This window comes from Triturus cristatus, chromosome 10, assembly GCF_964204655.1.
Source record: "Triturus cristatus chromosome 10, aTriCri1.1, whole genome shotgun sequence".
Classification (NCBI taxonomy): Eukaryota; Metazoa; Chordata; class Amphibia; order Caudata; family Salamandridae; genus Triturus; species Triturus cristatus.
The window spans coordinates 960607392-961589534 of record NC_140593.1 but is presented as its reverse complement, the minus strand read 5'-3'; the positions used below and the strand labels follow the sequence as shown (position 1 = coordinate 961589534).

Sequence of the window (982143 nt, the reverse complement as noted above, 5' to 3'; positions counted from 1 at the left end):
AAGTGGCCTTAATCTAAAACAGGAAATATAAATTGACTCTCTGCAAAAATGAACAGGATCACATAAGGTAACCAAACAGCAGAACAGCAAAAAAAAAACTTACTTGAAGAGAGAAGTACAAATTGTAAAAATGACACAAACAGCCAATTCTTGACACAAGCTATTATAAAGAAAGTAAGAAAAAGTAGATTGAACCTGTGGAATTAAACATCAAGCCCATGAAAACCAAGATCCTGGAACATTTTCAAAATCTATTATCAGGCAGTCTGATTCCTGGGACATTTTATATACCACCAAGGTACCCAAACCCGAAAACCTTGATTGTTGCATTGGCTCTGAAGATGATACTGCAACGTGGTAGGGCGGCAGGAGGCTGGGGAAGACATTAATAAATAAAAAATATATATAAAACAAATTAGATAAATTACAATTTACCTGACGTTGCGTCCTCTCCGTGTCTTGCTCCTCTCTTAATCCTCGAGTGCTGCTCAGACTGCTAGATGCCAATCCCAGAGCTTCTCTGATGATAGGAATACTATTGATCCGAGTGGCCTGGTTTGCTGCAAAGTCAGTGCCTGGGAGCCTGTAGCTTTTCTTCACCCGGCAGAACAACACAGATGGGTGGAGAAATGCTAGGTGCACATGTCAGTTTGGCTGACCTAAAACGGTCGGCCAAACTGTCATGCGCAGTGAGTAAGTCCCACAACTCCTCCTCATAAAGCTCAGGATGGCCCGGCCATGCCCCGCTCTCTGACTCGGCTACCCAGCAGAGACAATGATGAAAAGAAAATGTTGATAAAATTATTTTATTATAGTTTTTTTTTCAGTGTTGCCTCTGCTTGGTAGCAGCAGTGGGGCAACACTCCTCCACTATAGTGGCCTCCCCTGCTCAAACACCACTGAAGATTAGAAAGCAATTCTCAGACATACATTTGGCATAATGAGATTCACTAGAAAAATGTATGAGTTCCACGAAAGAGTTCAGACCTTGGAAAAGTGGTATTGAGTATAGGTGTAATGGCACCACTAAGAAGAATCACACATCCAGTCTCTATATCTCCAATTATTATAACGGTGCTGTAAGGTGTGGAGAACCACAAACTCCACAGAAGAAAGCATCAGCTAACATGAACACAAACTCAACTCGTTCCCCAGCACACGTAAATTAAAGCTTAAGTTTTCACATTCATTCTATTACACATTGCTTATTGTATTATGTTTTACGAAACGTGAAAACTTAAGCTTTAATTTACGTGTGCTGGGGAACAAGTTGAGTTCCACGAAAGAGTGTAGTAGGGGCTAGAGTAGATGGGTCCAAGTAGAAGGGAAGAGAATTCCTCCTGTTAGATACTAAGGCGGACGACCAACTAACCAGGGAGAAGGACAGCAGTCCCACCATAACTGTCCATCTGTGTTTCAGAAGTCGAGAAAATGTTGTTGACGTTGGAACTAACAGACTAGGTCCCTCTATACCTATTTGTGGACTGAGCTGTGAATTATTATATTTTGTATTCTGCGAATTTCTCATGGTGTTGGAATGATTTTAAATAATCAAATAATAAAGGCAATCTACTTAATATTATTATGTGTAATTACTCCTGTGTCATGCAGCTGAGCGCAGTCGTTTGTATATACGTACATACAGTCACATTTCTTATTGATGCTTGTGGTCACTGGAGACACAGCATTTGCTGTTCTGTTTTCTAATGCTTTTCTAATGTTTGGTTATTATGTAATCTGTCTCTAATGAATTCCACCAAAGGAGGCTAGCTCATTCTTCAACATTAATCAGTTTCTGAAAAATAGTTGCTGTTTAAATAATTATGGTAGGTTTCTGGTGTGCTCACCATTAATTGCTAGTAGCAAATGATTTGCTAATGAAGTACTGGCTTGCCTGTAAGTGATTCATGGGTGAACCATTGTTCTAGATGACTACGCAAGCCACTGAAAGCGTAATCAGTTAAATAGTGAGAAGCTGAATGGCCATTGTCGCCAGTAAAGAATATCAGATGATACACAGACAGCTTATATCTCATGTGGAAGGCCATCTCCAGTTTATCAATCTTCATCGCCCAAAGTAATTGATATTCCTCCCTCCTCCTAAGATCTAATAGATTGATTTTTGACTTTACCTTGATTGAATGCATCAACATTCACAGAAGAAGGAAACATCTTAACTGGAAACTTTTATTTTGCACTATAGTCTGTAGTTAGCCATAAATTCTCATTAAAATTCACTACAGACAGTACTGGAGAAATGTCTGGATTATTACATTGGCAAGGTGTTTTTATTGCACATCGCAAATGCCTGTGCTCTGCGGTGTTCAAGCCAAAGGGTAGACTACATGACATCTAGTTCCTGGATATTCGGTTTATCTGGTTGTCAAATAAACTATGAGGCGAATGTTTCTCATTGTTATCCAAAACACTTAACATTCAAACAAGCAAGGATTCAGGTAAAGACAGACACAGGGCTAACCCTTAACAGTTCTTGACCCCTCAAGCATACAAACTTTACATTTGAGACAGCTCAAATACACCAAATACTTATGTCAGTTCAGACCTTATGTTAGTGTGTACACTATTAGGATGATAAACACGCTACTCTATGACAGGCTGTTGCAGCTGGCACCACCATCGCCCTGCACCCTCCTTGGCAGGTCTTGACTATGCTAAATATGATGTCAAAATGAATTTCGAATAATTCTTGAGCATCTGTACTGTAAATTTTACTGTGAAATTGGGATGTTCTATTATCAGTCTTTCAGGTCATGGCCTGGCTAATTGTAGCCTCTGATCTACCCTTTGTTGGATGATGTTGATTTCCTGCTTACTTTCATGACTATTGGCCTAATTTAGAGTTTTGCGAATGGGCATTCTATGACCTCTTTACTTACAAGGGAGTACTTTTTTAAGGAAATGGGGTGTGGGATCTGTAGGAGGTAGGATCCTTCTAGCATGGTTATCCCCATTTTCTGCCTGGTGTTACTGTGTTTTTGACTAGTCTGACTGGGATCCTGCTAATCAGGACCCCAGTCACTGTGCTTTCTCCCTAAATTTGAAAGTGGTAAGTAGTTTGGTACCTTCCCAATTGGCTACTGGTGTACCCAGTATATAGTTCTAAGGTACCCAGGGCATGGGCACACCAGGGGTCTCCCAGGAGGTGCAGCATGCATTATGCCACCCTTGACAGACCACTCACACTGTGACTACAAGCCTGCCAATTGCAGCCTGTGTGAGTTCGTGCTGGCACCACATATGATATACGTTTTCTTATATCTGAGCTCAATGCACTTAAATCCTACAAGCCACTCCTAAGGCAGGCCTTTCAATCCTGAAGACAGGGTACTAGGTTATAAGCGTGAGGGTGCCTTGAATGAGCAGGACAATATGATCCCATGCAACGGGGGGGATCCTCCAGGAAGCCCTCAGTACTCCCGGTAACAGCCTTCCAGGGTCTGCCAGCAGGCTAGTGCTGCTGCCGACCACAGACATGATTCTGCCCTTCTGCTGCTGAGCTGAGTTCAAGCAGGGGAAGGTAGAACTATAGGCTTCCTGTCACAGGGAGGTGTGGCCACCTCCCAGACAGGACTTAGTGTATTGGGCTGGGGGCGCTTGCCAGTGCCATCAGACTGCAGTGAAGGGCACATTTGGTGCCCTCCTTGCATACTCCAGTGTGAGCTAGTTCAGGGAGCACTTGGCTCATGCTTTGGAATGAAACTGGGCAAAGGACATGGGAGTATCCTCCCCTCTGTCCTGCTCCTCCTCTAGGAGGGACCCTTGAATCGTTCCAACCCTTTCCCTAGGGTCCTTAAGGGCTTACCTGCGGCTGGCTCTTCAGATTCATCATAGGACAAGATCCAAACCCAAAACCGCTTCACCTTTGACCTACTGGGCACTTTGGACTTTGCTGGACTTCGCTTGGAAGCAAGACTGCACCAAGGAAGTCTCCAGCTGCTCCTGGTCTCGCTGTTCTACACATCTTTTTTATTGTCTGTACCTGTGCTTCATCCAGGTTCCTCTCCAGGCCTGTGTGCATCAAAGACAGTCATGGGAATCTCCCTTGAAGTGAAGGAGTCAATCCCCTGCATCTGCAGGCACTGCAATAAAGTTAGCCGGTCTGCTGCTCCTGACATTCCACAGAGTTCAAAAGGCTCAGCAGCACAGGTGGTGGTTCTGCAACTCCTTCGAGGCCTGACCTGTCCTCTCAGCAAGTTTGAGGCCAATATTCCTTGTTGGAACTGCTGGAATAGAACCCCTGTGCACACTTTTGACTTGCCGTTGCCAAGGCTTGTTGGTTCTGGACTCCGGAGATCTTCAAGCTACAAGAAGCTCCAGCTCCAGTCTTCAGCATCTCTTCCTGACAAGATCTTTGTCCTCTCCACATCCTCTGCACCGTGGGCCTGCATCGTTGATGAGCTGCTCAAGGTCCTCTTGCGACTCCTGTGCCTTTGGGTGGGTGGGTCCTCTTGAGAGTCTTCTTTGGCTTCAGTGGGCTCCCCTGCTTTCTCAGGGCCTGCTTTGAGTCTCCTGCAATTGGTGAGTCCCTTGGACCTTGTTGGTCCCAACATTGCTCCTTTTTCATTTACCACATCAGTTGCTACTGCCAAGGCTTGTTGGTGCTCCCGCCGGATACCGACCCCTTGGTTCCTCGACTTCCAACATGGGGCAACACGGGACAGCTTGTGAAAGGCTCCACAGTGTTTCCTGGTCCTCACAGCTGCAGAAACAAGGTCACCTGCATCTTCCATCATCGGTGGTCGGTCATTGCTCTTCCATTGTGGTCTACGGCGGTTTTCGAAGTCACTTTGCACCTATTCACCCGGCATCCCTGGTGTAGGTTTCCTGGTTCCTGGGGTATCCACAGGTGGGGTGACTCTCCAACTTCTGTCCTCCACTGAGTTTCTTCAGGGTCCACTAGGAAGGGTCCTTCTTCTTGAAAACTGCAAAAGCGACTTTCCTATTCACTTGCATTGAGTACGCATCTGTGTTTCCACTCTGCACACACCTCCGTGGGGTTCCTGAGTACTTATTTCAGGTGGTTCCTTGTGTCCCCAGCTCATATGAGTCTCCTGGTCCAAGTCCAGACTTCGGTCGCAGTTCGCATTCCACTTCTATAGTATATGGTTTGGTCTCCCCCTGGAGACCACTGTGTATTTGTGTTTAATCACCTGTTTACATTTGAAATATTGTGTGTATTGTGGTGATATCTCCGGGTAGGAGATATACTAATGTGTTAGTGAGTGTGTATAATAAATATACTTATTTTTATAATTACACTGTATGTTTTCTTTTTACGTTTAACCTGCACTCGTTGATTAGTTCTGATAAAACAAATTACTCAACACTCCTTCTGGACTAAGCCTGAAGGCTGCTCTCCACAGCTACCACTTAGAGAGCTTTCTATGGTTGACTAAGACCACTAAAATCACCATAAGGGTCGTCTGGATCAGTGCAAGGCGCATCACTTAAATAAGTGTGCTCCATATACTAAGCCAGCCTTCTACAGGATCTATATGAGGCAATCTTTAAACAGGACTTGGCGGTGCCCAAATCTGTATTTATTCAGGGGTCTGTCTTTCAAGGTTAAGAACTAGGGAAGATGGTTTGTTTGAGTTACTATCACTTCTTGGCCCTTAAGTATGATTAACTAGTTTCTGCCAGGTACTCCAATCCAGTTTCTTTCATCATGTCTGTGTGTGTCATGGTATGAATGATTAAATAAATAACTAGCCACCCTTTCCTAAAAGGGTATTAATAGGGACATACTGATCCTGACGTTTTAAGAATACCTCATATAGATCCCACATCCGTTTTCCTTAAAAAAGTGCTCCCATGTAAGTAAAGAGGTCAAAGCATGACCCAACCCTCTGGATTGGGAAAAACTTAACGATAAAGAATGTTACTGGATAACATTCAGCAAGTGAGAATTCTTTCAAGAAAAAGGTCTTTCCCCTATATCCAGTGGACCCGCCCTAGATGACGCGAGGTTGACTCTCTCTTGATTGTAACACTGTATATGAGGATGAAAAGTCACAACCTTCATATTATCTTATGCTTCTTGAAGACCAGAACAAAAGCCCTTCAGATTTTTTTAAATTGCGTTTTGTGGGGCGAAATTAAAGATTCTCTGGCAACAATTTGCAGAACAGCTTCACCATACACATTAGTGCATCTATGTTTGAAATCAATGATCATTTTCAGTGTCATTAAACGGGAGGGAAGGGAGGACAAGAGGAAGAAGGGGAGGGAGTATGATAAGGAAGGGAGGGAGGGAGCAGCGGAGGCTTATCACCCCATTCTGCATTCTCCCTCCTCCTCCACGAAATACTTCTTTGGAGGCTTCTTTTGAGCCAGTGTCATTGGATATCAGATGCAGCCTAATAATGGTTGTTGACTTCATTTTCCACTGGTGTCCTTGGGTCCGTTCTAATATGCCTCTTCAAAACTGAGCCAAATAAAACCATTGCAGGTTGGTATTCACGGCAAGAAGTCACTGGCTTCTCAGAGAGGCAGCTTGGAGGGCAAAAGTTCAGAAGTCAATAGTTAACCAGCTGATACAACAACGTAATGTCCAGCCCAATGCTTGCCTTTTGGTAAAAGTAAGTATTTTCATCACACAACAGAACTAAATACTGTTATGATAAGTGAATACAGGTTTGATTTTTCACAAGGTGCTACACCTTCCCACGCCAGTATCCTCTACCCACTGAGTAATCCTAGGAGCTACATTACCCAGTAAGTGGTGGCAGCACTGGTGCAACAAAAGATGAGGGGGTCCCCCTGCAAGGTACGTGGAGGGGCCTCCTCCGCATTCATTCAGGAGCTCTTCGGCCAGAGTGCTGTGCTGAGGGTCCCCCGTGGAGCTTGGGTCCCCCAGCCCTGCGGGGCTTCGGGGGCCTGTGTTACACCACTGGGTGGCACAGGCTTGAAGTAGGAACAGATACAAATTATATCACAATTACCCCCATGGTGCTTGGAAGTGCATCTCACTCAATTGTTCTTACCCTTGGTTTAGTTTGGGCAAAAAGTTTCAAGTCCTCGTGCTCAACGTCCTTGAAGACATCAAAGTCCTGTTGCTCTGGTTCAGCGTAGAGCATTGAGATGCCTCTGGACCAGTTTTCACTGATGATGTGGCCAGTTGAACAGCTTCCAGTCTCCGTGGTAGCCTCTCTCTTGTGCTAACATCACTGGGTGAATGCAGCATTGCAGGTTCTAGCGCCACTGCAGCAGTAGCACCTGATCAAGTTCACAGTTGTGACATGCAGTTATGCTGAAACAGGTTGATCAAGCTCACAGCGGTGATAGCTTCCAAGGCTGATCAGGCTCACACAGGCAATGTGCTGTTGTGGGGTCCTATGCTGAGCAGGCTCACAAAGTGGCAATGCGTTTTGTATTTTTTGGCATCAACGTTGGCAGCACCGTTTCTGAAAGCAGACATATGGCCACATTTGATTCGATGCAGTCTTTGGGCAGTTCTAAGGTAGGAACTATTCAGAGATACTGTAGGACCTATTACGATATAGGTTGCTACTGCTCTCTGATACTGTTTGGTTACTCTGGGTGCTCCACACCCTGGGAACATGATGGGCTTCTTCTCTTTGACAGTCTCTATGTCTTCAGGGCTAGGCACACTCCGCATCTCTCTCAGCAAGAAGGCAGGTTTCTAAGCACTAGGCAAACCCTCAGCTCTTCCAGCCGAAAGTACAGACTTCTGATGATGTCCACTCACCTCTAGGGAACTGGCTGTCAGGAAAACATCTGCCCTGGTTACACAACCTGCTTTCAGTGAATTACTCTGTCGCGCACTCCCTTCCTTGGTCCAGAATTAATTTGGGACTGGAACAAAGTTGAGTGATTTGGACCCCACTTTTTTATGCATCTTCCAGACAGGGGATGTGCATGCACTTTCTCAAACTTCCGAACTGGCCACTTTCTCAAACTTCAGATCTGGTTTTGGGTGGTTCTCTTTACAAAAAGCTTTCTCAGGTCTATCTCCAGAGACAGCCATTGTGTAAAGTGATGCTTCTCATAGCAGGTAGTACTGTCTCCAAGCAGCAGCATCACACCATTCAGCACATAGCCCTGCAGTAAATTACATTTAATTCCTATGAATATGTGTGGAAAATCTGATTTCTCTGTTCTTCACTGATTTACTTTAAGTGTAAAAATAGTGCCAGACACAGCAGGGGTTTCAGGAGGTTAAGTAATATAGCTTAGGTGTTTGGTTCAGTCTTCACAAATTAAACAATTTCTGACATGTAGTACCAATTTTGTTATATACGCCATCATATGTACTTGCAACCTTTGGTACATAGGGAGCACTACATGTCCAGCTAAAAAGAGGGTCCTAGAACATCTCAGAGCTATCATTAACAACGACCCCAAATACCCTGTTGCCCGACACTTTCATGAACGTCACTGTTCTAATGTCGCTGACATGAGTTACCTGATTATAGAACAGATCCCTAAAAATCCGAGGGGAGGTGATAGAGTTTTGGTTCTGAGACAAAAAGAATCTAAGTATATCATAGATTTTCAGACCAAACTCCCGGGAGGCCTTAATATTGATGAAGAACTGTCAATTCACCTTAAAACCTGATTTTGATACAATGCTGCCTTGTAGCTTGCTGCATTATACAGTTTTGATGTTTTGTACTATTAGTTAAGTTGTTGCCGTTTTCAGACTGCATGAACCTCTCTTTGTCATTTGTACTTTGATTTTGGATGAAACATTTCACGGTTTTAATTCCATTTTTATGTTTTATATTACTTTGCAGGAGAGAAGGAAGGGGCCCCTTCACATATCTGCATCTGCACGGGCATCCTACCCTTTTTCTCCGTTCTTCTCCGTTTTGTTCAGCACTTCCTCACAAGTCTTCACTTTTGTAATTCAGATCAGCAGCTAATGAAGGATAGACCAGCCTCAGGTGTATTTGTTATTAATTTTCTCTTCATTCTTTGAATATGTTTTTTGGTGCATACCTAACTACACAGAATGGTCTGACTAGAAGCAATATATTGAGCACTAGCTCTACTTCTGTATCTGAGAAATGTATACCAATCTCCGGTACAATGAACGTATGAATTTGATGAAGATGATGTTATTTACATTTATGTTACCACTGGGACATCAATATACATTTGACGTCCCTTGTTTCCCTCAGTAATACGCACCTGTTGAACACCGTAAGGAAGAGCATTGGCTCTGTAATCTTGTATTCAGGAGACATCTCCGTGGGTACACAATGAAGGGAACATTTAATATGCGATGTGGGTTGTAATAGATAAACTACATATCATTTAAGATGTAGCTGGCACTTAGATAATTACCATCTTCTGGATGTGAGATATAATGAACCACACTCACGCCAATAGTCGGAGCACTGCCTCGATGTAATTCATGATTTTGATGCCTTGCGCTATCATTCAGGGATGCACCATTCTATCTGTAACAGTAGGAGCACTGGCTCTGATCTCATGGGTGCTTCCTGGAGTTGTTTTCTTGTACATAAGACATACTCCCCTGGTTATACAACTAAAGTTACATCTCTCTAGCTACACGTGGCTTACACATAGACTCCTCCCATACACAAATACACACTTCTAACTTACCCTCTATTCGGTGGCACTAAGTGTACAACACTATCCTCTTTAGTGTGATGATCATGGCACTTATTATGGGTAGCTTAGATCATTCGGCATTATTAGTATAATTTCGCTAGAGACTTACCGATCCAACATGGCCACCCCTAATCGATCTTCACACATGGCGGACATGCTAATTTTTATTTTATCATTTAAATCAAGTTTCTTTCTGATTTGAATTATAAACTGTATTGTGCCGGAGCGGTATGTTAATGTGTATCAGTGCCAACAACATGACGACCTTATTGTTTTACTTAACGTTTGCATAGGCTAAGATGGCCGCCACTGTTTGATTTACACTGCATGGAGCTACTCAGAATCCTTTGTTGATTTCATTTGTTGTAAAAAATGGCTGAATGTATTTCTATGACTGCCTTTGTTGAATTACAATCACACGTGATCAAGGCTCTTCGCCGAAACGCGTTGTGTGAAATAAACACTCGACTACCCACTCTTTTTGGTATCCGTCTTCTATCTACTGAGAGCGTACGCTATACTTGCTTTGGCTCGACTTTGGATATTGATTGCCCGGCGCGCTCCGCCGGGATGTACGCCAACCTTCATGGGTCCCTCGCAATCCGGAAGGAGCATCTTTGTGGATTTATATATATATATATAATTCACTGAAAAAACCATAGGTTTCAGGGGTGTTATAGTTAGCTGGACTTTTCACTTGTACAAAACCATTGAAATTCCCCCGTTATAGTTAGTTCAGCTAACTATAACTCACGCGCCCGCAATGCACTGCTGATGACGTCACATATTACATCACTCATGACATGGTCAGTGACATCACTCATGACATCACTGATGACATCTCAAATGACATCACTGATGACATCACTGATGACATCATCCAGTGAATAAGTGTTTTTCTGAAAATTAAATATGTTTTATATATGTATATCTCAAGGTCGATGGAAGAATAAATGGGTATATAAGTGTCTAAATGGATGATTTGTTTTTGAAAAATTGATTGTGTAACTGACTGATTAAGTGTATCATAGTGAATACATGGCTTAGTGAGTAATGTTTAAATGTGTAAATATCTGTATCAGTCTCTCACTCTGTGTATAAGTGGCTGCATGGGTTGGTGAGTAGCTACATGGGTGTCTATATAGGTTATTAGTTGTTTTTTTGAGTATCAGTCTGAGTGTCTGCATGGTTCGGTGGGGGGTATTACGTAGTGCATAGGTGCATGAATGAGTGACTCACTGTTTGAATGTGTTGAAGACAGCATGTATGCAGGACTGTATGGGTGGATGAGTGTGTGTACGGGTGTGTTAGTGAGTGAATGACTGTCTCAATAGTGTCTTTATGAGTAACTACATGTGTTTTAAACTAGTATATGTGACTATTGGTGTATATAAGTGAGTATATGTGAGAGTGAGAGATTGGAAGAGTTCCTGTATGAATAAGTATGTGTTTCTATAAATGATTTGTCAAGAATTCCTGTCATGCGAGGGGAGGAAAACGGTAACCAGCGAAAACGGACTACATCTCCCAGGATGCTTAGCGGTTGAGAGGTTATGTAAACAGGAGAGCTGTTACATAACTCAAGAAAAACACGCCCTTATGTAAACAGGAGAGCTGTTACATAACTCAAGGAAAACACGCCCTTATGTAAACAGGAGAGCTGTTACATAACTCAAGGAAAACACGCCCTTATGTAAACAGGAGAGCTGTTACATAACTCAAGGAAAACACGCCCTTATGTAAACAGGAGAGCTGTTACATAACTCAAGGAAAACACGCCCTATAAAGGGAGGAACCGGGAGGTACAACGCTGTCGGATATTGTGTTTACACCGACGTACCTGCTTAGTGAAGAGCAGTGTTCCGGAGTGGTGCTCCAGTAAGGCAAGAACGGAGGTAGGTCGAGTCGTTACTCCCTGGGCCGTGTCTTGCCCCATCGTCACCTGTGAAGGACCCGGAAGCTCTACCGGATAACCATTGAGCTTCGCTTTTTGACTCGGCTGAGTCAAAGCGCAGTGGCGCTTTTGCTGGTTGGAGTCGTAACTCCCAGCCCGACCAGAGATACAGGGACTGCCAGCTGTAACGCACACCAGGAGGTGTTTGCCGCGTTACAGACTCGGAAGGCCACGGGATCGATCGAGCGGCTGCTCTCGGTTCAGTCTTCTTTGCTTGTGATTGGGGTATCGGTGACGCATCACCAGGAGGTGACTCCGCGTCCCGGTGCAGTCTGAGGAAGAGGTTGAGCGGCTGCTCCCTTCAGGTAGAGACCCCGGCTGGGTGTTTCCCTGACTCCTCGATTCTCCCCAACACTCTTCGTGCCCCTCACAGCCTACCGATTGGCATTGTCGGCCATTTCATTTCTGCCCTCTGTTGGCATACGCCGGGATCGGCGTATATGCAGAGGACGGTTAGGACCATCCGTGCTGTGGGCTGGTAACGTACTTAGCCTGGAGGATTCCAGTGACTATAACTTTTGTTTGTTCTTTGTATTTTATTTGCCTTCATTAAAAGAACTAACCCTTCACAAGTGGTTGCGTCCTCATTGTCGTGTCTGTTAAACGATCCTGAGACGTTCAGGGCGTTACATGATTGTTTAAAAGACTAAGTATGTGTAAGTTTCCGTAGAAGTAAGTGTGGTGGTGTGTGTATAACTGTATATGCAAGTAAATGTATGTTTGATTCTTTATTAGCATGAGTGACTATGTGTGTGAGTAACTCTATGGATGAGTGGCATTCTGTAACAGGATGTATAGGTGTATGAGTACATATGATGAGTGAGTACATGTATGAGTGACTGTATAGGACTGTTGGTGAATGAGTGGATGTGTATGTGGATCTTAGAATTACTGAAGAGGTTGTTGTAACTGGTATTGGTATGTCCATTGTTTTGAAAATGTTAGTCTCTATTTTTGAATGTGTGTATCAAAGGTTATATTAGGGTGAGAGGAGGTCTGCCACTCTATCACAAGGATGATGTCATCAGTGATGTCATCACTGATGTCATTTGAGATGTCATCAGTGATGTCATGAGTGATGTCACTGACCATGTCATGAGTGATGTAATATGTGACGTCATCAGCAGTGCATTGCGGGCGCGCGAGTTATAGTTAGCTGAACTAACTATAACGGGGGAATTTCAATGGTTTTGTACAAGTGAAAAGTCCAGCTAACTATAACACCCCTGAAACCTTTGGTTTTTTCAGTGAATTTCTGAGGTTTTTTAAATGCTAATTCCTAACTATAACGTGCCTGAAACCTATGGTTTTTTCTGTGAATTTCAAAGGTTTTTTAAATGCTAATTTCTAACTATGCCTAGAGAGATAGGACATGTGAAGAAAGAAGAAAAAATGCACAGAAAGAAAAAAAAGAAGTGCAGAAAGAAGCAACAGAAGTCCTCAAAGACGAAGAAAAGTGCAGGAAGAAGGACAACATGCAGAAAGAACAAAAAGAATAGCAGAAAGAAGCCTTGTTGCAAAATCATCCTCTATCCTCAACTTTTTCAGACGGATACTGGTGGTAACTGAGTCTGACTAACCAGTCCTAGAGCCAGTGCTATGTTAAAAGACACTTAGAATACAGTGAAAACACCTACATACACTAGGGTACATTATGCGTTGGGGTCCCCCTGTGATTAGCATGACCTCCTCTGTAAGCCCATAGTATATAATAGGGCAGGGGGATTAAAACTACCTCTTAAAACAGGCCACAGGGCGTTTTTGCACACGTTAACTCAGGCCCCGTCCCCTCCCTTCACCACTGTGTAAACACGCCCTGTGTCCGTTTTTAGTTGGGAGATTAAGTTCATTTGAATCCTGAGGGTCCCTAGGGTCCAACTAGCCCACTAGGTACCTCCAGTAAGTGCCACAGAGCTGCGTTGCAGAGAGGTGTAAAAAGTGGCACGGCCTGGACCACCTCTCTGCAATGCAGCTCAGTGGCGCTTACTGGAAGCACTTGGTGGGCTAGTTAGCCCCCAGGGGCCCTCAGTATTGAAGGGAAATTATATCCCCAATTTAAAACGTGCCATAGTGCGTGTTTGCACACGTCACCTCAGGCCCCGTCCCCTCCCTTCACCACTGTGTAAACGCGCCCTGTGGCTGTTCTAAGTTGAGAGATTAAGTCCCCTTGAATCCTAAGGGTCCCTAGGGTCAAACTAGACCACTAGGTACCTCCAGTAAGCGCCACAGAGCTGCGTTGCAGAGAGGTGTAAAAAGGGGGTGGCCTCAGAACACCTGTCTGCAGCGCAGCACCCTGGCGCATACTGGAGATGCCTGTTGGGCTAGTTGGCCCTCAGGGACCCTCAGTATTGAAGAGGAATTAATTCCCCAACTTACAACTCACCAGGGGGCGCGTTTGCAGAGTGCTGCAAGGAGGGGGCGTGGCCTCCGGCACAATGCCAGTCTTTTATTTATTTTAATTTTTTAAGAAGGGGGCTGTGTGGTTCCCCTTCTTATTCTAATTTATTGGCCCTGATGACCCCATCCCCCAGGGCCTGTCTCCTAATTATATTTTTTTGACCCCAATCCCCAGGGCCGGCCACTGTTTTTTATTATTTTTAAAAAATATATATTTATAGACACACCTAGGACATGCTTGACAAACCGTACGTACCTATCTCCATGACGATTTGTGTGATATTCATTAAAAGGCGACTATGCATACAATGAATCCACGTGGAATGTATTTACACCACTAGTGAAGCTCTGACATGTCTGATGCCCTACCGTGCCTAATCCCGGTAGACACCCTTGTCGTTTATTTATACAAACATGGGTAGCTATTGACGGGCACATTTAATACACATGCATACCAAGCCATTCAAAGGGGATTCGACAAAAATTTGACCAAAACTATGCAAGAAACCCCCCTCACGGTTAATAAAACACACATCCACCGCCGGATGTGTAATACTTTTTATTTTACTCTCTGGAAAGGGGACGAACATCACTTGAGAGTCACAGCGCGCTTCTGGCAGAGCCCAATGCTGTGTTACACCCACCATTGCCTGCTGAGTGCCACACACCTCTGTGTTGTATTCCACCAGCTAGTGCATATGCTATGACACTCTCTAGCCCATGTGCACTGTAACACCACCCCGTGAATATGTCATGCCACACTTGTCTTCGCACGGGTTATATTGCCCCATCTAACGTGCCTTCCTCGATGCCTATGTTATAACACACAGTGCTATGCCATACATATTACAATCTGGGATCCATATCTTTGTCACAGTGCATATGCAATGTTACACTCCCCAGCACATATTTTATATTACAACTTTAGAGACTAGTTAGGTTACACAACACTGCCCTGTGCATATTACACTCCAAGGCGCATATCGCATAGCACGCGCTAGTGCCTGTGCTATCTCGCGCTCTCCAATGAATCTGTCATTGCGCACAATGTATTGCATATTATATTTCACGCCCGGTTCATCTTATTTCACACTTTTTGGTGCATAGTTTATACCATACACTATATCTAGTTTTCATTTTCAATCGTGCTCTCAGGACTATGTTCTTTATAACACTGTGTTCACCTACCCTTTTCACGGGCATTACATTTTGCGATAGGGGGTGGAGGGTCAGGGGGTGTTTCTGTAAAGTGAGCCCGGAGTCACAGTCACAAACGTCCTCTTCTTCCTGAATAAAAGTGAGATTATGCTGCATACTTGTTCATATTTTAAGTAGTTCGCACAGACACACGTTTTAAAAACAATAAAGTTCCTAATACCCGCCTTCTCTGAACAGTTAGCTTGCTGCCCCATCCCCCTCCTCCCTATCCTCTCGGTGTAAATCCATGGACTAGCCTCCTCCCTCCTGCCATGCATGGTCTGATGTGCTGCCACTGCCCTCAATTTAGTATGATGTACCAGTCCCCTCCTCCTGCCCTCCATTGCCCAATTCTATGCACCATCATTGACCTCCTGCTTAAACTCTGTGCTTAGCTTGCTGCCCCTATTCTCCTTCCCCCTGCCCTCCGATGTCTTTGTGCATGCCCCTGCTCCATCCTTTTTGCCCACCATGTTCCATGGAACTGCCACTCCTATCTACTCTGAGTGTTCTGTTGAGCTGCCACTCCCCTCCCACCTGCCTAGCATTGTCAGATGACTGTAACCTGTCCCTGCCACCTCCACCCTGCCTGTCCACATGCCATGCCCCTATCCTCTTCCTCCTGTCCTACATGGTCCATTGTACTGCCACACCCTTCTGCCCTCCCAGGTCTGTTGTGCTGCAACTGCTCCTCCTGCCTGCCCCGTGCGGTCTGTTGTGAGGCCCCTTCCCCTGAACTTTCTTGTCTGTGCACAGGTCCTGACCCTCCCTTCTATCCTCCATCGTCCTTTGTGCATGCCCCTGCACCCTCCTTCTTGCCCATCATAGCCATTGTGCTGCCACTAACCCTCCCACTTGCCATGCATGGTCTTCTGTGCTGCCATGGCCCCTCCCACCTTCCCTGTGTGTTCAGTTAGCTGCCCCTGACCCCCTCCCACCTTCCCTCCATGGTCTGTGTGTATTCCATCACAGTCTCACTGTTGCTCTTCATGGTGTGTCTTGCTTCTAGTGCCCATCCTACCTGACCTCCATGGCTATCTTGCTGCTCCTGCCCTGCCCCCTTGCCCCCAGCCCTCTGTTTACATGTGCAGACCCCTACTCCCTCCCTCCTGGCTTGTCTGTTCCATTGTAATGCCCCGATCCGTCCCTCCTGCCCTTTATGGTCTGTTATGCTGCAGCTTTCTCTCCTGTCTGTCCATTATGGTCAGCTAGCTACCATTGCCTCTTGCCCCTCTGTTCTCTGTTGTCCATGTGCATGGTCCTGTCCCCTCCCTCTTGCTTTCTATGGATTGTTGTTCTGCACTCCCGTCCCGCATGCCCTGTGTGGTGTATTGTGCTGCTGCAAACCCTGATGCCTGCCCTGCAGGGTCAGTTTGGTGCATCTCTCCATGTCCCTCCTGTCCTCTGTTATCCAAGTCCATGTCCCTACCCCATTTCCTTTCATGATCCAATGTACCATACTTGCGAACATTTTGAACTTGGTAAGAGGGAGATTTTGGAAAAAAACTGAGGTATTGATTTTCCCCTTTGAGTTACATTGAAAAAGAGGAGATTGTAGACAGGAGACAGATCAAATAAAGCCCATTTTAGCTTAAAAACATTGGACGTTTCCTGGCTGAATCGGGTCTGTTGGCATGTATGGTTGTACTACCATTGCCTCTTCCTTCTGCCCACAGTGGTCTATTACATTGCCACAGCCTCTCTTGCAAGTCCTGTATTGTTGGTTTGTTGCCCCTGCCCCCCTTTCCACTGCCCTCCATAGTCTGTTGTGCTGCCACGGCCCTTCCTGCCTGCTCAGTGTGGTTAAATTGTTGCCTTTGCACCCTCCTACCTGCCTTCAATTTTCAGAGTCCGTGCCCCTGGCCTCTGCCTCTCAACAGTATCCTAATGAACAACTAGATTGCTAACATTCTATATTTATTACAAAAGTGTGGAACACCTGACGTCATTTTGATGTAATCAAAACTGTAATACCTAGAGCATTTCCTTTAGAAATTACATATATGAGAGCGTCTTATTGGCATCAAAATTATGGTTAGTGCTCTAAAAGACTAAAATAAGGACATATTTTCTGAGTTTTCAAATAGCGACAAAGCACTTTTAAATTATTTGTTATCTTTATGTTTTTTTATCCAGTTGACCACTTGATTAAATGTTGCACTTAGGGGAGAGGATGTGGTGTTACTTCCAGAACTGCAGACTTTGCAACTGGGGAACCAGGTTGGAGTTTCTGCTTCAGCTCGACATTCTGTGATTCTGGTCAAATCACTTAGTCTCCCCATGTCTGCAACCAAAATGAATTTGTTCTTGTGTGATGTAACCAATGCTCATGTAAAGCACTCCAATACCTGACAAGTCTGCACTATATAACACTGCAAAAACACAAAATAATAAGTGTTTTGCACACTTCTGTCATTGGGCTATATTTGGGCTACATCTGGGTGATTTTGGGCTACATTTGGGCTCTTTTGTCTCCGGTGGCCATCTTGGGAGATTTATTTGTTATGAAGTTTCCTAATTTCTCCATGTACTGCAGTCTCCTGAGTAGGAAATGCTTTCAGTTTTTTACTTTGATTCCATCATGAAGGTATTCAGATATGTCACACATTTGCCATAAATTCTGAATGTTAGCACTCTAGTTGCTCATTAGATCACTGTAGTAAAACTACTGTTCACCATGGAAGTCTGCTCCTGGTATTAAAAGTGCATGTTTCAGTCTGCATGTCAGAATTTTTTAATGAAATAGAAGAGGATTTGAGAAGTCACTCAAAATGTGCCCTCATTTTCTTTCTTCAGCATTAATCATAATTTCTATGGCAAAATGAACCCCCTCATTGTGTTCCTTTTTAAATTAAATGTTTTATATGTTACCAGTTTATTCCAATCAAGATGGCTTCAGGTGTGCCATACTTTTGTCATAATGAAGACAGTAAGCGCTCTAGTAGTTTTTAAGAACACTCTGGGACATTCTGTCATTGGGCTATACTTGGGCTACATCTTGGTGATATTTGGGCTACATTTGGGCTCTTTTGTCTCTGGTGGCCATCTTGGGAGACTTATTTGTTATGAAGTTTCCTAAGTTCCTCATTTACTGCAGTCTCCTCAGTAGGAAATACTTTCAGTTTTTTACTTTTGATTCCATCAAGAAGGCATTCAGATGTGTCACACATTTGCCATAAATTCAGAATGTTAGCACTCTTTTTGCTCATTAGATCACTGTAGTAAAGCTACTGCTCACTAGGGAAAACTGCTGCTGGTATTGAAAGTGCATGTTTCAGTCTGCATGTCAGAATTTTTTAATGAAATAGAAGAGGATTTGAGAAGTCACTCAAAATGTGCCCTAATTTTTCTTTCTGCAGCACTAATCATACTTTTTATGGAAAAATGAACCCCCTCATTTTGTTCCTTTTTAAATTAAATGTTTTAAAAGTTACCACTTTAATCCAAGCAAGATGGCTTCAGGTGTGCCATACGTTTATCATAAGTAGGACTGTTAGCGCTCTAGTTGTTCTTTGGAACACTCTGGGAAGCTGCAGTAGAACACAAAGGAATCAACTGACAGTATCTGCCCTTGTTGGATGTACATGTTTTACTGAGAATGTCAGACTTCATTCTCACATGACTGAGAAAGATAATGTGAATTTACAGAAAATAAGCTCTCAGTTTAGCTTATAGATCACCTTCCAAACCTCTGTGGGAAAAGCATGAGAAAATATTTTTCTCTCAATCATGATATCCCAGCAGAAGGCTTTTTCACATGGTGAAATCACCTTAGAACATACCACAATTCCTAAAATGAGTATGGTACCATCAACAAATGATTTATAATGTAACTAAAGTCTTAAAACCTTCTATTAACTGCAATGCTTTTTAATGAGGTGCTATCATGTATATTGGTCGCAAGATGGCTGCCAACACTTCTTGGATGAAGTGCTGACAGCCAATCAGATCTCAGGATGAGATGTGTCGTTAGGCTCCGCCCACATATATATATGATTTTACTTTTGATTTTCTCAGGAACTACTGAACAGATTGACACCATATATGCAAAAGGCACATCCCTGAGCTGAGGACTACCTCTCTGCCAAATTTCAAGTAATTCTGTTCAGCCGTTCGGGCTGTACCTTGGACTAAAGGTCCCTATGGAAAATTGCATGGGAAAAACGCGTTTTGGGTCCCCCCTTTTTTCTCAGCCCCCGCTTGACGAATCCCCCCGAGACTTTCAGGGTAGGAGCGGAGCGGAGCGCCCCACCTATTTTGAAATTTTCGCGAGGATTAGTCAACCGGCGCCAAAGTTATTCCAAATAGAATGTTGCGGATTTCCTATGGAAACACGGTCCTAACTATAACTATCTACTGGAGACCGCCAGTAGATAATATATATATATATATATATAACGAGATTCCGCCTGGAACACTCCTGCACGCCAACTGTCCTGGAGGAGAGCGGGAACAAACGGAACCCGACCCTGATATATATATATATATATATTGATATTAGCTATGCATTAGCAAAAACGAATATGTATCAATGCAAATAGTTTACATTGTGTGATTATTGCATTTGAATGCCTATTAGTATGTTTTCCATGTCTATCGTAATTCCAATTAGCACTTGCACTTTAAAAACAGGTTTTGTCAATGCGCGTAGTCAGGTGATCAAGGCCGTTTGGACGGCCGAAACGCGTCTGGACATCATCAATGGGAAGTAAATAAACTGTTGGTATTACAAGAGGTCTGTGCCCGTGATTCCCTAAAGGGAAAGAATTGCGAGTTGCTTTAATATATATATAAACTCTGACTCTGAACGAACTACAGGAACCATAATGCTTAAAAGAAAGTCTATCATGACGCCCACCAGGGGGCAAACATTTTAAATGCAGCAAATTTGTTTTTTGTCGTTTTCTCAGGCTCGTGATGCTCCTGGCTTCCCCTTTGAAAAAGGTCGGAGAGACCGAAATGCATCAGGGACTAAACAATGGCAGCTCTTTCAAAAATGCAATTAAACCTGCTGGTTTCATCGAGATGTGTGCGGCTCATTTCCTTCTCGCTGAGAGGGGTTTTCTTCATATATAACTATATATATATATATATATATATATATATATAATCTACTGGCGGTCGCCAGTAGATAGTCATAGTTAGGACCGTGTTTCCATAGGAAATCCGCAACATTCTATTTGGAATAACTTTGGCGCCGGTTGACGAATCCTCGCGAAATTTTCAAAATAAGTGGGGCGCTCCGCTCCGATCCTGAAAGTCTCGGGGGGATTCGTCAAGCGGGGGCTGAGAAAAAAGGGGGATCCTGTGTTATTTAGTGCCCTAGTTACCTTTTCTGTGGGTAGTGGTGCTTGTCACTTCGCTGCCCCGCCGGTGCACACGACTGGGCTCCCCACCTCGTGTGCCATCTGCAGGGCCTCTGCCCTCAGATCACTGGTTTCGGTTTCTGGAGTGGCAACATAAACAGTTGCTCCCAAAGGACTAGCCTGAACACATAGGTGAATATCCCTTGCGCCAGCATTCCGCGGAAATTCTTTCCTAGCTCTCCCACATCGACGACGATGTCATAATAGCACGGCTCCGATCGCGACACCGTATGACGTCATAGGAGCCATAAGAGGACCTCGTGGGCATGCTGACATCAGTTCCACCCATTTTTTCCGTGCCACTGAGGTAAACAGGTGGACCGACACATTTTCACATGTATACATAGTATACTAAATAAATAAATATATATATATATACATATATTATCTACTGGCGGTTGCCAGTAGATAGTTATAGTTAGGACCATGTTTCCATAGGAAATCCGCAACATTCTATTTGGAATAACTTTGGCGCCGGTTGACGAATCCTCGCAAAATTTTCAAAATAGGTGGGGCGCTCCGCTCCGCTCCTACCCTGAAAGTCCCGGGGTGATTCGTCAAGCGGGGGCCGAGAAAAAAGGGGGTCCCAAAACGCGTTTTCCCCATGCATTTTTCCATAGGACCTTTAGTCGAAGGTACAGCCCGAACGGCTGAACAGAATTACTTTAAATTTGGCAGAGAGGTAGTCCTCAGGTCAGGGAAGGGCCTTTTGCAGGTCTGGTGTCAATCTGTTCAGTAGTTCCTGAGAAAATCAAAAGTAAAATCATATATATATGTGGGCGGAGCCTAACCACACATCTCATCCTGAGATCTGATTGGCTGTCAGCACTTCATCCAAGAAGTGTTGGCAGCCATCTTGGGACCAATATACATGATAGCACCTCATTAAAAAGCATTGCAGTTAATAGAAGGTTTTAAGACTTTAGTTACATTATAAATCATTTGTTGATGGTACCATACTCATTTTAGGAATTGTGGTATGTTTTAAGGTGATTTCACCATGTGAAAAAGCCTTCTGCTGGGATATCATGATTGAGAGAAAAATATTTTCTCATGCTTTTCCCACAGAGGTTTGGAAGGTGATCTATAAGCTAAACTGAGAGCTTATTTTCTGTAAATTCACATTATCTTTCTCAGTCATGTGAGAATGAAGTCTGACATTCTCAGTAAAACATGTACATCCAACAAGGGCAGAGACTGTCAGTTGATTCCTTTGTGTTCTACTGCAGCTTCCCAGAGTGTTCCAAAGAACAACTAGAACACTAACAGTCCTACTTATGATAAACGTATGGCACACCTGAAGCCATCTTGCTTGGATTAAAGTGGTAACTCTTAAAACATTTAATTTAAAAAGGAACACAATGAGGGGGTTCATTTTTCCATAAAAAGTATGATTAGTGCTGCAGAAAGAAAAATTAGGGCACATTTTGAGTGACTTCTCAAATCCTCTTCTATTTCATTAAAAAATTCTGACATTCAGACTGAAACATGCACTTTCAATACCAGCAGCAGTTTTTCCTGGTGAGCAGTAGCTTTACTACAGTGATCTAATGAGCAAAAAGAGTGCTAAAATTCTGAATTTATGGCAAATGTGTGACACATCTGAATGCCTTCTTGATGGAATCAAAGTAAAAAACTGAAAGTATTTCCTACTGAGGAGACTGCAGTAAATGAGGAAATTAGGAAACTTCATAACAAATAAGTCTCCCAAGATGGCCACCAGAGACAAAAGAGCCCAAAATGTAGCCCAAATATCACCCAGATGTAGCCCAAGTATAGCCCAATGACAGAATGTCCCAGAGTGTTCTTAAAAACAACTAGAGCGCTTACTGTCTTCATTATGACAAAAGTATGGCACACCTGAAGCCATCTTGATTGGAATAAATTGGTAACACTTAAAACATTTAATTTAAAAAGGACGCTTTTGGCCATTTCTCGTCGTTCATTTTACCATAGAAATTATGATTAATGCTGAAGAAAGAAAATGAGGGCACATTTTGAGTGACTTCTCAAATCCTCTTTGTTGGGTGTTCTAGTCGGGTGTTCTAGCCGGGTTCTCTGCACGGAACCTGGAATGTAGGTTCCGTGCAGGGAACGTGAAACAGACTGGGATGGCAGTTGCTGCCGGGAGATCTGTACTGCTGGATCGGAATAAAGAAGCTCCGTGTCATCTACCTTGTCGTCTTCTTTTCATTGGCGACGGGCTGGTCCAGCGTCCAGTCTCCCTTCCTGTGGTCCAGTGCCTCTGCTGTCTTTCCTGCCTGGATCGGTTTTGATGCGGCAGATGTGAAGTGGTTGAGTTTCGTCGAGCTCCGGTGTCGGTGACACAGAACTCTTCCAGTTGCTGTTCCCGCCTGTGATCTTCTTAGGTGAGACGCTTTTGGCCATTTCTCGTCGTTTCCTGTTCTTCTGGGTTGTGGCTTCGGCGCGTATACCGACGCGCGGCGTCAGCGCGAGCGTCACTGCGTGTCCTCCTCCTGTTCTGTTGTTATCGTCTCCTTGGCAACTGTAGCGCGTTCTAAGCATGCGCTTCATTCAAAGGCTGCATATGGATTTTACCGCTTAGGCGTTTCAAGCGCTACTGTTATCATTCATTTCTGCTTTTATTACAAGAAGACAGCCATTTTAGTTGGATTTGGGGTTATTTCAAGCTGACATTTGCTAGACTGTGGTTATCTTAAGTGGCAGCAACTCACCCACGCAAGATTGACTATGGATAACATTGCTGCTCCACCTCCATTCTTACAGTCACCTGGTCCTCCTCCTATGCTATGGCAGCAATGGAAGGCTACATTTGAGGCTTATCTGGAGGCAATCGATGGTGATACTTTCACTTCTAAAAAAAAGAAGGCTTTACTTATGTACAATGTAGGTGCTGAAGCCAGGTCGATTTTGCAAACTCTACCTCTGGAGTCGGTGTGGACGTGCACCAGCGGAGGTGAAGATGGCGATTCACTAGTTGTTGATGACTATGCTTCGTTAGTAAAAACTCTCGACAAAAGGTTTAATCCTAAGCGCAACGTAGTTCTGGAACGGCACAAATTTTTGCAGCGTGCACAGATGCCTGGTGAATCTATTGATGACTTTGTTGCTGTTCTCAGAATTTTGGCCGTCAAGTGTAATTATAGAGAATTTCGTGATGAAATAATTCGCGATCAACTTATTGAACGCACATGCGACAAGAAAGTTCAACAGAAACTCTTATCCTCTGATGATCCTGATCTAGAGACTGCTCTTATCTTGGCAAAGAGTGTTGAACATTCTCAACTCTGCATGAAGGAGTTAAATACACCTGTATCAACATCCGAAATCACATCTTCATCGGAAGTCAAGCTGGTTACCACAAAAGTTCCCGGCAAATCGGTCAGGGGCACTAACATTAATGCTTCCCGGTCACCATCTGTGCCAAATTCCCCAAAAACGAGAGCTGAACAACATCCTTCATGTTATCGTTGCGGCAGCGCTTCTCATCTGGGAAATTTCAAGTTTTGTTTTGCCATAAACCAGACTTGCCTCAAATGTGGGAAGAAGGGACACTTGGCACGTATGTGCAAAGCAACTCTACCCCACAGGGTACCCCCACGTACTGTAAGGGCCATAGAAGAGGACTGCGTGTATGAAGATGATGAATGTTATGAACTACTAATGCTATCTTCGTCTTCTTTACAAGAAGAGGGGGTCGTGGAAATAGCTTCCATTGGAGAGGGTCAAAGAAGGAAAAGTCCCGTGTGTATTATAAATGTGAATGGAAAGGGCATGAAGTTTCTCGCCGATTCCGGTTCCCCTTTTACTCTCATTAATGTCAAGGATTTTAAAGGTTTGGGCGACATTCCGTTAGCTCACTCCAGCATAAGGATTTTTGCTTATGGTGGCAAAAGAGTGGAGGTATTAGGTATATTTAAGGGGAACTTAGAATTCAAGGGTGATTGTATTTTTGGTACTGTATTCATCGTGGAAGAGGGTGCGAATTTGCTTGGATGGCATGAACAAGGTGAACTAGGTATCATCCTTGATCCAAATCATGCTGATATGGCTTTATCCAAACGGGAAGCTAAACAATACTATGCTAGCCTTTCGGATGTTGCTCCGGTGCATACTATCACGACTGATGTGTGTGTCGAGAATGATTGGGTCAAGAATTACCCTGAGGTTTTTAATGGAAAGTTAGGCAAACTTAAAGGATTTCAACACCGCATTGTTCTCAAAGAAGGTGCTAGGGCTGTAGCGCACAAAGTACGGAAGGTACCGCTTAGTATGCGCAGCGAGTTGAGACACGAGTTGGAAAGGTTATGTGCATTGGGGGTGATTGAAGCTATTGAGGGGTCTGAGTGGTTGTCACCTATTGTTTTAGCGCGCAAAGCCGATAAGTCTCTTAGGATGTGTGTGGACTTGCGTGATCTGAATGCTTGTATCTGGGTGGACCGCCAACCTCTACTGAACATTAATGAGATGTTGTCAACGTTAGAGGGTGCCAAGTATTTTTCTTCTCTTGACATATCTTCTGCGTACCACCAAATTGAACTGTGCAAGGACTCCAGACATCTTACGTCATTTGTGACTCCTGATGGAGCTTTCCGTTATTTACGTATGCCGTTTGGGTTGGCATCAGCTTCCGCAGTGTTCCAACGTCTCATGGGAAACCTGTTCAAGAACACTGCGGGAGTGGAGTTTTTTCAGGACGACATTCTTATTCACGGAAAGACCATACAGGAGCACAATGCAAGGGTCAAGCACGTATTAGAAATCGTCAAGTCTAGTGGTTTGATGTTAAGAAGAGACAAATGCAGATTTCTTCAAGAGGGGGTAGATTACCTTGGTCACCATATTTCTGCTGATGGTGTTGAACCTAAAATGAAGTTACTTGATGCTATTAAGGATGCACCTGAACCTATGAACAAGGATCAATTAAGCTCTTTTCTGGGGCTAGTGGAGTATTACGCAAAATTTGTAGCCAACTTTTCAGATAGAACTGTATGTCTGCGTGGTCTTCTCAAGAAAAATGTGAAGTATGTGTGGTCTGACCAATGTGCGTCTGATTTCAAGTTACTCAAAGAAGCTATTATACATGCACAGCAACTTTTCAACATCAATGATCAATGCATTGTCGCCACCGATGCCAGTAATGTTGGTCTCGGTGCTGTTTTAATGCAGAAGAGATCGAACAATAGGGAAGAAATTATTGCTTTTGCTTCTAGAACACTTCGTGGTGCCGAAGGAACCTATTCTACCATCGAAAAGGAAGCTTTAGCACTATGGTGGGGTGTACAGTATTTGCAGAATTTCCTGTGGGGAAATGGTTTTGTTCTCAGGACTGACCACAAGCCTTTGGTGGACCTGTTTACCACCAAAGGTGGAGGTGGAGGTAGAGCTACGCCTCGTATTGCTAAATGGCAGTACAGACTGAATGAATTCAATTATCGTTTGGAATATGTTGCTGGTGTGAAGAATTGCGTTGCTGACTGTTTGTCAAGGTTGCCTCTTTCTGAAAATATTATTGAACCTGCAAAAGATCATTTGGAAATGGTGTGTGCGGTCGGCACTGTAGCTGATACAGGAGCTGCTTTGTCTGAAGTTGATTGGAAACTGGCCATTTCTGAGGATGTTGAGCTCTGCAGGGTGATTGATTTTGTAACCCTGGGTTAGCCCAACAGTACTACTATTCCTTCGGAATTAATTCCTTATTCGAGAATTAGTGACGAGTTGTCCCTGGTTGATGGGATTTTGCGCAGGGGTGGGTTGCTGGTAGTTCCCCTGTCATTACGAAAGAAGGTTTTAGACCTAGCCCATGAAGGTCATTTGGGTATTCGGGCAATGAAGCGGAGGGTGAGGGAAGAGTTTTGGTGGCCGGGTGTTGATAGGTCCATTGAACATTGCGTTAGAGATTGTGGTGCGTGTGTATTGAGTGACAAAACTCAGGTAACTTGCCCATCCTCGGTCAGTCCCATTCCTGTTAAAGAATCACCTTGGTTTAAATTGGCTTTTGGTGTGGCTGGTCCATTTAGTGGTTTAGGGAGTTCTCCCAAGTATGTGCTAGTTCTAATTGATTACATGTCCAAGTGGCCAGAAGTTAGGTTTGTGGATGGAATCAACTCTGGTATCATTATCAAATTTCTGATGGAGGTTTTTCTTCGTGAGGGATTTCCAGAGGAATTAGTAACGGATAACGGTACTCAGTTAGTGTCTGCTGAAATGCAAGGTTTTCTGGGGAAGCATGGCATCAAACATACACTTACCTCCCTTTATCATCCACGTAGCAATGGGTTGGTTGAGCGTTTCAATCGTGTTATCAAGGAACAGTTACAGTTGGCTTCCATAAATGGTCTTGATTGGAAGGTTGTGATTTCGGACATGCTGTGGGCAATGAGAACTACTCCACACTGTAGTACTGGAATGTCTCCATTTTCCTTGTTAAGGGGAAGAGTTGCGGGTTCCAAATTCAACAAAGATTGGATGCTAAGGAAGGTGGTAGATTCACAAAGATTAGGGATGGTGGCGGATGTTAGAGCTGCTATTCAAGCCAGGTATGGATCTAATTGTTCCAAGCAGTCTTCTGTGTGTCAAGGAGACTGTGTAAGAATCAAGAAACCGGTGCTTGTTCGTAAAGGTTTTTCCCGGTTTTCTGCTCCTGTTAAGGTCAGTAAAGTGAGAGATCATGTGGTTGTTCTGGAGAATGGTAAGGTTTGGAATAAGTCTGCTGTTTCAGTTGTGCCTAAGCCAAAAGTGGAGTTTGTGAAAAATAAGTTTGGTGTCAACACTTATGGTATGATTCCAGCTCCTAGCACTGATATTCCTAGGGATCGTGCATCAGGAAGCAATCTTGCTCCTCAACAAGGTCCCTCGAAGACTAAATTTCTCCCTGCCAGAGCTAGGTCATCCCCCGTCAAATTACAGGACTATGTTAGATTCTGATTTCCTGTATTCTGTGATTAATGCAGTTTCTTGTGGGTTGTAATTGTTTTCAAGTAATGAGGGGTGTGGTTTTCTTTTGTGAAGGGAGGGGGGTGTGTTGGGTGTTCTAGTCGGGTGTTCTAGCCGGGTTCTCTGCACAGAACCTGGAATGTAGGTTCCGTGCAGGGAACGTGGAACAGACTGGGATGGCAGTTGCTGCCGGGAGATCTGTACTGCTGGATCGGAATAAAGAAGCTCCGTGTCATCTACCTTGTCGTCTTCTTTTCACTCTTCTATTTCATTAAAAAATTCTGACATGCAGACTGAAACATGCACTTTTAATACCAGGAGCAGACTTCCATTGTGAACAGTAGTTTTACTACAGTGATCTAATAAGCAACTAGAGTGCTAACATTCAGAATTTATGGCAAATGTGTGACATATCTGAATACTTTCATGATGGAATCAAAGTAAAAAACTGAAAGCATTTCCTACTGAGGAGACTGCAGTACATGAGGAAATTAGGAAACTTCATAACAAATAAATCTCCCAAGATGGCCACCGGAGACAAAAGAGCCCAAATGTAGCCCAAAATCACCCAGATGTAGCCCAAATATAGCCCAATGACAGAAGTGTGCAAAACACTTATTATTTTGTGTTTTTTAGTGTTATATAGTGCAGACTTGTCAGGTATTGGAGTGCTTTACATGAGCATTGGTTACATCACACAAGAACAAATTCATTTTGGTTGTAGACATGGGGAGACTAAGTGATTTGACCAGAATCACAGAATGTCAAGCTGAAGCAGAAACTCCAACCTGGTTCCCCAGTTGCAAAGTCTGCAGTTCTGGAAGTAACACCACATCCTCTCCTCTAAGTGCAACATTTAATCAAGTGGTCAACTGGATAAAAAAACATAAAGGTAACAAATAATTTAAAAGTGCTTTGTCGCTATTTGAAAACTCAGAAAATATGTCCTTATTTTAGTCTTTTAGAGCACTAACCATAATTTTGATGCCAATAAGACCCTCTCATATATGTAATTTCTAAAGGAAATGCTCTAGGTATTGCAGTTTTGATTACATCAAGATGACGTCAGGCGCTCCACACTTTTGTAATAAATATAGAATGTTAGCAATCTAGTTGTTCATTAGGATACTGTTGAGAGGCAGAGGCCAGGGGCACGGACTCTGAAAATTGAAGGCAGGTAGGAGGGTGCAAAGGCAACAATTTAACCACACTGAGCAGGCAGGAAGGGCCGTGGCAGCACAACAGACTATGGAGGGCAGTGGAAAGGGGGGCAGGGGCAACAAACCATCAATACAGGACTTGCAAGAGAGGCTGTGGCAATGTAATAGACCATTGTGGGCAGAAGGAAGAGGCAATGGTAGTACAACCATACATGCCAACAGACCCGATTCAGCCAGGAAATGTCCAATGTTTTTAAGCTCAAATGGGCTTTATTTGATCTGTCTCCTGTCTACAATCTCCTCTTTTTCAATGTAACTCAAAGGGGAAAATCAATACCCCAGTTTTTTTTCAAAATCTCCCTCTTACCAAGTTCAAAATGTTCGCAAGTATGGTACATTGGATCATGGAAGGAAATGGGGTAGGGACATGGACTTGGATAACAGAGGACAGGAGGGACATGGAGAGGTGCACCAAACTGACCCTGCAGGGCAGGCATCAGGGTTTGCAGCAGCACAATACACCACACAGGGCATGCGGGACGGGAGTGCAGCACAACAATCCATAGGAAGCAAGAGGGAGGGGACAGGACCATGCACATGGACAACAGAGAACAGAGGGGCAAGAGGCAATGGTAGCTAGCTGACCATAATGGACAGACAGGAGAGAAAGCTGCAGCATAACAGACCATAAAGGGCAGGAGGGACGGATCAGGGGCATTACAATGGAACAGACAAGCCAGGAGGGAGGGAGTAGGGGTCTGCACATGTAAACAGAGGGCTGGGGGCAAGGGGGCAAGGCAGGAGGAGCAAGATAGCCATGGAGGTCAGGCAGGATGGGCACTAGAAGCAAGACACACCATGAAGAGCAACAGTGAGACTGTGATGGCATACACACAGACCATGGAGGGAAGGTGGGAGGGGTTCAGGGGCAACTAACTGACCACACAGGGAAGGTGGGAGGGGCCATGGCAGCACAGAAGACCATGCATGGCAAGTGGGAGGGTTAGTGGCAGCACAATGGCTATGATGGGCAAGAAGGAGGGTGCAGGGGCATGCACAAAGGACGATGGAGGATAGAAGGGAGGGTCAGGACCTGTGCACAGACAAGAAAGTTCAGGGGAAGGGGCCTCACAACAGACCGCACGGGGCAGGCAGGAGGAGCAGTTGCAGCACAACAGACCAGGGAGGGCAGAAGGGTGTGGCAGTACAATGGACCATGTAGGACAGGAGGAAGAGGATAGGGGCATGGCATGTGGACAGGCAGGGTGGAGGTGGCAGGGACAGGTTACAGTCATCTGACAATGCTAGGCAGGTGGGAGGGGAGTGGCAGCTCAACAGAACACTCAGAGTAGATAGGAGTGGCAGTTCCATGGAACATGGTGGGCAAAAAGGATGGAGCAGGGGCATGCACAAAGACATCGGAGGGCAGGGGGAAGGAGAATAGGGGCAGCAAGCTAAGCACAGAGTTTAAGCAGGAGGTCAATGATGGGGCATAGAATTGGGCAATGGAGGGCAGGAGGAGTGGACTGGTACATCATACTAAATTGAGGGCAGTGGCAGCACATCAGACCATGCATGGCAGGAGGGAGGAGGCTAGTCTATGGATTCACACAACAGAGGATAGGGAGGAGGGGGATGGGGCAGCAAGCTAACTGTTCAGAGAAGGTGGGTATTAGGAACTTTATTGTTTTTAAAACGTGTGTCTGTGCGAACTACTTAAAATATGAACAAGTATGCAGCATAATCTCACTTTTATTCAGGAAGAAGAGGACGTTTGTGACTGTGACTCCGGGCTCACTTGGCAGAAACACCCCCTGACCCTCCACCCCCTATCGCAAAATGTAATGCCCGTGAAAAGGGTAGGTGAACACAGTGTTATATAGAACATAGTCCTGAGAGCACGATTGAAAATGAAAACTAGATATAGTGTATGGTGTAAACTATGCACCAAAAAGTGTGATATAAGATGAACCGGGCGTGAAATATAATATGCAATACATTGTGCGCAATGACAGATTCATTGGAGAGCGCGAGATAGCACAGGCACTAGCGCGTGCTATGCGATATGCGCCTTGGAGTGTAATATGCACAGGGCAGTGTTGTGTAACCTAACTAGTCTCTAAAATTGTAATATAAAATATGTGCTGGGGAGTGTAACGTTGCATATGCACTGTGACAAAGATATGGATCCCAGATTGTAATATGTATGGCATAGCACTGTGCGTTATAACATAGGCATCGAGGAAGGCACGTTAGATGGGGCAATCTAACCCGTGCGAAGACAAGTGTGGCATGACATATTCACGGGGTGGTGTTACAGTGCACATGGGCTAGAGAGTGTCATAGCATATGCACTAGCTAGTGGAATACAACATAGAGGTGTGTGGCACTCAGCAGGCAATGGTGGGTGTAACACAGCATTGGGCTCTGCCAGGAGCGCGCTGTGACTCTCAAGTGATGTTCGTCCCCTTTCCAGAGAGTAAAATAAAAAGTATTACACATCCGGCAGTGGATGTGTGTTTTATTAACCGTGAGGGGGGTTTCTTGCATAGTTTTGGTCGAATTTTTGTCGAATCCCCTTTGAATGGCTTGGTGTGCATGTGTATTAAATGTGCCCGTCAATAGCTACCCATGTTTGTATAAATAAACGACAAGGGTGTCTACCGGGATTAGGCACGGTAGGGCATCAGACATGTCAGAGCTTCACTAGTGGTGTAAATACATTCCACGTGGATTCATTGTATGCATAGTCGCCTTTTAATGAATATCACGCAAATCGTCATGGTGATAGGTACGTACGGTTTGTCCAGCATGTCCTAGGTGTGTCTATAAATATATATTTTTTTAAAATAATAAAAAATAGTGGCCGGCCCTGGGGATTGGGGTCAAAAAAATATAATTAGGAGACAGGCCCTGGGGGATGGGGTCATCAGGGCCAATAAATTAGAATAAGAAGGGGAACCACACAGCCCCTCTTCTTAAAAAATTAAAATAAATAAAAGACTGGCATCGTGCCGGAGGCCACGCCCCCTCCTTGCAGCACTCTGCAAACGCGCCCCCTGGCGAGTTGTGGAATTAATTTCTCTTCAATACTGAGGGTCCCTGAGGGCCAACTAGCCCAACAGGCATCTCCAGTATGCGCCAGGGAGTTGCGCTGCAGACAGTTGTTCTGAGGCCAAGCCCCTTTTTACACCTCTCTGCAACACAGCTCTGTGGCGCTTACTGGAGGTACCTAGTGGTCTGGTTTGACCCTAGGGACCCTTAGGATTCAAGGGGACTTAATCTCTCAACTCAGAACAGCCATAGGGCGCGTTTAAACAGTAGTGAAGGGAGGGGACGGGGCCTGAGGTGACATGTGCAAACACGCACTATGGCACGTTTTAAATTGGGGATATAATTTTCCTTCAATACTGAGGGCCCCTGGGGGCTAACTAGCCCACCAAGTGCTTCCAGTAAGCGCCACTGAGCTGCATTGCAGAGAGGTGGTCCAGGCCGTGCCACTTTTTACACCTCTCTGCAACGCAGTTCTGTGGCACTTACTGGACCTAGTGGGCTAGTTGGACCCTAGGGACCCTCAGGATTCAAATGAACTTAATCTCCCAACTAAAAACGGACACAGGGCGTGTTTACACAGTGGTGAAGGGAGGGGACGGGGCCTGAGTTAACGTGTGCAAAAACGCCCTGTGGCCTGTTTTAAGAGGTAGTTTTAATCCCCCTGCCCTATTATATACTAGGGGCTTACAGAGGAGGTCATGCTAATCACAGGGGGACCCCAACGCATAATGTTCCCAAGTGTATGTAGGTGTTTTCACTGTATTCTAAGTGTCTTTTAACATAGCACTGGCTCTAGGACTGGTTAGTCAGACTCAGTTACCACCAGTATCCGTCTGAAAAAGTTGAGGGTACAGGATGATTTTGCAACAAGGCTTCTTTCTGCTCTTCTTTTTGTTCTTTCTGCACGTTATCCTTCTTCCTGCACTTTTCTTCGTCTTTGAGGACTTCTGTTGCTTCTTTCTGCACTTCTTTTTTTTCTTTCTGTGCATTTTTTCTTCTTTCTTCACATGTCCTATCTCTGTAGGCATAGTTAGAAATTAGCATTTAAAAAACCTTTGAAATTCACAGAAAAAACCATAGGTTTCAGGCACGTTATAGTTAGGAATTAGCATTTAAAAAACCTCAGAAATTCACTGAAAAAACCATAGGTTTCAGGGGTGTTATAGTTAGCTGGACTTTTCACTTGTACAAAACCATTGAAATTCCCCCGTTATAGTTAGTTCAGCTAACTATAACTCGCGCGCCCGCAATGCACTGCTGATGACGTCACATATTACATCACTCATGACATGGTCAGTAACATCACTCATGACATCACTGATGACATCTCAAATGACATCACTGATGACATCATCCAGAACACTTTTTTGGACCATGGACGGCTGGACAGAGAACTGTCTAAATTAGGCAACCCCAAGATAAGGCAATACGTCTTGCTACAGACTGTATCTAGGCAGATGCGTAACCCCCTGCACTACATTATACCTTCGTCATGTATAATGTAAGCAGGGTGGGCGTTCCCCCGCAAGAAAGGGTCGTAGGAGTGGCGCAGTGAAATCTATAAGATCTCACTGCTCTACTTCTAGGACGCCAATGCGTCAAAACGTTATGGCAGGCGTAAGAGTGATGCAGGCCCTTTCACTTGCGGCTTGCCCCATGTGAAAGGACACATTGCTGGAGTTGCGTCTGTTTTCAGGCACACCCCAGCAATGCGCCACTTTTGCGCTGACAGATACATCAATAATACTGACGTATCTGTCATTCCTTGCAACATGATGTGTCATACACTAAATATGAAGCATCATTGGTTTCGCAAGGAGGGCGCATTGAGAAGTGTTGCAACACTTCTTATAAATGAGGCCCATAGGTTTTTGCCCTGTGAAGTATTTGCACAATATATAAAGAAACGTGGTATGGAGGAAAAGATATAACAATATTTTTGAACAAGGACACTTTTAATTATCCTTTCACATGTGATTAAATTCACTTCTCATTTTCTTTGTATTTGTGCTGAGCATATACAAAAACATATATTTACAAAACAAAACCTCTGTACAATAATTAAAAGTGTCCTTGTTCAAAAATATTGTTATATCTTTTCCTCCATACCACGTTTCTTTATATATTATTTTCTCTTTACCCAGGTAATGGTAGGGTAATTGTTGGGTATACCCCTAGCTATCAGAATCTTGTATTTACACTTGGTTAAGTGTGAGGGTTGTTTTACAAATATAATTAGTACATTTTTTGTAAAAATAGATCTATTGAATGAGCAGTGTATGTTTTGTTTTGTATACATGATGTTTTTGTTTTTTGTGCCAGTGAATGTACAACAGTAGGGTAGAAATTTTACATCTTGGGCATGGCACTTCCACATATGATCAGTTATTCGGAAGACGAGATCAATAAATTGATTGAGAGTCCTTCACTATTAGGAGGGGGGATAGGTGACTCCATTAATATAACTACAGACAAAGGGGAGAAGTTAGTACAACTCAGAAAGAAAAACACAAGGACACAACTCCATGCACAAGTCCTCTTAGAGTATCTGAAATCGAATACTTTTCCAGTGGGTTTACAGGTGAAGAACATCCCCATCATATTTGCTAACGATAAAGTATATTTGTTGGATTTCAGTGGAGTAGGAACTAAGGTGCACATGCATCAACAAAAGCAAAAGCGATTCCTTAATAGCGAGAAATAAGGAATCGGTATTAAGGAATCGCTTCTGTGAATGCATCAACAGATTCGGTAAAAAATAGCGATTCCTTAAAAATCGCTATATTTTACCGAATATCCAATAGCGGGGAATGCAAACACCCAAGAGCTAATTGCGAAATCGGTATTACCGAATTAGCTAATAGCGATTTCGGTATTAGCGAAATCGCTATTAGCGATTACGGAAAAGACCGGGTCGCTCCGGGAACGTGTTTATGACATCACCAACCAGGAAATACTGCAGCCCCACCCTCATTGCCTCGCCAGAGGAGCAAACAGGAGCTGGGACTGGAGACTGGCTGAGCACATCGAAGCCACACTAACTGATCTACCCTCCAAAACAACCAGGATGGATAAGGAAGCACCATCCAGCGCAGAGGCTGCACGCAAGCGGAAACGCAAGTTTTCCAACCGGGAGCTGGAGCACCTGATAGAGGGAGTGAGCAGCAAGAACGATCGCCTGTTTGGTAAGCTGTCCCTAAAGGTGCCAGAGGCTGAGAAGCGGCGCATATGGCTGCGCATCCGGGAGAGGGTAAATGCAGTTGGAGTGACGCCCCGCAGCATTGCCGACCTCAAAAAAAGATGGTATGACCTGAGGAAGCGGGCAAAGGAGAGGATTGCGGAGAGGCTCCGGGAGGCATCCAGAATGGGAGGCGGACCTTCTACAGTGCAAGCCAACACTGCCCTGGAGGAGCTGGTGGAAGGGACGATCGAGCCTGAGGCCGTCGTGGGAGTAACCCAGATGGATACCTCCGGCGCAGCCACAAGTGCCCAAGGTAAGATGCATGCCTGTGCCCATACCCAGCATAGCGTAAATCCATTCCCATGCCCTCAGCAGGATCAGAGTGTGCATGCAGCTTTGGCCCACACAACTTTACTCTTAACACTAGTGCATCATGGGAGTTGTAGTCTAGTCAGCCCGGTGTGCATGTACAGGATAAAATATAATTACAAATCACCACATCAGTTGAACCTGGATATAGACTCTTTATTTAGTGGATCACAGAGGGACATGTATGTTTACAATACTACGTAGGTGTAACTATCCCACTAACCATGCACTGTTTCACACACAGATGCATCTCCTGGGGATTCGGACGACAGCGGCCGGCTGATTATTTCCGAGACTCCTGCCGATTCCGACATGGATACAGAGCAGGATACGCACTCACCACCTCCACCTGCAACAACACCACCACCACCATCACCACCACCAGCACCACCAGCACCAGCAGCAGCACCAGCTACACCTGCTCCTGCTACAACTTCTGCTAAAGCGCCGAGACGCAGGTCCCAAGTTCCGCCCATGCAGGTGATGGAAACACCCGCTACACCATCGGGTCAAAGTCTGCGCAGCATCATACCGCCTGCTGCACCACCTGCACGTGCCAGACTCCCACAGCGCCGCAGGTCTCGGCGCAGTTCACTCTCCTTAGGCGACGTTGCTATCACCCCAAATGTTGGAATAGAGGAAAGGATGCTGCGTGTCCAGCGCCTGCAGGGAAGACACATGGCGACAATCAGCTCCAACATAGCGCGCCTTGCAAAGGAAATGCGTGCCATGACTGCGGCGGAGAGGGACATGACCACTGTGGTGGCAGAGGGCAATGGGTACCTGAGGGAGGACATCCATGAGCTCACCCGTGCCATGAGGGAAGGCCATGACAGCGAGAGGAGGAGGCACCGTCAGAACTTGGTGAGGTCCGCGGCCTCTACAAAGGCCATCACAAGGATGAGCAATAGCACGCAGTGTTGGCACGCCGCTCGGTGTCACTGCAGGTGGACCTTGGACACTATTGCGGGGATGTTGCCAAGGCTCTAGGGCAGGTCACCGCTGCAGTAGAACACCTGCAGAGCGGCACATTCGGTGCTGGCGCTTTTGGAGGGGAAGACGGCAGTGAGGCTGCCTCGAGTGTGAGCAGTGTGTCTGTGGCAGAGGCCAGCACCAGGCGCCGCAGTTTGCGGTGCTCCACGGGGACAGGCCGTCGTGAGGTGTCGGAGACACCTGAGAGGAGGATTGACGTACGTGGCAAGCGCCACTAGACTGAATGACAGTCATACTTGACCGTGGTGGGGCAACCATGGTCCTCCCCTTCCTGACGCTGCACAGGCGTGACTAAAACGGACATTTGTTGTTACATTTTTCCTGGGGAGCATTCATTTCATAGCTTGTTTGGTCGCACATACCTCAGTGCTCCTGTGCATTAAACAGATGCACCACCAAGTATTTATTTTGCGATTCTTTATTTGCTCACAATTTGGGTTGATGCATTGGGAATCGGTTTTTGACACTCGCTAACGGGTGATTTTAGCGATTCGGTATTTTACCGACTGGATTTTTGCTTGATGCATGTGCCAGTAAGTGTTCTAGGGGTTGGCTAGTCCTATCCATTCATACAGCATTAAGAATAAGTGAAGAAGAGTTCAAAGAAATTCGAAGGTTAGAAGAAGAAATTAGCGGTGATAGCACAATCCAGCATTCAAAAGCATTGTTAGATTCAATAGAAAAAACACTTATTGATTTTAAAAATCAAACAGTTAGTGCTAAAAGCTCAAAAGTTACTAGAGATATTAAGGGGTTTGACAATTTGACAGTCTACCCTTATCTAAAGGAAGACTTTTACAAAAACAATAACCCTAGCACATTGAATCTTCAATATAGAACACGGTCACGCTCAAAATTCATCACCTTCTCGCACTCTTCTTCTGATTCAGACCAAGGGGCAGATCCCTACTATCCTCCATACCCTCAATACTATCAATACCCACGTGCTCCCCCACCTTTTTTAGGCAGAGGCAGGGGAAGAGGATTCAGAGGCAACTGGCAAGGCCCTCCAGTATGGCAATCGCTTGTTCCTCAACAGACCCAAGAACAAAATTACTTTCGCACCAGGCAGCGAGCATATCGGAGATAGACCTACAGAAACCTACTTTGTCCTTGATACCATATGAGGAAATACCAATTTATAATTTGTCAAAACACCAGTTAACTTCAACTGAAACACAAGTGCTAAATAAAGGGTTGTCCTTTGTCCCACATGCAATACAGAACCCAATAGACACCAAAAAAGAGGTTCTACAATTCTTACGGAAGATCAGACTGAGAGTCTTTTTTTCAAAATACAACAAAATATCTGACAATAATATTAGTGGACTAAAAACAAAATCAATCTTTTGCCCAGAAAGTGCAGCAATGCCAGATGAAGTTCTGCTGTTTGAAAGCCAAATACTGAGGGAACTAGACAATTTACATTCAAAAAGGATATTTTATAAACCCAACTTTTCGAGAGATGAACAAAAGGCACTCCAAAACTTAGCTAGTAACCCACTGGTGCTAGTGAAACCCGCCGATAAAGGCGGAGGCATTGTGCTATGGGATGCAGATAAATACGATGAGGAAATTACTAGGCAACTTAGTAATCAGTTACACTATCGACCCCTTGATTGTAATCCCACAGCCCGTTTGAAAGCTGAAATATTACATTTGACTAATAGAGCTCTTGAAAGTGGTTTTCTTTGTAAGAAAGAATTTGAATTTTTGAATATCACCGTACAGAAAGTTCCAACTCTGTATGTCTTGCCCAAGATTCATAAAGATGCCACCAGACCACCAGGGAGGCCGATTATTTCAGCCTGTGGGTCCATTCTTGAACCCTTGGCCAAATATGTCGATTGCTTCTTGAAACCTTTTATTCCTGACACGAAAGCATACGTACGAGACACCATGGACTTCACCTCTAAGGTTGAGGGATCGATGTTTGATGGTAACCAAAACCTATTGGTAACCTTCGACATCGAACGCCTCTACACAAATATTCCCCAGGATGAGGCATTATTGATTATGATGTTAGTATTGAAAAAGAGACCCAGACCACACCAGGTCCCAACTGTTTTTTTTTATCTCTTTGGCCAAACTATGCTTAAAAAATAATTTTTTCAATTTTAAAGATGCCTTGTTTCTCCAAGTAAAAGGTGTAGACATGGGATGTAGCTTCGCCCCGGAGATAGCCAATTTAGTCATGGACCAATTTGAGACTCTATTTATCTTCATTGAGACTGGCCCATTCTTTGCACATATTGCGAGATGGGTCAGATTCATTGATGATATATTTTTGATATGGAATGGAAACAAAGAAGATCTAGATGCTTTTCATAACTGGCTCAATTCACGCATACAAGACCTGAAATTTACAAAAAACGTGAGTAACATCCAAATTAATTTCCTTGATGTTTGGGTCAAAAATAATGAAGGGTCACTTGAAGTTAGTTTATTCACGAAACCCACCGAAAGAAACACACTTTTAGCATACAGCTCAGGGCATCCACGACATCTTAAGGATAATTTGCCATATGGGCAATTCCTGAGAATACGTCATAACTGTTCTAGCAAAAGTGATTACTTTGACAACGCGGCCATTCTGCATACTAAGCTATGTAATAGAGGGTATCCAAAGAAACTAGTAAGGAATGCTCTGAAACGAGCATGGTTTACACCTCGTGAAACCCTTTTAACACCAAGAAGCAAGGAAAAGAATGACCTGCTTACATGTGTGTTAACATACAATCCCAAAGTTAGACAGATAATCCAAAGAAATTGGCGATTGGTTGAACATTTGGGGATGGCTAAACCTTTGTTTGCTTTTCGAAAAGGAAAAAATCTGAGAGAATACTTGGTTAAGACATCTAGACCAGTAGTGCCAAAGAATGATGTAAGAAATATGATGGGATTGTCACCAGTGCAGGGACATTTTAGATGTCATAATTGTGTGGTTTGCTTCCAAACAAGGGACTCCAAGTTTACAACTATTGATGACAAAAAACATGTCCAACTGGGTTTTTCGAATTGTAGCTCGAAAAATGTGATCTATTCAATTGAATGTCCTTGTGGGAAAACATACATTGGCCAAACAACTCAAGCCGTAAAACTTCGTATTCAACAACACAAATCACGGATTCGCTGCAAAACCCTGGGTGCCCCATTGGTGCAGCATTTTGTGGAAATTGGCCACAATGAGGACGAATTCATTTGGACAGTTTTGGCAGTAATGCGCCCTCTAAATAAAGCGATTTTGCAAAATACCTTGAATCGTCAGGAAGCACGCTTTATTGAGAAATATCGTACAGCAATCGATGGCCTAAATGACAAGGATGAAATGTGGGCATTGATCCAGTAGTAGCTCTATATGAGAATAAAGAACTTAAGCTCCTGGATAGTGAATGCACCATATTGTGTCATGAGATTACCCTACATGTACAGACACTGTGGATAGATGTGCACATTAGTATGTGGTTTTAGATTGTGAGCCTTTCTGTATACAGGTTCCTTTTTGTTTTTTTTTGTGCACTTTGTATAATCTTGGTGTTCTCCCTCTGGTTTACACTATCTTTATTATCTTTAATACCTAATATATTTCTTAACAATTTATGCATTCTTTAAGGGTATATTTAATTTTCCAGTTCATTACATTTTTTAATACAACCATCATGTTGATGTACCCAATTAATTTAGAGAGGAGCTAGTAAAATAGTTGGTCAAATTGTGGTATATTCACTGCCTTTATAAACGAATTATTACAATATGGCCGATTCATTCCTTCTCATTTTCTGGGGGCCTTTAGTCCTTCGTTACTTTCTGTACCCGGAAATATGCTGCAGATAGTGCTCTCCTGAACAAACTCGCGTAGCGAGAGTTAGCGCCGATAGATGCGGAAGAGCTATCAAGGAGAGGGTAGAGAAGCAAGGTAAGAGAATGAGATGAGAAGACGCAATTGAGTAATATATACTTGGACTCCGTAGTGCCTTTTGACATATATTGTGTCTCCGTTTGTTGTTTGTTTTTCCGAACCAGCGTGTAATCACGACGGAAGAAATCTTGACTTTAGAACACGAACAGGCGGCCCAGCTGACTTTTCAATAAAGGTACGAAGAATGTAGCCTTAGGTAGTATTTTTATGTGATCATTTATGTAGTTGTGATCAGTCGGTATTTAAAATCATCATTTTTGCTATAGAGATGGAATAGGGGGTGGATCCCCTGCGTCCCACTGCTGGCTATTGTACAGTACTTACGCTTGGTATGCTGAGTAGAGGGACCAGCCTAAGGTTAGTCGAGAAGTATGTGACCACATTGGGCAAGTTTCTCTGTTATGTCCATGACAGGACCCTCTTAGAATAACTGGCACCTTCAAATTGATTGGAAGTGTATATACGTGATATATTGGACAGTGGTGGAGATCTGAAGCACTATTTTTATATCTTTTTTATGGTGTATATATATATATATATATATATTCTTTGGTATGAAACTTATTATTGACTTATAATCACTTCACTCTATTCGGTGTATCTGAATATCCTCATTTGTGGTGGGCTTTGTGGTTTGTTTTTCACGTTTGGGGACAAGGACCTGCATATATATTGGAGAGTATATAGGTGTTTATGTAATTTATATGTTAGTTTAGTGTTTCTCTTTTTTTAATTTAGATTGCTGCTGTTTTCCTTGTCCTGAAGAGGCCAAAAGGAATTGATTGGCTGAAACGCGACCACGTCGATATTTTGGTTTTACAGAGGGACCCACCCAAAATAATTTGATTGTGTTGGGATTCAACAACCTTGCATTGCCTTAGAATTTGTGGGGACATTTATACTTCTCATGCAATGTATATGCTCTCTGGGGTTGTCCACACTATTGAAGGGTGGACCCACAATTGAAAATTAATGTTTAGGACAGTAGCGTAGTTTTGTTATATGTACAGAGGTTTTGTTTTGTAAATATATGTTTTTGTATATGCTCAGCACAAATACAAAGAAAAAGAGAAGTGAATTTAATCACATGTGAAAGGATAATTAAAAGTGTCCTTGTTCAAAAATATTGTTATGTCTTTTCCTTCATACCACGTTTCTTTATATATTGTGTTCTCTTTACCCAGGTAATGGTAGGGTAATTGTTGGGTATACCCCTAGCTATCAGAATCCTGTGATGTATTTGATCATCATTCTGCTTGGAGGTTTTTAATTTCCACATTTAAGAAATTCAATTTTAATCAATAGTTGCCCGATCCTTCTGTTATACTTGCTGTGGGCTCATTTTTAAAAGCGACCGTGCCTGCTCGTAATTCAGTGATGTTAAAATCTTTCTCCATGTATTATTGTATCTGTGACCTTTATGATTATATTTCTCTAGTCGAATAAAGTTTTAGGTGATTGAATGAGCTCAGATCATTATCCCAAGTATATGTACCAGCTAGGACAATCTTATGGAAGGATTCATAGATTATTCTGGGATATTTTAGGACAGGTAGGAATAGTTTGCAGGAAGTATATTTGTAATAGACTCTTCTTAGACCCATTAGATATTGCCCAGATTTTGGTGCATGGAAGAATGTTGAACTTGATTGACAACATTCTGACTTACATACATTACAGCAATGCTATTCAAATTCACACCAATATTTACAGCCAGGAGAAGGCACACTAACTAGAGCAAAATGTTGGCTTTGCACTGGTCAGTAAATGCAACATAGCACTGGCACCAGTACAGTGCATATATAATCCGGAAATGCTGGTACAAAATTGCACCGGTGTAAATCATGCACGTGCCTTTTCAATCTTCAACCACACCAAGAACCTATTTACTACATTTATGTATTTTTTCTGTGACCCTGAATTTCGATGATTGTCGGGGGCTCATTTAGAGTTTGTTCGGAAGGGAGTACTGGCACAAATTGGCAAAGCTCCCAACCCACCTAACATAATTTTCTTTTCTTCATTTTCATCAAAGTATATTTGCTTCCATTAGTGGTCACCATAGCATCTCCAGATGATTTGGAGGATTTTGCTGTAATTTGACATTACAACAAACCAATACATAGCCTCCTGAATACCACTATATTGCCATGTATTCTGTAGGCCTGTCTCTGATCAAAGCCAAGGTTGCCCAAGAGTGCATTTACATATGTCCAGATTTTAAGAGGTATCACTGACTACCCATGGGCTATTTGGGTTTGTTCTAAAACGAAGCAAGGTGCAATTTCAGGGAAAAATAACATATTGTACTTCCTTACTATTGCCTCCAGTTGAGCTAGAGCAGTGGGATTTTGTGAAAGAGGGTGGTGCCTGAGTGGGCATCCCTAAAGCTTTGTATTACTCCTACCAAAAGGCCTGATTGGGTACCTACCCTTCCCTCCTCCTGTCCCTCTTCCTGTCGGCTTACTTACCTTCATAAGCTGAGGCAATCAACTATTGTTATAAATCACTTTGAAGGCAATTTGTTTTTAACCGCATGAACAGGAAATGTGGTGCTATGATATGGGTAGACATACAGAGAACATCAATTTCCTAAAGCTTTTCTGATCTTAGAATAGGTGACCATCTGGTGAGACCAGTCGTTGAACAGGAAGATAGTTTTTGTTTACGCAGTTAGTCACTTGGTCCTGTAAAAGCGTTTTTAGTCATAAGAAAATAATCTTTAATTTAGCTGTGTTTAAGTTAGCCTGTCTGCGCCTCAGACAACATGCACTGACATTCATTCACATTTGCAGAAATAAATTGTACTCTTATTTTATGTGAACAAGCATACTCCCCCTGCATGTATTTCTGTGTGCACTTTTTCATTTTAGGAAATCTGCAAAATTGAAGCCTCCTTTGTGGTGTTGTTTACTGTGCAAAAATAACATTGTATTAATTTGTGTGATCCTCGAGAAAGCCATGCTCAGGATGTACCTCTCTTAGTAACACTCAAGGTACTTTGTTCGAGTCTTTTCCAGGGACTATTCATTAGCTGAAATATATATTGTATTTTTGGCCAGCTTCTTACACTTCTGGATACATCCTTCTCCGTATCAGCCCCACACTGCGGTTGAGGCTGACATAGCGAAGCCCTGGCCGCTGACTACCGCACTGTTCACCCCGGCGATCCGCCCGCGTAACGAAGTAGACACAGTTGAGACGCTTCGCTGGGCCTGGTCCGGCCTGCGTCATCTGTCCGGTGCTCCGCTGCAGTCGGCTGGCACCATGCAGCTTGTGCACCACCCCTCCTTCCCACCGCTACAACCAACGGGCATGGCTAGACATGCCTCTCGTCTAGGGCTGCGTACTCTGGCAGATCTGTACCCGGGTGACACCTTCTACTATCCACCTGAGGTGGCGGGGCAGCCTGACACACTACTTTTCTACCAGCTGTGTGTGATCTGCAGGGAGCTACACCCAACCTTCCCCCAACCCCCGCTGTCGATGCCCTCTCTTGACTTTATTTACACATATTCGTCCCCCCGCAAGCTGGTGACCAAACTCTACGCCCTAACACTAGCATCCACCCCCATCTCTTCTGACCGTGTGCGTCTGGCCTGGTGCGAGGATCTGGGTATGGACATTGCCCAGGCGGACTGGCTCTATTGCTCCAACCAGACAAAGAAACTATCGCCCAATTACCGGCTCCGCCTAATACACTTCAAGTACCTACATAGGCTGTACCGCACCCCGGCCCAGCTTCATAAGCTGGGGCTCGCCCCTTCTGATTACTGCCTGCGCTGCGCTGCCCCTGCCGCGGACTTCATTCACCTGGCCTGGTTGTGCCCCAAGGTTTCGGAGTTCTGGCTGGTGGTGTGCGCCGCCATCTCCGAGATCACCTCCACCATAGTGCGACCTGACCCGCCTCTATGCCTCCTGGGCTTTGTTAAATTCTGCCCGGACCTGTCCCGACGGCTGACCACCATGTTACTGGTCCTCACTAGGCGTAGGGTAGCCATGTGTTGGGGCCGCCGGCCGGCACCCCAATTCTCCCAGTGGCTGGGCGATGCGGCGCGCTGCCAGACCTTGTTGTCCGAATTCTGGGATTTAATGCCTGCGCGCTCCCGCCCGGTAGATATATGGGGCCCTCTGGTAACTTACCTTAGTACTCGCACCTCTCCTGGCCCCGTCGCCTCTCCCGTGCTCCTCGCCGGCTCTTAGTCCGCGGCGGCCGCCGATGCTTAACGGGGACTGCCCCATCCCACCCCGGAGCCATCTCCCCGGGCGGTGTATGCTTCGATCTCTCCAGTGGCTCTCCCCCCGCCCTCTCTTGAGGAATGGACTACTACCCCTCCGTCAGTTGGGCCGCTCTTGTTCAGACTTGTGTCTGTCTGTACTCATGAGACTGTGATGACATGTGTATCATGCCTTGCTGTACCAGATGCACTTCTTTGATGCTTTCATATGTGCTGCTGATTATATCAATAAAGGTTTTTTTGAAACTCCCAAAAAAAAGAAATATATATATATATATATATATTGTATTTTTGTGTTATTTACATTTCAAAATATGTCCTTCATTTACTATGCACACCTCTTTATTAGTATTCAGCAAAGTAGGTGTTTACTACATGTATCTAATTTGATGTATCTTGCGTAGTTAAATCACAATTTGTTTAGGTGAATATATCTTTGCTAACCCAGCCCTCTTAGTTCATGTCTCACCATAATGAGGTCCTGATTCACAAAGGTAACTTGCAGTTTTGAGTAATTTACAGTTTTGAGTAAGTTTACTACTTTTTGGCTATTTACAAAATCTGAGGGTAAATTTGCTCCAAAACTGTAACTTACATGTCTCTACCACATTGGCTGGGACTGTGGTCTACACATTTTCTAGTACTTTACACTTTTAATTGACAGTTTTGGAGTAAATTTATACTTGAATTTGTGAATAGCAAAAAAGTACTAAACGAACTCAAAAGTGTAAATTACTCAAAAGGGTATAACACACCCCCCCCTTCCCACCTCCCCCAGACCCGGAGGCATTTGAATTTACACTTTTGGAGAGATTTACACTCGGATTTTGTTGGATAGCCAAACAACAGAAATCGTACTCAAAACTGTAAATTACTCAAAAGTGTGAGTAACTAAGTAAGCTACATTTGTGAATTAGGCCCCAAATGAGTGGCTTTCTTTGCTTAAAATAATGTTTTTGGGAGTTGTCCGAGTCTTTTTGGCGCAGTCTTTGGAAGCAGATTCTATATCGCCCCTCGTGCTTAACTATACTATGGTTCTGGCTATGACTTGCTTTGTAGAATTACCTTGTTTTAATTCTGTTGCATTATCTGCTTTTGGTTTATTTTAATTGCTGAATCCCTATATTTTAACTATCAACCTTTTGCCTTCGGTAATGTTCCTAATTCTGAATAAACCCTTATGGCTTTGACTTGAATTCTTGTCTTGTGGGAATTTCATTTATTGTCATTGGACTTGATCTTATGAAGACTCTGTCACTGATCCTCCATCTCGACCTTCTTTTAATTTGAACATCAACAGTCACTTGTACAGGTCCTGAACATGCACATGTGCAACTGCCACGATTATCCAGGGCCTTGATGTTACACTGCCTGTTAAAAACTGTTTTTTCTGCACACTTTTTCAGGTAACACAACTCTGATGTCAGGCATCTTGCTCTTCCCTTTGGTAAGGGGATTTAAGGTGGAAGCCCCAGAAGAGAAAAAAATTGCATTATTCCTGCAGTCCTCTGGAATTGTGGTCACCCTAAATGACACACCTCTCAACATGTGTACCAGACAGCTCAGTGCTACATATGAAGTAGATACGAAAGACTACAGTGAAAAGTTCAACACTTTACAATTGAAAACCCATAAGTGAATGTCAAGGTTACAACCTTACCTTTAAGATTATGGCATCAATATACTTTATATTTGTAGCAAGGTGGCAATATTATGTGGTATTGCTGGGAGGCTTTACCATGTAATATTAACATGATACCCAAAAGTGGCCCTCCGATTCACACTAATAATCCTTTTCTCAGTCCTGGTAGAGTTACAAAGAGCAAACACGCTTACTTAGAGGAACATGTGTATAGCATTTTACAGCACCAACATTTACGATAAGTCATTGACACAACTCAAAAGATATCCAGCACCAATTTATAACAATAGAGCTTATTTTTTTGGAATTTTCAACACCAGAATGAGGTGTGTACAGTTCTTATAACCAGAGTTATAGAATTTACAGTGATAATAAAATCAATACTTTGCAGAGTTGTCAACCTTTATTAATGCAGTCAAAGTGAAAAACACAAGGTGACACTCAGTCACTTGCAGGGTGAGTTTCATGGAACCCACTTGTAGTTAAGGTCTTGCAGGCCCACAGACCCAGCTACGACAGTCAGAACAGTTTTACCTTGCCCAGGGAATCTGGGTACAGAGGCGATTTGGCTGTCCTTGGTGCTGAACGGGAGCTGCGGGTGCTGAAAAAGCAGTACTTAGTAAAACGATACTTGCAGGTTGAGTTCACTGAAGCCCCTTCGGGGTGAAGCTTGGAGGGGCCATGGACCGGAAATCACCAGATAGAACAGCTCTATCTAGCTTGGGTGTCTTGAATGCAGAGGTGTACCTGGCTATCCATGGTGCTGAACGGGACTGCAGTAGCTGACTTTACCAGGCATGCCAATGCAGACAGGTTTGGGATGCAAGTACTCAAGAACTACGCCACAGAAGCAGAAGGTTGACAGAGCAAGGGATTTCCTCTTCTTGGAGCGTGGAGTAAAGTAGTCACTAGTCAGGCAAGTGCAGCGATGAAGCAAATCTTCTTCAACAAGTCTTGGGAATGCTTTAGAGTTCTGAGACTTGCTGAGGTTCAGGACTACACTTCCCAGAAGGCACCTGGCTGGTTACTTTGGGGCTGGTCCTCGATGGAACCCAGTGGACAGTCCTTCTTTGGATCTTGGAAGTGCAGTTTGTGCCTGCCAACTAAAGGGGGCTAGTACATGTAGTCCTAGGGAGTCCTGGTGAAGTCTGTGGGTCACAGAAGGGTTCACCTTCCTTTTGGAACCGGTCTCTGGTCGAGGACGAGTCGTGGTCCAGTGGGTGCAGAGAGCTGCCACGGTTGCAGTACTTCACTCCTCTTCTTTGTGGAGTCTTAGCCATGTGCTGACATGGGTCTCTTCTTTGTCCTTCGCTTCTTCTGAGCAGATCTGGCGTCCTGGTGTCAGGGATGCCCCTTCAATCCTGGATTTAGGGGATGTTTAGGGGGGTGAGGGCTAGTAGCCAATGAGCTACTAGTCCTGCCGCTAATCCACCCCTGAGGGGACCACATCCAGGGGGTGTATGTCCCCAAACTATTCAGAACCCACTATTCTTAGGACTTTTCAAGAAGGCCCAAGTCATGCTCGGCTGTACCGACCCACCAGCCTGTCCTAGAGGTGTGGCTAGCTTTTGAGAGTTGTATGCCACCTGAATACCTAATTACCCATCTGCATGCAAACATGAGTGCCTGGGGCAGTGGGAGGGTCTTTGTCTCCACTGGGAGACAAGTCTCTTGCATATAAGCTGCGGTGAAGCCTTTGAGGCTCACCATCCTGACGGTTCTTTCACTAGCCATCCTGGGAGGGCGGAGGTGTGACCACCTCCCTGCCCAGACCTTTTGTCTCACATCCTCTGGGAGTAATAGCACTCACCAGCAGAAGGACAGATCTTCTGCTTTGGTGGCAACGGCTCAGAAAGCCCACCCAGGTACAAGTGAAATCTGTATCTCGGTGAGCAACCTCTAAGAATGCCACCTGGGTGCACGCCAGCTCACCTTCCACATGAGAATCGTGTATGGGTGAAAAAGCACAATGTTTGATACTAAACACAACTAAAGTTGTTGGTACCGCCATGGAGCTGGCTATCTCAATTTGGTGCAGTACCCACTCCACATTAACCTATGGACCGCTAGTCACTTACAGTAACGTTGAATGGCAAATTTCCTGTAGAGGTAGATATGTCTGTACATATATGCCTTCACCATTAAGATAATGCACCCTGCCTCTTGGGCTTCAGGAAGCCTACCTTAGGGGTGACTTACATATCTTAAGACAGTGAGGTGACTCTGTCACACATGATGTGTGCAGAGTCGCACACAAGCAGAGAAGCTGCTCTTGCAAGCTAGGGTAGCAACCCTGCAGACTTTACTTTCACTCGGGTCACACAGGGTGGCAAAAATAGTGCTGCAACCCTGGTATCAACTTTAACACCCTTGCCCTGGGTATCACTGGTACCATATATTAGGGACTTGTGAGGGGGGTTAAAGTATCTTGCCAATTTGGTGTACCAATTCACATCAGCTTTTTAGGAAAAGAGCACTGGGGCCTGGTTAGCAGGTCTCAGTGCATTTCCAGTTCTAAAACCACAGCATCCACAGCAAAAAGTTGGGGGAGGTGACCATCTAAAAAGAGCACTTTCCTACATGACCCCCCCAGACAAAAGGTGATGATCACTAAACTCCCTCTTGGTAGTTCTCTTTGTTTACGCGGAAAAACCTGGAAAGGCTAGCTGCATTGGCATGGTCATTCCCTGGTCTGGGTTCCACTACAAAGTCCATCCCCTGTAGGAAAATGGACAACCTCAACAATGTGGGGTTCTCTCCTCTCATCTGCATTAACCACCTGAAATGCCTGTGGTCTGTTTGAACTTTGAATTGAGTCTGAAATAGGTGTGGTCTCAGCTCCTTCAGGGACCAAACCACACCAAAGACTTCCCTCTCAATGACACGCCAATGCTTCTCTCTAGGGGGAGTCGCCTGCTAATCTAGGCCACTGACTGATCCTTACCTTCATTGTTGGATTGTGACAACACTGCCCCAATCCCATGTTCAGAATAATCTGTTTGAACAATGAACTGTTTCCCATAGTCTGGCGCTTTTAAGACAGGTGCTGAGCGCATGGCTGTTCCTTCAGAGTATTAAAGGCATTTTGACAATCTGTGGCTGCTTCTTCGAGGTAAGTTCAGTAAGAGGGGCCACAATGGTACCATACCCCTTCACAAACCTCCTATAATATCCAGTTAGGCCTGTAATGTCCTGACCTTGGTCTGGGTCTTGGGAGGCTACCAATCCAGAATAGTCTGGATCTTGGGTTGGAGAGGTCTGACTTGGCATCCAACCAACAAGGTGGCCCAAGTATACAACAATTTGGCACCTACTGGCCTTAAATGGGAGGCCTGCCTGCTGCAGGGCCTGCAAAATATCTCTCAGGTGGACCATGCGATCCTCCCAGGTGGAGCTAAAGACAGTAATATTGTCCAGATATGCTGCACTAAAGGCATCCCCCCATGAAAAATAACTCAATTCACAAACCTTTGAAAAGCAGCAGGTGCATTCTATAATCCAAAAGCCATCACTTTAAATTGAAAGTGTCTCTCTGAGGTGGAGAATGCAGATCTCTCCTTGGCTCCCTGGGTCACACCAATATGCCAGTACCCCGAAGTCAAATCTAAGGTACTGAGAAACTTGGCTGCCCTTAGCTTATCAATATGCTCATCTGCTCTTGGCATGGGGTGAGCGTCAGTCTTGGTTACCTCATTCAATCCACTGTAATCCGCACAAAATCTCATATCAGGTTTCCCACCTTTTGAATGAGGTTTAAGGACCGGTGGCACTAGGCTGACCCAGGGACTGTCAGACAGTTCTATCACCCCTAGCTCTAATATCTTGCTCACTTCTGTTTTGATGCATGCTTTGCCTTAGTCAGAAAGTCGATAAATCTTATTCTTGACACAGAGGCTGTCCCCAATGTCTACATCATGGGTACACCAGTTTGTCTGCCCAGAGGTCAAAGTAAAGAGCTCAGCAAACTGGCTGAGGACTTGCCTGCAGTCAGTCTGCTGCTGTACAGTGAAAGTGTCAGGCTGGACTACACCCTCCACTGTACCATCTTGTGGGTTGGTTCATAACAGGAAAAGGAGGGGTTCATTTTCCTCCTCCTGTCCTGCATCAGGGACCATCAACATGGTCATGTCAGCCCTGTCTTGGTGTGCATTTAGGCGATTTACATGGAGTGCTCGGTGAGGACTCCTGGGGCTGCCTAAGTCTACCAGGTAGATAACTTCCCCCTTTTCCAAAATGGGGTAGGGCACAGTCCACTTATCTCAGAGTGCCCTGGAAGCCAATGGCTCCAACACCCACACCAAGTGACTTGCTTGGTACTCAACCATGGCTGAGTGCTAGCCATACCAGTATTTGACAATTTCCCGGCAGGCATGCAAATTTTCATTCGCTTTTTTTATGTATTCTGCCATGCATGAACGTAGGCCTAACACATAGTCCATGATGTCTTGTTTGGGTTGTTTGAGAGGCTTCTCCCATCCTTCCCTCACTAAACTTAGCAGACCTCTTACAGGGTGGCCAAACAAAAGTTCAAAAGAGATAAAGCCAACCCTCTTCTGAGGCAGTTCTCTGTATGCAAACAATTGGCATGGCAATAGAACATCCCATCTCCTTCTGAGCTTCTCTCTGAGTCCCATGATCATGCCCTTAATGGGCTTGTTGAATCTCTCCACTGAGCCATTAGTCTGGGGGTGATAGGGAGTGGTGAATCTGTAACTCACTCCTCATTCATCCCACATAGCTTTTAGGTATGCAGACATGAAGTGTGTCCCTCTACCGCTGACCACCTCCTTAGGAAACCCAACCCAGGTGAAGATTTCAAGGATGGCCTTTGGCCACTGCAGGAGAAGTTAAAGTCCAGAGGGGATTTGCCTCTGAATACCTAGTGGCATGGTCCACTACCACTAGAATAAATCTGTTTCCATGTGCAGTAGGAGGGTCGAGGGGACCAACCATGTCGATCCATACCCACTCAAAGGGAGTCCCAACAACTGGCAGCTGATTTAAGGGATGCTTTGGTTGTGAACCTGTTTTTACACTGACTTGACAAGTTGCACAGGAGCGACAGAACTCTTTTACTTTTTCAGACATCTGGGGCCAATACAAATGGACAACCAACCTGTCCCAGGTTTCGGTTTGTCCCTGTTGTCCAGCAAGGGGGTTGTCATGGGGTAAAGCCTCAGTATACAGGAGCCCATCCTCCCAATAGACCCTGTGAGTGCCACTGGCATCTACCTCTTCTAGCCTGGCAGCCTGCTGCCATAGGACCTCAAGAGTAGGGCATCTCTGTTGCTCTAGGCATAGGTCGTCTCTGGAGGGTCCCCTTGCATCAAGAAGGTCTGCCAGGTCAGACCCAAGCTGCTCAACTGTAGTTCCCTCTTCAGGCTTCAGGGCATCTCCCTTTGGAGACTTCTCCCCCTGATCCTGTTACATCTTAGAAGTTGTGCCACCAGTCTTCCTGCCCTTCCTCTTGTTTCTGAAGTTTTGAGCCATAGTTGCAGGCTCCATTTCTTTTTGACTCCCCTAACGTTCAGCCTGTGCCCTAGTTGTCACACACACCCAAACAGGGAGACCCAGCATTTCTGCAAGAACCCTCCTCTCGACTTCTGCCAATGCAGATGTTTAAAGGTCACTGCCTAACAGACCGTGTACTTGTATGGCAGGAGACACATCCCCCGGCCTGTAACTCCTCCCCACTCTAGATTTATAAAAGCCATTGAGTGAAGTCTAGTTTCATTGTCAGCATTGGTAATCTGGTGACTAACACCGAGGATCATTTGATCTTGGGGCACCAGTCTGGCTGCCACCATGGTGACACTGGCCCCTGTATCCCTCAGACCATCTACTTCAGTCAAATGGATTTTTTGGCCTTTGTCTATACCTTTCTAAGCTTGGGGGTATGCCTGTCAAGGCTTCAATGTCCACCCCTCCCAGGGAAACTGAAGTAGTCTCAATGTAGCCTCTGGCCTCTCCAGAGTACACTTCCACTCCCATCCCAACACTAACTACTCCCCTGGATTGTCCACCAGTTGGGGACATATTGTATCACCCTTCTAGTGTCCTGGCTGATTACAGTCAAAGCATGTCTCAGCCTACTTGGGATCCCAATTTTTACCTTGCCTCCCCTTTCCTTTGGACTGGGAAGAGTCTCGGGCGCACCCGCCTGAAAAGTCTTTTGGAGGCCTTTAGAGAACACTTGCTTTTTACCCTGGTCAATGCCCTGTTGGGAAGCCTGTGCACCTTCTTGAGGTCACCCCCACCTTGGGTCTTTTTCTGGGATACCCTTGATCTGACCCATTTGTCTGCCTTCCTCCCCAGTTCTCTGGGAGAGCACAGTTCAGAATCTACGCAGCCTTCTAGTGCCTTGATTGAGGAGTCTACCCAAGTTTGGTTTTGGCCTTTTGAGGTCTCTCTAAACTTGACTCTGTACTCCTCTGAGGTGAGTCTAACCCCTTCTATGAGGATCTCTTTCATATGCTGGTAGGACTCAGCCACATCCTCATTAAGGTTCAGGAGAGAGAGCCCCAGTGCTACTCTCTTCATTTTGCAAGCTCTCTCAAAAGCTGCAAACCATTTATCAGTATCGTCTCCATCACTTTACTGGGGGACAATCCTTTGTTGATGTTAGGGTCAAAAGACTCCTCTTTTTCCATATTTGAATTGCTGCCACCATTTTTGGGAACTAGGCCCAACTTAACCCTTCTTACCTCAAGGGCTAGTTTGATGAGTCTTTCACTAGCAATCCTGGAAGGGTGAAGAAGTGGCCTCCTTCCTGCCCAGGCCTTTTGTATCGCATCCTCTGGGAGTGATAGCACTCACCAGCAAGTCAGACTGCTTTCTTGATGGCAAATGGCTCAGAAAGCCAACCAAGGCACAAGGGAACTCAGTATCTCGGTGAGCAACCTCTTAGGATGCCACCTGGGGGCATGCAAGCAGACCCTCAACACAAGAATCATGTAAAGGGTGAAAAAGCATGGTGTTTGATGCCAAACACAACTCAATTAGTTGGTAACACCATGTAGCTGGCTATCTCGGTTTGGTCCAGTAGCCAGTCCACGTTAACCTATGGACCTCCGGTCACTTACAGTAACCTTGAATGGCAAGGTTACAGTAGAGGTATATATGTCTATATGTCTGTACGTATATGCCTTCACCATTAAGATAATGCACCCTGCCTCCTGAGCTTTAGGAGGCCTACCTTAGCGGTGACTTACATACCTTAAGGCAGTGTGTTGACTCTGTTAAACATGGTGAGTGCAGAATCGCACTTGAGCAGAGAAGCTGCTCGTGCAGGCTGCTGTAGCAGCCCTCCAGACTTTACTTTTACTCGGGTCATGCCAGAGTGGCACAAATAGTGCTGCAGCCCTGGTGAGCCCTTTAGCACCCTTGCCGTACTAGGGACTTATAAGGGGGGGGGGGGGTTAAAGTATCATGTCAATTGTATGTACCAATTCACATTACCTTTTAAGGGAAAGAGCACTGGCACTGGGCCCTGATTTGCAGGTCTCAGTGCGCTTCTGGATCTGAAACCACAGCATTCAGAGAAAAATGTGTGTGGGGTGAGGGTCCCCGCCCAAAAAGGGCACTTTCCTACAATGCTTATGAGTCAAGGGGCTGTATCCCTTGAGAATTTGGCTGGAAAGACCTTTTCCCTGATGTTTGGATCTTACACATCCATTATTGGGTAATCATGGGTGGATTTTCATTAATTTCTATCATTTAATCCAGCTAGAGAAATCTGATAAATGTACTCATCTAGAAGAAAATAAATAAGATTCTATTGATTACGAAATATATATTTAGTTTTGGCCATGAGGACTGTCCTACACAATGTACAGGCTGAGTGCTGGCATCAACCTGGCAGGAGGGAGTGGTACAGGTGGGTGATGGTGGCCATGTAGACAAGAGGTCAAGTGCCCCTTGCCTGCACTTTATTGACCTAAGATGGCCGCTGCTGGGATGTCGACATGCTGACGTCAACGAATGTTTAAAAAGCTCAAGTCTCCGAATTGCTGCAGACTTGAGGTCTCAACAAGTCTGTTGTTGCGAATCTATCTGATCACTCTAATTTCAGAGGCACAATAATGTTTAAAAACCTACTATTTCCTACAGTGATAAACTTAATTGTAGCATGAACATCCTCCCACTGCTTTTGCCACAACTATAATGGTGGCACTCTGTAACAATTCTGGAGTTGTCTGGGACCCAGTTACACTATGTTTTTTCAATTTTGTTGTGTGCTTTGAATCCTAGGCTTTTGGGTGAATCTGCTATAGGCACTCTAGTTCTGGTGGCAGACCCACCTTGATGAAAGTCTGAGTCACTAATGCTCCATTCTCACACCTCAGTTACAGCATTATGATAGTGCATGTTTATCAGTGACCTACAATCCATTTCCATAATGTAACCCAGTAAATTGAGGATGTATGTCATTACATCACATAGTAATACCACGCATGCCATTACAAAGCGGGTATTACTACGTGATGTCAATGACATTGCATGCCATTACATCACAAACTATTACCACGAATATGCCTTTACCACGCATGCCATTACAACGCAAAGGCATGCGTGGTAAAGCTATATTTGTAGTTAGTTGGCAAGGTAAGTGACGACCCTACCCCTACACAACCCTCCCCCGCCCGTCAGTCCTCTCCCTACAATTACATTACACTACCCTTCACGACCCCCTGACACTACCCTAAAACACAACACAACACACGCACACTACAGCAATACCCTAATCCCTAACGCACTTCACTACTCAAACTCTACTACACTAGCCAAAACCACTACACTACACAAACTCTACAACATTACCCTAAACCCTAAAACACTACTACACTACCCAAAACTCTAAAACACTACACTACCCTAAACCCTAAAACACTACACTACACAAACACTACCCTAAACTGTAAAACACTACACAAACACTACTACTCTACCTTAAACCCTAAAAAACTACACTATCCTTTACCCCTAAAATACTACACTACTCAAACACTACTACACTACCCTAAACCCTAAAACACTACACTACGCAAACAATACTACTCTACCCTAAACCCTAAAAAAACTACACTAGCCTAAACCCTAAAACACTACACTACACAAACACTACTACACTACCCTAAACCCTAAAACACTAAATCACTACACTACACAAACTCTACAACACTACCCTAAATCACTACAACACTACCCTAAACCCTAATACACTACATTACACTACAAAAAACACACTCAAATGTAAAAAGAAACCACACAGAACACTACTTTTACACTACCCTAAAGTAACCCCAAAAATTGACCCCCACCCCAAGTGCAAACCCCCTTACCTCTCTCCTCTCAAGCATCGCCGTCGGATCCTGCTTCCTCCTTCCTGCTTGCTTCACGTTGTTGTGAGGAAACAGCCTGAGTTTCCTCACAACGACTTGGATAGCCACCGCGGCCACATTACATTGCATGCGTTGTAAAAGCGCATGCGATGTAATGGTATGCGTGGTTTTACCATGCGTTGTAACATCGCATGCGTTGTAACGCAAGCGATGTAATAGCAACGCGTGGTGAAACCCGCGTTGTAATGGCTGTTCCCCGTAAATTGAAATTGATCATTGTACCCCTCTACTAAAGATATCACTTTACAATGTATTATTTCCAAAATATCTTTCCAATTGTGGCAGGTTTAAAGCCCATTCGGTACCCCTCTGTTCCTTTCTGTCTTAGTTTTGTGTGTGTGCGTGTGTGTGTGTGCATGCGTGGTAATTTCTGACTGAACATGACCATGCAAATGTGGCAATTTTTGTCTTTTTATGCATCCCTTCACTATAATCTTCCTTTAGGTTTCCATTGCCTCTGTAACGTTCAACATTATATGAGACGAATGATGCTTGTGCTTCGTTTTGTCTTTCGTACAAAGATCTCATACCCGTGTCATCGGAACACAGACGGGCATAATAACAAGCCCCTATCATCTCCACAACGTCACTTTTCAGGATGTTGTATTTGCGATAGGGGCTTAACCTTATTCACAAGGCAGCATGTGAATAAGGCCTCTTTTCACGCTATACTTAGCGTGAAAGGGTGGGCAATTGGTGTTGCGGTGGGTGTTCCGCCGCAACACCCATTGATTTTGACGCTGCTCCATATTTACAAGAGCAGCGTAAATATGGGGCAGCACCAAAATCAAGACCAGGGAAAATCTGGTGTTAAACAGGCGCAACGAGGAGAAATGAAACATTTCTCCTCGTTTTTGCTGTTTCTATGTGTGCAGCAAACATAGAAACAGCAAAAGGCCATTGATTGTTTATGTACAGGAACGTAACCCATCCTGCACATAAACAATCAATTTAAAAAATGACGGGGCATATTACCAAGCCCCTACCGCCACCAAAACGTTGCTTTTTGTGACGTGGTGGCAATATGGTCAGCTCCCTATTACCAAGGCAGCGGTAAACCACTTAACGTGGCTAAAAGCCACATTAAGTGGCTTAACGCTGCCTTGGTAATAGGGCCCCTTTCATGCTAAAATTAGCGTGAAAGGGGCGTGCAGTGGGTGTTGCGGTGGGCGTTTCACCACAACACCCATTCACTTCGACGCTGCCACCTATTATCAAGAGAGGCGATAATAAGTGGCAGCGCCAAACTTAGGACCAGGAAAACCCTGGTCTTAAGGTGGTGAAATGAGGAGAAATGCTTTATTTCTCCTCGTTTTTGCTTTTTCCATGTGTGCTGCCTTGTGCAGCACACATGGAAAAAGCAAAATGCCAAGGTTTGTTTGTACATAAGCAAACCTTTTTTTAAACTGCCATTTTGCATGAAGCAGCACACATGTAAGCTACAAAATGGCATTTTAGGTTTCTTTATGTACAGGAAGGGGCACCTTCCTGTAAATAAATTAACCTCCCTGCTCGCAGACACCCTTGCACTCTGGTGCAAGGGTGCCTGCATTGGCGTTAAGTCGTGAGACTTAGCGCCATCGCAGGGGGAAACGCCAGGCTGCATCATGTCCTTGTTAATATGATGCAGCCTGGCACTTCCGAAGTGGCGATGAGAGGCGTTAAGCCAAGGAGGCTAACGCCTCTCACCACCACTTCCTAGATAATATGCCCCGACGTTTTGTAACTTCTATGTGTGCTGCATTAAGTTACAAAATGCCATTTAAAGATTGTTTATGTGCGGGAAGGGTACCTGCACATAAACAATCTTGCCTTCAATGCAGACACCCTTGCATTACGGTGCAAGGGCGCCTGAACTGGCGCTAGGCTGCTAAATTTAGCACCAGCGTAGGGGGAAACGCAAGGCTGAACCATATTGTTCTAAATATGGTGCAGCCCTGCGTTTCAGAACTGCGCAGTAAATATACCCCATGAGACATTTACACATGTGCCTTCTATTAGCTAAGGAATGTATGTGTCTGAGCAGTTAAAAGGCCCGTGGGACTAATGCAGGGCAGCTCTGCTGATTCTCTGTCACACCGTCATATAGTAAGTCATCTATTACTATCAGTTGTACCTACAAGTTTTTTTTTCCTGCCATGAAGCCTTTGGTGTCTGGGCACTTACAAGTTAGCAAATAAAATGACATTTATTAATAACTCATAAGACACACCATTAACCTATTAGTCAAGGCTCCTTTCTTGGGAGTAATTTCTTCATGAAGACAGTCTTGATGTCGCTCCAATAAATCCCAGGAGCAGTCGTCAGGGTTGTTGTAGAATGTATAATAATAATAAAGATATTGAACTATGCAGACATGATGTATGTGGGCCTCCTTGTTTGCAAGGTTTATCACCATGAGACTAGTGCACTGACTTCCTGACACTACCAGGATCACTTTTAGGTGCGCATGCATCAACATTCTGAAAAGAGATTCCTTAATAGCGAAAAATAAAGAATCGCTAATAAGGAATCGCATTTCGGAATGCATGAACAGATTCGGTAATTCTTAGTGTTTCCTTAAAAATCGCTAATATTTACCGAAAACTCAATAGCGATTCCTTAAAATAAAGATTAGCAATTACCGAATTCGGTATTACCGAATTCGGTATTAGCGAGTTCGGAATATGCGATTTCGCTAAAAACGGGTCGCACAAGAAGCGGGCTGATTACATCACAACCAGGAAGTCAACCAGCCTCTCCCTCATTCACTGCCCTGAGGAGCTCACAGGAGGAGGCAGAGCATACAGGCTGAGGCAAGAGACTTCACCCACTGAAACCATCCACCCTACCTTCATCCAGGATGGACAAGGATGCACCTGCCACTTCAGACACGCCCAGGAAGAGGAAGAGAAAGTTCTCTGACAGGGAACTTGAGCACTTGATCGAGGGGGTGAGCAGCAAGCATGACAAGCTGTTTGGGAAGCTGTCACTCAAGGTGCCCGAAGCTGAGAAGAGGAAGATTTGGCTTCGCATCAGGGAGAGGGTGAATGCTGTAGGAGTGACGCACCGCAGCATCGACGACCTAAAGAAGAGGTGGTATGACCTCAGGAAGAGGGCAAAGGAACGAATTGCCGAAAGAGTCAAGGAGGCAGCTGGCACAGGAGGGGGGCCATCCACAGTACCTGCCAACACTGCCCTGGAGGAGCTCGTTCAGGGGACCATTGTGCCAGAGGCAGTCGTCGGAGTAACCCAGATGGACACCTCCGGCGCAGCTACCACAGAACAAGGTAAGATGCATGCCTGCGCCCATACGCTGCGTATCGTATACCCATCCCCATCCCCCCAGGTCAATCACAGTGTGCAGGGAGAAGTGCATAACACATATGCCCTCACATTAGTATTGCATCATGGGAGTCGTAGTCATGTCAGCCAAGTGTGCATGTATAGTCACCAATGCACAATAAATGAGATCAGCAGTACAGAACCAACAGAGTGTCAAATCATGTAATTCATTGTAGGAAATAAATGCAGAATGACAAACAGATTATTATTATTTTTTTTTGCAAAAACATTTTTATTGCATATTTTCAATTACAAACACCTTGCAGTAATTACTCTCGCGCGGATGAACATATCCGATTGCTAGAAATCAATGCGGTATACAATCCTATTCGCTGTCATCCAGATAATCTGTACCCATCAGCGCTCTTATATGCATAAACACCCTCCCCCCCATGTCAGTGTGCCATAATACAAGGTATAAAGATGATTCTCTCTTTTAAACTGCCGTGTCATTGGTTGCGGGCTACTCCCCCCACCAATAGCCAGGCTCAGTTCCGTAATTAAATGTAGTGTATTCACTCCATCGCTTGTGTTCTACCCGGTATATCTCTATTACTGCATTTCCGCTGGCTGCCCCGTTATAGCATCGTCCTCCACTTCTTCTGGTACCCACCCTTGGAGCTCAATCACCAGTGCCTCCCATGCACGTGCCATGTCCAGCGACTTTTCATCATTCCCCCGCAGCGCTAACTGTAGCCTGAACGTGCCCTCACTACCTGCCCATTTGGTGAAAGTCGCTCTCCATCTCGCAAAGCTGGGACCGACTCTCGATTTCCAGTGCAGGGTGATTTCTCTTTTGGACAAAACTAGCCCCAAATCGCAAAACTTGCTCGTAATTTTTGTGCGCGGGGTGTGGGGAAACCACAATAGCAAACAAACTCCCATTTCCACCTCCAGGTCCCGCCCTGTCACCTGGTTTAAGCAAGCATTAACCTCGTCCCAGTAGCGACTTAGTGACCCACAGGACCAGAACATGTGTTTGAAGTCTGCCCCTTCCTTCCCGCACCGAGGGCATCGTGGTGTAGGGCCCCCGAAGTACTGAAATAATTTAGCTGGCGTCAAATATGCCCTATGCAAAGTGAAGTACTGCACTAATTGAAACCGGGCATTACGCGTGCTCTTCCAGGCCCGTCTCTGTAGCGTGGGCCACGTCAGTGCAGGGATAGGCTTCCCAATGTCTATTTCCCATTTGTCCTTTAGGGCGTTCAAAGGGGCTAGGTGTTCTGTCGTCAGTCTCCGGTAGAGGCACGTAATGGCCTTAATTGTGCCCGCTGCCCTAACCACATGTTGACACCCTGCGGCCGTCTGGGGTTCCGATAGCCCCGCATTTCAGTGCCTCTGGAGACCTGCCACCAGGGCTGCGTGGAGTAAATAGTCTCCCCTCGGGATCCCAAAGGAGTCCCGCAGCTCCTGGAAGGGCTGAAGCACGCCATTGAGGTATAGGTCCCCCACCATCTGTACCCCGAGGTCTTCCCAATTAGCCAATCCCGACCAATCCCCTCCATGTGGGAGGGCCGTGCACATGCCTAATGGGATCTCTGGGGCGTAAGGGTGAACAATGCCGGCCTTCCGTAGGCTTCGATTCCAGCACATCCGGAGCGTGCGCTCCTCCAGTGTTAACTGTGACAGATCGAGTCGTTGTTGTAAGACAATAAAGGAAAGCACATGGCGCGGGATTAGTCTGCCCTGTGGGCCTTCAGGGCCTCTAAACTCCCGAGCCACCGCCAGCGTGAGCCACTGTAACTGGGCAGCCAGATAGTACCACTCAAAGTCGGGTACCGCCAGCCCACCCTCAGCTCTGGGTCGTCGTAGAGTGGCCAGCGCCACCCGCCTCCTGCCAGTTCCCCAGATAAAACCCGTAGCCATGGCCGTGAGCCTGCGGAATAGCGACGCCGGTACCCAAATAGGGAGCGTACGGAAAAATATAAGAGGCGTGGGAGCGCCACCATCTTCAGTAAGGCCACCCTCCCTGCCACCGAGAGCGTAAGGGTGCTCCAGAATCCAATACTGCCAACCAGGCCCCTGATTGCCCTACCCACGTTCCCTTCCAACAGGCCTTGCTGGGTGTGGTAAATATGTACTCCCAGATATGGCAGACAACTGTCCTCGTAGCGTATTGTTCCCAGGTAGGGGGGAGTCGGCCCATGCTGTGTTATGGGGAATACACAAGTCTTGCCCCAGTTAACTTTAGTCCCGACACTTGACCAAAGTCCTTCAGGAGAGCTTTGGCGCCCCGAAGGGCCCCATCCGCGTCGGCCAAGAATAGCAATAAATCCTCCGCATAAAGGGAGATATAATGAATTTCCCCTCTAAGTATTAGTCCGGCATAGGCGCGTCCCATCCTTGCATGAGATGCCAGGGGCTCGACAGCCAAGGCAAATAGCAAGGGGGATTACGAGCAGCCCTGTCTTGTTCCCCGTCGCACTGGATAGGGAGCTGATATTGTGGTCCCCGTCCGCACCCTAGCCACGGAGTTGGTGAAGAGCAATCTGGTCCTGCGCACGAACCCATCCCCCAGGCCGAACTCCTGCAGGACCCTAAACAAATAAGGCCACTCCACGCTATCGAAGGCTTTTTCCTTATCCACAGACAGTGTCAAGGCAGCAGGGTATTCAGTGCAGTCCACCTCAATAACCCGCAGCAGGCGCCGGATACACGTCGACGTGTTACGTCGAGGGATGAATCCAGCCTGGTCGGGGTGTATCAGAGCGGTCATATGATCCAGCAGCCGCGTGGCTAAAATTTTGCTCAAGATCTTATAGTCCACTGTGAGCATGGAGAGTGGGCGGTAGGCCGTCCTGGCCCCCGGATCCCCCCCTTTTTTCAGGAGAGGTATAACCAGCGCCTCGCTTGTGGAAGTGGGTAGTTGTCCTTCCTCCCAGGCCGCCCTGTAGACGGATTGTAAATGCGGGGCAAGTAATTCCACATAGGCCGCGTAGAATTCCACGGGAAGCCCGTCCGTCCCCGGGGTTTTCCTGCGAGCCATATGTTTGATCGCCGTTCTGATCTCACCTAGCGATATGTCGCCTCCCAGGTCCTCCTCGTGGGTCGGATCCAGTCTCGGTAGGCGGGCCGTTGCCAGGAACTCCTCCAATTCCCCAGGAGCATCCCGCATGGTGTTAGTGTACAGGGCGGTATAATACGTCAGGAAATGGTCATTGATCTCCTTCTGGGAGTACACCACTGTTCCCTCTCCGGTGGTCAGAGAGAGTATGGGGGAGCCGCGCACTGTGGGGTTCGCCAGCCAAGCCAGAAGCGATCCCACCTTATCCCTTTCCGCGTGTGCTCTGGCGAGGTACGCCTTGTAGTCAAAACAGCGAAGCCGTTCCACCTGCACTGCCATGCGCTTGCGCGCCGCTATCACCTCATCGTGGGATTCCTCCCTCGCGTGATGGGCCCTTTCCGTTGTGCGCAGCGCACTGTCCGCCTTTTCTATGTCTCCCAGTATTGTTTTCCGGACCCCGGACGTAGAGGAAATACATATCCCTCTGATGACTGCCTTGAACGAGTCCCATTCCCACGCCCTCCACGACGCTGTCCCCGTGTTCTCTGCAAAGTAGTTCGTTATGCCGTCACGAACCTCCGCTTGGAAGACAGGGTCCTCCAGCATCCGCGGGTTTAAGCGCCAGGTGGGTATCGCTTGACGCTGCCGACTCCATTGTGCTGTGACCAAACAGGGGTTGTGGTCCGATATGGTTTTCGCCAGATATTCACTATGGCGAATCAGAGCCTGCACGTCGGGAGAGCACAATATGCTATCCAGGCGTACATGCGTCTCGTGCGGGGTGGAATAAACAGAGTAGTCCCTATCCATCGGGTGATGCTCCCGCCATGTGTCAACCAGCCCCCACGTAGCCTGCCAGTCCCGTCTGCTTTTAGCCGCCCGATGTGTTACCGACTGGGCGAGAGGCGGGTGAGATCTGTCCAGGTGGACATCAGTAATTGAATTGAAGTCACCCCCCATGATGGTCGGTCCCGCTAGATACTCCGCTAAGGCCCCAGAGATGCGCCTGAAGAAGGCCGCTTGCTCTACATTTGGGGCGTAAAGGCTACATAATGTTACCTCCCTCCCATCCAGCCGGCCCCGAACTGCCACAAACCTCCCCTCCGGATCCACCTGCGTGGTGAGGGGCTGAAAGGGAAGACCCGCTCGAACCCAGATAAGAGTACCCCTTGCGAATTTGGAATAGGTGGTGTAAAACAATTGACCCCGCCAGCGCCTATGTAGGGCCTGCCCTTCTGTCCGATCTAAATGAGTCTCTTGTAGAAATGCCACCTGCACTCCTCTACATACCAGGTAGGCGTGAACTTTGCAACGTTTCGTCATGGAGGTAAGCCCCCTCACATTCCAGGTGATGTATTTCAACTCAGGAGGGGATGCCATCACACCGTTTAACACATACTATCCAACCGTGTGTAGTCCCAGGCACACTGACATTGCTCCAACACCCCTCAACTCCCAAACAACCCCCAATCCCGCCCGCCCCCAGAACAGGTGCCCAACCGTAGTTACCCATCCAAATACAATACAATTAGCTAACTTCTCTGGTAGCCACCAGAGTCTCACAGCTAGCGTGAGGAGGAGGAGGTGGGCCGGGGCCGAACGGGTACGGTAAGAGTTCTCAATGGCCATCTGTTCTGCTCGATTTTCCCGGCCTTCTTGTGAGGAACAATAATGTAATGTGACTTCAGTCTCTTATCATTCAAGTCTAAGGGTTAGAGTAGTGAATGGAGCCTATTTACTAGGCACTTCGACATGATTCTGTGCTCTTCCCCATAGATCAGGGCTTGCACACATAGCCTAGGGGATAGATTCGTTAGTATTAGGGATAACCTGTCCTTTAGTGAGGGTATTTCACGGAGCTGTGCTGAATTCAGGCCTGGTAGGCCTCAAACGGGAGAGACTCCATCTTTCTTTCTGCTCCGGCAGCTTGGGATGCTTCTAGGTCAAACGTAATGTTTTAGTTATGAGGTGTTATTCGCTTGGAGAGAACCGGTTCAGGCCGGCCCTTATCGAAGGATTGTATTTTTCTTCATGCCGAAGACACTACATCAGGCCGGCCGGCTGGGAACGTGTCCTTGGTACGGGGAGGTACAAGAATTTGGTGGGCGGCAGGTTACAGGCCGGAATTTTCCATGAGGAAACGCACCTCTATATTAGTGAAAGTCTGAGGCAGTTACATGTTCAGTCCGTAGCCGGCATCTAGCCGTTAGCAGTAAAGCTACTACTTATTCCAGGGAAGACAGACGCCATCTTGAAGGCGGAGAAGAACCGAGAGACAGATGCTTTCCTAGCAGAATAGCCAGAGAGGAGAGAGTAGCCGATAAGGAAGAGGTCCCAGTGACTCGGAGAAGGGTGATTCCAGGCGAGCCGAGGCACAGACGAGAAGGGAACCTAGATGACCACTGAGCGCAGGCTACATACTACTAAGGTGATGTCGACCCTTTCTTATTAGAGTGTACAACTTAATCTTTCACTTTTCTTTGCAGGTTATGTGTTATATCGTAATGTTATGTGATTGTGTATGTAATGAGTAATAAAGTATCCAGTTTGTAGTGAACCAACATGTGCTGCGTGTTCTTGTATGAGAGGGTAGCCTATTCTTCTAGTCAGCTGCGGCTACATGAACAGATGTTAACCCTGATCAGGTAAGTGGTAACTGAATAAGGGAAAGAGGAGCCCCTCGAACCTGAGAACAGGCTATGCTCGAACTGGCAATCCTTGTGTGATCTGATGAATAGTGAGATTGATTCCCTTTTTGTATGTTATGGTGATCATAGGATGAACTGTCGTATGAGACTGCCGTCTAGGTAGAGAGGTCTGGATTCGTATAGGATCGCGAGGCCGCCACTTGTGATACTGTCGTATGGGCAGAGAGGTCTGGATTCGTAGGGGATCGCAAGGCCGCCGATTGTGCTGAGACTGCCGTCTGGGTAGAGAGGTCTGGGTTCGTATGGGACCGCGAGGCCGCCACTTGTGATACTGTCGTATGGGCAGAGAGGTCTGGGTTCGTATGGGACCGCGAGGCCGCCACTTGTGATACTGTCGTATGGGCAGAGAGGTCTGGGTTCGTATGGGACCGCGAGGCCGCCACTTGTGATACTGTCGTATGGGCAGAGAGGTCTGGATCCGTATGGGATCGCGAGGCCGCCGATTGTGCTGAGACTGCCGTCTGGGTAGAGAGGTCTGGGTTCGTATGGGACCGCGAGGCCGCCACTTGTGATACTGTCGTATGGGCAGAGAGGTCTGGATCCGTATGGGATCGCAAGGCCGCCGATTGTGCTGAGACTGCCGTCTGGGTAGAGAGGTCTGGGTTCGTATGGGACCGCGAGGCCGCCACTTGTGATACTGTCGTATGGGCAGAGAGGTCTGGATCCGTATGGGATCGCGAGGCCGCCGATTGTGAGGTCTTGGTATGCATAGTAGGAATCCCCTGTCCTTAGGTGGTAGATATATGTGGTTGCAGGATTGTAAATAGGTTCTAGGGAGGGGGTAACGTTCTGGCTGGGTTAGTGAGGCTCTGATGAGCGGGTTCTATCTGACCCGAAAACCCAAGCAGAACACCATCCTTGCCCAGTCTCTACAGTATCTCCCCGGACACTCCTTGCCCCCGGTGCGCTCGACCCAGCCCCACCCCCGCATTCGTGGAAAGCCGTGCAAGCCCTCATCAACCCGCCACATCCCCGTCCCCAGAGCAGAGTCAACAGTTCAGGACGGTGCCCCTCCAGCTCCCGTTTACCCTCCTTACTGTCACCGGCAAACCAGGAATAGCTCAGGAGTCCATTATGCCGTCCGCCATCCTCGGCGTGACGTGAGGCAGCACCGCAGCGTCTTCCTCAGCTTCATCACTGTGCAGAGTGTCAGACCCCTTTTGGGAGCCCGAGTCCTCGGCAGGGATGGATGCAGTGGCCCCTGAGATGATTGAGACCACCTGCAATGCCTCTCTCCGCTCCAGTTCCGTCTGTGATGCCAGGGGGGACCTCATTCCAGTCGTCCGATTCTTGTTACGTCGGCTTCGACGGGGCCTCGGCGAGGACATCTGCGATTCCCCCCGGTTCGCGGGCCTGCGCTCCTGATTTGGACGTTTCCAGCCAACCCCACGCGGCCTCGGGGTCGTTAAAAAAGAATGTTTTGCCGCTCAGCATGATCCGCAGACGAGCAGGGAACAACAACGAATATTGGATGCCTTCTTCCCTGAGAGCCTTTTTTATCGCCAGGAACGAGGACCTGTGTCGTTGGACTTCAAAGGAATAATCGGGGTAGATGGAGACTGACACATTTTCCACTCGGTAGGGGCCTTGTGTTCTGGCTTTCTGGAGAATGAAGTCCCGATCTTTAAAGTGCAGAAGGCGTGCAACCACTGGGCGTGGGGGTCTGCCAGGATCTGGAGGACAAGTCGGAACTCTATGCGCTCGTTCCAGTGTGTAGAACTGCGTTAGTCCCTCAGGTGCGACCACGTCTCGTAGCCAAGTCTCCATGTAAGCAAGCATGTCGCTCACCTCAATTTTCTCGGGCAGCCCTACCACGCGTATGTTATTGTGGCGGTTGCGTCCCTCCGCGTCCTCAGCTCTCTTCTCCAGTGTTGTGCAATTTTTTTTCTTCTTTTTCTGCAACTTTACCTCCTGGTTCTGATTCTCCTTAATTTGCTCATGCTAAATAGCGATTTTGGAGATTTTCGGTATTTGCGAGTTTTGATGCATTCTTTTGCGATTCTTTATTTGCGATTCGCTAATGCCAGGCGCTATTTGTATTTTCGTTATTGCCGATTCTTTATTTTGCGATTCTTTATTTCCACTGGTTTTTTTTAGCGATTCTTCATTTTAACGGGGATTATTTTAGCGATTCTTTATTTTTTCGCTATTGGTGTTGATGCATTGGGATTCGTTGTTTGCCACTCGCTAACGGGAGATTTTAGAGATTCAGTATTTTTGCGAGGTGATTTTTCCTTGATGCATGTGCCAGTCAGGATCTTATGCCTGACTTACTGGTGCTATATCCCAAAACTTTGCATTTGGTGCACAAAAACAGGACAAGGGCATTGCACCATTCTTCCAGCTTGTGTAATAGGAAAAAAGTTAGCAGACTTTTGCATAATGGCAAAAATTGAGGAAACGGATTGAGAAGATAAATCCTAATCCATGCATAAATCTTTTGAAACAGCAAACCAATTTTGCATTTATATTTATTAATTAAAAAAAAAAATCCTTGTCATGAAAAGCAGTGGTTAATTTGCAAAACAAATTAGTGCTGGGGCTCTCATCAGGAGGCAGCTTGCCCAGCCCATTTCTACTGTAAGCGCCACCTAAAACAGAACCAATTACAAACCATGAAAGCAGGTAAAGGATGTGGCGTAATGGCCAGAGCTGCCAACTTCGTCACTTGGGAACCAGGTTCGAGTCTCGGAGTTGGCTCAACATTCTCGGCAAATCACTTAGTCTCCCGGTGCCTACCATAAGTTAATGTGTCCTTAACTGGCGCTTATGAAAAAGGCCAGTATGAATGATTAATAAGTGTAGGTGTTGAGCAAGAGGAACCACAGTCTCAAATTAAGCACTGATGTAAAGGTAGATAAAATGATATAAAAACGGATTGTGACATGCTTAACCCGATGAAAATACCACCTGTTTCATACACTAATACACAAGCAGTAAAAATTTTGCAAAGGGACGTGTCCAGTTTTTTGCACAAGTGCAAAGTTTCTGTAATATTAACCCTGACAACGCACACGATGCCATTCACAATGTCAGATTCCTTCACACATTTGCCTGTTGAGGAGCTGATATCACACGGTGGCAGGTAAGAGGAGCTAGGAACCTCTGCACAGAGTGGGCTTGCAGTTTGTCTTCTGAGGTGCCGAACAGCCAATATCCATTAAAGGGTGTGAAAACACCCCAGGACATCGGCTCCCATCTCTACACCCATTTATTTTGGCTTTGGGTATTTGGGGGAGGAAGGGAGGCAGAATTGCCTCATAGGTAGTTATCTTCATGAGGCTCTGCCCCTCCAAAGATTCCTAAGGCCTTACAAATTAATCTTTCCTTTGCCAGAAGAGGAGAATTTGTCTCTATGTCCCAATCAGGGCTCTGAGACCTAGTGCCAACCTACTTTAGTTTAATATCCCACTCAGTCTACTTTCAGAACCAGTTGTGAAACACCCTCACAATTAACATATCCTCTCCCCTCTCTTCAAGAGCGACTCCTCTGCTAAGGCAGAGGAGCGTCTCCCCTCTGCTCTCAGAGCAGAGCAGCAAAAATAAAATTATAACATTGTTATTATCATTTTATTTTTTCTAGCTGCAGGGCTGGGTTAGGGTGGTTGAGGTCGATGGCAAAGGGGGAGGAGTGGGTTGCACTCCTTAAGTGCCTATGACTGTTTGGCCCTCTTGCGCCGACCAATCAGTCACGCACACCGAGCATGTTCCCCACCAGGCTGCATTACTCAGCCTGGTGAGGAACATGCAAAGCCTCCCTATCCCTGTCTGCGCACCGAACCACGGCACTCAGACCAATCACAACGCTGCATTGCAGTTTTTTGATTGGCTCAGGGAAGCCCAGAAGCCGGGTGCTTCCTGCTGCCGGGACAGCAGGAATAAGAAAGCTGAACATGAAGGAGGAGTGGCGGCAACGGCGAAAAATAAGTGACATTTTTAAAAATTATTTTTTATTTTCTCCATCCCCTCCCCAGCCACCTCCCCCGCCGCCCCCGCCCTCCACTGATGTTCCTTGCCACATGCTACTGCCTCTCTGATCTTTAGCACTGTGGCATAGCAAGGATGCCAACAACAGGGCCAGACTGGGGAACCAATACTGAGCCCGATAAAACCATCACCATTCCCTTCCTCTCCTCGCTCTTTCTCTTTCCACCCACCCATCTATCTCTCTCTCTGTTTCCTCTGTGTCTCTGTTCGCTTGCCCTCTCTCCCTCAAATTCTTCTCCCTCTCTCTGGAAGCTCCCTGTGCCTGATACAAGTGACCTCGTCGAGCTGAGCAAAGAGACAGAAGCACCAGCAGCTGTCCTGAGCTTTGGAAACCAGCCTCCAAGGGCTCTTCCCTTCACCGGGGAAATGGCCGGTGGAATTAAAGACCAATCCGGCCTGGCCAACGAGCCTAATACATGCAGATAAAAAGGACCTTGGACATTAAATTTACATAGTATACTTATAATTTTAAATGATTATACGTTAAACATGTACTAGAGACCACCAGATCGATGTATTTCTATTTATATAATATTTTTCAAACAATTGACACAAATAAATATATCTTTATTTTCAATAAATATACAGTCTTAATCATACTAGACAATATGCGTGGAGTAATTGCACGTAAGCAACGAACAATACAAATAGGCACTTACTATTAGGATTATCTGATGTGTTGAACTCTACCTCTCTTTAAACACATTACACATATACCCTAAAGACACCAACAGCCAGAGTCCGCAAGCACAAGTATTGAAGCAGCTGGTTTTGAAGATGGTGTCTATGCATCTCACAAACACGGATAGCATTGGTGCATGTTACTTTTCCTCTCCTTGCTACAGATCGAATTCCTGGAAAAGGGGCACATCTGAGACGTTTATCAAGAAATCCAATTTAAGAAGAGCTGATAAGGATGGTATGCTAAGGACCATGTGAGATATGTGCGCAGGTGCCTTAAACGGCTTAAGACCAAGCCTGGCTTCATTGAAAGCACTAACTAGTGATAACCTTGGTCAAAAGATATCTTTAAGTCTGGCTTTAGCCAAGGCCTAATTATTTTAGGGGGAGTAGATATACAATATACTTTTTGTGAGCCCTCTTCATTCATTGGTCTTTTTTGTCATTCACATTTTTCTTCTTCACATTACAGCATACAGCATAGGGCAGTGGGTCAACCCACTTCAGCCACTGGCTATCTTCACTGTGAGCGATATCATTCTGCCCTCTCACAAGGAGCTGATCCACAAACAAATGAGTTCGCGTTAGTGCCATCAACTACTTTGGCAATGTGTGATGTTTGAGACCCAAAAATGTCTGTTTTTAGCCAATTTTTGGTGGGGTTGACTAGTGGCCTGGTAACTTCTCCAACAATTGCCCTTTGCAAAAGCCATTACCCACCCCCCCCCCCCAGAAAAAAACAACCAACCATTGAAAATGACAAAAGTCTGGCGACCAACACAGACTTATTGGCTTTGCCAATTCTTGTTTTATTTGTTGCTGAGCAGGGACAGCTAGGAGGAAAGAACTGTAAGTGGGCTGTGGGCTAACATTAGTCATGGGCAACCAGAATGTTGAGGGTTCTGTGGCCTTGAAATTATCTGTGGGGCCTGGGAAAAAAATAATGCACATGCTACAATATGCAAATGAAGGTGGTTTAGCACAGCTTAATTGGCAACGATAGTACAGAGCCTTACAATAAGCCATGACTGGCTCGCAGCAAGAACTGACCCTCTCTTACTAGGGATATTGTATTCAAAACTCCCTTTCACCATTATAGAAACAACTAGAGCAATGGTATGTTGTTGCCATTATGGTACATGATGAAATATTGTAGGAGTACTAGTATGTACCCTTGTAGATTACTTTATTATGCATCACTTTTGAAATAAATCTAGCTGTAATGCTTTCTCTTCCATAGAGGAGCCCGTACACATTGAATGTGCCAGTTCAGTCATTGCCCCCGCCTCTTGCTGAGCAGTGAAATACATCTTATTTAACACTGTTCTTTGGCACATAGAGTACATTTACATGTAGGCGTATGGGATATATGCACCTGTGATCACTGTGAAATGACCCCCTACTCCCACTGCTGATCGAGTGGAATGGTAATGGGATGAATTTACCCCCACATACAGAATGCGAATGTGTGTGTGTGCGCACAGGCATGTGGACGATGGTCAGTGTGCATGTGTGTGTGTGTTTATGAGTGTCCGATAAATGTGTGTGTGCTCGTTTTCTCTTTCATACATATATGACTCAATATACATTTACTTTTTTTGGACACACGTATTTGATATTTTTTTACACATTCCCTTGTAGCTGAGATGTTCCTCGTTGGCACCGGTTCCATCTAAACAGTGTCCAGGTTGATGCCATGTTCATGTGAGAAGCTGGCTGCGCTGTTCGCGCACTAATAGCTTCAACCAATAAAGAACTTAACAGATGCAAATCATGCATATGTGCTCATAAAGATCACCCACACACACACACACGCACGAACAGTAACAACAATTTAGTTGCTTATAATTAGCTAGTGCAACGACAAACCTAATTTTCAAAATATATTCATCACATTGTATTTTTAATTATTTTTTTATCTAGTTTATGTGGTCCGAATACTAGATCCGTGCACCTCCACCGGGCTACATAAAGCTACACTATAAATACAAAAGCTGTTATTTAATTAAGTGTTAAGAGTTAAATCACAGTCAAGGGGGTTAATTAATCTGTTGGTTACAACACAGAAACAGGACTCTGGTTTCCACAGACGTGGCATTAAACACTTTCAAACGGATGGAGCAGCCAATGAAGATTGCTAGAATGTTCTGCTGACCACCTCAAAGCAGCCACAAAACATTCTCCACGAATCTGGCACAAACATGTAATACATGGTTTGAATTAAGTTCACCGAGGCACATAGGCATTAGAAATGATGCCTTTTCGTTAAATGTACCAAAGCTGCAAACATGTCTTCCAGTCACTTCATGGTGGGACTTGGCTTGTTGGTGGTCGTTGGGCCACTTTCACGTCACCTCGAGGGACGCTGGAGAGACGCGGTCACACTCTGCTCGCGACCGCAGACTGTGCCACTGCTCCACCGCGGTGCGGTGCGAGTTCAGCATGCGGCGCCAGTGGCTTGATTCTGGAGACCCAGAAGAGTACTGACCAATCACAATTCTTCCAATAAAGTCATTGCTGCTTTTCATGTTGTGACCGTATGCTGGAAGAAAACACAAAATAACCCTGTGTTAAACATGAGACTTTATGAGACTTGCAAATGCATATACTTTTTATTTTTCATAATTTTTATTATGATTTTTTTGCTGTTAGAGATGCTATACTGAATTAATTTGTATAACAATACAGAGTAAATTGATATACATCTGCACAAGCATTATGTAAGCATGATATATAAAACAGTGACGTATTTTATCAAAAAAGGATTAATAACTAAGAATAAATAGCAAGAGGAAACATAATGCCTGGAGTCGAAAGAACAATACTAATATAAAACTGTAGCATTTTCTAAAAACGAATTAAAGAATGGAGATGAAAGAAGAAAAAGAGGGAAAAGAAAGAAAAGAAGAAGAAAGATAGAAGGAAAAAAGAAGAATATTAAGAACAAGGATAAAATTACATAGTTAACAATCATCTGTTATTACCAGAATAACCTAACGAGATAGTGGCTACTCATGGGGGTCCAAAGCGGTGCACACAGGTCTAGCAGGGGCAACAGATCTGTAGAGGTATGACATTAGGGGAAACCAGAACAGATCTCTTTTAATCATTAAGGGCAATGTAGTAGCATGGGCTCTGTCTAACCTGTGATGATGACATAGAAATTCCACCAGGCAATAAAAGTGATTTTTGAAGTGTCATTCAAATTGGATGTGATAATTTGTAAAGCCAGGGCTATAGTCAGATCAATACATTTCCCAATTGTCTTATGAGAATGCCATAGACGGGACGCACAACCCAAATACAGATGAACGGTGTTAAACGTGTTATCTGTAGACAATATCTTATTCAGCTTATCCCATATGAACAGCCAAAAACTTCAAACTCTGGGACAATCAAAAACATATGCAATAATTTGCAGTTTTCTTGGGCACAAGACCGACATTTGGTGTCGTTGATTAGATTTAACTGATGTAAGTGAGTGGGAGTGTAATGTAGTCTATAATAGAAATTAAATAGAGTTTGGGTAGGTTCGGCAGAGCGGAAAGTAGTGTGTATCTTAGTCCAAATTGTTTCCCAAGTGTATTGAGAAAATTCTTGGTTAAAGTCCAGTTCCCAAAGTAATTAAATTTTTGATTTAAGTCTATTCTTAGTCGTAAGATCTAAAAGCTTGTATATATAGGAAGCCTTTACCTTTGAGGAAAAATCAATGTGAGAAAAGGGAGGCAATGGAAGTTTTGATGAAGAGGAGGATTTAGAATGAAGCTGAAGAATGGTGGGCCTAATGGTGTTACATTGAACCACATAAAAGGATGAAATATCATATTTAAGTTGGATGTCCCTAAATTCTAACACAGAATCATTTGAAATTATATGGCCAAATAATATTCCTTTATCTAACCATTCCTTCCAATAGAAGGCCCGATTATTTAATTTAATGTGCTTATTGTACCATATCGGAGTTTGCGAAAACCTCTCTAGTAGAGAATTAGACTTAAGGAGTAATTGTGTGACAACTGAGAGAGAGTGTATAAGTAGGGGTGAAAGGAGAGTCCTAGGAGCTTGGGATATGTAGGCCCTCTCCGTAAGTGAAAAAGGGGCAAATGCAAGCTTGTTTCAGTTGATCTCAGACTGTAAATTCGTCCAGAGAAGGAACTGAAAAAGAGGTCCAAATTTGCTTGAGAGAAAAAGCGAAGTGGTATCAGCTGATCACAGGAAAATATACCCCTCCGTTATTCCTAGCCTGTTGAAGCCTTAATAAATATATTCTCGATTTACATCTGTTCCATGAAAAGATAAAAGTAGACGATTAACTGACTTGAAAAATGTAAGTGGGAGTTTGACAGGAAGCATGGACAAATAAAAATTAATTATGGGTAATATCATCATTTTAATTGTAGCTAATCTCCCCCACCAAGGTATGAAAAGAGGAGACCACGCAAGCAACATATGGGACATTTTTAACTTGCTCAAAATTTATTTGAATGGTTTCTTTAATGGTGTTAGAGTATAGAATACATAAACATTTGATGGGTTTAGAAGTACAGGTAAAACTGGTAATCTTAAACATATCAGGGAGAAAATACTGTATATCCAGATACCAGGGAATATTCATTTAATAATCGGAAAAAATCAGGAAGCGTATGTAGTAGGTTAGACACATATAGTAACACATCATCTGCGTATATGGTGAATTTAACGTCCAATTGCTTATATTTGAATCCAGAGAAAGCCAATGAGCTACAAATTTTCTCTAGGAAAGGTTCAGAAGAAAGAATAAAAAGGAGAGGGGATAGAGGGCAGCCTTGTCTGGTGCCTCCGAAAAGCGGGAAAAATGAGGATTGTGTGCCATTAACATAAACCATAATTTGTATTATATATATTTAAATACTGTATTGCAGCATGAAGTCATTTAAAAATATTGAAGTAAAAAGAGATGTCACCGTTTTCGATTGTATTAGTACATTGAAACAATTAAGAAAACAAACATATATTTTATATACAATTTGTAATTAAGCTTAAAAAATTGCCCACATAACACATTAAAATACACATAAATAATTTGAGAGCCCAAGACATTAACTGAGCACAACTTATTTTCATGTATACATTCTTGGAGTGACTGCCTTTAAATCAAGTCCAGAACATAAATGAAGAAGTTGCAGCACTTTGCTCACTAATTTTTTTGCGGCTGGTTTTTATTAAGCCTGGGCAAATTTAAATGTAATTTGTGCTGGAATAATACACATAATTTCTGGCATTTTCCATTGTGATTATTTTGCAGAATGACTGAGAATATGCCATTACGCCTCGCAGTATGACTGAGGAAAAATCTTATTGTGGGAACGACGTCAACATATGGAATGCGCTCGACTGTTGCTTGAATCACGTGGAATTTTGTGCTTTTTCTTTTCTTTTCTTTTTTAAAGTCTAATGCATTCCTGTGTTCAAAATGGACGAAAGGATGAATTTTGTCTAAAAGATAGCGCGAAATGGTGGATCTGCATTTTGTGTAATAACACGTTACTTTTTGGAACTTTAGCATAATTCTTGATTGCAGGGTGCCAGCACAAAAGCAGTTTGTGATACTCCGATAGAGTTCATTAGAAAAAAATGCACTGCTTGTGTTCATTCAATTTATACAGCCTTTTTATTGTACATGACAGACACCAGCAAGAGGTGAAGCTCAGCTAAGCCAGGCCCAATACTATTTGAATTATGGATGCAATCAATGCAGAAGGCATACTAGAGCCTTTCATAACAAACACAAAATGATATGCAAGACCGGGAAACAAACAGTGACATAAAGTGAGTTACACAGTGCTGGGAAGCAAACCATAGATGTGAAAACATTTACAATTAAAGTAGATTCACCTCTGGCCATGTCACAGAAAGGGCCCAGTTGGGGCAACAGCCATGTACAGCTGTTTCCTGCGACTCTGGGGGTCTTCAGTATTACAGAAATGGCCTCAGGTGCTGGTGCAGCCCCTTCTGTAATACCGATAGTGCTGGTGCACATGTGCAGAAATATCAGTATTAGGTTGCACTGTCCTTGTGTGCACCTAGTTAAAAGTGAGCCGCGGTAAGGGGCATTACCCCACACGCAGCAATTCAAAATTTTGCAGCAAACATTGCACACCCACAATTTTTCCCAGGTATTTTTTAGCAGGTCAAACCAGCTGAAATTTTGAGAGGGAAAAATAATAACTGGATATGTGGATTTTCATGTGGTATGCCCCAAAATCTGCCTGGTATGCCTCACGTTGCAGAGGTGGACTCAGAATAGGGAGTAATTATCACAGCATTAAATTCACCTCCTCGGGCTATCAGATTGTAACAGATGTGATAATTATCCCGGGGTCTGGCACTCGTAATGATGTCCAAGTGTACATCAAAGATAAGTATATATATTTTTGGGCACTGAATATCATGAAAAATTATTTTCTAACATGGAAGTGTAAATGAATGTGTGCTCGAGGTCTAAATTGCCATGGAAATTGATGTAGCAACAGTGCTATGAACCCTAATGCCAGCAAAGCAAATGACTCCACCCCCAAGCAGGGCCCAAATTACACATAGGGTGTGCCTTTCCTGTTCGAACCATGGCGCACTTTTAAATAGGTGTGCCGTGCGCAAACAAGGGAAGGTGCATGCTATTACAGAGCATGCACTGCCCTCAGGGCAGCCCTGATCTTGTGCTGCCCTGGGGGAAGCCCATTCAAGGGAAATACGGAGCAGCTGCTTCAAAGCCGCTCCATGTTTCACTGTGCAGATGGAAGCCCGCCTTCATTTTGAGGAGGGATTAGGGATCCCATTCCAGGTGGGTGCCATGAGTGCCTGCACACACCAGCAAACGGATGTCTGGGGGGGTCCCAGAGACCCTCTTTGCCCCCTCTAGAATGCTGTCATCAGGGATCACATGAACAGTGCGGCACCGTTATGTGGCACACTTTCAGTGCCACTTCTGACAGCTTCTTTGTCCCCGTGCCCATAATGCGGCACAGAGGTGAAGTGATTCCCTCATTTGCATGGGCCACTTCCCTCTTGAGTTAGCACTGGCGCTACATGTGCACCAGCTCTATCAGTATTAAAGAAGAGGCCACACCAGCATCATGCAAGCCTGTAGAACTTTCTGTAATACGGCCTCTGGTGCCTAGGCCCTGGTGCTTCTGCACTTGCAGCACTACAAATAGCCAAACCCCTCCTGTGGGGTATAAAATGGCCTGGAATGACTTACCCCTTTCAAATTATTACTTGGGCATGTTATGGACTGTTCAGACTGCAAAATCAAATCATGAAAGCAGCCAAATGTACTTATTTTCCGAATTTGATGGAAAAATTTAGTGAGTGATGGTTTGGTTTTACAAAGTGCTAGTTGAAACTCCCACAAATCCTGAACTATTTACAGTCATTTCCATTACATGGAAACATGTAAATCTGCTAATATAAGGTTAGGAGTAAGCTTCTGTTTTTTGGGAATTACAGGAAGGAGTTTCTATGCCTGGAACATAATTTTCAGGAGCACAATAAAAGAAAGACAGTTACATTTGCAAATACCCTCGTCAGCTATGCTTTCTCCTTGAGCTAATTCTCAGGAGGAGGCATTTGGTAGGAGGGATAGACATCAAATGTATGATTTTCGAAGATTACTATGTACACACAAGGGGATATTGGTGAATCCACAATGTATGGAAATTTACAAACATTTTATGTATTTATATATGGATTGCACACATATTTTTGTGGCTCTGGGATCCTGTGATGTCTGTGTAAAAGCCTATCTCTAATTTCCCTATTACATATGAGTTGTAACACACTTACACACCTGTAATTGAAAAAATGATGTAGCTGCTCAACTCTAATAACTTATTAAAGCTGAGTTCAAACATCACAATGCCTGCTGCCAGAGCCCGCAACCAAGGAGGAAAAGCTGACCACAGAGCATAATTAAAGCTGCAGCTTAAAAACAAGAAACCTTGGGCGATATGTACAAGGACTGGCAATAACTACCGCTAATGCTAGTTAGCGGCAGTTTTCTAAATCGCTGTGTACCACTGAATACTATCACATTGTTAACGACGTATGTACAGGACATCGCTACATGGCGTTTGCTTCAGGGATCAGCAGTGAAAACTGCCACTAACATTAGCGGGAATGCCATAGAAATTCCAGCGTTAGCAGGTGAAAACCAACGAAAGGCCCATTAGCGGCAAAAAAATGCACGTTAGTCAACCCAGCGTGAGTTTTTTTTGCCTCTATTGGAAAAATTAGCCTATCAGCCGACCTCTAATAGACAATAGGCTAAAAAAACAATGAAATGCAGAATGGAGCAGCCAGGGCCAAGTGCAGCAAACATCAACAACCCCCTCAAGCTACCCAACATCCAGGATGACCAGGATGACAGCCTGGATGCCTCGCTGGACCTGTGTCTGGAGTCTGGATGCCTCGCTGGACCTGCGTCTGGAGCCTGGATGCCTCGCTGGACCTGCGTCTGGAGCCTGGATGTCTCGCTGGACCTGTGTCTGGAGCCTGGATGCCTCGCCGGACCTGCGTCTGGTGCATGGAGTGGGATGCGGAGGAGCTGTAGAGTCGATGAGCCGTGGCAGTAGACATTGACGCACGGCGATCGCCCGTACCTGGTGGTGAAGTCTGGCAGGTCGCATGGAGACACGTTGCTGACCTGTATGAGAAGACCGCCTTGAGCCCCTTGCAGCTGTGAATGGTAGAGGCACTCCTGTGCACCAACGTAAGGGGGTCTGCATTGCATACTTTGATCCACTACTACACCGGGGTGCACGGAGGGGATTACCAATGGTGGGCGGCGCCTCTCTGCATCACAGGCCGGATGATGTTGCGCTGGCCAGAAGCTGTGGAGGGTGAGGCCCTTGAGCTGCACCGAAATTGTGTGGCGGGAGCGCTGCAACTTCATGCCTAAAGGGGCCCTGATGCATCAACGGCATCGGGCGGTTCACCAGCGGACTTGTCGGAGACTGCTGTACCCAGGCATGTAAAATCCCACATGGCTAAGGCTCCTGCTGGCTGATTCACAGATTAGGAGAGAGTGCAGTGGATTGCGCCACGGTGTCAATGGTCAGGTAAGGAGAAGGTGGGACGCGTAGTGGAGGAGGCCCGGGGGTCGAGCCGCACAGGCCTAAAACCTGTAGATGACACACCGCCAGTGGCGGCTCATCCACTATGACGGAAGAGCGGTGCCCCACTGATTTCAAGCAGTGCAAGAAGAGGAAAAATCATCACAAGATGATAACTTCCTGATGTAATCGTGCTATGTTTCCTTTGCGGGCGGGAGGGTGGGTAGGGCTGCTCCACTCGCGGAGCAGGGCAGAGGCAGAGTGGCATGCCCACTCAAGTGAGCAATGACTGTTTGGTCGGCCCACTCAGGTCGCCCAAAGCAGTCATGCGCACTGCCCTTTTAGCAATGCTGGCTGCATTACAGCCTGCATGAAGAACATGCCACCCGTCCAGACCCTGGATGAACACCGTGTGCCGGCGCCAATGACCAATCCCAACGCCCCATTGCAGTGTTGTGATTGGCTTTGGGGAGGGAGCCTGGCTGCCTACTTACTGTTCCTGGAAGCAGACTCAGGAGAGCAGGGGCAACGAAGACACGGGACCCAGCCTCGAGGAAAGATTTCTCTCATTTAAATATTTACAACACCCTCTCACACATACACCCCCGCGTCCACGCCCCACCCAGTGTCCTTTCCGGTCTCCAGTCCCCCCCCGCAGCACTTCTCAATGGCGGTCGCTGTGCAGCCATGCACAGCGGGCGTACCACTGGTGTGCCAAAGGTATATATGAAGTTAGGACGCATACCATTACATCGCATTCAATTACAATGCATACTATTACGAGGCATGCTGCAACAGTGGGGAAGGTGTTGGATAGTGGAGATGTAAATATTACTATTCCCACTGCAGTGAGTGCAACCCTAAAACTAACCCTTGCACCCCAAAGCAAACCCTGAACCCTAAAACTCATATTTGAGCCCCCATAACACACCCTAAGGATCATATTTGACTCAAATGCACACCCCAATTTTCAGAATTGACCCTAAAACATAACCCAAATTTCGAATTTTATCTCCAACACCCGAAACTCATACCCGTCCTAAAGCTTAAAAACATCTCATTACTGAGCTCACAATGCATTGTAATGGAATACGATGTAAAGGCACCTGCATTTTTGTAGTTGCATTGTAAAGGCATTAAAATGTAATTCCTGCGTTGTAATGGACGTCACCCATGCCAAAGGCAAGCCCGTCTGCGTCTGTCTGCCCCGTAACGTGCTCAGCACCAAGCACTCTTCCTCTCGGACACTCCACTGCTACAATGCCAGCACCATCCTCACCATCAGGCCTGGATGCCACATCGCCTGCCAAGACCAACCTCTGCTCTGGACCGGACATCTCCTTCGCCATCACTGACTGCTACTAAATCACCCGCGACACCCCCGACCATCCAGGAGGAGGCATTGCCATCACCTACAGAAGCACACTCTGACTGACCACGCACTTTAATGATCCAACGGTGACCATGGAACACCTCAACATCCAGATCTGGACCAACCTCAACGCCATCCTCTGTGGCACCCTCATCTGCAGGCCCCCCTGGCCATGAACCCCCATTCTCCAATACCATTGTAGACCTCATTGCACCCCAGGGTCTCCCATCCACCAACGACATCCTACTCAGTGAACTCAAGTTCCACCTGGGCAACCCCAGTGACCAGAACACCACCCCCTCCTGGGGAAGCTCATCAGATTCAAGCAGCTAGTCACTGCAGCCTGCCACATAGCAGGCGACACGGTCGAGCGCGTCTCCTCCGCCAGCGGGAACTTCAACTACAGCCACACCACCGGACTATCCTGCACTGACCATCATTGTATATATCAAGTCTTCACCATGCCCACCTTACACCACTGCCATCATCGCCCCCCCTCGCAGCTGGATCAAGGCCACCGAAGAACGTCTTGTCAACTCCCTCAGCACCACTACTCCGCCAATGCTTCCAAACGATGACACTGCAGCGCGCAACTGTCTCCAATGGATTTCCAACTGCGCCACACCCTGTCACCCCTCAAGAATGGACCAGGTAAAACTAGCACCATGTTGCGCCGTATTTGCAAAGTGACGCTTGTAGGCATTTGTGTGACTTGGTGAAGCCCTGTGCCACATCATACCTGCATCAGGTATAATGTACGCAGGATGTGCGTTCCCACACGACAAGACCTCATAGGAGTAGCACAGTGAAATACCTCAGATTTCACTGTGACAATTGAAGGACGGCGCTGCGTCAGTACCTTACGCCTGCCATCAGGCAGGCGTAAGGGTGACGCAGTGCCACAGGGATAGGCTGGCCCCATGCATTGCTGGAGTTGCATCATGCTTGTGACACAACTGCAGCAATGTGTGACTTTGGCGCAGACAGATACGTCAGGATTCCAGACGTATCTGTCATTACTTGCGTAATGGAGCTCTGTCCAGTGAATACAGTGCATCCGTGGTGTTGCAAGAAAGGCGTAGTGAAAAGTTTTGCAATGCTGTCTTGTCGCAGCGCTGCAACACTTTTCATGACTGAGGCCCTCTTATTGATGGTGCGCATTCCTGCCCTGTAGTTTTGTCGCAGGGCAGCGCAGCAACATTGCTTGCAGCGCTGTCCAGCACCAAAACCTGCTGAAATGAGGCCCCAGGTGTTATCTCCATATTTAAGACCAGCTATATTCTGGTCTTAAAAAACTGCCTCTAACTTAAGTTAGAGGCAGCTTTTTGGGTCCTCCTACCTTCAAGGATTCCCCTGTACATATCGCAAAGTGGGGTTAGCGGCCATTTTTTGGCTTGGGAACGACCCCCTAGCATGTCATTATCGCTAACAGAAGTGGTGATCTTTTCTATGGATGTTTTCACCGGAAAACTGCTGCTAACAGAGTTTAGCGACAGCTTGTACATATGGCGATGTAAATATGGCCACAAAACCATCAGAAAAGTGCTGCTAAGGCGGCGTTAACTCCTTGTGCATATGCCCCCTAGCATTTCCTTCTTCTGATCTGTTTTTCCAGACAAACAGTAATAAGCAGAAAGGAGGTATTTATGGCAACATGTTTTCTACGTTTTAGGTAATTGTATGAAAGATAAAATCTCAATGCACGTTTCTAGGCATTCTGAGCTACAATGCATTTTTAACTCTGACTTGTTCTAAACTACTTCTAATATATATTTTGCAACAAATATCTAACTTCCTTTTGTTGTGTTTAATTGTGAACTAGAGATTCTAATTTTATTCTTCTTGTTTACAAACATTATGGTGCCGATTACGATCCGGTAAAAACCGGGTACGAACCGTCGGTCGGAGAGTTTTCTCCGTCCGACTCGTACCCGGTCGGAAAACTTTACAAACATGGAATTACGATTCGCACGGAAACACCATTTCCGTACGAATCGTAAAAAACACCGACCGACGAAAATATACGTACGAATGTGAAATGAAATGAAATGAAATGAAAAATTCTATTTATATAGCGCATAGACTACCCGGAGGCCTCGCAGCGCTTTAATTGATCACTGTGGCGGGCCGCAGGGTGAGACTAGCACGTTTTTGCAAACAGGTGGGTTTTCAAAGCTTTCCTAAAAGCCAGCCGGTTATTATTTTCTCTGAGGGCTACGTGTACGTGTTGTACCCCCCGTGTATGTACACCTGTGTACGTTCGAGTCGTACCCCCACCCGTGTATGTACACCTGTGTACGTGTCGTACCCCCGTGTATGTACACGGGGGGTACGACACGTACACGGGCGTACATACACGGGGGGGGTACGACACGTACACGGGTGTACATACACGGGGGGTACGACACGTACACGGGTGTACATACACGGGTGGGGGTACGACTCGAACGTACACGGGTGTACATACACGGGGGGTACGACACGTACACGGCTGTACATACACGGGGGGTACGACAGACACATACACGGGTGTACATACACGGGGGTATGACACATACACGGGTGTACATACACGGGGGGTACGACACGTACACGGGTGTACATACACGGGGGTACGACACGTACACGGGTGTACATACACGGGGGTTCGACACGTACGTACGGGGGCTGGGGGGGGTCGGCGCGTACATACGGGGGCTGGGGGGGGGTCGGCACGTATGCGGGCACATGTCTCCATGGTTGCTATGGGAGTTCGGTGCGGACGGTGTTTTTTCCATACGGTTTTAACATCGGACGCACGGGATGGATCGTAATTCCGCGGTCAGACTTCACTTTTCACATTTGTACGGTAAATCGTCCGAGGACGTGTCGGACACAATTTCCGACCCGGGGACGTGTGGGGAATAATTCCCAATGCGATTCGTATGGACTTTTTCCCATGCGAATCGTAGTTGGCAGTTTGTACGGCACTTGTACGATTCGTACGGTAAAAAACCGGATACGAGTCGTACGGGGAATTTTTTTGCCGGATCGTAATCGGCACCTATATCTCTTTTATATGAGCACCACACTAGGGATATAAGTAGTTTGTGGGAAGGGTGTTGGTGTGACCAAAGGAATAAGGTACAGCCTACCACACATTATAAGAATATTGCAAGTCACCTTTGAGTTCCATGACATTAAAAAGGACCTCTACCTTCATCCTCAATCCTCTATATGGTCACAGAACTCCTCAGTGAGTTGAAATATCATTATAATGAACAGCAGGGTGTACTCTATCCCGTATATACAGCATACATGAATCCCAATATAACAAGAGAACATTTCCAGGATTTAATGATTAATAGTTTTCTAAGTTTCCAGTTGTCATACATGACAACTGAGCACAGTAACAACTTTTTTGCTCAGGAGTTACATATATTTTCATTACTAAGCTACAGTTGGGAAGCTGAGGCATGTGGAAGTGACATTTCTTGCTCAGTATGGATAACAGGTTTGGAAATTTGAAACAAGGACTCTTGCGTTGCAAGATGGTCATTCACAAATTTATTTTGAGGGATATTTGCCGTATATCCAGTTTGGCTAGTACTCACACGGCTTATTTACAAACATTTTTCTGTGAGTGTGTTTGATTTACTTTTGAGTACCAGGAGTAAGGCAGGAGTAGTGCAAGAGTAAGTCACAGCAATCGTTCTTGATAGGGCCCCTATACTAAATGTGAACATGATTTAAATGAATATGCCCTTAATGCACTCCAGTGCAGGCAATGCAAGAGTGGCTGCTTTTCTGAGTTGAAGTCCTTCATACAATACATATCATCACCAATACCACCTTGCCCGATGATCCTCTGTCGATTCTCCTAGGCGATCCCAGCGCAGATAGGGCACTGCCTAACTAAACCCCTCAAGGGCGCCTACTCTCCCAACTATAGCTTGCAGCCAGCTTGTGCATGGCACAACTGTGGAAACAGCCACAAGCTCCTACGTTGAATTTATGGTGGGGTAAGGTATGGAACCTATACACTATGGAGAAGCTCACAGCTATACTTAGGGATTGGGTGGATAAATGTAATGGTACTTGGCGTGTCCCTTCACCATGCATGTACGTCGGCAAAGCAGAACAGGGGGTCACACCTCACTATGGGCCCGATTCACAGAAGTAATCTGAGACAAAATCCTAAACTTACTACTTTTGGTATTAACAGAAGGCATTTAGTAGTAGTAAAGTTAGGATTTTGTCTTAAGTCTGTCTTAAGTCTGCCTTAAGTCTGTCTTAAGTTTGTCTTAAGTCTGCCTTAAATCTGTCTTAAGTCTGTCTTAAGTCTGTCTTAAGTCAAATTTAAGACAAAATCCTAACTTTACTACTACTAAATGCATTCTGTGAATACCAAAAGTAGTAAGTTTAGGATTTTGACTCAGATTGGTTCTGTGAATTGGCCCCTATGTCTAAAACACTGAGGGCCTCTGACATTTGGGTACAATCCCCTTTAGAACAAGAGAGTGGCCCACCATGATCCCACCTGCATTTGAATATGTCTTTATTATGGGATTTGTGTTCCTACCTGAGTTTATTGTAATCTGAGGGGTGGTAGTGGCAAGATAGCTGCTGTGCCCATCTGAGAGAGGGTGGTTTTCCTCAACGACGTTCTCATGTGAGATTTTGAGATGTGCCATGTACTGAAACCTCCCAAACCAATGTCTCATCCAATACTCGTACTTATGCTGAAATGTGCCATGTTTTTCTACAAAATGCTAAATAAAGTTGTCAAGAAATAAAAAGGTACCATTACTTTTACATAATCTACATGTATCTTTACAGGAATCAAAGTAGTCCTATAGGACACAACTTTTACAGCAAAAGTGTGATCTTCTGAAGTTCAGCACGTGCTAAGAAACAGGGCATTTTACAGGGAAGTAAAAGGGCTCTCTTTAAATAACTACATAATATTAAACTACTAAGTGCAAAATTTACATAGGAGCTTTGCTGCCCTCATCAGGCGTACGGGTTAAGTGACAACCACAAAACTAGTATTATTAGTATGGAATGAAGCACAACAAAGCTATGTTTTAGTACAGGATGGGATGTGTGCAACCCGGCGCTCTGCCAGAATTTACTTTATATTTCCTATTTGCTCTCCTTGTGCAGTGCAATTATTGAAAGCGGTAGGTCTGCGACCACCTAAAGACCCTCACATTTTGAGATTTCTGCTTCAGACATTAGAAGAAATGTGGATCTCTTCTCCTAAGATCGAAATATTTTTCGCAGAATCAGTAACTTCGAGGGAACAGTCAGGTGTACGCATTTCCCAGAAGTCACACTTTCCCACTTGCGTTAGTGCAGGCAAAGGGGAGGCAAAAATTGAACTATATAGATAGTACACAGAAGGCATGTAAACACCTTTACATTTTTGTAGTACCAAGCTAAATGATATTTTGCCACATGGGGAGTCCCTGCTCTCTCGCAAAAAGCCACTTTTTGAGGCTGTTTATGTGAGCTGGCCTCTTGTTATGTTCATTTGCAATCAAGCCCTTTGGCCAACCCTTAAAGGGTCATATTGTAGCCTCAGTCCTCCAAAAGATTTAGACATCTGCACATAGTTGAAGCTTTGTGAAGCTCACTGATGTTTTGCAGGAAGTTTTCCTACTCTACAAGCACTCAGAATTTCATCACAACAAGCAATAAGTGTGAGCGCCCACAACATGTTTTTTTCCAGATGGAAAGAGTAAGCGATCACCCCCCAATTTGATGAGGGTGTAAGGGACAATATCCTTCCAGATAAAAATGGAATAAAATACAATGCTATTCGATTTTAAGCCTAATGCTAAACGGGCACATTTTGCATTATGGGAAATCAGCTTCATGCTGTGTCAAGCTGCACATCTGTAAATTCACAGGTAGCACAAAATTTCAAGGACTAATTGACATACTAATAAAGAAAATATTTTTGATTGCTAGAAAATCGTAAATAAAATACAAGAATAAACATAGCTGATAACGTAGATATAGGATTTCAATTGTCAATCAGATTCTACAAGAAAGTGCACTATTTTCCTGGCAAATGTATCAACACTATAAATCAACCAGAAAATGTATGGGGAGTGTTTCCACAGGGTCACCCCTAACCTTTTGCCTTCCTTCTTCCATTTTTCTGAATTCGTTTTTTTTGGCCTTAGGACTCTGGGCACTTTACCCCTGCTCACCAGTGCTAAAGTGCATGTGATCTCTGTTTAAAACAAGGTAACATTAGCTTATCCACAATTGACATATTCAATATATCTATAAACCCCTAGTAACGTGCACTGCATGTGGCCAGGGCCTGTAAATGAAATGCTACTAGTGGGCCTGCAGCACTTATTGTGCTGCCCACTTAAATTTCCCTTAAAACATGTCTTAGACCCGCCACTGCAGAGCCTGCGAGTGCAGTTTAGACTGCCACGTCGACTTGACATTTAAACTCCCTTGCCAAGCCTTAAACTCCCCTTTATTACACATAAGCCGTCACCCCTAAGGTAGGTTCAAGGTAGCTAATAGGGCAGGGTGCCATGTATTTAAAAGGCAGAAAATGTACTTTTAAGTTTTACATGTCGTGGTAGTGAACAACTCCCAAATTTGTTTTTCACTACTGTGAGGCCTACCCCTTTCATAGGTTAACATTGGGAATTCCTTGCTACACCTAATAACTGTAATTCCCAATTGGAAGGAGTTCGGGCTGTCATAGTACCTATAGAATTGAAATGGTAAATTCTCTTTCATGGTGAAGTCGAATTTATCACTACAATTTTAAAAATTTGCATTTTTCTGCTCTCAGCCCTGTGTGCCTGCTGCCTGTCTTAAATATGCATCTGGATGGGTGACAGCTGGGCCTTATTTGTTCCCTCTAGACAGCCACAGAGAAAGGGAGCTTAGGTGTGACTGATGTGCCATCCACATCCACATCCTGATGGGCCATCCTGGGCATGATGAGAGGGAGGAGTTCGGCACAGGCACCTGAATAGGCAGTGTTCTGTCTCAACATAAAGGACTGCTTAACCCCATGTAGTGTCTGGAGCCTGGGCAGGATGGAAGGATCTATGTTCACTTCAAAGCCCCTCTTTGAAGCCTCCCCCACTTCAAAGGCACCACTGGATATAAAAACTGGACTTCTGACCCTACCACTTCAGTACACCTCTGGACCTGTGGATACTCTGCCAGGAAGAAGGACTGCTGTGCTGCTGAAGGGTTGCCACTCTGCTGGACTGCTGCTCTGGAAGAATTGCTTTTCTGCTGTGCTGACATGCATGCTGCCTGCTTCCTGCTGCCCTCATTGCCTGGGTGTGGAGGACTGGACCTACACCACTTCAATCCAGAGTGACTCCAAGGGCTTGTCTGGCTGCCTCCTGTTCTGAGTCTCAGGGACATCAAAGACTCATCATTCACCTGCTACAATGTTTGCGCTGCCAAGTGGCGCCAATCCAGTCCTGGACCCTTGGAAGTGGGTCTAAAGTGCGTTAGCTACTAAAACCTATGCATCGCCGTTGTTGTGCCACTCAGAACCAGCACATCTTCCTTGATGCTGATGCATCGCTGCTGCTGCCAGGGTCAAGGTCATTGCATCGCTGGCTGCGTGGCCCATCTCAGAGGGGTTCGATGAAGAAGCATCTCCAACTTGCACAGCTCAGAACCGACGCATCGCTTACATCCTAAGTATCAACGCCAATGCATAACCTCCGACTGCTCCTCAAATCTCGTCAACACAACCCCAAACCAAGGTTTACTGTTTTCAGCAGAGCAAATCTATTCCACGCATCCAAACCGTGCTCCATCATGGTCGACCTGAGCATTTGAATTTTAACCCAGTCTAGCATGACCAGATAGCCCCGGTTGACGCTTTATGGCTTTATCCACTATATTTCAATATATTATTTAAAAATTCATTACTCTGGTTCTACTTATTGGATGTTTGCCATTTTGGTCTTGTTTTATTCATTAAATTACGCTCTATGTTTCGAACCAGGTGTGGTATATTTTTGTGCATTGTTTTCAAAGTTTTGCTGTTTGAAGTGTTGCACAAATACTTAACACATTGCCTCTTAAATTAAGCCGGATTGCTCAGTGCCAAGCTACCAGGGGGTAAGCACAGGTTAATTGAAGGTGTGTGTCTAACTTACCCTGGCTAGGATTGTGGTTTCTGCTTGGAGAGGATGCATACCTCTGCCAACCATAAGACCAATTTCTTACATTGTTGATCAGTGGTGAGGATAGGACATGTGTTTGTGCAGCCCCATGCAATACTTGTTGTGGAATATTGATCACTGAAAAGTGAACACCCGGCCTCGCGGTATGTGCTCTTGGCTGCACTGAGTTGTGTGGGGGGTATTTACCCTCTGTGTCCTCTCCCTGTGAGTTGATGGTAGGAGTCCACCTGGCAACCACTCTGTCCAGTACATTCTCGAGGTGGAGATGTTTCTTCGTGCCCTGAAGAAATTGGCGCAAACCTTTAGGGCAATGAAACATGTCAGCCTTTCAGGTTAAAATGGTCTAAACATGCCATCTTTTTTAACTGAGTGTGGACACTAGTCAAAAATTTAAAAATATGTGGGATAGATGTTCACAACTCCATTCTAATCTATAGGGAGTTCAGTACACTCTTTTTTCATATCACGGGGCTTAGATGGTAGATAGATGTCACCATCATTTATACATCTTACTCTTTCACTTCTTAATTTTCTACATTAGTTTAGGAGTTAGGTCACACTTCTTTTCTGTCAAGAAAGTGCAGATGATGACAGAATGAGCAAACTGGTGAGTACCAATTAGTTGCTCCATGGATGGTGCTTACGTGAGGCACTTTCTGACCCACCTCACATTTTTTTATTATACTTTGCCAGCCCATTTGGAAACTATTGACTGATGGGCTTGTAACCTCACTGGGTGGTTGATGAGTTTTTAATAATGATTAACACATACAGGTGGGCATGACTAGATAAGTAAGCATAGCCTCACCTAGGAGTAAGACAGGATACTCATTTTTCAGAGACGGTTTAAAGTTGTCATATGTTTTTATAGGTAAGCAGTCTTAATTTCGAGTTTTTAATTTCGACGTACTATGATATCGAGTTTGAAATATTGCAGGGACACAATATCGAGGTCAAGAATATCGACGACCAGAATATCGAACTGAAGGTAAGAAATATCGTTTTTGTTAATATCGAAGTCAGTAATAGCGATAGCAAAAATATTGAGGTTACTAATATCGATATTTATATTAGTGTAATGTATTTTATTATGTATTTTATATGTTTGTTTTTATATTTTTTGTTAATTATTGTACTAGATTTAGAATATATGTATACACTTTTTAGAAGTTACTATTTTTTTTTAAGTAAATTATGCGTTTTAGTACCGTAGCGGGTTGTGGGTTTATAGAGGAATAGGGTGGGAAGTAATTTAATTATATTAAATTAATTTAAATTTTTTAGGAATTAGTAATAATTTTTAAGTAAATTTTGCGTTTTAGTTTTGTAGAGGGTTGTGGGTTTATAGGGGAATAGGGTGGGAAGTAATTTAATTGTAATTAAGTAATTATATATTTTTATTTATTGGTATTGATAATTAATTTTATTGTAACTAATTATTAATTGGTAATTAAGTTTTATTAATTGGTAATTAATTTTTATTAATTGATTAATTGGTAATTATATTAAGTGTATTCATTTATTATTGAAGTGTGTTGTGAGTTTATAGGGCAATAGGGTGGGAAGTAATTTAATTGTAATTAAGTAATTATTTATTTTATTGTTGAGTATTAATAATAAATGCATTTTTAATTCATTATTATTTGGTAATAACGTTTTAATAATAAATATGTTTATGTTTTGGAAATTAATTTGTTTGTTAATTAATAATTGGTAATTAATTGTCATTAGTTCATATGTATTGATATTTATCAATAATTAATAATTAATTAATTGCTAAATATTTTTTAATAATTATTGTTTTTGGTTTTGGAAATAATTATTTTTTATTTTATTATTTGGTAATTAATTGTTAATAATTATTATTTAATTGTATTTATCATCAATTTAATTGTTAAATAATTATTAAATGGTAATTATTTTTAAGTACTTATTTATTGGTATTGTTAATTAATTTGTGGTATTTAATAATTAAATTATTATTTATTTAAAAAATATATTGTAATTATTAGTAAGTTATTTTTACCCCTACGCTATCCAACACTTTCCCTACTGTTACACTCTCTTTAGTTGGAACAGTAATCTTAACCTCTACGCTATCCAACACTTTTCCTACTTCTGCACTCTCTGAAGTTGGAATAGTAATTTTAACCTCTACGCTATCCAACACTTTCCCTACTGTTGCACTCTCTGGAGTTGAAATAGTAATTTTTACTCCTACGTTATCCAACACTTTCCCTACTGTTGCACTCTCTGGAGTTATAATAGTAATTTTAATCTCTATGCTATCCAACGCTTTCCCTACTGTTGCACTCTCTGGAGTTGGAATAGTAATTTTTACCCCTTCGCTATCCAACACTTTCCCTACTGTTGCACTCTCTGGAGTTGTAATAGCAATTTTAACCCCTACGCTATCCAACACTTTCCCTACTGTTGCACTCTCTCGAGTTGGAATAGTAATTTTAACCCCTACGCTATCCAATACTTTCCGTACTGTTGCACTCTCTGGAGTTGGAATAGTAATTTTAACCTCTACGCTATCCAACACTTTCCCTACTGTTACACTCTCTGGAGTTAGAGTAGTAATTTTTACCCCTACACTATCCAACACTTTCCCTACTGTTGCACTCTCTGGAGCTGGAATAGTAATTTTTTCCCCTACGCTATCCAACACTTTCCCTACTGTTGCACTCTCTGGAATTGGAATAGAAATTTTTACCCCTACGCTATCCAACACTTTCCCTATTTTTGCACTCTCTGGAGTGGGAATTGTAATTTTACCCCTACGCTATCCAATATTTACTGTTTTAGTTAATGTAGTGTATAATTTATTTAGCAATTTTTTTTTAAATGTGTTATATATATTTTTTATATTTTTATTTATATTATTGTTGTATGTGTATGTATGTATTTATAATTTATAAAATGCTTTTTAACAATTTAGAAGTTATTACAATAATTAATTGTAAATATTATTAAGTAAGTATATATATTATATTTTATTACCTACTGGCGGTCGCCAGTATAGTAGTTATAGTTAGGACCTATTATCCATAGGAAATTCGCAACATTCTATTTGGTATAACTTTGACGCCGGTTGACGAATGTTCACAACATTTTCAAAACTGGTGGGGCGCTCCAGTCCACTCCTATCCTGAAAGTCTCGGGGTGATTTGTCAAGCGGGGGCCGACAAAAAAGGGGGGTCCCAAAACGTGTTTTCCCCATGCAATTTTCCATAGGAACCTTTAATCGCAGCTACAGCCCGAACTGCTGAACGGAATTACACCAAATTTGGCAAAAAGGTAGCCCTTAGTTCAGAGTCGTGCCTTTTGATTAAATGGTGTAAATCCGTTCAGTAGTTCCTGAGAAAATCAAAAGTAAAATCACATATATATCTGGGCGGAGCCTAACCACACATCTCATCGTGAGATCTGATTGGCTGTCAGCACATCATCCAAGAAGTGTTGGCAGCCATCTTGGGACCAATATACATGATAGCACCTCATTAAAAAGCATTGCAGTTAATAGAAGGTTTTAAGACTTTAGTTACATTATAAACCATTTGTTGATGGTACCATACTCATTTTAGGAATTGTGGTGTGTTCTAAGGTGATTTTACCATGTGAAAAAGCCTTCTGCTGGGATATCATGAATCATGTTTGAGAGAAAACTATTTTCTCATGCTTTTCCCACAGAGGTTTGGAAGGTGAACTATCAGCTAAACTGAGAGCATATTTTCTGTAAATTCACATTATCTTTCTCAGTCACGTGAGAATGAAGTCTGACATTCTCAGTAAAACATGTACATACAACAAGGGCAGAGACTGTCAGTCGATTCCTTTGTGTTCTACTGCAGATTCCCAGAGTGTTCTAAAGAACAACTAGAGCGCTAACAGTCCTACTTATGACAAACGTATTGCACACCTAAAGCCATCTTGATTGGAATAAAGTGGTAACTCTTAAAACATTTAATTAAAAAAGGTAAAAAATGAGGGGGTTCATCTTGCCATAGAAAGTATGATTAGTGCTGCAGAAAGCAAAATTAGGGCACATTTTGAGTGACTTCTCAAATCCTCTTCTATTTCATTAAAAAATTCTGACATGCAGACTGAAACATGCACTTTCAATACCAGCAGCAAACTTCCCTGGTGAGCAGTAGCATTACTCCAGTGATCTAATGAGCAACTAGGCAACTAGAATGCTAACATTCTGAATTTATGGCAAATGTGTGACACATATGAATGCCTTGTTGATGGAACCAAAGTAAAAAACTGAAAGTATTTCCTACTGAGGAGACTGCAGTAAATGAGGAAATTAGGAAACTTCATAACAAATAAATCTCCCAAGATGGCCACCAGAGACAAAAGAGCCCACATGCAGCACAAATATCACCCAGATGTAGCCCACATGTAGCCCAGTGACAGAAGTGTGCAAGACACTTTTTATTTTTTGTGTTTTTGCAGTTTTATATAGTGAAGACTTGTCAGGTATTGGAGTGCTTTACATGAGCATTGGTTACATCACACAAGAACAAATTCAGTTTGGTTGTAGACATGGGGAGATTAAGTGATTTGACCAGAATCACAGAATGTCGAGCTGAAGCAGAAACTCCAACCTGGTTCCCCAGTTGCAAAGTCTGCAGCTCTGGAAGTAACACCACATCCTCTCCCCTAAGTGCAACATTTATTCAAGTGGTCAACTGGATAAAAAAACATAAAGATAACAAATAATTTAAAAGTGCTTTGTCGCTATTTGAAAACTCAGAAAATATGTCCTCATTTTAGTTTTTTAGAGCACTAACCATAATTTTGATGCAAATAAGACCCTCTCATATATGTAATTTCTAAAGGAAATGCTCTAGGTATTACAGTTTTGATTACATCAAGATGACGTCCGGCGTTCCACACTTTTGTAATAAATATAGAATGTTAGCAATCTAGTTGTTCATTAGGATACTGTTGAGAGGCAAAGGCCAGGGACACGGACTCTGAAAATTGAAGGCAGGTAGGAGGGTGCAGAGGCAACAATTTGACCACACTGGGCAGGCAGGAAGGGCAGTGGCAGCACAGCAGACTATGGAGGGCAGTGGAAGGGGGGCAGGGGCAACAAACCAACAATACAGAACTGGCAAGAGAGGCTGTGGCAATATAATAGACCACTATGGGCAGAAGGAAGAGGCAGTGGTAGTACAACCATACATGCCAACAGACCCGATGATTCAGCCAGGAAACATCCAATGTTTTAAGCTCAAATGGGCTTTATGTGATCTGTCTCCTGTCTACAATCTCCTCTTTTTCAATGTAACTCAAAGGGGAAAATCAATACACAAGTTTTTTTTTTTCAAAATCTCTCTCTTACCAAGTTTAAAATGTTTGCAAGTATGGTACATTGGATCATGGAAGGCAGGAGGAATTGGGGTAGGGACATAGATTCGGATAACAGAGGACAGGAGGGACATGGAGAGGTGCACCAAACTGACCCTACAGGGCAGGCATCAGGGTTTGCAGCAGCACAATTCACCACACAGGGCATGCGGGACAGGAGTGCAGCACAACAATCCATAGAAAGCAATTGGGAGAGGACAGGACCATGCACATGGACAACAGAGAACAGAGGGGAAAGAGGCAATGGTAGCTAGCTGACCATAATGGACAGACAGGATAGAAAGCTACAGCATAACAGACCATAAAGGGCAGGAGGGACGGATCAGGGGCATTACAATGGAACAGACAAGCAAGGAGGGAGGGAATAGAGGTCTGCACATGGAAACAGAGGGCTGGGGGCAAGGGGGCAGGGCAGGAGCAGCAAGATGATCATGGAGGTCAGGCAGGATGGGCACTAGAAGCAAGACACATCATGGAGAGCAACAGTGAGACTATGATGGCATACACACAGACCATGGAGGGAAGGTGGGAGGGGGTCAGGGGCAGCTAGCTGACCACACAGGGAAAGTGGGAGGGGCTGTGGCAGCACAGAAGACCATGCATGGCAAGCAGGAGGGTTAGTGGCAGCACAATGGCTATGATGGGCAAGAAGGAGGGTGCAGGGGCATGCACAAAGGACAATGGAGGATAAAAGGGAGGGTCAGGACCTGGGCACAGACAAGAGAGTTCAGGGGAAGGGGCCTTACAACAGACCACGCGGGGCAGGCAGGAGGAGCAGTTGCAGCACAACAGACCAGGGAGGGCAGAAGGATGTGGCAGTAAAATGGACCATGGAGGACAGGAGGAAGGGGATAGGGGCATGGAATGTGGACAGGCAGGGTGGAGGTAGCAGGGACAGGTTACAATCATCTGACAATGCTAGGCAGGAGGGAGGGGAGTGGCAGCTCAACAGAACACTCAGAGTAGATAGGAGTGGCAGGTCCATGGAACATGGTGGGCAAAAAGGATGGAGCAGGGGCATGCACATAGACATCGGAGGGCAGGGAGAAGGAGAATAGGGGCAGCAAGCTAAGCACAGAGGCTAAGCAGGAGGTCAATGATGGGGCATAGAATTGGGCAATGGAGGACAGGAGGAGTGGACTGGTACATCATGCTAAATGGAGGGCAGTGGCAGCACATCAGACCATGCATGGCAGGAGGGAGGAGGCTAGTCCATGGATTCAGACAACAGAGGATAGGGAGGAGGTGGATGGGGCAGCAAGCTAACTGTTCAGAGAAGGCGGGTATTAGGAACTTTATTGTTTTTAAAATGTGTGTCTGTGCGAACTACTTAAAATATGAACAAGTATGCAGCATAATCTCACTTTTATTCAGAAAGAAGAAGACGTTTGTGACTGTGACTCCGGGCTCACTTGGCAGACACACCCCCTGACCCTCCAGCCCCCATCGCAAAATGTAATGCCCGTGAAAAGGGTAGGTGAACGCAGTGTTATATAGACTATAGTCCTGAGAGCACGATAGAAAATGAAAACTAGATATAGTGTATGGTATAAGCTATGCACCAAAAAGTGTGATATAAGATGAACCGGGCGTGAAATATAATATGCAATACATTGTGCGCAATGACAGATTCATTGGAGAGCGCGAGATAGCAAAGGCACTAGCGCGTGCTATGCGATATGCACCTTGGAGTGTAATATGCACATGGCAGTGTTGTGTAACCTAACTAGTCTCTAAAGTTGTAATATAAAATATGTGCTGGGGAGTGTAACGTTGCATTTGCACTGTGACAAAGATATGGATCCCAGATTGTAATATGTATGGCATAGCGCTGTGCGTTTTAACATAAGCATCGAGGAAGGCACGTTAGATGGGGCAATATAACCCGTGCGAAGGCAAGTGTGGCATGACATATTCACGGGGTGGTGTTACAGTGCACATGGGCTAGAGAGTGTCATAGCATACGCACTAGCTGGTGGAATACAACACAGAGGTGTGTGGCACTCGGCGGGCACTGGTGGGTGTAACACAGCATTGGGTTCAGCCAGGAGCGCACTGTGGCTCTCAAGTGAGGTTCGTCTCCTTTCCAGAGAGTAAAATAAAAAGTGTTACACATCCGGCGGTGGATGTGTGTTTTATTAACCGTGAGGGGGGTTTCTTGCATAGTTTCGGTCGAATTTTTGTCGAATCCCCTTTGAATGGCTTGGTGTGCGTGTGTATTAAATGTGTCCGTCAATAGCTACCCATGTTTGTATAAATAAACGACAAGGGTGTCTACTTGGAGAGTACCCACCGGTGGGGGCGCTGGTATTAGGCACGGTAGGGCGTCAGACATGTCAGAGCTTCACTAGCGGTGTAAATACATTCCACATGGATTCATTGTATGCATAGTCGCCTTTTAATGAATATCACGCAAATCGTCATGGTGATAGGTACGTACGGTTTGTCCAGCATGTCCTAGGTGTTTATAATATATTTTAAAAAAATAATAAAAAACAAAGGCCGGCCCCGGGGGTTGGGGTCCCCGGGGCCATAAGTGGCCTGAGGAGGGGAGCAACGCAGCCCCCCGCCTAAAGAATTTGAAAAAAAAAAGACCATGCCCCAGGGGTTGGGGTCCCCGGGGCCGATCAGGGCCTCGTGAGGGGAGCCACAAGGCCCCCTTCCACATTTTGTTTTTCTAAAACAAAAATTAGGGGGCAGGCCCTGGGGTTGGGGTCCCCAGGGCCAATAAATTAGAAAAAGAAGGGGGGCCACACTGCTGGGGAAATAAGTTACCTTCAATCCTGAGGGACCCTGGGGGCCAACTAGCCCACCAGGTGCTTCCAGTAAGCGCCACTGCGCTGCGTTGCAGAGAGGTGGTGCAGGCCGTGCCCCTTTTTACACCTCTCTGCAATGGCGCTTACTGGGCGTACATAGTGGGCTATTTTGCCCCTAGGGACCCTCAGGATTCAAGGGGACTTAATCTCCCAACTTAAAACGGCCACAGGGCGTGTTTACACAGTGGTGAAGGGAGGGGACGGGGCATGAGGTGACGTGTGCAAACACGCCCTGTGGTGCTTTTTAAGACGTAGTTTTAATCCCCCTGCCCTATTATATACTAGGGGCTTACAGAGGAGGTCATGCTAGTCACAGGGGGACCCCAACGCATAGTGCTCCCTAGTGTATGTAGGTGTTTTCACTGTATTCTAAGTGTCTTTTAACATAGCACTGGCTCTAGGACTGGTTAGTCAGACTCAGTTACCACCAGTATCCGTCTGAAAAAGTTGAGGGCACAGGATGATTTTGCAACAAGGCTTCCTTCTGCTCTTTTGTTTGTTCTTTCTGCATGTTATCCTTCTTCCTGCACTTTTCTTCATCTTTGAGGACTTCTGTTGCTTCTTTCTGCATTTCTTTTTTTTCTTTCTGTGCGTTTTTTCTTCTTTCTTCACATGTTCTATCTCTGTGCACATAGTTAGAAATTAGCATTTAAAAAACCTTTGAAATTCACTGAAAAAACCATAGGTTTCAGGCACATTATAGTTAGGAATAAGCATTTAAAAAACCTTAGAAATTCACTGAAAAAACCATAGGTTTCACAGCTGATGACGTCACATATTACATCACTCATGACATGGTCAGTGACATCACTCATGACATCACTGATGACATCTCAAATGACATCACTGATGACATCATCCTTGTGATAGAGTGGCAGACCTCCTCTCACCCTAATATAACCTTTGATACACGCATTCAAAAATAGAAAGTACAATTTTCAAAACAATGGACATTCCAATACCAGTTACAACAACCTATTCACCAACAGTCCTATACAGTCATTCATTCATGTACTCACTCATCATATGTACTCATACACCTAAACATCCTGTTACACAACGCCACTCATCCATAGAGTTACTCACATACATAGTCACTCATGCTAATAAAGAATCAAACATCCATGTACTTGCATATACAGTTATACACACACCACCACACTTACTTCTACAGAAACTTACACATACTTAGTCTTTTAAACAATCACTTATAGAAACACATACTTATTCATACAGGAACTCTTCCAATCTCTCACTCTCACATATACTCACTTATATACACCAATAGTCACATATACTAGTTTAAAACATATGTAGTTACTCATAAAGACACTATTGAGACAGTCATTCACTCACTAACACACCCATACACACACTCATCCACTAATATAGTCCTGCACACATGCTGTCTTCAACACATACAAACAGTGAGTCACTCATTCATGCATCTATGCACTACGTAATACCCCCCACCGAACCATACAGACGCTCAGACACTCATACTGATACTCAAAAAACCAACTAGTAACCTATTTATATACTCATGTAGCTACTCAGCAACCCATGCAGCCACTTATACACAAAGTGAGAGACTGATACAGATATTTACATATTTAAACATTACTCACTAAGCCATGTATTCACTAAGATACACTTAATCAGTCAGTTATACAATCAATTTTTTTAAAAAAACTCATCCATTTATACACTTATATACCCATTTATTCTTCCATCGAACTTGAGATATGAATATATATAACATATTTAATTTTCAGAAAAACACACATTCACTGGATGATGTCATCAGTGATGTCATTGGAGATGTCACTGACAATGTCATGAGTGATGTAATATGTGACGTCATCAGCAGTGCATTGCTGGCGCGCGAGTTATAGTTAGCTGAGCTAACTATAATGGGGGAATTTCAATGGTTTTTTACGAGTGAAAAGTCCAGCTAACTCTAAAGCCCCTGCAACCTATGGTTTTTTCAGTGAATATGGATGTTTAATTTCTTTTTACATTACTTATAATTACTTATAATTTTAAACATATTTTAACTATGTTTATTTTAAATATATGTATCATTTACTTTATTTTACATTAATTTTTAACATTAAAAAAAAACAATATTTTTAACAACGATATTTTTGACAATGATATATATTTTTTTCGATATTTTTGTACTTACCATAATGTAGATAGGACTTCAATATTCTTGACATCGATATTTCGGCTCCGATATTTTTGACGTCGATATTTTTGACATCGATATTCTGTCCGTGATTCGTTTTTATAATTTTGTTGTTTTGTGCAATATTGTGACACATCTAAAAAACATTTAAAACTGTTCAATTGTTTCTTAGTTTTTAATTGGCTTCCTCCACCCCCACTTTTTCTAAATTTAGGTGCCTTAAAACTCCTTTTTGCTAACATGAATCTGGATGCCTACAATCTTGACACCCTCATCAGGTCTGCGCTGCTGAAACTCTGCAAGCAGAAGGGGCAGAAAGCAGACAAAAAGGCTACAGAGTTGGATCTCCAGATGCGCTTGAGGGCTTTTGAGGTCATGCAGAGATGGCAGGCCACCTCAGAGGATGATGAGGTGGACAACAATGAGTAGGAGGAAGCACTGTCTAAGGGGGAGAAGAGGGAGGACCCAGGCCAGGGTCTGGGGGTGCAAGGAGAGTCCAAATATTCCCCAGAAGATGACATGGATGCCCCTGATGCTCAGGATGGATATAGTAGTGTGTCTGCCAAAGGCCAGTCCCCACAGGAGCTGGAGGACAGGGAATAGGAGTGGAAACTTAGGGGCGTGGCTAGGCGCCCGAGGAGATGGCGGCGTTGGTGTGAGGGCTCCATTCACACCGGAGACTACGGGCGGTTCGCACGCATGCTGCAAGTCGCGAAGGGGAGCCTGATGCGTCGGAAGGGCTCTGGACTATTTTGAGGCCCTTTTCATTATTAAAATGCACTTGCATTGCATTTTACCAGCTTTTTCCTCCTGTTCGCGGCTCGGCAACGGCCGCGGCCGCCATTTTGTTTTTTTCCGCGAGTGACTCCTTCAGCAGCCCGTTCGTGGTGCACTTGGTGAAGCATGCCTTCAGTATCCTCAGCAAACCACTTGGAGTGAATCAGCAGTGATGGGTGACTATTTCAACTAATTTCTTCTTGTTACAATGGTTTTTTTGGACTTAATTTACTTTCCTCATATCTGGCGGCCATTTTGTGTTCTCTGCCTACGTCCCCTGGCTTTTTTGACAGAACTGCTTGTCTGGATTGGCACTTCGTCATAACGAATCTCCCTGTTGCTCTTCTTCATACCTTGTTGGTGGTCGTCACCTACATTTTGAAATCACATCTATGGCCGAAAGCTCCGGCAAAACCCAAAAACGCAACTACATCAAAAACTCTAAGCTTTTTACGGAGTTGGCTAATTTGGAAGCCTCTCAGCTTCCACCTAGTAACGAGATGTCGCTGAATATAGATCCCTCCACACAGTCTTCAGCTAAGACAACACCTAAGCGATTAAAAAAAGACCCACCTTCGCCTCCCAAGTCCTCTGCGGCCATTTCAATGGAACTAATTCTTGAGGAGATACGGGCCTTGCGCCCCTTTATGGAGGAGACCAACGCTAAGTTGCAGGTTCTCACGGACAACTGGACCCGGATGGATGAGCGAGTGTCAATGGTAGAGCGTAACGTCTCTTCTCTTCAGGATTCAGCCACCAAGGTCACAGTCCTGCATACGCAAATTTCTTCCCTTCAGAAGCAGGTGGAAGAATTAGAAAACCGTAGCAGGCGCAACAACCTTCGCCTTTATGGCCTTGCAGAGGGCTTTGAGGGAAATGACCCCATCACTTTTTTAAAATCTTTTCTTCCAAAGATTCTGCATTTACCTGGCGATAACCCTCTCAATATTCAGCGAGCGCACAGGTTGGGACGAGCTCCCTCCTCTCTTTCTCCATCAGTGAAGCCCAGAGGTGTTATAATGTATTTTTTGGAATACACTGACCTACTGAAAGTTCTATCTGCGGCTAGAGCCTCTCCTCGCATCACCTGGTCGGGCTCCAATTTGTTTTTCGCGCAGGATTACGCCAGAGCAATTGCAACTCGCCGTAAGGCCTTCTTAGATATGCGACCTGACTTTCGTTCCATTGGTGCCAGATATGGTCTTTTTCATCCTTGCTTATTTAAAGTTACCCACAATAATAAGACTACGACCTATGAACAGCCTGAACGACTCCGAAGTTACCTAAATTCCTGCGGCCAGGCTGATATGGAACTTTCTGGTCCTTCATCTTCCTTTCCACCATGGCTTTTCCCTGAATCCTTATATTGATGCTCCAGTTTCTTTTTGCTCGTTGTTTTAGTTTCTTTAATCCTGTTGATTCACTTTGTCTATTCTCTTGTTGAGGGCTTGTTCTTCATAGTAGTATCTCCTATTTGTTCCTTATCTCCCGCCCTTATTATCTGTTGACATTTAATCTTGCTCCCCTTTTTCTCCCACAGATTTATGTTATGCGTTCCGTCCCGTGTCTCTGGTTGGACGTTCCCTTGACCCCGAGTGTCCTGCCTTCTCCAGTTGGCCCTACCTCCCTCTCCCCGCATCCACGTGTACCCTTGTCTGTTCCTGTACCTGAATATGCATTTATTCAATCATCCCCTGTGAGTATTCCTCAGTATTATTATATCGCGTTTGTTCCTGTTTTAGTCTTTTTTACTTTGATTTCCTTTCTCATATTTTCAAATGTATTGGTGTCAGCACTCTCCATGCGATCTTTTTCCTTACTCTCCACTCTTTCCTTTTTTATCTTCATTGTTTACTGGCTACCTCGGTCTAGTTTCATTCGTTTTCATTACATTCTTCGATTTTTCTTTCCTCTCCCTTATTCACACTTGCTTACCGATTTTTCTGGATTTCATTTTCTGTTTTCTTGGATCTTAGCACCATCTTGCCTTTTCTCTATCTTCCTGATTTTTATGTATCTTCTATTCATCTCCCTTCTTTCATCTATTTCCTCCTTTTTCCACTTTTATTTTCTATCTCTTTTCCACTTTCCTCACATGTTTGTCTCTCACCTATATGCTCTACCCTTTCTCTGTCCCTGTTTCTTTTTTCCTTCCTCCCTCTTTCCTCTTTCCTTGTTCCTATTTTTACTCACATGTTTAAATCTTATTCTCTTATCTTTGATTGCCGTCTTTAGCGTTTGTAAGAGTTACATCTCTTGTTCTTTTAGTTACGTTTTTCTCTCAACCTCCCTCCCATTCTTGCCTTTATGGGCTAATTTTGGTACTGTTGCCACTTTTTCTTTCTTCCTTACCTTTGCTCGTACTGTCGATTACCTATCTTGGTTCCTTTACTTCAGCATGTCCTTAATGATTTTTCTTCTTTCTTTGTGTCTCCTCTCCTTTTCATGGGTTTTTCTTTCATTGCTTTGCGTTTTCAGCTTTTTTGGAAATAAGCTACTGTTATGTCATTGAATATATTGTCATGGAATGTGAAGGGTATCAACTCTCCTATTAAGCGTCAACGGATTTTAACACATCTAGCCAAATTGAATGTTGATATTGCATTCTTTCAAGAAACGCATTTAACTGATGTAGAATCTGTTAAGCTTAAACGTGGATGGGTGGGTGAATTATTCTATTCACAAGGTGATGGCAAACGAAATGGTGTGGCAATCCTATGTCGCAAGTCTCTCCCCTTTCAGATCCTCACCCACGACTCGGATACTTCTGGTCGATGGGTTTACGCCAAGTTGTCACTTAGAGGTGTTCCAATTTCTTTGCTCAATGTCTATGGCCCCACCACAGGTGAACCTTCTTTTTGGGCTGATTTTTCCCCACTTTTAACAAAATTTGTGGATCACAATTTTATTCTGGCGGGGGATTGTAATCAACCTCTTGACCCCTTTGTCGACAGGGTGTCTTTGGCCCCCCACACTCCCAATTGACCACACAAGTTGTTTACTCATGCTATTTCGCAACACAAGCTAGTAGACTCCTGGCGCCTTTGTAATCCAAAGCTACGGGAGTACACCTTTTACTCTCCCTGTCACCATTCCCAATCACAACTTGACTACATCTTTGTCTCACATAACCTCGCTCAATCACTTCTACACTCGGAGATAGGCCCAATACTACTCTCCGATCATGCCCCTGTGCTTACAAGTCTTGACATACTCCCTAAAACTGCTGCCCCTAGAAGATGGCGGTTTAATAATTCCCTCCTTGCCGATCCCAAATTTACGACCACTTTTACCTCTTTCTTTGATGAATATTTTTTGATTAATACAGACGATGCCCTCCCTGACCACATTATCTGGGATGCTTTTAAAGCAGCTGCGCGTGACTTTATTATTCGCTACGTTGCAGACAAGCGCAAGACTGCGCGTAGGGTCACTAAGCAGCTCCTTTCTGACATCAAGAAATTGGAACACGCCTACTTTACATCTCACTCAGCTGACAGCTTGAAAGCTCTTGTTGCTGCAAAAATGAAATTCAATGAGAAGTCCACGGAGGACGCTTCCCTGTATTTGTTGAAGTCTACTGCTAAATTCTATGGGGGAAGGAATAAAGCAGGGAAGCTTCTAGCTAATTACTTGAAGATCAAACATAATAAGTTAAATATTGAATCTGTATATGACTCTGCTGATACCTTGAAACACACGGATGTTGATATTCTTGCTGAATTCTCACGCTTCTATAAGACCATATACACATCTGAAACTCAGCCCTCTCCCAGCTCCCTTGCTAATTTTTTCTCAACCATCTACACGCCACCTAACTTCCCCACTGATCTTTCCTCTTTAGAGTCTGACGTCACACAAAAGGAATTATTCACTGCACTGCAACATCTCAAACCCAATAAGGCTCCCGGCCCTGACGGTTTTACCATTGAATTTTACCTCCATTTTTCTAAGTTATTGATTCCACGGCTTCACTCCCTTCTTCATACTTTTATTAATCGTGGCGCCTCCTCGGGGACGTTTTCAGACGCCCACATTTGTCTAATACCTAAGCCTGGGAAAGATGTAAAATACTGCAAAAATTACAGGCCCATATCCTTAGTCAATATTGACTATAAACTCTTCGCTAAAGCGCTAGCGATCCGATTGGATCACCTTCTTCCCGATCTTCTAGGCGGTGAACAATCTGGGTTTGTCAAGGGCCGACATATTACGGACAATACCAGACTTTTATTTAACATCCTGTCAAAGTCCTCCCGTTGTCAACACTCACTTGCAGCGATTGCCCTTGACGCCGAAAAGGCGTTTGATCGGGTCGAGTGGCGTTATCTCTTTCATACCCTTACCTGGTTTGGCTTTGGCCCTAGATTTATTTCCTTAGTTTCCCTGTTATACTCTCATCCCAGAGCTGCTGTTTTTGCGAATGGTCAAATCTCCTCTTATTTTGATTTAGGTCGAGGCGTTCGCCAGGGCTGCCCTTTGTCCCCTTTTCTTTTTAACCTTGCATTAGAGCCGTTTCTGTCCAAATTGCGACAAAATCCTGCTATTTGTGGCTTTCAGATTGCAGATTCACACATTAAACTTGCTGCTTATGCGGACGATATTTTACTCTTTCTCTCCAATCCTGCAGAATCCGTTCCTGCCTTTCTGAACGAAGTCCGAAACTACTCCTCTATTTCTGGATATAAACTTAACCATGACAAATGTGAGATCCTTCCTCTGACCAAATTTACTTTCAAACAAGATTTTAGTGAATCTCAGTTTACTTGGTGTCCTTCCCATATCAAATACTTGGGTTTATATATCACCCCCTCTGTTTCGGACACTGTTTCTTTGTGTATGTCCAAATGCGCACAAAAAATAGCTGATCTCACTGTAAGGTGGCATCCCTTATACCTATCCTGGTGGGGTCGTCTTGACACTATTAAAATGATGATTTCCCCTATTATTCTTTATACGCTTTCTAATATTCCTGTCCCCATCCCAATGAAATTCTTTAAAAAGGTCAACTCAACGTTATCTTCATTTTTATGGAACTCTAAAAAACCCAGAATGTCTCTTGCTAGGCTTATCCGTCCCGCCTCTGAAGGTGGTGTCAATTTCCCTGATTTCCCTGCTTATCAGAAGGCCTTTTTGTTACGTCAGGCCTCCCTCTGGTTGCAAGATCCCATGTCTCCTTGTCCCTTATGGGTTAAGGTTGAGCGCGCTCTTCTTTCTCCGTTTTCTTTTGCGGAATATCTTGCTTTTTCCCGCAAACCTTCACTGCTCCCTTCTTCTATCCATAAATACACCCTTAAGCTTTTATTGTCTGCTACCCCCGGCCCCCCTAAAACGGTCGCTGATTTCCTTTCTTCCACCATATGGCATAATAAATATCTTCTAATTGGTCGTAAGCCCTTTTATTGGAAATCTTGGAGATGCCGAGGATTGGTCTGGGTCTCGCAGCTTTTCTCTGGTTCCACCTTTTTCTCTTTTCCTGATCTCCGTTCTTCCTTTGATTTGCCTTTTTCCTTTCTTTCTAAGTATCTTGTACTCAGGGCTGCGGTATTGGAGGTTTATGAGCGACTCTCGGTTTCTCCCCTCACTCCTGCTCCGCTTGACCCCATCTCTCAACTTCACTCTATCTTGCGTGCTACTCCCAAAGCATCCCTCATTTATAAACATCTTCATACGCATGAGCCACTCAGACCTAAGTCCAAGGTTGAATCCCAGTGGGAAACCGATCTCGGAATAAACTGGCCGATATCTCTATGGGACAAAATATGGACAAAAATCCGTAAAACCTCTAGAGCAGCCTCCTTGACACAATCCCTATTTTTTATTTACAACAGACTACTTCACACGCCTTCTACACTACACAATCGATTTCCCAATACCTCAGACAATTGTTGGTCATGTGGTTCACCCAGTGCTACATTACCTCATATGCTATTTCATTGTAAGCATGTTCATGATTTTTGGCTACAGGTATGGGCTCAAGTTAATGTTATCTTTCACACTTGTATCCCCTTCTCTCTTACTCAACTTTTCTTGGGCAGTCTATCCCCTAGTTGGGACAACGTAGATATGTATGTTCGTATTGTTGATTTACTACTTGCCATTGCCTTTCAGCAGATCACTGTTAATTGGAAAAATACATCCAAAATTTCTTTCAAAGCATGGTGGTATAATGTTTGCCATAAACATAGACTTGATAATGCTTTTATTTCTTCTGTTCACTCAGCAACCAAACGTGCAGACTTATGGCATCTTATTACGTTATATTTAGATAACTGTGTTTCTCGTTCCTCTCGACCATCCCCTGATCAACAAGAGGTTCCTAAACCCCCATGATACCCTTCTAAAGTCCACAATTTTTCATTATACCATTTTGTTTTTACTTTTTTGTTCCTTTTCTGTACCTAATTATCTAGATAGGATCGATGCAATTTTTTTACTTCTTTTAATACGCCCATGATTGCTATTTTACTATTTTATTGTAAACTCTCTCTTACCAATTCTACTTTGTTGTAAACTTTCTTTGATACGTAGTATTATGTAGTCCCCCTCCTTACCCTTCCACCCCCTTCCCTTTCCCTCTCTCCCTCCTACCCGATATTTTGTATTGCATACTCATTTTCCTCTGCCTAATAAAGTTCTTTTAAACTTAAAAGGAGTGGAAACTTAAACTGCAATTAGCCAAACTGAGGATGGATGAGAAAAAGTTGGCACTTGAGCTAAAGTTTAACCCCTTGTGTACACTAGAAGGCCAGGAGCCGTCCTACGTCACGGTGGGCATGTGCACCGGATGGCTCCCATCCATCCTGGCACACATCCACAGGGGAAGCGCCAGTGCTCCCCCTGGGCCGCCCTTGCTGACGCCCCCACCATGGATGGCAGCAGAAGTGTTTCTGCTGCCCCCCGCTCCACAGCATCTAATGATGTCAGTGCACACCATACGCTGGCGTTAATAATGATTGCTGGACGTGCTGAAGGCCATTTGCTTCCAGCGTGTCGAGGAGAAAGGTGAGTTTGTCTTCGGGAGGGGTGTTTGTTTTTGAACAAAGAGGCATAGGGGGAAAGGAAATGGTTTTCCTTTCCTCCGATGTCTCTTTAGAGCATTCCTGCTGCACGATCACACATAGGGCCGCAATCGTGCAGCAGAAATGTCCACTAGAGCCAGAGGGTTTTTTTTGGTTAATCAATTTCAGGAATGTCGAGGAGCGGCCCTTTGGGGTAGGATCGTTCCTCTTTGGGGAGCAAGTATTTTGGCTGTTTTTGCCCCCTCTGGGGGGTAGGTTGGCTTATAATTTTGTTTGCTTGCCTACCCTACTAGGCCACCAGGGATTTCTTTATTTTTTATATTTTTAGGGGGTGACAATTTTGGACATTTCTGCCCCCCTTGGGGGCAGATCAGCCTTATGGTTTTAGGCCCACCTTCCCCCAAGGAGGGCAGAAGCCACTAGCCATCAGGGATGTTTAGTTGATAACGCTATTGTTGTTGTTGGGGAGAGGCCCCTTGGGCAAGGGTCGCTCCCCTTTAAGTGGTGATTATTTTGGCTGTTTCTGCCCCACTTGGGGGCAGATCGGCCGTATGGTTTTAGGCCTACCTGCCCCTAAGGGGGCAGAAGCAACTGGACACCAGGGATGTTTAGTTGCATATGGTAATGTTGTTGTTGGGGAGCAGCACCTTGGGCAAGGCTTGCTACCTTTTAGGGGGTGATTATTTTGGCTGTTTCTGCCCCTCTTGGGGGCCAATCGGCCTTATGCTTTTAGGCCCATATGCTCCCAAGGGGGGCAGAAGTCACTGGACACCAGTGATTTTATTTTTGGGCAATATTTTTTTGTGGGTAGCGGTCCCTTGGGCAAGGGTCGCTCCCCTCTAGGGGGTATTATTTTGGCGGTTTTTGCACCTCTTGGGGACAGATCGGCCTTATGCGTTTAGGCCCACCTGCCCCCAAGGGGGGGGGGTAGCAGCTACTAGACACCAGGGATGTTCGTTTTACTAAGTTGTTGTTTTGGGGTTGCTACCCTTTTGGGAGTGAATGTTTTGGCCATATTTCTAGGGCCATCTGTCGCCCAGCTTGGCTGGTGAATTGTGTGTGGACTGGTGCATTATTTGCATATGTGATTGTTTTTTTTTGTTTAAAAAATATTTTTATTGGGTTTTTACAGTACAGGTTACCATTTAAAACTTCAGCAATGATGCATTTCAACAAACATTTGTAAGCATTTGAATATCATACACAGTTACTAGGTTCACAATGTCAGCATATATCTAACCCATGAGGTAGTTTATCTGACAGTGGGTCAGGTGTCATCTCCTGGTTGGTCTCGACCTATGATGGTATGGTCTGCTGTGTCTGATTAGGTGAGTAACTCAGGGGCGGAAGTTGGTATGTCGCCCTCTCCTCTATCCTTGTATGTTGTCCCCATTAGGATACCTGAGCATGTTCTCTGACGGATTAGGTAGGTATCGGAACTACCGAGGGGGAGAATTTGCATATGTGATTGTAATGTATAATTTCTCCTTTTTATTCCATTGCAAAGCTTTTGATTTCGTTGAAGTGATTCCTGTTGTGTGTTTTGGCAGTGGTTGATCTGCAGATTGCGTAGTTCATGAACTTGACGTCGGCGTTTGATGGTGTGAATAGGGCAAAACTGTGGCAGTCCATGAAGGATATTGAAGTTGATGCTTCTGTCGTCCATTTTTTGGCTGACCTTCACCGGGCAACCAAGGCTAACGTTAGATTTTCAAAAGGGCTCTGGGTGTCCCGGAACTTTGACATCAAAAGATGTGTACGCCAGGGGTGTATTTTGGCACCTTTTTTGTTTAACCTTTACATTAATGATCTAGATAAAGTTCTTTTATCAACCGGGGTATATTATCCCCGCGCAGGCCTTTGAGGCCTCCCTGTTTTACTCTATGCGGACTACGCAGTCTTTAGTGGAGTGGTGTGGCTCACTAGTTAGAGGCAGCAGACCCGGAAGCAGAGGACGGCCCGGGACCAGGGTTCAATTCCCGACGCGGCAGGGTCGTGGACCAGCGACAGCGGACTCGATCATTCTCACATCGGTGCCCACTCTAACCAGGGATTACACTTGGCAACTCTGGGCATTAGCTTGCCTCATCTCCACAACGGCCCCCCACATTCGCCGGGGATGCCTGGTTTCACCTTGGAGATACCCAGGAGGGACCATCTCACAGGGATAGCCAGGATGGGTTCCCCAGCGGTCTACAGCGCCACGACGCCTCAGGGCAGCAGTGCGCTTTACAAGACACATACATTCACATTCATTATTTCCAGGACTACTAGGGGGCGCCAATCTCTGCTCATCGCTTTCTCTGATTTTATGTGGGAACGTGATCTAACCATTAACAACTCAAAATCTTTTGTTATGGAAGTGGGGATACACCCGAAAAAGAGCTTTCAATTCAGGGTAGGTACAGTTAAGGTACCCCGAACCGATGTTTTCTCTTATCTCGGGGTTATCCTGGATGACCAGCTTAAATGGGGTCCGCTTAAACAAAGGAAGAAGGGGGACTTGGCGCGGGTGTACACAGCTATTTTCAACTTCGCCTCTAAATTGGGCAATAGACCTATATCTGCCCTGTTGAAGATCTACCAAGCAAGAAGTGTAGCCACTGCCACCTATGGGAGTGAATTATGGGGGTACATTGCTACAGATGATTTTATGGTAGCCGAGAATTCCTTTTTAAAGCGCATGTTAGGTGTACCCCAGGGCACGCCCAACGTGGTGGTACATGAGGAATTGGGGGTACCTTATCTAAGCGATTCTTTGGCACTCAGACCCTTGATTTTTTGGCTAAAAACCTGGTTAAACGAAGGCCTAACACTTTGCCATTTGATTTTAAAGGATTGTATGTCCCTTGATCATGTGATTAATATACCTTGGTTTAGATATATTAAGAGCAGCTTTGAAAAATTGGGACGAGCGAAAATATTTACTAACCCTGATTTAATAACCAATAAGGATGTGAGGATAATAAGGGAGTCCTTTATCAGTTTAAGAAAATTGGAAAGGGAAGAGCTGGAGCTGCGGAAACCAAGCATCCATACATTTTTAATGCTAAAGACGACATCATTAGCCGAGCCGTATCTCCTGGGGCTTTTATCTGTTTATGAATGTTTTTTATTGACAAGGTTTCGCTTGGACCTCTTTCACCTCCTGCTTGCCTTCCCCAGGGGGTGAAGTAGAGGCCAGTGGGATATTGTTCGTCCTTGCTGTGTCCGTGCAGAGTAGGTGGTGATGAGTCTAGCTGTTTCTGTCAAGTGAGTGGTATTGTTTTGGAGTATATAGGCCTTTGTGATAAATCCACATTTTGTTTATTACTCATGTTACACAGAGTTTGTTGTTGTTGACCTGTTAGTCAAGTTACATTTATTAGTAAGGATTATGGCTAGCCGCAGGATTACTGCTCAGCAAGTATGCTTTTTGAATCTTCCTCTGACCATGATTATGAAACTGACAGTGCATCTGAGGCAGAGAAGGAAGTGCAAGATTCTGGCAGTGAATTTTCTGTTCACGACGAATCATCTGATGATGACCTACTCTCAGTGCAGATGAAGCTACTTTCAGTGCGGATGAAGTGCCTTTTTTAGCGGAGGACACTGATGTGTCGATGGTGCTGCAAGATCCATCTGAATTGCAGCCTGGGGATGCAATGCTTTCCATTGGAAGTGCTGGACTCTGGGTTGATCCAAACATGGCGCAGCTGGTGTTGCCTGCCTTAGTGGTGTTGCAGGGTGTAGAGAGAATTGTGAAAGATGTTTGCCTATACATTTATTTCAGTGTTTTATGGATGATGTATTTGTGGCTGAGATTGTTGAGCAGACTACTCTGTATGCTGAACAGTATTTGAGGGACAGCAGTGCCAGACGTAGGCCCCTTTCTAGAGCTACCTGCTGGACTCCCACAAATCTGGATCAGATGAAGATATTTTTGGGTTTAACTTTTTTTATGGGCTTTATAAGAAAGCTTTCCCTGTCTTCATATTGGTTTACCAGTCCCTTGAGGGAAACGGCCATATTTCCTGCAAATATGAGTCATGATCATTATTTACTTTTGCTTTGATTGCTGCATTTTGTTGATAATGTTTCCCTGATTGTGACCTTATTTTAAGATTGGGCCTGTCCTTGATCACTTAGTAGATCAATCTTCAGAGATCTATGCTCCAGGGAAAGCAATAGCTGTTGATTAATCTTTTGTCCTGTTCAAGGGCCGTTTGGTTTTTCGGCAGTAAATTCCTAGCCAGAGGGCACCTTATGGAATTAAGATGTATATGTTGTCTGAGAGTAAGACATAATATGTCTATAATTTCGGGGTGTACACTAGTAGGGATTCCAGGACTGACACCCCTGGCTGTCCGTCCACGTTTGAACTTAGTGAGAAAATTGTGTGTGAACTTCGTAGAGGACTTTTTAACAAAGGTCACCCCCGGCAGGGAAGGGCTAAAAATGTATTGTGGGGACATCAAAATATCTATCACAAAACAACCTGGTTTTGCAAGAGGGCACATGCATTTTTGGTCCCGTCCTCGGGGGCCATTTAGGAAAACTTAGCTATTCCAGAAATTTCTGCAAACTAGACACCCGGGGGAGTCCAGGGAGGTACGGTGTGAATCCTCAACGTTTTCCTACCCATAATCCCCTGCAAACCTAAAATTCAGCTAAAAACATATTTTCCTTACATTTCCTTATGTTTCCCTAGGTTCCGGCTGAGCTAGGGTCCGAAAGCCACAGCTGGGTACAGTGCGAAAAAAGCGTCAGTTTTCACTGGAAAAATGTTATGTGTCCACGTTGCTTTTTGGGCCATTTCCTGTCACAGGAACAAGGCTTACCCACACAAATAAGGTACCATTTGTATCAGGAGACTTGGGGGAATGCTGGGTGGGTGGTAGTGTGTGGCTCCCCACAGATTCCAGAACTTTTGATCACAGAAATCTGAGTAAAATGTGTTTTTTGACAAAGTTTGAGGGTTTGCACGGGATTCTGGGAAACAGAACCTAGTGAGAGCCACACAAGTCACCCAATCCTGGATTCCCCTGGGTGTATCTTTTTAAAAAATGTACAGGTTTGCTAGGTTTCCTTAGGTGCCGGCAGAGCAAGGGTCCAAAATCTATAGCTAGGTGCAAAAAAGGGGTCAGTTTTCCCCATAAAAATATGATGTGTCCATGTTGTGTTTTGGGCATTTCCTGTCGCGGCCACAGGCCTACCAGCACAAGTGAGGTACCATTTTTATCGGGAGACTTGGAGGAACACAGAATAGTAGAACAAGTGTTCTTACCAAATGACTTTCTATGTTTTTCTGCTTTCCAAATGTAAGACAATGTATAAAAAAGAAGTCATTTTGAAAAATGTCCTCTAATTGATATGTTAGTACTGCAGTGCTTAATTTGTGCCGGAGTTATCCGGTGCTCACACCAGCACTTAATTGTCAACACCGACACTTATGACAGTCTGCCAGATTGTGCTGTTTGTTTTTGCGATTAGCACAACAACAGTTGTTTATTAATTCAATATACATTAAAAAGGACTGATACCTGCCGCCCAAGCAATTCTTATAGCATTGGGGGCCTGGAATAGTCTGCATTGTCACACTTGCAGCTGCGTGATGGCAGTAGTTGTGCTGGTACTGTCACTGGCAGAGCTGGCAGGGGTAATGGGTGGTGCAAGCTGCAGTGTCCTCCTGACGAGGGCACCGGCACTTATTTTTTATACAAATAAAGTACTGCCAAGACTCAAGTAGCTGTATGTGCCTTTCGGGGTATTTCTCTTAAAACTCTGACAAAACATGAACCTGGCTGACGTACATTGTGTGCTAAAGCCATAAATCAGCCTTGTGTGTATGACTCAGAAAGCCTTTCCTTTCTTATTTCATCTGAACTTACGAGAGGAATGTGTGTGGTGACTGTTCTGCAGCTTCCTTCCCCCACTCTACGCAGCTTCAGATACCTTGAGATACGGCAAATCCAAAGCTGTTCTCAAGCATGGTTTCCTTTCTTCCAGTCTCTCCCTTCTTATTTTTAACATTTTGACGTCGTTTGCACTTTAGCACCACTTCTACAGAATGTTTTGGAACTATACATGGGAGGGGCAGGCTAGCCATGTCAATGTCAACAACCACTTCTGTCTTCCTCAGTGCGAGAAAAATGAATATTGCCTGTAACTTTGCCTTACTTTACAGACACTTCGGTGAAAGAATGGTGTGGTGATCCACCTTATGCAAAGGAATGGGTTAACACAGTAGAACCGTGCTGCGTTACACTCCTCGTGCAAGAGTCCCACACTGCTGCTCGTGTGATGGGTTTGGTTTGGAGAGGGAACACCTTGGACCGCTACCAGCATCCAGCCTGCACCAGTGTGGCCGGATTAAAAAAAAAAAAAAAAACCTGTAGATCTTTCTACATCCTTTAAGGCCCTCCTGAAATCTTCTCCTCTCCTGAACCAGTTCAAAGTATCTTGAAGCTTCTTTGGCTCCTCAAGGCTTCTGTCGTTTTCGATTGCTGAGTCTTGCGAACCTAGTAGGCAGTGGACCTAATCCTTCCTGTCGGTCTTCCATAACTTATGACCCTCTTCACTTGTGTGCACCCAGTGCTTAATTTGAGCCAGTGGTTTCCGGTGCTCAGCACCAGCACTTAATCATCAACATCGGTTCTTTTCATCAGTACCATTTGAGGACACATACATTTACGGGTAGATTAAGTGATTTGCCCAGAATCACAGAATGTTAAGGAGACGCCGAGACTTGAACGTGGTTCCCCAGCTCCGAAGTCAGCAGCTCTGGCAATTGCACCACATCTCCTCACTTCATGTTTAGTAGTTGGTTTTGTTTTAGGCGGCGCTAACCTGAGAAAAGTGCTTGGTGAAAGCTGCTTCCTGACGAGAGCACCAGCACCTATTTTTTTACAAATTAACCACTGTAGTACGGGTACCCACACTTTCGGAGATGTGCAAATAACCACTGCTTCTAAACTCTATATTTTGTTCCCTTTTCGGGAAATACATAGATGTCCTTGATACCTATTTTTCACTGTTTATATTTTACCAGATGAATTGGTTATATACCCGGTACATAATGAAAAACCATTTTTTTCAACTCAATTTCAATATTTATTTTATTTCAGCAAATGACCCCTTGCTGAATTCAGAATGTTGTCTACTTTTCGGAAATGTATACATTTTGGGGATCCATTATTACTTTCACACCTATTTCTACCACTAACTTGAAGGAGGTTGAAAGCACAAAAATTGGAAAATAGGCAATGTCCCAGTAAAATGTCAAAACTGTGTAGAAAATGTTGGTTTTCTGACAAAAGTCTGTCTGTTCCTGAAAGCTGGGAAGATGTTGATTTTAGCACCACAAACCCTTTCCTGGGGAAAAAAAACAGATGCTTTCTTCTGCTGTACTTTTTTTCATTTTTCCCCCAAAAACTAAAATGCAGCTTTATTTTGGATAATTATTCGGTCCCCTCCAGGGGAATCCACAAACCCTGGCTACCTTTAAAATCCTCTGGATGTTGGAGGAAAAACAAATTTGACGTAGATAACTTATGTGGACAAAATGCTACAGGGGTCTAAGCGCAAACTACCACAAGTAGCCACAAAAAGGCTGAGCACGGAGAGGGGAAGCCTAGCAGCAAAGGGGCATGAGTGTGGTATCTTTTTGTGTGGTGTTTTCACTGTTTTGCTGTTAGAAGTGTTGCACAAATACTTTATACATTGCCTCTAAGTTAAGCCCGACTGCTCTGTGACAAGCTAGCAGGGGGTGAGCACAGGTTAATTTAGGGTTATTATCTGGCTTACCCTGACTAGAATTGTGGTCCCTGTTTGGACAGGGTGCATACCGCTGCCAACCAAAAGCCCAATTTCTAACAGGGAGGTATGTATCCCCGCACCATTTGTTCTTAGTCTCTGCTCCTAGAGACCTACACGTTTGCCATTCCCTAGGTGCCATTTAAATAACATTTGTTTTAGATTTCATTCGGTCATTTTGTATTTGTTCAAAACTATGGGTAATATTAGATTGTTAGGCAGGGGTGTTACGCAGACCCCTGTGGCGCATTGGGGCCCTATCCTCTAGGGGCCCCCAATAATTAATAAGCCTATAAAGTCTATGCATATGTGTGCGAGAAAGGATTCTCAGAGCCCCTCATTACGTTTAGCGGGGGACTATTTTATGTTATGTCACTGCTGCTAGGTAAAGCACACATTAAGCAACCAAAGGGTCTGAGGGCACTTGCTAAGTGTTAAGTGTCATTCCTGTTCCTCGCACCCTCCTGGAGTACCCTGGTGGGTGGGTGATCTCCTATGATGACTCGCTCGGAGTCCTTACAGTGCTAGAATCAGTGTGTAAGATATTGTGCAGAGGTATTCGTCATAGGAGGGTCGACTCAGCTTTTTCATTAAAATAAGATGATACAATGAGCACCAGTGAATCACTTTATGGATATTTTGCATACTTGCCATTTCAAATTTTTGGTTCCAATATGTTTCCTATGTGGTAGGAAAACAGACCTACACAGAGTTCTAGGGGTGTAATGGTTCTCTGCAACCTTTGAAGCAGTGTGTGGCCTTGTTGCATCTTGGGACCTTTTGTACATTGTACGATTGACAAATGTTGCTGGAACATTTGTTTCTGGCTTACTGGTGAGACACTATATTGAAAATATGCAAATGTGTCTTCCTGTATGATCTCCAGGTGAGATTATTGTAACAGGCTGTTACACAGTTAGTATTGTCACTGGGTAAGTTTGATAATGCTCCTAGGGACAGTAATGGCCTGCACTGGCTAGCCATAGAGCAGTAAGTCCCTTTAAAGGTCCCCTGCCTAATGCACACACCATTCTAAGGGATAAGACCCCAGTCTATCTGACCATTTCTTCCTGCCTAATGCACACACCATTCTAAGGGATAAGACCCCAGTCTATCTGACCATTTCTTCCTGCCTAATGCACACACCATTCTAAGGGATAAGAACCCAGTCTATCTGACCATTTCTTATGTTACGTCCCGTAAGGCTTCTCTGTTCTGGAAGGAAACTCCGCCTTTAATACTGCGCTGGCGTGCCTTGAGGCTTCTTGGATCAAAAATCTGAAATGAGGTCCTAGGAGGCATCGAAAGCCATGATATCTCCAGAAAGGCTTTAAAAAACGTATTGGTTTGCTAGTCTTGGTTAGGTCCTATAATTGTCTTTTTTTTATTTTCGAAGTCAGCAATCCTCATTGCTTCTTCCCTGGGACTTTAGCCCCAAGAAGTCAGTTTACTCTAATTGTGCTCAGCAAATACAGAAAACCTCCATCAATCAGTCATTATTGGTCTAGTACTAACTGGCGGCCTAGCCTTATCCGGGCTTTGCATGTCAAGAGGATGCTGGCAATGCCAGCCTTTTCATGGCTCCAAGTGCCAGGAGGGCAGAGCTGGCTCTTGTAGCCTGTTCATGGAGATCCCTGTCTCTGTATGGGATTCACCTCACAAGTAAGGACTGGGACAAAGACTAACAAAGATCCCCCTTAAGTGATCAGGACATTTTCGACTCAGCGACCATCCATTTTCAATGGACAAGCTTTAAAAAAAAATCCTTTCTTTACATTTGAAGCTTGTCGAGGTAGTTATAAATCAGTGCAATATTAAATACACAAATATTTACTCAATTAGAACAGCAATGCACTCAAGCTAGTCATAAATGATGCCCCTGTGATGTGTAAACGAAATATGAACATATTTCTTATGTTGAGTCACAGCAATTAATTTCATGCACCTGACATCTAGATAAATATGTTAATTAGCAGAGTCCCAGATTTAGATACTGCAAGAACTGTTGAGTCAAACGATGCAAGCAATGTATGCACTTTTTAAACCGAAGTATCCTCTCATTACATATATACTTGATAACCACCCTGGGGTTCGGAGTATAGCACGTGAAGGGGATATAATTAGTAAAAACGCACGCATTTACGAAATTAATTGATATGAAATGCAAGCGGGGTAGGAAGGAAAACGAGCTGCACACCTCTCGTAACATTTACGTATGTGTGTGTGAAAGTTGGCTGCTCAGATTAAGGAGTTCCCAACTTTAATTTTAAAAAGTGCACACGAATTGCAAGAAATGTGTGCTAAAAAAAGCAAGCGAATCTCAGTGATAAAAATACAAATATGGAGAGCATACAAAAAAGAAAGGGATATAACTCTAATTAAAATAATACAGAATATATGATGCGACGGTTCAGAATAAAAACGTGTAACCTAAAGAAAACCATGACTATAGAACATTTTACTAAGACCATCGGCGTCTCGTCAGAGGTAGTAAGAGCCATATAAATGATATTCATTACCATACCACAACAGCAATGCAACTAGGGTGTTGTCAGGCAAGACACAGACAAGAAATCACAAAAGGAAATTCAGCTAACATGGTTGCCGGCGTTCACCATCTCAAATGTGTGCAATTGTAAGTGCGAATTGTATTTATTTAGCGCTTACTACGCCTGATGAGGCATTGAAGCACTTTGGGGTGAGTAGCACGTTACTCCAGAACCAAAGGTTAGAGGTAAATAGGCAGTAGATTAGTAATATGCTGATAATATAGTAGGATTCACTGTGTTAAATGGACAGGCAGGCATCAATGTAAGAAGTTCTGAAGGAGAGCTAGTTCCGGGATCTTAAGGCTACTATTAAATTCTCCTTTTGGGCAGGCCGGCCCCCTCACATGGCGTGGAATAAATGTTTACATTCAACATTTGACAAGGGTATGGGCATGGCTGGCATCCGTCTTTATTATTGGGCCTCTCAATTTTTCAACAGCTGGATGAATTGGGGCTGAAGAGACCCTGGTAATAAACTGGAGCTTTCCCTGCTGGGTCTGGACAATGTGCAGCATCTGCTCTTTGGGGGGCCCCTCCGCTTCATCCTACCTAAACCCTCCAGGATGGTAATCTCCACATGGCACATGGTGTTGAAAGGGTTGGGTTGGGAGAAGGCAATGACTTAATAGAGGAACCCCTTAACCCCCCACAAATATAATCTGCTTGAGGCCAAACCACTTCAGGACCTACTCGGTAAAGGTCGGATTTCACAACAAGTCGCTGATCATTAATTCCCCCAATAGAGTCTTCCTTCACGGACAAAAACGGGAAACCTGGGTAGGCCGTCTAGATGAGGCAGATTGGAGGGATGTGCAAATACCAAGCCCCAACGATTGCCATCAGCTTACAGCTCATCCAACTCCATGATCTGCTCGCTAGATACCTTACACTGATTCAGCTTTGGAAGGAGGGTGGAGACCGACCTCGCAGTGTAACCGATGTGCAGCCCCAGACGCCGACTTTTACCATATGGCGTGGTCTTGTCCCCAGGTGGCACGGTACTGGTCATCTGTCACCAATGTATTGACTGAAGTACTGGAGACGCTGGTAGAACTTTCTCCTAAACTGGCACTGCTGGGAATCCTGGAAGACTTTGGCGGACCTCAGGGAGAAGGTATGTTGGTGGGCAACATATCAAGCTGCTGGAGTGCCGCTCATCCCCCAAAGATCGCAGATTGCCACTTGGCGGTGGATTGGTGCTCCAAACTGGAAGAGCCCATTTACCGAATCCGGGGCTGATCACCTAACCATGCCAAGACATAGGGTAAATTGTGGGCCTACTCTGCATTCAGCAGTGCTTCCTCGGTGGGATGAAGGGCAATTTCTGGGCTGTTTTTCTGGATATGGAGTCTGGTGTGTGAATTGGGATGAGGTACACTCTTTTGTTCATTTGTCATTATAAAATGCTAGCATTTGTTTATGACAAAAAATTGCCTTACACAGCGAGTGTTTTTCGCAGGAGATCTTGAATGCTGTTGCATTTGTCCTAATATAGGATATATTCACAGTTGTTGCTATTCTGCATACTTGTGTATTGTCACTTTGGAGCTGCCCGTGTGAGGCACGTAGTCCCTGCGAACACCGACATATAAATACACATACAAGATTGATTTCATTATGTTTCTAATTGTTCTTCAGATATTGAAAGTTGCGTCGCGCTTTATAATGATGGTTCTGCCATGATGCCAGGCAGCTGGGCTGCTCAGGGGGCCACAGCTAGGGTCAGGCAGGTTTACAGTTCCAGTTAATAGCTCATCAAAAAGTGTGTGTCGGAGAATAAAATACCAGCTTGGCCAACCGAGAGCACATCAACATTTGTGTGCAAGAAAATGCACGACTGCCAGCTAATCGAAATGTAATTACATTGATAGAAAAAAAACATGAAGCCCGTGCTGGTTGACGCCTCTCTGTAGCATCAGCATGCGCCATCTTAACTGCTGTTACGCTGTGGCAGGATACATATGACCGAGACCATAAGGCTGGCAGGGGCACGTGGCAATGGCAGTGGGCACGTTTTTAGGAAGCACAGGGATGAGAGGGGATAAAGGGCTGACAGGGGCATATGGCAACGGGGGGGGGGGGGCATGTTTGTAAGAAGCCAAGGGAAGACAGGGAGAGACAAAAATGTCAGGAGGTATATGGTAGAGAGAGGAGTAGGGAATGCAGGGCCTAGAGACTGGGGTAGCGTAGCCGAGATTAAAGTGGCCACGTGGCAGGAAGCACAAGCGTTCGGAGGGGTCAGGTGGCAACATAGAAGTATTTTACAGTGCTTAAATTGAGCCGGTGGTTTCTGGTGATCAACACCATCACTTAATTGGTTTCCGGTGCTCAGCACCGGCACTTAATTGTCATCACCGCACTTAGGACGGTGGCGCTGCTCATCTAGTTTAGAGGATGAGCAGAACAACGGTTTTTTATGGATAAAATATACATTAAAAATGACTAATACCTTCCTCCCCAGCCATTCCTTTAGCTTTGGGGACTGAGAATAAGCTGAACTGTCGCACTTGCAGGGGAGAGAGATGGTGAGTAGTTGTTTTGGTAGCGATGACAGGGGCGATGGGTGGTGCATGCTGCAGTGGCCTTTTGTTCAGGGCCCTGTCACTTATTATTTTACAAATTTGGCACTGATATATATACATAGCTAGGCAGCGGCTACAGCCATGGCAAGAGGATTGACAGGGGGTATGGAGCAGGCAAATAGATGGATCATGGTTCCATGGAAGGAAGCAAGGAGATGCAGGAGGGTCAGGAGTCACATGCCACAGGGCCCAGTTACACAATAGCCACAAGAGTGCCCATTGTGGGCATATACTTCAGTGGCTCAGGGATGCCAAGGTGTATCTGGAAAGGGCATATTGCATGTGATGCATGCATAGCAGGGTGTTATAGGGTGCATGGTAGGGTGTACAGATATTCTGAGATCTCACAAGAGTACAAAGGAGTGGGCACTGGGATGGCACAGGAATAGCAGGTGGTACTTAGTGCATGGTGGGTGGCAGGAAGTAAAATGATTCAAAAAGGGCACAGGCATGCACAGATTAAAACGGATAGCAGGATGCACATGGCTGGGGAAAAGATGATGACCGGGGCATATATTGATATGGCGCGGCTGGTGAGGTGCATAAGTTACTTGAAATGTGGCACAGGTTTGCTGAGAGTAGGGTAGTGTATGTGGTAGGGAGGAACATTGATGCATAGGACTCTCTGATGCAGTATTATACTACACAATGCCGGACAAAAACATGGGAACCCATGAATCCCACCCAGGAGTATGGAGTAAACAATAAACAATGCTTTACTTTCTCAGGTGAAATGCCATATTTGCTTGAGAGTTAGGGCCAGATTTAGCAAACTGTCAGGCAACGCAACGCAACGCAACGCAGCAAGACAACTTGCTGTGCTGTGCTGTATGATAGGGAGAGAGCAGGAATGCACAATATCTACTACGAAATGACCTATTCCTGCTCTCTCCCTGTGGTGGTGCACTGAGTGCTGCCTAGTGCCAACAACGGCAACCTCATGGCATAGTGCAATGGTGCCAGCGTTACAGGCAGGATTGTTTTTGTCACTAAATTAAACTGACCTCAACCACCTGGTTGGTAAGGCACAGAGCAAACAGGTCTAGTTTAGGGCACTGTGTAAAGTATTTAGGCAGTACCAAAACAGTTATAAAGTCAAAATCAAAAACAATAGAAATCTCAAACTGAATTAGAAAAATGGAGTACAATTTTCCACCAAAATGATACCAAAATTACAAAAATCTAATAACGGAACCTAGAGATATTAAATTATAAAATTTGAAGTAGAAATTTCTCCAAAAAGCACAAAAGCGCCGGGGATAGTCAATGATGATGGTATACCCGAACCTAGGTGCAATTTGAGGCTGGCCATGATGGACTGCGTATTGGATACACCAACCAGGATAGTCCTGGTCAAAGATATTACCTGCTGACGTGAGGCCTAATTACGAGTTTGGCAGTGCGAGAGTGGGATTGCCTCGCTCTCACACCACCAAACCTGTAGTTGAATCGCCCACCAGACTAGGAGTTTTCTCCTGGTCTGGCGGGCGGTTCTTTGGCGTTCCCACGGCAGTGCCTATGAAATAGGCTCCGCAATGGGAATGTCAAAATCAGTACCTGCATGGCATGGACTGCTGCAGGTCTCTGATCCATGGCAGCTGCAGCGATCCCAGGGCAGCTTGACTGCCCTAGTTGTAACAGGATGGTCGGAGGACCGCCACTCCCTGCGAGTCTGCCGGTCCATGGACCGCAAAACTTGTAATTAGCCCCTTAGTCTTTTAAGTCTCAAACCACCATTGGAGCACACTTCCAAAGCCCCCCTTCACCTAAGGGGAGGCACCTAGAGACTCACAGGGTGTTATGCAGAGGCCAACAGCAGGGCTCAGTACAGGTCCAGTTGCAACTTCCTGGTCAGCTGTGTATTTCCAGGAAAAGGCCTCTTGCAGTTTATTCTCTCCCTGTAGCTACATAGGAGGTCAGCCTACTGATTCTTGGAGGTCCAGTCCTCTTGTAATTTTCTGTAGGTCAAGAAAGTTTTCAGGAGTTGGTGCCTGGAGGTTCCAGATTTATGCCGGGCACTAGTTAGTGAGTGGGAGTGACTCAGTACATTCACATTAGCCTATTATTCACTCCTATGAGGCATGCCACATCTTTTTTACACATATTCAATGCTAATCACTAGCTGGGAGAAACTGGAGGGCCAATGTAAATTGGACTCCAGGAGCGTGAGGCAGGGAAAAGTTAACTTTATAAATATTATTGTTATTTAATATTTATTACAAATCTGACTTCACCATTGAATTGGGGTTTAATCACTATTAAAACTAGTTGCCTCATTATTTTTCTAGCTGGTCCAATTCCTGAGATACAGTATTAGTACTTAATATAGCTTCCAAATGTTTCCCTATGGGCCAGCCAGCCTTCAGACAGTAAAAATATCTCTTTGGTACTAGCCGCTGTAAGGACAAGAACATTACATTTCCACATGTCCTACTTTTAAATACCATGCACCCTGCCCTCTGGTCTAAAAGACCTATATAGGGGTGGCTTATTAATATTAAAAAGGAAGATTTTAACCTGTCAAAAGGGTTTATTTGGAACAGGTGAATTGAGTTTTCATACTGCTAGAATCAGGCTATACGGGCAAGCCAAAAGCCATGTTTGTACTGCCACTGTAGTAGATGGCACAATAGGTGCTGCATTCCAAAAGTGGCATTTCAACTTCCAGGTCCTGAGTGCACTTTCTACACTGTATATGAGGAACTTGTAGGCAAGTTAAAGGTTGCCAATGTAATCATGTTTAAAGGGGGAGCACAGGCACTTGACTCTTTACTACTTGTTAGCAGGGGTAAAGTGCACAGACTTCTAAAGCCAGAAAAATATAGGGCCCAGCAAAAGGTGGAAAATCTGGGGTAACCGCCCAGAAAAGCCAGATTACCTACTGGTGAGATCAAACCAGGTTTCATTGGCGCACTACAGAGGTAGTTTTACAGCTATTACTAATTGCAGTTGAAAACATCTTGCTTGCTCCAAAGCTTTGGCTGCGTCAGCAAATGACAAATAACAATAGCTCAAAAAACACAGCTGGTTTAATCCATTAGGTGTCATTATCTTTTCTGGCAGTACCACACTCTCCCCTCCAATATTATTTATGTCATCCAGAAATAAAGACTTTGAAACCCCCCAAGCCAGCGTCTTATCTCATAGGAATTTCCTATGAATCAGATTGAATGTCGTTGCCAGATCAATCGAAGCAACCTGCAAGGGCATGTTTTTTTGTGCATGAAGTATATTTACACAATCAGTTTCAGAGATAGGCAACCATCTATTGTTGAGTGTTTCTTTTTGCTGCTCAGCAGACATTTTCAAAGTATGTTAGATTTCTACACTCAGTCTTTCAAGGTGTTTTACAGATATCTTGCGAAATTTTGACCCAAATATATACCTTAGTGCAGTCATCCTGTAAGTTCCTATGTGTATCCTATTGACTTTTTTATAAATGGGAATTTGTGTGCTACCGCCTCAAGTGTCTGGAAATGTGGTTAATTTCTTGTCTGCACTGGTAAGAGGTAGGCCTGGGCTAAAATTCCGTTCCGCTCGCGGAAATTGCGATAATTTGACATTTTCGCGTTCCGCGGAGAGCACGAAAATATCAGAATTTCCGCAATCCGCATTTTACCGGAAATGTTTTGCTTGCTCGCGCTGTAAAATAATACATTCTCGTGTGCGCGCGATCACCTTACCTGAATCCCCGCGTTCGCCGACAAGTTTTCCCGATCCGGTAGCGTTCTCCACGAGATGTTGGATTGTTGGTAGCCATTTGCGCTGTCTTGCGACAGTTCACGCCCTCTGTAACGTCATTCATTGCGCGATCATGTCTTTCTTCTCGCGATCATGCACCGCGAGACAAGTGAAAACAAGATGGCCGCGCCCGTGAGCAACCGCATGGGTAAGTTGGCGAGCCGCGACCACGCAGAAAATACCGCGAACGGGCGGGAAAAAATCTTCCGCATCTTCGTGATATTTCTGCGTGTTTGCGGAGATTTTTAACATTTTCGCGATAATTTGCAAAAGTGAATTTCGTAAATTCCGCCCACCCCTAGTAAGAGGTCAAACCTCCAGGTGGGACCTCACAACATTTGCTGAAACTGTGTCAGAACCATGCACTCAGGATAGCTTGGTAGTTCTAAAATTAGTGCTTCCAGTTGTTTTTTAGACCGGGAGCATAGTCACCACTGGCACTCTCCTCTTATGTTAGACTTTGCTCCCAGGTGACCATAGAGTCTTAGAACATACTCCTTTAGTATGTATCCTCTGAACAATTTCCAATAAGTTTGTACATGTTAAGTAGTTGATCGTTTTCTTTTCAAACACTGATAAGACTATTTTCATTTTTCTTGTACCTAGCTCATTCCCAATCAAGTCAAAGAAATAATTTACCTTTCCTTTGTGAATGCCACTATCAGATCTCTTCAGATCCATACATTTCCTTCATTTTACTGTCATGTGCTTTTTTGATATAACCATTCAGACTCCTTTATTATCGAGTCTCTCATCCCCTTTTTGCAATTTAAAGGCATCTCAAATCTGTTTGTTTAACAATGTCATGGACTTCTGCTTTTCAATCCTTCCTCACTTGTCCTGATGCTTTTAGACCCAGGTCCTAAATGAGAGGGATTTTTAAAAAATCTACAATAGAGGCATTACTGAGCTCCATGATATCACCATGATCTGCAATCTTCAGCTCCCAAGTCATGGCAACAAATGGTCTTGTGCAAAGGTTTTGTACTTTTGCAGATCAAATATTCACTTCGTAATCATGATTTTTGACAAAGCTCCTCCTTAATTCAAGTCTCAAAATTTCCCCCACTATTATAACACTACTATAACAGTCACTAGAGAAAAACTGCTGGCCAGCGATCCTCAGATACCCAATTGAGGAAGCGGAATAAACAATGGCCTTTCTCATTTTGAATGAGAAGGTAACAAGGAAAATGTAAATAAGCCAGTAGATAGTATGGCTGATGGCAAGATACCAAGGCTTGATGGATTATAAGTGGAATCGTATACATTTATTCGAGGTACTATTTATAAATTGTCACACAAAGTCTTCCAAATAAGTATTTCACTGATGACATGAAGGAAATAGCTATCATTGTGATTCTTATGAACAGTGTCAATGTTCTATGAAGCGAAAAGGATACTTCTTCAATGATGGGAGGTCTCAATACAGAGAACAGATTTGTTATAGTGGAACTCCATTTCAAGCCTCAGAGATTGCAAGGCCTAAGCACACAAGTATACTCAATCCACACCTTGCAGGGATTCACAAAGGCATTATGGGTGAGCATAAATGCATTTACTACTGCATATGTCCCTCATTAGCACGGAGAACCCGGGAGCAGTACATCCCACTCAAGGGGTGTAAAGTGGACATTAAAAAGTGTGAGTTTTAGAAGGCCCCCAAATGTGTATTTCTGGCCAGTCCTAGACTTCGATCTGACCTTTTTTCACCCTGGAATTAGTTGTTTTCCAGGATGGGAATGGAAACAGATCTCCCCAAGATTTTCTGAGTGTGTAAGGGAAGAGCTTTTTCCATGGGGAACAATATTTTCCCTACAGAGAAAAAATGCGCGTTTGAAAAGGGGGCACAATTTCTCCTGTGTGGAATTCCACACTACGAAGTATTCCTCATTGCAGGAATGAAAGTCTACGGAATTGGACATAACATTCCCACAGCTACACCTGGAAATTTGCACCTGGTGCAGCTTTCAATGTGTACTACTGGGAATGTTGGTGAATTCCAAAAAACATAAGAGTACATTCAGCCAGAAAATGTAATCCTGGCAAGTGCTTTCACATTTTTATTGGTGTATCGAGCACTGTAGGGTTTTTGGGGTGGATTCATATCAGTTCTTAGGGCATTGTATGGGGTGAATTGTGAACAGTTTTTTGTCTGACAACTTCCCAATTTAAAGAGGCACAAAACAGAATGTCTTCTCCTCCACTCAGTGGTATAGCATGGGGGAGGGGCGGAGATGGCGGTCCACCCGGGCGGCATGAGTTTTGGGGATGGCAGCCTCCCCTGCTCTTATCTGCCATCTCGGGGCGTTAATCGCCTGCTCCCCTGCCCCCCCTGCTCTTCGATGTGGATAGGGAGCGACAAACGCAGGGACCGCCATGGTCGGCCAATGGTCTCGCTATGCCACTGCCTCCACTCTTGGTCATTAGCTACTTTGCTGAAAGGCAAACCTACTCTTCTTGCCATCCGATACTGAACGAGATGAGAGGACATCTGGAGATGAATGGTGTCGAAATCAGGCACTTGGCAAAAATTTATTTTATTGAAATAAATATCTTTCCTATACATTACATGGACTATAGACTAACTGTACCAGTAAGGGCAAATATCTTTTATCAAACAGAAGTATTGTTTAAGTGTTTCTGTGAGAAGGGATAAACCCTGAAATGTAAAGCATTTAGAACAGTAGTCATGAAAGGTTTTAATCTTCCAGAGATGCGCTTGTGTATCATTCCGGTTCTGTCCTTTTAGAAAAGTTATTTTCCTATGGAATTGATAATAGGCACAGTGGCCCCTTTGATGAAAAATACTGTTAGAACATTCTAGAGGTTAGATGGTTTTATTTTTGGAAAAGTAGGTAGGGTTCTTACTGGATTAACTAAAATTCTGCAGCTCATCAGACTGTATGGAGATTAAGCTCTCATCATTTTATCAAACGTCATTGGCTATTGATTCAGAAAAGAAATATCTCTAAAATCCTCTTCATAGGCTATATTTTATGCATGGGTCCTTTTTTAGGTCTCGGCTGTCGAAAGCAGCGTGCATGCACTGCTCTTGGCATCCGAGAGCTGCTTGAAATCAATTCAGATTCCGAAGCTCTCGGAGGCAGAGTTGAAGCCCCGCCCATCTTTCTCATTGGCTGGCTTCATCCTGCATGCAAAATGCAGGCTAAGGATTGAAAAGGAGGCTTTTTAGTCCCTCCTTCTTGCCGCCTTGTCTCCTTTTAGCCCTGCCCACCGGGATTGGATCTCTCACTCGTGGCCTCACACACGCTCCTTCATTAGCTAGGATGCACTATGTTTTTCACACAACGCTGAAAGCTTGTTTCAGCAGCAGTCATAGCGCACATCTGGACCCTGGCACTTTTTTTTCTAAGCAGCCGTCATACCCTGTGCATTGCATGCCTCTTCGCACCTCGGGCCGCAGCGCACTGTTCTCAGCAGAAGTCATAGTTCCACATTGGCTCTGTGCTTTTTTCTCAGCAGCGGTCATCATAGGCCCACATTGGCTCTGAGCACCTCAGGCTGGAGCTCTATGCTAGGTCAGTAGCTATGAGGCATAGTCTCACTGGCATTGAGTCCGTGGAGTCAGTCAGCAGCAGCAACCACAAATGCTAACAACCTCTTAAGACGGAATGGCGCTCCCAGCCAGAACCATAGCCCTCACATTGCCTCTGAGCACCTTGGCCCGGGACAATGACACTCTTTTCCCAGCGGGGATTGGAGGTTGTTTGGAGTCTGTAACAACCATAGCCTGACACGGACTTTCAGGGTTTTTCTGCCGTTGGAGAGGAACCAGCCCTAAGGAATTTGCGGCTTGCCTCTCTGCCAGTGCTCTTTTGTGCAAACCACAACTCCCCCTCTAGCGGGTCCATTGTCCTTTCCACTGTCAGCGTTCTCTGTTATTGATATTCATACCCAGCGTGCCATGGGGAGGGGCCAGGCGGGGCATGCAAAGTTCCAAGCGAGGTCCTCCTGCCCTTGTTGCCAGGGTGACAGCGCCGAAGCCTCAGTCAGCTGCAAGCGGTTCTCCCAGCCGAGAGGGGGAAGGGTTAATCTAAAGCGGCTGTAATTTAGTTTACAAGGAGGCCAAATCGGAAACAGGATGGACCGCAGGCTTGATCCAGAGAGGCCTTTGAACTCCCTTGTTCTTAGTGCCAATATCGGCACAATCCCCAGCCCTCCCACAGCAAAACATGTAATAACTCAGACACAACACAATTTTGGTGGAGAAACTTGCTGCAGGTTTATTAACATAACAATATGTCAACATGGTGGGTTAACTTACGGGCGATCCCAGGGCAGGCGGCCCCTCGCTGCCTGCCCACCTGATGAGCCATAAAACCCGGTGGCCGCGACCAACCGGTGTTTGTCCATTTGGGGAGGGGTTAGCCCCTCCCTCCGGCGGACCGCCAGTCCGCCCCTTACTCACACCCCTCCCAGCTACGGGGGGGGCGGAGCGTTGCAGGCGACCCCCGGTTGCTCAGGTGCACAACCGCTAGGACTAACGGGATGCCGTCACTCCTCCAGGATCCCCTGCGAGAACCTCCCTGGGGATAATTGGCTTTAGCACCCTTACTGTGCTCCTGTAGAGGGTACCCATCTGTACCTTACAGCCTTTGGATCGCCCTGTAACTCCGTCTGCAACACAAAATAACAAGTTTTTAGTTGAAACACCCCCCCGCCCGTACGCCGGGAAAGCGGTGGGGAGGGTAAACAGCGTCTGGGCAGACCAGCAGGAGGGGCACCGCTGGTCATCAAAAGAGGTCGCTCGGATGGCGGGAAAGGTATAAATACATTCCCCCCCCCCCTCCTGCCGGAAGTGACGCTGCACCGAGGGGACCCCCTGGGTCCCCTGACCACTACAACGCTGGCGACAGTGCCATCCTGTGGCACTAAGGCTGGCCGTCCTCTTAGGAGGGCCCCCTGCGTGGGCCCGGGGCAGCCTGACATACTAGTGCTCAGACTGGATCTGCATCTGTGATGGGAGGAACGACCAGCTGTCAAGACAAGAATGAAACCACCTGGAAACTAAATCTGTAATGAGACAGCTAGGATGTGGAAAACACAGCCAGGCTTATAATTAACCAAGGTGCGGTTTTCAAACTTTGTTTCACTGTTCTCTCCTTCACGTTCAGGATTCTCTGCCTTACCAAATTTTAATATGCATGCATGCATGCATGCTTTCTGAGAAGTGGCTCCGCACCCTTATTTAGGAGTCGTCACATGCTGAAAGACTGACTCACGCTGATCTAACCGTGGCTCAGAAATACAATGTGAGCTTATGATGAATAGGAACATGTTGAGAGGTTCCGATACGGTCATTTCAACTTAATTCAGTTGACGAGGATGTGGCCTTTCGGCTAGAGCAGCCGACCTCGATGCTGGGGAACCGTGTTCGAGTCTCGGAAGGGACACTTAACATCCTGTGATTTTGGGCAAATCACTTACTCTCCCCGTGCCTAACAAAAATGATTGTGTGAACTGCTGCTCATGTAAAGCGCCCTGAAACCTTTGGGTCAAGTTTGCGCTATATAAAACTCTGGGGAAAAAAAACAAGGCTAAAGTCAGATGATTAATATCGTGGGGTTGATTCCGGGATCTATTTTTTAAAACAAGATCTTGTATGATTTACCTTGTGAATTCTAGATGTAAATCATTTTTTGTTTTTTTTCCATTATCATAACCCATTTCCTCTTCCATACACCTGAGCTTTCCCTGTTCTAATACTTTGCCATAAATCGTATCCCATAATAAGCTCCTGTTTAACATTATATATTTTGTCAGCCATTATTATCCTCAGTTTTTTTGTATCCATGTATTTTATTTCTGAAATTAGCATGTTACTGGCGAGAGGTCCACTCAAAGACCACGTCATTGGGTGTAATGCAACGTGATTCAATTTTTACCACACAATTATCTTCTTGGTCAACAATGGTGACACCATAGCATTGTGTTATTCTTGGTGCAGATCCCAACGCACACCACGTCACTCCACAGCTGCCACCCAAGATAACTTTAATTCTCACCAAAGTATCCCAGTATATAAATGGCTGTGGAGTCTGGACTCCGGATGTCCAGTGGTGTGGAGAATCTTAATGCCAGAGCACATAACATCCACTTTTGGGTTCTTATGGGACCGTGATGCACTACACCAAACCATATGGCCAAAGACATTTTTGGAAGCAATGGAGGTATACCTTCCAAACAATTACGGCACTATGTACTCTGACTCCTTGCAGTCATATATGGTGGTACTGCTTAGTATCAGATGACTGATTGACCACATAGCGAATATACATGGGAAACAGCCTTTACAACATTGCTTTTTACCACGCAATGCCTTTACCACTAATTCATTACCACACACACACACACACACACACACACACACGCACACACGTACACACATACACACACACATATATATCTATATATACAGACACACAGGTAGGTGAACATTTCAATGAAAACAATGTTTTAAACTAAAAATAAAACTGAAATTCACAATTTTTCTCCGGTAACTATAACTACGGATGATACACTACTTATTCTGCTATTAGGACTACAGTTGGCAAAGAGGCAAATAGCCATTCAACGGCTTGGGACACAGGGGCCAAAGACAAAAAATGGAGGGACCAAAGAGAACAAGCATGAAAAATGCAATAGGTCTCGCCTTTTATTAAGTTAAAGCCATTTGCTTTGCTATACAATACCATTTGCAAAGCAAATGGCTTTAACTTAGTCAAAGGCGAGACCTATTGCATTTTCAATGCTTGTTCTTCAAAGTTGTGTCTTCTGACGACAGTCGACTAATGTTCTTCAGTCATATCCAGCGAAACCTTTTTGCGGTTCGTAGACTCTCTCCAGTTTATAGAGGCTCGGATCCTTCTTAAATTTTGTTTCTGAAAATGAGAAACCTTCCTTTCACCCATAGACGCCTCCGGTACCTGCTCATCTTTTTAATACATCTATAGAATTTACTGGTTAACCCCAACAACATCAAGTCCGGTTGTCTGCTTAGATTAGCTTCGGGAAACGGCTCAGGGTAGCTGATAAGCTTTATAAATCCCATTTAAAAAAGCACTAGCAGGGCCCATGGCATTGCCCCTCAATATGTGAAAATAACAAGTATCTTTATGTGAAGGATCGGGAAGATGTGAGGATTTTTTTGGGTTGAGCAGATTATGGGAAATTTCATTTGCTGCTTAGGGATAAAGCTGTGTGTGTGTCTGGTAGGTCCTAACATAGTTCTACAAATTTGCAATTATTGAGGTAGGAGGAACTTGCTTAATGGGTCGACTCAACTTACATTCATTTTTAACCCTACTCATCGGAGACTAATAAGGTCGTTTTTACAGTAAGCCCTTTCCCCTCTGGTGAAACATTAAATAAAATCAGTAATTTAAAAAACACAATTACTTTCCAAATGAACTAGTACATAGATTTTATAATGTGGGCGGTAGAACAGAGTATTCTAGTATAATAACTATATTTGAAATTCTTGTTATAAGAAATTAGATTAAGGGAAATAAAAATATCAGAACTAGGGGGGAAGGGTAAGTGACTGTAGCAGAGGTTATGTCTTGTCAACTCTTCCCTCACCTTCCATTGCGAGTGCATGACAGAAAAGTTTTGTATTACCTTTAGATATGGGGACAAGCTGAGGTCCATTAAAGATGAATGTCTCTAGGTCAATGACACCACAGCCCAGGGAAGAGGGGGTGACAGATCTTGATACTGATGTGGAGAATAGGACAGGCTGACCTACCAGCAAAATTGAGATGTGAGCTTCAGTGCTTAATTTGAGCCGGTGGTTTCCAGTGCTCATCACTGACACTTGATTGGTTTCCGGTGCTCTGCACCTGCACTTAATTGTCAACACAGCACTTAGGACAGTGCCACATGGTGGCGCTGCTCACCTAATTTGGAGATGAGCATAACATCAGGTGTTTATGAATAAAATTTAAAAAACATTCAAATGTACTAATACCGGCCTCTCCAGCCATTCCTTTAGCTTTGGGTACCTGGAATAATCTGTACTGTCGCACTTGCGGCCGAGAGAGATGGTTATTAAGTGTTTTGGCTGCGATGACAGGAGCGATGGATGCGGCAAGCTGCAGTGGCCTCCTGGTCAGGGCCCTGGTACTTATTATTTTACAAATTAAGCAGTGGTGAGCTCACAGGTTAAAGGGCACTCACTACAACAAGCCAGGCTCTCTTAAAGCTATTGAACACATAAGGCAATGTCAGGGGATCCCCAAGGTTGGCTCAGAGATGCATTTTTCAGCACCCAGCATTTTCCAAGTGCTAGTGGGCTTGTGCTCACATCATGCTGGGTGGAGTCCATCAGGTACCAGGAAAGGGCAAGGGTTGGTTTTCCCTCAAGGGGGTGAACAAAGGCACAAATGCAAATATTGAAACGGGGACTGAGTGTGTTTGCCAGTCTGATTCACCACTCAGTTCATCTGCATGTCTAAATGGCAGTTTCTAGGGCACCTACCCTCTGGTCTCTGATAGGGGGTAGACAGAACTTCTTAACACTCTGGGTCAATGTCTCTGAGCTCCTTGGGCTAGCGGGGAGCATCTAAGCATGGAAGTTCAGGAGCAGCCACAGGGCGCACCAGCAGTACTCCAGCAAAGCATCAGGCTTAGTCTTAGCCCTGAGGAAGCAAGCAACATGCAACCACACAATGAGAAAGCACAACATTAATGTGCAGGCAGGGTTGTGTTGACACAGACCTTTCTAGAGCTGAAATGGAGCTCTGGCCTGTATTCTTTCCTTTCCCTGACAGTATGGTAGCAGTCTTGGCTCATTCTCTAGGCCTGTCTTTGACCAACCAGGTTGGGGCAAAGATTCCTCTCTTCAGAGGGGCTTCTGAGAAGAGCAGACATGGCGCCCTCTTAGATCCACTGTGAGAGCTGATTCCTGACACCATGCACGTACAATCACCAGAGGCCTGCTCTAGTAGGAAAGTTTGTGCACTCACATCCAAAGGACTTAGAGGCAAAATACGTAGGGGAGGAAAAACGGGTAGAAAAATGGCTTTCCTTCTAATTTCTGTGTGGGTAGCAGCCATCATCCATCTTCTACTCAAGTTTACAATCATCTGAAGCTAACCCTAACTACTGGGACACTAAAGGGGATCATAACAAATCTTCTTTCCACACTTGATCCAATGCATTTAATCATTAACACACAAACCATACACGTAGTGTTCAAGAACATTCACATTAATTCAAACAAAAACACAAAGGATCCTGTCTGTCAAAGAAAACTGAACTTGATTTTTAACGAGAGACCAATAGGCATAGCCCCTAGATTATTTTACTGCCCCATAAAAACTATGAAAGGAGTCAATCAGCCTGGACCTGGACAAAGGGATTAAATCGGCTATTGCCATCAAAGTAAAGGTTGAGGATACCAATTGAAAGCCTGTTCATTTTTAGGGTACACAAAGGGTTTCTCTAAGGGGAACCTGATCAGTAGTTTGGGGGATACCTAGAATATAGGACTCATTGGACTGTGCAAAAAAGGGGAATATATATGGAAACTCAAAAACAAAGAAGAAAAATAGTGGGAATGAAACATTTGAACAGGTGGTTTTGAAACATTTGCCATTAGGCATGTGCAGTAGGAAATATTTTCCCTTCTTACTCTGGAGGTCTGGAGCTGAGCACTGCTGACTCAATGGGATAGAGTTACACATCTCAGACCCTCAGAGTGACAGCAAATATTTCAAGTGGGTCACTGCCCCAACTCACATGGGTGAGGCACTCTTGATCTCACTATTCCTTGTAATAATGCCTTTTACTGATATTATCATTTTAAGCACAAGAACTGGAGTTTTAGAAACAATGTTTGCCCTTGGAGTGTGTGGTTGCTGCTTATCTAGTAATGTGATTGTGTTACATACAGTCTCTTTGTGCTGTGCAGTTAAATTAAAGTTTGATTGGGCACGCAAATTAAATCAAACTGAACAAATTCATTGCCAATGCACAGATGGGACCTTTAGCTAGCAAAATATTAAACTGAACATCAGAGTATAACATATGGCCACACTGAATTAGTCAAGCATTCCTCCCCCTCATTCTGCTCTAAATAACCTCCCACAGCCAACAATAAATGCAGAATCTGCCAGTGTTAAAACTATAAAGGGAGACTCTAGGCCCGGAAGAAGAAACTGTTCAAATCATTTTTATTTTATTTATTTATTTATTTTTATTTATTTATAGTTTGTACCGCGCTAGAATCGACTCTATACAGAGTATCTCTGCGCACAGAAAGCGAAGAGAGAGAGAGAAAGAAGGAGGCCAGCAGCAACAGTTTAGCTTATAGTTCAGTTAAGTATGGACATAGGGTACAAAAAGTAAATCTAAAATAAAAATGTTTTAAGTTTTTTTCTCAAATTAAGATGTTCTGGACATTGCCTAAGCTCGAGAGGAAGTTTATTCCAAGAGATTGGTCCGACAACCGACAAAGCTTTGCCACCTTGTCTGGCCTTCTTTGTGGTTGGTACTCTCAGTAAAAGTTGGCTGCTTGACCTGAGAGATCGTGTGGGATTATATGGGATAAATTTATCCTTCCAATAGGAGGGCCCACATCCATGTAGACTCTTGTGGATCAGGCAGCAAATCTTAAAATTGATCCTCTTACGGACTGAGAGCCAATGTAATTTATCCAGGAGGGGTTTCAATGGCGTTCTTGGAGGGGCATTCAACACTAGCCTCGCTGCAGTATTTTGTATCACCTGGAGTATTGCTTCAACTATTTACATCTTACAGGATAGGAAAATACATTGGTACCAAGACTGGCAACGAGATAAACCATCCACATAATTAAATAATAAGGACTGTGAAGAAGAATTTCATCCACAAACTTTATGAGGGTTGTGATGTTTTTTTCATAAGCTCACAAGCTTTAAAAATTGCACGAGCATTGCACTTTTTAAAATAATTTAGGCTATCACCCTATAATGCTCAAAAACCTTCAGTCCGATTTGGAGTTCCGCATGGTTTGTCTCTATCTCTGCAGATTTGAACACCTATCTGAGGTCCCTAGCAAGAGCCCTAGAAGAAGAATCTGAACCTACATGTATGCCAATTACACATGGGTAGTGCTATGTTTCCACGGACATGCGACCACAAACCCAGCTTTCCAGCAATCTATGAACCTAATTTGGAATTGAATGGGTAGTAACTAGGCCTGGGCTAAATTTCCGTTCCGCTCGCGGAAATTGCGATAATTTGACATTTTAGCGTTCCGCGGAGAGCGCGAAAATGTCAAAATTTCCGCATTCCGCAGCTTAGCGATAATTTGTTTCTTGCTCGCGCTGTAAAATAATACATTCTCGCGCGCGCGCGATCGCCTTACCTGAATCCCCGCGTCCTTACCTGAATCCCCGCGTTCACCGACAAGTTTTCCCGATCCAGTCGCGTTCTCCACGAGATGTTGGATTGTTGGCAGCCATTTGCGCTGTCTCGCGACAGTTCGCGCCCGCAGTAATGTCATTGGTCGCGCGATCACGTCTTTCTTCTCGCGATCATCCACCGCGAGAAGAGTGAAAACAAGATGGCCGCGCCCGCGAGCAACTGCATGGGTAAGTTGGCGAGCCGCGACCACGCAGAAAATACCGTGAACGGGCGGGAAAAAAACTTCCGCATCTTCGCGATATTTCCGCGTGTTTGCGGAGATTTTTAACATTTTCGCGATAATTTGCGAAAGTCACTTTCGCAAATTCCGCCCACCCCTAGTAGTAACTGGCTTAAACTGAACATGGAGAAAACGGAAATGTTGATTGTAAATAATAAACATGGCCTTTAGCAAAATTCTTAGTGGCCATTAAGGGCCATATGTATCAAAAAAGAATTTTGCGATTCTCAAATTGCGATTTTTAGCAAATCGCAATTAGAGAATCGCAAAATGCAATGTATGTAGGATTTGCTAAAAATTTTGCGAATCCTACATATTCCTTATTTGCGAATCGCAAATTGAGATTCGCAAATAAAGAATACCTTACCATTCATTCCTATGGGCTTGGAGGCCCATAGGAATGAATGGGAAGACATTCTCAATTTGCGATTACAAATTGAGGATGTAATTTCAAGGTTGCAAGTGTGCCAAAAGGACACCCTGTTGCACCCCTGAAATATACATGTGTGTACATTTTGCACACATACATGCCCTAAGGCAGGGGTCTTCAAACTGTGGGGCGCGACCCCCAGGGGGGCCGTGGAGTGATGCAAAGGGGGTCGCGCCTTCCCAGTCACACTTCTGCCCAGGCCCAAGGGCTTCAGCCCCCCCCCTGTCTTCCCCCGTCATGTGTCTCAGTCCAGGCTGCTGCAGTGAAACTCGAGCTGCTGGGGGCTCAGCTGGGCAGTGTCTGGAGTCTTATCTCCGCACGCCCGTGTTTTTCACAGGTCTTTAAAGACCATTTGCATTTTTACATGCCTTTACAAACTGGTTTCAGAGACTTAGGTTTTTTTCCTGGCTCCAGTACCCCCTGGGTCCCCACTTACATTTGTATGTTACATTTACTGCTGTTGTGTGAGAATGCATTTCATGGAAAGGAATATAAAGTAGGCTTGCCAAAAGAAAAATGCCTGCCCTGTTTTGTTTAAAGAGTCTGCAAAGATCTCCTCTTGGCACTAAATAGACTAAGAAATAAAAAAGTATGTATGCATTCGTTATATGACTTTTCCGTCTTTGTTCTCTTTAATTATCAGTCATGGATCATTGAGGCAGCCCTAGAGCACAATTAAAAGTGCTTTCTATTTATATTTGCTGTTCAAAGTATGCAAAGACAAGGGCTGAAAATACAGCTTTAGGTGACTGCTTTTTTTTGTACCGAATGGGTCATCAAAATAATCTGCTGGCAACCCTAACCATAGGACTGGAAGTTTGTTGCAGGATCAGCACATTATTTATTTCCTTCACCCTCGATCCCCGATTAATGCCGCAATAGTTTAACTTAGATCCTAAACTCTACGCCGCCGTCAATAACATGCTGAGTTACTTCATGGGTCTAGGAATGCACCCTGCATTCAGACAACTCATTCCTCATTCTCGCCCTTCACTTTCATGCTCACCCTGCATGCACAGCGATCACAATGCACTCACACTGATCACCATGCACTCGCACCATTCACCCGCTCACCTTGCCCTCACAGTGATAACTCACTTGTGCTGCTCACCCAATACCTCACCCTGCAGTCACACGAGTACACTACTCATCCTGCACTCATGTGACACTTCACTCACCTGTCCTCCTCACTACTCAATATGCAACTCACTCAAACAAGCTCATCACTAACCATGCATTCATTCATCCCACTCTGCACTTACATCCGCTCCTAAATTCATACGCCACCTCACTCACCCTGCAGTCACTCCTCTTGGCCTACTCTCACACTGTTGCATCGCTCCCCGTGCACCAACATGGGCACTCTTGTCACTCACACAGTGCAGAGGGTTAATGTGCCTGCTACAAAGAATATGTACCATGCAGATCACAGAAATGAGTGTGAGTAAACTATGAGTAGTGCTATAAAAAATGAAATGTTTGTCAGAAAGGTGCTATAGAGAGATGCAGTGCATTGTTGGTGAGTGGCAGTGAAGGAATTCATGGAGAAGGAGGAAACGGGGGTGGGGCATCAAAAAAGACTTTTGCACAGGGTGCGACCAGTGTTAGGACCAGCTGTGATTGGGAGTGTTAGCCCCCCCTTCTGAAGTTCTGGTCTAGTGGCTCCCCTGCTTCTGCCTATTATTATTTACATTTGTAATGCACTACTGTTACCAAAAGATGTCCTGGGGCTAATAACCATCTACTGCCTGAAGGCAAATCAGAAACACACAGAAGGAGAACCAGCCAAATAGGGTAACCTACAGAGCATAGAGAAAGGTTTTTATATCTTCCTAAAGGATAATAGATTCTTGGTGGAGCGAAGCAAAGGAGGGTGCACGTTCCATAACTGCGCGGCCTGCATCAAAACAGCGAGACAGATAACTCATGCCTTCTTGGATTAGGGAACAATAAGCAGAGTGGCACATGCCTAGAGGAGCATACGGGTCCGACCTGTATGCTTGGTAAGGAGAGATGAGAGGATGAGAGAGGACAGCAAGGGAGTGAGAGAATTTGATTGAAGAGGTCAGGGATGAGGAGAAATGTGAATTGCCGAAGAGAAGTGTGGACACGCAAGAAGTGAGTGTGATCCAAAGGTGAAGGCTTCTGTTAGAACAAAGGGGAGATGTGAAAGAGGAATGGGGGACTGGAGAGGTCTAAGATACAAATAGACAAATTTGAATGGAGAGACGAGGTGAATGAGAAGTGCTGAGGGGCACGGGAGGTGACAGGGCCAGAGAGGCCATGAGATAAATGTGAGAGACTGTTAGAGATGAGGGCAGTGAAAAGACAGAATGGCAAGAGGTGATTAAAGGTGAAGTGAGAGGTTGAATGTGGAGAATTCAGAAGTTGTAAAAAGGGGTGAAAGAAAATGGCCTGTAAAGTGAGAGAGGGATCCGGGGTTGGGAGAGAAGAGAGGGATGGAAGGGAGGGGGTGAGAGGAAAGCTGCATGGGTAAACTGTTTAACTCTGCACAAAACCGCCAGGGTTTTAAGGGATCCCTGCTTCTCCCGGTCAGGGCCAGGTGAGCTTCTAATGTGGCAGCACGTATTGCTGCAGAGTGGAAGGCCCTTCACAAAGGTTGACTTGAAACCTTTCTGATGATGATTGCTGTATTTTGGCTATAAATGGGTACTGATTGGGTGAAGTCTTTCCTCGGTGTTACTGTGTGTAAAAAATGTCAAATAATGAAGCAATGCTATCCCAAAATACGCTGCATCATCGCCTCATTTACATTTTCATCCCACACAATTTAGTCAACAGGTTTAGAAATTTTTGTCAGGAGGGGGTCCTTATGCCTCAAAATGTTGACAGGGGGGTCTCGGCATCCAAAAGTTTGAAGAGCTCTGCCCTAAGGGCATGTATGTGCGACATATGGCACTTTAAAAAAAAATTTAAAAAGTGCTTTTTCAAAGAAAATCGCAAATTACCACCAACTTTAAGTTGGTGGTAATTTGGAATACCTTAAGACCAAATAGCAAATTTCTGGTGCTTCCAGAATTGCATTTTAAGGAATAGCAATTTGCAATTCCTTAATTGCATTCGCAAAATCAAGAATCGCAAATTTAGCAATTCTCTATTTTGCTGCGATGGCCTATGGGATGATACATCCCAAAAGGCTTTTTCCAATTCGCAAAAGGGCCGATTCTGAGAATCTGCCCACTTGCAAATGGGAAAAAGACTTGATACATATGGCCCTAAGACACTTATGCTCTTTTACATAGTTTTGTAAAACAAATCCTTGGAAGTAACATAGATTTTGACCTGGCCAATCAATCCTTAAATGCTTTTTCTCTCTAAACTTTCCATTTCAGGATATATAGAAACTCCTCCTATTCTTACCTGATGATAGAAAAACAGTAGCTTTTTGTGCACTCGTCGGTTCACAATTAGACTCTGCTATTTCCTTGACCATGGGCTCCTTCACCACCTAAAATTTCAATTATCCAAAATGCTGCTGCCTGCTTGATTCTGAGGCTCACTAGATTCCCTTGTGCCTACCTCTACTTCCTCGCCTTCATTGGCTGTCTATAAATAAGGCATTCAATTTTAGATACTCTGCATTGCTTATACAGCCCTCCATGGTCAATCCCTGTCCTTCATCAGGAACAATTTTAAGAGAGAGTTTTAACCCCAGATGGACATTACAATCACCAACAGCTAACTTACTAGTCATCCCAAAATTCAATAAAACCGGATGAGTGGTTGTAGGTTCTCGCTATGCTCGTGGAATTCCCTACCAGAATATGACCGCTATGACACCAAATGTGAAAATATGAAGTCCAGTCATTGAGGCTGTTTCCCAATGTATATTTGTATTGTAGTAAACGATGACAGCATGCACTAGGTCTGAAGGGCCCAGGAAATCAGCTTCAACTGCCTCCAAGGTTCTCGCCCTATATATCATCACATTCTACAATACACATTTCATGACACTACTTATGATATAAGTTCAGCAGAAAACTAAACACCACATATATCCCTCCTATCATCCCTAAAAAAATAGACTATGGAACAGAAATAAACACTTGCATTTGCCTATAAACATCATGACATGCAAATACCACACAATAATAATCATAACATTTTCTTGGTATCTTTCTACTTCTTGTACTTCTCCATAACACCTGTTCATCCTGGCCTCCCAATTGTTTATCCTTGTGCACTCCACTCTTGACCTTTTCTATTTTTGCTAAACGAGCCATGTGCCACCATTACCCATTACTAGTTTTCACCGCCTGATCTCTTATTTCAATGATACATGTTGGTTCCCTAAACTTTTACTTTTCTTTTTGCAACAATAATGGATCTTTGACATGAACATCACCCATGGTAAAACTGGAACCACGTCTCTTTCTTTGCAACTGCATTTTTTTCACACTTCTGAAGACTGACTTTATCACTAGTACTCTTTTCTTGTATGATTCACTTCATACATCACTCTTACCACCTAATACTGTGGATTTCCAAAATGGATTCAATGTCAAAACCCCTTTCCTGCCTCCCATTAGCTCAAATTGGATAATTCAATGTACTGAGTGTGGGGTTGTCATGTAACCCTAACCCTGCATGTTAGAAATGGGGTTCTCTAGTTGGCAGAGGTAGGCACCTTTGTCCAAATAGGGACCCTTCTTCCTAGTCAGGATAAGGGAGTTACACTCCTAAAAAAAAACCTGCTCACCCCCTTGGTAGCTTGGCACGAGCAGTCAGGCTCATCTCAGAGGCAGTGTGTAAAGCATTTGCACATAACCAACAGTAATAGAGTGTAAGCACTACCAAAGGACACCAGACCAGTTTAGAAAAATATCCAATATTTTTTATACTTCAGACAAGACCAAAAAGGATAAATATCCACCATACAGTACTTAAAAATGCATACTTTGCAAGAATACTTGAAAAACACAGTTCGCGTCGGTAGCTCCGTCCAGGCCTACCGCGATGCTGAAAACAAGAGTTTAGCAATTCCAGCTGACCGCGTCAATACGGGCCAGCAAAAGCGTGAACAGACTTGGTAACAGTACCTTTTTGTTGAGGCTTACACGGGGGTGGGAGCCGGTCGTGGCATCCATCGCGGTTGCGTTTCAAAATGGAAGCAGTGCATGCGCGGTGTCCTCTCGATGCGGTGCAGGCAGCGGCTCGGAGATGATCGTCCAGATGGAACGATAGAGCCGGTTGGCGGGAGCTGACATTGGTCGGCCCAGATGGCTGTGTGTGGCGAGGTGGTGCGTCTTGAAACTTTACCAACCACGATGCAGTAATGGGAGTCGAGTCAGCAGTAGCGACAGCATTGGTGAGACCAGGATGGCGAAGTGAAGTGAAGTGAGGCAGTGGGGCTGTGGGGCCCACAGGTCACGGTGCAAGCAGTGGCTCGATGGGGGTGGCTGCCGTTGTCGTCACCGGTGAGACCAGGGTTGCAGTGCGAGATGCGGACGGTGGGGTCTGCGGTGGCGTCAGGACACAGATCCAGTGACGGAGTTGGTGACGGAGTCGGTTGCGGTTCCCTTCTCTGTGGCAACTTAAACAGCGGTTCCAGAAGCGGTACCCAGAGGTTGGTGAAGTCTTTGCAGTCCCTGAGACTTCTGAACAGCAGGCCAGCTCGATTTCAAGCCCTTGGAGATACTCAGCACAAGTAAATAAAGTTCAGTCCAGTCCTTTCACTTCCCAAGGCAGAAGCAGCAACTTCAGGTCATCCCAACAAAGAAACAACACAGCAAAGGGGTAGTACTCCTCCTGGCAGCTCTTCCAGCTCTTCTTCTTGGCAGGTTCCTTGATTCCAGCGAGTTCTAAAATTCATGGCTTTGGGCTCCACTTTTTATAGCCCCAAATCCTTTGTCCTCTCCGGCAGATAGTGTCTATGAACCACAGAAAGGACCGTCCCTAGTTATGTCTAAGAGATGCCCAATTTAGTGGGGGCAAATCACAAAAATTGACGGACTGGCATCACACACCACCAGGTGTCATGCTTCATCATCTGCCAGTCCTCGCCCTCTAAAAACCACGTTTGATAGAGGGCGGGCATACACCTGAAGACAGGGATGCACTTCTAAACTAAGTGGGGGCCCAAACAAAAAAAAAGGAGTGAGTGAATTTAAAAACCATCATAGTATACCTGAACAATTTTTATTCTATGGGGTTACTATGTGGGATTAAAATATATAAGTGCGGTGAGTGGGGACCTTATCATCCCGTCGCCGCTGTGAATCAGTGATTGTTAATAGGGGGTCAACATGTTTCTGCCTGTATTGTCCACTTGGGTACGTGGCATTCGTCAGGACCTTAAATATTGGGCTCCAATCTTACCACTGGGGGCGTAGGCCTATAGCCAGCTGCCACCTGTTTAGAGAAACCCTATTGGGAAAACCTATTTGCCCCATGGGAGGGGTAGGGGGGAAATCCTTGTGGCCACATTAGTTCAAGGCGTACTCCCCGCTAGAAAACCTAGTGCTGCATGCGTCCAGCCTCCTCCCCGGTGACCTAGTGTCTATGCCCAATCAGAACCAGTTCTGCCCTCTCTGGAGTGGCTTCCTGGCAGGAGGGGGAGACGGCATTGTCAGAGGCAGACCAGGGACATTCAGGTGAAAGGAAATCTCCTCCCCCTACTCTAAATGCAGCCCAGGTCTATACAGCCCTTTCCTGGCCCACCTAGACTCTCTGGAGCCACTGCTGTTCCCCAGCCCCAGTCAATCCACAAACCCAGTGAAGGCCTGCTGGATGGCTGAGCAAGAAAATACCTACAATCTAAAAGTGGTATTTTTCCAACACAGAGGGTCCAGATGATGGCGGCCAAAATGGCTTTAGCAAGACCAAGATATTCATCCGCATTACAAGCGCTGGCAGAGCTACATTGGCTCTCAGTGTCAGAAAGGATAACGTTTAAATCCCTCTGCCTTGTGTTCAAAGCTCTGCATGGTGTTGGACCCAAACCCATGCAGTACAAATTTGCATGGTATGTCCCCACCCGGAGTACTGTTTGATGTTATTCGAGATGATGCATTATCACTGTAATGAAGATAGTCAGTGACTGTTAAATATATTTCAAAACAAGGAAATGCAGAACAGAATAATTTTTGATAACGAAAAAGAAATGCATTGAATCTGTATCTTCAAGAAAAGTCAAAAAAAGGAATAAATCGATGAAATAATATAAAATAAAAAAGTAAAAATTACCATTTTTTGTGTAATGTATCACTGTTTTTAGGCCTTCTTTTCCCTGATCACAATTAATTTGTACTATAAGAAATAAAGGTCATGAGGGAATTTTCAATATAGGATCGTTCCCACCCGGAGTTTACGCTCATCTTCGGCCAATTTGGTTAAGGTGCTCAAATTCCGAAAGATAACATCAGGTGGGAGAGCTTTCAACATTGCGGCAGCAAAGCTTTGGAATACACTCCCCACCAATATCAGACAGTCAGAGGATTTGATGCCATTTAGGAAAAGAGTCAAAACCTGTCTCTTTCCCAAAGAATGAATCTTCTCATAATTGGCTCGCTTCGATCAGTCTGCTCATGGCCGTCTGTCCATCCACGGGTGACTTAAGCACATGTTCAACAGCGCCAGGATACCCTTTGGACGACAGTGCGCTTTACAAGTGCTTAATACATTACAATACAATTCAATACCAAAACTACCTTCACTAAAAGATGCATCTTTAGATTCTGAGTTCAAGCATACTAAACTTTATTTTTCTACCTAGTTCCCAGGGCCAGTTATGTTTATAAGTTGTTATCAACAAACTCCCCATTCTGTCCTATGGGAACAGGTAGCCTTGCAATAGTGAAAAAAACTGGCAGTAATTCACTATCAGGACATGCCACTCACACCAGGGAATGTCCTACCTTTCACATACAAAGCACCCTGCCCAAAGGGGTACCTTGGGCCTACCTTTGGGGTGACTGACATGTAAGAAAAGTGAAGGTTTGGGCCTGGCAAGTGGGTGCACTTGCCAAGTCGACATGGCAGTACCAGACTGCAGACAGGCTCTGCAATGGCAGGCCAGAGTTACATTTACGGGCTGTTTGTGTGGGTGGCACAATCCAGTGCTGCAGCCCACTAACGGCATTTGATTTACAGGCCCTGGCACACTCAGTGCACTTTACTAGGGACTGACACATAAATCAAATAGGCCAATCATGGAAACACCAATCCATAATAGTTTTCACCACAGGAGCACTTGCACTTTACCACTGATCAGCAGTGAGAAAAGTGCGCAGAGACACTAAGGGGAATTTCAACGTACCTGCTTTTCCTGTTTTGACGCCACTGCCTTGCCCTGCCACCAGCGATCCTCACGGTCCAGCGAGTGGGAGATCCATCATCCGGGGCTACCAGGACTACAATACTCAGCAGCCCGAGCAGCGCCTGCACTGCCAGCGTCAAAGCAACGCGCCAGGAGGCGCATTCAATCGCACCCGGCCTCCCGTAGTGCGGGAGTTTCAACGTACCTGCTTTTCCTGTTTTGCCACCACTGCCTTGCCCTGCCACCAGCGGTCATGTTGGTCCCGCAAGTGGGAGATCCATCACCCGGGGCTGCCAGGACTACAATACCCAGCAGCCCGAGCGGCGCCTGCACTACCAGCGTCAAAGCAATGCGCCAGGAGGCGCATAAAAACGCGGCCGGCCTCCAGTAGCGTGGGACGCACACGGGCGTGCCCAGGCAAAGCCCGGGGCCAAGGGCGGGCCCGTACACGCCCATCGGAGCCCGTCGGAGGTTGGGATGGGCTCCCCCTCTAACAACAGGCCCCCCACAATCCTTCATCGATCTCCAGGTACTGTCTTCTGACTACACTTTCTGCCTCCACATTTTGCGTGCAGTGTGACTGGTATTTATTGTTGTGGCGGAGCGATTACATTGACGTTTAAAAAAAAAAAAGAGCAATCCCACAGCGATTAAGAGCAAGGGGGGCAAGGGGACTTTGGATTCCTTTATAATGAGGGCAGAATCATTGCTCTGCCATGAAATAGAACTAACAGAGAGGCGGCTGTCTCTAGACCCTTCATTTCTCCCGAGGCGATCTGCATTAGGAACACATAACCTGGCTGGCATTTCTCAAAATCAAATCCTAACTCACTCTTGCTCATCACCACTCAATCTGGATATCCTGGCCCTCGCATATGATGACTTGTTAGCACCACATATGGACACCTCTAATGGGCCCGGTATAGCCTCTAGGACCCGGACTTCTCACCTCCCTACAGAGGGCACAAGGGTTAAGACGAAGGTATCTACGAAGCGCAAGAAGGGTCCGGGTCCACTAAAACAAAAACACCAAAAGGAGCCTCAGTGCAATCTATTCACTATTCTTAATGGGTAATTTAGATAGAAAATCTGCTTTTACATTTTTTCCTCCTGAGTTATAACTGACAGAGAAATTGAACTCCAACAACTTTGTTGATAATCTCGCTAATCTAACCATAGCTTTCTTTTTCTTGGTCCCAGATAAAATATCAACCAAAGGTTTATGGTAAACTTCCTTCATCACAAGTAGGATCTGAATTTTTCTACACCCCACACACAAATTAGAATTTCCTCCTCTATCACTGAATAACTAATTTACACTTCATTCTCATTGATGCAGATCCAACTGTAATCTGTTTCTCTCCAACCATTTTTGATAGAACTGTGCCTATCTCATATGAACTGGAATCAACTGTGACATATGTATCAGGACCCCCAACATATGCTTGGAGTGCTGGAGCGCTATTAGTGATTAACTGAACATTTTCTTGACAGGTTGAAGTCCGAATAAAATCTGCACCTTTCTTTAAGAGACTGCTGAAGCATTCTGTAAGTCCAGCAAAATGTCTAATAAACTGTGTGTACAACTCGCACAAACCAATGAACAAATATAGTTGTTCTTTCTGTTGGATAGGGAGCATTAATGATACCTTCAACAATGCTGGGTTTGGGTTTCACCCAATACTTTGAAAGAATATGTGTTAAATACAACATTTAGTTCACGCCATATCCAAATATCCAATTATCCTTTTTAAGTGTTACCCCACTCTTCTGCATGGTCACTAAACCCTCATCTGATACCTTATTGTTTCTCTCTTCTGTGCCTCTTTGCACAAGAATGTTGTCTAAGAAGACAACTACATTGGGAATATACTCCAGCATTCTGATCATTACTGATACTGGAATACTGAGGCCAGTTCAAATGGCACGCAGCAAAACTGGAATGTACTGTGAGGTGTGGCAAAAGCTGTTAAGTGATGAGAATGTACATCCACAACTACTTGATGGTACGCAGCTTGAAGTACCAATTTCAAGAACCCTTTTGACTAGCCTACTGTCGTAATCAGATCATCAATGCATGGAAGAGGGTAGTTCTCCACACAGATAGCATTGGTGAGGGATCGTAAATCCACACACAAGTGTAAATCACCTGTTTTCTTTTTTGCAAAAACAATTGGAAGCAAACATAGTATGCAATCCACTCTTTCAATAATACATTCCTCCTGCATTATTTTTAACATATGTGTCAATTTACTTCCAATACTATGCAGTACATTGCAAAGTCTCTGCTTCACAGGAGTTCACCTCCTCTTTGACTTAAATAGTGTGCACAAAATCTTTGATTTGACCAACCTTGTTTTCAAAAACACTTCCAAATTTGTTTTTCCATTGTAATCGATCTGATACAGAATTCAAGATAGACACAGGACAAGGACACTTATGACCAGGTTTGATTATCATGCTAAACTCTGCCTGATGCCGAAATCCCAACACATGTATACCCTTACATGCCCCATAGACATTCCCATGTATGGTTTTGTTCTTGAATGAATGTCACTCAAATGCAGTAACCACTACGTCTGGACGTAAGAACATCTTGGGCACCCAAAATTGTTTATACTTGTCAATTGATATAATCGTTATTTTTGCACCTGAATCAATAAGCACAGGTATCAATTTTCACTGACACCAAAGGATCACAGTACCTCATCTCATGTTGTACACCGTTAATGTCCACATTGTCCACTGACAATACCAACTCTTCTATGTTTTTCTCAACCTTTTGCGGTTCATCATTCCTCATAGCCCTGAACACATCTAACTGGAATGCATCTGCTACCCCTTTATACTTTTCCAAAATTTCCCGCATTTTTGCATCTCCTGCATTCCTGTGCAATTGCTGGACAATTTTTAAAACTAAATACATGTGTGGTTGCTCCACATCTAAAACATGTGCATTTTAACCGACCACACCCAAAATTAACATATTTTACACTTTTGTTATGATTATCCACACCACTTTTACCACCTCTTCCATAACTTGCATTGTCTATTGAAGCCTGGGACACTTTATTCTGTGAACTACTATTCATGACAAATATGTGTGAATTTTCAGCTTCTAATTCCTCCAATTGCAAGCATTCTATATACCAATAGTCTCATTCAATGATGGATTCTTGCATGCTAAAAAATTTTTATGAATTTTCTTTGAATTGCATCTGGATACTATGTGATCCTGAATCAACTGCGATGTAAACCCCTCAAACTAACTGTACCTTGCAAACATTTTTAAAGCAGTTACATATGATTCAATTGATTCTTTGGGACCTTGGACTCTTGGAAAAGAAATTGTGTCCGTGAACTACAGGGTTTACTTTTTCATCAAAAGACACACTCAGTTGTTTAACTGCAAGTTGAAATTCATCCATTTCATCACTGTCCATTCCAGTGTATTATGGAAAATGGTCGCAGACAGTTTGACCATCAATTACCAGATGGCAATAAAGTAAACTTCGTTTCCTATCAGCTTTAAATTTTAAACCGTCTATTGCACCTAAGTATGAATTGAACGATCCATACAATAACCGTCATTTTACTGGGTTTCTATAAGAAAGGGCTAGGTGGAGTAACAGTTTGCATTGTACCCAATATAGTAATAAAATCCAATGAATAATAAAATACCCCTGTGAAAAAATATGATCAAGACTGTTAGAAATTTGTTAGAAAATAACAATAAAAAAATAAAACAAATAAAATGACCCAAAAAACAAATCACTGTTGACACCTAATACTAGTAACACTATACACATTAATGTAGCATGCTAATCGATGTTGACGCAAGTGATATACTGATCTTAAACCAGTCTCCTTCAGAAAACTGTGCCAATCACTATTGACTTGTGTAACCACAAAGTTAAGTGAACTTTTGCCAAAGCTCGAATGGTGAGTGTATCATGAAGATAGCTCTTAACTGGCAATCATATCTCTGAACAAATGCTTAAAAGCCACCCGATGCCTCCACTGTACACGCAAGATAGTCACGACACATCCCCTTGGTTACGTGCCAATGCTAGGTTCTCTGCTGAATACTGGCCAAGCTGCCCATATGCAGTGATACAGCAGAAAGAAATACACACGCGCTGACTGAAGGATCCAGATACGAGCGCAAACATCAAGCCATTCCAGTCACATACAGGTAAGCTGCTAATTGTTAGATACAGGCTGGTCGCACCCGGAGTGTATCCAAAGATAGTGTTGAATGCAGCTTCACACACTGTATGGAAGTGGACACTAAATCCGAAGTGCATGTCGAGTCCCGTGAACACTGGAGAACCAGGCTGCGTAGCAGTAGAGAACAATCGCAGTAGAATGTCACCACGCGCAGAGGCTCCTCGAGCACGATCACAGCAGAAAGGCTCCTCGCACTGAAACAATGCCACTCCACAAATCCAAGTGATGCACTTTCTAACAGGCATGGGTACAGACATTTTTATAGTAGTAAATGAGGACAGCATACAGTAGGTCAGAAGGGCCGATTAAATCAGCTCCAACTGATTTGAAGGTTCTCTCCCTCTGCATCATCACATTCTATAATACACATTCCATGACTCTACTTATAACATAAGCTCAGTGGAATACTAAACACCACACCACCCACTGTGCTTTCAGTTGCTGTCTGAAAACTTGTCTCTTTTGCAAAGTTTTTGCTCCTTCCTTAAACCTTACTGCTTTCTGCTGCCACTGGTTTAGCCCCAAGAAACCTATGAGGATTGTGTGCTTAACGTATTCCTGTCAAGATAACTAATTGGGGCACTTGGGACACTCCATTTCAAATAACCTTTTCACATATTTTCCAGAAGCAGCACTTATTTTATGCCAGTGATTGATAGTGGGCCCACTGGAAACCCCATGTTGTCACGTGGGCAGAAGTTCCAGTCAATAAACCACCCTCTGCCAATATCAATAGGTGAATAAGGCTGGGTATCTAATGGTCTCATGACCAGGTGCCGTGCTTCTTCTTGTGTTGATCCTACTGAAATATTGCAGCATCCTGGACTGCCTATAACTGAATATGAATGGGTGACATTTTCAAGATCGTTGCCCGGGTTCTCCTCAACGTCTTTTGCTAGGGCAGTCATGAGTGTGACTATCCTTTGGTCCATATGTAAACATACTACTACTAAAATTCTCACATTTATACAATGGTATCCTGCATTTTTGGGCTCTGTGTTTATTTGTGCAGACACATAGGTTTCATATGAAGAGATTGCAATGCTCATTAAGGATGCTCCTTAGGTGGTGGAAGAGGCTAACTAGATTAAAACAGTTTTGTACTGTATTTTAGCATTTCCACAGTGCTTTCCTATCACTGGTTTAGGGCCCAAAGTGCTTTGTAAAATAATCTGGTGAGTACCTGTTAAATCGGTAGTGCATAAATAGAACAAGGGTGTCAGTAGTAATCAGAACTATTAGTGTTGAAATTTGGTGTCATGTGTGAGGCATAGCAAGTGAGCTCCAGACTTGGCGCATCAGCATGGAGCTGCAATGCACGGTTGTAGTCGTATGTAAAGAAGCGTGAGAATAGGATTGGAAGCATATGCACAACAACCAATATTAGCAGGATGATTCAGTTGAATCCAATACTTGGAAAGTAATAATAACAATAATTATAATATTAATAATAATAGTGTGCAAGAGGAGGAACTCAAAGTGGTCTTTCATATAGCACAACAACAATGGCTCTCAGGTGTCATTTTCAAGTAATTAAAAACAATCAATGGACAATAAATATTCCATTCATAGAGCAAAAGCTTCTTCCGCAGAAAGAGTCACAGCGTCACATAATGTATGACTTCGGACACTTAATGATGTAATAATATGCAAATCAGATCATGTTCAGTGCTCGGGTGGTCAGAAGATGAATGAGAGACTGATGTTCAAAGTGTGTATACAAAATTGAAAACATTTGATCAATAATGATTGAATGTAAATGTCACATGGCTATATAGTTCCACAATTAATGATGATCGATCCTAGTGTTCATAGTTTCAACAACGTTTCGCCCCTTCTAAATAAATCTATGAGACTCCTCCATGCTAACTAGTTATGTGTCGCCCAGCACATCAATTTATTTAGAAGGGTGAACATTTGCATATAAGTAATAGTGATCCACAGTTTTTTATTGTAAATATTTATCACTTACCATGGATCACCAGAGCACTGAGCACACATTGATTTTCATTATTAAACATACTTACATCATTGAATTTTCAAAGTCATCTACTGTATGACTCTGACTATTCTTCCGAAAGTGGATTTTGTTTCATGAATGGATTCTCCATTAAAACATTGATTCTTTATGATTCATTGAAAATGGCACCTATCCCAACCAGTAGCTGGAAAAGTTAGATGTTAGCAAAGTGTTAAAGTAGTCTTAAGTAAACTCACTTTCATATGCCTTAAAGCCAGTGCATCACTCTGGATCAATTTGACAAAATAAATGTGCACATGTGTATGCTTGTGTGATATATGAATTCCATAGGTCTGCAGTTATATCACTCCAAACATCAATTACAATGGAAGTGAGGCTGGTTTCATGCTGTTGTTATGTATGTGTCACTGCAGTCCTACAATCAGTTCGTAGTATTCTCTGTAATATTAATTATTGTTCCTGTGGAATCTGGTGTTGCTATCCTGTTGATATATTTCTGATTAATAAACAGTTGTTTCATTCAGACATCAATTTAAAATGCAAGCCCATTAAGCGAAGGAAAAACGTGTGGGAGTTTTAATTAAAACCAGACCATCTGCTCGGGTTTAGGAAAAAGTTGCCGCCATTTCGCCTACTATGTTTACCAGGCTGGCCTGAACTCCTACTCCACATGCACTGTCAATGCGCCAAAAGAAAAAGGCGGCATCTGGAGGCGGGATGTGCATCAGTGGAGGAAACTAATCCTATTCCACAGATTACTGCAAGAGAAAGTGCAAATTTGGAAACTATGAAACCACAGCTTGAACTCAAACCCAAGACAAGGATTATTTTTTACAAGAACTAGTTAACCTTGGGTCATCAATGGGACAGCAAAGCCTGCCAAACAGTGGGGCCAGATTTGGTGCAAACAGAACTGCACATAAGTAATAGTGAATAATGCGGTAGTTTTTCACCTGGGTATTCTGAGCGACATCAAATAGACAGATAGAGTGCAGCTCGAATTGTGTGCTATGTCATTAAGTAGTCAAGTGTGAGAATCACCACCATTATTCACTGTAGCCAACATATAATGCTATGTTAGAGATGTCCTCCCTCCCCCAAAATCATCTGCCCTTGTTTCAACAGCTTTGCAGGGGAACAGAAGTCACGAGAGCCCTAAGGCATCACCTGCCTGAGCCCGTTAGCCCATTTTACAGCAGGTGTCCATGCCACCCGGCTCCAGCAGCCTCTCGCCATCACTCCCCTGCCCTCCTCCATCCAAAATTATAAAGGAATACTTGCCAACTTGCCATTCTCTCACACTTCCCCCAGCATTAGTTTACTCTCCCCTCGCAAACATTAAAAAACATGTACATGGTATCTGGCCACTGGCCCTCACCACTCTCTACAATCATCCTCCCCTGCCCCCTAAATGTTTTGAAAACCTGGGGGCAGATTTACAAGAAAGTGACGCATCTGTAAAGATACGTCACTTTCCCTGCGCCACCCTGAGAAACCCTTGCGCCACTATGGATGCGCCGTATTCAAACAAGGATTGCCAGATGCGTCAGAAATTCTGACGCATCTGTTGACGCAAAAGTCACGCATTTCCTGGAGTCGTGTTGCAAGCACGTGACAACTCCAGCAATGCAGAGGAGGCCTATCCTCATTGTACTGCATCACTCATTACGCCTGCTTCAAGCAGGCGTAAGAATTTGACGCAGTGGCGTCCTATAAGTGGCGCAGTGAAATCTTGTAGATTTCACTGCGTCACTTCTACAAGGCTTTTTTGCGTTGGAACGCCCACCCTGCATACATTATACCTGACGCAGGTATAATGTGACGCAGGGCTTTACAACGTGACGGATCTCCCTAGATGCGTCACGTTGTAAATGGGCCGCATTTTTACTCTGCTCCTGCGTCACAAAAAGTGACGCAACGGCGGTGCAAAAATGACGCTTGTAAATCTGCCCACCTGTATCCTGACACCCACCACCACTCTCTCTTCAATCTCTCCTCTATCCCCCACCCAAATATTTAAATGAAACAACTGGTCTTCGACCGTCCTCTCCCCCTCCTTCTACAACTCCCCCCCGCCCCTCCCCTAAAGCTGTGCTCTCTGATCTCCATGAGAGCCGTGTCAGTGCGGCCTTGAATTCACTGCATGATCACAATAGTGTTTTTCCACTGCTGTGGTGTAGTAACAGTGAATATCCGGATTTACAATTCAGTATTTATTCTGCTAGCTGCCATGAAATATGTAAATAACATTAAAAGTACATCAGCAAAACGTTTTGCATGAACAAGAGTGCTTAAATGTATTGGAGGGGTTGTGTGTTTTGACTCCTTTTGTATTTTTGCAATATTTTGACTCCTTTGTCATAAAACCAATTAATTTTGATTTTTTTAAATTCTAGTTTTCAGTATCTTTCAAAAGATATGCTTCTGAGCTCGACTGACAGCTGGTGAAAAGGTCTTTTGATTTCCCGCATTCATGAGAATCTGTGTGGAAATAAGCTTTCAAAATGTTTCATGAAAGGCGTTTCGTATATCTTGATTTTTGTACAATATGCTCAAAGACTTTCTTTTGTCTACTCGGTGTTAACAGTTGAGATTGCTTGCTATTGTTCCACAATCAAAAGCGTGCTTGTTTTCAGTTTTGTATTCAATTATTTCCATTCAGCTTCTTTTGATACTTTAAAATCTAAATCTGTCACGTTTTTGTTTATGCTGTTAATTTTAACTATGTATTGAATATTTACTATTGTAATGAAATAGTTCAATTAAAGATAATATAATATTACACCTTGTCTTTCCCAGTCCTTTATGTGAACTCCCTTGTTTGCAGTGGACATATTTATAGCTGGTCTCTCACAACTTTGCATTTGGTCTTTCATCTTTACATTTTGTTTGCCAAAATGTTAAATGAAGCCATTTAAACTACACTACGAGTAAAGTAAGAAATCAATCTGTCACTTTGGGGGACATGAGGTTCTTCATGTCTGATGTCTTTTATACTTGTGCCTGCCAAACCCCATGGTTGCTGGGCGGTGAGGTGGTATTTGAAGAGCAAGGTATGATGTTCCTTTCAGAAGTATAGGTGGACGGGTAGCAGGAGTATTACTTGGGATGGTAGTCTAAGTCCTTGGAGCCTGGTGTCTGTTTTTCTCTTTCCTGCATTTACTGGTCTTCAGTCTGGCAAGACTACTGTTGTGGACTTTACATTTCATTCTATGGGGCTCATTTATGAGGCCCCTGAGCCGCCGTAACGTCACTTTTTGTGACCTTCCGTGTCCGTGTCCTCTTTAACGCAGTTTTCTGCGTGAAAGGGCCATTCAATGGGTGTTGCTCGGGGCGTTCCCAGCAACATCTATGGCATTTTGACACTGCCCCAGATTTACCAGAAATCGTAAATCTGAGGCAGCACCAAAAACTTAAGCCTCCCCACGGGAGATGTAAGGGAGCTACAACTAGGAGAAATATCTTTATTTCTACTTGATTTTCCTTTCCTTTTCCATAGAAAAAGAAAAAGGCATCTTGTGATTGTTTTTGTGGAGGAAGGTTACCCTACCTCCACAAAAACAATAATCCCCTCAACGCAGGCACCCTAGCACCATGCTGCAAAGGTGCCTTCGCTGGAGCACGGCAGTACATATTGTGCCTGCGCAATCGTAAAAGACAGGAATACACCATATTGCATAGATCCTGCGCATTCCTGCTCTTTTCTTTTACCGTAGGGCAGCGCAGCAGGGAGCCTGTGGCACTGCTCTACGGTAAATGCCCTATATGTTTTGTTCTTTCATGCCTGGTATTGTGGCTTGGCGTTGTTGTCTGTAGATGATGCCGGCCCTAAACATGATGTGGACAGGTATCACTGGATCTTTCTGAGCACTGGACTGATTGCCTTCATCAATGTGAGACAGGACCAATGCCTGGACAGATGCTCTGACATTATCTTTTGGTGGAGACTGGCTTCAAATTGCAAAGATTGGACAGTTGACACAGGAAAGTTGGGGTTGTGGTAGGTGCCCTCTGAAGAAATTAATTGGTGGTATTTGATAATGGTATGAACATTTGTCCAGATTTCATCTTAAAAATGAATGAGGGGATGGAGTCATCTTTTTAAGATGTTGTTTTCAATGAGTGGAGTAGGACTATCAGCTGTGGAAAGTGCTAGAATATTGACTATTTTGGTATTTGGGCTATCAGTATTGATGTGGCAATATTTGTGTCAGGTGTGGTTTCATTCAGATGAAAGATTTTGCATACCTAATATTTTAAAAAGCTGTTGATAGTAGTCCATGTCTCAGCCAAGTGGCTGCAGATGTGGGCTTCATGCAGTGCTTGATGTCTTTTTTTATCGATAGCCTTGAATATGGTCTCCTCATAGGAGGTTGCCTTTGCTTCTGTGATGAGCTGACTATGGGAGGCCCATCCTTGCTTCTAAAGGAGAGATTTGTTGTCTGTGAGTTCCTGATTATACCATGGTGCAGATGGCTTGCCTTTTGTGGAGCACGTTTTTAGAGGGGTATGGGTGTTTATTGGCATCTGGAGGGTGCTGCTGTCAAGATCCAGTAGGAGAACTGCAGTGTCATTGCTGGGATCTCATAAGGCTACATGGGCTACCTAGTCCTGTTGAAGGTGTCTAGAGGGAATAGCCTGAAAGATCTGTTGAGCGTATTCATTGAACTGAGTAATCTTAGGACGGTAGGAGCTGTGTAGCCCAGATTGACTCTGATGGAGGTGTGACTATTCTAGTCAAGGTTTCTCAGGAGAGTGGAGCGTGATGTTGGTCATGAATGTATGGATGAGGTGTGGAATATTTTGTTTTCTGTGGATCAGATGATTGATGAGTTATGTTATATCAGTCATTGCAAGCAGGTCTTGGAAGGTATCCTTCGTTGTTTTTGTCATGATATTTCTGAGTAAATTGAATTCATCTATCTAGATGTTGTACACAGAGATGGAAAAGGTAGCTGTTATGAGGTTAGCAATTTTGGGACTTTATATTGGGCTGCTGCTCAGTGACTTGTAGATGAAATGGAACATGATGGTTTGAAAGGTACTTAGTGTTGGTTCTTTATGAGCAGATAAGGGCCATGACGTTCAATAGATGGCCTTGATGTCTCTTCCTGGTTGGATTATTCTCTCACACAGGAGGATACTGTAGCCTTGCAGGAGAATTATATTAATAATGTGAGTCACCGTCAAAGTGAGCCAGGATTGTGTAAGAAAGCTGTGCAAGGCAAGAGGCCCAGGGATGGTAATGTATAGATGCAAAGACAAAGAAAGGGAGACAGACTGGGAAACTATGGATCTTAGACCATGGACATACGAAGAAGCAAGCCTCAACCATACAATGTTCTTTAAAAAGCCTCAGAACCAAGAGGACATAAGGTTGGCAAATGCTGCTCTTCAACAATACTTCCTATCATTGATGAGATGACCCATCATCTTCTACACACAATGGAGCCTGCTGTCTTGCCCAAAATAACCCCAAACTCAGCCTCTGCTTCAACCAGTGCGATTTCTTAGAATACACCCTTTCAGTTTGTAACACTGGGAGAAGGCCACGTGCTTTTTGCTCCCACAGTGCAGAAATTGGGGCCCTCAATTTAGCTAGGTTTGCTGCATGTGTAGGATGCCGAATACCAAGACTGCCTTGTTTTGATTCTACCTCATGCCCTTTTCTTTTATCATCCTACATTTCCTTTCTCTTTTTCTTACTCTTGCAGATTCTTTTTCGTTCCACCTTTACCCCTTTGTCACACTTTCCTATATTTCTCTTCATCCCTCTTTATTTCTTTTCTGCCTTTCTCACTTTTGCTCTGGGTCAAAGCTTGATGATGTTAAATGAATCTGGTTCCCAGGAATGGGTGCCAGTGCCAACCGACTACAACAACCTACACAAATTAGGCGCTGGTTTCAAGGCTCTGGAAGGATCTCTTGGAAGCTGCCAGGCTAGGTCTTGCGTGTTTGACTATTGGAAGGGTGTCCATCACCACACTTGCTCCACACGCACTCCCTCAATTGTGTCTGTTCTCCCCACTAGCCTATGCCTACTTTGTCTACCTGTTCTGCTGGCTGTTCCTTCTAGGTCTCTTGTGCCCAAATACAGTCTGTGAAGTGCTGACTGACAGGGGGGCCTTGTCTTGGTATGTGTTGTGTCTGTGTACTGATAATACTCACAACGGGTAACCAAATGGTAAAATCACTGGTTACCCGTTGTGAGTATTATATAGTGGAGTGGTACCATTGATGGTTATAATACCTCCATAAGAGTCCTTGTTGTGACATAATCTGTGAACTGATAACAATGTCCCAATATGTTAAGAACTGCCTTTAAACCCCATTCAATTACTATTAATTATATTCTGCCTAGAAATACAGCATAGCAGAAGACACACAAATGATGGACGGAATGTGGAACAAATCAAACATTCGCCCCAGTAAAGAGGTCTGGGTTAAATCCATGGGGCATATTTACAATGGAAGTGACGGAGCATGGCGTTAGCCTTCTTGGCTCGACGCCACGTTCAGCCACTTCTGAAACAAAGGGCTGCACCATATTTACAACAAAATGGTGCGGCCCTGCGTTTCCCCTTGAGTTGGTGCTAAATTTAGCTGCCTAGCACCAACGTAGGTTCTCTTGCACCATAGTGCAAGGGTGTCTGCATTGCAGGGGAAAGTGTCCCTTCCTGCACATAAACAATCTTTAAATGACATTTTGTAACTTCTATGTGTGCTGCTTAATGCAGCACACATAGAAATTGCAAAACGTCTTCTTTTTTAATGATTGTTTATGTGCAGGAAGGGACACCTTCCTGCACATAAACAATCAATGGCGTTTTGCTGTTTCTATGTGTGCTGCACAACACAGCACACATGAGAACAGTATGAAATAGGAGAAATTAAACATTTCTCCTCGTTTCGCCAAAATAAGACCAGGTTTTCCCCAGACTTAATTTTGGGGCAGCCCCATATTTACGCCATCCTTGTAAATATGGGGCAGTGTCAAAATCAATAGATGTCGCTGTGAAACGCCCACCGCAACAACCATTGCCCTCCCCTTTCAAATATATTGTGAAAGGATGCCTTATTTACAAGGCTAGGACAAAATAGGGCAACCAAATTTTCCCCAAGGACCTGGGTGAAATATTAAGCATACATAGAATATTCCTTGAGGAATTATTTTTTTTATCCACATTATTACAGTATTCAATATCGATCCACAATGTGAATCCGAAAGATTAATCATAAGAAATAGAAACAACACTCATGGGTATATTGAGAATAAAGTTATTCTTTTACTTCCTATTCTGTATAAATTATATTATGCACGTTTTTCAACAATATATTCAGGCAATATTCACATTCCAAACATAACACTGGCACCTCCAGATTCCATTATCTGTTTCAGTTTCTTTTAACACGGAATAAGTGGAAGTGCAGTCATTCCTTTTAACTCAAATAGCATTAGCATCATATGAAATCTCAGCAATACAAGCTTTAACATTCTGGGGATATCACACAGACAAACCAAATTGATAATGTTTGAGGTTATAAAGGATGTGGTGTCGACGTTTTGGTCATCGATGGCCAATTAGGTCTGTGAGACCATCTTCAGGACTCAGTGTTGTTAAATAAATCACTCCTGCGAATACTGACAAAAATAAACCAATCAATTTAGCCCATGACACTGCATATCACCTGTTTACAATAAAACAACAACCAGTGTCAAATCCAGTGCCACAGTGGCTAACTCCAAAAGAATATAATATAAAACATGCCACCACAGTGCTCTAGAAACACATATTACCTACTATCAAGTGATACCACCTCAAGTGTAAGCAACTCTAGTGCACATAACCTTACACCCATTCACTACCAATTTAATAAGCATACCTTGCTTCCTTTAAAGAAACCAACAACTACAGTCTGAAAAATTCTGAGGAAAGAAAATCGCAGTATAAGCTTCTAATTCTCGATTTTATCCAAGGTTAAAAACAGTACAAAACACACATAAGGGTACCTCATCTTACCCAATAACTACATAGCTAGGATTATCTCATCTGTAACAACAACAAAAGAGGGAGAGACAACACATTAATCTCCGTCTTATTTCAATCACAACCCGAATCTAGGACAACAAAGCAAAACAAGGACCAATCAATAGGGATACTTACTCGTATACCGAAAAACGCGGGCCGACAAAATGACTAGTCCAAATGGGGGATACAGCTAACACATACCAGCTACAAATTCTTGGTAGTGTAACTGACGCGGGACCATACCAATTAAATTAGGTCGTACGCGAAGTTAGGTCATGTAAGCATCCACGAACATGGTGGCGGCCATCTTGGAATAATCACTATAATATGACGATCTATGGGATATGTCTACCAACTCAATCACAAGTGTCCAAAAATGTTTTTAAAGATACCCCGTATTATAAAAAGTTATACCAGAGGGACTGCTCACAAGAATGGCAGACACTAAGTATAACGGACCAAAAGTATTAGATGATACGTCTCATCTAGTGTCGTGTGTAACTTCCATATTTAAAACAAAGTTTGAATAACAATAAAAGACCGTGGTTATACCCATGTTTCATTGAGTATAATTCAACAAAGAGAGCTATATCCGGCCTCCTACAAAAAGGAGGAGAGGAGTTGGCCTAACGGCTAGGGCGGTCAACCTCGAATCTGGGGACCCGGGTTCGAGTCTCGGCAATGACGCTGAACATCCTGTGATTCTGGGCAAATCACTTAATCTCCCCGTGTCTAAGAAAAATGAATGTGTCCTCATGTAACGCAACTGGTGCTATGTAGAGCGCTCTGATACTCAATACTTTGTTTGCACTATATAAAACTCTGTAAAAAAAAAAATATATATATTTTTTAAAATCTATCCGTAAATTTGGCAGCCATTTTATAGTGGGTGCTAACGTCAAATGGGAGTAACCTGCATTTGCCAGGAGTAAAGTGTATCACCCCAGTGGATAATTATCCTGAGACCATACAACTACTCTCCAATGTTATAGTGGAAAATCTATATATATGAAACAAACCCAAAGTGCACAGGTTATCCTATAAAAATCGCCTCTTGGCTGTGGGAAGATGACAAATGGAAACAAAGTCCATGTCCGCATACGGAAAACTAAAGATTGGCTAGAGTCTGCCATTCCACCAATTAGTTCGGACCTTTTTCTAAGGTTTGTGCTAACCAAATCCACCTGTTTTCTCTCATTGTAAGCAGGCGATCTATGTCGTGTCTACGTTTCCAACATTTAACCAATTCAAGGACTAACCATTTCATTTCTTGGGAGGCATGTGTCTTCTTTACATAATGATCAACCAGAGGTGCATTTGCCACTTTGCACCGTATACGTGACTGATATTGTAAAATACGTTTTTCACTTCCTGAGTGGTTTTTCCTATGTTGTTTAAGGAACAAGGACATTCAATACAATAAATCACATTTAGTGGCTTAGCGCTGCATTGTAAATAAGGCGAGGCCCCTATCGGCACCATAACGTATAAAAAAGAGACTTTGTGGTGGCGATAGGGGCTTGTACATTTTCCCTCATGTTCCTTTGCTCACCATGCCACCCCAGTTTAGACCCAGCCATATACAAATCAGTCTTGACCCTTGAAATGCAGCATGGTCACACATTTCACCAAAAGTATCTGAAGGAACAAAACACCCCCAGCCGTAAATTGCATTTATGAACTTTTCATTTTTCAGCAATTTTAAATGTTATGTGGTTGGGCCACGTTGGAGACCCTGATGCAGTTGTTCCTTATGGCTTTCCCCTTGTACCCCCAAACATCATTCCCTAGCTACGGGCCTGCTTCAATCCATATTTTCCTTTTCTCCTTACCCTAAAAATCATTACCCTTTTCATAGAACATAATCAAAACATTTAACATGTGACAGAGAAAATTACTAATTTGCTTTAAAAAAAAATCTCTTTTAGTGAGTTCTATGCACATTTATTTCTTAGTCATAGAAGCTAGGGAAATGAACAACGTGCTTCATTTTTTTTTTTTTTTTTGTAGTTGAACAGTACATTCTGCATAAAGACCGATCAATCAATATGTTGCTGGCATTATCGTCCAACATAACACATAGAAGTTGTTTCCAAGGGCCATTTAAATGAAAATAAAACGAGATTTCTCACTAGTTGTTAATCACATAGGGTGCACAGGTTTTCCAGTGTGTTAACTTGAGAAACTGCGCCCAGAAGACGTCCAAGGGAATTAGGATATTAAAACGTTTGGCTGACATTTTCATTGTGTTTCTCGAGCTGTTAGTTTCAGTCAGGAGTAACAACAGGGTAATTGCGATCAAGCAGAAAACACAATTTATGTTTCTAGACAATACTCATTTGAGAATCTGAAAATGTTATGTTCACTTTCCTATGGGGTTTGGAAAGAACACCAGCCCATTTCCTAGGTATTAGCTCTGATGCAACAAGCCTTTTCCATTTCCAGGAATCGTTTCCATAAAATTGGAGTCAAAGTTGTCTTTGTCTTGCATAAACGCGAGAATGGGGCATGGTTACTAAACATAACTGCAGCAAAATAAACTTGAACAATTGACAAGGCCATTTGCACTCATATATCAGACATACCCGCATTCATTGCATTTATAATTTCAAGGAATGCACTGAAGGCGACCTTGGGGTTGAAAACCCTTTTACTACTATGGAATATCAGCACACAATCAAACGATAATATGAGAAGAATACATCCCTTGCAAATGGTGGAGAGTGGGCTGGCAAGGCATGGTCAGCCTTGATAGTTTGTGAAGACTCACAAACACGTGGGTTTGTGGCCGTTTACAAACGGATCTCTGAACGTTTACAACCTAGAAATGGGCAAAAATGTACTCCTGTCAAGGGCAGGAGCAAACCTCTTTCCGGGGTGGGACATGGAACAGAACACAACCAAACTTCAGAGGGGTGTAAGAGAAGAAGTTTATCCATGAGAATAAAATAAAGAATAAAATGTGCTTCTGCATAACGGTGCTCAGCTGGCGTAATTCTCACCATGTACTGTTATTGGTTGACAGGTAGAAAGGCCAACACAGGTATGCCGCTTCGAATTAGCTGAAAGTTTCTTTGTATATTGAAATCCATTTGCCTATGTGAAACCAACTTTTGTGAATTCTATATGTTGTTAAACACTTGTAAACAATGTTTCTGCGTGGAAGTCAAATCTATATGTCTAAATACGTTTGTGAATCGATCCCCAACAAGGTTAGGCTGGCTTATAGGGCAATCTGGCAATGCCCGAAGGGCTGGTGTGACAGGTCAGTATGTGGGCCGTTTTTAGGTCTCGGCTAGCGATGGCTGCGCTTGCGCAGTCTCGCTCGCGAGACATAATGACTTGGGTGAAGAGGGGCTTGAACCCGCCCCTCTTCTTCCCTGTTCTCCATTGGCTGGCCTAGTAAATGCTGGCCAGCCATTGGAGAAGAGGTCCCGTCACTCTAATCCTGCCCCGTCCTTTTCGGATCGGGGGGCGTGTTTTTTGCGAGAAGTCTCAGGGAGGAGACAACAGCAAAACACGCCCCCCAATCCGAAAAGGACACTCCCTTTCTCCGAGGCATTTTCTGCTGTGCCTCGGAGAAAGGCGGTGGTGTCCCGGCGTTGCTTCCTCACCTGATCTCCTTGTTTTAATTATCGTATGTGTTTTTAAACGACCATGGACTTTGTTTGCTCGGTACAAATGGCGGTGGGCTGTGTTAACCTGTTGGGTAGCAGAGACATGGAAGATTTGGTTGGTGTAGTTGGTAAGGTTCGAGTCTCGGCGTTGTTTTCTGTACAGGGTTGCCTGCCCCTTCCATTTTATTTTATGTACTTGCATTATTTTATCCTTTAAAGCAAATAATGCGCTCGTTTTGTGCCTTTCTTTTGAAGCATTTTTATTGAGAACAATTGCTTTCCAGTTGTTATTGTTCCATTCAGATCACGTTTGTGTGTGCAAGAGAAGCTCAGCGAACAAGTCCCTACATGTCAGAAAAGAATCAAATGAAACGAGGGGTGCAGAAACCGCGACTTCAAACACTGTGCTGATGAGCGGCGCATTCACATCTGACGGCTATTTGATAGCCGCCTTCCTATACTCTATACGCATTGAAACACGATCTTGTGACTGGAGGTCGGGTGTAATATATTCTTCCCACGGCCCTTTAGCACACAAAGGGGTGCTGTAGCGCGAGCTACAAGGTGTGAGTGCGCGTCCCTTTGTGAAACGCCCCTTGTCATTCATCCACCACCCTGTGGTGATCTGATCTGCGGCGCCCCGCTGACTGACGATTGCTGAAACGCATAAGATGTGACTGCGTGAAATGGTGTCTGCCGGTAACACCCTCATTCTTGTGCTACAGACAGTTTACACATTGTTTCGACTCTGTGAATGATTTCAAACCGAGGCTTGGCACGCAAGAGAGGCGTCACTGAACATACAGGAGCCATAGAGTTCCCTGCGGTGGTTTTCTGCTCCTTGTGAATCCATGGCGGGAATCCCACCAGATTCATGGCAACCACCCACCGTGGTGTTAGAAACCAGGTGAGATTAGCACCACCCTGCTGTTTAACGCCATGAAATACCCATGAGTAGAGTGACCACCCTTTCTCCTGAACGCAACCATGTCATAGGGAGAGGATGTGGTCCGTCGGCTGCGCTGCCGCCTCCTGGTGCAGGAAACCAGGGTTCGAGCCTCGAGGTCGCGTCCACATCCTGTGATTCTGGGCAAATCACTTAATCTCCCCGTGCCTGAATGTGTAATGTAAATACGGTGCTATGTAAAGCGCTCCAAAACCTTCGGGTCGAGTTCGCGCTATATAAAGATGCAAAAAAAAAATGTCGTGTTTTAGTGGTATCTGACTAGATAGTATAGATTTCAAAAGGAAAGCCAGGACTGCTTTAGACACTCATTTGCTAACCATACCCACGTGGGATGTTTAGGACAGAAACAGCAGCAGTCGCGTTTGAGTTGTATTGTTCACATTTGGTTGGCTTTATTGTAAATATAATTTGGTGCTTCCGATTAGATATCTTTACTTCCTTTTCGTGTACTTGTTCCTTCCAGAGCAGTTTCTTTACCATCCTTTTAATTGGAGAACTTTAATTCCACTAGTTATTTTCAGGCGATTTATGATTATGTCACATTTTTCTCAAAGCGGCAATTTATTATTTGCATGGTTAAGAGTAGAGTTGCAAAATAGTATTTGTATGAACCAGTATTTTTTGGGGGCACAAAATCGAATATCCGGTCTTAGTAACTTATCGCACCATACACCTATAAATAACGGGTGTAATACATATCTTGTACAGAAGATATATACATTGGTATAGAGTCACTGTGTGTGTAGCATATTAATTGTATCAGTATGAGACTATATGAAAGAATAAACGTGTGGGTGATTTACAGTCACGCTTCGAGCACTACTTTAGAAATGTTCTCATTTTTACTTTTTAAATTAATAGATCACAAAAATTGCAGAAGAAACTGCACTGAGCAAGGCTATTTCTAAAGCTTCTCAAATGTTAGGTTTATCTTTGGCACAGCAGCACCAACATCTGCAGGTTTCACACTGCTGATTTGGTGCATGCTGCGTTATTCCACCCCACCCCTCCCCACCCCGACTCCTTTTTCCTTAGTTGTGTATTGAAATTGAGGCTCGAGAGAACTCCATCATTTCCACGTTCCTCCCCCTCCTCCATCACACCGGGCTTCTTCGTCAAGGTTCATTGTCTTGCTGTGTTGTTTTTTTGCAACATACACCCCTGTATTTTTTTCCTCTTGTCAGCCTACTCCCCTTTTATAATCCCAGTCACTTTCTCCTGGCCGTCATTCTGCTAGTCTGGATTCCTCCTCTCCTTCTTAATTTACTATCCCTCCTTCTGGAATCGCTCTCACTTTCCCTTCCTGCCACTTCATTTACCTGCCACACTCCTGCAGTGCTGCGTCCAAACCCAATGTGCACTCACACGGAGCGAGGTCCTGTCAGGAAGTTGTCCGTATCATCTTGGAATACTGATTCTACCACTAGTGATTTAATATACATACCTGGATTATGTAACCACATAGTCTGCGAGTAACAAAATATAAATTAAAATTAAAAAAAGGATTTCTGCCCTCAGCTTGTCCACCCAGTTTTAACTCTTCAGATCTTGAGTGGTGAGGTCCTTTTTCAGGGATTGTCTATCCATCATTTGGCTTCAGAATTTGTTTGTTGATCGAGTTGAAACGTTGCAGATGTTAAGTACAGCCTACATTTTGAAGAGGCTTCCACAACTATTGTCGCTGTTCAATGTCTATTTGATTTGTTTATGATAAAGGCTCTCTCTTTCACTACCTCAATCTTTCTCTATCTCACTACCTCACAACATCACTCACTGTTTCTATCTTACTACATCAGAAAATACCTCTCACTCACTAACTCACTCTTTCACTAACTCACTCTCTATCTACCTCACTCTCTCTCACTACATAACTCTCTATACATCACTACTCCCCTCTATCTATATCACTACCTCACTATCTCACTACTTCTCTCTCTAAAAAGATCACTACCTCACTCTCCCACTACCTCACTCTCTATATCACAACTTCACTCTCTCTCTAACTCACTACATCACTCACTCTCTATCTCTCTACCTCACTCTTTCTATCTCACTAACTCACTTTCACTGTGGTGGCTCTGTCTGTGTGTGGGTAACTGTGTGTGTGTGTAGGTGGCTCTGTGGGTGGCTCTATTTGTGTGTGGGTTGCTCTATGTGAGTGGCTCTGTGTGGGTGGCTCTGTGTGTGTGGGTGGCTTTGTGTGTGTGGCTCTGTGTGTGGGTGCAAATGCAATAGGTCTCGCATTTGAGAGTGATTAAGCTATTGACATTGTAAATAACAATGCCGTTTCTTTAAATGTTTTAAAAACAAAAACATAAAAATAATGTCATGAGCAATGCCAATAGCTCGAACTTTAACAATGCCGAGACCATTGCATTGTAAATGCTTGTTTTGGCTGTTTGTGGGCGTGTTCGATAGTCTAGTGGACATTTTTTGCTATTGATGTACCTGATATTAACACAACGATAGTCTGCAGCAAGCTCAAATGCATGCAGTATCCCATACTTTGCAAAACACTTATACAGCATGTCTTTACAAATGCAAAACTGCTCTGATTTGCAGGGGTAGTCCACTTTTTAGGTCTCGCCTAGGCAGCGCATGCGTTGTCTCTCGAGGCGTGCTGTATCTACTGTAAGGGCATTCCACACACCCATCCATTCATTTTTCATTCCGTCATGTGCCTTTCAAAATTTCTTTGTTTTCATTGGTGAAAAGTTTACATTTGTCCGTCCTTTTGCTGTTTTGGTCACACCCTGGAGACTAGACCTGTTACATAGATCACTTCATTATCAGCCATATGTGATAGTTTTGGCACATTACTTTTTCATTTGCCTTGGTTTGTTTGGCTTTCCGAACGCGCTCAGCCGAGGACGGCAAATCATGTCCTTATCTTGTTTTCAACTGACTTTGGTTTCACAAATGATTTTTCATTCGGAGGCCATGTTGTTTTTTATCCTATAACAATTTTGGTTTCATTAGCTCAAATGTCCAAACCTTAAATAATATACTTACTTAATGGAAGTGTAGTTTAAGAAGATGTACAGCAGTAGGATCAACCTATTTAAATTGTGCTTTTAACAGTGTAATTATTTGGATACAATTAAAGAGGTAAACGTTGTTATTGCTCCATTTTATTAAAATGTAATCAGCTCTAAATTGTGCCCTTCAAACTTTTGATGCTTTCTTTTAGGTTTCAATCATTGGTGAAATAAAACCAATATCAAGAGGTTGCCTTGTCGTACTCTCCAAATGCGGCAGTAATGTGAGGTTACTTATAACTATATCCTGCAAGTAGACAATGCGATACCACCTCACCACCACCGCAGCACTATCTCACCAACAGCCCAGCACCATTTCACCACCAGTCAGCACCACTCAGGAAATCTTCAGCAGCACCACCACAACACCACCTGAGCACCACCAGAACACCAGCACTGCACCACTTCAGCATCACTCAGCCCCGGCGCAGCAACACCTCAGCCCCAGCGCAGCACCACCTCAGCACCAATGTAGCACTAGTGCAGCACCACCTCAGCACCAGCGCAACACCTCTGCAGCAGTGCACTACCACTTCACTACCAGTGCAGCTCTACCTCAGCATCAGTGCAGCACCACCACAGCATCACTCAGTGCCAACACAGCTTCACTCAGAAGCACCTCAGCACTAGTGCAGCATCTCCTCAGCATCACTCAACACCACCACAGCACCACCTCAGCATCAGCAAAGCACCACCTCTGCATCAGTGCACCACCACCAGTACAGCACCAACTCAGCACCAACACAGCCCCACCACAGCATCAGCACAGCACCACCTGAGCACCAGCACAGCATCATCTGAGCACCACCAAATCATCTCTCAGCACCACCTCAGCATCACTCAACACCACCTTAGCACCAGCTCAGTATCACTCAGCACCACCGCAGCACCAGTGCAGCACCACCTCAGCACCAGCACAGCATCAGAACAGCACCAGCTCAACATCAGTGCAGCACCACCTCAGCATCAGCACAGCACCACCTCTTCATCAGTGTACCACCAGCAGTGCAGCATCAAATCAGCATCAGCAAAGCACCACCTCTGCACCAGTGCAGCATTACCTCAGGACCAGTGCAGCACCACCTCAACATCAGCACAGCACACTATCAACATTAGCATAGCACCACCACAACATCACTTAACATCATCACGGCATCACTCAGCACCTCTTCAGCACAGCACCTCCTCAGTATCACTCACCACCACCTCAGCACCAGTCGAGCATCCCCTCACACCACCAAAGTATCACTCAGCAACACCTCAGCATCACTGAGCACCACCTCATTATCACTCAGCACCACCTGAGCACCACCTCCACACAAGCACACAACCATCTCAGCACCACCTCAGTATCACTCAGCACCAGCAAAGCATCAGAACAACAGCACCTACGGATCTGCATAGTATCACCTCAGCAGCAGATCAGCACCACTGGAGCATGACCACAGTACCACTTCAGCATCAGCACAGCACCATCTCAGCATCAGCACAGCACCACCTCCTCATCAGTGCACCACCACCAGTACAGCACCAAGTCAGCCACTCCTCAGCATCAGTGCAACACCACCTCAGCATCACTCAGTGCCAACACAGCATCACTCAGAAGCACCTCAGCATCAGCGCAGCGCCACCTCAGCATCAGCACCGCACCACCTCAGCACCAGTGCAGCAGCAACTCAGTACCACTTCAGCATTAGCGCAGCACTATTTCAGCACCAGTGCAGTATCCCCTCAGCACCAGCGCAGCACCAACTAACCATCACGCAGCACCACCTGAGCACCAGCACAGCATCATCTGAGCACCACCAAAGCATCACTCAGCACCACCTCAGCATCATTTAGCACCACCTCAGTATCACTCAGCACCACCTCAGTATCACTCAGCACCACTGCAGCACCACCTCAGTATCAGCACATCACCACCTCTTTATCAGTGTACCACCAACAGTGCAGCATCAAATCAGCATCAGCAAAGCACCACCCTAGCACCAGTACAGCATCACCTCAGGACCAGTGCAGCACCAGCTCAACATTAGCACAGCACCCTCTCAGTATCAGCATAGCACCACCAGAGCATCACTCAGCACCACCACAGCATCACTCAGCACCCCCTCAGCATCAGCACAGCACCTCCTCAGTATCACTCACCACCACCTCAGAACCAGTGGAGCATCACCTCACACCACCAAAGCATCAGTCAGCACCACCTCAGCATCACTGAGCACCACTTATTATCACTCAGCACCACCTGAGCACCACCGCCACACAAACACGCAACCACCTCAGCACCACCTCAGTATAACCCAGCACCACCTCAGCACCAGTGCAGCACCACCTTAGCACCATCTCAGCATCTGCACAGCACCACTTGAGCATCACCACAGCACCACTTCAGCATCAGCACAGCACCACCTCCTCATCAGTGCACCACCATCAGTGCAGCACCAAGTCAGTACCAGAGCAAAACCACCTCAGCAGCAAAACGGCACCACCTCAACATCAGCACAGCATTATCTCAGCGCAGCACCATCTCTGCATTAGTGCACCACCACCAGCACAGCCCCACTTCAGTACCGGAACAGCCCCACCTCAGCACCAGCGCAACCCCACCTCAGCATCAATTCAGCACCAAAGCAGCACCACATCAGCATCAGCGCAGCACCACATAAGTGTCAGTGCATCACCTCAGCACAGCACAAACTCAGTCCCACGTGAGCACCAGTACAGAACCACTACCGCAGCATCACTCAGCACCACAACAGCATCACTCAGCACCACCACAGCATTACTCAACACCACCTCAGCATCCCTCAGCACCACCTCAGCATCAGCACAGCAGCACCATCTGAGCACCACCACAGCACCACCTTAGCATCAGCACAGCACCACCTCAGCATCTGCATAGCACCACCTTGTCATCATTGCACCACCACCAGTGCAACACCAACTCAGCATAAGTGCAGCACCACCTCAGCACCAGCACAGCATCACCTCAGCACCACCTCAACATCAGCACAGCACCGTCTCAGCATCAGCACAGCACCTTCTCCGCACCAATGCACAGCCACCACTGGCACACCACCTCAGCACTTGTGCAGAGCTCTTCCTCAACATCAGCTCAGCACCAACGCAGCATAAGTGCAGCACCTCCTCAGCACCAGCACAGCACCATCTCAGCATCAGGACATCACCATCTCCTCACCAATGCACAGTCACCAGTGGCACACCACCTCAGCACCTATGCAGAGCTCTTCCTCAACATCAGCTCAGCACCAACGCTGCACCACTTCAGCATCAATGCAGCACCACCTCAGCATAAGCACAGCATCAGCACAGCAGCAACTCACCATCACTCAGCATCACCTGAGCAGCAGTTCAGCACCACCTGTGAACCAATGCAGTACCACCTGAGCAGCAGCTCAGCACCACCTCAGCACCAGTACAGCATCTATTCAGCATCCCTCAACATCACCACAGCACCTCCTCAGCATCAACACAGCACCACATTTGCATCAGCGCAGCACCACAGCACAGCACCAACTCAGCACCAGAGCAGCCTCACCACTTCCTCAGCGTAGCACTATCTCGGCTCCAAGCCAACACCCCTTCTGCATTAGCACAGCACCACCTCAGCACCAGTGCAGTATCACCTCAACACTAGCGCAGCACCAACTCAGCATCACTAAGCACCACCTGAGCACCAGCACAGCACCACCTGAGCATCACCTCAGCACCACTCAGCACCACCTCAGAATCACTCAGCACCACCTCAGTATCACTCAGCACCACCTCCACACAAGCACACCACCTCCAAAGCACCATCTCAGTATCACTCAGCAACACTGCAATACCAGCACAGCACCACCTCAGCACCAGTGGAGCACAACCTCAGCACCAGCACATCATAAGCACAGCCACTCATCAGCATAAGCACAGGACCACCCCAACATCACCGCAGCACCACCTCAGCATCAGCACAGCACCACCTGAGACAACCACAGCACCACCTGAGCATCAGCACCATCTCAGCATCAGCACAGCACCACCTCCTCATCAGTGCACCACCACCAGTGCAGCACCAACTCAGCATCAGTGCAGCAGCACCTCAGCAACAGTGACACAGTATCTTAGCACCAGTGCAGCACCATCTCAACATCGGCAAAGCACCATCTCAGTATCAGCACAGCACCACTTTCACATCAGTGCACCATCACCAGAAAGGCCCCACATCAGCACCAGTGCAGCCCTACCTCAGGATCACCTCAGCACAGCACCAACTCAGCTTCACTCAGCACCATCTGAGCACCAGTTCAGCACCACCTGAGCACCAGCCCAGTACCACCATCTCAGTATGACTCAGCACCACCTCAACATCACTCAGCACCACCTCACCATCACTAAGCACCACCTCAGCATCACTCCTCACCATCTCAGTATCACTCAGCATCACCTGAGCACCACCAAAGCATCACCTAAGCATCAGCACAGCACCATCTCTGCCTTAGCACAGCACCGCCTCCACATCAGTGCAGCACCACCAGTGCAGCACCAACTCAGCATCTGTGCAGCACCACCTCAGCAACAGTCCAGCACCACCTCAGCACCAGCGCAGCACCACCTCAACATCAGCACAGCACCAACTCAACATCAGCACAGCACCATCTCAGCATCAGCATAGCCCACCTCAACAGCAATTCAGTGTCAACACAGCACCACTTCAGCATCAGCACAGCATCACCTCAGCACAGCAACAACTCAGCATCACTCAGCACCACAGCATCACTTAGCACCACCTCAGCATCACTCAGCACTGCCTCAGTATCACTCAGCATCACATCCACACCAGCACACCACCACGTCAACAAAACCTCAGCATCACTCAGCACCACCTGAGTATCATTCATCATCACCTGAACATCACCTCCATACCAGTACACCACCACCTCAGCATCACTTCAGTCTGCCTTCAGAATCTGGCATCTGTTGATTCTCCCCTAGTGTCTGTCCGCTGCTCGTGTTGTAATTAATGTACTATTTCCCAACCTCCACTCTCCCGCTGTTTATGCCCCCCATAACAAATAAAAAGCTATGACAAACAAGCATTAGAACATGTAGAAAAAAGTTGCCAGCATTGCAAGGACAAAAAAACTAGAAGACATTTTTTATGTTAATTTGTTTTTTACTAGGGACGTTCAGTTGTACATAATGTCTTCTTGGTTATATATAAGGTAAAAACAAAGTTTATAACACTTTTTTATTATAACGTTTCAACATGCTGCACAGCAGCCATAATGCTCTACAACATAGCTTTTAGATATGTCAAAGCCATTAGCTCTGGCAAAATATTTATACAGTCCCAAAGGTGTGACCTATTTGCTATGCCATAGCTTGTTTAGCTATCGGATTCTCTAGTGGAGGTCACTTCTATTTTGGTGGTGCCTGGGATGATTTTCTGTCCCAGCTCAAACCTGGGGTGTTGGATATATATATATATATATATGAATGCAAATCGCCGCTTGCAGCTGCCTCGCTCGGACAAAAAGTGACGAAGAGCGGGCCCAGAAGATAGTGCCAATCAAAAGTGCTTTATTCATTCGCCCAGCCAGACCGCCATTACGCGTTGCGACCCCCACTCGGGTCTTGATCACATGACGCGTTGCTATCGGAAAAGGCGGCATTTAAGGTATTAAACAGGAAATGGCATCATCAAGTTACGACATTGAAGATAAAAAGTGAAGAGTTACTATTAATGGTCACAAAAGAGTACTGTACATATCCTCATGTGTTATAATTTACACATCATAAATATATAAAAATATATAAATATATAAATACATACATGAATATAAATATAAATAAATATAAATACCTATACCAATTAAAAGGTGATATTGTCCTTTAAAACACATAAGTGATAAAAGTTGGCTACAGCGACATACATGAATCTATACATATGGGATTTCTAAATAGAATTTCCTTGATTCAGCACATTCATTTAACTAGAAAGTACTAGTTCAACTGTTGCAACAATACTCAAAATGATGCAATAATCGCTATTTCATTGATACTCTTAATACTACTCATGTTTTAGCCAACATTAGTGCCCAAGTGGGCCTCTTTCAGCCAATGTCCATCATAAACAGTGTCCTTAAATTATACCTTAAAAAAATTGCGGCTTCAAAAATTATATGCAAAACAGTGCAAACTTGTATTAAAATTAGGGAAAACCTATCCCATTATTTAACTATAAAGAGGGTATACCAGATATCATATAAATTGATCATTTCTAAAATCTTCGATGGTATGTGGGATTTTTGTTTTTTTCTATCCTATATTTATTTCTCCCCCATGACCAATGTATATGTAAAACTGCTGTATTTCATATTTCAGTCATAATGTGAGCCCACATTACGATTCACCGAGTGGCAGAGTATGGGAGACTATAAACAGGTATAAAAGTCTTCGCTAGCATTTAATCCAGCCGAATGTTTAGTATCAAGCTCTAAGATGTATCGTGTCTCCAAGAGGTGCAATTTCACCTCACGATTACCACCACGTTTCATTGGTAAAACCGTATCTATCACAAAATACTGAAGAAGATTCGGGTTACTGTCATGTTTCTGCTCGAAATGCCTGGCGACTGGATAAGCCTGATCTCTGCCAGTAATAGCTCTAATGTGCTGGAGTATCCTCTTGTGGGCCGGTAACTTGGTACTACCAACATACCTAAGCCCACACGGACACTCCAGCACATAAACAGCAAACCCAGTCTTACATGTCAGTCTTTTGTTAATCAGGACTGGTTTGGATTTAAAAGGACTGAGGAAATGGGTCTTACTGCATCCAAATTTGCACGCCTTACAGCTAGAACACTTCTTAAATCCTTTAATTTGAGCCATCCAAGTTGTTGGAATCGCCACCTCGGGGCTACTACTAACCAAACTAGTGCTCATGGAAAATGATTTTCTAAATGTTAGTGCCAGTTTCTTAGCAACTTAGTCGCCAATAACGGGATCCCCCTGCACTAGGTTCCAGTTTCGATTGAAAATCTTCCTGAGCTCCTGATGTTGCCTGCTATAAGTTAGAATAATCCTAGATTGAATATTGGAAGCAGTGTTACTTGATAAACACTGCTTAGCTTTAGGAACCAACATTTCACTCCTGGATACAATCCTTGTTTTCTTAATAGCACTGTCTATCACATTCAATGAGTAGCCCCTTGCCAAAAAACAAAGTTTGCTAGCTTCCTATGCAATTTCACAATCCACATCTGAGCTACAAATTCGCCTGATACGCAGCATCTCACCATATGGGATGCCGCGTATCAGGTGATGCGGATGATGGCTTGATGCGTGGAGAATTGTGTTGCCCGCAGTGAGTTTTCTATATAGCTTTGTTGCCAATGAATTGTTGTCCAAATAAACCTCTACATCTAAAAAACATACTGATCTTTCATTAATAGTTGATGTAAAGTGCAAGTTCAAACTATTAACATTGAGCATATCCACAAATTCCTGCGCACTTTGCTCTGTGCCCCTCCAAATAAAAACAGATCCTCAATGTATCTTAGATAGACAATAGCATTTTCATCCATCATTTCCTTAAATTCTCCCATCAGGACCTGCTCCTCCCACAGTCCCATGTGCAAACATGAGTAACTAGGGGAGAAGCAGGCCCCCATCGCAACACCCCTGATTTGATGGTAAATTTGATTATTAAAAAGGAAGAAATTATGTTCAAGACATGCAGATACCATTGAAATCAACATTCTGTTATGAGACGCACAGTTCATTGGTCGCAAATTCAAAAAGTGCTCCACTGCCTTTAAACCGTCACAATGTCTTATTGAGGTGTAGAGCGATGCTACATTAAGAGTCATTAATAGCATATCTGAATTCCACACTACATGCTCAATTTTTCGTAAAAAGTCCGATGTGTCTTGTACAAAGGATGTCAATCCTATAACCCAATCCTGAAGAAAAAAGTCAATATATTTGGAAGTGTTTTCCATTGCGCTATTTAAGGCAGAAATGATGGGTCTGCCGGGTGGTTTTACAATACTTTTGTGCACCTTGGGTATTAGATAAAAAGTGGGGATAACTGGATGTTCCTTCTTTTGGAACCGGTATTCTTCATCTGTTAGCAGCCCCCCACTTTTCCAAGCACGTAATTTAGGATAATGTTCGTCCCATGCTGCTTTCACAATGTGGATATTACTTTTTCTGTAGCAGGCAGTGTCAGCTAGTTGTAGTCCAGCTTCTTCCATATATAGTTGACGTGGCCATAGGACCACGTTACCACCTTTGTCCGCCTGTCTTATAATAATATTGGTATCAGATTCTAATTTTCTCATGAGTTGCTGATAACTAAGATTTTGTTTGTTTACTCCGTGGCGGGCTTTACTGGTGGCAATGTACAACTTTTTCAAATCTTGAGTGACAAGCTCATGATAAATATCCAAATTGTCACCCAGCATGATTGGCTGGAAGATTGATTTAGGTTTAAAGGGCATTGCATATGCTCCTCTGACCCTTGACTGTATTGGGTCTCTGTCCAGTATTTCTCCTTCTTGTTCATTTTGCAAAGCCCAAGCATCTTCAAATAAACCCACAACCCCGGCTGTCAATAGGGAAGGGCTGCCTAAGGTATCATCGACTGGTAAAGCATTTTTCTTTTTAGGTTGCAACAAATGGAGTTTGTTCAATTTAAGCTTCCTTACGAACCTAAAAGTGTCCATTTTCACATCCGTGTAATTAAAGTTGCATGGTGGGCAATACGACAGACCTAATCCCAGGACCGTTGTTTCTGCCGTTGTTAAATGCATATTCGTTAGATTAATTACTACGTTGGAGTTTGCACTTGTGTCTGATTCCTGTTCTGGAATCGGTTCCATCTTCCCCTTGTTGCTTTTTTGCCCACAATTTTAGTTTCTTTTATGGCATTTACATCTATGGTTCCGCTTGAAGTTGAGTCTTTGCTTTTGGCTCTAGGGGGCCCACGGGGCCTCAACGTGTCTCGTCTGTCTTGGCACAGGCAATCGACCTCCTGTGCTAGGGATAATTGGGTAAACCCCAATTGTTGTGCCCTGGTAACATCGCCCTCTGGGTCACTCTCAGAAGCCAAACTCAACTCAGAGGCTGAAGTTGACATTGCAGTTGCCTCACTCGATTTTCTCTGTGGCAGTCTATTTGCTCGTGCTTTTACTGCATAATATCTGCCGGCATATGTAAATACTTGACCATTTTGATAATCGGCCCGATCCCTTTCACACTTAAAAGCCTTCCATCTCTTGATCACTTCCTCATCCTTACTCAAGCGTGCCAACATATTGTCTCTTAGTTTTTTTGTCTGATCGGTTCTTTCCATTTTGTCTATTTCCACTTCCAATAATTCTATCTGTACTTGTAATTTAGCGCGATCACTTTCCGCGTATTTAATCAGTATAGTCATGAGTTTGGTAGACGATTCAAGATTGGATTCTGCCTACTCTGCAAGCATTGCCGGGTCAGGATTCTCATAGCTCGGTGCCAAGGTAATCCGTAATCCCCTCGGCACCCTTCCGACCTCCAAGTAGTGGGATAATGACCTGTGCTCCCACCACTTGGACTGTTCGGAGAGCATTAATTTTTCCAATCTTTTAAACATCTCCCTGGTGTTTGGGCTTCCTGATATATCAATAAAGTTCTCAACAGCCATCGACTCCCCAGCCGGGGAGTCGTGAAACATGGAACTGGCTGCCTCTTCTCGATGACGCAACGTGTCGGCGGACATAATGGCTGTAGTTGTGACTTGATTTCAAAACCTGATTGGAATTACGGTGGTCAGCTGTTTGAAACAATGTCCAAACCGAACACCGCGCACACCCCCGGCTGGAAATTCTGCCAGTTCCTACCTTAACAGATTGCCTGGCGCTTCCTCCGGTCAGCCGACACGGGATGCACTGACTTCTGTAATGAAGGTAGGTCAATTTGCAGCTACCAGGGGCTCCTGCAGCTTCCTCCTCGCTGGAGTATCCAAATCAGTTCCGGTCAACCGGCCCCGGCTGCTTCCTGTTGCTATGCCCTTCAGGGGAGGGGTTCTGCTCGTACCGCTGAAGCCTCTCGGTACTCAAATGAATACAAATCGCCGCTTGCAGCTGCCTCGCTCGGACAATAAGTGATGAAGAGAGGACCCAGAAGATAGTGCCAATCAAAAGTGCTTTAATCATTTGCCCAGCCAGACCGCCATTACGCGTTTCGACCCCCACTCGGGTCTTGATCACATGACGTGTTGCTATCGGAATATATAGGCTAGTTGGTCACGAGGGGCCCTCAGGATTGAAGGGAAATTGATTCCCCAACTTAAAACGCGCCACAAGGCGTGTTTGCACACATGTCACTTCAGGCCCGCTACCTTCCTTCACCACTGTGCAAACGCGCCCCGTGGCGCGTTTTAAGTTGAGGGATTAAGTACCCTTGAATCCTGAGGGCCCCTGGGGTCCAACTAGCCCACCAGGTACCTCGAGTAAGTGCCACAGAGCTGCATTGCAGAGAGGTGTAAAAAGAGGCATGGCCTGGACCACCTCTCTGCAACGCAGGCCTCTGGCACTTACTGGAGGTACCTGGTGGGCTAGTTGGCCCCAAGGGGCACTCAGGATTGGAGGGGAATTAATTCCCCAACTTAAAACGCGCCACAGGGCGTGTTTGCACACATGTCACTTCAGGCACCGCCCCCTTCCTTCACCACTGTGCAAACGCGCCCCGTGGCGTGTTTAAAGTTGAGGGATTAAGTCCCCTGGAATCCTGAGGGCCCCTGGGGTCAACTAGCCCATCAGGTACCTCCAGTAAGTGCGACAGAGCTGCATTGCAGAGAGGTGTAAAAAGGGGCGTGGCCTGGACCACCTCTCTGCAACGCAGCCCTGTGGTGCTTGTGGGCTAGTTGGCCCCCAGGGATCCTCAGGATTGAAGAGGAATTAATTCCCCAACTTAAAACGCGCTACAGGGTGTGTTTGCACACATGTCACCTCATTCCCCTCCCCCTCCCTTCACCACTGTGCAAACGCGTCCCGTGGCGCTTTTTAAGTTGGGGGATTAAGTCCCCTTCAATCCTAAGGGTCCCTGGGGTTCAACTAGCCCACCAGGTACCTCCAGTTAGTGCCACAGAGCTGCATTGCAGTGAGGTGGTCTGAGGTCACGCCCCTTTTTACACCTCTCTGCAACGCAGCCCTGTGGCGCTTACTGGCGATACCTGGTGGGCTAGTTGGCCCCCAGGGACCCTCAGGATTGAAGGGGAATTAATTCCCCACCATAAAACGCGCCACAGGGCCTGTTTGAACTCATGTCACATCAGGCCCCGAACCCCTCCCTTCACCACTGTGCAAATGCACCCCGTGGCACGTTTTAAGTTGGGGGATTAAGTCCCCTTCAATCCTGAGGGTCCCTGGGGTCCAACTAGCTCACCAGGTACCTCCAGTAAGTGCCACAGAGCTGCGTTGCGGAGAGGTGTAAAAAAGGGCATGGCCTCAGACCACTTCTCTGCAACGCAGCCCTGTGGCGCTAACTGGAGGTACTTGGTGGGCTAGTTGACCCCCAGGGACCCTCAGGATTGTAGGGGAATTAATTCCCCAACTTAAAACGCCCCACAGGGCGCGTTTGCATAGTGTTACTGAGAAGGGGCGGGGCCTCCGGCGCGATGCCGGCTTTTAAAAAAATGTTCTTTTAAGAAGGGGAGCTGTGTGGCCCCTCTTCCTTTTCTATTTTATGGGCCCTGGGGACACCATCCCCCAGGGCCTGCCCCCTATTTTTTTTTTTTTTTTTTTAAATGGAAGGGGGCTGCGTGGCCCCCCTAACAAGGCCATATTCGGCCCCGGGGACCCCATCCCCTGGGGCATGGCCAGTGTTTTATTTATTTTTTATTTGGAGGGGACTGTGTGGCCCCCCTCCTCAGGACCTTTATGGCCCCGGGGACCCCATCCCCGGGGCCGGCCTTTCGTGATAATTTTTTTTTTTTTAATGTATTTAAGTGGGGGGGATTTGCGTGGCCCCCCTCCCGGGCAACTTCTGGCCCTGGGGACCCCATCCCCCAGGACCTGGCCACTTCGTTGGGGACCGTGGGGGGAGCCCCAATGCCCCTACGGTCCCAGCCGGCTCCCTGCATCCTGCGGGAGCCGGCATTGCTTTTCCACACGGGGAGCTGTTGACATGCAGCTCCTTGTGTAGATAAGCAATGTGGTTTGAATTTTGGAAGAGAGAGCAGGTTTACTGCTCTCTCTTCCAACATCCAAACCAGAGTTTGCTATGACAGGGCAGGATCTGCATGGCTCCCGCCCTGCCATAGCAAAGTGTCCCAGGGGTGGGCACCCCGGGACACTGCAGGAGCCGGCGCATCAAGGGCTCCTGCGGCCCCCTCCTAACATCTGCACAGCCCAAGGGAGGTGGTGGTCCCCGGGGCATGTGGGGGGCTCAAGCCTCCCCCACACAGGTATATATTTTTTTTAAAAGAAGCCCCGGGGTGTGGCAGTCCCCGGTGCTGCGCGGGGGGGGGGTAGTGTGCCCCCCTGCACATAATTAATGAAAGCCCCGGGGGTGGCGGTCCCCGGGGCTTGGGGGTCCTTGAAGGCCCCCCATACATTAAAAAAAGAACCCCGGGGGACCGCCACCCCGCAAATATTTGATCAAAATATCAAAGCCCCATGGAGTGGCAGTCCCCGGGGCCGCGGGGGTCCCCCCGGGCCCCCGCAATTCTATTTGAGCATGCCCCCGGGACTTGGCCCACCCGGGGGCTAAATATTAACGAAGTGCAGGAGCCCCTGCTTCATTTTTTTTAACAAAAAATGCTTTTTTGGGCCCTGGGGGTCATTGTGGGACCCCTGAGCAGGCCTAGGGGGTCAGGGTGTTTCTACTCTGCCCCCTTTTCTTGTTTTGCGCGTTTGTTGTACTATTTTCTTGTACCTTGGTTCTACCGAGGCACAAGATGGCTGCCAACAGTTCCTGGTTTGGAGTGTTGACAGCCAATTAGAATGCAGTTCGTGATCTGCAGGGTACGTGGATCCACCGCGGCCATAGATATCGAAACTTTTATTTTTTGATTTTCTCAGCAACTACTGAACGGATTTACACCATTTAAATAAAAGGGCGCTTTCTGAACCAAGCACTACCTTTTTGCCAAATTTAATGTAATTCCACTCAGCAGTTCGAGCTGTAGCCGTGTCTGAAGTTTCCTATGGGAAATAACATGGAGAAAACACATTTTGGGACCCCCCTTTTTTCTCGGCCCCCTCTTGCCGAATCACCCTGAAACTTTAAAGACAGGAGCTGACCGGAGCGCCCCACTAGTTTTGAAACTTTCGCGATGATTCGTCAACCGGTGCCAAAGTTATTGGGAAAAGAAAAAATGATTTTTGAATAGAAACAAGGTCCTAACTATAACTACGTACTGGCGACCGTCAGTAGGTAATATATATATATTACCAAAAGGCAGGCTGCTCCTTCCAGGATCCCCGCCCGTAGTCAGGTGGCGCGTAAAGCCGGTAGAGCCAAATCCGGCAAATTAACTAACCAAACGATTCCTCTGATGACACGCTCTCAGAGATATGGAGAAATTTGTGGCATTTTAATACTCACAACGGTGTATTAAAACGCTACAAATTTCTCCATATCTCTGAGAGCGCGGCATCATTGGAATCGTTTGGTATATATATATATATATATTATCTACTGGCGGTCGCCAGTAGATAGTTATAGTTAGGACCGAGTTCCCATAGGAAATCTGAAAATTCTATTTTGAATAACTTTGGCGGCGGTTGACTTATCTTCGTGAAATTTTCAAAACTAATGGGGCGCTCCGCTCAGCTCCTACCCTAAAAGTCTCGGGGTGATTCATCAAGCGGGGGCTGAGAAAAAAGGGGGTCCCAAAACGCGTTTTCCCCATGCATTTTCCCATAGGACCTTTAGTCGAAGGTACAGCCCGAACGGCTGAACAGAATTACTTGAAATTTGGCAAAGAGGTAGTTCTCAGGTCAGGCATGTGCCTTTTGCATATATGGTGTCGATCTGTTCAGTAGTTCCTGAGAAAATCTAAAGTAAAATCACATATATATCTGGGCGGAGCCTAACCACACATCTCATCGTGAGATCTGATTGGCTGTCAGCACTTCATGCAAGAAGTGTTGGCAGCCATCTTGGGACCAATATACATGATAGCACCTCATTAAAAAGCATTGCAGTTAATAGAAGATTTTAAGACTTTAGTTACATTATAAATCATTTGTTGATGGTACCATACTCATTTTAGGAATTGTGGTGTGTTCTAAGGTGATTTTACCATGTGAAAAAGCCTTCTGCTGTGATTTCATGAATCATGTTTGAGAGAAAACTATTTTCTCATGCTTTTCCCACAGAGGTTTGGAAGGTGATCTATAAGCTAAACTGAGAGCATATTTTCTGTAAATTTACATTATCTTTCTCAGTCATGTGAGAATGAAGTCTGACATTCTCAGTAAAACATGTACATCCAACAAGGGCAGAGACTGTCAGTTTATTCCTTTGTGTTCTACTGCAGCTTCCCAGAGTGTTCTAAAGAACAACTAGAGCGCTAACAGTCCTACTTATGACAAATGTATGGCACACCTGAAGCCATCTTGGTTGGATTAAAGTGGTAACTCTTAATACATTTAATTTAAAAGGGAACAAAATGAGGGGGTTCATATTGCCATAGAAAGTATGATTAGTGCTGCAGAAAGAAAAATTAGGGCACATTTTGAGTGACTTCTCAAATCCTCTTCTATTTCATTAAAAAATTCTGACATGCAGACTGAAAAATGCACTTTCAATACTAGCAGCAGACTTCCCTGGTGAGCAGTAGCTTTATTACAGTGATCTAATAAGCAACTAGAGTGCTAACATTCTGAATTTATGGCAAATGTGTGACACATCTGAATGCCTTCTTGATGGAATCAAAGTAAAAAACTGAAAGTATTTCCTACTGAGGAGACTGTAGTAAATGAGGAAATTAGGAAACTTTCATAACAAATAAGTCTCCCAAAATGGCCATCAGAGACAAAAGAGCCCAAATGTAGCCCAAATATCACCCAGATGTAGCCCAAGTATAGCCCAATGACATAATGTCCCAGAGTGTTCTAACGAACAACTAGAGCGCTAACAGTCTTACTTATGACAAAAGTATGGCACACCTGAAGCCATCTTGATTGGAATAAAGTGGTAACACTTAAAACATTTAATTTACAAAGGAACAAAATGAGGGGGTTCATTTTGCCATAGAAATTATGATTAGTGCTGCAGAATGAAAAATTAGGGCCCATTTTGACTTTTCAAATCCTCTTCTATTTCATAAAAAAATTCTGATATGCAGACTGAAACATGCACTTTGAATACCAGCAGCAGACTTTCCTGATGAGCAGTAGCTTTACTACAGTGATCTAATGAGCAACTAGAGTGCCAACATTCAGAATTTATGGCAAATGTGTGACACATCTGAATGTCTTCTTGATGGAACCAAAATAAAAAACTGAAAGTATTCCCACTGAGGAGACTGCAGTAAATGAGGAAATTAGGAAACTTCATAACACATAAATCTCCCAAGATGGCCACCAGAGACAAAAGAGCCCAAATGTAGCCCAAACATCACCCAGATGTAGCCCAAGTATAGCCCAATGACAGAATGTCCCAGAGTTTTCTTAAGAACAACTAGAGCGCTTACTGTCTTATGACAAAAGTATGGCACACCTGAAGCCATCTTGATTGGAATAAACTGGTAACACTTAAATCATTTAATTTAAAAAGGAACACAATGAGGGGGTTCATTTTGCCATAGAAATTATGATTAGTGCTGAAGAAAGAAAAATTAGGGCACATTTTATGTGACTTCTCAAATTCTCTTCTATTTCATTAACAAATTCTGATATGCAGACTGAAATATGCACTTTTAATACCAGCAGCAGACTTCCGTGGTGAGCAGTAGCTTTACTACAGTGATCTAATGAGCAACTAGTGTGCTAACATTCAGAATTTATGGCAAATGTGTGACATATCTGAATACCTTCTTGATGTAATCAAAGTAAAAAACTGAAAGCATTTCCTACTGAGGAGACGGCAGTAAATGAGGAAATTAGGAAACTTCATAACAAATAAATCTCCCAAGATGGCCACCAGAGACAAAAGAGCCCAAATGCAGCACAAATATCACCCAGATGTAGCCCACATTTAGCCCAATGACAGAAGTGTGCAAAACACCTATTTTTTGTGTATTTGCAGTTTTATATAGTGCAGACTTGTCAGGTATTGGAGTGCTTTACACGAGCATTGGTTACATCACACAAGATCAAATTCATTTTGGTTTTAGACATGGGGAGATTAAGTGATTTGACCAGAATCACAGAATGTTGAGCTGAAGCAGAAACTCCAACCTGGTTCCTCAGTTGCAAAGTCTGCAGCTCTGGAAGTAACACCACATCCTCTCCCCCTGGATAAAAAAACATAAAGATTACAAATAATTTAAAAGTTCTTTGTCGCTATTTGAAAACTCAGAAAATGTGTCCTCATTTTAGTTTTTTAGAGCACTAACCATAATTTTGATGCAAATAAGACCCTCTCATATATGTAATTTCTAAAGGAAATACTCTAGGTATTACAGTTTTGATAACATCAAGATGACGTCAGGTGTTCCACACTTTTGTAATAAATATAGAATGTTAGCAATCTAGTTGTTGATGGGGATACTGTTGAGAGGCAGAGGCCAGGGGCACGGACTCTGAAAATTGAAGGCAGGTAGTAGAGTGCAGAGGCAACAATTTGACCACACTGGGCAGGCAGTAAGGGCAGTGGCAGCACAACAGACTATGGAGGGCAGTGGAAAGGGCGGCAGGGGCAACAAACCAACAATACAGGACTGGCAAGAGAGGCTGTGGCAATATAATAGACCATTGTGGGCAGAAGGAAGAGGCAGTGGTAGTACAACCATACATGCCAACAGACCCGTTTCAGCCAGGAAACGTCCAATGTTTTTAAGCTCAAATGGGCTTTATTTGATCCGTCTCCTGTCTACAATCTCCTCTTTTTCAATGTAACTCAAAAGGGAAAATCAATACCACTGTTTTTTTCAAAATCTCCCTCTTACCAAGTTGAAAATGTTCGCAAGTATGGTACATTGGATCACGGTAGGCAGGAGGAATTGGGGTAGGGACATGGACTTGGATAACAGAGGACAGGAGGGACATGGAGAGGTGCACCAAACTGACCCTACAGGGCAGGCATCAGGGTTTGCAGCAGCACAATACACCACACAGCGCATGCGGGACGGGAGTGCAGCACAACAATCCATAGAAAGCAATAGGGAGGGGACAGGACCATGCACATGGACAACAGAGAACAGAGGGGAAAGAGGCAATGGTAGCTAGCTGACCATAATGTACAGACAGGAGAGAAAGCTGCAGCATAACAGACCATAAAGGGCAGGAGGGACGGATCAGGGGCATTACAATGGAACAGACAAGCCAGGAGGGAGGGAATAGGGGTCTGCACATGGAAACAGAGGGCTGGGGGCAAGGGGGCAGGGCAGGAGCAGCAAAATGACCATGGAGGTCAGGCAGGATGGGCACTAGAAACAAGACACACCATGGAGAGCAACAATGAGATTATGATGGCATACACACAGACCATGGAGGGAAGGTGGGAGGGGGTCAGGGGCAGCTAGCTGACCACACAGGGAAGGTGGGAGGTGCCAACGCAGCACAGAAGACCATGCATGGCAAGCTGGAGGGTTAGTGGCAGCACAATGGCTATGATGGGCAAGAAGGAGGGTACAGGGGCATGCACAAAGGACCATGGAGGATAGAAGGGAGGGTCAGGACCTGGGCACAGACAAGAGAGTTCAGGGGAAGGGGCCTCACAACAGACCGCGCGGGGCAGGCAGGAGGAGCAGTTGCAACACAACAGACCAGGGAGGGCAGAAGGGTGTGGCAGTATAATGGACCATGGAGGACAGGATGAAGGGGATAGGGGCATGGCATGTGGACAGGCAGGGTGGAGGTGGCAGGGACAGGTTACAATCATCTGACAATGCTAGGCAGGTGGGAGGGGAGTGGCAGCTCAACAGAACACTCAGAGTAGATAGGAGTGGCAGGTCCATGGAACATGGTGGGCAAAAAGGATGGAGCAGGGGGAAGGAGAATAGGGGCAGCAAGCTAAGCACAGAGGCTAAGCAGGAGGTCAATGATGGGCCATAGAATTGGGCAATGGAGGACAGGAGGAGTGGACTGGTACATCATGCTAAATGGAGGGCAGTGGCAGCACATCAGACCATGCATGGTAGGAGGGAGGAGGCTAGTCCATGGATTCAGACAACAGAGGATAGGGAGGAGGTGGATGGGGCAGCAAGCTAACTGTTCAGAGAAGGTGGATATTAGGAACTTTATTGTATTTAAAATGTGTGAACTACTTAAAATATGAACAAGTATGCAGCATAATCTCACTTTTATTCAGGAAGAAGAGGATGTTTGTGACTGTGACTCCGGGCTCACTTGGCAGAAACACCCCCTGACCCTCCACCCCCCATCGCAAAATGTAATGACCGTGAAAAGGGTAGGTGGACGCAGTGTTATATAGAACATAGCCCTGAAAGCACGATTGAAAATGAAAACTAGATATAGTATATGGTATAAACTATGCACCAAAAAGTGTGATATAAGATGAACCGGGGCGTGAAATATAATATGCAATACATTGTGACTCTAAAGTGAGGTTCGTCTCCTTTCCAGAGAGTAAAATAAAAAGTATTACACATCCGGCGGTGGATGTCTGTTTTATTAACCGTGGGGGGGTTTCTTGCATAGTTTGGTCGAATTTTTGTCGAATCCCCTTTGAATGGTTTGGTGTGCGTGTATATGAAATGTGGCCGTCAATAGCTACCCATGTTTGTATAAATAAATGACAAGGGTGTCTACTTGGACAGCACCCACCGGCGGGGGCGCCGGGATTAGGCACAATAGGGCATCAGACACGTCAGAGCTTCACTAGCAGTGTAAATACATTCCATGTGGATTCATTCTATGCATAGTCGCCTTTTAATGAATATCACGCAAATCGTCATGGTGATAGGTACATACGGTTTGTCCAGCATGTCCTAGGTGTTTCTATAAATATATATTTTTTAAAAATAATAAAAAACAAAGGCCGGCCCCGGGGCATGGTGTCCCCGGGGCCATAAGTGGCCTGAGGAGGGGGGCAACGCAGCCCCCTCCTAAAGAATGTTTTAAAAAAAGGCCATGACCCGGGGGTTGGGGTCCCCGGCGCCGATTAAGGCCTTGGGAGGGCCAAATAAATTTTTTTCAACAAAAAAAATTAGGGTGCAGTGCAGGCCCTGGGGGATGGGGTCCCCAGGGACAGTAAATTAGAAAAAGAAGGGGGGCCACACAGCCCTCCGTCTTAAAAAAATAAAATAAATAAAAGACCGGCGTCGCGCCGGAGGCCACGCCCCCTCCTTGCAGCACTCGGCAAACGCGCCCCCTGGCCAGTTGTAAGTTGGGGAATTAATTCCTCTTCAATACTGAGAGTCCCTGAGGGCCAACTAGCCCAACAGGTATCTCCAGTATGCGCCAGGGAGCTGCGTTGCAGACAGGTGTTCTGAGGCCACGCCCCATTTTACACCTCTATGCAACGCAGCTCTGTGGCGCTTACTGGAGGTACCTAGTGGGCTAGTTTTAACATAGGGACCCTTAGGATTCAAGGGGACTTAATCTCTCAACTTAGAACGGCCAAAGGGCGCGTTTACACAGTGGTGAAGTGAGGGGACGGGGCCTGAGGTGACATGGGCAAACACGCCGTGTGGCGCGTTTTAAGTTGGGGAAATAATTCCCTTTCAATCCTGAGGGACCCTGGGGGCCAACTAGCCCACCAGGTGCTTCCAGTAAGTGCCACTGCTCTGCGTTGCAGAGAGGTGGTGCAGTCCGTGCCCCTTTTTACACCTCTCTGCAATGGCGCTTACTGGACGTACCTAGTGGGCTATTTTGCCCCTAGGGATCCTCAGGATTCAAGGGGACTTAATCTCCCAACTTAAAAAACGGCCACAGGGCGTGTTTACACAGTGGGGAAGGGAGGGGACGGGGCCTGAGGTGACGTGTGCAAACACGCCCTATGGCGCGTTTTAAGTTGGGGAAATAATTCCCCTTCAATCCTGAGGGCCCCTGGGGGCTAACTAGCCCACCAGGTGCTTCCAGTAAGCGCCCCTGAGCTGCGTTGCAGAGAGGTGGTCCAGGCCGTGCCACTTTTTACACCTCTCTGCAACGCAGCTCTGTGGCGCTAACTGGAGATATCTAGTGGGCTAGTTGGACCCTAGGGACCCTCAGGATTCAAATGAACTTAATCTCCCAACTAAAAACGGCCACAGGGCGTGTTTACACAGTGGTGAAGGGAGGGGACGGGGCCTGAGTTAACGTGTGCAAACAAGCCCTGTGGCGCGTTTTAAGTTGGGGAAATAATTCCCCTTCAATCCTGAGGGACCCTGGGGGCCAACTAGCCCACCAGATGCTTCCAGTAAGCGCCACTGCGCTGCGTTACAGAGAGGTGGTCTAGGCGGTGCCCGTTTTTACATCACTCTGCAACGCAGCTCTGTGGCACTTACTGGAGGTACCTAGTGGTCTAGTTGGACCCTAGGGACCCTCAGGATTCAAGGGGACTTAATCTCCGAACGTAAAACGGCCACAGGGCGTGTTTACACACGTGTAAACATCCATTTACTTGCATATACAGTTATACACCCACCACCAAACTTACTTCTACAGAAACGTACACATACTTAGTCTTTTAAACAGTCACTTATAGAAACACATACTTATTCATACAGGAACTCTTTCAATCTCTCACTCTCACATATACTCACTTATATACACCAATAGTCACAAATACTAGTTTAAAACATATGTAGTTACTATTAAAGACACTATTGAGACAGACATTCACTCACTAACACACCCATGTACACACTCATCCACCCATACAGTCCTGCACACATGCTGTCTTCAACACATACAAACAGTGAGTCACTCATTCATGCACGTATGCACTACGTAATACCCCCCACCGAACCACACAAACACTCAGACACTCATACTGATACTCAAAAAAACAACTAATAACCTATATAGACACTCATGTAGCTAATCACCAACCCATGCAGCCACTTACACACAAAGTGAGAGACTGATACAGATATTTACATATTTAAACATTACTACTAAGCCATGTATTCACTAAGATACACTTAATCAGTCAGTTATACAATCAATTTTTCAAAAACAAATCATCCATTTAGACACTTGTATACCCATTTATTCTTCCATCGACCTTGAGATATACATATACAAAACATATGTAATTTTCAGAAAAACACACATACACTGGATGATGTCATCAGTGATGTCATTTGAGATGTCATCAGTGATGTCATGAGTGATGTCACTGACCATGTCATGAGTGATGTAATATGTGACGTCATCAGCAGTGGATTGCGGGCGAGCGAGTTATAGTTAGCTGAACTCCACTATCTCCAGTAAGCGCCACAGAGCTGCGTTGCAGAGAGGTGTAAAAAGTGGCACGGCCTGGACCACCTCTCTGCAACGCAGCTCAGGGGCGCTTACTGGAAGCACCTGGTGGGCTAGTTAGCCCCCAGGGGCCCTCAGGATTGAAGGGGAATTATTTCCCCAACTTAAAACACGCCATAGGGCGTGTTTGCACACGTCACCTCAGGCCCCGTCCCCTCCCTTCCCCACTGTGTAAACACGCCCTGTGGCCGTTTTTTAAGTTGGGAGATTAAGTCCCCTTGAATCCTGAGGATCCCTAGGGGCAAAATAGCCCACTAGGTACGTCCAGTAAGCGCCATTGCAGAGAGGTGTAAAAAGGGGCACGGACTGCACCACCTCTCTGCAACGCAGAGCAGTGGCGCTTACTGGAAGCACCTGGTGGGCTAGTTGGCCCCCAGGGTCCCTCAGGATTGAAAGGGAATTATTTCCCCAACTTAAAACGCGCCACAGGGCGTGTTTGCCCACGTCACCTCAGGCCCCGTCCCCTCACTTCACCACTGTGTAAACGCGCCCTTTGGCCGTTCTAAGTTGAGAGATTAAGTCCCCTTGAATCCTAAGGGTCCCTAGGGTCAAACTAGCCCACTAGGTACCTCCAGTAAGTGCCACAGAGCTGCGTTGCATAGAGGTGTAAAAAGGGGCGTGGCCTCAGAACACCTGTCTGCAACGCAGCTCCCTGGCGCATACTGGAGATACCTTTTGGGCTAGTTGGCCCTCAGGAACCCTCAGTATTGAAGAGGAATTAATTATCCAACTTACAACTGGCCAGGGGGCGCGTTTGCAGAGTGCTGCAAGGAGGGGGCGTGGCCTCCGGCGCGACGCCGGTCTTTTATTTATTTTATTTTTTTAAGACGGAGGGCTGTGTGGCCCCCCTTCTTTTTCTAATTTACTGGCCCTGGGGATCCCATCCCCCAGGGCCTGCACTGCACCCTCATTTTTTTTTTTGTTGAAAAAAATGAATTTGGCCCTCCCAAGGTCTTAATCGGTGCCGGGGACCCCAACCCTCGGGTCATGGCCTTTTTAAAAAAAATTCTTTAGGAGGGGGCTGCTTTGCCCCCCTCCTCAGGCCACTTATGGCCCCGGGGACACCATTCCCCGGGGCCGGCCTTTGTTTTTTATTATTTTAAAAAAATATATATTTATAGAAACACCTAGGACATGCTGGACAAACCGTATGTACCTATCACCATGACGATTTGCGTGATATTCATTAAAAGGCGACTATGCATAGAATGAATCCACATGGAATGTATTTACACTGCTAGTGAAGCTCTGACGTGTCTGACGCCCTATCGTGCCTAATCCCGGCGCCCCCGCCGGTGGGTACTCTCCAAGTAGACACCCTTGTCGTTTATTTATACAAACATGGGTGGCTATTGATGGGCACATTTCATATACATGCACACCAAGCCATTCAAAGGGGATTCGACAAAAATATGCAAGAAACCCCCCTCACGGTTAATAAAACACACATCCACCGCCGGATGTGTAATACTTTTTATTTAACTCTCTGGAAAGGAGACGAACCTCACTTTAGAGTCACAATGTATTGCATATTATATTTCACGCCCCGGTTCATATTATATCACACTTTTTGGTGCATAGTTTATACCATATACTATATCTAGTTTTCATTTTCAATCGTGCTCTCAGGGCTACGTTCTATATAACACTGCGTCCACCTACCCTTTTCACGGGCATTATATTTTGCGATGGGGTTGGAGGGTCAGGGGGTGTTTCTGCCAAGTGAGCCCGGAGTCACAGTCACAAACGTCCTCTTCTTCCTGAATAAAAGTGAGATTATGCTGCATACTTGTTCATATTTTAAGTAGTTCGCACATTTTAAATACAATAAAGATCCTAATATCCACCTTCTCTGAACAGTTAGCTTGCTGCCCCATCCACCTCCTCCCTATCCTCTGTTGTCTGAATCCATGGACTAGCCTCCTCCCTCCTACCATGCATGGTCTGATGTGCTGCCACTGCCCTCCATTTAGCATGATGTACCAGTCCACTCCTCCTGCCCTCCATTGCCCAATTCTATGGCCCATCATTGACCTCCTGCTTAGCCTCTGTGCTTAGCTTGCTGCCCCTATTCTCCTTCCCCCTGCTCCATCCTTTTTGCCCACCATGTTCCATGGACCTGCCACTCCTATCTACTCTGAGTGTTCTGTTGAGCTGCCACTCCCCTCCCACCTGCCTAGCATTGTCAGATGACTGTAACCTTTCCCTGCCACCTCCACCCTGCCTGTCCACATGCCATGCCCCTATCCGCTTCATCCTGTCCTCCATGGTCCATTTTACTGCCACACCCTTCTGCCCTCCCTGGTCTGTTGTGTTGCAACTGCTCCTCCTGCTTGCCCCGCACGGTCTGTTGTGAGGCCCCTTCCCCTGAACTCTCTTGTCTGTGCCCAGGTCCTGACCCTCCCTTCTATCCTCCATGGTCCTTTGTGCATGCCCCTGCACCCTCCTTCTTGCCCATCATAGCCATTGTGCTGCCACTAACCCTCCAGCTTGCCATGCATGGTCTTCTGTGCTGCCATGGCCTCTTCCTCCTTCCCTGTGTGGTCAGCTAGCTGCCCCTGACCCCCTCCCACCTTCCCTCCATGGTCTGTGTGTATGCCATCATAATCTCATTGTTGCTCTCCATGGTGTGTCTTGTTTCTAGTGCCCATCCTGCCTGACCTCCATGGTCATCTTGCTGCTCCTGCCCTGCCCCCTTGCTCCCAGCCCTCTGTTTCCATGTGCAGACCCCTATTCCCTCCCTCCTGGCTTGTCTGTTCCATTGTAATGCCCCTGATCCGTCCCTCCTGCCCTTTATGGTCTGTTATGCTGCAGCTTTCTCTCCTGTCTGTCCATTATGGTCAGCTAGCTACCATTGCCTCTTTCCCCTCTGTTCTCTGTTGTCCATGTGCATGGTCCTGTCCCCTCCCTATTGCTTTCTATGGATTGTTGTGCTGCACTCCCGTCCCGCATGCGCTGTGTGGTGTATTGTGCTGCTGCAAACCCTGATGCCTGCCCTGTAGGGTCAGTTTGGTGCACCTCTCCATGTCCCTCCTTTCCTCTGTTATCCGAGTCCATGTCCCTACCCCAATTCCTCCTGCCTACCGTGATCCAATGTACCATACTTGCGAACATTTTGAACTTGGTAAGAGGGGGATTTTGAAAAAAACAGTGGTATTGATTTTCCCCTTTGAGTTACATTGAAAAAGAGGAGATTGTAGACAGGAGACGGATCAAATAAAGCCCATTTGAGCTTAAAAACATTGGACGTTTCCTGGCTGAAACGGGTCTGTTGGCATGTATGGTTGTACTACCACTGCCTTTTCCTTCTGCCCACAATGGTCTATTATATTGCCACAGCCTCTCTTGCCAGTCCTGTATTGTTGGTTTGTTGCCCCTGCCCCCCTTTCCACTGCCCTCCATAGTCTGTTGTGCTGCCACTGCCCTTACTGCCTGCCCAGTGTGGACAAATTGTTGCCTCTGCACTCTCCTACCTGCCTTCAATTTTCAGAGTCCGTGCCCCTGGCCTCTGCCTCTCAACAGTATCCCAATGAACAACTAGATTGCTAACATTCTATATTTATTACAAAAGTGTGGAACGCCTGACGTCATCTTGATGTAATCAAAACTGTAATACCTAGAGTATTTCCTTTAGAAATTACATATATGAGAGGGTCTTATTTGCATCATAATTATGGTTAGTGCTCTAAAAAACTAAAATGAGGACACATTTTCTGAGTTTTCAAATAGCAACAAATTATTTGTAATCCTTATGTTTTTTTATCCAGTTGACCACTTGATTAAATGTTGCACCTAGGGGAGACGATGGGGTGTTACTTCCAGAGCTGCAGACTTTGCAACTGAGGAACCAGGTTGGAGTTTCTGCTTCTGCTCAACATTCTGTGATTCTGGTCAAATCACTTAATCTCCCCATGTCTACAACCAAAATGAATTTGATCTTGTGTGATGTAATCAATGCTCGTGTAAAGCACTCCAATACCTGACAAGTCTGCACTATATAAAACTGCAAATACACAAAAAATAGGTGTTTTGCACACTTCTGTCATTGGGCTAAATGTGGGCTACATCTGGGTGATATTTGTGCTGCATTTGGGCTCTTTTGTCTCTGGTGGCCATCTTGGGAGATTTATTTGTTATGAAGTTTCCTAATTTCCTCATTTACTGCCGTCTCCTCAGTAGGAAATGCTTTCAGTTTTTTACTTTGATTACATCAAGAAGGTATTCAGATATGTCACACATTTGCCATAAATTCTGAATGTTAGCACACTAGTTGCTCATTAGATCACTGTAGTAAAGCTACTGCTCACCACGGAAGTCTGCTGCTGGTATTAAAAGTGCATATTTCAGTCTGCATATCAGAATTTGTTAATGAAATAGAAGAGAATTTGAGAAGTCACATAAAATGTGCCCTAATTTTTCTTTCTTCAGCACTAATCATAATTTCTATGGCAAAATGAACCCCCTCATTGTGTTCCTTTTTAAATTAAATGATTTAAGTGTTACCAGTTTATTCCAATCAAGATGGCTTCAGGTGTGCCATACTTTTGTCATAAGACAGTAAGCGCTCTAGTTGTTCTTAAGAAAACTCTGGGACATTCTGTCATTGGGCTATACTTGGGCTACATCTGGGTGATGTTTGGGCTACATTTGGGCTCTTTTGTCTCTGGTGGCCATCTTGGGAGATTTATGTGTTATGAAGTTTCCTAATTTCCTCATTTACTGCAGTCTCCTCAGTGGGAATACTTTCAGTTTTTTATTTTGGTTCCATCAAGAAGACATTCAGATGTGTCACACATTTGCCATAAATTCTGAATGTTGGCACTCTAGTTGCTCATTAGATCACTGTAGTAAAGCTACTGCTCATCAGGAAAGTCTGCTGCTGGTATTCAAAGTGCATGTTTCAGTCTGCATATCAGAATTTTTTTATGAAATAGAAGAGGATTTGAAAAGTCAAAATGGGCCCTAATTTTTCTTTTTGCAGCACTAATCATAATTTCTATGGCAAAATGAACCCCCTCATTTTGTTCCTTTGTAAATTAAATGTTTTAAGTGTTACCACTTTATTCCAATCAATATGGCTTCAGGTGTGACATAATTATGTCATAAGTAAGACTGTTAGCGCTCTAGTTGTTCGTTAGAACACTCTGGGACATTATGTCATTGGGCTATACTTGGGCTACATCTGGGAGATATTTGGGCTACATTTGGGCTCTTTTGTCTCTGGTGGCCATTTTGGGAGACTTATTTGTTGTGAAGTTTCCTAATTTCCTCATTTACTACAGTCTCCTCAGTAGGAAATACTTTCAGTTTTTTACTTTGATTCCATCAAGAAGGCATTCAGATGTGTCACACATTTGCCATAAATTCTGAATGTTGGCACTCTAGTTGCTCATTAGATCACTGTAGTAAAGCTACTGCTCACCAGGGAAGTCTGCTGCTTGTATTGAAAGTGCATGTTTCAGTCTGCATGTCAGAATTCTTTAATGAAATAGAAGAGGATTTGAGAAGTCACTCAAAATGTGCCCTAATTTTTCTTTCTGCAGCACTAATCATACTTTCAATGGCAAAATGAACCCCCTCATTTTGTTCCTTTTTAAATTAAATGTATTAAGAGTTACCACTTTATTCCAACCAAGATGGCTTCAGGTGTGCCATACGTTTGTCATAAGTAGGACTGTTAGCGCTCTAGTTGTTCTTTAGAACACTCTGGGAAGCTGCAGTAGAACACAAAGGAATCAACTGACAGTCTCTGCCCTTGTTGGATGTACATGTTTTACTGAGAATGTCAGACTTCATTCTCACATGACTGAGAAAGATAATCACCCTTATGCATCAAGCCAAAATCCAGTCGGTAAAATACCGATTCGGTAATAGCTCCCGGTATTGTGTTAAAAATACCCAATCCCAATGCATCAACCCAAAACCCGAGCAAATAACGAATCGCTAAAAAATAACCTCGAACATACCGAATCGCTAATACCCAAAATGCTAATTTACCGAATCGCTAAATACCGAATTCGCAATTACCGAAATCACTATTAGCTCCCTGAAATTGCCAATAGCAAATAACGAATCGCACCCCAATGCAACAAAACTCGCTAATACCGAAAATCCCAAAAATCGCTATTTTGCCAGAGCTAAATAAGGGGAATCAAAACCTGGAGGTAAAGTCACAAAAAAAATTAAAAAAAAAATTAAAAAAAATTCCTACATGTGCAAATGATTGAGGCAATCACTAAACCCTTAAATTTGGCCCAGGAGACCCTGTTGGCTCCCACAAAATGGCTGCCCTCTACGTGCTTGCAAGGAGGATGCGGATCAATGCAGCAGGACAGCGCAGGAGAAGGGTCCAGGAGCGAGTGTTCAGACTGCGCATAACCCTGCTCGGCCAGAATGAGGACGAGGTGTACCAGAAATATCGCCTCAATCGCGCTATGATCATGCGCCTGATTGCAGACCTGGAACCATTACTGCAGCACCAGACCCACCGGACAAATGCAATCCCTGCGCACGTTCAGGTACTATGCAGCCTGCACCTACTGGCCTCAGGGAGTTTCCAGGGGGTAATTGCGGTTGCCGGAGGTGTTTCGCAAAGCGCACTGTCACGCTTCTTCCAAAAATTCCTAGATGCCATGCTGACAATGCTCCACAGACACATCAGCTTCCCCACAACCCCACAGCAGTTGGACCGCACCAAACAGGCATTCTACCAGGTGGCACAATTTCCACATGTGATTGGATGCATCGACTGCACGCATATCCCCATATGCCCACCGTCAGCAAATGAGTACCTCTTCAGGAACCGCAAGTCATACCACTCGATCAACGTGCAGGTTGTGTGCGATGCCAACAACATCATAACGGACCTAGTGGCACAATTCCCAGGGAGCACACACGACTCATACATCTTCCGCAACAGTGGAATGCACAGGCGACTACTCAATGGCGAATTTGGAGAGGGACTCCTGTTAGGTAAGTAGAACTACGCTTCCCCACACCAACACCACACATGTATGTACATCACCAATGCTAAGTCTATGCTTCTACCTTCTAGGTGACAGTGCTTACGCCCTGCGGGAATACATACTAACCCCATACCTAAATCCAGCAACACCGCAGGAACATCGCTACAACGCTGCACACATCAGCACGAGGAATGTGATAGAGCGGACTTTTGGGATTCTCAAGAGCCGCTTCCGTATCCTCCACAAGACTGGCGGCGCAATGCTATACCAACCAGACACATGCTGTCGAATAATTGCTGTATGTGCAATGCTGCACAACATTGCCACCAGAAGGGGGATACCCATGGAGGTGGACAGGGATGACGACCCCCAGGCTGACCAACCACCCGCCCAACGACGACCGGCACACATCCCAAACACAGCAGAGGGCCATAGGAGGCGGACAGACATAACGCAAAATCATTTTTGACCCTGGGTAAAATGAGACATTACAAGTTGGTGTTGGGTGCAACTGTTTAATGCACAGTAGCACTGAGGATTGTGCAACAGAACTAGCATTGTGAATCATGCTCCGATTGCATAAATGTAATTAAAAGGTTCCTTAAAGTCAGGCCTGTGCAAACAGAATAATTGGATGGCCATGGTTGCTCCACCATGGACCTGCAGCATGTCCAAATTTCTAGTGCCACTTGCCACGTACACCAAGCCTCCGCTCAGGTGCATCCAAACCCTCACCACGGCCTGTCCCCGTGGAGGCACGCGAACTTCGGCGCCTGGTGCTGGCCTCTGCCAGTGACACGCTGCTGACACTGGAGGCAGCCTCACTGGTGTCATCCCCTCCCAATGCTGCAGCACTGCATGTGCTGCTCTGAAGTTGTTCCACAGCAGTGGTGATGTGTCCCAGTGACTTGGCAACATCACCGCAGAAGTGCCCAAGGTCCACCTGCAGGGAGACTGTGCGGCGTGCCAACACAGCGGTGCAGTTGCTGTGCCGTTGTATGGCCTTGGTAGCGGCGGCAGAACGCAACATTAGCTGCCGGTTACTCCTCCTCTGGGACTCATGGCCCTCCCTGATGGCACGGGTGAGCTCACGTACCTCCTCCCTGAGCTGAGCATTGCCATCAGCAACCGCAGTGGTCTGGTCCCTGACCGCCGTGCCCATGTCCCTGACCGCGGAGCCCATGTCGGTGACTGCTGCAGTCATGGCGCGCATCTCCCTCGCTAGGCGCACGATGTTGCAGCTGATGCTAGCCACATGTCTTCCCTGCAGGTTCTGTGTGCGCAGCATCCTCTCCTCAATTGCAGAGGTTGTTGGGACATCCTGGTCAGCTGAGGAGACGGAACTGCGACGGGCCCTGTGACGCCGTGCGTGTCTTGAGCCTCCATGTGGTGCAGCAGGTGGTGTGGATGTGCGCTGCATGGGTGCCAATTGCGGGGTAGGGGGTTGCCATCTCCTGCAAGGGCGCAACTTGGTGCCTGTGCCTCTGCGGTATTGTGGCTGCACTGGCTGCAGGCTGGCTTGCTGGTGCCGTTGCTTGTGGCGCAGGTGGTGGTGCCTTGGCTTGTGGCGCAGGTGCCTTGGCTTGTGGCACTGGTGCTGGTGCCGATGATTGTGGCGCTGGTGGAGGTGGTGCTGGTGGGGTGGCAGGTGTTGGCGGTGCGTGCGCATCCTGCACAGTCTCCTGGTCTGACTCCACGGGTGTCTCAGATATGATCAGCTGGTCGCTGTCGTCAGAGTCCCCAGGTGATGCATCTGTGTGTGAAACAGTGCATGATTAGTGGGATGATTACACCTACATAGTGTTGTACCCATCAATGTCCCTCTGTGGTCCAACAAATGAACAGTCTACAGCCATGTCCAAAATATGTGTTGTGTGAGGATTTACGCCTGTGCCTGCACTCTGGGCTGACTAGACTACAACTCCCAAGATGCAGTAGTGTCATGTGTGGAACTGTCTGTGCCAGAGCTGCAGACACAGTGAGATTGGGCTGGGGGCATGGGTATGGATTTACGCTATGCTGGGTGTGGCACAGGCATGCATCTTACCTTGGGCACTTGTGGCTGCGCCGGACGTGTCCATCTGGATCACCCCCACGACGGCTTCCCGCTCTATCGTCCCTTCCACAAGGTCATCCAGGGCTGTGTTGGATGGTGCAGTGCTTGTTCCGCCTCCAGTCCTTCTTGCCTCCCGGAGCCTCTCAGCAATCCTCTCTTTTGCGCGCTTCCGGAGGTCATACCACCGTTTTTTGAGATCGTCAATGCTGCGGCTAGTGACGCCAACCGCATTGATCCTCTCACGGATGCGCTGCCAGATGCGCCGCTTCTCGGTCTCAGGCACCTTGAGGGACAGCTTGCCAAAGAGGCGGTCGTGTTTGCTGGACACTCCCTCGATGAGGTACTCCAGCTCCCTGTCTGAAAACTTCTTCTTGCGCTTGCGTGCAGATTCAGCGCTGGATGGCACTTCCTGCGACATGATGGATGTGTGCTGTGACTGGCAGGATCTGTGTGGCCTCACTCTGCACAGCCTGTCCTTCTTTCCAGCTCCTGTCTGCTCCTCTGTCGAGGCTATGTGGGTGGGGCAGCAGTATTTCCTGGTTGGTGATGTCATCAGCCTGTTCCCGGTGCGACGCGGCAATTTGCGATTTCGCTATTACCGATTCGGTAATTGCTAATTCGGTATTACCGAACTCGCTATTAGCCAAATCGGTATTACCGAACTCGCAATTTGCTAGTGAGGCCGTTTGCGTGCCCCGCTATTAAGGAATCGGTAAATTTAGCGATTTTTAAGGAATCGCTAAATTTTACCGAATCTGTTGATGCATGCCAATTACCGATTCCTTAATGGTGATTCCTTATTTTTCGCTATTAAGGAATCGGTATTAGTTTGGTTGATGCATATGCCCCAATGTGAATTTACAGAAAATATGCTCTCAGTTTAGCTCATAGATCACCTTCCAAACCTCTGTGGGAAAAGCATGAGAAAATAGTTTTCTCTCAAACATGAGTCATGATATCACAGCAGAAGGCTTTTTCACATGGTAAAATCACCTTAGAACACACCACAATTCCTAAAATGAGTATGGTACCATCAACAAATTATTTATAATGTAACTAAAGTCTTAAAATGTTCTATTAACTGCAATGCTTTTTAATGAGGTGCTATCATGTATATTGGTCCCAAGATGGCTGCCAACACTTCTTGGATGAAGTGCTGACAGCCAATCAGATCTCACGATGAGATGTGTGGTGAGGCTCCGCCCAGATATATATGTGATTTCACTTTAGATTTTCTCAGGAACTACTGAACAGATTGACACCATATATGCAAAAGGCACATGCCTGACCTGAGGACTACCTCTTTGCCAAATTTCAAGTAATTCTGTGCAGCCGTTCGGGCTGTACCTTCGACTAAAGGTCCTATGGGAAAATGCATGGGGAAAACGCGTTTTGGGACCCCCCTTTTTTCTCAGCCCCCGCTTGACGAATCACCCCGAGACTTTCAGGGTAGGAGCTGAGCGGAGCGTCCCATTAGTTTTGAAAATTTCACGAAGATAAGTCAACCGGCGCCAAAGATATTCAAAATAGAATTTTCAGATTTCCTATGGGAACTCGGTCCTAACTATAACTATCTACTGGCGACCGCCAGTAGATAATAGAGAGAGAAAGAGAGAAAGAGAGAGCTAGATAGATAGATAGATAGATAGATAGATAGATAGATAGATAGATAGATAGATAGATAGATAGATAGATAGATAGATAGATAGATAGATAGATAGATAGATAGATAGATAGATAGATATTGTCTTTAAATTATTTGTTGTTTTTTGTAGCCTTGAAAATAGTCCCACAAAATAAATGTCAACTGCTCATGTGTAATTCAGAACATGTTAATCAAACATCCAGCTATTACTATTGTGGAAATACTAATAACATTTGATAAGTTCAAAACAGTGATAATTTGTTAGTACTTTAAAATAATCAGCACATTAAAGTACAGAACTATAAAAATAACATAGAAATGGCTAATTTCAAGTGCCTAGCCATAACTGTTGGACTCCAAGGATAGCACAGGAGCTGTCCACAGGGAGGAACATCTATAAAGTTGAAGTCTGTAGAGGTATTAAGAGGTACTGTGTGTGAGATAGGGAACAAATTCAAAGGGAACCAGTGGGGGCTTAATACTGAGCAGCTCCATCAAGCTTTGACTATTTATTGGGATGTTTTGGGAACAAAGTGAAAGTTGAATTCATGTCAAATATAAGTTAATCATAGTTGTCCAAGTTTCTACCGGACACAGCTAAATATTTTTGGTCGACCAGTTCATTAGTATTTCCTGTAAATTCGTCAATGGAACGATGGGTCAATGAAGGTTACTGGGACTGATATCTTAGAATCTTCTACCTGTCATAGTCTGAAAATTCCTGTTCCCCTGTCCAGCTGGGACACTGGACCCGCCTACTAATAGAGTTAGGTGCACCAGAAATGATTATATCTTTTGAACCTCTGGCCACAGGCAGAAAATTACAATGGGATTATTCTGTAGAAGAATATGTCCTGTTGGGGTTAAGAAACTCATGAAGCTTGGTAATCTTGCAACTCTGGGCCAGATGTGCGACCCATTTTTGCATGCGCAAACAGGTTTGCAACCTGTTTGCGCATGCCGAAATGCCAATGGGCCATGTACAAACCCTATTTAGCAAGTCACAATTTATTTGCAACTCTCTAAATGGGATTTGCGACTCGCTAATAGGAAGGGGCGTTCTAAGGGCATCCCTTCCTAATAGTGACTCGTTATCCTGTGTAAGAATGTTTTGCAACCGCAATTACAGTCGCAAAACACTCGCAATTTACCGCTGTCTTCAAGAGGGTGGTAAAGCACTAGCAAAAGGGAAGGGGTCCCCAGGGGTCCCATTTCCCTGGGTCCGCCCGCCATCCTGGGTCCGCCCGCCATCATAATAGACCCCTATGTATCTAAACTGCAAAGCTATTGAAACAAAAAATATCTTGTAATATATTACCAAAAACATGAAGTATATTGATTTTATTATATATAGCATTATATTTAATTTAATTTAGATATATAAAATAAAAAATAATAAATATATATATTTATACTTAAAAAATAAAACAGTATTTGAACAATTATAAAACTAAATTACATTAAAAGTATTTATAACAATAAAACATTACTAAACATATATATATATATGACTTGTGAGCAAGAGCTCTTGTGGCCCGAAACGCGTCAGGTTCGAGGTCCTGAAATAAATATCTTTTGACCTCACTACGCTGGGTTCGCGTCTCTGTTCGCCATTGCTTGGAGGTGCAGAGAATCAGGATTTGTTTATATATGAATATATATATATATACACACACACAAGCATATAGCAAACAACGATAAAGCAAAAGAATATCCCTTAAAATTCAAACCATAAAATAAACATTTACAAAGTATTTATTGTTATTACTAACTCAAAAAAGTGTTTAAAAAATACTCCTAACTAAGCAAAATTGTTGTGTTGGACTTCGAACAGGTCAGATTCACTCTTTCCACTCCAATCTGAGCAACAGTATAGGGAGTATTGAATTTGAAGGGGTCATATTTACTATTTCCACTCTGAATTAAGTAAATGTAGGGAAAGTCTTTGACTTCAGAGGGGTGCAATTTATTCTTCCCATTCCAATCTGAGCAACAGTAAGGAAAGTGTTGGACTTCGGGGCGATAGGTCAAGTTTACTATTCTTAGTAAGAGTAAGGAAAGTGTTGGGCTTTAAGGGGGCAGAATGGCTTTTCCCACTCCAATCTGAGAAACAGTAGAAACAGTGTTGGACTTTGGAGCGGGGAGATATACTATTTCCACTCCAAACTAAGGAACTGTAGGAAAAGGGGTGAATTTTGGAGGGGTCAGATTTACTATTCCCACTCTAATCTAAGCAACAAAAGGGCAAGTTTAGATTTTCAAGAGGTCAGATTTACGATTTCCAATCCTAATTTTTAATAAAAACATTTATGTATGGACCAAAAAAATTGAATTTTAAAATATGTGTGAAAGAATAAACAGATCAGCTAAATATAAAAAAACTAAATTAAATCCAATAAATACAAATTTTATATCCCAAAGATTTCTTTTTTAATGTAAAATATTTTACCCTAAAACACTTCCCAACCTGCTACCATTAAATGATCACAAAAAACATTCCATTCAATTGAAATAAAAAACAAATATTATAAAAATTATAAAGTATTAATTTACATTAAAAATTAAATAAAACAATTAAAATCAAAACAGTTAATAAATATAAAATTAACACAATGCATAAATGCATCAATCAATCAATTAAAACGTTTTTAAAAATGAACAAATAATTAATTAACAATTAATCAATTAATTATTTTACATAATTAACCATCAATTAAATAAATTAAATGTAAAATAATATATAATAAAAATAATAATTTACATATTAAAAACTGCTCACCCTAATTGTCTACAAGCCCAACACTCTGCTGCTAAATTAATAATTTCTAATTACATAAACAATTACAAATCATATAAGAAAATTACAAAATATAGTTAAAAAAATTAAACACAAATAATATTACAATATTAATAGCGTATACACGTAATATTAGATACCTGAAAACTGTTCTCTTTCTTTCGATATTAAGTCCCACAATATTCTTGACATTACAATATTCTGTCCATGATATTTGTGACTCACTATATTTTTGATTCAATATTTTAGAACAGTACCGATGTTCATTACAAGAGTGCACTGTGGACAGTGGACTGAGATTGTCTCAAATAAACATAGCACTGAATCATATTGGTATTGGTATTGGTATTGGTATTTATAGAGCGCGACTGTCGCTCCGGAAGGAGCATCCTGGCGCTAACTGGAAAGTATGCTTGAGGTTGGGGGAAGGCGGGATTAGATGGCGTCCAGTACGTACTCGTCAGAAAGGCTGAAGATCCAGGTTTTTAGTTGTTTCCTAAAATGGATTTCCTTGGTTAGGGACCTCAGGTGCTGGGGCATGGAATTCCAGACTCTAGAAGATAAGTGGGTGAGGGTTTTACCCCCTTTGGTTTTTAGGTTGAAGTTGGATGGTTTTAGTAGATTGTTATTGGAGGATCTCAGGGTCCTCTGGGGATTGTAATGGGGGTAGCGCCTAATTAGATATTTGGGGCCGATGTGGTTGAATGCCCGGAATGCAATGATTAGGATTTTGAAGAGAATCCTTTTGTGCAAGGGTAGCCAGTGGAGGGTTCTCAGAGCGGTGGAAGCTGAAGACCTCCTGGGGAGTTTAAGCACCATTCTGGCAGCAGAATGCTGGACGCTCTGCAGTTTTTTGAGTGTGACTTTTTTCACACCTGCCATTAGGCCGTTGCAGTAATCCAAGCGCGATAGGATTAGCGCCACGGCTACCGCTTTTCTAGCATCCGTTGGTAGGAAATCGAATTTTTTTTTGAGGGATTTAATGATTCCGAAGCAGCTTCCTGCCACCTTCCTTACGTGATGATCGAAGGATAGGTCAGTATCGAAGGTGACTCCAAGGTTTCTTGCTGTTGTGACGGTCTGGGGAGGGGCTGTGGAGTCCTCTGGCCACCAGAGATGAGGACAGAAGTTGACATTTTGCCCCATAGGGAGGATTTCTGTCTTACTAGTGTTGCACTTGAGGTGATTTGTTTCCATCCACAGAAAGACGTTTTTCAGGCAGTTTTTTAGATTTTGTTCGGCTGATGTAGAATTCTCCTCTAGCGGGACTATAAGTTGGGTATCGTCGGCATATGATGTAACAGTTATGCCGAATGATTCGATCAAGGAGATGAGGGGAATAAGGTAGACATTAAAGAGCAGGGGGCTTAAGATGGAGCCTTGTGGGAGTCCTGATCGAATCTTTTTCTCTGCAGAACTGAAAGGTCCTAGTGTGATGGATTGGGATCTTTCTGTTAGGAAAGATGTTATCCAGTTCAATGCCAGGTCAGAGATACCAATGTCCCTGAGTCTGTCCAGTAGTATGGGATGGGAGATGGTGTCGAACGCTGCTGTGAGGTCCAACAGGATCAATACTGCGTTCTTTCTTTGGTCCTGTAATATTTTTATTGAGTCAGTCAATTCGATCAAGGCAGTTTCCGTCGAGTGCTGGGGGCGGAAGCCTGATTGTTGAGGGTGGAGGATATTATTCATTTCGAGATGGTTTTTGAGTTCCCTGTAGACTAATTGTTCTGTGATTTTCTGTGAGATTGGACGGAGATTGGTCAGGTCGGAAGGGGATTTGTTCAATTTTTTCATTAAGGGCTTAACAATGGCTTGTTTCCATGCCCTGGGGACGATGCCAGTGCTGAGGGAGGTATTTACTATTTTGTTTATGATGGGATTGACAGTGTCAATCAGTTGGTGAAGGATTCTAGGAGGGCAGGAGTCAGAGGGAGCTCCTGACTTGCATGCTAGAATGACTTCCTTGGTTTGGGCTAGAGTGACCTGTGGGAACGTTTTTAGGTTTGCAGTTAGTTTACCTGCTTGTTCCAGAGGGATGGGGGACTGTGGGCTATGGTAAGGGGGGAAGTCTTTCTGAATGAGATTGATTTTCTCTTCAAAGAAGTCTGCTATTTGGTCGCAGAGGTCTTGAGAGGGAGGTATTTTGGGCTGTAGGGCTTTTGGATGGGTGAAAGGGTTTTTTGTTTTTGCTTGGCCTCATTAATGGCTTTGATGTAGAACTCTTTTTTTGCGCTTTTTATAATGGAGTGGTAACTTTTCCTTAGTTGGACATAGGAGTTTCTGTCCGAACTGTCGTATGTTTTTCTCCATTTGCGTTCGCCTTTTTTACAGAGCATATGAGCCTCGGCTACTTCTGGGGTGAACCAAGGGGCGTTGGTTTTGCCATTACTATCAGATTTCCTAGTCCGTTTGGGTGGAGCACGTTCTCTAATTTCGCGTAGTATCCAATTGTGGAAGGATTGGGAGTCTTGTTGGACGTTACCAGTCAGGCTGGGGTTTTGAGTCTCAAAGGTAGGCTGGAGTTTAAAGGTGTCTTCTACCTTTTTCCAGTTGACATGGTTCTCTGGGGGTGAACAGGGTTTTTTTGAGTTTTTAGGCTGCGGGGTTCTAATGAGAAATGGGATCAGGTTATGATCTGTCCAGATTTGTGGAATCGGAGTATGGGTTTCTAGAGGGGGAAAATTGGTACAAACCCCATCTAGAGTGTGTCCAGCTAGGTGAGTGGGTTGCTTAACCCTTTGCTGCAGGTTGAAGATTTCTAGAGTTTGGTGGAAGTTAAGTGTCTGAGCGTCCTCTGTAGAGTCGAGGTGTAGATTGAAGTCGCCCAGAAGGGTGACATGTGGGTATCTGGTTAGGAGCTGACCAAGGGTATCACTGAGAGTATCTAGGAATTTGGTAGCGGTGCCTGGGGGACGGTAGACTAGTCCTCCTGAAAAGGAGGCGGACTCATTGAGTTTGATGGAGAATCCGAGGGATTCGGCTCCTTTTAATGAGTCCAGGTTGAAGGTATGGCATTTGAAGGAGTTGCGCAGCAGCAGGGCTACTCCTCCACCTCTCCCCTTCAGTCTGTCTTGCCTGAAAATGGAGTAGCCTTGTGGAAGAGCAGTAGCTAGGTCAGGATTACTGTTGTCTGTGAGCCAGGTCTCCGTTATGAGAAGACAGTCAAGGTTTAATTCCTGAATGAGGTCTTTGATATCTTGGTTGTGGCAGCCCATGGAGCGTGCATTAATCAACCCTCCTTTAAAGAGTGGATTGTTGTCCCTAGGGTTTGTTCGAGGGGCTGTGGTATTAACGGGGGAGGAGGTCCATCTGCATAGCCTGCAGCTGAAAGGCCCCTTGATGGTATTAATGTCAATTTTGCATGCGCACATTTTGCCGCTGCGTAGGTTTAATAGACAGTTGGACTGGTAACTCAAAATAGGGAGGCCAGGTACAGAGTTTCCTGCGCCTGTCGCGGTCTTGGCGCGGACGGGCGCAGACGGGCTTGCCTTAGGCACGCCTTCGGCGCGCAAACGGCGCTCCCGCTGCGCTCGTCCGCTGCGCTTGCGTGGAAGGCACATTTGTAGTGGGAGTGGGCGTGGCCTGTCGGGGGGCGTGGCCTCGCGTCAAATGCCGTGAGGGAACGCTATCACTAAACAGCGCTAATATCCGCTGATAGTGTTGTACCTGCTTGGCGCTTTCCACAGAAATGAGCTCAGGTACAGGTTAAGGTTTTAAAAATGCATCAATCACAAAGTATACAGTTTTTTAAAAAACGGCGAGTGCTTCCTCCGGCTTCCGCCTCAGAGGTAGATTCCAGTAGGTGCGCTTGTAGTCAGCGCTGGCTTTTTATAGGCGGGAGTGGGAGTGGGCGTGGCCTGTCGGGGGGCGTGGCCTCGCGTCAAATGCGGTGGCGGCCATGAGGGAACGCTATCACTAAACAGCGCTAATATCCGCTGATAGTGTTGTACCTGCTTGGCGCTTTCCACAGAAATGAGCTCAGGTACAGGTTAAGGTTTTAAAAATGCATCAATCACAAAGTATACAGTTTTTTAAAAAACGGCGAGTGCTTCCTCCGGCTTCCGCCTCAGAGGTAGATTCCAGTAGGTGCGCTTGTAGTCAGCGCTGGCTTTTTATAGGCGGGAGTGGGCGTGGCCTGTCGGGGGGCGTGGCCTCGCGTCAAATGCGGTGGCGGCCGTGAGGGAACGCTATCACTAAACAGCGCTAATATCCGCTGATAGTGTTGTACCTGCTTGGCGCTTTCCACAGAAATGAGCTCAGGTACAGGTTAAGGTTTTAAAAATGCATAAATCACAAAGTATACAGTTTTTTAAAAAACGGCGAGTGCTTCCTCCGGCTTCCGCCTCAGAGGTAGATTCCAGTATGCCAAAATTCTCATCAGGCCATTGCAGTCCAATAATGATGCAAATGTTGGTGCACTGTAGTTATCTTCATTACTAACTCGGAGTCTTTAATCAGGCTTGCAAGGCTGCTACAGTGAGTCTAAACAATTTTAATGTTCAAGTACTCCTGAGCAATGTAGTTTACTTGCCAGGCACTCTCATATTGTGTGTTCTCCACAGATGCGAAGTCTTTTGCCAGGCAGCACTGACATTTAATGACCACTACCTGCCTTTCCTAGCTCGGAATGGATTTGGCAGAGCAAGTTTAGAGTATTACACCCTGTGACTGCTGAATCTTGACCAGGTAAGCCTCGAATCCAGACAGTTTCCCTGGTGGTATCTTTGGATAGTATGCAAATTGGGTGTAAATGGTAATCAATTTTCACACTATTTTTTCTCAGTATGCAATCAGTGCCCTGCGGTGCCTTCAAACTCGGGGAATAACACCCAAATCCCCAAAAAGCTCAATCAAAGATTGATTAGACTACTCAAACTTGTTGACGCACACGCATATTATTATAAATCACAATATAACAGTATATCAGAATAGAGCAATAATCAGTTGGGCTTCTGTTCTTTCTTTTATTTTCAATGAATTTTCCACTCCCAACGCGTTTCGTCACTATAGGGATTGGCCCAAATGACTTCCTCATGATATAATAATGTGTGTAATTATAATATGTACTCCAATTATGGTATTTGTATTACTTCCAGCCCTGAGGAAGTCGTTTGGGCCAATCCCTATAGCGACGAAACGCGTTGGGAGTGGAAGATTCATTGAAAATAAAAGAAAGAACAGAAGCCCAACTGATTATTGCTCTATTCTGATATACTGTTATATTGTGAATTATAATAATATGCATGTGCGTCAACAAGTGTGAAAGGTATCTTTGGATACTTGTTAATAATGCTGTGATCTGCTTCACAACCACATGTAGGACTAACAAGTAGATAACAGGAAATGGCAAAGCACGAATGACCATTTTATTTGTATTTTTGAATTTTTTTAATCGAAATCTGTGTATTGAAGTTTTTGCAAACAGTACACGACATAGTCTCCAAGCAGAAGTGAGTACACCATCAGTATAATATTGCATTGCCTAACAACCAGTCCACATACAGCAGTATACAACTTCCTAAGTGCACTGGAGGGCAATATTGTAGTAGAATAGCCTATGCAGGGAAGACCTCCAATGCAGCGATGTGTTCAGACACCGTTGATGAGGGGGGTTATGAGCAAAGGCTAGTCAGGCATATGGCACGAAGAGCTCTTGTCGTGGGAACAGTAGGTGTGCCGCCTAGTCAAAGAGCTGTATCATTTTTTGTTTTAGAGGAGTAAAGCAAGTATAACGAGGAAAAGTGAAGTAGTTATGAGGGGGTTGCCAAATACGGGTGAATTTAGAATCAGTGTGTGCCAATTTGTGTGATAACTCTTCTATTGCCATGATATGCCACAGGCGTGTAAAGCATAAGGCTATTAAAGGTGCCTCTGTCTTTTTCCGTGTGGCATTATCAGCTGTTTTGCCGCCCCAATCATGTGGCTAATGAGTTTCAGATTGGTATGTGCCATTGCCTCTAGCGCAAGTGGTCAAATGCCTAGAATAACAGTGATGTATGAGGTGCGGAGTGGAAATTCCCCCACGCCCTTGATATGCCCCAGAATCTCATTCAAGTAGGAGGTGATAAGAGAGCAAGACCACCAGATGTGGCAGAAATTCCCAGGCCCCATTGCACAGTGCCAAAAAAGGGTGGAAGAGGTTGGGAATATTGTGTGGATGGGGTATACCTCTATGCATCATGGGAATGTATTGCCAAACAGTCTCCCTCTGTTTTTCTGAAATGCCCTTGTGGGGCTTGCTTTCCAGTACGTTTGATATGGGTGCATGAGGGAGGATGCGAAGTGCTGGAGCACTTGATACATTTTAGAGTGAAAGTCCCTGGAGCCATCACAGGCTGAAATTAGCTTCTCGAACAGGGTATAGGAGTAAGTGGCTCCCTGGGAGCTTGGGGGCAAAGCAACCAGTGACTCATTTCATAGTACTGCAGCTATGCTGATTTGAGGAGCTTGAAGTGTGATGTATATTTTTTGAAGGGTTTAATGGTGCCACCAATGAAGAGGTCACATAGGGTCTTGCACTCCCCAGCCTCCCAGCTAGGATACACATGAGGACTGAAGGCCGGAGTGAAATCCAGGTTGTGAGCAAGTGGAGTATTAGGGGAGGGGAAGGTAGTGAGACCTTTCTTTGCTGCCACTTTGTCCAATATTTCCTAGACTGTCCTGGTGGGGGTGGCCATGTTAGCACTTCTTGGTTGAGCATGCTTGGGAAGCCAAGCCAGATGCCACAAAGTGGGCAACATGCCACCGCATGGGACATATCGAACCAAGGCCTGTTGCTCCCATGATTAACTGTTACACCTTGAGCCTCCTGTGCACTTGGGTATACACTAAAATACCCAAGATGCACTTCTGTGATTTAAAACAAGGCAGGAATTAGGGAAGCCTTCTATGTGTAATTTCCTTATTCCGATGGTGCCACAGCTGTGGTGAATCATCCACATAAAAGAGGATGCCATGAACAGGACATTGCTTGCCTTACGTCCCCGTTTCAGGTTTGGACCACACCCCGGTCTCTGGTTTCCGTCACCGTATGTTTCCGTTGTTGGTGTTTCCTGGTGCAATCTCCAAATGTTTGGTTCCCGCCGGAGAGAGATTCACTCGGCAGTGCAACCAGTTTGTTCTCACCACCTTTTTGGAAATTCTACAGGCATTTGCTGAGGGTGTAGGAAAGGCTTTCTACACGCTGGCGCTCGCTCTCGCAGATTGCAATCACGCGCCCTCCTGCTGGTGATCTACTCCGTCCTGCAGCAGCCTTTCCCCTTGACCTTTTCACCTTACTTTTCGCTGTGTAAAAAGGAGCCTGTTTCTGATGAGAGTTCGGATGAAGGATGAAGGAAGGTATACATAACAATTGATTGTACGCGACCTGCATTTGAAGGTCAGTGCACTGATGAAAAAACCTTGACAGTGTTTATAGTTTATTAAAGAAGAGACATTTTTTACTTTGCTACTTTGTAGCTTCCTCGGCACGTGTTTTTTGGGAGTGCTTTTAACTTCTGAATTGAAGAGGACAGAAATGGTTTGAGTATATGATTTTACACAAAGAACGCCCACTTAGAATCAGAAAAGTTTGAACTTGATAGTTTATGCTAGATTCAGCCTTTCTTAATGTTTGTTTCTTGATTTCTTTTGTGACTGCAGACTTTGGCTGTTGATCCTGATGAATTGTAGATGTGCATGCTGTATTGCTGCTGCCTTCTGTCTAGAGTGGTCCCGTTTTCTTGTCTCTTCTCTCCTGAGAGAAAGTTGGCTATTCTTTAGGTTGTCACTTACACTCAGTTTGGCGCTGTCTTTTGGGAGATTGGAGTCCCCTCTTTTCTCCTGTGGAATCAAGATCTCCTGCAGGTAGGAGTTGGGTGTTGACAGAAAGCCAAGCCCACAAATGTATTCCACCTGTGCGGAGATGGATAAAGGAGCTGCATTTGATCCAGTAATGGAGAGCTCCCCTTCTTTAGAAACGCAGAATACCACGATGAATGAATTAGCCTCTGCGGTGGTAAATCTACAATCAGAACTCCGAAACCTTAGATGCGAAAATCAGAGGTTACAAATGGAATTAGATCAAGTCAAAATACAGAAACACACTGAGTCCGGTCCCACTAGTTTACACTTAAAGAACAAAAAGAGTTACATACAACCTGCACATATCACCGTCCTTCCTTCTACCAGTACACCGGGAGGGACAGCAACACAACCAGTTAGCCTTTAGTTTAATGGGGATAGCATTAAATACAGTGTGTTTATGAACCAGTGTCATCACCAGTTTCTTTGTAGAGCCGCTTCTTTTCCAGATGACGCTGCTAAAGTAGCATTCGTGAATTCATATTTAGTGGGAAATGCAGCGTTATGGGCTATACCATTGGTAGAGAATGATGATCCCATCTTGTACGATCTTAACCAGTTCAAGGAGAAAATGAGGAGTCTGTTTGCTGGACACACATATATGCAAGCCAGTGATAATAAACTCTTGAACTTAAAGCAAGGATCTAAAGATCTACTTACTTACATTACAACATTCAACCGATTAGTGGCTGAAACACTGTGGCCTGAATCTAAAAGAACATCAATATTTTACAGGGGATTAAAAGATGAGTTAAAGGACATCTTGTCTCAAATAGTAGATCCCCCTGAAGATTGTCCTTCTTTTATTGACTTAGTGGTGAAACTAGATTACCGAGAAAAGGAGAAAAAACCCGGAATTTGATTTTCAACGTTTTAGTATATTGCGTGGAGACAAAAAGGATATAAAAAAATAACAGATACTAGTGAACCTATGCAGATTGGAAGCATTAAAGCATTAAAGGGCATCTTTCTGTAGAGGAAAGAGACAAGAGAAGAAAACTTAATCTCTGTCTCTATTGTGGTAAAGGTGGACATTATGCTAAGGAATGCCCAGTGAAACCCAGACCGATCCTAAAGACATCAGTGATAAAAACTAGTCATTCCACACAGTCAGAAAACTAGCAAACTTGAAGGATCAAGAGATCGGTCTTTCAAGTTCTAAAGTATATGAGAGCTCTCAGTATCTAGTCACCACTTTAGAACAAGTACCCAAATATTTTACTGTATCAGTAACCTTGATAATGCTGTCTCAGAGCAGAAAGACATTGTCTATTCTGTTGGATCCCGGAGCAAATGGTAATTTCTTGGATATCACTCTTGCCAAATCTCTAGGAGTACACTTTATTCCTAAATCTCAATCGGAAACAGTAAGAGCAGTAGATGAATTACCCTCTGGGTTGATTACCTACCAAACTTTGGAGATAGTGGTGTTGTGTGATAAGGGGCATTCAGAAGTAATTAGATTCAACTTAATTGATACACCCAGTATTTGTGCCATCTTGGGAGTACCATGGTCACAACTGCACAATCCCTTTATTGATTGGACATCTCTCAAAGTCGTCTTAAAATCTCTTTACTGTATGTTGCACTGCTATCAAGAAGCCACAGAATGGAAAACTCAATTGCTTGTGCAGTTACTATCCTAAAATATACCTCCACATTACTAACCGTGTATTCTGCGTATATGAACGTTTTTGATGAAACCAAAGCAGTAGCATTGCCACCGCACAGATCTTATGATTGTAGAATAGATTTGATTCCTGGTGCAGAATTGACAGTTAGTCGTATCTATGCTCTGACAGAGCCTGACACTGTGTAACTTAAAGAATACATTCAAGACATGTTACAGAAAGGCATTATAAGACACTCCACCTCCCCTATCTCATTTCCTCTGTTTTTTATATCTAAACGTGAAGGTGGATTGAGAGCTTGCCTGGATTATAAAGCTTTCAACAAGGTCACTATTAAAAACAAGTACCCTCTTCCTCTTATTTCTGTTCTGTTAGACTAAGTATGAGGTGCCAAGGTGTTTACCAAGCTCGATCTCCGGGGTGCATATCACCTGATTCGAATAAGAGAGGGAGATGAATGGAAAACCGCATTTCGCACCAAGTTTGGCCTCTATGGGTATTGTGTGATGCCATTTGGTTTATGTAATGCGCCAGCATTATTTCAGTTTTTTGTCAATGAGATATTGAGAGACTACCTCGACCTTTTTGTAATCGTGTACATCAATGATATATTGATATACTCTCAGTCAGAAGAAGAACATGTTGATCATGTTACAAAGATCCTACAACGCCTCAAGGAGAACCAGCATTTTGCAAAGCTGGATAAATGTACTTTCCATGCAACACAAGTAGATTTCCTGGGGTTTGTCATTTCTCCAGACGGAATTCATATGGATCCCACTAAAATCACGGCCATTATAAGTTGGTCAAGTCCTAGTACAGTACGTGAAGTCCAATCTTTTCTTGGTTTTGCAAACTTTTACAGAAGGTTTATTGATCATTTTTCAGACATCATCACCCCTATTACCAAACTGCTAAGGAAAGGTACTGCGTTCGTGTGGACTGAGGAAGTCAAAACTGCTTTTAAAACACTAAACACTAAAGGATCGGTTTACCTCTGCTCCCATCATAAGACATGCCGACAATAAACTAGCCTATTATTTGGAGGCGGATGCATCACAATATGCTGTAGGGGGGTGTTATCTCAACGAGACAACAAGACAGATTGTTTACACCCTGTGGCTTACTTTTCTAAAACACTTCTTCCAGCAGAGCAGAACTACACTATAGGTGAGAGAGAACTGTTAGCTATTAAACTTGTAGTTCAAGAATGGAGGCATTCATTATCTGTTGGGGTCCCCACATGTTATCACAATTTACTCAGATCATAGGAATCGACAGTTCTTTAAGTCCGCCAGAGCGCTCACGCCCAAAAAAATGAGATTTTTTTTTTCTTTAGTGAGTATTACTTTCTCATTATGTATCGACCCGGGGAAAGACATGGCAAAGCTGACGCTCTGTCTCGTTTGGGAAAGGAAAACAAGAACCACATGAAACCTCTTGTTCCTATAATACCCAGACAAAAAGTGATTGCTTCAGGGGAGATAAAGATAGCTAACTCTAAAGTTTTCTTCAATAAATTAACTCAAGCTTGTGCAACACTGGATTGTGTGGACTAGTTGGAAGAGGATGGGAATACAATAGATAAGGGTCTATTCTATCATGAAAAGCGTCTCTTTGTTCCTACCGATGAGCTTCGCCTTATTGTCATGCAATGGTGCTATAATCTTCCTATCGCAGCTCATCCTTGGGGATATAAGACAGGACAGACTTGCCAAAGGTGGTTTTGGTGGAAAGGAATGATGAACGATATTAGTGGGAAAACTACCTTTACAACACGGTCAAAACACCGCAATACACTTACAACGCTGTGTTTACAACGCAAGTCGTTACAATGACCTGCGCTGGATGGCGTTCTAGACTAAGGAATAGTGTGATCAGCTATTCCAACACCTTCCCTACTGTTACGTAGGCTGGAGTTGGAATAGTAAATCACACTATTCCTAAATCCAGCGCTCTCCAGCGCAAGTCGTTGTAACGACTTGCGTTGTAAAAGCAGCGATGTAATGTACTGCGATCTAAATGATCACGTTGTATCATCATACATCCATATTAGTGAGTATGTTAAAGCTTGTCCTACATGTGCCAGGCAGAAAGCCTCACAGTGTGCTCCTGCAGGATTATTGCATCCATTGCCCCTCCCCCATATTCCATGGCATTCCATCAGTATGGATTTTATAACATATATGCCGGTCACACAAGGATTCACTCCGATTCTGGTAGTAGTGGATCTACTAATGAAAATGGCCAATTTCTTACCAGTTAAGAAGCTTTCTACAGCTAAAGAGTTAACCAGTACATTTATTGAGCAAATTGTGAGAATTCATGTAATACCTTCGGTCATTATTACTGATAGGTGCACGCAGTTCGTCTCACGGTTTTGGAAAAGGAAATGTAAGGCACTACACATAGAACACAGACTTTCCACATCTTATCACCCTCAAACTGAGGGTCAAACAGAGCAAACCAATCAAACTCTTGAACAATATTTATGATGCCTGTTAAGCACCACTACTAGTAACTGGGTTAAAGCTCTTCCTTTGACCGAATTTGCTTATAATAACACCACCCATTCCTCAACCAAGATATCACCTTTTTTTTGTATGGTTGTCACCCCAAGTTTTTACCCCTACATGCATCTTTAGAAATAGATAATATACCTGCAGTGAAGGAACATCATGCCACTCTGTTGAAAATATGGAACAATGCCAAACTTGAGTTACAACATGCTAAAGATAACATGAAATTACAAGCTGATAAACATCGGCGTCCAGCTCCAGATTATATAATTGGAGACAAAGTATGGTTAACCACAAAAATCTTAGCATGCCAGGGTCCAGAAAGCTACAACCTAGGTATATTGGGCCATACAAGACAATCTCAATCATCAACTCTGTTACCATGAGATTAGACTTACCTCCAGAAATACAAATCCACCCCATGTTTCATACATCATTATTAAAAGTCTATGATCTCTTATCTGCTCCTGAATCCCCTCCCCAACCAGTGAGCACTGAAGGAGAGCTGGAGTATGAAATTAGATGTATCCTGGATTCCCGGAGGTATCGAGAAAAACTGCAATACCTCGTAGATTGGGTGGGATATGCTCCTGACGATAGGTCATGGGAGCCAGCAGAAAAAGTTCATGCCCCTCTCCTGGTGCGTAGATTCCCTGCACTTAACCCCACTAAACCCCATCCCATAAATAGGCTATTGGGAAGGAGAACTGTTACACCTCGAGCCTCCTGTGCACTTGGGTATACACTACAATACCGAAGATGCAATTCTGTGATTTAAAACAAGGCAAGAATTATGGAGCCTTCTTTGTGTAATTTTGTTACTCCGACAGAGCAGCAGCTGGGGTGAATCATCAACATAAAAGAGGACGCCGCGAACAGGACTTACTTCCCTGTTTCAGGTTTGGATCACACCGCATTCTCTGGATTCCGTCACCCTCTGTTTCGGTTGCCGGTGTTTCCTGGTGCAATCTCCGTATTTTTGGTTCCTGCACGGGAGAGATTCATTCGGCGCTGGAGCCAGTTTGTTCTCACCATTTTTGGGGAAATTCTACTGGCATTTCCTGAGCTTGTAGTAAAGGCTTTCTACACACTGGCACTCGCTCTCTCAGATTGCAATCACGCGCCCTCCTGCTCGTGATCTACTCTGCCCTGCACAGTCTTTCCCATTGATCCTTTCCCTTATTTTTCACTCCATTGAAAGGAGCCTGTTCCTGACCTAGAGTTCGGATGAAGGAAAAAGGAAAGTGTACAAAGCAATTGATTCAACACGACCTGCATTTAAAGGTCAGTGCACTGATGAAGAAACCTTGACAGTGTTTATAGTTTATTAAAGAAGAGACATTTTTTACTTTGCTACTTTGTAGCTTCCTCTGCACGTCTTTTTTTAGGAGTGCTTTTAACTTCTGAATTGAAGGGGACAGAAATGTTGTGAGTATATGATTTTACACAAAGAACGGAGTTTATGCTAGATTCAGCCATTCTTAATGTCTGTTTCTTCATTTCTTTTGTGACTGGAGACTTTGGCAGTTGATTCTGATGAATTCTAGATGTGCATGCTGTATTACTGCTGCCTTCTGCCTAGAGGGATCCCATTTTCCTGTCTCTTCTCTCCTGAGAGAAAGTTGGCTATTCTTGAGGTTGTACTTACACTCAGTTTGGTGCTGTCTTTTGGGAGATTGGAGACCCCTCATCACTCCCGTGGAATCAAGATCTCCTGCAGGTAGGAGCTGGGTGTTATATCAACAAAGGTGGGGACAGAGGGGTAATTTTAATGAGGTCCAATGTACATACCCCATCAAGGATGTGTGCAAGAAAAGGTACAGAATTCCTCTAAAGAAAACAAGAAAAAGAAGGATGTATTGTCATGTGTCAAAGGTATCAGATGGGCCTGGCTGTAAGAAAAGCAGGTCGAAAGAAGGGGAGAGTCCCTTGTTGGAGCTAGGGCTCTCACACACCCAGCAAGCTAGGTGTTATGCTTCATCATTTGAGCCTGCCCCTCGTCAGGTCAGCGCTGCAATACCTGACAGGCACCCAATATTGGGGCTCTTTGGCGGGGATCTTTTGTTCCTGCCGATGGGTGCAGTGGGGGTAAGGGGCCCTAGCGTGTGTAGATGTGAGTAATAGGTGAAGTGAATCTAAAATAGGTTCTGTTTCTCCCCAAAGACACTTTTATTATAGTGGTAAACAGCCTAAATATAATTGGTTGAGGTGGGTATTAAAACTAGAAATAATGAAACTAGTTGTGTATGCCATACTCTCAAAAAGATTTACATGTTTCGTGCCATAGTAGCCATAACGGTCAGGGCACTTCCTCAGGATCAGTGGTGAAACTATCTACAATACGTGGGTATGTGGAGAATCTACATACCTAACAGGCTTGGCAAGATAACCTGTAACGAGAAACATGAGGTGACAATGAACAATACATGCAAGTGCACTCACAAAATAGTACAGATCTTGTCTATTAAAAAGGGGAGAATTATTGCTAGTAAGACAAAAAAACTATGAGAACGGGGAGGATAAAAAGGTAAACATAGACACCAAGGGATCAGTGAGTATGTTAATACTAAAGGTATCTCATAGTGATAAAATAAGAGAGATGCGGTTTGTGAACAAGAACAAGAACAGATGGAACTCACCTAAACTGCTAACAAGAAGGTCTTGCAACAGTGCCGGCGGATGAAAACGGACTCCAATTGGGGTCCTGTAAGCGTACACCGGTAGTATGGAGAGACATGTTAGGGGGAGTATGATGTAAGTAGCGCGATATAAAACGATGTGTTGCTGCCAAAAGGACCACTCAGGGGAGAGAAAAGGAAAAGTCACAGCCGTGGTTGAACCACCAACATGAGGTACAATATGCAGCCATGATTACCACGTTCACAGCAGTGAGCGGTCAGCGGCAAAGCGCAGCGGAGGAATCGAGGTATATTAACCAGACTCTCTCCGTGGCGCCGGGTGCATGAGCCGTCTCATCTGGGATACGAAGATGATCATAGAAGGTAGAGCCATGTCTGTGCAAACCAAGAAGTCCGATCGGTTCCCCAATTGTAATCTCACCTTGGAAGGGTTCCAGATAAGAGAGCGTATGGCAGAGGAATTAACGCGGTACTCACCAACGTGTTAAAACGCTAATGCTCGTGAACCTCGTTGAACAGAGATGGGTCCTCAGACTATCTACACATTTGACGGGCTTAAATGATGACATTCCGTGGGGTGCACTCACTTGATTGGATCTTTTGACACTAGTCTAAGCGACTTTTCACATCATTGTCCACCTTGGTCGATTCACCTTCCAAGCACCAGCTTTGGCTCTTCTAATATGACTTTCCTAAAGAATGCACCATTCACGTCTAATCATGGCGGTGGTTTACTCCCACGAATGGTGGTAAACCAACCACAATCCACTGGTATGGATTACGTATTCATGGCACCACCAAGGGATTTAACACAGTTCCCCTGGCTGATCATCAGGTGTCCTCTACATTTCAATCACCATTGTTGATAACAGACACCTATAGGAATTAGTTTTCACTTTCCGTGATATATACCCGTTATGACACCTTTTTCTAATTTGCGAGCCACGTGTCTTATTTTATTTTATTTACCTTCTGGTATACTGTACCATCTTGTTTAGATACGGTGTGGGTCTGATTATTTTAATTATATGCTTTACAACACACACCACTATAATAAAAGTGTCTTTGTGGACAAACAGAACCTATTTTAGATTCACTTCACCTATTACTCACATCTACACACGCTAGGGCCCTTTACCCCCACTGCACCCATCGGCAGGAACAAAAGATCCCAGCCAAAGAGCCCCAATATTGGGTGCCCGTCAGGTATTGCAGCGCCGACCTGACGATGGGGAAAGGCTCAAATTATGAAGCATGACACCTAGCTTGCTGGGTGTGTGAGAGCCCTAGTTCCAACAAGGGATTCTCCCCTTCTTTCGACCTGCTTTTCTTACGGCCAGGCCCATCTGATACCTTTGACACATGACAATACATCCTTCTTTTTCTTGTTTTCTTTAGAGGAACTCTGTACCTTTTCTTGCACACATCCTTGATGGGGTATGTACATTGGACATCATTAAACTTACCCCTCTGTTCCCACCTTTGTTGATATACTTGCACGGGTTTCTACCCATGGCACGTTGATCATTAGGTTACCAGCTGATTACAATTCTAATCAAGACTGGCCCTTCTCTTTGTTCCCCATAGTCCTCAGTCCATATAACTCATCCATCATGGATAATCACCAGGGCTTGAGTTTTAGTGACAATGCGGTAATGGACATTTTAGATAGAACACCAGCCTTGCTAGGGGCCGATGGTAGCACAGTGTCAGGCTCACAGTCAGATGACTGGATTGCCTTGACTAATTTGAAAAGGGATTGGCTGAAAATAACACTACATGGCGCACTCATGACTGAATACTTGCGGGCAAACATAGCACCTTCAGGTCTGATTGTGAACAATTTCCCCAGATTATTCTTGGATGAGGCCACCTTTAAGAAAGAATGGTCCCTAGTGGCATGGAAATGCACTAGGGGCTGGCTGGTCTTAATCATCAATACCGCAAGAACACTGGCTGATGCCATCCTCGTGAGGATCCAGATTGCTGAAGGGGCCCTGAAAACCACTATCCAGATCACAGCTTACAAAACTAGACTTGCAGAAATCAATACTGAGATCGCTGATAACAAAGATTACCTAATGAAACAGAAAATAACCAAGTTACAGAAGGATATACAAAAATTCGACAAAGAGAAAATATATCCGTACCTCAAAGCTGACTACACCTCAGCTAAAACAAGCTACTCCTCTGATGACAACTCAGATAGGAGAGACTCAAGTGACAGTAACTCCAGTACTAACAGTTGGGGTAGTAATAACTCTAGGAGGAATCAACGCACCAGCAGATTTTACAATGGACCAGCATTTCAGGGCTCTCCTATTTTCCAAGGTCCACCACCACAACCCCCCTTCTGGCAATTTCCCCAATACCAACAGTGCCCCCCTCAGTTCTTCCACGGCAACAACCCCCCTTTTTTAGGCAGAGGTTGGGGCAGAGGAAGAAGGCGCAATAGAAGAGGCTCACAGAAACAAGTCCAATGGCAAGACCCACCGACCAGCGGTATGGACACCAGGAGCAAAACGAGGGACAAGAGGTTAGTGGTTAATCTCTCACACCGCATCCTGACTATCCCTGAGAAATCACTACTGCAAAAGGGCCTGGGCTTTGTTCCCACCCCCAGAGTAGATAGATTTAGAGACCATTGTGAGGTCCATAATTTGTTTCGCAAGATACAATTAAAATCCTAGTTTCAGGATCTACCACCTACCGAAGATGATGACTCAGGATTGAGGAATCCCTCAACATTTACTCCACATAATAACATGGTCCCAGTAGAGGTTTTAGCGTTTGAAAAGGCAGTCCTCAAAGAGCTCACCCTACCTCACAGAGAGACACCTTTTCATAACCTTTCTAAACAAGAAACCCTAACACTGAAGAACCTCTCAGAAGACACTTCCATTACCATTAAGCAGGCAGATAAGGGTGGGGCTATAGTGATCCAGTCTACCACTGATTACGAAAAAGAATGTAAACGCCAACTCTCTAACGAGAGACTACACCCCTATAGCATCCGACCCCACCTCTCGCCTTACCACCACCATTGCCACTCTGGTACATGAGGCAGAATCTAACTGCTGGATAACCCACAAAGAAGCAGATTTCCTAATGACCAAAGAACCGAGGATCCCGTTCTTTTACACTTTACCTAAGATACACAAGGGGATCACCCCGGTGCCAGGTTGCCCCATTGTCTCTGGAATTGGCTCTCTCCTTGAGCCTCTCTCTAAGTTTTGCAAACATTTCCTGCAACCCCTGGTACGAGACATTCCTTCTTTTGTAAAAGACACAACTGACGTCCTTAAGATTATTGATAACTTCACAGACGCCAGGTGATATAAACTTCCTTGTCACCCTTGACGTGGAGGCCCTCTACACTAATATTCCCCAGAGGGCTACGTTGGCTGTTATAGAGTCTGCCCTTCAGGCATTAGATTGGTCGTCACCTACACCCATAACATTCATAGTTGACTGTGCAACCCTGGCTTTGACTGAAAATTTCTTTGAATTTAATCAACAACTTTACCACCAAAGCCAGGGCACTTCGATGGGGAGTACCTTCGCTCCTAGTGTAGTGTGTCTCTATATGGCAGCCTTTGAAAAGAATGTGATTTTCAACACTTCTAATCCTTTCCGTGACAACCTTACGTTATGGAAACGATTCATTGACGATATCCTGATCTTCTGACATGGGACACACACTAACTGTGTTGACTTCATTAAATGGATAAATGAGCAGAATGAAAACCTCAGGTTCTCGCATACCATATCAGAACTTTCCATACCATTTCTAGACTTGAATATCACATTACTTGATGACACTCTGAGCACAACTCTGTATAAAAAACCCACCGATCGCAATAGCCTATTGCGTTACGACAGCCACCACCACAAAATGTTGAGGGACAACCTACCCTTTGGCCAATTTCTACGCATTAGACGTAATTGCACGAGGGTATCTGATTACAGAACAGAGGCCAAAGTTCTAGCATCTAACTTGAAGGCCAGGGGTTACCCCGACAAACATGTTTGAGACTCCATGAAAAGAGCTAGGAATAACCCACGAGAGTCACTACTTGAGACAAAAACCAAACCAAGCTCTGACATACTCACCTGTGTCACCTCCTTCACACCAGACTCTGCTAGAATTAAGAAAATCATTTTGAGACACTGGAATATTTTAGATACTGGCAGTCTAAATATACCGAAACCTAGGTTTGCTTATAAAAGAACACAAAACCTTAAGGACCTCCTGGTCCATACAAGACCAAGACAGAACACAACTAACAACCTATGCACTTTGTGGGGTCTCCCCATAGTTACTGGACACTTTGCTTGTGGTTCATGTGTGGCGTGTACATTGACCACCACTACTAAGGATATTACCTTCAAGAATAATTTCAACTGGGTCTTGACTAAACACACGAACTGTAACACTAGAAAATGTATCTACATGATTACATGCCCCTGTGGCTTACAGTATGTAGGAATGACCATGCACACTGTTAGGACCAGGATAACTGAACACAGAAGCAACATACTCTGCCAGAGAGTTACTACTAAACTCTACACGCATTTCAAGGACACATGACATCCCACAGACTCTCTGCGCTGGATAGTTCTTGAAGGCACATACACAGATCTCTAAACACGCACTGTTCAGGCTTGAACAGAAATGGGTTCTCAGACTATCTACATTTGACGGGCTTAAATGATGACATTCCGTGGGATGCACTCACTTGATTGGAACTTTTGACCCTAGTCTAAGCGACTTTTCGTAGCATTGTCCACCTTGGTCGATTCACTTTCCAAGCACCAACTTCCACGAATGGGGGTAAACCAACCACAATCCACTGGTATGGATTACTTATTCATGGCACCACCAAGGGATTTAACACCGTTCCCCTGGCTGATCACCAGGTGTCCTCTACATTTCAATCACCATTGTTGATAACAGACACCTATAGGAATTAGTTTTTACTTTCCGTGATATATACCTGTTATGACACCTTTTGCTAATTTGCGAGCCACGTGTCTTATTTTATTTTATCTACCTTCTGGCATACTGTACCGTCTTGTTTAGAAACGGTGTGGGTCTGATTATTTTAATTATATACTTTACAACACACACCGATACTATCGCACTGGGACCTGATTACACCCTAGGCTTAGGTCACCTCCCCACTCTAAGATGGCTGCCTTCTTTCCCATCTACTCACACTACCTTTTTGACGACCTCCGCACCACCGTACCGGTCACATGACCTTGCTCGCATCATCTCCTCCCAGCACTTTAGGCACCAGCCGCCGCAAACCTCCCACCATCCCGGTTCCGGCGGCAGGGGTAGGTTCACGAGCATTAGCGTTTCAACACGTTGGTGAGTACCGCGTTAATTCCTCTTCCATACGCGCTCCTATCTGGAACCCTTCCAAGGTGAGATTACAATTGGGAAGCCGATCGGACTTCCTGGTTTGCACAGATATGGCGCTACCTTCTATGATCATCTTCGTATCCCAGATGGGACGGCTCATGCACCCGGCACTGCGGAGAGAGTCTGGTTACTTTACCTCGACTCCTCCGCTGCGCTTTGCCACTGACCGCCCACTGCTGTGAACGTGGTTATCATGGCTGCATATTGTACCTCATGTTGGTGGTTCAACCATGGCTGTGACTTTTCCTTTTCTCTCCCCTGAGTGATCCATTTGGCAGCAACACATCGTTTTATATCGTGCTACTTACATCATACTCCCCCTAACATGTCTCTCCATACTACAGGTGTACGCTTGTAGGACCCCAATTGGAGTCCGTTTTCATCCGCCTGCACTGTTGCAAGACATTCTTGTTAGCAGTTTAGGTGAGTTCCATCTGTTCTCGTTCTTGTTCACAAACCGCATCTCTCTTATTTTATCACTATGAGATACCTTTAGTATTAACATACTCACTGATCCCTTGGTGTCTATGTTTACCTTTTTATCCTCCCCGTTCTCATAGTTTTTTTGTCTTACTGGCAATAATTCTCCCCTTTTTAATAAGACAAGATCTGTACTATTTTTTGAGTGCACTTGCATATATTGTTCATAGTCACCTCACGTTTCTCGTTATAGGTTATCTTGCCAAGCCTGTTAGGTATGTAGAGTCTCCACATACCCACGTATTGTAGATAGTTTCACCACTGATCCTGAGGAAGTGCCCTGACCGTTATGACTACTATGGCACGAAACATGTAGATCTCATTGAGAGTAGGGCATACACAACTAGTTTCATTATTTCTAGTTTTCTTACCCACCTCAACCATTTTAATTTAGGCTGTTTACCACTATCATAAAAGTGTCTTTGTGGACAAACAGAACCTATTTTAGATTCACTTCACCTATTACTCACATCTACACACGCTAGGGCCCCTTACCCCCACTGCACCCATCGGCAGGAACAAAAGATCCCCGCCAAAGAGCCCCAATATTGGGTCCCCTTCAGGTATTGCAGCGCCGACCTGACGAGGGGCAGGCTCAAATGATGAAGCATGACACCTAGCTTGCTGGGTGTGTGAGAGCCCTAGTTCTAACAAGGGACTCTCTCCTTCTTTCGACCTGCTTTTCTTACAGCCAGGCCCATCTGATACCTTTGACACATGACAATACATCCTTCTTTTTCTTGTTTTCTTTAGAGGAACTCTATACCTTTTCTTGCACACAGGAGTTGGGTGTTGACATTAACCCACTCAGAAATATAGCGCTAAGTTAATCTTGTGGAGAACTGCTCTCAGGAACATCCGACACACTGTTTCAAAGGTCATCTCTGGATCAAGCGAACCGGTATGTTGTGACGATGGGATTTCTCCACCAGATGTGCAACCCAGCATGTGTTACCTGCCCCTTGCCTATTACATATAAAAAGGATCGATGAGGCTGGGTGAGGTATTGCTCCAGCCTATTGACAAGAAAATACTTGTAAAAAGCTTGGCATAGGTATTGAGAAGGGCTATGGGGGGTATGAGGCGCACAGTGTGGGATCCTTGGTTAAGGGATTAGGGTAATTTCTGCTGCGGCCATAGTCGGTAAAAGACCTGTGTATTGGGTGGAAGAGTTGAACAGGGTCAATAGCCGATCTTCTAGGGTCGGGAGGAAAACTCTATAGAAGGTGACGGGAAGCCCATCTGGGCCCAGTGTTTTCCCGGAGCACCTGCTGAAGCTCCTCAAGTATGATCGGAGCATCAGGCAGTTTGATATGGCAAGATTCAAAGGGCTCCTAGTCACACTGCTGGTATTTATCAGTTCCTGAGGGATATCATACTCTGTATGAAAGGTCTGGTTGTAGTCATGGAATGCCTGTTGCTTAACCTGTTCAGTGGTTGCCCAGGTAGTCTCCTCCACCAAGATTTTAGAAACATGGGTCTTGGCTTGTTGATGGCATAATTTCTGGGCTAGGATTTAACCAACCCTCATAGTACTTCTGTTTTAAAACCAGAAGAGAAAGCTCAGCTTTGTTATTTCTGTGTGCTCTCAACTGCACTCGCAGGACCGCCATTTGCCATTTGTTTGGTCTAATCTTTCTAGGGTCTTAATCTCCGCCACCAGGTTCGCTTTTACCAGCCTGTCCTCCCTCTCTCTAGCTATGGCAATGGATGTATGACGTTACAACGCATACATTTACATCGCGGTACACTACATCGCGGTTTTACCAATGCAAGTCGTTACAACGACTTGCGCTAGATGGCGCTCTAGGACAAGGAATAGGACTTAGGAGTAGTATAATTTACTATTCCAACTCCAGTCTACGTACAGTAGGGAAGGTGTTGGATAGTAAATTATACTATTCCTTGTCCTAGAGCGCCATCTAGCGCAAGTCGTTGTAACGACTTGCGTTGTAAAAACCGCGATGTAATGGCATCGCGATGTAATCCCCGCGTTGTAAACGATGTTCCCCATGGCAATAGTCGATATCACCTATGTGACGGCAACCGTAAACCCATCTCAGAACACATATCTGGGCGAGCGATATGATCAAAGTAGTGTACAATTCCTTGCTGTATCTCTGCTACATCTACTCTACCAGGTCATGAAGGAGGTGTGGGAGCTGGAGTCACAGGGAAACACCAGCTCTACATGTGCATGTTCTGAAGTGAAGATGTCTGAAAAGGTGATGGTATCAACATTCAGGAGCAGGGAATGGGAAAGAAAGATATAATCGATGAAGTAAGAGGCATGGACATGAGAACAGAACGGAAAATCTTGTACCCTGGGGTTTCTATATCTCCAAGTATCTACCAGGCCCAGGTCCACTATTTCACTTTTGAGGTAGGCTGACATTGCCCCTTGGGTCCTGGTAGGAGGCCGGACTTCCATCAAGGTCTAGAGCCCATAACAAGTTAAAGTCACCTCCCACAATAATTTCATCCATCGAATCCACCAGGACTAGAATGCCCCTAATGTAAAAGTACTGGGCTTGGTTGGGGGCATATATGTTAAGGAGGGTGAGAGGACTTGTGCACCTTAAGAAGATTCATTTTCAAAAAGCGCCTTCTCTATCCCTGACAGCTTTTAAGATGGTAGAGCAGAATCCCACCTGACAGAAGATAGCCATCCCAAGGGTTTTAGTAGAGGCGTCGGCCCAGTGACAAATGGGATATTTTGGATGGGACATGTGGTGGATATCTTCCCTCAGGAGGAGGACAACATTGGGGTCTTGCTGCAGAATGAGGATATGGCAATTTTCTGAGGTGCTGCATAGTCATATACAGAGATTATTAGCCAGTCGTTGACGAGTTGGGTAGAGAGTCTTTCCACATGCTTTAGAGATGAGTGATGATGTTGTGTTTTGGCACAAGCCCTCCCTGACATATCTCTGGGCAGGGACAGGTCTCTGTCAGGGCCTTCCACAGGAATGTCCAGTAGCCTTTTTGCTTCTGTAAGGGAGCGCAAGGAGCGTTGCTTCCCCTTCCAGTGAAACATGAGTGCAAAGGGATGGCCCCATTGATAGCGAATGTCTAACTCCCTCAGCTTGTCCGTAATATGTTTGAAGTCACGGCGCTTGTAGCATGACCGGGGAAAGATCTTGAAAGAGTTGGATAGTGTGGCCCCTGAAGATCAAATCAGCTTTACCCCTGGAGGCACGCAGAATGGATTCTTTTTCAATTAAGATGTGAACCCTCGTCAGGATGTTAGGGCCGGTGCCAGATTGCCCAGGTACTGGCGACTCTCAGTGCTCTCTGTTCAGGGTTAGAGGTGCTGCGTTTGTGTCGCCCTGGATGGTGTGCAGGAGCTTAGCGGTGAAGGCTATGATGTCATCTCCTTCTGCCCCCTTAGACACCCCCTGGATGTAATTTGTTATTCCTGTGGCTTCTATTTTCCAGGACTTCCTGCTTGGCCTGCAGCTCAACCTGTTGCTCCTCAAGCGTTGACAGTCTTCTCCATAGCATCTCTTGATTTTCCACTGGGAGTCTACTGTGCACTCCAAATTATCTACCCGCACCACTATATCAGGGATGCCACTGCGCATGCCCTGAAGGCAGGTCTTGAAGTGAGCCTTAAGGGATCCTACGTCAGAAGGCATCTCTTTGAAGAAGTGGTCCATGTAGTCCTGCGAAATGGTCAACGGGGAAAACCCTCAGGCACCTGCTGATGGTGGGCTCTACTTCACCTCGACATCTGCCATTAAGGCCTTGTTCCAAAGGGAGGTCAATGAGCTCTCTTTACTGGGCTTGGGATTTAGCATAGCAGCAGGGTAGGCGCACAAGAGTGTATGGACTTGTACACCTGGCTGGTCGAGAGGATCTTATCTGCTGTCTCAGAGGGGTCCCTTTGTGACTGCTAGAGCAGTTATTGGAGCCACCTCTCTTCTCAACATTCAAGCATTGCACCTGAGCCTTGTGGAAGGATGAGGGAGACAGATCTCAAGGTACAGAGATTGACAGCCCGAGGACAACAACTAATGTCATGGTACACCAGAGTGTTCCGTAATCACTTTGTCTGGCCCAAGCATCAGCGGTGCGTGCAGTCATTCAGGGGGTATCCAAGCATTCGGAGCCACAGGCAGTAAGCTCACTGTATGTCCTTAAGCCCATGCCAAGTGTGGGCATCTCTCTCTGCTGCTAACCTCCCCTGCTTCAGGGGCTGGGTGACCACCGTCCGTGACCATCCAGTGTGGCCCCAGGTCTATGTGGCATAGGTCTCATGCAGGTAGGCCAGTTCTTGCAAGTAGGATAGGGGTGATGGAGTGAGCTCACCCCCAAACCGCAGTTACATATTTTGTTAGAATTCAGTACTACACATAGCGAGGGCGTGAATTATACTTACTTTAGGGCACATGTTATAGTTACCTGAGATAACTATAACCGGTGAATTTCAGTGGTTTTGTTTGTTTAAGACAGTGGGCCTTATTTAGATGTTAGTCGGTAAGCCCTCGACTGCTGGTCAGAGATGTCAGAGAATTTCCGACTGACATCGTAGGTTTGAAATCCGACTGCCGTATTTCAATGACGGCGGTCGGAGTCCAAACCAGCTAGGGAATCCCGCTCGGTTCTGACGGGCTCAAGGAGCCAGTCAGCCAGTTGGAAGGACCTCATAATCCCCAACGGACGGCGTTTACACAGTCTGGATTATGATGGCACTTTCCTACAGCAGTTCCATGTCAGCCTTTCGAACATGCAACTGCAGTCGGAAAGTGTCTTTGGGGCATCCATCCCTCCGCGGCCTCGGGTTGGGGCCTCAATGAGAGCTTGTGCTGTCGGCGGTTTGCGCCCACCGCACAAGTTGCCACAGAGAAATGGGAGTTTGAGACCACACCATGTGCAATTGTATCCTAATGAGGTGTGCGGAACCACTGACCTATGGTAGGTTGGTTTTCAAACAGAAACGGTGTAGGTCGGTGGCAACTCCGACCGACATCGAAATGAGGCATAGTATATTTTAACTGACATTTTAAACTAACTATAACGTCCCTTTTACTTTAGTTTTTTGGGGTGTATTTCTGAGTTTGTTTTTAATATAGAGGTAGATATTATGACTATACCCAACTATAACGTCACTTTAACTTTTGGTTTTTTTAGTGAATTTTTAGAGTTTTTGTTAATGTAAAGTAATATTTGAGTGCTATACCCAACTATAACTTAACTTTAACCTTTGTTTTTTTCAGTGAATTTCTAGGGTTCTTATTAATGCAAAGTAATATTTTATTACCATATGTAATGTCAACCCCCCAACGTCAGCCAAGCCCTTACCGTGCATGGACCATCGGAAAGGACAAGCTGATTTCCCCACTCCGTACAATTTAAAAAAAAATAAAAACTGAATCACAAGCATCCAGTATTCTTTCTGCCCCCCCTCCAGTGGAGGGTGTAAATCCCCAGAAATGTTCCCCCTGGGGGGCAAAGAGGCTGTTTGGGACTTGGGTGGTATGCAGCCTGGTGGCAGGTGGGCGGGTGATCACCATATTCTACTTTTAATGATAAACATTGACTGCCTGTGAGTTTCTTCTCTATAAAGTGTTAGGGCCATGTACAAACCCTATTTAGCGAGGTGCAATTTATTTGTGACTCCCTAAATAGGTATTGCGACTCGCAATTAGGAAGGAGCAGTCCAAGGGCATCCCTTCCTAATTGCGACTCACAACCCTATGGGAGCATGTTTTGCAACAACAATTGCGGTCGTAAAGCACTCACAATTTACCGCCCTCTTCAAGAGGGTGGTAATGCAGTCGCAAATGGTAAGGGGCCCCCGAAGGGAACCCTTTCCCTTTGCATATGCATGGGAACATATTTTTCAGGGGCAGGCAGTGGTCCCAGGGACCACTACCTGCCCTTAAAAAATGCAACGAAAACGTTTCATTTTTCTTTTTTTAAATGCATCCCGTTTTCCTTTAAGGAAAATGGGCTACATTAAAAAAAACTGCTTTATTTAAAAGCAGTCCCAGACATGGAGGTCTGCTGAAACCAGCAGGTCACTATACCTGGGAGGGCCAACCATTCCTAATGGGGTCGCAAAATGCAAGTGCCTGATTAATGTGCATGAGGCATACAATTTTCTACCCCATTGGGAATCGCAATCAGTGTTGCAGACACTGTTGTACGTACCAATTTTCGCTATTGCGAAGCAGTTTGCAACTCGCAAATTCCTTGGTCTTACATCTGGCCCAAAGTCTTTCCTACTCCACATTCCCAAATGTCCATCATCGGGGAACGTTTTTACCTCCCATGCTACGCCCTCTTCTCATTAGTAGAAGCTTAAGATCTGGAAACAGTAACCAAAAACTGACCGGTACACTTTTGCATAGCACCTGTCACTGTGTTGAGTGCTGAATTTTATCAACTTTTAACCCATTTTAGTTAGAATCTATCTTTTTGTTGAAAACTGCAAATTATACAGTAAATGGCGAAGTAGATGAAAAGTGCTGCAAACCACAATTATGCAGAAACGCTATGGCTTAATAATCACATAATTCCGGTGGCCCCGAGTCTAGATGCAGATTTTCTTGTTCTATTCTCCCACTCCTCCCACTCTCAATAAATAGAAAAACTACCCACCAGATTCGCACTGTTGCACACTGGTTACTATCTAGGCTTCAGTCCTTCCCAGGTCAAAACTATCGGTGCAAGCATAATATAAAAAACAAGTTGTTGTGATTATTATTAGCAGTAGTAGCAGCAGCGGCAGTAGAAGTAACTGCCGTGATAGTAGTAGCGGCAGTATTAGTAGTAGTAGCAGCAGCAGTAGTAGTAGTAGCAGTGTTAGCAGATGTAGCAGCAGAGGCAGCAGTAGTACTAGTAGTAGTAGCAGTGGCTGTATTAGCAGCAGCAGTGGTAGTAGTAGCAGTGGTAGTGGTATTCGTAGTAGTAGCAGCAGCAGCAAAGGCAGAAGTAGTAGTAGTAGAAGCAGCAGTAGTAGTAACAGTGTTAGAAGTGATAGTAGTAGTAGGAGCAGCAGTGGCAGTATGTAGTAGGTAAGTCACCAAACGGAGTGCAGTTGATCAATTTGAGCTTTATTGTGATCAGGTGCTGCACAGCAGCCGGCTCTGGAATCCATCAGGCAGCAACTGGCTCAAGCACGACCACAACATCATGGCATGAAAATTCCAATACACATAACATGAAGAACAGACCACTACCTTATCCCCCTCCTCATAAACGAAACAAAGGAAAGAAAAGAGTAATCGAGAAGAGGTACAAAAAGAGAAGAAAAAGAGAAGAAGAGCAGAAGAACAAAAAAACAAAAACAAAAGTATATGGAGTATAAGAGAAAATAGAGAGTAGAAACAAAAGAGATTAACGGTATCTGCTAGTAACAAAACGTTGTCTACTGCTTCTACGTAAACAGACCAGCTGAGGAACATTGGAGGACAAATCTTCAGCTACATCAGACTATCTGCAAAGTAGACCTTCGCTGTTACACTTCCGAGACAGTTAAACAATTCTGGATACATTCTACCACTGTTTGTTGTTCACCCTGACAGCATTACCACAAACTTTACCCACAACCAAAGGATCAGAGAACTTTAAATCCCCTTTCTTGCTGTGTACAGGGATCTTCACACGTACTACATCACCAAAAACCAATGATTGGAGAACAGATCTTTTCTTGGCATCAAAATATGATTTTTGGCGGGATTGCGCTTGAGAAACATTATCCCTTACGAGACCATCCAAATCAATCACAGAGTCCATTTTCACCCACTTGGACATCCACCCAGGACACACTTTGTAACATGGTTTTCTTCCTCGTAAAAGTTCATAGGGAGACACCTTGGTAGACGAGTGGGGTGTGGTACGGTAGAACCATAACATGGACCGAACAGCATTCTGAACATTGCAATTCCCAGCCAGAGCCCACTGCACACAGGTTTTTGAGAACCCTATTCATGCGTTCCACAAGACTGTTCGTTTTCAGGTGATATAATGAACTTCTGGAATGAGATATCCCCCCTTCCCGCAAAAAAATTTCAAATTCTTGGTTGACAAATTGCACACCATTGTCATATACAATTGTGGAGGGAAAGCCCTCACGCGGAAAAACAAATTTTAGAAAATCAATACAAATTTTCGAGTTATGTTTACCAATGAAACGTACCTCCGGCCATTTACAATAATAGTCAATGGCAACAATTGCAAACCTTGAGGAGACTGGGAGCACATTGAAGGGACCAACAAGATCAATGCCAATCTTCTCCCAAGGCCTTGCAGGTAGCTTATAGGTTATAGGTTGAAGAGGGAGCGTTCTTACATTAAAACTTTTTTCCGCATTGGAACATACCACACAGTCACCAATGAACACGTCAACATCCTTGTCCATTTGAGGCCACTAAAAATACTCTTGTAACCTTCTTTTGGTGAGTGTTTTGCCTAAATGCCTTTTATGAGCACCCTTGACCAATCTTGCTCTCAACACTTCTGGAGGAACCCATCGGTCACCACGCACCAACAAACCATCCTCCACAGAAAGCTCCATGGAGACCTTCACAAATGTTTGCAAAGTGTAAGGCGTATATTTTTCTCTCTTGGCCATTCCTGACACAGTTAACAACCTGACAGAGCAAGACATATTTAGACAGTTCCTCCCTCCATTCCCCTTCAATCACAGGACACATGTCATTCAAAACCAAACTGGCGACAAAACATCGTCTTCTTCATCATCATCAACATCACCCACTTCTTCAGTGGAAATTCTTGAAAAGTAATTGGCCCTTCCATTTTTGTTACCAGGAATATAAGAAACTTCAAAATCATACTGAATCAACTTGGTAGAGAAGCAAGCAATCCTTAGGGTATGTTCTTTGAATTTATCCCCAGAGAGAATAGAGACAAGGGGACTGTGATCCGTACGTAATTGGAAATGTTTGCCCCAAATGTAAGGATTGAACTTCCTGATTGCCCACCAGCATGCTAAAAGTTCCCTTTCAGTAACAGCAACACCCTGGATGCATAACCCAACATGTGTTCCGACCCGTTAATGCACTGAGTGAGAATAGCACCAAGACTGAGACCATTAGCGTCTACGGTGATAGTGCAATTGCATTAGGATCAAAGGGTTTAAGAATCTTGGGACTGACTAATTGTGATTTGATCCATTCAAATACTTCTTGACAACGGTCATCCCAAACAAAAGTTACACTCTTTTTCAACATGTTTGTTGAAGGTTGTAGCCTTGCAGCATAGTCAGGCACAAACCGTGAGTAGAATTCACAGAGCCCAACAAACGATTTCAGGCCAACCTTATCCTTAGGAGAAGGACTGTCGACAATGTCTTTAACTAGACCAGGTCTGGATTCTACACCATGCTCCGAAAGCACATGGCCTAAGTATTCTACCTTCTGTACCTTAAAAACACACTTTTCCTTCTTTAAAACAACGCCCCTTTCTTGCAAGACGTACAGGACACAATAGAGAAAATCATCATGGGATTCACTCAAATCACCATAAATCAAGACATCATCTTGGAAGATGACAACACCTTATATTCCCTTGAGCATAGAGGACATAATCATCTGAAACACTGCTGCCAGAGAGACCAATCCAAATGACATACAGCAGAATTGAAAAGAACCAATAGCCGATACAAATGCATAAGATGCATAGAAGCAGGATCCAAAACCACCTGGTGGTAAGCTGAAGCTAAATCCAGCTTGCTGAACCACTGATCATAGACAACATGTCAGAGATGTTAGAGAGGGGATGAGAATCTTTCCAAATGTTCTTATTGAGGCTACGCATGTCAACCCAAACGTGAAGTTCACCATTCTTCTTCTTTGCAACAACCAGAGGAGAAAGCCAAAGAGAAGATTCAATTTGCTCAATAATCCCTTTCTGACACAAATCATGAAGTTCCTGTTCTAATTGATTCCTTACACTAAAAGAAACGTTCCTAAGCCTGTGCTTAATAGGTATGGCATTGTCTTTAACCTTAATGAGATGTGTGAAGCCTTTTATCCGACCTACACCCACACCAAAAACAGAGGGATAATGTTTAAACAAGTTTAAATTAAAGTCATCGGAACAAACAATAGATACCTGATCTTTGGTCCCAGGTCTGAGCACCTTTTTAAACAGCCCTTAGTGAAACCATCCAAGAATGGACAAGCCTTTAATCGCCACATACACTTTCCCATGGATTTTCCTACACCTGAATACAAGAATGTCTTCAAAATATCCAGCTAGCTCAATCCTCCTTCCTTCGTATAAGACTGGGGACCTATCAGGAGGTTCTAAAGGTCTTGAGCCCCAAACCTCACAAAACAATTCCTGGGTGATCATTGTTATCCTTGCACCCGAGTCGACTAACAAAGACACCTTTTTTCTTCCAATGTCAATGTCAACATAAGGATACACACATTCAGAGATGTCACCCCCCGGTAACTTTCGCCTCACCAACAACCAAAACTATGTCTCTCAGTTCATCCTGAATGTTATTGTAAGAGTCATCAGTACACTCCACCACGTACACATTCGTAACAGAAGAGGGAGAAGAAACTTGTTTTCCTCCTTCAGTAGAAGAACTCCCACTCTTACCACTTTGGCAAACTTTCGCGAAATGGACTAATTTTCCACACACTCTCCAAACAACATTTATAGTGGGACACCCTCTGCCCGACTTGAAGTGAGAAAGATTCCCACAACGGAAACAAACATTTGTTTGTTTGAAAAATCTGTTATCAGGACCTGTCGCTACATTGTTCTTTAGATCCTTTGATCTAACAGCCGTCACTGAATCATTTGTTGAGACCTTTTCTTCTAATTCTTTTACAGAAACTTTAGACAGTGCAATACTTTTTGCAGTACGAATGGTTTCCTCAAGTGTAGGATTTCCCATGTACAGCAATTTTTGCTGAATATTCTTATCCAAACATTTACAAATGTATTGGTCTCTAATTAACTGTACCGTAAAGGCCTCAAATTGACAGTCTGCGCTGTTTCCGCAGAGCAGGGATGAAGGCATCAACATCCTCACCATGTCTTTGTTCACGTTTGAAGAACTTGTGTCTGATCACTACTAAGATAGGTTGAACGTCAAAACGTAACTCCAACTTCTTGACAGCTTCAACATATTCATCTATGTCTTCTTCATCTTATGCACGTACCAAAGCAGGCAAATGCTTGAAAACAGACCTCCCTTCGAAACCTAAAGAGTGAAGAAGGAGACATTTTTTTCTTTCTGCCATGTAACGTGACGCACCAATGGCACCTAAATAAGTGACAAATGCGTCATACCAATTCTTCCATGAAATAGGTGGATTACTTGGAAGTTCGAGAAAAGGTGGAGGTGGAGACACAGACTGCATTATCTGTACAACAAAATGTACAAGAAAACAAGAGATATTTCTTCTCCTAGCATTCTTCTAAGTGTAACAGTGTGGCATGAAAAATACATGAAGAGGCAGAGGGTGTACCAAACCATAAGACAAACTAAAGAACAAACATTAAGTAATTTGAAAATAGTGCAATAAGGAATGAAACTACTGTTTTTAAAACTTCACTTCATCAGACTGGGAATAGGTTAAGACAAAAACCATAATACAAAAAATAATGCTCGTACAAGCGAAACATGTCAAGTTGACACACCTGGTGTGTGCGTCACCGTAGAGGACGATGCGTGCTTCAATAAATCGTTGACACGCTTGGTGAGCGTGTCACCATAACGCAGAATGCGTGTTTTCAATAGCTCTTTGACACGCTTGGTGTGAGTGTCACCGTGGCGCAGAATGCTTGTTTTCAATGGTTTAATGCAAAAACATAATACTCTTGCATGCTTTGTATAACTGATTGGCACACATGTGCGTGTTAAAGACTTAAAAGATGCATGCTTTAATAAAATTTGTTTTACAACAAACAAATGATGGACGGAATGCTGACAATGCATACATTCTCCCCCAGTCAAGAGATCTGGGTTAAATCCATCGTTCTTTTGCCCACTACACCACCCCAGTTTAGACATGGCCATATGCAAATCAGTCTTGACCCTGTGCCTCATGGGAACAGTCCAGCCCGAACTGCCAAGCCATGTCTTCCCTGGACCGGAATCAAGCATCCTAGGACCGGTTTCTGGCTATCAGCCGTCATCAGCCAGGATAGCTTTTAATAAAATTTGTTGACACACCTGGTGTGTGTGTCACCGTGGCAATGGATGCGTGTTTAAATACTTATGGAATGCATATCCATGAAATGGCTCGTAGAAAAGTCAGGACTGCGTATCACCGTCAAAGGCAATATACGCTTGAATGTAATTGCCCTTTGAAGAGTGCGTGTTTTAATCCTTTTCGAAATGCCAAACTTTGAAATTCTCATTGACACGCCAGGTGTGCGTGTCACCGTGAAAGCAAAATGTAATAAACTAGATATCCTTCACCCAGAACACCCCTTGTGTCCTTTCAGGTTTTTAAAAAAATAGAATCCTCACAATTTTGTATCTCAGCTTGAGATTTAAGCGTGCAGACAATTTGCCAAACCCAAAATGGCCGTGGCGTTACGTGAGACACGTGCGTATGGCGTACAAGATATATGCTTGATTAAAGTATTTCCAATGTGTCACCTACGCTGCGTGGCTTTGCGCGTAGTGAAGCTAGACCGCTGATCATCCTGTAATGGTTTCCACCCTGACGTCACGCCAACGTCGTGTAAACTCTGACTAATCCGCTGCCGCAACTTTGTTAAGGAAAAAAACAATACTTTACATTACGCTCTCAACGTTCAGTAGATTCTCGCTGCTGATGAAGAAAGTAACCTTGCAATGTTACCTACGTCCACCGGAGGAGAGCGCACCATAATGAAATGTTACCTGCAGATCGTCGCCATCAACAATGTAGTAGATAAGTCACCAAACAGAGTGCAGTTGATCAAGTTGAGCTTTATTGTGATCAGGTGCTGCGCAGCAGCTGGCCCAGGAAACCATCAGGCAGCAACTGGCTCAAACATTTCAAAACTCAAGCTTCTATATTCTAAGTGGAATACTCACAACCAGAACATCATGGCGTAAACATTCCAATACACATAACATGAAGAAAAGACCACTAAACAGTTGTAGTAGTAACAGTGATAGTTGTAGCAGCAGAGGTAGTAGTAGTAGCAGCAGTAACAGTAGTAGTAGAAGTAGAAGCAGAGGAAGTAGTGGTAGTAGCAGGAGCAGCTACAGTATTAGCAGCAGTGGCAGTAGCAGGAGTGGAAGCAATGGCAGTAGTAGCAGTAGTAGCAGCAGCAGCAGCAGTGGTAGTGGTAGCAGTAGTGGTTGTAGTAGTCATAGTAGTAGTAGCAGCCGAGGCAGTAGTATTAGCAGTGGTGGTTGTGGTAGTAGCAGTAGCAGCAGCAAAGACAGCAGTGGTAGTAGCAGCAGCAGAGGCAGTAGTAGCAGCAGTGGTAGAAGTAGTAGTGGCAGTAGTAGCAGTGATAGTAGTAGGAGCAGCAGTATTAGTAGTAGAAGTGGCAGTAGAAGTAGCAGAAGAGGCTGCAGTAGTAGTAGCAGCAGCAGTGGCAGTATTAACAGCAGTGGCAGTACTAGTAGCAGAAGCAGTGGTATTAGTAGTAGCAGTAGAAGCAGCAGCAGTGGTATTAGTAGCAGCAGTGGCAGTAGTAGTAGCAGAAGCAGTGGTAGTAGCAGTAGTAGCAGCAGTGGTGGAATTAGTAGCAGTGTTGGTAGTAGTAGTAGCAGCAGAGGAAGGAGTAGTAGCAGTGGTGATAGTAGTAGCAGCAGCAAAGGCAGTAGTAGTAGTAGCAGAGCAGAGGCAGTAGTAGTAGCAGTGGTAGAAGTACTAGTAGTAGTATGTCAAAGAAATTAAAACATCTTGAAGCGGCAGATAGGGTTTTCAGCAGGTCTTCCTCACAAATATTTTGACTACCCATACTGCTAATAATGCCATGCAATTTTAGGGCAGATTTGAAAAAGAGCTTTCCATCTCTGTTTGCGTGCAGGGTTCCATAAAGGGTATCTGTAAACTCATGGAACTGAGGAGCCGACTTGGGGTGCTAACCATTATAGTTTCTTGCTCTGCTTGTTAATACGATATCTAATCAACATTAATTGACGTAGTTCACAGGATAGGAAATTATCTCTATGGCAGCACTGCCTTACGTTTTAATCCAAATTATTTAAATGCCTTGCTTGCAGTTTAGCACCGGGAGGACCCCTGCATTGGTGAAACTTAGCCTTGACCTACACATATTCAAGGTAGTCATCCAAGCAAATACAAGCTGGGGTTACTTGTATTGGTTCCACTTTGTTTCATAACTCATACCTCACCAACGGCTTTGACAAATAAATACAAGTAAATAGTGTCTTTATATTTAGACATCAAATAAACAGAACATGTATAGAAATATACTTCTAGTTACCCCATGAGCATACATTCCAACACCCAACCCTATGTAAAGGTGTGGTGAAATGCTTCTGTAACCCTGCACCTGTAACACAGGTATTGGTTGGTGAGGTATCGGTGAGTGCATCTTTCAAACATTTCTGAAGGGTCACACGATTAATTTTCATTGCTAAATATTATGTTGCATTGAGAATTCTAACCTGCTGCCACATGCTCAAATGGAGAAAATTGTGCATGTCCACAGTGACTCTCTGTTATGTTTATAGTAGGGCTGTATGGAATGTAAATGCTACTGGAGAAATTCAGAGTTTACTACTTCATCAGTGGCAAACTTTGCAACTACAAATCATGGTAAAGCTTTTTTTGAGAGAAAATTATATTACAATATTCGGCGCAAAAAAAACTTTTAGGAGCTTATCACGAGTGCGGTGGTCCTGGGACTGCCGTACTCACTGTGGTGGTCCAACCACCGCCACCCCTGTTGCTCTGACCGCTGTATTCCGAGGGTGGGGGTCGGATCGCCACAGGACTGCCGCCTCTGCCGAGATCCAGGATCCTGCAGAGGTGGCAGTGTGGAAAAGGGCAGGAATATGCTGGCAGTGCCGATACCAGCACCCCAAGCATATTCCGAGTTATATTCCCACTGCCCATTTCATGGTGGTGACTCCGACATGAGAAGGGTGGTGGACATGCATATAAGGGGGCCCTAACAAAGCCCCTGGGTGAATTTGCCTATGGGGTGCATGCGGGGGGCACATGTTGTGCCCCCCTATTTTTGCACCTTTATTTCTGCACTGTGTGGCATGCACGACATGGTGCATGCCACACCATGCAGGAACATGCTGTAGGTGCAGTCAGGTCGGCGGTCTGCTTGTTAGGCTCTCCTATGAGCTTAACAGACCGCCGCCATGACCCCGCCGCCGCACTGCCCGCCTGTCCGCCCTCCCTGGATTCAACTCGAAATTCTCCGGGCGGGTGCACCACAGACTTGGCGGTCTTCCTGGGAGCGCAGCAGTAGTAGTCCTACAGGAGGACCGCCAAACTCGTAATGAGACCCTAAGTGTGTTTTTTGACCCACATCTTTTAACTCCTAACAATGTGTGAAGAAGCTCGAAACTCAGTTGGTAAACTTTAGACACCTAGGGCCTGATGTGGGCGTTGGCAGATGGAGTACAGTGCTTCAAGGTTGAGGGGATATTATCTCCATCACCCCAATGGACTACTGTCCATCAAATATAGGCATCACCCCTGTCCCATGAGTCATCTCTGTATGTTGAAAGGAACCGCCATCACTACGGTTTTCTTCAAGATAAAACAAGTTTGATGGATGGTTACCTTCGGATTGATGACCATACTTTAAACATTTTTTTTTTACAAAAACAAACTCTGAAGTGGGAGTTTGTTTTACAAAGACTAAAAATGAATGACTCAACACCCTGGGAGGTTTCTCCCAAGGACTGGGGTCATTATTTTGTTTCTGTCCCTCACCCCAGATTTTTCCTGGTGCTGAGGATCAGAAAAAAACAAAATTAAATCGTTCACCCTAAGGGTGGGTAGTGTAATGCTCTTCCTCCGATGGCCCCAACTCTTTTGGGACATTGGAGGAAGCTTTCCTTCGACAGAATCAATATGGGCTCCATCAACAGAAAGCCTGTAGTCAGCCTGTCTCTGAATGAGGTGGGTGGACTGAGAATTTGGCTGATAGAGTACCCTGTCCATCAAACTTTAAATAGGGACCTACATTTTCAAATGTCCTAGTGCTCAAAATCAGATCTTAACTTCAACTGTATTTCAATTAAAAATGTTTTCTCTACATCTAGGGGTCGATTCCGATCCTGTATTTTTTTTTCCCGTACCACTCGTATCCGTATTTTTTTCCGTACGAATCGTACAAGTCACGTCCGACCCGTGAAGTACGATCCGTACGGGAAAAAGTACATACGGATAGGCCCGATCCGTACGAATCGTAGTGGGAAAATTAGTACGAGATGGACCCGGACACTTCTCCGTACAAATCGTAAAAAGGAAGTCCGACCGTACTAGTACGATCCGGACCGGCGTTACAATTTACGATTCGTACGGAAAACGTCCCGTACACGGGTAATGACTTTGCTCGCTATGAAGCAAAGTTAGTACGCACCGTACCCCCAGCGCGAATGTATGGTGCGTACCCCCACCATGTAGGTATGCACCGTACCCCCAGCGCGTAGGTACGCACCGTACCACCAGTGCGAATGTACGGTGCGGACCCTCAGCACGTAGGTATGCACCGTACCCCCCGGGCGAATGTACCGTGCGTACCCCCCATCGGTACGCACCGTACCCCCAGCGCATAGGTACGCACCGTACCCCCCCATAGGTATGCACCGTACCCCCAGCGTGTAGGTACGCACCGTACCCCCCGTAGGTACGCACCGTACCCCCAGTATGAATGTACAGTGCGTTCCCCCAGCGTGTATGTACGGTGCGTACCCCCAGCGCGTATGTACGCACCGTACCCCCATTGCGAATGTACGGTGCGTACCCCCAACATCACGTATGTACGGTGGATGTTGTGGGTACACGATGTTGCGGGTACACACCGTACATACGCGATGGCAGTCTACGCATCCACACCGTACAGAAGCAATGGGGTGTACGCACCGTACATAGCAATGTCCGTGTACGTGCCGTACATACACAACGCATGGGGGTATGTGGCTGTATGACTCGTACCCCTGTACCGTACTGAACCACGGACACTGTAAAACAGCACAAGGAGGGCCTATTCGACTCGCACAATACCACAAAACACATCTACACTGCACAGAAAATGAAAAGACTGACCTGGACACATCCAAACAGGCAAACAGAGGGGCAACCTCACAACCACCCCTTATAACACACCTACCAAAAATTCTAACTGAGCCCCACCCACAAATGGGCCAATAAAAAGGGACCACACACACAAACCATGAGCCTTTGCAACAGACTCACCACTGCTACAGAGCACACACAAACCACTGCACCCATCCACCTAAACATATATGCCTACACACACACCCCTTCACACATACCCCGTCTCCACATTCACACACACACCATCACATTCAGACCCACACACCCACAACCATCCATACCCTCACCCTACAACATGCCCACCGACAAGAATCCAAAGTTCCCAAGGGAGGAGCTGGACATCCTTGTCAATTATGTCATAAGAGTCGAGCCACAGCTGTTTGGAACATTGGTCAGACAGACCAGCATAGCTGAAAAATCACGCCTGTGGCAGAGGATCGTAGAGAGGGTGAATGCTGTCGCACCCATCAGAAGAACCAGGAATGAATGCCAAGCCAGGTGGTACGATCTGCGGAGGGCGGTCAAGAGAAAAATTAATGAAGAGCACGCACAGACCAACATCACTGGAGGTGGCGCGCCCCGCAGACCAGTACATTACCATCCCTGGGAGGAGAAGATGATGCCATGCTTCCGCCGGTGGGAGTACATGGACTCCAAGGACCTCCAGAGCCTGGTGAGTACACAAACCACTTACGTAACATGGAGGTAATGGCATCCACACCCCAACTACACCTAATGCACGCACCTACCCCCAAGCCCTCACTCGCCAGAACCACAGTCACAAACAACGCGAATGCCAATAACATGTGTATGCCCCATTGAGAAAGCAAGGCCATGCCATGTCCCATGCTACACGAAGCACCAACTCAAGAATGGATGTCCCGTATGCTGGGAGGGTGGGTGCACCAAAACGCATGTTTGAATTCCAAATCAGACACAATTGCCCTCATCCCATATGGCCCAGCTACATACCCATGCACCATGTGCAATGCACAGGGATTGGGAAAGTACTGACAAGATAGCTCACACTTGGCCCTGGTGTAGGCAGCACAAGGCCCTCCTGTGACCAGTGCAAACACAAACACCAACACAACAAGGTCAGATATCTAGGATAGGAACTCACACTCACTGTCATGGCAGCATGCTCCATGGGGGGACAGCTGCATCACCTGGGAGCCCCAAGGCCAAATCACACTACACCCACCAGCAGGCCCTGGCACACACACCCCTTACACAAGCACACACCACCAGGACAGGCAATGGATTTACCCACTGCCACAATGAACATGTAACACAACAACACCAATACATAGCCGAAGAAGCATCCAAGCCACAAATGGACATGTCAAAGACTCATGCGAACATATCAATCTGTCCCCCGCAACATACCCATACACAAGTGAACATTGAGGAGAATGCTAGGCACATACAACTACCTGGAGGAACTGTGCCAACTTGAATGTGTATGAAACATGCATGTTGCATTAAACAGCTTTAACATTGTCTCTCTCTCACACATAGGGCAACGTGATGAACATCCCCCCAACAATGGGGGGGAAGAATCACAGTCACAGGCTCGGGAGGAACCGGATCCCACCAGCAGCGACGCCTTTCAACACTCCGCGGATGACCCCGACCAACCTGGACCCTCTGGTGTCCAAGCCCCTGCAGCACCTGGTTCAGGAACATCTGTGCCAACCACCACCCCCATTCCTGCCACATCACAGCAGACACCCAGGAGCCCTGCCCGCAGTGAACAGAGCCAGTCTGACCAGGAGGGACAAGGTGCGGCGGGCACCCAGGAGGAGGCAGACAACACCGACACTGCCATCCCTCAGGGGTCCCGTCGACCCGATGTGCCCACAACGGCAGGCCCGGCTTGTGTGGGCAGGGGTGGCGGGAGTGGAGGCAGGCGGAGGCGAGAACCTGACCAGCCAGCTGAAGGGACCGGTATGTCACACATCCGCAACATCATGGAGGTATACCGGCGTGACACCAGGGAGATCAGCCAGGTAGTGGGGACCCTCACAGAGATCAAAAACCAGCAGGCCGAGCAACACGCCAGTCAACAACAACACCAAGGACGGATGGAGGCAAGACTGGCTGAGCTCCTGGCGGTGCAAAGGGACATAAGCCATTCACTCTGTCGGATCGCCGACAACATGGGCAACCCTCCCTGTCACACCAGGCGCAGACCAGCACCAGCCACAGGGAGGGAGGAGGAAGAGGATTCGTCCGACGGAGCCTCCCAAACATCAAGGTCTGCATCTGAGGGTCCCCGGAGGAAGGTTGGTCGTCCACGGAAAAGACCGTGAGAGGCAGCGGGCCATCCACATCTCCCAGGTCACCTGGCCAGGCACCTGGCCTTCATGTGCGACAGCATCACCCCAATGACTGACATCATCTGCCACATGGACTTGCTGGTCACAGTCTGACCAATGATGCCAAACACTGTGGGCTGGACTCTGATGACTTCAAATGCCAAGGATCCCATCTCCCCCTGTGAACTTTGGATTCTATGGTCCCTGCATTTCCCCATTTTCTGTGCACAAATCACGCCCCAGAGCTCGAAATTAAAAATTTGATAATTGAAATTTCATGTTGCAGTCATTTAGCATGAGTCCACAACCTACGTGTGGGGATATGTTAAAGTATGCCTGAGTGTGGAACTAACTCCAGCCATCCATACACTTGGATCTGAGTCCGGTCGAGGACACACATGGCTCACAATGTATCACAAAATGCAGACATGGAGGCTAACACTCACCCGTGATGGCCTCAAGCTGCTGAGGGGGGCTTGCTAAATATCTCTGCCAGACTACTTTGGTAGAGTTACATGAAGGTGTAGAGGTCATGGGTCATGTTGATGTGCCCGTGGAGGGAGTACCAGGTCTGTTTTGCGAGGTGGGAGAACTATCTCTTGCATGCAGAGATTATGTGATGAATGGTGGCCAGGGCAAGGTGGGCTGCATGGAGTAGGGCCAACGGGGTTTTGGATGACACACGTCCAAGGCCGGTTTGGGTCTGGGGTTGTGGACTGCCTCCTGAGTGTGGTTGAGGAGTCTGAAGGGGATCCTGCAGCACACAGTGAGCCATTGTACCTCTCTCAGGTGGACGGTGATGTGGCTGGGGCGGGGATGTTGCAGATGAGGTGTGCGGATGCACCCTGGATGTGGATAAGTTTTCCTGCATGTTTGCTGTTGTCCTCTGTAGAGGCCGGTGCTGTATTTGAGCCGGCTGGTGTCCTGGACCAGGGGGACGGTCTGTCTTGCCTTGGAGTGGATCTATCTGGGGGCCATCAGCAGCATGTGGAGGGTGTTGCAGCATGAGGTACAGATGTTGGTGAGTTGCATGTTAATTGTGAGCGATGGGTCCATGATGAACACCAGCTTGCCTGCGTGGCCACTGGGTGCTGGTGCGGTGCACAGACCAGTGGGACGCAAGGAGTTGATCCAGCCGTAAGGGGACAATCCTCAGATGATGACCTGCCTCAGATGGCTGATGTTCATCCATTCATCAACGGATCTCATGCCTTCTTGAAGTTTGGATCTGGCAATGGCTGGCTCTTTGGTGAGTTTGAGGAGCAGCTGGGTGTCAATGGCATACCAGATGATGATGAGGTTGTGTGTGAATGTGATGGTGGAGAGGGGGGTCATGGAGACATTGAAGATCGTCACACTGAGAGAAGAGCCCTGTGGCATGGGCCAGATGACCCCAGTGTACTACATGTTGCAGGATGGAGGCAGACTCCCTGGGCCTTGCTGGTGAGCTACTTCCTGAGTGAATCCTGGGCCCTCCTCTGGATACCACTGTTGGAGATGTGTGAGCTGACAGTGTGGTAGCACATGGTGTAGAATGGCGTTGATAGGACAAGGGTGGTGGCCTCACCATTGGTGAGCAGGGCAAAGTAGTTGTTGGTGTTGGCAATGATAACGGTTGCAGTGGTGTGATTACTGTGTAAAACAGTCTGGTGCCAGTTGGCTGGAGCTGGTTGCATGTAGGAAATTGGTCAGTTGCTAGTTGAGTGTCTTCCTGGTGACATTTGCTGGGTAGGGAAGTAGGCTGATGTACCAGGAGATCCTGCGGTACTGCCGTCCGTTGTTTAAGAAGGGCCTGGGGCTCTGCATGCCTCCTGCAGCCATGAATGTGGCTAACTCAAGGCAGACATTCATGACGCGCAGGACGTAGGCTTCAAGGATGGTGAATTATGTGGTTGAGATGTTGTGTGGGAAGGGGCCAGATGGAGAGCCAGAGTGGATGGTGCACCTGATCCCGGTTGTGTACTTGCTGCTGACGGGAGTCCATGACCTGAGGGGGGTTTGTCCAGCGGAAAATAGTGCTGTCTGTCTCTGTGTGCCAAGGCTGTTGTCCATGGCCATGAGCTTGCAGTGGTACAAAGTAGCAAGGGATGGGATCTGCCTTGCAAGGGTGGGGTGTCTTGGATGGAGATCTGCTGTCAGTTCACTCACAATGCTAATGAGCTCCTTGATGTAGTGTGTTTGGGTGTCTCGGCACTATCTGAAGGATCTCCACTAGGCCTTGCTTATGATATGGTGATGGCTGTGTGTGGTGTTTTCCCGGGCTGTAAGGAAAATGATGTCTCTTTGTGTTGCAAGGTTTGCACAAGAGTCCGGCTAGGTCTGTAGGAGTCCAGTAGGTCTGCCTTATCCCAGGTGCCTTAACTGTTGTTGTGCTTCACAGGAAAGTCCGTCAATGTGGCAAGATTGATGGATCAGTTGCTGATCCAGTGTGTGAGTTTGCAGGGTGTGGCGGTGGTGTTGTTTTGAGTGTCCCACACAGCTTGTCTGTGGCGACTTACATCAGGCATCTTTGAGGGATCGGTAGCGGGGTGAGTGGCACTGTGTTGCTTGTTGGAGACGTGGATTCAAATGTTGATGGACCAATGATGGATGGTGGTGTGTGTCCCCTCCAGCAAGAAGTTACTGACCCCCAGCCACATGTAGCCTATGGAGGTGAGGGCCTGCGTGCAGATGTACGTTTTGATGGCTTAGCAGAATTGTGGATGTAGGCCTGCAGATCTGTAGATGAGTGTTACTCCGAGGGTTGCTAGGGAGTTGCTGCGAACCCGGACTTGTGACTCTGAGGGTGTACTTGTCAGTAATTACCAATTCAGACCCCGGGAGTGGTGTTGGCGTCCCTGAGGGTGATCTTAGATCCGTCTGAGATGGCAATGAAGACGTCATGTGCTGAGGATGCTTTTGTCCAGGTTACTGTCATGAAGGTGATGTGTGGGGCTGTAGAGTTGAGGAGGTAACAGAGTCCAATGGCATGCTGGTGGATGGAGCGGGTGTGGAGTAGGAGGCACATAACCTGGTTGGAATGATAGGGTCTGGTAGGCTGGGCAGCGCTGTGTAGGCAGTTGGAGTAGCACACTCAGCATGCGAAGGTGTCGTGTGTGTGCTTAGGGGTTGCCTGATGGCAGGAGGATGATTGTCACAAGGACATTGCTTGGAGAGTGGCTGCAGCATGAGCCTGTTGTGTGATGTGGGTCATGCAAAGACTAGAGGGTCGTGCACTGTGCATGTTGCAGGTGCAGACGGTCCGGCCTTTGGCACGGCGCTGGGGCTACAGTGGCACAGAAAAGCTGCTGGCTGCATTACAAACGGGTGGAGGGGGAAGGGCTGAGCATATCTGAGGCGTGGGGGTTGCAGAATCAGGGCACTCGGAGTGGCGGGGCCACAGGTGAGGCAGCAGCAGGCGGAAGGGGTTATAAATCATGCAAAAATCAACACACAAAGACTAGGAGGTCTGCAAGGCACAGTGCAACAGGTGTATGTCAAGGAAGGAGTGTCAGCTCACTCATGGGTCACTCCCAGAAATTGTATGATCAATCACCTTAAATGACAGCCACTGTGTCAGGCAACAAAATGCGGAGATGCGCAAAGGAGACACACCATCAGCAGGCATTCACGTCCCATTGTGGGCAGCAACCTGCACAAATACATACACAACCAGGCACGTCTTGCACAATAGAGATCATTAGCCATGAAGCACTGCATGCATGTTGCCAAAGTACACATACACTCATATGCTCAATCTTTGTCAATTCTGCCATAGATGACGCATGCAAACTGGTAAGAGATCTGCAGTGACCGAGATGAGGCACTTTGGATTGTGCTGAACACCTTTATTCCACATACACACACAAAGGGATATGCCTCCATATTAACAGACTCACAGGTCAGTTGACAGAACATGTGGGACATATGCTGGACCCCCCCTTCACAACACGGATGATGTCAATCCCAATGAACTGGCACACAAGGTAAGGGGATGAGCAAAACACATCCTGCTGCACACTGAGAGGCTGCAATTCCCCATAGAGCATGTTGTTGTGATGTTCCCCACTATGTCCACCCGTATCCTCTGCAATGTTTCAGAGCCAAGGTACACACACATTGAAGCCTTCATCAGACACCATATTCCACTACAGATGACTGTCAAGAAGGCTGACTATCACGTCATGGGAGTGATGTTACATGTCATATGCTCCATGGTGAGAAGACATGTATGCATCATACCACAACATGCACAGAAGCAGTCACCACACATTCACAACCTGTATCACCACAAAAAAGCCTTGCTGCAATACTTACCCAGACTGATATTTCCACATGTCCGTGCATGGAACGCTGATTCAGCACACGTTGCAATCCACACGAGGAATAGCAGGAGGACAACGATGACACGACCAGACAACATGTGCCAAATACCTGGGAATGACAGACACACGAGAAGTCACCAAAAAAAGATTCTTAACGCACAGATGGAAGTGTACAAAACAGCAACAATGTTGGACACATGTAAATTGCCAATCAAGTCTCTCTGCAAAACTGTGTTGCATGACATCATCACTCGAGTGACACATCAGAACACACATCCAAGTCACTGTGCATTCAGTCAGCTGGACACACACATTGCAACACATGCCACTCAAAGCTACAAGCTTACACACTCATAGCCAGTGACTCACCATTATGAGAAGAAGTTGCATATGAGCTGACTCCGGATATCATCCCCCTCATCCTTATCATCACTAGCCTCGTGACCAAGCCCTTGATCCTCCACGGGTGGATGCTCCTGCTCATCTGGATCCAGGATGAGTGGCACTGCCTTCTCAACTGCCATGTTGTGCAGCATGCAGCACACAATGAAGATTTTGCAGACCTTCTCCGGGGCATAAGGGAGGGACCCGCCTGTCTTGTCCAGGCACCGGAATCGGCTCTTCAGGAGTCCAAACATCCTCTCAATCACTCGCCTGGTCTGGCCGTGTGCATCGTTGTACCAGTGATCTGCAGCTGTTCTTGGGTTGCGGAGAGGTGTCAGCAGCCATGTCATGTTGGGATAGCCAGAGTCCCCTACATGGAAACATCATGTAAATAAGTTGGTCACGAGATGCCGTAAGAGACAAAGATACCGCAACACATAGGACAAAAAGACTATACCCACCAACACCAACAAGGCATGCTCGTTTGTTGTGCAGCCGCAGCATCATTTGTGGCCCCCTGCTACGCCTCATGATGTAGGCATCGTGTGCTGATCCTGGAAAACGTGCACAGATATGTGAAATCAGCATGTTAGCAAGACACACCACAAGGGCATTTATCGAGTGGTAATGTTTGCGGTTGCGATAGGCTTGTTCCTGTGCCTGTGGTGGTACAAAAGCCACATGTGTACCATCAATGGACCCAATTACATGGGGCATCCCACCCAGGGCATAGAAATCGCCCTTGACATCCCTCAACCCCTCTGGAGTCTGAAATTTGATGAATTCATCAAGGTGCTCCAACATGGCTGCTTAAACATCACGCAGGACACGGCTGAACATAGTCTGGGACATCACACCCACATTAGCTATGGTCAATTGAAACGTACCTGTTGCATAAAAATGTAATGCTGCCATCACCTTCATCTTGGGGGTCAGCGCAGTAGGATACCTGTGTTGCGGTTGGAGGTGTGGTGCCAGCCTGTTTGTCAGGTCCTCAATCAACTGTTGAGTGAATCTGTAACGGCAGATACAGGCATGTTCCATAATGGCACCCACGTTTGGCATTAGTCTTGGGACAGGTGGTGCCCTGCAAAACATAGTTTTGAGGAATGAAGATTGAAAGTCAGCAAACATCAATGTCAATTAACATAGCACATGCCACACTGCTAATACACATCAGGTAACTATGGAGTTGGGTATGTGGAATACATCCAGGACACAGATGGCAGCTTGCTGGCACTCCTACAAAATGCATGATACACCTGTTGATTGTCAAATCAACATGACATGCCCTGAAAAGATTTGGGGGCCAGTCTGAGTGAAGAGCCACAGATATCACCGGAGTGACACACAACCACATAGCTGCATTTGAAGGATTTCATCTTATCCAGACAGCTGACTGCAAGGCACACGCACAGGTCACATGGAATGTCAAAAGTACATGTCAAACACAGTGCGATGAAGGGGTACACGTGACAACACAAAGACACAGCCATTGAGACAACAAACACATGTATGACTGAAAATATATGATGTCCCATGCACACAGACCCTACAGCCTTGGGAATCCACATGTGGCATGGTGTGCGTAGATGTGTTACATGCCCATCTCCACACAGACCTCTGTTGGATGCACCAACAGCAGATGCCGTTGACTGGACACTGACATGAAGCTCATGTGAATACATGACACACAGCCGACATAGTCCCAAAGGGGCACGCTGATCGTGACAGGTCAGTTCATAAAGTGTCCCTGTCCCTGGCATCAGGAGACAGGTGCGGGTGTTGATAACTGTGCCACCCACTGCTGCTATGCATGACACAGTTGGACTACAGACACACATGTGGCACGTGTCAAGGTGATGTGTGCCACATCGTGCCCCATCACACATGACATGTGTCCACAGGTCAGAACCCATCAATTGTGCAACGAGATGGAAGGACCTGTGCAAGATCACTGGCTAACACACCTAGGGCCTGCACCTGAAAGTATGCAATGACAAGTACTTGATGGACATCCATGTGCGACTCGTAGCCCTCCATTCCTGGAATGTGTACGGCTGTATCACCATTGTAAGCGTGTGAAATGCGTACCCGTATGTGTAGGCACTGGTAGTACATGTACGAGTACAACTGGTGTGTACACGTACGTGTAGGCACTGTTAGCACACGTACGTGTACAACTGGTGCGTACACGTACGTGTACAGGTACAGGTACGCCATGGTAGTACATGTACGTGTACAACTGGTGCATACACGTACGTGTACACATACGTGTAGGCACTGTTAGTACACGTATGTGTACAACTGGTGCGTACACGTACATGTACAGGTACGTGCATGCCATGGTAGTACACGTATGTGTACAACTGGTGCATACACGTACGTGTACACATACGTGTAGGCACTGGTAGTACACATACGTGTACAACTGGTGCGTACACGTACGTGTACACGTACGTGTAGGCACTGTTAGTACATGTATGTGTACAACTGGTGCGTACACGTACGTGTACTACCAGTGCCTACACGTACAAGTACAACTGGTGCCTACACGTATATGTACACGTACGTGTAGGCACTGGTAGTACACGTACATGTACAACTGGTGCGTACACGTACGTGTACACGTACGTGTAGGCACTGGTAGTACACGTATGTGTAGGCACTGGTAGTACACGTACATGTAGGCACTGTTAGTACATGTACGTGTACAACTGGTACGTACACGTACGTGCACTACCAGTGCCTACACGTACGTGTACTACCAGTGCCTACACGTACGAGTACAACTGGTACGTACATGTACGTGTACACGTACGTGTAGGCACTGGTAGTACACATACGTGTACGCACCAGTTGTACACGTACATGTACTAACAGTGCCCACACATACCTGTACATGTACGTGTACGCACCAGTTGTACACGTACGTGTACTACCAGTGCCTACACGTATGTGTACTACCAGTGCCTACACGTACGTGTACACGTACGTGTACGCACCAGTTGTACACGTACGTGTACTACCAGTGCGTACACGTACATGTACACGTACATGTACGCACCAGTTGTACTCGTACGTGTAGGCAATGGTAGTACACGTACGTGTACTACCAGTGCCTACACGTACGTGTCAAACGCACAGTGCAACTGGTGCCATAGGGGTACCTGTGAAATGCACCGTACCTGTGTGTGGCTTTCAAATTTACATAGGGGACACATAAGGGACAGGTATTAGGCCCTAAATGCATGCAGGTTGCCATGGATACCGAGTTTTCTCTTCAAATTTTTCCAGCAGGTGTCCTGGAAAAGTCAGTTGGCCACAAAATACAATGTTGCAAAGTGGTTGTTGACTTGACATGATGCTCTAAATTTGAACGATGCAAATGCTGTCACTGGTGTATGTTTAAAGGGATTGGAGTAAACGTAAGATGCGAATGATTCAGACCAATCACTATGTACTCCTCAAAATGAATGCCCCTCAGCAAGACAGATATAAGGCAGCCAGAAGCCATGAGAGGGCACTTGCCTGCACAACTTTCCTGTCGACAACTTTGCTGCTGTCTCTGCTTCCCTGGACCATGTCTCGTGCTGTGGAGAGGGCCCAGCCATTCACCCTGGAGGAGAATCAGGCCCTGCTGGACGTCCTCCTCCCACAGTACACCAGCCTGTATGGGAGACCAGGGGAGCAGGTGAGTTCTGAGTCCACTGCCTTTGCCTATGCACCTGTTGTGTGACAGTCAATATCGTGTCCAGGTGGCACTGACATGCAATGTTGTTCAGAGTGTGTCCCGGGGGGGGCATGCTTATGTCACACATGCAGTGCATCATGTAGTTCCTGTGTGCACTCCTCACTTGCATGGTGCTTACAGTGACTTTCACTGCATAGTTCATGAGACATTCAGCCTGGCTAATCCTTGGGGGCTTTTATTCATGTTGTCCTGAGGTGATTCAGTGGTCCCCCCGGTGTGACAGTTAACTGTACCCACAGATGTGTATGAGTTGGGTGGACCTGTGGTGAGAGTGTCCAAATGACGTGTACGACCTCATGGACATTGACGTGTGTGAATGTTACTTGTCATGTGGGTGAGTTTCTATGTGAAGTGTTGCACCACAGCTGCATGTTGAAGGCTACTGTTCTAACCATCTGATGTGACAAGTGAGCCGTGCTTTGTGTCTGACTTGCAGAGCTGGCACGACACCTGTGATTCCCCCCTGGCAAATGGCACATGTGCAGAGTGAGGGTTGTATCCACTGTAGTCAATGACAGGCCAGTGATCAGTGGCTGGGTGTGTCTGTCTAGTCTGCTGAGGGTGCGTCAGTGGAGTGGGACATGTGACTGCATGGCACGTGCTGCTCATCAGCCTGCTGTTGCATGTGCTGCACAGTGTGTGGCATGTTCATTGAGTGTTTTGCACCCCTCATGCCACCTGTAGACTTTCAATGCCATGTACTGCATTGGCACTTGCACACAGTCCACTTGCATGTTGTGAATGAGGCTATTCCTGTCAGCATCCTATGCCCTGTTCAACATTTCAAAGATGTTCTGATGTGTGTTTCTGGGACATGGAGCAGGTGTATTGATGTTGTGTCACTTTGTCATCCTGACAGGTAACTGCCTACGAGAAGGGGGTCATCTGGACCAATGTCGTCAGAGCCGTGAGGACTGCGGGGGCGTGATCGGCAGCTGGCCCAGGTCTGCAAGAGGTGGCAGGACAGCCGGTGCTGGACCCGGCGGATTGCCTGAGTCCAGCTCAAGCTCTCTCCACCTCGCCACCACGGCGGGCCCGACACCTGACCCACCACATGAAATGTGTCCTGGGTCTTACCTGACCTCGATAGGCAGTTAGAGGAGGGACTGCAGCAAGGAGGGGGTAGGTACATGGCTTTTTGTTGTGTTACGTGCCGCCAGCTTTAGGAAGTGCTATTTTGCATGAATACACTCCCAGAGTTCATATGTGCAGTGCATTTTCTCTTTCAAAATGTCACGTGGGGATCTTTTTCATCCCTTCCTCTCCTTTACATGTGTCCCCTGGTGTGTGTGTAATCACATTTGCACATGGTCATCTATGGTGCCAGTACATCTAAGTGCACATTGCTTTCTGCATCATGTGGGAGGGTGGTCTGTGACTTGTGTCGGTACCTTGCCTGTGCCATGACCTGTTCACTATGTAGGGGGTCCATAGTTGTTATCACTGATGCTGATTATCAACTTTGGGATGTGAGCTTTCAACTGGACACCCTTGCAGCATGCATGTGCAATGTTCTGGCCTCAGACATGATGTGCATGAGTGTGATATATGCATAGTTCCATGACGGTTGTACATGGTAGAGTCAGCTCAGTCCAGGACCATGGAGCAGTGTGCCCACTACAGTCCCCTGAGACACCCTGGCCTCCTAATCATGTGTGTCATCCAACACTGTGCACAATCTCTGTGTGTGCTGCATAGGTCTACCTCTGTGGCATTGTTCCCTGCCCTACTTCTATTTGGTTAATGTGTGCTACATGTGTCCACTGGACAGGGATACAACATTTTGCTTGTGCATAATCACACTGGCCAGTGCCTGTGTGGCTATTCACAACAATATGTTGATGGTTGTTTGTCACAAATATGTGTTGTCAGCCCCACAAGGTGATGTGGTGTCAATGAAGCAATTTTGCAAGCACATTTGTTGTAACCCTGAATAAGAGGTGTCACTTCTTGATCTGTATACATCACATAGACTCAGGTATTGGGGGAGGGGGGTGCGGGAGAGGCATACATGTGCAACTCTGATTTTTCAGTGGCAGGTCTGACTTGTGTGTGATAATTGCCTGGACTAAAATACACTGGGCAGTGCCCCTGTGATGCTGGCCAGTGCTCAATTTACGTGCTTTGCAGCCTGTGTCATTTTTTTTACCAACAAGAATCCTGCTCATACATTTTTGGCACGTGTGTGGTTCAGATGCAACGCAGTTTGGACTGTGTGTGCTGACATCTGTGTGTACATTCAGGCTTGCCATGAGGGTGTCCCCACAGTACAGCTGGCCTTTTTTACAACCCAATTGCAGTCCCATTAGCTTATGCATTGTCCTGGGTGTGGACATGGGTGCCACTCCAGATGACAGGCAGTAGGTCATATGGGTAGCCAACTGTGTAATCAGGTGACGGATGGCCTGGTGACAACTGACATGATTCAAGTTGTTACTCTTCATGATTTGTACCTTGGCACTCACAGCACTTGTCAACAGTTGTTCATGTTTCACATGTGGAAATTAGTTGATTTGTGTTAAGAACACTAATGTGCCTGCATGCAATATGTTGCACAAGGCAGTGCACACAAAAGTACATTGACACTGTCATGGAATGAGCTGGCACATTTTCAGTGAAGCCACTGTTATAAATAAATGTTGTCACAGATTCTCCATATACATGTACCCACGGTGGTCTTGATTTTGTGAGACTCATTAGTTGTTGGTGATACAAACTAACAAGTGTCAAGACGTCCAGACCTCCGTGGGCCCATGTATATGTACTTTCTGCAACACAATCTATTTCTAACAGTGGCTCCTCCGAAAAGGTGCCAGCTTCTTCAATGACAGTGTCAATGTACTTTTGTGTGCACTGCCTTGTGCAACATCTTGCATGCAGGCACAACAGTGTTCTTTTTGCAAAATGGCCAATTGGCACATCCCAAACATGTAGATTGGTTGAAGTTGTGTGAGTCCCAAGGTACCAACATTTGTTCGTTTTGTGTTCCAAGGGACTTACAGGTCTCTGTGTGGTGACACCTTGAGTATTGAGGTGTGTTAGTTAACCTTGAGTGCACCACTCCTGTTTCTTTCAGGGTAAACAAGAGTTGTCATGACTTAATTGTATTGCTGTGCTCACCGGTTCACAGACACTAGCTTCTCAGTGTATTGCTCATTCAAGTTGTGGCCTTTTGTGTATTCAGTTTCCTGGTGTCAAAGTGGTATGGTGGGTCTACCAACTGGGCAGTACAGGGCTTACATATGTGCGGAGTAATCCAGCTGTTGCTCATGATGCATTGCCTGATATGCACTGTGACCTATTGTTCTTGTGCTCATGTGTCAGATGTATACAGTTGACTGATGCTTTCTGGGTTCTTCTCCTTGCCCACAGCATCATCATCCACACGTGAGGGAGACACCGGCATGGACCTTGAGGAGGGACCCAGTGACAGTGCCACCAGTGCTGTGGAGTCAGCAGGAGACAGTGGCACGGAGGGCGAGGGGAGTCAGTCGGAGGACTTGTCCGGAGGCGAGAGCATGTACGACACCGACGGGTCCCAGGCTGACATCCTTGAGGAGGCGGAGGATGCAACAACATCTGGCAGCATCCCACCATCTGTACCCGCCTCCTCCATTGCCATCTCCGCCCTCCCAGTTGCTCCCGTCCCTTCTGTCCGTGCACGATCCCACCGTGTCTCCTTCAGACCAGGCACCGCAGCCCCTGCCCCTGTCACCCCTGCTGCCCTCAGTGAAGAGTCTGTGGACACACTGCACCAGTTGCAGGTTGGTCTGGCATCGATGCTGCATGTCCTCCATGAACACACTAGACTGCTCACACAGTTGGTGTCATTCGTGGAGGGCATGTCATCAACGATGAATGAGCAACGCAGGTTTCTGCGGCCCATGGACTCTTCACTGACGGAAGCAGTGTCTCTCCTGCGGCGCTCCGTCCCCCCCCTACCCCGGACCCATCCACACTGCCCTCTCCCATGCCTGTCCAAAGCACACACAGACAGTCACTGGCACACACCACAACAGACACATCCAGCACACCCGCAACTAAGGCACAGCGCACACCTCCTGGCATGCACACTCAGGGGGATGTAGTCACACCCACAGGGTCTGGGGGCAAACGGCAGCCACGCAGCCACAGTCAGATCCCGCAGTCCTCACGACCCACTTCCTCCAAATCCACTCCCCTTAGCTCCCCTGCCAAGACGTCACCCAAAGTGACCAACAGGGCTAGTCAGTCCCTCAGCCCCACTGTGACACCACCCCGCAAGCGGGTGAGGAAGTCTCCGGCCAGGGGAGTTGAGTCCCCCCCCCCATTTCCACCACCTCCCCCGAGAGTGCTGCACCCCATCCCTCGGACACCCCCCCTCCATTGGCCCTGGTGTTCGTTCCGGTGCAGGGGTTCCTCTGGACGCCCTGGCTGCAGTGTGCAGCGAGCTGCTCACCACCACCTTTGGCGCCGCACCACCCCCTGTGGTGGATACGTACAGCCCTGCAGCCACCACACCTACCCAACCCACTCCTGTCCCTGCGGTGCCTGGTACTCCCACTGATGATGCCCCCCCCCCGGTCGACAACCTTTGAGGTGACTTTGTGCAGGCAAGGTAGGGGTGGACACACTCGTATACGTCCACCCTTGGACTCGAACTATGGACTGGCCATTGGCCTTTGTAAATAGTGTTTTATAACAAGTTCTTTTTTTGTGTGCTGAATAAAGCCTTTTCTTTTAGTTTCCACACTATTGCATTTCAGGTACTTGATGTTGGTGATGAGGCCCATGAAGTTGGTGTTCTGGTAATGTGTTAGGGTTCTGAGAAATGTTTTAGTATGATGGTCATGAGGTGGAGCTGTGTGCCATCTCAATGTCTGTGAAAATATTAATTGGTAGTGTGTGTTCCTTTGGATTGTGAGACATTGTCCCAGGAAGTGTTCCTTCCTCTGTGGCACCTGACATGCTCCCTGCAAACAGTTGCACAATGACCTATGTCAACATATCCTTTGTTGGTGACGGATCCCTTCAACAATGGCCATGCATGCTCACCGATGTCTCCTGCTGACTCGTCTGTGCCATCCTTGCCAGTCACTGTACTTGTGTTTTGTGTATGTAGGAATGGCATCAGGGACCAATTGCCCCTTTTCAGCACTATACATGTGTGTAATCACGGCCTAACACACAAATGGCACGTGTAATGCAGGGTATTTGGGCACCTGACTCACAATTGTGGGCATTGTATCTAGTCGCAGTGAACCCTATTCCGTACATGAGAGACATCATCTGGGTGGCTGGACCAGCACCTGGACATTCCTATCACTCCTGTGATGTGCGTGACAGTGTGTGTTCCCCTTGGCTAACTTATTTTAGTATGCATTTCCATGACTATACAGTCTGTTGGCATTAAATCCGGGTGTGTATTGTGGGGCATCCGCCATGGGTGGGTATACATGTGTTGTATGTCCTCACACCCACATGTGGTGTGTCATGCAGTGTGTGAATGACATCCATCCTCCTGGGAGTGGGGCACTGCTGGGAGTGATAGGCACCCACCCCTCATATGTCTGGGCACTGCTGGGAGTCCTCTGCACCCACCCCTCATGTGTCTGGGCACTGCTGGGAGTCCTCTGCACCCATCCCTCATATGTCTGGGCACTGCTGGTAGTCCTCTGCACCCACCCCTCATATGTCTGGGCACTGCTGGTAGTCCTCTGCACCCACCCCTCATATGTCTGGGCATTGCTGGGAGTGATATGCACCCACCTCTCATATGTCTGGGCACTGCTGGGAGTCCTCTGCACCCACCCCTCATATGTCTGGGCACTGCTGGGAGTCCTCTGCACCCACCCCTCATATGTCTGGGCACTGCTGGGAGTGATATGCACCCACTCCTAATATGTCTGGGCTCTGCTGGTAGCCCTCTGCATCCACCCCTCATGTGTCTGGGCACTGCTGGGAGTCCTCTGCACCCACCCCTCATATGTCTGGGCACTGCTGGTAGTCCTCTGCACCCACCGCTCATATGTCTGGGCACTGCTGGTAGTCCTCTGCACCCACCCCTCATATGTCTGGGCACTGCAGGTAGTGATATGCACCCACCCGTCATATTTCTGGGCACTGCTGGTAGTCCTCTGCACCCACCCCTCATATGTCTGGGCACTGCTGGGAGTGATATGCACCCACCCCTCATATGTCTGGGCACTGCTGGGAGTCCTCTGCACCCACCCCTCATATGTCTGGGCACTGCTGGTAGTGATATGCACCCACCCCTCATATGTCTGGGCACTGCTGGGAGTCCTCTGCACCCACCCCTCATATGTCTGGGCACTGCTGGGAGGCCTCTGCACCCACCCTTCATGTGTCTGGGCACTGCTGGGAGTCCTCTGCACCCACTCCTCATATGTCTGGGCACTGCTGGGAGTCCTCTGCACCCACCCCTCATATGTCTGGGCACTGCTGGGGGTGATATGCACCCACCCCTCATAAGTCTGGGCACTGCTGGGAGTCCTCTGCACCCACCCCTCATATGTCTGGGCACTGCTGGGAGTCCTCTGCACCCACCCCTCATATGTCTGGGCACTGCTGGTAGGCCTCTGCACCCACCCCTCATTTGTCTGGGCACTGCTGGGAGGCCTCTGCACCCTCCCCTCATGTGTCTGGGCACTGCTGGGAGTCCTCTGCACCCACCCCTCATATGTCTGGGCACTGCTGGGAGTCCTCTGCACCCACCCCTCATATGTCTGGGCACTGCTGGGAGGCCTCTGCACCCACCCACGCACCCCCTTGGAGCTGGACACTGCTGGCCAGGACCTACACACACAACAATTTGTAGGTAACATGCTGGGCCAGTCCTCTATGCCCACATTCCTGGCGTGTGTACACTTCGTATCCAAATTTTCCTGCTGCCGTAACGGGGTACGTGTGGTACGGACCGTACCCATGCATGTATGTGTGTGTATGGTCCATACCTGATTAATCATGGGGCCGTAGGGGTACGCACCGTACACACGCATTCATGCGCGGATACGGTCCGTACCTGAGTACTCATGGGGCCATAGGGGTACGCACCGTACCCACGCATTCATGCGTGGGTACGGTCCGCACCTGAGGACTCATGGGGCCATAGGGGTACGCACCGTACCCACGTATTCATGCGTGGGTACGTCCGTACCACTGTTGGCATGGTGCCGTAGGGGTACATATGGTATGCACCGTACCCACGGATTCATGCGTGGGTACGGTCCGTACCTGAGTACTCATGGGGCCGTAGAGGTGCGCACCGTACCCACGTATTCATGCTTGGGTACGGTCCCTACCACTGTTGGCATGGTGCCATAGGGGTACGTATGGTACGCACCGTACCCACGTATTCATGCATGGGTACGGTCCGTACCACTGTTGTCATGGTGTCGTAGGGGTACGTGTGGTACGCACCGTACCCACGCATGTTGTTCTCACCTTCTGCAGCATGTGCGTCGGGTGCGGTGCACCAGGTCCTAGGCCAAGAGGACCGGGATGACACGTACAATGGGGTTCAAGGCTGTACGTCACGTACCAGGGCTCCGTGGCGTTGGCGTTCTCGTCGGACTCAGCTTTTCCGGCTGTGTTTGGCTCCCGTAAACAAAAAGCCGTACGGAGTGAAGTCGGTACGAATCGTACTTGCTGGGCCGGAAAACGCTGGTGAAATACGTCGCGTACAAGCATTTCCGGATCGGAATCGTGGGTATTTTTTGGCTGTACGGTCTTTTGTACGATTCGTACAGAAAAAGGCTTTCTGTACGAATAGTACTTGCTAGGTTGTGAAATGAGTTTACCTGGTGCGAGTCGTACGGAGAAAACGCTCCGTACGACTATTCGTAGGGCCTTTTTACAGGATTGGAATCGACCCCTGTTATGGCTGTCTTTTTGCCAGCTCTCTGGAGAAGGAGAATGATGGAGAGTGACTCCAGCCTATCACCCCCATAGCATAGGGATTAGGCCGATAAACAGGGACCTTGTCTTACAGATATAAGGGCATTTTCGTGCCATTTCTCTTAGAGTAAGGCTTATGAATTTAAGTGAGGGGTTAGATATATAAGTATTAGTCATGATTTACTCATTTGCTAACATGCCGATCTGTTTCTCATGGAGCTATGCATATTATGGGCTCCGTAGGCCTTAAGCGAGACAGACTCCATTTTGCTTTCTGCCTGGTAGCTCGAGAAGGCTTTCTAGGTTAAAAGTGATGTTTTAGTTTTAAGCTGTTGTTCGCTTGGAGAGAACCGGTTCAGGCTGACCCTTATCGAAGGAATGTATTTTTCTCCACTCCGAAGACACAACTTCAGGCTGGCCAGCTGGGAAAGTGTCCTTGGTACGGGGAGGTACAAGAATTTGGTGGGCGGCAGGTTACTGGCCGTGAATTTCCATGAAGGAACGGGCTTTTGATATTAGCAAAGGTGTTAGTCTTTCAGTCAGTCAGTCCGTAGGCGGCATCTAGCCGTTAGCATCTCTGCCATTATTCATTTTCATGGTGGACAAGTCGCCATCTTTGAAGTCGGAGAAAGATTTAAGACCGAAACTCTCTGAAGATAGACTGAACGAGAAGTGGCGCGGAGCGCACTAACCCAGAGAGAGAGAGAGACGGTAGCTAATTAACAGCAAGGTTCCGAGGTCCTGAGGGAGAGCAGACGAGTTTGAGCCTATCAGTGCAGACGTGTACTTGTGACGGCTGAGGGTGACTGCAAGGCGAGCCAGGACCCAGAGACGAGACAGGAGCCTAGATGACTGCCGAGTCCCGATTTCCCATTAACCAGGTGAAGTCCGACCGATTCTTATAGTGCGTGCACCCTAATCTTTCTCTTTTATTTCTTGTGCAAATGTAATGCTGCATAGTAATGTGATTTATGTTTATGGTTAATAAATGCCCTAATTCATATAGAATTATCGTGTACCTGGTTCTTGTGTCCAATCTTGGTAAATGATGCTCCTAGTTGAGCACTGTTTAGACGAACGGATGAGAAATCCCGATCAGACGAATAGTTATCAAATAAAGAGGGAGTGAGTGGACCTTTGATGTCGTAAGCACGGAGTACACTATATAATCTGAATCCATATCCAAAGTTATTATTTTAGTTTTATCCTAAGTAGATTGCTAAGATATCATCCTAATAATGTTTCATAGGAATGTGGTCGTCGTTGATATGCGGCGTTAATGAGAGTGCTGGGGAGGATTACCAGCGTGTAGGGCTGCCGGATTGCAGCCCGTGTGTAAATGAGAGCGGCGGGAGGGATACCGCCGTGTAAGTTTCGCAGGATCGCGAACGATTTGGAAAAGGGAGCATTGGGTTCTGCAGGCCCGTGTGTAGACACGCCGGATTGCGTGTCAGATCTGCCCTAGGGTAGAACGGTCTGGGTCAGGGCGACCGCGAGGCCAACTGATGTGAATAAGATATTGTAGAAAATCCATATATGTATATTGTCATTCCCCATTCTTAGGTGCGACCTGTATATTCATCTTTATATCTACCCATTGTAAATACGATCTAAGAAGGGAAGGTGAGTACGTTTTGGCTGGGTCACAGGGGCCCCTGGGGGCTGATCCCATCTAAACAGAAAATCCAGCCATTACATCTGGCGTCACGAACTGTTTACGAAGCCTGTGTGCATTGTTTTGTTTTGATCTCGTTGGTTTGCGCTCGGCTTGTACGTATAAAATTTTGTTTATAATTGTGTATATAATTTTTTGCGTGTTAATATGTTTCCGAAAAAATCTCCGTCGGTTTTCAAATTACCGATTCAGATTCCCGGCTGGGAGTCTACGCCTTATGAGGCTTTAGCCCGTGAGTGGGCTGATTCTACTGGTTTGAGTGAAAATTGGTCTTCATGCTTGGAGCAGGCGGAGCCTGCCGATGTGATTTCATGCCTACAGAAAGCGCCAATAGTGAAAGGCGATGAGCTTCCTATTTTAGGACGCAGAGGATGGATTATTCTTAATGCATACAGAATTTTGCATGAGAAGTTTGTTCAACTACAGAAACAATTTAAAGATACGGAAGGACGGTGTGTTGAGTTGCAAAATGCGCATACTCTTTTACGTTGTCAAAATAAACTGCTTGCCGACAAACTTGAAACATATCAGACCATTGCCGAAAGAGCTGCGGTCCGTATTGCACGATATAAATACAAACATCGTCGTGGGCGCGTGTCGTCCCGCAAAGTGCGTATGCTTGTAGCTAAAGCTGGAATGGATTGGAACCCCGATGAGTGGGACGGTAATATCTGGGATTCTCATACTTCTGACTCCTCGGCAGAGGAGGGTGACAAGCGCGAGTCTTCTCGCTCCGGACGTGATTGTAAATCTGCTTCATGCATTGATTTGACTCCCGATTCTGACCGTGCTCGTTCTTCCCGTGCGGATGACGTAGCTTGCCCTGATTGTTCTGTTAAATCTAAGATGCGGGCTTCCTCGGAAGCTCTTCCCGCAGTTTCTGCTCATCCGATCTTTCGACGGAAATTACAACAAGCCCCTGGTAATCCGGGTGGTATCCCTCTTGACTGTATTGAAGATTTTACTCAGCAGGAGATTAGTGACGTCCTGCAACGATTTAAACAACGGCCTGGTGAGGCCTTGCTTACCTGGATGGTGCGTCTTTATGAGCTTGGCGCTTCCGGTATTCTGCTCGATGCTGTTGATTGCTTACGATTTTGCTCTTTGAGTTCTGATTCTACTATTCAGGACCATTTTCGGAATTTTAATGGTAATGTCCAAACTTCTTTGCTCCAGCTTGCGTCTGATGGCTGTAATCATAAATATCCAACAGAGTCTGATTGGCCCTCTGACGACAAGCCGTGGTACACTCTGCGCGATGCGTCGCAACGTTTAAAGGAAGAAGTCATGAAAACTTGTATCTTCCTTAGTACTGCTGACAGGTTATTGGATGGTTTGTTAACATCTTCCGTGCGTAACCGCATTATACGTACTTCTCCTGTTGCTTACAAGCAGGTCATGATGACATTGTTGATTAATCAAACTGGCAATCCTTTGTCTGCTGTGCTTGAGTCTGTTCGTCAGCTTGGTGAGCTGGGTGAATGGTTTAAACCTGAAAGACAATCCCGACCTGAGGGTCGTACTGGAGGGGACTATAAGTTCTCTAGACGTGACATGTTTCTTGCTCTCATTGCTGATGGTGTCAAAAGGGAAGAGATCGATGGTGAACCTAATAATATCCTATGGGATATGTTTCGTAAGCGTGGTTTGGATCGGAAGGAAGGTGCCCGTCGTGTGCGAAAGAATGATTATGATCGTGGTTCGGATGACAGTGGTGATGAGAGACGACGTGTGGATTCTGATCGCCGTGATGACCGGCGCCAAGAACGTGGTGGTTCCCCCCGTCGTAGTGATGGGAGGGGGAGAGAGGATGATCGTGGAAGGGGAAGGGATGATCGTGGTTCTAGCAGACATAGAGATGCAAGGCGTTATTCCCCTGATATACGAAGGAGGGAGGATCGTAATAGACTCTCTGACCGTAATTTACAACTTTTTGAACATGATACTAATCCGTTTCGTACTGGAGACGGATATGAACAACAAATCCTGATACCGAAGAAAACTGAAAACATCTACCCTGATCTGTCTTGGTTGACGGAACGCAGGAAAAATGACTAGGAAATAGGTCAAGCTCCGGTACGCAGGTGGGCCCACAGAGATTACAGACCATATGTAGATATTGAGATTTTTTGGAAACATCGTAATATCCAAAGGGCCCGAGCGTTAGTTGATACTGGGGCGGAGGCCACTTTAATTCATGGTAAGTCAAGGAAATTTCATGGACAGTCTTTCACAATTACCGGCCTGGGTGGCAAAGAAACACCCGCAGTTCAAACTGCACTTGAGATTACAATTGGTAGGATTCCTCGTAGAGAATACTCTGTGTTGGTTGTGCCACTTTTGGAATATATTATTGGAATTGACATTTTGAAAGGTATGACTTTGCATTTGGATGATGGTTACTATCAGTTTGGTACTAGACAGTACATTTCGACCAGACCCGTACGGGTTGGCCGTTTACGCATGCCACCTATTAAGATCCCTTTAGCGACGAAAGTGATTTCTCAAAAACAATATCGCATCCCAGGTGGTCATGAAGAAATTACAGCTACGATTCAGGATTTGGTTGACGCAGGAGTCATTACTCCGGTCACATCTGCTTGGAATAATCCTGTTTGGCCCGTGCGCAAAAGTGACAACTCTTGGCGCATGACTGTTGATTATCGAGAATTGAACAAACATACTCCTAAATTGACTGTGGCAGTGCCTGACATTGTTACATTGATTGAGAGAATTCAAAAGCATCCAGGTACATGGTATGCTTCTATCGATATTGCTAATGCATTCTTTTCGATTCCAATTGCCCCCGAATGCCAGGAACAATTCAGTTTTACATGGAATGGACGTCAAATGACGTTCCGGAGTCTTCCTCAAGGCTATGTACATAGTCCTACGATCTGTCACCGGCTGGTGGCGGAACATTTGTCTGAAGTGCCCACGAATACACAAGTTCAAATTTGTCATTATATTGACGACATTTTGATTCAAGGTGATACGCAAGACCAGGTACAGTCTCATTTGGATCAGATTATTGACTGTTTGCGAGCAAAGGGTTGGGAAATAAATCCTGTCAAATTACAAACTCCATCTCAAGCTGTAAAATTTTTAGGAATCAATTGGCATGAGGGTCACAGAGAGGTGATCCCACAAGTTAAACGTAAAATCCTTGATTTTGCTGTTCCCAGAAATAGGAAAGAGGCGCAGTCCTTCATTGGGTTGTTTGGATTCTGGCGCCAACATATTCCCCATTTGAGTCAAATCTTGGCTCCACTGTACCGAGTCACTCGTAAAAAGAATGCGTTTGAGTGGGGTGAACCTCAACAGACTGCTTTTAATTTGGCTAAAGAAGTTATTCAGTATGCTTTGGATTTGTGGCCTGTGAGTGACGGTGATGTTGATTTGAATGTGTCCGTGGAAGGTCTGTATGCCAATTGGAGTTTATGGCAAAAGCAGGGCAGACAAAAAGTGCCATTAGGTTTTTGGACCAAAAAATTGCCAGAGGCTGGTGAGCGTTACTCACCTTTTGAAAAACAGTTGCTTGCTTGTTACTGGGCTCTGGTGGATACCGAGCAATTGACTTTAGGCCATGCTGTGATTTTGAGGCCTGAAATTCCCATCATGCAATGGGTTTTGAGTTCACCGAAGTCCCATCGAATTGGACATGCTCAGGAGGCTAGTGTGATTAAATGGAAATGGTACATTCAGGACAGGGCACGTGTGGGTCCGAAAGGTGTGGCGGTTTTACATGAGCGAGTGGCGCAGGCGCCCTCCAATGAGGCTGAAAGTGAGTGTTCGGTTCCCGTAGTGCAGGAGTCTCCCGTGAAGTGGGGTAAATCATTTGATGATCTGTCCGTGGAGGATAGAAAACATGTGTGGTTTACGGATGGTTCTGCGAAATTCATTGGTGACAAGAGACATTGGAAAGCAGTGTCCTACAATCCGATTACACAGAAATTATTGAGCACAACTGGAGACGGTAAGAGTAGTCAATATGCTGAACTCTATGCGGTTTACCAAGTTTTGAAACAGGAGTTACCAGGTACATGTCATATTTTCACTGATTCTTGGTCCACTGCAAATGGACTAGCGGTGTGGTTGCCTACATGGCACTCGCACAATTGGGAATTGCACTCCAAGGAATTATGGGGTAAAGAATTGTGGCAAGAAATTTGGGAACTGCTTCCGCACAGTACTGTAACAATCTTTCACGTGGATGCTCATACTCCAATCGATTCCCTTGACAAATTTTTCCATAACATTGCAGATGGACAGTCTAAAATTTCTGAGGCAGTGGTTGACATGCAAGATTCTGATTTGGCGGGATTGGCGAAATGGGCCCATCAGAAGGCAGGACATTTTGGAGAGAAAGCCACTAACAGGTGGGCTGTTGATAGAGGAATTCATATTCCCTTTTCTTTAATTAAAGATGCCATTCTACATTGTCCCATTTGCCAACACTCTAGAAAGAAGGAGGTGCCTCAAATTGTTCGAGGTCACTTATATCGAGGTAAATTGCCCGCCCAAATTTGGCAGATTGATTATATTGGTCCGCTCCCCATGAGCAGAAATTGTCAATACATTTGTACAGTAGTTGATACTTATAGTGGCCTTTTGGTCGCTTTTCCTTGCAAGAATGCTACCCAAGTGGTTACGATTAAAACCCTGGAGCTGATTATTCTATATTATGGTGTCCCATTCCAAATTCAATCAGACAATGCATCCCACTTTCGTGGAAGATTGGTGCAGGAATTCTGTATGGAAAACAATATCGACTGGGTATTTCACATTCCATATTATCCACAAGCTTCAGGACTGATTGAGAGAATGAATGGCTTGTTGAAAGAACAGTTGCGCAAGTTGACTGATGACCGTTACAGCCAGTGGAGAGATGTCCTACTTCAAGCTTTATTAATTCTGAATAACCGTCCTTTGTTGCATGCTGAATCTCCTTTGATGCGTTTGTTTCCTCCACGTGTTGATGCGAAACCTAATTCTGTTGCTACCACTGTCACATATTGGGAAATTACCCCCGGTGCTTTGGCTCCATGTAGAGCAACCTCAGGTTCCGCAGGCCTCGACCTGCATGCTTTAAATGATGTACACTTCCCAGGAAAAGATCGAATAATTGTTGAAACTGGCATAGGTGTCTCTATACCTGCCGGTAGTTTTGGATTAATTGCCCCTAGATCTGGCCTGGCCCTGAAAGGTGTTCAAGTCCTTGGTGGTGTGATCGACAGTGATTATCAGGGAGAGATTAAGGTTCTCTTGCTTAATAGCAGTGAGATGGATTTGTTTATCAAAAAGTCTGACCGTGTTGCTCAACTATTGATTATGCCTGTCTTCAGTGGTGAGATCAAAAAAGGCTCTGCCCCAACGTTGCTAACTGTGCGTGGACAAAAAGGCTTCGGATCGTCTGATCTTCCTGGAGCTAAAATATGGGTGCAATCGCCTAAAAATCCTCCTGAACAGGCTGATATTATTGCGACCGGTCATGACAACACCGTTCTGGTGATGAAGCCAGGGAAAGATGGCTGGGAAGCTGTCCCAGCTGACAAATGTTATTTACGAGAATGATTAAGGCCTGTGTTTGTATTCTTTTAGATCATTCTTTGGACTGCTGCTGCAGGATGTGTCGTCGTTGGACTCCTTTTGGCTTGCTACGCCGGGAGAGGAGAGCATCTACCGACGCCGAGTGATGGGATAACAAGAGCCACGCGATCCGCGTGGCAGAAGTCCTCCAATTTTTGGATCACACTCGCGAAGCGAGTGACGAACTCTCCGCATTTTTGCCTTACCCCCATGAAATCGGTTACTGACATCTTATCGACCTGTTTGGTTGCTGTCCCTGCATCTACTGAAACCCTTCATCATGTATTTAATGTGTCCTATGCCCGACCTAATGTCATTTTGGGCGACTTCTTGGCCCATGAATTTTGTCCCTCATGTACTCTTCTTCCAGACCAGGATGTCCTTATTAATTCCAGAATTACTACTTTTAATATTACCCCTGGTGACCTTTGCTTTATGATGACCTGCAATCCTAAGGCCATCTCTGAATGTCTGCGGTTGAAACTCCAAGCCGCTACTACTTTTTCATTTCATCAACGTTTGCTTTGTACAAAAAGACTTCCTAATTCATGTTTTTCAGTGAAGAACAATATGACTTGCAACAGTTTAGTTGTAGCCACTAGCCATTATCGTTCAATGTTGTTACCAGCTGGATGGCTCTTTTCATGCGGGAATTCATCTTGGCCCTATATTCCTGCGAATATTTCTGGTGGCCCGTGTGCCATCACTAGATTAAGTTTGCTAATGTTTTCTTCACATCCTCCTTCACATTCCCGTATTGTTCGTGACTCAATGTCCTTACATGACGACTGTGATTCCTCTGTTCATCTTTTTTCCAGATCAGAATATCTTGGTTTGTCTTTTTCTATTATTGGTGTTCCTGCATTAGCCGTTTATAATGCTAAAACAATAGGCAAGATGGCCTGCTGGATGGTCAAGTCGATCAACCAAACTTCTACTGTTTTGTCAGATTTATTGTTAGATTCCCAAGGTGAACGTAGAGCTATTTTGCAAAATCGTGCGGCCATCGATTATTTGCTGTTAAAATACGGGCATGAATGCTCTGAATTTGAAGGTCTATGCTGTTTTAATTTGTCTGACCATTCTAAAGATATCCAGTCCCATATTAATAAACTCCACGACTTGACTGCAGAAATTAGAGAACACATAGATCAGGGTTTCTTTGACTGGCTTTTTAACTGGCTCCCTGACATGCATTTTTTACGACAAATTTTGGGAGGGGTTATTATTATTGTCTGCATCCTTATAGCGATTTGCTGCTTTATTCAGTGTGTCCCTTCCCTGCTACAATTTTTTAAACTTACGAAGAGTCGTAGATCAGTTAGTTTTGTTTCATATTATTCATCTACTGACGTTAGCTCCATTTAGTTATTGGTTAATAGACTGGAGTCAAGGGGTGTAATGTTATGGCTGTCTTTTTGCCAGCTCTCTGGAGAAGGAGAATGATGGAGAGTGACTCCAGCCTATCACCCCCATAGCATAGGGATTAGGCCGATAAACAGGGACCTTGTCTTACAGATATAAGGGCATTTTCGTGCCATTTCTCTTAGAGTAAGGCTTATGAATTTAAGTGAGGGGTTAGATATATAAGTATTAGTCATGATTTACTCATTTGCTAACATGCCGATCTGTTTCTCATGGAGCTATGCATATTATGGGCTCCGTAGGCCTTAAGCGAGACAGACTCCATTTTGCTTTCTGCCTGGTAGCTCGAGAAGGCTTTCTAGGTTAAAAGTGATGTTTTAGTTTTAAGCTGTTGTTCGCTTGGAGAGAACCGGTTCAGGCTGACCCTTATCGAAGGAATGTATTTTTCTCCACTCCGAAGACACAACTTCAGGCTGGCCAGCTGGGAAAGTGTCCTTGGTACGGGGAGGTACAAGAATTTGGTGGGCGGCAGGTTACTGGCCGTGAATTTCCATGAAGGAACGGGCTTTTGATATTAGCAAAGGTGTTAGTCTTTCAGTCAGTCAGTCCGTAGGCGGCATCTAGCCGTTAGCATCTCTGCCATTATTCATTTTCATGGTGGACAAGTCGCCATCTTTGAAGTCGGAGAAAGATTTAAGACCGAAACTCTCTGAAGATAGACTGAACGAGAAGTGGCGCGGAGCGCACTAACCCAGAGAGAGAGAGAGACGGTAGCTAATTAACAGCAAGGTTCCGAGGTCCTGAGGGAGAGCAGACGAGTTTGAGCCTATCAGTGCAGACGTGTACTTGTGACGGCTGAGGGTGACTGCAAGGCGAGCCAGGACCCAGAGACGAGACAGGAGCCTAGATGACTGCCGAGTCCCGATTTCCCATTAACCAGGTGAAGTCCGACCGATTCTTATAGTGCGTGCACCCTAATCTTTCTCTTTTATTTCTTGTGCAAATGTAATGCTGCATAGTAATGTGATTTATGTTTATGGTTAATAAATGCCCTAATTCATATAGAATTATCGTGTACCTGGTTCTTGTGTCCAATCTTGGTAAATGATGCTCCTAGTTGAGCACTGTTTAGACGAACGGATGAGAAATCCCGATCAGACGAATAGTTATCAAATAAAGAGGGAGTGAGTGGACCTTTGATGTCGTAAGCACGGAGTACACTATATAATCTGAATCCATATCCAAAGTTATTATTTTAGTTTTATCCTAAGTAGATTGCTAAGATATCATCCTAATAATGTTTCATAGGAATGTGGTCGTCGTTGATATGCGGCGTTAATGAGAGTGCTGGGGAGGATTACCAGCGTGTAGGGCTGCCGGATTGCAGCCCGTGTGTAAATGAGAGCGGCGGGAGGGATACCGCCGTGTAAGTTTCGCAGGATCGCGAACGATTTGGAAAAGGGAGCATTGGGTTCTGCAGGCCCGTGTGTAGACACGCCGGATTGCGTGTCAGATCTGCCCTAGGGTAGAACGGTCTGGGTCAGGGCGACCGCGAGGCCAACTGATGTGAATAAGATATTGTAGAAAATCCATATATGTATATTGTCATTCCCCATTCTTAGGTGCGACCTGTATATTCATCTTTATATCTACCCATTGTAAATACGATCTAAGAAGGGAAGGTGAGTACGTTTTGGCTGGGTCACAGGGGCCCCTGGGGGCTGATCCCATCTAAACAGAAAATCCAGCCATTACAACCCCCTAGTGTGAATTTGGTAAAAAAAGAAAAAGCTAGCACTCTAATACGATCATATCAAAGGTGGCATCCTAAAGTGAGGTGACATTATGAGAAGGAGACAGCTCTGTTCAAGAATGTGCAATCACTTACTTCAGATGTTGCTTTAATTGAGCTAGCATTTGTGTGAGTGATATAATTCATGCTAAGAATCTCCAATGCATTGGTTTCTATTTAGCTTCTAATGACATTTTGTTTGTGAATATTCCTACTGAAGATTATATGAGCTTTTGCATTAACTAAATAATTAATGCTCACACACTTTCAAGAATATGATTCCTATTATTATTGACAAAAATAGTCTGAGTAGCATCAACATTTCTTGGAGACAATGGCACTGTCAAGCTGTGGGCATTTAAAGTAATGCTAGAAGATGAACCCTCAGCTACATTCTGCAGTGCCTGCCTACCAGAAGAACACCTTACCTGGGATTACACTGAACATGCTTTAATGTAAACCAGGAATGCATAGAAATACTCTGTATTGCTTGAAGTCTATTCAGAAAACATAAAAGATCAAAAATTGTATTGTACTTGTATGATTCAAAGCCTGATGAAGTGAGGGAGTGTGGATGAAATAGTTGTCTATGTGAGGATGAACGACCATACCACTAACTTGGAGATCCCCTGGCCAATTGAGCTAAAACTTCCATAACCAAATTAGGCGCTGAAGCCATTATGCACAGCATTACCAGCATGTGATTGCAATTGTAACTTCTAGACAATCTACACTCTCAGATGGTCACTGTTGATCAGAATATGCATGGAAGCAAATGGCAGAGTCAGTGAGGTCTCCTGGTAGTACAGTCAGGATAATTGTCTAAAGGGGCTACATCTTGATCGAGCAATTGGCAAGGAATGTATGCACTCTTTTGAGGTCTTAAACTTGATGTAACTCTCCACTGGCTTTGAATCAGAAAAAGAATGGTGGAATAATACATTTGACCCACTCCAACAGAGGAACTGACACAGTCTCTCCATTATTGGGCAACCAGCAAACCCCTTTAAAGAAATATGGCATACTTGCAGCAGCATGGTTTGATGGATGCTGGGTGAGGGGGGAAAGTGATAATTCTACCACATAGCCAGTCAGCATTACATGCACAACTCAGTGACACATGACCTTTAGCGTACTAGAAAATTCCATGTCAAAAAGCAAAATAATGGGCAAGATCTGTCTTGTCCATCTCAAAACATCATTGTTACTCAAATGCCTGTAAAATGCAAACAATGAGATAGATAAAATGGAGCTGAAGATAAATTAAAGTAGACTCTAGTTGCAAATCAGACATCTCATTTAACTCAATCAAGACAATCATTCAGAAAGAATTTGTGGGATTTTACCATCCTCTTCTTTTCTCAGACAGTACACAGCTACATAAATGCACTTGACTAGATTTGCTATCATTTGGAGGTCACCTCAACACATTGCATATCTCAAGATCACTGGCACTTGGCGACACCCCTTTTTGATAAACATGGTCTAAGCCATTTTCATTGTAAAAGCGAGGCACAGACACACAGAATGTGAGTTAGTGTTCCATGCTAATAACCACAAAGAGGGAGCATGTGGACCAATATTAATGAGCTAAATTCCATTAAAGGAATACTCAAAAAGCAAGAGTAAATAATGTGGTTTCCCTTCCACTTTCAAGTGCTAAGTGTTCAGAGAAATAGCAGGCTGGAGTGTGCACCGACAGGGCAAGAAATCAAAGCACATTATATGTGATATTAATAGAACAATAAAGAAGGCAGCATGAGGACATTGATTGAGTACCAGTTTGTGAGGTTTCAGTTTGATTTCAATTCATTATGAAAGACCCCATCTAACATTTGCAATTTTTTCCATGTAGTGATACATCATTCATGGTAGGCTTGTGGTTCTCCACTGCTTTCCACAAACAAAAAGTAGATTTATGGCTGGTACTCTACTTAATGGGTATTTTATTTGTATTAAATGAGTCAGGCTCTCACTTTCAAAGTCTTTTTACAGAGACAGAAATACATAATTAGGAGAAGGTTATTTGTGGTGTAAAATGTAATGCCTATGTAAATAGAACTGATCCTGCCCTCCCCTTTCTTGGTTCAGGTGTTATAGCGAAGGTCACTGCCATGACAATAAGGCTCAGTCATATATTTGGGAGATTTGAAGCACAACACAACAATAGTTCATGTTTTAAGTGGGAGGATCATTAGTGTGACATTAACACAGCTGGCAGCTGGTCACTAGGTCCCACTGTTTGAGCAGCCCTGTTAATTGTGAAATGTGTGGTAACTCCTGTTAGCGCATATATCGCAGTGAGGCATTTGGTTGCGGCACTACCTAAGTTTTCCACTGATGAATTTCAGCAGCTTAAAATACATAAACTTTATCGGGTGAAAAATGTCAGAACATTATTGGGACATGCAGAGGACACACACACATACATACACACCCACACACAAGTAAATCAGCATATTCATTTAACACGTATATCTATGACCACCATCCACAATAAATTGGGAAGAAGATCTGGTATTCGGACAAAATATAGACTAAAAAATATCGAGATCCAGAAATATTGAGTTTTTAATATCGTGATCCACAAATATCGTGATGCAGGCATATCGTTAACAAGAATATTGATTTGTAAGGTAAGTAATATCAATGTCAAAAATATCTATGTTGTTTCCCAAAATAGCTTTTTGTTAATATCTTTGTTGACATCGTTTTTCAGTTACCTTTATGTATTTTGGTATATGTTGTAATTGTATGTGGTATAAATTGTTTGTATAATTATTTTTAATGTTTTTTAATGCAGTTTAAAATGTTTAGTTGTTTTTACATAAAATGTAATTCTTTATTGTAATTGTTATTGACATAGTGGGTGTGGGGTTAATAGGGGTACAGTGTGGTACTTACATTAATTATAATTAATTAATTGTAATTTTTATGAATTATAAAATTGATAATTTTGTATGCAAATTATTTATTTTTTATTTTTTAGTTATGTTTTCGATGCGGGTTGTGGGATATATAAGGATACAGGGTGGGAAGTAAATTAGTTATAATTCATTAATCATTCATTTTTTATAAGTTATTATTTAATTGATAATCAATTATCTAAATTGTGTAACTAATTTTTTTCAAATGTATGTTTTAGGTGCAGGTTGTGGGTTTGTAGGGGAACAAGTGGGAAGTAAATTAATTATAATTGATTAATAATACATTTTTAATTATTAATAAATATTTAATTGATAATTATTTTTAGGTTACTTTTTAGGTGCGCGTTGTGGGGTTCGTGGGGGTACATGGTGGGAAGTAAATTAATTATAATTAATTATTAACTAATTTTAAGTTATTCATAATTTAATCGAAAATTAACTATGTAAATTATGTAATTAAGATATTTTTAAGTTACATTTTAGGTGCGCGTTGTGGGGTTTTTAGGGGTACATGGTGGGAAGTAAATTAATTATAATTCATTTTAAATAATTTATTATTTAATCGAAAATTAATTATGTAAATTATGTAATTAAGAGTTTTTTTAATTATATTTCAGGTGTAGTTTTTGGGGGTGAAAGGTGGAACACTACATAATTATAAGTAATTTTGTATTAGTTATTTATTATTAATTGTTTAATTGGGAAATAATTATGTATATTGTGTAATTATTATAATTTTTAATATATATTTGTGAATTGTGTTTTTAGAGTTACAGGGTGTCAAGTTAATAAGGATTTAATTTATTGGTTATTAGTTATCACTTTATTATTAATTATGTTAATTGTAAAATTATCATATTTGTTAAGTTATATTTTATGTATCTGTTGTTTAGTTTGTAGAGGAATAGGATGGAAAGTTTTTTAAGTAATCGTAAAATAAAGAATATGTAGTCATTTATTAAAAAATATTTTTTTATTATATAATATGCTAATTGTGTTATACTTTGTTAATGTCCATTACATTTTAATTGTTGTCTGTTATGTTTGTGGGAATATAGTGTGGCATTCTAATTATATTAGTAATATGTGTTTTAATTGAAAATAATTATAAAAAATTGTAATGTTTATGTTATTTTTTATTTTTTGTTAAAATGTTTATTTTTATTTTTTATTTAATATTTTTGGGTATTTAATAGAGTTGTTCAAATATGCAATTTCTTTGAAGTGGAGTACTCTCTCTCTGTACTGTAGCAGTGTTGCACAGAATGGAGTGGGAATAGTACATTAAACCCCTCCTGAGTCCAATGCCTTCCCTACGATTGCACCTACTGGAGTGGGAATAGTACATTTAACCCCTCCTGAGTCCAATGCTTTCCCTACTGTTGCACACACTGGAGTGGGAATAGAACATTTTACCCCTCCTGAGTCTAACACTTTTCCTACTGTTGTAAAGACTCAAGTGTGATTAGTAAATGTTAACCCTCTGGTATCTATTGCTTTCCCTACTGTTGCACACACTTAGGTGCCGATTCCGATCTGGGTCGGAAAGCACTCGGACCTAGTCGGATCCGGAGTGTTTTCCGACCGAGCCGGACCCCTACAGTCCGACCGAGCGAGTACTATGCACACGTATGCTGTCGGACTCGGTTCGGTCGGACTCCCATATAAGTCAATGGGAGCCAGTTGTATGACGCGTACATGCGCTCCCATTGACTGAATGGGTACGTCTCGAATAAGTGCGCCCCCTACAGTGGGTACGTGTCTGTGCCATCCGCGCCGTACATGCCTGTGTGGGGGAGACCCATGAGTCTCCCCCTGTGTGCGAGTCGTATGGCTGCGGGTGTCGGGGGGTCCGACGCGGACCCCCGAAGTTTGACTCCGGGAGCTTTTGCGAGCCGGACACTCCGGCTCGCACAGGCTGTCCGACACGTGCATCGTACGGGCTCGGTCGTAAATCGCATCCATTGCACGCCACGGTTAGCTTACGACCGAGACGTACGGAGCGGTTCGGACCCGGAAACGAGTCGGTCGGTGAATTTCATGTAGCTCGCATCGTACTGGCTCGCTCGTACAGCTGTACGAGTCGGGCGGACAACACGCGCGCGGCTCGTAGTTTTTCCGGCCGGATCGTGTTCGGTGCCCTTCCGACCCGCATCGGAATCGGCCCCTTGAGTGGGAATAGTAAATTTTACCCCTTCGGTGTCCAACACTTTCCCTACTGTTGCACATACTGTAGTGAGAATAGAATAATTATTATTATGAGAGTTTAATTTTTTTTTGTATAATTTCAATATTTATTATGTGCTTTTGTACGTAATTTTATATTTTGATATATATAAATGTATGAATTTTGTAACATATATTTTTATACATTTATTATTTATTTTTACGTGTATGTAAAAAAAATTATATATATTCAACACAATCCTTTTTAGGGGATAAATGAAGACGCACTTACAGAAGGTAATTTCCCAAGCCTTTTATTTTCAAAATTGCTCCAGGTTGAAATGCCAACGAGAACGAAACGTGTCGGTTGGCATTTCAACCTGGAGGAATTTTGAAAATTAAACGCTTGGGAAATTACCTTCTGTAGGTGCGACTTCATTTCTCCCCTACAAAGGACTGTGTCGAATAAATTCATGGTGTGGCTCTGCCTAGAAGTACGCACCGGTTTCTGATGCGCCGTGGGTCTCAGCATGTGTGAGCCAAAGAGAAGGAGATATATATATATATATATATATATATTCACAGAAAAAAACATCGGTTTCAGGGGTGTGATAGTTAGCTGGACATTTCACTCGTACAAAACCATAGAAATTCCTCTGTTATAGTTAGTTCTGCTAACTATAACTCGTGCGCCCGCAATGCACTGCTGATGATGTCACTTATTACATCATTCATGACATGGTCATTGACATCACTGATGACATCTCAAATGATGTCACTGATGACATCACTGATGACATCATCCAATGAATGTGGTTTTTTGGTAGTAGTATTTCCCTTTCAGGAAAATGGAACCGCACAATCATTAGTTATTACTTGACAATCTTTTCAGTGTGACAGTAATATGTCTATGTATTTGTATTTGTATCTTTATCGGGGTGCTATTCTGTTCTTTCTAGCACCTACTACCAAAAGGTGCCAAACGCCACAGCCCAAGGGTTAGGTAAGCAAAATTATAACAATTGAAAGAAATATGCAGCACACCCTGTGTATCATACACAGAATAATGAGCACGTAATAGAACATGGACGCTGACGATTGTATTCCCGAATTAAACTTATCAAGGTCGATTAAATTGTGGGTCGGAGCTTAACTTGATTCTTCAAATATATTTTCAAGATTTGTGAGGAATATTCTGGCGATAATGTGAGCAAATTTTCACAATAGCCCTAGGGGATGCATTGTTTGGTCAGAAAACAGTTTGCTTTTTGGTAGCCTTCACAAAGTCTAAGGGGAGACGAAACACGTGTTGGCAGTTCTGTTTTGGATGTATCATCAAAGAAAAAGAAAAAGAAATACATTTGTGAAGACAAGCCAGTGATGTGGAGTCTGCTTTTTCGAATAGCATTGAAGAATCTGAGAATGTATTATTCTTCTCTAACAAATGTGTGATTATTGGCTTGGTATCAAATAAGCCATTGGACTGCTCTGTACTTCAATTGGAACTCTTCTGATAAATTTAAGGGTGTGCTGCATATTTCTTTCAATTGTTATAATCCAGTGAATGTGGTTCAGTTTGAAATTTAAATATGTATTATATATATACCGATCTGTTTTGAAGATTGAGTGGATATATAACTGTCTGGATGGAGGATTTAGTAGCTGTCTGACTGTCTGTTTAAGTGAGTAATTAAAAGTGTCTCACGTAATACATGGATTAGTAACTAAACTATGTGAATGTGTGCATCACTGTCTCTGTTGTTGTATAACATGCTGCATCAGTTGGTCACTAACTACATGAGTGTGTATATTAGTTATTGATTAGTTGGGTGAGTATTTGTATGGGACACTGAGTTTGTGTGTGGTTGGATGGGGTGTGTGTAACTCTATGCATAGATGTGTGAATGGTTGATTGACTAGGTGTATAGGTTTAAGAGTGCATGTGGAAACAGTTGTTTGGGTGACTGAGTGTATTTATTTGTGTGTTGGTGAGCGAATATATGTTTTAGTTGTACATCTTCAACAAAGTAAAAAAATAAAAGGCATTGTATGTGAGAGTTGGTGTATATAAATAAGTATATATAAGAGTCATTGATTGTGAGAGTAACTATATGAATGAGTGTATAATTGTAATGGTGATTTTTTAACATATTAACTATGAGTTACTATGTTTTTGAATAAATGAGGTGTTGTGTGTATAATTGTGTAAGTGAGTAAATGTAAGTGTGATTAATTTTATTTCATGAGTGAGTAGGATGACTGCATAACTGACTAAGATGACTGCTGATGTGTCAATGTCTATATATGTGTATAAGGGCATTTGATAGTGTTCTATTAATTAGTGACTGCATGTATAAGTGATTCTGTTGTTGAATGGGTAGTTGTGTGTGTAGCCTTAGGAATCAGTGAGTGGGTACGTAGTAACTGGTATTGGTGTGTCAATGGTTTCAAATATGGTACTCTGTATTTTACAGTGAGTGATGAAAGGTTATACTAGTGTATGATGAGGTGTTTCCGATTGTCACGTGGATGATGTCATCAGTGATGTCATCAGTGATGTCATTTGAGATGTCATCAGTAATGTCATCAGTGATGTCACTGACCATGTCATGAGTGATGTAATATGTGACGTCATCAGCAGTGCATTCGCTTAATCCAAAAAGCTGGCGGCCATATTGGCCTAGTCACGATGTGAAAATTCAGGAATTGATACAATAAAGAAAAGAAAACGAGTGTTAATATGCACACAATGTCATTTCAGCATATCTTGCCCCGTGACCGCAATAACTGTATGTTCGTCAACATGACTTATTCATAATAAACATACTTAGAATTGCAAACATCATCATAAACAATGGACTACACATTACTTTAAAGTGAAAGGCTATCGGCCATATTAATCTGGGCACGTTGCGTATTATAATGGTTCTTACACGAAAGTTGAGGCAAAAAAAGGGGTGTTAATATACACACACTATCCCTAAATAAAGTTCTAGCGATTATAGTTCCATTCCATTCACAGCTCATTAGAGATGTCATGAGTGATGTCATGAGTGATGTAACTGACCATGTCATGAATGATGTAATGTCTGAGGTCATTAGCAGTACATTGCGGGTTATTGTTAGCTCAGGTAACTATAACTGCTGAATTTCACTGGTTGGGTATGAGTGAAATCTGAGTCTAAGTATACCGTCCCTGTAATCTTTGTTTTTTCAGCAATTTTTTTTGTTAACGTTAAGTAAGATGCATATCACAATGGATAGTCGGGGGTTGGAAGCAGGGCCTGGCATTGTGCTGCCCCCACCCAAACTTGCTGCTCCTGCCTTCCCTCCTCCTAGCCAACCATTGTCCAAGTCCATGTCCCTGCTCTCTTATCACAGCCCTGTGTGGCCGCTGTTCTGCCACTGGCCTTCCCGCCTTCTCTGAACAGTTAGCTTGCTGCCCCATCCACCTCCTCCCTATCCTCTGTTTTCTGAATCCATGGACTAGCCTCCTCCCTCCTGCCATGCATGGTCTGATGTGCTGCCACTGACCTCCATTTAGCATGATGTACCAGTCCACTCCTCCTGCCCTCCATTGCCCAATTCTATGCCCCATCATTGACCTCCTGCTTAGCCTCTGTGCTTAGCTTGCTGCCCCTATTCTCCTTCCCCCTGCCCTCCGATGTCTTTGTGCATGTCCCTGCTCCATCCTTTTTGCCCACCATGTTCCATGGACCTGCCACTCCTATCTGCTCTGAGTGTTCTGTTGAGCTGCCACTCCCCTCCCACCTGCCTAGCATTGTCAGATGACGGTAACCTGTCCCTGCCACCTCCACCCTACCTGTCCCCTCCCTCCTGTCCTCCATGGTCCATTTTACTGCCACACCCTTCTGCCCTCCCTGGTCTGTTGTGCTGCAACTGCTCCTCCTCGCGTGGTCTGTGGTGAGGCCCCTTCACCTAAACTCTCTTGTCTGTGCCCAGGTCCTGACCCTCCCTTCTATCCTCCATGGTCCTTTGAGCATGCCCCTGCACCCTCCTTCTTGCCCATCATAGCCATTGTGTTGCCACTAACCCTCCCACTTGCCATGCATGGTCTTCTGTGCTGCCACGGCTCCTCCCACCTTCCCTGTGTGGTCAGCTAGCTGCCCCTGACCCCCTCCCACCTTCCCTCCATGGTCTGTGTGTATGCCATCATAGTCTCACGGTTGCTCTCCACGGTGTGTCTTGCTTCTCCTGCCCTGCCCCCTTGCCACAAGCCCTCTGTTTCCATGTGCAGACCCCTATTCCCTCCCTCCTGGCTTGTCTGTTCCATTGTAATACCCCTGATCCGTCCCTCCTGCCCTTTATGGTCTGTTATGCTGCAGCTTTCTCTCCTGTCTGTCCATTATGGTCAGCTAGCTATCATTGCCTCTTTCCCCTCTGTTCTCTGTTGTCCATGTGCATGGTCCTGTCCCCTCCCTATTGCTTGCTATAGATGGTTGTGCTGCACTCCCATCCCGCATGCCCTGTGTGGTGTATTGTGCTGCTGCAAACCCTGATGCCTGTCCTATAGGATCAGTTTGGTGCACCTCTCCATGTCCCTCCTGTCCTCTGTTATTTGAGTCCATGTCCCTACCCCAATCCCTCCTGCCTTCCATGATCCAATGTACCATACTTGCGAACATTTTGAACTTGGTAAGAGGGAGATTTTGAAAAGAAACTGGGGTACTGATTTTCCCCTTTGAGTTACATTGAAAAAGAGGAGATTGCAGGCAGGAGACAGATCAAATAAAGCCCATTTGAGCTTAAAAACATTGGACGTTTCCTGGCTGAATCAGGTCTGTTGGCATGTATGGTTGTACTACCACTGCCTCTTCCTTCTGCCCACAATGGTCTATTATATTGCCACAGCCCTTTTTGCCAGTCCTGTATTGTTGGTTTGTTGCCCCTGCCCCCCTTTCCACTGCCCTCCATAGTCTGTTGTGCTGCCACTGCCCTTACTGCCTGCCCAGTGTGGTCAAATTGTTGCCTCTGCACTCTCCTACCTGCCTTCAATTTTCAGAGTCCGTGCCCCTGGCCTCTGCCTCTCAACAGTATCTCAATGAACAACTAGATTGCTAACATTCTATATTTATTACAAAAGTGTGGAACGCCTGACGTCATCTTGATGTAATCAAAACTGTTATACCTAGAGGATTTCCTTTAGAAATTACATATATGAGAGGGTCTTATTTTGCATCAAAATTATGGTTAATGCTCTAAAAAACTAAAATGAGGACATATTTTCTAAGTTTTCAAATAGCGACAAAGCACTTTTAAATTATTTGTTATCTTTATGTTTTTTTATCCAGTTGACCACTTGATTAAATGTTGCACTTAGGGGAGATGATGTGGTGTTACTTCCAGAGCTGCAGACTTTGCAACTGGGGAACCAGGTTGGAGTTTCTGCTTCAGCTCGACATTATGTGATTCTGGTCAAATCATTTAATTTCCCCATGTCTAAAACCAAAATGAATTTGTTCTTGTGTGATGTAACCAATGCTCATGTAAAGCACTCCAATACCTGACAAGTCTGCACTATATAAAACTGCAAAAACACAAAAAATAAAAAGTGTTTTGCACACTTCTGTCATTGGGCTACATGTGGGCTACATCTGGGTGATATTTGTGCTGCATTTGGGTCCTTTTGTCTCTGGTGGCCATCTTGGGAGATTTATTTGTTATGAAGTTTCCTAGTTTCCTCATTTACTGCAGTCTCCTCAGTAGGAAATGCATTCAGTTTTTTACTTTGATTCCATCAAGAAGGTATTCAGATATGTCACACATGTGCCATAAATTCTGAATGTTAGCACTCTAATTGCTCATTAGATCACTGTAGTAAAGCTACTGCTCACCACAGAAGTCTGCTGCTGGTATTAAAAGTGCATGTTTCAGTCTGCATGTCAGAATCTTTTAATGAAATAGAAGAGGATTTGCGAAGTCACTCAAAATGTACCCTAATTTTTCTTTCTTCAGCACTAATCATAATTTCTATGGCAAAATGAACCCCTCATTGTGTTCCTTTTTAAATTAAATGTTTTAAGTGTTACCAGTTTATTCCAATCAAGATGGCTTCAGGTGTGCTATACTTTTGTCATAAGTAAGACAGTAAGCGCTCTAGTTGTTCTTAAGAACACTCTGGGACATTCTGTCATTGGGCTCTACTTGGGCTACATCTGGGTAATATTTGTGCTACATTTGGGCTCTTTTGTCTCTGGTGGCCATCTTGGGAGACTTATTTGTTATGAAGTTCCTAATTTCCTCATTTACTGCAGTCTCCTCGGTAGGAAATACTTTCAGTTTTTTACTTTGGTTCCATCAAGAAGGCATTCAGATGTGTCACACATTTGCCATAAATTCTGAATGTTAGCACTCTAGTTGCTCATTAGATCACTGTAGTAAAGCTACTGCTCACCAGGGAAGTCTGCTGCTGGTATTCAAAGTGCCTGTTTTAGTCTGCATGTCAGAATTTTTTAAGGAAATTGAAGAGGATTTGAGAAGTCAAAATGTGCCCTAATTTTTCTTTCTGCAGCACTAATCATACTTTCTATGGCAAAATGAACCCCCTCATTTTGTTCCTTTGCAAATTAAATGTTTTTAGTGTTACCACTTTATTCCAATCAAGATGGCTTCAGGTGTGCCATACTTTTGTCATAAGTAAGACAGTAAGCGCTCTAGTTGTTCTTAAGAACACTCTGGGACATTCTGTCATTGGGCTATACTTGGGCTACGTCTGGGTGATATTTGTGCTACATTTGGGCTCTTTGTCTCTGGTGGCCAACTTGGGAGACCTATTTGTTATGAAGTTTCCTAATTTCCTCATTTACTACAGTCTCCTCAGTAGGAAATACTTTCAGTTTTTTACTTTGATTCCATCAAGAAGGCATTCAGATGTGTCACACATTTGCCCTAAATTCAGAATGTTAGCACTCTAGTTGCTCATTAGATCACTGTAGTAAAGCTACTGCTCACCAGGGAAGTCTGCTGCTGGTATTGAAAGTGCATGTTTCAGTCTGCATGTCAGAATTTTTTAATGAAATAGAAGAGGATTTGAGAAGTCACTCAAAATATGCCCTAATTTTTCTTTCTGCAGCACTAATCATACTTTCTATGGCAAAATGAACCCCCTCATTTAGTTCCTTATTAAATTAAATGTTTTAAGAGTTACCACTTTATTCCAATCAAGATGGCTTCAGGTGTGCAATACGTTTGTCATAAGTAGGACTGTTAGCACTCTAGTTGTTTCTTAGAACACTCTGGGAAGCTGCAGTAGAACACAAATGAATCAACTGACAGTCTCTGCCCTTCCTGGATGTACATGTTTTACTGAGAATGTCAGACTTCATTCTCACATGACTGAGAAAGATAATGTGAATTTACAGAAAATATGCTCTCAGTTTAGCTTATAGATCACCTTCCAAACCTCTGTGGGAAAAGCAGGAGAAAATAGATTTCTCTCAAACATGATTCGTGATATCCCAGCAGAAGGCTTTTTCACATGGTAAAATCACCTTAGAACACACCACAATTCCTAAAATGAGTATGGTACCATCAACAAAAGATTTATAATGTAACTAATGTCTTAAAACCTTCTATTAACTGCAATGCTTTTTAATGAGGTGCTATCATGTATATTGGTCCCAAGATGGCTGCCAACACTTCTTGGATGAAGTGCTGACAGCCAATCAGATCTCATGATGAGATGTGTGGTTAGGCTCCGCCCAGATATATATGTGATTTTACTTTTGATTTTCTCAGGAAGTACTGAACGGATTTACACCATTTAACCAAAAGGCACGTCTCTGAACCAAGGGCTACCTTTTTTCCAAATTTGGTGTAATTCTGTTCAGCAGTTCGGGCTGTAGCTGCAATTAAAGGTTCTTATGGAAAATTGCATAGGGAAAACACGTTTGGGACCCCCCTTTTTTCTCGGCCCCCTCTTGACGAATCACACTTTCGCGAAGATTCGTCAACCGGCGCCAAAGTTATTCCAAATAGAATGTTGCGGATTTCCTATGGATAATAGGTCCTAACTATCACTACCTACTGGCAACCGCCAGTAGGTTATATATATATATATATATATATATATATATATATATACTCACTGATCTCACGCCCCCGCAATGCACTACTGATGATGTCACATATTACATCACTCATGACATGGTCACTGATGATATCACTGATGTCATCTCAAATGACATCACAGATGACATCATCCAGTGACTGTGTGTTTCTGTAAAGTTTAGGTATGTTTAATATATATAGGGAAAGGCGTATTGAAGAATGAGTGGATGTATAAGTGTCTGAATGGATGATTTAGTAGGTGCATGACGGACTCTATAAGTGAGTGATTAAACATATCTTACTGAATGCATGGGTTAGTGACTAAACTGTGTGAATGTCTGTATCCGTTTGTTGGTGTGTAAGCGGCTGCATGGGTTTGTGAATAGCTACATGAGTGTCTATATGAGTTATTGATTGGTTGTCTGAGTATCTGTATGGGTGCCTGAGTGTTTGTGTGGGTGGGGTGTGTGTGACTCTGTGCATAGATGTGTGAGTAGGTGATTCACTGGGTGCATGGTTTCAAGAGTGTATCTGTGATGGACTGTATGGGTGTGTGTGTGTGTATGGGTGTGTTAATGAGCAAATGTACATCTCAGTGGTACATGTGTGAGCAACTACATATGTGAAAGGCAGTATATATGTGTGTTATAGTATATAAATGGCTATAAGTGAGAGTGTGTGATTGTGAGAGTGGCTGTATGGATGAGTGTGTGCTTGTATCAGTGATTGTATAAGAGCGTAAGAATGTGCTAATATTTGTATGAGTAAGTGAGCTGGTGTGTGTATAACTGTATAGGTGAGTAAATGGCAGTGTGATTAATTATTTGCATGACTGACTAGGTGTGTGAGTACCTCTATGGATGAGTGGCGGCGTGTGAGTGTCTATATAGGTGTATGAGTGCATATGATAGTCCTGTACTGAGTGATCATAGGTATGAGTGACTCTACGGGTGAGTGAGTGGATGTGTGTGTAAACCTAAGAATCAGTGAGTGGGTATGTAGTTATTGGTGTTGGAGTGTCTATGGTTTTGAGAATGGCAGTCTGTAATTTAGAGTGGGTGTATCAAAAGTTATATTAGGGTGTGAGAAGATGCATGGGATTATCACATGGATGATGTCATCAGTGATGTCATCAGTGATGTCATTTGAGGTGTCATCAGTGATGTCATCAGTGATGTCACTGACCATGCCATGAGTGATGTAATATGTGACATCATCAGCAGTGCATTGCGGGGGCGCGAGTTATAGTTAGCTGAACTAACTATAACGGAGGAATTTCACTGGTTTTGTACGAGTGAAATGTCTAACTAACTATAACGCCCCTGAAACCTATGGTTTTTTCAGTTAATTTGTAAGGTTTTTTAAATGCTTATTTCTAACTATAATGTGCCTGAAACCTATGTTTTTTTTCAGTGAATTTCAAAGGTTTTTTAAATGCTAGTTTCTAACTATGCCTACAGAGGTAGGACATGTGAAGAAAGAAGAAAAAATGCACAGAAAGAAGCCAAAGAAATGCAGAAAGAAGCAACAGAAGTCCACAAAGACGAAGAAAAGTGCAGGAAGAAGCAAGATATGTGCAGAAAGAACCAACAGAGGAGCAGAAAGAGGCCTTGTTGTGAATCATCCTGTGCCCACAACTTTGTCAGACGGGTACTGGTGGTAACTGACTCTGACTAACCAGGCCTAGAGCCAGTGCTATGCTAAAAAACACTTAGAATACAGTGAAAACACCTACATACACTAGGGAACACTATGGGGCCGATTCCGATCCGGGTCGGAAGGACACCGAACGCGATCCGACCGGAAAAACTACGAGCCGTACACATGTTTTCCGCCTGACTCGTACAGCTGTACGAGCGAGCAAGTACGATGCGAGCTACGTGAAATTCACTGACTGAGTAGTTTCCGGGTTCGAACCGCTCCATACGTCTCGGCCGTAAGCTAACCGTGGCGTGCAATGGATGCGATTTACGACCGAGCCAGTAGGATGCACGCGTCGGACAGCCAGTGCGAGCCAGAGTGTCCGGCTCGCAAAGCATCCAGGAAGTTGCCTTTGGGGGTCCGCGTCGGACCCCCTGTCACCCACAGCCCTACGACTCGGACACAGGAGGGGACCCAAGGGTCTCCCCAACACAGGCATGTGCGGTGCGGATGGCATCGACGCGTACCCACTGTAGGGGCGCCCTTGTGCGAGACGTACCCATTCAGTCAATGGGAGCCCATGTACGCGTCGTACGACCGGCTCCCATTGACTTCTATGGGAGTCCGACCGAACCGAGTCCGGCAACATACGGCCGCATCGTACTCGCTCAGTCAGACTGCAGGACTCCGGCTCAGTCGGAAAACACTCCGGATCTGGCTCGGTCGGAGAGCTTTCCGACCCGGATCGGAATCAGCCCCTATGCGTTGGGGGACCCTGTCATTAGCATGACCTCCACTGTAAGGCCCTAGTACATAATAGGGCAGGGGGATTAAAACTACCTCTAAGTCAGAGGTGCAGAAATATGCTACTTTAACTAGCAGTCGCGTTTGCAGAGTGGTGGAGAAAGGGTGCTGGGCGTCGTACCAACTCTCAGGAATTTCGCTGCGTACGACTTACAGGAGGTACCAGAAGGGATTCTTGGCCCCCAAACTCCCTCAGGACTAAATTGGACTTTATCCCCATCCCGTAGTCTGCCACGAGGCACGTTTGCAGAGTGGTAGAGAAAGGGGGCCATGGCCTCCTAAGACGTCTTAGCAATCCCACTGTGTGGGGCTTACTGGAGGTAAGAAAAGGGGTATTTTGCCCCCAAGGACATCCTTGTGGGCCAACTTCCCAAACTATTACCTCTAGTCAGTCCCACACAGCAGCATTGGCAAGTACTCGTACCAGGCCATGCCCACTTTGCCCACCACTCTACAAACACGCTCCCTGCCACGCTCTTGGATGGGGATTGAAGTCCCCTTCACTGCTGTGGGTCCTTTAGGGGACAACTAGCCTACCTTTTACCTCCAGTAAGCCCCACACAGTGGGATTGGTGAAAGGTAGACAAAGGCCATGCCCCCTTTTTCCACCACTCTGCAAACACGCCCCCTGGTGCGTTGTAATTTGGGGGATAAAGTCCCCTTGAATCCTGAGGGTCCCTGGGCTCCAACTAGCCCACCAGGTACCTCCAGTAAGTGCCACAGAGCTGCGATGCAGAGAGGTGTAAAAAGGTGCGTGGCCTGGACCACCTCTCTGCAACGAAGGCCAGTGGCGCTTACTGGAGGTTTTTGGTGGGCTAGTTGTCCCCCAGGGGCCCTCAGGATTGAAGGGGAATTAATTCCCCAACTTAAAACGCACCACAGGGTGTGTTTGCACACATGTCACCTCAGACCCCGCCCCTTCCCTTTACCACTGTGCAAACGCGCCCTGTGGCGCGTTTTAAGTTGGGGGATTAAGTCCCCTTGAATCCTGAGGGTACCTGGGGTCCAACTAGCCCACCAGGTACCTCCAGTAAGCGCCACAGAGCTGCAATGTAGAGAGGTGTAAAAAGGGGCGTGGCCTGGACCACCTCTCTGCAACGCAGCACGGTGGCGCATACTGAAGGTTCCTGGTGGGCTAGTTGGCCCCCAGGGACCCTCAGGATTGAAGAAGAATTAATTCCCCAACTTAAACTGCCCTGTCATTGCAAACAGCAGTGTCCCAGGGGTGGGCACCCTGGGACACTGCAGGAGCTGGCCCTGGGGGGTGGCGGTCCCCAGGGCCATCAATGGCTCCAGGAGGGGGGCCGTATGGCCCCCCTTCCAATGTGTGCACAGCCCCGGGCTGCACATACTTAGTGCCCCGGGGAGGTGGGGGCCCCTGGAGCGTGTGGGGGGCTTGCGCCCCCCAAACAGGTTATTTTTTTTAAAAAAGCAAGCTCTGGGGGTGGCGGTCCCCGGGGCTGCGGGGGGCATGTGCCCCCACAAATATTTAAGAAATGCACCAGGGGGTGGCGGTCCCTGGTGTTTGGGGGGCCTTGGAGGCCCCCCACACATTAAAAAAACAAGCCCCGGGGTGGCGGTCCCTGGGGCTGCGGGGGGGGGCTGTGTGCCCCATACAAATATTTAAGGAAAGCCCCAGGGCCTCCGCAATTACAATATGGCATACCCCCAGGACTTGATACACCTGGGGGCTAAATAATAACGAAGCGCTGGAGCCCCGCATTGTTTTTTTTATTTTCACGGCAGGATCAGCGGCTCCTCCACGACTTTTACCATTTAAAAAAAAAAATGCTTTTTTGGGCCCTGGGGGTCCTTGTGGGACCCCCTAAGCAGGCCTACGGGGTCAGGGTGTTTCTACCCTGCCTCCTTTTCTTGTTTTTCACGTTTGTTTTTAGGTCTCGCGAGCCAAAGGCTCGAAGAGACATTTTATAACTGGGCTTTTCAAAGTGCTGCCGTGGCCTAAAGCTACAGTGCACGTGAACGTGCACGCGCGCAGCGCCATGTGTCTTTCCTCCGTAGCGATCGTAATCACAATCACTTTCACTTTCGCGGGCTCCTCTGTTGCTGGTTTGTTGTTGTTAAACTAAGCTGTTTACACCAAAGGCATCACCCCCGTTCTGTGCTACTTTAGCAGTCAAGCGCTTTTAAAACCTCTAGGATTTTTCTTTTGCCATTTTATGCAACTGCTTTTTATTATTGCTAGGATTTCACGCAAAGCCATGTTGTGCTAGGTTAGTAGATCTGCCTCTGCATGTAAACGCTGTTCCCGCCCTGATATGCCCCCACTGCATTACATTAAGAGGGGGCTTCCTGCTATGCAATACAGAGCCAGACATTTTGCTTCAAATTATCAGCGCAAAACCTCTCTTTTGTTTGACAATTGGTGTTTGTTCTGCTTTGTGTCGCGCTAGAGTACTCCTAAAAGAATAGTCAATCTGAGCCTACCATTATGGGGTTTAAAAGTTTGGAGCCAACGTCGGTTTGCCAAATTGAGGAGTTTTGCCCACAATACACGTGTTGCTCTGCAGTGATGAGACAGCACGTCACGTCAGCTGCACGGCTCGAGCCAACAACAGGCAGTCTCTCCTCACGACTGCAACAGCCAAGTTGCGATAGGAGGGGCGCTGCTTACGAGCCCTGAGACAGCCGTGCGCGTGCACATAGCCTGTCCGGGCGCATGCCATCTCCTGTCCTGTCAGAACCCCTCGTTCTCAGATGAGATTGCTGCACAGAAATCCATAGAAAACCAAGTTTCTCAAGCCCAGCAAATACCAATCCCCGAGCCTCCATACTCTCTCTCAAAATTTAACTTGACTTTGCGGCTTACTTGTAGTTTGCAAATGCATATAGGAATTACTAGGACGGCCCTAACAAATCTTTATCTAGAATGCACTTTTTGAAACTCTTACCATGAGGCAGCTGGCACTGTGATCGGTTAAATGACTGTGTACAGAAATTCTGGGAACAGACCTATTGTTTAGCTTCCATTTCTGTGTCACTTCAAAATTGGTAGTATTTCTGCTTTCACTTTTTCTCTAACAAGACGGATGGCAACAAGAAATAATGCCTCTTAGGGTCCAACTACAAATCTCCACAAGCCTGAAGAGACAAAGTGTGAGTGTATGCCACATGCTTGGCGATGATGTGGTGGAGTACACAATGACCACCTTCCCTGAGAGTAATGAGTGGTGAAGGCAATGGCCATTCCTGAAGTTTCACCTAACTATGAATACTGTACTTTTAGAGAATATGCAGTGTGGCACCCTAGATGCATTTTTTAGGCTTGTTTTGATGCAGATTGGAGTCTTAGGACTCAACTACCAGAAACCGTCAGAGTGACTTTATAATCCCGCCGGGATTCCAGCACCCCCCTCTCCTAATACAACGAAGAACGAATGTGTATTTTACGTTCCTTCGCTATGCCGTACTTTATAATCATTTTTCAAAGGGAGCGATTCGTGTCCGTTGGTAGCGCCTATTACCGCAGCGCTACAAAACCGAATACAGGAGCTGCTGGTTTACACAGAAAACAAGATATTGATATTTCACCCATGTGTTTTCTTCGTGTGAGTTGTATAAAGTAGGTCCCTGTGGCATTAAATGGGTCTTGCACAGCTTGTCTGGTCTGCCACCGTGTGCGATCTCTTAGTCTTCCTAGTTGGGCTTGTTCGATTCACTGGCCCTATACCTTCATCCCACCCCTCCCAGTCTATACTTTAAACATGAGCATATTTCCACTTCAGTGCACAACATATAATTCCACATCATGCCACATACTATGCCACATAATTTCACTCCCTACAACATAATTCCACTCTGTGTCACATAATGCCTCTTACCTTTCGCGCCACATAATTCAGCTCAACATATTTCCACTCAACTCAACACAATTCCTTGCCATGTGACACAATTGCACATCACATAAATCCATGCCACATAATTCTACTATATGCCACACACTTTCACTCCACACCACATAATTCCACACCACGTCACATAATTCCACTCCACATCACTTAATCCCACTCCACACAATTGCACTCCATGTCACACAGTGGCACTCCTCACAATTCCATGTCTCAAAATTTCACTCCATGGCACACAATTGCACGCCATACAATTTCACACCACACAATTCCATGCCACACAATTCCATGCCAAATAATTCTGCGCCACTTAAATCCAATCCATGGCATGTAATGCCATGCCACACAATTCAACTCAACATAATTCGGCTCCATGCCACATAATTCCACGGCATGTAATTCCACTCAACACCACACAATTCATTACCATGTCACATAATTCCACTCCATGCTATATGATTTCCACTCCAGTCAGTGACACTCCATGTCACCCAATTGCACTCCACATCACACAATTGCATTTCACGCCACACAATTCCACGTTGCACAATTCCACTCCAGTCAACACAATTACACTCCGTGCAACACAATTCTGCACCACACAATTCAACTCCATGCCACCTAATTGCACTCCACCCTCATATTTCCAATCCAAGCCACATAATTCCACTCCATGTCGCATAATTCCAATCCTCTCAATGCCGCACAATACCATGCAAAACAATTCCATGCAACACAATTCTTCTCCACATAATTTCACGCCACCTAATTCTACTCTACACCACATAATTCCACTAGTCAACACCCCACAATTCCATGCCACACAATTCAAGTCCATGCCACATAAATTCACTCCATGCAACATCACATGACTCCACATCATGCTACATAACTCCACTCCATGAGACATAATTCCACTCCATACCACATAATTCCACATTGTACCACACTGTACCACCTAAATTTAATCTCCCCAAACCAACATAATTTCACACCACACAATTCCACACCACACAATTCCATGCCAGACCATTCCATGTCACATCTCATAATTCTACTCCACGGAGCATAATTCCACTCCTTGCCACCTAATTCTTTGCCACACCACTTGAATTCAAACCATGTCACATAATTCCACTTCACGCCACTGAATTCCTCTCCACACAATTGCACACCACGTCACATAATTGTAGTTCACGCCACACAGTAACATGTCTATCTCAGTGAATGCAAAATAATTCCACTCCACATAATTCCATGCCACATAAAGTGCTCTCCACTTCTCATAAATCCACACCACATAATTCCATTCCATGGCACACAATTCCATGACACATAATTCCATACCACACCCCATAATTCCACACCACATCACATAATTCCACTCCATCCCCATACTTCCTCTCCGCAGAATTGCACTCCATGTCACACAATTGCATACCACGCCACACAATTCCATGTCTCACAATTTCCCTCAACACCCCACAATCCTAGGCCACACCACACAAATCCACACCAATTAATTCCATGCCATACCACATAATTCCACTCCATGGCACGTAATTCCATGCCACATAATTCCACTCCACTATTAATGAATCCACTCAATAACATAATTCCACTAAGCGGCACATAATTCTACTCCACCACATAATTTCATTCCATGCCACATATTTCCACTCCATGCCATGACACATACTTCCATTCCTCTCAACACAATTCCATGCCACACAATTCCATGCCACACAATTCCACTCCACACAATTCCACACCACACCATATAATCCTACTCCACGCCATGCCAACTAATTCCACACCACATCCCTTAATTCCACACCATGCCACATATTTTAACTCCAGGTAACATAATTCATTTCCATACAATTGCAGTCTATGCCACACCACGCCAATCAATTCCACATCTCACAATTCAGCTCCATGCCACACAGTTCCAAGCCACTCAACATACTTTCATGCCACATAATTTCACCCCACACATCATAATTTCACTCTGCATATTTCCACTCTACTTGACACCACGTAATTCTACTCCCCTCTACATTTGCAGAACAAGCATTTGCAATGCAATAGGTCTCGCATTTACGCAAGTTTGAGCTATTCACATTACAAATAACAATGCCTTTTATTTTTGTTTTCTTTTTTAAAATTAAAATAAAAGGCAGTGTCATTTACAATGCCAATAGCTTAAACTCGAGTAAATGCGAGACCTATTGCATTGCAAATGCTTGTTCTGTTTTCTTGTGACTCAGTTCTACCGAGTCACAAGATGGCTGCCAACACTTCCAGGTTTGGAGTGTTGACAGCCAATAAGAATAAAGCTCGTGGTCGGGAGGGTGCGCGTATCCACCGCGCCTCTAGATATCGAAACTTTTTTTTTTTCTCAGCAACTACTGAACGAATTTACACCATTTAAAACAAGCATTGGCATAGCCAATAGGTCTCGCCTTTGGCACCTTATAAGTGCATAACTAAATACTTATAAGGTCCCAAAAGCGAGACCTATTGGTTATGCCAAGCGGCCGTGCGGCCGCGAAAGTGATCGCGATCACGCTCAAACATCAAAGCGGCCGCTAAAGTGAAAGAAATCGCGGTAAAGCGCGGCGCGCGCGCCCGCGCACATGCACTGTAGCTCTAGGCTGGCCTGGTAGCACTTTTTGGAGCCCTCTCACTAAGTCTCGCCAGACCAAGGGTTACCTTTTTGCCGCCAGTAGATAATGTAGATAAGGTTTTCCTCTGTAAGTCGAGTGCGCTTTCAAATGCTTTGGGCACCTTTGGTTTAAAATTACTCACACGGCAGCCCTGCCGTGGAAAGCTGCACCATCCCTCGAACTTTGGGAGGCTGGAATCGGAACTGTGCCAGATTCATCAGCACTTCAGGGGAGATTAATTCGAACTGGCGTCATCCTCAAAGCCCACTGAATAGCAGTAAAGGATTATATGCAAGCACATAACAGCGGAGCCCACTCGGGGTTTTCAAGTTAAAAATGACTCTGATTTTGAACTACAAGTCCCAGCACTACAATGCTATACCAACGCACTGCGCAAAGCCCACTGGGGGTATTTAAATGAGTTTGCTGGTAAAAGAAATATCGGAGCCATCTGCTGCATTTGCTGAATCACCCATGACTAAGAGGCAGGAAGCCTCGAAACGCGTCGGGACAAACGAACTTGAAAGCAGATGCCTGTTCTTCAATTAAATAAAACCGGAAGGTTTTCCTCTGTAAGTCGAGTGCGCTTTCAAATGCTTTGGGCACCTTTGGTTTAAAATTACTCACACGGCAGCCCTGCCGTGGAAAGCTGCACCATCCCTCGAACTTTGGGAGGCTGGAATCGGAACTGTGCCAGATTCATCAGCACTTCAGGGGAGATTAATTCGAACTGGCGTCATCCTCAAAGCCCACTGAATGGCAGTAAAGGATTATATGCAAGCACATAACAGCGGAGCCCACTCGGGGTTTTCAAGTTAAAAATGACTCTGATTTTGAACTACAAGTCCCAGCACTACAATGCTATACCAACGCACTGCGCAAAGCCCACTGGGGGTATTTAAATGAGTTTGCTGGTAAAAGAAATATCGGAGCCATCTGCTGCATTTGCTGAATCACCCATGACTAAGAGGCAGGAAGCCTCGAAACGCGTCGGGACAAACGAACTTGAAAGCAGATGCCTGTTCTTCAATTAAATAAAACCGGAAGGTTTTCCTCTGTAAGTCGAGTGCGCTTTCAAATGCTTTGGGCACCTTTGGTTTATATATATATATATATATATATATATATATATATATATATATATATATATATATATTAACACCCTGATCGTCTTTCCACAAACAGGCACCAACACCGTGAAGAATTATGGCACAGACGGCGATTTATTTCAAATTCAGGTCAGACGCGTTTCGGCATTTAGGGATACTCTAACCAAGAGCCATTTTCTATGTAAAGTCCCCAAACCATTTGGTGAGGCACCACATGGCTTTTACCCTTGTGGTAAATGAAAAACTCCAAAAAGGTCCTCACATATGAGGCCATTGGAACCCACAAGCCCAGATACATTAGGAAATTCTTGACCTGCAGTACCCCTTACACAGTTTACTGCCTCGTGTGCCCATGCGGGTTAAGATAGATTGGCAGCACTATCCATTAAACGAAAATCCGCATCCTGGAACACACCAGAGCAATAAAAAATCGAGATGTGACATATCCCGTAGCTAGACATTTTCAAACATACCATAACAGCAATAGCGACTTATTAACGTTTTTTGCAATAGATCAAGTGCCGGCTAACATAAGAGGAGGGGATAGAATCACAAGATTGAGGAGGCTAGAGTCGAGATATATTATAGATCTGGGTACCAAGACCCCTGGCGGGCTCAACACTAATGAGGAACTGACTGGACATCTAGGGTAAGGGGCTCCTTACTCTCCATTGACCGAGCTACAATAAACATAAACTGCACTGTTCTAATGAATTGTTTTAATGAATGGAGGTAATATGAATATACTGTACAACATATTTTTAGCATTTGATTATCTAGTGTTTCTTTCCTTTAATTCCTTCTTTCATCATGTTTATGATTTTGATCTCTAATGTGCACACTGTTGACTTGGAGGACTTGGCCCATACAGGGCGGAATTAATTTGGATTAGTTTCCCAGAATATATGTAATCATAAATGAGAACATGAATGTTTAAACCCGCTAGAATGTCTGTTGATATACACCAGCCGAGGGGGTAGTATAGACACTCTTTAATATGGCATGGGATAATAACTGATGTAAATTGGTCCTTTTATTATGTTGCCATAGTTAAACTGGGTAAAACTGAAATTTATAGACATTGAATGACAGCCCATCTTGGGGGTGATAACAATATTGACAGTCTATAATTATATTTATTTAAACCAAGTCGCTGTTAACATCAAGCACCTGTGGTATATAAATGCTACATTATGTATAAACCATTACAATATGGCGCTAGTGTTTACGGGGACATGTTAGTCCCTCGTTACTGTTGTTGCACGTGGGATGTGGCAATGTGACATAAATATGGCGGCTTCCTGGGTGCCTGTAAACCATTGAGAAAGGCATACCCGAAACGCGTCTGGTTTTTAGCGCTGTGAGTCGTAAATAAATCCTTGACTCTACCCCGCGAGTGCTGTGTCTTTTCTAAAGAAGGGGAGACGTGAAGCGTTGATATTTGGCGGGAGCACCCCCCGCCTCACAGCACCCGTTCGAGAGTGCGAGACACTGGTGCAGGCGAAGCGAAAATATATATATATATATATATATATATATATATATATATATATATATATATATATATATTTATATATATATATATATATATATTATCTACCGGCGGTCGCCAGTAGATAGTTATAGTTAGGACCTATTTTCCATAGGAAATCCGCAACATTCTATTAGGAATATCTTTGGCGCCGATTGACGAATCTTTGCGAAATTCTCCAAACTTTTGGCCAGCTCCGCTCCGCTCCTACCCTGAAAGTTTTGCGGTGATCCGTGAAGCGGGGGCCGAGAAAAAAGGGGGGTCCCAAAACGCGTTTTCCCCATGCAATTTCCCATAGGATCTGTTGTCGTAGCTACAGCCCGAACCGCTGAACGGAATGACACCAAATTTGGCAAAGAGGTAGTCCTCAGTTCGGACTCGTGCCTTTTGCATATTTGGTGTGAATCTGTTCAGTAGTTCCTGAGAAAATTAGGGTAAAAAAGTTAGTGATATCTATGGCCGCGGAGGATACGTGGACCGTACCCGCACCGTAAGCGCACCCTCCCCGAACGGAGCGCACACCCTCCCGATCGTGCGCTGAATGCTAATTGGCTGTCGAGCGTCTCTCTACATTCGAAACCAGGAACTGTTGGCGGCCATTTTCTGCCTCGGTAGAAGCGAGGCTGAAGATGGAAGGGGAATAAGTGTGTAAAAGATATAAAGGGGGCAGAGTGGAAATACTCTGGCCATCTAGATCTGCTTAGGGGGTCCCAGAAGGACCCCCTGTGGTCCCCCTTTTTTTTTATTAAAGCGGCGAAATGCGCGCACGGTGCGCACATCCTATCGCGTTGGATGCACGGATTCTCTCGCGGTGGGTGCGCGGATCCACGGCAACGTTTTTTTAAAAACGACAAGAAATCATTGGTTGTATAACAACTTTCTACACTGAAAGGTAGGGTGTATATTTTTGTTTTTTAAAGGTACGATTGTTATTGGTTAACAAAAACAGATTGTAAGGAACATTATATATGATAAGCTGATATGTTGAAAAGTCAAGCACACTTCCTGTCTTGTGTAGGAACATTATGTGCTGAACTTGTGACCTGTGAGCTCAGTGCAGTGTTCCATGACCTGTTTCTATGGTAACAGGCAGAAGCCAGATTGGGGGAAGGGTTGAAATGTATTTTAGTTGGAAAGGGTTGAAATGTTTAACCAATAGAAATATATGTTTCCTTTTGAGTTTATGTGCGAAGGATTGTGATTTGATGTTTACATGTATATGTGTGGAAAATGAAAGGGAAACTTTTCCATTCTTTGCTTTTGCTGAGAGGTGCACAGTGCAGAGATTCTGTAAAAGAAAATATGGGGAGTGATTGATATACTCCTTAATCTACAAAATAACTTGAAAGATGAGTTATTTAATTGTGAGGGGATGTATGTAGACTATTTTGATTTTAATCAGACTAATGTATTTTTCCTGCTAAAGTGTAGGGAGTACTTTTTTTCTCTACAATGTGTGTGCATGTAGAAACCATTCTGTGATAGGCATTTGTGTTTTTCATGTGTTTGTAGACAGATAACTGTGCAGTTTTTATATTTTGGTAGAATTAGAAACCAGTCATTGTTTATGAATTTGTGAAATGAGTTATGTTATGTTTCTATACTAAAATGTAGTACTACTTCTAGATGTGTTTTGATATAGTGCAAGGGATAGTGTTGTTTGTCTAGAATCACACAGTGAGTCTGTGTGCATTTGGGAACCACTGTGAGAGAAGCATTTGGTAATATCGTGTATTTGCTGACAGATAACTGTTTTAAAACCAGTCAGGTTGTCAAGTTTTAGTAGCATTAGAAGACAGTTATGGCTTATGCTTTCATTAAATGAGTGAGGCATTGAAAGTATATTGCAGTCGTGAAATATGTAGATTGTGTGCAGTTCCCTTACCACTTGCACTGTAGTGAATGAGTTTTGGTAAGCTCATAGGGATAGCGGTGCTTGTCTAGAATCACACTGTGAGTTAGTGTGTATTTGGGATCAGTGTGAGAGAATCATTTGGTAACATCATGTATTTGCTGACAGATAACTGTTTTAAAATCTGTCATGTTGTGAAGTTTTAGTAGTATTAGAATCCAGTCTTTGCTTATATGTTGATTAAATGAGTCATGCTTTGACACTGATGTGCTGTACTTAAATATGTAGATTGTGTGCAGTACCATTAACTCTTCCAGACTAGTGAATGAGTTTTGGTAAACTCCTAGGATAGTGTTGCTTGTCTAAAATCACACTGTGAGTCTGTGTGCATTTGGGTAAGGATTGTGAGAGAAGCATTTGGTAACATCGTGTATTTGCTGACAGATAACTGTTTTAAAACCTGTCATGTTGTCAAGTTTTAGTAGCATTAGAAGACAGTTATGTTTTATGCTTTCATGATATGAGTCAGGCATTGACAGTAAATTGCAGTCGTAAAATATGTAGATTGTGTGCAGTTCCCTTATCACTTACAGTGTAGTGGATGAGTTTTGGTAAACTCCTAGGGATACTGGTGCTTGTCTAGAATCACACTGTGAGTCTTTGTGCATTTGGGAACCACTGTGAAAGAAGCGTTTGGTAACATTGTGTATTTGCTGACAGAAAACTGTTTTAAAACTTGTCATGTTGTCAAGTTTTAGTAGCATTAGAAGCCAGTCATTGCTTATGCGTTGATTAAATGAGTCAGGCATTGACACTAAAGTGCAGTCGTGAAATATGTAGATCGTGTGCAGTTCCCTTACCACTTCCACTGTAGTGAATGAGTTTTGGTAAGCTGCTAGGGATAGTGTTGTTTGTCTAGAATCACACTGTGAGTCTGTGTGTATTTGGGAACCACTGTGAGAGAAATGTTTGGTAACATCATGTATTTGCTGACAGATAAGTGTTGTAAAACATGTCATGTTGTCAAGTTTTAGTAGCATTAGAAGCCAGTCTTTGCTTATGTGTTGATTAAATGAGTCAGGCATTGACACTAAAGTGCAGTCGTGAAATATGTAGATTGTGTGCAGTTCCCTTATCACTTCCAGTGTAGTGAATGAGTTTTGGTAAACTCCTAGGAATACTGGTGCTTGTCTAGAATCACACTGTGTGCATTTGGGAACCACTGTGAGAGAAGCGTTTGGTAACATCGTGTATTTGCTGAGAGAAAACTGTTTTAAAACCTGTCATGTTGTCAAGTTTTAGTAGCATTAGAAGCCAGTCTTTGCTTATGTGTTGATTAAATGAGTCAGGCATTTACACTAAAGAGCAGTCGTGAAATATGTAGATTGTGTGCAGTAACCTTATCACTTCCAATGTAGGGAAGGAGTTTAGGTAAACTCCTAGGGATACTGGTGCTTGTCTAGAATCACACTGTGAGTCTTTGTGCATTTGGGAACCACTGTGAAAGAAGCGTTTGGTAACATTGTGTATTTGCTGACAGAAAACTGTTTTAAAACTTGTCATGTTGTCAAGTTTTAGTAGCATTAGAAGCCAGTCATTGCTTATGCGTTGATTAAATGAGTCAGGCATTGACAGTAAATTGCAGTCGTAAAATATGTAGATTGTGTGCAGTTCCCTTATCACTTACAGTGTAGTGAATGAGTTTTGGTAAACTCCTAGGGATACTGGTGCTTGTCTAGAATCACACTGTGAGTCTTTGTGCATTTGGGAACCATTGTGAAAGAAGCGTTTGGTAACATTGTGTATTTACTGACAGAAAACTGTTTTAAAACTTGTCATGTTGTCAAGTTTTAATAGCATTAGAAGCCAGTCTATGCTTATGTGTTGATTAAATGAGTCAGGCATTGACACTAAAGAGCAGTCGTGAAATATGTAGATTGTGTGCAGTAACCTTATCACTTCCAATGTAGTGAATGAGTTTTGGTAAACTCCTAGGGATACTGGTGCTTGTCTAGAATCACACTGTGAGTCTTTGTGCATTTGGGAACCACTGTGAAATAAGCGTTTGGTAACATTGTGTATTTGCTGACAGAAAACTGTTTTAAAACTTGTCATTTTGTCAAGTTTTAGTAGCATTAGAAGCCAGTCATTGCTTATGCGTTGATTAAATGAGTCAGGCATTGACACTAAAGTGCAGTCGTGAAATATGTAGATCGTGTGCAGTTCCCTTACCACTTCCACTGTAGTGAATGAGTTTTGGTAAGCTGCTAGGGATAGTGTTGTTTGTCTAGAATCACACTGTGAGTCTGTGTGTATTTGGGAACCACTGTGAGAGAAGCATTTGGTAACATCATGTATTTGCTGACAGATAACTGTTTTAAAACCTGTCATGTTGTGAAGTTTTAGTAGGATTAGAATCCAGTCTTTGCTTATGCGTTGTTTAAATGAGTCATGCTTTGACACTGATGTGGTGTACTTAAATATGTAGATTGTGTGCAGTACCATAAACTCTTCCAGAGTAGTGAATGAGTTTTGGTAAACTCCTAGGATAGTGTTGCTTGTCTAAAATCACACTGTGAGTCTGTGTGCATTTGGGTAAGGATTGTGAGAGAAGCATTTGGTAACATCGTGTATTTGCTGACATATACCTGTTTTAAAACCGGTCATGTTGTGAAGTTTTAGTAGCATTAGAAGCCAGTCTTTGCTTATGCTTTGATTAAATGAGTCAGGCTTTGACACAAAAGTGCAGTCCAGAAATATGAAGATTGTGTGCAGTTCGCTTACCACTTCCACAGTAGTGAATGATTTTTGGTAAACTCCTAGGTATAGTGGTTGTTGTCTAGAATTACACTGTGAGTCTGTGTGCATTTGAGAACCACTGTGAGAGAAGCATTTGGTAACATCGTGTATTTGCTGACAGATAACTAATTTAAAACCTCTCATGTTGTCAAGTTTTAGTAGCATTAGAAGCTAGTCTTTGCTTATGCATTGATAAAATGAGTCAGGGTTTGACACTAAGGTGCAGTACCATGTACTATTCTGTTCACTGTGGCAGAACTGAAAATGTAAAAGTTTTACCTAAGCACTGTCCTAGAAGTAGTCTGATTATTTAGTCAGTTTCTTAGTACCAAATAGATTGCTTCAAATAAAAGTGTTCTGACATACTATACACTTGTCTTTTACACCTTCAATTCCCTAGTCAGTATCCATACATTTCCAGGAAACATCCTCTCACTTCCTTTGCAGTCCTCTAGAGACCCATTCAACAGCATGTACTAATCCATTGACTGTGTCAAAACTCAAACACTTATAAATTCACCTAGACACTCTCTTTCCAGTACTCTAATGATTCAGTCACTGCCTAAGTATGCATGCACTGAGCCAGGTCTTAGCACATGGACTACGTCAAACCCATATCCACTATGCATGCAGTCCTCTAACCACCTACACACTTGTCTTTCACACCTTCAATTCCCCAGTCAGTATCCGTTCACTTCCAGCAGACACCCTGTCACTGCTGTTGCACTCCTCTAGTGACCCACTCAGCATCATGTACTAATCCATTCACAGCGCCAAACCCTAATAAATTCACTCTCCTTGCAGTACTCTAATCATTCAGTCAGTACCCAAGTACTCATCTAGTGACCCAGGCCTTAGTATATGGACTGCTTCAAACCCTTATCCTCTATGTATGCAGTCCTCTAACCACCTACACAATTGTCTTTCACACCTTCAATTCCCTAGTCAGTATCCATACACTTCCAGGAAATACCCTGTCACTCTCTTTGCAGTCCTCTAGTGACCCATGCAGCACCATGTACTAATCCATTCACTGTGCTAAAACTCAAACACTTATAAATTCACCAAGATACTATCTTTGCAGTACTCTAATCATTCAGTCAGTGCCTAAGTATTCATACACTGAGCCAGGCCTTAGCACATGGACTGCTTCAAACCCCTATGCACTATGCATGCAGTCTTCTAACCACCTAGACACTTGTCTTTCACACTTTCAATTTCCTAGTCAGTATCCATACAGTCCAGCACTTGTCACTGCCTTTGCACTCCTCTAGTGACCCATTCAGTACCAAGTACTAATCTATTCCCTGTGCGAAAAGCCTAGCACTTATAAATTCACCTAGGCACTCTCCTTGCCATACGATAATCATTCAGTCAGTACCCAAGTAGTCATGCAGTGAGCCAGGCCTTAGCACATGGACTGCTTTAAATGCCTATGCAGTATGGATGCAGTCCTCTAATCACCTACACAGTTGTGTTTCACACCTTCTATTCCCTAGTTAGTATTCATACTCTTCTAGCAAACACCCTGTGAGTCACCCAGTGTGTCTCCTTATAGTACTGTAATCATTTAGTCAGTTAGCATGTAGTCTTTTAGTGAGGTAGGCTTTAGGGCATGAACTGTTTCAAAGTAGTATGCACTATGCATGTAGTGTTTTAATGATCGTCACACTTGTGGTTCAGGGCTATAGTTTCATAGTCAGTTTTTATATAAAATGTGTTTGTACAGTAATGGAATAGTATAAATTTGAAAGGTATTAATATACATTTATTTGTGATTCTTTTTTACAGATACAGAACAGGAGTGTTTCTCATCTGTTTGCACTCTTCTCATGCAAGATTGTTTGGATGAAGGGTCCTTAGGTGTTTCATCATACTTGCTGTGCCGCACAAGTATTTTTTGTTAGGATCTCCTCGTAACAGAACTCTTTGGCAAATCTTGCGAGTGACGAAGGTGGCATTGGTCTTTGTTTGCTCCTTGGAAAAAGTAAAAATTTCCTCACCACTGAAGAAAAACGTTGTTGGTGTGGTGCCTTCTGCAAAACATTTTCTTCAGATTCGGTAAATATTTTAAAGCAGCAAAATTTACAGTTTTTGTAAGTTAAACTTATAAAATTTTGTTAGCTGTATGCATTTTATATATCTGTGATTTGTTTCTTGTGGTATTTTGTTGAGAATACCATGTTGTTTTTTTTTTTTAACAATCTTTCTTATTTTCCAGGTCTGTCGTCAACATCCATTGTCCCCCACAGTAGTGTTCTGCCTTGTTGTTTTTTATTATTGTTGTTACATTTTGTTTATTAGTTTATTGTTCAAATATATGTTAATAAAAAAATAAAGTTTGAAAATAGTTTTTCGTTTATATATTTATTATTATAAAAAATAAAGATTGAAAAAAAAATTAATAACGTTTTTGGTTGTTCTCTTAACTGCTGTGTGACTCTTTCTTGTTCTTATTACTGTTATTTGATGGAGTCCACCATGGTGTTACATTTTGGGGCACTTATCGCTGGAATACTGGGGATATCTGCAGTTTGCACCAACTTCTGAATAGTGTGTTAGATTTATCTCAACTTTACTTCCGTTAAAGTGCTGATAATGAAATGGAGAGTAGCCGTTCCCGTGCAAAAAGACACGAGGTGCACCTTTCCGATTTATTCTAAATACTAAAATCCTGTATTGAATTGCACTGAGGTATTGGCTGCACTTACAGTTTACACACAAAATCTATTAAGAAATCTCATTGTATTTATATTGATTGGGAATAGTGCGTCAGGTGCTGGATCTTGATGAGATACACTGCTCAGTTTGTATATTGTTCTGCACATCACAACTTTCACACCAATTGCAATGCGAAATAAATTCAGCTGATAAGACATGTTAGAACCAGGGATTTTACACCTGCTTTCTGCTGGTGTTAAGCAGGACAACTACCTGCACCATGAAAGGGAACACAGCCAAGAGCCACACCAGAACACCCACAGGTACCATAGAGTCAATGAGCATGATACAGGGATACCCATGAGGGCCAGAAGACTCATCTCAACAACTCCAGGACTGCCAATGCCCCCCAAACCCACATCTTAGTAAGTGTGTCCCTATGGTCATTGTCTTAGCATGATAGGCACGAGCCCTGCAACATCACAGTGTGCTGTCACCTCAGCGTTGGCAGTGAGCCTGGATGTGTAGCTACGCACGCATCCTCCTGCATGCACAACTGGCGTGTGCTGGTCTGGGGTTCACAGGTCAGTGCAGGGGTGTGCCTATCCGGCAAGAGGAACGGGGTGTCTCGGACATGTCCGTGTACAGTAAGTGCGGTAAGTGGGTCTCTGTGTTCTGGTGTGGCCTGCTACAAGAGCCGCAGCAGTTGATGTTGTAAACTGGCATGCACCACTTCCAAACGGCACTGTGATGTTGTAGTTGAAATGTAGCAGGACATGTGCAAATAGGCATTACAATGGTGTGCCGTACGAGTGCACGAGAAACAACAGCGCACCGTACAAAAGTGTGGGGGCTCGTGGGAGGGAGGTGCAGCCGTTTGGCAACATAACACACAGTGAACTCGACCATGTGCCACATGCTGGGCATCTCATCCATGATGACCACGGTCGCAGACATCCCACAACACCAACGACTGGCCTTTGTACACATCCTGTATGAATGCAGCTTGGTTTTCACTTCTATGCTCGTTCAGTGGTGTGATGTTGGCGGGTTGTGTGACTTGTGCTGCTTGTTGGTGTGTTTCATTTTGGCCATTGTTAGTCTATATGTGTGTTGTACTTAATTGTGCATGTGTGCCATTCTGCCCATCTCCCCCCCTCCCCCCACTCCCTGCTTCTTCCTCTTCCTAGTGCTGTTGTGTCTATAATTTTGTTGCTGCACACATAAATACATGTAAAGAATAAATTAGAATAGTTCCTTGATTCTTTTAGGTTTCAAAACTTCTCTATTGGTTTCTTTTTAATTTTCCATATGAACCGTTTTTTAAATATTCAACAACACATAGAAGTCAGAAGTGCAACGTATTCTATCAACACACTTTCTAGAACATTCTACAACACGTGCAGGTTAAAAGTTCATCAATTTTTTATAACTTAACGATATTTTTTTGTAACATTTTCTTGAATATTTAGCGACACGTGCAGGTTAAAAGTTGACGATTGTTTTAAGTTCGAACAGTGCCTTCCAAATGCAAGTAGCAAGTGTGGTTGATCTGAGCAAATTTTATCCTTTGATATGTACTCCACGTTGAAACTGCTTTTTCTTAACCAATCACAAAGATGCTTTTCCACAAAACTAATGTGCACCCTACTTTTAAAAAAGAATGCTTTTCATGATATCTTCAGAGATAAGTTATAGATAGGAATTAGCATTTAAAAAACCTTTGAAATTCACTGAAAAAACCAAAGGTTTCAGGGGCGTTATAGTTAGGAATTGGCATTTAAAAAACCTTAGAAATTCACTGAAAAAACCAAAGGTTTCAGGGGCGTTATAGTTAGGAATTGGCATTTAAAAAACCTTAGAAATTCACTGAATTCACTGAAAGCCCCTGTGTTGGGGCTGCTTTCCCCTGCTTTGCCCAGCCTTTCTATCTTTTTGTCAGTCTCTAGCCCAGTCCGCCGTTTTTTCCACCGTTTTCCCGCTGTGCCCCCGCCACCTCCCCGCTCCCCGCCGCTGATCCCCCGCCGCCCCGCTCCCGCCTCCCAGCTGCCCCTCCCTCGCTCCGCCCCCCCACTCTCCTCTTATGGCAGAGTGGCGAACGCGCAGCGTGCCCGCGCAGCGGGCGCGCCGACTGAGCGCCGAAGGTGCGCCAAAGGTAAGCCCGTCTGCGCCCGTCCGCGCCTGGACCGCGCCCAGTGCCAAGACCTCTGGCCCCCACAGACCCCAGCCCACCCGCCGGACGTACGACACCGCCACCCTCAACGCACTCAACACCGGCCAAATCCCGGGATGCTACCGAGCCACCCCGAGACGAACCCATGGACCCTTCAGCTGTCACGCCTGCAAGTTCTCCTGCATCCGGACCTGCCCCGCACCAGCACCCGCCAAGCCAACCACCAGCAGCAACCACCTCAAGTGCATCCTACTCAACACCCGCTCCGTCCACAGACACACCAACGAACTCTGGAACCTCCTCGACACCACAGCTCCTGACGTCGTCTTCCTCACGGAAACCTGGATGAGCGACTCCTCAGCGCCCGACATCGCCATCGCCAACCCAGACGGTTACAAGATCACCCGAAGAGACCGAGGCAACCAGACCGGAGGAGGCATCGCCATCATCTACAGGGACACCATCCGCTTCACGACCAACACCGACGACACCCTGACAACCGCCGAACACCTGCACTTCCAGATCCACACGGACCCCAAGACCACCCTCAGAGGCACCCTCATCTACCGACCCCCGGGACCACACACACAATTCAGCGAAGACATCGCCGACTTCATCAGCCCGCACGCCCTCCCCTCCGCGGACTACATCCTCCTGGGGGACATCAACTTCCACCTGGAGAACAACAACGACCGCAACACCACCACCCTGCTTGACAACCTCGCCAACCTCGGACTCAAGCAGCTGGTGACCACCCCCACCCACCTCACCGGACACACGCTCGACGCTGTCTTCTCATCCAGCAAGGACATCGTCTTCAGCCACGCCACCGGACTCCACTGGACGGACCACAGTTGCATCCACTTCACCTTCAGAAGATCCACGATCCACCACCACCAGCAACAGGTTGCTCGTAGAAACTGGAACAAGATCACAGCAGACCAGCTCGCCGCTTCCCTGAGCCAGCACCCTCCCGCCAGCTCAGTGAACCCCAGCCAGGCCACCGACAACCTCACGAAGTGGATCAGCAACTGCGCAGATGACCTCGCCCCACTGAGGACCCCGCCTAGCAGACCCGGCAGCAAGAAGGCTCCATGGTTCACCGACGAACTCAAGAGCTCCAAGAAGAACTGCCGAGCCCTCGAGAAAGCCTGGAGAAGGGAGCCAACACCGGACAACATGACCAACCTCAAGCTCGCCACCCGGAAGCACCATCAACTGATCCACGCCACCAAGAAAACAGCATTCAAGGACCGGCTGGACAACAACGCACACAACTGCAAGGAACTTTTCAACATCGTGAAAGAGCTCTCCAACCCCAACGCCGGAAACAACGACATCACCCCGTCGCAAGACCTCTGCAACTCCCTCGCCTCCTACTTCCACAACAAGATCGCGGACATACACAACAGCTTCAACCCACAAACAACGCTCCCAACGACCGCACCAATGCCCCCCACCACCACCCTCAGCGCCTGGACCCAGATCAACACAGAAGACACCATCTGCACGATGAACTCTATCCACTCCGGATCTCCGACCGACCCCTGCCCCCACCACGTCTTCAACAAGGCCAACGCTGTCATCGCACCCCACCTGCGGGACATCATCAACACCTCCTTCGACACCGCCACCTTCCCTGAGAGCTGGAAACACGCCGAACTCAGCGCTCTACTAAAGAAACCAACAGCTGACCCCACCGAACTCAAGAATTACCGCCCCATCTCGCTCCTCCCGTTCCCAGCCAAAGTCATCGAGAAGACCGTCAACAAGCAGCTGGCCGCCTTCCTCGAGACGAATGGATCCCTCGACCCCTCACAGTCGGGCTTCCGAGCCAACCATAGCACCGAGACCGCCCTCATCGCTGCCACCGATGACATCCGAGCCCTGCTGGACAACGGTGAGACAGCGGCCCTCATCCTCCTAGACCTCTCCGCGGCGTTCGACACTGTTTGCCACCGCACCCTAGTGCAGCGCCTCAGCAACATCGGAATCCAGGAGAAGGCACTGGAATGGATCATCTCCTTCCTCGCTGGAAGGACACAGACAGTCCGCCTACCACCGTTCAGATCTGCAGCCACGGAAGTCATCTGCGGCGTTCCCCAGGGCTCCTCGCTCAGCCCCACCCTCTTCAACGTCTACATGAGCCCCCTTGCGGCCATCGCACGCCAACGCAACCTCAACATCATCTCCTACGCCGACGACACCCAGCTGATCCTCTCCCTGACCAACGACCCAGCCGCCGCCAGAACCAACCTCCATGAAGGGATGAAAGACGTAGCCGAGTGGATGACGACCAGCCGCCTGAAACTGAACTCAGACAAGACGGAAGTCCTCATCCTGGGCTCCTCGCCCTCCGCCTGGGACGACTCATGGTGGCCCCCCACCCTGGGCACCGCACCCAATCCGACAGACCACGCACGCAACCTGGGCGTCATCCTGGACTCCTCCCTCTCCATGACCAGACAAGTCAACGCCGTCTCCGCGTCCTGTTTTAACATCCTGCGCATGCTACGGAAGATCTTCCGGTGGATCCCCACCGAGACTAAGAAGACGGTCACCCAGGCCCTCGTCACCAGCCGACTGGACTACGGCAACGCCCTCTACGCCGGAACCACCGCCAAGCTCCAGAAGAGACTCCAGCGGATCCAGAACGCCTCAGCCAGACTCATCCTCGACATCCCCCGACGCAACCACATCTCCGGACATCTGAGAGACCTGCACTGGCTCCCCGTCAACAAGAGAATCACCTTCCGTCTCCTCACCCATGCACACAAAGCCCTACACGACCAAGGCCCGAGCTACCTCAACAACCGCCTCAACTTCTACGCTCCCAAACGCCACCTTCGATCGACCAACCACGCCTTCGCCGCCGTCCCCCGCATCCGAAGAGCGACAACAGGAGGAAGGTCCTTCTCCTACCTGGCCGCCAAGACCTGGAACACCCTCCCGACCGACCTTCGCCTGACCCAAGACCACCTCTCCTTCAGGAAGAAACTCAAGACCTGGCTGTTCGAGCAGTAGCGGCACCTCACCCCCCCCAAGCGCCTTGAGACCCTCCGGGTTAGTAGCGCGCTCTATAAATGCCTTGATTGATTGATTGATTGACTGAAAAAACCATAGGTTTTAGGGGCGTTATAGTTAGCTGGACATTTCCCTCGTACAAAACCCTAGAAATTCCCCTGTTATAGTTAGTTCACCTAACTATAACTCGCGCCCCCGCAATGCACTGCTGATGGCGTCACATATTACATCACTCATGACATGGTCAGTGACATCACTGATGACATCACTGATGACATCTCAAATGACATCACTGATGACATCACTGATGACGTCATCTATGTGATAAATTAGTACACCTTCTCACACCCTAATATAACTTTTGATACACCAACTCAAAATTTCAGATGGCCATTTTGAAGACCATAGATACTCCAATACCAATAACTACATACCCACTCATTGACTCTTAGGTCTACATGCACCTCCACTCACTCACCTGTACAGTCACTCATACTTACAGTCACTCCGTACAAGACTATCATATGCATTTATACAGATATATAGACACTCACACACTGCCAATCATCCATTGAGGTACTGACACACCTAGTCAGTTGTGCAAATAATTAAACACAGTCCAATTGACTCACCTATACAGTTAAACACACTCAAGTTCACTTACTCATAAAAATCCTAAAAAATGTTGACACTCTTATTCAATTACTAGTACAAGCACATACACATCCATACAGCCAGTCCCGCAATCACACACTCACATATAGATAGTTATTTACTCCTATACACATATACACTGTGTTTCACATATGTAGTTACTGTCACATGTACGACTGAGATATACATTCAATCACTAACACACCCTTACATACACTCACCCAACCATACAGTCCATCACAGTTGCACTCTTAAAACCATGCACCCATAGAATCACCAACTCACACATCTATGCACAGAGTCACACACACCCCACCCACGCATACACTCAGGCACCCATACAGATACTCAGACAACCAATCAATAACCCATAGAGACACTCATATTGCTATTCACAAAACCATGCAGCCGTTTATACACCAACAGATAGACAGATACAGACATTCACACAGTTTAGTCACTAGTCTGCAGTAAGATACATTTAATGACTCACTTATAGAGTCAGTTACGCACCTAGAAAATCATCCATTCACATACTTGTACACCCACTCATTCTCCAACCGGCCTTTCCCTATATATATTAAACATATTAAAACTGTTCAGAAACACATACTCAATGGATGACATCATCAGTGATGTCATCAGTGATGTCATCAGTGATGTCATCAGTGATGTCACTGACCATGTCATGAGTGATGTAATATGTGACGTCATCAGCAGTGCATTGCGGGGGCGCGAGTTATAGTTAGCTGAACTAACTATAACAGGGGAATTTCTAGGGTTTTGTATGAGGGAAATGTCCAGCTAACTATAACGCCCCTGAAACCTATGGTTTTTTCAGTGAATTTCTAAGGTTTTTTAAATGCCAATTCCCAACTATAACACCCTTGAAACCTTTGGTTTTTTCAGTGAATTTCAAAGGTTTTTTAAATGCCAATTCCTAACTATAACGTTCATGAAACCTATGGTTTTCTCAGTGAATATATATATACATATATATATATATATCCTTCATTACAGGCGAACTGTCAAAATTCTTTTCATTAGGGGAACCGGCAGTTGCGTTGCTGAGTTTATTGACGGCCTAACATGTTTCAGAGCTCCCAGCTCCTTTCTCAAAGGCCGTCCTCAGCCTCGCGCAGACAAACAATATGCACTCGTTTTTTTCTCATTTAAATACCTTTAATAGGTTGCAGATGAGACATTTTACTAAGGATTCTGGTATCCGTAGCGCACATTGAATTAATTTCAACCCTCCAGTGGGTGTTGCACGACTGAGGAAATTGTCAAAAGTATTTCAACCCTCCAGTGGACCCCAGTTACTCAATTGCACGTTTTAAATTAAAACACTGTGATGCCGCATGCAGGTAAAAGTCTAGTCTTCACCTTGCGCCCCATTCTCCTTCTTGGGCGGTGCTGTCCCCCACGACCTGGGGGCAATTAATGATATCAGCATGCAGTGGAGAGTGAGGTGCTCGGTGTTGCCGGTTTCATTTAAGCCTGTGAACAAGGACTAAGGGAGTCTGAAACGCAAAAGGCAAGGAACTGTCACGATGAAGCAAGCAGGTTTCCCTGAAATAAAAACTCTGATAAGACCTTCTGTCTGTGAGTGCATCTTCGTCCTTGGACAAACTTTTGGTGAATATTTAACGGCTGTCACGCCGTGAGGATTGCACCGCCACTGTAATGTGGGACCGGAGGCTTGAACTGGTTCGAGTCTCGCATCGGCACAGCAGAACCTTTAAATTTTAATCTGCCTACATCAGTGTGAGGCCCACTGGAGGGCTTATAAATAATAATAACAATTTTTTTATATTTCACGGCGCACATCCACTGGAGGGTTAAATTATTTACAAAGGCACCACAAGGTCCAGCATGCCTTGAGAACTTTCGCTCACTAGAGCGGCCCACCTGGGGGCAATTAATTATATCAGCATGCAGTGGAGAGTGAGGTGCTCGGTGTTGTTGGTTTCATTTAAGCCTGTGAACAAGGACTAAGGGAGTCTGAAACGTGTAAGGCAAGGAACTTTCACGATGAAGCAAGCAGGTTTCCCTGAAATAAAAACTCTGATGAGACCTTCTGTCTGTGAGTGCATCTTCATCCTTGGACAAACTTTTGGTGAACACATATATATATATATATATATATATATATATATCTCAAACAATTGTAATAATCATGTTTAAATTTGGTTTATATTACTGTCTCTACGAATAATTCACACTGTTGAAAATCTAGATTTTGGGTAATCATGAATTTTATTTTAACTAAATAATCTTTGCTTACAATGAGAATCAACACATTGAATCTATGAGTCTGTCTTCCCTTTCTGGGCTGAAACTACACAAAAAATAGTTGTTTTCTATGTCAGTTGTTTACCGTTGTCATGACGATTGTCTGTGACACACAGTACTTAATGGGAGTCATTGGTATTACCTGGGATATTGACAAAGGCGGCTTGCCGTCGAAACGCGTCTTGGTCTTTGTACGAAATAAAAATTCCTTCTGCTTATTTCTCACGGAGTCTACGCCTGTTTTTGAACCTGGATAACAGGATTGGTTGCATGTTTAAGACGTTCCGGAGTCTTCTGGTAGACCCTCCTCGATTAGGAGCACCGCGTAACCGGGACCTTTGTGGTTACTTCAGCGCTGAAAACGCGGCGCCCCCCGCAGCAGAGAATTAATCCACTTTGGCCGTTGCATTGCGTTGACTTTCTTTGCGGACACACAAGATAGCCGGAGGGCGGTCTGTTTGTCAGGTAAGAATCTCTTCGCATGCATGGTCTTAACAGTGGTATTATAGTGGCTGATGGGAGAGGTAGTCCCGAGATAACCATTCGGGCAGTGAGAAGCAGGAAGGGAGATTTTCAATTCGTAACATGGCCGAGGAGTGGGTACGAGAAAGAGAAGAGGCAGCATTGGACATATTCAATGACGAAATAACGGATTCACAGCCAACTACCAGCATTGAGGCTACTAATAAAAATAAAGATCTAAAACAGACTATGTACGATTTGGAGAAGCTACGCAAGTTGGAGATATCGAAGTGGTGGGAGTGCAAATCGTTACAGAGGTACTTGGATGTGGGTCGCATACCGAGAGGACTACGGGTTCTCGTTGCACCAACTTATGAGAATCCGGACCCGAATATGCTGAAGGAGTGGGCAGAGAACAGCGCCATTTCATCACGGCGTATGTTAGAGATCCTAATAAAGTATGCAATCAGTGATCGTGCAAAAATTCTGATAAGAATCGATGAGTTACAGAAAGAATTAGACAAATTCCCCGAGAAAGACGAACTCAGCAAAGCACAAATTGAAATGCAAAAAAGACTGACAAAACATGAGCAATCAATTAAGGAACGTAAAGCAACGAAATTTCAGAGAGATAAACGTGATTATCTCAATGGCAGGATATATACATTTTCAAAGAAATTCGATAACATTCGACGACAACAATTATCCACAGCCAACATCTCTCAAACTAAGACAACAGAGCCAAGTGGTTCAGAACTCAGCTCGGAGGTGGAATCCGACATAGAAGATGCTGCCTCCGGTATTGCGCCATCCGTAATTCAAGAACTGGATTTTTTACGGATAGAACGTTCCATGTATCTGAGACCCCGCCCACCTCGCTACGAACAAAAAAACAAAACACAAAATCAAAGACGAGAAGGCGGAAAGACCGGAGATGGGGAGGGAGAAGAAAAAAACTCATCCAAAACTACGAACAGACGAACAAAGAGGAAGTAAGATCGAATACTACTATTGACAACACAGTCATAAATCTCACCAATATGACTTTAAGTGAAAAAGAACAAGAAATATTGACACTAGGTTTGTCATGGTGTGCTCCTACCAACTTTGACTACGTGCAAACCCGCATTGATCTCTTTCAATTTACAAGGAAACTGAAATTGCAAAAATACTTCAGCTCAAGTAACAAAACAGAAATTCCAGCACCAAATCCAACGGACATAAACGCACCTATGGGCAGCCTGAAAGTGGCCGATATGGAACTGCTACAAGATATGGTAGCATTGGAATCTGGTGCATATATAACATCCAAACAAACAGCAGACAGTGTGGGATTGGATATTTACGAAAGGAAAACTACTCCGTACAAACCAAAATCTGTCTTCCTTCCTATTATGCCAAGAGACAACATAGATATTTTTGCGGAAAATATGATCAAAGATCTTAAAAGTCTATCCACCACATCCAGCACAAGGTTTATCCAGACCAACCACAATCAGAGACTTGAATATGAGAAACTGATAAACAAAATCAAAACACGCCAAGATATCGTGGTGAGATGGTCTGATAAAGGTGGAAATGTCGTCCTTTGGCCACTAAATCAATATAATTTGGAAGCACATCAACAACTCCAAAACCCAGAATGTTACTGTCGGGTAAGCCCCACATCCCTAACAAGTACAAAAGAAAAATATCATGCCGACCTATACCAATGGAGATGTTCCAATCTGATCTCTAAACAGGAATTTGAGTTTCTCAAAACAGACTATCCTATTGTTCCACAGTTGTATCTAATTCCCAAGATACACAAGAGTGCCACGAATCCACCTGGTAGGCCTATTATATCCGCCATAGGAGGTCTTTTTGAGAACACTTCTAAATTTATTGACTCTTTTTTACAACCTTATGTTCAGACCCTCCCGTCTTTTATTAAAGACACGGGAGACTTTCTGACAAAAATTTATGACTTGCACTGTGATGAAAATTCTTTATTGATGACACTTGATGTTAATACTCTGTACACGAGTATAAAACACAGAGATGGACTCAATGCATTGAAATATTACTTAGGTAAAAGACCCATAGAATTGTTCAATCACACACTTATGTTGTTAAAGATGTCAGAATGGTGTCTCGAGAACAATGTGTTCATATTTGACAAACTATTTTACAAACAGCTGTGCGGGACTGCCATGGGTACCTGCTTCGCCCCCAGCTATGCTAATTTGCATATGGGCTGGTGGGAGGAGCAGGTGCTCATGGTTGACCATGAACAAACAATGACTGAAAATGTGGTGTTATACGTCCGTTATATAGATGATTTGTTTTTTCTTTGGCAAGGGACGGAAGAATCTGCTCTTAACTTTGCCAAAGCACTTAATGAGAACTCTCTCAATTTATCTTTTACATGCAACATCAACAAGTCTACTATACAATTTTTGGACTTAGAGGTATTTGTGGAAAATTCTAGAGTGGAGACCAGAACGTACAGGAAACCTACTTCAGGGAATTCCATTCTCCACTATAGCAGCTTCCACCCCACCTCTCTGAAACAAAGCATCCCATACGCAGAATGTCTTCGTATGAAGAGAAATTGCAGTACAGAGAGCAGTCTTGTTGAAGCAACTAACACTCTGTTTGACAGACTAGAACAAAGAGGTTACAGTGCAGACACTATGAACAAAGCCAACTCTAAAGTCCAGAAAGTCACCAGAAAAGAACTTCTTTTTCCCAACCCAGAAAAATTAAAGAAAAAGAGCAAAACATCTATATCTGGGACACCAAGATTTATAACTGGATATAACACCTACCATGACATTCTGAGAAAAACTCTGTACAAACATTGGCAAATTGTGCGCAATGACCCTGTTCTAGGTCCAAATATGCCAACGACACCGTCATTAACATTTAGACGTGCAAAATCCATGAGACAGAATCTAGTTAACAATGCACCCAGTATCAACAAAGGTTCTGAGTGGCTCAAAACCAACAATGGCTTTAGAAAATGTACCAAATGCAAGGCCTGCCGCCATGGTATGAACGTAAAAGAAATCAGTTCTCCACTCAGACACTCCCCCTTCATTATAAGGGGAAGTTATACGTGTAAAAGCGATTTTGCAGTGTACATGTTACAATGTACATGCAACAAACGTTATATAGGGTCTACTATTCACCCTGTGCATGTACGTATACTGCAGCACTTGCGGGCGATTAACAACGATGACCCCAATTACCCGGTGGCCAGACACATTAATCAATGCCACAATGGAAAATCATCTGACCTTTCCTATTGTGTTCTTGATACTGTTCCTAGGAACCCAAGAGGAGGTAATAGACAGCAAACACTGCGTAGACTGGAATCCAAGTACATTATTCTGTTTAACACCAAAATACCTATTGGATTGAATACGGATGAGGCTTTATCCGTACATTTGTGAATTTATTTCTGCCTGTCTCTTACCGCACCCTTACTCCGTTTTGCATCCCAGGTTTACCCTATTGTATTTTTTAGTTTGTTTTTTGTGTGTCTATACAATAAGTATTCTTAGCCCATGATGACAGGCGCTGTGTTTTCTCTGAACCCATATGAATTCATTAGAGACCACTCTTCTCTCCCCTTAGTTAGAACAGTTTCAAAATTTGGTAGCCAACTGGCCACTTTCTGTTCAGGGAGGTACAGGAAGGCCCACTTGGGCTTTATATCTCAAACAATTGTAATAATCATGTTTAAATTTGGTTTATATTACTGTCTCTACGAATAATTCACACTGTTGAAAATCTAGATTTTGGGTAATCATGAATTTTATTTTAACTAAATAATCTTTGCTTACAATGAGAATCAACACATTGAATCTATGAGTCTGTCTTCCCTTTCTGGGCTGAAACTACACAAAAAATTGTTGTTTTCTATGTCAGTTGTTTACCGTTGTCATGACGATTGTCTGTGACACACAGTACTTAATGGGAGTCATTGGTATTACCTGGGATATTGACAAAGGCGGCTTGCCGTCGAAACGCGTCTTGGTCTTTGTACGAAATAAAAATTCCTTCTGCTTATTTCTCACGGAGTCTACGCCTGTTTTTGAACCTGGATAACAGGATTGGTTGCATATATATATATATATATATATATATATATATATGTATATATATATATATATATGTGTATATATATATATTCACTGAAAAAACCATAGGTTTCACACATGTTATAGTTAGCTGGACATTTTACTGATAAAAAACCAATGAAATTCCCCCGTTATAGTTACTGTAGGCAACTATAACTCACGCGACCGTAATCCTCTGCTGATGCTAATACTGTATTTAGACACTTATTTGCCCATGTCTTCTTCCATTAAATTTTAGCTATACATATATTACAAATTTTTTTTTTTCATAAAGACACATATGTCATCAGCAGAGGATTACGGTCGCGTGAGTTATAGTTGCCTACAGTAACTATAACGGGGGAATTTCATTGGTTTTTTATCAGTAAAATGTCCAGCTAACTATAACATGTGTGAAACCTATGGTTTTTTCAGTGAATTAGCAAGGTTTTTTAAATGCTAATTCCTAACTATAACGTGTGTGAAACCTATGGTTTTTTCAGTGAATTTGTACGGTTTTTTAAATGCTAAGTTACTTTACGCCATTTGTGGCGTGCGCGCCCACTTAACGCAGTTCGTTCCGTGCGCACACGGTGCGCTTCGCGCACCGTGCGCGCACAGTAAGCACGCGGTGCGCTTCGCGCACCGCGCGCCCACTTTACACAGTTAGTGCCGTGCACGCACGGTGGGCACGCGGTGCGCTACGCGCACCGCGTGCCCACGTTACGCTAGATGGGCCATGTACGCACGATGCGCTTCGCGCACCGTGCGCACATGGAGGACATATGATGCACTTCGTTTTGAAAGGTAATATTTTAATTTTTCGTAATTTTTATAAGCCATGCACAAATGGTGCCCTTCGCGCACCATTTGCGCACGGGGTGGAGAGAGTGTGGATAATTTTTTTTTTTATTATTATTTTTTAAAATATTATAGTTTATCTCATGTGTAATAAACCATGCACAATTGGTGGCCTTCGGCCACCAATTGCACACGGGGTGGGGAGAGTGTGGATAATTTTTTTTTTTTTTATAATTTTTTACCGTACGCGTACGGTGAGCGTAATCGGCGAAATTAGCGAAAAAATAAAAATTCGGTTTTTGGCCTTGGGGGATCTTTGGGGACTACCTCAACATGGCTATGTGTGTGGGAGCTGTCTAAACAGCCCCTTTACATGTTTTTGGGCTTTATATTTTAAACATCACTCTCAGTGCGAGAGAGAAAATGGCGGCCGCCGCTTCCTGGTTTCGGCCGATTCGAATGTTTACTAAGATCTAAGAGCCAATCAGAATCGCCCTCGCGCACGCCACCGTACGCGTACGGTGAGCGTACCGTAAGCGCACCGTAAGCTGGCTCAGATATATATATTGATTTAAAGGCTATTTTCTCAGAATCTACTGAACAGATTTACACCAAACCTACAAAAGGCACTTCCTTGACCTGAGGACTACCTCTCTGCCAAATTTCTAGTAATTCTGTTCAGCCGTTGCATGGGAAAAACGCGTTTTGGGACCCCCCTTTTATCTCAGCCCCCGCTTGACGAATCCCCCCGAGACTTTCAGGGTAGGAGCGGAGCGTAGCGCCCCACCTATTTTGAAAAATTCGCGAGGATTCGTCGACCGGCGCCAATGTTATTCAAAATAGAATGTTGCGGATTTCCTATGGAAACGTGGTCCTAACTATAACTACCTACTGGCGACCGCCAGTAGGTAATATATATATATATATATATATATATATATATATTCATTTACAAGCTGCTCAGCAAATAGGGGCGCACTCAGGAGGCAAAAATCAATCCCAGGACACACCAAGCATTCTGCCACCAGTATACACCTGACGCGTTTCGTAAATAATCCTTCTTCATAGGCGTGAATATATATATAGAGACTTGAAGATGAAGGATCACAAGAAAACAACAGCCAGCCAGGGCAAAAATCTGGATCACAAAGGATACAATGAGTCACAAAGAAATACAATATCCAAGAAAGAAGTGACTCAAACATATAGATTAACCCAAGAACAAACATATATTTCCACTACAACGTTTCAGCTTCCGTCTTCCTCAGGTAGTACAAGATGGTTTGCTCTGTGGCTGCACAGATGACGCAGCTAAATTTTCAAAAAGCATCATGAGTGAAGATTCCATTTGGAATGTCGAATCAATGCAGTCCTGAGAGCTCTTGAGATATGCAGTAATCAGGTTGTGTTGTCAGCCAATCATTTTAACCTTGTGGATCATTCACTATCAGATTTGAAGATTTTCCCTGTGGAACATGTTTCAAAGGAAGAACTACTGGACTCCAGGGAAAGCTTCTGGATGTACCATTTAAAATCACTGCATCCAGATGGACTGAACATTACTGACAACACAACCTGATTACTGAATATCTCAAGAGCTCTCAGGACTGCATTGATTCCACATTCCAAATGGAATCTTCACTCATGATGCTTTTTGAAAATTCAGCTGTGTCAGTTAGACTTTGGGAAAACCAATCCATCCCCTTAATAGAACAATGTTGTATGAATATGGAGTGGTGTAAGCAGGATAAGGAAAAAGTGTGTATGGGAATGCAGATGCCCTCAGAATTCTTCTTAAAATCTGAGGACCCTGGGTGGAACTTAGAAACTACTTAAAACGGTAATGCAGAGGCAAGACTAGAAGATTATAAATGGGGAGGTCGTACATCAAACTTCCATCAAAAGGAAAACAAGAGGGTGAAGATAAGAAAAAGGAGGTGAAGATGGGGAAAAGGAATAATATGTTTTTTATACTTTGTCTAACATGCTACTTGCATACATGTAACATATTATTTCAATCATGCTTTCAAAGTCTAGTTCTTTACTCTGATATCATACTACTGGTCATATTTGAACTTTTCATTGACATCAGTTGGACTGAAGGCATAATTTGAAGATTCACATTAGTAAATTATGATTTATAAATAATAAAATGGTGTAAATTACCATTGACGTTTACTATCTTACAGCAACTTCTCATCAAACATATCCACTTTTCCAGCTGTGACTCTTCGGTCCAATCCATTGCATTGTGGCCTAAACTCAAACTAATAGGAATCCATGAGGTCTTTGGTGACAGCTGAAATTTGTGTTTTACAATCAGTTTTCCCCAAAAAAAGGAACTTTAGCGTTTGATTTGGAATTTCAGACTTCTCCGAGTTAGGTTTTCTTAGAACAGAGATGTTTCAGCTGGGGGTGGTCTACATCGATTTCTGGGGGGCGCAGGCCATGAGGAGCATCATGCCGAAAACAACAGTTTTTATTGTGAAAAAAAAACAAGTGGCAATGAGCTACTCTGTAATAGGTCACCAGTAACTTCTTGTGTCACTCATGTACGGGCAGATATTAGGTGTTGAAAGGGTGGGAGGGGGGCTCCATATTACTCTCAAATAGCCTCCCCATTTCTGATTAAAGATCACACTGTGGATACTTTTACACTTTAGGGCAACAAGGCTGCACATATCATATTGGTAATCATGCATTAATTGCATTTTATTTGGGATAACTAATCCTAACTGCGATGTTAGGATTGTTAAATATGTTTAGAGCAGCCAATTGAGAAAGAAATAGGCTTGTCAATCGGGTAGGAGAAATTTATTGTTTTACATGGGGGAAGTGAGCTTTAAAAAGTTTGAAGGCCCCTGTCTTAGAAGAGGTGGTTTTGCTATGTTTTAGAAGTGTGACAAAGGATCCTTAATTCAGAGACCTCTGACACTTCTGAGTAGGAGGTGAGCAGCTGGAAATGTGCAGACCTTGCTAGTCCTCCTTGGCATTTCACCGTAGGCAAAGGGGGCAGGTTTTATTGAATAGAGTAAGAAAATGAAGGCTGGGTGTATTCTACGAATGCTGATAAATGGGGAATTTTGTGCTCAGTTTCTTTAAACACATTCCATCTTGCTCAGGAGAAGATGTATCACTTCTGCTTAATTTTACTCAACACATCTCACAGTATGTTTACCACACATTAATGTTGTCTTGTAAACTGTCAATATTTTCTGTGCATTTGTCTCGCATTCTATACTCTGAGACGTTACATTTAAAATGACTCTGTTAAAAAAAGGTTTGAAATTAAGCACCTCAGAGACTCCCACTGTGCTATCACCATCACTCTCAATATCAATATATAAAGCGTTCTTGCAAGCACCACAGACAGACCTCTTCCACATCGCACCTCTCCCACAAACTGGCAGTTCACAAGCAGAATATAAGGCCAGATGTATGACCTGCCAAATAGCGAGTTGCAAATTGCGTCCCTTTTGCGACTCGCAATTTGCAACTCGCTATTTGGCATGTACCACAGTGTCTTGGACACTGTTTGCGATTCCCAATGGGGTCGCAAAATGCGAGGCTCATGAATACCAATGAGCCACTCGCATTTCGCGACCTCATTGGGAATGGCTGGCCCGCCCAGGGATGGTGGCCTGCTGGGCTCAGCAGACCTCCATGTCTGGAAAAGCTTTAAAATAAAGCAGCTTTTGTTTTTTAAATGCAGCCCATTTTCCTTAAAGGAAAACGGGATGCATTTAAAAAAAAAAAAATGAAACGTTTTCGTATCCTTTTTTTAAGGGCAGGCAGTGGTCCCTGGGACCACTGCCTGCCCTTAAAATATAATTTTGCATGCATTTGCAAAGAGGAAGGGATCCCCTGGGGACCCCATCCCATTTGTGAATGCATTACCACCTACTTGAACTAGGTGGTATTTTGTGAGTGTTTTGCAATTGCATTTGCAAAACATTCCTGCATGGCTATGGAGTCGCTATTTGGAAGGGAACGCCCCTTCCAAAACAATATTTGGCGAGTCGCAATTTATTTGCGGCTCGCAAAATACTGTTTGTGCATGGGCCCATGGTTTGTAGCATGAGCAAACGGGTCTAAGACCCCTTTGCGCACGCTAAAAACCGTCGTACATTAGGCCCATAGTTCCCAAATCCTCTGTTCCATGGGCCCTTCAACTGCTGCTAGCGGAGCAAAAATACAGCAAACATCAGAGTTCTGGGCCTCGGTGCACTGCACCTACTGCACCAAAGGTAGCTATGCCCCTGTTAGGGGCTAAAGAGTTCAAGGAACAACAAGTTGAAAAGAATAACACAAGCATCCTTCTGGCTCACTACCCTTTCTAAGAGGCTCATAGTAGGAAAGGAAATGTTACCGTCACCTACAGACTTGAGGAACTCACAGGCTACCCCTTAGCTGAGTGAGTGAGTTTCTAGCAACACTCTGATTAGAGGGTCTGCCAATTGCATCCATTACTAACTTGTATTTATTTTTTAATGGCATTTATCACCACCTATTAGAGGTGTGCAAAATCTTGGCACTTTTGTGAAATTTCACAAAAATTCTGAGAAAAAAGGTGCTAAATTATCCGACTGACTCGAAAAAATGGTTTGTCAGAATCTCACATGAACGTTTCATGCCAGGGAATACCTTGCTTAAAAAAGGCACACGAGATACACCCAAGAGACTGGTTCGAGCAGAAAATGTCTCTCAGCAAGCAAATTGGGGGCATATTATCAAGGGCCATTTTGCCGCTTTTTTGGCTTTAAAAGCCAAAAAAGCGGCGAAAATGACATTGCCCTATCTTCAAGGGGATGCTAACATGCATTAGCGCATGTTAGCACCCGTTTTCCCGATGCCTCACTTTGCATCTCTAATGAGATGCAAAGTGGGCGTCATGTGCACATCGCGATGTTTACAAGGAGGCCCACACATTTTTGCAGACGTTAGTTTTTGGCAAAAACCGCGGTTTTCGCCAAAAACTAACGTCTGCAAAAAAGCTGACTTAGATATACTTACCATTGGGGGTGGATTATGCTGCTACGACCACAGGGTCGTATCAGCAAGGTTATCGCCGTTTTCCATGGAACATCGCTGAAAAACCAGCGATGTTCCATGGAAAACACCGCTATCGCTGGAAAATTATCGCCATTGCACTATGCGTTGTTGATACAGCGATAGTATGGCGATAATTGCCAGCAATAGCCGATGATAAATAATTTCTCGCTAAGAGCGGCCAGCGATAATTATCACTGCCGCTTGATGATATGCCCCTTCCTTCTTATATAAATCTCTCCCGAGCAAAAGGTTACTAGCAATTGAATAATGACAAATTGATGGACACAAAATGTACGATTTTTGCAAATTTTGCGAGTATAATTAAATGGATCTTGAAGCTCCAATTTGTTAAATATGTTTTCGGGAAAGTTGGACTGTGGTTAACTCTCATAAATAATCTCTAGCCATAACAAGTCATAGCGAGAGAGCAGTGCTCCATGTATATGAAATGGCGATGCACACTTGTACTGTTGTTCCTGCATCTGATACTGCAGCACATTCAGGGTTTTATTTACAAGCCCCTTGCGCTGCTTGTACGTCCCTTTTCCGGTGTTTAAAGTGACCCACCGGTGGTGCAGGAGGCTTGTAAATGAGCCGCTCAGTCTCTGAGCCACGCGTGTGATTAGCAGGCAGCAGTCGAGGCCCTTGAAACTGAAGTTGTTCCCTCTTGTAATTTCTGTGTCAGCAGCATGCCTCATCCCGCACTGGTTTAGCAGGCAGCCAGACATCCCCCGAGCAGGAGGGGAACAGCGAGCACTTTCTTTCGGTCTGATTGCATTAGCATACCATGGCACTGATGAAAGCTACCTACTCTGTTGGTTTGTGGTGGTGCATTTTTGACGATTCTGTAGAGATGGAAAGGACGTGCATGAAATAGGTGGTAATTTCGTTGTTTTACGTTCACTGTAGGTTTTGAAATTAGTGTCAACTGTAGAAGCAATATTAAAAACAAGGGGGCAGATTTATGAGGCCCGTTGCGCCATCGGAACGTCACTTTTTGTGACGTCCCGTGGTGCAGAAGCCTGCGTGATATTTATCAGGCAGCACTGAGCCACTTTTTTTGGCTTAATGCTGCCTCATAAATATCAGTCCCTTTAACGCAGTGTCCTGCGTTAAAGGGGCGTGCAATGGGTGTTGCTGGGGGCGTTCCCAGCAACATCCATGGCCTTTTGACACTGCCCCAGATTTACGAGAAATCGTAAATCTGAGGCAGCGCCAAAAGCTTCGGCCTCCCCAGGGGAGGCGTAAGGGAGGCGCAACGGGGAGAAATATCTTTATTTCTCCTCGTTTTTCCTTTTTCTATGTGTGCTGCATTCTGCAGCACCCATACAAGGAGGAAAAACCTCTTGTGATTATTTTTGTACAGAAAGGTTTCCCTTCCTGTACAAAAATATTCATCTCCACAACGCAGGCACCCTTGCACCATGGTGCAGAGGTGCCTGCGTTGGCGCAGGCAGCCCATTGTGCGCCGGCGCAGGGGAATAGGACAGGAATGCGCCGCATTTTATAGATACGGCGCATCCCTGCCCTTTTCTTTTGCCGTTGGGAAGCGCAGCAGGAAGGCCTGCTGCGCTTCCCTACGGCAAAACCTCATAAATCTGCCCCAGGGATTTTAAAAAGCAATCACTGGGCAAATTAAGAAGGAAGCACCACGCCTCCTACACCATTAACCACCATGGAGCACTAGGACGGCTCTTTGCCTCCATGTCTGAGCAGGAAGAGCAAGGAAACGGTCTGTACAAAGCGGGCTGAGCCACGCGTGCCATTTTCCCGCAGGCCGAACCACACTTGCCTTAACCACCGTTATGCATAATTAAGGCAATACACGGTCTAGATGCAAGGATAGGCGGGGAGAGGAACAGCAAGCGTGGTGACAGAAGCCTCGATGCAGACAGGAAAGAGGGGCTGGGGCCGGGTTTGGGTGGGATTCGTTTTTAAGGAGGGGTGGTTTTAGAGCTCAGGGGAGTGGGGCAGGGTAGTTTTTAGGACTTCATGTTGGTGTGGGCTAAAGTTACCAGAGTCTAGTGCTCAGGGCCCATTTTAGGGGCATATTATCAACGGCCAGCGATAAATATCGCTGGCCGTGCTTAGCAATACATTTCTTATCGCAGGCTTTCTCTGGAATTTATCGCCCTGGTAGCGCGTTATTAACAACACGTTGCTCCAGGGCGATAAAAATTCCAGAGATAGCGAGGTTATCGCCGTTTTGCAGGGAACATCGCAGGTTTTTCAGCGATGTTCCCTGCAAAATGGGGATAACCTTGCTGATACGACCCTGTGGTCGTATCAGCATAATCCACCCCCTATGTCAAACATAGGTAAGTCAGGATTTTAGCAGACGTTAGATTTTGGCAAAAACGCCTGTTTTCGCCAAAATCTAACGTCTGCGAAGATCCTGTGGGCTGCCTTGTAAATATCACGATGTGAACATAAGCGATATTTGCAAGGTAGTCCATCCGGGGTATGCCCAGTGATGCCCACTTTGCATCTCATTAGAGATGCAAAGGGAGGCGCTGGGGAAAAGGGTGCCAACATGCGATTATGCATGTTTGCACCCTCTTGTAAATAGGGCGATAGTTTTATCTCCACTTTTTTGGCTTTTTAAGCCAAAAAAGCGGAGATAAAGCCCTTGTAAATATGCCCCTTAGTTTCATTCATATTGGAGTTGGTGAGGTTCTGCTGTGATTTGGTGTGTTTTTGATTTGTTTTGGCTGAGTTTTGCTTGCTTTTCAATGGGCGGGTGTGAGGGGTATTTGTGTCAAAAGTCGTACACCTTCCCATGATTCGATCGGGTTGCGTTTTGGTGCGGTACCTGGGGATAGGTCAGAATAGTGTCCCTCCAAGTTTCGAGAGCATCGATGCAGTGGAAGGGGTGGACATAGCATTGTTTTTGAAGGTGCGGTTTGCAATGTTATCAAATGGGCCCGTTTTGGAGGTTGTCGAGAAATGCTTTTGGGGTGTTCCTGTTGCTCCGGGTAAAAACGACTTCTGTCACTGATGGCTAGGGATGTCTACTGTGCCTGTGTTTTTTTTAGGAACAATTCAATCCACAGGGGGTGGTTTTGGACCTAGTTTCTAAATGGCAAAACGCCTCATTGGGGCCTATGGAAAGCTGTTTAGCACGTTTTCGGGGTGCAATTAGAGGGTGTTCCAGGTGGTCCTGAGTGGATTGGCTTCGATGGACAAGTAGCTGGGATAGTCTAGTTTTGATTTTACCACACATATTCCTTTAGCAATAATACTTTTACAACGAATATTGCTGTAAAGGCATGCGTGGTAAACAAATGCATGGTTAAGATGCATTCTTGGTTGGGACCACATTTTACAAGCATGCATGGTTCAGCCACGTGTGCCTCTGTCATACAACCAGAAAGCAATGATGTCCCAGGAGAGTGACACCTAAGACACAGGTATCCAACTTCATATCAGGCACAAATTTCAATAAGAGGAGGAGGCCGAGGCTCTCTGTCTTCTATTATTATTTTCTTAAGTTTGAAATGTTTCTTAGCATATAAACGCATAATACGGAGCACGTTAATGAATACATGCAAAGCAGATCTTCAAAGTATTAAAAGCAAATTATTATTAATTAAGACTTATTAAAAGAAAATATTTTGTAATTAATATAAATTAAAAGCTAAGTATAATAGGCAAGTATGAATGAACCACTTTAGGTTAGAAACTGCTAACATACAGATGGATATTTAACGTGATCCTTAGTTATATAGTTCTAGAAATTCAGCCCATATCAGTCTGAACACTTCCAATTGACCTCGTTGGATAAATGATGTTTTCTCCATTTGTTTGAGTTTCATCATTTCAATCAGACGTTGTATGAATTTGCAAGATCTTGGTGTCTACTGATTCTTGTTCTTTATTATTGTGAAAGAGTATCTATTCCCTGGACTGAGAAAGCAATGTCACTGTGAGGATAATATTAGACAATATTGGTTCTGATGTTGATTTCTCCACACCAACCAGAGATCTTAGAACAGTTTATGAACATGTGAAGATAATACTCGAGGTGCTCCATGCACATCCAGCAATCCACAGATTTCTAAAAGTCCTATTTTTCTGATCTCCTGTGGAGTCCAGTAAATTATTTGAATATTTTTCTTTTGAACTAGCACTCTGTGCATGTTAAAACTCACTTTTGTTATGTATCACAAATATCTCAGCTAGTCCTTTTCTGGTATCTAATTGATGTGAGCTTTGGCTTAGACTTCCCTTAGTGCGCTCGGCAGGCGCCCAGATGCAATATGAACTAACAACCTCTAAGATCATTTTGATGATGGAAAAGCTGGCAGTGCTCCCAAAATGTCAACGCCACTTCTCAAAATGTCTCTAGAGGACACACTATGCATGAATGCTCCAACTCAAATTACATTTTCCATGAATTTGCTAAATTCTAATGCTGTTTGGAGATGGTGGTGGCCATTTTGAAGTCATTGAATAGAAAATTCTCCAAAGTTTGGAGCATCATCGCAAGGAAATCGAGCAGTCAGTATCTCAATATCAGACCTTAGATTAATGACTCACCATGTCATGTCAGGGAGTTTCAAGAATTTCCAAGGATGCTGGATGTCCAACATAGACAAATCAAGCTGAAGTGGCCAGAGGCATAAAGAGTGAGTTTGAGCACTTCATGTACCCCTTAATCAAACCTTTCTGTGATGCACACCACCAAACCACACATAAAATGCCCAATATTCTGTTACGTTCAAGAGCAGAACACAAGGCGCCATGTAAGGATCACCCATGAAACTGTAACCACCTTGAGAAATGTGTCACATTCAAAAAGTTTAAGGGGAAAGGTCAACTGCAAAATGAAAATGCAGAAGAGGAAAGCAGTCCTTGTCAAACTGTGAAAGCAAATATTAAATAAAGTACCAGTCCAGGACCATTAGAGAACCAAGCAACCGATAATGTAAAAGAATACTCGGAAGTAGCTGTGGGATCACAGTGGGCATCCTCTGTAGATGTACCTATATCTATAACCTTGTGCTTGTCCATATGTGAAATTAAATGGCAATGCTGTTTAGAGCAGCCAGGGCTGCCTGCCACCTATCTTGGATCATATGTACCCACTGACAAATCTTGTGTTTGTTAGAAATATTGAGGTCAACTGATTGTCACCTGTAAAGCTAAATTACTTTCATTGGCATGCCTGTACCTCCTGATGCTGATAACAGCGAGTGGGAAAATAAAAGGAGACACCCTCTAGAGCACATGGTGAACTTGCATAACCAAATACCAGGTTGAATAGAAAGAAATGATGACAAGACCAGCAGATGTATAAGACTATATGCTACTATGAAGATAGCAATGTACTATCACTTGACTGGGTAATATTGGGCTGTATACATTAATTTCTGCAAGGATTTGGCAGAAAAACCACCAGAGATGAATTGTAGTACACTTTTAGCAAGAACCAAAGGAAGCTGGGGTCAGGAATGTTTTGTAGATTACATATAAATTCTTGCAATGGCCTCTCTGTCCACTTCCAGCAAAGACCAAAGTTATTTTTACAAACATACCAGTTTCAGGAAACAGCTGCACAAATTCATGCAACCATAGGGAAAGTATACATGCACTTTTGAAACATAAATTTAAATTATGATCAATATTAAACATGGATTATGTTACCATTGTGAGGTTGGGAAATAGCTAAAGTCAATCAGACAATAAACAATAGAAAAAGCAGCTAGACTACGTAACACGTGCAAATTTGGCCCTAACATGTTTTCATGAAAAACACGTAATTTGCCAGTGTTATTTATGCACCACCAAACAATCCTACACAAAATGAGATCACGAACAATGGAAACGGCCTCAGTACCATATAGTGAATTCTATGTAATTGGCTGTTCATGTCAAGTTCTGAATGATTCTAAGGTGCTCTGTTGCTATAAGCATGTGATATTATGTAGGTGGCAGGCCTCAGCAGTTGGAAGACACTGCCACAGTGCTTGGATCCTGGTTCTCCCATGCTCCAGTGGCATAACGAACCTTGAGGCCCCCTGCAGAGTACATGGGGGGGGCCCACACTCCGGACCCAGTCAGGAGCTCTCATGCCAGGGGCCCACTGCCCGTGTACAGTGTTGGAGAGGGCACCCCGAAGCTCAGGTCCCATGGACCTCCGGCCCCCTCGCACTACGGTGGCAGCGGGGGCTACTGTTACACCACTACAATGCTCTTTGCACTGATGTTAGAGAAGACCCCCTCTCCGATCACGTTTGGTTCCCAATCTACTGCATGCTGTCTTTTGAGAGTGGGAAGAGAGGTGTCATCTAGAAAGTGGAGCTTGGAGGTTGCAAGAGACTGTAGTATTGTGTAATGCAGGTAGGAGAGCCGGTGAAACTGCTCATGTAATCACCCGCTAGAGAGATTTCCCAATCTATGACTTACCTGCGTTGTGAAGTGTGGTGGAATATATCATATGCATAGATCTGAAGCCTCACGATGAGTGAGACTCACACATTTTAACATCTGGTCGAGCGCACACTCATAGCAGCCTAAGTGTCACACCTTGTGAGGACTAAAACCTGAATCATAAATAAGGCTCTGTTCACTGCTCTGTGGCCTGCAAGGCAGCTGCTGGAAGCTGTAGAGTCTTCAGAAAGCACCTCCACCACAGAGGGAACACTCCTGCAGATGAAGTCACTTGCCAGGTAGAGTTTCTTTGGAAACATAAGAGTGCTGCACAACTTCTGTAAGCCAGTAGTCTCCTTAACTGAGGGTTTGGGTTTATTATATGCATTTTAATTTTTTTTCGATATCTGTTATCATTTTACTGATATCACTTCCTGCTTAGTCATTGAAGTCATAGGTTGTGTGAAATCACTTCCTGTAATGCCGTCAGATATCGCAACCAGTTCTCACTGATTTTCAAAACTTGAGAGCTCGGCAGGTGACTGCAGCTCTGTTATGGCTTCGTAGACCCTAACCACTTTTAATCAATTAGGCTGGATTTTTAAGTTGAAGAGTTTCATCACTTGTTATATCATCGCACGTAAGTGGGTGGTGATAACTGACATCATCGAGGGTCAACACACCACAACCCCTGACCTCCATACTTGAACTACCGCCACTCTTTCCATACACCTCAAAGATCCCTCCGCTCAGCCCACCTCTCCCTTGCGACGGTGCCTCGCATCACGAAGACTAGAACAGGAGGTTGTTCCTTCTCCTTCCTCACGGCCAAGGCATTGAACACCCTCCCTCTCCGTCTCAGACAGATGCCAACACTCTCCAAGTTCATGAAGGACCTCAAGAATTGTCTCTTTAACGGATCTCTGTGAATATCCAGGACCTGCGGCCCCCACCCCCTCCCAACAGCGCCTTGAGACTCTCTCGGGTGAGTAGCTGTGCTCAACAAACCCATGATTGATTGATTGATTGAAGATGAAAGCACAGCATAGAATTCTATATTTTTAGAACCTTAGTAAAACTCTAATGGAAACTTAACTCAATACAGTAAAATATATTCGGAATGAAGAGTTCAATAAATAAAAGACTATGCCTCTCAACTGCGAACATAAGCTAAAAATGTTTTTTTGCATGTTTCCACGTAAAAGATCCCACAGAATGTTCTTGTCGTTTTTCTGATTGGGCACTTTTGTGGCGCATTGTCAGCTTTGGAAAAAACAACGCAAAATTCTTGGCTCACCAGTTTTGTCCAGCACACATCTCTTGGAGATTCTTTATTGCTTGGATTTTGTTTGCAGCCAGTTAAAGGTCATCTTTGTGTGCCTTATCGCATTTCTCTGTGCCGTGGTGATTATTAGAAATAATATTTACTTGTGTGTGTTTTCACCCCACTAGAAGTGAAATAAGAACCGTATTTTTCTCTGGTTCTGCCACTGTGCCTCTTTTACTGGGTTCAGCCTCATAGTGACAGGGGGAATGGCATGCTCGTCTAGTATTGAAACATTTAAATTCTGAGAAATACAGGGCTGCGGAAAAAAATAAGCTATAAAGTCGAACGAGTTTAGTAGGAAAAAATAAAAACTCGCTGCGGAAGAGAAAAAAATGGGAAAAAGAGACAGACGTAAGTGCGCGTGAGGGTGCGGGCGCGTGTGTTAGTCTGTTGTCAGAAATTAACTTTGTAGGGGTCACTAACCGCACTGCAGAGACCTTCCCCTCAGTGCCATTGACACGTCTCCAAGTGAACTGACAGTTTCATTTCAAAGCTTTAATGAGTAAACATGTATTTATTTGCTCTACATTCACAAATTTCATGGTGATCCAAGATCAGGAACAATAAAGTAACCTTTAATGGACGCCAATGGAAGGGAACCCACTGTGAAAAGTAAATAAAAGGGCCAGTGAGTGAATGGGTATGTGTGTGCAACTCTTTGGTTATTTCATGTATCTTACCAATACATTATCCTAGACATACATCAGGTTTATGGACCGTCTCTCTGAATTCTCATTTCCAAGCCTTTCCCAGTCTTTGCCCCACCTTCAAAACCTCTTTGCCTTCTGCCCATCTTCGCTAGATCACTCCACCCACTCTGCTCCACCCCTCCTTCCATCCTCATCTTTCCATCAAGCTTAACATTTGCCCTTTATTCTCTTTATAAACTTTTCAGACACAGGAGGCTCTAGAAATGAGCGAATGGTTGAGCGTAGGCAGACCTGCACGCTCTGAATGCAGCTCTAAAGTATACAGCCCATGTGGAAAATGCCTGAGTGACAGAATGGCTGGTCCAGAGCTGGTACCAGCTGGTGTTAGTGGGTGCTACAACAAGGTCGCACACACTGACGAGCAGAATATTTGTGGGAGAGGATGTGGCCTAATGGCTAGAGCGGTCGACCTCAGAGCTGGGGAACTGGGTTCGAGTCTCAGCAGGGACATTCAACATCCTGTGATTCTGGGCAAAACACTCAACTCCCAGTGACTAACAAAACAAATGTGTCTATCTGTAACGCAACTGGTGGTCATGTATAGCGCTCTGATACCTCCGGGTGGAGTTTGCGCTATTAAAACAAAACAAAAAAAAGAGCTGCACAGTGTCATCCATTGTATGTTGGTATTCCAGCCTATCAACTCAGGCGTCTCCAACTGGTTCAGAATCAGGCAGCTAGGCTGATTTTCTCACAGCCTAAATGGCATCATGTTAGTCCCCTCATGAAAAGCCTACATTGGCTCCCAGTGAGTATGCGCGGCCTCTTTAGGATGGGTTGTACCATTTTCAAAGCTCTACAAGGCACTGGTCCGATTTTTATCTCAGTGCGTCTGTATCGCTATACCCCCTCCCGTAATCTTAGATCCTCCCATCTGAATTTGTTGAAAGTCCCCACAGCCAAGCGAAAGAAGCATGGTGGACTAAGATTCTCTGTTCTCGCTCCTCAATTCTGGAACTCCCTTCCGGTTGAGCTTAGGTCTTTGACTTCCTTGGCCCAATTCAGAAAACAGCTTAAGACTTGGTTGTTCACGCAGGCCTACACCGATTGAAGCTACCCTTCTGTTCTCTGCTATGACCTCTCCCTGAGCGCCAAGAAACCGTTGGTGTATGTGCGCTTAACAAATATTTTTAACATAACATAACATAACATCCAGTATTGGGATTTCCCTGCCAATAGGGCACACCTATTGGCTTGGGCGGCTAAATCTGATTTTCCAATGTCCACTGCTTGCCTCAAACACCAAAAGAAGTCTCAAATGCTACTTCGTAGAGTAAGAGGCGGTTTATAAGAGCCTCATAGGGTTTCCCTTCATCCAGCTCCATACATGTATCTACATGGAAGAAACATGACTGGAATTGGCCTGATTCTGTTAATCAAGTTAACATTAAAAATGCAGAACTTCATAAGTGACAAGCAATGAAATCTACAAAGGTAAAAAGATATGAAGAACTTTCAAGATGTTGGTAAGTCACTACATCAAGGTTGACAATATTACCATAAAGATATTGCGCCAACCACATCACCTATCACTACATTACTATTCCTAAGAGCACATCTACTTACATAAACGTACCAGGTGATGCCATGGTTAGGTTGATGTAACAACGGTTGCAATATTTTTGCCACACAATATAACACTTGAGATATAATGGCTGAGAACCTTGCAAGATGTAGCAGAAATAACTATAAAATAGCATTATTTGCCATAGTGGTGTTGGAAAAAGTTTTCAGAGTGAGGTTGCTGCCATCAAAGTTACATTGCTGAAGTCAAAGGCATTTTGAAACAGCCAAGTGTCACACAAAGAATATAAGTAGGGCCCATCCAGCAGGCGAGTGTAGGGGTGTGGATGTAGCCTGTGGTGCATTTTGAACACACTGTTGAAAATATATTAGTAAAGCATAGTATGTAAGCACACTGTCATTTACAGACAGCCCACTTCCAATTGAATTGGTGACAAAATTCATCATGACATGCAGTTTTGCTGATAAAACTATATAGCTCACAAATAAATGTGTGGAAATCAACTTTCAGTAAATATTCATAATTTGCACATCATCAAGTAAAGTGTCTTGATTTGTTCTGATCACATTCCAATCTTTGTTTCCATCACACTTCACAATTACAAGAAAATATGTTCAATTTTGGGCTTTCCTAACAGCTGATATATTTAAAAATATCCGTACAGTTCATTTACAGGTATTTAAATGTTTTGCATGCTAGAAAATACTGACATCCTATTGTCTTTCCTTTCACACTTCCTGTACCCCAGCAAGATTGTCAGATAGCTCACTTCAGAAAACCCTTTAACTTTGAATCCTCTCACTTTGCAGTGAGAGAAACAAAAGTAAACACCAATCTCCATTTTAAAAGAATAAGCAGCAATTTGTCAGAAGACATAGTCTGGCATTTGACCACTGTCATTGAACTCACAGCTAATGTGCCAAGATAAAAACAACATTTAAAGGAATCTTTATTCCTCGTTCACCTTCAGAACTCCGGCACAGTTATTTTGGGGATGCTGCAGCATCTCCACACCCCTACTTGCGGGGCCTGTGATCTGCCAGCGGATAAAATAATGCCCCATGTAAAATACAGTTCGACTCTTTACAAATATTTATACTATTCTGAGAATGTTGCGCCCATCGCCTTGGTAGATTTCTAGGCTACCACCGGAAATTAAGGGTGACTGAAACATATGGAAGTAACTTATTTTGGCAAATAATTAGTTCTTTGGACTTTGGAAACAGAGAGAATATTGTAAGCAGATGTCTCTAAAGCTGCGCATTTTTTCAGGTTGAGGTTGTATGACATCCTTTTTGAACTAACCTAAAGATCTCACTGGGAGTTTTGAGATTATGAGCCTTTTTTTCGCAAACATTTATTTACGAGGTCATAATTTCTCAAAGTCACTCCGACCTGTTCTTCGGGGGCTTCTCATTGAGCACTTTAGGTGTCACCTTTAAAATTAATTCTTCCTTGACAGACAGAAAATGCATTTTTTATTAATTTATTTGACACTTCTAATGCTATGCGTGTTCTTTTCCAAGATTTAAGCTTAATTATTGACACAATAAGGTCGTAGTACTCACGTTTGGAAGCCTTGCAGTGCAGCTTTGTTGTCCTAGATCCACTGATCCATTTTCATGACATTTCTTATGGTTTGTCACTTTCACCTTCAGTGAAGTCTCCCTTGTTTATGAGGACCTTTTTGAATGAGACGTTTGACTTTTGCTATATATAGGTTGAGTGAGGATTTCTCTGTGCACTCTTCTAGGCACAAAAGATACTGGGAATTGAGTCTCCAAATATTGAGTAAATGTTCACCGCAAAGTTTACAACCTTACATGGGGTTATATTTATTTATTTCTGGAATTCCTATAGGTTTGCCATGTTACACCTGGAAACCTGTGACGGTTCCATGCACATTACTTGAAAACCTTCGTGAACTGTTTTCTCATGACCAAATATACAAATATCTACTGCTTTTATATTAATGGGGAAAATATTTTCTGCACCAAGAAAACCCTCCCCTAGACCCACAGGGGCATATTTACAAGTCCCTAGCATCGTCGGTGCTTTACCTTTTGTGACGCACCGGCGGCGCATTTTGCTGGCCCATATTTACAAGGACCCTGCGCGGCTTTTCATGTCCTCGTAAATATGGCCCCTTTTCACGCATCACTTTACGTGAAAGGGGCACTCCATGGGAGTTGCTTCCAACATAACACCCATGGACCCTGACACAGTCCCAGATTTATGAGAAATTGTAAACCTGGGAATGCATCAGAATGGTACACCTCCCCAGGGGAGGCGTAGGGAGGAGCACTGAGGAGAAATGTTTTCATATCTCCTAGTTTTTTCCTCTTTCTATGCGTTCTGCATTTTTGCAGCACACATAAAAAATAGGAAAACACCTCTTGCAATTGTTTTTGTGCAGGAAGGCGCCCCTTCCTGCACAAAAACAATCTCCCTTCAAAGCAGGCACACTGCACTAGGGTGCCAGGGTGCCTGCATTGGCGATTGGCAGCTAATTTTGCACCAGTGGCGGGAGAAGCACAGGGATCCGTCATATTGTTGTAGATATGACGCATTCCTGTGCTTTGAAAGTGACTCAGTGTGGTGCAGCAAAAGGGGTTGCGGCATTGCACCGAGTCACTTTCTTGTAAATAAGGCCCATAGATTCTTGGATTCTTGGAGAGGGAGTTATTCCTGGCCTTATCAGGAGTACATTTCTAACATTTTCCATGGTGGGAATGGCCAGAAAGGAGGTTTGAATACCTGCAAAGATGTACATTTTTGCATGTGCCCAAATTTACAGGGCATGCCAATCCAAAAATGCCCACTATTCTCTGCTCCTAGGAGTAGATTTTGTAACGCAACAGTCTTGGTCATTTTCGAGTGCAAAACGTTTGTGATTTCCAAACGTGTTTTTCTATTTTTGGTATATAAGCCACAGGTACACATGAAAAAAGGTTGTGAGTAGGGCCCACTGTCTGAAGCAAGCTGCGTTTGACATTTTCTCTTTGGTCGGTTTTGTTTCCTAGGAAGGCAAAGGAAAGGCATATTACAGAAAGTCACTTTCACTTGAGGTCCTGATCTGAAGAGTTGCTGGTGACAAAGGTTGTCTATCGAGACAGACTCATAATTCCCAACCATTGTGAAATCCAAGATGCAAGGTTTGGGCAGAAACATGGTTCATCAGAACCTGAAGGCATGAAAGACTAAATGAGAAAAGGGTGAATCAGTAATATATACCTGCTTGGAGCCCCCAAATACCTACTCCTCCTACTCCTGTAATGCAGTCGTAGGTCACTGTATCTCTGTCGAAACATGTTATGTTATGTTATGTTAATAGCATTTATTACGCGCACAGCTGCCCCAGCTAAGGGGCGTCCTGGCACGCGACAAGGTACAACACAACCAACACAAGACCACGAGTAAAAGAAACAGATTTAAAACAAGAAAGTTTTTAAGGATTTCCGGAATAACAAAAGATCGTTAATTGTACGGAGCTGAAGCGGGAGCGAATTCCATAACGCTGCAGCCTTCGTCCGAAAAGAGCGCCCACAAGCTCGGCAGAGCCTGAACCTCGGGACTACTGCAAGCACTTGCTCCGAAGATCTTAATGAACGGGTTGGTACATAGCCGGAAATGAGATTCGAAAGAATCTGGGGAGCAGATCCTTTCAAAATTTTAAAAGCCAAACATAAAACTTTAAAATGAATTCGCGACTTAATCGGCAGCCAATGCAATGCTCGAAGAGTGCTGGAGGCCGAGCAAGACCTAGGCAAGCCGACAATTGCTCTGGCAGCGGCATTTTGAACGCGTTGAAGCCGAACAATTTCTGCCTGATTGCTCCCTAACAGGAGCGAACTGGCATAGTCCAGGCGAGATAAAACTGTTGCCTGAACTACCATCTGTCTGGTAGAGGGATCGAAAAACTTAAGGACAGGCCTTAAGCCCCGAAGGACTCCAAAGCAGCACGCCGCGGTTTTCTTGGTGTGCCCCACAAAGCTGAGAGTAGAATCCAGCCACACTCCCAGATTTCTCAACTCCATAACCGGAGTTGGAGCCACACCAAGTTCCGGCGGCCACCATCTGTCACCCCAGAGATCCCTACCCTTTCCGACGATCATTACATCGGTCTTCTTTGCGTTAAGCTGGAGACAGTTGGCAGTCATCCAGCTTGCCACCTCCCTTAGCCCATTCTGGAACTTGGGGGCATCCACATCGACATCCCCACTGATGGTAACCGCCAGCTGAGTGTCGTCAGCATATGAGACCATGTACATGCCCCATTGCTTGATTGCTTGACGACATCAGCCAGCGGTCTCACATAGAGATTGAATAAAATGGGACTCAGTGAGGAACCTTGCGGTACTCCCAAGCCCAGAGGATGGAATTTGGACTGATAGGGAGGTATGGCAATGCAGAAGGACCGGTCAACGAGAAAGGAACGGAACCACTGAAGGGCTAGCCCCGTAACGCCAATCTCTTCCAGGCGGTGCAGAAGGATACGGTGCGAGACCGTATCGAAGGCGGCGCTCAGATCTAATAATACTAGCGCCGCCGTCTGTCCCTGATATAGCACCGACCGGAGATGTTCAACCATGGCGAGAAGGGCAGTCTCCGTGCTATGCCCAGCTCGGAACCCGTGCTGGGTCTCGTCCAGAATGTTAGCTTGAGTGAGATGGTCAGTAAGTGCCTGATTGACATGGGCTTCCATCAGTTTGGCCGGCCATGGGAGCAAGGAAATGGGCCGATAGTTCTCCGGTCTTAAAGCGTCCAAGTTTGGCTTCTTCAAAATAGGAGAGACCACAGCACGCTTCCATTTGGATGGAACCGTGCCCGTAGCCAATGAAGTATTAATCAAGGAACAAACTGTGGAACGACCCACAAAAGACTGGTTCCTAAACAGGGCAGGACATACCGGATCCGAAGGCGAACCAGATTTGACCTTCTGAGCCAGAATATCAAAAGCCTTGGATGAGAGTTGCGGAAAAGATGCCAGCATGGGACAGGCAGGAGCAATCACCGCGGTCTTCTGAGAGGGCCCAGTACCAGGAAAGGCACGGTAGATGTTCTGCACTTTTTCCAGAAAAAAAGAAGCTAGGGCTTCACAGTGCGAGGTAGAGGCCATAACTGGAGAAGAGGAGCGCTTAGACAGCAGATCCTTAAGAGCTTTAAAGATAGTCTTGGATGGATTAGGGCTATTACGAAATTCCAGAGAGTAGAACACCGCGCGAGCCCTACAAATGGCACGGTGGTAGACTTTAATAGAGGCCAAGTACAGCGCTTTCTTCGCCGTATCGTAGGATCTCCGCCATTCTCTCTCGGCGCGCCTGCAATTCCCTTTCAGTGCACGTAGCGCACTGTCATACCAGGGGTTAGACTTTCTAGGACTGATCTTACTAGTCCGTATGGGAATCAAAAAGTCCAGCGCCCTGGTAATCCAATTACCAGGGATAATCCATCAATTTAAAGATTTATTGTGACCATATTATCAAATAATAAACATTGTCAAGGTAAGTGTATATTTACTATTATTTGCTCCATTGTGACAACATGTTGGCAGTCTATATGATGATACATTTGTGGGATGATATTTCGACTGCGGTATTGTGATACAGAACCCATGTGGAAACTAATATTTCCTCATAACAGAATTGGACCAGGTGGTTTAATTTTAGGATGGTAATCAATCAATCAATCAACAGCATTTGCAAAGTGCGACACTTACACCCTTAGGGGTATCTGGGCGCTGTGTCTCCTTTGAAGAGCCAGGCCTTGAGTTACTTATTGAAGTCTGCCAGCAAGGGGGCTGTGTGGAGCTGGAGGGAAAGGTCGTTCCAGGTCTTGGTGGCGATGTAGGTGAAAGAGCGGATGCTGCTGTGATGGATGTGGGGCATGTAAATGAGGGTGAGTTAGGAGGAGGCAGGTTTCTAGAGGTTTGGTGGAAGTTAAGTCGATGGTTGATGTAGGTAGGTCCTAGACCGTGGAAGGTTTTGTAGGTGTGTGTGAGGATCTTGAACTGGCATCGCTTCTGGATGGGGAGCCATTAATCAAAATCATTAGGGGTTTCTCATTAAGAACGTCTATGCCCTAAGCCAATGTTAATTCTTTCACATTTCCAATACTTTCCAATGAATTGTATTGTACAATATAATTTTGGGAGAGCAGAAAAGTATTCAGTTGGCAGGTGTCAGCTCACAAGGAGATCCATGCTTAATGTATTAGAAAGATTGGTAATAACTCCTTCTGGTTGGGTCAGGTAGCCCTGTCTATCAAGCAAAAAATTACAACCCCCTGAGAAAAAGCATAATTCAGACCATGATATCTAAGCCAAGTATTGTCTCACAGCCCAGTTTAGGATCATCAGAAACCTTATTGAGAAAGTGGCAGAAAAAGAACAACAAGATCAATTAGACCTATACGGCCTACTACACCATATGCAATCAAGGTACAGAAACTGACAGACTAGATATCAAAGGTTACCTATTGATGCAACTGATATACGAATGTGGCACTGCTGGTTAGATTGGATCTCTCAGCAGCATTCAATACTGTGGACCATGGTGTACTTGTCGCCTGCTTTGAGTCCATAGCTAGAGTCGATATCAAATACCATAGCTGGTAAAGTTCTTTCCATGCTGATATACCTACAGTGTCTAGGCTTGGCCCCTGGCTCTCACAACCACTGAAAATCTACTTCACAGTTCCACATGGTAACCCATGGCCCGTTGTGGTAAATTTATATCAAAGTCTTAAATGAGAAAAGGGATTGCGTTTTCAATCTGAGCTGATGCTAGTCAGATTGTGGGTAAAATAGATGGTTTACCCGATCCAGTCAGACTACATACTGATGAGCGAGTCACTGCAGGATGCATGGTAATGGCCTCAAGTTAAATGGAGCCCACACATCTTTTAACCAACTTGACAAAGGCAACACTACAGGTGTTATTCAGAGTTGTTCGATCAGGACATCATCCCAGCACAAAGATGTTAAAAAAACATTTATTTTTATTTATATTTATGATTTGCCAAGTACGTGTATGCTGAAGCTTTAGGGACTAGGGGCCTCATGTAGGTAGCCAAATACCGGTCGGTAACGGCCGATTTTCGGTAAATATGCCGTTACCGACCGGTATTCAGACAAGTGAGATGTAGGAGTCCAAAAACGACTTTTCGGTAAATATGAGGCGGTAAATACCGAATCATATTTACCGAATTCTAAAATACCGAATCAGAGTTACCGAATACATACTTAACGAATCGGTAAATATGAAGTGGTAAATATGAAGTGGTAAAAATGACAATGACATGTAGGAGCACTCGGTAATTAAGAAATCCAAGAAAATCGGTAAATAAGAGTCGGTAATTAACACGGATTGAAAGCAGGTGGTAACCATCAACAGTGCATATTAGCAATCCCAAAATGCAACAGCGTGGACAACATGGCCGCTATGTATGTCATTGCAAGGCGCCTACGTCTACAGGCAGCAGGACTGAGGGTTTGGCGACGGGAGGAACGCATCTACAGACAGCGCATCACACTATTCCACCTGACTGATGCAGAGATACATGAGAGGTACAGGCTACACCCCGAAACCATCATGGACTTAATCAGGGACCTTCACCCACTCCTGGACCAGCCAATAAGAAGGGCGCACGCCATACCCCCACATGTGCAGGTGCTCTGCAGCCTACATCTGCTGGCATCCGGCAGTTATCAGGTGGTGATAGCTGCGGTGGGTGGTGTATCCCAGAGTTGCCTGTCACGTTTCTTCAGGAAGTTCCTGGATGCCATGATGCAGAGAATGCACCACTACATCAGCTTCCCCAACACACAGGCTGCACTGCAGAAAACAAAAACAGACTTTTATCACATGGCACAGTTCCCCCATGTCATCGGCTGTATTGATGGTACACACATCCCAATCTGTCCACCAGCTGACACAGAGCACATCTACAGGAACAGGAAGTCCACCCACTCCATCAATGTGCAGGTGATCTGTGATGCAGGGAACATCATCACAGATATTGTTGCAAAGTTTCCTGGGAGCACCCACGACTCGTACATCTTCCAGAATAGTGGGATCTACACACGACTGAGTGCCGGAGAATTTGGAGAGGGATACCTGCTAGGTGAGTAACAGTGACGCCCCTTGCAACCTGCAAATCATAGTGTAAAGAGGCATGTGACTGATGCTTCCCTTCAACTCATATAGGCGACAGTGCATATGCATGCCGGTCATTCATCCTCACTCCCTACCTACACCCAGCAACCCAGAGTGAGAGACGATACAACGTGGCACACAAAACAACACGCAATGTGGTGGAGCGCACGTTTGGACTACTGAAGAGCAGGTTCCGCTGCCTCCACAAGAGCGGAGGCGCACGCCAGTACACACCCATCACCTGCTGCAAGATTATTGCCACTTGTGCAATGCTGCACAACCTTGCCACGAAAAAAGGTACAGATGTGGAACTAACATATTTTGAGGACAACGAGGATGAGTCAGGCCAGCCACAGGGCAACGCAGCTAGAGTGCCAACTGCAATCGATGGGAGAGAGAGACGGGCAGAGATCACATGCAACTATTTCTGAGTAAGTAAGGGGACACAGCCAGTTGTGATTAGTCATGACGTGGTTTTAATGTGGCACCACGCCATGAACACATGAACAAGCCAATCTGGCAATATAACATCTATACAAGGAGTATGTCCAGGGTTACGTCACCCATTGGGAAGTGGCTAAGCAGGGCCACATCAATGTTTGCGCATACGCGCTGCAGTGGTGGATGGCATGGCCTGTGCATCCTCACTAGAGCCAACCCCAAGCTGCCTGCTGCTCCTGCGTGCTTCTGGGATGGGGGGTGTGATGCTGCTCCTGCTGCTGGTGTCGATGCTCTCCGCAGCATCCCCTGCAGCAGTTGTCGACGCCTGACTAGTCAATAGCACCCCTAGTGCACTTGTCACCTGCACCATCCCCCGAGACAGGTCGCTGCAGCAGTGTGTTAGGCCCTCCTGCATCGTCACAGAGCGCCGGCACAGTAGAGAAGTCGCAGTTGCCAGACGGTTGAGTGCCCTGTTGGTAGTGTCCCTTCTCTGCCGTTCCCGGCGCCGTGCCTCGATGTCAGCATCCAATTTGCTGCACAACTGCTGGACTGACTGGGACATGTCCCGAATGCCCGCAGCCATGCCGCTGATGTTAGTGTCCATGTTGAGTAATGTAGTTTTCATCACCCGCATGTGCCTCTGGACTGTCATGACTGCCTTTGTTTGCAGGCGCTGTTGCTTCAACATTTGGCCCTCGAGACCCAAGAAGACACCATGGCCGTCAATGGGTGCTGGTGGACTCTGGACACGCGACCTGCGGCGCCCTCTTGCTCCCGTCTGTGCTGCCTGTGAGGTGTGGGGCACAGTGGCATGGCTCCCTTCCTGGGGCCTGGAGAGTTCTTCAGGGCCCATGCTGTCGTCTGACGAGGTGTCTAAGGCTCGTAGCCTGGCTGCTGGACGCCTCCTCATTCCCACACCTGCAAGCAGAGATGTGGCCGGTGATTCGAACATGAGTGGCGATGCTGGGTCTGGGTGAGGTGATGCTGGCTCTGGGTGAGGTGATGCTGGCTCTGGGTGAGGTGATGCTGGCTCTGGCTGCGGCGAGGCTGCCTGTGTTGGTGGTGCGGCTGCCAGTGGGCCTGCTCCCTGGTCTGAACTTGTGCTGGCTAGAGGTGATATTTGTGGCCGGTGTGCCGTCTCTCCTGCAGCATGCCCTGTCCTGCATGATGTCACATCTGTGGACAGAAATACAACATTGGCTCAGTGTCCCCGAAGGGCTGCATTGAAAGCGTCACAATACATAATTTCACATTCCAAAATGTCCTCTGTCTCCTTGTGCCTCGAGTGCGTGACATGCCTTGTTGCCCTGTAACATTTACGTCATGGTTGGTGTTTCCCTGACTACATCTCCCGGAATGCATTGCCTGTCTGCACTGACACGTGTGGACTGCAGTGTGATTCTCGTTTCACATTGGGGGATGTGGGATAGGGATAGGGGGTGCTACATTGCTGTGCTTTCGTCTTACCTTGTTGTGTGGCGGCTCTGGCAGAGCTGTCGGCGTCCCCAAGACCCACGACGCTCTCTTGCTCGATTGTGGCCCCCACCAGCTCCTCCAGTTCGGTGAGGGCAGGTGCCCTGTTGGTTCCACCTCCAGTCTGGCTGGCCTCCTTCTGGATGTCGCCCATCTTCCTCTTGGTTACAATCCTCAGGTCATACCAGCGCTTCTTTAGGACCTCTATGTCCCTGTGGGTCACTCCCACGGCATTCACATGGGCCTGGATGGCCAGCCATATGTTGCGCTTTTCAGCCTCAGGCACTTGCAGGGATTGCCTTCCAAACAGCTTCTGGTGCTGCTTCACCACCTCCTCCACCAGCACCTGGAGTTCCTTGGGGCTAAATTTCAGCTTCCTCCTCCTTTCCCCTCCGTCTCTCTGTGTTCTCTGGCTGGACATGATGTTCGTTTTCCCGCTCGCACAGGCACCGGCTCCCTGCCTCTCCTCTGCACTCCAAGCCTCTCCAGGGTCGGCTAATTATGTACACCTGCCTGGGTGTGGCCACTTCCTGGTTGGGTGGGCTGTGGTTGCACGGGATTAGCTGTTTCGTCAAGTCATGTGATTTTACTTAACGGTTCCGTACATACCGATTCGGTATTTTCCGATTCGGTAAATACCACCTCGGTATTTTCCGATTCGGTAAATACCACCTCTGTATTTTCCGATTCGGTAAATACCACCTCGGTATTTACCGATTCGGTGAATTCCGATTCGTGATTACCGAATGTTACCGAATCGGTAACTGTTACCGAATTTTTACCTACATATAACTTACCGATTCTAATTTACCGATTCGGTACGGCTCGGTATTTAAGAACCGGTAAAATTTATTTACCTACATGAGGCCCTAAAAGAGCAGAAAAAAAGATACTGAAATTACATATTAAAAATATATTAGTAAATATAGTTTATTGTATTAATCAATTGATTACGAAAAATATGACTTATGGCATATATCATTTAAAAAATAAATGTAACAAATATTTAAAGGATTCAGCAATTAAAACTTACGAGTCAAATTTACAATCATAACATTCAGGACAAACACTTCAGAGTATAAACTTCTGCATGTTCCCAACTTATGCAATGATTTACATATATTGTTCGACCATCTACCACTGTATTACCATCGTATTTTAGTTCAGTCTATTACTTTTTAATGATAAACTGCTTATGTGCCTAATGTGCAAATTAAATTGCTCCAGTGTACAGCAATTAGATTCAATACATACTCCTCCTACTAATAAATGCAATTTGCATTCCATCTTCTACAGTGATTTACATGTATTGTTCGACCGTTTGCCAATATATTATGATCTTCTCTAGCTCAGTCTATTACTTCACTTATGTACTAAAGTGCTAATGTGCCATATGTGCAAAACTTATACAATTCATTGCATTGTGCAACTGGTTTTCTTTGCCTCTAACGGCAGATCCTATACTCTGTTGAATAAAATCTGTGTTGTTCAACCATCTGACGCTGTATAATATTCTTCTTTAGCACAGTCAATTACTTCACTAGAGTACTAAGCGGCAAATGTGCCAGCTGTCCAAAGCGCATACAATTCATTTTATTTGTGCAGGGGGATTTTTTGTCTTTAATAGAAGGTCCAATACTCTGTTGAATAAAATCTGTGTAACTTCCCGTTGTATACAGATATTTACGCAGATGGGGCCATATGTAGGTAGCCCAATACCGGTCGGTAACGGCCGATTTTCGGTAAATATACCGTTACCGACCGGTATTTAGGCTTTTGCTATGTAGGGGGATCATTTCTGTATTCGGTAATTTACCGAATCGGTAAAATTACCGAATCGGTAATTTTACCGATTCGGTAAATACCGAATACAGAAATGAGATGTAGGGGGAGTGTGTGGTGGGTGTGGGGATTCGTTATTTACCACCAACTAAAAGTTGGTGGTAAAAGACGAATAGGTGTAAAAATGCATTTTTGTGCACTGTGAAGTGTGCAATGTGGCAGACATACATGCCCCTAGGGCATGTATGTGCGCCACATGTGCACACATGGACGAATCAGGGGTGCAACAGGGTGTCAATGTGACACCCTGCCACCCATGATGATGCCTCCCCCCATTACCGAATCGGTATTTACCGATTCGGTAATGGTAACTGGCTTCCCATTGATTCCTATGGGCCTCCTGGCCCATAGGAATCAATGGGAAACAAGTTACCATTACCGAATCGGTAAATACCGATTCTAAAATACCGACACTTACCGAATCGGTATTTTTTTACCTACATTACATTTACCGATTCATAAATACCGAATCGGTAAAATTCGGTATTTAAGAAGCGGTAAATGTAATTTACCTACATAAGGCCCATGATGCTTTATAAGCCTAATCTAATAATGTTTTCATCATTATTATTGCACTGCCTTCTCTCAGCCTAAAACAGTATCTAACAGCATCTGTAGTTGACCTTATTTTAGCATTTGTAAACATGGATCATAAATATATCTTCCATATAGACAACATTTTGGGGCAGATACACATATTGTGTGTAAGGGATTCAAATGTAGTTTCACAGAGCTGACAAATTGGATAGCCTTTGAGAGCTTGGTTCCATTTCCCTTCAAACTCTCAGATCGGAATATACAATAGTCTAAATATTAGTTATTTTTATATGGCCAGGTAAAATTAGACCTAAATATTATTGACTCTGTGTAGTATAAGTGTCAATTACTAAGTCCATATGGTTGTATTTTACAGATTGTGACTGATCCAAGACCCACTGCTTGATCATGAACGTATTGCGAATTAAGTTTTTCCAAAAGGAGCAGTTCATTTGCCTCAGCTCCTGTAGGTCAGGCAATTCATAGGATCCTAGTCCCATCAATATAGTAAAAAGTTCTAGATCTATATATATTATATTAAAAATATAAGCTTTCAGTGCTTTGCAAACGGAAAGCAGTACTGAAAGTGAAAGAATGGGGAGCTTATTTCATTTTCTGGCAGATGCTATGGAGAAGGCTCTGTCTCCGAAGGTTTTATTGCACAATTTCAGCTTCTCAGTACAAAAGGGCCCCTGGTTCTTTAGCATCTAGCTGCCAAATACAAGGAAAATTTAAGATCGAAGAATTGCGGAGTGAGCCACGGAGAACGCAGGGCAAAAAAACCATGACCGCGATGAGGATTTTCTTCCAAATGGGTAGCCAGATTAAATGCCAGAGGATCAGAGAAATATGGTAATATGGTTATGTTATGGGCAGTGGCATTTTAGACTAGCTGAAGTCGTGGCAAAGATTTTCCTGGCAGTCCCAAGTAGCAGATTGTAAAGTACTTACCATGGCTTGAATGAAAACCACATGATAGGTATTGTCAATATAAGGAATTATTTGTGTTACCAGTCCCAGTTGCTACAAACAGGTTCTGGCCACAGTAGACACCTGCTGCTCCAAAGACAAATTGGTGTCATGATGAAAGCCGATATTGGGAACCACTTTAACAAATATAGGACAAGAGCCCATGCTGCCAGTCTAGGTGAAGGACTGCAGCTTCAGGACATCATTTCTGGGGATCAAGAGGTTGAGTTTCTGCAGGATTCAGCTTCAAGTAATTTGTGGACATCCATCAACGTACCACTGTAAGGGTATTCCCTAATTTAGAGCAATATGAATAGGAGACAAGTGCAATTGGCATAAATTTAGAATTGCATGTCATGCTTGTATGACATAGATAAAAGTGGGACCATATAGATGTTAAAGAGAAGAGGTGATAGTATGAAACCATGAGGAAATACACCAGATTTTGACTTTGCTTTGCTTTATAAAAAAGCAAGAATATATTTTGTGACTGTGCAGAATAGAATTATTCAAACCACGAACTGTCAGCAAACCATAGACGATGTTCCTTAAACTTTGCATTAGGGTATGATCAGAGAGATCTAAAATGACTGCAGTGTCTGTATCTCCTCTAAATTATCAAGACAAGTTGGCAGCACTGTAGGGAATCAGCCTTTTCTGCACCCTGAATTTTTAACTTTTTTCTAAATCCTATATTTGCTGAACTTAGAACTCTGTACACTATTACCTCTACTAAACAGGCAAAAGTGCATGTGCTCCCCTTTTAAACATGGCTAAATTGACTTAAACCTGATTGTCTCATTTAACTTTATGGCCATAAAAATACATTCATGGCCTGGAAAGTGAAATACCACTTGAGGACTGCAGCACCTATTATGACATTCACTACAGTGGCAGTGAAAACCTCCATTAAGGCCTATCTTGTGTAGCTTGATGGCAACAGCATGAACTGAACGCTGCTGCACAGACCTATCAAAATCACAATTTTTATGGGTAGAAGAACCTGATTTTATATATGAAATAAGTTACTCTTAAATACACCTTGCTGGTTACAAGGTAGGGTGCATAATATTTGGGAGTGGAACATGGTTGACATTTAAAATGGCATACCCACTGAGAGATTAGGCCGAAAATTACATGCCACTGGTCAGGCAATAACTGGCACATAGAAAATAGTTAAAGTATAGATTACACACTTTATAACGTTTGACCTGTACCAGCTACAGATATGAAAAATCCAATCTAATAATAAAGTTAGAATTTTATTAAATGCATTCAAAACATAAATGCATTCAAAACACAACTTAAGTTACCCCTTACCTGCCTGAGCTTTCAGAGGCTAATTAAAATTAGCCTCTGCCAACTCCCAACCTGTTTTTGCCCTGAATAAGATGTGAACGAGTTGTGAAAGTCTTCATATTAGGTCAATTTGATTGACAGGTCGAACTATTTGGGCTGGTATAGCTCCTCTGAGCTCACCATAATATTCATTCAGGTTTGTGGGACACCCTAGTAGCCCTAGAGAAGGGAGAAAGGATGAGGTATCCCCCCATGAAAGAAGCCCTTGTCATGAAGTATGGTCTGACCCTTGAAAAGTACACAAAAAAGTTTAGGACAGTCAGAAACTAGCCCAACAGACCTGGGTGGATTGGTAGATTCCTTTTACAAGGCACTGGATGGTTGGGTTAGGGGCAGTAAAGTAAAGGATTATCAGGGACTGTACAGATTGATTGGAAAGGAACACTTGTTCAGTCTTTGTTTTGCAGATCTGTGCCAACACCTGATTGACATAAAGCTCTCTGATTCCAGGGATCTTGCTAAGGAGGTGGACCGTTCGTCAGCACCAGGGTCCATAAGAAGGTATCGGGGAGGGGATCACCACAAGGGTGGGCAGTGGCCCCATCAGAAGAAGGAAGAGGGGACAAACATAAAAACAAGGACTTCTCTAAAGGTCCCCAAACTGATTCCAAGATTCAGAACTCCCATCCCCCAACTGAGAAATGGCACCCACCAAGTGCTATGAGTGCCAACAGGAAGGGCACTTCAATTGTGATGTTGAGTGTCCTAAGCATGCGCAGCCCCCCACCAGTGGGCAGTCACTGGGGTTGACTAGTTTAGCGCTTGGGGAGGAGATAGTCCCAGTTAATGGGGCTAGGGGAGTGTTGAGGTTAGCCTAGTGTCCCTGGGTGATGGAGAGATGGTGGAGAGAACTCACATACCTATTGATACTAGGAAATACAGGCAGTGGGTTACCATCAATGGGCAAAGAGGGGAGGCCCTGAGAGACACTGCAGCCAGCATGACAACCCTCAGATGTCATCTGATGACCTCAGAGAAGGTAGTTTCTACTGCATTCCACAAAGTTGTTGCAGCGGACAACCAGTGGCTCTGGTTCCCTTTGAGTGGAGTCTCAGGTTCCTTGAAGGTAGATGTGAGTCGATTCATGCCTGTGGATTGTATATTTAGCAATGACCTGGAGCACTCCATCTGGGAGGAAGCGGAGCTCAAGTCCCACTTGGTTTCCTGAGTGGGTGCGCCTGACCACATGGTCTAAGTCTGCCCTAGAAGGAAGTCAGGAGGACCTGGAGCCGGAAGGATGGCCCAGGTGCCTGCCAAAAAGAGGAAGGGCAAGGGTCACAGGAGACCCACTTCTGAAACTCCGGAAAGAGGCTGAACTTGAGGGGGACACCCCGGAGCCTACAGGAAAGGATGTTGCCACCCAGGGAACCTACCTGGGCTGGCCAACTGGCAGAAGAACGAGAGTCTCACCAGGGAGAATTTCTGCAAGGAGCAAGGATAATGCCCTACTCTTGTGGGCCTATTGCAGCAAACTTAGGCCAAGGCAGCTGGTGACACCTCTGCTGATCACCTGATTTACTTGGAGAATGGTCTCCTGTGTAATGAGCCTAAAGTTCCTGAGCCTGGTGCAACCCATATGTTGGTCCCCCCCCCCCCCCCCCTCCCAGTGCTACAGGGCTTTCCTACTCTAGCCAGCTCATGATGTACACTGTCATGTCGTTTATGGCAGAACAAAACCTTTGACAGGCTTGTACTAGACTCAAATAAGGAGCGCCTACGATACAATCTGCAGGTCTTGTCCTACCCGCCAGGCCAATGGTAAGTCAGGAGGGAAGCGTAAGGCTCCCCTGCAGCCTTTTTCTGTTGTTTGCACCCCCTTAGAAAGGACGGGCATCAACATCATTGGGTCTCTGGACCCCAGGACAACCCTGGAAAACAGGTTCATCCCAGGGCTTAATTTGTAAAATATGAAGTGCAGGTGCTCAAATATTTGTTGGAGGCCACACCTAGTTTTCTCTGGCTCCACCCATTTCCTCATCTGGCTCCACCCACTTACTATATTAGCTCCACCAACATCCTCAACAGGCTCTGCTAAAATTTAGAAGCAATACCCGATCTGAATTTCAGCAAGTGAGCCTTCCTCATAGTAAGGTTTTGATAGGAGGTTCCCATTCCCTGTGAACATTTTTGAAAAAGATTAAATCAAAAGTGCATTTAAAGCACAACTTTGGAATAAATTAGCTAAAATCACTCATGCCCTCCTTCAGCTTTCAGCTTCAAAGCACCTGAGACAGACACAAACCAACACACAGGCAACACACAGACAACAACACACACAGCCACCTGTACACACCGCTGTGTGTGGGAGCCTGAAACCTGCCCATCTTAGTACACGTGCTCCACCTCTTTGCACCCCGCACCCCTTTCCCTCATACAGTCAATCCCTTTGGCTTCAGAAGCATATAACACAGGTATAGCAACAAGAGCAAAGCTTCCCTAACGCAAAGAACAAAGAGGAAGCAGTGACAGCAGTGCAAGATTCCCAAGTGTGAATCACAAGCAGTGGCCACCCATGTGATGCCATCACCTTATGTGCATTACATGTGCTTGCAAACTTTTATAAGTGAAATGAATAATGCACATTCTTACAAGTTTGTACGTAAATACCTTCTGCTGGACTAAACAACACTGCAGTCTTCTCTTTACAGACTATAAACGCACACTTATGCATGTTTTTTAGTGTTCAAGGGACAGTTCAAGGAAACTGGAGCTAAAACTCTTCCAAGGCAGTGCAAGCAGGAACCTCCGTACATCAGTCTATAGGCCCCAGGCATGCATAGGTAAATGCAGAGAACAAATTATTCGGCTGTGGCACTGGCAGGGCATACATGGCTTTGTGTTGCCCTATTTAAGATGAATTTCTGAAGTTGAAGACCTGATTTGTTTTACTAATCCCAAAGCAAGTATTTTTAGAATACATATTTCATGCAGAACAAGAACATTTTACGTTGACGGTTATGCAGTGGGTTGAAGAAGGCTATTGATAATATTTCATACAGTATGGGTCTTATTAAAAACATTTTAAAGAGGAGTCAGTAATCTTCAGGTCATCAGTAGTATCACCCACTTTTGAACTAACCTGTAGGGGAGGTCACTGTTTCACAGCTCACGGGACTAGATGGTGGAAAGAGTCCAAGCGTCTGTTCGCTTCCTTACAGACCATGCCACTACCACCCTCTGTACCCCTGATTGTAGTTCCAGAGGGAATACTCAAAAACAGCACGTTTTTACATTGTCTCCGGTTCACAAATCCCTGGCTGTTTAGGATATGTCCAGCTGCATTAAATGATCCCAAGATTAGGTGTGGTCGAATGCAAGTTGATGTGAGCTAAAATGGCAGAGCTGCCTGGTTCAGCACCAAACTTGACAATAAAACAATCCCCTTTTACAGTTCCATATTGTGATCCACTCCGTATCCTTCCTCCCCTAGAATGAAGCAAATTCTACTGCATCTCCATTTTTTAATTAAACACAGTTTTTCGAAAGAAAAACAAAACTTCCCATCAGAAACCCCAAAACAAGTTTACAGTTTTTGGCTAGTATTGTTTGAAATGCAAATTATTACAAAAAGAAACATAAATTTTTTTATACACCGGACATTTTAATTAAAAGCATTTTGGGTCGGGCAGGTGGGAGTGGTGCAAGTCATGGCAGGAAGTCCGGGACATCGTGGGCTGTGGGAATGCAGAAAGGACATAAGGGGGTCTGAATGACAGTGTTATTAAGTACAGAATCTTGCAATTGTCAAACACCAGTCCTTTCCCAAGAACAAATAAGGACATACTGCAAAACAGGTGTTTACCCCTTTTGCATCCATGTGATTTAAGTGAGGTCAGGGGCATGTTAAGTCACCCATTCTACCCTGGCACTTTGGTGAATCGACCTTCATGGAAGCGGGGACAGGTGGTTTGGCGGGGGTTGGAGGTATCAGAGCACCAAAGGTGGATTGCAGTTTAAGGTTCTCTTCCCTATCGTCAATTCCCTCTCCCATCTTCACTTCCCCACCCCATCTTCACTTCCCTGCCCAATCTTCACTTCCCTGCCCCATCTTCACTTCCCTGCCCCATCTTCACTTCCCTTCCCTCCCCTCTCTTTCCATCCCTCCCCAGTCACCTTCCCTCCCTTTCCATCCCATCTCCCCTTAGCTCTTTCTCTCTCCCCTTGTCTCCCACTCACTTTCTATTTGCTTCTCTGATGTTCATGGTTTGTTCCCTGTTCAGCGTGCGTCATTGCAGTGTCATTTATATTTTATATATAAAGCATGCTACACACAGGGACAGGTGCATTGTTCTGTTCCGGTGGATCCTTGTTCAGAAGAGAAATAAACTCTTTACTGGGACTCACTCGGGAGATGAGAAAAACACTCAGCACCGACTCCGAGTCCAGTAGTGAGGTAAATATACCAATATCATCAAGGCAATATGTGACGTGCAACAGATGCATGCGGTCCTGATAATTAAGTGCCGGTACTAAGCACCGGAAAGCACCAGCACAAAATAAGCACTGGTTCATCCTGGTCTTGGTGGACTAGAGGGCCCTCTGAGAACAGTGACTACACCTTCAGTCGCCAGGGCACTGATGGGGATCTTTAGCGGTGTGGGGTTCCCCAAGGAGATGGTGTCAGACCGGCATACCAACTTCATGTCAGGGTACATGAAGGCCATGTGGCAGGAGTGAGGTGTAACCTACAAGTTCTCCATTTCATACCACCCTCAAACTAATGGGCTTGTTGAGATTAAACTGGACCCTTAAAGGCATGGAAAAGGGCCTGTGAGATCCAATAAGGTGGAAGTGGGACATCCTCCTGCCAGAGGACAGTCAAGGAAGGTACCAGGCATTCTTTTTGGCATGGCTGGAGGACAGCCAAGGAAGATACCACAGAAGGGGGTTGGATTCAGCCCCTTTAATCTTCTGTATGGGCACCCTGTGAAAGGACCTCTCAGTCTGGTGAAGGAGGGATGGGAGCAAGCTCCCAGGAAAGCCCCACAGGATGTGGTCAACTGCATGCTAGCACTCTGTAACCATATGATGCACTTCTGGAAGCAAGCACAGGAAAATCTAGTCGTTATCCAGGAGGACATGAAAGAGCAGTCTGATCAGAATGCCACTCTGGTCGAATTTCAGCATGGCCAAAAAGTGTGGTTTATGGAGCCTGTAGCATCCCAGGCACTACATGACACATGGTTTGGGCTCTATGAGGTGAAGAAGTGCAAGAGGGATGTCAACTACCAGGTGGGCCTCAGGGCCCCCATGAACCCCTTAAGGATCCTGCATATCACTCGACTCAAGCCCCACTTTGAGAGGTCTATTTGGTATATTTACCTCACTACTGGACTCGGAGTCGGCGCTGAGTGGGGTGGAAGAAGAGCGTGAACCTCTCCCCAACCCCTTTCTTTCAAGGAGTGGGATAGGTCAGTGGAGGGTGTCAGCATATTCCCTACACTGACCCAAGGCCAACAGAGAGACTGTCACCAGTTGTTGGGGCAGTTTGCCTCTTTATTCTCCCTTACTCCTGGACTAACTACATGGTGTACTCATGATATTGACACTGGGGACAATACACCGGTGAAGAGTAAAATGTACAGGTTATCTGATAAGGTGAGAGCCAGAATTAAGGAGGAGGTCTCTAAGATGCTGTAGTTAGAGGTAATTGAGACCTCAAACAGCTCTTGGTCCAGCCCATTATTTTAGGTCTGCAAGCTTGCACTTCCACATGTCACTGCAGAACGTAGGTTCTGTAGAGATTAGTGTGGGCTCAATGCAGTCTCAGAGACTGACACACACCCCATTCCCAGAGCTGATTAGCTCATAGATCAGTTGGGAGCTGACAAGTTCTCCAGCACGTTTGATTTAATGTATGGGTACTGGACGATTGCCCTGACCGAAGGGACCAAAGAGAGGTCTGTATTTTCTACCCCAGAAGGGCTTGGGTTGAAGAACGCCCCTGCCATCTTCCAGAGATCATACTTGATTGGTGCTCACTTCAGGATTCAGACAACCCACAGGTCCCTAAGAAAGATAATGCAGATGAGTGGTGAGAATGCCAACCTGTTGAGGTGGTCCATCTCCCTACAGAGAATGGAATTTACGGTGGAACACCTTCCTTGAACAGACCATACCAATGCTGAAGGCCTCTCCAGATTCTTCCACCTTACTGAAAAAAAATCCCAAGGGGTTGAGTAGTTCTCCCCACTTTCAGATGGGGAGGACACATGTTAGACCTTGCATCCTTGAAGTTATTTCCCCCTAACCTTTCCCCTTCCAACATCCTGTTTTGCTGATTTCATTTTTGCTCGCCTTCTGACACTTCGCACTTTACCACTGCTAACCGGTGATAAAGTTCCTGTGCTCTCTGCTCAAAGCTTAACATAATCTATTTAATTTACTTATAGTTCCTAGTAAAGTGCACTACATATGACGGGGGCCTGTACATTAAATGCTACTAGTGGGCCTGCAGCACTGATTGTGCCACCCGATTAAATAGCCCTTTAAACATGTCTGAGGCCTGCCATTGCAGAGCCTGTTTGCACATTTAACCTGCCATGTCGAACTGGCAAAATAATACTTTTTCCATGCCGAAGTCTTCCTTTTTAATACATATAAGACACCCCTAAAGTAGGCCCTGGACAGCCCCAAGGGCAGGGTGCAGTGTATTTAAAAAGTTGAACATATTGTTTTAAGATTTACATGTCCTGGTAGTGAAAAACTGGTTAAATTGTTTTACTACTGCAATAACTATCTCTTCCATAGGATAGCATTGGAGGTGCTTTATCACATTTTGTAAGTGTAATTTCCAATGGGAAGAGATAACTGGTTCATTTGTGCCTTTGGAATCCTACTTTAAATCCTAAATTATGTTGAAGTTGGATTTTAAATTACAATTCTGAAAATGCCCCTTTCAGAAAGTTGCTGTTTTGTTGCCTTAGCCATTTGGTGCCTGCAGCCTGACTCTGGTCACATGACGGGGTGTATTTGATAGTTGGGTTTTGTGTATTCCTCATAGGCAGCCACACACAATGGGAGCTTAGGTGTGACTGGATGGGCCATCACTGAATGTGAATGGGCCATCACTGGCAGGATGGAAGGGAAGAGCTGGGCCCAGCCTCACATACGCATAAATTGGCTGTGCCATGTCTCCACACAAAGGGTTGCATCACCCCTGTAGTTAGTCTGGCATTTGTTTACTTCAAAGGAATGCCTCTAGAAGCTTCTCCCCACTTTAAAATAACTAACAAATGTGTATAAAGGAAGGATCTCAAACACCACTTCAGTATGTCTCTGGACCTGTGGATACTCTGCCAGGAAGAAAGAGTGCTGTGCTGCTGAAAAGGACTGCCACTCAATGGGACTGCTGCTCAGAAGGAAAATCTGCCCTACTGTGCTGACCTGCTGTGCTAACCTCTTGCCTGGCTGAGAAGAACTGGACCTGCATCTCTTGAATTCAGAACCCACAGTGACTCCAAGAGTTTGTTGGCTGGTCTTCTGATCTGAATCCTCAGGGACATAACAGGTTTCCAACAACCTTGCATCTGCACCTGTACTCTGCCATCTGTGAGTCTACCCTGTCATCCCAGTCCTGGACCCTTGGAAGTAGGCTTAAATTGCTTTGCCAGCCTCTGCGGATCAAGGAAAACCGGTGCATCTCCTCTGCTGCACGGCGCAATCCCGAGCAGAACCAACGCATATCTGTTGCTGCATTGATTGGACTTGTTGCAAAGACTTGCATCAGCGCTGTGACACACATTGCCTTTGGAACCACGGCAGTGTGGCGCATCCTCGGCGCAGGCCCTCGCATCTCTTGTCAATGGTATCCTCAAAGACGGACTCTGCATCACAGCCTTGCAGCTCCTCAGAACCGAAGGATTATGCTTATTGCACGACATGCCCACAAGTCTGGACTTCACATCGTAAGCTCCGTTGGTGGGATCCTCAGCATCGATGCAACAGGGCCTCACACCGCAGCCTCACTGAATCTCGGAACTGACGCATCACCTCAGCTGTGCAGCGCATCTTCGACAAGGACCCACACAATGCTCTGCAAACCAGGTTTTAAGGTACTCTGGCAGCTGACCTAACTGCGTCCATGTACCCAACCTGCACTCCATCCCGGTTGGCCTGAACGTAGGACTTTGTCCTGGTTTAGCGTAACCGTATATCCACAGTTGGTGATTTATGCCTTTTAGAACTATTTTCTCTAAAAACTTTAAAATTCAAGATCTCTGGTTCTACTAATTGAATTTTTGTTGTTCTGGTCTTGTTTTATTTAATAAATTAAACACAATTTTTCTAAATTGGTGTGGGATCCCTTTTGTGTTGTGTTTCCACTGTTTTACTGTTTAATGTGTAACACACATACTTTACACATTGTCTTCAAGTTAATCCTGACTGTTGTGTGCCAGGCTACCAGGAGGGTGAGCACAAGTGTGCTTGTGCCTTGCCCTGACTAGGATTGTGGTTGTTGTTTGACCAGGACTCAAGCCTCAGAAAACAACAACCCAATTTCTACTGTGGTTAAAATTCAACTGATTGTGACTTTTGAGATATTGGCCTTATACTAGATTGGTGTACAAATAACTTTGTATTGTACTGTATTGTAATGTAATTGCATTTATATAGCGCTTACTACCCCTGATGAGGCGTCAGAGTGCTTTTCGGTGAGAAGCACGCTACTCTGGAACCCATAAAGGATTAGTGTTGAATTAGTATAGTGAAAAATTAAGTAATTTGAGTGGTGGATAGGCTATTTGGATAGAGAAGGAGAGTGGAAGGATAGATAAGGGAAAAAGGTTTGCATTTATATGACTGACTGACTGACTGAAGGTAGTTATAGATCGCACTACTGCCGAGGCGTCTTTGCGCTGGGTAATGTGATTAAGCATAATGGTCGGCATGTTTAGGGTTGAGAGAAGAGCCATGTTTTAATTTCCTTCCTGGAGACAGATCTATTTGGTAAAGGTCTCAGCTGTGTAGGCAGTGAATTCCATAGTTTGGATGCCAAGAAGGAGAAGCGTTTTCCTCCACATCTTACTCTCTTTATCTTTGGGAGTTGTACCAAGCCAAGGGTGGCTGACCTTAAAGACCGTGATGGTACGTATCGGGAAAACAGGGATTGCACATCCTTGGCCCCACCACCAAACAAGGCTTTATGCACCAGGCATAGTGTCTTAAAGTCCACATGTCGTAGGACTGGGAGCCAGTGAAGTTGTTTTATGCTGTTGGATGTAGAGTGATGTTTGGGTAATTTGAGCAAGACTCTAGCTGGCGCGTTCTGGATTCACTGAAGTTTGGCAAATTGAGCGGCAGCTGCTCCCAAATATAGAGCGTTACAATAGTCAATCCTGGACCGAATCGAGGCTATTACCACTCTTTTCCTTAAGGAAAAAGGAATCCTCAGGCCTTTTAACATAAAAAACACAAGCTGATGCAACTTGGTTAATCTGAGGGGCCCAGGTGAGGTCTTTATCAAACATAAAACCGACGTTCCTGGCTTTGTTGACCGGAGCGGGACAGGTACCGGCTGCAGTTGGCCACTATAGATGGTTCCAGATGGAGATTTTCTGACCATACTCTATCACCTCCGTTTTATCTGTGTTCAGCTTTAAAAAGTTAGAGTTCATCCAGGTCATCAGGGCAGAAGTGCATTTGCAAAATTCGGCTGCCGTGGCATCCACTGACTGTGTTACAGACACTATAGGCTGCGTGTCATCAGCATATGACACCAGCGTGAAGCCGTAACTTTTTATTAGTCTGGCCAGAGGGGCCACATAAATATTAAAAAGTGTGGGGGATAGGGCCGAGCCTTGAGGGACTCCGCGGGGAGTGTAAACTCCTCAGAGTCAATATCCATCCCAAAAAATCACTTGTTCCCTAGAGGATAAAAAGGAGGAGAGGAGGGCAAGAGCTATACCACTGATACCTACATCCTGTAGCCTTTGTATTAATACCGCGTGGTTCACGGTATCAAAGGCTGCTGTTAAATCAAGCAGGACCAGTACAGCCATTCCTCCATCATCCATCACCTTACGTATTTCCTCTGCTGCCATCATCAAGGCTGTCTCCGTAGAGTGTATTGCTCTGAAGCCATGTTGTGTGGTGTCAAGAATGTTATTAGTCTCTAGATAGGATGTTAATTCTGAGTTCATAGCCTTCTCAAGAACTTTGGCAGGCAGAGGTAGGCAGGAGATGGGACGGTAGTTTTTCTCGTCTAGGGGATCCAGTTTTTTTTTTAAAAAGAGGACGAATACAGGCTTTTTTCAAGGTCATTGGAGAAACTCCTGAAATCAAAGATTGATTTGATATAGGGGATAGCGAGATACTTATCTCCTCTGGAGCCAGATGTGGTATATTTAGCGGGCAGGGGTCTAGGGGAGATCCTGATTCGATTTTTAACAACAGGTCCCCCACTTTCTCCTATATAGCACTTGTTACCCCTGATGGGGTGTTGAAGTGCTTTTTTGTCGAGCAGCATGCTACTCCGGAACCCATAAAGGTACATATCTACGGCCAACACATGCTACGAATAAATTGTGCCCTGATGACAAGGAGCGGGTGGTACCTTAATTGTGCTTTCAAAAAGGACTGTGTTGGGCAGTGGGGATGCCAGCAGTAAACGTATGTGAACGGTTATACATGTGTGCATGTACTTACCTCCCACAAAACACAATTCCCAGGACACAAGCGGCAAGCAGGAACACAGTCACCCATATGGCTGCATACACAGTTTGTATAGGGGCCCCTGTGAATCTGTCCTCTCTAACTTAAGCAATTGCCATTCTTCCAAGTGCATCAATTACATATTTGTGGACAGATGTTATTTGCAGTGCTTCGAAACTGCAGTAACAAGGGCTGTACCGAATCTTGGCAGGATTGTTGTTAAATAAGAGCGGGAAGTCAGTGGCGTAACGAAACTTGAGGGGGCCCCCCTGCAAAGTACATGGATGGGGGCCCCCCCCATTTTCCGCACCACTCAAGATCTCTCAGGCCAGTGACCCGCCATACTGCAGGGGCTGCGGGGGCTATTGCTACTCCACTGGTACCAATACGGCCGTTATAAGTAAACCTGGATGGTGGAGTTAAAAGTTGGGCTTAGTCTGCCTGCAGTCAATTATAGGCGGAGTTCTATCCACTACAGGGTTCCTGCCATCAGTACGCTGGGGAAGTTTGCCCTATTTTAGGTGGGTTTCCTAATGCAGACTTCTGTCAGGATATTCAACATCGGGCCCTTTCTTCCTTCGGTTTTGCCAAAAGTACATCCACTGCTCCTTCTCTTTCACACCTCCTTCTGCCCTCTGGCTTTCTATCTCTTCCTTTACATTATTTCTGAGCATCCTATCTTTTCTTCATTCTCACCCCAGCCTGTTTCTTTCTATTCTCTGTCACTTTAATCTCCAACTTTTTCTCTTCCAACCCGTCAAAATCATTCCACTATGCTTTTCCTATCTCCTGGGCAGTATTTCTCTCTCTTTCTTTGCTCTTTTTATGCTATCTGCTTTGTATTCCCTTCGTCCATTTTCTCACCCTCTCCATTCCCTACCTCTCTTTTCCTCTTTTATACCCCAGCTGACCTTGTCCCTATAGCACCTCATGATTTCTTTCCTTCATACTTTCTCGCTGGGTTCCTTGACTAGCGCTTCCAGTGCATTCTTATCTATGCTATGCTCTTCATCCATCCTGTACAGACCATATTGCCCTTCTTCCTCATAGTCTCCCACAACCCCTAGTCTCAAAGTTTGTATTTGTTTACTCCAGAGTCTTCACTGGTGTCTCTAGAGAGGCCAGATGGTGCCTGTTCCCCAGTGCTATTTGTCCTGGCTCCCGTAGTGCCCACCACCACAGCTGTTCAATGTATTGGGTGACGACACAGAAAAAACAGACACTGCACCTTGACAGACACATTAAATTGTCCAACTACTTTTTGTAGCAAATCGGTGCTGTTTGATTACATTGTTTGACTCAATCTCTCTCTCTCTCTCTCTCCGTCTCTCTCTCTCTGTCTGTGTGTCTCTGTCTCTGTGTCTGTCTCTGTGTCTCTGTCTCTGTGTTTCTGTCTCTGTGTCTCTGTCTCTGTGTCTCTGTCTCTGTGTCTCTGTCTCTGTGTCTCCGTCTCTATCTCTATCTACATACACACACACACACACACACATACAAAAAGGCCACTGATGGAGGAGAGGATTTTGCTGGAGTGCAGGACACATTCTTACCTCTGACCCAACGCAAGCACTTTTTGTTTTGGGCCATGTATAACAGCCTTGTTCAAACCCCTTCTCTCATACAGCATTCTCGTTGTATTTGGTACAGTGACATTGCAATGTTGTTGTGGACTCTTATGCAAACAAGAAAAAGATCCCCCACCAGGTCAAAACCTCATAGCCAGAGACATCCACATTGACACAACTCCCAAAATCCCCCAGGCATATTCCAACATAGGAAAAGGTAAAAAAGAGTATATTGCATCTATTAGGTCAGCACATTGGCTTAAATGGGATGTACACTTTTCTTATGATCAGAGTACGTTTATTAACATTTCCCATCAGCTGTGACATTAGTAAACCTGGTCTTGGAATCTCTCCCTGCTGCCTTTTAATTTTGCTAATTCATTAGTGTTCACACTCTGATAATAAATTGTAAAGACCAGGCAGGGCTAAGGCTTTTAACACATGCAACTGTCTGTTACCATTCTTGGACAGATAGATGTATTTAAACAGCCCATAGTTGTATTTCCTGGATGCTAACAGCTCGTTCTTGCTGCTTTTTCAACCTCCTCGCCACTACCTCACAAAGCCATTTACTGATAAGACAAAATCACCCCAAAAAATAAGCTGTGTTCCAACCCCACATCGCCTTCCCAATAACTCACTTTAAAATACTCCGCAGAGGGTTGTTCCATTTAATTGATGACAACAGCCCTTGTAACAGACTTCCTGTAGAGCATCACAACCCATCCAACCTGCTACTGTTCAGAGAACAACTCAAGGATCTCCTGCCAACACCCAATCTACCAACTCAAAATTCACAAGTTTCTCCAACTCCTGCCTTGTCGATCATCAGCCCAAAACTAAGACCTACCTCTTTCTTCGACCTACTGTCCTGCAGAAACAATCCAAGGTGTTGTCCCAAATTTCTCTAAATCTATAAAGACAAAGACAACCAGTCACAAACATAACCTTTCACACTGTGCAGCTTTCTCTTCCAGGGTGTCTGAGACACTGACAGACAGACACACGTTCACTGTAGAGTGCGTCCCAGCACTTCTCTTGTCAATTGACAGAGACCATGCATTTGATCGAGTGCACTGGCCTTTTTCTGTGGAAAATACTGAATAAGGTGGGACTGAGTACACGATTCAAAACATCGGAATTGTGCAACTATTCTAGCCCCACAGCTCGGAAGCTGAGCTGGACTTTCACTTTATCCTAAAGAAATTGACTGACATACTCAACAAAGTGCACACCTCATTCTGTGCCTCAGGAAAATAAGCAATGCTTAAGGTGACACACTATTGGTACTACGATCCAGCCAGAAGGTGAAATGGAACCTCAACAGTCCTAATGGCTGTTAACAAATCTTTGGCCACCCAGACACACTGACTCATCTCTTCTGGTTCTGTCCCAAGCTCAGGCACTACTGGCAGACCGTCTGAAAGATATCAATGAAATGTTTGCAACAGATATACCCTGTCTTTCTAGCTATATCCTAGTGAGCCTCACCAATGCCCCAACACACCCTCTACACTCTAACAAAGGGAAGGCAATAATAATGGATTTTGGCTTTGTGTGGGGCTAAACATGTCATCAAAACCAAATGGGGCACCGATACATTGTCGTCTCACTTTGACTTGCTTCATAAACTGTGCTACCTCACAGGGATGGGAAAGCTTCCTGCTTCCCTGCAGAACAAGTTGCTACACTTTGACAAAATGAGGGGCCCATGCATCCAATCTGCGGCAAAGGACTTTTGGGAACTTACTAGTCCTCTTTACTTATGAGTACGCCAGCTTACAGGACAGGGGGGCGCACCTGATCAGCAAGACAAAGACTGTCCGCAGTGGGTATGACGCACTAAAAGACCCAGCCTGCTGACACTGAATACGTTGCGAAAGAGCTAATTCTGGCGAGAGCGGCTATGCTCCCTGGCTGTCAACCCCTGTTATTTTATCGCTTCCCTCTCGCCTTTCCCAGTCCCCCTGGTATCCTCACTTCCTCACCTTCTATCTCCTTCTTCTGTTCTCCCACTGTTCTACCTTGTCGGCCTTTGGATTTAGGTAAGAGTATTTGTTCCTGGATAAATTAATAAAAAGATCTGAACCATAAAAGATCAATGAGTCGGCAAAATATTTACATTTTAACATTATTAATATAATATTCCATCAACACAAGTAAAATTCAAAGTGGTGTACTAACTCACAGCTGCTGTCACCTCCGTCTTTCAGAACTACGTGCCTGCTGTTTTTGAGAACTACACCGCAAGCTTTGAGATGAGGTAGAAGCGCAGAGAGCTGAACATGTGGGACACCTCAGGTAAGAGAGCGTTGGCATCCTGTCATAGCGGCAGCCCGACAGTGTCATGGATACCGTGTGCTTCAGCCAAGGCAACAATAACTTCCGGTGTCTGCGTGTACCCAGAGGGACCCAAAGGGGTGCCTGTCTGAACCAGTACTCCATTTATTATTCCATTATGATTGCCTGGGAGACACCCCCTTTTTAAAAAAACTATTTTGTTTCCTTCCGTACTTCTCCAACTGTACATCACTAGGATAGAAGGGGTTAAACCGAGTCTCTGAAGTCAACATATCAATGCATTGAATATAACAGGAAGCTCCTGGTTTTACACGGAGTTGAAAGAAGCCCTCAAGCTGCCTATGTGTACATGCATGTGACTGGGACCCAGGAGGATGAACACGGACACTGGAATGTAGAAAAACATCTGTCGTCATCCCTAGTTTACACAGGTTCGTCTGTGGCCCTGGGAGTTGTACCAAAAAGCAATGAATGCAAAAGACATATGTACACGTGCACATGGGGCTCTGAGACTTGAACACATAGAACTGTTATATAGGTCAAATTTACCCCAAGACTACACATGCTGTTGTTAGCCTGCATGTTTAACACCCAGCCGGTAAGGGGAGAGGGGCAACCATCCCTCGTGTGTACACATGCTTGTGGATATACAGAGGCCAGCAGGAAGAGGACGTTGGGGCCTATCTCAGCCTGCTTCGCACTCTCCTCCTCACATTTACCTGCATTAACAGGGCCTGTTTTTAGAGTATGACATATGGGTGGTGTATCTCCTGTGCCCTGAAGAGATAGTAGTAAGCTATGGTCATAGCAGCTATAAAGTGACCCCATTACAAAAGACCCCTTCAGGCATCACTTTGGGTGTTGGTACCTGTGTCAAGCTTTACTGTTCCATCTTGGCATCTCCAACAACTCATGTTTGGCACCCAGCATCCACTGTGTACTCTGGGGGGGCAGAGGTCGTGCCCCTCTCACCCCCTCCTCCCTAGGCCCTGCTATGCTAGGTGTTCAGCCGTCAGCATGTCACTGACTTTCAGCCTGCCCTGATTTCTCTAACAGCACTAAGCATGCGGGATGAAAATTCTGACTCTGAAACTTTAACCTGGTTTCCTCGACCCAAAGTAGCAGCATATCTCTGCTTTTTAGGTCAAGCTTAGAGTCAGAGCGCTTGCCACTCGCTCTCAGCTGTGCCAGTCAGAAATGCTGGCCCCCTTTTGGTGGACTGCTTTCCAAAGTCCCACCCCTGGGTGCTTGGTTGATGGCCAGGCGATTTCACCAAGAGAAAAATGTTGTTGGCCATGACAGTACTTTCATGCTTCCTCCTGTTACAGCGTGTAATAGTCCCTCCTCTTATCTGCATTGCCTCTTACTAAAGCCCCGCCTCCCCTGCTCCTCCCGCTGCTCCTGCGATGGAATTCCGTCACCCTAGTTTTGAAAAGGTTAATACTTTGCACCATGTTTATGGCAGATTATTCACAGATAAATACCCAAGCTATCTCTTTAAAAACAAAAAGTGCTAGATATCATGAGGACAGTTAAAGTTTTTGTATGTAGCTTGACACAATCCCACTCCAAATAATTCCAAGACACTTCATACCACATAATTACTATCCACATAATTCCACAGCACACATGCAACATAATTCCAATACACAAATTCACTCCACACCACACAATTCCAAGCCACACAATTACACAACCAACTAATTCAATCCAACCCACATGATTCCACAAAATATCACATGCATACACTCTGTAACAAATAAGTAAAAACATTGCCATTTACAATGCCAATAGCTCCAACACAAACAAATGCGAGGACTATTGTATTTCCAATGCTTGCTTACTTTCCAATGCGTCCCAGCAGAGTCCTATTTCTGGAGCTGCAAACCTTCTCCTTGCCAGAGATGTTTTAAGGCATGGGCAAAGTGGGCTCTGGCCCAGGGCCCCAGCCTTTCAAGGGGCCCCCTCATAGAGCTAGCTCTTTTCTGCAGAGTCTTGTCCTGGCGACCTTGAGTAATGCTTGGATCGTACATTCAAAGCTGTTCTAAACAGGAGCCCCCAAAATAAGTTTGGCCCAGGGCCCCCAAAATCCTTAAAATGTCCCTGCTCTTGGCCAGTGGCGTAACGAAACTTGAGGGGGTCCCCCTGCAAAGTACATGGAGGGGGCTCCCCATTCTCTGTGCCAGTCAAGAGCTCTCAGGCCAGCGACCCGCCATACTCCATGGGCTCACCCAAGCCATAAACAAGCATTTTCAATGCAATAGTTCTCGCATTTACTCGAGTTTCAGCTATTGACATTGCAAATAACAATTCCTTTTGTTTTTGTTTACGTTTTTAAAACATAAATAAAAGGCATTGTCATTTACAATGCCAAATACTCCAGATTGATGCTGCCATCCAGAGCACAATACTTCAGACAAAGCTTGTGGGACTAGACACAATACTCAAGAATGAAATTGCCAGAATTGGACACAATACTCTGGATACGGTGCACAGTGCTGGGCACAATACTTCAGACAAGGCCTCTATGACTTGTCCAGGTCACTGGTCTTGTACGATTGTGCCTCCCTGCTGTTTTTCACGTAATTATGAATTTGCCATATTTGCCACATCATCCTTCATCTGCTGTATAATTTGCAGATTTTTAGAAAACAATGTTAGGTATCTAGCTCAACCAGATGGAAAGTTACCATAAACAAAGCAATGTGTGCTGCTGGGCATTGGAAGGCCCTTCAGGGAGGTTAACAGTCACTTTTCAGTAGCTTATTGCTGTATTTAAATGTTAAGGTTGTACTAATAAGGCGAAACATTTGCTAAAACAGTATTAACACGGGTAAAAACCACAAAATCAATCAATCAGTCAATCAAGCATTTGTATAGCGCGCTACTCACCCGGAGGGTCTCAAGGCGCTTGGGGGAGGGGGGTCCGCTACTGCTCGAACAGCCAGGTCTTGAGTTGCTTCCTGAAGGAGAGGTGGTCTTGGGTCAGGCGGAGGTGGATGGGGAGGGAGTTCCATGTCTTGGCAGCCAGGTAGGAGAAGGATCTTCCTCCTGTTGTGGCTCTTCGGATGCAGGGGACGGCGGCGAGGGCGTGGCTGGTTGATCGAAGCTGGCGGGTGGGCGTGTAGAAGGTCGAGCGGTCATTGAGGTATCTTGGGCCTTGGTTGTGGAGAGCTTTGTGTGCGTGGGTGAGGAGTCGGAACGTGATTCTCTTGCTGACGGGGAGCCAGTGCAGGTTTCACAGGTGTACGGAGATGTGGCTGTGTCGGGGAATGTCCAGGATGAGGCGTGCTGAGGCGTTCTGGATGCGCTGGAGTCGTTTCTGGAGTTTGGCTGTAGTTCCGGCGTAGAGGGAGTTGCCGTAGTCTAGTCGGCTGGTGACGAGGGCCTGGGTGACCGTCTTCCTGGTTTCGGTGGGGATCCACCGGAAGATCTTACGTAGCATGCGTAGGATGTTGAAGCATGATGCGGAGACGGCGTTGACTTGTCTGGTCATGGAGAGAGAGGAGTCCAGGACGAAGCCCAGGTTGCGTGCGTGGTCTGTTGGTTTGGGTGCGCTGCCAAGGGCAGGGGGCCACCAGGAGTCATCCCAGGCGGAGGGTGATGATCCCAGGAAGAGAACTTCCGTCTTATCTGAGTTCAGTTTCAGGCGGCTGTTCGTCATCCACTCGGCTACGTCTTTCATCCCTTCGTGTAGGTTGGTTCTGGCGGTGGCGGGGTCGTTGGTGAGGGAGAGGATCAGCTGGGTGTCGTCGGCGTAGGAGATGATGTTGAGGTTGTGTTGGCGTGCGATGGCTGCGAGGGGGCTCATGTAGACGTTGAAGAGGGTGGGGCTGAGTGATGATCCTTGTGGTACGCCGCAAATGACTTCGGTGGCCTCGGATCTGAACGGGGGTAGGCGGACGCTGTGTTCTTCCGGCGAGGAAGGAGATGATCCATTCCAGTGCCTTCTCCTGGATACCGATGTTATTGAGGCGCTGCACTAGGGTGCGGTGGCAGACCGTGTCGAATACCGCGGAGAGGTCCAGGAGGATGAGGGCCGTTGTTTCCCCGTTGTCGAGCAAAGCTCGGATGTCGTCGGTGGCTGCGATGAGGGCGGTCTCGGTGCTGTGGTTGGCCCGGAAGCCGGACTGCGAGTGGTCGAGGGATCCGTTCGTCTCGAGGAAGGCGGCCAGTTGTCTGTTGATGGTTTTCTCGATGACTTTGGCCGGAAAAGGAAGGAGCGAGATGGGGCGGTAGTTTTTGAGGTCGGTGGGGTCCGTAGATGGTTTCTTCAGTAGGGCGCTGAGTTCGGCGTGCTTCCAGCTCTCTGGGAAGGTGGCGGTGTCGAAGGAGGCGTTGATGATGTCCCGCAGGTGGGGTGCGATGGCGGAGTCGGCCTTGTTGAAGACGTGGTGAGGGCAGGGGTCGGTTGTAGATCCTGAGTGGATGGAGTTCATCGTGTGGATGGTGTCTTCGGTGTTGACTGGGGTCCAGGCGCAGAGGGTGGTGGTGGGGGGCGTTGTTCCGGTCGTAGGGTGCGTTGGCTGTGTGCTGAAACTGTTGTGTATGTCTGCGATCTTGCTGTGGAAGAACGAGGCGAGCGAGTTGCAGAGGTCTTGCGAGGGCGTGATGTCGTTGTTTCCGGTGCTGGGGTTCGAGAGCTCTTTGACGATGTTGAAGAGTTCCTTGCTGTTGCGGGCGTTGTTGTCCAGTCGTTCCTTGAATGCGGATTTCTTGGTGGCGTTGATCAGCTGGTGATGTCTTCGAGTGGCGAGCTTGAGGGTGGTCATGTTGTCTGTAGTTGGGTCTCTGCGCCAGGCTTTCTCGAGGGCCCGGCAGTTCTTCTTGGAGGTCTTGAGTTCGTCGGTAAACCAAGATGCTTTCTTGGTGCCGGGTCTGGCGGGGGGGGTCTTCAGTGGAGCGAGGTCGTCTGCACAGTTGCTGATCCATTTCGTGAGGTTGTTGGCGGCTTGGTTGGGGTTCGCTGATCTGGTGGGGGGGTTCTGGCTCAGGGATGTGGTGAGCTGGTCGACAGTGATCTTGTTCCAGCTTCTGAGGGGGACCAGTTGCGGGTGGTGGTGAGTCGTGGTCCTTCTGAAGCTGAAGTGGATGCAGCTGTGGTCTGCCCAGTGGAGTCCGGTGGCGTGGCTGAAGGTGATGTCCTTGCTGGAGGAGAAGACGGGGTCGAGCGTGTGGCCGGCGTGGTGGGTGGGGGTGGTCACCAGTTGCTTGAGTCCGAGGTTGGCGAGGTTGTCCAGCAGGGTGGTGGTGTTGCGGTCGTTGTTGTTCTCCAGGTGGAAGTTGAGGTCCCCTAGTAGGATGTAGTCAGCGGAGGGGAGGGCGTGCGGACTGATAAAGTCGGCGATGTCTTCGCTGAATTATGTGCGAGGTCCCGGGGGTCTGTAGATGAGGGTGCCTCTGAGGGTGGTCTTGGGGTCGGTGTGGATCTGGAAGTGCAGGTGTTCGGCGGCTGTGAGGGTGTCTTCGGAGTTGGTCGTGATGCGGATGGTGTTCTTGTGGACGATGGCGATGCCTCCTCCATTCTGGTTGGCGCGGTCCCTCCGGGTGATCTTGTATCCGTCCGGGGTGGCGATGGCGATGTCGGGTGCTGAGGAGGCGTTCATCCAGGTTTCCGTGAGGAAGGCGACGTCTGGGCATTTGGCGTCGAGCAGGTTCCAGAGTTCCACTGCGTGCCTGTGGACGGAGCAGGTGTTGAGCAGGATGCACTTCAGGTGCTTCAGGTGGTTGCTGTTGGTGCTTGGCTTGGCGGGTGCGGTACGGGTCCGGATGCAGGAGAACTTGCAGGATTGGCAGGTGAAGGGTCCGTGGGTGCGTCTTGGGGTGACTCTGCAGCAGCCGGGGCTCCGGCCGGTGTTGACTGCGATGAGAGTGGCGGCGTTGTAGGTCTTGCGGGTGGGCTGGCATCTGCGGGGGCCAGGGGGTCTGGCGCTGGGCACGGGCCAGGCGCGGACGGGCGCAGACGGGCTTGCCTTAGGCGCACCTTCGGCGCACCAGCGGCGCGCCCGCTGCGCGCGTCCGCTGCGCGGCCTCCATATGAGTGGGAGAGGGAGGGAGGAGCAGCTGGGAGGTGGGAGCGGGGCGGCCAATAGGGTGCGAGGGGAACAATCAAGGCAGTAAAATACACAGGTACAGTGGGGGAGAGAATCACTCACTCGTGGGTACAGAAGAGAAGGAGGGCACAGTCACTCTAGCGCAGGCAGACACAATGCAGCAGCGGTCAGTGGTCACACAGGGGGCTGCGTGGCGGTGAGGGGAGTGACCTGCCTGGTAAACAGGGTCAGGTAACAAAGTAATACGCTGACAAAATGTGGTGCATTACACCCTATAATTTACCTTTTCTTGCTGCATAGTTAAGTCAATGCTTGCCAGGGTCTTACTGGCATATTAGGCAATCCGGCCACAGGTCAGTGCATGTGTGTGTTTTGGGCAGTTTCTGGACCTGGTTGATACTCTGGTGGAACGACTTTTACTGCTGATTTCCCTGATATTACCACAAACACTGCATGCAGCAGGCACACCTGCATTCATTCTCCTAAACCATGCAAAACACCTGTACCATGTGTACTTACAATTTCAAACTGCCCGAGGTGCAGAACGAGGGCCACTGTTTTAGTTTTAAATGGGGGCTTTTCGGTTGTGGTGCCCCAGCGTGTTTTCAGTCCCATCCTGACCTTGGACTTGTCGCATAATTTCGTCCTCCCCTGCCGCATAATTCCAGTGTCCCTAGTCTAGACACGGTACTCCGGCTCAATGCTGCTAAAACTGAACGCAGCCCTAGGGGTGTACACAATGCTCTACCAGGAGGCGAAGTTGAAAGGTAAGGCCGCCGGAATATATGAGACATTGCTTCAGCTGGGCCCTCTTTCCTGCAAAGGAGGAGGGGGCTCTTGTTATTGGCACATTATACCCCAAATGATGGCTCCCAGTAACTGCACAGTTACTGCAGCTGATTTATCAACCAGTGCAGGGAGATATTTGCCAGTCTTCCTGGAGGTGACATCATGATGTTTACCAACTTTAAGGCATCATGTAAGGCAGATGAGTGGGCAACACAGATTCAAAGTATGGCAGGGCTGACACGGCCTTTTATCAACCAACTTCAAGGTATTGTGTAAGGCAACTGAGTGGACAATACAGATGCAAAGTATGGTAGGGCTGACTCGGCAGTTAATCTACTAACGTGAAGGCATCACGTACAGCAGGTGCGAAGGCAATACAGATCATGGCATGGTTGACTCAGCATTTTATCTTCCAACTTTAAGGTATTGCGTAAGGCAGGTGAGTGGGCAATGCAGATCCAAATTATGGCAGGGCTGATTCGGCCTTTCATCTACCAATATTAAGGTATGGCGTAAGGCAGATGAGTGGGTAATAAGGATCCATATTATGGCAGGGCAGACTCGGCCTTTCATCTACCAACTTTAAGGTAGCGTAAAGCAGGTGAGTGGGCAATACAGATACAAAGTAAGGCAGGGCTGACTAGGCCTTTCATCTACTAACTTGAACTTGAAGGCAGGTGAATGGGCAATACAGATCATTGCAGGGCTGAATTGGCATTTTATCTACAAACTTGAAGGCAGGTGAATGGGCAATCAGATCATGGCAGGGCTGACTCAGCATTTCATCTACCAACTTTAAGGCATCATGTAAGGCAGGTGAGTGGGAAATACAGATCTAAGGTATGCCAGGGCTGATAAGTCATTTCATCTCCCAACTTCAAAGTATTGTGTAAGGCAGCTGAGAGGACAATACAGATGCAAAGTATGGTAGGGCTGACTTAGCCTTTCATCTACTAACGTGAAGGCATCAAGTAGCACAGGTGAGAAGGCATTACAGTTAATGGCAGGGTTGACTCAGCCTTTTATCTTCCAACTTTAATGTATCGCGTATGGCAAGTGAGTGGGCAATGCACATCCAAAGTATAACAGGGCTGACTTGGACTTTCATCTACCAACTTTGAGGCATCACGTAACGCAGGTGAGAAGGTAATACAGATCATGGCAGGGCTGACTTAGCTTTTCAACTACCAACTTTAAGGCTTCACGTAACGTAGGTGAGTGGACAATACAGATTCAAATTATGTCAGGGCTGACTCGGCCGTTTATCTACAAACTTTAAGGCATCAAATAAGGCAGCTGAGTGGACAATACAGATGCAAAGTATGGTAGTGCTGACTCGGCCTTTTTTCTACCAACGTGAAGGCATGATCATCACGTAGCACAGGTGAGTAAGCAATACAGATCATGGCAGGGTTGACTCAGCCTTTTATCTTCCAACTTTAAGGTATTGCTTAAGGCAGGTGTACTAGTAATCATCTTTGATTTCACAAAAAACTCAGTTTTTCTGGCCTGCAGTCCTCCCTTCATTAGCAAACTGTGATTAAAAGTCCAGCTCAGGACACCTTCAGGCAATCATTGAGCTTTAAAAATTAAACAAATTGGAGTCATTATATGCAGGTCCACTGGAATTATACGGCAGAGGAAGACCAAATTGTGTGGCAGGGTTCACCAAAGTATGCAGCAAGGAAAAACTAATTATGCTGCGTAATGCAGCATCTTTTATGATAGTATTCATTATTTAACACTTTAACACTATCCCGGAAAATGTTTAATCTCATTAGTACCAGTTTAATATTCAATTCTAGCAAAAAGAAACTGAAAGGTAATCAATCAACTTTTGCAAAGGGTCTACCAGGGATTGTGGGAAGCAAGTGCCTAAAATTTGACATGCTTTCTGCAGTGAAGTCCTCCTGTGATGTAGTTAGAAAGACCCTTCTTGTGCAGATTTCCTCTCAAACAAATAGACAAAACTTGGGCTGCACATTAGCACCAGGGCCCCCACCCCCATCCTTTTTCCGGGCCTGGCTCTGACTCTGACTGAAGAGAAACAATGTAAGTTGATACTTTGTTTCTCTTCAGTCCTAGGTCAGCGTGAGGTGCGCAGAGCAGGCTGTAGACTGCTGCAGCTGCTTTAGAGAGGAGACACACAGCTCTCTAACGAAGGGCTGAGGGGGCCCCCTTCATCTACTTAAGACTGGGGGCCCCCCGCACCGCGGGGGCTGCGGGGGTGTTTGTTACGCCCCTGCGGGAAGTGATCTTTCCTAGGCTGTTTTACATAGAACTGCAAACCAGGCATACCAAAGCACACCATTTTTTCCCTGTGTATGGATGTATCGCTCTGAGATAACAGGTAATATTACAGAAAAGCAAACACATACATGACAAGGTAACCAGCGGAAGCTCCTGTGCACGCCTTATCGCTATGAAAGGACTGCGAAGCCCAGGTGATGGTGTGCATGTAAAGCAGAGCATGATTACAGCCTTCTCGCCGAGGAAATGTCAGCTCCTGAAGGGCGACATTTAAATTGCCGAGCGGCGGCACTCGTCCCCTGAAATGTTTGCCTATAAACACGCTAATAAGATGAATGTGAGTTTTCATACTGGCTGGAGGCATCGGCTTCACTGTGGTGGAATAAAAGGATTCCCAGCAGCTTGTGCAGGTAGGGTCATTTTAAGAATGTTTGGGGCCCAGGGTAGACAGATTTTGAGACCCCCTTTTAGAACAACATGGAATTTTATCGCCTAGTTTCTGATTTCTATATATGTATATTGGGCCCTTAAAAGAAGGAGACAGAGTCAGAAGCAGAGGTATAGAGGTTCAGGTAGAAAATTCGTCATAGGTAAGATAGAGAGAGATAAAGTTTACTTTACCAAGGGGACCCACGGAAGGTGCGGGCCCTGGGCATTGGCCACTCTGCCCATGAGTGTAAGCTGCTTGCCATATTATTATGGATTCGTTTCATAAGGAGAGAAAACAGAGGCTGAAACGTAATTGACAAAGCCACTTTGGCCCTCATAACAGATTGGATGGATTTAGGCACGGGTATAACACCCCGTTTCCTCACATCTAAAGTCGGTAATTAGGAGATTTTTCCCTTGGAATGGGGAATAACCATGCAGGCCCCGAATAACCAGGTCCTTATCCACATGTTTTCCCCGATTCTTGAGACAAATATACTATTTATTACCACCTGCTCTGACTTTCTTGATTGTTTTAGATGACTGTTAGTTGCTAAACGGTGGAGGGCTTACCTGGGAGTGCAGGAGAGGGGAAGCTGAGTCAGACCTGGTCAACGGGACAGAAGTAAGAGAGGAGGAAAGACTGGTGCTAGATATGGAACAAAGCCTGCTCCAGGGAACCCCTCACAGATACCCCAAATCCACAAGGTGATAACAAAACCACTTCAATTCTTTCCCGAAAGTGAGCACCAGATAACATTTCAAACAGGCTACGAGAATTACGTCATAGTATGTAGTACCTCAATGCAATACTTTCACATATTTTTTTAAATTTTTCTAGCCAATCATTTGTGCTAGCCATGGAATTAAACAAATCTATACATACACTTAGGGTTATATTCACAAGAACGTGTGATAACTACCGCAAGAGTAGCGTAACGCAATTTTCAACATCTCAGCCTATTGCGGTAAAATAACCCTGTGACAACGTGGAATTCACAACAAAGCGGCAGCAAGCGATAGTCTGCCGAAACCGCGGACAATGTCCGCAATACAACCACCACAATGGTGATAAAACCACAAACCACTACACCAAAAAACACGTGATGGGCCAAAGCGCAATAAAGAAATCAGCAATAAGCAGCGCCAGGCCTTCAACACACACCTGGCAGGCTGAAAAAATCACTATAAAAGTAGAAAAAACACCCACACACAAACTGACCTACACCCAAGCACAATGGAGGCAGCCGAATCAGGCGCAGAGGATGAGCGCAACCCCACAAACACCCCGGACGACCAGCCTGGGATCTCGGGGACAGGGAAGGGCAAGGATAAGAAGACAAGGAAGACGAAGTTCAGTCCGCAGGCGAACAGGATCATAGTCACAGAGGTGATGAAACACCATCAACAACTCTTCGTCACCTCCAACGTGTCACTGGGCACCAAAACTGGAATATGGCGGGACATCGTCGACAAGGTGAATGCTGTCGGGGAGCACAAGCGTACAATGGACGAGGTCAAGAGGCGATGGAATGACATCAAGCAGAAGACCAAGGAGAAACTCTTCGCCAACCAGAAGGCAGCAACGCAGACCAGAGGTGGGGGCTCAGCACCACAGCTGGAGCTGGATGACATGGAGGAGCTGGTGTCGACAGTCATCAGTGTGGAGACTGTGGCTGGACTCGGGGGAGTGGACTCTGCTCGACAGGACACAACACAACCGCAACAGGGTGAGTGACCACCAGGTACTGGGGGGACGGGTGGAGATGGGCACAATGGCACCCATGCACAATCAAGCAGGGCACAGTACACACCCACAATGACCCTGGCTCCTCGCCCAGACCCACAGACTGTCACAATGTACAATGCCATGCTGTCTGAATGTCAACCTGTTCCATGCGGCTACATACATGGGGACAGATTGTAATACATCATCTCCCCTTCACATCGCAGGGTCATCATCAACACCTCCTGCAGAGCAGTCCCAGCCACTCTTCACTGATGACGAGGAGGACAACACCAGCATCGACACACAAACCATCCAAGACAACTCAAGGCTGCCAAACTGGACGCCATCCTTGGGTGTCTATGTCCACCCCATGGTCTCCAACGAGCCCTGACTGACATCCCTGGAGTCATGACGTGGAGAGAAGAACAGCGGTCCATGCAGAGTGGCTCCAGGTATCCCAGCCATGAGCTGGCACACATGCAAAAGCTCATGGAGGACATGGTGCGGATGGAGGTGGAAAGGATAGCGGCCACTGCTGCACATCATCGAAATGTAGTTGTGATCTATCATGCCCTGTAGACCTCCATCATGGCATTGCCACCACAAGGCGTGATGCTGATAAATGCTGCTGCTCTCACACCATCCACATCCCTGCCCCCTGGTGCGTCAGTGCCTCCCAGTGTGGCAGGCGTATCCACTCAGGCACCTGATGTGTCAGTGCCACACAGCGCTGCCGACAATCCCCCTCCGGCCCCTGATGTGTCAGTGACACAAAGTGCCGCAGCTGGTACTGCAACACCCACAGGTGGGGCAGTGTGGCCTGGGTGCGCATGGGCGGCACTCTCTCTCTCTCTCTCTCTCCCTCTCTTATTCTTCTCTCTCTCTCTCTCTCTCCCTCTCTCTCTCTCTCCCTCTCTTCTTCTCTCTCTCTCTCTCTCCCTCCCTCTCTTCCTTTCTCTCTCCTTCTCCTCTCTCTGTCCTTTGATGTGCTCAGGACACACCTTCTCATCATGTTCTTTGTCTTGCAGGCTGGGAACTACGGATTGTCCCGAGGGGAGCCCCCATGTGTCTTCATTTAATTTCAGTGTTAATTTAAAAAAAGTTTCATTTGTGCTTCGAAAGTGAATGTGTGCTGCTCATTTCTGTGTCGACACATGCATGTCACCAGTTGTGATTGTGCTACACCAGGTGGATTATTTTGTACATGTTTAGGTGCAGCAGATGTGGCATGTCTTTGGTCGGGGGGTGCCAGGGAGGGGTGGTCCTGGGGGTGGTGGCAGTGGGTGTTGTGGCCCTCTTGGGTGTCAGAGCCTCATGACCAGTGGCTCCATGGCCTCTGTTGCCCGTCCGATGTGCTCCTGGGCTGTGCTCCCTTTTGTGGTGCAGGCTGCCGTCTGACTTTACACCAGGTCAGAGCAGGTGTAGATTTTCTGGTACTAACGCGCCTTATCGCCTGTTATGTGTTTTTATCGCAGATCTGGCTGGTCGTTGAGAATGTTGAGGTGTGATGTTGTCGCTGCTTTTGGCACGGGAACACCCACTCTGCATCTCATTAGTGATAGTTGCGGGGGGCCTCTGTGGCGATGTTTTTTGCCGCTGCTATCCTGGGTAAACTGGTGCTGTGGGCTGTTAGCAACAGCTTGTGAATGGGGAGGTAAATTTATCACGACTTTGGCTGCGATAAAGTGCCATTAATTCGGCGATAGCTACTCGTGAATATGCCCCTTCGTTTTTTATTGGCAGCCTGGACCAGAAAGGGCTCTCACTGAGATTGCCAGTGGCATAATCTCTAAGGTCAGACGGCAGAGTAAGAAGGCAGACCAGATGGGCACTTGGAATTTCTGTCGAGTACATGGATTTATAACTGCAAGATCACCTTGTATGAATTTGTCCCACTTGTAAATCCAGTTAGCAAGAATAAATAGGTTTATGAATCAAACCCAGTGGATGAAAATTTATCTTAAAAGAATTTTCTGAGAATCCAGCTCGTATCTAGTGCTTCTGGACCTTAATTGTAAATCTCAGGTTTAGTCCCATCAGATTCAAAGCTTGTTTATTGATCTTTTTCATGTGAAAGGTGATATGCCCTTTTCTTGTTGTAAATGATCATCTTTCCTTTTTCCCCATTACCAAACTGCCCAGTAAATGACAACGGCATATGATTTTTGTGAATCATCCATACGGGCATTTATACACCCACTAATTCACCAAAACACCTTGGTATATATATTTAACACTCATAAACTTTTTTTAAAAAACACTCAGTCACTAGATGATGTCGTCAGTGATGTCATTGCTGATGTCATTTGAGATGTAATCAGTTATGTCATCAGTGATGTCACTGACCTTGTCAATAGTGATGTAATATGTGAGGTCATAAGCAGTGCATTGCGGGGGAGTGAGTTATAGTTACAGGACTTGGGCACTTAGTCGCCTATCCTGAATTAAAAAAAGGAAAAAAAGTATAAGTTGGCAGGGTAAGGATACCTTGACCCCAAATGGCGGCCGGGCCGGATTTATTAGGATTTTGCCCCAGGGAGCCCACCCCTGTGACTGTATTCATAAAGAAGAGGAGTGCTGCTTGGCCCCACTGCATCGCCTCCAAAGGCCCTGGGGAGCCCACCCCCGGAGGCAAAATTAGTTTATATGGGCAAGTGGCTGTACAGCCCCCTCCCTGAGTCACCAAAGGCCATGGGGAGTCCACCTCTGGGGCCAAAAGTTTACAGAAGTGGGAGGGGGACCACATGGCCCCCTTTCCCAAGCCTCTAAAGGCCTTAAAGAGCCCTCCCTCGGGCCTGCGATTACTTAAAATAGGAAGGGGGCCAAGCACCCGCTCTTCCTCTCCCCTCCCGATTAAAGGCCCTGTGGTAGGCTCATGTGCTATGTGCCAGGGAGCCCACCCACGAGACACAGTGGCTTCCCTGTCCCCACAGGCAAGGAAACCTGTGTTTGCTCTTGCTCAGTGGGAGCATTTATGAATCTTCCTATAAGCAGAAGCAAACACAAGTCTGCTCCCCGCAGGCAGGAGCTTCATAAATGCTCCTGCCCACTGGAAGCGAACTTATCCTCTGTTTCCCTGCCCGCACTAAAGCGGGCAGGGAAACAAATCAAAACATTGCTCCTGCCTGAAGGAAGCAGCATTAGTAGCTGCTCCACGTAGGAGGGAGTAATGGCAACTTTGCTGCATGCAGGGAGATGGCTGGGACTGGGGTGGCCTTAGGTCCCCCCTCACCATTTTAAGCAATCTCGCCGAGGGGGGCTCCCCTGGGAATTCAGAGGGTTGGGGAGGGGGGCCGCCCAGCCCATTTTTCCATCTAACCTAATGGATGAGGGCCCGCAGGGTGGGGTCGCCGGGGCAGATTACAGCTCGGGGGACGGGGACGTTCAGCCCCCTCCCCTTTATTTAAATGAGTTACCCATGAGGATGGAATCCCCAGCGCCTAACACACCACAGGCAAGGAGGCTGCATGCCCCCTCCCCTTTAATTTTAGTAATGGTCCTGGGGTATGGTGTCCCCTGGGCCAAACAAATCTTGGGGAAGGGGCCACGCAGCCCCTCCTCGTTCATAAAAAAAGACCCTGGGGAATGAGATCCCCAGAGCCTCATAAAGCTCAGGGAGGGGGCCATGTGCCCCCCACCCTTTTAATAAAAAGAAAGGCCCTGGGGATGGGGTCCCCAGCCCTAATACGGCTCAGGGAGGGGGATCACAGGGCCCCCTCCACTTTCATAAAAAAAGATCCTTGGAGATGGGGTCCCCTGGGCCTAATAAGGCTTGGGGAGGGAAGCCACTTGGACCCCTTCCCCTTAAAAGAAAAAGGCCAGTGGGATGGGGTCCCCAGGGCCTAATACAGCCTAAGGAGCTTAATTAGGCTCAGGGAGGGGGGCCAAGTGACCACACTCCTCTTTAAAAAACCATAAGGCCCTTTGGCACAACCCCTGCTGAGCACGTCCAAAGGCAGTGTATGGCAGGGAGTTGGATGCACTTATGGTAATAAAATATTACTTTATATTTTTTTTTAAACGAAAAATTCACTGAAAAATCAAAGGTTAGAGCAACGTTAGGTAGGTGAATTTGTCAATAACATTTTAAACTAAAACAACCACAGAAATTAATCAGTTATAGTTAGCACATCTAACTTTAACTTGCTCCCCTGCCATGCATTGCTCATGACCTCTCATATTACATCACTCATTAAATGTTGTTCTATAACATCATTTAAGACATCACTGATGACATTTCAAATGGCATCATTGATGACATCATTGATGACATAATTCAAGCTTCTTTTGTTCACTTTGCACTATAAACGGGTATAGCATTAGAGCTCAGAAATTAAGTACTAAATAGCTCAGAGGCATATGAGGCATCAATAATACCATAACAGAAGAAACTTCCTTAGTTGTAAAAAGTATGGGTTATGTGCCACAATAGCCCTAAACTATACACTTCACGGGTAGCGTAGTTCACATTAACAGAAAACCATAGATATATCGGAAACCCTCATTGCATACAGTGTTCAATCTGTATACAACTGTTCAGAGAAACCCAAGTTCCTTAAAATACTGAACATCTGTTCCAAAATGAATGCCCTACTATGGATAGTTTTTATCTGTATCAAACCCCTGATACTCACTGAACTTACATTGAGAAATGACATTGCTATGAGTAGAGAAGTGGGTACTGTAAACAGTATTCACACTATGTAGAGAGTTTACACTGTACTACACAGTTTGCAGACAGTGAAACTTTCATGAGAAATACACTACAGAGTATTAAAAAGTATCTACTAATAACAGTGTACACTCTATTCAACCCTTGGCAAAGAAGACTCTATTCACTTAAAATCAACAATGTCTGAAGGTGCTAAAAATTATACTACCTGCAGCCTTTTTAACTTGGTGAAACCTTTACAGCTAGCCCATCTTCTGAAGCGAAACAAGCTCATGAACATAGTTTAATACCTGGTGCACACAATCTTCCATGTTATGTAGAAATTGTCATGCTGAGATGATCCTGTCTAATAACTCATGGCTGCTTACAATACTTAGTATGTTGTATGTAGAATTTTTGCCCTGTTGCAAACTTTTTCTGCAGAGCCTAAAATCTTGTGTGGAATATAATGGACACATGTTGACAACTGTCACCTGCACACAGGGTTACTCTTCAATACAAACATTTATAATGTGTTCAATACCGCTTTACACCGATGATGCATTAGGAGCACACGCGTTTTGTGAACACTTACTCCCATTAGCTGGACCCAAGCTGGACTAAAATATGTAGAAAAATAATATGGTAGTAACCCTCTACTATGTAAACTATAAAACAAACTAGCACACTCATTAGATGACGTCATGAGTGATGTCATCAGTGATGTAAAATGATGTCATCAATGATGTCATAAATAATGTCATAGAACATGTCATGAGTGATAGCATAAGATGGTATAAGTGAGGCCAGAAGCAGTGCATGGTGGGGGCGCAAGTTATCGTTAGTTCTGCTAACAATAACTGGTGAAATTCTGTGGTATTTTTAGTTCATACCGTTAATGATGTCATAGACAAATTCATCTAATTATAACTTTGCTTTAACCTTAGATTTTTTCAGGGAATTTATATAAATATATATATAAATATAATTACCTTGGTGCCATTTGTTGAATCTTCACAAAACCTTCCCAAAAAGTTCTTTTTTTGTTAGTTTCATCATGGAAAGTTTCAGGGTAAACTGTCATGCAGGGGCCAAGAAAAAAGGGAGTTTCTAAAACGGAAAATTCCCATGCAATTTCCATATGGATTTTTGAACAGCGCTCCAGCCAAAACAGCTTAAAACAATTACACCAAACTTGGTGTAAATCCATTCAGTAGGTTTTTCTGATATTAATCTTAAAAAATATTTGTATACCATGGAAGTGGCGGGACCTGGCGAACAAGTCCTCTGATTGGCTGGCCACAACATGAAAGAAAATGTTGCGACAGCCACTATAGGTCTCTAGCTATTAAGGGGCATATTTACAAGCCCTATCGCCACAGGAACGTCACTGCTAGTGACGTTCCTGTGGCGATATGTGCTTCGCCTTGTTTACAAGGCAGCGTTAAGCCACTTAACGTGGCTTAATGATGCCTTGTAAATAAGGCTCACTTTCACACTACAATTAGTGTGAAAGGGGAGGGCAATGGGTGTTGCGGTGGGCGTTCCACTGCAACACACTTTGATTTTGATACTGCCCCCTATTTACAAGGGCAGCGTAAATAGGAGGCAGCGCCAAAATTAGGACCAGGAAAAACCTGATCTTAAACAGGCAAAACGAGGAATAATGCTTTATTTCTCCTCGTTTTTGCTGCTTTCATGTGTGTGGCATTGAGCAGCACACATAGAAACAGCAAAACACCATTGATTGTTTATGTGCAGGAAGGTGTCCCTTCCTGCACATAAACAATCTTTAAAAAAAAAGACATTTTGTAACTATTATGTGTGCTGCATTAATCAGCACACATAGAAGTGACAAAACACCATTTAAAGATTCTTTATGTGCAGGAAGGTGTCCCTTCCAGCACATAAACAATCTTCACCTCAACGCAAACACCCTTGCACTATGGTGCAAGGGTGTCTGCATTGGCACTAGGCAGCTAAATTTAGCACCAGTGCAGTAGAAATGCAGGGCTGCACCATATTGTTGTGAATATGGTGCAGCCCAGCGTTTCTAAAGTGACGGAGCATATCGTTAGCCATCTTGACTTATTGAAAAGCTTTACCACGTTGTTGTAAATATGCCCCTTAGTCTCCTATCCTCAAAATATATAAACAAAGATAGAAGGGGGGATGGTAGGGATACTCTGCCCCCATAGCCCTCTTATAGGGGTCCCAGAGGACCCTCCGGGCCAAAAGTATTATTTTGCTTTTCTGCAAAAAAGTGGATAATAAATGAGATGCAGGAGTTGCTCATTTACTATTCACTCCTCCTTGAAGGAGCACTCTATAATGCCCTGCGAGTGCTTGTGTGTGACTGCAGGGAGTGCAGCAGGCCACCAGCAAATTTTTTTAAAAAGCAGTATGCCTCTTAAATCTATGACCCCAAAAGAAATTACTATATTTTTTTAAAAACACTCCTAGCTAGCTTTTCAGCTGGAGTGGAAGATCCTCTTGTGGTTGTTCTATTGATTGAATTTTGTGGGCTGAAAAATGTTAAAAGAAAGACTCAGAGACATTTTCTTTCTATTGCCATATCTCTAAATCTTTCTTTTAACATTTTCAGCCCCTAAAATGCAATCATAAAGACTATGTTAAAAGAAAGACTCAGACATGTTGACTTTATTTTCTAATTAAAACTTTATTGAATGTTTTTATGAAAATCACCGTATTAAACATTGCATTGTGCGAACTACTGAAATATGCATTTGATAAAAAATACTAGCGATTTTGGATAGATCTGCTTTATATATATTAATGTGATCATCCCTTGATAAAGACAATATGCCCACTTTATATATTTTGATGTTGTGACTGACAAAGTCAGTAAGTCTGTCTGAGTGCAGCCACGACATGCAAGACCAACCGCACGCTGCGCATGGTATAAGGATGTTTGCCGCAGCAGGTAGGGTGCTTGTAGGGGGTTGGGCATAGGTGCTAGGCCTTGCGACAAGCCTGACGCTGAGAACAGACAAAGGCCACTCACAGCGGGTAGAAGGGTGCTCACAGGGGTTTGGGTGCAGGCCCATGGTCCTGGGGTTGCTTGATTGTGAGGGGTTGCCTGCAGGGCCTGGACGAAGGTGTGGGTTTGGCGTTATGTGTGGTAATAGAGTATTACTTTATATTTTAAAAAAACTAAAAATTCACTAAAAAAACAAAGATTAAAGTGACGCTAAAGTTAGAAATTGTTATTATATTTTGCTTTACAGATAAAAAAACCTTAGAAATTCACTGAAAAACAACAAAGGTTAACGTAAATTTCAATGATAATGTAACATTTTAAACTAAAATATACACTGAAATTTACCAGTTATAGTTATTGCAAGTAACTTTAACTCATGCCCTAAAATAGCTATAACTCGCGCCCTCGCCATGCACTGCTAATTACCTTACATATCACCTCACTCATAACATGATTTATGACATTAGTGATTACATAACTGTAACATCTGAAACTACATCTGTGATGACAGAACCATCTAGCCCTTGTGGGACCAGAGTAAAAAAGAAACATAAAACTGTTGTCACAATCCCAGGGGACTCCCATGGGTCTCAGTGTGTCACAGTAAAAAAACTTTTTTTATCAGCACTGAAGCAAAGCAGAAATGCTGTGTTAACCATCTATTTAAGGGTACTCCAGACCACCATCATTGTTACTTAGTTTCCTTGTCACATGACACCATATAGAAACATGTAGTGCCTTTCTAAGTCCTAGGCTCCCATGCTGTATACTTGCGTTCAAGAACATCTACACCTTTAATGGATCTGTGATCGTCCTCTATAGATCAGTTGATTTTTCAACATCCTAATACAGGCATATTTTCAATTTGTGTTTTTTTGGGTTGCTGAATCTGTGCACCCGGCGTGGTTGAAACTTCCTCTTCAAGAGTGTCTGTGACGTTTTTAAGCATTATGCTTTTAATCATGTCTACGAAATGTCACACTCTCAATTTTTGAAAATTTCATACCCAATTAGATTCTATTTAAAAATGCAAGACCTGGTCAATTACCCTGAGCAAGTGATTTAGTGACATTTTATCATTGTGTCTTTTAAAAATAATGTTCATGAAGTGTCACATTGCCTATTTTTCACAGTGGGTCAATTCCTATTGTTAAAATGCTATACACAGTCTATTTCTGCTATACACATCACAGTAAAACAACCCCTACCCTGGTGTGTTCAGTGGTACACTCTTTCCAGGATGGGGTACGCATGAGCATGTACGTACACGCTGACGTCACACCATCGGCGCTGCAGAGCTTCCGCCCTGAGACATGACCAAGGCGACTGCTTAAATACTCCCCATGGAAAACATCCAGTATCCTAGGGGTCCTGCCGACGGGCTCAAACTACGTACCACACGGGCGGCAGGCTTTGAAGTAGTAAGTTTGCAACACCATTTGGGCAATTTAAGGTAACTGTTTAAAACCTTGTTGAATAATAATTGACGGGACGCTCCTTCTCCCCCGTTCTTAGCATGTGACTACAAGCCACCGCCCACCGCCAGAATCCAGGGTGTAAGACTTTCGTACATCTAACGTAAGCTTTGGTTCTCCCTTAACTTTGGTAATAGTTACTGGTCATACCTGAAACCACCGACCAGACGACCGTACGCACTTCTATTTAGTCAGTTTCACTGCTAATTACGAAATTTCGACACCGCTGGAGCTGGCATGCCTAAAATGTAAGCGCCACCCAGCAAATACTATTCGGACTTTCTTTTGGACAGCCTGCCTGGAAACCAACCAAGTCACTACTTGATAATACCAGTTTAGTGCTTATCTAGTCACACACATGAGCACTATAACCAGACTAGTGCTTATTCAGTCACACGCATGAGCACTATAATCTGCAGGTGAACGCATGATTCAGTGGTGTCACAGCTAAAGGGCTCTTGCGAGAGCATTAACAGTGACACTCACATTTCGACCTATTACAAGACTATATACGTATGAATTGTCATGTCTCTTGTTTGTCTGCCTATTTGTCTCTTTTTCTCTTACAGAGTCGTTCACTTGTTCAGAAGTCCTGAAGGTGTCAGTTGTGAACCGTGAGTAACTCGGTTCTTTTTTAGGCCACTGGTTAGGATGCACCTTAGCGAGTGCAGACCGCCGTGGCCCCTGGTCCTGAAGAAAGCCTCGCAATAAGCATTTGGAGGCTGAAACATATAGACCTCACTTTCGTTTAGGATGTGACTAACCAATTTATTCAGTCTCAACATCCACTGCACATTACACATTTTAATCTTGCCTTACTATTCCACCATTAACAAGCATTTGCAATGCAATAGGTCTCGCATTTACACAAGCTTGAGCTATTGAAATTGCAAATAACAATGCCTTTTATATTTGTTTTCGTTTTAAAAACATAAATAAAAGGCATTGTCATTTACAATGCCAATAGCTTTAACTCGTGTAACTGCGAGACCTATTGCATTGCAAATGCCTGTTTTTTTCTTTGAGTGGTACATTTCCTCGTTCCTCTTTCGTCCACCTCCCCAGCTTATAAATGACCTGTGCACGCATGCGTAACATCGCACCTGATGATGGTAAACAATATCGACACAAAACAATGGCCAAGCTAGTGGGTCTGCATTCACATCCAAAATGCGAGACCTATTGGCCATGCCACTGCTAGTTCTTATGTGGCACGCACTATCAACCAGAAAAACAGGATCTTCCTCACACCTCAAACATCAAGTCATAGAAAACTAATAATTATGTTAAACTGAGAAACCCCATAAAATGATATATAACATTTTAGGAAAAATACAACTATAGCGACTATTTAAAATAAACAAGAGGGATTTGTTACAGTAAAGAAACGCCGCCTGTTACAACAACTCCTCGTCTTCTATTTACAACCATGCCCTTGTGACGGAGCACATAAGGATTGAGTGCGCCCGCTGTAAGGCGTGCCTTGCTTTGCGTGTGGTGCATGCGTGGTATGGGTGTTTGGGTACGCAGTTGACAGCTGGGGCAGGTTCAGAGACCAGACTATAGCAGACCTAACGCTCGGGTGCAGGCCGGAGCAGTGGAGAGGGCTTGGGAGCAGTACCGGGGCAAGTCAGATCGCCATATTGGATCGAAGGAGGTAGCACCTGGGAAGCCTTCACAGCAGTGAGAAAAAGCAGACACACTACCGCCGCCATGTACGGGCACTTGGACCCGCAGCGCTCCCCGTCCGGGATGTTAACAGCATCGTCCAGATCTGCAGCACCAATGTACAGAGGATCAGTGGCAACAGTGAGTTTGATGGCACAAAAGTACTTGAACAGAGGGCTTCTAGATTTTATTCTGAGGTCACCCACCCTTCAAAGAACAAGACGGAGCCCCGCGTGTTGCTGCAGTGACCGGCTGAAGACACGAGACCAGCCGAGGAGCAGCGCAGAGTCCCCACAAGAGCCGGTAAGTGGAGCATGCTGTACGTGTGGGGCGCACGTGCGCATAAAAAATAAAAGTGAAACTGCATGGGGCTTGCGAGGACGGAAGGGGGACAGGAGATGTGCACATCGAGTGTCTGTACGTGCGTGTTTACGGGCACGTTCACAATTGCAGTCCGTCCTGCGCGTGCCCATGTCCTGTCTCCCTTCCAAAGCAAGTCAGTAATAATAGATCTCGCTAGCGACAGCGCTTTCGCGCTGCTTTGCTAGGCGAGACCTAAAAATCTTTTTGGACTAGTAAAGGCAATTTTATCTTTCTGCACCATCACTTGCAACCATCACAAACGTATTTTAGGGCCTTATGCATTTATGATCCAGTTTCAGCTCTTTCATGCCCTCTTAGGCAAGGTCTCTGACAGTGCACAGGCACACTAGTCCATATTCTAAATATGTTTACATCAAATATTTAGTGAAATTGAGGTGTGTTTTCAATTTCAATATTGTAGCAGAGCAGCAGCTCACTAATATTACTGCAAATAATTTCTGTGACATAAGAATATGTGAAGCCCTGCTTTAATCTGAAAGAATGAAACATAAACGCAACATTTCTCTGCAAAATGTCTGCTGCAAATCCCATTTTCCTTTCATTTATTTTGAATATGGGTGATGTGTGAGAGTCTATTACAATCTGTTTAAGAATTATTCAAAATCATCAGGGCAAGGCTCTGAAGAACAGAGATCTATCAGGGGCCCTCTGAAAGATTGGGGCCTTGGGCCAGCGCACACTTTGCCTTAAAACGTCTCTGTTTCCATGACATCATTTATGACATCACTGATTACATCTCAAATGATAGGTCGGGCCCAGCAATCAACTCCTTGCAGGAAACCAAGCCCATGCTGCGTACGGCCTTTGGCAGGTATGCTGCGTGCGATTGGCTGCAGGGCCTGGGCCGCCATCAGGCCCTGAAAATGACCGTCTGTGGGCAGCAAACTCCAGCCATACACTGCCTTCTGCTGTGAGGGTGGGGTTGGCCTCGGGGCCTAGCCTGCGGTCAATGCAAGACCCCTGTTCCCAAGCCACTATTGGCCCCAGAACCCCATCCCCCAGGGCCAAATGCATTTATATTATGGGGATGGGCAAACTGCCCCCATCCCAAGTCCAAGAGGGCGCCGGGTACCCCATCCCCTGGGGCCATATGCAAATTATAGGGGAGCATGCACGTGGCCCCCTCCCGACCCTTAAGAGGCCCCAGGGACCCCATGCCCCGTGGCACACCACTAATAATAGGGGAGGGGGAGTGTGACCCTCCTTCCCAAGCATTATAAGGTGCAAGGGACAACATCCCACAGGCCAAATTGCATAAAAAAGCGGAATGGGGTTTGGCTCCCCTGAGCCTTCTTGGGCCTCATGGACCCATCCTCTGGAGTCAATTACCATAATTAAGTAGAGGAGGCCACATATCCCGCTTCAGAGCCTATTGTGGACTTGAGGACTAAACCCGCTGGCGTCAAATGTCAGAAAATCCTCTGGGGCTGAAATCTATTATTAAGGGGAGGTGGGCCACGTGGCCCACTGCCCAAGTCTTAGGAGGCTTAGGGCCCCATCCTCTGAGGCCAAATGAAATAAAAATGGGTCCGGTGCCACACAGCCCCCTCCTCGAAACTTAATAAGGCCTGGGGTATTCCATCCCAGGGGCCAAATTCCATATTTAAGGGGAGAGGTCTTGCACCCCCCAAACCTTCTGGGGCGCCGGTGACCCCAACCCAGTGGCCATCCGGGTCACCAACAAAACCGCAAGTTGGGGGGTGTGAGGGGAGCCCCAGGGCCCCTGTGGCCTCTGCTGGCTCCCCGCACATTGCAGGAGCCGTCATTGCTCCCACCCAGATGGAGCAGTTGTTTTTTGCATGCTCTCTCTGAGTGGGAGCAAAGTCTACTCTCACCTGGTCAAAGCATTTCTAATTCTCACACCGGAAGGGAGCAGACTTGCCTTCCCTACCTGTGGTGCTGTAGACATGGAAGGCATGTTTGGTCCCATCTGGTGGGAGATATAAAACTGCTCACGCCATGTGGGAGCAAACATGTTTCCCTGCCTGCATCAGAGCAAGCAGGGAAAGTACTCTGTCCAGGGAGTGGCGTCCCCAGGACAGAATACTTTCCCTGTCCCCATGGATTGAGTCCCCAGGTCCTTTTAAGGCTCCTTTTAATTATTTTTTTAAAGAAATGTGCCCTGGAGGCAGATGGCAATGCAGCCACCATTCCCTCTCATATGCAAGTTGACCCAGAGGGATGGGGTTCCCCGGACAAATAAAGGCTCGGGGAAGGGGGCTTGGTAATCCCCTTCCATTTTTTCAAGAGTTGGCCCCAGGGTATCGTGTACCCAGGGCAAAAATCGACTCAGGGAGGAGGCTAACGCCCCCTCCGTAAATATTTGTGAAAAACGGAGGGCTGCCAATGAGGTTTTTTTGTTTTTGCAGCAATCCTGCAGGAGTCCTGCAGGATCGCAGCAAAAATGTCGTACTTCGTTTTTTTTTTCATTTTGGGCCCAGGGTATTCCTACCCTGCCCCCTTATATCTATTTTACTTTTAAACCTCAGCATAGGGGACTAAGGCCCTGAGTCCTGTAATGGCTTCCTGCAACATTGTTCTTCCTGTTGCTGGCAGCCAGGCAGAGCACTCGCTCCCACTGAAGTCTGATTCCTGTGGAAGCAAATTGACCCAAGGGGAAAAACGCTCCCTGGGCCAGTCATAATGCTCTATTTTTTTAAATTGAGTTTTAGAGACTCTCGCTAGAGTCCCTCGACCACAACCACCAAATCTACAAATATTTTTCCACCTTAAGCTCTTAAACTACTGTACATAGTTACATCAAATCACAAAAAGCACACTTTCTGGCCCAAGATCTAGCTTCCTGACAAATCAGGTGTAATTCTGTTCAGCAGTTTTGGCGGTAGCGCTGTCTAAAAAAGTCTATGGAAAATGCATGGGGAATATGCATGGTGGGACCCCAACCTTTTGCTTGGCCCCACGTGACAGATCACCCCAAAACCTTACATGAAGGAACTGAGGCGGATGAACTTTGTTTTGGAAAGTGTTGTGAAAGCACATCTGGTAGCGACTGTTCAAAATGGAACACTTGTTTGGGGTCCAGGGCCACACATTGCAATTTTTGCGCTCTGTCCCAACACGATTCACTTTGGTTTCACCAGATGTAGACCTGTGCACAAATAGCGCAGCGTGGGCGATTAACATACAGGCAAATCGCACATCTGCAATTAGCATGTGGGCAAATACTGCCCGACATTGGAGGTTGCGCTTCAAAAAAGAATTAGCATGAAGGTTGTAATCGGGGCCTAAAGGATTAAAACATGCAGCAAGATTCCTCCTGGTCTTCTGCAGAAGCACAAATAACACAACAACTTTAGGACTCATGGATACGAGAAGCAACCCTGAGGAGTGAAATAAATCCTCATATTATTTTGCATATCAAATATTATTAACAATAGACACGTGCATACACACAAATGCCCACACATGCGTACACACATACACATACACATACACACGCGCACACACACAAACACACTCCTATACACATTGTTGATGATCCCATTCAAAAGACAAAGGAGGATAACAGAGTATGTGCATATTTCCAGAACTCTAATTGGTGATCTGGAGCTTTACCAAACTAGCTGACTGTTATAAAAAAAAAACCTGAATAGAGCTTTAGAGATAAGCAGCATTCATATATATATTGATTCCATAAAACTTGGAAAGAGATGACTAAATAAAATTAACCCCCAAATTAAAAGAAAAGAAAATATTTTCCTGTGCTATGCTCTGTCCCTGCTGATGAATATTTGAGTGTGGAGACTATTACCATAGACGTCCCACTGGGTTTTAGATCTAATAAGGGCGACCGTGCTGGAGAGTCAGAGATTTAATATTCCAACCTTATAAATTTTTAGCATCTTGTGTGAATATGTGCTCGCCCTCTTTTCCCACATAGAATACTTTTTATTCACAATATCATATGTCGGTTGCCTGTGCCTGGGTTTGCTTTTAGTAACGAATTTTAACATGTATATATTCAGTTTGCAGTGACTGCTGTTTTCATTTTCCATATTGCAAAACATATACATGCATGCAGCATCTTATCCGAGGATGTGGCTATCGATGACATGGGTAATAATGTCACAGGATTTCAAATCAATAATCATTATCGTTAAAAAAAAAAATGGTAGAAAACACGTGCAAATATCAATTTACATATAAGGTCGTTGTCTTTACCTGTAAATACCAGGCTGGCACTTGGCAGTTCTTCTTGAGGAACTTTAAAACTAAAAGATTCATTGTAGAATGGGTCGATGGTGCCCCTCATGCAAGATGTCTTTTTCGTTTTCACTAATTTTAATCCGTGGACCAGCTGGATCTTCACAAATGGATCTAACAGAAACACAATCAGGATTCAATATATAAACCCTAAGCTAGATTTTTTTTGTAAAGCAAAAACAAAAATATAGAGAGGCATCATGATTGTTAAATTCATACATAAATCAATGAAAAGAAATGTTTTCCTTCTAGGAAACAAAAGACACAATACAGAAATGTATAAAACTGGAGTTATAAACGTACTAAACCAACCACTAATTCGGAAATTGAACATAAGGAGTAAAAAAGGTTAGGTTACATATAGTAATATTTTGTTTACTAGGGAAATAAATTCACAAAATACAGATGCCAACCTAGAAATAAGCTTCAAGTCAACGGCAGATGTGGTCATATAGGAAAATACTCACTTAGACCTGTGGGTGAGACTCACGCACTCACTGTTTATACTAATTAATCTTTTAAACCAAATTTTTGGTGCAGGTTGGTGAATCCTCCACAGTATGAAGTAATTTGTCTCATAGAATCCATCCGGATTATAGGTTAACAAACATTTTTGTCCTTAACATAAATGTGTCCAATGCATTTCGAGCCACGCCCTTCATCAGGGGTTACTCCTACAAAAATAGAAGAAACTATTCTATGAGACGAATATGAACATTATTCTCGAAAGGAAGATGAAATAAAATAAAATTTCACTTGATTACCTGAATACATATGGCGAATTAATTTTCCTGGAGTGCATTTTGGGGACGCTCCCTACTAGTTAGGGATATCGCTACTACTTTATTTTCATATATTGAAAAATAATAAGAATCTCCAAAACGGCCCTCTCCCCCGGCATACTGTATGCCATAAGAATCATGAGTCATCACCAGCTTCTTTTAGAATGTAGATAATCTCGTCAGATAACTGGATTGGGAAGGAACGAAGGTACGGCAGACTAATGATGGAAATGGCAGGTTGGGTTATCCAATGATAAAGGTTACGCAAAAAGCTTAACTTAGCAGTAAAGCAAGAAAATGAGTTCTTCATAACAATATTGCCTGTTTTAGAAAGTATTGGAAGCCTCAGTACTGAGTTCAATTCGTCCATTTTGCTATATGATGGTGGATAATTAAGCCTGTGAAATACAATGTGCCACTCTGAAATTCACAACCAGCAAAGAATGTAATACGTAATTGTTGTACAAGAACTGTAGGTCGTTTGTAAATCTACAATATCCATGCTTTAGTGCAATAGAACATCTTAGTGTTAGATTTTATGGGTTTCCTAGGGCATTTAAGTATTCCTGACTTGTTGAAAACAGTTAGGTAGTGTTCCTAAAACCTTTAAGGGAAAAACACGGACCAGCTGGAGTTAGGTAGCTTGTGGGCATGGAGCACAAACTAGTACATCATTTAAAGGCCTCTGAGTTGTGCCACCTCCTGCCCCTTGCTGCAGATTGCACCATTCAGCTTCAGCCCTATGGAACGGCATGCAGTCAAAACATTGGATGTCCCCCATACACGTGTCCATAAACACATACATATAGACACTCACCCAAACATTGACAGTGTGGGGCCTGCAATGCCTCGACTCCCAATCGAGGAAAGCTGCATAGAATTTGGACAATGTATAGGCTCCAAGTTAAATGTCACACTGTGTTTGAACACAGGGCTGAGAAAGAATGCCAGTGGTAGCTAGAGTGAATGTCTGTGGTAGCTAGAGTAAATGTCAGTGATAGCTAGAGTGAAGTGTCTTGAATGCGAGACTGAAGCAAAATTAGAAGAGTGCGCACTGAGTGTGTGAGCAGTCCAGGGGCTGTGGAGCGCACAGCTGAAAAGAGATCAGAAAGAGGCAAGACGTTTATTTGATTCAGGGGATGAGTGAGGGACTGCATTTGTGTCTCATGATATGTGCAGGTATCATTGGCAAGCCAATAAACACTCAATAATTGTATGCTCAACCCTTGAGTCATTGACCTGACAAGCTTTTGGAGATGCACCTGTGTGCCTGTGAGAGGTACTGAGACCTTAAAGGATTGTGGCAGCTTGCTCAGCAACCCCAGATACATTTTGTTTTTTATCTCTACTGATGAAGGATAATATCCAGAAATACATGTCTAGAGATTGACAGCACTAACCTGCACCAACTTTGGTGAAACACTTCAGCAAAAACTCAAGTAAGCATTTAAAATGAACTGCATTTACCATAATGCTAAGGGGTGAACTGTGCTGGTGGGTGAAGCAGTGTGCTCCCATACGCCTTCTGCAATCCTTGGGTTTTATTTGTTATGATTTGGGAGGCTGATTGATAATGTTCCTCTCTAACTCTTTATGGTATAGATAGATTTTTGGCATGCCTACATGTGTCTATGTTTATGTGTGATGTGTGAGTGTCTGTTTTCCAGGTATGGGGTCTTTCTGAGTCAGCAAACCACTGGCATCTGGAAACATGCTTGTCAACTTGTTAATTTTCCTATATTTGCAGTTCATCTCTGATATAGTTGTGGCCAATCGTGATAGGATAGTGTCCATGGCACAATGTGATCCATCTACACATATTTTGGGCATCAGTGGCCTAATCATTCTCAGGTGGTCATCCTTGACATACTGTTAGCATTCTTGACCAAACAGTGGCAAACGTTGTTAAAGTGGTTACCCTGGTGTACTGATAATAGCCAACCAACATATTGTAAGCATGCTTGCCATTATAGCATTCAGTCCAGGTATATTAGTGGCCCTGAAATAATGGTGCACATTATTGGCATCCTGTGGGCATTCTTGCCTTTTTTTGTGGCCACGGCTATGATAGAAGTGGCCATCTCTGTCATAATAATAGCCACTGTAGACATCATTGACTTAACTGAGGCCACCCCTGGACAATGAGGACCATTCTAGACATAGCATGAGTGTACATGACATTATGATGTTCAGGTTTTGCACAATGGTCACTATCATTACCAATTTGTGGACAACTCTGTCATTATGGGGTCCAACGCTAGCATAGTATGGCCCAGGCATAACGGTAAGCTTTTTAAAGAAAAGACACACATTTGTTCAGTTAAATTGAATGTGCTTAACAAAATTAAAAGCTTGGATTTGATATAGACAAGTATATTTTCAGAAACTGACAAGAATAATTTTTGAAAAAAAAATAAATGTATTTTCCAAAATGTATTTGAGTCTAATATTTGAATTATAATTCAAACTCATTTGTGAAAACTTATTGCTGGTGTTATTTCTTTTGAGCCAGGCAGCTCTTGCTCTCAGGACTATTTAATTGCTCACATGAAGGAATTTCATATTCATAATACTTTTTATGAAATTATTGTTAGTGATACCATCTGATGGGTTGCTATTTTCATTGTTATCAATGTCATGGTTACTATTGTAATATAGTTTGATGCTGTCCATTATAATGTTTATTAGCGGCTGAGGGTGATTTAGCAGATGTAGCTCTTTTCATACCACATGTTGGAGACCACTGGTTCGATGTATCTAATTAACTTGATGCGAGAAAAGCAGGTGGGGATTACCAAGTAAAATATTTAAGCTAAAGAAGAGGCATGTCTCCAATTCCCCTGTTATTTGCAGGCTGGTTGCACACAATATCCTTGACAGGCCCCTGATTCTAGCAACATTAAGGTCCTATCCCCCTTTCCTCAAACTGAAGGTACTATCTAGAGGTTTCTTTAAGATTTAAGGGATTTGAGGGCACTATGTGTTTTAGCCAGAAAATTTGGGAAGGGGACATATGGGAATAAGAAATCAAAGGGAGCCCGGAGCCCTATGGCAGACAGGCATTTTACCAGTGTACATAAAATACAATTTGTCTTCTTTTTAAGCTGACCCTGCAAACACTATTGCTCACCTCCTTATTAAAGAGTAAGGTCTCGAAAATCTCCTTCCTTTGTGTTTCCACTGTACCAGGCTGCTGTTGCTGAAAAAAGTATATACACACTGCATTGGGATTAGTTGACTCCTTTAGCACGCTCCTCATGCTAGAGGATAAAAAGGTTGGAGGAAGCCACAAAGGGTCCAAAAGCCTGGAGCTCAAGGTTCCATCAATGCTGCCCAGCCCTACTCTTAAGCTGAGGGGCAGATTGCAACCACCTGGCATGGAAGGACCTAAACAGAGCCCCTTGTTGGTGTTATTAGCATTCACATTGCCCCTTAATCTTCAAGTGCCATCAAGAGTTGTATAGACTACACTTCAAAGACACTGGGCCTCCACCTCAGGTCAGTTCCAGACCAGCATTGAGGGAGGGGGAAATGAATCCTAAGGAGAAGAATAATTCTGAAATAGGAGGAACTGCAGCATGGTGAATTCAAGAAAACAGCTGATTATTGTTATGTACAATACATGCTATTTGAAATTTGCAGACTGCCCAACAAAGATATCAGAGAATTCATCTGTTACTCATTTAAACGAAAAACAATTTACATGGATTGACTATTTTTTGAGTAATACTCTGTTGAAGTTTCCTGTACTTAATCATAGCATATGCTGGACCATAGTGCATCAATAATTTTTATAAAAAAGTAAAGTTTAAAGATCAAGTGTTAGTCCAAGCTTTAATAGCTGTCACTTTTGACTAAGGGCCTGATTTATAGTTTGGCGGTAAGGATACTTCGTCGCAACGATGATATAGTACCTTACCGCCAAGATAATGGTCTGCCAATCCGATTTAAATACAAACGGACCATTTGTTTAACCATGGAGTGTGCTACTCAGCCATCGCTGTGGTTACACCCCTCCGATAGTGATTGACCTCCGTATCTTCCCACCTAATTTAGATGGGCAGACAAACAGTAAAACCCTGGAGGTCAGGGGAAGCATAAACTGTCTAATGCATCCCTCACCATGTGAAAGTAACTCCCATGGGGATGGGGGCTTTTTAAAAAAAAATTGTAAAGTAAAATCTCACTTAAGGATTTACTTTTTGAAAATAAAACACAATACGTTTGACGGAAGGCTCCGTCATGTTGACAGAGCTGTGCTTCAAACTTAAAAAAGCATTGACAGGAACCGCTGTCAGTTCCTGTCAGTGCTTTAGAAATTACCATTGGCTTGGTAGTCATTTCTAAATTTGGTTGGTGGGAACTCAGTCAGGGTGATAGAGTATCTTACATCATCACCCTGACAGAGAAAATTCAGTCTGTCAAAAATTAAATCACCCCCTAAGTTTTTGTTTCTAAGAATGTGGATTCCAAACCAATAAGAAATTATGTGGTGTTTTCAGAATTCTTAATATAAATAGTTTTGGAGTGAATGTATTAATATGTCACTCCTTTCAAGCTGAAACGAATAAAACCTTTGGGAAATTAGTCAAGTCATTTTGCCCTGGCAAACAATGACAGAGCAAAAGAGAAATCAGAAAAATTCAATAGGAAACACAAAAGCTCACTATGCAGGACACATTGTGACCAGATGAAATACAAAGTATATTTATGTAATGTTGTTATGTAGAGAATATAGGTCTAATAATGAAGAGGGAAAAGAAATGCTTGGACAAAAAATTATTTTTCAAAAATATTGAAAAGACATTAGACACACTTATTGAAGATCATCAATTAAAAGGAGTAATGTAAGAAATGAAGAATGAGAATGCTGGATAGCTGGATGACGCCCTGGGTAAAATATGCAAAGGCTATTAATCCTGTTTTACCCTTTATGTTATTATACTGCTAAACTAGGCGGGTAACACTGTTAACATTCCGAATTCATTGGTCCAGCCGGGTCTGGTGGGTCAGTGGACTAATGCATCCACTGCAGGGGCCTGTGGTCAATCTCATGGTCACAGGTTAAAATCCTGGCGGGTCCATTCAGCCTTTCATCCATCTGAGGTCGATAAAATGAGTACCATTGAGTAAGGTAACAATAAACATCTGTTATTAAGCACCAAGATGCCCCGTCAGGGGTGAACATGCGCTTTACAAATACACATGTTATGTTATTATAGCAATCCCTAAATCAGGAAATGTGCTGATCTATGTAGCGATTACAGGTATACTTTATGATGATTGTAGGTTTATTTCTTTGATGACTAAAGAGTCAAAGATGTATAATGGTGTACACCAGCCTGCTGGGTAACATGCTCAACACGAATATATGTATGCACCATCACCAGAAATACTTTTTCAAGGGGAGACAGCTATGCCACGTTATGTACTTACTAGCTGGTACAACAGAAAAAGGCCAGGAAGCAAGACAACCACTTCTAATCATTTAAACCGATGACGAGAAGACCTTTGACAAAACTTACAGGAATTTATTTTGGGTTTGCTACAAAGATAGAACTAGGTGAACTGTTTATATGGAAGTAAAAGCAATAGACTAGAATATGGAGATCTGCTTCAAGCCATTGGGGTCTAAGTGTCCCTGTTGAAATAACAAGAACAACAACAACAGAGGGATGCCCCAAGCCATTCATTATCCATGCTTGTATATGGTGTCAAGTTTCAAAATAAAAACAAATAAATATGTTTTGGAATTCTCACTGTGATTTCCTGAGTTACTAGAGCTAGCAGTCAAAATGCTGTTTGTCTTTCAAAACGTTTTCTGCCTTCAAAATAATCTGAATGATCACTATCACCAGCTATTTAAGACAAAGAGTCTGTGACAAATAGCATGGAAGGTTGTTTTGTAATATTGGTCAACCCAAGAACTTTTGCAGGCTGTGTTACATTCTTCAAATGCTGTTTGGGCTCCATTGGTAACAAATGCTTCCGTCAATCCACATAAAGAACCCGAGAATAGTAATTGACAATCAACTCCCCATGACCCACCAAGTCTACATCTCCTACTTTCACAAACTCAAGATGCTCAAGATCAGCAAATGGCTCTCCGCCAATCCTTACAGAATTGTAACCCAGGCCCTCATCGCCAGCAAGCTGGACTATGGCAACTCACTCTATGCTGGATTTAATGCTCAATTGACCAGGAGACTCCAGACGATATAAAACTCACTAGCTAGGCAAGGTGCAAACTTACTAAAATGTAAGTTACATGTCTCCACCCCCTGAGTTTTGCAATTGGCTTACTCTTGTGTGAGTTGGTGACGTCCCTGCCTAAACCCCTCCCTAAATATCAGTTACCCTCCCTATTTCCATCCCCTTTTGTAGTAAGTCTGCCCCTTCTTTAAATCACTTCCTTGTACCACCCCCACATTTACTACTAAAACCTATACAATTAATGTTTGTTTATATTACATTTTATTAAACAACCTTGAATGTAAAGACAGCATGCACTCCCAAAACAGCTGATAGTTATCTTAGTAACAGAGAGTGAGACTCACGAAAACCCCAAGTAAAACCAATCACATATGTGTTGTTTATGTTTCAGTTCCAGGAATGTCAGAGTACCATCAGTATCCCAGACTGCCTGAGATATAGAGATATTCTGAAGGTTTATCACTTTACTGTAACAATTCCTTAACAACTTTACAGAGAAATAAGATATTAAGGATGACAATCCTGTCTTTAGATATCTACAACCATCCAAATACATTTTCATAACCAGCAGAGTAGTTCGTCAGAGTGGTGATAACCAGTGTCTCTGTTTTCTCTCTTATCTCATACTCCTTTCCCCGGGCGACTGCTAACCATATTATTTATACTGTGGATGGTTGGCTATGGACGCAGAGAAGTCCAGAAGAGTCTATCACTCCTGCTGATTCAAAATTCTGGATGGTACATTCTCAGAGAAGGTGAGGGTTAGGCGGGGGTAGAGTTAACATACATCTACCATGTGGAGAAACTCAAGCCTGGAGAGTACTCTAAGTTTGCACTTCCTGGGGCTCTGTTGGACCTTGCCCTCACAGCAAATGGCATTGGCCTTCTCACTCCCCCTAGGGTACAGTGGAGGGTGGACATGCTGAAGAAGGGTTCCCTTGGACTTCTGTGGATGACAACTGTCTGAAGGTGCCTTGGAAGAGGAACCCCAGACTGCTGCAACACACATAGTTGCTCTGCAAGTGACCAGGTGGCATGAGACATGAGGAGTGCAGGCAGGTAGTGTCATCTCGCTAAAGAGCTGTGGAGTGTTGCTGCTGATAGATGCTGGGCCAAGGGGCTACTAGGAGATGGGGCAACTGACAGGTCTCCTGTACTTTTCCTCAGTGGTGGAATAGCAGTCTTACAAAACCTCCAAAAGAATTAATCAAATATTTAGAGGAAAGGGTGCTCTGCAAAAACACTCTTGGTTTCTGGGGCAGGCAACCAGGAGCGAAACACATGAAACCCTATCTTAATAGGCATAACAGAGTCAGAAAGTTCTGTCTATGTTCAACCTGCTCATGTGTGGTCTGCACACTGCTCTCTTAAGCCACTGAATGCACAATAATCCTTAATCGATGGAGAGCATGCGCCCGAGAGGATAAGTCCTGTACCAGCGCTCTGTTGAATGCCACTGGATCCTTAGTGAGACCTTGTTAACACACAGGAAGGGCCAGTGCACCAGGAAGACCCCCAGTGAGACCAGCCAGTGTGAGTGCAGAGACACCCTACCCAGTAGAATTTCTGAACAGGGAAAATTGCTGAAACCAACTCCCTGTCATGGTCCTGCGTGTGGAGTGCCCCTGAGGCCCCAAGCTGCTCCATATGGTGGGTAAACCACTTCCTGCTTCATTTTCATACTAGGTCCATGTGTGGGAGCGGAAGCTGAGTTGGGGGCAGAAAAGAAGACCCGCCTTTCCTGCTCGTACAGCAGCAAGTATGGTGAGCGGGTGGAAAGTCGGTTGACCATGTGGGTTGGGCCCCTGCATGGTTTCTGCACAGTAGTGCACAGGTGCACTATGGGGCAGAGGTACCCACCGGCTAAAAATCAGTCTGACCAGCAAGCACTTTAAAAATAAAAACCTGACAACAAAAGTAAGGAAAAATAAAGATTTCTAGGGGTGCGGCACAGCTGCGTCAAAGGCAAGGGAAACTATAGTCTGGATGCAGACAGCATCCCATAAGACTTTCCAGGCCTCATAAACATTTGTATATAGCCCAATTGGTGTCCCATAAAAAGCCGGGCACCACAACAGTCTCAGGCTGGCTCCAGAGAGCTGCCAGTAAAGCAGCACACCCATACAAGGGCCCCTTGTTGCCCTTTTATTTAGTCGCCATAAGTCTCCTGGGTGAGGGGGGATTAATGGCCTGGGGGACATTTGTGATAACTCCAAGCACCTCTAAAAGTGGGGTTTTAATAAGGAAGCTTTAGTGTGCAAGGATATGTATCGCTAGGCAACTGTGGTAATATTAAAATTAGGCTCTTGTCTTGGAACGTTCAACATTTTGATGCTTTTTGACATGTACCAATGGAAGTGTAAATTGTAGCATATTTCGAATGCCAATGAAAGTCAAATTTAGGGCCTAGTTCAAAGGTTATACTCCATCACAAATGTAACAGGTATCATTGGGCCCGTCCTTAACATGTTGATATTAAGCTTACACGTAGTGGGATCCCCAGGAGTTCTTTATGAAGGAGTGAATATGTTTGCCTTTGGAGGCATGCCAACATTTGCAAAACTAAAAAGAGGGAAATACTCAGGGATATATTTTCCGATTTACATGTATTGAATTGGGGGACAAATTCAGCTAACTTAAAGTGATTTTTGGGTTTAAAAATCAGGAATCTCGAGGCTGAGTTAGGTCTGTTGCCATGTATGCCTTCATTCAATTAACATTTCTGTGAGGACCAGGGATCATGCAATACAATGTTTACAAGAAGTGGTTCAAGGAGACTTTCTCAATCCCTCACCATCATATCATTAAAAACCTATATACTCAGGGAGCATGTGTATATGCCTCTCTAATTGGTCCTAATAGGTCTGGTGTATTCCTCAGGATGGAGTGGTCCATTGAAACCCTAACTTTAACCCTGTCTAGAATCACCTGTCCTAAAAGACAAAACTACCAGGACTAGTCCCCATTTCATAGGAAGAAAGATAACTTTGGACCGATTTCAGCTTTGTTGTGCCTCTTCAGCCATATACAGCTTGAGATATATGGAACAGCAAACTACTGAACACATATATATGTTTACTAGGATAACTTCAAAAATGAATTATGGAAATGTTTGAATTAATCTCAGGCAGTAAGAGTTACCCAAGGTCAAATTCTAGTCTCTTTTTTTTTGCTCACTGTGCCACTTCAGACAGGGACCATATGCAAATCATTACGTGCCCCAACCCAAAAAGGGACGGTTGAGGGCAACCTGCTGGTCATGCGTAGTCTGTACAGAAGCATCAACAACTAGAGACATGTTTCAGCCTTGTTCAGTCTTGCCTGTGAGATGTAGCTTAATTTATATAGTGAATTGAGCTAAGGATCCACACGCATAGACCAACCATATGCACCACAGAGACTAAATATGTGCCCAAGGGAACCTAGCTACACCAAACTGATGAGGCCCAACAAAGGCAAAAGGTCCAGCGCTCCAAGGATTCTTGTACAGCGGCGATGTGGCATAGTGGCTTATTCTACACTGTTGTTTTTTAAGGGCAATATCAACGGTTGATTTGCATACATTGTTTTCCAATCTTTGTAGTCACAGACCTCTTGAAAAGCAATAGAATGATGTGCGCCAAGAGTAATTACTAGTGGTTCAGATTAGTTCAAGTGTGAGTTTGTGCTCTGAGACATATGTGTTTATGTTAAGCATGTTTGAAATAACAATAAAATATTTCTACATTGGTGATTTATTTTAAAAAATAAATTAAGAATTTGTTTAAATAGTAAAGTATATAATTATTACACAAATATTCAGCATTTTTTTATTATTTTAGATGAAACAAACGTGTTAAAAAATCAATTCAATATTTTACAATTTAGCACATTTTTCAAATGTAGTTTTTAAAAAAAACTATGAAGCATTTCTATTGCATTTTACTTATTTCTAGAAAGTACAAATATATTATTTTCTTTTATGTTTGGCTAGAAATATCTTTTCATGTATATTTAGTATATTTTAAAAATTATTACAATGATTAATATGGTTACATAGTGTACATTAAAATCCTCTTATTGTTATATTATCAATATTTTGTACACTGTACTTTTTTAGTAGATATTTTCGGTATTTCTCATGTTAATTTTAAATTGGTATATAATTGTAGACGTTATTAGAGTAGTCACTATTTTGAATATCTTACATATAGGTATAAAAAAGTCGATTTATTGGCAGTGCAAAGTTTGACATAAATATATTGGACGGTAGATATTTTTGTTGTATATATTTAGGACTTCAGCATATCCATGAGCATCACAGGAAGCATGCATTGGTCCACGGAATCTTTTTATTCATAATCCATTATCCTTTGCATCATGCCAATTTATTTATTCTGTCCCAGTCCCTTTGTTACAGTATTGAAAGATGCCTGGTTAAATGTCTGACTGATGAGGAAGGAATCGGAGGACAATGAATGTATAGAATACCAGACTCCTTAGAGTGATCCTGAGGATGAATGTAGAGCATGCCATGACGTCCTCTCTCAGTCCACTTTGAATGATAAAAAGGTTCTGCCTAAAGGGATATCTTGGTTTACTGATGTCTTGGTCATCTAACTCCCAGCCACAACTATTTCACGATCCAGGAAACAGTCACCTAGATTCTATACCATTTACCCAAAGCACAACAACAATGAAAATTAAAAAGAGACTTGTATAGCTAGCTTCATCCATCGCGTAAAAGGATATATGATAATAAACAGAACTATACATCACGAATCACTGTGGTTGCAATCACAATTGTTGTTTTCTTCAAACTACTGACTGCATATATGATAGGATTCTGTCTATGCCATCTATGTTTTAACATAACATGCTTCTACTCAGTAGAGGAGTGAAATAAATGAGAAAAAACTTTTTTTAAGATGCACCATCCTGTGAGTCATAAACTTGCTGAGTTTAAGATCTTTTCTTTGTAGTCTTTCCAGAAGTTAGTGGATATATAAAAAGAATTCAGGCACATTTTCGATTCTGTCCACCAAGAAGCACTCAGCTCTCTCTGGCCACTCCCTTTAGTTGCCACTCTAAAGTGTTTCCGAGTGCTGACGTAGTTCCACCTATGCTCAAACATGCAAGACTTGCACCTATTCCATAAAAGTATGTTTAGACACATGAAATCAGGCTAAATACTTCTAGCAAGCCTCTTACTGCTATAAAGCATGCCTTTGCTAGTATTGATTGGGATCCAGGATCCCCAATAGGAATCAACGGTCCTCTTTGAATCAAGTCAGATACAGTGCATGGATTTTACACCAATTCGACCTCTTAGCAGCTCCATGAATCCCTTGATTTTACTGTGTTGGTCAGCCTTGATGAAGCAGGGCTGTCTAGCTTGATCTATGCTAGGTGTAAATGTTTTTTGACTTATTGCTTTCAACCTCTCATATTGTCTCCATTTACTTCAAACCTCATCTTCTGACCTCTGGAGTCTCCATGATCATTCCTCTTGTCTTAGTTCCCTCAATATGCATATTTTACCATTACCAAGTATATTAACTTATAGAGGGTGGCCTTCTACAACGATGCCTCTGACACATAGGCCATGCTGAGTTTGCATGCATGCCACACATAACCATGCACTGATTTCACAAAATGGATGCTTGAGAATAATCATTCGAAAATAGAAAATAAAATGGAACCCATTAATCACAGAGCGGGAACCTTTGGACAACCGATTTATGCTACTCTACTTTGGGATCACACCCGACTAGATTTTTATCCAAGTAGGAACGTGGATGTTTCACTAACTACACCATTATAACATTACAAAGGATGAGCATATGTGATATGTCAATTTAAGAATTATCTGTCATTCCTTCACAATGTGGTTCTTTTGTATTTGCCTACCTTGTAAACTGACTAGTCTATGAATTTTAAGCTTTCCTGAAGTATTAAATTGTGAAACACCGACAAGTACATTTTCAAGCAGCCGATATCCTACTCAACCAGCAGAGCCTTACCCATTTGTCTCAAGGAGCATTGCTGGATCCCAGTGGCCAAGGTGTTCTGTGCTGTTTATCTAACCTATTGCTTACTTGGGGGATATTTGCAACAAAATGCCAGAGTGTTATGCCCAAATTGGTAACGCTGCACTCTGACATTTTTAAAATGCAGGGATGCGTCGTATTTACACAAATACAGTGCACCCCTGTGTTTTCCCTAGCACTGGCGCTAATAAAGGTACCTAGCACCAGTGCAGGCACCCTTGCACCACATTGTGCCATGTTGCAAGGGACATCTTCTTGCACATAAACAAACAAGAAAGGCGATTTGTTCTTTTCCTATGTGTGCTGCAGAATGCAGCACAAATCGAAAGAGCAAAAAACGTGGAGACATTAATAATTTCTCCTTATATCACCAGTCTAAGACCTGGTATTCCCTTGTCTTAGTTTTTGGTGCTGCCCCAGCCTTGTAAATATCAAAAAGCAATGGGTGTTGTGGCGGAACGCCCACTACAACGCCCATTGCATGCCCCTTTTACACTAAGTGAAGCGTGAAAAGAGGCCTTATTTGCAGGGTGGCGTTAAGCTACGTTAAGTGGCTTAATGCCGCTTTGTAAATAAGGAAAAGAGAACATCGCCGCCAGAACATCGCTAAAAGCGATGTTCTGGTGGCGGTACTCCTTTGTAAATATGCCCCTAGATCTCACTTTTTTAGCACCACAACATAAAAAGCATATTGCTTGTCACTCGTCTGAACTTTGCACAGCAGTACCTGGTCAATGTTTGAAAACGCAAGATAGAACAGTAATGTGGATACATGGAACATTCAATCTCTGTTTGTTAGATGTACAGCTGACTGTTTCTGCTTCAGAAAAAATCTGAAGATGTTGTAGTTTTCAGAACTAGAACACTGACTCACCACTTTTGCACATTGTGCATACAAATAAGTATGATATACCATAACTACCCTTCCTCTTTAGGACCCTGTTGGGATGAAAATCATGAGATCAGGAGACTCCAAATGCCAGACGAGCAACGTTTTAGTCATGAAAATACAGGAACCCACGTCCTGCATTTCCTGTCTCCAAGGAATCCCAGCTGCAACAGACTTTACTGCAGCTGGGTGCCATGGAGAAAGAATGCTGGACATCAGCCATTACAAATATCAATATATACAAATATAAATACAGTGCAGACAGTGAATGCACAAGAGCCGCCATAACTGAAATGTAAACACAAATGAAGGACTACATAAAGTAAGCACAAATGAAGGACTACATAAAGTAAGCACAAATAAAGGACTAAGGGGCAGATTTATGTTCCCCGGCGCATCCCTGCAAATCAGCATGGATGCGCCAGGGAAGATGCGTCACGCAAGTTTACCCTTGTGCCACAATAGATGCGCCGCATTTACAATGCAGCGCATCGTGGCGCAAGGATAAACAGATGCGTGACGCATCTGATGGCGGAAGGGTGGCGCATTGCTGGAGTTGCGTCGCAAGCACGACGCAGCTCCAGCAAGACTCGGGGGTGCCCTATCTGTACAATGCTGCGTCAATCCTTACGCCTGCTTCAAGCAGGCGCAGGGATTTGACGCAGCTCAGCTTTGATTTCACTCGCCCCCCCCCCCTGTGAAGGTACGCCCACATGTGGCGCAAGCCTTACAACGTGACGCATCTCCCTAGATGCGTCACATTGTAAATCTGCAGCAGCATGCCGCTGGCTTTGCGCCGCCGCTGCGTCACAAAAGTGACGCAACGGCGGCGCAAAAGTGACGCACAGGGCTTATAAATCTGCCCCAAAGTGTATCATTACAGACCCACAATATCGTGGCACAGTCAGGGCAGGACTGGCCGTAGGGGGCAGTTCAAAAAGAAAGTCATCCTCAGGTTTTTCTGCCTCACATGGGTTCAGGAATTTGCAAAACTTTAAAGAACTATGCAAGAAAGCTTTGATAATCCAAGGTTTCAAGGTATACTCCTGGAAATCTTTTGTGAATTCCTTTATTCACCGGTGCAGGTGCAATGATGCACACATTTTCATTATGGGAAAAACCCTTTTAGCAGCTACACCCACACCAGTTTTGAGGGTGTTCCCTTCCCTTTGGATAAGGAGTTACTCTTGCAACTGGCAGTTGTCAATCTCAAACTCCAAACACTAATAGGATGGAAGAATGTTAGACCTGTTGGCTTCAGGGTGGTCTTCCCCCAAACATTTTGCCTTCACCCTCTTATTTTTCCAAATTCGTTTTTGCTGGCTTTAGGACTCTGTGTTATGCTACAAGAAGAGGGGGGGACCGGGAGCGTAATTGGAGATAGGTCCAGTACCCGTGCTCCCTCAGAATCACGTATATGTATTAAGAGGGTAACTGTTCCTAAAGAAGGTCGTGTGTGCTCTCGAAGTGTAGACAGATCGGGTAGGGTGTGGGGAATTTCTCCTTTTGAATATAGTGCCCTCACACACCCTTTCGAGTGTCTTGCTTCATCATGGGGCGTTGCTCCTCGTGGGGGTGGCGCTGCAGTCCCACACGGGCCCCGCAAGAGGGCTCTTTGTCGGAGATCTTTTGTTTGGAGACGCCGCAGTTGTGCATGGGGGTATGTGGGCCTATCTAAAGGGTGGTGAGTGGTGCATTTAAAAATTACTGGATAAAGTATAAGACCTTTATTCGCAACTCTACCTAGTAAAAAGTTTAAAATAGTGATCCTGGAGCTCCTCTTGGAAAAGAAATAAAAGAGGGCAGATGTGAGGATTACTGCTGCTCTCAGGACGGTGCGTGTGAATCCTAATAATAAATGGTCAACATGTTTCGCGCTTCAAGGTGGGTCCTTAAGGGATCCCAATGCGCTTCGTCAGGACCGAACTGTAAGTGGGTGAAACAATTATAAATGAAGGGGAACAGGTTTCAAAAAAGGTGCTGTGTTGTAAACCTGTGATAACTAATAATAGGTAAATGCAGCGTCCACGCGCTGGTAGGTACTCCTTCTTGTTTGGATAACCTTTACCCAACCTGGTAGGGTAGAAATACACAAAGAGAGACACACACATGGATAGGGTAATGGACCTATCTCCAATTACGCTCCCGGTCCCCCCCTCTTCTTGTAGCATAATTTAACGTACGGCAGTTAGCCGTGGGACCTAGTTATCTTTATCTCCTCTTTTCTATTCTTAGTAACACTTTTGACCTCTTCTTAGTTATACCATCTAGGGAGCCTGTATATATATAAAAAATCCCACATCCATATCAATATGGATACCGTTGGTCTCAGTTTTGATGACGCCACGGTAGCAGAAATACTGCGGGCACCCTCATTACTAGGAGAAGATGGTAGCGCAGCAACAGGCAGTAAAGCAGACGACTGGAAATCGCTATTATCATTAAGGAAACTACAAATTAAGACAGCTCTACATGGGCTGATGATGACAGAATACCTTTTTACTAGGTAGAGTTGCGAATAAAGGTCTTATACTTTATCCAGTAATTTTTAAATGCACCACTCACCACCCTTTAGATAGGCCCACATACCCCCATGCACAACTGCGGCGTCTCCAAACAAAAGATCTCCGACAAAGAGCCCTCTTGCGGGGCCCGTGGGGGACTGCAGCGCCACCCCCACGAGGAGCAACGCCCCATGATGAAGCAAGACACTCGAAAGGGTGTGTGAGGGCACTATATTCAAAAGGAGAAATTCCCCACACCCTACCCGATCTGTCTACACTTCGAGAGCACACACGACCTTCTTTAGGAACAGTTACCCTCTTAATACATATTTAGGACTCTGTGCACTTTACCACTTCTAACAAGTGCTAATGTGCTTGTGCTGATTTCCTTAAACATGTTAAAAACGCCTGTAATACTAGTGAGCCTGCAGCACTTATTGTGCCAGCCACTTAAGTAGGTTTTTTGAAATATGCCCCAGGCCTGCCATTGCAACCTGCATTTGACATGGCAAAATAACCCCCTTGCCATGCCTTAAATTCCTCTTCTATTACATGTAAGTCATCGCTAAGGTAGGCCCCAGGCAGTCCATGGGGCAAGGAGAACTGTAATTAAAATGTAATTAAAATGTTGGACATGTACATCTAAGGCCTACCTCTCCCATGGGGTAACATTGGGTTGCATTATTACATTTAAGTGCTAACCTTTGACTGGCAACAAAGTGGAAATTCATGTTTGGTGAAAAATTGTAATTTAAAATCCTCTTTAATTGTAAAGTGGATTTTAAGTCACAATTTTGAAAATGCCACTTATAGAAAGTTGTCCTTTTCCTGCCATAACTATTTGGTGCCGACAGCCATTTCCAGGGTCACATGAATGGGTCTAGTTTGTAGTTGAACTTTGTACATTCCTCCCAGACAGCCATACAACAGAGGGAATAAGTGGGCCTGGATGGGCCCTAACTGGCAGGATGGGTGGCGGACCAGGCACAACCCCACTTACTAGTCAATAGGCATGCCCTGCCTTCACACTAAGAACTTCACACTAATCCATTGCGCCTGTAGCCAGTCTGGAGCCAGGGCATGGAAGCAGGAAATTCCAAGCACTTCAAGAGGAATCTCTAGAAAATTCTGCTGCTGCAAAGAATGCAACAGGTAGAAAAATAGGACCCTCAGACCCACTCTTCAGCACATATCTGGACCTATGGATGACTCAGAATAAGGACTACTGTCCTGCTCTGCTGCAATAAGGACTGCAACTCATCTGTCCTGCTACTCCGCTGCCCTGCTGTCTGAGTGAGAAGGACTGGACCTGAATCTTGAACCCATAACAACTAGAGTGACTCTAAAGGCCAGTTGACTGGTTTCCTGATCAGAGCCTCAGGGATAAAAAAGGCTCCAACCATCTTGACCCCTGAACCTGGCCTCTGCCTGCTGTGAGACCTAACCCAAGTGGTGCCACCCCAGTCATGGACCCTTGGAAGTGGGCCTGAATGTGCTCTGACAGCCCAGCTGTAGTCCTAGCAGAACTGACACAATGCAACACATCACCTTGCAGCATTTCATTGCAGATCGTAGCTCCTCAGGACTGCCGCTGAGTGACGCATCCTTACTGGACCTTGAAACACAGCCCAAAGCCCTCTGAACTGCTGCTGCAAGTCAATTTGCTGATACATCCTTGACGCAGCACCTCACATTGCATCCCACAGCACGTTGGAACCACTGATGTGTGACACAACCTCAATGTGGGACCTTGCAACCAGGACTTAAGGTACTTTGCTCAGGGCAACTAACTTGGCCCCTGTATGCGGCCTGCGCTCCTTTGCAGGCGGGCTGAACTTGTGACTTTACCCCATTCAGGTGCGAGCAGATGAGCACAGTTGACACGTTGTGCTTTTAGTCACTATTTTTCTATAAAGCTTTCAAATTACATATCTCGGGTTCTTCTGATTATATTTTTGTCATTTTTGTGTCAAATAATTTATTAACTTTTACTCAATTTTTCTAAATTGGTGTGGTATTTTTCTTGTTTTGTGTTTTCACGTTGTTACTGTTAGTATGCTGCATAATACTTTACACATCACCTCTAAGTTAAGCTTGACTGCTTTTGTGCCAGAGAGTGCTGAATGCAGGCAAGAGGGCCACAAAATGAACCTCCAGATAGCTCCGTGCCTATGAGGAGGTCATAAGAATGCAGTCCACACAAGAGGAGCAGGGGGAAGGCAAAACTGAGGTGGATAAATTGGAATGGCTGAAGATGAGGGCCCAGCAATGCACCCCACCCCCAGAGAGAAGCCCCACAAGAGTGCACAAAGCCCTGTGTCTGACCAGGGTCTGTCCCCAGAGGACCTAGAGGACAGGAAAGCAGAGGGGAGCTCAAACTGCAGCTGGCCAAGATGAAACTGGAAGCAGAAGAGAGGAGAGCTATAGCAGAGGGAGACTTGGCCACAGGAAAAGCTGCAGCAGAGGAGAGAATGGTTGAACAAGAAAGAGCACTACCGGAGAAAAAGGCTGAGTGGGCTTCGGCTGAAATGAACCTACTGCTGAAGCATGAGTAGAACATGACGGAGGTGGAGCTCAAACCCAGACAAACCTCAAAATCTGGCAGCAATAGTGGCAGCATACCTCCAGTGTCATCTGGAGAGGTGAAAGACCGCAAGACCTTATGCCCCGTTATCTGTCAGGGGTGTTGATAAAGACAAATGGTTTTCTGCTTATGAGGTAGCCCTGAGGATGCACAGCGTCCCAGAAGAAAAGTGCAGGGCTAGCTTTGGAAACGCATGCCCACAGTGGAGAGGGACACTCTTCTTACACTGGAGGAGGGTGCACAAATGAAGTACATCCCTATGAAAGCCATTCTTGTCTCTCAATTTAGGTTGACCCCTGAGAAGGGGTTCAGGGATAGCCACAAACTGCCAAGCCATTCTAGGGTGTATTTCTTTGACTATTGCATCAAGGCACTGAGTGGCTGGGTGAGGGGAAGCAAAGTTGATGATTATTTTGGGGTCTACAACCCGCATTTTTTTAAATTAAAGATTCGGGGAGGTGGTGCCCCCCGGGCTGTGAGGGGGCTATGCAGGCCCTGCATTAATTTACAATAAAGCCCCGGGTGAGCAGTGGTCCCCTGAGCTTGGGGGAGGCCATCAGGGCAATGAAGCATGGAAGCCCGCGCTTTGTTTTAAAAAAACTTTCAGCCAGATCTGCGGATCCCGCTGAAAATGTTTTTTGTAAATGATTTTTTAGGCCCTGCGGGAACCCTTCGGGACATCACCCCCACCCAAAAGGCCTAGGGGGTCAGGGTGTTTCTACCCTGCCACCCTTTTTTTGAAAAAAAACATTTTTTGTGGGACTCGGTTCAACCGAGTCCCAAGATGGCTACCAACCAATTTCAATAGGGTCTCAGAAGGATTTTGGGCTGCTAGACATCTATAGCTTTTAAACTTAAGTATGTCTGAAACTACTGAACAGATTTACACCAAATCCCAAAAAGCACACTTTCTGTCCAAACATCTAGCTTTCTGTCAAATTTGGTATAATTCCGTTCAGCGGTTCGTGCTTTAGTCGTGTTCAAAAACTGAAAAATTCCCTTAGACATAACATGGGGAAAACAACATGCTGGCTTCATAGAATTTCTCCCTCCCTTTTTTCTCAGCCCATGCTTGACAGATCACCCTGAAACTTTCAACACAGCAGCTGAACCACGAAGGGCCCTTTTTTGAAACTTTCGTGAAGATTCGTCCAGCGACGCAAAAGTTATTGGCAAAACAAAAAACGCTTTTGTAAACTTTGGTCTTAACTAAAACTACCTACTGGCAACCGCCATATGTATATATTATCTACTGGTGGTCGCCAGCAGATAGTTATAATTAGGACCTAGTTTCCATAGGGAAAACGTTTTTTCTTTTCCCAATAACTTTGGCGCCGGTTGACAAATCTTCGCAAAATTTTCAAAACTTGTGGTCCGCTACGGTCACCTCCTATCCTGAAGGTTTCGGGGTGATTCGCCAAGTGGGTGCTGAGAAAAAAGGGGGTCCCAAAATGTGTTTCCTCAATGTTATTTCCCATAGGAAACTTTAGACACGACTGCAGCCCGAACTGCTGAACGGAATTACACCAAATTTGGCAAAAAGGTAGCCCTAGGTTCAGAAAGAGAATTTCTTTTAAATGGTGTAAATCCGTTGAGTAGTTCCTGAGAAATTCAAACAATAGAGGTCAAAAATTCAATTTCTCATAGGAAACTTTAGACACGGTAAGAGCTGAAACTACAGAACGGAATTACACCAAATTTTGCAAAAAGGTAGTTTTTGGTTCATAAAGTGACCTTTTTTTTAAATGGTGTAAATCCGTTCAGTAGTTTTTGAGATATTAAAGGAAAAAAATCATTATATATCTGGGCGGGACCTACTATACAAGCACGAGCTTGGCTCTAATTGGCTGCCAACACTTCAATCCAGGAAGTGTTGGCAGCCATCTTGGTGCAATGCTTTTTAGGTCTGGCCTAGCGATGCAGCGCATGCGGTGCTCACTACACAAACACCACTGCACTGCCCTAAACCCTAAAACACTACCCCAGCTCACTCCCTACACTGCACGAACACCAATGCACTGCCCTAAACCCTAAAACACTACCCCAGCACGACCCCTACACTGCCCGAACACCACTGCACAGACCTAAACCCTTAAGCACTACCCCCAGCACGACCCCCTACACTGCCCGATCACCACTGCACTGCCTAAACCCTGAAACACCACCCTCAGCACGACCCCCTACACTGCCCGAACACCACTGAACTGCCCTAAACCCTTAAACACCACCCCCAGCATGACCCCCTACACTGCCCGAACACCACTGCACTGCCCAAAACTGTGATACACCAACCCCAGCACGACCCCCTACACTGCCCGAACACCACTGCACTGCCCTAAACCCTGAAACAGCACCCCAAGAAAGACCCCCTACACTGCCCGAACACCACTGCCCTAAACCCTGAAACACCACCCCCAGCAAGACCCCCTACACTGCCCGAACACCACTGCACTGCCCTAAACCCTGAAACACCGCCCCCAGCCAGACCCCTTACACTGCCCAAACACCACTGCCCTAAACCCTGAAACACCACCCCCAGCAAGACCCCCTACACTGCCTGAACACCACTGCACTGTTCTAAACCCTGAAACACCACCCCCTGAATGACCCCCTACACTGCCTGAACACCACTGCACTGCCCTAAACCCTGAAACACCACCTCCAGCATGACCCCCTACACTGCCCAAACACCACTCCACTGCCCTAAACCCTAAACACCACCCCCAGCACGACCCCCTACTCTGCCCGAACACCACTGCACTGCCCTAAACCCTTAAACACCACCCCCAGCATGACCCCCTACACTGCCCGAACACTACTGCACTGCCCAAAACTGTGAAACACCAACCCCAGCACGACACCCTACACTGCCCGAACACCACTGCACTGCCCTAAACCCTGAAACACCACCCCAAGGGAATACCTAAAGATGAAAAAGTTGGACAGTTTATCACCATTAATGAAACAGGATTTCAAAGAACAAGGAGGGTTCCCTACCACCATGACGTAATAGTTAGCAATGTTAGTTTTTAAGCCACGATCACGCATGAAGTCATTGAATCTGCTTAAAAACATTTGCAAGCCAGCACCAGATCTAGCCATCAGTACACAGTCATCGGAATAGAGCAAGGCTGGCAAATTTCTAGACCTCACCCTTGGGACGTCAGCCTGCCCGTGCCTGAGATGGTTCTCCAAGTCATTGATGTAGAAGCAAAAATAGGAACGGGGATAACACACACCCTTGGCATACTGCACAACTAATTTTAATGTAGGAGGAGATTTCACCATAGGCTCCTTATGTAACTCTGCCACTTACATCTAAATGCATCTAAAAAATGGACCGGGGGGCATCTAACCCCATATCTAACATTTTCGTCCACAATTTCCCTCTGTCCACCCAATCGAAGGCAGATGTTAGGCCCATGAAACCTAGATAGAGTGCTCCGTTCTTAGCAAGCGTATACTTGCTTTTAAGCAAGTGGAGATTTAGGCACTGCTCAACAGTGCCCAAGCCTCTTCTGAAACCGTATTGGATATCAGAAAACATTCCTCTCTCGGCTACCCAGGATTCCAAGCAGTCTAATATGACACTTCCATTAACTTACAGGTACAGTCAATCAGCGAAACTGGGCGATAGCATTTGGGATCTGCCATATCCCCTTTCTTACAAATGGGTACTATTATCATATTAGTCCATGATTTGAGTGGGCCCAGAAGTGCTACACCCTTCAGAATAATGGTTAACACTGGTGTCCAGAGATCGCAGTTGGCCAGAAGGAGATCTGCCGGGACACCATCTGGTCCCAACGCTTTATTTGCAGTGGTTTGATTTAGAGATGTTATGGCTTCCTCATAGGTGGGTGTAGACAAGTACCCCACACTAACATCTGGTAACATAAGCTTTAAAGAGCCTCCCTCACTTCTATATACTGTGGAAAAATGCTCATCCCATCTCTCAGGGGAAATAACAGCATCAATGGCACTATTATGTCTCTCCTGAAAGAAGGGGCATTAACAGTCTTCCAAAATAGACTTGCATCCTTATTGATGCTGTATTCATAGAGTTTTTCCCATGCCTCTTGTCTACAAGTCAACTTACGACTCACGACAGCTTGTTTGTAAGAGTGTCGACAGAATCTTACCCTTACATTGTCCCTCGGCTTTTGCTTCAGGGCCATTCTAAGATTGCTGTGAGCCTGTTTGCAGTCGTTGTCAAACCATTCAGAAAAGTTTGTGATGTGAATCTTTATTGATCGAGTGATATCAGCATAGGCCGCACACATACACATTGGATTCATAGGGCTATTCAAACACTCCTCAATTTGAGCCCTATTATTCAAAATTAACTGTTCCAAAATGACATCCGGTTTTACAGTAGACCAGTGATACTCAAAGAACGTCTGCGGCCTTCTTGGCCTCTAAATGCCGCCCCCTTTGTGAACAGCAACAGACACACAATTGATGGACAGAATGCAGAACAAATCAAAACATTCACCCCCAGTCAAGAGATCTGGGTTAAATCCATCATTCTTTTGCTCACCATGCCACCCCAGTTTAGACCTGGCCATATGCAAATCAGTCCTGACCCTGTGCCTCATGGGAACAGTCCAGCCCGAACTGCCAAGCCAGGTCCTCTCTGGACCGGAAACAAGAATCCTAGGACCAGTTTCAGGGTTTCACCCCTCTTCAGCCAGGATAGGTTGATTCCAGTGTCACAGTGAGCCCAGGACCCACGTCTGGGCATACCTGGCGCACTTAGGGCGAGAAAGCAAAAGACACACAATTGATGGACGGAATGCAGAACAAATCAAAACATTCCCCCCCAGTCACGAGATCAAGGTCCTAGGATGCTTGTTTCCAGTCCAGGAAGGACTTGGCTTGGCAATTCGGGCTGCACTGTTCCCATGAGGCACAGGGTCAAGACTGATTTGCATATGGCTGGGTTCAAACTGGAAATTATTATTATTTATTATTTATTTATTATTATTTTGAGAATTTGTAAAGCGCAAACTGACACCTTGCAGGCTTCCTGGCGCTGGAAATTACTCTGTTAACGGTAAACCGGAAGAACAGTCAGACGGGCAGTTTATTTGGGGAAGAGCCATGTCTTAATGCGTCTCCTGAAGGGAAGAAGCTGTGATGTTTGACGTATGTCAGTGGGCAGGCTGTTCCACAGCTTGGCCGCAGCTACACTGAATGATCTGCCCCCTGTTCTAGTTCTGTTGAATCTGGGTACCTTTACCAGACAAGCAGAAGATGAACGTAGGTCTCTGGCAGGAGTGTACCACCGGAACAGGGCTTGCAGAGGTTTAGGTCCAAGTCCGTGCAGAGCCTTAAAGACAATGCAGAGGGACTTGAATGCCACTCTTTGTTTTAGGGGTAGCCAGTGTAGCTCAGCCAGAGCTGCTGTGGCTGAGGCCCTTCTCGTCCAGCCAAGGGCCAGCTTGGCGGCGGCAGATTGAATTCGCTGTAGTCGGTTCAGTGTTGTGACTGGAGACTCCAGGAGCAGGGCGTTGCAATAGTCAAGGCGACTGAGTATCGTGCACCTGACTATCGACGCCCTGGCTTGTGCCGGGAGAAGAGGCAAGATTTTCCGCAGTGATCGAAGCAGGGCAGTGCAGATCCCCACGGTTTTTGTCGCATGGGTCTCCATACTTAATGTGTTGTTCAGCATGGCTCCCAGGTTGCGCACCGAAGGAACTGGCAGAGGTTTGTCTCTGAACTCCGGGGGCCAGAATTCGTTCGGAAACTGACGGGGTATCTTAGTGCCTGAACAGAACAGGACCTCCGTTTTCGCGGAGTTGAACTGGAGGGAATTACTATGTAGCCATCCAGCCGTCTCTCTTAAACAGTCGTGGAAGGTTGAAAAAGGAATGGCATCTTCACCTTCCCATGAGAGAATAAGCTGTGTATCATCCGCGTAATTTATTGTTTTGACCCCAAAGGATTGGATCAATTTAATTAGCGGGATGAGATACACATTAAAGAGGATGGGACTGATGGAGGAGCCCTGAGGGACTCCCTGGGGTACTGTTGCAAAGGCGGATTGAAAAGGGGGAAGAGAGACAGCCTGTCTTCTGTCCCGAAGATAGGAATGAAACCAAAGCAATGCAGTGCCTTCCACTCCCACTTCCCTAAGTCTCTGCAGCAGCCTAGCATGGTTGACCGTGTCGAATGCGGCAGACAGGTCCAGCAGTATCAATGCCACTGGCTGGCCCCTGTCTGCACGCATTCGAAGATCCTCCATGGCAGTTAAAACTGCTGTTTCTGTGCCGTGGGCAGGACGGAACCCGAACTGGTGATCGTCAAGAAGGTTATTTTGTTCCAGGTGGGTGGACAGGCATGAACTGACCCAACGCTCGGCGACCTTCACTGGGAACGGCAGCAGAGAGATGGGTCGGTAATTGGAAAGACAGTCTGGGCTCAGGGAGGGTTTCTTTAAAAGAGGAGTGATTAGTGCCTGTTTCCAAGGGGTTGGAACAAAGCCACTCTGCAAGGACTGATTGCATATTAGGCGCATGGTGTCAAAAAGTTCCATACCAAAATTTTTCCATATTTTTGGAGGTAGGGGGTCAAGTGGGGAACCCGAGGTGATACCAAGCGCAAGTCTTTCAAACTCGACGGCCGGGATCGGAGGGAATTCCCCCAGTCTAGCCAGAAGGACAGAGCCAGGGAGCGACAAGTTCCGCGGGCTGGTGTCTGGTCTCAGCAAGTTAGAAGTTTCTGAGGAGGGTGGTGTTTTCAGGTTGTGAATAATGGTGTTTATTTTATTGATAAAAAACACTGCAAGATTGTCGCAGAGGGCTTGGGTGGGAGGCTGTGTAGAGGTAACACAGTCCGGGTTGGTCAGATTTTTGAGTATTTGAAAAATACTCTTTGAACTGTTCGTGGCATTAGTTATGATGGAGCAATAATGTTTGGATTTGTTTAGGGCGATGGCAGTTTTATACTCCCGGAGGTGTGTTTTCCAGAGGGTTTTATGAGTGTCAGAGTAACCCTGCCTCCATTTTCTCTCAGCATGTCTGCATGCTAGTTTGAGAGCTCTTAGGGAGTCATCAAACCATGGGGCCGGTGCTCGTCTCTGGGGTTTACCCTTTTTCAGAGGGACGAGGCGTTCCGAGGTGCTGGAAATCCTTGAGCAAAGGGATAGATAGTTGGCCTCCACTGATTGCGTAATGGAGAAACTGTCTTCTACTTCAAACACTGGGCCATTCAGTCTGAGTTTGTCCAGGGCCTTCCAGTCTCTGTACGGAGGTATATGACCGTGGAATGCCGGTCTGCCAGACCTGCTACCCACTATATGAAATTTGATCAGAGCATGGTCAGTCCAGCACATTGGTAGAATGTCGCTCAGAAGAGCTAGCTGGGGGGAGGAAAAGATTAAGTCTAGCTGGTGCCCTGCTGCGTGTGTGGGTTTGTTCACTAGCTGGGAGAGTTTCATTCCTTCACAAGAGACTAGGAGATTGTTGAGGGCGGAGTCGAGACTGCCGTTGGGCCAAAGGTTAAAGTCGCCCAAGACAATCAGGTTGTTGTGAGTGGTAGCCATATTGGTGAGGGTGGTGAGAAGCGACTGCTGCTGAGTAGCGTTAAACGCTCCCGGCGGACGGTAGCAAATCACCGCCGTGAAGGTAGTACCAAGATGACAGTCGATGGAAAGGCCGAGTATTTCGGTCCCGACCACTGGGTCCATGGCAATAGTTTTTACTGACCATGATGCTCTATAGATTGCACCAACACCACCGCCCCGCCCCTTAGGACGTGGGAGATGCAAGATTTTGAAGTCTTGTGGGCAGGCCCAGTCCAGTTCTATGTTGCAGTCGGAGTGGGTCCATGTTTCCGTTAGGAATAAGACATCAAGATGGTGATTATCTATGAGCTGGGCGATTTCGTGAGCGTGTTTGGGCAGGGACCTCACGTTCAGCAAGCCACCTGAGAATAAGCCTTTGCGCGCGAAATCGTGCAGAGGATAGGCGGTGTCTTGGAATGACAGATGTCCTTCATGAGCGAAGTCTCTAAGGAGGAATAGAGCCTCGCGCGTCAAGTGTGGTGTGCTGCTGGTGGACGGGGGGATCGAGGCCGCAGGTGGCGCATCAGGCGCTGCCGAGGCGCGGACGAGCGCAGACGAGCTTGCCTTAAGCGCGCCTTCGGCGCGCAAACGGCGCTCCCGCTGCGCTCGTCCGCTGCGCTTGTGTGGCCGACACATTTATAGCGATGTTGTGGGCGTGGCCTCGCAGGGGGCGTGGCTCGCCTTCGAACCGCGATGGCGGGGAGTTTGTGATTCCTGTATCAGCGCTGATTGCCGCTGTCTCAGGAGTGCCTCAGAGGGTCTGCTAGGCGCGTGAGGGCAGCGCTTTTAGTGCAGGTGAGGATTAAAAGGCCAGAACACAGAATACAAGTGAGTTTTTTTTTTTAAAATGAGCAAAAAGTACCGTCCTCCGGCTTTCCGCCTCAGAGGAGTTTCCAATGTTGTTAGTCGCGCTGCGAACAGCGTTTATATGGGATCCTTGGTGGGCGTGGCCTCGCAGGGGGCGTGGCTCGCCTTCGAACCGCGATGGCGGGGAGTTTGTGATTCCTGTATCAGCGCTGATTGCCGCTGTCTCAGGAGTGCCTCAGAGGGTCTGCTAGGCGCGTGAGGGCAGCGCTTTTAGTGCAGGTGAGGATTAAAAGGCCAGAACACAGAATACAAGTGAGTTTTTTTTTAAAATGAGCAAAAAGTACCGTCCTCCGGCTTTCCGCCTCAGAGGAGTTTCCAATGTTGTTAGTCGCGCTGCGAACAGCGTTTATATGGGATCCTTGGTGGGCGTGGCCTCGCAGGGGGCGTGGCTCGCCTTCGAACCGCGATGGCGGGGAGTTTGTGATTCCTGTATCAGCGCTGATTGCCGCTGTCTCAGGAGTGCCTCAGAGGGTCTGCTAGGCGCGTGAGGGCAGCGCTTTTAGTGCAGGTGAGGATTAAAAGGCCAGAACACAGAATACAAGTGAGTTTTTTTTTAAAATGAGCAAAAAGTACCGTCCTCCGGCTTTCCGCCTCAGAGGAGTTTCCAATGTTGTTAGTCGCGCTGCGAACAGCGTTTATATGGGATCCTTGGTGGGCGTGGCCTCGCAGGGGGCGTGGCTCGCCTTCGAACCGCGATGGCGGGGAGTTTGTGATTCCTGTATCAGCGCTGATTGCCGCTGTCTCAGGAGTGCCTCAGAGGGTCTGCTAGGCGCGTGAGGGCAGCGCTTTTAGTGCAGGTGAGGATTAAAAGGCCAGAACACAGAATACAAGTGAGTTTTTTTTAAAATGAGCAAAAAGTACCGTCCTCCGGCTTTCCGCCTCAGAGGAGTTTCCAATGTTGTTAGTCGCGCTGCGAACAGCGTTTATATGGGATCCTTGGTGGGCGTGGCCTCGCAGGGGGCGTGGCTCGCCTTCGAACCGCGATGGCGGGGAGTTTGTGATTCCTGTATCAGCGCTGATTGCCGCTGTCTCAGGAGTGCCTCAGAGGGTCTGCTAGGCGCGTGAGGGCAGCGCTTTTAGTGCAGGTGAGGATTAAAAGGCCAGAACACAGAATACAAGTGAGTTTTTTTTTAAAATGAGCAAAAAGTACCGTCCTCCGGCTTTTCGCCTCAGAGGAGTTTCCAATGTTGTTAGTCGCGCTGCGAACAGCGTTTATATGGGATCCTTGGTGGGCGTGGCCTCGCAGGGGGCGTGGCTCGCCTTCGAACCGCGATGGCGGGGAGTTTGTGATTCCTGTATCAGCGCTGATTGCCGCTGTCTCAGGAGTGCCTCAGAGGGTCTGCTAGGCGCGTGAGGGCAGCGCTTTTAGTGCAGGTGAGGATTAAAAGGCCAGAACACAGAATACAAGTGAGTTTTTTTTTTTAAAATGAGCAAAAAGTACCGTCCTCCGGCTTTCCGCCTCAGAGGAGTTTCCAATGTTGTTAGTCGCGCTGCGAACAGCGTTTATATGGGATCCTTGGTGGGCGTGGCCTCGCAGGGGGCGTGGCTCGCCTTCGAACCGCGATGGCGGGGAGTTTGTGATTCCTGTATCAGCGCTGATTGCCGCTGTCTCAGGAGTGCCTCAGAGGGTCTGCTAGGCGCGTGAGGGCGGCGCTTTTAGTGCAGGTGAGGATTAAAAGGCCAGAACACAGACTACAAGTGAGTTTTTTTTTAAAATGAGCAAAAAGTACCGTCCTCCGGCTTTCCGCCTCAGAGGAGTTTCCAATGTTGTTAGTCGCGCTGCGAACAGCGTTTATATGGGATCCTTGGTGGGCGTGGCCTCGCAGGGGGCGTGGCTCGCCTTCGAACCGCGATGGCGGGGAGTTTGTGATTCCTGTATCAGCGCTGATTGCCGCTGTCTCAGGAGTGCCTCAGAGGGTCTGCTAGGCGCGTGAGGGCAGCGCTTTTAGTGCAGGTGAGGATTAAAAGGCCAGAACACAGAATACAAGTGAGTTTTTTTTTAAAATGAGCAAAAAGTACCGTCCTCCGGCTTTCCGCCTCAGAGGAGTTTCCAATGTTGTTAGTCGCGCTGCGAACAGCGTTTATATGGGATCCTTGGTGGGCGTGGCCTCGCAGGGGGCGTGGCTCGCCTTCGAACCGCGATGGCGGGGAGTTTGTGATTCCTGTATCAGCGCTGATTGCCGCTGTCTCAGGAGTGCCTCAGAGGGTCTGCTAGGCGCGTGAGGGCAGCGCTTTTAGTGCAGGTGAGGATTAAAAGGCCAGAACACAGAATACAAGTGAGGTTTTTTTTAAAATGAGCAAAAAGTACCGTCCTCCGGCTTTCCGCCTCAGAGGAGTTTCCAATGTTGTTAGTCGCGCTGCGAACAGCGTTTATATGGGATCCTTGGTGGGCGTGGCCTCGCAGGGGGCGTGGCTCGCCTTCGAACCGCGATGGCGGGGAGTTTGTGATTCCTGTATCAGCGCTGATTGCCGCTGTCTCAGGAGTGCCTCAGAGGGTCTGCTAGGCGCGTGAGGGCAGCGCTTTTAGTGCAGGTGAGGATTAAAAGGCCAGAACACAGAATACAAGTGAGTTTTTTTTTTTTTTTTAAAATGAGCAAAAAGTACCGTCCTCCGGCTTTCCGCCTCAGAGGAGTTTCCAATGTTGTTAGTCGCGCTGCGAACAGCGTTTATATGGGATCCTTGGTGGGCGTGGCCTCGCAGGGGGCGTGGCTCGCCTTCGAACCGCGATGGCGGGGAGTTTGTGATTCCTGTATCAGCGCTGATTGCCGCTGTCTCAGGAGTGCCTCAGAGGGTCTGCTAGGCGCGTGAGGGCAGCGCTTTTAGTGCAGGTGAGGATTAAAAGGCCAGAACACAGAATACAAGTGAGTTTTTTTTAAAATGAGCAAAAAGTACCGTCCTCCGGCTTTCCGCCTCAGAGGAGTTTCCAATGTTGTTAGTCGCGCTGCGAACAGCGTTTATATGGGATCCTTGGTGGGCGTGGCCTCGCAGGGGGCGTGGCTCGCCTTCGAACCGCGATGGCGGGGAGTTTGTGATTCCTGTATCAGCGCTGATTGCCGCTGTCTCAGGAGTGCCTCAGAGGGTCTGCTAGGCGCGTGAGGGCAGCGCTTTTAGTGCAGGTGAGGATTAAAAGGCCAGAACACAGAATACAAGTGAGTTTTTTTTTTAAAATGAGCAAAAAGTACCGTCCTCCGGCTTTCCGCCTCAGAGGAGTTTCCAATGTTGTTAGTCGCGCTGCGAACAGCGTTTATATGGGATCCTTGGTGGGCGTGGCCTCGCAGGGGGCGTGGCTCGCCTTCGAACCGCGATGGCGGGGAGTTTGTGATTCCTGTATCAGCGCTGATTGCCGCTGTCTCAGGAGTGCCTCAGAGGGTCTGCTAGGCGCGTGAGGGCAGCGCTTTTAGTGCAGGTGAGGATTAAAAGGCCAGAACACAGAATACAAGTGAGTTTTTTTTTAAAATGAGCAAAAAGTACCGTCCTCCGGCTTTCCGCCTCAGAGGAGTTTCCAATGTTGTTAGTCGCGCTGCGAACAGCGTTTATATGGGATCCTTGGTGGGCGTGGCCTCGCAGGGGGCGTGGCTCGCCTTCGAACCGCGATGGCGGGGAGTTTGTGATTCCTGTATCAGCGCTGATTGCCGCTGTCTCAGGAGTGCCTCAGAGGGTCTGCTAGGCGCGTGAGGGCAGCGCTTTTAGTGCAGGTGAGGATTAAAAGGCCAGAACACAGAATACAAGTGAGTTTTTTTTTAAAATGAGCAAAAAGTACCGTCCTCCGGCTTTCCGCCTCAGAGGAGTTTCCAATGTTGTTAGTCGCGCTGCGAACAGCGTTTATATGAGATCCTTGGTGGGCGTGGCCTCGCAGGGGGCGTGGCTCGCCTTCGAACCGCGATGGCGGGGAGTTTGTGATTCCTGTATCAGCGCTGATTGCCGCTGTCTCAGGAGTGCCTCAGAGGGTCTGCTAGGCGCGTGAGGGCAGCGCTTTTAGTGCAGGTGAGGATTAAAAGGCCAGAACACAGAATACAAGTGAGTTTTTTTTTTTAAAATGAGCAAAAAGTACCGTCCTCCGGCTTTCCGCCTCAGAGGAGTTTCCAATGCATGGTGAGCAAAAAAACGATGGATTTAGGCCCAGATCTCTGTACTGGGGTGAATGTATGACATTGTTCTGCAGTCTGTCCATCGACTGTTGTTTCCCCCCTTTGTGAACAGCAGCACCAGCTGCTGGTTAGTTGCTGAGCACTAATATTAAGAAAAAAATGTTAAATAAATGGGCCAGCATTTATTAACCTGCAAATAAATGCTTGACCATTTATTTAGCTTATTTTAACACCTCCTTACGCAATCCCTGACCCACCCAGACCACCTACCGCCACCCTGCTGGCATCAGTGCGGCCTTCTGACACACCACAGACCATACTTTGTAGCCCCATGGCAAATGTATGTGAGTACCCATGCAGTAGACCATTTACTTAATATGCCCTTATTATTATGGTATTTTATAGGATGTCATTTTGGTTCCTTGTTCTGACTTTCAACAAAGAGTGATAACAGAAAGTGGTCACTAAAACATTCTTCAAGGATAGAAAAACTCAACAACTGTGGTTTATAGTAGTCAGAAAGAGCAATAAAATCAATAAGGCTGCCTTGTCCTCTGCCCATATAAGACATTTCATCTGCTGTTGTCTGCATAGTAAAGTCAGCTGCCAGAAAAAGAGACAATTTTGACAATATAGAGTTAAAAACATCGCCACAAGGATTATGCTCAAAATGGCACCTTTCTTCCTTGCCCCCAGCTCGAGGCTGCAAGCAGACACCCTGGATAAGGGGCACAGTTTACAATTGAAATCCCCTCCCCAGAGTAAGATGTAGTGGTCTTCTTGATGTCCCTTAAATGATCACCTAGGGCGTGTTTCAACTTCTGGGCTATTTCAGTGTTTGTATATACAAAATTATTGTGGTTAAAATTAACAATGACCAAAGTTACATTTTTCCCAAAAACAACATTGATAATTTGAAAACGTTGACAACCTAGCTCTATCTTACAGACCTTATTTCCTAGAGTAGTTGCTAGTAATGTCAATAAGCCCCCTTTGTGATGACCCCCCCCCCCCCAAAGCCTGAGCAGCTGGAGAGTGAATAGAAACAAATCTGTGTATATGTACAGCATCCCTCGCCCAGGTTTCTTGGAGACAGATAACATTATAGCCCTTTACTAACTTTAGCCAGTCCTCAGTCTGCAATGTATTTGATAGACCAGCTACATTCCAGAGCAGGCAGCCTAAAGTAGTGACCTCATTTCTAGAAGGTGCACCTTGTCTACTTATACTTTCACTATTGCCAGAATTCTCAACAGAATCCAAAACTGTATTTATAATCATTGGATTTGCCATGCTCACTAGCTCCAGACCAGGCTGTTTTCTGCAACCACCTCGCCAATGATCCCTAATGAATGAGAGGTGTCGGAGCTTACATACTCGTTATTACCATGGTTGTCAAAGTGACCCCTGCCTACAGATTTTCCAATATTACTGACCCATAAGGTTGTGTATTTCCTACAGCTGCATTTGCATTCACCAGAAAAGTTTGCTCACTAGTATTATTATCTAACATCCCTATTCTGAAGATCATTGGCTGGAAGGCCTTTCCTCCTTGTGCATGCTGTCAATCAACTTGCTCTAAGGGAGAGAATTGATTAAAAGTGGGCACGGTAAAAGGTCGGGTGAGACAGTAATCAAAAGACTGAAGTTTTCGAGCTTTTGGCATAATCAGCTTATAAAAATAGCCCAACAGGACTGCCACAATATTCCCTCTTGACAGATTAAACCAAGAGAGATTTTCCGGAAGGAAGCTAACCAAATGCATCTATTTAAAATGAATAACCACACAATCTCTGCTATCATCGTCCTTTGCTTGAAAACCCACCCAGGAAACATTATTTATGTTCCTTGATAGGTCTGTACAGATTAACCAATTTGTTGATCTCGAGAGCCAGTGGATAACTTTGTTTTTTAATTGCATGATACCTTCATCCTTCTCTGACCTTAAGGGAGGCACATTCTTCAGCACTATGACTAGCGGGGTAGCTTCTGGCGGAAGGTGAAGAACTCTGTTCGTGCTAGTGCTCATTAACAGAGGCCTGACATTGGGATGAGCATCTTTCTCTGATGTATCGTGCCTAGTGTCAGAGAGAACTTGCCCCTGCCTAGGACCTAGGCTCTGGGATTTGTTTAGACCCCAAAATATAGGGGCAGCCGGGGGGCCGGGATATTGTCTTGGTGGCCAGGCACTCGGCAATGTTGTGACTGTTCCTGGCTTCGGACCATAGGGGCAGAACAATTTACTAATTGGTACAGAAGCCAGGTTTGCCAACCTTACATCAGTACTTCCAGTACTCATTATGCTAGTTGTGCCGGTCGTACTCAAAGCAATCAGAGTTTTTAGTGAAGTGTCAATGCTTTTGACAATATCCATAAATGGATTCAGGCATGTTTTCAAGGTGTCTTCTAATGTGCTTGTAAACTGGGCATGTGTTAAAACTTCACCTACGACTTGCTTTACTGGTTCCTTCTGAAGAGTCTTTCCCTTATTGCCATTACCAGAGATAAGCTTTCTATGAGCAATAGGTGGATTTTGACTGCATCTTTTGGCCTTTTTTGGTGTTGTGGAACATAGGGTGTCTGGGAGGGAACCCACTGCTTTATTAGCGACAATCTCTTGAACACCCTGGTATACACAGGGATTTGCAACTACCATTGGAGACTTGTTAACCTCTGCACGGGCGTAGGGGTCCTAGTATTAACTTGTGGGGTGGTTAGTAAGGCCTTCTTTGTTGCCCCCAGCCTCTCTTCCACACATTCAATCTCATTATTAATTGCCCCCACAGCTAGCTGTGTTGAGGAAGCTGGTAATTGTGGCAGTCAATGGCCGCTCCTTGTCGTCAGGCATGGCACATTTCCTCTTGTCCATTGTTCTTACCTTGTGATTCCAAGGATATTAAGATGTTGGGAAGATGAGTTGAACAGCAGACGATGATAGGAAGGAGTGGGGGCCTCCAAGCGTGACCAACAGCATCAGTAACCTTCAACCACAGGGGTTACTAGAGCAGGTAACTAGCCCCCCTGATCCTTGCAGCTCCTCTCTCGCTCCTATGTATATCTTGCTCTTGCTGCACAATCCATATACTTTCCCAGAGGGCCTTTCAGATGTGGCTATATATCAACAATCCCCTCTACTAGGGAGCAAAGGATCTAGAGACCAAGACGGGGGCCAGCCTGGCCTCGTCCTCCTCTGCCCGGGTTCAAGAATTCTGGGACACCGAGTCCCTCACGGCCAAGACAAAGCACATCCAACAGTTGAGCAAGTGTCCCGTGCCTTGGGAGGTTACCAGTGCTTATCAGTGTGTGGCACGGGTGAATCTCCTCCTCCTCCTTTGCCCAGGTTCACAAATTCTGAGACACTGAGTCCCTCGCGGCCAAGACAAAGCACCTGCAACAGTTGAGCAAGCGTCCAGCGTCATAGGAGGTTACCAGCGCTTATCATAGGTCACAATGTTGCAAGTAACTTCTTAATTTATCCGATACTTTGTCCCGGGGAACTACTCGGATTGTAATCCTAGATCATTCTCATTGAGTTTTTTTTTAATCCTATAAATTTCCTGGTATCTGCATTTCAAATAATAAAAAATCATGGATGTACCTGACCCATAGAATTATTTTTTCCAATTCTTGTTCTCTTGTCCCCATGCATGTTCTTTCTCCCACCGCCCCATTACTAGATTCGCATAGTTTGGGGAAAATGAGATGGCCATGCAGCCAACATTGTTGGTTGCAAATTATAATTGATATTGTCAATCAAATAAGGTTTGAACTATGCTTTTTAAAATCAAACTACATCACTCTCAATGTCTACTAATTGGCAGGGAAGGGAGCAGTATAAATTGTCTCAGAAGAAAGACTCACCTACCATGAGAAAGACCCCGAGTGGTTTAAATGCGTTGGTGGAGTGTTTGTAAGCTGCAATAAACCTTTAAAATCAAGTTCACCAAGTGTGACGTCTCCTTGCCTATAATTGATGTTTGAAGGATGAGCGATCTAGCCCTAACGCAAGCACCAGCTGTTGACGGCGGCGAGCAATTCAAGACCGAATTTTTGGAAATATATATATTGCAAACACAAAAGAAAGCGTCATACACCATAATCTGTATCCCATGGCACTTTAATGAACAGTAATGAACAGTAACAGAGTATGCGGCAGCTCGTATCCTGGCGCATTTCGGCTTCAGTTTGCCTTGTTCACAGGTGAGCAGTTATTTGAATCCAAGAGATCACATTTGGTAAATAGCCGTTCAAAATCTGACATGTTTCTTTTCATTAGCGCATTGGAAAATGTGCAACAGAATCCTTCAGACTGCAGTCCAAAACACTGCAGTCTAGTTGTAAATCATCCCCTCCAGTGATGTCATCAGTGATGTCATTTCAGATGTCATCAGTGATGTTACTGACCATGTCATGAGTGATGTAACATGTGACGACATCAGCAGTGCATTGCGGGGGCGCGAGTTATAGTTAGCTGAACTAACTATAACAGGGGAATTTCTAGGGTTTTGTACGAGGGAAATGTCCAGCTAACTATAACGCCGCTGAAACCTATGGTTTTTTCAGTGAATTTCTAAGGTTTTTAAAATGCCAATTCCTAACTATAACGCCCCTGAAACCTATAGTTTTTTCAGTGAATTTCAAAGGTTTTTTAAATGCTAATTCCTAACTATATCAGGCCTGAAACCTATGGTTTTTTCAATGAATTTCAAGGTTTTCTAAATGACAATTTTGAATGTATTAATTGTTATACTGATTTTTTTGATACTGATTTACTACATTTTTTAAACTATTTATTTTTAGATATATTTTTTTTAATTACATTATAATTACATTATACATTACAATACAAAATATACTTTCTCAGAATGAATTACTTTAGTTTAAATACTTGGCAAATAGGCAACAGACTTTTAAGTACAGGAGTTACAGTTGTTGCAATGGGCAACACGATTTCAAACACAAAGCAACATTGAGCTCAATGTGAATTTCTAGTTAAATGTAATTAGTTACTCTATGGATTACTTTTCTAACCACAAGACTGGATCCTAGATTCAGTCCTTGGACATCTCCTGTAAACATTTGAGTAAAAGCGCTTTGGTTACAGCAGTGATTTTTAAGGAATATTATTGTATTTTGACACTTCGAAACTTTTTCCGATAGAATCACCAATGTTATCCTATGGCAGAAAATTCACTTAGCAGGTAAGTAGTGTACTCTGGACTTTTTCTTACTCAGTGGTGGATCCTGGATCCAGCACTGGCCAACCTCCTGTAAACAGTTAAAAGAATGTGTTTAAGTCATATAGACGATTATTTTGGAATATTTTTAGTTTATGAAAATAGACACTTAGAAAATTTTCTGGTGAAAAACACACAATGGATTCCTATGGAAGGAAATGCAAGTTACTGGTAAGTACGCTTACGAATTACTTTTCAGGGTCAGTGCTGAGCTAAATGATGCAGCCCTGGGTTCTCTCCTGATAACAGGTGAGTAAATCGGAATTCGTATTACAGCTGATTTTAGAGGAATATTTGTACATTTTAAAAATGGACACTTAGAAAATTTTCTGGTGAAAACCACACAATGGATTCCTATGGAAGGAAATACAAGTTACTGGTAAGTACGCTTAGAATTACTTTTCAGGGTCAGTGCTGAGCAAAATGATGCAGCCCTGGGTTCTCTCCTGATAACAGGTGAGTAAATCGGAATTCGTAGTTCGGCTGATTTTAGGGGAATATTTGTACAATGGTGAAGGAAGGGGGAGGGGCCTGAGGTGACGTGTGCAAACACGCCGTGTGGCGCATTTTAAGTTGGGGAATTAATTCCTCTTCAACCCTGAGGTCCCCTGGGGGCCAACTAGCCCACCAGGTACCTCCAGTATGCGCCAGGGAGCTGCATTGCAGAGAGGTATTCAGAGGCCACGCCCCTTTTTACAACACTCTGCAACACAGCTCCGTGGTGCTTACTGGAGGTACCTGGTGGGCTATTTGGTCCCCAGGGAACCTCAGGATTGAAGAGGAATTAATTACCCAACTTAAAAAGCGCCACAGTGCGTGTTTGCACAGATCTCACCTCAGGCCCCGCCCCCTACCTTCACCACTGTGCAAAAGCACCCCGTGGGGTGTTTTAAATTGGGGGATTAAGTCCCCTTGAATCCTGAGGTGCCCTGGCGGCCAACTAGCCCACCAGGTACCTCCAGTATGCGCCAGGGAGCTGCATTGCAGAGAGGTGTTCAGAGGCCACACCCCTTTTTACAACACTCTGCAACGCTGCTCCGTGGCGCTTAGTGGAGGTACCTGGTGGGCTATTTGTCCCCTAGGGGACCTCTGGATTGAAGAGGAATGAATTCCCCAACTTAAAACGCGCCACGGGGCGTGTTTGCACAGTATCACCTCAGGCCCCGCCCCCTACCTTCACCACTGTGCAAACGCGCCCCGTGGCGCGTTTTAAGTTGGGAGATTAAGTCCCCTTGAATCCTGAGGTCCCCTGGCGGCCAACTAGCTCACCAGGTACCTCCAGTCAGCGCCAGGGAGCTGCGTTGCAGAGAGGTGTAAAAAGGGGCGTGGCCTTATTACACCTCTCTGCAACACAGCCCCCTGGCGCATACTGGAGGTTCCTGGTGGGCTAGTTGACCCCCAGGGACCCCCAGTATTGAAGGGGAATTCGCTCCCCCTCTGCAAACGCGCCAGGGGGCGCGTTTGCAGAGTGGTGTAAGGAGGGGGCGTGGCCTCCGGACCAATCCTTTTTTTTTCCCCCTCTGTTTTTTAAAAGGGGGGCTGTGTAGCCCCCCTTCTTTTTCTTTTTTTTATGGCCCCGGGGACCCCAGGGCCTGCCCCCAATTTTTTTTTTTTTTAAACGGGAAGGGGTCCGCGTGGCCCCCCTCCCCAGGCCATAATTTACCCCGGGGACCCCATCCCCCGGGGCATGGCCCTTTTTCAACAAGTTTTTTTTATGGAGGGGGGCTGCATAGCCCCCCTCCCGGGCCACTTATGGCCCCGGGGACCCCATCCCCTGGGGCCTGGCCTCCGTTGGGGGCCGTGGGGGGGTCCCCAATCCCCCCACGGCCCCGCCGGCTCCCCGCGTCCTGCGGGGGCCGGCATTGCTTTTCCACATGGGGAGCAGCTAACATGCTGCTCCCCGTGTGGAAAAGCAATCCTGCTCTCTCTTCCAAATACCAAAGCAGTTTGCTTTGGCAGGATGGGAGCCGCGAGGCTCCCACCCTGCCACAGCAAACAGCAGTGTCCCGGGGGTGGGCACCCCGGGACACTGCAGGAGCCGGCTCTGGGGGGTGGCGGTCCCCAGGGCCATCATTGGCTCCAGGGGTGGGACGTGCAGCCCCCCCCACTTAAGTTAAAGCCCCGGGGGTGGTGGTCCCCGGTGCTTGGGGATCCGTAACGGACCCCCTATTTTACATATTCAGTGCCTGTGTGGGGGGGCTCGAGCCCCCCCACACAGGGTTGTTTTTTTTTTTAATAAAAGCCCCGGGGGGTGGCGGTCCTCAGGGCTGCGGGGGGCCATGAGCCCCCTGCATACATGAACATAAGCCCCGGGGGTGGCGGTCCGCGGGGCTGGGGGGCCCCTCTGGGCCCCCCATTATAAAAGCATATTGCCCCCGGGACTTGGCCCCCCCGGGGGCTAAATCTAAACGAAGCGCGGTAGTCCGCGCTTCGTTTTTTTTTTCGTTAGCAGGATGCGCGGACCCTACCCGCATCCCGCGATTTTTAAAAAAAAAAAAACATTTTTTTGGGCCTTGGGGGTCCTTGTGGGACCCCCTGAGCAGGCCTAGGGGGTCAGGGTGTTTCTACCCTGCCCCCTTGTCGCGTTTTGCGTCTTTGTTTTTGTGGTTTCTTGTGCCTCGGTTCTACCGAGGCACAAGATGGCTGCCAACACTTCCTGATTCAGAGTGTTGGCAGCCAATTAGCATTCAGCTCCTGCTCGGGAGGGTTCGGGGAGGATGCGGGGAGGAACCGCGGATCCTCCGCGGCCATAGATATATATGTACTTTTAACTCTAATTTTCTCAGGAACTACTGAACGGATTTACACCATTTAAGCAAAAGGCACGAGTCTGAACTGAGGACTACCTCTTTGCCAAATTTGGTGTCATTCCGTTCAGCAGTTCGGGCTGTAGCTGCGACAACAGATCCTATGGGAAATTGCATGGGGAAAACGCGTTTTGGGACCCCCCTTTTTTCTCGGCCCCCGCTTGACGGATCACCGCAAAACTTTCAGGGTAGGAGCGGAGCGGAGCTGGCCAAAAGTTTGGAAAATTTCGCGAAGATTCGTCAACCGGCGCCAACGTTAATCCCAATAGAATGTTGCGGATTTCCTATGGAAAATAGGTCCTAACTATAACTATCTACTGGCGACCGCCAGTAGATAATATAGGCATATTATTGGTTTTATATATACATATATATATATATATATATATATATATATTCACTGAAAAAATACATAGGTTTCAGAGACGTTATAGTTAGAAACTGGCATTTAACAAACCTTGGAAATTCACAGAAAAAACCATAGGTTTCAGGGGTGTTATAGTTAGCTGGCCATTTCACTCGTACAAAACCATAGAAATTCCTCTGTTATAGTTAGTTCTGCTAACTATAACTCGCGCGCCCGCAATGCACTACTGATGATGTCACATATTGCATCATTCATGACATGGTCAGTGACATCACTGATGACATCACTGATGACATCTCAAATGATGACATCACTGATGACATCATCCAGTCAATGTGGTTTGATTGAAATTTAAATATGTATTATATATATACCAATCTGTATTGAAGATTGAGTGGATATATAACTGTCTGGATGGAGGATTTACTAGCTGTCTGACTGTCTGTTTAAGTGAGTAATTAAAAGTGTCTCACGTAATACATGGATTAGTAACTAAACTATGTGAATGTGTGCTTCACTGTCTCTGTTGTTGTATAACATGCTGCATCAGTTGGTCACTAACTACATGAGTGTGTATATTAGTTATTGATTAGTTGGGTGAGTATTTGTATGGGACACTGAGTTTGTGTGTGGTTGGATGGGGTGTGTGTAACTCTATGCATAGATGTGTGAGTGGTTGATTGACTAGGTGTATAGGTTTAAGAGTGCATGTGGAAACAGTTGTTTGGGTGACTGAGTGTATTTATTTGTGTGTTGGTGAGCGAATATATGTTTTAGTTGTACATCTTCAACAAAGTTAAAAAATAAAAGGCATTGTATGTGAGAGTTGGTGTATATAAATAAGTATGTGTAAGAGTCAGTGATTGTGAGAGTAACTATATGAATGAGTGTATAATTGTAATTTTGATTTTTTAACATATTAACTATGAGTTACTATGTGTTTGAATAAATGAGGTGTTGATGGATAATTGTGTAAGTGAGTAAATGTAAGTGTGATAAAAAAACATTCATGAGTGAGTAGGATGACTGCATAACCGACTAAGATGACTGCTGATGTGTCAATGTCTATATATGTGTATAAGTGCATTTGATAGTGTTCTATTAATTAGTGACTGCATGTATAAATGATTCTGTTGTTGAATGGGGAGTTGTGTGTGTAGACTTAGGAATCAGTGAGTGGGTATGTAGTAACTGGTATTGGTGTGTCAATGGTTTCAAATATGGTACTCTGTATTTTACAGTGAGTGATGACAGGTTATACTAGTGTAAGATGAGGTGTATCAGATTGTCATGTGGATGATGTCATCAGTGATGTCATTTGAGATGTCATCAGTGATGTCATCAGTGATGTCACTGACCATGTCATGAATGATGCAATATGTGACATCATCAGCAGTGCATTGCGGGCGCGTGAGTTATAGTTAGCAGAACTAACTATAACGGAGGAATTTCTATGGTTTTGTATGAGTAAAATGGCCAGCTAACTATAACACCCCTGAAACCTATGGTTTTTTCTGTGAATTTCTATGGTTTTTTAAATGCTAATTTCTAACTATAACGTCTCTGAAACCTATGTTTTTTTCAGTGAATTTCAAAGGTTTTTTAAATGCTAATTTCTAACTATAACTTCTCTGAAACCTATGTTTTTTAAAGTGAATTTCTAAGGTTTTTTAAATGCTAATTTTTGAGTGTGATAGTAGTTATACCTATTTTGTGTACTGATTTTCTACAGTTTTTTAACTATTTATAAATATGTTATTCATTAAATAACATTATATATTTTTCTGAAAATTGCAAAAAAACATTTAAAAAAACATTCAGACTGAAATATTGATTCATTTTTTATTTTAATATATTTATATTATTTTATTTTTTCGGAGTCGCGCACTCAAAGCGTACACATCATGGAGGGTGCGCGGATTCTAGCCGCCATTTTAGGAAAGTTGTGAAGGATCCGCGTACGGTGTGCGACGGCTGCGTGTTTTTCAGTTACATCATATACATTTAATATTACGTGATGTGCGCGATTGGTATGCGACCAGTCCGCGACTCCTGCACGCACGCATTCGCGACACATGCGCATTACGGTATGAGATGCTTGCGTGGTGGCAGGTCCCGCTTGACGTCACATACGAGCTGGGTGCGCGACTTCTGCAAAAAAAAATTATGTTCCAAAATGATATGTATGTGTCTTTAATATATATATTAGGGCAAGAGATTATCTAAGATATTCATAAAAATAATGCTAATTTCTGGTTCGATTTGGCACCCTTGCAACCTTGAAATTGCATTCACAATTTACGATTCTCTAATTGGTAATCGCAGATTGAGAATGTCTTCCCATTCATTCCTATGGGCCTTCTAACCCATAGGAATGAATGGGAAGGTATTCCTTATTTGCGAATCTCAATTTGCGATTCGCAAATAAGGAATATGTAGGATTCGCTAAATTTTTTGCGAATCCTACATACATTGCATTTTGCGATGCTCTATTTGCAATTCGCAAAAAAATCGCAATTTGAGAATCGCAAAACTCTTTTTTGATACATATGGCCCCATGTGAACAAGTGCTTTATTCAATCAAATCATGCCACGATGACCCAACTCATTTCGGTCCTCCTGGACCTTCTTCATGGGATGAATATCAACCCCTTCTTGCTGTTGTTATCTAGGCAAGCTTTGGCACTTCCTCTTCCTTCGTGTAATGATGCGATTTGTAGTCTTAATCTTTTCTATGGTATTGTTGGCTTTCATTTTATTTCTGCCACATGTTTTTTCTTGATGGTATACACCTTTTGGAGGTGTGCGTTTGTGTGTGTATGTATTTTACCTACTGGCGGTCATTGCATACAGTGTTCAATCGGTATACAACTGTTGAGAGAAAGCCAAGATCCTAAAAATACTGAACATCTGTTTCAAAAGGAATGCCCTACTATGGACAGCAAAAATTCACGGGTGGAACCACGGATCTTCAACAAAATATTTAAAAAGATGCACAGACTCCCACCTATTTTTTTTAAAAGCCCCTGGGGGGGTCAAATCCCGGGGGCATGGAGATAATGAAGGAGGGGGCTCATGGGGCCCTCACCAAGGCTTATCCAAAGCAATAAACAATAGTAATACGGGGGATAAGTTCGGCACCCGCCGCAGGCCAGAGGATGGCTACCCCCCCCCGAGGCAATGCACACTAGAAATGAAGGGGGCGCTTAGCTAGCCGCTGCCATGGGCACCACCAACTCGATGGAGCACAAACACAATAATTAAGGGTGACCGTTGTGGACCCCTGACCCCAGGGACCTCATGAAAGAAAGGAAGGTGCTGCACAGCCCCCTCATGGACCCATAGATGGCCCTGCTGACCGCCACCCCCTAGGCCTGGCTCCAGCAATGTTCTGGGGTGACCACCCAGGTGACATTGCAGTTTGCTATGGCTTGAGGCTCCCCTACGGTCCCCAACCTTTACAAAGTGGGTGCCCTGAGTGGGACACCCTATAGACCGGGCCCCGGGGGCTGTGTAGCCCCCTCACTAGGGGATGGGGAACCCGGGGCCGAAAATGGCCCGTGAGGGGGGTCGCTTGGCCCCCATCCCTTTAAATTATATATTTTTTAAAGAATAGGCTGGGTCCCATGGGATAAATATGAAGTCCACTTTACTCCTGAGGGACCTTGGGGGCTGAGATGCCCTCCTGGTCTCCCTATAAGTCCTACACAGCGGGATTCTTAAGAGCTGGTCGGAGTCCCCACCCCCTTTCTCCACACTCTGCAAACATGACTACAAGTTAAAAAAAAAATTGAAATTCACTAAAAAAACAAGGGTTACAGGGAAGCTATAGTTAGGAAATGGAATTAATAAAACATAAAAATCCACTGAAATAAATAAAGGATACAGAGACATTATAGTTAGGCTCAGGGTCCATTGTACAAAACCAGTGAAATTCAGCAGTAATACTTAGCTGAGCTAACTATAGCTTGCGGGCCCCGCAATACACTGCTTATGACCTCACATATTAAATCACTCATGATACGGTCAGTGACATCACTCATGACATCTCAAATGACATCACTCATGACATCACTAATGACATCATCCAGTTACTGTGAGTGTTTTTAAAAGCTTATGGGTGTTAAATATATATACACCAAGGTGTATTGGTGAATTAGGGGGTGTATGAGTGCCTGACTGGATGACTCAGTGGGTGCATGACTAACTGTATAAGTGAGTGATTAGGTGTCTCAGTGACTGTATGGATGAGTGACTGGCTGTGCGAATGTCTGTATCTATCTGTCAGTTGGTGTCTAAGTGGCTGTATGGGTGTGTGAGTGGGTACGTGAGATTCGGAATTGGTGAGTGATTGGTTGTCTGAGTACCTCTATGGATTTCTGCGTGTCTCTGTGGGTGGGTGAGGGTGTGCATGACTGCCTGAATGGATGAGCGACTGGGTGAGTCAGTGACTGTATGGGTTAGGGAGTGCATGTGTGAGGGGCTGCATGGTTGAGTGAGTGTGTGTATGGCTGTTTCAGTGAATGAGCAAATGCGTCAATGGTATATGGGTGAGTAACTGAGTATGTGAAAGGCAGTATAGGTGAGCAATGGCGTATGTGAGTGACTGTATGGGTGAGTGAGTGATTTTGAGAGTAGCTGTATGGGTGAGTGTGTGCTTGTATCAGTGACTGTATAGGTGAGTGAGTACGTGTTAGTATCTGTACAGGTAAGTGATTAAGTGTGTGTATAACTCTACGGGTGAGTAAGTCATGGTGTGATTCACTGTATGGGTGAGTGAGTAGGTGTGTGAGTAGCTCTATGGGTAACTGACTGTGTGTGAGTGGCTCTAAGAGTGGATATGTCAGTTGCTGTATTAATGAGTTAGAGAGTACATTAGTGGCTGTATGGGTGAGTGACTGGATGTGTGTGTTGATCTATGAATCAGTGAGTGGCTGGGTAAGTACTGGTATGGGTATGTGAATGGGTTTGAGAATGGCAGTGTGGAAGTTGGAGTAGGTATATGAAAGGTTATATGGGAGTGTGAGTGGATGATGTCAACAGTGATGTCACCAGTGATGTCACTTGAGATGTCATCAGTGATGTCACTGACTGTGTCACGAGTGATATAATATGTGAGGTCATAAGCAGTGCATTACGGGGCATGAGTTATAGTTAGCTCACTAACTATAATGGCTGAATTTCTCTGGTTTTGTACGAGTGTCACCTGAGCCTAACTATAACGTCTCTGTAACCTTTGATTTTTCAGTGAAACTATATACACATATATGTTAAACATGAAGTTATGAACTGCTACCAGTGTCTTTCACCCCCTAGTTTTGACAATAATATGGCTTTCATTTACTATCAGTGACTCATGTAGGGATACTCAGAGAGCCACTCCACCTGAGTGTGTGTTATATGCCTATCCTCATCAGTATCTCTCTCTCCCTCTCTTACTCTCCGTCTTACTCCCTTCTACCACTCTCTCTCATGATTCCTCTCACTGTGATGCTCATTCAAAATGGATTGGATCCATTTGTTAGGTCTCACATCCAGACAGCTTTGTTTGTTGCCAAAAAGCCTGTTGTATACAATATAAAATTAGATTAGGCGTAGGACTTGGCCTTTGCTCGTGATTTATTGGCTTTCTTGTCTATCTCAAATATAAAAAATACTGAGCATCTGTTCCAAAAGGAATGCCTTACTATGGACAGCTTTTATCTGTATCAAACCCCTGACTGTCACCGAACCTACATTGAGAAATGAAGTTGATATGAGTAGAGAAGTGGGTGCTGTAAACTACTCCTAAACTGTTTTCTTTCCTCCCTGTTCTTGTGATCGTCCTGCCGTAGAGCATTTACATTTTAATGGTTTTTGTCGTGAAGATTGTATCCTTACACTGCTGAGGTCATTACCTTGCATTATATTGACCCTATGGCTCCTATTACTTCCCTCACACTTTTTATTTATAAATGAGACCACCCACTAAGTACATGAATGCCTCCTCCATGCTGTGTCTGCCTTTTGCTAGTACAAAGGCGGGTGTCCATCTCTTAGTGGCCTATTACCATCTCAGATGGAAAGCCTCCCACATCGGCTTCACTTCCAAATGCCTAATTACAGTTTAGGCGGTCAAAAGTAAAACCGGCCGATCATTCCGGCTGGCTTCCGATGGGCTCCCAGTCTGAACTGGCTCGTAATCCATCTAGATGGAGTTGTACGCCGTCCGGATTACTATGATCTATTTCTGGCAGGCTTTCCATGCCTGGCTTCTCGACATGGAAAGCCTGTTGGAAAGTCTGTTTGGGGGCTCCTAGCAGGGCCCACTTCCAGCAGCGGCCTACGGTTGGCGGCCAAGGGGGAACCTATGGTGCCTCCCTGTTGCTACCTGCACCATGTGGAGGCACCTTGAGGTGCCTGCCACGCGGTGGTCGGACAAACACAACCTCCCATTTCCCTATGAGAGCTTGTGCCTCAGCCGGTTTACAACCATAGCACATGCTCCCATAGGGAAATGAAAGTATGCGACAGCACCATATGCAGTTGCATTGTAATTAAGCAGTCGGGACTGCTGACCGGAGGTCGGTCAGTCGGTCCTGTTTCCGCAATAGAGTCAACATCGTAATAAGCCCCATAATGGGTTTTTTAGTACTCCATGTGAATGGGTGTGCACGGACGGTGGCCATGTTGAAGTACAGTTTTTCATAAAGCTTAAGAAAAACATTAATTAATGGTTGCCATGTGTGCGTACTCGCAGCGCCTACCTGGGAATGAAAGCACTGGAAACGTAATTAGGACTTCACTCCATGTCACAAAAAAGACCTACTGACTTTCTCATTATTTGTCTGATAAATTTCTTTAGTGGTAAAATACAAGTGTTTTGTTACTAATGGTCATCCATCCAAAACTCTAAGAACACTTATCGCTGTATTTTGTTTTCTCAGTGAGGTTTTATAATATGGCGTCTCATGTGTTTTTCTTGTATTTTCTTAACCGGAAATATTGAGTAATGTTATTATTACTCTTATTTAGTTTAGCTGCATTTTTTATTTGTTTTTGCGTTTAATTGATTCTTTTCAAATCCTATAATAGTTTGTTTAAAAAAAACACTACAATGGGGTAAGCATGCACTTCTTGCGAGTTTGCCATCGCACGACCCTCAGTACACATATTTCAGTGCTGCTGTATGATTACATTGTGAAGAAAGTAAACTGTCAGAACATTACCTAAGTGGTATAGGGGCAGATTTACAAGCCCCTTGCGCCACTTTTGCGTCACTTATCCAATGTTAAAACTGACGCAAAAGTGGCGCAAGGATCTTGTATATCTGCCCCATAATACAGTCAGTGTAAACAGCAGTTGCACATGCTGAGTGTTAATCACATGTGCCACCAGGTGAAAAGCAACAAGGTCTCGAACAATAGACTACACACACATAATCTGAAGAATAAAGTTAAGCATAAGTTGCAATTCCTATGCAATAATTAGCAATAACATTTTTCAGCAAAACATTTATGTTTGCTTACTTTTCATACAAAAATATTATATAAAGATAGAATATTACCTTACCTGAACCTTGGCTCATGTCAGTTTGAAGAAGCTGCTTTGCTCTAATAATATCGACATTCAATCTACCTGCACTCGGCAGATAATTAAGGGATAGCAATAACTCTCCCAATTCCACTTCATTCTGTGTGAAAAGCAGATGTGAAATTTAAGTGCACTGTTTAATTTTTATTAAATATTTTTTTATTACTGCATGATTGAGAAAATTACAATACAATACTGTACTACAGTACTTCAATTTCGTGCTTGTCATTGAGAAAAAAAAAAACGACAAATACTGTGACACATTCAGTTAATTCTGTAATACGAATCTAATGAAGAAGAGCTAGCAGAGTGCACTGTTTAAAAGGGCATTTTCTTCAGTTCTGGTTTGGCAAATTGATACTAGTAGGTAAGTTAATTAAAAAAAAAATACTGGTGCAATTCTGCAGTTCTGGGCAGCGATTTCCACGCAATAGTGGGAGTATTTGTCTCCATCTCCTTTCTTCGAATGTGTGACATGTACGACTCGAATTACGACTGTAAACGCAGATTCCAGGTATACACCTGTAAGAAAAATTCTACCAGGCAGTGGCATTATGTATATTAGGAATGGAAGGGCATTTGGAAACAATCACCAGGTCAAACCCAAACACACCTGACACAGTGGCAGCCAGCACCGATCGGGGGTGGAGGGCCAGGGTTGGGGGTAATTTAAAAATAAAAAATAAATAACTTACCTTATCGCTGCAGCTTCTCACCTATGACTCCCCTGAACAGGAACCAAGAAACCACCAGGCTCCCCTGAGCAATTACAACGCTGCAATGCAGAGTTGTAATTGGTAAGCACCCAGGCTCCCCTGACCAATCACAACGCTGCAATGAAGCGTTGTGATTGGTCTGAACATCATGGTTCGGCACTCAGGCGAGGACTGGGAGCCTGGACATGTTCTCTATGCAGGTGTAATGCAGACTGTATGGAGAACATGCATAGTGCACATAACTGTTTGGCCGGCTAAAGAGGGCCGGCCAAATAGTCATTGCTGACTTAAAGGTGGCAAACCCCTCCCCCCCCCGCCCTGCTCTAAGAGCAGAGCTGCCACGCCTGCCTGCAAAGCAGCTTTGAATCATAAAATAATAATAACTTTGAGTTATTATCATTTTATGTTTCCTTTATTTACACTGCTTAAAAGCAGTGGGGGACGCTCCCTCTCTAGGAACGTATTGTCTCCGCAATGCACCCTGGCCTGCTATATGGCCTTCCTGTTCAGGGAATTGCAGTATTAGGGCAAGTAGGAACAACACACCTGTATCTTTAAGCTAACTTATGACTCATTACTCATGTCACACTACTGTCAAGCAGCAGCCCCTCACAGATAGGCACACACCCACCACGTTCCACTCACATACAGCTTCCCTGAAAATACTAGGCTTTATGAGTTAGAATTTGCTTTCTTCATTCTATTCTATGTCTGGTGCATTATTTGCAACACCTGGACAGCAGCCCCTCTGTGGTGGGGTGAAAAAACAAGCGAGCATCTGAATGCATACCAACTACACACCCATCCAGTTGAGGCCTCACTGCCATCAAAGCCACACACTCTTAAGAAACATATTTCATTGATTGTCCTATCTCAACACTGCCCATTTATAATTTATTGTATCTATATGTTGAGACAAAGCAATCATCACATACTTATATTGTAATTGAATAGGGCTCATATATGTTTACCTATAGCATGTCATCTTTCACTTTGTAGACCCTCTGTTGTTAGCCATTCTGTCACTTGCCACCATCTCCTCTATTGCTGCATTAACTGTGTTAATATGTGGACTGACCTAGGACACCAGTTGGGTGGCAGAATCTAGTAAGTCTACCTCCGTAAACAAGGAGAATGAATAATAACATGTATGAGTTTTCAGTATATCCTGCTTTAAATAGCTTATAGTTGTCCAAAAACAACATTTACCCTTAACTGGATGTATATTCCATAAATCGAATATAATGGCTCTGAATCCTAACCTGTCTTCTATTTAAAAGGATGTCAAGCCCTCACTCATCTTGGGGGCATGGGTCATCATATGGCTTGCTCCTGCCACCTAGTCAAAATGCACTGACTAAGGTGAGTTCCAAAAAGGCATGGAGCACTTCTGAGTTTTGATATACTGTCAAGTAATTTTAGTGACTAACATGTATACACTTATACAATGGTAAGGAACACCACTGTGGACACATCATTGAGATGCCTTGCGATTTTGTGATACCTAAGGGACCAAGGGCCATATGTAGGTAAGACGTGTTTTGCCATTCTCAAATTGCGATTTTTAGGGAATCGCAATTAGAGAATCGCAAAACGCAATGTAGGTAGGATTAGCAAAATATTTTGCGATTCCCACCTATTCCTTATTTGCGAATCGCAAATTGAGATTCGCAAATAAGGAATACCTTGCCATTCATTCCTATGGGCTAGAAGGCCCATAGGAAGGAATAGGAAGACATTCTCAATTTGCAATTCTCAATTAGATAATCGCAAATTGAGAATGCAATTTCAAGGTTTCAAGGGTGTCAATAGGACACCCTTTTGCACCCCTGAAATAAACATGTGTGCACATGTGGTGCACATGCATGCGCTAGGGCATGTATGTGCACCAGATGGCACTTTGAAAAATGCAAAAAAAAAATTCAAAGAAATCGCAAATTACCACCAACCTGAAGTTGGTGGTAATTTGCGATTCCTTAAGCCAAAATCGCACAACTTGGGTGCTTCCTACATTGCATTTAAGGAATCGCAATTTGGGATTCCTTAAATGCATTTGCGATTCCTTATTTTGCGTGTGGGTTTTTGTGTGCTACATAGCACACTGACCAAATTGCGATCGCAAGCGCTGAAATTCTGCGAATTTCAGCATTTGTGATCGCAATTTGGCTTCCTACATATGGCCCCAAGGAGATTAAAATTACTTCAAGGTGGCATGGTGCACTTTTGAGTTTTGATGTGTTGTCAAATAATCTTAGTGTCTAGCATGTGTTTTTTTTCTAAACATAATTTTATTGACATTTATAAAAAAAACAAGCAAAACATTCCGATGACTAATACTATTTCACTTCCCCCCACTTCCGCCTTGTTAAACCCCAGTTTCCACCAGTCTCCACCACAGCATTTATACCAACACATATTAGTTCGCAAAGTACATTTCAGATCTACCAATACATGTACCATAATCCTGGCTACACTTCTACTTGTTTTCTTCCCCTGATTTATCAGTCATATCCAGATTTTTAAAGGAATCTAATAAGTGATCCCATGCTCACACCCTTTCAATTGATCCTCTTCCTTTCCTTACTTATCTACATAACACTGTGCTCTCATAACCCACCCACCGAATCAGCTCCTCTTTCCATTTCACCACCCTGTGGGGCCTACACTCCTTCCAATTCATGATTATCAGGTACCAGGTACCAGGGCCAAGTCAATAAATCCTGTTGTGTTTTTGCACTCAGCAAGTTTTGGTAATCCCCCCAGAAGACAGACCACAGGAGCACCTTCAATAGATCTATGCATCACCTCATTAATACATGATCTACCTTCCTCCAGTATGCCACCAAAAAATGAACATGACCACACCATGTGTAATATTTCTACTCCTTGTTCCCCACACCTAGGGCACTCTACAGCTGTCTGATAAATCTGAGCTATTTTCACCGGAGTTAGATATGCCCTGTGTAAGTAGAAAAAATTTAAATCTCACATTTCTAGACACTGTGTTTGAGCTTGCAAGAATCCTAGTTCAATCGGCCTTGGGAAATGGGTGTGCAAAGTCCTCTTCCCATGGTGTCTAGCATGTGTATACTCATACAATGGTAAGGAACACTACTGTGGACACATTCTTGTGACGAAATGTGATTTTGTGAGACCTACAGGACCAAGGAGATTAAAATTGCCTCAAGGTGGAGATGTGGCCACATCACCTTCTTGACATGTGTAGCAAAGTTTCTATATGTAGATTGTGCCAGAGGGTTTGGTGCAGTTTGCAGGGTCAGCTTGCTCATTTTCTAACAAAAATATTTAAATGTCTTACTAATATAGGTGTACGTGTGGGGCTCTGTATACCACATGAAATTAGAGATTCTCTGGCAGGTTTGTCTACCTCCTAACACTCCCACCTACTAAGCATAACTTGGTAGGGAAGAGGTGAGAGATATCTGTACGTTCTCCTTATCCTTGAAAGGGTCATATTTTCTATGAGGGACTTATGAAAACAAATAGATCTGACCTCAATAATTTGAGGAGGGTAACGCAACATAGTGCCCAACATGGGATTTGCCCCTGAGGACCTAAAACACTAAAAGTAAGCCATGCAGGCAAACTTATCCAGAGACATCCAGAGGTATTTTCGATCTTCCTCAAAACTGGGAAAGGTGCCCCCTTGTCCAACTGAGGTTTATTGAGTATCAAACATTTACACAAAGGATCTCCTAAGTTGCTACTACAGTTTCTAATTCTCTGTGAACAGCAATGGGAGAAACAGGTAAAACAGGGCATGTTCCAGAAAATGTGTGCCGTGCTGTTCCTTTCCATCTAATAGCAAAGTGATTCAAACTAATGGGGGCGAAATCCTGTTGATGTAAGAGCTGACCCAATATATACACTTACGTATTCTACTGATGTTTTGAAATCGAAGCTGCATATGCAGCAAGGCTATTCACAAAGTGTTGTGTAATAGATCCTTAGTGCTCTGTAAAACAGGATGCAACCAGGGTAATACACCAGAACTCTGGAGATATCAACTGCTGAAGAGACAGTGGCCATTGTGAGAAAGGTATCAAAGCCAGTTGTATGGACAGTTAATGTTACACACTGTAAATAAAGGGAAATATTATGATAGAAGTATTGAAAATCACCATAAAGCTATGTAGTGAAATTGTGTAAACAGAACTGGTAACGTAGTACTCTCATTTGTGGATTTACTCAGTTCACCATAAAAATCTACAGAGAAATGTGATGCTGTAATAATGTGTTCAGTGTCTCACATAATGTGATAATAATTCAACAAGTAAAAGAAAAACATATGGCCATGCAAGACTATGAAACCCATTTAAGAGGGCACTGGACAGGCAGGGGCTATTGGACCACAACCATGGTGGTAGGGGTCATTTGCTACTGGTGTCCAGGGGTCCATCATACTATAACACTGGACCAAGTACGTTCTTTATGGACTTCACTCTCAGGGTAGTGAAGATGAACAATTATAGGGTTTCTCTAGGAGGTAGAGTGGGAAGCAATAACTCAGAACTAAACAACCAGTCAACAGAGGCAATACAAAATTGTCCAGTCTAGTTTTCTTCTTGTAAAAACAGAAATACTGTAATGACGTGAGAAAATTGAATGCTCAAACAGTAATGGGGGCTCAGGTACAAGGTTCTGCATACTGCTATGGGCTGTAATTAATGCCAATAGTGCCTACACCCATGTGGGGATGCTAATCAGGGATGTGATCTTGGTCTTACTACAGCTCTATCCAAATATGGCTGCTGCTTCCACCTGTCTCTGCAGGATATTTACTTAGAGGGAATCTCTGCAAAAACTAGGTTTAGGTGCAAAGTCCATTATTATGGCTGCTCAATCAATGGCAAATGTGGGAAATGCGTATGTCTGCTTAGTTTGGTATCTTCTTGCTAAAAGTTCAGAAGACACACTGGCTGGGTTTGACAACACAGTTTTAGAGCAAGAAACAGTCTCTCAATCTTTCAGATGTAGTCCATAGTACCTGCTCCGGTGAAGCACTGCTCGGCGTTGTAAAAGTTGCCTTGTGCTCTTCGCGTCACACTGCAGAATCTACAAACAGCGGGAGTGGAGTTGCAGAGAAGGTTTTGCCTCTACAGTCATGTGGGAGTTATAGCATGGCAGGTCAGGTCCAGCGGTCTTCCCTCTTTGGCAATCGGGAAAGTCCTGAGCTTCAGCACTGATGACGTCTGAACACACAGTTCATCGGTTTGCAGCAGGCAGAATCCTTAGTCAGAGAAGCTGGTTGGTAGGCCGGGATCAGCAATTGTCCCTGCTTGGCATTTGCAGCATCTGGCCCATCAGTGAAAGCATCACCTGCGATGAAGGCTGGACACATCACTTGGTGTTGGCAGCAAGTAGACACCTCCGGCTATGGTGGAGGTGCCGGACGACATACTAATGATGAACGTTGATGTTACTGCATGTAGTTTGCCCAATGAACAATACAGGGAAGCCGGGGGACCATGTCTTAGCTCCAGTTAGAGAAGGTTGATTGAGTCAGCATGGGAGGCTCAGTTCTTCTGATATGGCTTCATCAGTGGCTGCCAGCCACTGTCATTCAGTTTGAACCCTCAGCTGTTTGGATTCCTCCATATTTGCAGCAATCTCTGCCTTCTGTGACTTAATTATTGCTTGTAAGTCACATCAGGATTTCTGGTGCATCAGGGCAGTTTGAAATACCGGAAAATCATGGTTACTTGGGCTGGTCGGAATTACAGACAGCTTATATGACAAGGGGCGGTCCTGAGTCCCACCTATCTGTACTCCATCCTGAGCATCTTCGTTTTGGATAACAATCCCTTGTTAGTTAGTACGACTGCTCTGTTCCTGCTGCTGAGATTGCGGTATCCTGAACTTGACCATTGGATTGAGAGTAATGTTTTCACATCCCCATCAGGACATTAAGATTAGCATGTGGGCACAGCAGCTCAATTGGCATCCAAGCCTTGGAGGTATGACAGACACAGGTGTCCGTGACAATTATTTACTTGTTTGGGCTCTCTATTTTACTACATGTGGGAGTTTATAAGACACTTCCAACCTTTCCTGCTTTCTTTGTCTAGTCTCCTCCTTCTTCTGGATCTAATTTTCAAATGTCCTGGATGTGATGATCAGAGGGAGATAAGGAAGAATATGATGGAGAAAGGCTCTCTTAAAGTTCTCTCATGATTGCTTCAAGTTGCTAGGGAGAAGCCTAACAAGTTCTTCTCTACAGTCGACCAGCGCTGCTTTCAAAGATGCTGCAAGCTATGCAACAGACAAGAACATTGTAAACACCCTACAAATGAAGAGCAACCAGTCCAAGCAGAGATCAAGAAGCGGACAGCATTTTAATGATTGAGATTGTTGTAATAAAACCATCTGCACCACACCTGATGCCACTCTCAATACAAATAGTTACAGAGACTTCTACTGTTATATTCCATATGCCGTTTAGTTTCTGCATATTTCAAAAACCACGACAATGGTGTTCCTGCACCTTCAGTGGGGACATGATTCCGGTCCAATGTTGTAGAGTAAACCTGCACCCATATTTTGTAGCACCATCAAAATACCAGTTTGATCCTGAGACCTATGGGCCATATGTAGGAAGCCAAATTGCGATCGCAAATGCTGAAATTCGCAGAATTTCAGCATTTGCGATTGCAATTTGGGCAATGTGCTATGTAGCAAACAACAACCCACACGCAAAATTAGGAATCGCAAAATTTGCGATTCCTTATTTTGCAAATGCATTTAAGGAATCCCAAATTGTGATTCCTTAAATGCAATGTAGGAAGCACCCAAGTTGTGCGATTTTGGCCTAAGGAATCGCAAATTACCACCAACTTCAGGTTGGTGGTAATTTGCGATTTCTTAGAAAAATGCACTTTTTTGCATTTTTCAAAGTGCCATGGGGCGCACATACATGCCCTTAGCGCATGTATGTGCACCACATGTGCACACATGTTTATTTCAGGTGTGCAAAAGGGTGTCCTATTGACACCCTTGCAACCTTGCAAATTGCATTCTCAATTTGCGATTCTCTAATTGAGAATCGCAAATTGAGAATGTCTTCCCATTCATTCCTATGGGCATTCTAGCCCGTAGGAATGAATGGCAAGGTATTCCTTATTTGCAAATCTCAATTTGCGTTTTGCAAATAAGGAATATGTGGGATTCGCAAAATATTTTGCTATTCCTACCTACATTGCGTTTTGAGATTCTCTAATTGTGATTCCCTAAAAATCGCAATATGAGAATCGCAAAACACGTTTTACCTACATATGGCCCTATGTTTTTAAATAGATTCGCACAAACCTGGCCTGTCTGTTCTCCCTGGAAAAAAATTATCTTTTCAGCAGTATTACTGAGCAAATATATTGAACAAAGTTTTATAATTTGAGTTCAAATGATTCCCTTACAAGGTGTGAGTTTGATGGAGAAGTGGCAGATACAAGGAATGGACAGTCTCTCTCCTGCATGTTACTATCCAAAACATTTAATCAGGGGCAGCTCCTCCGTTATAGCGGAGGAGCGTCGCCCCACTGAAATGCCCCCAGAGACATGAATAAAATGGTAATGAAGTTGATTCATTACCATTTTATTTTCAGTCACCCAGTCCCAAACGGAGTGTCAGGAGCAGGGAGAAGGGTGGGCTGCCTTTGCACTTGTTTAAAGTGTGCATCATTTTTTGGGCCGGGCACCTTGCAACAGCCAGCCAGACATGTGCACTTTAAACCTCTCAACCCAGCTGTCTTTAGACGTAAGTGCAGGCCTCCAGTGCTCTGTTGAGTGCTAAAACAGGCCTCTCCCTCCAATCAGGGCGCGGCTCTCATGCTGGTTAACACACGAGAGCAGACCAGGATTGGCTTGGGAGCCTGCCTCGAGGAGAGAGGACGATTCAGGCTGTTGCGCTCATTGCAGGAGGGTAAGTGTGTTTTATTTAATTTCATGTATTTTGTTTCTGTGCCACCCATTCACCACCCTCGGGACATGCCAGCCGCCACTGGATTTCATTATTCTGAATGATACCAGTTATCAGCCAACTTCCTTCGGTTTTGCTGACGTCAATGAGTTAATAGTTCCTATAGTTTCCAGACATAACTGCTCACACTTTCCAAATTGGAAGTGGAAAAGATCATTAAATAGTTAAGAAATGACTCTATGGTACTTTTCAGAAATGTAACACAAATCTAAAGGAACACACAATTGGAACTTAGGCGTAAATGACGTCACCCCAGATTTGCACATGGGATGCAGGACCACTAGCGAATAAAATGGATCCTGGGTTTGGCAACACATACAGCATTGGGAAGTTATGTCAAACACGGTCTTCCTGCGTTACTTGTAATCCAGATGGACCCAGTAACTCCGGTTACCAGACCCGTCAAAGATTACGAGTAACCTGGAATGTTAGCCAGGATGGTGTTTATCAGGGTTTTTCTTGCATCCTAGTAAATTCCTTACCAATGTGGCTTTTGCGGGTGGATTTCCACGTCAGTATAATGTGCCCCTCACTGGATAGTTTGCACAATGTGTACAACCCTTGGAATGTCTGATGATCAAATGCTCCATTGTATCGCTGTCACACTGACTTCTTCACACTGATGCGTTTTGATGTCAGGTCTGTGTGACTCAGCCTTTGTTGCAAGCCTCCTTTGTGGGCTTTGCCTAGTTTAAAACCCCTCACTGGGCTGGAGAAATAATGCTGTTTTCCTTTTAGGATTTTCTACAAAGTTGAGGTAAAGTCATTGTACATCACAAAAAATATAAAATAAATGGTTATTCTATTTTTTTGAGGCAGTGAAAATAAAAAGTGTTAACCAGAATAATCAACTGAGCGCAAAGCAATGCTATATGAATACAGAAACCAGGACAAGGTAATAATATCTCAACTGAAAGATTGTTAGCAATTTAATGACAAAACACACGTAGTGTGAACATCATAAGTGCTTGACATCAACACGTATTATGCAAGGCACATGGGAGCAGGGCATACACCTGCATAACGCTGGCACCCAGATTAACTACAGGTCAGTGCAGGGCACGCACTCCCAAGTGAATGACAGCTCATGCGAGTGCGCTGCCATAAGGCTTGGCTACGCCTTGTGTAAAACCAACAGTCATGCATGAAGCTTTGGTGGTTTGGGCAGGAATTGCATAACGACCCATAGTCATCAGCCCCATAGTCATCAGCCCTAACCTCTGACAACTACAGTGACACGAAGCAGTGCCCAAGCGATTTGCCTTTACAAATTGCCGGAATGAAAGCAGGTGCCAAGATTTCTCACAATTTCTAAACATCAAAAGACACCTAAAACAACAGCTGCTTCCCCGGAAAGTCACAAAGGAAGTCATAATGCTCTGACAAAGACTGTGACTGCTGCAAGTCAATGCACAAGGAAGACGTCTACAAAGTGAAGGTGGCCTGTCTGGTTACATCTAGAGATTGAGAGGCAGGCTGTTCAGAAGGGCTTTGCAGATCCACACTGCAGACTGTCTTCTATTCATACAAGATAGCTATGAAAGTTGTCAGCATTGTTGTATAGCGGCGCAATACATTCATTTCCGGTGGACTCATTGCCTGAACTGGTGCCGAGGGTGTATTGCAATCCCCCCGGCAACGTGTATGTTAATTGGTTTGGCCCGCGTAGCGCGTAAATAAATATCTGTGCGCGTACGGCGTCAGAGTCGCACCGCGCTACCACAGACTACACGCTTGCTCTGGTATCCTGTCTTTATTGCGGCCTACACCACGTGGCCCCCACAAGTCCCCCAGCGCTGCCCTGCTTATACATAGCGCTACAAAGGAGGGACTGCCCACGGTGCAACGGCCCGACATAACAAGCATGCTCCCTGCAGCAGCCAAGGGCTCCATGTTCATTTGGATGCCCAGAAGGGCAGCATGAATGGCTGCTAGCCCATCCTCAGTGTCAGTGGCTGTATGACTTGCCACTCATTATCATATTATCAAACTATAGACTCATGTCTACCTTGTTAGGAGACAGCACAATAGCCTTGACTTTAGGGATTGTGGACCAGATGTATGACCATTTGGAATTGCGACTCGCAAATTGCGAAAGATATCGAGTCGCAATTTGCGAGTCACAATTCCACATGTACAACAGTGTCAAAGGGATTCCCAATGGGGTCACAAAATGTGAGGCTCATCAATATTCATGAGGCACTCGCATTTTGAAACCCCATTAAGAATGGCTGGCGCTCCCAGGGATGGTGGCCTGCTGGGCTCAGCAGACCACCATGTCTGGAAATGCTTTTGAAGAAAGCAGCTTTTTTTTTGTAAATGCAGCCCGTTTTCCTTAAAGGAAAACGGGTTACATTTAAAAAAAAAAAAAATGAAACGTTTTCCCATTTACGACTGCATTACCACCTACTTGAAGTAGGTGGTAAATTGCGACTGTTTTGCGACCTCAATTGCTGTCGCAAAACAGTCATACATAGGGCTCAGAGTCGCAATTAGAAAGGGATGCCCTTGAAACGCCCCTTACTAATTGCGAGGCACAAACGCTATTTAGCGAGTCGCAAATGAATTGAGACTCACCAAATAGCATTTGTACATGGCCCTGTAGGGTTTTTGCATGCGCAAACGGGTCGCAGACTCGTTTGCCCATGCAAAAATGGGTCGTACATCTGGCCCTCGATCTTAGGCCGTCACATGTGTGGCAATACTCTGGGTCATGATTTGATCATCATTACTGTGAGTCATTTCCTCTGCTGGTGTTTCAGTAACAATAACATGGTGGCATCATCATCAGTGCATGGTATGCCTGGGTTCTGTCTTGGCAACATCAGGGGGCTGTGTCACACCTTTAGTCGTAGTAGTTGCATCTAGGCGGAAGGGGAGCATTTGAAACTGTGAACTGATGATACATCATCTAATTATCAATTGTTTACCGCAAAAAGTTTTTCCCGCAGGGAATTACAACGCGGTTGTTACAACAACCGTGTTGTAACCATGCATACCATTACTCCACAAGTCGGAACAACGACAACCGCACAGACTGGAGTTGGAATAGTAAATTATACTATTCTAACATCCAGCGTCCCCCTCCGCAAGTCATTGTTACGACTTGCGGGGTAATGGTATGCATGGTTACAACGCGGTCCTTGTAACAACCGCGTTGTAATTCCCTGTGGGAAAAAATAATGCTTTAAAAAGAGGTATATTTTCCAATTACTGTTTAGCAGAAAACCACTGTAGAAGTCTTCTGTTCTGAATGACATCTAAAGGAGAGGCATTGAAATGGTCAATATTCCGAAGGTCAGTGGCCAATAACCTTTTAGATTCTTGTCCTTATATTCCATGTACGTGACATGACACATATAGCAGCTTTGTATCTATGGTGGCACTATGCATGGCTCAGTCATGCTGATTATTTTGAGGATTCTTCTTGCTATGGCCCATTCTACAAACATGTGGCAATGGCATGTATTGCACTTGTTTGGCACATTGCTATAACTGTATGTGACATTTCACAGGTATGGGCTCTATATTAATGTGAAATAGCATCTCTTCTACACACCACCTTTCAATGTGATAGGTGTCTCCAGTAAAGGAAATTTGTAGGGAACCCATTCTAAAAGTAGGAGGAGATGTAATAGGCTATGGACTGAAGATCACAGTTACAAATGTGACCCTAAAGGTGCTTAATCACAATGATTGTATTTTTCCTTACATACCTTGGGATGCATCTTCCTCAATGTTCTCTAGGTCTTGGCCTTGAACTCCTCACAAAAGGTCCATCGGACATCTTCCAGAGCTGCCCTCAAGGGGATAGACAATTCTGTGCTGGGACATTTCCAAACTGTACTAAGCTGTACCACGCTAGGATGTCATTCCTTAAGTGGTTATAGGTTCTTTGAAGGACAAGCATTTTCCACAGTTATAGGATCCTCTGGCCCTTTTCTCCCTCACCACCACTCACAGGAGTATACTGATGATAAAAAGGCCATACTGTTATCGGTTGTCAGTGTGCCCAAGTTTGTTGACATGAGGTAACATCTCCTTTTTAAAGGTACTTTTCTACCTTCACTTTCTAGTGCATACAGTCCATGGCCACCATACCAAGCAATCCTTTTGGGGTGGGACCTGGGAACCTGGACAATTGACACGGTCCTTTAAGCGCTGCAGCTAGAGGGGCCTGTTGCAATTACTTATGCTTTGGGTGGAGGGTGGCCCACTGTGTTTACCCTCTTGACTTCTTTTGGTAGAAACTTGAAACTCACTCACCAACTCTGGGGTAATCAGAACAGCCAGTTCCACTATTGCAGTGCAGTGCTCATGGGTGTCTGGACCTCTACCTACTGAGTGCGCCAGTTTTTTCTTTTGGTCAAACTTTCCGCTGGTGCGCCATCTTATATCATGTGGTCACTTCTTGAGCTCAGCCACAGTCTTTCAAGTGGGTGTCACAGAATATATTTTCCCCAGGATATTGTTCCAGAGGCCATCTTCTTTGAAAGGTGAAAAATTGGATAACACAAATAGTTTGAGCTGATGTTTCCTGATCTCACTGATGAGGATTTTAACCTTGTTATCTGTACATTTCATCTTCCTCTTCCATAGCTGTGCAGGGGGTCCTGACTCGCAGGGTTATTGCCTTGTCGTGGCTGGAATAGCAGGCATTTGGGGGTGCAGGCCAGTTAGCCACCTCTCCAGCTGCTTTACTGCCGTTTTGCGATATGTTTGTTACATTGCACCCTCACACAGTGCTATCTATTGTTAGTGTGATGCAAGTGGTGTGCAGTGCAGTGCAATTTTTGTAGGCGTTCGTCGTCAAAGCCATTGTTGTCTTGCAACGCAAGGAAAATTGAGAGCGGCACTTAAAAAGTGACCGCGTGCAAAGCAGCACTTTTTCATACAGAGTTGCGTTAAATGTAGAAAACCTTGGCCAGAGAGTCCGCACATGAAGAGCCGGCACACATGCACAAACCAGGGTCATGCACTCAGGTGTAAAATACGCCCCTTTGGTTGCATGTAAGGTAAATGGTAAACATCTGTAGACCCTGACATGGTAGAGAGAGACACAAGTAGCAGGATGAATGCTATACGCCCCCCCCCCACACACTCCTCCCCTCCCCCCAAGTGACTCAAAGATAGTACCAGGAGGAGTAGTCTATATTTTATTTATAAAACCACCTTTTTCACGCCAAACTTCATAGACCTCTAAAGACGCTAACGGAATCAGGATGTAAAAATATATATTTTGTCCTAAATAGGTAATGTGATGAGGGTAAATGGGTACCGGTTACGTTTCTTTTTAAAGCTAGTGAGAGTTGGATATTAAAAACCCTCCTCGACTTAAAGGCCATCGTTGTTTTTAATGTTTGAAGTTATTGGACGGGTGGGGGTATATTTTAAATCATATGTTAAGACCAAAGCTACAAGGACATCTGACCACAGCTTCCCTTCCTTTCCTGACATAATGCTGAGCAGTATTCCTTGGTGAGAGGCATATGATGTGACAGATGGTCTCTGCTAAGCGCCTGCAACAAGGTAAACAAGTGGCTTATGTTTGCTGGGTTTCTACATGTTCTTTTCGAAGTATAGGTCGAAGGGGCTTAGCGACTGACGAAAATAAAAAAAAACAATTCTGCTTAGTGAGTACAGAACAGCTAATGACATTGCTCTTTCTGTAGAAACTGGGCTTTCAGTGAAAGAGAGAGAGGTAGGGGGAGCGTTTGTAAATAGCGGGCAAAGGACATGTTATGTGACCATGGACGGACTAAAAAAACACACCAGCCATGGACGATTCTTCGATGGGGAATAGGGGCCACCCTGCAAGTGTATAGACTCTGATGGTGCTCAGAAAGGGCAGCTCGAGACTGCAGATCCAGGCCCCCTATTTAAAGCAAGCATTGACAAATGGACAATGTCTTCTGCTCTGGCGTTTTCTTAGTCAGTGCTTGCACTTTGTTATGGGAGCTGATGTACACATTTTCACACCATTTTTAAAACAGCTGCAATTCCCAGAATCCTGATCACCCAGGCAGGAAGCACCAATGTCGAAGACTTAGGACCTATGTCTACAAATAGGGTAGTCCGCAAGTAAATTCCTCTTTTCTTGCTACTGGAAGTAGAGTTGTATGTGTGGACTGTGATTTGTTAGCTTAAAATGTTCTGTTTGGTTAGAAGAGAGTGTATATTTATTTCTAGGGCTGCCACGCGTGTTGTGTTAGTTACACTGTTGCCATTTCACGGTAGTAGTTTGTTTACACTCTCATCCAGAGTGCACTTGTTTTGTAGTATTTGGGACCTGTGGGGAGATAGGTGAGAAGGCCTCAAAGTCCCAGCGAAGGACTGAGGGGCATATCAGCAAGGCCCTGCGATAATTATCGCTCAGCGCTTTTAGCGCACGGATAATTATCGCAGGCTAACGCTGGATTCTATCGTGGAGATAGCGTACTATCAGCAACGCTTATCTCCCAAGCGATAGGAGTCCATGCTTTAGCTGGAAAACAGTGTGATTATCGCTGGAAATCCAGCGATAATCGCACTGCGACCAGCGATACCTTGCTGATAGGGCAGGGTGGTTTTAGCCATGTAATCCACCTCCCATTGGATTACATGGCTAAATCAGATTACAAGCAGCTGTAAGGAAAGTAGCGATAACTGTGGTTAGCGCTACTTTTCTTATCGCTCTGCTTGTTTGTGTGCAGCTTGATAATTGGAGAAATGTCGCTTAGGGACATTTCTCCAGTTATTTTTGCACAGAACGCCCACTTTGCATCTCATTAGAGATACAAAACTGGGCGTTGTTGTAAGGGGCGCTAAATCAGCAAAACACGCGATAGCGTGTTTTTGCTGATAAGGTGATGAAATTATCGCTGCTTTTTGGCTGAAAACGTCCGCAAATGCGGCGATAATGTTTTCATCTCATCTTCATATGCCCTTGAATTTCTCTGAATGTTTGTATTACCCTTACGGTCTGGAGCACAACAGGCACTTTGTAGCTTCTGGGACACAGTGGTGAGAGAGCCGCTGTCCTCAGTTCTTTGGGTGTTAGTTGACGCTTCCATTCAGAGTGCACTAGTTGTTTTGTAGTAGTGGAGAGGCGTGGTGGGAAAGGCGTGTTCCCAGCAGAAGACTTTTTATATTGTAAACTAAGAAAAGGCCATATAAGTATGTGGCCTAGAGGTACTGTGTGGGGTTTCCACAGTAGATGTAGGGGTTTGAGGCTAGGCCTGTGTTACTCTCTTATTTTGCAAAACATTTATAGTTTCAAAATATATGTTTTGTCAAGTAACTAGGTGTGAAAATTATTTTTAAATAATGAATGACATATTTAGTTTACTACAATGGCTTGATTAGGCCTGTGGGAAAGCACCATTGGCATAAAGTCTTTCACTCCAAAACAAATGAAAGACATATAAATACCTGTCTGTATATTTGTTTAAAATGTCGTGTGAGGGTTCTATCCCCTAATTGTGCCTCCAGTCATGAAAATTTAGCACAATAAATACCAAGTGGAAGGACAAATATGTTTTTAGGGCTCGCCAACGTAGCGCGCATGCGCTGCTTAGGAAAAAGACCTTTGAGCAATCGAGACGGTTTTGAGGCCAAAAACGTGCACGCGTTGCATTGCTTTCAATGGCAACACATGCATGTTTGGCGATTCCCTTGCGGGAGCGAGCAGCGGCGCCATATGTTAGCAATTATCGGGCCTTGCTGCTCGCTCCCGCAAGGGAATCCTGCAAAGGCCCCCTCCTCTCTCCCCTCCCCCTGCTGCCGCGCGAGGCGCGCGCGCTTGTTCCCTCTGACCCTAGCGCATGTTTTCTCAGACTAAGACGTTCACACAACTGAAACCTTCCCAAGCAGCACCAGGCCCCCTGGGTGGGCTATTTTGTTCGCTTTCGTAACTTAATCCGCCCGCAGAGCTCTTCCGAGCTTGGCACTACTCAGAAATTTGTTTTATATAACCTGGTCAAGGCGTCCCGTAGGGTCCCAAGAGCTGCTACCGCCTCTTTATTTATTTATTTATTTTCTTGCCAAGCGCGGCAGGTTTTTGTAAGACGAGGTGTTAGCGCGGGCCGGGCCGCTCTCCTTCTGGCTGCGGGTGCTGAGGAGGGCTTGTCACGGGCCTAGGAGGAATGAAAGAAGCGTGTGCTCCTGGGCAGGCCATCGCCGCACAGGTGCTCCTCTGACCTGGCTTTTACCTAGCTCTTGGACGGGGCCCAGCGCCGCGGGCCCCGTTGAATCATGGAAACGCTAAGAGAATCTGTTCTTCATTTCACCCTCCAGATGTCGACCTACAAGCGGTCCACGCTGGACGAAGAGGACCTGGTGAACTCCATCGGCAAGGGCGAGATTTACCCCAATGGAATCCAGGTAGGATCCCCTTAATACCACTGTACTGTTCTGTGCTGTGCATGCAGCTGTTTACCCATAATGCAATTCAAGCTTGACCTCCTCGTTACCATTGTACTGTGTTATATTATTTGTATAGCGCTTACTACACCTGCGTGGGGCGCTGAAGCGCTCAGCCACACCGCTGTACTCTGCAACATGTGGATGTGTGCTTAGGTTGCTGTGGTTGCTTTCAGTATATGTAGGAAGTGCTTTGTTGTGCATGGTGACCACCGAGGTGCGAATATCGTGTTAGGAGATGCAGCGCTTATTGGTGTGATAGGTTGTGCTATGTGAGGAACTCTGATTAGCTCTGCGGGTCTGTGTATTATTTATAATTTTTCTTGTTGTGTCCTCTCGCTGATTTCCTTTGCTGGTTGTAGCAGGAGGTCATCTGCTATGGGATTTTCAAGATCTGGAGGGGGGTTTAAATCGGTGTCCCATAAGAGTGAGGGGATCGGAAATCTTCCCGGATTGGTTGTGGCATGGCAGTCCCATATAATTATCAATATGAGGCTTCAATGAAAGATTTCCCAAGATGCATTGCATTATATTATTCCTTTTTAGACCTCGCCCATTAGAAAGCACATGTGCTGTCTTCTGCAAAACATTTAATGGGCTTACGAAGAACATACTGGGGCTTGGCTTTCCTGTCACTCTTTTGCCTGCTGCTAATTCGTATTCCAGCTTGTCAGTCTAGCATTTGGAGCCCCTTGGAGTATAACCGTAGGCCTGGGCGTAGTTCGCGAAGTAGCACTTCGCGAAGCTACGCAAAGTGAAGTTCGCACTACGCGAGCTACGCGTAGCACTTCGCGAACTGCGTAGTACCTTGTTCGCACTGTGCCAGATGTCGTTTTCAATGATTGCACAGTGCGGACAAGCAACCGGCACTGTGCAATCATTGAAAATGGCATCTTGCACAGTGCGAGCTGTAGTTTTCTGCTGCTCGAGTAGATTTTTACTCGAGCTTCAGCTTTCTCAACGCGAACTAGTAGTTTCTCATCGCGAGCGGTCGCGAGCATACGTGACCACTCGCAATGAGAAACCTGACCTCCTCGCGTTGGGAATCTCGCCAGGAGGTTTATTTTCCATGCTCGCGATCGCCAACTTGAAGTTGCTGATCGCGAACAAGGAAAAAGTCTCGCCGGGATGTCATTTTGCTTGCTCGCGGTCGCCAACTTGACGTTGAGGACCGCGAGCAAGCAAAAAATGACCGCAGCACTACGCAACACTACACTACGCGTGTTCGCACTGTGCTACGTGCAGTTCGCGTAGTGCGAAGTAGCGCGAACTTCGCAAACTACGCGAGCGTAGCGTAGTGCTTCGCCCAGGCTTACTCTTTACCCTCTCGTTTACTTTTTTCTTTTGTGTTAAGCACTCCATTAGATTGCATATGTTTTCCGGCTGTCTCCCTCGTGTACTTCCATCCCCCCTGCACTCTGTGTTGCTCTTTCTCACCTGGCGTTTCTCCCCGACCCCTTCCTGTTGCACTCTCATACTGTTGCTGTCTCGCCCATGTGCTTCTCTACCAACTGCTTCACATTGTTCTTTTGCCTGTTTTCCCAATAGCTCCAGTTACTTCTCTCTGCTTTCTCCTTGCCCATGCACCCCATTTTGCTTACTCCCCCCCACCCTCTGTGTTGCTTCAAATTCCCATGTTGCTTCCCCGCTTTAAAAATAAATGCTTGCACTTTTTTTAGTTACTGATCCAACTATAATTGTAACTACAAAGAAAACAAGCATTGGCATAGCCAATAGGTCTCGCCTTTGGGACCTTATAAGTATTTAGTTATGCAGCCAATATCCCTGGTGCAACAACATCAACTGTTGCATGGCTAAACACTTATACGGTCCCAAAGGTGAGACCTATTGGCTATGCCAATGCTTGTTTAAATAAGAAATTGAGGTTTCTGGTTGGCATAGTATACACCCTGTCCAACCAGGAGCCACACTCCTAGTCAGGGTAAGTCAGATACATAACCTAAATTAACCTGTGCTTACCCTCTGGCAGCTTGACACAGAGCTGTCAGGCTTAACTGAAGAGGAAATTTTGTACAGTATTTGTGCACACTTTAATTACTTCCTGGTCAGAGTAACTGCTCTCCCCTCATGCAGCTCTGCTGTTAAGGAACTACCTTAGCGCCTTCTGGTATCCCAGGTAGGTGTTCGAGGTCCTCCTCCACCAGCAGGCTCCTGCTTGAGCCTCATCCCTTGTGGTCTAGTGGAAAAGCCCGCTCTTCTGCTAGTCCGATCTCTGGGTGTCAGACTTTTCTGTTGTGCCTTACTCTTTTGCCTTTCTCTTCTGCCTTTTTCTCTTCTGTCTTTTTAATTCTTTGCCCTTTTCTCTGTTTTTGCCTCTTTTCCCGGTTTTCTTCCCGCCGCTGCTGTCCCTGCGGCCAGCATGTTACTGCTACCGCCTCCCAGCTGCTCACCCTCCCCTGACCCCTACGTGATGGCAGCCACTGCGTGGCTGCACTGTGGACGCGTGCAGCAGGTGCACCACTGGCGTGCTGAAGGTGCACCAACGGCAAGCCCGTTTGTGCCCGTCTGTGACCCGACCAGCACCGCTACGACCCCAGCACTCTCCACGCACTCAACCCTGGATGCAACAACAATGGCCAGTTCTCGACGCCGAGCAACACCGACGGCCCGATCTCCTACCAACACTGCTGCCGCACCTTTACCCACCTCTTGACCCAAGCAGCCACCCCAACACACTGGACACCACCGTACACAAATCCCTTAGCTGCACCCTCCTCAATGTATGCTCCAAGCAAGGATACGCCATAGAAATTTGGGACCTTCTCAACTCTCACTCGCATGACGTTGCATTCCTCACAGAGACTGGGACCAACACCAGCTCTGCCCCAGACATCACAACCGCCATACCAGACGGATACAAGATCTTGAAGAAAGACCACCCTAACCACCCAGGAGGAGGCCATGCCATCGTCCACAAAAGCTCCCTTTGACTTACAACCGCCAACTCGGACAACGCCTCACCCCTCATGGAACACATCCAATTCCAGATCCAGCCCAACCCCAGATGGTGCTCCGTGGAACTCTTGCCTACAGACCGCTCGGACCCTGCTCTTCTTTCACCAATGGCATTGCAGACTACATCGCTCCCCCGCCCTCACCTACACAGACTACATACTGCTCAGAGACCTGAACTTCCACCTAGATAACCTCAACAATCCCAACACCACCATCCTCTTGGAGAACCTCTCCAACATTGGACTGAAGCAACTCATCTCCACCCCCACACACATGGCAGCACACACTCTTGACCCCATCTTCGCCGGAGGAAACAACATTTGCTTCAACCACACCACAGAACCGCACTGGACAGGCCACCACTGCATCCATTTCTCCTTCTCGCAACCCAACCCACCGCACACAAGCGCATGTCCCGCCTCCCATGCAGAAACTGGAATAAAGTCTCAGAAGAACACCTCACTTCCTCCCTCCGCTGCACTCCTCCCCCTACTACGAAAGATGCCCACACAGCAGCAAGCAACCTCCACCATTGGATCGCTAACTGTGCCAACACTCTCGTCCCCCTCCAGAATTCTACCAGACTACACAACACAAAAGCCACCTAGTTCACCACGGACCTCTGGGAATCCAAGCGTTCTTGCCAACGACCAGAGAAAACGTGGAGAAAAAGCAAAACCCCAGAAGCACGCTCCGCCTACAAGGCCGCCACCATGGCACACCACCAACCCATCAAATCAACAAAGAGAAACCTCATCCAAGACAAAATCCTCTCCAACTCCCACAACTCCAAGGAACTCTGCGCTGTTATATTTCATATCTGTACCCTAATATAGGTCCAGGGAACTTCGTACACTTTCCCTACATCATCTCCCCGTTATTTCATATGAACAAGTCTTATAAGGACATAACTCCAAATAAGGACAGAATGCCTTATAGGGACATCCCGCCTTAGAAGGACTGCAGCCTTTTATGGACTTAACCTTTCACCTAGTTCCATGCCGAGTGTGGGTTTTTCCCAATCGATATTGCTAAGACGTCATCCTTAGCACATATGAATTATTGATGAGTACACTCTCCAGGAGGTATACTTCACCTCTCCCATCGACGCACAAGGTTTAATCCCCAACATCATCCTCATACTGAACAATGGGTAACACACGAACATAGACTGTATAAATACAGCACCTCTTGCTACCAGAGAGCAGGAGGGAACCGAGACTTCAAGACCGACACACTGAACAGAGACGCTGCAGCTCCGGCATGCCATCGCTCCAGCTGACGGTGGTCTGAATTGTCCAGCTCAAGTCCAGGATGAAGTCCCACACTCTCACTATTCAGGTATGGGGGTTTGACTCAATCTTAGCAGGATTCTTGGCTCTTAGGCTCTGTAGCACCTACTCACATGCTAGGTACACTTAGGTACATCTAGTCAGGCATCTTAGGAGTACGCAGCTTATTTTATAAATGCATTTCATATTCATGTATATGTTCGGGACTATTGCAAAATGGTAGAACAATACTATTCCTTTTATTCACTGTACTGCTGGTTCTATATCTCTGCTACTGTGTTACAATTGTAACAGCGCACTTATTTTACATGAGAAGAACTACGGTACAATAAATTCTTTTTGTAAAAACGCTCAACTGTTTCTTCTCTGTATCTCAAGCAAGCATGAGTGACTGGGTGAAAAGTAGTATAATGTTTCCACGAGTCTGAGGTTATTGTGTTCTGAGGTTGCAAAAACTAATATCTCTGATAAACGGAGATTCTAGTTGCACTACGAGCTAGCTAATGTGAAAACAGGCTAACATATTTGGCGGGGGTGTACAGAGTCAGTCTGCCACCGGACCCACTGTTTATGTTATCCGCAAATGCGTAGGTCCTGCATGAAGGATACTATTGGAACTACACTACATGGCGCCCAACATGGTATATTGATGGTGCACTTACTCAACAGTAGAATCTGAGGAGCCCAGTCATGCTTATTCTCAGAGACCCTACTTAAAAAACCCAGAGATGTCTGGAGTAAGTGGGCAAAACCTCCGCCACAGCTAAGTAGGCGAGATATCCTATGTATTGGTTGTTGGTTAATCAAGCTTGAAAGGACAAATTTCCCAAAATTGTGCATAAAACCTTTGCATAAAAACCTTTACATAAACTTCCTTAAAAACAGTCATTTCGTGTTCTAAACACAATGGTTGAACAAGGAGGAGATTTAGACAATTTAGCCCGCGAACTTAATCTGTCTGGTGAGGAAGATGCAAATGCAATACAAATTGCAGCCAAAGTAAGACATACTTTGACAGTTAAACTACTCAAGCATGGGTTACTACCCAGAGGAGGTGTAGTAATATTCGTGATAGAGGCACACGAAGATTTCAAAATAGAGGTATTCTTCTCATGGGTTACATTCCCAGAAGCGGATGCTGTAACAAAAACTTTTCATTATTACACACATGAGGACGTTCCAGCGGCCTACACTCCTCATGAGGAGACTGAGATTCCGCTTACTTTCCAGGAACATATTTTCTGGTTTAATGGCGCCCTACCCCACATAAAAACAAGAGTAAGGCTTGGTCATTTATCGATTCCAGGAGCAACATGGCCGATATTACCGACCTATGCACCACATCCAGACATTGACACAATGCCACAGGATGAACTACTTGTTCAACACAAAGAGTTGATAAAACTCTACAGAAACATGACACACTTCGTCTTGAGGACACTCGCGGTCCAACCTACAGTAATTACACCTACTGCAACTCCTACACAGAGTACAGGTATTGAAATTACTCCACAAACATTACACGCGGTGATGGACAAAGTGCTCACAAAACGTTAACAAATTCCTTTCCGGGTAGCTTAGAAAATAACCCAGTTATAAATAGTATTTCCAAATACCACACCATATGAAAAACACAGGATGTTAATAATCTGTTTGCCCATGGGGATTACACCACAGTTAGAGGATTGCACCTCTTGGGGTAGTCTTTGCTGCCATATATACCAGAACACATGGTATTCCTTCATTAGCTGTAGTACCAGATTTATTAAGACAAATACAAAACAACTATGGAGCAGAACCTGCCCTGAAGTTAGGGATGAAGTTGTTAAACAACTATGACCAGGTATCAGCCATAATACTAGCCAACATTAAAGGGGAAGCAGCATCAGTGGCAATCCGCCAACGTCTAAGGGAGTTCTCTCCGTTAGAACAGGAGAATGAACTACCCAAAATAATTGACACTGCATATGCAGAATTAGGCAGGGATAGTTTTGGGGAAAAACTTTGAAACCTCAACTACAGGGCAGTCCTGAAAAGGTCACTTTTAAACAGACACCTACTTCTTCTAAAAAGAAGTGGGATAAAAAAGAAAACTCTAAAGACAAGAGACCTCAGTCTCGAGGTAGGTCTCCTCAGCAGGAGCACTCTGAAAAGAGGTACAACCTTAGGAATAGAGACAATATTAGCGAAACCTGACAGGTATCAGGATACTGATACACGTTCCTCTCGTTCTATTCAGGGCTCGAAGACGGTCAGAACACAGAGAGGAGTGCACACAGTCCAGAGACAAGCAGCGCGCTCAAGACTTTACTTCTAAAAAAGAAGATAGGCAAAATCCAAAACCTCAATTTAAGAAAAAGAAAGTTGCTGGTCTGAAAATCAGACATGCGCAGAATTCTGAGGACACAACTTCTGAACGAGGAATGGGCTCTGACGATGTTAGACAGTGCAGCAGAAGTAGCAATAGCTCGCCTGAACCTCAAAGAATTTCTGGTGACAGAGGAGTTGAATGATTACATCACAGTGGAAACACCAGACACCAGGGTGAGCGTCCCACATAAGTTAAATGAAATAACACTCTGGCTGAAGGGGGACAAGCCCAGGAAAGTAAAAGCTCTTTTTTGGAAGAACTTATCATCTGGTTATGACATCCTGTTAGCAGAACAAGATTGGCCATCTGCATTCGTAATTGAGTGCCCTAGGTGAGAAAGTATAATTTTTCCTGCGTTTTCCAACTATGTTCCCGTTCACCGAAAACATACATATGCACAGGAGTGGACAGTAGTCCAAGCTCCAGCATTGTACAAAAATCATGCAGGGTGGGATGAGAACTCAACCTACCACGTGATCCCGTTAAAAGTTTCACCTAATGCTCAGAGGCAATACCCAATAAAGCAAGAAGCTAAAAAACAAGTCAGGGAAATCTTAGATCAACTTGAATACCAAGGGGTCATTGAAAAATGTACCTCACCAATGAACAATCCTTTGTTTCCCGTTTCTAAACCAGACAATTCATATCGTGTAGTATTAGGTTATAGACATTAAGCTCATGCACAAAGACATTTTCTGTCCGAAATGCACACAGTGCCGCATTAATGAATAACATTGTGCACAAAAAATGCAAAACCACACTTGATATCTCAAATGGATTTTTCTGATTTCTGAAAGCAGGTATCTAACAGCCTTCAGTGCGTTAGGGTCCCAACGACAATTTTGTTGGTTGGCACAAGGGTATAAAAACAGCCCAGGTGTATTATCAGCAAGAGTAACGGAGTAACTTCAAAATTTTTATGAAGAAGCGTTGTCCTATGTATATGATATTTATCTGACTGACGAAGACTTAGAGAGGCACTTGACCAGGGTAAGCACCATTATTATGGTATTTTCCGCAGAAGGCTACAAGTTCAACTTTAAAAAGTCGAAAATAGCCCACCTCAAAGTCCTATTTTGGGGATATGAGTTGTCAAGTGAAGGCAAAAATCTAGCAGCTAACTTTTTAGAAAAGTGTGCACTGCTCCAGCCTCCAAAATCATTGATAAATTTACAATCAATACTAGGATTCCTAAATTTCGGCATAACATAAATTTTAGATTACGCACAGAGGGTAAAACTTTCTATGAATTAATCAAACCTGACTTTTCAGCAAAAGATTGGACAGAAGAACATACTAATATTTTTCGTTTACTCCAGGAAGACATGATTGCTTCCAAACACTTACAGACACGTGTAAACATACGCCACTTAGTGATCCGAATAATAGAGGGTCAATGCGGGTATACTTATTTGACCTTTAATGAGGGAGAAACTGTACTTATCGCTTGCAAATCACACCTGTACACAAATGCAGAAATGCGTTTCACTTCAACAGAAAAAATCCTGACAGCCGTTCAGACTGCTTTGGCAAGAGAAAGAGCACTCGCTCAGGGGAAACGCATCATTGTCGTGACTCCAGTACCAGCTTTAGAAGCTGTTACAAAGGCCAGAATCCCAAATGCGAAAGCGTTACATCCTAGGTGGATACAATGGGCTAATTCTCTTACTGTAATACAGATTTGATCACAGGTTAAAAACTCAGGCATTCCTGCAATATGAAAAAGAATATCCTCTACCTAATAAAATCTTGTCTCTTGACCAGTATGAATTATATACACTGACGGATCTGCGCAACCGGCCATAGGAAGTAAGCAACAATATTTTTCAATGAGTACTTACAACACTAGGAACAAAACAGGTTTAAGGACGCAAAAGGTGGCACAATTAAGCACAAAATTCTATGGGAACAGGTAGCGGAATTAAAATCCGAGCTACCGAGAACTCAAGTGATCCATACATTGAGTCATCAACGTGATGGCGTTCACGCTGAAGGGAAATCATTGGCTGATGAAGCCGCAAAGGGGGCTGTACGCACAGCTTCCGTATTTGCGCTGATTCGTTCGAAAACGAGAATAGAAGGAGATATAATGGTAGCTGTCAGCGCATCACGCAAAGGCAGCACAGCAGTACCTAAAAAATATCCACTCAAATACTCCTACAAATTAGATGCACAAAACATTCCGTATGCTCAGATTCCTGGAGTGGGGGAGAGAGTAATACCAAATATGGATCGCAGGCAAGGTTTAATACTAGCTGCACACAAGGGTTAGGGCTCTGCAAACACAGGCGTTACGGTGACTATTTCTTTACTGAAACAGCGTTGCTGGTGGCCAGGGTTATCCAAGCAAACTAAAGACTATGTCTTGAAATGCGACATCTGCCAGCAAAAGAAAGGCTCCACTGTTACACCCCCGGCACAGACGCCATTACTAAAGTCAGACAAACCTCTCGCAAGTGTGCACTTGGACCACTGCTGCCCCTTACAAACGGATTGAGCTTACAGGTATATCATGGTGGCAGTGGATTCATGCTCGAGATTCCTATGGGTTTGGCCTCAGCGTTCTGCTGACGCTCGTACTGTTATAAAAGATTTGCGAGTCTTTATCGGTACGTACGCAGTTAGCACGTTACACTCTGACCGCAGCCCTGCGTTTAGCTCACGGGCTTACAAAGAGGCCATGGAAAGAATGGGCGTAGCATTGCGGTTCTCATCTCTGTATCATCCTGAGGGAAATTCTGTTGTGGAGAGAAAAAAACGAGACTTAAAGCAATCTTTAACAGCTAGGGTATTAGGCAAGGGCGGTAGTTGGGTCACACACCTGTATGGGGTACAGCGGGCATTAAAATAACCAGCCAAGAAGCTCTCTAGGGGGTGTCACTCCATATGAAGTCCTCTTTGGGACACAAATGTGGGTACCTGATATTGATTGTGAAGGCGCAGTGGTGGGTGAAAAACCATTTGATATCCATGATCGTTTGGCTGTTTTACAGGATCTAAAAGAGTCCAGGACAAAACAAAGCAATGTCCATCTGAAGCAGACCGCCACTGAAGAAGTCAAGGTAGTCACGGCAAGACCTGTCTGGATCCCAATAGTCGGGCATCTGGTCAGAGAGAAAATTGCGGACAAAAAGAAATTTGGACCCTCTTATAGAAAACCTGTACCTGTCCTTGCAGTACACGGAACAAGAACTGTGCTGCTCCCGCCTCTTGCCGGAAAAAAGGAGAAAAGATTTGTCTCAATCAACTTAATCAAACCACACTATGTGGCTTATACTAAACAGTAGGCCTAGTGGGCTCCGATGTAGCAGACGTCCTCCTCTAGCTATAATCCAAGAAGTTCAAATAGAAAGACTCATCACCTGTAAGGAATGAAGGACTAAGCAACGATGCTATGGAACTTGTTCCACTTGAACCAAACATTCAAAATCAAAATGAAAATCAGAATTATTCACAAGTTACAATTAGACCTAATACAGATGTCTACATCAACATGCCTCATCGAGAGGAAAAGGACATTTCAAATAATCCCGATGCAATTCCAACAATTGATCGAACTGCTTCTGGCTACTTCATTAACTTTGATACGTTTTCTCTGGATTCAAGCAAGCCGGAAACGACGCCAGCCAAAACACCATTCAAGCAAGAATTAAAGAACTTTCTTCTCTTTCTTCAAAAGACATACCTGGTATCACCTTGGATTGAACTCTGGGTAATTTCTGGGATAATGTTTTTTCTTTTATAGCTAGGTTTAGTATTGACTTTTAGTAGGCCTATTAATGGACATGATCTTCAACAAGATTCCACAGCCCGAAAGGTCAACATCCTCCTGAAGCCACACACATCATCATATCGCGAACGAAGAGACTTGTCATCAGTGAACATTACAGCTGTTCCTATACCAGATGGTATAGTATGGGACAAGGTTGACTTCAACATATTCGGACCAACCGAACTTTTAAAAATTAATCATGTATTTAAAATCTCATTAAGTGATTTAATTCCCTTCAGTACATTTTCTGATGATTGGGACACTGAAAGAGTTAATAACATGTTATCTGAAAACTACTGCATTTTCTAATAATGAAATGTTAGAAGGTACATCAGATTATGACAAATTGTACTGTTACCAACATTTTGGTCATCATTTCCTGCACAAATCCATTTCACCTAGGAATGTATTTGAATACAATCAGTGGGAGCATTGCCCAACACCACCAAAAAGTAGTTCACAAACGTTTGCACAGAAATTTGCATACTTTTCAGGGTTTAACATCACAGATCCAGCCTCATTCTATTATAAGGTTGCACCAACCTCAGCACTGAAAATCATGTTAACAAACACTAAACAGAATTACTCTGCTTCATTTTTGGCCCAATTGTCTGAACAGGTTTTCGACCTATGGCAAGACGAAATTGACACAAAATCGATTTGGGGTTCAAAGGACTGGCAAGTCATGGGTACAGAGGCACTATTTAGACCATGCCTCATTCCACAGCAGATGATCATTTTAAATGATACTGTACAACAAACATCCTGTCGTGTGATAGCCAAGACAAAGGACATGAACTCTCCAAAGTTTCCTACACCAACACATGGGTGGCAGAATTCATCTACAAAGGAAGAGGTAACAGTTGATGACATACTAAAGTACAATAGATCAGACCCAAATTGGAAGGAGTGGGTGGTTTGGCCTTTAGACACAAACACATGTCATAAACAGTTCCTGAACATCACCAGGGGACTCAGCATGCATAGACCAGACCTACGCTATGTACAGAGAGAACATCCAGGGGTAGTGACATCCTATAGTGCTGTGAAGTTGTGCCTAGATTGGCTAGAAACCTCAACACTTGCAGAAGTGAAACAACACTTATCTTTACTCTCACAAGACATGGATCTTAGAGACTTTTTGCTAGGACCTAGGAAACATCAAAAACGTTTCATATATGCAGGCATTTATGCTGCCTATAATGAAATCTGGAAGATTTCCCAACAAGACGCCGCAGAGACAATACGGGAAATAGACCGTATAAACTTAGAAAAAGCTTTTCACAATTTTGACCTCCAGAGTATATTCATTGGGCAACATTGCATCTTCTGCTATTGACATAATGGAACAAGATCTAACCGTACTACAACACGGCCAATCACAGTTACGTTCTATTATGTTATTGAGCTGGACGCTGCAATCTTTGCGTGCAGGAATTGTGCCTTGGCGTTTTATAAGCAGTACGTCTCTGTCAGAATACAATCTAACTGATACACAGGTAGAAATGGCACAAAGGGGAGCTAAATATACAATGCTGCAAATTGAAAAACTGGACAGACTACCATTTACAGTAGCTGAATTACCATCAACTGAGTGGCTAATCCATGGCCAAATCACTCTCCCGGTCACTACATTTCAGTTTCACTATTGCCTTGAGCAAAGGCAGGCAGGCAGATATGAAAAATTGGGTAAAGAATACATTAAGAAATTCTGAGATTTACCATATAGATTTCGATGCCTGAGTGGGGATCGAGAAGTGTGTCTTAGTGGTACCAACTGCAAGAACGCTTAAAGCGGTTCTCTCATATGCCAAGATATCGTTTTGCAAGGAGCCTGTAATGGTTCAGTTTCAAATCTGTGTTGCTACATGAAAGGAACACAAGCTGCCGTAATATTGCCAGTGTTCGAGTTACTTTCGAATGGGAGTTACTTGATGCTGAACGATCAAGGTTGTTGTGCCATGCTTCCAGGCATTGCGTATCTGGTCACCGTGAACACCAGGGTTACTTGCTTTATGCAAGTATTGTTTCCTCCGACAAATACAGTCAGGGAGGCGCTAGTATGGCCTTCACTGAATGCTTCGTACAGTTTGATGCTTTGAGCAGAATGAAAGCCATGCTTTTACAGAAAACTGTGCCACTGACCTCCGAGCGAGAAACCTTTGAACTTCAAGTTGCAAGGACCTCGACCGAGATACAGGCACTAATTTGAACAAATTGCCCCCTACATTTCGTAGAAAGTGTGGGAAGTATCTTTAATATGTCTGATACGACTGGCATTATACACCTATTTAACACCATAGGGTCGGGGGTCTACCTCTGATACTGCTCGCTGTAGCTGGAATCCTGATTATTGTCTACCTGCTGCGCAATGGACGGACCATCTGCCAGCGAGATTGTGAAGGCTCTCCTGGAACGACATTACCGTGAGTGCATGGTACAGCATCTTGGTGCACCTTGCCTACGAGAACTAAGTGCTTCTTGGTTCTTATCCTTCAGACCAGTCTTCGAGGACTGCATCGTACCTGTCTTCCGATGCCTGTTCTGCGGAGGCGAATGAGAGTTGGACATCTGTCTGACACCTGTGACGGAGACGCCAGCGGACTTAGACTCCAGACTGGAACCTTTGTGGTCCCATGCACGACTCTGTCCCCAGCGTATTCCTATATTGACACATTCCTTCCTTGAGGAGCCGCAGGTGCCTTTCACGACTGAATTAAATTTCAGCTCCAGCATTGACACTGAGGTTTCGAATCCGGTACCGGAAGCCTACACACCAGCTACTGGCAACAAGGAGTTACATCTATGCACACTTGACGTGCTATGCGAGGTATTGCAATGTTTGTCCCCTGCTGTAGCAGGCAGTAATAATATTATGTCTCCCAGCCAGGACTTCTAATCTGAATCTGGCTCACCGTGTGCTAGGAACGAAAATTGAACCTTTTTACTTCCATTTCCTTTTTCTTCAAAGACTCTTTTTCAAATTGACACTTTCTATCTCAAAGCATGGCCTTCTAAGTACGCTTGCAGTAGTTCAACTTGTGTGATCGAACTCGTCTAGAACTGTGATTTGAGGAACTTTACAACAATGTCAAACATTACCAAAGAACATTTTTTCCACGTTTTTAAACAGTTTTGACCACTTTTAGAAACTTTTTAAATGATTACTTGATCATTTTATGCACTGACACTGTTTTAAATGTGTATTTCAGAAATGTGTATTATTATTGTTAAGTATAAGGTGGAGTGGGTGTTATATTTCATATCGGTACCCTAATATAAGTCCAGGGAACATCGTACATTTTCCCTATATCATCTCCCCTTTATTTCATATGAACGAGCCTTATAAGAACATAAATTTCAAATAGTGACAGAAAGCCTTATAGGGACATCACGCCTTAGAAGGACTGCAGCCTTTTATGGACTAAACCCTTCACCTAATTCCATGCCGAGGGTGGGTTTTTCCCAATCGATATTGCTAAGACGTCATCCTTAGCACATATGAATAATTGATGAGTACACTCTCCGGGAGGTATACTTCACATCTCCCATCGATGCACAAGGTTTAATCCCCAACGTCATCCTCATACTGAACAATGGATAACACACGTACATAGACTGTATAAATACAGCGCCTCTTGCTACCAGAGAGCAGAAGGGAACCGAGACTTCAAGACCGACACACTGACCAGAGACGCTGCAGCTACGGCATGCCAAAGCTCCAGCTGACAGTGGTCTGACGATCCCTCGCGGGGTGTCCAGCTCAAGTCCAGGACGTAGTCCCACATTCTCACTATTCAGTTATGGGGGTTCGACTCAATCCTAGTAGGATTCTTGGCTCTTAGGCTCTTTAGCACCTACTCACATGCTAGGTACACTTAGGTACATCTAGTCAGGCATCTTAGGAGTACGCACTTAATTTTATAAATGCATTTCATATTCATGTATATGTTCGTGACCATTGCAAAATGGTAGAACAGTACTATTCCTTTTATTCACTGTACTGCTGGTTCTATATCTCTGCTACTGTGTTACAATTGTAACAGCGCACTTATTTTACATGAGAAGAACTACGGTACAGTAAATTATTTTTGTAAAAACGCTCAACTGTTTCTTCTCTGTATCTCTCTGAGAACAAAACAAGCAAGCACGAGTGACTGGGTGAAAAGTAGTATATTGTTTCCATGAGTCTGAGGTTATTGTGTTCTGAGGTTGCAAAAATTAATCTTTCTGATAACAGGAGATTCTAGTAGCACTACAAACTAGCTAATGCGAAAACAGGCTAACATATTCGTCGGGGGTGTACGGAGTCAGTCTGCCACCAGACCCACAGTTTATGTTATCCGCAAATGCGTAGGTCCTGCATGAAGGGTACTATTGGAACTACACTAGAGCGCCATCATACAAGAATTCACCAGACCCAACAGCAAAGCTACCGACGTCCCTCCCTCCCAAGACCTCTGCAACAAATGCAGCTCCTTCTTCCACCGCAAGATAAAGACGCTATACGACAACTTCAACCACCAAGACCACGGCACTGCCCCAACACCAACCCCCCAGCGAAGCCAACCAGCAGACCCCTCTCAGCACAGAAGACACCGCAAAGACTATGAAAAGCATCCACTCCGGAGCACCTACTGACCCCTGCCCACTGCACATCTTTCACGGGGCCACCACCACCATCACACCCGAACTACACCGAACTATAAACTGCTCCCTCGAGACCACCACATTCCCCGATGACTGGAAACGTGCCTAAGTCAAACCCCTCCCAAAGAAGCCCTCCGCAGACCTGACAGATCTCCAGAACTTCAGGCCCATCTCACTACTCCCTTTCACCGCCAAAGTCACCGAGAAAGTCGTCAACACCCACCTAGCTCAGCTCACTTCATAGAAATCTGCAACATCCTAGACATCTCTCAATCCGTATTTCGCAGCAACCACAGCACCGAGACTGCCCTCATAGCTGTCACCGATGACATCCACTCCCTACTTGACCAAGGCCACACAGCAGCCCTCATCCTCTTGGACCTTTCAGCAGCCTTCAACACCGTCTCCCACTGCACACTAGCCATCAGACTCCACGAGGCCAGCATCCATGGAACAGTCTTAGATTGGATTAGATCTTTCCTCTCAGGCAGAAAAAAAAGAATAAGACTCTCGCCCTTTGTCTCCGAACCTACTGAGATCAGATGCGAAGTACCCAAGGATCCTCCCTCAGCCCCACGCTCTTCTACATGGCCCCCTCGCAACCATCGTCAGGAAACACAGACTGAACTTAGTCTCATATGCCGAAGACACCCAGCTCATCCTCTCCCTCACCAAGGAACCCAACATCACCAGGCGCAGTTTCCAAGAAGGGATGAAAGATGTCGCAACCTGGATGAGAAGCAGCTGCCTAAAGCTCAACTTGGAGAAAACAGAAGTCCTCATTCTTGGCTTCACCCCCTCTGCATGGGACAACACCCGGTAGCCCCCCGCCCTCGGAAACCCATCCACCCCAATGGACCACGGTCACAACATCGCCATCCTCGGGAAACATCTTCCAAGTAGGTTATTCCTTTCCTGTCCCACTGGGCGAACTCTTGAAGACTTGACATCTGCAGGAGCCAAGTACCCTGCAACAGCGACATCATGCCAGTTAGGCGATGATTCCAGTGGATATAACGCAGGGCCGCTCTTCAGCAAAGTATCATCACTCAGGTACACAAGGGAATAGCAGGGGATATCGCACTGCCATAGAGCAAACCAAGAAGACCATTGAGGCCTATGAGATGCAATTCAATACATATGCGGGATCATCCAACCCCCCTGTAAATCACTCATTAATCGGGGCCAGGTGTGCAGCAAGGTATACCCATAAATATCGGTCATTCTAAGGCCCCCATTGTATGGGGATTTTCTCACAGAGGCAAAGGGTACTCGGTGCCACCCACCTGCCCAAAAGAAGGCCGTCATCTTCTAAGTAAATGATCGAAACCACGCCTGAGGGATCGGATGGGGTAAATTCGCCAGAACATAGAGATAGCAAGAGAGGCAAATCATTTTGAATAAGGCAATGTGCCCCATTGTGTTGAGTGGCAGGTGGCTCCACTTCCGCAAATCCCTATCCAAGGCTGATGCAAGGGGTCAAACATTGAGGGACCATCCAGGTCCTGCAGACATGAGATGTGAATTCCAAGATACCTGAAGGAGATCAATGCACCGGTACCGAAAGGCACCAGGCTTGCCCAGCAGCACGCCCACAACGGCACCAAAAGTAATTTGCACATATTGACCCACAAACAGTAGGCCTCCTCATACAGATGGAGGATCTCAAGGCATCTGGGGCCCGAAGACTAAGTGCCACTGAAAAGAGCAGAACATCGTCAACATAGAGGGTGGTGTGGTCTTTAACGCCTCCCTCCCACTGCCAGCCCCGAATCCGGGCTTCTCATCTAACCAGGCATGGCAGAGGATGTATTGTGAGGGCAAACAGTGAGGGGGACAGAGGTCATCCCTGATGGGTGCCTCTGCGGATCGGGGAAGACCGGGAAAGTATTCCATTTACACAGACCTGGGTGGGAGGGACATTGTATAGGATATCAACAAGTCTTCGGAAGGATGACTCAAAGACAGCCCATTGCAGCATGGTCTCCAGTAACGGCACCAAAACTGTATTGAATGACTTCTGAACATCAATAAGAAGGAGGGCTAAGGAGCCTCCCAAGTGACTTGATTGAGAGAGGGCCAGCTGCACCCTCTGAATGCAATGTCGGGTGCTCCTGCCAGGCATGAAGCCATACTGGTCAGGATGGATTAAATAAGGCAGCGTCTGACCCAAAATTTTTGCTAGGACTTTTTCAAAGATATTGATGTCCACATTGATAAGGGAAACCGGTCGGTAAGAAGAGCAGCAATCCATAGGTTGGTCAGTCTTCGGTATAACTACAATAGTGGTATTATCCAGGTCGGGAGGAAAATAGCTGCCCTTCGACGCTTCAGTGTAGAGGTCGAACAGGTGAGGTATCAGGTAAGTGCAATAGCGCTTAAAGAACTCATTGAGGAACCCTTCAGGGCCGGAGGTCTTGCCTGATTGGAGGTCAGATAGAGTCAAGACTATCTCTTCTGTTGTAAAAGGCTGATCAAGTTCCTGAGCCAAAAAATTGAGAATAGAAGGAAATGGGGATTCAACCTCACATGGAGGGGCATGGAGCACCGTATAGAGATTTTGGAAGTAAGCTGCGAAAACCTGTGTAATCACAGGCAACTCCTCACATATGGCTCCAAAGGAGCCCAGAATTGCTGGTACTACCCTGCTGGACACATCCCGGGTTGCCAGCCAATAGAGTAGTTTGCTGAACTTATCCCCATATTCATAAACCCTCTGGGTCAATGCTCTCCAGCACTGCTTTACCTTTTCAAGAGAGACCTTTTGCAACTTGGATCTTGCCAGCACAAGTTGCACTCGGCGTCTTCCGGGGCCGACTATAAGCCTGTACCTCCACAGCAATGACCTGAGCCTGCGGCTCTGCCACCTGCACCAGCCAGCACAACTCCTTTCTCCACATATACCCCTTAAGCAGACCTCTCAAGGCAGGCTTGCTCGCCACCCACAAGGTACCAGCAGAGGGCACTGAGCCATGGTTGATTTTAACAAAGGTCTGAAGTTTCTCCTCCACAAAGTCGCAACAGTCCTGATCCATCAGGTGCCATTAACGCGCCTCAGCGGACGAAGGGAGCCTGGTTGGGTTCACCAATCTAGGAGGAGAGGTGCATGATCAGATATACCTCATGGCAGAATCTGGACAGACTGCAGCAACAGTAAATCACAAGCTGGGAGCCAGAGCAAACTCAATTCTGGACTCTATTTTGTGAGCTGCTGATTTGTGCATGTAGGACCACTGGGAGGGGTTCCACAAATGACATGCATCACAGAGACCTATGGAAGCCGCCCAGGAAGCCAACTGAGAGGAGGTCACCACCTGTTTTGGGTGGTGGACTTAGGAAATATCCTATGAGGGGTCAGGAATCTCATTAAAATCCCCACCTATTAGAGTCGTCCCCAGGGGAAGAGCCACCTCTAAAGACTGGCGCAACTGTAGGGTTGATTGTGAGAGCTGCTGGGGGACATTGGATGAAACAAAATTATACTGTTTGGCCTCCAGGTGACCCTCAATCCCAACATATCTCCCCGAAGGGTCAATGTGAGACGTGGACACCGCCAAATGAAACAACCTGTGCAAAAGAATTGTGACTCCTCGTGTTCCCCTGGAGAAGCCGGCTTGATAGATGAGATAGTATCCAAACCGGACATGGAAATGGTAGTTGGAACCCATGAAGTTTGTCTCTTGGAGCAGGACAACATCCGATCTATACTGCTTGATACAGCGCAGTACCGCTGATCTCTTGATAGAGTTCAAAAGACCACTTACATTCCAGGAGACTACTCTAGGAATCTGGGAAGAGGTCTAAGAAATTGTGATTTTGTCCAGAGTCCCATTGGGGTGGGGATTGGTTGATGAGCAACACCATGGAGTCTAACACGTAGCTGGAGACAGCTGTGGTGGATGACGTTTACAGTGGGTGCCTAGAAAAATCCCATAACAACATTCCAAATCAAAACAACAATCCCTCACCCCATACTTCTAACCCCAAAGTATCTGTTGCCCAAGAAAGAAACATAGTACAACTAAGCAAACGTAAAACCTGATCGAGGGTCCCAGTCGCCTATAAGGAGGATATTTATACCTGACAGCAAAATCTGAAAAGTGGAAAAATAAACTTAGTAGTAGGTAGAACTTTAGAGAGACAACCCCGTGTCCTTCCACACCCCCTCAAAAAAAATTCCTCAGGAGTTACAACATCTTCCCCAAGAGGCACGCCTGCAGGGGTGTACAGTACATCATGAACGGTATAGTGTGAGGTCCTAAAAAGAGCTGGGGAGTCAGAAAGGTCTGCCTCCAGGTCCACGGCACCCAGGCCAGTCTCCACAGGCAATGGGCTCAGTGACACCTGTTGTTTACGCTTGCTTGGTCGGCCCCTCTGGGAATGGGCACGTCATCTCTAGGGCTCTTGAGCGGGGAGGGGCAGGGGGCATTCAGCCATCTCTGACTCCGCCAGGCCTCTGAATTCTGGCAGCCGAAGTGGCCGCTGCTCTGTCGCTTACTCCCAGGCCTGTTCAGGGGGTGTCAAAAAGTAAGGTGACTAACTAAACAGCACCTTGAAGTGGGCCAGGAAAAGAAGCATGTACTGGACCTTGAGCACACAAAATTTCTGCTTGACTTCCTCAAAAGAGCGGCAGCGTTGCTGAACCGCTCGTTTATAGCCCGGGAAGATCAGGATTTTGGCGTTGAGGTATCACAGGTCCTGCTGACTTTGTGCCTCATGGAGAATAACTTTGCAATCCCAATGGTTGAGGATATGAGCTATCACAGGGCAGGGACGGCCCCGGGCAGAGGCTTCTTAGCATGGGCACAATGCACTCGCTCCACAACAGCTTGCCCATCGGGACCCAGATCGAGAACCATTCTTCCAGAAAGCCGTTCATCCTGGGGGTCTCCACCCCTTCCAGAAAACCAATAAGGCAAAATTTGTTTCTACCGTATCGTTTTTCAGCCTCCTCCACCCTCTCTTCCAGGACGGCCATTGTGAAAATCAGCTTGGAGATTTGGGGTTCGAGGGTTGCAACCTCATCTTCCACAGTCGAAACTCAGCTTCTGCCACCCTCTCCGCCACTCAGCTAGGTCCTGACACAGGAAGGAGACATCAATCCAGACACCGTCCACTTTAGATTTCACTGCCTCTCTAAACTTCTGAATGGCTTTAAGGATGGTTGTCAGGTCAGTGTGGGGTCGGTAAGGCATGGCAGGAGGGAGCGTCCCCGCAGCCCCTCAAGTATGCGGTACAGAATGGGTGTACTGGCACATCTAGGATTGTGCTGGTTTCAGCCCAGAGGGCTTATCCCAGTCCATCTATAGTCACAAAGTGACATTCGTTGAGGAGGACAGAGTCGCAGTCTAGCCAGCCCACTTGCCTCTGGGCAGAATGAGCAGCCATCCACAATGGGTCAACATTCCTTCAATGAAGGCACCACCACAATTCAAGAACCCAAATAGGACCAGGTGAAGCTTGAGACGAGAAACCGTCAAGTGAGCCACACATCTACTGGCGCGCATGCCCCAGGGCAGCATGAGCAAATGGAGGTGGTAGGATCGGTCCTAGCCCAAAAGGGGGGAACCCTCTCCCGCTCAGGAGGGTGAACCAGGGTAAAAGGGTGCCCAGGCATGGGGCAGGGGCTCCTCCACCACCCAGTTGGCTCCTCCGTTCATGTAGAGTGGATGCAGCAGCCATCAGAGAACAAGAGCCCAAGGGACCGCAATGTACAATCTGCACGACACCTCCTCTTAGGCCAACTGGTTGGTGCCAGAAAAGGGAGCCCCTCCAAGGGCTCGGACAGTAGCTCAGCAAGGCAGTGCTGATCAGCCAACAGCACAGTCAAAGCACTTCCCAATGCACCACAACAGTCAGCATGAGGCACTCCCAGCACGACAGTCAACTAAATAAGGCTCTGCATGACTGTCACTCCCTCATTTGAACATCTGGAGTAGGGTCCGCAGCTGCACAATGCACCATACTGCAGCCAATGGGGCATCGTGCTGTTCTCCCTCCCACAGGATACAGAGTCGCCAGGGCCCACAAAACAGACACACCTGCAGGTGTTGTCTCCTAGCAGCCACAGGCAGGGGCTAGTGTCTTGATGGTGCCGGTCCATGGCAGCGCGACCATAAGGTGCCAGAGCGCCTCCAGCATGCCCAGGCTGTGCGCTGCCCTGATCACACGAACCACCTATGCAAATGCAGCCTCCCTGTCCGCCAAGTCCGAAGGTGCAGATTCATGCACAAAGGAGCCCTGGGTAGCCCACAGGCAGTCTCACAGTGGCTCCGCCCTGGCAGAATTTCAGGTCCAGCTGTGGTGGAAACAACACCTGGGGCTGCTGACTACAGCTCCGCACTGCTCACAGCCCCGACATCAGGAAAGTGACCGCCATCACCAATCACGCGGCCTCCCCCGGCAGCTCCAATTGCACTCACCATGTGTTGAAGGGCACGTCCGCCAGTATCGTTGGGCACAGCAGGCCCGAGAGTCCACAGTACAGGGACCCCATTCCCATTCAGGGGGAGTATCCCCGAGCCACCTGAAAGCATCAGATCAGGCACAAAGTGGCCACCATCTTGTCAATGGCCCATCTCCCATTCTGACTCTGCCACGAGGCCCCCGCAGCCCCGCTTTTGCCATCGCTTCAAGGAGGACAGAGAGGCATCCAAGATAGGCCCAGGGTCTCCAACAGGGTGGGGGGACCATAGTAGGTACTGTGAGGAAGGATGGGGGTAAATGGCAGCCAGGCGACGGGAGCTTAGTGAAAGCTCGACCTCCATCTTGGCCTCCTTGGTCACGTCCCGAGGGTGATCTTTTTCAGAAAAACCTCTGCAAACTTCTCAACACGTGTGTCAAAACCAATCAAGAAAGCAGTTTCATCCTTTTTAAAAAATCACATGGCGGCTCAGTAGCAGCTTTGACAACAAGCTCCACAACAAAGCCATTAGGGGGCAAAGAATTGCTAACAATTAAACATATAGGCCCACATGCATCAAAGCAAAAACCGGTCGCAAACGGGCAGATTCTCAGAATCTGCCCCTTTGCGACCGGTATTTTTGCATTTGGGATGCATCATCCCAAATGCAAAAATTGCAATTTAAGTAATCTCTAAATTGCGATTACTTAAATTGAGATTGCATTTAAGGAATCTCAAATTGAGATTCCTTAAATGCAATGCTTTAAAGTAAAAATATTAGCGATTTCACTAATAGGGGGAGAAAATTACCATGAAGTTGAACTTCATGGTAATTTGCAAAAACTTGGAAAAATGCACTAAAGTGCATTTTTCAAAGTTCCATTTTACACACACACATGCCCTTGGGGCATGTGTGTGTGCAAGATGTACTCATATGCAGATTTCAGGGGTGCAACAGGGTGTCCTTTTGACACCCTGGCACTCTTGAAATTGCATGAGCAATTTGTGATTCACTAATTGAGAATCGCAAATTGAGAAAGTCTTCCCATTCATTCCTATGGGCCTCTAGGCCCATAGGAATAAATGGTGAGGTATTCCTTAATTGAGACTCGCAGTTTGCGAGTCGCAATTAAGGAATGTTTAGAAATCGCTATTTTGTAAGTGATTTCTACATGCATAGCCTTTTGCTATTCCTTATTAGCGAATCCTTATTTTTCGCAAATAAGGAATCGCAAATGGCATTGTTGATGCATGTGCCAGATAGTGGTATTTGACAATATGCAGGAGCATGAGGAAATTGTTGACGATTCATTTCTGATGATCAAGAGCATGATCCCAACATGGCTAAAAAAGGTAAAGGCTGATAAGTCACATACAGTGATTCTGGATGTGGAAGGCAATCCAATGTTTGTCCCTGGACTGCTACAACGCCCAAATTCAGCAGAGTGGCTTCCTCCACAATTATATGAAAGTAAGAATTAGGAATCCACGTGATTGTTCCATCATAGCTAGAATGGGACCGGAGTTCACGCATGCCAACCTTTACAGATAAGTCAATCTTAACCCCAACACTTAATGCTAAGATTGTGACCTTCCTGAGTAGAGGGGACACCGACCTCAGAGGGATAGTTGACAGGACTTTGATATATTGCCAAGACAAACTATTAGATACATTGGGGCAGTTGAGTAAAATTTTCTTTAGCTGAGCAGGCAAAGAATATGGGTGAATCTCTTGATCCAAAGGTGGTATCTAGGTGGGTGTTGAGGATGGTATGCTTTTAAGGCAATGTACAATGAGAGGAGGAAGGGACTCCGTTTTGGAATCACCCTAAGGTGGGAGAACTGGATGGGTTAGAAGTTGGTTTGAACACTCAGGATGTTCTCCTTCACTACGAGATCATCATAGAAATTGATCCCTATGTACAAGCAGGGCTGGCAAATACCAAAGTCGCTTCGCAGGTCAGCCACATTTCTTAAGAACCTACTTCAGCCACCAGTACAGATACGCTCATTGACATTTTCCCCACAAAGTAGAAAGGTGGACCTTTGGGATTCTATGAAGGTCAAGCAAAGGGAGGAGGAACTCAAGGTAAGAGCTCTCTTCTTTTACCTCTATGAAAGTAGGGGGCAGATTAGCACTTTTTGTTCGTGAATGGGAGTCGATCACAAAGACCCTTTGGTTCTTCAGATGGTTCTGGCATTTCAAATAGAGGTTTATGCTACACGATCGAACTCAAACTTCCAGTTCCAATGCAATTTTCACAGGAGGGTGGCAAACTGATATCCATAGAAGTACAGGAATTGCTGTCAAAGAGTACAATGTATCCCAGTTGTCGATATCCCAGAGGATTCTTCTGTAATATTTTTCTGCTTCAAAAGAAAAACGAAAATTTCAGGCCAGTAATAAACTTGAAGACATCAATCAATTTGTGCTACATTTTACTTTCAAAATGGAGGCGGCCATCAGTCTTTGCAATATCATACTTCCTGGGGACAGGATGATTTGTTTAGATTTAAGGGATGCCTATCTGACAATACGAGTATGTCAAGCACATGGGAAATTTCTTCAGTTTAGATGGCAAGGCAAAACATTCAGGTTTGGATTGCTTCTCTTCGGTCTTTCCTGTGCTTCATGGTATTTTACCAAACTGTAAAAGCCAGTGGTGGCGGCTCTCTAGGTCTCAAGGATTGATATCTTGCATTTATCTCCCTGCATCCACGTAGTCCATGATTTTCTGTGCCATCTGTCTGGAGTATGTGGCTGGAGTGCACGGCTGACCACACTCACGGTGTAAACAGAGGTCTGTGCCTTTGGTTTTTTGAGGTGGCGCACAAGGCTGGGTCTAAAACCCGGGCACAACTGCGCTGCTGGAGTTGGGATCCCCCAGTGGTTATCACTCCCGGGGGGAGCCTGTCTGCAGATATCCGCCGGGCACATTGGCCCTTTGCAGACAGCCTGGAGGCCCAAGTGTGAGAGGTGGTTTGCGGCCCACACGTGGTGGAGTGGACGGCTGGGGGCCGCACATGTAGCAGGAAGCAGACGGGTGATCTGGAGGAGGTTGGGGTTACTGTACCCTGATGCACTGGAGGCCCCCTCATTGGATTGACTGCCTCAGCATCATGAAGGCCAATGCCTGTAGAATACCACTAGGAACAGGAGATGCTATTACCAAGGCCTTCACAGTAGTGGGTCTGATTAGGATGCGCAGAGGAGATGGCAGAGTGGACTACTGCTGACTTTGAGGGGCACTTGGGTCCTCTCCCCCATTCCCTCCTTCACTGACAATGGACGACACCGCAGCTGGCACACAGGTCCTGCGCTGCACGGACTCTCTGGGTGCCTGGAAACCTGGACACTGGCTGTTTGTCCTTTGCATTCACCACTGCAGCCACGGTGCTTCAGCCCACGCATATCATTTAGGGGCCCCCTGGTTGCATCATTTATTATGGTGGAGCCTCACTTGACCTCTGCGCCAGTGCACCCTAGTCACTCCTGAGTTATTCCCCTGGGGCCAACACATACTAGGCTTCCATTATGAGATAATACGCACTGCTGCCTGGTGGGCGAAAGAGGGTTTGCACAGCCGGATGGCCCACCAGAGACTTCTCACGCTGGATGGGAAGAGCCCACCGCTGTATCCTTTGATCTGGGTGCCCGTCCGTTGTTCCAAGCTCAATGGACCTTACAGAGGACCCAAAGACGGACCTGGATGAACACCTGGCCTGCACCGGCTCACACTATCCCTACGGTCATTGTTCGTACCTAATAAGGATGGTGAAGCCAAAGACCAACAAGCCACTGCTGCCTGGAGGCACAGACCCGAAGGCGGACACCGGACCAGTGGACAGGACCCTTAGCAGCTTGCAGCACCTGGAGGAGATGCTCCTTGCCCATTCTGCCTGATTTGACAAGGTGCTGCAACGCGTCCTGGACACTAAAACCTTCTTGGAGACCTGAATAGACTCTGTCACAGTGGAGGTCAATTTACTGCGGGCTGATCATCGCAAACTAGCAGAGCGAGTGGGTAAAGCAGAGTCCACACTGACAATGATGTGGCCTTCCATGAAGGATGTGCAGGAACGCCTGAAGAAGGTGGAAGCTGAGGTTCTAACCCTGCATTGCAGGGCAGTAGATGCAGAGTGCAGGTTGAGATGCAATAATATCTGCTTGATGGAATTCCCTGAATGATCGGAGGGCCCTAGTGTGGAGCTGCTTTTGGAGGAATGGTTGACGAGCAAAGTCCTGGATGGTAAGGTGCCTGCCTTCTTCTCGGTCGAAAGAGTACACCGCACACCAGGGATAACCCCCTCGCCTGGGGGCCCCCCCACACCCTATCATAGCACAGCTCCTTAATTACCGTGATCGCAATTACCGTGATCGTGACTTGCTTCTACAATGCTTTCGCGCCAAAAGCCCAATATCCCACGAGAAAGCTCAAATTACTGTGTATCCCGAAATCCCCATGGAGGTGAAGTGACAATGAGGGTTGTATTCCCAAACATGTCCAAGAACTGAACCGGAAGTATGCCCTTTTATTCCCTGCTAAGCTACGTGTCATTGATGGCGACAAAACACATATCTTTCATTCACCGGAGGACGTCTGGACATAGTTCCATGCTAAGGATATGCTACCTTCTCCTTCCTTGGAACACCATGAGGGTGAATGGTTGCTTCCCGAACTGAGAAGGTGAGGGCGCTGCACCCCGAGGAGTGAGGAGAGAGTCTGGGCTGTAGTGGAGGCCTTCCTCCACAGTACAAACTCATTTACATGTCTACAAAGTGGTGGCCCAACGGAGTCAGGGTCGGACTCAGGCGGATCACTCCCTCCCATCATCAGCGACAGTCAGGGCCCGAAGTTCACTCCCAGGTCAGCTGTGAATGTGCACTCGGATTGCCACTGCTCTGGTGTCGAATGAAACAGGTATCCCACCTTTCGGGCGGGAAGCCGGCAGGTAAGAGGTGGTGGGTATGTTATTGCAAGGCACATATGAATACTGAGCCCACTCTGTGGTCTACCCGAAGAATGCCACCACCTTGCCAAGGCCAAAGACGGCCCTTGACTTTGTTTCTGGCAACATGTTACCCCACGGTTTCCAAGTTGACTCTGGCATTTAAACGTTTACTCTTTATTTGTGCTATTCTTTTTTCTTAATGCATGGCTGTTGACGCTTAGTTTGGAGATATTTTTATGGAAGGGCCTTCTAACGGCAACTGGCCCAGGGGGGAACTATTTATTATTGTTACTATGGTTACTCGTGATGCTGTACCAATGTGTTACACAGTCCTTGCTATGATCTCATGCACCATTGATATATGCAGTGTTTACCCGACCCATATATGCCACCAGGGATGGAGCTGTAGGGCCATGGGGTCTCAAGTTCTCATACAGTGCAAGATATGATGAGTGAAGTATCGGACACCTGTGTCCCCCAGTACCGCATAATCACCCAGAATGTATGTGGTATGGCCACAACATCCAAGCAATATCAAATGTATGTCTGCCTTAAAAGAAATTAGATACACATAGCCATACTGCAAGAAACACACCTCAACACTACCGAATTACATAAGCTCCGTGCCAAGTCGAGGGGGTCGGTGCATGGCTCTTCGGGGTCTTCCTTAAACATGTGAGGTCTTAATTTGGGTGCCCCGGGGGTGCCCTACACTGTAGTCGTTCAGGGTGAACATGGGGGTCTGATTTGTGATTTTGGAAGAGCATATAGATGGGGAACCACTCACGCTTGCTGCAATTCACAGACTCAACACACAACAGGGCAAATATTTAGACACCCTCACACCGGCGCTCCTTGGAGACCCTTCCTTCCTGGGACTTTGGGGTGGGGATATTAATTGTGTCCCAGACAGGATGCCAGATAACTCCACTCCTCTGATTAGAGCAGCAGCCACAAGATGGACTGCACAACACTTTACTGAATGGCTGTCATGAATGCACCTCTTGGATGAATGGCGCCAACCGCACCCTTTAGACTGTGAGTACTGCTATATTTGCAGGTCCACGATGAGCACACCAGAATTGGATTGTTTCTCTGTGCGACCTGACTTGATGTGTGGTAAACTGGGGTGGAGTATCCGGCACGAACCATATCAGACCACTGCTCCTTATGACTGACCCTGCAATGGAGACGGCAAAGCCCATTAATACCCACCTAGTAGCTCTAGGCGGAGGCCTTGTCTGACCCCCCCTTTCCACATGAACCTTGCCCAATGCCTTGATCTGTATTTTCCTCTCAATGAGGGTAGCACCACATCTCGAGTGGTCGAGTGGGATGCCCATAAGGTAGTGGTGTGAGGTCACTGCTTGGTGGTCTCCTAGAGGTTACGTAAGAGACTACAGGAGGACCTCTCGGATTAGAGCGCAACCTCTGCTCGCTGGAGAATTGGGTGGCCAATCATGCAGCCACAACTGAGCAACGTCACAAACTTTGGGAGCAGTGCAGTGAAGCCGAGGGCACGCTTAGCAAACACGACTACAGATGATGTTTTGCCTTGCAGCACGCAAAGGGTGACCACTCGGGGCGTTTGCTAGGCTGGCTAGTGCGGGAGGATCAGCAGTGCTTCTCCATAGGAGCTATACACACGCCTGATGGCAGGCTGCACACCACACAGTTAGCAAATATGAGGCCTTCTGCGATTACTATGGGAACCCTACCACATCATCTCTGTCCCATGCCCACGATTTCCTTTGCCCCCTTCGGATGGCACGGTTGAACACCTTACAGAAGGCTGAATTGGATGAGCCATTGCAGTTGGAGGAGATCCACGTGGCCGTGGCCCAGATTGCATGTGGGAAAACCCCTGGCACTGATGGTCTGCTGATCGAGCACCATGCCACTTTTGTCACACACACCTCACAGCGCCTTTTGGATGTATTCGTGGAGGCTAGAGAGTGCGGATGCCTCCCAGACTCCCTACGTGATGCCCTGATCGTAATCTTACCTAAATATGGCAGAGACCCACTGAATGTGTGCTACAATCATCCCCTTTCACTGCTCAGTCTGGACTGTAAGATCCTAGGTAGGGTGTAGGCTAACTGCCTCATGCCTCTCACCTCTCAGGCAACTGCTGGTCCATACCGACCAATCCAGTTGTATACTGGGCCGCTGCACTTTCATTAAGATCCGCAGGTTGCTATGCCTCTTGCATGGCACACCGCCCGAGGTAACATTTGTTCCAGGCACTTCCCCCAAAATGCCTCTAGTGCAAGCTACGAAGTGCTGACTTTTTTCACATGGTCTGGGCATGCCAATCATTGCATCCCTCCTGGGAAAAGATAACTGCAATGGTGGACGAAATGTCAATGCACATCCTTAAACCCAAACCCGAGTCATGCCGCCTGTGCTTGCACGGTGCAAAGACAGAATATCGAGTAGAAAACATTGAGTTGCACAAATATCGAATTGTTAACATCGTGGGTCAGAAATATCGACAGCAAGAATATCGTGGCCAAAATATTGACTTAAGCTAAGTAATATCGATTTTAAAAATATCAAACTGTTTAATATCGTTTGCAAAAAGTATAGTTGTTAAAAATATTGTTTTTTATTATTGTTATGTAGTTTAGTATATATTTTATATGTATGTGATGTATGTTTTTTGGTATAAGATGTGTTTGTATTTTTAATATATGTGTTACATTTTTAGTAATTAGTAATTTCTTTTATTAGAATTTTGCGCTATTAGTTCCATAGCTGGTTGTGGGTTTATAGGGGAATAGGGTGGGAAGTAATTTAATCAAAATAAATATATTGATTAATTTGTATTTATTAATCTTTGTTTAGTTGAGATTTTATAGTGTTAAATGTGTAAAGTAATTTATTATTAATTAATTAATAATTGGTTGTTAATTATTTTCAATTAATTATTGGTAATTAATTATGGTAATTGTGTAATGAATTTTAGGTGTGTGTTGTGGTGTTTATAGGTGTAAAGGGTGGGAAGTAATACATTTTTAACTTATGAATTAATAATAGGTTGTTAATTCATTTTAGTTAATTGTTTGTTTATTAATTTTGGTAGTTTTGTAATTAATTTTAGGTGTGTGTTGTGGTGTTTATAGATGTAAAGGGAAGGAAGTAATATATTGTTAATTTATGAATTAATAATTGGTTGTTAATTAATTTTAATTAATTATTTTACTTAATGTTGGTAATTGTGTAAATGATTTTAGGAGTGTGTTGTGGTTTTTATAGGTGTACAGGGTGAGAAAAGTGGGAAGTAATGAATTAATAATTGGTTGCTAATTAATTTTAATACATTAATTATGGTAATTGTGTAATTCATTTTAGGTGTGGGTTGTGGTGTTTATATGAGTAAAGAGTAGGAAGTAATTTGTGTTTAATTAAATATATATTGTTGTTAATTAATGTTAATTATTTGATATTTATTTTGGGTAATTGTTTATTTTTTGTGTGTTGTTTTTACTTTTAAAGGGGTAAAGTGTGAGTATTAAATACATTGTAATTATTAGTTGTTAATAGTAATAGTTTTTAATTTTAAAAACAGTTTTAATTGTGTTTTATTATTTTATAGTTTAATTTAGGTGTGTTCTGTGCTATTATAGTGTTAAAGTGTGTGTAGTCAATTAATGTTTATTAGTTTATTTTACTAATAATATTTTTAATTCATTATTAATTATGTTAATTATGTCAATACATTTAATGAAAAATGTTGAAGTGTTTTGTTACTGGTGTGGTGTTATAGGGTAGGAAATACAATAAATACATTTATGTTTTAATAATTGTTTTTGTTTGTAAATATTTTCTAGTTTAAAGAATAATTCTTTTGTAAATGTATTTATTCTTTTATTTTATATACTATTTGTAGTTTTTTGAAAAATGTAATTAGTATTTTAATATGAGTTCTTTTTATATGGTTATTAATTCTTATTTTTGTGTTTGAGTGTGAATAGTAATGTATTTTTTCTCAGCTATCCAACCTTTTCCCTACTGTTGCATTCACTGGAGTGGGAATAGTAATTTTTACCCCTCTGCTATCAAACACTGTCCCTACTGTTGCACTCATGGGAGTGGGAAAAGTAGTTTTTACCTCTCTGCTATCCAACACTTTCCCTACTTTTGCTCTTACTGGAGTGGGAATAGTAATTTTTACACCTCCGCTATCCAACACTTTTCCTAGTGTTGCACTCACTGGAGTGGGAATACATTTTTTTACCCCTCCGTTATCCAACACTTACCCTACTGTTGCATTCAGTGGAGTGGGAATAATAATATTTACCCCTTCGCTATCCAACATTTTCCCTACTGTTGCACTCTTTGGAGTGGGAATAGTAATTAATTTTTGCCCCTCCGCTATCCAACACTTTCCCCACTGTTGCTCTCACTGGAGTGGGACTAGTACATTTTACCACTTTGTCAGCCATCACTTTCCTTACTGTTGCACTCACTGGAGTTGGAATAGTAATTTTTACCCCTCCGCTATGCAGCACTTTCCCTACTGTTGCACTCACTGGAGTGGGAATAGTAATTTTTACCTCTCCGCTATCCAACACTTTCCCTACTTTTGCACTCATTGGAGTGGGAATAGTAATGTTTTCCCCTCTGTTATCCAACACTTTCCCTACTGTTGCTCTCACTAGAGTGGGAATAGTAATTTTACCCCTCCGCTATCCTATACTTCCCCTACTGTAGCACTGTTTGGAGTAGGAATAGTAATTTTTACCCCTCAACTATACAACACTTTCCCTACTATTGCACTCACTGGAGGTGGAATAGTAAATGTAATTATTTTGCTATCCAACAGTTTTCCTACTGTTGCACTTATTGTATTGGGCAATTTAAGTTTAAATATTTTTTCATAGTTTAATGTTTTAATTTATTCTAGAATTTTTTTATATTTTAAATTATTTATACATATGTATTTTATTTTTATATAATTTAAAAATGTAAAATACTTGTAAGATCGTTTATTAATTATTTTAAAGTAAATATATATGTATAAATTATTATGTTTGTCTGTTTATTTTTTTAATTATGTTTAATTATAAAAGTTTGTAAAAATATATTACATTAAATTTACTTTGGTAAAATTAATATTAATATTTAATATATATTATTTTATTTTATAAATATATATATATTTAAATCGATATTTTTTACATCGATATTTTTGATTCAATATTTTTGTACTTACCCACTATTTTTGTTGTCTATATTTTTTACTTGATATTTTTTACATCGATATTTTTTACATCTGTGTTGTGTCAGTGAACTGGCTTGCGCCCCAAAATAAAGGGAGATAAACACAAACACTGTTTCATAGAGCTGGCTTTTGTATTATTTCAATGCAGTATTGCCAAGGCATGGAAATCGCCTGCCCCTCTGAATACACAAATGTGGTTACGTAGCTTGTGGACCTGGACCAGGGCCGAAACACACATGCTTAGGCTGCTGCACCTGAGAGGCTACTCCCGAACAGGAGGCGAATGCTGGGAAACGTTCCTACTCATGGTAGAAGCTAAAACGTACGAGAGACCCCCATGAATGGTAGTCGTGTCTTCCACATTGCTCAGGACTGGCTTGACGGACACCACTGTGGTCGCTCTGCAGTAGCTGATAATACACTTGTTGCTCCATGCCTGCATATTATTTTCCTACCACGGCCCTGCCTACTTGTCTCGAAGCACAGCCTCCCAATTAATGGTTATGTCTGGACACAAAACCTGCATATTCACAATACACATATTCCTGCCTCCACCTCCTGCGTTGCACATGTGGGACGGGGCACTTCCACCCCCTCACTATTATGGTTCTTTCCTTAGTTATGACATTATCATATAGCGACAGGGACAAACTGGGAGTGACAGGGTAGCCGCAGGAAAACCCACACACCATGGATGGCTGATTGCACACTGGAGAGCTCTCGTAATGTTTGAGTATTTATACCTTATTGTTCTTATGACATGCTGCCTCTTCATAATGATGTAATCCTTGCAGGGGTCATTGTTAATGATGCGTTAACATTTTGCACTGTGGCTGAGATGTGCCAACTTGTCGATTCCTTAGTGCTGATGTTATTAGCACTGAAATTCTGTGACACAAGTACCACTAATGCACAATGTACTGCAACAGAAAAAGCTGGCAATAAAAATATATTTGAAGAAAAAAAACTTCACCACAGGCCACAACTTTATGACAGCGTCTGTAGAACTTCCACCAGAGCAGTTGGTTCTGTTTCTAATGCTCACTTCTTTTGCACCTCGGCACGTACTTTGCAGTTTAGGTGCATAGCTCCAGGTTAGCCAGTCGCATTTCCCCCTCTTGAGGCGAAAAGCCGGGAGGTCCTTCTTTGCACTCCTGCCCTGTTTAATTAATTTTCACTGTTTGATTTGCTTGTTTTACGAAGCTTTTACTCTGCTTGTTTTAAAATTGCGTTTTTATCAGCATTTGTGCTTTGTGTCTGAAACTTCCCCCAGAGACTGTAATTTGCCTTGTCACCTGCCAAGGTGCTTCCCCGACCAGTCGCTGCCCGGGCCGCTCTCAGCTGAGCATCGACGCTAAGAGCTCGGCCCCGGGGAGGCGAACCTGGTTTTGGCGGCCATATTGGGGGTATTCCAGCGCGCGGACGCGCTCTAGTCGTCTATATAATGGGTCCCTGACCCGGAGATCGCGTTAGCCAGTCGCATTTCCCCCTCTTGAGGCGAAAAGCCGGGAGGTCCTTCTTTGCACTCCTGCCCTGTTTAATTAATTTTCACTGTTTGATTTGCTTGTTTTACGAAGCTTTTACTCTGCTTGTTTTAAAATTGCGTTTTTATCAGCATTTGTGCTTTGTGTCTGAAACTTCCCCCAGAGACTGTAATTTGCCTTGTCACCTGCCAAGGTGCTTCCCCGACCAGTCGCTGCCCGGGCCGCTCTCAGCTGAGCATCGACGCTAAGAGCTCGGCCCCGGGGAGGCGAACCTGGTTTTGGCGGCCATATTGGGGGTATTCCAGCGCGCGGACGCGCTCTAGTCGTCTATATAAGGGGATGACCTCTCCCCCGCGCAGCGTACGCGCATGGCGGACGGGCCGGACTCAGGCCGGAGTCATGCCAGAGTCCTGCCCGTCTGCGCCCGTCAGCGCTAAGGAGGCGCAAGGGGCCAGGGATGCTGTCCGGTGTCTTAGCTCTCCGCCTATTAACCGGCTGTACTCAATCAGCACCCTTAAATCTCTCAGACCCCCCCTGTTAAAATGTCATCATAAACTTTCACCTGGGCAACTGCGCCGTAGTCTGACTTTAGATGTCTGAAGGAGTCTGGGACAGAACTCCCAGCACCTGTTACTAACTCCGTCAGGAAATTCGGGACACAGGAGCCCCCACCTCCCTTGAAAGAATTAGGCTTTCTCATCAATGCCCGTTCTCTGGTCAAAAATAATTTAGCCTTCAGAGACTTTGTATCTCAAAGGAAACCCTCCTGGGTTTTTGTAACTGAAACGTGGGGTTCGGACTCAGCAGGCCCTGATTTAGTTAACGCTCTCCCTGACGGCTATGCCATGGTAAGACAGGATAGAGAGGGCCGTAAAGGGGGGGGAATAGGTATTATTTATAAGAACGCCTTTACCTGTCGCATGGAGTCTCTTCCTTCTCCCTATAATTCCTTTCAGGCCATGTTCTTTTCCCTTAGGTCCTCTCCCATAGAAAATTTCTCTGGTATTCTTATTTACAGACCCCCAGGTTCCAGATCCTCGTTTGGCTCCGACCTTCTGGAAGCTATAGAGCCTTTTCTAAATAGGCCCTCCCTTGCTATTCTTGGGGATTTCAATTTCCACTTGGAAAATAGTAATTCTAGTGATACGCTATTCCTCGTGGATCTGCTAGCCTCCCTCAATCTTTTTCAAAAGGTATTATCTCCTACCCATACTGCCGGCCATACGCTAGATGGAGTCTTTACGAATGACCCTAGATTGGAGTTGGGTCCTTCCTTTCCCCTCTCTTGGTCCGATCATAACGCAGTTTCTATGGGATTCACTCCTTGTGCCTCTCTCGCCCCTAGAAAAGATATAAACTGTTGGGTGCAGAAGAGGAGCTTCCGGGGGTTGACTGATCAATCCCTGGGTCCGCTCATTGCCAATTTCAAGTCTCTTCCCTTTCAGGATATCGACTCTTCGGCACGGGAGCTTGCGAGCACTATCGCAAAGGCAGTGGACACTCTTGCCCCCCTCAAATCTCTATATAGCGCCAGGAAACGCCTCTCAGCGCCCTGGTACTCCGACTCTCTCAGAGTTCAGAGGCAGGCATGTAGGAGGCAAGAAAGGCTCTGGAGAGCACAGCCCGATGCGGAAGGTCGGACTAAGCATAGAAATCTCCTTAAGAGCTATAAAGCGGCGGTGCTGGTTGAAAAGCAATCTTATTTCTCTAACCTCACTTCCTCTCTTACTTCCCCTGGAGACCTGTTTAAAATTGTAGACACCTTATCCCTTGTCCATCACCCAGACCCCATAGTCCCTTCACAAGAACTCTGTGATCAGATTTCTTCCTTTTTCCACACCAAAATTTTAGACATTTACACAGCCCTCCAGACGGACAATTTGACTCGGGCCTTCTCTCCTGATTCGGGGAATACTACTCTCCCTATCGAAACCTACCCCAGTTTCCCCCTTCTCACGGCCAAGGACCTTGATAAACTCTTGGATTCTCTTAGGTCAGGCTCTCCTCTTGACCCCTGTCCGCTCAAAGTCTTAAAAAACTGTTGGGCAACTCTAATCCCTCCCTGTTGGCAGTTATGAACAGGGCTATATCCAGTGGTGCTTTTCCAGCCTCCTGGAAAACAGCTATTGTAAAGCCCCTCTTAAAAAAGGCCACTTTGGACTCTGGGACTTTAAAGAACTTCCGTCCCATCTCCCTTCTCCCTGCCCCGGCCAAGATGTTGGAGGCTCATCTGAATTTCCATCTCAGCGCCTTTCTTGATAAAACCTGCCTGCTTGATCCATCTCAGCACGGTTTCAGAAAGGCGCATAGTACTGAGTCAGCTCTTACAGTGGTGGTCAATAATATCCGCGCTAAGGTCGACAGGGGTCAGACCACCCTTCTGATCCTGCTCGACCTTACAGCCGCGTTTGACACCCTGTCCCCCACTATCTTGGCCTCCCGTATCAGTGAGATGGGGGTGGAGGGTCTGGCTCTTAGTCTCCTTACCTCCTTTCTTAACAACAGGGAGCAAAGGGTTAAATTGGGTGACTTCCTCTCCACCGCCAAGCCTTTGCAGTGCGGGGTCCCTCAGAGCTCTTCTTTGAGCCCTACACTTTTCAACGTTTATGTGGCCCCACTCGCTAGGCTTGTCAGGTCCTTTGGACTGGAAGTACTCTCGTACGCCGATGACACCCAAATCATGGTCTCCCTGTCACAATCTGTTGGGTCCACGGCCCTAAACTTTAGGAACTGTATGGGGGCCGTGGCAGGTTGGATGACGTCAAACTTCCTAAAGTTGAATGGGGAGAAGACTGAGATCCTTGTGTTCGGGGGAAACAAGGAGTTTTGGACAGCCGATTGGTGGCCATCGACTCTGGGAGTATGCCCCCAGCCATCCCTCGTTGCCCGAAATCTGGGAGTCCTATTTGGCACCTCACTTGCCTTTGATAAGCAAGTGAATAGGACCGTTTCCAACTGCTGTGGGGTGGTAAGAGTGCTGAGAAAGCTCACCCATTACCTCACCCCTGACGCCCGGAAACAAGTCTCGGTTGCCCTCCTATCTTCGCGCTTGGACTACTGCAACGCCCTTTATCTTGGGATGAGCAACAAACTGGTTCATCGGCTGCAAGTGGTCCAGAACGCGGCAGCAAGGTTTGTCGTTAATGCCCCTAGACGCTCCTCAGGAACTACGATCAGGAAACATCTTCATTGGCTCCCGGTGCATGCCAGAATACAATTTAAAACCCTGATTATCATCCACCGGGCTCTTCATGACGCAGGGGCCGAGGGCATTAGGTCTCTGCTGTCGTACTACACCCCAGGTAGGGCCCTGCGATCCGCCAGTCAGAAGTTGCTAACCGTCCCACGCGTTGCGACAGCAAGGTGGGGTGGCAGGGCCTTATTCGCTCTTGCCCCCAGACTTTGGAACGAGCTTCCCTTTGATCTCAGGAATCAGGAATCTCTTACTCTGTTTCGCAGAGGCCTTAAAACTTTGCTTTTCTCTGAAGCTTACCCTTAATGCTTCTTCCTCTCCTTATCTTGGATCTGGCTGATTGCTTTCCATCAGTTGCGCCTTGACGCCTTTGGGCAAAGTAGCGCATTATAAATTCCCTATCAATCAATCAGGTGCTGCCACATTCTACTGGGTTCCATTAAATATTTCCAGGATTCCCTCTGAGGAGCACTTTCTGATATAAAGTACGTGCCATATTCTGCATACTATTTTTTGTCACCTGTTGGATGTTCATAAAACATCTACACCAGTAAGCCCTTCGCTGGCCTTGCTTTTTGTGGTGCTGTAGAAGTAATTGGGATAATAGTAACACCATTATCTTCAAATGGCTTACTTTGCAGAGGGCTGGTGGATGATGCACTTGGTGTTTACATGTGTCCATTATTGTCTGATGGCATGATGGCTTTGGATTCTATTTACCGCAAACTATCTCTGTTAAATACCAACCAAGCAATGGTGATTAGCAAAATCAATTGAGAGTATCTCTAAAGTGTGTGGCTTTTTGAGTAGTATCTCCTGAGCGGTCAGTCAAATGGTTGCTTTCATTTTTATTTTTGTTTTTGACTTCCTATAGGTACTGCTATTCTCTCAAGGGACTAAAAGAACCAATGAGAGGTCTCATGGGAGTCCTGCATCGATTTTTTTTCCCGTTGCGGATCCTGTGGGAGTACCAAAGGACTGACAACTTCTCCCAAAAAAAAAGTTGATTTCATTATGAAGGGTAGTTTTATTTAATCCTTGCCCCTAGAGGTTTCCTCACAAGCTCAATTAAGAAAGGTGTCTTGTAGGTTTTGGTGGAAGTGTGGCATTACTATGTACCTGTGAACGAACATATCATTGCCTAATATTATTAGCTTCATGTGTAGATAGCAAGGTCCCACTCTCTTACTCTTATAGAAAGTGGCATTTATCAGTATACACACCCTGTCCAGTCTCTGCTGGGTTTATTTTCGAATGTTAGAAATTTGGGGGGAATTACGCCACAAGCAATGACATTGAGAGTACAAGAGCAGGTTCACCACTTAGGCGGTGAAGAGGAGCAGCAGAAAGAAGACCTATGCAGCACCTCCCAGTCTATTGTATGGGAGTTCTTCACCATTCCTCCAGGTGAAAATTAAGCGTCTGCAAAGCTGGTGAACTGCAGCCTCTGCCACATGGTGTTCTTCAGAGGTACTGTGAAAATATCTTCTTTCGGTATACCTGGCACATTAAACACCTAAAGATGTGACACACAGACAGCTAAATGCTGCAGTGAGGAAGAGAGAGGAGAATGAAGGAGCTTCCACATATAGTGCTCCACTTCCCAGTGTGCAACCTAGTGATCCTACTCCTCCTGGCATTGCAGCCACCCTGAGCACTGATTGGAACCGCCTTGAGCATCGAATTGCTCTCTATTGCATGGATTGAGGTACATTTGTGTCTGCAGGGTTGCTAAGTACCACTGCCAGGACTAGGTCTTGACTGAACATGAGCATGTGTGCAAAACGTAGTTTGTTTAAACTTTTTTAGGCCAAGGTTTCAAGCTCTTTTTTGTTGTTTTTAGTTCAATTCCCAAAAATGTTCTAAACTACCCAAAAATAAAACACTGTTTAAAAAAAATTCAAAATAAACAAAGGGTCTTGCTAGAACCACCTTTGCGGGTTAAAAGATAGAAAAAGAATGCTTGTTGTTTGGTATGTCTATCCATTAATGTTAATATATCTTTATACACTACCAGAGCTGACTACAGTAACCAGTAAAATCCCATTCTACTGTTATAGGATGAAACTAACACTGAACACCTACAATAACAGCCTCAAACTCAAATGACTACCATAGTTTGCTATGGCAGACAACTACAAATCACAGATTTGGCACAGAGTGAAGGACATGCTTAGCATGGTTTGGCCACCTAAGATGGACATGGGTGTCTTGAGGGATTAGGTTGTTATTGAGAGGTTGTTCACAGGGCCAGTCTACTGTTATAAGTACAAGCTAAACACAAATACCTATAGCAAGACATTTGGACTTTAATAACTACAATAGCGTAGTAGAGTAAACTCTAAGGGTATATGAACATTTTGCCTTATAATGACAGGATGTCCTTATACACCCTTATAGCCTACTGCAGTACGATATACCAGCAATACCAGGTCCTGCGCCTGAACTCTGCTGGGGGCCAACCCCCTCAGCTGTACACTGTCTTCGGCTGTGCACCACGTGGGGTTGGCCACAGGGTCTGGGCTTTGGCCAATAACTGGGCCCAAACATCTGTGAGTAGCCAACCCCACATGCACCCTCACTCCACATTTTTTCAGTACTGCCATCAAGCTTCAACATCGGCTGCACAAGACTGTGCACATTTCAGTTTGTGAAGCTTGTTTGGTGCTGAGGTAACTGTGTCTCCTGTGGTAGTTCCGTGGTCGCACACAGGTGGCCACTCTGGGTCCCTTGGAAGTACCGCACCACAGGCAGCACAATTTTTTTATTTTTTATTTTGGCACAAGGGTATCCCTCTCAGTCCACTCCCAGAAAGGCCAAGCAGTCACGGTATGTCTACACTGCCCTCTGATATGTGTTTTGCGCTTTTGCTTAAGGACAAGGAGACCGAGTACTGGATTGCTGTAATGGCAGCTGCAACATTTTCTTCATGTTGTGGCCAGCCAATCAGATTGCTAGGTTCTGCTGAACCGCTACTAGTCCCAGCGGACCGAAGAGGCCGACGGAGAAAAAAGCCCTCTCAGACAATAAGATTGTTCTTTTTTTATTTGCACTACCACAGGAGTACCACTAATTTCTCAAAAACAGCAGAAGGTATTTACACCAGATCACAAAAAGCACACTTTCTGAGTAAAGTTCTAGTTTTCTGCCAAATTTGGTGTAATTCTGTTCAGATATTTGTCTTGTATCTCTTCCCAAAATTCCTAAAGGAATTTACAAGGAAAAGATGTTTTAGGACAGCTTTTTCACAGCCCCTGCTTGATGGATCCCCCCAAAACTTTCCATGAAGGGGTCGAGATGGATTAACTTTGTTTTGGAATGTTTTGTGAAGATTCATCAAATGGCACCAAAGTTATTGGCAAAACCAAAAATTGCTCTTCCAATGGATACTCTAACCTAAATATAGCTACACAGTGGCAGCAACCACTGTGTAATGCGAAAAGTTTAATATACATGTGTTTATGGAAAGAGTCAGAACCAATGTGGGATAATAATACTGAAATAATACAAGACAAGGTACAGACAGGTTCTCCTTCATCACTTCTGCTTTATAATCAGGGTCCCCACTAGATTCTTTGCCTTCCGCCCACTGAATAACGGCTTGTTTAGTTCTTTGATCCTTATTATTTGAGATCTGTAATATTGTTTTACAAAGTGAACTGGTTCCAGAAGGGAGGAAAAACTCTCTGGTAGTGCCTTTATATTAAAAAAAAGCTAATGCTGATCATGCTATATTTAAAAATTTTCAAACAGTCTTGTTGCTGCCAATCATAGGCAAGATAGTGGAGAAACATGTCAACGAACTATTGCCAAAGTGGCTCACTAATGAACTACATCTTGATGTGGTACAGTCAAGTTTTTATCCACAGCACAGCGGCTTCCCTGATAGCTGTGGTAGATGACTTTCGAATGCTGACAAACAATGCAGAATGTGCTGCTCTTATTAGATTTGTCCACTGCATTTGACATTGTTTTCCATTCTATTCTTTTGATCAGGCTTCAGGAAATCAGCATTGGATGCAAAGCACTGGATTGGTGTGGACCTTATCTAAAGGATAGATCTCAGGCAGTATATTTACCTTCGTTCATGTCCAAGTTTAAGACTTTAAGCCAAGGAGTCCCTCAGGGATCAGCACCTCATCCCAGGTTCCACAACGGGGTGAAGGCAGGTGCCACCTGGATGAAGGACAGCTGCCTCAAGCTTAACTCAGACCAGACTGAAATCCTCCTCCTGGACTCCACCCCTCTGCCTGGGATGACTATTGGTGGACCGCAGCGCTCGGAATCCACCCCGCACCAACAAACCACACACGAAATTCAGCATCATCCTGGACTCCTCACTCTCAATGAATGGCCGAATAAATGCCTTTTCATCCGCCTGCTTCCACACGCTCCACCTGCTTCATAAGATCTTCAAGTGGATCCCCACTGATTCCTGGAAAATGGTCACCCATGCGCTCATCAACAGCAGACTCAACTACAGCAAAGCACTGTATGCTGGAACCACCCAGAGACACCAAAAGAAACTACAGAACATCCAGAACACCTCCGCCAGACTCATCCTGAACATCCCACACCACTGCCGCATCTCTGGCCACCTGAGAGACCTTCACTGGCTACCCATCAACAAAATAATTAACTTCAAGCTCCTCACACACTCATACAAGGCCCTCCATAAGGCCGGACCTGCATACCTCAACTACTGCCTCTCCTTCTACACTCCCACCAGATATCTCCACCCAACTGACCCTGGCCACCATCCCCCAGATCCGCACGACCACAAGATCCTTCTCCTACCTTGCTGCGAAGACCTAGAACTCCCTGCCTCTGCACTTCAGGCAATCACCATCACTGCCGCAATTCAGGGAGGATCTCAAGACCTGGCTCTTCGACTGAACTGCAGATCCTCTCCCCCCTCAGCGCCTTGAGACCCTAACGAGTGAGTAGTCGCGCTTTATAAGAATCCTGATTGATGTTCTTTAACATATATATCTGCCCACTCATGAAACTCTTGAGCATGAACTATGCAGATGATACTCCGCTTATCATTCTGCTAGGTGGGACAGGCGCTAACCCTATGGAACCTTTCCATCTCTGTATAGCAGCGGTGTCGGAATGGCCCCCGAATAATTTGCTTAAATTAAACTTGGACAAGACGGAGGTGATGTGGATAAAACACTCTTGTAGCCCAGATGTGGCACTGTTGGAGTTTTGGCCTTACACTTGGACTTCCTCTACAGTGCCAGTCAAGATGGCAAAACATCTGAGGATCTGCCTGGAACCAGAACCAGACCATACAATGTATTTGGTGGCTACTTGCCTCTTCCTGCTAATGATGCTTAGGAAGGTTTTACCATTTCTGCCAAAGGCTGTTCACAAGAGGTGATCCAGATGACTGTACTTAGTCACCTGGACTACTGCAGCTCTCCTTTTCTGGGGCTGAAAGGAGGTCTCCTAAATAAGCTGCAGAGGATACAAAATGCTGTGGTTAGATTGGAATTTGTGCTCCTGTGTTTCTCTGAGGATTTAAAATCCCTGCACTAGTATGGAACATTTGCAAACTAGTGGAAAACCCTTCTCTTTCAGAGAGGCTAAACTCTAGAATAAACTTCGATGTTCTCTATGACCTGGCTCTTCTCCACTTAATTTCACAAAAGTTCTGAAGAATAGGCTTTTTAAGTACTAGTTTTGACGCAATGGATCCCAGTGTAAGTCTTTTTTCCTCTGTGTTTTGATTTTTCTATCTCATCTTTTATCGCCAAGACACCCCTTGGGGTACTTGTTGTGCTGTATTAATGTTAGCAACTTGTCAAATCACACAACTGGTAGAGTTACAGCAACCCACAATTTCTACACGAGGGCTGGGTAGGTTCATGAGGACATAGAGTATTTTTAAAGCGACAGCAACGGGTGTTTGTGTGTCGGACAATAGAACAGTAGTTTTGCTGTTGACTTGCAGTCCTGGGCACTGAAGGAAACTACTTTGTGTACAGATGTGCCACTTGTGAAAGAGAAGAATGCGTCACTCATGATGAGATTCAATAACCAATTACTGAAGTAGGCTGACCCAGTGCCCTATGCTGCATGCTACAGTGGGCAGAAGTGGAATGTAAATGACATATCAACACGCCAATTGTTGAAGAAGACTGACTGAAAGTCCCTATCAGTATGACTGTCTTATAATTTTACTAAAATTAAAAGGTCTTGGCTAAAGTCAGACCTAGAGACTGTGGTGGTCACCTGATCCATGAATGTAAAATTTATGCATGAAAACTGATGCATATGCCTCATCCAATGCACTATATTTGCAGATGTTCACAGTCTAATATACCTTTTATTACCATTTTTGTATGTGCAGAGAGGCCATTGCATATGAAAGGTAATTCCTTGAGTTCATTGTGATGCTGCACCAATAACAATGGCAATAAACAGCATTTTATACACTGCAAGTATAATTTATGCCATAGATTTTTTATATGAGGTAAAATCATATCGACTGATTATTAGCAGAGTTGTTTCCCTGTTCAAAGTCATTGTAATGTGCAATCTGTGAGGCATTAAATGCTCTTTCCATGTCAGTTTTGCTGTACTGTTGTAGTACCTTGAATTCTGACCTTTGTATTGTGTGAAACTGCTTTTATCAGTACAGTTGCTCTGAACAACATGTGTTATTTGTTTACTGCCTTAGTATAAATATAGTTAGCCATACCAGTGAAAAACACATTATGCCAATAAAATATGTTGTTTGGAGCAAGTGTACAAGTAAATGTGCTTTCACACACTTAGGAATACACTGTAAAGGTAAATTTAATCTGCGTCAAAATTGCACAGGTTGGCCATCTGGACCATAACTGCTTATTACCTAGAAGGTCTATTTATTGAGACTGTGCTCTTGTTCTGGTTAAATGTGTTTTAAAAAAAAATATTGCACAGGTGTACTCATAGGATGCCTCCTCGGGCCCTTACTGTTTCAGACCAGCTTTGAAAATCATATCATATCTTGCAGCGGGGCCCCTGTCGACACCAGAGTCCATCTTACATATCGTTCTAACTGCCTGGAGCCAATTAAGACCCTTCGGGGGAAGAGGATTCGTCCATCGCTTACAGATCTCTCTCCTGGCTAAAAGCATCAAATAAAAAAGGAGATCCCTCCTCACTGCTGATAGGGGCTGACTGGGGAGATCCTCCAGTCCCATCAGTACCAATGTTGAGCTTATTTTTATATTCAACCGGAAAATATAATTGACAACTTTCTCCACATCCTGCCAGTACTCCTGTAATTTTGAACACTCAAAAAACATTTGGAGATCATCAGCGCTTAACATACCGCATCTACAACATTTTGGGGTTGGTTCAGATACAAACTTAGCTAGTTTTTGGGGCGTCCAGTACAACCTATTGATAGTAAAAAAAATGATTGTGTTTCACATTGGCAGGTTTGACCACCATGTAGAGTGATTTTAAGGAAAGTTGCCATATTCTATTTGGCTCCGTCATCTGAATAACTCCTTCCCATATCGAGTATGGAGCTTTCAACTTCCTCTCTATGTTTTTTAACAAAGTCCAGTACCACTCCACAACTTCCTTTTTCCTGGGGGCCTCATCCTGTAATTTTTAATCGAACTCCCACAATCCACCGATTTCCTGTCCTTTGGCCGACACCCGAGATGACAACTGCAGGCACTTAAATCTTGAGAGGGAATCACCTGTTTTTGCCACCAAGGCATCATGCCCTGCACTGTCAGGAGATCCCCCATACTTCAATTCCCGCCCTCCTCAATGAGAGACTCAATTGATCTTGAAGGCACTCAGGCGTCCATCGTGAGTTCCAAATTGGGGAGAAATCCGAGAAATAGCCCATTCCAAGCATCTTCTTTACCCCCAGCCACAGAGTAAGTGCTGCTTTTAGGATCTTTGCTCTAACCTTTTTTTTTAACTTCCTTGTGCCAAACTCAGACAAAAAGCCTTTAGAGCCCCACACTCCCTTACCATTTCTTCCAACAACCCTCCCCTTATCAATGCCCCGGGCTTACCAAGGAGGATTCTACAGTTTTTTAACTGGAAAGCTATACAGTATAACTTTAAATCTTGGAAAGCCAGACCTCCTTTCTCAAGCTGAGCCTTAGTTTTTTCCAAGCTAGCTGGGCTCCCTTTGATGCCCGGATAAGCTTACTAATTTTCCCTGTATCTTATCAATCATAGCCTTGGGGAACGTCAGAGGGATAGAGTTGAAAAGGTATGTCAGTTTGGGGAGTATCACCATTTTAATTAAATTTACTCTGCCATATATAGTCAGGGGCAGATTCTTCCATCTAGCTAGTGATGTATCAATCTCTTTTGCTATCCTCTCCAGATTATACTGAGGAATTTCCTACAACGGTTTAATGATACTTATTCCCAGATATCTAAGCTCATTCTGTACATTCCCCCTCCGATTTGGAACATTCCAACACATTATCCCGGTCTTTGGATTATTAACCAAATAACCAGATAATACCCCGAATTCTTTCACCCGAGCTTCCACCCTAGGCATAGTTGGAACCGGATCTGAGGTAAAAATTGCAAGATCGTCTGCATACAATGTGACTTTGTCTTTATAGGCGCCTGCTCTTAAAGCAATAACCTGGTCATCTTGTCGCAATAATTGGGCAAAAGGTATAGATATCGAACAATAGTGGGAAGATGGGGAAACCCTGCCTTGTGCCCCTGGAGATCGAAAAACCTCTTCTAAGGGAGCCATTAAGGAGAATCATGGCTGTTGATTGTTCGTACAAGGCTTTTAATGTTGTAATAAAATAAGGGCCAAAACCCATTATCATCAAGACTTACCATAAATAAGCCCACCAGACATGGTCGAAGGCCTTAGCGACGTCCAACATGATTACCACCAAGGGAATCGATCATGACGTAGCCAGGTCTATACAGCCAACTAATTGCTGGGCGAGTTCATGGATCTGCCTCCCTGGGAAAAATCCTTTCTGATCAAGGTGTATAAGCTGGGGAGCCAGTTTGGACAATCTCCCTGCCAAGATGCTAAAAAAAAAATTATAATCTGCATTAAGCAGGGATATCGGATGGTACGATTCTGCATTCCTAGGGTCTTTAGCTGGTTTTAGGATCAAAACTATGGTGGCCTCCTTCCACGACCCAGGGACCCACGCTTTCCCCATATACACATGCTTAAACAAGTTCTCCCATACTGGGAGTGCTTCCTCTATTAGCAATTTCTAGACCTCTGAAGGAATAGCGTCTAAACCAGCAGCCTTCCCACCCTTAGCTCTAAATAGGGCCTGTCTAATCTCTTCCTGAGTAATCGGGGCTTCCATACACTCCAACCCTTCTCTAGTCAATAAAGGGAGACCGATCTCCCCCAACCAGTCTTTAAGCCTTTGGGATTCTGGAAAGGTATCTTCCTTATAAAGTAAGGAAAAAAGGGAAACCACATGATTCTGCATATCTTCCCAGATATCTAACACCTCACCCAAAGGTCCTAGCAGTTCTCTGATTGTGTTCCTGGTTCTTTCTACCCTGGTTTTCAGTAGTGCCCTAGCTTTCTCCCTGTACTCGAACTGTCTCATAATTCCAACCTGTTACCTTGCCTTACACTTGGAGTCCAATTTGATTTAATAATTAAGCTGCGCCTCTTCAAGTCCTTTTAACTGCATCTCTGTATCCGCCCCACCACTTGAGTTTTGTACCGAGGCCTCAAGGATACCCACTTCTTTTTCATTCTTGCTAGTTCTGCCCTCTCTTCTCTACCCTTAGAGCAATCAAGACTTTTTAACACCCCCCGGGTGCATAATTTAATTGCATCCCACTGTACTCCTGGGGAAACAGTACCTGTATTAATCAGGAAATACACAGATGTGGCCTTTTTTAAAGCAGATACAACCTCGTCATCTAAGAGGAGAGCACGTTTTAATGTCCACCTTGAATTAGGCTTAATTCCTGGAACCTGTAATGTCATGGTAACGGCTGAGTGGTCAGAGATATGAGCAGGGTGATGTATAATATTTTTTATATTTACCGCTTGGCCGCTTTCCACCAAAAAGTCCAGTCTAGAATAGTATCCATATTTTTTACTATAGTAAATGTACCCCCTCTCCTGTCCTCTCAGATGTCTCCTAACGTCTACTAGCCCTAGATCTTGCATCATATTATTAAGGGCACATCTTGTTTTAGGCACCGAGGCACTATTCCTTTGTGTGGAACAATCCAAAATGGGATCCAACAGGATATTAAAGTCCCCACCCAAAATCAGCGGGACCGTTGCCTCTACTAACTTTAATTCCAGATCCACAATGTACTGTGGATCATCCTCATTTGGACCGTAAAACCCAATACAGATAAATTTAAAATCTGCACATTTCATTCAAACAAGAACCCATCTACGGGAGCTATCCGTTCTAGAATACTTAACCTCAATTCCAGTACCCCTTCTTATTAGGATTGCTACCCCCTTACAGTATTGCTCCTGGTCGGAAGCTAAATAATTCTGGACCCAACCACACCTACGGAATAGTTCCTTAGTCTCACTTGCCACTAAATGCATCTCCTGTAAGACCATAATATGTGCCTGACTCTCTTCCAAATACCTCAGCACCACCTGCTGCCTGGGTCGTAACCTGACACCATTCACATTCCAGGTGAGAATATCTATAGCTTTAACTGGTTTAGTCATAATCCTCCCTCTCTAATTCCCACCTCCTGCTCCATGTTCAACTCACAAAGACATTCCTGACTAAATGATAATGCAGACTTTTTTTTATTTTAACCCCTCTGCTCCCTACCCGTGTACCATCACCACCCTCCCCACCCCACCCCTCCCCATTAACCCCACCCTGGGGAGCCCTCCCTATCTTGATAGACATACAAATGCCTAATGGGCTACCTATTGGGGGAATATTCAGTGAGAGCAAATGGCAGTAAACAAATGTTGGTGCATTTCAACCGATCCATGGTGTGTTATCCAGTCTCCTGACTCAACCGGACCATAGTCAACTACTTATCATTTACCGAGTTCCTTTTTCTTATTTATTGTGTCTATTAATGGACTGACTTCCTCGACAGTGTGGTAATTATAAATTTTGTTCTCCCACATTTTACGGAGCATAACAGGACATTTTAACTGAACCTTGGCCCCCAACTTCCTTAATTCCTCCATCCTGTTGCCTAATTCCCATTGCTTCTATTCCGTAGTTTTGCAGATGTCTGATCTCATTGTTACAGAGAATCCTTTAACTGTATATGGCCCATCTTTTAGGGCTCCACTGAGAATTACCTCTTTTACAGTGTATGAAAGATAGTTCACCAAGCTCTTCTTAGGTTTAATCCTTTGAGGATTACACCGAAAGGGCTCCCTGTGTGCTCTTTGGATCTGTTGCTCAAGGTTAATGTCCTTGTTATCTTTTAGGACCATATTCCTGAGTATGCTGATAATGAAGGCCTTCATATCCATACCCTCCTCTGTTTCTCGGATATTCAAGAATCTTAGATTATTCCTTCGAGAGTGATTCTCCAATCTCTTGAAATCATCTCTCAAGGTTTGGTTTTGTTTCAGCAACTTGAAAATCTCATTAGCATTTTTGGAGACTTCTTGCTTGATCAGTCCTACCTCATCTACCAAGGCTTTAGTATGAGAGGCTACCTCGTCCAATTTTTGTGTTAGTTCGGAGCATGAGGCTTGTGTGCCAACCTGATGTGCCTCAGAAGCGGCTCTTGATTTCATTCTTTAACCCCAATACTATACTCGTCAATCAGTCTTCTGCGTTTCCCATGGATCCCTTTCCGCTTTCGCCATTTTTATCTCTCCTTGTGTGAAGGTCTTCAGCCTCTTCGAGTGATTCAGTCACTGCCAGAACTTCGAACCTGTTGCTGATGGGGACTGTATCTAAATTCATTTGGACTCTTCCAGAGTTATTTCCAACCTCATTTGTTGCTATTTGAGGGGGAGCACTGGTCGAACCGCCCTCTATTACATTCAAAGCGCCTTAAGGTGCCTCCATTCCCATGCTTTTAACAGAGATCAGAGATCCCTTCTTCAGGGCTTCCACTTCTTTGTAGGCTGGGCAAGACACGAAAAAATTATTTAAGTGAGGGTGTTATTTTGATTGGCTGGAGTATTGGCCTTTTATTTCTTTCCCCGATATTTTTTAATGGGGATCTTACTTTGCAAAACCCTGGTCGCCCCCTCCACCTCCACCTTGGCGCCCTCCCCTTCCCTTAGACGCGTCCTTTGCTTCCTGCACTATGCCCAAGGAGGTCGCTGATGCAAAGAGAGCTAACTGTCCTGCCTTGCCCCCCTCGATATTCCTGGTTTGCAAAGTGTACCTTGAAGGCTTATCGCCTACCTCATCTTCGACTGAGGGACCTTTTTCCATAGGCAGGGGATGGAAACTTCTTACTCATTCATTCTTTATATCGTGCTTCCTCTCACCCGGCTCTCCCCTCCTCTGGTCCCATAGGGAAGATGACTGGTTGCTGCACACTACCTCCAAGGACCGCGGGGAGCTTTGTCCTGCAGCTTGACTTGTGCTCAGTGCTTTAAATGGGCCGGTACTCACAGGTACTGAGTACCGGCACTTCTTAGTTTTATCTCTTTGAGTACCGGCACTTCTCTACTGCTGAGGAGAGTACCGGTACTCATTAAACGCCGGTGCTGGCGGCCTGACTCTGACAGCCAAGGCACTTCTGTAGACCTGAGCCGAGCCCCTGCTGAACTATTCAGCTTGGGCTCATCTGTATACCGTCTGGGTGTTCACCATCATGCTGTGTTGCAAACACAGAAATTGAAGCAGCCCAGTGACAGCGCTTTCTATGGGAGGTAACCAGGTTCAAACAGCTTTAATCCCACCTGATTCCTCTGTGTAAGAGCCTGCTTATGTTTGTCTGCTTGCCTGTGATTGTTTTTGTGTGAGAGAAACTAGGAGAGAAAGGGGGAGAGAATAGAGACACTCATGGAAGGTAAATGTGTGGAATGCTTGTGTGTACACGTCTGCTTGTTTCCGTGTCCCTCGAGAATATACAGTATTGTGCCAAGCAACAGCAATAAACAGTATTGATGTTGCAAATATTAAAAAACAAGGAAATGTTAAAATATCACCGCATGTGGCTTTCGTTGTGTACTGAGTAAACAAACCTTCGTTTATTGAAAGACATTTCTCATGTGTTTTGGTATGTGCTGCAAGTAGTATAGAAGTCCATAAGTATCGGCATGACTTCTAAGCCCCGCCCCAAGCCCCGCCCACTCCCCACATTCAAATGAGTACCTGCACTATTTCCCCCCCATTTAAAGCACTGCTTGTGCTGCCTCTGCACCAGATCTTACAGCGGCCGACCTGCAGCGCTGAAGCTCCCAACCGGCCTCTCCCTACCACGGCCCCAGAGTCGCACCTCTTGCCGTCCTGAAACCGGCCGTCACCGCACCAGCTGGGCACACAGGAGGCATCATTACGGCCAGCATCCCGCGACCTGGCCATATAATCAGGTGCTTACACCGTCTGTGGCTCCAATTCTCCGCTAGCGCCCACGGCTGCCCTCAACATGTGGCAATCATGTTCCTCCCTCTTTCTGGTTAAATGTGTTATGCCTATTGTATAGTATAGGACAGCACAGCGTAAATCACATTTGCAAATCCAATTAAAGTAACCTGCTACTTGATACCACTAGGAAGTACTGTCACCACTGAACAACTGTGATTACCTCAGTAGCCCCTCCAGACTAGGAAGAGTGATCACTCAAATAACCTGCTGCATCCTGACCCTTGTGCACACAGGATTCTCCTCTCACCAGCTGAAACGCTATTCCGCTCTGGATCATGCACCACCAAAAACAACCAGTTGGCACCAGGAAGTATTGACACTATTAGAGTCCTGGAACTGAGAGAGCATCCCTCTTGACTGAGGTTATAGAATCACATGTTCAGAACTATTTTTCAATTTTAGGTTTTTCCGGTTCTCCTGAGTCTGTAGAGCTTACTACTTACCACCAAAGAGGATCTACATGCCCTGGACTTGGTTATCCCTACATCAAGGCCCAATTAAGATCAGCATGAAGTGATGCCACCACTGGAGTGCTGTAATTGGCTCAGGGGTCGCTTATGACCGAGCAAATAGATTCTTTACATTCTACCATTTTATTACATCTGGTCTGTTATGTTTCTTGAAACTTCTTTACCTACTTGGGGGGCTTAGAAGCCAATAGCAAATGAACATTAAAACGTAGGGGTGCTGAAATCATGATTTTAGACATCAAAATATAAGTCAAAAGTCAAAGTCCTCATGTGACACGAGTCCAAGGGTGCTGAAGTTACAGCTCCAAAGGGTAATTTCCTACAAAGGCTCTCCTATTCAGCCTTTTTACAGCCTGGTGGCTTTGGGCCCAGTGTCAGGTCATACATCTCAAGTTTCTCATCATAAAGCTACCAAGAAGTAATAAATACGAACACTCTGACTTAGACACAAAATCGATATTTTGCAAACCTGGGGCCAATTTTTTCTCCACCTTACAGTAGAAATTAGTTGTATTGCCACCAAATTTACGAGACTCAATAACAAGATATTTGTTGAGATGTGCATGGACTTCATCTCATCTGACCTCATACTATTTAACCATCACCAAATCTTACTCTGTAACATCAATCTTCACTCTGCAGGCCTAAAGACAACACACACACAAGCCTCTCCTCACTTTTGATTGAAAATGACTTGGCTCACCATTCTCTGAAATCCACATACATCAAAGGCGCCACCTTGGATTTGATCACTACTGATCATTGTTTATCGCTGCTGGGTGAGTGAACCAGCCTGACCTCAGCACCTCTCACTGTGTTTTGTGTCACGGCTGAGGCAGCTACAATGAATGTGGTGGTAGGCCCCCACTGCCTGGCGGGGTTCATTGCATTGCTCCTGCCACCCTCACTGCATCTCTCCAGGGTGCAATGTCTCTCCCGGCGCCCTGGGGCCTGGCTACCCCCACCTTTCCCTCGAAGAGTAGACCCACCGTCTCAGCCTGCGTTGACCCATTTTATGAAGGGATCACCTCCTAGAGCATGTTCCACCCTAATCACAGCTCCCCTACCTCTGCGCCCCTGCTGCTGCATGAGGCATTCCTTGTGCCTTTAGTCATGTGCTACCTAAAGGGCACCACAGGGCTCGCAAACACACCTCGATATACTGTCTCATATAGAGTGATCCCCGGGACAACAGATATTGGACAAGACTAGGGGATACCATGCCTATGTAGGTGCCCCACCAGTTGCCGAAGGTGGCTGGATAGCTCAAACCTGCACTCCCACGAGCTCCTAAGCCACAGGAATTTGCTGCAACAGGGAGGTTGAGCTGATGAACGGAGGGCCCGGCCCCTCATCCGGCTGCAGTTGGTGGGTGCCACCTGTGACTGACCTCTGAGCACCTTGACTACATCATCTGGCCACCAAAACTTTGCCATTCTACTTATGGATTGACACAGACCAGGCAGGACCTCAACGCATTCCTCAACTCCTGATGTTGACCCAAAAGAGGGAACTGACCAGGACCCTTATCAATGGCCAGCGGACCCCAAGGACAAGCTGGGCGCAATCTTACAGGCCATAGAGAGCTTTCACACCTCCGTGGAAGTGAAGATTTACTCAGTGGCAACTGATCCCAGTCTTCTCAGAGATCACCACAGGAAACTAGGCATGACGAAAGCAGAGCGCAACCTCCGGAAACTACATCTTCAGGCAACACACCAACAGACATAACTGGTTGATGTCTTGAATGGGCTGCGTTTCCTGGAGGGTAGAGCAGAGGATGCAGAGGGGCAAGCCTGTCAGAATAACATGAGGGTGGTGGGCTTGCTCGAGAGGGTGGAGGACTTTTTGGAGCGATGGCTTAGAACTTTCATAACAGCACAGTTCCTCTCTTCATTCTTCTTCTTGGAACGTGCCCATTGAGTATCTACTCGGAGGCCCCACCGGGCTTGCCACCACGACATGTGATGGCTAGAGTACCTCATTACAGGGACAGAGATGCCATGCTTCATGCCGCTTGGCAGGTGGCACTCTTAAGATTGAAAGTCAATGAGTACTAGTGTTCCTGGTTTACACTCTGGCAGTGCAACAACAACAGGCCTCCTTTCTCCTGTTGAAATGTTCGCTTCAAGAGTTGGGCCTGAAATATTTGTTACTGTTCCCAGCAAACCTTATATACAACCAGCAGATACACTAGTTCTCTGACTCATCCTCGGCTTGGGACTGGATAGAACACTGGGGTGGACTAGGAGTCCATGGTCACCCTGACCGGCCAGCACTCTTGGTGGACCGTCACCACCAGCGGTGCAACAGATGGTGGCCTGGGCATGTGACTGTACCTAGTGAGGGGCCTTCTGTTAGTTAGGTACATAAGGAAGGCCTGCCTCACTGGTGGCTGCTGCATCATTCTGAAATACTTTGTTGCACAAAGATACAGATACGCACAACACCACAGCAATGATGATCGTGATGCCTCCCAAAAGTCATCTCTGGTCGGCTCTTATTTGGGCCCTCTCATGATGCCACAGACTGCAGATGAGCACTCATGATTCCAAACATACTATCCTCATGTAAAAGACGTTGCCCTCATATTTCGTAAGTAGCAATGCGATATATGACTAGATAGTGGGTTGGAACCATGGGTCAACACCTCATGACTCGCAGACTGTACTTGAGCTTCCTCCTCGAGAATCTGTTCACGTTTTGCAATCTGGATGTGCAGACATTTGCAGCAGGTCCTTCATAAATCACATGTTTGTTAACACTCCTATTGGGATGCTGGGCACACAACAATCACTGTATGATCTTGATGTGAGCTGGGTGTGGACAGGGAAGGGGGCGGGCTGTTCTTATAATGCCCCAGAGGATTATGCTGATCTGGTGGATGCTTGTTACCCCCCTGCACCAACATGGATCTTTCTACTAATCTTCGCTTCCTGTCCTGGAATGTATGAGGAATACATAAAGCGTGCAAATGATACTCAATATTCTCCTACATAAAACGGTAATGTGCGCACAGCATCCTTCTTCAAGAAACACATACATTTACACTAGAAACCTTAAAATTGCAACAGCGCTGACAAGGCTTCTTTCTCTCCACCAACTTCTGGGATTATGCCAGGGGTGTGCTGTTTAGGGTGACTACTGGATTCCCTTTTCAACCGCTCAACACTGCTATAAACAGGGGAAGGCTATTTTGGAGTACTGAATACGTCACTCTAGTTCTCTTGGGCAGCCGCTTGAGCTTTTACTGTCAGATCACATCCCCCTGCCACAAGACCTCAACACCCACATTGCTCTGTACATCACCCGATGGCTCTCGCATTGGTCACTCACGGACATTTGGAGATGTCAGAGCCTGACTACTCGGGTATACTAGCACTTTTCAGGCCCCCATGACGTATATGTCCACCTTGACCACATAGTTTGTTATTCTTCCATTAGTCTTCTTGTGGCTCATACTGATTAACTAGGGAGAGCAATATCTGATCACAATGTGCAAATAGCTAATTTCCAATTCAGTAGGTCACTTCCCCTGGTCCCGACCTGGAGTCTTCAATGTGAGATGCTGTAGGACCCTGTTTTCCGTGCCACACTGTCTGACCACCTCACCCGCTATTTTGATGAGAATAAGGGCACCGCTTTGTCACGGGCGATTGAGTGGGATTCCTTCAAGTTGGTAATAAGGGGGCTGTGTATCTGAACGATAGTGAGCATGCACAGAGAGCATGAGTGCAGTATTACAGGTTTAGAAAAGTCCATGACCCAAATGGAAAGGGACTTGGCGAATGAACCTACTAGGGCTGCTACAATGATAAATGGCTGAGATAACATGCCACCATAATGGAGCAGCTGTGCTGCCTGCACTGCAATGCATATACCTCTAAACACATGTAGAGGCAGACAGGGCTGGCAAATTACTAGCCTGGCTCATATGGCAGGATTCCCAAACTGTGTCTATTGTATCAATACATCTCCAACCTGATAAGATCCTGAATACCTAAAATGACATATTGGACACTATGCATACATATGTTTTAGATCTATATGATGCCGCACAGTCCTGTCACCAGAGCTGCTGCTCAGTTTTTGGCACCCCTCATTCTCCCATGCATATTTGCAGATCGCTGGGAAGAACATGATGGGCTCATAACTGAGCAGGAAATCAAAACAGCCAACCATAACCTGGAACTGGGAAAAATCCCATGGCTAGACAGGCTGCCACTTGAACTTTACAAAACGTTTGCTAACTACCTGGTTCCCCACTTGGCTGCCATGTATGCTGAAGCCCTCCAGACAGGTGTCCTTCCTCCATCCCTCTGGGAGTCCCTCCTGATCTCAAACCCCGAATCCAACAGGACCCGACACACTGTCCTCCTGTAGACCATAGACCATTAGCGATAATGTGAATACCTTTACCAGGTCCTCACCCGGATATGGGTTAGCAAGTGAATGCTCACCATTACCAGACTGTTGTACACCACCCCTTTGCCTGGAGTCCGAGTAGGCAAGCTGATTTTGGCTTCCTTTCCTGCCCATAGGGGAAGAGATGGCCCTCTATCCTTTGCTTTTCACAATTGCAATGGAGCCCCTTGCAATACGAATTGGAGCCAAGGCCGGGATGTGGTTTCATCCCACAGGATGGCATGAAGCATACCATCTCACTATATGCGGATGACATGCGGCTTTATTTTAAAGATGCCTGGACTGACCTTCCTACCATTGGTTCAACCATGCAGGAATTTGGGGATACAGTTGCCCTGTGGATCACTTTGGGTAAATCCAGTGTATTCTCATTCCAGAGAGGCACCTCTGTCAACCTATGGATCTAGGGGTGGGAGGTTGGAAAGCCCCTTGGGAGGAGTATACATTTCAATACATTGCAATCAAAATCTACCTCACGGAGACCAGCCTCTGCGAGAGCAATCTGGTCCATGCCCAGACTCGTTGTGGGCACAGATCAATATCTGAAAGAGCCTCCCTTTGGCAACTACGGAAAAATAGCCAGAACCAACCCTACTATAAAACTTTGTAAATGTCTGTTTATTACTCCTGGAAACTTCTTTGAAAAGCTTAACAGCATGCTTGGGGAGTTAATTTGGGGTCGGGCCGCTGCCGCGTCACCCTGAATAAGCTCCAGTTGCCACTAGAACAGGGCGGGTTGGGTGATCCCTCCTTCGAGCAGTGTTATCTAGCTGCTCCACTCCAATGACGATATTAATGGCTTGCCGGCCGCTTCCATGGAGATACAGCGTGGGGTCAGGGTTTGTTGATCCTGGAGGACGTGCTCCAACTTCCCCTTGCCAGGACTACAATACAACCAGCATCCCCTAGATCAGAGACAATTGTTTGCCGATGTATTATTTGAGTTTTCCAACTTATGTGGCACATCCTCGCATATGCCCCTGAGACACTGCTCTGGGGCCATCATGGAAGCTTGTGAATCCTGACAACAGGGACTTACATCAATGGCATGACAAAAACTTAACTACTATTGGGATCTCTTCTTAGATGGCCCCTTCCTTACATTTTAACACCATATTGCAGAGCACGTCATCCCACCAGGACAATGCCTAATGCACAGGCAGCTCCAGAAGATCTGCTGCACAAGGTGGTGAGCTTCCCAGGAGGAGCCCCAAGTCCATGTAGTTGTACAAAAATTACTAGTGATGGGAAATAAATAACATTTATTCACCTGGTTACATAAAGATTGATGGTAACGCAATCTAACCCCTCTTACAGAGCTGCAGGAGCACTTGGAAGCAGACTTTAAAAGGGGGCTTTATGGCTCGGAATGGATTTGTATTAATGTATCAGCACATAACCTCTAGAAACACCTGTTTAAGAATATCCAATTCTCTATCCTCCATAAGACATAGCTTACCCCTACCCAATTGAACCAGGTCGTCCCAAACGTACAACTTTGCTGGCCTACGGCCGCTCAAAAACATGCACTTTCATCACTTCTTTTAGTTCTACTATTCCCTAGCACACCACTGGCAAGAGGTACTAACTACACATAACTGCTATCACCCACTGTGAAGGACTGAACTTCTATCAGGCTGGTGGCCTTGGGATGTGCAAACGCTCTAAATACAACAAGATGGGAGCTCAGTTTGCAGATCTCGCGATTCTATTGGCCAAAATGGCCATCCCCCTCTGACTGAGTCCTGACGAAGACAGCATGCTCACTGGGCAGAAGCACAGCGATCCAAAGCGAGGAGGCAAGAGGCCTCCCGAAACATCTCACATCAATGGCTTGGGACCCCATGCTGATCCTTCTCCAGAGCCTTATCAAAGATGACTCCTGTCTTCCCTGAACATGCACCTTAACACACTCCCTTGGGGAATATGATTCCCAAGTTCAAGTACTTCACCCTAAAAGTCCTTGGCCCACTGGCATCTCACCCGGCTCATGGACAACAAATGCCTCCTGGGCCCCCTTTCTTAACATGGATCCCACTGACGTGCTGACACTGCTTACCTGCGCCCACACTACCCTCTCGCCTGCCCAGTAAACAGCAGCTTGTTACTCGCCCATCTTCTAGTGCCTCTACTAAGCCAGTCTGATTGCTGTTGGCTAATCTGCTTTCAAATTCCACTTGGTTAGTGTACACAGCACTGTATCATTCACGTTAAATGCTGACAACAGCATGTTTTCACCTTATCTTCGAAGTAGGCTATTGCTCATCCTGCAAATTGTTAAAAAATACTTATCAGAAATTGCATGTAATGGTGCTGTTTCTTTACAATGAAAAATGACTAATAAAAATGTTTTTAGTAAATGAAGAAAGGGATATTCTGAGAATGACTAAATGCTCTTTGCGCCAAAAACCTGATATCAGTACATTAGAATTCCTTTGAAACACAAGAAGATCATAAAATAAAGATGTTTTTGATCTTTAATGCCAAAGCTCAGACAATAACATCTCAAATGAAGTTGACTAAAAACAGAACCCAAAAACTTTGTAAGATAGTCAAAGTGACACCATAGACCAGAGCTATTTTGGAAATATCAGAAACTGAAAAGGAATGTAAAGTATTTGTTTACTTATTTGATACCATGATCAAGATTATTAAGGCATCTCTTCCTCTGAAAGCTACTAACTTAGGGCCTGATGTAGAAATTGGCAGATCGGTTACTCCGTCGCAATGGTGATCGATATCCCATCTGCTGAAATATAAATTCCATACGATATAATGGGATTTATATTTCGCCGGCCGGGATATCCATCACCGTTGTGAGGGAGTAAACTGTCTACCAAGATTTACATCAGGCCCTTAATCTCTGACCATTACAGGAAATCTCCTAATTACTGGTCCAAGTTCAGAGACTTTTCACAATTAGAACTACAACCTACTATCCCCAAGCTGAACTTTTTGATCACTTTGTCAGCCAACTTCGCAGGAGAGATGTGAATGTTTCATGGACAAGCTAAGCATGCCTTATCAACATCTCCCTAAAACAAGTAACATTTCCTGATTGCCTAAAAGTAAGCCACATTTTTACACTCCTAAATAAGCAACTGATGACCCAGAGAATGTCAACCATGAAGCCCTCCTTCATACCTTAAAATATTGCATAGGCTTTAATGGTAGAAACTTAACTTGGTTCAATTCAGAGAATTGCTAATAATTGATGAAAGTGGATCGTGCCCTGTCGCACCCAAAAGCAGTCTCCCAAGGGATCCGGCAAAGCTCAATTCTAGCTCCTGCTTTATGCAATCTATTCCTCAAACCCCAGCGTGATCTTATTAATGACTGTGTCATTTCCTATCACCAATACATGTATAACTTCAATAATACCTGCGTGTCATACTCTAATGATGCATCCCCACTAGCCTCAACCCTCAATATACAATCCTGATGGTGATACATCTCCTCAAGTTTAATCCTCAAAAGACAGAGTTCTTCTTCTTGCCACAGACATCACATGCTCCTGTTCAAGGGTGACTGGACTCAATGAATATTCTAGGAGAAGGTTTGCTCCACCCCTCTTGTCAACAACTCCAAATCCTTAGGCTTCACTTTGGAAGTCAGGCTAAATTTCCGCAACCATTTTGATTAGATGGGAAGAAATAAAGCTTCCAGCTAAAACTCATCCAGGGCATAAAACCATTCCTACCTCAACCAAAACTAAGGGGGGTCATTTAAGCTTTACTCCTCTTTAGGCGTGAATACAGGAATGGTTTCCTTGCCAGTATTTCTAAAACCCATCTAGTTCCATTTAAGGCTTCCTACGTTCTGTAGCTCATCTGGCCTCACAAGTTGTCTGCTCTGACCACTTTACCTCTATCATATTATCTTTAAGTTGAATACCTACTGAAGGACGATCTATGTTCAAAGTTCCAGCTAAGATCATAAATGTATCCACTCTAATCAATTGCAACACTGAGCTAAGAAACTGAAGCTATCTGGAGTATCAAGTCAACTCCTTAGCACAGACCTGCTTCTACTCAAAGACCCAGCCTTCAAGAAACAACATACTTTGAAGCAGTCCTTTTCCAAGTGTGCCCCCAAATTAAGAACTCTATCCCCCTTGAAATCTGGAATCTAGTTTCCTTACCAGCTTTCAAAAACAAACATAGAGAGTTTCTGCTTGACAAAAGTCTTAATTTTGATGCCTGGTAGCTGCCAAATGTTCTACGTCTGGACTCAAATGCTATCTGACACATAGCTATGCAAATTGAGTGATAAGTGGTCCATCGTGCTCAGTAACAATTTATTTTATCAAATATTCCAGGTCCCTCTTGCAAATTACATTCACCGTTGTGTAAAACACCATCTTTGTCAAGAAGTGCCTACTCACGTGCTATTTTTGTCTCGTAAGATTATACACTGAAGAGGCTGAGTGAGTGGCAAGATGGCCAAATACTAGTGGAGCTCCGGAGGCTGCCACTGACTCCTGAGCCCTACCGGAGCTCCAAGACCACCATGCAATGGCAACTGGACAGACCTGAAACTGAAGAGGGGGGGGCACAGAAAGCACACTGGGCCTAACGTAGGCTGTGGAGCGAGGGCCGGGACTCGCCTCGGTGCAGCATTCAAGATGTCAGGTGGTGAACTCGAAGATGAGTGAGGAGCCCAGCTGCCCAGCAGCGGAAGAGTGAGACATGGGAGGAGGACCGGCAGTAGGGCCTAAGCCCGAGAGATACAACCTTACAAGGTGCAGAGGCATTGCTTGGCCATGGTGGTGACTGGACGTACTTGTGTCCTCTGAGCTTGGCACTAGGCTCTAGTGGCTCTCCTACCTCCCTCCTCAGCTGGGGAACCGGGGGAGGGGTATTGGGCTGTGGGGGCTGCATGGCTGGGGTGCTCGAACTGGGTGAAGGCAGTGCCACTGTGGAGAATTATGTGTGTGTGTCAGATAACCAGCTCCAACTGACAAACTGGATTTGATCCTCAACACTGTGAATGCAGTGTGCGACCAATTGGATTTGTGTTAATATTCAGGCTCCCTCGAGCCGGTGGGGCTGACGAGCTCATAGTTACGCACCTGAGTGCCACGAGTGGTACTGGACCTGGGAACAATTTTTGGCAGCCTACGCAGCAAACCTACACACATGCCTTTTCCCTGCTGACGAGAGGTAATAACCTCGAAACACATGTCCAGGGATGGCCAACGCGACTTTAATTTTGCTTAATACTCTGGCAGAGGCGCACTCGCTGATGCCGACTTCATGGACCATAATGCTTTGGGGAACACGCTGGTAGGACGAGCAGTGTGCGACCAATTGGATCCATGCAAACAAAATCTTCCTCATACTTGCAACTTATCGGTTTCTATTCTAATTCACATTAACATTGAAGTCTCACAAAACAGCCCCAAGTCACTTTAATTAATGATCATCAATGCCAACTATGCCTGTAAACATGCTGCCAACATCTCTGTCATCTTTACACACAACGGTCAAGGGATAGTCTTTATCACCAGCTCATACTAAATGGTTACATCACTTCCCATCAGGTCCCACTCCACAGACTTCATGGAGGAACTCTTCCCATCAACTCAATCCACACTCCCTCCTCCAACAATTTTCACCATCTCTCATGATGCCTTTCACTTCCCCCTACTATGTGTCAAACATCACCTCAAATATCATTCCATGGCTATGACAAATACTTCATGAACAGCTTCATCAACCTCATCTTACTTGTCCATGTCATACATCACCAACAATGGCAATGTCTATCTTAGCCACTTCAATCTCACAAAAGTTAGAAATGATCATAGGTGATGTGCTCCATTTGGAGGCTATATTCACCACAGCTATTTAACATTTACAAGCTTCCACTGGCACACATGTTAGATCCTCAAAACATATGTTTTCTAATGTAAGCTGATGATACCCAATCTACTTCTGATTGGACAACAAATAGAGAGTCAAACAAAGATAACAGAATGCTTAGATCCCATATTCATATGCATAAAAGCAAACTGGCTTTCTCTTAATGAATCTAAAACAGAGATCCAGATCTCAGAATGTAAAAAATCTGGGGATAGAATTGAAAGCAGATCTCTCATTGCTACACAAGTCAATGATGTAGTGAGCAGTGTTAACCTTTATTTGTCCATGCTCAGGAAAATCCTACCAATAATACAAATCAATCGTTGATTATAACTGACAAAGGTGCAGAAACTGGAAAATCATGCAAACTCTAACTTAAATTTGGAAACATTTGAATACTAAAAGGGTCTTAAAAGCCCTCTCCTGGCTCCTAGTGGGATCCACGATTACATTAAAACCTCATGCACCATCCACAAGGTATACTAAAACAAAGATCCTAGTTACCCTTAAATCCTACACCCTCTTTTTTGGTCCAGCCAGGAACCTTTGATTGACACATCTACACCTCATGCAAAAAGTAATATTTAAATTATAAAAGCATGGAAGCAGACTGCCCCGGAATTCAAAACTATGCAATGCCTCGGATAGCAGCCTAAGGGAAGAGCCTAACCACGCCCTGTTAAAAAAGCTAGTTTAAAAAAAAAAACAATTTATATATTCTTTGAGCAGTGACATTGTAAGAAGGCGGTCATAATATAACAACACAGACTTTCCTTGCTGCAGAAGTGACATTGCACAAATACATTTCATGTCTCTACAAAATACTATAATAACCTATCGTTTTTTTTTTTGCTTCCAATAAATACAGTCTATAAAAACCGTATAGACATGGATAAAGTGCGCACACATGTAATTCTCCCCATAACGAATCAGCAGACCCAATGGCAGCACCTAGCATATAAATAAAGTGCGTAGAAATTGAAAGTGCACCGTGCAGGAAGTAAACACCAATTCAAATTATCTATAGGGCCGACAATGAAAAAATATTTTTTATGCTGGTATTCCTCAGCCCAACCCAGATAAAAAATATACAGCAGTTGGAGCAAAAAAGTGCAAATGTGCATAACTTCATATCAGCTTGCCTAAACATAAATACAAAACTGCAATCGTCCATTACTAAACATTACAACCAGTGCATTACCAGACATGAAGTGCATCATATACTCTTGATATTAACATACATTACTAATGTTTCCCAGACAACTGTATACCTTGTTAAGGCACCGACCCGCCTAGCATATCCCTCCTCGAAGGCCGAGGTTCTCTTAAGCTTTCAAGCCAGTCTTTAACATTAGTAACCTAAGTAGACCTTCAGTATTGAAGAATCAAGGACCAAGCAAAGGATAAGGTGGAGGGTAAAAAATATTGTACATGCATATTAAGTTTCCAAGTAACAGAGGATACGCCGAGTAAAACCATTGAGACCTCAGACATAATCGTAATCTGTAAATATTCACTAAGGATGAGAAATACTTCCTGCCAAAAGACAGCCAATTTGAGGCACAAAAGAAAATGTGGAGTCAGTCCCCTTTATCCTGCTATAAACATTTAAAACACTGGCTCATTGTGTTCAGAAACATTTTATGGATGGCAGAAAACGTAAAATAGGCAATCCACTTCAAGAGCATTCCCATTCTTTTGAAATTTGTGGGATTTATACCCGACCATAGAAATATACTCCCATTCCCCATAGGACACCTGGCACCCAACTACCTCCAAAAGTCTGTTCAGATGATCTCTTATCAAAGGTGAATCAGACGTTTCCCTTAGAACCCTGTACAAATTGCCAATCCCCAGCAATTTGGTTCGAACTAACAACTGAACAAGGCCCTCGGGGGATTTGTTCATCTCTTGACAACTACTAGTAAGAAATCACGTAATATGCAAAAAACTATGCCAGAACCAATGGCACTCAGGTCCCAAACGTAGTTGCATTTATTCTCAACTTAATGGCCGTTTTCCGGTAAGAAAGTCACCTAACGCCAAATAACCGTGAGAGTTCCAGAATCTGAGTGAAGGCTTTAAAATATCTAAGCCTAAACTTTCGGAACGGATGGTGTCTGTTGCACTGGTCCTGTAGATTAGAAGGTAACACTGTTGACAAGGTACTAAATAAAAGAGACCCTGTTTTCCCAGGGTTGATCTTATAGCCTCCTTCCTTAGTGTATTGCTGAATTAGCTCAATTGCACACTCAATATTTGCTCTGTCAGCTTTTAAATAAAACGTACATGAGTGTCGATAACACACACTGAAAGTTATTTCTTATTTGCTGAGGTGTTGTGACAACAATTAGAGGTTTGTTGGCGTGCAGTAAGGTATTGTCGCATTATCCACATGTGGAAGCAGCCCTTAAGTGCACTGCTGGATTCCAAATGGAAATCAAAATTCAATCATTTGATCCCTTATTCAAACTTGATACTATAGATTAACTTTAAGTACTTTATTCTCTTCAATATGAGTTTTCTCAGATCAAACATTCCAATGTGTTCACATCAAATTCTCGATGAATATTTCATGTAGGTCAATGGTATGCTCAAAACAAATTAGCACGTATCCCCAATGCATTTTGGGCATGTCACTGCCCTTCATCAGGGGCTATATTACTGAAAGTAATCAAACAGGGCGAAAATGAAGCAACTGCTAAGGTGTGGAATGTAACCACCACCTAGGTTGACTATAATCCAGTGTATTCAAAGAATAACCCTGTGTATTAGTATGGTAGTTTCAATGGTTGGGGTCAATATTGTAGTGACAAACAAAGTGGACTCAGTTAAAGCGCATGGCTCATAAAAAGCTGTCAATTACATTGTGTTTGTATCATGGTGCGATGGTTGCTTAATAAAATTACCGGGAATCCGCAAAGCAATCATGGTGAATGATAAACGGTACGTTGTATGTGCAACATTATTACGCTTTACAAAATGCTAAAACACGAAAAGCAGTCATGGTGGCTAATGAACGACACACTGTACGTGCAACATTATCATGCATCTTATAATTCTGAACAAAATTGTGCATTCTTTTGTATTGCTTGAGCCGGGATAAAACCAAAATGCTTCATGTCTAAGCTTACGCAACATGGCTATTGTGAAACAAAGTAAGTGCTGCATGAAATACCATAATGATGAACGTAATTTCAGGACATTGCGTCCTGTCCCGATGGAAATCACCATTCATGTCTGTGAGTAGAGCAAAAGTGAGCTAATATAGAAAGAAGACTTGCGTGAGTTAAGCGCCCAAAGCGGCCGCCATCTTACAAGGCACTGTTGTGAAAGGAAGGCTACAAGTATGTGGTGCCGAATTTGCCCACCATATTGAAAAGGTAAAGGCATTTTAAGTAACGGTACAACGTGCAAAGGTGGTCAATCTCAATGGAGATATCCAATATTTTGAAAAAAGGGGGGGGAATGGGGGAAGGATTGGAGGGAGAGAGAATGAAACAAACAAACAAACAAAAAAGTATGCAAGACAAAGATAAGAGGGAAAGAAAGAAGGAAAGAGGAGGTATAGGATGTTGTAGTGCAAAATACATGAAGATTTACAGAAAACAGCTGTATTCAACACGGTCGTTGAGACCGTAAGGCATCAATGTGCTCATTAGTTTTATCCAAAATGTCTCTCGTTGTAAGAGAAGTTTTCGATTGTCTCTACCTTCTTTTAGATCCACCTTTTCCAAAACTAAAAAACGTAGTTGACTGATGTTGTGGTTCTGAGACAAAATACACACCGCCAAAACGGATTCCTGATGTTACTCTAATGTTCATTCAGTCTGGTTTTAATCTTCCTTTCCGTTTTGCCTATGTAGGCTAATCTGTAGGGGCATTTCAGTAAATACACTACGTTTTTGAGTCACACGTGGCTGTGATGAATAGTTTGATTTTGTATCCCTTGGTTAGATGGTTAATGATGCTGCCTTTAATGATGCTGTTACAATTGTTGCAATTAAAATAAGGGACTGTACCTTTGTGTTTTGCAATATCTGTGTGTTTTTCTTTCGCACTCAGTAATTCATTAAGATTCATACTTTCATAGGCAAAAAGGGGTTTGTCCACGAATATTCCCTTAAAGTCGGGCTTCGATTGTAGCATTGGCCAATATTTATGGATTATTTTCTTTAGTCCTGAGCTTTCTGTGGAAAATGTTGATACTAGAACAATTCTTTTGGATTTGGTTTGTCCTTTCTGTGTGGTCAGCAATTGCGTGAGAGTAACAGTCAATATTCTGGTTGTTGCCAAGGTAAGTACATTAGTGGGATATCCTCTGTCTCTAAAGCGGTCAGTCATGCTGGTCATGTTTGAGGTAAGCTGATCCTGGTTAAACCGATCCTCTTAACTCTCAATAGTTGCGAGTACGGTAAATGAACCTTGAGTGCGTTCTGGTGAAAGGTGTTGAAATGTAGTAGATTATTGCGATTGGTTTCCTTTCTGTATAGGGTAGTCTCCAGTTGATGGTTGTTGATGTAGATGACTACATCCAGGAATTTGATCATCTGATTGTTGATATCATAGGTGAAGTCACTGCGGCCGTTTACTTGGTTTAAGGTCTCAATGGCCGATGACAGATCATCTCTAGACCCTTGACAAATGACAAAAATGTCATCCATGTATCTTAGAAAAGTGACCAGATTATTCTTCCATGTGTCATTGTTCATGATATTGTCCAGTTCAAATTTGTGCATGGATAAGTGAGCGTAGCTGGGAGCTGCGCAATTCCCCATTGATGTACCTGTGAGTTGTAAAAAGAATTTTTGTTTACATGTAAAATAGTTGTGATAAAGTGTAAATTGGAGTAACTCCAAAAGAAAAATCTTCAAAACTTCCTTCATGACAGAATTGAGTAAAACAAATTCTACTGCTTCAATGCCTAGCTCTTGTGGAATACTTAACATCTATGGTGCACGAAAATACTTCTTTGTTCCAATACATTTCTAAGTTCATGATTTTTAATAGGAACTCCGTGGTGTCTTTGATGTAGGTTGCCATGCTCTACACAAATTCCTGTAGGTGTCTGTCAAGATACTTTCCAATAGGTTCATGAATTGAACCACGTGTAGATACTATTGGTCTCATAGGTGGTTTGGAAAAGTCCTTATGAATTTTAGGTAGCATGTGCAGTGTTAGACTTCTGGGATATTCCTGAGACAGATAACTCCAATCTGTCTCGGTGATTTTTCCATGAGCGACCGCTTTAACAATTAGCTCTTTCAATTCACTTTTGAATTCCTCAGTGGGGTTATGTCCCAACTCAATGTATATAGTTATGTCTTCCATATGTTCATTTAACTTGCGGTTGTTTTAAGACAAATCCATTTTTACCAGGGCCACATCTTTATCTGTTTTACAACATGTGATATCAGGATTTCTCGCCAAGCGTTGTATGATGGCTCTTTCTTTGGTGGTCAGATTAGATCGTTGTATTTTTTTTTAGTTTTAAAAAGGAGATTTAAGTTGTGTTTTACAAAGTTTTCGAGGGCATCCAGTATCTTGTGGTTACAGGAGCCACCTAGAAACTCTTTGGTTTTAAAACCTTTAAAGTGTCCTCTGTCCTAGTTTATTGTTTGGAAACAATGTTCTCATAGAAGTGTCTTAATGGGAGCGATCGCATGAACGTAAACACACTGACCTCCACCTCTAATATGTTGGAATGATATGTAGGAACAAAGGAGGTTCTCTTTTGTAGATATTTGTTTCCACTGTGCTTAAGACATATGTGAATTATTTTGGCTCAAGACCTCTGGTTCCTGGTTATTCTCTTGGAGGTGGTAGGATAAATGCTTGTATCCTCCCTTGCCCCTCCAGGTTTGTCGTTTCTTAACCCCTTCTGTGCCCATGACGAGCTGGACTCGTCATGGGCCGCGGTTGCGCTGTGCCCATGACGAGTCCAGCTCGTCATGAACCCCGCCCGCTAATGAAACGCCCGGCACAGGGCGTGGAAAGGGCGGGGCATTGAAGGGGTTAAGGGGCCTGTTCCTAAAAAGGGAACACCAGTTGTGCTTTGTATTGATGATGCTATTGGTGTGCCTGCCTGCGATTTGTTTCCTTGACTTGAACGGTCATTCACTCTGGCATGTTCAGTGGTTCGCTTGTTAACCTCTGAGTCGCTGCCTGCTGATGATGTTTCGGTGTCAGATGTTTTATTTTGGGGGCTGTTTTGCCTCCTCTTCACGTAAATTGCCTCCCAGTTGTACACCTCCCCCAGTTCGTAATCAATGGTGTCCCTTTTGAATTTTCTAACTTTTCGTTCATTGATTTCCTGAGTGTGTCGGGACAGTTGTTTATTGATATCCAGTAGTATCTTGGACCATTCATCAGCATTTCATTTGGAGGATAATTCGCTTTTCAGTTGGTTAATTTCACTGTTCAACTCCTCCAATATCTTGGATAACTCATCTACGATCAGTAAGATCAAATCAAGTGATCATTTGTTGAGAATTCCATACCATCTGCCTATAAACTTGGAGTTGTTTTTGCATAAGGATGGTTTCAAAGGGATCCTGAGTCCCCTCGGAATACGCTGTACACGATGGTATCTGATAAGTGTACTGGCATGTAACCGCTGGCTTATCTCTCTTTTGGTTAGGTATAAAAGTTGTTTGATGTTGCTCTGGATTGAACCTGAGCTAGTAGTAGTCGTTTCAATTTCGCCGATGAGTGAATAAATTCTCTGTGCTTCATTTTCCTGGAACATGAAAGTGACTGCTCTTTTATTCGTTAGGTTGGATATCTCTTCGTAAGGCATAATGATGTTGGGTGCTGTATATCCTGATCAGACAAGAAAGTATAACGTAAATGTGTGTGGATAACGCACACCGGAGGTTATTTCTTCTTTGCTGAGGTGTTGTGACAAAAATTAGAGGTTTGTTGGTGTGCAGTAGGATATCGTCTTTTGATCATAGACGTATAAGAAACTTTAAGTACTGTTGTGATATCCACACATGGAAACATCCCTTAAGTGCACTGCCGGGTTACAAATGGAAATCAAAATTCGATGAATTAATCACAGATTCAAACTTGATACCATAGATTAACTTTGATTAACTTTATTCTCTTCACTATGAGTTTTCTCAGCTCAAACAATCCAATGTGTTCACATCAAATTCTCGATGAATATTTCATGTAGATCAATGGTATGCTCCCAAAAAATTTGCACGTAGCCCCAATGCATTTCAGGATGTCACTGCCCTTTATCAGGGGGTATATTCCTGAAAGTAATCAAACAGGGGAAAAATAAAACAACTACTATGGTGTTGAATGTAACCACCACCTAGAGTGAATATAATCCTGTGTATAAAAAGAATAACCCCGTGTATTAGTATGGCTGTTTCAGTGGTTGGGGTCAATATCCTAGTGACAAACAAAGTGCTCTCAGTGAAAGCGCATGCCTTAGTTATTCTTTTATCTTATCTCTTTCTTCTAGATTTGACCTGCCTAATGTGGCTTGTGCCGTATCAACAGCTAGTGGCAGTTCCCGTATACAGGCCTTATGCTTCTCGTGTTTTGTACTCTTATATGCAAATCCAAAGCCTTGAAGTGTGTGAACACTTGAAGATATTGAAGACTAAAATCTCCAAAAAGACCTTCCCTTGATTTTTGCGATAAACAAGAGCAGCTTTACATTAATAACAAATAGGGTGCTTCACCAGGGATTCCTTGAAATGTACTCTTGTATCTGTTTTGCTTTGGACTCCTTGTCTCGTCCTTTCAGCGTTTTCTAGTAGGCACAAGTCTACATGTTTCAGCAATTTATAAAACTCCTAAAGAAATAAATAAATAAATACGAGTCTCCTTCCTGAACGTTACTTCCTCACTCATTCTCACCTCATGCATCACTTGCTTCACTCACAACTATGGTAATAATATTTACCACATCCACTGAACCCAACCTTTACCCTCCTCCATCCATCTGCGCACACCAACTAGGCACCATTTTTGACTACAGTTCAAGGTCACCCCATCTATTTCCCCTCAAAAAAGGACCCCATACTTCCAAATTTCTCTGAGTGAACCTCTGCATCAAACCATGTCCTCTTTACACCTCAATATAACAAACAACATCAACATCCTCCAAAACTCCCCTAACTCTTTGATCAGATCCTGGCTCAGCAGTGACTGAAGATGGCGAAACCTAAACTCAAAACACTTTAAAGCAAACTATCAGGACATTGTAAAATACGTGTGCCTGATGCACAGAAAGTTTACATTCACAAAGCCAGTGCAACTGACTTTGCAAAAGGAAATACAAAATTTGCAATATACAAAAATGCACTTTAATATTTATATAATAGGCATTGTGTAGACACCTAGGATTTCGCATCAAAGGTTTTTCAAATTGTGAGGTACTAAACTATTTATTCTTTGACATTCAATGGTTTTGTTTGCATCTTTTTGACAGCACTTTATTTTATCATGTCTCACCCTTCCCCTCAAAAAATTATCCAGACCTGAAGGCCTATTCACTAAGATAAATTTACATGTATAGATTTACTCACCTGTAAACTTACTATTGCATCTAGTAGTAACTGTTTTGCTATTCATGATTTGTATGTTTACTATTAGGTGCAAACTTACCTGTCTATAGCCTTCAAAACAAGTTGTCCAGCCTGCTAGAACTGGTTTTGAATGTGTAAAGTTACTTCTAGTAACTTTTCACATGTAGATGGAGGTCTCTACCACCATGGTGAAGTTATCTCGCTATGGTAAAGTATGGGTAAAAATAACGCAGTTTAATAATCGATAAGAGAAAAATATGTATTAATGTAAAAAAAGAAAGGAAATTAACTTAGAAAATAACTATTAAATTAAAACAAAAAAATAAAATGTTACATCACACTCATTCATCAAATTAAAGTTTAAAAGACAATTAAATAAACAAAACATATTAAATTAATATATAATTATCATTTAACATAATTTACAGAAGCTACTACCCTCACTATCATTTGTATATGTAATTCATATTTGGTAAATATTATTAAAATATATATTTTTAATCATTTCATTTTTGTTTTAGTTTAAATTGTTTTATTAAATTATTTTTAAACAAAGACATATATGTAATTAAATAAATGGAATATGGCTTAAAAATATGTGTATGCAATTTAAAATTAGAAATAATTTATTTTACTCGACATAATTTCCTATGGGTGGGTATTTTAGGGCCCTGCCAACCCCATTAATGTATGGGAGTGTGTTGCAGTACTTGTGAGTGGCCATGTGGGGTGCTGTACCTACTTCAATGCTCTGCTTCAGTATATTTACGAATGCTTTGGACCCTTTTTGGATGTAGTAACTTTAGAAGTGCAGTTTATTAGAATGGGCTCGCTATTTTGTAGCTGTGTGCTTGTATCTGGATGTCCCTCCTTAAACTCCTCCTTACACCTCCCTAAGCCCCTTCCTATTTTTCCCTAATCCCCTGCCATTTAATTGTAAGTATTACCCATTTTCCAGCTACTCCCCCAGATGCTTTCCACATTAAGCCCTTTTGAGGTTGCAATGCCTTCATCTCTCAGGGGGTTTATTTATTTATTTGTATGTTTTTGATATAGCTTACGATAGACCTTGTGAACAGGGTTTCATATCATTTTACAGCAGGGTTTCTGACACAATGCGAGAAAACATGAGAAGAGCATGAGGGTAAAACTTTATACAGCATGCTTATTGATTAATAGAGAATGCAAGAAAACACTTAAAAGACTTAGTGGATGCCTCATAGTCATTCATAAACTTCAAGTCCCCATCAGCTCAATCCACACTCCCTCCACCAAGATTTTTGCACATCTCTCAGGACGCCTTTCACCTTTCACCAGTTGATGCACATAATCTGATTTGTCTTAGAAGGTGAAGTTTGAAGCCTCCCTTCTGATGGGGGAGAGAGGAAGGACAGAAGTGCTCTGTGGTAGCCTTGACATATTTACCATCACCCTTAAAGGACCACTCTGCGGTACTCTCTTTGTACTATGTCCTCAGTGCACTCTCCCTAACCACCAGTATTACACCCTGTTCCCTTACTGACAGTCCTTCTGGCCCCTCATCCTCAAGACAACTTCTTGGTTGCACGCTTTTGTTTCATACATTTCTCTTCTCCTCCTCAGTGTCTTCTCCCATAGGTGCCAAGTAGCTTGTGTCATATGGCACCAACCAATCATGACTATCTATCCAACAACACTTTGCATTCTGGGACTTGTGGTGTTCTCAGATCCAAACCTACAAAGTGCAGTTGTTCAAAAAAACCTGCACTGGCTCCAGGTATCATGAAATGGGTACTTCATTATTACAGAGGCAAGATGGCGGTCGTCTGAGACCGTAGGTGCACACAGAGGACTGAGAGCTAAGGATGTCAGTAATGCTGCCCCAGGCAAATCGGGATAATGAACACAACATTTTGTAATTCAGACCCACATAGCCCCCCTAAGTCGGGCAAAGCTTACCTGCGAATTTTAGGAACAGTCATCGGACTTTCTGTTCTCCGACATCTTTTAAAGATTGTTGCAGGAAGCACCAAAGTTTGCCAAGAAAGCTCCTACCTGTCTGGGGCATCCGCTGCAGGCGTCAACTTCGGAGAGACGATCGAGACTGCCGGGGCCACTGAGATGGGCCTCAAGATGGGTCCCAAGACTACGGCAGGGGCTGCCAAAGTAAAAGCCACCAGACAAGCACCAGGAATATCTGGAGGGACTACGGCGCCTGGAAACGTGGCTGCGGAGGCCATCACAGCGCCGATGGGGGTTCGCCGGCTCAAACTCCGGCTCAAACTCCGCGACGGCGGCGCCGAGGGACGGCGGCCGACCCGGATCCGGAAAAGAAGGGAAGAGGCGGAGTGATACAGCGGGGACGCCCGGCCGGCCCTACAGTGATAGACCTGTTGAGAGGTCCCACCGGGGGATTAGTTCCGTGTTGCGAGGGGAGGTCCAGGAGCAAGGCTCGCCTCGATGGAGCGGTAAGCACTGCGGGGAGCACAGTACAGGTCGGGGGAGATCCATCCCCACAGGAATCAAGAGAATCAAAAGAACCAAATCAGCGAGAACAGAGCGGGCGGTTTGAGGTGGAGAAAGGGCACAACGATGGGACAGCCAACACGGAAGGTGGGCCCGGGGGGACCCCACCCCAATTGCTGATTTTGAATCCCACGGGGGGTGCTCAAAACTTATAGCCCAATACTTTATTAGGGCGACTGGCTGGGGGGTCTCCGATGGGCCTATAAAATACAGAAAATGTAGCAGTGGGCGGAAGGGGGCATGGTATACATGTGGACGAATAGCGTACTTTGCCCATGCAACCACCTAAAGATAATTTCAACCCTGAATGTGCAATTCGCTCACAAGAAAACTATTCCAGCAAGGTCTTGGACAGTGGTGGCCAAGCTGAGTTGGATAAGGAACCCAGTGACTTTTTCTTTTCTGTATCAGATGGGGATGACGATGAGTGGTCTGAAGATACATCACCAGATAGCACCGACCTGAGTTATAGCGATTGTGAGGAGGCAGGTGGTGCTAAATACAAAACTGTGCAGAGGAAAAAGAAGAGGCAGGGAGGGAAAGAGCTGGCTTGGGATTATACTCCTACAAACCAATTGTCCAACCCTATGCCTACCTCCCAATCAGTCCCTGATCCTTCAGAGCCAACTTCACCATCTTCCCCAACTTTGGAGGCTATCTTCCAGGCTATCTCTATGCACCGCGAGGAAACCCGTCAAGACAGTCGCAAGGCCCAGATCGCCATGCGTAAAATGCAAGGGGTTGTGCGGAAACTGTCTAAAACCTGCAGTACATTTGGGGAACGTTTAACTGAACTTGAGTCCAGGATAGTCACTACAGAATCTGACCTCGCCTCAGATCATGCATTGGTGGATTCACATGAAGCACAATTGGTAGATGTCAGATGGAAGCTGGAGGAGTTCGAGAACCGCCAGCGGAGAAACAATCTGCGGGTTCTTGGTGTACCGGAGGGGGTCAAGGGGGCCGATATACGCTCATTTGTTGTTGATCTGTTGCGAGACTCCTTGCCTGAAATAACTGGGTGGAACTGGGCATTAGAGATTCAGCGGGCCCATCGGGTCCTCTTTGTCCAGAAACAGCCTGTAAGGGCGGGGGCTCTCCCCAGAGCCATTTTGGTTTATTTTGGCAATTTTCTGTTACGTCAAGCCGTCTTTGAAAAAGCAAGGCCAGATGCAAAAAGGTCTAGAAATGGGATATCTTATTTTGTTCGCCCAGACTTTTGCCACTCCACCGTTGAAAGGGGGTGACGTCTGCGGCAGCTCCTTAAACCATTTCAGGATAAAAAGGCGCAAGCCTTTCTTAATAACCCTGCTCGCCTAAAAGTGATTTTTGAGGGGCAAACAAAGTTCTTTTCTCAGAAATAAAAGCCAAAAAATATTTGGACGGGCTACCCAGTTAGGTGTAGGGCAGTCATTAATTCATGTCAGGCAGTATATAGCTTGGGTCTTTGCGGGTGGCACTAAAGGTGAATTATTGTGTTTTTTTTTTTTATTTCTCTCCATCTTAATGGTACAATAGATGAGGCACTAACTAATGTGGGGAACCTTAATTAAAGGTTGCAGCATGTAGTTTGGGCTCACAGTAGTTCACAGAGTTAGGGCTCTCAGTCTCAGCATGTGTCGCACATCCATTGCGATCAGACTCAAGATTGAGTCTGCATGCCTCATGTGGGGAGGTGGGGATTTTCGAGGGGTGGGTGAGCAGTACAGTGGGCGGGAAGGGAGGGGAAGGGGGGACGAAACGCTTGGGGAAAAAGAACATATCTAGAAAATGTAAGAAAATAAGGAGACAATCAAAGGAGGTAAATAGGTGGCAGAAAGAGAGGCAAGAACTCAATGGGGGAATGAGCTTGAGTAGGCTCCATGGAGTAATTTGGGAAATCAAGTACAATTTAAGATGGGGAAGATAACTATATGTTCATGGGCCATCGCTGGGTTGAATGACAGGGCAAAGAGGGCTAGATATGCTGAATTGATTAGGCTTAACCGCACCAATGTAATATGCCTACAGGAGACACATATTCCCTGGGGAAAAAGAGAATTATTAGGAATAGCAGGATATAACCTAATAGCATGTACAACCCAGACATCTAATATACGTGGCATGGCTGTTTTAGCAAAAACCTCTCTGGGTGTGCCCAAACGTAAATTAGTGGATGCCCTGGGTAGATGGGTGATTGTAGAGCTTCCTATGGGCGGTACTGTTTGCGCAATTTATGGATCTAATCAAGATGATCCTCAGATATTAGAGGCTTTGGAAGTTGAACTTGCCACTTGGCCAACCCCATTGATTCTTTGCGGGGATTTTAACATCTCTTTGGATTATAAACTTGGGAATTGGGGCCCAGGGGGCTATGCGGGTAGAAAGCCACGAGTCTACAGGGCTCTTAATTCCTTAAAAACTAGTCATGGTCTGGTGGATATTTGGGCTACGAAGAATTCTGCCAACCCTGGGTACACATTCTTTTCCTGTCCCCATAAAAAATATGTCAGGATTGACAATTTTTTTGCACAAGGGATCTAGTAGGGCAAGCTGGGATTAAGAAACTCCCCAAAATAATTTCCGATCATAACCCTCTGATTTTAGAACTAGAAATAGCCAATTTCAAAAGATCACGAACCAAATGGACCTTTGACAGGAAACTTCTTGTCAATATTGAATACATTGAATATATGAAAAAGTGGGCACAGGAATTTTTCGATATAAACAGGTTTAGTGCCAGCAGGGGGGCTGTATGGGACTCTTTTAAGGCCGCTCTCCGAGGCAAGACTATGTCTTTTGTCAATAGGGCTTGGAAGATTGAGGAAAAAAATAATCATCTACTAATGCAGGATCTAGCTAGGGCCGAAGAACAGCACATTTCGCAGATAGCACAGGGACGAGGGGGAGATCAAACTCAGCATCGAATAATCGCACTGCGAGCGGAACTAACCAATTGGCTAACGCAGAAATCTGCTGAGGAGTATCAATCTCACCGAAACAGTGTCTATGAAACCGGAGAATAAGTTGGCAGGAGGCTAGCACTCTGTACTAGGCAGAAGATTTCTTTAAATGCTATATCTATGATTAAAATAAATGGGCAAGTCTATACCGATCCATAGGAGATAACTAGGAGGTTTCAAAATTACTACCAGGTCCTGTATCAAGATGACATTAACAAGAGTCGGGAAGAGGTTTCTCAGGGTATGGCAGGGCTGGTTGCCGATATCAATGTTGGGAAGGGGCTGGACAGGCTCACTAGAGAGGAGTTAGAGGCAGAAATCACACTCGAAGAAGTTGAACTCGCGCTGTCAGGAATGGCTTCAGGGAAAGCGGCTGGTCCAGACCGGATACCCCTCGAGATTTACAAAACCTTAGGTATAGTTATAACACCTTTGATCTTAGATCTATTCAGGGGTGTACAGTATAATGGAACCACCCCCCCCCCCCGAGTCTTGGAAAGAGACAGCCATTATAATCTTCCCTAAAAAAGGGAAACCGGTGGATGACCCATCCTCGTATCGGCCGATCTCCCTGATCAACTCCGACACAAAAATCTACTCTAAGATTCTGGCTAATCGGCTGGGGAGGGTTACAGAGCATCTGGTTTCCCCATGGCAACATGGGTTTATCCCTGGTAAAGGAACAACGGACCATACCCGAAGAGTTATTTTTCTTTTTGATATTGTAACCAGGGTGGGGGACCAGATGGCTATGATCCTCCTCGATGCCAAAAAAGCCTTTGATCGGGTGTCCTGGGAGTTTTTATGGCTGATATTGTAACTTTACGGTTTCGGCCCTCAGCTAATAAAGGCTATTATGGCAATGTATTGTCAGCCAAAAGCTCAACTACAATTAATTGGGGGGAGTCCGGCAATATAAATATATCAAGGGGGACCAGGCAGGGTTGTCCTAGCTCCCCTATCTTATTTGCTTTATATATCAACCCCCTTGTGGTTATGCTGCTACTGAGTCCGAAAATTGAGCCAATAATTACCGGTGGGTTTGAGACAAAAGTATTGGCTTACGCGGATGATATCGCGGTTTTAACTTCGAACCCTGCTGAGGCGATCAAAGAAATTAGTGGGATTGCAGAGGGTTTTGGCCTTCTCTCTGGTTATGCCTTGAATGCTGGGAAAACTATAGTTTTATGCACGGACAATATTGTCTTCAACGATTCCAAGAGAGCAACTTCGGCAGTGTACCTTGGGGTTCGAATAAGCGCCAAAGTGGAACAAATTAGCAGAATCAATTTTGAACTTTTGATTAAAAATATAGGAAATGAATTAAGGAGGGTTAACGGGTTACATCTGTCAATTATTGGGTGAGGGAACTTTTTAAAAATGACTATTTTACCAAAAATATTATATTTGTTTCGGGCAATTCCCATGGTCGTAGAGGACAATCTATTGAGGGCGTTGGAATCTATTTTTTCTAGCTTCATATGGCAATATGGGAAGGTTAGAAGAGCATTGAAATATGTAGTATTGCCCCAGGACAGGGGAGGGCTCGCAGTTCCCAATATTACTCTATATTACTGGGCAGCTTTTTTACATCATATGACCTCCCTATTATCGGTAAAGAATACTAGGGAGCCAGCGCAGGGTTCAAAAATACCTACAATTTATGAACTCTCTATGGGGAAGGAAGCCCCCGGGCTCCTACTGAGACAATTGGAACCTAGCTATTATAAAAAGGTGCGGGTCAAAGTGATCTATAGCTCATGGAGAATCTGGAAGCAGGTCTCTAAATTTATGGCAATTCCGAGAATCTCTAGATACACCCCCCCATGGCGTTCGCAATTACTGCCCCGTCTGGCTAATGATGATATGGAGAAAAAGTGGGAAAAATACGAGGTAGGAACAATAGGGGATTTCTGTGGGGAGAATAAGATTTTCAATTTTCTAGGTTACAACAGATGTTCGGAATCTTAGACAACCAATACTTTAAATTCATTCAGATTAAGAACATTCTCACTATATGGCGCCCCAAGATTACGCTAGAAAAGATACCACTTTTGGAAGTAGCAGCTAGGGAAACATGCAGAATTAGAAATTTCTATAAAATGCTTCTCGACAAAAGCCTGGACGACTTGGAAAAAACGTAGGCGTCCTGGGCGATTAAACTGGGGAATCCAGATGTGGATATTTATATGTGCCTTTCCTTATCCACAAAAATGTTGTTATCCTCGAGCTTAAAAGCACAACTATATAAAACATTATTTAATCTCTATTTTACCCCAGCTAAACTTTACCTTTGGGGAAAAAGGGCAGATGACAAATGTCCTAGATGTGGGTCAGGACCCGCTACTTTGATACATATGTTGTATGAATGTGAGAAACTGGCTCCACTGAAAGAAGGGCTGTTAGGTTTTTGGGAGGCATTGTTTGGTCTTAGGTTAGAAATAACTCCAACCCTGCTGGTTCTTGGCTATGATAGTACGCTGGGTCTTAATACCGAACAAGAATATGGTTTGTTTCTGGGGACAGCGGTATTTAGGATACTACTAGCTGCAAGATGGAAAGATGCCGAGCCACCAAGCTTCCATATGTGGCTCCTTGGAATTTATAAACAATAGCTGTCCATATATTCATGTCGAGGCAGACAGGCTAGAGCCCGGGGGAGGAAGATCTGGGCACACATGGCTGAATAGAGCAGAGAAGTAAGGATGGAGTAGAGGGGGGGGAAAGGGAGGGGAAGAAAGGAAAGGAATATAATCCTGAGTAAGTTGTAATCAAACCGTTGCTGCTCTTTTGATCCTCCAAATGTAACCTTTTTAGGATCTATCTTCCAAACTTGTAAATTTTAATTTAACTTTCCTTTGTCTCCTTTTTCATTCTTCGAATTTGTATGTATTTGTATTTATATTTCTTCTGGATATGTTTTAATAAATATATATATTTTTTTTAATTAAATGGGTACTTCTGAACAATTACGTAACCTTTCCTTCCCACAGAGTTGTCATTTCATATCCGTCAGAGTACTCATTCTTTTTCTGCTACACTCTCTCGTCTCCATGAGCCCCACCATTCATCGAGTTTAAAAGCCTCAGTGTCCTCTTCTATCATGAGGTCATGCTCCCTAGAAGAAAGTTCCATGCAGCAGAATATTGGCAGGGACAGTACAAGAACTACTCGCCAAGCTCCCAGTACAACGGGCTGCTAATCAATGTTTTTTAGAATCTTCAGCCCAATGAGGTACTTTCTATAAGAGGTTATATACAGAAGGGGAGGAGGGACCTAGATTCTGTACTGTGGGTATCACTGTAAAAGAGATGGGGCTGTCCCTCTAGTTTTTTCTTGGTGTACCAAACAGTAGACTAGAAAACTACTACCTCGCCTGCCTGTTGCACACATTTCTGTAATTTGATCCACATTTGCAACAAGCATTACCTTTAATGTGAGTGTTCTTATCTTTGCCAATATTTACCTGTAAAGTATTGTTTAAAAAAACTAAAGAAAGAAAACCATTTCAAAGTACTAGAGGAAAACCAAACACGTTTTATGGTATCTTAGAGCTATACATTGAATTCAATGTTGTTAATCTTTATAAATAGCATAGTTTATTTTTCAAATATTTTTCACTCAGGAAACTGAACACAATTTAAAAAGAATAAGGAAGCATATCTATGTAAAGGGTAACACTTGCCATGACCTAATTTACTTTTCACAGGATTCAGCCAATTGGGCCTAATGTAATAGCACAGGGAACAGATTTATGGGCCTCCAGGAGAACTGTCAAGCTATGTACGCCTTCTGCATCTGGCGGCAGCTGAGTGCAGAAGGTGTTCCCTCCCTCAACACAAGGGGAAAGCAAAAAAACAAGGAAGAGATCTAAAAATACACATGTACTCTCATGGAGTGCTAAAAGAAAGAAGTAGTGCTCTAAATTTGAGCAGTGGAAGGATACAAGTCAGCCAATCAAAAAGATTGTAAAGAGGCTATGCTCCAGGAAAGGGACACACACAAGAAGAAGAACACAAGCCATCAAATAAAAAGTAAGCAAATAAGAGTGACAATAAAGCCAACCAATTGTAAACATCGGGCACTCTGTAGCCCACTGTAAGTCAGCTTGTTCTGTGAGGCTCGACCCAAAAAGAGTAGGCTTTTTACAATATTGTTGATCTCACAATATTTTATCATTCTACAAAATCGCTATATCCTTGGGGCATTACGAATAACCCAATGAAAGCTGTAAGCTGTGAACGTTTTACAGCTTGCAATGTGCCTGTGGAGGTGGCAAGACGTCAGGTAAGCAGTTAGTAGTCCCATAGATCACTGCACACACTCCCCGATGTTACATTCACAATATGCCACTTTTTGTAGGATCGTGACTCTATCTCTTTAAGGGATAGGGATCTAAATGTATGCATGTTGCAAATGTGAAAGCTGAAACAGAGAACTACTGCCCTTTGCAGGTCTCATCCCTGCTTTTCTCACTTTTCACAATGTAGCAATCTACTTCTTGTCTCATCAATATTCATCTGGTTGGCGGTTTGTGACTTTTTCCGAAAAGATCCTTTCCATTACAAGTACTTTAGAATTACTTCAAAGGAAGAGTCATGTTGCATGTCAGTACAAAAGTACACCACGATCAGCCTCTTTTGAGCATCACAACACTTATGTTCATCCAAATCAAGAGAAATTCTAAAAACTCTCAAGTCAGCACACACTGCTGGGAAAAATGCCAACAACTGAGCTCAGCCAAACTATTACTCCAACATCATCTGAGAGGCCAAGAATAAAACTAAAATGCTATGCAAAGCAGTGCAATAGTACACCACCTAACTACCACCACCCATAATCTCTTACTCTTAATGTTAAAAACTTTACTAATTTCATCAATGTCTTTCCCAACAAAACGTACAGCATAAGCAGCAATAATGAGCTCTTTAGTGCATGTAACAACCATGCCACTGCACAAGGTATCAATGCCTGTAACATACCAACAGTGCTTTCATCCCTTACCAATAAAGGCCTAGCCGATATTCATCAGTCCTTAAACCAACAAACCACTATAATGACATACACTCATTCTCCCTTATCAAACACCTTGGCACTCAGTCTTCTTGCACTACTTAAAAAGCATGGACAAATACTGCTCCCACTGAAAAAAGAAGGTAGGCTCTGAATACCTTGGAAGCTATAGTTCCATGACCCATCTCTCTTAAGAGTGGTCCTCTAACCACCGCTAACGCCATCACATATCATCAAGACTGCCACTATCAGTAACACCAACAACCCAATGCCAATATCACCAATACGTCACCACCAATAACAGCACCAATGCCCACAATACCTTGCATTGGAGAATATATGAAAAGATAGTCACAGTGGAGGCACTCACATTTCGAGTAGAATCCTTGAATACCCTTTGGTTAATTTTAACAAATTCTATTCAAAGAGGATTGTCCAGGATATGTGCATATCTGCCAGCCATCTTTGAATGGAATTTGTTAAATTAAAATGTACCTATTTGGAGATATCCTTTGCATGTGCCTGCTTATCTGCACACACAAGCTAACATCTTTGAAGGATCACCAAGCCATTCAAAGATGGCCCCACGCCATTAGTGCAGCAGACAGAAAAATAGGTAATATAAAACAAGGGAACAAGGGGCAACGGGTATCTGGGTTTGGGTTTGGGGAAGGAGGAAGAGAAGGGTATGGGGAAGAAAAGAGAGGACAAGGAGAGGGGGAAAGAAAATAGTCTCTCCTGGAATTGAAAGAAAGTTCTGATGTCAGCAGTTCAAGGATACAACAACCATTCAGAACACTGTGAGACCAAAATGCTCCTGGGCTGGACAAACACAAGAATAGGGTACAAAACAATTGAATTAGGAGCAGGAAGATTAGATATATTAGGAAGGGGCTCAACCAAAGCCCATTCTCAGTAGATGTAATGAACTGGACAGCATATGTCTTGCCACAACAGCTAAAGCTGTCTGTCGAGGAGACCGAAAAAGATTATTTTCTCTGTACAACACGTGTTTGATATAAAGGATTCGATCGATATCCAATTTAGACTGCATTCATGATTGTACACTATAAATAGGGTGATCAGGACTTGGCAAAAGTCCTGCATCTGCAAGACTCCCTAAACAACCCCTTGAAACTTCTAACTTAAAACATAAGGTACAACATGTGGTACCAATGCCAATCAACTTTCTTGGGCTGTTTATTTTTTTCAGATCAGAATTAACACCAGCATTTTAGGTCTTACCTAGGCAGCGCTTGTGCTGTCTCTTCGAGACATGCTGTATTCAGGATATGGACATAAAGCTGCGCCAACTTTCTGCAGATCTTTTTAATTGGCTCCTGTCCCTGTCCTTTGTAAATGGTGGCTTTTCATTGGTCAATAGGTTTAGTAGTCCCTCCTTAGTAACGCCTTGTATCTTCTAGTCCCCTCCCATGAGAACACCCCCTGTTACATGTGTTGCTACTCCCTAAGTTTTAATTACAGCCTAAAAACACTATTTTCTTAAAAGGCTTCAGGCAAGACACACACTTGATCCAAAGCTAGGCTGGCAGTGGTTACTTCACTCACTAAAACATCTCGCATTTATATGAGAGCATCTATAAATTCCCTTCATCAGCTCCACACAGAGGACATCCTAATCTGAAATTAATGTAATAATTATTTTGTCACATTTCAAAACTACTAATTGTATATATGGACATAGCTATTTGAATGTACTCGTAGTGCTGTCTTGCATGCAATGCATTATGGGTAGGGTGGATTTACCATATCTTCTGGAGGGTGCAGTACCATACCTGACCAAAAGAGATCCGTAGTGCTGGTGCCTTGCTCACTAGGGACCTCTAGGAGCAGCTTGCGGTACTGCACCAAGACATGCAGTGCTGGTGCCTTGCTCACTAGGGACTTCTAGGAGCAGCTTGTGGTACTGCACCTAAACATGAAGTACTAGTGCGTTGCTCACTAGGGACCTATGGGACCAGCTTCTGGTACTGCACTGAGGCATGCAGTGCTGGTGCCTTGCTCACTATGGACCTCTACTAGCAGTTTGCGGTACTGCAACGAGATATGCAGGGATGGTGCCTTGCTCACTAGGGACCTCTAGGAGTAGCTTGCGGTACTGCACCAAGACATACAATGCTGGTGCCTTGCTCACTAGGGACCTCTAGGAGCAGCTTGCAGTACTGCACCAAGACATACAATGCTGGTGCCTTGCGAACTAGGGACCTCTAGGAGCAGCTTGCGGTACTGCACTGAGACATACAATGCTGGTGCCTTGCTCACTAGGGACCTCTAGGAGCAGCTTGCAGTACTGCACCAAGACATACAATGCTGGTGCCTTGCTCACTAGGGAGCTCTAGGAGCAGCTTGCGCTACTGCACAGAGACACAATGCTGGTGCCTTGTTCTCTAGGGACCTCTAGGAGCAGCTGCTGTACTGCACTGAGACATACAATGCTGGTTCCTGTCTCACTACGCAAGCCTTTGCAATGCACTAGGTCTCACATTACTGAAAGTATGAGCTATTGGCGTTGCATTTTTATTTGCAACGCCAATACCTCAAACTATCAGTAATGCGAGACCTATTGCATTGCAAATGCTTGTTGCTTGTGGTAACAAGACAGAGGAGACATGAGCACAGTGATGTGGCATGAGCACGTAAATAATGCATTACCACATAACTCGTGCTGTTTTAGTGAAGTTGTCCAAATATGAAATAATGCGGAAAACATGCAGTAATCAAGTTACCGCGCATTTCTGTATAGTGCTATAAATGAAGCATGATGATTAACTATGCTAAACTATGCAAAGCATCTTTGAATACCTACAAGGAATACATGTAATTTAAAAGGGCTGGTTTTCAATTGCAGGAAAATAGCAAAGTAGTAGTAATATGTTGCTGCCTTTGGGTAAGATGTAGACACTAGATAATTACTGTCATTACAATGTGTATAATCTATATCTAAAAAATGTTCAGACCACCTGGATTTGAAGAATAGTTCTGATAAACGGTATTACATATTACACATGGTGTTCTTTAGCAAGTGTCTGTAAAGTAATATACACGGGGGACAATATTCTGTTTTTCTTTCTCTGAAGAGAAGGTATTTATGTACAATTAAGCCGAGAGGCAAGACAGGGCATGTTTAATTTAGCCGTTTAAACATGCCCAGCTGTGTTTTAGTCGTGAGCAAGAAAATAAAACAGACTTATTACACACGAGAAAGTGTTTGTTCTGCGCCCTATTCAACATTTCAAAGAGGCAGAGAGATACCAGTGCATTAGTGAGAGAATCGGGCTGAGACAATTGTAATGCGCTCAGTGTGCGCACAGTTTCTTCGTAAAAGGTCATCTTTGAGAAGAAGGAACATAGGTCCAACCTGTCGGCAGAATTATCCCCGCGGACTTTCCATTGCACTAGACATCAACCAGTCACAAAGCTCCATGGGCTGAAACCACCAGTGCAATCAACCTGCGACATAAAGGGGCCACTTGACTGTCAACCAGCTAACACAGATACCCTGATTCAGATTAGGCGGGTAAACCTGATTCAGGTGCAGTTGGCTTTAACCACACAAATTTCATTGGGAAAACCTGACAAAATTTGTACTGGAAAAAAACACAATCTTTGAGGTTTGCAGATCAAAACGGAGGAAAACAAGTAGTATTATCTACCCCCATACTGACATGCTGAAAAACAGGGCATTACTGTACCCAGGAAAAACAGAACCATGCGGCATCAATTGCCCATGCATTATTACCGAATCATGTTTTTGTCCCACTCAAAAGTATTTTCTATTAGTTTTGGACAAGCAAATTATTACTCTACTTCTATTGGAAATTGTGCCCTTATCATCAAATGGATTGTCAAAATAATAACATGATGTGACACACCAAAGCAAACATCACTCGTTTGTTTTTTGACATAATTTTTTTAAATTGTTTTCTATGACCTAACAATAAACATAATGAGACAGTGGGTTGAGATAGCAATGAAATCAGGCACATGATACCAGTTGAGATAGCAGTAATGTAAGGTGGTACCCACAGCTAAATCATAAACCACAGCCTATTTGGTGATATCATGACAGGAGGTCCTTGGGCCCTATATCCACTCATATTTCTGTTTGCAACCCCTCCACTTATAGTTCATGCAGTAGCGCATATCAGTTAGTCATTCATCAATTGGTGGCGGCAGTGTCTAGTTCCAGTGTCTAATTAAGTCATATTTAGCAATCAGGAAACCAATTTCTGCCAGTGTTCGTTGCTCTATGGTAGGGGTCTACCCATCCATTACTCCCAATATTGCCATAGTTGGGTCAGGGATCTTGGATGTCAGAAGTACTTGTGATATGTGTCCACAAACCTATTGCTAGTACACTAGGATATGATCGCATTCCCATATCATATGGTACATGGAGGCTTCCACATCTCCAGCTGTTCGGGGCCCTCACTATGCCCATTTTCCATGATCTAGTTGGGCCATAGAAGGTCCTGTGTAAGTACTTAAAATGTATTGCCCTGGGGTTCAATAGGATGGCCAATGAGTGCAGTGAGAGCCATGCCTTGCGCCAATCGTCGTCATCTAATTCCCCATGCTAATTTCGCCCTCCGATAAAGTCTGGTGCATTCCAAAGTAAGGCTGTGTAAATCTTAGGTACAATCCTAGGGCCCGTTGGGTCCAAGTGGGTTATACTCTGGAACTTTTACTAATTTGTCTCTGCGTGCTGTTAGTGCGTGTCGCAGCTATGGTACTGAAAAAAGTGGAACTTAATAAACCAAAGTCAGTAGTGAGTTGCGTGTATGAATTGATTTGAGAACCAGCCCACACATCCCCCAGAGTGGAGATACCTATGGGAGTCCAGTCGTGGAAGCCAGGTAATCAAATTACGTGCTGCAGCTGTGTGCCATCCCATAGGGGAGTCAGATTTGTGAGCTTGCCGGACCAGTGGATGTATTTCCACGTTGCGTGCCAGCACTGGATGGGAGATCAGTGATCTCTTGAAGGACGTGGAAAGGGGTTTCCGAATAGTAGAATAATAGATACAGCAGGCTGTATCACTCAAGAGAATGGAGCTCCAACCTGAGTTCCAGGTCTGTTTTGTCTCCGTAGTACCATTTCTCCAGGGCGAGCATGTGTGCTGCCCTGTAGTATGGTACAAAGGTCTGGCAGTCTGAGATCTCCCTCCAGTATGGTCATGGCACACTTATTACAGGAGACCAGTGGGGACCTTCACAGATCACAATCAGTTTGTCAGCATTGTGTGAATCTCAGAGAAGAAGGTTGGAGAATAGTGAAGGTTTTACAGGACATACAGGAAACGGGGAAGTGTGCTAATTTTGTAAGGGGCTCTGCACCCCATTGTGGAGAGGAGTAATTTGGACTGTTGCGTCATGTCCCGGAGGTAATTCCACATCACTGGGCCAAGGATGTGGGTCCAGGCTGTCTCGGGCCATAAGGTGACTGTCATTCCCAAGTAACAGAAATGGTCATCTACTTCCCCCCCATGGGGGTGTACAAAGCGGGACGTAGCTTGGTATTTGGTAACTGTACAATTTGGGACTTGTTCCAGTTGACCTGTAGACATAATGCATCTCAGAAGATTTAGAGTATCCCTAGCAATTGTGGCAGCGGTCTTTTTGTCTACTTCCCTTCCTTGGTCTTTGCACAAATTATGTTTACATTTACACTGAATCCTTATGGTCCAATGATTAACTATATGCTACACAGGCTGCTTTAGTGCTGGGGTCACTTTCTTTCGGCACCTGTTTCAGAGGAGCCAGCGGTACCGACCAGCCGGGAGGTATCTGTGCTGAGCCAGGATATTTCTATCCTTCCTCCCAGCGGAGAGACCGGGTGCCTCTTTGCCTCCTTTTGGTCTGGCCAGGTTGGGTTTTCCTGAATTCAGAGCATAATTTGACAAATGAGGACTAAAAAAAAAAATGTGGCAGTGGTCTTAGGGATTGTACATATAGGAGTATAGGAGAAGATTGTTCGCGCATTATGATTTCCTGTCCTGTGATCCATTATGCCAGCAGAATCCCTTGAGTTGGGCGTCAGCTCTTACCTAGACCGCCAATGTCTCTCCTGCCAAGGCAAAAAATAAAGTGGAGAGGGGGAACCCCACTCTGTATTTCAAATGGGTTGGATAACACTTGGTTAACCCTAATCTGTGCCTTTGGGTCAGTGCAGACACATAGGCAAGGAAGTGTGGGACAAATTTCATTTTACACAGTGTCATCATAAGAAAAGACCAGTAGATGGAGTCAAATGTCTTTTTTGAAATTGATGAGGACTAAGGCTGCAGGGTATTGCAGCTACTCCGACTTGGCAAAAGCTAGGTGTCCGTGTCAGAGGCATTGCCTCCTTCCCCAGCTGTGCATGAAGCCGTTCTTTTCAGGATGGACCAGCGTTCAAATATTCTACATTACGCAATTGGCTAGCACTTTGGCCAGTATGTTTAGCTTGACATTAATTAGAGATCTCGGCCTATAAGAGGAGTAGTGGTCCGGGTCTATGTTGGGTTCAAGGGGAACTGTGGTTTGGCCAGTTGGAGACCTGGGAAAAGGCACCAGTTTGCGCCACTTCCTCATACATATTAAGCAAGTGGGGTGTCAGTACCAAAGCTAGTTTCTTTCGGAGTGCCTTTGGAATTCTGTTGGGTCCTGGGAATTTCCCAGACGGACGGAGAGGCTGCAACAGCAGTCATTATCTCCTTGGTGGTGAGTGCAGCATCCAGTTTGGCACTGTCGTCAAGTGAAAGTGTGAAGACAGATACGTCCTTCATGATTGGAAGACTTTCTGAAGAGGGCGGGGACACTGGGTGGAGACATCAAAATACTTGAGAGACGGCAGATGAAATCTCAGAGGAACTTTATCAGCGGGATAAACTAATGTCTAACTAATATATGAGTTTCCAGTTTTGTTGCCGTGCTCCTATATATGATGTTGGGCTAGCATCCAGACAACGGCTACTGTGTACAGCATTGCCTGTTTTACTTTCAGCTGCAGAAGGAGTAGTTCTGTGTGTTCATCTGCAAAAAGAGTGGATGGTGGTCGTTGCTGAAGCTGGAGTAGAGATGCTTCTTGGCCTACAACCTCCACTTTCAGTCCAGGAGAAAGTGAATCCCAGCATGATGTAGGCAACCGAGGTAGAATTAAACTTGAAGTCTATTGCGGCAACCCAGAGTATATCTGCAAGTCCCTCATCATATCCTAAAGAATGAACGCAACCCCTTAAATTCAAAACACAGTATCCTATAGTTAAGATGAAACACGACTAAAAAATAAAAAGAAAAGCAAAAGAGTAAACATCTATCTCAACAAGAAGAGGGCCACAGAATTGTTAACAGTAAAGATGATCAATGTTAAAACCTTTACAAAAGAGGATATAATTACATATGTGTAAAAGGGGGAGGTCATTCCATAATTGGCAGCCGGGGACCTCTACATTAGCAACAAGCTCTTTTGAAAAAAGGCATGATTCACGAAAAAAATCACAAGTTAGATCTTTATATTCTCATGGGAACCTGGGGGACTGTAAAATCAGAAAGGAAGGCTGGGCCAGTTCTGTTATGAGCATGTTGCACAAAGACCTTCATTACACGTTACTTGTATTCTTCGAAGGGCCTTTTAATCCCTGATTGGGTGGGATTATGAGTAATGTGGGGAAACCACAGGACCTCACACTGTCTGCAAGGGTTCCAGCTGCTCAAAGCAGCCAAACTCCAGGGGGAATCCAGGCAGGCATGATAAATTACCAGGGAAATTGGAGCCGGGTCTGGTGGCTCAGTGGACTAATGCGTCTGCTGCAGGGGCCTGTGTTCGACCTCATGGTCACAGGTTCAAATCCCGGCGGGTCCACTCAGCCTTTCATCCATCTGAAGTCGATAAAATGAGTACCATTGAGTTGGGTAACAATAAACATCTGTTATTCAGCGCCAAGATACCCGTAGTGGTGAACGTGCGCTTTACAAATACACGTGTTATGTTATGTTATACAGAAAATCTGATTCAATGGCAATTCCCCATTCTTAAATGGACCCTCAAGGTCAAACTTGGAATTGGTCTGATTTTCTGGCTCCCAAGAATCCTTTCCAGTTCATAACAGTATTTCTAGGCAGTGGAATTAATAGACTCATTGACAGACAGATTGAATGAGGCCTAAAGAGAGTACTTTAAAATGGATCACAGTTTTATTGGCAGCCAATGAACAAAGTGATGAGCTCCAAAACACAATCATTCTTATGGAAGCTGCAGGTAAGGCTGACTAGATTGATTTTTAATCCCTCCGAATTTCCTTGCGCGCGCTGAAACGCATTTGGCATTTCAGCGCGCGCAATGAAATTCATTTAATTTATTTATTTACATTACTCCAGTCTGCCATGAGCCAGAGTTTACTACCCCCAACCCTGCCCTCCACCACCCTGCGGCACTCCCTCCACGAGCCGCTACTGGTAGCTGTGTGTATCTTGGACGGACCAACTTAATGGTAACTTGTGAGTGCTATAAGCACACAATATGTTGCAGGTAGATATTTGATAGCCAGCACAGATGCAAAAAGTAACTCAAAGGTATGTCATGCACCAAGTGTAGGCTGTTCTACACATTGGGTAAGGGTAACGGCTTTCTGGTCATGTATAAGCCAGCCATAGTTTGCGACAACAGATTATCAGCGTGAAGATGCCCCATAACCTAGACACTGGAGTATTCTAAGCCCACTTTTTCTACTAAGACTGTTTCAAGAGAGGCTAAATCATTCCACTCCTAAAGAAACATACACTAGAGTCTGATGACCTTGGCAACTATCGGTCCATCGCTCACCTACCACTCATCAGAAAGGTCATTGAAAACTCCAAGATCACATTAATGCTATTCGTCTTCTGCATGACTTCCAGTCTGGCTTCAGATCGCGCTGCAGCAAGGAGACTGCTACCTAGCACATCGTTGAAGAGGCATGCTGACCACAGATGTAGCCTCCTGATATTGCTGGACCTCTCAGCTGTCTTTGACACAGTCAGCCATCCCACACTCATACATACCCTGGAGTATCGAATGGGATTCGTGGATTCTGTCTTGCACTGGTTCTCCTCCTACCTTTCCAATTTCATCACACGGGCAACTCCAGGTCACAAAAGATACCTACCACCTGCGGAGTCTCCCAGGGTTCCATGCTGTCACTTTTAACCTTTGCAAAGAACTGCTGAGTGCTCTACTCACAGATAACAGCATCAAATATTCACCGATATGCCGATGATACATAGCTCTACCTGAAAGTCTCCTCTGCTTCAGATATTCAGGGCCTCAAACACTTCTTGCAAATCATCCACACCCGAATATCCAGTGTCTGCTTGAAACTTAACCCAACCAACACAGAATTCCTCAACATACAAGTGCAAACTTGGCTCATTGGTATGAACCTTGACAGCTGTTAACCCTAACTTTCAAACCAATTTAGCAAAAAGAAGAAATAGCTTTTTTAAGAACCCTGTTAATATGTAGCATTATGTTTAAGAAACAGATTCTGTAGGCAAGTACAGTGCATTTTTTAACATTTACAGACATGCTCTTTCACAAAAGACAAGCTCATATTTCAAGACAATCGGGTATTATTTGTAATTGCCAAGATGGTGTTTGAGAATAAACATGTATTGTCATAAAATTACAGTCCGGTGTTTGGGGAGGAGAGGAGTTGTTTTCCTAAATAATTAAGAGAATTCTTTTCAGAAAATGACACAAAAGTATTTCAGGACAAACAAGAAATTACAGACTCCAGCATGCTGACATTTAAGAACATTGGAGTATTTTTAGAAAATTATAATTCATTTAGAGACAAAATGTGAGTAGTTACTAAAAACGAAAATCTGGAATATGGGATTTGTAAAACTGGGGTTTCAGGACATGACAAGCTAGGATATGTAGACTTTTAAACCACAATGAGCTTGTATTTGGTATTTGAAGACAATAGCATTTTTCTGAAAATAACAACCCACAGTTAGTGCACATCAGCACACAAATCATTAAACAAATATAGGATGACCTTTGAGAAAAATAGTGTATTTTCTTAAAGTTAAATCCTGATGTTTCCAGCATATTTCTGACTACCCTCCTTACTAGGTGCGAAATGCATCCCCCTTCTATTTGAAATACTGAACCACTGTCTCTGGTAATGCTTTCTTTCTTGAAATAATTACCACCATGATATCCTCTTATAAGAATTAGTAATGTGGTGAGGCCGCTCCTTCTCCTTCCTCGCGGCCAAAGCCTGGTACACCCATCCGCTCCACCTCAGACAGATAACATCGCTCCCCATCTTCGCAAGGAACCTCAAAACCTGGCTCTTCGACAGACCTCCTCCTTGATGGACGGGAACCTGCACCCCCCCAGCGCCTTGAGACCCTTACGGGTGAGTAGTTGCGCTTTAACAAGCACATGATCGATTGAGATTCCAACCAAATTAGTTATCTTGCGGCATACCATACAAAGTGCCCTGAGGCTGCAACTGGCATTGGTCCCTCTATCTGCCCATTTGCACTTTGGTTTTACAGAAGGGGCCGCAGGTGCTTGCTGTTGTTCCAGATCCTGGGTGCATAGATGGAATTGGCCTGCTGCCTTATTTGTTTTTGTTTTTTTCCACTTTTAGTCTACAGACTGAAATGGTTCTAGCTACAGGTGTGCCAAGAACCACCAGAGATGGTGATCTTGTCTGGAAGATAAGTGGGGGTGCTGGTCGCAATAGCTTTGATGCAGGTGGTTTTGAAGATGGTGTGGGCCAGCAAGGGAGCCAATGGAGTCCCATCCAGATGGGATATGATGTGATCATATTTCTTCAGGCCCTGAATGACACATGTAGTGGCATACAGAATGCCATTATGGTGAGCTAGTATAAGCTGGAAGGCCATGAAGCAGGGTGTTACCACCATCCACCACCATGCTTTAACATTTTATTTTATTACCTGTAGTGTAAAATAATGTTACATTTATATTTTACAATAAAATAAATGCACATTTTTAAAATGATTAAACCTTAGTAATTTTCCCTATACTTCCCCATGAGGTAAGTGTAGTTGTTACACTTGTAAATTTGGCCACATCCTTTGTTTCAGGGGGTGAAAATGTGAAAGTCAATTAACAGGTGTAGAATTTCTGCTGTGTAAATAAATCTTTCTGAATAGATTCCTGATCGTGGGGACATACCTCCAGTATGTGAAAAATGTACACACAAATCATGATCCTAATTTGGACACAAACACCCACTTACAGTTGAGTTGCTGCTTCACTTGTCATGAGGACATTAGTCTGCTAAATTTGTCTATCTTATCTGCCCGTCTCCAGGGGATAGTGCTGAAATTCCAATAGTTCCTTGTGTCTACAAATGTGTAGATCATCACGTTTAACAGGGAATATCCCCCTACCTACGTTTCCCCTTGACTATGGTACCACATTTATGTGTTGACAACAGTGCTTTATTTGAACCGGTGGTTCACAGTGGGTGCCTCCGGAACTCATTTTTGGAGAACAGCACTTATTTTTCCTTTTCCAACATTTCCCAAGATCAAGAGAGAGAAAAACATACAAAATGAAAAGGGTGCTTGCGTTGGCGCTAGGCAGCTAAATTTAGCACCAATGCTAAGGGGGAAACACATTATTGTAAATACGGCACATCCCTGCATTTACAGAATGTCAGAGCGCAGCGCTACCAATTGTGGCGTAACACAGCGCTCCTCCATTGTATTGTAAATATGCCCCCAGGAACTTCCAATAGTGACATATTGGGGCAAGGAGCGTGTGGCAGTGGATTAAAGAGACCTCAGATCAATTCAAGACTGGCAGTCTGGATATTGGTCATGCCAACATTTATAGCACCAGCCTCTGTCTTTTGATTAAAGCTTCGGGCACCATCCCTCATACTTTAACAAATTTAGGTAACTGGATTAAAGAAGGCCACAAGGCAACTACTGCAGTTTTAGCATGTGTGGGATTTCAATTAGATGATTGTACTCAAATCCAAGAAGTTGCAGGCTCACATCTTCTTGCCTAAGACAGAAGATGGCACAAGCAAAAACGCTGCAATATTGGTAACATGTAGTCAAAGAAGAAGCTGACAGAAATGGATCTGAAATTATGATGATACTATACAGCATGATCCACTGGCACAGTGACTCATGTTAAAGTGAGAGTGACAGCCTAGGCGAAACATGAGTTAAGTTATCATTTTATGATTATATGTATCCTAAGAAGAAGTTTATGACTAAGAACAAATATGGCACCCTCTAATTCTGCTCTGGACTCCATTGTACGTAGATTTGAGAAAAATACTTAAAATAATAATAATCCACATTTGTAAAGTGCGAACAATCACCCGTAAGGGTCTCTAGGCGCTGGGGGCCGTCGGGAAGATTAAGCAAACTATTGCCCAGAGTCACATGGTGCTGGGCTAATCTGCCGCCGGCGATCGAACCGTGATCCCCAGATTCCAGAGTCAGTTGCCCTGGCCACGGCACCACACCTCTTCCGTGACAAAATGTTATTAATTGAAACACTATCACAGAAGTGAAATCAAAAGACAAAGGCAACGAAGGGATAACGTAAATCTTACGGCAAAACCATGGCGTGTAGACAGTAAAACTAGCAGAGTTGCAATATAAATTTTAAGGTAGCAGGAACAATTAAAATGTCACATTCTTGCAACTGTTTAAAAATCGTGTTTTGACTGAAACTTTTTGGATGGTATCAGAATGAGCTCAGATCATGTTGAGCAACGCTTGGTAGGCATTTGTAAGTAAAATAGCAACATAATAAACATCATATTTTTGTTTTGGGACTGATCTCTACTAAGTTGACCATAAGTCTCGAAGAGTGGAAGACTAGAAACATCACAAAACACATTATCTCATTCCTAACTATGCGAAATAGCTAAATAAAATTATAACATTAGTGGGCTCTTGCAACATATCACACTGTCGGTATAAAAGCAATGATTTTAATTACCATAACAATATAAATGCGACATTTACAGGAAACAGAGAAAATCACAACAGAAAAGAACCACATGTCATATCTAGGTCTGCCCACTAACTGACCTATAGCTGCGCCTTGAGATCTCACCCTTATGCCACGTTCATAATGGGGCCAATAACATTGTTTGGGGAGCAAACAAAACAGGATTGCATTGTGGGAGAAAATTGTGGGTGTCTGGTCCCACGTGTTGCGGCAGGTTAACGCTGCTGTAAATCGTAGGAATATATAGTGCGCATGTGGCATTTGTAAACCCTGGAATGTGGACTAATATGCTCCCTGGGCATCTTATTCCCCATTCCAAGATTTCTAACTTGAAACGATTAGCCATTTAAGGTCATGGTAATTTGTGCACACCACAGTAAGACAAAGTTGTGGGTCTCCAATTTGCAATGGCATAACACAGCCTCATTGTACTTCAAAATGCTCTAAATGTTGACTTTTGACCCTCTTGCTACTCATGTTAGCTCTAGTCCACACATTTTTATTTTGATCTTGGTTCAAAGTTTAGTTATATGGCTGTTATAATTTTTTATTCCATGATGTTGTCGCTCCAATAATATCCACAGCCCCTGCAGGGAGTCATGAAAAAAATGTAAAGTACTGCTGGTGTGTGTCTCTCATGTCCTGGTCCTTCTATTGTATTGCTTTATTGTGGCTGATTTGAATGTGCACTGCAGTTCTTCTGCCCCACTTTCAATGGACAGATTTCTCTTTTCAAGTAATTTTTACCAATGCATTACAACTGGCAAAAACGTGTGATGAGAGATTTGTTATCCCTGTGGGTTGAACATGTTTCAATCCTGCCTGCGTACATAGGAGGTGAGCTGGGCGACTGCTGGTATTTATAATAGGAAGTTTCAATTTTTATTTTATTTCAGGCTGGAACGTGTATGTCCGAAATTGAAATAATGATTTAACATTTCCACTTCAACAGTAAGATGAAAAACAGAACTGGCAGTCCCGAAGATGAAACAGCAATGCTAGTTTTCTGTGATGTATCATAGTTGAATCAAATGATATGTAGGTTTCAAGTGATGCATCCTAATGCCTTCATCAGGAGTACTCATGCAGCTTATGAAATTATGCAAACAATAGTGTCAACAGGTATTTGAGAGCAGGTGCACCAAGATTTGAGATGGGAAGTTATTTTTGAAGGACTAGGAGAAGTAATAAAACAAAGGGTAATTGATGAGTAGACACAAATGGGTACCTGACAAGGGAGAGGAGTCTGAGTGATTCTAGGGGAAACAAAGGGGTATGTGTTTAATTGTATTTGGAGGCAGGTATAAGGTCAGGTTTTTGTGGAGTTGTAGAAACTTGAGTGATGATAACGGGGAAAGTGCGATCGTGGAAAGGATAGGAACACGAGGGATGGTGGGAAAGTGGAAACTTTGGTGGCTGTTAGAAAGTTATTAAATGAATCACTGTGGGATAATGCAAACATGAGTTCTGTGGGGGGAGTAGGATGGTGAATGATTTTGGAGGGATAGAAAGAGGGGTTTAAGCAGGGAGGAGAAACCTCAGTATTTTCTGTGTTGGCCACCAGGAATCTGAAGAGGTGTGTCATATTCAAAATACTAGCGATTTCTAAGGACAAGAAACTTGAGTTCATGTGAGGGAGTAAGAACTTTAAAGATTGTAAAGGAGTAGATTTGTTTCTCAATACTTTATGGGGCTTATTTATGAGAGCCCTGCATCACTTTTGCACCACATAAAGTGGTACATGCGTGATGCAGGGCTCTCATAAAGATTTATGAAGCCACGCAAAGCCACCTTGCTTGGCTTTGTGTGGCCTCATAAATCACGAGTAAGGTGACACAGCGCAAATCGCAGTGTCATCTTACTATGCACCCAGGAGGCTTTCATGGGCATTGTGGTGGGGTTTCCAATGCAACACCCATGGAATTTGACACTGCCCCAGATTTACAAAGTGATGTAAATCTGGGGAAGCGTCAAATCCATATGCCTCCCGAGGTGAGGCGTAACAAGGTGAAATATGTTTGTTCTCCACGTTTTTTTCTCTTTCCATGTGTGCTGCATTCGAAAGAGGAAAATGCCTCGTAGGATTGTTTTTGTGCATGAAGGTACCCCTTCCTACACAAAAACAATCCTGCCTGTGCAAGAGTGGCTGCGTTGGCCCTAGGCTGCCAATACGGTGCCAGCACAGGCAGAAAGGACAGGAATGCACCCTACTGCCTAAATACGGTGCATTCCTACCCTTTCACTATTGCATAGGGCAGCACAGCAGGGTGCCTTGTTGCACTGTGCTACTCCACAATGCCATAAACGAGGCTCTGTGTTTAACCTCTTCGGTGCTCAGAACGGCCCACGGCCATCCGACGTCATGGTGGGCGTGTGCGGAGGATGGCCGGGGGCCGTCCAAAACACGCCCACTTATTAATTCTCCCTCACAACGGGAGAATTCACGCAGCGTCGAAGGGGTTAAATAGATAGAAAGCATGTGCAAACAGGGTGCACATCTGACCTAAACTCAGAAAACTGAGAACAGGAGGAATAATTCGAATTGTTTACTGATTCTCATAAGCAAAAACCTTAAATTGCCATTTCATATGCTGAAACATAATTTGTATTGCTGTTTGAAATAATAAAGAAACTTCTAGGTAGAGTTATAAACCTAGAAATATAAAGCAGATCGTATGAAGGAAAGCATGGAAAGCCCAAATCACTGCCTCTACAACAGTGAGAACTACTTATTAAACTAGCCAGCGACAGAACCCAAACACATAGTATAAATGTGATAGGAGATGGGGAACACCAAAGTAACAATGTAAAACAAGAGAGAATTACAAAATGTTACACTTAAAGTATAATCTAACAAAGCAGATCAAGTCTTTCAAAATTAATTCAAATGGGCTCCAGCTCGCCAAATGGCAACAAAATAAGTCCTATATTCATTTGACTGTATTCACGTTGCTTCCAAACATCATTAGCCACAAAATCACTTGTTGAATTTCAGACATATCGTTTTCAGGAACATGCAAGATTGTGAAAGAGGCGATCACCAAGTGTCAATTATGGAGATCAAGTGTATCCTGTGAAGTACAGCAAATGCAGCTTATGCAGATGTTCACATCAAAAACATATAAATATTATGATATGCACTTTTCTTTGCCAATGCCCTACATTAATCTGTCTCCAAATGTCCCTAGTGTTAGAACTGTACCAGAGTGCAATATTTTTTAAACGGAAAACGTTTATGAGATAATTGTTGCCCCAAATCCATAAAACAATAACAATGCTATTGCAGTGTTGAACATCACTTTTCAATGTTTATTAACATTCACAATTTCATTATTGCAATCACTAACCCTAAACCTTTTTAAAAACCTTATCACTAGTTGAAGTAGGCAAGAGAGCAGCTAAAGCTTTGTGAATACCAGTGGCACAGATTCAAGAACCCCAGCATACGTCGAAAAATGTAAGTATTCATCACACACAAGTGTGTAACCTATATAATCTCAAAAGAGATTAAAAAACTGTGACTTAGTTTTTCAAAAATTGTGGATGGGTAGAAAGGTCTTCTACCAGTATATTGTGTTTTAAGTATAGTCCTACAAAAATATTGTAGTCAGTATATAAGTATAGATATACTATACATATTTCTACATATATCATCCTTGAAAATATAGCTTGACAATATAGATTTAAGATATGTAGATGTGCAGTGAAGAATAGTAAATCTATGATTATGTATGTATACTTATTGTCACAAATTTCTAATATAGGATATTTTGACAGACAATTGAGTAAAACTTGACAAAATATGGGTGGTAGATACTTGAATGTTTATGTGGGTCCTTTTCATGAATTGGTTGGATTTGTCTCCCAATTTTACTAAATCGTATGTTATAGAAACAGGCACGCATGCGATTAGATCAAAGACCTTTAAGGCAGACACCCATATTTTAGCTAAGGTTCCGTCTTCTTCATACCTGAAATCCTATTTGCAGCAAAATTAAACTGGAAACACATGCGAAGTGAAGCTAATGGAGATGAAAAAACCAATGGGCACTTTCGCAAATTATGCTCATAGATTAGGCGGGGTGATTTTAAAGCTATACCAGTCTTTTTGCATTTCTAAAGATTTGTATTGTAGCAAGGTCTGGGGGTACATGGTGGTCAACAAACTACAGACTGCACAAAATAACCTAATGACGAATGCTGAAGGCCCCCAGGGTACCCCCTCATTTTCGGTACAAGAAGAATTAGGTTTTAAGTATATAACTGACGTGGCGGCAGTCAAGCCTTTGTTGTGCTGGGTGAAGATCTGGTCTAGCGATGAGACAGCTTTTAATCTCTCAGTTATTCTGGACTGCCTCTCACTAGACCATGCATTCAAAATCCCATGGTTACAGCATGGTAAGGAGACCCTCGCTGCTCTAGGAAGAGCAAATCCTTTCTTGAAATATTACACTATGAGGCCCTGAGATATGAAAATAGTAAAAGAGCTGTTTTACAAATACACCATGGCCTTCCGTGAGGGGAACAAGCTCAGTAAACCCATGGTAAGAGGGCATGTTTTAGTTAAATCAGGCCAGGGTATGGAGAAATATCTCTCAGATTTGTAATAACCCGTTTTAGATTCAGTCAGCTCCACCATCTCTTGGCATCCCTGGCTGGCTTTGTTTCACATGTAGAGGACAGAGGTCTGTGTGGCTAGGACGATAGGTCCCCACAGGATCCCCTACATTTTGTTCTGTTATGTAAATATTTCACTCACCCTAGGAGGTTGTTTCTTAAACCCCTTTTAAAGACTTAAGATTTAGACACGCCCATGTTGCTTTATTGTATCTACAGCTTCTGACTAATGAGCGCACGTTTTATGTGTAGTAATGAACATTTTGAGAGCAGCACTAAGATCCAGAAACTCCATGTGTGACTGACGGCTGGCTTTATGACCTTGCACAAACTTTTATATGAAATTTTAAATAAATTGTTGCTGTTTTAAATGTAGTGCCTTTTTATCTTTTATGGCTGTGATTACTGCTGAATAAAGGTTATTATTATTATTATGTGGGTAGAAAAGTGATCTCCTGAGGAAAGTGGAAAGATCAGTGACTATGGGCCTTATGTAGGTAAATTACATTTACCACTTCATAAATACCGAATTTTTAACGATTCGGTATTTATGAATCGGTAAATGTAATGTAGGTAAAAAAATACCGAATCGGTAAGTGTCGGTATTTTAGAAGCGGTATTTACCGATTCGGTAATGGTAACCTGTATCTCATTGATTCCTATGGGCCAGGAGGCCCATAGGCATCAATGGGAAGCCAGTTACCATTACCGAATAGGTAAATACCGAATCGGTAATGGGGGGAGTTCAATCAAGGGTGGCAGGGTGTCACATTGACACCCTGTTGCACCCCTGATTCCTGCATGTGTGCACATGTGGCACACATACATGCCCTGAGGGCATGTGTGTCTGCCACATTGCACACATCTAAGGGCCAAATAATGCATTAACAGAGACATTTGTCATTTACCACCAACTCTCAGTTGGTGGTAAATAACGAATCCCCACACCCACCACACACTCCCCCTACATCTCATTTCTGTATTCGGTATTTACCGATTCGGTAAAATTACCGATTCGGTAATTTTACCGATTCGGTAAATTACCGAATACAGAAATGATCCCCCTACATCTCACAAGCCTAAATACCGATCGGTAAAGGTATATTTACCGAAAATCGGCCGTTACCGACCGGTATTGGGCTACCTACATATGGCCCTATGTGAGGTATGAAATGTGAGTGACTGTAGGGAAGTCGATAAACAAGAGACTGTGAGCTAACAAGAACTGTAGGGATTGTGGGGAGAAGGATCATTCATGATTGTGGAATGGTCACAACTAAAGCAATTCCGGGAGATTGAAAAACTGCAGCCTAATTTTAGATAATGTATACATTTGGGTGCACCTGAATGTTTCTAATACATATATCATTATATTATTACAATGAATATAAGTTAGCATCCAGGAAATGTCTATTACAAAGCTTATAGCCTAGATGGAATGCAGATCCACTGGAACAAAGATGGAAAAGCCACATAGCTGACTGAAATGCAAATCGGATGCCGACTTAGGGAGAGCTGATAAAGATTTTGGAAGGGCTAAAGCAGTCACATAATTTAGCACCTGCATGCACCTAAGCTTGCCATATACCATACAAGCACTCATGCATAGTGCAATATGATATTAAATAATACTGTTGAGTGTGTGGAAAGCGGAAACCTAATGCGGGTCATAAAGCTTGCCCCGTCCCACAACACTGTTTTCTGACTTTTGAATCAGCCAAGAGCCTTAACTTTTACATGGATGATAAATTATCCTTGGTCAACCATGTGAACCAGTTGTTGGCCATCTGCTTTTCACTGTTGCGTGTCTTGCATAAAATCTTACCACTTCTTCCTGTTTCCACTCACCCTATGGTGGTGCAGTTGACCGTTCTAAGAAAATTGTACTAATGCAATTCCCTATTCCTGGGCTCTCTTTTTTTTTTTTTAGAACAGATTTTATTGATTTTATAAAGGTTCCAAGAGTTCAAGTGACATGAGACAGGTAATGTCAGCAAATATGGGCTCAATATAATGGCAATGTGATGTCCCTCCCATCCCCGAACCCCTCAGAGTAAACACAAACAACATTATACCATAACCTTGGTATAAACCATAACATGCAGTGTCTCGGTTTGAATCACAGTTACATTGATATCCCTCATCAAAGCCAGCGTGTCCAATTGGGCTCTCTTTTTAGAATCATGAACTGGCTTAAGCGAATTCAACATGCTGCTGTACGACTGGCACTTCAACGGCCTCTATATTCATCTGCGTCGACCGCCCTTGATGCATTTGGTAGCTGCCCGTTTCCCTAAGAGAATGATCTCTCTGTTGTGTTCATAAGGCCTTACAGAAGACAGGTCCCTTATATTTTCAGCACAAGGATGAACACTGCACTTCTACCCAGTTGTCGCTCTTTTCTGACGCAAATTGTCTGATTGTCCCAAAGTTCAGACAAGAATGTGGGGAGGCAGATTTTTTGGGTTAGGGCGGCTCCTAGGATTTCAAAAGTGGCTCTATATGCTTTAGCTCACTGTTGCCCTGTTCTCTACTCGGATTGGCATTTACCCAGCGCCAGGAAACCTGTATAGGTAACAGCTGGGCTATATAAAATGATAAACGCAACAAAAAATAATGTATTTTTATGCAGTGCTTCTGCCATGTCTAAGCACTGTAAATAATAGGTTTTACTATTAACCAACTTACTGGTTCTCAATTTACCGTCAAACAGAAGCAGGTCTACATATCTTGGACTGTAGTAATAATATGGACTTTGACTTTCCAAATGTAGTTACAAAATTACGAATATAACCATGGCTCGCACATTTGGACACATTTTATTTCTCCACCTTTATTTTCAAAGCCACGAGGTACATGCGTGTAAATGTACATAAATAAGGACAGTAAAAATACATAAAGCTTCTGGGGAAATCCAGCCACAAGCCAGCAAAAGAGTATGAGAACAACATATGTCTGTGTCACTGCACACTCTTGCCGAGCGAGCCGGGCATCTGCCCAGTGTCATCTTGCTGCTTCAAAGGCAACAGCTAATTGGACATTGGTTTCCCGGGAGACAGCGTTGGCTCAGGTGACAGCAGCCACGTCACCCGAACGTGCGCGGCAGGCACTTCCCTACTCCCAGCCTGAAAGTGATTTGTTTTATCAGAAGAAAACAAGGCTCGGCCATTGTGGAAATGCACCGCTAACCCGCGTGTAGTAAACCCTACAGCTGTTGATGTTTGACTAAAGTCTATATACTAACACAGCAGAGGAACAGAAGTAGGAATTGTTATTCTATCGGATTCATTTCTTTATGTTTGCTTTAGATTCGATGCCAATGTTTTATTCCTTTAATGCTGTTTTGTGTACCCGAAATAAATATTTTTAATTTGACAAAGCAATTCCTACGTGCATGATACGGTACCTAGTCTATTTGTCATATTTTTGGGAATGCTGCAATGTTAGTTCAGTCTGTGCATTTGAAAGGCTGATTTTCGCTTAAAGAAATCGACGTGCATTGAACTTGCTAAGGCGAAAATGACTTCACAAAAGTCTAGCAGGATTGTGGCTGGAAACCTGTGAGTGTTGCAGCTTTCCAGGCCAACCCTGGAAATCTTTATGAATTTCAATCGACATCCAGGCAATGTTGTTAACCTGCAGATTTATTCATTTTTTTAGATTTGGACCCTGAGATTTTTTACACTAATCTATGTTTAATGTTCAGGCTCAGATGCTATTGCACCATGCGATGTACTGATTTAAGGCAATGTAGAAGCATGGTGGTGGTGGTCGGGGCGCGGGGGGGGGGGGGGTGAGGGCAGTATAAATACTATTGCAACCCTTAGCAAACCTGGGACTTGGGCATATATGGATACCAGAACACAATATATTACATGGACACCTATCTAGCTGGCTTTTAACGCTATGCAGCGGAAGAGGTCTTATGCAACATTAGAAGCCAATAAGCTAAAGATGTTTTCACTAAAGGAGTGTGTTTCATTATCTAGAACAAGATTTGCTGGGAAAATAGTATTGCATTTTTTTTAACAAAAATCTCAGATTTGTCACCTTACAGAGAGAGTTTAAGAGAATCATCAATATTACAGGAAAGCTAACCACTACATGTACATGCATTCAAAACAATTTGGGTCACAGCACAAGCAATCCCTGTCATATGTAAAATAATCCCAAACAGCTAACATGCAGCAAAGGTTGACTGGTTATTTTAGCATCCACGTTTCACTCCTTAATGATTTAGAATATTCTAAAAGACCTGAGCATTACAGAGACCTCTACGCTCACAGAGGCAACTAATATTAAAATATACATATTTAATTTCCTAAATCTGACTTCAGATTCTGTCAAAGACTTCTGACATAATAATAAAACACGAAAATGTATTACCTGAGAACTTGGAACAAGGGATTTCCACCAATGTCCCCCTTTCACAAGATCCACTTCATTTAAAGGCATTGAAACTTTCCCGATGACACAGTGGCGGGAGAATTTATCAAAATCCACTACTGTTAAAAGAAGAGTCCTTCTTTGGGCTTCCAAAAATTGTATTTCAAATGTATATCTCTCCTCAAACACTGGGTTCTGAGTTTTTCTTTTCACTCCTGTCTGCTTCGAATTCTTCTGATCGGGCAGGAGGCATATCTTCACATAGGGATTTGAATGCGCCATGTCTTGCTTTGCCCCATCATAGGAAATAGGAGGCGGCAGGTCTCTGGCTTCAATTACTCGTACTATTAAATAGTTATGCAAAAGGTCATATTGTGTGCTGAAATGCAACATGCCCAGCTGATACTTTGTTAAAAGTTCATCATCAGTCAAAGAGTCTACATCATCACTATTAGAATCAAGAGAGTAAAGCCGGGGTTCAAATTTTCTAAAATAGTCATCTGGGGTGTACGTTTTCCTTAGGACGGATGGTTGAACGATTTCCTTTTTAGCTCCCATTGCCGAAAATTCCATAGGCTTGATATCGATAAGAGGAGAACTTGGTCTTCTCGACTCAAGACCTAAATAATGATAAAGGTTCCAAGTATAAAAGATGTGAAAAACTGTTAACCTGCAATTAGAACTTGCACACAAAACTACAATTATCTGCCAAACCATTCCATCAAAATTTATTGAGTTACCAAATCAGTATCTAGTAAGAGATACCAAATTGTTTAATGCATCCCTGCTTATCAAAGTGGTTGTGCACTGGTGATTACATCATCTTTACCACAAGTCACATTTTGCTCCTTGATTTCTTTGATACATATCTGATAATCTTTATATATCACATATCATATACTAGGCCAAAGCTACATACAAAGCCATGTTATTGCCAGGTTTGAGTTCAAGAGGTGCAACAAGGGAAATACCAGAGGACAAGCTTTCTCATGCTGTAAACAAGGTGTCTGGAGCACAACCACAGCACAAACTACGCGCTGTCCTTCATTCTGGAATGGATACGAAATGTCATCTCTCCAAATAACACCTCTAGTCGTCATTGCTATGGAACACACAGATCCACTGACCCTTTGGGTTGAGGAGCAATTAGAATGTCCACCCCTGTCTCCCACTGCTTTTATATATCAAATCCTGAAACATGTCTTATCCTGCATTTAAAAAACTGACATCTGCCAGGTTTATGATATATAATATACAAGGCATACATATAAATTAACCGCATTGGGAAAACAGTATCCATCTCTTTCACCCATATAACCCATACTCAGATTGTTTAAATGCTACCAATAGTGCCTGTATGTTATGGTCTGATTACCTTATTTGTGTATCTTTTATGCTGATATAACTTATTAAAATGTTCACCCTCCTTTTTACCAGCCATCCCATATCACTTTAGTACCACTGATACCTTTAGATTTTTGCAAATTAAAATGTCTATGTAATTCATATCCCATTTCCATGTCATAAACTAAACTCTTGTTGTTCTTCATCACAGGCGACCAACAACAAATATGTAATAGACGAGATGAGGTTTGTTGATTGAATTTAAAGCAATGTGTGGTCTATAAAGCTAGTCACAGTAGCAATGCAATCCATATGCTCAATGGGATTATTTTACAAAAGAAAAAATCAAAAGAGTGCAGACATTTAAAGCACTAAGGGCGAGAGGTATAGAAATGTATAGAGATTACACATTTCAGATTAATCCAGAATTATATTGACAATGTTCTCATGAATCAGGCCTCAGCTGTCCAAGAGAATAAAATATTGCAAATACATTTTAGCATTTGGGATTTGTAGCGCTTCCCTGAACATAAGAAGTGAAAATACTTCAATGGTCCCATAAGAGCACAAATGAGAACATCTGTATCTTGCAAGGGCTACAGTGAAAATGTTGTATACAAAGTTGAAAGTCTTTTTAACTGTAGATATATATATTTGTATGTAAAAATACAAATATATATTTCCACAGTTAAAAAGACTTTCAGCTTTATTTATAAAAAGGGCCTCTACATTTTTTCTTTCCGTATTCTTTACTTACATTCTTTTAAGAAAGAAGTAATTGAAAGAGTTGCCAGGATTAATTCCAGATTTTCAGAATATCCACATAGGCGAATTTTCTTTCAATTAGTTTAAAAGAAACTTGTGTACATGGTTGCATCGGAGCTCCCTTTTTAAGGAAAAGTGCATTGATTTCCATTTGAAAACATTTGAAGTGGTGGTTTGAAATGGAATCGAATAAAAAATTGGACATCTATTTGCATGCATTATAAGATATATCAAGTCAGATGAATCTCAACTTCAAAAATTATTTTTAAAAACCAACTGCATCAGCCAACTGTCAGTTTATGTATTTATTTGGAAGTTTTGAAGAGCTCTATGGGTTGCCTTTCAATTACTTCAGAGTGCTGAATTACATGCCATATGGAGTGCATGAAAATCGCCTATAGATAAAACTTTTGAATGCCTGACTTACTTGAAATACGCCTTGTGAGACTATAGGTGGACCTCGATGTATCTGAAGATGATCGTCTTTGGTCAGGTGAGCTATCCTGCGGCGTTGGAGGAGGCTCACTGGCTGCATTATCCAAATCACCTTCTTTGTCTTCGTTTTGATTGTTAATCCTGTTGGAAAGATATTTCTTGTAATACAGAAGTGCAATTTTTATCTGGACAGACATTTTGATGATTTCTATGAGAAACAGTTTTCTTATAAACATATAATTCCCTCTCATCAACAATTCACAAACAAAATTATAAGATAAACACATTAAAAAAAATTGTGATTGTCCAAGAGACATTCACAAGGGCAAGTGGGGTGTGTCAGATGGATACCATTTAGATATTGCAACACATGGAGCGAACATGCCTGGTCATTTGTATGGTTTGAGTCCAAAAATTTTTAATAGCACCCACATTCAGCATCCACATATGGAACAAGCATAATAATGTTCATGTTTTTTCATTCATTATACATAAACAGTTGACAGGAGAAATCAATGTTTCTCTTAGTGTTATATTTGACTTTTAGTTTTGATTTGTGTTGACAGAATAGGCCAAGGCCTGTTCATTTCAAGAAACCTGAATAAAATGTATGGGGGGGGGGAGGGGGGGCGGGGCAGGCCGCGATCAAAGATGATCGCCTAGCTGTGGTGCTCTGACACCCAGGAAGACAAAATTATGCTAATTCCCCTCATCACATCTGTTAATTTATGGCAGGCACCCAACTGCCGCTCCTCTGAGCAGTGGGGACCCAATCAACCCATCCTGTACAGCTGAAGATCGCCCATGGTGGTGGTGAGCGTGATGGGTGGGCGTGGCCTGCTGGGTCTGTGGAAGTGTGCCACCTTACCTGGAGCCCATGCCGCCGAGTGGAATGATGGCTACTGCCTGGTCTTGATCAAACCATTTGTAGTGAGAGTCGGACCTTCTGCTGCCACACAAGAGTTGTTGCGGACTGAACAAGCCTGGCGGTCGGCCAGGAGAGACGTACTGGTCCTGGGACAGTGCAGGTGGTGAGACACCCGGAAACCTAACAAACCAGCTGCACTTCATAAGCCTGGTGCTTCACCTGGAACCTATGAGGCAGGCCTCGTTGCAGTGAGCTGTGCCTGACATTTGGGACACTGAAGCCTGCACATTAAGAGCTTGCTAGCACCGAGACTCTCCTGCAGAAGAGGTGCACATTCAGGGCACAGGCATGGACTACTGGAAGCTACCTCTGTAGGGAAAGCAGTGAGACCATGATTCTTTCCATCCCTTCCCGCCACCCCTCTTTTTATTCATTCCTTTTTTCTCTTTTTGCACCAGAATCTTCCTTTCCAGTGGACCTTGTTGCACTGCTGTAGAAACACATCACTCTGATACCCTTAGGGCACTGCCAAAACTGTCTCATCTTACCCCTTACTAATGATGACCTCGCTGGCCATAACTAGACTGGGCACCACTATGGTCAAATCCCGATCAGCGCCAGAGTAAGCTCTCCTTTGAACAGCGCAAGGCTCTGAGGGATCACAAGGTGACTAAGACTCTGTAAATCGAGGCACCCTCAGAGTCAGCGGAGGGAACTTCATGGCTCCTGCTAGAATTAAAAGCTAGTCTTGCCGCCATTGGTGGGAAATTGGGTTCTGTCACTACGCATTTAGAGAGCTTCACCGAGCAGCTTAAGACAGCTTCACCGAGCAGCTTAACAGACATGCCACACCGTTGAAAGGAGTGGAGTGCCATATTCTGGTGGTGGAAAGCATGAACATAGACCACTCGAACAAACTTCAAGCAGTTGAACGGTAACTACTTGCTGCAGTGGCCAAAAATGAAGACTTGGAGACACAAACACAACAAAACATTATTTGAATTGTGGGGCTGGCTGAATCCACCAACACAGTCAAGATGAAACTCTTTGTAGAAAACCTCTTGCTGGAACTACTCGGTTGTGACAACTTTAGAGACATGTTTAGGGAAGAGCGTGCGCACTGCTCGCTGACTGTGAGGCCGGTCCCTGGCAAACCACAGCACACCTGCTGAACTACTGCAACAAGGATGTGGCTTTAAATCTTGCAAGGGAGCAGGGGCCTTTTGCTATCAGGGCAAAGAAATTTCAATCTTTTCTGACTTTACAATAGTGGTGCAGTACACCAGGTGGATGTTCCTTGAGGCCAAGAGACTGCTACACCATAAATGTGTTAAATATCCCATGTTTTACCCTGCACAATTGCGTGTCCTTATAGGGGATAAACCACAGTTCTTCACAGACCTTAGGGTGGCCGAGGTGTTTCCCACATGACACCGACCTATCAAGACGACCACCTCTACAAGAGGGTCTGACTCCATATCTGCCGCCCTAGGGCGTAACCGAGGTGACTTTAGTGACAATGACTGGACAGGCACTCAGTATCCAAGTTCTCAAATTGAACCAGGCAGTGTAATCTATATCCTGCATTGTTTAATGTTTGGTGGTCTTCAACGAACAGGGAAGGGCTCATCCTATTAGCCAATTTTCTGTGATCCCTCTTGCTGGAGGATGACAACCAGTCAACTGTGAGCCAAGCCCGTTTGACAATGGGTACATGCTTAGGTTTTGAGGACACGTTCACTGATAAGTTGGGTGGTTAGTATGGGCAGGGCATCGGTATTTTATGCTAAGTGCTGGGAGTGGGGGAGGTTTGCATTTTGGATAGTCCTAGTCAATTACTTCTGTGTGTTATTGTTCGTGCAGGATCTCATTTATATCCCGTCACACATCACATAGTCCAACATTACCTGTCCACTTGTTGTTTTTTGCACCATTCCCACCATGACTTTAACACACTACAGCACCAATGCACCTTGCTGCAGAGCAACGTGGCCTCCTCGTACACTAACGATTTGCAGCATCTGTGGCCTAAATAATGCCAAAAAACGCAGGCAAGTTCAGACATATCTGTATAGACATGATGTGTCAATGGTTCAACTACACGAGACACACCTGTGGAGTTTTATATAACTTTCATGAAGACTCTTAGGCCACATCTCCATACAGTCTTCCACAAAGCTCTCAGAAAACGGTGCTTACCCCCACCACTATGGGAGGCAATCCTAATCACACTACTGAAACCCAATAAGGATACCCTTCAAGATGGATCCTATTGGCCATTACCTCTCCTAAACATAGACAGTAAATCATGGCCCGGGTCATAGCCAACTGACTTACATGAGTCATCAAGGGCCTTTGAATTGGTGGAGTTGCCATTCTTGCACGTAGTGTTGGGACAGAAGGTCCCCGGAGCTTACATACTCCACATGATCTTGCTGCTGTTCCCCAACAGCAAGGGTTCTGATTACCAGAACACTTTTGTGCCCTCTCTCACTTACCAGATTCACAAGACAGGAATGCTCTCTACCCTGCTATTTTTTGCTAACGCCGTGGAGCCCCTTGCCTGCAAGCTGCGACAACACCACACACACAGGGGAGTGCCATTCAAAAATCATTGCTTAATAGGCTCATTACATGTGTACAACATCTTGCTGTTTCATTAGCACCCAGAGGAGAACCTATCCCTGGTTCTTTGCACCATTGAGCAATTCGGTGGATACTCTGGAATATAAATAAACTGGAGGAAAACTGAGATTTACCGACTCTCACACACTACGAAATAAATTGCTTCTGAATATCCAATCCAGTGGTGTGAGGATTAGATCATAAAGATGCACAGAGAGAGTGAGGTTATCATGCTCATCTGTGGTTCAGCAATGTCCTGCTTACAAATGCAAATAGATCACTAGATAAATCTACTTCTGTCTATTGCCGGGTGAGTGGAAATATTCATAATGATGGTCATGCCTCACTTTTTGCACTTATTCTTGAACATACCAATACCCCCTTCACATGAGTGATTTACCACGCTTAGGTCTGAGCACGGGTGGCTCACCTAGACCCAGGGTCAACTCAGAATACGTTGGAACTTACTGACACTCCCCCTGGCACAAGGCGGTTTAGCGGTACATAACCCTGAATTATGCTACCTAGCAGCCCAAACAGTCTTTGTGATATACTGGTATCTTCCCCAACTACCCAGTACAACACATCATGGTGGAAGTGAAAAAAATCACCCTGGGCAACTTACAAACATGTCTTTTTATGAAACCGACCTATCCGATGGGGATGGAGGACATGGAGGCGGTGACTGTGGTTGTATGGTGGCATACATTAAGAAACAGAGTGGGCTGCACTGTGTTACACTCACCTAAGCCCCCCGCTATAGACAATCCTGCGATCCCTTAGACACAAGAGGCATTGGTCAAAATATCGCTCTGAAAACAGAAAATCCAAGAAATGGGACATCTATTCCATACCACATCCTTTTTAACAGCTGACAGAGCATCTAACAATACACTAGACAACTTCATCTATCACAGACTCTGACACTCATTCAAGGCCTATCTCCCAGAGTTCCAGCATGAACCAAAGGAGTATACCACCTCACACTTCTCATTGACTTACAGTTCGCACACAGGTGGGTTGCACACATCTACAAACCTTACATTGAAGGTACGCCCAGAGAGCCGCATCTCAGCCATCACACAATGGGAAGAAGATCTGGAACAGTATTGGGATCCTTGAAAATTGACTTACTGCTGCACCAAGATTAAATCAATTTGCATAAATTATAAGCACAAACTTCTACACTTTTAGTTCCTCCAGAGACTGTATCACACCCCACAAAACTACACCAACTAGACCATACCAGACTGCACACATGCTCCCACTGTCACCAGCCACTGGACAGTTTTCTTCATCTGGCATGGGAATGCCGATCACTCACCACTTACTGAACAGAGGTGCTGACTGAGATCTCACATATCATTGGGTACTGGATCCCTACCACTCCAGACATCGTGATGATGGAATATGTAACCAAACTGCCAAATCCTGCCAGACGGTTGGTGGCATTACTACCAATGACAGCCAAAAGAGAAGTTGCTAACACTGGATGAGAGGCCTAATGTCCACAATGCAGGCATGGTACCTGGTGTATTGTAACACCAACACTGAGTTATATGCAAACATTCTACCTGCCAAATCCAGGTCACATGACATAAGAGCATCTTTACGCTCTAACATTCTCTTGACAGCAGCTAGACCGGACCCCACTGACACATCAATGCATAGTCTGACAACCCCAAATGACTTAACTGGCTCTCTGTGTAAAGCCCAAGAAAATACATAATGTCGGACGAACTGATGTTTTTTGTCCCTTGTAATTAAAGTAAAAAAATGGGCATTAGCCCATGAGAATGTATATCATTAATTATGCACTGCATGCCTCAAAATTACACTAGAAATATAGGTGCCAGCATAGAGAAAATATTATTAGAACATTGGAATGTTGGGAGCTCCATTGAAGACAATGGAGTTCTACCTGCTTCTACGGGCCGGTAAAGGCGCGCAGAGCAACATTCCAATGTCTTACAAAGGCCTCTTGGAGCTCGAGGGGATTTAAATCCCCTCGAGCTTCGTGAGGCCTTGTTTTATTTGTTAGAACATTCTGCCCTCTAGTGGCAGAATGTTCTAATAGCCTTAAAGCCCTTCGTAGCAGGGCTATACCGGCTGTTAAAGTCCCGCTACCTTGTTAAAGTCTCTCGCCTTCGGCTCGGGCCTTTAATAGCCCTTATAGCCCGCTACAGCGGGCTATAAGGCTATAACATGTCATGGTTATATTCGAATTAAAGATATTTTGAATATGTAGAGTGAAAACTGCCTATGAGTCACCTAGACAGTGGTAGCTCCACAGCTGCCAACCCTCAATTTCAGTGCTGACAAACTAGTGTTGTATCCCTTGTATTGCCTCATGAGTGGCTTAAAGCTCAAAATTCATTTGAAATACTTCAACATCACTGCCTCTTGAGTGGCTTGGAGCTCAAAATGCACCTGAAATACTTCAACATAATATTAGCTGGCTCACTTATGCATGAGGCTGACGGTTTCAGGTAGAAATATAAAATGTACCACACTTAAGACAGGTAATACTATATACAGATCGCATGAAGACTGACTGCCAGTGGGTGCACTGGAGTGATGTTCTACCCGCCTGCCAAAGGACTACACTAAGAGGAATTTTCCATAAAACAGCTATCATTATTTGGGAAGCCAAATTCCAGATTGTTACAACTTTAAATTACATTCAAAAGATGGAAAATATTTGGAGACTTATTGAACAGAAGGGCTAGTGACATTCTAACACTCTTCCAGGCATGATATGAACCAATATAAGAATTAACTCATGACCAAAGATTGACAATTTTCTAAGCCCTGAAAAAGCCCTAGCTTGCATGCCAAAGTAGGGCAAAACATGTGTTGACTGTCCAATCAATTGCAAATACCTTCAGTAAAATAAATGTAAATGTTATTGTTGCATCAAAACTAAAAAATGGTAAAACGTGTAACACAAATTAACATAAAGACGTTATAGGTGAATGTATTCTTATTTACCATGTTTATCTGTTAGAGAAGCAGTAGGCCCAACTCCTCTGAATGCACTCACCTCACCCATCCATACACATAAAGAATTAATTTAGCATGCCCATATATAGCACAAGAACCACTGGGCCTCTCACACACGACTGTAGGAAAACTTGTGTTCACACAAAAAGCAAATAAGCTGCCGTAAACCCACACAAACACACATCAACACACTTGCATGCACATGGTTGCTGTGGCTTACAAAAGTACATAAACATATGCCTCTGCAGACAAATCTAGAGGGGCATTGTGATGCAATCGCACATTTAATCTGTGCATTGGCGGACCACATGGCTCTAATTTAGTTTCAGATCACTTTTACATCTCCCGTATGTATTCAAAGAAGCTGACAAAGGAAAGATGGAAACCATTTACACATGTGAATGGAGGAAGAGGCAGAATAGATAAAGGGAACATTGTTAATTTCCTTTTAGACTTTCTCCTTCATTAAATGTACCTCAACTTAAATATGACACAACACACATTAAGCAGGACAGAGACAAAGAGCCCGATTTATATTTTGGCAGCCATCCGTTTCTCCGCCAGGGTGACAGAGTAAATTAGTCCATCACCCTGTCAAAGATGCTGCTGCTGAATTTAGAAATGACTGCCAAGCTGTGGGTCATTTCTAAATCACTGGAAGGCACCACCATCATGGCAGTTCCTGTCAATGTTTTTCACAGTTTGGTGCAGGGCTCCGTCAACATGATGGCGCCTTGTATCAAAATGGTGTCTTTTTTATTTTCAAAAAGAAAATTCTGAAACTTTTTTTCATTTGGAAACTTAAATGTGTCTCAACACGCATTGAGCAGAACAGAGACAAAGTGCCCAATTTATAATTTGGCAACCAGCCGTCTCTCCACCAGGGTGACAGTGTAAATTACTCCGTCACCCTGGCAGAGATGTTGCTGCAGAATTTAGAAATGAGTGGCAAGCTGACAGTCGTTTGTAAATCATTGGAAGGAACCACCGCCACAGCAGTTCCTGCCAAGGCTTTTCGCAGTTTGGTGCAGGGCTCCGTCAACTTGAAGGAGCCTTATACCAAACTGTTGTCTTTTTTATTTTCAAAAAGAAAATTCTGAAACTGGATTTACTTTTTCAATTTTATTTGTTTCTTTACTGTCCTTTACGCCTGGATTTGCTGATGGTGGCAGACAGTAAAAATCTGCTATGTGTCTGCCCATCCTAATTGGGCGGACGGACCTATAGCCAATTCTCCGATGGCCCTTACTCCGTTGGGCCATTGGAGAAGTTTGGCTATGGCAGTGATGGAGTAGTCACCACCATAGCCAAACCTATGGTCCACCCACACATAAATTGGGCAGGCAGACCACTTTGTTGGCAGAGAGGGAACTCGGTAGCTATTGCGATGGAATTCCCTCTCCACCAACATATAAATCGGCCTCAAAATCTGCAATACAGTCTGAAAAGAATTCCAGTTCTGTTCAGTAAATGACTTATTTGCTTATTCTAAAGTATATACACACATAAAATGGCTCTGAATAATAGAACACATTGCCAGTTGCCATGATAATACAAACACGCATTGGCAAAGCCAATAGTCCTGGCATTAATGTGGTAATGCATGCAAACACAGGCCCTGATTACGAGTTTGGCTGTCAGAGGACCGCCAGACTCATGGGGGCGCAGTGGTGGCAGTTGGACCATCATTGCACTGTCGGAACCGCCAGGGAACTGTGTTCCCCGGTGGTCTGAGAACTGCATTATGCTAGGTGGTGACCTGAGGCACCGCCAAGCATATTATGACATTCCTCACCGCTAGCGGAGTCCTTGAGGTTCTTCTTTCATGTAACTGCTGGTGGTGTGGAAAGAAAGGGGGCCCTACAAGGCCCCTCTTGCGCCTGTGCATGGGGTGGCATGCAGGGGGCCACCTGTTGTGCCCCAAGGTAGTTTTGCACCCCCAGTTCCTCTACGGGAAAGAACACATGACATGGTGCATTCCTTCCCGTGCAGGAATGTACACTGGCGGTCCTGTGGTGGTGCTGTTTTAGGCTCACAATAAGCCTTTAAACAGCACCACTGCGGGACCACCACGCCATCTGCCCAACAGACCACAAAATTACTTGTAATCTGGCAGGCGGGCGATGGGCACTGTTGGCGGTGTTGGGACGAGGCAGTGGTTTGCCGCCCGCTCCTGCACCCCCAAAAGCCATAATCAGGTCCACATGCACGCCAAAATGTTCTTTGCATTCTTGAGATCATTAACACTGGGCCTACTTATTAATAAGTGATATAGAAAGGGGCAGGTGAGCTTCCCATGGGCCACGTTTAAAGTTGAAATATCGCTTTAAATGTAGGTGACTATCCTAGGCGCATATTAGAATATCACCAAATTATTTTAGCGGACACAAAGCAATCCATTTTAAATCTAAGTTAAATGACAATTGCTAAGTCCAATCATATCTGTTACACCATAAAGGCCTCTGCTGATGATAAGATGTGCATTTCACCAAATAATCATGCATAGGTAATAACGACAATTAGCACTATCAAGTGAGGAATTCAACATACATGCTTGGGTTCAAAGAGTAGCCTCCTAAGAACTACAATAGGTCCCCAGTGTGAGGTATTCTACCCAGAGGAAGAAACAATATTTACAAAACCATATGAACTGCTCCAAGCACCAGCATGCCTTTCTCTGTGCTGTGCATTTAAAGCTACCAAACGCACTGTAAGAGACAGACTTAAACCGCAAGCCTGATGTGATCAACATGAAGTTAAGAGATTAAAATTTGGCAAAATGTTTTTATCACCTGACACAAGTATGTCAACTATTAAAGGGATGGCTTCTTTCAGCTGAACATTTGCCTCAATATCACCAACAAGTTATCATTCTTTGGAAAGAAAATACAAAGCACACCTATCCACATACAAGGTCATAAACACAGACCACGGACTATATGACAATGAATCTGAATAAAAACCACACTTCAGCACTGACAATACTACAATATTGACTGTCAAAGTATTCTGAAAGTATGTATATAAAGCTAAGTATCGATTTAATACTGTACAATCAATATCCACGTACCTGGCTCATATGTATATCTACATAACTCACCCCATTAAATATTCATCATCTGATATATCACCTAAAAGCAGTGGAGTTTACCAACAGCTTACCCAATGAAACAACTGAACATTTGTGGGGCTCAATACAACATTGGGGAGGGAGCCAGGACATTACGAAACAAAAAGGAGAGAACTGCAAAGAAAGAGAAAAAACACACTGGCAAGCACTTTCTAGGCCCATGGTTCTAAATTTGAAAACCCTCCTCACTATGGGCTCTCCCAAACCTTCCTTCAGTTCGAAAAAGATCTTAAGACTAATGTCTTTAAAGAACATGTCATTCATCCTTAAGGAGCCAACACAGAAGGCCTGGATGGGTGGTGGAATGCCCCTCCTCCACATTTGATGTAAATTACATTAAATCATCCATCAAGTCCCCACAAATCACAGAGAAATATTTCTACCTAACTATATTTGCACGTTTTAACTACAAACTCACCCACGCAAATACCTACAGAACTCGGTGTGTTGTACGTTTCCAGTGTTCTCAAATAAACACAGCATGTGGGTCTTTTGCTTGTATTGTCCTCCTGCTGTTCCAATGGCTCTATCCCGGCAGCTAATTTGTGCAGGCTGCTATTTCCACATCTTCTACCTCTCCTGATTCTTCATAACCTTGAGTGACATCCTTTCTCATTGGCTCTGCTGTCCATTAGCCTGGCATCCATTTTCAGACTGTCAATTATCTGTCCTTCTTCACAGCCTGATAGCATCAGAAGTTCATTGTGTGGTAAAATAAAATCAGCCATAAACATGAATCACCCTTTCTAGCACTCATTCCGTGGATCCTCATCATAATTTTCAACCTTTTTCTGGGCAGTCATTCCTATTAATATTGTGTTCACCATGTTTAGTGTAACATCATCAAATATATAGCAAATATGTAACAGGTACCCACATAACATTGTCCAATTGTGCCATCAACTGTATTACAATGACATCACACACCTTCCATCTGAAGGCTGAGTAGTTTGTAAATGTCACAAGAACTCAGAGTTGGGAATATATACCTTCACAACACAGATTTTACACCGCAATACAATCACAACGCGGTCGTTACAAACACCGCGTTGTTACCACGCAGTGCCATTACAACGCAAGTCGTTACAAGGGTCTTGCGCTAGATGGCGCACTGGACTTAGAAATAGTATGATTTACTATTCCAACTCCAGTGTGTGCAGCAGTAGGGAAGGTGTTGGAATAGTAAATCATACTATTCCTTAGACTAGAGTGCCGTCTAGCGCAAGTCGTTGTAACGACTTGCGTTGTAATGGCACTGCGTGGTAACAACGCGGTCGTTGTAACTACTGCGTTGTGATTGTATTGCGGCGTAAAATCCGTGTTGAAAAGGTTGTTTCCCCCGAGTTGATAGTGAAGGACCATATTACAAGTCATTACTTTAATTAAGTATTTTTTAATATCACACTAATTTTGGAGTAGCTGGCCTAAAAAAGTATTTTTTTGTAAAGTGCATCTAACAAAGGGCACTGATTTATATTAGAATGTCAGGGTTTATCATTCATGAATACTTTTATGATAAAACAATGGACAATGGTGAGAAGCCAGTGGATTTATGTGATTCTGTGGCAGCAGTACTTACCACATAATTATAGATTTGCACGCTTGCCACATAATTACCATATTTCACAAAAAACAGATACGTTAATGAGATATCATCATTACGCCTATGCCATGTATGTGTTTGCATGTAGGAGGTCACTGGATATGAATTACAATATAAGATACTAATCTTAACAATGCAATATTAATTCCTAGATATTTAGTGTTTCAGAGGAAATGTGGTGAAGCTCAGACAAGGTAGAGTCATAATTTATAGCTTTCATGTGGTGGTTCTGAGCGAAAACCCAGGGCATTCTGGTACTTGTTCATAGTACAGTCTTTCATATTTTTCTCACTTACTTTAGTATTGCACTGCCTGTATGCAATTTCCTTATGTGGGTTTCTTGTATTAACCAATCTTCAGAGGAGCAGGAATTTAGTAGTTTAGAAGAGGACAACAACCCTACTGTTACAAAGTCCTATGTCAAGTGCTCACATATTTGGGTCAGATAAAACCCATAGGGGTTGTTGTAGGAATCGAAGTCCCAAAATACTACACACACAATTAGAGCAAGCTCTCTAAGCCAAACATACTACAGTGCACAGAAACCAAATCAGCCGGTGCAGATACTTTTAAACAAAGGAAGGCCTGATGATAAGAATATTTATGGCTTTGTCCTCTTATGGGCTCTGACCTATGTCTGTGTAGAAGGTCAACATGGAAAAGAATAATGTGTTTTCAGGCATTTTGTTTGGCCCAGTGCCTAATATATATAAGAAAGTGTGCCAGAGCCCAAAGCTCTGCTCAGATGCTTGCGGCCAGTGATATTAAATGCAGTACGTCGCATACCAAGGCTGTGGGGTCTAGAATTCACCTTAGTTTTCTTTACTCTCCTACCAGACACTCCCTACCCTGTTATCTTACTCCTGCAGGTCTCAGTGCCTTTGTGATATTTTTTTCATCTTACTCATTCTCCTTCTTTCTCCTTTGTGTGTTTTTCCCTCTCTTGTTCTTAGGAAATGTCTGATGAAGCAAAATAAGCTCTAGTACCTGACAATTAGTTCCCTTGGCCCCCACCGGCAACCACCAGATCAAATTGAGCACTTGGTTGGCCACCTCTGCTGCATCTCATTAATTTCATGAATATTATAATCAATGTTTACTTCTTCCCTTGCAGCGTTTTCTCTTTGTGTTTCCCATAGTGTGTATTCGATGTGTATAATTTAAAATTAGCCAACTGGATCCATGATTCATTGATTCTGTGCAGCAAGGCCTTAACCTTGGATTATTGTCATTGGTTTGGGTGCTGCTAGTTACTACCTATAACTTATGGGCTAGGTTTCACTGAATAATGCCATATTGTCTAGAGTGACAAACTCTCTCCTGGTGATTTAGGACACTATTTCTAGGCCTGGACCTTTATGTGATAGCTTAATGCATTCTGGGTGTTGTAGTCTTGTTATGCTTTCATTGAACCATCACTCCTAAAATTAATGATTTGTAGAAGAAACATTCAGGACTGGAAACAAAATCCCTAATGCCCTGAAGTGAGGTGGTCACCAAACTATTTTCCGAAGTTCTCTAGACGTTTACCTTTATATTTTTCCCTCACAAGTAAAATCTTTATTTTTGTATCCCTTAATGTACTCATGAATCGAGTAATTTCAAAGTTTTTTTTATCTGCTTGTGTTATTAAAGATGACTTACTAATATTTATACAGATTGCATGCCCTGTGAAATAAAAATGTATGGCTTTAAGAGGCATTAAGTACGGACTCCTGGGTTGTTGTAAAAATTGTTGACAGTACCCACACAAGAAAAATCCAAGCTAACATAGGATTAAGAAAAAGAGGTCCTGTGCACACGTTTCTGGATAATACTTTCATTAGAAATGATAGAGGAATGAAAAGGCTCAAAGTTTGTAGGATTTTGAAATGACGAAGGTCGACATCAGAAGTCTCAGTGCAAAGTATTTTTTATGTATGTCGATATCTGACCAATACATAATACAAAACAAATCAGCCGACACGTGTTTCGTCACACCGTGTAAAGATGTGACTCTTCAGGGCTGGTTAAGCAGCAGAGTATGTGCATAAAGACCGATCCTGAGAAACAAGGGTGCGGTACGAAGGATCGACCTCACAGCGTGGTGAAGTAGGGGGCGAAGAGTACCAACCACAAGGGTAAAATGGCTCACATCCTGGAGAACGGTGGATCCTTCACTCCGCGATCCTCTGCATACCCGATTGTACAGCCATTTTACCCTTGTGGTTGGTACTCTTCGCCCCCTACTTCACCACGCTGTGAGGTCGATCCTTCGTACCGCACCCTTGTTTCTCATGCCCAGGATCGGTCTTTATGCACATACTCTACTGCTTAACCAGCCCTGAAGAGTCACATCTTTACACGGTGTGACGAAACACGTGTCGGCTGATTTGTTTTGTATTATGTATTGGTCAGATATCGACATACATAAAAAATACTTTGCAATGAGACTTCTGATGTCGACCTTCGTCATTTCAAAATCCTACAAACTTTGAGCCTTTTCATTCCTATATCATTTCTGATGAAAGTATTATCCAGAAACGTGTGCACAGGACCTCTTTTTCTGTTTCCTTGAGTGGGTCAGACCCACTTGTTCGCAGGGGCCTTTTCTGGGTTAGTACCCCTGACCTGTCAGCACCATATACATACAATTTTTTGCTAGTGAAAACTCTTAGTGCACATGCTTGAGCGCCATCTTCCTTTATCCCTTTCTAACCCTTTCACATTGTGTTTTCCTAACATAGGATTAAGATAAGAATGTGTTCCAACATCACAACATTTAGCCCTATGTTCAGTAGATGTCTCATAGACTTAACTGTGGTTGCAGCATTCGTTAAATGCCCTCGAAAAATACAACCATCCGATGATCTGCTTGTTAACACATCAAAGAAACAGATACATGTCTTAACTAAATGGAAATCACATTTTGCATGGCACTGGGAATACAAAAAGTTTCATGTAGTTCCAGCTTATGAATATCTAAGAGTTACCATAGAACCAAGGGGTGGTAATAAAGCAGAGCTCTGAATATCGAAATGCAAATTATCTCCACTGAAAATTGACCCCTTTATGGGCACTTACCAGCTCCAGTAATAGATTCAGTCCTTAGGGTAATTAAAGAAAAAAATATATTGCCACTTACTACATGGAGCAATAGCATTTCGATGCACACTAAAGTCGTGGTTGGACTGTTTATTGGATGATAGCATTTGAAGTACTTTTAATCTATCCACATAAAGCCCCTAAGTACAACTAAGTTGAAAACTATGTTAGATTGTAATATATGGTACACCTACACCTTAATTGTACTGTGTAAATTCAGTTGTAAATTGAAATGAAGTTTTCAAATCTCAACTGCCAGCTTAAATTAAGGTAGTACCCTTTTTGCAGGACTGACAGCTAAGCTCAATCAATGAATGAACATTGCAACCATACTTAACGTTGATGCTCCATAAAGAGACCCTTGGGAATTTCATGTGCACTCAGTTATTAGATTTTCATGTCTGTGTGGCATAATATTTAAACATGGGGCTAAAGACCTACAGGTGTTGTCATTTCGGGCTTGAGCCCTGTCCCATCTACTTTGCACTTTTCTGAGATTCCAAAAAAGGATATTGGCTAAGTCAATCTCTTAGAACCCTGTGTGAATAACAATGAAACATGCATTATAAGTGACAATAATGCTCAATTGGTGACAAGAACTGTAACGTTTATTGGAAATATTGAAAAAATACTATCACGATATCGTAGTATATGCATATGTCTGACGCCCATATGGTGATACATACATTTTTTTTTCCCTATAATATTATTTCAGTGTATTCAAAAATGATCAGTAAAAGTTTAGGTGTACATGCATCTGATATCTTATGGTAAACGTTTATTATAATTATACCATAAACTTAGTGACTTTACAAGTCAAGTCTTCAAATAGCTGTTTGTCAGACACCAGTCTGGAATAGAAACTACTATTATCTTTCTCAGTGAATCTCTAAACAATAAATCTTCTTTTAATGACAGAACTTGTGCATACATTCTTTGTTCAGGTTTCCCATAATCCAGCCATCATAGCTCTTTGTGTCAATTCTTTAAGTGTAGAGTGGTCTATTAATTCCCGCTCATTGAGCTATCTCCAATGGCATATCTCTTCGTTGATTTGCTATCGAATGGGAGAATAATTGATGAGGAGTTCTGCTTCATCATCAAGGTGTACCGAAGGACTTGATGGTATTGCAGGATGTTTTCACTCGTAAATAAAGGGACCCCCTCTAGAAGGCGTATGAGGTCAGGGAGCAAGAGGGGAGAAAAAAAACCAACTAGAAAAACAATTCTCCCCTATGACCTATATTTCTTTGCCAAAGATTGAATCTAGTATGGGTTTAAGTGCAAATGCAAAATTACATAATTACAACATATACATATTCTTTTTTTTATGAAAGTTCATTTTATTTTTCATTCTTATTTACTTTTTCTGTTTATAATCAATACATATTAATCAATATCTTTTGTATTTACTAGAAAAAACTTTTTTTCACTTTCTTAGTACAAAAATTACACCAAATCGTAATACAATATTTAATGCGACTGTATCAACCCCCAATAAATAAATCAGACTAGTATCAAAACACATTAATTCCTCACAATCGTTCACAGTCATACAAGACACATATACACACTTGGGTATAAGGAACACATAGATGTAAAACGTTTCCAGTGAGCAATTTCGATGACCAAAGCCAAGAGGTCTAGGCACACGAGGTCAAAATGGATGTTTTCCCCATCACAGATGTTTTCGTTGCTTGGAAAACTCTTTTCTAATGATTTGGACAGTTAGCAAGACTTAATTGGGGTGAAATCATTTTAGAGTCACAGGGCCTTTTAAACTAACCTTGATACTTTGGAACACTTATTTAAGTATGAGAAGTTGAAATCCCCCGTAAGGGTCTGAAGCTGCTGGGAAGGGATGGGGTGCAGCTCCGGTCAGTCGAGGAGTCAAGTCTGAGGGTCTTCCTGAAGATGTACAGAGTGGGGGCGCATCTGATGTTGATCGGGAGCTCGTTCCAGGTCTTTGCCGCGATGTAGGAGAAGGCTCTTCCACCCGTTCTGGTTCTGTGGATGCACAATGTTTCAGTGAGGGCAAGGTTGGTGGATCAGAGGTTTGTCTTGGGAACATGGAAGGAAATTCCTTTGTTGAAAGATTGCGGTCCAGTGTTGTGGTGGCATTTGTAGGCATGGGTGAGTTTCTTGAAGGTTACTCTCTTCTCGACGGGGAGCCAGTGGAGGTCTCGCAGGTGTTGGGTGGTGTGTTTGTGTTGAGGGATGCAGAGAAAAAGTCTGGCTCTGGTGCTCTGTATGGTCTGGAGCTTGCAGAGCAGAGAATTGTTGATCCTGGCATGGAGGGTGTTTCCATAGTCCAGTCTGCTGGTTATGAGTGCATGGGTGATGGTCTTTCTTGATTCGGGGGGGATCAATTTGAAGGTTTTGCGAAGGATGTAGAGGGTGTTGAAGCAGGTGGAGATGACGGCGTTGATCTGTCGAGTCATGGAGAGGGAGGTGTCGAGTATGATGCTGAGGTTCCGGGGGTGCACCTTGGGGGTGGGGAGGCTGCAGAGGGCGGTGGGCCACCATGGGTTGTCCCATGCAGAGGGACAGAGTCCGAGGACGAGGACTTCTGTCTTCTCTGAGTTGAGCTTCAGGCAGCTGTTGCTCATCCAGCATGCAATGTCCTTCATTCCTTCCTGGAAGCTGAGTCTGGTGGTGAGGGGGTTCTTAGTGAGGGAGAGGATTAGCTGGGTGTCATCGGCGTAGGACACTATGCTGAGTCCATGCTGTGTGACGATGGCGGCGAGGGGGGCCATGTATATGTTGAAGAGCGTGAGGCTGAGCGATGATCCTTGGGGTTCTCATATGATGACTTATGAAGGTGACGTAAGGTAGAATGCAATTCTAAATATAAGAATGACTTTGAGGTCATTGAGGTAAACAACGTAATTGATCCTAAGACAATCTAGATGCTCACTCAGGTGGAAAGGGCTAGCAAACATTTATTATTCTGAGGCAACTACTGGTATCAAACCATTTAACACATGGTAAATTTATAAAACGCATAATATCAGTTCAATGTATAAAATATACAAAAATAAATATATGTTAGACTTAGAAGATGAGTGCACCATTGGATTTTTTCTTTAGACTCTCTGGCTGCTATTGTGTTGTGTCATTCTTATGGTTGTATATGCACCAAAACAATGTGGGTGCACTGTGTCATGCTGTATGATTTTTGTTTTAAGAGGATTGCAAGGTGGGCTGCCTCTAAAGTCAGAGTTGAAAGGGAGTGTTTAAAAATACCCCCTCTCCCGTTTAACGTGCATGCACTGCCCTCACCGCTCTCTTTCACTGCTCTGGAAAAAGCTTCCCCATGGAGAAGTGAACACATCAATAAAACAAGGCGTGCAGCATGATGAACAGGTTTGTGTGGGGAGATCGCCTGCAGGCCTGCCATCAGCAGGGAGTGCCTTGAAACTCCTCGACCCTTCACTAACACACAGCCTCCACCTCACATCTCTCTCTCAAGATTCAGCCAGAAACAGGGACAAGCTTGTCAAGAGCATCAAAAACACACATCTCAATCAATGGGCACATAAACGGCAGAGCATAATGTTCTAATCCTTTTTCATACTGAGAATTGGCCAGCTTGTTTTAGACAGAACATGTTCATATTTACTGAATCAAATGAGGGGAAGGGGAGAAGAGGGATTCCTTTGTCTGAAAAAATGTATTAAATTGGCACTGTTATATCACCTAACCCATCCAAATGACAATTTGCAGAAATGTGTATATTTGACCAAAACGGGGCTTTCCACCTTTGTTTTCGGGTAAATAAAAAGTTATTGTTTATAATTTGTTGTTGTTCACCTTATTTGCACTTGGTCAGGCTATCCTAAGAATCACTAGTATATATATCCCTCCTTTTAATAGTAACTGTTTTGACAGAGTAAAGCATATTTTATACCTTTATTAAAAAAATGATATATTTTATGGTTTTGCAGTTGGTTTTTATATCATATAGTCTCTCAGATTTATTTATATGCAATTTATTATTGACTCCTAATTTTTCATCGCAAATTCTGAAATAAATGCAAACCATAAACAAATTATGCTACATTGTTATGTTATGCTATGCTATGCTATGCTATGTTATGAAATTGTATGTTATGGTATGGTATGTTAAGGTATGCTATGTCATGTCATGTTAGACTTAATTTTATGGGGTGAAATTGGTCTTTGGTATAGCCTTACAACACTACTGTACGTCTGTTTGTCTTCTAAACAGAAATCTGAATATTCCATTCCACACTCTAGTCTGTGCTAATGATATTGGTGGAGTGTTTAAGTCTTTGTCGTTGTTAGGTGACTGTGTTGCATTCATTGAGATGTACGCTTGTTTGATTTTGGTGTTTGATGGGTATAACCAGAGGGATTTACCAATTTGCTCACACATCTTTTCGGATGGCAGACATGACAATTGCCTGCCAGATGTGTATGTTTATGTGCCCTTTCTATGTGGCCAGTTGGGGACAATGGTAGCCAACTAATGGTAAATCTAGACAATGCTTTATATGTGATATTTCTGCTCCGCTTTGGATGTGTGCGAAGTGTTCTAAGTACCCTATAATGCTGAATGTTTTGTTTGAGGTTTGTATGAGAGGTGTGTCCTGGTGTGACCTACAAGCAAGGTGACTCTGGGGCCGATTTATACCTTGGCGGTATATATACACCATTGCAATGGCAACGGTGTTTGTATACCACCAAGATAATGTTCTGCCTGCTAAATTCACATAAGTATGACTCTTAGGTTTAATCATGGCAGAGACTACTCTGTTTCCACTGTGATTAAACCCACCCAATGACCCTATGGAGTAAGGGCTGTCGGAGGCAGACCTCTAATTCCGTCCACCTAATTTAGATGGATGGAATTAGAGGTCAATTTTCACTGCCTGTCACCACCAAGAAAACCTTGACTGTAGGGGGCAGTGGAAACTGTTAAATGCTTCCCTCGCCATGTGAGAGGATTTCCATGGTGAGGGGAATATTTTTATTTTTTATTGTTAAAAAGAGCATCCCGCTTTAGGATTTGTGTGCTGCATGGCTCTGTCATGTTGAATGGAGCCGTGCACCAAACTGTAAACAGCACTGACAGAAACTGCTGTGATGGCAGTTGCTGCCAATGCTTTAAAAATGACCGCCAGCCTAGATATAATTTCTAAATTTAGCAGGCAGCATCTCAATCAGGGCGATGGAGCAATTTTCTCCATTTCCCTGATAGGGAAACAGGCCACCCACCAAAAAATAAATCAGCCCCTATGAGTTGTGCATGAAATTTCCAGAATGATCAGTGTAAAGTGTTCTGTTGTTGCTTTTCGGTGGAGGTTGTACTGTTGGAAGCAATGTGAATGGCTGTCTAGTCTGTTCTTTTGGAGGAGGGGAGTCCTCGGCAAGTAGTTCAGCGAGAACATAGTATTATGTTATTCAACTGTTTGATATGCTGAGTGTAGAGTGAGCAAATAGTTTCTCTTCATGTTGATGTGCCAGATAATAACATTTTGTTTACTAGCCACAATACTACACAATTCATTGTGTGCAGTGCAACACAGTAGGATGTTGAAAAGGGATATTCAGGATGCGTCTGTAGCAGCTTTGGTCTTGGGGTTGATTTTGAAAACGGGTTTCACAAGAGCAAGGAGATGAACAAAACAGATCCTGTGAAGGAGGATAAATTTGGGATCTAAGAGAATCTCCCAAGAAGGAACACAGAGTAGACAGGAAGTCACTCCCCGCCAGAAACGCTGTAGAGCATCACAGCCCCATACTGTGTAAAAGAAGGTCCCCTCCTCAGGGCTGCAATCACCCCCATCTGCCATAAATAATGTCTAGTATAATAAGTCCTAGGCAGGTATTTGAGTTGGATCAGACGGAGGCGAGAATAAACTGCGGCCATGCGATGGGCTGCCAGAGCCTCCTCCCAATCGTCTTCGTTCAAGTCCTAAATGTCTCCCTGCCATGCCGTTCGAAGGGCCAATAATGTGGTGGTGTCATGTGTAACCTGTGTTTGATATATTGGTGTGAATTTGTGTGTACCGAGGTCCCCCATTAAACTCTGGGAAATCAGTGAGGTCTCAGGTGTATAGAGATATGGCGTGGCGGAGCTGTAAGTATATAAAAAAAACTGGTTGCGATGGAGCTGATATTCTTTTTGTAATTCTTGGCAGGATTTCAGGACAGTGCCTTCATTACATCCATCAACGTGGACAGCCCTATAGCATCCCAACTCCGAAACCCAGGCAATGCAGCCACCTCTCGAAGGAAGGTTCCCTGCCACAGTAGCGTTCCTCCTGTCAATCTTCCCCACCACCCCATCTGTCTAAGAGTCAGCCGCCATACTCGAAGGTCCACTTGGGTCACTGGCGGAAGACAGTCAAGCCCCTTATCGCTGTAAAGGAAGTCTAAAAGCAATATATTCCTCATTGCTCACCTCTCTGCTGCATACGCCGGATCATCATGACAAATACCACCGATCATTTATATTTAGCAGGTGTGAGAAAATATAGTATGACTGCACATCCACGGTGGCAATACCCACATAGTAGGTGGCCTGACAACAGGCCTGGAGGGTCACACGTATAGCGCCACTATTCCACAGAAACTGGGTGAGAACCATGTTTATCTGATGAAACTAAGAGGAGGGGATATCGTAATGGAAGTTCTGGAGGTGGTATAGTATCCACTGCACGGACACCATTATTAATACAGCTGAATGGCCCAGCAACTACAACCGCAGGGGGGACTACACCCTCACCTCTTCTCAAAGACGCGAAAGAAGAGGGCCAATATTATGGGACCACGAGGTGGCTGGGTCAGCGAATTAAAAACTCCCAAATATCGAAAACTGTCGGAGGCCCGTGACAGACCCGACGCCCATGTCAGGCCACCAGAGACATGACCTATGGGAAAGACCACCGATTTCCCCATATTCATATAGAGCCCAGAGGTTTCGCCCAAAATTCCCATGATCTGCAGGATCCGTGAGCCGGAAGATGCCGGGTTGGTAAGGAAAAAGAGAACATCATCGGCATAGAGCACAATCCTGCCGGATAATTCTGCGGACCACTCAAAACCTCTCACCAAGGTGTTCATTCGAACCCGAGCTGCAATTGGCTCCATAGCCAAGAAGTATAATAGGAGAGACAGGGGGCAACACTGTCTAGTACCCTTATGAATTGAAAAGGGTGCGGACACTGCCCCAGCCAACCGAAATGAGGCAGATAGGTCTGTGTACAAAAGACGGGTATAAGATATCAAATTACTTTATTTGGGGAAAAATGCCTTCAAAAGTGTCACATACAATAGACTAGATAAAACCATTCGTATTAAGAAGACATTTGTACAAGTAAAAATTCATAAAAACTTAAGATAATAACCATCAGAGCATCACTGGATTAAAGAGAGAAGAGTAAAAAAATATACGTACACAATATTAAAACAGCCCAAAATCCCTTTAGTAGTAATTGTACAGTAAAAAAGACTCCTCGGTTGTTGTCCAAAAGTTTGTGATGGTGTATCCCCTATATACTGCATCGAGGTATAGACCATTTAGATACAAGTTGCCACTCTGCTACATGTTGAGTAACCTCCCTGCCTCTTTGACCTGATGCCCCAAGGGTGGCCGAGGAACTTAGCAACTGTGCAGAAAAACACAGCTCTTGTGTCTGATTTTAAAATACGGAGAGCTTCCCGAAAGTTCTGCGTTCCCAGTTGCTGGCAGATGGGCTTAATCCATTTCCATCTTGGATGTGCATAAGCAGGGCAAGCAAACAGCACATGGGCTATGGACTCTACAGGAGCCTCGCATACATGACAGTCACTGAGGCCCAGGTCTTTAGTGTGCCATTGGCTTTTGCCTCATTTACTGGGAGTGTGCCACCCTGAACTGGACATAGAGCTTTCTGTCTTGGGTTACTTGTATAAGATCAAAATAGGGTTCAAAAAGTCTGGTCTGTTTGTGGAGTAAAAATTCTGTAGTCAATTTACCCCTCTCAACACTGCCAATGTCTGCTTGTGCAACCCATTCCCAGTAGTGCTTCTTTAATACAGCTTTCTGAAGCAGGGGTGAATCATCGTTTTCCCTAGCCTCTTTTAGCCCTATGCCAAATATAAGCTTCTTTATGTTGCTCAGCCACCCCACCTTATTAAAAACGTCTAAGCGGGTGACCTCTGCTATAGCTTTGGCATAAGATGATAACTCCGGGGTCTTCCTGAATCTGGCCCAGAATAGCAGTGGACGAAGCTTAGCAATGTCTCTATTGGGACGTCGACCCATGTCCAGCATAAGTGTGTAGTTTGGGATACATAGGAGCAGCATCACTAGGTTCCTTATGAATTTGTGCTCCGATCCAGTGAGCTCCAATATCTTTTCGAATCCCCACAGTTATGATCCATACAGGGCAGAGCTGACAGCTTTGAGATCATAGACCTATAGAGCAGGGACAACTGGTCTGGTGTGGGAGAAATGTTGTTCTTTCACTAATGCCCCCGTTACACATTTGTGGTTTAATGTCATTTTTGTTATGTGGGGGTTCCAAGACATTCTCTCAGAGAGTTTAACCCCTAGATAATCTAATGTACTTACTCTCTCCAGGGGTGTCCCTCCTAGAGTTGGCTTACACTTGTATGACCTATGTGGGTTGAAAGCCATGAATTTTGTCTTGGTATTGTTGATTTCCAGGCCCCGGGCAGTACAAAAATGGTTGAATCTATTTAATGGTGACTGCAGCTCTGCCGGAGTTTTAGACACTAGCAGGGTACCATCTGCAAATAAGAGGGTCACTGCCTTCTCCTCACCTAGAGTCGTGGCATCAGCCGGCTCTTGTGATAAAAAGCTTACAACTTTGTTCATATAGAGGGGTAACAGGATGGGCGCCAGGACGCAGCCTTGGCAAACACCCCTGCTAACAGGAATGCAGTCAGTAAGCTGCCCCTGTGTACCCCATCTTATGCAAGCAAAATTATTTTCGTGGAGTCGGATGACTAGATTCAGGATAGGAGAAGGAATTCCCATGTAATTCAACACTTGCCATATCTTAGATCTGGGGATAAAATCAAAAGCAGTCTTCAAATCAATAATAGCCAGATACAGACTACCCTGACCAATAGTTACGACTTTCCAGAAAAGCAATATTAGATGAAAAACCTGGTCAATGGTCCCTGTCTTTTCTCTGAAGCCAGCTTGGTATTGTGTTAAAATAGCATAGTCATCTGCCCAAGCCAAAATCTTCTGAAGGAGGGCTCTGCTAAAAACTTTTTGCAATGCATCTATTAGGCTAATAGGCCTATAGTTACAGGGCTGGGCTCTATCCCCTTTTTTGTAGATAGGGACCACCTCTGCCCCCAGCCAAGAACCTAGGACAAAGGCGGCACTTGCAATGGTATTAGAAATGTATGTATGTGACGGGCCCAATTCGGGGTGTCAGATAAAAAGTGGTCCCCTGAAACTCCGTCTGGCCCTGAGGATGTGGCCTGGACTATTTGCCCAACTGCACCCTCAATCTCCTTCAGAAAGAATAAGTCTAAATCCGTATGATAGGGAGGGCACAAATTGTCTCCCACAGAGAGTGAATCTGCGGGATCAGTGTAAAGCTTTTTGAAGTGATCGTGCCAGACTTGGGCTTCAATATAGATAGAGGGCGAGGAGCCCCCTGTGTCGTTTCCCCAAACAAATAAGGACCAGAATAGTTTTGAGTCTTTGTGGGCACAAGCTTCCCTAAATGCCTGCAAGCTGGATTTGTTCCACTCCTTCTTCGCATGATTGATGGCAGCCTTATAGCTACTTCTAGAGGCTCTGATTTGGATGGTGTCTTTGGAGTTAAGAACCAAGGTAAGATTTAGCCATTGGGTCTTACAATCCTTGTTGTACCAGGTTGCTGGGCACGTTTTTGATTTTTTTCTGACGCTTGGTTTGTGCCTTGGTTTGATAAAATAGGAGCCTATTTGGTCAAAGAAATGAGAGTGGACAGAACCTACATTTGCCAATCCTTCTTGACGCTTGGGTAGAGACTGTTATTCAAGAATACCCACCGACAGATCCTGCCGTAGGCCCGAAGTTTGTCTCCACAGACAGTGACCATTTGCCATTTCAATCTGTGGCCATCGTTTGTTGAGAGGACTTCCTTTGAAATATTCGGGGGTGGGAGCTCATTAAGGTTGCCACCCCACACTGACTGCTTAGGCAAAGCGGGTTATGGTCACTGTCGATTGCGTGACCCACAATCATGTCAACAACACTCCTCCATAGCCTCAAATCTATTAAGATATAATCAATTTGAGATGGACTATTTGATCTATTGAAGGTGTTTGCTCCTGAGGAATCCGATATTGATCTCCCATTCGCTGCCCTCAGCCCATACTCTAGGTTTAGGGCAGTTACTTGATTAGCTAGTTGTGACCATCTCTTAACTGGGGGCAGGTCTAGGGAGGGGACTCCCCACATCTGGTCTTCTTCGTTCGTCCCCGTTATATCGGTTAAGTCTTAAGGTTCGAATTAGATATTGAGGTCACCTGCTACCATTAGTCTTGACTGAACTGGGCACTTGTCCAATAGTTCCCTCAAATGGGCAAGAGTAGCTGATGGTCTGCCCCCCCCCCTTTGTTCCTCTCACATATATGTTGTATAGCTCAATAGGTTTGACCGGAAGAGCCTGTAATACGTAGCAAAAGAATATCTGGGCTATCCGAATTCAGTAATGTGATCTTACAACACAGGGAAATCTTAACCCAGATAATCAAACCCCCTGACGGGCATTCTTTTCCTTTCAAGACTGCAGGGACGCAATAACAAATAGACCCTGATTTGTGTACGGGACCAAGGACCAGGTTTCCTGAAAGATACATACATCAAACTCCTCTATAAATTCGTTCCAATGGGAGAATAGCATTTTGCTGCCTAGTCCTGCCACATTCCTGGATATTATAGTGAGTTAGGGGTCAGAACCTGGTCTGGGGTGCTGACAGGTGTTGGTAGCAGCTGGGATCATAATATTAAAGGTCAGAGTGATAAATTACAAAAGCCTGGGCCATATTTAAGGGACCAGATAACAAAATGTCTTTGGCGTAGCGTATCACCGGGACTGGTGCAACCAACTGGGCTGCCTGACACAGCAGATGGAACATCTTTCTTGACTTATCCCCGCACTGATAAATACGGCTCTGTGCTGCCTGCCAAGTCAGTTTCGCCTCATCCAATAGCAACTGCTGCAGTTGCTGCTGAGCCAGGAGCAGCTGGCGACGCCACACCCTCACCACAAGCCCTCTCACCTAATGCCTGTATCTGGAACTCAAGCTCTACTATCTGGTGTGTCTTGCGACGAGGCTCGCCAGCACAAAAAATAATATCCACCCCCTGTACGGTGAGCTTAAGGGCCTCCCAGTTAACAGTTTTAGAGGGGAATGAGGGCGCATGAAGTGACAAATATGCAGTTAACGAGCAATATAATAGTGACCTGTACAATAGATTCTGCAGGTGCCATAGCGACATCTTACAACGGAATGAGGATCACTGTGGGCCAATAAGTAGTGATAGTGTCACAGGTGAGAAATCTCTACTGCTGATACTCTGTGCAGGTAATGACCAGGGCCATGAAAATAATCCAATCTGGAAAAGGACCCATGCACTGCTGAAAAAAAGGTGTAGCCAGCCTCGGCAGGGTGGAATGCCCGCCACGCGTCGGCTCAACCCATAGAGGAAGTCAACACTTTCAGTTTGCAATCTCTGGTTACCACCAAGCCCCCAGTGGAACGCCAGCGATCAACCTCTGGAGTCATCACATCATTTCAATCTCATCCCACCACAGACTGTCCCCTAGGCAACTCGCCCCAGAGGTGAAGTAACCTGTCTTTAAAAGTCTGCCCTAGCGGGGAGGGCATATATACTGCCCGGGGTGATTGGGTCTCCATGGAGCGTTCTGTATCCTTCCACACCTTGGTGGGTCTGAATAGAATCCTTAGGTGGACCAAAACGCCCATGCCCCTAAAACCCCTAGCGAACCCTGAGTGGAACACCTGAGAAGATTTGAACTTCCAAGCATGGCACTTTTGTGCTTAGCAAATGAGTCTCCTGTAACAACGACACGTCTATTTCCAATCTCGGCGTGAGGATGCACAGCACCATGCTTGATCTTATTCAGGACTCGTCTAACGGTCCAGGTAAGGAGACAACTCACATGTCTATCTAATACCTCCCTGGCCATCTACAATGAAAATGGCAGATGTGTGGAATCTGAACCCTCTGGACCCAGAGTGTGTATGCACCTGTGCCAAACTATCCCACAACAAAGAACTCCCCTAAACACTGGACCACTCTCCCTCCCCCTACCCCAATACCTCAAGAAACTTAGAAGTATCTGTCTTGAGAGATACCCCACCAGGACCCCAATGGAGGACCCAGGGGAGGTCTTGCCAATGGACTTAACCACAAATAATATCGCCCACATAACCCCCCAGATGAAGACCTTCCATGGGGGCAGTTAATTATGAACGGCCTACATAATAATCAATCAACAGAATCCACTGCACAAGTGCTGCAGTCAAAACACCCCAAAGGAACCCTGCCAAAGGGCAACAATCAATACAGCAACAAAACATAGCCACCCTCTAATGTTCGGAATTTTGATCCTGGTTCTGCCAGTTCAAGTGAGATTGATTGTGGCGTTTCACAGCTGATTTTTGAGGATGATTTCATCTATCACTTTAGGAGGAATCTGAGTTCATCTGAGGTTGTATATGGGGCCTCGGGACACAGTTTCATCTGTCCATGTGAAAATCTTCTCGGACATATCAAAGAATAAAGTCTGTGGGTTATACACCACCCTCATTCATGCAGGTTAAAGCAACATGTATTGTATTTGTAACTCTCGCAATCCACGCTTCACTGCGACAAAGGACTGGTGCTGCTGTTGAACAATCCTGGTATAGTACGGAAATATCATAATCGCATTCGATTCATATAGGATTTTGTCTTGACTTTTGACTTGCTTAAGAATGGTGTTGCAGTCTAAATAATTGAGGAGCTTGGCAATGATAGGCCTTGGTCTCACACCTGGGGAGGCTTTCTGATGAGCACCCTATGTGCCCTCTCAACAACAAAACACGCTGAGAGGGATCCATTGACCATAAAGGACCTTAGACATTGCACCAAAAATGCTTCCATTGAGGAGCCTTCACACTCCTCTGGGAACTCTACCAGGCGGAGATTGTTCCCGGGGGCCCGGCCTTCTGCATTCTCCACTCGGGCAGCCACCTCCTTGCTCACCACCGTTAGTTTGTTAACTGTCTGTTGGAGGGAATTCACTGTATCCTCAAAACCCTAGTCTCAGCCTCAATAATGTGATCCACAGTCTTTCTAAGATATTGACGCAGCAACCACCACACCACTTACCCCACCGCACCAATCTTTGCATCCAGCATGTCATGCGACGGTGTAATGGCAGCTAGTAATGTGGCGTTATCAGGACAAGAGCCCGTAGCAACCCCCAATCTCCGGCACCTGCATTAGTCTACTGATCCATGTTGCTCTGCTTTGTCATGGTGGTGGACAGCTTATCTTTTGTCATTTTAGCGTGTTGTGGGTGACCTGTGCTCGACAGGCCCACTAGGTGCTCCATGCAAGGCACAGGCTTCCCAGGATGTATAGCCGTACTCAAGTGCTGGCCAAGCACTTCTCAGCAGAGTTGGTCAATTCCACAGTTGTATGGAGTGGTCGCCTTTGATTCGGCCGGTCCAGGGCCACTAGCCGCACCAGGAACTAGCCCTACTGTCCTCCATGACCTACAGACTGACTGCCATGCGAGCCTACCTTACGGAGTTCCATGCGCCAGGCCCAGGAGCTCCAAGGACAGTGTAGGTAGGGAGGATGGGCCCCAAGTCTACCCCCAGTCGTGGCAGATACAGAGAAGGCCTGGACCTCCCCTCTGGTCTGGGGCCCACTTGTCTCCAATCCCCCAAGGCTTCAGGATGGCCCCAGGCGGGCCCAGCACCCACCACATCTTTAAGTTGTTAGATAATGCCCCAGGGTCCTGGGCCGGACAGCCGTGGCCCAGATACTCACTGCGGATACAGCTCCAACTCGGTGAACAGCTGCCACGAGGTATGGCCTCCTCTTCTCTGCGATCCCTCTCAGGTCTGGTCACCATCTCTCTCTGGCCCCAGCTGCCAGAACAACAGCAACCAGCTCCTCAGCCACTCCTGGGGGGGCACAACTCGCGGCCAACAGCCAGAGAGCCCGGTTTCTTCAGGCCTCCTGTCCTGCTCGGGAAGACTCTTCACTGTCACTAGCCTCACCAATCCTCTGGGATGGCCGTATGTGGGGCCCAGCAACCACCACCTCCTTCAACCTTCAAATAAGGCTCCAGGGCCTTGAGCGGGACAGCATCGGCTCAGGTACTCACAGCGCCCCCACAGCACACTTAGTGCATGGCTGCCACTGGATATGGCCTCCTCTGCTTCATGGCCCCTCTCGAGTCCGTTCACAACCACACTGCAGGCCGGGTTGGCAGTCGGACCTCAATCGGCTCCTCAGTTGCTCCAGGGGGGGCCTCAACACCACTGCACAGGACACTCTGGGTGGCCTCCATGACCCCAGGCAAGTGTCGCAGGACTCGGGCCTACGTAAGCCGTATGTTGGCGTCCACATCTCTAGAACACCGCGCCAGACCTGGTTGACTCCACCCTCACGGCTGGGCTCCCTTGGCTCCGGTGGGTCTCCGGTGCCACAACTGGGCACCAATCGGGCCGCAACGATCTCTGTGGCACTCTATGTTGTGGGAACCCCAAATTAATGTATTGCAGGTATGATGATGTTGGATTTTGAAACTGACTGCCAGGAGCCTGACTAACACCCGTCTGCCATGATGGCCCGCTAGGCCACGCGCCTTACTTTCCATTTCTAGTGTTGCTCTTGTAACAGGAAGAGAGAAAATGGATGTTAGCCATATGATTTATGGAACATCTGCAACCACCATGAAAGCAGCCAGGGCTACAGCATTGCTTGGGAGATATGAACATATGTTATGGGAGGTTCTACAAAGTGCTGTTGAAAGGCTTCCAAGAGATGTGTGGGAAGGCTTTAGAGAGCTACAGGAAGGCAATTGGTCTCAAAACAAGTGATGAGTGGTGTAGCTGATTCATTATGTGACCTGGCTCAACATGTTATTGTCATGGACTGTCATTACAGTGTTTGCTGTGGTTTCAACTCACAGAGAGTTTTAAAGCTCTCTTTCGCTGGTTTTCCTCACTTGGCTCACATGCAGGCTATGAAATGCAACGCACGAAAGAAGAGTTGGCTACGCTGACAGCAGTTGGCTTGGAAAAAAGGAAAGACTTCCGGAAGCAACACAAGTCCTGTGCCCATCAATCTTTGAAATAGAAGGCTCAAACCCCTCAGTGACCACAGTAGTACTATGGATAACAAAAGTAGAAGCACAATTATCAACACAGAAAGTCTGCTACAGGCAAAGGTGCACATCAGGCTTCTGTGGTAGCAGGAAAGACTACTGCCAAACAGTGACACCTTCCTTCTCCTTCTTTCAATCACCACACTGGTAGGGGTAAGCATCTGCAATCATCTAGATGAGCGGAAGAATATCATAAAGGCAATATTTGCTGTGAATATTGTGCACAACGGTTATGCTCTGGTTCAGATCTTCTCATTCATTCATACCTCTGAAGAAGTCTTTTCAAACAATAGCCTTATTAATTTGACTTCCAAAAATATGGAACTTCACTGAGCAGGTAGTAGCCAAACAACTAATTGATAATTTAGAAAAATAACTTAATTTATGTCAACCAAGCTTCAGAGCAGGCAGGGGTACTGAAATAGCATTTGCTTTGTGTTGGAAACGGCCCTTTTTGCAGGGTTATCCCCAAGCTTTTTGCTTCTTCCTCCTTTATTTTTTCTGACCCGTGGTTGTTGGCAATAAGACTCTGGGCACTTTACCACTGCTGATCAGTGCTAAAGTGCATATGCTCTCCGTATAAATTGTTATATTGATTGGTTATCCATGATTGGTATATTTGTTTCACCTGTTAGCCCCTAGTAAAGTGCACTGGGTGTGCCAGGGCTGGTGATTCAAATGCTACTAGTGGGCTGCAGCACTGATTGTGCCACCCACAGGAGTAGCCCTAAAATGATGTCTTAGGCCTGCTTGCAGTGCCTATGTGCAGTCCAGGACTGCCATGTCGACCTGGCCAGTGCACCCACTGACCAGGCCTTATCCTTCCCTTTCTGTACATGTCAGGCATCCCTATGGTGGCCCTAGGTACCCCCCTGGGCTGGGTGCAGTGTATCTGAAAGGTAGGGCATGTACTGAGGTGTGTAACATGCCCTGGTAGTGAATTACAGCCATTTTCGTTTTTCACTGCTGAGAGGCTATCTTGCCCATAGGATAGAATGGGGAAGGCTGTTTACATGCCTATCTTCCCATAAGGGCAAGATAGAAAATCCAAGTTTGGTATCTCTGTGTTCAGAATTTAATTATACGTCTTTTTAGCAAGATGGTTTTTAAATTCACTGTGTGAGAATAGCACTTTTTAGAAAGTAGCTATTCTCCTGTTTAACCTTCCTGTGTGCCTGTGTGCTGGTTGGCTGAAGGGTGTCATGTGATGGGCTAGGTGGCTCCAGGAGCCTGGATGAGTCAGCAGCAGGGTGAATAGGGAGATCTGCTTTAGATGGGTGGGAGGAGTAGTCCCTGGGTTTGAATAGGGCTGCCCCTGCCAACACAAAGCTGGCTCCACCCCCTGCTGGCCAGGCTGAGGACTCTGCCTCTGCTGGCACAAAGAAGGCTCCACCTCCTGCTGAGCGTCTAACGACCCTGCCCCTCACTCTGAAAGGAACCAGGTGCTCCAGAGCAGAGCACACCCAGGAACCGGTTTGAGCAGGGGAATCCCCCCACTGGAACAAAGAGAGACAAAGGCTTGGAGGGGTATAAGAAGAGGACCCCAGACACCTAAAACTTTAGATCACTTTGGAACTAAGAAGAAACCTCTGCCAAGGAGAAAGCTGAAAAGGACTGAAGAGGAGAAGACTGCCTGCTTGCTGTTTTGCTTTGCTGCCAAGGAGAGGGGAAGGACTTTGCTGTGTCCCCTTCTTTTGATTCTGATCTCCACGGGCCTGAGAAGAGCTGGCTCCCTGTTAAGAAGTCCCAGGAACAAAAGGACTTCACCACCAGCTCCCCTGGAACTCTGCTGAGAGAGTTCTGACCTGCCTTGGAGTGCTTGCCCAGTCTTGGGGCCTCAGGAGGTCGTTTTGCTGTGTTTTGGGAGCTGGGAAGCAGAAGCGTGAAAAAGAGTAACTGGTACCCAACGCATCATCCGATTGCGTGTCGCAAGAACGAGAGTGCGTGGAAAATTTCATCGCGGCACCATCGCAACACGCAGGGTCCCCGCATCGCCGAGTGCGTCGAGCATCGTCCCGAAGCGTGAACATTCCTGACATTGCGAGGGTCGTCGCAGAACCAGTTTGCGAGCCGCACCACTGCCGGTGCGTGAAAGTCTCCAGTCATCGGGTGCGTCGACGCAGAGGCCCGTTCCGTGGCGCATCGAGAGTTGCGGCGCCGGAAGACAACGCTGCGCCGCGCATCGTGCCACATCGAAGCGTGTCGCATCGAACCTGTGCGTGAAGCTTCCCCCTAAGAAACCTACGCAACTAAGGCCAAAGTCATCGCATCCTCCCCTTACAGATCGGAGCCGGCGCATCCACCTCTGCTGCGTGAAGCAGGGCTGCTGCAAAGCCTCCCCAGGATCTCAGGAGTATCGCATCGCCTTTGCAAGCTTCCTTGTTATAGCTTTTGGGAACCTTATCGCAACTACAGGTACTGTTGGGCACGAAAGTGTCGCATTTTGTGCGTTGAGAGTCGCATTGTGCAGGACACTGACTTTTACATCCTGGAGTACTTTCTGCAAACTCTGAACTATCTTTAAAGTAACCTTTTTGAATTATATGTTGGTTTGTCTGTAGTATTTGGTCTTGTGAAGTTTTTAGTAAAGATACCTTATTTTTCTAAAACTGGTGTGGAGTAAATCTGTGGTGTTTTCACTGTGTTACTGTGAGTGTTGGTACAAATACTTTACACATTGCCTTTGATAGCCTAGACTGCTCAGGCCAAGCTACCTAGAAGGGTGAGCAGGGGTTATTTTAACAGTGTATCCCCCTTTCCCTGACTAGAAGCAAGGGTCCCTACTTGGACAGTGGTACCTACCCTGCCAACTAGAGACCCCCAGATCTAACACTTTGGTAACTGAGGAGATTTGTTATGTCACTGATTAAAAAGGCTTGACCTGTTTGTCGCTTTGAGATGGTCAACTATGACATCCTGATAACTCTTTTAGAAAACATCGACATTGAAGGACACGTGTTTCATGGTTTGTATCCCTTCTCAATGATCAAATGCAAGAGGATGTGACGCGACGTACAGACCAAAATCTTACAAGATTTTTTGTGCGATTACACTGGGCGTCTCACAACCCCCTATTCTGTTCATCATTGATGTTTCACGCCTAGTAGTTATCATGAAATCTTTTGACTGCTCCACTGTTTCTAAAGCTGATAACACTCAGATTATTTTTTGCCTAGATCAACACTACCCTGGATGTGCCTGGAATATACCTTACTGTCGTCTAGCTGTTCAGTATTGGACATCCAAAACATGTTTACAGCTATGTGCATATAACAAAGAATTGAGGGTGGTAGGAAATTAACCCAGAGAAATAGTTGACTCTCTTATGGCCCTCTGAGATGCGCTAAGTATCTGTACCTGCTAATTATGGGAAATCTCTTGTATTTCTTCTTGATTCACAGGTGTGTCTGTCATCACATATAAAATATGCAGCAGCATACTGCTTTAATCAGTGGAAAATTCAGAAAAAAATACTATTTTTCCTCCTAATCTTAGTGAACAAGCAGTTGCCTCTTGTGTTTTATCAAGCTTATCTCACTCTAATCCTATTTACTCAGGCCTTCTTGAGCTTTGGCTACGTCAGTTTAAACGGGTGCAAAATGTTCTAGTAAGAGTAGCCCATAGATTAACAAGAAGTGACCGTATCACCAAGGCTGGATAGAAACGGAACATTTCATCTAATATCTTTTACCTTATGAATAACGTTTCTGGATTTAATTAGCTGCAAGACACTTCTTTAGATGATAGTTATACCTTTCAAAAGTCTTTTTTTCATGCATTCATTCATTCAATTCTAACAACATTGCCTTCACCAAGAGCTCAACACCCTTTTGGAAAAGAACTCTGAAGAAAATGTGACTCATTGCTAAAAAGAACAGACATACATTCCTGTGACATTCTGGCTCCGAAGAAAGGTCCAGCACAGGTCATAAAGCTTATGCTCAGTCTTAAAATGGCAAATAAATGGATGTAAAATGGGAAATCCATCAGGTCTAACCTCAACTACTGCATGGAGACTGCATCTGCACGATTGATCTACAGAATTCCTACTTTGACTTTCCAATTCCAAAGAAACATCACACGTTATTGGGGCTTATGAAGGCCATACTCTCCCTGATTCATTTGTCTGGGAATTATGCGATTATTCCTTCTTTGTATTCTTACCTTTGTTCGATATTGGATTTATGTCCTTCCTTCCATTCTTTGTAAAGCGCTCTGATATCCTTCGGGATCTTGTTCACGCTATATAAAACTTTATGAATAAATAAATACCCATTAACATTACAAAGTTCTTCCTTTTAGAATGAAGTCAGGGCAGAATGCTTTTGTAACTCATGTCAATGGGTGCTCCGCATCTCACAAAGCAGGGCCCGACTGGCTACCGGGCATTTTGGTGTGCTGCTAAGCTGGGGGGCTGCTTTTGTTGATGGGGACCTGCATGTGATTAAAACCATTTGTTTTGCTTTGTTTATTTAGAAGCACACACAGGTCCCCATCAACGAAATCGGCCCCCACCACAGTGAAATCAGCCCCCAGCTCGGCAGCACACCAAAACGCCCGGTAGCCACTTGGGCCCTGTCAGAATGATAAGGATTTTGTATACCCTTACCTGAACAACTGCTCCTAAAATAATCCAACTCTCAGCAGGTTCATCAGCACTTCTAGATGACTCTATTCATCCTACAGTTCTTGGGTCTAAGGGAAAACAGGGCAAAAGCAACAGGAGACCAATCCCAGTCCAACTAGTTCCTGAGAGTATTCCTAGATACTCAGCAAGCAAAAGTGCACTCTTCTGAGGAAAATACTTTCTTCTATCCATCTAAAGTGTTGCAGTCTGCTAAAGCCTTTGCATCCAACAACTCAGCAGATCTATTTTCTGCTGTGGTTCTTGGCATTGTGGATCTCCCTGGTCCCTCAAGCATGACCATGAATGAGACTATTGCAACAGTGTCTGAAGTATCAGTGATTGCAATTCTCAGGCCGCTGTTAGATCAGATTAAAGCTCACTTAAACTGCAATACTATTCCTCTCTTGGTGTTGTTGTTCAGAGAATGTTCTGAAAGGGATTCCATTGCTTCATATAAACCTTAAGTGATTGTATTGATGGATTCTTCCATTCTGGAAGGGGAAGCACACACTGATTGTCTACAGATTGACGGCACATGGTGTGAAAAGGGAGAAGTCTTACCGGATCAGTCTCGTAGAGTTTGTCTTGAAATCTTTTTTTTCAGGTATCAAGACAAACGCTCTTTTGATTGAGATAGACAACACAACAATGCATTATCTTAATAAACTGGGATGACTTGATCCAGAATTCTAGCTTTTATGTCTCAAAACATCTGGAACTGGTTGACTGATGGAGCTCTGTGCCTTCCAGCAGTTTAGCTTTCTGGAGTTCAAAACAAAACTCTTCTGTGAATGGAGACTTCCCCAGATAGAGCTAATCACATATGCAGAAAATAAAAAAAATAAAAAAAATACAAATTATGGTTCCAGATTTTAGCAACACAAGCACTTTAGGGAATACCTTTTTGATAAACTGGTTGAAGACGATTGTTTATAATCTTATAATTTACACTAATACCCGATTCCACCCATCATCACCAAAATGTTAAGAGTCAAGGCTCAGATGCTTTTATTTGCCTTGGAATGTCTGGGTCAGTAATCGTTCAACATCTACTATATCACTCAGAGTGTTCAGACAAGAGACTGCCTTATTTCCTATTAAGTTTCGCAGTTAGATCCTGCATCCCAACAGTCCATAGTTGAAATTGGTAGCCTGGCTCCTCAACTCTTATAATATGGACATTTATATCTTCTTCAATAATGTATAGATATCTTGAAGAAGGCTAGGCATTCTTCCTCAATGCAGTGCTATGCTTTAAAATGGAAAAGGTTCTGCATCAGTTGCACTCAGAATAATATTGGCCCAACTAGATGCCTGGAGGAGGTGGTACTTTATTATCATATCTATTTGGCCAAGGTGGGGCAGCAGTATTCCTTGATAAAGGTACATATTGCCGCCATTACTTCTTTACAACCTCTTTTTTGAGATTTCCTGTGATAAAAAAAATATTTTCTCCCAATTGAGGACCCCTTTCCTCCATGGGACTTTAATCTCATGCTCTTGAAATTAATGTGTCTTCCTTTTGAGCCAGTCCATAAACCTACCTTGTGGTGTTTTCCTTGGAGAGCAGAGGTCATGGGATTTAGGTATTGATCTGTACTGAACCATATACATTTTTCCATAAAGATAAAGTTGCTATAAGAATTCATTCAAATTTCATCCCAGCAGTAGTGTCAGACTTTTACATCAAACAGAATGGTTCCATTCAAACCCTTTTCCAAAATCACTCCTCTCAAGCAGATTCATCTTTATTCTCGGGATATTAATAGGGTTTTGAAGTGCTACCTGGATAAGACTAAAGATATTAGTTAGTCTAACCACATTTTTGTCAATTATGGGCATATTCAGGTGGGTTTAATCACGTTGAAATAGTCAATTTCCGGGTGGATTCTTTCTTGTATTGTTTTATCCTGTAATAATCCTAACAAAACTTCGATCCTGAATTAGAATTGTGCAAACAGGATACTCCGTCGTAAATAAGACAGAGTGTACTTATCAGCCAAACTCTTGGTCTGCCGAACTCGTTTCTAAACGAGCTAACCGCAAGGTTTCTGGTGACAGAGAGTCCAATTGGCTAAGTCGACGGACTGCTTTTTCTGGTGGCCTGACAGAGAAAGGGCATTACACTACCCACCCTAGTTACGTGGATGGTGTAACATCTTATTTTCTGTCATGTCTTTTTTTCTGTCTGTCACATCCGGAAAAGCCCTTTGGTATCTTGAATGTAATTGCTGTGATGATGCTTCCTTCCAAAATACAGGGATGACACTGGCCCAGTGGGCCTCTCTAAATCTGATGGATGGAAGTCATTCAGGATGTTGGAGATAATGTCCTCCGCCACCCTGACGGACAGAGTACCATCCATCAATCTTAAAATCAGGCCTTTTTGTATGGTAAACCAAGGATCCATTCTACTTTGGGTAAAGTGGCTACTCCTGCATTACTAAGTAAAGTATCCATTTCTGAAATATGTAAAGCAGCCACTAGGAGGCTCCTCATACCACAACAAGGCTTTATTGTCTTGACTTGGATTTAAAGGCAGATTCCCAAGTGGACCAAGCCTCATTATAGAATCTATGCAGATGGAGAAAGGTTTTCTTTGTCTTCCTCGCTGCATTCTACAGGTATGAGATTACTACTGTATTTAGTGCATGTAATTATCTATAAAAGCTCCCTGCAATCCTAGTTTTCCTCCAAGGGAATCTTAATTAAAGTCATGGGTAGATAACTATTTCTTCTTAGATGTCTATTGTAAAGGTGCCTACCAAGCAATGAATTCCAGTTGAAACATTGATGTATTGATGAGCATGGTCAGCAGTAGCACTTGGGCTCAGTTAAGGTCCAGGTCATCTATAAAACCCTCTTCAATGCTGTACTACCTGGATCTTCTACCATCCTATTCACTTTTATTTCAGGTATTATAGCCTCTAAGTGAAGTTCTGTATTGAAAAGCAGGAAATCGTAAGCTATGCATGTGCTCAGTATGTTTTGGGTGAATAATTCCCCCCAAGAAACTTTCCTTATTAGATAATTCTCCATCTAAAACTGGATTTTCATTGGATTTCTTTCCCACAAAATCCACTTTAATTCACAGATTTAAAACACGCTATGAACTTTCCAGAGGAAACCTTTTTGCAACTATACACACACACACACACCCACACACACACACACACACACACACAAATCTGATAATGAACTTTCATACAAAAAAATCCCTTTCCAGAAGTCTAGTGACCCTGAAGATTGTAAAAAGTATTATAAATGCAAAAACATCTTGTTTTTATTTTAGAAATTGGAATCATCTTAGTCATTGTTATGAAGAATTTTGCTGAACTGGTGTATATGTGGTTCAAGAAGGCAAGGAAGACTTGGGGCTTGCCAAAATGAAGAGCAGACAGAATCACTTGCTATTGCTAGATAAGGATAGACAACACAGAATTCAGAACTATACCCATCTGCATCTGGACCAGTGATACTCCATAGATGGTGGATACATTTACATGAGCTCTCCTTTGCTTTACTTGATGCATAATAGCTACACGTTCATAGCAACACCATATGACCATGCACAGACGACCAAATACTTCCCACGAACACAACACTGGGCCCACACACTCCCTCTCGATCCATACACTATCACCTCAGGCATGCACACTGTTCCACCCACACAGTTCAACCCAAACACTCCCATGGAAAAGCATGTAATGTGTCCACAAATGCACATCAACACTCATCAGGCGTATGACATATAAATGCAACTGAAATGCAATACAACACAGAGTGATGACTTCAACTTCCGTTTTGATAGGGCCAAACTATTATGAAGCTTCCTAACTTTATGAATCAATTAATGACAAAAATGCCCCCAATAAGTGGTGGCAGATAAAGGCAATGCACAGGTTTCTGAAGTGCTTAGGTTCAGCTTAACCTTGCCCTATGAATATTAGTCATATTTAATGCAGGCTTGCCGAGGACAAAGTATACATGACTTATTAAAATAAATTCCATACTGCTATTAAATAATGTATTTTATACTAAAAATGTGCAAGTGTTACAGAATAATACAAACTGTAACTGCAAAAGTAGAGATACTGGATAAAATTTCGTATTTTTAATTCAAAGGCCAGGTTAGATAGTTAAGATGAATTTAAATGTCACTTCAGCCATTATCCTGTTATAATCTAATTAGCCAATCTAATTTTTGTGACTGGGACTTCTAGGAGCCGCATGTGAAACCATGAGTCTCTGCCCAGGCCGGTGCTTCAGTGATGTATGGCAACACCACTGATTCAGTTGGTGCCAAATTACAATAAAAACATTTTCTTTCCTTTTTTCTGGGTGGTATGATGCATCAAAGGCAAAGTGCATTTTTGCTTAGAGCACTGACAATGTTTGTAATGCTCAGGGGTAATAAATTGATAGAAACAGCCCAGTTTACATAAAGGGGGACCAGAAAGACTGTAAGACCAACACACATATTTAGAGTGTGGGAGACAGGGGGTGCCTATACTAAACTTGATGTTCCTCTGCTTTATGTAGACTTGGGGTGACGGCCATGTTTCTGACAGCAAAGCCTACAATTGTGTCGCAGGGTGACATCTTTGAGTGGCAGTGCGAATGACAGTGAACCGTTGGTGAAGGAACATCAAACCGTCTACCCTACTGAGCGCAGATATTCTGACATTTTTTTCATTTACTGTCCCAACAGGAAATATGATAAATAACCTTCCCCACCCCCACCTCCCACACATACACTGAGAAAAAGCTCCCCGTGTGGTAGGGGCTAAGATTTTTTTGTTTGTTTTTCAACAACAATCGCTTTGGGAGTTACCTTATTGAAGATTAAAAACAATCTGCTGTGCGAGTGCCATCTTAAAAACCATAGTGGCGGCTCTTCTGAAGGCAAACAGAACTCCACCTGCCTGGCAGAGTTTCTCAATATGTCAGGCTGAACTCTGCCGGGGTAACAAAGTACAAGCTTCGGCTGACGTGGCAGAACAAAGTGCACCCCGCCAAAGCTTAAATACGCCCCTAAATGCTTCAAAGTTTCTCTCCTCATGGATGCCACCATTTTGTATGGGGGAGGGGGTTATTTCTCCTTTCAATTTCGTCCTGCGCTATTTTGACACTCCTGGTCGATACATAATTCCTTCTTAGGTTAGCATGAATCAGCCTGTACATGTATTTTTCAGAACCAGGAGATATTTTTATCTGCATATTAAAGGATCAAGCCCCTTCACTCATATCAGTTTGAAAGGATATGGCACACGTTACATGTCTCTATAGATCTAGGCAGAGGTGATGAAACCAGCGTGCCTTGGGACTCATTTAGTCCCTCCTTTATTTTTCCACTTTTTCTTAAGCAAAATAGAAAAGGTGCCTTATCAGAACACTGCCCCATAATAAAGCTGAAAAATCAAAGCCATTTCTCTTGGGCCATTTTGCCAGAAAAATGTCTAAAGTACCATATGTTTCAAAGAACCCCGGGTTATAAGAGGAGTGGAAACAAGGAGACGAGGTGCAATTAAAGGGTACTATACTACCAGAAGAGTGGAAAGAGTTTGAATTTAAAACTGATAATTGTGTGTTATTCCATTACATTTTTTCTAGTTTTTCTATGCTATACTATGACGTCATGCTATGTTTCGCGATTATTTTTATATTGCTTATACCTCACTTAGGGACAGATGTATCAAGCCTATTTGCATTCGCAAACAGGCCTGATTTGTAGAATCAGGCTGTTTGCAAATGCAAAAAGACATTTTGGTATATATGAATTGCAATATGGTAACGTAACTGAGTCGCTATTGGGATTGTGAATGCATACCAATTAGTGTTTTAAAAGGGCGTTTTTAGGCCGTTCCTTCCAAATACCGAATTGGAATGGTATGTATTATTGTTTTGAGACCCAATTCTGGTCGCAAAACAGTAATACTTTGCCACCAATTCCAAATTAGTGGTTACCAATTTGAGAATGTATAAAATAATATTTTTTAAGAGTAGGCAGTGATCAAAAGAACCATTGCCAGCTCTTGAAAAATGAAACCTAAAAGTTTAATTTTTCTTTTATAAAACACATCCCAGCTTCATTTAATGAAAACAGGCTGCATTTCAAAAGAAAAAAAATGCTTTATTGAAATGCAATCATAGACTTGGTGGTCTGCTGACCCCAGCAGGCCATCATCACTGTGAGTGCAGGCCATTCCCAATGATTCGCTAAGCGTGACCTACCGCATGAATATTAATGAGGTATGTGTATTCGCAACACACTGGGAATCGCAAAATGTGTCTAAGACACATTTGTCCATGAGTGTTTGCGATTTCCTCATTTTGAATCGCAAAAATTCGCAATTAGGAAATTGCCAACTGACTTTTTGTACATCTGGCCCTGGATTGCCAGAATTACATGGTGCCATTTGGTAACTTTATAGATGTGATCTTGGGAAAAGCTGCAGAAAAACTCAACATGACATGCATGCTTAAACTGTGAATGTAAAAAAAAATTATATTGTTAAGGGTAAATTGTGACAAGTATGCCTTAAGTATCATAATTATTATTTTGAGTTTCAAATAGTGTTAGCTAGACCAGAAGGTCTCAGAGCCCTTCCCATGTTATGTGATAACGTTTACAAGAGGAACATAAGAGTCATATTTGACCAATACAGCATTAAGTGCTTATACTAATAAAAACCCCGGCCTTAAGAACTGAGAGACTGAGGTGAAATTATTTAATAAGCATGATATCTGTCAGGCCCGGAGAGAGAGTGTGAGAGAGAGATAAAGAGACAGAGAGAAACATTAAGCGTGAAAGCGAGGGAGACAGCAAAAGGAGAATAAGGAGGGTGTCTGCGTCACAGCGAGAGACAGAGTTAAAATAATAAACAAGACAGGAAAAGAGCGGGGGACGAAAGAGACGGAAAAAAAGACACTAGAGAGAAGCTTACTAAAACAGCCAGCCTCCTTTCTGAACACTGCTCTTCTAACAGAGGCTTTCTCAGCCTTTCAGAAGCACCTGCCATTCATTAAATTTTTCGCAAGGCCTGTCAACTTCAATTCCCACTTCTGTGCCTGAGATTTGCGGATTTTCCTTATAGGCGCCACTTGTGTGTGCTTGCAAGGCACATGCTTCATCAATAATTCAAATTTGAGGCCTGATCTAACTGGAACCAGAACACCAAAATGCAAAGGTACCTAGAAAGGTTGCCCTGAGTACCTTGTGTTTATTTGCCAACTGATAACAGTTCTGCTTTCAGCTGTTCTGCAAAAGGACTCTTAGACAAGAGCTATTGAGGTCCATGATTGTGGGTCTGCATTAGAGTTTGGTGGATGGAGCACAGTCTTCAGGATGGCTGAGAACATAACCTCCATCACCCTGATGGACTATCGCCTGCCCAATTTAGAGATGCCCAGCGGCCCAGAGGACATCTGTGTACATTGATGGGAACCACTTTCATCCTTTCAATGTACTCAAGGTTTGCTGGATGGCTGTTGTCAGTTTTGACGAAATTCCACCAAACATTACATTTTTTTTGTTCTTCGTAAACAATCTTCCAAAGTAGGAGTTTGGATTTGAAAAATAAAAACGAATGACTCCCCATAGCTGGAGTTTTTCCCAGAGAGTGAGGGGTCATTTTTTTCCTGCCCCTCGCCACCAGGTTTCTCTTGCAGTGACAGACAGAAAAAAAACCAATTACACTTTCCAATCTAAATACGGCTGGTGGTGCAATATTCCTTCTCTGACGGCTCCTACTCGTTGGCCCATCAAAGGAAGTATTCCATCAAAGGAGTCTAAAGGGGCTCTTTCAAAGGAATACCTATGGTCTGCCCATTTCTAAATGAGGTAGATGGAACAAGGTTTTGGCAGGCAGGGTACTCCGTTGTACTGGGGCGTCATGAAACCCAGGCTGCAGAAGCTAAAATGGGGGTGGGGTTCTTGATGGACTTCTTCTGTCTGTTACTCGGCAGACAAACACTTATAATTAATGTGAAAGGGTGGGTGGGTGAATAAGGGGGAACTAAAGCATATATGTAAGCAAGGATGTGTTAGTGAAAGGGTGGGTGGATGGATAGTGGACGGATAGATGGATGAACGGACAGCCTGACGGATGAGTGAAAGGATGAATGGATGGATGAGTGAGTGAAAAGATGGATGGATGGATGAAAGGGTAAATGGATGGGTGAAGGATGGGTGGATGGGTAAGTAAATGAATGGATGGCTTAGTGAAAGGGTGGATGGATGGATGGCTGGATGGATGGATGGATGGAGGGATGGATGGAAGAATGGATGGATGGATGGATGGATGGATGGATGGATGGATGGATGGACAAAAGGATGGATTGATGAGTGAAAGGATTGTTGTAAGGATGGATAAGTGAAAGAATGGATGATGAATAGAAGGAAGGGTGGATGGATGGATGAACGATGAATGGGTGGAAGGGCGGACGAATGATGAGTGAAAGGATGAATGCATGGGCAGATGAGTGAAAGGGTAGATGGATGAGTGAAAGGATGGACAGATGAGTGAAAGGAAGGATGGATGAATGAGTGCCTGGATGGGTGGAAGATTTGATGGATGAGTGAAAGGATGGATACCTAAGCGAAAGGCTGGATTGAAGGATGAGTACAAGGGAGGATGGATGGATGAATCGATGGATGGATGGAGTGAAAAAGGGGTTGGGTGTAGTGAAAGGGTGGATGGATGGGTGAGTGGATCGATGGCTGAACGGATGGACAGATGGATGAATGAAAAGGTGGATGGAGGGAAGGATGAGTGAAAGAATGGATGGATGGATGGATGGATGATGGGTTTGATGGATAGGTTGGGAGATGGATGGATAGGTTTGTATATAGATGGGTATAAAGATAACAAGAGGGGTTGGAATAGTGAAAGATTGAAATATGAATGAAAGAGTGAATGGACGACAGAATTTAAATGTGAAATGGTGGATAACAGCGGGCGGATGGAAGTATGACAGGATGGAGAGACAAGAGGGGCATTTCTGGGGAGGGCTGTAATTACTAGCTTCACTTGCTTGGTGCCATAAGAGCTTTGGTTCAAAGTAGGCGGAATTTTCATTTCCTGGCTACTCCCTTGCCATCGCATTAGTGACAGAGAACCCTATCTGACAAGCTCTAAATCAGATAGTAAACCCTTGCTGCATAATATGCAGTTTTGAACTAAAACAATTTTTGTTTCTAGCTCAAACAAATATAATAGTACTGATAACACTGCATATGGGGTGCCACTTAACTCCTGACACTTCACAAAAGGTAGCTGGTCGCCACCTCTCAACTGTTTATTGTTGCTTTCAACCATTATGGAAGTGGGAAACCATTGCAAGATGTCTACAATACCCCCAGTCTGTGGCCTGGGAGAATGGTGCTTCTGTTCAGCAAAAAAAAAACAGAAAGCCTCTATTGAAATGTAATTCGAACACATGGCAAGGAAAGATTCTCACTTGGCCACATAAAAACATAGTTTACTGTTGATGCAAATTCATGTTACAAGCGTACGCTTTCACCCTGAGTATCACATACCTATCATTACTGCTTGTTTCATTGAATATTCGAGGGAAAATTGTCCAACACAATTACGATTGAGTGGGTACTTTCACTTTCTAGTGTACTACTGAATGTTAACCCCCAGAATATTGTGGCACAATAATATTAAGGACAGACTGCAAAAGACAAAAGATTGAATGGTAAGTGCATATAGGAAAGTATAGATTTACTATTCCTAACGCTACGTCTATGTGCATTTAAGATATGTGTACCATGGAGGTACATTTATGTTGAGTTACATATAGAAAATATAGATGTAGCTATCCCTATATTTTATCAATAGTTTGTTCTCGATATTGTGTCTCATTGAGCTCCTGGGATCGATATTCAGCATGCACATTTTACTGCCTGCAGTTTTTTGCAGCGTGCGATATTAGTGCATGAGCTAAAATCCCACATAATAAAACCTCACAGTATTATTGCATTGCACAGTTTTACTTATAATCATTCCTTTTCTGCAGCCTTTACTTCTCAACATTAATCTTTATCAAGGTTTCTTGTGTAATTTTGCCACGCAACTCAAAATGATGATCATAGTGTTCTCTAGGCACCAGGTATTTTAAGGGGGCACTGAACGTCCAGAAGAAGCCCCAACATTTTACATTATGTTTGATGATCTGATAACTTGAGCAGTAAAGCTCCTTCTACTGAGGCAAATACTAAATAAAAATGCAATGTGTAATGGTGTGTTGCATGACAGTTAAAGTATCAACACAGAGTAAACCTGAAAGTGAAAAAGGAGTTAAAACATAAATAGGATACTCAGAATAAATGTGTCACATTTTATTATGTGAAGGTACTATTGTATATGTTTAACAAAAACTGTTTTACTCTGGAAGGTAAAAAAAAATGTCTTAACATGACATTCCTGTTTTTCCAAGCACAACAAAGGTGCCGATCACGATCCGGTAAAAAATTTCCCCGTGCGACTCGTATCCGGTCTTTTTACCGTACGAATCGTACAAGTGCCGTACGAACTGGCAATCACGATTCGCATGGTAAAAAGTCCATACGAACCGCATTGGGAATCATTCCCCACACGTCCTCGGGTCGGAAAATGTGTCCGACGCGTCCTCGTACGATTTACCGTACAAATGTGAAAGGTGAAGTCCGACCGAGGAATCACGATCCATCCCGTGCGTCCGAGGTTACAACCGGATGGAAAAAACACCGTCCGCACCGAACTCCCATAGCAACCATGGAGACGTGCCCGCATACGCGCCGACCCCCCCCAGCCCCCGTACGTACGTGCCGACCCCCCCCAGCCCCCATAGGTACGCGCCGACCCCCCCCAGCCCCCGTAGGTACGCGCCGAACCCCCCTGTATGTACACCCGTGTACGTGTCGAACCCCCCGTGTACGTTTGAGTCGAACCCCCCGTGTACGTTCGAGTCGAACCCCCGTGTACGTTCGAGTCGTACCCCCAACCGTGTACGTTCGAGTCGAACCCCCCCGTGTACGTTCGAGTCGTACCCCCACCCGTGTACGGGTGGGGGTACGACTCGGGGGGGTTCGACTCGAACGTACACGGGGGGGGGTTCGACTCGAACATACACGGGTGGGGGTACGACTCGAACGTACACGGGGGGTTCGACTCGAACGTACACGGGGGGTACGACTCGAATGTACACGGGGGGGTACGACTCGAACGTACACGGGGGGACTCGAACGTACACGGGTGGGGGTACGACTCGAACGTACATGGGGGGGTTCGACTCGAACGTACACGGGTGGGGGTACAACTCGAACGTACACGGGGGTTCGACTCGAACGTACACGGGGGGTTCGACACGTACACGGGTGTACATACACGGGGGGTTCGGCGCGTACGTACGGGGGCTGGGGGGGACGGCGCGTATGTACGGGGGCTGGGGGGGGTCGGCACGTACGTACGGGGGCTGGGGGGGTCGGCGCGTACGTACGGGGGCTGGGGGGGTTGGCGCATACGTACGGGGGCTGGGGGGGTCGGCGCGTACGTACGGGGGCTGGGGGGGGTCGGCGCGTACGTACGGGGGCTGGGGGGGGGTCGGCGCGTACATACGGGGGCTGGGGGGGGTACGGTGCGTACCGGGCCACCTACTCTGGTCGATTCGCGCCGTACTTCGCTTTTCCGGCACTTTTTGGGTGCCGTGAAAATATTGCCGTCCGGACTGCTGTCGGTTCGAATCGTAATTCCTGGGTCGTGAAACGCTGCCTGAAAGCGTCCCGACGTCACGTCGCAGCATTCCCGGATCACATTCGTATGTATATTTTCGTCGGTCGGTGTTTTTTACGATTCGTACGGAAATGGTGTTTCCGTGCGAATCGTAATTCCATGTCTGTAAAGTTTTACGACTGGGTACGAGTCGGACGGGGAAAACGCTCCAACCGACGGTTCGTACCCGGTTTTTACCGGATCGTAATCGGCACCAAAGTGTCTGGTTTACAGATTGGGAGATGAGACACTTTGGTGAAAAGTGGCGGTGCTCATAAGCCTTAAATATTTTTTTTTGTTTATTAGAGTGTCTATTGATTTATACACTTTCGAGCCGCCATATTCAGGGTGTATAGATACTTACACTCCAATAAGGGCGCAAGGAGCAGTATGTGGGGGCAGGACAGGAGGTTTACCCCCTTACCATCATAGATGTTTGTAGAAGTGCTCTCCTAATTTTGAATCATGTTTATATTTGAGCATTCTTATGGCATATGGACTCCGCACCACCTGACTGTGACATTATTGCGTACATGTGGCAGATTAATACATTCCACAAAGTTCCCTAAGTGCCTATAACGACTAGTAATTAAAAAATATATATATTAGGGCTTGTCCTTAATAGTGCCAAACCTTGGACTCTCTTGCTAACTTAGCAGCTTCTTCATTACCAAGAGTTGATGCAGGACTGAAAATTGATCCTGGAGCAGGTCTTCTTAAACCATAACTATTCCCCAGTACTAACATGTACGTAAGCAATGTTATACAAGGTGGAGGGCACTCCGAGGTAGTGTTTGAGCTGGGGTAAACTCAGAGGGTCTGAGGTGATCCAGTCGATAAGAACCTGGGAATGTCCTCCCATTTAGATAATATTGATATTGTAAATTATATCCTTAAAATCTTAGGGGAAATCCTCAAAAAAGTTTCTAAGATGGTGTACTTTTCATGGGACTTTTTAGGTGGAAGTATTGAAGAGACGTACCTTTTGCATTTTTGTCAGTGATAAAACTCTTCCATTTTGTCACAAAGAAATGTATTTTAGTGGATATCTGATTTCAGATGTCACAAAAAGTTGTGCATGAAAAGGGTGATAATAGATTTTGGTCACACTTTATAGTATTTGTTGATGGTGTCATTCATAGGAATTGTGGTGAGCTGTAACAAGATTTCACCCTGTGAAAAATGCTGATCTTCTGCTTGGATTCAATGACCCGTGATTGAGAGAAAACAGCTATCTCTCATGAGAATCTCATGGAAATTATGCTAAGGTGTCCAGAAGCTAATACAAGGACACATTTTCTTTAAATTCACAAATATATTTCCCAGTTGTATGAGAAAAATTCTGACGTGCTTTCAGCAGCAGCCTGTCAGTTAACTCCCGAGTGTTCTATGCAGCCTCACCACAGATTTCTAATGAGAAACTAGAGAACTAACATTTTATATGAAAGTCAAAGGTGAGGCCTTCAGAACGTCATTTTACTGAAATAGGAGTGGGTGACTTTAATGTCTGTCCTATGGAGCAGACTGAAGTAAATGAGCACTTAGGTGTTGATGCTGATATGAAAACAGCTGTTTACAAAATGTGAGAGGGAAGTATGGGCTTTCTAGTCCTATATGACATAACATATATATTTGTTTTAATCTAAGCTTAATTAATGTGCGATTGCAACCTAAGCCCACCATCCCCTTTTAACCATCTATTTCTTTAGACTATCCATGCTCACTGTCAGTTAAAAACTCCTTATATCTAAAATAGTAACCTTTTAAAAAAATGAAAGGTTTTATTTTTTTTTTAAATCTTCCACTTAAATGTATGTAAATAGTTTTTTTAGAGCTGCTGGAAGATATTTGGAGACAGACTTCGCTTTAAAATGAATATATTTATTCTCTTATGAGTAATAACTCCCATGCATAGGGTTTGCTATTTGAACACTTATTTTTCCTTTTTATTTTTCCCCATCTCCGTTTCACAGTAGTTGCATCTCCTTGGATGAATGCACACTGGCTTTAAATTCATTTTTATTATGAGTTTACATAGGAAAATAATGCAATACACTTATAAAAACATGTTTTTATTTATAAAAATGTTCTATATTCAACTTATAATTGGCTACACTCAAAGTTAATCAATTAAACATGTTTTAAAATAAGTAAAATTATAAATCAGAGATGAATGAGGCTACTATTTTAACACGCAGTGGAAACTCTCATGAACTTTACAATCTTCACATTTTAAAAACGTTAATACACACATGCCGAAAGGAATGTTTTCGGAGGCTCCTTTATTTCAGGCATTTTTGGCAGCAGAGATTAGAAACATTTTAAGTTCAACTTTCTGCATAAGAAAGTGAATGATTCTAAAGCTGTTTTCTCAAGCACCATGTCTCCCTGTGTCTCACATTCTGCGAGCTAGGGCAACATGTAGTTTTTAATTAGAACACAGATATTCACAAGCAGCTGCAATGGGAAAAAGGTATGGCGATATGTGGATTGATACTGTAATGAGACTTGTTTCAGGTACTACTATTAATCTTATTGGTAGATACTGAGAAGCTAAGAGCCAATCAGAATGTAGGTTTTTTGGTAGTGTACAGCTCTCTGATTTTGAATTGGACAATAGACATAAGACCGAATTCATGTATAAAGGCAGTGGGAAAATGAAGACTGCCTATCTTCAGGAAGTAACTACGAACATATAATGCATGATATTGAATTTGCTTTACAAGCAGCTGCACGTCCAGACCCCAAATACTTGTCCCCATTCATAAATTCTAAAAGGGTGACATTGCATACTTTGCCGTCTATCAAGGGATGAGCTCTATTTTCAAAGACAATGGAGCAATAATGCCATGTGTACAATATGTCCCCCTAGTTCATTTAACCTATTCAAAGACCCATACACAAAAGGTAGGGCCCTCACTTTTACAATCATGAGACTTAGAAAACCATATAGATTACAAAGAGAACATTATTCCTGTGTGAAAAGAAGGAAACAATGAAACAAAATCAGCCATCTCTCACCACTTAAACATTACAGTAAAATTCTTTAAATAAAATTAAATGTTGAATGTTGACCGATAATGAGAACACATACTTTAAAATAATATGAAATTAGTTCATATGCAAGTGACCATCATCTTATGGATTCAAACAACAAAATAAAATATCTAATCCATGCACACTCATATCTGCTCATACCGAATTGGTATGAAAGGATACCGAAGGAGTACATAAAAATCAATTAGATAGTATGGTGTTTCGTGAAATCTTCTTATCTAAAAGCAACAAAGGTTGTGAGATTCTTGTAAAATAACCCTATCTAGTTATATCTGAGAACTCCTTAGACAGTATACAGCTTATGCATCCAACATAGCTCAGGTCTGAGAAATCCTATTGTTGGTTGAAGGGGGGGGGGGGTCCCCTATTCAAGCAACAACCACATTTCCAATCAGGATGAATCACAAATATCCCAAAATTAACCTTTGTTTAACCCTCTGGCAACTTGGCACACAAATCAGCCAGGCTTTATTACAAACAAATAAAGGTAAAACACAACACAAGAAAAATCACACACAAATTTTGAAAAATAGAGCAAAATTAAATGAATACATCATGACCAAAATGACAAAAATAATCAGTAGAACTTGATGTATGAATTTTTAAATTTTTATGTATGATTTAGCACATAAAAGATCAAAGCGCCAGTCGCGGACTTCTAGTTCAGCGAGACTGGATAATAGTGGAAAAATATGGCTGACCACTATAGAGCATGGGTCGGCTACAAATAGTGGTTTGGGCCCAGTCAATGCTTATCTTCAGACCTAGAAGAAATAAGAAAAATATTCAGAGAAAGTTAAATTCAGTGAGGCATGGCTGCAGGCAGTGTCCGTGGAGGGAGTGTCGTTGTCGGGGAGCAGCTGGACAAAGGTGCGGTGAAGATTTATATATTTGAACATAGTTACTTTTTTGAAAGTCAAAAATCTCCAGCAGGACGAGGCAAGAGCCTGTAGCTGACAAGAATTTCTTTGAGCCAGATCCCCCTTTGGCGAAGGACCATTGAGCAGGATTTGCTGCTGTGGAGAAGAACGTAGCAGGAGCTGCCATGAAGTATGGCCGGCCGATGATGCACCTAGGGCGGGGAGACGAGCAGGTTGGCCATGGTCTTTCCTCAGTTCTCAGAGCAGTTTTTAGTCAAAAATGTTCTAAGACTCAAATTTTGAAACATTGGCTATCCGGGCACCGTTTGCTCCACCACTGAGGATCCAACATTGGAGGGGCACCACTTGGGGGGTTTAGAACTCACTCAGGATGGGTCCAGGTATGGGTACATGATGGAGGGAACCTTTTCTGTCCCTGAGGCTTTGAACAGGAGGCCAGCAAACTAGTCCTTGAAGTCACGGTAGCTCTGGGTGCAAGTGATGAAACAGGGCACAAGCAGCAGAGTAGGTCTCTGAGGGTCAAGGCAGTCTCTAGGCAGCAAAGCAGTCCTTGCAGGTGCAGCAAAACAGTCTTGCGGAGAATACAGCAGGCCACAGCAGCAGCAGTCCTCTGACAGTCCTTCCGTAGGTACAGCAAGTGAACTGAAGAGCGGGTCTGAGAGTCTCTTTTTATACATGGTGCCTTTTTTGAAGTAGGAGAAGTTTCAAGAGAATTCCCTTTGAAGTTCTTGAAGTTTCCTGACTCCCCTGCCCTGGCTCCAATATGGCTGCATAAACAATGCAGGAGTGACAAGTTCTTTGTGTGAAGTGAGAGCAAAGACTATCCAGTTGCAAGTGGAGTTGTGTTCAACTCCAACTCCCCTATCCTCTTAGTTGATAGCCTAGCCCTGGCACACTAATCCCTCTATTGTGTGGCTGTCTGGGGGGATTAAACAAAATCCAAATAGTTTAGGGCAGAAAATGGCAACTTTCTAGAAGTAGCATTTTCATAACTGTAACTTGAAATCTGACTTTACCATTTATGACGATTTTTAATTATACTTTCCAAGACACTAAACATGAAATGCTAACCTGTTTCCAGTCAAACTTTAGCACTTATTAAATGTAAAAAGGCAACCCAATGTTATCGTATGGGAGAAGTAGACCTCAATGTAGTGAAAAACAAATGTATTGTTTTTTCAATACCAGGACATTTAAAACATAAAATTATATGACCAACCGTTTAATTAAAATGCACCCTGCCCTACGGGCTACCTAGGGCCTACTTTAGGGGTGAAGCATATACAATAAAAGGGGACTTTAAAGCTTGGCAAGGTGATTTTATTGCCAAGTCGAATTAGCAGCTTAACACTGCATTCAATCTCAAATGGCAGACTCAGGACATGTTTTAAGGGGCTACTTAAGTGCTGCAGCCCGACTAGAAGAATTTAATTTACAGGCCCAGGTTATATGGTATATGAAATAACGAAGCTTTTATTCGGGTAGGAAGCTTTATTAGAACACTTCACACAACATCCATGGCCCAGAATGACAGTTGGGCTCAGGGAGCTTACAATAGAATCCTCGCAACGTTCTTGGGAGAGCAGAATAATAAGGGAGGGAGAAACAGAAGGAACCATAATGGAGGTAAAAGGGGAACAGATTAATTACAATACATCTCCTTCCTTAAGGGACAACAAAATACATAATGACAATAACAACTACAGTTATCAACCCAAAAGTTAAGCCATACTATAATCATTGTGCCACAACGTTTTTTTACATTGGTTCCTAAGAAACCTCTTTTCAAGTACAGTGATAGGTTTGTCGTTTATCTGTGATCCATGTTCCACAGAGGAACCTTGTACATCTATGCTGTTATCTCTAACAACTCTGTCAAAACTCCACACCTGTCCGTCATCAAGACGTACTACATGTTTGAACACTTTACATATACTCTTCTTCTCAGAAATCTTTGAATAACCAGAATGGACAGATCTTGGCAATTGTATTCTTACCACGTCTCCTTCTTTCCAATTCTTATTCTTTTCTGATACTTTACAGTTATACCTGTTGACATATTTCCTTTGATGCTCTTGGATCTTCTCACTTATCTTACTTCGATCTACCTCCTCAACATTATTACCAACTAGCCACAGAGGACTTAACTTGGTGCCAGGTTCTCTTCATTTGGGAGCTTTGAAGGGTGACACTTTGGTGACTGAATGAGGGGTTACCAAGTAAGACCCGGTCATTTCATCCAACTCTTTCTTAATATTTGTTCCTCTGTTAATATTCAATTGGATACAATCTTTAATCATACGGTTTACTCGTTCTACTAAGCCATTAGCCCTTGGGCAATACAGGGCAGATCGCAGATGTTTTACTGAAACTTTTTGTAAAAACTCTTTCATCAGTGATGAAGTGAATTGGACCCCATTGTCTGTTATTAGAGTCTGGGGCACTCCTTCACTTCTAAATACATCCTGAAGGAAAGAAATGACAGTGCTGGTGACAACACTCTCTACAGTTTTGATGACTACCCATTTAGAATGGTAATCTACTAATGTCAAAATAAACCTTCCACCTAGACCTTTGACATCAATAGGACCTATAATATCCAAGGCCAACTTGTTCCAAGGGACCTTGGGCATTTCTACAGCAGAAACCTGACCTTTGTGTAATTGTTTGCTCTTGTCACTACATGCGCAACTTACCCATTGCCTGATGTTCCTTTCAATCATGGAGTCAATGCCTGGACACCAGTAATGTAATCTGGTCTTGCTCTTAGTTAAACTGCACCCCAAATGACCTTCATATGCCAAAGCCACAATTTTTTCCCTCAAGCTCTCAGGGGGAACAAGTTTGTTACCTCTATATAAGTTGTCACTGTGTATGTACAGTTAATTTCTCACCTCCCAAAATCCTCTGATGTTACTATTTAACTCGGAGCATCCATTAGGCCATCCCTTAAAGATAAATTATTTCACACTTTTAACAGTGATATCTTTTCCTACACTATCTTCCCACTCTTTTTCTTGTATACCTTCAGTAATAGTTGCTACCACAAATTCGTCATCATCATTTTTTCCCCATTTATTTCCTGGCAGGGGCAATCTAGACAGAAAGTCTGCTGCATGGTTACTAGACCCTGGAATATAAACAATCTTAAAATTGTACCCCTCTAGACCAAGGAGCCATCTAGATATTCTGGGTGTGGTTCTTTCAATGTTCTTTACAGAAACACATTTACTAGGGGTTTGTGGTCCATTTTTAGAATAAAAGGGATACCCCACAGGAACACCCGGAAATGCTTAACAGCCCAAAAGCATGCCAATGCCTCTCTTTATATCACTGAGTATTGTACTTCTGCTTCAGACAAAGCTGTCAACGCAAATGCCACAATACTGTCCTCCCCATCCACTACTTGACTGAGCGTCGGCCCTATACCCTTTGTGCTGGCATCAGTAGTGAGTATGGTGTGTTTACAAGTGTAAAATTGTCCTAGAAAAGGTGCAGTTACAATAAATGTCTTCAGTTCATTAAATGCTTTTGTACACTTCATGCTCCAGACAAATTTCACATTTTTCTTTCACATGTTTCGTAATGAATAGGTAATGTCAGCGAAGTGTTTTACAAATGTGGAATATTATTCCACCAATCCAAAAAAAGACCTCACCTCGTCCTTTGTGGTGGGTACTGGTGCTGACTTGATCGCTTCTACCAAATCAATCTTTGGTTTGATGCCTTCTCTGGATATCACATGTCCTAAGTAAGTGACAGATTGTACCCCAACTTGACATTTTTCCCTTTTCAAGGTTAATCCTGCATCTTTTAGCTTGTTTAAAACTATCCTGAATGTCTCATTGTGTTCCTTTTCATTCTTTCCAAAAATCAGCAAATCATCCTGGAAGCACAACATGAGGTTAACTCCTTCCAGAAATTTTTTGCATTGCCCTCTGGAACACCACGGCTGCAGACGCAAGACCGAACGGCATCCTACAAAATCTAAATGCGCCAAACGTGTAATGAATGACGTCAATGGTTTGCTAGAAGGGTGAAGCCTCACCTGGTGATAAGCTGAGGATAAATCGTTAACCGAAAAAAACTCAACATCACCTATCTGGCTAAGCATTTCATTTATGTTCGGTAAGGGATGCCTGTCGATCCAAATATTGTTATTTAATTCCCTCAAATCTATGCACAATCTGATGGCGTTGTTATGGGGTTTGGATGTAATCACTATGGGAGCCACCCACTCAGCACTCTCGATCGGCTCAATTACACTTTGACTGACCAGCTTGTCTAATTCTTGCCTAAGGGATACCTTCAACAATATGGGTATGTTTCTGCACTAGTGCGCTACGGGTTTGGCATTCTCTTTTAAAATTATTTTGGTGCCGATTAGGATCCTGGAAAAAGCGGGTACGAACCGTCGGTCGGAGCGTTTTCTCCGTCCGACTCGTACCCGGGACAAAAACATTACAAACATGGAAGTACGATTCGCACGGAAACACCATTTCCGTACAAGTCGTACAAAACACCGACCGACGAAAATATACATACGAATGTGATCCGGGAATGCTCCGACGTGACGTCGGGACGCTTTCAGGCAGCGTTTCACGACCCAGGAAGTACGAATCGAACCGACAGCAGTCCGGACGGCAATATTTTTACGGCACCCAAAAAGTGCCGGAAAAGCGAAGTACACCGCAAAACGACCAGATTAGGGGGCCCGGTACGCGCCGTACCCCCCCCCGAGCCCCCGTGAGTACGCGCCGTACCCCCCCCAGCCCCCGTGAGTACTCGCCGAACCCCCCGTGTATGTACACCCATGTATGTACAAGTCAAACCCCCACCAGTGTATGTACACCCGTGTACGTACGAGTCGAACCCCCACCCGTGTATGTACACCCGTGTACGTACGAGTCGAATGTACACCCGTGTACGTACGAGTCGAACCCCCACCCGTGTATGTACACCCGTGTACGTACGAGTCGAACCCCCACCCGTGTATGTACACCCGTATATGTACGAGTCGAACCCCCACCCGTGTATGTACACCTGTGTAAGAGTCGAACCCCCACCCGTGTATGTACACCCGTGTACGTACGAGTCGAACCCCCACCCGTGTATGTACACCCGTGTATGTACGAGATGTACCCCCACCCGTGTATGTACGAGACGTACCCCTACCCGTGTATGTATGAGCCGTACCCCCACCCGTGTACCCCCACCCATGTATGTACGAGTCGTACCCCCACTCGTGTATGTACGTGACGTACCCCCACCCATGTACCCCCACCCGTGTATGTACGAGCCGTAACCCCACCCGTGTACCCCCACCCGTGTATGTACGGTGTGGACCCCCCGCACCCTACATACACGGGTGGGGGTACATCTAGTACATACACGGGTGGGGGTACGACTCATACATACACGGGTGGGGGTACATCTCGTACATACACGGGTGGGGGTACACGGGTGGGGGTATGACTCGTACATACACGGATGGGGGTACGACTCGTACATACATGGGTGGGGGTACGTCTCGTACATACACGGGTGGGGGTACACGGGTGGGGGTATGACTCGTACATACACGGGTGGGGGTACATCTCGTACATACACGGGTGGGGGTACGACTCATACATACATGGGTGGGGGTACGACTCGTGCATACACGGGTGGGGGTACACGGGTGGGGGTACGACTCATACATACACGGGTGGGAGTACATGGGTGGGGGTACGACTCGTACATACACAGGTGGGGGTACGTCTCATACATACACGGGTGGGGGTACGTCTCGTACATACACGGGTGGGGGTACACGGGTGGGGGTACGACTCGTACATACACTACACGGGTGGGGGTACGTCTCGTACGTATGCGGGCACATGTCTCCATGGTTGGTATTGAAGTTCGCTCCGGACAGTCTTTTTTCCATACGGGTGTACATTCGGACGGACGGGACAGATCGTACTTGCGCGCTCGGACTTCAGTTTTCCGATTCGTACGGATAATCGTCCGGGGACGTGTCGGACACTTTTTCCGACCCGAGGACATGTGGGGGAATTTTCCCAATGCGATTCGTATGGACTTTTTCCCATACGAATCGTACTTTACAGTTTGTACGTTACTTGTACGATTCGTACGGAAAAAAATCCGGATACGATTCGTACGGGGAAAATTTTTCCAGGATCGGAATCGGCACCATAATATATAAAAAAAAATGTATAAGCGAGATGACAGCCAATGATGATAAAAGTGGGCATAGCTGGTGAGTACCAACCAGCAGGCTCGATTGATGGTGCGCATGTGAGGTGTCATCTCGTCTTTTCACATATTTTTTCAAAATTTTCAAAATTTTGTTTTTGAAAGGTGACCTGATTGACTCCTTCTGTATTTTGGTCAGGGGAGATAAAAAGTGGGGACTGTCATTTGTAAAAGAAAATTGTAGTTTTCTTTTTTTTTTAAATTGAAGGTGAAAAGCTGATGGTGACTACCTCATATTTAAAAAGAGAGGCGTATATGGTACAAAAGAAGTATGTATCCACACCGCAGCTTATCTTGATACTTTGTTTTGATACCTTCAAAGACCCAGTCTATTTTTGTATTGATGACGTCAACAAGTGGTATTGCCTGAACATCAAACCTTGAATGAAATGTTTCACTGTTGATAAATGTGAATGGAGAACATGATTCCGTGAAAACTTCTACTTTTCTCCCATCCAACTCTATCTCACATTTAGGTAAGTTAACCATATGTACTTCATTATTCCCTTCCACATCAACTTGTAATAGAAATTTACTCTTGTCTTCATCATTCGATCCAATAACATTGACTGTTCTGCCAGACATGTCCTTACACATACATGCAAAATGTCCCTTGCGGTTACACTTCCTACACATGGCTGTTCTGGCCCAACAGACAATATTATTTGCAAGGTGCCCTGAGCTTCCACATCTGAAACACTTCATCTTGTCTTCAGGAATATATCTTCCCTTGTTTTGGTCCTTTATAATTTCACTTTTCTTTTGTTCCTTAATGGCATAAACATTCCTGAGTTCATCCCCAATTTCATTAACTTCTTTGTCACTGGTATTAAGACATTACTTTTATACACACTGCAGTATGCTCTATGCTCTTTGCAATCTCAATAGCCTTTTTCAAATCTGGATTACCAACTAATAATTTCTCCTGTATCTTCTTGTTATTTGTACATCATACCAGTTGGTCCCTAATGAGGGAATCCGTCAAATCATTAAATTCACATGTGTTCGCTAATCCTCTCAATATTGCGATATAGTTACCTACACTCTCATTCTTACCTTTACTCCTGCCAAAAAATTTATGTCTTTCTAAAACTACATTTATTTCATCAGCGAATTGTAGTTCTAACTTCCTAAGTGTTATTGCATACACATCTCTTTCCCCATATTCTGCTTCATTCTCCTCAATTTCTGGGAGACTGTCATATACCTTCCTCCCCTCAGCAAACAGATTGTGCAGTAATATGTGCTGTCTACGTAATGCCGAGAAACCATTTGCACCTATCGCTATCAAATAAGTCTCAAAGCCCTTGATCCAGTTCTTCCACGTCATGATGGGTTCCCCGCCTCTGATAGGAACGTGGGGGCCGACTCATGCTCGCCGCTGCCATATTGGTAACCAATAGTAGTGCGCTGAATACACTTATGAACAATACACCACCGTTTTTTGGGGAGGATAAAATGACAGTTAAAACCAACTATTAATGTTTTTCCTTCTTTTCTATTCTTCCATTAACCTGTGAATATATACTATCAGGATTCAAAGGTTCTGCAGTGCGTGATCCTGTAGTATGCTGCTTTTAAGGTATTTCCCAACAAATAAGACAGTTAGTACTAGGTAGTGTAGTTCAGTTACTGCCACTATTGTATTTGCAATGCTTCCTCGCTCACACACAAATAATTATTAAACCTTTAGAGATGACTTGAACTTATTTCGTACTGTCAGAAGTGTAAATTACTATTCCATAGATATTGCAGATGGTTCAGTGACTAAATATCGAGGGACAAAATATCGACTACACAAAATATCGACACCAAAATATAGAAGGACAGAATATCGACTCCCTATCTACAAACAGGTAAGTACTAAAATATCGATTCCAAAATATAGAATGTTAAAATATAGTTAGCCAAAATATCGAATTTTTTAAATGTATTAAAATTAATTAAATATTTAAAACAATTAAATAAAACATACATAATATAATATTAAAAAGCATAAAATGTAAACATAATAAAAAAAAGGTAAAAAAAAGTAGAGATTTTGTTGGATAGTGAGAGCGTGAAAATTACTATTCCCACTCCAGTAATTGCAACAGTAGGGAAAACGTTGGATAGCGTAGGGGTAAAAATTACTATTCCCACTCCAAAGAGTGCAACAGTAGGGAAAGCGTTGGATAGCGGGAAGTTAAAATTACTATTCACACTCGAGTGAGTGCAACAGTAGGGAAAGCGCTGGATAGCGTAGGGGTAAAAATTACTATTCCCACTCCAGTGAGTGCAACAGTAGGGAAAAAAATTGGATAGCGTAGGGGTAAACATTACTATTCCCAGTCCAAAGAGTGCAACAGTAGGGAAAGCATTGAATACCGGGAGAGTAAAAATTACTATTCCCACTCCAGAGAGTGCAACAGTAGGGAAATCGTTAAATAGCAGGAAGGGAAAAATTACTATTCCCACTCCAGTGACTCCAACAGTAGGGAAAGCCTTGGATAGCGTAGGGGTAAAAATTACTATTCCCACTCCAGAGAGTGCAACAGTACGTAAAGCATTGTATAATGGGAAGAGAAAGATTACGATTCCCACTCCAATGAGTGCAACAGTAGAGAAAGCGTTGGATAGCGTAGGGATAAAAATTACTATTCCCACTCCAGTGAGTGCAACAGTAGGGAAAACGTTTGATAGCGTAGGGGTAAAAATTACTATTCCCACTCCAAAGTGTGCAACAGTAGGCAAAGCGTTGGATAGCGGGAGGGTAAACATTACTATTCCCACTCCAGACAGTGCAACAGTAGGGAAAACGTTGGATAGTGTAGGTGGAAAAATTACTATTCCCACTCCAAAGAGTGTAACAGTAGGGAAAACTTTGTATAACGGGAGGGTAAAAATTACTATTCCCACTCGAATGAGTGCAACAGTAGGGAAAGCGTTGGATAGCAGGAGAGTAAAAATTATTATTCCCACTACAGTGAGTGCAACAGTAGGGAAAGCATTGGATAGCGGTAGGGTAAAAGTTACTATTCCCACTCCAGAGAGTGCAACAGTAGGGAAAGCATTGGATAGCGGGAAGGTAAAAATGACTATTCTCACTCCAGTGAGTGCAACAGTAGGGAAAGTGTGGGATAGCGGGAGGGTAAAAATTACTATTCCCACTCCAAAGAGTGCACCAGTAGGGAAAGCATTGGATAGCGGGAGGGTAAAAATTACTATTCCCACTACAGTGAATGCAACAGTAGTAAAAGCGTTAGATAGCGGGAGGGTAAAAATTATTATTCCCACTCCAGTGAGTGCAACAGTAGGAAAAGCGTTGGATAGCGGGAGGGTAAAAGTTACTATTCCCACTCCAGAGAGTGCAACAGTAGGGAAAACATTGGATAGCGGGAAGGTAAAAATTACTATTCTCACTCCAGTGAGTGCAACAGTAAGGAAAGTGTTGGATAGCGGGAGAGTAAAAAATACTATTCCCACTCCTGAGAGTGCAACAGTAGGGAAAAAGTTGGATAGCGTAGGGGTAAAAATTACTATTCTCACTCCAAAGAGTGCAATAGTAGGAAAAGCATTGGATAGCGGGAGGGTAACAATTACTATTCCCACTCCAGAGAGTGCAACAGTAGGGAAAGTGTTGGATAGCAGGAGGGTAAAAATTACTATTCCCACTCCAGTGACTGCAACAGTAGGGAAAGAGTTGGATAGAGGGAGGGTAAAAAAACCTATTCCCACTCCTGAGAGTGCAACAGTAGGGAAAGTAATGCTTTAATTTTAAAATAAGATTACATTAATTATCAATACCAATACAAAAGTTAATTACAATTAATTACAATTATTAAAAATTAATTACCATTGTTAAAAAAATAATTACCAATTAATAAACATTAATTACAATTAATAATTAATTATCAATTAATTATCAATACACATAAATTAAAAAAATTAATATTTACTTTATTACACTTAATTTACTTCCCACCCAATTCCCCTATAAACCCACAACCCACTCACAATACTAAAAAATACAATTAACATTATTATCAATTAATCAATTAATAAAAATCATTTAGCAATTAATAAAAATTCATTAGCAATTCATACAAATTATTTACCCATTAACACAAATTAATTACCAATTAATAATTAATTATCAATTAATTATCAATACACATAAATTAAATAATTAATATTTACTTTATTACAATTAAATTACTTCCCACCCAATTCCCCTATAAACCCACAACCCACTCCCAATAATAAAAAATACAATTAACATTATTATCAATTAATCAATTAATAAAAATCATTTAGCAATTAATAAAAATTCATTAGCAATTCATACATATTAATTACCCATTAACACAAATGAATTACCAATTAATAATTAATTATCAATTGATTATCAATACACATAAATTAAATAATTAATATTTACTTTATTACAATTAAATTACTTCCCACCCAATTCCCCTATAAACCCACAACCCGCTGCTAATAATCCAAATTAAAATTATCATAATTCTCAATTAATCAATTAATATAAATTAATTATCAATTAATAAAAATTAATGACCAATTAATAATTAATTGTCAATCAATTAATTATCAAAACATCTAAATATAATTAATATTTAATTTACCATAATTAAATTACTTCCCACCCTATTCCCCTATAAACCCACAACCCGCTACGGAATTAAATTACGCAAAAATTAAATTGCATAACATTCATTAGTTTAAACAAATTAAACATACATTACAAAAATAATACATAATTTTAACACATATACTACCATACATAACACTAAAAAAAATGGATATTATGGGATTCTATATTTTTAAAGTCGATATTATGGAATTCTATACTTTTACATTCTATATTATGGAAATCGATATTTTGTACCCCAATTTCGATATTCTGACCTATCTATATTTTGATTTTCTATATTCTGTCCATTCTATATTTTGGAGTCGATATTCTGTCCATTCTATATTTTGGAATCGATATTTAGGTCATTCACCATTGCGGATAGGACACTTGAGCACACTCTGCTGCGTATTAATCCTTTCCCAGGAACTGCTTCTGTACTGTAACAAATTAGAGTTCCAAATAATTTTCCACGAACTCCCACCGCCACGCTTCAGAAGAATATACAAATTAAAATTAAACTTCCGATGCTGACGAGTCGTGATCTAAATGTAGATACACTTCAAAATGTGAACAGATTGTAGAGACTTTCACATCAGGAATTTTCCTGTCAAAATATGCACATCCTTCTATATCCGCCTTATACATGCGGTATCCTTTGACTACGGTGTTCCTTTTTAATCAGTACTGACGAGAAACACTGCACGTTCGCAATTACAATGGTGACAACGCTCCATAAATCTTTTTAAATTCGGGTAATTTGCTCTTCAACCCAATCTTATTGCGCTGATATTCTCAGTTTCTACATGTCAGCAGCGCACAAAAAAAATACCACAAAAACTCACTGATGGCAGTGGAATCTCTCTTAGAACTGACAGGAGCATCCCTTTCAAAGAATTTCCGTGCTGAAGGAGCTGCAGGCACAGCTTCTTCTCAGTAACAGAACTCCACCCAGGGGCAGACCCAGCGTAAAGCGTTGGACTTCCTTGGAGAAACGGCAACAAACCCCTCCCCAAATCAACACTGCCGGCTGACCCGGATGGGTTCTCTTGAGCAAACTTTCCCACAATACTTCGGGAATACCTTCTTCCGCGCGAATACTTCACACAAAGGATGACGGCTGTCTAACCAATCTTCTTGCCTAGATACTTCATGAAATGCGAGAATTCCTCTGCGCATCTGGGCTACATGCGGAGGGGATGTCGCTGAGTTACCCTCCACGCAATCCCATCCTCGTCGCCAGTGAAATAACTAAGCTTTTATTCAGGTAGTAAGCTTCATTAGAACACTTCACACAACATCCATGGCCCAGAATGACAGTTGGGCTCAGGGAGCTTACAATAGAATCCTCGCAACGTTCTAGGGAGAGCAGAAGAATAAGGGAGGAGGAGGAGGGGGAAACGGAAGGAACCATAATGGAGGTAAAAGGGGAACAGGTTAATTACAACAGTATACAACTATACAAGAGATATAAAAGTAAATTATATATGCCAAACAGGTGTAATCCAATCTTACCATGTGTTAGGGAGAGAGGCCAAGAAGCACTTTAGCCCTGGTTAGCAATGATAGAGTGCACAGTGTCCTAAAGCTAACAAAAACGAATCCAGCAAAAATAGGAACAGTGAAGGCAAAAGGTTTGGGGTGGCCCTGCAGAGGAAGAAGTCTAAGAACAGGTATTGCATATTGTTGGTTTTCATTTCACCATACTTAAAATTGGCACTCACCACCAGGACACAACCACACTATCCCACACAATACTTCATTGTATATAATCTGATATACATTCAACATAGCCCAGATGTGCTTTTAACTTGCTACTAGTGCACCAACAGTCCTTGATTCCATGTGCATGCATGCATACCCACATGCCCACACACACACATACACATTTATATCCATATCCCAATCTGTAAGGCAATAATCCTGACGCCTGGCCTTGGAGTGACATGTAAACAATTTTGTATGAGCATCTGGTCTCACTTAGAGCATTCACTGACCACCAGCTCATTTAAAACTTCCACCATACCTAAAATAAACATAAGGGTTATAAACACAGCACTCTTGAAAGAACTTCACTGACTCATAATCAACTTCAGTACCATGTGTATTGAGATATAATCATAAAATGAAATTGTTGATTATTAAATTAATTACAAAACAAACAAGACTCATAGATTTTTTTGCTTGTTACATTTCAGCAGAATTTTAAAACATATAGAAGATTCCACCTGCCTCTCGGCAAAGTGGTGTCTGAATGGTTGAATGTTCTCGCTCCTCTCAGATTTAAAATAGATTTCAAATAAAATACCAATACATGCCTAGCTGCTAGACATATCGAAATATGTGTACCCCAATGTTTCCTTACTTTTGCCAAACAACAAATAATAATCTGAATGTCTGTACTTGAATGGTGGCCTACATTCAGGGATATTAAATTGGAAGAACATCAGCTTTTATACTTTGAGAGACACAAGCCTTGATTAATGAAATCCCAAATACTTTTGTGGAACTAATCTAGGGTATGGGGCGCACACATAATCGGAATGTTTACCTTTCGAAAATGTGAACACAGCCTGTGTAGAAGAAAGTTTCCAAAGACATAGAATCATTTCTGCATCTCAATTAGAAAATACATGCAAATCATCCATGACCAACTCCCAATACCTCACTCAATTGTTGTCATACTGGAAGAAGTTGGCTAGTGATATATAGTTGTTGGCTCCTTGCTGCTCATTCCCAGCCCTCTTGTATCTGGTCTTGCTTTCTCTCTTCCACTCCTCTCACTCTCCCATGTGTCTCGTTCCTCATTCCTCCTACCCACACCACCCTCTTGTCCCTCCCTCCTTCCCCTCCTTTTTTCCCATATCTATCCCTTTTTTTGTCTGCCACTCCCTCTATTTCCTTCCCATAATTCTTCCTCTATCACCTGCATGCCACTTCTCATTTCTTTACCCACACATCTATCTATTCCTTCCTCCTGTAGTGCCCTCCCCAGCCCGGTATCATGCAAATTACCACGCCACACATGTGGCACTGTAGTGCATGTCTTTATTCTTCAGAGTGCAACTGTAAACTAACTGAATGCATTGCTAATGAACTTTATTGACCGCACCCAGACACACCCAAACAATATGTAATTCTTCGACAGAGTCCAACAGGGACCAGAAGGGTCCCGCTATACATATTTACAAGATACTACACTTCCCACACCTTCCTCTTTCCCATACCCCTACCTCTTCATTTCTCCCCCATTGCCATCTCTCTCTCTCTTTCCTCTCTCTCTCTTTTCCTTGTTTGTTCTTCCTTGCTCCTCTTGGCCCCCCCTTCCCTCATTGCAAAATTCACATTAGTGCTGCGGCACCCAGCATTTCTTTTTCTTTTTTTAAGTGTATGGCAAGTGGGCCTGTATTAATTAAGACTCCCTTGCTATCCCATTTCCTTTTTTGATATAAATGAAAGTTGGTGGTTATTGAAATCTCCCTTGTCTTGATTACAGTTTTGTTTAGTTCTTGTGGAAAATGAAGCTTGGGTAACAAGTGATCCTATGTCAATGTCCTTAATTTCTTTCTATGTAATAGAACAGATATAAGAAGTACAATGAAGGCCCACTTGTTTTCAGACCTCCATTTCACAGAATTACACAAACACCAATGTAATAAACATGAAGGAGCTTTTAATATAGACTGGCTTACATGTCTTCAATCTGACTGGTATGAATGTGCCTCGACTGAGGTTCTACAGGTTAGCAGATTAAATCCAGACCTACTGGCTTTGCCAAAAATTATCATAATATTGATCACTTTAAAGTCATAAACAGTGAAGTAGTGATAGAGGGTTATTTCTTACATTTGCTAGAATACCTGAAACGTTTGTTTGAAATACAAATCTCCACTTACAGCCATGGCGGAGTCTGAGCAGGAAAGGGTCCCAATATTTCCACCTCATCTTCACTTGACTGGCAACAACTACACTCATAGCACTTCTGACAGCAGTTTCTACAAGTCCATCTGCACAGTAAAATGTCCGAGATCTTAGAAAGAAGACCCTGAATCACAAGAGACAGAAGAAATCTACATTATAAACATAAAAATGTGGAGTCATAGAGAGCAACAAATTGTGGTTTAATTGAGACATATTACAGTTTGGGGAAGACAGATTTGCCTATGTTCATCAATCACTTCAACATTTTGAACCATTTACAAAGAAAAGCCACAAAAGTATCCCTTTAGATGTATTCCTGTGCATGGTTGTGAATCTAGGAATTTTGAGAATTCTCAAACACTCCCAGGAGTACACTTTGACAACTGGCCCAGGGGCAGCTCTCCAGGCACACTACAGGTAATGTTGTGACATTTTCTAATTCCCTATGTGTAGGTATACAAAGGGTTTAAATATAAATGTGTTTCTTTTTTTTCTCCACAGGTAAAGCCTCTTTCCGATACCCCAACATAGCGTGGCATGTTCAGTTCCTCTTCCCATCTAGAAGTGGAGTTACTCTATCCCTGTGCTGGAGTATATCTCCAACCATTTTCAGGGTGGGAAAAGGTCAGAGAGGACTTTGTGAATGCCCATAAACTCACAAGTCTAAATGTGTTCACAAACACTCAAGGATGTCATACAACCAACCTCGTGGAGATAGGATGACCACATCCCTTCAGGTAATTATGGACAGAGCAGTTCTAACTGTTAATGTCATGAACTAATGGATTCTAAGAGTTGTAGTCTTGTTTTGTTTTCTGTGTACAAATTTAATTAACACACATGAAAACAATGGTTTGTAGTGAAAAGTTCAGGACTGGAGACAACGTTCAAAAGGATTTGGAGTGAGGTGATCACTGTGTAAACCACATAGTTGATGTATCTAATGGTCCAAGAGGGTAACTGTTTGCATAATGCAGCCCAGAATGAATCAGATCATTTTCCATAGTAAGGTGGAAATGCAGCTTGAGAAAATGTGAAAACCTATTGAGAATCATGCGGGGGTAAAGCAAAGTGCATATAAAATTACACTTTTTTCTCTATGGATAATATGTCATTACTAATCTGCTCCTGATGCCTAACATCCTTAGAGGATATGGGAAAGAACCCATTGTCCAAGTGGTGAATTAATTCAATTGGTTTTCTGGAGCAAACAAAGTCTACAAATTACACAATGCACTGATTAATTTAATGAAGGCTGAGGGCTCTAACCATGTTGCCTTGCGAACATTGAGAATTCAATAAAGTGTTCTTAAGTTCACTACCACCTAATCACGGTAGCCACTCTGTAGTTATAGTTAGGATAGGCAGGTGTAGGAATTCCTTTTATTTTTGCCCCTTAATAGCCTTGCGCCTGGTTGACAAATCTTCCCAAAACTTTCCAGAACTATTCCTCATTGTACGTTGGCGGATTATGAAATGGTTTGTGGAGATTCATCAAGGAAGTACAAAGTTAAAAGGGGGTGCCAAAACAGATGTGGACACCAATGTTTTTTTAACCTAGACTCTTTTGCAGCTCGCGTACCACAGAAAAACAGTCGGTTAGATTTACTTTAAATTCAGCAGGATTGAAGATTATACTGTTCAGATGATCCTTTTTGTGGAGGCGTCAAAAAGGGTAAGTATTTTTAGAGTTATTAACATTTTAAACTTAACGATATTTGTTGTCACTGTAGTTCCGAGGTAGTACCATGATATTTATCAATGACAAGTCTGATGACAATTATCTGATTGGATAATGAATGTCTTTACAAAAATTGCAGGCAGCCATGTTGTAATAGGGCCACTTTTCCAGTGTTCTGGTTTAGGGCCTTAAATATAGGTAATTATTAGGTTTCATATGTTTTCTCTACCTACTACCACGTAATTTGAGTGGCAATAGGTAGGGAAACATAATTATACATTTCTGTATATTTTTTTAAATATTACAGAGTACAATGATACAACCTATGAACTATCTAGGTAGTACTGCAGTACCTTCAAATAATAAAACAGACATAAACAAAATACATTACAATACATAATATTTCACAAATATAGTGCAGTTCAGTGTCTTTACAATTTTTTTTACATATTTACTTATGTATGAATAAATCTATACAGTACCACGGTAATACCTATAAATTACTGCATTACGTACAATACATTTTTAAAAATATGAACATTTTGTTAAAAGCACAGTACATGCTAGGTAGTAACACAATACTGTGTCAGTGGTTAAACAAATATATAGAAACTAAAGAAATCCATACCTATTACCACTTTAGAAAAACTGGTAATATGTGGGGATTAAAAAAAAACTATGTTTGAGTCCCAAAGCCAAAAGTACACCAAAAGTGTACAAAACAAAACAAGCGTGCCTTTTAAATTTGTAAAGGCAGACATTAGGCAATTACATACTGGCTTATCATTGCCAAGTAACATGGTATTCCGCTAACTTACAGGTTTATACTGTGGCACAATAGAACAGTACAGAAAAATTTGGGATGCTATGGCATTACCCTTGCGCTATGCAAACTATTGCAAGGGCAACACTATACTAACATAAGATATACCAAACAATGCAAGGTCACCGTGCTTTGCCTCTCTTTGCTTGGTACATCTAGAGAAACACAATGCAGTACAAGTTGCTGCCTTGTGTTAATCTGCACACCATAATATACAGTCCTCCAAACATTTTATCTAAACACTACCCATCTACACTGTGCTGCACTACACTATACACCACTCCAATCTACACAACTCCACTATATGCCACTCCACTGTATACTACTCAACTGTACACTATTCCAATCTATGCAACTCCACTGTATACCTCTTCAGTCTGCACTATTCCACTGTATGCCACTCCACTCTACCACACTAAAGTTCACGCTATTCCACTTTATGGCACTCCACTGTACGGTACGCCACTCTATGCCACTCCACTGTAGGCTCCTCCACTCTATATAGCTCCACTGTACAAAACACTACTAGACTCTGTCACACTCCACTAGACTGTACTCCATGTACGCTTCACTGTCTAAATCTGTATTCAAGTCTATGGCCATACACTCTATTGTCCAACACTCTGCTCATTTCTACAACACTTCCAAACACTATGCGACACAGCACAGCACTCTTCTGTATGAGATGCCAATCCAGTTTGTAACAGTTTACTTGAGTCCGTGCGACTTCACTTCAATGTACGCTACTCCACTGTACGCTAATCCAATAAATCCGACTCCATTCTATGCCTCTTCACACTACAACACTCCACTGTTCACTTTTCCACTGTATGCCAATCCACTCTTGTACACTCCACTGTACACTATTACACTGTACAGTATTCCACTGCTTGTTATTTGACTTTCTGCTACTCCACCGTACGGTACTCCACTACATGACACTACAGTGTATGCCAGTGTATTGTACGATTCCACTGTATGCCACTCTCTATAACTCCACTCAGTAAAGCTGCACTATACTTTATGGCACACTACGAGACTCTACATCCCTCTATCTCAATACACTCCACTGTAAAGCACTCTATTCCACTATATGACCCTTTTCAAAACTCTATAACACAGCACTGAACTCTAATCTATGAGACGGCACTTCAATTTATATGGCTTTACTGTACCATACGCTACACAGCTGCACTATGATCCACTATAACTTGTGAATTCTCTATGCACTGGTTATACCCTTGCACATTACATCACTTATAGCATGTGAAATCATAATTACATAGCAACACTTACTGCATTTCAAATCAGATGACTTATCAGACCACAGTGCATGGTAAAGCGATGAGTTAAAGTTAATGTTGTGTTGCGAGTGAGGTGCCAACACTGCTTAGGCAGGTGCACGACTTATGGTCATTTGAAGGTGGTGAGTAAATTAAAAATGTAAGTTACAAGTAACACTGTGTAAGGTGGTGCATGACTTATAGTACCTTGAATGTAAATTATAAATTTACGTTATAACTATAACTTCTGAATTTCTAATGTAGGTGTTGTTCAAGTTTGGTTTGTATGGAAAGAATAAATATAACTTATCCCCAACCTTTGTTTTTTTCACATATTGAATATATATATATATATATTATCTACTGGCAACCGCCAGTAGATAGTTATAGTTAGGACCTATTTTCCATAGGAAATCCGCAACATTCTATTCCCAATATGTCTGGCTCCGGTTGATGAATCCTCGCGAAATTTTCCAAACTTTTGTCCAGCTCCACTCCGCTCCTACCCTGAAAGTTTCGTGGTGATTCGTGAAGCGGGGGCCGAGAAAAAAGCGGGGTCCCAAAACGCATTTTTCCCATGCAATTTCCCATAGGATCTGTTGTCGCAGCTACAGCCTGAACCGCTGAACTGAATGACACCAAATTTGGCAAAGAGGTAGTCCTCAGTTCAGACTCGTGATTTTTGCATAAATGGTGTGAATCCGTTCAGTAGTTCCTGAGAAAATTAGAGTTAAAAGTACATATATATCTATTGCCGGGGTGGATCTGCGCACCCCACCCACACTGCAAGCGCACCCTCCTCGAACCGAGCGTGCACCCTCCCGATCGCGCGCTGAATGCTAATTGGCTGTCGAGTGTCTGTCTACATTCGAAACCAGAAACTGTTGGCGGCCATTTTCTGCCTCGGTAGAAGCGAGGCTGAAGAAGCAAGGGGAATAAGTGTGTAAAACCTATAAAGGGGGCAGAGTGGAAATACTCTGACCCTGTAGAGGTGCTGGGACCCCAGGGCCACCTTTTTCAAAAAAATAAAACAGCAAAATGCGCGCATGGTGCGCGCATCCTGTCGCGTTTGGTGCACGGATCCTCTCACGTTGGGTGCGCGGATCCAAGAAAAAAAAAGAAATCATTGGTTGTATGATAACTTTCAACACTGAAAGTTAGGGTGTATATTTCTGTTTTTTAAAGGCATGATTCTTATTGGTTAACAAAAACTGATTGTAAGGAACATTATGTGTGATAAGCTGATATGTTGAAAAGTCAAGCACACTTGCTGTCTTGTTTAGCAACATTGTGTGCTGAACATGTGACCTGTGTGCTCAGTGCAGTGTTCCATGACCTGTTTCTATGGTAACAGGCAGAAGGCAGATTGGGGGAAGGGTTGAAATGTATTTGATTTGGAAAGGGTTGAAATGTTTAACCAATAGAAATGTGTGTTTGCTTTTGAATTTATGTGTGAAGGATTGTGATTTGATGTTTACATGTATATGTGTGGAAAATGAAAGGGAAACTTTTCCATTCTTTGTTTTTGCTGAGAGGTGCACACTGCACAGTGCAGAGATTCTGTAAAAGAAAATCTGGTGTGTGACTGATATCTGGTGTGTGACTGATATACTTCTTAATCTACAAAACAACTTGTAAGGTGAGTTATTTAATTGTGAGGAGATGTATGTAGACTATTGTGATTTTAATCAGACTAATGTATTTCTCTTGCTAAAGTGTAGGGAGTACTTTTTTTCTCTACAATCTTATTGACAGTGTGTGTGCATGTAGAAACCATTCTGTGATAAGCATTTGTGTTTTTCATGTGTTTGCAGACAGATAACTGTGCTGTTTTTATATTTTGGTAGAATTAGAAACCAATCATTGTTTATGGATTTGTGAAATGAGTTATGTTATGTTTCTATACTAAAATGTAGTACTCCTTCTAGTTGAAATGATTTTTGGTAAACTCCTAGGTATAGTGGTTGTTGTCTAGAATCACACTGTGAGTCTGTGTGCATTTGGGAACCACTGTGAGAGAAGCATTTGGTAACATCATGTATTTTCTGGCAGATAACTCTTTTAAAACCTGTCATGTTGTCAAGTTTTAGTAGCATTAGAAGCCAGTCTTTGCTTATGCGTTGATTAAATGAGTCATGCTTTGACACTAATGTGCTGTACTTAAATATGTAGATTGTGTGCAGTACCCTTACCTCTTCTAGACTAGTGAATGAGTTTTGGAAAACTTCTAGGATTGTGTTGCTTGTCTAAAACCACACTGTGAGTCTGTGTGCATTTGGGTAAGGATTGTGATAGAAGCATTTGGTAACATTGTGTATTTGCTGACAGATAACTGTTTTAAAACCAGTCATGTTGTCAAGTTTTAGTAGCTTTAGAAGCCAGTCTTTGCTTATGCATTTATAAAATGAGTCATGCTTTGACACTAATGTGCTGTACTTAAATATGTAGATTGTGTGCAGTACCCTTATCTCTTCTAGACTAGTGAATGTGTTTTGGTAAACTCCTAGGATAGTGTTGCTTGTCTAAAATCACACTGTGAGTCTGTGTACATTTGGGTAAGGATTGTGATAGAAGCATTTGGTAACATTGTGTATTTGCTGACAGATAACTGTTTTAAAATCGGTCATGTTGTCAAGTTTTAGTAGCTTTAGAAGCTATTCTTTGCTTATGCATTGATAAAATGAGTCAGGGTTTGACACTAAAGTGCAGTACCATGTACTATTCTCTTCACTGTGCCAGAACTGAAAATTTAAAAGTTTTACCCAGGCACTGTCCTAGCAGTAGTCTGATGATTTAGTCAGTTTCCAAGTACTCATGTTGTGAGCCATACATTAACACATAGACTGCTTCAAATGTCTATGCAGTATGCATGCAGTCTTCTAACATACTATACACTTGTCTTTCACATCTTCAATTCCCTAGTCAGTATCCATACAGTCCAGCAAACATCCTGTCACTCCCTTTGCACTCCTCTAGTGACCCATTCAGTACCAAGTACTAATCCATTCACTGTGTCAAAAGCCAACCACTTATAAATTCACCCAGGCAATCTCTTTGCTGTACTCTAATCATTCCGTCAGGTCCCAAGTACTCATGCAGTGAGCCAGGCCTTAGCACATAGACTGCTTCAAATGCCTATTCACTATGCATGCAGGCCTCTAACAACCTACACAGTTGTCTTTCACACCTTCAATTCCCCAGTCAGTATTCATACACTTCTAGCAAACACCCTGTCACTCACCCAGTGTGTCTCCTTATAGTACTGTAATCATTCAGTCAGTTAGCATGTAGTCTTTTAGTGAGGTAGGCTTTAGGGCATGAACTGCTTCAAAGTAGTATGCACTATGCATGTAGTGTTTTAACCATCGTCACACTTGTGGTTCAGGGCTATAGTTTCTTAGTCAGTTTTTATATAAAATGTGTTTGTACAGTACTGGGATAGTATAAATGTGAAAGTTATTAATGTACATTTATTTGTGATTCTTTCTTACAGATACAGAACAGGAGTGTTTCTCATCTGTTTGCACTCTTCTCGTGCAAGATTGTTTGGATGAAGGGTCCTTAGGTGTTTCCTCATACTTGCCGTACAAGTATTTTTTGTTAGGATCCCCTTGCAACAGAACTCGTTTGCAAATCTTGCACGTGACCAAGGTGGCGTTGATCTTTGTTTGCCCCTCGGGAAAAGTAAAACATTTCCACACCACTGAAGAAAAACGTTGTTGGCGTGGTGCGTCCTCTAAAAATTCATCCTTAGATTCGGTGAATATTTTAAAGCGACAACATTTACAGTTTTTGTAAGTTAAACTTATAAAATTTTGTTAGCCGTAAGCATTTTATATATCTGTGATTTGTATCTTGTGGTATTTTGCTGAGAATAGCATGTTGTTGTTTTTTCAACAATCATTCTGATTGGTTTTTTTTTGCCCGCTGTTAAGTGATGAGTACGATTGAAATCACTATTTTTTGTGAAATTCAATATATTCTGAGAAGAGCAAAAAAGGCAAACAAATTACTTTGTGGAAATTATGCAGTGTTGTAAAAAATGTATTATTAAATGTTATAATTTTTTTTTCCTTTTCTTTCACAGATCCAAATTTAAAAATAAGCAATTTATATGAATTTAGATTGCAATGAAAATCTGAAAAAAATGTATACCATTTTTTATTGCTATTACTGTGAAGGTAACTTTAACTAAGTCTCAATATGCAGAATGAGGAGGTCTGCAAGAAGCTACAAAGTTGAAAAACGTTTCTAAAAACACTCTGTTTATACCTATGTAGTTTTGAAATCTGACCATAATCAGATATCATGTGTCATGTTCACGGCGCCTGCCGTTTTCCCTTCCCCGCTTCCCCGCTAACACACACAGAAACGGCCGAGGGACTCACTTCCGGCTGGAGGGTGAGTCACGGTCTAGTCTTTGCCAGGCACAGCGGTTCACGGAAGCACTTCCGGGGGAAACGCTTAAACATCGCGTTTCCCGCCGGCTCCGTGCTTCGGATTCCTCTGGATGTTTAGAACGACGCGAGGCGCTGTTCCTGTTGCCCGGAAGACGTCAGAAGCGGTCTGGTGCGTTCCGGACTGGAGCGCTGCTGGTGGTCTTCGTTTTCTCACTGGAGAACAGTCAAGGTACATTCGTTCTCACAAACTGTGGAGCCATCGTAACGCGGTTGCGTTGTGGGTGGCCAGGGGTTTTGTCCACGCAGGAGCGCTAAGGGTTATTTTGGTTTTGTCCGCGCAGGAGCGCTAAGGGTTATTTTGATTTTGACCGCGCTGGAGCGCTTTATGGTTCTTTTGGTTTAGTCCGCGCTGGAGCGCTTTATGGTGATTTTGTTTTGTCCGCGCAGGAGCGCTTGTTCGTTCTTCTTGGTTTCTCTTTGCGCTGGAGCGCACTCCAGAGCAGTATTGATTTATGTTTCACGGTTACCCGTGCCCAGGAGAGGAACACCAGGTTTCCTAGCACGGGAGTGCTTAACGTGGGTTTGTCGCATCATTGCTCAGTTTCCCAGCGCGCTGGTGCGCCGAATTGGGAAAGTTATCCACAGAGTTGTAGCTAGGTTCTCTGTAACATTTGCCTTCCAGGGATACCAGTATTTCGTTGTGTCCAAATTTGTCCTACCTACGCGCAGGAGCGCTTTCCTTTGATTTCATGAGAGCCTAGCACTGACACAACTCCCCTGTATGGACCTTCCTTGGAGCTGTACTGTTCAGTGTCCCGTGGTCTGCCGTCCACTGGTGAGTCTCCAGGTTTGGGGGCAGGGCTTTTCTGCGTGTGTTTTGCGTATCTTGTATTAGCGGGAGTCTGGGTCCTTCACTGATCTGGGTCTTTATTGTCTTCCAGTTGGTTCCGAGATACCCTTCACCTCAACCCACTACTTTCTTTCTGGCTCCCTTCCCTGCGTCCATCTCATCCCTGCTGGGTTCTACTGTCCACGAGGGTCAGGTGGGTACAGGGGCGGGCGCTCTTGTCGTCTCTGCGGACTTGCTTCACAAGCAGAGGTAAGCATTGTGGGGCACCCGACAGAATCCGAAGCCCACGTTTATCAGTCCACCTAGACGACATGGGCGACCCGGAGGTTACCTTACAAGATATCGCAGTCATGCTGGCTGCCATGCAGGCAGAGAACCTCAGTCTACGCCGTGACATAACCACCCTACAGGGCCAGATGTCAGCTGGGGTCACCAGTCCTTGGGGAACAATCCCTAGCCCCAGGGTCAGTCAGGAGGGTCTTTTGAGACAACCTACATTCACCTTTGGGGGGTCCTCCGCTGCCACCACTCCGAATACAGCCATTCAAGTCATCGCCCCTCATTCCGTCCAGTTGGCACCACCTGAACGCTTCTATGGGGACAGTACCAAGTATGGCATTTTCATCCACCAATGCCACCTGCATTTCATGGCCAGAAACACGGCTTTTCCCGACGACGCAGCCAAGGTGGCTTACATCCTGTCATACATGGGCGGAGACGCCGCTCAGTGGTCTATTGCGTTGGTAGAAAACGACGATCCCATGCTACACCACTTGCCGACCTTTCAGGAGTCCATGCGGCGTATGTTCGCTCGTCACACCTTTGTGCAAGCGGCGGATAACGAGCTACTCAACCTCAAGCAAGGCAACCAGGACCTGCTTCACTACATCACCATGTTCAGCAGGCTTGTTATCGAATCTCACTGGCCTGAAGATAAGAACGTATCTGTGTTTTATCGAGGATTGCGCGATGACCTGAAGGATCTCATTTCACAATTACCCAACCCACCGGATGAGATAGGTCCTTTCATTGATCTAGTGGTGAAAATGAATTTCCGATTACAGGAACGAAGGACCGAGAAAGGAAAGGGCAGTGATAACCGCTTCTTGTCCTTTGGGGACAAAAGTATAGAAAAAGTCAGAGAGGACTCTGCTTCCCAGGGCGAGACAACTGAACCGATGCAGATCGGGGGTATAAGAGGACCCTTAACAAGCCAAGAAAGAGAAAGGCGGAGGAGGCAGAATCAATGCCTGTACTGCGGAAAAAGCGGACACTTCGTCAGGGAATGTCCGGTGAAGCCAACGAAACCCCGGAGCAGAAGGCCTTTCGCATTGCCCATCACCAAGACGGACAAGGCGGGAAACGAAATCACCCAGTAGACAAGGGGATCCGTCCTCTGGGTTCTTCGAATTGCACCTTAGCGATCCCTGCTGTATTTGACGGCAGTCACCACGTAGGGATGGAAGTATCCTTATGGAACCAGGCGGGCAGGACCTGGCAGGTGACTGCTATGTTGGACTCCGGTGCTACAGGAAGTTTTATCGATACTGCTTTTTCATGTGCCCTGGGCATTACTATAGTGTCAAAAGACCAACCTGAAACCGTCAAGGCTGTTGATGGTACGGATCTCACTTCCGGCCCTATCCGGCATCAAACCGAGAGCATGACGATGTCCTTTGCTAATCACCACGCCGAATCCATTAGCTTTGACGTCATCGATGCCCCTCAATTCAAGGTGATTTTGGGATTGCCATGGTTGGTGAAGCACAATCCCCGCATTGACTGGGTGAAGCACGATCGCTTCCTCTACGAGGAATGGGGATAGTTTCCCAAGTAGCTACACCAGCCATACCAGAAGAATACCAGGACCTAGCCGATGTGTTCGACAAGAAGGGAGCTAACACTTTGCCACCGCATCGGTCGTTCGACTGCCGAATAGACCTCGTCCCAGGCTCCACCTTGCCTTGCAGCAGAATTTATTCACTCACGGAGAAGGAGAACATCCACCTTCGCTCCTATTTGGATGAGTATCTGGACAACGGTTTTATACGTCATTCCAGGTCTCCGGTGTCCTCTCCTCTTTTCTTCGTGTCGAAGAAGGAGGGTGATCTGAGGACCTGCATAGACTTTCGAGCGATGAACGCCATCACCGTAAAAAACCGTTACCCCCTACCATTGATCACTAACCTTCTGGATCAGGTAAAGAACGCCTCCGTGTACACCAAGCTCGACATGCGAGGGGCTTACCATCTAGTCAGAGTCCGAAAGGGTGACGAATGGAAGACCACCTTCCGGACGAAATTCGGTCTGTTCGAATACCAGGTCATGCCTTTCGGACTCTGTAATGCCCCCGCAGCGTTTCAATTCTTTATAGACGAGGTGTTAAGGGACTACCTAGATGTCTTCTGTATCGTCTACATAGACGACATCTTGATATATTCACAAACCATCACCGAACACGTGCAGCATGTGCGTTCCGTCCTACAACAGCTGAGTAGACATCGCTTGTACGTGAAACTGGAAAAGAGCGTTTTTCACGTCACCTCTGTGGAGTTTCTGGGTCACATCATAACTCCAGCAGGCATACAAATGGACAGCAAGAAAGTGGATGCCATCCTGTCCTGGCCTCCTCCGGAGTCCGTAAGAGGGGTCCAACGGTTCCTGGGGTTTTCCAACTACTACCGTAGATTCATCACAGGTTTCTCCGAGATGGTAGCTCCTATTACCCGCTTGTTGCGCAAAGGAGTACGGTTTGGTTGGAATCAGACAGCAGACGATGCTTTTCAGGAACTGAAGAGGCGTTTTACCATAGCCCCGGTTCTGGTGCACCCGGACACCGAGCAGCCCTTCATTGTGGAGGCAGATGCATCAGAACATGCCATAGGGGGCGTGTTATCTCAAAGAAGTACCAGCACAGGACAGCTGCATCCGGTGGCCTTTTACTCCAAGAAACTTCAACCAGCGGAACGCAACTACACCGTGTCAGACAGGGAACTCCTCGCTATCAAGACCGCATTCGAGGAATGGCGCCACTTCCTGAAAGACGCTAAACACACGGTAACCACACGGACCACAGGAATCTCCAATTTCTGAAGTCAGCCCGTGCCCTCACCGCCCGACAGCTTAGATGGACTCTATTCTTTAATGAATACAACTTCGTGATCACGTTTCGTCCTGGGAAGGAAAACGCCAAGGCCGATGCCCTATCACGGCTAGGAGAATCAGACGAAGAAGCGGAAAACACCGAGCCTGTCCCCATCATCGCTGAGACACGCTTCCAGGGCGTTGTAGCATCCTCGGACTTCATGCTTCAGGTAAAGAAGGACACAAAGCAGTCCGACCTGGAGGTTCTGGCAGACGGACAAGGAGGGGTAACGTGCGTAGATGGGTTGCTGTTTCATGGAAAACAATTGTACCTACCTGGGTTGACCAGTCAGCAAAAGGCAGTCTGCCTGTGCCACGATCATGTACTATCCGGCCATCCTGGTTACCACAAAACGCTTGAGCTCGTACAAAGACATTTTTGGTGGCCATCGCTGGTGACGGATACCAAGAACCATGTGGCTAGCTGCGCCATCTGTCTCTTAAGTAAGAACAAGTCAGAGCCTCCTGTGGGTCTTCTACATCCCATCCCGGTGCCACCGTATCCGTGGCACACCATCTCCATGGACTTCGTGGTGGAACTCCCTCTCACCAAGACGGGGCATACCACGATTCTCATAGTGGATCACCTCTCCAAGATGGCTCATTTTGTGCCTTTGTTGAAACTGCCCACGGCTGCGGAACTGGCTTTGATCTTCGTACACGAGGTGGTTCGCCTCCATGGAATTCCATCGGTGGTGATCACAGACCGAGGATCGCAATTCGTATCCCGCTTCTGGAAGGAGGTATGCAGGATCCTCGAGATGGACGTACGCCTGTCCTCGGCATACCACCCTCAGACCGACGGTCAGGCCGAAAGAACCAACCACACCATGGAGCAGTTCCTCCGTTGTTTACTGCTTATGGTCGAAAAGGAATGGTCCGAGGTGTTATGGATGGCGGAATACGCCTACAACAACAGCAAACATTCAGCCATCGGAATATCCCCCTTCTTTTGTCTTCAAGGCCGTCATCCTCGCACCTCCGCATGGGAGGGTCCCCGGGACAGCAGGTTGCCCACAGTCCTATCATATCACGAGTCCTTGCGCCGCATCTGGCAACAAGCCCGTTTTGAGTTGGCCAAAGCTAAAGACACCTACAAAGCACATGCCGACGCACATAGACAGAAGGAGCCCAAGTACAGCGTGGGTGATCGGGTGTGGCTGTCCATTCGGCACCTCAATGTGCACGGCCCCAAGAAACTGTTGCCCCGTTTTGTGGGTCCCTTTGGCGTTGAGCAGGTGGTTAATCCCGTGGCTGTGAAGCTCTCCCTTCCTCCGCACATGAAGATACACCCGGTCTTCCATGTCTCGCTTCTGCAGCCGGTCCGTTCTGGTGGCTCTCTTCCCTCTCCTCCTTCTCCGGTGGTGGTGGAGGACCATGTCGAGTATGAGGTCAGGGCCATCTTGGGTTCTCGTCGTACTAAGGGTAAACTATTCTACCTGGTTGACTGGAAGGGGTACGGGCCGGACGAGCGTTCTTGGGAGCCTTTGTCCCATGTTCGCCATGCTCCCGTTCTGGTCCGTGCTTATCATCTGAGCCATCCGTTCAGCCCTCGTCCTGCCTCCCCCATTTGAGGTTCTGGCGGGGTTGGGGAGGGACCTGTTTTAGGGGGGGGTACTGTCATGTTCACGGCGCCTGCCGTTTTCCCTTCCCCGCTAACACACACAGAAACGGCCGAGGGACTCACTTCCGGCTGGAGGGTGAGTCACGGTCTAGTCTTTGCCAGGCACAGCGGTTCACGGAAGCCCTTCCGGGGGAAACGCTTAAACATCGCGTTTCCCGCCGGCTCCGTGCTTCGGATTCCTCTGGATGTTTAGAACGACGCGAGACGCTGTTCCTTTTGCCCGGAAGACGTCAGAAGCGGTCTGGTGCGTTTCGGACTGGAGTGCTGCTGGTGGTCTTCGTTTTCTCACTGGAGAACAGTCAAGGTACATTCGTTCTCACAAACTGTGGAGCCATCGTAACGCGGTTGCGTTGTGGGTGGCCAGGGGTTTTGTCCGCGCAGGAGCGCTAAGGGTTATTTTGGTTTTGTCCGCGCAGGAGCGCTAAGGGTTATTTTGATTTTGACCGCGCAGGAGCGCTTTATGGTTCTTTTGGTTTAGTCCGCGCTGGAGCGCTTTATGGTGATTTTGTTTTGTCCGCGCAGGAGCGCTTGTTCGTTCTTCTTGGTTTCTCTGCGCTGGAGCGCACTCCAGAGCAGTATTGATTTATGTTTCACGGTTACCCGTGCCCAGGAGAGGAACACCAGGTTTCCTAGCACGGGAGTGCTTAATGTGGGTTTGTCGCATCATTGCTCAGTTTCCCAGCGCGCTGGTGCGCGTAATTGGGAAAGTTATCCACAGAGTTGTAGCTAGGTTCTCTGTAACATTTGCCTTCCAGGGATGCCAGTATTTCGTTATGTCCAAATTCGTCCTACCTACGCGCAGGAGCGCTTTCCTTTGATTTCATGAGAGCCTAGCACTGACACAACTCCCCTGTATGGACCTTCCTTGGAGCTGTACTGTTCAGTGTCCCGTGGTCTGCCGCCCACTGGTGAGTCTCCAGGTTTGGGGGCAGGGCTTTTCTGTGTGTGTTTTGCGTATCTTGTATTAGCGGGAGTCTGGGTCCTTCACTGATCTGGGTCTTTATTGTCTTCGAGTTGGCTCCGAGATACCCTTCACCTCAACCCACTACTTTCTTTCTGGCTCCCTTCCCTGCGTCCATCTCATCCCTGCTGGGTTCTACTGTCCACGAGGGTCAGGTGGGTACAGGGGCGGGCGCTCTTGTCGTCTCTGCGGACTTGCTTCACAAGCAGAGGTAAGCATTGTGGGGCACCCGACATCATGTGACCTGCAAAAAAAGAGATTTGAGGGGTTCATAATATTTCCCATTGTAGCTATTGAAGGACCGCAATTATTTCAATCATTCTTCTTTGAACATCTTTGCAGACAAAACTCTGTGCTTACCTTCTATCATTCGCAAGGAATTTTTAAACTGGAAATATGTCACTTTTTGTAACATAGTTACTGCACAAGACACTCTTTCATATTTACACAGAGAGGAAAAGGCACTCTGTGCATTTTTTATACTCCATGTAAATACAACCTCATTATGCACACCAGTTTGCGTTGAAAGGGTGTTCTATAAGTGTTGTTGTGCATGATTGCACTGAATACTCATAGAACAAGACACATGTCTAGATTTGTCAGAAATCATAAATCTCGATATGTGTGTGAATGCTGCACCATTCTAAAATTGGTGTAGGAAAGCACAACAAGGAGAATTGTTTTCATTTCTCCACATTTTTATATCTTCAATGCATGCTACAATGCTCAGCAAACATTGAAGGAGAAAAATGCCTTTACTGATTGTTTTTGTGCAGGAAGGTGTGTCTTCCTGCACAAAAACAAACAGCTCATGACACAGATATCCTTGTACTATGGTGCAAGGGTGCCTGTGTCACCACATGGCTGCAGTTTAAGCAGTCGTGCAGAGAGAAGCATAGATTTGCAACATATTTATGTACATATGTTGCATCCCTGTGCTTCGGAAGTACTACAGCACACTGTAGTTAAAGAGGTTACTGTGTGATGCTGCAGCACTTGCTCATAGTTCTGCACTTATACATTCACCATACACTACTAATGCATTCATTCACTCAATTACCTACTACACATACATTCATCTAAACTTTCACACACTAACAAAGAAATGTAGCTCTTTTTTTAAACCAGGAAAGTTAGTTCTTACAAGAACTTTTTTTTTTCTTCTTTCTTCTTTTATATTTTTGGGGGGGGGTTTCTGAACAATTTTTAATTTCTGCAAAAAAAAACAAAAAAACAAAACAGGAGGAACCAAACAAAGAACTTCAGGGAACAATAAAAAAAAAAATGTTTTTAAACTAGCTAATGTGACTTTCTTGCCGGACGGCAGATCAGATCGATCGACTGCTCACCGTAACACAAAGGTGCCGATCACAATCCTGTAAAAACCGGGTACGAACCGTCGGACGGAGCATATTCTCCGTTCGACGCGTACCCGGTCGTGTAAATATACAAACAAGGAATTACGATTCGTACGGAAATACCTTTTCCGTACGAATCGTAAAAAAGCCCGACCGAACAAAAAAACAACTACCAATGTGATCCGGGAAAGCGCAGACCTGACGTCTGGACGCACGCAGCCAGCCATTCACGAACCAGGAATCACGATTCGCACCGACGTCACCCCGCACGGTGAAGATTCTGCGGCAGCCAAAAACTGCCGGGAAATCAGGACGACGCGAACAAGGACCACCAGTACGCGACGGACAGACGACGACGCGAACAAGGAGGACCCGTACCCGACAGGACGACGCGATCAGGGAGGACCCGTACGCGACGGACACAGGACCACGCGACCAAGGAGGACCCGTACCCGACAGGACGACGCGATCAAGGAGGACCCGTACGCGACAGGACGACGCGAGCAAGGAGTACCAGTACGCGACGGACAGACATGGACCCGAACCTACGAGTCATCCCTGCCCTCATAGCAGTCCACCTGCTCTACAGGCACCGACGCAGACGCCGCAGAAGGTAAGAATAACTAAGGGAGGGGGGAAAGTGGGGTGGGGTGGGGGTGGCACGACCAGGGCAGGCCACAAAACAACCACATAAGTCACACATGGCCTGGACATACCTGACTCCCATGCCCTGGTCACCACGAGGGGGTGGGGGCGTGTCCTGATAAGCCAGCTACCGCCACAACGGAAGTCCGTCACCACGCGAACCGGCAACACAACCAGACAGGTACGTCCCGTACCCACGCCTGAAGAGCGTGGGTACGAGTCGTACCACGCCCACACACACGTCACCCCAACAATGGCGGGACGGATCGTACCCACGTGGCAAAGGCCTGGGTACGGCCCGCACAAGCATCACATAGCGTGGGGATGGATATGTACGGACCCTACCCCCACCCTATATGCATGGAGCGTACCCCCCATGCCAACAGTGTAGTACGACTCGAACCCTCACCCGCGGACCTACGGACTGTACCCCCACCAGTGTAAGTACGACTCCGACCCCCAACAGCGGACTCAGGGACCATACCCCCACCCCAACAGTGTAAGTACGACCCGTACCCTCACCCGCGTATGCATGGAGCGTACCCCCACCCCAACAGTGTAAGTACGACTCGAACCCTCACCCGCGTATGCAAGGAGCGTACCCCCACCCCAACAGTGTAAGTACGACCCGTACCCCCACCCGCGTATGCAAGGAGCGTACCCCCCATGCCAACAGTGTAAGTACGACCCGTAGCCACACCCTATATGCATGGAGCGTACCCCCCATGCCAACAGTGTAAGTACGACTCGAACCCTCACCCGCGGACGTACGGACCGTACCCCCACCCCCACCAGTGTAAGTACGACTCCTGGACTCACGGACCGTACCACCACCACACCAGTGTAAGTACGACTCGAACGCACACCCGCGTATGCAAGGAGCACACCCCCCACCCCAACAGTGTAAGTACGACCCGTACCCCCACCCGCGTATGCAAGGAGCGCACCCCCCACCCCAACAGTGTAAGTACGACTCGAACCCTCACCCGCGGACGTACGGACCGTACCCCCACCCCCACCAGTGTAAGTACGACTCCTGGACTCACGGACCGTACCACCACCACACCAGTGTAAGTACGACTCGAACGCACACCCGCGTATGCAAGGAGCGCACCCCCCACCCCAACAGTGTAAGTACGACCCGTACCCCCACCCGCGTATGCAAGGAGCGCACCCCCCACCCCAACAGTGTAAGTACGACTCGAACCCTCACCCGCGGACGTACGGACCGTACCCCCACCCCCACCAGTGTAAGTACGACTCCTGGACTCACGGACCGTACCACCACCACACCAGTGTAAGTACGACTCGAACCCTCACCTCGAATGCATGGAGCGCACCCACACCGTGTATGTCCCAAGCGTTCATATCCAGAAATTGGAGGTGTGTGTGCAGAGTCCTCCCAGCAGTGTCCAGACCCAGGAGGGGTGGGCGCAGAGTCCTCCCAGCAGTGTCCAGACCCAGGAGGGGTGGGTGGTGAGTCCTCCCAGCAGTGCCCTGAGACAGGAGGGGTGTGTGCAGAGACCTCCCAGCAGTGCCCAGAGACAGGAGGGGTGTGTGCAGAGTCCTCCCAGCAGTGCCCAGAGACAGGAGGGGTGTGTGCAGAGTCCTCCCAGCAGTGTCCAGACCCAGGAGGGGTGTGTGCAGAGTCCTCCCAGCAGTGTCCAGACCCAGGAGGGGTGGGCGCAGAGTCCTCCCAGCAGTGTCCAGACCCAGGAGGGGTGGGCGCAGAGTCCTCCCAGCAGTGTCCAGACCCAGGAGGGGTGGGTGGTGAGTCCTCCCAGCAGTGCCCTGAGACAGGAGGGGTGTGTGCAGAGACCTCCCAGCAGTGCCCAGAGACAGGAGGGGTGTGTGCAGAGTCCTCCCAGCAGTGCCCAGAGACAGGAGGGGTGTGTGCAGAGTCCTCCCAGCAGTGTCCAGACCCAGGAGGGGTGTGTGCAGAGTCCTCCCAGCAGTGTCCAGACCCAGGAGGGGTGGGCGCAGAGTCCTCCCAGCAGTGTCCAGACCCAGGAGGGGTGGGTGGTGAGTCCTCCCAGCAGTGCCCTGAGACAGGAGGGGTGTGTGCAGAGACCTCCCAGCAGTGCCCAGAGACAGGAGGGGTGGGTGGTGAGTCCTCCCAGCAGTGCCCTGAGACAGGAGGGGTGTGTGCAGAGACCTCCCAGCAGTGCCCTGAGACAGGAGGGGTGTGTGCAGAGTCCTCCCAGCAGTGTCCAGACCCAGGAGGGGTGGGCGCAGAGTCCTCCCAGCAGTGTCCAGACCCAGGAGGGGTGGGTGGTGAGTCCTCCCAGCAGTGCCCTGAGACAGGAGGGGTGTGTGCAGAGACCTCCCAGCAGTGCCCAGAGACAGGAGGGGTGTGTGCAGAGTCCTCCCAGCAGTGTCCAGACCCAGGAGGGGTGTGTGCAGAGTCCTCCCAGCAGTGTCCAGACCCAGGAGGGGTGGGCGCAGAGTCCTCCCAGCAGTGTCCAGACCCAGGAGGGGTGGGCGCAGAGTCCTCCCAGCAGTGTCCAGACCCAGGAGGGGTGGGTGGTGAGTCCTCCCAGCAGTGCCCTGAGACAGGAGGGGTGTGTGCAGAGACCTCCCAGCAGTGCCCAGAGACAGGAGGGGTGTGTGCAGAGTCCTCCCAGCAGTGTCCAGACCCAGGAGGGGTGTGTGCAGAGTCCTCCCAGCAGTGTCCAGACCCAGGAGGGGTGGGCGCAGAGTCCTCCCAGCAGTGTCCAGACCCAGGAGGGGTGGGCGCAGAGTCCTCCCAGCAGTGTCCAGACCCAGGAGGGGTGGGTGGTGAGTCCTCCCAGCAGTGCCCTGAGACAGGAGGGGTGTGTGCAGAGACCTCCCAGCAGTGCCCAGAGACAGGAGGGGTGTGTGCAGAGTCCTCCCAGCAGTGCCCAGAGACAGGAGGGGTGGGTGCAGAGTCCTCCCAGCAGTGTCCAGACCCAGGAGGGGTGTGTGCAGAGTCCTCCCAGCAGTGTCCAGACCCAGGAGGGGTGGGCGCAGAGTCCTCCCAGCAGTGTCCAGACCCAGGAGGGGTGGGTGGTGAGTCCTCCCAGCAGTGCCCTGAGACAGGAGGGGTGTGTGCAGAGACCTCCCAGCAGTGCCCAGAGACAGGAGGGGTGGGTGGTGAGTCCTCCCAGCAGTGCCCTGAGACAGGAGGGGTGTGTGCAGAGACCTCCCAGCAGTGCCCTGAGACAGGAGGGGTGTGTGCAGAGTCCTCCCAGCAGTGTCCAGACCCAGGAGGGGTGGGCGCAGAGTCCTCCCAGCAGTGTCCAGACCCAGGAGGGGTGGGTGGTGAGTCCTCCCAGCAGTGCCCTGAGACAGGAGGGGTGTGTGCAGAGACCTCCCAGCAGTGCCCAGAGACAGGAGGGGTGTGTGCAGAGACCTCCCAGCAGTGCCCTGAGACAGGAGGGGTGGGTGCAGAGTCCTCCCAGCAGTGTCCACACCCAGGAGGGGTGTAACACATGTGTGTGATGCCACTATTACCCACATCCATACTGCCTACAAGGGAACATGTCCCCATGAACTCATGTCAACTGACTCCACACACAAGTACAGTGATCACCAAGGATGCCACGATTGTTGCAGGTGGAGACATGGCCATGCATGCATGGCCAAAGTAGAAGGGCTCCGTCACACACACAGCTCATGTACACACAGCTCTGCGCTAAACATTGGGAACACCCTGCAGGGAAGAAACTGGGTACACAGAGGAAGGAATACACCCTGGGACAATTGAACCATGCAGTAACTGCTGACATGACCTAAGGAAGTTAGCCAACACCTTGTGATGGCACACAGATCCTAGGGTGGCCCCAAAGAGCAGAACACTACTACAAATCCCACACACCCAAAGCCTTAAACACCACCCAAAACAATGTAGCAGCCCCACCAACACCAATACCACCATAGCAGGAGTGTGATAATGAAAAAAAAAATAAGCTTTATTCAGCATGAGCACAATGTCCGTGGATCAAAGGCAGTTCAAAGTCAACAAAGGCCATAGGGCAGTCAATGATTCCCAGCTGCATGGGGGACACAGTGGGATGTGTGTCCCCTACCTTGCCTGCACAGTCAAATGCCATCGTCTTCCATACTGGTGAGGGCATCAGGGGGGGGGGAAGCAACAGGCACCGCAGGGACATCAGGGCAAAGGGGCGGCGTTGTGGGTGCAGGGATGGAGGACACAACCACAGGGGGTGTGTCATGGCCAAAGGCGGAGGCCAGGATGGCACTACACACCTTAGCAAGGTCCTCCAGGGAGTCCCCTGCACCCGAAGTGACCTCAGGCCCCAAGGAGGGGGGGGGGTTCAGAGGGATGGGTTGCAGCGCCACCTGGGGAGGGTGGAGACAGGGGGGGAGACTCAACCACCCTGACCGAGGACTTCCTTGACCGCTTGCGTGGTGGCGTAACTGTGGGGCTCAGGGACAGAGCGGCCATGAAGGAGTCCTTGGGGGAGATGTGGCCAGGAGAGCTGAGGGGAGGGGATTTGGAGGGAGTGGATTGTGTGGAATGCGGACTCCCACTCTGGCTGCGTGTCACACGTTTGCCCCCCGACCCAGTGGGTGTGCCTATCTCACCCTGTGTGTGCGTGTCAGGAGGAGTGCGGTGGACCTTCCCTGCTGGTGTGGTGCCTGTGTCTGTTGTGGTGGGTGCATGCCGACGTCTGGGTGTACGTGGGACAGGCATGGAAGTGGGAAGTGTGGATGGGGCAGGGGTAGGTGGGGGGAGGTCGCGCTGCAGGAGACCCACTGCTGCAGTCAGTGTGGAGTCTAGGGACCTCAGCAAGTTGCGTTGGTCAGCCTGCAAAGAATGAATGCCCTCCAAGAATGCCTCGATGTTGCTGAGGGTTTTCCCGTGGGAATGGAGGACATTCAGGATCGCAGCCTGACCAACCTGCATTTGCCGCTGGATGTCCATAGACTCAGCATTGGCGGCAGCAGTGGAGACAGGGGCAGGGGGTGCGGTGCCTGGCAGGAAGGAGACATGCGGTGACCGGGCACGCTGGGAAGGGACACGAGCAAGTGGGAGGCGGTTGGTGGGAACTGAGGGGGCGGTGGCAGGTGTTGTTCCACTGTCAGCTGCTGGTGCAGCCTCCGCCAACTCTGAGACATCCTCCTCGGACCTGTCAGCTTCGTAGTCTGATGTGCCAGTCGACAGGTCCTCGGCCACACTATCCTCCGCCTCTGTCCCACTCGATGTGCCAGCCCCGATGTCACGGCTGCCACTGGTGCTCGGTCCCTCCGCCTGGTCCGTGTCCATGTCTCCCTCTGTGTCCCCCGACGATGCTGTGGGCAGGGTGGAGAGACAGAAATTAATCAGACACCTGTACACATCTGTCACATGAGTCCAATCTACATAGTCAACATTGCATAGCCTGAAGAGGCAGATCCCTAACATCTGCAAAACAAGGTACCGATGTAGGGCATGAAACACAGTTGGTTGAGCCACCATGCCACAGAAATACCATGGAGAGCATGAGACAATAGCTGAAGACAGGAAACGGAGTCTGACATAGCACCCAGGCCCTGGGGACAATCCTGCACTGCCTCTGCACCACACAGCGTTTGTGAAAATACCTATGACCAGGGACAATAACCATGAACTTGAGACACATGCTGCATAGGTAATGCTGCAAACATGCCCAACATAACTCGGTCACTGCACCTTGCGTGTGTGTCCAGTAACATCACACACTCTCCAGACCCAGCAATTAGGAATCAGGATTTGACACATAGGCATTGCCCGCCCCAAGCAACCCCCACACGATGCTAATTGCTGAGACACAGGTGGCACCAACATCTCATAGTCTGGGTGATAAACACAGTGGCAGGCAAAAGGCAAGATTGGACGCAAAACAGCAAAGGTGCGCCTGTACAAAGAATGAGGTACCAGTGCCCATCCTCAGATGAGTATAACAAGACACACAGGCACTGGCAACTGTGAGTATGAAGAAGGACAATCAGGTCAGGCTGCACAGTGGACACCTGTACATAATAGCACGTCTATATACATGGTGACAGGGGACAATGGCACAGAGCACAACCTACGCTGTAGACAGTGAGAGTGTCCACGTTGATGATGACACAAACAACACTGAGGATAAGGTGCCCCAGGGGACAGTATTGGGCACGCAACTACATGCTACTGAATGGGAATGACTGCTACACACGTCACCATCCCTGCACTATGCGTAGCGCACACTCATGCACATCATGTCACAGGCCACTACATAGGACATGCGCGCTGTAAGGCATGACACATGAGAGACCAACTCCCATGTCTGGAGCCAGCATCAGTGCCAACTGACATGGAACCCACATGCAGTGAACTTGACAGTTCACAGGCAAGGTCCCACAACCTGTTACCCACCACCACCACCCATGATGCTACAGTCATTGTTCTCGTGGACAAAGCGCCAGCCTACATTACCTTGTGAAGGAGTGACTACACACAGACCAGGGAACACATTGCAAGGAGGGGAAGGGTGGCAGGGGCGCAGCGCTACACTGGGGCAAACTGGATGGGCACAGCACCTTTAAACCCTGCCAGTGAATTAATGCCACTGTGCCCTTACAAATGCCGGTGACACACAACAAACGCACATGTACCTACCCCCTTCCGCCTGCTGCATCGCCTGTAAGCGCCTCTCCAGGTCTGGAAAGACCACCGGCAGCACACGCCTGTGGAGGTGGGTCAGACGGCGGCGGCCGCGGTTCTTGTGGCTCTCAGGTGAGTCCCCCAGCAGGAGCCGTGCAATCCTCCGCGTCCAGCACCGGATATCCTGCCAGCGTTTCCTCACCTGGGACAGGCTCCGCCTCCGACCATCCACACGCCTCACGGCACTGACGGCGGTCAGCCAGATCTGCTCCTTGGCAGTGGCGCCTACCTGTGAGGAAGTACAAGTGACACCACATCAATACACCAGCCACATGTCACAGAGAGACATATGTGAACATAATAGCTGGTTACTACATGGCATGTAATGCAGCCAACGCATTGCACCTCTGTCATAGGGACATCATCCTCTGGTGAGGGAAAAGGCAGTACGTGCCATAGTGGGTACACAGGTGGAATGATGGCAATGTCACAATCAATGATCAAGGCTCACACTGTGCATCACACCCACCCCTCCTGTCTCAGGGCACTGCTGGGAGGACTCCACACCCACCCCTCCTGTCTCAGGGCACTGCTGGGAGGACTCCACACCCACCCCTCCTGTCTCAGGGCACTGCTGGGAGGACTCCACACCCACCCCTCCTGTCTCAGGGCACTGCTGGGAGGACTCTGCACACACCCCTCCTGTCTCAGGGCACTGCTGGGAGGACTCCACACCCACCCCTCCTGTCTCAGGGCACTGCTGGGAGACATCAGGCACCCCCCCCCCTGGTACCCCCCCGACAGTACATGGCATGTGTGTCACACCGGGACACAATGCCTGAAGACACAGTCACAACATAGGGACAGTCTGTGGCAGTGGCCTATGCACTCACCTGATACCCTGGTCGCCCATACAGCATGGGGTACTGTGGGAGGATCACATCCAGCAGAGCCATGTTCTCCTCCAGGGTGAATGGCTGTGTCCTCTCCACAGCCCTTGACATGGTTCCAGGGAATCAGTAGCAGCAGCTTGGTCGACAAATGCAAAGATGTGCAGGCAAGTAATCCCTCATGGGACCTGGCTGCCTTATATGTGGCCTTCTGCCCAGTCTCATGCACAGGAGTACAGAGTGATTGGTCACTCACTTTTGCATCCTATGTTTCCACCAATCCCTTCAAACCTAGCAGTCTGTGGGTTCTCTATCGGTTTCATTCTCCTGCATGATGTCAGCCCCACAAACACATTGCAACAAAGTAGAAGAATTCCAACTGACTTCTGCTGTGCACCTTCCAGAACAAAATCGAAATTTGAACCTGGTCGCCATGACAACCAGCATGCATGTAGGCCTTAATACTTGTCTCCTATGTAATTAGGAGAATCACACACAGGTACGGTGCGTTTCCGGGCCCTAGGGCACCCCAAATGCATGGCAACGGCCCGTACATGCATGCCTACGTTCAAAATCACTATGGGTCTGCACGCGTATGCGTACTCGTAGTGGTACGGACCGTACACTCGCATGTACGCTCACTATCACTATGGGTCTGCACGCGTATGCGTACACGTAGTGGTACGGACCGTACACTCGCATGTACGCTCACTATCACTATGGGTCTGCACGCGTATGCGTACACGTAGTGGTACGGACCGTACACTCGCATGTACGCTCACTATCACTATGGGTCTGCACGCGTATGCGTACACGTAGTGGTACGGACCGTACACTCGCATGTACGCTCACTATCACTATGGGTCTGCACGCGTATGCGTACACGTAGTGGTACGGACCGTACACTCGCATGTACGCTCACTATCACTATGGGTCTGTGTACCCGTAGTGATAGTGAGCGTACATGCGAGTGTACGGTCCGTACCACTACGAGTACGCATACGCGTGCAGACCCATAGTGATAGTGAGCGTACATGCGTGAGTACGGTCCGTACCACTACGAGTACGCATACGCGTGCAGACCCATAGTGATAGTGAGCGTACATGCGAGTGTACGGCCCTCTCACTATGGTTCTGCACGCGTATGCGTACACGTAGTGGTACGGACCGTACACTCGCATGTACGCTCACTATCACTATGGGTCTGCACGCGTATGCGTACACGTAGTGGTACGGACCGTACACTCGCATGTACGCTCACTATCACTATGGGTCTGCACGCGTATGCGTACACGTAGTGGTACGGACCGTACACTCGCATGTACGCTCACTATCACTATGGGTCTGTGTACCCGTAGTGATAGTGAGCGTACATGCGAGTGTACGGTCCGTACCACTACGAGTACGCATACGCGTGCAGACCCATAGTGATAGTGAGCGTACATGCGTGAGTACGGTCCGTACCACTACGAGTACGCATACGCGTGCAGACCCATAGTGATAGTGAGCGTACATGCGAGTGTACGGCCCTCTCACTATGGTTCTGCACGCGTATGCGTACTCGTTGTGGTACGGACCGTACAAATGCCTGTACGCTCGCCATCACGATGGGTACACATACGGCAGCACTCCCACAGTGATTGGGGAACATACACAGGCCCTCTTAGCAGCAGTACGGCGGTTTGTACACATCACTGTGGTGATAGTCGACACACAGGTAGGAATAGGGCGGACATACTTGTCCATGGATGGACATACTTGTCCAGGAATGGACATCAAGGCATCGTCTGTGCATTACTACATGTGTGGGGCACAGGTGTGACAGGCTGTGATGTGGAACATGCCTCCTGAGTGGAGGAGGCACCAGATGTATGATGAGATGTGTACAGGTGTACTGTGTGAGGGTGCCATGTGTGCCAGGCATGCCCTTGACTCCTTTGACATGTGTGCATGTCGTACTGCGCACTTGGGGTGAGCGTCACTGGCATGGCACGGACACCAACACACAGAAGTGTCCCATGATGCCCGGTACAGGGGTCATGACACATGACTTGTCACTACCCACAGTGCACAATGTGACTATGTCATTTATGTGTCCGGGATTTACATCAGGTTGATGTTGTAGCACCCTCAAAAGCTGCAGCCGTTGCAGCAACCAACATGTGTCTGTGTGTAGATTGTCATTGCACACTGTTCCGCACACCATGCCACATGTGTTATCGGATGTGAGGTGCACATGTATGCATGGGACACGGAGTAGCGTGACAAGGCCATGTCAGCATCCTCACAAGGAATGTGTGGTGAGTCATGACATGTGCACCTTCATGGCAAGGTGTGTGGGCAGGCCTAGTGTAATGTCATGTGACCTGTGGCTCCGGTGTTCCGCTACCAGTCTCTACAATCGGCATCCTACTTCTGCTGATGTGTGGGTGTATGTCACTCCTGTCTTGCGTCGGGCTGTTCACTTGCACTGGGACACAGCTATTCCCATGGCGTGGCATGGGGAGGTTCTCAATCTCCGTGTGTAGCTGGGTCTTGGAAGGAGTGTCACCTTGCATCCATACGTGTCCTGGGCATGTAGCACATATCTGACTCCCTATGTAGCATGTGTGTATTGCCAGATTTACATGTGCTCAGTAGACATGAGTTGTTGTCGTAGTGCACTCACTCTTCCTTGTCACTTCCAAATTACTGCAGAGCGCCGCCTGTTGCCCGAATAATTCCAGACTTGGCTGCCATGCAGGAGAATGACAGGATCCGGCTCTACCGCTTCACCCAACCGTTGATTCTGGAGCTGACCGCGAGACTGGCACCACACCTGCAACCGCAGCACAGGTATCCTACGGCACTGACACCCCAGCTGAAGGTAATGGCTGCCCTACATTTTCTTGCCACGGGTACCTTCCAAAATACCATAGCTCATGTTGGTGGCATGTCCCAGAGCATGTTCAGCGGTGTGCTGCATGATTTCTTGGAGGCCATGTTGATTCACCTGGATGACTTCATCAAGTTCCCAACCCCTGAACAGATGACAGAGGTCAAGCGTGGATTCTATGCCCTGGGAGGGATGCCCCATGTCATTGGGTCCATAGATGGTACACATGTAGGTTTGGTACCACCACACGCACGGGAGGTGGCGTACCGAAATCGGAAGCACTACCACTCCATCAATGCCCTTGTGGTGTGTCTGTCCAACATGGTGATTTCACATGTCTGTGCTCGCTTTCCAGGATCAGCACACGATGCCTACATCATGAGGCGTAGCGGGATGCCTGATATGATGATGCAGCTGCGCAACGAACGGGCATGTGTTGTTGGTGGGTACAGTCTGTCTGTCCTGTATTCTGTATAGCCGAGCAGCACTACCGCTTCGCCAGTTCTAACGATATCCATGTGCTTTCCATGTAGGGGACGCTGGCTATCCCAACATGCCTTGGCTGCTGACACCTCTCCGCAACCCCATCACGCCGGCCCAGCTCCGCTACAACACCGCCCATGGCCGGACAAGGCGTGTGATAGAGAGGACGTTTGGCATGCTGAAGAGCCGATTCCGGTGCCTCCACAAGACCGGCGGCGCACTCCCATATGCCCCGGCGAAGGTTTGCAAGATCTTCATGGTCTGCTGCATGCTGCACAACATGGCAGTTGAAAGAGCTGTGCCACTCATCCTGAATCAACATGACGAGGACCATCCACCCGTGGAGGACGAAGGGCTTGGCAATGGGGCTAGTGATGTGGAGGATGTGGAGCCGCAAGAGGACATCCGGACTCGGCTCATACGCGACTTCTTTGCTTAGTGGTGAGTACCAGTGTCTTGAGTGTGCACGCCTTGGTCCCCGTGTGGCATGCGTTGTGATGTGTGTCTCCACCTGCATGTATGGCACGTGAGTCAGAGGTGTGTGTGGGTGTGTCACTGGAGTGATGGTGGCAGTGATGGTAGTATTTCCCCAGTCATAATTATGACCTAGCATGTTGTCATCCATACATGTGTCGAGTAAATGCACATGCAAGTGGCTGTGCTTTTTGTGGCTGACTTCTTGTGTGTCTCTCTTCCCCAGGTACCTGCGCATGCCATCTGCTGGTTGCATTGTTGTGGCACTGCTATTCCTCATGGACATGGCATCGTGGGCTGACTCAGCGTTACAGGCACGGACACGTTTGGAAGTCTCCATGGGGTAAGGGATGCATCAGGGGTGTATTGGGTGTGGCAGTTGTTCACGATGTGTGCACACTGCCCCGGTCGGGGTTTGGTTCCTCTGCAGACATGGGGCATCCCCATAAGACACGACATGCAGCTGGGTTCACCAGAATAGATGGGCTGCCTGGTTGTCAGTCATCAGTGATGGGATAGTGGATTGTGATGATGCCATCAATGTGTGTGACACTGCCCTCGGACACATACGGTTAACAATTGCTTGACATGGCGTGGGACTTCCACATCAGCGGATCTGTGGTGTATGTTAGGCTCTCCGTGTGCAGCTGTGGGTATTTAGCTGTTGGCCGACGCTTGTGTGCCAGTACCATGGCTATCACGCATTTGTGCTGCAGAAGGGGGGTGCCAGTGTTGGACCCACATGTTACTCCACATGAAGTGTTCATGTGTACTTCAAGTTGCCTCTGCAATCCCGAATACATGACTAATAAAGGTGTCCCTATGCCTCCAAGGTGCCTCTTCTCAGTCAATGCTGGTGTGTTGGCACGGTGCATCCAGCATGTCTGGCATGGTATCCCCTGATTGTGGCTATGTGTCAATGTGTCGACTGGCGAGATGCAAGCTGTGTGTGTTGGCTGACACTGTGTATTGGGCATGATGTCCATGACTGCGTGGGTATTGTGACATGTGCCATCCCCATGCATCCAACGTTGGACAGGCCCCCATTCTCTGCATCCACCGGACTCAAGCTTGCAGGACATGGTTCTGCCACCTGTCTACACATACCTGGGTGCCCCCCAGGACACTGGCCAGGATCCCTGACCTCTGCGCATGACTGTTGCTGTACTGAGTGTGTGTGTCAGCACGGTTGTTCGGCCACCCCCTCAGCTGGTTGTGCCCATCACGGGTGTGTATGGTGCTCCATGTCTGTCTTGCCTAATAGACTGGGACCCATGTGTCCTGTGCCAGACTCAGGCCCCAGGGTGTGGATGGTTGAAGAGAACAGATAACTCAGGCATGTTTCGACTTTACAAGACACATGTTAGGTAATAATGCTACCAGCAGGCATCTACTCTTAGTAGTGTGATTTATTAGGGGGGGGGGGGGGACAAAGTGAGGTGCTTTCCGGGATTATGGAATCCAAAGTTCAGTAGGGGAGTTGGTGTCCTTGCCATTGGAAATCCTCAGAGTCCATGCCACAGTCTTTGTCAACATTGGTCAGCCAGTGACCAGCAGGGCCATGTGGCAGAGAATGTCTCTTGATGCTGTGATGCCGTTGCTCCAGTGGGCCAGGTGCCAGGCCAGGTGTCCTGGGAGATGGTGATGTAGCAGCCACCCTCACGGTGCTTTCCGTGGACGACCCGGCCTCCTGCGGGGAACATCACCAGCAGGCCGTGACGACGTCTGGGATGCTCCGTTGGATGTTTCCTCCTCCTCCTCCTGATCCCTCCCTGTGGGTGGTGATGTTCTCCGCCTTCTGGCACAGGGAGGGTCGGCCATGGTGTCAGCCATCCGACGGAGTGTAGCGTGAATCCCCTGGAACGACGTCACTTGCTCAGCCTGTCTGTCCTCCATCCTCCGTTGGTGTACCAGTAGACAGGCTATTAGCTCAGCATGTTGCTGGGCCTGCTGGGTCTTGATCCCCTCGAGGACGGACACAACCTGGGCCATGCCCGTGGTGTCCTGCCGGTATGAGTCCAGGATGTTACGGACATGGGAATATACCGGATCCCCAGCCAACTGGTCAGGCTCGCGCCTCCGCCGTCCTCCACTCCCACCACCCCTGCCCACTTGCGCCTGGCCTGCACTTGTGGGCACATCGGGTCTCCGGGACCCCTGAGGGGTGGCATTTGCGTTGTCGCCTGCCTCCTCCTGGGTGCCCGGGACACCGTGTCCCTCCTGGCGAGCCTGGCTGCATTGTGGTGTTGGGGCAGGGATCCTGGGTGTCTCCTGGGATGTGGCAGGAGTGGGGGTGGTGGTTGGCACGGTTGTACCTGACGCAGGTGCTGCAGGTGGTTGGACACCAGAGGGGCCAGGTCGGTCGAGGTCGTCCGCAGAGTGGTGAGAGTGGTCGCTGCCGGTGGGATCGGTCTCCTGCAGATCCGGGTCCTGTGAGTGTTCCCCCCCAGTGTTGGGGGGTGCAGCACGACGTTGACCTGTGTGTGAGAGAGACAATGTTAATTTTGGTCCATGAAACATCCATGTTTCATCAGTTTCAAAGTTGGCACTTTTCCTCTTGGAATTAGGATCTGTCTTGCATTCCACTCACAGTGCACTTGTGCATGGGTGTGTCCCTTGGGCACCACTTTGGCCCCTTTCACTATGTGTGGCACAGTCTTACTTGCTGCGTCAAGTGTGACTGCAGTCAGCAGTGGAGTGTGCAGGTGTGGCGAGCCATGCATTTGCGCCTTCCTTGTAGCACTGTACATGTGCACATGGAGTGGATCCACACACTTATACGATGCAGGTGGCTATCCTTGTGCTCGTGTACAGGTTGTGACATGGCCCTGCGTTTGGCCCTGATGAAGAGGGGGGGTTCTTGCACTGGCCACCCATGTCTACATGCACGCGGTCCACCTGCTTACGAGCAGACATTCCCACACACCAAAGGACTAATTTGCTCTCCCTGTGTCTCCCTCCTTCTCTGTCCCCCTCTCCCTCCCTCTCTGTCCCCCTCTCCCTCCCTCTGTGTGTCAGCCTCCTCCCTCTGTCCGTCTCCCTGTGTCTCCCTCCCTCTCTGTCCCCCTCTCCCTCCCTCTCTGTCCCCCTCTCCCTCCCTCTGTGTGTCACCCTCTGTCCCCTCAGCCCAGCTTCCTGGGCACAGACTGTTAGCAGATCTTTGAGTGGCCCTTGGCTTGTTGATGTGAGTTTGTTTCTGGTCTCCAGGCACCCATTTGGTGTGATGTGTGTCTGTGCGCTGCTGCTGTGGTGGTGTGTGCTGCCACTCTTTCACAATGTTGGCTGTTCATTAGCTGCCGTCATGTGCAAACCAGTGCCTTCACCCCCATGTGTTGATGCAAGGCGTCCGGCATTTGCTGGCAAGTCATTCCTGTGTTGGGACACACTGTTTGTCTGGCTGTGACCTAGGCCATATGGGCAGAGGGCATTGTTGTCTGCTTTGGAGTCGCACTATGTGATTTTCGGTGTCCAGCCTCCCGCCATCCGGGTTACCGTGTCATGTGTTGTTGTCTTCTGTGGCCTGTGACTTGACATTGTCCAGCTGGGTGCATGGGGCATGGTGGCAGCAGTAGCATGTGCCTGCTCATGGAGTGTGGTTGAGTCATGCGATGGCTTGTGGTAGTTGCGTGCCTGTTAGTAGTTTTGGTTGTGGTTGCAGTTCCCCCCATGTGAGGTGCGTTGTTTGTGTACTCACCCGGGTCTCGGAGTCCTTCTAATCCTTCAACTGCCTCCACCGGCAGTATGGCCATCACCCTCTCCTCCCAGGGATGGTACTGTACGGGTCTGCGGGAGGGCCCTCCTCCGGTGGCGTTGGCATGGTCGAGTTCCTCCTGCCTCTTGGCTCTGACCCTCCTCCGCAGATCGTACCACCTGTTCTGGCAATCCTGCTTGGTCCTCCTGGTGTCCGCAACGGCATTCACAGCATCGACGATGGTCTGCCACATGGCTGTTTTGGCAGCCTGGCTGGTGTTTCTGACCAATGTTCCAAAGATCTGTGGCTCGACTCTGAGGATTTGATCCACAAGGACCTCCAACTCTCGGTGACTGAACTTTGGATTCTTGGTAGTGGGCATGGTGAGGGGTGTGGGTGGGGATGGTGTGGGTGCGGGTGGTGTGTGGATGTTGGGGGTGTGTGTGGATGGTTGTGTGTGTGTGTGAATGTGATGAGAGGGTGTTTGTGAGGGTGGTTGTGTAAAGGTGTGCAAGTGTAAGGTGTGGTGTAGCTTGTAGTGTGGTTCTGTGGTGTCTGGCAGCAGTGAGTCTGTTGCAAAGGCTCATGGTTTGTGTGTGTGGGCCCTTTTTATTGGTCCATGGGTGGGTGTGGCAGTGTTTGAAGTTTGGGTGGGTGTGTTATAAGGAGTGGTGGTGTATTGGGCCTCTGTTTGTTTTTGGCAGTTGCAGGTCAGTGATTGTGTTATTTTAGTGGTTGGTGGCCATGTTTCGTGGCTTTGTGCCTTTCGAATGGTGTATTCTTGTGTAGTTTTGTTTTGTCCTGGTTGTGTACGTGCGTTTTGAGCATGTGTACGGTGTGTACATGGGCCATTTGGTTGTAGGGTGCTGTCCTTGTGTGTGGCTTGGTACGAGTCGTACATGCGGTGGTGATGTTGGGGCCTGGGGTGCGCTCCGTACTTAGGAGGTTGTGTTGGAGGTAGGACCGGAACGTACTGGGGTGTACATAGACGGTGGTACGACACGTACTGGGGTGGGGGTACACGGGGGTGCGACACGTACTGGGTGGGGGGGTGTACATTGACGGTGGTACGACACGTACTGGGGTGTGGGGGTGTACATTGACGGTGGTACGACACGTACTGGGGTGTGGGGGTGTACATTGACGGTGGTACGACACGTACTGGGGTGTGGGGGTGTACATTGACGGTGGTACGACACGTACTGGGGTGGGGGGGTGTACATTGACGGTGGTACGACACGTACTGGGGTGGGGGTACGACTCGAACGTACTGGGGTGGGGGTACACGGGGGGGTACGACACGTACTGGGGTGGGGGTACGACTGGAACGTACTGGGGTATCGGTAGACGGGGGATATGACACGTACTGGGGTGGGGGTACGACTCGAACGTACTGGGGTATCGGTAGACGGGGGGTACGACACGTACTGGGGTGGGGGGGTGTACATTGACGGTGGTACGACACGTACTGGGGTGTGGGGGTGTACATTGACGGTGGTACGACACGTACTGGGGTGGGGGGGTGTACATTGACGGTGGTACGACACGTACTGGGGTGTGGGGGTGTACATTGACGGTGGTACGACACGTACTGGGGTGGGGGGGTGTACATTGACGGTGGTACGACACGTACTGGGGTGGGGGGGGTGTACATTGACGGTGGTACGACACGTACTGGGGTGGGGGGGTGTACATTGACGGTGGTACGACACGTACTGGGGTGGGGGTACGACTCGAACGTACTGGGGTGGGGGTACACGGGGGGTACGACACGTACTGGGGTGGGGGTACGACTGGAACGTACTGGGGTATCGGTAGACGGGGGGTACGACACGTACTGGGGTGGGGGGTGTACATTGACGGTGGTACGACACGTACTGGGGTGGGGGGGTGTACATTGACGGTGGTACGACACGTACTGGGGTGGGGGTACGACTCGAACGTACTGGGGTGGGGGTACACGGGGGGTACGACACGTACTGGGGTGGGGGTACGACTGGAACGTACTGGGGTATCGGTAGACGGGGGATATGACACGTACTGGGGTGGGGGTACGACTCGAACGTACTGGGGTATCGGTAGACGGGGGGTACGACACGTACTGGGGTGGGGGGTGTACATTGACGGTGGTACGACACGTACTGGGGTGGGGGGGTGTACATTGACGGTGGTACGACACGTACTGGGGTGGGGGGTGTACATTGACGGTGGTACGACACGTACTGGGGTGGGGGGGTGTACATTGACGGAGGTACGACACGTACTGGGGTGGGGGGGTGTACATTGACGGTGGTACGACACGTACTGGGGTGGGGGGGGTGTACATTGACGGTGGTACGACACGTACTGGGGTGGGGGTACGACTCGAACGTACTGGGGTATCGGTAGACGGGGGGTACGACACGTACTGGGGTGGGGGGTGTACATTGACGGTGGTACGACACGTACTGGGGTGGGGGGGTGTACATTGACGGTGGTACGACACGTACTGGGGTGGGGGGGTGTACATTGACGGTGGTACGACACGTACTGGGGTGGGGGGGGTGTACATTGACGGTGGTACGACACGTACTGGGGTGGGGGTACGACTCGAACGTACTGGGGTATCGGTAGACGGGGGGTACGACACGTACTGGGGTGGGGGGGGTGTACATTGACGGTGGTACGACACGTACTGGGGTGGGGGGGTGTACATTGACGGTGGTACGACACGTACTGGGGTGGGGGGGTGTACATTGACGGTGGTACGACACGTACTGGGGTGGGGGGGTGTACATTGACGGTGGTACGACACGTACTGGGGTGGGGGTACGACTGGAACGTACTGGGGTGGGGGTACACGGGGGGTACGACACGTACTGGGGTGGGGGTACGACTGGAACGTACTGGGGTATCGGTAGACAGGTGGTACGACACGTACTGGGGTGGGGGTACACGGGGGTGCGACACGTACTGGGGTGGGGGGGTGTACATTGACGGTGGTACGACACGTACTGGGGTGTGGGGGTGTACATTGACGGTGGTACGACACGTACTGGGGTGGGGGGGTGTACATTGACGGTGGTACGACACGTACTGGGGTGGGGGTTGGACTGGAACGTACTGGGGTGTACCTAGACGGGTGGGGGTATACATACACGGGGGGTACGTGTCGGACGTACGGGGGCTGGGGGGTGTGTTGGGCGCGTATGCGGGCACATGTCTCCATGGTTGCTATGGATGTTCGGTGCGGACGGTGTTTTTTTCCATACGGTTGTACGCTCGGACGCACGGGATGGATCGTGATTCCTCGGTCGGACTTGGCTTTTCACGTTTGTAAGGTAATTCGTCCGAGGACGTGTCGGACACATTTTCCGACCCGAGGACGTGTGGGGAATGATTCCCAGTGCGGTTCGTATGGACTTTTTACCATGCGAATCGTGATTGCGAGTTCGTACGGCACTTGTACGATTCGTACGGTAAAAAGACCCGATACGAGTCGCACGGGGATATTTTTTGCCGGATCGTGATCGGCACCAAAGTCGCATTGCACTTAGTGCATAGCACTTGTAAATATTGAAATTGAGGACGGATGTCCAAGTTTTTGGCTCATGAATGCACTCTTGAAGTGCTCGGCTGCAATGAGGTGTAAGGTGCAGGAGCAGGAGTGTTTCTCATCCGATTGCACTCTTCTCGTGCAAGATTGTTCGGATGAAGGTGCTTCATCATACTCGCCGTGCCGCACGAGTATTTCTTGTTAGTATCCCCTCGCGACAGCACTCTTTTACAAATCTTGCACGTGACCAAGGTGGCTTTGGTCTTTGTTTGCCCTTCGGGAAAAGTAAAAAATGTCCACACCACTGAAGAAAAACGTGGTGTGCACGGTGTCTCCTCCAAAAATTCATCCTCAGATGTATGAGGAGATGCAGGTGATGCCTGCTGCCCTGAAGCCATTTTTGGTAGAAAAAAGTTAGAGCTAAGTGTAAACTTAGTCTAAAAAAATCTTCTTCTCTGCAAAGAGATGCTCCTCCAAAGAAGGTCAAAGAAGAATGATTGAATTGGGTGGGGTCTTTCAATAGTTAGAACAGGAAGAGTAATGAACCAATCAAATCTCTTTTTTTGCAGGTCACATGGGATCTGCGCACCGTGCACATACGCAGCACGCACCCAGCACGCATCCACGAAATTGAATTGAAAAGAAATATAGGATTAGATGTACAAATATATTACTTTTAAGACTAGTTTAGAGTTTGTCTTCAATTAATATTCACATGAAATACATATATATGTTTTTTTAAATGTTAAATATTTCGCGGGATCCGCGCAACTACCGCATCATAGACGCAGATGACGCATCGCGGAAGCGCGTAAACGTCGCGTTACGTACATCGAACGTGTCGCGTATAGGCTGGGAGTCGCGTACCGGTCGCATTGCGATCGCGCACTAAACACGTACCCAACGCATACCATGCTCGGATGCTATCGCGTAGGGAACGAGAACGGTGCGCATAGGGTGCGCGGATCCAAAAACATGGAAAAAAATATATAAAATAAAGTTTTGAACATATAGTTAAAAAAATATTTTGAAAAATATAAAAAAATATGTTTGAAAAACCCATTAAATTCAAATTGTATTTTTTAATTTTTAAAAGAATTAATTGAAAAAATAAGTTTAAAAAATGGTGATAAAAAAGTATTTAAAAAAAACATAATTAATGAAATTGACACACTGAATTTGAAAAATATAGAAATCCAATCAAAATCATTAAACATGATATCTTTAGAGATAAGTTATAGATAGGAATTAGCATTTAAAAAACCTTTGAAATTCACTGAAAAAACCATAGGTTTCATGCACGTTATAGTTAAGAATTGGCATTTAAAAAACGTTAGAAATTCACTGAAAAAACCATACATACCCACTCATTGACTCTTAGGTGTACATACACCTCCACTCACTCACCTGTACAGTCACTCATACTTACCGTCACTCCGTACAAGACTATCTTATGCATTTATACTATATAAGCAGTGCATTGCGGGGGCGCGAGTTATAGTTAGCTGAACTAACTATAACAGGGGAATTTCTAGGGTTTTGTACGAGGGAAATGTCCAGCTAACTATAACGCCCCTGAAACCTATGTTTTTTTCAGTGAATATATATATATATATATATATACATATACACACATATATATATATATATATATATGTATATATATATATAGATTATATTTTTTTTCTCCTCTTACTGACCGGTTAAACGCATCTGTCAGGGGGAGGGGGTCTGCAGAATATCTGCAGAATAAAGCACATTGTACACCGGATACCTTGTGAGTACTTTCCTTCATCGACGCAGGATTGGCGTCATTTGAGATGTGATCAGTGGTGTCATCAGTGATGTCACTGACCATTTCATGAATGATGCAATATGTGACATCATCAGCAGTGCATTGCGGGCACGCAAGTTATAGTTAGCAGAACTAACTGTAACGGAGGAATTTCTATGGTTTTGTACGAGTGAAATGGCCAGCTAACTATAACACCCCTGAAACCTATGTTTTTTTCTGTGAATTTCTAAGGTTTTTTAAATGCTAATTCCTAACTATAACGTCTCTGAAACCTATGGTTTTTTTCAGTGAATTTCAAAGCTTTTTTAAATGCTAATTTTTAAGTGTGATAGCAGTTATACCTATTTTTTGTACTGATTTTCTACAGTTTTTAACTGTTTATTTATAAATATTTTATTCATTAAATAACATTATATATTTTTCTGAAAATTGCAAAAAACAAATAAAAAAAAAATTCAAACTGAAATATTGATTAATTTTTTATTTGAATATATTTATATTATTTTCTTTAAAAAAAATGTTTTCCAATTTTTATTTCGGAGTCGCGCACTCAAAGCGTACACATCGCGGTGGGTGCGCGCATTCTAACCGCCATTTTAGAAAAGTCATGAAGGATCCGTGTACGGTGTGTGACGGCTGCGTGTTTTTCAGTTACATCATATACATTTAATATTACGTGATGTAGACGATAGGTATGCGACCAGTCCGCGACTCCTGCTCCCGCGCATTCGCAACACATGCGCATTACGGTACGAGATGCTTGCGCGGTTGCGGGTCCCGTGTGACGTCATATATGTGCTGGGGCGCGCTGGGTGCGCGACTCCCGCAAAAAAAATGTATGTTCCAAAATGATATGTATGTGTCTTTAATATACATATTAGGGCAAGAGATTATCAAAGTTATTCATAAAAATAATATATTTGTACTTATAATAAACTTATATTATTTTGAAATATATTTTAGCGAAGTCGGGTGCGTGCATCGTGAGTGCAGAGAACCAGGTCAGCAGAGCTGCTGTAGAGCCACAGAAACCAGGTCAGCAGAGCCGTTATAGAGCCAGAGAACCAGGTCAGCAGAGCTGCTCTAGAGCCAGAGACCCAGGTCAGCAGAGCTTCTCTAGAGGCCGAGAACCAGGTCAGCAGAGTTGCTGTAGAGCGAGAGAAACCAGGTCAGCAGAGCTGCTTTAGAGGGAGAGAACCAGGTCAGCAGAGCTGCTTTAGAGCCAGAGAACCAGGTCAGCAGAGCTGCTCTAGAGCCAGAGAACCAGGTCAGGAGAGCTGCTTAAGAGCCATAGAACCAGGTCAGCAGACCTGCTCTAGAGGCAGACAACCAGGTCAGCAGAACTGCTTTAGAGCCAGAGAACCAGGTCAGCAGAGCTCTTTAGAGGGAGAGAACCGGGTCAGCAGAGCTGCTTTAGATCCAGAGAACCAGGTCAGCAGAGCTGCTTTAGAGCCAGAGAACCAGGTCAGCAGAGCAGCTCTAGAGGCAGAGAACCAGGTCAGTAGAGCTGATTTGGAGGGAGAGAACCAGGTCAGCAGAGCTGCTTTAGAGCCAGAGAACCAGGTCAGCAGAGCTGCTCTAGAGCCAGAGAACCAGGTCAGCAGAGCTGCCTTAGAGCCATAGAACCAGTTCAGCAGAGCTGCTTTAGAGCCTGAGAACCAGGTCAGCAGAGCTGCTCTAGAGCCAAGGGACCAGGTCAGCAGAGTTGCTCTAGAGCCAGAGAACCAGGTCAGCAGAACTGCTTTAGAGCCATAGAACCGGGTCAGCAGAGCTGCTTTAGAGCCAGAGAACCAGGTCAGCAGAGCTGCTCTAGAGCCTAAGAACTAAGCCAGCAGAGCTGCTCCAGAGCCAGAGAACCAGGTCAGCAGAGCTGCTGTAGAGCCAGAGAACCAGGCCAGCAGAGCTGCTTTAGAGCCATAGAACCAGGTCAACAGAGCTGCTTTAGAGCCATAGAACCAGGTCAACAGAGCTGCTTTAGAGCCAGAGAACCAGATCAGCAGAGCTGCTCTACAGCCAAAAAACCAGGTTAGCAGAGCTGCTCTAGATCCAGAGAACCAGGTCAGCAGAGCTGCTGTAGAGCCAGAGAAACCAGGTCAGTAGAGCTGCTTTAGAGGGAGAGAACCAGGTCAGCAGAGCTGCTCTAGAGGGAAAGAACCAGGTCAGCAGAGCTGCTCTAGAGCCAGAGAACCATGTCAGCAGAACTGCTTTAGAGCCATAGAACCAGGTCAGCAGAGCTGCTTTAGAGCCAGAGAACCAGGTCAGCAGAGCTGTTGTAGAGCCAGAGAACCAGATCAGCAGAGCTGCTCTGTAGCCTAAGAACTACGTCAGCAGAGCTGCTCTAGAGCCAGAGAACCAGGTCAGCAACCTTGCTGTAGAGCAAGAGAAACCAGGTCAGCAGAGCTGCTTTAGAGGGAGAGAACCAGGTCAGCAGAGCAGCTTTAGAGCCAGAGAACCAGGTCAACAGAGCTGCTCTAGCTGACACTGAATGACAGACACTGACTGACTGACACTGACTGACACTGATTGACTGACACTGACACTGACTGACACTGACACTGACTGACACTGATTGACTGAAACTGACTGACTGACAATGACTGACACTGATTGACTGACACTGACTGACTGACACTGACTGGCTGACACTGACTGATTGACACTGACTGACACTGATTGACTGACACTGACTGACACTGATTGACTGACACTGACTGACTGACACTGACTGACTACTCTCTACTACTCTACTACTCACTCTCTACTACTCTGTACTACTCTCTCTCTACTACTCACTCTCTACTACTCACTCTCTACTACTCTCTACTACTCACTCTCTACTACTCTCTCTACTACTCACTCTCTACTATTCACTCTCTACTACTCACTCTACTATTCACTCTCTACTACTCGCTCTCTACTACTCTCTACTACTCACTCTCCACTACTCACTCTCTACTACTCGCTCTCTACTACTCACTCTCTACTACTCTCTACTACTCACTACTACTCACTCTCTACTACTCACTCGCTACTACTCTCTACTACTCACTCTCTACTACTCTCTACTACTCACTCTAATACTCACTCTCTACTACTCTCTACTACTCACTCTCTATTACCCACTCATTACTACTCTCTACTACTCACTCTCTACTACTCACTCTCTACTACTCACTCTCTACTACTCACTCTACTATTCTCTACTACTCACTCTCTGCTACTCTCTCTACTACTCTCTACTACTCTCTACTACTCACTCTCTACTCTCTATTAGTCATCCTAGACTCTCTACCTAGACGGCTGCGTGTTTTTCAGTTACATCATATACATTTAATATTACGTGATGTAGACGATAGGTATGCGACCAGTCCGCGACTCCTGCTCCCGCGCATTCGCAACACATGCACATTACGGTACGAGATGCTTGCGCGGTTGCGGGTCCCGTGTGACGTCATATATGTGCTGGGGCGCGCTGGGTGCGCGACTCCCGCAAAAAAAATGTATGTTCCAAAATGATATGTATGTGTCTTTAATATACATATTAGGGCAAGAGATTATCAAAGTTATTCATAAAAATAATATATTTGTACTTATAATAAACTTATATTATTTTGAAATATATTTTAGCGAAGTCGGGTGCGTGCATCGTGAGTGCAGAGAACCAGGTCAGCAGAGCTGCTGTAGAGCCACAGAAACCAGGTCAGCAGAGCCGTTATAGAGCCAGAGAACCAGGTCAGCAGAGCTGCTCTAGAGCCAGAGACCCAGGTCAGCAGAGCTTCTCTAGAGGCCGAGAACCAGGTCAGCAGAGTTGCTGTAGAGCGAGAGAAACCAGGTCAGCAGAGCTGCTTTAGAGGGAGAGAACCAGGTCAGCAGAGCTGCTTTAGAGCCAGAGAACCAGGTCAGCAGAGCTGCTCTAGAGCCAGAGAACCAGGTCAGGAGAGCTGCTTAAGAGCCATAGAACCAGGTCAGCAGACCTGCTCTAGAGGCAGACAACCAGGTCAGCAGAACTGCTTTAGAGCCAGAGAACCAGGTCAGCAGAGCTCTTTAGAGGGAGAGAACCGGGTCAGCAGAGCTGCTTTAGATCCAGAGAACCAGGTCAGCAGAGCTTCTTTAGAGCCAGAGAACCAGGTCAGCAGAGCAGCTCTAGAGGCAGAGAACCAGGTCAGTAGAGCTGATTTGGAGGGAGAGAACCAGGTCAGCAGAGCTGCTTTAGAGCCAGAGAACCAGGTCAGCAGAGTTGCTCTAGAGCCAGAGAACCAGGTCAGCAGAACTGCTTTAGAGCCATAGAACCGGGTCAGCAGAGCTGCTTTAGAGCCAGAGAACCAGGTCAGCAGAGCTGCTCTAGAGCCTGAGGCACTAATCATACTTTCTATGGCAAAATTAAATGTTTTAAGAGTTACCACTTTATTCCAATCAAGATGGCTTCAGGTTTGTCATACGTAGGTCTGTTAGCGCTCTAGTTGTTCTTTGGAACACTCTGGGAAGCTGCAGTAGAAAACAAAGGAATCAACTGACAGTCTCTGCCCTTGTTGGATGTACATGTTTTACTGAGAATGTCAGACTTCATTCTCACATGACTGAGAAAGATAATGTGAATTTACAGAAAATATGCTCTCAGTTTAGCTTATAGATCACCTTCCAAACCTCTGTGGGAAAAGCATGAGAAAATAGTTTTCTCTCAAACATGATTCATGATATCCCAGCAAAAGGCTTTTTCACATGGTAAAATCACCTTAGAACATACCACAATTCCTAAAATGAGTATGGTACCATCAACAAATGATTTATAATGTAACTAAAGTCTTAAAACCTTCTATTAACTGTAATGCTTTTTAATGAGGTGCTATCATGTATATTGGTCCCAAGATGGCTGCCAACACTTCTTGGATGAAGTGCTGACAGCCAATCAGATCTCACGATGAGATGTGTGGTTAGGCTCCGCCCAGATATATATGTGATTTTACTTTTGATTTTCTCAGGAACTACTGAACGGATTTACACCATTTAAGCAAAAGGCACGACTCTGAACCAAGGTCTACCTTTCTGCCAAATTTGGTGTAATTCCGTTCAGCTGTTCGGGCTGTAGCTGCGACTAAAGGTCCCTATTGAAAATTACATGGGGAAAACATGTTTTGGAACCCCCCTTTTTTCTCGGCCCCCGCTTGACGAATCACCCCAAGACTATCAGCATCGGCCTGGAGCGGGCCACGAGTTTTGAAAATTTCGCGAAGATTCGTCAACCGGCGCCAAAGTTATTCTAAATAGAATGTTGCGGATTTCCTATGGATAATAGGTCCTAACTATAACTACCTACTGGCAATCGCCAGTAGGTAATATATATATATATATATATATATATATATATATATATATATATATATATATATATATATATATATATATATATATATATATCAAAGCAAAAACCATCGCATTTCCTTCGACACCGGAGTGCGACACAACGACAAAGGTATTTCCTCCAAATTACTTTATTTGCATAGTATCGAAGGCTATATGTATACGTATATACATACATACATATATTACCTACTGGCGGTCGCCAGTAGGTAGTTATAGTTAGAACCTAATTTCCATAGAATTTTTTTTTTATTGATTTGGCGTCATTTGATGAATCTTCGCGAAATTCTCCCCCAAAAAAGTCTATCCAGGTCAGCTCCTATCTTGAAAGTTTGGGGGTGATTCGTGAAGCGTGGGCTGAGAAAAAAGGGGGGTCCCAAAACGCGTATTCCCCATGTTAATTTCCATAGGACATTTTGAGACAGGCTACAGCCCGAACTGCTGAACGGAATTACCCAAAGGTAGTGCTTGGTTCAGAAAGCTACCTTTTTTTTAAATGGTGTAAGTCCGTTCAGTAGTTGCTGAGAAACTCAAAAAATAAAAGTCAAAAAATCTATTTCCCATAGGAAACTTTAGGCAAGGCTATAGCCCGAACTGCTGAATGGAATTACCCCAAATTTGGCAAAAAGGAAGTGCTTGGTTCAGAAAGCGACCGTTTTTAAATGGTGTAAATCCGTTCAGTAGTTGCTGAGAAAATCAAAAATAAAAATATCGATATCTATGGCCGAGGACCCTCCCGACCACGAGCTTTATTCTAATTGGCTGTCAACACTCCAAACCAGGACGTGTTGGCAGCCATCTTGTGACTCGGTAGAACCGAGTCACAAGAAAACAGAAAAACAAAGGTGAAAAAAAAGAAAAGGGGGCAGGGTAGAAGCAAAAAAAATGGCAAAATTCGTGCTGGGGTCTCGAATCCCGCCAAAATGTTTAAAAAATGCTTCATTACATTGAAGCCCCTGGGTGAGCCAGGTCCCGGGGGCATTTGCAACAAATATATGCGGGGGCCCGCGGAGGCCCCAGCAGCCCCGGGGACTGCCAACCCCCAGGGCTTGCTTAACATTATGTGCGGGAGGGCACTCGGCCCTCCCACAGCCCCAGGGACCGCCACCCCAGGGCTTCTTTTTTAATGTGTGGGGGGCCTCCAAGGCCCCCTCAAGCCCCAGGGACCGTACAACCCCAGGGCTTTGATTAATTATTTGCGGGGGGCACACGGCCCCCCCGCTGCCCCGGGGAAATCCACCCCCAGGGCTTTGAAAAAAAATAGACCTGTTTGGGGGGCTCAAGCCCCCCCACATGCCCCGGGGACCGTCACCTCCCCGGGGAACTTAATGTTGAGATATGGAGGTCCGTAGCGGACCCCTGGCCCCGGGGACCACCACCTTTGAAACGATGGGAGGGGGGCTGCGCGGCCCCCCTCCTGGAGCCCTTAATGGCCCTGGGGACCGTCACCCCCCAGGGCCGGCTCCTGCAGTATCCCAGGGAGCCCACCACCTGAGACACTGCTGTTTGCAATGACAGGGCAGGAGCCGTGCAGCTCCCGCCCTGTCATTGCAAACTCCGCTTTGCTTTATTGAAGCGAGAGCATAGGAGACCTGCTCTCGCTTCAATTAAGCAAAGTACAATTGCTTTTCCATAAGGGGAGCTGCATGTCAGCAGATCCCCATGTAGAAAAGCAATGCCGCTCCCACAGGAGGCGGGGAGCCGGCGGGACTGTGGGGTATTGGGGTCCCCCCACAGTCCCCAACGGATAGGGCCGGCCCGGGGCCAGAAGTGGCGAGGGAGGGGGGCCACACAGCCCCCCTACCCTAAAAAATAAAATAAAAAAGGAAAGGCCGGCCCCGGGGGATGGGGTCCCCGGGGCCATAAATGGCCTAAGGAGGGGGACCCCCTCCAAATATATAAAAAAATTAATTCATCATTCATGACCATGTCATGAATGATGCAATATGTGACATCATCAGCAGTGCATTACAGGGGCGCGAGTTATAGTTAGCTGAACTAACTTTAAAGGGGGAATTTCTATGATTTTGTACATGTGAAATGTCCAACTAACTATAACGTGCCTGAAACCTATGGTTTTTTTCAGTGAATATATATATATATATATATATATATATATATATATATATATATATATATATATATATATATATATATATATATGTATATATATCTACATCGCTAGAGATTCAAAACTCCCTAAGAGCCCAAAATAAGGTACCTCTGGTTCGGATTAATGACTGGTTCGATTCAAAATGCACCAAAGCCTATACCCAACTGAAAGAAGCATTACATAAGACAGAGAGAAACCAAGAAGAAATTAATGGGTGTAGGAAGGCGTATAATTTAGCCTGAAAAAAATAGGAAAAAAGAACTGAAAGACCAGGCATGAGACACGCTCTATGAAGCATCATTGAAAAAAGATTGCACTTCATTCTGGCTGCCAGTTAATGGCCCATTTCTTTCTAATAATGACGGTGCTAGGGTTGAAGTTGCAATTGACAAAAAAGTATGGATTTACTTTTTTCGAATGTATACGGTATCAAGGGGATTGAAAAATTATCTACTAATAGAACAGGAAGGCGCGGTAGGCTTTACCCCTATTGAGTTACATATAACAATGGATGAAGTTACAGCTGCAATTAATGCTAGCAAAGGAGGTGAAGCCCCAGGGCCAGATGGTGTACCGATGGACTTATTTAAATCCATCCCATCATTGTGGTCCCCGCTGTTGACTCGGGTTTTGGAGGCTTGCTGCACGAAGGGCTTCATAAAGTCCTGGTCAGAATCGGTGATTATTCCAATTTTTAAAAAAGGGGAACATGACAATCCTGCCTGCTGCCGACCTATTTCCCTTTTAGATTCTCTAGTTAAGGTAGCAGGCAGGATTGTTCTGAATAGATTACAAATATGGGTTGAGGACAATAATATTTTAAGAATGGTACAATATGGTTTTAGACAGGGGTTAGGGACAATCGAGCAGGTTTTAAATTTTACTATTTTAATGGGAAAGTATACTCCAGCCAAGGAGGGGAAACTGTCTGTGGCATTTGTGGACCTCTCGGCCGCATTTGACTGCATTATATATAATAGACTCTGGGAAATCCTTTAGGATCTAAATGTTGACCCACTATTAGTGCAATTTTTGAGGCAGATGTATACTAGGGCATCTGCTAAGGTGAGGTATGGATTGAAGGGTGAATGCACTACGCCATTCCCCGTGGAGAAGGGAGTGAGGCAGGGCTGCGTCCTGGCCCCGTTTTTGTTCTCCTTATATATTAATACCTTAGAGGAGGAACTGGTGGCCAGGACAAGAGATCCTGCACAGTATAAAACCAAGTCGATTGTGTCCCTGCTCCATGCGGACGATGCAGTGCTTATGACCAGAACTAAGATGGGCCTACAGAGTGCTCTTGCGGCATATATTGGTTTCATGGATGGTCGGAGGTTAAAACTTAATATTAAGAAAACCTTTGCAATGACATGTGGGAAGGGGAGAAACAAATGTAAAAGTTTGGTACTGGGGAACGACAGGATAGATGCAACTGATACATTCTCCTATTTAGGCGTTTTATTGCAACACACTGGCTCTTGGCACCCGGCGGTCAAAAGTAGGACTCTCCTTTTTAAGATGTCAATTGGGGAGATGGTTTACTTTGCAAATAAATTGGGCAAAAGACCCCTGGGAATCCTACTTTACCAGGCTAAGTGTTTAAGTATTGCGATGTTTGGGGCAGGAGTCTGGGGTCACCATGATATATCCCCAATACAAATTGTGGAAAATATTTTCTTAAGGTTTATTTTAGCAGTTCCGCAGAGCTCTTCAGTATTTAATTGCCACAATGAATTGGGGATCCCCTATATTTCTGACATGATTAAAATACAACCCCTGTTATTATGGCATAGAGTTTGGACGTCCACGAATACAGGGTTGAATAGGGAAATCATTGGAGACGCCATAAGTCTACACTATGCAAATAAGATCACCTGGTTGAATTATATTAGAAGATTTTGAACAGATTTGGATAGACTTGATTATTAAAATCATCCTGATACTATGAGCTCCATTTCCTGTCGCACTTAGAATCCTTAAGAGCTGTAAAGGAAATTAAGAAAAGTACTGTGATTCAGCACCAGCTAACCCTGGCACCTTCTAGTATACAACCATATTTGGCTTGGTGCACAGGAGGGTACGACAGGTATGTCCTTACCAGATTTAGGTTTGATAGTTTTCATCAGTTAGTTAGTTTCCCCATTGTAAATGATTGGACAAGAGATTTATGTCAATGCTCATGCGATGAGATGTCCACCCAATCAACAATACATGTGATTTTATTTTGTAAATTTTACTACCGTGAAAGAGTAAGATGGATTTTACCAGTGTTGAAGAGAGGGGGTGGAAGCAATGTTGTCCCGCTTTTTTATACTTACAAAAGTTGGAAATGTTTACTGTGTGGGAGTTATGGCTGGATTTCTGAAAAGTGTATTGAGAAAAAGGAAAAGTATAACTGCCTAAACAGGAAGTTGGTCAATATACATTATTACTTCTATTTCCTATAGACTGATAGGATCGATTCACGCCTGACAAGTGCAAGTGGAGGCCCATTGGTGGGCTTGAAATGTTTCAAACAGTGGCACATAACTGAGGCACACACCACTAGACCCACAAACCAACGCAAACTCATTCGAGTCGCCCATTGGAGGGCTCATATTTCAAAGTGGGAGGTGTGGCCTCTATGCCAAAATGACTGTCACGCCTCTGAAGAGTGCAATGAGCACAAAACGCGTCAGGCGTGAATCGACACGCATGCTGTAAACTGGATCCGCTCGCCGACCCGGCTTTTACCTCATGAAGGTTGCTGCAGTGGATGTCAGAGTGCGTCTCCACAGGTGGGAACCTTGGAGCTTTGACATATATATATATGTATATATATATTCACTAAAAAACCATAGGTTTTATGGAAAGGTATAGTTAGTTGGACATTTCACTCGTACAAAACCAGAGAAATTCCCCGTTATAGTTCGTTCAGCTAACTATAACTCGCGCCCCCGCAATGCACTGCTGATGATGTCACATATTACATCACTGATGACATCACTGATAACATCTCAAATGACATCACTGATGACATCATCCAGTGACTGTGTGTTTCTGTAAAGTTTAAATATGTTTAATATATATAGGGAAAGGCGTATTGAAGAATGAGTGGGTGTATAAGTGTCTGAATGGATGATTTAGTAGGTGCGTGACTGACTCTATAAGTGAGTGATTAAACTTATCTTACTGAATACATGGGTTAGTGAATAAACTGTGCTAATGTCTGTATCCGTCTGTCTGTTGGTGTGCAAGCGGCTGCATGGGTTTGTGAATAGCTACATGAGTGTCTATATGGGTTATTGATTGGTTGTGTGAGTATCTGTATGGGTGCCTGAGTGTTTGTGTGGGTGGGGTGTGTGTGACTGTACATAGATGTGTGAGTGGGTGATTCACTAGGTGCATGGTTTCAAGAGTGCATCTGTGATGGACTGTATGGGTGGGTGAGTGTGTGTATGGGAGTGTTAGTGAGTGAATGTATATCTCAGTGGTACATGTGTGAGTAACTACATAGGTGAAAGGCAGTATATATGTGTGTTGGAATATATAAATGGCTATAAGTGAGAGTGTGATTGTGAGAGTGGCTGTTTGGATAAGTGTGTGCTTGTATCGGTGATTGTATAAGAGCGTACGAATGTGCTAATATTTGTATGAGTAAGTGAGCTGGTGTATGTATAACTGTATAGGTGAGTAAATGGCAGTGTGAATAATTATTTGCATGACTGACTAGGTGTGTGAGTATCTCTATGGATGAGTGGCGGTGTGTGAGTGTCTATATAGGTGTATGAGTGCATATGATAGTCCTGTACTGAGAGACCATAAGTATGAGTGACTGTATGGGTGAGTGAGTGGATGTGTGTGTAAACCTAAGAATCAGTGAGTGGGTATGTAGTTATTGGTGTTGGAGTGCCTATGGTTTTTTAGAGTGGGTGTATGAAAGGTTATATTAGGGTGTGAGAAGATGCATCAAATTATCACATGGATGATGTCATTAGTGATGTCACTTGAGGTGTCATCAGTGATGTCATCAGTGATGTCACTGACCATGTCATGAGTGATGTAATGTGTGACGTCATCAGCAGTGCATTGCGGGGATGCGAGTTATAGTCAGCTGAACTAACTATAACGGGGGAATTTCTCTGGTTTTGTACGAGTGAAATGTCCAACTAACTATAACTTTCCCTAAAACATATATTTTTTTCCGTGAATTTCTAATGTTTTTTAAATGCTAATTTCTAACTATAACGTGCCTGAAACCTATATTTTTTTCAGTGAATTTCAAAGTTTTTTTAAATGCTAATTTCTAACTATAACGTGCCTGAAACCTATGGTTTTTTAAGTGAATTTCAAAGGTTTTTTAAATGCTACTTTCTAGCTATGCCTACAAAGGTAGGACATGTGAAAACCGAAGAAAAAATGCACAGAAATAAGCAAAAGAAATGCAGAAAGAAGCAACAGAAGTCCACAAAGACGAGAAAAGTGCAGGAAGAAGCAAGACATGTGCAGAAAGAACCAACAGAGGAGCAGAAAGAGGCCTTGTTGCAAAATCATCCTGTGCCTATAACTTTTTCAGATGGGTACTGATGATAACTGACTCTGACTAACCAGGCATAGAGGCAGTGCTATGCTAAAATACACTTAGAAGAGAGTGAAAACACCTACATACACTAGGGAACACTATGTGTTGGAGTACCCCTGTGATTAGCATGACCTCCTCTGTAAGGCCCTAGTACATAATAGGGCAGGGGGATTAAAACTACCTCTAAGTCAGAGGTGCAGAAATATGCTACTTTAACTAGTAGTCGTGTTTGCAGAGTGGTGCAGAAAGGGTGCTGGGCATCCAACCAACGCTCAGGAATTCCGCTGCGTAGGACTTACAGGAGGTACCAGGAGGGATTCTTGGCCCCCAAGCTCCCTCAGGACTAAATTGGACTTCATCCCCCATCCCATAGTCTGCCACGAGTTACGTTTGCAGGTGGTAGAGAAAGGGCGCCATGGCCTCCGAAGACGTCTTAGCAATCCCACTGTGTGGGACTTACTGGAGGTAACAAGAAGGGCAGTTGGCCCCCAAGGACATCCTTGGGGGCCAACTTCCCAAGCTATTACCTCCAGTCAGTCCCACACAGAAGCACTGGTAAGTACTCGTACCAGGCCACGCCCACTTTGCCCACCCCTCTACAAACGTGCTCCCTGGTGCGCTCTTGGATGGGGATTGTGAAGTTCCCTTCACTGCTGGTGGTCCTTTAGGGGCCAACTAGCCTACCTTTTACCTCCAGTAAGCCCCACGCAGTGGGATTGGTGAGAGGTAGACAAAGGCCATACCCCCTTTCTCCACCACTCTGTAAACGCGCCCCGTGGCATGTTTTAAGTTGTGGGATAAAGTCCCCATGAATCCTGAGGGTCCCTGGGCTCCAACTAGCCCACCAGGTACCTCCAGTAAGAGCCACAGAGCTGCGTTGCAGAGAGGTGTAAAAAGGGGTGTGGCCTGGACCACCTCTCTGCAACGCAGCACAGTGGTGCTTACTGGAAGCACCTGGTGGGGTAGTTGTCCCTCAGGGGCCCTCAGGAATGAAAGGGAATTAATTCCCCAACTTAAAATGCGCCACAGGGTATGTTTGCACACATGTCACCTCAGGCCCCGCCCCCTCCCTTCATCACTGGGCAAGCACGCCTGTGGTGCGTTTTAAGTTGGGGGATAAAGACTCCTTGAATCCTGAGGGTCCCTGGGCTCCAACTAGCCCATGAGGTACCTCCAGTAAGCGCCACAGAGCTGCGTTGCAGAGAGGTGTAAAAAGGGGCATGGCCTGGACCACTTCTCTGTAACGCAGGCCTGTGGCGCTTACTGGAGGTACCTGGTGGGCTAATTGGCCCCCAGGGGCCGTCAGGATTGAAGGGGAATTAATTCCCCAACTAAAACACTCCACAGGGCGTGTTTGCACACATGTCACCTCAAGCCCTGCCCCTCCCTTCACCACTGTGCAAACGCGCCCCATGGCGCGTTTTAAGTTGGGGACAAAGTCCCCTTGAATCCTGAGGGTCCCTGGGGTCCAACTAGCCCACCAGGTACCACCAGTAAGCGCCACATAGCTGCGTTGCAGAGAGGTGTAGAAAAGGGACATGGCCTGGACCACCTCTCGGCAACGCAGGCCTGTGGTGCTGACTGGAGGCACCTGGTGGGCTAGTTGGCCCCCAGGGGCCCTCAGGATTGAAGGGGAATTAATTCCCCAACTTAAAACGCGCCACAGGGTGTGTTTGCACATGTCACCTCAAGCCCCACCCCCTTCTTTTACCACTGTGCAAACGTGCCCCATGGCGCGTTTTAAGTTGGGGGATAATGTCTGCTTGAATCCTGAGGGTCCCTAGGCTCCAACTAGCCCATGAGGTACCTCCAGTAAGCGCCACAGAGCTGCGTTGCAGAGAGGTGTAAAAAGGGACGTGGCCTGGACCACCTCTCTGCAACGCAGCCCTGTGGTGCTTAATGGAGGAACCTGGTGGGCTAGTTGGCCCCCAGGGACCCCCAGTATTGAAGGGGAATTAATTCCCAACATAAAACGCGCACAGGGTGCGTTTGCACAGTGTTGCTGGGAGGGGGCGGGGCCTCGGCGATGCCGGTCTTTTTTTAAATTTGATTTTTTAAGAAGGGGAGCTGTGTGGACCCCCTTCCTTTCCTATGCTATTGTCCCTGGGGACCTCATCCCCCAGGGCCTGACCCCTATTTTTTTTTTTTTTCAAAAATGGAAGGGGGCCGCGTGACTCCATCCCCCGGGCCATGGCCAGTGTTTATTTTTAAAAAATATATATTTGGAGGGGGGCTGCGTGGCCCCCCTCCTCAGTCCATTTATGGCCCCGGGGACCCCATCCCCCGGGGCCAGCCTTTGCGTGCTTAAAATATATATAAATATATATATATATTATGGGGAGAGGGGCAGCATGGCCCCCCTCCTGGGCCACTCCTTGCCCCGGGGACTTCATCCCCCAGGGCCAGGCCTGGGTTTCCTGCTCTCTCTTCCAAAATCCAAACCACAGTTTGCTATGGCAGGGCAGGATCCGCGAGGCTCCCGCCCTGCCGTAGCAAACAGCAGTGTCCCGGGGGTGGGCACCCTGGGTCACTGCAGGAGCCAGCCCTGGGGGTGGCGGTCCCCAGGGTCATCACGGCTCCAGGAGGGGGGCCCCCCTCCCATTCAATGCACAGCCCCGGGGAGGTGGTGGTCCCCGGGGCTCAGGGTCCATAATGGACCCCCAAATTTGCGTTTTAGTGCCCCGGGGAGGTGGCAGTTCCCGGGGCGTGTGGGGGGGCTCGAGCCTCCCACACAGGTTTATTTTTATTTTTTTAAAACAAGCCCCGGGGGTGGCGGTCCCCAGGGATACGGGGGGGCCGTGTGACCCCTGCAAATATTTGATAAAAGCCCTGAGGAGTGGCAGTCCCCGGGACTTGGGGGGCCTTAGAGGCCCCCCAAACACTAAAAAAACAAGCCCCGGGGTGGCAGTCTCCGGGTGCAAATATTCAATAAAAGCCCCGGGGGGTGGCAGTCCCCGGTGCTGTGAGGGTCCCCCTGGGCCCCCGCAATTACTTTTCATCATGCCCCCGGGACTTGGCCCATCCGGGGACTAAATAATAACGAAGCTCGGGAGCCCGCCCTTCATTTTTTGTTATTTTCACGGTGGGATTCGCGGATCCGCTGCAAATTTTGCCTTTTTTTTTTTTTACAAAAATGCTTTTTGGGGCTTTAAGGGTCCTTGTTGGACCCCAAGAGCAGGCCTAGGGGTGAGGGTGTTTCTACCATGCCCCCTTTTCTTCTTTTTATCGTTTGCTTTTCTCTTTTCTCGTGACTCGGTTCTACAGAGTCACAAGATGGCTGCCAACACTTCTTTGTTTGGAGTGTTGACAGCCAATTAGAATAAAGCTTGTGGTCGGGTGGGTCCACGGATCCACAGCAGCCATAGATATCGAAACTTTTCTTTTTTGATTTTCTCAGCAACTACTGAACGGATTTACACCATTTAACAAAAGGAGTTCTTTCTCAAACAAGGGCTACGTTTTTGCCAAATTTGGTGTAAATCCGTTCAGCAGTTCTGGCTGTAGCCGAGTCTAAACTTTCCTATGGAAAATAACATGGAGAAAACACATTTTGGGACCCACCTTATTTCTCGCCCCCGCTTGCCGAATCACCCCGAAACTTTCAAGATAGGAGCTGACCGGAACGCCCCACGAGCTTCGAAAGTTTCGCAAAGATTCGTCAACCGGCGCCAAAATTATTTGGAAAAGAAAAAATGCTTTTCCCTTGGAAACTAGGTCCTAACTATAACTACCACCTTCTGGCGGTCGCCAGTAGGTTGTTATAGTTAGGACCTATTATCCAGAGGAAATCCGCAACATTCTATTTGGAATAACTTTGGCGCCGGTAGACGAATCTTCGCAAAATTTTAAAAACTGGTGGGGCGCTCTGGTCCGCTCCTATCCTGAAAGTCTCAGGTGATTCGTCAAGCGGGGGCCGAGAAAAAAGGGGGTCCCCAAACGTGTTTTCCCCATGCAATTTTCCATAGGAACTTTTAATTGCAGCTGCAGACCGTACTACTGAACGGAATTACACCAAATTTGGAAAAGAGGTAGCCCTTGGTTCACACTCGTTAGAAGCAAGGCTCAAGAAATTAGTGGATCAAGTGTGCAAAATGTATAAAGGGGGAAGGGTAGAAATACCCTGACACTCTAGACCTGCTTAGGGGGTCCCACAAGGACCCCCAGGGCCCCCCAAATTCTTTTTTTTTTTAAACGGCAAAATGCGCACTGGTTGCCCCCCTCCTGGAGCAGTCGATGGCCCTGGGGACCGCCACCACAATCAAATCTCTTTTTTTCAGGTCACATGGGGTCTGAGCACCCTGCGCATAGGCAGCATGCACCCAGCGCGACTTTGCGAAATCGCATTGAAAACTAATATAGGTTTACATGAGTGATGTAATATGTTACGTCATCAGCAGTGCATTGCGGGGGCGCGAGTTATAGTTAGCTGAACTAACTATAACATGAACTAACTATAACAGGGGAATTTCTAGGGTTTTGTACGAGGGAAATGTCCAGCTAACTATAACACCCCTGAAACCTATGGTTTTTTCAGTGAATTTCTAAGGTTTTTTAAATGCCAATTCCTAACTATAACGTGCCTGAAACCTATGGTTTTTTCAGTGAATTTCAAAGGTTTTTTAAATGCTAATTCCTATCTATAACTGATCTCTGAAGATATCATGTTTAATGATTTTGATTGGATTTCTATATTTTTCAAATTCAGTGTGTCATTTCATTAATTACATTTTTTTTAAAATACTTTTTTATCACCATTTTTAAATGTATTTTTTCAATTAATTCTTTTAAAAATTAAAAAATATTATTTGAACATATTTTTTTATATTTTTCAAAATATTTTTTTAACTATATGTGCAAAACTTTATTTGATATATATTTTTTCCATGTTTTTGGATCCGCAAACCCACCACGAGAGGATCCGTGCATCCAACGCGATAGGATGCGCGCACCATGCGCGCATTTCGCCATTTTTTTTTTTTTAAAAAGGGGGCCCCAGGGGGTCCTTCTGGGACCCCCTAAGCCCCTCTAGAGGGTCAGAGTATTTCCACTCTGCCCCCTTCATATGTTTTACACACTTATTCTCCTTGCTTCTTCAGCCTCGCTTCTACCGAGGCAGAAAATGGCCGCCAACAGTTCCTGGTTTCGAATGTAGAGAGACACTCGACAGCCAATTAGCATTCAGCGCGTGATCGGGAGGGTGCGCGCTCGGTTCGAGGAGGGTGCGCATACGATGTGTGTCTATGGCCGCGGATCCTCCGCGGCCATAGATATCACGAACTTTTTTACCCTAATTTTCTCTGGAACTACTGAACGGATTCACACCATATATGCAAAAGGCACGAGTCCGAACTGAGGACTACCTCTTTGCCAAATTTGGTGTCATTCCGTTCAGCGGTTCGGGCTGTAGCTGCGACAACAGATCCTATGGGAAATTGCATGGGGAAAACGCGTTATGGGACCCCCCTTTTATCTCGACCCCCGCTTGACAGATCGCCGCAAAACTTTCAGGGTAGGAGCAGAGCGGAGCTGGCCAAAAGTTTGCAAATTTTCGTGTGGATTCTACAACCGGCGCCAACGTTATTCCAAATAGAATGTTGCGAATTTCCTATGGAAAATAGGACCTAGCTATAACTATCTACTGGCAACCGCCAGTAGATAATATATATATATATATATATATATATATAAGAATATATCAAGCTCCTGGTTGGCACACGCCGTTTGGAATGCACCTGAGCAGCTGCGTAAGGCTAAACCTGTTCCTTGAATCACTGGTACGGGCAGCATCCGCCTGCAAGCAGAAATAAATGCAAATCACTTTTTTGCCTGACGCGTTTTGTTGATTCACTTCCTCAAAGGCAATACCATGATGAACACTCCCCCATCGCTTTTAACGTCTATTTAACATCTGCCACGCCCAGATGGGCTGTCCGAATGGGACTGTGGTGATTTCTGGGAAATGGAGTGTCCGAAATTAATCCTCAGATGGAAGCACATTTCTTGTAAGCTCTGGATGAGCCCCCACAAGCGTCACTTTCCTCAATCCAGCGCAGTTGCCCCATGATCAGGTAGGTAAATACCAAGCCTCATGGTTCCCAGTGTTCGCGGGGTGGTGCCCTTCCGACGGCCGTGTAGCCACCAAAACATCAAGCATCCATGCTTTCTCACAGGGTTGTGATGTCAGTCTGGGTGTAGACAGAAGGGTGACTCGAGGAGGAGTGGATTGGGAATGATGATTATTACTTTAGTATCTGATTGCTTTGCCATACACTACCTAATGTCTCTAACCTGGCAAGGAAGACTTGTCTATCCATGTACAGCTGTTAATACACTTACCATACCAGGGGAAACTTGTGTAATCTCTCAGGAGAGATTTTTTTAAACCACAATGTTTCTGGCTTTAAAGTGCAGGACCACTAATATTTATTTTTCAATAAAATGTATTATTTCTGGTTGCCATTTAATTTGCACAATGTTTTTTTAGCAGTGTCTCCCTTATATTTTTTATAGACTTGGTCTGTTTTCTGCATTTATGGCGATTGATATTTCAAAGACAGAGACTCTTGTTACAACCGATGGCTGAATATTTAAAACCCCTCCTCCTGTGTTTTACTGTGATCAGAGTAAAGTTGATGGAGACTAAGCCAAGCAAATGTCAAAATTGTTTTAGGCGCATTTCAAAGGCCGAGTCAAAGAAGCATATGCCAATGTGTTTGTTTCTGCCAACAAGAGAACACAATTGTTGTGCGCTAATGCTGGATTATCAAAAAGTAATTATTGAAGAAATCTGGCAGCTGTGTACTGGGTGGTTGGGACTGACACGTATTCAAATGTCAGCATCATGAACAGAGTAATTTATCTCAATCTATCTGCTGGCTCGAAGCAATTGCATGCTAACATTTTGCTAAATGTGTTTTTCGAAGCTTCTGCCATGAAATGAAAGTTCTGGGAGGCTCTCTCTTCAACCGGAAGTAGCAGAAGACAGGGAATGGAAGTGCCATATTTGAGTGTTGCATTTAAAACACCATTGACTGAAAAGCACTCCATCATAATAGACTGCTATCCTGGGGCGTAGCTTGGTCACTAAGAGTGGGAGGGGGCAGGGGGGTGAGCTTCAGATTCTCCAACAACCACTCGGGATAGAATGTTAAAATCAGAGCTGTTTGCCAGGGCCGTTTTCAGTTCCCTGTCTGGCCCTGATTATAAACAAGCAGGGCGCATGAGAGGGGCTTTAGGGGCAGTTGAAAGGGAAAAGAATACAGATTGATGAGGGTTCTAGGTGTGAGAAAGCACATTATTTTTTAAAATAACCAACATTTTTGAAGACTTTCAAAACAGAGGCCATACCCAACTGAAAGCGGCTATACCCAACTATTTACCAGATAATACATTTATTAGTGTGGTGTAACACCCCCATGAAGGTATGCCCTGTTGCTCTCTTTAACAAAAAGACACTCAAAGACCAGGATTTTTAACGTCAAAAAGGAATCCTTTACAATTAATTAAGATTAAATCGCATGGGATTAAATTAGGGTGTGGATAGAAGTGGCATTTCGGGACTAAGGGTAATAATGCCATACATGTAGGTGGCATTAGTCCATCAATTACCAGGGTCTCTGGAATTATGCAACAAGGGAGGACCAAATTATGCAGCACAGTTGAATAAATTATGCGGCAAGAAAAGGATAAATATGCTATCTAATGTGGCATATTTTCTGATTGTATTACTTATAATTTTGTAATTTGTTAACATTATCTTGGCAAAGGTTTCACTTCATTAGTGCCAAAAACAGTAATAGGCAACTGAAAGATGACCAGTCAACCTTTACTTAGGGCTAACCACCTCATGGCAAAACAGGTCACCACAATTTTAGTAACTTTTGATCCATTTGAGCTAGTAGCATTTTTTTTATTAATCTGCAGCTGAGGCACCAGATAATGGATTATGTGGCGCATAAACCAAATCCATAATTACATGTAAAATTCGGCGGCTGCAGAATTGCATAATTTCTGTGGCCCTGTCTATTAGATATGTTTTTGCCGCAATGTCTTACATTTTAAAGCTTTCTAGCATATATTATTTTGTAATTTCGGAGACAGCAATTATATGTGACAAGATAATGCCCACAAACGTGCTGCATAAAGATTAACTTTGGCTATTGTGAACTTCAAGTGCCAAATACATACAGCTCCTCTTCCCTAGCACACATCAGAGAACAAGCAAAATGCGAGTTTGACACATTGGAGTGTGTGGCACAATTTCTGTTGAACGTGTTAAATTTTGATCGCAGCACTCCATGAGTAATGCATTTTCATTTAATTTAATCTTGTTTTATTGATACAGTGCATATATCCAAGCGCTATACAGAGACTACTTAGGAAAGCGTCCATGACTGTACATATAAAACATGTGATAATGTTGCACTGCAGGGTGAGTCGGCTGTGTGGCAGGTTGGGTCGGCTATGTGGCAAGACGAGCCGGCTATGTGGCAGGGAAGATTAAAGGCTGGGCTGGACTGGCTATAGCGGGCATCAGGCATTTTCCCAGCGGGCCGCCAGGGTGGGGACTTGTTTTGGGCCCTCGGGGACCATTTTTATTACCGGGGGCTGGCAATATGGGCCCCCTGTAACAAAATCGGCCAAAACCAGCCGTAGAATACAGCTCGGCCGCACCCTCACTCACCCTCCCCCCGGGGACTTGCCGAGCAGTTTGACAGGGCTGGTTTTGGTTTCCAGTCCAGCCCTGATTAAAGGTAGTTGGAACGCCTCATGGATGAGATCAGATTTTAAAGAGGACCAAAAGAGGTGTTAGGAAGGAGAAGAGTATTCGATAGAGCAAGCGAGGTTCGCAGTTTAGAACTATGAAGGTCACCTGGAGAAGAGGGGAGGCCATCCGATTTGGGGAGGCGGTGTCTAGCGAGGCACAGAGGCTTAGAACAGCAGTAATATATGGGCCGAGCAGAGACATTTAAGTATGGTGCATAAGAAACAGAATTGGAGACGAGAGAGATCAGTGTTAGCAAAGCCAATAGGTATCGCATTTGAGTCCTATTGTCTTTGGAAATTACTTTAGGCAATGTTGTATGGGATCAGCAAAATGCATTTTTTGCTGATGCTGTGCAGCATGGTCAAAAGGAAAAAAAGACCCAATGATGGGGTCAACAGAGGCCGCCTCATTGTATAGGTACATGCATGTGTGGTGGCGTATGTTCATGCATCCATCATCACACTTGAATGTGCCCACCAAATAGCAAGGGTGACTTTTTTTTAACAATCCGAGAAAGAACAGTAAATAAATAAAAAATGTAAACAATGTAGCGTGAAAGTGCTTCTTTTTATTAGACTGCATGGGCTGGGGGCAACAGACGAGCGCTCAATGGAGTGGGAGAGGGGTTATATTTAAAATAAAGGCAGGTGGGGGAGCAAGAGAAAAGAAGCACAAGAGGAAGGGAGCAAGACAGTGGGTGGAGGGAAAAGCTCATGAGGAGGGGAACAACACAGGGGCGAGGGGAGATGCACACGAGGGATAGCACAACATGGAGTGAACAGCGGCATAGTGGGTGGACTTTTATTGCAAGTAAAGAAGTCCAGTCTAATAAAAGGCTCTGTGCTCAGTACAGAGGGATTTATAAATGACCCTCTTAACCACTGCCAGCTAGGGCAGGGCATCCAATTCAGCAGAAGCAGATGAGTAACTAGGCTCTTGTAATACCAGTCTGGCTGCTGCTTTTTCAATTCATTTTAACTGATACAAATTAGATGCCGAAGCCCCTAAGAGCAGTGCTTAATTTGAGACTGTGGTTTCCGGTGCTTGGCACTGGCACTTAATTGTTAACACCAGTACTTATGAAAGTCTGCCACGTGGTGGCACCATTTGTCGAGCACTACAACAGTTGTTTGGTAATTCAATATGCCTAAAAATGACTATACCTGCCTCCCAAGCAATTCTATAGCTTTGGGGTCCTGGAATAGTGTGAATTGTCACACTTGGAGGAGTGTGATGCTTAGTAGTAGTGTTGGCACTGTCAATGGCAGCGCTGGCAGGGGCAATGGGTGATGCAAGCTACAGTAGCCTCCTGACAAGGGCTCTGGCACTTATTTTTTCACAAATTAAGCACTGCCCAAGAATAGAGAGTTACAGAAGTCAAGTTTACTTTGATTGGTCGACTGGACAACTACCTGCCTTGCTAAGTCAGGCAGGTGAGGCAAAAGTGCCCGCAAGACACGAAGCAACGCAAAACAGGTAGCTGACAGCTTTTATCATGGCCGAATAAATACAGCTTCTCATCTAAGTGGAACCCTAGATTCCGAACTGACTCAGTCAAGAAAGGGTAGCATCACCTATTGTCGACCAAAAGTCAGAGGGTATTAAGCATTAGCCAAGTGAAAATGTCTCTCATGGTTTGGTAAAACATGTCAAAAGGTTGAGGCACAGAGAAATCAATTGAAGTAATCAATTTAGTATAGTCCGCATGGTTCATAAAATGTATTCCATGTGATCTGAGCAGCTTAGACAAGGGATGAATGTCCAGATTAATAAGTTTGGGGCTTAAGGCAGATGCTTGTAATATGCCATTTTGGTGTCTTAAACTGAGACTTATAAGGTGGAATATGTACCGCCTGATGTCTGCCCTCCAAATATGAGCGACACCATTTCAAGGTAGACCCTCCAAAGCCTACCTAAGCCGTCCAAGAGAGCAGGATGATGTGGGAAACAATGTAGAATGTGGCAGAGAGGTCTAGTAATACGAGAGGGTCAAAGTGACTCTTGTCAGCCAGCATTCTCAAACCATCCAGTATAGAAACGAATGCAGTCTCTATTTCGTGGCAGGGCAAAATCCAGACTGACTGGATCCAAGAGATAGTGACATTCAATAAAGCTGGAAATGTGGCTGTTGACGTGTTTTTCCAAGATTTTAATAGAAAATGGAGGGAGTGATATTGGGCAGGAGTTTCTCAGAACAGGTGAATTCGCACCAAGCTTTTTCAGTAGAGGAGCTACCAATGCTCTTTTCCACTCATAAAGCACCATTGCCTCAATTAGTCGTCTGTTGCAGGTGTCCATCAGTGGTGTTGCTACAAAGGAAGATATTCTTTTCCAAATCCTGGCAGGGATTGGATCCAGCTGTGACCCAGATGTGATAGAGTACGATAGTCCCATAATTACTTTTGGACAGATAAGGACAGCCATTGAAGTCCCTCAGTACTACTTCTCTCCTGCTCTTTAGTCCCTCTACAGTTGATGGGTTAATTGCATGTGTAAAGCAGTCACAGATTTTATTGTTCAAATGATTCTAAAAAAAATAGATAGTTTGTCACAATGTTGTAAGTGATCGAACATCTGTCTAATACGCAGCAGAGGCACAAGGCTGCAGGCTTCCTGCATTTTTGTAAGCATGATACTCCAAGGTGAGTGTCCTTTTGTATGTTCTCAGAAAGTGGTACATTATCCGATCTAAGTGGTACATGATCCCTGTGGCTGTCTTGGGGTCTGAGGGCACCTCCTGCCTTAACAGGCTACAGATTCTCTGGTGCTTGCTGACTTGCTCCCGATGGGTAGGTCTCCACTGTGGGTAGCAACCTCTCCAGTGCGAGAAGTCAGAGCAGGAAAATGGTCTACAAAGCATGGCAGGTTGACCGATGGATGAGTGTGAACAAGGCCTCTCCTGCCAGGGTGTTGCAGGAGAGGGTGGTCATCCATGCACAGTAAGCAAAAGAGCGAGTGAGCTTGTTTATGGCTCTCCTATATGAGAGATCTTGTGAGAGGGGTGGGCTGGTGTGTGTAGCTGGCTGATGGGCAAACAGGTGTGGTTGTGACCTCAGGCTGCAGCAGGTAACGGTCTCCATTATTGACTCCTCTACTGTCATCTGTCTGCCCCAGAGAATACCAACAGGGCTACATTTATTCCAAGAGGGCACCTGGATATATAGAGAGAATTGAAGAACAATCATTCTAAAAGATATATAGAGTTGGCTGAGAGAATCAAAATACCAACAATTAATATCAATCAAATTTATGCAAAGTCACAAATAGGGACCATTTCAGAATAATTTCTTGTCATACAAACATCTCAAGTACTCACATGTATTAAGGATTCATAGATGCAAATGTCTTACAACTATATGTAGTGCTGATGGTGCAGTGCATGGTGATATAGTAAATGTGTGATAAAGTTTGCAACAAAAGGGTACAGGATGGATCTAGGTCTAGAGGAGCAATACCTATTTTATCTTTGTGGCTCTTTCTAATTGTGTTTGTGGATCCAATCCTGAATTAAAATTGCTTATATTGTTACCAAATTGGCTGGAGCCCTTGGGCTTCTTGAGGACAAAAATGGCAAATCAGACAATACCGTTTGATAGATGTTCTCCAAATCTAACTCAACAAATGTAGAGAATGGCACCTATTGATAGCATCAGAAGCCAATCAAAAGGTGTAGGTACGAGCTGCAGTGTTGTCATGAACTTCAGTAACAATTTGGTAAACAAGCCGCCAGGGAATGCTTCACCATTGATATTGACTGTGGACAGGGAAGAATTTCCTACTGCTTTGTTCACCAAGTATACTAATAGTTTCTGAATTCATCCAATTCATGTTTATTTATAAATATGGGGAATATAAGAAAAGCTCACTGTAACCTGTATTGACAGTGAAGATAACCCAAAGAATAGCTTGCAGAAAAAATATCCATGCATCAAACTCTCTGTTAGGTCGCAAGCGGATATTGAAATATGCTCGCCTGCTCCACTGGTCCATTGGAGATAATATTCAAACAACTTATATTAACACATCTTCAGTAGATGACTGTAAGGAACATTCCAACTGAAGAAGGTAATCAAGAAACATCAGACTAGCACAGCACTGCACAGAAAAGTTATAACATTTTCCTTTCAGAGTAGGGTCGACGTTGTGTCCTGATCTTATTGATGCAGATCAACAGTTCACCAGAAAGGGATAGCAAGCAGAGTAGCTAAGGGAAACATAGTCACATATCCTGCTGTACAAGAAAAGTTGAGGACAGACTGCTTAATTTGCGGTGGTCACTAACACTCATTTAACCCTGGGCGCAGTGCTATGCTCCGGCCGCGGAGTGTGCGTAGCTTTGCCTACTTCGTGATCCGTGAAGTAGGCGTAGGGCATGCAAGCTATGCACACCCACGGCAGAGCAAGTTGCCCGCCACCCACCTCCCTGCTGCCCGCTTTTAAAATACATGAAGAATAATGTTAAACTTTTAAAAAACAAGGTTTAAGTAAATTAAATAACTTACCTGAGCTGTGGCGTCCCGGGGTTCCCTCTTCCTTCTCTCGCCGACGACTTCCTCACAAATGCGCATGCGCGGCCACCCGCGCATGCAAATTTGACAGCATGCGCGGGCGGCCGCGCATGCGCATTTGTGAGGAAGTCGTCGGGGAGAGAAGGAAGAGGGAGCCCCGGGACGCCGCAGCTCAGGTAAATTATTTAATTTACTTAAACCTTGTTTTTTAAAAGTTTAACATTATTCTTAATGTATTTTAAAAGCGGGCGGGAGGGAGGCGGGTGGCGCATAGTGGGGCTACGCGGAGTGTGCAGGTGGGCGTAGATTTGTCCCCACTCCGTGATGCTACGCGTAGCTTCACTATGCCCACTACGTCCAGCCTTACACTCATTGTGGGGAGAGGAACATATTTTTCATTATCAGACTTTGACAAAGGGCAAGAGAAAGAAATGTACAAAATGGAGGAAGGATAAGGAGGAGAAAGATAGGAAAACAAATGGAGAAAAAAGAATAAAAAAGAACGCACAGGAGTGGACAAGGAGACAGGAAGTGCAGGGTGAGGGAACAAAGAGGCATGAGGTGGAATCAAGACTAGGCAACCTTGGTACTCTGCAACTCAAGCATTTGTCAGCACCGTTTTCAAGCTCCTAAGAAAAACTTTGGGCACTGGCACTTAATTTTTTAGAAATAGAGCACTCAGAGAGGATACCTCTGATCATGAAAAGGTAATTTGTAATTAAAGATACAGAAAAAGGATAAATACATGCACTGGCAAAGCCAATAGGTTTCATGTAGCTCGGGTGTCGGCCTTTTAGGCTTTATAAATGCTTGATTTGTTACAGGTTATGTAAAACTTTATTGTTGGGGAAGCTGTAGACCCTTGTCAACCTCAAAAAACATTGCCAAACAGAAACAATATTTATTTTGTCGCAAAAAGCACACTTTGCTTTAACACTTGATAGAGCGCGACGTTATTCTGAAATTTGTAGGGGTGCACCATAATCACTGTTAGTCCGCACCCACATATTATTCAAATTAGTTTAGAGGTGACATAGAAATTTACCGATTCGGTAATGAGGCATACCTTCCCATTGATGGGAAGGTATGCCTCATTACCGAATCGGTAAATACCGATTCGGTAATGGGGGAGCACATGCAAGGGTGGCAGGGTGTCACATTGACACCCTGTTGCACCCCTGATTCGGCCATGTGTGCACATGTGGCACACAAACATGCCCTGAGGGCATGTGTGTCTGCCACATTGCACACATCTACGGGCAAAATATTGCATTTACACACATATTCGTCATTTACCACCAACTATTAGTTGGTGGTAAATAACGAATCCCCACACACACCACACAGTCCCCCTACATCTCATTTCTGTATTCGGAATTTACCGAATCGGTAAAATTACCGAATCGGTAATTTTACCGATTCGGTAAATTCCGAATACAGAAATTCTCCCCCTACATCTCAAAAGCCAAAATACCGGTCGGTAACGGTATAATTACCGAAAATCGGCCGTTACCGACCGGTATTTGGCTACCTACATGAGGCCCTAGGTCTTTGTTTTAGGAGTTAGGATGGTACGAGAAGCCAACAGGGGAGTGCATTGGATTTTACAGATGATACTTTCAGCGAAGAAGGTGCCTGGGATCCAAGGTCAAGCAAACCGTCGTTGGATGAAGTACAAGTTTCACTGGAAAAGTACTGGAAGAAGACCTGGCTGAAGAGGTGTGCCGAAGGGCGTGTTCTACGTTTTTGGGATTTTGTATTAGGGACAGTGCCCCGAGGGTGGAGCAGTTGAGGTTTAGATGGGAAGCTAGAAGGAGCATCTTAGAACGAGCTCTGACTAAGTGAATGTACTTCTAAGGAAGTCTTCACTTCTGACACCTTTTTACTCTCTTGCCTGGCAGGGAAATGTTAAGTAGGGACGTCACCTTAGAGATAGAGTAGGGATAGACTAACTATTTTCTTTTAGGCTAATGATTCCTCATGTAGATATTGGACTAACCATTGCATTTCTTATGCTCCTGGAACTGGTTATTCTTTTTGTTTTGAGTCGGATGAGACTCTTACGTAGACTTGCGTTTGTTCTAGTGCCCATTTATCTTCTTCACCTTGTGCTGAGGTGTCTGTATGTGCAACTATTTTTGGTTGCAATAAAATCCTACAAATTTTAGATTCGGAGTCAGTGGTCCTTATTAAATGAGACTTGATTCTGGTGATTATGTATCGAAAAATTGAATTTCCTCCCCTCTACACTATTTAGCAGATAAAAAGATCCTGGCGACCTGAGAGGAATCCTAGTAGAGAACCAGGTAGGCAAGAATACGGTCCTATCAGTTGGTAGCAGAGTAGGATGGTTATCTCAGATAGTGAGGGGAGATCTAGATCAAGATAAGAGATTTTAGAGGCCCATAGAAGTCAAGTGATGGTGACCCATCGGATGGTGAGCGGCGGACGACGGCGGCTGATGGAGATTGATGGAGAGTAGCAGTGCGGCGGATAGCAGCAGTTCGTGGAGGAGTGAGTATGAATAGGGTGAGATGTTTTGTAGATTGCGGTGTTGATTTGAATGTGTGATGTCTTTGGGAGTTGGAGTGAGTGTTGAGTGATTGTGAGATCAGGCTGTGAGCGCAAGCAGCCTGGAAAAATCTTAGGCTCGACGAGTAGCTTAAGTGATTGTGGTGTAGAAGACACCCGAGGTAGATTTTGTTGACCACCGAAAGGGGATTGTGAGACGTCATCGATTACCCAGACCGATGCTGGTCATGGGTTGTTGTATATGGAACTTTGAGTGATTGAAACCTATCAGTTGAGGCGATTGTCAGGTTGTTTCGCGGACAGACAGTTGCCAGTTGAGGTCGACAATTTCGAGAGACTGTCGGAGGCAGTCAGAGAAGTGATTTTCCGGTCGTTTCATGGACAGATAATTACTTCAGCGTATGAATGGGACGGATGCAAGGGTGAGACGTGAATTGTGAAGGAGGGGAACTGCTGCGAGTGGAGGAAGCGTGACGTCAGAAGGTGTCGCGCTGCGATAGGTCAGTTGGTGTGAGTCGCGCTGCTATTGGTGGATTGACATCAGGAAGTGAACGAAAACATTGTGTGCGATCGAAAATTTGTTAACCATGAAATGTTTTAAGGTTTCCCGAGAATTATTTAGAGGTGATAAACATGTGGTTACTCGAGGGGAGAAGAAGCCCCTCCCGAGGATACTCCGGCGCATTATATGGCAAGGAATGTGGGATTGCATACTATAATTTGGCTTGAAAATTGGCATAAAATGACACATGGTGAGGGAGAACTGGCTTTCCCGCGATATGGTACTTTCAGGCTGGAAGTGTTGTATCAGTTGAAATCTGTAATGTCTTTGTTACTACCTTTGCCGAGACCAACTCAGTTTGAGGCGTTGCATACATGGATTAGAGCAGTGCATGACAGGAAAAGAGATCGAAGTCAAGAAAGGGTGAAGAAGTTAATTAAGGCATTCCAGGATGTGAGGTGGGAGGCACAAGAGAAGAGGTGGAGAGTAGAAACGATAGAGGGAGACAGATTGCACCCGCTACTGGTAAAGACAGACAGCGCTAAGGCAAAGAGTGTGGATGACGATGACAGTGATACAGATGACAGTCTAGTAGAGAAGTTGTTGTCTGAGAGACCACCTCCATACAATCCAGATTCTTATGAAGGGAAGTCGGCTCAAGCAGAAGGGACTAGTGGATTACAGACTCAGTCAGAGGTGAGAGTAGAAGGGAAAATCTCGACAGGAACTGAGGTCACGAAAAATCAGCCAGTAGTAAAGACAGAGATTGTGAGAGGCGTGAGGTTACCGGATGCTCTAAAGGTACCGGTTACCATCGGGCCCATTGTCTCAGTTTACGACCCAGATCAAGAAAGAGTTGGGAGTCTAGTACGGTCAGCTGTAGGAGCAAGGAGTGTGGTGGAGGGAAATGGATCAGTGAATGGGATGGAGCAGACTCCAAAACCTATAGAATGGAGTACGCCACTGCCAGCCACCGCAGACTCCTCTAGGGGACAGGTGGATGCGAGGTCAGTGAGACCGAGGTCTTTGGTTGAGTCAAGATCAGATTTGCGGATATGGGCACCGCCGGTGAGGAATCAGAATCAGAGTGAGAGAACTGTAGAAAGTGAACAAGGTAATTTAGGAAATCTTTCCGGTTCTGGGAGTATGACAGAAGGGATTAGACCTCAAGAACAGGAATGCGAGTACGATGAACAGAATGGGGCAGCTTGTCGAGAAATACTGAAAGGAGCCTTGAAAGGGAGGATGCTAGATGTGGTAAGGTTGAAAGCGGAAGTAGACGAAATAATAAGTGGAAATCTGCCTCTTGAAAGGGTATACATGTATGAGCAAGATGAGTTACTTTTTGTAGCGAAGGATGTGACTCGCAAGGCAAGAACTGCGCATGAGAAATTGTCAGAATTGGCCAAAAGGTATGATGTGGATCTGTCCAAAACAAAGTCATCGCAGGGAAGCCATAGGTTGCAGTATAGCGACCAAGAATTGGAAGAGAAGAGGGTCATGGGGTTGAGGTCCTATATCAAGGTTTTGATTATAGCAATGTGTGCATGGATCATGCTTGACAAATGGGAAGAAAGGTGGTCTAAGAAGAAGAGTTCAAAAAGGATGATAGGAGAAACGCCACCTCCAGGTGGGGGGATGGTGGATGTAGGAAATTTCCCTTTACAAGAGGTACAGAATGGAGGGTACGTGCATGTGCCTTGGAGTAGGGGTGATTTGGCTGCATGTACGAATGGCTTGCGGGAGAAGCCTGTCGAGTGGTATAAGCAGGTTGACCGGTTTGTCAAGATCTCAAAGGTGTTGTGGATCGACTTGAATACGTTGTTTGATATTGTGGTTCCAGGTGATTTAAGGTCCGCATGTAAAATTGCTGTTGAATGGCCAACTTCAGAGCCCTAAAGAGATCCTGTTTCGAATGGTCCGTCACCCATAGTCATGAAGAAGTTTGAGCAAGTGATCACATGGCTAAAGTCAAAAATTTCTTCTCAGGATATTGATTGGGTTAAGATAGATCGGACAGTGCAAGAACCAAAAGAGACAGTGCATGAGTATTATGAAAGACTCTTGCAGGCCTTTAAGCAGTACAGTGGATTGGATGCCTTAGAGACTAAAGACATGGGACAGTTTGTTTCAAAGTTTGTGTTAGGGTTGAGACCAGAGTTTAGTCTTATGATTCAGCAACATCTGATTTGCTGGCAGAATAAGCCTGTAGATGAGATCTTACGGAATGCCAGGTACTGTAGTGATGAGATAGAATCGAAGCACAGGAAATTGAAGGATAAGTTGATGCTTGTCCAGATGCAAACGGTTCAAGCTCAGTCCAGTGGAGGGACATTAGGAAGGAAGCAGGGAAATAACCAAGGAGGAAATGAGAATGCCCGGAATCAGGGAAGACCAAAGTCAGCTGACCCCAAGACAGGGATGGATGTGGCGACATTGAAAAAGACCACCGCGTGTTATCTTTGTCACCAGGTTGGACATTGGAAACGCGAGTGTCCCTTGAACCCAATAAATCAGGTGCAGCAAGAAGTAGAGATAACCCAGGTACCTGTACCTGAAGTAGTTCCCACAGTGACTAGACCTAGGATGATCAAAGGGGGGACTAGTAGTCCGCAGGTGCAAGTTCCTCAGCCACCTAGGGTTCAAAATGTTCAGCAGGGATTCCGAACTTATCAACAGATGCCTTTGTTCGAAGGGAGTGAGGAATTTGGTCCAGACCCGTTGGCATGACGGTGCCTGAGGGGGGGGAAGACTGCACACTTGGAGCAGTCTTGGAGGTAGACCAGAGGGGACCATTTGTAGAAGCAGATGTTGATGGTCACCCTACCACCTTTTTGGCTGACACTGGTGCTACCCGGTCTACTGTAAGATCAGCAGTAGTCCCCAACCTACCCCTCTCGGGACAATCAATACAAGTTGTTGGCGTAGCAAATAAGAGAATGACTAGCCCACTGACAGAGCCAATTCCTGTGAGAATAGGAACATTCCAAGATCGACACCAGTTTGTGGTGTGTGACTCGAGTCCAGTTTGCCTGTTAGGGAGAGATCTGTTGTGCAAGTTGAATTGCAACATCTATTGCACACCAAAGGGAGTTGAAGTACAGACAAGAGATGATGACGCAACCTTTAAGGTTGCAAATCAGCATGTGTGCATAGAAATGTACCCAGCGCTGACAGTGGAGGAACTTCCACTTGACTTGAGGGATTCTGTGTCACTTGATGTGTGGGACTTCAGTGGAGAAGAGATCGGATTGATCAAAGGCGTAGAGCCAGTGAAGATACAGGTCAAGCCAAACGTAGAATTCCCTAGGACACCCCAGTATAATTTGTCACCTGAGACTATTGCAGGGATCAAGCTTGTAATTGAGTCTATGATCAAGCAGGGAATTCTGAAAGAGATCATGGGTAGCCCATGTAATTCACCTATCATGGGACTACAGAAACCAAGTGGGAAATTCAGGATCGTACAAGACCATGCTGTCCGGTGGTACCGAATCCATCTGTGATACTGTTTCAAATCCCATGTGAAGCTGAGTGGTTTACCATGATTGATCTGTGCCAAGCATTCTTCTCGATCCCACTCCATGAGGAAAGCCAATTTCTTTTTGCTTTCCGGCTGGAGAACCGTGTGTTAACATGGTGTCGTATCCCACAGGGTTATACAGAGAGTCCATCGATCTTTAATCAGATCCTGAAGAAGAATCTTGAAGGTCTTGTGTTGCCGCAGAACTCTGTTCTGGTGCAATACATTGATGATTTGCTTGTTGCCTCAGAAACAGAAGATGCTTGCAGAATTGATACCATTGCTTTACTGAATCATTTGGCTGAGAATGGACACAAGGTGTCCCCGAAAAAATTGCAGTACTGTCTGAGTGAAGTGCAGGATTTGGGTCACAGAATTGAGAAAGGCAGGAGAAAGGTGTCACCAGATCGTATTGAAGCTATTATGAACATGCCTGTGCTCACCACTCAGAGAGAAGTCAGAATGTTTTTGGGGATGGTTGGTTACTGTCGCCAATGGATTCCCAACTTTTCCTTTGCAACGGCTGACGCACAAGGACGTGAGTGATCCGGTACCATGAGACAATGACTGTTTAATGTAATTTTTGAGGCTGAGAGAAGCCCTGTGTCGCGCTCCAGCTTTGGGGATGCCTGATTACAACAAGGCATTCACATTGTTCTGATGAGAGAGAGAAGGTTGTGCATTGTCAGTTCTGACTCAGAACCATGGAGGTGTACGTAGACCAGTTGCCCATTTTTCAGCTACCTTAGATCCAGTAGCTTCTGCGTTGCCCGGATGTCTCAAATCCGTTGCTGCAACAGGTGTCAGTATTGAAAGATACGAGAGTATTGTAATGGGACATTCACTTACAGTTTATGTGCCACATTCTGTTGAACTGCTGATGACGAGGACCAAAACACAGCACCTCACAAACAACAGATTAACACGTTATGAGCAAGTTATACTTGCTGCAGAAAATGTGTCTTTGAAGAGGTGTTCTGTTTTGAATCCCGCAACATTGATGCCTATCCCAAATGTAGATGGTGAAGATTGTGAGGATCATGATTGTCTCGATGTGACTGAACTATGCACCAAACCGAGACCAGACATTGTTGATGAACCGCTCCCTGACCCTGATGAAATTTTCTTTGTGGACGGTTCATGTCTAAGAGACGATGTTGGTCGATTGAGAGCAGAATTTTCTGTATGTACCATCACAGGAGTGGTTGAAGCTGCTTGTTTAGAAGGAGTACACTCCGCACAGGTAGCTGAAATCATTGCTTTGACCCGTGCCTGTTTGGCTGCTGATCAGATTCGGATAACGATTTACACAGACAGTCAGTACGGGTTTGGTGTGGTTCACGATTTCGGACAGTTATGGTCACAGAGAGGGTTCATGATATCTTCTGGTTTGCCCATTAGAAATGGGGAATATGTGAGACAATTGTTGGAAGCATTGCAGTGTTCCAAGGAAATTGAGGTTGTCAAGTGTTCTGCCCACAGTAAAGGGAATGATTTTTTTTCTTGGGAAATAATTATGCAGATGAAGTTGTCCGGTTTTGTGCAGAACAAGGATGCATATTTACAGGAGGGTACACTGGAGAAAACCAAGAAAGAACCAAGCTCAGCATGATGTTAGCCATGGCCGATACATGGGAGGAACTAAAACAATTGCAGGATGAGGTTCCTGATCAAGAACGAGATAGCTGAATACGAACAGGATGTGAGAAGGGAGATGTGGATGTGTGGGTTTCGAGTGATGGACGAGCTGTGCTACCGGAAAATCTGTTGAACCCAATGGCAAGATTGATACATGGTGCAGTACATCTTGGTAGAGACGCAATGGTGCGAGTGTTCAGACAAACATGGTACAATCCGAAGTTTTGTGCGGTTGCTGAAGCTGTGTGTCAGAGGTGTGTTACATGTCAGCAGATGAATGCAGGAATGAAGACTGCTGTGACTTTGAGTCACATTGGGAGGTCAGGAGGGCCTTTCAATAGGATGCAGTTGGATTTTATCGAGATGCCAAAGTGTAATGGGTTGAGGTACATCTTAGTTGTGGTATGTGTCTTTTCAAGATGGGGGGAGGCTTACCCAACACGTAGGTGCGACACACTCACTGTAGCTAAGCTGTTATTGAGGGAACTTATCCCTAGGTTCGGATTTCCGACCTCTTTGGAGTCGGACAGAGGGACACACTTCCACAGTGAGATCATGAAATTGCTCTGTGCTGCCTTGAATGTGGATCAGAGATTGCATTGCAGTTATCGACCAGAGGCTTCTGGGATTGTGGAACAAGTTAATGGGACTTTGAAAGGGATGGCCAAAGTGTGTTCTTCGACATCCCTGAAATGGCCTGACGCACTGCCTTTGGTCCTCATGAGCCTTCGCAGTGTTCCTGATAGGAGAACGGGGTTGTCACCTCACGAGATCCTGATGGGGTCAATGCGATTACCAGCGATACCTGCTACTTTTTTGATTAACATCACAGATGATTTAATTCTCGATTACTGTAAGGGACTGGCTGACGTAGTCCGTTCTGTGTCCCATCAGCTGGAAGCAGCAACTGTTCCAGCCGCAAGTGACCTGTGCCACGACCTGTGCCCAGGAGACTGGGTGCTTGTCCGCAAGCACGTGAGGAAGCGTTGCCTGGATGTTAGTTGGCATGGCCCGTACCAGGAAATAATGGTCACGAACATGGCAGTGAAGTGTGGGGGACTGCCGAACTGGGTGCATGCCTCCCATACCCGCAGAGTTCCAGCACCCTTGGAAGAAACAGCCCCTCTCTTGAATGAAAATCCAGCTGAGGTGGCAGGGCCATCTGAGAGGGTAAGCCAAGCTGTGAGGGTTGCGGATGCAGTTGGTTGTGCACTAGATCGAGCTGAAAGGAATTGTGCTAATCAAAGCCCCAAATTTGACTCAGACAGAGAAAGTATTGCTGTGGGTGGAGTAGAGTCAAATTCTGTCGAAGAAGGAAGTAGTGCACAGGGTACCCCAAGGGAGAGCAGAGTTGCCGCAGGAGCGGAAGAGGTTTGGCCCATGAGTCAGAGACGGCTGAACTTGAGATTGGCACCTGAAAGAGATCTTGCCCCAGTTTCTGAAACATCTGAATCTGAACAGAGCGACGAAGAGCAAGCTCGAGGTGGTTTGAGAAGGTCCAGGAGAAGAGTGCCGTGTCAAAGGTACGCCTCACCAGAGTGGGCATTCGCCGTTACTGATGCCAGGAGTGTTGAGCTCAGGGAGACTGAGGTCCTTGACGCTGGTTGGCGATTCTCCGAACCTGAAAGTGGATGTGCTGTTGCTGGTTCCAGGGGTGGAGATCAAAGGAATACTGACTCTCACTATTCCGAATCCACCACTTCTGAGCAAGATTTGTGAGCTGATCTTGGAGACGTTGGTCTTTCCAACCTTTGGTTATGTACCACCGCATCAGGAATTAGTGGTGGTTCGTCTTGAACTTTTGCAGCGTGTTTTAGAGATCTTAGGAGCTGATCTGATTTTGGACAGACGGTGAACTTTCTTGTACATAAAAGTCTAAAGAAGATAGCCTAGGCCCGAGTGAAAGAAGAATAAACTTAGGGACTTTCCATCGAGACAACGAAAGAGGGCTAGGGAAGTCTTTTTGTGAACTATGTAAATAGGGAACTGAAAGTTGCAAGCGGATTTCCAGTTCTTGAAGTATCGTTCGAACTGGTTGACAAGCGATATCTGGAGGAGAAAAGAGACTCTTAATTGTTGCCGAAACCAACAACTTTGAGAACTTTGCAAAGATGGTAGATGCTGGAAATACTCACCGTAGGTCTAAATTAGTGATAGGTACATCATAGGGTTGGTAATAATTTCTATAGCCATAATAGTTATAGCCTCGTATATTGTTTCACATGAGCAGGAAGCAGAGGTACAGGGAACACCGACGCCTATCATTTCTAGCCAAAAGGAGGTCAGTGTAGGAGCTAAAAGAGCTTTACTAATCGAAGAGAGTCGTAGATTTCACATAGACCTGTCTAGAAGTGATTTTAAGCTTAATGCGTATGCGAAGTTGTTGTACGAGTATGTTGATGTGATGGATGCGAAAGACTGTTATGTGTGCATGCAGTTGCCTTCTTCAGTAGATGAGGGTATTAGATACCATCACCTTCCACTAACATATGGAATTTCTTGTAGTCTGTTGCTTAGTATCTTTTATGAAAGAGGTCAGTTTGATTTTTTCTTTTCCAATTACGATGCAGTACTTCCCGAGGTTCCAGCTTATAAGCATTTGAATAAATACGATTACTGTAAATCGGAAGACAGACTCCGGAAGTATTTCATACCATCTTTGGAACTGGATACAGCTTATGCTCACCGACATAATTTGGCATGTCCATTGTCAGATACAGAGAAGAAGTTTATAGGTCAAGTAGAAGATAGATATAGAAAACTAACACAAACACGAAATACAGGAGATAGTCCAGTAGATTGGACTGATGAGGAGAGATTACACAGATCTAAGGGGAGTTATGGACCCATAGCATTGGACCAGGTGCAAAAGGGGACGTTTTGTGTGAGACATCCTCAGACCTACTATGAAAAGGTTTCGGTAGGACAAAGTACGTGTGATCATGTCTTCACTATGGAAGACTCAGTTGAGAACTTTTTGCAAGACTCTGTGCAAGTGATTCCAACTGTGTATTATATGTGTGGAAGGAATGCCTATGTGAGGTTGCCTGCAAATTGGTATGGTACATGTAATTTGGCCATTATTTTTCCGAAAATCTATCATGCAGAAGATTTGGAGCTTTTGGAGACTGGACATCATTCTAGAGCCAAGAGAGCTGTGAGTGCAGGAGCAGTGATTGGGGATGTCTTGGGAGCAATAATACCGAGTTTGGATGTGGTTTTGAATGATGTGAAGATCAGAAGGCTGGCGACTGTGGTTGATGAATTGTCGATGAATACGGCAAGGTCCTTGATATTGGTGGATGGAGAGATGTTATCGATAAGGATGATGGTTTTGCAGAACTACCTTGCTTTAGATGTATTATTAGCAAAGGAGGGGGGAGTCTGTAAATTATTGAAGGTTCAGGAATGTTGTACGTATAATCCAGACAATAGCAAGGATCTGGAGACATATATAGACAACATTACCACAATTCATCAAGAGATTGAGGATCTGACCGAAGAGGGTGTATGGGAAAAGATTGGTAAAGGATTTGGTCGTGTGGGGAATTGGTTTGCGAATTTGGGAAAAGGGTTCCTTGGGTTCGTGTTAAAACCCCTTATCATTGTTGTGGTTTGTGTGATCTGTTTGTGGGGATTCATCAGAGCTTATAAGTGGTACAGAGGAAACCGAATTGAAAGGGCCCTTAGAGCGAGTGAAATGCGAATGGCCCGACTGCAGGACAGTCAGTACCAGAATATTAAGAATATGGAAAGATTCCGACGGGGGAGGATGGCGACAAGTACTGTTTAGGTTGGTTCTTTCTCCAAGGGAATTGATTGTGTGATGACGTTTGTCATCAAAGGGGGGAACTGATAGAGCGCCACGCTATTCTGAAATTTGTACGGGTGCACCATAATCACTGTTAGTCCGCACCCACATATTATTCGAATTAGTTTACAGGTGATATAGAAATTGTATTACTAGGATCGTTTAACATAGAGGTGATTCGAAATTTAACCATGATTTTCATAAGGAATAATGTTGTAGAGCATTGCAAATGTATTTTTGTAAATGCATAATGTTTGATTTTATGTAATGCAATGTATTGGTTTAAATGTGTGCCATGTTAAAGTTGCACGTGTAGGTTGCTTACTTACGTTTAAAGGAATCATGAACTAATGCTTAAATTGTGATTTAGGAGTGTGTTTAACAGTGTAAAGGCCTGATCGCATATATGTTTAAAGAGAAAGGCCTGTTCATTTCTTATGTTAGTTAACGTTGTAGGCCGAAAATGATTTCCCTTGGTAAAGGCTTTGGGTTTCAGGAGAATGGAAAATCTTAGAGAAGTGAAAAGTTTCTCATTCCCATGTTTCTGTTGCAGGTGTAAGGACATTTAGCTCGTTAGAGAGACTAGGTCTTTGTTTTAGGAGTTAGGATGGTACGAGAAGCCAACAGGGGAGTGCATTGGAATTTATAGATGATACTTTCAGCGAAGAAGGTGCCTGGGATCCAAGGTCAAGCTAACCGTTGTTGAATGGAGTACAAGTTTCACTGGAAAAGTACTGGAAGAAGACCTGGCTGAAGAGGTGTGCCGAAGGGCGTGTTCAACGTTTTTGGGATTTTGTATTAGGGACAGTGCCCCGAGGGTGGAGCAGTTGAGGTTTAGATGGGAAGCTAGAAGGAGCATCTTAGAACGAGCTCTGACTAAGTGAATGTACTTCTAAGGAAGTCTTCACTTCTGACACCTTTTTACTCTCTTGCCTGGGAGGGAAATATTAAGTAGGGACATTACCTTAGAGATAGAGTTGGGATAGACTAACTATTTTCTTTTAGGCTAATGATGCCTAATGTAGATATTGGACTAACCATTGCATTTCTTATGCTCCTGGAACTGGTTATTCTTTTTGTTTTGAGTCGGATGAGACTCTTACGTAGACTTGCGTTTGTTCTAGTGCCCATTTATCTTCTTCACCTTGTGCTGAGATGTCTGTATGTGCAGTTTATTTTTGGTTGTAATAAAATCCTACAAATTTTTGATTCGGAGTCAGTGGTCCTTCTTAATTGAGACTTGATTCTGGTGATTATGTATCGAAAATTGAATTTCCTCCCCTCTACACTATTTAGCAGATAAAAAGATCCTGGCGACCTGAGAGGATTCTTGGAGAGAACCAGGTAGGCAAGAATCCGGTCCTATCACACTGAAGATAATTAAATTGGATGTGGATCTGCTCCTTGTGAAAGGGCTGATTATTTTCACTCCTACTGAAGTTAGTCAATGGCTGAACAGCACTGACCAACTGCCCAATACTCTATGCTGTAGTAGCTAGAATAAAAAATGTGAATGATGCAATACCAAGCCAATGGATGAAAGGGCTGGCTGAAAGTCCCTACAAGTAAGTACATTACACAAATAATGTTAGTAAAATCTAAATGTCATGGCAGATGCCAGACCTAAAAATCAATGGTTCACCTGATCCTATATCAAGTGCTGTCTTGCCTGCACTCCATACACATGCGAGAAAAGAACAATGCAGACTTAAATGATTCATTAACACAGTTATACAGACTCTATGACTTTACTTAAAGGATATTTCTTATTCAAAAACCTAACCAATGGCATTGTTATTAGTCTGCCTTCCTTTCTACACTATATTTCATTTACAAAATACTTTAAAGGCACAATTATTAATTTTTTTAGGTCCTTGTTGAACCTCGAGTCCAAAAAGAGCTGAACGTTCATGTGGCTTCTGCCTGCCACAAATAATGTAACCTCAAGCACCAACACAAAGCAGTACCATTTGACGTAAAAGGAGAGACAAAGAGTTAGCCATTTATTGACAAAATTGCACAAAGTGAAGCCGTAAAACCTGGGATCAATCACAGCTTCCCTGCATAATCAAATCTTGTGATCCTGGGCAAATATTTTATATCACTGAGCATTCTTTTTCTTCATGTGACTACCTTCAAATATGTGAGTTCCGAATGTGTGCAAAAACCTCTTGTAATCGATGTAATAGATTATAATGTTGCTGTATCTATAATAAGCCTCTAGGCCACATACAGGGTGCACATGACACTAATGGAGTTGTTGCCAAGGTGGTGGGACAAGATTGTTTCTAAGTTCCTGTTTACAAATTGTGGACCTTTTTCCAAAACTGTATTTTGTAGTATATCTAGTAGTAAAACAATAGTACTACTAATGTACTAAAAAATGCTATTCACCAACCTACGTACAGTGGTCTACGCCTTCGCATCTTCTACCTTTTATGTGCAGACATTTCCGCCCTGAATATGGAGATCTCTGCACATGTAGGTATATGTTTTAGTAGTAAATGTGGGAGGAATGGGGGAGTAGCTGAAAAGAGGGGATATTTTTGACTAAAGGGGATGGGATTGGGAGAAGTAAGGAGGGATTAAGATAGGCCTAGGGAGGGACATACACCCATCCACAAAAGAGTAGGAGCATTGGTATTAACAAAATGCACCTCTATAGTAACTACAGTCAAAAAGGACCTAAAATAGTTTTTAAATGTAATCCACCCCAGAGCTGGAGTAAGTCCAGCACCATCCATTACCACTCCAAAGTACTGCACCACCCTCCCATAGAAAAAAATGGATGTAGGGACTTAAAATAAAACCCCACAGGAAATAATATTAAAATACCTTAATTTATTGAAACTTTTTAAGTATATATGTGTGTGGGTGTGTGTGTATATATTTTAATGTTAAAAATATATAAATAAATGTTGTTTGTTAAAATATTTTTTAAACAGTTTTTCGATTTAAAAATAAATGTAACTGAGAAAATTAAATTGAATTAATTTAAATTAATACTGTAAATAACTTTTTGCATATTTTAATGCATATTAAATACATATAACTGTTTTACTTAAGGTGGGTTTTATTTTATTTTAAATAAATATTTAGAAAGAGTAACTGTATTTAAAATAGTTAATTACATTTTTTCTTTTAAATCTAACAAATCGTACAGTAGTATTTTTTTATCTTAACCTACATTTAAAATCCATATGTAAAAGTGTTACATTTTCACGCAATTTACATATATTATTAAAAAATGTTTTACTTTGATTATCTTTTCAAAATTACCCTATACTTTACCATAGGGAGATCTTCAACCGCTTTACCAAGTGTGCAAAACATTTAATCTAATGCAGTTGTGAAGTCACTGGTAACTTTACAGCTTTATATGATGCTTTTACTGACTTCTCCTCCTGTTTCAGGAGGTGGCGACATGCACACCTGCACTTTTGAGTAACTTTAATTAATCAATAAAATATAAGGTTTCTACTTTTCTAATAAACAATAGTATTTGTTGGTTCTTTCTTTCAATATGTTTTTTAGTTTATTATTTGCCTTGTAAAATGTATGTTGTATCACTGTTGACTTGAGTATTTACACTGTGATGCCTGGAAATTCAGCAATATCATTGTGATCAGGGCGGAAACAGGAATGTTTCTCAGTTCATGTTTAAAACTCTCACTAAATGATTTGCAAAGCAGAGATATCTGCTGTAGTAAGGTGAAAGGCTTCTGCGTGTTAAAGACATACATTTAATACAGCATATCCTACTCTACCATGATGTTTGTTTAATGATTTGCATGCCACATATTTTCAAGGCTCGGCTCGCGATGGGGATCTCTGTGCCAAGCGGCCCACTGGCTCGGATCTGGCTCGACTCTCCCTTTCTGTTTGTTGGCTCGCTCACCCCTAGTCCTGGCAGCAGGTGTGCCAAGAACCACCAGACATGGTGAGCTTGTCTGCAAGATAGTCTACCTTCGTTCTTTTCATTTATTTGTAAACTGTGTGTCTCTAATGTAGCCCAGTTAAGAATGTGTGCCTGTCTGTGTAGTGACACATGTCAATTGGAGCATATTATTTATGCACACCTGCAGTGTTTGTTATCTGTCTGTGCCAGGCCTTTTCGGTTTTCCAATGATTGTTTACTAAAGCTCTCTTTTTCACTCTATGTCTCACAAAATACGCATGCGTCTTGACGTCACTTGGCTAAGTCATTTTCTAAGCAGTGACTTTATTATCTCATGCATGGGTTTCCCCGGAGACTAGTTTATATGTCCCTGCAATTTCGACATCAGGTTTAATTAAAGTGCAGTAGACATAATCCCTGCGTTTGTTTCCTAAAACAGCAAACAAAATGCCACGCTGCCCCTGAACACTTTTCAATCACCCTGGACACGTCTTTCCTGTGCCTGGCAAGTAGCTTCGTCACAACGGACGCACCAAGTACCTGTCCCTCCCAAGATGTCGCTAGCTAATTAATAAGTGAGCTGTACACAGAAAACAACAAAGCGGCAGCAGCCCCTCCATCCCAGCGCGGGAGATGCAGATGTGTGTCACGCGCCTGCTGCTTCTGTCAGAGGCGGAAGATCGCCGCACGGATTCTGTCTCCTGTGTCTCGCGCTGGACAGGTTTTCGGTCACGTGGCCTAGCAAATTTACTCTGGCGGGTTTAATGCAATATATATCTCGTGCAGCAGATAAGGCTGAAGGCAGGGAGACAATTCCCCTTGATATGGAGCTCATCAAGGACGGAGAATGAATCATCAAATTAGCTCACCTCATTTATTGGTTCCAACTGTCCTTTTAGAGATCCACGGCAGGGCAGAGGGGAATAAAAAGGAAAGATAAAACTAGTTTAGTGAGGCTCACATAACGCAGAATCAACTCCACTGTTTAACAAGCGCGCGCTTTAATGGAAGCTATTTATAGAAACAAGCTTAGTAGGAAGTATAAATGCATTTCTACGCAAGTCTGCTGACCACAATCTACGCGCACGTTCTCAGGGAGTGTACTTGCCATAAAATACGTTATAGGTTACTTTTTCATTTTTGCTTACGTCATTTTATTTACATAAAAAGCTATGAATTGGACAACAGAATTCAAGGTTAGTCTTCTCACTACCTGGAATCGCACATTTTACACCATCATGTTTTTCAATATTTTTCGTAAAAAATTTAAATAAATATCAGATCGTTAGCACACAAGTTTATTCCATTTTTAGAATGCGGTTAAAATGTATATTTTTGCACTTTATAAATGAATTCTAAATGTGGATGCAGCTAAAGGCTCCTTGGGTACATTTATTAAATCGCTGTTTCCTGTGCCTCCACAGAATCCACTAACACCCTTAATGTCTTGGTTACTTACTAGTAATCTTCATTACTCCGAGTCATAGTCTTCCTCGTCACAGTCATGTTCCCTCCCTCCCTCCCTTGGGAGTTGGGGGACGAACAAAATAAAACCTGATCCTTCTGGTCGCTACTCCGATTGTGGGAGTGTCAGGATATGGTCTGGGGTTGCCCCAACCTTGGAGGTCAGGTAACAGGTACTTCCTATCAGGCCGCCATGTTGGGTGGGGAATTTTTTCTAAGGGTGAATGCTGTGCCCCAAACACATAGTGCTCCTGGGTGACTGCGACTAGGAAGACGGAGTAAGAAGGTAATATGAAATATGTGTAAAAGTGCATTGGCAATACCACACCTGAAAGTACTAATATTGCGTGGTACGTTAGTCACTATTCAAAGACTTTATGCATGGACTGGGGAATAACCAAGGAAGTCGGTGTTTACACACTTATTTCCCATATGTTCTCTTTCTGCGTTTTTCCACCTGGATTTATCCAAATCCTTTTAGAACCTGAAATGTGTGTGAGGAAAATGGTTTTCCCACGTAACTGGTAATCTCAATTTGTCTGGTAACTCACAGATAAAAATTGAATTTACAAGAATGTTGTGGACTCATGACAATGAACAACCTACATTATGGTATTATTCTCGAGGGCGAGGCGCGACGAGAGACACGCCCACCTCAGGTGGCCACGCCCCCTGATAACAGTATAAATAGTGCGCGCAGCTGGAAAGCGCGACACTAAGACCCACGAGACTCCTGAGGCGGAAGCCGGGAGTGATTGAGAAACTTCTTTTAAAATCTCTTGTGTGTGATACTCTGTGTTTTAAATACTCACTTCTTGCACTCTGCAGTCCACGAACAGCGATCTCATCGCTGCAACGCTTGTCACTCTCCCACCGCCATTCTCGAGGGCGAGGCGCGACGAGAGACACGCCCACCTCAGGTGGCCACGCCCCCTGATAACAGTATAAATAGTGCGCGCAGCTGGAAAGCGCGACACTAAGACCCACGAGACTCCTGAGGCGGAAGCCGGGAGTGATTGAGAAACTTCTTTTAAAATCTCTTGTGTGTGATACTCTGTGTTTTAAATACTCACTTCTTGTACTCTGCAGTCCACAAACAGCGATCTCATCGCTGCAACGCTTGTCACTCTCCCACCGCCATTCTCGAGGGCGAGGCGCGACGAGAGACACGCCCACCTCAGGTGGCCACGCCCCCGTGACTCCTCTTCTCCCCATTATAAATTATGTGCCTCGCCAGGAAGCGCAGCGGACGAGCGCAGCGGGCGCGCCGATGGCGCGCCGAAGGCGCGCCTAAGGTAAGCCCGTCTGCGCCCGTCCGCGCCAGACCGAGCCCTGAGCCCATACCCCAGGCTGGTCACACCTGCCCTCGATTGAACTATTCACTAGATACTCTGTACCAGCTCAGGAAACCATTAAACACCAGGTGTAATGGAACTATCACTCTGGAAACCGATCCTACTGGCTGCCCAAACTGCGACTACAGATTGTCCCCATCCCCCCAACCCGAACCAGTACATATTGAGATGGCCCTGCTTAACTGCAGGTCACTCCCAAAGCACCAGACAGAAATTCACCTACTTTTATCAGAGTCGGACTTAGACGTCCTGTTCTTAACAGAAACTTGGCTCTCCCCTAGCACGGATCCGGACATCAATCAAGCACTTCCCCCCGGATACCTCATTAAAACCCTTAATAGACCAAAGGGTATTGGAGGGGGTATTGCGATTATTTATCGTGACAATTTCTCATGCCAGTTTAAAGATAGCCCCATTTTAGATAGTGAAAATGTTCTGTTCTCCCTTCACTTGCCGCCAGCTACGACACTTTCTGGGGCCCTAATCTACCGACCTCCGGGACAGGTAGGGTGTTTCATAGACTCACTCATGGACGCCATCTCTTCTTTTGCCTGTGTGACCCCAAACTTCACAATCCTCGGAGACTTAAATCTCCACTTCAATGATCAAGGCAACAAACTCGCCACTGACTTACAAGCCGATTTGGCTTCCCTTAATCTTCAACTTCTCAACAATGAACCTACCCATACGAAAGGACGGCTACTGGACCCCATCTTTGCCAACCTTTCCAAACTCTCCGTACAAACCCCTCTGCCCCTTCCCTGGTCAGACCACTTTTTGGTCCCTTTTAAACTTCAACTTCCAGGTAAACCGCCTGACACCCCCCTTCCCCGAGTCCCTTCTCGTCCCTGGAAAAAATTGGACACAATCCTATGGGATCACGCTCTGACTTCCACTCTGCCTATAGTAGACCCTAACCCCTCGTCAGCTGAAATCCAACTTCATAACTGGATAAATGACTCCCTTGACTCAGTCTTACCATTTAAAACTCTCCCATCCAGTAGGAAATCGTCCAAATTACCATGGTTCTCTGAAGAACTACGCGAAATAAGAAGGAAGGGCAAAAGGCTTGAACGCCAATGGAGAAAGAACTGGAACACAGCTGATAAAAACGACTATAGAACCCATATTAGGTTTTATAAAAACGCATTAAAAACCGCGCAGGCCTCCTACTTTGAGGAGCAAATAGCCTCAGCTGCTAATTCCGCGAAAGAGACCTACCGAATAGTGAAACTCCTCACCAAAATACAAGACCCCCCATCATCCTCAGACTTGGATGGGGCAAAATGTAATCAAATGGCAGATTTCTTTTCGGCAAAAATTGCTAAAATACTGAGCTCCCTTCCAGCTCCTTCTACCACACAAACAGGCTTTGGTTCCTCTCCCCCTCAAGACACCCCGAGATTAACCTTTTTCTCCCAAATCTCCATTGAAACGTTTCTTAACGTTCTACAGAAAATCAAAAGTGGCTCCCCATCAGACCCAGCTCCCATTAGTAAATTGAAGCTAGTTGCTCCCACTATTGCCCCCCTTTTTACCAAACTGATCAACGCTTCCCTTAAAACTGGTATAGTCCCGGCGAACTGGAAAAAAGCCACAGTCAAGGCTCTCATAAAACCGCACTTAGATCCCACAGATCCTTCTAATTTTAGACCGATCTCATTGCTACCGGCTATGAGTAAAATAGCCGAACGAGTAGCAAACCAACAACTTTCGGCTTTTTTAGAGACCAATCATCTTCTCCGCATGTCCCAGACAGGCTTTAGACCTGGACAAGGGACTGACACCGCATTGTTAGCCGTGGTCGAAGAAGCCAGGGGCATAATGGACGCAGGAGGATCAGTGGCAGTGATCCTCCTCGACCTGAGTGCCGCCTTCGACACGGTGGACCATGCAACCCTTGTCCAGCGCCTTGGTCTGATGGGAGTGGCGGATTCCGCTTTGGCCTGGATCTCATCCTTTCTCAAAGACAGGTCCTTTCAAGTTGTTGACGGCTATTCCGTCTCTAATGCTCAGTCTCTCAAGTGCGGTGTGCCTCAGGGATCCTCCCTGAGCCCCACACTTTTTAATGTCTACATGGCTCCCCTTGAGGATGTTGTCAAGCCATTCGGCATTAAATCAATAATGTATGCTGACGACACTCAGCTCGTCGTCTCCCTTAACCAACCAGACAACGCCTTGTCCAATCTGAGCAGTTGCCTGGAGAAGGTGCATCAATGGATGTGCGAATCCAGGTTAAAACTGAATGGGGAGAAATCTGAAATTCTCCTCTTGGGAACCTCTAACAAAATCCCCATATCCCTCCCTTGGCCACCATGCATGGGAACGCCACCAATTCCCAAATCCGAAGTCAAGAGCTTAGGGATATGGCTTGATCAGGATCTAAGTTTCAAAACTCAGGCGAGGAAAACGGCGGGAACTTGTTTCGGCCTGATAAAGATGGCTCGAAAGATTTTACATCTACTCCCGCTCCAGTCAAGGAAACTCCTGATGCAGGGGCTTGTGAACTCCAGACTGGACTATGGAAATGTCCTGTATCTGGGGGCCCCAGGCTCGGTTGTCCAAAGACTTCAATGCGCACAGAATGCGGCGGCTAGAATCCTCACAGGAACCCCAGCGAGGAATTCGGCCAAACCAGCTCTCAGAAGCCTGCACTGGTTGCCAGTAAAGGAGAGGGTCAAATTTAAGACCCTGTGCATTACGCATAGAATGTTGCACAACGAAGGCCCTCCCATTCTTAGGACACTCGTGACTCAACAACATTCAAGTCGACAATTAAGATCTAACTCTCTTTCCCTCGCTAATGTCCCTAGAGTTAGGAAGGCCAGAACAGGCGGTCGCCTGTTCTCATATAATGCTCCTAGACTGTGGAACGCCCTTCCTCTCTCCCTGAGGCAAGAACACAACCACCTCAGGTTCAGGAAACGTCTAAAAACCCTACTTTTCCCTTGAGCTCGTCTTCCTGTCCTTTCCTTCCCTCAGTACCGTGGTCTTTTTAGCGCCGGGATGCCCTAGGGTAGCTGCGCGCTCTAGAAAACCTAAAAGCAAATCAAATCAAAATCAGAAAGAGCAATTACAAAAAAATATATATCTAAACAAATATTTTAGGACAAGGACCAAAAATAGATCCAATAACATTTTCATTATTGTGCTGTGTTTACATATCAATGGATGTGACTAAGCATTTTGCTCTTGAGACTCCGACACACATGTTTTTGTAGGCTGTAGTCTTAAATGAGATTCAGAAACCGGAAGCGTATTCCATGGGCCAGAGGTACTCAGCAACGTAGATCAGCTTAATTTTTCTTGATGTTTCTCAAAGAAATTACTACAGCTTATGCAGTTGGTCGATTTCTCCAATCTTAAGAGTGAGACAGAGAATAAGCAGCACATTTCCCAATTCCTTTGCCACACAGATTTATGGTAGGAGAAAAGTGGCCTGAATGAGGGAAAACGTGGGGAATTTCAGAAACAGGCATCGATTAGCCCTCTGGTAACTTGACAAAAAAACAGTCAGGCTTAATGTAGAGGCGAAGTGTAACATTTTTGTGCACCATACAAACAGCATTAACGTGAAAACAAAACACAAGAAAAATCCCAAAATAATTTAGAAATTAGAGTAAATTCTAATAAATAAAATGGTACTGAAATTACAAACATCAAATCAGTAGATCCAAAGATATGCACTTTTAAAGTTTTAATACAAAAAGCATCAAGAAGCAGAAAGTGACAGTTGAGGGTATCTGTTCACGCAGGACCGTGACAAAGTCACAAATTCAGGCCGACTATGGTGGAGTGCAGGCCCGGCACACAGTAAAGTTTTGCACGCTGGGAGTTGTACCTTATGGCTTTGGTGCGAGGTCTGCATTGTGTTGATTTGTGAGGCTACGTGTCACTTGGTGTCAGTTCCGATGACGCATTAAGCTGTGCGTTGAGACTTTGCAGGGCTTTGCGTCACTGGACATTGGTTCAGATCATGAAGCTTTCAGCTGTGCGGCAAGGCTTTGCAGGTCTTTGTGTCGTTCTGCATCGGTTCCAATGAAGCTTTCAGCTGTGCAGCGAGGCTTTGCGTCAGCTGTGCAGTGAGGCATTGAAGGGCTTTGCACCCCTCAACATTAGCTTTGAGGAAGCTTTCAGCTGAGGGTTTGTGGGGCTTTGTGTTGCTGTGGGGCAGATTTAATGGCACCTTCAGTTGGGCAAGGAGATTAGGGACTCCCTCAAGCAGAGTCCAGTGGGCTCAGGCCGGTCCTGGCAGGAATACTGCAGCAGGCCAACTGGACAGAGACGGGGAGGCCTCGGGAGCTTGTTGTGTCCCTAAGTCCCAGTAAGGAGGTCAGCCAATTGACACTTGGAGTCACTCAGGTTGCCTGGGATTAAGGGAGCAGGTCCAGTCTTCCTTCTAATAGAGCAGGGTAGGACTCATTCAGCAGGAGCGTCCTCTGAGGAACAAGACAGGCTGCAGGCAGCAGGGCAATCCTGTGGTGAACAAGACAGGCATCAAGAAGCAGGGCAGTCCTCTGGAGTATATGTCAGTCCTTCTTTGTTAATGTTCACAGGTCCAGGAGTGTACTGGAGAGTGGCTCTGGAGGTCCAATATGTATACCTGGTGCCAGCCTTTGAAGTGGGGGGATTCACTATACTACTCTCGCATCTGGGCCTAGAAAGTTCTTCCCTTCCCCTGTCAAGGCTCCAAGAAGTCTTAGGTGACAAAAGACATGTGTCAGGTTCCTTTGAGTGTGCTGGAGGCAAAGCCCTTTAAAATGTCAGTAGGGTTGGGAACAGCTCCACTCCCAACCATCCTTTCTGAATGGCTCATCCTTTCCACACACAATCCCCTTTATGTCACTGTCAGGAAGGAATACATACACAACAGCACAGCCATTTACAGTCATGTGGCCCAGAATAATGGCAGAACACACAAAATGGTGAGGGCAAGAAAATGCCAACTTTCTAAAAGAGTCATTTTCAGATTTGTGACTTAAAAAACAACTTTACCATTTAAGAGGATTTTAAATTAACATTCATTTGAGTCCAAAAATTACATTTCAACCTGCTCCTAATCGAATGTTAACGCTGAATAAATGTAATAAAGTAACCCAATTTTATCCAATGGGAGAGGTAGGCCTTACAGTAGTGATAAATGTTTTTTTTACATTACAAGGACATGTAAAACTGAATCTTACTTTTTAAATATAATGCCCCCTGCCCTTAGGAGCAACATATTTGTATTTGAAAGGAAGGTGTCGGCCTGGCAAAAAGTTTATTGTGGCAGGTCGAAATTGCAGTTTGAATCTGCACTACAGGCTGTAATGGCAGGCCTGAAACATGTTTTAAAGTGCTACTTTAGTGGGGGAGGGGGCACACTGAATGTTGCAGGCCCACTGGTAGCATTTAATATACATGCCTTGAGTACCTTAAGTACCACTTTACTAGGGACCTACAAGTAAATTACATGTGCCAAACAGATGCAGCCAATTTTACCATGTTTAGGGGAGAAAGCACAAACACTTAAGTGCTGGTTAGCAGAGGTAAAGTGCACAGAGTCCTAATGCCAATAAAAATTAATTCAGAAAACAGGAGGAGAGAAGGCACACAGTTTGGGTTGACAGTGCAGAGATGACCGTGTCCAACTGTCAGTTATTTCAGGTTTAGTGTTACCCCAGCAGTTATCACTCTGTACATATAATAAGGGATACAGAGTCAGTGGGACTGGCGATTAAGTGATAAATGGGTGAAAATAGCATGAGTACACATTAGAGTGCTCCATTTTCTGCACATACAGTTACATCAAATGTATAGCTTCTGGTAAATGCACATGCAAAACAGTGTGCTAGGATTGATCACATAGGCAAAAGATGTCCAAAAACCATGTGCGAATCATATTACCCAATATTTAGCGAGTGCACAGTTTGCACCTGATTCTGAGTGGTTGACCACTGAAGAGGGGAAAACACAAACTGTGCATCTTTTCTACTATTCCAAGTAGCACAAAATGAGTTTTGCATTATTTCTCCGTATTATCTCCAGGTTTTAGCTGACTTGTAATCCTGTTTTGGCGCAATACAGAAGTCGTTGCCTCAAACAGGATTTGCAGCCCATTAGTATTCAGGGTTTAATGGTGTAACTTTGCACAAATAATCAACAGACGTTTGTCATATTTTAAATTTGCACATAATTATCACTTATGTTCCACTAATTTTAAATTGGAACACTTTCAAGATTGAAAGTAAAATGCCAGCCGGCTATATCCTTTATAGATCTGTAATGATTCCTATTTTTTGAAATTCCCAAAACAGGTTGAAGTTGAAGGTATAGCATTTAAATAGAGAGAAGAAAGTGCCCAACAGTGCCTATTTTATGCATCAAGAACCAAATGTATGACCAGATAACTACATTTTTCTCCAGGATGACTATAGCGTAGATTGGTAAGCAGATGTATGCTTGGTAGGCCCAGGGAGGGCCACAGGGTGGACAAGGGCTACTGGGCCCCAACTGTTGTGGTTGAGGTAATTTGCCAGTGGTGTCCTGGGGTCCGCCCTACTGTGGTTCTGCAAACTTTCTGAAGTACAAACTTTCCTGCATTGTACTCCTAGCACAGCGATGGGGAACAGTCACAGGTTTCGAAGAGAAGCAGCGTGGAAGGCAAGAGCTCAGAACTCAACAATCAAGCAACAGTCACAATAGCGTAATGCCCAGCTCAGAACTTATATTTTACCAAAAAAGCAAACACTTTAATCACATGACAAAACTACTTGCTACACAACACAATGAGAGAGTAATAGAGGGTTGTAATCAGTTGCATCTAACAGTGATGCACTACACCTCTGTCTCCCTAGTGTCCGTTTCCTTCCTATTAAGGTTGAGTTTCTGTCTCTTAATTTCCCAATGATATATAGAGTGGGCAAGGATTGGGTGTGGGTTCAGCTAACTGAAAGCAGCCACACTTCATTAGCAGACCAACTAGCATCAATGTCTTTTTCAATTCTTGGTTAAAAAGTCTTAAGCTGTGCAGTCTTAAGCGGTGCAGAGGTCTTACCCACATCCTTCTTTGGCAGTGGCAGCCCTTATAGCTGACTGCACACTGGTGTCGGATGTATTAGTTACAGACTTGTGACCAAGTTTCGCCATGATGATGTCCCTATGACAGTTCCGACCTAGAGGCAAATCCTGAATTTCAGCTTCCACGGCATGCTGCTTTCCCTTTTGCTTCCACACTGACGGTTCTAGTATCTCAAGCCCACAGTATGCTGCCAGGTGAAACAGGAATTTGGACCATGGTGGAGTTGTGACACAGTTCACTCAAAAACTGCGACGAGAAACTGGTAGTGCCCTTTGCAGTACGGGCTACTCCTAGCTCACTATCATTGTTCATCAGCTTCCTCGGACTGCTTCACATGCCAAGGACTCCCTGAGACTCTACATTTGGACAGTCTCTTTCTCAATACAAGGCTAGGCCCATCTCTTCCCTTTATCAGCAGAGAGGCATACTTATAGGCCCTTCCAGCACAAAGAGGAGACTTCAGGGGATGCCCGCTCACCTGTAGACAATTAGCAGACACCAGCCTTGGGCACAGAGCCGCTTTGAATACACTGTAAAGCAGTCCCTTCATGGGTCAACAACTTCAGACTGAAACAGTGGGGTGGTGCGGGTCCCACTTTTGCTCACATTTTCCAAATAAAGGATCCGGATCCATTGTCTAAGGTTAGGGACTAGTTTGGGTTGGTTCTCTTTCAAGTTGCGTGAGGGACAAAATGTAATCAGGATGCCAGTTTCACATGCAGTCACACACTCAGGGATCGGGAACACGCCCATTTACCAGACAGCTAACACTGTACTCCAAACGGAACTCAGTAGAGATAAATACATTGCATACGCGTTTAGAATTTTTGCCCTTAAATTAAGGTTTGCTGAGCAATGAACATATAGAGCTAAATAGTCAATATGTCAGAAAATGCTTAGAATCCCTTGACCTGACCAGTCTTTCTATTACTCACTTCTCATTTGGCCCCCTCTTTATCTCACTGCTCTTTCTCTATCTAGCATCTCTTTTTTCTTCCGTTGTTATCTCAACTCTATCATGTAAACATTGCACTATGCAGTATCAGCATTTCTCTGGGCAATTTTACCACACCCAAATTCCACAGCCCTCTGAATGAGCACATTAGAGTTCCACTGATCTTCTTTACCCTGAATATAGTGAAGGCTTTGAGACCCAGCAATAGCATCCTGGAAATATAGAGAAAATCCAAGCTTTTCCCCCTCGCGATCATGCCACAAAAGTCACCTAAGCATAGACCCTCTTCCATCTTCACTGTTGCAAGGCCTGCATGAGCCGGACCTCCACACACTAACCGATCCAAATCATGGTAGCTCAGGTCAGAACAACTCTAATCAACACCAGAAAGACTCAGCGAGATCGCCTTTATACAAGGGTTAAAATGTGTGTATCTGTACATGCTTTATCAAACCCCAAAAACTAAAATAGCTGCCTTCGTTCAAGCTCATAACACTGCTGCTCTTGTACTGTCCCAGAGTGAAATATACCAGTTGCTGATGGTGTGGAGCACTTAGGCAGCTTTCCTGTTCACCATAGAGCAGGCCTTTTGGACTGGTGGGTAGTAAATGTTCCCTCTTGAATAGACAAGTGGCCCAATGTTTAAACCTTTACCTGATCCTTGGCAAGTACACGTTGGCCCGCCCAGGTACGATCTACATGGCCTTCATGGACCTATCTTCCGCGTTTGACTGTGTAAATCGGGTCAAATTGTGGCAGTCCATGAGGGCCATGGGGGTGGAGGCCTCTATTGTGGACTTTCTAATGGATCTGCATAGGGATACCAAGGCAAATATTAGATATGCACAGGATCTCCGGGTTTCCAAGGAATTTAATATTGAAAGAGGGGTGAGACAGGGCTGTATTCTTGCACCCTTCCTGTTTAACCTATACATCAATGATCTTGAAGGAGCCCTGGTAGCCACAGGGGCGGACTTCCCGCGTGTAGGTCACCGGGGTCTCCCCGTCCTCCTATAAGCGGATGACGCCGTCCTGATAGCGAGAACTGCGAGAGGGCTCCAATCTTTACTAGACGCTTTCTTGAAGTTTATGGGGTCCCGTGACTTAGCGATTAATAACGCAAAATCCTATGTCTTGCAGGTAGGGGCTCGTCCCACGAAAAAGTATTCTTTTTCCGTAGGTTCTGCGAAGGTCCCCACAACATCAGTTTTTTCATACCTGGGGGTCCTGTTGGATGATCGCTTAAAGTGGGGGCCCCTTATTCTAAGGAAAAAGGGGGAGCTTATCCGAATAACTGCTGCCATTTTCAACTTTGCTGCTAAGATGGGGAAGCGCCCAATTGCAGCCTTGTTGAAAATCTATCAGGCTAAGGGAGTGTCAACTGCATGTTACGGTAGTGAAGTCTGGGGGTATACCACAACTGATGCGCTGCAGGTGGCAGAGAATAACTTTTTAAAGCGCCTACTGGGAATGCCAACCTGTTTATCTAACCTAATAGCTCATGAAGAACTGGGGGCCCCATTTTTAGCTGATACTATTGCCTTGCGTCCCCCAGTGTTCTGGCTTAAGTGCTGGTCAAACAAGGAGCTAAAGCTCACCCAGCAGATCCTAACAGACTGTATGACCCTGGAACAAATGTCCAGAATTCAATGGTTGCAGTATGTTAGAGGTCGCTTTACGGAGTTGGGGCGCCCGGATCTTTTCTCAAAACCGTCAACTATAACAAAAAAGGATGTGGAACTGGTTAAAAAAGCATTTATTTGCACCAGGAAGCTAGAAAGAGATGAACAGGAATTATGTAAACCAAGTGTCCGTAAATTTCTGAGCCTAAAAACCCATCCATTGGCTGAGCCATACCTTTTGGGAACATTGACCACCTATGAGCGGTTTTTACTGTACAGGTTTCGTCTCGATTTTTTTCATCTTTTAATTGCCGTTCCGAAAGGGTGTAGCAGAGGACAGGTGTTAGCAACCTGCGGTTGCGACAACCTGTCTCCACAGGACCTGCTACACTTTATGTTCCTCTGTACATTCTATGAAGTACCTCGGAGGCATTTTTTACTCCCCCTCTTAAAGAGGCTTAATTTTAACCAGGCTCGCCCAGCACTTTTGTATTTACAGCTGTTGAAACCAGACTGTATAATCTTTATTGTAGGCTATTTGAAATCCTTGGTGAGAACCAGGGCCTGCCTGGAATATTAGTTATTTCAGGGGGAGGAGGTGCCCATAGTTTTAAGGTATACCTCTTATGTGTTCTCTATTTTTAGCACAGAAACGTACTTATTGTACCTGCCATATTTTATTTGTAATCTTCTATGGCTATGGACTGTAAATTATTTTAATGTATTTTTTTTTTTATGGGATGTGTATATACATTGTGACTTTTATGGTTTTCACATTGTAAAACCGAATAAAGTTTTATGAATGAATGAATGAATAGACAAGTATAAGTTTACTTTTTGATTTTGCTATTCCTAGGATTGCGTTTGAAAATAAGATTATTGTTTTTATTATGTAAGAAATAAGACGAGCAGTAAGTTATCACTCAATGAACTTAATTTTCTATTGGGCAGTAAGCTTAAAGGGAACACAATTATTTATTAATGTGGGTAAATATAACATTCAGTGAAACAGATACTTTCTGGCATTTTTTGCAGATAAATAAATACAGGTAAGAATCAAAATTAAATTCTAGCACTAGAAAGTACAGCGAGGCATTACATACTTAATTTCCAGAAACTAGTATAACGTCCGTAAAGCAGAAACAACTCTTCTTTCATTACCTGAGTGTTTAGTCACCACACATTAGATTGTCAGGACAGACGCTTCACATCTTTAATACCAGTTTAACACCTGAATACGGCAATCAGCAACTGAAGGGTGACAAGGTAACATTTGCAAAGAGTCTGCCATGGCACATCACCACGTTTGGTCCATTTTTAGTAGCTTTTGATCAAAATACTGCAGCATGCAGGGCCGCTTCTAGAATTTCCGGGGTCCAGGGCGGAAAGGGAATGTGTGAGGCCCCTCTAATTTACATAAGTGACACATTCAGGGCTCTGGAAGAGGTTTGTGCAGACTTCTCCTAGTCCGCAGCTCCTCCTCTCAGCCCAAGCACCTCTTTTACAGCCCATTTCGGGCTGAAGGAGTGAGAATTGCTTGGAGTTGAAAGTTAAACCTGTGGGGCGCTAAAGGGCTGACAATGGGAGTCCCACATTGTCTCTGAATGGGCAGCTGGGCAGGAGGCCTAATTGCAGGACAAACCTGCAAAATATGTCTCTTTGCAACTGGGACACCATACCTAAGAGGCCCAGGGAGGGCCCCCTCCCTCTCATGGGCCCAATTGCAAAGAGATGCCTTTCTTTGAATTGAATCGGCAGGAGTACAAGAGGGCTGGTGGTGTGTTAAACTGGTGCGGGCCCCATGCTGGTGGGCTGACTGCGAGGCCTTGGGCAGCAGCCCACACTGCCCATGCCTAGCGCCGGCCCTGGCAGCATGTGGTGTATAATGCAATTAGTGGTAGAAATACAAAGGTTTATAGCATGAGTGGGTTTAAGTGAACTGCAACAAAGAAGAACCAATGGTTAATCCATACACTTACAGGATGGCACAGTAGTTTGGCAATGGTTTGAGGAGCTGTTCTCCTGCAGGTTTCATGGTGTGTTTTTGTTGCTTGATGCTTTCAAACATTTGGTGACACAATGTTAGATATATATTCTCTTATACACTATATATTACTATCCATCCATGCCCTTTTAGGTTGCATAGTGCTCGAGTACTAGGCCTCATTACAAGTAGAAAGTTTCTACTGTTTCAAGTAGAGTGTTTCTCCCATTACATGTAGAGTTTTTCCCGCAGAATAACACTGTGTTACTGAGATATTCTGTTCTAGGTTGCACAGTGATAGCTTAACGTTTGACTGCATTTCTCTCTAAGTTAAACATTCTCATCAAATCGTGTTGAAGTGCTAAAGAACCTTCTCTGGCATGGTGAAAAATAGCATTTTTTTCTCAGCACCAAAGTGCTCTTTTATTGGGTTAAACTAGGGGTACTCACAAACATTTTCTCAGGGATCGAAATTCACAGTTTGGGCTATCACCAGGGGCCCCATAGATGACCGTGGGGGTGTGTGTGATTTGGGGGCAGGGTTAAAATGGGCAGAACATGGTATGGTGGGGAGCTTGGCGGTCAAATTCTACCATGCGGAGTAAAGCCACGCATGGAACTCAGTCTGGGGTTTATACTGTTAGGACAAATAAATATTTATTTATTTCATGGGTTATTCCACAGATGACTAACTACCAGTCACCTGAATGTATATTCCAAGGGTGAGCGATAGGCATACTGAGAGTGGTGTCTGTGATTTACACACATCTCACAAATCCATGTCAAAAGAGAAAAGATGCAACAGGCCAGAGGATGTGACTTGGAGAAGAGCTTGGCCCAAAACTATCATGGGTCATCCTGATGCCTGGCAGGTCTGAAGGGAGAGCTGCCCAAAGCAATCAAACTGGTTTAGGTCTCTCCTTATTTCTCCATCATTAACCTGGTAAAAGTGACATTGGATTCTCACAGCCTTTCCACGTGAGCTACTGAGCTTTGCAAGGGGGCCTACATGGGGAATGTATGTATGTATGTGGTATTTCTATAGCACAAACCTAGCTAAAGGACAGTAGAGAGAATAATATGTCCACAAGGCAACATGAAAGGGAACCTCCATCCTGAACTACATTTGCTGTGGAAGGGCGCAATCCACACAGCAAATGAAAGCAGTTTGTGTGCTGTAAGTATGCAGGGCCGAACTAGGAACCCAAAGCAGCCCTGGCAAATTGTCAGACCAGACCCCGTACTGTGCATAGCGAGTGCAGCGAATGAGCCTGACCTCTTCAAAAGGGGTTTTGAGATGGTTCTTCCTCCAAGAAAATATGGGAGGAAATGTTGCATTCTACAACACATTTGTCATTATATATACAATTGTATTCGTTTTTAAAGCATAGTAAATGATTACTATAGAGTGCAACAGGATTCAACAATCTGTGTGGAGAGCCACAAACTCAGATTCAGAACATAATACAGTGGTTAGGGTTGACTTTAATAATAATTTATTTCTACCTAAAAAAATATTTTTTTTACCAACATGAGGCTAATAAAAAACTGGGGGAAAAAAACGTTCTCACCCGTACCATGCAGGTTGCATGCAGCTCTTTGATGGTAGTCGATAGCTCACTGTGCTAGATTACGAATGCAACTTATGAACTCCCCAATAACAAAAGACTCGCTGTGACAAACGTAGTAACCCATTGAGCTATGCCCATCAAATATTGTTATTTGATATGCATAGTATACATTCTTTGCAACAGGCACATTAACCCTCTGCCCTACCCTAGATGAGTCAGAACTGGTGCTACACAAAACTCCCATCTCTCTCCAGCAGCTACATTAATCACCAGAGTTAACTTGACACTTTTATTGTTGCCCGAAAACTGCTGAATATACAAGGAACTTTGCAGTGTTTTTAAAACTGCTACACTGCTACAAATCCTGCCCCCACTAACAAAACCGACCCCCTACCATTGAAGCACCCCCCCTGGGAAATGTCCGATGCAACCGGTCTGGCCTTGTAAGTCCGCCCATCAGTCCTCCCCTACAACTAAAACGATTCTACCTTGAAGCACCACAATGAGCTGGTGATGAATCAGACCCCCCCCCCCCCCAGAGGGCCTCCCTCCATTTTTGTTTTGACCCCCGAACAGCCCCCAACACCAATGATACGCCGGCTTCCTCTCCTGTCCTGACCGCCAACCCCACCAAAGGGCTGTTTCGGAAGTTGCGACGATCCCCCAGTTATTTGACTCCTCAAGATGGCGATCACCAGTGTCTCTCCAGTGAGGCCTGGGTTTGCAAGTTTCCAGATTGGCTTCAGACACAGAGAATGGGCTCTGGTTTCAGGGATCCCAGCGCTACTTCCCTGGTCTTATCCAGACTGGTTACAGCTATGAAGTACGGGCATTGGTTTCAGGGATCCCTGTGCTGTTTTCCCAGGCCAGCTCTTTGTGTGAATTCTTCAGACTTTGGAACTGTCACTTCCTCCCATCCTCCCATCACTCGTGTCCTGGGGGTAAGCTGAAAGACGAGGCGGACGGCACTCCCCAGGAATACCGGGACCTGGGGCTTTTTGATGGAGGTATGAGGATGTCCCCTGGGCTGATTCCAAAACTGTTTGTACCTACTGCGGAGCCCGAGCAACCTTGGCTGATGCCCGGTGGAGCTGTTATTTGCAGCTATAGAGGAGTCTGGCTCTGGTTCAGCCCCTTGGCTGTCACCTACCCAGCCGGACATCTGACATTGTTTTCCTCGTCCCCCACTGTTTTTCCTCCCCCCTACCTCCTCCCTCCTCCTCCTTCCGTTTTCGTTTATCTAATTGCTGTAACTATGTAACCTGTAACTCGCTGATCCTGTAACTATGTAACCTGTAACGCACTGATCCTTATGTAAAGTGCTCTGATACCTCCGGGTCTAGCCAGCTCTATATAAAGCTTTATAAATAAAATAAAATAAATAAATAAATAAATAAGTATGACATAAGTCACAACTCATCCCATACATGCAGGGACAAGTGACGGAATCCAATTATGGGGATTGATTGGAGTTTACATTGGGATGGTTGTAGAGTTGTCTATCAAAGATACCGGTAAAAGATCAATGTCCCTCACTGCAGTTTCATCAGTGTCCCTGTGGTGGTGATGGGGCAGGAGCCAGCCTTTGTATGGGTTCGGGCAGGAGTCAGATTCTTGTGCTCTGCTGTTGGAAAACATGGAGCTCCATCAGGGGACATATGAGTGTTAAATACACTGAGGGAAAATATTGGCCTGTAAAAGGCAGAATGTGAGATTTTAAGGAGACAAGAAAATGACAGAACCATTTTCAGGACCAGCTACAAATTGGGACCAAATGTTGGAAAATCTAGGTCACAGTGCAGACATAGGAAAAGCAGAAACTACACGTACGATTAGACCACAAAGAACTATGTGCACCTTTGCTTATGCAATAACAACATTGCACATCCCTTCCTTTGACGCAAGCCCCTGGTATTAGGAGCAAGGCTATCAATAGTGCAGCAGGTGCAGTGGCACCAAGCCTGGGACTCTAGGTATCCACTTCAACCAAGTTATGGCTTTATTATGTTACCTAAATCGGTGGATAGGGGCTCATTTTCACTGCTCGCGCGGGGCCAATGCCCCTTTGCTACGCCACTACAGCTGTTGTGGGGAATATGTTTCGCTCTCTTCTTACCCCAGATCGCTCAGAGATAATGCTCATGCTGCGTGTGATAAGCCCAGCTCATGTTCATTTTCCAATAAACCATCTGAATCTCTTTTCAACCTTTGTCTGGGATTGTGACAAACAGTGCCATCACTTCACATCAAAGGAATGCAGCACAACTGTGCTGAAAACTAGACTCCTCGGAAGTAGCTGAAAATGTTTGATGGAGAAATATTTTGGGGGACAATGGGGGCAAGAGTCTACCTTCCGCAGCAGCTGGTGCTACACAAACCTGTCTCGCAACCAGAGATTGTTTATTCTCACTTTGAGAAGTCACTTATATCTTTAACCAGGGAAACGGTGCAGCGAGTGCTCTAAGTTTCATGGGAGGTAATTAATACACACAGACACGAGAAGGGCGTGAGGCCCAAAAGAAATGCACTCACGGTACAGCACCACACCTCTGGTGCCTCCCGTCTCCTGGCAAGAGACCGATGACACTGACCAAAATGGGGGAGGGGCCTGCAGGTGAGCAGGCATGACACTAATTCATTCAAGGAACGAACAACAGGCAAAATAATGGCTGCTGACTGTGTGTGTTGTTGTTCTTCACACAGGGGCCCAGTGGCCTAGGAAGGGGGGGTGCGGTGGGTGCGAGCCGCCCGGGGTGTCACCACTCAGGGGGGGTGACAAAATTGCAAAAATAGGTGTTTTGCCATTATGTCAAGCCGGGGGTGACAAGAAATTTTCTGCACCGGGTACCACCTGACTTTGCTACACCCCTGCAGGGGCCCCATGGAAAGGTCTGGTGGGCCCCAAATGGCCCACGGGGAGTACTTTGAGTATCTACGGATGAAACAGTGTTAGCGACCCATTTTCGCTCAGGGGCTTTACCTGTAGGTGGCAGAGTGTCAGATATTCTTTTTGTACAGCATGCACTGTGTCGGGTACACAATCTCCATTTTGCAAGATGTTAGAGGGCCATTATCCTTTAGCTGCACATTCCTTTCCTTAGATAAACATTTTAAAGGGACACTCTCCGCCATGCTGGTCCATCTTAAGGCCCATTTGGCCCGGAGGTTGCACAGTGCAAGATATCCTTTCACCTCTATGTTACAACATGTAGAAAATACAGTTTTCTCTAATCAGTAAAGGATTAGGGCTCATTCACTTCTGAGTGCCTAATGTTAGAGTCTGTGCCCTGTAGGTTGCACCCCATTACAGTATTACTGTACTTGGTTGGAAGGCGTTGGAGTGGAATTCTTTGCTAATAAGCACAAAAGCAGAGCTCCTTTCTCCTTTAGGTCTCTATCATTATAAGTGAGGTTTTCTTGAGTAAATCAAAGCATCAGAGCTTTTGTTCCCCTTTAGATTGTATCAGATTAAAAATCAGCTAGCCACTCTATCGTCCAAATGGTAGAAAACCAATTTTTTTTCGGTGGCAGAGTGTCAGAGCTTTACTTCTGGGATACACCGTCTTAAAATAACATTTACCTTAGATTGTGTAGCGGTACCTAACCTTTATTCTAGGCTTCATGAAGTAAACAAACCTTTCTTCTCTAGGTTGCACAGTATTAGGAACGCATTCAAACGTGCTGCGCAGGAGTAAACATTCTCTTCCCTGGTACACATTGTCAGAAATCTTTTATTCTGAATCCCAGAGAGATAATGAATATTTTCTCTGGGGTTCAGAGTGTTAGACGACCTTTTTCTTTAGGCCACACAGTGTTAGAGGTTGTTTGCCTTTCAGTTGTTCAAGAAAACATTTCCTCGCTAGACTGCAGTGTTTGGAAATCTCCTCCTTTTAGATTGCAGCATCATGGAGATTTTAGTTCCAGGCTGCACTGTATTAGAATAATTGTCTTCTCCATTAGGTTATTGATGGAAGCCTTTGTCCAATAGGAAACACAATATCATAGAGTTTTTCACCTTCGAGTTATACAGTTTACAGAACCCAGTCTTTTTTGCCAAGTGTTATGTAGCTTTTCTCCCCTGTGATGAAAAACATGCATCTTCTACAGCTCACAGTGGTACATATCTTTTGGGCAGCACTAGGGATCCCTTTTATCTCAAGAATATATTTTTGTTTAGCTCTGCTCCCTGATAATGTCCCAGCTTCTCCCCTCTGGGTTCAAGAGTGTTTAAAGACTGCTCTTCTTTGCACCCTATGGTGAATTTTAGTCTCCTAGCTGGAATGTGCTGAACCACCTTTTCAATTCTAGATTTCACAGTAATAAATAATGTTTTCCCTCTAGGTTGCAAGGCATCAGCAGTTTATTCTCCAAGTATATATGAATATATATTTACCTAGGGCCATTGCTTGATTCGTAAAAAAAATAACACAAGTGCCAGGGCTCTAGTCAGCATGCCACTTCCAATTGCACTGCCCGTTGTCACTATCAAATACAGTAACAGCATAGCTAATAAGTCACACTCCAACAAGTGGGACAATTCTGACATTTTCAGGACCCCCAAAGTTAAAAGAATGGCTTTGGCAGCAGGTATTAGTCATGCTTAATGTATATTGAATTACTAAATAACAGTTGTCGTGCTCATCTCTGAATTAATAAAAGAGTGCCACTATGTGGCAGACTGTCATAGGCACTGATGCTGACAAATAGGTGCTGGTGTTGAGCACCGAAAACCCCAGGCTCAAATTAAGTACTACCTAGGGCAAACCTAGTTGAGTGCAAAGGTGCAGCCAAGATTGAGGCATCTAGGCGCTAGAAACGGGTAACTCAGGAAAGGGAGGACCTAAATGCAGAAATGTTTTAAGACATTAGCAAAGTTGTCAATTGCCAAAGTCACCAACCTTCCAAGTAATCTCAACCTCGCTGTCTACCTCCACCACCATCTATCGCTTTCTACAAATCCCTACATCAACACACTTTACTTCTCTATCTACCTCTCTTTATCTCCTCCTCCATCTTTTTCTCTATTATATCTCTCTCCATTCCTGACCACAGTCCTCTTTATCTATCTACTTCTCTATCTACTTACCTTTAACTTACTCTTCAAATCACCTCCTTCAGTCTACTCTGCCTCTCGCTCCCCTTTCTATCTCACCTTTCTGTATGTTACTCCTCCCACTACCTATTTTACTGTACCTCATTTCTCTCTACCTCATGAATTACTAAATCCCCACAACTACACTGGGGAAGGAATAAGATTTAATCGTGTGGTCGGGTGAAAGTCATGGCTGATGCCAATAAAAGAATAACAAGATAGGATTTACTAGAGCTTGATGGGCCACATCTGAAGATCAAATGGACTTGAAGTCACCAAACCCCCTGAAATTATAGAGTCTGAATTGACGAAAAATATGAGATGAGCACCTCAGGAACCCACTTGTGATTTTTATGCCATGCGGCATAAACATCCACCCTGCCCCAAATCTCCAGTTTGATCACTTACCCTTTATTCTGCCACAAAGAGGACAGAGAATAGAAACAAGTTACATGAAATTAGAAAGGATATTCTATAAACTAGTGGAGTGAGACTAAGCAGGAAAAGACAAGAATCCTACCTATCTCTCTGCAAGAAATGAGGGACTGAGGAGTTCACTGTTAGCTAATGTCCAAGAAGGGGGCCAAACAAGTGCTAGGAACCAGATACACCAACTCCAGTAATACCATGACTCGAAATAAATCCACCAATCCAATTGGGAATAAAAATGGTGGTGCTGCTCTACGTTCTGTATCTGGACTATCCTACAAGGGCAGGACATCTAATACGGGGGTCAAATACACAAAGAATAAGAGACTACGGAGAAAGGCTGTGGAAGACGACAGCCAACAGTAGCCTGTACTCAAATAAAAACGTAGACCAAGCCACACCATCAAGACCAATATTTTAAGGTGATGAAAACCATATTGGGAGAAATCCATACATCAGCCCAAACCATTGACAACTAACACACAACTTGGATGTCAAGACCAAAGTCACCAATCACAGTGTAAATTGACTAAACTTCAAATCTGCACATCTCGACAAAGAAAAAATCCAGGAGGGACGAAAAGGCGGATTCATTGCCTATGTGTACAAACTGTGTACACCTCCGGCATAGGAATCATTGTTTTCAATAAAAACAGAGATTACAGCAGTGAAGAACAAAAAGATTCAGGACATAATAAAAGATGGTGCTTCAAAGCAAAACTTTGCAGGATTAATAGAAAAAGAACAGTCCTTCAGCATTTCACTGACATTACCCGCAGAGGCCCCCAAGATTATTCATTACTAAAAGGGAAAGCTACAACCATGGAGGTGTGATACCAGAATATTGTCTGACATTAATACTGTCTAAAGTATTGTTTAGAAAAATATCCACCCATTGGAGTTAGTAATAGAAAATCTACACCAAGGTTTTGTACACAAGATTTCACACACAATATTTATGAGGAGCGATATTTCTGACAAAGTTATTTTGACATACAACCATGAAGGAATACATATAGACCAAGGATAGGAAAGCTACAGAAAGCAATCACTGGTTCATCCATGTTTAAGAAAAAAATCACAAAACTGAAAGTCATACTGTCCACTCCATTCTTAAATGCAAGTAGATGACTAACGGCCTGATTTAAAGTTTGGTCTAGAGGGTACTCTAGTGCAACTGTGAGAGAGTCCCCTCGCTGCAAAATTGAAGGTCTACCTATCTCCTTTAGAGGCAGGAGAACCTTAGGTGTGTCTGCAATAGAGACTACTCCAGCTCCGTGTTGTGGCTTGGCTTGGAATGTCGTTGGTAGGGTGTTCCACCAGTGATGCTCCAGGGGCACCTAGACAATGTTGGGGGGGAGTTGAGACAGCTGTTGAGCAGAAGGAAGCATAAGACAGTGTCTCTGTTGGTGGAATAAGACTTGGATTAACTCTTCCGTCCAGCCCCATATCTTATCAATGGCGACGGATTGATCTGTGAGGGGCAGGAACCCACCACCAACACCCCTCTTGATTTCACCACAAGAATTCATTTTGATTGTTAATCCAAACTACATATGGTCGCTGAAATTTCTACAGAGTAAGTGACCTTAATTGAATATCTCAGTGAGTCATTTGGGAATCAAATGTCTTAGCCCATGCACAGTTTATATGTGGGGCTCACAACTGCAATTTATTGGGAAAAGTGCATTAGAGCTGCACGAGCAACAGCTTACTGTTTACAAGTAGCGTGTGCCATGTTGTCACATACCGGCATCGCGTGTGCACTCGCAAGCCATCACCGCATTCCGCACTATCGGGCACTGAGCTGCCTTCTGACGTCACACAGTGACTGGGCTGCAATCAAAGGCTGCGTATGCTTTGACGGCATGCCATATTTATGCCATTTAGTTCAACGCTTAGACGGCACACCGCTTTGAAAATAGACTGTCTGTGACAGGTGGGTGGTCCCGCATTAAGCTGTCTGTTTCCTGCATTTAACAAGCACTGTTTGGCAGCGGAGTGACTCCGGTGATACAAGGGACGTTTCTGGACTCTAATTAAAACGTGACTTGTACAAATATTGGAAGACTGCAAACATTCACATCTCACACCTGGTAGGTGGTGAGAATAATTGCAATAGAATCGTTATCAGCGTTAGAAAGAGTTATGTTTGTTGTAGATCTAGAAGTGAAGTATGCCATGGCTGTGGTGAATCCTGAACACAGAAGGACATATTTCCATACAGTGAAAACTATTTATTTTAGTTTATTTTTTTTATTTTTTTTATTTTTTTTTTAAACCGTTTATTGCAGTTCGTAAAAGTTACAAGTATGGGCCTACAACCATCCGGCCGGCCGCTAGAATGACAAAAAACATATTGCACACATACAGTAAAAGTCTCTAGGCAGTGTAGAGCAGTGAAAACAGGAGTAATCAATGGTGCAGGCCACACAGCTCCAAGCCCACAGTACGGTTCCCTTTTCTTGAAACAAAACAACACCAAAAAACCACACCCGCAAGGCAACCCGCGATCCAAAATAACAGCACGTGCTCCATAAGTGGGGGATCCAAACCAGCAGCAGAACTCTGGAGAGGGGAATGGGAATAGATCAGGGACTGGGGGACCGCGCGCCCGCGGCTGAGGGAGGGGGGCCGTCTAGGGAGACGGAGCAGGCGAGGCAGCCGGTAGCAGTGGTGGCTCACAAATACCCCCGCGGTAGGTGTTCCAGGGGCCCCAGATTTTCACCCACGCCCCAGGCTTACCTCTCGCCACATACACCACCTTTTCACGAAACATACACCAATCCATATGCTCTTTCCAGTCCGACACCGCCGGGGGCCTCTGGGATCCCCACAATTGAGCAATGTCGCGCTTGGCTATCATGTATCCCAGAGTCACCCACCGCGTCTGCGGGACCGAATAGTCATTCGGTTCCCATACATTCAGCAAGCATCTCCTCGCTTCAGGCAGCAGCGCAACACGCGTCACCACACGCAGGACCTCATGCACACCACGCCAGAATCGCTCCACCTTCGGGCACTCCCACAGTATATGCATGAAAGTCGCCAACGCACCACAGCCACGCTTACACATTCCGTCACCAGCAAAGCCCATACGCAGAAGCCTTGGCCCCGTCACGTAAACCCGGTGAAGGATCTTGAGCTGGACGAAACGAAGGCGAGCCGGGATGGCCACCTCTTTCGGAGAGGCCACCGCGGAAATCCAATCCTCATCGTCCAGCTCCAGCCCGTCGGCAACCCAAGCCTCGCGGAGACTAGTCAGCAGGCACGATCTATCGTTGATCAGTTTTTTGTATATGAGGGAGATCGTGCTGTCCGGGACATGGCCATCTAGGACTCTGTCCTCCAGGGGGGAAGACTCCGGAATGGATGCGACATCCGGGAAGACGGAGCCCAGCGCATGGCGAACCTGTAGGTACCGAAAGTACTCACTGCCCTGCAGCTGGAACTCCGCCTGCAGCGTCTCAAAAGTTTTGAATCCCCCCCTCGTCCAGAGATCTCCCACCGTGCTGATTCCGATCGTGTCCCACTTCTCGAAGCCCTTCGACGTCCACAGGGAGCCCAACCTCTCAGACGCATACAGCGGTGACGCCCGGGTCAAACGGTCCTTCCACCCCATAGCTGCATTAGCCGCGTGCCAGACACGCACCATGACACGCGTCGGTCCCGTCAAACGGGAGTCGGGCGCGCCAGCGTAGAGCGCTCGATTGTAATCGCCACCGGGCAGGAGCATCTTATCCATCTCGAATGCCGGGTTCAAGGCGGGCCCGTAAAGGCCATGATTAATTGCAGCTAGTTGGGAGGCCCAGTAATACCGTTTAATGTCAGGGAGGGCGACCCCCCCATCGTACCACGGGAGCGTCAATTTAGCCAGAGCAATGCGCGGCCTCCCGTCCCAGAACAGGCGCCGCTGGAGGCCCTCCACCTCACGGAAATAGCGTGCCGGGACCAAGTCCATAGTATTCTGGAGGGCGTAGAGGAAGCGTGGCAGGGACATCATTTTAAACAAGGCCGCTCGGCCGAGCGGCGAGAGCGGCAGACGCCGCCAGCGCACCACGTCCTCCCTCAAACGCCGGAGGGGGGGTAACAAATTCCGCTCGTAGCGGGCCTCCGGGTCAAGAGTGATATAGATACCCAGGTACCGAAAACCTTGGGAGGCAATCTGGATCGGACAGTCCCGTGGTAGGGCCGGAGCCTCCCCGGAAAGCACATATACACAGGATTTCGCCCAGTTGATGACCAGGCCTGAGTTGCGACCGAATGAACGCAAAACATCAACCAGGACGATCAGTGATTTACGCGGGGAGGCGAGATACAGAAGGATATCGTCAGCATAGAGGGACACACGGTCCTCATGCTCGGGGGTCCAGCGGAGACCACGGATAGAAGGGTGCCACCGCAGCCACTCCGCCAGGGGCTCCAGGGCCAGGGCAAACAGGAGAGGCGACAGGGGGCAGCCCTGTCGCGTACCCCTCCCCAGCGCGAATGGGGCCGAGACTCGCCCATTCACTACCACCTGCGCCAATGGGCCCGAATATAGCAATTTGACCCAGCTAATGAAACCCGGACCAAACCCGAATTTTGCCAGCATCGCCCAGATGTATGGCCATTCAAGCGTATCAAACGCCATGGTGGCGTCCAAGGACGCCAAGATGGCCGGCTCCCGCACAAATGGGACACGCGCGAGCACCCCGTGCAAGCGCCGCAGATTGAGCGCCGTGTTGCGGTGCGGTATAAAGCCAGATTGGTCTTGGTGGACCAAATCGCCCACCACGCCAACCAACCTGTTGGCCAACACCTTGGCGAGGATTTTGGGCTCCGCGTTCAAAAGCGAAATCGGCCTATAGGATGTGACCCGTTCACGGGGCCTCCCCTCCTTGTGGATCACCACAATTGTGGCTAGACGCTGGTCCGGCGGGAGGGAACCCCGCGAGTGGGCCGCCAGGAACATCGCGCGCAGGTGGGGCGCCAACACATCCGGGCGTAGCTTGTAGAGCTCGATGGGAATACCATTGGGGCCCATGGCCTTGCCGGATGCAACCGAGCGAATAGCCAAGGCAATTTCGTCCGAGGTGGGAGGGGCGTCCAGCGAATCCCTGTCCTCCACCGTTAGGGAGGGCAGTGCGATGTCCCGAAGCAGGGCATGGGAGTCTGCCTCCGAGCAGGGGGAAACCGGGGAGTAGACTTCGCGGAAATAATCCGCGAAGCAGGAGACAATGGCTTCCGGCTCAGTGACACACGCACCATCAACACTCTCAATCAAAGGCACCACACGGCTCGCTCTCTCCCTCTTATCCAACCACGCAATCAATTTGCCAGCCTTATCACCCACATCATACAATCGCCCCTGCTGCTCTCTACTGAGGCCCCTGGCCGCCTCCGTGACGAGGGCCCGATAGGCCGCCTGCTTTAGGTGTAGAACATGCAACTTGTCGTCTGTTACCCCGCTTCCCAGGTCACCCTCCAGGTCTGCAATCTCGGCCTCTACCCGGGTCACCTCCTCCCGCTCGCGCCGCCGGGCATGGGAGATAAAGGAGAGGGCCTCCCCTCTAAGGACTACCTTGAAAGCCTCCCACAGGGAGATGGCCGAAGAGACCGACCCCACATTCTCATCGAAATATCGCTGTAGGGATTTGATCAAATCAGCACGAATGGTGGGGTCGCGCAAATACCATGCATTGATTGGGGCCACCCTGCCATCCCCCCTCGGGAAGACATCGAGATGCAACAACAATGGGGAGTGGTCTGAGATACCCCGCGCTAGATGGCGCACCTCCCCCACCCTCCCTGCGTGGGCCGCCGGGACAAGGATGTAATCAAGCCGCGAGAGGCTACCATGGGCACCCGAGTGGAAGGTGTACTGTCGCAATGCAGGATGCTTTAATCGCCAGCAATCCACCAGGCCCAGCGTGTCCAGAAGGCCGGGCAGCCACGCCTGTGCCCGGGGGAGGTCTCTAGGGGGATGGCGATCCATAGACCCAGAGGCTACCGCATTAAAATCCCCTCCAACCACCAGCAGGCCACTCGGAAGGTCCAGAAGGAGGCGCCCCAGGTCCGCAAATGTGGTGGCTTGTAACCCAGGCGGGACGTACACTGATATAAAGATAAACACTCTACCCTCCATTCTTCCCACCAGAACAGTGAAACGTCCCCTCTCATCATGGCGCACCTCATCAATCTCCAACGGGAGCGAGTTCTTGATCATAATACCCACCCCCCGCGAGCCCGAGGTGAAGCCAGAATGGGCCGCCAAACGATATCCCCGCCGGTTCATTGCATGAAAGGAGTTACCTATAAGGTGCGTCTCCTGCAGGAAGACAACATCTGGTGAAATACGTTTTAAGTACTGCAGGACCACACCACGCTTAATCCTATCCCCCAGGCCGTTAACATTCCATGACAACACAGCCAAATCCCTACCCCCCATCATACGAATATTTTAGTTTATTATATTAATTTGTTGACTGGGCTAGGTTTTTTTGGGACTTGTGTTAGTTAATTGCTTTAGTTTGTTACATTAGGTTGCTTTGCAGGTACGGAGAACATGGCTGAAGCAAATACGCTGCAACCCCACAATTTTTGTCAGAGTCGGGGAAAAGGTAGAAACACTAATTTGATTAATACTTGGTGACAGCTAGGAAGTAGGTGATACTTTTACATAATTTGGGAATTGAAGGGAGCAATATTTATGAGAGGATAGAGGAAATTGGCACTGGCAATGAGGTAGGTGAACCAAAAGATCTGTTCGAAATATCCCTCACCATGTTGGAACAACATTTTGGCCCACGTATTAATGAGGTGATGGACTGACATACATTTTTAATGAGAGTTTAAACCAGGGAGGATGAGTTGCCAACTATGTGGCTGCCCTAAGAAACCTGGTGTGAACCTGTGATTTTGGTGATTTGGCTAGGTCCCTCATCAGGGATTAGCTAATGCCTTGCATGATTGACCCTAGGGTCCAAGAAAAGTTATTGGCAAATAATCCTTCACTTAAAGTGGCTATTGAAATTGTGGAAGGTATGGAGCATGCATCTGGGTGGGTCAAGGAAGTGTGAGGAAACGCTCCTCGTTCAGTAGACTGTGTGTCTGCACTTTCTGAGAAAGTAAAGACTGGCATGCTGTCGAGTAACAAGGTGCAAAATGGCAGTCAGAGGAGTATCCCTCAGAATCCAGGGGGAAATTAAGATGTAATAGAACCTTGCGTTAGAAGGGACTCCAAATTTAGGTGCTTCAAATGTGGCAGCCCCTATTATGTCTCGAACACTTTGCAATGTATAGCCCGGAATGTAGTATGTTGTACAGGCGCGCAACAACTATTGGGCTCACCGGGCTTCAGCTCCCTCCGTCGTGTGTGTCAGTCTGGGCTGAGACAGCTTCGCGGGCTGGCTTCTGTCTAATTGCAGCTGCACCAGAGTACTTCACAGGTCTTTATAAGACCATCTACTTGTTAATGAGGCTTTTGTTTTGTTTACACCCCTTCTTAGAGCCACTCTGCCTATGGCTGGAAGAATTAGCCCCCCCAAATCTTTTTCAGCCCCCCCCCCCCAGAAATTTGGCTCTAGTTGCCTGCCTGATGTTGTAGTTATAGGAAGAAGGGGCATTTTCCTCAAGTTTTCAAAAGTGTGAAGGAGCATGAAATGTTGGAGATACATAGGGAAGGTCAGAGTGCGATTTTGAATATAGGATCTTTGGCCACTGAAGTGAAGCATGGGGAGGATATGGTTGATGGTGGTCCCATAACTATGCTTGAGTGTGAGGTTGAAATATGTGGTAAGAGTCTCGCCGTTTTGGCAGATTCAGGGTTACCTTTCACATTGGTGGGGGACAAGAATTGAAAAAATGAATACGGCTCAAGTAGCATTTCGTTGTAACCCCCAGATATTAATCCTGAAGGGTATGAAGGCATGAAGATAGATATTGTGGGTTACACTGTGATGTTGATTCATTTTCAAGGAAGACAGATGGTAGGTAAAATCTACGTGGCTAATTTTTGGGGATGGTGGCATCAGCAAGATTTGGGTATAGTGTAGAACCCCAATTCTCCTAATCAAGTTATGATGGTGACCACTCATGGAGAAGACATTAGCTGGGTGAATATATTTCCAGAAGTTTTTAATGATCGATTGGGGCTGCTCAAAGGCTTTGAGCACAAAATCACATTAAAAAAGGGCATTAAACCAGTAGTGCACAAAATGAGGTAGGTGTCCAATCTAATGATTAAGCCTTTAAAGGTAGAATTGGATAGGCTGTTGCAAAGGGAAATTATTGAGATGATAGAGTCCTCAGAATGGTTTGCCCCAGTGGTTCTTGCTCCTAAGGACAATAGGGCTAAGATCCCCATGTGCATTAATCTTAGAGATCTCAACCAATGTATCTGGGTGGATCACCAACCCTTGCCAAACATCACGGAGGCTCTTACCACACTCAGGGGTGCCACAGTGGTCAGTGTGATGGATTTATCTGCTGTCTATCAGCAGGTGCTGTTGCATCAGGATTCCAGGGCTTTCACCTCCTTCGTCATGCCGTGGCAACCATACAGGTAATAGAGGCTGTCGTTTGGACTGGCTTCTGCAGCAGCATGCTTCCAATGGCTGATGAAGGTGGTACTAGAGGGAGAGGGTAATGTATTTTCAGGATGATATCCTGGTGCATGGATGGGATAGGCAACAGCATGATGAGGTTTTGAGGCAGGTGTTGACCAGATTGAAGAAAAAAGGTTGACTTTAAAAAAGGAACAGTGCAGGTTTGTAGTAGGGTCAGTCGAGTGCCTAGGGCACACCATATCGGGAGAAGGAACCAGTCCCAAAATTGAGTTGGCCAGCTCCATTATTGATGCACTGTCTCCAGCCAATAAAGACCAAATCAAAATGTTTGGGGGCATTGCGGAGTATTAATCCATATTTTTAAAGAGCTTTGCCAGTGTGACGCAGCCCATTCAGCTGCAACTTAAGTAGAATGTTCCATTTGAGTGGACAGAGGATGCTGAGGAGACTTTCAGATTGGTGAAGGGAAAGATTGCTAAATTGCCAACCTTAGGTCATTTTGATTTCACAGAAAAAAAATTTCTAACAATTGATGCTAGTTTAAAGGGTCTGGGTGCAGTGTTGTCGCAAGTGAAGGATAGCACGGAGAAGGTGGTGGCTTTTGCTTTGTGTCCGCCTAAACGTGTTGAGGAGACATACTCAGTGATTGAGCATGAGGCATTAGCTTTCACCTGGGGAATGATCTATCCTGAGGATGAGGATGAATGGCAAGCCACACAGAAAAAACACCATTCTTAGTGTTTTTTCTGTGTGGCTTGTTTTGTAAGAGATGTTGTCCAAAGAAAACGGATGAGCGATTTGTTTATCCAAGTTCTTGTATTTATTGCAGAAGAAGTTAGTTCAGTACAAGCGCCCCATCGGTCTGTACCTTCTTGCATACAATCTGCTTCCAACCGCCCCTACACTCGAATCCCGCATTCCTCACCCCGTCACGGAATCCCCTCGAGCTCACAACACGTAACCGAACACATTCATGCAATGGCTTGCAAGCCAAGATGTAACACATCTCCTTCCTTCAAAACAACACTAAATGCAAAACTATTTACAATATTAAACAAAAACTAACTAAGACACAAATGGAAAAAAACTCATAAAAAAAATATAAAGCTAAAATAATGTTGATGACCTAAATTGCAATGACCAACTGCTCAGACTAGAAACTTATTGCTTTCAATACAAAACATGACATCAACATAGTTAAAAACACATATAATCTTTTTGCCACACTGGTTTATGAATGATTCGTCCTGATAATCTCCTATGACCGGCTTGATGTGCAACAGATGATTCATCCCCAACCTTATCATTCATGGGAACCAAATTGGGAATACCCAGCTTTGGAGAACGGACACTGTCCTCCACATTAGTCCATACTCTAGATTCAAGCTCATTACATAACGTCACCTTCCTGAGATTCCACCATCTTCCATCACTTAACCTAACACAATTTCCTCTAGTTTCCAAAACCTCCTTGGGTTTAGACCATCTGGACATTCCCGTTCGGGGCAGTCCCTCAAGTGAAGTTCTCACCCAATCTCCTACTCTGATTGATCGCATTTGCCCTTTAATTTTACTATTATGTCTCAAAACATATTTTTATTGATAATCTTCAACTATTTGCCTTATAGTTTCTTTAGGAACTTCCCTTACACTTTCCCTATGCATCCAAGCAGGAGTGATTTTACTGCATGCTAATCTTCCTTTAAGAAGGCTGAAAGGAGTCTCCCTAGTAGCTGAATGAGGAGTGTTGCGGTAGTTCCACAACATTCTCTTAACAGATACCCTGCAATCCTCTCCCCCTGTTTCAGCCAACTGTATACACTCCTTCAATACCCGGTTGAATCTCTCTACCATCTCGTTACTCCTAGGGTTGTACACTGCAGTAGTAATATGTTTAATTCCATGAACTTTCAAATATTCCTGAAATTCATTGGCTAAAAATTGTGGACCATTGTCTGTGGTAATGCTTTCCGGATAACCTTCTCTGTGAAAAATTTCCTCACCAAAACCTATGACATTAGATGCTTTGATTTCCCTAACAAAAGCAACTTCAGGCCATTTGCTATAATAATCCATCAACACCAGAGCAAATTTACCCGATATATAGCCCGTACTGAACGGACCACAAATGTCCATTGCTAGCTTTTGCCACGGTTTATCCGGAAATACAGTAGGTGCAATAGTGGTGTCCTGTGATATGTGAGATTTGTCACTACACATGCAAGCTACACAGTTCCTTACAAATCTGTCTATGTCCTTATCAATTCCAGGCCACCAAAAATCACATCTTGCCCTCTTTTTCATGCTGGACATACCAGGGTGTCCTTCATGTAAAAGTTCCAACAATCTATGGCGTAAACTCTCAGGCACCACCAATTTATCAGTTCTTCTTACTATGCCCGTTGACAATTCAACAAATAATTCCGACCAAACCATTTTGTAATCAGGTAACTCCATATTGTCCAAACTCTGATGGTTATAACTTTTACCCAAACATGACACAATTCATTGTAAAGCCGGGTCTGTTAAGGTTGCCTGTTGCCATTCCTCTAAACTAATTGCACCATTGCACACTTCCTCAACCGAAGCTGTCAAATAATCATCATCCAGGTCCATAAAAGGAAGATCCTCCTCGGAAACTACTGGAAGAGGTAACCGTGATAAGCAGTCCGCATTAACATTTTTAAGGCCAGGTACATATACTACTTGAAAATCATATTCTTGAAGTTTGTACAACCACTTCGCAATTCTGGGGGTGGCCTTCCCTGCTCCTTTGGTCGTGCATATATCTATTAAGGGTTTGTGATCAGTCCTTAATTCAAATTGAGTACCCCAAACATATGCTCTGAAATGGTTTATGCCCCAAAAACACGCAAGGGCTTCTTTTTCAATTACGGAGTAAGTTGCTTCCGCACCTTTTAAAGTGCAGGAAGCAAATGCAACTACCCACTCATTAGTACCATCTTTCTGCATCAAAACAGCACCCAACCCATAAGAACTGGCATCTACCACAATGATGGATTTGTTGTGGGGATCATATGGTTTAAGAGCTACTGCTTGACTGATGTCTTTTTTAAGGTTGTCAAATGCCAGTTGACAATCTGAACCCCATTCAAAGTTTACACCTTTCTTCATTAGAAGCCTCAAACAATGCACTTTGGATGCGAAATTATTTACAAATTTAGAATAATACTCCACTAAACCCAAAAATGAGCGAAGTTGTTCTTTATCAACAGGAGACGGAGCATTATTAATGGCATCTAAGAGATTCTTCTTGGGTTTGACACCATCAGCTGACAAAGTGTGACCTAAATAGTCGATCTGAGTCATGGCAAATTTACATTTATCAGCTGAAAGTGTCAAACCAGCTTGTTGAAGTTTACATAAGACATCATCCAAAATTGCATCATGAGTTGACATATCTTTTCCCCATACAAGCACATCATCTTGAAAAACTAGCATGTTGTTTATACCTTTGAGAATACTACACATGATTCTTTGAAAAACTGCAGCTGCAGAAGCCAAACCAAAAGGCATTCTAAGAAATTGAAATGCTCCCTCGGGAGTGATAAAAGATGTGAGATGACGCGAGGTAGGGTGTAATTTTATCTGGTGATATGCATTAGACAAATCGATTGTCGAAAAATATTTGGCATTCCTAACACAAGCTATCATTTCATTGATACGTGGGAGAGGATGACGATCTATCCATATGTTCTTATTTAAATCCCTTAAGTCAACACACATACGCAAATTCCCATTGGGTTTGCGTGCCAAAACCACTGGACTAAGCCATTCAGATGATTCAATAGGCTCTATTATCTTCTCTTTCCATAATCTATCCAGTTTTAACTTTAATTGTGGTCTTAATATCAAAGGAACATTGCGAACCTTGTGGACAACAGGCCTAGCATCCGATTTTAGTATGATGCGATGCTCAAACTTATTTAAACAGCCTAGCTTGGCTTTAAACAACTCAGGATATTTTACTCCCCAACTTGACATGTGAGGATCACCTGTAAGTAATACCTGGTTAGGGTGATTGGGATCAAGAATTATTCCCAATCCCTTTTGTTCTTTCCACCCCAACAAGGCTCTACCTTTGTCAGCCACATAAATTTTAGCTTGCGTGTTCCTACCCTTGTAAAATAAGTTGCCAACAAAATATCCTAAGACAGGGAGTCTGTTACCCCCATATCCGACAGGTTCCACATCAGGTGGTAGTAGATCGTTCTTGCCCACAGATAACCACATATGTTTGTCTATGATGGTGAACGGTGAACATGAATCTGCCCACATAGAAATCTCCACTTGATTGATTGATAACATACATTTGGGTGGTTGATACATGTCTGACAATTCATTTATCTCCAAATCCCAAATAACCATAACCTCAATATCACTGTCCTTGTCACTTAAAGGTGAATCATTAGTGTAATTAACTGTATTTACGGACTGTTTCCAAAATTCACGATCACCCGTTTTACACATCTTGGAAAAATGACCCGTTTTACTGCATTTAAAACAAGTGACATTGATGGCTGGACATCTTGGATTGCTGGCGGTGTGCATGTTGCTTCCGCATCTGAAACAAAAACGTTTAAAACCAGCCAATTGTAATTTTCCCTTGTTAGGATGAGTGCGAGATTCATTCTGTCTTTCTACGTCTGACTTCGTTTTTGGTTTGAATTTATACGTATTGCTATGATCTTTAGGTATACTAACTGTGGTCTTGGTTGCACGGTTGTCTAAGAGATTTACTTCATTCTTTGGATTTTCCCCTTTTAATTCTTTTACATACCGTGAGGTATTTTCAATTCTTCTCGCTACACTGATTGTTTTCTGTAGGTTAGGATCTTTTAAGTCTAGTAATCTCTCTTGAATTTTTGTATTGTTTGTTCTGTTTATAAATTGATCCCTAATAATTTCTTCATGTAAATCTTTGAATTTACAAGTTGCTGCTAATGTCCTTAAAACAGCGACATACTGTTCTACTGTTTCCCCAGGTAACTGAGCCCTTGAAAAAAATGTGTATCTTTCGACCACAATACTAGTTTTCTTCCCATAGTTTTCCTCTAATGCATTTAATGCCTCAATGTACTCATCAACGTCAAAGGATTGTACTTTAGAACTGTCGAATACAGTTTTTTCATCAGTGGAGTTTCCACCATCATCTCCCAATACCACATTATTTATTGATACTTTAACATTAGTGGCGGGTTTAGGTAAGGTTTTTAAAACTTTTCTACCTTCCACTCCTAAATTATGTTTTAAAAGAGCTAACTTCCGTGAAGCTAAAAATGTTTCACCACCTATCGCTTCCAGATAGGTTTCGAATGATTCCTGCCAGTCTTCCCAAACCATGGAAGGCAACCCTGGATTTTGTAAGAATTTGGGTGGGGCTAATATTGCATTTGTTTCCATGGTGACCGATAGTATGTGTTAAATATATTAACAACAATGCAACATGTTCACAAATAACATTGATACTACCTAACGTTCTTGCTACATTCAAGACAATTAACCTTTCAATCTTAACGTGTGAAAATGAAAATTAAAAACATGTTAAAATGAGTCAATATGGGTAATCCAAACAAAACAAATTAAAATAAAGAAAGTAGTCTCCGTCGTCAGTGCTGTTTACTTCCAGAAGTGTCTCTGTTAACTGTTGCTTGTTGAATAAAGATTGTTAATTTACCCCAAAAAAATAAATATAACTCAAGTTGTCACCGTTGTCTTTTCCTTATTAAACCAGCTTCTTTTAACTTCTTATACTTTAAATTAACAACTTATGAATTTTGTGGACTTTTAACGTTTCAGAAAGGTAGGTTCTCACGTTACATGCTGGCTAAACTGAACATGTGGAAATCCTTCGTGAATAAACACCGTTGCTAGGGAACAAAAATGCCATAACGTAATGACGATGCACGTTTCCTTCCGACTTCCTGTTGCACCACGGAAACACGGCTCGTCCGCTTTAAGGACAAGAAAGAACGTCGCGTGATGGTAGCAGTCGTAACACTATGATTATTCGAAAATATTCAGTGTCACAAAGATAAAACGGTAAGATAAATCTTGTATCTTTTTATCTTTTGAACTGAATAGGAGAAGTTTGCGAATCACGTGCAATGCATCCAATTAGTTTTGAAACGCAAATTTTAGTTTCTTTAAAAACGTGTAAACCCAAAGTATTATCCAATATATCCGATGGGGCCACCGAATGTTTACCCTTAATTATGGTGCAGTGCGTCAAATGAGGCTCGATGTGTGCCCCCGACTTTAAGTAGATCAAGCGTCCACATACCATCAAGAAGATGAACAGAAAAAAAATCTGCACGCTGAGTTCAAATCGTCGCCACTTTTGTAAGAGATGTTGTCCAAAGAAAACGGATGAGCGATTCGTTTATCCAAGTTCTTGTATTTATTGCAGAAGAAGTTAGTTCAGTACAAGCGCCCCATCGGTCTGTACCTTCTTGCATACAATCTGCTTCCAACCGCCCCTACACTCGAATCTCGCATTCCTCACCCCGTCACGGAATCCCCTCGAGCTCACAACACGTAACCGAACACATTCATGCAATGGCTTGCAAGCCAAGATGTAACAGCTTGCCATTCATCCTCATCCTCAGGATAGATCATAGACCTCTTGTACAATTGTTGGCATGTAGGAATGTGGATAATGTTCCTCCACTCATTAAGAGGTGGATAGAAGAGTTGATGGAGTTCAATTTCCAGGTGCAGTATTTACTAGGTGTCAAGAATGCTCCAGCAGATTTCTTGTTGAGGTCGTCTGCTGCCAGCTCTGACAGAGGGGGAAGTTGTGACAGACCCCGTGATTTGGGTAAAGGAAGCGATGATTGGCAAAGATGATTGGGACAGTGAAGCCACCAAAGATAAGGTGAGAGAGGTGGTAAAGGATATTGCGGTCTCAGGATGGGTGAATTTCAAGGATCTTGTGGTGGAAGCCTTGGGAGTTTTGGAATGTTCAGGAGGACCTTTGTATTGAAGAGGGTAATTTTTTTAGTGGCAGTTGGATGGTCCCCCTGGTTGGTTTGTGTGACAAGATTGTTCAGCTTGTAGCTATGTAGGAACCTGACCAAGGCAAGAGTCTGAGAACAATAATGGTAGCCGGGTTTGTATAGTCAGGTGGATGGAGTAGTGAGAGATTGTGTTCAGTGTGCAGCGAGTAACAAGTTTAGAGTGGCCAGGGTGGCTCCATTATCACCTGTGGCAGTACCAAAAGAACCCTGGGTCAAGTTAGGGCTTGATATTGTTGGGCATTTTGACTGTTGTCGCCGGGAGAAAGATTTGCCTTGATGTTGGTTGATTACACTTCGAAGTAGGGTGCAGCATGTTGCGTGAGTACTGTGATGACCAGAACTGTTGTGGAGTTTTTAAGAGATGATTTTGCCTCAGAGGGGATTGCCAAACAGAATGTCATGGTCCATGGTGTTCAATTTGTTACGGCAGAGATGAAGGAATTTTTGGAGGAACTGGGTATCACTCATTTACGCACAACACTCTACTCTTCACAGGCCAATGGCCTGGCTGAATCCATGAACAGGATAATTAAAGCATCTGTCCAGTTAGCTGTAGAAAAAAGGATTCAGCTTCAAGCGTGATCATGGAAAAATTGTGGGCGTACCGCAATGCACCCATCGTGGTGACCAAACTTTCACATTTCCAATGCTTAAGGGGTGGACTTATGAGATTCAAATTCAACCCTGTTTGGTTGAAATATGAGGAGAAAATGAAGGTGGTAGACGCAAATGTGGTGGAGAGATATTAAGTGAAGTACAAACAGCTCTATGATGACAAACATAATGTGTGTGCGAGAGAGTGGCATGTGAATGATTAAATTTTTGTGAAGAAGCCACGATAGACCCCCAAAGGGGATCTCAATATTGGAGTCCTAAGCGCATTTTTCAGGTGAAGAGGAATGTTGTTGTTTTGTCTTATGGTGGTGTTTGGAGTATGTCCAGGCTGGCAAGTTGTGGTGAAAGAGTCAAACATAGTGACTATTGCATCTCAGATGATAAGGGGGCTGAGGGGACAGTTGAAGGAGGTCATCACAGTCTCGGCCCAGAGAGCATACCTTCCTACTTGTTGGACTATGAGTTGAATGACAAGTAGCTGGTGGGGCTATGGGTGTTCCCGGTTTTCACTTACATTTCTTGCAGTGTGATTTTACTATGTAAGTCATATATGAACTTATGTCTTATATGAACTTAGTAAGTGTTAAGAGACTTGTGTTTATTTGATGAAAAGTAAATGTAATTGTTTGGGAGCCTGTTCCTTTATAGTTCTTATTGTTATAGAGGGGGAGATGATTGATAAGATGCAAGGATGGACAGCAGAGTTAATCCAAGTCTTTATTCCACCACCAGAGAGACACAGTCTTTTGTTTCCTTCTGGTCAACAGCTGTCTCAACTCTCCCCCTAACATTATCTTTCCATTGCCTAGGAGCCCCTCGAGCATCACTGGTAGAACACCATACCAGCAACATTCCAAGCCAAACCACAACACTCCATCACTGACATACTCTTCTGATGGAGTTTGGGCCATCTGAGATGTGGCCATTTGACCGCCTGTCCGATTTAGAGTGGGTGGTCAAATGGTCAGTTTTCCCTGTCTGTCACCACCAGGTAAAACCTAGTTTTTTTTGTTTTAAAAAACAAAATTCCACTTTGGGTGATCGTGGGACCTGCCAAAGTAAGAGGTGTATGTTGGGGCAGCATGCATTTCAGATTTTAGAGTGGGACTGTACTCACAAATACAGTATGTAGGATTTATGTATAAACATCCTGTATTACGGTTCATATATTGTTTTTCAATCCAAAAGTATACAGTTCATGCAAAAAAAGTTGATCCTTAATTATCCCTTCCTTATCGACACATAGCCGCTATTCAGCCACTGTGTTTCATTCTCTTTTTAGGCCTATATGGTCTTCATTTCATAACACATCAATACTCCATGTACTTCAAACAAGCATTAAGCTCACCTTGCTTTAGAAGGGTCGACAACTCTTTACATCCAAGTTTTCAAGTTCATGTATGTTTTGGGTCATATTTACAAAGGCCCTGATTACAAGTTGCATGGTACTGGTAGTATGCAAACTCCTCATGAGGAATTTATTTTACTTTGCTGTGCCATGCTATTACAAGACAAACCCCATGGAATGGTGAATAGACATGTGGAACTAGATTTACTAGTTGTAAAACCCCACAAAATTCTCAGTTCTGTGAAATGTAATGCAAAAAAATACTGCCACAATCATTACAATTGAGACCCGCCCTGACCCCTGACCCAAGACAAAGTAACTCCCATCCTAGTCACCAAAAATACCAACCCCCAAAATTCTTCAGAAGAACCTCGTTTTCCCCCGGAAGTAAAAGGGACTGGTGCATGGATGTACTTCCTACTTTCTCTGACGCTGCAAGACAGTCGCACCTGTACAAAATTGTAGGTTTGTTTTTATGGTAACAAATTTATCTCATACCTGTTTGTGGATCTGCTACAGCAACTCACTGAAGATGTAAAAATGGCTACAGTGGTTGTAGCTAAGCCAGCACTCAAAACCCGGTATATCAGGATTTGTCCTCCACAGTTTTTGAGCATGTTGCAGGGGGCTGGCAGGGAGTCACTCCTGTAAATAACAGCCTCCACTGAGTGCTGAGGCATTAGTAGCGAGAAATCTGCCCTGTAGGGTTTGTTTGCTGCTCTGTAAGTCTTTTTCAGAAATCTACATGTTATCATGAGATCTTACAGGTGGGATTTTGCTTTTATTTAAACTGAGTCTCGGAAGCCTGACATGTCATTTTTAGGTCTCGCAGACCTAGCGTTGGAGTGCGCATGCGCTTCTCGCTCTGCGAGGCTTATTGTGATCGAGATGATTTCTGAAGGGGACTTAAAGCAACGCCCATCATTTTCATTGGCTGGCGTCATACTTTATGGTAAACGCTGGCCTCCGATTGAAAGTGAGGCTTATTTGTTACCGCCCTGTCTCCTTCTGTGAAGGCCCATCCAGACTCAATTGTGTACTCGCGGAGATTACATGGTGGGCTTTATCTGGTGGGTGAGCACTATTTTCTTTCACTCGTCTTTGTGAAAGGCAGCCGTGTGTTTATTTTTGCATCGCGCTTTCACTTAAAGTGAAAGCACAATGCAAATATAAACAAGCGGCTGCCTTTCCGCAATGGCGAGCACTTGTTAAATTTTACAAGCGGGCCGATTCTTGGTAGGCTGATTAAAGCTATCACTGCTGGCGTACAAATGAGTCGCCGGGTTTTATGAGTAGCTGGAAGCATGAATCTCTTCTGTAAACAACTTCTGCATATGGGGTCACGTCAGTGAAGTTTGCTACAGATACATGTGCGGTGCATGTTGGGACATGAAGCGCGTGCCATATAAATGTCTCTGTGTTGGTTTCTCTCACCCCTCCCCCTGCATCGTAATAATTACAGAGCTAGGATATTCTCTCAACTCTCTCTTTCCCTCCGTTTATTCAACATTTCTCTGTTAATTTATCATTCGAGCTCTGTCTTCCTCTACTGTGTCTCTCTTCTTCGCTTCTCCCCGTTTTTAATTATCTTTTCCGTTTTCATTTTTCACTTTAGATCTCTCTCTTTCCTAGTCCTCATTAGTCACTGTCATTGTGTTTCCCTGTGCCTTTTTTCAAATGTTTAATTTCTCTCTTCTCCCATGTCTCCGCCTATTTTATTATCTCTCTCAATTTCTGCCTCATTCTCTCGCTCCCCATTTTCCTGTTTCTCCACTCTCAGACAATCACTTTCTCTCACTATTTTGCTCTTTCTTTCACTTACTATTTCTCTACCTTCCCTCTTCTCTGTATCCGTTGTTTTTGTATTACCCTTTCCTTTGTCACACCTTTCTTTCCAGCTCTTTCTCTTCCTATGTTCTCTCCCGTCCTACCTAACCTCTTCCCTTTTTGTCTATATCTCTCTCATGTTTTCTCTTGTCCCTTCTTTCTGCTCATCCTTTCCTCCTCTTTGGCCTCCCCGTTGCTCTCTTCTCCTACTTCTCCCTACTCCATTTTTTGACCTGTCCCTATCGCTCATCTGCCCGTTCTTTCTTTTTCTCTCCCAGCCTCGCTCTCCTCTCTCATTCTAATTCAGCCACTCTTCTCACAGTTTCCTATGGCTCCTCTTTCTTTATCTCCCTCGCTCACTCTCATAAGTGTTTCATGCACAGTCACACTCTTCCATGATTTTCTGAAACGTGAGATTCTAGGTCAAGGCGGGTATCTTCCCCCTCGAGCGCCTTCTCATACTTGCGAGTTTCTTGGCACACTCTCATTTTCTCTTGGTGGTGTATGTTCTAGATTTTCCAGGGTCTGCCGGTGCCAGATTATTTTCTCCCTCTCATCAGAAGCCGATCAAACCTGGTTCCCTTTCTCTAGGAGTCCTGACGGCTTTGGTCTGTTTTCCTCTTTAGTGGAGTCACTTTGCAGAGGAATCAAAAACATCTCAGCGCTTAATCCCGATGAAATGGAGTGGGGGCTCCCCCACCCATATGAAAGCGAGGAATCCGAAGAACTCCGGTGTATAGTTTTACTAGAAAGTAATGCCCAGCTAACAGGACCTGGTCCCGGCTCCGTCCTCGTCTACTTCCCCCTGGTCCCCCAGCAGGAAGCCGGCCAGCCCTTTGCAGCCGGGCTACCAGAGATGGGCACTCTCAAGGCCTGCATGATTAATGGACTCTGGGGGTCCAAGGCCACCCTGCAGGCTGACTTTGCTCACGTCCAGCAGTGTCTGTACGAAAACATTATTGTAGGGCAGCGGGGCATGCCTGGCGTGGCGCTGAGCGAGCAGCCAACGCTACACTCGCAGGTAGGGCTGAGGGGGGGAGGTGGGGGGCGGCCGTGGCAGGACCTCCATACCCTACCCAACCCAAGAAGAAATTTGTTCATGGCTGAAATAACTGGACTCGCTCTCGGCCACCCTGATGCAAGCTGGGGGCTACCCAGGAGGAAGTACGCCCATGAATTGGTCAAGCTCCCCTTGCTGGAGGTAAGATGGACCCCACCCAAGAGACAGTACCTCCATTGCTGGACTAATTGGACAAGCTCCGGGCATGCTGGACGCAAGATGTGCCCTACCCAAGAGACAGGATGCCCATACTGGCCTAATTGGACAAGCTCTCCCTGCTGGACAAAAGCTGTGTCCTACCCAAGAGGCAGAATGTCAATGACTGGACTATAATTGGACAAGCTACGGGATGCTGGACGTAAGCTGGGCCATACCCAAGAGGCAGAATGCCCATAGAAATGATGACCTCACTTCCTTAGTTTTTAGGTCTTCTCTAGAGACAGCTTTTAGTTGTCTATTTCGGTTAGAGCGTCGACCTCTAAGGGGGGAACCGGGTTCGAGTCCCGGCAACAATGCTCAACATCCTGTGATTCTGGACAAATCACTTAATCTCCCCGTGCCTACCAAAAATCAAAACAAAAAAAATAAATGTGTCCATCTATAAAGAAACTGGTGCTGACGTAAAGCGCTCCGATACCAATGTCTCGGGTCTAGTTCGCACTATATAAAACTGTTAAAAATTAAATTAAAAAAGACTGTGGACAATTCCACTACTTACAGTGGTCTTTGGGTCAGCCCATTGCTTACAATAGGTTACAATTTTTTTCACTCTCATTTGCTTCTTTAAATTCAATGATTTTCCTTCCTTTTCTTTTGTTTGTCTGTCCCCTGAAGCATAGCTTCTTTACTATCCTTTCAATCGAATGACTTGTAACCTGGCACTGCTCACAGGTAACTACTTTTTTTCTTTTTCGTTCAGCACTCCCTGGGAGTGTGTGTTTTATTGCTATCTCCCTTGTCTCCTGCTTCCACACTCAAATCATGGTCCCCTATGCTGTGTTGATGCCCTGACCCAAACTGGTCCATTACTTCACCCACCCCGCCCAATCTAGTTTGTTTTTATATATATTTTTTTTAATTTAACACCATTCAACCAGCTTCTCTGTTGTAAACTTGGCTTCTGCGGCTGCTCATTCGCATTTAATTAAACCTGCACTGCCCGCCACAAATTACAACAAGGATTTGCAATGCAATAGGTCTTGCATTTGCGAGAGTTTAAACTATTGGCATTGTAAATGACAATGCCTTTTATTTATGTTTTAAAAACCAAAACGTAAATAAAAGGCATTGCCATTTATAAAGCCAATAGCTCAAACTCTCACAACTGCGAGACCTACTGCATTGCAAATGCTAGTTTATCTTGCTTCATCTGAGCAGAATGTTTATCATTGAAAAGAGAATTTACGTCTTCTAGCGCAAATACAGTGTTTCTACAAAGGCTTCCTCTTTTAATACAGAAATAGTGGAGGGGCAGTTTATTCTTCTTTGGAATTACCAAATATATGTACTTTACAGGCTATGACTGATGCAGCTGTAGCTTCTGCCCTTCAATCAAATTTAGCCAAACTATCTAGAACTTAGATGTATGTCCACTTTGATGATCAAGACGAAGAGCAGGATGTAAGGGGCCATTGTATTCAGTTTCATAGTTGGAAGAGGGTCTGCAGCATATAAGGGAGAGTACCCATTCTTTCCGACCTGTGAACCAGAGGGAGGTGATGATTGCTTTCAGCAATTCCAGCAAAAAATACGAAGCAGCTGCTGTTGCGTTTGCCCATCAGAAAACATTTATCGGGAGAATGGAACGAAGATGAAAAGTCCAACTTTCCAAGGTTCCTCTCAAAAAGATACACAACACAAGGTTCTATGGAAGAATTGCCACAAATTGTCAATGTTGATTCTCTTATAGCAAACCTCTCTTCATGGTTCCATGATATCTTAAGATTCCTTCACAGACGACCTTTTTGCTAAATAAGGGGAGGTAGCACTAAACAGATCCAATGTGGCATACAATTTTGCAATTTGCTCAAATATGTATGAAACATATGAGGTCTAAACTCTTCTCAGAGGTTTTCAATTTCTAGAAGATATCTTGCCGGAAGGTGCTGATTGTACTCCAATTCTGTCACAAAGGGTGCAACATGTCAGATTTCTGGCTGGCATATTTTTCAACTCTCTGAGTGCTGCTCCAGCTGCTTTGGGGTCTACCATAGCAGCCAGAAAACATCTTTGGATGCAAGCATGGAAAGTTGACAATTCCCAAAATAATATTCTGATGAACATCCCACTTTCTGGAATTAAACTTGTCAGACCACAGCTTGAGCACATGATTAAAAAATGTACTGAAGCACAAAAGGTAATGGCTCTCATAAGCCCTTCTTTCAAAGGTAGAGGTTTTGGATTTCTTGTTTTTTTGGTCCCATTGGGGAACTCCAAAGGACCAAGTCAGCCCTTTTGATTGAAGGGTAGGTGTTGGCGGGCACTATCTCAGACACATCTATGCCCTCTAATTCCTCCTCATCTTCCACCTCCTCTTCTAAGTCCTGACTGTAAGACAGTGGAGTTCAGTACAAGGATTACTCAGAAGTTTGTTATTCATAATGGCAGGCTCTAATTTTAGACTCCTGGGTTCTAAAAACCATTCAACAGGATCACAGGATTTCCATAGAATATTTTGTCCAAACAGCTTCATTTGTGACCCAAATTCTTTGCTACCCTCTACAACGTGAAGCCTTGTGGAAGGGTATACAACCCTTAGTAAACAAAGGAGACATTATCAAGATTCCACCAGAAGACAGAAGAAAATATGCTGCTCAGTATTGTTTCTGGTGCAGAAACATTCAGGAGACTTTCAGCTACTAATAGACCTCAAGGAGGTATATTCATTTATCCATCATGTGTCATTTAAAATGGTCCCTCTTGAGTCCCTTATTTCACTTATCCTTCCTAGGGACTCCTTGGTATCACTAGCCATGCAAGATTTAAATTAACATGTTCCCCAGGATCCAGACTCCAAAATGTTTCAATATTGTGGATCAAAACTTTCAGTTTAAAGTCATCTCCTTTATGATCTCTTTAGCTCTGAGGGTGCCTACAGAGGTTCTTTCCCCCCTTACTGGCAATATTAAGAGTATTAGGGTGTTTCTTTACATTCATGACTGGCTAATTGCTGCATCTATTTTTTCCAATGCAACAGAAGATGTGCTGTTGGTATTCCAGTTTATCCACTCCTATGGCTGGATAATCAATCACAAGAAGGATCAGCTTTCTCCAATCCAGAATATTAAATTCCTCAGCATAATTTTCTGAATGGACCTGGTTCAACTTTCTGCCACAGGTACGGAAGGAGAAGTTGGCACAATGATTAACATTGCTACTACAGAAAGGGCAAGCCTCCGTCAGGGAATAGTGGGGGGTTCAAGAGGACATGGCCTTCACTCCTGCAATTGGGCAATGGTCCCAAATCCTTCTACAACACAGTTTCAACTTCTAATGGAGTTCTGTAAACTCACATTACAAGACTAAGAAGCTCCAGTCCCACTGAAGTCACCAATATGACAAAAGGACAGTGTTAAACCTATCATCCTTAGGGTGGTCTCCCCCAAACTTTTTACCTGCTTACCGCCTCTTTTTGCTGATTATTTTTGTTGTCCTTAGGACTCTGTGCACTTTATCATTGCTGACAAGTGCTAAAGTGCATGTGCTTCTCCCCTATACTTGGTAACATTGGTGTATACACAAGTGGCATATATAATTTACTTATAAGTCCCTTGTAAAGTAGTATACCATATACCCAGGGCCTGTAAATGTAATGCTACTAGTGTGCCTGTAGCACTAACTGCGCCACCCACACCAGTAGTTTTCAAACCTATCTCACATCTGCCACTGCAGGGCCTGTGTGTGCAATTTACTGCCACTTCGACTTGTCAGTTAAAACCCTTTGTCAAGCCTTAAAGTCCCCTGCTATTACACATAAGTCACTCCCAAGGTAGACCGTAGGAAGCCCATAGGGCATGGTGCTGTGTAAGTAATTGGTAGGACATGTACTGTTAGATTTTGCATGTCCTGGTAATGACAAACACCTGGATTCGTTTTTCATTACTGTGAGGCCTACTCCTCTCACAGGTTAACATTAGGAACTCCTTAATACCCTTTAAGTTGTAATTCCTGATTAGCAATCAGTAGCTTTGTCATGTTTTATATCTTTGGAATGATAATGATAAATCCTCTTTACTGGCGAAGTTGGATTTAAAATTACTAATTTAGAAATGCCATGTTTAGAAATTGGGCATTTCTCTGGTCTTACAGCTCTGTGTTCCTGCAGCCTGACTTTAATACACATCTGGGGTGGGTCACAGCTTCACTTTGTGCATTCCCTCTAGACAGCCACAAACATGGGAAGGTTAGGTGAGTCTTGGTGCCCATCTGCATTCTGATAGCTATTCCTGGACAGGAAGAGAGAGGAGCTGACGTTTGCACCTGACTAGGTAGGGTCCTGTCCGCACACAAAGGGCTGCTTACCCCCTACTGATAGTCTGGAGCCAGGGCTGGAAATAAAGGACCTCTGTGCACTTCAAAGATCCTTCTTTGAAGTCACCCCACTTCAAAGGCACAACTGGGTATATGTATTGGGTCTCTGACCCCTCCAAACTAGACTCTACTGGACCTGTAAAAAACTCTGCTATGAAGAAGGACTGTTGTGCTGCTACAAGGACTGCCGCTCTGCTGGACTGCTGCTCTGAAAGAATTGCTTTTCTGTTCTGCTGTGCTGCCCTGCTGCCTGCTACCATTTGATCTGCCTGCTGAGGAAAGGACTGGATCACCTCACTTGAACCCAGAGTGACTCTGAGGGCATGCTGGCTAGCTCCCCCGTTATGAAGTCTCAATGACATCAAAGACTTCCTTCAACCCCTGCAACATCACCTAGACTCTGTGAGTCCTTGCCCTACCAAGTGGTGCCAACCCAGTCCTGAGCTCTTGGAAGTGAGGTTTTCAGTGCTGCATCTCTCGACAATGATGCATCACTGCCGTTGTGCCGATCAGAACCTGCGCAGTTCACCCAGCAATGACGCATCACCAACTCGTTCTCTGCTCAATGACAAAGTCTCCTCGAACGCACTGCTCGATGACGAAGCATCCCCCATCTTCTGTGCTGCGTGACAACAAAGTTTTCCCTGAGTGCGTGGCTTGACGACGACGCATCATCTATGAATCCCTCACTTCGAAGACGATGCATCGCCTCCCTGCTCCTCACATCTCATGTTCGACATCAACGCAGCACCTCCAAAGATTACTGTTTTTAGCGGGCCAAGGCTGATACTTCTGTCCGATATGCACTCCATTGCAGGCGACTTGAACATTTGGATGTGCCCCGGTCCAGCAAAACCCGATGTCCCCAGTTAGTGCTTTATGACTCTAAGCACTATATTTTCATTTAATCTCTAAAATGTATAACTACAGTTCTACTTATTTGATTTTTGTGTTTTTGGTCTTGTTTTACTCATAAAAATATTCTCTATTTTTCTAACCCTGTGTGGAGTCTTTAGTAGAACTTTCATTGTGTTACTGTGTGCTGTGCTGCACAAATACTTTACACATTGTCTCTTTGGATAAGCCTGACTGCTCTGTACCAAGTTACTAGAGGGTAAGCATAGGTTATCTTTTAGTATGTATCTAACTCACCCTGATTAGGATTGTGGTCCCTACTAGGAGATGGTGCATACCTCTGCCTACTAGAGACACACTTTCTAACAGTACAGTACCTCCAGTAGTGATTCCTTCCGGAGGATTTGAACAAGGGCCTTCCTTTGATTCTTCCTCTCACTCTCATTTTTAGGTCTCGTGCCTAGAGTTGCAGTGCGAGGGTTTAGAAAGCTACCCACACGCTTGTGCGTGTGGTTTTGCTTTCCCCGCCTGGCATTGGCTTGCGTGTGTTTTTTTTAAAAAAATGGCACGCGATTGGGCAAAGGCGGGACAATGTCCCACCTTTGAAACGCCCATTCATGGCGGTGTCCAGCACGCGCAGCAGCGCGTGACCGCCTTGCTGTCACTGCTGCGCTCCCTCCCCCCGCTCCTCTGTGGTGCGCGCGCACCACTAGTTGTTGACAATAGCGATCGCGACGCGATAGCTTTCAGTGCCGCTTGTTTTCTTTACTTTTGGTATAATCGCGGCACCCGCGCTTTACTTTTGATGTTATAAGTAAAGCGTGGGTGCCGCGATTATACCAAAAGTAAAGAAATAGAAAAAAACATCTATTTCTTTACTTTTGCTATAATTGCGGCACCCGCGCCTTACTTTTAATGTTATAGGTAAAGCGCGGGTGCCGCGATTATACCAAAAGTAAAGAAATAGAAAAAAACATCTATTTCTTTACTTTTGGTATAATCGCGGCACCCGCACTTTACTTTTAACATTAAAAGTTAAGCGTCGGTGCTGCGGTGCTTGTTATATAGGCTAGCACGTAAAGGTAACTGGGCATTTGTTAATACATTCGTTACACACTAAAACGCGACGGACTAGGTGGATTGTGTTATAACAAATGCCACATACATTATTTTAATGATAGGCGGGCTTGCTGCGCTCATTACTATGACCAAGCATCCATTACTTGCATAAAGCAATACACCGTGAGCTTCCACACAAGAAGCGACCAATTGTCAGGTCCGTTCTATTTACACGACGCATAACAAGCCTTAGGTGAGAGTGAGAATAACCTGGTTTGCACTGAGTCGACTTAAATAAAATGGCGCCGAGTTTCGTGTTAACCACGATGTCCACCTCGGCGCCATTTTGGTTCAGTTGTACGTCTGCTGGGATGTAATTTTTAGCCCGTATCATGACTAGCAGAGAGTGATTTAAAACAATGAGTCATGGTTGGGGTAAAGATGGACGCAGGGCCGAGTGTCCCTCGAGTGGGCTAATAGGCCGTGTTAGGGGTGGTTGGATTTTGAGGTGATTTTTGCTACTCAACGCAGCACTTTATTCATTCTTTTTTTTTTTTTTTTACAGCTAAACTCTACCGATAGAGTGCTCACTGCTAGGGCGATGCAGGGATGGATCTATCCTGATGAGACTGCAATTTTTGTAAAACTTCGTTACACACAAGTCGCTGCAGCAAGTGCCTTAACCCAATGATGTATCATGCTAACATTCAAACCTGCGACCAATACTTTACATACACCTCCCTGCAGAACTCACATCAAAGCACTGCTCCCATTCACTTCAAGCAGAATCTAGGATTGCAGAATGCACACTAATTTGATGCTCATGAACAAACTTGAACAGAACTGTTTTTTAAATATGTTTTATTGAGTCCTGTCCCGTTCCCACAAAAGATTCAAGAGCTGATGTCTAACTCACACAAAGGCAGTCACGGCTCAATATCTAGGAAGGCTTGGTATTCGTAGTTAATTGCACAATGTTTACTTCCCTCCTTACAGCGAGAATCTTCAAGATGCACAAATAATTTTAAAACACATTGTTAAATTATCAACCCGTTTGTGCATGCAAAAACCCACAGGGCCATGTACCAAGCCTATTTAGCGAGTCGCAATTAATTTGAGACTCATTAAATATGTTTTGAAACTTGCTATTAGGAAGGGGCGTTCCCTTCCTAGCGACCCCAAATGCCATGTATGACTGTTTTGTGACCACAATTGCGGTCGCAAAACATTCACAGTTTACCACCCTTCACAGAAGGGTCGTAAACCACTAGCAAACTGGAAGGGGTCCCCAGGGGACCCCTTCTCCTTGGTAAATGGCACTAAAAATATTTTTTAAGGTGCAGGCAGTGGTCCCAGGGACCACTACCTGCCCTTAAAAAATGAAACGAAAATGTTTCATTTTTATTTTTTTTAATTCATCCTTTAAATGCATTCCTTTAAAGAAAACGGGCTGCGTTAAAAAAAAACTGCTTTATTGAAAAGCAGTCCCAGACATGGACGTTTGCTGAGCCCAGCAGGCCACCATCCCTGGGAGAGTCAGCCATTCCTAATGGGGTCGCAAATTGCGAGTGCCTCATTAAAATTCATGAGGTTCGCATTTTGCGACCCCATTGGGAATCACAACCTGTATCTCTGACACTTTTGTACATTGTAAATTGTGACTCGCAATTTGCAACTCGCAATCGAACTCAAATTGCGAGTAGCAATTTACACTGGTCGTACATCTGGCCCTAACTGATTTGTTCTGAATCACAATATGTTGAACCAATTCCAGGACTCCCTAGTTCCCCAGTTTTAAAATCAGCAGCTCTGATGGTAGGCCACATCTTCCCCACCTCTGCAACTTCCAGAATTGCAGGGCAAGGAGAGCGCCCTACCTCAGCCACTGTAAGCAAATGGATTACATTTACTAATACTATTTCCTAATTTGTCAAGGGTGGGTCTTTATAAAGTAATAACCAGGGATAATCAACCAGAGGAAGGGCTGCTTCCTGGGCCTTTTTGATAGGTGTCTCCTTGAGGGACACTTGTGTGCCTTCACCTGGTCATCCTCAACACTTTTACTTTTTGTTATCAGCTGAATGTGGGCAGACGTTATTCCTTGGATTTTGCTTCCCATGTCTTGAGTTGGGATAACTCATAGATATTTTCTTTCAAAATTATCCACTTTTAGAGAAAGTTGTATCAATAGTTTGTTGCTTTTTTAAAAAAAAAATGCAATTTCTAAAACACAAGTTCTTGGATTCCTTGTGCTTTTTTTCCTGTGAAAAATGATTGGATCTTTGGCTTGGGTACAGCCGATTAAGAGGACGGACAAGGCGGTAATGCCCCATTACTTACTGGTAATTTTCATCACTCTGCGACTTAGGCCTCTTCACCACAGTCATAGTTACCCCGCCCGCCTCTCTCTGACAATTTTGTCACAGAATGTAATATTTGGAGTTAAGAATACTTAAGAATCAAGAAGTTCATCTATGCACCAATCCCTTTTTTACTTCCTGTGGAAGTGGTGGTTCTTGTGAGGAATTTTGGGTTACGTAGTTTTTTGGTTGCTGGGACGGATGTTATTCGTAATAACTGAGACATGAAGGATTAGAACGCAGAATAATGAAGATTACACGTAAGTAACTGGGACATCGCCGGCTATCACAATATAAAGTACTAGTTGTATCTTTTTAGAATAGCATGAAGCATGTTTGTAAGGGGCAAAAAGACAAAAATATTATAGGTGCAGGTGGAAAACCACAATTATATTGTTGCCCCTTATAAATCAATAAGAGCAGCATTTTTTAAAAAATCACACAAGATTATATTGGAAAAATGTATAAAATATATATTTAGTACAGACTTTTCAATTCTTCATTGGTGTTCAGCGCATTTTTAGAAACAATTTGCAGAAGATCTACCAGTCATACACAGGAATATGTTAAAACATTGGTTAGTACTTGTTTCAGTCTATGGTTCCAAAGTAACAGTCATCTTGGTTCTTGATTTGAAGTGCATCATGTTGTAATTGTGGAAAGGATAAAGGCGATTAATAGAACCAATATTGGTACAGCCTGCACTTTGCCCCTAGCAGACATGTTACATGCAATGTTAAAAAGTTAGGGGCAGATTTATAACGGACTTGCGCCACTTTTACGCCGCCGTTGCGTCACTTTTGTGACACAGCGGTGGCGTAAACCCTGCGCCATGTTGCGCCCCATTTACAACGTGACGCATCTAGGGAGATGCGTCACGTTGTAAAGCTTGCGCCACATGTGGGCGTACCTGCACAGGGGGGGGCGTTCCAGCGCAGGAACGCCTCCGAAAAGTGGCTGAGTGAAATCTACAAGATTTCACTCAGTCACTTTTCTGGCCATGCTGCGTCAAAACCCTGTGCCTCCTTGAAGCAGGCGTAAGGATTGACGCAGCATGTAAGGGATAGGGCACCCCCGAGCCTTGCTGGAGCTGCATCGCGCTTGCGACGCAACTCCAGCAATGCGCCGCCTTTCCGACAGGAGATGCGTCACGCATCTGCCCGTCCGAGTGCCACGGTGCGCCGCATTATAAATGCGGCGCATCAATGGTGGCGCACGGGTGGGCAGATGCATCGCAACTCTTCTGGCGCATCTCTGCTGATTAGCAGAGATGCGCCAGACGTCATAAATCTGCCCCTTGATGTTTACAGACAGGTTGGTGTTCGGTCTGTGGGGCAGTTTGTATGCATTCACAAAATCAGCTGATCAGAAAGAAAAGCATAAAAGAAAGAGAAGATTTCTGAAACTGTGTTTATAATTTGTGTATACATGCATTGGTATTTAATATTACTCTACAGACGTGTGCTGAGGGGTTTGTGAATTTCTATGTTGGCTTTGGCCACAACTTTGGGGGAGGTTGGTGGTTCTCCTCGCCTCACAGCACCGTAACTCAATACTATCCTGAACTGATATATGTGTGATTGTTCCTAAGGTGCCGCATAACCTATAACTATACCACTGTCTATTAAATTCAGTTAGTACGCATGACTGCTACAAGTGTCTCTTAATCTAGGCTCCTTTACCCCACCGCTTTCTAAATTTTGCTGGTTATCTCTAAAATGATGGAAGGGCGATTTGTGTATTAGAGTTTTTTACCGCCTGATGGAGTGATCATCCAGACAGTGGTAAATCTGAAGGCACACTTAGAACACATTGAGGCCTAGATCATACCACTGAGGTGGCAGCTACTGCAGCTGGAGTTGGTGGAGGCCACAAAGGAGACAACACGTTCAAAGGGAACATCATCTGCTGCGGTTTGTAGTCTTAAAACCACTGGGAACCTATTGCATATAATATGTAAAATATGGTGTGAAGTTGAAGCCGCATGCCCCATGACACGTGCACTCCCTGTCATTACACCTCTCTCTCGATTGCAAGAGAGGTAAGGAATTCTCGCATTCTCTTCTCCCGGGAACTCCATTACCTTACCGATATCCCATAATCATTCCTTCTTTTCTTTGTTTCTCGCACTCCTCCTTCTGACACTTTTCAGGTGCTTATTCCCTCCTTTTATACCTTTCTTCTTTCATCACCTGATACTTTTCTTTCTCTAACCCCAATTACTGTACTCTCCCAAGAGCTTCAACGCTTTGACAGGGGTATTAAGCGCTATATTATAAATGGAATTACAATACAGTGTAATATTCATGCCCCTGGTGCCCCCCTTTTTTCTATTACTCCATGCCCCCCTTTATTAACTCCTCCGCGATCTCTTTGTTCCCCACAAATTGTTGTCTTATTCCCTCCACCTCCCATTGACTCTGTTTTCCTGCCACCCGTCTGCTCTGTTAATTATACCTTAATTATTCGTCTATGCCCCCTCATCCCTTCTCTGCCGCTCCGTTTCCAGGAACCTCACCACCTTTACATCTGCACCCCCACCCCATCTTATAAATAACCACCCCTCTTCAGACCCCCTAGGATCCTGCGTTTCCCTGCTCCCTCTTCCATCGCCTCGTCTACGGGACTGGTCCACCCTCGCCAAGGAGGGGTGGTGCTGCGTGTGTCCCTTGATTCACCAGACAAGCTAAGGAGGGGACATTGTTTGTGTCACCAAAATGCACACACCAGGTATCAGCCAGCTCCCTCCTGCGGTGGTTCGTTACTGAGGTTGAAAGTGAGAGGGGGGCGGGGGGTCCTGTTACTACTTGAAACGTACCCGTACGCACTAATGCACGGAAATTCACGCACAAGCACAGGCACACACACTGACACATGCAAGGACACACAAACACACACACAGCCCCCATCCACCCCATCCCTCGCGCGGGCAGCCTATACACGCCCTCTCTCTCCTAGGAGGCCATCTGTTGCCTTCTGCGAAGCAGCACCGTTCTTCACACACACCCCACCCACCTACCCCGAGGAGTGGGAGTCAGAGAGGACGGGGTCTCCGGCAGAGGCACTAGAGGTTCTGTCAGGGGTCACTGGAAATGAAAGGTGGCGTTAATGCAACAGATTGAGGAGGACTTGTAGATGCAGAGCCCGCTGACCGCCCCCACATGTTCACGGCTGCGCGCTCTCCATGTACCCCGGTCTTCATAGCTGGTGCACTGTCTGACTGATGCTGTGGTACGCGAAGTTGCACTAAACAACATTACAATTGTTTCAGGCAGACTAACTATCCACAACCTGGCAGAAATACTTATAAATAACGAGCATAAAAATTAATTTTGTTGGTTTAATTCTGAGTTTAGTTTAAAGCCAATCTTTGTACAAAGTTTGGCTGGCTGTATACAAAGTCCCTTTTCAGTTTCACGGCTTGTTTCTTTCTCAAAGGTGCAGCGCAATTTGCTCACCAGAGATCCCGTGCGTCTCAGACAAAAACTGGGTGCAGCACCTGTTGCCGGCAGTGGAGGGGGGCTGGCACCTGAGGGGGAATGGAGGGCTGCCGTGTGCCAGAGTGGCTTGTCCCTGCCCTCCCCCACCCTGTTATAGGCTGGGGTCGCCCCTCTCCTCAGACCTACCTGTACATACGCCATCTTCCTTTCCGGGCTCACAGTGGCGCCACTTCCCCGCTCAGCCCGAGCATGGCGTCCCCCGCCTCTCTGCCCTCAGAGGCGGACGTGCTCTGGCGGCTGATGGGCGAAGATGCTGGCTGGACCGCCCTGCAGGGGCCGACAGCACTACCCTGCTGGTGGTGGCAAAAATCAATGTTGGGTGTTGCAGAACTTCACTGCTGGTGCTGCCTGGACTTGCCGGCTGGTGCTGGCTGAAACTCACTGACACTGCAGGCTAGCTTTCTCTGACAGGTCTGACAGACACTCCATGTGTCAGAATCAGGCAGGAACTCACTGCAGGCACTGGCTGGACCTCCCTGGAGGGGTTGGCAGGACTTCCATGATACGACTGACAGAAATTCACTTCAAGTGCAGTCTGGACTTCCCTGCAGGTACTGGCAGATACTCCATGCAGGTACTGGAGAGATACTCACTGCAAGTGCAGTCTGGACTTCCCTGCAGGTGCTGGCAGATACTCCACGCAGGTACTGGAGAGATACTCACTGCAAGTGCAGTCTGGGCACTCCTACAGGTGCTGGCAGAAACTCCATGCAGGTACTGGAGAAATACTCACTGCAACTGCAGTCTGGACACTCCTGCAGGTGCTGGCAGAAACTCCACGCAGGTACTGGAGAGATACTCACTGCAAGTGCAGTCTGGACTTCCCTGCAGGTGCTGGCAGAAACTCCATGCAGTGCTGGAGAGATACTCACTGCAAGTGCAGTCTGGGCACTCCTACAGGTGCTGGCAGAAACTCCATGCAGGTACTGGAGAAATACTGCAACTGCAGTCTGGACACTCCTGCAGGTGCTGGCAGAAACTCCACGCAGGTACTGGAGAGATACTCACTGCAAGTGCAGTCTGAGCACTCCTGCAGGTGCTGGCGGAAACTCCATGCAGTGCTGGAGAGATACTCACTGCAAGTGCAGCCTGGGCACTCATGCAGGTGCTGGCAGAAACTCCATGCAGGTACTGAAGAGATACTCACTGCAAGTGCAGTCTGGGCACTCCTGCAGGTGCTGGCAGAAACTCCATGCAGGTACTGGAGAAATACTCACTGCAAGTACAGCCTGGACACTCATGCAGGTGCTGGCAGAAACTCCATGCAGGTACTGAAGAGATACTCACTGCAAGTGCAGTCTGGGCACTCCTGCAGGTGCTGGCAGAAACTCCATGCAGGTACTGGAGAAATACTCACTGCAAGTACAGTCTGGACACTCATGCAGGTGCTGGCAGAAACTCCATGCAGGTACTGAAGAGATACTCACTGCAAGTGTAGTCTGGGCACTCCTGCAGGTGCTGGCAGAAACTCTATGCAGGTACTGGAGAGATACTCACTGCAAGTGCAGTCTATACACTCCTGCATGGGCTGGCAGAAACTCCATACAGGCACTGGAAGATTTTCCGAAAACAGATGCCCAGCAGGTGACCAAATCAAAACTTCATGGAATCCACTCTAGCACTTCTTACAGTTCACGCCTCACCTCCCTAGCAGGTGCGTACAGCCCAAGTCACCACGAAGGCGAAGCCCCCAGATTTGAGTACAGAAAAAACCTCAATTTATGTGTAGATGTTCCTGCAGCAGTGTGACACCTGCACACACCTGCAACCCAACTGAGCAGCACGCACATCGTCCCAACACGCACTGTAAGACCTGCATGTGGCGCGTGGATGCAGGTGACACTCCCTGCAGACACTGAGCACTGAACCGAGTTCTCTTCAGGTGATGAGCCATGCAGACCGTTAGAGTGACGTACCACTTTCGGCGGCCTGGGGGCGCTCCGGCAGCTGACACGCACCTCCCTTTTCAGCGAACGTGCACAGGAGTCCTCCTTGAAGCCTGTGAGGAGATTAGACCGCCCTCCTGCTTGAAATCCCGCACACGCTCCCCCCAGCAGGTAACGGGGCCCCGAGAAGGCGCGTTTCAACAGCTCTGGCAACTCCAGGTAATCCCGCCTCCGTGAGGCGGCAGAACTGGGCAGACTTTTATGGAGTTATCATCACCACACTATTCTGTGGTCAGTTCTGAGCGCGCCCCTTCCAGTGCTCCAACCTGCAGGAGGAATCCCCAGAAATAAAGAATGATGCTTGCTATGGCTCTCAGCCGCCTTTCCGGGGCTGCAGGGCCGAGAAGGCTGATGTTCTGCACTCGGGGACAATTCCCATCGCAGAGTCTCATTGGCTGGCTGCGCCCGTGGCTCCCCACTCCTCCTTCATACCCAGATGGGAAACACGCATCAGGCAGCGGTCTACGCGCCCTCTCCTTCCCGGCACTGTCTTCTTTCTGCACAATGTCACTACTTTTTATGTTTTCAGATTGGAAGGAAGACTAAATAACAAAACCATTATTTTTAGCATTCTTTCAAATAAAAAACTAAATAAAAAACTTCATCCGTTAGCAAATGGAGCAGCTGAATACATCAAATACGCGACAGGTTCAGTTTACAGCCCATCGTTTGATATTATTTTCTTCTAGTTATCCCGTCATGCTAATCTAAAGACAGGTTGACGATAGCCTGCAGCAACAGGAGGTGTGTGTTTTTTGGAAGAGAGACGGTACAACAGGGCTTATAAATGAGTGGTAGAACAGCGCCGCCAAATGGGTGTCATGAAAACTGGCGCCTTTGCCTCTCGCTTGCATTTTCGCACCATAACGGGGTGTTTCATTAATATCTTTTAGCGCCCTTTAGCAAAGTACACATTAGGCCACTTAATTGCGGCCCATAAAAAAGCATTTAAAAATACACGTTTCTGGTTTATTATGCATAGGATAATTTCTTGTAAGTATATTACTATGTTATTGTTTATTGTTCCTATGTTCAAGTTCAAAAGACCTTTATTCGAATTTGTTAAAATTCATAAAAGTACCGACACATCAAAGAACATATGCATACACATAATACAAAGCAATTAAATAATTTACATTTCATAATAACAAAACAATTCATACAGAGGATAGACAATAAATTCCATTAGCTTATAAGGTTTTAGCAGTAGTATTTTTTGACTGAATCTGATTACAAGGACTTTCCATAGTCTTGCGTGCACGTATGGCTAGTCTTAAAAAAGTGCTAGTGCGAAATGTCAATTCATCATTGTCCAGGGTGAGCAGCAGCATGTAGGATTCCTGAAGTGTAAGAGGTCTGAGTTTTCTAAAATATGGGGTTAAAAGCCATTTGGTATATCTCACATAATATTTACAGAAAAACAGAAAGTGCAAATCGTCTTGAGTGCTTGTACCGTCACAGGGGCAGGGGGTAAGAACAGTATGGTGTTGATACCCCAGAGGAAAAGAGAACAGAAATTTAACAGTTCCTGCCCTTAAACGAAACAGTAGAGATCGTTCCCAATTTGACATAGGCAGTGATAGGTAGGATGGCATGATTTGCATACAGAGACCATTACCAATGTATTTTTTGACCCCTGATTTCTGTAGTTCAATTCCTAGCCGTTCATTACGATAAAGTGCATAGAGTGCCTTTTGAACCTCATGTTTGTCCTTTGGTTCGATAGCCGTTGGCTCAGTAAACAAAATACCTCTTCCAATTTCATTAAATATTTTAGAAACTTCTTTAAACCAGGGGATCTGTATGCCATTATCACTATTGAGGCAGTCCCTATTGTTCCTATGGTAAACGCCATCTTTTCTTTTTACAAGTTATGACCTATCTGTTTCTTAATATGTGACCTGCTGATGTCAAATAGCTTCATTTATTTAGCGCTTAGACCCTCGTTGTCTTTGCATATTTTACATTTAATTCAGTCATTTTTCTCCTGATGTAGGCTCACTGTCTGTCCTTTATATTTGTTCCTGTGATTATCCTGTTCTTGCTGGAAAGTGCCAGGACACCACATGCTCATTGCAGGCGCTATACTGCACCTCAGAGGAATACATAATTAAAAACAAAAAGAACACTGGCAGGATCAGAAGACCCCATTTATGTTTTGGTACTTCTAAAGAACGAGCCTAGCTGGCTAGCAGCGAAGCGCTATACACTGAGCAGCCCCCGTGCTGATACATGTTGTGGAGACAGAAAAAGGTGGTAGAGCTCTTGAAAGGGTGAAAAGGCAGCTTATCCGAAGTCGTTTTCCTTGAAACAGTAGGCACGTCTATTTGTTACATGTAGACATTTTTCTATATACGTTTACCAATTCTATTGGTAAACTGCCTACGTACATCTCCTAAATTACGTCTTAGAGAGTAAACAGCCACTAACAGTCATATTTTCTATGCGGGGTGTACTGGCAATTAGAGTCTGACAAAGGGACACCAGGCTTTGAAACTTCCTCGTCTTGAAAAACAAAATTGCAGTACCACCCCTCACCCCTACCATCTGTGAAACAGCAATGCCCAGAAAGAAACAATTTAGCGCCCCGTTGCTAAGAAAGTGAAGGGGATTGCTAACAGTAGCCCTACATCCTCACGTCATTGTCTGAATCGCCGCCTTCCAGACACAGGGGTGTAGGCAATACACTTACACTGTCCGAGAGGATATCTTCATCCCAGCATTTGCCATGCTACAACCAATGGCATCTAAAATGGATCTCACTTCGCTTTTGTGATTAGCACTTGCAGCCAAAATGTAAGGTTTACTACCGGAAAAATCCACTAAATTTGCCTCCTTTTCGATGTCTGCATTATTTATCCTGTAAACTCTCTGATATTGCTATTATCATAGGTCATACTGGTCATAAGGTTACTGTTGCCTTGGAGCATGGCCTAAACCTCTTGATATGTCTCTATATATAGCCATTATTTTATGCTTCCAGCCCATTGCTGAAGCAGCGGTCTGGCAGTAGCCTCTCAGGACATAGTATCTTTGCCTGATTCTTGTGCTTATCAAGAGTATTTAATATAGCACTGTGTCACACGCATATAATGTGGTTTCATTTCACAGTTATGTATCCTCAGATTGCATGCAATCTCAAAAAAGCCTCCTTAGTAGTCACAGGAAAATTGATTTTGCCTTAAAACTTTGAATTGTTGCCGTCATTTCCATTAAAATAATCCTCTACTTTCTTTACATCCTCTGTGTGCCTCCTCTCTCCGAGTTCAACTTACTCCAAGTCATATGTATGTTTGCCTTTATTTCTATTTCTGTATTTCTGCAAATTACCCACGCCTGATTTCAAAGATCAAAACCTACCCTTAAAAAAGCCCTACCCATGCAACCTAACAGTAATTAGTCTCCTGTTGCTCATCTATTAATGCCACCAACCAGGTGCGTGAATTGATATACCCCCTTTCCCACTAAAGATCACATCTATCTCCTATTCATTTAATCTACCACATAGAAACTGGAGTTAATGCATGAATGTGCTTCTTAAGATCACAAGTTTAATCTCACTAGCTAATAACAACCACTGAAAAAAATAATAACCTTGGGTGCTGGAGCAGCATGTTTCCCAGTATAAAGCACTTTAATGCCTCATCAAGCGTAATACGTGCTATATAAATGCAAATACAATGCAATATTGAACCCTCAAGGCCAAACAAATACATTTATGATGACAATCAGTGGTCGGGCAGTTGATTGTAGTTTATACAGGCTGCATAATAATTCCCTTATACTGCTTGACACAAAAGTTGCTATGGGCCGTGTCCATTGTTTAGTAGTGTATCAGTTCACAGCATTAACACACCCATCGCCAACTGAACAGGCACAAAATAACTGAAGAGACTGGACATAGAGAACGTTTATTTAGTCCACTACTTCAGGTCCTGACAAGTAACAAACAATGACTGCTTATTGATACTTCACAATGACAATTAGATATGGGATGTGTGAGGAAGTGACTCACTAGTTGGGGTGATTGGTAGTCCACCACAGGTAATAATGGCACTATCTTTGTTCGGTCTAGTAAAGGTTTCAGTAATTTAAACCTGAGCTCAGCCTCTCATAGATATGACACAGGGCAGACAGATGTAACTTATGTAATTGCATAAAGCATTTTAAAGTACCAAAATAGTTCAACAGTAAAAAACACAACACAATAAAAATCTCACACAAATGTAAAAAAATTGAGAATATTTTACAGACAAAATGACACACAAACAACAGAAATCAAATAAGGAGAACCAGAGCTATGAATGTAATCTTCTTAGATGGAAATAGCGCCAAAAAGCGCAAAGCTCTAGCTGCAGACAACTGGTTGCTCTAGACGGTGAGATGGGTATGGCTTAAGGCCAACAGCAATGGAGAGTGGGTCGAATACAGAGACCAGGTTCGTCACGGTTGGAAGTTTTACCTTCTGATTTGTCTATGAAATGGAAGTTAAAAACCATCGGTGTGGGCAAGGCAGCAGGCTGCAGCCAAGATGGGCTCCACAAGAACGGATAGCCATCAGAGGAATTCCCAGTGTTGCCATTGACTTCTGGTGGGAAAGTTCAAAGTGGGAGGAATTCAAAAGTCAAGCCTAAGGAAGGTTTGTTGCCAGTTGGACACTCTTGGCACCTTCACCTGGTGAAGATTTCTACCTTTGGACTCGTCACTTTTCGGAGCTCGGATTCCTCCAGAGGGGCAAGGTAGCAAGAGTAGCTGAACAGGGCTTCATGAGGCTGAATACCTTCTCTGTGACGTCCCACTGAAATAGATTTGCTGCAGTGGAAATGCTTTTGAGCAGGAGCAATCCCTGAATCTTCAGTCTAGCGGCTATATATCTTTGTTGAACTGACTTGTCAGGCGTGCCCTGGTCTTCTGTCATTTGGGCAGGTAAAACTCCTTGAAAAAGTTTATAAGTCCCAGGTTTTAGGGTTAGGCAAGAGGAGTACACTCTGGCACTCATCTAAGGGCCCCAGGACCTCAGAGACACCACTTAGGGGCCAGGAGTCACTCCAGTAGAAGCCATTAGCAGGGTCCATGACAGGTCCAGTTGGAACTAGTCAGCTGGGCTCTTCAGGAATGTGGACTTCTTGCAGCTTTTCTGTTCCTGCAGTTTAGCCAACTGATCCTTGGAGACAACTTTTCAGTCCTGGGTACAAGTGGGAGCATGTCCAGCCCTTAGGGTTTTTAGTGCAGTCTAGGTTCCCTGTGGGAAGAGGTGTCCTGCTGGTTGAGTTAATTGGGTGGTATTGGTGTCAAAATGCCAGCGTAAGATTTCTGTGGAAGTGGACACTTGGCAAATGGTGTGTCTGGTTAGAACCCATTGCCACTTGTTACCACTGGCTAGGCAAGAGTACCCACGAGCAATGGAAAGTTATTTCCATAGTGTCAGTTGATGGTGGCGTATGTAGCAAAATGGGTTCCGCCCATTTAGTCCATCCAGATTTTTAACTTTTGATCAGCCAGTTTTTGAACCTTTACTGTGGGTGAGTCTCCTTATCTGAGTCTCATCCAGAATAATTTACTGGTAATTGGACTGAGTGTGTCTATCTTAAGAGTCAACCTTTTAAAATAAAGCCGCTGGGGAGCAGCTAGGGTAAGGGGCATTGGGGTGTTTACATGTGAACAAATATGCAGATACGTGTTTGCACATGTCATGTGCAGGTTGTGTGTAAATTAAAAGCTGCAGGTGGGCTGCAGCACTGATTTTGCCACCCACTGCAGGAGCACTATAAACAGGTCTCAAGGCCTACCACTGCAGCCTTTGTGTGCAGTTTTAAACTGCCATTTTGACTTAAAAAATAAAACCTTTTGCCAGGCCTAACCCTTCCTTTTTAGTACCTGCAAGTCAACCCTGAGGTAGGCCATAAAAGCCCATAGGGCAGGGTGCATGGTATTTAAAAGTAGAACATGTGTATTCAAGGTTTTTCATGTCCTAACAGTGAAAAACCTTCAAAGTCATTTTTCACTGTAACAGCACAGCCTCTCTCATAGGGAAACATTAGGTTACATTATAAGAAATGATAATGCTTCATTTTAGTTTGAGAGCAGCTATGAAAATGATCCGAGTACTTATTTTAATAGTAATTTAAAATTCAACGAATGGTAAAGTCAGATTTTATATACAATTTCTGAAAATGACACTTTTAGAAAGTTGTCATTTTCCTGCCTAAGGCAAAAGTACCTTTCTGCCACTGTTTAGTGCCACATGACTGGTGAATGGCTTCCCTGTGGTGGGATGTGGATTGCTCTAAGACGGTGGGCAAAAGGTTAAAGTTGGAAGAGGTATTTTTCTTCCTTGAGCAGGATGGCCTGGGTGTGGTGCCAGCCCATTTCTGAGCTTGAAAGAGTGCCTACCCTGTCACTGGCAGAGGTAGCTCAAACTGAGCCCTGCTTCCCTTTGTTTTCCTATTCAGCTTGGCTCCAAACCTGGGGTGGGGGTGGGGGGGTGAGGCTGCCCTAGAACTGTTTTAGAGTGGCCACAAGGTATGGGTTTCCCATTATCCCAGCCACGCCTCTGGGTGGGGACAGGGCGTTGCAATCAGGAGAAGAAGGGTTTTGCCATGGTTGATTTAGACAGAGAGGGGAACTGTGGGATAGTTTACAATACTCAAAAACTCAAAAGAGAGAATGGGATTTTCACAGGTTTGAAGGGGATACTCCTGGTCCCCTTAGAATCAAATAAACAAACAAATAGAGGAGTGTACCCAGGAGACAGCTCACTGTCTTCGTGGTATTGGGAGAAGTGCACAGGAAAGGAAAATGTCCTTTCTTAAGAAGACCCCTCACTCACCAACCTAGTTGGTGACATGCTTCATCATTGGGGTCCCACCCGAATAGCCGAGTGCTATCCGGGTGTGCTACGACACCTGATTACAGTGGAGCAGGTTATTTCGTTGTTGTGAAACTGAGTGAAAAAAGTGTTCATTAAAAATTGGCCAGATATAACCCACAAAAAAATTCTCTATTCTGGGGCAACTGGACAATATTTAAAGAATTGTTAAGATGCCGAACTTGGTTAAATTGACCTTCGGTATCTTTCAGTGAACAAAAAAGTGCATAGAAGAGTGCAGTAAAAAAGGTCTACATGTTTCAACCTGCAGTTGATATTACCAGGTTTTCGTCAGGACCAGTGAACGTGACCCGGGAGGTACACACTCGCTAAGGTGTACCCTACCCTTGATCACTATGATCTAACCATGTACTCATGGTCAGGCGTTCTTTCGTCCCATTTGTTGAAAGGAAATTATATGAAAAGACAAACACATGTTCACAGACAAACAAAATCGTGTCGCTGTAATGTGCTCTCTCAAAGGATAAGTGCTCTTCCAGTTCCCAATAGTTTTTATGCATAGCGTGAGAATTACAAACATCTCAAAGTGTGTCTCGTAGAATTGGAGGCAGTGAACTTGTAGTAATCGTACGCTCACTTCAGTGACTAGCCACTAAGACATAAAACATACCCACTACTCGTAATCTTTACAGTGGGTGTCTGTGCACTCCATATGGATTCGCAGAGCATATGCATCGATGCAAAAATTGACCCACGGAGATATCAATGGGGCCGATGGGTATATAGTAAACATCACATACATCACACATTCGTAGTGGGTTTACACGGTCTCATTCAATTCTGTGAGGGCGCAACAAAATAGCATTCATGCCAAAATCGCAAGCGTGTTGTAGTCCAGGTATCTGGGTTCGTAGGGAGAAGAAAAGGGTTTGCTTACTAAAAACACGTTGTTTGCGTGCCTCATGGGAGTCGGGGTCGTGGTGCTTAGCTCAGTACACGATCTAGACAAAATGAACAAAATGAGTAAAGTGATCCCCAAAGGTAAATCTAGAGGGAAACGGGGAAAAGGCCTCCCGCATCAAGTCCGGGTACTTACTTGGTGGAGCTAGTCACCGGCTGCTGCGCCTATTAACAGGACCCGCCGCCACTCCCTGCAGGATCACCGCATCGGAGCGGCCATGCCGGTTAAGTGCAGGCGCTTCCGGGTGCGCGATCTGGGGGCATGGCTAAGCGGTCATGTGTCTAGCGTCAGCAGGTCGGGGTGTGGTTGAATCTATGGTTGCTAGTTTCAGTTTGCATGTGATCGGAGCTCTTTTGGACAATAAAGCTATACAATTACTAGATGAAGGGCCAAATGAAAACCCCAACGTTACTGTTAGTGTTGGAAATAACCTAATGAGCAAGATCAAAATGTTAGGTGCTTGCAGTGTACATACGAAAGATCCACACAGATTCGGGCATTCAAACAAATTACGCTAGGTGACCTGAAAAGCATTTCATTGGGGAGGCTTTTGTAACGAGAATAGTGTAAATCTTAACAGGCCATATCCTGTGATCACATCGTCTCTGCGTTGGATATTAATGTGATGATCTAGGGCCATATGTAGGTAGCTAAATACCGGTCGGTAACGGCCGAAATTCGGTAAATATCCCGTTACCGACCGGTATTTGGTCAAGTGAGATGTAGGAGGCCAAAAACCAGTTTTCGGTAAATATGAAGCGGTAAATACCGATTCATATTTACCGATTTCTAAAATACCGATTCATATTTACCGAATACATATTTTCCGATTCGGTAAATATGAAGTGGTAATTATGAAGTGGTAAATATGAAGTGGTAAATATGAAGTGGTAAATATGAAGTGGTAAAACGGAAAAAGACATGTAGGTAAATTCGGTAATTAAGAAATCCATGAAATTCGGTAATTAAGAGTCGGTAATTAACACAGATTGAAAGCAGGTGGTAAGCATCAACAGTGCATATAAGCAATCCCAAAATGCAACAGCGTGGACAACATGGCCGCTCTGTATGTCATTGCAAGGCGCCTACGTCTACAGGCAGCAGGTCTGAGGATTTGGAGACGGGAGGAACGCATCTACAGACAGCGCATCACACTCTTTCAACAGACTGACGCAGAGATACATGAAAGGTACAGGCTACACCCACAAACCATCATGGACCTGATAAGGGACCTGCACCCACTCCTGGACCAGCCAACAAGAAGGGCACATGCCATACCACCACATGTGCAGGTGCTCTGCAGCCTACATCTACTCGCATCTGGCAGTTACCAGGGGGTGATAGCTGCGGTGGGCGGTGTATCCCAGAGTTGCCTGTCCCGTTTCTTCAGGAAGTTCCTGGATGCCATGATGCAGAGAATGCACCACTACATCAGCTTCCCAAACACACAGGCTGAACTGCAGAAAACTAAAACTGACTTTTATCACATGGCACAGTTCCCCCATGTCATTGGCTGTATTGATGGCACACACATCCCAATCTGCCCACCAGCTGCCACTGAGCACATCTACAGGAACAGAAAGTCCACCCACTCCATCAATGTGCAGGTAATCTGCGATGCAGGGAACATCATCACTGATATTGTTGCGAAGTTTCCTGGGAGCACCCACGACTCCTACATCTTCCAGAACAGTGGGATCTACACACAACTGCTTGCCGGAGAATTTGGAGAGGGATACCTGCTAGGTAAGTAACAGTGACGCCCCATGAAACTTCCAAATCATAGTGTATTGAGGTATGTGACTGATGGTTCCCTTTTACTCACCTAGGCGACAGTGCATATGCCGTGCGGTCATTCATCCTCACTCCCTACCTACACCCATCAACCCAGAGTGAGAGACGATATAACGTGGCACACAAATCTACACGCAACGTGGTGGAGCGCACGTTTGGACTATTGAAAAGCAGGTTCCGCTGCCTCCACAAGAGCGGAGGCGCACGCCAGTACACACCCATCATCTGTTGCAAGATCATTGCCACTTGTGCAATGCTGCACAACCTTGCCACGAAGAGAGGTACAGAGGTGGAACTAACAGATTTTGAGGACAATGAGGATGAGTCAGGTCAGCCAGAGGCCAACGCAGCTGGAGTGCCAACAGCAACAGATGGGAGAGAGAGACGGGCAGAGATCACATGCAACTATTTCTGAGTAAGTAAGGGGACACAGCCAGTTGTTGGATGTCATGACGTAGTTTAATAATGCGGCACTACGCCACAACACCAAGAATATGCCATTCTGGCAACATTGCGTAATTACAAGTAGTAAGTCCAGGGTTACGTCACCCAATAGTCTTTGGCTATGCGGTGCTGCATTAATGTTTGCGGCCACGCGCTACAGTGTGGGATGGCACGGATTGAGCCTCCTCACTAGTGCCAGCCCCAAGCCGCCTGCTGCTCCTGCGTGTATCTGGGACCGGGGGTGTTATGCTGCTCCTGCTGCTGGTGTCGATGCTTCCGCAGCATCCCCCTTGTGGCCGCCTGACTTGTCAATAGCACCTCAAGTGCACTTGTGACCTGCACCATCCCCCGAGACATGTCGCTGCTGCAGTGTGTCAGGCCCTCCTGCATAGACACAGAGCGCCGGCAGAGTAGTGAAGTGGCAGTTGCCAGCCGGTTGAGTGCCCTGGTGTGACTGTCTCTCCTCTGCCGTTCCCGGCGCCGTGCAGCTCTGTCTGCATCATATTTGCTGCACAACAGCTTGATGGACTGGGACATGTCCCGAATGCCCGCTGCCATGTCACCCATCCCCACCGCCATTGCGCTGATGTTCCTGTCCATGTTGACAAAAGTGGTTTTCAGTCCCCGCATATGCCGCTGAACTGACATAACTGCCTTTGTTTGCAGGCGCTGTTGCTTCAACATGTTGCCCTCGAGCCCCGAGAAGACCCCATGGCTGTCAACGTCTGCTGGTGGACTCTGCACCCGCGACCTGCGGCGCCGTCTTGCACCCGTGTGTTCTCCCTGTGAGGTGGAGGGCACAATGGCATGGCTCCCATCCTGGGGCATAGTGTTTGGCTCCAGGCCCCTGCTGTCGTCAGATGAGGTCTCTAACGCTCGCAACCTGGCAGCAGCACGCCTCCTCGACCTCACAAATGCAGGCGGTGATGTGGCCGGTGACTCAAACATGAGTGGCGATGCTGGCTGTGGTAGAGGTGATGCTGGCTGTGGTTGAGGTGATGCTGGCTGTGGTAGTGGTGATGCGGGCTGTGGTGGTGGTGATGCTGGCTGTGGTAGTGGTGCTGCTGGCTGTGGCAATGCTCCCTGGGCAGAACTTGTGCTGGCCAGAGCTGACCTGTGTTGCCGGTGTGCCCTCTCTCCTGTAGCATGTGCAGTCCTGCGCGATGTTACATCTGTGGACAGAAATGCAACATCAGCTCAGTGTACCTGAAGCCCTGCATTGCTAGCATCACAATAAATTTATGTAACACTCTCACATTGTCCTCTGCCTGCTTTTGGCTAATGTGTGTACCATGCATTGTTGTTCTGTGCTATTCAGTTCATGGTTGGGGTTTCCCTGACTACATCTCCCATAATGCATTGCCTGTCTGCACTAACACATGGACTGGAGTGGGATACTCATTTCACAATGGGGGATGTGGGATAGGGGTAGGGGGGGCTACATTGCTGTGCATTCGTCTTACCTTGTTGGGTGGCGGCTCTGGCAGAGCTGTCGGCATCCCCAAGGCCCACGACGCTCTCGTGCTCTATTGTGGCCTCCACCAGCTCCTCCAGTTCGGTGAGGGCAGGTGCCCTGTTAATTCCACCTCCTGTCCGGCTGGCCTCCCTCTGTATTTCCCCCATCTTCCTCTTTGTGACGATCCTCAGGTCGTACCAGCGCTTTTTAAGTACCTCAATGTCCCTGGGGGTCACTCCAACAGCATTGACCTGCGCCTGGATTCCCAGCCATATATTGCGCTTCTCTGACTCTGGCACTTGCAGGGACTGCCTCCCAAACAGCTTCTGGTGCTGCTTCACCACCTCCTCCACTAGCACCTGGAGTTCCCTGGGGCTGAATTTCTGCTTCCTCCTCCTTTCCCCTCCATCTCTCTGTGTCCTCTGGCTGGACATAGTGATTTTGAGCTGCACAATCAGGCACTGGCTCCCTGCCTCTCCTCTGCACTCTCAGCCTCTCCAGGGTCTGTTGATTGTGTGCACCTGCCTGGGTGTGGCCACTTCCTGGTTGGGTGGGGTGTGGTTGCACAGGATTGGCTGTTTCATCCAATCATGTGTTTTCGTTTTTCCGATTCGGTAAATACCGATTCGGTATTTACCGATTCGGTAAATACCACTTCGGAATTTACCGATTCGGTAAATACCACCTCGGTATTTACCGAATCGGAAAATTCCGAATCTTGAATACCGAATGTTACCGATTCGGTAATTATTACCGAATTATTACCTACATATAACTTACCGATTCATAAATACCGATTCGGTAAAGTTAGGTATTTAAGAATCGGTAAATTATATTTACCTACATGAGGCCCTTAGTGATTACACAGTGTCATTCTTACTCCCCAATTAAATGCTTTTCAGGTCACCTAGCGTAATTTGTTTGAATGCCATTTTTGAAATGTCGAGGTATTTTAAAACTGTACATTAGTAAACTTTGTGCCATTATAATATATGTGATCGATACATTCTGTAGCTTTTTGCATTATCTATAAAATAGTGAACGATTTTTTCTGCATGACACTATGATCTTTCAGCAATATATTTGAATCCCCCTTGAGGGCTACCTGCTGCCAGGCAACATACAAAAACATTCCTGAAATTCTTCTATCTTTCGACATTGTGCTGGCTTTAAGAATACTGAAAATAAGAGATGAATCACGACATTGGGGTTTGGGGATAGTATTTAACGATCACTGTTGGCCTAGTTTGGATTTGTACCCTTTGCTGTATTTTGCAGCTCAACTCAAGTAGGCAACGAGGATGTTCTTTTAAGAGTTGTTACAAAAACAGTGAATTATCTCTAGGTCATGTTGCCTTTCCATGGACAAGTGGTAAAGAAGGATGTTGTAATTAATGTGGAATTAGTTTCAGCTTGCAGTGCATGACATTGCTTTCTGCCAAATAGTGTTTATACGACTCGTTCGTGTATTGATCTCATTTTAATTAAAAGCAGTATATATAGTCTGATATACGGGCCCTTTTACACGCTTACGTTTATACGATGCAGAGTCACTCTTACTGTTGGACAAAAATACTCTGGATTCATCTCCTGTACACGTCAAAATGAACCATGTCAAACCACCCCAGGCACCCAGAAGCACATTTCAGAGAGAAACAACCATTCGCACAATAGGTCTCGCCTTTGGGACCTTATAAGTGTTTAGCCATGCAACAGTTGCTGTTGTTGCACCAAGAATATTGTGCTGGATAACTAAACACTTATAAGGTCCCAAAGGCGAGACCTATTGGCTATGCCAATGCTTGTTTGTAGTTTGTTGGCCGTTTATTTGGCAAGGTGGACCGATTATTACAGTTGATTTCCATGATATTCCTACAGGAGCTCACAGCGGAAAGGCCACATACCTGGTAACTGCTGTATGTGTCAAAGCATGGTCTTGTTTCCTCTAGGGAGTAAGGCCTGGTGCTAGGATGAGGACCCCACAACAACCAAAGCCACCAAAGAAGGGAGTAGGGCGTGTCGGCCTTCAGAGAGGTGAGGGCGCCTTCTTGTATTTTAACATTGTTTCCCTATCAAAGATGGATCATTTTCTGTGTGTTTAGTGAGCCTTTCCCCAATTCTAGGTGGTGGGTGTTGGGTTCTTATTTTGCTTTTTTACTTTCAGGCTATTTATAACCATATAAGCAGTGCTGAAGCAAAGTAGCATGTGTTGAAATTCTCTAGCTGCTTCCTAGTTGGGGTTGGCTATTATTCCTGTCCTAGTATATCATCTTTCCTGAGGTTTACCTGTGTATTTTTTCCCACGGGATGTTTCCAGCATTTGCACCAGTGTTTGGTTAATTTTGCTACTCTCCCCTCTGATACCATCTGGAGGGTTTTCAGGTCTTGGGCTTTTTCCTCCTTTAGCAGTGTTTTTTGTAAGGACACTCCCCAGCTGCTGTTTCTTTCACCAGTAGGTACGGTGGCTGTAGAAAGGTATCACCCCTTCCTTGGGGTCAAGCTCTCATGGATGAAGGAATGTTCATCAGGAGTAACCCTCGACAGACGGAGCCAAATCTATGGTCTCTGAAGTTCTGTTATGTACCTGTAATTTAGATGAATCCATCAAAGAGTGATTCAAGTCCACTGTTTCTCTCCTACTCTTTTCTATGCTTTTCCCTGGTTCTTCTTGCATTTGTGTTGTTACATCCAAGTGTCTGTGTGGGGATTTCTGGATGACAGGGGCATTCAGCTTCACTCCCACCCCCTACACAGACACCTCCTCCCCCATTGGGACATTACACACTGTTGTATTTTTCCAAAAGGTGGAATCCCCATGTATGTGCAAGCTGTTTCAGGGAAAAAAGGCATCAACACTGTAGTACTCGACTTGGCATTCAGGCTGGATAGGGGCTGCTTCAGAAAAATCCATAATATACAAATACTTTAATTAAGAAATGAAGAAAGGTGGCACAGCTTAAGAAAGACATTGAAAAGAAAAGACAAGAAAATGTAACTCTTTCAGTATGGAATAGCTATTGGCATCTTTTTGTGGGTTACTAGTTACACTGAGTAATTTATACTCTACACTTCTCTATGTATAGGTGAATTTCTTGTCACAAGATTTGTGCCAGATTTGGAAATTTGTACTCAAAGTTGATGTGAATTACCCGGCTTCACAAACCATTAAGTTCTGATGTTGCCAGACATGAAGATGGTGGGAACAAGGCGAGGAGCAGCTCGCCCCAATAGGCCTTGAGTCACAACCCCCCTTATTTTTTGTTCCTTTTTATCACTAAAATTGTTGCTGCAAACAGAATTTGCCAGCATTCTCTCCCAAAGAGTTTTATTTAAAGCAATCGCAAATATAGTACATTTTACAACTCAGGCTTAGTCTTGAAATGTTAAGCAGCTTGCTTTACCAGAATGCAACCTTATTGTATTGGTTAAATGAAAGGTGAACCACACAGTAGTTATAAGAATATATATTTATTATTATAACACCTTAAATACCTCACCGTATCTGCTACATGCAGATAAACACAAAGCACACAATACTGTAGCACAGAAACAATCGTAAGTAGCACTAATACACAGTGGGCTCCTGGGGGAGACCAAACCATATACTAAAATAGTGGTATAAGAACCACGACTCGAGTCAAGACAGTGTCTAGAGAGTGTAGAATCGCTGGGACCCCCAGGAACCACCCAAGGTGAGTAATTAGGGACCCCACTGTTGTGTGCAGATTTAGATTCCGTATATAGGTTTCCCGCTTTATGCCCTTATATAGGTACAATTCACATTGCCCTTATTTGGACATAGAAATCCGGCCCTTATTTAGACATTGTCCGTACAAACCAAATACAGGCATGGCCACCTACATTCGTCCATCCACGTCACAACGAATTCTTGGAAAACTAGACCTTAAGCCTTTAGGAATTTCCCTCAGCTTGAATATTGATTTCTCCAAGAACTCATTAAGTATGCGTGAACATCTATTCCTTTGGGGTTCATTCATGACGTTCCTCTGCCCAACTTTTACGTCAATACTGGCATTCATAGACACCTTCAAGGTATAAATATTCCAGCACTTGCCCTGGCAAATTGCGGTTCCCAGAGGATTCGATCCAACCCAGACTACGCGGTTCGCCGTGGCAAGTTCAGAAGGAGATCGAGTTCCAGCCTGATGCACTGACCTGACGCTGCCATTCTCCTCGCAGACAATCCAGCTCCAGTGCTCTCTAACTTCCCTTGCGGGGGGTTAGACTATCGAGTCCAGAAAAGAGATTCCAACCTCTCTCATTCTAAGGTATGGAGCTGACTAGAACTTAGAGAAACTTTTGGCAACTCTTGGCTAAACTTAAATATAGCTAGCTATACTTTAGAAATGGCACCTACTTCAAACCTCGTACTGCACTTAGGTTAGGTACAATGGGGTAGAACAATTTAGAAGCATCAGATGAGTATCACATTTTAGCTTATGTTATTTATGTATGTATTTTGATTAATATATGTCATAGCTACAAACCATGCTATTGCAGTATAATTTTTATCTTACTGGTAACCTCGTACATTGTGTACTTCGCAGTCTGTCTTATGATTGTAGCAATTCATATCTCTTGCATGAGAAATAAGACTGTTCAATAAACCCTTTTATTGAAACACCCGTCTCTCTAGTTCTGTGCAACTCTGTAGAAACAAATCATGCATGATTGACTGAGTGAAACTGTTATCTATTGTTTCCACAATTCTGAGACTGTTCCGATTCTAAATGGAAACAAAGTTGTCATGTTTATGCGGTTGTCAGAGACTAATCCCTTCAAGAAGTTTCTAGTGACCTCTGAGTTAGCTGGCACACACACGTAATTCAGTTTAATATACTCGATAGAGACATACTGACCATAGTCCTATGTCAAATCTATAGTGTATGTTATTCCAATGCGCAGAGCCTATCAGGGATATAGGAACTACACTCCACCACGGAGGATGGGTGCAATGTGAGAACACGACGTGTTACGTGCAATTCAATGGGAGAGTCGCAGTCGCAATTTTAAAGTTTAAGGACCCTTCCCAATGGGTTACAAGGAAACCCTTGGAAACATAGAAGGTTGGAGAGCCACCCCACCCATGGATACTGAAGTACCAGAGTTACCGGGCATGAAATATAATATGCAATACATTGTGAGCAATGACAGATTCATTGGAGAGTGCGAGATAGCACAGGCACTAGCGCGTGCTATGCGATATGCGCCTTGGAGTGTAATATGCACAGGGCAGTGTTGTGTAACCTAACTAGTCTCTAAAGTTGTAATATAAAATATGTGCTGGGGAGTGTAACGTTGCATATGCACTGTGACAAAGATATGGATCCCAGATTGTAATATGTATGGCATAGCACTGTGCGTTATAACATAGGCATCGAGGAAGGCACGTTAGATGGGGCAATATAACCCGTGCGAAGACAAGTGTGGCATGACATATTCACGGGGTCGTGTTACAGTGCACATGGGCTAGAGAGTGTCATAGCATATGCACTAGCTAGTGGAATACAACACAGAGGTGTGTGGCACTCAGCAGGCAATGGTGGGTGTAACACAGCATTGGGCTCTGCCAGGAGCGCGCTGTGACTCTCAAGTGATGTTCGTCCCCTTTCCAGAGAGTAAAATAAAAAGTATTACACATCCGGCAGTGGATGTGTGTTTTATTAACCGTGACGGGGGTTTCTTGCATAGTTTTGGTCGAATTTTCGTCGAATCCCCTTTGAATGGCTTGGTGTGCATGTGTATTAAATGTGCCCGACAATAGCTACCCATGTTTGTATAAATAAACGACAAGGGTGTCTACCGGGATTAGGCACGGTAGGGCATCAGACATGTCAGAGCTTCACTAGTGGTGTAAATACATTCCACGTGGATTCATTGTATGCATAGTCGCCTTTTAATGAATATCACGCAAATCGTCATGGTGATAGGTACGTACGGTTTGTCCAGCATGTCCTAGGTGTGTCTATAAATATATATTTTTTTAAAACAATAAAAAACAGTGGCCGGCCCTGGGGATTGGGGTCAAAAAAATATAATTAGGAGACAGGCCCTGGGGGATGGGGTCATCAGGGCCAATAAATTAGAATAAGAAGGGGAACCACACAGCCCTCCTTCTTAAAAAATTAAAATGAATAAAAGACTGGCATCGTGCCGGAGGCCACGCCCCCTCCTTGCAGCACTCTGCAAACGCGCCCCCTGGCGAGTTGTAAATTGGGGAATCAATTCCTCTTTAATACTGAGGGTCCCTGAGGGCCAACTAGCCCAACAGGCATCTCCAGTATGCACCAGGGAACTGCGCTGCAGACAGGTGTTCTGAGGCCAAGCCCCTTTTTACACCTCTCTGCAACGGAGCTCTGTGGCACTTACTGGAGGTACCTAGTGGTCTAGTTTGACCCTAGGGACCCTTAGGATTCAAGGGGACTTAATCTCTCAACTTAGAACAGCCACAGGGCGTGTTTACACAGTGGTGAAGGGAGGGGACGGGGCCTGAGGTGACGTGTGCAAACACGCACTATGGCACGTTTTAAATTGGGGATATAATTTTCCTTCAATACTGAGGGCCCCTGGGGGCTAACTAGCCCACCAAGTGCTTCCAGTAAGCGCCACTGAGCTGCATTGCAGAGAGGTGGTCCAGGCCGTGCCACTTTTTACACCTCTCTGCAACGCAGCTCTGTGGCACTTACTGGAGGTACCTAGTGGGCTAGTTGGACCCTAGGGACCCTCAGGATTCAAATGAACTTAATCTCCCAACTAAAAACGGACACAGGGCGTGTTTACACAGTGGTGAAGGGAGGGGACGGGGCCTGAGTTAACGTGTGCAAAAACGCCCTGTGGCCTGTTTTAAGAGGTAGTTTTAATCCCCCTGCCCTATTATATACTAGGGGCTTACAGAGGAGGTCATGCTAATCACAGGGGGACCCCAACGCATAATGTTCCCTAGTGTATGTAGGTGTTTTCACTGTATTCTAAGTGTCTTTTAACATAGCACTGGCTCTAGGACTGGTTAGTCAGACTCAGTTACCACCAGTATCCGTCTGAAAAAGTTGAGGGTACAGGATGATTTTGCAACAAGGCTTCTTTCTGCTCTTCTTTTTGTTCTTTCTGCACGTTATCCTTCTTCCTGCACTTTTCTTCATCTTTGAGGACTTCTGTTGCTTCTTTCTGCACTTCTTTTTTTATATTTCTGTGCATTTTTTCTTCTTTCTTCACATGTCCTATCTCTGTAGGCATAGTTAGAAATTAACATTTAAAAAACCTTTGAAATTCACAGAAAAAAACATAGGTTTCAGGCACGTTATAGTTAGGAATTAGCATTTAAAAAACCTCAGAAATTCACTGAAAAAACCATATGTTTCAGGGGTGTTATAGTTAGCTGGACTTTTCACTTGTACAAAACCATTGAAATTCCCCCGTTATAGTTAGTTCAGCTAACTATAACTCGCGCGCCCGCAATGCACTGCTGATGACGTCACATATTACATCACTCATGACATGGTCAGTGACATCACTCATGACATCACTGATGACATCTCAAATGACATCACTGATGACATCACTGATGACATCATCCTTGTGATAGAGTGGCAGACCTCCTCTCACCCTAATATAACCTTTGATACACACATTCAAAAATAGAGACTTAACTTTTCAAAACAATGGACATACCAATACCAGTTGCAACAACCTCTTCAGTAATTCTAAGATCCACATACACATCCACTCATTCACCAACAGTCCTATACAGTCACTCATACATGTATTCACTCATCATATGTACTCATACACCTATACATCCTGTTACACAATGCCACTCATCCATAGAGTTACTCACACACATAGTCACTCATGCTAATAAAGAATCAAACATACATTTATTTGCATATACAGTTATACACACACCACCACACTTACTTCTACAGAAACTTACACATACATAGCCTTTTAAACAATCACTTATAGAAACACATACTTATTCATAAAGGAACTCTTTCAATCTCTCACTCTCACATATACTCACTTATATACACCAATAGTCACATATACTAGTTTAAAACATATGTAGTTACTCATAAAGACACTATTGAGACAGTCATTCACTCACTAACACACCCATACACACACTCATCACCTATACAGTCCTGCACACATGCTGTCTTCAACACATACAAAGAGTGAGTCACTCATTCATGCACCTATGCACTACGTAATACCCCCCACCGAACCATGCAGACACTCAGACTGATACTCAAAAAACCAACTAATAACCTATATAGACACCCATGTAGCTACTCACCAACCCATGCAGCCACTTATACACAAAGTGAGAGACTGATACAGATATTTACATATTTAAACATTACTCACTAAGCCATGTATTCACTATGATACACTTAATCAGTCAGTTACACAATCAATTTTTCAAAAACAAATCATCCATTTAGACACTTATATACCCATTTATTCTTCCATCGACCTTGAGATATACATATATAAAACATATTTAATTTTCAGAAAAACACACATTCACTGGATGATGTCATCAGTGATGTCATTTGAGATGTCATCAGTGATGTCATGAGTGATGTCACTGACCATGTCATGAGTGATGTACTATGTGACGTCATCAGCAGTGCATTGCGGGCGCGCGAGTTAAAGTTAGCTGAACTAACTATAACGGGGGAATTTCAATGGTTTTGTACAAGTGAAAAGTCCAGCTAACTATAACACCCCTGAAACCTATGTTTTTTTCAGTGAATATATACATATATTCACTTAAAAAACCATAGGTTTCACACATGTTATAGTTAGCTGTACATTTCACTCATAAAAAACCAATGAAATTCCACGTTATAGTTAGATCAGGTAACTATAACTTGCGCGCCCACAATAAACTGCTGATGACGTCACATAGTACATCACTCATGACATGGTCAGTGACATCACTCATGACATCAATGATGACATCTGAAATTACACATTGTGGATTGCGGACGCGCAAGTTATAGTTACCTGATCTAACTATAACGTGGAATTTCATTGGTTTTTTATGAGTGAAATGTACAGCTAACTATAACATGTGTGAAACCTATGGTTTTTTAAGTGAATTTGCAAGGTTTTGTAAATGATAATTCCTAACTATAACGTGTGTGAAACCTATGGTTTTTTCAGTGAATTTGTACGGTTTTTTAAATGCTAAGTTATGTATTTATTTTTTATTTTTTTTTCTGGTTTTTCACTATGCGCACACCCTGAGCGCACGGTGCTCTTCGCGCACCGTGCGCGCGCTGTGGGCGCTCGGTGCGCTTCGCGCACCGAGCGCCCACGTTGCACAGTCCAAGCCGTGCGCGCCTCGCCTTTTTTTACGCAGTAACATTTGTTTTTTTCTCCCTTGTGGGTCCTTTAATTTATTTAATAAATGTGATTGTTACTTCTTGATTTTTTTTTTTTTTTTTTGCCGTGCGCGTACGGTAAGCTTACCGTACGCGTACCCCGCGATTTTTTTTTAAAATTATTAAATTTATTTTTCGTACTTTTGGGTCCTTCTTGGACCCCCTGACAAACACTAGGGGGTCTGCAACTCTCTTCGTTGCCCCCGTTTCACGTTCCCCACCTTTGTTTCTCAGTGCGAGAGACAGAAAATGGCGGCCGACACTTCCTGATTTCGACCGATTCGAATGTTTACAGTCATGTAACCACCAATCAGAATTTAGCTCGCGCAAGGCACCGTACGCGTACGGTAAGCTTACGGTAAGCGCACGGAGCGCGCTTACAGATATATATATTGATTTAAATGCTATTTTCTCAGGACCTACTGAACAGATTTACACCAGACCTACAAAAGGCACATCCTTGACCTGAGGACTACCTCTCTGCCAAATTTCAAGTAATTCTGTTCAGCCGTTCGGGCTGTAGCTGTGTCTAAAGGTCCTATGGAAAAATGCATGGGGAAAATGCGTTTTGGGACCCCCCTTTTTTCTCAGCCCCCGCTTGACGAATCCCCCCCAGACTTTCAGGGTAGGAGCGGAGCGTAGCGCCCCATTAGTTTTGAAAATTTCGCGAGGATTCGTCGACCGGCGCCAAAGTTATTCCAAATAGAATGTTGCGGATTTCCTATGGAAACACGGTCCTAACTATAACTATCTACTGGCGACCGCCAGTAGATAATATATGTATATGTGTATACATACATATATATACCATATATAAATATATCATATTTTTTTATATCAGCTTTAGTTAATGTCGTTTTTGTTTCTTATATTTAATTAATTTGGTACTTTATTTAATGTTTTGCAGCTGATTTGTAAAATTTTTGTTATATTTAATTCATGAACAAAGTAAACACAAGGAGATCATGGATGGAGCGCTGAAACTTTTCAGACACTCACCCCCAGTCAGATCTGTGACTGGGGGTGAGTGGCTGCAAAGTTTCAGCACTCCGTCCATCATCTTGTTTTGTTTGCTATGTTCTCCCCAAGTGGCCAAGGGTATGCCCAGACGTGGGTCCTTGCTTGCTGTAGCACTGGATTCAAGCTAGCCTGGCTTATGAGAGGTGAAACCGGTCCCAGGATGCTTGTTTTCGGTCCAGGGAAGACCTGGCTTAGCAGTTCGGACTGGACTGGTCACCATGAGAAACAGGGTCAAGACTGATTTGTATATGGCTTTATCTGAACTGGGGTGGCGAAGTGAACTAAAGGACGATGATGGGTTCAACCCAGATCTAATACTATATATATTTGTGTTTGTTTTTAACAATATTAGTCTCAAACAATATTTTTGTACTTACCATTATAAGTAAAGGGAAACTACATTTTCGTAATCAATATTTTTGACACAATATTTCTGTATCTCAATATTGTTGTGTTCTATATTGTGTCAGTGATACACAGACAGTCCAAGCCTTCAGGGAGACTAAATGAACAGTAGATTCACTGTGTCCCAAATTATTTAGTCCCCTGATGTTTTGAGCTCAGTAGGCAAGACTGAATTGTTCAGTTTTCCAAAGTTTCCTGAACCGATTGGTGAAATGGGCAGAGAAGACCTTTGTTGACTTTATTTGCTGTTTGCTTACATGTACATACTCGAATGCATACTTTGAATTTTATTCTGGTTTCTTGGCATGCACCACTGTGAAGCTCTGAGATTTTAAATTAGTGTCCTGCATCATGCAAAAAGTCAGCACTCACCCCTGCAAAATGTGGGAATTCTTTCCTAACATGTCACCGTCACACACCATCAATAAAATAAAAATGTTCTGGGGTAATCACGGGTCCCTTCATGGGTTTGCCCCTCTTTCGGGCTTTAGTCGCCTGCTAAAAGGTGCTGATCTACATGGCATTATTATCTCCAGCAAAAATGACCCCCTTTTGGACATTTTCAGTTTCTTCCCGATGTCTCTTGCAGGAACTAAACAATATATGTATTTAATACACATTAGGCTGTTGTGATTTTGGCTGTTTTTAAGTTGATGAGCACAATTAGTGGGCGTTTTAAAGTGTTCACAGGGTTTTAAAGAATTGATATGGGAATTACTTCTGTCCAGGCACCCAGCAACAAAACTGGCCCCCACCCTACCAGCCCACCGGGAAAATGCCTGTGCCCAGAACAGCCAGTCTGTGTCTGTATACTAACAATAAATAGTAAGCTATTTGTATAATACAAAATGTAGACCCCCTTAATATGGCAAAGGGTTGAGTAGCAGTCTGAGGCAAGCAGTGAGATCTGTTTGATGGCTGGTGTCTACGCCTGAAATCAGCTGCACCAACCACTAAACAGTTTGTCCACGGCTGTATAAATCCCAGCCCTGGTGTCAGTGGTCTCTGTGCCTGCCCCTTTGTAATGCGTAACAGCATTGCATGTAAAGGTACCCCTGGGCTTATTAGGCTAAGCCCTTTAATGCCCATGGTTACGCACCAATGAGCCTCTCACCTTACTCTGTCCGAACTCATCACATAGTTAGGAAAGAATGAGGTGAAGGCAGGTAGGACCTGTACCAAGGGTCGGTGGAGCACCAAAAGCTGAAATGGGACATGCACTATCAACTGAGGTAAATACTAAATTACTTTCAAATTTAGTGCACAGGTGAGAGTTTGTATGTGCGAGAGGGCAGGTGTATGTGTGAACCTGTGCCTTTGTATATCTATGATTGTGTGTGAGCAAGTGTGTGTGGGAGTGAAAATGAGTGACAAAGGGAGTGCGTTCGAATGAGTAAGAATGAGTGACAGCGAGTATGAGTGAGTCAGAGTGAGAATATGCAAAGCTGAGTGAGAATTAGTGTATGAGACAAAACGGGCCCGATTACGATGTCGTCCGGAAAGCAGTCCAACCTAATCGGTCCTGGAATGCTTCCCGAACTAATTGGGTTGTGCGAGTCCGAACGACCGATCACGATGCTTCCCAACATCGTTCGGTCGGACTCGCATTGAGTTCAATGGGAGCCTGTGTTCTGAACGAGAACACAGGCTCCCATTGAAACAAGCATTGGCATAGCCAATAGATCTCGCCTTTGGGGCATTATAAGTGTTTAGTTATGCAGCACAATATCCTTGGTGCAACAACATGAACTGTTGCATGGTTAAACACTTATAAGGTCCCAAAGGCGAGACCTATTGGCTATGCCAATGCTTGTTATTTGTTAGCCAAGGGAAGATTAATTGATTTGCCCAGAATCACAGGTTGTTGAGCGCCCCTGCCGAGACTCGAACCTCGTTTCTCAGTTTCAACATCGACAGCTCTACCCGTTACGCAACATCCTCTTTTTTTTATTTTTTAAAGGGGGGGTAATTGTGCAAACTAATTATCGTATTTGTCCTAGTTTTGCATTGGCTGTGACCTGACATTGACCTTCAGCAGGGCGCATGACCAAAAATACAATCAAGTCATGGTAAAAAAATGCTGTGGAAAAATATTCAACTTGTGTCACTTACATCAGTAACGGAAACAAATTGTCATTTTTACCAGGAAATTTCAGCTGAACGCCTGAAATCACCAGCCGAGGTTGCGCGAGATGGTGGTGACGCAAGATAAAAGAAAATGTGAATGTCTGGGCTGTTAGCTGGGTTGAAGTGGGCCCTGGAGAGCCCAGTCGCGATGGCATGTTATATGCTAACAATGTGCAATTGTTAAATTTATGCAGCGCTCCTGGTGTTGGGGAATTAGTTGAAGACAGTGGGAACTCGCACATGCAGTAGAGTAAATGGGGGCATTAAGAGAGCCTGAGGGCGTGATGCCCGGTCGACGGCTCGTGACGCATCTATAGGTGACTCAGTTGCACCTTTGGATATGTGTGCACTGCCTCTGAGTGACAGACAATTGTATGCATCTACCATGACCCACCTGAATGTTTATCTATGAAATGCATTTGAATGAAAAGCTCCCCATAGACTAGTGTTCACGGTCAGAGGACCCTCAGCGCAAAGTTGACAGGTTGTGAGTCAGAGACTCACGTTCCACCCTGTGACGGTACAAAGAAATGGAACACTACGGGCCTATACAATTGAAACGCACTTACATGTGCGTGAGAGGCAGGTGCTGACATGCACCACCAACGATGTTTTCCTTACCTTTAACCCATTCGCTGCGGCGCGAATTCCGCCGCGGCGCTGGGGGTGTGCGGGGTGAGCGCGGCGCCGCCATGCTCGTGACGGAACCACGCCGTCATGAGTCACGGGCGAGCTGTGCTCATGACGGCGTGGTTCCGTCACGACTCCGCCCACTCTCTATTTCGCCCGCACAGGCAGGGAATCAGTGCCGCGTGGGAGGAGCGGCCGCAGCATGACGGAACCACGCCGTCATGAGCACACGCCGCCCGTGGCTCATGATGGCGTGGTTCCGTCATGCGCACACAAGGGGTTAATAGGCCTACCTACGTCTGACAGGGCGAATGTCACTAGGATGGTGGCAGCAGGCACTGTACCAAAGGGCATCTTGATTTGTGTAAAAAAGTTGGCCATTAATATAACAAGTGCCTAAGGAAATTAATGACGGCCTTCATGTTTGAGAAGTTGACATAGGTGATAATACGGAAAAACTGTGCTCGCGTCATAAAAGTTGTGTTTTTGTGATTCAATAATCAAGTGCACCTCTGTGAAGTTTGTGCATGAAGAGGTAGAAAAAAGTGCAAAAGCGACCCAGACAGCATTAACAACGTCACCCCTGACATAACGGGAAACCACGCGCATGTACTCACCAATGGTGCCCTCGGATGTCAATGAGGTAGCAATGCTTTGTACCTTATATAAGCATTGTCGACTGCTACAGCTTCTATCACAAGTAATGCATAGCCTACCAGACGTTAGAGAGGCGTGCCGATGAATGATGTCACAGTAGGTCTAAAAACGCAGCTGTCGTCATCAAAGAGCCATTCAACGAGAGAACACCGGAGGCAAGAGGAACGGAGGGTATACAAAGAGAGATAGAGAAGGGGGCAGAGAGAGTAGAGGCGCGAAGAAAAATAAACAGAGGGGCGAAATTTAAATTGAAAGAGAAAGTAGGGCAGAACGAGAAAAAGAGAAAAGGGCGCAGATGCAAAGAGTAAGGCGAGAAAGAGATGAATATTACAACATGAAAAAGAAAGTAAGAAGATATTAGGGGAATCCTCAATATTACTACAATGTAACACTGCAACATTAGGAATATGACTACATGGCAAAGCAACAGAATAAAGAATAGGATATAATGTAACAGTGTAACAGCATTAGTAATATTACTACAATGTAAAACTGCTGCATGAGGAAAAGAAATCTAGACCCTCCAGCCCTACACAATTTAGATAAAGCTAGAGACTATGGTCCTGATTAGAAGTGACCCGTGTAGGGCTGAATGCAATAGTTATCACATCCGATAAAAATCCAGCACAGAAGTGTTTAGATGTATCTGATGCGATAATTTTAGTCTATTCCGATGTTTTAGGGGCTAATGCGTGGAGTTTTGTGCTTACTGCTCCAAAATCAGCTTGCTACACCAAATATGGAGTCTTTTCCCTCTTGTTAAATTCTAGCAGATTTCCCTGCCAAAATTTAACAAAAGGGTAAGATATTTATCGCACCTCTCAACTATCACGTGCATCATCAATACTTGTGGCTGTAATCCTTGCGCAAAAACGACATTTGTAATCAGGCTATAGATGTCTTTTAATCAATGGGCACACAGGATACCCATCTGTCAGTTACTTCAAAGATTCAACAGTAAAACAGATTCGGTCTACTCACTAAATTTGGTGCAAAATACCGCTATAAATGCAGTTGTGTGCCTGAAAATGTCCTTTTTTATGACGCAAAATTTTCAAATCAATGCCACAATATCCTGCCGGTCCCTGACATTTATGTTCATAAGTACGCAGTAACTGTGTAAGACTGCACTACTCTTGGGCCTGCCATCCAATTAATGCTGGACACACCCTGTAGTAGCTTTTAAGGATCCCATTTCACACTACTGGACCCCTAACATACCGACTCCATGCCACTTGACACCTCGAGCACTGCACAGAATGCAGCTCTTTCTCGGCTCATCCACAACTTCCAGCTCCTAACACACCCCACCCCGCCCCAAATAAATCAACTGAAGATTGCGGCTGCATTCGCAGCCCATATATGAGACCCCGTTCAGTAACAGGCTTTACTCCCCTCCTCTATTCACTGAAATAGTAGATGTGCTTATTACACAGACTCTGGGGCGACACCCTCCTCTTTGCCTTCACCCCAAGTAACAAGGTCCTCGCCACCACTACCCCCACCTTTCCTGATCACTCATAGGCTTTGCTATTCCTTTAATGGCTGCGATCGTCGACCACCCAGGGAAGCAGCCAATAGGAGGAGCAGCTGTGTCACCCCAGACCCTGGTAGGCATCAGGCCTGGCTAAAACTCCAGCCCAAGCCGTGACCCTCTTAACGGCTTAAGGAGCATTGTCTGCAAAAGAGCAGAGACAGCAATAGCCGGTGAAGAGGATCCGAGTCCCTCTGGGTGGCTGCAATCCTCCTCCTACTCCCGGTGCTACACAAAAGAGCTTGCACTCACTCCATCTTCAGCAGTCCATGAAGAAAAGGTCACCGACAAAAGGGGCAGCGTGTCTTCTTCTCTAGTCCCCTGGAGTGCCAGGCAGCCTACTGGTGCCAGATGCGGTCCCCTTAACCGGGAGACAGCGAGAACAACATTCCACAGGACTATTTCATAGGGGAATTACAGCCCCTCACGGTCAGACACAGGTTTCCAGAGCGGCGGATTTCCTGGCCAGTAAATTCATGGGTCAGTTAAAGGGATTGTGAAGTTTTTATTACAACAGTCTCATCTACATACCGATTACTGCATGTGCAGTATGCTGCTTTTCAGCCATTTACGCCCTCTGTAGTTTTTCCCCACCATCTGACAATATTTTCTATTGAACGTTAGTTGGCGTTGAAAACAGATGCCAATTTTATTACCTCGAGAACGAACTTTAAATCGCGTTGTCTTGCGACTTTGAAAGTGAATGGGTGTTGTCTACCTTCTTCCCTTGAAGCAACTTACGAGGAGAAAGATACCCCATTTTAAAGTGAAAGTTCAAATGAAGAAAACTGTGCGACCTATGAGCATTCACTGTAAAATTTATAAGAATTACATGACGCTCACAAGTGGGACATGCACATTTACACACTGATGGCACGTACCAAGCAATCCACACGAGCAACATCGTGCAGCCGCTTTTCAAAAATCAGGACATGGTCAAGATTTTATCAGAGGAAAAGGGCAGAGGGAGAGGGGAGCGAAGGTAGAGAAGCAAGCAGCGAGTGAGCTGTTAACACACACATGAAAAGCATGGATACCAGTGACGTGTCTATTACAGAGAAAGAGGTCCGAGAGTACTAGACGTGATGGTCGGGCCGTGGGCACCGCTACCCTCAGAAGCGCTGGTGAGTGAGACATCGGCTGAAGGGGAGGAATACGTGAAGGGCAGGCAGCCTCGAGGTGGTGTCCTGCCCCCTGCATGGTACCGCGAGTTAGTCCCTACCCGGGGCTGTCGCTGCCACTACGAAGCCTTGAGGTGCGGCCTGGCAACAAGGACTGCCAACGGCCGCGGACCTTGATCGACTGGAGTGAGCGGTCGCAGCATGCTGCCTGACCGGAGTGCAGTGGCCTGCCCTGCATATATAATTAACGGCGGCGCTTTGCTGAATGCGGCTGCGGAAGCCTAATAAACAAGCTTGACGAGGAGAGGAGGAGGCAGCAGGGGAGGGGAAAGAGGAGGGGGCCTGCACATGTTTACCTTGCGGGAGCAAGCAGGGACCATCTGTTAATTACAAACAGATGGTTTCAAAGCTCGCTCCCGCAACGGAATCACCCAATGCCATTGAAAGCAATGCAACACGTGCACGTTTTTGGGCCAAAAACTGAATCGATTCCTAAAGGTCTCCTCCTAGGCATCGTATGCGTGCTGCGTAGGCGAGACCTAAAAAGGGGTTGTTGGGGAAAACCTTGCACCCTCTGGCTGGCACCCCATGGTGTCTGCCACATTATATATGGTTGATAAGAGGGGTCTCTTGGGTACCCACATGGGCCCCAATTGGATGCCTCTGGGTAAAGGGGGTCCCGCAACGGGCCCCCAAAGACAGATTCCAACAGCCGTTTCATGACAGGCAGACCGAATCAGAACGGCTGTCTGCATCGGTCATCGTACTCGCTTGTTCGGCAACCATGTCCATAGAGCTGTACGATTCAGTTCCGAAAGACTCGAGCTTTCAGAATGCCTTCGGACTGCACGAAAGCTTTCGAGGGGTTGTTATTGGTAGGTGGGAAATGTGTACGATTCGTTCAGAAACAAGGGTTCCGAATCAGATCCTCCAATACCAAATCCCATCCGGAGCCCTTCCAGACGACATTGCAATCTGGCCCTAAGAGTGAGTGGGAGTAAAAGAGCGAGTGGCAGTAAAAGAACAAGGAGTGTGAGGGAGTGTAGAGGGTTGGAGGGAGTGAGAGTGAGGAAATGTGAGTGAGAATTCGTGTGAATGAGAATGAGAGTGAGTGACAGTAGTAAACAATGGCCATTTTCTGCATATGGGCATTTAGGGCAAAATGCAGATAATGGCATACTACAGGTAACATTTGGCATATGAGTCACCCATGGTAAAATGCTGGCACTGGCATAGTAGAGGTAATCCTTGATATATGGGGCAATTTTGGTACAGTGCAGGTCATAAAATACTAGGGATAATACTTGTCACGTGGGGCGTTCATGAAAAAAAATCCTAGTGTTACAATACAGGAACTCAGCCTGCCCCTAACTGGCATATGTGACTAAATACTGCCACACTAAAGCTAATTCTCAGCATAGAGGGTACCCATGACAAAATGTTTTTTTTCTGGCATACTAAGGGTAATTCTTGTCATATGGGGCACCCTGGTAAAATGGTGGTGCTGGCATATTGGAGGTAATTCTTGTCAATCGGGGGAACCCATGGTATATGGGGGACACCCATATCATATTGTTGGTCCTTGGACAATGGATGTCATTATTGACATACGAGTGGGACGTTTGCCACATTTAAAAAAATCTGGTCAGCTAATGGGGAAAATCAGGCTTCATTGGCTTACATCACCATGAAAGTATTTGGACATTTAATGGTTGCCCTTTTGGAGCATTTGGCTTTTTAGCAAATGTATGTGAAAATTATGCTTTAAAATGCATTATTGAACCCTAGGTTTGAAAAATGTTCTCAGGGGGAGAACACCCAAACCATCGGGGAAGAAATTGAGTTTTCTCACTTTACTCACTTGCTGGAATTCAGGTCAAGGGTTATGGCCCACCTCTTTAAAGGATCACTAGCTGCCAATGGAAAAGACGAACCCCTGTTGAGCAGAAATGATTTTGCAGATCCACATGCAGGAGAGATCCGTTTGGACATTGTGGCAGTGAAGGTTCTGAGGTTGGATAAGAGACTGAAGAAAGCCTGTTGGAGAAATGGTCAACTGAGTTGAAAATAATAAAAGGGAGAGGATGTGGCTAACAACCAAAACTGCTGACTTGGGAACTGGTTTCAAGTCTCGTCGGCGGCTCAACATCCTGTGATTCTGGGCAAATCCCTTCATCTCGAGGGGCCTTCAAAATTTGAATGTGTCCTTGTCTAACATAACTGGTGCTCATGTAAAGCGCTCCAATACCTTGGGTCGAGTTCATGCTATATTAAAAAACTGCAAAAAGGAAAAAATAAAATTATAAATTAAATCATTGCTAATCTACTTTATGAGGTGTGAGGTAGTCACCAGTTGAGTGGAGGAAACTAGATGCCTTAGGGTCCATTTACATTTTTGCAGGTGGTCAAGCAGCACTCTGAATCGGACGCTGCTCTGGACTCGGCCAACCAAATTTAGAGATTCCTACCGGCCTGGCAAGGATCTCTATGCTGAAAGTGCATCAATTGCTACAGCAGGAGCACTTTCTGACAAGCTGAATGCCGAACAGATGCTACTTTTTTACGTGCTCAGGTCTCCACTTTTGTTTTTCATCAGCAAACTCCCAGTCTAAGAGTGAGTTTGTGAAAAAACAAACACTGACTGACACCAACATGTGGGAGTTTTCTCCCTTCTCATCAGGACAATTGTTTGTTATAACTTCCTGGTCTGCCATGCCTCGCATTGGCAGACCTGGGCAGGGAGAATTGACCTCTGGAGTAGCACCATAATTGTGGGTCCCACTGGTTGCATGAAAGGCAGCAACTCAGTGCTGGGTGGGTCACCATATTTGATTGACGTCTGACAGGGTATGGCTCCACAAGCAGGGAATTAGTGGCTTCCCGCCTCTAGATAGAGCTTGGGATCCACAAGTTTTGCAAGGTGGGAGTACAGTCAACTTAAAGAAGTTATGCAATCCCACCAAACTTTAATTAACCCCCAATAATCCTCTCTCGTCATGTTTCCACTACACCTTCAATCAAGAGTTTCACAGATAGACCGAGGGAGGTCAAGATTTTGTTGGGATACTCATGGCTTAACTTTAAACGAGCTGTCGAAGCAAAAAAACATTTTACCCCAGAGGTGCTCAGGGTGCAGAAATTATAAAGCACTGTGCACTAGTGTCAAGAGCTGGTGGGACAGACGTTAGGTGATTTGAAAAATAGAAAAACAATTATTAAGTAGATACCAAAAGTTGTTTGGGAATGGTCATAGGAGAAGCTCATACAAAAATATGGCGGCACATTTAATAATGTTATGCTATGAAATCTTTTTATGTATTTTGCCAAAGTACCCATTTCGGCCTATGAAAGGACAGAAATATTTGGAAATGTTTTTAAGTGCACTTATGTGTCTTTTTAGCTGTAGCAAGATCAATCAGCAGCAAATTAACTGATCGCTTGTGGTTGGGGTTTGGCTAACTGGAGAAAGATATCTTTGAACTGAGAACCTTTTCTAGAGTTCACTTCACTTATGTGATTAGGTGCCAAGTGATCTCCTAAGCAGCTTACACAATCTCATGTCGACTAAACAGAAGAGTCCTCATTAAAAATGACCGGTACTGAAGAACCAAAAGCTGAATGTAAAGTCAAGAAATCTATGCAATGTGTTTCACAAACTTGGTTCTTTCATAAACAGCTGCCCAAAGCAAAATTCACCTATTGAGTTGTATGCTAAACATGGAGTTAAAAAATGGTTCCAAAACTTCAGACAAGTAGAGTAGGCACACACTGTCCAGAGTCATGAAAATTAAGAAAATTCTCAAAGCAGAAGCAGTCTATGCAAAAGCAGGATATTATGGGACTAATTAAATTGTCAGGCGGACGACATTGTTGTGGATTGGGAACCGCCCGACCCAGGTCGGCGGTTCAGACTGCAGTATTTGGATGCAACTGCCCATAGGGCGGTCGTAAAAATCAACTTTTCAATGGAAGCTTGTGCGGTGGGTGGAAAAGGCCTGCAGCAAAGCTTCCATTGAAAAATTGATGTTTTCAAACATCCCTGCATTATGTGACAGGTGGTGCAGGGATGTTTAAGGCCACGTTGTGGAGGGCCAGGAGGGAACGGGACCCTTCTAGGGCCCCCAATGTCACTTTCCGACAGCCTTTCCATGTCGGAAAGGCCGACATGGAATAGCAGTCAGAAACCGACATCATAATCCCAACGGCGGAGCCACAGTCATTAAGAGATTATGAAGTGTTTCTGCCGCACTTACAGGCTCCTTGAGCCCGTTGGAAAGCTATGGATGGTCCCTCCGCCTGCATTGTAATGCGTCTGTCGTACCGCAGCTTCAGATGGCGGTCAGACCGCAACCGACGAGATGTCAGTTGCAGTCTGACCACCATCATAATTGTCCCCAATCTCTTTATATGTCTTTATATCAACAAGGGGATCTTTTTCAGTTGATTCTTTTGCGAGTGCTGAAACAGACTTGGACTAGGGTGGTGGTATATATCAACCAAAGTAGTTGCGCTGCCTGCTTCTTTGAGGCCCTTTGTGAATTGGGTCCCCATGCTCAGGATTCTTCCTGCCACCTAAAGAATAAGATATTCCTAATATTTCAGTGGTGAATACCAGGTCCTGCTACACTGGGGACAGAATCAGGGGACTTCCAATTCAGCAATGGAAACAAGGTCAATCCAGCAGGACATCATGTAGGTAAAACAGGTTTTCAGCTGGAAAAGGTACCAAGAAACTGAACAATTCTTGAAGTGGTGGTTTTCAGGTTAGCAGTTTATCGGATGTATTGATCAGTGATTGCTGGATTTTCAACAACTTCAACTTGCCAACACTAAACCTTTGAGCTGTGGTGTACATCTACGTTTTGTGACAGAGAAGAAATCAGAAATCGACAGGTGAGGTATCCTAAGAATCACCCCACCTCACCTCTGAATCCAAGATGGCTGGGGACAGTCCTTATCTTTTGATAAAGTTCACTGTATTCCATACTGTCAGCTGCTTCAAATAATCAATGGGAACCTCATGCTTTGATTATGCATGCAAGCTCCATGCACACAATTTATTTCTTTTTAAGAATTAAATATTGTTCATCTGGGAATTTATTATGACCTCTAAGTCTTCTGCCTCGTGCAACCTACATAGATGAGCCACTACATCAACTGCAACTACATTGAAATGTTTTAAATGTAATTTACCCCTATTCTAAACTCATAACATTGGCTCTGCTTCTACATTGACCCTAACTTCAAGGCTAACCCTACACTATATTACACTTAAATGAATTACATTAAATAACATATGATCTCACTGTATAACCAATCACATGAAATGTTATTTAGAAATAGTTTATAAACAACCCCAATCACGGCCAGACTGGGAACAGCAACCAGCCCTGGCAGACCGCCAATGAAGCGGGGGTGATTTGGGGGGGGGGGGGTGGCGGTACAAAACCATCCCCCACCCCTCTGGCCCATCGGGAAAACACCCGGAGCCCGCTATGGTGAGTCTGGCCCTGACCTCAATTCATAGTTCAAAAATTAAAGTTTGCCCAAGACAAGAGACAAATGTGGTCTGCCATCACTTACTTTCTCTACAAAATGTAATTAGTCTTGTGAGCATTTTTTACGTGACATAAGGGCATCATGTTGAATCTGTACTCTAGACCCACAGCACAGGGAAACATTGTAACACTAGATAAAAAATTATGTCATTTAGCGCACATTTTCTAGTTACAATGTGACCTCGCAGAAGTTTTGCCTACTGGGTAACCCTATTTTACTTTAACACGAAGGATCTTTTTTTTATTAGAAAAACATGAGGGTGCGGCGAAAATACCCAGATGCCAAGCCTCGACTGAAGTCCAAAATGGATTACAGTTAGTCAAGTAAAATGTCTCAAGGTAGAGAAAAGAATGAACGGAAAAAAGCCTTTACTATTCCAGATGAAAGGCGACTATTGCTTTAAGCCTCAATCACCAGCTGTTCATCCCTCAAGCCCGGAGTCCATCTGCCGTTAAAGAATGTGATTATGGGTATAGAAACCTTGAATCAATGTACTTGAAATAAAAATGTCGAAACTTGAAAAATAACCTAAGTTCAGTTTAAAAAAAAAATCAGTTTGGTATGAGTGACACATAGTAAGGAAAGGCAAACTTACCCTAAAACAAGCACAATTCCACCATCACATCATGTAGTATTTTTTTTTACATCATATGCTTATTATGAAATAGTGTATCAAAAATGTATCAATTGAAAATCAAATTGTTGTCATGCAGAATATTATTTGTGTGGCAAATTCCAACTACCCTTAGTGTTTCCCCAGTTGTTTGTTTGTTGGACCCCGACAGTTTTTATGTTGGATATATACGCTTTTCAATTTTGTTACTTGTGCATCATGTGAGCACTTTTTCAGGACAAACCCACGTGATTTTTCATTCATGTGTCTATTGTGATTAATAAGAAGCTTCTCTCTGCACTACTCTCATAAATGTTTCTTGATATCTTGGCAAGTTGATTTATAGCATTTAGTGCAATATTGGTTTACTTATTTGTCCGATGACAAAATAAACTTGTTATTAAATGAGTCCACCACGAAGCACTGTGTTTATTCTTTACCATAAATACCCAGGATTTTGCAGTGACATAATGCCAGCGTAATTTGCGTAATTTAGGGAATTTTGGTTATGCTTGTCCCGTAAAATTCCCGAAATTACTCCGTAGGGCCATTTTCCGTAGTTACATGCCATTAGCAGTAAAAAATGTTTAGTGAATGTGCGATTTGCAGTTAAAAAGGGCCACAGACGCATAGGAAAAAAGAACACAAAAGGCTGTTGTTTGCAGTGTTTTTTCTTTTTTTAAATGAGTCATCGTGCCAAGAATTGGCGCAAGGTTGCATTTCAGATTAAAATATAGTGCAAAATGACAGACTTGAATTCCACATAGTTACGCATAATTTTGCATAATTGTGCATTATGTGTACAATTTAGATACACCAAACACACTCTCAAGCAATAGACTGTGCATCCTGTTTACTACATTTGCCTGGTGCATACAGTACATTGAATACTATATATAACGATTCCCTACACCAAACACACCATGCAGCCTCAGGCTGTTAAAAAAAAGTGTGAGGTACACACAGTACTCACGCTGCAGCCATGCACACTGTCTGCCATGGAGAGAACTCCAAGTATGACCCGAAACCCTTAGCACCTACCCATGTTAGGGTACTTCTCTGCTAAATAAAGTACATGGTCTATGATGTGTCCCGTTTGCACTATTCAAAATGAATAAACACAGCTCACATATCTTGGGTGAGGACCACATTTCCAGCATTTGAAAATTAAAAATTGGGCTTAACTGTTGCCCTGAACTCTGTGCAACACTGAAAACACTGACACTCTTGGCTACTGGCCACTTTCAAAATATGTGCATGCTACACAAATTGCATGACCTGCTTATGGTCATTTCAAATCCAAATACACCCTTTCACCTGCAGCTGTTGAAAATGTTCAATACATGTGCATGCAATGATGATTCCCCTCAGATACATCAATGTGTGTGTGTGTATATATGTGTGTGTGTGAGAGAGAGAGAGAGACAGACTTTGCAGCTATGTACTGTGTATATCACCTCAAATGACATTAAAAGGAGAATAGGTGTTGGGAGCACACTGCCTCACAGTCCCAGCACAGTTCGTCCCTTTGCATCCTGATAAATGCAGTACACAGTTCAAACTTACTTCACAATTAGCTTGAGTATTTCACCAAAGTTGGTGCAGACATTGCTGTATATCTCTAGACATGTGTTTCTGGGTTGAGCCCGTCATCAGTAGAGAGCAGCAGTATTGGAGAGCAAAGAAAAATCATCTGGGGCTGCTGGAAATACTGCCAAGCTCCTCTCAGGTCACAATACCACTCACAGGCACACTCGGCAGCATTTCCAGCAACCCCAGATGATTTTTCTTTGCTCTCTAATACTGCTGCTCTCTACTGATGAAGGGCTCAACCCAGAAACACGTGTCTGGAGATATACAGCAATGTCTGCACCAACTGTGGTGAAAAACTCCAGGTAATTTTGAAATAAGTTTGAACTGTGTACTGCATTTGCCAGGATGCAAAGGGGTGAACTGTGCTGGGACTGTGAGGCAGTGTGCTCCCAACCCCCATTCTGTTTAAAAGGCTCCCTTATGGCCCAGGGGGAGAGAAGACCAAGCCCATCACTTCGACAGAGGGGGTCCGGCAAGGCTGCATTCTAGCCCCGTTTTTATTTTTGGTTTATACAAATGGGCTGGAGCAGTTTCTGTTAAACAAACACTTGAACTGCCCAAAAGTAGCAGGTGCCCAAGTACCTTTATTGTCGTATGCTGACGATACGGTTTTGATGGCCATGACTGCCAATTGCCTTCAGGGATGTTTGGATGCTTTCACCGAATACATGACGTCATTAGACCTGTAGGTGAATTATAAGAAATCCTTTGTCATGGTATGTGGGCAAAAATTAATGAAAACACGAAAATATACAGTGAATGGGACAGGTATTGAGAAGGTAAAAAACTTTAGCTATTTGGGGAATGTTTTTAACTCTAACTTAAACTGGGATCAACTTTTAGTATCCCGGGTGCAGCAAACTTCAAGAGTTATTGAGGGGTTGTTTCGATTTGCGGCCAAACTTGGCCATAAGCCTGTTGCAGAGCTGATAACACTGTATAAATCAAAATGTTTGTCAGGAACAACTTACAGTGCAGGAGTGTGGGGATATCAAAAGAGTACCCTGATTCAAATAATTGAGAACATATTTTTGAAGAGACTCTTATTTATCCCGTCTAGCTCCCCTACATCATTTTGCCACTCGGAGGTGGGTATGGATTATATCACAGACAGAATACACAAGGCACCCCTGCTTTTATGGGGGAAACTTTGGTCCTCGGAGGAACTTAATTTCTCCCGACTTGTCTTAAAAGATTGCATGAATTTAGACTATGAAATGGCGGTCCCTTGGTTACGTTACGTTAAACAAACCTTTTATTTTATGTTATGTTAGTAAGGATTTATAAAGCGCTCGGCTACTCAAAAAGAGTGTCCCGGCGCTAAGGAGAACCTGACCGAAAAAACCAAGAAGCTCCAATACAACCTCTAGGACCTACAACCAGCGAAGAAAAAAATAAACTATAGGAGATACAGCCAGGTCTTGAGATGTTTTCTAAAACTGAGAAGTTCAGAGATGCTTCTGAGGTCCAGAGGGAGAGTGTTCCATAATTTACTGACCATCACCTGGAATGATCGCCCACCCTTCCTGGTTAGGAGGAACCTGGGCACCTGAAGCAAATAAAGAGCAGAAGATCTTAATGTCCTCCCCGGACAGTAAGGGATAATTCTCTTTTGAAGATAAGAGGCTCCTATATTGTGAAGCGCCTTAAAAGCAAGGACCAGGGCCTTGAAGTCAATTCTGTTTTTTATTCTAAGCCAATGAAGAGCCGTGAAAAGGCTAGACAAATGGGTCCTGGGACCCACCCTCAAGACAGCTCTGGCTGCAGCATTCTGGACCAATTGCAAATGATTCAGCAGAAATTTCGGCAAACCCAAGTATAGGACATTTGCATAGTCCAATCTGGAGATGATAAGCGACTGCACTACAGTGTGTCTGTGAGGCCTAGACAGAAGGGAGAGAAAATTCCTCATCATTTTGATAAGCCCGAAGCAAGTGCCAGTCACAGATTTTACTTGCGACTTCATAGAGAGGTCGGAGTCCAAAAGGACGCCTAGATTTTTCACTGTAGACACAGGATTAGGAGGAGAGGGCTGGTCCTGTGGCCACCAGTTTTTCCATTCATCCCCCGGTGAGTGGCCAAAAAAGATGATTTCCGTCTTAGCCGAATTGCAGGCTAGCTGATTCAGACGGAACCAGCCAAAGATATTGGACAAACATTCCCTAATTGAAACATCATTAAATGGTTCATCCTTCCCATAAGAAAACAGGATTTGGGAGTCGTCGGCGTATGTAATGATTTTGGCTCCAGACTTTTCAGCAAGAGAGGCCAGAGGGGCCATATAAATATTAAAAAGAGTCGGACTCAACACTGAGCCCTGAGGTACTCCCACATTTAATTGGGGAATAGCAGCAGAAAAAGGAGGGGACCAAACAGATTGTTGCCGCTCATTGAGAAAGGAGGAGAACCAGTTGAAAACTGTGCCCCGTAGGCCGCACTCCCACAGTCTCTGAAGGAGGCGGTCATGGGGCACGGTATCAAAAGCAGCTGAAAGATCCAACAGTATAAGAACTGCTTTACCACCTTTGTCAAGAGTGTTCTTAATACTTTCGGAGATCTCCAACAAAGCTGTCTCAGTACTATAGTTTGCTCTGAAGCCAGATTGGCTAGCGTGAAGAGCTTTAGTGGTAACAAGATGCTTGGTAACTACTGCATTAACATATTTTTCTAAGGTTTTAGCGAAGAAAGGGAGCAGCGTAATGGGCCTATAGTTGTTAGTGATTGCAGGATCAGCCGTAGGTTTTTTCAAAAGGGGGAGTATCAAGCCATGTTTCCATTTCACCGGGACAGTTCCGGTACTAAGTGCCAAATTCAACACATGGTTGACGGCCGGGTTTACAACATCTGCAATAGATGCTAGTATCTTAGCAGGACACGGGTCAGACGGTGAGCCCGATTTTAGTGTTCTCATAATGGCTAGGGAAACATCCAAGGATATAGGCGGAAATTCTTCCAAAATATCCGTCTGAGAGTTGTCATAGAGATCAGAGACGCTCTCAGACATAGGTTGAGGGGGTACAGCAAAAGAGTCCTGGATGGACTTGATCTTGTTATAAAAGAAAGTAGCGATGTTGGTCGTCCATATGGCCGTAGGAGTAAATGGATTCTGGGTAACAGTAGGGGAAACAAACTCCTTCACTACTTTAAAAAGAGCCTTACTACAGTTATTTGCAGATTCAATTTTGTTTCCTAAGAACTCCTTCTTCGCATTACGTATTTTCGAGAAGTGGGCTTTCAAAGCCTGTTTATAAATGAGCTTGCTCTGGGGGAGATAATCTTTCCTCCATGAGCGCTCCAAACATTTACAGGCTTTTTTACTCTGCTTAAGTTCCTGGGAGAACCAGGGAGCCGAGGCTCTGTTCTGTGTGTCCCTGTGTATTTTATGAGGAGCCAAGTGGAGTGTCCACATATGTAACCAATCATCAAGGGAAGATGCTGCATCCTCAAGCAGGCTATCCGCCGAAACAGGATGATCAATTAAAATCTTCTTTAAGGCCAAGGGGGTAATATTTTTAAACGATCTGGTTTCCTTACATTGAGAGCTAGACGGTGCCCAGGTCATGTGACCATCTACATGCAGCCAAAAGGTGAGCAGGCAGTGGTCTGACCAAGTCAAAGCTAAAGGACTGTCAAGTTCGATGTTCTGAGACGAGAAAATTTGATCTAGTGTATGGCCTCTGTCATTATAAGGTTGGATTAGAAGATTTTTATGATAAGCCTGAGTGTATACCGCCAAACATGAAAATGTCCATAAAAGAAGCTTTTGGATCTGAGCTGAGTATATCATCTAGGCCTACAGATAGACCGGACCCCCCTTTCTTAAAACAGCAACAATTTTATTTGTCTTTTAGCTTGCAGGGCAATGCACATTTTTTAATGACAAGATTTCGTTTAGGCACACTGCACTTTCTTGTGGCTTTTCCAAAACAGAGGGGGTGGTGTGAGAGGCTACCCCCCTGTCCTTGTAATAATACAGCCCAACAAAATTCTATGCACCTTATGCTATTTTGCACATTATATAAAGACCCCAGGGCGCGCTTTCTTAAACCAATTTTAAACGAAAACTGTTTTCGCTCCCATAAAGAGGGTTTTAATTATTTACATTCCTTAGCAAATGCCTCCATTTGCAGCTCTGTGCTTAGTTTTATAAAAATTGTTTTTATAATAAGGAAACGATATGCAATGTAAAAGTATGGAATTAGGTGTTTAATTGCCTTCGAAGATATTTTTTATGCTCTTTTGTAAATATTGTCTTATTTTATGATTGTATGTTTTTCCTGTGAACTTTTATAATTCATCTGGAATCAAATTAAGGTTTCTGACTGACTGACTCAGACACTTACTCATACAAGGTGAAACACAGTCACACAACCACTCACATAATATGCTTTACAAACAGTATAACTCATTAGTAGTACACAAAGCGAACAAATTCAACTTTTCTGGTACCTTGGTATATATGTTGGTCCCTCATAAACCTTTAGAAAAACACTCACAATCACTAGATGATGTCATCAGTGATGTGATCTGTGATGTGATCTGAGATGTCATCAGTGATGTCACTGACCATGTCATGAGTGATGCAATATGTGAGGTCATAAGCAGTGCATTGCAGAGGTGTAAGTTATAGTTAGATCAGATAACTATAACTGCTGAATTTCTATGGCTTTGTACAAGTGACAACTGAGCCTAACTGCAACGTCCCTGTAACCTTTGGTTTTTACAGTGAATATATATATATATATATATATACACGCACACACGCAGACACACAATGTTTGCCCCTTGTTTGATGAACTAAATGAACCAATTGACAGAATTAACAGATTGCCAGCATTTCAAAATGGTCTAAATTTGGAGTGAACATTAACTGCGTTTTTAATTTGGTGTTAACCTATTTATAATTGTTGTGCTATGAGTGAGTTTCACTTACATCTTTTGACCACTCCGACTGATCTTTAACAAACCCGGCTTGCACATTAATAACATAAAGGCAGAATTTAGACTAAACTTCATGAGAGCTGGGAGCAATGGAAAACCAACTATGCCATGTTTCCCTTTCAGCAATTTACGGAACTTCATAAAGAAATGTTCGGTGGGGATTATTTTGACACAGCAACTAACTGTTTTAAAGATTAAGGGCCTTATGTAGGTAGCCCAACATTTACCACTTCATAAATACCGAATTTTACCGATTCGGTATTTATGAAGTGGTAAATGCTATGTAGATAATAATTCGGTAATTATTACCGAATCGGTAAAATTCGGTATTTTAGAACCGGTATTTACCGATTCGGTAATAATGCATCCCTTGAAGCCAGTTACCATTACCGAATCGGTAAATACCGATTCGGTAATGGGGGGAGCACAATCAAGGGTGGCAGGGTGTCACAGTGACACCCTGTTGCACCCCTGATTCCTGCATGTGTGCACATGTGGCACACATACATGCCCTAAGGGCATGTATGTCTGCCACATTGCACACTTAAACGTGCACAAAAATGCTTTTTTTCACCTATTCGTCATTTACCACCAACTTTTAGTTGGTGGTAAATAACGAATCCCCACAACACCCACACACTCCCCCTACATATCATTACAGGATTCGGTATTTACCGAATCGGTAAAATTACCGAATCGGTAAAATTACCGATTCGGGAATTTTACTGATTCGGTAAATTCCGAATCCTGTAATGTGCCCCCTACATTGCAAAAGCCTAAATACCGGTCGGTAACGGTATAATTACCGAAAATCGGCCGTTACCGACCGGTATTAGGCTACGTACATATGGCCCTAAATGTATACAAATGACACAGAAGTTACGATGTCATTATGTATATTTTGGGGAACTTCTGATGTTTCAGTTAATGCTTTGTGATTATTCCTGGATATTACTTGATGTTGATTGATGTTGATTCTTTATAATCAATTTAGATTATTAAATAAATTAATACATTTTATTATTTACTGCAATTTTATTGCTGGGAAGCCTGGCACAACTTTTCCAAAAAGGCCAAAGATACTGGCCACCAAATATTTCAATGTATAATGCTTCTGAGGCCGAATGAAAACTAAAGTCAGTCACGCTAACTCTCTCACTACTATACAGACTCTGGTCCATTATACATTTAAATGTATGCATTAGACGCACAGCAAGTTACAAATGCAGGGCATATTTATCAAGGGTTTGCGCCGCTTTTGCCCCACGCAACGTGGTGCATGCATGACGCAACCCCAAAATGCGATTTATGTCATGCGAGGCCATTTTATGTGGGCCTGAGTGGCTTGATAAATCTGGAGTAACGCAACGTAGCATAAATCGCTGCATTGCTTACTCTGCCCCAGGGAGGCATTCCATGGGCATTGCCAGATTTACCATTATTGTTACAACAAACAAATGATGGACGGAATGCTGACAATGCATACATTCTCTGGACTGTTCCCATGAGGCACAGGGTCAAGACTGATTTGCATATGGCCATGTCTAAACTGGGGTGGTGTAGTGGGCAAAAGAACGATGGATTTAACCCAGATCTCTTGACTGGGGGAGAATGTCTGCATTGTCAGCATTCCGTCCATCAATTGTTTGTTGTAACGCTTTTCGCCCTAAGTGGGATGGGTATTCCCAGACGTGGGACCCGTGCTCACTACGCCACTGGAGTCAAGCTATCCTGGCTGATGACGGCTGATAGCCAGAAACCGGTCCTAGGATGCTTGATTCCGGTCCAGGGAAGACATGGCTTGGCAGTTCGGGCTGGACTGTTCCCATGAGGCACAGGGTCAAGACTGATTTGCATATGGCCATGTCTAAACTGGGGTGGTGTAGTCGGCAAAAGAACGATGGATTTAACCCAGATCTCTTGACTGGGGGAGAATGTCTGCATCGTCAGCATTCCGTCCATCAATTGTTTGTTGTAAAGATTTACCATTATTGGCAGACCTGGGAATACGCCAAAATGCGGCACCTTCCCAGGTAAGGTGTAATTAGAAGAAATATCTTTATTTTTCCTTGTTACTTCCTCTTTCTATGTGTAGAAAGAGGAATATGCCTCAGGGGATTGTTTTTGTGCAGGAAGGTGCCCCTTCCTACACAAAAACAATCCTACATGCAACGCAGGCTCCCTTGCACCATGGTGCAAGGGTGTCTGTGTTGGCGCTAGGCAGCCCACTGTGCGCCAGCACTGGGGAAAAGGCAGGAATGCATCGCATTGTGTTCAATAGTGCACATTTCTGCCCTTTCCCTGTAACGCAGTGCAGTGAGGTTACCTGCAGCGCTGTGCTAAGTTACATCTAGATAAATATGGCCCTCAGTTTCTACTCAGCCTGTTGGACGTTGACAGAATTTTCATTTTAACGTGATAGACCAAGAGCCTCCCTTCCTTCTACAGCCATTATTACGTCCTGAAAGAAAATCAAGTTGTATTGATATTGTGTACCAACTCTTGACAAACATGTCTGACTACAGTGACAGAGTTAGACATTTGGGGGATACATAGTAAAACATATGTTAAACTATTCATACACAGCACTGTTTAAAATTGTAATTTAAGTATCTGTTAAGAATTTCTGCTGTTGGTCATCAGTCTTTACATTGCACATCTCCATCAAGTTGTCTTTGGAATGCAAATCCTCAACAACAGGCTCTGATTTGCAGCATGCTGATTTATGTTTGGCTTGAATCTTAAGTGCCACCTGCAGCTTGTGGAACATGCATCCTGGAGATGCACCCACGCCAAACTTTCCAGCATTTAAAAAATGCCACAAGAGCTGTCCTTTCTGACAAGCATTTCAAATCTCTGCCTCACAGATGCTTATCATGTTTTTCATTTTCTCTTTTGAAGTATTGCTTTTTTTATCTGTATCACTTTGTGCTTCTTAGTTACTGTTTATTCTCTTAAACTTTTTTTTATGAAAAAATATGTGTTCATATATATATACATACATATATATCACCAGTTTCCGTAATCAGGCATCGAAGCACTCACGGACACGGACCAAATAATTAGTGCAAATAATTTATTTAGTGCGGTATGTCGCCATAATGTTTCGGCTCGTCCGAGCCTTGTTCACATGACAATGTGAATGTGTTAGACCACAGTATTTAAAGTGACAGTGCAGATTTTCAAAACTCAACCATGTGACTGAACTAAGAATAGAGGTAGAAAACATACTGCGGCATTGGATTTACATCATGTGCAAAGATGCAGTCTAAAATCATTGTAGATATCCAACAAGCATAGTAAAATTATCGCAAATCAACAGATAACTTTAAAATTGATTATAATCCAATAACTTTGTGCAAATAAGCGTGTTGTGCAATTGTACATGTTATTATGTATAGAGCGCAGTAATATCTCCCTATAATAGGCACTCCCATACTGCAATTAGATGTCTAGGGTCTGCAGCTCTCGGCAATTAATGTATACATATTGTTGCTGTTAATAGTGTAAGTTGTCAAGACACCAATGGACTTCACAGACTTAAGGTAAACTTCATAATGTGCAAAGGTGCGCAAATGTAAACTCGCCCAATTGCGAACAAAAGGGTCTATCAATAAGTACCTTAGTCATAATTTTGTGAAATCGATTTAGAAATCATAGGTTAAATCCCATATGTGCAAAATATGCAAAAACACACTACTAGCATGATCATTCCTAATGGACACTTATAATTGAATTAGAATTATTTGATCAATTTATCTAGGCGTTAAATAATACAAATAATATAATAAATCACATGTTGATATCACATATTCCTGCCTGATGCCTTGTTGATCCTACCCCAAATGCATCCTACTAATTTCAATATTCCCAATTATTAATCTAAAACATTTTTTTTTTTTTTTTTTTTTTTTTTATGGAAATGTTTTTTTTTGAAAATTTTATTGTGCAGAAAGAAAATTACAATCACGGGCCTACAACCACCAGGGCCGGCCGCTAGTAGGTGAGAGATCACACAGTACAATAAAGATGACTGGCCCACCGGGGACCCGCATAATACAGAAGAGCATACTGCACATAGAGGAAATCAGGATACACCCTTTTAACATAAATAACAACTTAAAACAAAGGCGAGGCAAGAAAACATAAGATGGGCGTCAGGCCACAGCAGGGGCACGTCCATATCCGACCACCCGATGGCAGTCAGAAACAGGGAAACCAGGAGGTAGGGTGGGGGGGGGAGAGACGGGAATACAAATCTATACTCATGTGCCAGATAAGTAAGGAACCATCAAGGATCAGGGGGACATGGCTACATCAGACGTTTCCATCAGGGGGGGAGCACAAATACTTCCACGATACACATTCCACTGCCCCCAGATTCTGTTCCAAGCCCCGGGCTTACCACGAGCCACATAAACAGTCTTTTCCCTAAACATGCACCAGTCCATGTTCTCCTTCCAGACAGACACGGTGGGGGCCCGCTGCGAACCCCAAAGCTGCGCTATGTCCCTCTTTGCTATCATGTTCCCCAGGGAAACCCACCGCGTCTGGGCAGCATTATAGTCATTGGGCTCCCACACATTCAAAACACAACGACGCACCTCCGGCAACAGCGCGACCCCGGTGACTCTCCCCATAACCTCATGCACCTGACGCCAGTATTCCACCACCTCGCGGCACTCCCACAGGATGTGGAGAAAGGTGGCACTGTGCCCACAGCCACGCTTACAGAGCCCGTCCTCAGAAAACCCCATCGAGACCAAACGGGGGCCCGTAACGTAAACGCGATGGAGGATCTTAAGCTGGACCAACCGGAGACGGGCCGGGATGGCCACCTCCTTAGGAGATGACAGCGCGGACTGCCAGTCCTCGTCATCCAACTCAACTCCATCCCCCGTCCACGTCTCCCGTAGACGCACCAAGAGGTCAGCCCGGTTATTTATCAACTTTTTATATATCAAGGAGATAGTACTATCGGGAACGTGACCGTCGAGTATGCGGTCCTCGAGGGGCGAAGAAACAGGGACCGTGGACCCTTCCCCAAAGACCGAGAGCAGGGCATGCCGAACCTGGGCGTAGCGAAAAAACTCCCTCTCACTAAGATCATACTCGCTTCGGAGCGCCGCGAAGGTCTTGACCGCGCCCTTGACCCACATATCCCCCACTCTGCTAATACCGATCGTGTCCCAGTGCTCAAAGCCTTTCGTCGTCTTAAGGCTCCCCAGGCGGTCTGAGGCAAACAGGGGAGTAGCACACGTTAAACGCTCACCCCACCCCATCGCAACATTCGCCGCCTTCCATACCCTTACCGCAATCTTGGCAGGGCCCGTGAGGGTACCACCAGCAGATCGGGAATAAAGCGCTCTGTCGTAATTACCGCCGGGAAGCAGGAATTTATCCATCTCATACGCCGGGTTAAGACCAGGAGCATACGTGGCATGGTTAATTGCCGACAGTTGAGAGGCCCAGTAGTACTGTCTAATGTCAGGAAGCGTGATGCCCCCGTCGTACCAGGGGAGAGTAAGCTTTGCCAGAGCGATACGCGCCCGCCCGTCCCAGACCAGTCTCCTCTGCAGGCTCTCCACCTCCCGAAAGTAGGCCACCGGGATGACATCAAATGAGTTCTGTAGTGCGTAGAGAAATCTGGGAAGGGACATCATTTTGAACAGGGCCGCGCGACCAAGCGGAGACAGGGGCAACCTACACCAACGCGCCGTATCCACCCTCAAACGTCGGAGTGGAGACAGGAGGTTCTGCTCATAGCGGACCGCCGGGTCCAACGAAACATACACCCCCAGGTACTTAAAGCCGGATGAGGACGTTTGGATAGGAAGTAGAGGCGGCAAGACGGGAGGGCCACCGGAGAGAGGGTACACACAAGATTTGGACCAGTTAATTGTCAAGCCCGAGTTTTTCCCAAAGGAGGTGAGGACATCAAAGAGAACATTGAGTGACTGTCGCGGCGAGGTGAGGTACAGAAGGATATCATCCGCGTACAGCGAGACCCGATCCTCGAAGCCCGGAGCCCACCGGATCCCCCTAATAGAGGGCTCCCAGCGGAGCCAGGCGGCGAGCGGCTCCAAGGCCAGAGCAAAAAGCAGAGGGGACAACGGGCACCCCTGCCTAGTGCCCCTCCCGAGAGCAAAGGGCCTGGAAGCCCACCCATTGACAACCACCTGAGCCATTGGTCCGGCATAAAGAAGCCTCACCCAGCTCTGAAATCCCTCCCCAAAGCCAAACTTCTCCAAGACCGCCCAGAGGAAAGGCCACTCAATGGTATCAAAAGCCATGGTGGCGTCCAATGAGACCAATACGGCTGGTTCCGAAAAGTATTTCGCCCTATCTAGGACACCGTGCAGACGCCGCAGATTAAGAGCGGTATTACGGTGGGGGATGAAGCCGCATTGATCCGGATGAATCAGATCACAGATAACGCTCAGCAAGCGGTTGGCGAGGACTTTAGCCAAGATTTTGGGTTCTGCGTTTAAGAGGGAGATAGGCCTATATGAAGCACAGCGGTCACGTGGTTTACCCTCCTTAGGAATCACGACTATAGTCGCCAGACGCTGGTCGGCGGGAAGGGAACCCCTCTCGTTCGACTCCTGAAACATACGACGAAGGAAGGGCGCGATTTTATCCGGGCGTAGTTTGTATAGTTCGATCGGCAGGCCATTAGGGCCCATGGCTTTGCCCGAGCGAAGGGAGCCAATCGCGGCAGCAATCTCGTCGACGGCCAGGGAGGCATCCAACCGCTCACGGTCCTCGACGGATAAGCCGGGCAGGACAATATCCCGTAGTAGAAGACGAGAGTCGTCTTCATCTCTGTCAGACACCGGGGAATACACCGTCCGGAGGTGGTCAGCAAAGCACTCCACAATCTCGCCAGGCTCAGTCACACACGCTCCATCCGCAGCCCGGAGCTCTGGGACCACACGATTCACTCTCTCCTTCCTATCCAGCCAAGCAATCAATTTACCAGCCTTGTCCCCAGCATCATACAACCTACCCTGCTGCTCCCTATACATAGTCCGGGCAGCGTCTGTGACAAGGGACTTATACTCGAACTGTTTCAGGCTGAGGGCATGTAGCCCATCCGGAGAGACACCCGTCTCCAAGGCCGCCTCCAACCCCAAGATGTCGGTCTCCAGCTTCTCCACCTCCTCCGTCTTAACCTTCTTAGCCGCCACAATCTGGGATAGGGCATGCCCACGGATTACTGTCTTAAAGGCCTCCCACAGGGACACTGCGGACATCACCGACCCATCATTCTCAAGGAAGTATTGGTCAATCGACTTGACCAGACTATAGCGGATCGTGGGGTTCCGCAGGTACCAAGGGTTAATAGGAGTGATCCGCCCAGCAGACCGCGTCCCAGTATCAAAGAACAACCACAGTGGGGAATGATCAGAGATACCCCGGGCCAAATGCTTAACCCCTCGAATCCGAGCAGTCTGGGCCGCGGGCATAAGAAAGTAATCCAATCTGGAGAGACTCCCATGCGCCCCCGAATGAAAGGTGTACTGACACTGTGTAGGATGCATCAACCTCCAGCAATCAACCAGACCGAAGGTCTCCATGAAACCGCCAAGCCACCCCTGCGCAGCAGGGAGGGCCCTGGGCGGGTGGCGATCCCGGTCGCCCGAGACCACCGAATTGAAATCCCCACCCATAAGCAGAAGACTATCAGGAAGCTCAAGCAGCATTCGACCCAAATCTGAAAAGGTGGAGTTCTGGAGGCCCGGGGGGACATAGACAGAGACCAGGGAAAGGGACTGCCCCTCCCACCACCCAGTCGTCCGGGACTACCCTGGTGATCTCCAGCGGAAGTGAAGATCGCAGGAGAATACCAACCCCTCTAGAGCCAGTGGTGAAACCAGAATGGGCAACGAGTCGGTACCCCCCCCTGTTCATGGCATGACAAACGTTACCCACCAGATGCGTCTCCTGTAAAAACACCACATCAGGTGACATACGTCGCAGGTACTGCAGCACAACACCCCGTTTGATACGGTCCCCCAATCCATTGACGTTCCATGACATCAACCTCAACCCGTCTCCCGCCATCCCCCCCAATCGATCAAGAGTCCCCCAGCAGTTAGCGCAACGCCCAAGACAAGAACAGAACAAAAGCCTCGCATGAAAAACAAAACACACAAATCAAAACCCCCCAACCCCCCCAACTACCAACTCCCCCCACCCTGCACCCCTGCGACCCAAAAAACCACCCCAACTTGCAGTGTGCCTGTCGCCCCATAAACCCCATTCTACGGAAAGACCCCGGAGGAGGAGAGGGACCCGTCCCCAGCCGTCCCCCACATAGATCATAATGAAACAAAATGAAATAGAGAAGTCAAACCCAGCCGAACAGTACAGGATGGCAAAATCAAGGACCAAAGTCACTCCGAGGGAGACCCGCCACCCTCGGTACCAGGAGAGGGCCCAGGCCGGTCCCCGCGGCCCGGCAACGAGTCAAGCCAGTCACTCACAGTCACGGGAGAGTCAAAAAAGAGTGTCCGATCTTCGTGCTCCACTCTGAGCCTAGCAGGAAAAAGCATGGAGTACTTGAGACCCAGGTCGCGGAGGCGACGCTTTACCCCTTGGAAGCCCATCCTTTGCTTCCGGACAAGTTGGGTGAAGTCCGGAAAAAAGTTAATAGACGCATTCTCATGGCGGACCGGGCCATGGGCCCGCGAGGCCTGCAAAATCACATCTCGGTCTCTGTAATAGAAAAGTTTGGCAACAATAGGCCTCGGGGGGGCCCCGGGCCGCGGCCGACCGCCCGGGACTCGATGGGCCCGCTCCACGGCAAAGAACTTACTCAGGCCGGCGGGGGCAAGATGCTTGAGGATGAGCTCTTCCACCAGGAGATCCACCGGGTGGTTGTCGGAGGACTCCGGGACGCCCACGACTCGGACGTTATTGCGGCGGGCCCGTCCCTCAAAGTCCTCCAGCCACCGGGCCATCAGATCGTTGGCCGACTTGAGGTCGCCGAGAGTGGCCCGCTGGTCTGACACATCCGTAACCAGGGTGGACGTCCGCACCTCAAGCGATTGGACCCTCTCGTTGGTCTTCGAGAGATCCGCCCGAATCAGCGCGACATCAATAGCCACCGTGTCGATTTTACGGGCCAAGGCCTCGTATTGCGTAGCAATAGTCTCCTTGATGCCGTTAATGGCGCCCATAATGTCCTGCAGGGACGGATCCGAGGGCATGGTCGAGCCACCACCAGCCTCGTCCGAGGGGGCTCCAGCCGCTCCAGGGGACCCTCTTCCTTGAGTGTAGCGATCCATGTTGTTCGTCTGGACCGGACCCCCGCGGAGGGATGTCTTAGTCTTACGCCCCTCGGGGCCTCCCCTGCCACCCATGAGAACCACGCTCACCAACGGGGACCGCCGGCCCAGCGTCAATGGGGGGTGCCGGTCACTCAGTCAGAAGCCGCACCCGGTACCGTTCTGCGGCCGGGCGAAGAAACAAAAATCCACGGACACACTGGTGGCAAGCGGAGACAAAGGCATCCAGCGGAGATGAACACCCAGCCGCTCCAATCAGTGACGACCTCCAGCTCCTCAGGGATCCAAAAGTGAAACCGAAAGTAATGGAGCGGCCCCTGGCACAGAACCGCTGCCGCTGTTGTTCAATTACACCCCGGCTCCACAGGTCACCCTCGCACCGGGCACAGCCATCGATTGGGCCTCGAAAGTTCCAACCACCGTAAATCAGGATTCCCAGGTCCGATTTGATTTCTGAAAGAAGATCCACGCTCAGCCAGAATTCGCCTTCCAGATTCCGTCAACCAAGTCAGGATAATTTCAGGATAAATTCCGAGGAGCGGCAAGGGTCCGGGGAGCCCTGTGCTCACGCGACCATCTTGGATGCGCGCTAGGCTCCTAATCTAAAACATTTTTAAACCATTTTTTATAAATCCTTGTGTTAAGTGAAATTAAAACATATACATCATTACTGTTCACCGATGGATTATGGGACCAGAAAAACCAGTAATACCTGTTAATTAAACTTGTAATATTCATTCATATTATGGAGAACATGAGAAATTTCTAGAATTTAACAAAAAACGTAAAATCAGGATGGGTAATGTCCAGCCCTGAGAGATACTGGCATATACTGATAGTAGGGGTAATGCACACATGTTGAGTTCTAAGGATGACCCATTACTGAAGTCCATGTATTTTTCTAACTGGTAGCAAAGTCCAAGATAAACTAAATAAGAGACAAATATTGTACAGCAATTATTTGTCTCAAAGGGAAGCATAAATTGTGAGGAAACGGGCCCTGAGGCGCCTACCTAGCATCTAAAAGTACAAGTCCCAGCAACCCTGTAACCAGGAAATGGGCGTCCTTATAAGGACGTCACGCACGTCAGAAGACGTGCGTTATTTTGAATCAGAGGAACCTGTTCGTCGATCGGAGTTTGGCGTTACGGCGAGCAGAAGTATTCGGCAGCACCGAAGGAGACATTCCCAAGGTTTCCGCGTCCCCGTCCCTCGGAGCTAGGCGACCAGGCGGGGAGCAGCTGGGGCACTGCGGCGTACGCCGAGGAGGCAGGTGAGAAGTGGCGGTGTTCGGCTGAGCACGCTGCGGTCTACACGGTGCGGACCCCGTCTACCCGCATTTCCCCTTCCCAGACTCATCGGCTCGGACGAGCCGGAAAATTCCGCGCTGAAAGAGCGCATCCCAGTTTCAAGGCTCACTGAAGAGCATTGATCGCGCTCGGAGGAGCAAGCGGTCGGACCAGCATTCAGCGCTGTGAAAGCATCGGGAGCCGAATAGCGGTGGCGGTGATTACGCTTCCTTATTGGTTGTACCGGCTCGGAGGAGCCTTCATATTCGAGACTTACCGTGCTGGAAGAGCGCCTACCCACTGTCAGAGGGAGAGTAGAATGTACAGAATACACGTTTCTTGCCTAAATGCTTTAGTGAGACCGCATGAGTGTAGAGTGTACTGATTACACGTTTCCTAATTGCTTTAGTGAGACCGCATGAGTGTAGAGTGTACTGATTACACGTTTCCTAAGTGCTTTAGTGAGACCGAATGAGTGTAGAGTGTACTGATTACACGTTTCTTGCCTAATTGCTTTAGCGAGACCGAATGAGTGTAGAGTGTACTGATGATAGAAATATATTGTGTTTTGTCATTTCAGAGCCTAAATCCCTGCTGACCCCTTCCCCTATCCTTCCCTCGCCTGATCCCCTCTGGGCTCTGTAACCTTTGGTTGGAGTCCGGGGAGATCTGGAGGTGGACCCATATATCATCATCCGGATCCTGAGGAGTTCTGAAGCGTGACAGAATAACGCACCCACGATAGGTGCTCCTCCCGGTCCGGGGGAGGTTATAAGGGATGGCCTCCTTGGAGGACGTAGTTCAGGCGTTAGCATTGATCCAACAGGAACTGGTGGCATCACGGGGGGAAACAGCTCCATTAAAGGATAGGGTGGATAGATTAACCCGTAACCCTTTTGATGCAACGTCGCCTATGGGGCAGCAGATACAGGTAACGGTTCCACAGCCTATCCCTTTGGCCAGTCCCGAGAGATACGCGGGAGACCCGCAAAAGATTCAAATTTTTCTTACGCAGGTGTTATTACATTTTTCGTGTAAGCCTTCGTCCTTTCCGACTAACCACTCCCGAGGGGCTTTTGCCATCTCGTACTTGGTGGGAGACGCGGCTTCATGGGCGGTTCCGTTGGTCCAGAACAACGATGCGATCCTGTCGGACTGGGAAGCCTTTCGAGCCGCGTTTGAGGGGGTGTTTGATAGACGAACAACCACCTTCAGTACTGACAAGGAGCTACTGTCGTTGAGACAAGGAAAGAGCGACTTGGTGTCATACCTCACTTCTTTTACTCGGTTAGTTGCGGAGGCGGCTTGGCCGGAAGAAAAGCGTATGTCCCTATTTTATCAAGGGCTTTGTGACGACTTGAAGGACGTCGTGGCACAGATAGACCCCCAACCCACCAGTTGCGAGGCGCTCATGAGTTTGGTATTGCGACTAGACGGTCGCATGTCCGAACGAGGGGGGGATAGACAGAAGGGGAGCGGAACAACTGTTAGGTACACTAGGAGTGAACCCCACCCTGGTGCATCACCTACTGAACCTATGGAGGTAGGGGCAGTGAGACCCCCTTTATCCAAGACTGAGAGAGAAAGTTGACGCACTCTGGGGCTTTGAATGTATTGCGGGAAACGGGGGCACTTCGTTCGTGAATGCCCGTCCAAGCCTAGAAACCCGGGGGTGCCCTATAGAGGCAAGAAGGCCGCGGTATCCACCCTCGTAAGGGAACCCAACCCTGCGGAGGTTGCCTCGCCGGTGCTACGCGAGGATACGGTGTGGAGAATACCGTCTCTTGCCAACACGAGGTCTACCGCCACAGAAACCCACATAGTGTTAACGGCAGGTTTAGAAGTGGGGGAACAAGAGCATCAGGTCCTAGTAATGTTGGATTCAGGCGCAACAGGGAACTTAATTGACAGCGGTCTGGTGCGGTTGTTAGCCATGGCAGCAGTACCGAGAGACTCCCCGGAGGAGGTGTTGGCCGTGGACGGTGAACCACTAAAATCCAGAAGGATCACTCTCCACACGGGGGACGTGAAAATGACCCTTAAGGATGGAAATCAACAACACCAGGAAGTCATTGAGTTTAAAATCATAGCCGCACCACAATACGAAGTGATCTTGGGGATGCCATGGTTTGTACGCCACAATCCTACGGTGAACTGGCGGGACAAGACTGTACGCTTTTTGTCTAAGGGGTGTGCCGAACAATGCCTACAAAGGCCTTGCTCACAGGCTATGGCTCTAGCGGGTCCCTTCCGCTTGGCTACGGCCGCTGAAAAAGAAGTAGAATTGCCAAGGGAGTATGAGGGTTATGCGGACGTTTTTAACAAAACGCAGGCGGAACAGCTGCCCCCGCATCGACCCTTTGATTGTCGTATCGATCTGATAGACGGGGCAATCATACCTTCTTGTAGGGTATATGCATTGTCAGACCCTGAGACGCGTCATCTAAGGGAGTACCTAGACACATATCTTGCTCTGGGATTCATTAGACCATCCCGTTCCCCTGCGGCCTCTCCGCTCTTTTTTATAGCGAAGGCCAATGGGGATTTGAGAGCATGTTGTGATTACAGAATGCTAAATAAAAACACGGTCAAAAACAGATACCCGTTGCCACTAATCAGTGTCCTGCTGGATCAAGTCAAAGAGGCAGTAGTATATACGCGCCTAGATCTTAGGGGAGCCTATCATTTAGTACGCGTCAGACAGGGGGATGAGTGGAAAACGGCGTTTAAGACGAGGTTTGGGTTGTATGAGTACTTGGTGATGCCGTTTGGGCTCTGTAATGCCCCGGCGGCTTTCCAGTTTTTCTTAAACGAAATACTCAGAGAGTATGTGGACATCTTTGTAGTGGTCTACATCAATGATATTTTGATCTACTCCACAGAGGTGGGAGTGCACACCAGACATGTTCGGCTGGTTTTGGAAAAATTGAGGGATAATCACTTGTATTGCAAACTCAGCAAGTGCGAGTTTGGGGTATCCACTGTAGAATTCCTGGGGGTAATCCTGACGCCAGAAGGGTTGTGTATGTTGGAAAGAAAGATTCAGGCAATACGAGACTGGCCTCTTCCTCACAATGTTCGAGAGGTACAGTGTTTTTTAGGGTTTTCAAACTATTACCGCCGATTTAAACAGGACTATTCCTTAATAGCAGTACCCATTACCAGACTCCTACGGAAAGGTGTCCCCTTCCAGTGGACGACTGACGCCACAAAGGCATTTGAAGCGTTAAAATCTATGTTTACTTCAGAACCGATTTTGCGGCATCCCCAGACAGACCTTCAGTTCATAGTGGAGGCGGACGCATCCGAAGAAGCCATCGGGGCAGTGCTGTCCCAAAGAGATAAGGTCACAGGGTGGCTGCATCCAGTCGTGTACCTATCGAAAAAACTGGACAAAGCAGAGCGCAACTATACGATTGCCGAGAAAGAACTATTGTCCATAAAAAAGGCGTTCCAAGAGTGGCGTCATTACCTGTGGGGGCTCAGCATCCAGTACTGGTTTACTCCGATCATCGGAATCTCTTATATATGAAGACGGCGCGTCACTTAACACCGAGACAAATGCGATGGTCTCTTTTTTTGCCGAATTTGACTTCAGCATTACCTTTAGACCAGGCACGGAGAACCGGAAAGCAGATGCCTTATCGAGACAAAACACAGCAGAAGGGAGTGCAACCCCGGCTCCGCTAGCTATCATCAACCCAGCTAAAGTGATATGTGTCGTCAGAGCAGAGGAGTTTCTGGATGAAATAAGAGCTACCCGCTCAGCAGAAATGTGGCAAGAGTGGGGCAGCACAGCCACAGGACGGAGCTTAAAACAGGGGCTGCCTTTTCAGGGACAACGGCTGTTCATCCCGACAAAGGCGCTCCGAATCAAGGCCTTTCAATGGTGTCACGACTCCCCCTTGGCAGGGCATCCTGGCATCCGAAAGACAACGGAGACAGTATCCAGGCATTTTTGGTGGGAAAAGATGCATAAAGACATCCGCCTATGGGTAATGTCCTGTGAAGTATGCGCTAGAAACAAAAGCGACAGAGGGAAAAGGAAAGGAAAATTGCTCCCGTTGCCCACCCCACCACAACCATGGCAGAACATTAGTTTGGACTACATTACTGGACTGCCGAGGGATAGCGGTAATACAGCGATCCTGGTTGTGGTGGATAGCCTAACCAAAATGGGTCATTTCATCCCATGTCACAACCTCCCTACGGCTGGAGAGACGGCTCAGCTGTTATTGACTAATGTGGTGCGACTTCACGGATTGCCAAGGGTGATCGTGTCCGACCGGGGCCCGCAATTCATCGCCAGCTTCTGGAAAACGTGGTGTAGGGCGCTCCGGATTGAATCCGCTACATCCACCAGTTTTCACCCACAGACAGATGGGCAGACCGAACGCCTAATCCAAACATTAAAACAGTATTTAAGGTGTTACGTATCTCACTCACAGGAGTCCTGGGTATCGCTGTTGTGGATGGCCGAACTGGCCTACAATGGGGCTTGGCATAGCTCGATTGGGGTTTCTCCCTTTAAAGCCAACTACGGATATGAAGCAAGAACATTACCGGTATCGATGCCGGAGGACTTGGGGAACCAACCGGCCGTCCAGGCCAGGCTGCGGGAATTGCATAGCCTACATAAACACGAACAGGAGGCTTTGCAGGCGGCTAAACGGAGGTATAAGATGTGGGAGGATCGGAAATGGAGTTCGGGTCCCACGTACGAAGTGGGCGATCGCGTTTGGCTGTCTACACAGTACATAAGATTTAAGCTCCGTAGTGTTTTCCACCCGAGATTCATTGGCCCTTACCAAGTAGTGAGAAGAATCAATCCGGTGGCTTACAAACTCAAACTGCCGGGTTCCTTGCGGATTTACCCCGTTTTTCATTGCAGTTTGTTGAAGCCGGCGAGGACAGCGTCTATGAGAGCCCCCACTCCTATATGGGTGGATGGGGGATTGGAATACCGGGTGAGAGGCATCCGCGACGCCCGCTATCGACAGGGCAAGTTGCGGTTCTTGGTTTCCTGGAAGGGTTACTCGGCGGAAGAGGATTCTTGGGAGCCCTCCGAGGCGGTGCACGCCCCGGCGGCGGTGCGGAGATTCTATGAGAACCATCCAGGGAAACCTGGCTCTAGGACGCGCTTGGGGAGGGGACCTACTGTGAGGAAACGGGCCCTGAGGCGCCTACCTAGCATCTAAAACTACAAGTCCCAGCAACCCTGTAACCAGGAAATGAACGTCCTTATAAGGACGTCACGCACGTCAGAAGACGTGCGTTATTTTGAATCAGAGGAACCTGTTCGTCGATCGGAGTTTGGCGTTACGGCGAGCAGAAGTATTCGGCAGCACCGAAGGAGACATTCCCAAGGTTTCCGCATCCCCGTCCCTCGGAGCTAGGCGACCAGGCGGGGAGCGGCTGGGGCACTGCGGCGTACGCCGAGGAGGCAGGTGAGAAGTGGCGGTGTTCGGCTGAGCACGCTGCGGTCTACACGGTGCGGACCCCGTCTACCCGCATTTCCCCTTCCCAGACTCATCGGCTCGGACGAGCCGGAAAATTCCGCGCTGAAAGAGCGCATCCCAGTTTCAAGGCTCACTGAAGAGCATTGATCGCGCTCGGAGGAGCAAGCGGTCGGACCAGCATTCAGCGCTGTGAAAGTGATATTGACTTACTCGTAAGCACCGGGAGCCGAATAGCGGTGGCGGTGATTACGCTTCCTTATTGGTTGTACCGGCTCGGAGGAGCCTTCATATTCGAGACTTACCGCGCTGAAAGAGCGCCTACCCACTGTCAGAGGGAGAGTAGAATGTACAGAATATACGTTTCTTGCCTAAATGCTTTAGTGAGACCGCATGAGTGTAGAGTGTACTGATTACACGTTTCCTAATTGCTTTAGTGAGACCGCATGAGTGTAGAGTGTACTGATTACACGTTTCCTAAGTGCTTTAGTGAGACCGAATGAGTGTAGAGTGTACTGATTACACGTTTCTTGCCTAATTGCTTTAGCGAGACCGAATGAGTGTAGAGTGTACTGATGATAGAAATATATTGTGTTTTGTCATTTCAGAGCCTAAATCCCTGCTGACCCCTTCCCCTATCCTTCCCTCGCCTGATCCCCTCTGGGCGCTGTAACCTTTGGTTGGAGTCCGGGGAGATCTGGAGGTGGACCCATATATCATCATCCGGATCCTGAGGAGTTCTGAAGCGTGACATAAATACATTTCTCCAAACCTAAAATTGGGTGACTAAAAGAATAAATATGTATCAAAAAAAGTTAAAAGCCCCAAGGGGATCCACTCTCTAGGATAAATTATTACCACCAGAATTTAGGATAAACATGTGTGCAAATCTTCTGTGACATTTAGGCCTCCTGGGTACTTAGAGTCCAGTTGCAAAATGTATTTAGTTTCTAATTTGGGCAGCTTGGACTCGCGGTCACCTCCTCTCCTACTTGCAATTACTGCATCAATAACAAAATACTTAAGGCCCTGATTATCACTGTTGTGGTATTCTTTAAAATGTCTCGCTACAGGATAGGTTTTATCTTGGTTTACTATTGCCCGGAGATGCTGTAATATACGTTTATGTACTGCGTGTTTTGTGCTTCCCACATATTTTAGCCCACAGGGGCATTGTAAAACATATATTGCATATTCAGTCCTGCAGGTGAGTACTTTACTGATTTGATGTTCTTTCTCACTAAAGGCATCCTTCAAATTTTTCATATTGATGCCATGTGTACAGGACTTACATGTTTTGCATTTAAAAAACCCCCAATTGGTTGGTAACCATGAAGTTTTTTCAATAGTCTCCGGGTTAGTGTCGACCAATCTGTCTTTCATAGATGGAGCCTTGCTAAAAGTTATAGATGCTTTACGGGGTAAGGTGGGACCAATAACTGGATCGCTTAAGACAATAGGCCAATTACAATTAATGATTTTGTATAGCTCTGAATGTTGTTTGCTATACCCAGTAATTATTCTAAAAGTGTTAGGAGGGAAACTAGTGTGGTCAGGAATTGTCAGATTTGTAGATTTGTTGGGGAGAACTGCTGGTTTATAGACATCAAGAAGTTCTTGTCTATTAAACTATTGATTTCGCGACAGCTGTATCAATGACATGTTCAGAATACCCCCGTTCCAAAAACCTGCACTTGCTGGCTTGTTGCCCTGCCTTTAAATCCAATTCACTGCTGCAGACCCTCCTAAGACAAAGCATTTCCCCGTATGGGATGCTTGATGTCAGGTGTGCTGGATGAGCACTGCCTGCATGTAAAATCGTATTGCCAGCAGTGCTTTTCCTGAACAACCTTGATTCAATTTTATTGTTATTAATGTAGATCTCTGTATCCAGGAATGTAACTGAGGATTGACTCATGGTTGCAGTGAATTGTAAATTAAGCTCATTGCTACTGATTTCAATGACAAATGCCTCTGCCTGCACTGTGGTTCCCCTCCATACAATGAATAAATCATCAATTAAACGTAACCAAATTATCACATTTTCATCAAAGACCTTTTTGTGTTTCACCTTGAGGACCAGTTCCTCCCAAGCGCCCATGTGCAAACAGGCATAGCTTGGAGAGAAACTGGCTCCCATTGCTACACCCTGTAACTGTCGATAAAGCAAGTTGTTATACATGAATATATTGTTGTGAAGACAGTATTTCAGCATTTGGACTAGCATATCATTGTGGTCGTTGAACTGTTCCGACCTACGAGACAGAAAATACTGTGTTGCTGCTAGCCCATCCGTGTGCTTAATGCTCGTATAGAGCGAAACGACATCAAGGGCGAGCATCCAATAGCCCTCCACCCAAGTAATTTGCTGGATCTTTAATAGGAAGTCTCCTGTATCCCGTACAAAAAAATCCAAAGCTTTTACATGACATTGAAGAAAATAGTCAATGTAGATTGAAGATTTCTCCAGTGGGTCCCCCCTGGCAGATATAATCGGTCTGCCGGGCGGCTTATCCTTGTTTTTGTGGACCTTGGGGATGAAATAAATCAACGGGGTTACAGGGTTAACGATCTTGAGAAATTTGAATTCTTCTTCAGAAAGTAATCGTTTGCTTTTCCATTTGGTCAGTTTTTGATGATATTCATTGTGTGAACTTTTCATGGTAGCCTGGTTGATGCGTTCATAACATTGTCTGTCATTCCATTGAAGGTAAGCCTCCTTGTCATAATCAAATCGTGTTAATAAAACAATGTTGCCTCCTTTGTCACTGCCCCTGATAATGGCTCCTTTGTCTTTACTTAATTTGGCCACTAGGGCCTCATATTGCTGTGCTTGTCTGTCATATTTGTTCTTCAAATTACATATTTGTTTCTGTAATATCTTTAGTTGCGCTGTTACGTTTTCATGGAAGATATCAATCGTGTCCCGAGGCATAAGTGGATTAAAAGTTGATGGTGGCTTAAATGGAGTATATGGTGCTTCCTGTTTAAAGGACTGATCAATTGTCCTAACATTGCTTTCAAATCTTGAAGGGGGTCCATAGCCCGCACCTTCTGTTACCCATAATTCAAAAATATCGTTGGAAAGCGATGAACCACTCGATACTACTTCATCCATTAGGTCTGGATTATGGGGTATAGGGTTCCTATTTGTTTTCATCATATGATACTTGCACAGTTTGAGCTTTCTCACTGCTTTATAAATGTCCACTCTGGTGGTAGCATAATCGAAATTTCTATGAGGTGCAAAGGATAGGCCCAATTTTAATATTTTTTCTGTGAGTTCTAGCTGAGTCAGATTGACAATAGTACAACTATTGCTGTTACTTATTGTTGGTTCTTGGGTACCCATTGGCCCCTGCCCCTCCTCTTGTTTTGATAGGGAGCGCCTCTTCCTCGCCCTGTGCCTCTGGCGCCGTTTGTAATTTGCGAGTTTTCGCTGTAATTTCTTTGAATCCTGGGCCGAAGAGACTGCATCCGCTCGTGACATAAAAAACCTATCTCATCTCCTGGCGATGGTTTGGCAGACTGGCCTAGTACTTCTACATCACGGAGCTCTGATTCTGACCCACTGCTTATTGCTGAACTCAAATCTGATGTTGTCGTGTCTAATTGGTCTTTATTTCTATTAGGTATTTTAAATTTACTCTGTGTTTTTGATACCGGACCTCGTAAGACATCATACTTTTTTGAAAAAGTAAAAATTTGGCCTAACTCATAGTCATTGCGACCTCGTTGGAATTTGAAAGCTTTGCGTTCCATTATTTTGGTCTCATCTTTCTTAAGCCTGATCGTCATCTCATTGGTTAGTTTAACTTTTTCTTCAGTTTCATCATTTTTTTCCAGATCCTCATAAATTTCCGCAATCTCTTTAAGTAGCTGTGCTCTGTCTATATCAGCGTATTTAATTAATATTAAGACCAAACGCCGCGATGATTCAAGATTACTCTCTGCCCACTCCCGCATTAAGTCAGGATTAGGATTCTCGTAACTGGGGGCAGTTAAGATTCTAAGTCCTCTTGGAATTCGATTAACATCGATGTATCCTTGGAGGGATTTTGATTACCACCACTTGCTTTGTTCATTTTTTAATTTTTTCTCCAGAATTTTGAATTTTTCTTTCAGAGTATTACTGCTGGGATTAGTCTTTATGTCCCTTCTTCCACGGATGTTAAGAGGTAGCGGGAGGCTGTCTGAAAACATACTAGTAGCCGCAGCCTCCCGGTCTTTCACATTGTCGGCAGACATACTCGTAATGCACTTTCACAGGGTATCGGGCGTTTTAAACGATTTTCCAATTAATCACAGTTCGTTTAAAGCCCGCGCACATTAACTCTCAACCCCTGAATACCTATCTCAATCATGTACCTTGAAGTCAGGAATCTCCTTCGCGTGTATCGTGTCGTCCGGCACAGGTACCGCTGGAATTCTTTCCTTCCCTTTCACTCGTTTAGTGTCTGGCGTGCAGGTTCAGGGGGGTCAAACGCCGTATTCCTTCTGGAATGAGATATCTCCAGGTAAACCGGAAAAGTGTTTCGCTGTCGGCGTTGTCCAATGCAAGAAGAGGGTCTCGTGTAATGGCCGCGCGAAACCATCGGCCACATAATGTGCAAAGGTGTGCAAATGTAAACTCGCCCAATTGCGAACAAAAGGGTCTATCAATAAGTACCTTAGTCATAATTTTGTGAAATCGATTTTGAAATCATATATATATTACCTTCTGGCGGTCACCAGTAGGTAGTTATATTTAGGACCAAAGTTTCCATAGGAAAAGCGTTTTTTGTGAGGACAATTACTTTGGCGCAGCTTGAGGAAGCTTCATGACATTTTCAAAACACATCCCTTTTTGGTTCAGCTGCTGTGTTGAAAGTTTCAGGGTGATCCGTCAAGTGGGGGCTGAGAAAAAAGAGGGCTCCCTAAACGCGTTTCCCCATGTTATGTCTATGGGGATTTTTCATTTTTTAACACGATACCTCTGAACGAAATTACACCACATTTGGCAGAAAGTTAGATATTGGTCCAGAAAGTGTGCTTTTTTTTATTTGGTGTAAATCCGTTCAGTAGTTTCAGAGATATTTAAGTTAAATAAAATATAGATATATGGAGACGCAAGTCCTTGCAGTGGATTCGCGGATCCTACTGAAATTTGATTGACTGCCAACACTTCAACCAGGAAGTGTTGACAGCCATCTTGGGACACTGCTTGAAACCTAGTCCCACAAAAAATTAAAGAAAAGGGGACTGGGTCGAAATACCCATATCCCCCAGATATGGTGAAGGGGTCCCTTAGTGGGGTTAAACGCATTTCTTTAAATTAATTTTTTCCTGTGAATTCCCTGGTGGACTTGCGGTTCCACAGCAAAATGGGAAAAAAGACTTGCGGGCTCCCCTGTGTCTTTTTCAGGAAGCCCCCGGGGGGGGGGGGGGAAATCCCAGTTGCATGTGGGCTTATTATAATCAAAGAGAGGGGCTTTTGAAAAGTCTCGGGGACCGCCACCTCCCCGGGGCACTGAAATATAAAAATGTGGGGGCCCGCCCGGCCTCCTGCAGCCCCGGGGCCTGCCACTGACCCGTGTCAATGAACTTTACAAATGAGGGGGCCTGTGAGTCCCTCTCTCCCACATGCAACTCCAGGGACCTCCACCTCCCCAGGACAATGAATGATAGAAATGCGGTGGGGGCTTGTGAGCACCGCCCGCAGCCCAGGGACCGCCACCTTCCCGGGGCAATGAATTATACAAGTGTGGGGAGCTCAAATGGCCCTCTGGCAGCCCCAGGGACTGCTACCTCCCCAAGGCAATGAATTATACAAGTGCAGGGAGGCTTGCTTTCTGCCCCTGCAGCCCCAGGAACCAGCACTTCCCTGGAGCAATGAATAACAGAAATGCAGTGGGGCCGATAGCCCCTCCCCGAAGCTATGGGGGAACCGCTTCCCCTGGGCAAATTCTGAAAAAAGGATGTGGGCTGTGCGGCCACTCTCCTGGAGTCTAAGATGGCCCTGGGGACTGCCACCCCCCAGGGCCGGCTCCTGCTCTGTCCCAGGCTGCCCACCCACCCACCAGGACATAGCTGTTTGCTATGGCTTGGCGGGAGCTTTACTGTTCCCGCCAAGCTATAGCAAACTGTGCTCTGCTTTGAGCAAGCAAGATCATTTTTCTTTAGCTTGCTCAAAGCAGAGCACAATTGCTTTGACAGAGAGGAAGCTGCATGTTAGCAGCTCCCTCTCTGAAATAGCAATACTGGCTCCTGCAGGAGGCGGTGAGCCGGCAGGGACCGGGGGAGCTTTGAGGCTGCACCCGCAGTCCCCAACTGTTCAATGGGTATGCCCAGACGTGGGTCCCATTCTCACTCTGTCACTGGAACTACGCTGTACCTGGCTGATGAGCCCATAACTAGGGTGAAACCGGTCCTGGGTTGCTTGTGTTCCAGCTCAGGGAGGACCTGGCTTGTCAGTTTGGGCTGGACTGTTCCTTTGAGGACCAGTGTCAAGGCTGATTTGCATATGGCTGGGTCCAAACTGAGGTGGCATGGTGAGCAAAAGGATAATAGGGTGGAGTGCTACCTCCAACGATTGCCAGTGGTTAGACTTATTCCAAGCAGCCTCCTTTCACCTTTAGAGGGAATTGGTACATATACATCCCAGAATATGAGAGACTCTAGCAGAGATGCTACATAGGAAATTACCCCCTGAGATCATGCTTGTGACAAAGGAGGGAAGGGAGCTCATATCAACTAGCCAGGACTTAGTTTTAATCTGTCAGGCACAACATAGTGTAAACTTCTGCATTAACAGATATCTTACATTGACTGAATGATTGATTTAGATTTCATGTATTTACTGCAAGGGGTGTCCTGGTGCACGCTGAGAGGAGGCCAGGAGCTGAGAGAGTTTGTTGAATGTAGTGATAAAGAACCATGTCTTTAAATCCTCCTGAAGAAAGTTTTGTACACCTAGGCTCAACTGCCCTTAGCCTTGATTGCAAACAGGTATTTCCTAATTGTTTACGAAAAGGGCTTCAATTTGCAAAGTGACTGATGTACTAATCACTTGCATGGCAAAATGTACATTCACATGAGGTTGCAAAACTTTGTACATCATGAATAATAAAGAGGGAGGAGACAGTTTGCATCCCCATGAAAATGCCAGTGAATACACGTATGAAGGCCTGCGAAGGATAGTAGACCCCCATCCCTGTGTTCTCATTCCTAGGAAAGGCAGCAGATCTCATCCCAGTGTTCTCATTCCTGCCTGCAAAGGACAACAGACCTCATCCCAGTGTTCTAATTCCTGCGAAGGACAGCAGACCTCAATCCCAGTATTCTCATTCCTGAGAAGGACAGCAGACCTCCATTCCAGTGTTGTCATTCTTGTGAAGGACAACAGATCTCATCCCAGTGTTCTCATTTCTGTGGAGGACAGCAGATAACCATCCTAGTGTTCTCATTCCTGCGGAGGACAGCAGATAACCATCCTAGTGTTCTCATTCCTGTGAAGGACAACAGACTTTATCCCAGTGTTCTCATTCCTACGAAGGACAGCAGTCCTTATCCCAGTGTTCACATTCCTGCAGAGGACAGTAGACCTCCATCATAGGGATCTCATTCCTGCAAGGCAATTCAAACCGCGATCCCAATGTTCTCATTTCTGCGAAGAACATCAAACCTCATCCCAGTGTTCTCATTCTTGCGAAGGACAGTAGACCTCCATTCTAGTATTCTCGTTCCTGCAAAGGACTGCATTCCTCATCCCTGTTTTCTCATTCCTTCAAAGGGCAGCAGACCTCATCCCAGTGGTCTCATTCTTGCGAAGGACAGTAGACCTCCATTCCAGTATTTTCATTACTGCAAAGGACTGCATTCCTCATCCCTGTTTTCTCATTCCTGCAAAGGACAGCATACCTCATCCCAGTGTTCTCATTCCTGTGAAGAACAGCAGACCTCATCCCAGTGTTCTAATTCCTGCAAAGGACTGCAGACCACATCCGTGTTTTCTCATTCCTGTGAAGGACAGCAGACCTCATCTCAGTGTTCTCGTTCCTGCAGAGGACAACAGACCTCATCCCAGTGTTCTCATTCCTGTGAAGGACAGCAGACCTCCATCCTGGTGTTCTCATTCCTGCGAATGACAGCAGAGCTCCATTCCAGTGTTCCCATTCCTGCGGAGGACAGCATACCTCATCCCAGTGTTCTCATTCCTGCGAAGAGCAGCAGACCTCATCCCAGTGTTCTCATTCTTGTGAAGGACAGCAGACCTCCAGTCCAGTATTCTCATTCCTGTGAAGGACTGCATTCCTCATCCGTGTTTTCTCATTCCTGCAAAGGGCAGCAGACCTCATCCCAGTGTTCTCATTCCTGTGAAGGACAGCAGACCTCAATCACAGTGTTTTCATTTCTGAAAGGGACAGCAGACCTCCATTCCAATGTTATCATTCTTGCGAAGAACAACAGACCTCATCCCAGTGTTCTAATTCCTGCGAAGGACTGCAGACCTCATTCCTGTTTTCTCATTCCTACGAAGGACAGCAGACCCCATCTCAGTGTTCTAGTTGCTGCAGAGGACAACAGACCTCATCCGAGTATTCTCATTCCTGTGAAGGACAGCAAACCTCCATCCTGGTGTTCTCATTCCTGCAAATGACAGCAGAGTTCCATTCCAGTGTTCTCATTCCTGCGGAGGACAGCAGACCTCATCCCTGTTTTCCCATTCCCACGAAGGACAGCAGACCTCATCCCAGTGTTCTCATTCCTGTGAAGGACAGCAGACCTCCATTCTGGTGTTCTCACTCCTGCGAATGACAGCAGAGTTCCATTCCAGTGTTCTCATTCCTGCGGAGGACAGCAGACCTCATCCCAGTGTTCTCATTTCTGCAGTGGACAGTAGACCTCCATCACAGGGATCTCATTCCTGCAAGGGAAATCAGAACGCGATCCCAATGTTCTCATTCCTGCAAAAAAAAGTAGGCCTCATCCTAGTGTTCTCATTCTTGCGAAGGACAGCAGACCTCCATTTCAGTATTCTCATTTCTGCAAAGGACTGCAGACCTCATTCCTGTTTTCTCATTCCTACGAAGGACATCAGACCTCATCTCAGTGTTCTCGTTCCTGCGGAGGACAACAGACCTCATCCCAGTGTTCTCATTCCTGTGAAGGACAGCAGACCTCCATCCTGATGTTCTCATTCCTGCGAATGACAGCAGAGCTCCATTCCAGTGTTCTCATTCCTGTGGGGGACAGCAGACCTCATCCCAGTGTTCTCATTCTTGTGAAGGACAGTAGACCTCCAGTCCAGTATTCTCATTCCTGTGAAGGACTGCATTCCTCATCCCTGTTTTCTCATCCCTGCAAAGGGCAGCAGACCTCATCCCAGTGTTCTCATTCCTGTGAAGGACAGCAGACCTAAATCACAGTGTTCTCATTTCTGAAAGGGACAGCAGACCTCCATTGCAGTGTTGTCATTCTTGCAAAGAACAGCAGACCTCATCCCAGTGTTCTAATTCCTGCGATGGAATGCAGACCTCATTCCTTCTTTCTCATTCCCATGAAGGACAGCAGGTCTCATCCCAGTGTTCTCATTCCTGTGAAGGACAGCAGACCTCCATTCTGGTGTTCTCATTCCAGCGAATGACAGCAGAGTTCCATTCCAGTGTTCTCATTCCTGCGGAGGACAGCAGACCTCATCCCAGTGTTCTCATTTCTGCAGGGGACAGTAGACCTCCATCACAGGGATCTCATTCCTGCAAGGGAAATCAGACCGTGATCCCAATTTTCTCATTCCTGCAAAAAAAGCAGACCTCATCCAAGTGTTCTCATTCTTGCGAAGGACAGCAGACCTCCATTCCAGTATTCTCATTCCTGCAAAGGACTGCATTCCTCATCTCAGTGTTCTTATTTCTGCGAAGGACAGTAGACCTTTCTCCCAGTGTTCTCATTCCTGCAGAGGACAGCAAAGCTCCATCCCAGTATTCTCATTCTTGTGAAGGACAACACAACTCATCCCAGTGTTCTCATTCCTACGAAGGACAGCGGACCTCATCCCCGTGTTCCCATTCCTGCAAAGGACAGCAGACCTCATCTCAGTATGTTTTTATTCCTACGGAGGACAGCAGACCTCCTTTCCAGTTTCTCATTGCTGTGAAGGACTGCACACCTCATCCCAGTGTTCTTAGTCCTGCAAAAGATGGCAGACCTCCATCACAGGGTTCTCATTCCTGCGAAGGAGAGCAGACCTCATCCCTGTGTTCTCATTTCTGAAAAGGATAGCAGACCTCCTTTCCCGTGTTCTCATTCCTGCGAAGGACAGCAGACCTCATCCCTGTGTTATCCCAAAGAACATCACTAAAACTCAGATGATGGACGGAATGCAGAGCAAATCAAACATTCACCCCAGGTCAAGAGATCGGGGTTAAATCTATCGTTCTTATGCTCGCCAAGCCACCCCAGTTTGGACCCAGCTATAAGCAAATCAGTCTTGACCCTGTTCCTCATGGGAACAGTCCAGCCCGAACTGCCAAGCCAGGTCCTCCCTGGACCTGAAACAAGCATCCTGGGACCGGATTCAGAGCATCACCCCTCATCAGCCAGGCTAGCTTGAATCCAGAGACACAGTGAGCCAAGACCCACATCTGGGCATACCCGACGCACTTAGGGCAAGGACGCAAAAGACACACAGATGATGGAGGGAATGCAGAGCAAATCAAACATACATCCCCAGTCAAGAGATCTGGGTTAAATCCATTGTTCTTTTGCTCACCATGCCATCCCAGTTTGGAACCAGCCATATGCAATTCAGTCTTGACCCTGTTCCTCATGGGAACCATCCAGCTCAAACGCCTGAAGGATAGCAGACCTCATCCTAGTGATGGAGCAAGGACTCGTATAAAAGAGACTTGCTCAGATGCAATCTTCTCAGATAACTCGTAATACCGTAACAATTGTGTTTGTGAATACTAACGTGCATTACAGTTCATCATTTAAGTTTAGGGGAAGCTTGCATATGTGTCGTACTAACAAGTAACCCGAGTGCGACTAAAATGTCTGCTAATGCAAAATTCTGTACTGCGCATGCGTCAACTACATCTACGTAGTAAAGACGAGTTCTTGCTTGGAGGGAAATCTTTGCAGCTGCGCAATCGCTCTCAAGATGGCCGCTTGGAACTCACATGTTAAAGCGCATGCTTTTGCTGAAACTAAACCATGCAAATTTAATAAGATGGGTGTTTAGCCAAAATATCGAGTTTTAAATTTCGACCTACAATAATATCGTGTTTTTAATATCGTAGGTACAGAATATCGAAGTCAAGAATATCGATGGACAGAATATCGATCCCAAGGTAAGTAATATCGAAGTTAATAATATCGAAGTACTTAATATCGATGTAAGTAATATCGTAAGTAAAAATTTCGATGTCAATAATATCGATATTTATTTAGTGTAATGTCATTTAATATGTATTTTATTTGTATGTTAAAGATTATTGTAATGTATTTTAATACATTTAAAAATAAATGTTTAGAGATTTATAATTATTTTACATTTAATTTAGCGTTTTAGTATCAGAGCGGGTTGTGGGTTTATAGGGGAATAGGGTGGGAAGTAATTTAATTATAATTAATGAATTAATATGTATTGTTTAATTGGTATTTATGATTAATTAATTGGTAATTAATTAATAATTGGTAATTATTGATTAATTAATTTTTAATTAATTATTTATTGTAAAAATATTTTATTAATTGGTTAATTATATACATTATAATGACTTTATTATTAATATTTATTTATTGTTATTGTTAATTAATTAATTGTTAATTAGTAATTAATTGGTGATTTAAGTTTATTAAGTGATTAATTGATAATTAAATTAATTATGTGAATTTTTATGTGTAGTGGGTTGTGGGTTTATAGGGGAATAGGGTGGGAAGTAATGTAATTATAATTAATGAATTAATATGTATTGTTTAATTGGTATTTATGATTAATTAATTGGTAATCAATTAATAATTGGTAATTAATTTGATTAATAGATTAAATAATTTTTAATTAATTATTAATTGTATAAATAATGTATTATTTGGTTAATTATATAAATTATAATTAGTTTATTAATAATATTTATTTATTGTTATAGTTAATTAATTAATTGTTAATTAGTAATTAATTGGTGATTTAATTTTATTAAGTGATTAATTGATAATTAAAATTAATTATGTGAATTTTTATGTGTAGTGCGTTGTGGGTTTATAGGGGAATAGGGTTGGATGTAATTAAAATAAAATAAATAATGATATATTTTATTTATTTGTAATTATTATTAATTAATTGTTATTAGTTAGTTAAATATAGTAAATATAAATAATTGATTATTGTATTTTATTTGTTGTTATTGCTAATTAATGTATTGTTAATTAATAATTAATAGGTGAATATTTGTAATTTCGTAGTTAATATGTATTAATTAGTGAATTAATAACTATATTAATTATAAAGAATGTATTATTAATTGTAAATAAGAGATAAATTGATATTTAAATCTATTGTGTATTTTGTATGTGTAGTGTGTTGTGTGTTAAAGGGGGAATAGTGTGGGATGTAATTTAAATTTATTTATTTAAATATTTATTTTACATAATTGGTATTTAATAATGATTATTTTTTTTAAACATTGTTAACATGCAATTTTTTTATAACAAATTATTGAATTGGTTATAATGTTCATAGAATCACTATGCTATCTAGTGCTTTCCCAACTGTTTTACTATCTGGAGTGGGAATAGTAATTTTTACCCCTACGCTATCCAGCGCTTTCCCTACTGTTGCACTCTCTGGAGTTGGAATAGTAATTTTTACCCCTACGCTATCCAGCGCTTTCCCTACTGTTGCACTCTTTGGAGTTGGAATAGTAATTTTTACCCCTACGCTATCCAACCTTTTCTCTACTGTTGCACTGTCTGGAGTGGGAATAGTGAATTTTACCCTTACGCTATCAAACACTTTCCCTACTATTGCACTCTCTGGAGTTGGAATAGTAATTTTTACCCTTACGCTATCCAACACTTTCCCTACTATTGCATTCTCTGGAGTGGGAATAGTAAATTTTACCCTTACGCTATCCAACACTTTCCCTACTATTGCACTCTCTGGAGTTGGAATAGTAATTTTTACCCCTACGCTATCCAACGTTTTCCCTACTGTTGCACTCTTTGGAGTTGGAATAGTTATTTTTACCACTACGCTATCCAACGTTTTCTATACTGTTGCACTCTCTGGAGTGGGAATAGTAAATTTTACCCTTACGCTATCCAACACTTTCCCTACTATTGCACTCTCTGGAGTGGGAATAGTAGATTTTACCCTTACGCTATCCAACACTTTCCCTACTATTGCACTCTCTGGAGTTGGAATAGTAATTTTTACCCCTACGCTATCCAACGTTTTCCCTACTGTTGCACTCTTTGGAGATGGAATAGTTATTTGTACCCCTACGCTATCCAACGTTTTCCCTACTGTTGCTCTGTCTGGAGTGGGAATAGTAATTTTTACCCTTACGCTATCCAACACTTTCCCTACTATTGCACTCTCTGGAGTGGGAATAGAAATTTTTACCATTACGCTATCCAACACTTTCCCTACTATTGCACTCTCTGGAGTTGGAATAGTAATTTTTACCCCTACGCTATCCAACGCTTTCCCTACTGTTGCACTCTTCGGAGTTGGAATAGTAATTTTTACCTCTACGCTATCCAATGTTTTCCCTACTGTTGCACTCTCGGGAGTTGGAATAGTTATTTTTACCCCTACGCTATCCAACATTTTCCTTACTGTTGTTTTTGTTGAAGTTGGACTAGTAGTTTTATTGTGTCTGATATTAAATATGTTTTGTAATATTTTAGCTATTGTAATATATAATTAATAATAAAAATTATTCAAATTAAAATTATTGATTATTATTTGCTATATGTAATTATTTAATATTTATTAATGTTATTGTTTTATGTGTATAGATGTATTGGTAATTTAAATAAATATTTAATAATTTATATGTTACAGAAATTATTATTAAAAGTAATTATTAAGTAAGTGTATATATTATATATTATATATATGTTTCATTAAAGTTTCATTTAATTATATATATTTATTATACATTTTACATATTATACAATATATTTAATTATGTTACTTTGATTTATAAGTATTATTTGGTTTATTTTACATATATTTTTAAACTAAAAAAAAACGATATTTTTGAATTACGATATTTTTGACATCGATATTAAATTATCGATATTTTTGTACTTACCATGTTGTAGATAGGATGTCGATATTCTTGACCACGATATTTTTGTTGCGATATTTTTGTAGGTCGAATTTTTGTCTTTCGAAATTATGTCATACAATCAATAAGATGCTAATGCAAAAGATTTATAAATGTAAAGGGGGTTAGAGTAGAGATAGGTTGTATACAGTGAAATCATTTTATTTTGAATTTAATATGTCTCTTTCTGACTTCTTTACTAGTTCATATTTTGGGCCTCAAAGGGTGACCGATGCCTATACCCCAAGTGGCCTCCGCACAGGCGCACTTGTAACCCGGCAGGAACCATGACGATGTACTTGAACCTCAGCCAAGGCCACGACCGCTACATGTCCTGGAAAAGAAGTTGTCTTCCTCACCGATGAATGAAGAAAATACTAAATGTATATTTTTGATCGATAAAAATGTGAATGCGGGTGGGAAATAAAGCTTGGGACAGTAAATTAAGGGGTGGGAACATTGAACAATAAGCTAAAAGAAAAGTATTAAAACTTAACATGGTGTGATGATCATCTCCCCTGTCCAATCGGAGTTAGGAGTTTCATATATTTGAAACATTTAGGTGTGGTATATGTCATTCGAAAAGTATAATTGAGGTAGTTTAGTTAGTCAGTTACTGCAGCGAGACCGGAATGCCGAGAGACCGGGATGCTGTCCGAGAGCTGAATAAATGCTTAAGAAGAATCAATTTTCAGACTTAGATTTTGAGCCAATTAATTAGAAGAATGTCGCGGAAGAACCAGGGAGGCACATATTAGAAGAAGATTACGGAAGAATCGAGTAGGAAGATAGTGTCAGAGAGGGGTCGTATTTAGAAGAGGTCATCTATCCTGTCCCTGAATCCTGTCTTGAGCCTTTGTCAACTGATCTGTCCCAGGGGACCCATTCCAGCTCCTTGTCTAAAGGGTTGGTTTCCACACTATCCTAGGTAACTATAATTCTGTGTAGTATGTCATTGTACTGCTCTCTCTGTTTTCTCCCTATTCAGGTACTGTCATCGTAATAACTTTGTTTAACGATTATTCTGTCTTAAATTGTATTCCCTTCCTTGGAGAAAATGGTGTTCTAATTGTATTTTGGTTCTTGGCTCACATGAATTTAACTAGATAAACATTTAAAACTCTCCCAAATCTGTGGTTATTTAAAGAAGGTTTTATTCTATGTCAATTTTTACCTACAAAAGATAACTAAAAGGTCCATTGACCAGAGGAAAGTACATTCGGTCAGAAAGATTTGGTAAGAAATAATAAGATAAATTCATCTTACAGGTATCAGTACAACAAATTGACCCCAGCGGTATCTACTAGCCTATGTGAATGTCTGCGTGTTTATGGGTCCAGGTGAGTATATGGTAGTTGAGTACCTGAGGTTGGTAACCCGCTGGGTCACCAGTGTTCTCCTGAAGGACAGCAGACCTCATCCCAGTCTTCCTATTCCAGCGAGGGACAGCAGACCTCCATGCCAGTATCCCCATTCCTGAGAAGGACAGCAGACCTCATCTCAGTGTTCTCCCGAAGGACAGGAGACCTCATCCCAGTGTTCTTATTCCTGCGAAGGCAGCAGACCTCCATCCCAGTGTCCTCATTCCTGCAAAGGACAGCTGACCTCATCCCAATGTTCTCATTCCTGCTAAGGACAGCAGACCGCATCCCAGTGTTCTCATTCCTGCTGACAGCAGCCCTCCTTCCCAGTGTTCTCATTCCTGTGAAGGACAGCATAACTCAGCCCAGTGTTCTCATTCCTGAAAAGGACAGAAGATCTCCTTCCCAGTGTTCTCATTCCTACGAAGGGCAGCAGACCTCATCCCAGTGTTCTCATTCCTGTGAAGGACAGCAGACCTCCAGCCCAGCGTGCTCATTTCTGCAAAGGACAATAGACCTCCTTCCCAATTATCTCATTCCTATAGGACAGCAGACCAACCGAATGAACATTTTTTTTTTAAAGCAGCTCATACTCTTCAATGAACGCAGGTTGCTTTTTTTTACTTCACCTGGAAAGAATGACGCTGGGTGGGGAATGCATTCAGTATCCTTTAGATCACTGTCTGCGTCCCTTAAGCCTGCTTGCCATGATTTCCAAAGAAGAAGCTGACCCATTGGGAATCCCTGGCTACCACTATTCATGTTCTCTCTGTCTTTTATTAGAACCACAAATAACTTTCAAATGCCAGGTGCAAGGCTGAAACGCAAAAGTCAGTACATTAACCCCTTCTGTGCCCATGACGAGCTGGACTCGTCATGGAGCACAGTCGCGCTGTGCCCATGACGAGTCCAGCTCGTCATGAGGCATTCCCCGGGGAATCCCTCTGGTGCGGGAAGAGCTTCCCCAGCTCCCGAGGCCCCCCCTGCTTTCAGTGTAATGACGATCGGCGCGCACGTCGCGCCGACGTCATTACACTGAAAATGAAACTGAAATGAGCCAAGAGGCTCATTTCAGTTTCACTTTGTAAGTGCTCATGGGGCTATCTCAGGCCACTGGGCACGTAGAAAGACGGGAGAGGTATCGTTAGAAAGGGGAGAATCTCCCCTTTCTAATGGTACCCCTCCCCAGTGGATCCCTGCTTGGGGATCGCCACAGGAGGGCGATCCCCAAGCAGGGATCCACCTACTAGACATCAGGGAGGGGGGAGCGGCCCCTTGGGCAAGGGCCTTTGCTCCCCCCAAATAATTTTGGCTTCATTTAGTCTTTTGGCCCCCCCTGGGGGGCATATGGGGGCAGTAGCCCCCAATCTGCCCCCCTCCGGGGGGGCAAAAAGCCCACTAGACACCAGGGAATTAAAAAAAAAAAAAAAATAGGGGTGGGGGCTGCCCAAAACGGGCAGGCCCATGCCCCCACCCCACCCCCCAATTATCACAGTCTTTCTGCCCCCCCCGGGGGGCAGATGGGGCATTGGCCCCTAATCTGCCCCTTCGGGGGGCAGAAAGCCCACTATTCACCAGAGATTTCTCTTCTGTTTTTTTTAGGGTGGGGGCTGCCCGAAACGGGCACGCCTATGCCCCCACCCACCCACCACCATTACAGCCTTTCTGCCCCCCCGGGGGGCAGATGGGGCATTGTCCCCCAATCTGCCCCCCCGGGGGGGCAAAAAGACCTAGACACCAGGGAATTGGAAAAAAAATAAAAATAGGGGTGGGGGCTTCCCAAAACGGGCAGGCCCATGCCCTCACCCCCCAATTATCACAGTCTTTCTGCCCCCCCCGGGGGGCAGATGGGGCATTGGCCCCTAATCTGCCCCTTCGGGGGGGCAGAAAGCCCACTATACACCAGGGATTTCTTTTAATTTTTTTTTAGGGTGGGGGCTGCCCGAAAAGGGCACGCTAATGCCCCCACCCACCTGCCACCATTACAGCCTTTCTGCTCCCCCCTGGGTGGCAGATGGGGCATTGGCACCCAATCTGCCCCCCCCGGGGGGCAAAAAGACCACTAGACACCAGGGAATTGGAAAAAAACATAAAAATAAGGGTGGGGGCTGCCCAAAACGGGCAGGCCCATGCCCCCACCCCCAAATTATCACTGTCTTTCTGCCCCCCCTAATCTGCCCCTTCGGGGGGGCAGAAAGCCCACTAAACACCGGGGATTTTTTTTGCGCAATTGATTTTAGGGTGTGGGCTGCCCGAAACGGGCACGCCAATGCCCCCACCCTCCCCCCCAAAATGAGAGTCTTTCTGCCCCCCAGGAGGCAGATGGGAGCTGTAGCCCCCAATCTGGCCCCCCCTGGGGGCGCAGAATGGCCACTAGAAACCCTGGATTTTTTTGTTTTATTAGTGTAGGGGTAGGCGCTCCCCAGAATGGGCATGACAATACCCCACCCCACCCCCAGAGAAATTCCAGTCTTTCTGCCCCCCCGGAGGGCAGATGGTGGCAGTGGCCCCTGATCTGCCCCCTGGGGGGCAGAAAGCTCACTAGGCGCCAGCGAGTACGCAGGCTTTTTTTATGGGTGGGGGCTGCCCAAAATGGTCATAACAATGCCCCCACCCCCACAAAAAATAGCCACAGTCTTTCTGCCCCTCTAGGGGCATATCAGGATGAAACCCCCTTCCACAATTCCCCTCCAGGGCGGCAGAAAGCCCACTGGGCTCTGAATTTGTGCATACCTGTGGATTTTGGGCACTAGCGCAGTTGGCACGTAGGCAAACCTAGCAAACCTGTACATTTTTTAAAACTACACACCAAGGGGAATCCTGGATGGGGTGACTTCACTGGCTCTCACCAGGTTCTGTTACCCAGAATCCATTGCAAACCTAAAAATGTGTCCAAAATAACACATTTTCCTCACATTTCTGTGGTGGAAAGTTCTGGAATCTGCATGGGTCCACAAAATTCCACCCACCCTGCGTTCCCCAAAGTCTTCAGGGAAAAATGGTACCTCACTTGCGTGGGAGGCCCAAGTACCCGCGACAGGCAAGGGCCCAAAACGTTTTGAGGCGACATGAAAATTGCCTACCTCAAAACGACCTGGTTTTGCAGGGGGGGTCACCTAGGTTTTTGGCCCGGTGCTCGGCGGCCACCTAGGGGAACCTACCAAACCCACACATTTCTGAAAACTAGACACCCGGGGGATTCCAGGGAGGTATGGCTTCCGTGGATCTCCCAACGTTTCCTCCTTACCCAGAATGCCCTGCAAACCTCAAATGTAGCTGAAAAAAACCCATTTTTCACACATTTTTGTGTGGGAAAGTTGTGGCATCACGGGGCTGAAACAAATTTCCTACCACCCAGCGTTCCCCCAGGTCTCCTGATAAAAACGGTGCCTCACACGTGTGGGAGGCCCAAGTACCCGCGACAGGCAAGGGTCCAAAACGTAGTGCGCCTCAACAGGCAAGGGTCCTAAACGTAGTGCGCCTCACTACGTTTTGGGCCCTTGCCCGTGGCGGGTCCTTAGGCCTCCCACACGAGTGAGGCACCGTTTTTATCAGAAGACCCACGCAAGCCATACCTCCCTGGAATCCCCCGGGTGTCTAGTTTTCAGAAATGTGTGGGTTTGGTAGGTTCCCCTTGGTGGCCGCCGAGCACCGGGCCAAAAACCCAGGTGACTCCGCTTGCAAAACCAGATCGTTTTGAGGTAGGCAATTTTCATGTCGCCTCAATATGTTTTGGGCCCTTGCCTGTCGCAGGTACTTGGGCCTCCCACACGATTGAGGCACCGTTTTTATCGGGAGACCCGGGGGAACGCTGGGTGGTAGGAAATTTGTATCAGTCCGGTGATGCCACAACTTTCCCACACAAAAATGTGTGAAAAAGGTGATTTTTTCAGCTAAATTTAAGGTTTGCAGGGCATTCTGGGTAAGGAAACGTTGGGGGATCCACGCAAGCCATACCTCCCTGGAATCCCCCGGGTGTCTAGTGTTCAGAAATGTGTGGGTTTGGTAGGTTCCCCTAGGTGGCCGCCGAGCACCGGGCCAAAAACCCAGGTGACTCCACTTGCAAAACCAGGTCGTTTTGAGGTAGGCAATTTTCATGTCGCCTCACTACGTTGTGGGCCCTTGCCTGTCGCGGGTACTTGGGCCTCCAACACGAGTGAGGCACTGTTTTTATCGGGAGACCCGGGGGAACGCTGGGTGGTAGGAAATTTGTGTCAGCCCGGTGATGCCACAACTTTCCCACACAAAAATGTGTGAAAAATTTGTTTTTTTCAGCTAAATTTGAGGTTTGCAGGGCATTCTGGGTAAGGAAACGTTGGGGGATCCTCACAAGCCATACCTCCCTGGAATCCCCCGGGTGTCTAGTTTTCAGAAATATGTGGGTTTGGTAGGTTCCCCTTGGTGGCCGCCGAGCACCGGGCCAAAAACCCAGGTGACTCCCCTTGCAAAACCAGATCGTTTTGAGGTAGGCAATTTTCATGTCGCCTCAATATGTTTTGGGCCCTTGGCTGTCGCGGGTACTTGGGCCTCCCACACGAGTGAGGCACCGTTTTTATCGGGAGACCCAGGTGAACGCTGGGTGGTAGGAAATTTGTGTCAGCCCGGTGATGCCACAACTTTCCCACACAAAAATGTGTGAAAAATTGTTTTTTTTTAGCTAAATTGGAGGTTTGCCGGACATTCTGGGTAAGGTAACGTTGGGGGATCCACGCAAGCCATACCTCCCTGGAATCCCCCGGGTATCTAGTTTTCAGAAATGTGTGGGTTTGGTAGGTTCCCCTAGGTGGCCGCCGAGCACCGGCCCAAAAATCCAGGTGACCCCCCTTGCAAAACCAGGTCATTTTGAGGTAGGCAATTTTCATGTTGCCTCAATACGTTTTGGGCCCTTGCCTGTTGTGGGTACTTGGGCCTCCCACACGAGTGAGGCACCGTTTTTATCGGGAGACCCGGGGGAACGCTGGGTGGTAGGAAATTTGTATCAGCCCGGTGATGCCACAACTTTCCCACACAAAAATGTGTGAAAAAGGTGATTTTTTCAGCTAAATTTAAGGTTTGCAGGGCATTCTGGGTAAGGAAGCGTTGGGGGATCCACGCAAGCCATACCTCCCTGGAATCCCCCGGGTGTCTAGTTTTCAGAAATGTGTTGATTTGGTAGGTTCCCCGAGGTGGCCGCCAAGCACCAGGCCAAAAACCCAGGTGACTCCACTTGCAAAACCAGGTCGTTTTGAGGTAGGCAATTTTCATGTCGCCTCACTACGTTGTGGGCCCTTGCCTGTCGCGGGTACTTGGGCCTCCCACACGAGTGAGGCACTGTTTTTATCGGGAGACCCGGGGGAACGCTGGGTGGTAGGAAATTTGTGTCAGCACGGTGATGCCACAACTTTCCCACACAAAAATTTGTGAAAAATGTGTTTTTTTCAGCTAAATTTGAGGTTTGCAGGGCATTCTGGGTAAGGAAACGTTGGGGGATCCTCAGAAGCCATACCTCCCTGGAATCCCCCGGGTGTCTAGTTGTCAGAAATGTGTGGGTTTGGTAGGATTCCCTAGGTGCCTGGCAGAGCTAGGGTTCAAAGACTACAGCTAGGCACTTTGCCCAAAAAAGTTGATTTTTCACTGCGAAATCGAGGTGTGTCCACGATGCGTTTTGCGCCGTTTCCTGTCGCGGGCACGAGGCCGACCCACACAAGTGAGGTACCATTTTTATCGGAAGACTTTGGGGAACACGGGGTGGGTGGAAATTTGTGGATCCACGCAGATTCCAGAACTTTCCACCACAGAAATGTCGGGAAAATGTGTTTTTTTGGGCAATTCTTTAGGTTTGCAAGGGATTCTGGGTAGCGGAACCTAGTGGGAGGCAGTCATGTCACCCCATCCTGGATTCCCCTGGGTGTCTAGTTTTCAAAAATGTATAGGTTTGCTAGGTTTCCCTAGGTGCCGGCAGAGCTAGGGTTACAAAACTACAGCTAGGCACTTTGCTAAAAAAGAGTAGTTTTGCAATGTGAAAATGTGGTGTGTTCACGTTGGGATTTGAGCCATTTCCTGTTGTGGGCACTATGCCTACCCCTACAAGTGAGGTACCATTTTTATCGGGAGACTTAGGGTAATTCAGATTTGTAAAGGAACTGTTATTACCTATTGAATTTCGATGCATTTCTGCCTTCCAAATGAAAGACATTGTGTAAAAAAGAAGTCATTCTAAAAAATGACTGATAATTCTCATGGTAGTATGAGTATCCCAATTTCGGAAATGTGCAAATATCTACTGTTTCTAAACTCTATATTTTGTTCCCATTTCAGAAATACATTGGTGTCTTTCATACCGATTTTTCCATGTACACATTTTTACAGAATAATTACTATATACCCGGTACATAATAAAAAACCATTGCAAGTTGCTGCTCAGTTTTTGGCTCCGGGTTCGTCGGGTTCTGGGTGAACCTACAAGTCCTATATATCCCCACAATCAGTAATGTCCAGCGGATGTAACGGTATATTGCTTTCAAAGAGCTGTCAAAATTAGAAGAAGTTACAGGTGAAAACGTTGACACAAAAGGTGCTTTTTTTCAACAAATTTTCAATTTATCCTATATTTAACTGTTAGTTTCTATAAAGAAACCTTGATGGATCTACACAAATGACCCCTTGCTGAATTCAGAATTTTGTCTACTTCTCTAAAATGTGTAGCTTTCCAGGATCCATTATTGCTGTTGTACCCATTTCTACCATTAACTGGAAGGAGGTTGAAAGCACAAAAAATAGCAAAAATAGGCTATGTCCCAGAAAAATGCCAAAACTGTGTAAAACATTTTGGGTTTCTGACAAAAGTCTGGTATCCCCTAAAAGCTGGGAAAATGTTGATTTCAGCCCCACAAACCCTTTTTTGATAACATTTGCAGGGAAAAACCCAGATGCTTTCATTTGCAGCCCGTTTTTCCCATTTTCCCCCCAAAAACTAAATTTTGCTGTATTTTGGCTTATTCCTGTGACCCCTCCAGGGATATCCACAAACCCTGAGTACCTTCAGAATCCCCATGATGTTGGAAGAAAAGGACGCAAATTTGGCGTGGATACCTTATGTGGTCAAAAAGTTACAGGGGCCTCAGCGCGCACTACCCCAAATAGCCAAAAAAGGGCGTGGCACAGGAGGGGAAAAGGCCTGGCAGCGAAGGGGTTAACAGGACACTCGCCACCAAGGCTGGAATGATGCTTGACCTTCAATTTCAATCAAGAAGATACCTGCAGAGCGGAACAGTCGTATGCAGTGGTAATAATATATTCTTGGAGAACAAACTAGAGGGGAATCAAAGGTGCATAGAAAACAAAAAAAAGTCCAGCAAAGGAAGGTCAGGTTCTCAATAAGACAACCCACCAACAAGCACATTTGCAGAGGTGCAGCTCCCAACTGGAGGCCTTTCTTATGTCGTCAATATAGTAAGTGACCCAGAAGTGGAGACTAAGGATGACCACCATATTGGATTGGTGGCAGTATAATGCTGGAATACGTAGCTACTGCCATTGTGAATCAGGAGAACCACAAGGGGAACGTTGCTGCTGCTCCTTGTTACCTAGTCGTTACCTCCCTCCTGGGTGCCAAATGATGCATGCCTCCAACCCACAGCCCTCACCACAACTGGTTGTCTTCTATACCACCCACCAGTCCCCACCGGTACCAACCAAGGGATCACAGAATGTAGTCAGTAGTGGATTCCTTTGTGAAGTGGTGCAAATTGTGTATGTAAACTAGAAGAGGATGTAGAGAACTACATAGGGTGAGGAGCTGAGCATTGCCAATATATACACATGCAAGTACAGGGGATGGCTGCACAGTGGATGGATGCAGGTTCAGAGACTGATGTGTCAAACGTGGGATTGATGAAGAGTTAATACTATTGTTCAGTCCAGGAAATGATAGTGAGTGGACCATATCTGAGAATATCGCATATGAAAATTAGGAAAGGTCTGTACATGACTAGGGACCAATTCTGCAGAAGGATTGAGTCGTCTTGGCAAACGGGTTGCAGAACATAAACAAGCTTTAAGTTGAGGATGGGAGATGCTTGCATATGGTGACGTAAAATATAGGGTCTCCTGAAAGGAGAAAAACAAAAGATGACAATGTATCATATAACGGAACTTCTTTGTTTGTTAATTTAATGGTGGGAATGTGCTATGGGCAACATGGTATGCTTGAGCATAAATAAAAAATTAGGTACTGAGTGTGGAATATTGCAAGAATGTAGATTGGAGAGGATTTGATGTGCATAAGCGATTACAATGAATTTGTGTTAAGGTCAAAGGAGCTGTGTGCTGCTGTGGGATTTCTTAAAATAAACTGAGATATCTTACATTTCTTTGTTGTTATTGTGCTGAAGTGAATTCTGAGTCTTATGGCAAGATGTGTTTGAGTTACTGAGAAATTTTGGGGGATTTTTTTTGCCGGTTAGCAGACTTTTTCCACAGTGAATTCCGCTGTTTTGCTAGTGGCGACCACAATAGAGTATGTATCATACAAATGAACTAGCAAAATATTTGCTGCTCGAGAAAGACCCCAGTGAACTTTCCCTGTTATCTGCCTAGTGGCACCAGCCGTTTCTCATCCCCTTTCACTGTCACCCTTCATCACACGTTCCTTGTCCTTCCCCTTCTTTTGCTCACTCCTCATCACTAGTCCCTTTACTTGTCCCATCCCCACTTCCATACACAGATCCATCATTTACCATATTTTACAGTGCCTTGACCCTTCAATTTCCCCGCAGAGCTCCCTGTAACAGATCCTTGGTATCTATCCCCTACTAAGCCCTGTTCCACAACACACCTCTCTCCCCTTTCCTAATTCTTCCTGTCCTGTGGCACAACTCCCTATGTCTCTCACTTCACTTCAACGCTCTCTGAAAAACTTTATCTGATTCCAGTTCTCCTGCACTTCGTCCATTCCAATTGCACTCCCTTGATTGCCTAGTGCATGTCTTCATCTCCCTCTGCCACTCCCACCAGGTCCACATACTCTAACTCCTGCCGGGAGAAATACAGTCCAGTGGTGCAGCCATTTTCAAACTGAGTCTTGAAGCCAACAAAGAGAAAGATTTAGAAGCCATTACACTTGAGAGTGACCAAGATCCTATTCTCACTGCACTTGAGGCGGTGAAGAATTGATTCCCTGATTCCACTGTTTATTCTTTGGCATTGACATTGGTTGCATGAAGGCAGTGGGGAAAGAAAAAGCAGGACAGCGCAATGTCTACTAAGATATGGCATTGATTCTGTCTCTCCCTACACTGGTGCTCTTCAAGCCAATCCTGCTCTACATACACACCAATGTACCATAGTGAAAGGGTATGTGCGTGATGTCCAAAGAGGTTTGCTACTGGTAGATTACCCTTCTAGTACAAAATACTATACTTAGACATAGTTTAAAACTTTCCCCACATTGTATGTGGGCTGTGGGCTGTACAGTACAGATAACATCCCTGCGAAAACATTTGTGCTTTGTAACACAAAGGGCCCAATTACAACTTTTGGTATCAGGGCGGACAGCTTGCCACCGCCGCACCACCACACTGCCAAGAATCACCGCCCACCCGCTCACCAGATTACACATTTTTTGTAGTCTAGTGGGCGGGCGGCGTGGCGGTCCTGCGGTGGAGTTGTTCAAAAGGCTCATTGTGAGCCTGAAAAAGCACAGCCACGGGACCAGCAGTGCACGTTCCCACACAGAAATAAATGCACCATATTGTGCATTACTTTCTGTGCAGGAACTGGAGGTGCAGGAATATAGGGGGCATAACATGTGCCCTCTTGCATGCACCCCGTGAACAGGGGCCGGCCCCCTTTCTTTCCTCACCATCAGCTTTTTCATGGAGGAAGAACCTTCATGACAGCGCTTGCTATGAGGTTAGTCGTAATATGCTTGGCGGTGCCTTAGGGCACCACCAAGCATATTGCGCCCTCAGACCTCTGCGGAAGTTAGGGAACGGCGGTTCCCTGGTGGCTGTGGCAGTGCAATGGCAGTCCAATCGCTGAAGTCATAATAGGGCAGTCAGACCACCGGCAAGGAGGTGGCCGAATCGCCACACCCTGTGAGTCTGGCAGTCCTCGAACCGCCAGACTCTTAATTAGGGCCAAAGAGACGTTCTTTTTTGGTGCAAAGCTCTGTCCACCATTTTTACTAGATAGGGTTTTGAGCCAAAACCCACGAGGCAATTGTATGTGAACACCCGTACTCTCATGGGACATCGGCTTGATGCAAAGTCACACAAAGCATTGTCATTGCTACATTAGGGTAACTGTTCAGGGCAAATAAAGTTTTGTGTTGGAAAGTAAATCCCAAATTAACAGTTTTTGCTAGCTTGCAACACTTTTGTGACTCAAACCGAGTACAAATTGTTAGTAAATACCACTACTATTGGTAAATGCTGTATTACACTTTTTGCCAGAAATATTGTCATATGTAGCTGATAGCATACTATTCACTGCAACTACTTATCTATGGGAGAAGTGCTGAAATTAACTTAGCAAGATCTTTTTTTGGTCACCGGTGGGAAATCTATAAATTGAAACACGCATGTTTAAGGAGGATTGAGTAAAGAGTAAGAAAACCCCATCAATGCTGCCTGTGAAGGTTTCTTTTTCAATTCCATACATTTATTAGTGAAATGCGATCTTTACGAGCATGGATAGGCTCTAAGGCGCAGCAGTTATGCATGAGTCTAGGAGATTCTACTTATTGTTGCGCCAGTCACTTGGAGCCATGTCCAAAAACTAGATTCTAGTGTAAGTGCTTTTGGGTGGGTCATCTACATTAGACCACTGCACTGAGAAATAGTAGGTGATGTTGGGGTGACTGTGCTCATTGCTTGGTGTGATGTAAATGTAACTGCTTCCTTCTCTAATCGAAAGGTTGTGCTGGCGTTGTGTTTGTAGAATCTAAAATAAGGCACCTGTAGTGTGGAACCTAGGTTTATGTGCATCATTCAATGCAATCTTGTCCACAGGGTCATTTTCAACAACCTTTTTTAAAGGCTGCATGGGCCATACTCCTAAACAATCAAGGAGACAAGGGCCAAGCAAGGAGCTGCCAGTCACTTTTATGGCCTTTCTCAATTTTTATCTGTTTTGTTTTTAATTTTCTGAAATTATCATCTTTGAGGCCATGTGAGTTATAGAGGGTAGGAATCCTACAAACAACTACTACATTTAAAATATGGACGGCTGTTTGCAAAGGCCTTTTTTTCATCAGTTTATGGTTCTCAAAGCCTCATTTAACTCAGTGAACAGAAAGTCTTCGTGTGGAAGCTTTCCTGATGGCGAGCAGCATAGATTTGTTTATTGATTTGTTTATTGGCCTTCATTTTGTTTCATTGTCAAGAAGGAAAACAGAGGCATTCCCCATTGAGGTTGGAGTTCACTCAATCTCCCTGAGGTTTTACATTATTTTACACCTGATGTTATGAGATAGAGCTACAAACCCATTTCACTATTGCTTCTCAGATTATGAGACCTTACTGGCCAGGACTGAAAACAAACACTTGCATCACCTTCTTGGAGACTTTGTTCAGATCAGCTCAGCCAATGACTGTGGTGCCAAGTAGTCAGTTGGGCTATCTGAAACCCAAATACAGCACACAGCAGCTCATCCCACTAACTCCTAACTTCACACCATGGAGGAAGGCTGAAGGTTTGGTACCAGAATATCATTGTCAGAGTATCATCTGATATATTGTCTACAGGAATATCACCCTACTAGAGGTAATAATAGAAAATCTACCTCCAAGGGGATGATACTTTTGTAAATGATATTTAAGATACAATATGAATGTCAGACAATAATTGTTGTATAGGATATTCAACCTTGAGGGAGTAAGTCCCCCTTGCCTTGTATTTAAGGAGGGCAAACATGGAGGAAAGGTCAAGAACGGATGACTGCTCCAGAAGCAAGTTACCACAAACTCATCTCGGGTGAAAAACATAATAAGAGAAATGAACAATCAAACTAACGTAGATCGGATTTATAATAATAAGTATGGCGTACCAGATTCCTAGGAAAGACTGTGGTCTCAAGAAGGAGAAACCCAAAATAGTTGCAGGGCACAAGAGCTGGTTCTAGAGTAGGCTTGAATTGAGGACACCGATGCAACTTGCACCGTTGCCAGAAATCAGTCACTGTGTCAGATTGGCCTTTATGCTGATGCTGTCTGCTATGTCTATGCATTGGCACTACTGCAAGCTACTGACTAACATAAAGGGTGCTATCTTAGATTGGGATCACCATGGCCCATATGTCCTGCAGACGGCATTGAACCACCTGTGTGCTACCAACTGACTCTGTCCCGAAAAATCCTCTTATCATGCCTGTCTCTGCCAATCAAGGCAGCACAATGCCATCATGCAACCTGAGAAAGTCAGGCCATCCTTGAACTATGCCACTGGAAAAATAGTCCCATACCAGCACAATGACATGAGCTATCTTGCACTGAAATCTGACAGAACTGTAGGTATACTATTATCACAAATCCATTAAAGGTAGTTTCCACTCTTGATTACCTGGGTATTGGAGTCAGATCCTTGCAGTCAACAAGTGACAAACAGCAGATATTTCATTCTGTTTCTGTGGTCACTGCTGCTACATCTGCTTTGCTGTCTATCAGGAAAAAAGCAGGTGTGGCTGTCTCCTTTGCAGCAGAGTCATAGAGCTTTGTTAAACTGTACCCTTCCAAAGGGTAGATCATGTATTTCCATATATGCCAGTAGACCCAATTCAGGCTGGAGACTCCTGATCTTTGACGCTAAAAATGGTTTTATTTTGGCTGTCTCCCATCTGAAATTGCCTCTGCTTCAATAAATGGCAAATGCATGCAGAAAATGTTGGCATGCATGCGTTTGTAAGTTCCCTGTCAAGAAATGGTCTTGATTTTTGATCCCACTAATACTTGACCGTCATTCGAATAGCATTTACCTCACTGTGGGGTTAAGCCTGCTCCTTTTTAGGTTTAATTTATTTTAATGGTGCGAGTCAGTGGTGCCATTAAGAGCAAACGTTACCTTCCCCTCTTAAATCCATCCTCCATTCAGCGGCACGTTTCATATATGGGGCCAAAAGAAATGATCACATCACACCCATACTGTTTTCTCTTCGCTGGCTTCCCATAGAAGCAAGGTCAATTTACAAGACTGCCTGTATCACCCACAAAGCCTTGCACAGTTCCACCCCTCGCTATCTGGCGAATAAACTCAAAATCTCAGGTGGCTCTAGACCTTCAAGCAATGCTGAAAACTTAGTGCTGGAGCCCCCTACTTTCAATAGGGAAAGATGTATGACTCAGTCCTTATCAGGCAATGGGGCTGGAATTTTGAACTCGCTTCCTCCGATCCTCTGAACCACTGCCTCTATCCAGACTTTAAAAACAGATCTTAAAACTCTTCCCTTCCACAGACACTTCCAGGAATAATTCAACTCTTTTCATTACCCTCAAGGCTGCTTGGTAATCATTGAACTCAAGGTTGTAAATATGAATTCTATACCTGTAGTAACCTAATTTTGACACCTCTTGTTTTTTTAATTTTTTTTATTATCCTGATTCTATTTGTTAGTGTGTATTTCTCCTTCGGTAACTTTATTGGTTCTATTGTGAAGCGCTCTGATACCTAAGGTTTGAGTCTGCGCTATATAAAACTGCAATAAATAAATAAATAAAAATCAATAAATAAATATGATTTTCCTGATAATACTCCTGACAAGCCAACCAAGCAAGCGTCACTGAGGGAAACAAAGCATGGCTCTCATGCATAGGGTGACCAGGTGTCCCGGATTAGCACGGACGGTCCCGGGTCTTCACCAACTGTCCCGGCAGATTTCAGGAAAGTCAGCTCCTGTCCTGGTTTTTAGAGAGGGTCAACAGAAAACAGCGGGAAGTGCTTTTTTATGTTTTACAAAGCAAGGATGGTTACCAGTTGTTTCACAAATGCAATTTAATTAACAGGCCAGCTTCTGCATTTTATGTATGTTCTAACTGCCTGTTCTTTAACCCCTTCGGTGCTCATGATGGAATGGTTCGTTCATGAGCACCGGTGCTCCTGTGTGCATGACGGAACCATTCCCTCATGAGGACAGGGGCACGAAATCCCTCTGCTACAAACAGCAGAGGGATTTCCATTTTTTTATTGGGCCTCAGGAGGTGGGGATGAGCTTCCCCAACCTCCCGAGGCCCTTCACATGTTTTCAATCTAATGACGATTGCGCACATGGCGCGCTGTCGTCATTAGACTGAAAACAAAACTAAAACTTAGTTTCAGTTTGAGTGTTTCAGTGCGCGTGGGGTTATCTCAGCCTCATGTGGGAGCCCGGTGATGCCACAACTTTCCCACAAAAAAATGTGTGGAAAAAGTGATTTTTTCAGCTAAGTTTGAGGTTTGCAGGGGATTCTGGGTGAGAAAACGTTGGGGGATCCATGCAAGCCATACCTCCCTGGAATCCCCCAGTTGTCTAGTTTTCGGAAATGTATGGGTGTTGTAGGTTTCCCTAGCTGGTTGACGAGAACAGGGCCAAAAACCCAGGTGACCCCGCTTGCAAAACCAGGTTGTTTTGTGATAGGCAATTTTGATGCAGCCTCAATACGTTTTGGGCCCTTGCCTGTCGCGGGTACTTGGGCCTCCCACACGAGTGAGGCACCATTTTTATCAGGAGACCTGTTGGAACGCTGGGTGGTAGGACATTTGTGTCAGCCCAGAGATGCCACAACTTTCCCACACAAAAATGTGTGGAAAAAGTGATTTTTTCAGCTAAATTTGAGGTTTGCAGGGGATTCTTGGTAAGAAACAGTTGGGGGATCCACGCAAGCCATACCTCCCTGGAATCCCCGGGGTGTCTAGCTTTCAGAAATGTGTGGGTTTGGTAGGTTTCCCTATATAGCCAAAGAGCACGGGGCCAAAAACCCAGGTGACCCCCCCTTGCAAAACCAGATCAGTTTGTGATAGTCAATTTTGATGTTGCATCAATTTGTTTTTGGCCCTTGCCTGTCGTGGGTACTTGGGCCTCCCACAGGAGTGAGGCACTATTTTTATCGGGAGACCTGGGCAAACTCTGGGTGGTAGGAAATTAGTGTCAGCCCGGTGATGCCACAGCTTTCCCACACAAAAATGTGTGGAAAAAGTGATTTTTTCAGCTAAATTTCAGGTTTGCAGGGGATTCTTGGTAAGAAACAGTTGGGGGATCCACGCAAGGCATACCTCCCTGGAATCCCCGGGGTGTCTAGCTTTCAGAAATGTGTGGGTTTGGTAGGTTTCCCTATATAGCCAAAGAGCACGGGGCCAAAAACCCAGGTGACCCCCCCTTGCAAAACCAGATCAGTTTGTGATAGTCAATTTTGATGTTGCATCAATTTGTTTTTGGCCCTTGCCTGTCGTGGGTACTTGGGCCTCCCACAGGAGTGAGGCACTATTTTTATCGGGAGACCTGGGCAAACTCTGGGTGGTAGGAAATTAGTGTCAGCCCGGTGATGCCACAGCTTTCCCACACAAAAATGTGTGGAAAAAGTGATTTTTTCAGCTAAATTTCAGGTTTGCAGGGGATTCTGCGTAAGAATACGTTGGGTGATCCACATAAGCCATACCTCTCTGGAATCCCCTGGGTGTCTAGTTTTCAGAAATGTATAGGTTTGGTAGGTTTCCCTAGCTGTCCGCCGAGCACGGGGCCAAAAACCCAGGTGACCCAACTTGCAAAACCAGTTTGTTTTGTGATAGGAAATTTTGATGTTGCCTCAATACATTTTTGGCCCTTGCCTGTCGTGGGTACTTGGGTCTCCTGCACGAGTGAGGCACCATTTGTATCGGGAGACTTAGGGGAATGCTGGGTAGTAGGAAATTTGTGTCAGCCTGGTGATGCCACAACTTTCCCACACAGAAATGTGTGGAAAAGGTGATTTTTTCCGCTAAATGTGAGGTTTGCAGGGGATTCTGGGAAAGAAAAAGTTGGGGTATCCACGTAAGCCATACCTCCTTGAAATCCCCCGGGTGTCTCATTTTCAGAAATGTGTGGGTTTGGTAGGTTTCCCCAGCTGGCCGCCAAGCACGGGGCCAAAAACCCAGGTGACCCTCCTTGCAAAACAAGGTCGTTTTGTGATAGGCAATTTTGATGTTGCCGCAATATGTTTTGGGCCCTTGCCTGTCGCGAGTACTTGGGTTTCCCACACGAGTGAGGCACCATTTTTGTCGGGAGACTTGGGGGAACACTGGGTGGTAGGAAATTTGTGTCAGCCCGGTAATGCCACAACTTTCCCACACAAAAAATGTGTGGAAAAGGTGATTTTTTTCAGCTAAATTTGAGGTTTGCAGGGGATTGTGGGTAAGAAAACATTGCGGGATCCAAGCAAGCCATACCTCCCTGGAATCCCCAGGGTGTCTAGTTTTCAGAAATGTGTGGGTTTTATAAGTTTCCCTAGCTGGCTGCCAAGCACGGTGCCAAAAGCCCAGGTGACCCCCCTAGCAAAACCAGGTTGTTTTGTGACAGGCACTTTTGATGTCACCTCAATACGTTTTGGGCCCTTGGCTGTCATGGGTACTTAGGCCTCCCACATGAGTGAGGCACCATTTTTATTGGGAAACCTGGGGGAACACTGGGTGGTAGGAAATTTGTGTCAGCCCGGTGATGCCACAACTTCCCCACACAAAAATGTGTGGAAAAAGATTTTTTTTCAGCTAAATTTGAGGTTTGCAGGGGATTCTGGGTAAGAAAACATTGCGGGATCCATGCAAGCCATACCTCCCTGGAATCCCCCCGGTGTCTAGTTTTCAGAAATGTGTGGGTTTTATGGGTTTCTCTAGCTGGCTGCCTAGCACGGTGCCAAAAGCCCAGGTGACCCCCCTAGCAAATCCAGGTCGTTTTATGACAGGCAATTTTGATGTCGCCTCAATACGTTTTGGGCTCCTGCCTGTCGCGGGTACTTGGGCCTCCCACACGAGTGAGGCGCCATTTTTATTGGGAAACCTGGGGGAACACTGGGTGGTAGGAAATTTGTGTCAGCCCGGTGATGCCAGTTTCCCACACAAAAATGTGTGGGAAAACTGATTTTTTCAGCTAAATTTGAGGTTTGCAGGGGATTCTGGGTAAGAAAAAGTTAGGGGATCCACGCAAGCCATACCTCCCTGGATTCCTCCGGGTGTCGAGTTTTCAGAAATGTGTGGGTTTGGTAGGTTTCCCTAGCTGGCCACCGAGCACTGGGTCAAAAATCCAGGTGACCCCCCCCTTGCAAAACCAGGTCGTTTTGTGACAGGCTATTTTGATGTCGCCTCAATACGTTTTGGGCTCCTGCCTGTTGCGGGTACTAGGGCCTCCCACACGAGTTTGGCACCATTTTTATTGGGAAACCTGGGGGAATACTGGGTGGTAGGAAATTTGTGTCAGCCCGGTGATGCCACTTTCCCACACAAAAATGTGTGGGAAAAGTGATTTTTTCAGCTAAATTTGAGGTTTGCAGGGGATTCTGGCTAAGAAAAAGTTGGGGGATCCACGCAAGCCATACCTCCCTGGATTCCTCCGGGTGTCGAGTTTTCAGAAATGTGTGGGTTTGGTAGGTTTCCCTAGGTGGCCACCGAGCACTGGGTCAAAAATCCAGGTGACCCCCCCCCCCCCTTGAAAAACCAGGTCGTTTTGTGATTGGCAATTTTGATGGTGCCTCAATACATTTTGGGCCATTGCCTGTCGCGAGTACTTGGGCCTCCCACACAAGTGAGGCACCGTTTTTATCGGGAGACCTGGGAGAACGCTGGCTGGTAGGAAATTTGTGTCAGCCTGGTGATGCCACAACTTTCCCACACAGAAATGTGTGGAAAAGGTGATTTTTTCCGCTAAATTTGAGGTTTGCAGGGGATTCTGGGAAAGAAAAAGTTGGGGTATCCACGTAAGCCATACCTCCTTGAAATCCCCCGGTTGTCTCATTTTCAGAAATGTGTGGGTTTGGTAGGTTTCCCCAGCTGGCCGCCAAGCACGGGGCCAAAAACCCAGGTGACCCCCCCTTGCAAAACCGGGTCCTTTTGTGATAGGCAATTTTGATGTCGCCTCAATACGTTTTGGGCCCATGCCTGTTGGGGTACTTGGGCCTCCCACACGAGTGAGGCACCATTGTTACCAGGAGACCTGGCAGAACGCTGAGTGGTAGGAAATTTGTGTCAGCCCGGTGATGCCACAACTTTTCCATACAAAAAGTGTGCAAACAGTGATTTTCTTTCAGCTACATTTGAGGTTTGCAGGGGATTCTGGGTAAGAAAATGTTGGGGGATCCACGCATGCCATACCTCCCTGGAATCCCACCGGTGTCTAGTTTTCAGAAATGTGTGGGTTTGGTAAGTTTCCCTAGCTGGCCGCCGAGCACGGGGCCAAAAACCCAGGTGACCCCCCTTGCAAAACCAGGTCGTTTTGTGATAGGCAATTTTGATGCTGCCGCAATATGTTTTGGGCCCTTGCCTGTCGCGAGTACTTGGGTCTCCCACACGGGTGAGGCACCATTTTTGTCGGGAGACCTGGCAGAACGCTGAGTGGTAGGAAATTTGTGTCAGCCCGGTGATGCCACAACTTTTCCACACAAAAAAGTGTGCAAACAGTGATTTTATTTCAGCTAAATTTGAGGTTTGCAGGGGATTCTGGGTAAGAAAATGTTGGGGGATCCACGCATGCCATACCTCCCTGGAATCCCACCGGTGTCTAGTTTTCAGAAATGTGTGGGTTTGGTAAGTTTCCCTAGCTGGCCGCCGAGCACGGGGCCAAAAACCCAGGTGACCCCCCTAGCAAAACCAGGTCGTTTTGTGACAGGCACTTTTGATGTCACCTCAATACGTTTTGGGCCCTTGGCTGTCATGGGTACTTAGGCCTCCCACACGAGTGAGGCACCATTTTTATTGGGAAACCTGGGGGAACACTGGGTGGTAGGAAATTTGTGTCAGCCCGGTGATGCCACAACTTCCCCACACAAAAATGTGTGGAAAAAGATTTTTTGTCAGCTAAATTTGAGGTTTGCAGGGGATTCTGGGTAAGAAAACATTGCGGGATCCATGCAAGCCATACCTCCCTGGAATCCCCCGGGTGTCTAGTTTTCAGAAATGTGTGGGTTTTATGGGTTTCCCTAGCTGGCTGCCTAGCACGGTGCCAAAAGCCCAGGTGACCCCCCTAGCAAAACCAGGTCGTTTTGTGACAGGCAATTTTGATGTCGCCTCAATACGTTTTGGGCTCCTGCCTGTCGCGGGTACTTGGGCCTCCCACACGAGTGAGGCACCATTTTTATTGGGAAACCTGGGGGAACACTGGGTGGTAGGAAATTTGTGTCAGCCCGGTGATGCCACTTTCCCACACAAAAATGTGTGGGAAAAGTGATTTTTTCAGCTAAATTTGAGGTTTGCAGGGGATTCTGGGTAAGAAAAAGTTAGGGGATCCACGCAAGCCATACCTCCCTGGATTCCTCCGGGTGTCGAGTTTCCAGAAATGTGTGGGTTTGGTAGGTTTCCCTAGCTGGCCACCGAGCACTGGGTCAAAAATCCAGGTGACCCCCCCCCCCCTTGCAAAACCAGGTCGTTTTGTGACAGGCAATTTTGATGTCGCCTCAATACGTTTTGGGCTCCTGCCTGTTGCGGGTACTTGGGCCTCCCACACGAGTTTGGCACCATTTTTATTGGGAAACCTGGGGGAATACTGGGTGGTAGGAAATTTGTGTCAGCCCGGTGATGCCACTTTCCCACACAAAAATGTGTGGAAAAAGTGATTTTTTCAGCTAAATTTCAGGTTTGCAGTGGATTCTTGGTAAGAAAATGTTGGGGGATCCACATAATCCATACCTCCCTGGAATTCCCTGGGTGTCTAGTTTTTAGAAATGTGTGGGTTTGGTAGGTTTCCCTAGCTGGCCGCCGAGCACGAGGCCAAAAACCCAGGTGAGCCCCTTGCAAAACCAGGTAGTTTTGTGATAGGCAATTTTGATGTTGCCACAATATGTTTTTGGCCCTTGCCTGTCGCGGGTACTTGGGCCTCCCTCACAAGTGAGTCACCATTTTATCGGGAGACCTGGGGGAACGCTGGGTGGTAGGAAATTTGTGTCAGTCCGGTGATGCCACATCTTTCCCACACAACAATGTGTGGAAAAGGTGATTTTGTTCAGCTAAATTTCAGGTTTGCAGGGGATTCTGGGTAACAAAACGTTGGGGGATCCACACAAGCCATACCTCCTTGGAATTCCCAGGGTGTCTAGTTTTTAGAAATGTGTGGGTTTGGTAGGTTTCCCCAGCTGGCCGCCGAGCACGGGGTCAAAAACCCAGGGGATCCCCCTAGCAAAACCAGGTCGTTTTGGGCCATTGCCTGTCGCGGGTACTTGGGCCTCCCGCACAAGTGAGGCACCATTTTTATCTGGGGGAGCGCTGGGTGGTAGGAGATTTGTGCCAGCCCGGTGATGCCACTTTCCCACACACAAATGTGTGGAAAAAGTGCTTTTTTCAGCTAAATTTGAGGTTTGCAGGGGATTCTGGGTAAGAAAACATTGCGGGATCCACGCAGCCATACCTCCCTGGAATCCACGGGGTGTCTAGTTTTCTGAAATGTGTGGGTTTAGTAGGTTTCCCTAGCTGGCTGCCATGCTGGGTGCCAAAAACCCAGGTGACCCCCTTGCAAAAGCAGGTCGTTTTGTGATAGGCAATTTTGATGTTGCATCAATTTTTTTTTTGGGCCCTTGCCTGTCGCGGGTACTTGGGCCTCCCACACGAGTGAGGCATCATTTTTATCGGGAGACCTGGGGGAACACTGGGTGGTAGGAAATTTGTGTCAGCCCAGTAATGCCACAACTTTCCCACACAAAAATGTGTGGAAAAAGTGATTCTTTTCAGCTAAATTTGAGGTTTGCAGGGGATTCTGGGTAAGAAAACATTGGGGTATCCATGCAAGTGATACCTCCTTGGAATCCCCGGGGTGTCTAGTTTTCAGAAATGTGTGGGTTTGGTAGGTTTCCCTAGCTGGCCACTGAACACGGGGCCAAAATCCCAGGTGAACCCCCTTACAAAACCAGGTCATTTTGCGATAGGCAATTTTGATGTTGCCTCAATACGTTTTTGGCCCTTGCCTGTCGTGGGTACTTGGGCCTCCCGCAGGAGTGAGGCACCATCTTTATCGGGAGACCTAGGGAAATGCTGGGTGGTAGAAAATTTGTGTCAGCCCGGTGATGCCACAACTTTTCCACACAAAAATATGTGGAAAAAGTGATTTTTTTCAGCTAAATTCCAGGTTTGCAGGGGATTCTGGGTAAGAAGACTTTGGGAGATCCATGCAAGCCATACCGCCCTGGAATCCTCCGGGTGTCTAGTTTTCAGAAATGTGTGGGTTTGGTAGGTTTCCCTAGCTGGCCGCCAATCACGGGGCCAAAAACCCAGGTGACCCCCCTTGCAAAACCAGGTCGTTTTGTGATAGGCAATTTTGATCTTGCCTCAATACATTTTTGGCCCTTGCCTGTCGTGGGTACTTGGGCCTCCCGCACGAGTGAGGCACCATTTTTATCGGTAGACTTGGGGGAACGCTGGGTGGTAGGAAATTTGTGTCAGCTCGGTGATGCCACTTTCCCACACAAAAATGTGTGGGAAAAGTGATTTTTTCAGCTAAATTTGAGGTTTGCAGGGGATTCTGGGTAAGAAAATTTGGGGGATCCACACAAGCCATACCTCCCTCAAATCCCCCGGGTGTCTAGTTTTCAGAAATATGTAGGTTTGGTAGGTTTCCTTAGCTGGCCACCGAGCAGTGGGCCAAAAACCTAGGTGACCCCCTTGCAAAACCAGGTCGGTTTGTGATAGGCAATTTTGATGTTGCCTCAATACATTTTGGGCCCTTGCCTGTCGCGAGTACTAGGGCCTTCCACAGAAGTGAGGCACCGTTTTTATCGGGAGACCTGGGGGAACGCTGGGTGGTAGGAAATTTGTTTCAGCCCGGTGATGCCACAACTTTACCACACAAAATGTGTGGCAAAAGTGATTTTTTTCAGCTAAATTTGAGGTTTGGAGGGGATTCTGGGTAAGAAAACGGTGGGGGATCCACATAAGCCAAACCTCCCTGGAATCCCCCGGGTGTCTAGTTTTTAGAAATGTGTGGGTTTGGTAGGTTTCCCTAGCTGGCCACCAAGCACGGGGCCAAAAACCCAGGTGACCCCCCTTGCAAAACAGGGTCGTTTTGTGATAGGCAATTTTGATGTCGCCTCAATACGTTTTGGGCCCTTGCCTGTCGCGGGTGTTTTGGGCCTCCCACACAAGTGAGGCACCATTTTTATCCGGAGACCTGGGGGAACGCTGGGTGGTAGGAAATTTGTGTCAGCTCGGTGATGCCACTTTCCCACACAAAAATGTGTGGGAAAAGTGATTTTTTCAGCTAAATTTGAGGTTTGCAGGGGATTCTGGGTAAGAAAATTTGGGGGATCCACACAAGCCATACCTCCCTCAAATCCCCCGGGTGTCTAGTTTTCAGAAATATGTAGGTTTGGTAGGTTTCCTTAGCTGGCCACCGAGCAGTGGGCCAAAAACCTAGGTGACCCCCTTGCAAAACCAGGTCGGTTTGTGATAGGCAATTTTGATGTTGCCTCAATACATTTTGGGCCCTTGCCTGTCGCGAGTACTAGGACCTTCCACAGAAGTGAGGCACCGTTTTTATCGGGAGACCTGGGGGAACGCTGGGTGGTAGGAAATTTGTTTCAGCCCGGTGATGCCACAACTTTACCACACAAAATGTGTGGCAAAAGTGATTTTTTTCAGCTAAATTTGAGGTTTGGAGGGGATTCTGGGTAAGAAAACGGTGGGGGATCCACATAAGCCAAACCTCCCTGGAATCCCCCGGGTGTCTAGTTTTTAGAAATGTGTGGGTTTGGTAGGTTTCCCTAGCTGGCCACCAAGCACGGGGCCAAAAACCCAGGTGACCCCCCTTGCAAAACAGGGTCGTTTTGTGATAGGCAATTTTGATGTCGCCTCAATACGTTTTGGGCCCTTGCCTGTCGCGGGTGTTTTGGGCCTCCCACACAAGTGAGGCACCATTTTTATCCGGAGACCTGGGAAATGCTGGGTGGTAGGAAATTTGTGTCAGCCCAGTGATGCCACAACTTTCCCACACAAAAATGTGTGGAAAAAGTGATTTTTTCAGCTAAATTTCAGGTTTGCAGGGGATTCTGTGTAAGAAAACGTTGGGGGATCCACATAAGCCAAACCTCCCTGGAATCCCCCGGGTGTCTAGTTTTCAGAAATGTGTGGGTTTGGTAGGTTTCCCTAGCTGGCCACTGAACACGGGGCCAAAATACCAGGTGAACCCCCTTACAAAACCAGGTCATTTTGCGATAGGCAATTTTGATGTTGCCTCAATACGTTTTTGGCCCTTGCCTGTCGTGGGTACTTGGGCCTCCCGCAGGAGTGAGGCACCATCTTTATCGGGAGACCTAGGGAAATGCTGGGTGGTAGAAAATTTGTGTCAGCCCGGTGATGCCACAACTTTTCCACACAAAAATATGTGGAAAAAGTGATTTTTTTCAGCTAAATTCCAGGTTTGCAGGGGATTCTGGGTAAGAAGACTTTGGGAGATCCATGCAAGCCATACCGCCCTGGAATCCTCCGGGTGTCTAGTTTTCAGAAATGTGTGGGTTTGGTAGGTTTCCCTAGCTGGCCGCCAATCACGGGGCCAAAAACCCAGGTGACCCCCCTTGCAAAAGCAGGTCGTTTTGTGATAGGCAATTTTGATCTTGCCTCAATACATTTTTGGCCCTTGCCTGTCGCGGGTACTTGGGCCTCCCGCACGAGTGAGGCACCATTTTTATCGGTAGACTTGGGGGAACGCTGGGTGGTAGGAAATTTGTGTCAGCTCGGTGATGCCACTTTCCCACACAAAAATGTGTGGGAAAAGTGATTTTTTCAGCTAAATTTGAGGTTTGCAGGGGATTCTGGGTAAGAAAATTTGGGGGATCCACACAAGCCATACCTCCCTCAAATCCCCCGGGTGTCTAGTTTTCAGAAATATGTAGGTTGGGTAGGTTTCCTTAGCTGGCCACCGAGCAGTGGGCCAAAAACCCAGGTGACCCCCTTGCAAAACCAGGTCGGTTTGTGATAGGCAATTTTGATGTTGCCTCAATACATTTTGGGCCCTTGCCTGTCGCGAGTACTAGGGCCTTCCACAGGAGTGAGGCACCGTTTTTATCGGGAGACCTGGGGGAACCCTGGGTGGTAGGAAATTTGTTTCAGCCCGGTGATGCCACAACTTTACCACACAAAATGTGTGGCAAAAGTGATTTTTTTCAGCTAAATTTGAGGTTTGGAGGGGATTCTGGGTAAGAAAACGTTGGGAGATCCACATAAGCCAAACCTCCCTGGAATCCCCCGGGTGTCTAGTTTTTAGAAATGTGTGGGTTTGGTAGGTTTCCCTAGCTGGCCACCGAGCACGGGGCCAAAAACCCAGGTGACCCCCCTTGCAAAACAGGGTCGTTTTGTGATAGGCAATTTTGATGTCGCCTCAATACGTTTTGGCCCTTGCCTGTCGCGGGTGTTTTGGGCCTCCCACACAAGTGAGGCACCATTTTTATCCGGAGACCTGGGAAATGCTGGGTGGTAGGAAATTTGTGTCAGCCCAGTGATGCCACAACTTTCCCACACAAAAATGTGTGGAAAAAGTGATTTTTTCAGCTAAATTTCAGGTTTGCAGGGGATTCTGTGTAAGAAAACGTTGGGGGATCCACATAAGCCAAACCTCCCTGGAATCCCCCGGGTGTCTAGTTTTTAGAAATGTGTGGGATTGGTAGGTTTCCCTAGCTGGTCGCCGAGCACGGGGCCAAAAACCCAGGTGACCCCCTTGCAAAACCAGGTTGTTTTGCGATGGGCAATTTTGATGTTGCCTCAAAAAGTTTTTGGCCCTTGCCAGTGCCGGGTACTTGGGCCTCCCACATGAGTAAGGCACCATTTTTATTGGGACAATGGTGGGAAGCTGTGTCATAGGAATTTTGTGTCAGCCCATGATGCCACAACTTTCCAACACAAAAATGTGTGGAAAAAGTGATTTTGTTTCAGCTAAATTTGAGGTTTGCCAGGGATTCTGGGTAAGAAAACGTTGGGGGATCCACGCAAGCCATACCTCTCTGGAATTGCCTGTGTGTCTAGTTTTCATAAATGTATAGGTTTGCTAGGTTTCCCTAGGTGCTGGCAGAGCTAGGTTTCAAAATCTACAGCTAGGCACTTTCCAAAAAAAGTGTCAGTTTTCACTGTAAAAATAAAGAGTGTCCATGTTGCGTTTTGAGCCGTTTCCTGTCACGGGCACTAGACCTACCCACACAAGTGAGGTACCATTTTTATAGGGCTACACAGAATTGTAGAGCAACTGTTATTACCTATTGACTGTCGATGCATTTCTGCCTTCCAAATGAAAGACAATGTGTAAAAAAAAACGTAATTTTGAAAAATGACCTATAATTCCCATGCTAGTATGGGTACTCACAATTTTGGAAATGTGCAAATATCTACTGTTTCTAAACTCTATATTTTCTGCCAATTTCAGAAATGCATATATGTCTTTCATACCGATTTTTCCATGTATATATTTTCCCTAATAAATTGCTATATACCCGGTACATAATAAAAAACCATTGCAAGACGCTGCTCAGTTATTGGCTCTGGGTTCGTCGGGTTCTTGGTGAACGTACAAGTCCTATATATCCCCACAACCAAAAAAGTCCAGCGGATGTAACAGTATATTGCTTACAAACAGCTGTCATAATTAGATAAAGTTACAGGTGAAAACGTTGACACAAATGGCTGTTTTTTTTCAACTAATTTTAAATTTTTCCTATATTCAACGGTTAGTTTCTATAAAGAAACCTTGAAGGATCTACACAAATGACCCCTTGCTGAATTCAGAATTTTGTCTACTTTTCTAAAATGTATAGCTTTCCAGGATACATTATTGCTTTTATACCCATTTCTACCATTAACTGGAAAGAGGTTGAAAGCACAAACAATAGCAAAAATAGGCTATGTCCCACAAAAATGCCAAAACTGTGTAAAAATGTTTGGTTTTCTGACAAAAGTCTGCTTGTCCCTGAAAGCTGGGAGTTCGGTGATTTCAGCACCACAACCCCTTTTTTGATACCATTTTCAGGGGAAAAAACAGACGCTTTCATCTGTAGCCCTTTTTCCCATTTTTCAAACAAAAAACATTTAGCTGTATTTTGGCTAATTTCTGGGTCTCTTCCAGGGGAATTCACAAACCCTGGGTACCTTTAGACTCCCCATGATGTCGGAAAAAAGGACGCAAATTTGGCATGTATAGCTTATGTGGTCAAAAAGTTACAGGGACCTAAGCACGAACTTCCCCAAATAGCCAAAAAAAGGCTTTGCACAGGGGGGAGGGGGGAGGCCTAGCAGCGAAGGGGTTAATTCTATGCTGCGGAGCGCTGTTGTTAATTCTATGCTGCGGAGCGCTGTCATCCTAGATGCTCGCGTGAAGTAAATCTGTAGTCTTTCTTCTATTTTCTTGAAATGTCCCAGTTTTTGGCTTTACAATTCTGGTCACCCTACTTATGCATCGGTTGAAAAATACTGTCAACACAATCAACTCCAAAGAGAAAAGTAATTCTCCCAGGGGCAGTTACTGTATCTGTCTCTGAAAACCAGTGTAAGTGCGTTAACCCGTTCTGTGCCCATGACGAGCTGGACTCGTCATGGAGCACAGTTGCACTGTGCCCATGACGAGTCCAGCTCGTCATGACACCCACCCACGGGGGAAGCGCTGGCGCTCCCCCTGTGAGTGGTCGATCTTTTGCTTTTTTTTACTGGGAAGGCAGGGGAAGACCTACCCCTGCCTCCCCCCGCCCCCCACCCCCGCGTCATCAATGACGTCAGCACGCGAGCCGCGCTGACGTCATTGGAGGTTTCCCATTTGTTCTCCGAGGCGCAGGAAGCCATTTTCTTCCTGCGCGTCGGAGAGTGAAGGTGAGTTTTGGGGCTGGGGAGGGGGTATTTTGGCATTGGTGGGTTTGGTTAGGGTGGGGGCACTATGTAGGCGGAAGGCCAAAGGCATGGCACGAGGCTCGGCTTCGTTCGTGTGTGTTTGTAGTTGCTTCCCTGTGAAATGGATCCAAAAATGAAAAACGCTCTGCCGAGAAATGCCCTTCTTTTGAAATTTTCTAATCCAAAGTGCAGCAGGATGGAGAGAAATAGAATGTATTATATGAGAATTAAATACCTAACTAAATAAAGCAAGACAGAGGGGTTGCAAAGTGGCCAGAGTGGTTTTATTTACATCCAAATACACCAGCATCACTTTACAGAGTTTGCCAGTGAAGTGCTACTTTCGTTTTCTCGTCTTTCTTTGAACAGCATTGTTGTTCCCAGGTTGGGAGAGTGTACCATTCCTGGAGGTACTGCAATACCTGGTTGATGGGTGGATTGGAAAACACAATGTGTACCATGGCTCTGTGTTTATGGATGTGGTCTTTTTATTCCATACTGCTTACGTTTTGTAAGGATGTAAGCAATGGACAGTGAAACGGTTCCCTTCAGGGCCCTCTAGTCATGTCCATAACTTTTCAGGTGAAACCACTCGCTGATTTCTGAATAGTTAGTGAGAGATCTTTTAGGTAACCATGTTGTTTCTGCTTACATTTCACATGCTTTGCATTCCCTATGAGTGGTTGCTTTTTCTTTTCTTTTAGGCAGCATTTACTCTTATCAAGTGCATAATTTGAATTTAGCCACATCCAAGTGTTTATAGCGGGCACAATTAGGTTATAGCTGAAGGCAGTGCGAGTTTCTCTCAGTGGGCAAGTATGGTGTTCAGTGGGGATGTGGCACTGTGGCCAGAGCTGTCGAATTTGGAACTGGGGAACCGGGTTCAGCATTCATTACCAGTCCACCACACCACTGTACTGAGGGAGCACATTCCCATGCTAGACCGTAGAAGGCCCCACTAGACCTTAGAAGGCTTGATGTGTTAGCACAAGCAGGGGTACCCTAGTGGTATCAATTGTGGGTTAACCATGAAGGCCTGTCCACCACAATCCATACTGAAGTTCATCTCCAGTCTTACGGGCAGGCCTACGAAGCAGCACACCCCAGAGCAACAGTGATCCAGTCGCTGTGACTCTGTCACTGAGGTCACATGAACCTTGAGCAGGTTAGGGCGATGCGAACGGTGTGACCTCACTGGGTACCTATTTCGGGTGGGTGCGTAGTGTTTGCAAGTATATTATAGTTTGAAAAAAACTTGCTGCCTCCTTCCTGGCCTCCAGCAATTTTCAGAAACAATTAAAATGTCATGATAACCTTGGTGATTAATGTTCTTCCTAGAGAGAGATGAAGTTTTGTGTAGTGGAAGGGTTGACTCCTGGAAAGGTAGCACAGAGGGTTAATGTGCCTGCTGCAAAGAACATGTACCATGTAGATCACAAAGTGCACTGCTTTAATGGGGGGACCATGATGAATGGTCATTTAATGTCAGCTGTAAATGATAGATCCCTGAACAGTGTCATGTATGTGCATGTTTGCATTGTGCTGAGGGGATTACCAGGTAATTATTCACGCAGCTCTCTGATGGATGTCACATGAGGTAAAATACTGCAATAAATGGCAGACACTCTGAAAACAAGAGCAAACGTTACGTTACATGAGGCAATGGTGGTAATTGTGCATGTATCAAAAGCAAACAAAATACAAGAGGTAGCAAACAATACGTTACAAGAGGAAAAGTGACATGTGTGCAAGTTACAAAAGAGTACAAAGTACAAGTAGAGGTATAAAAGTGCAATAAATGGCAGACACTCAAAACACAGGAACACACTGGGAAGGCTCTTCTACGGGCATGGAGAACAGAATTTCCTATAATGTAAAGACTTCCTTCAGACAATAGAGAGGGTGTGAATTAAGTTTGGAAGTGTCTTTGCAGGAGGAGAACTTTGAGGTCAGTTTTGAAGGACTGGGAAGAGGGAGGGGGTGGTCCGGAGGTGAGGCTGACTTCCAGATTCTCGCCGCGTTGCTTGTAAAGGATTGGGCCATCGATCTTTCCTTCTTGAAAGTGGGAGGTTCAAGCAATACATTTTGCGCAGTACGTGATGGTCTAGAGCATTATATGCATATGTGACATTATAGTGTTTTTCTCCTTTTTTTATTCTAGTCTAAAGCTTTTGATTCCTGTTTCCGGTTTCGACAGTGGTTGTTCTGCAGTTTTGTGTAGTTGCATTGTCTTGGTAAGAATTATTTTTTTGTTGTATTTACTCCAAATGAGTAATATTGTAATGTCTGAATGAATTTTTTTGTAAGTGATGTCATAATGGCGGCATATTTAGTTAGTGGTTTGAGCATGAAATTCTTTGCGATGTGTTTTGCATAGTCTTATGTGTAATTGCTTTTCTCTTTCTTTTTTAGTGGGATATTGTTGATCCATACTGTGTCTGTACAGAGTAGGTGGTGGTGAGTAGTTTAGCTGCCTCTGGCAAGTGAGTGGTATTGTTTTGGAGTATATATGAGTTTTTGATAAAGGTGCTTTTTGTTTATTACTTATTTTACAAAGTGTTTGTTGTTGTTGACTTGTTTGACAAGTTACCTTTATTAGTAAGCAATATGGCTAGCCGTAGAATGACTGCTCAACAGGTGGTTGGTATGCTTCTTGAATCTTCCTCTGAGCATGATTATGAGACTGACAGTGCGTCTGAGGGAGAGGAGGGAGGGGAAGATTCTGGCAGTGAGTTTTCTCTCAACATGGAATCATCGGATGATGAAGGTACTCTCAGTGCAGATGAAGGTACTCTTGGTGTGGATGAAGCAACTCTCAGTGCGGATGAAGTGCCTGTCTTAGAGGAGGAAACTGCTGTGCCGATGGTGCAAGAGGCATCTGGATTGCAGTCTGAGGCTGCTAGGCTTCCTACTGGAAGTGCTGGACTTTGGGTTGATTCAAACATGGTGCAGCCGGTGTTGCCTGCCTTTAGCGGTGATGCAGGGTGTAAAGTGGATTGTGAACACTTTTTGCCTATACAGTTTTTTCAGTTGTTTATGGATGATGTATTTTTGGGTGAGATTGTTGAGCAGACGAATTTGTATGCTGAACAGTTTTTGAGGGACAACAGCGACAAACTTAGGCCCCAGTCTAGAGCTACCCGGTGGACTCCCACATATCTGGAAGAGATTAAGAAGTTTTTGGGTTTGACTTTATTGATGGGTGTGGTAAGGAAGCCAACCTTGGCTTCATATTGGTCTACTAGCCCCTTGTTGGCAACTGCCATATTTCCTGCAGTTATGACTCGTAATCGGTATTTACTTTTGCTACGTATGCTGCATTTTGTTGATAATTCTATGGCGTTGCCACGAGATCACCCTGACTGTGACCGTCTTTTTAAGATTCGGCCCGTTCTTGATCACTTTGTAGATCGATTTTCTGAGATCTATACTCCAGGGAAAGAAATATCTATTGATGAGTCTTTGCTCTTGTTCAAGGGCCGTTTGGTTTTTAGGCAGTACATCCCTAGCAAGAGGGCACGCTATGGAATTAAGCTGTATATGTTGTCTGAGAGTAGGACAGGATATGTTTTTAATTTTCGTGTGTACACTGGTAGAGATTCTACTATTGACCCCCCAGGTTGTCCGTCCACTTTTGGAGTTTCAGAGAAAATTGGGTGGGATCTTGCTAGAAGACTGTTTAACAGAGGCCACCATTTGTACCTTGATAACTTCTATACTGCTGTGCAATTATTTAAGGAATTGTATAAAGTGGACACTTTTGCATGTGGCACAATCCGCTCTAACCGTAAAGGTTATCCGAAAGAGCTTGTTTGCAAAAAACTTCAGAGGGGGCAGTGCAGTTCCTTGCGTAGTGATGAACTACTAGCTGTAAAATTTGTGGACAGGAGGGATGTGTACATGCTGGCTACCATCCATGATGAGAGTACTTCACCTGTGGCTGTTTGGGGTCAGGCTGCTGAAGTGCGCAAACCTGTGTGCATTCTAGACTACAATAAGCACATGGTTGCTGTTGACAGAGTAGATCAGAGGTTGGAACCGTACTCTGCTAACGGAAGGCTTATGTTTGGTATAAGAAGTTGGCCATCCATTTCTTCGAATTAGCAAATTTCAATGCTTTTATTGTGTTCAAGGCGTGTTCTCCTGCGTCAAAGTTGACATTTCTTCAGTTTCAGCACTCTGTGATAGCTAGCCTTGTTGTTGTGGAACAGGCAAGTGTTCCTAGATTTGGAGTGGTGGAGGATGTGGTTCGATTGAAAGATCGCCACTTTCCTGATTTCATCCCTCTCACACCGTCAAAAGATTTTCACACTAGGAGATGCAGAGTCTGTTGGCGAAGATGTACGCGGAAGGAGATTCGTATGTACTGCCCCGACTGTCCTTCTAAACCTGGGCTGTGTGTCCCTGCTTGTTTTAGAGCGTACCACACACAAAATAATTTTTGGGAGCATTCATGAGTGGTAAAGTGAACTGCCTGGTCTGTATTCTTTGAAAAATGTGATTCTGTTTCAAGGTTGGCGTTAGTGCAATGTATTTAGTTTCTGATTTTGTGTTTGTAGATTTGTATCCATTTGCGATTTGTTTGTGTTTTTATTTTTGTCTAACAAAATCCTAAATGTGTTGGCGGTGTGTGTGGACTGGCACTTGGTTGGCGGTGTGCGTGGAATGGTGCTTGGCTGGCGGTGTGCGTGGACAGGTACTTGGCTGGCAGTGTGCGTGGACTGGCGGTGTGCGTGGACTGGCGCTTGGCTGGCGGTGTGCGTGGATTGGCGATTGGCTGCCGGTGTACCTGGACTGGCGATTGGCTGGCGGTGTGCCTGACTTGGCGCTTGTCTAGCGGTGTGTGTGGACTGGTGTTTGGCTAGCAGTGTGCGTGGACTGGCGCTCGGCTAGCGGTGTGCGTGGACTGGCGCTTGGCTGGCTGTGTGTGAGTAGTGACTTGCTGCTGGTCACTACACACACTGCTAGCTGAGTGCCACTCCACGCAATCCATCAGCTTGTGTTGTTGCTGTGTCAGGAATGTGGGCGTGTGAAAGTGATGGGCCCTTGAATGGCACTGTGTGCTGGTGTGAGTTTTGTTATGTGATGGGCCCGCGGCTGGCGGTGTGAATGGTTTTGTATGTCTCACACGTACGAAAGGTGTATGAATGGCCATTGTGGAAAATGGTAGAGGCAGTTTCAGTCGATAACCTTTCAAGTATTGCCCGGCGGTAATCGCCTCTTATACCATTCGAAAATTAACCAACAAAGAGGCAGACGCCGGAGACTGGAAGGCAGGAAACAAAGTTTTATTCCGTCGGAGTGGATCACATCAGATCAGACAGCAAGGTATCGTCACGAGGTGCTCTAACTGCATCTCTGAGACCTCGTCTCTTATACACACGTTTATGACTTTATTGCAGGTTTATCATACATGGCACATTCTTGAGATCGCTTTGATACATGAAAGAACATCCTCAGAATCCCCGGCTCAGATCCGCTCCCACACATAGCTACAGTAGAAGTCCCCACCCCACCCACAGTAGGAGATGTCTATCACACAGCTGGACATTCCGCCAATTCCCGGGGGTGTGTGTCGGGTCTCAGGGGGTGGGAGGCCTTGATCTACTGTAATCCCTTTGATGTGGGGTGTTTCCCTTACAGTAGGGGCAATAAACTGCATCCGCAGGGCTAGGTGATGGCCTGGGATCGGTTTGGACAATCGGGCGCAGAGGAAGGGGGTTATCAAAGAGATGTATGACCATGTATGGGATGTCGGTCAGGCGTGGGATGTGGTTCCATGGCAGGGTCGCGCAGAAGGAGAGGGTTTATGGCCCATGTATGAGAGAGCAGGGGTGGCTGGCACGCGGGGGTGTGTTCGCAGCGCCAGGGGGATGCGCCGGCGATCGGTAATGAGCAGGGAGAGAGACAAGAGTGCCTAAAATGGCTGCCGTGCGTATTTCTGTGCGTCGCGCTGGGGAGAGACAAGATGGTGCAGATAATGTTCAGTTACGAGCTACATTTCCACACCTGTAAAGAGGTTGGTGCCTTGTCATGGCTTTACAGCTCACGAGCTGTGAGTCAATGGTTCAGTTTCTCGCCTTTCAATTATTAACAGTGCATTTCATTTTTGTGAAATCACTTGCTAATACAATTGTATATACTGAACCATCACTCACCCTCGTGCCAAATCCAACCAGTATGTGTGTGTGCTTGAGGATTAGATGGCTGTGCAGTAATATTTGCCTTTCTGAAGCAGGGTGTACTTTGTCCCTTTTTGTGAAATTTGTAATGTGTTGTTTTTGTGCCTGGTGGTGCGAATGGTCTTGTGTGTATCACGTATGAAAGGTGTGTGAATGGCCTGTAAAGCGGTTGGTGCCTTGCCGTGGATTTACAGCTCAAAAGCTGCGAGTCATTGGTTCAGTTTTTTCTCCATTTAATTATTGACAGTGCATTTCATTTTTGTGAAATCTCTTGTTAATAAAATTTAATATACTGAACCATCACTCGCCCCCGTGCCAATTCCAACCAGTATGTGTGTGCGTTTGAGGAATAGATGGCTGTGCAGGAATCTTTGTCTTTTTAGTTTCTCTGCCAAGATGTATGTTCCATGTAAGAATAACCCACCAACTGTAGATATTGTCGTAAACCCACGGGAGTTCATGGTGATGTCTCTCTTGTGAATTCAAAACATTTATTTTATCCACAATGTCCTGCAAACCTCAAAATGTCTGTCACATTTTCCTTGCAATATTGTGCCGAAATTCTCACGCTGTAGAAACAAACAACTAATTATGTCAAAACTTTCTGGTTTTGCAAGGGGGTCAACTGTCTTTTTGGCCCGTGCTTGGCGGCCATCTAGGGAAACCTACCAAACCCATACATTTCTGAAAACTAGACACACGGGGGCTTCCAGGGAGGTATGGCTTGCGTGGATCCCCCAAAGTTTCCTTACCCAGAATCCCCTGCAAACCTCAATTTTAGCTGAAAAAATCACATTTTTCACACATTTTTTTGAGGGAAAGTTGTGGCATCACCGGGCTCACTCAAATTTCCCATCACCCAGCGTCCCCCCGGGTCTCCCGGTAAAAATGGTGCCTCACTTGTGTGGGAGGCCCAAGTACCCGCGACAGGCAAGGGCCCAAAACGCAGTGAGGCGACATCAAAATTGCCTATCTCAAACCCACCTGGTTTTGCAAGGGGGGGCACTTGGGTTTTTGGCCCGGTGCTCGGCGGCCATCTAGGAAACCTACCAAACCCATACATTTCTGAAAACTAGACACCCGGGGGCTTCCAGGGAGGTATGGCTTGCGTGGATCCACCAACGTTTCCTTACCCAGAATCCCCTGCAAACCTCAATTTTAGCTGAAAAAATCAAATTTTTCATACATTTTTGTGTGGGAAAGTTGTGGCATCACTGGGCTCACCCAAATTTCCCACCACCCAGCGTTCCCCCGGGTCTCCCGGTAAAAATGGTTCCTCACTTGTGTGGGAGGCCCAAGTATCCGCGACAGGCAAGGGCCCAAAACGCAGTGAGGCGACATCAACATTGCCTATCCCAAATATCTTTTGGGCCCTTGCCTGTCGCGGGTACTTGGGCCTCCCACACAAGTGAGGCACCATTTTTACCGGGAGACCCAGGGGAACGCTGGGTGGTGGGAAATTTGAGTGAGCCCGGTGATGCCACAACTTTCCCACACAAAAATGTGTGAAAAATGTGATTTTATCAGCTAAAATTGAGGTTTGCAGGGGATTCTGGGTAAGGAAACGTTGGGGGATCCACGCAAGCCATGCCTCCCTGGAAGTACACGGGTGTCTAGTTTTCAAAAATGTATAGGTTTGCTAGGTTTCCCAAGGTGCCCGCAGAGCTAGGGTTCAAAAACTACAGCTAGACATTTTGCCAAAAAAGGGTCATTTTTCACTGCGAAATTGAGGTGTGACCACGTTGCATTTTGCGCCATTTCCTGTCGCGGGCACTAGGCCGACCCACACAAGTGAGGTACCGTTTTTCTCGTAAGACTTTGGGGAATGCGGGGTGGGTGGAAATTTGTGGATCCACGCAGATTCCGGAACTTTCCACCACAGAAATGTGGGGAAAATGTTTTTTTGACAATTGTTTAGGTTTGCAAGGGATTCTGGGTAACAGACCCTGGTGGGAGGCAGTCAAGTCAACCCATCCTGGATTCCCCTGGGTGTCTAGTTTTCAAAAATGTATAGGTTTGCTAGGTTTCCCAAGGTGCCCGCAGAGCTACGGTTCAAAAACTACAGCTAGACATCTTGCCAAAAAAGGGTAATTTTTCACTGCGAAATTGAGGTGTGACCACGTTGCGTTTTGCGCCGTTTCCTGTCGCGGGCACTAGGCCGACCCACACAAGTGAGGTACCGTTTTTCTTGTAAGACTTTGGGGAACGCGTGGTGGTTGGAAATTTGTGGATCCATACAGATTCCGGAACTTTCCACGACAGAAATGTGGGGAAAATGTGTTTTTTTGGACAATTTTTTAGGTTTGCAAGGGATTCTGGGTAACAGACCCTCGTGGGAGGCAGTCAAGTCACCCCATCCTGGATTCCCCTGGGTGTCTAGTTTTCAAAAATGTATAGGTTTGCTAGGTTTCCCAAGGTGCCCGCAGAGCTAGGGTTCAAAGATTATAGCTAGACATTTTGCCAAAAAGGGTCATTTTTCACTGCGAAATTGAGGTGTGACCACGTTGCGTTTTGCGCCGTTTCGTGTCGCGGCCACTAGGCCGACCCACACAAGTGAGGTACCGTTTTTCTCGTAAGACTTTGGGGAACGCGGGGTGGGTGGAAATTTGTGGATCCACACAGATTCCGGAACTTTCCATGATAGAAATGTAGGGAAAATGTGTTTTTTTTTACAATTTTTAGGTTTGCAAGGGATTCTGGGTAACAGACCTTGGTGGGAGGCAGTCAAGTCACCCCATCCTGGATTCCACTGGGTGTCTAGTTTTCAAAAATGTATAGGTTTGCTAGGTTTCCCTAGGTGCCCGCAGAGCTAGGGTTCAAAAACTACAGCTAGACATTTTGCCAAAAAAGGGTCATTTTTCACTACGAAATTGAGGTGTGACCACGTTGCGTTTTGCACCGTTTCCTGTCGCGGGCACTAGGCCGACCCACACAAGTGAGGTACCGTTTTTCTCGTACGACTTTGGGGAACGCGTGGTGGTTGGAAATTTGTGGATCCATACAGATTCCGGAACTTTCCACGACAGAAATGTGGGGAAAATGTGTTTTTTTGGACAATTTTTTAGGTTTGCAAGGGATTCTGGGTAACAGACCCTCGTGGGAGGCAGTCAAGTCACCCCATCCTGGATTCCCCTGGGTGTCTAGTTTTCAAAAATGTATAGGTTTGCTAGGTTTCCCAAGGTGCCCGCAGAGCTAGGGTTCAAAGATTATAGCTAGACATTTTGCCAAAAAGGGTCATTTTTCACTGCGAAATTGAGGTGTGACCACGTTGCGTTTTGCGCCGTTTCGTGTCGCGGCCACTAGGCCGACCCACACAAGTGAGGTACCGTTTTTCTCGTAAGACTTTGGGGAACGCGGGGTGGGTGGAAATTTGTGGATCCACACAGATTCCGGAACTTTCCATGACAGAAATGTAGGGAAAATGTGTTTTTTTTGACAATTTTTAGGTTTGCAAGGGATTCTGGGTAACAGACCCTGGTGGGAGGCAGTCAAGTCACCCCATCCTGGATTCCCCTGGGTGTCTAGTTTTCAAATATGTATAGGTTTGCTAGGTTTCCCAAGGTGCCCGCAGAGCTAGGGTTCAAAAACTACAGCTAAACATTTTGCCAAAAAGGGTCATTTTTCACTGCGAAATTGAGGTGTGACCACGTTGCGTTTTGTGCCGTTTCCTGTCGCGGGCACTAGGCCGACCCACACAAGCAAGGTACCGTTTTTCTCGTAAGACTTTGGGGAACGCAGGGTGGGTGGAAATTTGTGGATCCACGCAGATTCCGGAACTTTCCACCACAGAAATGTGGGGAAAATGTGTTTTTTTTGACAATTTTTTAGGTTTGCAAGGGATTCTGGGTAACAGACCCTGGTGGGAGGCAGTCAACTCACCCCATCCTGGATTCCCATGGGTGTCTAGTTTTCAAAAATGTATAGGTTTGCTAGGTTTCCCAAGGTGCCCGCAGAGCTAGGGTTCAAAAACTAGAGCTAGGCACTTTGCCAAAAAAGGGTAAATTTTCACTGCGATATTGAATTGTGACCACGTTGCGTTTTGCGCCGTTTCCTGTCGCGGGCACTATGCCTACCCACACAAGTGAGGTACCATTTTTATCGGGAGACTTAGAGTAATTCAGTTTTGTAAAGGAACTGTTATTATCTATTGACTTTCGATGCATTTCTGCCTTCCAAATGAAAGATATTGTGTAAAAAAGAAGTCATTCTAAAAAATGACTGCTAATTCTCATGCTAGTATGAGTATTCCCAATTTCAGAAATGTGCAAATATCTACTGTTTCTAAACTCTGTATTTTGTTCCCATTTCAGAAATACATAGGTGTCTTTCATACCGATTTTTCCATGTACACATTTTTACAGAATAATTACTATATACCCGGTACATAATAAAAAACCATTGCAAGTTGCTGCTCAGTTTTTGGCTCTGGGTTCGTCGGGTTCTTGGTGAACCTACAAGTCCTATATATCCCCACAACCAGTAATGTCCAGCGGATGTAATGGTATATTGCTTTCAAAGAGCTGTCATAATTAGAAGAAGTTACAGGTGAAAACGTTGACACAAAAGGCTGTTTTTCTTCAACTAATTTTCAATTTATCCTATATTTAACTGTTAGTTTCTATAAAAAAACCTTGATGGATCTACACAAATGACCCCTTGCTGAATTCAGAATTTTGTCTTCTTCTCGAAAATGTATAGCTTTCCAGGATCCATTATTGCTTTTGTACCCATTTCTGCCATTAACTGGAAGGAGGTCAAAAGCACAAAAAATAGCAAAAATAGGCTATGTCCCAGAAAAATGCCAAAACTGTGTAAAAAATGCTGGACTTCTGACAAAAGTCTGGTATCCCCAAAAAGCTGGGAAAATGGTGATTTCAACCCCACAAACCCTTTTTTGATAACATTTGCAGGGAAAAACCCAGATGCTTTCATTTGCAGCCCGTTTTTCCCATTTTTCCGGAAAAAAACAAAATTTTGCTGTATTTTGGCTCATTTCTGTGACCCCTCTAGGAGAAAGCACAAACCCTGAGTACCTTTAGAATCCCCATGATGTTGGAAGAAAAGGACGCAAATTTGGCGTGGATACCTTATGTGGTCAAAAGGTTACAGGGGCCTCATCGTGCACTACCCCAAATAGCCAAAAAAAGGCTTGGCACAGGAGGGGGAAAAGGCCTGGCAGCGAAGGTGTTAAAATACATCATATGAGGCACCCGTCACACGACGCTGTTTTCCAGTGTGTCCTCCCGGCAACGAGAGGCACTCCACTGGAAACTCTCACCATCACCGACGAGTTCCAACCACGCCGCGTTCGTCTTTTTCCACCAGGTGGCGCTCCCTCTCAAGCACCACAGTCCGGATGTACTCTCATCACGTGCCCATCTGCAAAAGCAGCTGTGCAACTCTACTACTGACACGTGTAGGCCTTTGCTAGGGGGAGTCATGCAGACTAGCAAAAACATTGTGCAGGTACAGATACATCTAGTTCCGGGACAGGCTACAAAAAGCACAGCTGTCACCCGTCATTGACGCATTGGTTAGTGGATTCCACCACGATCACCGGCATACAGAGCAAAGCTAAGCCTCGACACACACTTCTGTATCAATCATACTTTTCACCCCTCTGCTCCAGAACGAATGGAAGGTTCCGCTGCTTCCATTCCCACAGTCTGGCCAGCAGCACCATCACTCTGCCGCTTCGTGCGGGCAGCTCGCGCAAATACTGCACCGCATAATTGCCGGTAGTCTGGATTTGCAAAAACGGGAGGGATGGTTGTAAACAGAATGACTACAAAAAAGAGTAATCATAGTAAAAATTATTTCAGGTAAAATCGGTACATTACCTTCACAAACCTTGTCTTGTCCTAGTTCTTCCAATGCAAGTCCTTCTTATATAAAGATTTACCAGAGCACAAATAACGACCTGTGTCCTTGAAACAATGCAACACACCTCATATTTAACAAGGCTTCGCATGCATTTACAAGGGAAAAGACAAAAGCACTTATGAAAAACAGCCAACTGTACCCTCAAACAAAACTCTTAAATGTATTGAATCCCAATATCAAATCTACAGTGGAACACAAAAAGTAAATGGAGTGCTCTGTTTGTTGCCCTGTAAATGTCTTCGAGAAAATCGCCACAGGCCTCAGCCCAAGATGGGAATGGAAGGGAACACACTTCAGAAGAATATGAATTGAAACAACAGTCCTGTTCCACCGACCATGGCCCAGAGTTTGAGTCGGGTAGAGTAGAATTAGCATATGGAATTCTGCTCGCCTGATTCTGCGTAGGCCCTTGCAACTGCACCCGGTTTCCCTGGGTGTGAAACACCGGGCTCGATTTTACTGTGATGGTAATTCTATGAGGAAAAATCTTATGAGGTTTTGGCTGCAGCAGGAGCCAAGCCTCTTTCTAGTTTTTTTCTGCCGCAGAGAGCATAGTTCCCCAAGAACTGAAGGTAGCTTTCCCTTCCTTCCACGTCTCCACATACCATTCCCTGTACCCTCACACCACACACAGTCCACAGCATACATCTACCGCCTGCCTAGAGGTGGTAAATGTGTGCGTTAAACACACCGGAATTGATAATTCCATTTGGCTTTACTACTAGTACATCTGGTCCCACATGTTAATTCCATATTCCATGGGGTTTCATTTATAATTACACGCTACTGGCATAATGGACTAACATATCCACCACTCACATTAATTTCATATTTCACTATACTAAATCACCAATAATCCTTTATGGGTTCCGGAGTAGCGTGATACTCGCCAAAAACGCACTTCAACACTTCATTAGGGGTAGCAAGCGCAATACAAATGCAAACCTTTTTATCTCTTCTACTCTTTCATTATCCTTCTCAATCTAAATAACTGACTAACATATCCACCACTCAAATTACTTTCATATTTCACTATACTAATTCACCAGTAATACTGTATGGGTTACAGAGTAGCATGCTACTCGCCGAAAAAAGCACTTCAACCCGCCTATCAGGGGTAGCAAGCACTATATAAATGCAAACCTTTTTCCCTTCTCTATCCCTCCACTATCTTCCTCAATCCAAATAAGTGACTAACATATTCACCACTCAAATTACTTTAATATTTTCACTAATTCACCACTAATCATTTATAGGTTCCGGAGTAGCGTGCTAGTCACCGAAAAAGAGCATCAACACCCATCAGGGGTAGCAAGCACTATATAAATTCAAACCTTTACCCCTTCTCTGTCCCTCCACTATCCTTTTCAATCCAAACAACTGACTAACATATCAACCACTCAAATTACTTTCATATTTTCACTATACTAATTCATCACTAATCCTTTCTGGGTTCCGAAGTAGCGTGCTACTCACCGAAAAAGCGCTTCAACACCCCATCAAGCGTAGCAAGCGCTATATAAATGCAAACCTTTTTCCCCTCTTCTATCCCTCCATTATCCTTCTCAATCCAAATAACTGACTAACATATCTACCTCTCAAATTACTTTCATATTTTCACTATACTAATTTACCACTAATCCTTTATGGGTTCCGGAGTTGCTTGCTTCTCACCAAAAAAGCACTTTGATGCCTCGTCAGGGGTAGTAAGAGCTATATAAATGCAATTACAATACAATACAATTACAATTAGGGCTCCCGGTTTTATGATATTTATTTTTTTATCATGTCCATCTGTATTTATCCATATTTATTTTTTGCCCACTTTATCTGTATTTATCCATATTTATTTTTTGTTTTGCAGATGAATGAAGTTGTAAAATTGTACATTTCCATATTTATTTAACTGATGACGCACACTCATACTTTGATGTCTGTCTGTTTTAGCTATTTCAGCTGCCACATATTATTTAACAAAACATACACTGTTAAATATTAGCATTCTACCACAAATGTATGTTGACACATGGCATTATTTTATGAAATTGCATCCTGTTTTGTTATTTTCCCATGCTGTCCATCTGCTCAGCTGTTGGCCTATAATTTATGAAAGCAGCACAGAGTCACTTAAAAGAAGCCCAACTATCTGTATTTATCTACATATAAAAATAAATGCAGACAGAAAACACATTGTTTTCTGTCTGTATATATCCGTAAAAATCCACAAAAACAGAAAACCAGGACCCCCCCTTACAATACATACAATATTTTTACCACATAGAATTGTTATTTTCAGGACCGATTTACCACCCTGCCAGTACGGCACATCTCATAATCAGCTATTTAGAGTAGAGAAAGAGTCCTTGTACCCTTATCAAAAGGTTTCAAATCTGTAATAAAGACATGTAGTAAGATAACCTTGAACATCTCTGACCACATCCAACAAATACCAGGTCTCCTCTTCAGGGGAAGAAAGAGAAGAGTAAAGAAGGAATGGTGGCTTTCTGCTCCAAGACGAAACACCAATGTGTCAGGAAAGATACATAAACATGGGTGTCTAATAGATAAAGATCCTAATTCTCCTGAACCATGGGACGAAGTGATGGCCACCATATTGAGAACAACATCTGTAATAGGCTCAAAAGGTGTATACTGTAGGGCTTTAAGGACTAAAGATATATCCCAAGAAGAAATTATCAGTCTAACTGGAGGTTGTTGAAGAGAAAAACCCATTTGACTACAGAGTGATTTCATTTCAGGATTTTCCCTTCTCCCTCCTAAGGAGATCTAATTGCCTTAGTTGTTAACCACTGGACACACACGGTAGACACTGGTAAACCCTGATCAAAACCACCCTTTAAGAACTGGAGAACCCATTTTGCCTAAAAAGCAGATGGGTCCAGAGATCTATTAAAACACCATGAGGAAAGAATGTCCAAGATCTAGCTTTCTGCCAAATTCTGTGTAAATCCTTTTAACCGTTTGGGCTGTAGCTGTGTCTAAAGTTCCTATGGAAAAATGAATGTGCAACATGCATTTTGGTACCCCCTTTTCTTGGCCCGCACTTGATGGCCCCCCCCCGAAACTTTCCAGTAAGGATCTGAGGTGGACAAATATTTTTGGGGAAAGTCTCGTGAAAATACATCAAACTGCACCAAAGTTATTAGGAAAACAAAAAATACTTTTCCTATGGGAATGTGGTCCTAACTATAACTACCCAGTGGTGACAGCTGCTAGGCAATATTACTCAGTGGCAGTTACCACTGGGCAGTTGAAGTTAGGATTGTGTTTGCATTGGATATGCCTTTTGTGTGGGGTTGGCTGCCTTCAGGGGGTTGGCTACAGGGCCACTGCTGTTTAGTGTTAAAGTGCAAGTGCTTCTATTGTAAATTGTAATATGGATTGGTGTTTACATTATTGGCATATTTGATTTACTGGTAAGTCCCTAGTAAAGTGCACTGAGAGTGCCAGGGCCTGTAAATCGAATGCTGCTAGTGGGCCTGCAGCACTGATTGTGCCAACCACATGAGTAGCCTCTCAAAGGATTCTCAGATCTGCCACTACAGTGTCTGTGCGCAGTGTTTACTGCTATGTCAACTTGGCAAGTGCACCCACTTGCCAAGCCCTAACCATCCCTTTTATTACATGTGAGTCATCCCTAAGGTAGGCTCAAGGTATCCCTATGGGCAGGATGCAGTGTATTTGAAAGGTAGGACATGTACTGGTGTGTGTGTGTGACCTGTCCTAATAGTGAAATACAGTATATTTAATTTTTCTCTTTTGAAAGGCTATCTGCCCTATTGGATAGAATGGGGAATACTTTGTAAACATCTTACAAGTATATCTTCCCATTGGGACAAGATAGAAAAATAGAGTTTATTATGCCTGAACTAAGAATATAAAAAGGTATCTTTTAGTAAAGACAATTTCTATATTGTGTGTTTGAAAATACAACTTTTAGAAAGTGGGTATTTGCTTGCTTAACCGTCCTGTGTGCCCTTGCTGGTTTATGGATTGACTGTCTGGCTTTGAAGTGACAGGGGCTGGGGATTTGTGCTCCCTTCAGACAGCCACTGGGGGTGGGATCGAGGTGTGTCCTGCCTTTCGTGGATGAGCCAGGGCTGGGCTGAATAGACCTGGGCTGCATTTAGAGTAGTGGGAGTAGATTTCCGTGCACCTGAATGGGCCTGGTCTACCTTGGACAATGCTGTCTCCACCTCCTGCCTGGAAGGTGGGCCAGAGAGGACCAAACTGGTTTGGACTGAGCACAGACACTCTCTGCCGAAGAGTACAAAGAGACTCTGAGTATAAATATTGGGGCCCATACCCCAGAATTTTAGAACTCACTTGGATCAAGGAACCTGCCAAGAAGAATATCTAGAAGAACTGCAAGGAGCAGTACTATCCCTTTGCTGTGTTGTTGATTTGCTGGGTTTGTTCTGCAGTTGCCACTTCTGCCTTGGGCAGTGAAAGGACTGCACTGAACTTCTTTAACTTGTCGCTGAGTATCTCCGAGGGCCTGAAATGGAGCTTGCATCCTGTTCACAAAGTCTCAGGGATAGCAAAGATTTCACTTACCTCTGGGTACCACCTCTGGAACTGTGGGTTTCAGTTGCCACAGAGGGGGAAAGCAGCCGTCACTGACTATGCTCTGTGCCCTGAAGTCACCGCAGAGGGCACCGCTGCACTTCGCACCGCAACCCTGGTCTCATTGATGATGACCACCACCGCACCACTGAGACACTGCTTACACCGCGACCTGTGGGCTACGCACTCTGCATCATCTCGCTTCACTTCGCCGCCCTGGTCTCACCGACGACAGCGCTGCCCACTGACCTTGACACCCGTGACTACACTATGGTTTGGGGGCACCGCTCTTAAGTCACACAACGCTCCACCTGTCCCACACCGTAGTCTAGGCCGACCTACGCCAGCTCCCATCAACTGGCACAACTGCTTGCACCGTGACCTGTCAGCACCACAACGAGCACCGCCTCACTCCGCACTGCAGCCCTGGTTTCACTGACACCGCTGGATGACCGCCACCGAGCCGCTGCCTGCACCGCGACTTGAGGGCACTGCATGCCACACCGCTACACTTCACATCCCAACCGCAATGGTTGCCATGACCGGCCTGCACCGATGCAGTCGTCCAGAATCAAAGGTACTGTTTACGAGTCTGCAGGCACTACCGCCAGTCCGCACCAATGTGGTCAGCCAAAACTGTCGGATTCTGTTGTTTTCAGCACCGCGGTAGCCCGGACGGAGCTACTGGCTTTGAGGAACTGCATTTTAAAGTCATTCTTGCAAAGTGCATATTTTTGATTACTGTATTACTGTATGTTGGCCTTTTATCATTTTGGTCTTGTTTGCACAGATAAATATTGGTTATTTTTTTCTAAAACTGGTGTGGTGTCCTTTTGTAGTGTTTTTACTGTATTACTGCATATGTTGTGCAAATGCTTCACACACTGCCTCTGAGATAAGCCTGACTGCTCGGGTCAAGCTAGCAAGGGGGTGAGCAGGGGTTATTTCAGTAGTGTATCCCCCTTATCCTGACTGGAAGGAAGTGTCCCTATTTGGACAAAGGTGCAAACCTTGCAAACCAGAGACCCCCATTTCTAAAAAACACCATAACATTTGGAGCTTCAAAAACACAGAAATTCACTAGTTAGAGTTTTAGTTATCTCAAGTAACCATAACTCGTGCTCTAAAGTAACTATAACTCACACCCTCGCTATGCACTGCTAATTACCTCGCATATTAAATCACTCCTGACATCTTCAATGACATAATTTATAATACCACTGCAACATTTGCAATGAAATTATTAATGAGAAAACTGCATGGCAGAGGCACGAGTTATAGTTACTTTAGGACACGAGCTATAGTTATTTGAGTGAACTATAACTGGTGAATTTCTGTGGTATTTTTTAGTTTAAAATGTTACATTGTTACTGAATATTTCACCTAACTCTAACTTTACTATAAGCTTTTTTTTAATGAATATACATATATACATAATAACATATATTACACAGGGTGGTTGCCATTGTGTAGTTATATGTGAGTCAGAGTTTCCATAGGAAGAGATATTTTTCTGCTAATATCATTGGCGCCGTTTGCCAAATCTTTATGAAGCATTCAGTTAAAAATGTTATTCACATCTAATCCTTTCTGGAAAGTTTTGGAGTGATCCATTAAGTGGGGCCCGAGAAAAAGGGGGTGTCCCCAAAACTCTTTTTTCCTATGCATCCAAAACGACTGAACAGAATTACACCAGATTTGGTAGAAAGCTAGATCTTTACCCAGAAAGTAAGCTTTGTATTATTTGGTGTAAATGTGTTCAGTAGTTTTTGAGAAATTAAGGATAAAAATGTACAGATATATTGACAGTTGGCAAGGAGTCCCACTGGGCTGCGAATTAATAAATTAGAGCAATCAGATTGTGAGTCCTTTTTTCCCCATCGCCCAGCTTGCTACTGTGGGACTTATGGCCACACAGAGTAAGCAATCTGATTGTCTGGTTGCACCATGAAAGAAAAGATTGCAGCAATCATAGTAGTAAAAGGAGACTTGATCCATGTGTCCTGAAAATGTACAAAAAACGATATAAGATAGTAGGTGGCAGGGTAGGGGGATAGTGTTAAATAATAGAATAAAAAACAATTTGGCCTCATCAAGTTACCTCACATGCTCCGATGGCTGTCATGCAGGAGTCCCATTTTAAAACATGAGCGGTGGTGGTCTGTTGCTGTATGACTGAAGGCCATGCATGATGGAGGGGTTGGTCACTCATGGTGGTTGGGTGCAGAGCATGGGCACAGGTCAGGCATGGGGCCAACCCCTTCATCACTATGCAAGGTTGAAGTCCATGCACTCTGATGGGTGGATGCATGTTAGACTTGGCATCTTTTGGCATGTTTCCCCAGAGTTTTTGCTTCCTGACCTCCAGATTTTGAGTCTGTTTTTGCTGGTGTAATGATTCTGTGCACTTTTCTCACTGCTGATCAGTGGTAAAGTGCAAGTGCACCTGTAGTAAAATGTGTTATGGATTGGTGTTTCCATGATTGGCCTATTTGATTTATGTGTCAGTCCCTAGTAAGGTGCACTGCGAGTGCCAGGCCCATAAATCAAATGCTGTTGGTGGGCTGCAGCACTGGATTGTGCCACCCACGCAAACAGCCCGTAAAGTGTATCTCTGGCCTGCCATTACAGAGCCTGTGGGCTGCCTTGTCGACTTGGCAAGTGCACCCACTTGCCAGTCCCTAAACTTTCCCTTTTCTACATGTTAGTCACCCCTGAGGTAGGCCCAAGGTACCCCTGTGGGCAGGGTGCATTGTATGTGTATGTGTATGTGTGTGTGGCATGTCCTGATAGTGAATTACAGCCTACTTCGTGTTTCACTATTGCAAGGCTACCTGTTCCCCATAGGCCAGAATGGGCAGTTTGATTATAACATCTTATAATCCTAACTGACCCAGGGAACATTGTAGAAATTCGAGTTTAGTATGCCTGAACTCAGAATGATAAAATACATCTTTTAGTGAAGTTGGTTTTAACATTCTGTGTTTGAAAATACCACTTTTAGAAAGCAGGTATTTTCTTACATAACCATCCAGCCTGCCTCTGCTAGCTTGTGTATTGTCTGTCTGGTTTGTGAGTGACACGGGCTGGGGGAGACTCCAGGAGACAGGGTGAGTCAGCACAGGGCTGAATAGACCTATCTCCATGTAGATGGGTGGGAGGAGTAGCACCTGGGCCTGAATAGGGCTGTGCCTGCCTTTCATTATGCTGGCTCCACTACCTGTGGTGCGTCCGATGACCTTGGCCCACACTGACAAAGGAAGAAGGTGCACACTGGCAGAATACACCCCGAACTGGTTTGAACTAGGTACAGGACAAAGGATTTGCTAGTATAAATATTGGGGCCCAGACCCCAAGATTTCAGAACTCTTTTGGATCAACAAGACTGCCAAGAAGAAGAGTTGGAGAAGCTGTGAGGAGGAACTACCACTTTGCTGTGTGCTTTGCTGTGTTGGCCTGCAGTGGCTGCTTCTGTCTTGGGCAGTGAAAGGACTGGACTGAACGTTCTGCAATCTACTTTTGTGAGTTTCTCCTAGGGCTTGAGGTAGAGCTTGCCCCCTGTTCAAGAAATCTCAGGAACAGCAAAGACTTCAAGCTCGACGCCATCTACAATGCCGCTGCCGACTCCGTGTCCTGAAGGCACTGCAGAGGGCACCGCCGCAACGCAGCACTGTGACCCTGGTCTCACCGACAACGCCTGCTGACGCCACCACCGAGCCGCTGCTTGCTCCGCGACCTGTGGGCACCGAACTCCACACTGCCTTGCTTCACAACGATGCCTTGGTATCCCCGACGATGCCGCTCCACGTCGGAATTGACGCCACTGCTTGCACCGTGGTTCGAGGGCACCGCTCGTAAAGTTACATGATGCACTGTCCTCATCCCGCACCGCAGCCTTGGCCTACCGACGCCGGTGTCATCGACTTCAGTTCATCAGCTGACGACAGCGCTCCCACCACGATGACGCCGCTGCTTGCACCGTGACCTGCCAGCACCACGATGAGCACCGCCTTCATCTCACACCGCAACCCTGGTCACACCGATGACGCCATCTGATGCCGCCACCAAGCCGCAGTTCGCACCACGACCTGAGAGCACCGCACACCGCACCGCAGCAACCGACGCCTGCCGACGCCAGCGCTCCTGACTTCAACAAAAAGGAGTTCGATCTGCAACCCGTGTGACTTCAAGGGCCTGACGACTCCTGCCCTGACCTCCGGAACCAATGCCTGCAAACGCCGTGTGTTCGGAAGCTCAACAAGAGGTCTTCAACGCCCTGCATTTCTAAAAGGTACTCTTCCCGACACCGTAGGTGGCCCGCGACACCGCAGTCAGCCAGAACTGTTTGGATTTGTTTGCTCACGACGCCGTGATAGCCCTGGACGGAGCTATCGACATCAAGGAACTGTTTTACAAAGTTATTTTGATAACTGAAGATGTTTAAGTACTGTATTGTGGATTTTTATCATTTTGGTCTTGTCTTAAGTATATAAAAATATTGGATATTTTTCTAAACTGGTGTGGTGTCCGTTTGTAGTGCTCACACTGTATTACTGCTGGTTATGTGCAAATGCTTTACACACTGCCTCTAACATAAGCCTGACTGCTCGTGCCAAGCTACCAAGGGGGTGAGCAGGGGTTATTTTAGGAGTGTAACTCCATTACCCTGACTAGGAAGAAGGGTCCCTATTTGGACAAAGGTGCAAGCCCTTGCCAACTAGAGACCCTATTTCTAACAATGCATGCCCTGTGGCTAACACCGCCCAACCAATGTGCACAGCCAGAGAGTTGGGCAAAGAGCCTTGTCCTAGGCCAGCCATGCCTCCGTCCCACGTAAATAGGAAAGAAAGACCAAAGAAATAACAGAGGTAAGAAGTAGAAAAAAGGAAAGAAAGAAATGAAGGAAACAAAGACAGCAAGACAGAATGAGGAAAGAATGAAGAAAATAAAGAAAAAAGGAAATAAGAAGGAAAGAAAGAAAGAAATAATGAAGCAAAGAAGGAAAAAAACAGAAGGTAAGAAAGAAGGAAATAAGAAAAGAAAAGTAAAGACAGCATTGCAAACAGACAATTAGGATTGCAAAGATAGAACACTTCATCAGCATATTTTCAGAATTCATATCAAATATTGGTGTGGTTTCAAAAAGCAGTAGTCAGATAAACAAATGCCACTTCTAAAGTAATTTACAACAGCATTGGCAAGAGATAGTAACTGATAAAGCTGAAATGTGTCCTGTGCTTAGATCTGGTAGAGAGGGTCCTGCTATCATACCAGGTTCTACAAACAAAGGCAATACTAAAGTAATGATAAAATAAAAATAAAAACACTGGGACAGAAGGGAACTACCTTGTGTGTGGATGTGTGGATGTGATCTTGTGAAAGGACTAAAAGCTGTCCCTCAAAGAGAAGACAACAGGTCAATGGATGAATGAGACGTTACTGAAAGCTCGACGCCGTCTACAACGCCGCTGCCGACTCCGTGTCCTAAAGGCACTGCAGAGGGCACCGCCGCAACACAGCACTGTGACCCTGGTCTCACCGATCACGCCTGCTGACGCCACCACCGAGCCGCTGCTTGCACCGCATCCTGTGGGCACCGCACTCCACACTGCCTCCCTTCACAATGATGCCTTGTTATCCCCGACGATGCCGCTCCACGCCAGAATTGACGCCGCTGCTTGCCCCGTGGTTCGAGGGCACAGCTCGTAAAGCAAAGCAAAGTAAAAAAAATGAAAGGCATTGTATGTGAGAGTTGGTGTATATAAATAAGTATATGTAAGAGTCAGTGATTGTGAGAGTAACTATATGAATGAGTGTATAATTGTTATGGTGATGTTTTAACATTTTACCTATGAGTTACTATGTGTTTGAATAAATGAGGTGTTGTTGGATAATTGTGTAAGTGAGTAAATGTAAGTGTGATAAACATTTTCATGAGTCAGTAGGATGACTGCATAACCGACTAAGATGACTGCTGATGTGTCAATGTCTATATATGTGTATAAGTGCATTTGGTAGTGTTCTATTAATTAGTGACTGCATGTATAAATTATTCTGTTGTTGAATGGGTAGTTGTGTGTGTAGACTTAGGAATCAGTGAGTGGGTATGTAGTAACTGGTATTGGTGTGTCAATGGTTTCAAATATGGCACTCTGTATTTTACAGTGAGTGATGAAAGGTTATACTAGTGTATGATGAGGTGTATCAGATTGTCATGTGGATGATGTCATCAGTGATGTCCTTTGAGATGTCATCAGTGATGTCATCAGTGATGTCACTGACCATGTCATGAATGATGCAATATGTGACATCATCAGCATTGCATTGCAGGCGCGCGAGTTATAGTTAGCAGAACTAACTATAACGGGGGAATTTCTATGGTTTTGTTCGAGTGAAATGGCCAGCTAACTATAACACCCCTGAAACCTATGGTTTTCTCTGCGATTTTCTAAGGTTTTTTAAATGCTAATTTCTTACTATAATGTCTCTGAAACCTATGTTTTTTTTCAGTGAATTTCAAAGCTTTTTTAAATGCTAATTTCTAACTATAATGTCTCTGAAACCTATGTTTTTTCAGTGAATTTCAAAGGTTATTTAAATTCTAATTTTTAAGTGTGATAGTAGTTATACCTATTTTTTTGTACTGATTTTCTACAGTTTTTTAACTGTTTAGTTATAAATATTTTATTCATTAAATAACATTACATATTTTTCTGAAAATTGCAAAAAAAACATTTAAAACAAATTCTAACTGAAGTATTGATTAATTTTCTTGTTTTCATTTTTTATTGTAATATATTTATATTATTTTCTTTAAAAAAAAAAATTACTAATTTTTTCGGAGTCACGCACTCAAAGCTTACACATCACGGTGGGTGTGTGCATTCTAGCCGCCATTTTAGAAAAGTCGTGAAGGATCTGTGTACGGTGTGCGACGGCTGCGTGTTTTTCAGTTACATCATATACATCTAATATTACGTGATGTGCGCTATTGGTATGCGAGCAGTCCGTGACTCCTGCTCCACCGCATTCCCGACACAAGCACATTACGGTACGAGATGCTTGCGCGGTTGCAGGTCCCACGTGACATCATATACGTGCTAGGGCGCGCTGGGTGCGCGACTCCCGCAAAAAAAAATTATGTTCCAAAATGATATGTATGTGTCTTTAATATACATATTAGGGCATGAGATTATCTAAGATATTCATAAAAATAATATATTTGTACTTATAATAAACTTATATTATTTTGTAATATATTTTCACGAAGTCGGGTGCGTGCATCGTGAGTGCAGAGAAACAGGTCAGCAGAGCTGCTGTAGAGCCAGAGAAACCAGGTCAGCAGAGCCGTTGTAGAGCCAGAGAACCAGGTCAGCAGAGCTGCTCTAGAGCCTAAGAAGCAGGTCAGCAGAGCTGCTCTAGAGGCCGAGAACCAGGTCAGCAGAGCTGCTGTAGAGCCAGAGAAACCAGGTCAGCAGAACTGCCTTAGAGCCAGAGAACCGGGTCAGCAGAGCTGCTCCAGAGGCAAAGAAGCAGGTCAGCAGAACTGCTTTAGAGCCAGAGAACCAGGTCAGCAGAGCTCTTTAGAGGGAGAGAACCAGGTCAGCAGAGCTGCTTTAGAGCCAGAGAACGAGGTCAGCAGAGCTGCTGTAGAGCCAGAGAACCAGGTCAGCAGAGCTGCTTTAGAGCCAGAGAGCCAGGTCAGCAGAGCTGCTCTAGAGGCAGAGAACCAGGTCAGCAGAGCTGCTCTAGAGACAGAGAACCAAGTCAGCAGAGCTGCTTTAGAGGCAGAGAACCAGGTCAGCAGAGCTGCTTTAGAGCCAGGGAACCAAGTCAGCAGAGCTGCTCTAGAGCCAGAGAAACTAGGTCAGCAGAGCAGCTTTAGAGGGAGAGAACCAGGTCAGCAGAGCTGCTTTAGAGCCAGAAAACTAGGTTAGCAGAGCTGCTCTAGAGCCAGAGAACCAGATCAGCAGAGCTGCTTTAGAGCCATAGAACCAGGTCAGCAGAGCTGCTCTAGAGGCAGAGTACCAGGTCAGTAGAGCTGATTTAGAGGGAGAGAACTAGGGCAGCAGAGCTTCTTTAGAGCCAGAGAACCAGGTCAGCAGAGGTGCTCTAGAGCCAGAGAACCAGGTCAGCAGAGCTGCATTAGAACTATAGATCCAGGTCAGCAGAGCTGCTTTAGAGCCAGAGAACCAGGTCAGCAGAGCTGCTCTAGAGCCTAAGAACCGGGTCAGCAGAGCTGCTCTAGAGCCAGAGAACCAGGTTCAGCAGAGCTGCTGTAGAGCCAGAGAAACCAGGTCAGTAGAGCTGCTTTAGAGCGAGAGAACCAGGTCATCAGAGCTGCTTTAGAGGGAGAGAACCAGGTCAGCAGAGCTGCTTTAGAGCCAAGGGACCAGGTCAGCAGAGCTGCTCTAGAGCCAGAGAACCAGGTCAGCAGAACTGCTTTAGAGCCATAGAACCGGGTCAGCAGAGCTGCTTTAGAGCCAGAGAACCGGGTCAGCAGAGCTGTTGTAGAGTCAGAGAACGAGGTCAGCAGAGCTGCTCTAGAGCCTAAGAACTAGGTCAGCAGAGCTGTTCTAGAGCCAGAGAACCAGGTCAGCAGAGCTGCTGTAGAGCCAGAGAAACCAGGTCAGCAGAGCTGCTTTAGAGGGAAAGAACCAGGTCAGCAGAGCTGCTTTAGAGCCAGAGAACCAGGCCAGCAGAGCTGCTTTAGAGCCAGAGAACCAGGTCAGCAGAGCTGCTGTAGAGCCAGAGAACCCAGTCAGCAGAGCTGCTTTAGAGCCATAGAACCAGGACAGCAGAGCTGTTTTAGAGCCAGAGAACCAGGTCAGCAGACCTGCTCTAGAGCCTAAGAACCAGGTCAGTAGAGCTGCTTTAGAGGGAGAGAACCAGGTCAGCAGAGCTGCTCTAGAGGGAGAGAAGCAGGTCAGCAGAGCTGCTCTAGAGCCAGAGAACCATGTCAGCAGAACTGCTTTAGAGCCATAGAACCGGGTCAGCAGAGCTGATGTAGAGCCAGAGAACCAGATCAGCAGAGCTGCTCTGTAGCCTAAGAACTAGGTCAGCAGAGCTGATCTAGAGCCAGAGAACCTGGTCAGCAGACCTGCTGTAGAGCCAGAGAAACAAGGTCATCAGAGCTGCTTTAGAGGGAGAGAACCAGGTCAGCAGAGCTGCTTTAGAGCCAGAGAACCAGGTCAGCAGAGCTGCTCTAGCTGACACTGACTGACTGAAAATGACTGACTGACACTGAATGATTGACACTGACTGACACTGATTGACTGACAGTGACACTGACTGACACTGACTGACTGACACTGACTAACTACTCTCTACTTCTCTACTACTCACTCTCTACTACTCTCTCTCTACTACTCACTTTCTACTACTCTCTACTACTCACTCTCTACTACTCACTCTCTACTACTCACTCTCTACTACTCTCCACTACTCACTCTCTAATACTCTCTCTCTACTACTCACTCTCTACTACTCTACTACTCACTCTCTACTACTCTCTACTACTCACTCTCTACTACTCTACTACTCTCTACTACTCACTCTCTACTACTCACTCTCTACTACTCTCTACTACTCACTCGCTACTACTCACTGGCTACTACTCACTCTCTACTACTCACTCTCTACTACTCTCTACTACTCTCTCTCTACTACTACTCTCTACTATTTACTCTCAACTACTCACTCTCTACTACTCTCTACTACTCACTCTACTACTCTCTACTACTCTCTACCACTCACTCTCTACTACTCTACTACTCTACTACTCTCTACTACTCTCTCTCTACTACTCACTCTCTACTACTCTCTACTACTCACTTACCACTACTCACTCGCTACTACTCTCTGCTATTCACTCTCAACTACTCATTCTCTACTACGCTCTACTACTCACTCTACTACTCTCTACTACTCTCTACCACTCACTCTCTACTTCTCTATTACTCACTCTCTACTACTCGCTACTATTCACTCTCTACTACTCACTCTCTACTACTCACTCTCTACTACTCGCTCTCTACTACTCTCTACTACTCACTCTCCACTACTCTCTACTACTCGCTCTCTACTACTCCCTACTACTCACTCTCTACTACTCACTCTCAACTACTCACTCTCTACTACTCCCTCTACACTACTCACTCTCTACTACTCTACTACTCTCTACTACTCTCTCTACTACTCACTCTCTACTATTCTCTACTATTCACTCTACTACTCTCTACCACTCACTCTCTACTACTGTACCTCTCACTCTCTACTACTCTCTCTCTACTACTCTCTCTCTACTACTCACTCTCTACTACGCTCTACTACTCACTCTCTGCTACTAACTCTCTACTACTCACTCTCAACTACTCTCTACTACTCACTATACTACTCACTCTCTACTACTCTACAACTCTCTCTTACTCTCTCTACTTCTCACTCTCTACTACTCTCTCTACTACTCACTCACTACTAGTCTCTTCTACTCACTCTCTACTGCACACTTTCTACTACTTGCTCTCTACTACTCGCTCTCTACTACTCTCTAGTACTCACTCTCTACTACTCTCTACTACTCGCTCTACTACTCACTCTCCACTACTCTCTACTACTCACTCTCAACTACTCACTCTCTACTACTCTCTCTCTACTACACACTCTCTACTACTTTCTCTCTACTACTCTCTACTACTCACTCTCTATTACTCTCTCTCTACTACTCACTCTCTACTACTCATTCTCTACTACTCTCTATTACTCACTCTCTACTACTCTCTACTACTCACTCTCTACTACTCTCTACTACTTACTCTCTACTACTCACTTTACTACTCACTCTACTACTCACTCTCTACTACTGTCTACTACTCACTCGCTACTACTCTCTCTCTACTACTCTCAATCTACTACTCTCTCTCTACTACTCTCTACTACTCACTCTACTACTCACTCTCTACTGCTCTCTAATACTCTCTCTCTGCTACTCACTACTACTTACTCTCTACTACTCACTTTACTATTCACTCTACTACTCACTCTCTACTACTCTCTTTCTACTACTCACTCTCTACTACTCTCTTTCTACTACTCACTCTCTACTACTCTCTACTACTAACTCTACTACTCACTCTCTACTACTCACTCTCTACTACTCTCTACTACTCACGCTCTACTACTCACTCTGCTACTCTCTACTTCTCATTCTCTACTACTCTCTCTCTACTACTCACTCTCTACTATTCACTCTCTACTACTCACTCTCTACTACTCAATCTCTACTACTCTCTACTACTCACTCTCCACTACTCTCTACTACTCACTATTCTCTGCTACTCACTCTACTACTCTCTACCACTCACTCTCTACTACTCTACCTCTCACTCTCTACTACTCTCTCTCTACTACTCACTCTCTACTACTCACTCTACTACTCACTCTCTACTACTCTGTACTAATCACTCTACTACTCACTCTCTACTACTCTCTCTCTACTACTCTTTCTCACTACTCACTCTCTACTACTCTCTACTACTCACTCTCTGCTACTAACTCTCTACTACTCACTCTCTATTACTCTCTACTGCTCACTCTCCACTACTCACTCTCTACTACTTGCTCTCAACTACTCTCTACTACTCACTATACTACTCACTCTCTACTACTCTACTACTCCCTCTTACTCTCTCTACTTCTCACTCTCTACTACTCTCTCTACTAATCACTCTCTACTACTCTCTACTACACACTTTCTACTACTCACTCTCTACGAATCATACTCTACTACTCTATACCACTCACTCTCTACTACTCTCAACTACTCTCTCTCTACTACTCTCTACTACTTACTCTCTACTACTCACTTTACTACTCACTCTACTACTCACTCTCTACTACTGTCTACTACTTACTCTCTACTACTCTCTCTCTACTACTCTCTCTCTACTACTCTCTACTACTCACTCTACTACTCACTCTCTACTGCTCTCTAATACTCTCTCTCTGCTACTCACTACTACTTACTCTCTACTACTCACTTTACTACTCACTCTACTACTCACTCTCTACTACTCACTCTCTACTACTCTCTTTCTACTACTCACTCTCTACTAATCTCTACTACTCTCTACTACTCACTCTACTACTCACTCTCTACTACTCACTCTCTACTACTCTCTACTACTCACTCTCTACTACTCTACTACTCTCTACTACTCACTCTCTACTACTCACTCTCTACTACTCTCTACTACTCACTCGCTACTACTCACTGGCTACTACTCACTCTCTACTACTCACTCTCTACTACTCTCTACTACTCTCTCTCTACTACTACTCTCTACTATTTACTCTCAACTACTCACTCTCTACTACTCTCTACTACTCACTCTACTACTCTCTACTACTCTCTACCACTCACTCTCTACTACTCTACTACTCTCTACTACTCTCTCTCTACTACTCACTCTCTACTACTCTCTACTACTCACTTACCACTACTCACTCGCTACTACTCTCTGCTATTCACTCTCAACTACTCATTCTCTACTACGCTCTACTACTCACTCTACTACTCTCTACTACTCTCTACCACTCACTCTCTACTTCTCTACTACTCACTCTCTACTACTCGCTACTATTCACTCTCTACTACTCACTCTCTACTACTCACTCTCTACTACTCGCTCTCTACTACTCTCTACTACTCACTCTCCACTACTCTCTACTACTCGCTCTCTACTACTCCCTACTACTCACTCTCTACTACTCACTCTCAACTACTCACTCTCTACTACTCCCTCTACACTACTCACTCTCTACTACTCTACTACTCTCTACTACTCTCTCTACTACTCACTCTCTACTATTCTCTACTACTCACTCTACTACTCTCTACCACTCACTCTCTACTACTGTACCTCTCACTCTCTACTACTCTCTCTCTACTACTCTCTCTCTACTACTCACTCTCTACTACGCTCTACTACTCACTCTCTGCTACTAACTCTCTACTACTCACTCTCAACTACTCTCTACTACTCACTATACTACTCACTCTCTACTACTCTACAACTCTCTCTTACTCTCTCTACTTCTCACTCTCTACTACTCTCTCTACTACTCACTCACTACTACTCTCTTCTACTCACTCTCTACTACACACTTTCTACTACTTGCTCTCTACTACTCGCTCTCTACTACTCTCTAGTACTCACTCTCTACTACTCTCTACTACTCGCTCTACTACTCACTCTCTACTACTCTCTACTACTCACTCTCAACTACTCACTCTCTACTACTCACTCTCTACTACTCATTCTCTACTACTGTCTACTACTCACTCTCTACTACTCTCTACTACTCACTCTCTACTACTCTCCACTACTTACTCTCTACTACTCACTTTACTACTCACTCTACTACTCACTCTCTACTACTGTCTACTACTCACTCGCTACTACTCTCTCTCTACTACTCTCAATCTACTACTCTCTCTCTACTACTCTCTACTACTCACTCTACTTCTCACTCTCTACTGCTCTCTAATACTCTCTCTCTGCTACTCACTACTACTTACTCTCTACTACTCACTTTACTATTCACTCTACTACTCACTCTCTACTACTCTCTTTCTACTACTCACTCTCTACTACTCTCTTTCTACTACTCACTCTCTACTACTCTCTACTACTCTCTACTACTAACTCTACTACTCACTCTCTACTACTCACTCTCTACTACTCTCTACTACTCACTCTCTACAACTCACTCTGCTACTCTCTACTTCTCATTCTCTACTACTCTCTCTCTACTACTCACTCTCTACTATTCACTCTCTACTACTCACTCTCTACTACTCAATCTCTACTATTCTCTACTACTCACTCTCCACTACTCTCTACTACTCGCTCTCTACTACTCTCTACTACTCACTCTCCACTACTCTCTACTACTCGCTCTCTATTACTCTCTACTACTCACTCTCTACTACTCTACTACTCTCTACTACTCTCTCTACTACTCAAGCTCTACTATTCTCTGCTACTCACTCTACTACTCTCTACCACTCACTCTCTACTACTCTACCTCTCACTCTCTACTACTCTCTCTCTACTACTCACTCTCTACTACTCACTCTGCTACTCACTCTCTACTACTCTCTACTACTCACTCTACTACTCACTCTCTACTACTCTCTCTACTACTCTCTCTCTCTACTACTCACTCTCTACTACTCTCTACTACTCACTCTCTGCTACTAACTCTCTACTACTCACTCTCTATTACTCTCTACTGCTCACTCTCCACTACTCACTCTCTACTACTTGCTCTCAACTACTCTCTACTACTCACTATACTACTCACTCTCTACTACTCTACTACTCTCTCTTACTCTCTCTACTTCTCACTCTCTACTACTCTCTCTACTAATCACTCTCTACTACTCTCTACTACTCACTCTCTACTACACACTGTCTACTACTCACTCTCTACTACTCATTCTCTACTACTCTCTACCACTCACTCTCTACTACTCTCTCTCTACTACTCTCTACTACTTACTCTCTACTACTCACTCTACTACACACTCTACTACTCACTCTCTACTACTGTCTACTACTTACTCTCTACTACTCTCTTTCTACTACTCTCTCTCTACTACTCTCTACTACTCACTCTACTACTCTCTCTACTGCTCTCTAATAGTCTCTCTCTGCTACTCACTACTACTTACTCTCTACTACTCACTTTACTACTCACTCTACTACTCACTCTCTACTACTGTCTACTACTCACTCTCTACTACTCTCTTTCTACTACTCACTCTCTACTACTCTCTACTACTCTCTACTACTCACTCTACTACTCACTCTCTACTACTCTCTCTCTACTACTCACTCTACTACTCTCTACTTCTCATTCTCTACTACTTTCTCTCTACTACTCGCTCTCTACTATTCACTCTCTACTACTCACTCTCTATTACTCGCTCTCTACTACTCTCTACTGCTCACTCTCCACTACTCACTCTCTACTACTTGCTCTCAACTACTCTCTACTACTCACTATACTACTCACTCTCTACTACTCTACTACTCTCTCTTACTCTCTCTACTTCTCACTCTTCTACTCTCTCTACTACTCACTCACTACTACTCTCTTCTACTCACTCTCTACTACACACTTTCTACTACTTGCTCTCTACTACTCGCTCTCTACTACTCTCTAGTACTCACTCTCTACTACTCTCTACTACTCGCTCTACTACTCACTCTCTACTACTCTCTACTACTCACTCTCTACTACTCCACCACTCTCTACTACTCACTCTCTACTACTCACTCTCTACTACTCTCTCTCTACTACACACTCTCTACTACTCTCTCTCTACTACTCTCTACTACTCACTCTCTATTACTCTCTCTCTCTACTACTCACTCTCTACTACTCATTCTCTACTACTCTCTACTACTCACTCTCTACTACTCTCTACTACTCTCTCTCTACTACTCTCTACTACTTACTCTCTATTACTCACTTTACTACTCACTCTACTACTCATTCTCTACTACTGTCTACTACTCACTCTCTACTACTCTCTCTCTACTACTCTCCCTCTACTACTCTCTCTCTACTACTCTCTACTACTCACTCTACTACTCACTCTCTACTGCTCTCTAATGCTCTCTCTCTGCTACTTACTACTACTTACTCTCTACTACTCACTTTACTACTCACTCTACTACTCACTCTCTACTACTGTCTACTACTCACGCTCTACTACTCTCTTTCTACTACTCACTCTCTACTATTCTCTATTACTCTCTACTACTCACTCTACTACTCACTCTGCTACTCTCTACTTCTCATTCTCTACTACTCTCTCTCTACTACTCACTCTCTACTATTCACTCTCTACTACTCACTCTCTACTACTCGATCTCTACTACTCTCTACTACTCACTCTCCACTACTCTATACTACTCGCTCTCTACTACTCTCTACTACTTACTCTCTACTACTCTACTACTCTCTACTACTCTCTACTACTCTCTCTACTACTCACTCTCACTATTCTCTGCTACTCACTCTACTACTCTCTACCACTCAATCTCTACTACTCTACCTCTCACTCTCTACTACTCTCTCTCTACTACTCACTCTCTACTACTCACTCTACTACTCACTCTCTACTACTCTATACTAATCACTCTACTACTCACTCTCTACTACTCTCTCTCTACTACTCTTTCTCACTACTCACTCTCTACTACTCTCTACTACTCACTCTCTGCTACTAACTCTCTACTACTCACTCTCTATTACTCTCTACTGCTCACTCTCCACTACTCACTCTCTACTACTTGCTCTCAACTACTCTCTACTACTCACTATACTACTCACTCTCTACTACTCTACTACTCTCTCTTACTCTCTCTACTTCTCACTCTCTACTACTCTCTCTACTAATCACTCTCTATTACTCTCTTCTACTCACTCTCTACTACACACTTTCTACTACTTGCTCTCTACTACTCGCTCTCTACTACTCTCTAGTACTCACTCTCTACTACTCTCTACTACTCGCTCTACTACTCACTCTCTACTACTCTCTACTACTCACTCTCTACTACTCCACCACTCTCTACTACTCACTCTCTACTACTCACTCTCTACTACTCTCTCTCTACTACACACTCTCTACTACTCTCTCTCTACTACTCTCTACTACTCACTCTCTATTACTCTCTCTCTACTACTCACTTTCTACTACTCATTCTCTACTACTCTCTACTACTCACTCTCTACTACTCTCTACTACTCTCTCTGTACTACTCTCTACTACTTACTCTCTACTACTCACTTTACTACTCACTCTACTACTCACTCTCTACTACTGTCTACTACTCACTCTCTACTACTCTCTCTCTACTACTCTCCCTCTACTACTCTCTCTCTACTACTCTCTACTACTCACTCTACTACTCACTCTCTACTGCTCTCTAATACTCTCTCTCTGCTACTCACCACTACTTACTCTCTACTACTCACTTTACTACGCACTCTACTACTCACTCTCTACTACTGTCTACTACTCACTCTCTACTACTCACTCTCTACTACTTTCTACTACTCACTCTACTACTCACTCTCTACTACTCACTCTCTACTACTCTCTACTACTCACTCTCTACTACTCACTCTGCTACTCTATACTTCTCATTCTCTACTACTCTCTCTCTACTACTCACTCTCTACTATTCACTCTCTACTACTCACTCTCTACTACTCACTCTCTACTACTCGATCTCTACTACTCTCTACTACTCACTCTCCACTACTCTACTACTCTCTACTACTCTCTCTACTACTCACTCTCTACTATTCTCTGCTACTCACTCTACTATTCTCTACCACTCACTCTCTACTACTCTACCTCTTACTCTCTACTACTCTCTCTCTACTACTCACTCTCTACTACTCACTCTACTACTACTCTCTACTACTCACTCTACTACTCACTCTCTACTACTCTCTCTCTACTACTCTCTCCCTACTACTCACTCTCTACTACTCTCTACTACTCACTCTCTGCTACTAACTCTCTACTACTCACTCTCTATTACTCTCTACTGCTCACTCTCCACTACTCACTCTCTACTACTTGCTCTCAACTACTCTCTACTACTCACTATACTACTCACTCTCTACTACTCTACTACTCTCTCTTACTCTCTCTACTTCTCACTCTCTACTACTCTCTCTACTAATCACTCTCTACCGTTCTCTACTACACACTTTCTACTACTCACTCTCTACTACTCATTCTCTACTACTCTATACCACTCACTCTCTACTACTCTCAACTACTCTCTCTCTACTACTCTCTACTACTTACTCTCTACTACTCACTTTACTACTCACTCTACTACTCACTCTCAACTACTGTCTACTACTTACTCTCTACTACTCTCTCTCTACTACTCTCTCTCTACTACTCACTCTACTACTCACTCTCTACTGCTCTCTAATACTCTCTCTCTGCTACTCACTACTACTTACTCTCTACTACTCACTTTACTACTCACTCTACTACTCACTCTCTACTACTCACTCTCTACTACTCTCTTTCTACTACTCACTCTCTACTACTCTCTACTACTCTCTACTACTCACTCTACTACTCACTCTCTACTACTCACTCTCTACTACTCTCTACTACTCACTCTCTACTACTCACTCTACTACTCTCTACTTCTCATTCTCTACTACTCTCTCTCTACTACTCACTCTCTACTATTCACTCTCTACTACTCACTCTCTACTACTCACTCTCTACTACTCCCTCTCTACTACTCTCTACTACTTACTCTCCACTACTCTCTACTACTCGCTCTCTACTACTCTCTACTACTCACTCTCTACTACTCTACTATTCTCTACTGCTCTCTCTCCTACTCACTCTCTACTATTCTCTGCTACTCACTCTACTACTCTCTATCACTCACTCTCTACTACTCTACCTCTCACTCTCTACTACTCTCTCTCTACTACTCACTCTCTACTACTCACTCTACTACTCACTCTCTACCTCTCTCTACACGCACACATATGCACATATAAATATGCATATATATGCATATGCATTTATATATATGTATATATATATTCACTGAAAAAACCATAGGTTTCACACACGTTATAGTTAGGAATTAGCATTTAAAAAACCTTGCAAATTCACTGAAAAAACCATAGGTTTCACACACGTTATAGTTAGGAATTAGCATTTTGTCATGGTTCCGAGTGCCGCACGCCGCACCAAACCGAATGGCCGTGTGCTAGCGGTCTAGACGCCCAATGCGGAAGCGGAAGTCAGACTGACTCACTTCCGGGCGGACGCGCTAACAGCCGGGGACTCCGGCTGCACCAGCGCTTTGGATTCTTGCCAACGCCGAACGACGAGGAGACGCAGCTCCGGACTCCAGCCTCACAGGTAGCGTTCTTGTAACTTGTCCGCAGGGCCATTGAAACGGCCGCCTGTTGTCCACCACGCACTAGTGGTGCTCCGTATTCGATGTTCAGCTCTCCAGCCATTGCGCACCGGCGTGTGTGTAGTGGGCTGGGTTCCCCTTAGCCTCTGTTATTATTTGCGCAGTTGCGCTGGGTTTCCTTTGATGATTTTGTGTTCTCTTCCGGAACCGGTCGTAAGACCATGCAGACATTGTGACAGCCTGCAGCTCATTTGGGGTAGTTGTCTTCTCTGCTCTTAGCCCATACCCACGGGAGAGTGAGGAAGAAGGGTACAGAGCTTCTACTTTATTATTTGCGCAGGAGCGCTGGTTTTCTTTCACTCATTTTGTGTTCAAACACTGAGGTGCTTCCGATACGCCACTTTGGAACCGCTCTTCAAGCAACAAAGCAAAGGTGCGGAAGCCACGGATGATGACTACACCATTCCCCACAAGGTGATTCCGTGGTCCGTGGGCTGGTGCTACATAGAGGGGTGGAGAGGTAGGGACTACGGTGAGCTAATCGTGTTCCCTTCTTTTCTCCACACAGCCGGTGTCGGGAAAGCCATCTTGACTCAATCCTATCTGGCTTCTACCCCTGGTACCCGCTCTGTCCTAGTCAGTATACACACCCTACTAGGGGAAAGCGGGAGACGGGGGTGGTAGTTCTTGTCGCCTCTGCAGGATCGCCTCGCAAGTGGAAGGTAAGACTTGGGGGGCTCTGACACATTTAAAAAACCTTGCAAATTCACTGAAAAAACCATAGGTTTCACACATGTTATAGTTAGCTGGACATTTCACTCGTACAAAACCATTGAAATTCCCCGTTATAGTTAGTTCAGCTAACTATAACTCGCGCGACCGCAATCCACTGCTGATGACGTCACATATTACATCACTCATGACATGGTCAGTGACATCACTCATGACATCACTGTTGACATCTCAAATGACATCACTGATGAACGCGAGTTATAGTTAGCTGAACTAACTATAACGGGGGAATTTCAATGGTTTTGTACGAGTGAAATGTCCAGCTAACTATAACATGTGTGAAACCTATGGTTTTTTCAGTGAATTTGCAAGGTTTTTTAAGTGCTGATTCCTAACTATAACGTGTGTGAAACCTATGGTTTTTTCAGTGAATTTATATATATATATATTTGTTTTCAGAATGTATTGAATTTCTCTGAAAATAGTGAAATCAATTGTTTTCATCATTTAACAGCGGGCAAAAAAAAACCAATCTGAAAGATTGTTTAAAAAAAGCCCTGAATCTCTTCTCACTAAAACAGACCTTGATAAAAATGTCACAAATATATTAAAAATACCTTCTAAGAACAATAACTATTCTCAATAAATAACGTCTGTAAATCTTGCTGCTTAAGCACATACACCAAAATAATATCTGTCAAACAAGTCCACAATTGTTACCTTTACCTTTCCTTGAGGCCAAATGGTAATTTTAAAATCCTTTGTAAGTGAAATATCCAATGTTAATCCTATAAAATTGAAATAATGGTTTCTTCAGATGCTGGAATTTGTATCTAAAATTTTGGTTTTAGAAAAATTAAGTAACAATTTGGTAAATCATAAGGCAAACGTTGCTTGAAAATCAATTGAGAATCATTACACAGTGTCCATCCTTTTTCACATTTAAGATAAACTGTGTAATGACCAGAAGTTATAGAAGGTCCATCATGACAAATAATTGCAACTGCAACAAAAGTTTTACCTGATATTGATAATTGATTTCCTACAAACTTCTTTAGTAAAGTTTCCATTTTAGTTCCATCTGCTCTACAACGTTGCATCATTAAAATTACATACTGTCCATATTTATGTAAAAATAACGTTGATAACATGTCTGATTTATATTGAGAACATTCCATGTTGTGATTTGCATCTTTAACTAATTTACTAAAAGTCACAGTTTTACTCTCTGGTAATGTTAAATAGATGAACCTTTCAGAACCAACATTACTGCTGCATGTGTTCATACAGTTTTCACAACAATGTTCCCATTTATATGAGACACCTAATATATTTTCTATTTCTACCCCTTCATCTTCCAGTACCATAAGCATATACATCAGGAATTCATGTGCATCTTGCTGGACATCTTGTGTAAACTGTGTACATCCAGAACATTCATCTAAAAGATTTCTAACATCAGAAGCACTTTCTATTTTAGTTTTATCATTACTCAGCTTCTCATAAAGGAGACTCAGCAGAGAACAGAATCTTTTTTCATGATTTACTATTATCTGCTCTTGCAAAATTTGAAGATAAAATACAACATTGAGCACTACATTTGCGTAGCAGTTGACACCAGAGCTATTTTCAAAATGACAACCAACAACCTCTTCAACACTGTCCTTTTTCTTTTTGCTTGCAGTCACATCACTCTCTTTTTGTTTTCTCTTCTGTACATCCTCATTACAGATATTCTCAAATCTCCTTTTCCGACAAACAACACGTTTTTCAAACACAGGATACTGACCTAAATGAGGAGCATAGCTTCTTCTGAATCTATTATACTCCTTTACACAGTTTGCATCAGCACTTACTTTTGAGTCATCAAAGTCTATCATGAATAAACCAGATATTTTTTTCACGCGTGACAAAGCAACATATGCCATACCTTCTTTAAACACAGTAGATCCAATGTTTACAAATGCACTATCTACAGTTAATCCTTGAGATTTGTGAATAGTTACTGCATATGCTAGAGAAAACGGAACTGCTTCCTAGGTACATATAAGTCTTTCACAAGCAAGAAATGAACTGAACAACGACAAATGTCTTTAACCTCTTCAATCTGATCAAATTTTATTTTTAAAAATTCAATTCCAACTTTTTTCTGGTAATTAACAAAACCCACAACTTTACCCATAGCTCCGTTCACTAAACCTTTCTCTACATCCAAATTACGTCTTAAAATTACTCGACAGTTCATACATACATAAAGATTCTTTTCTAAACCGGGTGTTTTCGAGATGTTTTTCTCTAGAGAATCCAATTTACTTGTCAATTTGTTTGTCAATATAATAGTTATTCCTTCATGTTGTATTTTATCCACAGCTTCCAGTTTGACAATCTCTTCATTTTCCAATTTCAAAAGTTCTTGATTGAATATAGAGCATTCATGTAGTGTTGGCATTAAGCAGATTACAGTATTTTTTCCAGCAATGTTCTTGTATATTTTCTCTGGAACTATTTGTTCTGTTGGAAACACATTACATAGCAATCGACTCTGTAAAGCTTTTCTGCCATGTTCTGTGAGTAGTCCAATTCTGATATCTTTGAGAATACTTGCATAATCCTCATCATTGGCTTGCCGCATATTGGTAATGAGTTCTTTATACTCAAAGCATGTCCAAATATTCACATTACCTATACTTCCTAATGACTTTTTCGTGTCTTCATGTGTAAGGGTTTGAAATACTGGTTGTGAGAAGTTGGCCTGGTATATGATGCTCACTAGTTAAAGTGATCACCTTGTACCATGCCAAGCAACCCTTATGGTGTGGTTGTAAGTCAACCTTTTCGGACTAGCTGCCCTAGTGGTAGCGTAGGCTAAGCAGTCTTTGAGGCTAAACTCGTGAAGCGTGTTAAGCCAGCTGTTTTACCAAATGCAACCCCCTTTTATACCAATGAAAGGACACCACACAGATATATATTCAAAATATATATGTATTTATTTCTCAAAGTAACCCCTACTCTCTTTATGAGCACAGGAGCACAAATCGTCAAACAAGATTACAGTAGAATACACAGAAGTTGCACTTTATATGGATAGGCCCTGGTGGCCACTCAAACCATATACTAAAATAGTGGTATAAGTACCACGAACAGAAAAGGGAAAAGGCCTAGGGCCTCTAGAATCGCTGGGCCTACAAGGAGCTAACGTTAGTTAGTGACCAGGAGGTCCACGGGTGGCGTGTGCAGAGCAAATAGTCACACGCGTGCTCCCATAGGTTTCAATGGGTGCGTAAAAAGTACAAAGTTACTGCAAAGAGGATCTTCCGGATGGACTAGGAACTCAAGATTTGGAACACAGGCACTAGAGATGTAATACTACACTTGGGCACAGGAGTGCCAGCTTTACCTCACCCACAGGAAGCGGGTGCATAGGCCTCGAAGTGCGTCGGGTTTCTTCTATCTGTTCCGTGGAGCTTGAAGACAAAGATGCTGCAGGCGGTCGGTCCGGGAGAGATGCAGTGGATCCAAGAGTGGATCGGAGATGTTGAAGACCTGTAAGTAGAGGGGACAGTGTTCACAGTCACTAGCCAGTGACCAGCGTGGCACCAGGTGGGTACCAGGCGATGTCGGGTGCAAACAGGAAGAAAGGTGTAGCTTGTCTCTGCAGCCACGTGGTCCCTGGAGGTCGACGACGCCCAGGAGTCGGTTCACGGGCTGTCCCACGCAGGCTCTCGCTGTCGGCGGTGTCGGCGACTTGATCGAAGCCAACAAGCCTTGGCAAAAGCAATTGTTGTAGGAGATGAAATAAGCTGATGGTTCTGACCAGCAAGGTCAGAAGAACTGCTCCTTTGGAGGGGAGCAAGGGCCAGTCTGGAGCAACCAGACCAGCGGGGTATTTCTTGAAGTTCGTCGCCAAGATGGCTACTAGCCAGCGGGCTAGCAACCGGTTAGGCGCGTCGAGTGGCAAAATGCAGAAGGGCCCCACGCAGATCGTGGAGATGCTGGAGGGCTCACCTTTGGTGCAGATGCTGCTCGGGTGTTGGGCTTCTCAGATCCCAAAGCACAACTTGGAGGGAGCCTCGGTTGTTGCACTTGTCAGCTTGTCGTAGTCGTTCCAAGATGGCTGGCTCCACGTGTCTCGGTGCCTCCACGGGTCTCCTCTTTTCAGGGACTGTGGATCGGGCGGTGAGAGGTCTGGAGGTCCAGGTCTTGTCAGTCTCTGGGCTCGGGCTCCGGCGGGAGGCGGCGGCAAAGCAGACGTTGATTCGCTGGATGGTGCTTGCGTTAGCAAGGTGGTCACTCCCTGACCACAGGGGAGATTGGCTTCAGTCCTCTGTGCAGCAGAGCGTCGAAGTTCCCGTCTTCTTCTTAGTGTTAAGTTGATTCCAGGATGTCTGAAGTCTTAGGACACAGCTCCTACCTTTAAGCGGATTCTAGGGGCCGGACTACCTGCTAGGTCCCTCCCTATGGGTGGGACCAGGAAGGGGGGTGGTTACACCCCCAATCCTTTGTCCAGCTCGCCCCAGGCCCGGGACTGGTGTGCCCCAGGACCGGTTTGAACTGGCATATGCACCGAGGCTCCTTGTGAGCCACAGGCATGTCTGGTTTCTTTCAAGCCCTACCTGACCAATACACAAAATCCTGTCTGGGGTGGTGCACGCACCTCCCCTGGCAGGAAACCCTTTGTCCACACCTCCCAGCTGGAAGGACTCCCAGCAGCAGGAGGGCAGACTTGTGTCTGTGGTGGCAGCATCCATTTTGTGGAGCTGAGGCTATGTCTGATTTTACCCGGGTTTCAGGTACTGTACATGTCGTGTCCCTCTAGAAGGGTGGAATGCTAACCCCGTCGCCAGAATTGGCGAGGGGTTAGTATTCCAATTCGTATGACACCTTACTCGACATGTTTTGATAAAGCCAAACCAAAGATAGCATTTAACCGCGAGGTTCATAATGCACTTAAGAGTATATGGTATGACGATATCTGGAAACAGTAGAAGGAAGTTGTTCCGACCACTGCAGACAGGCTCAGCTCATGCCAGAGCACCATCTCACATGGAACCAAGCACTCTGCCTTCAGGATTGTTAAGGCCTGCCATAGGAGTGACTTATAGGTTACCAGGTGTCCCATTTAAGGTTAGGTATAGGTATACTACACCTAAGTAAGAGGTGATTACACCAACTTACCCCAGCTGAGTGATCAGCCAGTTGTGTCAAATTGTTAGGCCAAGCCTGGGGTGGCATAATACATGCTGCAGCCCCTGGCAGGCCTTGGGTACACCAATGCCCTGGGTACCTAGTGTACACTGGTACAGGGGCTGACAGGGTGATCCACTTCCAATTGGTTATGCACCTAGGGTGCATAGTTTTAATTTAGTAGAGAGAACAGCAGGCTGGGGGTCTGATTGGCAGGCCCACAGCCTCAATATGTCAAAAACCAGTGAAGCAAAAAGCAAAAATGTGGGGTGACCATAGGATAGCAGACCCTACTCTCCTACACAACCCCCCCCCCAACGCTGGGACATTAAACTAGCCTTGACCAGTCTCGTCTTCATGTCCTAAGTGGAAGTACCTGGAGAGACCATCTGCATTCCCATGGTCAGTACCTGGCCGGTGCTCCACTGTAAAGTCCATCCCCTGTAGGGAAATGGACCACCTAAGCAGTTTGGGGTTTTCACCCTTCATCTGATTTAGCCACAAGAGGGGCTTATGGTCGGTCTGAATCTTGAAGTGAGTGCCAAACAAGTATGGCCTCAGCTTCTTCAGGGCCCACACCACAGCAAAGGCCTCCCTCTCAATAGCTGACCAATTCTTCTCTCTGGGGGTCAACCTTCTGCTAATAAAAGCAATGGGTTGGTCTTGACCATCTACATTAAGTTGTGACAGCACAGCTCCCACACCCAACTCAGAAGCATCTGTTTGGACAATAAACTCTTTGGAGTAGTCAGGACTTTTCAGGATAGGTGCAGAGCACATGGCCTCCTTCAGGTCATCAAATGCCTTTTGACAGCTTACTGTCCACTGAACCTTTTTGGGCATCTTCTTGGATGTCAGATCATTAAGAGGAGTCACAATGGACCCATAGTTCTTAACAAACTTCCTGTAGTACCCAGTCAAGCCCAAGAAAGCTCGAACTTGAGTCTGGGTGGTTGGAGGGGACCAGTCCTTGATGGATTGTATCTTACTCTCCAGTGGTTGAACTTGGCCTCCACCTACAAGGTGGCCCAAATATACAACCTTACTCTGCCCTATCTGGCACTTAGTAGCCTTGATAGTGAGGCCTGCCCTTTGCAGAGCCTCAAGAGCCTTCTTCAGGTGGATCAGGTGATCCTCCCAGGTGGAGCTAAAGACAGCAATGTCATCCAGATATGCTGCGCAAAAGTCATCCAACCCAGTAAGGACTTGGTTCACCAGCCTTTGGAAGGTGGCAGGTGCATTCTTCAGACCAAAGGGCATCACCACAAACTGGTAGTGCCCACCTGGGGTTGAGAATGCTGTTTTGGCCTTAGACTCCTCAGCTAATCTGATTTGCCAATAGCCAGCTGTTAAGTCAAATGTGCTCAAAAACTTTGCAGAAGCTAGTTTGTCTATGAGCTCATCTGCCCTTGGAATAGGGTGTGCATCTGTCCTGGTGACAGCATTGAGACCCCTGTAGTCCACACAGAACCTCATCTCTCTCTTGCCATCTTTGGTGTGAGGTTTGGGGACCAGAACCACTGGGCTAGCCCAGGGGCTCTCTGAGGGTTCAATGACACCTAATTCCAGCATTTTATGTACCTCAGCCTTTATACAGTCCCTGACGTTGTCAGGTTGCCTGTAAAGCTTGTTCTTTACAGGCAGACTGTCACCAGTGTCCACCACATGGGTACACCAGTCAGTTTGACTAGGTATCAAGGAAAACATATGTGAAAATGATTGTAGAACCTGTCTACATTCAGTCTGCTGATGGGCAGTGAGGTTGCCTCCAAGGGTCACTCCTTCAACTGAGCCATCTTCAGGGTTCTGAGACAACAGGTCTGGGAGAGGGTCACTCTCTTCCTCCTGTCCCTCATCTGTAGCCATGAGCAAGCCCATGTCTGCCCTGTCAACATATGCTTTAAGCCTGTTAACATGGAGTACCCTGTGGGGACTCCTGGGAGTTCCTAGGTCGACCAAGTAGGTGACCTCTCCCTTCTTTTCCAGGATTGTATGGGGTCCAGACCATTTGTCTTGGAGTGCTGCTGGGGCCACTGGCTCCAACACCCATACCTTCTGTCCTGGCTGAAACTCAACCAAGACAGCCTTTTGGTCATGCCAAGCTTTCTCTAAGGCCTGGCTTGCCTCAAGGTTTTTGGATGCCTTCTCCATATACTCAGCCATCCTGGAGCGGAGACCAAGTACATAGTCCACTATGTCTAGCTTAGGCTTTTTGAGAGGTAACTCCCATCCTTCCTTCACCAAACACAGTGGGCCTCTTACAGGGTGCCCAAACAACAATTCAAAGGGGCTGTAGCCAACTCCTTTTTGTGGGACCTCTCTGTAAGCAAACAGAAGGCAGGGTAGAAGGATGTCCCATCTTCGCCTGAGCTTTTCAGGTAATCCTTTGATCATACCCTTTAGGGTCTTGTTGAATCTCTCAACAAGCCCATTGCATTGTGGGTGATAAGGGGTGGTGAACTTGTAGTTGACACCACATTCCTTCCACATAGCTGTCAAGTATCCTGACATAAAGTTGGTACCTCTGTCAGATACTACCTCCTTAGGAAACCCCACTCTGGAGAATACTCCCAGCAGGGCCCTGGCCACAACAGGAGCTGTAGTGGTCCTAAGGGGAATTGCCTCTGGATACCTGGTGGCATGATCCACTACCACCAGTATAAATCTGTGCCCAGATGCAGTGGGGGGATCCATGGGACCCACTATGTCTATTCCCACTCTTTCAAAGCGGACCCCCACCACAGGTAGTGGTATTAGGGGGGCCTTTGTTGTGCCACCTGATTTGCCACTGGCTTGGCAGGTAACACAGGAGCGACAAAACTCCTTTGTATCTTCATTCATGTGAGGCCAGTGAAAGTGAGGGACAAGCCTGTCCCAAGTCTTATTCTGGCCTAAGTGTCCTGCTAAAGGAATGTCATGGGCCAAGGTAAGAAGGAAGCCCCTAAATTGCAGAGGTATAACCAACCTCCTGGTAGCACCAGGCTTGGGGTCTCTAGCCTCTGAATAAAGGAGCCCTTCATCCCAATACACTTTATGGGTACCTTGAGCATTCCCAGCAGCCTCAGCAGCAGCCAGCTGTCTGAGGGGTTCAAGAGAGGGACAGGATAACTGAGCCTGCCTCAAGTCAGCCCTTGAAGGTCCCCCTGTCCCCAGAAACTCAACCTGATCAGGTTCAAGCTCTTCAGGGACAGTTCCTTCAGGGTCCTCTAGATCAGCTTCCTGGGAAGGCTGATCATCACTCTGAGGCAGGGGGGAAGGCACAGCCTTGACCCTCCTGTTCTTCTTCTTGGTAGGTGCTTGGTCCATTGTTCCAGGATCCAAGACCTGAGGTTCAGTGAGGCACTTTTTGGCCTGTGACCTGGTCACAGCAAGGACATGTGATGATATACCTAACATCTCTGCATGAGTCCTGTACTCCACTTCTGACCATAGAGAACTCTCTAGGTCATTGCCCAACAAACATTCTACTGGGAGGTCTGCACTAACCACAACCCTTTTGAGGCCAGTTACCCCTCCCCATGAGAAGTTAACAACTGCCACACTATGTGAAGTAGTGGCATTGCTGGCATTGGTCACCAGGTAGTTCTCACCTGGTATGTACTGTCCAGGGTCCACAAAGCCTGGTGTCACCATAGTGACACTGGCACATGTGTCCCTGTAGGCTTGAGCCACTTTCTCATTAATTAAAGGAGTCTGTCTGTACTTGCCCAGGTTACTGGGGCTCACAGTCAGGGACAAATCAATGCCCCCATCACAGATCAAGACTGCCTGTGTCAGGGTTCTGTCTAAGTCAGAATCTCCTTCAGTTCCCATAGTGATTCCCACTACACCCTTTGTCTGGGGACCAACACTGCTAACTGTAGTACTGGGAGCAGGTGCCTTAGGGGCAACAGTGTTGGGGGCTCCACCCTTTTTGCAATCACTAGTCCAGTGAGTTGTATTTTTGCAATGATTGCACCAGGGTTTCTTTTGACCTTCTTTCTTCTTTTTGGACTGTTGTTGGGACCCACCCTCCTTAGCAGTAGTTTGGGGCCCTGTTGAAGACTTCTGGTCTTTAGATTTCTGATCTCCACCCTTTTGGTCTTTTTTCTTCTGATCACCCCCTTGGCCCTGGTTCTGGTTCTTTTGCTTAACCCTGGTTCTGACCCATTTGTCTGCCTTCTTTCCCAATTCTTGGGGAGAGGTCAGATCAGAGTCAACCAAGTGTTGATGCAGTTGCTGGTTTTGACAGTTATTTAAAATCTGTTCTCTCATCATCAAATTATACAATCCTGTAAAATCAGATACCTTACTTCCCAGCAACCAACCCTCCAAAGCCTTAGTGGCACATTCAACATATTCAGACCAGTCCTGAGTCTGTGTCTTTTGGGTGTCTCTGAACATTAACCTGTACTGTTCAGTGGTTAAGCCTAACCCATCTACCAGAACACTCTTCAGGACTCTGTAGTTTCTGACATCCTCTTCTCTAACAGTGAGGAGTCTGTCTCTGCCTCTTCCTTCAAAGGAGAGCCAGAGGATTGCTGCCCACTGGTCTCCAGGAACCTGCTGTACTTTGCAGGCTCTCTCAAGAGCAGTTATCCATTTGTGGATGTCATCCCCACTTTTGTAGGGGGGCACAACCTTAGACAGGTTCCTATTATCAAAGACCCTATCTTTGTCCTTAGGGACAATGCTGCCACCAGTGGGTATAGACCCACTCTCTCTAGGTTGCCTAGCCTTGTTCAGTTTTTCTTCCATCAGGGCTACTTCTAGCTCCTGCTTCCTGATCCTCAGCTGGGCTTCCTGCATTCTGGCCTCATGTTCCCTCCTCTGAGGGGTGGTCATCCTTTTCCTGGAGTGACCTTGAGAGCCTCTAGAGCCATGGGAAGCATTGGAGTCACCTGAGCGATTCCTTTGCCTCCCAAGCCCTGTGTTAAGTCCACTGGGGAGATCCAATGGGGTAAACCCACTGTCAATCCCCAATAGCCTTAGTTTAGCTGGGCCAAGTATAACACTTGGCACTGGGCTAGTTCTCCCTTCATCATCACTACTTTCTGTATCCTCACCACTTTCCTCCCCTGTAGTATGATTCTCATCTAAGGGATGGCTATTGGAACTGGGTACCTCTGTAGCATCTTCAGAAGGGGGGCCTCCTGTTCCTGACCCTAAGGGGGATAACTGGGAAGCTTTCCTGAGTTCTCTCTGATTCTCATCATTTTGCAAGAGTTCTCTGAGCTCAGCAGAGGTAGGGTTCTTGGGCTGTTTAAGGCCTCTAAGAGTTGCCAAATGCCTGAGCTCATTCTGATTAAGGGTAGCAAAGCTGGATGGTGCCCTCTGGGGGTCACTCTCAACAGAGATGGGTACAGTGGACCCCTCTGCCCCGGCCATTGCTCTTAAGTGTGGGTGGATGTGTTGCAATCTACCTACACTTGTGTTTACCTACTAAACCTATCTAGTAGTTGTAGTCAGGGTGTGCTACTCCCTTTGCTCTACAACAACTAAGTTCAGTAGAACTTATGTATATCTAATCTTGTTTTATATGTACCTACAGGTACCTATGTGATCTTTCAATTGGTAACCAAGAGATTACAATGGTAAAACACAGCAAGCTCAAATCCAACCGCTGCTCACCAATGTGAGAAGTTGGCCTGGTATATGATGCTCACTAGTTAAAGTGATCACCTTGTACCATGCCAAGCAACCCTTATGGTGTGGTTGTAAGTCAACCTTTTCGGACTAGCTGCCCTAGTGGTAGCGTAGGCTAAGCAGTCTTTGAGGCTAAACTCGTGAAGCGTGTTAAGCCAGCTGTTTTACCAAATGCAACCCCCTTTTATACCAATGAAAGGACACCACACAGATATATATTCAAAATATATATGTATTTATTTCTCAAAGTAACCCCTAGTCTCTTTATGAGCACAGGAGCACAAATCGTCAAACAAGATTACAGTAGAATACACAGAAGTTGCACTTTATATGGATAGGCCCTGGTGGCCACTCAAACCATATACTAAAATAGTGGTATAAGTACCACGAACAGAAAAGGGAAAAGGCCTAGGGCCTCTAGAATCGCTGGGCCTACAAGGAGCTAACGTTAGTTAGTGACCAGGAGGTCCACGGGTGGCGTGTGCAGAGCAAATAGTCACACGCGTGCTCCCATAGGTTTCAATGGGTGCGTAAAAAGTACAAAGTTACTGCAAAGAGGATCTTCCGGATGGACTAGGAACTCAAGATTTGGAACACAGGCACTAGAGATGTAATACTACACTTGGGCACAGGAGTGCCAGCTTTACCTCACCCACAGGAAGCGGGTGCATAGGCCTCGAAGTGCGTCGGGTTTCTTCTATCTGTTCCGTGGAGCTTGAAGACAAAGATGCTGCAGGCGGTCGGTCCGGGAGAGATGCAGTGGATCCAAGAGTGGATCGGAGATGTTGAAGACCTGTAAGCAGAGGGGACAGTGTTCACAGTCACTAGCCAGTGACCAGCGTGGCACCAGGTGGGTACCAGGCGATGTCGGGTGCAAACAGGAAGAAAGGTGTAGCTTGTCTCTGCAGCCACGTGGTCCCTGGAGGTCGACGACGCCCAGGAGTCGGTTCACGAGCTGTCCCACGCAGGCTCTCGCTGTCGGCAGTGTCGGCGACTTGATCAAAGCCAACAAGCCTTGGCAAAAGCAATTGTTGTAGGAGATGAAATAAGCTGATGGTTCTGACCAGCAAGGTCAGAAGGACTGCTCCTTTGGAGGGGAGCAAGGGCCAGTCTGGAGCAATCAGACCAGCGGGGTATTTCTTGAAGTTCGTCACCAAGATGGCTACTAGCCAGCGGGCCAGCAACCGGTTAGGCGCGTCGAGTGGCATAATGCAGAAGGGCCCCACGCAGATCGTGGAGATTCTGGAGGGCTCACCTTTGGTGCAGATGCTGCTCGGGTGTTGGGCTTCTCAGATCCCAAAGCACAACTTGGAGGGAGCCTCGGTTGTTGCACTTGTCAGCTTGTCGTAGTCGTTCCAAGATGGCTGGCTCCACGTGTCTCGGTGCCTCCACGGGTCTCCTCTTTTCAGGGACTGTGGATCGGGCGGTGAGAGGTCTGGAGGTCCAGGTCTTGTCAGTCTCTGGGCTCGGGCTCCGGCGGGAGGCGGCGGCAAAGCAGACGTTGATTCGCTGGGTGGTGCTTGCGTTAGCAAGGTGGTCACTCCCTGACCACAGGGGAGATTGGCTTCAGTCCTCTGTGCAGCAGAGCGTCGAAGTTCCCGTCTTCTTCTTAGTGTTAAGTTGATTCCAGGATGTCTGAAGTCTTAGGACACAGCTCCTACCTTTAAGCGGATTCTAGGGGCCGGACTACCTGCTAGGTCCCTCCCTATGGGTGGGACCAGGAAGGGGGGTGGTTACACCCCCAATCCTTTGTCCAGCTCGCCCCAGGCCCGGGACTGGTGTGCCCCAGGACCGGTTTGAACTGGCATATGCACCGAGGCTCCTTGTGAGCCACAGGCATGTCTGGTTTCTTTCAAGCCCTACCTGACCAATACACAAAATCCTGTCTGGGGTGGTGCACGCACCTCCCCTGGCAGGAAACCCTTTGTCCACACCTCCCAAGCTGGAAGGACTCCCAGCAGCAGGAGGGCAGACTTGTGTCTGTGGTGGCAGCATCCATTTTGTGGAGCTGAGGCTATGTCTGATTTTACCCGGGTTTCAGGTACTGTACATGTCGTGTCCCTCTAGAAGGGTGGAATGCTAACCCCGTCGCCAGAATTGGCGAGGGGTTAGTATTCCAATTCGTATGACACCTTACTCGACATGTTTTGATAAAGCCAAACCAAAGATAGCATTTAACCGCGAGGTTCATAATGCACTTAAGAGTATATGGTATGACGATATCTGGAAACAGTAGAAGGAAGTTGTTCCGACCACTGCAGACAGGCTCAGCTCATGCCAGAGCACCATCTCACATGGAACCAAGCACTCTGCCTTCAGGATTGTTAAGGCCTGCCATAGGAGTGACTTATAGGTTACCAGGTGTCCCATTTAAGGTTAGGTATAGGTATACTACACCTAAGTAAGAGGTGATTACACCAACTTACCCCAGCTGAGTGATCAGCCAGTTGTGTCAAATTGTTAGGCCAAGCCTGGGGTGGCATAATACATGCTGCAGCCCCTGGCAGGCCTTGGGTACACCAATGCCCTGGGTACCTAGTGTACACTGGTACAGGGGCTGACAGGGTGATCCACTTCCAATTGGTTATGCACCTAGGGTGCATAGTTTTAATTTAGTAGAGAGAACAGCAGGCTGGGGGTCTGATTGGCAGGCCCACAGCCTCAATATGTCAAAAACCAGTGAAGCAAAAAGCAAAAATTTGGGGTGACCATAGGATAGCAGACCCTACTCTCCTACACTGGTTGTCCTTTAACTGGAGTAAGCTGCAGAAGATCTCCAAAAACTATAACATGTTTTCCTCCAAATAGCATTCTTAAATGCACAAAGGCAAGCATTAAGTTTGATACCATGCTTACCTCATCAATGATGAGAACTTTCATTTTTTTCAATACTCTTGCAACTTCAAAACATGCTTCTCCTGTTAGCTTGTGGTATTGTATTTTGTTCTCGTGCTCTACTGGTAACATTAGCAAACGATGGAGGGTAATTCCTTTTATGTTATATGCTGCTAACCCAGTTGGAGCAGTAACAACACAAGACACAGTTGAATCTGTTTTTTGCTGTAGGTAGCTTCTAATTACTTTAATCAATAAACTTTTTCCAGTTACGGCTTGTCCACTCACATACATTCTGATTGGGTGAAACGATGTGCATGAGTACTCTTTATTTTCATGTAGTAATCCGTGATCAATTTTTTTTCTGACTTCCTCATAAATTTGTTGTTGTTCATCATTCAGTTGTTGTTCCATATTAGGTAAGTGTATTAAATCTTCCTGAGCTTGATTCATAGCTGTTTCGACTTCAGTCATGGCTATTGCAGCTTCATTTTCTACGATTGGTTGTCCTAGAGGATCTTGACTGAACGTCCCAGAACTTTGACTGTCTTGAGAACTGTCTCTAGCTACTTCAGCTGCAATTGTTGCTTCTTGTTCAATTTCTTCATTTAACATTTGAACATAAGTTGAGAAAGTACTGCATTCTATGCTATCTTTGCAAGCATTAAAGGAATCTTCATAGCTCTGAAAATCTCCAAGTAGTTCGTCCTCTGAACGCCATGGTTTAAACAGCTGTAAAAGTGCCAAGTAGTAAAATTCCTTTTTGTCAGTAGTGTCACAACTCAGCTTCCGGTGATTAATCAAACTTCCTTTTGTTTGTTTTACCAAACATCCTTCCTCACCAGTGACTTTATATTTTCCATTGTTGATGTCTTCTGTGGTATTCCGTTTATAAATGTAGTTCTGCAGCACTTCATATAGACACATGTTCTCAAGATGATGACTTCTTTGTGGGTAATATGTGTCCAACATGTTTGTTCTTAAAATGTCTGTACTTTCAGGTTCGTTCTCTGCTAAATATTCAATTTCTCGAACAGATTTCAGTACCCGATTTCTCATTCCTGCAAGGCCTAAACTTACCCAAATTATTCTTCTGGATTTGGAGTACAGACTTGCAGATGATAACCTATCTGAGCATTCGTAGGATCCAATTTCTCGATGCGATAACTTCTTTAAACTGAAACTGTATAGCTTTTTACTGACAGTCTTCTGTTTTCTCAGATTTATTGATGTAAGATGTGACATATCGAGCAACAGCAATAGAATTGTCAGCTACATACTGTATATCCATGTTAGCATTCCACATGGATAAAATGACTGGGTTGTAGTCATTTATATATTTTGACTCTTCTTTTCTTCTTAGGTTGTAGGTATTCTTAGGCGATTTTCTTGTAATAGTATGTCGCACCGCTGACATAAAACTGTTTACTCTTCCTTTTGAAAGAACAGGTCGTGGAAATCCAAATCGACATTTTGTGTAGAATTTATCTTTACTCTTGTACTTTCGTCGACAGTATTTTCCACACCGATGTCTTTGGAAACGTAAAACTTGCTCTTTTAAGTTTTTTTCTTCTGTGCTTTTAGGTATAGCACATGTTGCATATTCTTCAATGAATGATAAAACTGCATCATCAGAATCTGTTCCAAATTTTGGGGCATCCTTGATCCACAACAGCATATGAATATGAGGAGCACCTCTTGCTTGGTACTCTTTTCTCCAAAAAAAATCCACAACTTCTCCAAGAGGTGGATTTTTTTATTGCAGATGAAGGACATCATAGCCTCAAATCTATGATTGAAATATCTGCAAACATTAACCGGATCCAATGAGCACAATTCTCCTGCTGTCTTGTATTGGATGTTTTCAATATTTGAATTTGCCTCTCGAAGAAAATCCAGTAAATCATCCCAAGCGTACTCAGCACAGCTTAGGGTAAGGAACCATGTAGGAGTTCCTAAATTCCGTAACATACATTTCAATTCTCCATGGCGTCGGTACCAATATTCATTAGTTCCTCGCTGACAAGCCATCAAATTTATCAATTGAGATTCCAAATGATCATCTCGCTGTTGCACTTTGTTCATAAAATCCTTTGCAGACACATTATGTAGATGTACTCCAGTTTTTAAAATGTGATTTACTGCATAAGATAGTGCAGACAAGTCACTTTCAAATAAAAGATGGAACAAATATGGAATACTTTGACGAAATCTTGGATCTTCTGCATATAATCTTGTAGTCCGATACTCAGAAGCAGGAATCTGTACTGGACGTTCATCATATCGTCCACCTTTTCCTGTAGGAAACAGCTGGGGAAAACAACGAGCTTCCAAGCTCTCCTCCCATACACTCACGGGACTTCCTTGTGCTTTTTTCATCTGAAACAGATCAATAGTGTTCCCCATAACTTCTTTAGAATGAAGAGGATGTATGCTGAAATGTTCATAAATTTCTTCTTCTTTTGACTTATCCACTTTTTCAATTTGCCCAGCTGGTATTCCTGAGTCTGCTAGTAAAACTTCTTCATCTTCATTCATATAAATTGTTTCATACCATTTATTATTTCTTTTCAAATATAAATGTGCTCTTTGTACTTTTCGTACATCTACCAGCTCCTGCCAAATTTTCTTATTCTTTGTTGGTACTCCATTAACCAGAATAACTAATGGTTCAGTTTCCAATCTATCTGCATCAATTGTTTCCATATTTTTTTCAAATCCAATGGCAAATAGACAACTCTTCCTTTTAAACCTCTTTGTAAATCCAAAGGAGGTAATTTACCTGTTTTTGGCTCCATACGCACTATGGTCTGAAACGGAGGGACACATTGAATGAGTATAGACTCATACGTATTTAAATCAGAAAGTTCTGCAGGAATATCAACCAATTCTAAATTATTATGTACAGCTCTGGCTGGCATTCTATTTTCTTCTAACTTGTTATAACAGTATTTACAAATACGCTGATCTTCACCCAAATCAAAACTATTTTCCAGAAATATATATGTTGCAAAATCCTTCCACTTATAGTTATCTTCATTTTCACTTTTTTTATACAGATCAACATTCCTTGTTTGAATTTTGTAATGGCTTCTACGGCAACAAATACAAGTAATATTTGGAGTTTCATTAGAGATGATAGCAAATTTTGTCATTTCATCTTCAAAATGTTTACTAACAGTGAGTTCTACATTCTCTTCCACATTTTCCTCAATAACTGTGTCATTTCCTGCACTTTCTTCCTCTGGACCAAAATAACAAAACTGAATATCATCAGTAACCTTCACTACATCTGATACAGATCCACGGAACAGAGCACTATTCAACTCATTTAACTTTAGTGCTGGACTTTTAGCAAAATACAATGTTCTCACAAACTTTCTCATTTCAGTATGATGAACAGCCAGCATCCTAAAATGGTGAAAAACACTTTGGCAAACTTTCCTAGATAGACAAGCAAGAGAATGTCCTTGCAAACCAGTATTCTCTCTCACTCTGCATGGGTCTAATCTTTGAAGCACCTTAATCTTCTGTTTAACACTCTTTTTACTATATTCTCTTAGGAAGTCACGTAATTTATCAATAGATTCCTGTTGCACAGTGCAAATACTACTACAATTCCAAGTGTACACTGGGGCTTTAGGACGTCTCCCCATAACCTCATCAGCTAACACTTCTTCCTCATTTCTTGGAACCATTTTCTCCTTTTCCATTACACAGCCATCTTTAACTTCATAAGCTCGACCATTGGTGTCAACTGCATGCAACAAACTATTACTTTGAAGATAACTCTCTTCATTAAAAAATGGCTCAGTACTTGAACTATGCTTCCATTCTCCTAAGAACACTTTACAAAAGTTATTTTTTTTCACTACTCTTTTCCTTTTGCTTTGTGACTTCATTGCTTTTACTAATTTTTCTAATCTACGCATCCTGTTCAAAATTAAAAATGAATAGTTTTCGTTTTATTTCCAAAGCCTTAGCAACAATTGTTTCAATATATTTATTTTTTTTTATAAAATTTGGTTTTCTTCTTATATTTTTTCACATCCTTTAGCAAATTTAACATCACTCTTCTCTGAAACATTTTTCTACGAATGTTTTTAAAATCTATTTTTCGAGTGAAGTCACTCTTTCTTACTTCTGATTCAACATTGGCTTTTCGTATTTTCTGTCGACTCTGTTGTTGTTTTGTACTTGAAACACTATTTGCAGTGCATATATTCCGAACATTTTTTCTTTGTTTGAAGATATTTTAAAAAAATCCTTAGTCTGCTTACCAGAAGACTTTTTCTTTTTTCCAACATGAGGTTCTTCAACTATTTTTTTTGGTCCAGTTTTCTTCAAATATAGATGTTGTTGCTGTTCTTTTCTCTTTCTTGACTTTATAGGCATCTTTAATTAATTTCACTGTTGTTCAGCAATACCTGAAAGAAACTAAAAAAAAAATACCTTTATGTAATTTTAATACATTACGATTTTTTTCAGAGCTTTTCAAATCCTATCACATGACCTGTCCCTTTCCTACAACTGCAAGTCTGACAGAACAAGAGCAACACGTATTAAATCTGTAACATCAATTCCTGAGTGCACACAGACTCATGGTGTGATTCTAGGCAAAAAACGATTTTAGTTTGGCAATTTCAAAGCACATTTACTACTGTGGAAGAGTAAGTGATAATTACTATGGCAGCCTGACACATTTTCCTTATATTTTAGAGAGGCAGAAAAGAGTACACGTCCTAACAGCTACTTGAGACCACCAGCATGTGTTACAGGGTGAGTGATTAGAGTAGAGCAAAGGAAATGAGCCTTGGTGACGTTGAATGTGTTAGCATTACACACTGCTATCTGAAATACCACACAGAGCTGAATAGTAAGCATGAGAGTGCAGGAGAAGCACATGTCTGTGTGCTAAGGGCGTGCTTCTGGAGACCATGTATTGTCAGGTGAAACACAGATCAGCATGGACGCTTGCACAACTGCATGAAGACTGCAGAGATGTATGTAAGAGTACATGTGTGGTAAAGGTTAATTGGAGTTTTGAACATGTAGGATCTACCTCACCCATTGCGGGAGTGGAAGGAAAATGTACCATGCTAATTTCAAATGTGTTAGCATTTGCCTCTCATTTGTTAGAAAGTGATTTCTGGTAAATGCTAACCATCGCAGTTCTAGAAAACAAGTTCCCCCTTTCCTGCGCATGCAAGTCTAACAGAGCTAGAGCAACACAAATTAAATCTCTGAGAAGAATTCCTGTGTGCACACAGACTAATGGTGTGATTCTAGGCACAAAACAGTATTCCTGGGTGATACCAGTACACCTTAACTTATGATGAAGACATAGTCCATAATATCTGACATGTTCAAGGCAGTTAAATATCTTCCTTAACATAAAATGTAAAACACAACTTTTAAAGTGGTAGGAAAATGTACCATGTTAATTTCAAATGTGTTAGCATTTGCCTCTCATTTGTGACAAAGTGATTTCTGCTGAATGCTAACCATCACAGTTCTTGAAAACAAGCTGCCCCTTTCCTACAAGTGAAAGTCTAACAGAGCAAGAGCAACACAAATTAAATCTCTGAGAAGAATTCCTGTGTGCACACGGACTCATAGTGTGATTCTAGGCACAAAACAGTATTCCTGGGTGATACCACTGCGCCTTAACTTATGGTGAAGACATACTCCATAATATCTGACATGTTCAAGGCAGTTAAATATCTTCCTTAACATAAAATGTAAAACACAACTTTTAAAGTGGTAGGAAAATGTACCATGCTAATTTCAAATGTGTTAGCATTTGCCTCTCATTTGTGACAAAGTGATTTCTGCTGAATGCTAACCATCACAGTTCTTGAAAACAAGCTGCCCCTTTCCTACAAGTGCAAATCTAACAGAGCAAGAGCAACACGAATTAAATCTCTGTGAAAAATTCCTCTGTACAGACAGACTCATGGTGTGATTCTAGGCACAAAACAGTATTTCTGGGTGATACCAGTACACCTTAACTTATGGTGAAGACATACTCCATAATATCTTTCAAGTTCAAGGCAGTTAAATATCTTCCTTAACATAAAATGTAAAACACAACTTTTAAAGTGGTAGGAAAATGTACCATGCTATTTTCAAATGTGTTTGCATTTGCCTCTCATTTCTGAGAAAGTGATTTCAGCTGAATGCTAACCATCACAGTTCTTGAAAACAACCTGCCCCTTTCCTGCAACTGCAAGTCTAACAGAGCAAGAGCAACATGAATTAAATCTCTGAGAAGAATTCCTGTGTGCACACAGACTCATGGTGTGATTCTAGGCACAAAACAGTATTTCTGGGTGATACCAGTACACCTTAACTTATGGTGAAGACATACTCCATAATATCTGTCATGTTCAAGGCAGTTAAATATCTTCCTTAACATAAAATGTAAAACACAACTTTTAAAGTGGTAGGAAAATGTACCATGCTATTTTCAAATGTGTTTGCATTTGCCTCTCATTTGTGAGAAAGTGATTTCTGCTGAATGCTAACCATCACAGTTCTTGAAAACAAGCTGCCCCTTTCCTGCTAGTGCAAGTCAAACAGAGCAACAGCAACACAAATTAAATCTCTGTGAAAAATTCCTGTGTACAGACAGACTCATGGTGTGAGTCTAGGCACAAAACAGTTTTTTTGGTTGATACCAGTACACCTTAACTTATGGTGAAGACATACTCCATAATATCTGACATGTTCAAGGCAGTTAAATATCTTCCTTAACATAAAATGTAAAACACAACTTTATAAGAAGAATCACATTTCTATTATTTATAACCAACTACACCACATACATCCCCTCTCAAATTCATAACTCACCTTTAAAAGTAGTTAGTTGAGAAAGAAATGTGCCACTCACACAGCAGAATATCAGAGCCAGAATCTCTGAACTGTACACCTCTCAGCAGAACCAGTAAATGGCAATGTTTCCCTCTCTTTTTTCACACATATACATGTTAACTTCAAATCACAGTTGTTAGACCTGGCATCTTTGGCGTGGTTACCCCTGACTTTTTTTGCCTCTACCCCCTGTATTTTTGATGCTATGCTGGATTTTGTTTTTACTGGTTTAGATGCTTTGGGCACTTTGCCACTGCTGACCAGTGTCAAAGTGCAAGTGCTCCCTAGGTAAATTGTTATATTGATTGGTTATCCATGATTGGTATATTTGTTTCACCTGTTAGCCCCTAGTAAAGTGCACTGCGTGTGCCAGGGCTGGTGATTCAAATGCTACTAGTGGGTTGCAGCACTGATTGTGCCACTCACAGGAGTAGCCCTAAAATGATGTCTTAGGCCTGCTTGCAGTGCCTATGTGCAGTCCAGGACTGCCATGTCGACCTGGCCAGTGCACCCACTGACCAGGCCTTATCCTTCCCTTTCTGTACATGTCAGGCATCCCTATGGTGGCCCTAGGTACCCCCCTGGGCTGGGTGCAGTGTATCTGAAAGGTAGGGCATGTACTGAGGTGTGTAATATGCCCTGGTAGTGAATTACAGCCATTTTCGTTTTTCACTGCTGAGAGGCTATCTTGCCCATAGGATAGAATGGGGGAGGCTGTTTACATGCCTATCTTCCCATAAGGGTATGATAGAAAATCCAAGTTTGGTATCTTTGTGTTCAGAATTTAATTATACATCTTTTTAGCAAGATGGTTTTTAAATTCACTGTGTGAGAATAGCACTTTTTAGAAAGTAGCTATTCTCCTGTTTAACCTTCCTGTGTGCCTGTGTGCTGGTTGGCTGACTGGTGTCATGTGATGGGCTAGATGGCTCCAGGAGCCTGGATGAGTCAGCAGCAGGGTGAATAGGGAGATCTGCTTTAGATGGGTGGGAGGAGTAGCCCCTGGGTTTGAATAGGGCTGCCTCTGCCAGCACAATGCTGGCTCCACCTCCTGCTGGCCAGGCTGAGGACTCTGCCTCTGCTGGCACAAAGAAGGCTCCACCTCCTGCTGAGCGTCTAACGACCCTGCCCCTCACTCTGAAAGGAACCAGGTGCTCCAGGGCAGAGCACACCCAGGAACCAGTTTGAGCAGGGGAATCCCCCCACTGAAACAAAGAGAGACAAAGACTTGGAGGGTTATAAGAAGAGGACCCCAGACACCTAAACTTTAGATCACTTTGGAACTAAGAAGAAACCTCTGCCAAGGAGAAAGCTGAAAAGAACTGAAGAGGAGAAGACTGCCTGCTTGCTGTTTTGCTTTGCTGCCAAGGAGAGGGGAAGGACTTTGCTGTGTCCCCTTCTTTTGATTCTGATCTCCAAGGGCCTGAGAAGAGCTGGCTCCCTGTTAAGAAGTCCCAGGAACAAAAGGACTTCACCACCAGCTCCCCTGGAACTCTGCTGAAGGAGTTCTGACCTACCTTGGAGTGCTTGCCCAGTCTTGGGGCCTCAGGAGGTCGTTTTGCTGTGTTTGGGAGCTGGGAAGCAGATGCGTGACAAAGAGTAACTGGTACCCAACGCATCATCCAATTGCGTGTCGCAAGAACGAGAGTGCGAGGAGAATTTCATCGCGGCATCATCGCAGCACGCGGAGTCCCCGCATCGCCGAGTGCGTCGAGCATCGTCCCGGTGCGCGAAGATTCCTGACGCTGCGAGGGTCGTCGCAGAACCAGTTGAGAGCCGCACCACTGCCGGTGCGTGAAAGTATCCAGTCGCTGCGTGTGTCGACGCAGAGTCCCGTCCCGTGACGCATCGAAGGTTGCGGCGCCAGAAGTCAGCGCTGTGCCGCGCATCGCGCCGCATCAAAGATCGTCGCATCGTACCTGTGCGTGAAGCTTCCCCCTAAGAAACCTACGCAACGAAAGCCAAAGTCATCGCATCCTCCCCCTACAGATCGGAGCCGGCGCAACCATCTCTGCTGCGTGAAGCAGGGCTGCTGCAAAGCCTCCCCAAGATCTCAGGAGTATCGCATCGCCTTTGCCATCTTCCTTGTTATAGCTTTTGGGAACCTTATCGCAACTACAGGTACTGTTGGGCACGAGAGTGTCGCATTTTGTGCATTGAGAGTCGCATTGTGCAGGACACTGACTTTTACATCCTGGAGTACTTTCTGCAAACTCTTGAACTATCTTTAAAGTAATCTTTTTAATTGTATGTTGGTTTTTCTGTAGTATTTGGTCTTGTGAAGTTTTTAGTAAAGATACCTTATTTTTCTAAAACTGGTGTGGAGTAAATCTGTGGTGTTTTCACTGTGTTACTGTGAGTGTTGGTACAAATACTTTACACATTGCCTTTGATAGCCTAGACTGCTCAGGCCAAGCTACCTAGAGGGTGAGCAGGGGTTATCTTAACAGTGTATCCCCCTTTCCCTGACTAGAAGCAAGGGTCCCTACTTGGACAGAGGTACCTACCCTGCCAACTAGGGACCCCCAGATCTAACAACAGTGTTTCCCACATTTTTTCAAATGGAATCACACATTTCTATTGGTTGCAAATTTCAACCCTTTTCCAAATGATCCCTTCCCCCAACATGACTTCTGCCTGCTACCATAGCAACAGCTCATGGAACACTGGTGTGAGCAGAGAAGTCAGAAGTTCAGCACACAATGTTTCAAATCCAAAGAGCAAGAGTGCTTGACTTTTCAAACCTAACAGCAAATCCAAACTAATGTTCTGTGGGAACACATTTTTCTGAACCAATACAAAACATGTTTTTAAAAATTTAAACATACAGCCTACTTTTTAGTGTTGAATGGTCTGAAACAGCCAATGATTTCTTTTTATTTTGAAAAAAAGTATGTAAGCCTCCATTTTACAACTATCTTTCTTTTCATATTGCCATTCTACTGAAAGACACCTTCTGAGTGCATCCAGATCTCCTTGGAAGATGTTCACAGTGTGGATTATAGGTCACAGCTATGTCTTCTGGAGTGAAAAGTTTGCAGAAAAAAAGAGGTATTGTGAAAGATCTTGCTTTGCCAAATGTAGACATTAAATGGATTGGTCAGAGAGGGTTAAAGTGGCACCAATTAATGCCTTTGGTGAAAACCTTTCTACATCTCCCACAGCCTAACCTTATAATTGTGCACTGTGGTGGAAATGACCTAGGCACTTTAACTGGGGTAGGTCTGTAAATGCTTATTAAGGACACCTTTGTGCAATTGATGTCACTTTTTCCACAAACTGCCTTTGTATATTCTAATATATGCCAAAGGCAAAAGTGGAACTGGTCCAACCAACATTGTCCGCAGATTGACAAAGCAAGAAAGCACGTCAATAAGTCTGTTTCTGCTTTCCTCAGAGACTATGGTATGGGTTCTATATACCACAACAACTTGCGTTACAACATCCAAGGCATTTATAGAGGAGACGGTGTACATTTCAATGATGAAGGGAACAGAGTCTTCCTCTTGAACTTTAGACTCTGCATCGGTACTTACTTGTAGGTACCAAAAAACACTCAATAAACACAACGGCTCTTTTTAGAGCCAACCAACATCCAAACACTTAATCTTCTTTTTTAAATCATTTTTTTTTTTTAAATGTTGCCGTGCGCGTACGGTGCGCGCACCTCGCGAATTAAAAAAAAAATTAAAATCTTTTTTTTTGCCCTTCGGGGTCCCACTGTGACCCCCTGACAAACGCTGGGGGGTCAGGAACTCCCTACCCTGCCCCCTTTTCACGTTCTCCACCTTTCCTTTTCAGTGTGACAGACAAAATGGCAGCCGACACTTCCTGATTTCGACCGATTCGAATGTTTAAAGACATATAACAACCAATCAGAATTTCGCTCGCGCACGTTAGGGTGCGCGTACCGTACGCTTACGGTGCGCGCACGGTGCGCGCTTATAGATATTTATATGCTTTTAAATGCTATTTTCTCAGGAACTACTGAACAGATTGACACCAGACTTGCAAAAGGCACCTCCCTGACCTGAGGACTACTTCTCTGCCAAATTTCAAGTAATTCTGTTCAGCCGTTCGGGCTGTACCTTCGACTAAAGGGCCTATGGAAAAATGCATGGGGAAAATGCGTTTTGGGACCCCCCTTTTTTCTCGGCCCCCGCTTGACGAATCACCCCGAGACTTTCAGGGTAGGAGCTGAGCGGAGCGCCCCATTAGTTTTGAAATTTTCGCGAAGATTCGTCAACCGGCGCCAAAGTTATTCAAAATAGAATTTTGAGATTTCCTATGGAAACACGGTCCTAACTATAACTATCTACTGGCGACCGCCAGTAGATAATAAAGATATATAAACATATATATAATCTGCATATTTATATAAAAACAAATATAAATGCATGCATACATATACATATACATATATGCATACATGTGCATGTTATGTACATGAAAGTTTGAAAAACACTAATACAAGCACAGCTAAAAAGCCACCTAATTACAAACAGAATTGATTTAACTTAAACGAGGGCGAGACCTATTGCATTTTCAATGCTTGTGTACTTTAGTTCCATCAAGAAGGCATTCAGATGTGTCACACATTTGCCATAAATTCTGAATGGTAGCACTCTAGTTGCTCATTAGATCACTGTAGCAAAGCTACTGCTCACCAGGGAAGTCTGCTGCTGGTATTCAAAGTGCATGTTTCAGTCTGCATGTCAGAATTTTTTAAGAGGATTTGAGAAGTCAAAATGTGCCCTAATTTTTCTTTCTGCAGCACTAATCATACTTTCTATGGCAAAATGGACCCCCTCATTTTGTTCCTTTTTAAATTAAATGTTTTAATAGTTACCACTTTATTCCAATCAAGATGGCTTCAGGTGTGCCATACGTTTATCATAAGTAGGACTGTTAGCGTTCTAGTTGTTCTTTGGAACACTCTGGGAAGCTGCAGTAGAACACAAAGGAATCAACTGACAGTCTCTGCCCTTGTTGGATGTACATGTTTTACTGAGAATGTCAAACTTCATTCTCACATGATTGAGAAAGATAATGTGAATTTACAGAAAATATGCTCTCAGTTTAGCTTACAGATCATCTTCCAAACCTCTGTGGGAAAAGCATGAGAAAATAGTTTTCTCTCAAACATGATTCATGATATCCCAGCAGAAGGCTTTTTCACATGGTAAAATCACCTTAGAACACACCACAATTCCTAAAATGAGTATGGTACCATCAACAAATGATTTATAATGTGACTAAAGTCTTAAAACCTTCTATTAACTGCAATGCTTTTTAATGAAGTGCTATCATGTATATTGGTCCCAAGATGTCTGCCAACACTTCTTGGATGAAGTGCTGACAGCCAATAAGATCTCACAATGAGATGTGTGGTTAGGCTCCGCTCAGATATATATGTGATTTTACTTTTGATTTTCTCAGGAACTACTGAACGTATTTACACTGTTTAAGCAAAAGGCACGACTCTAAACCAAGGTCTACCTTTCTGCCAAATTTGGTGTAATTCCGTTCAGCAGTTCGGGCTGTAGCTGCGACTAAATGTCCCTATGGAAAATTGAATGGGGAAAATACGTTTTGGGACCCCCCTTTTTTCTCAGCCCCCACTTGACGAATCACCCCGAGACTTTCAGGACAGTAGCGGACTGGAGCTGGCCATGAGTTTTGAAAATTGCGCGAAGATTCGTAAACCGGCGCTAAAGTTATTGGGAATAGAATGTTGCGGATTTCCTATTGATAATACCCTTTCAGGCAAGTTTAGGTGGCGAGCAGCTCTTGTATAGTGCTCCCTACAACACCAGTGACACTCTGAATACTGCTAACGTCAAATGTCGGCTTTTCTATCAAAGTCTTTAAGCATACGAATAGCACATTGCCATCCACGCTGAGATTAAAAAGGACGTAGGGCCACATGCATCAACAAAAAAACGGTCGCAAACGGGCATGATTTGCAGAATCTGCCCCTTTGCGACTGGTATTTTTGCATTTGGGATGCATCATCCCAAATGCAAAAATCGCAATTTAATTAATCGCAAAATTTGTGATTCCTTAAATTGCGACAGCATTTAAGGAATCGCAAGGTTGCGATTACTAAATTTGCAAATCTCAATTTGCGAATAGCATAATTCCAACCCGGAAAGGGTTTCTATCTGTTAGTATATATACTGGAGATATCGTCTTATTCTGTGATCGGTAATTCACCTTCAAGGTTGAGTGAAGTTTCTATATCCTGACCAATCCTTTTCTTCATTGGACAGCTGCTCCTCAAGATCCGCCATGGTGGGTTGGAATTATCACCGGAATTAAGAGACTGCCAAAGAAGCTTTATAGCCCTGAAGAAGTCGCGGGGTAATCCCTTGTAACAGCGACGAAACACGTATTGGCTAAGAAACAGACTAGTGGAGTACAGAACTAACTTCACTCATGAATTAAAGACCGGAAAATACAAGATAAGCATTACTGTGATCTATGGATGCAACTTAATGCGTGTTGAATTTTAAACGTGTGCAGAGGATTTGTTTTTTTTAATCTCCTTTAGATACCTGGCAGACAAGCAGGGGAATTCTCCACCTCTGCGACTAAGATGGGAGACTTCCGAACATATCTTTAGGAAACAGCTTAAAACTTGGCTGTTTAGGAAAAATCTTTCCCCTTAGCTTTTTTCTGCTTCCTCTCTTATAACTATGTTTTCAGCCTCAAATGGAATTCAGCGCGGGGACATATAAACATATATACATACATACATAAATACATATATATATATATATATATTCACTGAAAAAACCATAGGTTTCAAGCACGTTATAGTTAGGAATTAGCATTTACAAAACCTTAGAAATTCACTGAAAAAACCATCGGTTTCAGGGGCGTTATAGTTAGCTGGACTTTTCACTAGTACAAAACCATTGAAATTTCCCGTTATAGTTAGTTCAGCTAACTATAAGTCGCGCGCCCGTAGTGCACTGCTGATGACGTCACATATTACATCACTCATGACATGGTCAGTGACATCACTCATGACATCACTGATGACATCTTAAATGACATCACTGATGACATCATCCAGTGAATGTGTGTTTTTCTGAAAGTTAAATATGTTTTATATATGTATATCTCAAGGTCGATGGAAGAATAAATGGGTAGATAAGTGTCTAAATGGATGATTTTATTTTAAAAATTGTATAACTGACTGATTAAGTGTATCTTAGTGAATACATGGCTTAGTGAGTAATTTTTAAATATGAAAATATCTGTTTCAGTCTCTCACTTTGTGTATAAGTGGCTGCATGGGTTGGTGAGTAGCTACATGAGTGTCTATATAGTTTATTAGTTGGTTTTTTGAGTATCGTTATGAGTGTCTGAGTGTCTGTATGGTTCGGTGGGGGTATTACGTAGTGCATAGATGCATGAATGAGTGACTCACTGTTTGTATGTGTTGAAGACAGCATGTGTGTAGGACTGTATGGGTGGATGAGTGTGTGTATGGGTGTATTAGTGAGTGAATGACTGTCTCAATAGTGTCTTTATGAGTAACTACATATGTTTTAAACTAGTATATGTGACTATTGGTGTATATAAGTGAGTATATGTGAGAGTGAGAGATTGGAAGAGTTCCTGTATGAATAAGTATGTGTTTCTATAAGTGATTGTTTAAAAGACTAAGGTGCCGATCCGGTAAAAACCGGGTACGAACCGTCGGTCGGAGCGTTTTCCCCGTCCGACTCGTACCCGGTCGTAAAACTTTACAAACATGGAATTACGATTCGCACGGAAACACCATTTCCGTACGAATCGTAAAAAACACCGACCGACGAAAACATACATACGAATGTGATCCGGGAATGCTGCGACGTGACGTCGGGACGCTTTCAGGCAGCGTTTCACGACCCAGGAATTACGATTCGAACCGACAGCAGTCCGGACGGCAATATTTTCACGGCACCCAAAAAGTGCCGGAAAAGCGAAGTACGGCGCGAATCGACCAGAGTAGGTGGCCCGGTACGCACCGTACCCCCCCCAGCCCCCGTACGTACGCGCCGACCCCCCCCCAGCCCCCGTATGTACGCGCCGACCCCCCCCTGTATGTACACCCGTGTACGTTCGAGTCGAACCCCCCCGTGTACGTTCGAGTCGAACCCCCCTGTATGTACACCCGTGTACGTTCGAGTCGAACCCCCCCGTGTACGTTCGAGTCGAACCCCCCTGTATGTACACCCGTGTACGTTCGAGTCGAACCCCCCCGTGTACGTTCGAGTCGAACCCCCCTGTATGTACACCCGTGTACTTTCGAGTCGTACCCCCACCCGTGTATGTACGGTGCGTACCCCCAGCGCGTAGCATACATGGGGGGGTTCGACTCGAACGTACACGGGTGTACATACACGGGGGGGTCGGCGCGTACATACGGGGGCTGGGGGGGGTCGGCGTGTACGTACGGGGGCTGGGGGGGGTACGGCACGTACCGGGCACCTGTTTGGACGTCTCCATGGTTGTTATAGGAGTTCGGTGCGGACGGTCTTTTAACCATACGGTTGTACATTCGGACGCCCGGGACGGATCGTGATTCCCCGGTCAGACTTCGCTTTTCACGTTTGTACGGTAAATCGTACGAGGACGTGTCGGACACTTTTTCCGACCCGAGGACGTGTGGGGAATTATTCCCAATGCGATTCGTATGGTCTTTTTCCCATGTGAATCGTGATTGCCAGTTCGTACGGCACTTGTGCGATTCATACGGTAAAAAGACCGGATACGAGTCGCACGGGGAAATTTTTTACCGGATCGTAATCGGCACCTAAGTATGTGTAAGTTTCTGTAGAAGTAAGTGTGGTGGTGTGTTTATAACTGTATATGCAAGTAAATGGATGTTTGATTCTTAATTAGCATGAGTGACTATGTGTGTGAGTAACTCTATGGATGAGTGGCGTTGTGTAACAGGATGTATAGGTGTATGAGTACATATGATGAGTGAGTACATGTACGAGTGACTGTATAGGACTGTTGGTGAATAAGTGGATGTGTATGTGGGTCTTAGAATTACTGAATAGGTTGTTGTAACTGGTATTGATATGTCCATTGTTTTGAAAATTTTAGTTTCTATTTTTGAATGTGTGTATCAAAGGTTATATTAGGGTGAGAGGAGGTCTGCCACTCTATCACAAGGATGATGTAATCAGTGATGTCATGCGTGATGTCATTTGAGATGTCATCAGTGATGTCATGAGTGATGTCACTGACCATGTCATGAGTGATGTAATATGTGACGTCATCAGCAGTGCATTGCGGACGCGCGACTTATAGTTAGCTTAACTAACTATAACGGGCGAATTTCAATGGTTTTGTACGAGTGAAAAGTCCAGCTAACTATAACGCCCCTGAAACCTATGTTTTTTTCAGTGAATTTCTAAGGTTTTTTTAAATGCTAATTCCTAACTATAACATGCTTGAAACCTATGGTTTTTTATCAGTGAATTTCAAAGGTTTTTAAAATGCTAATTTCTAACTATGCCTACAGAGATAGGACATGTGAAGAAAGAAGAAGAAACGCACAGAAAGAACAAAAGAAATGCAGAAAAAAGCAACAGAAGTCCTCAAAGACGAAGTAAAGTGCAGGAAGAAGGATAACATGCAGAAAGAACAAACAGAGGAGCAGAAAGAAGCCTTTTTGCAAAATCATCCTTTACCCTCAACTTTTTCAGACGGATACTGGTTGTAACTGAGTCTGACTAACCAGTCCTAGAGCCAGTGCTATGTTAAAAGACACTTAGAATACAGTGAAAGCACCTACATACAGTAGGTAACACTATGCGTTGGGGTCCCCCTGTGATTAGCATGACCTCCTCTGTAAGCCCCTAGTACATAATAGGGCAGGGGGATTAAAACTACCTCTTAAAATGCGTCACAAGGCGTGTTTGCATACGTCACCTCAGGCCCCGTCCCCTCCCTTCCCCACTGTGTAAACGCGTCCTGTGGCTGTTTTAAGTTGGGAGATTAAGTCCCCTTGAATCCTGAGGGTCCCTAGGATCCAACTAGCCCACTAGGTACCTCCAGTAAGCACCACAGAGTTGCGTTGCAGAGAGATGTAAAAAGGTGCGCGGCCTAGACCACCTCTCGGCAACGCAGCGCAGTGGCGCTTACTGGAAGAACCTGGTGGGCTAGTTGTCCCCCAGGGTCCCTCAGGATTGAAGGTGAATTATTTCCCCAACTTAAAACGTGCCACAGGGCGTGTTTGCACTTGTCACCTCAGGCCCCGTCCCCTTCCTTCACCAGTGTGTAAACACGCTCTGTGGCCATTTTTAGTTGGGAGATTAAGTTCATTTGAATCCTGAGGGTCCCTAGGGCCCAACTAGCCCACTAGGTACCTCCAGTAAGCACCACAGAGCTGTGCTGCAGAGAGGTATAACAAGTGGTACCGCCTGGACCACCTCTCTGCAACGCAGCACAGTGGCACTTACTGGAAGCACCTGGTGTGCTAGTTAGCCCCCAGGGGCCCTCAGGATTGAAGGGGAATTATTTCCCCAACTTAAAACGCGCCATAGGGCGTGTTTGCACAAGTCAGCTCAGGCCCCGTCTCCTCCCTTCCCCACTGTGTAAACACACCCTGTGGCCGTTTTAACTTGGGAGATTAAGTCCCCTTGAATCCTGAGGGTCCCTAGGGGCAAAATAGCCGACTAGGTACGTCCAGTAAGCGCCATTGCAGAGAGGTGTAAAAAGGGTTACGGCCTGCACCACCTCTCTGCAACGCAGCGCAGTGGAGCTTACTGGAAGCACCTGTGGGCTAGTTGGCCCCCAGGGTCCCTCATGATTGAAAGGGAATTATTTCCCCAACTTAAAATGCGCCACAGGGCGTGTTTGCACACGTCACCTCAGACCCGTCCCCTCCCTTCACCACTGTGTAAACACGCCCTGTGGCCGTTCTAAGTTGAGATTAAGTCCCCTTGAAACCTAAGGGTACCTAGGGTCAAACTAGCCCACTAGGTACCTCCAATAAGCGCCACAGAGCTGCGTTGCAGAGAGGTGTAAAAAGGGGCATGGCCTCAGAACACCTATCTGCAACGCAGCTCCCTGGCGCATACTGGAGATACCTGTTGGGCTAGTTGGCCCTCAGGGACCCTCAGTATTGAAGGGGAATTAATTCCCCAACTTACAACTCGCCAGGGAGCGCTTTTGCAGAGTGCTGCAAGGAGGGGCCGTGGCCTCAGTGCGATGCCGGTCTTTTATTTATTTAGTTTTTTTAAGAAGGGGGGCTGTGTGGCCTCCTTTCTTTTTCTAATTTATTTGCCCTGAGGACCCCATCCCCCAGGGCCTGCCCACTAAATTTTTTTTTAGAGAAAAAACAGTTTGGAAGGGGGCCGCGTGGCCCCCCTCCCGAGGTCTTAATCGGCCCCGGGGACCCCAACCCCCGGGGCATGGCCTTTTTTTTTTATTCTTTAGGAGGGGGGGTGCGTGGTCCGCCTCCTCAGGCCACTTATGGCCCCGGGGACCCAACCCCCCGGGGCCGGCCTTTGTTTTCTTTTTTTTTTAATATATTTATAGAAACACCTAGGAAATGCTGGACAAACCGTACATACCTATCACCATGACGATTTGCGTGATATTTATTAAAAGGCGACTATGCATACAATGAATCCTACCGTGCCTAATCCCGGCGCCCCCGCCGGTGGGTACTCTCCAAGTAGACACCCTTGTCGTTTATTTATACAAACATGGGTAGCTATTGACGGGCACATTTAATACACACGCACACCAAGCAATTCAAAGGGGATTCGACAAAAATTCAACCAAAACTATGCAAGAAACCCCCTCACGGTTAATAAAACACACATCAACCGCCGGATGTGTAATACTTTTTATTTTACTCTCTGGAAAGGAGACGAACCTCACTTGAGAGTCACAGCGTGCTCCTGGCTGAGCCCAATGCTGTGTTACACCCACCAGTGCCCGCCGAGTGCCACACACCTCTGTGTTGTATTCCACCAGCTAGTGCGTATGCTATGACACTCTCTAGCCCATGTGCACTGTAACACCACCCCGTGAATATGTCATGCCACACCTGCCTTCGCACGGGTTATATTGCTCCATCTAACGTGCCTTCCTCGATGCTTATGTTATAACGCACAGCGCAATGCCATACATATTACAATCTGGGATCCAAATCTTTGTCACAGTGCATTGCAACGTTACACTCCCCAGCACATATTCTATATTACAACTTTAGAGACTAGTTAGGTTACACAACACTGCCCTGTGCATATTACACTCCAAGGTGCATATCGCATAGCACGCGCTAGTGCCTGTACTATCTCGCACTCTCCAATGAATCTGTCATTGGGCACAATGTATTGCATATTATATTTCACGCCCTGGTTCATCTTATATCACACTTTTTGGTGCATAGTTTATACCATACACTATATCTAGTTTTCATTTTCAATCGTGCTCTCAGGACTATATTCTATATAACACTGAGTTCACCTACCCTTTTCACGGGCATTACATTGTGTGATGGGTGGTGGAGGGTCAGGGAGTGTTTCTGCCAAGTGAGCCCGGAGTCACAGTCACAAACGTCCTCTTCTTCCTCAATAAAAGTGAGATTATGCTGCATACTTGTTCATATTTTAAGTAGTTCGCACATACACATATTTTAAAAACAATAAAGTTCCTAATACCCGCCTTCTCTGAACAGTTAGCTTGCTGCCCCATCCACCTCCTCCGTATCCTCTGTTGTCTGAATCCATGGACTAGCCTCCTCCCTCCTGCCATGCATGGTCCGATGTGCTGCCACTGCCCTCCATTTAGCATGATGTACCAGTCCACTCCTCCTGCCCTCCATTGCCCAATTCTATGCCCCATCATTGACCTCCTGCTTAGCCTCTGTGCTTAGCTTGCTGCCCTTATTCTCCTTCCCCCTGCCCTACGATGTCTTTGTGCATGGCCCTGCTCCATCCTTTTTGCCCACCATGTTCCATGGACCTGCCACTCCTATTTACTCTGAGTGTTCTGTTGAGCTGCCACTCCCCTCCCACCTGCCTAGCATTGTCAGATGACTGTAACTTGTCCCTGCCACCTCCACCCTGCCTGTCCACATTCCATGCCCCTATCCCCTTCCTCCTGCCCTCCATGGTCCATTTTACTGCCACACCCTTCTGCCCTCCCTGGTCTGTTGTGCTACAACTGCTCCTCCTGCCTGCCCCGCGTGGTCTGTTGTGAGGCCCCTTCCCCTGAACTCGCTTGTCTGTGCCCAGGTCCTGACCCTCCCTTCTATCCTCCATGGTCCTTTGTGCATGCCCCTGCACCCTCCTTCTTGCCCTTCATAGCCATTGTGCTGCCACTAACCCTCCCGCTTGCCATGCATGGTCTTCTGTGCTGCCACGGCCCCTCCCACCTTCCCTGTGTGGTCAGCTAACTGCCCCTGACCCCCTCCCACCTTCCCTCCCTGGTCTGTGTGTATGCCATCATAGTATCATTGTTGCTCTCCATGGTGTGTCTTGCTTCTAGTGCCCATCCTGCCGGACCTCCATGGTCATCTTGCTGCTCCTGCCCTGCCCCCTTGCCCCCAGCCCTCTGTTTCCATGTGCAGACCCCTATTCCCTCTCTCCTGGCTTTTCTGTTCCATTGTAATGCCCCTGATCTGTCCCTCCTGCCCTTTATGGTCTGTTATGCTGCAGCTTTCTCTCCTGTCTGTCTATTATGGTCAGCTAGCTACCATTGCCTCTTTCCCCTCTGTTCTCTGTTGTCCATGTCCATGGTCCTATCCCCTCCCTATTGCTTTCTATGGATTGTTGTGCTGCACTCCCGTCCCGCATGCCCTGTGTGGTGTATTGTGCTGCTGCAAACCCTGATGCCTGCCCTGTAGGGTCAGTTTGGTGCACCTCTCCATGTCCCTCCTGTCCTCTGTTATCCGAGTCCATGTCCCTACCCCCATTCCTCATGCCTTCCATGATCCAATGTACCATACTTGCGAACATTTTGAACTTGGTAAGAGGGAGATTTTGACAAAAAACTGGAGTATTGATTTTCCCCTTTGAGTTACATTGAAAAAGAGGAGATTGTAGACAGGAGACAGATCAAATAAAGCCTATTTGAGCTTAAAAACATTGGACGTTTTCTGGCTGAATCAGGTCTGTTAGCATGTATGGTTGTACTACCACTGCCTCTTCCTTTTGCCCACAATGGTCTATTATATTGCCACAGCCTCTCTTGCCAGTCCTGTATTGTTGGTTTGTTGCCCCTGCCCCCCCTTCCCACTGCCCTCCATAGTCTGTGGTGCTGCAACTGCCCTTCCTGCCTGCCCAGTGTGGTCAAATTGTTGCCTCTGCACCCTCCTACCTGCCTTCAATTTTCAGAGTCCGTGCCCCTGGCCTCTGCCTCTCAACAGTATCCTAATGAACAACTATATTGCCAACATTCTATATTTATTACTAAAGTGTGGAACGCCTGACGTCATCTTGGTGTAATCAAAACTGTAATACCTAGAGCATTTCCTTTAGAAATTACATATATGAGAGGATCTTATTTGCATCAAAATGATGGTTAGTGCTCTAAAAAACTAAAATGAGGACATATTTTCTGAGTTTTCAAATAGCGACCAAACGCTTTTAAATTACTTGTTATCTTTATGTTTTTTTATCCAGTTGACCACTTGATTAAATGTTGCACATGGGGAGAGGATGTGGTGTTACTTCCAGAGCTGCAGACTTTGCAAGTGGGGAACCAGGTTGGAGTTTCTGCTTCAGCTCGACATTCTGTGATTCTGGTCAAATCACTTAATCTCCCCATGTCTACAACCAAAATGAATTTGTTCTTGTGTGATGTAACCAATGCTCATGTAAAGCACTCCAATACCTGACAAGTCTGCACTATATACAACTGCAAAAACACAAAAAATAAAAAGTGTTTTGCACACCTCTGTCATTGGGCTACATGTGGGCTACATCTGGGTGATATTTGTGCTGCATTTTGGCTCTTTTGTCTCTGGTGGTCATCTTGGGAGATTTATTTGTTAAGAAGTTTCCTAATTTCCTCATTTACTGCAGTCTCCTCAGTAGGAAATGCTTTCAGTTTTTTACTTTGATTTCATCAAGAAGGTATGAAATAGAAGAGGATTTGAGAAGTCACTCAATATGTCCCCTAATTTTTCTTTCTTTAGCACTAATCATAATTTGTATCGCAAAATGAACCCCCTCATTGTGTTCCATTTTAAATTAAATGTTTTAAGTGTTACCAGTTTATTCCAATCAAGATGGCTTCAGGTGTGCCATACTTTTGTTACAAGTAAGACAGTAAGCGTTCTAGCTGTTCCAAAGAACACTCTGGGACATTCTGTCATTGGGCTATACTTGGGCTACATCTGGGTGATATTTGTGCTACATTTGGGCTCTTTTGTCTCTGGTGGCCATCTTGGGAGACTTATGTGTTATGAAGTTTCCTAATTTCCTCATTTACTGCAGTCTCCTCAGTAGGAAATACTTTCAGTTTTTTACTTTGGTCCCATCAAGAAGGCATTCAGATGTGTCACACATTTGCCATAAATTCTGAATGTTAGCACTCTAGTTGCTCATTAGATCACTGTAGTAAAGCTACTGCTCACCAGGGAAGTCTGCTGCTGGTATTCAAAGTGCATGTTTCAGTTTGCATGTCAGAATTTTTTTAATGAAATAGAAGAGGATTTGAGAAGTCAAAATGTGCCCTAATTTTTCTTTCTGCAGCACTAATCATAATTTCTATGGCAAAATGAACCCCCTCATTTTGTTCCTTTGCAAATTAAATGTTTTAAGTGTTACCACTTTATTCCAATCAAGATGGCTTCAGGTGTGCCATATTTTTGACATAAGTAAGATTGTTGGCACTCTAGTTGTTCTTTAGAACACTCTGGGACATTCTGTCATTGGGCTATATTTGGGCTACATCTGGGTGATATTTGTGCTACATTTGGGCTCTTTTGTCTCTGGTGGCCATCTTGGGAGACTTATTTGTTATGAAGTTTCCTAATTTCCTCATTTACTACAGTCTCCTCAGTAGGAAATACTTTCAGTTTTTTACTTTGATTCCATCAAGAAGGCATTCAGATGTGTCACACATTTGCCATAAATTCAGAATGTTAGCACTCTAGTTGCTCATTAGATCACTTTAGTAAAGCTACTGCTCACCAGGGAAGTCTGCTGCTGGTATTGAAAGTGCATGTTTTAGTCTGCATGTCAGAATTTTTTTATGAAATAGAAGAGGATTTGAGAAGTCACTCAAAATGTGCCCTAATTTTTCTTTCTGCAGCACTAATCATACTTTCTATGGCAAAATGAACCCCCTCATTTTGTTCCTTTTTAAATTAAATGTTTTAAGAGTTAACACTTTATGCCAATCAAGATGGCTTCAGGTGTGCAATACGTTTGTCATATGTAGGACTGTTAGCGCTCTAGTTGTTCTTTAGAACACTCTGGGAAGCTGCAGTAGAACACAAAGGAATCAACTGACAGTCTCTGCCCTTGTTGGATGTACATGTTTTACTGAGAATGTCAGACTTCAATCTCACATGACTGAGAAAGATAATGTGAATTTACAGAAAATATGTTTAGCTTATAAATCACCTTCCAAACCTCTGTGGGAAAAGCATCAGAAAATAGTTTTCTTTCAAACATGATTCATGATATCCCAGCAGAAGGCTTTTTCACATGGTAAAATCACCTTAGAACACACCACAATTCCTAAAATGAGTATGGTACCATCAACAAATGATTTATAATGTAACTATAGTCTTAAAACCTTCTATTAACTGCAATGCTTTTTAATGAGGTGCTATCATGTATATTGGTTCCAAGATGGCTGCCAACACTTCTCGGATGAAGTGCTGAAAGCCAATCAGATCTCACGATGAGATGTGTGGTTAGGCCCCGCCCAGATATATATGTGATTTTACTTTTGATTTTCTCAGGAACTACTGTACGGATTTACACCATTTAAGCAAAAGGCATGACTCTGAACCAAGGGCTACCTTTTTGCCAAATTTGGTGTAATTCCGTTCAGCAGTTCAGGCTGTAGCTGCGATTAAAGGTTCCTATGGAAAATTGCATGGGGAAAACACGTTTTAGGACCCCCCTTTTTTCTCAGCCCCCGCTTGACAAATCACCCCGAGACTTTCAGGATAGGAGCGGACCGGAGCGCCTCACCAGTTTTGAAAATTTCGCGAAGATTCGTCAACCGGCGCCAAAGTTATTCCAAATAGAATGTTGCGGATTTCCTATGGAAAATAGGTCCTAACTATAACTACCTACTGGCGACCGCCAGTAGGTAATATATATATTTACATATCCAACACAGTGTCCACCAAGTATATGCCGAACTCATAGAGGGGTGCCTTCGATCGTGAGGGTGGACTCACGCAAACATGTTCAGTAAGTTTCAAAGAAACGGGCTCGGAGCACTCACGGACAGTTCATTCCTTTTATTTAAGCAGAGGCACTTTGGGGATTAGCGTTTTTAAATGCTTTAATAAAATGTGTTCAGTCAATTCAATTCAATTCAATTCAAAAGTTATTTTGCATAAAAATGCATAAAAGTGCATAGATAAAACTCATCTTATACAAATATAATCTACAAGATACACTTACAGTACTAGTGCACATTTAAGTAAAATAATAGGCATCCTTTTTAACTGATATAACAAATGGTATATCGCCTGGGCTACCTCAAATACGCAGCAAATATTAAGAAAAAGCGATCATTTTTACGATAAATATTTAAAATCTTATGTCCTTTAAAACTGTGTACATCAAGATCATAGTCAGGCCAGGTTAGCAATATTACAAATATACCGATACCTTTAATACTAATTGTTCTTCTGATCTACTATAGGGCCTCCTAATAAGGCATGGCACAAAGCTTTTAATAAATGCTCTGTTTATCAATGCCGTGCCCATCCGTTATATCGGCTAACCCAAGGTTTGCTAATAAGAGCGGGAGCTACCTTCAAGACAGAATACTTAATTCCTAGTATGAGGAAGTTTCCTTGGGCTAGAGCTGGTAATAAACTAGAGGCCCTATGAGTTTTTACAGCTGCCAATAAAAAAGAAGCGGTGACATGACAAATATACGGAGTTTCTAAATGATGCAGAACCACTAATGCTGCTGCAGGAGATCGCAAGCTAAATTTTCGCAACGAAGGGATGATACAATTCTTCCTCTCTATGGCATAAAAGGAGCAATAAAACAGAATGTGCAAAATGGATTGTTTCGACTTAGCACACTTTATAGCACAGGAATTCAGAGGAAGCAGGGGAATGGAGTCCCCCAGCTGTGCGGCATAGTATGGATCAAACTGCACGGCTTCTCCCCTTTTGAAGTCCTTCCAAGCGTCTACCACATCAATTTAATTTAATATTTAAAAATCACATAAGGTGCCTTGATCACAGGTGCATTGCAACTTCACAGGACACAGGTGCTAATCAATTCATTGTCACATGACTGTAGTTAAATACTACATCTCCCAAGATACACTGGAAAACACATTTCTCTCACATACTGCAGTTTAATTAAATAATGCCACATGGCGTTAATCACTGCTGTGCATTTGTCAGAGCAGTCACAAACATAAAATGTCCAATTTAAAAAAGCCCTACAAAGTTCATACTTTAATCTGTTGTTGCCGTAAAACATATAACTTAGAAATGCTGGTAGTTGGAGTCCTACCAAGATGAGCTGAGTGCCCCTCTTGTTGCCCTTTCTCACCACTGTCATTAAAATATCAGGTTAATCCACTGATCCATACAGGGGCAAGCGGGTCAAGCCCCCCAATAGTCCAAATGGCATTCTTCACAGTAGGGGGCCCCAACCCTGCAGAGTGGCATTGGCTTTAGACAGGAATGGAGAATCCCGTAAAACAATTCCAACCGAAGAGTGGCAACGCCCAGTTCGAAATATCCAGCATTTTATTTTAAAAACATCACTGATCACATCTCAAATGACATAGGGCTATATGTATCAAAATGTTCTTTTGCGATTCTCAAATAGCGATTTTTTGCGAATCGCTATTTGAGAATCGCAAAATGCTATGTATGTAAGATATGCAAATAATTTTGCGAATCCTACATATTCCTTAATTGCGAATCGCAAATTGCGATTCGCAATTAAGGAATACCTCTCCATTAATTCCTATGGGCCTAGAGGCCCATAGGAATGAATGAGAAGACATTTTCAATTTGCGATTCTCAATTAGAGAATCGCAAATTGAGAATACAATTTCAAGGGTGCCAGGGTGTCAAAAGGACACCCTGTTGCACCCCTGAAATGTGCATGTGTGCACATGTGGCACACATACATGCCCTAAGGGCATGTATGTGCGCCACATGGCACTCTGAAAAATGCAAAAAAGTGCATTTTTCAAAGAAATCGCAAATTACCACCAACTTGAAGTTGGTGGTAATTTGCGATTTCTTAAGGAGAAATTGCACAACTTGGGTGCTTTTTGCAAAAGCATTTAAGGAATCGCAATTTGCGATTCCTTAAATGCTTTTGCAAAATAAGGAATCGCAAAATTTGCGATTCCCTACTTTGCAAGGGCCTTTTGGGATGATACATCCCAAAAGGCTTTTTCCCGTTCGCAAATGGGCCGATTCTCAGAATCGGCCCGTTTGCGAATGGGAAATGGGTTTCATACATAAGCCCCATAATTGGACATTGTAAGAATGTTTTATTGACATGGATTAGGAAGGTAATTGAGAACTCATAGAAAATGTATCCCAGTTTTAGCTTTCTACAGCACTAACCATAAGTTCTGACAAAAAGGAAACCACTCATTTTGTTAATTTTTTCAGCTTTGATTCCATCAAACGGTTTTCTGGCATGCAACATAAATACGGACTTTTAATATGCTATAGTGTTCATTTTAACAATGTGGTAAATCCACAGTAGAACACTGGGGAAACAGCTGACAGGCTGCAGCTGCAGCTGATGTTGGAAGTTCATGTTTTACTCAGCATCCATGACTTTTTTTCTTGCATTGGTAAGGAAGATATTTGAGAATTTATAGGAAAGGTGGCCTAATTTTGGCTTTCTAGGGCACTGGCCATAATTTCTGTGAGAAAGTACACCCCCTCATTTAATTCATTTCAAAGGAAATGCGGTCCATTTTAAACCTTCCATTCCATCAAGAAGGCGTTCAGGTGTGCCACACTTTTGTCATGAATACAGAACGCTAGCACTCTAGTTGTTCATTAGACTACTGTAGATAAAGCTACAGTAGAAGACTGGGCAATCAACTGACAGCCTGCTGCTGGTGTAAGAATTATATACTTCACTTGCCCTTCAAGGCTTTATTTCTGACATTTATGAGCAAGATATTTGAGAACGTATTGTCAATGTGTTCTCATTTTGGCTTTTGAAAGCAATTTTCCCAATTAGCCCAATTTTCTATATGTAACTACTTTTAAAAATAAATGCAGACGGAAAACACACTGTTTTCTGTCTGTATTTATCTGTACAAATCCGTAAAAATTGAAAACTGGGAGCCCTGTCTATAAGGCAGCACTGCCTTCTAGTCCATGCTCATCAACATCCATAGTTGGTAGGTTCTTTCACTGCTGAGTAGTTCAAAGGTTTTTGTATTTTTTGGTGCCTTTTTGGGATCTTGTGAAACTATTTGATACTTAACTCTCTCCAGGTATTCTTGCAGTCTTCCAAAAGGAGCCAGTCTCTAGCTTTCACCTGACCCAATCTCCTCTCAGGGCTAATGGTGGTACATGTATCCGCTTTTGGGTTACCTTGAAATAATATTATGCATTTATTGTGGTATAATTGAATCCCTTACTGTGCAAAAAGTGGTGTGTACCTTATTTTCTATCCCAAATTGCTGGACCAATGTTATTTTCTCTGTTTACCTTAACCGTGTTTCTTCTTTTCCACTTATCCTACATCTCCATCTTCTGCAGTACAAACAGTTTTGGAGGCATTAGGAAATTGGGGAGTTTGTGGATAATCTTCAAAGACCTCAAGTCAGGTCATGAGAGTGACAATGAGTGGCTATACTTGTTTTTCCCTATTGCCACCTTGAAAGCAAAACAAACTAAATACTCCTTTCACCACATGAATGAATAGATAAGGTGGCTTTGCAGTGGCGAGGGCCGGTTTCGTAACTGGGGCCAGGGCCGGACTGGCCGTAGCAGGCACCGGGCAATCCCCAGTGCGCCGCACGGGTGGGGGCGGCTTGGGGCCCCTGGGGGCCGTTTTTGGTACAGGGCCATTTTGCAGCATAGCTGCAAAATAGGCCATGTAACAAAATCGGCCGAAAACTGTCCCTGGCAAAGAGCTGGGCGACACCCCCCTACCCCCCGGGGAGGAGGGGGCCAGCCGAGCACTTTGCCAGGGCTGGTTGAGGTTCACAGTCCGGTCCTGACTGGGGCCAGTTTTGCAGCTCTGCTGCAATATGAGCCCACAGTAAAAAGCGGCCCTCAGTAACAAAAGCAGCAATGCTCCACACTTGCACCACTGGTTGGTCCGACAAAATTGCCAGAGCCTGCTATGGGTTCCCAGTCCGGCCCTGGTTGTCCACCATAAACAGCTTCCACTTTTGAGAATCCACACTCCCAGCTTTTATGAGGTCAGTATCTGATCCATAATTTACAACCACAATTGTGTCACAAACCATTGATAAATGGCATTACAAATCGGAGGGAAGAGGGGGCACCCCTTCCATGCACCCTCCACCTTTCAAATTGCATTGAGGTGCAAAGTGTACTTTGTGACTTTCCAACTATAAAGTACATTGCTATTTTTGATTTTGAAGTCGCAAACTTAGGAATTTGCAGAGTGCTTACATTATGACTGCAAAACAACTTTGCACATCAACCAATAGCCCTGCTTTCTGCAATTTTTCTCCTCACTGAGATATTCAAGAATCATTTATCTATCCTTGTACATCAGATCACATTAATACAGCCTACCTAAAACAATGGCCACCGCTTCTGTCATCTTAGAGAGCAAAGCACGAGAACATACCTTGGCAAAACCAATTACTGTGCTAATGCATGCAAATACAGGCGTGCACAACCGCTGTTTGCATGTTAGGACATAAAAGTTATACCCATTGGCTTTGTCAGTGCTTGTTATTATTTTTTTTCTAGTTCGTAATTCCCTTCTCTTTTTTCTACATGTTTCATTGACATAAAGTAATACTCCTGTAGTATTCTTTTGGTATCTTTCAAGCCTTTTTAAATCAGCCCTAAACATTTACCATGGAAATAACATAGAAATACCCAGGGAACAATAATAGACAATTAAGTCAAATGGAAAAGACAGTGCTCTATTTGCACTTTTACTAATATGGAGTTGGACGTTTGAAGGTCAATTCATAAAGGCATTTAAGAGTAAATAAAGAATACCCCTGTAGTACAACTTCCTGTACTCATAAATGCTTTTTACGCTCTGATACAGTGCACAGCAGCCATCGCGTTGGAAGAGAGGTTTGTACAAATGTATAAATATTTTTCTTTTTCGGACAACAATGCACAGGGCTATTTTAGAAGCCTTTTTTATCAGTTGTCTGCACGAGTCATACTATAAAATGCAAAGGGTGGCCTTGATCAAACTTTGTAAAATATCTTATCATTTGAAAACTAAAGGTCACCAAAGTAGAACTGAAACACGAATTAGGAACTGAATAATCAGGACTGCTGGGAAGGATGTACATTGGGTAAGAATGAAGCTCCAGCCATAGCAACAGGGTTTGAAGGAAATTGGAGCAAGAGCAGGGAGATTTCTTCATGGGCCTGCTGAAACAGAAGACTGCTGAGAGTTGGAAGGCACAGCTGTGCATCCAACGTGGCATCTTCATGCCAGATGCAAATAGAGCATTTGCAGCTGTCTGCTGCTGCACTGTGCTCCACAATTAACATCAGATGAATGAGAAAAAAGAAGCCCTAAGTAAAACAACAGATGAGAGATTTATTTAAAAATCTGGATATAAAAAGACGATAGTGGTATTTAGCTGGCCACCGAGCAAATAGAGAATTTTCCCAGCTATCTGCTTGGCCATCTTATAAACACGAGAAATTATACCGTTTTTGGCCAGTGGCTGTGCAAACAGCAAAGAAGCATCGCTATTTACCCAGCTTTCTCGTTAAATAGTGGAGATTGTGCACTGTTTGGCCAGGAGCTATGCAAGCCACAAAGAAACTTTTGTCCAGCTGGTGGCTAAACAGCAGACATTGTACTGTTTGGCCGAGGAAGTTCAAATAACAAAGAAGCTGCACTGTTTTCTCGGCCACTGAACAGACTATGTGTACTATGCAAAAATAATTAAATATTATGTGCTATTTGATGGGACCGGATAAATAGCCAATTCCAAAGAAAATCCCAGAGGCAGCAAAAGGCCTTATTGGCAATGGTGGTCTTTGCTCATTATGGGTTCTAGTTAACGAAGTTGCTTTTTAGGGCGAGCCTTGACAGCGCTTGCGCTGTCTGTTCAACCTGTTGTATCCTCTTCTATGGGCTCTGGCACACCTCCTGATTGCTATTGGTTGCTGTGTATGGCATTTAAAAATGCTGGCTTATTATTGATGCATTTGTGGAAATGTCCCTCCTTTATGTGCTGAGTTTCCTGGCTGGTGATTTCACTCAGAGAATGTTTTTGTTGGCCATCACACTGTATAGGTTGTGATGGCCTCACCTAATAGCCCCTACTCCCATCTTGGAAATCACGTTAGCCAAAGCCCCACCTCCCCTCACTGGCTGCTTTTCTCCAGCAACCATTGGCCCTCGCTGTGAGGGCTATAATGTAAATGCTGGCCACCGCCACCAGCAATTTTTCATTTCCGAGCCCCACAGGCGTTTGGTGCTTTAAACTGACTTGAGCCACCCGGCCTGTACACTGTCAGGGGATACGTCACTGGTTCCACTGCAGTTGCTTCCTGGTGGTTTTTGCTTGTTTAACCAAGTAAAGAAAATTGATGTCCCTGCACAAAACTTCATCAGAATCATTATTACGATTTACTGACAATTAAAAATACCAGCGAGGGCGCAGCAAAATTTCACTGGGCTAGCGCCAGCGGAACATGTGGTAAATCCACACCTATATATTATTTGCCTCACTGCGGCCGCCATCAGGAGAGGTAAGAATGGTTAGGGCCGTATGTGCTACATATGCGCAACTCACATCCTTTTGCCCATTTTGCTGCCCGTATCAGACGTCTGAGGTGCTTACACAGCTGCACCGTGTCCGTAGAGGGGCAGTGCAAGGGGACACATCTCGATTTACACAGGGGAGCAAAAAGTTAAATATGCTATCTGTGGTGACCCACACGTATGGCTGACTGCAAGTTCACTCAGTAAAAAAGCAGCAGCAATCACCAGGTCAACAGTCCACTGCACACTGGTTCGAACACGTGGCAATAATTCATCTAAAAGGCTTGCTTGACTGGCCACAAATATCCATTCAGGCCCTCCTACTTTTACCCTGAAAGTCCATGTCCTTTCTTTTGCTGTTTTATATAGCCAGAACTCAACCCGAAGGTCTTGGAGCACTTTACATAAGCACCAGTTACATTAGACATTCATTTTTGGTAGGCACGGGAATAGTAAGTGATTATCCCAGAATCACATAGTACCAATATTGCCAACACTTCCCATCCCTCCCACAGCAATATTCTGGAGAAATAATCAGACAAGACACATTCTTAGTGGAGAAAATTGCTGCAAGTTTATTTGCATAATAAATATGCCAACATGGTGGGTTATCCTACGGGCGATCCCAGGGCAGGCAGCCCCTCGCCGCCTGCCCACCTGATGAGCCAAATTACACCGTGGCCCTAGCCAACTGGCGTTTGTTAGATTTGGGGGAGGGGATAGCCCCTCCTACCGGTGGACCGCCAGTCCACCCCCTTATTCACCCCCCCAGCTAAGGGGGCGGAGTGTTGCAGGCAACCCCCGATTGCTCAGGTCCACAACCGCCCGTAGGACTAACGGGGCACCGTCGCTCCTCCAGGGTCCAATGCGAGAACCTCCCTGGGGATATTTGGCTTTAGCACCCTTAGTGTGCTCCTGCAGAGGGTACCCTTCTGTACCTTACAGCCTCTGGCTCGCCCTGTAACTCCGCCACAGCACTGGGTGTGGCCACCGTCACAACCAGGGCCCCCCACCAAGGTAGGCATTCTTACCTACATCCAGCTGATTCCAGTGCCTCTCCCCAGTCCAGCAGAAACAAGTCCATGCCCACTCTAGACAGGTGAAACCCCATCTTTTTCAAAACACCCTGTAGACTTGGCAAGCAAGCCATGCCTGATAAAGCCAAACCCAGACTGTTAGTGAATTTACGCCTGGCACTGTTAACTCTCCAGCGCAAGGTTTCCCCGGCCTACCCTGACCACCATAACTCACATGGCCCCAATGGTCACATAACTTGCACCTGGAGGACTTCATTTCTTGCAACAGATCCCTCTTTCCCAATAGAGTCTGATCATTGTCTCGCCCAGGCTCCACAAAACAAGTCCATGCCCACTCTAGACAGGTAGACTAGTCCTTGCGCACCCAGCCAGGTGGTCCCTAGTCTCTACCAAACACCCCGTGGACGTAGAGGCAGCCCCCCTAGTCTGTGCCGCAGCTTCTTCAGCAAGCTGACCCAGTGCATGCCTGAGACCCCCAACCCAGTTAACTTTGTGGAGGAAAACCCATGCCTCCATTTCCTGAATTCCACCCCTCGCGCCACTCTCAAGACGCACGGAAGGCCATTCACCCAGACCCTTGATCCTGGCGCAATAACGAAATGCCAGGTTGCTAACACCCATAATGAGAACTGCACACCCTCCTATACAACTAATCAAGCTTGCACCTAATTTACCCGATAACACTGCACCCAACTGCCTATTAATAGCCTCCCTGGTGCATGACCAGAAAGTTGGGAGGGGACACACCCCTCTTAGTCTGTGCTGCAGCTTCTTAGCAAGCTGTTCCAGTGCATGCCTAGAAACCCCAACCAAATTATCCCAGTGTCGGGAAAACCATGCCTCCATGTTCTGCTTTCCGCCCATCGTGACACTCTCAGAACGCATGAATGACCAATCACCCATACCTTTGACCCTGCCCCATCCCCGACCTATTCTGGTGGATACCAGGTTGTAGATCAGAGGATGGAAAAGCTACAGGGATGGTAAAAACAATTGGTGCAGATCACCTGCCCTTTCTAGACTTGTTGGGATGCCAAAAAGCATAATGTGTCATGTCCGGTTTCAGCGAAAGAATGTCTTAAGTGAACCAGACCCCGTATACGGGCAGATGTATGCCTATACAATTGCGAATCCCCATGCTGCGCTTATGGAATGGTGGGAGCAAGAGAACCACATCCCCGATTACCTGCCACGTTCTTGAATCGTGGGAGTGCTGGCTGCTTTCAATTAACTGTGGCCTGTTGCACTAACCCAGTGTTTCCTAGCGCTTTGGAGCCACCGCATGGTTTAAGATGACCAGCTAAGCAACCGGCTCAGCTGCGTGGCAGTAAGGCGGGCAAACTGTAACAGGTGCTCGCTTATCCCTTCTACTGATGACCGTCCTGTGGTACCCACCGGTTATGCTGAGGGACATTCCTGTTAACTGACCACTAAGTTTGCACCTCCCCAGAATTATTGATAAAACGAATTGAACCAAGTTGTTTCATAGTCCCATACCCTTGGGGAATTGTCATTTATGCCTCACCCAGTCCGTTAGTCCCCTGCTCATTTAACCCTATTAAATTCTATCAGTAACTTCATACTTTTAGGATGATAGGTTCCAGGGGTTTGACCTTGTGACCCTGCTGTTGAAGCCACCACAACACCCAGGAGGTGAATCGTTCCAGGTTCTTTGGCTTGACCCCTCCTATGCCCTTAGAAAGCACTCTGAAACCTGCAAGTTGCCATGTGACAGGCCCAAGCGGGACCTATTAGTTCTAACCTTCCTATCCTTGCATAGCGGCACGGACTGCTGTAGCTGCCTAGGTCCCTCCAATACTTGGCCCTATTGAAATCAGTTATATCTATACTAATATTGACCAATGATGATACACATGCAGCTCAATTTGGTCCTTCAGATTTCCCTCTATCCTTAAAGCAGGAACCTGTGGCTATGCCTACGAGTCCTGTATGTATGTGCCAACATGACGTGTATTTGAGTGCACTGTCACCCTGGGGGTCTGCTGGCTCTGACTGAGACAAGAGATAAGGAGAAGCATGCTAACCTGCCCCCATACTCAGCGGAACAACCACATGTGCGAGCTTGCCACCAACTTCTGTAAAAGCATGCCAACCCAACTAACTATCTCCAGCACTCTGGGGGCACGCGGTCACTTCTTGCCTTGAATCCAACCATGTTGAAATCCTGGATGGTCTTGAAGGACCCATCTCTTGACGCCTGCTTGCAGCCCATTCAACATTATCACATTAGTCGGAAAAGACCACTGCCAGGTAGCAAGCCAAGTTAAGCCCCCGCAGAAATCGCCTGCCTGTGTGAGCAGCCCAAGATTCATCGCTCCCCCCTCCATCACCATCTCCCTCCCGATGTTGGCATTATGGCGTGAAATATGGAAGATATCTCCCTTGGCATGCCATCCCTTTAGCACAAGGTTTACAGCTTTAGGCATGTCACTTAAAACATGTCCATCATGCGTTTAAGGCTAATTAGTTTGAGCTGTTTAAAACAACATCCCTTCTAACAAACAGTGCTGAGTAACCACTCATGTTCGTCTCTTGTACCAGTCGTCCCCGATTGCCTGGCACTCGTTAGACCAAAGGAAGCTTTTAACAAGCTTCCTATACAAAAGTATATCCTGTTGCGCAACTTGGGACACTATTACTTCATCACTACGTACTTTCAGGTATGGAAATGCTGCCAAAGGTATCCCCACCTTAGTACCTGTTTAACCACTAAATAAATACTGTTTATATCCTGGCACTCATTTACAGTTGTTATTGCTACCCACCTCAAAGGTACTCAATTTATAGGCCTCAGGAGGGTGCAAGGCTGAGGTGGTGGCACACCTCTACAGGGATGACCTTAGTAAAGGTTGCCCCGAGTAGTTTCAATATGCTCCCTGCTTGTGGGTCATGTGTGCAATTATAGTCTCCGAGAGTGCAGGGCTTGCTAAATACCTTCCTGCTAGCTTGTGTCTTTGCATGGTCTTACAGCAGGCCCGCGAGAACAAGGGTTCCTCTTTTCACATCAAAGTGTGCAGCTACCAGTACCAGATAATCCCAGGCCATGAATTAGGTGAGGGTCTGTATTCTGTAAGCCAGTCTTTTCCCTTTCCTGATCACAGGTCGAACCCCCACTGCGAGAAAGATTCCTCCCTTCTCGCCGGGCCTTCCTGGTCACTGCAGATTAACATTCTGCTCTATCTGTACCAAGGCAGCATTCCTTCCCTAAAGTAAATAATACAGAATGTGATCACCTATGGTGCCGCAAGCATAGAACTGCCAGTACAACCTAATAAAATCACTGCACTGTCCCTCTCCAAGCAGTATGCACATGTGGCATACGGCCTGGATATTGGCTGGGACAGAGAAGGGCCTAGCCACATGACTGTGTCTCTCCTCCAATCTTGCCATGTTCCTAACTTACACATGTATGCTGTAAAAATACCCAATGAAACCAGGTGCTACCTTGCTTGCCTCATACATGGTGGAATAAGGTTAAAGACACAATGATGTGTTCACCCATGGGAAAACCTGGAAGAAGCCCACCCGTGAGGTGAAGAGACAGCACAACCTCCCCCTGGCACGCCAAATCATGTAGGTGACTGAACTCCATGGGGGCGCTGGTCTAGCTCTCGGTCTTAAAAGTTTAAAACAAATCTATTAACTCTAAATGAGGTTGTCTGGTACAGGGGAAATCTGTGTCTGCCCCACCTGCAGAGAAACTTGTGGTACGTCAGGTCCCACACCCCCTCACTGCACAGAAAGAAAACCAATGCTGGCTCTGCCCGTTGCAGAGCTGGTGCAAGGACCCCCATCTGATGAGGGTAAGCAAGGATGGGAGCACTAATGGGTCAAAGCACACAATTTAAAGGCATCACCCTGTTTTTTTTGGGGGGGGGGTGAGTAAGTGTGTGGTGGAGATGACCATGCCACATCCGGCGGGGGGCTTGAACCCTAACCTACGAGCGGTTCCAACACCCATGCCGAATCCCAGCCTTTGTGATTAGGCTCCTGCCCCAGTCTGCTTTCAGTAGTTGTGTGCGAAAACCAAGTAACTTGAAACGTAAAATTCTGGATCTGCGGTTGCTTGTGGACAACATGTGCATCGGCTCCAAGACACACGTGTATGCCAAAGCCCACTCAGCCTGTGTCGTCCCACAGTGCCCACCCTCCAGACAAATGCCATGTCACATCACTTATGTCCCCTAGGTCCTTCGCCGCTCAAGTCACTTGCGCCGCATGGACCCAGGTGAAACATGTAACCAAGCATCCCAATGATGGTCTCCCCCCCCACCCCCCATAGCAGCACCACTGCCCAAAACTCAAGCACTTACACGAATTCACAGCCCCCCAAATCGGGAATAGAAATATGACAACTCGGGTGAAAAGGGGGGGGGGGGCAAAACAATGTGGCGGCGTCATCTGGTGGCACAGTCACACGATGGCTCCATATTAGTGCATAATTTGTAAAGGAATAATGCCTGAGCCCTTGTGATGAGGCCACTGCAATTTGCACCCCACATTGCCCCTGCCAGCGCTGCCAATGTCAGAGCGTACCCAACTACTACCCATCACACTGCTACCAGTGGGACAATTCAGACTGGTCGAGCCCCCCAAGCTTTAAGAATTGTCTGGGTGGCAGGTATTAGTTGTTTTGAACATGTGCTGAATTATTAAACAACTGATTATTTGCTCATTTTTAAATGTGCAGCTGTCCTAAGTGCGCCCCCACTCATAAGTGCCGAGCCACGGAAAGCATCTGCTCAAATTAAGAACTGGCCCATATAGGACAAAAATTTAGGATGAACTCCGTGCATAACTGGAGCGCACAATGCGCCATCACCAAACTAATATTTCTCCCCATGCCATCGGGCAGACGCCACATGGCAATGTATTACCACTGTTCCGAAGTTGGTAAAACCAGCGTCACCTTCGCTGAAGAGACCATCTTTTGAATGCTCCAAGCTACGCGACTTTTGCCCGATTCCCTTCTACTTTTCCTGTCTAAGCTGCTTGAGACAATTGGATTCTTAATTTGCATAATATGTGCAATCTAAAGAACTTCTTGACAGTCAGAAGCTGTGTTTCACCCCGGTTGCCACACTGACTCAAGCATGTTTGACTCGGGTTTCGAATACTCTGTGGTGGAAATCATCTATCCGCGCGCCAAACCAAACCGGCAACGCCGCTGTTTTCTGGGAGGCCACAGGTAAGGCACAGCGCTAAGGAGGAGCACTCTAAGAGAAATTTCCTGTGTGGACACCACACGACTCAAAATCATGCTCTGCGCATGAGCCGCTGCACCGTGCCAGCCAGCCACAGGACCGCTCGATCGCAAGCCACCCAGCATGGGGCTGAAAACCAAGCCGGGCAAAGACAACGTAATTAAATACTGTGCTCATGTATCCCTAAACGATGATTTGAAACCTGGGAGCAGAAAGGCAAGAGTTATCTGCGGTCTTCCCCTCCATCAAGGGTAAGGTGGGGCCAGGGGAGGAACGTCTTGGAAGAGAGCAACATCCCCCGTCGTGGATGCTTTTGCTCAAAGGGGCGCTGAATGCTATAAAGTTGGGCCATAAGTGCATAGACCCGTGCCCTCGGCAGCATTACAAACACGTGAAAATAAGAGGGGCCATGTTGAACTTCCAGTGCAAACACTTTGGATATGCAGGCAGCGACTAGGTACTCCTCAACTCACGCCCTTCCCATATGCTAGCCCACATGGAGGCCAATGCTCGAGCACAGCTCCTCCCTCAAAACCAAACTGTTTGAGAAATTGCATGGCCAGCACAGCCATTGATCCGTCCCCGCCTCCGATGCAGCCGAAAGACACTCGCCATTCAGCCCTATATGGCACCAACTTGGAGCAAATCCCAAAGTACACAAACACGCGCGCATCCTCCCCCCACACATAATACAATAGCACCACCACCAAAGGGAAGCTACAATCTGGACTCCATCCAGACCAGGACACCGAAACCAAGAAAAGGTGCCCCCCCCGTGATGCCAGCCAGGCTCCCCAGCCCCGCCCACTGCAAAGGGTGGTGCACAGTGTATCCATGATATTCCTCGGTAACCCTGCCCCCTCGCCCAGCATTAGCTCCTTCAGTCCTGCCCGTGTGTGGGCGGGATAGCCCAGAGCCACCTCATCTCGCCAGCCTGCCAATATGCTGCCGGAAATCCACTTTAAACTGGGGCCTGCCCTCTGGGCACAGGTGGGCCGGTGTGCACTGCAAGTAACGTGTATGACCACCTAATTGGGTGCAATGCTACGTACATACCCCCGTGCGTTGAACGTGCTCTGCGGACCTGGGGGGTAATAATATGCAGGGTTCAGCACCATCTGCTAAGTGCTAGACATTGATGTGTGCGACATTAGAAGGTGCCGCCGTGACTAGCGCCTAGAAAGGCGGACGAGCACAGAAAGCTGAAAGCAAAGAAGGGCTCCAGTAAAGACAGGCATCAGTAGCATGTAGCTCGCCTGAGGCAATTTAAAATCAAATACGTGACAATAGTGAAAAGGACTAGCCCCGCCCCTTTCACATGGAAAGTTGAGAGCTCAATGGCACATTTGTTCCCAACGCAACTAATTTACTTCCCCTCCCCCGCGCTATGGACACCTCTACCAACATTAGTTTATGACGCCTCACAGACCACCGAAACATACAGACCATATCTAGACTAGTCCCAACTGAGGTAGGTGAGCGCCCACAACAACCGCAGGACACCCCGCGTGCCGCTCCGAATACCCATTCCGACCCAGGACCAAAGGACAGACACCGCGCAGCACTGCCCCGATAAAAAACTGCATGTGCTGCAGAGCGCAACCAGACACGGGACAAACGCCCAGTCTACCCTGCCATGCACACAACTGGGACGACAGGAGGCCCACGCCCAAAAGAAGGACAAGGGCCCTCCCCAAAACTCACCGCGATGGTCAACACTTGGTCCTGGGAACGCTACGACGCAACACAACCCAAACGGCATCAGGGCAGCATCAAAGAGGGTGACCAGTGGGCAGGAGAGGTATAAGTACCTCGCCCCCCTCCTGCCCGTAAGTGATGCGGGCATGGGGGACCCCCGAGGGTCCTAAAACACTGGGAGACTGACTTGTGTGCCATCCTGTGGCACTAAGGGTGGCTGCCCTCTTAGGAGGGGCCCCCTTCGTGGGCCCGGGGCAGCCCTGCAGGGTGTTGAGCCGACGCAGAGACTCAAACCTGCTTCCCCGTTTCAAAGTCGGCTGCTCTGGCTGTTAAGGAGCACAAGATGCTTTTTGCAAACTGGCACGGGAACTAAAGTTGCGCTTTCGAATACATATATGTTGCTGGTATCGAAAAGTTAACACGTGACGGGAGTTAGACCTGTAGCATATTTTTCTGAAAATAACACCTAATAACTGCTGCCATCCCACATACTATTGGGCAGTTCCATTGTATTTTATTTTTATTTATTTAATGCTTCATACCTCTGAAGAGATTAAAGATTGTGGGTTTCACGTGCGACCCACGCAGGATGAAGTTTCTCCGTTTGTTATGACCAGAGATGTGATCTTATGTTTGTGCCGCTGTGTTATAACCTGTTGTGTTGTGTGCATCTTCCTTATTACTATTCTGCCCCTTGCTGCTCAGCCATGTGTGATGTCACTTAGAATGTTGGGTGTGAGGGACTGGAGGAGTTGGCAGTTGGAAGAGATGGGCTGAGCAGCAGGGAGGCTGCTCCTGGTGGGGCTCTTATATATGGACTTAACAGAGGCTTTACTTGAGATCTTACCATCATATTTGATCCTGTAACCTGCCTAATAAATATACAACCTGTTCTACGTTACCTGGCTACCTGATTGATGCTTCATTATTACACTGGCGACGATTTGGAGGAACTAACGCGTGTGCTGGATTATGCTTTATGAAGCTTAAAGGATTTTCAAGAGAAAGGAACTCCAAGAGAAATTCAAGTAAAAGGAACTTCAAGAGTATTTGCGTATTTTGAGGAAGCTGACACTCAAGAGCCCCACCAGTGACCACTCCATCGGTCGCCCTAATATGTAAGTGCCAGTTCCTCTTGAATTTTCCTTGAATGTACAAGAATCTGACTGACTGAAAAGAAGCCTGGAAATGTGCAGTGACCTGTAATTTAAACCTTTCACGTGGAAGAGCGTCTGAGGCCAGCGCAACATTGACAAGCTCTTGTTGTAAACCTGCTGTTCCTGTTAGGAACTGTGCTTCCCGAAACTCTGTTTGAATTTTAATGTTTTTGACATTTGATCCCGTCAGGTCATTGCTACTTGAAATTCTACTTGTTCACGCTATGCTGGCCGAGTCATTAAGAAGGGTGTGATGCTGTGTAGCATGGAGAAATCGAAGTGCATAGGAGCGGCACTTGTAGGGGGTTTACCTATACATGTTCATAAATGCAACTAAGAGACAGTCAAGAGTGTTTTCATGCTGAAGATGTACGCTAAAGAGAGGCATATGGGGAGTTGTGACACCGTGACATGTAGCGATCGAGGGCAGACTTCGAGCCTTGGTGTGATGTGATTGAGCACAGAGTGCTGGCAGGATTGTCAACTTGGATGACTTTGTGGAAGAAAAGATCGTTATTTGATGCCGTTTATTTGGGATTTGAGTTGAACCTGGACAAGACTGTGGCCGTTACGAGCGCGCACACCTCTTTCATTCAAATGCAAATATAGCGCGAGCGCTTACCTGTTACTGTACACGCGCGGCTTCTGGAGATCTGCTTGTTCACGTCATTGCTGCATTTCTGGCCTGCGTTTACACGTTTGAATGCACGGATGTGCCGGCAACCACCCGGCTTACCGTCGTATGGCGTGCCACCATTTTGTACAAGTTGTTATTGCTCCTACTTTGCCAACCACGCATCATCTTCTTGGTGCAGAAAGAGATTTTGTATACCTCGTTGTTTTCGAGCAGCATTGCAGCTTTGCCAACCACGCATCGTCTTCCTGGTGCAGGAACAGTTTGTAATACCTTGTTGTTTTCGAGCAACATTATAGTTTACAGTTCGTGGGAAAGCTTGTGACTTTCATCGTGCAACCGTGAAAATGTACTTTCTTCACATCGTGGATCTTCGTGTATTCGTTTTTTTAAAGATGTAGTTTTGTTTGATGCAGTCATGCTTCACGCTCTACGGGCTGTAAGAAAGATTTTTGAGGGAGGGTAATTGCTCAGTGTGATTGCTTTAATGCAGGGTGACATCTGGGTCCAAGTTCAGATATTTATGGGACAACTCTAAGGTAAGACTGTTCTTGTGCTCACTTAGAAGCAACTGTGGATGTAACATTCAATGCAAAGAGTATCCTTGTTTTTAAGTAGTTTGTGTAGTAATGTTATATTATGCCACAGTTGAGTTTTTTTTTTAGGGTGGTGTGTTCTATTTTACAGTAAGTGAGGTGTATTCCCCTATAGGGAGATGTTTTTCCCTATTACAGTGTGTTCAGTATGTATTGGGAGTTGTATTCCCCAATAGGGAAGTGTTTTTTTTTTGTTTTTCCCTATTACGGTGTTTCTTCTGGGAGGTGAATTCCCCTATAGGGAGGTGTTTTTCCCCTATTACAGTGTTCAGTGTATCATAGGGAGGTGTTTTTCCCCTATTACAGTGTTCAGAGTATCATAGGGAGGTGTTTTCCCCTATTACAGTGTTCAGAGTATCATAGGGTGGTGTATTTTCCCTATTTCAATGTTCTATGTGTCTAAGGGAGGTGTTTTCCCCTATAGGGTGACGTTGTTCCCCTATTTCTGTGTTGCGTTATGGTGTATCATAGGGAGGTTTATTTTCCCTATTTCTGAATTTAAGGGAGGTGTTTTTCCCCTATAGGGTGACGTTGTTCCCCTATTTCTGTGATTTGTATCATAGTGAGGTTTATTTTCCCTATTTCTGAGTTTAAGGGAGGTGTTTTTCCCCTATAGGGTGACGTTGTTCCCCTATTTCTGTGATTTGTATCATAGGGAGGTTTATTTTCCCTATTTCCGAGTTTATGGGAGGTGTTTTCCCCTATGGGGTGGTGTGTTTACCCCATTGCTGTTCGTTTGTTGGTGGTGTTTACCATCTAATTAGGTTCCCTAGGGAGGGGGATGGGGTTCATTATTGATTTTCTTGAAAGTATTTTCTGATTTGTTGTATGTTTACTTGCATAATGAATTTTCTGTTTATGTATGCGATGGTTTTTTGGTGATATTTTGATTTTATGCATTTGTATCTTTTTGCTTTGTTTTCGTAAGGAAGGGAGATGTGTTATAACCTGTTGTGTTGTGTGCATCTTCCTTATTACTATTCTGTCCCTTGCTGCTCAGCCATGTGTGATGTCACTTAGAATGTTGGGTGTGAGGGACTGGAGGAGTTGGCAGTTGGAAGAGATGGGCTGAGCAGCAGGGAGGCTGCTCCTGGTGGGGCTCTTATATATGGACTTAACAGAGGCTTTACTTGAGATCTTACCATCATATTTGATCCTGTAACCTGCCTAATAAATATACAACCTGTTCTACGTTACCTGGCTACCTGATTGATGCTTCATTATTACACGCTGCTCATTGCCAGGTGGTAAAGCAGAGTGAAAGACACCACTTTTTAGCATGAAGGGGCTGGTTTAAGATTGGAGAATGGTGTGTAAATGCATTGTGGTCTGCTAGGGAGTGTTTTAGTGTTGTACATGTGCGTTTCCAAAAGCAAAAAACCTTCTTAATTTTCTCAGTTTACATTAATGGTCACTGATGGGCAGGAAGAGAATGCGACTTGCCTGAGATCACACAGTTTGCCACTATTTGGTACCAGGACCGGCTCTAGGGTGGTGCGACCAGTGCCACCACACCAGGTGCTGACTTGGGGGGAGGGGTATGCTGTGTTTGCAAATATATAATAGTTTTAAAAGCACCTGCTGCCACTTTCTTGCCTTCAGCAATTTTCATACAGCAATAAAAATGTCAAGATAACTGGTGATTAATGTTCTTCCCAGAGTGAGATCGGAGTTTTGTCTAGCAAAAGTTTTGACAGGTAGCACAGAGGGTTATTGTGACTGCTGCAAAGGACGGGTACCATGCAGATCGCAAAGTGCATATAAAATAAATAGGTCAGGGCGTTTGTCAGATAGATCCTTTTGTACTTGCAGTGTATAAGTTAAAATCCTAATATAGAACAGTTCAGAGTTTCCAAACAGATAAATAAAAGGCATTGCCATTTGCAATACCAATAGCTCAAAGTCTTGCAAATGCGAGACCTATTGCATTGCAAATGCTTTTTTTTTTTTGCAACCTCTCCTTAATTTGCACTGTTTTTCACTTTCGGACATAAGTGTGACCATGGAAACTTTTTCAAAAAATGTGGTTTTATATATTTTTGTTCAATGTTCAAAAAGTGCTTCTGTTGAAGTTATAATTTGCAGTGAAAAGTTAGGCCCTTGTTCACAAAACTGGCATCGCACATTTGCGGTGCACAAACTGCAGCCCACAAATGTGCTTGTGTGGTTTCTGAGACAACAGGTTCCAAATCCCTTTCAGAGCTTTGTGCAGTAGGATGGCAGAGAAGCAAGTTCTGATGCTGCGACGGCACGTTTTCCCCAGCCTTCAAGGCATGGCAATGTAATTGGCATACAGCCCCTGCTGTGTTATGCATTGGCTCTCATGAAAGAAATTAGGATGGTGTGCGGCCATACCCCATGTCCATATAAGTCTATTGGAGCACTATTGACTTGCTATGGTCTTTACTAGCCCATTATATTCAATCCATACATTTAAATTTCTACCTCTTACTCTCAAGTTTAAATGTAAAACTGCACTCGGGTCTGCATCCCCTGTTCCATCCCTGCTTTAAGTAAGGAACATGAGGATGCAGATTCCGACACATCTCTCTGTGAAAGAATGATGCACTGGAGTCTGCTTCCACCACTCCTTTGATGTGCATCTTCGTGCAAAAAACTTTCAAGGGGCAAGATGTGGGTGAGCAAATTGGGATACACAAACTTCTCAATCCCTTGTGCAAATTGTGCACTAGTGGGCATGCTAGGGGGCCACACAGCGCCATCTCATTTTGCTCATTTGTGAATTTTTACTTTGTAAAAATGTGCCTTTTCCTTAATTTTTGCTAGTGTAAATTGGATAAAAAGGTTCCGTGCCCCGCTAACAAATGTTGGTACTCTTCATTATAAATATATAAGAGCCTTGTTGTGAAGTGCTGGTCCCGAGCTTAACAAGTATAGAAGCTCTTTTAAGAAGTGACAGTGCTGCTTTAGTAAAAATACAGTAGGTCTGCTAAGAAATGTTGCCACTGACCATTGCTAGTATAGCTACCCTGTTTAGTAGTGCTGGAACTTCCCATTACATGTAAGAAGCGCAGGTATCGATCCACTAAAAGTACAGCAGCTGTGCTCTAAAGTACTGCACCATCACTTACGAAAACATCAACTGTAGAGAAGGGTTGGTAATATAATTGTTGGAAAACAGGGCACTATTTGTGAGGTCTGCACAAACAATATGTCTACATTTGTCCGTCACTGGGAACCAAACACCCCATTGTAGCGCTTGACTCTCGGAGGGTAGCGTTGCAGAGCAGTCTAAGGCTTACTCAAGGGTGGTGGTGTTGGCTGGTAATCGCCATTTACAAGTATGCCGATATAACACTCAATAATTAATTGTCCAGTCTATGCTTTTCTTTATAAAAAGGAAGAGTATATTTATTACACATACACACTACTCAATACTATGCATCTATTTACAAATATACATAAGCTGTTGGAATTACTTTGTGACATTGCATAACATTCCCGGGGGGGGGGGGGGGGTCTAGTACCACCACTCCCATGTATGCAGATCATCTTGCCCCCAAATTCAGTGGTTTGTCCTTAACCTGGATTGAGGACCCTTCCCACAGGCACCATCCCAGTGGCGGCCCACCCCATTATCTCACCAAGCATTTATAATGGGAACACCTGCCATAGTGACACATAACTGACTGAGCATCTCATACTGACCATACGGTATACACCCTTGAATCACAGTGGCGGACAGAGAGGGTTGTTGTTCAGCTAGTGCCTTAGCAAGAATACATGTCACCATTATAATCACAGGATTAAGTATTTACAAGCAGGCACCCTAGCAGGAATGCCTAGCAACATAACCCCAATTTGCTTATCATTTCACATTTCACGTGACTTCCAGTCCCCAAAAGGAACATCATTGGTAAATGCACCACCTGTGCCATTACACATTTCCACCTCTCAGGGGCATCACTTCAGTGACAATCCTTCTTGAAACTTGCACACTTCAGTGCAGTCCTAAGCTTCAGCTCCCAGCCGCAGAACAAAACGTTCAGCATTAGAAAGGCTTTACACAACAAGGATAACCCTTGAGGAGTTCTTTCCTTTAAGTCCCCTTGAGACTTAGGGTGGGGACTTTCCACTTTCATGCTGGGGGACTCTGCATTGCTCCTGCAGCACCCCCTACACCTTCTCCCACCAGCTGAGGGCGACCTCCTCCTCCGAGGGCCACCACACGCCAAAACAATGAGCATTCCCTATGCCTTGCAAGGCATTTTGGAGCGCTTCGTGCTCAGCACGTGCATAGCAGAACAGCGGCTCTCCCGCTGCTCCGGGGAGAGCCGCGCTGCCCTTGCTGGTGGCTTCTTGCCACATCTGCCCTTTGTTGGGGGCCCTGTCCCACCCGGACCCCTTTAACGCAGGTACGTGGGAGAGTAGTTTGGGGAGCACACCCCCGACTGCTCTCACCGGCTCCCCGACTGGCCAGCACCCTCACGTGCTGCCGCGGAAGCGGGCACTTCCATTCTGGTGTGGGCATCCAAGGAGACTGCCGCTGTTCCAGCGGGTCCTCGTTGGAGTTCGATGGCACTCTCCCTCCTTTCTGCTGCTGCGGGGGAGTGCGGTAGTGATGTAGCTCAGATTTCATCTGGATTCAGGCATTGCTTTATTTTTGTGTTTCAGACCGACTGCATTTAAATTGGCAGGCAGATGTTGGTGCAAGTGGAAAACACATGGCACATGAGATTATGAAATGAGTCCCAGTCAAATGCTTTTTAAAAATTTCACTTTTGGTGCAAAGCAAAGTGAAAGACATAAAATGAGGCCTGGTCACAATGCTTTCAGTCTGAACTGTTTGTGCTGAATTATCATGTGTTTTTGCAGTGTAGAGAAAACTCATGATTTCAGTGGCCTCGTTAGCTTTGAAAATAATCAGGGAATGTGTTCTCTCTTCCCAGCTTCTTTCCCCGTGTAAATTACACTCCTTGTTACTGTCTCAAAAGACTGGCTTTGTTGCATATTTAGACAATACATATTCAGCTCATAATACATCTTTTTATAATGTGTATTAAATTAATCAACCATGCACCATCACTACACGTGGGGCTAAAACATTTTGCATGAAAAGCTATCTAAAACATTAGAGCATGTTGCTATGAGTATGTATTAACTGTGTGCGCTTTGAAAATTTGCACTGGTACATGTTTTATGCTATGTTGTACATTGCACATTTTTGCATGTTGTGCACAAATAATAGAAAAGTTGCTTTAAACTAATAGCTTTTGCTAGGTAATAAATAATACAAGGTATTAGTATGGGGGAGGTAAACATAATGTTTTTAATTTAGTAAATTAATACTCTTTTTTGTGTTTGTTTTGTTTTTGGGCCTAAGATAAAATGGCTGCCGGTGAATCCAGCAAGGCTGTGAATTGCGCTGATATGAGAGACGCATGCGCAGATTATACCAGCTTGCCTCAAGTGAAGACCTGGTTCAAGGTCACTGTGAACTGTAAATTCTTTTACCATGCCAATGTACCAGTGTTTGTGGACTGTGTTTATCCTGCGTGTGATGTAACAAGAAGCAGGAAACTGGACTGATACATTTTTCCTATTAAATGTTGCTGAAATATATGATTGTATTAAGCATTAATGCTTCTTTTGTTAAAACCGGATTTGCAATGAAGACAGGATGGTGAGACCCTCATGTCATCTATGCTAACCAATCAGTGCAAGCTTTACTGAAAACTGCAACTTTATTAGTGTAGTCAGCCAAGAATTAGAGTATAAATAATGACCTCTTTGGAGGCATGTTAGCTTTTAGAGGCCTTATGCCTTTAGGAGGAGAGGAGAGGATGCAAATGAGGCCAGACATCATATGGGTTAGGTACGCGAACGTCGCGGGTGCAGTCTGGGAGGAGATTGCATCCGAGGAGAGATAGAGGGAGGTGGGGGGCATAGACTAGCCTTGCACGTCATATTTTTGGCAAGGCAGATCACATTCCTCTGTGGTCTTGTGAAGGGCGGGCTGTCTCGCTCCTTGTGAAGCATAGAAAGGCAGATGGAACAGACCAGGGCAGAAGGTAGATTTAGATGCTAAAACTTTAAGTTTATGCTTTGACTAATTAATTAGTTTTGAAAAGATTTATTTTTCTTATGCATTTATTTCTCTTTGGGGGAGATTTTTGCCAATTATTAATTATTGATTAGCCTTGTAAACTCACTCTTGAATTATATTTTTCCTGACACTCTTTAAAGAGTTCTGACTGACATAGAATTAGGGGTTTTTCCCTCCTGTATGCAAACTATAATATGATTGTATTAATTCTATTTTTCCTATTTTCAATTCTGTAACCTGATTGATATTTGACTAAATGAATAAAGGGTCAGAGAACTTTAACTTTTAACTAGAAAATAAAACCCTTTAAAATACTCACAACTCTCTTTATTGGCTTAAATGTTATTGATTTTTGATTTTTCATGTTTACGTAAAGTCTCCTGAAGGTAATATACAGTGGCAAGGGTCCAGTACCTTTACAGTGGTAAATTAGAAGGTAAATGAGGTTTTGCATTGAGAAATTACCGTGAAATTACCGCTGCATCAGTTGCACTTCCCCATTTACCTCTTCACAACGGGGTCCAGAGTTGGGGATTCCGGGCCCCTCCCAGGGCAATTTTCACGGGGAGCGCGTCAGCAGCACTCCCTGACTTCCGCCTTTTCTTCGGGGCCTGGAGTTGGGGTCGCAGGCCCCAGGGCATTCTTCACGGGGAGTGCGACGGCGCTCCCCGGCTTGTCTTCTCTCGCCATGGGGGAGTGTGACGGCACTCCCCCCTCTTCTGACTGCAGACACCAGAGCCTGGAGTTGGGAATCCCGGGCCCCAGAAATCTTCACTGGGAGTGCGACGGTGTTCCCCAGCTTCGTCTTCGGCAGCACCCAGAGTTGGGGGTACCATGCCCCAGAGATCTCTTCATGGGGGGCGCGACGGCACTCACCGACCTCCGGTGTCGTCAGGGGCCAGGGTGGGCTCCTGGCACCCCCCTTGGGGGCAATATTATGGGGAGCGCAATGGTGCTCCCCAACTTTACTTCCTTCTAGGGCAGCCCCCGGGACAAGACCCACCCCAGAGGCACATCCAAGACTGACGGCGGAGATCCACGTGCTTCGTCGTCGGTCCGGGTAGAGGTCAAAGGTCGCCTAGCTTCTGGGAGCATATCTCAGCCCCCAGGGGACCGATTTTCACCATTTTGGCCTCTTCTTATTCCTGATGGCCAGCCCTAGCCAGCCGGAGCACTCTTCACCACCCTCCTGGCCTACAGGAGGGTGACTCTGCAAGGAGCTTTCTTCACTGGCTTCCTGCACCAGCCTTTCACCTGGCTCTCCTTCTGGGCCTCTCTTCTTCTTGCACCGAGGCCCAGGCTTCTCCTCACTGGCCCTGGACTCCGTCAAAGGCGCAATCCAGAGTCCTGAAACAGTCAGGGGGTTCCTCCTTCCAACTGCCCATGGCGCCAGGCTCCAGCACCAGTCTTCCTTAGCAATACTGCACCCCAGAGACAGCTCCTCTTACTGTGCAAGACCTTTTAAAAGAATTTGGAGGGGGCTGGCAGGAAGGCCCTTCTGCCCTATCCTGCAGCGACACATCACCTTTCTACCCCTGCTCCCTCCCTCCTGCACAGGCCTCTGGGATACTTAAAAATGACGTCGTCCAGTGGTCTCATGTCACATGGTCTCTGAAAAGCCCCCTTCCCCCATTGTGGCCTTCAGTGTCCGGGCCGGACCAGGCCTGGTGCCTGGCACCGGGTGACAGCTGCTGATGGATAACCTGCAGCTTCACCCCCATCTCTCTCTCCTGGAGAGAAGACCTTCGCCCTTGGAATGCTTGCATTGAAGGGCTAGGCCTCTGATGCTACAGCTTGGGGAGGAAGGTAATTAATCCAGCCTGGCAGGGTCACACCCAGCCAGACTCTGGTTATGAGCTGAGTCAGAGGAATATGACATTTCTGGATATCCCATAAGCAGTACAGATATGGCTTTGGACTCAGCAGAATACTTCTTTTTACACAACTTACAGTGTACTTTGGTGCGTGTCTGGAATTTGTGGCCCTAGGGATGTGAAACTACCCCATGTGGTCCCCATCTTCATAGGAGAGTAATGGAGTGTTCCTACGGTGAAAACAGTAAAGCACACTGACTTTCCCTTACATGTGTCTCCCCACATTATAAAGTCTATTCAATGTCACCACCCAACTCTGCATATTTCCTGCCACACCATTCTATCTGTACCTGCTCCTGGGCTGCGCACGACCGGAATCTCCCCAGCACAGCCCTAAACACGGGTAAACACATGTTTGCACACATGTCTACAGGTAACTAGTCCGGTGCCCCTTATCCTGGCTGCAGTGCAGCAGCCTTCTCTCACAAGGCAGACACCTGCGCAATCCACATGCAGTCTGTTTCATCATGAGTTCACTGTGGGTGAGTCCCAGCTTATAAGGCTCTCCCACAGTAAAAGCTCGAAAATTAGATGTTCACAAAGCGAAAAAACTGGGCGGCTCAGATGGTCAGAATCACAAAAGATTCTCAGAGGCATTTTCCTCTTTCTACGTGTGCGGAAGAATGCAGCACACGTAGGAAAAGGGAAAAAACAAGAAGAGACAAACATATTCTCCTTGTTACACCTTTCCTGGAGATGTGTAGATTTTTGATGCATTGCTGGGGATGCGCCAAAATACATTGGTGGATGCATGGGAACACTCACAAACCACCCATGTAACACTTCCCTGGGGCACAGTAACGCAAAGCAGCAATTTGTGTAGTCTCACTTTACTCCACATTTACAATGCCATGAAAGTGCATGCAAGGTGGCCTTGTGTGGTTTGGTAAATATCACTCAAGGTTTTGGGTCACCCTTGCGCACCTATACGTAGTGAAAGGGCAATGAAAACCTACGATAAATATGGGCCAAAATTCATTGTGTTGCACTATGGAATCCTCAAAAGAAACACAGATGTCTATGCTAATGTTATGTTCACTACAACCAAACATTGTGGGTGCCACTGTCACGTGAACTAAAACAAAAACTCCAGCACCTTAATATATAGTTCTTACCTCATTTATTTTATATCTAAGTGTATGGCTTAACAGGAAGGGCAACTAGGGTTTAGAGGAAAAAATGATATTCTCAGCAACACCCTTCATTTAAGGCTTCACAGTCTATAGGTCTAGCAGGTAGGATTATCCTGCATTTATATATCACTAGAGTGCATAATCTTTTAAATCCTTTTTAAGTCTCGGCTGCAGACAGCTTTATGCTGTCTGTCAGCAAAGAATCTATTGCAGCCAACGCAGCCACAGTAATTAGCAAATTAGACAGAGTAGATCAGTTAATGTGTGAATAGTTAATTCCCAGATATGCATGTCTGTATTCTGATAATGGAAGTAAAACCCTGGGCTACAAAACTCTTCATTCCATACTTATCCTACTCCAAGAGGCCCATCATCATTGGTAAGATTGTGAAGCCTTTCAGCAGACATTCTGCAAAAAGAAATGCTGTGTTATGGGATTGTCTCGTTGGACGGGTGTGAGCCAGACATCTGGAAGCTATGAGATTAATGAAAAGAGGCCGCAGACTTCAATGCCATATGCAAATCCGGGTCTAGCCTGTGTCTAATGTATTCATGCGATAATAGACCTTACATGAAAATATACCACCATCTTAAACTTAACTTTGATGTTTTCAGGACCAGCATCATTTTACAAATTAATGACGATGATTAAAAGAGGCAAAATTCAGCATGTTTCAAGAAAGTAAAAAAGGACAGCTGGTTTGCTTTTAAGCAGCATTTCTGCTTAGTTACAGAATTCACTGTTTAGTTAACAGCCTGCAACAGTGGATGCGAATAAAACTTCTGTATGCAAACGGATAGTCGAAGAACGCGGAACTGAAGGATAACACAAAGTTCAGAATTTGATTCTAAATTATAATAATCCTTGAAATGGAAACAGTATTTGCACCCTGAGTGGAACCAGGGTACTGGAAAGGGACTCACAATACCACATTCGCCAGTGACACCTAGTGTAACTTGTCTCCTAAAGGAGAGTCATGGGTCATATCACACAAAGCGAGCACTGTGAGTGCTAAATTTAGACTCAGGCTCTGTCACATTTTTAGGCTGACTGGTATCTTAAGTAGTTGAAGAGCGGAAGCAGTGGCATTCTGCCACCTTTGACAGGGGTATATGGTTGCTTGTCACAGGAAGTTTCAAGGCATGTGCTGCTTTTAGCTGGCAATATAAAATTTGTTAACATAGCTAAAGTATAAAGTAAACAAAAGATCATAGTACAGCACCATACGCAATATTACGTGACAACACAATTAAATATAGTAGACCACATCATAATAACCAGTCAAAACAAAACGCAACATAATAAGGGCAGCGCAATCCAACAAAACGACATTGAAATAATGCAGGACAAAAACACAGCAGTACCAAAAAACCCAGCAGGACGCATCATCCCTGCAACAAAATACCACACAACAAACTTGCACACATATTTTTTTCACACAAGAACAGCTCCAAAATCCCGTTTTCATAACACGGTGGCAGTGGCGTAGCTAGCCCTTTGGTCACCCATGTGCTCAAGAGAAAAGTAACAGAGCAATAACATAAATACAATTTTCATATGCATACTTACTCAGTGACTGTTTTAAAGTTTCTACACAGTCCGCATTTGGTTCATATTCTAAAAATATATATAAAAAAAAATAGATACACTTTCCCCTCCAAAATCCCGTTTTCATGACACGGTGGCAGTGGCGTAGCTAGCCCTTTGGTCACCCATGACGGGCCCTGTGCTGTGCCACCCACAGCTGTCTAGAAGAGCGGGGGAGGGTTGCTGGAAAAGTGCCTGACTTAAAGAGAGCAGGTGGATAAAACGTTTGGACAGGTTACCAGGCCCCATTTGTGGTGGAGTACTCTGTCCACCAAACTCTAACTCCGGCCTCTTAAAGCTTCTGAGACATAATCATGTGACTCATCCAATATATACATTTTTAATATGTCTTTTTTTGACCATGGCATAAAAAATAAGCATATTTATTTACATATTTGCGTGGCTATAGAAGTACAGGAAAGAAAGAGGACAAAGGGAAGTAAGGGAAGACAGGAGATCGGAAGCAGCTCCTCAATAAAATGAGTTTTACAAAAACCATGACAAAGGTAAAAAATAAATCAAAAAAACACCAAGCCAAAAGGCGAGCAGCCAACGCCAGACCAATTGGTTTTGCCACTGCTTTTTCAGGTGTTTGCCTCTAGCAGGTTGGCCTTTGCAAAGGTAAAACGGACGTCTCATATCTAGGTTGATTGTGTCAGTTTGTGATAATGTCAGTTAGTATCGAGGGATGATGGTCAAATATGTCTCTTAGTGCACGCCTTTCATCTTTTGCATTTCATCCTGTCATCTCTAGTACTTCTGCAACTCTGAGGTTATATTTTACTGTGGTTTTGGTCAGCTGTTTCTGTGGCTCATAACAGTCAGATCGGAATTTTTAATTTTGCTGTTTCTCTCTGATGAATCTCCTGTGTTTGTGTTGTGCCTGTGTATCTTTCAAGCATTTGTCAATGAGATGTTTCATTTCAGCTTCCTCTTTCTGTTCACCACATGACAGAGGGCAGTTAGCTTCAGTGGTTGGTGGGCACCGCCAGCACTGGACTTATTTCTCAGGATCAGGCCACTAATAGTCATTTTGTGCTGGTGGGTTTGATCATCAAATGACTTCCCACGGCCTGGCCTGTTCATCTATCTTCGCCTAGCCAGACATACCAGTTGAGCCAATGATGTCATGTGGTACTGAGGTCATGTGATGTTTTACCCACTTGCCTCTACTACACCAGCCGTCAGCAGGACGCCACCCGGCCCCCATAAGGCAGGTGGGTGAAGAGACAGTCTCCCACCACAACCCATCACCATCTCTACTCGCCCACCAATCACTGCAACTCTGCCTGGTCTTTAGCGGTCAGGACAACCATGAACTGAACAGGCCTCATTGCCGGCTATGCAAATGTTTTGCATTGCCATATTCTCGCTGCCTTTGCTCGGGAGCCGCACATCTTAAGCAGACACTCTGTGTGATATGTGTTCCCTGCTTGAGGCTGGAGTGGGCTTTGGTGCTCAGCCCCTGCTCTGAAGTGTGGCAAAAACTTCCAGATCGCGTAGCTGGAGAAACGACCTGGTTGCCATGTTGTACCAATCTTGCAATTCCTGAATTGATAAGGCAGGCCTAGTGAGTTACTATCAGCAAAGTCAGGTGGAAACGTGACCTTAGAGAGCATTGACAGATTGAGGCCGTATAACAGAAGCACGCATGGCTAGACCATGCATGCCTCCACAACACGGTCGCCACAACTAATGAGTCTTAACCACGCATTCCTTTACCAAGCACGCCTTTATAAGGCATGTCTTTACAACTAATTTCATTGTAAAGGCATGTTGGCTAAAGGGATATGCATGGTAAATTACCACTACCCTGACCCACCACCCCCCGCCCTGCGCCCTAAATCCGACTTCGTCCTGCCCTTGAAACTAGCCCTTCCCCCACCCCGAGGCCTAAAACCCTGCCCCAACCATAAACTAGCCCGACCCCAGCCCCCCCCACCCTAAGCCCTAAAACGTACCCACACCATGCCCTGAAAACTACCCCATCCCTTCCCCCGTACTGGGCCCTAAAACCCTGTCCGTTTAAAAAAAAACTACCCCGAACCCCCTGCCCTGAGCCCTAAAAATGACCCCACCTTTAAAACTACCCCTTCCCCTTCACTGCCCTGTGACCTAAAATCCTGCCCTTTACCAAGAACTACCCCAGCCCCCCACCCTGAGCCCTAAACGGTACCCTCCTCTAAAAAGACTACTCCGACCCCCCACCTTGAGCCCTAAAACCAACCCCACCCCTAAAAATTATACTGCGCAGCCCTTAAAAGTACCCTGACCTTCCCCCGCCCTGAGCCCTAAAACCCTGCCCCCTTTGAAAAACTACCCGACCCCCCAAGCTGTGAGCCCACAATTTGACCCACCCCTAAAAACTACCCCCTCAAACCCATCCCCAGCCCCACTTACTTGTCCGCGTTTGGAGCTTCCTGTTCCGATGCTTCCTGTTCCTCTACCCACCCATCCAAACACTAGACAGATATCAGCTTTAACCATGCATATGCCGTTTCCCACAGATTGAATCTTTTCAAAACATTAAAATGCAACTTTTTTAATCCTTGGAGATCTGGAAGGAAATAGAGAGGGTGGCATCAATGTAAACTCTTAAATGCTTCACTGACAGCAATGGGGGGTGGACAGGAGGCCAGATAGGAGGAAGGTCAGACCTCCTCAGACAATTCAGGAATCTGGCCCCTATTATATTTATGTCTTAAACACATTACTTTTCAGTTTTATTGCCAATCAGTGCTTAAATTAGAACTAGTGTCAGCTGAGGGGGTACCTCTCAACCACCAGCACCGCTGTACAAGACATGCCCAATGGTGAGTCTGACAAGTGGAAGAGGGTGAGCCAACTAGGACTCTAATAGGATCCCAAGTTTTCTCCGTAAATAATGATGTGAACCATATTTTGAGACTTAGTCCCAGCTAGCCCCAGTCTATGCAAAGCACCAAAGAAAGAGTCTAAATTACAGATGGAAAAGTTGTGTTTAAATAACATATGTTGGTATTTTGTTTATGAATAGGCTTCCATCTTGATGAAAAATGTTTTTGGCCGCAGGCCGGGTCCCTCTGGGACCCCACCACCAGACATATGGGTCCCAACCCTGACCCCTTATGTCTTTTTGTTTTTAGGACTCTTACTCAGTCCCGAGTCCTAAGATGGCTGCACCCACTTCCTTGTTCATGTGGTGACAACCAATCAAATCTCAGCAGGAGATCTGTCGGATCTGCGTAGGCCCTGCATACCTAGATATACAAAGTTATTGAGCATTAATTGCTCTAAAAATACTGAACAGATTTACACCAAACTACAAAAGTACTCTTTTTGGACCAAGAACTAGCTTTCTGTCAAATTTGGTGTAAATCCATTCAGTACTTTGGGCTCTAGCGGTGTCTAAATTTCCTTTGGAAAAATGAATGGGGATAACATGTTTTCCCCCCCCCCTTTTCTCAGACCCACCTTGATGGTTCACCCCAATACTTTCCATGTGCAAGCTAGTCAAAAAGTAGCACTTAGGGCAGCAAAAGCACAAAGAACAGGTGATGGACGGAATGCTGAACAAATCAAATATTTACCCCCAGTCACAGATCTAGGTTAAATGCATTGTTTTTTTGCTCGCCACGCCACCCCAGTTTGGACCCAGTAATATGCAAATTAGTCTTGACACTGTTCGCCATGGGAGCAGTTGAACCTGAACTGCCAAGACAGGTCCTCTCTGGACTGGAAACAAGCATCCTGGGACCGGTTTCAGGGTATCGCCCTTCATCAGCCAGGCTAGCTTGAATCCAGTGGCATAGCGAGCTTGAGACTCGCTTCTAGGCATATCCTTTCCACTTAGGGTAACAAAAGCAAAAAGAAAAGATGATGGACGAAATGATGAACAAATCAAGCATTTACCCCATTCAGAACAGATCAAGGCACCACATCATCCGCCTATGCTGTCACCACACTGTACAATGCTGTAGAATATCAGAACAGGCAGCACAGGCAGCAGAAATAATTGCACTAACAAGAGCTTGTGAACCAGCAACAGGGAAGACAGTAATATATACACAGAAAGCCAATACCTATTCAGTGTAGCACATCATTTTGGAAGATTATGAAAGGAGAGAGGCTTCATAACATCCCAAGGTAAGAAAAAATACAAAATGGAGTTTTGATTACAAGCTTACTGAACTCTGTGGCATTGGCTAAAAGGGTAGCCATTGTGAAATGCAGTGCCCACAAGAAAATAACAGACAAAATAGGCCATGGAAATGCATTTGCATACTTAGTAACAAAAGAAACAGCTACAAGCACCTCCTCTCTAATGTTTGCAGCCCAATCATTAGAGGAATAAGCCAGTAAGGGATGTGCTTGCCCTTTCAAAACAAATTAGAGGAATGAGCTGGAAAAGCCATTGTTAGGTTTGATAAACTAACACATTTTTAAATTATTAGGGGAGACAGTTTCATATTAAAAATTTCAAAAGGCGTGCAGGAAAACCGGTTTCTCTGGTTGTCTTTTCTGTTTCCACAATTTGCTGTTGATTAATGCTTCTGGTTGACCTTTAATTCATTTTGATCTTATGTGTAATTAGCAACCAAAAGGATTTTTGTTGGTTATACTTATCCTGAAGCAGCAGGCGCTGTCGAAAGAAACAATGGTGTGCTCAAAAACAAGATAGCAAATATAGGTGCAGAAATTAAGTTGGCATGACTGGAAGCTTTGCCGATTGCACTAATGAGTATGAGGAACACCCAGGATGCAAAGGCAAGATTGAGTTCCCATGAAATAGTCACTGGACACCCTATGACAAGTTGAGGGCTGCCAGAGCAAGAACTGACTATGCATCTGACAAATGATGAGAGACTATTGTTTTGCAGTGACTAAACGACTTGCTTCTATTAACCAGCAAGTGAAGGCCACATTGTCGGGACCACTGCAAGGTGGGGCACAACTTCCAGCCAGGCCACTGGGTGATTAAAAGGAGTTTCCAGAGATCTAACTGCCTTCAGCCCCAGTAGAAGGGTCCAGAGAAAGTCCTGCTGGCAATGCAGACCACCGTTAAATGCACCATCTACAAAAATTGAGTACATGCATCACATCTGAAGAGAGCAGCACCGCAGTTTCAGAACTCATCTTCCACCTCCACAATGGGCAACTGCATGCCAGCTCCACATCCACTCCAGCCCGAAGGAAGACGAAACAACTGAGGAGAATGATGAAAGAAAACTAGGTGACATATTACGAGATTTCGAGATTGACACTGATGCTGGACTAGGACTGAATGTAATATATTATAACACTGATGGCTGAAAATAAATGAAGCACCATCATTGTCTGCCATGACCATCAAGTTCAAGTAGTACAAACACCACCCCTCAATAACAAGACTACATCACGTCAACTGATATAACAGAAGAAGAAAGACTGTATTATGATCTACAGGTATTTGGGCTACCCCCTACAGAGATAAATGAATATTTGGAAAATCCATCTTGATGGTCCAACCAATGGTCTGGTACCTTTAAACAGTGCCCACTAGCTGGTATGTGCTGGTAACTTCTGGCAGCTGTTGTGATGGTGGAGAAAATTAATTCACTTGTCGACCCCTCCAACGCAGCAATGGGGTGTCTATATAAAGATTGCGAGTTAATATATGATTCAATTATTAGCTCACATGCATATTGAGGATGAATTGATAAGACATTTTCCCATTACATTACATATGATTTGGTATATTGGTCCGTGACAGTCGTATGTGATAACTTTCATTACAGTAATACAGATCACGATGTATTGCAAAATTGTGCTTTAGAATGAATTATGAATTATAAAAAAATAGGAATTGATTGAATTATGAATTCAATGTACATATTTGTTATGTCTTTAATAGTTGTGTCCATCCTAGGACACCGTATATGTCTGCCTCGGTTGTGTGTCCCTGCGAGGACGCCGTACCGCTGCTTCACCTCACCAGCTGACCGTTGACATTTGACAGTTTGTCAGCTGGTGATCCTTTGAGCAGCTGCTGTTCACTGCGCTCCGTGTTCGGAGCCCGTGTTGGTGATAACCTAATAAAGAACTTACTTTCAACATTCTCGCCACTCATTGAAGTTCTTTACAAAGTGGCGACGAGCAAGAACACCGGAGCCCACCATCAGAAAAGATTAAACCGATGGCGTTTACAACCTACATACCGGAAAATTGAAAAACTGAGGTGTAAAGGTAAGGACATTAAAAATAAAAGCATCGTACAGAAAACCTCCAGCAAAGGATCACAAAAGGAGAAAATACAAGAGGTTCGTGAAAAACAATACATTTTATTCATGAAAGTGGAGAGTTGTGAGAAGAAAGATTTATGCAAGTGAGGAGTTAAATTTGCTAATGAAAAAAGAATACAACGTAAAACATAAGCAAGACTGTATCGTAATTTGTGTCTGTGGAAATCTACAGTTCGGCGCGGTCTAGAATCCAGCAACGTATACAAAAATCCACAACATGGAAGAATCTCCTCAGAAGAAGGCAAGTGATAGTTCAACGAACTTCTCAACTGTCAGCTGTAGTAATGCGTCACAACCATATGGAAGCCACGACGTGACACACGATGCAGGTACTTGGAGGCCATCTTAAGGATAGTAAATTCAACAGTCTAGTTCACTTGCTGATGTAGCACGCAATGTTACGTGCCGCCATCTTTGACTTTCGAAGAATATAAACAATACAGCCAGTTTCAGTCACCGGCTCGTCACGCTCACACGCTGAACAAGGAAAAATACTCTGACAAGATTAAATGGTGCTATATATGAAGCGGAAGCGCACGGAAATACAGGTACAGCGCAAGGTTGCATTTGCGCATTACTGGTTTGCAAAAAAAAATAAAGAAAAGTAGAAAGGAATAAACTGTTACTCTTGTGCTCAAGAGAAAAGTAACAGAGCAATAACATAAATACAATTTTCATATGCATACTTACTCAGTGACTGTTTTAAAGTTTCTACACAGTCCGCATTTGGTTCATATTCTAAAAATATAAATAAAAAAAAATAGATACACTTTCCCTCTTCACAGAACACAAACTGAAAGTTTATTTTAAAAACAAATATGGCCTCTGGTTACTTATGGAATCTCTTCCCCCCACAGTCGTTCCTACCAGGTGCGGGTAAACCTTTACTCAAACGGGAGGAATGGAGGGCGTACTTTAACAATTACATTTCACAATTTGAGGATGACGAAGAATTTACTCCTAAAAAGAAATACAAACTTTTGTTGCATTGTCTTGGGGCCGGTGGAATCAAGGTGTACAACAGCATAAACAAAAAGACGAGAGGGGAAAGTGAGGATGATGTTTATGCCAACGCAATTGATGATCTAAATACATACTACAAGCCTAACGTGTGTGTTGGTGTGGACAGATATAAATTCTTCCATAGGAAGCAGGGAAAAGATGAGTGAGTCGATGACTACGTGTCCGCACTGAAAAATTTAGCATTGAATTGTCGTTTTGGCGCCTTGCACGATGAATTTATCAGAGACCAAATCATAATGCAAGGGTCAAACGCTAACATCCAGAACAATTTATGGGCCAAAGGGGAGTACCCTCTCCAAAACGTGATGGACATTGCTAGAAAAGAGGAACTAACTGGTCGCTGCGCGAAAGCAGTTATATCAGAATGCAATGAGAAAAAGGAGAGTGGTACCGTTAGCAAAGTTATGCAAGTAAAGCGCACCCCGAAACAGACATGGGAGCAAGACAACAAAACCCATATACAACAAACAAATGGGTGATGGGAAGAAGCGTTGCTATAGGTGCGGCAACAACTCGCATTGGGCAGATGACAGAAGCTGTCCTGCTAGAGGAGTAAAGTGCACGTACTGCGGAGTCATAGGACATTTCCCAAAAATGTGCAGGAGGAGAAATACGCGCTCTGTAAAACTAGTTAACGAAGAAGATGAGCTCCACCAAGAAACATCTGATGAGGAGGACATTAGTAGGTGTGTTCTCAGTGTAGAAGACGAGCAGGTAAACGAAGTCAGTGCAAGCATGGCCACGAAAAAAAAGAAACCTGTCTGTGATATGAGCATTGGGGGTGTAAAGATCAGCATTGTCGCTGATTCAGGCTCACCTTACACAATTGCAAACGGCAGAATTTGGGAAGCAAAATTTTCAACTTGCATTGGAAGCCACCTAGAAAAGGCTGACATATCGATAAAATCGTTCACTGGCGAGCCTATTAACGTGTGTGGTTTCAGGAAACGTAACTTTGCATATAAAGGAAGAGAGTCAGAAGGAAAACTGTACGTATCTGAGGTTGGTCCATCGGTACTGGGATGAATGGATCAAGGACAATTAGGCATTATCCTTGACCCTAGCAAATCGGACCCAGTTCTTGTTGTTCAAGGTACAGATGACTACAGCAAGTCCCTTTTAAGCAAATACCCTAAAGTGTTCAATGGCAGGATTGGAGTCTTGAAGGGGTACCAAAATAGGATCCAAGTGAAACCACATGCTACACCCGTTGTACATAAGACCAAAAATCTACCGTTTGCAGTTAAGGATGAAGTCAAAACACAATTAGAGAAACTGCTAAAGGAAGGCATCATAGAACAGGTAGAGGCTACAGAATGTCTCGCGCCTTTGGTCGTGGCCAAACGCCCCAACGGCAAATTGAGGTTGTGTGTTGACCTGCATGACCTCAACAAAAACATAGTCGTCGAACAGTTTCCCCTTCCTAAAATAAGTGAAATGCTAGCTACCACAAAGGGAATCAAATGGTTTTCAACTATCGACTTAAAGTCGGCGTATCACCAGGTCCCACTACATCGCGAAAGCAAAAAACTCACTGCTTTCATCACACCTTTCGGGTGTTTTCAGTTCACAGGGGTGCCTTTCCGCCTTGCATCCGCGGCAGAAATGTTCCGGAGACTTATGAACAATATTTTCAAGGGTGTTTCAGGAATATTGATGTTCCAAGATGACATCCTTGTGATGGGAAGATCTAGAGAGGAACACAATGAGAAAGTACAACAAGTTCTAGAAATCTTAGAAGCCAAGGGTCTCACAGCAGAGGACAGTAAATGCAAATTTGAATGCGAATCTGTGAATTACCTGGGACACGAAATCAATGGTAATAGAATCAGTCTGAAAAAGGACTTACTAAACGCAATAAAGAATTCCCCTGTACTAAAAAACAAGGAAGAGTTGAGGTCTTTCCTGGGCCTTGTAGAATTCTACGCGAAGTTCATCAAGAACTTTTCAAGTAAAACTTATGAACTGCGACAATAATTGAAAATGAAGAGCAAACTTGAGTGGGGTGATACGTGTCAAAATGTGTTCGACACACTAAAAACGGGTTTATGCAATGCAATGCCCTTGCAAGTGTAGTGAAGACTGCTATTTATATACGTACACACTAAGTTAGCACAACCGCGTTAGATGTTAGAAAGCCATCTTGACACTTTTGCTGCTTTTGCACACAACACTGTTGTTGCATGTTATTAGTTGAGAAATGCTTGCTCGCCTTTGCTTCACATGAGAACTGTCTGTTGTTCACATCCCTAACAGTGAGCAGTGACCTTGGTCTGACCATTGTGTAAAGAAACAGTCTGGGTCGCTAGACGGTGCATGTTGTTGAGTTCAGGTTTAGCCATAACACGCACGCAGCTGCAAATACCTGAAAGTCGAGTGCTTTTAATATTGCAGGCTGCATGTTTTAGACACATTCGGAAGAAGAGCTTTCCCAGGAGCAGAGTCTAGCTGATCCTGTGATGTGATTCCACTAAGCTGATCTTTACGGTATGGGGTTCCCCATTCAAGCTAGAGACCTTTTATTAGTAATAATAATAATATTAGTTTACTAGCGAAAGGAAGGTGGCTGTCATCCACTGTCATTTTATTATGATTACTCCTTTCATTTTTTATGGTATTGTAACTATGCTGATGGTTTTGATCTTAATCATTTGTCTGCTTATGTTAGCCAAAGTACTGCATCTTAGGACACAAGGTTTATAAAATAAACTCTTTAAACTTTACCGTGTCTCTGTTTATTCTGTTGTGGACTGAAATGAGAATAATTACGAACAGGTATTTCTGATTCCCACCATTCCTGAGAATACCCTAAGTCGCTTGTTCTGGGTTGTATATACATTGGGACCGCCGAGATAAAACTCGGATAACGAATGGGACACTGATGCTGGTCGGATAAGGGGTTCTAGGTTCTGAGGTGAGTTTTTGGTACACCACAATTCACTGAGGTCCTGGTTTCCTGTGCATAGTTCTGTGCATAAGCAGAATCCCTGCAACATGGCGCACCTAACGTTTGGTCGATTGATTTGAAGCGCCTTAGTAGTGCTTATATTAGTCCACAACACCCTCACTCTTGTTTCCGGTTAACGGGAGTGACGGGTTTAACCTACCTGTGTTTCGACTAATAGGTTCTTTCAAGCTTGATCATTAAAAAGTTTTTTTTTTCTGAACCCCAGTGCTACTGTTGATATCGTTGATACTCTTTAGTGTGTCGTTATGGCGGTTGATATAGCCGCACATAGTTGTGCACCTCTGCACCGTCATTTGACAACGTATGGGGTGCCGGATGATGGGATGGCTGTTATTTTTGTGGTGAGCGCTGATGCGTCTTACCCATTTGAGTTACTCTTGGGTGACTTTTCCGGCGGTGGATGCAGACGATGATACGTTTCATTCCTATACTCCCACGCCGCTACCTGCGATCTATACGCCGTATAGGACACAAGAAATTCCTATTTCTGCCTGGCAGCATACCATTTGGTTTAATGGCGCCCTTCCCCATGCGGTTGCACCGGCTAGAATGGGCCCGTTGTCTATTGCAGGGGCCACATGGCCGGTGCTAGCCGGATTTACGCCTCATCCCCGCTATCTCACGGTGGCGGTGGCTGAGTTGCGGGTACTACACACAGCCCTGATTACAGATTATAGGGCTTTAGTGCAGTACGTGTCACGCAACGTGCAGGTGGGGGCACCTGCTGTTGCGGGACAACCAATGGACCACCACGCGGTGGTTATTAGTCCTGTTATGGTTAATTCGGTGATGGGCAAGCGCCCCCAAAAAAAGGATGATTTACCTTATTGGCTTGCTGAGAAATTTGACCAACTGGAGGCGGTTTTTCCGCATACCTCTCCTGTGGAGAAACACAGGATTCTCACCATTAGTTTGCCGAAAGACTTAGTCCCAGACATGGCCGATTGTGCAAACTGGGGCAAGGTCTTTGCCGCGACCTACTCGAAGTGCTTCGGCACTCCGTCTATGTCTGTACTACCCTCCGTCATTAAACGTGTTTAAGAGAATCACGGAGCGGAGGCTGCTGTTGAATTGGGAATGAGGCTTGTCGGGGTGTTCGATGTGGTTGCTTCCATGGTAATGGGCAACCTCAAAGGCGATGCCATGCAGTTCCAAGTGGCTAATAAGCTGGACCGCGTGGACGAACTCGACAGGCCTAAGGAGTTCGCTAAAATAATTGCGGAAGCCTATAGGACCATAGGCCGCAGTGGCTTAGGTGTTAAACCAACTGTGATAATTCCTGATATAGTACAGCAAACTAAGGTGAGCTCGTCTAGTAAAGACGAACGCCCTAATTTTCCTAAACAAAATTGGCGAGCAAAGAAACAGGGGAAGCAGCAACAGAAACAGGGGTCTCGTCCTGCCTCACCCGTACAGTCGTCTAGTGAACGCACATATGATCTGCACGATCGATCTAGTATTAAGTCGCCTGATAGGTTTCAGGTTTCTGAACAACGTTCTTCTCGTTCTTCACAGGAAACATCGGCTTCACAATCCGGTGGCGGAGACCGTGGGAAAGGACGGGGTGCCCAAAGTCGTGAGCATCCCCGTCAGACTGACGGCAAAGGCAAGCAGGACGAGTCTGCATGTCAACGACCCCCGTTTCAGAAGAAGAAAGTTGCTGCGCTAACAGCGAGGTATGCCACAGATAGTGCAGACGCAGCTTCAGAACCTGACATGGGCACTAATGCTGCTCGACAGTGCGGCGGAAGTTACAGTAGTGCGACAAGCACTGCGTCCATATCTGGTGGTGACAGCAACTGATACGTTCATAACTGTAGAAACTGCTGACACTAGAGTGGCTCCCCCTGACAGACTGTATAACATAGTCCTCTTAATTGAAGGTGACATACAACGCACGATTCAAGGGATTTTTTGGGATAATCTGACCTCTTCGTATGATATACTGTTGGCAGAGGAAGATTGGCCCCCGGCTTTCATTTTAGATGCTCCTAGAGGGGAGGAGATGATCCTCCCGTCCTTTGCGCACACAGTGCCAAAGGACCAAGCTAAGAAGTTCGCCGAGGAGTGGACTCTGGTGCTAGCACCGGCTTTGTATCGTAATCAGGTAGGCTGGGATAAATTGGCCCCCAGCCATGAGATTACGTTGCGGTCCATGCCCCAGCTACAACCCCAATATCCCATGCGTCGCGAAGCGAGACCTCACGTCGCGGCTATCCTTGAACAATTGGAATATCAAGGTGTAATTGAAACATGTGTGTCACCAATGAATAATCCTTTATTCACTGTGACGAAGCCTGATGGGTCGTACCGCCTGGTTTTGGATTACCGGCATTTAAACTCTCATTGCCGGACATGCGCAGTACAGAATACCCACAGTTCGGCTCTCGTCGATAGTCTCGTGAGAAAACAGTTTAAAACCACTCTTGACATTTCCAACGGCTTTTACAGCCATAACCTGTCCTCTCTTAGTAGTGAATGGACAGCATTCACCTCGGGCGGCAAACAAAAACATTTCAAAAGATTACCGATGGGCTATAAGAACAGCCCTGGTGTCTTTGCCGCTCGTGTAGTCTCTCTGTTAGAGAGCATAGACCCTGATGCGTACTCGTATGTGGATGATATTTATCTCACAGATGACGAGTTGTGGCCGCATCCGTGTCGCGTTGATCGCATTATTGTTTTGTTTGCAGACTTCGGTTACAAATTCAACTTTGCGAAGTCTCACATTGCGGAATATACAGTGTTGTTTTTGGGATACGAACTCAACAATGAAGGTTGAGGATTGGCTCCGCACTTCCTAGAGAAATGCGCATGCCTACGTGCTCCTACGACACTGAAGAAATTACAATCTCTGCTAGGCTTTCTGAATTTCGGTCGAACGTACATTCCTGATTATGCCCAGCGTATCAAGTCGCTTTATGCCTTGGTATAACCTACTTTTTCCAAATCATGCTGGCTGCCGGAGCAGTCAGCTATATTGCAATCTTTGCAAGCTGACCTGCTTGCTTCAAAATACTTACTGACGCGTGATAACCACACTAACCTGGTCATAAGAATTGTGCCGGGCGCAGTGGGTTTTACGTACTTAACGTTCAATGAGGGCGACACCGTCCCCATTGCCTACAAATCACACCTGTACACTTCGTCTGAATTGCGATTTTCCGCTGTCGAGAAAGTTCTGACGGCAGTACAGATGGCGATTCTGAAAGAACGAGCGCTATCTCAAGGTAAACGCATGTTGGTGGTAACACCATATCCTGCCTTTGAGGTGGTGACGAAAGCAAGTGTACCAAATTCTAAGGCTTTGCATCCACGGTGGATACAATGGGCCACTTCCTTGACATCGCCCGACGTCACATATATCTTTGACGCGGCTCTACAGACCCAGGAGTTCTTACAGTATGAATTCGTTCATCCAGCTCCTCTGTCCTTGCGCCCGCTCGAGGATTACCATTGTGTCATTTACACTGACGGTTCTGCGCAACCGGCTACTGGATCGAAGCATGCCTATTCAGCGGCCTGCGCAATTGTGGTCGGTACTTTCGTGAATGGTGAATTCCAATCTGATGTCGTGCATACGCAGTCATTGGGTGATTGTACCGCACAGTTGGCGGAGCTTCGTGCTCTGGTGCTTGCACTGGAGTTTGCTGATCCTCGAGTCACTACACTTATAGTGAGTGACTCGTTCTATTGTGTTCAATCTTACAACGACAATCTACATTTTTGGTCTCAAAATGACTACTGTGATTCCAAAGGTAGCACAATTAAGCATAAAACGCTTTGGGTTCGAGTGGCAGAACTTAAAGAACATCTGCCTCTCGTGAATGTTATTCACACTCTTGGTCACCAACAAGTTGGTGTCCATGCTGTCGGCAACAGCCTAGCTGATGAAGCAGCAAAAACAGCAGTGGCGACATACTTAGTAGCAGCAGTTACAAGATCACAAAGTAAGATCGATGATAACATCTTGACAGCTATTGCTGCTACAGAGAAGGGAACAAAATATCAGAGAGGTTTCCCTTCTCGTTACCATTATCGCTTAAGTCCTGATAACGTCCCGTTAGTGAGGATTAACGACGTTGGTGACAGATTGATTACCAACGCGGACTGCAGACCATCTTTGATATTAGCGCCTCACGAGGGCATGGCGTCTGCTCATGCCGGCGTTGCAGCTACTGTATCTCTGTTACAACAACGTTACTGGTGGTGCGGTTTATATAAACAAGCTCGCACTTATGTTCTTAATTGTGACATTTGCCAGCAGATAAAACCTTCAACTGCGGCGCGCCCACCACAAACTCAGTTGTACATATCTAATAAGCCACTGGGTTGTGTTTATTTAGATCATTGCGGTCCATTCACCTCTGATACTGCGTACAAATACATCTTGGTTGCAGTGGATTTGTGCACTCGTTTTTTGTGGGTGTGGCCACAAAGGAGTGCTGATGCCCGTACTGTCATCAAGGATTTGCGTGTCTTTGTTGGAAGTTTTGCATGTGGTACCTTTCATTCTGATCAGGGCCCTGCGTTCGCCTCTAAGGCGTACAAAGAAGTCATGAGAAATGTGGGGGTTCAAGTCAAATTTTCATCTCCATACCGACCTGAGGGTAATAGTGTGGTGGAGCGAATGAACTGTGACTTAAAGCAATCTTTGACAGCTAGGGTTTTAGGTACTGGCCGGAACTGGCTAGCCCACTTGTATGACGTACAACGTGCACTTAATAATCTCCCTAGAAGGTCTCTGGGTGGGCGGACCCCATACATGATGCTCTTTGGCATACGAATGTTTGTCCTGGACCTTGATGGTCTAGACATGGCGGCGTCGGCCGCACCCTTTGACGTGGATGATCACTGTGCTGTATTGCAGAATCTACAAGAAGCCAGAGACAGTCTAGCGAAGGAACACGTGCCCTCCACATCTGATGCTGCGCTTCAGATTCCGGTAGTCGGCTGGCTACCTTGAGTTGGTGACCTGGTCCGTGAGAAGGTGGAGAACAAGAAGGAGTTCGGCCCCTCTTATCGTGCACCAGTTCCGGTGCTTGGAGTACCGGGTACACGTGCAGTCATTTTACCTACACTTCCTGGTCGCAAGGATAACAGGTACATCTCTATTGACAATGTCAAGCTACAGCGAGTGGCCGATTCTTCTTAGTATGACTCCAGCGGTTTCTTGCCCAGCGATGCTGAGAAATTCTGTTGTGGCCTCAGCTTCTACCACCTTGCCTGATGTTGCCATCGAGATGCATACAGTTACTGGTCCTTTATTGCCACCGATACCTGGTGGTCTACCTGAAGATATTGAGTATGCTTATCCTGTGGATGTCCAATTGCCTGTTTTACAATCCACCACAGCTACCCAGTCGCGCTACTCCTTTGACACTAATTCAATGACTTCCATTGCCCCATCAAAAGTTTCGATTTTTGTTGCCTGGTTCAAAAGACATTTTTTAATTCCCCCTTGGACTTACATTTGGCTGGTGTTCATATGTATTTTTTTGTTTATATCCATTGGCTTTGTGGTAGTGTTTTTTAGACTTATAAATGGACACTACCTGAAAGAAAGATCTACAATTAGACTAATTGATGGAACTTTGGCCCCCCACTCCTCATCACATATTATGAAAAGGGACCAGACTTTTGTGAACATTACTGCCTGGTCTGTACTGGATGGGATCGTTTGGGATGCTGTTAAATTTCAAATTCATGGTCCCACTGAAGTAATCAATGTGCCAAATGTATTTCGTGTTTCTATGGGTGATGTAGTTAAGCAAAACATCCATTCGGATGATTGGGATGTACAAGCCATAGAAGCACTGTTTTCTGATTTGAAATATTATGCTGCATTTGATGCTGAGGATTTGTATTTAGATACTGCTAATTATGATGAGCAATTCTGCTATCAACATTATGGCACGCATTTCCTACACAAAGCAAATACGTTTAGAAATTTTGTAAATTATACGCAATGGGAACACTGTCCAGCCCCTAGGCTGGGCAGCTCCACCACGTTAGTGGACAAATTCACACATTTTTCTGATTTTAGTGTGTCGAATCCGGCCTCCTTTTATTTTAAGGTTGCGGCTGAGTCTGCTTCTAAAGTTAGACTGACACACACCAAATTGTTGTATTCCAAGTCCTTTATGGACGAGTTGGCAATCGGAGGCTATGATCTGTGGAAAGCTACTATCGAACTTAAATTGGTTTGGGGTTCTAAACCGTGGCAGGTACAGAGCACAGAAGCTTTGCATCGTGCCTGCCTCATCCCGAACCACATGTTATTTTTTAATTCGTCAATTTTTCAGACCACCTGTTTTGGATTGGCTACTTCTAAAAAACTAAATTCCCCCTCCGCTCCGGGTCTGGGTGTTTATCCTAATTGGCATAATTATACGGATCTGTCCCTTGCTACGTTGCAGTCATACATTTCCAACACATCCTTCAATATTTCTGAATTTAATCCGGAAGGGTGGTTAATATGGCAAACGAGCTCAGATTCCTGTCAACATCGGTTTCTGGATTTGGCACCGGGGTATACACAAGTTCGTGTAGACCCCCGTTTTGAATCTTCTCACACTGTAACTACCTACTCAGTAGGGAAGTTATGCCAAGCTTGGCTGCAACATTCCACCTTAGCATCGGTTAATCTTCATTTATCACAATTGAACGACAAAATAGATTTGAATGATTTTGTTAAGGGTCCTGCGGCTGGCAGGTCCAAAAGATGGGTATATGCTGTTTACAACGAAGTTTGGAAGCTATCACAGATTGAAGCTCCATCCAGATTACGAGCTATTGACCAAGCCAATATGGAGAAAGTATTGGCTGTAATAGATAATAGCATTAACACCCAGTCTTCCAGAATTTATACCTTAGATAATTTTGTTTCATCTGTAGTAGACATTGTGCAGGATGATTTGTCTGTTTTGTATCATGGTCAAAATCAATTGCGTTCCATTATGCAGTTTGCATGGACGTTGCAAACGTTAAAGGCTGGGAAAGTCCCTTGGGATTACATGAATACTTCATCTTTGTTCCTTCCTTTTAATTTAACTGCGAAACAACAGTTCATGTCCATGAAAGATGCAACATACTCATTGCTGCACATTGAAAAGTTAGAACCTTTACCTTTCTCTGTTGCCGAATTAAACTCAGATGTGTGGCTTATCCACGGGTTGATCACATTACCATTCCCCTGTTTAAGTTCAGTTCGTGCATGAAACATTATGCCCTTGGCAGATATGAAAAACTGGGTACTGCCTTCCTGCACGAAGTTTGGCCACTCCCATTCACGTACAGATGCGTGAGGGACGGAAAAGAGGTTTACTTAAAAGGTGAAGAGTGCACTTCCACTCCAGATCACTCTGTGGTGTGTAGGCACATTCAATTGCATGGTGCATGTAATGTGCACGCTCCTAATTTAGCTTGCGTCCTGAAAGGGATCCCGGTGCCAGTTATAACACCGTCTTTTACGCTGCTTGCTAACTGAAGTTATTTACTATTAAATAATGAAGCTTGCTGTGGGATGTTAGTGGGAATTCCCTACATAGTGACTGTATCACAGAGAGTAGTCTGCTGTAATAACGTCCTTTTCCCACCCCCGCATGGACGGCTCGATGTATCCATCTGGCCTTCCATTCCAACCTTGAAAGCAGAGTTCAACAAGATGAGCAGAATAAGGGCTCTATTGTCTCAAAAAGAAGTCGCGTTGACTTCATCCCGGAAACATTTGTCCTTCACGTAGCAAACACGCGCACAGAGGTGCAAGCGCTTTTGAATACTGATCTCCCACTTCATTTTGGGGCCCTGATTCAGACTATCTTTAACGCCTCATCAACAAGTGGCTTGGCACATTTTTTCAAAATTGTGGGCTCCGGCCTCGTGACCTCCTTTCAAACTATTTTTGGTGTGATCCCGGCATTTTTTCATTCTATTTTTTCCAGCGTCTTCGGAGGCCTCCCTTTGATTCTCGCCCTCATAGCTGGGGTACTTTTGTTGATCTGCGTACTACGCTATGGATGCACAACTTGCGTCACACGACAGCATGTCCCAGCTGCTCAATCTTCGTAACCGGATGCTTGAATACTATGGCACCTTACCACTGGCAACACTAAGCATAGCCTATGGATTGTCCTTCCGGTTTCCCTACTTTACTTGCGTGCAGCCTGTCTTTCATTGCCTAGAGTGTCTGTTCCAATGGTCTCTGGATTTGTGCTTGTCGAACTCGGTGTCTCCTGCCCCGGATTATGATCGGCTAATGAGCCCCTTAGTGGCTCATGAGTTGGACTGTTCTGGTGTCAGGATTATGGCTTGTGGAGCAGCACATGGAGTCCTAGGGAATTGGGACATCGGAACGGCTGCAGCTGAATTCTTAGCGAGAAGTTATCTTGAAGAACACACCAGTTGTCCTCTGATGGTACTAGAGGCTCCGGTTGTCGAGGAACATGTGTGTTCCTTCCCCTTGCTGAATTGGATGGCAGATAATTTTGCAGAACGTTCCAATGATTTCCTCTTGGAAGCTGTTGCAACTTATTGTGCTTATACCTTGATGGATTAACTTGGAGGTCATCCAAATTTCCTGTGAAATGCCTTTTTGTGTTTTTTTTTCTTTTCGTTGAACATCCATCGATGATATTTTTTTCCCCTTTAAATGGTTTTTTTTCTCCCTTTTTTTTTTCCTTCATACTTTTCACTTACCTTATATGGATTCACAATTTGTGCCCTTTGTTCCTTTATATCGAACTTGAACTCTGCGTTCTTGAAATTGCGCCCCTACTGGTTAGCGGTCCGATCAAGGGGGGGTGTAGTGAAGACTGCTATTTATATACATACACTGCTAAGTTAGCACAACCGCGTTAGATGTTAGAAAGCCATCTTGACACTTTTGCTGCTTTTGCACACGACACTGTTGTTACATGTTATTAGTTGAGAAATGCTTGCTCGCCTTTGCTTCACATGAGAACTGTCTGTTGTTCACATCCCTAACATTGAGCAGCGACCTTGGTCTGAACATTGTGTAAAGAAACAGTCTGGGTCGCTAGACGGTGCATGTTGTTGGGTTCAGGTTGATCGGCCCACTATTTAGCCATAACACGCACGCAGCTGCAAATACCTGAAAGTCGAGTGCTTTTAATATTGCAGGCTGCATGTTTTAGACACATTCGGAAGAAGAGCTTTCCCAGGAGCAGAGTCTAGCTGATCCTTTGATGTGATTCCACTAAGCTGATCTTTACGGTATGGGGTTCCCCATTCAAGCCTAGAGACCTTTTATTAGTAATAATAATAATAACATTAGTTTACTAGCGAAAGGAAGGTGGCTGTCATCCACTGTCATTTTATTATGATTACTCCTTTCATTTTCTATGGTATTGTAACTATGCTGATGGTTTTGATCTTAATCATTTGTCTGCTTATGTTAGCCAAAGTACTGCATCTTAGGACACGAGGTTTATAAAATAAACTCTTTAAACTTTACAGTGTCTCTGTTTATTCTGTTGTGGACTGATATGAGAATAATTACGAACAGGTATTTCTGATTCCCACCATTCCTGAGAATACCCTAAGTCGCTTGTTCTGGGTTGTCTATACATTGGGACCGCCGAGATAAAACTCGGATACCGAATGGGACACTGATGCTGGTCGGATAAGGGGTTCTGGGTTCTGAGGTGAGTTTTTGGTACACCACAATTCACTGAGGTCCTGGTTTCCTGTGCATAGTTCTGTGCATAAGCAGAATCCCTGCAACACAAGGTTTCAACCCTTTGCTCAATAACATCATCACCACTGATGCAAGTTCAAAAGGACTCAGTGCTGTTTTATCACAAAAGGACAACAAAGGAGCAAATTGGACAATTGCATTTGCCTCATGGTCCTTGACCCCAACTGAGGAGAGATTGGCGTGCGTATGGGTATTGGAACACTTTCGCCATTTCGTGTGGGGAAACAAAGTCACCCTATGTACTGATTATAAGCCACTCACCAAGGTGTTCACAATGAAAGGGCTGTATACAACTTCACCCAGGTTAGCTCGCCTATCTGTACGCCTTTTGGATTACAACTACTTCATCCAGTATGTCCCTGGCAAGTAAAATGTGGTAGCTGATTTCCTGAGCAGGAAGCCAGTGAGTAATGCTGACCAGGACATACCAGCTGATGTTGAAGAATATTGCATAGACAGCCTTGAAGAATGTTTCCAAGGGATTTCAAAGGAGGAGTGGTTTAACTAACAAGAAAAGGACGAGGACAGTTGTCAGGTTATCAGGATGTTGGCAGGAGGTTGGCCACACAAGAACAACCTCTCCGAAACTTTGAGACATTTTTATGAGGTCAGGGACGAACTATCACACGAGAATGGTTTACTGTTGAGGGGTGGTAGAGTGGTTCCCCCTTCCACACTAAGGAAGCGTATTCTGCAATTATGCCATGAAGGACACTTAGGTATTGTAAAGTGTAAGAACAGGGTGAAGGAAAACTACTGGTGGCCGGGTAGCAGCATTGAGGTTGAAAGGATGGTTAGAGAGTGCAGCATGTGTCTGCATTCAGACAAAGCCCAGGTAACCCTTAGACCTCCACTTCACCCCATCACCTGCCCCTCCATGCCATGGGAAAGGGTGGGAGTGGACATTACGGGCCCCATATTGGAACACGATGAACAGTGACCTGAACTCAAGTTTACCACCAAAGCTGTTCCAAAGACTGCGGTTGAGTTCTTAGATGGCGTGTTTATACGGGAAGGGCTCCACAAACAAATTGCCAGCGACAATGGACCACAGTTCATGTCCAATGCTTTCAAAGCATACACATTAAGAAACCAAATTGAGCACAAAACTACATCGGTGTACCACCCAGCCGGCAACGGCGCAGTGGAACGTTTTAACAGAGTTCTCAAGGGTATCACCCAGTTGGCAAACAGCAACAAGCTAAGCTGGAAAAAAGAGATCCTTAAAACCTTGTGGGCCTACAGAATTACACCGTGTGACACCACTGGTCACAGCCCCTTCGTGCTCATGCGGGGTAGGACACCCCTCACCAAAGACAATGTGGGGTGGACTTTAGCCGTGAAAAGAGTGCACTGTTCTATCGACCAAGTGAGAAAGAGTACAGCAAGTGCAACACAATTGAAAAATCTGGTATGATCTTAAGCACAACTGCAAACCGGTACAACTCTCTGTTGGGGACACGGTAAAGGTTAAGAGAAGCGGGCACATAGGCAAAGGGCAGGACAAGTACTCCCCACCCTTGTCGGTAAGCAAGGTGTATTGTAACTCTGCCCTTTTGAGCGACGGTAAGGTGTGGCACTTCTCTGCACTCTCTATGTGCAAACCTAATTCAGTGAAACCTGGACATACCCCCATTAAGATATCTGGTGGTGAACAAACCTGCGTTAGCAAAAACAACAACGCCCTAACAGACTTGTCAGACTGCGAGTCTGAACACGAGCCCCTTACACCTAGTGCGGAGACACCCAACACAGCTGCTCCCACAGCAGCTGATATGGTGCGTGACAACCCCCTGGACAGCAACTCAAGAAGGGTAGTCAGAATATTGCCCCCCACTCCAGGTCACTACGGGTCACCACATGTCAGTACCAGCAGGTTTGGGAGGAGAGTGTTACCACCTGTGAAACTCAGTGATTATGTGTGTGATTAAGCTTTCTTGCTATGCATTACAGCGGTTGGTGCACCTTTTTGTCTCCTCTCTATTCCTCTTTCATTTTTCCTTCGGGGGAGGATGTCTTATGTCTTTAATAGTTGTGTCCATCCTAGGACACCGTATATGACTGCCTTGTTTGTGTGTCCCTGCGAGGATGCCGTACCGCTGCTTCACCTCACCAGCTGACCGTTGACATTTGACAGTTGTCAGCTGGGGATCCTTTGAGCAGCTGCTGTTCATTGCGCTCCGCGTTCGGAGCCCGTGTTGGTGATAACCTAATAAAGAACTTACTTTCAACATTCTTGCCACGCATTGAAGTTCTTTACAATACTTTCTTTCGTTTTCCTTGTTTTTCAACAAGTGTTAAGATGGTGCCTTAACAAACAAGTATTTTTGAGTCCGCTTTCAATGTTGATGTAACTGTGCACCGGAAGCAGTACGTGTAATCAGGATATAATACTAATGAACTAACGGTACTTTGTACAGTAGAAAAAGGCGCAAAGCTGAAACGCATCCTGTGCTTCATCTTGGTAAAATAAATAACCGAGTTTCACCTTCGATGGAGTGCAGTCCCTTCATTTTCCTTTTGGGGGGTGAAGTCTTGAGCTGAATATTACGGCTGGAGCCACTGCCACCAAACGGACCAGCACCCGTTCCAGAGTGCTTCAGCGACCTTGCTGGAATTGAGCGGAGAATATATATATCTATAAATATTACCTACTGGCAGTCGCCAGTAGGTAGTTATAGTTAGGACCTATTTTCCATAAGAAATCCGCAACATTCTATTTGGAATAACGCTGGCATCGATTGATGAATCTTCGCAAAATTTTCCAAACTTTTGGCCAGCTCCGGTCCTTCCTATCCTGAAAATTTCACGGTGATTCGTCAAGCGGGGGCCGAGAAAAAAGGGGGGTCCCAAAACGCGTTTTCCCAATGCATTTTCCCATAGGACCTGTTGACGCAGCTACAGCCCGAAGTGCTGAACGGAAGTACACCAAATTTGGCAAAGAGGTAGTCCTCAGTTCAGACACTTGCCTTTTGCTTAAATGGTGTAAATCCGTTCAGTAGTTCCTGAGAAAATCAAAAGTAAAATCACATATATATCTGGGTGGAGCCTAACCACACAGCTCATTGTGAGATCTGATTGGCTGTCAGCACTTCATCCAAGAAGTGTTGGCAGCCATCTTGGGACCAATATACATGATAGCACCTCATTAAATAGCCTTGCAGTTAATAGAAGGTTTTAAGACTTTAGTTACATTATAAATCATTTGTTGATGGTACCATACTCATTTTAGGAATTGTGGTGTGTTCTAAGGTGATTTTACCATGTGAAAAAGCCTTCTGCTGTGATATCATGAATCATGTTTGAGAGAAAACTATTTTCTCATGCTTTTCCCACAGAGGTTTGGAAGGGATCTATAAGCTAAACTGAGAGCACATTTTCTGTAAATTCACATTATCTTTCTCAGTCATGTGAGAATGAAGTCTGACATTCTCAGTAAAACATGTACATCCAACAAGGGCAGAGACTGTCAGTTGATTCCTTTGTGTTCTACTGCAGCTTCCCAGAGTGTTCTAAAGAACAACTAGAGTGCTAACAGCCCTACTTATGACAAACGTATGGCACACCTGAAGCCATCTTGGTTGGAATAAAGTGGTAACTCTTAAAACATTTAATTTAAAAAGGAACAAAATGAGGGGGTTCATTTTGCCATAGAAAGTATGATCAGTGCTGCAGAAAGAAAAATTAGGGCACATTTTGAGTGACTTCTCAAATCCTCTTCTATTTCATTAAAATCTTCTGACATGCAGACTGAAACATGCACTTTCAATACCAGCAGTAGCTTTACTACAGTGATCTAATAAGCAACTAGAGTGCTAACATTCTGAATTTATGGAAAATGTGTGACACATCTGAATGCCCTCTTGATGGAATCAAAGTAAAAAACTGAAAGTATTTCCTACTGAGGAGACTGTAGTAAATGAGGAAATTAGGAAACATCATAACAAATAAGTCTCCCAAAATGGCCACCAGAGACAAAAGAGCCCAAATGTAGCCCAAATATCACCCAGATGTAGCCCAAGTATAGCCCAATGACAGAATGTCCCAGAGTCTTCTAACGAACAACTAGAGCGCTAACAGTCTTACTTATGACAAAAGTATGGCACACCTGAAGCCATCTTGATTGGAATAAAGACCAGGGGCAAGATGGCGGCCATTCCTATGGCCGGCTGAGCTGTGCTGAGACTCTCTCCTGCTGAGACTCACCATACTAGGATGCGTACCTGATTTCTCGCCGTAAGATAGCAGGCACTGAATCAAATCCTTGTGCTGTGACGGTATGCTGTGGCGACTTCTGGATAGACGTCTTCCTCAATTACTTCGCGCTGCATCCCTGGCGCGCGGCTCTGTATTGTCATCTGGTCGGGTCTCCGTGCGAGGACACGCAGTAATGCCTCCGAAAGCTTTGAGATCCCAGGCACAGGCACGGACCGCTTCCGCCTCACTCACAGGAGCTGACGCTGGTCGTGGAACAGCAACATTAAATCGCCTCACAAAGATGCCACTGCCTCTGCCTGTACCCCCGCCTACACCTGCAGCTGATGGAGTTTCAGAATTAATGGTTACAACCGAAGGCAATCTCTCTGTCGAGGAGGCGGCTCCAGGCTCTTCGGTCAGCACCGGGACTTGCAAAACAGGTCAGATCATCCCCAGCATGTTTTGCAAGGCAGGCGAGCATTCAAAAACGCCACATATTGTAGGGGGGAGACGTGAGAGAGCAGCTGCTGTGGCGGCAACAGCGATGATTACTAAAGCTAAAGCTATTGTTAAAACTGCTAAGAAATCTCCCGTGAGTGGCTTAAATGTTTTAAATGGTTCTAACGTTTCTACAGCTCTTTCAGCCCCAGAGGTTATTGTTCCTAAACATTTAGGTGTGCCTACCCCAGCAGCCAGCTCTGTTTCTGCTCTGGCCCCTGTGGGGCCTACTCAATCAGAAGGGATTCTGGGAGCTGTAGTTCCAGCTGATGGCATTTCGTTCATCTGTACTGGGGAGGCAAGCTCAAATCTGGATGGCCCCCAGACTGTACGGGTCGAGGCTGACGCTACAGATAAGTTCTACTCTCTCTCAGATCACACTATGTCCTCAGAGGAGGAGGGAGATCCTATAGAAGGCAAGGACTGGTCTGATGTCAGTGACCCGGGGGACTGGGATAGCAGTGAGCTTGTACATACAGTCAGCAGGACAGTTCAGAAATCTGCAAGATTACCAGAGCAGGAGCACTTGGAAGCTGGCTCCCTAACTTGGGATTACTCGTTTTCTGGACGGACCCCATCTGTTGACCCCCCTATACCTGGGCTATCTTCAATAGATGCTATTAACCATGGGTCAATCCCTGGCTCTCCTCCAACGGAAATTACATTGGCAGTGATTTATCAATCCATAATGGCCCACAGGGAAGAGTCAAGGCAGGAAAGCGCTCGGACACAAGGAGCTTGTCGTCGCCTCCAGAATTCCATACGGCGGGTCGCAAAAACTTGCACCGAGATCGCCACAAGAGTAAGCGAGGCTGAAGAGAGAATCTCTACGTTAGAGGACGATCTAAGTGCACAAAAAAATTTAACTGCGACCATCCAGTCACAGCGGGAAGACATCATATGGAAACTCACGGATCTTGAAAATAGGGCACGTCGCAATAACCTTCGAGTCCTTGGTGTTCCTGAAGGGATTGAAGGATCAGACACTCGAAGATTCATTGTTGAATTATTCGCAGAATCATTCCCAGAGATTCAGCAGTGGGACTGGGGGACAGAAGTGCTACGAGCCCATCGTTATCCATTTAAGCAGAGTGGGGGTTCTAACCATGCTTCGGATAAGCCAAGAGCTATCCTCATTTGTCTAAATAATTTTTTGGCCAGGGAGAAACTTTTTGATTTGGCACGCCCAGATAGAAAAAGATCTGCCAAGGGGTGTCAATTTTTTGTGCGCCCTGATTTCTGTCCTGTTACTGTCGAGCGAAGGTGGCACCTTCGGCAGCTAATTACCCCCTTTCAGTCAAAGGGGGCTCAGGCATTTTTGCTTTTCCCTTCAAAGCTCAAGGTTATTTTTAACGGTCAAGTTAAGTTTTTTCAATCCGAAGTAAAAGCTAAGGACTATCTGGATTCGTTATAAGGAAAAGCATGACTAGATTTGTGGTGATCAGCAGTTGGCGCTCATCATAATATGATCAATACTTTCTTTATTTTCCCCTTTTCGGGCCCACACTTGAAATCTTATAATGTTAATGTTTGAATTTCTTATATGATCTACTATAGGCCCTCACTAGTTTAGTTTATAGCACTAGGATGAATTAATGCTGTTGAAGTCAGGTGCTACTAAACTACAGGGGCATTTCTTTACATATAGTGTGGTGATGGCTCTCAGGTATGTGAGTCTTGCCGGCTCCTCCATCGCAAGGGCCAAGGCCCTGTTGCCCTTTGTAGGGGTAGGTGGGAGGGGGGGCGGTGGGGTGGGGAGTTGTTTTGGGTGGAGGAGGGTTATTTTTAGTATTAAAAAATGCTTGTGGCTCAACTTAGTTATGTGTAGTTCACTAATTTTTGATGGATTTGACACAGAAAAGAGATTTGCTGGTTGTCGTTTAAAGTCAGAAACTTACTGTCATAGTACAGGTATCTGTATTTTCATTGAATGGCGCAAGCAAAAATTAGGATAGCTTCCTGGAATATTTGTGGGCTAAATAACGGAAGGAAAAGGGCCCTTTTCTCAAAATTTGTGTTAGCTTTACGGCTGGATCTGATTTGTATTCAAGAGACCCACATTCCCTGGAATGAGAGGTGTATGCTTCGGATACCTGGATTTGAATTAATTGGTTGCTCTCGTCAAACTACTAAGATCAGGGGGGTGGCGGTTTTGGCACGACGAGGTCTCTGTACTTGTAGAAGGACTAGTCAAGATGGTGCAGGCAGGTGGGCAATTGTTGAGGTAATTTTAAACTTTAGGTCCTACACAATATGTACGGTTTATGGGGCAAACTTAGACGATCCGGCAGTTTTGCACCACCTGAATACTGAGCTGGCCTTGTACCCTAACCCTACTTTTCTCTGTGGAGATTTCAATATCAATTTAGCGGTTAGTATTAATCTATCTACGGACCAAAACTATTTTGGGAAAAAGCCCAGGGTGTTCCGGGCATTACAAGCCTTAGTGCAAGAGCATTGCTTGTTGGACTGCTGGCAGTTCCATAATCAATTATTAGACGGATTCACATATTATTCGGCCCCACATAATAAAATGTCCCGGCTAGATTTTTTTTTTATATCTGAACAGTTGGTTTTGTCATCATCCATCGCACTGCATCCAAGGGTATTATCTGATCACAACCTACTTATTGTAGAATACACTCTCCCACAGAAGGTACTAGAATTCAGGGCTTGGACGTTCGAAAGAAAATTGCTGACAGAACAGGCCTATATAGACCATATGAAATGCTGGATTAGTGAATTCTTTGATTTTAATGTTGGCACAGCCTCTGAAAATGTGGTGTGGGATTCATTTAAGGCAGCTTTGAGGGGTGAGACCAGGAGTTTTTCCTTCTTTCGTCGTAAAGTAGCCCAGCGACAAATTTACGAGCGCTTGGCAGTGTTAAGCACAGTAGAGACAGAATTGATTGAAGCTGTAAGAGAAGGTAGAGGCATTACGCAAATTCAAGCCAAAATAGCTAAGACTAGGGCCTCTCTGCTGGAGTTTTTTAGTCAGGATTTAGCCGCTAAATTCTTACAATACCGCTCCGAGATGTTTGAAATGGGAGAGCGGTCAGGCAGGGTTTTGGCAAAGAGACTTCAGCAGAAGGGATTGGCTAATCTTGTCACTAAGATACAGAATTCACAAGGTCAGCTTTTTGAAACCCCAGAAGGGATTCTCGAGGTATTCCAACAGTTTTACAAAGATCTTTACAAGGAAGCCGGGAATTGCGTTGCAAACACAGGCCAGCATGCTGCAGCTTTCCTGGCCAGTCTGCCAACTATCCAACCGACAGATCAACAGAAAAGCGTCCTTTCGGCCCCCATCGAATGGGAGGAGGTTGAGATAGCAATTGGAGCATTGGCTAATGGTAAAGCAGCAGGCCCGGATGCAGTCCCATTAGAGGTTTACAAAGCATTCACTCAGGAGATTCGTCGGGTTCTTCTCCCAGTTTTGAGGGCCGCACAATTGGGAAGCATTCCTGAATCCTGGACCCTGACTAACATTATTCTCTTTAAAAAAAAAGATAAGCCTGAATTGGATCCTGCCTCATTTAGGCCTATATCACTCATAAACTCGGATAATAAAATTTTTGCCAAAATTCTTTCATCCAGACTGGCTGCTATAATCACTCCTTTGGTCTCGTTACGTCAGCATGGCTTTATCCCAGGTAGAGATACAGCAAATCATGTATCTCGAGTGGTGGCATTATTGGACTGGGCCCAGGCAACATCATCACCTGTTGGGGCGATCCTGCTGGATGCTGAAAAAGCATTCGACAGGGTCGCCTGGCCTTTTCTATGGGAGGTTTTAAGTTGGAAGGGCCTGGGCCCTGAATTTATCCATGCAGTTCAATCTTTGTATTCTACTCCTAAAGCCACTGTCTCAGTTGCGGGGCTGGTTTCTAAGACATTCTTAGTAGGAAGGGGTACCCGTCAGGGCTGCCCGTGTTCCCCCCTTCTCTTTGCGTTGTATATAGAGCCTTTTCTATGTTTAATTGAGAAAGCGCAGGACATCCGACCAGTTACGATTCATTCAACGGATTATAAGGTACTAGCCTATGCCGATGATATTGTAGTTCTGACCTCAGAGGTCTCGTCTGCCTTTACGGCTGTCAAAAGCATAGCAGATCAGTATGGAGCCTTCTCAGGTTACAAGCTCAATGCTGCTAAGACCCAAGTAATTCAATCTACAGCTATGGGTCCCTCAGATGCCCCAATAGTGCAGTCTGCAAAATATTTG

General features: G+C 44.9%; 1 protein-coding gene across 2 annotated transcripts; it reads right to left on the bottom strand.

The window, feature by feature from the left end:
* Positions 1 to 68982: 68982 nt before the first annotated feature.
* SYT17 (synaptotagmin 17) lies at positions 68983 to 749879 on the bottom strand. Of its 2 annotated transcripts, XM_085628853.1 has the most exons (8): positions 749623 to 749879; positions 696091 to 696108; positions 616885 to 617033; positions 552055 to 552203; positions 549519 to 550138; positions 430754 to 430874; positions 383227 to 383382; positions 68983 to 71659 (listed from the first exon to the last, which is right to left on the bottom strand). In XM_085628853.1, exons 1-8 carry the CDS (start codon positions 749635 to 749637, stop codon positions 71463 to 71465), a joined length of 1425 nt encoding a protein of 474 aa, XP_085484979.1. In that variant the 5' UTR covers positions 749638 to 749879; the 3' UTR covers positions 68983 to 71462. The 2 variants fall into 2 exon arrangements, 1 of the variants encoding a protein (XP_085484979.1); XR_014969605.1 differs by lacking the exons at positions 383227 to 383382; positions 430754 to 430874; positions 549519 to 550138; ... (2 more) ...; positions 696091 to 696108; positions 749623 to 749879 and adding an exon at positions 157347 to 157469 and having other exon boundaries at positions 71520 to 71659.
* Between the last annotated feature and the right edge of the window lie 232264 nt (positions 749880 to 982143).

Bases quoted from the DNA above. Each gene is read 5' to 3' on its own strand.
- SYT17 (XM_085628853.1), bottom strand. The intron at 430,875-549,518 runs GTAATACATTTT...CTTTTCACACAG, and splicing joins CCCTTGTTCCAAGTTCTCAG to AATGAAGTGGAATTGGGAGA. The intron at 71,660-383,226 runs GTAAAGACAACG...GTTTTCTTCCAG, and splicing joins TGCCAGCCTGGTATTTACAG to CATACGGTCACAACATGAAA.